This window comes from Bacillus rossius, chromosome 5, assembly GCF_032445375.1.
Source record: "Bacillus rossius redtenbacheri isolate Brsri chromosome 5, Brsri_v3, whole genome shotgun sequence".
Taxonomy (NCBI): domain Eukaryota; kingdom Metazoa; phylum Arthropoda; class Insecta; order Phasmatodea; family Bacillidae; genus Bacillus; species Bacillus rossius.
Window position 1 is genome coordinate 9,340,371 of NC_086333.1, and position 1,035,342 is coordinate 10,375,712.

The window sequence follows — 1,035,342 nt, forward strand, 5'->3', positions numbered from 1 at the left end:
GCCGCGATTTTCTCTCCTAGTCCCGCCTTTGACAATTACTTATATCTTCGGCTTCCTGTGCCAACATTTCGTCGCCCCGATGCCTGGATTCCAGATCCTTGCTGAGTGAGTATGCAATATCGTGCTGCTTGCACATTTCGTCGAGAGAAGTAATGCCAACGTCACCGCGAGCTAACCTTTTCGCTAATTTAGTGCCGGGGCCGCAGAATCTGTAGCCGGGAATGTGTAGCTCGAATGGCAGATTGTTTATCAGCGAATTGACGAGTCCTGCACCGATGTGTTTTTCGTTCTTATCTCCTGGAATCATTGCACACAACTGACCAGAAAGTATAAATACACTTCTTTTATACAATTTCGTCAGTACAATGCAAGTCGTCAAGCAAGAAGTGTGTTTGCCCGTGCGCATTACACAAGACGATGTATTTAGTGCGTGTGAATCATGACATAGCTTACTGTTGCCTTCTGCCGTACGATGCATAATGGTGGGTCCAACCAACCGCGGCAAAAAGTGCATTCTACTGAGTTTATTAGAGGAACTAAACGGTCTTAGGTTCGAAATCGTGTACCTCTATTTCAAATCGATGCAACAGCCAAAATACCAGTGACTAGCTACAGTTCTACAATCGGTGGATGGTCTGGAGTATTTCCCGTTTAATGATAATTCGGATGTGGTACCTCCAAGCGAAACAAAAGCATATTCCGTGTTTGTTTTCGACGATGTAATGTGCGAGAAGCAAGGCATAATACAAGAGTACTTTTCCATGGGCAGACACGCAAAGGTAGACTGCATATACCTGTGTCAGACGTGCAGTCCTATTCCTAAACATCTCCTACGAGACAATGCTAATGTCATAGTACTTTTTCGCATGGACAAACTTAATTTGCGTCACGCTTATGACGATCACATAGACACCGACATGACATTCCAGGAATTCAAAGACATGTGCTCCTTGTGTTGGAAAGACGAACACGGATTCCTAGTTATAGTCAAAAACTGGTCTCTATATAAGGGCATGTACAGACAAGGTTTCGATCAGTTATTCGTCAAAAATGAGTCATAGCATTAAGCATTTCAAAATTTGGTCGTAGCAGTCGAGCTCCAAGTATCAAGCTATGCACCGTGAAACACGATGCTGAAATACGAACATACATTTCGCTACTGGCTCAAAAAGTAGAAAGTGTGAAAAACGAATTACTGGAGTACCTGCTAGCCATCGATCAGCATGTGGAAGCCTCGGATTCTCGCATTCGCGACATGATCGAAGTATCGAATGCACAAAGACGTGACGATCTAAGGACTTTTCAAAGTAGTCTGAAAGCATCACTATCTCACTTGTCAACAAATTCAGATTTGGCCAAACACAAGAAAGAAGTTTCTGCGAACGAATTAAAAAGTATAAAAGGAGGTCTTGCAATAAGATTTCAGCCAGTACAGTGTCGGACCTGGCCAGTGACCTTCATCGAGCTATACAGTCTGTTCGTGAAAAATATTTACTTGCTAGACGAACCAGACTTGCACGTGAGATGGAAAATGAGGAGATATTTAAACCAATCACTAGTCGCCTCGACGAACTTAAAAACAAGGAAGAACCAGCCATCATTGTGAAGACAGAAGTTGAAGATGAAATGCCAACTGTAAAGAAGAGAAAGTATGAACCGGATCGAGAAGAAGAGGACTTAACAAGTACAGAGTCCATGCACAAGAAGAAAATACCGAAAAAGGGACATCAAGTTAATGCAATGGTCCGACCATACCTGATATCGTTTACGAGCCGGAATAATGACACGACCTACGGAGTGTACGGAAAACATAATAAGTGGTTCCTCGGTGCAAAAGAAATAGACTTTCTACCAGGAAATATCGTGCGCGTAGCAGAGTTCAAAACGCGTGGGACTTCGGGTCTGTACGAATTGCTGTTTCGCAGGGAGCCTAAAGGATATTCTCACAAAGACTTACAAGAATACAAAAAACTGCTAGAGCTAACCAATGCACATTTTCGCGATAGCGATCCAGGTAGTGGTGTATATAAAGACGAAGATAATGAAAAATTCGACATTCTCGCTAATCTCTTCAGTGAACTAACACTACATGGTTAAGGTTTAAAAAAGCTATAAAGTGTTCAGATATTTGACTATGTATATTGGAACGACCCCTATTAATTAGATGATCGCCTTGAAATACTACATGCTTCTATTAGTGTAGGAAACTATTCGCACATCAAGTAAATAGTCTCCATACTTGAAGAACTGAGGGAAGCCGGCTACATACAATCAGTCTAACCGGAATCGCTCGTGAACTACATGCTCCTGCTAGACGAAAATACTTTCGTCGCAAAGTCATAGTTCGTGGAATTGATGATATATTCCAGGCGGACATTGTTGAGATGCTACTATATTCCAGATTGAATAAAGTTTCAAGTACTTGTTGACAGTCATCGATGTTTATAGCAAGTTCGCTTGGGCTAGACCTGTAAAATCAAAGACTGCAAGTGAAGTAGCCAAGGCCATGGACAATATTTTGCGGGATGGTAGTGTACCTTCGCACCTGCAAATGGACATCGGGAAAATATTTTTCAATGAAACCTTCAAGGCTTTGATGAAGAAGTATGGCATCTAACACTATTCTACATTTAGTAATGTCAAAGCCTCCATTGTCGAAAGGTTTAACAGAACTTTGCGTTCCAAGATGTGGCGAAAGTTCACGGCTAATGGAAATTACAAGTGGATTGACATCTTGCCGAAACTTATAAGCGAGTATAATCTTTACGGTGCATTCTACCACGAAAATAAAGCCAAAGGATGTTAAGGACAATCGCTTGCTTCGAACAGTGTTTTCCTACACAAAGAAGAAAGATCCTCGAAAGATTAAAGCTAATTTCGGTGACATTGTGCGTATCTTCAAGCAGTAAGGTATTTTCGAGAAAGGTTTCACTGCGAACTGGAGTCATGAACTTTTCCGTGTGACACATGTTCGTGAATCAGAGCCTAGGACCTACTACCTAGAAGATTTGGACAACAAACCTATCCATGGCGGCTTCTATGCCGAAGAGATTCAGCCTTCGTTGTATCCCGATACGTACTTGGTGGAGAAGATTATAAAATTAAGAAATGGACGGTCCTACGTCAAGTGGTGGGGTTTTCCACCTCGCTTTAATTCGTGGGTGGCAGATGCAGAAATCGAGAAATCCACAAGACTTTATTTATTTTTCTGTGTTTTTTGTACTTGTAGTAGTGTAGAATTTATGTAATAAAAGTTTTTGTTTTTGAAAAGAACTTGCAGTATTTTTATTTTCTCAAACGTGTCACCCTTGTGGTATTTTTTAAATTAAAGTTGTTTTGTATCGGCCAGGGATCGAACCAAGGACAGAATTAAATCATTTCCTTAATGATTGAACTTTTTGATGAATTTTGGGATTTTTCCCGAATTTCTAGCATTGAAATCGTGGATTTTCTAGATGGTGGCCATAACGAAAAGTGCAATGGTGTTTTTAAAGATTTTTATTATTTAATCCAATTGATTAATTTTTTTTAATGATTTTTAAAAATTTTCTAGATTTTCTAACATAAAAATTACGGTTATTCAAGATGGCGGACATGACGTCATAGTACCTGATGATATATATGCACGGTAAAAAGTGGTGGGGGGGGTCAGTCTGCCTGCAGCCACCATTGAGGAAGGATCGGTCGCCATTTTTATTTTTTTTGCCCTCACCGGGTTCGAACCAAGAACTAGGAGCTCCATGTCGTAAATGTATTTTCTTTAAATATTTTATTAACATTTTATTAACTGAATATTTTTATAAATTTTAAAATTTTTTCCATTAAAATCGGATAATAAATCAAAAAGTTTAAGATGTCGGACATAACGGAAATTGCAACTGTGACGTTATAATTCAAAATGATGGAAAACAAAATGCTAGAATGTTCGAGAAAACAAAATGATGTCATCCAAAATGGCGGATCCAAGATGGTCGCCGGGGTCAAGGTCAAGGTAAAGGTCACTGTCATCAAAGATGGCCTCCATGACATCACAATCCAAGATGGTGGTTCGGCTCCCGGCTCCACAGCCAGAAGCCAGGCGCCGGACATACTATTACACACTACTCAAGTATATTTCTATTTTGTCAGTTAGAACTTTAGTAAATTGCTAGTGTTTGCAAACCAATTTTTGAACACATATACAAAAGTAAAAACTTGAAACTGAACTATTCTAAGATATAAAATGTCATAACTTTCTGTTAAGTAGAATCACTCACATTAATGTATTAAAATTATCCAAAGCAACACTGCCCAAAGAAAAATAACAGGTATTGTGAAATAAAACACAGTGTTGAATAAAAGTCACTTTAATGATAAGTGGTATGCTGCAGTTGTCTAGGGGCGCGCGGCGTGCGCGTGCCACAGCGAAGGCCTGTATTTGTGCTCTGTGGCGAGAGTGGCGAGGTGCGGCGCGTGCAAGTGAGGGGTCGCGGTCACTCTGCTGCCCGCTATGTCCACCTCGTAGCGAGCCCCGCGCTGCAGGATGTACTCCTCGGTGACTGGTGTGTGCGTTGCCCGGGGACGCTGCACGAAGCCCATGCACACCAGCTTGCCCAGCGTGAAGCCATACCTGCAACACAGACTGGCTTGCTCCGGTCTCGGTTCTCGACTAACCGCAGCTCGGCATTGCTAAGCAACTCCGGGTAATACCAAACAACATTCCTCCAGTCTGTTACTATGACTATGTACCTGAGATCCTGGAACCCAATATTATACCTGCTGTGTACCCACAACAGGGGTTTATTCCAAGTATCGACGAGTTTCTAATTTAAGGTTTCGATATCGACTTCAATAGACTCCGCACTCACCCATCGTAAATTAATAAATGGATTTAGTTAAACGTCTCGTTGATGTATAGGTATCACTTGAAAGAGTAAAAGGTGAATATTTCTAATGGGGCATTGTCGGATGAAGGGTCAGCTCTATCAGTAATGTTGAGGTCTACCCATTTATTACAACTTCTTTTCTTCCTCTACCTATCGTTTATTCATAAATAACAACATGGCGACCCTGAACATTAATTTCTGCAACATATTACACACTTGTAAGTCTTATAACTTCTGCTGAGCACCAGTCTAGGTCTATGTGCAGAGTGAGCTCTCCCACGGATCGACAAGAATGCTGCAGATACAACTTTTAAGTCCCCCTATGAACATCCAGTAAGTCAGTGTGTCTATGTGGCCTTTCGAGAAAAATATACCTAAAACAAGATAATATAAAATAATTATGGTAATAAAATAAAAATCTATTTTAAAGCAAAACCAAAACATTTTAGGTCATAGAGCAATTGGTGAAACCTAGGCGAAAACAATTGAAATTAAAAATATATTATTTAATAAAAAGTGACCCAAAATTTTGAGAGAAAATCAAATGTGCTAACTTAACCGAAATTTTTTTTTAAATGATTAATTTTTAAAAATATATTATGTATATACGAATATAAAATATTCAATGTAGTATACAAGGGAATATCAAATGGCAGGGTCCTCTTTCAAAAGTTTCTTGGTCAGAGTGCAGGTCAACTGTCTCTGATACTTACCAAAGAATGAAGTTTAGTTGTTTAGTTGAGTGAATCATCATTGCCATTGTCAATCTCAATGGAAGTAGTAGCAAAGTAACGATACCGATAGCGAAGATACCGATGACAGTGACCCCGAAGACCCCGGAGATACTGTTGTTAGGTGCTCAACATTACATAAACTTATGTCGATAAAAGAGTCTGAGACACTTCGCATGTCTCATGTGATTATGTTTAGTGTTTATTGTGTTTAATTATAATTTTAACGTAATTTTTTTTAAGTCATGTTTTTATATTTATTTTTATATTTGTCCTTACTAGTTTTAGTTAATATTTAATCAAGTACTGTAGTTTACCATGCGGCCATTGACCCCTACTGAATGGACTTGTCCACGCATGAGAGAGGGGGAAATTAGCGGAGGGAGGTGCATGACGTCACAGTAGTGTGACGTATGCGGCGAGCGAACGTTTTGGACTGAGGGCAGTCGAAGTTGAGAGAAGCTTGCGGGCGGGTCAGTTGTGAATATGACATCCCAGGGTAACTCCGTGCTCGGGAGTTGGGACGCGACCCACACTTCGGTATGAACAGTTAACTATTGACACTGCTACGCGGAGTTATCGTTGCCGCGGCCCGCATCAGCTACATTATATTTTGGATAACCTGTAATGTACGGCAACGTATTTCGCATCAACGTTTTTAAACTTTTTCGCAAGTCGCGAGTGTTAATCCACCACGCCCCGAAGTGCGTCGACCGGCGCCATTTGACTGTGCAACATGGTCATCTACGCCCAGTCTACAGCCCGGGTACCCGAGGCGGTACAGTTTGGTAAATTTCTACGGCACGGCGAGCACCAATGTAAGTAAAACTTTAATTTTATTAATGGTGAAAGAAGAGGTTGTATTTGGGACGCAAGCCAAGATTTCGTGTGGACTCTCCCTCCCCTCCCTCGCGCGGTGATGGACAGATTAGACTTATGCGATGGCAAGGTTTTTGTGCCGCAGCTAACGTGATCGCTACGGCCGGGCGTCACGTATAGCATTTGTAAATTTTATGTCGTTTTCTATATATTTTATTTCACTTGTTTGTACTTCATGAATTCTAATTTATCGGGAATAAATTTAAATGTTTGCATATAATGTAATTGTCTTGAACGCTGCAATAACCTACTGCACACCCAATCAAATTTGTAATTTAGTTTTGCGTCTCTACTGCGTTTACGCAAGTGACCTTGGCGAAGTCAAGGTTAGCGGGGTTGCAAAATAATGCTTGTAACTGGCGGTGCAGGTAGAGATGGACGTGGGCTGTGTGCCCCCGCACGGGGTAATTTTTTACACCCCACATGTGCGCCACTCTGCTATTAGAGTTGCAGTGGTTATTGCAGTTGCAGTAATTTTACATTTGTCATTGATTCGGTCCACCCTAGACATGGCGAACAGCTGGGTATTCAACTTAGAAAGGGAGCAGTTAATTGCCAATTTGCATGCCGCAGGGCAAATGGTAGAGAACGATGATGACGTGCACTTACTACGTCTTAAGTTAGTCGAATATCTTAATGGGAATGACGAGTGGTCATTTGTGGAAAGCCCTGAGAATGCTCGTGAACGGGATTTGGCAGCCGATGTACTGGCAACTATTGTTATCAACATGTTGAAAAACTTTCCGCGATTAGAGGCAAATAATGGTGATGAGTTGAGGAAAATATTGCTTGAAGTCGAAATGTTGAATGATACAAAATTTTTTTGTGATGATTGTAGTATGTTGAGGTGTCTTTTGGGGAAAAGTACCGGCATAATGAGGGATATTATTGCGCGCGGATTGGTGGAAAAGCGTAGTTGGCCGCAAGTTCGTGACATGTTGTGGGAGAATTTGTGCCCGAGGAGAGTTAAATTTGGTTTGATACACGAGTATGTGAGTCGTTTTCAGAAGCGTGGAGAAAGTACTGCGGAATTCGTGGTCGGTGTCGTTAGGCAAATAAAAATATTTGGAGTGAGATTTTTGGATCACGAAGTTATTTCTATGATTATTGAAAATATGGTCCCTGAAATACGAGTGGAATGTTCGTTTGTTAAGAGGCCGGAAAGTATTTCGGGATTAATGGACTGGGCGGTGGAAGTGGATAATGTAAATTATGCTAGCAGGAGGTCCGGCGATGGGCAAGTTAGTGCGGCCGCTCAGGAAATAGAAACCGGGAATGCCTTAATGGAGGTGGGAGGCAAAAATAGTGGTGTAGAACTTTCTAGTGAAAGGTCCATTGAGGAAAATTCCCAGCTTAGGGCGACGCCCTTAATATGCGATTTTTGTAAGAAAAAAGGTCATATAAGAGATATGTGTTTTCGTAGGAATGGTTATGTGAGTAATTCTAATAAAATTTGTTTTTGTTGTAGTAAGACGGGACATGTACAAAAATGGTGTAAGCAATGGAGGAGTGGTAAGAAACGTTGCGGGTTCTGTGGTAAAAGTGGTCATTTAACGAGTAGATGTTGGCAAAAGATGAAACTTAATCATTTTCGATTTAAAGATAAGCACCATATGTTAGTGATGCGAAGTGGAAATAATTTATGTGTGGAGGTAGAAGTAGGTAAGAATACCGTCAAAGCCCTTGTAGATACCGGGGCGAGTAAGAGTTTCGTGAGCGAAGAATTTTTTGAGCAATGTCTAAAACAAGGGAAACGAGTTGGGCATATTGTAGAGAGAGGGGAAGGTATACAGGTGCAAACAGCTGACGGGAAAATTCATAACAGTGTTGTGAAAGTAATCATGCATATAAAAGTGGATAAATTCTCGTGGGATCGGGAATTTTATGTGATTTCTAATTTGGTGTATAAAATGATATTGGGAATTGATTTTTTGAGTGATACTCGGGCGTTTATTGATTGCCGGACTCGTAGGTTAAGTTTCGGTTTTGCACCAAAGTATCGTATTGGATTGGAAAAACCCCAGGGTAGCGAACAGGTAATATGTGGAGGGATAGAGGGGTGCCGAGAAAGGTTAAGTATAAGCGAAGTTGAGAAAATTCAGGGAGTGATTGATGAATTTCAGGATGTCATTACCAAAAGAGTAGGTAAATGTGTTTTGGACCCCTATAAAATTCAGTTAACGTACGATATCCCCATTAAATGCGTACCATACCAGTGTTCGCCCCCAAAAATGAAAGCCTTTAGGAAAATTATTCAGGATTTGCAAAAAGAAGGTATAATAACTGCCTCAAATTCGAATTATGCATCACCCGCATTTTTAGTAAAGAAGAAGAAAGCTGGCGAATTTCGTATTGTTTTGGACTACCGTCTTTTGAATCAGAAGATTAGGCTTGATCCGTTCCCATTACCAAAAATAGATACTATTTTTCAATACCTAGGAAAGGCGAAGTTTTTTACCATCTTGGATCTAAATGCTGCATTCCATCAATGTATTTTAGATGAATCGAGCCGAAAATATACTGGTTTTGTCACCCCTTGGGGACATTATGAGTGGACCCGCGTGCCGTTTGGGGTGAATTTTGGAGCTCAATGTCTGTCAATAATCTTAGGAAAAATTTTGCAGGACGTGCAATACAAGTTTGCTCTGAATTTTTTGGATGATATTTGCGTGTATTCAAATAGTTTGGAGGAGCACATTGAGCATTTACGCATAGTGTTAGGTAAATTGAGAGAGGCTGGGTTTACCCTAAATCCTGAAAAAATTTGTTGGGCAAAGTGGCAAATACATTTTTTAGGTTTCATTATTGGTGAGGGTAAATTAGTGATGGATCCTTTGAAAATCTCACCTATTGTCAGTTATTCTCCTCCAAAAAATGTTAAAGGGGTTATGAGATTTTTGGGGATGATTGGGTTATTTAGCCGGTTCATCCCGAATTATTCGGAACTTTGTGCCCCCTTAAATAACTTAAAAAAGAAAGGGATACCCTTTGAGTGGGGGGAGGAACAGGAAAAGGCGTTTAAAGCACTCAAAATAGCAATTTCAAGCCCGCCTGTTTTATCCTTGCCCGACTTTGAAAAGAGGTTTGTGGTGCAGGTTGATGCCTCGAGTTTGGCTTTGGGAGGAGTATTATTGCAGGAAGGCCCCCTGGGGATGCAACCTATAATGTACATCAGTCGTACCCTAAACCAACATGAACAGAAGTACAGTGTGTATGAAAAGGAGGCGCTGGCATGTATTTATGCCTTGGAGAGATTAGAGACGTTTTTAGAGCACGCAGAGTTTGACTTGTGCACCGATAATCAGGCATTGACGTGGCTGTTTACCCACCCCCGTCAGTTGGGTAAGATTGGGAGGTGGGTAATGCGCTTAAGTAGATTTAATTTTAAAATCAAGCATGTCAAAGGATCTGAGAATGTGGTAGCGGATGCGCTATCGCGTATGTATAATGCCGAGGAGATTGAAGAAGTAGGTGAAAGGTCAGACGAAGAGAGTGAGGAGAATTTTGATGTTTGTAATGTATTAGGAAATTTCCCAGAGGGTTTTGTTGATTTAAAGGAATGGCAAGATAAAGATGAGGAGGTAGGAAAAATCCGGGAAAATATTCAACTCCCCCAATACAAAAATTTTGAGATCCACAATGAAAAACTGCACTACAGTAAAGGGGGAAAGAGGAGGTTGTATGTGCCACGTGCGTTGGTCAATATGTTGATGCGTTATTTCCATGACTCACAAGTTGGAGCTCACAACGGCGTGGAAAAAACCTTAGACAAAATTTCAGATAATTTTTATTGGCCTACCATTAAAGAGGACGTAAGAAAATATGTTAAAGGATGTGTCTCCTGCCAGTTGGCGAAACAACCTCAAAATAGTAAAGTAGGGTACCATAGTGTGGAGAGTATTACGCGCTCCTGGCAGAGGGTATTTTTAGATGTTTTCGGTCCTTTACCCAGGTCGATGAAAGGAAATAGTTGTTTGTTAATTTTGGTTGATGGTTTTAGTAAATATTGCGTATTTTTGCCGTTGAGGGATATGAAAAGTAGCCAGATTATTAAAGCCCTTGTGGAGAAGGTGTGGAGTTTGTTTGGTGGTCCCGAACAGGTTGTAACGGATAACGCCAGTTATTTTTGCAGTCAGCTGTTTCAAAGCATGTGTCTTAATTGGGGTATTAAACACATTAAAACGAGTCCTTATTATCCGAACCCTAATATTGTTGAAAGGATAAATAAAAATGTGAAAATAGCAATGACCATCTTTAGCGAGAAAGATCATCAAAAATGGGATGAGCCCTTAATTTTTTTAAATATGGCTTTTAATATGACCAAGCATGGGGCTACTGGATTTACGCCAGCTTTAATATTCTTGGGGCGAGACATCAGCCATCCCCTATTAAATGTGTGGGGCATTTCGCCAGAGAATTTGTTAATTCATAGCCCGCGTAAGTTAAAAGAAGTGTGGGTAGATGTCGCCATGAATTTGGAAAAGAGTAAGGAAGTAGTTAGGGGTCAGTATAATAAAGGGCGGTTGCCGAACCCGTTTACTGTAAACCAGGAAGTTTTGTGTAGGGAGCACCATCTCAGCGATAAAGGCAAACGTAAGACGGCGAAATTGATGTATGCCTTTGGGGGTCCTTATGTAATTAAGAAATTTTTGGGGCCCGTTACCGTTTTGTTAGAAGAATGCGGAAATCATTTTCGCGTGAAAAAAGCTCACCTTTCGCAGTTGAAGCCCTATTGTCGGGGGTAGTCCGAATGTAATTCGGTTTCCAATTGATATAAAATAATTGTGATGTAAATAAGTGAGGAAATTTATATACTTTCATATCTATATTTATATTTAATTTATGATTGTAAGAATATATTTAGTGATTTTTGAAAGTGTTTTAGCGAGTCTTTTATATTTACATATTGTAATGTTTGCCGTGATTTTGGCAGGTAGCTGGATTTTTGGACACTAATAAATTTAGTATGTATTAGATGTGTATCTAAGTTACCTATAGCCGTTTGTGGAAAATTGTTTTAAAAAGAAAGTTTCATGGTCGCTGTATTTTTTTTAAATGGTTAAATTTACATCCAGGATTAAATTATTTCAGTTTAGTTTAATTTTTTTTGTAAAACCTTTGGAGAGTTTAGCTATGGGTCGCGCTTTACAGTTAATGTTTGGTGCTATTTCGAGTAGGCTATCTGTGTCTTAGTTTTGTGTTTTTCTCTTTTGCGGCTCTTTTGAGTCTTTCTTACTTCGTCTTCTACGTGTTGCTTTTAGTGTTACTTACTTTACGCGGACCTAATAGTTAGATAACTCAAAGGGGTATTATTATATTTTTTTTATTTTTTTTTTGTCGGGGAGGTTGAGACACTTCGCATGTCTCATGTGATTATGTTTAGTGTTTATTATGTTTAATTATAATTTTAACGTAATTTTTTTAAGTCATGTTTTTATATTTATTTTTATATTTGTCCTTACTAGTTTTAGTTAATATTTAATCAAGTACTGTGGTTTACCGTGCGGCCATTGACCCCTACTGAATGGACTTGTCCACGCATGAGAGAGGGGGAAATTAGCGGAGGGAGGTGCATGACGTCACAGTAGTGTGACGTATGCGGCGAGCGAACGTTTTGGACTGAGGGCAGTCGAAGTTGAGAGAAGCTTGCGGGCGGGTCAGTTGTGAATATGACATCCCAGGGTAACTCCGTGCTCGGGAGTTGGGACGCGACCCACACTTCGGTATGAACAGTTAACCATTGACACTGCTACGCGGAGTTATCGTTGCCGCGGCCCGCATCAGCTACATTATATTTTGGATAACCTGTAATGTACGGCAACGTATTTCGCATCAACGTTTTTAAACTTTTTCGCAAGTCGCGAGTGTTAATCCACCACGCCCCGAAGTGCGTCGACCTGCGCCATTTGACTGTGCAACATGGTCATCTACGCCCAGTCTACAGCCCGGGTACCCGAGGCGGTACAGTTTGGTAAATTTCTACGGCACGGCGAGCACCAATGTAAGTAAAACTTTAATTTTATTAATGGTGAAAGAAGAGGTTGTATTTGGGACGCAAGCCAAGATTTCGTGTGGACTCTCCCTCCCCTCCCTCGCGCGGTGATGGACAGATTAGACTTATGCGATGGCAAGGTTTTTGTGCCGCAGCTAACGTGATCGCTACGGCCGGGCGTCACGTATAGCATTTGTAAATTTTATGTCGTTTTCTATATATTTTATTTCACTTGTTTGTACTTCATGAATTCTAATTTATCGGGAATAAATTTAAATGTTTGCATATAATGTAATTGTCTTGAACGCTGCAATAACCTACTGCACACCCAATCAAATTTGTAATTTAGTTTTGCGTCTCTACTGCGTTTACGCAAGTGACCTTGGCGAAGTCAAGGTTAGCGGGGTTGCAAAATAATGCTTGTAACTGGCGGTGCAGGTAGAGATGGACGTGGGCTGTTTGCCCCCGCACGGGGTAATTTTTTACACCCCACAAGTCTTAATGTGTGCAGTTTTGCCATTAGAGTAGACTATAAGATGTGCAGTATAGTGAGCTGAAAAGTCCTTGATGCCCACTGTAGCTGTGAGGCTACTGATTATTCGGGAGGGGCAGGTAGGCCATGCTATAATAAACAATAGGTCTACTGTTGCACACTATTTATTTGCGCTGTCTAGTGTGCTAAAAATTTAGATGCGTCTACAGTGCACAACAGCCTACTCGTGCTAAGAGGCAGACTGGAACTGTCTCTTCTTTCCTCCTTGCCAGCCTGCTAGCCATAACAGAGGAGTGCATCCGGGCTAACGGGACTCCTGGAGGGTGCGCTTCATTCTTGCCCAGGGGTGTACAAACACCAACGGGACAGCAGATACTGATAGCCACATGGTGGGTGTAGTGCGGTAGATGTGTTGCGATGTACAGCCACAGTACCCCCGTGCCAGTGACTTGCGCACAAGTTACGAGAAACCACCTTGGAGGCGGTTAGGGAAGTGGAATTTGCGGCCGGATCAACGTGTTGCAGTTTGGAGAGGCACGATTCGACATACAGACGATTCGTGGGAGCGGCCATCCCAGCAGCAGGACGTGGTATGTCTTGGTCCTCCGGAACGATGTCACGGATGGTGTAAGCAGGTTTAAGGCGATCGATGGAAACAGTAGCCTGCCAGCCATGCATTTGGATAGTCGCAGTTTTTCCTGTGCGACTAACAACAGGAAAAGGCCCCTCAGAAGGAGGTTGCAATCACCCTTTTGGACAATCGCGGCAACCAAAGACCTCAGTGGATGTAGCCAGATGCTTGAAAACGAATGTTCTCGGCTTATCGTGTCATGTGCCACCAACTGATCGGAGTTCACGGAAGTGCTGCCGAAGCTCTTGGATAAGGCCCGGGGCTCCAGTTTTCCTGCATCAGGATGGGCGACAAGAAACTCGCCGGGTAGACGTAGTGGTTCGCCATATACCAAATCTGCTGCAGAAGCACGGAGATGGTCGTGCCATTCTGCTCTGATGCCTAAGAGTATGGGGGATAAGATATCCACCCAGTGCTTATATGGCAACGTTTGGCGGCCTTGAGCTGTCTGTAAATTCGCTCCACCATGCCATTGGAGGCAGGATGAAATGCAGTGGTCCGAAAGCGAGTCATTCCCGTCAGGTTACTGAGGTCCCTGAAAAGGCAGTACTCGAACTGGTGCCCTTGGTCGGTAGTGATTTGTAGGTGAGTTCCAAAGCGTACAACCCAGTTGGCATAAAATGCTCAAGCTATAGTGTTAGCCTCAATGTTCTCCACTGGAAATACCTCTGGCCAGCGAGTGAAGTGGTCTATGATGGACACACAATAACAGTAGCCTTGTGAGACAGGCAAGGATCCCACAATGTCTATGTGGAAATGGTCAAAGCAGGAGGATGGTGGAATGAAGGAACCAACAGGGGAAGAAATGCATCCTGGCGAAATGCGGCTGTGATGAAGGGTCGTGCTGTTGGTGTGGAGACATCGCAGTAGATCTCTGTTGGGGAATCTGGCAAGCATATCTTCTGCAGCTACAGGCTAGAATCTAGTTGTAGAAACCTTGTAGTTCTTCATCCTCAGCCTGTGAGGCCCCAAGGGCTTGGTAATCGAGGGTTGCAGCGACAGCATCCACTCTAGACAGGGCATCTGCAACGATATTATGGGACCCCATGATATGCCTAATGTCTGTGAACTGGCTAATAAAGTCAAGATGTCGGGATCTCCGAGGTGAGCACTTGTCGGGGTTTTGCTGGAAGGCATAAACGAGAGGTTTGTGGTCGGTAAAAACAGAGAAATGTCTGCCTTCGACCATATGGCGAAATTAATGGATCCCTAAATTAATGGCTAGTATATCCCGATCATAGGCACCATATTTTTGCTGAGAAGGCTTGAATTTCTTGGAGAATAATGCTAATGGCTGCCAGGATCCTTGCACAAGCTGTTGGAGGACTGCTCCAATTGCAAAATCTGAAGCATCTTCCAATATTTCTAAGGATGCGGACGAACTTGGATGGGCGAGCTGGGTGGCTTCAGCAAGGCTAGTTTTGCACTTCTCAAAGGCACTGTCGCTGTCAGGTGTTTATGTTAACAGGGCTTTGCCTTTCACATCACCCTTTAGAAGTTCGTCAAGGGAAGCCTGCAACTGGGCAGCCTTGGGATTGAAGCACCGGTAGATGTTTAGCATTCCTGTAAACTGGCGTAGCTGCTTCGCCGTAACTGTTTTTTTTGTAGTGGAGTATAGCACCAAACTTCTTTGGGATAGGTGTGGTCCCATCTGCTGAGATGTTATGTCCTAAGAATGTCACTTGTGGTTTGCCAAATATGCACTTGGATGGATTAATAAGTAGCCCGTACTGAGCAAAGCGTCGGAAGAGTTCCTCGAGGTACTGTCTATGTTCTACCTCATTGATTGAAGCTACCAAGATATCAAGGTAAGACACACAAAAGTCAAGTCCTTTGAGAACTTTGTCTATGAACCTATGAAAAGTCTGAGCAGCATTACGAAGGCCGAAAGACATGAATGGGAATTCATAAAGTCCAAAGGGAGTGGTAATGGCAGTTTTTGGAATATAAGCTGGCGTAACTGGGATGTGGCTTTATACCTCGCAAGGTCAATAGTTGAGAGGATTGTTTTTTCCGCAAAGAGTGTGAGAGAAGTCTTGTATGTGGGGAATTGGATATCTGTCTCGCATTGAGCAACCAATAGTCCCCACATGGCCTCAATTCCTCCCATTTTTTGGGTACCATGTGCAGAGGTGTAGACCAGGAGGTGTCAGAAGGGCGAGCAGTGCCAAGTTTGAGCATGGATTCAAACTCCATCTTTGCAATCCTAAGTTTGTCCCATGCCAAATGACGTGGTTTGCTAAACACAGGCTGTCCAGCTGTAGTGCGGATATGGTGTACTCCCGAATGTTGGACAAGATGTGGGTTACCAGATGGCCCGGTAAGACATACATATTTTTGGAGGTGCTCGAGTTAGTGAGATGACTGAGGCAGAGTCCTGACACTACTGATGTCACTTGTAGCCTTGTGGCAGACAGAGGCCATAAATGTGGTACTGTCTACTATGCAATGATTCCGAATGTCTACCAACATGCCATAATGGTGGAGGAAATCAGCACCGATGATTGGTTTGGTAACATCGGCCACCACAAAACGCCAGACAAAATCATACCTGAGTTCTAAGTTTAAAGTTAGGGTAAGGAAGCCCTAATTCGAAATATTTGAGCCATTGGCTGCGAACAAGACATAATTGGACTTGGGCCGCCTTTGAGGCAGTCTGACGCAAGGAAACACACAAATGTCTGCACACGTGTCAACCAAAAACTGTACCTTCGTGCCCTTGTCCGAGATGAATAGGCGGCTGCCTGAAGTCGGGGTTGGATCGCTGGCCACCATCAGCGAGTCCCCTGCATGTTTTCCGAGCTGTATTCGCAGGGCTGAAGACACTTTCGCGGCCCGTCGCCAAAGCAACAGTGGCACCAGCAGATCCCCTGTAAACTCCTGCTGCGGGAGCGTTGCTGACGTGATATAGACGGAGAGCGGTCGCAGCGACTGTCGTGCTGGCCAAGACGAGTAGGGGATGCTACAGCTGCCATCTCCTGTTCCAGTGTTGTGGCCATCACTCCTATTTTGGCAATCATGAGGATTGACATGTTCTCTAAAATAGATTCCAATGAGGCTGATTCTGCCATCTGTGGTCTCGGATTTGTATCCGCGATGGCATCTGCAAACTCGGCTAATGAGTCTAGCAAATAATTTGTCTGTATCACCAAGATCGGTTGCATTGGTGGCGCTAAATGACCCAGCCACAATGACTTGAGAAGGTCATCTGGAACGACTGTTCCTGCCAAACTGCAGAGGTGCTGTAGAAACTGCGAAGGCCTTCGGTCACCGACTTCCTCGTGTACTAGTATTTGTGTTGTCTTCCATTTCTGTGAAGCACTTAATCTCTTTAAAAGTTCTGATTTGAGTCGGCCATACTTGTCCTCAGTCGGGGGATGGACTAGTATATCGCGCACTTCTGTCGCGTATTTACAGTCCCAATAACCTGCCACATAGTTGAACATGGTTTCGTCGGATTTGACACCTGCTAGGGAAAATTTTCCACTTGAACGAACCACATTTCCGGGTCCGGAGCCTAGAAGGGTGGAATGCAAACTGCAACGCGCTCGATGGAGATGGTTGATGATGGGGGTTCAGCCATAACTGTGTAAGTGTTATAGAGTGAAAATGACACACTAAAAAAAAAAATGCGATGATGTGCACGATGCAACTGCCTGGACTGTGTCACCGAACATCAACATAACCCCTACCTGCATGTCACAACGAAACGCGGAAGTCCGAAGTATGTGCAGGTAGTGTCACAGAACTCGTTCATTTCCTGTAATTCCGCAGCCAAGGTTGCAATAGCGCAGTGCGGATGACATGCGGCGAGGGTGATGTGCGGCGCGGATGAAGTGCGGTTCGGGAGATGTGCGACGTGGATGACGTGCGACGTGGACGACTTGCGGCGCGGATGATGCACAACGCGGATGATGTGCATCGCGGATGCAACGCGGATGACGTACGGTTCGGGAGATCTGCCTTGCGGGCGACGTGCGATGCGCGTAACGTGCGGTGCGACAGGTTGCTTATATTACGCAAAACACGAATATCGCGTGACACTTATTTCGGAACATATACTATCCTTGCCCCATCATGTCTGGGTCACCACTGTAGCCGTGAGGCTACTGATTATTCGGGAGGGGCAGGTAGGCCATGCTAGAATAAAAAATAGGTCTAATGTTGCACACCATTTATTTGCGCCGTCGAGTGCGCTAACAAATTTATATGCATCTACAGTGCACAACAACCAACTCTCAATGGCTAATGAAGCTATACCAACATTTTCCGAGCATCGATATCGTCAAAGTTTCAGAGATGTTCTCGGGCAACTGCAATGCCCGTCAACATGAGAAGAGCATCTACCAAGAATCAGCCTTGCGAGAAATTAATTTGCGAGAAATGTCGTAAGTAGTGTGATAGAAATGAGGTGACGATGCTCACACACTCGTTGTGGAGGCAGATAATATAAATGCTTCAATCTTACAAAGCGGTGGACCATCCAAGCAGTAGCAGTGACTCACCCAGCCCAGGTGAGGGCGCCCACATTCTAATAGTCGCGGCATATGGGCGAAATGCGTCGTACTTACACAGATGTTGACCCCTCTGTGCAGTATTAATTATTCACCATGCCTAGATGACGACGACCACAACCTCGTCGTCGTGGTAGTTGGGGTAATGTGTCATCTTACAAAGCTGTTAAACCCTCTAAGCATTAACAGAGACTTACCTGGTCAAAATGACGATGCCCATAAGCATATTGTCGTGGCAGATTGGCTAAATGCGTCGAACTATCACAGCTGTTGAACCATCCAAGCAGTAGCAATTATTCACCAGGCCAAGTGAAGATGCCCACACGATCGATTTATTGTTAGTTAGGGTGATGCTTTTGTCTAACACAGCTGTGTGATCCTCGAAGCAGTATCAGTGATTCACCCTACCGAGGTGACAGTGCTCACACTGTCATGCTCAAACTTACACATCTGTGGAGCCGTTCAAAGAAGTACCCGTGACTCACCCAACTGAGAATTCGATGCCGACACCCTCCTCTAGAGGCAGATGAATAAAATGAGTCAAACTTATAAAACAATGCAGCCATACAATCATAAGTAGTGACTCATCCGGCCGTGGAGACGATGCCCCCACACTCTTTATCCGGCAGATTGGCTAATTGTGTTGAACTTACACAGCTATGGAGCCAACCTAGCAGTTGCAGTGACTCACCCAGCTGAGGAGTCTTCAATAGATAGTGATTCGTCAAAATCTAACGAGCATCGATGCCGTTAAAATGGCAATATATTCTCGAACAAAAGTAATGCACGTCGACACGGAAAAGAGAGAATGTGCTAAAAATTCTCCTCGCAAATTTAAGCTGTGAAAAATGCTATAAGTATTTTGTCAGAAAAGATGATATGAAAAAGCACTTAATACGTGTAGAGAATGTGCTGCATGGCAGAAAAAAAAATTATATTGCAAAAACGACGCATTGATGTGCATAAGAATACACTGGGAATTGGCACAACTGCAGCAACATCAGCATCTGCCTTGGGTTTGAAAGGTTTGTCTTCATCGACTAGATATCCTTGCGGCAACTGTGATATGTCGATCGCATTTTCCCATGATGCACGAAGGCACGAGAGAACTAATCTAAGAAGAATCCTTCTCGTACGAATTTTCTCTTTGATGAGTGTCATGCGTGGTTTACTCGTACTGATATTTTTAGACGACACGCGATAAACTTCTAAGTTGAAATAAATGTGCCTACTATGGAACTACCTACAGACATTATGACCCCTCGTTTTAGGTTGGAGACTCGTATGCGTACGAGCACACAGACAGATGTGCCGCAACCGATTGCGATGACTTCTGGACATTACAGTAAAAACAAGACTGTGCTCCGTCGATTACAGGTAAATGATGATGAATTCCAATCGGCGCAATCTTTATTTCGTGAAACATTGAAAGACTACTATTATCTAAATACATTTAGTGAGTCAAAAGTCATTTGTGATTTTCTTAACGATATAAATAAGAACATAATCATCAGCTTACTGATGAAGTTGCAACGTACAGATCTTTAAAATATAACTTGTGGGTGGACTGCATATGGTAAATCGTATCCATTCAAGGACCAAGTGAAGAAGAGTTCATCCAAGATAGTGAATACTCCCATTTATAATTCCAACGATATGAAGCAATCTGCTCAACATGGTAACGAGAATCACTGTCGCGAAGAAAGAGAACATGTATCTGGCTGGTCTTTGTCTTCAGTAAACCATTTTAAGCTGATAATTAGTCAGTTCAAGCGAATGCAGAACAAAATATTAATTAGATTGCTAACTTTAGCGAGTGTTCAAGTAGTAGTGTAGAATTTATGTAATTATTTTTTTGTGTGTTATTTTGTTGTTTTATTTATTGAACATGTCAATTTTATTGTATTATTAATTAATTTTTTTTTCACTGACCAAGGATAGAAGCATAGACTAGAATCAATCGAATCGTATCAACTGTACGTTGGGACATGAGGAATTTATGCGTCTTTTAGGATTTTTCACAATATTTTATTTTATAAGTATTTTTGAATAAAATAAAAATGAACGGATAAATATTTACGGATTTTAACTATGGAACATGACGTTATAATTTCAAAATGGTAAAACGTTTTTATTAAAATTTTATTAATTTTTTAAACAATTATTTACGATTTTTTGGATGAAAATTACAAATTATGAAGATGGCGAAAGTGACAGCATAATCCAAGTCGCGGAAGGTTTTTTTTATATAAAATAATTTAATTAATTTGTTTAATATTTTATAGCATGAAAATTATGAATATTAAAGACGGCGCATTAGAAGTCATATTCTGAGATGGCAGAATTTTTTTGAAAAATTTATTAATTTTTATTTTAACTCGATTTTATAGCATAATACATACGGATTTTCAAGATGGCGGCCATATATAAAATTGCAACGATAAGGTAATAATTCAAACTGGCGGCCATAACATCCTAATTGTCAATATCATGACCTCGGCAGCATAGGCGGTTTGCTTTTAGGTCTCTTAAGTCGCTTTTAGGTTATTTCAAGCCGTTGACATTTTTCAGGAATACAATTTAATTTTTTTCCTGAAAACGCGAATTTTACCAGCTCGAAATAGGGAAATTTTGATTTTTCCAATTTTTTGAAGAAATAGTTTCATAAAAATCGGACATTTTGGCGGATTTTTGCGATGTTTTGACAAATTTGAACCAATTTTGAGTTATTTTTTATTTTTTTTGTAAATTTTGACGGTCAAGGTCAAACTTTAAGTTAAAGGTCTTTCAAGATTGCCGCCGTGATGTCGCAGTCGAAGATGGCTTCGATAATCTTCAATTCAAACCCTGAAACCTGTACCCAGACCTACTTTTATAAACTACTGGTATTATTTTCAAGAAAAAACTTTTTAAAAAATTATAATTTGGGGAAACTCTCTTTAGTTTTTGTAATGTAATTTAGATGTTATACTCTTTGTAAATGACTTCTAATTAAAAGATAAATATCCATCAGATCACCTAAAAATAATTAGTTCTTTAGTATGACTGCGTAAATTTTAGTTTCAAGTGATACCTATGTTGTTTAATATTAATTTCGTTGAGTGCTTGAAAAAATGCCTGTCTTATCTGTGCCTAATCTAGCATTTGTGAATAAATAAAAGTTTTACAAGCATTCTCTTTGTTTTATTTGTATGAAAAATTACTTTAAAGTTTTTTTTTCATACGGTTTTACTTGATTCGTTGTGAGAATGATATTACTTTACACAAAATCTATAAAATTGGAGTTAGAGAAAGGAGAAACTAAGTCTATTTAATCTGAAGCAATTTTAATTATTTGGTTACTTTTGTATGATGTACTAACCCACGTTGCGATCTACAGCGACGAAATTACTAGCATGCGAAACGCAATACGAAGTTAGGTCACGAGATGTAAAACATATCAATATTTAATGTCATTGTAAACTTCATTCAAAAAATACGAAATATTTTTAACTAATCAAATTTATGATAAAATTACATTTTAACGTTATACGTACAACAGTCTGTGAAAATACTTCGTGAAAACATTAATCATAGAGAACAGATGTATTACAATTATGTGACAAAATTAAAATTTCTTATAATTATTGTATTAATGAAACATTTTTGCAGGAAATAAGTTCGAATTATTATTTGAAAAAAAACTCACAGAAAAACATCGTTTCTATCTTAAGACGCCACGCGTTAAATTATGATGGCCACGTTTGTATGTCTTAGTTATGACGAAATGTCATAATATTAAGCCGTCATCAGAGATCGGTATTCGTATTTCATTGAATACTGTCGTTAAAATGACACCTTATCGTTACGACGGGGCAAAATGAGATCCGTAATCCACTTAAACTGCTAGTTAATGTTGACAAAGTTGCACGACCAAGTAGCCGCGACTTTGTCGCGTATAGCGAAGGTTCACAAAGGGACATCAAAACAGAAACTTGTTTGAAATGTATGTGCGCCAAGCACGGCTCCAGAGGCACCCCCTACTCCCCCCTTCCCTAATTTTTTTTTAATGAAAGTAAATTTTTATTCACTTTCATACAATCTCACTAAATAAAAACAAATCAAACTAGAAGTTTGTCTTGTAAATGTCCAGCTCCCGCTAAGAAACATGTAGCAAACTTCACTATCTACGTGAAAGCCAGCAAACCTAGCAGTAGTAACCCGCGCGGTCACTGAGTGGGCACAGAGATCCCCAGAAATGTGACAGAAAGCAGAAATCGTGGTGGAATTGAGGAGAAGCTAGTTCCTGAGGGGAAAGGTCTGAAGCTAAGACTTTTATTGCACCCTCAAGGGGATGGTCGAAAGCATTAATGGTTTAGGGGAGGGGGAGAAATTGCTATAACAGTGCAGTATGTCCAGACGCCAGAACATCTCTGTATTTTGCAAGCTTAGCTGTGCTGCGGCCCACCAACTACCTAGTGTTCCACAGAACTGGTGTACTTCTGGTCGGCCAGGAACCAACAACCATGAAATTCTCACTTAATATTTTTTTTTCTATGGCATGGTTAGTACTTATTTATATATTTGCTTTAAAACATTGCTGTGTTAAATTTGCGGACTGTGTTCTGTGGAATAGTGTAAAAGTTATAAAACCAACTTTTGCCAACAAAAGCTATTGGTTCAGTGTTCAGAGGCCAAGAAATATAAGTGTGGTCAGATTACACGCCTGTTACCCTCAATATTCAGGTTTGGTTGCCGGCCGGGTCGAACACGGATATTTCGCACGTGTCACGTTGCCGTCAACCGATGAGTTTTCTCGGGTTATTCCTGTTTTCCAGCTTCTCTATACAGTTGTACTTCGTGGCCAAAATCATTACATTTCACACTTATAATTCTTCAAGGACCTGAAGACTGTGCATAACTGTGCGACGCAGGTCTCTTCATCCTCATCATTTCACACCTCATTCTAGCTTCGTCGCTTTGACATGTACGTTTGATTGACACCCATAAGAAAACTGGATCATTTACTGTGAAGTAATGCTTCACAGTTGACATGTATCATAATTATAAAATCAACATGGTATAGTTTATCATTCCAATGGTGGTTAGTGTATTTTATTACAAGCGAATCACAAATGACAACCAGTTAAAATATACGATTTTTATAAGTAAATCTACTTAGGTACGCTAAAAATTATTTGAAAAGAATCCTAAATTATTAGAACACTGTAAAAATAAATGTTTCGGTTACCTCATCTTTTGGGGGGGGGGGGGATGTGTTGTCTATAAAAGTTAGTTTTTCATAATATTATTTGATCAAAAGGAAAATTAATTTTTTCAGATACTAATACCATCAATACTAATATTATAAATTCGAAAGTAACTCTGTTTGTTTGTTACCTTTTCCCGGCTGAACGGCTGAACGAATCGTAATTAAATTTGGCAAGGAGATATATATTATCCCGGGGATGGACATGGGCTATCTTTTGTGTCAAAAAAATAATCTTTAAAAAGGTTAAAAAAAAAATATATCTTAATTTTATTTAATGTATGTCATAGATATACAAATTGTTAGTGTAATTCCTCTATGTCTGCCGAGCAATAGCTTTCAAGCCATTACGTTACGTTTTGCTATTGTAAGGAATTGAGTAGAGAGTAAGAAAAATTAAAGCTCTGCATCGCAGTACCTCAGTACACCAGTAGATAGCACTATTAGTTTTTTATTAATCGTTACTCTTCTGTCTAAAAAAATAATCTTTAAACGGGTTAGAAAATATATCTTAATTTTATGTAATGTGTGTCATAGATATTATCCCGGGGATGGACATAGGTTACCTTTTGTGTAAAAAAAATAATCTTTAAAGGGGTTAAAAAAATATATCTTAATTTTATTTAATGTGTGTCATAGATATACAAATTGTTAGTGTCATTCCTCTATGTCTGCCGAGCATTAGCTTTCAAGACATTACGTTCGTTTTGCTATTGTAAGAAATTTAGTAGAGAGTAAGAAAAATTAAAGCTCTCCATCGTAGTACCTCTATACACCAGTAGATGTCACTGTTAGTTTTTTATTAATCGTTTTATAGTTTGCACATCCTAACTTATATTATAAAAGCGAGTGTTTGTTTACTACGCCATGAAATACTGCATGGAGATAATTTATGGGCAGGAGAGTGACATAGGCTTATATTTATGTACGGTTCCAGTGGAATTTTGTAAATACATCTAAAATTACGTAATTTTCTATTGTTACATTTTGTTTGGTTGATCGCAAGGTAAATTTATTTATATATGTTTTTTTACTTAATTTCTTCTATATATATTTTCTCCCTACCTAGGGCACCCATAATTCTTTTAAATTTCACGTCTATGTTTTCAATGTAATTCGAGAAGTACAATTATTTTTGTCAAATTGGTCATTGTTTATACTTTCTGTTTCATTTTGGAAACAAACGTGTTTTTTTATAGGTATTATAACAAATAAAAGAAATTAGTTTCACTAACATTCTTAGGTTTTTATTGTGTGGATAGTTTCAAGTTTAATATTATGTAGGTAAGTACATACATTCTTAAACTTATAAATTTCTTCGAAATTTATTCATAGGTTGGTAGGGCCTACTATTTTTTTGGTGGAGAAGATTATAAAAAGAAGAAATTGACGATCCTGCGTCAAGAGGTGGGGCTTCCCCCCTCTCTTTTATTCGTGGGTAGCAGATGCAGACATCGAGAAATGCTGAAGACTTTAGAAATATGCTGGGGTTTTTTTTGTACTTGTAGTAGTGTAGATTTTATGTAAAAAAAATTATGTTTGTAAAATAACTTGTGGTGTTTTATTTCTAGAACCTGTTACTTTTGCGATATTTTAAATGAAATTATCTCTTCTTTTTTTGCATTGACCAAGTATCGATTCAATCAGTAAATTAATGAGTGATTTTTTGATGGTTTTTGAACTTCTCCTGAATTTCTAGGTTAATTATTACGAATTTCCAATATGGCGGACTATAGGCTTACTGGAGGCTGGTGTACGAGGAACTTTAGCCACTTTTAGGATTTTGAACATGATTTGTTGATATATTTATTTTTTACACAAAATTAAATATTTTTGTATCACCCAAGGAACGAAAAAAGGACACGAACCTATTGAATCAATCAGTAAAGTAATTGCAGAATTTTTTAGAGAATTTTGGAATTATTCCCGAATTTCTAGTTAAATATTTACACAATTCCAAGATGGTGTCCAAATTTAAAGATGGCGGGCACCACAGTAATAATAAATGAATACTGCACTCTAGTGCACACACAAACACACACACACATATATATGTTGCCAGCCAGTTTGACAACATGTCCACCATATTGTATTGGTCTGCTGGAGGCTGTGATCTTGTTTTCGTCTGCTAGTTTGATTTTCGACCACTAGAGTGCAGTATTCATTTATTATTACTGAGGTGCCCACCATCATTTAAATTTGGATACCATCTTGGAATTGTGTAAATATTTAACTAGAAATTCGGGAATATTTCCTATATATATATATATATATATATATATATATATATATATATATATATATAAAATTAAAAAAATTAATTAAATTTAAAAAAAAATTAAAAATTGCAACTCTATCATGCAGTCCTCGGTTTGAACCCGGTGAGCTCAAAATAAAAAATGGTGACCGATCCTTTCTCCATGGAAGCTGCCGGCAACTGACCTTCCACTACTTATTCCATGGTGTGTGTGTGTATATATATATATATATATATATATACACACACACACCATGGAATAAGTAGTGGAAGGTCAGTTGCCGGCAGCTTCCATGGAGAAAGGATCGGTCACCATTTTTTATTTTGAGCTCACCGGGTTCAAACCGAGGACTGCATGATAGAGTTGCAATTTTTAATTTTTTTTTAAATTTAATTAATTTTTTTAATTTTTTTTATTAACATTGGATAATAAATAAAGATTTTTGGCCGCTGTGATGTCACAATCCACGATGACCGACCAACACCAAGCACTACATCCTGAACCCTGTGCCAGTGCAGGCTAATTTATACTACTTCCAAACAATAATTTCGATTTACAATGTTAGTTATCGGTAACACTTTAAGGCTCATTTGGCTTTAACATAAACCAGTCTCCAAACTGCATATATATGTATAACATACTGTTACAATTTATAATGTGGGGTGAAAACTGGTTTCGTAAGAGATAGCCCAATTAATTAGTACAGTTTTATTTATAACTAATGATTACAGTATAAATTTAACAACTGCACACAATATTTCTGTCCATAACAATTAGTCCTACACTGATCATTGAAACATTTACATTAAGGGATAGGTATTACAAGGTTGTAGTCTGAAAACACGTACATTTTCTATATGGAATTAAAATTAATATTCAAAGCAAAGTTTCGGTAAGCATCTGTACCTAAGTAATAGTACAACGTTTATTAGGAAATGAATGTCGATGAATTCGCATAGGTAATAAAAAGTAAAACTTGATAATAATATAACCATATTTCATAATTAATAATATGATTGACAGTCAGTCATCTATCGTGTGCGGAAATTTATAGCATAGGCGTAGATCCCAGGGGGTGGAACGGGGTCTCCCCCTCCCCCAAGAATCAAAAATCCCTCTCTGATGGGCCCGCTTGCGCTTGTAAAATCGTAACTGTAAAATGGGAATGATAGACGTTATCCAGCGGGCTACTCTTGGGAATCATACAGATTTCGCCCATGCTTTGTAGTATTAACTGTTTAGCGAATTTTAACCACATGGGCAATATTTTAAAAGAATTCCTTGTTGAAAATCAAGTCTAAAGCCGGGTTTGCGTATTTTTCACGACGTTTTTTTCTTTTATCGGAGTCGTTTGATTGTTCAGTTCAACCTTTCTCTCTGAAAATAAATTATTTAATAGTCGACGTAACTGTTCTGGCAGCAAATTCTAGCGGTGGGTGCGGAACTACATGTGATTCGCGACAAGTCACTTAGTCGAAAACACAATTTACGGTTATGTATTTATTTCGTTTGGTATTATATTTAAAATTTCTACATACAATTTTGTGTACAAATTTCAAATTATAAATTTATATGCAACACGAGAACATATATATTGGCTCGTTACTGAAGTAATATGAGTAGTATAGAAAATGGGCTACTGCGCCAGGCTTCAGGCTGAGGATTGAAGATTGTCGGTCAGCCATATTGGATTGTGACGTCACGGCGGCCATCTTGGATGGATCTGACCTTGAAATTTGAACTTGACCTTGAATTTGATCCTCCAAACGTGTCAAAATCACCAAAAATTGGGCAAAATTGGTCCAAAATTCCTCAAAATCCGCCAAAATTTACATTTTTGTGGAAAAAAATTCCGCCAAAAAATCAGGATTTCAAAAACCCTCAAAAGTCATTTTGCCTTAGAAACCACGAAAATGCCTAAAAGAGGCTTAAGCATCCTTGTCTACAGGCTCTGATAAGCCTCTGACGTCATCTAGGATTATGACCGCCAACTTGGATAATGTCGTCACTGTTGCAATTTACGTTACGTCCGCCATCTTGAAAATCTTTATTTATTATCCAATTTTAATGGAAAAAAAATTTTAAATTTATAAAAAAAATTTAACAATCAAATTTTAATAAAAAAATATTAAAAAAACAAGCATTTACGACACGGAGCTCTGAGTCCTCGGTTAAAACCCGACGAGCGCAAAAAAAATTAAAAACAGCGACAAGCTCCTTCCTCACAGTGGCTGCAGGCAGACTGATCCCCACCACTTTATACCATTCATATATATCAGGTAGTATGATGTCATGTCCGCCATCTTGTCTTTGTTTGCTGGTAGCCATAATTACGTTATCGTTGGCTAGAGTGCGCTGATGACATGTTAGTTTAATTCTTACCCGCTAGAGTGCAGTAATCATTTATTACTGTGACTAGAAATTGAGGCGCCATCTTGAAAATCTGTATTTTTAATGTTAGAAATTCGGGAAAAATTCCAAAAATCATTAAAAAAATTTGTAATCTATATAATGATTGATTAGATCGACTAAGGTACTTGGTTCGATCCCTGACCGATACCAATCAACTTTATATAAAAAAACTACCACAAAAGTGTCAGGTTCGAGAAATAAAACACTGCAAGTTCTATTAAAAACTTTTGTTACATAATTTCTATTTTACTACAGGATCACTTGTGAAAGCCGGCAATCTAATAAACATTTAGTTCCACATCGGTGGGAAATGACTAATACTTAGCTCCAATCGGCTTATGCTAGACAGAGACCAACCAGAACCTTTACTGACATAGTCCTCCTCTTCTTGACAGAGTTTCTGGATACCGTGTTTAATAGTTTTCTTCACATCGTCAGAACTTTAAATTACTGCAGCCGATGTCTTGAATGCACATTTCTTCTCTGTCATCGAATGGATATGGCTTTCCATATAAACAGTCCAACCACAAGTTATATTTCAAAGGTCCGTTTGTTGCTACGTCATCAGTAAGCTGATTGATTATGTTCTGTCTGATATCGTCAAGAAAATTACAAATGTCTTTCGACTCACTAAGTGTATTTAGATAATAGTAGTCATTCAATGTTCCACGAAATGCAGACTGTGCCAAGTAGAAGCCATTATCATTCACCTGTAGAGCACCGAACATAGTCTTAGGTTTAGTTCCATTTCCACATGCCATAGCAATCGGTTGCTGCACATCGAATTTTTTGCTTGTACGCTCAAGAGTCACCAATCTAAAGCGAGGAGTCGAAATGTCTGCAGGTAGTTCAGCAGTAGGCGCACAGACTTTACCGTTGCATTTGTTCGCATGTCGTCGCAAATTATCTATTCGAATAAACCATTCATGACACTCATCGCAGCGAAACTTAATGCGAGATGGATTCTTCTTACATTTACTCCGTTCATGTCTTCGTGCATCATGGGATAACGCAAACGTCATATCGCAGTAGCTGCAAGGATACCGTGGTGATGAAGACGAGCCTTTCAGACCTGATCCAGATACTGACGTTGCCACAGTTGTATCATTTCCAGGCATACTCTTATGCACATCAATCATTCACTGTTGTATAGAAACCTTTACTTTCTGCCGCGCAGCTGGTCCCTTGCATGTCTTCATGTGCGTTTTCATATTATCTTTTCTGGCAAACTGCCTATGACATTTCTCACAAACAAAAATTTTACGATACAGGTTCTTGGCACATTCGCTCTTCTCGTGGCGTCGAGCATTGCTGTTGTTTGAGAATATCTTGTCGCAGTAACAGCACCGATGATCGTTAGTTCTTGTCAAATAAGCAACCATTGAAGCCTCCATCGAGGGTAAAACAGCCTTCGTCATAATTTCCTGTACAGTCAGCACTACCGGTATTAAAGTCTCTTCTGCTGGTGGTATCTCGACTGTTGTATCTCCAGTGTTGACGTCGACGTTGCCAACGGGATCTGCCCCAACATCGTCGTCGCTGAAGTCATGGTTCCCGTGGTTGATGGTACAACCTCCATCGAGTTCGACGTTAAAGACGGTAAAGATGCCATCGAGGTCTCAAGAACAGGTAATTACGCGACTTATGCACCAGAAGAAAAAAACTAGGTGATCCTTACACCATCGTCGTCAGTAACAAACTGAGCGACCTGCTGTCTAGGACTCGCTTATATACTTGCAACGGATGGAATAATACGCTAGTCAAATCAAGAACCATTTACAATAATACAAGAGTAAAATCAACATTTAAAAAAAAGGACCATCAACGAAAATGCAGCACATTTGGAAGCATCATCAAAAAAAAGGAAGCACATTTGGAAGCACCGACAACGAAAAGGCAGCACATTTGGAAGCACCGACTACGAAAAGGCAGCACATTTGGAAACACCGACAACGAAAGGGCAGCATATTTGGAAGCACCATAAAATGAAGGACATTTTGGAAGCACCGACAACAAAAAACAGCACTTTTGGAAGCACCGACAACGAAAAGGCAGCACATTTGGAAGCACCGAGAACGAAAAGGCAGCACATTTGCAAGCACCGACAACGAAAAGGCAGCACATTTGGAAGCACCGACAACGAAAAGGCAGTACATTTGGAAGCACCGACAACGAAACGGCAGCACTTTTGGAAGCACCGACAACGAAAAGGCAGCACATTTTGGATGCGCCATCATAAAGGCAGCACATTTTGGAAGCACCATCCAATTATGAAGCACATTTGGAAGCTCTATCAAAAAAAAAAAAGGCAAAAAGGAAGCACAAGTGTCGAGATCTAAGTCTTAGTTAGAAATCAGAATACAAGAAATAAAAACATTAATTTTTTATAATTTAAATTTTTTATTTTATTTCTTTATATTATACAAATGCAAATAAATCATGCCATTATTGTATGTAGCCAGCTTTCCTCAGTTCCTTGAGTATTAAGGATATTTCTTTGATGCACGAATAGTTTCCTGCACAAAGCGACCCATGTAGAAGTCTTAGCCGGTCAACCAATATGTTTAGATCTTTCCATGATGTGTAATCATTCTCTTTTACCACCATATTCCTTGCACGTTTATAATAAATATTATGATCTCTGGTGCCTTCCGTTTTACCACCAACCTCAGGGTAACTTTCATTTTTGAAATGGTGATCATCAGAAGCTTGATCAGATTTATTTAATATATCACGTCGTTTCCATCGTTTCGGTCTCAATACACCACCACATTCTTCGATCTTGTCAGCTTTAGGTGCTTCATTAAAGTCAATGTATTTGTCAACAGCCTCAGAGTCACTGTAACAATCACCGTAGAAGGAATCGTCTTCACCCAATTTACCGTAAGAATTCGATGTTGATGATGTTGAAGTGTCTTCATAGTCTTCATGCTTCCTTTTTAGGAGTCCATCATTTTTAAAAAGTAGGAAAGATCTACTTGAATTCGGCTGGAATATATTCTCACTTTTTACGTTAAGGATTCTTCAATTGTCTTCATTCTTCCATAAATCATCATCCTCCTTCAATTTAAGTCCTTGTTGAGATCGGAAGAGCCAGGAAAATTATTGTCGTAATGTAGATCACTCTTCCTTAGTCTAGTAGATTCATCGTTGTTCTCTAGCTTGTACGCAGGTTTGGCGTTACAAGTTCTGCAATGTCTTTTTAAGCTCTCTCTCCGCGTAAACGACTTGCTACATCGAACACAACTTATCATATTGCGTAGTGGATTTTTAACACACTCATTCTTCTCGTGTTGTCTTTTATTCTTTCTCAAGATAAACTCTTTGCTGCAAAACTCTCACCTATGTTCTTTAAATACGGCGTCAGATTATAAGTCGGAATTCATATTAGTTACCGAGACTAATGCCAGATACCAATTGAGTGTTTTAAATTAGATCCATTACTTAAATAGAATTTTTTTTATATTTCATCAGCGAGAATTAATATATCTCATGCAAAGGTACTTGATGCATGTAGTTCTGCTTTTCAACAACAGATGTCACCACATGTTGCTTGCAGGTAAATAATATTTAGTTATTTTATGCGGGATGCGGGATGCTCACTAACGATCGCAAAAGAAGGATGGCTTCGCTAGACTCCAAGGAGAAGGAAGATCGTTCTTCCTGTTAGTGCTTCTTAGATTTTTTTAGAGATTATTCTTATTTTACTGAGTAATGATATTTTTTTTTAAATTACGCCAAAAAAATATTTCAAGGGTTGATTAAGTAGCAGAAATTCACTAATTACATGTAACCTTGACTAAATGACATGCCTCATTAAGTAAAAAAAATCCTTCATGCAGAGATTAATTTCTTATCTGTAACCAGAAGCACTCGGAGAAAACCATAAGATGTCTAGTCAGGAATAATCAGGAGCACTCGGAGAAAACCATCAAAATATTGTCAAGAATAATCGGGAGCACACGGATATTACACCACAAGTTTTCTTTGTTACCATAAAATTACAGAAAAAAAAATTAATAAAAAATTAAAAATAAAAAAATTACAAAAAATTCAAAAACTGATTATGGCTTGGAATAGAACTCTATCTTTGCTCAACAATGAGAAGTTCACAAGCTAGCAGAATCAGTTTTTGAATTTTATGTGATTTTTTTATTTTTAAATTTTTATTAATTTTTTTTCTCTAATTTTATGGTAACAAAGATAACTTGTGGTGGTTTTCTCCGTGTGCTCCCGATTATTCTTGACAATATTTTGATGGTTTTCTCCGAGTGCTCCTGATTATTCCTGACTAGACATCTTATGGTTTTCTCCGAGTGCTTCTGGTTACAGATAAGAAATTAATCTCTGCATGAAGGATTTTTTTTTACTTAATGAGGCATGACATTTTATTCAAGGTTACATGTATTTAGTGAATTACTGCTACTTAATCAACACTTGTAACATTTTTATCAGGCGGAAATTTAAAAAAAAAATCATTACTCAGTCAAATAATAATAATCTCTGAGAAATCTAAGGACCTCTAACAGGAAGGACGAACTTACTTCTCCTTGGAGTCTACCGAAGGCATCCTTCTTTTGCGATCGTAAGTGAGCATTCCACATCCCGCATAAAAGAACTAAATATTTACCTGAAAGCAACATGTGGCGACATCTGTGGTAAAAAGCAGAACTGCATGCATCAAGTACCTTTGCATGAGATATATCAATTCTCGCTAATGAAATATAAAAAAAATTCTATTTAAGTAATGGATCTAATTTAAAACACTGAATTGGTATCTGGCATTAGTCTCGATAACTAATATGAATTCCGACTTATAATCTGACGCCGTATTTAAAGAGCATAGGTGAGAGTTTTGCAGCAAAGAGTTTATCTTGAGAAAGAATAAAAGACAACACGAGAAGAATGAGTGTGTTAAAAATCCACTAAGCAATATGATAAGTTGTGTTCGATGTAGCAAGTCGTTTACGCGGAGAGAGAGCTTAAAAAGACATGGCAGAACTTGTAACGCCAAGCCTGCGTACAAGCTACAGAACAACGATGAATCTACTAGACTAAGGAAGAGTGATCTACATTACGACAATAATTTTCCTGGCTCTTCCGATCTCAACAAAGAACTTCAATTGAAGGAGGTTGATGATTTATGGAAGAATGAAGACAATGGAAGAATCCTTAACGTGAAAAGTGAAAATATATACCAGCCGAATTCAAATAGATCTTACCTACTTTGTAAAAATGATGGACTCCTAAAAAGGAAGCATGCAGACGATGAAGACACTTCAACATCATCAACATCGAATTCTTACAGTAAATTGGATGAAGACGATTCCTTCTACGGTGATTGTTAGAGTGACTCTGAGGCTGTTGACAAAGACATAGACTATGATGAAGCACCTAAAGCTGACAAGATAAAAGAATGTGGTGGTGTCCTGAGACAGAAAAGATGGAAAGTCGTGATATATTAAATAAATCTGATCAAGCTTGTGATGATCATCGTCTCAATAATGAAAAATACCCTGAGGTTGGTGGTAAAACGGAAGGCACCAGAGATCATAATATTTATTATAAACGTGCAAGGAAGATGATGGTAGAAGAGAATGATTACACATCATGGAAAGATCCAAACATATTAGTTGACCGGCTAAGACTTCTACATGGTTCGCTTTGTGCAGGAAACTATTCGTGCATAAAAGAAATATCCTTCATACTCAAGGAACTGAGGTATGCTGGCTACATACAATAATGGCTTGTTTTACTTGCATTTGTATTATGTAAAGAAATAAAATAAATAATTTAAATTATAATAATTTAATGTTTTTATTTCTTGTATTCTGATTTCTAACTAAGACTTAGATCTCGCAACTTGTGTTTCCTTTTTGCCTTTTTTTGTTGATGGAGCTTCCAAATGTGCTTCCTCATTCGATGGTGCTTCCAAAATTTGCTGCCTTTTCATTGTCGGTGCTTCCAAATTTGCTGCCTTTTCGTTGTCGGTGCTTCCAAATGTACTGCCTTTTCGTTGTCGATGCTTCAAAATGTGCTGTTTTTTCGTTGTCGGTGCTTCAAAATGTTCTGCCTTTTCGTTGTCGGTACTTCCAAATGTGCTGCCTTTTCGTTCTCGGTGCTTCCAAATGTGCTGCCTTTTCGTTGTCGGTGCTTCCAAATGTGCTGCCTTTTTGTTGTCGGTGCTTCCAAAATGTGCTTCTTTTTTATGGTGTTTCCAAATGTGCTGCCTTTTCGTTGTCGGTGTTTCCAAATGTGCTGCCTTTTTGTTGTCGGTGCTTCCAAATGTGCTGCCCTTTGTTGTCGGTTCTTCCAAATGTGCTTCCTTTTATTTGATGGTACTTCCAAATGTGCTTCCTTTTCTTGATGGTCCTTTTTTTAAATGTTGTTTTGACTCTTGTATTATAGTAAATGGTTCTTGCTTTGACTAGCGTATTATTCCATCCGTTGCAAGTATATAAGTGAGTCCTAGATAGCAGGTCTCTCAGTTTGTTACTGACGACGATGGTGTAAGGATCACCTAGTTTGTTTCTTCTGGTGCATATGTCGCGTAATTACCTGTTCTTGAGACCTCGATGGCATCTTTACCGTCTTTAACGTCGAACTCGATAGAGGTTGTACCATCAACTACGGGAACCATGACTTCAGCGACGACGATAGGGGGCAGATCCTGTTGGCAACGTCGACGTCAACACTGGAGATACAACAGTCGAGATACCACCAGCAGAAGAGACTTTAATACCGGTAGTGCTGACTGTACAGGAAACCTCGACGAAGGCTGTTTCACCCTCGATGGAGGCTTCAATGGTTGTAGATTTGACAAGAACTAACGAACATTGGTGCTGTTACTGCGACAAGATATTCTCAAACAACAGCAATGCTCGATGCCACGAGAAGAGCGAATGTGCCAAGAACCAATATCGTAAAATGTTTGTTTGTGAGAAATGTCATAGGCAGTTTGCCAGAAAAGATAATATGAAAACGCACATGAAGACATGCAAAGGACCAGCTGCGCGGCAGAAAGTAAAGGTTTCTATACAACAGCGAATGATTGATGTGCATAAGAGTATGCCTGGAAATGATATAACTTTGGCAACGTCAGTATCTGGATCAGGTCTGAAAGGCTCGTCTTCATCACCACGGTATCCTTGCAGCTACTGAGATATGACGTTTGCATTTTCCCATGATGCACGAAGACATGAACGGAGTAAATGTAAGAAGAATCCATAGTAGTATGTAAATGACGGTCCGAGATCAGGCTTCAGGCTGTGGTGCCGGTGCCGGTGTCCGCCATCTTGGATTCTGACGTCACGGCGGCCATCTTGGATGGTTGTGACCTTGACTTTTGACCTTGACTTTGAATTTGATCCTCAAAAATCGCCAAAATCCGCCAAAATTGGGCAAAATTTGTCCAAAATTCCTCAAAAATCGCCAAAATTTCCATTTCTGTGGAAAAAAGTTCCGCCAAAAAATCTCAAAAAATTCCACAAATTAAAAATTTCTCATTTCGAGGGAAAAATTTCCCGTTTCGAGGGAATAAAATTCCCATTTTTAGTCCTTAAAAATCCCAGCGGCTGAAAATTCCTAAAACTGGCTTAAGCATCCTTAACTCAAGCCTCAGTTAAGCCATTTCTAGGAATAAGGATACCATGGCCGCCATCTTGAATTATGACGTCATCGTTGCAATTTCCGTTACGGCCGCCATCTTTAAATTTATTATCCGATTTTAATGAAAAAAAATTTAAAATTCATAAAACAAATTAAATAATAAAATTTTTAATAAAATATTTAAAAAACAAACATTTACGACACGGAGCTCGGAGTCCTCGGTTCGAACCCGACGAGTGCAAAAAAAATAAAAATGGCGACCGATCCTTCCCCCGAGGTGGCTGCAGGCATACTGACTCCCACCACTTTTTATCATCATCTAGTATGACGTCATGGCCGCCATCTTGTCTTCGATGCTGGAAGCCATCATCATTGTATCGTCGGCTAGAGTGCGCCGATGACATGTTAGTTTAATTCGTATCCGCAAGAGTGCAGTAATCATTTATTACTGTGACATCCGCCATCTTGTCATTTGGCCGCCATCTTGAAAATCCGTAATTATTTAGCTAGAAATTCGGGAAAAGTTCCAAAATTCATTAAATAAATCACTCATTAATTTACATATTGATTCGATCGATTCCCGTCCTCGGTTCGATACCCGATCGTTGCAATAATGTTTAATCTTATGTAAAAAAAATAATTTAAATAAACCATGTTCAACATTCTTAAAGAGACTTTAAATCCTCTACTACCACCATCCTATCAGACATCAAGACCACCATATTGGAAATGTGTAATTTTAATGCTAGAGATCCGGGAAAAAGTTCAGAAATCATTAAATAAATTTCCGATCAATATACTGATTAATTAGATCGACTAAGATCCTTGGTACGATCTAGGATGATGCAAAAAAAATTAAATATATCATCAATTTAACATAATAGTAACAGGTTCGAGGAATTAAACACCACAAGTTCTTTTACAAACATAATATTTATTACATAATTTCTATTCTACTACAGGATCACTTACGAAAGCCAACAATCTTATAATCATTTAGTTCCGCAGCGGTGTGAAATGACTAATTCTTAGCTCCAATCGGTTTATACTAGACAGAGTCCAGCCAGAACCTTTACAGACATAGTCCACCTCTTCTTGACAGAGTTTCTGAATACCGTTTTTAACAGTTTGCTTCACATCGTTAGAACTGTAAATTACTGCAGCATATGTCTTGAATGCACACTTCTTCACTTCGTCATCGAACGGATATGGCTTTCCATATATACAGTCCAACCACAAGTTATATTTCAAAGGTCCGTTTGTTGCTACATCATCAGTAAGCTGATTGATTATCTTCTGTCTGATATCGTCAAGAAAATTACAAATGTCCTTCGACTCACCGAACGTATTTAGATAATAGCAGTCTTTCAACGTTCCACGAAATGCAGACTGCGCCAAGTAGAAGCCATTATCGTTCACTTGTAATGCTACGAACACAGTCTTAGGTTTAGTTCCATGTTCAGACGTCATAACAATCGGTTGCTGGGCATCTGTTTTTTTGGTTGTACGCTTTCGTGTCTCCAATCTAAAGCGAGGAGTCGAAATGTCGGCTGGTAGTTCAGCAGTAGGAGCACAGACTCCACCTTTACATTTTTTCGCATGATGTCGCAAACTGTCAATTCGAGTAAACCATTTAAGGCACTCATCACATCGAAACTTCATGCGAGAAGGATTCTTCGCGCATTTGCTCCGCTCATGTCTTCGTGCATCATGGTAAAATGCGAACGACGTATCACAGTAGCTGCAAGGATACCGTGGTGATGAAGACGATCCTTTCAGACCCGATCCAGATATAGGCGTTGCAACAGTAGTACCATTTCCAGGCATTCTCTTATGCACATCGATGCATCGTTGTTGCGCCGAAACCTTTACTTTCTGCCGCACAGCAGGACCTTTGCATGCCTTCATGTGCGTTTTCATATTATCTTTTCTGGCAAACTGCTTATGACATTTCTCACAAACAAACATTTTACGATATAGGTTCTTGGCACATTCGCTCCTCTCGTGTCGCCGAGCATTGCTGTTGTTTGAGAAAATCTTGTCACAGTAACAGCACCGATGTTCGCTAGTTGTCAAATCAGCATCCATTGAAGTCTCCATCGAGGTCGTATCGTCGATCGTCGTGGTTTCCTGCACATCCAGCTCAGTAGTCATTAAGCTATCTTCTGCTGGTGGTATCACATCTGTTGAAATCTCCTCCAATGTTGACATCGTCGTCGTTGCCAACGGGATCTGCTCCACCATTGTCGTCGCTGTCGTCAAGGTTCCCGTAGACGATGATACAACGTCCATCGAGTTCGGCGTTAAAGTCGGTAAATATGCCATCGAGTTCTCAAGAACAGGTAATTACGCGACTTATTCACCAGATGAAATAATCTAGGTGATCCTTACACCGTCGACGACAGTAACAAACTGAGCGACCTGCTGTCTAGGACTCGCTTATATACATGCACCGGATGGAATAATACGCAAGTCAAATCAAGAACCACTTACTATAATACCAGAGTCAAAACAACATTAAAAATAGAAGGACCATCAACGAAAAGGCAGCACATTTGGAAGCACCGACAACGAAAAGGCAGCACCGACAACGAAAAGGCAGCACATTTGGAAGCACCGACAACGAAAAGGCAGCACATTTGGAAGCACCGACAACGAAAAGGCAGCACATTTGGAAGCACCGACAACGAAAAGGCAGCACCGACAACGAAAAGGCAGCACATTTGGAAGCACCGACAACGAAAAGGCAGCAGCGACAACGAAAAGGCAGCACATTTGGAAGCACCGACAACGAAAAGGCAGCACCGACAACGAAAAGGCAGCACATTTGGAAGCACCGACAACGAAAAGGCAGCACCGACAACGAAAAGGCAGCACATTTGGAAGCACCGACAAAGAAAAGGCAGCACCGCCAACGAAAAGGAAGCACATTTGGAAGCACCGACAAAGAAAAGTCAGCACCGCCAACGAAAAGGAAGCACATTTGGAAGCACCGACAACGAAAAGGCAGCACCGCCAATAGAAAAGACAGCACATTTGGAAGCACCGACAACGAAAAGGAAGCACCATCAACGAAAAGGCCGCACCGCCAACGAAAAGGAAGCACATTTGGAAGCACCGGCAAAGAAAAGGCAGCACCGCCCACGAAAAGGAAGCACATTTGGAAGCACCGACAAAGAAAAGGCAGCACCGCCAACGAAAAGGAAGCACATTTCGAAGCACCGACAACGAAAAGGCAGCACCATCGACGAAAAGGAAGCACATTAATTTGTCATTGACTGCAATATTCATTGGTTCCAATATTCATTGGCTCCAATATTCATTGGCTCCAATATTCAATGGCTCCAATATTCATTGACTCCAATATTCATTGGCTCCATCAGTCATTGACACCTACAGTCTTTTGGTTCCAAAAGTCTTTTGGCCCCAAATATATTAGGCTAGAATTCTTCGAGTCAAAAGACTATGAGACCACATGGCTACGAGTCTAAAATGATCTAGCTGGTTACGAGTTATACATGGCTTGCGAGGCTACAGAGCTACGAAGTTTCTAGTACACAGGTTTACATGACTGCGAGGATACAGGACTACAAGTCTGCAAGAGTACTTGACTACGAAGGTACTCGTCTACATGACTCCAGTTACCGCATCTGTCTTCGACAGAATTTTCTCTTTTGCTCCAACTGCTCCATCAGCATTATGTTATAAGATTACAAGGCCTCTTGCTTACGTAGCTTCAAGTCTACGAGCCTCGAATGCATCATGACTACGAGACTACGAGCCATGAGGTTACGAGTCTATGCGATTGCGAGTCTTCTAGGTTACGTGATCGCGAGGCTATAGGACTACGAAGCTTCCAGAACGCATGGTTACGAGACTGCGAGGCTACAATTCTACGAGGTCCCAAGACATCCTGGCTACGCGACTACGAGCCATGAGGTTACGAGACTACGTGACTACGAATCTTCAAGTTTACGAGACTGCGAGGCTACAGAGCTACGAAGCCTCTAGAAAACGAGTTTACGTTACTGCGTGGATACAGGAATACAAGTTTGCATGAGTTCTTGACTACGAAGCTACTCGTCTACAAGGCTCCAATTGACACATCTGTCTTCGATGGAATTTTCTCTTTTGCTACATCTACGCCATCAGCATTATGTTATAAGATTACAAAGCTACTTGCTTACGTAGCTTCAAGTCTACGAGGCTCCAATACATCATGACTAAGAGACTACGAGCCATGAGGTTACGAGACTATGCGATTGCAAGTCTTCAAGGTTACGTCATCGCGAGGCTATAGGACTACGAAGTTTCCAGAACGCATGGTTACGAGAATGCATGACTAATTGGCCGCATGGCTACGAAACTTTATGTCTCTAACTGACTACAATAGCACTATTCAGTGGTGAGAGTTAATTTATTTCATGCAAAGGTACTTGCTGCAAGCAGTTCCGCTTTTCAACATCAGATGACGTCACGTTTTGCTTGCAGGTAAAATAATATTTATTTATTTTATGCGGGATGCGGGTTGTTCACTATCGATCGCATAAGAAGAATGGCATCGATAGTCTTCAAGGAGAAGGAAGTTCGTCCTTCCTGCTAGTGCTTCTCAGATTTCTCACGGTCCGCCATATTGGATTGCGACGTCACGGCTGCCATCTTAAATCGGTGTGACTTTGACCTTTGACCGAAACCGCAGGAATGATCGCAAGCACTCGGATTAATCATCAAAATATTGATAAGAATAATCAGGAGCACACGGAGAAAACCATCATAATATTGGCAAGAATAATCAGGAGCACACAAAGAAAAACGACACACGTTTTCTTTGATATCATAAAATTACAGAAAAAAATATTTAAAAATAAAAATAAATTAATAAAAAATTTAAAATAAAAACAAAAAATACATAAAATTCTGGCTTGTACTAGAACTCTATCTTTGCTCAACAATGATAAGTTTACAAGCTAGCAGAATCTGTTTATGTATTTTTTGTTTTTATTTTAAATTTTTTATTAATTTATTTTTATTTTTAAATATTTTTTTCTGTAATTTTATGATATCAAAGAAAACGTGTGTCGTTTTTCTCTGTGTGCTCCTGATTATTCTTGCCAATATTATGATGGTTTTCTCCGTGTGCTCCTGATTATTCTTATCAATATTTTGATGATTAATCCGAGTGCTTGCGATCATTCCTGCGGTTTCGGTCAAAGGTCAAAGTCACACCCATCTAAGATGGCAGCCGTGACGTCGCAATCCAATATGGCGGACCGTGAGAAATCTGAGAAGCACTAGCAGGAAGGACGAACTTCCTTCTCCTTGAAGACTATCGATGCCATTCTTCTTATGCGATCGATAGTGAACAACCCGCATCCCGCATAAAATAAATAAATATTATTTTACCTGCAAGCAAAACGTGACGTCATCTGATGTTGAAAAGCGGAACTGCTTGCAGCAAGTACCTTTGCATGAAATAAATTAACTCTCACCACTGAATACTGCTATTGCAGTCAGTTAGAGACATAAAGTTTCGTAGCCATGCGGCCAATTAGTCATGCATTCTCGTAACCATGCGTTCTGGAAGCTTCGTAGTCCTATAGCCTCGCGATGACGTAACCTTGAAGACTTGCAATCGCATAGTCTCGTAACCTCATGGCTCGTAGTCTCTTAGTCATGATGTATTGGAGCCTCGTAGACTTGAAGCTACGTAAGCAAGTAGCTTTGTAATCTTATAACATAATGCTGATGGCGTAGATGTAGCAAAAGAGAAAATTCCATCGAAGACAGATGTGTCAATTGGAGCCTTGTAGACGAGTAGCTTCGTAGTCAAGAACTCATGCAAACTTGTATTCCTGTATCCACGCAGTCACGTAAACTCGTTTTCTAGAGGCTTCGTAGCTCTGTAGCCTCGCAGTCTCGTAAACTTGAAGATTCGTAGTCATGTAGTCTCGTAACTTCATGGCTCGTAGTCGCGTAGCCAGGATGTCTTGGGACCTCGTAGAATTGTAGCCTCGCAGTCTCGTAACCATGCGTTCTGGAAGCTTCGTAGTCCTATAGCCTCGCGATCACGTAACCTAGAAGACTCGCAATCGCATAGACTCGTAACCTCATGGCTCGTAGTCTCGTAGTCATGATGCATTGGAGGCTCGTAGACTTGAAGCTACGTAAGCAAGAGGCCTTGTAATCTTATAACATAATGCTGATGGAGCAGTTGGAGCAAAAGAGAAAATTCTGTCGAAGACAGATGCGGTAACTGGAGTCATGTAGACGAGTACCTTCGTAGTCAAGTACTCTTGCAGACTTGTAGTCCTGTATCCTCGCAGTCATGTAAACCTGTGTACTAGAAACTTCGTAGCTCTGTAGCCTCGCAAGCCATGTATAACTCGTAACCAGCTAGATCATTTTAGACTCGTAGCCATGTGGTCTCATAGTTTCTTAGACTCGAAGAATTCTAGCCTAATATATTTGGGGCCAAAAGACTTTTGGAACCAAAAGACTGTAGGTGTCAATGACTGATGGAGCCAATGAATATTGGAGTCAATGAATATTGGAGCCATTGAATATTGGAGCCAATGAATATTGGAGCCAATGAATATTGCAACCAATGAATATTGCAGTCAATGACAAATTAATGTGCTTCCTTTTCGTCGATGGTGCTGCCTTTTCGTTGTCGGTGCTTCCAAATGTGCTTCCTTTTCGTTGGCGGTGCTGCCTTTTCTTTGTCGGTGCTTCCAAATGTGCTTCCTTTTCGTGGGCGGTGCTGCCTTTTCTTTGCCGGTGCTTCCAAATGTGCTTCCTTTTCGTTGGCGGTGCGGCCTTTTCGTTGATGGTGCTTACTTTTCGTTGTCGGTGCTTCCAAATGTGCTGTCTTTTCTTTTGGCGGTGCTGCCTTTTCGTTGTCGGTGCTTCCAAATGTGCTTCCTTTTCGTTGGCGGTGCTGCCTTTTCTTTGTCGGTGCTTCCAAATGTGCTTCCTTTTCGTTGGCGGTGCTGCCTTTTCTTTGTCGGTGCTTCCAAATGTGCTGCCTTTTCGTTGTCGGTGCTGCCTTTTCGTTGTCGGTGCTTCCAAATGTGCTGCCTTTTCGTTGTCGGTGCTGCCTTTTCGTTGTCGGTGCTTCCAAATGTGCTGCCTTTTCGTTGTCGGTGCTGCCTTTTCGTTGTCGGTGCTTCCAAATGTGCTGCCTTTTCGTTGTCGGTGCTGCCTTTTCGTTGTCGGTGCTTCCAAATGTGCTGCCTTTTCGTTGTCGGTGCTGCCTTTTCGTTGTCGGTGCTTCCAAATGTGCTGCCTTTTCGTTGTCGGTGCTGCCTTTTCGTTGTCGGTGCTTCCAAATGTGCTGCCTTTTCGTTGATGGTCCTTCTATTTTTAATGTTGTTTTGACTCTGGTATTATAGTAAGTGGTTCTTGAATTGACTTGCGTATTATTCCATCCCGTGCATGTATATAAGCGAGTCCTAGACAGCAGGTCGCTCAGTTTGTTACTGTCGTCGACGGTGTAAAGAACACCTAGATTATTTCATCTGGTGAATAAGTCGCGTAATTACCTGTTCTTGAGAACTCGATGGCATATTTACCGACTTTAACGCCGAACTCGATGGACGTTGTATCATCGTCTACGGGAACCTTGACGACAGCGACGACAATGGTGGAGCAGATCCCGTTGGCAACGACGACGATGTCAACATTGGAGGAGATTTCAACAGATGTGATACCACCAGCAGAAGATAGCTTAATGACTACTGAGCTGGATGTGCAGGAAACCACGACGATCGACGATACGACCTCGATGGAGACTTCAATGGATGCTGATTTGACAACTAGCGAACATCGGTGCTGTTACTGTGACAAGATTTTCTCAAACAACAGCAATGCTCGGCGACACGAGAGGAGCGAATGTGCCAAGAACCTATATCGTAAAATGTTTGTTTGTGAGAAATGTCATAAGCAGTTTGCCAGAAAAGATAATATGAAAACGCACATGAAGGCATGCAAAGGTCCTGCTGTGCGGCAGAAAGTAAAGGTTTCGGCGCAACAACGATGCATCGATGTGCATAAGAGAATGCCTGGAAATGGTACTACTGTTGCAACGCCTATATCTGGATCGGGTCTGAAAGGATCGTCTTCATCACCACGGTATCCTTGCAGCTACTGTGATACGTCGTTCGCATTTTACCATGATGCACGAAGACATGAGCGGAGCAAATGCGCGAAGAATCCTTCTCGCATGAAGTTTCGATGTGATGAGTGCCTTAAATGGTTTACTCGAATTGACAGTTTGCGACATCATGCGAAAAAATGTAAAGGTGGAGTCTGTGCTCCTACTGCTGAACTACCAGCCGACATTTCGACTCCTCGCTTTAGATTGGAGACACGAAAGCGTACAACCAAAAAAACAGATGCCCAGCAACCGATTGTTATGACGTCTGAACATGGAACTAAACCTAAGACTGTGTTCGTAGCATTACAAGTGAACGATAATGGCTTCTACTTGGCGCAGTCTGCATTTCGTGGAACGTTGAAAGACTGCTATTATCTAAATACGTTCGGTGAGTCGAAGGACATTTGTAATTTTCTTGACGATATCAGACAGAAGATAATCAATCAGCTTACTGATGATGTAGCAACAAACGGACCTTTGAAATATAACTTGTGGTTGGACTGTATATATGGAAAGCCATATCCGTTCGATGACGAAGTGAAGAAGTGTGCATTCAAGACATCTGCTGCAGTAATTTACAGTTCTAACGATGTGAAGCAAACTGTTAAAAACGGTATTCAGAAACTCTGTCAAGAAGAGGTGGACTATGTCTGTAAAGGTTCTGGCTGGACTCTGTCTAGTATAAACCGATTGGAGCTAAGAATTAGTCATTTCACACCGCTGCGGAACTAAATGATTATAAGATTGTTGGCTTTCGTAAGTGATCCTGTAGTAGAATAGAAATTATGTAATAAATATTATGTTTGTAAAAGAACTTGTGGTGTTTAATTCCTCGAACCTGTTACTATTATGTTAAATTGATGATATATTTAATTTTTTTTGCATCATCCTAGATCGTACCAAGGATCTTAGTCGATCTAATTAATCAGTATATTGATCGGAAATTTATTTAATGATTTCTGAACTTTTTCCCGGATCTCTAGCATTAAAATTACACATTTCCAATATGGTGGTCTTGATGTCTGATAGGATGGTGGTAGTAGAGGATTTAAAGTCTCTTTAAGAATGTTGAACATGGTTTATTTAAATTATTTTTTTTACATAAGATTAAACATTATTGCAACGATCGGGTATCGAACCGAGGACGGGAATCGATCGAATCAATATGTAAATTAATGAGTGATTTATTTAATGAATTTTGGAACTTTTCCCGAATTTCTAGCTAAATAATTACGGATTTTCAAGATGGCGGCCAAATGACAAGATGGCGGATGTCACAGTAATAAATGATTACTGCACTCTTGCGGATACGAATTAAACTAACATGTCATCGGCGCACTCTAGCCGACGATACAATGATGATGGCTTCCAGCATCGAAGACAAGATGGCGGCCATGACGTCATACTAGATGATGATAAAAAGTGGTGGGAGTCAGTATGCCTGCAGCCACCTCGGGGGAAGGATCGGTCGCCATTTTTATTTTTTTTGCACTCGTCGGGTTCGAACCGAGGACTCCGAGCTCCGTGTCGTAAATGTTTGTTTTTTAAATATTTTATTAAAAATTTTATTATTTAATTTGTTTTATGAATTTTAAATTTTTTTTCATTAAAATCGGATAATAAATTTAAAGATGGCGGCCGTAACGGAAATTGCAACGATGACGTCATAATTCAAGATGGCGGCCATGGTATCCTTATTCCTAGAAATGGCTTAACTGAGGCTTGAGTTAAGGATGCTTAAGCCAGTTTTAGGAATTTTCAGCCGCTGGGATTTTTAAGGACTAAAAACGGGAATTTTATTCCCTCGAAACGGGAAATTTTTCCCTCGAAATGAGAAATTTTTAATTTGTGGAATTTTTTGAGATTTTTTGGCGGAACTTTTTTCCACAGAAATGGAAATTTTGGCGATTTTTGAGGAATTTTGGACAAATTTTGCCCAATTTTGGCGGATTTTGGCGATTTTTGAGGATCAAATTCAAGGTCAAGGTCAAAGGTCAAGGTCACAACCATCCAAGATGGCCGCCGTGACGTCAGAATCCAAGATGGCGGACACCGGCACCGGCACCACAGCCTGAAGCCTGATCTCGGACCGTCATTTACATACTACTATCCATCTCGCATGAAGTTTCGCTGCGATGAGTGTCATGAATGGTTTACTCGAATAGATAATTTGCGAGGACATGCGAACAAATGCAACGGTAAAGTCTGTGCGCCTACTGCTGAATACCTGCAGACATTTCGACTCCTCGCTTTAGATTGGTGACTCTTGAGCGTACAAGCAAAAAAATCGATGTGCAGCAACCGATTGCTATGGCATCTGGAAATGGAACTAAACCTAAGACTGTGTTCGGTGCTCTACAGGTGAATGATAATGGCTTCTACTTGGCACAGTCTGCATTTCGTGGAACATTGAATGACTACTATTATGTTAATACGCTTAGTGAGACGAAATACATTTGTAATTTTCTTGACGATATCAGACAGAACATAATCAATCAGCTTACTGATGACGTAGCAACAAACGGACCTTTGAAATATAACTTGTGGTTGGACTGTATATATGGAAAGCCATATCCATTCGATGACAGAGAAGAAATGTGCATTCAAGACATCGGCTGCAGTAATTTACAGTTCTGACGATGTGAAGAAAACTGTTAAACACGGTATCCAGAAACTCTGTCAAGAAGAGGAGGACTATGTCAGTAAAGGTTCTGGTTGGTCTATGTCTAGCATAAGCCAATTGGAGATAAGAATTAGTCATTTCCCACCGATGTGGAACTAAATGATTATAAGATTGCAGGCTTTCACTAGTGATTCAGTAGTAGAATAGAAATTATGTAATAAAAGTTTTTAATAGAACTTGCAGTGTTTTATTTCTCAAACCTGACACTTTTGTGGTAGTTTTTTTAATATAAAGTTGATTGGTACCGGTCACGGATCGAATCAAGGACCTTAGTCGATCTAATCAATCATTATATAGATTACAAATTTATTTAATGAATTTTGGAATTTTTCCCGAATTTCTAGCATTAAAATTTATTGATTTTCAAGATGTCGGGTGTCACAGTAATAAATGATTACTGCACTCTAGCGGGTAAGAATTAAACTAACATGTCATCAGCGCACTCTAGCCAACGATAACGTAATTATGGCTACCAGCAAACAAAGACAAGATGGCGGACATGACATCATACTACCTGATATCTATGAATGGTAAAAAGTGGTGGGGCTCAGTCTGCCTGCAGCCACTGTGAGGAAGGAGCTTGTCGCTGTTTTTAATTTTTTTTGCGCTCGTCGGGTTTTAACCGAGGACTCCGAGCTCCGTGTCGTAAATGCTTGTTTTTTTAATATTTTTTTATTAAAATTTGATTGTTAAATTTTTTTTATAAATTTAAATTTTTTTTCCATTAAAATTGGATAATAAATAAAGATTTTCAAGATGGCGGACGTAACGTAAATTGCAACAGTGACGACATTATCCAAGATGGCGGTCATATTCCTAGATGACGTCAGAGGCTTATCAGAGGCTGTAGACAAAGATGCTTAAGCCTCTTTTAGGAATTTTCGTGGTTTCTAAGGCAAAATGACTTTTGAGAATTTTCTAAATCCTGATTTTTTTAATTGAGGAATTTTTTGAGAATTTTTGGCGGAATTGTTTTTCACAAAAATTTTAAATTTATCGAATTTTGAGGAATTTTGGGCAAATTTTGCCCAATTTTGGGCGAATTTGACACGTTTTGAGGATCAAATTTTAGGTCAAGGTCAATTTTCAAGGTCACATCCATCCAAGATGGCCGCCGTGACGTCAGAATCCAATATGGCTGACCGACAATCTTCAATTCTCAGCCTGAAGCCTGGCGCAGGAGCCCCTTTTATATACTACTTATATGTTTACACATCACTGGTGAGTACTTAAAATTTCGCATACAATTTTTATATAATTTTTCGTTTTATTGTCCACTGAACCCAGAACTAAAATTAAATAAATCATATTTATGCACCGTAATTTCTACAATTGACTTCCAAACTGATTGAAAAAAATCTATTGGAAAAGCTCAGTCGAGTTCGTTAATGGGTAAAGTACGACCAAATGAGCAGAAATATGGTAGCTAAATAACTATACACTGGCAGAACAACATCTGCCGGGATATGCAATGATATAAATTTTTCTGCACACTTGACATTCAAATTAAGAAGGCAATTACTGACTACATCTTATTTCGAAAAAGGTCCCCTTCACCCTGTGTTTAGCCCGGGCAACGTCGGGTACTGCAGCTAATGCACAAATAAACCGTTCAAGAACAGTATAACGAATCTCTTAAATAATAAATAATATTGAGTCCAAATACTATAGACTAGCTGTAGTACCCGGCATTGCCCGGGCTGAACACACGGTGAAGGGGACTTTTTTCAAAATCAGATGTAGACAATAATTGTCTTCTTAATTTGAATGTAAAATGTGCAAAATAATATCTATCGCTAGCATAAACCGGCAGACTTTCTGCCAGTTTATAGTAATTTACCTCTATAAATCATAAAATGGATGGTCTGTATGTACTCTAGACTTTTTAAATAACTATAGGAAAAAGTCATGCTCAGCATGCGTTGCAATGCCTCATTCAATTTTGTTTTGTAATTTGTTTGAAGTAGGTACACATATACAAAGCATCTCTCTATCCATCTAAATATATATATATATATATATATCTTTATCTCTATTAACATCTATATATCTCTATTTATATTCCTCTATATCTACATATATATCTCCCACTATCTCTATCCCTCTTCTCTATATACCAATATATATACCTGTCCATATATGCCTCTATATTGCTCTATACATCTATATATCTTTACATAACTCTATTTCATTCTTTATACCTCGCCTGTCACTCTATATTTCTGTCTCTCTCTATCTCACTATATATTACCCTATATTTCTCTATAAGAACTGTCTTAACTTAGAAACACATAATTTAGAAAAAACGTCGAAGCATATAACTAAGAAATGTACTAACTAATAAAATCATAACTTAGAACTATCATAACTTACAAACACAAAACTTAAAATTGCCGTAACTTAAAAACACATAACTTAGAAATATAAAATCCGAAAAACTCAACCTCGAAACACACAAGTTAGAACCAGTATAACATAGAAAGTTATAACTTAGAACTATTACTACTTAGAAACACACAAACACATAACTTAGAAACGTCATAACTTATAAAATCATAAATTTAAACTATCAGAATTTATAAATACTAATTAGAACTGTCATACTTTAGAAACACATAACTAAGAAACACAAAATACTGAAACACATGAGTTAGAAATATACTTTGAAACTCATAACTTTGAATTGCCACTACTCAGAAACACACAATTTAGAACTGTCATAACTTAGAAAGTGTAACTTAGAAACACAAATCTTAGAAATATCATAACTTAGAAAGACATAATTTATAACTATGTTAACTTATAAAATCCTGTGTTGTATGATTCTAAGTTGTGTGCTAATTTATAACAGCAACCCAGTAGCAGTGACTCACCCGGCTGAGATGACGATGCCCACACACTCATCGTCTAGGCACTTTGATCTTACATGCTGTGGAGCCGACCAAGCAGTAGCAGTGACTCACCCGGCCGAGGTCACGATGCCCACACACTCGTCGTCTAGGCACTTTGATCTTACATGCTGTGGAGCCGACCAAGCAGTAGCAGTGACTCACCCGGCCGAGGTCACGATGCCCACACACTCGTCGTCGCGGTAGATGGGCTCACCACCCCAGGGCCAAAGGTGCTGATCAGGGTCCACGTTCTCCAGCAGGAAGAACACAAGCCTCTTGGCTACGCCGCGCTCCTTTTGCCGCTGCAGTGAGAACTTTCCCACGAAGTACTCTTTGTCCAGTTTGACGCGGTGAGCGTGGCCTGCTTCTTGGGGCGTGGTTAGGCTCGTCAACTCCTCCGCCCAGAAGGGAATGAACCTCTCTATGCGCATGAAGCGTTGCGTGAGGTAGCCTACGTCCCTTGCTCCGTAATCCCGGCCCACCTGCGGACACCACTCCCGTAAGCATTTTGGAACTGTTTCAGCTCTAACTAGCTTCTTGCAGAGTTACTATACATGCATTTATAATTTTTTTTAAGTTCGCTTATTTAAAATAAAGTGATGGTTTTTGTATATCATGATAACATGATTTTTTATTATAATAAGAGTACGATTGTTACTATTTATGATGTGGGTAGAACTGGGTTTGTAAGGAATAACCCAACTGAGTTTTATTGGTTACTAATATTTACACTAATAATAAATGATAATAATAAAATTCGATTACAAATCACTAGAACTTAAAAATGTTTATTCTCAAGTCACTCAATGTCTGTCATGTTCCGCATTTCGCTAGGCTCAACAGTGGTTCACCCCTTACCGCGCACATGTCCCCACACAGTCTCGCGAAACTCAGCCGCACTCTCGCGATCCCGTGGCTCTGCGTTGCGCCGCTTTCGAGGGGGTCTCCTCAACCACTTCACTCGCGGAACCCTCGGAACTCTCTCGGAACTCGCTCGGAACTCGGCACTCACGTAGCACTCGACGCGGGACTCAGTCGTCGAACTCGCGGCACTCACGGCACTTCTAATAACTCCTCGTGGAGGCTGGCGTCGCTGCTTAAGTACTTGGGCACTCTTCTCGAACCGAATAGAGCTGCTGTGACGAATCGCGCCATACCGGGCCGACCCAAAGCCCGAACAGTCCAGATGGGTGGCGTCAATTCACGCTGCTACGCGCGGCAGCCCGCAGAATTCCTAAGGCCGCTCAGCAATAAATAGCGTCGAGGCAGAACGATGCGTGGTGATGTAGGGGGTGGGAGGGGGGTAGCGACGACGCTTGTGATCCGGCCAGGCACGCTTGGCACGCCTCACGTCAGTGGCCGTGCGGGGCCGCCAGCCAGCCCCGAACCTGGCATTACGGTCTGGTCTCTCGCGTTACTAACTATATGTAAGTATTAATTAAGCTTACTGCGTGATATTTGTCCAGCAAGCAGAACAAAAGAAGCAGTTTACAAAATAAAAATTCTAGCGATAGGGAAATGAAGAATATCTTCTTTATACATTTGGTATGATAAGGATTTGGGATAAAATGGTTGATGCATAATCCGCATCTATACAAACCATTATGAAATTCGTTTCAAATTATTTGGTAGTTTTTTTTCTGTTATCTTCTCTTGCCATCTTTTATCATTTATAAATTATGTTAAGCTGTCCACCACGATAAACTTATTCCCATCCATAGTTATTAGCATTCGCAGTGCGTAATGAACTCGTACTTAAGCACAGACCAAAATTTCATGTAAACTTGGTTAATGTTATCTAAGAAAAGTTAAACATTATCATAGCAGTTGTAAACAGAGTTAACTGCCATATTATATTTATTCATATTGTTACGAACGTTAGCAAAGCCGGGACACGTGCAGGTGCAGAGCTAGCTGGCGGCTGCCGCAACATGATATGCGCCGCGCGCGCCTGGAAGATAACAAGGATTGTCGCTTTCCCCCCTCCTTCCCAACCCTCCCCGCGCGGCTCCATGCCTTTGACGAGTAACTGAAACCTGAAATCTGCGGAGTTACGCGAGCCGCCGACATGTGTTTCGAGAGATTTCTGCCGTCGGGTCGGCGCGGAATGATGCGAATGATGCGGCCGCACTAGGAGTTCTGGAAATTGCGGCTGATAGATAAAACGAGGACGGTGGCCTCGAGAGGTGAGTCGGAGTGCAGAGAGAGAGAGAGAGCGAGAGAGAGAGAGAGTTCAGGCGGGAGCCTTCCCGCAGCGGAGCTTCCGGGGCGATAGTGCCGCGGGTGCGGCGGAGTGGCGAAGTCTTTGGACGAAGTTTCCAGGGCGAAGAGTTTAGTTCCGGGCGATAGTTTCGCGGGCGCGGCGGAGTGGCGAAGGCTTTGGACGAAGTTTCCAGGGCGAAGAGTTTAGTTCCGGGCGATAGTTTCGTGGGCGCGGCGGAGACTCGAGCGAAGTTGCGAGAGAGGCGTCGAGCGGATCCTCGGCGAAGGCAAGTGCGTCGGCGGCGGCGGCGGAGAGCGGCGACCCACGAGGGGTGCTGCGGCGAGAGTTGAGTCAGAGGTGCGGCCCAGCGAGGTGTGTGGAACGAGTGACTGGGGAATAGATATTTCTATAAGTGTAATTAATTATTTGCCATTTTAGAAGATTATTTGTAAGTGACATAAGTAGTGGCAATAAATAAAGCTGTGTAGTGTAGTAAAATCTTTAACTGGGCTATCCTTTACGAACCCGCGGTAAATCGTAACAATATATAGACATATTTATCACACAAATAAATATATATTCTACATATATAGCCCTATATACATATAAATTCATAATCAATCTGCGGTCATTTCTGCCGCCTGAGATAATTCCCTAGCTGTATTTTGGACTTGTAGGATGCCTCCCTGATCCGCTGGTACCATGCATAGCTGCTGCCATGCTCTAATCCTTCGTGCTTGTGTAGCAAATGCTGCACTGAGCTGCACTTTCCAGGTAGGATAAAGATGGCTCTCCCAACGGCTCTGAGCACGACCTCTCCTATCAAATAAATTTCCAGTACAACTCGTCAACGGACTATTTTTGTAAGCGGTGGTCGCATCGCCGCTCGCCGCATTGGACTCCACCTGGACGACTGCGGGCCTGCTGAGGCATGCCAGTACTGTAACTTTAACTACGTTTATGAATGTAATAAGTCCTCTCAGGACTGACGCCAGAATTCACGGTGGTTTATAGTTCTGTGTGAATAACGATAGGGACATAAGTAGTATAGAAAAGGGTCTCTTGCATTATACTTCAGGCTGTAGAGAGTGTAGCCTGTAAATGACCGACCACCCTGACATCATCTTGGATTACTTTGACCTTGACCCGAGGGCCATTTTGGATACATCATTTGGCTTTATGAAATTTCCGCCATTTTTAATTCCGTCATTTGGTTTTCTAGAACTTTCTACCATCTAGGAATCGAATGACCCACTCCCTAATGTTTTAATTTTCGCTGTCGCTGCCATCTTCATTATCCGTAATTTTTATGCTAGGAAAAAAATGAAATATTTTAAAATTTATAAAAAAAAATTAATCAAGCAAATTTCATAAAATATAATTTTTAAACACCGTTGTCATTTTTGTTATGGCTGCAATCTTGAAAATCCGTAAAATTTATGCTAAAAATTCGGAAAACAATTTAAAATAGATAAAAAATTTAATTTACCAAATTTTAATAAAATATTATTTTAAAAAACGCAGATATGTCATGGTTTACTTGGTTTGAACTCGGTAAGGGCAAAAACAAACAAAAAAATGCAACCGATTCTACCTATATGGAAGTCGCCGGGAGACTAACATGCCACCACTAAAGCCAAGGCCTATATGTAATGGAATATTTTCAATATCAGTAATCTCTTTTTTTTTTTTCAGCTTTTTTCTATATTGCTTTATAAAGTCTCAATTACATACAGACCAGGTAAATAACTATAAACTGGCAGAACAACGTCTGTCGGGATCTGAAAGTGATATAAATTAATTTTCACTTGACATTCAAATTAAGAATACAATTACTAACTACACCCTGTGTCCAGCCCAGGCAACGCCGGGTATTGTAGCTAGTAACCACATATAGCTATAGTGGCACGAGTAAACATTCATCCTTACAACCACGTTGTAACAACACCAGCTTTTGTAGGAAGAGTACAACTTCCACTTTGCAACTGCAACATAACCACTAACAAAAAAAATTCACCGCTACACCTTACACTTTGAAATCGCTCTATAACCACAAGCAGCGGTAGTGGCATGAGTACTTATTCCTCTTTGCAACCACTCTATAACCACTACCAGCTATAGTTGCATGATTACACAATCCTCTGTGAAACTGCTCCACAACAACCACCATCTAAAGTGGTAGGAGTACAATATCCTTTTTCCAACTGCTATATAACACAGCAAAATTAAGTGTCATGAGTACACCTTACTCCTTAAAACTGGTCTATAACAACAAATCTAGAGTTCACAAATACACCTTCTTCTTTGGAAACCTCTCTAAGGCCACAACTACTTATAGTTACAGAGAACACCTTTCCATTTGCCACAACTCTATAAAACACCAGCAGATTTAGTGGCATGCATACATGTTCCTCTTTTCAACAGCTTTATAACCACCACCACTAGAATTGCACAGGTACACATTCAACTTTGCAATTGCTGTACAACCCATACCAGCTAGGTTAACAGAGGTAAATATTCATCTAGGCAAACACTCTATATGTACCACCATCTATAGTGGCTTCAGTACACCATTCTTTTTGAAACAGCTCTATAACCACCACCGGATTAAGTGGCACGAGAATATCTTTCTCTTTACAACCACTCTATAACCCCAACCAGCACAAGTAAACCTTACTATTTCCAATGTTTCTATAACCACTGCCTGCTAAAGTTAGACAAGTACACCGTCATATTTGCAACTGCTAAAAAACCACCACCAGCTATAGTAGCATAAACACTTCATCAATTTTTAAGCCACTCTATAAACACCACCACCTAGAGTAATAATAAGGTACCTTCATATATGCTACCTCTCTTTAACCACCACCAGCTATAGAGGCTCGAGTACACATTATTCTTTACAATCGCTCTAAAACAACCACCAGATTTAGTGGCAAGAGTACATCTTTCTTTTTGTAACAGCTCCATAACCACAACCAGCTAGAGGTGCACGAGAACACCTTCCACTTTGTAACCACTCTATGAACACCACCAGCTATAGTGACACAAGAACACCTTCCCTTTTGCAACCACTCTATAACTTCCACCAGCTAGATTTGTACATTTACACAATCCTATTTGCAAACCTCTCTATAACAACCACCAGCTAAGGTGGCCGGAGTACACCTTCCTCTTTGCATCTGCTCTATAACCACCACTATATATAGTGGCAAGAGTACACATTACTCCTGGAAAACGCTCTATAAACACAAACAGCTTTAATGGCAAGAGTACATCTTTCTCTTATCAACTACTATTTAACCAAAAACATGAAATGCACAGGTAAACCTTACTTTTTGAAACCGTTCAATAGCCGGATTGCAGTGATAGTGGCACAAATATATATTTAATTTTATAACCACTCTATAACCACCACATATAGTTGAACGAGTACATCTTTATCTTAGCATTTGCTCTATAACGAACTCAAGCTATAGTGCCATGAGTCCACCTTCCCCTATACAACCGCTTTATAACTACAACTGCCAGATTTCACAAGTTAGTACACCTTCCTCTTTGAAAATTATGTATAACCACCACTTACTAGTTTTGACAGGTATACCTTACTTTTTGGAACCATTCTATAACCACCACCAGTTAGAGTAACATGAAGACACCTTCATCTTGTAACCTCTCTTTAACAACCACTTGATATAAAGGCTCGAGTACTCCTCCCACTTTGCAACCGCTTTAAACTGACCACAGCTTTATTGGCGAAAGTACATTTTCCTCAATGGAACTGCTCCATAACTACCAACCAGCTCAAGTTGTATAAGAACACCTTTCTTTTCGTAAACCCCTATATGACCACCAACAGCTGTATTGGCATAAATTTACTTTCCTTTTGCAACCTCTATATAACCTCCATAAGCTAGATTTTCAAATGTACGCCTTCCTTTTTGTAAACGCTCTATAACAAAACCTTAACTTTAGTGACACAAGAACAGCTTCCTGTTTGCAACCAATCTATAAAAGCAATAGTGGCACCAGAACAAATTTTTGTTGCACGACTACACCTTCCTATTCGCAATCGCTCTATAACCAGATCCAACTATAGTGACACGAGTACACTTTCCTCTTTCCAAACGCTCTATAAACACCACCAGCTATTGTGGCAAAAGCAAATCTTTTTCTTTCTAAGCTGCTCTATAACTACCACCAACTAGATTTGCACAAGTACACCTTCCTCTTTGCAATCACTATATAACTACCACCAGTTAGAGTTGTATGAGTACGTTTTCTTCATTGCTTTCGCAATTTTTAAAGCGGTCGTTCATAAAGCAGGTAGTGGTGCACTATGGACGTGCCTTAAGTATGATGTCACATTATGCATTTTTGGTACTGCGCCGAAAACTTCCTTAACTGATTTTATCTGAAAATTCTTTCAAACTTTTTCCTTAGATTGCACAATGCAGGTCTTCCAAGAATTCCCTAAGTGAATTTATCGAAATCGAACATTTTGTAATTGATCTATAATAATGTTACGAATGTAAGCAGGGCCGCGGCGCACGCAGGTTCGGAGCTGGCTGGCAGCCCAGCACAGCCACTGACGTCACGTGGCCGCTGCAATGTGAGACGTGCCGCACGCACCTGGTGGATTACAAGGGTCTTCGCTTCGCCTCCCTCCTGCCCTACGCTCCCCGCGCGACCGTTGGTCTCGGCGGTGTTAACCTGACACCTGGCAGCTGGGGAGTTCCGCGCGCCGCCTTGCGAGCTGCCGTCGGGTTGGCGTGGTATGACGCGACAGGCCCCAGCCACACTCGTCACTTCTAGAAGTGGCGCCTGGGCCTATATAAGCCCGGGACGCCGGCCTTCCAGTCCAGTTCTGTTGGGAGTTAATCCGGGGGCGATAGTGCCGCGGGTGCGGCGGAGTTCCTCGGCGAGCGAGTTTTTCGGCGATATTTGGGTGGCGAGAGGCCGCGGGTGCGGCGAGAGTCCCGAGCGAAGTTCCGAGCGAATCCTCGGCGAAGGGAAGTGCGAAGGCGGCGGTGGAGTGCGGCAACGGATTCCCGCGATGGAGGTCCACGAGGGATGCTGCGGCGAGAGTTGCGCCAGAGGTGCGGCCCAGCGAGGTATGCGGTGTGTAAAAACCGAGTGACTGGGGAGTTAACATTTTTAAGTGTAATTGATTATGAGGCATTTTTAGAAGATCATTTGTTAGGGATGTAAATATTGGCAATCAATAAAACTGTATAGTAAAATCTTTAATTGGGCTATCCATTTACGAACCCAGTACTTTTCCCACGACGGTTATTGTTTTAATAATCGTAACAATATTATGACACTCAAACATTTCATCTATTACCAGTTGTCTTAAATGTTTTAATATCTTATTTTCTTGTTTTATTTAATGTCCCAAATTTTAACCACATTCAAATACAATCATGTAAAATTCTATACTTTTTACGGAATGAATATTCTCTGTACACATTAGGTTTTACCATTTTTCCTGGTCACAAGACACAGTGTCCAAACAGCTCCTGTAAACAAAACTCTGTACCCTGGGTGCTACCCATTTTATTGCAAACATTTATACATATTTAATGCAGTCACCACAATTAAAATTAATGTATGATTTGTATAAATCAGCTGTGTAAGTTGAAATTCTTATATTTTTTTATTTTTTTACTGAATAATTGCAAAAAAAACTTTTTAAGTAGGTCATAACTACGTTTGTGTGAATTTCGCATTAGTGGATTGTAACAAACATCACTGTGCATTAAAATAATTTTGATCTCTAAATTTAACATTATAAAAAGAAACTAACATTAAGTAGTATGTCTTACATTAGATAACTTTCCTAAAACTAATGCTCAGTATCTGATAAATTCTTGGCTGTATTGTTGTTGGGAACGAATAAATATATACATATATCAATTTAAAAAGTCTTGCTTGTTATGACGATGATAATTTTATTACATTTAGACTATTCGCGTTGTTTTAATGCTTCATTATAGACTACAAAAGACATTTGAAATCATTAATTGTTTAAATATCACTTATATTAACTTATGTGCCGTTTCATGTGTCGGCACTCGTAAAATAGTAAAATTATTTTTGTTTTCTGTACCTAATAATTATTTTATATTGAGTCTTATAATATTTACTTGTGTTTAATTACATTTTAAACCTAATTTAGTTTTTTTAAATTTAATTTTATTAATGATATTTACTTTAAATTTTTGTATTATATTCCATTAAGCACACAATTCTATTTTTTGTTTGGCTTCAGTCAAAACCTTCCATTTGTTCGCCGGATGTTCTGTGCTAGCCTAAGAGTTTTTAGTAACGCCAGCCTGTCCGCCGTGTCGCGGCATGCTGCCCACGTGATTGTCAGCAGTTGCTTGCAGTTTCTCCTCGCTTCTTCACGTGATTTCATATAAAAAATCTGTACTCTAGACCATTTTTTTCCCTAGAGCATTTTTGTAGTACCGTCCACGCAACCTGGTGGCAGTTCGGTAAGCTTCCGATGCTCCATTGTTTTAGAATTACTTACCCGCTTCGTCCGTTGTTCTCGGCATTCGCCAAGATGGCTCCAGTCAGTGATGGTGGTTGATTAATGTACTTTTCGCACCATAGTTTATTTTTGGTAGACATCTCACGTAGAAGTGGTGTTTTTATTTGGTTCTACAAGATGACGTGAAGTTCAGTGTAAATTTCTTCAGCCTCCGATTTCGGTAAGTCACGAGAAAGCATGAGAGAGAGTGAGAGTATTTTTTTGTTGTTGCCTTTTTTAATTTAATTTTTGTTTTTCTGCAACCTTATGTTGCAGGAGGTTAACATTTTGGATCCTCTTCAAGTTCTTTACGTTTTGGGTTATTCTTTAACCTACCTTCAAACATTATGTATTGAATCTACGTCCTGTCGGCCCGGGAAGCATGGTTCTGCGCCGGCTGCTGTACAAGTTTTCGTCTTGAACATGTCACGGATATTTCTCATCTTCAGCTAAGTCCGTTCCTTTTTTTTATAAAGAATTTTTATTATTGCTTGTCGTCCAAACGTTTCGTCACCTAACGCTTACAAAAGAAAAAGACTTTCGTCACCTAATGTTGAGCAAAAGATTTTAATTACCTAATGTTTCCAAAAAAGGACTTTAATTACTTAAATGAAGTATTTTTGTAATATGTTTTGTTTTGTTCCTGAAGAAGTTTTTAATCTACATGTAAAGTTATAGACTCAATTAGTAAAATCCTAATTATGGATATAACATGATATTTAAATTTATTATAAAAACTAAATAACTAATATAAAGTAATATTTAACATTATTAGCCTGTAATTTGGGTGCACCCTAGGTTTACTATTGATAACAAACATTCCATTTTAATGATAATTTTATGACTTTTGTTTACCTCTTCAGATGAGTCATTGTTTTTTTTGTTTAGTTTAAATGTATTTTCTAACTAAATATATCACCACTAATAGATGAAGATACGTATGTTGTTGTCATTTACTAAACTAAGTTCCTCTGGACTTACGTAATTATAATTGATGAGGTGTATTCTGTTGTGAGGCTGGTTTACCCTGACACGTTTCCAGTCAAGTATTTTACTTGCATAAACCAATAATTGTATAATATCAATATTTATTTCATTATAATTTGGTAGCAGTAATAAGTCAAATCAAAATCAAATAAAATAATAATAAATAAACAACCAGTTGTCACACTTATACTAGCAAAACGAGATAATGGCCTTAAATTCCTGTGAAAGATAATTATTCGGTCTAGGGTGCCACAATTCAATTAAATATATATCTGGTCACAGATGGGAGATATGACTAGGTTATCCTTAAAAATATTGTATGTTTTTCATAAAATTTATTTGAATAAGAATTAATTAAAATAAGTTCTTACCAACAAAAATATAAGGGAATATTTGAGGAAAGCAGGTTGTAAGATAGGAAAAAATTCTACAATATACAAATGTATATGTACATAAAAGCATATTTGGTTTCTTAAATTAAAGCCTGAATATTGCACCAACATCACTGAGCTGAAGAGCGGGAAGAAAGGGCACGTACACCGCATCCCACGGATGCATTGAACACTTCAGTTTGTGATGTGCGAGGTGAAATGGTGCTGTCTGACCAGATGGTTAACTAATGACCATCAGGCTGTCATAGTCATGAAAGACATACTTATCACGTACAGTGCTAAGAATGGTGCTGCATCACAACAGCCAACGAGGGGCAAGTACTCACGGAAATGAGGCGGTCGTAGGCGTGCAGGGCGTACTCGGACGGGACGTACAGACAGTAGCCCGGCTCGCCAGTGTGGGTGAAGGACATGACCATGACGTCGGAGGCATAGCCCACGTTGATCTTGCGGTACGTGAAAGGCAGCAGGCGGACGTCCGAGTTGGAGAGCTCCGCCATGAGGCTGTGCGACTTGGGGCCCACCACGTTCACCAGCGTGTACATGGAGGTGACGTCGGTGATATCCACCTCCCGGCCGCGCAGGTGCTGCCGCAGCCACTGCCAGATGCGAGTCTGCTGGCTCGTGGGCGACACCATGAAGAAGCTGTATCACAACATCACAACTCCAACTCGCTGCGCCTCTCTTCCAGCATTCTCACGCTTTCATTGAAGCAGTGCTCAGTGAAATGTGCGTTTCACATAATATTAAGTTAACAGACTGTATATTTTACAAAACAACCTTCTGCAACAAGTAATTTGTTTGAGTATGAGCATACATGTCCACACATGTTGTAAGTAACATCAGGAAAGTAATTTTCCATTATGTATGGAGATGAATAACACATTTTATCATTCAACTTAGCGGTAGGATAAAAATCTTTTCAAGAGTAACATAGAGATACAAAAAAAAATTCATACTTAAATATGCATGTACAAAAACTTACCACTCACAAAATAAACTAAGTATAAAGAATAATCAACGAGTAATATGTTGAGGAGTATTCGTGTGCAGGGGCGGATCTAGAAGCTAGGATTGGGGGGAGGTTGATCAGAATTTTGCTTCTCACCCATTCCGAAAATTAAGGGGGGGAGGGGGGGTCCGGGGGTCCTCCCCAGGGAAAATTAGGATTTCAAAGTGCAAAATGGTGCTATTTGGGCATTTTTCATGCTCCAATGTAGAATATATCACTGGCAGAAAAAGTAATAATTTTTCTGGGAAAACGGGTATCAAATAATTATGATTAAAATTGTTTTAAAAATTTTTAATTATGCTACCATTATTCTGCTTGTTTCATAAAGATTTTTCACATCATGACACGGAAAATCAGCGTAACTAAAGATATACTTGATATGCATATATGTCAGTGGCATATACAAACAGGTAAATAATAATAATAAAACATTTTTTAAAAACATTGTTAGACAGAATTTAGAAAAGTTCACTTGTGTACAATTCTTCACATAAAAAAATTATTCATCACAGTACAAAAATTGCTGCCTCCTTGGTTGCAATCGGGCAAACATATCGATTACAGCATAAACTTCGAGCTTAATGTTATGTTTATGAATGTTCATAAGAGCGAGGCCATTCAGTCGGTCTTCGCGCATTGTCGTTCTAAGGTATGACTTAGTAAGTTTCATAGTAGAGAAACTCCTTTCTCCACTGCAAGATGTCACTGGCAAAACACAAAGCAGGTGAAGAAGTTGTTTTATGCTTGGGTAAGATCTTGTAGATGGATCGCAATATGCATCAATAGCACTGAAAGCTTGTCCCTTTTTTGCTTTCCAATGCTCACGCCACATAGCCACCTCATTCTTGAAGTTGATTTCACTTGGGTCTTCACAGTATTTTAGAGCAATGCTGATCAATTCGTCTTCCTCAGTTTGTGCTGAAAATTTTGGAACAAAGCTAAACAACTTAAGCAAGTCTGCATGTGTTGGGGAAAATCTTGTTGATAATTCACTAATCAGGTTGTCAAGAAATGGAATGAAGACATTTTTCCTGTAGTATTCTTCTGGGTTAGATTACTGTATATTGGATCTGTGAACTTGCCTCTTCACAATACGGGGTAATCTCGCTTGAACTTCGTGTTGCGTTGCTACATTTACTGCCTTTTTGTAAATGCAACTGTAGAATGAACTCTCTGTACGATATCGCTGTAGTATTTTAATTGTTGTGTTTGCCATGGCATAGCACAACTGAAGATCAACCTCTGGGCTCTGAAGTTCACGAGACAAAGTTGCTGTTATATCAAGAACTGTTCCAAGGATGTGTAATGTTAAAATAAAGTCAAATCGGAGAATAGCAATTAAGAGTCCTGCTGATTTGGTTGAAGGTTTTTCTTCTTCTGTCAAAGTCAAAAAGGCTACAATTGAATCAAACATCTCAAGAAAGCGTGTCACTGCATCATGTCGCTCGATAAATCGTGTTTCACACAAAGATAGTAATTTGTGCTTTTTCTCGTTTGGATGTTTATCAAAGTAGATTTTCCCAAGCTTTTGCACTCTTTGGGGCGAATCCTTAACAAAATTAATTACATCTGCTATTATACCAGTAGCATTTCTTATACTTGGTTCGGAACAAGAATGTGACAATGCCAAATTTAACTGGTGTTACGCACAGTGTACATATAAAACCAAAGCATTCAATTCTTTGATACGAGCCTGAACTCCTTTGAGTCTACCTGACATGTTGGACCCTCCATCATACGCCTGTCCTCTCAACCAACTGAGATCCAGGCCTAGCATCTGTAGTTTTTCTACTATGAGTTTTGTTAACTCTTCACCTGTCGTGTCATGGGCTTCAACAAATCTTACAAACATCTCCTTAATCGTACATGACTCAGTATCAAGATACCGTATGCATATAGTAAGCTGTTCTACCGAGCTACTGTCTCGTGTCTCATCAGCAATCAAAGAAAAGTATTTGGACTTCTTTATTTCGTGAACAATACTCTCAACAATTACCTGACCACAACAATTGATTAAGTCATTTTGGATGGTTTTACTAATGAATGTTGCATTCTTTAGGGCTGTTTTTAAGTGAGATTCCAAATTTTCGTCTCCTGCATCCACACGGAATCGTAATAATGCTCTGAATTTACCTTCTCTCTTTTTTCCTTCTTCCAAGTCCATGTCTCCATCATCACGATGTCCACGAAGCGCAATATTTTCTCTACCACATAGAATTATTGTTTTTACAATCGGAATAAGCCGTCGTCTGTTTTCTGCCACTCTCTTCTTGGCCTCAGAGTCTAACAACACATCAATTTTTTGGGCAGGGTTTTCATGTTTTTTTTAACAAATTCAGTACCTTTGAAAAGAGCTGTTCAGTGGTATTCATTATTACTGTGCTCCTTAAAACTCTCAAGTGCATGTTTGTATTTGCAAAGAGGTTTCTTCACCAGCTTCCCTAAAGGTGATTTTCTTTTTACCCCTGCTTCTTGCGGGCCAAAAAGAACACACGCTCGGCGGTATACTCCTTCATCTTTTTTACTATAGGACAACCAAGGATAATCATGCAACCATTTCAAATTGAATTTCCTATTTTGGCCTGACTCAACACTTAGTGGGAAAACATATGATTCAGCTGGGGTCCAAGGTTTTGTAAACACAGTGTATAGTTCTTCAGAGGAAATGGTTTGACTTTGGCACACATAGTTGGCAATATCATGTAAATCTGTATAGAAAATGTGTGTACCTGAATTTGATGCAAACTCGTTGGACGTGCTAGGTTTAGGACTTGGAGGTCTTCGATCCACCGATGTTGATACGGCTGTAGAAGGTTCTTGTTCTTGTCCGACTTCGTTAACTGCTGCAGCTACACCATTCTGCTAGCTTGTAAACTTATCATTGTTAAGCAAAGATAGAGTTATTGTACAAGCCAGAAATTTATGCATTTTTTTTATTTTTTTTATTAATTTTATTTATTTTTAAATATTTTTTCCTGTAATTTTATGATATCAAAGAAAACATGTGGTGGTTTTCTCCGAGTACTTCTGATTAATCTGGTCAATATTATGATGGTTTTCTCCGTGTGCTCCTGATTATTCTTGTCAATATTTTGATGGTTTTTCCCGTGTTCTTGCAATCATTCCTGTGGTTTTTTCAAGTGTTTCTGACTATTCTGAGAAACCGCTCACTGCATGGATTTTTTTTGTCTAATGAGACGTCATTTTATTTGAAGTTACATTTAATTCGATAATTTCTGCTATTAAATCAAAACTTGAAATATTTTTATCAGGTGGAATTAAAAAATATCATTACTCAGTCAAATTAATATTACTCCATGAGACATCTGTGGAGCACCAACATACAAGACGAACTTCCTTTTCCTTGGAGTCTAGCGAAGCCATCCTTCTTTTGCGATCGATAGTGAGCATCCCGCATCCCGCATCCCGCATAAAAGAACTAAATATTATTTACCTGCAAGCAACATGTGGCGTCAACTGTTGTTGAAAAGCAGAACTACATGCATAAAGTACTTTTGCATGAGATATATTAATTCTCGCTAATGAAATATGAAAAAATTTCTATTTAAGTATTGGATCTAATTAAAAACACTCAATTGGTATCTGGCATTAGTCTCAGTAACTAATATGAATTCCGATTTGGGATCTGACGCTGTATCGAAAGAACATAGGTGTAAGTTTTGCAGTAAAGAGTTTATCTTGAGAAAGAATAAAAATCAACACGAGAAGAATGACTGTGTTAAAAATCCACTGCGCAATATGATAAGTTGTGTTCGATGTAGCAAGTCGTTTACGCGGAGAGAGAGCCTAAAAAGACATGGCAGAACTTGTAGCGCCAAGCCTGCGTACACGCTAGAGGACAACGATGAATCTACTAGCCTAAGGAAGAGTGATCTGCATTACGTCAATAATTTTCTTGGCTCTTCCGATCTCGACAAAGAACTTAAATTGAAGGAGGTTGATGATTTACGGAAGAATAAAGACAATGAAAGAATCCTTAACGTGAAAAGTGAGAATATATTCCAGCCGAATTCAAGTAGATCTTTCCTACTTTGTAAAAATGATGGACTCCTAAAAAGGGAAGCATGAAGACGATGACGACACTTCAACATCATCAACATCGAATTATTACGGTAAATTGGGTGAAGACGATTCCTTCTACGGTGATTGTTACAGTGACTCTGAGGCTGTTGACAAAGACATAGACTATGATGAAGCACCTAAAGCTGCCACGACCGAAGAATGTGGCGGCGTCCTGAGACCGAAACGGTGGAAACGACGTGATATATTAAATAAATCTGATTAAGCTTGTGATGATCACCGTCTCAAACATGAAAGTTATCCTGAGGTTGGTGGTAAAACGGAAGACACCAGAGATCATAATATTTATTATAAAGGTGCAAGGAAGATGGTGGTAGAAGAGAATGATTACACATCATAGAAAGATCTAAACATATTGGTTGACCGGCTAAGACTTCTACATGGTTCGCTTTGTGCAGGAAACTATTCGTGCATCAAAGAAATATCCTTCATACTCAAGGAACTGAGGTATGCTGGCTACATACAATAATGGTTTGTTTTACTTGCATTTGTATAATGAAATGGAATAAAATAAATAATTTAAATTATTAGAATTTAATGTTTTTATTTCTTGTATTCTGATTTCCAACTAAGACTTAGATCTCGTAACTTGTGCTTCCTTTTTGCCTTTTTTTTTTTTGTTGATGGAGCTTGCAAATGTGCTGCCTTTTCGATGATGGTGCTTCCAAATGTGCTGCCTTTTCGTAGTCGGTGCTTTCAAATGTGCTGCCTTTTCGTTGTCGGTGCTTCCAAATGTGCTGCCTTTTCGTAGTCGGTGCTTCCAAATGTGCTGCCTTTTCGTAGTCGGTGCTTCCAAATGTGCTGCCTTTTCGTTGTCGGTGCTTCCAAATGTGCTGCCTTTTCGTTGTCGGTGCTTCCAAATGTGCTGCCTTTTCGTAGTCGGTGCTTCCAAATGTGCTGCCTTTTTGATGACGGTGCTTCCAAATGTGCTGCCTTTTCGTAGTCGGTGCTTCCAAATGTGCTGCCATTTCGTTGTCGGTGCTTCCAAATGTGCTGCCTTTTCGTTGTCGGTGCTTCCAAATGTGCTGCCTTTTCGTAGTCGGTGCTTCCAAATGTGCTGCCTTTTCGTTGTCGGTGCTGTCAAATGTGCTGCCTTTTTGTAGTCGGTGCTTCCAAATGTGCTGCTTTTCGTTGTCGGTGCTGCCAAATGTGCTGCCTTTTCGTTGTCGGTGCCGCCAAATGTGCTGCCTTTTTTTTCGTTGTCGGTGCTTCCAAATGTGCTGCCTTTTCGTAGTCGGTGCTTCCAAATGTGCTGCCTTTTCGATGACGGTGCTTCCAAATGTGCTGCCTTATCGTAGTCGGTGCTTCCAAATGTGCTGCCATTTCGTTGTCGGTGCTTCCAAATGTGCTGCCTTTTCGTTGTCGGTGCTTCCAAATGTGCTGCCTTTTCGTAGTCGGTGCTTCCAAATGTGCTGCCTTTTCGTTATTGGTGCTGTCAAATGTGCTGCCTTTTTGTAGTCGGTGCTTCCAAATGTGCTGCTTTTCGTTGTCGGTGCTGCCAAATGTGCTGCCTTTTCGTTGTCGGTGCTTCCAAATGTGCTGCCTTTTCGTAGTCGGTGCTTCCAAATGTGCTGCCTTTTCGTTGTCGGTGCTGTCAAATGTGCTGCCTTTTTGTAGTCGGTGCTTCCAAATGTGCTGCTTTTCGTTGTCGGTGCTGCCAAATGTGCTGCCTTTTCGTTGTCGGTGCTTCCAAATGTGCTGCCTTTTCGTAGTTGGTGCTTCCTATTGTTTTTCCTTTTTTTAAGGTGCTTCCAAATGTGCTTCCTTTTTTGTTGATGGTGCTTCTATTTTTTTAATGTTGTTTTGACTCTAGTATTTTTTAGTAAATTGTTCTTGATTTGACTAGCGTATTATTCAAACCGGTTAATGTATATAAACGAGTCCTAGACAGCAGGACGCTCTGTTTGTTACTGCCGTCGACGGTGTACGGATCACCTAGTTTGTTTCTTCTGGTGCATAAGTCGTGTAATTGCCTGTTCTTGAGATTTCGATGGCATCTTCACTGACTTTAACGTCGTACTCGGTGGAGGATGTACTATCGACTACGGGAACCATGACGTCGGCGCCGACGATGTTGGAGCAGATCCTGTTGGCAACGCCTCTGACAACACTGGAGGAGACTTCGATATGTGCTGTTCCACCATCAGCTGAAGTTTCGTCAGCATTGAATACTTTAATTAATGAAGAGCGTACTTCGCATCAGTACAAATACTGTGGTGCATCATTTACTATCACCTCAAATGCTCGCAGACATGAAAGAAGCGGTTGTTCTAATAATGTTCAAAGAATACAATTTCAGTGCAATAAGTGCAATAAATTAATTTCACGTCTCGATGGCTTACATCGTTATTATAAAAAATGCTCCGAGACGTATAGTGAACATGGTTATTGATTTGACTCATGTGTTGTACCGGCTAATGAGACTATATAAGTGCTATGAACTTCAGTCCGTCTCTGACTGTGGTGATGGACGGATCGGATAGACATTTAAAGTCATGTAAAAGGCTTAGTCCGTACAATAAGAAGACTGTTTGAATCGAGGAATCCAAAAGGCTTTGGTTATTTGTCAGTTTTTTTTGTACTTGTAGTAGTGTATTGAATTTATGTAATAAAATTGTTTTAAGAGAACTTGTGGTGTTTTTATTTTCTCAAATCTAACACTTTTTTAGTATTTTTTTAAATTAAAGTTGTTTTGTATCGGCCAGGGATCGAACCAAGGACCTTAGTCGATCCAATCAATCATTATATGGATTACAAATTTATTTAATGAATTTTGGATTTTTTTCCCGCTTTTCTAGCTACATTATCACATGATTTCAAGATGGCGGCAGAATTTCAAGACGGCGGGGGGCACCTCCATAATAAATTATTACTGCACTGTAGCGAGTTAGGATAAAATTATCCAGATGGAAATGTACTCTATAATACAAGTACACACACACACATGATATGGCGTACTCCAGCAGGTTGTAGCTCCTGGTAACATGTACTGAACATAAAATGTCGGATCCATGATGGTCGACAAGGACAAAGTCAAATTTCAAGGACAAAGTCAAATTTCAAGGTCAAGGTCAAATTTCCAGGTCAAGGTCATATTTCAAGGTCAAGGTCAAATTTCAAGGTCAAGGTCAAATTTCTATGTGAAGGTCAAAGTTCAAGGTCAAGGTCAAATTTCAAGGTCAAGGTCAAAGGTGTGGTGATCAGATAATTATACTAACATAGTATCAGCACACTCTAGCGGACGAAAACAAGATGGTGATCTCCAGCGGACGAAGACAAGATGGCGGACATGACGTCATACCAGCTGCCGATATATATGCTTGAAAAAAAAGTGGTAGGAGTCAGTCTGCCTGCATCCACCATTGAGGAAGGAGCCTGTCGCCATTTTTAGTTTTTTTGCACTCACCGGGTTCGAACCGAGGACGGTGATCGATATAATCAATCAGAATTCGAATAAGTTAATTTTTTGATGAATTTTGGAATTTTTTTCATTAAAATCGGATAATAATTAAAGATTTTCAAGATGGTTTCCAAATTTCAAGATGGCAACTATAACGAAAATTGCAACATTAATAGGATCCAATATGGCAGAAAACACATCGCCGGAATGTTCGAGAACACAATGATGTCATCCAAAATGGCGGATACAAGATGGCCGTCCCATTACACTCATCCAAGATGGCCGCCGTGACATCAGAGATTGACGTGACGTCAGAGATGCGGCTCGGCTCCGGCTCCACCGCCTGCCGCCTGCGCCCGGAAATACTTTCCTATACTACTTAGGTGTTCATGCAACTGCATAGTTACTTGATTATATGTACACGAAGGGCCAATCAGGCTCATGACTGAGAAACATTAAAATATTAAAGTGAAATTATGAAATGCACTGTCACACAAAGTCATGAAATTTTCGCTGTATTGTTACCAAGCTCTTTGGGTGGCATAGAAAGCCATGTGTTTAAAGATTTGTGTTTTTATTGGTTCGTTGAACCACATGATTCCCTTTCTGCCACGCGGAGAAGGCAGCAATGATGCCCGTCACTCTGCTACTGAAGTAGCAGATAGGCGTGTTCTTTCGTGTTCCTTGTTGGAAGAATCATGCCGGTAGATTGCATAATCAGGAAGGGGAATGGGAAATTTATAAATCAGTTTTCCGAACCAAGTTATAACTGTAGTCAAATATATTTATATAAAATTGGATTTGGGTATGTATGACGTCAATAAACTTCGACACCGTTTGCCTGATCACCATGAAAGTTGGCACATCAAAGTGTTTTTTCATGGAGAAGGATTTTATGTTATCTATTTTTTATAAATCGCCGCTATATGGTACTGCAGCGCATTAACTTCTAAACCGTTCAACCGATAGGTAAACAGAAAATCATAGGTTATAGACATACAAACAGTAAGTATGTGTAATTTATCTATGTCCACCACACTGTCATGCGCTAGCCATTTTTACTTAACTCGCGGACAAAAAATCACATTGTGTTCAGCCCGGAAAACGCCGGGTACTGCAGCTAGTGTACTGTGATTATTATGGTACATAGTTTTTTAAATTATAATATACTATATGCAATTTTATACCACAAATTATCATATGTCATACATTATTTTAATGTTATAAAACTTTAAAAATAATAATTCACTGTGAGTGTAGTGCTACCTAACAGCAAACTTTGAAAACATTGGTGAGGTCTTCCAACATGGCTGATACTTGGTTGTCGACAATAGCGAGGCCTACCAGCAATATTTACATCAAAGATGGTAGTCTTGATGCTATACATCAGTGTCGATAACAGCAGGAGATCCTAGTGGTACTTTCCAGTGAACTGCGGAACTAAGATGGTAAGGGAAAGGGGAGGGTCGTATCTGGAAAGTAAGAGAGGCGATGATTATAATATAATATTTTCTATATGCTACTTATAGGGTGTGTCCACTTTGGCGTTCCATAAAATAGTGATGAATAATTCGTTTTCATTCGACCGCCAGTCTTAATTTACGAAGTCGAAACTAGGACCCAACACTACCGTTCGTTTACTTAAATTCAGTTCACTCACATATTGATACAAGCAATTGTGAAAGTAGGTTAAGGAAAAAGATCCAACACAAAACGTGCACAAAGAATTATTATTTTCAATGCGGATTTTTAAAAAATTAACTATTCCATTTTGGACCACAAAATCTGCTACCACCTTCTCTATTACTGGATAAAGTGAATAAAAGAATTAATAAATAGTAACTGTCTGGTGGTGATCTTAGCTAGACACATCCGCATGCGTATTTGCATATCTCCTCCACGCCATCTACACCTCCCTGTTTTCATAGGGAGTCACTTCAAGTGTTTCATTGAAATGAATTATACTAATTAATTTTTATGAGTACGCCAATTAACATAACCACCGCCAAGCTCTGGGGACGTGGGAAATATTTCCTAAACTTTATAAATGAAATGAAAATTTAGGTTGTATACATACCTAAGCATTTTTATAATGAAGAAATAGAAAGTCGATCAACACAGCACCTTAATAGAGAAGCAACACAAAACCACACCGATGCAACCACGAAACAACAAAACTAACAGCCCTCACCCAGGAAAAAACACACAATACCTTGCTGTCATTGAAAATGTATGAAAGAAAGGAACTCCTGGACTAAGTATGCATATATTATTAAATCAGTTATGTATCACAGAATAAAGACTCGTCCCTAGAGGATGCATGCAACAGTGCATTAAGTCATTGCCTGGCAGAAATAAAATTAAGACACCATTGAAATAAATAGCAAATATCCCTCTGAAGGAATTTCGCGTGATAAAAAAATAGTCATCTAATAACTTAATGAATTTAAAGACCTTATCCTCAAACTAAATTAGTATTAAAACGTTCCTGGCCGAAAAAAAATTTATAATAAGCTAACCAAGAAAAAAAAACTTAAATTCCTCTCTTTATACCTCTATAAGACATGGGAATAAAGTGTAAATGAAATTTCTGAGCCTGTCCCACTTGAGGAATTCCCGATGCAAATCAGACGAGAGACAGTATTCTATGGCGAGGAAGGAGAGAACAAGTGCTAGCAGGCTCTCAACAAGACATGCACACAACAGACAAACAACCGCCAATACTTGCGGAAACATTAGAAAATCGCAGGCTATTCCCTAAAAACTGCATAGAAAATATTTCTAAGCTAAGACTATGGAAAAGTGACCTTTAACTGTTTATGTAATCAGGAGTCGTATACAGTGGCGGATCTAGGATTTTGGTTTGGGAGGGGCTTGACCCAGCTGAGGCTAGGCTTTATCAAGGCAAACACTAAAACAATAGTGGACCCAGATGCTTTTGGAGGGGGCTTGAGCCCCTTAGCCCCCCCTCTGGATCCGCTACTGATCGTATATATTCCTCTATCAGAGTGATTAAGGTCACCCTATATTAAAATATTTCAACGAAGATATCCTCCCCCAACAAGGATTTTATTTCGAATTAATTTTCATTTTGCGAGAAGTCCAAAGCAACGTATTATTAAAATTTAAATGAAATCAGTGTTTAAAACTTATTTTTAATAAAACATGGCATTTTATTGATTAAAAAATTGGGTTTTAGTTTTTAAAAAAATATATTTCTCTTAGGATAAAAAGAAACAAAACGAGATATTTCGCATCGATAATAAATTTTTCTGCTCCCATGCCTATAATAAAAATATTATACAAAACAAAAAGAAAGTGGTTATTTAGATTTCAAGCATACAATGATTATTTATTATTATTATATAGTAACCAGTTTGAATTAAATGTTTTGTGCATAACTTTTGTGCTGGCAGCATAAGGAGTTACAAGGACTTGAATTTCACGCCGCGTCGTGATGTCACCTTACGTTCAGAGACTTCTCCTTTCCCCTTCCAAATGGCCATTGTTCTCCCCCTCCTTTATCTTAGCGGTTCCTACCCCTCCGCTCATGTGTCGTGCTCAGTCGTATGTCAATATTTTTCTCAGGATGTATCGTTCTTCTTCATGCAGCGGTGAACGAGTCAACATGTATTAAACGATAACATTTATTAAAGTTGAACCTTCGGGTGTATGTGGGCAGCACTAACGTAGATTTTTTTACAAACTGTTTCGGCTTGCCCTTTAAAATTATCTTTTGGAATTTCCGTTGGTATTTTCGTAATTTTTCAATGTTACCGAAGGTGAATTAAAAGCGAATGAAGCGTGTACTCTGTCAGGGCACAAGTCAGGTTTCACAAATTATCACATGAAAGCATGGGTCATTAATCTCGTGGACGTTCACCCAATTAAAGGGATTGATTTTTGTATGCTGAACACGTTTTGTTATGTTAATGCTGGAAGAGTAACAGTTTGTAATTAATGGTCTTTGGAAGCAAAACGTTCAATGGCAGTTGGTTGTATTTGCAGCAATTAGTTTGACGGTGTATCATTGTTCTTTATTTGCGTTTGACATGTATGTCGTGCGAATGTCTTCACTTTTAGGCCTCGGGCACACTGGATGCGTATTCGTACGAAATTCAGCCGTCCGAATACGCACGACTACGTACGAACGATCTCAACTGTTGAAAGACAATGAACGCTCTCACACTGCGTACAAGTTAGTCGTGCGTATACGTACGTGTACATCAGACGTCCGACACGATCCCATCTTGTTGGGATTTGAACGTACGACTAGGAAACATGGATGTTGAAATATTTATTAATATGATACATGAAAGAACTTGTTTATGGGATCAAAGCGATTGTAATTATAATTTACGTGATTACCAACGCACTGCATGGAAAGAAGTGGCAGAGCAACTGAAAATACCAGGTAAGTTAACATTACAACATGTACACATAGTGAAACAGTTTCATATGGTGAATACAATATTAGTGAGTTCTGTCGCGAGAAAAATATGTTTTTAAAGTGTCTCTGATTGCATGAGCTCGTACTGCACTTCGGTTTTCACCTAAAGTAGCGAACCTTCTGTTTGCGCCAACAATGTTCGTGGTTACTGCTTGTTGTGTCACCTCTGTAACACCTTCTTTATCAATTATAATATTATGAAGCAAACACGCACACTTCACTATATCATCTGCTCGGTCGGGTTTGACCTCAATCGTTTTCAACAATAACCGCCACTTCCCGCATAGTATACCAAAAGCACATTCCACGACTTGTCTTGCTCGAGTGAGGCGTTGATTGAAAATCTCTTCTTCAGGGCCCAAGTTCCTTTGTGGATAAGGACGCATGAGGTATGTCTTCAAAGGGTATGCCTCATCACCTACTAAGAAGTGAGGCAAGACTATATCACTATCTGGTAACTGTTTCTCAACTGTGACATTAAGCGCTCCGTTATCCAATTGCCTTGAGAGATTGGAATTTGAAAAAATACCCCCATTACTCTCCTTGCCGTAAGCCCCAACATCTATAGCAATAAACTTGTAGTTCGCATCGACAACAGCTTGCAGTACAATGGAAAAGTACTGCTTGTAGTTACGTTACATACTACCTGAACATGCGGGTGCTTTAATTCGTATGTGTTTTCCGTCGAGACTCCCGCAACAATTAGGAAACCGCCATTTTGTCCAAAAATCATTAATGATAGATGTTACATCTCTTCCCGATGGAAACTGCATATGCATGTCGTGAAGACTGTCCCAAAGCACTTTGCATGTCTCATGTACAATGTTACCAACAGTGTTGTTGGAAATTCGGAATGAATATCCAAGTGTCTTGAATGATGAGCCAGTTGCTAGGTACCTGAAACAAAATTCCTCATTTGTTTCAGTTGAAGAGCTCAAAAAGAAGTGGAGAGGAATGAGGGATACATTTGGGCGAGAGCTGAAGAAAGTGACAACGACAAAGTCCGGTCAAGAAGCCAACTCAGACCATTTAAGTAAGTGGCCATATTTTAAGATGCTACTGTTCCTGAAACCCACAATGTCTCGAAGAGATTTAAAAGGTAACATTCCACCAACTCTTGACGACGCAGATAGCGAGGGCGACAGTGCAAATACAGGTACGTTGGCAAAATCTCCAGATTCACCTGTGGCAAGCAATAGCAATATGTCACCTTCATCACTGACTACAGTCAAAACCCCTAACAAATCATTTAAACTACCATTGAAAAAACATAAAAAAGGAATAGGGCAGATGAAATCGACGAAAAACTTTTGCAGATTGAAGAAAAGAAACTTCATTGTTTTCAAGAAACCTTAAACGATTCCGATTCGCAATTTCTAATGAGTCTTGCACCTTATCTAAAAGAATTACCAAAACATCGTAAATTAATTGCGCGAGCAAAGTTACAACAGGTTTTAATTGACGAACAAAACTTGCTTTTATCCAAAGCCAAGCCATCTGATTATTCGTCCGATTGTAGTGTGCATGTATCAACAGTTTCAAGTGATCAATCTAGTGATTCGTTGCAGTGCAGCGTGCAACAGTTTTCGCCTGCAATGCGTATTGACAATCGTAGCGACGTGTCTACATTAATAAGTGTGGAACAATCAAGCATTTTGCAACAGGACGTACAAGAAGAATATGTGCAACAAACCGCTACACCGCAAGAGCAGTTGTCATCAGGCGGAGTTATGTCACTCACGGATTTTATTCTTCATTATAACCCGCAGAAATGAATGTGTCTTGTATGTGCTCACAGTTAGAAAGTTACGTTTTCACGTACACAAATAGCCAGCCGACAAAAGCCCACTCAATTGTTGTAGTGTATTATTATTATGTAAAATGTTGATTAAAATATGTATAATATAATTAATTAATTATATATATACTCTTATTCACTCACCTCAGTGTTACCACTAATCGTTCTTCAGGTGTTATGGTCTTGCGAAAGTTGTTGTATTTTGTCAATGCAGGTCTCACTTTACTTAACATATATTCAAATGTCTCTTGTGTCATACGTAAATATCCATAGAACCGATTAGGATCACTTTTTAAATCGTCCCAGATGTGATGAAATTCACCCAATTCTTCTCTTTTCATGTGTATTACATTCACCCACTCTTTTCTTTGGCGGTGCCGACGTATTCTACGTCTCACAAGATAATTATCTAACAGCAATATGTTACTCATGTTTCCTGCCTTCCTACAGCTACAAACTATGCACGTTCGTGTCGTACAAAACCGCAATCAGTGTGCGCGCTCTTTAACGCACGATATGTGTCGTACGTATACGGACGACGTTCATACGCATCCAGTGTGCGCGAAGCCTTACTGTGTCAGTAGGCTTGTATAACCAGCACATTTCGTGGCCTTTTGAAATAATTTGAAGACTATAAATTTTGGTATAGTATGAGATGATATGTGTCATTATGTTCCAGTACTGTTATTGGTTAAGAGAATTATCTATGGCCGTTCAAGGATCATCTTGTTAATTAGGTAGATTGTATTCTGGCTTGTACTAGAACTGTATCTTTGTTCAACAATGAGAAGTTCACAAGCTAGCAGAATATATTTATGTATTTTTGTATTTTTTTTACATTTTAAATTTTTTATTATTTATAAAAAAAAATTTTCCTGTAATTTTATGATATCAAAGAAAACGTGTGGTGGTTTTCTCCGTGTGCTCCCGATTATTCTTGTTATTATGTTTGCTCATGAATATTCTTTTTAATATGTGTATGTTTTTTTCCGTGTGCTCCCAATTATTCTTGTCATTACGTTTTCTCCGTGTGCTCCTGGTTATTCCTGGCTAGACATCTAATGATTTTCTCCGAGTGCTGCTGATTATTTGTGTGAAATCCATCTCTGCATGAAGGATATTTCATTTTATTCAGAGTTACATTTAATTAGTGAATTTCTGCTAATAAATTGACACTTGTAATAATTTTACCATGTGGAATTAAAGAAATAAACAACCATTACTCAGTCAAATAATATGCCATGAGACATCAGCGAAGCATTAACATGTAAGACGAACTTCCTTCTCCTTGGTGTCTAGCGAAGCCCTCCTTCTTTTGCGATCGTTAGTGAGCATCCCGCATCCCACATAAAATAACTAATTAATATTTACCTGCAAGCAACACGTGGCTACATCTGTTGATGACAGCCAGAACTACTTGCATCAATTTGCTTTGCATTAGATAACCTAACTCTCACCACTGAGTGGTGCTATTGTAATCTGTTAGAGTCATGTAGTCTCGTAGCCATGTATCCTCGTGTCCTGGAAGCTTTGTAGTCCTGTAGCCTCGCAGTTTCGTAACCTTGTGTTCTGGAAGCTTCGTAAACATGATGCATTGGAACCTCGTAGACTTGAAGCTACGTAAGAAAGCAGCCATGTAATATTATAACATAATGCTGATGGAGCAGTTGGAGCAAAAGAGAAAATTCCGACGAAGACAGATGCGATAATTGGAGCATTTGGAGCCGTTTGGAGCTGTGTTAACCATTTGGAGCATTTGGAGCTGTTGGAGCCATTTGGAGGCCGTTTGGAGCATTTGGAACCTTTTGGTGCTGTTGGAGCCATTTGGAGCATTTGGAGCCTTTGGAGCATTTGGAGCTGTTGGAGCCATTTGGAGCCTTTTGGAGCTGTCAAGCATTTGGAGGCCGTTTGGAGCATTTGGAGCCATTTGGAGCTGTGTTAAGCATTTGGAGGCTGTTGGAGCTGTTGGAGCCATTTGGAGGCCGTTTGGAGCATTTGGAGCCTTTTGGAGCCTTTTGGAGCTGTCAAGCATTTGGAGGCCGTTTGGAGCATTTGGAGCCGTTTGGAGCTGTGTTAAGCATTTGGAGGCTGTTGGAGCTGTTGGAGCCATTTGGAGGCCGTTTGGAGCATTTGGAGCCATTTGGAGCTGTGTGTTAAGCATTTGGAGGATGTTGGAGCTAAGAAGTAGTCAAGTACTCGTGTAGACTTGTAGTCCTGTATTCTCGCAGTCACGTAAACTCGTTTTCTAGATGCTTCGTAGCTCTGTAGCCTCGCAGTCTCGTAAGCTTGAATACCTGTAGTCACGTAGTCTCGTTACCTCTTTGCTTGTAGTCGCGTAGTCATGATGTCTTGGAGCCTCGTATACTTGTAGCTACGTAGTCAAGTAGCCTCGTTGAATTGTAGCTACGTAAACATGCAGTCATGTAATCTTATAACATAATGCTGCTGAAGTAGTTGGAGCTTTGTACACTTGAAGGTAGTTGGAGGAGTCTTGTACACTCGTAGAAATGTAGTCTCATAGTCTCTTAGAGTCGTAGCATTCTAACCAAATATCATTGGAGCTGATGATCCAAAAGGCCGTTGGAGCCAATGACTGTTGGAGGCAATGACTGTTGGAGCCAATGACTGTTGGAGCCAATGACTGTTGGAGTCGATGGCTAATGGAAATATAAACTGTTGGATTCATAGACTGTTGGAGAGATTATATCCTAACTTATCATTGACGATCGCATCCTACCAAGTTAAATGAACGAGAGAATGTGCCTCCTTTTCGTTAAATGAGCTTTCGTTTGATAGAATTTCCGTCCAAACGTGCTTCGTTTTCATTAAATGCTTGTCCTGCGCGAACGAAGCGTAGTCATTATGTGTACATTGCATATATATTGCGTACATTGCGTACATTGCGTGTACTTTGCGTAAATTGCGTGTACTTTGCGTGCTCGTTCCGTTTCCTGTGTGTACTGTGTGTACGTTCCGTTTTCTGTGTGTACGTTCCGTTTCCTGTGTGTACTGTCTGTACGTTCCGTTTTCTGTGTATACTGTGTGTACGTTCCGTTTCCTGTGTGTACTGTGTGTACGTTCCGTTTCCTGTGTGTGTACTGTGTGATCATTACATTTATTGCACGTAAATTGCATGTATTGTGCGTACATTGTGTACATTACGTGTTGGAGCTGATGGAGCTGTTGGAGCACTTGAAGCTAATGGTCAATTGAAGCATAGGAGCAAAATGTAGATGGATCTGATGACGTGAATTGTAGCTCTTGGAGCCTGGCGTATATTGGAGAGATAAAAATTTTTTTTCGATCAAATGATCCTCTTTTTTTAATTTTGTAGATTTGACTCTAGTATTATTGTACATGGTTCTTGATTTGACTAGCGTATTATTCCAACGACTAGCGTATTATTCCAACCGGTTCATGTATATAAACGAGTCCTAGACAGCAGGAAGCTCAGTTTGTTACTGTCGTCGACGGTGTACGGATCACCTAGTTTGTTTCTTCTGGTGCATAAGTCGTGTCAATTAGCTGATCTTGAGACCTCGATGGCATCTTTACCGACTTTAACGTCGAACTCGATGGAGGATGTACCATCGACTACGGGAACCATGACGTCAGCGCCGACGATGTTGGAGCAGATCCCGTTGGCAACGCCTCTGACAACACTGGAGGAGACTTCGATATGTGCTGTTCCGCCATCAGAAGATAGCTTAATGACTACTGAGCTGGATGTGCAGGAAACCACGACGATCGACGATACGACCTCGATGGAGACTTCAATGGATGCTGATTTGACAACTAGCGAACATCGGTGCTGTTACTGCGACAAGATTTTCTCAAACAACAGCAATGCCCGGCGACACGAGAGGAGCGAATGTGCCAAGAACCTATATCGTAAAATGTTTGTTTGTGAGAAATGTCATAAGCAGTTTGCCAGAAAAGATAATATGAAAACGCACATGAAGGCATGCAAAGGTCCTGCTGTGCGGCAGAAAGTAAAGGTTTCGGCGCAACAACGATGCATCGATGTGCATAAGAGAATGCCTGGAAATGGTACTACTGTTGCAACGTCTGTATCTGGATCGGGTCTGAAAGGATCGTCTTCATCACTACGGTATCCTTGCAGCTACTGTGATACGTCGTTCGCATTTTCCCATGATGCACGAAGACATGAGCGGAGCAAATGCACGAAGAATCCTTCTCGCATGAAGTTTCGATGTGATGAGTGCCTTAAATGGTTTACTCGAATTGACAGTTTGCGACATCATGCGAAAAAATGTAAAGGTGGAGTCTGTGCTCCTACTGCTGAACTACCTGCCGACATTTCGGCTCCTCGCTTTAGATTGGAGACACAAAAGCGTACAACCAAAAAAACAGATGCCCAGCAACCGATTGTTATGACGTCTGAACATGGAACTAAACCTAAGACTGTGTTCGGAGCATTACAAGTGAACGATAATGGCTTCTACTTGGCGCAGTCTGCATTTCGTGGAACTTTGAAAGACTACTATTATCTAAATACGTTCGGTGAGTCGAAGGACATTTGTAATTTTCTTGACGATATCAGACAGAAGATAATCAATCAGCTTACTGATGATGTAGCAACAAACGGACCTTTGAAATATAACTTGTGGTTGGACTGTATATATGGAAAGCCATATCCGTTCGATGACAAAATGAAGAAGTGTGCATTCAAGACATCGGCTGCAGTAATTTACAGTTCTAACGATGTGAAGCAAACTGTTAAAAACGGTATCCAGAAACTCTGTCAAGAAGAGGTGGACTATGTCTGTAAAGGTTCTGGCTGGACTCTGTCTAGTATAAACCGATTGGAGCTAAGAATTTGTCATTTTACACCGCTGCGGAACTAAATGATTATAAGATTGCTGGCTTTCGTAAGTGATCCTGTAGTAGAATAGAAATTATGTAATAAATATTATGTTTGTAAAAGAACTTGCGGTGTTTAATTCCTCGAACATTACACTTTAGTGGTGCTTTTTTAAAATATTAAAGTTGTTTTGTATCGGGCTGGGATCGTACCAAGGACCTTAGTCGATCTAATTAATCAGTTTATTGATCGGAAATTTATTTAATGATTTCTGAACTTTTTCCCGGATCTCTAGCATTAAAATTACGCATTTCCAATATGGTGGTCTTGATGTCTGATAGGATGGTGGTCGTAGAGGATTTAGAGTCTCTTTACGAATGTTGAACATGGTTAATTGAAATTATTATTTTTTTTTCATAAAAATAAATGTTTTGCATCGATCGAGGATCGAACCAAGGACTGGAGCGGATCGAATCGATATGTAAGTTAATGAGTGATTTATTTAATGAATTTAGAAATTTTTCCCGAATTTCTAGCTAAATAATTACGGATTTTCAATATGGCGTCCAAATTTCAAGATGGCGGGCACCTTAGTAATAAATGATTACTGCACTCTAGCGGATAAGAACTAAACTAACATGGCGTCAGCGCACTCTCGCCGACGAAAACAAGATGGTGGTCTCCAGCAACGAAGACAAGATGGCGGACATGACGTCATACTAGGTGACGATATATCTGCTTTAAGAAAAGTGGTGGGAGTCAGTCTGTCTGCAGCCACCATTAAGGAAGGAGCCTGTCGCCATTTTTAATTTTTTTTTTGTCCTCACCGGGTTCGAACCGAGGACTCCGAACTCCGTGTCGTTAATGTTTGTTTTTTATAAATGTTTTATTAAAATTTTATTATTTAATTTTTTTTATAATTTTTAAAAAATATTTTATTAAAATCGGATAATAAATAAAAAAGTTAAAGATGGCGGCCGTAACGAAAAATGCATCGGTGACGACATAATCCAAGATGGCGGTCATGGTATCCTTATTCCTAGAAATGGCTTATAAGCGACTATCTCTTAGGAGTTTTAAGCCAGTTTTAGGAATTAGGGTTCTTTCTAGGACAAAACGACTTTTGAGGATTTTCGAAATCCTGATTTTCGAATTGAGGAATTTTTTGCGAATTTTTGGCGGAACTTTTTTCCACAGAAATGGAAATTTTGGCGATTTTTGAGGAATTTTGGGCAAATTTTGCCCAATTTTGGAGGATTTTGGCGATTTTTGAGGATCAAATTCAAGGTCAAGGTCAAAGGTCAAGGTCACAACCATCCAAGATGGCCGCCGTGACATCACAATACAAAATGGCGGACACCGGCTCCGGCTCCACACCCAGAACCCGTGTTTCCGGATGCCCATTTACATACTACTAAATTAGCTTTTTATATCTTGTAAAAATTACATTATAAATTTTTTTTTTATTTTTTTTGTTAATTTATTAAATCAGCTTAATTCGCATCATTAAAAAGATCGAACACAGGACGGTAATCAAAAGAGTTAATCGTTAATTAAACAAGCGATTTGTTTTATGAATTTTGGAATTTTTTCCAGATTTCTAGCGAAATTATTAAGAATTTCCAAGATCGAGGCCAGGCATCGTAGCTTACTGTTGGTTGGTAGATGAGAAACTAAAGCTGCTTTTAGGATTTTTTTTCATTGTGTTAAATAAAATTATTCATTTTTACGTAAAATTATTTTTTTTTTCGTTCGTCAAGGATCGAACTAAAGACATGAATCGATCGAATCAATCGGAAGTTGGTAGATGAGGAATTTATACTTATTTTAGGTTATAGTTACCATATTTTATTGAATGACCTGAAATTACAATTTTCGCATCGAACAAGGATCAAACCAAGGAAAGAACTCGATCAAATTAATAATTTTTAATAAGCTATTTTTTGATTAATTTTAGAACTATTTCCTAATTTCTAGTTAAATAATTACAGATTTTCAAATAATGGGGATTCCAAGTTGGCAGATGTGGACTAATCCAAATCCAATATGGCCGACGAGGTCCTGATCATAATCAACGAGTAGCGGCTACGCCCGAACATGTCCGATTCCTCATGATTGACAAGCCAACAAGCTAACAATCCATTAAGCCGTAGTCCTATAAGAAATACATTGTCCAAGACTTTTGTATTTCCATCTACTCTCTTGCGTCGCGCTAACAGGCACAACATTTATATTATCATTAAACGGAAAATACCCCTGGGCTTCCATCGATGGCAGAATCGTAGATAGGCACTGGTACTTTAGCTATTGCAGCGACTTGGACCTTTTGGTTCTTCCAGAAAATTGAGTAGAACGCACGTTTTCCATCAGTTGGACAGGCCTGCCATAGTGCATCTTACGGTAGAAGGAAATAACTAGCCATGCTGCGATTGTCGCCCACTCGCTTCGTCATAATGCTTAAACACTTCTTTCTTGACGAATTGCAGTCTACTAGGAAGTTTTATAAAAGCCAAAACATTAATACTTTTAGTTCAGTCGTGTTTAATGTCTTGAACAGATATGCAAAAAACATAGAAATTTAGGACTCGTAAACTCGGTGATAAATAATCTGCTATTTGAACTACACATTCCACGCTACAGATTCTGAGGAACACGAACCAAACTTGCAAAATGACTAGCTAGAGGCGTCGTGGGCATCAATTCTCTTGAGAAGTGCAAGCAGCACGATATGGCGTATTCCCTCAGCAAGAACCTGGAATATAGGCACCAAGCTGACAATATACTGGCACAGGACACCGAACTTACAAGTAAATCACCAGACGCAGTACGAGGAGAAAAAATCGCGGCATGGAGCTTATCCAAGATGATGAAGGCCAAGACTAAATTAGGAATGGGTGTTAGCCTAGCGGGACCTGCAAGACCAAGGCTAATTCGTGCAGGACTGGTACAGGCGTGCAAAAAGCCAAATAAAAAAGGCACTCTCACAAGAAGGTTACTAGCAGATTTCTACCGCTGTTTTTGCCAGCTTTGGGCATCGTAATCGGTGCTATGAGTGGTATAGTGCAGGCAGGCAACACTTCGAAGAACGAGCGCTAACAGTTTGAGGAAGCACGAAGACACATAGCCAGCATGGAAGCTATCGCCATGGGAAAAAAAACTGCGCAGGACTTTACTTACAACATAACAAATTAGGTTGAGGCATGAGAAAAAAAGTGAAAAAATCCTAAGTTCTATGGTGAAACGTCCGATCACCAATATAGATTTAATTAGGTACGCTCGAAAACAAAAAATATGCATTTTCACGTACTGTTTACGAGATACGATTTTCTTAGTAAATCAAAGACTCGTGCGTGGTGAATTATTAATTTAGATGCGTCGACAGTCTGTCGCACGCACTAGGTAGCATATATAAAGTCTGGTAAAATGACCGAGTACTGCAACAGTATCGGTAATTGAGACCTCCACCAGAACTACAACAGTACCTGCGTGGGACTATGCTGTGCCACAATTATTAAAAACAACCGTTGCCTAACCAAAAAAGCGGCGGTTACTTGGGCCTCCACTTTATTCTTAAAAATATACTATTTTCTTCATAAAAAAACATTTAAAGACTACAGTTCAGAGTTACTGTCAGTTTATTTTACGCTTCTGGATTTGGATGGTGAATGGTGTATTCGAGACGCAAACTTTAAAACATATAATGCCATACCAAATATTGAATAAGATAACTGCAAGATCTGCATTCTGACAAGTTATGGGACCGCTCTCGATGCACAGTTATCTGTTGGCTCTTACGAAATTAACGATATTGCAAATTATATCAAAGAAACGTTACCACCAGATATAGACTTTCAACTATGTAGAAAGCCAAACCACTAAAGAAGCATTTTACAATTAATTAAAAATGTGACTTTACGAAACCTAGCACCCTAGTTACAAAGCTAGAAATTGAAACAAATATGTATAATGCATGAATAACTATGAATCTTTGCGAGCAGTAAACAAATTTCCCTTTTATGTCATAAGAATAAACTGCAGTTTGGCAAGTGGAACGTATCTCAACGGAAGACTAAAAAAACATGCTACGCGAGTTTTCGCCAGTGGTTCCACTATGATTTAAACCAATTGAAGTGCCACAAAGTATTATATAATGTTCAAGTAAGCATGAAATGTACACACGAAATCGTATTTAGAATCGTTGATAAACTGTTGTAGACAGTTTATTTTCTACAGAAGATTCAAAATTCAAGAATTTTGACGGACTGGTTTATGATTATGCATTCATCAGGACCAAAACGTATCTTATGTGTCTATATATTTGTGCACATTTTGTGCGAGGCATCATGAAATATATCATTATCCTTTCAACGAAACCAATAATTCTAAACTGTATGCTGTATGTAGTTAATAACTGTCATGTGAAAATGCTCTCACGTTGCATTCCAAGGGTATGCAAAGGTGACGCTTCGCACTCCATAAAGACTGTAATAATCGATAAAAATTAAAGACTTTAGTACTTTCTTTGTTTTTGTTCTTATAGTAAAGTTTAAACTATTCATTTTTTTTAAATTGTGTTTTTTTTTCCTGTTACATCTATGGTAAAATATAGGTTATATATAATTAAATAAGTAATTTAACATAAAATTATATATTTTGCCTTCACCAAGGATTGAACCAACTATAGGAATCGATATAATCAATCAGTAAATTAATGAGTGTTTTTTTACGATTTTTGGAGGTGTTCCGAATTTTTAGTTAAATAATAAAATATTTTAATATGGCGGCCCAGATGGACGACAATATGGTGGATGCCACGTAAATAAATAATATTGCACACTAGTGGGTAAAAATTAAAACCAACATGATGGCAGCGCACTAAAGCAGATGATGTGTTTACTATGCAACAATAGCGCTCATAGTAACAAGTATTTAAAACAAGATTGCGGCCGTGCCCTCTAGCAGACGATGCCTGCACTACATGGCACTAGTGCTCCTAGTAGCAAGTACTGAACATGCCTTCTACCAGTTCATTCTATCATTCCTTCAATTAAAAAAAATTGCATGTCTGAATACCTATGTAAGTTATTTTATGTACATAGCTTATTTCATTCTCAACCAGGTAAATGTCTCGATGGACGAGTGGTTCAATGCGTATGTTTCCCAACCTAGTGGTTCAAGCTGTCATGGTTGGAATTACTTCACTTCCAATGTATTTTGTATACAAATTTTAATTCAATATGTCTATAAGGGTCAAAACAACACTGTTAGGTAATGGAACATCGACATTACTTGCCTGAGAAAGAGCGATACTCGCACACATTAGGAACAAACAGGAGAAACAAAGATGGCAGACCTTACATCCAAGAGAGCAACCTCCAGCAAAAAAAAAAAAAAAAAAAAACACGGGGCTGTGAAATCATCCAAGATGGGACCTCCAGCAGACCTAAACAAGATGGCAGCTGTGATGTCAGAATCCAAGATGGCAACCTCCAGCAGACATAATATGGCGGCCGTGATGTCAGAATCAAAGATGGCGAAAGGTTTAACCATAACAAAAATTGCAACATAATTGTATGGGATACTCGATTTTACGATGGCGGATATGACATCATCAAAAAATAACTCCAGGGTCAAGGTCCATGTCAAAGGTTAATACATCCAAAATGGCCGTCGTGTTGTCACAACTCAAGATGGCAGCCGACAATCCCAATTCTCGCACTGTAACTAGCCGCTGGTCTGGCTATTATATAGGACTTACGGGATACCTTTGTTTCCAAAATATTCCAAACTAGTTCAAAAGTAATGAGTAGCAACCATCCAAGCATGCCTACTTCAATATTTAAGAAATATGTAATTATTTCGCATTGAAGCCATTGTAAAAGTTCTTTTTTTTTCCTTATTTCTGGATTGAGTTTATTTACGTCAGTTTGTTTATGCAAATACTTTCGACTATGCTTTACGAAGCATTTACATATATAGCACTCCCATAAGAATATTTGTTTACCACTCTGCTGTAGCTAACAAAACTCGGATGAAATTGGCCAAACCCAGTGCACTGCTACTAACTTAAAAAAGCTCAAAATAAAACAATAGGAATAACAATATGGAAAAACCAATTTAGTGGATAAAAATATTTAAATTATTTTCTGTTAAGAGAATTGCTTCAAATAGAGGTTATAAGTTCTATATTTGTTTGTATGATGACATTCGAAAGGTCACATCTATTAAAAGAAGACGATAGATACAGAGACAAAAAAAAACAGAAAATAAAAACATAATTTCCTTGTGCGGATATTTGAAAGTTCCGTAATGTTTCTTAAGCACACATAGTTGGGAATATGGGCTGACTTAATTTATACATTTTGGCTTTACCCTAGTTAAGCTATGATTAATTCTAGATCTTAAGAAACTTATTAAAGAAATTCGAGTGAAAACTGAACTTCAAAAAAATTCAGATTGAACAGTTGAAACACAGCCTACCTGTTGTCGCTCTGACGCACCAACATGCAATCGTTCTCATAGCCTCCACGCTCGTTTTGCATTCCCGTGTGAACGATGCCGCCCACAGCAATGTTTACATCGTTGGAGCACAGCTGCTGCAGGTAGTCCACCACCTCGGTGCCACTCGACTGTGAACAGAAGTGGTCCACTCAATTCACTATACAACATCCACCATCCAGTCACTTCAATTTCCTCCAGTCCATCTATACTATACTACCATGTTGTGAAAACAGTGTTTGTGGGGAGAATACAAAATAAATTATCTAAAATATGCATGATGAGTTACACAATTAAAATTACAAATTAAACTTTTCTATTTTAGTTATATAAGGCACAAATCGTTATTTAACCTCCAACACAAATAATTAGCACTGTAGGTACATACAACTCACGAAAACGACAAAGCAAGAATATGACAAGAAAAACTTGAAACAACATTGAATTAAAAACAGCTATTAGTATGTAATGCACAGAAACCAATATTTATTCATGGGAAAAAATTAAAACAAGAACCACCACTAACATCAACACCACAAGCAGCAATTTACTTAAAATAAAAACGCAATTTACTTAAAATAAAAACGGACAACATTTTCAATTCATTAAGAAACCTATTAAATAAGTGTTTTTTCCAGAAAAGTTAATATTCATACCAATTTTAATCATTAAATCTAAACAGTTAAAATGATTCTCCTACCTTTAAGTATGATAAAATAAACCACATCTACAAAATAGATATAACGGGGGGAAAGATAAAAATTACGGTCACAAAACTAAAATTTACAAGTAAACCTAATACTATATCTAGAGATAAATACTGTTACGAGTAGAAAAAGAGTCAAGAATAAAATTGTCCAGTTAATTAAATACAGTTTAAATTCACAGGTCGACAAAAATTATGTTTTAGAAATTTGATTTCATGAAAGTGGCTTATCTGTATATTTTTTGGTGTGCTGAAACCGAAAATGAAGTCCGTTTTTCTCCATCACGTACAGTTTTTTTGAAAACCATATAACATAATAGCAGGTGTGTAGTATGCACGCATACATACATGAATAAATTACACTTGTAACAAATTGTGTTTGTTTATAATTACAATTAATTTAATTAATAAATTTTATTATAAATAGGTAAATAAATAATTAAAAAATAAATACATAAATAAACTTAAATAAAAAATAAAATTATGTATTTAGCAGACTTGCAAAGCGTACTGAATGTTTTTCCGTAAACGCTAATAATTAAAATTAATGAAAAAAAAAATAAATAAGTATAGACAATTTTGTAGTTATTACACTTGTAACTGCTAGTGTTACTCTCCCGCAGTGGGTAGTGCAGGCAAGAAGCTCCAGGCACACCCTGTACAGAGAGGAATGTACTTCTTGTCTGTCCTCATTAGTCAGTGTTGGAAGCTAAACCGGTTTAAACTTGTTATATCTTGACTTAATACACGTAGTTCCGTGCAAGTGGTTACAAACATTTGTGCGTTTCAAAATGGAATTGTCAAAAATGTCTTATCGTCGTTGTGTTACCAGTCCAGACTACTTTTGTTTTATCTGTGGTGAGTACACAATCGAGAAATACCAACGAAATATAAAACAATTCCATCAAGAAGATATATTATGCATATTTCGGGTTAAGAATAGGCGATCAAGATAAACTGTGAGCTCCTCACAAATTATGCCATATCTGCGTAGAAAAACTGCTCTTGTGGTACAAACGAGAAAAAAAATCATTTAGATTTGCTATCCCAACGATGTGGAGGGAGCAAGAAAACTATGTGGATGACTGTTACTTTTGTACCTGTGATGTTAAAGGTTATAATTCCAAAAATCAGAAGTTCATTAACTACCCTAATCTTAAATCTGCTAGTCGTCCGGTACCACACGGTCCGGGATCGCCAGTTCCTCAGCCCCCTGATGACTTGGACAGCCTTCATTGGGAAACAGTGAGGGAAGCTTCCAAACGTGGAAAAGTATGAATCAAACAGTTATTTTGAACCAGACAGTTCCGATAACGAACCGCAGCTTTTTTCACAATATGAGTTGAACGACTTAGTGCGAGATCTTAGACTTTCAAAAGATGCTGCTCGGTTATTTGGCTCACACCTTAAAAACAAATATTTATTATAAACAGGCACATCTTCATGGTATCGACATCGCCAATCTTTGCACAGGATGAGAATCTTATGTACTGTAAAGACATTCCTGGACTGATGGGCCAATTTGGTGTACAATATGACTCTATCAATGGTTTTATTCATTGAATGTTCGAAGAGAAGTCTGAAAGCTGTTTTATTACACGATGGCAATACATGTGCCTCAGTGCCAGTTGGCCATTCCGATACATTTCAAAAAAACATATGACAATTTCGCATTACTTCTCGACAGAATTCGTTAAAATGATTGATCTGTGGAGACTTGAAAGTAATCACCATGCTGTTAGGTCATCAATCTGGGAACACACAGTTTCCTTGTTTTTATGTTTATGGGATAGCCGGGAGATAAATTCCCACTGGAAAAAAAAGACATGCCATCAAGAGATTTCCTGTTACCAGGCGAAAAGAATATAATTAGAGACAGTTTGGTTCCTTCTGACAAAATCCTGCTACCTCCTCTACACATTAAGCTCAGGTAGATGAAACATTTCGTAAAGTCTCTCAATCAAGCAGGTGCATGTTTCAATTACTTATGCTCCATGTTTCCTGGTTTAAGTGATGCCATGCTGAAAGAAGGGATCTTTGTAGGTCCAGACATCAGAAAACTTTTCGCAGATGCACAATTTGTTATAACCGTTGATGAGAACATCAAAGAGATGAAACGTAGGTATCAAGGTAGGTGGAATGTGAATATGCTAGCAGACTATTGTTGGATGCTACATCGTGATTCATTTGAAGCGTCCTATACACGGAGGCGCGCACGCCGAACTTTACAAGAAAAAAATAAAACATTTTTAGTGAAATAATTGCGTACTCTGCCACTCTGATATGAGTATTGACTTATATATTTGGTATTGTTAAACATGGAAAAACTAAAACCGTCAGCCGATTGCGTCCTTTTATTGCAGTTTCTGTTTGTACTGGTTGTGCCTGGAGCTTCATGCTTACAACCCCTACTAAGGGTGATTGATATTAGAATATATTACTTATGGTTTATTTTAGTATAGTGTATTTTGTATTTGGATTGTATTTTACATTATTTTATGTTATTGAAATTATTGTTTAACATATTACCAAACTTTCAATTGTGAACAAACACTACACTTTCCACATCTATACTAATATTATAAAGCTGAAGAGTTTGTTTGTTTGTTTGTTTGAACGCGCTAATCTCAGGAACCACTGGTCCGATTGGAAAAATTCTTTCAGTGTTGAATAGTACATTTATCGAGGAAGGCTATAGGCTATATTATATTATCAATAACATTTGGGACCCTTACTAAAAGTCCAACTTAGAATCAAATGCATTGGAGGGGGTTAAATACAACATGCAGTACATGCACGAAGTGTGTGTTGACAATGCCGCAGGCACTAGAAGTTTATTTCCTATTGCCTATTAACATTGTTGCCACACACTAGATGCCTAATCATTCTTAATTTTCCCATACAATTAAAAAAACACCCGTGTGATATTAACAACGAAGCAATCAGTACCCTCATAAGAGTTCAATTAGTATTTAAATACTTTTTATCACTTTAAATCGCAAACCTAAACTATTGTTCTTTTCCTCTCTCTGTGCAAAATTTTTTATTGCCCTTTTTTTCAAGTATAGCTATATATTTTACAGACTTGAAACTTCACAGTAATGTTCCTTATGTTACGCAGGATGACATTTTCCGAAAATTAGATCCCATGGGTGGTTAAAACCAGGCAACAGTGGGTACTTTGTCTGCATGAGAACAGGATTTTGCATTGTTCATGCCTTCTGCATCTCCATGGCAACGGGCATCGCGCGGCAGTGGCGTACCCAAAAGGAGGGGCATGTATAATGAGCGGCGAAAGAGTGATCTGCCTGTAGACTGCCGTAGCGAAGTACGGGTACATCAGTTGTACATTGCGTGCACGAGTCGGGTAACCATCAGTGCTATTCATTTTCTCTCCGGTACATTATACAGCATTGTAATAAATTTTCACAGAATTTTTTTTTATTTACCATAACTGTAAATGGGAGATGTGGCTTAATTTTTTCCCATTAGTATAGCCGAGCGAAGCCGGGTCGGGCAGCTAGTCTATTATATACATATAGGTGTGCTACACACCTGCTATTATGTTATATGGTTTTGAAAAAAAACTGTACGTGATGGAGAAAAATGGAAATCATTTTCAGTTTCAGCACACCCAAAAGCATAAAGATTAGCCACTTTTATCAAATCAAAATTTTGGTTGTAGACCTGTGTTATTAAATACTATATACACTCATTAAATTTAAGTTCAACACTCAAAGTATATATACATAAAATTACTCTTTGATTCGGTTCTCAGTTTATTATTCCCCCAATGGCTATCATTCCCGACAGTGGGTCTCCCCACTTCTAGTCTCTTTCCTTATACCTCATTCCCAAAACACTACCTCGCACTACTCACTCATCTGTCACGCACAGCCCAGAGACGATGAACCGGTCTCCAAACACGAGTCGCGTCGTTTATCGTCCGCGTTTGCTCACCAAGGGGTTAATCGTCATTCTCAATTAACTGCCTTGGACGCTGGCATCGTTGTTTCTATACCGCTCATCCCCCTTTTGGAATGGTTTAGCATCCCTTTGAAGTGCTGCGTTGGGTCCATTTGACACCCGAAGCTCCAGAACAATGGCGTCCTAATTATGCCACTCTACAGAGCGGCCTCTGGAAGCCCGCAAAATCTCCCAGAGGGACGAAAAGTTCAATAAGAATGCACCTTGATAGGGGAAAGCAGGGGAAGGGGGTAGCAAGGAGCAAACACTTATCAAACATGGAATGTGTCAAGCCTTATCCAGGGGCCAATGAACCAGCCGAGCAGCCAACAGACCCGCTGACCTGCCTCGCGGCTCAGCCTTCAGTATATTTGTAACATTGTAGCTTTCTTAAACCTGTTCATCCCGAACAGGTAAAACTTATATTGTGGCTTACACCCACAATCAATCCAATAAAACCACCTTTATTTGTACCCTAATTCCACTTTGGATGCAGTAGACCACATCATTCAGCTGTTTGAACACCGCATATGGCCTTACCACAATGCTTGAAGCTTAGGGAATCTGCCTTTCCTTCATTGCATGTTGTACAGCCACATCAATTCACCTTCCTGAAATTGGTCGAGTTAGCCTTTAGGTTTACTTCGTCTTCATCCTATCCGATGCTAATCGAAGGTTTTTAAGAGCTTGCTCATATATAAGTGCTATATGCTCCTCCAGTTGATTGTCATAGTCGGTGGCTCTTGGAGAGGACTACCAAACTTGATGTCACAGGAAAGCCTCAACTACTATCCAAACACAATTCTCACAATTGTCTGTCCAGTTGTCCTGAATGGCAGTTATATTTACCATCAGGAATAACTGGATATGTTGATCCCAATCGTGTCGATGGTCAGCCAAAACCTATGCAATGTACTCTTCTAGGGTCCTGTTAACCTTTATATCATACCATCAGACTGAGCATGCAAGGCAATGGTCCTGAATTTATTTATACCCCAGTAACCGACTCACCTCCTGGAATTTAGTCGATTCAAAATTGCGGCCTTTGTCTGAGTGCAGCTCCATCAGTACCCCGAATCTGCAGATGAGGTTGTAGACTTGTGTGTCAAGCTTGGTAATGGCTTCGTCAATAGAAAGAGCATAAGCATCCGACTACTTACTGAAATAATCAATGACCACCAGGATATACTGGTTACAATCTTAAGTCTTAGAAAATGATCCAGCTATGTCACTGGCTACCCTCTGAAATGGGGCTCCCACTTGTTGGAACTAATGTTTCCATGACTATGGTATTGTGGTCCTGGGTGACACTGTTTACACCAACTCTATACATCCTGACGACAACTCAACCAATAGTAGTGCTAACAAATATTGACTAGAGATTTATTTACTCCAAGATGGACCTGGATTTCTTTCACCACATCTAGCACTAGGCTTGTCGGGAGGAGTAACTGCATGGTAACAACTTTTCTATTTGGTGTCTCCCATGCCCTTGTCAAATATCCCATCCACCATCCTTAAGGAATCCCATTGTGTCCAATAAAAATCACAGCCCTTTGGTCACTGGATATCTTATACCATGATGGATGTCCTGTATCCCTCTCTAACCAGCCTATATTGGGTCCTAGGTCATAATCTTGTTGCTGTGCCACTTTTAGGCTGGCATGGTGCCATTTATCCTCGCCTTTAACTAAAGTTGTACATCGAATGTCTTCGATTCCTTCGTCCTTTTCTGCCCTTTTGGAATGATTGCAGTCTACATTGCATGGTCAATGAGATAAGGCCTCACCATTGCTGTGAGTTCAGCCCTTCCTATAGATCAATTCGGCCATAATTCTGGTGTATCTGCTCAATCAACAAAGCAAGTTGTCTCTCTGTAGCTTCTTAAACTTTAATTTCGGCATGGTCAATGCATAAAATTAATTTTCTAACATAAAAAAATACCTGTGAAAATGTTGCAGGGACATAACTACAGCTAGAAGTTATATTTTAGTGATACAATAATTATGTTCGGTCTTATAAAGCTTTTCTGTAGTACCCGATCACTCATTCACTTACATCTATAACTTGGGAAAGCACAGCACCCAGTCTGTATCAACTTGCATACGTGTACAGGATATACCATTCATGCTAATGTGGAAAGGCAAGTATGGGGCTAGAATATAGTGCTTCCTTAAGGTTCTGAAAGGCAGCCTCACACCCAGAAGTCTACAAAAATAGCCTCTTATTCTCTGTCTGTTGATGCAGTGGTCTAGCAATAGCTGCAAACTCAGGTACGAGAGCCTATAGTAGGAACATATTCCTAGGAAACTCTTTAGCTCAAGTTTATAAATAGTTCCTTAACAGTCTGGATCTTCTCGGGGTATATCCAGACTCCATCTTGAAATACCACATGGCCTAGAACTGTTACCTCACGTTGGAACAAGGAGAAATTCTTACGGCTTAATCGCTTGCCATTAACCTCTCTTTAGTCCAGTGTCCAGATCCACTTAGTTCAAGCTGGTGTGTTCAGAGTATCATCAATACGAACAAGGAAGTAGCAATTATTTTTGATAATGTCTTTGAGCTCTCGGTTTGCCATGCTTCTTTGTTACCAGCACAACTGAGGATGCCCAAGGAATTTCTTACAGCTTTATTACCCCATATTCGTCATATCTGAAATATATTCTCAGCCTCTTCTTGCTTTGTAAAAGGCATCCACAATTGGGCCTGTCATAACGGTTCTTAATAGAATATGTTAATGCGAGTAGACTAGATTCGTTTTAACAAGGTCAGTATCTCCCGGGAAAACCCATTCTGGCTTTTCCATATGAAAGCAGTAACCTCCTCGGCTTCTTCAGAGGCAATGTTCTCCTGAAATTGCTTTAATAACTGATCTAGTTCAGGGCTTAGTGATGGTAGAGTGTACTCGTAAGTTGGAATAGCCTTACACTGGACTACCCAAAGAACCAGCTTTCAGTTAGCTATTGGTTCGCCCAGCTTCAAAACCTTTTTGAATCGAGGTTGGCCACCCTTACTAGTACAATATCACATACCTTGGTAATGCTGTGATTGATCAGTAGTCTCTCCAGTACTTTTGTCATATCTGTCTCAATAATGTAGGACATGTTGCCCCTATTATCTGCTCATGATTGGCCAGAATTGAAACTGTTTCATTGACTATTACCTATATTATGGTCACTTCTAATTGTTTGGGAGTAATCAATGCTACCTGTATCCTTTTGATATGCAATGCCTGACCTTCCTTGTCAAGAAGAAATACTTATATATTCATAATGTCCATTCCCTGGATAATATCATCAGTAATATCAATAATAAGAAATGTCGAAAGAAAAGTCTAAATCCCCTATCTTTACCATCAAATCCAATTGTTCGTGCACAGGTGACGTGTATCCAGTTACTGTTTTCAGTTTGTACGGGAGTGGTGTCCTTCTCAGCTCTTCCATGTTAACAATGTCTGTACGAAATATTGAGCTGATGCTTCAGATACGATGGTAAGAATGCACTATCGGCTGTTGACTCATCCATTAAGTAATATAATGTCGTTTCCTCTACAGAGTAAAGATACAGGGAACACCCTAGAGGCTGTTGTTTCACGAAAAGCTCGTATGCACCACTTCAAACAATCATTTGATAGTTTCCCTATTACCCTTCTTGCTGTGGTGTTTTCTTGCATTCTGGGCCATTCCACTGAATACACCTTATTTATTGGAAGGCAAAGCATCTAGGGCGTTCACCTGTCCTCTTAAACTGGAAACCTTTATTGCCATTCAGCAGATTTTTCAGAGCTCTGGCGATATCTCCCTCATTGGTGGTTGCTTTATTTTCCCCCTCATTGTATGGTTCTAATAATATTCTTCTTGTTTTGATGTTGATGTTCCTGGATGCATTGTGTGTCAATTCTATCTCTAGGGCATGAACCAGGGTATCGCAAACTCTTCTTGTGGTAGGCCAGGCAAAGCACTTGCTGTAAATCTGCATCCTTGAGTCTATCTATATATCTGCTAGTATCTAGGTAGTGTTAGAACTCTGCAGGAGCCTATGGGTAGGCAGAGTGCACAAGACTCTCGATATCAGCCTCAAACTCCTGATGGTTTTCTGAGGATCGCTGATGATGTGTTTTCAATGTAGTCCTGTACACCTTGAACACTTATCAGCCATCATGCCACAGCTCAGGAGCTTCTACTAATACAATATAATCATTCTGGTCCAGAACTGGTATTGTCTAAAGCAGTGAGAGCTGTGGTTATCGCATGGCCAAGACAAGTGCTGTAGCCTTCTCTTCCTCCTGCTAACCATTCTCCTCTACAGTGCCTTGAACTGTCGCCTTTATACTACTAGCAATCGAAAGTGTGTGGTTTAAATTTTGGGTGGCCATTTGTAAATCTTTTTATCTTGACATCCCCAAAGACTCTCTTTCGGCTTGCAACAGCTCAAGCTACCTTAATCATCTGTTAGCACTCCTCGGTTACAGCTTTTTCGCTCTGTCCGAGCTGAATGATCTGTTGTTCCTGTTGTGCGAGATGCTACTCCAAATTCTGTACTTTATTTCAAAATCAATTATGGTTTTGTCAATCTTATTGTTGATTTATTTTTGGGCAGCCACTCCACATTTCTATCTGTGCAGCAACCTTTTTTCATTTCACATCTCGTCTTGGCCCCTCTTAATCGCTTCCTGGCAGTTCTTAAGCACTTCTTGGTTTTTCTTCATGTCCTCAATCTCAGTCTTAAATGCATTCTTCACGTCTTATTTGCTGTTCCTTATTTCAAACTTCATTTCATTCTACATCCCACATTTTTTTATTATCCATTTTATCCTGACTACTGTTTATTTCGGCCACGAAAACCATCAAGTTCTTTAGTTCGTCTGCAGTTACCTTCCTCTACTGTACTACTCTACTATAGGAATGCTGTGAAAGTTAGGAATCGTATAGACATTTAGTTATGCATTGGTGTGAACTAACTGATTCTCAGCTCCAAAGGTTTACTGAAGTCAAAGACCAGCCAGATCCATTCCCTACATAGTCAATTTCTTCCCGACAGAGTTTATCGATACCTTGTTTAACAGACTGCTTCCCATTGTCGGAATTGTAAATGGGAGAATTCACTGTCTTGAAGGCGCACTTCGTCTCTTTGTTCACGAATGGATACTGTTTACCATAGACGCAGTAAAAAAAAACAGTTATATTTTAAAGGTACCGTATGTAGCTAAGTCATCAGTAAGCTAATTTATATTTTTCTGCCTGATATCGTAATGAAAAGTACAAATCTCTTTTGATTTACTACACGTATTTATAAAATAGTAAACATTCAACGTTCTACGAAATGCAGATTTCGCTAAGTGAAATCCGTTATCATTTAACTGTAATGCACCGAGCACAGTCGTGTGTTTAGTGTCATGTCCAGTTATTATCACAATTGGTTGTTGAAAATCTGTTTTTGTGCTTGTACACATACAAGTCTTCAACCTAAACCAAGCATTCGAAATGCCTGCAGGTAGTTCCACAGTAGGCACATTGATTTCACCTTTACATTTCATCGCGTGTCGACTTAAACTGTATATACGATTAAACCACACACATCACAGCTAAACTTCATACAGTATAGATGCTTCATGCATTTACTCCGTTAATGTCATCCGGGCATCATTTGAAAATTCAAACGACATATCACAGTACCCACAAGATGTCTATTTGATGAAGACGAACCTTTCAGACCCCAACCAGATACTTATGTTACTGCAGTTGTACCAATGCTGAGTGTACTCTTATGCACATCGATGTACGGTTGTTGCAGCGAAACCTTTATTTTATGGCATGAAGCAACACCTCTGCATGTCTTCAAGTGCGTTTTAATATCGTATGTTCTTGCAAACTGATTACGGCATTTCTCACAGCCAAACATTTTGCGACGAGAATGCTTAGCACATTCTCTCTTCTCGTGTCGTCGAGCATTACTGTTGTTTGAGAAAATATTGTCACACTAAAGGCATTCATGTTCGACAGTTGTTGACAAATCACCAACCATTGAAGACTCCATCGATGACGAAACATCGTTCATCTGCAGCCAGCATTGCAGGATATAAGTCTCTTCTGCTTGTGAAACCACACATGTTGAAGTCTTCTCTAATGTTGTCGGTGGTGATTATATACATTATATCGAATTATGCGTCGCCATCGGTCTCGCTGCCATTTAGGTCTCCATTGAAGTCGGGGTCTCCACTGCCATCGACGTCGCTGCCACCAGGGTTACCGTTGTGAAAAGGTACAGATTCAATCAAGGTCTCTGTAGTTGTCGTTAACGATGCCAACGGGATCTGTTTCACCATCTTCGTCGTTTCTGTCAGTGTTCCCGTAGATGCTGGTACAAATTCCATTGAGTTCTTTGTTAATGGTGGTAAAGATGCCATCAAGATCTCAAAAAATATGTTATAACATAATTTATGTATAAGATATGTCAAACTAGGTGATCCTTAAACCGTATTAGCCAGTAATAAACAGTAAGTTATTTTGTCTGGGACTCACTTAATATACTAGGGACCGATCGAATAATATACTAGTCAAAAGAAGAACCATTTTCTATAATACACGAATCAAAACAACCTAAAAAAATAGCACATTCAGCAAAATAAATGGACACGCAATACCAACTCCTTACATTTAATGAACATGTAATGCACTCGCAGTGGACATGCAATGTACACACACCAAACATACAATGAACACGGGATAACCACGCAAAAATAACATAACACACGCATTGAACACAACTAACACATAATGAGCACGCAATGTGCACACTGAACACATAATGAAAATGCAATGTACACACCGAACAAGCAATGTAAACACAAAACACGCATTTAACGAAAAGGACTCACATTCGGCTGAAAATTCATCAAAAAGGAAGAACATTTAACGAAAAGTTCGCAAATTTGCACGAAAATTCGACAAAAAGAAAACACATTTAACGAAAAAGAATGTACATTTTGACGACAATTCGACAAAAGAATGTAAATTTAACACAAAAGACTTACATATGCATGAACAATCAAATCAGCGGGGATATGTTCACGACACAGGGATACAATCTGGCCACAGGGATACGATATGGCCACAGGGATACGATCTAGTCGCAGGAATACGATCTCGTCCCACAGATATGATCTGGTTACAGGTATATTAACTTATATGGTTACATGGATACGATCTCGTCGCAGGGATACGATATCGTCGCAGGGATTATATCTGTTCACAGGGATACGATAGGTCGCAAGATGCGGTATGATACAATGCCTCAAACAGTTTTTGACTCCGAAAGTCTTTGGCTCCAACAAGCATCGGCTCCAGCTGTCCATCAACATTTGGCTACTAGACTATGAGGCTCCAACGAGATACAGGTCTATAAGACTAAGAGACTGCAAGGATATCAGTCTACATGACAAAAAAGGTTAGATGGTTACGAAGCTCCAAGCTTATGAAACTGCAACGATGCAAGGCTACGAGGTTACATTGCAACATAGTCTACTTGGCTACGAAGCAACAAGTCTACGGGCTAAAAGACTCCAGGGCTACGAGACATCAAACTGCGAGATTACGATACTTTATGGCTACAAGTCTACAAGGCTTCAACTAGCTACGAGATAACGAAGCTACTAGGCTACAAGTTTATGAGGCTACGAGACTACATTGCTCTTATTGTCTTTGTATCAATTCAGATGCATACATTTATTTATCACATGCAAAAGAACTTGTTGGTAGTAGTTCTGATTTTCAACAAAAAATTTCGCCACAAACTGCATGGAAGTAATTTTTTTTTTTCATGTGGGATGCGGGATGCTCACTAACGATCACAAGAGAAGGTGGGCTTCGATAAACATAAATGATAAGGCAGTTCGCCTTGCATGATAGTGATTCAAAGCCATCGTAAGACATATTATTTGAATGAGTAAAAAAATTTTTTGTTTGAATTCCATCTGATAAAATTCTTGTATGTGCTGGTTTAGTATCAGAAATTCACTAACTGAATGTAAATCTTAATAGATATGTGTAACTCATTAATATAAAAAAAATTCATGCAGAGCTCGATTTCTCAGAAATAACCAGAAGCTCTCGGAGAACATCAGCAGTAGTCACGGCAGGAATAATAAGGATCACATGAAGAAAACCATCGAGCGAGTATGACGGCATCCGAGATGGCAATCTCGTGAGAGATAAGCCCTCGGAGGGAGAGAGGGAGAAGCGCTCGGCTGGAGGAAGAGAGGAGCGGTCGACTGGAGGGAGAGAGGAGAGCTCAGAGGGAGAGAGGAGCGCTCGGCTGGAGGGAGAGAGGAGTGCTCGGCTGGAGAGTAAGAGGAGCGCTTGGAGGGAGAGAGGGAGAAGCGCTCGGCTGGAGGAAGAGAGGAGCGGTCGACTGGAGGGAGAGAGGAGAGCTCAGAGGGAGAGAGGAGCGCTCGGCTGGAGGGAGAGAGGAGTGCTCAGAGGGAGAGAGGAGTGCTCGGCTGGAGGGAGAGAGGAGTGCTCGGCTGGAGAGTAAGAGGAGCGCTTGGAGGGAGAGAGGGAGAAGCGCTCGGCTGGAGGAAGAGAGGAGCGCTCGGCTGGAGGGAGAGAGGAGTGCTCGGCTGGAGAGTAAGAGGAGCGCTTGGAGGGAGAGAGGGAGAAGCGCTCGGCTGGAGGAAGAGAGGAGCGCTCGGCTGGAGGGAGAGAGGAGTGCTCAGAGGGAGAGAGGAGTGCTCGGCTGGAGGGAGAGAGGAGTGCTCGGCTGGAGAGTAAGAGGAGCGCTTGGAGGGAGAAAGGGAGAAGCGCTCGGCTGGAGGAAGAGAGGAGCGGTCGACTGGAGGGAGAGAGGATAGCTCAGAGGGAGAGAGGAGCGCTCGGCTGGAGGGAGAGAGGAGTGCTCGGCGCGAGAGTAAGAGGAGCGCTTGGAGGGAGAGAGGGAGAAGCGTTCAGCTGGAGGAAGAGAGGAGCGGTCGGCTGGAGGGAGAGAGGAGTGCTCGGCTGGAGAGTAAGAGGAGCGCTTGGAGGGAGAGAGGGAGAAGCGCTCGGCTGGAGGAAGAGAGGAGCGGTCGACTGGAGGGAGAGAGGATAGCTCAGAGGGAGAGAGGAGCGCTCGGCTGGAGGGAGAGAGGAGTGCTCGGCGCGAGAGTAAGAGGAGCGCTTGGAGGGAGAGAGGGAGAAGCGTTCAGCTGGAGGAAGAGAGGAGCGGTCGGCTGGAGGGAGAGAGGAGTGCTCGGCTGGAGAGTAAGAGGAGCGCTTGGAGGGAGAGAGGGAGAAGCACTCGGCTGGAGGAAGAGAGGAGCGGTAGACTGGAGGGAGAGAGGATAGCTCAGAGGGAGAGAGGAGCGCTCGGCTGGAGGGAGAGAGGAGTGCTCGGTGCGAGAGTAAGAGGAGCGCTTGGAGGGAGAGAGGGAGAAGCGTTCAGCTGGAGGGAGAGAGGAGCACTGGGCTGGAAGGAGAGAGGAGTGATCTGCTGGAGGAAGAGTGGAGCGGTCGACTGGAGGGAGAGAGGAGAGCTCAGAGGGTGAGAGGAGCGCTCGGCTGGAGGGAGAGAGGAGTGCTCGGCTGGAGGGAGAGAGGAGTGCTCGGCTGGAGAGTAAGAGGAGCGCTTGGAGGGAGAGAGGGAGAAGCGCTCGGCTGGAGGAAGAGAGGAGCGGTCGACTGGAGGGACAGAGGAGAGCTCAGAGGGAGAGAGGAGCGCTCGGCTGGAGGGAGAGAGGAGTGCTCGGCTGGAGGGAGAGAGGAGTGCTCGGCTGGAGAGTAAGAGGAGCGCTTGGAGGGAGAGAGGGAGAAGCGCTCGGCTGGAGGAAGAGAGGAGCGGTCGACTGGAGGGAGAGAGGAGAGCTCAGAGGGAGAGAGGAGCGCTCGGCTGGAGGGAGAGAGGAGTGCTCAGAGGGAGAGAGGAGTGCTCGGCTGGAGGGAGAGAGGAGTGCTCGGCTGGAGAGTAAGAGGAGTGCTTGGAGGGAGAGAGGGAGAAGCGCTCGGCTGGAGGAAGAGAGGAGCGGTCGACTGGAGGGAGAGAGGAGAGCTCAGAGGGAGAGAGGAGCGCTCGGCTGGAGGGAGAGAGGAGTGCTCGGCTGGAGAGTAAGAGGAGCGCTTGGAGGGAGAGAGGGAGAAGCGCTCGGCTGGAGGAAGAGAGGAGCGGTCGACTGGAGGGAGAGAGGAGAGCTCAGAGGGAGAGAGGAGCGCTCGGCTGGAGGGAGAGAGGAGTGCTCGGCTGGAGAGTAAGAGGAGCGCTTGGAGGGAGAGAGGGAGAAGCGCTCGGCTGGAGGAAGAGAGGAGCGGTCGGCTGGAGGGAGAGAGGAGAGCTCAGAGGGAGAGAGGAGTGCTCGGCTGGAGGGAGAGAGGAGTGCTCGGCTGGAGAGTAAGAGGAGCGCTTGGAGGGAGAGAGGGAGAAGCGCTCGGCTGGAGGAAGAGAGGAGCGGTCGACTGGAGGGAGAGAGGAGAGCTCAGAGGGAGAGAGGAGCGCTCGGCTGGAGGGAGAGAGGTGTGCTCAGAGGGAGAGAGGAGTGCTCGGCTGGAGGGAGAGAGGAGTGCTCGGCTGGAGAGTAAGAGGAGCGCTTGGAGGGAGAAAGGGAGAAGCGCTCGGCTGGAGGAAGAGAGGAGCGGTCGACTGGAGGGAGAGAGGAGAGCTCAGAGGGAGAGAGGAGCGCTCGGCTGGAGGGAGAGAGGAGTGCTCGGCTGGAGAGTAAGAGGAGCGCTTGGAGGGAGAGAGGGAGAAGCGCTCGGCTGGAGGAAGAGAGGAGCGGTCGACTGGAGGGAGAGAGGATAGCTCAGAGGGAGAGAGGAGCGCTCGGCTGGAGGGAGAGAGGAGTGCTCGGCGCGAGAGTAAGAGGAGCGCTTGGAGGGAGAGAGGGAGAAGCGCTCGGCTGGAGGAAGAGAGGAGCGGTCGACTGGAGGGAGAGAGGAGTGCTCGGCTGGAGAGTAAGAGGAGAGCTTGGAGGGAGAGAGGGAGAAGCGCTCGGCTGGAGGAAGAGAGGAGCGGTCGACTGGAGGGAGAGAGGAGTGCTCGGCTGGAGAGTAAGAGGAGAGCTTGGAGGGAGAGAGGGAGAAGCGCTCGGCTGGAGGAAGAGAGGAGCGGTCGACTGGAGGGAGAGAGGAGAGCTCAGAGGGAGAGAGGAGCGCTCGGCTGGAGGGAGAGAGGAGTGCTCGGCTGGAGAGTAAGAGGAGCGCTTGGAGGGAGAGAGGGAGAAGCGCTCGGCTGGAGGAAGAAAGGAGCGGTCGACTGGAGGGAGAGAGGAGAGCTCAGAGGGAGAGAGGAGCGCTCGGCTGGAGGGAAAAAGGAGTGCTCAGAGGGAGAGAGGAGTGCTCGGCTGGAGGGAGAGAGGAGTGCTCGGCTGGAGAGTAAGAGGAGCGCTTGGAGGGAGAGAGGGAGAAGCGCTCGGCTGGAGGAAGAGAGGAGCGCTCGGCTGGAGGGAGAGAGGAGTGCTCGGCTGGAGAGTAAGAGGAGCGCTTGGAGGGAGAGAGGGAGAAGCGCTCGGCTGGAGGAAGAGAGGAGCGCTCGGCTGGAGGGAGAGAGGAGTGCTCAGAGGGAGAGAGGAGTGTTTGGCTGGAGGGAGAGAGGAGTGCTCGGCTGGAGAGTAAGAGGAGCGCTTGGAGGGAGAAAGGGAGAAGCGCTCGGCTGGAGGAAGAGAGGAGCGGTCGACTGGAGGGAGAGAGGATAGCTCAGAGGGAGAGAGGAGCGCTCGGCTGGAGGGAGAGAGGAGTGCTCGGCGCGAGAGTAAGAGGAGCGCTTGGAGGGAGAGAGGGAGAAGCGTTCAGCTGGAGGAAGAGAGGAGCGGTCGGCTGGAGGGAGAGAGGAGTGCTCGGCTGGAGAGTAAGAGGAGCGCTTGGAGGGAGAGAGGGAGAAGCGCTCGGCTGGAGGAAGAGAGGAGCGGTCGACTGGAGGGAGAGAGGGTAGCTCAGAGGGAGAGAGGAGCGCTCGGCTGGAGGGAGAGAGGAGTGCTCGGCGCGAGAGTAAGAGGAGCGCTTGGAGGGAGAGAGGGAGAAGCGTTCAGCTGGAGGAAGAGAGGAGCGGTCGGCTGGAGGGAGAGAGGAGTGCTCGGCTGGAGAGTAAGAGGAGCGCTTGGAGGGAGAGAGGGAGAAGCGCTCGGCTGGAGGAAGAGAGGAGCGGTAGACTGGAGGGAGAGAGGATAGCTCAGAGGGAGAGAGGAGCGCTCGGCTGGAGGGAGAGAGGAGTGCTCGGCGCGAGAGTAAGAGGAGCGCTTGGAGGGAGAGAGGGAGAAGCGTTCAGCTGGAGGGAGAGAGGAGCACTGGGCTGGAAGGAGAGAGGAGTGATCTGCTGGAGGAAGAGTGGAGCGGTCGACTGGAGGGAGAGAGGAGAGCTCAGAGGGAGAGAGGAGCGCTCGGCTGGAGGGAGAGAGGAGTGCTCGGCTGGAGGGAGAGAGGAGTGCTCGGCTGGAGAGTAAGAGGAGCGCTTGGAGGGAGAGAGGGAGAAGCGCTCGGCTGGAGGAAGAGAGGAGCGGTCGACTGGAGGGAGAGAGGAGAGCTCAGAGGGAGAGAGGAGCGCTCGGCTGGAGGGAGAGAGGAGTGCTCGGCTGGAGGGAGAGAGGAGTGCTCGGCTGGAGGGAGAGAGGAGTGCTCGGCTGGAGAGTAAGAGGAGCGCTTGGAGGGAGAGAGGGAGAAGCGCTCGGCTGGAGGAAGAGAGGAGCGGTCGACTGGAGGGAGAGAGGAGAGCTCAGAGGGAGAGAGGAGCGCTCGGCTGGAGGGAGAGAGGAGTGCTCAGAGGGAGAGAGGAGTGCTCGGCTGGAGGGAGAGAGGAGTGCTCGGCTGGAGAGTAAGAGGAGCGCTTGGAGGGAGAGAGGGAGAAGCGCTCGGCTGGAGGAAGAGAGGAGCGGTCGACTGGAGGGAGAGAGGAGAGCTCAGAGGGAGAGAGGAGCGCTCGGCTGGAGGGAGAGAGGAGTGCTCGGCTGGAGAGTAAGAGGAGCGCTTGGAGGGAGAGAGGGAGAAGCGCTCGGCTGGAGGAAGAGAGGAGCGGTCGACTGGAGGGAGAGAGGAGAGCTCAGAGGGAGAGAGGAGCGCTCGGCTGGAGGGAGAGAGGAGTGCTCGGCTGGAGAGTAAGAGGAGCGCTTGGAGGGAGAGAGGGAGAAGCGCTCGGCTGGAGGAAGAGAGGAGCGGTCGGCTGGAGGGAGAGAGGAGAGCTCAGAGGGAGAGAGGAGTGCTCGGCTGGAGGGAGAGAGGAGTGCTCGGCTGGAGAGTAAGAGGAGCGCTTGGAGGGAGAGAGGGAGAAGCGCTCGGCTGGAGGAAGAGAGGAGCGGTCGACTGGAGGGAGAGAGGAGAGCTCAGAGGGAGAGAGGAGCGCTCGGCTGGAGGGAGAGAGGAGTGCTCAGAGGGAGAGAGGAGTGCTCGGCTGGAGAGTAAGAGGAGCGCTTGGAATGAGAAAGGGAGAAGCGCTCGGCTGGAGGAAGAGAGGAGCGGTCGACTGGAGGGAGAGAGGAGAGCTCAGAGGGAGAGAGGAGCGCTCGGCTGGAGGGAGAGAGGAGTGCTCGGCTGGAGAGTAAGAGGAGCGCTTGGAGGGAGAGAGGGAGAAGCGCTCGGCTGGAGGAAGAGAGGAGCGGTCGACTGGAGGGAGAGAGGATAGCTCAGAGGGAGAGAGGAGCGCTCGGCTGGAGGGAGAGAGGAGTGCTCGGCGCGAGAGTAAGAGGAGCGCTTGGAGGGAGAGAGGGAGAAGCGCTCGGCTGGAGGAAGAGAGGAGCGGTCGACTGGAGGGAGAGAGGAGTGCTCGGCTGGAGAGTAAGAGGAGAGCTTGGAGGGAGAGAGGGAGAAGCGCTCGGCTGGAGGAAGAGAGGAGCGGTCGACTGGAGGGAGAGAGGAGTGCTCGGCTGGAGAGTAAGAGGAGAGCTTGGAGGGAGAGAGGGAGAAGCGCTCGGCGGGAGGAAGAGAGGAGCGGTCGACTGGAGGGAGAGAGGAGAGCTCAGAGGGAGAGAGGAGCGCTCGGCTGGAGGGAGAGAGGAGTGCTCGGCTGGAGAGTAAGAGGAGCGCTTGGAGGGAGAGAGGGAGAAGCGTTCAGCTGGAGGGAGAGAGGAGCACTGGGCTGGAAGGAGAGAGGAGTGATCTGCTGGAGGAAGAGTGGAGCGCTCGGCTGGAGGGTGAGAGGTGTCAGCGCATGGTGGAGAAGGCTGCGTGCGAGATGGACTAAGCAGACAGGGGACCGAGGCGGCAGTTGCTCCGCACAAGTGTCCTAAGTACATCATGGGCGATGCTCTGAGCTGCGTGACCATAAGCGCCTCAGCTACAAGTAAGATATTTTCCCCGCCCCACATAGGTGAGAAAAGCATGTGGTTTTCACTTGTTCAAACTATATTTTTTTCGGTAGCAGTGTTAATGTATTTATTTTACTGAAACTGGCTGTTTTAGGTGGCCCTTATTCAAAAGTTGTGACAGAAATCGGCCGTGGGCCATGATGCGTGCACGATAAAATAACTTCACGACGTACTTGTGTTCCCGCTTTGACTCCTGCAGGAGCATGGTTTTGCGCTGCGAACTGGTCTTGGTTACACAAAACTCGAATCGTTCATGCTGCATCTATGCCGCTTGGATTCTGATAAAAACAAAACTTTTAAATATATTGAAACTATTGTGAAAATTATTGCATCAGCTAGTCTGGTAAGCTGTTTGAGTTTTCATGGCTGCAGCACCGAGTAGTGAGTTAAAATTGGCTGATAGTGTTTCGCCCACTATAAGTGATTCTGCATTGAACTGTGAACAATATTTCTGTAAATGGGAGAATACTACTTATGAGAAATTTATTCTGAGTAAGGGAAAATGGCACTTTTAGCCTCTGGTCAACATAAAGGTTGATGGTTTGCAGTTAAGTGTACGTGTATTTCACCGCTGCCCTGCGACATCTGCGCGATTAGTTTCCGTCGTATTATTATGGAATATGTAAATAAAATTTTTGAAGCTAAGCTTATATTTCGGGCTTTACTACACTGTTCCAGCATTCTAGGGAAAATAATGGCACCACTAATTCACTGCATCCAAGACGAGAAATTATTTTAGTTTAACAGTATAAATATTTGTTTTTGAAGAAAATCCTTTGTTTTGTAATTTAAACTGATTTCTTTAGAGCTATAATGGTGTCAACACCAAGAGCATTAATAATAAGATATTAATTGGACTGTTCGATCATTATAATTGAGTTTAGAACCTTTAATTAGCATTGAAATTTGCGCCTGTAACAATTATGCGTTACTGTTTATGTAAATGAACCATGGGTTTACCTCATTTTTGTAATGTTATTAGCATCATATACTGGTTAAGTTTTTACTTTAAAGTATAGAATTCTTGGACTCAATATTTTACAATAATTTATGCTGGGTCGAATGTGGCTTTGTAAGTTTGAATATTTGGTTGCAGCATTAATATGGTCTTGTACTCAGGATAATGAAGAGGTGACTAGCAGCTGTTTGGCATATTTTCTCTACTTTTGCACTGTTTTACGACTTAATTCCTGAATTTAGTTTGCTGTATAAATTGCACTTTAGATAACTATGAAACTTCGGTAGTAGGAATAAACTGCGCGTGTATGATAATCAATGGTTTAATCGCCTTGATTATTTGCGTGAATATTATCCAATGGGGGTAGACACAGCATACAGTCACAGGGACACAGGGTCATGTGACATATATATAGCCGTTCATCTATCACAAGAGTCTATATTCTTAACAGTTAGGCTATATGTTAAAACTTTACACTGCAGATAATTTAGAGAATAACATATTCCTAAAGTTATATTACCAGTATTACATCAATTATTATTAATTTACAGTGGAAAATATTCTGTATTTATGATGTGTTTTGGCATGCCTCTATCTGATTGCCAGTATCTGTTGTGCACCAACATCAACTAAATATGACTGGCAACTGCGCTCTGGAACGTGAACTCTAGCGCAGAACGCTCACCTTGAGCTCCATCTTGGAGAAGGAGGACATGTCGATGATACCCACGCCCTCGCGACAGGCCAGGTACTCCTCCAGCATGAAGTCGAAGAACTTGGGCTTGTAGAAGCTGCCGCTTGGCATCTGAGGCAATGGGTGACCAGCTGCAAGCGACAAGTCACCACCAGTTAGAGTCACATAGCAACATGCAATTAGGCATCTGCTAAATTTTTAAAGTAACGAATTACAGAAGACTTGTTATAATAAAAGTATACAGAACATTAAGGCGTGTATAGATAATACAGTAAATTGATTTACAAACAGAAATCAAAACGGCGTTTATTTCAGGTCACAACAATAAGAACCAATTATAATATAATCCTTAAAAGATACAAAGATTATAAATAATTATTTATATACGTATAGAAAATTTGTTCCTGGCTTAAGCGAATCGAACATACATACATACGACGTGATCCTGGCAACTCCACACGAAAGGTTCAGTTTGTTTCAAGACAAATTGAAAAATGAAAATCACACTTAGCGCATCCGTGCAACATGAAAACGGTCTCACGCGTAACGCAAACGTATTCAACATAGCCTGAAGTTTTGTCACATAGTTATAAGCAGAACAGTAGGAAGACTCGGGATCCAGGTATCTGTGGCTGCCATCTTGGATCATGTCACTTCCAGTGGCCATCTTGGATTACGTCACTTCAGTGGCCATTTTTGATTACATCACACCCAGTGACCATTTTGGTTTACTTCACTTCCAGTGACCATCTGGGTTCACTATTTTGTTTTCTAGAACATTCTGCCATTTTGAATTATGATGTCACGGCCACCATTTTGTTTTCATGGAACATTCTGCCATTGTGAATTATGACATCATGTCCACCATCTTGTAAATCCGTAATTTATTATTAACTAGAAAATGAAAAAAAATTAAAATTCATAAAAGAATATTTAATAAAATTTAAATACATAACCTTGATGACTTTATCATCGAACACCCCACTCCGGTATGTTGCACTTTTCATTATAACATCATCATCGAATGTCCCACTCTGGAGTTTTGAACCTTTCGTTATGTTCTCCATCTGGAAAAAATATTTATCATCGCAATTGATTGAAAAATAATTAAAAAATTACTTAATTAAATTTTAATAAAAATTAACCATATCATCTGTGGTGGCAGCCATCTAGTTTTTGTTAACTGGAGAACTAAATCTTGATTTCATCTGATGGATGTCACCCCTGAGTGAACCTTATAGACCAAAATTATACATATTTTTAAAAACTCCACATATAATCCACAGTCCAAAAAATCCATACAATTCACACATAACCTACACATAATCCAAAAAAGTCCACACTCAATCCACACCCAATCAAAAACATGATCCACACACTATCTACACTCAATCCACACAATCCACAAAAAATCCACAAAATCCCTCTTTCTTTATGTTCATGGTTCTGACAACCATTTTTCTTAAAGATAATCATTTATGATATTTTTATGATTAGTCTGAGATATATGTTATCATATATCAAATCAATCATCTCATCGTTGCGAATTAAATTGTTGAAGAAATATATGTTTTAAAAAATACTTTGCTAAATTAATCACTTTTTCTTCCATGTAATTTAATGTAATTATTTATTCCATCCTAAACATTACACCATTCAGGACCAGACAATTTTCAGAGTCCTAAACCAATAGTAATTTTTAATTAATGTATGTTCTATGTATGATCGTGTTTGCATGTTCGTTTTCAAAAGCTGCATTTAAACAGATATTTTAAATGTTTGCGTATATATATTTACATACTACACTTCTAAACAGGAATATGTTTGAATATTGTGTGTTAATAAAGCTTTATGGAAGCAGATATTTTAAATGTTTACGTATATATATATATATATTTTTCAGTAAGGTTTTTAATGAAAGAAAAAACACATACCACCTTAATCGTGCACAACAATATTATGCTACAAACTAATATCACAATTTATATTTGTAGTGTATTAGATGTGTTCCCTCTCCACGAAAGAAACCATATTCATAACATATTATTTTACGTTTCAACTTGATATCTATCTGATCGCTATAGTGTATATAATGCAGTCACAACACTCACCTCAGCCTTTACCGACTCTGTGAAATGCACTTCACATTACATGAAAATAATAAAATTTTGAATGTCTTCACAGTAATTCTTAGTGAATAAAATATGATAAATATTTAAAACTATAAAATAAAAAATAAAAACCCACCTACACACCATATTCTACCCTCGCTAACACAATGCCATTGGAGAGGGGGTTATGGAGATTATTTAATAAAGCCTGCTCCGCAGAACTTTCCATACCACGAATTATTATAAAAAAATTAATAACAATAATTTCTGAAAGCTGGTTAATTTCTCCTTACTAAAGCAAGGATAAATATTTAGCACAAGTAGTTAGAATTTATTGTTACAAATTTATTAATTAAAATAATAAATTATAATAAACATTTTGATTAAATTTATACGTTGTGTACTCATCCATGCTGAAGTAGCCTAATGATAAATTTCAAGCACAAGCAAAAATTTATAACAAATTGTTTATTATAATTTTTAATTTTATAATATTTTTGTATTTTGTATTTTTGTTTTCCAGTAGTTATTGATGCTTTAGAGTAAAAATAATATTTATTTTACTTTTTTTGTTAATCTGAATTATTTGTAGTTCATAGAAGTCCTTAGATGATTTCCACTCTTAGAAATGGAGACTCTGGGACTTTATTTAGAAATAAAAGTGATTTTCACATAGCATTTTTCAGTCAATTCTGAGCTAATAATCAATCATAGTTTATTAATACACGCGACTTGTTATGTGCTGAGAATTTCGGTTAGTTAAAAAAAGGATAATAACGATGACACTTGATTCAAATCCACTATCTTCTTACATATAAGAAATGGTAGCATGTTACGAGGATAACACAAATTTGATCTTCTTGCCCCTTAAGACTTATCGAATCCTTCCTTCTCTTGCGAACACAAGTATACATACTGCATGCTACATTATAACATAGCTTTATAAACAGCAAGAATACAGCCCTCATACTCTGAAACGAAGTGAATTAAATATAAGAATACATAGGCTACATGGCTAAATTTGTAGATAGATGGCGCAATTGGCTAAATTTGTAGCCAGATGGAGAAAATTGGCTGCAATTGTTTCAGAATTGAGGGGCGAAATTCGTTTATGATTGACTAATATTAGGTTTTTTAAATAAAGTTTACTTCGTTACAAATAAAAAATTAAATACTTTTAATCAGCATGTAGCGAAATCTGTTGGTGAGAAACGGAATTAATTCTCGCTGATAGTTTATTTTAACTTTTCGATTTAATTTTGGCATTTACATATAAACTTTCAGGTTGTATCTGACATTTGTCGTAAAAACTAATTTGGATTCTGGATCGATGTAATTAACATCATGAAAATATCACTGGAACAGTTATTATAGCAAGGATTTAACACTGAGAAAGAATGATAGTAGTATGTATTGGGGGTCCGACGCCCGGCGCTGGCGCGTGGTGTTGGTGTCGAGCCTCAATAACTGATTATGATGTCACGGCGGCCATCTTAGATGAGCGTAACGGGACACCGCGTAACGGGACAAGTAGATTACGGCGGCCATCTTGAATGACCTTGACAATTTGACCTTGACCCCGGCGGCCATTTTGGATCGGCCATCTTTGATACGCCATAATAAATCGAGCGCCCAACTCATTATGATGAAATTTTCGTCTCTGTCACCATATTTCTTCTGTTCCACTTAAGGCCGCCATCTTGGATACCGACGTTTTTGTTTCTGTTGTTTGTTCCTAGATAGCGATAGCGTCGCTCTTGATTTTTTTTCTGTTCCACTGGAGGTCGCCATCTTGAATACCGTCGACTTTGTTTCTGTTGTTTGTTCCTAGATAGCGACAGCGTCGCTCTGTCTCATCACATAAGGTCGATGTTTCATTACCTACCAGAGCTATTATGGTCCTTATCGACATATTAAATTTATTTTTTTATGCAAAATACATTGGAAGCGCTGTGATTCGAACCAGCGCAGCTCTGATCTCTAGGTTGGAAAACATACGCCTTTGACCGCTCGGCTATCGAGACATTTACCAGACTGAGAATTAAATAAGGTATATAAAAAAAAAGCATATTCGGACTTTAAATTTTTTTTTAATTTTAAGTAATAATAGCACTACCTGTTCGAGACAAATCCACCATCTTGTATTATAACGTCACTGTTGCAATTATCGTTACGCCCACAATCATTAAAATCCACAATTTCTATGTTAGAAAATCGGGAAAATTTTTAAAAATCATTAAAAAATTAAATTATCGAATGAAATAATAAAAATCTAATAAACCACTGTTGCAGTTATCGTTACGGTCGCCATCTTGGATTATATATATGATGCATGTTTCGTTTCGTCCATCCATCTCGGTTGAGTACGATGTCATCGTTACACTTTATGTTACGATCGTCATATTGGATCCTTTTAATATTGCAATTACCATTATGGACGCCATATTGAAATTTAGACGCCATCTTGGAAATCCGTAATTTTTAAGTAAGAAAATCGGCAAAAATTCTAAAATTCGCCAAAAAATTAACTTAATAGAATTCTGATTGATTATAACGATCCACGTACTTGGTTCGAAACCGGTGAGGGCAAAAAAATAAAAAATAAAAACGATCAGATCCTTCCTCCACAGAAGCCACCTACAGACTGACCTACCACCAATATCAAGGTATATATCGTCAGCTAGTATGACGTCATGTATGCAATCTTGTCATCGTCCGCTGGAGACCGTCATATTGTTTTCGTCTGCTAGAGTGTGCTGGTATCATGTTAATATAATTTTCTGTTCACCATACGTTTAACCTCGTCTATTGGCATTGAACTTTGTCATTGACCTTTAAATTTGACCTTTACCTTGAACTTTGTCCTTGACCTTGATTTTTGACCTTGAAATTTGACCTTGATCATGAAATTTTACCTTGACCTTGATATTTGACTTTGACCTTGACGACCATCATGGATCCGTCATTTTATGTTCAGTACATGCTACCAGGAGCTACCACATGCTTAATAAACTCCGCGAAAGGTAAAAGAAAACAGAATCTAAAATTTAATAATTTGTTACAACTGTCACTGGTCAAGAATCGAACCGTCGATTTAATTTGTAAATATATAATTGATTTCATTGGAGAATTTTGGAATTTTTCCCGCATTTCTAGCTAAATAATTACATGATTTCAAGATGGCTCCCAAATTTCAAGATGGCTGGCTCTTCAGAAATAATAAATGATTACTGCACTGTAGCAGGTTAGAATAAAACTAGCATGATGGTAAGACGAGTACACACATGATGGTGTCCTCCAGCAGACGAAAACATGATGGTGGCAATGACCACTAGCATGTGGTAGCTCCTGGTAGCATGTACTGAACATAAAATGACGGATCCATGATGGTCGTCAAGGTCAAAGTCAAATATCAAGGTCAAGGTCAAATATCAAGGTCAAGGTAAAATTTCATGATCAAGGTCAAAGTTCAAGGTCAAACATCAAGGTCAAGGACAAAGTTCAAGGTGAAGGTCAAAGTTAAAGGTCAATGACAAAGTTCAATGCCAATAGACGAGGTTAAAGGTATGGTGAACAGAAAATTAAATTAACATGACGCCAGCACACTCTAGCAGACGAAAACAATATGACGGTCTCCAGCGGACGATGACAAGATTGCATACATGACGTCATACTAGCTGACGATATATACCTTGATATTGGTGGTAGGTCAGTCTGTAGGTGGCTTCTGTGGAGGAAGGATCTGATCGTTTTTATTTTTTATTTTTTTGCCCTCACCGGTTTCGAACCAAGTACGTGGATCATTATAATCAATCAGAATTCTATTAAGTTAATTTTTTGGCGAATTTTAGAATTTTTGCCGATTTTCTTACTTAAAAATTACGGATTTCCAAGATGGCGTCTAAATTTCAATATGGCGTCCATAATGGTAATTGCAATATTAAAAGGATCCAATATGACGATCGTAACATAAAGTGTAACGATGACATCGTACTCAACCGAGATGGATGGACGAAACGAAACATGCATCATATATATAATCCAAGATGGCGACCGTAACGATAACTGCAACAGTGGTTTATAAGATTTTTATTATTTCATTCGATTATTTAATTTTTTAATGATTTTTAAAATTTTTACCGATTTTCTAACATAGAAATTGTGGATTTTAATGATTGCGGGCGTAACGATAATTGCAACAGTGACGTTATAATACAAGATGGTGGTTCTGTCTCGAACAGATAGTGCTATTATTACTTAAAATTAAAAAAAAAATTTAAGTCCGAATATGCGTGTATTTTTTATATACCTTATTTAATTCTCAGTCTGGTAAATGTCTCGAAAGCCGAGCGGTCAAAGGCGTATGTTTTCCAACCTAGAGATCAGAGCTGTGCTGGTTCGAATCACAGCGCTTCCAATGTATTTTGCATAAAAAATTAAATTTAATATGGTGATAAGGACCATAATAGCTCTGGTAGGTAATGAAAAATCGACCTTATGTGATGAGACAGAGCGACGCTGTCGCTATCTAGGAACAAACAACAGAAACAAAGTCGTAGGTATCCAAGAAGGCGGCCTCCAGTGGAAAATAAAAAAATCAAGAGCGACACTGGCGCTATCTAGGAACAAACAACAGAAACAAAGTCGACGGTATCCAAGATGGCGGCCTTTAGTGGAACAGAAGAAATATGGTGACAGAGACGAAAATTTCATCATAATGAGTTGGGCGCTCGATTTAAATATGGCGTATCAAAGATGGCGGATACAAAATGGCCGCCGGGGTCAAGGTCAATCAAGATGGCCGCCGTAATCTACTTGTCCCGTTACGCGGTGTCCCGTTACGCTCATCCAAGATGGCCGCCGTGATGTCATAATCAGATATTGAGGCTCGACACCAACACCACGCGCCAGCGCCAGGCGTCGGAGCCCCAATACATACTACTAATGATCATGTCAAAAACCAACTACATAAAATGTTAATTTATGATTGTGTGACAGGTATTTTGATCTATGAAAGAGCTATGCTCACTTATAAGATAAATTACAATGATGGAGCTTCAATTCGAAACATTAAGATTACGCTGAATGATAAATATTATTCTTTGCCAATATAACTTGTGGCTGGACTGTTTATATGGTAAATCGTATCCGTTCGAGGACTTAGAGAAGAAGTCCTTTCAAGACATCGGCTGTAGTAATTGAAATTTCTAATTATGTGAAGCAATCTGTTAAACACGGTATCCTGAGACTATCAAGAAGAGAAAGACTACATCAGTAAAGTTACTGGTTGGTCTCTGTCTAGTATAAACCGATTGGAGCATAGAATTAGTCATTTCACACCGATGCGGAACTAAATGATTATAAAATTGTTAACTTTCAGAAATTTTTTTGTAAAAGAATAGAATATATTTTTAATAAATATTATAATTGTAAAATAACTGTTTTATTCACTCAAACCAGTCACTTTGTGCCATTTTTTTAAATTAAAGCTGTTTTGAATCGCCCAGGGATCTTACCAAGTATCGAATCAATGTTTAGATTAATGATTGTATTTTTTTGTTGTGTTATGGAATTTTCCCCGAATTTTTAGGTCAATAAATAAATATTTCAAAGATGGTGGACATAACGGCTACTGGAGGCTGACAGTAGATGATTTTAAGTCTATTTTATGACTTTGATCATTATTTATTAATATTATAAAATTACATTTTTTTGCTTCGTCCAGGTATGGACCCAAGGACAGGAACCGATCGAATCAATTAGTAGGTATATAGATTACAAATTTATTTAATAAATTTGGGATTGGGGAATTTTGTTCATTAAAAACAGATAATAAATAAATATTTTCAAGATGGCGGATATGACGATAATTGATGCAAGTGGTGAAAATTCAAAATGTCGGTTGTGGTGTAAGATGTTTTTATTACTTTTTTTGAGAATTTTTTAAATATATTAATCAATTACTACTTTACTCTCGCCGGAAATCGAACCGAGGACCGAAATCGATTAAATAACTAAACATTTGAAGTAGGCAATATTAAAAATATTTTTTGGAAATTTTTCGGAATTTCTAGCATTGAAATAACAGATTTTCAAGATGGCGATCTTAACGATAATTGCAAAAGTTACGTCTTAATACAATATGGTGGTTCTGTCGCGATCAGATGATGATATTATTACTTCAAATAAAAAAAAATACAAGTCCGAATATGCATGTTATTTTTATATATACCTTATTTAATTCTCAGTCTGGTAAAAGTCTCGATGGCCGTGCGGTTAAAGGCGTATGTTTTCCAACCTAGAGATCAGAGCTGCGATGGTTCGAATCACAGCGCTTCCAATGTATTTTGAATAAAAAAATTAATTTAATATGTCGATAAGGACCATAATAGCTATGGTAGGTAATGGAACATCGACCTTATGCGATGAGACAGAGCGACGCTGGCGCTCTCTAGGAACAAACAGCAGAAACAAAGTTGATGGTTTCCATGATGGCGGCCTCCAGTGCAACAGAAAAAAAAATCAAGAGCGATGCTGGCGCTCTCTAGGAACTAACAACAGAAACTAAGTCGACGACATCCAAGATGGCGGCCTCCAGCAGAACAGAAAAAAATCAATATGGCGACATTTCATTAAGTGCGAATGGGGCGCTCAATTAAAAGATGGCAGATCCAAGATGGCGGATCCAATATGGCCATCGGGGTCAAAGTCATTGTCAAAGGTCATGGTCACAGTCATCCATAATGGCCGCCGTGACGTCAGAATCAAAGATGGCGGTCGGCACCTCAGTCACTCACCCTGGACCCTGGCGCCGGACCGACATTTACATACTACTCACTTCGTCAGATCACTTTGTTCGAGAAACATAATCCTGGTGTCTCCATAAATATCTACAGCATCGACGAGAACCAGAAGATTGTACCAGCACGAGTCGTTCTAGAAGAGAAAAGATCACCACTTCAATCTTCTGCACTTGGTATTTAAATATGTGAAATATGTGGATTAGTGTTTGAAATATGAGGATTTTGAGGATTACGAGGTTTTGCGTGTTCATTAAATGTGGATTGAGTGTGAAAATTAGTAAAATGAACATCTATATTTGTATAAGGTATGATTCAGTGTTTAAAAAAATTAAAATTTATTTGCTTCCAATTTTTTCTTGAATGATTAGTCCTCCTGGTTTTCTTATAACAGCCTTGTGATATAGAGATATATCTATTTGTATTGTGAATTCCTGACACAAATTAAGAAATTTGCACATTTTATACAGGTATCACTTGATTAAAAATATCCATTACTCATCCGATAACTATGTTAAGTACAGATGAGAAACACTTACTTGTAAGATGATCCTCGTTCCTTCTGAGGTCTATCAAATCATGTAAAACAAGGGTGATTAATGATAAGAAAGGTATGTCTATAACAGCAAGGAAGTGAAATGATAGCAAAATATTAGACAACTATAATTTTTACGAGAAATGTGAAGATCCTGATTCTAACAGTACTCTCTCACGTCTTGTTGATTATTTTGAACTGTGAGCTAACGAAGGAATTAGAATATTCATGGGAAACAAAAATATGTTTACACCAAGTTCTAGTTGCCTCTCTGAAATTGAGAACAATGTAGAACAGCCTGAAGCTGAAAAGATCGAAGACTATGATGAAAAATTTGTAGCTCACAAGATTGAAGACTGATAAATTGTTGAGACCAAAATGATGGAAAGTAGTCATTAAAATAAATTATTCTAATCAGGCTATTGATGGTATTTGGGCCAATGACAATTTTAATTACTTTGTGGCTGTTATTAAAACAGGAGACCTCAGAGATCTTAAAAGTACCTATTAGTAATAAATATTTAAGGAATATGGTAGCACCACATGGAAAGATTCTAACATATTGGTCGATAGGTTTAGACTTCTACTTGCCTCGCAAAAATGACGAAAAATTACCCAATACCAAACAAACACGGTCTTTACTTCGTGAAATAAGAAGTGCGTGTTACATACAATAATGACTTAATCGCATTTTTATACGAGATTTTTTTCTATGTGGTTGATGTATATTTGTAGTCATTTAGCCTTGTAGCCATGTTTGGTATAAATAATTATTATATTTTCACCGAGATAAAAGGAAGGGTGGTTAAAACATTTAATCGTACTCTAAAGGAAGCCATGTGAAAGAAATTATAAGTGGATTCATATGTTCCCGACATTACTAAATGATTATAATAACAGAAAACACCGAAAAATTGGATTGGTGGCTCTTAATGTAAAAGTTACTCACTCATGAAAACTGTTTATTCTAATGCAAATAAACTAGGAGTAAGAAAACGTTGAGCTAAAATTGAATAATTTGTACGTTTTTCTAAATGGTCGACAGAAATATTCCATGTTAATTACGGAATTATGTTATAACATAGAATATTTATGAATTTCGGCGATGCATGGAGGATTATACGAGTAAGAAATTCAGCCTACAAAGTACCCAAACGAATATTTTTTAGAAAATGTGATACGTCAGAAAGATGATTGCTTGCTTAAGAAGTGGCTAGGAATTGCTAAATCTTAATTCAGTTGGATAAAAACTACTGATGTTACATAAAATATAATGTAGTGTTATGTGTTGTAAATTTTATGTTAGTAAATGAAACATAAAAAAAATAATTTGCATTTATTCCTGTACTAGTTTCACTAGTTACGAGGCCACGATGCTCGTCGAATGTGCATAAAATGGTATTAGGAGGCTGGTGACATGTGTTGACACGCCTAAATGGCACAGCTATATGGGTTAGGAAGGGTCAGTGTGAGGGGGAGGGGATAGATCTGCTAACTTCAAAGGTTCTGCGTCAGTGGTGCGTGCGCTTGGGATGCATGGACAGGACTGGAATAGAATAGCTAGAGGGTAAGGAGGGTTGAACCATTGCACCCTTAAGACATATCATTGGTAGTTATCAAAAGAGCTAGTTAGATGTGTCGTGCCAGCTATGAGGAGATTGTTTTGAATGAGTCCTTTGCGAGTTGGGAGGAGGCTAGCGACCAGGAAGAAGCTCTTGCGATGGACGAAGACGAAGAGTCCAGGGAAGACATCGCAGAAGTACCAGTAAACACCTCCACTCTGACAGGATATTGCTGCTGTGGTGGGTGGGATATTAGGCACGTATCCCGAACTATCAACTTTGGAGCTGTGTGCGCAAATATTTGTGTGGACAGACCATTTGATGGAGAGTATGGAAAGTAATGCGGAGCAGGCTACTGTAAAGGGGTTTGGTAACGCCCTCTTCAATAGCATTGTGTTAGCGAGGGGAGAAGATTTTGTGTAGTTGTGTGTGTGTTTTTTTTTTAAATATTTTTTATATTTTATTTTATTCAAAGTCCTGTTACCACTTTTAAAAATATAATATTTCTATGTGATGTGAAGTGCATCTCGCAGAGACGGTAAATGCTAAGGTGAGTGTTGTAACTGTATCATATACACTACACTAAAGCAATCAGATATCAAGTTGAAACGTAAAATAATATGTTTTGTACATGGTCTCTTTCGTGGAAAGAGAACACATCTAATACACTACAAATATAAATCGTCATATTGGTTTGTAGCATAATATTATTATGCACGATTAAGGCAGTATGTTGTTTTTTTATTTAAAATTGTAATGAAATTGTTATATATGCAAATGTTTAAAATATCTGCCTCCATACAGCTTCTGAAAACGAACACTAAAACGCGATCATTCTTAGAACATACATTTAATTAAATATTACTTGTGGGTTAGGACACTGAAAAATTTCTGGTTTTGAATTGTGTAATGTCTAGGATGGAGTAAATAATTAAATTAAATTTCATGGAAGAAACTGTTATTAATTTTTGCTCAATATTTTTTAAAATATATATTACTTTAATATTGAATCCGCAACGATGAGGCGATTGATTTTATATGATAAGATATATCTCAGCCTAAGCATATAAATATCGTAAATGATTGTCTTTAAGAAAAATGGCTGTCACAACCATGAACAAAAACAAAATGACGAAGGATTGTGTGGATTTTGTGGATTGTGTGGATTATGTGCTTTTTATGTGTGGAGTATGTGGATTATTGTGGATTTTTTTGGATTATATGTGGAATTGTAGATTTTATGTCTATAAGATTTATAACAACACTGTTAGAGAATATAAACTCGACCTTATATGTACACATACATTGAGGTACTTTAGGAACATACACTCAATGGTTACATCCCTCAGATGAAATAAAGATGTCGATTTCCACTTAAAAAAAAACTAGATGGCTGCTTCCAGCAGATGATGTGGTAAATTTTTATTAAAAGTAATTAAATATTTTTTTTTCTCAATTATTTATGATGATAAATATTTGTTCAAGATGGTGGACGTACCGTACAAGTGGGCATATTTTTTGCATTTTTCCCACGACGGTCAGTTGTCCAAGCCCTCACACAACACTCGAGTGGGGATATGTGATACCGACCCGCCCTTTGCCCCTTGGAATGTAGTTCATATGCACATCTTCGGTCCGCTCACGCACTCACGTAAGGGCAACAATTGCTCGTTTGTGGTTATTGATTTTTTTCTAAATTGGTAAATTTATTGACATTGCTTAACATTAAGAGTAGTATAGGAATGTATTTCCTGAAACTGGCTTCTGGCTGTGGTGTCTGTGGTGTTTTCCGCCATCTTGGATTGTGACGTCACGGCGGCCATCTTGGATGGTTGTGACCTTGACCTTTGACCTCGACCTTGACCCCGGCGGCCATTTTGGATCCGCCATCTTGGATCCGCCATTTTGGATGACGTCATGTGTTCTCGAACTTTCCACCATTTTGTTTTCCGCCATATTGGATGATGACGTCACCGTTGCAATTTCCGTTACGGCCGCCATCTTTAACATTTTGTTATTTATTATCCGATTTTAATGAATTTTTTTTTAAAAATTATAAAAATATTCAATTAATAAAATTTTAATAAAAAATAATTTAAAAATTTACATTTACGACACGGAGTTCGGAGTCCTCGGTTCGAACCTAGTGAGGGCAAAAAAAAAATTAAAAATGGCGACCGATCCTTCCCCCGTGGTAGGTGCTGGCAGACTGACTCCCACCACTTTTTTTCAAAGCATATATAACGTCACCTAGTATGACGACACGTCCACCATCTTGAAACTTGGACGCCATCTTGAAAATCTTTATTTATTATCCGAATTTAATGAAAAAAATTCCAAAATTCATCAAAAAATTAACATATTTGAATTCTGTTTGATTATATCGATGTACGTCCTTGGTTCGATTCCCGGCGAGAGTAAACGGTCGATCCTTCCTCCATGAAAGCTACCTAGACTGATCTAACACCAACAATACCAAGGTATATATCGTCAACTGGTATGACATCATGTCCGCCATCTTGTCTTCATCCGCTGGAGACCACCATCTTGTTTTCGTCTGCTAGAGTGTGCCGATACCATGTAGTATGATTATCTGGTCACCATACTTTTGTCCTCAACTGTTGACATTGAACATTGACCTTGACCTTGAACTTTGACCTTAACCTTGAAATTTGACCTTGACCTTGAAATTTGACCTTGACCTTGAAATTAGACATTGACCTTGAAATTTGACCTTGACCTTGAAATTTGACCTTGACCTTAAAATTAGACATTGTCCTTGAAATTTGACTTTGTCCTTGTCGACCATCATGGATCCGACATTTTATGTTCAGTACATGCTACCAGGAGCTACCACTTGCTGGAGTACGCCATATTGTGTGTACTTGTATTATAGAGTACATTTCCATCTGGATAATTTTATTCTAACCCGCTACAGTGCAGTAATCATTTATTATGGAGGTGCCCTCCGCCATCTTGAAATTCGGCCGCCATCTTGAAATCATGTAATAATGTAGCTAGAAAAGCGGGAAAAATCCAAAATTCATTAAATAAATCACTCATTAATTTACATATTGATTCGATCGATTCCCGTCCTCGGTTCGATCCCTGGCCGATACAAAACAACTTTAATTTAAAAAAAATACTAAAAAAGTGTTAGGTTTGAGAAAATAAAAACACCACAAGTTCTTTTAAAAAAAATTTATTACATAAATTCAATACACTACTACAAGTACAAAAAAAACACTGACAAATTACCAAAGCCTTTTGGATTCCTCGATTCAAAGTCTTCTTATTGTACGGACTAAGCCTTTTACATGACTTTAAATGTCTATCCGATCCGTTCATCACCACAGCCAGAGACGGACTGAAGTTCATAGCACTTATATATAGTCTCATTAGCCGATACAACACATGAGTCAAATCAATAACCATGTTCATTATACGTCTCGGAGCATTTTTTATAATGACGATGTAAGCTATCGAGACGTGAAATTAGTTTATTGCACTTATTGCACTGAAATTGTATTCTTTGAACATTATTAGAACAACCGCTTCTTTCATGTCTGCGAGCATTTGAGGTGATAGTAAATGATGCACCACAGTATTTGCACTGATGCGAAGTACGCTCTTCATTAATTGAAGTATTCAATGCTGATGAAACTTCAGCTGATGGTGGAACAGCACATATAGTAGTCTCCTTCTGTGTTGTCAGAGGCGTTGCCAACGGGATCTGCTCCAACATCGTCGGCGCCGACGTCATGGTTCCCGTAGTCGATGGTACATCCTCCATCGAGTACGACGTTAAAGTCGGTAAAGATGCCATCGAAGTCTCAAGAACAGGCAATTACGCGACTTATGCACCAGAAGAAACAAACTAGGTGATCCGTACACCGTCGACGGCAGTAACAAACTGAGCGTCCTGCTGTCTAGGACTCGTTTATATACATTAACCGGTTTGAATAATACGCTAGTCAAATCAAGAACAATTTACTAAAATACTAGAGTCAAAACAACATTAAAAAAATAGAAGCACAATCAACAAAAAAGAAAGCACATTTGGAAGCACCTTCAAAAAAGGAAAAACAATAGGAAGCACCGACAACGAAAAGGCAGCATAATAGGAAGCACCGACTACGAAAAAACAGCACATTTGGAAGCACCGACTACGATAAAACAGCACATTTGGAAGCACCGACAACGAAAAGGCAGCACATTTGGAAGCACCGACTACGAAAAGGCAGCACATTTGACAGCACCGACAACGAAAAGGCAGCACATTTGGAAGCACCGACAACGAAAAGGCAGCACATTTGGAAGCACCGACTACGAAAAGGCAGCACATTGGGAAGCACCGACAACGAAAAGGCAGCACATTTGAAAGCACCGACTACGAAAAGGCAGCACATTTGGAAGCACCGACTAAGAAAAGGCAGCACATTTGGAAGCACCGACTACGAAAAGGCAGCACATTTGGAAGCACCGACTACGAAAAGGCAGCACATTTGACAGCACCGACTACGAAAAGGCAGCACATTTGACAGCACCGACAACGAAAAGGCAGCACATTTGGAAGCACCGACTACGAAAAGGCAGCACATTGGGAAGCACCGACTACGAAAAGGCAGCACATTTGACAGCACCGACTACGAAAAGGCAGCACATTTGGAAGCACCGACTACGAAAAGGCAGCACATTTGGAAGCACCGACTACGAAAAGGCAGCACATTGGGAAGCACCGACTAAGAAAAGGCAGCACATTTGGCAGCACCGACAACGAAAAGGCAGCACATTTTGAAGCACCGACTACGAAAAGGCAGCACATTTGACAGCACCGACTAAGAAAAGGCAGCACATTTGGCAGCACCGACAACGAAATGCAGCACATTTGAAAGTGCCATCATCGAAAAGGCAGCACATTTGGAAGCTCCATCAACAAAAAAAGGCAAAGAGGAAGCACACGTTACGAGATCTAAGTCTTAGTTAGAAATCAGAATACAAGAAATAAAAACATTAAATTCTTATAATCTAAATTATTTATTTTATTGCTTTACATTATACAAATACAAGTAAAACAAGCTATTATTGTATGTAGCCAGCATTCCTCAGTTGCTTGAGTATGAAAGATATTTCTTTGATCCACGAATAGTTTCCTGCACAAAGCGAACCATGTAGAAGTCTTAGCCGGTCAACCAACATGTTTGGATCTTTCCATGATGTGTAATCAATCTCTTCTACCACCATCTTCCTTGCACCTTTATAAATATTATGATCTCTGGTGTCTTCAGTTTTACCACCAACCTCAGGGTAACTTTCATGTTTGAGACGGTGATCATCACAAGCTTGATCAGATTTATTTAATATATCACGTCGTTTCCACCGTTTCGGTCTCAGGACACCGCCACATTCTTCGATCTTGGCAGCTTTAGGTGCTTCATCATAGTCTATGTCTTTGTCAACAGCCTCAGAGTCACTGTAACAATCACCGTAGAAGGAATCGTCTTCACCCAATTTACCGTAATAATTCGATGTTGATGATGTTGAAGTGTCTTCATCGTCTTCATGCTTCCTTTTTAGGAGTCCATCATTTTTACAAAGTGGGAAAGATCTACTATAATTCGGCTGGAATATATTCTCACTTTTCACGTTAAGGATTCTTCCATTGTCTTCATTCTTCCGTAAATCATCAACCTCCTTCAATTTAAGTTCTTTGTCGAGATCGGAAGAGCCAAGAAAATTATCGTCGTAATGCAGATCACTCTTCCTTAGGATAGTAGATTCATCGTTGTCCTCTAGCTTGTACGCAGGCTTGGCGCTACAAGTTCTGCCATGTCTTTTTAGGCTCTCTCTCCGTGTAAACAACTTGCTACATCGAACACAACTCATCATATTGCGCAGTGGATTTTTAACACAGTCATTCTTCTCGTGTTGTCTTTTATTCTTTCTCAAGATAAACTCTTTACTGCAAAACTTACACCTATGTTCTTTCGATACAGCGTCAGATCCCAAATCAGAATTCATATTAGTTACTGAGACTAATGCCAGATACCAATTGAGTGTTTTAAATTAGATCCAATACTTAAATAGAAATTTTTTCATATTTCATCAGCGAGAATTAATATATCTCATTCAAAAGTACTTTATGTATGTAGTTCTGCTTTTCAACAACAGATGTCGCCACATGTTGCTTGCAGGTAAATAATATTTAGTTCTTTTATGCGGGATGCGGGATGCTCACTAACGATCGCAAAAGAAGGATGGCTTCGCTAGACTCCAAGGAAAAGGAAGTTCGTCTTGCATGTTGGTGCTCCACAGATGTCTCATGGCATAATATTAATTTGACTGAGTAATGATATGTGTTTATTCCACCTGATAAAAATATTGCAAGTTTTGATTTAGTAGCAGGAATTATCAAATTAAATGTAACTCCAAATAAAATGACATGTCTCATTAGACAAAAAAAAAATCCATGCAGAGAGCGGTTTCTCAGAATAGTCAGAAACACTTGAAGAAACCACAGGAATGATTGCAAGAACACGGGAAAAACCATCAAAATATTGACAAGAATAATCAGGAGCACACGGAGAAAACCATCAAAATATTGACAAGAATATTCAGGAGCACGCGGAGAAAACCACCATAATATTGACAAGAATAATCGGAAGCACACGGAGAAAACCGCCACAAGTTTTCTTTGTTATCATAAAATTACAGAAAAAAAATTTATAAATAAAAAAACACAACAAATTCAAAAACTGCTTCTGGCTTGGACAAGAACTCTATCTTTGCTCAACAATGAGAAGTTCACAAGCTAGCATAATCAGTTTTTGAATTTGTTGTGTTTTTTTATTTATAAATTTTTTTTCTGTAATTTTATGATAACAAAGAAAACTTGTGGCGGTTTTTCCGTGTGCTTCCGATTATTCTTGTCAATATTATGGTGGTTTTCTCCGTGTGCTCCTGAATATTCTTGTCAATATTTTGATGGTTTTCTCCGTGTGCTCCTGATAATTCTTGTCAATATTTTGATGGTTTTTCCCGTGTTCTTGCAATCATTCCTGTGGTTTCTTCAAGTGTTTCTGACTATTCTGAGAAACCGCTCTCTGCATGGATTTTTTTTTGTCTAATGAGACATGTCATTTTATTTGGAGTTACATTTAATTCGATAATTCTTGCTACTAAATCAAAACTTGCAATATTTTTATCAGGTGGAATTAACACATATCATTACTCAGTCAAATTAATATTATGCCATGAGACATCTGTGGAGCACCAACATGCAAGACGAACTTCCTTTTCCTTGGAGTCTAGCGAAGCCATCCTTCTTTTGCGATCGTTAGTGAGCATCCCGCATCCCGCATAAAAGAACTAAATATTATTTACCTGCAAGCAACATGTGGCGACATCTGTTGTTGAAAAGCAGAACTACATACATAAAGTACTTTTGCATGAGATATATTAATTCTCGCTGATGAAATATGAAAAAATTTCTATTTAAGTATTGGATCTAATTTAAAACACTCAATTGGTATCTGGCATTAGTCTCAGTAACTAATATGAATTCTGATTTGGGATCTGACGCTGTATCGAAAGAACATATGTGTAAGTTTTGCAGTAAAGAGTTTATCTTGAGAAAGAATAAAAGACAACACGAGAAGAATGACTGTGTTAAAAATCCACTGCGCAATTTGATAAGTTGTGTTCGATGTAGCAAGTTGTTTACACGGAGAGAGAGCCTAAAAAGACATGGCAGAACTTGTAGCGCCAAGCCTGCGTACAAGCTAGAGGACAACGATGAATCTACTATCCTAAGGAAGAGTGATCTGCATTACGACGATAATTTTCTTGGCTCTTCCGATCTCGACAAAGAACTTAAATTGAAGGAGGTTGATGATTTACGGAAGAATGAAGACAATGGAAGAATCCTTAACGTGAAAAGTGAGAATATATTCCAGCCGAATTATAGTAGATCTTTCCTACTTTGTAAAAATGATGGACTCCTAAAAAGGAAGCATGAAGACGATGAAGACACTTCAACATCATCAACATCGAATTATTACGGTAAATTGGGTGAAGACGATTCCTTCTACGGTGATTGTTACAGTGACTCTGAGGCTGTTGACAAAGACATAGACTATGATGAAGCACCTAAAGCTGCCAAGATCGAAGAATGTGGCGGTGTCCTGAGACCGAAACGGTGGAAACGACGTGATATATTAAATAAATCTGATCAAGCTTGTGATGATCACCGTCTCAAACATGAAAGTTACCCTGAGGTTGGTGGTAAAACTGAAGACACCAGAGATCATAATATTTATAAAGGTGCAAGGAAGATGGTGGTAGAAGAGATTGATTACACATCATGGAAAGATCCAAACATGTTGGTTGACCGGCTAAGACTTCTACATGGTTCGCTTTGTGCAGGAAACTATTCGTGGATCAAAGAAATATCTTTCATACTCAAGCAACTGAGGAATGCTGGCTACATACAATAATAGCTTGTTTTACTTGCATTTGTATAATGTAAAGCAATAAAATAAATAATTTAGATTATAAGAATTTAATGTTTTTATTTCTTGTATTCTGATTTCTAACTAAGACTTAGATCTCGTAACTTGTGCTTCCTCTTTGCCTTTTTTTGTTGATGGAGCTTCCAAATGTGCTGCCTTTTCGATGATGGCACTTTCAAATGTGCTGCATTTCGTTGTCGGTGCTGCCAAATGTGCTGCCTTTTCTTAGTCGGTGCTGTCAAATGTGCTGCCTTTTCGTAGTCGGTGCTTCCAAATGTGCTGCCTTTTCGTTGTCGGTGCTGCCAAATGTGCTGCCTTTTCTTAGTCGGTGCTTCCCAATGTGCTGCCTTTTCGTAGTCGGTGCTTCCAAATGTGCTGCCTTTTCGTAGTCTGTGCTTCCAAATGTGCTGCCTTTTCGTAGTCGGTGCTGTCAAATGTGCTGCCTTTTCGTAGTCGGTGCTTCCCAATGTGCTGCCTTTTCGTAGTCGGTGCTTCCAAATGTGCTGCCTTTTCGTTGTCGGTGCTGTCAAATGTGCTGCCTTTTCGTAGTCGGTGCTGTCAAATGTGCTGCCTTTTCGTAGTCGGTGCTTCCAAATGTGCTGCCTTTTCGTAGTCGGTGCTTCCAAATGTGCTGCCTTTTCTTAGTCGGTGCTTCCAAATGTGCTGCCTTTTCGTAGTCGGTGCTTTCAAATGTGCTGCCTTTTCGTTGTCGGTGCTTCCCAATGTGCTGCCTTTTCGTAGTCGGTGCTTCCAAATGTGCTGCCTTTTCGTTGTCGGTGCTTCCAAATGTGCTGCCTTTTCGTTGTCGGTGCTGTCAAATGTGCTGCCTTTTCGTAGTCGGTGCTTCCAAATGTGCTGCCTTTTCGTTGTCGGTGCTTCCAAATGTGCTGTTTTATCGTAGTCGGTGCTTCCAAATGTGCTGTTTTTTCGTAGTCGGTGCTTCCTATTATGCTGCCTTTTCGTTGTCGGTGCTTCCTATTGTTTTTCCTTTTTTGAAGGTGCTTCCAAATGTGCTTTCTTTTTTGTTGATTGTGCTTCTATTTTTTTAATGTTGTTTTGACTCTAGTATTTTAGTAAATTGTTCTTGATTTGACTAGCGTATTATTCAAACCGGTTAATGTATATAAACGAGTCCTAGACAGCAGGACGCTCAGATTGTTACTGCCGTCGACGGTGTACGGATCACCTAGTTTGTTTCTTCTGGTGCATAAGTCGCGTAATTGCCTGTTCTTGAGACTTCGATGGCATCTTTACCGACTTTAACGTCGTACTCGATGGAGGATGTACCATCGACTACGGGAACCATGACGTCGGCGCCGACGATGTTGGAGCAGATCCCGTTGGCAACGCCTCTGACAACACAGAAGGAGACTACTATATGTGCTGTTCCACCATCAGCTGAAGTTTCATCAGCATTGAATACTTCAATTAATGAAGAGCGTACTTCGCATCAGTGCAAATACTGTGGTGCATCATTTACTATCACCTCAAATGCTCGCAGACATGAAAGAAGCGGTTGTTCTAATAATGTTCAAAGAATACAATTTCAGTGCAATAAGTGCAATAAACTAATTTCACGTCTCGATAGCTTACATCGTCATTATAAAAAATGCTCCGAGACGTATAATGAACATGGTTATTGATTTGACTCATGTGTTGTATCGGCTAACGAGACTATATATAAGTGCTATGAACTTCAGTCCGTCTCTGGCTGTGGTGATGAACGGATCGGATAGACATTTAAAGTCATGTAAAAGGCTTAGTCCGTACAATAAGAAGACTTTGAATCGAGGAATCCAAAAGGCTTTGGTAATTTGTCAGTGTTTTTTTTGTACTTGTAGTAGTGTATTGAATTTATGTAATAAATTTTTTTTAAAAGAACTTGTGGTGTTTTTATTTTCTCAAACCTAACACTTTTTTAGTATTTTTTTTAAATTAAAGTTGTTTTGTATCGGCCAGGGATCGAACCGAGGACGGGAATCGATCGAATCAATATGTAAATTAATGAGTGATTTATTTAATGAATTTTGGATTTTTCCCGCTTTTCTAGCTACATTATTACATGATTTCAAGATGGCGGCCGAATTTCAAGATGGCGGAGGGCACCTCCATAATAAATGATTACTGCACTGTAGCGGGTTAGAATAAAATTATCCAGATGGAAATGCACTCTATAATACAAGTACACACAATATGGCGTACTCCAGCAAGTGGTAGCTCCTGGTAGCATGTACTGAACATAAAATGTCGGATCCATGATGGTCGACAAGGACAAAGTCAAATTTCAAGGACAATGTCTAATTTTAAGGTCAAGGTCAAATTTCAAGGTCAAGGTCAAATTTCAAGGTCAAGGTCAAATTTCAAGGTCAAGGTCTAATTTCAAGGTCAAGGTCAAATTTCAAGGTCAAGGTCAAATTTCAAGGTTAAGGTCAAAGTTCAAGGTTAAGGTTCAAGGTCAAGGTCAATGTTCAATGTCAACAGTTGAGGACAAAAGTATGGTGACCAGATAATCATACTACATGGTATCGGCACACTCTAGCAGACGAAAACAAGATGGTGGTCTCCAGCGGATGAAGACAAGATGGCGGACATGATGTCATACCAGTTGACGATATATACCTTGGTATTGTTGGTGTTAGATCAGTCTAGGTAGCTTTCATGGAGGAAGGATCGACCGTTTACTCTCGCCGGGAATCGAACCAAGGACGTACATCGAAATAATCAAACAGAATTCAAATATGTTAATTTTTTGATGAATTTTGGAATTTTTTTCATTAAATTCGGATAATAAATAAAGATTTTCAAGATGGCGTCCAAGTTTCAAGATGGTGGACGTGTCGTCATACTAGGTGACGTTATATATGCTTTGAAAAAAAGTGGTGGGAGTCAGTCTGCCAGCACCTACCATGGGGGAAGGATCGGTCGCCATTTTTAATTTTTTTTTGCCCTCACTAGGTTCGAACCGAGGACTCAGAACTCCGTGTCGTAAATGTAAATTTTTAAATTATTTTTTATTAACATTTTATTAATTGAATATTTTTATAATTTTTAAAAAAAATTCATTAAAATCGGATAATAAATAACAAAATGTTAAAGATGGCGGCCGTAACGGAAATTGCAACGGTGACGTCATCATCCAATATGGCGGAAAACAAAATGGTGGAAAGTTCGAGAACACATGACGTCATCCAAAATGGCGGATCCAAGATGGCGGATCCAAAATGGCCGCCGGGGTCAAGGTCGAGGTCAAAGGTCAAGGTCACAACCATCCAAGATGGCCGCCGTGACGTCACAATCCAAGATGGCGGAAAACACCACAGACACCACAGCCAGAAGCCAGTTTCAGGAAATACATTCCTATACTACTATTAAGTTTGTGTCGACCGTCAAAACCATGATGGAAAAAGTTTAAACGTTGTTTGGAGCACCAGCTATCTTGGTTACTGATAAGCCCTCCACTTTCAAACCTCTAACTACAGGGACATGTGTTTTGAATCGGCTAACTAAGCCTTTTTTCAGTAGTTCTTACTTCCCGCAGGGAAATCAGTCGGAGAGAGTCAATAAGAGCGTGGTTACTTCGTTTTAACGCAAAGACCAGACTCTTTGGGATAATGACCTTGGCTTTACACGCGAAGAGTTGTTTTCCGCTTCCCATTTTGCTTCTAGATACCAGCCTTCCATTCCATTCGTGGTTATGTAACTCTCACACCCTCTCTTGAATCAATGGGGGCTGCCTCCAAAGGATTCGGCGCTCGGCAGATGCACTTAATGTAATACTGAATAATGTAGCCTGTAATTTAGAGCAAGTGCTGAGCATGATTTCCTTGTAGGCGATTTTGTACTTGTTTTGACATATTTGGCAGCTAATCTCAATGTAAGGGTACTCCACATCAGGTATTTAAAGAAATATGTTGCCTAAATTTTTATGTCATTGGTGTAGTTCGACTTCTTGGATCTTTTGTTTGTTAAAGTTGCTGTTTACCGCCTTCCGTCATGCTTTTCCCCGAGACACGAAGCTTAGAAACAAAGAAGATTACCCTTCGCTGTGCGTGAGGAAGAAGGCTGTATGCTGTAGTACCCCGTGCAACTGACCTATCTAAGGGAGCTGTTCTGCACGGCGTTGGGCGCCTAGTCCAATTTCTGGCCCGGGAGAGACTTTCACGTTTGGGCGCTGACAATTATTCGCTGCTGTCGACTACGGAGAAAGGGCCCGCCCTGGATGCCATTCGATGCAGTCATGGTCCTGCCTTCTCCCTGTGGTGCAAGTTTGCTGAAGAACTATAATTCAATGCTGCCTTCTGAGACCCGTGCAGCCGGTGGGCCACCCTTATCCCTACTTTCTGCTGGTATGCCTAACCTGATAGGCATAATAGTTACGTTGTCCTGTCACAAGTCTCTTGTCTTTGCAGGGACAGTTGAGATGCGGTCAGGTATTCACTGGAAAATGACTTTGGAGATACCACCTTCTGCCTATTTGCCGCCTCCCGCTGGTCACTGATGCGGTGCGGGCGGCCCATGTCCCAGGCAGATGCTAATTGACTTCGCCTCCTGATCTACTGTAGGCTGACACCTTCCCTGATTGGAGCATCCACCATCTCTAGTGCGGAGTACCGAGTCCCCGCTTCGTGGGCGAAATTGTCCAAGTTTCCCTTCCTGTTCGGACATCGTTTGGAAGTAGTATCATTGCTGTTTTCGTAAATTCTCCTGGCTTCCTGTTTGCGTATGCTGTCGCCAACTTGAAAGAAGAATTCACTTGTATATTTGGATTGTTTGCAGATGTTTTTCTTCGGTGCCAGAGACATTTCTTTCATAGGAAATCTATTTCATTTCAGTATTTTTTTTTCTGGAGCTTCGAACTGATGTGATTGACTTTGAACTTTCTGTTTGCCCCCTGGTACGGGCAGTTAAGGACGGGAGAAACTGCAGTGATCGCCGCTTCGTTTCAAGACTTCAAGCATGTGCCAACTTCCTTCACTTCCCCTCCTCCCCCTCTCTTGCCGTGCGCAGATACACTCTCGCCTCCGCAAGGCATATTTGCTTGTATTCCCTGGGTCGAGACTTCTTCCTCGAGCTGTATCGTCGGTCACTAGTTCTCTTTTTATGTAGACTTTATAGGCTACAGTTAGAAATGTTCCAAAGGGGAGATGCATCCAAGCACTGCCATGACATGACATTAGTACAGCCTGGCTTGTGCGGTTGGCATTTGCGGCGATGCTAGTAATAATTACTTTGTTAGACGAAGTTAAATTCTAAATTCTAATTTGGCTGCTACTTCAAAATTTTCAATAGGCGTTAAAGTTTACTTTATTGAACATTTATTATTGTATGCCAATTGTTTTTCCTTGGGTTCATCATTATCGATGCAAAAATTGTATTTACAGGTAAAAAATTTTTTAAAAGTTATTATTGAAGTGACAGTCTATGAACTTCTTATTTCAGCAAGGACAAAGGTCTAGCACAAGCCAATTTTTTTTGCAATTTTTTTATTTATAATTTTTTGTAATTCATTAATCTTGATTTAGGAAAACATGCGTTAGTTTTCTCCGCGTTCTCCTGATTATTCATACCAAAATTTTGATGGTTTTCTTAGTGTGGTTCTGATTATTCAAGTCAAGATTTGGTAGGTTTTTTCCATGTGTTCATTATTACCATCAGTAATTTGTTGGTTTCTCCAAGTTCATGCCGACGCTTCCGTTGGTGTTTTAACTGTGATCCTGATTATTCCTGACGAGATTTCTACTGATTTTCTCCGAGTGCTTCTGGGGTCATTTCATGTCAGTTCATCCAACAAAAATTGAAAATGTAACCATTGTTTTTTATAATTTTGATAAATATTGGTTCATTTGTTTGGTGACATAAGGCCACCTAAAAACCAAAATTTCAGATTTTAATCTCAAATACTTCCTGAGAAATCGAACGTTTCATTGTCACCATTTTTGGCCTAAAACAGGTTGTAATGACAGCATAAATTGGTCAGTATCTGTGTTTCCTTGCTTTGTATTTCACTGTAATACCAATATTTAAGAATAAGAACACTTTTCCTTTTGTAAAATTCTCTAGAGAATTCAAATTTTGTCACCAAATTGCTATATCTAGAATGGTTTGTAAGTTATAACAGAATTATTAACATGACTGATGTTTATGTATCATCTGCATCCTTTATTACAAAATAGACAGTATCTCAAAAGGCAGACATCACAAAAAAAATGAGCTTGTTACTATGTGAAAGAGAAAGAAATTTCCTATAAGATACATTAAAAAATAGTGGCTTTCTGCTGGCAACATGTAATGTACTCGATAATCGCTTACTAATGCTATATGCCAATGAATTAGAATCTACAGACACAATCATTGCAATTAGCAAACTGCATTGCTTTTCTGATAAAGCTGCCATTCTATATCACACTTGCACAAGTCTTCTGTCAAAAAACTGTAAGTTCTGCCAGAGCTGCTTGTTGATGGTGCCTGCAAGATGCTGAGTATGTGTGCAAAAGGAACCCAGCACACATCGTCTCGAGGTGAAGGCCAGTAAAAGGAAGCACATGGACCGGCAGGGTGCATGAAGGTTACTTGAGCATCTTCTTCTGACCTATCAATGTTGTTTACAACACCAACGAACCATTTTTTGTCATACACACAATACACATAGCAACCAGTATACAGTTTTGATATCGTACCACCAGGGTCTTTGCTAGCTGCTGTAGCGAAATTGAAAACTAAGAAATATGCCTTATCCTGACTTGTTTTCTTCATTCCTATTTCATACTGGGATATTGGTGAAGCATTGTGAAACCCTCTTGTGCCTGGGATTGTCTTTGCCATAGTATACCGTTGTTTTAGAGTCGAACGAACGTCATTCACATCATTCTTGTCAATGTAATGAAAGATAATACCTGTTATGTGTTCATTGCAGTAGGTAAACATATTAGACACTGATGTAATTTGGTCTTGGAATGGTCGTTGAAGACTAGCTTTTGATGTCAGTCGCTTAACAGTTCCCCCAATTCCATCGCAAGATGATTTGCCATGGCTTGTGGCAAAGAATGACCAAGAAGCTGTGAGCTGAAAATCTTGTGTGTGTTGGCACAAATTGTGGATATTCTTGCAGTTCTTGTACTGAGCAGCACAACCATCACTGAAATAATGTATGTGTTTTACATGAGGCAGGTGTCTTTTAACATAGGCTATAAGACTATTTCGGACTGTGTTTTATACACCATGGAAACATCATGATCCAAATCATTTGACAAAAAACAATGACTGCTTGTTTTAAAATTAGCATTGTCTGAATTTTTGTAGTAAATTACTACTGGATGAACTGTACATTGAATATTGATCCAATGGTATCCTTGTGCTTCATTTTGGATAAGGAAGGAAAATTTTTCACTGAAATCTAATAAAGCTATAACTTCTCTTTCACTTATTTTCTCTTTCAGCTGCTTGAGGTAGTCCGATTGTTTCTTTGTGGTATAGGAATGGGGTATGAGGAGTTCCATTTTTTGTACTAAAATTTCCATAAAGTCTTCTACACTTGAGGTAAGGGTTTGTAATTGTGTTCGGTCTGTACTGACCCACTGTTGATATTCAATCACATCATCTGGATGACAGTCTAAAGTATGATATAGATGCTGCTTTAGAGTATCTGGAGAAGGACAATGCTCACATTGTCTTAGCATACAGGCAGGATTTAAAATGTCACATAAAAGATACAAAATAAGTGAACTATACTTTTCACCTACACCAAGACAGTGATTAAGTAATTCAACATTTTGGTGTATAGTGCACACACAGACGGAATGGGTTCCAGAACTTCCAGCTAAAACGCACCATTTAGGACGCAACGTACAAAACTTTGAAAACCATACCTTGAGAGATGGATATTTTGCCTTAAAAGAACAATACAGCTCATGCAAGTTGCATAGCAAAAGTCTTTTCTGTTTGTAAACATTTTTGGATATACTAACTTTATCTTTCATTCCTGGAATTTCCCTGAAAAACTCATCATCTTGATAGAAATCTTGAATGACCTGCACAGTTTCTTCAGGTAACTTATTCCCACCTGTGGGATGAACTAATGCGCAGATTCCTTTTTCCAGTGTAAGTTGTCTTGCTTGTCTTACCATGTACTCAGAAACATCAAATTCTTGTACTTCCTTCTGTTTGGACTATGATTGAGGGATAAGGGTAAGAATTTGTAATTTTCTTTGTCTATTCATTGTGGGCAGCTTTTGCTTTATTAAAGTTACCAAACGGTCTAAATCGGCAGCCTTTTGTTCCACTTCATGCCTCTGTAATTCTGTACTTTCACTAGTTGATGTGGCTGGAAGCTGTACATCTAATACTTTAGATATTTTTTCTGCTACAGCTGATGATACCTCTTGTACTTTACGTTTTACATATTTTTCTTTTGTATGTTGTGGTACAGCATGCAGTTTTATTGGTGACTGTTGCAAATATTCCAAACTTTTGTCAAGTAAGCTACGGGTTTCTTCTTTTGATGCTTGAATCTCTAAACCCTCTGCAACGTCACATTCGGATGATTCTGAAGATACCTGTGCACCTACTTCTTGAATATTATACAACCTATTCCTACATGAGGAGCATAATTTTTTACCAGGAATTAAATTAATTCCCTTGTCTGCTGCTTTTCTGTAGCACTGTAAAGAGATTGTGCGCAAAGAATGCTTAACTGGAAGACTATGCACTTTCATAGGATCACAACATGTCTGAAACATTTTATACTTCTTAATATAAAACCATTCGTGATGAAAACATACGGTGTGAAGATTATGTTTAGAAATACCTGTTCTCAGCACAAGAAGAGTTTGAATATCTTTGGAAAGTGATTCCAATATTTTGATTCCCTTTGTTATAATATAACACTCTTTATGGCATTCTTCATGCATATCATTCCCAACAGAACAGAATTCTAGTTTAGTAGTACTGGTAGCCATGTAGTTCTCATCCAACTTATAATGAACTAAGATTTTCCACTAACATTTACACAGGCAGCGCAGTAAGACTGGCCTACACAGTGTAGTCTGCATGGTGGCAGACACACGCCTTATCTCTGACCCGGTTATCTTTATTGCTTTCCTCCCCTCTGCCCTTCTGTTAATGGGCCACTATACTGCATTTGCTGTGACAGCCCAGATATTAGGACTATCTCTTAACTGCCTCTGAGGAAGCAAGAAAAAAAAAAACAATGCCAAGGGGAACAGAGCAAGTATCAAAGAACCCCTCTCTTATAGCTAGCAGGCAGACTCCATGCAGAAATGACATATGTACAGTCACATGACATGGCTCTGCAGATAACACAGGGGGATAACACAGGGAAGGTAATTAGAGGCTTTGAAATTTGCAAAATATCCTTGTGTAATATGCGGAAAATATGGAACATACAGAACCCTTATATTCGATCCTCTTTGCTTCCATCTTCTGGCTGCCTTTTTTTAGGGGCCCCATTTACATCACCAAGTCATTTTCATTTTGTTTTTCAACACTCCAGCAAAAAGCCACTATTTTTTTATGTATCATATAGAAACTTTCCTCCTCTTTCACATAGTACCAATCTCATTTTTTTGTGAGGTCTGCCTTTTGAGATACTGTCTATTTTGTAATAAAGGATGCAGATGATACATGAAACATCAGTCATGTTAATAATTCTGTAATAACTTACAAACCATTCTAGATATAGCAATTTGGTGGCAAAATTTGAATTCTCTAGAGAATTTTACATAAGGAAAAGTGTTCTTATTCTGAAATATTGGTGTTACAGTGAAATACAAAGCAAGGAAACACAGATACTGACAAATTTATGCTGTCATTACAACATGTTTTAGGCCAAAAATGGTCACAAAGGAACCTTCGATTTCTCAGGAAGTATTTGAGATAAAAATCTAAAATTTTGGTTTTTAAGTGGCCTTTTGTCACCTAACAATTGAACCAATTTTTATTAAAATAAAAAAACATGGGTTACATGCCTTGGATGAACTGAAATGGAATGACCCTTTGGTTATTTCTGAGAAATCAATCTCTGTATGAAATTTTTTTTTACTTAATAAGACATGCAAATTTTTTTCAGGGTTGCATTTAATTATTGAATTTCTGTTACTAAATTAGCATATACAATAATTTTGTTAGATGTGAAAAAAAACATTTCTGAGGCAAATACTATGCCCTGAGACAGCTGAGATACTTACGCTATCATGCAAAACGAACTTCCTTTTCCTTGATGTCTAGCGAAGCCCTACTTCTCTTGCGATCATGAGTGAGTATCTTGCATCCCAAGTGAAAATTAAATATTATTTACCTCCACACAACACATTTTGACATATGTTGATAAAAATCAGACTACTTGACCATGAGTCTTTTAAAATTGTAAATTAACTCTCGATGATGATATATTAAAATTTCTAACTAAGAAAATGATTCAAATTACAGAAATCTCCGTTTATATCTGGAATTAGTTGCAGAAGCTAACATGTATATTGGTTCGTTGCCTGTGACTGTATCAAAAGGACACCACTGTAGGTATTGCAGAAAAGAGTTTGTGCTGTAAATAAATGCTAGACAACACGAGAAGAATGACTGTGTTAAAACCCATTATGCAAAATGACAAGTTGTGTTCGATGTAGCAAGACTTTATGAGAAGAGAGCTTAAAAATACATGGCAAAACTTGTAAAGTCGAGCCCACCTACAAGAAACAGGACAACGATGGAGATACTATTTAAAAGAATAATGTGCTGCATGACGTCAATAATTTTCCTCATGATATCGACAAAGAACTTAAATTAAATTATGCTGATGATTTCAGGAATACTCAAATCAATAGAAGAATCATCACCGTGAAAAAAGAGAATATATTCAAGCCCATATCAAGTAGATCCTCCATACTTAGAAATAATGATGGACACTTTAAAAGGAAGCTTTGAGACTATGAAGAAGCTTCGACATTAGAAAATTTGAATTATGATAGTAATCAATGTGAAGAAGCTGACTTCTACGATGGTGGTGACAGTGACTATGAGCTGGTAACAAGAACAAACACTGAGATGAAGTACCTAAAACTGGAAATATCCTAGACTGTGATGAAGCACTTAGACCAAGACGATGGAACCGAAGTAGTATAGGTTAGTATGTTCTGGCACAGGCGCCAGGCGGTGGAGCTGTGTGTCCTTTCCACCATATTGGATTGTGACGTCACGGCGGCAATCTTGGATGGTTGTGACCTTGACCTTTGACCTTGACCTTGAATTTGATCCTCAAAAATTGCCAAAATTGGGTAAAAATTGCCCAAAATTCCTCAAAAATCGCCAAAATTTCAATTTTTGTGGAAAAAAATTCCGCCAAAAAATCTCAAAAATTTCGATAAATTGAAAATTCCCGTTTTCGAGGGAAAAATTTCCCGTTTCGAGGGAAAAATTCCCGTTTTTAATCCTTAAAAATCCCACCGACTAGAAAGTCCTAAAAGAGGCTTAAAACTCCTAAGAGATAGCCGCTTATAAGCCTCTGACGTCATCTAGGATTATGACCGCCATTTTGAAAGATGACGTCACCGTTGCAATTTCCGTTACGCCCGCCATCTTTAACTTTTTTATTTATTATCCGATTTTAACGGGGAAAAAATTAAAATTTATAAAAAATTCAAATAATAAAAATTTAATAAAAAATAATAAAAAACAAACATTTACGACACGGAGCTCGGAGTCCTCGGTTCGAACCCGGAGAGGGCAAAAAAAATAAAAATGACGACCGATCCTTCCCCCCGCGGTGGGTGCTGGCATACTGACTCCCAATACTTTTTTTTTCAAAGCATATATATCGCCACCTAGTATGACGTCATGTCCGCCATCTTGTTTCGTCTGCTGGAGACCACCATCTTGTTTTCACCAGCTAGAGTGCGATGACACCATGTTAGTTAATTTCTTACCCGATAGAGTGCAGTAATCATCTATTACTGTGACACCCGCCATCTTGTCATTTCGACGCCATCTTGAAAATCCGTAATTTTAATGCTAGAAATTCGGGAAAAGTTCCAAAATTCATTAAATAAATCACTCATTAATATACATATTGATTCGACCAGTTTCAGTCCTTGGTTCAATACCCGATCGATGCAATAATGATTAATTTTATGTAAAAAATAATTTCAATATACCATGTTCAACATCTTAAAGAGACTTTAAAACCTCTACTACCATCATCCTATAAGCCATCAACACCACCATCTTGGAAAATTCGTAATTATATTGCTAGAGATTCGGGAAAAAGTTCAGAAATCATTAAATAAATTTCCGATCAATATACTGATTAATTAGATCGACCAAGGTCCTTGGTACGATCTAGGATGATGCAAAAAAAAAGAAATATAACATCAACTTAACATAATAGTAACAGGTTCGAGGAATTAAACACCTCAAGTTCTTTTACAAACATAATATTTATTACATAATTTCTATTCTACTACAGGATCACTTACGAAAGCCAGCAAATTTATAATCAATCATTTAGTTCCGCATCGGCGTGAAATGACTAATTCTTAGCTCCAATCGGTTTATACTAGACAGAGTCCAACCAGAACCTTTACTGACATAGTTCTCCTCTTCTTGACAGAGTTTCTGGATACCATTTTTAACAGTTTGCTTGACATCGTTAGAACTGTAAATTACTGCAGCCGATGTCTTAAATGCACACTTCTTCACTTTGTCATCTAACGGATACGGCTTTCCATATAGACAGTCCAACCTCAAGTTATATTTTAATGGACCGTTTGTTGCTACGTCATGAGTAAGCTGATTGATTATGTCCTGTCTGATATCATCAAGAAAAGTACAAATGTCCTTCGACTCACCGAACGTATTTAGATAATAGTAGTCCTTCAATGTTCCACGAAACGCAGTCTGCGCCAAGTAGAAGCCATTATCGTTCACTTGTAATGCTCCGAACACTGTTTTAGGTTTAGATCCATGTTCAGACGTCATAGCAATCGGATGCTGCGCATCTGTGTTTTTGATTGTACGCTCACGAGCCTTCAAACTATAGCGAGGAGTCGAAATGTCTGCAGGTAGTTCAACAGTAGGCACACGGACTTCACCTTTACATATTTTCGCATGTCGTCGCAAACTATCAATTCGAGTAAACCATTCATGACAATCATCACATCGAAACTTTATACGAGAAGGATTCTTTTTGCATTTGCTCCGCTCATGTCTTCGTGCATCATGAGAGAATGCGAACGACGTATCACAGTAGCTGCAAGGATACCGTGGTGATGAAGACGAACCTTTCAGACCCGATCCAGATATGGACGATGCAACAGTAGTAGTACCATTTCCAGGCATACTCTTATGAACATCGATGCATCGCTGTTGCACCGATACCTTTACTTTCTGCCGCACAGCAGGACCTTTACATGTCTTCATGTGCGTTTTCATATTATCTTTTCTGGCAATCCGCTTATGACATTTCTCACAAACAATCATTTTACGATATAGGTTCTTGGCACATTCTCTCTTCTCATGCCGTCGAGCATTGCTGCTGTTTGAGTAAATCTTGTCACAGTAACAGCACCGATGTTCGTTAGTTGTTGTCGATTCGGCATCCATTGAAGTCTCCATCGAGGGCGAAACAAGGTTCGTCGAGCTTTCCTGCACAGCCAGCACTACCGGCATTAAAGTCTCTTCTGCTGGTGGTATGAAGTCTGATGAAGTCTCCTCCAATGTTGACATCCTCGTTGTCAACGGGATCTGCTCCATCATCTTCGTCGCTGACGTCAAGGTTCCCATAGTCGTTGGTACAACCTCCATCGAGTTCGACGATAAAGTTGGTAAAGATGCCATCGAGTTCGCAAGAAAAGTTAATTACGTGATTTATGCATCAGATTAAACAAACTAGGTGATCCTTACACCGCCGTCGTCAGTAACAAACTGAGCGTCCTGCTGTCTAGGACTCGCTTATATACATGCTCCGTATGGAATAATACGCTAGTCAAATCAAGAACCATCTACAATAATACTAGAGTCAAAACATCATTAAAAATAGAAGGACCATCAACGAAAAGGCAGCACATTTGGAATCACCGATAACGAAAAGGCAGTACATTTGGAAGCACCGACAACGAAAAGGGAGCACATTTGGAAGCACCGACAAAGAAAAGGCAGCACATTTGGAAGCACCGACAACGAAAAGGCAGCACATTTGGAAGCACCGACAACGAAAAGGCAGCACATTTGGAAGCACCGACAACGAAAAGGCAGCACATTTGGAAGCACCGACAACGAAAAAAGGCAGCACAATTTGGAAGCACCGACAACTAAACGGCAGCACATTTGGAAGCACCGACAACGAAAAGGCAGCACATTTGGAAGCACCGACAACGAAAAAAGGCAGCACATTTGGAAGCACCGACAAAGAAAAAAGGCAGCACATTTGGAAGCACCGACAACTAAAAGGCAGCGCATTTGGAAGCACCGACAACGAAAAGGCAGCACCATCATCAAAAAACCCACACATTTGTCTTTGGCTCCAATATTCATTGGCTCCATTATTCATTGGCTCCATTATTCATTGGCTCCATTATTCATTGGTTCCATTATTCATTGGTTCCATCAGTCTATTGATTACATCAGTCTAGTGACTCCATCAGTCATTGGCTCCTACAGTCATTGGCTCCTACAGTCATTGGCTCTAACTGTCTTTTGTCTCACCAACTCCAAATATATTTGGCTAGAATTCTACGATTCTAAGAGACTATGAGGCCACAAGGCTACGAGTCTAAAATGATCTAGCTGGTTACGAGTTATACATGGCTTGCGAGGCTACAGAGCTACACAGCTTCTAGTACACAAGTTAACGTGACTGCGAGGATAAAGGACTACAAGTCTGCATGAGTACTTGACTACGAAGCTACTCGTCTACAAGGCTCCAGTTGTCGCATCTGTCTTCGAAAGAATTTTCTCTTTTGCTCCAACTGCTCCATCAGCATTATGATATAAGATTACAAGGCTGCTTGCTTACGTAGCTTCAAGTCTACGAGACTACGACCCATGTAGTTACGAGACTATGCGATAACAAGTTTTCAAGGTTACGTGATCGCGAGGCTATAGTACTACGAAGCTTCCAGAACGCATGGTTACGAGACTGCATGACTAATTGACCGCGTGGTTTCAAATCTTCTTGTCTCTAACTGACTACAATAGCACTATTCAGTGGTGAGAGTTAATTTATCTTATGCAAAGGTACTTGCTGCAAGTAGTTCCGCTTTTCAACATCAGATGACATCACGTGTTTGTTGCAGGTAAATAATAATTATTTCTTTTATGCAGGATGCGGGATGCTCACTATCGATCGCATAAGAAGTTTAGCTACGATAGTCTCCAAGGAGAAGGAAGTTCGTCCTTCCTGCTAGTGCTTCTCAGATTTCTCACGGTCCGCCATCTTGGATTGCGACGTCACGGCGGTCTTTTTGGTTGAGTGTGACCTTGAACTTTGACCAAAACCACAGGAATGATCGCAGGCACAGGGATTAACCATCAAAATATTAGCAAGAATAATCGGGAGCACACGGAGAAAACCACCATAATATTGTCAAGAATAATCGGAAGCACACGGAGAAAACCATCAGGGAGGATGTCGTTTATAAACATCATAAAATACCAATTTTTTTAAAAAGTCCAAATTTAATCCTGCTTAAGCAAAGAGTTCACAAGTCAGCTTGTGAACTCTTCGCTTAAGCAACATGAGAGTTCTAGCACAAGTCTGCTTTAGATCTCTTTGCTTAAGCAACATGAGAGTTCTAGCACAAGCCCGCTTGTGAACTCTTTGCTTAAGCAACATGAGAGTTCTAGCACAAGTCAGCTTGTGAACTCATTGCTTAAGCAACATGAGAGTTCTGGCACAAGTCAGCTTGTGAACTCTTTGCTTAAGCAGGATTAAATTTGGACTTTTTTAAAAAATTGGTAATTTATGATGTTTATAAACGACATCCTCCCTGATGGTTTTCTCCGTGTGCTTCCGATGATTCTTGACAATATTATGGTGGTTTTCTCCGTGTGCTCCCGATTATTCTTGCTAATATTTTGATGGTTAATCCGTTAGCTTGCGATCATTCCTGTGGTTTTGGTCAAAGTTCAAGGTCACACTCATCCAAGATGACCGCCGTGACGTCGCAATCCAAGATGGCGGACCGTGAGTAATCTGAGAAGCACTAGCAGGAAGGACGAACTTCCTTCTCCTTGGAGACTATCGTAGCTAAACTTCTTATGCGATCGATAGTGAGCATCCCGCATCCTGCATAAAAGAAATAATTATTATTTACCTGCAACAAACACGTGATGTCATCTGATGTTGAAAAGCGGAACTACTTGCAGCAAGTACCTTTGCATAAGATAAATTAACTCTCACCACTGAATAGTGCTATTGTAGTCAGTTAGAGACAAGAAGATTCGAAACCACGCGGTCAATTAGTCATGCAGTCTCGTAACCATGCGTTCTGGAAGCTTCGTAGTCCTATAGCCTCGCGATCACGTAACCTTGAAAACTTGTTATCGCATAGTCTCGTAACCACATGGGTCGTAGTCTCGTAGACTTGAAGCTACGTAAGCAAGCAGCCTTGTAATCTTATATCATAATGCTGATGGAGCAGTTGGAGCAAAAGAGAAAATTCCTTCGAAGACAGATGCGACAACTGGAGCCTTGTAGACGAGTAGCTTCGTAGTCAAGTACTCATGCAGACTTGTAGTCCTCTATCCTCGCAGTCACGTTAACTTGTGTACTAGAAGCTGTGTAGCTCTGTAGCCTCGCAAGCCATGTATAACTCGTAACCAGCTAGATCATTTTAGACTCGTAGCCTTGTGGCCTCATAGTCTCTTAGAATCGTAGAATTCTAGCCAAATATATTTGGAGTTGGTGAGACAAAAGACAGTTGGAGCCAATGACTGTAGGAGCCAATGACTGATGGAGTCACTAGACTGATGTAATCAATAGACTGATGGAACCAATGAATAATGGAACCAATGAATAATGGAGCCAATGAATAATGGAGCCAATGAATATTGGAGCCAATGACAAATGTGTGGCTTTTTTGATGATGGTGCTGCCTTTTCGTTGTCGGTGCTTCCAAATGCGCTGCCTTTTAGTTGTCGGTGCTTCCAAATGTGCTGCCTTTTTTCGTTGTCGGTGCTTCCAAATGTGCTGCCTTTTCGTTGTCGGTGCTTCCAAATGTGCTGCCTTTTAGTTGTCGGTGCTTCCAAATGTGCTGCCTTTTCGTTGTCGGTGCTTCCAAATGTGCTGCCTTTTCTTTGTCGGTGCTTCCAAATGTGCTGCCTTTTCGTTGTCGGTGCTTCCAAATGTGCTACATTTTTGTTGTCGGTGCTTTCAAATGTGCTGCCTTTTCGTTGTCGGTGCTTCCAAATGTGCTGCCTTTTTGTTGTCGGTGCTTCCAAATGTCCTGCCTTTTCTTTGTCGGTGCTTCCAAATGAGCTGCCTTTTCGTTGACGGTGATTCCAAATGTGCTGCCTTTTCGTTGATGGTCCTTCTATTTTTAATGATGTTTTGACTCTAGTATTATTGTAGATGGTTCTTGATTTGACTAGCGTATTATTCCATACGGAGCATGTATATAAGTTAGTCCTAGACAGCAGGACGCTCAGTTTGTTACTGACGACGGCGGTGTAAGGATCACCTAGTTTGTTTAATCTGGTGCATAAATCACGTAATTAACTGTTCTTGCGAACTCGATGGCATCTTTACCAACTTTATCGTCGAACTCGATGGAGGTTGTACCAATGACTACGGGAACCTTGACGTCAGCGACGAAGATGATGGAGCAGATCCCGTTGACAACGAGGATGTCAACATTGGAGGAGACTTCATCAGACTTGATACCACCAGCAGAAGAGACTTTAATGCCGGTAGTGCTGGCTGTGCAGGAAAGCTCGACGAACTTCGTTTCGCCCTCGATGGAGACTTCAATGGATGCCGAATCGACAACAACTAACGAACATCGGTGCTGTTACTGTGACAAGATTTACTCAAACAGCAGCAATGCTCGACGGCATGAGAAGAGAGAATGTGCCAAGAACCTATATCGTAAAATGATTGTTTGTGAGAAATGTCATAAGCGGATTGCCAGAAAAGATAATATGAAAACGCACATGAAGACATGTAAAGGTCCTGCTGTGCGGCAGAAAGTAAAGGTATCGGTGCAACAGCGATGCATCGATGTTCATAAGAGTATGCCTGGAAATGGTACTACTACTGTTGCATAGTCCATATCTGGATCGGGTCTGAAAGGTTCGTCTTCATCACCACGGTATCCTTGCAGCTACTGTGATACGTCGTTCGCATTCTCTCATGATGCACGAAGACATGAGCGGAGCAAATGCAAAAAGAATCCTTCTCGTATAAAGTTTCGATGTGATGATTGTCATGAATGGTTTACTCGAATTGATAGTTTGCGACGACATGCGAAAATATGTAAAGGTGAAGTCCGTGTGCCTACTGTTGAACTACCTGCAGACATTTCGACTCCTCGCTTTAGTTTGAAGGCTCGTGAGTGTACAATCAAAAACACAGATGCGCAGCATCCGATGCTATGACGTCTGAACATGGATCTAAACCTAAAACAGTGTTCGGAGCATTACAAGTGAACGATAATGGCTTCTACTTGGCGCAGACTGCGTTTCGTGGAACATTGAAGGACTACTATTATCTAAATACGTTCGGTGAGTCGAAGGACATTTGTACTTTTCTTGATGATATCAGACAGGACATAATCAATCAGCTTACTGATGACGTAGCAACAAACGGTTCATTAAAATATAACTTGAGGTTGGACTGTCTATATGGAAAGCCGTATCTGTTAGATGACAAAGTGAAGAAGTGTGCATTTAAGACATCGGCTGCAGTAATTTACAGTTCTAACGATGTCAAGCAAACTGTTAAAAATGGTATCCAGAAACTCTGTCAAGAAGAGGAGAACTATGTCAGTAAAGGTTCTGGTTGGACTCTGTCTAGTATAAACCGATTGGAGCTAAGAATTAGTCATTTCACGCCGATGCGGAACTAAATGATTGATTATAAATTTGCTGGCTTTCGTAAGTGATCCTGTAGTAGAATAGAAATTATGTAATAAATATTATGTTTGTAAAAGAACTTGCCGTGTTTAATTCCTCGAACCTGTTACTATTATGTTAAATTGATGTTATATTTCTTTTTTTTTTTTTTGCATCATCCTAGATCGTACCAAGGACCTTGGTCGATCTAATTAATCAGTATATTGATCGGAAATTTATTTAATGATTTCTGAACTTTTTCCCGAATCTCTAGCAATATAATTACGAATTTTCCAAGATGGTGGTGTTGATGGCTTATAGGATGATGGTAGTAGAGTTTTTAAAGTCTCTTTAAGAATGTTGAACATGGTATATTGAAATTATTTTTTACATAAAATTAATCATTATTGCATCGATCGGGTATTGAACCAAGGACTGAAACTGGTCGAATCAATATGTATATTAATGAGTGATTTATTTAATGAATTTTGGAACTTTTCCCGAATTTCTAGCATTAAAATTACGGATTTTCAAGATGGCGTCGAAATGACAAGATGGCGGGTGTCACAGTAATAGATGATTACTGCACTCTATCGGGTAAGAAATTAACTAACATGGTGTCAGCGCACTCTAGCTGGTGAAAACATGATGGTCTCCAGCAGACGAAACAAGATGGCGGACATGACGTCATACTAGGTGGCGATATATATGCTTTGAAAAAAAAAAGTAGTGGGAGTCAGTATGCCAGCACCCACCGCGGGGGGAAGGATCGGTCGTCATTTTTATTTTTTTTGCCCTCTCCGGGTTCGAACCGAGGACTCCGAGCTCCGTGTCGTAAATTTTTGTTTTTTATTAATTTTTATTAAATTTTTATTATTTAAATTTTTTTCCCGTTAAAATCGGATAATAAATAAAAAAGTTAAAGATGGCGGGCGTAACGGAAATTGCAACGGTGACGTCATCTTTCAAAATGGCGGTCATAATCCTAGATGACGACGGAGGCTTATAAGCGGCTATCTCTTAGGAGTTTTAAGCCTCTTTTAGGACTTTCTAGTCGTTGGGATTTTTAAGGACTAAAAACGGGAATTTTTCCCTCGAAACGGGAAATTTTTCCCTCGAAAACGGGAATTTTCAATTTATCAAAATTTTTGAGATTTTTTGGCGGAATTTTTTTCCACAAAAATTGAAATTTTGGCGATTTTTGAGGAATTTTGGGCAATTTTTGCCCAATTTTGGCAAGTTTTGAGGACAAATTCAAGGTCAAGGTCAAAGGTCAAGGTCAAGGTCATCCAAGATGGTCTACGTGACGTCAAAATCCAAGTTGGCGGAAAGGACACACAGCTCCATCGCCTGGAGCCTGTGCCAGAAAATACTATTATATACTACTAACCGACATTATAGAATAAATCATTCTGATCAAGCTCATGATGAACACTGGGACGATAGTGATCTCAAAAATATTAATGAAAAACATTACATTAAGATGACCGCAGCAATAGAGATCCATTACACATCATAAGTAGATTCCAACAAATTGATCGATCATCTGAGACTACTGATGGCTTCCGTTAGGGCAGAAAACTACTCGCTGCTCAACGAAATAGCCTTCATGCCCAAAGAACTGATGAAAACGGGCTACCTACAACAATGACATAATTTTCCTGCATTTGTATAAAATTAAAAAAAATACATTATATTTTGGATTTAAAAAATGATTATTTTATTTCTTAAAATCTGATTTGTAACTAAGACTGAGTTCTCGTGATACAGCTTCCTTTTTTTTAATGTGCTTCCTTTTTCCATTATGTCGAATGTGCTTTAAATAGGTTTATACTTTTTAATGTGCTTAAAAATGTGCTTCCTTTTCGTTATGGTACTTCCTATATTGCTTCATTTTTTGGATTTTGCTTCAAAAGGTGCTTTTTTGTATGTACTCCCAAATGTGCTTCCTTTTTGACGACGAATGAGCATCGATAAGTATATACTTAGGACATGATTGGCCTCGTGGTTCGGAGACGATTTAAACGCCTTAAATTGAATATATGTGTCTATCTTACATGTTGCTGGTCACAGACTGAAATTTTCTGGCTACTGACTGGAGTTGCGTGCCTGGCCAACCGACTGATGTGCATGGCCACAGTCTGGACGTGCTAACCACCAACTGAACGTGTCTAGCGTACAAATGGTCGTGTCTTGTCGATGACTGGACATGCCTGGCCACAAACTAAATATTACTGGCTTCCGATTTCATGTCTGGCCACTGTCTGAAGGTGTTATCAAACATCTGGATGTGTCTCGTTAATCGACTTCATGTAGAACTGCACAAAAACATATGTCAAAGAAAAAAAAGGTCTCGCTTCGCCTTCTAAGAAGACAATAGACATCGAGAAACGCTTGTAATTTGCTTGTTTTTTGTACTTGTAGAATTTCTGTATTAATTATTTTATTTGTAATTTTGTTGTTTTATTTTTTGAAACTGTCAATTCAATGAAAAATTTAAATAAAAAATACATTTTTACCTGTAGTTACACTTTTAACATACAGCAAGTATCAAACCAAGGCTTTAGAATCAATAACAATTTTTATTAGGGAATGTTTTATGATTTTTAGAATTTTTACAGAATTTGTAACTTAATAATTACAGATTTCCTATGGTGACCAAGGTGATCAACAAGATGGTGGGCGCCCTCGTAATAAATTATTAATGCATTTCGGGTAAATACTAAACTAATATGGCAGCAGCGCACTCTAGCAGATGAAAACATTATGTAAGACCCAAGATGGCTGCCTCCAGCAGACTAAAACAAGATGATCGCCATGATGTAATATTGGCTGATGTAATATCTGTCTTGGCATTAGTGGTGGGAGGTAAGTTTTCCGGTGGCTTCTGTAGAGGAAGGATCCATCGCGATTTTTAATCGAATGCCCTTTCCATTTTTGAACCGTGGACACAAAGCTGCATGACATAAGTACGTTATTATTAAAATTTTACTATTTTAATTTTTAGAAATTTTAAATTTTTTTCCTGATTATTTAGCTAAGTTATCGATTTTCTAGATGGCTGATGATTTTCCAAATGGCTGATGTTTTAAATAAAGTTTTATAACTTAATATTTTTCCGAATTTCTAGCCAAAAATTACGAATTTTTAAGTTGGTGGCCCTAATGAAAAGTGCAACAATGGCGCCCGAGGTCAAGGTCTTGATATCAGCGGCATAGAGCGGCTTGCTTTAAGAAGACTTAAGCCGCTTTTAGGATTTTTAATCCATTGACATTTTCCAGAAATAAAATGGGAAATTGTCATGCTAAACGGGAATTTTTCTCCTCGAAATAAGGAAATTTCTAGGAATTTTGAGATATTTTGATTCATTTTTGAGGAAATTTTATGAAATTGGACATCAAAATGGCCGCTATGACGTCACAACCCTAGATGGCGGTCGGCAACTCCAGCACCTACTTACGGAACCTGTGTCAGTAACGGCAATTATATAGGTACTACTCACCACAAAGAATGAGAGACCACTTCCTGCCATACTTGTAGTCACTCCCTAGGAGACAAGATTGTTTCCCATACTTGTTGAGGTAAAAATACAGAGGACTTGCTATAAAGTTTAATTCAGCGCACTGGAGTTCAGTACTAAACTGAAATCCAAAGATAACCAGACTGGTGCTTAAAATTGTGGATTAAATCAAGTAATAAATAAATGCCCTTGTACTATGTGGGCGTGCAAAATACATCACTTTTATTATACAAAACACAGTTGGGCACGAAGCAGCACTCTCTCCTACTGTACTTATAATCACACTACAGAAATAATTTATAATACACACTTGTAAATGAAACATAAGTATAAAGAGCACTCTTAAATCATTCGCGTTCCAAATATAGAACCTTTATAGCACGCTGTAGAGCAGGAAGACGTTTACTCACATTCCAGTACTCAATCAGAAGGAAACATGTCTAAAAACATGCTTGAATGTGTAATCGATAAAACAAAGATTAATCAAAGTGTTTCCCAAACCTAGCACTATCTTACACAGCAAGCTGTACAGTAGAAAGGATAGCAATTTCCTGCCCTGTGATCACTCTGCCGTGAACACATATGATAATCACGCTTGCAGATAAAGTAAAAGATGAGAGCTTTAGTACACCATTTGTGTTCCAAACTCAGCGCCTTTTTCTCTAACAAACTGTACAGTAAGACGCAGATCACTCGTCTATATTGTACACTCTCTGTAGAGAAAATTAAAAATACGCAAGCGTATATGTGTAGTCAAAGCATAGGTGTTTCGTATCCCATATGTGGTCCAAGCATAGTACCTCTCTTCTAAGGCTCACTGTAGAGCAAGAAACAAAGCACTCTCCTTTCCTGTCTTACTCTGCAAAAAATATATCTAAAATGTTTAAATTGGAGTCAAAAATAGAGAGGGAGCTCCTATTCCATGCTATTCCAAAAACAGAGCATCTTTCATCACTAGCACACAGTACAGCAGGGACCAACACATTCCCTAACCATACCTGGTTTTCACTCTGCAGAGATAATATTTTATGCCTTAACTTTTACGTTAATTTGATATTGAGAGGATGATCGAACACCACGAATACCTACTTTAAAAAAAAACATATTTCTAGTTTAGCACGCTTAAAAGCGGCAAAAGTAAACTCTCATTTCATACTGAAACTCATTTTAAGGGAATTATTTCTAATAAAAAAAATTTGATTTAATTCGAGGAAGAGAGGTTACTCGTTTCCCCATGCATGTTCAAAACACAACTCCTTCCTTCACTAGTTATCTAAAGAGGAGGTAGCAGTGCACCCTTCTTTTTTTCTTGTACTTACTTTGCAGGGAACATATCTGGTACACTTGTAGGTGTAATCAAAGTAGGAAGAAGTTCCATACTTGATTTGTATTTCAAATTAAACACTTCTTATATAATGTGCTGAAGAGCAAGAAACAATGGACTCTCCTGCGAAATGTGCAGAGATCATTTTTGATACTTATGCTTGTGTAATCTTCCAAAGACAGCTCCTATATACTACAGCACACTTAAAACCAGAGAGATAAACACTCTCGTGCTATATAATTACTCTGCAGGGAACATGTCTGATAAGCTTGTATGTGGAGCTGAACCACAGAGGATGCTACCGACTAAGGCACTCGCCAATGAGTGTTTACAAAACAGTGCTCTTTTTATCTCGCATGCTGTAATGCAGAGAGCGACCCACACTACTTCAGTTTACTCACTCTGCAGGACACAAAGATGAATCATCGGAGACTTGAGTACTTGGATACTCGGGTATATAAACACACTGCAACACATATTATAGCCATGTAAAAACGAACAATAATCACATAGAACAACAAATCATGAAGGAACTGACTAAGGTGAGAATTTAAGTTGAATAGTTTTTAACTTCCACTTACCGATGATGTCGGTGTTAAACTGCGCTACAGAAAGATGAAAAAAATTATAATCCAAAATTGAGGAAGACGTTCCCGGAAAAAAATTACTTCACCAAACTACATAATTGCTGGATAAAGTATTGGGATTCATCCACAGAATTACATTCAAATTACGAACTTCTCAAAGCAGTTTATAACTCGGCCAAAGCTCGAAGAAGCTGAGCAACGGCGACTGGAGACTAAGTGCTGAAGGTGGGTAGAACCATGTGTATTAAAGTCTGGTCTGAAGGACTGGTGAAATAATACCGGAAGTCGTCAATAGCTGCGGTTACTTTTTTACCGAAAAATGTGCCTAGAGTGGCCAACCAACTGAGAAGTGACGCTGATGGTGGCGAATTCAGGAACCTCAGGGGCCTAATAGTTACTATAGCCACAGGGCAGATGGCCTCCATGGCCTCCAGATCTCGAAGGCAGCGATACGTATGGAGCAAGAAGTTATAAATATGGAGCACAGTTTTTGCACTGACTGCAGAGGGCATCCTCGGGGAACCTTGTCAGTAGTATAGGAATGTATTTCCTGGGACTGGCTTCTGGGTGTGGTGCCTGTGGCCCCGACCGCCATCTTGGATTCTGACGTTCCGGTCGCCATCTTTGATGAGCGTAACGGGACACAGCGTAACGGGACAAGCAGTACCTTGAAATTTGACCCTCAAAAATCCCCAAAAGTTGTCAAAATTCCTCAAAATTCGCCAAAATTTTCATTTTTGTGGAAAAAATTCCGCCAAAAAATCTTAGAAAAATTCTGCAATTCAAAAATTAGGATTTCAAAAACCTCAACAGACGTTTTGCCCCAGAAAGAACCCAAAATTCCTAAAAACGGCTTAAGCATCCATGTCTAAAGCCTCCGGTAAGCCATTTCTAGGAATAAGGATACCATGACCGCCATCTTGGATTATGACGTCACCGTTGCAATTTCCGTTACGGTCACCATCTTTAACTTTAACTTTTTTATTATCCGATTTTAATGAAAAAAAATTTAAAATTTATAAAAAAATTCAATTAATAAAATTTTAATAAAAATTATTAAAAAACATACATTTACGACATGGAGCTCGGAGTCCTCGGTTCGAACCCGACGAGTGCAAAAAAAATAAAAAAAAAACCGATCCTTCCCCCGTGGTGGGTGCAGGCAGACTGGCCCCCACCACTTTGTTAATAGCATATATATCGTCAGGTAACATGACGTCACGTCCGCCATCTTGTCTTCATTGATGGAAGCCATCATTATTGTATCGTTGGCTAGAGTGCGCTGACGCCATGTTAGTTTAATTCTTATCAGCCAGAGTGCAGTAATCATTTATTATTACTGTGACAACCGCCATCTTGTCATTTGGACGCCATCTTGAAAATCCGTAAATTTAATGCTAGAGATGCGGGAAAAAAGTTCAAAATTCATTAAAAAAATTGGCAATAAATATAATGATTGATTGGATCGACTAATGTCCTTGGTTCGAAACCGCTAAGAGCAAAAAAAAATCCTTCCTCCACAGAAGCCACCTACAGACTGATCTACCACCACCAATACCAAGGTACATATATCATCAGCTGGTATGACGACATGTCCACCATCTTGTCTTCATCCGCTGGAGACCACCATCTTGTTTTCGTCCGCAAGAGTGTGCTGATACCATGTTAGTATAATTATCTGGTCACCATACCTTTCTCCTCCAATGTTGACATTGAACTTTGACCTTGACGTTGAACTTTGACCTTGAAATTTGACCTTGAAATTTGAGATTAACCTTGAAATTTGACCTTGACCATGAAATTTGACTTTGACCTTAAAATTTTACCTTGACCTTGAAATTTTACTTTGTCCTTGTCGATCATCATGGATCCAACATTTTATGTTCAGTACATTCTACCAGGAGCTACCACCTGCTGGAGTACACAATCTTGTGTGTGTACTCGTCTTATAGAGTACATTTCCATGTAGATAATTTATTCTAACCCGCTAAAGTGCAGTAATCATTTATTACCGAGGTGCCCCGCCATCTTAAAATTTGGGCGCCATCTTGAAATCGTGTAATTATTTAGCTATAAATTTGGGAAAAAATCCAAAATCCATCAAAAAAATCACTCATTAATTTAGATATTAAATCGCAGGATCCTGCCCTCTATTCGATACTTGAACAGTGACAAGTGTAACTAAATATTAAATAAATTTAATATTTTGTTTTTCCACTACCTTTCGCGGAGTTTATAAATCATTCTCTCTTCAAAAATAAAACACAAGTCAATGTACGACAATGTTCGACGAATTAAATACATTGCCGATAAGCCTAACATGAAAGTCTAGTTTTTCGATAATCTGAATAACCTCTAAACCGTTCATGTACAAAGCCATACATACATATATACCAAGCGTCTTCGGACCGAGAGACCGGGTCATAATCAATGTCAGACGTATAGATCAGTTATTTCCGAACCTCACGACCTTCCTCATCGTCAGCTAATTATATTCAATTGAACCAACGGATCATGTTTTTTTACGCTTACAAGAGGACCAAGAATCTAATCAAAAAGGCAGCACCATTAACAAAAAGGAAGCCCATTTGGAAGCACCATCAACAAAAAAGACAGCACATTTGGAAGCACCATAATCAAAAAGGCAGCACATTTGGAAGCACCGTCAAAAAAGGAAGCACAATTGGAAGCTCCATAAACATAAAGGCAGCACATTTGGAAGGAACATCAAAAAAGGAAGCACATTTTGGAAGCACCATAAAAAAGGAAGCACATTTGGAAGCACCATCAAAAAAGGAAGCACATTTCGAAAGCACCATCAACAAAAAGGCAGCACATTTGGAAGCACCATCAAAAAAGGAAGCACAATTGGAAGCACCATCAACAAAAAAGGCAGCACATTTGGAAGAACCATAATCAAAAAGGCAGCACATTTGGAAGCATCATCAACAAAAGAAAGCACATTTTGGAAGCACCATCAACAAAAAGGCAGCACATTTGGAAACACCGTCAAAAAAGGAAGCACAATTGGAAGCACAATCAACAAAAAAGGCAGCACATTTGGAACCACCATAATCAAAAAGACAGCACATTTTGGATGCACCATCATAAAGGCAGCACATTTTGGAAGCACCATCAAAAAATGAAGCACATTTGGAAGCTCCATCAACAAAAAGGCAAAAATGAATCACAAGTTACGAGTACTAAGACTTAGTTAGAAATCAGAATAAAAGAAATAAAAACATTAAATTTTTATAATTGAAATTATTTATTTTATTTCTTTACATTATACAAATGCAATTAAAACAAGCCATTATTGTATGTAGCCAGCTTTCCTCAGTTCTTTGAGTATGAAGGATATTTCTTTGATGCACGAATAGTTTCCTGCACAAAGCGAGCCATGTAGAAGTCTTAGCCAGTCAACCAATATGTTTGGATCTTTCAATGATGTGTAATCATTCTCTTCTACCACCATCTTCCTTGCACGTTTATAATAAATATTATGATCTCTGGTGTCTTCCGTTTTACCACCAACCTCAGGGTAGCTTTCATTTTTTAGACAGTGATCATCATAATCTTGATCAGATTTATTTAATATATCCCGACGTTTCCACCGTTTCGGTCTCAGGACTCCGCCACATTCTTAGATCTTGTCAGCTTTAGGTGCTTCATCACAGTATATGTCTTTGTCAACAGCCTCAGAGTCACTGTAACAATCACCGTAGAAGTAAGTCATCGTCTTCACCCAGATTACCGTAAGAATTCAATGTTGATGATGTCGAAGGGTCTTCATCGTCTTCATGCTTCCTTTTTAATAGTCCATCATTTTTTTTACAAAGTAGGAAAGATCTACTTGAATTCGGCTGGATTATATTCTCAGTTTTCACGTTAAGGATTCTTCCATTGTCTTAATTATTCCATAAATCATCAACCTCCTTCAATTTAAGTTCTTTGTTGAGATCGGAAGAGCCAGGAAAATAATTGTCGTAATGCAGATCACTCTTCCTTAGTCTAGTAGATTCATCGTTGTCCTCTAGCTTGTACGCAGGCTTGGCGCTACAAGTTTTGCCATGTCTTTTTAAGCTCTCCTCCACGTAAACGACTTGCTACATCGAACACAACTTATCATATGTCGTAGTGGATTTTTAACACAATCATTCTTCTCGTGTTGTCTTTTATTCTTTCTCAAGATAAACTCTTTGCTGCAAAACTTACACCTATGTTCTTTCGATACAGCGTCAGAAACCAAATCGGAATTCATATTAGTTACTGAGACTAATGACAGATACCAATTGAGTGTTTTAAATTAGATCCATTACTTAAATATAATTTTTTTCATATTTCATCAGCGAGAATTAATATATCTCATGCAAAGGTACTTGATGCATGTAGTTCTGCTTTTCAACAACAGATGTCGCCACATGTTGCTTGCAGGTAAATAATATTTAGTTCTTTTATGCGGGATGCGGGATGCTCACTAACGATCGCAAAAGAAGGATGGCTTCGCTAGACTCCAAGGAGAAGGAAGTTCGTCCTTCCTGTTAGTGCTTCTTAGATTTCTCAGAGATTATTTGACTGAGTAATGATTTATTTTTTTTTAATTTCCACCTGATAAAAATATTACAAGTGTTGATTAAGTAGCAGAAATTCACTAATACAATGCAACCTTGAATAAAATTACATGCCTCATTAAGTAAAAAAATCCCTTAAGGCGATTGGTGCAGGGTGAAAAACAGTCATGCGTCAGAATAAGCTGAAAATTGGCTTATTTGCTTCATAAACGCTTTCTTATCAATACTATATAGTCAGCCGGATCGTATATAAGCTAGCGGGTGAGATATCACAATTTAGTGGCGAGACAGCTCTCGTGGGTGAGGGGTGTCGAAGTTGCTCCGCGGCCTGCGATCTAGCGGACATCGCTGGAACGTCTTGCAAAACTATCGTAGTCTCTCTCTCTCCCCACATTTGTCCGCGGAGCGGACAGAGGGAAACAAGCCACGAAGGGCCTTCTCCCCCATCCCCTGTCAGAATCCTCGCAGCGCACAGCCGTGATGCGATAACCGGTTTTAGCCAGCCTTACTTTCGTTCGACCCTCAATGGCAAACGAAGACATAAACACAACCATTGTAAAATTCTGAACATATGAAATTTTTAACTTATTTAGAGTCGACTATGCTTGTGTTATAATATAAATACCTATCTATTTTTAATATAAAATGTATATATAGTATATTATAATATATGCCTATGTTTACTGCTGTAGACATTGTGCGTATCACAAAAAACGCGCAGTAAAGTCATCAGGCACAAACAGACTGATAATGGGAATAGATCAGTGGCGTAGCATTTGTGTGTGGGGGGGGGAGGGGGGGGCGGAGAGGGCGGTACTTTGGCCGGGGCGGCATTTCACAGGTTGCGGTAACATAAAGTTAATGTTTTTCAAGGTTTTTCCCCATAAATTTTTTATTGTTATTCCCATATATCCATGTACAATATTCAATGCATGGATATTGCAAGGTTTCTCAATAACTAATACTTAGGAAACTTATTTGGTTTCAATTTTAATTTAAACGAACATCTCTCCTTGCCAATTCTTTGTACTTCGCCGTAATGACTGAGCGTATCTCTTTATTTTATTCAATCGTGTTTCAATTTGATACGTCTTACAAGGTATCGATGACTTTGAGAAAAAAGCGAAAAACGAACACAAACTATTTCGCGGCCTTCATATGAAACTATACGTAGAGTACATATTGAATTTCTGCGTATCTAGTTTGCAGAGCTGTTCGTTTTATGTAGGCGATTTCTCTTTCTCCTATCGTTATTGCATTACGTTTTCTCTGTAATTTTTTAATAGGTATTCTGCAATCTCTGTCATGTTTGTTTACCTGTAGAATAAAATGCAATATTATAAATTAATTTTTTTACAAACATGTTGTTCATATGTCAAAAAATGTCAGTAGTATACGAATGACGGTCCGAGATCAGGCTTCAGGCTGTGGTGCTGTGGTGCCGACCGCCATATTGGATTGTGACGTCACGGCGGCCATCTTGGATGGTTGTGACCTTGACCTTTGACCTTGACCTTGAATTTGATCCTCAAAATCCGCCAAAATTGGGCAAAATTTGCCCAAAATTCCTCAAAAATCGCCAAAATTTCCATTTCTGTGGAAAAAAGTTCCGCCAAAAAATTTAAAAAAATTCCACAAATTAAAAATTTCTCTTTTCGAGGGAAAAATTTCCCGTTTCGAGGGAAAAATTCCCGCTTTTAGTCCTTAAAAATCCCAGCGGCTGAAAATTCCTAAAACTGGCTTAAGCATCCTTAACTCAAGCCTCAGTTAAGCCATTTCTAGGAATAAGGATACCATGACCGCCATCTTGGATTATGTCGCCACCGTTGCAATTTCCGTTACGGCCGCCATCTTTAAATTTATTATCCGATTTTAATGAAAAAATTTAAAAATTATAAAAAAATTAAATAATAAAATTTTTAATAAAATATTTAAAAAACAAACATTTACGACACGGAGCTCGGAGTCCTCGGTTCAAACCCGACGAGTGCAATAAATAAAAATGGCGACCGATCCTTCCCCCGCGGTGACTGCAGGCATACTGACTCCCTCCACTTTTTTTTTTCAAAGCATATATATATCGTCAGGTAGTATGACGTCATGTCCGCCATCTTGTCCTCGTCTGCTGGAAGCCATCATCAGTGTATCGTCGGCGAGAGTGCGCTGACGCCATGTTAGTTTAATTCTTATCCGCTAGAGTGCAGTAATCATTTATTATTGCTGTGACACCCGACATCTTGTCATTTGGCCGCCATCTTGAAAATCCATATTTATTTAGCTAGAAATTCGGGAAAAATTCCAAAATTCATTAAATAAATTTGTAATCTATATACTGATCGATTAGGTCGACTAAGGTCCTTGGTACGATCTAGGACGATGCAAAAAAAAGTAAATATAACATCAATTTAACATAATAGTAACAGGTTCGAGGAATTAAACACCACAAGTTCTTTTACAAACATAATATTTATTACATAATTTCTATTCTACTACAGGATCATTTGCGAAAGCCAGCAATCTTATAATCATTTAGTTCCGCAGCGGTGTGAAATGACTAATTCTTAGCTCCAATCGGTTTATACTAGACAGAGTCCAGCCAGAACCTTTACAGACATAGTCCACCTCTTCTTGACAGAGTTTCAGGATACCGTTTTTAACAGTTTGCTTCACATCGTTAGAACTGTAAATTACTGCAGCCGATGTCTTGAATGCACACTTCTTCACTTTGTCATCGAACGGATATGGCTTTCCATATATACAGTCCAACCACAAGTTATATTTCAAAGGTCCGTTTGTTGCTACATCATCAGTAAGCTGATTGATTATGTACTCTCTGATATCATCAAGAAAATTACAAATGTCTTTCGACTCACCTAACGTATTTAAATAATAGTAGTCCTTCAATGTTCCACGAAATGCAGACTGCGCCAAGTAGAAGCCATTATCGTTCACTTGTAATGCGCCGAACACAGTCTTAGGTTTATTTTCCTGTTCAGACGTCATACCAATCGGTTGCTGCACATCGGTTTTCTTGCTTGAACGCTCACGAGCCTTCAACCTAAACCGAGGAGTCGTAATTGCGGCAGGTAGTTCAGCAGTAGGCGTACGGACTTCACCTTTACAGTTTATCGCATGTCGTCGCAAATTATCGATTCGAGTAAACCATTTAAGGCACTCATCACAGCGAAACTTCATGCGAGAAGGATTCTTCTTGCATTTGCTCCGCTCATGTCTTCGTGCATCATGGAAAAATGCGAACGACGTATCACAGTAGCTGCAAGGATGCCTAGTTGAAGACAAACCCGAACCAGATGACGTTGTAACTGTGGTTGTGCCATTTCCAGGCATGCTCCTATGCACATCGATGCATCTTTGTTGCACCGTTACCTTTACTTTCTGCCGCTCTGTAGGGCCTTTACATGTCTCCAAGTGATGCTTCATATTATCTTTTCTGGCAAAACTGCTTATGACATTTCTCACAAACAAACATTTTACGATATAGGTTCTTGGCACATTCTCTATTCTCATGTCGTCGAGCATTGCTGTTGTTTGAGAAAATCTTGTCGCAGTAACAGCACCGATGTTCGTTAGTTGTTGTCGATTCGGCATCCATTGAAGTCTCCATTGATGGCGAACCAGCGTTCGCCGAGTTTCCCTGTGCAGCCAGCACTAGCGGCATTAAAGTCTCTTCTGCTGGCGGTACCACGTCTGTTGAAGTCTCCTCCAGTGTTGACATCGACGTTGCCAACAGGATCTGCTCCACCATCGTCGACGCTGACGTCAAGGTTCCCGCAGTCGATGGTACAACCTCCATCGAGTTCGTCGTTAAAGTCGGTAAAGATGCCATCGAGTTCGCAAGAACAGGTAATTACGCGACTTATGCACCAGAAGAAACAAACAAGGCGATCCTTACAACACCGACGTCAGTAACAAACCGAGCGTCCTGCTGTCTAGGACTCGCTTATATACATGCACCGTATGGAATAATACGATAGTCAAATCAAGATCAATTTATTAAAATACTAGAGTCAAAACAACATTAAAAATAGAAGCACCCACCATCAACAAAAAAAGGAAGCACATTTGGAAGCACCTTCAAAAAAGGAAAAACAAAAGGAAGCACCGACAACGAAAAGGAAGCACCATCAACGAAAAGGAAGCACACTTGGAAGCACCGACAAAGAAACGGCAGCACCGCCAACGAAAAGGAAGCACATTTGGAAGCACCGACAACGAAAAGGCAGCACCGGCATCGGAAAGGAAGCACATTTGGAAGCACCGACAACGAAAAGACAGCACCGGCATCGAAAAGGCAGCACATTTAGAAGCACAGACAACGAAAAGGCAGCACCGGCATCGAAAAGGAAACACATTTGGAAGCACCGACAACGAAAAGGCAGCACATTTGGAAGCACCGACAAAGAAAAGGCAGCACCGCCAACGAAAAGGAAGCACATTCGGAAGCACCGACAAAGAAAAGGCAGCACCACCAACGAAAAGGAAGCACATTTGGAAGCACCGACAACGAAAAGGCAGCACCGGCATCGAAAAGGAAGCACATTTGGAAGCACCGACATCGAAAAGGCAGCACATTTGGAAGCACCGACAACGAAAAGGCAGCACATTTGGAAGCACCGACAACGAAAAGGCAGCACCGGCATCGAAAAGGAAGCACATTTGGAAGCACCGACAACGAAAAGGAAGCACATTTGGAAGCACCGACAACGAAAAGGCAGCACATTTGGAAACACAGACAACGAAAAGGCAGCACCGGCATCGAAAAGGAAACACATTTGGAAGCACCGACAACGAAAAGGCAGCACATTTGGAAGCACCGACAAAGAAAAGGCAGCACCGCCAACGAAAAGGAAGCACATTCGGAAGCACCGACAAAGAAAAGGCAGCACCACCAACGAAAAGGAAGCACATTCGGAAGCACCGACAACGAAAAGGCAGCACCGGCATCGAAAAGGAAGCACATTTGGAAGCACCGACAACGAAAAGGCAGCACATTTGGAAGCACCGACAACGAAAAGGCAGCACATTTGGAAACACCGCCAACGAAAAGGCAGCACCGGCATCGAAAAGGAAGCACATTTGGAAGCACCGACAACGAAAAGGCAGCACATTTGGAAGCACCGACAACGAAAAGGCAGCACATTTGGAAGCACCGACAAAGAAAAGGCAGCACCGCCAACGAAAAGGAAGCACATTCGGAAGCACCGACAAAGAAAAGGCAGCACCACCAACGAAAAGGAAGCACATTTGGAAGCACCGACAACGAAAAGGCAGCACCGGCATCGAAAAGGAAGCACATTTGGAAGCACCGACATCGAAAAGGAAGCACATTTGGAAGCACCGACAACGAAAAGGCAGCATATTTGGAAGCACCGACAACGAAAAGGCAGCACCGGCATCGAAAAGGAAGCACATTTGGAAGCACCGACAACGAAAAGGAAGCACATTTGGAAGCACCGACAACGAAAAGGCAGCACATTTGGAAGCACAGACAACGAAAAGGCAGCACCGGCATCGAAAAGGAAACACATTTGGAAGCACCGACAACGAAAAGGCAGCACATTTGGAAGCACCGACAAAGAAAAGGCAGCACCGCCAACGAAAAGGAAGCACATTCGGAAGCACCGACAAAGAAAAGGCAGCACCACCAACGAAAAGGAAGCACATTCGGAAGCACCGACAACGAAAAGGCAGCACCGGCATCGAAAAGAAAGCACATTTGGAAGCACCGACAACGAAAAGGCAGCACATTTGGAAGCACCGACAACGAAAAGGCAGCACATTTGGAAGCACCGCCAACGAAAATGCAGCACCGGCATCGAAAAGGAAGCACATTTGGAAGCACCGACAACGAAAAGGCAGCACATTTGGAAGCACCGCCAACGAAAAGGCAGCACATTTTGGATGCATTATCGAATAAGGAAGCACATTTGGAAGCTCCATCAACTAAAAAAGGCAAAAAGGAAGCACAAGTTACGAGATCTAAGTCTTAGTAAGAAATCATAATACAAGAAATAAAAACATTACATTCTTATAATTTAAATTATTTATTTTATTGCTTTACATTATACAAATGCAAGTAAAACAAGTCATTATTGTATGTAGCCAGCATTCCTCAGTTCCTTGAGTATGAAGGATATTTCTTTGATGCACGAATAGTTTCCTGCACAAAGCGAACCATGTAAAAGTCTTAGCCGGTCAACCAATATGTTTGGATCTTTCCATGATGTGTAATCATTCTCTTCTACAACCATCTTCCTTGCACCTTTATAATAAATATTATGATCTCTGGTGTCTTCCGTTTTACCACCAACCGCATGGTAACTTTCATGTTTGAGACGGTGATCATCACAAGCTTGATCAGATTTATTTAATATATCACGTCGTTTCCATCGTTTCGGTCTCAGGACACCGCCACATTCTTCGATCTTGGCAGCTTTAGGTGCTTCATCATAGTCTATGTCTTTTTCAACAGCCTCAGAGTCACTGTAACAATCACCGTAGAAGGAATCGTCTTCACCCAATTTACCGTAATAATTCGATGTTGATGATGTTGAAGTGTCTTCATCGTCTTCATGCTTCCTTTTTAGGAGTCCATCATTTTTACAAAGTAGGAAAGATCTACTTGAATTCGGCTGGAATATATTTTTATATTTCACGTTAAGGATTCTTCCATTGTCTTCATTCTTCCGTAAATCATCAACCTTCTTCAATTTAAGTTCTTTGTCGAGATCGGAATAACCAAGAAAATTATTGTCGTAATGCAGATCACTCTTCCTTAGGCTAGTAGATTCATCGTTGTCCTCTAGCTTGTACGCAGGCTTGGCGCTACAAGTTCTGCCATGTCTTTTTAGGCTCTCTCTCTCCGCGTAAAAGACTTGCTACATCGAACACAACTTATCATATTGCGCAGGGGATTTTTATCACAGTCAATCTTCTCGTGTTGTCTTTTATTCTTTCTCAAGATAAACTCTTTACTGCAAAACTTACACCTATGTTCTTTCGATACAGCGTCAGATCCCAAATCGGAATTCATATTAGTTACTGAGACTAATACCAGATACCAATTGAGTGTTTTAAATTAGATTCAATACTTAAATAGAAATTTTTTCATATTTCATCAGCGAGAATTAATATATCTCATGCAAAAGTACTTTATGCATGTAGTTCTGCTTTTCAACAACAGATGTCGCCACATGTTGCTTGCAGGTAAATAATATTTAGTTCTTTTATGCGGGATGCGGGATGCTCACTAACGATCGCAAAAGAAGGATGGCTTCGCTAGACTCCAAGGAAAAGGAAGTTCGTCTTGCATGTTGGTGCTCCACAGATGTCTCATGGCGTAATATTAATTTGACTGAGTAATGATATTTGTTAATTCCACCTGATAAAAATATTGCAAGTTTTGATTTAGTAGCAGAAATTATCGAATTAAATGTAACTCCAAATAAAATGACATGTCTCATTAGACCAAAAAAAAAATCCATGCAGAGAGCGGTTTCTCAGAATAGTCAGAAACACTTGAAGAAACCACAGGAATGATTGCAAGAACACGGGAAAAACCATCAAAATATTGTCAAGAATAATCAGGAGCACACTGAGAAAACCACCATAATATTAACAATAATAATCGGAAGCACACGGAGAAAACCATCATAATATTGACCAGATTAATCGGAAGCACACAGAGAAAACCACCACATGTTTTCTTTGATATCATAAAATTACAAGAAAAAATATTTAAAAATAAAAATAAATTAATAAAAAAATAAAAAAAATAAAAATGCATAAACAGTTTCTGCTAGCTTGTAAACTTATCATTTTTGAGCAAAGATAGAGTTCTTGTACAAGCTAGCAGAAACTGTTTATGCATTTTTATTTTTTTTATTTTTTTATTAATTTATTTTTATTTTTAAATATTTTTTCTTGTAATTTTATGATATCAAAGAAAACATGTGGTGGTTTTCTCTGTGTGCTTCCGATTAATCTGGTCAATATTATGATGGTTTTCTCCGTGTGCTTCCGATTATTATTGTTAATATTATGGTGGTTTTCTCAGTGTGCTCCTGATATTCTTGACAATATTTTGATGGTTTTTCCCGTGTTCTTGCAATCATTCCTGTGGTTTCTTCAAGTGTTTCTGACTATTCTGAGAAACCGCTCTCTGCATGGATTTTTTTTTGGTCTAATGAGACATGTCATTTTATTTGGAGTTACATTTAATTCGATAATTTCTGCTACTAAATCAAAACTTGCAATATTTTTATCAGGTGGAATTAACAAATATCATTACTCAGTCAAATTAATATTACGCCATGAGACATCTGTGGAGCACCAACATGCAAGACGAACTTCCTTTTCCTTAAGGTCTAGCGAAGCCATCCTTCTTTTGCGATCGTTAGTGAGCATCCCGCATCCCGCATAAAAGAACTAAATATTATTTACCTGCAAGCAACATGTGGCGACATCTGTTGTTGAAAAGCAGAACTACATGCATAAAGTACTTTTGCATGAGATATATTAATTCTCGCTGATGAAATATGAAAAAATTTCTATTTAAGTATTGAATCTAATTTAAAACACTCAATTGGTATCTGGTATTAGTCTCAGTAACTAATATGAATTCCGATTTGGGATCTGACGCTGTATCGAAAGAACATAGGTGTAAGTTTTGCAGTAAAGAGTTTATCTTGAGAAAGAATAAAAATCAACACGAGAAGAATGACTGTGTTAAAAATCCACTGCGCAATATGATAAGTTGTGTTCGATGTAGCAAGTCTTTTACGCGGAGAGAGAGAGCCTAAAAAGACATGGCAGAACTTGTAGCGCCAAGCCTGCGTACAAGCTAGAGGACAACGATGAATCTACTAGCCTAAGGAAGAGTGATCTGCATTACGACAATAATTTTCTTGGTTCTTCCGATCTCGACAAAGAACTTTAATTGAAGAAGGTTGATGATTTACGGAAGAATGAAGACAATGGAAGAATCCTTAACGTGAAAAGTAAGAATATATTCCAGCCGAATTCAAGTAGATCTTTCCTACTTTGTAAAAATGATGGACTCCTAAAAAGGAAGCATGAAGACGATGAAGACACTTCAACATCATCAACATCGAATTATTACGGTAAATTGGGTGAAGACGATTCCTTCTACGGTGATTGTTACAGTGACTCTGAGGCTGTTGAAAAAGACATAGACTATGATGAAGCACCTAAAGCTGCCAAGATCGAAGAATGTGGCGGTGTCCTGAGACCGAAACGATGGAAACGACGTGATATATTAAATAAATCTGATCAAGCTTGTGATGATCACCGTCTCAAACATGAAAGTTACCATGCGGTTGGTGGTAAAACGGAAGACACCAGAGATCATAATATTTATTATAAAGGTGCAAGGAAGATGGTTGTAGAAGAGAATGATTACACATCATGGAAAGATCCAAACATATTGGTTGACCGGCTAAGACTTTTACATGGTTCGCTTTGTGCAGGAAACTATTCGTGCATCAAAGAAATATCCTTCATACTCAAGGAACTGAGGAATGCTGGCTACATACAATAATGAATTGTTTTACTTGCATTTGTATAATGTAAAGCAATAAAATAAATAATTTAAATTATAAGAATGTAATGTTTTTATTTCTTGTATTATGATTTCTTACTAAGACTTAGATCTCGTAACTTGTGCTTCCTTTTTGCCTTTTTTAGTTGATGGAGCTTCCAAATGTGCTTCCTTATTCGATAATGCATCCAAAATGTGCTGCCTTTTCGTTGGCGGTGCTTCCAAATGTGCTGCCTTTTCGTTGTCGGTGCTTACAAATGTGCTGCCTTTTCGTTGTCGGTGCTTCCAAATGTGCTTCCTTTTCGATGCCGGTGCTGCCTTTTCGTTGGCGGTGCTTCCAAATGTGCTGCCTTTTCGTTGTCGGTGCTTCCAAATGTGCTGCCTTTTCGTTGTCGGTGCTTCCAAATCTGCTTCCTTTTCGATGCCAGTGCTGCCTTTTCGTTGTCGGTGCTTCCGAATGTGCTTCCTTTTCGTTGGTGGTGCTGCCTTTTCTTTGTCGGTGCTTCCGAATGTGCTTCCTTTTCGTTGGCGGTGCTGCCTTTTCGTTGTCGGTGCTTCCAAATGTGTTTCCTTTTCGATGCCGGTGCTGCCTTTTCGTTGTCTGTGTTTCCAAATGTGCTGCCTTTTCGTTGTCGGTGCTTCCAAATGTGCTTCCTTTTCGTTGTCGGTGCTTCCAAATGTGCTTCCTTTTCGATGCCGGTGCTGCCTTTTCGTTGTCGGTGCTTCCAAATGTGCTGCCTTTTCGTTGTCGGTGCTTCCAAATGTGCTGCCTTTTCGATGTCGGTGCTTCCAAATGTGCTTCCTTTTCGATGCCGGTGCTGCCTTTTTGTTGTCGGTGCTTCCAAATGTGCTTCCTTTTCGTTGGTGGTGCTGCCTTTTCTTTGTCGGTGCTTCCGAATGTGCTTCCTTTTCGTTGGCGGTGCTGCCTTTTCTTTGTCGGTGCTTCTAAATGTGTTTCCTTTTCGATGCCGGTGCTGCCTTTTCGTTGTCTGTGCTTCTAAATGTGCTGCCTTTTCGATGCCGGTGCTGTCTTTTCGTTGTCGGTGCTTCCAAATGTGCTTCCTTTTCGATGCCGGTGCTGCCTTTTCGTTGTCGGTGCTTCCAAATGTGCTTCCTTTTCGTTGGCGGTGCTGCCGTTTCTTTGTCGGTGCTTCCAAGTGTGCTTCCTTTTCGTTGATGGTGCTTCCTTTTCGTTGTCGGTGCTTCCTTTTGTTTTTCCTTTTTTGAAGGTGCTTCCAAATGTGCTTCCTTTTTTTGTTGATGGTGCTTCTATTTTTAATGTTGTTTTGACTCTAGTATTTTAGTAAATTGATCTTGATTTGACTATCGTATTATTCCATACGGTGCATGTATATAAGCGAGTCCTAGACAGCAGGACGCTCGGTTTGTTACTGACGTCGGTGTTGTAAGGATCGCCTAGTTTGTTTCTTCTGGTGCATAAGTCGCGTAATTACCTGTTCTTGCGAACTCGATGGCATCTTTACCGACTTTAACGACGAACTCGATGGCGGTTGTACCATCGACTGCGGGAACCTTGACGTCAGCGTCGACGATGGTGGAGCAGATCCTGTTGGCAACGTCGATGTCAACACTGGAGGAGACTTCAACAGACATGGTACCGCCAGCAGAAGAGACTTTAATGCCGCTAGTGCTGGCTGCACAGGGAAACTCGGCGAACGCTGGTTCGCCATCAATGGAGACTTCAATGGATGCCGAATCGACAACAACTAACGAACATCGGTGCTGTTACTGCGACAAGATTTTCTCAAACAACAGCAATGCTCGACGACATGAGAATAGAGAATGTGCCAAGAACCTATATCGTAAAATGTTTGTTTGTGAGAAATGTCATAAGCAGTTTTGCCAGAAAAGATAATATGAAGCATCACTTGGAGACATGTAAAGGCCCTACAGAGCGGCAGAAAGTAAAGGTAACGGTGCAACAAAGATGCATCGATGTGCATAAGAGCATGCCTGGAAATGGCACAACCACAGTTACAACGTCATCTGGTTCGGGTTTGTCTTCAACTAGGCATCCTTGCAGCTACTGTGATACGTCGTTCGCATTTTTCCATGATGCACGAAGACATGAGCGGAGCAAATGCAAGAAGAATCCTTCTCGCATGAAGTTTCGCTGTGATGACTGCCTTAAATGGTTTACTCGAATCGATAATTTGCGACGACATGCGATAAACTGTAAAGGTGAAGTCCGTACGCCTACTGCTGAACTACCTGCCGCAATTACGACTCCTCGGTTTAGGTTGAAGGCTCGTGAGCGTTCAAGCAAGAAAACCGATGTGCAGCAACCGATTGGTATGACGTCTGAACAGGAAAATAAACCTAAGACTGTGTTCGGCGCATTACAAGTGAACGATAATGGCTTCTACTTGGCGCAGTCTGCATTTCGTGGAACATTGAAGGACTACTATTATTTAAATACGTTAGGTGAGTCGAAAGACATTTGTAATTTTCTTGATGATATCATAGAGTACATAATCAATCAGCTTACTGATGATGTAGCAACAAACGGACCTTTGAAATATAACTTGTGGTGGGACTGTATATATGGAAAGCCATATCCGTTCGATGACAAAGTGAAGAAGTGTGCATTCAAGACATCGGCTGCAGTAATTTACAGTTCTAACGATGTGAAGCAAACTGTTAAAAACGGTATCCTGAAACTCTGTCAAGAAGAGGTGGACTATGTCTGTAAAGGTTCTGGCTGGACTCTGTCTAGTATAAACCGATTGGAGCTAAGAATTAGTCATTTCACACCGCTGCGGAACTAAATGATTATAAGATTGCTGGCTTTCGCAAATGATCCTGTAGTAGAATAGAAATTATGTAATAAATATTATGTTTGTAAAAGAACTTGTGGTGTTTAATTCCTCGAACCTGTTACTATTATGTTAAATTGATGTTATATTTACTTTTTTTTGCATCGTCCTAGATCGTACCAAGGACCTTAGTCGACCTAATCGATCAGTATATAGATTACAAATTTATTTAATGAATTTTGGAATTTTTCCCGAATTTCTAGCTAAATAAATATGGATTTTCAAGATGGCGGCCAAATGACAAGATGTCGGGTGTCACAGCAATAATAAATGATTACTGCACTCTAGCGGATAAGAATTAAACTAACATGGCGTCAGCGCACTCTCGCCGACGATACACTGATGATGGCTTCCAGCAGACGAGGACAAGATGGCGGACATGACGTCATACTACCTGACGATATATATATGCTTTGAAAAAAAAAAGTGGAGGGAGTCAGTATGCCTGCAGTCACCGCGGGGGAAGGATCGGTCGCCATTTTTATTTATTGCACTCGTCGGGTTTGAACCGAGGACTCCGAGCTCCGTGTCGTAAATGTTTGTTTTTTAAATATTTTATTAAAAATTTTATTATTTAATTTTTTTATAATTTTTAAATTTTTTCATTAAAATCGGATAATAAATTTAAAGATGGCGGCCGTAACGGAAATTGCAACGGTGGCGACATAATCCAAGATGGCGGTCATGGTATCCTTATTCCTAGAAATGGCTTAACTGAGGCTTGAGTTAAGGATGCTTAAGCCAGTTTTAGGAATTTTCAGCCGCTGGGATTTTTAAGGACTAAAAGCGGGAATTTTTCCCTCGAAACGGGAAATTTTTCCCTCGAAAAGAGAAATTTTTAATTTGTGGAATTTTTTTAAATTTTTTGGCGGAACTTTTTTCCACAGAAATGGAAATTTTGGCGATTTTTGAGGAATTTTGGGCAAATTTTGCCCAATTTTGGCGGATTTTGAGGATCAAATTCAAGGTCAAGGTCAAAGGTCAAGGTCACAACCATCCAAGATGGCCGCCGTGACGTCACAATCCAATATGGCGGTCGGCACCACAGCACCACAGCCTGAAGCCTGATCTCGGACCGTCATTCGTATACTACTAATGTCATTTTCAAATTTAACGTTACTGTTATTCAATAATTACCATGCCCCAATTTTTTATAATCAATTAGAAAAATAAGAGGACGGCAAATCTGGGATCCGCGCCGGGTGCTAGTGACCTGTGCTACGCCTCTGGAACATAGGCCAGTTCCCGAAACGTCGCAACAGTTTTGTCATTGGAATCCTACCGTGTTAGTCGGTGTTGTCGTTATGTTGTCCATATTACCTTTTTTTCCCATCGTTGTTCGTATGTTTTGATTATATTTAGAATATTAAAACAAACATTTAAATGGCTCTAACTGTATGTACTAAGGGCGTAAAGGTGTTGTTTCGCGTGCGTATTATGGTCACCCATAGCAGTAAGGGTTCAATAATTGTTTCAGACAATATTTTGGTATAATATTTAGAACGTTTAAAAACTTTGGATGGATTTGCTGAACTATACCTGCTAAGAGGGTTAGAATTTATCAATCCCTCAAAACTTATTTTTTCATTATGTACAGCTAAAATGCGCGTATCGGAAATTGGTTTAGAAAATTTTTCGTTTTAATATTTTAAATGATTAAAAATTTTAATTGATTTGATACTGTGTCTAATAGTGGAGTTACGTTCTTTCCTCCACCCTCTCTGTTTTCTATCCGTACAGTAATAGTTAGTCGTACACAAACATTTTTTGGAAGACACATGTGGATAATATTTAAAAGGTCTGCATGAATTTTCAAAGCAACTGTTACTGTGGCTACTACGGTAATAATATTTTTCATCGTTTTCCTTTCGTCCATATTTTTTTGTCTTTCCGCTGTTATTGTTGTACGTTTAATAATTGTTTCAGACCAATTTTTTTCATAATAATAGCCAGTTTACAATATTTGACACCAATTGCAAAAGTCTACAATTAAATGAAATTAATTTAGAAATATAAAAACTGTATGCAACTATTGTTATAAAGCTATTAGTATCGAATTCAAGAAATATGGGTGAGAGCTAAGAAATTCGATATCGTAAATGAGCTCAAATATTGTTACCAATTCCTCTTTAAATACTTTATATTTATATAATATATAACACTTGAAGACTAAATATCGAAAATAAAGGATGTTTTTTCTTTCTCACTATTGTTCTATTCACTGAACTCTTTTTATGCATAGACATAAAATGATTAGTCATAGTGGTTAAAGTTAATCCTTTGCGTGAATATTCACTTGCACATAACTCGCTGAGCGTCGGCAAGTGTAAAATAAGTACATATTTCACTAGAATTTGATTTACTCATAATAAAAATTCATAACTACACTCTTAACCTAAAAAATTGTTTCTGTTATTGATCCATCATTAAATTACCAAACTGCGGAGGATACACAATCACTATGTTGGGTTGGAAGGTTGTTAGCGTAAAGCTTTTTAATTTACTATTTTCTTTTATTGCTAACAACATTGGCATTCACAGGTTACAATAAATAATTAATATTGCACGACAGGTACAAAACTTGTACATAGGTATATATGCCATACACTGCCACGCATTACTAACAATTAAAAATTAAAGGACATGCATTATATGAACATGAACATAAATTGAATATATGCAAGCACTCATTTTCTTTAGCCCATAGAAATATATTTTCCATGATCAATTTGTAATTTATGAAGTACTTATTTGACATTGTTGAAAGTTAGATTTATTAATTAATATTGAAGGTATGCACAATTTGCATAGTAAAATAGATATTAATTATTGTATTTAAAGGCACACACGTACTTTGACATGTATAGGAATCTTAGCTTACCACAAAAAGTCGAAAATGACATTCGCAGCATACCGCAGAGAAAAAAGTGTGAACCTCTATTAATTTATCAAGCCTTCCAAAAAATACAGTGCAGTGGTTAAATAATGACATTACAATAAACAGTAAAATAAAGACTCATGTGTACTTAAATTAAGAACAGTTTTATTTCTAATTTTGTTAAAGCATTTTAATATAGTGTGCAGCACTACATGTACATCCCAAGACTGATAACACACCACTTCCAAATGTTTGTTTCTGTTTCTCCACCTTCTAGAAATTTTACATAGAATGAACTTACTTTCAGACTGTTATTTTTAACTGTAGTCTGGAGATTACACCACAAGTCCATGGAAAACATAACGTATTTAAAAGAGAAATATGTATTATTAGTCTGGATTGCTTTCTCTAAATTACTGATTAAATTTTAAAATACAACAAATTATATACTAACAATAATAAAACTAATTAGATTCAAGAACAAAAAGTGTCACATAACTAATAAATTTTAAAATGTCTTCACTTCTTTGTTAAGTTTCTTTGACTTTGCTTCTTCTGTGTATTCAGGATCTCTGCATTTCAGTCCACGAACATTCCTCGGGTCAACAATCTCAGGAAGAACACAGTTAAAGTAAAACCGTTCTAACTTCGGAAGCATGTCTTTTTTCCAAAAGGTCTCGTCGCACTGAACGTGGACGAATTCGGTATCAAAGTCACAAAATAAAATCAGCACACACTGCTTCCTTTTCGAAATATTCAATTGTCCTTGAATTTGGTAGAAAAAAGGATGTGTTCTTTTCAGTTCCAACATGTCTTCACTGTTAGTGTGAACACCTATGTATTTTACTTTGGAAGCCTCTCGTATAGATTTTACAGGAGAATTGTTAACTTTAAGGTTGTTGATGGAAGGGAAACATTTAACTTCAATGATAGTGTCGTTCTCAACTGTTCCATCCGGACTTGCTCCAAGATAAGGGTACGATGGGTGAACAAAAAGTCCACAAGGGGACACTTTTTTTTGGAACTTATTTTCGTAAGCTTTAATTGCGGTACTTTCATGCATACGTCCGTACCGTATTGCGCCTGTGTTGATATCCTTGGGGTTCACTATTGAAACCACCATATTGTGGCAAGATGTGTCACATCTCATTTTGCAAACTTTAGAGAATGACGATGCAGTCAGTCTCTTTAGTCTTGCTTCCCTCCAAACAACATTACAATGTTGGCCGACCGTATTTCTCTCCAGTTCATGACACAGATGTTCGGAAGAAACTGAACTTTCGAGCCGCTTCAAGACCTTCGTTTTCTTTCTCTCCATTTCCTCTGTAGAAATATCGGGTTGGGCAGCTTCGGGTCCATAGTCACAATCTGGCTGAGAAAATACACATTTTCTTTTGGCAGATCTACGACTGTCAGATAACCTTCTTTTGCGATTCCTTTCAACAGCTGTCGCGCGTGCATTTAAAACTCGCTTTGTCACTGAACCTGGGCTACGACCTAATAGAGTTTTTACTGGTGAAAGGTGCCAGTTCGGACCTTTGATGTGTGACAGACTAGCACCCAAGCAGCACCTTTTGTACCGACCACTTTTTGAGACATCTGTCCGTTTGCCACCGGAAAATTTTGAAATCAAACTCATGAAGCGTTCTGCTTGGTTAGTTGTTTTATTACCTAACAACTTGTCAGCCTTGGTAATGAGTGGGTCTAGTGCTTTCATTATAGCTGGCCATATAGTTGTTGCAGACATAATTGGAACATTGTTTAGCTCGCCCGTACCTTTCCTGACACAAAATGTGTCTCGGCAATTCTCGTGATCGCCAAATACGTGGTAAGGACCATTCTTCAAATCTTTTTGCAGCATAGTACTATTGCACTCTTTATTTGCAGAAGCAATAGCTGCTCGTGCCCCTCTCGTCAATCGAGGAATTAACTGGGACAATTGACGCCTTGCAGTGATGACGTGAGTGGTATCCTTGGTAATGGCATGTAGTTTGCTAGTGTAGTTTCTTATCATATGGTTGGCACATTCCAATTTCACTACATGTCTACCATATGAAACACCTCGCTGAATCTTCAGATACGAACTTGAATCACCGTCACTGATAATGTACAAATAACGTACCCCATGCATCGATTCGCTTTCTTTAAAACCTTGTACAATAATTTCTTGTTCCATTCCTGTTGAAGTTCCTTTATAATTTTTGTAGCATTTATGTGGCCTGGATTTGCTGCCTGGTTTTTCTTGGTTGTTACATATATAACAATACTTGTTGCGTATTCCAACGTACAGCAAACCATTAGTTTCGGCTCCAATTATGCAAGCCTGCAAAAAAATGAAATATAAATAGGAAATATATAAAAAATACAAACATTGTCATTAAGCTCTTTGTTTGGAATAAACAAACAGAGGCGAAAGTTGCGTAAAAAAATTCATTATTGCGGCTTGTGGTACTAAGAAAAACAGATGTTTCTGTATGTACATGTGATAAAGTTTCAATTGCATAGTTCAATTAAATAACAATGCAGTTCTTAAGATTAAGTGTATTTATTGGTGTTATACAATTAATGTAAGATTAAGTGGTTACCGACTCCGTCCTCAGTAACTTTTTGAGTCATGGCTCTAACATTGAGGCCGTGACTCTATTCATATTTGTGTGAAGCTCTGGAGCCGTCGCTCTGGCCCACTTGCGAATGATTTGCGACGCCCGCCGACAGCTCTCTACCTGTGACACACTCAATGGAAACGCATTATGTTGGGAAAATGGAAAAAAAAAGGTTGAAAACAGTTTTTGTGTACCTTATGTGCGTAATTTTATTGTTAGAATGCAGGAATATAGTTATATATATATATATATATATCCAAGTCGCAATTTGATTTAATTATTAAGAAGTGATATAATGATAAATTATAACGATGTAAAAGTTATAAATCTACGGAATGTCTAGCACAGAGCTTTCATATGACACGAATTTCCCTTAACATTAAACGTATTTATTAAATTAAATATTTGGTTTGAAAAAAAATTAATAGGAGACCTTTATCACATAATAGGCTATAGTCGTGCAATGAGTGTACTGTAAAGTGTCTTCTAGTGTGGAGTTTGAGATGGAGGGAAAGAGTTTTCACGAGTTTAAACACGGCTACTACCACCATTGGTCTTCACGCCGCATATGTTTAGCTATCAGACACGCCTACATTTAACACTCAGTGACCCTTCCTTACTCCGTATGTAAAAAATATAGTTTACCTTGTTTTAAAATAACATATACGATTAAAACCAGAAATAATAATGCTAGTATTATTTTGAGCTGACCTGATTCTTGACAGTAACAGCAGGAAAATTCACAGGATAGCAACAAATTTTAATTGTGTACAGAAATTTTTTAGCTTATTGCATTTGCAAAAAAAATGTATTTATTACATTACAAAAAAATGTGTACAAAACAGGCGTATAAATGGGTATTTGAAATTGTTTTATTGTTTTAAAGTATGTGGATTCGAGTTCTGGGTAGTAAACACATTGAAATTAGTTAGATTTATTTCCTACGAAACTTTACTTGCATAATTTTGGCAGAAACATTATAAGCCATTACAAATAAACACTAACAATATATATAAAAATTCTAACAAATACTTACAACTCCTGATTTTGCAGTAAAACCATGGCCGTATGATCTTGTACACCAACCGCCATCTTGATAGACTGTAATGTAAGGGATTCCATCTTCATCTATGTTGCCCTTCTTTAGAGCGATTTCACGTTCTTGGACTCCATTAGCAAGCATGTATTTTTCCAGTTTGTCTTCCCATGCCTAAAAATATAAATAACAGGTTAGTTGTTGCTGTTACCTTTATTTTGATTCATTACAGCCAATGACAAAAAATATTTATTTCTGCAGAAAAATCATCTAATATGTACTATTAAATGAGCAATTATTGTGTGTGTATGTGTATATGTAGGCCCTATATATAGACACACATATGGGCAACTCCGAATCGGCTCTATTTGATGAAAATTTATATTTAGTAAACGTGTTGCCTTTAAAGTTTATCTTAATAGGTATCTTCCCTGAATAAAAGCGATTTTAAAGCAAAAAATATAAGACGCGAACGATGCTCGGTCGCCCAGGTACCAATATTTATATTATGCAAAATAAAAAACAAACCATAGTGCTTTTTCCTACCTTTTCAACTCGCTGTTCATGTCTCGTCCATTTCCGTTTACTCATTACAGGGACTTCCATTACTGCCATCATTTCTTCTACTTGTTGGTGTCCAATCCCAACTGATAATGATCCCCACACAAATAAATCATTTAATTCTTCTTCTTCTTTTTCCGTTGAAATTATCCTTGTTTTTTCACACATCATGCATTTATAAGTGAAGTAGCTGACAATGCCAATTCTTTTTTCGGACTGAAGTTCAAAGCGACCTGTTGTGCACTGTAGCACATGAGTAGCTAAAGATGTGAGTTGGTTTAACATGTGACTCATATTTACAAAACGACGTCCTTGAACGATTTTTTCTTTCATTGTCACAGTTTCAGCAGTTTCATTTGGAAGAATTTCAACATTCGATACTTCTTCACTTGGCAAGAATGAGCAATCCAATCCAGAAATATCCTCGCTGAAAAAAAAATCAGTTTAATCACACGTCTGTCATTTGAAACTTTTATTTATCACAGTGAACTGTTATGACAACATACAATTTAAAACGAATTTTACTTAGTCTGTGTCACTCCACGTTTTAACACTATGTTTATTTTAATACGCCTTGCGAGATACAGTTGTCACAACATCCGATTTCCATGTGCCTGCTTCTCTAAGTACAGTGAACTTTTTTGCTGCAGCTGAATTACTTATTTATTCGTTGAAAAAAAAAATGCTAATAACCAAAAAACAACTCTTCTTATGCGTAACCGACTCGCAATTCATTGCTGTCTAAAAATTGGTTTTATTGTGTTGGCGAGGGTGGCGGACGACTGTGCTAGCTTGGTGTCATCAATGAGTGAACGGCTGTTGTTATTACATTCTTACCCAGCTTCCCACCAAAGCTTTGCATGATTTCAGATGGTTACTTTGAATATTTTAAGTGTAGTGGAATACCAGGTGATTTAGAGAGTTGGTGCTTTAGAATACTGATAATGAATTTTATAATGCTACTGTATGTGATCACTAGGAACACGATAAACTGTGAAAAAGTTGTGTAAATTTACACAATAGTCTGCGGCAGCAGAGATTCCACCGATGTTAGTGTCCTTTTGCACCTACAAAGTTCGTGAATTCTTTCACTCTATGCAGAAGTAAAAGTTCCATCAAAAGTGTTAAATTTCTATGAATGGGTAATTTTACCAGACTATTTTTATATTAACGAGTATATGTTGATACATATTTAATGCAGGGGTGAATTTCATTTTCGGCTAGTAGTTAACTTACATGAAGTGCATTTATACAGACAGTGTATGCTATTTTTTTAAACCGAGAATAAATCACTGTCAATGTATGACAGTCAACCATGATTATGAGGTTCTCTAACATTTTGTCACCGGATTATTTCATAGTTATATAACGCGATAGGAGGTTTGGAACCCACAACCACTCAATAAGTTACCTAAGAAGCATTCTGACAAATCGACCAATCTATTTACATATAAATTGAATTGCAAAATAGGGAATTAAAACATGTACAACAAAACACTTTTTTCTTTATAAATAAGTCTATGCATGAACAAGTTTGAACGAAAGACATTTAGATTTTCTTGATACACAAGGAATTTTTGAGTAAAATTACACAACCTGCAGCATTTTTTTTGCATCCGCTTCAAATATTTTTTTTTGCTTGTTAACTTCTAATTTATAATGCTGATAAACTAATTGTAAGATGACTTACACACTACACACTGACTTTATCTGAGGGAGCCTCAAAATCCTCAGTCAGAGTGGTACTCGAACCCATCATCTGTGCCTTACATAACACTAACAGCACGATCCTCGCATCATGCTTAGGTAACAAGCACTATACGAAATTATGTAATTAAATTACTTACTCGGTTAGATTTTGGACGTTACCGCTGGTGGTGTCGTGATCGCCCTGGCATACAGGTGGTACGTAGGCAGACGTTTCCATCTGTGTAGCAGCAGCAGGAGCATAATCTGTTAAACTGGAAGATGTCCTGTGGAATTAATTAATAATATTAGCACTTTTGCACAGCTAAAAATGTGATTTTATAATACATACATGTTGTGCTGGCAGAATTTTAGTGAAGATGAACACACTCAAAAGTTTGCAATCTTACCTTTCCACAGAGTTGAAACCAGCATTAACAAATTCTTTGTATTTTTCCTTCAGTCTTCTTATGCACTTCGACCGTTTAGTTCTTTTACGGATCTTGCTGAATGGTGTCTTTTTCGGCATCGTGTTGGTATTTAACTTCTATCAAAAATGTAACAATTAAAAATAATTTCGCTACACGAATTTTTCTCCACGAAAACCTATTCCTTGCTTGAGCGACGATAGCCTCCATCCACTACAGAGCGTAGCCTTGTCTGACAGTGAGACGCGGTGTCATCGCCCGCCTCAGCCTGCCTCCCTCTACCCCCGTTATTCTGTCCCTTTTACACTCCATTCTTCTCCCTCCCCCCTCCCTCATTTCAGCGGCTGCCGGCCGGATCTCCGCCTACGTGGTTCCAAGGAGCGCCACCAGTTTGCGCCACGCCGCAGGGACATTCTTCCCGGCAAATGAAGTTTTCACGCGCAGTGCTAGGAATATCACTCCAGCGTATGTGTTTTGAGTCAGGTCATCTCAAAACCAAAAGGATACGAGAATACATGCGTGACTCAATGGTGTGTCAGATAGTATCTTTTAAACTTCATTGCAATTCTTTCGTAAAATATATTTTTAAATAGACCGGCAAAGAGCCATGGAAATTTTCAAAACTCAAATGCAAATTTAACAATTAAAAAAAGAATATTCTGTATTTCTTGGTCCGACAAATTATTTGTACAATCATTACTTGAACTATACTTAAGATAATCATTCTTTAAGTTTTCTCTTTTTTTTGGTGGTTCGGCAAGAAAAAAAATACGTTTACAAGAACATAACTTAGTAAAAAAAATTATTAAAAAAATAGGTAATTTTCATTTTAACTTAAAAAGAAGATTAAAAAGTAAATATGTACTGTTCAATATGTTTTGTCGTAATATTTTCCATGCACCAATCGCCTTAATGCAGAGATCAATTCCTCATCTGTAACCAGAAGCACTCGGAGAAAACCATCAGATATCTAGTCAGGAATAATCAGAAGCACTCGGAGAAAACCATCAAAATATTGTCAAGAATAATCAGGAGCACACGGAGAAAACCACCATAATATTGACAAGAATAATCGGAAGCACACGGAGAAACCACAAAAAGTTTTCTTTGATATCATAAAAATACAAAAATAATAATAAATTTAAAAAAAAATTCTGCTAGCTTGTGAACATCTCATTGTAGTGCAATGTTAGAGTTCCAGTACAAGCCAGATTTTTAGTTTATTTCAACAGAAAAAGTGCTTAGCAATGGCGTATGTCCAAAAGCTTACATCAAGTCAAATAGAGGGTTTGTACCACATACATGTTACAAACACAGTGCCCTACTTCTCTAGCAAACTGAAGAGCAGGGATCGGCTCACATTCTTTCCAGACTGGTACTCAATTTGTGCAAAACATGTTTCATACTCACGTTTGTAAGTGGAGTCGAAGTAGAGAGGGCGCTCGTATCCCATGCGTGTTCCAAACACAGCACCTTTCTCCTCCAGCATACTGTAGAGTGGAGAGCAGCGCACCCTTCTGCCATATTTGTACTCACTCTGTAGGGGATACAGTATGGAATAATGCCTGAAACATTAAACATTACTATGTTAAATAAATATTATGTACTAATATATTTTTATATATTTAATTAAAGGCTTTAGACTATAGAAGGAGATAAGAGTGTTTAAGGGCATACAATGGTTATATTCCTTACTTTAAAGATGACAGTTAGGGAGGCAGAGACATATTCCCTACTTTTCGAGTACGCAGGAGGAATTTGGTTGAAAGTACTTTAATATTGGTGCACTTTGTTGTAAATTATGGTACACTAAAGAAGTCAAGGGAAAAATTACAGTACGATGAAGGGTTTCAAGGGAGATTTTAAGATACTCTTTAAGGGATATTCTGCTATAAAAATGATATGACTTCTAGATTTCCATTGCTTGCATAACTCCCAATTTATAACACACACTATATTTTTAATGTAACTTTAAAGATGCTAGTATTATGCTTTTATTTCACATTCATCTTTTAAATCCCACCATTATCTGAGAATATCGCCATATAGTTTCCAAAATATCATGCAAACAAACAGGGGCACAAATATGTAGGATTCGCAAGGGGGCCCGCACGACCCGAGGTTTTTGCGTGTAGTGTTAACAGACATATGTCATCTCTCTGGAGAGGGTTCTTGTATGTTACATACTATGTGCATGCAATAAGCAGAAAACTTTGTAATTTACAGAAAGTTTTCCACAATTTTTTTTTTTTTTTACGTTTACGTATAAAGCCCTTTTTACAGTCATAATTTTGCAAGGTCCCTCCCCCCCCCCCCCAAGGGATATACGCCCCCCCCCCCCACCCAAACATACTGCAAATAAGAAAAATTTCATAATACCATTGCATATGTGCATGAAATAAAGGTTTACGTAAGCCTAAGCAGAGAGCTGCACGAAAGAAGAAGGGTCTAAAAATGTCTCCTGCTCGACCACCTACGTTTGGTTTAAACTAAGACAAAATTCTGTCAGAGGTGTTAAAGGAAGCTGTGTATAATTTTATTGGCCTTACTTAAATGGTAATTGCACCAGCCAGTGTGTGGCTGGCTCTGGGCAACACAGAAGTGATTCTCGTAAAATCCATCGATTGATGCCCTACAGCTGTACACATAAGCAAGACAACATGCTGCATTTTGACATTCTAAATAATTTTTTGTGGAGGACACACAAATGCCTTATTATAAAAGCTCGTATCAGTAATTTTGTTGTACAGTCGGCTTCTAAACTTGCGGAAAAATCCCTTGATTACAAATTTAAGTCATTATTTGACTAACCACTTTTAAATATTTTATTTAATATAGAAGTAACTATTTACTATTTCAAAAGATATTCCTCAAGAAATTAAACTTCCATTAAGGGGCAAATAAGTACAAACTAGCAGGCAACACAACATATTGAAGCATATGGCAAGTCCTAAATAAGCAACGCCAACAGGGAAATAATTTATAGCACTTACCAAGTTTGCATATAATAATAAAGCCAATATGAGACACAGATTAAACATCACGCCTTCTTGAGATGCGGATAATGATTTGTAAGGAATATTGATTAATAAAAATGTACCACGAATAATTAAAAAATACCCCAAAAAGCTTCAACATACACCACGGCATAGAAATGACCACTCACGAAAGGTTAAATAATGACAGTGCTGTAAAAAATAAATTTTCAACAAACAACAGTCAGTGTACATACCATTAAAATAATGATGAAAAATACCATTTAGTATGGATAAAAAAAACACCCTGCAGCAAATTGCAAGTATAGATTTTATACACCACCACAACCACCACAACCACCAAAAACCCACCTACACTATTTTACACTAAATGAGAGATAAAACTTCTACACATATGTCACAACTTGTAGGATTGCTACAAAGCTTAACAATAAGACAAAGTTAATAACCCTTTTTATAACCAAAAATAAATAATTTTCCACGACGTTCTGTGTAAAATTTGATCGGTGGGATATATTTTGTGGGATACCTATTTAATATAATGGAATTGTAAACTACAATGCTTTAATGTCACATAAATAAAAAATGGAATGGGCAGGCAACAGTAGTAATACCAAAGAAAGATAGTAGTATTAAGACATGTTCAGATTTATTGGTAGACTAGCTGACCGACCCAGCTTCACACGGCTATACTAATGGAACAATATTAAGTCACATCTCCCATTTACAGTAATGGTAAATAAAAAAAATCAGTGAAAGTTTATTACAATGCTGTAAGTAGTATAGGAATGTTCCTCCGGAAACAGGATTCAGGATGTGGTGTGTGGTGTCGGTGTCCGCCATCTTGGATTGTGACGTCATGGCGGCCATCTTGGATGACCGTGACCTTGACCTTTGACCTTGACCTTGACCCCAGCGGCCATCTTGGATCCGCCATCTTGGATGCAGCGTAACGGGACACAGCGTAACGGGACACGGCGTAACAGGACAAGTAGGTCACGGTCGCCATATTTAAAATCCGCCATCTTTAAATCGAGCGCCCCACTCATGATGAAATGTTCGTCTCTGTCGCCATATTGATTTTTTCCGTTCCACTGGAGGCCGCCATCTTGGATACCGTCGACTCTGTTTCTGTCATTTGTTCCTAGATAGCGCCAGCGTCACTCTGGATTTTTTTTTCTGTTCCACTGGAGGCCGCCATCTTGGATACCGTTGACTTTGTTTCTGTTGTTTGTTCCTTGATAGCGCCAGCGGCACTCTTGATTTTTTTTTTCTGTTCCACTGGAGGCCGCCATCTTGGATACCGTCGACTTTGTTTATGTTGTTTGTTCCTAGATAGCGCCAGCGTCGCTCTGTCTCAACACATAAGGTCGATGTTCCATTACCTACCAGAGCTAGTATGGTCCTTATCGACATATCAAATTTATTTTTTTATGCAAAATACATTGGAAGCGCTGTGATTCGAACCAGCGCAGCTCTGATCTCAAGGTTGGAAAACATACGCCTTTAACCGCTCGGCTATCGAGACATTTACCAGACTGAGAATAAAATAAGGTATATAAAAAAATAACATGCATATCGGGACTTGATTTTTTTTTCAATTTTAAGTAATAATAGCACTACAAGTTCGAGACAGATCCGCCATCTTGTAATAAGTCGTAACTGTTGCAATTATCGTTACGCCCGCAATCATTAAAATCCGCAATTTTTATGTTAGAAAATCGGGAAAAACTTTAAAAATCATCAAAAAAAATTATTTAATCGAATAAATAATAAAAATTTAAAAACCGTTGTTGCAATTATCGTTACGGCCGCCATCTTGGATTATATAAATGTTGCATATTTCGTTACACCCGCCATCTTGGTTGAGTACTATGTCATCGTTACACTTTATGTTGCGTCCGTCATATTGGATCCTATTAATGTTGCAATTACCGTTATGGTCGACATTTTGAAATTTAGTCGTCATCTTGGAAATCCATAATTTTTATGTTAGAAAATCGGGAAAAATCCCAATATTCGTCAAAAAATTAACTTATTAGAATTCTGATTGATTATATCGATTCCCGTCCTTGGTTCGAAACCGTTAAGAGCATACAACCGATCCTTCCTACACGGAAGCTACCTAGACCGACCTCACACCACCAATACCAAGGTATACATCGTCAGCTGGTATGACATCATGTCCGCCATCTTGTCTTAGTCCGCTGGAGACCGTCATCTTGTTTTCGTCTGCTAGAGTGTGCAGGCGTCATGTTAGTATAATTTTATGTTCACCATACCTTTAACCTCGACTGTTGGCATTGAACTTTGTCATTGACCTTGTACTTTGACCTTGACCTTGAACTTTGACCTTGACCTTGACATTCGACCTTAACCTTGACATTCGAACTTAACCTTGAAATTTGACCTTGACCTTGACCTTGAACTTTGACCTTGACCTTGAAATTTGACCTTGACCTTGACATGCGACCCTAACCTTGAAAATTGTCCTTGACCTTGATCTTTGACCTTGACGACCATCATGGATCCGACAGTTTATGTTTAGTACATGCTACCAGGAGTACCTACCACCTGCTAGTGGTCATTGCCATCATCTCTTTTTTGTCTGATGGAGGACACAATCTTGTGTGTACTCGTCTTACCATTATAACCCGCTGCAGTGCAGTAATCATTTATTATTACCGAGGTGCTCCCGACATCTTGAAATTCGGCCGCCATCTTGAAATCATGTAATTATTTAGCTAGAAAAGCGGGAAAAAATTCCAGTAGTCACCGAAAATATAAATTATTAATTTACAAATTGATTAGATCAGTTCCTGTCCACGGTTCGATTCTTAAACAGTGACAGTTGTAACTAAATATTAAATAAATTTTATATTCTGTTTTCCATTACCTTTCGCGGAGTTTATTAATCATTCACTCTACGAAAATCAGCTCAAGACAATATACCTGACGAACGAATTAAATACAGCGTCGCAATGCTTTACATGAAAGTCTAGTTTTTTGATATTTAGATTATCCTTTAAAATGTTCATGTACAAAGTCATCCATACATATAGCCCAAGTGTCTCAGGACCATGAGATCGAGTCATGAACAGTCAGTCATATAGTCCATGAACACAGTACACACAGGAAAACGGACTGTACACACAGTACACACAGTACACACAGGAAAACGAAATGTACACACAGGAAAACGAAATGTACACACAGGAAAACCGAATGTACACACAGGAAATCGGAACGTACACACAGTACACACAGGAAACGGAATGATCACACATACAGTAGCGGAAACACAGGCTTATTTGGAAATCAGGATACAAGAAATAAATCATACTTTTTTAAAATATAAATAATTCATTTTATTTTACATTAGTATACACATGACAGTTAATCAAATGATTATTGTATGTAGCCAGCGTTCCGAAGTTCTTTAAGTATGGACGATACTTCCTCGATATGTGAGTAGTTTCCTCTACGAACAGAAGCCACCATCAGTCTTAGCCGGTCAACCAATATGTTTGGATCTTTCCATGATGTGGAATCAATCTCTTCTGCAACCATCTTCCGTGCACGTTTATTATAAATATTATGATCTCTGGTGTCTTCCGTTTTAACACCAACCTCAGGGTTACTTTCATCATGTAGCCAGCGATAATCACAAGCTTGATCAGATTTATTTATTATAACACGACGTTTCCATCGTTTCGGTCTCAGGACACCGCCACAGACTTCTGTCTTGTCCGCTTTAGGTTCTGCATCACAGTATATGCCTTTGTAAACAGCCTCAGAGTCACTGTAGCAATCACCGTAGAATACAACGTCTTCACCCAGATTACCGCAAGAACTCGTTATCGTTGATGTCGAAGTGTCTTCATCGCCTGTATGCTTCCTTTTCAGGAGTCCACCATTTATACAAAGTATGGAGGATCTGCTAAATATAGGCTTGAATGTATTCTCACTTTTCACGGTGTTGATACCTTTATTAGTTTCAGTCTTCCCGATACCATCAGCATCCTTCAATTTTTGTTTCTCGTCACGATCGGCGTGCTACGGCTTCCATATTTTCTATATTAATAACATTATTTGTCTTAAAATCTCCGCATCCGTGTCACTATCACAGACGTAAAGGTATCATCATCGTAGATGTCATTAATATTATCATGAGCTGCATCAATATCACTCATTTTATTATATCGTTTCCACATTTCAGTTGTCAGAGATTAACCACAATCTATGATCTTGTGAGCTCCATTCTCATTTTCTGTAAAAGCCTATGTGTTCAGTTTGATTATTTAATCTGTCAACCCATCATCCCAAACTCAATTAAATCATCTTAGTATATAGAAGAAAAAATCATCAAAGTTCCTTTCATTTAATCATAGGAACCGCATCATCCTTTCCACCTATAGTGTAGTTTCTTGAGCCCAAGAGTCTTTCATTATATATACCATGCAGTGTTCTTCAAGAGATGTGGTATACCACCATTTCTACATACAAATCCATCATATCAATAATTTGTTTACTCAATAGAGAAAAAAATCATCTCGTTATTTTTACGTGTTTTACTAAATTATCTCTTCGACTAACATAATTACCACACATAGTAATTTCTACAAAGGACACTTTGTCCGAGACATTTTAACCATCATCTGTCTGAAAACAACCATGTCCCATCTATATCACAAAGTAAACGAGGGTTAGTGGAGATAGGTCAAACAAGTGCTAGTCACTCATAGGGTAAGAACCATGTGTTCGATACCTATCTCAGTCAATGTAGCATCTATGTATTTTTCTTACCTCATGTAGAAAAATATCTTACAATGCATACGAATTTAAACTTATTCACGTACGACCAGGCAAAGATTTAAATTCAAGCACGTCAACCGAAAAAAAAATTCTCAAGGATAGAGACAGAGACTACACGATCGAGACACGCCTACCGTCACCCGCAAATGAACATTGACCCCTCGCGCGGGAGTTGCAAGCTAGCAGAATGCTGCGACAGTCATATGTTTGCTCGAGACATGCATACATCACGTCGCTAGCCTTCCAACCCATTTCACGTAAAACTCCAGTGAAATCGTAATCCAGCATACGTAAAGTACTTGCTGGAATCACTTCAAAGTAAACATCACTGAACCAGAGCAGAAAATTAGCTTACACATGTATAACTTGCTACCAACAAAAAAAAATTTGTAGCACATATACGAGAGGAGTCGAACCCTACATAGATATACTGTGAAAGTCGATACTCCGATAAGTATAAGCGGCAAAATATTTTAAATCCAGACCCCGGCCAGTATATATTTTTTTTTTCATGTTTTAAAAATTCATGTTAGTAATCAGCAACGAAGGAGTGAGTAACTTGGACGAAGAACCAATTACCAAGTATCCGGAATCTTACTGATACATCCCATCCAGTGCACCAGCATACCCCGAAGTGTGGTCAATTAATTGATTAACATTCTTTAATTTTTTAATATCACGTCCGTAGTGTACACCAATATATGACAGGTTACGATTTAAGACCATAAATTTCCCACAAGTCTGTTAGTTTTATTTCGGGGAGTAATACATTATTTCTCAGAAAAAATAAATCAAGTTCCTATCAGATTTTCTCTAATGTTACGGTATTACCTGTACCTGCACATTACCAAAACATCTCCCATAAAAAATCTTAAGAATGCAGATGGCATACTCAGACAAAAATAATTTTAACAAAAAAAAAACAGTCTTCAGCATTATTGATAAAAAAATAATACACACAAACAAGATAAAACGCGCTTTACAAATTCGACCTAAATTTTGTGTCAAATTTAGTTTATTACATTAAGATAAACGATGTAGGTTAGGGAAAAATATATAAAAAATTCTTTAATTCTATAATTTATTTAAAATTGTACATTTATACACCATACAATCTGACATGGTATATATATCGTATACATTTCTCAGTTCATGCGACATTCATTTTTATTAAAATAAATTATTATAGTTCGTATTAAGAGTGACAAAATAAAAATAATTCATACAGATCACGATACATCAGTTCAGGAGTGTAGGCCTAACACATTAGAGGGCCAGAAATTATGCTAGAAACCCGTCTTTACAAAATTTATAATGTTTTTTCAAGTAAAATTTTCGTGTAACCTGTAATCCGCACTTCTGACACAGAAATTTTACACGGTCAAGATTTATTCTGCAGCCATGCTTTTCATGGATGCGTGTACTTCGTAGTCGTTCAAATCGTTTACCACAGTAGCAGCACTGATACAGATATTCATCGCAATTACCATCGCTTCCCCGCTGTACAACCTGCAAATGAACTTTGCTTTTACAATGCCTAATCAAATTACTTTTGTTTGTGAAATGTACACCACACGGGTCACACGGAAATGTCACACGATCAGCGTTTCTTCTAAAGACATGATTTTCATGTCTTCTTGCATGTTGACGGTATTTAAAACTTTTGTCACAGTACGTACACAGATGTCTTGACGTTAGACCTTGAGTCACCGACGGCTCGGAAAGTATCTTACTTTCAATGCACACTGCTGTTGTAGACGACAAAGTCCCGTATGTTGCATGAGCTGGAGATTTCCCAGTCGACATTGACAGATCATCTGTACTGGATGCCAAAGAATCTGATGTATACACGACTGATGCAGAAGCTGGGAATTGCTCACAAAATGTTGTATTTACCAAATGCGATGTAGTTGCAGGTATCGGAGTCTCCTCTGCGTTCGATAATGCACACATTGAAGTCTCTTAGAGTGAAGAGACAGTAGATACAGCCATCATCGAGATCTCTGGAGATGGTAGCCTCGTTACCATCGGAATCTCTGGAGCTGTCCTCATCGTTGTCATCGAGATCTGCTTCGTCATCATCGCCTCCATCGTCAGGGACCCCGGTGAAGACGCGAGACCCTCCGTCAAGATATCTGCAGTCGTTGACCCCGCCACCATTGGGATTTGTACCGATGTCGACGTTGCTACCATTGAGTACGGATACACATCAATATTCATATACAAGACTTATATGCAGACGAGCCAATCCATCAGATCTGCACTTCACCACTACAAGAGGTAGACTGAGGGACCTGCTGTCTAAGACTCGCTTAAATAACCATGTTCGCTTGTATAATACGCAAGTCAATACATCATCCATTGTTATTACTTAAAAAAATTAGGAATTTCAAGGAATGAGAATTTAAATTATATATACAAACAACTAATCACACATCCTACATACACGGTTAATTTAGACTTAATAGAGGAGCAAGAGTCTGTAATCAATGGTACTCTCACAACCCAAACAAAATTTAAAGTAGGTACCCAAATTTAAATATTATTATGTAGAGCTACACATAACATCCAACTGACTCCAAATGACTACAACACATGACTAAAATAATTTATACGATACCAGGCTAGGTCCAAAGTCAATTTTTTTTGTACCTCTCATCTACAGTTCAGAGGACCTTCAGTGTTGATATAGCTAAAGCCAAGACATGTCCAGTACCATACATCTTCAAAGCCTTCAAAGTCGATCCTTGTTAAGCCTTACGACAAAAGTCTCCGAAACAAGAGACCTACTCTACAAGTTTACTAGACATTTTAAGCTTGTCATAGCACACATCGATAAAAATCTTCGTAAATAACCCAAAATATTATCAGACCACTAGCATTCGATTTATGCACATACAGTAGGTCACCAACATATTCGTCAACACATGACCATTCTACATTAAGCTCCTCACTTACTTATATCAGCCTACTCGACAACACTCAGCACACATAAACTAAAAGAAGTCAAATAACATCCTATTATTTATTTACATTCGAATATTTAACAGCATGCCGACTGCTAATAAATAAGCCTGACAGTGAACATGTTAGCAAAGTTTACTTTTATATAGTACCAGGAATCCATTGAACATTCAGAACCTAGCTACACATACACAGTGCTGGATGCAAGGAATTCTACACTCATTAGCCATCACTGACACTCATATTACATATTAGGCACTTGAGTCAACACTCATTTTCCATCATTAACATGCACACAAATGCAAATTAACCATCATCGACACTCAATTCAACACTCAAATTCCATAATCTAATCTCAATTCGGCACTCATTTTCCATCATCGACACTCAATTCAACACTCACTTTCCATCATTGACACTCAATTCGACACTCATTTTCCTTAATCGACACTCAATTAAAATGTCTAGTAAACTCCTGAACTGATGTATCGTGATCTGTATGAATTATTTTTATTTTGTCACTCTTAATACGAACTATAATAATTTATTTTAATAAAAATGAATGTCGCATGAACTGAGAAATGTATACGATATATATACCATGTCAGATTGTATGGTGTATAAATGTACAATTTTAAATAAATTATAGAATTAAAGAATTTTTTATATATTTTTCCCTAACCTACATCGTTTATCTTAATGTAATAAACTAAATTTGACACGAAATTTAGGTCGAATTTGTAATGCGCGTTTTGTCTTGTTTGTGTGTATTATTTTTTTATCAATAATGCTGAAGACTGTTTTTTTTTGTTAAAATTATTTTTGTCTGAGTATGCCATCTGCATTCTTAAGATTTTTTATGGGAGATGTTTTGGTAATGTGCAGGTACAGGTAATACCGTAACATTAGAGAAAATCTGATAGGAACTTGATTTATTTTTTCTGAGAAATAATGTATTACTCCCCGAAATAAAACTAACAGACTTGTGGGAAATTTATGGTCTTAAATCGTAACCTGTCATATATTGGTGTACACTACGGACGTGATATTAAAAAATTAAAGAATGTTAATCAATTAATTGACCACACTTCGGGGTATGCTGGTGCACTGGATGGGATGTATCAGTAAGATTCCGGATACTTGGTAATTGGTTCTTCGTCCAAGTTACTCACTCCTTCGTTGCTGATTACTAACATGAATTTTAAAACATGAAAAAAAATATATATACTGGCTGGGGTCTGGATTTAAAATATTTTGCCGCTTATACTTATCGGAGTATCGACTTTCACAGTATATCTATGTAGGGTTCGACTCCTCTCGTATATGTGCTACAAATTTTTTTTTGTTGGTAGCAAGTTATACATGTGTAAGCTAATTTTCTGCTCTGGTTCAGTGATGTTTACTTTGAAGTGATTCCAGCAAGTACTTTACGTATGCTGGATTACGATTTCACTGGAGTTTTACGTGAAATGGGTTGGAAGGCTAGCGACGTGATGTATGCATGTCTCGAGCAAACATATGACTGTCGCAGCATTCTGCTAGCTTGCAACTCCCGCGCGAGGGGTCAATGTTCATTTGCGGGTGACGGTAGGCGTGTCTCGATCGTGTAGTCTCTGTCTCTATCCTTGAGAATTTTTTTTTGCGGTTGATGTGCTTGAATTTAAATTCTTTGCCTGGTCGTACGTGAATAAGTTTAAATTCGTATGCATTGTAAGATATTTTTCTACATGAGGTAAGAAAAATACATAGATGCTACATTGACTGAGATAGGTATCGAACACATGGTTCTTACCCTATGAGTGACTAGCACTTGTTTGACCTATCTCCACTAACCCTCGTTTACTTTGTGATATAGATGGGACATGGTTGTTTTCAGACAGATGATGGTTAAAATGTCTTGGACAAAGTGTCCTTTGTAGAAATTACTATGTGTGGTAATTATGTTAGTCGAAGAGATAATTTAGTAAAACACGTAAAAATAACGAGATGATTTTTTTCTCTATTGAGTAAACAAATTATTGATAGGATGGATTTGTATGTAGAACTGGTAGTATACCACATCTCTTGAATAACACTGCATGGTATATATAATGAAAGACTCTTGGGCTCAAGAAACTACACTATAGGTGGAAAGGATGATGCGGTTCCTATGATTAAATGAAAGGAACTTTGATGATTTTTTCTTATATATACTAAGATGATTTAATTGAGTTTGGGATGATGGGTTGACAGATTAAATAATCAAACTGAACACATAGGCTTTTACAGAAAATGAGAATGGAGCTCACAAGATCATAGATTGTGGTTAATCTCTGACAACTGAAATGTGGAAACGATATCATAAAATGAGTGATATTGATGCAGCTCATGATAATATTGATGACATCTACGATGATGATACCTTTACGTCTGTGATAGTGACACGGATGCGGAGATTTTAAGACAAATAATATTATTAATATAGAAAAGATGGAAGCCGTAGCACGCCGATCGTGACGAGAAACAAATATTGAAGGATGCTGATGGTATCGGGAAGACTGAAACTAATAAAGGTATCAACACCGTGAAAAGTGAGAATACATTCAAGCCTATATTTAGCAGATCCTCCATACTTTGTATAAATGGTGGACTCCTGAAAAGGAAGCATACAGGCGATGAAGACACTTCGACATCAACGATAACGAGTTCTTGCGGTAATCTGGGTGAAGACGTTGTCTTCTACGGTGATTGCTACAGTGACTCTGAGGCTGTTTACAAAGGCATAGACTGTGATGCAGAACCTAAAGCGGACAAGACAGAAGACTGTGGCGGTGTCCTGAGACCGAAACGATGGAAACGTCGTGTTATAATAAATAAATCTGATCAAGCTTGTGATTATCGCTGGCTACATGATGAAAGTAACCCTGAGGTTGGTGTTAAAACGGAAGACACCAGAGATCATAATATTTATAATAAACGTGCACGGAAGATGGTTGCAGAAGAGATTGATTCCACATCATGGAAAGATCCAAACATATTGGTTGACCGGCTAAGACTGATGGTGGCTTCTGTTCGTAGAGGAAACTACTCACATATCGAGGAAGTATCGTCCATACTTAAAGAACTTCGGAACGCTGGCTACATACAATAATCATTTGATTAACTGTCATGTGTGTACTAATGTAAAATAAAATGAATTATTTATGTTTTAAAAAAGTATGATTTATTTCTTGTATCCTGATTTCCAAATAAGCCTGTGTTTCCGCTCCTGTATGTGTGATCATTCCGTTTCCTGTGTGTACTGTGTGTACGTTCCGATTTCCTGTGTGTACATTCCGTTTTCCTGTGTGTACGTTCCGTTTTCCTGTGTGTACATTTCGTTTTCCTGTGTGTACTGTGTGTACTGTGTGTACAGTCCGTTTTCCTGTGTGTACTGTGTTCATGGACTATATGACTGACTGTTCATGACTCGATCTCATGGTCCTGAGACACTTAGGCTATATGTATGGATGACTTTGTACATGAAAATTTTAAAGGATAATCTAAATATCAAAAAACTAGACTTTCATGTAAAGCATTGCGACGCTGTATTTAATTCGTTCGTCAGGTTTATTGTCTTGAACTGATTTTCGTAGAGTGAATGATTAATAAACTCCGCGAAAGGTAATGGAAAACAGAATCTAAAATTTATTTAATATTTAGTTACAACTGTCACTGTTCAAGAATCGAACCGTGGACAGGAACTGATCTAATCAATTTGTAAATTAATAATTTATATTTTCGGTGACTACTGGAATTTTTTCCCGCTTTTCTAGCTAAATAATTACATGATTTCAAGATGGCGGCCGAATTTCAAGATGTCAGTAGCACCTCGGTAATAATAAATGATTACTGCACTGCAGCGGGTTATAATGGTAAGACGAGTACACACAAGATTGTGTCCTCCATCAGACAAAAAAGAGATGATGGCAATGACCACTAGCAGGTGGTAGGTACTCCTGGTAGCATGTACTAAACATAAACTGTCGGATCCATGATGGTCGTCAAGGTCAAAGTCAAAGATCAAGGTCAAGGACAATTTTCAAGGTTAGGGTCGCATGTCAAGGTCAAGGTCAAATTTCAAGGTCAAGGTCAAAGTTCAAGGTCAAGGTCAAATTTCAAGGTTAAGTTCGAATGTCAAGGTTAAGGTCGAATGTCAAGGTCAAGGTCAAAGTTCAAGGTCAAGGTCAAAGTACAAGGTCAATGACAAAGTTCAATGCCAACAGTCGAGGTTAAAGGTATGGTGAACATAAAATTATACTAACATGACGCCTGCACACTCTAGCAGACGAAAACAAGATGACGGTCTCCAGCGGACTAAGACAAGATGGCGGACATGATGTCATACCAGCTGGCGATGTATACCTTGGTATTGGTGGTGTGAGGTCGGTCTAGGTAGCTTCCGTGTAGGAAGGATCGGTTGTATGCTCTTAACGGTTTCGAACCAAGGACGGGAATCGATATAATCAATCAGAATTCTAATAAGTTAATTTTTTGACGAATATTGGGATTTTTCCCGATTTTATAACATAAAAATTATGGATTTCCAAGATGACGACTAAATTTCAAAATGTCGACCATAACAGTAATTGCAACATTAATAGGATCCAATATGACGGACGCAACATAAAGTGTAACGATGACATAGTACTCAACCAAGATGGCGGGTGTAACGAAATATGCAACATTTATATAATCCAAGATGGCGGCCGTAACGATAACTGCAACAATGGTTTTTAAATTTTTATTATTTATTCGATTAAATAATTTTTTTTGATGATTTTTAAAGTTTTTCCCGATTTTCTAACATAAAAATTGCGGATTTTAATGATTGCGGGCGTAACGATAATTGCAACAGTTACGACTTATTACAACATGGCGGATCTGTCTCGAACATGTAGTGCTATTATTACTTAAAATTTAAAAAAAAAAATCAAGTCCCGATATGCATGTTATTTTTTTATATACCTTATTTTATTCTCAGTCTGGTAAACGTCTCGATAGCCGAGCGGTTAAAGGCGTATGTTTTCCAACCTAGAGATCAGAGCTGCGCTGGTTCGAATCACAGCGCTTCCAATGTATTTTTCATAAAAAAATTAATTTGATATGTCGATAAGGACCATACTAGCTCTGGTAGGTAATGGAACATCGACCTTATGTGTTGAGACAGAGCGACGCTGGCGCTATCTAGGAACAAACAACATAAACAAAGTCGACGGTATCCAAGATGGCGGCCTCCAGTGGAACAGAAAAAAAAATCAAGAGCGCCGCTGGCGCTATCTAGGAACAAACAACAGAAACAAAGTCAACGGTATCCAAGATGGCGGCCTCCAGTGGAACAGAAAAAAAATCCAGAGTGACGCTGGCGCTATCTAGGAACAAATGACAGAAACAGAGTCGACGGTATCCAAGATGGCGGCCTCCAGTGGAACGGAAAAAATCAATATGGCGACAGAGACGAACATTTCATCATGAGTGGGGCGCTCGATTTAAAGATGGCGGATTTTAAATATGGCGACCGTGACCTACTTGTCCTGTTACGCCGTGTCCCGTTGCGCCATGTCCCGTTACGCTGCATCCAAGATGGCGGATCCAAGATGGCCGCCGGGGTCAAGGTCAAGGGTCATGGTCACGGTCATCCAATATGGCCGCCGTGACTTCACAATCCAAGATGGCGGACACCGACACCACACACCACATCCTGAATCCTGTTTCCGGAGGAACATTCCTATACTACTGCTGTATAATGTACCGGAGAGAAAATGAATAGCACCGATGGTTTCCCGACTCGTGCACGCAAAGTACAACTGATGTACCCGTACTTCGCTACGGCAGTCTACAGGCAGATCACTCTTGCGCCGCTCATTATATATGCCCCTCCTTGTGGGTACGCCACTGCCGCGCGATGCCCGTTGCCATGGAGACGCAGAAGGCATCAACAATGCAAAATCCTGTTCTCATGCAGACAAAGTACCCACTGTTGCCTGGTTTTAACCACCCATGGGATCTAATTTTCGGAAAATGTCATCCTGCGTAACATAAGGAACATTACTGTGCAGTTTCAAGTCTGTAAAATATATATACTTGGAAAAAAAAAGGGCAATTTTTGATATTTTAAGTACTCGCAAAATTTCAACGGTGATGACGACTGCACTAACAATGAAATAGTAGTTGCCATAGAGACGAATGAAGCATCAACAAAGCAACAGCCGTTGCCATGGTGATTTCCTTCCAAAAACTGTAAATTTTGCTATATTACGCCCCCGAAACTCCCCTTGGGATCGGATTTCCGCAGAATCCGTTCTTAGTGAGCGTCTACAACACAAAATGAGTAACTATGCTAAATTTCAAGTCAATCGGGTGTATAGTTTTAGAGATCTCGTGATGAGTGAGTCAGTGAGTGGTATTTCGCTTAATAAACTTCTAGCGCCTGCAGCATTGTCAACACACACTTCGTACGTGTACTGCATGTTGTATCTAACCCCCTCCAACGCATTTGATTCTAAATTGGACTTTTAGTAAGGATCCCTAATGTTATTGATAATATAATATAGCCTATAGCCTTCCTCGATAAATGTACTATCCAATACTGAAAGAATTTTTCAAATCGGACCAGTGGTTCCTGAGATTAGCGCGTTCAAACAAACAAACTAACTAACTCTTCAGCTTTATAATATTAGTATATATTTCCAAAAAACAATAAAAACATTAATATTGCCCATCTCAACAACAATATTTATGGAACTCCTGAAAATCATTAAAAGGTAATCACACATAAGAGCAAGATCATAAAATATCAAACACATTAATCTGTAACTCATTTACTCCATCATAGGAACAGGGAACTAAAATGTTTTGTACAGCTACAGTATACAGGCATTGCATCTGCATGCATGTAAACATTACTTTTTAGATTACTGTTGCAAATATAATGTGGGGAGAATTACTGGGTTCGTAAGGGATAGCCCGATTAATTAGTACAGTTTTATTTATTATTAATTTATACACACTAAATTTAATAACTGCACTCGAGATTTCTGTTCACAACAATTAGTATTACACCGATAATTAAAACATTAACACTTTCACTGGAGATTGGCACGACAGTGGCACCCGCTTCTGTCTGCTTCCTTCGCACATTCACACATGCCGCGTCACAGCACAGTCCTCAACTATCGCTTGTTGCACCCGACTGCTTCGCTAGGCCTTCTTGCAGGTATCGCCATCCGATAGGTCCGGTTCGCCCACCAAGGGCCACCTTGCAATTTGGGAACCATCTTGGAATTGTGTAAATATTTAGATAAAAATTCGGGAAAAATACCAAAATTCATTTTAAAATCTGAAATTAATTTATTGATTGGGTCTATCGGCTTCTGTCCTTGGTTGAATCCCTGGTAGATGCAAAAAAATTATTTTATCTAAAAAATAAAAATATCAATAAATCCCGTTCAAAATACTAAAAGTGGCTTTTTTCCCCTAATATTACAGTATCCAGTAAGTATTTATGTCCGCCATCTTGGACATTTGTATTTATTGACCTAGGAATTCGGGAAAAATTCCAAAATTCATCGAAAAAATCACTCATTAATATAATGATTGAATTGATACAAATTTAGATCCTAGGTCACTGAAAAAAGGTAATTAAATTTAAAATATCACAAAAGTGACAGGTTCAAGAAGTAAAAAAACTAAACTTTAATTTACAAACATAACATTTATTACATACAATCTACACTACTACAAGTACAAAAAAAAAACACGCAAATTAATAAAGTCTTAAGCATTTCTCGATAAATTGTATAATCTTTTTAGTGTAGTCATGTGACATCGAGGAGTCAATAAAATTTCAGTTTCTACCTTTACATTTTTTGGAATAAATTACAAAAAAAAAAAGAGCGTCGGTACATGACCCCACACCGTTCGCACAGTGACGACAGTATAGATGCATTTAAAGGACAGTTCCAATTTTCATGATGTCTAGCAATCTGTGCTAGCATAAAGGTTCTGCCACAATATTTGCAAACAGGTTCTTGCATGCACATAAAAGATCCAGTACATATATCATAATGTTAAGTAAGGTAACTGAATGGTTAAATACTTTATTGGATTTGATGCATTGAAACAATGTTCTTTGCAGTACATCAGTTGGACACCCACTTATTTCATGACTGCGAGCATTTTTTGGTTTAGTAAATGATGCACCATAGTATTTGCACTGAATCAATGACAGTCCACCGTCCATTGAAGTCTGCAATGTTGGTGGTGAAACTTCAACCGATGAAATAGCACAAGTCAATGTCGGTATCACAGAATGCATCAAAATTTCTGCAGATGATGGTATCGATGTCGTTGGAATCTCCGCAACTGCCGACACCGCAGCCATTGAGCTCTCCGATGTCGTCGACGTAGCTGTTGATGTAGGTGCCATCAGGGTCCCCGAAGTTATTGGTAGATCGTCTATCAATGTCGACAATGGAACAGAAACTAAATATTACTTAACTTACTGAAGAGAGCCGATCTGTACTGCACCGCGACCAGAGGAGGACTGAGGGTCCCGTAGTATGAACCTCACTTTATACCAGAGACCTAATGGTATATTACTTGAGTCAAGAAATTTAACTTTATTCAAACAATATTAGGATAAAATTCAGATAACTTAAAATTTTACAAATAAAGTCATACAAGTTCAAGTTTTACATATTTATTTAGAAAAATTACACAAATTCATATTAGGTTAAGGAATTAAATATTTTCATAAGCAAAGTCTTTAACACTGCACGAACTGTATCGTCCACTCTGAATAATGTTTCGTCTACTCCGGTTCCAACTGGTTGGTCAATTCAGGTTCCAACTGGTTCGCAGGTCACGGGCCCAGGAACACAGGTTTCCGGCGGGACTTATTCTTCGACAATGTCTGCATCGGTGAGACATGGACGATGACGAATGTGAGCATGGCTGGACCTGGGATTGTTGAGACAGGTTCACTGACTGAACTACGACGAGACGCATGTAGTTTGGATGGCTGCGTAGATGCATCTCAGGTCACAATCTGTTGCATCACGTCCATGTTTGGCGTTGCACGTGCAGACGAGGCGACTAACTCGGCGATGCTAGCAGGAAGGATTGTGTGCGTACTCATGTGATAGACGGCACAGTTTCCAGATTCACAGGAATATAGTAGCTGCTGAGTCAGTTCATAGGACACAGGAAAGTGCGAAAATTCCCGTGCTGAGCGCCTCCATCACATGTTTCCGTATATGTACATAAATACCCAGCATCCCAGTAGCTGTACTCGAAACTGCTGAAGCTAAGTCTTACGCTCATGTACACGTTAGCAGGATGAAACGGAAACATCTTCTTGTAGGTCGGACGACAACTGAAGGCACGAATGGTTGCATGCCTTTTATATATGCAGGCTCCTACTAACACTGGGAGTGCCATTTCTGCATTAGCTGCGAGTATGTACAGGCACTTACCCATTCAAATTTGTCGCGTGGCTGCTCCCCATACATTGCAGAAAGCTTGCGAAGAGAACGACAGCCTTAGTCTGTCTGTACGTCAACAATTTCAACTGGTGCTTCACACAACTTGCTAAGCCATTTCTTCTGCTCAGGTGCAGCATAGTAAATTATTTCGTTTTTAACTAGTAAATCTTCAATAGTGTTTTTAACTTCGTGGTACGAATTTTACCTTATTACCACCCAAAACCATGGTAATATTTGCATAGCCATTTATTTGAGTGTTTACATTTTTCATCCAATAATTACCAGCGATACAGAGGTCGGAAGGTGCGGGTTCAAGTCCTGCTGTCGTCCTCATAGGTAACGCTAATCTCCTTGAGCACAAATCCATTTTCGCTCTGGAAACCTTGCAGGTTGCAGTACATCTTATCGCAAATAATGCTCGATAGTAACTAAATTAATCTCGCAAACTCTCCGATATTTATGTCAGAATTTTCACAAGCTTGTCTCGGCAATTGTACGATGCAAGCCTATCGTGTAGTATTAGACAAAAACATAAGTGTTTGGTGTAATACTTTCACTCATCGATATCTCGATCCAACAGTCGAAGATGTAAAATTTTTTCGATCATCCTGTTTGCATTAATGGTGCCTTGTTCTTAAAACATACGGGACTCAGTATCGGTAAATGTCCTCGACCATAGTATGCTTGCTAAAAATTGGCAAACATTTGATATGCGAGAAGAAATATTCAGTTTTCAAAGTCCATGTTCATATCAACATATGGGTAGCTTTCGCTGTTTAAAAATATTTTTACGTTACGCATTTGACAGATATAGAATACAGAGTGGCTTACTCCTGGACTCAGCTGTCTTCCAGTCTGAAGCCCGGCGATGATGTATCTTGGCTTTTCCGTACCGAAGCTTGACATTACTATCCAATTGATACGCTGATACGCTGAAGCAGTACAAGCTCTTGATTCGAATTAATTATTATATGCTTGTAGTCCTTAGCGAATCCAAGAAGCATGGACAGAGGAAACAAAACTTGGAACTTTCCTTCGGCATAAACAGGATGCTTATATTCATCCTCGAGAGACCAGCCATCATTGGAGCTGCCAGTTCGTTTGGCGTGAGCGATAGGTAATTTTCCAATGTAATTTTCCAAATGTAGATGATCTGCCTATATCTTTCGTCTGGTCTACCTCGACGTCATTGAGAACATATGTAATGCGCTCGATTAGGTAAAGAATACCATTGCCGGATATTTCTGTCGTTTTAGGATGATTACCATCCGGTTTTGTCAGAGTGCCTCTAATACGTAGAAACGACTGCGAAGGTAAAATACAGATATTCTGGTGCTATACAGCAATGTGTACTTCTGAAGGAAGTGTGTACGGCCCGAGCAGGAAAGGCTGGTACTTGTGCAGTTCCATTGTCGTAATGCTGTCATCAAAAATGACCGCGTCTACCACATTGAGGATTTCGTCTTCCATATTTATTTGGCACTTGTCCAATACTAAGAAGAAACTTCATGCTGTCAGGTGTTAATTCACCAATGTCTGGCAGACAACTGATCTTATTCACATCAATGCGATTTCTTTTATAACTGTTCGGTGTCACAAACTTTATTCACATCGCTTCAAGTGCAGACATAATGTAATTTATTCGTCTTCAAAAGTCACCAAGCGTCCTCGCTGGTCAATGTTTCTGACGACGACTTCGTGTGCACACTTCACGACGACTGGAATGGAAATTATACTTTGCAGTACTTCAAACAGTTTATAACCTGGCGGGACCATTGGCGGAAACTCGTGCAATTAGTTGTTTAGTCTTCCATTGTGATGCCAAATTACACTTTATTATTATCACATTCACAGGCAATATGTTTACTGCATGTGTATATTGTCGCGGGTTGAAATTTTGCAGGGTTGTTGAAATCAAATTTAGGGACTTTACTGACGGGACTCTGGGCTGGCTGCTCTGTTCACTCGTCAGCGCAAGTGGCGTGACCATGTAATTGGGGCACGGGGCCGGCGCGGCGCGCTGCGGGCTTGCAGAATTTTGTTTGTTTGTTTGGCCGCGCGCTGGCGCAGCCACGGGCCGCAGTTACTGGGGCGCGCTGTCGTAACAAGCCGCGCGGTGTGGCCTGCACATTGGGGTAGAGGGGGGGTAGTCTTCCCAGATGTTCTAGTTAGTTGTTTAGTAAATTTGACTTCAATAACGAGCTTTTGTTATGGTAGGCGCGGCAGGGCGCGCGAATTTAAGCGCAAGTGAGTGGTGACTCGGGGCTCACTCAGGCGGAGGCTATGCGTCTCACCTGTGGTCACGAGTTGTTAGTTCGTTCGTGATGTAGGAATTCAGGCTCACTCAGGCGGAGGCTATGCGTCTCACCTGTGGTCACGAGTAGTTAGTTCGTTCGTGATGTAGGAATTCAAGCTTTCGGGCGGAAGCTATGGCCGACGCCAGAGGCCACGAGTCGTTTAATTTAAGTTAGGTCATAATGTAGTCGTCAAGCTTTCGGGCGGAGGCTATGGCCCTCGTCAGGGGTCACGCGTCATAGTTTTTAAAATGTAATGTTCGTTCGGGATTTCAAGGGCAGGAGAGGCCCCTACGTTGTTTTTTTAAAGTAATCGATCAAGAAAGGCTTTTCGGAAAATGTGAGTATGGACTTATCTTTGTTTTAATTTTAAGTATTAATTATGATTTGAGGTATTCGGAAGGACTAGGGAAGTGTTTAGTGAAGTTCTCTCATTCTCTCTCTTGTAAGGTCGTTCAATCGTTAAGGAAGTAAAGAGATTATTGTTTTAAATTGTAATCCCGCTATTTAAATGTTCTTTAAAATGATGTTGAGTATTTGACTTTAAGAATAAAATAATTTTAATTAAGTATTATGTTATTTTGCAAAATCTCCTTAGTTCAGCTCTCACCAGACATCCTGTACGGGATGACGAACCTATGATCCTAGGTACAGTAAAGTATTTTATGAAGTTAAGACTAGTTGATGCCAAGCGAGTTGTTTCTATGTAAAGAGCTACGATTCTCGCCCCCCCCCTCTGAAGGTGGATCGTGACAGAAATGGCGGTGGCACCGGCTAGGTGCACGTGACAGAAATGGTAGAGTTCGCCGGATAGGTTCTATTTCTGGAGAGAGAGAGAGGTAGATTTTTATGTTTATTATTAAGTTAGTTTCAGCTTCTGATAGCAGGTTATTAAGAGTTTACTTGAGGAGAGGATTACGGAATTTTAGTCTATAGTGGAGGAAGTCTTTGAGATTTTTTTTTTGACGTAACAGATGTTTATTTGAGGATACTTGTAAGGATAAAGTTTATAGTGATAAGTTGTTTTAAGTCGTTGAATTTATTGTAGATTTATATCGGGGATTATTACGTGAGGAGAATACGTTATAAGTTAAATGCTTATTAGAGATAATGCAAGTGGTTTAATTTAATTGAAGTTCATTTTAAGATTGTAGGTTAAGAGAATTATAATTTAAAATAAAGTTTTTTGTCGTAAATAGGAATTATTTTCAAGAGAAGTTTGTTTTGTTTTCGTGCGCGTAGGAGACGAGACGTATGAATTAAATCAGTCGAGGGAAGGATAAACGTTAGAAAGGAATTAAAGAGAAAACGAGAGTTTATGTAAAAGAGAGTTATAGAATTTATAGTGATGTTTTGTTTTAATTAGAAAAATGTTGAGAGTTGTTTCAGAACGACACGTCAGTGGACGTGGCAGAGTGAACACGTGACGGGGAGGTGCTGAGACCTAGCGGAGAACGGAGGAACCGCAAGCGAGGGTTGGCGCACCTGATGGAATTCGGTGACGTCACGGGCTCATACGGAGACGTGGACAGGCCGTGACCTTGTTTTGATCAGCTGTACGGTAACTTAACGATAAGAAAATAGACTATTGGTTAAATAAATTTAAATTTAAGTGTGTTTTAGGAGAAGAGGAACTTTCAGTATGTAAGTAATTTAATTTAAGAAGTGTATGATGTATAGGCTAGAAGTGTTTCGTTGTAAGTTGTTTATGTTTTTGTTAGTTAAATTCTACCTCGGTTTTAAAAATATTTTTTTGGGATTTGTAAACATTATTAAGGAGGTACACTATAAAATCGATAAGCATTGAGAAAACTGGGAAGGCTAGATTTTGTGTGTAGAGGGAATTTACTCCAAAAGAACAGAGAGACAAAATTAATGTTTTCATTAGGGCGAGGGACCCTAAGGTGAGGCGTTGTGTCCCTGGGAAGAAAGGGAATTGTAGCGCAGACCATAGGAGATGGGCTGACTACGGAATTAAGGGTCAGGAGAATCCTGAGAGTTGTGAGTAGTTTGGGGCAGGAGTTCCCCATGGTAGTACCGAAGTGGCTATCCTGTATGGGATAGGGTACCATTTCAATGAAGTTTGTTGGTGGGGTTAGAGCCCCCTGTGTAGTGGGCCTATAGCAGATAGGCACTACAGTGAATTTGGTTATTTTGTGAGGTAAATTCCCTGGAGGTTAAGTAAGATTGGATTCAGTTAGGAAGGAGGGAAATGAGAAACATTGCTGTAGAGAGTTAGTGTACTTGCCTAATGTGAAATTGAATTTTACTAAATTAATTTAGGAGAAAGTTTTGTTCGGTAAATAAATAATAATGGAAGATAGCTAGATAATTAATTAATTTTTTTTGAGTAAGGTGTTTTAAGTAATGAAATAAAATAAGGTGAAGTAATTTGAATAATTGGGGAGGAGTTTCTTTAAGAGTTTAGATAATTGTTTTTGAATTTATTGAGATATTCAGCCAGTGGAGTTTGAGTATGAGAGATACAGTGAGATTTTAAGGAAATCGGTTGTTTATTAATTAGGACAAATGAGATTTTATGATTTAGAGTCAGTAAGCATAGTTAAATTTACGACATAATATTTGTTGACAGTTTACAGTTATTAAGGAGAAAACAGAGTAATCTATTTATTTTTATTTTAATGGTTTGAAGATAAGATTATGAATTTTTTTTGGAAGTTTCTTTGGCATGTTGGAATAATTTTTTTTGATTTTTAGAATTTACAGAGAAAATTTAATTGATTTACATTAGTTTGGAAGTATGGAGGTTTAGTGTTCGATTAGCCCTAACTTGATGGTCGGATCCCAAAAGAATGCCGTAAAACCGATAGCCAATTGAGAGGAATGCGGTAGGCGCTTGTGTAGAGAGGGGTTGTGGGAAAACTCCTTGGGACTGATGGCAGATCAGGGGCCCTAAATAGTGTGTGATGCTGTAAAACCAGTGCAGAGAAAGCCTGGTATGCTTAAATTTTTGGGCACAGGTTAGGTAAACCTGGGGTTCCATGGGATTTAGTCATGTTAGCTGCTGTGGGACATTGAGATTTCCAGGCTCCATAGTAAAGTCAATGTAAATTTTTGTTTTCTTAAAATAATAAATTTGTTTTTAATTTATTTGAGATATTTGATTTGGAACAGTGAATACAGACCCCGAGGAATAAGAGTTGTCATGCTGTGAGAGGAGAAGGTGGTAGGCCTAAAAGGGTACAGGCACCACAGAGGTTATGTGCATTGCATAATTTAAATATAAGGAAACTTGAGAATTTGAAATTTTGTTGTTGGTTTGTACACCCATAAGAAGAGTATAGGCAGAATTTTTATTGTTATGAGATGTCTAATTTAATTGAAAAGAAGAAAGTTTAAAGATGCAAGGTAACATTATTATTGTAATAATTGAAAGAGATTAAGAGGTAGAGAGAAATAGGCAGTTTTTGTTTGTAAGTACTAAAGTTTACATATAGAAATTTAGTAACTAAGAATGAATAATAAGTTAAGTCTAGTGTAAAAGTTTTTTTTAAGTTTGTTAAGTTAAGAGTCACAAGTAAATTTTTTTTGAGAGAGAATGTCTTTGATAGGAAGTATTAGAAACTTATGGGAATTTTAGGGTAACATAAATAATGTAGGTAATGAATAATAAATAGATGGTAGGTCTTAAGTTAGGATTAACATTTGAAGCAGAATTTAATTAAGAAGAAGGAAAATAAATAGGCCTAATGAAAAGAACAAAAAAGGATTTTATGGTAAAGCATTTTTTTTAAGTAATAAACAATGAATAATAATGTTGTTTCAGGGTAATGTGTACTAATAATACAATTTTTTTTTAGGACCAAAGAACAGGAATTATGTAATTTAAATTAACATGTATTTTTGAAACTGTTACAGATTCCTTAAGATGAGCTGAGCAGCAGTCCAGTTTACAAGATGACAAGAGTTCGAGAGACAAGATACAAGATCACTGAAACAAGAGCCAAGACTGAAGATTCAAGAGAAGAGAAAGCTGGCAGCCATGGACTTACAAGTGGAGATTAATAAGGTCATGTAAAGTTTTATTTTTTTTTATGGAAGACAGTAACTGGAGTTTTTTTTTGTTATAAACATTATTTACAGAACTTTTTAGGTTATAGTAATGTAATGGAACTAGTGAGTTGTGGTAGCTGTCAAAAAGAACTAATACCTTAAGTTTAATTTTTAAAGTTAATTTTCTTAATTTACAGAGGGATTAGTAGTTTTTTTTTAAAACCTTATTTAGGTTGGAATTTAAATACAATAGCTTATTATAAATGTGTACGAACAGTTCAAGTTCACAGTACTGATAGGTAGGTCAGATGATCTTATTGATTTTGATGATTTGTTGTTTTGAGTTGATTTTTAAGTGTTGTGAATTAGACAATGAAATAGTTCTGAAAACTTAAATTATTTCAAGCTAAGAAATAGTAAAGTTAATTGTAACTCAAAGGACACCAGAATTTAATTTTTTTTTGAATTAGTAATGTTTGAAAATTTTATACTTTACAAGAAAGGTTATAAACAAACAGATCGGATGGAACAAGGATGCAGTAAATCACAATTTCATTTAGAATTATTGATTAGCTTTTGAGGTTATGAAGTAAAAGTAATTATAGTTTAAAAGTTTGAATAAAAAAAAATGTTTTTTTTTATTTGTTTGAAATAGAAAGTTTAAAAGTTAATTAGTCATGATCTAGGTGGGTGATGGGGTGGGAATTGGCCACTCTTTTTCCCTATAACCTCCCTAACATGGCCTTCTATTACAACTAACAGAAATAAAGAAGAAGAAAAATGAAGAATTATTAGTTAGAATGTTTCTTTCATGAAGATACCTGATGAACTTTTTTTTTATTGTTGGGAAGAATAGTAGCAAGATTAATCAGATGTTTTACTCAGAAGAAGAAGAAGAAGAAGAAGAAGACAAAGCAGTTTTATGACTCGACAAGCCAGAGATTGGTGTTTCCCCTCTGCGCTTCTATTGACTACGTTGTTTACTCTCATGGGATAGCTGGTTCGGCACCATGGAGAGAGATTGGTGGGCATTGTGGTTGCCCCCAGAAGAAAAGAAGAGTAGAAGAGGTTATGGGTGGGTCATGTGAACTGACCTTCAACCCAGTTACTTCGTGGGGACTATTTGCTGTATAGAGAAGATCAAGACTCAAGAGTTAGGGAAAATCATTGGAGGTCATGTTTCCCTTCCTTAAGTTTTTCCTATCAAATTATTTGCCTGATTAGATTATGCTAAGGGTGGGATACTTTATGTTAGCAGTTGAATTAATTAATTTTATTTTTTTGTGTGTTTGCATCCTTGCCCATCGATTGTAGTTTAGTAGTTAGTTTTGTATTTGTCAGGCGTGATGGTAATGCCTGTTGATGATGTTTCAGAATTGTAATCTGTTCGTGATGAGGATGGCACAACTCCGAAGCAGATGTGGGGAGAAGTTGTGAGCTGCCCTGGAAGCCAGTCCAGTAGCTGTTGGAGTTGAGTGGTGTTTGCTGATGGCCAGCCCAGGGAGCTACTCTTCTCGACAACACTGACTTCGAGGAGTTGCACCAACCTTCACGAGATAAGAGTTTAATTAATTGAAACACTGTAAGGACACTTAATTTTTTTTGAAGAACGAAAGAAGTATGGTAATAAACGGAAACTGAAAAAAAAAATAATAATAATTATCAAGAATTTGCACATTGTTTAACGAATACTGAGAAACTAAGAACAGTAATTTAATTTGTAAAGAGAGCTTCACTAACAGAACAATTTTTTTTAGAATTGAGAACTCGAGCCTCTGAAGGTTCCTGTGAGAACAAACCAGATAAAAGTTTTACATTTAATTTTATGAATACTTGTTGTTTTAAAATAAATCTTATGCAGAATCTAGATGTATGTTCAGACAGCAAGGAACTAAGAAAATTATTATTTTTGTGAAATGAGGAATTTATAGTTATGGTTTAATGGAAAAAGACAATTTGTAATTTTGAGGTAGCTCGATGGGGCTCGAGCTCTGTGAGGGGAGGGTTATGTCGCGGGTTGAAATTTTGCAGGGTTGTTGAAATCAAATTTAGGGACTTTACTGACGGGACTCTGGGCTGGCTGCTCTGTTCACTCGTCAGCGCAAGTGGCGTGACCATGTAATTGGGGCACGGGGCCGGCGCGGCGCGCTGCGGGCTTGCAGAATTTTGTTTGTTTGTTTGGCCGCGCGCTGGCGCAGCCACGGGCCGCAGTTACTGGGGCGCGCTGTCGTAACAAGCCGCGCGGTGTGGCCTGCACATTGGGGTAGAGGGGGGGTAGTCTTCCCAGATGTTCTAGTTAGTTGTTTAGTAAATTTGACTTCAATAACGAGCTTTTGTTATGGTAGGCGCGGCAGGGCGCGCGAATTTAAGCGCAAGTGAGTGGTGACTCGGGGCTCACTCAGGCGGAGGCTATGCGTCTCACCTGTGGTCACGAGTTGTTAGTTCGTTCGTGATGTAGGAATTCAGGCTCACTCAGGCGGAGGCTATGCGTCTCACCTGTGGTCACGAGTAGTTAGTTCGTTCGTGATGTAGGAATTCAAGCTTTCGGGCGGAAGCTATGGCCGACGCCAGAGGCCACGAGTCGTTTAATTTAAGTTAGGTCATAATGTAGTCGTCAAGCTTTCGGGCGGAGGCTATGGCCCTCGTCAGGGGTCACGCGTCATAGTTTTTAAAATGTAATGTTCGTTCGGGATTTCAAGGGCAGGAGAGGCCCCTACGTTGTTTTTTTAAAGTAATCGATCAAGAAAGGCTTTTCGGAAAATGTGAGTATGGACTTATCTTTGTTTTAATTTTAAGTATTAATTATGATTTGAGGTATTCGGAAGGACTAGGGAAGTGTTTAGTGAAGTTCTCTCATTCTCTCTCTTGTAAGGTCGTTCAATCGTTAAGGAAGTAAAGAGATTATTGTTTTAAATTGTAATCCCGCTATTTAAATGTTCTTTAAAATGATGTTGAGTATTTGACTTTAAGAATAAAATAATTTTAATTAAGTATTATGTTATTTTGCAAAATCTCCTTAGTTCAGCTCTCACCAGACATCCTGTACGGGATGACGAACCTATGATCCTAGGTACAGTAAAGTATTTTATGAAGTTAAGACTAGTTGATGCCAAGCGAGTTGTTTCTATGTAAAGAGCTACGATTCTCGCCCCCCCCCTCTGAAGGTGGATCGTGACAGAAATGGCGGTGGCACCGGCTAGGTGCACGTGACAATATTCTTAAATTCTTCCTGTGTCATATATAATTGGTTGGTGCATCGTACCTATGGTTCCAGGTTTCGTAAAGTCGACATTTTCACTGGATGTTAGAATGCTTTTTTGAGTGTTTGGATTTCCACACAGTTGAAAATCTACATCGTGTGGTAAAATTTCTCTGAAGTAATTTGCAATGTCGTCAATTTCGTAAGAGCCAACAGGTCCCATTACTTTTCAGGAAGCAGATCTTGCAGTTTTATTTGTCGAAATTCGGTACGGCATAATACGTTTGAAAATCTACGATTCCGATACACCATTAACCATCTAAATCCAAGGGCGGGAAATGGACCCCCCGCAGCTCTGATGCGTGACCTGTCAAGGTTGGTGTTATCGAAATGACTGACTTGTTTTCATATCTGTACAGTTATTTTATAGGCAAATAAAATTTGTTAGGTAAAATTTTTAGTCAAAAAGCGAAGGCACAATGGTTTGCAGTTTGTTTGGTTAAGCGACTGTTCGGTTTTGTAATTGTAGAAAGATGTAGTGGTCCTGCCCAGATACCGAATAAGTTCTGTCGAAGGTCGTAAATTTTCAAAACTTTCGTAGTAATGGGCCTTTTTCCCGATCTTTATGTAAGCTACTCACTGCGTTCCACGAACTGTAGAAATGTTAAAAATAATAATGGCACGCTCACGAGTTTTGGCTTGCTAGGCAAAGTGTTTCGCATAAACACGCCTCGGAAATTTTGTATTTTCAGTTTTAGAGCGTACATGATTAAATCTATATTGGTGAGTGGACATTTTGGCAAAGAACTTAGGAATTTTTCAGTCGTTTCTTTCTCCTGACTCGTCCTAATTTGTGAGGTTTCAATTAGAGTCCTGCGCCGTATTTTTGCACACGGCAATGGCTTCCATGTTGGCATTGTGTCGTTGAACTTCTTTTAACTGCTTGCGCTCATTCTTGGAAGAGTTGACTGCCCACACTATGCCACTCATCGCACCGATGAGGCCACCGAGAGCACCCAGTGCAAGTAAAATCAAAGGAAGAAATCCTCCAATAGTCTTCTTTTTGTGTTTATGTATTATTTTGCTTGGCTTTTTGCACGCCTGCACCAATCATTTGTTTGGTTTTGCGTGAATTAGTTTTCAATCTGTTGAAGCTGGCTTGACGAACATCCAGTCCTAAATTCGTCTTGGCCTTCATGATTTTTGATACGCCCCAAGCCGCGATTTTTTCTCCTATTCCTACATTCTACGATTTACTTATATCTTCGGCTTCCTGTTCCAGTATCTCGTCAGCTCGGTGTCTGTATTGCAGATTATTGCTGAGTATATAGGCAATATCGTGCTGCTTGCACTTTTCGTTGAGAGAATTAGTGTCCACGACACCGCGAGCTAGTCGTTTGGCTAGTTTCGTTCATGGACCACTGAAGCTATAGCAGGGTATGTGTAGCTCGAAAGGCAGATTGTTTATGAGCGAGTTCACAAGCCCTGCATCGATGTGTTTTTTTTTCTTACCTCTTCGAGTCATCTTGTGCAACTGACCATAAAGTATAACTGTGTGTGCTCTTATACAACTTCACCAGTACAGCGCAAGTCGTCAAGCAAGAACTGAATTTTCCAGTGCGCATTACGCGAGATGACGAAGCCAGTGCGCGTGAATCGTGACACGGCTTACTGTTGCATTCTACCGTGTGATGCATAATGACGGGGCCGTCCAACTGTATCAAAACGTGCGTTCTGCTGAGTTTGCTGGAAGAACCAAATGGTGTAAGATTAAAAATTGTTTACCTCTATTCCAAATCTATGCTACAGTCAAAGTACCAGCGTCTAGTTACGGTTCTAAGATCGGTTGATGTTCTGGAGTATTTTTCATTAAATTATAATGCAGATGTGGTGCCTCCGAGCAAAGCTAAAGCTAATTCCGTGTTTGTTTTCGACGATGTAATGTGTGAGAAGCAAGGCATAATACAAGAGTACATTTCCATGGGCAGACACGCCTAAGCAGACTGGATTTACCTGTGTCAGACGTAGGGTTGTATTTCAAAACATCTCCTACGAGACAACGCGAATGTCATAGTACTTTTTCGCATGGATAAACTTAATTTACGTCATGCCTATGACGATCACGTAAACATCGACATGACTTCAAAGACATGTGCTCAATGTGTTGAAAAAACTAACATGAATTCCTAGTTATAGTTAAGGACAGATCTCTATATAAAGGCAGGTATAGATAAGGTTTCGATCAGATTATGGTCAAACATGAATCATTGCATTTCGAATATGGTCGTAGCAGTCGATACTTAACGTACTGCTCTCAAGTCTCACGACGAAGATATCCGCAAATATATTACACTACATGCTCAAAACGTATAAAGTGTGAAAAACGAATTTCTAGAGTACCTGCTAGCCATCGACCAGCGTGTGGAAGCCTCGGATTCTCGAATTCGAACACATGATCGAAGTATCGAATGCACGAAGACATGATGATTTTAGGACTTTACAAAGTAGTCTGAATGCATCACTTACTCACTTGGCAACAAGATCGGATATTGTCAAACACAAGAAATAAGTTTCTGCAGACGAATAAAACAAGTCTAAAAGGAAGACTTGCAAAATGTTTTCAGCCATTACAATGTCGAACTTGGCCAGTGACCTTCATCGAGCTATTCAGTTTGTTCGTGAAAAATATATACTTGCTAGAAGATCCAGACTTGCGCGTGAGATGGAAAATAAATAGACATTTAAGCCAATCACTAGTCCTCTCGATGAACTTAAAAATAAGGAAGAAACATCCATCACTGTGAAGACAGAAGTTGATGACGAATTGTAAACTGTAAACAAGAGGAAATATGAGCCAGATCGAGAAGAAGTGGACTTTGTAAGTACAGAGTCTATGTACAAGAAAAAATTACGGAAAAGAGGACATCAAGTTGCAAATACTTGATATCTTTCACGAGTCGGAATAATAAACATGACCTATGGAGTGTACAGAAAACATAATAAGTGGTTCCTCGGTGCTAAAAAATAGACGTTTTACCTGGAAATATCGTGCGCGTAGAAGAGTTCAAAACGCACAGGACTCCGGGTCTGTACGAATTACTGTTTCGCAGGGAGCCTAAAGGATATTCTCACAAAGATTTACAAGAGTACAAAAAACTGCAAGAGCTAACCAATGCACATTATTGAAATAACGATCCAGAAAGTGGCATATATAAAGACGAAGATCATGAAAATATCGACATGCTCACTTATCTCTTTAGTGAACAAACAGTACATGGTGATGGTTTAAAAAAGCTAGAAAGTGGTCGGTACTTTGACTATGTGTACTGGGATGACCCAAATGAATTAGTTGACCGCCTAAGACTTCTAAGTGCTTCACTAAGTGCAGGAAACTACTCGCACCTTAACCAAATAATCTGTATAATCGAAGAACTGAAGGAAGTCGGCTACATTCAATGAGTCGAAAAGAAATACCCCACCAACTTCATGCTCCTGCGAGACGAAAATACCTTCGTCGTCAAGTCCTAGTTCGCAGAATTTATTATTTATTTCAGGCGGACCTTTTTGAGATGATACCATATTCCCAACTGAATAAATGTTACAAGTATATGATGACAGTCATAAATGTGTATAGCTAGACATGTAAAATCGAAGACTTCAACAGAAGTAACCAAGGCAATGGCCAATATTTTGCGTAATGGTCGTGTACCATCGCACCTGCAAACGTATCTCGGTAAAGAATTCTACAATGCGACCTTCAAGAATTTTATGAAGTATGGCATCAAACACTACTCTACATTTAGTAAAGTCAAAGCCTAAATTGTCGAAAGTTTTAACAGAGCTTTGTGCACCAAGATGTCGTGACATTTCACGCCTAATGGAAATTACAAGTGGTTGGACATCTTGGCAAAATCGTCAACGAGTACAATTCCCCAGTGCATTCTACCAAGAAAATGAAACCTAAAGACGTAAAGGATGATCACTTGCTTCGAATAATGTTTACCAATACAAAGAAGAAAGAAAAGCGAAAGCGTGAAACTAACGTCGGTGACATTGTACGAATTTCCAAGCAGAGAGGCATCTTCGAGAAAGGTTTTACTGCGAACTGGAGTCCCGACTTTTCCATGTGACACATGTTTGTGAATCAGAGTCCAAGACCTACTACCTCGAAGATTTGGACCACAAGCCTATTCGTGGTGGCTTCTATGCCGAAGAGATTAAGCCTACGATATATCTCGATACATATTTAGTGGAGAAGATTATAAAAAGGAGAAATGGACAATCCTACGTCAAGTAGTATGGCTTCCCACCTCGCTTTAATTCGTGGTTAGCAGATGCAGAAATCGAGAAATGCTCAAGACATTATTAATTTGCTTGTTTGTTTTTTTTGTACTTGTAGTACTGTTGATTTTATGTAATAAATTGTATGTTTGTAATAGAACTTTTAGTGTTTTATTTCTCGAACCTATCATTTTAGTGAAAATGTTAAATTAAATTACCTTTTTTGCAGTGACCAAGGATCGAACCAACTATCAATTGAATCATTATATTAATAAGTGATTTTTTCGAATACTTTTGGAATTTTTCTTGAATTCCTAAGTCAATAAATCAAATTTTCAAGATGACAGACATAAAGACTTACTGGAGGCTAGTATATGAGGAACTTATGCCACTTCTAGGATTTTTAACATGATTTTGATATATTTATTTTTTACATAAAATTAAATTTTTTTTTGCAACATCCAGGGATCGAACCAGGCACACGAACCAATCGAATCAATCAGTAAACTAATTGCAATTTTTTTAAATGAATTTTGGATTTTTCCCCGAATTTCTAGCTACATAATTACACAATTACAAGATGGCACCCAAATTAAAAAATGGCAGGTGCGTCAGTAATAATAAATGAATACTACACTCTATTGGACGAAAATTAAACTAACATGATGGTAGTACACTCTAGCAGACCAAAACAAGATGGTGGACAAGACATCATACTAGCTGATGATATATATATAAACCTTGGCATAAGTGGTGGAAGGTATGTCTGCCGGCGGCTTACGTGAAAAAAGGATCGGTCGCCATTTTTTATTTTTTGCCCTCAATTGGGTAAAACCAAGGACTCTACGGTGTAATTGTATTTTTTAAAATATATTTTATTAAAATTAGATTAATTATTTTTTATAAATTTTAGATTTTTTTCCATATTCTACTATAAAAATTACATAAATTTAAGATGGCGGCCATAGCTTACATTGGAATGGTGTTGTCAAAATTAAAAATGGCGGAAAGTTCTAGAAATAAAAATGGCGGAATTCAAAATGTTGGATAGTTCGAGAAAACAAATTGGCGGCGATGATATCATCCAAGATGGCGGATCCAAGATGACCACTAAGGTCAATGTCAAAGTCATCCAATATGACTGCCATGATGTCAAAATCCAAGATGGCGGTCAGCAGCAAGCAGCATAGCCAAAAACCAGTTCTTGGACTGGCAATTATATACTATTATAGATATATAAAGCTATATTGAGGCATATATAAAGAGGTATTAAGATTTGTATATAGTGGATATAGATAGTGGGAGATATATTAGATATGTGGAGATATAAAGATAAATAGAGATAGAAAGATTTATTGATGTAGATAAAGATAGAGAGATCTAGATATATTTAGAGGGATAGAGAAATGCTTCGTATATGTGTAAATACCTGAAACAAATTACAAAACAAAATTTATTGATGCATTGCAATGCATGCCGAACATCAGACAGATAATGGAATCTTTTCAATATCAGTAAACTTTCATTCTTCTGTTTTTTTTCTATAGTGCTTTATAGAGTCTAGATTACATACAGACCATCCATGTTTAGATATATAGAGGCAAATATCTATACGCTGGTAGAACAATGTCTGCCGGCTTCAGCCAGTGATAAAAATATTTTGCCTATTTGACATTTAAATTACGAAGACTATTATTTAACATATACAACTGGTTTTCAAAAATTTTCCCTTCGCTCTATGTTACGCCCGGGCTATACGGGTACTGCAGCTAGTGTCTATGTATATATAAATATATTTTTTTTTTCAGTGTATATTCATAGCCCAGCGTACAAATGTATGATGAAAAACCAGAGCATAATCTCAGAATGTATATTTACACACAAAATACATTAACACCTCTGGGCCCGTTTTTACACAAAATCACCTTTCAAGTGATTTTCCTTAAACACAATATCATATTTTTTCAGGCATCCAATATCACGATACCTAAATATAGCTTCTCTTTTAAAACCTATTTTTTTTAAAAATCTCACTATCTGATAATCTTATAATCTCACAAGCAAAAAATTACATTGACTAGAACATTATATTTTCCTTCAAAACAAGGTATTTGGCACATGCTCTCATTAGCTTTTAATCATAACCCAGCTTATATAGTTTGCTCAAATGTAATATTTGCAAATGTTACTTTCCTCTGTACCACTAATTTTTGCAAATTCAAAAGCTAAATAACTACACAAACATATAATGAAATATATATGGCAATGATCCAGTGTCCATTAAATATGATTAAATGACAGCAACTCAAAAATTCTAAATCAAATACTCGATTTAGCATGCATGTATTCTTCAATATCAAATTGTAGCAACATTTCTCACAGAAAGTATTATTTTACCAGGATCAATAGGAGCTATCTGATTTTGACTCTGTCACACAGATAAGTTTATTACTCTACGATAGAAAGTGGTGCTGATCGTGAAAATATGTAAGGTAACACATTTCCATCACCCTAATTCATATTCGGGGAGGGAACCTTACCGTTTGAAGCGACCCTCGTAGAATTTCACATAAAATATATACATGTGCTCACAACATTCATCAGCTCAAGCTAACGAACACGAAATGGTGGATGCAACTGATTCCCATAACTACGAAGCACCAACTTGGCCAGGTGTCGCACACCAGGGCGCAAATTTGCATGCCAACGAAAACTTCACAACAATATACCTCATACCTATGGTCACTAAGCCTGGTCCCGAAACATGTAATATCGGCCCCCCACTCCCTGGTGGCATGCACCCCGCGCAGGGCCCGTGGACGATGGTAGGGAGTGCCCAGTTAAATACCGCCCTATAATAATGTACATATCATTTTAATCTGGTGAAAAAAAAACATAAAAGGGATGTACACTGTAAGGATGTATGTGGCCCCTTCAGGGCATTATAGTAAATTGACACTCAATATTTTTGGGTACCGCGTTTATCACTAATTGATAAGGGGAAATGAAATCCTGTAATATTGAATGGAATAGTCCAATCAAGTGACGAACAATCTTCAGATTGACTCTAACAGCAAAAAATTAGTGATAACATGAAATATCATGTAAATAATAAAGCTTGTTAAATTAATGTTCATATCCATTTAATTATAAATAAATGCGGTAAGTTCTTAGTCATAAGTCTACATAAGAATAGTTAAGTTTTTCTTCCATTAAATTGACGCGAGAGGTGCTCCCGCCCCTTTCGCACCCTTCCCCGTCTCCGGCAGTCTGCGTCCCTCCGCGGTCCAGAGTGCATGTGGTTCGTGTTGCACTCTGATCGAGTAGTTAGTTGTTCCGTGAATAATTAAACTGGAGCCTTGGACTACGCTAACCAATGTGGATCCAAACCATTTCATAGTAAGGGGTCAACCTTGTTCGGCTACAGCTCAACCAGCGGATGACCCTCCCGCGCACGGTTTGCTTACGTATGGCACTGGCCATCTCTCGGCCAAGATATGCGAATATTTGTATCACGCACACACCTACCGACTGCACTATCATTTTATACAGATATTTGTGTGTAGAACACACTCCACAGGACTGACCAATTATTGGTATCTCGCACACTGTCCGCGGGACGCGTGGTTAATGATAATGCCGCAGAATCAGGTCACAAGTGATTACAGTACATTGTTCTATAGTGTGTGCTGTGCCCACGCGGATATGTATCATCCCGACAAATGCATATGATTAAAGATTATTGACCAAACCATTTTAATTATTTGTAGTGTTTTCAACTATTCATGCTAGTTAGGTATTAGCATCTTAAGCTAAGCAGGGGAGTACCGCAATAATAGTTATAATAGTTCACGATCTATCGCAGCTTCGAACTCGGTGTACCACATGGGGCCGACGAACCACCCCTCTCTTATGTTTCGTTCTGAAAACAAGCATGGCGCTCTTCGCGGAAATTTGCATCAGTCACGATGAGTTCACCCCGAGGTTTTGGACACAGGACTGAGGTTTATAGCACATTCTGCCAACGAAATAAATACAGCACATACTGTATTAAAATTTTTAGAATTTGACATCACAAACGTTGATTCACCAACTTAATTGCAGTACACAGCCCACATGTTGTAACTCGGGATGCTTCTTTACACCACCCTAAAATTCTCTGCTGCGTGTTTCACTTAAATCACACAATAATTCCAATTTTAAAATATTAGATAGTGCTGATGCATTTTTTCACACCAAGTCGTTGCCACTAAGTCACATGCTCGATCAAAGATCCTATTCCCTTCTTCCCAGATAGACAAAACACTTAGCTCTCACCTCGGCTTACCGCAAGAAAGAACATCAGGCACGTACCAAAACAACATTAGGTACCTAGCATTCGGCAACTCAACCACAACCAGTAGTCACGAACCATCATGTGGTTAGCCGTGCAGCAGTTAGCTGAACTACCAGACACAAAGTGGCCATGTTCCAAAATTACACTACCCAATGCCGCCCCAAGCAGACTAATCTCGGGACACGAAACAAGAATGTGGTGAACACCATAGTACAACAATCCCTCCAAAACATTTCCCTCCATGAAAGGAAAAACATTATAAGTCAAGATTGTATATGGTCAGCTCCGAAAAAAACGTACTCACCACTGGTAACACAAACAGTGATAAAACTTAGTATAATTTCCCTAAATTATAAAAAACAAACCCAGCGAACTAAGGAAAACACCTTAGAAGAAAAACACCTGACAATCCCACATCAAGAAACAAAAGGAAAAATAGACCAAATGGTCAGCAAAAAATATACTGCTCAAACCATAGGACACTTCAAAGAAGAGTGAAATTTTTTGATGGTGGAGATATGGGCCTCCTTGAGAACACACTCAGTAGTAGGATCACCAAGTTTACTCGATAAAAAATCAATCTTCTTGCTCTGGGTAATATTTCGACATATCACTAGGCCTCCCTTTACAATGTCACACTCAGAAATATCCTTTTTATATCTCTTCGCCAAGGTATCTCATTCCTTACCAAGGGCTAACTGGGTTTCTCCCCAAACGTCTTCCAACCTTCTCCCCAAACCTCTTCCAACCTTCTTTCCGACTCTTCAAGGCATCCGGGAGGAATCTGCCACAAACTTAACATGGGGTGAGGAATTTCTCTACCAAACATCACTTAACTGGGATTCTTCCTGGTAGCACTATGCGGAACTGAGTTCAACGCTATGTTGAGGGCTGGCAGCTCAGTTCCCATTTCCTCTGGTGTTTTGATGGAATATGGTCAGGGCTACCTTCATTGGTTTATTAAAATGCTCGACAAGGCTAGAACAGGGTAGTTTGGACTCATATTTACTTGCCTTATCCCCACCGGAAACAAAGAATCTTCATATTCATAGAAGTGAAATAAGTGGAATTGATCGATAAGTTCAGGACTCCCAAATACTTTCCAGAGTTGGTTCTCAAGTTTGGTACAAACAGATGCAGCTTTCATGTCTCGAAGGAGGAAAAGAATAACAAACAATGAAAAAATCTATTAGAACAATAAGGCAGTTATGTTATTCTCTCGACTACGGAGGTGGTCTAACAGATCTATGTATAGTCTTTCCCAAATTATAAGCGGGATTTAAACAGAGTAAATCCACTGTTTAGTATTTAGGATTTATTTTGTCATGTGACATTCTAAACATTTTCCCACATAATTCTTGATATCCTCCCGCATCACCTCCCAGTAAAACTCCTTTTTTCATTTTGAAATGTGTTTTGGATCTCCCAATATGTCCCTCACAGGAGAATCATGGAAATATCTGATAATCATATTCCGCACAGCCCGAAGCACCCACACTACTCATTATCCTTTTCTCCCGACCTTACAGATGATTCCCTTACTGATCACATTATCCATACATCCTTTGCAAGCACCTTTTGCCAGATCACCTCGCCTTCCTTATCCTCCCATTGACATTCAGCTATGTTGGTAAACGATTCGGGGGTCAAAAACATATCCACGCAAGTCTCATCGGGTTCTTCAGGATGCAGCTTCTTCTTCTCCACCCGCCTAAAATTCAGCAGGATTATACATACCGAAGAGGGCATCCACCACAGTTATATTGCTTATTGACATTATGGATACAAAATGTAAAAATCCGTCAGCTCCATTATCCATCGCCAAAGTCTGCCGAGCTGACGCAGATAGAAAAAGAGTCACAAGAGGGCCTCACTGTTGGTCATTAAGTCGAATTATGCATGTTCTAAATACCATGCAAACCTCTACATCCCCACGATCCTACTTATTGTATGTGATGTAGCCTTGTTCACAATCATTGAGCGAGCAGCTGGAATATGCTACAGGCCTGCGTACCTCCTCCCCTTGCAGCACCCCCATTCCAATGGCTAAAATGCAGGCATCAACTTGCAAGATGAAATGGTCGTCGAACCTCAGTAGGACGAGAACAAGAGGATGAAAAATTGCATACTTAAGATCTATGAAAGCTTATTCTTGGTCATTACCACTTAAAATATTAGCCCTTTCTTAGTAGTTTAAAGGGGCGCATAGCTCAGAATAGATTGGGATGAATTTCTAAAAATATCCGAGCATGACAAAAAACGCATCATCCTATGCCCAACAACAGCTGAACACAACTTTATTCAAACCAATGACCTAACCAAAGAGCACGAAATTAAAAAAAAAAAAAACCATTGTGCATATTGCAGTAGTTAAAAATGCAAAAAATGACATCAGAGTGTACAATAAACGTAAGCCACAAACATATGTGTTTCATTCAAACATACAGGAAAGCCTGTATTATAAACAACTAGCTTCAATACCCTGCGTTGCCCGGGCTGAACACAGGGTGTAGTTAGTAATTGTCTTCTTTATTTGAATGTCAAGTGTGAAAATTAATTTATATCACTTTCAGATCCCGACAGACGTTGTTCTGCCAGTTTATAGTTATTTACCTGGTCTGTATGTAATTTAGACTTTATAAAGCAATATAGAAAAAAGCTGGAAAATAAGAGATTACTAATATTGAAAATATTCCATTATCAAGCTAATGCTCGGCCTGCATTGCAATGCCGCATTCAGTTTTGTTTTGTAATATATTTGAAGTAGTTCCACATATACAAATCATCTATCCATCTCTCTATATATATTTATTTCTATCTACATCTATATACATCTATGTATCTCTCTATCTCTATTTAACTCTTTATATCTACATATATACTTCCCACTATCTCTATATCTTCTATATATAAGTCTCTATATAGCTCTATACATCTATAGGTATATCTCTTTATCTAACCCATTTCATTCTTTATACCTAGCTCTATCTCAACTTATCTCTCCGTCTCTATCTAACTCTATATATATATATATATATATATATATATAGACGCCGTCCCCGCTGCCTGTCCTGAAATTACGTTAATTAAAATGATAGAAAGGAAATTTGGCTGCAGGCAGGGACGCGTCGACAAAGGGCCCCCCGGGCTGTTATGGCCTCCCAGGACGCCGTGTTAGTGAAATACACACGTGACTGATTGTTTTATTCCGGTAGCACACGTTACAGAACGTCACACAAGGCACTGGCACGCGACTGGCCGTATCATCGTCAACCTTCACTCCGCCTACACGGCCCTCCAATGGCGGCACTGATTACGTCTCACAATGTTCCGAGGACTACTCCAACGAGGGGTGCAGGCTAACCTGAGTTATGGTGGCGGCGGTTCGTGGCGCGGCAAGTCTGGTGCCTAGTACGTGATAGTCCGTGATACGCTTACTACCTGAACCTGCTACTGGCTGTGCGGGTTTACAATTAATACTGACTTATACATGGACGTGATGATGACGACACACACTAATCTTAACACGGCAATTAACACTAAATAATTATGAGTACGTCCCGGACTCGCGGTGGATTCGGCTCCTGGACTTCTAATGATCACGTGATGCGCGTGGGCCACGTTTAAACTGGGAACGGGCGCGACGGGACCCAGCGTGGTCTCTCGTTCACGTCCGTTGCACGTCCCAGGGAATGAGGCGTTCGTACAATGGTGGTACGCGTTTGGCGCAATGCCGCCCTGCGCGGGCAAAGTCCTAACTCCCCGTGGGGAGATCTTAAAGCGTGAGGCGCAGGCACCACGGCGGGCTGCCTTGATACATGGTAAATACGTAGTACGTTAAAAGACCCGTAGTCGGATCGCACACTTTAACTAAGGACCACACGACATTTCGTACGGCCGAATTAGGGCCGACCGGGGAGCTGTAGAAAGATGATTCGGAGATAATTACCTATTGATGCTAAACGTGGTTATTGGCGCGAAAGTTGTATGCTCCCCGTGCGCGGGACTGCCAGCCCTGGCGAGTGCTGGATGGCTACTGACGACTCTCCCTGGCAACCGGGCCAGGGAGGGGAGGAAAACGCGCGGGAAAACGGCGGAGCGCGGGAAGGCGATGCCGGCCAGTTTTGTGAACGGAAATATTTGACACAACCATTAATTAATTAAAGACAATTTTTATACTTATTAAAAGTTTTAGTTTATGTTTGTTAATTGATTCACATGTGCACTAATCACCTGATGCGCATTGCCACACCCAGCCGGGCGCTTTGGGCATTTAGCTGGCTGTGACTGACGTCACGCCGTTCGAGGCGCTGCACTTAGACACGCGGGCGTGTTCGTAGCACTGGCACTGGCTCAGGTGTTGAGGACACATAACGGCTTGTGCTCTCAGAGGGAGCACCGACGGCGGCGTCAATATATATATATATATATATATATATATATATATATATATATCACTCCATCTCTGTCTCTCTTTTATATTTAAATAAATTGTGTCATGCGTGCGCACTTATACAATAAAAACAAAGTGCAGCTATATAAAATTAAATAAACACATTTTTTGACACGATTCGTGCTCCAACTATTGAAAAATAGTTAAACCGTCTCAGTAACCTTCATGGGCATACGCATAACAAATCACCAAAATTTCATCGCAATCGGATGAATGGTATAGGAAATCATACGGCACAAACAAACGAAAATTAAAGACATGACAAACGCATCAAACGATGGTGCGTTTAAAATTCAAGGCAACTAACTCTATTTATTGACGAAGTTAAGAACAAAACTGTCATTAGCGCCTTTATTTTGCTAGCCACTGCGAGCTCCACTAAGCGGACTGGTCTCACCAAGGAGAAAAATATTAATTTGCCAGACTTTACTATTGTATGATCGTGTGTCAGACATAGAGAAATGACACTCACTTACTATTTGTATGTCTATGACCTATGATTTTTTCTGTTATAAAATGAAATTATCACTTTTTCACTCCCTTAGGGATAGAATTTCATATTAATATGGCGTCTATGTGTTAATCCAGGTTATAAGCTAGCTGTAGGCCAAATTTCATTTAAATCCATTCAGTAGTTTTTACGTGAAAGAGTAACAAACATCCGTCCATCCATACTTACAAACTTTCGCGGTTATAATATTAGTAGGATTATCATCATTCAGTTAAAAGAGTTTTACGTTATCCCTGTGGCATTTGCAAACAGCCTTACAGTAAGTTATGCCGAAAAATTCCTAATTTCTAAAGCTGTCATCGTAGCAAACAGAATTCAAAAATATTTATTATTAAGATGTTTAATATATATATATATAACCTCAATATTTTCTGTGTACCACCATGAAAATACAAAATGACATTTACTATTAACTTGTCCATCGCATTACACACATTAATAGTATGGTAGGTATGCCAATTCAATTGTTATTACAAACCTAAGTGCATCTCTAGGTAAAACATAATCCTTAAATGCACATTATATAGCTCAATCGCCTGTTTACACTTAACATTTCGTGTCACAAATCCCTACGAAAATAAAACAATTATCAAAAGGATAGCTTACAAATTTAAATATCAACTAAACCAATAGTGAACAAGTAAATGTGTTACAGTTTCAGAGAATCCCATAAATACCTAAACTATTATAATGTACGAAATGACGCGTCCTAAGCGTGAACAGCATTAACTCGCAAGTTTTTGTTACGTTCTGGTTTCGAAAACCATCACTTTCAATTAGCAAGTGAAAACTTAAATGACCATTACTAGTTCTCATTAACACTGATAATACTGATAAATGATTACATAGATCATCATCGCAAAAAAAAAAAAAACATTTAGAGTCGTTACAAAATTGAAAAACGCAACGAAATGTGTTTGGTGTTCAACTCTGTGGACGCAGTATGGGAAGACACTCGCACGAAAAAAAGGTATAATGCAAGAAAGAACAATGTTTGTTGCCCCGTCAAACAAAATGCGGCGAATGCAGCCAGCTACCATTTAACAGTTCTGCTCCCAAGTTTTCGTTTTTCTGCTCGTTTAGATATGCTGTGCCTCGTTAACACTCTTTGCTTACCTTTTCTTTGGGCACGAGAGTGATTACATCCGTAGATTAATTTAGTAATTTCACTCAAACTCATGGTATCTTTGCTCGCACTATTTTTGTTGAGCACCAAGTCTCCCAAGCGAAACAATTTTTATATAGTAGGCTTCCTGGGCTGCTATGATTAACGATTAGGTACTAAGGCCCATGTTAACTGCCTTTTGTTTTTCATACCTGTATTTATGGCTGCTTCCTTGTTTGTCAGACTCGTATGTGGGTTTGAGACACATTATATCCGTTCTCGCTGGATCTACATTTAGTTATGCATATGACTGTTTCAGAAATTGTTTATAGATACTTTGCAAAGTTTCTTAAATGCCCAAATTGTTATCTCTTCACCCTAGTGGTGCCTATGCTATTTTATAATATGCATAGAATTTAAAAGAATGTTTAGAAATGTAACTTTTGGCCAGCTTGTTGGTTTCACCTACTTCAAAGTAGTAAGGGGAATAGAGTTTGGAATCATTTGGCTGACTACTACCTTTTTCTCATTTTGAAATCTCAAAGGAGGTGGAATCTCTAACTCGGTGTTCGAAACCACGATTTGTTGCGTTTCCTTCGCTCTGGATTCAAACTGACAATTTATCTCAGATTTTAGTGAAGGGAAAATTTTTATTTGATGTAACAAGGCCAAAAGGTTTCAGAGGCTTGTGCATCATATGCATTGCTGTCTCTATGTGGGAGTTCCAAGGATTGCCGAAGTTCCCGACCCCCTACTTCGACGAGGCAGCAACCGCAGCAATCTGATAGCCTGCGCCTTCCGTGGTGACGGGACAGTATCCATTACGCAGGAGTTTCCCCTTATTTATGTTCGGGTACCAGGGTACCGGTAAAAACCTTAGAAATATAAATCTTTAAGGGCCCGTATAAATTCAAGGGGGGAGGGAATGTGGTCCCGCACAGCCAGAGAGTTTTTCGCGTGGGATTTAACCGATATAAGTCATCTCTGATTAGGGTGCTTGTATATTGTATACTGGCCATGTTTGGCCTATATTCACGCAATAAGCAGAAAACTTTTAAATATACGGACAATTTTCCATAAAACATTTATTTATCAACCCTGTTTCACAGTCACGATTTTGCAAGCTAAAGCTGGCCCCTTCAGAGAGGAGCTTCTTAATTTCAGGGGGTTGAGACGGTGCCCCCCCTCCCAATTATGGTGGTAAAGAAGGCCCACTGACACCTACTGTGTATATGTGTAAGTGTGACAGAGAGCCTTACCTCCCAACCACCTCACGCACTCGCTGGAGCAAGTACCGCCGGTTGTTGTGCAGGTCCAGGAAGCGCTGCACGCTGAATGGCAGCAGCTCCGTGGTTGGTTCTCCCTCTATGATCCACTCTGCAACTGCTCGCCCGATACCCCCCGCTCCCTGCAGCGAGTTGCCGTTCATCCCAACCGCCACGAAGTAGTTGCTAACCTGCAAGTCAGGCACATCCACCACAGTTCATTGGAAGTGTACACTTAATACATTTTTTCACACATTTATGTAAAACTAATATTATAAATATTTAAAATAAATGTCTGTATAAATTAATAATTATTAAACATTATTAATTATCAAATAAATCCAATTTATATACGTAGATATAACCATTTATTTAAGCATACTTAATGTTTAATTATACATTTATTACATATGAATTATACATATATTTATATGCAGAATGGGAGGTAGGAAATGCTTAAACAAGCAATTTTTGCAAAAAACTGTATGATAGTAGGTGAATATAGACGGTATGGGGGCACCGGAGGCAGGAGGGGGAGCCGGGGAGCCACGGCGGCCATCTTGGATTACGTCACTTCCGGCGGCCATCTTGGATTACGCCACTTCCGGCGGCCATCTTGGATTTGACCTTGACCTTTGGCCCCGGCGGCCATTTTGTTTTTATCCTCCATTTTGTTTTCTAGAACATCCCGACATTTCGAGTTTCATCCGCCATCTTGGAAATCTTTATTATCCGATTTTAATGAAAAAAATTAAAATTTAAAAAAATTAAATAATCAAAATTTTAAAATAAAATTAAAAAAAATATTATTTAATATAATTTTAATTAAAAACCTACGCAATGTACACCCCACTCCTCTAAATTACAAATTCATCATCTAGCACCCCCCACCCCCCTGTTACAATGACATCGTCATCGAACACCCCACTCATTCCTGTCACAATTTTTCGTTACATCCACCATCTTGAAAAATCTTAATTTGTGGGGTGTAAAAAATTACCCCGTGCGGGAGCAAACAGCCCACGTCCATCTCTACCTGCACCGCCAGTTACAAGCATTGTTTTTCAACCCCGCTGACCTTGACTTCGCCAAGGCTACTTGCGTACACGCAGTAGAGACGCAAAACTAAATTACCAATTTGATTGGGTGTGCAGTAGGTTATTGCAGCGTTCAAACCAATTACATTATATGCAAACATTTAAATTTATTCCCGATAAATTTGAATACATGAAGTACCAACAAGTGAAATAAATTATATATAAAAAAAACGACATAACATTTACAAATGCTATACGTGACGCCCGGCCGTAGCGATCACGTTAGCTGCGGCACAAAAACCTTGCCATCGCATAAGTCTAAGTCTGCCCATCACCGCGCGAGGGAGGGGAGGGAGAGTCCACACGAAATCTTGGCTTGCGTCCCAAAAACAACCTCTTCTTTCACCATTAATAAATTAAAGTTTTACTTACATTGGTGCTCGCCGTGCCGTAGAAATTTACCAAACTGTCGCGCCTCGGGTACCCGGGCTGTAGACTGGGCGTACACGACACCTGTTGCACAGTCAAATGGCGCCGGTGGATGCACTTCGGGGCGTGGTGGATTAACACTCGCGACTTGCGAAAAAGTTTAAAATCGTTGATGCGAAATATGTTGCCGTACATTCCAAATTATCAAAAATACAATGCAGCTGATGCGGGCCGCGGCAACGATAACTCCGCGTAGCAGTGTCCATGGTTAACCGTTCATACCGAAGTATGGGTAGGGTCCCAACTCCCTAGCTCGAAGTTACCCTTGGAACCCATATTCACAACTGACCCGCCGTCGGTCAACGCCCGCCAGGATCTCTCGACTCCGACTGCACAGTGTCCAAAAAGTTCGCTCGCCGCATACGTCACACTCCCGTGACGTCATCCACCTCCCTCCGCTAATTTCCCCCTCTCTCATGCGTGGGCAAGTCCATTCAGCCAGGGGTCAATGGCCGCACGGTAAACCACAGTACTTGATTAAATATTAACTAAAACTAGTAAAGACGTATATAAAAATAAATATAAAAACATTACTTAAAAAGATAACGTTAAAATTATAATTAAACATAATAAGCACTAAACATAATCACATGAGACACGCGAAGTGTCTCTAATTATTTACTTAGAAAATCAGGAAAAAAAATATATACCATCGTTGTCTGCTGGAGGCAGCCCTCTTATTTAGTGGAGACTGCCATCTTGATTTCATCTGATGGGTGTCGTCATCGGTTGTAGGATTATAAAGTATGTTAGTGTATGTAAGGTCGAGTTACAATTCTCTACCAACATTGTTATGAACCTTATAGACCAAAATCCACAGAATCCACAAAATCCACAAAATCCATAAAATCCACATAAAATCAACAAAATCCACAGTCATATCGTTGTTGTAACCACCATTTTTTCTTAAAGTCTTATCATTTATAGGTTTTAACCAAAATATATGTTATCAATACTATCGTTGTGGATGCGATAGTTAAAGTAATGATAATTAAAAAATCATTTATTAACCCATCTTAACGGACCAGAAATTTTTCAGAGTCCTAACTCACAAGTAATATTCTCTTCTCATGTTTGCGTACTTGTATTTAAAAATCTGCATGGAAGCAGGTATTTTTAATGTCTGCGTATAATTACATTCCTAGACAAGTTAATGTTTGCGTACACATGTTTAAAAGCTGCATGGAAGCAGACATTTTTAATGTCTGTGTACATGTTTTCACAACAGACACTATACATCAAAAAATGTAAACTATATACAACAAAGTCTCAGCGTTGCGGATGCGATGGTTATAGTAATAATACTTAATAACTTTTTCTTCCATCAAATTGAATTAATTACTACTTCATAGTCGTCACAGGAACCACAAATTATTCATAGTCCTAACCCACAAGTAGATAAGTATCTCTTCTAAGTAGGAACATGTTTGCGTACACATGTTTAAAGAGCTGCACGGAAGCAGATATTTTAAATGTTTGGGTTTATATCCACGCCCCCTCCCCTAAAATTTTTAATGCAAGAAAAAAATACACGCAGCTTTAATCGTTCACGTGAATATTATGTTACAAACAAAAATACCGATTCACATTTGTACAGTATTAGATGTTCCCCTATCTTCACAAGAGAGACCACATCCGACACATAACCTTTTACGTTTCAACTTAATATCTGATCGCTATAGTGTATATGATGCAGTTACAACACTCACCTCAGCCATTACCCACTGTCGCTAAGAGCAAAGACATTACCTACTGCCACTACGAGATGCACTTCATATCAAATGAAAATAGTATTTTTTTTAAGTCGTGGCAAGAAGTCGAAGTAAATAAAATATTTTAAAAAAATATTTAACACTATTTAATAAAAAACACACACACTCCTTCACACCATCTTCTCCCCCTCTTGTTAACACAATACCATTCAGAAGGCGTTACCGACCCCCTTCACAAACCCCGCCCCGCAGTACTTTCCATACTAGCCATCAATTACTCTGTCCTCACAACTATACAAGCATCACGCAGCTCCAAAGTCGATATCCCCCCTTCCCTTCACAGCAGCAATATCCTCCACAGTCAGAGTGGAGGTGTTCATAGGTACATCTGCTATGTCTTCCCTGGACTCTTCGTCTTCATCCATCGCAAGAGCTTCTTCCTGGCCGCTAGCCTCCTGACAGCACGCATAGAACTCATCCTCAACAATCTTCTCATATCTCATAGGTGGCCCGACACATCTTACTAGCTCTGTTGATAACTACGAATGATACATCCTGAGGCTGCGATTGTTCAACTGCCCCCACCCCTCTACCCTTTCTATTTCAGTCCTGTTCGTGCGTGCCAAGCACACACGTCACTGATGCACGGCCTTTGACGTCAGCAGACCTACCCCCTCCCCCCTTCCCCTGAACCTTCCACACCCCAAATAGCTGCGTCATTTAGACCTGTCGCTACGCGTCCCCAGCCTCTTAATACCATTTTAAGCACCTTCGACGAACATCCCGACCTCTGGTAACTAGTGAAAAGTTTCAAACAGCACATTAATAAATACATTTATTTATTTATTTTAGACTTGCATTTATTAATATAAAAATTTACAACATTTCAAAACATTAAAATTTATATGGCATCAGTCGATTTTATTCCACTGATTTTCACATTTACCGAATCCTAGCCACTTCACAAACAAGACTTCATCTTTCTAATCTATCAATTTTTCTACTTAATAATCGCTTGGGTACTTGGTAGGCTGAATTTCTTCCCCATAGAATCCGCCACATATCACCGAACCTCGTAAATCTTCCAAGTAGTAACATCTCGGATGGTAATTACGTATTTTAACAACACGGAATATTTATGTCAACCATTTATAAATACATACAAAATATTCAATTTTAGCTCTAAGTTTTATTACACCTAGTTTATTTGCATCAAAATAAACAGTTTCGAGGCACCATGCCAGTTTTTCTGTATTTTCTGTAACATATAAATCCACATATAAATCTCTTTTGCTGCGAACTCCCTTCACATGACTTCCTTCAGAGCAGGAATAAATCATTCATCCACCCATCCTTTATCTCGGTGAACATAGTTGAATTATTTATTTAGAACAAGGCTACAAGACTTCTTGACTACAAAGCTACAAGCTACAAGGTTCCAATCGGCTACGTGTCTACAATACTACCAGGCTACAAGACCACGAGGCTACAAGGTTACATCAAACACATAGAAAAAAATCTGGGTATAAAAATACCAACTCAGCAAATTTAAAGCTTACTGTAGAGCCGTAACCCCTGAAATATGTATTTTATGCTCCCTACAAGACCAAGGGATTTTGAACCATTAAATATTCAGCTTGTGAACTCTTTGCTTAAACAAAGAGTTCACAAGCTGACTTGTGCCAGAACTCTCATGTTGCTTAAGCAACATGAGAGTTCTGGCACAAGTCAGCTTGTGAACTCTTTGTTTAAGCAACATGAGAGTTCTAGCACAAGTCAGCTTGTGAACTCTTTGCTTAAGCAACATGAGAGTTCTAGCACAAGTCATTTTGTGAACTCTTTGCTTAAGCAACACAGTACTGAGACTCAGTATGTCCAATGTAATTCTCAACAGACGGACTGCATTGTAGAAGATGATAGCCATGGGGATGAAAACCAAATTCGACCATCTGTATCATATTGCAGTGACGGTTATGACGACAGGTCTATCGCTGATGATGTAAGTATCACTGGTTCGTTGGACCTACGACTTTGCCAGTAAGAGAAAAATCGAGGAGCCCAGAAAAAATGTCACGAAAAAGAAAACGAGATGAATCCAAATGGAAAGCAGTTGTAAAAAAGCAGAAGGTAAATTCTGGGCAGGCATACATAACCAAAAATAAAAAGCTTGTAGGAGCACGCTCTGTCAAAGGAACATGTAGTGAAAAGTGTCGTTTAAATTGTTGGAACAAAATTTCATTAGAAAAACAAGCAGACATTAACAAATCATATTGGATGTTAGGTGATCGCCACTTGCAGCATAATTTTTTTTTTATTTCTTACACTGGAAAGGTTGGAATTAAATCAAAAGCAGTAAGTGCAACCAGGCCTCTATCATTTAGCATTACCTATTTCCTAACTCCGGACAAAATTTGGGTGTGTAAAGACTTCTTTCTCAAAACCTTAGACATATCTGAAAAAGTTGTCCGTAACTGCTTCAAAAGAGTAGACGGGGAAACTGGTACCTTGATGAAATCAAGACAAGGACTGCACACAAAACATGCAATTGCAGGAAATGAAAAAGACTCTGCTAGAGAACACATAAAGAAATTCCCACGGATAGAATCACATTATTTGAGGAACCAAACAAAAAGAGAATTTCTTGATGGAAATTTAAGCCTTAAAGAAATGTACAGACTGTATGTCAGAGAACAGCGAGAGGAAAAACAGAATCCTTCATATATGCCACCTGTAAAAGAAGAAGTGTACAGGCAAATTTTCACACAAGAATTTAACCTTTCTTTCTTCACACCCAAGAAGGATCAATGTGCCGTATGTGAGCAGTACAAAAATGCAGATGGCAAGGAAAAGAAAACCATGGTGCACACATAAAAGCCAAACAACTATCCCGTACAGAAAAAGATAAAGACATAAAAAATGCAAATGACAACAATGCAATAGTTGCAAGTTACGATCTTCAGGCTGTGCTTTCTGCGCCTTGTGGTGAAGTTTTGGTGTTCTACTACAAGAGAAGATTGAATTGCTTTAATTTTACGATATACAAAATTGTTGACGAAAAAGGATTCTGTTTCTTCTGGCATGAAGGTTAACAGGGGTGCAAATGAAATAGCTTCATTTGTATTCATCTTTTTGAAAGAGCATTGTGAGGGAAAACATGTAATATTTTACTCGGACAACGCATCAGGGCAAAATAAAAACAAGATAATTTTAGCCCTATACAGCTATGATGAAATGAAATTGAACATTCCGGAATTCACTCACAAGTTTTTATTGTTGGACATACTCAAAATGAGGGCGACTCGATGCACTCTGCAATAGAGAAAAATAAACGAAGAGCACTCAAGTCAGGACCAATCTATGTACCAGCACAGTGGGTGCCAGTGATTTCTACTGCAAAAAGAAGTGGTAACCCTTACATTGTAAGAGAGGCGTCACATCCAGCAGTCCCCGTTCCTTGCGGCCTTCACTCGGAGCATTCCACTCGGAAATCTTCGGCTCGGCCCGAACATTACCGAAAGTGTGCAGTATAGTGTACCAACTTAACACTTGCTAGCTCGACAGTGCAATTTCAGAACAGTTCAAGGAATTAAATTTATTAATTAAATACCAAAAATAAAAGAAAATTAATTAAATATAAAAAGAAATTAAATAAATATAAAACAATTAGATATTGTGACCAGCAAGTAATAACACACGGTTGAGGCAGTTACAAACATGGTAACAACTTCCCCCTTAAAAAAAAACCCGCGCGCCAGAGGTTGGGCTTTTCAACCACGTACCACAAAACTCCCCTCACGAACAACACATAGCGAAAAGAGAAGCAAGAAGGTAAAAAATTAGAAAAGCTAGGAAAAAGTCGCAAGACACCAAAGTTATGACCAAAAAGCACAACAATTTAAAGCTCAAGAAACAAAAACCCCAGATACCCAAACATCTACCGCGCGTTCACAAAAAACTATTCCTACATAATAATAAAAACAAGGCCAAAAAAAATCTACGGAGCTATAATTTACAAAACCAGGCAAAATCAACACCAAGCAAAACAAAATTTAATTATCTGTTTTTTTCACTAAATATTTTCAAGTGGCTTAAATGAGCCTTTCTAGTCTTAAAAAGCATTCTCACAGTCTTCCAAAAGAACTGTAACCGGTCCTAAAAATCTCACAATCCTGAACGGACCCGCGTAGGCATTTTCCCATTTAGCACTCTTATATTTACTTTTCTGGCTCAAAACAAATTGCCTACACACCAACTCTCCAACCACAAAATTATATTCCTTTCTACCTAAATTGTATTGGATACTACTTTTCAACCTTGACCTTTCAAGATTCTCCGCAGCCAATACCCAACTTTTTTCTAATAATCTGGGCCTCGATGTAGCCAAGCTTCCTGGAGGAACGCCCCACACATTCAATAGGGGATGGCCAATACCGTGTCCTAGAAAACGTTCAGCAGGAGAAAATTTGGTAGAATCGTGTTTAACCATATTAAAAGCTAAACTTATAAACTGTAATCGTTCATCCCATCTCCGTTGGTCTTTCTGATGGAAAATAGTGAGCGCCACTTTAATATTCTCGTTGAGACGCTCATCAAGATTCGCACAAGGATAATAAGGGCTAGTCGTAGTACGTTTTATACCCCATTCAAAGCACATCGCATTAAATTTCGTATTGACGAAGTAACTAGCATTATCCGATATTACTTGCTCCGGACCGCCAAATATACTCCACAATCTACTTTCCAAGGTTTTTACAACTTGATTACTCTTCATATCCCGCATACTCAACAGAAAACTTAATTTCGTGAAACCATCGATAACTACCAACAAACAGTTATTTCCAGAAACTGAACGCGGTAAAGGACCAAAAACGTCTATAAAAACTCGTTGCCAAGGCCTAACAATGGGTTCGACGGAATACAACCCCACTTTAGTAGTCCCCGCTTGTTCAGCTAGTTGACAAGCACTACAATCCCTAACATACTTCTCGACATCGGTTTTCATCATGGGCCAAAAAAAAATGATGAGATATTTTTTCCAAGGTTTTGTCTATTGCCCCATGGGCACCCAAAGTGGAATCATGGAAATAATTTAAAACCATACCTCGCACTCTACTAGGTACAAAAACCCTTTTCTTTTATCTTTAATTCGATACAAAACCCCTTTTATACATTCGTACCCCTTCTTTTGCATATGATCAACATTTCTCAAAAATTTTTGTATTTCCTCATCCTTACGTTGCCACTCCTTCATATCACAAAAAGCTTCAGTATAATTACTTAAAACATTACAGAACTCCTTATGCGACTCCACTTCTTCTGGTCCTAACTCATTCGCGTCCCATTTTTCTACATTTTGTTCTTGTTCCAAATCCCCTTGGTGGAATTCCTGAGCATCAAACATGCGGGACAGCGCATAGGCCACCGCATTATCGGCTCCCTTAACGTGTTTTATGTCAAACCTGAATTTCGTTAACCTCATAATCCACCTCCCAATTTTTCCTAGTTGGCGTGGGTGCGAAAATAACCATGTTAAGTCCATAATTCAAATTTCTCAAATTCAATAAAAGCTTCGAACCTCTCTAGAGAAAAAATACATCCCAATGCCTCCTTCTCATATACACTATATTGTTGCTCGGTTGGGGTGAGGGTCCGACTCGCGAACATGACAGGTTGTAGCCCTTTCTCACCCTCTTGCAATAGCACGGCTCCTAAAGCTAAACTGCTAGCATCACATTGAACTACGAATTTATTTTTGAAATTGGGCAATGCTAACACGGGCGTGTGTGAAATAGCATATTTTAACTGCTTAAAAGCCCTATCTTGTTCCTCACCCCACTAAAAATCGACTCCTTTTCTTTTTAGATGGTTAAGTGGTGTGCAGAGACGCGTAATTGGTGATAAAACATTTAAAATAACCTAACATTCCTAGGAACCTCATCACCCCCTTTACGTTCTTTGGTATGGGGAAATTAACTATCGGACCTATCTTGTCTGGGTCCATTTCCAATTTACCGTTCCCCACCAAATACCCCAAAAACTTTATCTGACTTTTTGCCCAACATACCTTCTTGGGATTTACGGTTAAACCTGCCTCGCGTAATTTAGATAATACTATACTCACATGTTCAACATGTTCCCGAAAGCTGTTAGAATAGATACAAATATCATCCAAAAAAACTTATCGTAAATTTGAATTGAAACTCTTGCAACAAGTGACTCAAAATACGGGAAAGGCATTGTGCACCAAAATTAACACCAAATGGCACACGCTTCCACTCATACTGCCCCCATGGCGTCACAAACCCGGTGCACGCTTGACTCTCTTTATCCAAAACACATTGATGAAAAGCGGTATTGAGATCCAATACCATGAACTATTTTGCCTCACCTAAATATTGCAAAATAACCTCAATTTTGGGTAATGGAAAGGGATCTAGCCTAATGTGTTGGTTCAACAACCTATAGTCCAAAACCAAACTAAATTCTCCCGGAGTTTTCTTTTTTACTAAAATGGCAGGTGATGCAAATAAAGATTTAGATTTAACAAAAATATCTTCGTCCTCCAAATTACGTATTATTTCCCTAAATGCTTTTATTTTAGGTGGCGCGCATTGATATGGAGCGCACTTTATGGGGCTACTGTCCATCAAATCAATATGGTACGGCATTATCGTACATTTCCCCACTTTCTCCGTTATGACGTCATCAAAATCTGAAATAATTTTTTCAATCCGATTTATTTGTTCGGCATCTAAATAACCTGTAATTCATTGTATACCTCCACAAATTTTTTTAACCTTTTTATTTTTCTTTAACTTTACTCGTGCCTCATCATTAAACAAAAACTTCAATTCCCGCCTCCTACAATCAATTACCGCTTGAGTGTGTCAGAAAATCCATTCCTAAAACTACCTGCACTATCCAAAAATATCTGCTCCATGAAAATTTATTTATTTTAAAATGTAATTTTATTTTCACTTTAACGACCATCCTCTTTCCATCAGCTAAATAAACTGTCATTCCCTCCCCCGTTTTTATTAAATGGCAGAGTTCCCTTTTCTCCTTCACTAGATTACTCACGAACTCTTGATTTACAAAACTCCTACTCGCGCCCGTGTCTACTAAACCCTTTAACTTTTTATCGTACATTAACAAATTAACACAGAGATTCTTTTCGTCGCGAATAACCGCTAGGCGATGCTTATTCCCAAAACGATATTTATTTTCCCTTTTCTTAAACCTACAAGAACTGCTAACATGCCCACGCTTGTTACAATATCGACAAACTGCATGTTCTTCTCTCCTAATCCGACACGCGTATTTATTATGCCCTATACCTCGGCAGTAATAACAGAATATCTCGCCGCCTCGTCTAGAGCTTAAATTCCCCGTGGCACAATTATATTCCACATGCTCACATTCAACACAATTATAACATGCTCGCGGGAACTTACTAGTGTCGTTTTTCTTCAACTCTTTTTTTCCCTTGTTAATATGTTCGTCTTTTATTTCTCTCTTATTCTCGTTCGCAGAAGACTGAATTGTGATGTTTGCTTTTATTTTATTTTCGCCCGAAATTTCCTTTTCCCGACCTCCGCATTTCGCGGCTACGTGACCTACTATCCCGCAATTAAAACAGGTAGCGTATTGTGCAGTACGGCCTCGCTTCCTGTTACTAATTACCCTTACGCTGCCCCTTTCCCCACGATCGTAATGTTTAATATTGTCAGAAAGGTTTTCCTTCTGCCCTCCATTTGCTTCTAAGTATGAAAATTCTTGCCGCACACACCACAAATTATCGACTTCACTAGCCCACGGCATAATTTCACCCACATTTTTTGGTTTATCAATAAAGGCACATTCACTTCGCAAAACGGGTAACATGTTCTCAATAATCAGGGAAATTAATTCATCCCCCGACATGGGTATACACATAGCTTTACTCAAGTCAGAAATACAAGTGACATACTCGACCATGCTTTCTCCTGATTTTTGAAAACGGTAAACTCGTTTCCTTCGCAATTTATCTTTGATTCTACGCGGGCACATATTTTCCCACAAACTTTCTTTTGCTTTCCACCAACTCAAGTTTTCGTCTAGGCATTTCCCCAAAATATTTCGTGCTACTCCGTGACACTTTCCTATTACACAAGGGAATAGATCCATATCATTTTCAAACAATTTAAGCTCTCTTATTTTATCTACTTCCAAACAGAATTGTACAATGTCATCAGCTCGACCTCCACGTAAAAACGGAACGTTATTCACATTATCGTAAGAAAATTTGCTTTCTACGTTCAGTAACAAATTCTGTTTCTGATTACCTGACGTAATTTCCACCATACGACCGCCCGACCTCGACTCTCCTTTCACGTGATCAGCCAGTTTCCGACGTAAGGTATATACATTATCGTCATCGTCAAACGGTATTTCTGCCGCTTCAAGATTGACCATGAGCCCTTGTTTGTTTAACTTGTAAATCCAACTTACGGCCATGATGATGATTAACAGGTGTAAATGGCGCGTCCCCATTTGACTCCCTTGTAGCAGAGTGGCGCAGCTATTTTTTGTAACCCCGGCCTCCAGCAATCTCAAAAACCTTGATCGCTACCGGAGTCTACAAAAAACCTTCCACACACACCGCCACAGGGAAGAAAAAAAAAAAAGGCAAAATTACATGTATGTACCCTTTCCCCGTCATGTGTGTGTGGGACTCAAAAAATAATTTAATAAGCAACAAATTGAAGGGGGTCGATGGGGCTCTACACGTAAAGTAAGGCGCACACAGACGTACGGTGTATGAATTTAATGCTATACTATCACCGCGAGTGATGACGCCGTACAATAATGACAAACATTTAGCACTGACATGAAAAATTAATAAGTCATACAGGCTATATAATAGCAACAGCATCATGCACATGAACTTACTAAAAAAAAAAAGAAACTATTATTATGAAAGTTCTAACAAAAAGTCTACATGGCCATTTTTACAGAACTGTATTTTCCATATTGTTTTTGTACTTATATGTCGAGCTATATCGAGCACGTTTATTCAGAAGTAATTAAAAGTTGTTGCTAGTATTAATCACGTAAGCACATGACGTTATACGCAGTCACGATCGCTTCACGTAGCAATAAGTCAAATTGTGATTTTTTCCTACACTTTCCGTACAGGCGAACCATCACCAGAAAATAAATAAGGGTCTCTAGTCTTACTTTCAGAGTCGCAGCAAGTCCGTCGCTGCCGTGGCACTTGAGCACCCCGGGGCACCAGCGATGTCCATCGCCTCGCGTCTCTGCAACGCGGCCCGGCCGTCGAAACCTTCACTCTCGTTCAGCGTAGGCACTCGTCCCTCGCGGTCCGTCCACACCGGCGTCACATCGAGCAGTCCCACTTCCTCGCGGTCTTCACTCGGAGTATTCCACTCGGACATCTTCGGCTCGGCCCGAACATTACCGAAAGCGTGCAGTATAGTGTACCAACTTAACACTTGCTAGCTCGACAGTGTAATTTCAGAATAGTTCAAGGAATTAAATTAACCAATTAAGTACCAAAAAGAAAATAAATTAAATTAAATATAAAAAGAAATTAAATAAATATAAAACAATTAGATATTGTGACCAGCAAGTAATAACACACGGTTGAGGCAGTTACCAACATGGTAACAAGAGAATATCATAGATTTCAAAAGGATAGCTGATCAACTTGGATGCAACTATAACATAAATGAGAGAGGCGAGACAGTTGCATGGGAAGAGATTTCTGCCCTACAAGTAAGAGAAACTGACCCTTACAAGTTCTTTTATAAAACAGACTATGCACAACAGGAATTCAAGGCAGTCAACATGAAATGTCTACCAGCATCATTGAAGAAAACTAGGAAGAGTGGAAATGGATCTCTCTCGCAAGCTCCTTCACCTTTGATTCTGTCTCCAGCATACACAGTGGCTCCTACCATCAGTAATGCTAAATACAATGACCTTCGCAGCTTATGCCAGTCACTAGCCATTCCTAGAGTTCACCATTCATTGTTCATAGAACTATCTCACTCCAATGACGAGACACTTCAGGCAGGTGGCTCTCGACGATCAGCGCGTGGCGGAAGCAGACAACAGAGAGGTTCAACAAAGGAAAAGATTCTACACGATAATGTGCATGACAATTAAGATAATTTCTAGTAGGTAAATTTTATAACAGTTAAAACTACTTCATACAGTTAATTGTCAATGTAATTTCAATATTGCTCACATCACGTTAATAAGTGCAATATAAATACAAACCTATGTTTGGACACAAGTGTTTTTTTCAAAATGATTTGTGATTGTTGTGTTATCTGTATAAACTTTTTTATGTGGTGGCAATGTGTGATCATTATTTTGGTATTTACAACATTAATTGTTCAACAGAGTAACATGCTGATTACAATGATAGTAAATATGAAACTAGGTTTTAATGGATACTATACTATTTGTGACATTTAGTTAGAAAAACTAACATTAATAAAATTTAAATAAATTTATTATTTATATTGAAATAAATTACAAAAATTTTATAAACCAAATAGTAATGTTTCATTTTAATGAGTATTTCATCTATAAAGCATATTACTTCCATATAAAAAAGCTTTTAATAAAAAAATTGACCCTTAAGTCCATTATGTGTCTTGATATATATGTGTACAAAAACCTCTCTGAGGCCATTTTGCAAACAAAAAGGATTAGTTTGGTCTTTTACCTTTAACAGTGTACAGTTAACACTTTCAGGTGACATATATTTGGGTAAACTTTTATCTTATATAAGGGTAAATATTAAATAACATTGTTTAAACTTTTAAAATTCTCTCCTGAAAAGTTACTACTTTTGACATGTGGCCGTATTACTTTGACAGTGCGATATCACAGTAGCTACAAGGATTTTGTTGATAAAGACGAGCCTTTCAGACCCGAACCAGATTATGCTGTTGCTGCACTTTTACCAACTCCAGGTGTACTCTTATTCACATCGATACATCTCTGTTGCATTGAAACCTTTATTTTCTGTCATAAATAACGACCTATGCATGTCTTCATGTGAATTTTCATATTATCTTTTCTGGCAAACTGCTTATGACATTTCTCACAGCCAAACATTTTGCGAGGAGGATTCTTAGCACATTCTCTCTTCTCGTGTCGTCGAGCATTGCTGTTGTTCAAGAATATCTTGTCACAGTTACGACATTGATGCTTGATATTGGTTGTCGAATCACCAACCTTTGAAGTCTGCATCGAGGGCGAAAATTCATTAATCATGGTTTCCTGTGAAGCCAGCACTGTAGTCATTAAGCTCTCTTCTGCTGGTAGCAGCACGAGTGTTGAAGTCTCCTCTAGTGTTGTCCACGTCATTTACAAAGGGATCTGCGAAAACATCGTTGATAATGACATCAGGGTTCCCGCAGACGATGGTACTTCTTCCAACGAGTTCGACGTAAAAAAACAGTAAGTATGCCATCGAGTTTACAAGAAAAAAGGTAGCTAATTACATGACTTATGCACCAGATGAAACCAAATAGGTGAACCATACACCACCGCAGCTAGTAAAAAACTGAAAGTCCTTTCGTCTGGGACTCGTTTATATACCCGCTACCGATTGTTTAATATGCTAATCAAAAAAAGAAGCATTTACTACAATATACGAGTCAAAAAACATTCAAAAAAGGAAACTCATTCAAAAAAAGGAAACTCATTTGGAAGCAAATGGACACGCAGTACACACACTAGACACTCAATGTACACACAATACACCAAATGGACACACAGTACACGCAATGGGCAAGCAATGGACACACATTATATGCAATGAACACACACAAAACACACACACACAGAGGACACGCATTGGACTAAAGAAGAGCACAATTAAAAGCTGTAACAAAGAAAAGGAGGCAAAATCAACAAAAATAAAGCACAATTGGAAACACAATACACAAAAAGGAGCCACAGTCGGAAGCACATTCGACAAAGAGGAAGCACAATCATCGAAAAGGAAGCACAATTGGACAAAAATCCCAAACAGGAAGCACATTCAACGAGAAGGATGTACATGAGCACGATCAATCAAATCAGTAGGATGTGATCACCAATATAAGATAGGACATAATACCTTCAACAGTCTATGGCCCCAACAGTATTTTGGCTCCAAACGTCTTTTTGCTCCAACAGTCATTGGCTAAAGCAGTATTTGGTTCCAACAGTCATTGGCTAAAGCAGTATTTGACTCCAACAGTCTTTCGCTACAAAAGTTACTGACGTCAAAAGTATTTGGCTCCAAAAAGTCTTACACCTAGCTGCTATTTGGCTACTAGCATAGGAGGCTACGAAGCTGCGAGTATACAGGACTACAAGATACAACCCTTTAAATAGCAACGAAGCTACAAGTCTAGGAGGCTCCATGGCTCTTAACTATCTTTGACTCCATTTGGCTGCGCGAGAGTTCATTTATCTCATACAAAATAACTTGATGCAAGTAGCCCCGTGCTTGCAAACAAATGTCCTCACGTGTTGTGTTGAGGTAAAAAATATTAATATCTTTTATATGGGATACGGGATGCTCACTATTTTCATTAGACTATATTTTTCATATTGTAGAAAAACATTATTTTGCATTAATTTGTTGATTGCTCTTGTGATTATTTTCATATCGGTGATTTCTATTCACTTTAGTTTTTAAATGTTGAACTTGTTGTTTAAACGGTTTTTTGTGTTTCTTCTATGTTTACATTATGATTTTTATATGGTTTTCAAACATCATCAATAAAAATGTTTAAGTTTATATTGTACTAAAACCATTTGTTTATTTTTTGTTTTATTAGAGCTTATTAAATAGTACTGTAGCAATTTAAACAACAAAATACCAACAATAATAAAACAATCCCATAAAACGAACAGAAATACAGCCTAACACAACAGCAATTCATGTAAAAAAAAATGTAATAGGTAGCTAAATAAATCGACTAAAAAATAAAACAAAAAATACGAAATAAAAAAGACCCTAATAATTTTGAAACACAAATACAATATATAATAGTTTAAAATAGAAGTCACTAAATAACAACAAAAAACCTTTAAAAAAACACAATACAACAAAATACTATGAAAAACCTAATAGAAAGCTATACAACAGAACCAACATAAACCAACAGAAAAAATGGGAATCACTTGAAAACAACACACACTAACCAGAGGCCTTACAACAGAAATCAACTAATTACAATGGAATACACTAGAAAACCACATACTACTTTAAAGCAGAAAAAATAAAATATACCATGTTCATACTGCCTTGCAACAGAAACCACCAAGAAACAACATAATACAATATAAATAACTAGAAACCACAGACCCCCAACTGAGAACGTTTGAACTGAAACCAAAAGAACACAATAGAATCACTAAATTACATTTGTAAACAACATATTCTTTACAACAGGAACAAACAAAACACAAAATAAAATAGAGGTTACTAAAATACAAGAGGAAACAACAGATGCCTTACAACAGAAACAATAAAATGCAACAAAATAAATCAAACACAAAATTACAAAAACATTTTATAAAAGGAAATGAAAAAACTCAAAAGATACAATGGATGACACTAAAAGACAACCGACTATAAAAGAGAGCTGGTCAACAGAAACCAACAAAAAAAAACAGAATACAATAACAAAAACATGAAAAAAACATACCCTAAAAAGTGTATTTCCACTTAAGCTAACAGAATACAATAAAAAACACAAGAAACCATCATAGTTTACAACATAAAAAAACATAATCCAACTAAATGCAATAGAAAATAATAAAAAAACAGATCCCGAACAGCGTGAATTACAACAGAAACTAGCATAAACCAACACACTGCAATTAAAAACCCTATAATACCACATAAACCAACAAAATAAATAAAATACAATGAAAATCACAATAAAATAACAGACCCTAACAGACAATTCAACAGAAACCAACAGAATACAATAAAAGTTTATTAATAACAACTGAAATCAACAGAATTCTTTGAAAAAAAGCAAACAAAAAACGCAATAGAATACAGTGGAAGTCACAAAAAATACAACAGCAAAAAACAAACTCCTAAACACAGAAAAAAGACCCAACAGATACAAAGGTAAACACTAAAACATACAGTCAATGTCAGATTAACGTACGGTCTGGAACTTGCAAGTTGAGCATCCAGGCGTGGAGAGAGTCAGATTTTCGAATTCAGGGGTAAAGATTACCTGGTGCATCAACATTGCACTGTTTTCCAAAATTTTCCAATTGTATTGTGTATGAACGTAGGATAGCTTAGCTTTACGAGGTCGTAAATAGGACTCTGAGCAAAGGTAAACACCGACTGCACTCGGCGTTGCACGTCCAACTATGTTACGAAGCCCGTCAGGTGCAAATGTCACTTTACAGGAACATAGTTCGTAAAAGTCTAGAACAAACTTTTGCAACGATCGTGTATCTTAATAAACATGTCATACTAGCTACGGCTGAGTTGTTGGAACCCTAGATCTCATGCTCTCACAGAACAAGAGTAAGCAAGCCTGGAGCAAACATACTACTCGTCGCGTAATCACGTTCGGTCAAACGCAACGGTCCGCGCGCGTTCCGCACGCCTTATCACTCTTGCAATATGCGAGCGTGACGTTAGACTGCAGCACAGCATATACAGCGAGTAGCCATAAGAACCACGGCTGCGGGAATTAACTTCAACAACCTTTCGAGCAACTCTCGACGTTACAATTGTTGAGCTACGCTTTTATCGGGCACACAATGGCCGTATGTGCTTGATAATTATTATTTATCCGTAATTGTAATAAGGAATGAACTGGTTTTACCCACGAGTTGACAGCGGCACAATAGTGGGCTTACAATAAGTCGTTATTACGCACAAGCAGTGAAGGACGGTGGTCCGCTTTCATACAAGGACTTAACGACTTAATTCCGAAAAGGGATACGATATACATCATCGCATTGTTAACCTACATTTCATACAGTATACATCACAAGATCGAAGTGAATAAACACATATACAATTGGTTATTATTAGAGCAATAAAAGATTACTGATGAGGTCAAACGATACTTTATCATATAGGTATCCATTATACGGCTCGCTTGTTGATTCAAGAGGAACCCGATAACCTCTGACAGTGGGAAAACCCAAATCGTTGCCATATGTTCGTATCTTCATGTAATTTGATGGGATCACAGGAACACTATAAATACTTTTGTGGGTGGATAGCTGAGCTCATTTGCTTTTTGACCGCCACGTGGTGAAGATCAACATTTGAAAACCGCCAAAGTAGTGTGACATCAAAGGCTCATCAACATGTCTACGAAAGAAAGATCACTAACGTTCCCGGTGGATACCTTTACCCTGTGTGGACCTGCTATCCCGAACAGGGCCCCTTTCACCGTGAGTGAGTTTGCGCAATTTTCAACTGCATATAAAAAGTTTCTCAATGGGATACATAAAATCGAGGTAACTTTTCTCAACGGAGAAACATATCCGGTGGAGTACAACTTTGATGCCACGAGGATGGAAAACGACCGCTTGCTTATCAATTGGGACTAGCTAGCTCACCTATTCGGAAAGAGGCCACCTGGTGAAAGGAATTTCGTGAGGGTTCCCAAGATACTGAACTTCATCAAGAAGCGGGTTCACCTGAACAAGTGCTGGGCTGCCGGTGATGACACCTGCTCGTGTGGCAGGAAGGAAGATGCAGCAGAACTTCCTAAACGCGAGTGTAAGCACAATCATGTCCATCATTACTGTGCCCTGCACGTAAGTTGGTGGGTGTCCGATTACCTGGTACCAGCGATTCTGATGAAGCAATCGAGAGAACTCTTCAAGGAGATCATCGCCAAAGTACACCGAAACAATCCAGACGTCTTGGATTATTATGCAACGGATGATCACACGGGTTCGGAAGTTTTGTTAGAGAGTGTTCGCAAAATGAGTGTTCCCGGACCTCAAGAACCAGGTAAAGCATGAAACCTGTCAAAGTAATGTTTATGTGAATAAATAAATGGGTTACATATATTTAGTTTTACTTGTTTGTACTCCTATTAGTTTAGAATGACAGACAGTTGTGAAGCAAAGTTACTGCCAGACGTAGGTAATGGTTTGTTAGGTGTAAATAGTACAGGTAGGTGTTCATACAGGTGCTAAAAGCCACTGTGTAGCACGTAACATTGCTCTAACAACTGTGTTACTAGCCGTAATGATTAGAGTTACGTGAACATAAAACTTAAAGCATACTACTGACCCAACGGCGATGTCCCTTATCAGCTAAAAGATAAGAACTTAAGTTTGTATACCGTAAGTATGATGTTATGCTACAGCACGAAATACTTGAATGGAAGTCACAACGCTATTATGCTGGCACGGTAGCTCGGCGTTTACCTTCCATGGGTTTCTAGTATATGCATTTGAGATGTCTGCATAAGGTTTGCCTTACTTGAACTCTAAGTAACAATGTTCCCAAAGAGGTTGTCGACAATCACCGTTCTACCTGTAGCTACATATGGACATAGATTATAGGTAATAGTTAGCAACGTGCACTATGGTGTCTTTTAAATAGAAAACGGATCGTGCCTCACCACTCAGATTATGATTAAGATCAAGCGGTGCTGACGGCTGCCATCGCAATGTTATTATTGGCAAGCACACTTAGGTAGGTAATAAAATCAGCGCACTATAAGACTATGTACTCTTGCGTTTAATATACCTGTGCACCTTACTAGTGAGTAAAGATTTGACACATGTCAAGTATGATGTAGGTACAAGTGATCGAATGTTTCGGTACCAACCTCACGTAACGTGCATTGCAGCTACCTGTCGCTGCGCCGCACGTAACGTTAGCCCTACAATCGTCTTACTAAGTGTGTTGTTCCAACCTCCAGGTAAGCCTAACTGATAGTCAGTCTATGCTAAATGTATAGACTCATTATCAGTTAGGCTCACCTGGGGGCTAGAACAACCCGCCCGTAATGTATTCGGTGGTTAAACTAATACCAGGTAGCTAAATAAATGTCTCGTGATGTTTTGAGAAAAGTACACGTAGCCTGAGAACTTAGCACTAAGGTATTGTACACTAAGAAATAAAAAGAACATAAATTGACAAATAAATATTATTTAAAATCTACTTCACTTCACTACTTCACCTACTTCACTTGATTTCACTTCGTCCAAACATTGTGTTGATTGTTCCGCTTCTGTGAAGTTAACGCCAGTGCATATGCCATTAAATGACGGTCCCGTAGCTGCTGCTCCTTTTTTTGTTGCCGCCTTTCAGCTCGCTCCTCGTCTATTTTACGCCACTCTTCTTCTTCTTCTCGCTGCTTTTGAAGCTCCTCGGCCCTTCGCCGCTCGGCTGAGCCCGAATCACCCGCGTTACTTTTAAACATGGTGTATGGCACGATGGTTTATCCTTTAATGCTAATTTTTTTCAATTCTTCCCCCAATCTATACCAATGTACAGGACCTAATTGTAGGTCTTGTAGTTATCCTCGTGGTACTGAATTTAACATGAGTAATATATATTGTAATCATGGATTGTGACATTCATGATTAATAATGAAGGAAAACTGAATTTTGTTATTAGGTTGAGGAAAGTCGTTCACCATAAAAATGAGACAATTTTTGAGGATAATGTATATCAAACCGTATCCCAGTTCAATTTAGGTACGTATCTGCAGTTTTTTCAGTTTACCTCATTAATTCTGAATATGCTGACAGAATGTTCAAATTAACAAAAACAGTTTAATATTAATGTTTCAGCCCGATGATATCACCGATATCGGCAAAATTCTGGATAACAACACACGAATATGTTTAGAAATGACCTTTTCGTACACTTGACGAGTTCAAGTACGTTCACTGACACCGTTGCTTATACTTGTACTAGGTGAACTGCTTTCACGATATAGCCCGGGACGTGCGCCGTGTCTCTCGCAACACGACCAACAACTAACTTACATAGCATATTATAAAGTTGTCGTCAAGACATTTGACACGACGTTCCCTACAACGGACTGATTGTAAGTCTTAAGTTTACAATTAGTCCGTTGTTGTAGATTCTGAGGACTAATAATCATTCCACTGTTCTATGTACAGATTAGGCATGGTATGTGTGTTGTAGGTAACATGACATCAAGCGTTATCGAACAATAAGGCATTGTTCAATTTTCCGCAACGGTTAAAATATATTAATAAACCCAAGCAATAGGAAAAATGATCGATTATAGTCATGCTCTTGATATAGTCATTAAAACAGACTAAAATTAAACTTTTTCCTTGTTAATCATTTTGACAATTATAAACGTTATCGCTGTGACTATTACGCTTTATCATGTTTATATTTGTACCTAAAACATTTGTACTGGTCCAAGATCGTACTTGCACCTTAGCTGTAAACATTCTTCGTCTTGATGGCCTAGGTTCGAATCTTGTCTTCATATATAGGCTAAAAACAAGAACACTTCCAACTGAACACTTTTAATAACTTGTCTATCATTGCATCATGTACGGCCCTCATCTACACACTCCAACATCACGCTACCAGTCCACTGATGCTTAACTTTTCGATTATAGCCCGTACGTTCTTGTGGTTCTAACTGTAACAGAAACTAACTTACAGTTTTACCACAGAAAAAAAACTCAACCAGATTATTTTCAAATTAGTTTACAACAGAATTCAATAAAAACCAATGAATCCAGTCAAGTGCTTTGACAACAGAAACTATAAATAACACACTGATTATTTGGTTTATGGTCAATTTTTCCAACAGAAACCACTGAAATTCAATAAAGCCATTGTGTTTACAATGAAAACCAACAGGATCCAATAAAACACCCATAAATCATATCTGTCACACAACTGCAGACACTAAGATTACTCTTGGTTTTTTTTTTCGTTTTTGTTGTAAATTTTTGGTTGCAGAAAGACAAGCAGTTTAACTTTAAATATTTTTCCAACATGAGTCATCGATTTTATTTTTTAAGGGTAAAGAGTTCCTTCCTTTAACAGAAAACATGTTTCTGTTTAGAAAGTAACCACAATGATTTAAGTTCGCTTCATCGATTTATCTTGGGATTTTTTTATTTTTTATTTTTTACAATATCTAGTTTAGTTATAAAGTTGATATTATTTTCATGAGCAGTGCACGAATTCAAATTACTCTTCTTAAAACTAAAAACATAACAGCTGCATAGGTTTCCCATCATAATGTCTTTATTTTTAGTTTATGACCAAGCTTTATTTTATACAAAAAAGAAATAAAATTAAAAAAATGCTGGGTTTGGTTGACACACAAGACAACCATTCTGAGATTTTTTGTGACAGCATACCCCGAATTGTTAATTTGGACAAAAAACATGCTATGGCAGGAATACAATGTAATTTAACCTCACAGTTGATAGGTACTTAACAACATTTTGCAAATTTATTCAATCAAAGAATAATAGTTAAAATATGTAAAGAAATGAATTAAATTCAGAATAACAGAGAAACTCATAGTGTATAGTAATATAATAACAGCAATAAAATTAATCAAATCTGGAGAATTGTATCAGGACACTTAAAACTAACTACACACATTTGTACTGATATTTAAAAATGTCTGCTGTTTGTCACAGCTGAGCCCTGAGCTTTGTGACAACCAACCAAATGCACCTGCCCCAGTCTCCACTATACCATAGCAAACATGCAAACACCTGTGCAGCAGCACACCGATGAAGGTTCTGCGAGAAGGAATGAGCAGTGGTGAAAAATGTGGAAAAATTGGTATAATGAGAAAAAAAAAAGTTTGTGAAAGTGATTTTGATGAAAAGGAAAAAAATTGGTTAATTTTTATTTTATGATCGACGTTGGCCTCTATTTAAATAAATATCGAAATTTCTTAAAAACACTTCCCATACTATAATTTAGAAACCAGAGTTATAGGAAGAAAGAACCAACCTATTGCTCATAACATAGTATTTAAAGTAGCAGCAAACATCAAACCTCAGGCGTCTCCCCCAGGATCCAGCGGCCGTCGGGGGTAAAGTTGTCAGGGTGGTTCCTCAGCACAGGACTTCCTACATCCCTGAGGAGAGGAAGCCGGTGAAGTACTTTCTCCCAAAGTGGCACTACGCATTCCAACACAACAAGCATTGCACTATGTTTTCTTTTTCTTCCATACATTCTAGCACTCTTACAGTAGCACACAATCCCAATATTTTCTGAGAAGAGGCATTAGGTGCACTACATTAGCACAAAGCTGCATGGCACGTTGTAGCATGGCAAAATAGTACAAATAATTCTTCTCACACCTTGCACTGAAGCCCTCACACAGTGACACTAGTGTATCACCAAATCTCTGAGAAAAGGCAAAATGTACAGCAGCCAATACACATGGCGAAACAACCCACACTTCCTAGCCATTCTTCCCCGCCGCTGCACTCAAGTACTCACACAGTGGACAATAACACACTCTTAGGTATCTGCTACCCACATCCAATTACTATTTTATTTATTTTAATATTTTTTATGATATTAACCTTCTGAAATGTTTTATGTCCCATTTTTGTTTCAGACTCATTATCAGTTCTTTGTGTAATTTTTCTTTCAAATTGTTTTTGTAATTTTATTTTAAAATTTTGGTTTATTTATATAACGTTGTAATATTACGCCACATTTTTTTTGCATCTAAAGTGGCACCTAAAAATGCTGTCTTTTTCGTAATGATTTCTTGTTTTACCACGAATTTTCCATCGCTTTGCCTTATTTTAACACCCGTTTTGGTCTGTTATATTAACTGCTTTTTGGGATCCCTGCATATAATTCCTAAGTTAATCTGGTTACGATACGAATCTACTGCACAGAGAATCACTATGTGAATTACTTATGCTATAAATAAATAATACAAAAATGAGCCATTCGTAAGATAAAATCAACTAAAGTCTTAGTATAACAATAAAATTTAAAATAAATGTTCTCCAGGTGGACATGTACTTTTTGAAAACTCAAACACACTCTCTTCTTACAGTATAGCTGATACAAAAAGCAATACACTATTCGTGACTGAAAGATCAAGATTAATTAATCACTCAGTAGTATGTAAATGGGCGTCCTGCGCCAGGCTTCAGGCTGTGGCGCAGTGAGCCGTGGAGCCGCCCGATTGCTCTGATGTCACAGCGGCCATCTTGGAATCAAAGATTCCTCAAAATTCCTCAAAAATGACTCAAAATTCCTCAAAAAAGACTCAAAATGACTCGAAAATTCCCGTTTTGAGGAAAAACTTTCTCGTTTTCTTCTTCACAAATTCAAAAATTAGGATTTCGAAAAACCTAAAAAGTGTTTTGCCTTAGAAGTATCACAAAATCCTAAAAGAGGATTAAACATCCATGTCTACAGCATCCGATAAGCCTCTTTTAGGATTATGATGTCTCCGTTTCAATTTCCGTTACGGCCGTCATCTTTAAAAAAATTATTAATTATCTGATTTTAATGAAAATAATTAAAAATTTATAAAAAATTCAATTAATAGAATTTTAATACAACTATTTAAAAAAACCTACATTTACGACATAGAGCTCGAAGTCCTCGGTTCGAACCAGGCGAGAACATAAAATAAATATGGCGACCGATCCTTCCCTCATGGTAGCTGCTGGCAGACTGACCCCCACCACTTTTTTCAAAGTTTATATTTAGTAACCTAGTATGACGTCCTGTCCGCCATCTTGAAAATATGTAAAATTTATGTTTTTATTTTAAAAATCAGGAAAACTTTAAAACCTCATAAAAAATCAATCGAATTGAATAATAAAAATTTAATCACATATTCCTTAAAAACACTGTTGCAATTATCGTTACGGTCGCCATCTTGGATTAAATCAATGTTGCATGTTTCGTTACGCCCCATCTTGGTTGAGTACGATGTAATCGTTACACTTTTCGTTACGACCGCCATAATGGATCCTATTAATGTTGCATGTTTCATTACGGCAGCCATATAAAAAATCCGTAATTTCAATGCTAGAAATTCCGAAAAAATTACAAATATATTTAAAAAATTGCCTACATCAAATTTTTAGTTATTTAAACGATTTCGGTCCACGGTTCGATTTCCGTCGAAAGTTAAACAGTAATTTATTGATATAATTAAAAAATTCTCTATAAAAAGTAATAAAAATGTCTTACTCCACACCCGACATTTTGAAATGTTACCACTACATCAATTATCGTTATGGGCGCCATCTTGTAAATCTTTTTTTATTATCCGACTATAAAGATAAAATGTTCAAACATCAAAAAAATAACTTATTAGAATACTGATGCCACCATCATGTTAGTGTATTTTTACATGCTAGAGTACAGTAGTCAATTATTATAACTGAGACGCCCACCATCTTTAAATTTGGGCACCATCTTGAAATTGGGTAATTTTTTACCTAGGGATTAAAAAAAATCCAAAATTAATCAAATAAATAACTTATTAGACCTCTGATTGATTCGATCGATTCCTGTCCTTCGTTAGATCCCTGGGCGGTGAAAAACATCTTAATATTATGTGAAAAATTTCAATTTCAATTAATAATGATCAAAGTCCTAAAAGAAGCATAGTTTCCAAATCAACCATCATCCCATAAGCCATTACGGCCACCATCTTGGATTTTTGTATGTATTGATCTAGAAATTCGGGAAAGATTAAAAAATTAACCGAAAAAATCAAACATTACATTACATGTTGTATCGATACTTGGTTCAATCTATGGACGAAGCTAAAAATAAATTTAATTTAAATACCAGAAAAGTGTCAGGTTCGAGAAATAAACCACCGTAAGTTGTTTTACAAAAGTAATATTTACTACATAATTTCTATTTTACTACAGGATTATTTGCGAAAGCCAGCAATCTTATAAACATTGAGTCCTGCATAGGCGTTAAATGACTAATTCTTATCTCCAATCGGTTTATAATAGACAGAGACCAACCAGAACCTTTACTGGCATAGACCTCCTCTTCTTGACAGAGTTTCTGGATGTGTTTAAAAGTTTATTTCACATCTTCAGAAATGTAAATTGCTGCAGCCGATGTCTTGAATGCACACTTCTTCACTTTGTCATCGAACGGATATGGCTTTCCATATATACAGTCCAACCACAAGTTATATTTAAAAGGTTCTTTTGTTGCTACGTCATCAGTAAGCTGATTGATTATGTTATGTCTGATATCGTCAAGAAAATTACAAATGTCTTTCGACTCACTAAGCGTATTTAGATAATAATAGTCTTTCAATGTTCCACGAAATGCAGAAAGCGCCAAGTAGAAACCATTATCATTTACCTATAGAGCACCGATCACAGTCTTAGGTTTAGTTCCATGTCCAGATGCCATGGCAATCGTTTGCTGCGCAAGTTTTTTTTCTTGTACGCTATCGAGGCTCCAATCTAAAGCGAGGAGTCGAAATTTCTGCAGATAGTTCAGCAGTAGGCGCACGGACTTCACCATTACAGTTTTTCACAAGTCAACGCAAATTATCAATTCGAGTAAACCATTCATGACACTCATCACAGCGAAACTTCATACGAGAAGGATTATTCGTACATTTACTCCTCTCATGTCTTCGTACATCATGAGCAAATGCGAACGACATATCACAGTAGCTGCAAGGATAACGGAGTGATGAAGACGAGCCTCTCAGACCCGATCCAGATACTAACGTTGCCACAGTTGTACCAACTCCAGGCATACTCTTATGAACATCAATGCATCGTTGTTGTATAGAAACATTTACATTCTCCGAACAGCAGGACCTTTGCATATTTACATGTGCGTTTTCATAATATACTGTCTTGCAAATTGCTTGTGACATTTCTCACAACCAAACATTCTGCTAGGAGGGTTCTTAGCACATTCTCTCTTCTCGTGTCGACGAGCATTGCTGTTGTTTGAGAAAATTTTGTCGCAGTAACAGAACCGATGTTCGTTAGTTGTTGACGAATCACCACCCATTGAAGTCTCTATCGATGGCGGACGAGCATTCGCCGAGTTTTCCTGTGCAGCCAACACTACCGGCATTAAAGTCTCTTCTGCTGGTGGTACCGCGACTGTTGAAGTCTCCTCCAATGTTGACGTCGTCGTTGTCAACGGGATCTGCTCCTTCTTCGTCGCCGCTGATGTCAGGGTTCCCGTAGATGATGGTACAACCTCCATCGAGTTCGACGTTAAAGACTGTAAAGATGCCACCGAGTTCACAAGAACAGATAATTACGGGACTTATGCACTAGAAGATACTAACTAGGTGATCATTACACCTTACACCTTACAAACTGAGCGACGTGCTGTCTAGGACTCGCTTACATACATGCACTGGATGGAATAATACGCTAGTCAAATCAAGAACCATTTACTTTAATACTAGAGTCAAAACAACATTAAAAATAGAAGACCATTCAACGAAAAAGGTAGCACATTTTGGAAGCACCATCAACAAAAAGGCAGCACATTTTGGAAGCACCATCCAAAAAAGCAGTACATTTTGGAAGCACAATCAAAAGGCAGCACATTTCGGAAGCATAATCAAAAAGACAGCACATTTTGAAAGCACCATCAACAAAAAGACAGCACATTTTGGATGCACCATCAATCGAAAGTAAGCACATTCTACAAAACTAAAGATCATTTAACGAAAAGGAGGCAGGGGAGAGTCTGCTAAAATGGGATGGTATGGTAAAACAGGATACTGGCCTCATTTCACTGGGGAGTGCCGCGATCTACCGAGAGATGAATGAACTGTTTACATTTCGTGCCGGTGGTCAGCGGACAGTGCACAGAGAGTAAAGAAACACGTTAATGTTTCGTGCCGAGTTGAAAGTTTAAAAACATGATGTTATACTAAATTATTTCGAGTGTATCGTAACTTCAAGAACGTATCGTTAATATTTAAGCATCGTTAAGGTAAGTGTGTCATATAAATAAGTAATCATCTGTCTTTAAATCTGTGGGACGAAAAAGTTGATATATACTGTTGTTTGGTTAGGACGCCTAATTTGTCTGAACATGACAAAGTTGGACAAAACAGAATACCTTTTGGGTCTCTAAAACGGGATAGTATCCCGTTTTAGCCATCTATTTTTCTTAGGTATTCTGTTTTGCCCAGCTTGTGTTTTTTATATTCAATTATTTTGTTCTTCTGTGTTTAAAGATTTGGAATCTGTTATTTGTTTTCAGATTGGTTCCTAAATATGGGAAAGTACAGAAGAACATCTGAGCGTCAGTCACGGGACGAGGAGAACATGCGACAAGCCATTAATTCTCTCCTTAAAGGGGAAATGGGATATCTCAAAGCGTCTAAAGAATACAGTGTTCCACGTAGTACTTTATTGGCTAGAGTTACGAAAGTAAAGAATGGAAAACTCTCCATTGAGACTTCTGCTGATAAAGGCAGACCTTAATTATTGTCTTTCCATAAAATAATTCGTAGCCTCTACATATAATAAGATACCCGAGGTAACTATGTAGCATAATTTTTCAATACAAGACCCCGAAAGATTTTTTACGAATTCGTCAATAAGTAAACTAAGTACATGGTTAAATGACGAAATAGTTAAAACAATACAAGTAGTTTTGATAGCAAAATTGTGCTGCAATGTTTTTAAAAAAAAACTTTACAATTTAAAGATACCAGGTACTAGTTGGAATTAAAAAATAATTTTCACAAAACTGGGTATAAACTTGGACCCTTGACCTTAATGAGACCTGGATATTCTATTTACTAGTAAGTTATGCATATTCTTTCACCTAACCAGCTAATTAATGATGGGCGATGTTGTAAGATAAAGTTGCATTGCAATAATTAGGCTTCTACAGGCGTAATGAAAAAAACCACCATATGTGTACCACACTAAGACGGCATCATTTACCAAGGGGAATGGAGGGGTGCAGCACAGTGTTTTAGTTGCTAGAGTACTTGCCTCCTTCCAAGGCGATTTGGGTTCGATTCCCAGCAGTGTCACCAGAATTTTTGTTCGTGGGAATCTTGCCTGAGCGATGCCACAGGTCAGTGTTTTTCTCCGGGATATTCTGTTACCCCCATTCTTCATTCAAGGTGCTGCCCCATGTCCACTTCATGTCGTCTCTCACGGGCGCTCAAAACCTTAGTTATCAAGAGCCATATAAACCTCTCAACTTTGAACTGTTTGCAATGTCACAAATGTTGCCTGTTCTTGCCACTTGTATATAAGCTTCAACTTCAGTACACACTTATGTCTAATAGGTATACTGAATTCAATTGCAGGTCTGGGTAGCTACAAATGTGTCTTCACAAAAGCTCAAGAGCATGAATTGGTGTAACATGTCCTTACCATGGAGAGCCGTCTATTTGGGTTATCACTCAACGAATTTATAATTCATTCAACAAAGTAAAACAAATGACAGGTAAAGTATGGCTCTATTCATTTATAAAACCAAATCCAGAACTACGTTTGCGTTTTACATAGCCAACATCTCTTGCTATAGCCATTGGATTCAATAGAACTGCGGTAGATAAATTTTTCTCGTTGCTTCATGAAATTTATTCCAAGCACAAATTAGGTCCAGGTCAAATATTCAATGTGGACGAGACTGGCATCATGACCTTCCCAAAGAAAAGAAGCAAGTGCTTGGGGTTGCGAGGAACGAGGCAAGTAGGATTTATCTCACCTGGTGAACGAGGGGTCCTTGTAACTGCAGAAACCTGCATGAGCGCTGCAAGCAATTACATGCCTACTATGTTTGTATTCCCTAGACAGAGAGCAAAACCCGAACTTCTGGATGACGCACCTCCTGGAAGTACTGCTGCTTATAATCCTTCAGGATGGATGCAGAAAGACATTTTTTTAATGTGATTTAAGGATTTCGTAAAATTTTCTCAGCCTACAAAAGATAAGCCAGTATTATTGCTGTTGGATGGACATGCAACTCACACAAAGTGTCTTGAGTTGCTGAATATTGCACGAGATAATAATGTAATTTTTCTGTGCTTCCCACCCCATACCACACACCGGCTGCAGCCACTTGATGTTAGTTTTATGGCTCCTTTGAGCACATATCACTCTTCTGAAGTCCAAAAGTGGCTGCAGATGCACCCAGGAAGACCAGTGACGATTAACCAGATAGGTAAACTGTTTGGTGCAGCATTCATGAAAGCAGCAAGTGTTCAGACTGCTGTTAACGATTTCAGGAAAACAGCGATATATCCTTACAACTCGGACGTCTTACCAGACTGGATGTTTGCGCCTGCAGTAACAACAAATAGACCATTTGACAGACGATTGGAGCAAGAAACACCAGAATCTTCAACTGCCACTGGAAATTCAACTACAGTTGTACTGCGAGCTACAGAGGTGTCTCACCAAATAAAATGTCATGACTCATTAGGTAAAAAATCCTTCATGCAGAGAGTGGTTTCTCAGAATAGACAGAAGCACTTGAAGAAACCACAGGAATAATAAGGAGCACACGGAGAAAACCATCATCATATTGTCAAGAATAATCAGGAAGAAACGTATTGACAAGAATAATCGGGAGCACACGGAGAAAACATTCACACTTTTCTTTGATATCATAAAATAAAAGAAAAATAAATAAATAAAATAAAAAATAATTAATAAAAAATGTCAAATTAAAAAAAAATTAAAAAAAAATACATCAAATTCTTGCTTGTACTAGAACTCTATCTTGCCTCAAAAATGAAAAAGAAGTAAACAAGCTAGCAGAATATGTTTATGTATTTTATTTGTAATTTTTTTTCCCTTTTAATTTTTTTATAAATTAATTTTTATTTTATTTCTTAAATATTTTTTCTGTTATTTTATGGTATCAAAGAAAAGTGTAATGGTTTTCTCCGTGTGCTCCCGATTATTCTTGTCAATACGTTTGCTCCTGATTATTCTTGACAATATGATAATGGTTTTATCAGTGTGCTCCTGACAATTCCAGTGGTTTCTTCAAGTGCTTCTGTCTATTCTGAGAAACCACTCTCTGCAAGAAGGATTTTTTACCTAATGAGTAATGACATTTTATTTAGAGTTACATTTAATTCGTGAATTTCTTCTACTAAATCAGCACTTGCAATTTTTTTTTACCATGTGGGATTCAAAAAATAAACAACCATTACTCAGACAAATAATATACCATAAGACATCTGCGAAGCACTAACATGCAAGATGAACTTCCTTCTCCTTGGTGTCTAGCGAAGCCATCCTTTTTTTGCGATCGTTAGTGAGTATCCCGCATCCCACATAAAAGAACCGAATAATATTTACCTGTAAGCTACATGTGGTGTCATCTGTTGACAATAATCAACACTACTTTAAACCGGTTATTTTGCATGAGATAAATTAACTCTCACCACTTAATGGTGCTATTGTAGTCAGAGTCATGTAGTATCGTAGATACGTAGCCTCGTGTCCTGGAAGCTTCGTAGTCCTGTAGCCTCGCAGTCTCGTAACCTTGTGTTCTGGAAGCTTCGTATTAATGATGCCTTGGAGCCTCGTAGACTTTTATCTACGTAACCAAGTAGCCTTGAAAAGAACGTAACCTTGTGTTCGGGGAGCTTTGTAGTCCTGTAGCCTCAAAATCACGTAACCTTGTGTTCTGGAAGCTTCGTAGTCTTGTAGCCTCACGATCACGTAACCATGTAGATTTGCAATCGCATAGTCTCATAACCACATGACTCTTGGTAACGTAGTCATGATGCCTTGGAGCCTCGTAGACTTGTAGCTACGTAAGCAAGTAGCCTTGTAATCTTATAACATAATTATGTTGGAGCAGTTGGAGGAAAAGATAAAATTCTGTCGAAGACAGATGCGGCAATTGGAGCCTTGTAGACTTGTAGCTATGAAACCAAGTAGCCTTGTAATGTTAGAACATAATGCTGCTGAATTAAATGGAGCTTTAAAGACTCGTAGGTAGTTGGAGGAGTCTTGTAGACTCGTAGAATTGAAGCTTTGTGGCCAAGTGGTCTTGTATCCATGTAGCCTTGCAGTCATTTGGAGCCAAGTATACTTGTATCCTTGTAGCTTCATAGACATGTAGTTTCAAGCCACGCATCTTTTAGCCATGCAGTCTCGCAGCCATGTATAATTCGTAACCAGCTAGATCCTTGTAGAATCGTAGGCTTGTAGTCTCGTATTCTCTTACACTCGTAGCATTCTAGCCAAATATCATTGGAGATGTTGAAGCAAAAGGCAGTTGAAACCAATGGCTGTTTGAGCCAATGAATTTTGGAGCCAAAAGACTGTTGGAGTCAATGACTGATGGAGCCTAAGACTATTGGAGCCAATAACATATGGAACTAAAAACTGATGAATTCATAGACTGATGGATACATTATATCCTAACTTAACATTGACGATCGCATCCTACCGAGTTGAATGTATGTGAGAATATACCTCTTTTTCGTTAAATGAGCTTTCGTTTTGTAGAATGTACTTCCTTTCAATTAATTGTGCTTCCAAAATGTGCTGCCCTTTTTTGTTGTTTCCAAAATGTGGTGCCTTTTTGTTGATGGTGTTTCCAAAATGTGCTGCCTTTTTGATTTTGCTTCCAAAATGTGCTGCCTCTTTGTTGATGATGCTTCAAAAATGTGCTGCCTTTTTTTTGATGGTGATTCCAAAATGTGTTGCTTTTTTGTTAATGGTGCTTCCAAAATGTGCAGCCATTATCGTTGAATAAGCTTCTATTTTTAATGTTGTTTTGACTCTAGTATTAAAGTAAATGGTTCTTGATTTGACTAGCGTATTATTCCATCCAGTGCATGTATATAAGCGAGTCCTAAACAGCAGGTCGCTCAGTTTGTTACTGTCGTCGATGGTGTAAGGATAACCAAGTTTATTTCATATGGTGCATAAGTCGCGTAATTACCTGTTCTTGCGAACTCGATGGCATCTTTACAGTCCTTAACGTCGAACTCGATGGAGGTTGTACCATCATCTACGGGAACCCTGACATCAGCGGTGACGAAGAAGGAGCAGATCCCGTTGACAACGACGACGTCAACATTGAAGGAGACTTCAACAGTCGCGGTACCACCAGCAGAAGAGACTTTAATGCCGGTAGTGCTGGCTGCACAGGAAAACTCGGCGAATGCTCGTCCGCCATCGATGGAGACTTCAATGGGTGTTGATACGTCAACAACTAACGAACATCGGTGCTGTTACTGCGACAAAATTTTCTCAAACAACAGCAATGCTCGTCGACACAAGAAGAGAGAATGTGCTAAGAACCCTCCTAGCAGAATGTTTGGCTGTGAGAAATGTCACAAGCAATTTGCAAGACAATATAATATGAAAACGCACATGTAAATATGCAAAGGTCCTGCTGTTCGGAGAATGTAAATGTTTCTATACAACAACGATGCATTGATGTTCATAAGAGTATGCCTGGAGTTGGTACAACTGTGGCAACGTCAGTATCTGGATCGGGTCTGAGAGGCTCGTCTTCATCACTCCGTTATCCTTGCAGCTACTGTGATATGTCGTTCGCATTTGCTCATGATGTACGAAGACATGAGAGGAGTAAATGTACGAATAATCCTTCTCGTATAAAGTTTCGCTGTGATGAGTGTCATGAATGGTTTACTCGAATTGATAATTTGCATCGACATGCGCAAAACTGTGAAGGTGAAGTCCGTGCGCCTACTGCTGAACTACCAACAGAAATTTCGACTCCTCCCTTTAGATTGGAGACTCTAAAGCGTACAAGCAAAAAAAAAAAACATGCGCAGCAAACGATTTCCATGGCATCTGGACCTGGAACTAAACCTAAGACTGTGATCGGTGCTCTACAGGTGAATGATAATGGCTTCTACTTGGCGCTGTCTGCATTTCGTGGAACATTGAAATACTACTATTATCTAAATACGCTTAGTGAGTCGAAATACATTTGTAATTTTCTTGACGATATCAGACAAAACATAATCAATTAGCTTACTGATGACGTAGCAACAAACGGACCTTTGAAATATAACTTGTGGTTGGACTGTATATATGAAAGGCCATATCCGTTCGATGACAAAGTGAAGAAGTGTGCATTCAAGACATCGGCTGCAGTAATTTACCGTTCTGACGATGTGAAGCAAACTGTTAAACACGGTATCCAGAAACTCTGTCAAGAAGAGGAGGACTATGTCAGTAAAGGTTCTGGTTGGTCTCTGTCTATTATAAACCGATTGGATCTAAGAATTAGTCATTTAACGCCTATGCAGGTCTCAATGTTTATAAGATTGCTAGCTTTCGCAAATGATCATGTAGTAGAACAGAAATTAAGTACTAAATATTACTTTTGTAAAAGAACTTGCGGTGTTTTTTTTCTTGAACCTGACACTATTCTGGTATTTAAATTAATTTTTTTTAGCTTTGTCCATAAATAGAACCAAGTATCGATTCAATATGTAACGTAATGTGTTATTTTTTCGGTTAATTTTGGAATCCATCTTGAATTTCTAGATCAATAAATACAAATATCCAAGATGGTTGCCAAGATGGTTGCCGAAATGGCTTATGGGATTATGGTTGAATTGGAAAATATGCTTCTATTCGGACTTGATCATTATTAATTGAAATTTTTCACATAAAATTACGATGTTTTGCATCGCCCAGGGATCTAACGAAGGACAGGAATCGATCGAATCAATCAGTGTTCTTATAAGTTATTTATTTGATGAAATTTGGACTTTTTTCCGAATTCCTAGCTAAATAATTACACAATTTCCAGATGGTTTCCAAATTTAAAGATGGCGGGCACCTCAATAATAATAATTGATTATGGCACTATAGCATGTAAAGATACACTAACATGATGGTGGCATCAGTATTCTAATAATAAGTTATTTTTTTGATGAATTTTGAACTTTTTCATTTAATCGGATATTAAAAAAAGATTTACAAGATGATGTCCGTAACGATAATTGATACAGTGGTGAAAAATCAGAATTTTGGAAGTGGAGTAAGACGTTTTTATTACCGTTTTATTGAAAATTTTAAATATATTAATAAATTACTGGTTTACTATCGTCGAAAATGAACCGATGACCGAAATCATTTAAATAACTAAAAATTTGATGTAAGCAATTTTTTAAATATTGTTTGTTTTTTTTCGGAATTTCTAGCATTGAAATTACGGATTTTCAATATGGCTGCCGTAATGAAACATGCAACATTAAAAGGATCCATTATGGCGGTCGTAACGTAAAGTGTAACGATGACATCGCACTCGACCAAGATGGTGGGGCGTAATGAAACATGCAACATTTATATAATCCAAGATGGTGACCGTAACGATAAGTGCAACAGTTTTTTAAGGAATATTTTAGTAAATTATTATTATTCAATTCGATTCATTATTTTTTTATGATTTTTAAATTTTTTCCTGATTATCTAACATAAAAACATAATTTTTACAAATTTTCAAGATGGCGGACAAGACGTCATACTAGGTTACTAAATATAAAATTTGAAAAAAGTGGTGGGGGTCAGTCTGCCAGCAGCCACCATGAAGGAAGGATCGGTTGCCATTTTTATTTTATTTTTTGTCCTCACCGGGTACGAACTGAGGACTCCGAGCTCTATCTCGTAAATGTATGTTTTTTTAAATAGTTTTATTAAAATTTTATTAATTGAATTTTTTATAATTTTTTAATTATTGTCATTAAAATCGGATAATAAATACAATTCTTAAATATGATGGCCGTAATGGAAATTGAAACGGAGACGTCATAATCCTAAAAGAGGCTTATCGGAGGCTGTAGACATGGATGCTTAATCCTCTTTTAGGATTTTGTGATCCTTCTAAGGCAAAAGACTTTTTAGGTTTTTCGAAATCCTAATTTTTGAATTTTTGAGGAAGAAAACGAGAAAGTTTTCCTCAAAACGGGAATTTTTGAGGAATTTTGAGTCATTTTTGAGGAATTTTGAGGAATTTTTGAGTCCAAGATGGCCGCTGTGACATCAGAGCAATCGGGCAGCTCCACGGCTCACGGCACCACAGTTTGAAGCCTGGCGCAGGACGCCCATTTACATACTACTTCACTCCAATTAATTATATCAGTTTAGTGTAGATGTATTATGTAAATAAAGAAATAAAAATAAACCTAGAAAAGTAGTGTGAAATTGCCGATCCGGCACCAGGTATCTAGACTGTGGATTGTGTAGAATGTGACATCATGGCGTCCATCTCATATAACTTTGACTTTGGCCACCATATTGGATCTACCATTTTGTTTTCCTACCATCTTGAACTCTAGAACTTCCCGCCATCTAACACCCCACTCCCTAGCATTGTAATTTTCGTTTTTGTTACCATCTTGGAATACATAAATATTATCCAATTTAAATGAAAAAATTAAAATTTAATAAAAAATCAATTTTCAATTCTCTGCCATTTTGAAAATCTTCTGATATTTTGAGAATCATCCGCCATACTGAATATCCGTAAATATTATCCAATTTTGATGGAAAAAATTTAAATTTATAAAAAAATTAATTAACACAATTTTATTTTTAAAATTCACTACGACATGTAATTTTCGGTTCGAACCTAGTGAGAGAAAAATAAAAATGGCGATAGATACTTTCTCCATGGAAGCCTTTGGCAGACTAACCTCCCAACACTAATACCAAAGCAATTATTACATCAGTCTGTATGATGTCATGGCAGCTATCATGTTTTCGTTGGCTGAAAACCGCCATCTTGGATCTGACATTTTTTTCGTCTGCTAGATGACACCACCACCACCATATTAGTTTAATTTTAACCGGCTAGAGTTCAGTATTGATTTCTTGCCAGGGTGCTCGACATCTTGGTCACCATTTTGCAAATCTTTAATTTTTATGATAGAAAATAAGAAAAAATTTTATAATCAATAAAAAAATGCATATTTATTTACAAGATGAATCATTCACCTTAGCTGTATACTTGATAAATGCAAAAATGTAAATTTTAGGTAAAAAAAATACTATAAAAATTACAGGTTAGAGAACTAAAACAAAACTACAAATACAAATTTATTACATATTTTCTACACTACTACAAGAACAAAAAAGGAAACTACATACATTTTGAGATATATACAGTCTTCTAACGAAGCGAGTCCTTTACATGTTTTGTCATGTCATTTCATGGCAGTTTTACATTGCAGTTGATTACAAAAATTTTCACACAGCATAGAGTTCTCAATATCGTTAAAAAGACAGTGATATATTTCATTGTGCCTTGCATGTTTTATACATACAAATGTCTTGCCGCAGAATATACAGTTTGATTCTGATGACTGTTTAATCTGTTCGTCACAATTCCTGATGTGCCTTTTCAGTTTTCCATAACATATAAACTGAGTACAACACCTGTTGCACTGAAATTTAATATGTTCAGAGTTATTATTACAATTGTGTATTACATAATCATAAGTTTATAAGTTGTAGATGTTTTCACAGTATTTACACAGTCAGATGATGGAATGCCGTTAGTTGCTGCTTCCTTTATCGATGTCACTGGTAGTGTTGTCATCGGGATCTGCATCGCCATCAGCAGTGCTCCAGGCAGGGTCCCCGATGTTGATGAAGGAATTGACATTGCTGTTGTAGGTGATAGGTCAGTCTGGGCTGAAGAACCACCAATCCATGGTGTAATCGATGTCATCGAGATCTGTGCTAAAGATGGTAGAGATGCCACAGAGGTCTTCAAATTTAGAGTCCGAGTAACACTGTTGAGTAACTGCCAGGAGAGTCTTTCCTCAATCTTCCACAAACAAAGATAAAATGAGAGTAGCACCTGAAGCAAGCTGGTTATATATTCATACACACAAGTCATGTGACATTGTGGAGTCGATCAAATTTCAGTTTCTACCTTCACAGTATTTCAAATGGACCGCCAAATAGTCACAGCCTCGGTAAAAAAACACCACATTAATCGCACTGTGACAGATTTAACAACATGTTTATTGGACAGTTCCAGATTTCATGACATATAAAATGCTGTGCTGGCATAAAGGTTCTGCCACAGTATTTTTAAACAGGATCTTGCTTGCACTTAACTGACCCAGTACAGGTTTTATAATGCCGATGTAAGCTGTCTTGACTTGAATTGTTTATTACATTTAATACATTAAAACAATGTTCTTTTTAGTACATTATTCGGGCACCCACTTTTTTCATGTCTGCGAGCGTTTGCTGGTGTAGTGAATGACGCACCACAGGTACCACAAGTGTCACCAGGATGTGGAGGCTTGATGTAGACAATGTCAAAAATATGCTCAGCTAAAAAGGGGCCACAACACTGGAGTCATGGGAAAATGAGGGCCTACAATGTAGGGGCCCCCTTTAAGAGGATAGCCATTGACATCACTGTTCCATTTTCCAATACTAAAGATGGTAACCAGTATATTCTGGAAGCAATTGATTACTTCAGTAAGTGGCCAGAGGCTTATGCACTTCCTAACCACGAAGCCACTACCATTGCTTATGTAATAGTCAACAATTTCATTTGCAGATTTGGGGTACTAATGGAGCTCCACTCAGACCAAGGCCCAATTTCCAGTCGACCATATTTCAGGAGGTGTGTCAGTTGTTGGGAATAAATAAAACTAGGGCTAAAACCTTACACCCTCAGTCTGATGGCATGGTGGGGAGGTTCAACATAACTCTCAAGGAACACCTTGTTAGGTTGTGGTCAGGCATCAACAGGATTGGGATCAACACATCCAGCTTTCCTGGTGTAGCGACGAATCGAATGAAGATGACAGTAAGCTAACTCAACAAGATTTCATGAGGGCGATTTGTTGTAGTTGTACAACCCGCAAAGAAGGAAGGGAAGGTGCCCTCAGCTTCAAGCAGCGTGGGAAGGCCTGTATAATGTCTTGAAGCGACTAAATGATGTCGTTTACTGCATCCAGAGATAAAAGAGGGGACAGATGAAATTGGTACTCTTGGACCGATTGAGGGATTTCACCGGCAGTAATGTGTTACCTGGGGGGATTTCGCCGGCAGTAATGTGTTACCTGTTCGGGACTAACAGGTTCGATGAGGGAGCAGTGTTACATGTATGCAAGTATGCAAGGCCGCGATGCGTACCAGGTACCTGAGTAGGTCTTCCAGCGAGTCTGACCAGTGGCCCCGCATGGGTGCTGACATCACGCATGCCACATATTACAAGAGTCTAGCTAATCCTCACCATTCGCTCCCTGCTAACCATCCTGCCTCAGATTTTGTCAATTGCACTTTAAGCTGCCTGGGAATTATGCGAATTTCCCGAGGTCGCCGCGCGTAGTGGCTCCAATAAATGCCGCCTTTCTGGACTTTTCGGGCGTCGGGTCGGCCCGGGATGACACGATATATCACAGGTGCTCTCGTCCCTTCGAGAAGGTGCAGGCTGCCCCCGTAGGTCCAGATGGGCTGCGGCGGTGCATAGTCAGGCCCCGCAGGTGCTGCTGGGGTCGCCGGCAGCGCCCGTGGTTGGCGTCGCTCGCCGACGACCCGGTACGGCACGCCGACGGGTGGTGTCGGCCGCTCCCAATAGTTCGGATGAGCTGCGGGCGAGAGATCGAGGGGCTGTGACGAGCCATCTCACTGCGCCCTACTGGCGGTTTTCCGCGGGTATCCCATCGTGTGGCCAGCGTCGGGCCTACCCCATGCCAATGGTGGCAGAACCTGCACCATGGTGGGCGCTCTTCTCGAGGCTCCTGCCGCTCCTCGCGTTCTCCTTCCCACCGTGAAGGGCGCCTCGCCTGGCTCGAAACATGCAACGTTGCCAGAATCAATGATGGCGACCTTATGAAATGTGCAAGTATGATATCTTAATTCAAGATGGCAACTTTTTTATTAAAATTTTATTAATAAAATTATTTATAAAATTAATTTTTTCCCAGTTTTCTAGCATAAATATTACGGATTTTTAACATGGTGGCCATAATGGAAATTGAAATGTTCCTAAAATCCAATATGGCAGATGTGGCGAAAGCCATTTTTTACTAAAATTCTATTTAAATTTTAATTAAGAATTTTTAACTTTTATACATAATTTACCTGTTTAATCACGTCGGTAATCTAACTGAGGACCGAAATCGATTAAGTAACTAAACATTCGAAAAAAGCTAACTATATTTTTTTTTTTTTTTGGTATTTTTTGGTCAAAAATTAAAGAATTCATAGTTTATGGTCAAGGTCAAGGCCATACAAGATGGCCGCCACAGGCTTATTGGAGGCTTGTAGATGCAAACTTTAAGCCCCTTTGCGGAATTTTGGTTTTTTCTATGGTAAAAGTCTCTTGAGGTTTAGCAAATCCCATGTTTTTTAATATTTGAGGAATAAAACGGGAAATTTTTCTTCGAAACTGGAATTTTTCCCTAGAAATAGGGAATTTTCTACCATTTTTGAATCATTTTAAGTCATTTTTGTGGAATTTTGAGGAAATGAGACATCTAGACTGTCGCCGTGATGTTAGAGGTCGGTCGGCACCACGCACTACAGCCAGAAGCCAGAGGAAGTTCCAGCCAATATATACCACCGTCCATGTATCCTGCAACCAGGTAGGCCATACTTAAAAGTCGTTACGACATATTTTACCGACGCCACGCAGTTTTCATGTACTTTTCAGGGAGTGTGTGTTTGAAAACTTTATTGTTGTGAGGTCTGGACCCGAAACTATTTAATTGTGCACTTCCCTTTTGTTTACCTCCGCCTAATTTTAAACACGGACATAAACAGTCAGACAGAGACAACTGAGTTCAGAGTTCCTAAGTACAAGAATTTTTGTTGCTTTATAGCTCTGAGTTGGCCGAATTATAATTTAAAGATACCCTGAGAAAAATAACAATTTTTTAAGAAACTGTAACAATATTACTGAAAACAATAGTGGCATATGTGGGCAGTGTTTCTTTACAGTAATAACGAGAAAGTAAATTTTAGCAAACAATGAACAGTCAAAGAATTTAATTAATTTTAAAATTCCTTTTCTTTCTTATACGATATGGTTTGTGCTGCCAGGTATGTTTATAAAGTTTAAGTGTTTCAGTTTAAATGTTAGAGAAAATTGCAAACATAATTAGCTCAGCTTTAGCTGGGGGTCAATAAAATAACTTTTGTGTTTTAATAGTACTATTATTTGTTTATGCCAGATTGTATTTATGTTTAATGAATTATATGTACCTACGTTGATTCGCAACGTGGATACATGTTTGAACCATTCTCTAATGTTATTAATCTTTTGGTTTTTTTGCCACTGTATTGCTAACTAGCATCTCTCCACATGAGCATTTACGTAAAGCATTGTTAATTATTGTGTTTACATTATATTTTACTTGCAGACCTTTTTGTATTTCTTCTAGAATATTTTTTTTTTTTGCTTCTCTCAACCTTATAATTCTTCTCATTTAAAGAAAAAAAAATATTTTCATTGCATTAATTCAGCTTATTTACCATTTAGTCGGTTTTTGAACCAACCAGGGGTTACAACATGGGGTTTGTTCTATAAATTTGGTATTTCGACAAGTTTTTTTTTAATTTTATATAATTTTAAATTTTTTTTGGAAATTTTTTTTTATAAATTTGTTACTAAAGGGCGATTTACTCTTTGTTAGGCCGGTGTACACTCCTTAGTTAAACTTTGTGCCAGTAGACAGAAGCACCTTTCCCAGAGACGTATCTGTTATTTTGCAGGTCTAATACTTTGTTGGCAGCCCGTTTGACATTTCCCTCGCTTACAGGCACGTCCCAGGCCTGTAACGTTACTTCACTTCATGACTAAAACTGCATACAACAGCTCTGGACGAGTTGTTACCATTTCTCAGAGACGAGCTGACCGTAGCCTTTACCGTCACGCAAACGTCTTAGGTTCACTCCCCTGGAGTCACATAATGGATGCTAGATACCAGCGTCGTTGCACGTTTTGTTCACCCCCTCCCCTCTCGGTTCTAAGAATTCGCCTAATACCAATGACCGGTCATAAACCCCAGAAGACAGCGACCGTCTCCAACGGCGACTGGCATAAAAAATGTGTGTGCCAAGATGGACCGCACACGACATCTAGCGGCAAACTCGCTAACCGCCCAGCCAACTTATCCTGTAGGCCGCCAGAGCGCAGCGCCAGACTATGCCCTTGAGCCCTAGGTCAAAGCAGACGTCTTGAGCAAATCGATTCTTTTTTATTTCAGACCCCCCTCAACAGGTAGCGTTAAGGTCGGCCAGTGCTACCAACTTCAAGACATCTAAGTCAGAGTTTTTTATGACGCCCACTCGGGGAACTTCGTAACCTTTTGGTCCGGACGTCCCAGTCCATCTCCTCCACTTTTGATAGAATAGTTGCTTTTAATTACGAGATGCGGTTCTTCGCGTGACACTTCGCGTCGCGACTGCAGACGGACCATTTGCGATTATCGGCGAGTCGTCGAGACACTGCAAGACTTCCATCCGGCCGCAACCGACTATGTAAACGCTTAAATAAGGGGTGCTATCCCTATAATCTTTTTTAAGTAGTTTAGTCCGTCTGCTTAGTACAAGAGTAATAGTTATTTTTCATTTAAATTATTTCTTTTTAAATGAAGAAAACAACCGCGCCCAGCCGCGTATTCGCGGGATCCAGTGCCTGGTTGGCGACGCATCAGTAAATAGAAGCCAACTTCCCTGTCTGGTGAGTGACAATCCGCGACTTTACCCACCTCCCCTTAACCTTTGTGGGCATTTTCTGCCCCGTATAATGTCTGTGTACAAGTTCTGATCAGTTTTGATTTGGACTGTTCGCAGACAGGGTCCGAGAGCCGGACGCCGAATTGGCATTTTCATCTCCCTCCCTCAACACCACACAGGCGCCCTGGCATCATGTTGCCGCGTGATCTCCGGGAAACGAAGCCCCGACCTCCGGTGCTAACGTATCTTTCAACCTTTATTTGAACTTTCCTAAATTACGCCGTCAGACGAAGTTCATCATATGAACATAATTTCTGGACTTTAAGTACATACTGGGATTATTTAAATATATTTGTGTTTTTTATTGGTTTATGTAATTTTAGTAAATGAAACTTTTTATAATTGAATTTAGGGTCGACCCATATTTTTTTTTCTGAATATACCTGAGATCTGTTTAAGTACTTAATTTATATTGTATGTTTATATTTTTTAATATCTGTTATAAATTTTCCTATTATAAATTTGGCGTAATTGTATTCAGACGGAATCACACCTTGTTTCTGTTCATTTCTAATAACATTATGTAACCTTAAAGATCCCCAGCACAAAAATGGTAGCAGAGCTGGGGTTTCAAGTTTATTAGTGTGTGATTTCGTCTCTAAACAATCCCAGTAGAAAAAACATAAAGTAAATTAAATTTTTAGATCTTTGATTTTTTTTATATAAATATTTGAGCGAGAATCTTTATATTTTTTAGCGCTAATATAAGTAACTTTAATTTTAATTCCTTACAAACAATATTAATCTAACTTTCACGCAAGACGTCGCCCAGCAGCCCATAGCTGTCCTTACCGCCGCGCGTCAACAGAAGTGCCTCCACACAAGGTCACAGACACCCCCCCTCCACTACTTTCTCCTCGCCCAACGACCAGAGCCATCACACAGAGAGACGACCGGCCTTATCTTATCAGGCGTGCGTGCGTGCGTGCTCGCACGAGGCTAACCTCCTCCTTCCCCCCGCCTCATCACCTGTGAGGACACTGCCCTCCTTTCGTCTGTGGGAATGCAAAATATTATAAGTACGCGACCCACTGATTATGCAGAGTCAGGGCACAACCAAATAGTTTAAGTGTTAATTTAGGTTTAAGTTAAAAGTGTTTTTGCATTGCATGTCAACCTAGAGTAAGAGTTATAGGTTCTTAGAGTTTTCAAAACTTAGTTAATCATGATCACTAGGGAGTATCTCCTTAAGGACGAGATCATTTATGAGCTCACACTCCGGGGACAACCAACCTCAGGAGATGTCCAAGAGCTCAGGAAACGACTCAGAGCCGTTTGCCAGAAACAAGTACAGCCAATTGCTTGGAATGTAAATTTGGACCCACTAGAGGAGTTCAATATTGTCTGTAGTAAATTTCAAGACATAAGCGCTTATGCTAATGATGTGCACAACGAAACAAAAAAAAAACATATTAAGAATCATCATACGACTTAACCACGTCGCCACTAGATTCCACAACCTGTCCATTTTATCAGGAGGTAAATTGAATGGTATCTACACCAAAGAAATTGACACATGCCGACAACAGATAACTGACCTCACACATAAGTTGAGTGCAAAACTCATTACCTTACAGGAACCACTCTTCGAGAGTATCACTGACATAATTCCCAGCCCTCAGGAACAGATGTCTGGTACAAGTACACAGCCTGAAGCAACACCGACAGAAATACCGGGACTACAGACCAAGGTCACACTGGTGTCTCCATTACCAGTATAGCCCCCGCCTCCGCCTTCATCGCCTCCACCAGTTTCCTTTACATCAATCCCGTTTCCTGCAATCACTACTATTGGCTACCCATCCACCCACATGTGGTTTTCCTCCGCCTCTATCGCGAGGCCGGTACCCCAGCAAGTCACCAAGGTCACCTACACTCGACCTATTCCCGAAGTCATTGCGCACCCCTCTCACCTTACCCAACCAATGTACCTTCCACCAAACATGGCGGGAATGATTAACCCATACTACCCATTTCAGTCAGCTTTTTCATCATTCCAGACCACCCCAGAACTCCACACTCCATCTGCGGCCGTTAACACGCAAAGCTCACCCCTACCTCAGGTAAGTTCATCTAGCAACGCGACTTCACTTGCACAGTCCACCGCCATGACAGCTATTCCCCAAACAGACCCACAAATTCCCCAAGTCAGCCCTTCAACCTCGTACCTCCCTCTGGCACCTGCAACACCACTCCCTCCACACAACCCTAATCCTGCACCAAATCAACCCCCACCACCACCTGGCCAAGGCCAAACAACCCATTTCTACAACAAAATCGCCCACCCAGCAGAAAGGCTACTCACCAATCTCCCGGAAACCAATGGATTGGATCCTAAAAAACTGATTGAGTTTTTGAGACAGTTACTCAAACTACACCAAAAATGCAACCTACCAGACAAAGAATTGTTTGAGATAGTTTTTCCCCTTACCCACACACCTCTCAGCGAACGAACCTCGTTGGCAATAGAAAATAACCTAACCTTCGATCAGTACCATGCTGACATATTAGATTTTTTTATTCCAGCGCGCATGCTCACAAACCTGCGACTTTATTGGTACAACAGACTTCAACAGAAAAACGAACCATTAAGCAAATACATTGCTGACATTAAGGAAGCCGCTCGAGTCCTTCGATTAGGTGCTTCAGAGTGCGAAATAGTTTCTAATATCCTAGATGGAATTAGTTCTGCAGAGCGATCGCGAGCAGTTTTTCAGAGTAGACCCCATACTTTTGCGGAGCTGGACCGTTTGTGTATACATGCCACTAATGTAGAATTCGCCGACTACCAAAGGAATCGTTACCCGAGTTCCCTTGATCGACACCCCATTCTGTCAGTGGCACAACCTCAACCGAGAAAAGAGAACATGAACACAATTCACAAAACAAAACAAAATGATTACAGTCACCATCAGAGTGGATATAATCATAACCAGCAACCGATGCCATTTTGTAAATTTTCTAAAAGAACCGGGCATGTGATTGAACAATGCCGCACAAAATACAGACAGAAAAATTATTACAACTACAACAATCACAACAACAACAACCCAAAAAACGAGTAACTAAGTGGCCAGAAAGCAATCCTTCTGCGCCACCTAAACAAAAATCATCTTCAGATAATTTCTGCAATACATTCACTACTCCACATGCACCGAGTAGATACAATAACAGATTTAATTACCACCCAAGGAGTAATTACACTACGTGACAACAACAAAAATATACAAAAAATTCAAATAGGTCACAAAAGACAAACAAGTCTCGTAGAAGGAAAAAATGTAAAATGTATACAAATTCAAATAAGGTAAAAAATTCTACCGGTACTAGGACAAATTGTGAAAATTGCATAAATCTAAAAGATTCAGGCAAGAGGACATGTCATAATATCTTCGCAGGTATACCAACAGTATTACCTTATGCGAGCACTTTAATAGGCAAACACGAAATTCCAGGACTGATTTATACAGGCTCAGTCCGAAGTTTTATTTCAGCAAATCTTTTTCATGTTTTACAAAAGGAGAAATTAGTTCAGGAAATGAAACCAGTAAGAATACAATGTTTCACCGCATCAGAGCAACCACTAAAGGTCAACCAATTCGCTGTCATTAAAATTTAAAATTGATTTATTTACCTGTATGATTCCATTATTAGATGCACAGGATTTAGCTACTGATCTAATTTTAGCATCGGATTTCATTTCTAAAACAGGCTTAGTAATTGATTTGCGAGCAAGAAATTTCATGTTCAAATTTAATAAATCTGTTGTTATCCCATTTGTTTCATCTAAAATCCAGCATCAGAGTAATGTAAATTCAACCCATACCGAAATTGAGGATGAATGTGAGTTATCCCTGACACACCTCGACACATCGCAAAGAAAAGCAGTGAAAAATCTATGTCATAACTTCCCAGATGTCTTGACAAAAAAAACTAGGCCGCACTCACTTAGTGCATATGATATAAAACTTTTGGATAAATCCCCAGTCAGGTGTCACCCGTATCAATTATTGGGTCCCAAAATGCAAATCATGCGCGAACACATACAAGACCTATTGGACAAGGATGTAATTGAACCATCGACTTCCAGTTTTTCCTCTCCAGCATTTTTGGTCCCCAAAGGTCAAGCTCACCACTTAGTTGTGGATTTTCGAAAAATAAACAAACAGTTACACATAGAAATGGTACCATTACCTGATTTGAATTCAGCGTGCCATTGGTTTAGCAAAGCCAAATATTTTAGCGTTTTTGATCTTAATTCGGCCTACCATCAAATACCATTAACACCAAAGTCAAAACACATCACCGGCTTTTGGGTGCCCTGGAATCATATCAATATAAAGTAGTTCCTTTTAGACTAGCCACAGGCGCACAGGTACTGACTCGCCTCCTAGACCAAGTTTTTGGCGATTTAAAATTTAAATTTGTATTTAATTACCTGGATGACGTTGTAGTGTATTCCGAATCTTTTGACGACCACCTAGCTCATTTGTCTGAAGTTCTCACCCGTCTGCGTAAAGCGGTGTGCCGTTAATTAGTAAATTCGACACGATATATTTTAAATTTTTATTATGATTTTAAATTTTTGTGTGGAAATTTTATTTGCTCTACTATAGTGTGATTTTATTTTGTTAGTCTGGTGTACTCCTCTGAGTTAAACTTTGTCTCAGTGCTCTGAAGCCCCTTTCCCATCGGCGTATCGGATATTTTGCTGGCCTAATCCCTGACTGGCAGACTGCTTACCATTTCCCCCGCCTTCAGTCACGCCTCAAGCCTATAATATCATTTCTCTTCGTGACCCTAACTGCATAGACAAGCCTGTAGCATGCAGGCGACCAGTTCTCAGAGACGAGCTGAGATTGGCCTTTTTCATCACGTATTAATGTTATGTTCGCTCCTCTGCAGCCACGACGGGACGCTTGTTCTCAGCGTCGTTGCACTTTTACCCTCCCCCCCCCCTTCCCAGTTCCAAGTAAGACCAAAGACCGGTCGTAACCCCCTGGACAACAGTGACCGTCCCCAAGGTCTACTCGCAAAACGAGTGCGCCAAAACTGATTGCAAGCGCTACCTAGCGACCAAGTCGCGAACTTCTCCGCTCGCCTACCCTCTAGGGCGCCAGAGAGCAACACCTGCTCTCCCTTGAGTTATATGGACGCCAGGGGCGAGTCGATTGTTTTCAACTCAGACCCCCCCACCCCCCCCCGACAGAGTTCCCTAGTGTCGCCCAGTGATGCCAACTTCAAAACTCCTGGCAAAGTTTTTGTCCGCCCGCATTCGGGCAAGTTCGGAATCTTTCGGCGGCCCAGACCTCCCTCCACCTGTAAGAGCCGGCGCACACTTTTAATTACGAGACGCGGTTTGCCGCGACACACAGATCAACTCGCGTCGCGTCCGCAGACAGATCTCCAGCGAGTATCGGCGAATCGGCAGACTCTGCAAGACTTCATCCGACCGCTAATGACTATGTAGTCGCGTTGTATAAGGGATGCTATCCCTCAAGTCAATCCTAGTAGATTAGTCTGTATGCATAGTTTAGTTATTTGCCTTCGAAATTTTTTTTTTTTAAATATTATCATGAAGAAATCATCCACGTCCTGCCGCGCAATTCGCGAGCTCCAGACCCTGGCTCACTCCACGACTGCAGCGTGCTGGGCAACTCCCCTGTTTTAGTGAGTGATAATTCGCGACCCCCCTTTTTTTTTCCCTTAAATTTTTTTTGGGCATTTTCTGCCCCATAGACTGCCTGTATACAAGTTCTAATCAGTTTTGATTTGGACTGTTGCAGACAGGGTCGATGACGGGGAGAGACTGATTGCTCCCATTCGTGGCCCCCCCCCCCCTCCTGTTCCGTGGGTCACATTAGAAGAAACGTTTCCACTACACGACGTGATCGTTTGAAGACCCCGGGTGGTAATGTAAATTCAACATTTCCCCCTTAACTAGCTACGAACTATCTTAAGCGGATGACCAACCCACCAGCGACCAGTGTTTTCCACAAGAACATGTAGAACGAATAGAACTAATTATCAATGTAATCATCGGATCCATACAATTTTGGGTGTGAAACTCATAATGCAAATGTTTATATTTCAAACTAAGAATGTACTTTGTTTTAAATAATCGCGGGCCGGCCCCTTTTCGTTTTTCTTTTGTTTTTTCTTAAATCTTTGAAACTTGTTAAAACCTTTTGTATGTAATGTAATTGAAACAAGATAATTCATCAGGGCAAATAAAACAGGGAAACTATAGATCAAGTTAATCGTGTATTTTTTATTTATTGATTTTAAAAGATCCACTGACTTCCTCCTTGCTTGTTACAGGAAGTTCCTAAATTTTGTTTGTTCCCCACCTCGTGTCGCCTCTGGTAAATCAATTTATTTAACTTATTTTTCTTACCCAGCAGTTTCCAAGGCTCCTTTTAAAATAATTCAATTGTGAGGCACGAGGGGTGTTACAACTTGGTAGCAGAGCGTGGTTTCCTTGATCTATAGGCATACTTGAATAAAATAAGCATATCTAAAATAAAAATAAAAGTAAAAAAAAAATTTTTTAAATTAATTTTTGATAATAGCAATTTTGTAATAATATTGTAAACTGATCGCTGGTACACCCCGTAGTTATATTGAGTTAAAAATTTTAAAATTTATCTTGAGTTAATATTCCGTTTGGACTTAGGCTAGCGCGTAGCGCGCGAGACGTCCGTCAGCCAGCCAGCTGTCCTCCCCACCGCGCGTCACCGAACGTGCTGTTGACAAGTTTGTAGCCACCCCTCCCCCGTCCCTGCGCGCTGCTTATCTCTCACGGCGCGCGTTGTCGCGTCGAGTTCAGTTCACCGCCCTGTGCGTCCTGCACGACCTTCGCAGACCACTGTCCGCCCGCCGTGGCCTTGTTCTTTTCTTTTCTCGAGCAGCAGAAGTACCAAATTAATTTTGACTAAACTAATATATTTTTCATTATTCTGGGCACATACTTCCGACCCGTCGGAGCAACTACGATATTATTAAGCTAAGTTAAATAAAGAGTGTCTTGTGTAGAATTTAAGGTACTGTTTCAACCATAGTTTTAAGTCTTTGTTGGTTGACCAATAAACGTAAATTTTGTGTATATGTTTTGCTCTCCTCGTAAGACTGGACCAAGCTCCACCTACGAAAGGGACACAATGCTCATGCCGGAGTATCTCCTCCGTGACGAGCTGGAGTACGAACTCCGATTTCGAGGTTTGTCAATCCTCGGTAACATGGGCATGCTCCGGAGAAGATTCCGAGCTGCGTGTGCCGACGAAATTCAACCACAAGTCACTAATCTCGCTGACTTGGACTCTTTGGAGGAATTTAACTGTGTTTGTAATAAATTTCAGGAACTCCACAGTTACACTAATTCTATACGAGACGAGACAAATAGAAACAACATCTTACATGCGCTAACTCGCTTGAGTCATATTGGCACGAGATTTACCAACCTCACAATAGTAGCCACTAAGAAATTAAATGGGATCTACCAAAGGGAGATCGAGAAATGTAGGCAACAGATTCCTGGTCTAAATTTCCAATTGCGGAGCAAACTAGCCGCAATCGACCAAAGAATACTTGAACCCGTAGAGGCAGTGGCAGGAGGAGTAACTCACAGTCACGTACAGGAACCCCCAAAACAAATGCACACTGGAGGCAGCCCAGTCCCTACCCCACCTCCCTTACCCTCCCCACCACCCTCACCCCCGTGACATCACGTCGCCGGGCATTGACTTCGACACTCACACCATCTCATTTTCCATCTGCGACTGTCATGGCGACTGGTACTCACCCGAGCACCAATGTCACCTTCGCCTATCCTATGCATTCGCTCTCAGCTCATCCTGTTTACATGCCCCAACCCATATACCTACCCTCCACCTCACCCGCCATTTTCAACCCCTATCATGAATTCCGGTCAGCCTTCTCATCCCTCCATACCTCTCCGGAAGCCCTTCCCACCTCCTCGGCCAGTGGAAGGTCAGTTTCGCCACTGATAGCCTTTCCTTCCACCCTGGCAGCTACGCTACCACAACCAGCCCCTGTGCACCCTGGTGGCAGGATAGAATCACAACTTCCTTACCCCAGCCCCGCCACCACATACCTGCCATTGGGCCCGCAGGTATACCAACTTCAAAACCAAACTCAACCTCCACCAGTCACACCTCAAGCCTCTAATCTAGTACCGAACCCAGTACCTGTGGTTCCTACCTTCAATCAGACAACTGGAGGTAGTTTTTACGCTAAGATACCAAATCCCGTTGAAAGACTGCTGGCTAATTTTAAGGAAACCACAGGGTTGGAGCCCAGGAGCCTAATCGACTTCCTAAAGAATTTGTTCAAAATCAAACAAAAGGCAAACCTTCCAGACAGGGAACTCCTAGAAGTTATTTTCCCCTTTACACAACCACCCTTGAGCGAGCGAGTGACGCTCGCCATTGAGCAAAATTATTCTTTTGATCAATTTCACGAAGATATACTAAATTATTTTATTCCAGCCCGTTTGATGACCAACATCAGGTTGGAATGGTACAACAGGCTACAACAAAGAAATGAAGCCTTACCTAATTACATAGCAGACATCAAACTAGCTGCTCAAATTCTTCGGTTGCGAGTGTCTGAGAGTGAGATAGTCTCTAACATACTTGCTGGAATTAACCCTCAAGAAAGATCGCGGGCAGTTTTTCAGGCCCGACCACAAAATTTTGCTGAGCTTGATCGCTTGTGCATCTCCAACACAAATGTAGAATACGCAGACCACCAGCGAAATCGAGAAGCTAATGTATACGCCCACAACAATACCAGAATAACAGAAAATAAACAGCAGTATTATAACAAAAATTCGCAATACAAAAACAGCAATGAACAAGTCGCTAAGCCTCAAAATAAAGATGAATGGATACCGGTTTGTAGGTACTGCAAAAAGTCAGGGCACTACATTGAGCAGTGTCGTGCAAGAAGCTATCGGCCAAATTCTAACTATTCTCAGAATCCAAAAAACGTGTAAACCGCTGGCCAGAAAGAATTTTTTCTGAGCCAGCCACCCAAACAACCATTAGGAATTTTTCCCTTCACCAAGGCCCTAATAAAAATTACGAACAAAAAGTTCAACAAAACACCGCTTCCCCACACAGAGGAAAAAAAAAAAGAAGAAAACAGAAACAAAGGCGAGCTAAGAAAAACAAAGCTCGTCAAGTCAAGCAAACGGAAAACTGTAACACGTTTAGGCCTATGTGCAGACGATGTAATTGTCCGCGAACCACGGACAAAAGAACATGTCATAATATTCTAGCTAATATACCCACAGTTTTGTCCTACGTCAACACAATAATTGGAAAACAAGAAGTTCCAGGCCTAATAGATACTGGATCCGTGCGATCATTCGTGTCAGGCCAGCTACTCAGGAAATTACAACAAGACCGTTTGACTCAAAAGGTAGAGCCAATAAAAATAAAGTGTTTTACAGCTGCGGAACAGCCTTTGAAGGTAAATCGTATTGTTTTTGTTAAAGTAAAGATCAATTTGTTTTCTTGGTCTTTCCCATTCTTAGTAGCAGATGATTTGGCCACAGATTTAATTTTTGGTTCCGATTTTATTGCAAAAACAGGCATGATAATTGATTTGAAAGCACGAAGAGTTCACTTTAAATTTAACAACCAAGTTTTTGTTTCTTTTGTGTCACCTGACGCAAAATGTCAGAGCAAAGTAAATGCCATTCACACAGAGGCTAAAGGTGATAATAACATTTCACTAACCCATCTTAACTTTGAACAGAAACAAGAAATAGAGAAGTTATGCAGTAACTTTCCCGACGTTTTGAGTGAAAAACTAGGGCGCACCCATCTCACCCAATATGAAATTAAGCTTTTGGACAAAACCCCAGTTAGGTGTCACCCTTACCAATTATTAGGACCTAAAATGCAGATAATGCGGGATCGCATACAAAATTTATTGGACAAAGATGTTATCGAACCTTCCACTTCCAGTTTCGCCTCCCCGGCATTTTTAGTACCCAAGGACCAAGGCCAAGGTCACCGCATGGTGGTCGATTTCCGCCGCGTAAATCGGCAAATTGAAGTAGAGATGACGCCATTACCAGACCTAAATTCGGCATGTCACTGGTTTAGTAAAGCCAAATTTTTCAGTGTGTTTGACCTAAATTCGGCCTATCATCAAATACCACTAACACCAGAGTCAAAACACGTCACAAGTTTCTGCGTTCCGTGGAATCTGTATCAATACAAGGTAGTACCCTTTGGCCTAGCCACAGGCGCCCAAGTGTTAACACGCCTTCTAGACCAAATTTTCGGCGACCTGAAATTCAAATTTGTTTTTAATTATCTTGATGATGTCGTTGTTTATTCAGAATCTTTTGAAGAACATATGGCTCATTTGCAAGAAGTCCTTAAGCGACTACGTAAATCCGGCCTCACTGTTAATACAAAGAAGGTGAAATTTGCAGTGCAGGAAATTTCTTTCCTCGGACACCTGATTTCAAGTCGAGGAGTGACCATTGACCCTAATCGCACACAAGCAATAAAGGATTTCCAAACCCCCTAAAGATGCTAAGGGCATTTCCAGGTTTATTGGCATGGCAAATTTTTACGCCAAATTCATACCTAATTTTGCTGAGCATGCAGCACCACTGAATGCTCTACGTAAAAAAAATTCCGTTTTCAATTGGGGTCCAGAACAGGACAAAGCTTTTGATTTTCTAAAACATGCAATAGCTAACCCTCCAGTACTTAGAATGGCTGATTTCAGTAAACCTTTTATTTTGCAAACCGATGCATCCAGTGTGGCCATCGGGGCCGTGTTGTCACAAGAATTCGATGGCTGCAGGCAACCTATAGCTTTCGCCTCCCGCACCCTAACACACCAGGAGAGGAAAGCCTCCTCGGTATACGAACTTGAGTGCCTTGCCGTAGTTTTCGGCATAGATAAGTTCCGGCCCTATTTGGAACACAAAGAATTCCTACTAGAAACCGACAACCAGGCCCTTGCTTGGCTTTTAGCCCATCCAAAGCAACTAGGTAAATTAGGCCGGTGGATTCTAAAAATTGCTTCTCTCAAATTCAACATCCAACATATTCGTGGTTCACAGAACATCGTGGCAGATACTCTTTCTCGAATGTTCGAGAATCCTTCCAACTCCGAGATTCAGGAAAACAATCCTATTGCCTGCGACGCATTGTTAACAGATTTTCCTCTAGCATTTTCCGACATACAATCAAATCAAAATTCTGACCCACAATTGTCCGACATAATTAACCAAATAAAATCAGGCTCACCTCCAAAATATTACAAACTTTCAAAAGGCATACTTTACCGAAGGACACAACAAGCAAAAAATTTCAGAATAGCCCTACCTCAGAATCTCAGGGACATGGTTTTTCAATATTACCACTCGTCACCTTTGGGCGCACATTTAGGAATTTTCAAAACAATTGAAAACATTCGCAGGAATTTTATCTGGGACGGAATGCACAAGGATATAACGCAAAGGGTGAAATTGTGCAAATTATGTGCATTGAGTAAACCTGCGCAGCAGACCCAGTTCGGCTATTTAAGTTCTGACGTGGCCGAAAGGCCCATGCAAAAGCTTTTCATAGATTTTGTGGGACCCTTCCCAAGGTTAAAAGACGGAAATTCAATGCTTCTAGTATGCGTAGATGCATTCTCAAAATTTGTGTGGCTAATCCCTGTTAGAAGAGCCACGGCCAAAATCACCATTCGAGCCCTCCAAAATTATATTTTCAAAATATCCGGGGTACCTTCCATTATTGTTTCCGATAATGCCACAAACTTTAAATCGACTCAGTTCAAAAACATGTGTTTTTCACACAGGATTCAGCATGTGACCACGACTCCCTACTACCCCCAGCCTTCGCATGCGGAGCGTTTCAACCGAAACCTCCGGTCTGCCTTAATAGCATTCCATGCGAACTCGCAGGATAGGTGGGATTCCAATCTCGTGTGGTTGCAAATGGCTTTCAATTCCGCCAGACATGAAAGTCACAAAACAACACCGTTTGAACTCATGTTTACATACCAGCCCAACACCCCACTCTCTAATCAATGGACGTTAAAAGAGTTACTACCAGACGACCCCAGGAACATTAAGGAAGTCTGGAGTAGAGCTCGTTAAAACCTGAACTTGGCCCACGAGGCAAGCAGGCAAAAATATAACAAAAAATGCTATCCCAATCCCTACAGAGTAGGAGATTTAGTGTTGTGCAGAGCACACACACTCAGCAAGGCGATCGACAAGAGGTCAGCCAAGCTTTCATATCGTTGGAATGGCCCCTGGCAGATCCAGCGATACCTCACGCAAGTCACGGTCGCGTTAGCCGACCCCAGCTCCGGCGAATATCGCGCGCGCGCGCACATATCTCAGCTGAATAAAGTGCACCCGAACCTAAAGTAAGGGCACTCTTCACAGTGTTTCTTTATACAAGGAACAGCGTTCCTACTACGGCATGCCATACTCAACCAACGTGTTGATATAAAAAAAACCTAGGTCATAATTATAAGTAATATAAAAAAATCCATGGTACTAGTTTATAAGATGTTTAAGTTAAGAAGTGTTACTCTAAGTTGTCTAGTTTAAAGAGGCGCCCCTAATTTAATAAGTTATCTGTAAGTTTTAGACTTTATTTAAACCCGTAAGAATTGTTAGCTATTGTAAGTAGTTTACTACAGTAGATCCTGGTACAGGGTAAGTTTCTGGAACCCAGGTTGTTGGTGGCTCAAGTGGGCCACCCTGACTCCGTCTTTCAGGGGGGAAGTATGTGCCGTTAATTAGTAAATTCGACACGATATATTTTAAATTTTTGTGTGGAAATTTTATTTGCTCTACTATAGTGTGATTTTATTTTGTTAGTCTGGTGTACTCCTCTGAGTTAAACTTTGTCTCAGTGTTCTGAAGCCCCTTTCCCATCGGCGTATCGGATATTTTGCTGGCCTAATCCCTGACTGGCAGACTGCTTACCATTTCCCCCGCCTTCAGTCACGCCTCAAGTCTGTAATATCATTTCTCTTCGTGACCCAAACTGCATAGACAAGCCTGTAGCTTGCAGGCGACCAGTTCTCAGAGACGAGCTGAGATTGGCCTTTTTCATCACGTATTAATGTTATGTTCGCTCCTCTGCAGCCACGACGGGACGCTTGTTCTCAGCGCCGTTGCACTTTTACCCTCCCCCCCTTCTCAGTACCAAGTAAGACCAATGACCGGTCGTAACCCCCTGGACAACAGTGACCGTCCCCAAGGTCTACTCGCAAAACGAGTGCGCCAAAACTGATTGCAAGCGCTACCTAGCGACCAAGTCGCGAACTTCTCCGCTCGCCTACCCTCTAGGGCGCCAGAGAGCAGCACCTGCTCTCCCTTGAGTTATATGGACGCCAGGGGCGAGTCGATTGTTTTCAACTCAGACCCCCCCCACCCCCCCGGCAGAGTTCCCTAGTGTCGCCCAGTAATGCCAACTTCAAAACTCCTGGCAAAGTTTTTGTCCGCCCGCATTCGGGCAAGTTCGGAATCTTTCGGCGGCCCAGACCTCCCTCCACCTGTAAGAGCCGGCGCACACTTTTAATTACGAGACGGGGTTTGCCGCGACACACAGATCAACTCGCGTCGCGTCCGCAGACAGATCTCCAGCGAGTATCGGCGAATCGGCAGACTCTGCAAGACTTCATCCGACCGCTAACGACTATGTAGTCGCGTTGTATAAGGGATGCTATCCCTCAAGTCAATCCTAGTAGATTAGTCTGTCTGCATAGTTTAGTTATTTGCCTTCGAAATTTTTTTTTTTTAAATATTATCATGAAGAAATCATCCAAGTCCTGCCGCGCAATTCGCGAGCTCCAGACCCTGGCTGACTCCACGACTGCAGCGTGCTGGGCAACTCCCCTGTTTTGGTGAGTGATAATTCGCGACCCCCCTTTTTTTTTCCCTTAAATTTTTTTTGGGCATTTTCTGCCCCATAGACTGCCTGTATACAAGTTCTAATCAGTTTTGATTTGGACTGTTGCAGACAGGGTCGATGACGGGGAGAGACTGATTGCTCCCATTCGTGGCCCCCCCCCCCTCCTGTTCCGTGGGTCACATTAGAAGAAACGTTTCCACTACACGACGTGATCGTTTGAAGACCCCGGGTGGTAATGTAAATTCAACATTTCCCCCTTACCTAGCTACGAACTATCTTAAGCGGATGACCAACCCACCAGCGACCAGTGTTTTCCACAAGAACATGTAGAACGAATAGAACTAATTATCAATGTAATCATCGGATCCATACAATTTTGGGTGTGAAACTCATAATGCAAATGTTTATATTTCAAACTAAGAATGTACTTTGTTTTAAATAATCGCGGGCCGGCCCCTTTTCGTTTTTCTTTTGTTTTTTCTTAAATCTTTGAAACTTGTTAAAACCTTTTGTATGTAATGTAATTGAAACAAGATAATTCATCAGGGCAAATAAAACAGGGAAACTATAGATCAAGTTAATCGTGTATTTTTTATTTATTGATTTTAAAAGATCCACTGACTTCCTCCTTGCTTGTTACAGGAAGTTCCTAAATTTTGTTTGTTCCCCACCTCGTGTCGCCTCTGGTAAATCAATTTATTTAACTTATTTTTCTTACCCAGCAGTTTCCAAGGCTCCTTTTAAAATAATTCAATTGTGAGGCACGAGGGGTGTTACAACTTGGTAGCAGAGCGTGGTTTCCTTGATCTATAGGCATACTTGAATAAAATAAGCATATCTAAAATAAAAATAAAAGTAAAAAAAAATTTTTTTAATTAATTTTTGATAATAGCAATTTTGTAATAATATTGTAAACTGATCGATGGTACACCCCGTAGTTATATTGAGTTAAAAATTTTAAAATTTATCTTGAGTTAAAATTCCGTTTGGACTTAGGCTAGCGCGTAGCGCGCGAGACGTCCGTCAGCCAGCCAGCTGTCCTCCCCACCGCGCGTCACCGAACGTGCTGTTGACAAGTTTGTAGCCACCCCTCCCCCGTCCCTGCGTGCTGCTTATCTCCCACGGCGCGCGTTGTCGCGTCGAGTTCAGTTCACCGCCCTGTGCGTCCTGCACGACCTTCGCAGACCACTGTCCGCCCGCCGTGGCCTTGTTCTTTTCTTTTCTCGAGCAGCAGAAGTACCAAATTAATTTTGACTAAACTAATATATTTTTCATTATTCTGGGCACATACTTCCGACCCGTCGGAGCAACTACGATATTATTAAGCTAAGTTAAATTAAGAGTGTCTTGTGTAGAATTTAAGGTACTGTTTCAACCATAGTTTTAAGTCTTTGTTGGTTGACCAATCAACGTAAATTTTGTGTATATGTTTTGCTCTCCTCGTAAGACTGGACCAAGCTCCACCTACGAAAGGGACACAATGCTCATGCCGGAGTATCTCCTCTGTGACGAGCTGGAGTACGAACTCCGATTTCGAGGTTTGTCAATCCTCGGTAACATGGGCATGCTCCGGAGAAGATTCCGAGCTGCGTGTGCCGACGAAATTCAACCACAAGTCACTAATCTCGCTGACTTGGACTCTTTGGAGGAATTTAACTGTGTTTGTAATAAATTTCAGGAACTCCACAGTTACACTAATTCTATACGAGACGAGACAAATAGAAACAACATCTTACGTGCGCAAACTCGCTTGAGTCATATTGGCACGAGATTTACCAACCTCACAATAGTAGCCACTAAGAAATTAAATGGGATCTACCAAAGGGAGATCGAGAAATGTAGGCAACAGATTCCTGGTCTAAATCTCCAATTGCGGAGCAAACTAGCTGCAATCGACCAAAGAATACTTGAACCCGTAGAGGCAGTGGCAGGAGGAGTAACTGACAGTCACTTACAGGAACCCCCAAAACAAATGCACACTGGAGGCAGCCCAGTCCCTACCCCACCTCCCTTACCCTCCCCCCCAAACCCCCCGTGACATCACGTCGCCGGGCATTGACTTCGACACTCACACCATCTCATTTTCCATCTGCGACTGTCATGGCGACTGGTACTCACCCGAGCACCAATGTCACCTTCGCCTATCCTATGCATTCGCTCTCAGCTCATCCTGTTTACATGCCCCAACCCATATACCTACCCTCCACCTCACCCGCCATTTTCAACCCCTATCATGAATTCCGGTCAGCCTTCTCATCCCTCCATACCTCTCCGGAAGCCCTTCCCACCTCCTCGGCCAGTGGAAGGTCAGTTTCGCCACTAGCCTTTCCTTCCACCCTGGCAGCTACGCTACCACAACCAGCCCCTGTGCACCCTGGTGGCAGGATAGAATCACAACTTCCTTACCCCAGCCCCGCCACCACATACCTGCCATTGGGCCCGCAGGTATACCAACTTCAAAACCAAACTCAACCTCCACCAGTCACACCTCAAGCCTCTAATCTAGTACCGAACCCAGTACCTGTGGTTCCTACCTTCAATCAGACAACTGGAGGTAGTTTTTACGCTAAGATACCAAATCCCGTTGAAAGACTGCTGGCTAATTTTAAGGAAACCACAGGGTTGGAGCCCAGGAGCCTAATCGACTTCCTAAAGAATTTGTTCAAAATCAAACAAAAGGCAAACCTTCCAGACAGGGAACTCCTAGAAGTTATTTTCCCCTTTACACAACCACCCTTGAGCGAGCGAGTGACGCTCGCCATTGAGCAAAATTATTCTTTTGATCAATTTCACGAAGATATACTAAATTATTTTATTCCAGCCCGTTTGATGACCAACATCAGGTTGGAATGGTACAACAGGCTACAACAAAGAAATGAAGCCTTACCTAATTACATAGCAGACATCAAACTAGCTGCTCAAATTCTTCGGTTGCGAGTGTCTGAGAGTGAGATAGTCTCTAACATACTTGCTGGAATTAACCCTCAAGAAAGATCGCGGGCAGTTTTTCAGGCCCGACCACAAAATTTTGCTGAGCTTGATCGCTTGTGCATCTCCAACACAAATGTAGAATACGCAGACCACCAGCGAAATCGAGAAGCTAATGTCTACGCCCACAACAATATCAGAATAACAGAAAATAAACAGCAGTATTATAACAAAAATCGCAATACAAAAACAGCAATGAACAAGTCGCTAAGCCTCAAAATAAAGATAAATGGATACCGGTTTGTAGGTACTGCAAAAAGTCAGGGCACTACATTGAGCAGTGTCGTGCAAGAAGCTATCGGCCAAATTCTAACTATTCTCAGAATCCAAAAAACGTGTAAACCGCTGGCCAGAAAGAATTTTTTCTGAGCCAGCCACCCAAACAACCATTAGGAATTTTTCCCTTCACCAAGGCCCTAATAAAAATTACGAACAAAAAGTTCAACAAAACACCGCTTCCCCACACAGAGGAAAAAAAAAAAGAAGAAAACAGAAACAAAGGCGAGCTAAGAAAAACAAAGCTCGTCAAGTCAAGCAAACGGAAAACTGTAACACGTTTAGGCCTATGTGCAGACGATGTAATTGTCCGCGAACCACGGACAAAAGAACATGTCATAATATTCTAGCTAATATACCCACAGTTTTGTCCTACGTCAACACAATAATTGGAAAACAAGAAGTTCCAGGCCTAATAGATACTGGATCCGTGCGATCATTCGTGTCAGGCCAGCTACTCAGGAAATTACAACAAGACCGTTTGACTCAAAAGGTAGAGCCAATAAAAATAAAGTGTTTTACAGCTGCGGAACAGCCTTTGAAGGTAAATCGTATTGTTTTTGTTAAAGTAAAGATCAATTTGTTTTCTTGGTCTTTCCCATTCTTAGTAGCAGATGATTTGGCCACAGATTTAATTTTTGGTTCCGATTTTATTGCAAAAACAGGCATGATAATTGATTTGAAAGCACGAAGAGTTCACTTTAAATTTAACAACCAAGTTTTTGTTTCTTTTGTGTCACCTGACGCAAAATGTCAGAGCAAAGTAAATGCCATTCACACAGAGGCTAAAGGTGATAATAACATTTCACTAACCCATCTTAACTTTGAACAGAAACAAGAAATAGAGAAGTTATGCAGTAACTTTCCCGACGTTTTGAGTGAAAAACTAGGGCGCACCCATCTCACCCAATATGAAATTAAGCTTTTGGACAAAACCCCAGTTAGGTGTCACCCTTACCAATTATTAGGACCTAAAATGCAGATAATGCGGGATCGCATACAAAATTTATTGGACAAAGATGTTATCGAACCTTCCACTTCCAGTTTCGCCTCCCCGGCATTTTTAGTACCCAAGGACCAAGGCCAAGGTCACCGCATGGTGGTCGATTTCCGCCGCGTAAATCGGCAAATTGAAGTAGAGATGACGCCATTACCAGACCTAAATTCGGCATGTCACTGGTTTAGTAAAGCCAAATTTTTCAGTGTGTTTGACCTAAATTCGGCCTATCATCAAATACCACTAACACCAGAGTCAAAACACGTCACAAGTTTCTGCGTTCCGTGGAATCTGTATCAATACAAGGTAGTACCCTTTGGCCTAGCCACAGGCGCCCAAGTGTTAACACGCCTTCTAGACCAAATTTTCGGCGACCTGAAATTCAAATTTGTTTTTAATTATCTTGATGATGTCGTTGTTTATTCAGAATCTTTTGAAGAACATATGGCTCATTTGCAAGAAGTCCTTAAGCGACTACGTAAATCCGGCCTCACTGTTAATACAAAGAAGGTGAAATTTGCAGTGCAGGAAATTTCTTTCCTCGGACACCTGATTTCAAGTCGAGGAGTGACCATTGACCCTAATCGCACACAAGCGATAAAGGATTTCCAAACCCCCTAAAGATGCTAAGGGCATTTCCAGGTTTATTGGCATGGCAAATTTTTACGCCAAATTCATACCTAATTTTGCTGAGCATGCAGCACCACTGAATGCTCTACGTAAAAAAAATTCCGTTTTCAATTGGGGTCCAGAACAGGACAAAGCTTTTGATTTTCTAAAACATGCAATAGCTAACCCTCCAGTACTTAGAATGGCTGATTTCAGTAAACCTTTTATTTTGCAAACCGATGCATCCAGTGTGGCCATCGGGGCCGTGTTGTCACAAGAATTCGATGGCTGCAGGCAACCTATAGCTTTCGCCTCCCGCACCCTAACACACCAGGAGAGGAAAGCCTCCTCGGTATACGAACTTGAGTGCCTTGCCGTAGTTTTCGGCATAGATAAGTTCCGGCCCTATTTGGAACACAAAGAATTCCTACTAGAAACCGACAACCAGGCCCTTGCTTGGCTTTTAGCCCATCCAAAGCAACTAGGTAAATTAGGCCGGTGGATTCTAAAAATTGCTTCTCTCAAATTCAACATCCAACATATTCGTGGTTCACAGAACATCGTGGCAGATACTCTTTCTCGAATGTTCGAGAATCCTTCCAACTCCGAGATTCAGGAAAACAATCCTATTGCCTGCCACGCATTGTTAACAGATTTTCCTCTAGCATTTTCCGACATACAATCAAATCAAAATTCTGACCCACAATTGTCCGACATAATTAACCAAATAAAATCAGGCTCACCTCCAAAATATTACAAACTTTCAAAAGGCATACTTAACCGAAGGACACAACAAGCAAAAAATTTCAGAATAGCCCTACCTCAGAATCTCAGGGACATGGTTTTTCAATATTACCACTCGTCACCTTTGGGCGCACATTTAGGAATTTTCAAAACAATTGAAAACATTCGCAGGAATTTTATCTGGGACGGAATGCACAAGGATATAACGCAAAGGGTGAAATTGTGCAAATTATGTGCATTGAGTAAACCTGCGCAGCAGACCCAGTTCGGCTATTTAAGTTCTGACGTGGCCGAAAGGCCCATGCAAAAGCTTTTCATAGATTTTGTGGGACCCTTCCCAAGGTTAAAAGACGGAAATTCAATGCTTCTAGTATGCGTAGATGCATTCTCAAAATTTGTGTGGCTAATCCCTGTTAGAAGAGCCACGGCCGAAATCACCATTCGAGCCCTCCAAAATTATATTTTCAAAATATCCGGGGTACCTTCCATTATTGTTTCCGATAATGACACAAACTTTAAATCGACTCAGTTCAAAAACATGTGTTTTTCACACAGGATTCAGCATGTGACCACGACTCCCTACTACCCCCAGCCTTCGCATGCGGAGCGTTTCAACCGAAACCTCCGGTCTGCCTTAATAGCATTCCATGCGAACTCGCAGGATAGGTGGGATTCCAATCTCGTGTGGTTGCAAATGGCTTTCAATTCCGCCAGACATGAAAGTCACAAAACAACACCGTTTGAACTCATGTTTACATACCAGCCCAACACCCCACTCTCTAATCAATGGACGTTAAAAGAGTTACTACCAGACGACCCCAGGAACATTAAGGAAGTCTGGAGTAGAGCTCGTTAAAACCTGAACTTGGCCCACGAGGCAAGCAGGCAAAAATATAACAAAAAATGCTATCCCAATCCCTACAGAGTAGGAGATTTAGTGTTGTGCAGAGCACACACACTCAGCAAGGCGATCGACAAGAGGTCAGCCAAGCTTTCATATCGTTGGAATGGCCCCTGGCAGATCCAGCGATACCTCACGCAAGTCACGGTCGCGTTAGCCGACCCCAGCTCCGGCGAATATCGCGCGCGCGCGCACATATCTCAGCTGAATAAAGTGCACCCGAACCTAAAGTAAGGGCACTCTTCACAGTGTTTCTTTATACAAGGAACAGCGTTCCTACTACGGCATGCCATACTCAACCAACGTGTTGATATAAAAAAAACCTAGGTCATAATTATAAGTAATATAAAAAAATCCATGGTACTAGTTTATAAGATGTTTAAGTTAAGAAGTGTTACTCTAAGTTGTCTAGTTTAAAGAGGCGCCCCTAATTTAATAAGTTATCTGTAAGTTTTAGACTTTATTTAAACCCGTAAGAATTGTTAGCTATTGTAAGTAGTTTACTACAGTAGATCCTGGTACAGGGTAAGTTTCTGGAACCCAGGTTGTTGGTGGCTCAAGTGGGCCACCCTGACTCCGTCTTTCAGGGGGGAAGTATGTGCCGTTAATTAGTAAATTCGACACGATATATTTTAAATTTTTGTGTGGAAATTTTATTTGCTCTACTATAGTGTGATTTTATTTTGTTAGTCTGGTGTACTCCTCTGAGTTAAACTTTGTCTCAGTGTTCTGAAGCCCCTTTCCCATCGGCGTATCGGATATTTTGCTGGCCTAATCCCTGACTGGCAGACTGCTTACCATTTCCCCCGCCTTCAGTCACGCCTCAAGCCTGTAATATCATTTCTCTTCGTGACCCAAACTGCATAGACAAGCCTGTAGCTTGCAGGCGACCAGTTCTCAGAGACGAGCTGAGATTGGCCTTTTTCATCACGTATTAATGTTATGTTCGCTCCTCTGCAGCCACGACGGGACGCTTGTTCTCAGCGCCGTTGCACTTTTACCCTCCCCCCCTTCTCAGTACCAAGTAAGACCAATGACCGGTCGTAACCCCCTGGACAACAGTGACCGTCCCCAAGGTCTACTCGCAAAACGAGTGCGCCAAAACTGATTGCAAGCGCTACCTAGCGACCAAGTCGCGAACTTCTCCGCTCGCCTACCCTCTAGGGCGCCAGAGAGCAGCACCTGCTCTCCCTTGAGTTATATGGACGCCAGGGGCGAGTCGATTGTTTTCAACTCAGACCCCCCCCCCCCCCCGACAGAGTTCCCTAGTGTCGCCCAGTAATGCCAACTTCAAAACTCCTGGCAAAGTTTTTGTCCGCCCGCATTCGGGCAAGTTCGGAATCTTTCGGCGGCCCAGACCTCCCTCCACCTGTAAGAGCCAGCGCACACTTTTAATTACGAGACGGGGTTTGCCGCGACACACAGATCAACTCGCGTCGCGTCCGCAGACAGATCTCCAGCGAGTATCGGCGAATCGGCAGACTCTGCAAGACTTCATCCGACCGCTAACGACTATGTAGTCGCGTTGTATAAGGGATGCTATCCCTCAAGTCAATCCTAGTAGATTAGTCTGTCTGCATAGTTTAGTTATTTGCCTTCGAAATTTTTTTTTTTTAAATATTATCATGAAGAAATCATCCACGTCCTGCCGCGCAATTCGCGAGCTCCAGACCCTGGCTGACTCCACGACTGCAGCGTGCTGGGCAACTCCCCTGTTTTGGTGAGTGATAATTCGCGACCCCCCTTTTTTTTCCCTTAAATTTTTTTTGGGCATTTTCTGCCCCATAGACTGCCTGTATACAAGTTCTAATCAGTTTTGATTTGGACTGTTGCAGACAGGGTCGATGACGGGGAGAGACTGATTGCTCCCATTCGTGGCCCCCCCCCCCCCTCCTGTTCCGTGGGTCACATTAGAAGAAACGTTTCCACTACACGACGTGATCGTTTGAAGACCCCGGGTGGTAATGTAAATTCAACATTTCCCCCTTACCTAGCTACGAACTATCTTAAGCGGATGACCAACCCACCAGCGACCAGTGTTTTCCACAAGAACATGTAGAACGAATAGAACTAATTATCAATGTAATCATCGGATCCATACAATTTTGGGTGTGAAACTCATAATGCAAATGTTTATATTTCAAACTAAGAATGTACTTTGTTTTAAATAATCGCGGGCCGGCCCCTTTTCGTTTTTCTTTTGTTTTTTCTTAAATCTTTGAAACTTGTTAAAACCTTTTGTATGTAATGTAATTGAAACAAGATAATTCATCAGGGCAAATAAAACAGGGAAACTATAGATCAAGTTAATCGTGTATTTTTTATTTATTGATTTTAAAAGATCCACTTACTTCCTCCTTGCTTGTTACAGGAAGTTCCTAAATTTTTTTTGTTCCCCACCTCGTGTCGCCTCTGGTAAATCAATTTATTTAACTTATTTTTCTTACCCAGCAGTTTCCAAGGCTCCTTTTAAAATAATTCAATTGTGAGGCACGAGGGGTGTTACAGCGGGACAGACAGTCAACACAAAAAAAGGTTAAATTTGCAGTTTCTGAAATTTCTTTCCTAGGACACATAATTTCCAGTAGAGGAGTAACAATTGACCCAAGCCGGACTCAAGCCATCGCAGATTTCCAACCTTCAAAAGATCCAAAAGGAATTTCCAGATTTATTGGAATGGCTAATTTCTATGCCAAATTCATAACATGCAGAACATGCAGCCCCTTTAAATGCTCTTCGGAAGAAAAACACATCATTCAATTGGGGTCCTGAACAAGACAAATTCTTTAGTTATTTGAAACAAGCTATAGCAAGCCCACCTGTTCTTCGAATGGCGGATTTCACTAAACCATTCATACTACCGACTGATGCATGGAGTGTCGCCATTGGCGCAGTTCTCAATAGCTTTCGCCTCTCGCACCCTAACTCATCAAGAAAAAAATCGTCCTGAGTTTATGAACTCGAGTGCCTAGCAGTTGTATTCGGAATCGACAAGTTTCAACAATACTTTGAACACAGAGAATTTTTTTTAGAGACCGACAATCATGCCCTTGCTTGACTTTTGGTTCACTCCAAGCAACTAGGAAAACTAGGCAGGTGGATAGCAAAAATTACTTTACTTAAATTCACCATTCAACATATCAGAGGTACGCAGAATATTGTAGCAGATACTCTTTCTCGAATGTTCGAGAATCCCTCCAAATCTAATCTTCAGGAGGAACCCCCAGTTAAAAACGGATTTTTTTTTTTTTTTTTTTTTAGCATTTTCAGACTTACAGTGTCACCAAAAATCAGATCCTTACATTTCAGATAATATTCAGCAGATAAAATCAGGTAAACCGCCAAAATATTGCAAAATTGCAAAAGGTCTTCTGTATCGACGAACAGCACAATGCCAAACTTACAGAATAGCCCTTCCTCAGAATTTAAGAGACATGGTATTTAAATATTATCACAGCTCACCCATTGGAGCACACCTGGGCACATACAAAACAATTGATGGCATACGCCGCCATTTGATTTGGGATGGAATGCACAAAGACATTGCTGAGAAGGTAAAATTATGTAAATTATGCGCCCTGAGTAAACCAGCACAGAAAACACAATTTGGATTTCTAACATCAGATGTGGCTGAAAGGCCTATGCAAAAAATATTTATAGATTTTGTTGGCTCCTTCCTCTGTTCTAAAACTGGACACACCATGCTTCTCGTAGCTATTGATGCATTTTCTAAATTTGTATGGCTCATTCCCCTCCGGCGAGCCACCGCAGAAACCACAATGAAGCATTGTAAAATAATATTTTTAAAATATCAGGTTTACCTTCAATAATTGTGTCAGATAACGCATCACTATTTACATCCAGACTTTTCAAGAATATGTGCTTTTCCCATGGTATTCAACACGTAACCACTTCTCCCTAATATACACAGCCTTTACATGCGGAGCGTTTTAATATGAACCTCCGATCCGCTTTAATTGCGTATCATGCGAACTCGCAGGATAAATGGGACACTAATTTGGTCTGGTTACAAATGAATTTCAACTATGCCCGACATGAGGGACACAAAACCAAACCATTTGAAATCATGTTCACGTATAAACCCAATAATCCACTTTCTAATCTCTGGTCACTACAAGAGCTTCTCGCAGATAATCCTCGCAACATAAAAGAGGTCTGGAGAAGAGCTCAGCATAACCTGAACTTATCCCATGCGGCAAGCAGGCAGAGATATAACAAGAAACCTTCGCCTAATCCATACAGGGTAGGTGATATGGTGTTGTGCAGATCACACCCACTAAGTAAGGCGATCGACAAGCGATCAGCCAAACTTGCTTATCGTTGGAATGGCCCGTGGCAAATCCAGCGCTTTTTAACCCCAGTATTTAACGGTCGCCCTAGCCGACCCAAGTTCTGGTGCGTACATAACGCGCGCGCACATTTCGCATCTAAAAAAGGTGCACCACAACTTAAATTAGTTGCAACCCTCTACTCCTATTCGAGGAGTCTTAAACAAAGCTTCGGCATGCCATCTGCAACACGCAGTGTTTAAAATGTATAAATCCTAGGTTCTATTTATAAGTAATAAAAATCCACTGTACTAGTTCGTAAGAGTGTTTACATTTTAGATGTTTAGTATTAATAATGTTTTAAGATAAGATATTATTTTTAAGTGGCGCCACTTAGTCTGTAAAATCCAGTTAGTATATAAGACAACTTAGTACATAAGAGCACTTAAACCATAAGATAAATATGTAACTTAGTTCGTAAGAGATTGATGATACCTAGTTCATAAAGTTAGGTGTAAGCAATGAATAAGTGTGTGACTTAGTTTTTAAAGTTGTTTAGTATGACCATGTTACCTAGCAACTTCATTAAGTATTGTAAGTAGTTTAACTAAGTCGATTCTGGTACAGGGTAAGTATGCCAGATTTTAATCATTTTATGTTCAGTGTTGGTTGCTTACCCTAGCACCGCCTTTCAGTGGGGGAGCTTGTGACGGAATTTTGGTATTTCGACACATTTTTTTTAAATTTTATATAATTTTAAATTATTTTTGGAAATTTTATTTTTTTTTATAATTTGGTTACTAAAGAGCGATTTATTCGTTGTTAGGCTAGTGTACTCTCCTTAGTTAAACTTTGTGCTAGTAGACAGAAGCACCTTTCCCAGAGACGTTTTTGATATTTTGCAAATCTAAGACTTTGTTGGCAGAGCGTTTAACATTTCCCTCGCTTACAGGCACGTCCCAGGCCTGTAATGTTACTTCACTTCATGACTAAAACTGCATACAACAGCTCTGGACGAGTTGTTACCATTTCTCAAAGACGAGCTGTCATAGGTTTGTAGCAGTTGGCTACACTGTCGGTCGGTATAGGTAGCGCTCCCATCGTCTTCCTCCCCTTTTCCCCCTCCACCCTATAGTCTCCTTCCCTCCCTCCATCTCCACTCCCATCTACTCCCTCCATCCCCGCCGCGATTTTAGCGCGCCTAGTGGCGTAGTTTCAGAGGCCTATATAAACTCCAGATTTTGCATGTTTTGTCACTGTCTGCTTGCTCTTCGGAGTGATCGACAGTCCGTCGGGCATTAGGCGATGTTAGGCTTAAACACGGTGAATCTATGCTAGTGGTAATATCGATGGGGTCTCGCTCGCCGTCGTTAGGTTTCGGAAGGTTATTATCCGTATGCGGTCAGATGGTAGTAGGTTCAGTTATGTTATGGTCACCTACCGTATCGCTTCGTTGTTATTTAGTGCAAACTTGAATACTAGTTGTTTGAATTTCTCTCTTTTATGGCACTCGCGTCGCGCTCAGTAAGGCTTACTTACATCAAACTCTTGTCGGTAGTAGATGCGCCAGAGTTCGTGTTTCCTTGCTTATGATTGTAGCTTCATTCACGTCACTGCCCGACGTACTTCCGTGCAGACGTCTGATATATTTCAAGTCAGTAGTAGGTTTAATGATAGAGTTGTAGAACGGGCGTTTGGCCTATTTAAATTTGTATTGCTCTGAAATCGATATATATATATATATATATATGCTATGTCGTTATTTCCTAAAATCACGATAGGTATAAGAATATACGTAAGCTGAAAGAATACGTTGTACCTTATATCATGTTAGTCATGAATAGCCATCTGTTTAATACAGTTCAGAGGTCTTGCGCAAGTAACGTTCGTCCTATTGGATAAAGTTGTGTGTATTTGATTTTCTCTGCGCTATTATTTCAGCAGACTATTATCTTATGTTTTATACGAATGTTATGCTCGTAATCTAAACTGCGTATTATGTAAATTATTTGTATCTCATACCCTATTTATTAGCAGTAAGATGTCACGTGTAAATGCAGTTGATTGCAAAGTTATTGGACTATGAAAATCTCGGAAATGAATCACGAAAACCACGTTATCATATTGTAAACACTTAAGTAAAAGAGTTAAGGCGATTGAAATATACAAATATACAAAAATGTATAATGCAAAGAATTCTATGTTGGTGGCCATGTGCCAAATTGACTCATGAATAATTTATTATGCACGGAATTGTTACTACAGCCCAATTGGTATATTGAGCTAGTGTGTGCAGCTTATTATCATCAGTATTATTATTATTTATGTCCTTTATCTAAAATTGTACTTATATATATATATATATATATATATATATATATATATATACCTGTTTCGTCTATAATAAAATGTTATTTTTGGTAACTTTGGATTTACTTCAAAACCTTACTGCGCCTTAAATAAGGGTAATAGAACCCTTTATTGTTTCTTCTTTTTACACTCTGTATTGCAGTTAGGGATAGGTAGGGACCATTCTCAAACCCCCCCCCCCCCCCCCCCCGCTGCAAGGACTGCGCAACTCTGCTTTTAAGGCAGCTCCAAGGTTTTGTTCTTTGGTTTCTTCATGATGGCCGTGAGCGGTGCGACGAGCGGTGTGAGTTGGGTCTACCGACTCCACCGTGAAGATTTGGTGCGGTACTTGGAAGAAAATCAACTCCCTTCCGAGCCTTCCGATACTGTGGCCGCGCTTCGTGCGCGACTTATTCGCTTTATGCGCGAGGCGGCCGAGCCGAGTGGTGACATCACAGCCGAGACTCCTGGGACGCAGACTTCTCCTAGCGTGAGTCCCGTTTCCGATCCCTTTTCCTTAAAATTGTATTTCAGTGTTTTAAAATCCCTTCCGCCATTGGAGGGCTCTGACATAAAAAGTATTTTAGACTTTTTCCTTAGTGCTGACAGATTAAGTAAATTGAGTTTGGTACCCGTAGGATCTCTGATGAAAGGGTTATTAACTAAGTGTACAGGTACTTATGTTAGCCGTCTCACTGAAGCTATAATACAGGGAAAAGATTTCAACACTTTTAAATCTGAAGTCATTCGCTCTGTATGCCCTCCCCGCGTCATGGACGCATGTCGTCGTGATCTAGTACTTAGGTTTCAAAAACCTGATGAGTCGGTCCCGCAATTTGTGGATAACGTACTTGCCTATGCAGGCGTGTTGGAACTAGAATATAATGAGGGAGATTTAGTCCAACTCATATTAGGTAATGTGGCGCCACGAGTTATAAGTTTGTCTAGTATGCTCGTGCCTCCTTCAACTTTCGACTCCTTGCGCTCGTGGGCAAGTGAGGTGGAAGCGCGCCTTTCTTCCGCAAACAAGTACGATGTTGAGTATGCTGCCAAAGGAGAAGTTACATCTAACACGAACAAAGGACACAGCTCGATCACATTGTCTAAAGAATCCTACAGTAAGCCGGTTATGGATGTTAATAAACATAAAGGGGTAAACTATTACAAAACAAACCAGTACCATGAGAGAAATCAGCGGTTATTTGCGACTGAAAGTGGTAGTCGTGAATCTCGCGTTCCGTCAGACAGAGGCAGTTCGCCCTGTGTAAGTTACCCTGCGGCGCGCGTGAACGATAGTCGTGCGAACGCCGCCCAGCCAGCTCGCCAGGTACAGGATGTGCATGAATTCCGCCACACTCGTTGCGCCAATTGTTGTTAGTTTGGGCATTCAGTGGAAACCTGTGACAAGGTGCGTGTCAGTTTGAATGACCGCAAATGCTTTTCTTGTAAGGCGATTGGACACTATCGTAATAAGTGTCCTTTAAAGATGGCAGTGACAGGTCGGAAAAGAGGTAGACTCTGTCGTTTTCTAAAAAAATCCTCTGTTAGTAGTTATTTACATTACCTACCGGTTCAGATACATAATCATTTTTTTTCCGCCTTGGTTGACACTGGGGCTTCACGCTCAGTAATAAGTGAAAATTTTCTACAAAGGTTAATTACCCTTTTTCCTCATTTATTTCCGCAACATAAATTTACTGCTGACTCTATTAATATTTGTGTCGCAAATGGGCAATGTTTAAAGTCAGACAAAGCTGTGATATTACATTTCAAAATAAAGCATTTTTCGTGGGATTGGAAATTTTCTGTTGTACCCAACATCACACCAGAGTTTATAATTGGTTTAGATTTTTTTGGGAAAACAAGGTGTATCTTGGATTTAGATCAACATGAGCTGCATTTTGGCTTTAACCCTAACGTTAAGGTACCCTTGAGGTTTGAGTCATCAAATAATTTTGTCATGGAATGTCGTGATATTGAGAGCACGGACCACCAGTCTGCCATTAGGTCTATCATTCAGAAGTTTTCCGATGTTATTACGACTAAGAAAGGTAACTGTGACATTTTACCTTATAGGTTTTACCTAAAAGACGAAAATCCTGTGCGTAGTAAGCGATATAGTTGTTCACCACCTAAGTTACAGGCAATGCGTGACATTGTCAATAAGCTACTTTCAGCCGGTGTCATTTCAAAGTCTACATCAAATTTTAGCACTCCAATCTTTTTAGTCCGAAAGAAAGATGGCGTCAGTTGGCGCATGGCGCACAACTATATTCCTTTAAACAAAAAAATTGCCTATGAGGACGTTTACCCGTTACCAACTATCGAGAGCGCCTTGCAACATCTGGGAAAGGCAAAGTTCTACTCAGTCATAGACTTAAACAATAGTTTTCATCAGTGTTATTTAGACCCGGGCTGTCGTAAATATACCGCCTTCTCCACTCCTTTCGGGCACTATGAGTTTAATCGCATTCCCATGGGTGTCAGCTTTGGTAGCCAAGCAATGAGCAGAATTTTGGATCACATTTTAGCAGACGTAAAATATAAATTTGTGTTCAACTACATCGATGACATAATCATATACAGTAATTCTTTTGAGGAACATTTACAACACATCACTGAAGTTCTTACAAGGTTGCGTGCAGCACATCTCACTGTTAATCCTAATAAAGTTGAGTTTGGTCAAACCTCAGTTAAATTTTTAGGGTTTATTATTTCACAGGGTAATTTAATCATGGATCCGACAAAAATTTCTTCTATTGTACAGTTTCCCAGACCGACTAATGTAAAAGGTATACAAATATTTTTAGGGATGATCGGATATTTTTCTCGCTTTATTGAAAATTATTCAGCAATTTGCGCACCCCTAAACCAACTACGTAAAAAGAATGCAGAATTCTGCTGGGGATCAGATCAGGAAAACTCATTTCAAACCTTAAAACAATGTATAACCACTCCGCCTATTCTAATCTTACCAGATTTTAACACAAGATTTGCCGTACAAGTGGATGCTTCTTCGGTAGCATTAGGAGCTGTCATAGGTCATTTGAAGGAAAATAAAATCAGGCCCATAGCATACGCAAGTCGTTCCTTGTCCGACGCAGAAAAAAGTCTAGGAATTTACGAAAAGGAAGCCTTAGCATGCTTATTTGCCCTAGAAAAATTTTAAGGTTATCTTGATTCAGCAGAATTTGATCTTTTCACTGATAACCGGGCACTGTCCTGGCTGTTTAACCACCCTCACCAGTTAGGGAAACTAGGTAGGTGGATCCTCAGGCTATCTAGGTTTCGGTTTCAAATTCATCATATTCAAGGAAAGGAAAATGTTATTGCAGATTCCTTGTCGCGGATGTTTTGCCCAGGCGAGTTTGAACACATTACAGATACCCCAGATAATCCGGTCCATAGTGATCAGTTACTTGCCTATAAATTACAGCCGGAATCCTACTTTAATATTAAAGAATGTCAAAAACAAGATCCCTTATGCCAACAGATTTTTAAAGACCTTCAGGCTAAGAAAGTTATACCATTTGTATTGGAGCAGGGCTTAATATATTTCACTGGTGTATCCGGAAAAGGTCGTCGAGCTGTGGTCCCAAATTTGTTAAGGCCCATGGTTCTATCATATTTCCATGCTTCAGTGTTTGGCTGTCATCTAGGGATTGACAAAACGTATCGTCGTATCGCCGCTCATTTATACTGGCCAAATTTACAGGAGGAGGTGCGTCAGTTCGTTCGTTGCTGTGAGGATTGCCAAATCTCTAAACCCCCACATAATTCTAAGATAGGATTATATGCAGCTGACCCTCCAGTTGCTCCATGGCAGGTGATCCACATAGACATTTTCGGTCCCCTTACCCGTTCAAAAAAGGGGAATATTTGCATTCTGGTTATTATGGACATTTTTACTAAATTTGTAATCCTTCTACCCCTTAAGAACATGAAAGCAGAAACAATTGTTAAAGCCCTAAATGATCAAGTCTTTAAATTATTTGGTCCTCCATGTGTGGTCGTCTCAGACAATGCCCCTTATTTCCAGTCTGGTTGTTACAAAAATTTCCTGTTTGAGTGGGCTGTCAAGCCTGTGTACAGTTCCCCTTATTTTCCGCAGGGTAATCAGGTTGAACGCGTAAATAAAGTTTTAAAGAGTATTCTAATTTCATATTATCGGGGAGATCAGAGTTTGTGGGATTCTGATTTATCTTTCATTAATGTTGGTTTAAATTCCGCCCTTCATTCCTCTACCGGATATCCTCCCAGCACCTTATTCCTAGGGCGTGAACTCCTGCATCCCCTGTTGAATCTATGGGGTCTGCCTCCCATCGATTCCGTCTTGGATGAACGCCAGCTTGAACAGACTTTAGAGTCAGCTACATTTAATTTGAGTAAAGCTAGAGCTCGTTTGGCTAAAGTGTATAACCAAAATCGCACCGCCCCTCGTTTTGAAATCGGCGATTTAGTGTTATGTCGAAATTATCAGTTACCCAAGGCAGCTTCCCAGCTAAATGTTAAATTATTGGCACCCTTCGAAGGGCCATATAGTGTGGATAGGTACCTGGGCGCAAATACATTATTGTTAAAAAGCTGTAAGTTTAAAAAGAAATTCCGCAAAGCCCATGTATCCCAGGTTAAGCTGTTTGTCACTTGAATATTGTTGTGGGCAATTCTTCTTTGCTTCTGATTAGAGTTTTGTTAGGTTTAGTTTATAGGAGTTTATTTCAAGTGTTGTATGTTGTTGTGTTATTTGGGTGTCTGGTGTTTGCGGCTCCCCTTGTCCCTTTTCAGATGACGCGTCATTCCATCTTCCTCAACCCAAGCGCTGTCAGACCGACCTTCGCCTCGTCTGTTTTCTGCCTGCGACTTCTCGGGAGACGTCCCTACAAGTTCAAAGGATCTTCACCCCCTCCTGACCTGCGACCTGCCTGTTGAGATCTTGCTTCTGTCTTCTGGAGCTCCGTCGGATACTGCTGCGTCTGCTCTACTGGGTGCCAGTGTTTGATGCAGTAGCGTGATGGTGACCCACCAGACATCTCCGCCTCTACTCACGCCAGTTCCGTGGAAGTGGTTCGTGGTGGAATCCTGCCATCGAGCTGTCCAAGACAGTCATGACTACGAGCCCTGGAGGGGTGCATGCTATAACTATCAGTTTCTTCGTCAGACTTTTGCTACTGGACATTGTGGATTTCGTCGAATTCTAAAGGTCACCATATTTATGAGCACTGAAACATTGTCCTACTGAGATTCGTCTTATGTCAATTGATGTGTTTGCAAGGTCGTCGTCAGATCTCCAGGCAAGGGTCAGTCAGGGAGGGGGGATTGTAGCAGTTGGCTACACTGTCGGTCGGTATAGGTAGCGCTCCCATCGTCTTCCTCCCCTTTTCCCCCTCCACCCTATAGTCTCCTTCCCTCCCTCCATCTCCACTCCCATCTACTCCCTCCATCCCCGCCGCGATTTTAGCGCGCCTAGTGGCGTAGTTTCAGAGGCCTATATAAACTCCAGATTTTGCATGTTTTGTCACTGTCTGCTTGCTCTTCGGAGTGATCGACAGTCCGTCGGGCATTAGGCGATGTTAGGCTTAAACACAGTGAATCTATGCTAGTGGTAATATCGATGGGGTCTCGCTCGCCGTCGTTAGGTTTCGGAAGGTTATTATCCGTATGCGGTCAGATGGTAGTAGGTTCAGTTATGTTATGGTCACCTACCGTATCGCTTCGTTGTTATTTAGTGCAAACTTGAATACTAGTTGTTTGAATTTCTCTCTTTTATGGCACTCGCGTCGCGCTCAGTAAGGATTACTAACATCAAACTCTTGTCGGTAGTAGATGCGCCAGAGTTCGTGTTTCCTTGCTTATGATTGTAGCTTCATTCACGTCACTGCCCGACGTACTTCCGTGCAGACGTCTGATATATTTCAAGTCAGTAGTAGGTTTAATGATAGAGTTGTAGAACGGGCGTTTGGCCTATTTAAATTTGTATTGCTCTGAAATCGATATATATATATATATATATATATATATATATATATATATATATATATATATATATATATGCTATGTCGTTATTTCCTAAAATCACGATAGGTATAAGAATATACGTAAGCTGAAAGAATACGTTGTACCTTATATCATGTGAGTCATGAAAAGCCATCTGTTTAATACAGTTCAGAGGTCTTGCGCAAGTAACGTTCGTCCTATTGGATAAACTTGTGTGTATTTGATTTTCTCTGCACTATTATTTCAGCAGACTATTATCTTATGTTTTATACGAATGTTATGCTCGTAATCTAAACTGCGTATTATGTAAATTATTTGTATCTCATACCCTATTTATTAGCAGTAGGATGTCACGTGTAAATGCAGTTGATTGCAAAGTTATTGGACTATGAAAATCTCGGAAATGAATCACGAAAACCACGTTATCATATTGTAAACACTTAAGTAAAAGAGTTAAGGCGATTGAAATATACAAATATACAAAAATGTATAATGCAAAGAATTCTATGTTGGTGGCCATGTGCCAAATTGACTCATGAATAATTTATTATGCACGGAATTGTTACTACAGCCCAATTGGTATATTGAGCTAGTGTGTGCAGCTTATTATCATCAGTATTATTATTATTTATGTCCTTTATCTAAAATTGTACTTTTATATATATATATACCTGTCTCGTCTATAATAAAATGTTATTTTTGGTAACTTTGGATTTACTTCAAAACCTTACTGCGCCTTAAATAAGGGTAATAGAACCCTTTATTGTTTCTTCTTTTTACACTCTGTATTGCAGTTAGGGATAGGTAGGGACCATTCTCAAACCCCCCCCCCCCCCCCACCCCCGCTGCAGGTTCACTCCTTGAGAATCACGTCATGGATGCTCGTTCCCAGCGTCGTTGCACGTTTTGTTCACCCCCTCCCCTCTCGGTTCTAAGAATTCGCCTAATACCAATGACCGGTCATAAACCCCAGAAGACAGCGACCGCCTCCAAGGGCGACTGGCATAAAAAATGTGTGTGCCAAGATGGACCACACACGACATATAGCGGCAAACTCGCTAACCGCCCAGCCAACTTATCCTGTAGGCCGCCAGAGCGCAGCGCCAGACTATGCCCTTGAGCCCTAGGTCAAAGCAGACGTCTTGAGCGAGTCGATTCTTTTTTATTTCAGACCCCCCTCAACAGGTAGCGTTAAGGTCGGCCAGTGCTACCAACTTCAAGACATCTAAGTCAGAGTTTTTTATGATGCCCACTCGGGGAACTTCGTAACCTTTTGGTCCGGACGTCCCAGTCCCTCTCCTCCACTTTTGATAGAATATTTGCTTTTAATTACGAGATGCGGTTCTTCGCGTGACACTTCGCGTCGCGACTGCAGACGGACCATTTGCGATTATCGGCGAGTCGTCGAGACACTGCAAGACTTCCATCCGGCCGCAACCGACTATGTAAACGCTTAAATAAGGGGTGCTATCCCTATAATCTTTTTTAAGTAGTTTAGTCCGTCTGCTTAGTACAAGAGTAATAGTTATTTTTCATTTAAATTATTTCTTTTTAAATGAAGAAAACAACCGCGCCCAGCCGCGTATTCGCGGGATCCAGTTCCTGGCTGGCGACGCATCAGTAAATAGAAGCCAACTTCCCTGTCTGGTGAGTGACAATCCGCGACTTTACCCACCTCCCCTTAACCTTTGTGGGCATTTTCTGCCCCGTATAATGTCTGTGTACAAGTTCTGATCAGTTTTGATTTGGACTGTTCGCAGACAGGGTCCGAGAGCCGGACACCGAATTGGCACTTTCATCTCCCTCCCTCAACACCACACAGGCGCCCTGGCATCATGTTGCCGCGTGATCTCCGGGAAACGAAGCCCCGACCTTCGGTGCTACTGTGCCTTTCAACCTTTTTTTGAACTTTCCTAAATTACGCCGTTAGACGAAGTTCATCATATAAACATAATTTCTGGACTTTAAGTATACTGGGATTATTTAAATATATTTGTGTTTTTTTATTTATTTATGTAATTGTAGTAAATGAAACTTTTTATAATTGAATTTAGGGTCGACCCATATCTTTTTTTCCTGAATATACCTGAGATCTGTTTAAGTACTTAATTTATATTGTATGTTTATATTTTTTTATATCTGTTATAAATTTTCCTATACTAAAATTTGACGTAATTGTATTCAGACGGAATCACACCTTGTTTCTGTTCATTTCCAATAACATTATGAAACCTTAAAGATCCCCAGCACAAGTTCCAGATCACTGAAAACATGAACTCTGTGCTGCAGGCAGAGTCGCACTACATGTGGCAACACAGCGCACACTTCAATGATCATTTGCTTTTCTACTTCATGTAACATTAATAAAAAAAATGGCCTTTGTCTTGTTTATTTATCTAGTTTATTACGTAATTTTTTAAAAATTAATTTTTTGTGTATTTTGTTATTCACGGTGACAATCAATGTAAATTCCCGACTGTTTGGCTGGCACTCAATTAGTATAAATTTAAATTAAAGTAAATTTCTTTAACTTTGGCAACTTAACAGATTAACTGCTTTACTCCTGCTCCTTAAAAAATAACTAAAGAATTTTGGTCATTTATACAAAAGAAACACCGATGCACTTATATTTGTGTATATAAAGCTGTTAGTCAAATTATGTATACTACACTACTGATACAAAAGACATCTTTTGTTTTCGGAAAGTGATCCTAAAGAAAAAATTGGCATCTACCTGTCAGCTGGCTTCTGTTTTCTAACAATGGCAACAGCGAGTGCAAGCTTGTGTAGTTGTCAATAACTGTATTATTGTCCTGGTTTACTGGATACCTGGCATATGCTAAAGGTCGAATTGGTCTGTTTCTGCCAGCTAGCTCCTGGTTTCTTAGAACACTGGCAACATTGATTTGAAAAGTGTCTGAAGTAGGTACTCACTAAACTGTTTCCAGGTCTGAGGTAGTTGATGCACCCAGTCACTAGGTACCTGGCCTCCAGTGAAAGCTGGCTTGGCCTCCACCTCAAAGCCTCCGGCCATAAAGCCTCCTTCCCACTGTCGCGTGTACGTGTGCGAGTCGTAATCCCGCACGGAGGGCAGGCCTATCTGCAGGCCAGGTAGCGGCGGTGTGGTGACGTAGAAGTGCTGCGCTGGGACTGCCGGGATGCGCACTGAGGGCGAGCACTGCAAGCCAAGCTGCCGAGCCCACTGCAACACCGCCGCAGTCGTCCTTCAGCACTTACAATATTGTCATCATGTAATAGAGAAGAAGTTCAAAATCTATTCCATTATTCAGGTACTCCATCTAATATTAAATATTAGATGGAGTACCTGAATTTTGTTTTTTTTAATAGTTGCCGCATGTCCTTTATTTGCTTTGAACATTTATTTATATTTACATACTTATTTAGATAACTCTTTTTTTTCCAGACACTACAGTAATTTTGCACTAATCACTTCCAAGCTTATACATAAAATAAAGCAATAGGACTTCTCGGCCATGTTAACGGCTCAAATAGGACCAATTGAGTAGAAATAAGAAAGATTTATTTTGACTTAAACATCACTATAACTTACTCGATATGAAAAATATTGCATCCGTTTAAAAATATAATATCGCCTTAGAGTATTAACAAAAGCTTTAGGTTGTAAGGTTTTTTGATAACACTCAAAAGGTAGCTCAAGGAAAAAAAATACAGGATTAATTACAAAATATTTTTTTTGTTTTCATTAGTAGGCACAAAATGGGCAGGTGTGCATCAGGACAGTCGCTGTGTACATCAACTCGAAAAAACATTTAGCATTACAGGATAACCTGGTAATTTCTTACGATCACAGCGAATGATTTCTACCAGTTTCCTAAAAGTTTCCTTTATTGCATTTCGAACAAAACTAATTACCGGGCGTGCATATCATTGTGCGCTGTTCTAAAAACAGACATAAACCTTATTAGTTTGTACTTTTAAATGTCTTGAAGTGACTCTAACTTCAATGGTTTGAATTCGCGGGTGCTATAACATTTCCCTTCCTCTAGCAACCCCCCCCCCCCTTTCCAAACCAACCGGAATTGCTTTTTGCTGTGACCTACCCTCTTGCGCTGGCGGGGCGATAGTATATATGGGCTTGTTCCCGTAGTATTTGTCTTACTCCGACATTATTGCTTCTTTTAAATTCTAGCTCTTGTGTTGGAATACTTTAGGCTAGGTAATTATCGGGACTTTTAGTTTGGTGACGTGAACTGGCATGAAAACATTGTTGTGTAAGGACATGTAATTTATCATAACACTAGCTTTCACCCGCGGCTTCGCTCGCGTTGATGTCCTTAAATTAGTATCAAAGATCATTGCAAAGAAAATAAAATAATATGGTACTTAGTTTTTTTATTGCGTGACTGGGATCATCAGTATTTAAAAATTCTAACATACAATTCAGCTTAAAAAAACTCCAAACATGCTTTATTAAAATGTTTCACTATTACAGAAAAATAATAATTTTAAATACTAACATTTTAAAAAGATCAAAGTATTAACGTATAATAAATTAATTTTTCTTTAAAAGAGCTTAAATCAGAGTATTATGGTAGAATGCTCCTGTACAGGCTGAGCACAAAAGAAGTAGGCTATACAAATTCAAAAATTCAATCAAATCTAAACGGTACAGCATACGGGCTTCAAACCTTATATAGTTCATAGAGAATCTCTGGAAGTTTTTTTTTGACGTACAGACGCACTTCTTTTGTTGCAGAATGCCGCCGCCAGACAGTACTAGCGTAGAAAATGGCTCCTACACCGCAACAGAAGAGCTGGTGTGTCCTGCAGTTAGCAAAAACGGGGTGTGTAACCGCTGTGCAACGAGCGTTTTGCACACATTTTCGTCAAGAACCACCCACCAGAGTATCCATATCAACCTGGTACAAAAACTTTGAAGAGAACGGCTGCATTTGCAAAGGCAAGAGTCCTGGTCGCCCTCCTGCGCCAGAGCAAGCTGTGGATCGTGTTTGATCTGCATTCCTGCGAAGCCCACAAAAATCAACACGTCGCGCAAGTCGTGAGCTGCAGATCCCACAAACAACAATTTCCAAAATCTTACGTAAACGCTTGCGCATGAAACCTTACAGATTGCAGATGGTCCAGGCACTCACTCCCGCCGATTATGCAGCACGATCGGATTTCTGCATAGAAATGTTGGCAAGAATTGAGAATGACGAAAAACTATCAAAGAGGTTAATTTTTAGCGATGAAACAACATTTCACACAAACGGTAGAGTTAATCGTCACAATGTTCGTGTTTAGGGAACACAACACCCCCATGAAACCATCGCACATCAACGAGATTCGCCAAAGGTCAATGTCTTCTGCGCAGTGTCTAGGGAGAAGATTTACGGCACCTTCTTTTTCTTGGAGAAGACTGTCACAGGCACTACATACCTCGACATGCTTTCTTTGTGGTTGCTGCCTCAATTGCAAGACGACTCCGACAACTTTATCTTTCAACAAGATAGTGCACCTCCACACTTCCACCTGGCTGTACGGGAACACCTCAACACACATCTGCCTGGGCGATGGCTCGGTCGAGCAGTTGCTGGTGATGACGTGTGGTGCAGGTGGCCACCACGATCACCAGACCTAACCCCTTGTGATTTCCTCTTGTGGGGTTACATCAAAGACATGGTGTTTGTCCCGCCCCTACCACAATCCTTGCCACAGCTAAGACAGCGAATTGCAGTAGCGGTTAGTCCATCACTACCGACATGTGGTGCAGGGTGTGGGATGAGTTCGAATATCGTCTCGACGTTTGCCATGTGACAAGAGGAGGACACATCGAGTCCCTGTAGTATGTTAAAAAAAACTTCCATAGATTCTATATGAACTATATAAGGTTCGAAGCCTGTATGTTGTACCGTTTAGATTTTATGAATTTTTGATTTTGTATACTTCTTTTGTGCTCATTCTGTATACTATGTTAGGTATATTTTTTTCTGTCCGGTGCAAATATGAGTAAATGTATTTGGTATGTCCTGGCGCACCGGTGGGTGGTGGGGGATTCGGGGATTATGTCACTTCCTTCGACCATGCACACACGAAAAAGTGTCCCGTTACAATCATCAGCCATGTTGGATTACGTCACTTCCGCCGGTCATACACGCACGAAAAAGTGTCCCGTTACGTTCATCAGCCATGTACGCAAGAAAAAATGTCCCGTTACGACGGACAGACCAGCTCGCCAGGACGTCTCGCTATGAAAAGTATTAGGCGGTAATAAACAGCCAGGAGGTAACGAATATAAGCCTACTTCTACACGTGTTATGAACGCCGGATACATACGGCCAGGCAACCGTGTGTTTTGGCGCGCTCTACTTCCACGACGCACAACGGCACCGGCAAGTTTTTATTACTACCTCCTCTCAAGTTCTGATCTCCTAATACTTCACAGCAGAGAAGCGCTGTTGGTCGGAGCCCGTAGGTATTCCTTCGCACGCCTAACCTAACCTAACCTAAACTAACCTCACCTAACCTAATCCATATGCTAATCTATGCTAACCTTACCTAACCTAAACTAAACTAAACTAAAATAACCTCACCTAACCTAATCCATATGCTAATCTATGCTAACCTAACCTAACCTAACCTAACCTAAGCTAACCTAACCTAACCTAACCTAAACTAACCTAACCTAACCTAAACTAACCTAACCTAACCTAATTCATATGCTAATCTATGCTAACCTATCCTAAACCTAACCTAACCTAACCTAACCTAACCTAAACTAAACTAAACTAAAATAAACTAAAATAAACTAAACTAAACTAAACCTAACCTAACCTAACCTAAACTAACCTAACCTATCCTAATCCATATGCTAATCTATGCTAACCTAACCTAACATAACCTAACCTAACCTAACCTAATCCATATGCTAATCTATGCAAACCTAACCTAACCTAACCTAACCTAATCCATATGCTAATCTATGCAAACCTAACCTAACCTAACCTAAACTAACCTAACCTAACCTAACCTAACCTAATCCATATGCTAATCTATGCAAACCTAACCTAACCTAACCTAAACTAAACTAAACTAAACTAACCTAACCTAACCTAATCCATATGCTAATCTATGATAACCTAACCTAACCTAACCTAAACTAAACTAAACTAAACTAAACTAAACCTAACCTAACCTAACCTACCCAAACCTAACCTAACCTAACCTAACCTAACCTAATCCATATGCTAATCTATGCTAACCTAACCTAACCTAACCTAATCCATATGCTAATCTATGCTAACCTAACCTAATCCATGCCAATCTATGCTAATCCATGTCAATCTATGCCAATCCGTATGCCAATTTATGCTAATTCGTATACCAATCTATGCTAACCTGTATGCCAATCTATGCTAATCCGTATGTCAATCTATGCTAATCCATATGTTAATCCATGCTAATCCATTTGACATTTTGTATTTCTAGTAATTTCCACCAATTTCGAATCATGTCGTCACCGTTGCAATTTTCGTTACGGTCGCCATCTTGAAAATCCGCAATTTTTATGTTAGAAAATCGGGAAAAATTTTAAAAATCATTAAAAAAATTAAATAATCGAATTAAATAAAAATCTTAAAAACCACTGTTGCAGTTATTGTTACGGTCGACATCTTGGATTATATAAATGTTGCATATTTCGTTACACCCGCCATCTTGGTTGAGTACCATATCATTCTTACACTTTTCGTTAAGACCGCCATTTTGGGTCCTATTAATGTTACAATTATCGTTATGGTCGCCATCTTTAAATTTAGACACCATCTTGAAAATCTTTATTTATTATACGATTTTAATGAAAAAAAAAGTTCAAAATTCATCAAAAAATTAACTTAATAGAATTCTGTTTATATCGATTCCCGTCCTTGATTCGAAACCGGCGAGGGAAAAAAATATAAAATCAACAGATCCTTCCTCCACAGAAGCCACCTTCAGACTGACCTACCTCCACCAATAACAAGGTATTTACCATCAGCTGGTATGACGTCACCACACCTTTGACCTTGACCTTGACCTTTGACTTTGACCTTGACCTTTGACCTTGATCTTGAAATTTGACCTTGACATTGAAACTTTTCCTTGACCTTGAAATTTGACCTTGACCTTGAAATTTAACCTTAACCTTGAAATTTGACCTCGACATTGATCTTTGACTTTGACCTTGATGTCCATCACGGATCCGTCATTTTATGTTCAGTACATGCTAGCGGTCATTGCCACCATCATGTTTTCGTCTGCTGGAGGTCACCATATTGTGTGTACTTGTCTTACCATCATGCAAATTCTATTCTAACATGCTACAGTGCAGTAATAATTTATTATTGCTGAGGTGCCCACCATCTTGAAATTTGACCGCCATGTTGAAATCATGTAATTATTTAGTTAGAAATGCGGGAAAAATTCCAATAGTCTCCGAAAAAATCAATTATTAATTTACAAATTGAATCGATGGATCCATGTCCACGGTTCGATTCTTGACCAGTGACAGTTGTAACTAATTATTAAATAAATTTTAAATTCTTTTTTCCGTTACCTTTCGCGGAGTTTATTAATCATAAGTCAATATACCTAACCAAAGAATTAATACAGTGACGATAAGCCTATCATGAAAGTCTAATTTTTGAATAATCTGAATAACCTATAAGCCGTTCATGTACAAAACCGCACATAAAGAACAATTGTCTTCAGTCCATGAGACCGAGTCATGTCATTATCAGACGTATAGGCTAGTCATTTCAGGACCACATGACCTTCGTCGTTAGCTAATTATATTCAATTAATCCATCGTGACATTTTTATACATTCTAAAGGAGCAAGTAACCTTGAAAAATATTTTAGTAACACCAAGAGGTGATAAACTAGTAAATATTCAATCACTACATTTTGTACTACGCGCAATCAACAAAAAGGAAGCACCATCAACGAAAAGACAGCACCACCAACGAAAAGGCAGCTCCGCCAACGAAAAGGCAGCACATTTGGAAGCAACGACAACGAAAAGGCAGCACAGCCAACGAAAATACAGCACATTTGGAAGCACCGACAACGAAAAGACAGCAGCGACAACGAAAAGACAGAACATTTGGAAGCACCGACAACGAAAAGGCACCACATTTGGAAGCACCGACCACGAAAAGTCAGCACCGCCAACGAAAAGGCAGCTCATTTGGAAGCACCGCTTTCGAAACGGCAGCACATTTGGAAGCACCGTCAACGAAAAGGCACGGACCGCAAGACCGGGCCATGAACAATGTCAGTCATATAGTCCATGAACACAGTACACACAGAAAAACGGAATGTACACCCAGTACACACAGGAAAACGTAATTTACACACAGGAAAACGGAATATACACACAGTACACACAGGAAAACGGAATGAACACACAGTACACACAGGAAAACGGAATGTACACACAGTAAACACAAGAAAACGGAATGTACACACAGTAAACACAAGAAAACGGAATGTACACACAGTACACACAGAAAACGGAACGTACACACAGTACACACAGGAAACGGTACGTACACACAGTACAAACAAGAAACTGAACGTACACACAGTACACACAGGAAACGGAACGTACACACAGTACACACAGGAAACGGAACGTACACACAGTACACACAGGAAACGGAACGTATACACACAGTACACACAGGAAACGGAACGTACACACAGTACACACAGGAAACGGAACGTACACACAGTACACACAGGAAACTAAACGTACACACAGTACACACAGGAAACGGAACGTATACACACAGTACACACAGGAAACGGTACGTACACACAGTACACACAAGAAACGGAACGTACACACAGTACACACAGGAAACGGAACGTACACACAGTACACACAGGAAACTAAACGTACACACAGTACACACAGGAAACGGAACGTATACACACAGTACACACAGGAAACGGTACGTACACACAGTACACACAAGAAACGGAACGTACACACAGTACACACAGGAAACGGAACGTATACACACAGTACACACAGGAAACGGAACGTACACACAGTACACACAGGAAACCGAACGTATACACACAGTACACACAGGAAACGGAACGTACACACAGTACACACAGGAAACGGAACGTACACACAGTACACACAGGAAACTAAACGTACACACAGTACACACAGGAAACGAAACGTATACACAGTACACACAGGAAACGGAACGTACACACAGTACACACAGGAAACAGAACGTACACACAGTACACACAGGAAACGAAACGTACACACAGTACACACTCGAAACGTATACACACAGTACACACAGGAAACGGAATGATCACACATACAGTAGCGGAAACACACAGGCTTAGTTGGAAATCAGAATACAAGAAATAAAAACATTAAATTTTTACTTTCAATATTTAATTACTTCTCAACATTACACAAATACAAGTAAAAGAAGCCATTATTGTATGTAGCCTGCTTTCCTTAGTTCTTTGAGTATGAAGGATATTTCTTTGATGCACGAATAGTTTCCTTCACAAAGCGAGCCATGTAGAAGTCTTAGCCGGTCAACCATTATGTTTGGATCTTTCCATGATGTGTAATCAATCTCTTCTACCACCATCTTACTTGCTTGTTTATTATAAATACTGTCAATATCACAATCATCCCAGTGATCATAATAAGCATTATCAGATTTATTTATTATAACACGACGTTTCCAACGTTTCGGTCTCAGGACATCGCCACATTCTTCGATCTTGTCAGCTCTAGGTGCTTCATCACAGTCTATACCTTTGTCAACAGCCTCAGAGTCACTGTAACAATCACTGTAGAAGACATCCTCTTCACCCAGATTACCGTATGAATTCGCTATCGATGATGTCGAAGTGTCTTCATCGTCTTCATGCTTCCTTTTTAGGAGTCCATCATTTTTACAAAGAATGGAGGATCTACTGAATATAGGCTTGAATGTATTCTCACTTTTCACGGTGTTGATACTGCCATTAGTTTCAGTCTTCCCGAAGCCATTAGCATCCTTCAATTTATGTTCTTTCTCACGATCGGGTGAGCTAATACCATCACGCTCAGGACAAGGAAAATTATTGTCGTAATGCAGATCACTCTTCTTTAGTCTAGTGGATCCATCAGTGTCCTCTATGCCGTAAGTAGTCTTGACTTTACATGTTCTACCATGTCTTTTTAAGCTGTCAATTCGTGTTAACAACCTGCTACAACGATTACAGCTTAACATGTTGCGTAGTGGGTTTCTAGCACAATCATTCTTCCCATGACGTCTAGCATTCCTTCTCATGGCAAAATCCTTGCCACAGTAACTACAGCGGCTTCCTTCCGATTCAGCTGCAGATAACAAACCACGATCCATGGTAGCTTCTGTGACTAATGCCAGATGCAAACTAAGAGTTTTAAATTAGATCCAATACTTAAATAGAAATTTTTTCATATTTCATCAGCGAGAGTTAATTTATCTCATACAAAAGTACTTGCTGCAACTAGTTCTGCTTTTCAACAACTAATGACGTCACGTATTGCTTGCAGGTAAATAATATTTAGTTCTTTAATGCAGGATGCGGGATGCTCACTAGCGATCGCAAAAGAAAGATGGCTTCGCTAGACTCCAAGGAAAAGGAAGTTCGTCTTGCATGTTGGTGCTCCACAGATGTCTCATGGAGTAATATTAATTTGACTGAGTAATGATATTTTTTAATTCCACCTGATAAAAATATTGCAAGTTTTGATTTAGTAGCAGAAATTATCGAATTAAATGTAACTCCAAATAAAATGACATGTCTCATTAAGAGTAAAACTCCTTCATGGAGAGATCGGTTTCTCAGAATAGTCAGATACACTTGAAGAAACCACAGGAATGATTGCAAGAACACGGGAAAAACCATCAAAATATTGATAAGAATAATCAGGAGCACACGGAGAAAAACCATCATAATATTGACAAGAATTATCGGGAGCACACGGAGAAAAACCATCATAATATTGACAAGAATTATCGGGAGCACACGAAGAAAACCGACAAAATATTGACAAAATTTATCGGGAGCACACGTAGAAAACCACCACACATTTTCTTGGATATCATTAAATTTAAAAAAAAAATTAAATATAAAAATAAATTAATAAAAAATTTAAAACAAAAAAATCTACAAAAAAAATACACAAAATTCTGCTGGCTTGTACTAAAACTTATCTTTGCTCATCAATGATAAGTTTACAAGCTAGCAGAATTTTGTGTATTTTTTTGTAGATTTTTTTTGTTTTAAATTTTTTATTAATTTATTTTTATTTTTAATTTTTTTTTTTAAATTTAATGATATCCAAGAAAATGTGTGGTGGTTTTCTCCGTGTGCTCCCGATAAATTTTGTCAATATTTTGTCGGTTTTTTCCGTGTGCTCCCGATAATTCTTGTCAATATTATGATGGTTTTTCTCCGTGTGCTCCCGATAATTCTTGTCAATATTATGATGATTTTTCTCCGTGTGCTCCTGATTATTCTTATCAATATTTTGATGGTTTTTCCCGTGTTCTTGCAATCATTCCTGTGGTTTCTTCAAGTGTATCTGACTATTCTGAGAAACCGATCTCTCCATGAAGAAGTTTTACTCTTAATGAGACATGTCATTTTATTTGGAGTTACATTTAATTCGATAATTTCTGCTACTAAATCAAAACTTGCAATATTTTTATCAGGTGGAATTAAAAAATATCATTACTCAGTCAAATTAATATTACTCCATGAGACATCTGTGGAGCACCAACATGCAAGACGAACTTCCTTTTCCTTGGAGTCTAGCGAAGCCATCTTTCTTTTGCGATCGTTAGTGAGCATCCCGCATCCTGCATTAAAGAACTAAATATTATTTACCTGCAAGCAATACGTGACGTCATTAGTTGTTGAAAAGCAGAACTAGTTGCAGCAAGTACTTTTGTATGAGATAAATTAACTCTCGCTGATGAAATATGAAAAAATTTCTATTTAAGTATTGGATCTAATTTAAAACTCTTAGTTTGCATCTGGCATTAGTCACAGAAGCTACCATGGATCGTAGTTTGTTATCTGCAGCTGAATCGGAAGGAAGCCGCTGTAGTTACTGTGGCAAGGATTTTGCCATGAGAAGGAATGCTAGACGTCATGGAAAGAATGATTGTGCTAGAAACCCACTACGCAACATGTTAAGCTGTAATCGTTGTAGCAGGTTGTTAACACGAATTGACAGCTTAAAAAGACATGGTAGAACATGCAAAGTCAAGACTACTTACGGCATAGAGGACACTGATGGATCCACTAGACTAAAGAAGAGTGATCTGCATTACGACAATAATTTTCCTTGTCCTGAGCGTGATGGTATTAGCTCACCCGATCGTGAGAAAGAACATAAATTGAAGGATGCTAATGGCTTCGGGAAGACTGAAACTAATGGCAGTATCAACACCGTGAAAAGTGAGAATACATTCAAGCCTATATTCAGTAGATCCTCCATTCTTTGTAAAAATGATGGACTCCTAAAAAGGAAGCATGAAGACGATGAAGACACTTCGACATCATCGATAGCGAATTCATACGGTAATCTGGGTGAAGAGGATGTCTTCTACAGTGATTGTTACAGTGACTCTGAGGCTGTTGACAAAGGTATAGACTGTGATGAAGCACCTAGAGCTGACAAGATCGAAGAATGTGGCGATGTCCTGAGACCGAAACGTTGGAAACGTCGTGTTATAATAAATAAATCTGATAATGCTTATTATGATCACTGGGATGATTGTGATATTGACAGTATTTATAATAAACAAGCAAGTAAGATGGTGGTAGAAGAGATTGATTACACATCATGGAAATATCCAAACATAATGGTTGACCGGCTAAGACTTCTACATGGCTCGCTTTGTGAAGGAAACTATTCGTGCATCAAAGAAATATCCTTCATACTCAAAGAACTGAGGAAAGCAGGCTACATACAATAATGGCTTCTTTTACTTGTATTTGTGTAATGTTGAGAAGTAATTAAATATTGAAAGTAAAAATGTAATGTTTTTATTTCTTGTATTCTGATTTCCAACTAAGCCTGTGTGTTTCCGCTACTGTATGTGTGATCATTCCGTTTCCTGTGTGTACTGTATGTATACGTTTCCAGTGTGTACTGTGTGTATGTTTCTTTTCCTGTGTGTACTGTGTGTACATTCTGTTTCCTGTGTGTACTGTGTGTACGTTCCGTTTCCTGTGTGTACTGTGTATACGTTTCGTTTCCTGTGTGTACTGTGTGTACGTTTAGTTTCCTGTGTGTACTATGTGTACGTTCCGTTTCCTGTGTGTACTGTGTGTACGTTCCGTTTCCTGTGTGTACTGTGTGTATACGTTCCGTTTCCTGTGTGTACTGTGTGTACGTTTAGTTTCCTGTGTGTACTGTGTGTACGTTCCGTTTCCTGTGTGTACTGTGTGTACGTTCCGTTTCCTGTGTGTAATGTGTGTATACGTTCCGTTTCCTGTGTGTACTGTGTGTACGTTCCGTTTCTTGTGTGTACTGTGTGTACGTTCCGTTTCCTGTGTGTACTGTGTGTATACGTTCCGTTTCCTGTGTGTACTGTGTGTACGTTCCGTTTCTTGTGTGTACTGTGTGTACGTACCGTTTCCTGTGTGTACTGTGTGTATACGTTCCGTTTCCTGTGTGTACTGTGTGTACGTTTAGTTTCCTGTGTGTACTGTGTGTACGTTCCGTTTCCTGTGTGTACTGTGTGTACGTTCCGTTTCCTGTGTGTACTGTGTGTATACGTTCCCTTTCCTGTGTGTACTGTGTGTACGTTCCGTTTCCTGTGCGTAATGTGTGTACGTTCCATTTCCTGTGTGTACTGTGTGTATACGTTCCGTTTCCTGTGTGTACTGTGTGTATGTTCCGTTTCTTGTGTGTACTGTGTGTACGTACCGTTTCCTGTGAGTACTGTGTGTACGTTCCGTTTTCTGTGTGTACTGTGTGTACATTCCGTTTTCTTGTGTTTACTGTGTGTACATTCCGTTTTCTTGTGTTTACTGTGTGTACATTCCGTTTTACTGTGTGTACTGTGTGTTCATTCCGTTTTCCTGTGTGTACTGTGTGTATATTCCGTTTTCCTGTGTGTAAATTACGTTTTCCTGTGTGTACTGGGTGTACATTCAGTTTTTCTGTGTGTACTGTGTTCATGGACTATATGACTGACATTGTTCATGGCCCGGTCTTGCGGTCCGTGCCTTTTCGTTGACGGTGCTTCCAAATGTGCTGCCTTTTCGAAAGCGGTGCTTCCAAATGAGCTGCCTTTTCGTTGGCGGTGCTGACTTTTCGTGGTCGGTGCTTCCAAATGTGGTGCCTTTTCGTTGTCGGTGCTTCCAAATGTTCTGTCTTTTCGTTGTCGCTGCTGTCTTTTCGTTGTCGGTGCTTCCAAATGTGCTGTATTTTCGTTGGCTGTGCTGCCTTTTCGTTGTCGTTGCTTCCAAATGTGCTGCCTTTTCGTTGGCGGAGCTGCCTTTTCGTTGGTGGTACTGTCTTTTTGTTGATGGTGCTTCCTTTTTGTTGATTGCGCGTAGTACAAAATGTAGTGATTGAATATTTACTAGTTTATCACCTCTTGGTGTTACTAAAATATTTTTCAAGGTTACTTGCTCCTTTAGAATGTATAAAAATGTCACGATGGATTAATTGAATATAATTAGCTAACGACGAAGGTCATGTGGTCCTGAAATGACTAGCCTATACGTCTGATAATGACATGACTCGGTCTCATGGACTGAAGACAATTGTTCTTTATGTGCGGTTTTGTACATGAACGGCTTATAGGTTATTCAGATTATTCAAAAATTAGACTTTCATGATAGGCTTATCGTCACTGTATTAATTCTTTGGTTAGGTATATTGACTTATGATTAATAAACTCCGCGAAAGGTAACGGAAAAAAGAATTTAAAATTTATTTAATAATTAGTTACAACTGTCACTGGTCAAGAATCGAACCGTGGACATGGATCCATCGATTCAATTTGTAAATTAATAATTGATTTTTTCGGAGACTATTGGAATTTTTCCCGCATTTCTAACTAAATAATTACATGATTTCAACATGGCGGTCAAATTTCAAGATGGTGGGCACCTCAGCAATAATAAATTATTACTGCACTGTAGCATGTTAGAATAGAATTTGCATGATGGTAAGACAAGTACACACAATATGGTGACCTCCAGCAGACGAAAACATGATGGTGGCAATGACCGCTAGCATGTACTGAACATAAAATGACGGATCCGTGATGGACATCAAGGTCAAAGTCAAAGATCAATGTCGAGGTCAAATTTCAAGGTTAAGGTTAAATTTCAAGGTCAAGGTCAAATTTCAAGGTCAAGGAAAAATTTCAAGGTCAAGGTCAAATTTCAAGGTCAAGGTCAAAGGTCAAGGTCAAAGTCAAAGGTCAAGGTCAAAGGTGTGGTGACGTCATACCAGCTGATGGTAAATACCTTGTTATTGGTGGAGGTAGGTCAGTCTGAAGGTGGCTTCTGTGGAGGAAGGATCTGTTGATTTTATATTTTTTGCCCTCGCCGGTTTCGAATCAAGGACGGGAATCGATATAAACAGAATTCTATTAAGTTAATTTTTTGATGAATTTTGAACTTTTTTTTTCATTAAAATCGTATAATAAATAAAGATTTTCAAGATGGTGTCTAAATTTAAAGATGGCAACCATAACGATAATTGTAACATTAATAGGACCCAATATGGCGGTCTTAACGAAAAGTGTAAGAATGATATGGTACTCAACCAAGATGGCGGGTGTAACGAAATATGCAACATTTATATAATCCAAGATGTCGACCGTAACAATAACTGCAACAGTGGTTTTTAAGATTTTTATTTAATTCGATTATTTAATTTTTTTAATGATTTTTAAAATTTTTCCCGATTTTCTAACATAAAAATTGCGGATTTTCAAGATGGCGACCGTAACGAAAATTGCAACGGTGACGACATGATTCGAAGTTGGTGGAAATTACTAGAAATACAAAATGTCAAATGGATTAGCATGGATTAACATATGGATTAGCATAGATTGACATACGGATTAGCATAGATTGGCATACAGGTTAGCATAGATTGGTATACGAATTAGCATAAATTGGCATACGGATTGGCATAGATTGACATGGATTAGCATAGATTGGCATGGATTAGGTTAGGTTAGCATAGATTAGCATATGGATTAGGTTAGGTTAGGTTAGGTTAGCATAGATTAGCATATGGATTAGGTTAGGTTAGGTTAGGTTAGGTTAGGTTTGGGTAGGTTAGGTTAGGTTAGGTTTAGTTTAGTTTAGTTTAGTTTAGTTTAGGTTAGGTTAGGTTAGCATAGATTAGCATATGGATTAGGTTAGGTTAGGTTAGTTTAGTTTAGTTTAGTTTAGGTTAGGTTAGGTTTGCATAGATTAGCATATGGATTAGGTTAGGTTAGGTTAGGTTAGGTTAGTTTAGTTTAGGTTAGGTTAGGTTTGCATAGATTAGCATATGGATTAGGTTAGGTTAGGTTAGGTTAGGTTTGCATAGATTAGCATATGGATTAGGTTAGGTTAGGTTAGGTTATGTTAGGTTAGGTTAGCATAGATTAGCATATGGATTAGGATAGGTTAGGTTAGGTTAGGTTAGGTTAGGTTAGGTTAGGTTTAGTTTAGTTTAGTTTAGTTTAGTTTAGTTTAGTTTATTTTAGTTTAGTTTAGTTTAGGTTAGGTTAGGTTAGGTTAGGTTAGGTTAGGTTAGCATAGATTAGCATATGAATTAGGTTAGGTTAGGTTAGTTTAGGTTAGGTTAGGTTAGTTTAGGTTAGGTTAGGTTAGGTTAGGTTAGGTTAGGTTAGCATAGATTAGCATATGGATTAGGTTAGGTGAGGTTATTTTAGTTTAGTTTAGTTTAGGTTAGGTAAGGTTAGCATAGATTAGCATATGGATTAGGTTAGGTGAGGTTAGTTTAGGTTAGGTTAGGTTAGGCGTGCGAAGGAATACCTACGGGCTCCGACCAACAGCGCTTCTCTGCTGTGAAGTATTAGGAGATCAGAACTTGAGAGGAGGTAGTAATAAAAACTTGCCGGTGCCGTTGCGCATAGTGGAAGTAGAGCGCGCCAAAACACACGGTTGCCTGGCCGTATGTATCCGGCGTTCATAACACGTGTAGAAGTAGGCTTATATTCGTTACCTCCTGGCTGTTTATTACCGCCTAATACTTTTCATAGCGAGACGTCCTGGCGAGCTGGTCTGTCCGTCGTAACGGGACATTTTTTCGTGCGTACATGGCTGATGAACGTAACGGGACACTTTTTCGTGCGTGTATGACCGGCGGAAGTGACGTAATCCAACATGGCTGATGATTGTAACGGGACACTTTTTCGTGTGTGCATGGTCGAAGGAAGTGACATAATCCCCGAATCCCCCACCACCCACCGGTGCGCCAGGACATACCAAATACATTTACTAATATGTGTAGATTTATGGCATTGGACACACGCAAATAGGCTACATATAGTTGGCCATGGGAAAAGCACGGCTTTTCCAAATGCACCCCTGCTACCTGCAATGTTTGCCCTTGCGCTTTGTTGATGGTAACAGCAAAACTAAGCCTGACGGGAAACTGAACTCTTTTGAATTGGAGCGGTAGATCAGTGGGAATAATTAGAATTCGAGGCATGATAACACTTTCCCTTTACCGACACTTGTTTCAAATTGTGGCACCAAGTATATTCTGCCCCAATTGTGTGATCCGAAGCCTAGTTTCATTACTTAGTCAAGGAGCATCTAGTTTTCTCATAAGCATAACTTGTACATTTAGTTTTATTTGAAGTTTATGTGAGGCTACACCCAAAAGTTCAAGTGAATATAAAAACTCCGCAGGATATGAAGTGCTTTGTTCTGTATCCATGATTGCATCTATTGACAAATACTCCTACATTTCCCCTTGCACCTCTTTTAAATATAAGTTTTGATATTATTAACGATATAATATTGTCACGTTCCAGAAATTTCTCGGTGTGGCCGGGTTCAGATTTCTGTCTTTCATGGCGCGAGCTGTGGGCGGGTCGCTGCGCCCGTGCGAGAAGCGGCCTCGTTTCGTCAGCGACCGGCCGGCGGCGTGTCGTTTGCCCTCGCTGCACATTCCTCATGAGTCGCATGGGTCATCGGCCCTCGCGAAGCGGCGGTCTGCTGGCGTCACTGGGTCGCAGCGCGGTGCTCGTTCAGCGGGCTCGGGCCCTGATTGCGAAGTTTGGGGGCGGCGACCGAGAATCTCTGGAAACATCGGCGGGCCGGGACTCTCTGGAAACGTCGGCGAGCCAAGGTTCTCTGGAAGGGTCGGCGGGGCCGAGAGGGTTTATAAGCAGCCGCTGGAGGTAGCTCAAGGCTCACTCTGGGGGAGGCTATGCCTCTCGCCAGTGGCAACGAGTCGGTTAGGGTTTTAGGGATGATAGGCTCTTTGAGGCAGAGGCTAAGCCTGAGAACAGAACTACGTTACTGTAAAGATGGTTGGAGTCGCGGAAATAATGTTTAAGTTATCTTTAAGGACTTAAAATGAGTTTTAACGTCGTGGAAGATTTTGATATCCTCTAGCTGGTCGTAGATCAAAGCATTTGTAAATAAAGATTCCCTTTTAGTTCATTCAAGTTATAGTTCTTAATTGTAAAGCAACTAATAAGACTGATTGTCAGAATGCCCTTGATTTTATTTATTTAGTTTAATTGTAAAAGTTAATACTTTTGTATGAGTTTAAGGTCTCATGTAATAAACGTACTTTCTTTAGAATTAAGTTTTAACTCTTTTAAAGTAATTCCTTCTCTCTCCAGAACTCCTGTAAAGGAGGCGGAACCTATTCTTTTAAGATCCCAGGTTGTGAATAGTCTTGATTACTACGTACCTATTTTTATTGCCAAGCGAGTGTAGGTTTTAAGAGTTACGGATCCCCCCCCCCCCCCTCCAATATAGACCTCTATGTCTACCGTGACATTTTGGTGGAGGCTCCGGGTATGTCTACCGCGACAATATTTTGGCGCCAATATTGCTCTAGCGAAAAACTACTGATCACTATTCAAATTTTGTTGCAAGTCCAGAAAAACTTGAGTAATAAGATCCACATAATTTTCTACTAAATGACAAAATTCTCTTGAAAGTAAATTATAACCTTAAGCATGAACTTCCAAACAACCATCACCCAAGAAAATAAACAGACGCCGACCCTCAAAAATTAAAAAAGTTTAAATATTGCTTGGCGGTGACGGACGAATAAATTGAATTGAATAGAGAATTGACCGCCGGTATATCAGTATTAGATTGGCGAATTATTTAATTTAAATTGTTATTGAAACGCCAGATTGCGTTACATTTCATTCAAATTACTCAAACTCTCAGTCGGAAGATCATACATACCAATATCAATTTTGTTTGCCCTTCGGATTTTTTTAAAATATAAAGTGTCCTATATCCTTTACTATACCCTTAAAATATGCGCACAAAATTTCATGATAATCGGTTGAGTAGTTTCCGCGTGAGAGCGTTACAAACAAATAAACAAACAAACTCACATTCGCATTGATAATATTACTAGCTGATACCCGCCCGCTTCGCTGGGCATGCAATAAAATTTTATTGTGTAACCTAGACGAAAAATATAAACAAAATTATTAATTTCAAAAAGATAATGAATATAAATTTTGAATTAGAGAAAAGTGAGTGTTTGTAATTACCGGTGTTAGTGAGTATGAAATATATGAGTAAAGTATTTATTATTAATAATCACTTAAATCAATGGGTCAGTTAGTCAGTAAATCTGTCACTACACAAATTTCCGCATCACCCATGAGGTACTGTGTAGTGAGATGCGTTCCCATTATTTTACATGGCTGGTCCCCAGTAGGCCTAAACCATGTAAAATTACTAACATGAAAATAAAAATATATTATGAAAACGTTTTATTTAAAAAAATTATTTTTTATACTTATTGAGTTATATTTTTTAGTAAATTACATTTTGATTATATTTATTTTTTTAAGTATGGCAATTTTTATAAATATCAACGAAAGTTTTATTTTTTATCACATTTATTTATTTATTTCAATTATTACATTTAAGAACATTTTATTATCATATTATTACTTATAATAATTTTTTAAAATATAGAAAATCCATAAAATAATGTAATTACATGTTTAAAATTTCTTTGCATACAACATTCTTCGTTCGCTTCTCTGGTTGAAGAATGATGAGATCTTCAGATGAACTCACTCTTGAACATGCTACTAAAATTAACCATGGGAAAAATCGTCACTTTGCAAATCTACACCAGCTAATTATAAACTCTGCCCTTGAGCTTTATTAATAGTCATCACGAAGCAAACTCTAACTGGAAACTGCAAACACTTAAATTCAAAATGATAATCTGATGGAATGAAAGGTATTCTTGGAATAAATACATTTTCGCCATCATAATTTCCTGTAAAAATGGTCGCTTCAATTAAATTTTTCCGCAGAGTTTTTACCTGTAGTCTGGTGCCATTACACAATTATGGGAGGATTCAAGTTACGCAACAAAATTAACGTTGTACCAATCGTTAGATGAAGAATATTAGGTGGTATGCCTGGCGGGTTAAGTGTATGCAGAAACTCAAAAGGATAATGAGCAGTGTCTTCTACTTCTATGACTGTAGTCACAGATTCATACTTCATATGTTCAGTTGTTTGTTGATCTATCATAAACGTATTAATCCTATCAGCTGATTCATTTGTTGGAGTCAGAATAGCTCTTTCTTTTAACCATGATAAACTATCTAATGCGTCATGTTGAATATTCGGGTATATTCTGTCAATCAAAGTAATCAAATCTCCCACAGTTTCACAAAGGTTACATGGAATGTTTATCGTTCATTCCTCTTCTGGGAGATTTCCGTTACCTATATCAATCAATAATTCTGAACACTCTTTCGCACTCAAGTCATTTTGAAGACATACCCTCATATTAACTTTCAACGATAGGACTTTTATATGAGGCCATAAAATTGTAGATTTTAGGCAGGCTTTAATTTCATCTGCACGTGTCCCTCGTGGTACAACAGGAAAAGTTTGTCTAAAGTCACCAGCTAAAAGAATAGTCAACCCACCCATAAGTCCATTATACTCTCGAAGTGTCTGATTAAGAGCCTCAACACCTTTCTTGTGGGCCATAGTACACTCATCCCACGCTATAATTTTTGTTACTCTGAGTACATGCGCCATGTCAATTTGCTTTGAGATATTACAAATGGGATTATCGGAATGATTCAAGTTTAGAGGTAGTTTGAAAGCTGAGTGCGCCGTCTTCCCTCCATCAATTAACGTAGCTGAAATCCCTGACGAAGCAACAGCAAGAGCAATATTTCTTCTACTCCTAATTTTAGCAAGCAGAAGATTGATCAAGAAAGTTTTCCCAGTTCCACCAGTAGCATCAAGTAAAAATAACTTCCCTGAATTAGAATCAACACTGTTCAAGACGTCATCATAAACTTGTTTCTGATCATCATTAAATTTGAAAACCCCTACAGAAACTGTGTCGATCAACTGAGAAACATCATAAGCCAGTAGTATAGTTTGGCCGGAGCTGGCGCAGGCTTCAGGCTGTGGTGCCAGTGGTGTCGACCACCATCTTGGATTGTGATGTCACAGCGACCATCTTGGATGAGTGTGGACTTGAACTGGACCTTAACCTTTGACCTTCAAAATGTACCAAAATTAGCCAAAATATTTTCCAAATTTGGCCAAAATTAGCCAAAAATCGCCACAATTTCCATTTTTTTTTTAGAAAAAAATCCGCCCGAAATTCTCAAAAATTCCACAATTCAATAATTAGAATTTCGAAAAACCTCAAATTACTTTTCGCCTTAGAAATAACTCAAAATCCTAAAAACGGCTTAAGAATCCATGTCTAAAGCCTCCTATAAGCCATTTCTAGGAATAAGGATACCATGACCGCCATCTTGGATTATGACATCAACGTTGCAATTCCTGTTAAAGTCGCTATCTTTAAAATCTTTATTTATTATCCGATTTTACTAAAAAGTTTAAAATATATAAAAAAATCAATTAATAAAATTATAATAAAAAAATTTAAAAACAAACTTTTACGGCACGGAGCTCGGAATCCTCGGTTCGAACCCTGTGAGGACAAAAAAAAATGGCGACCGATCCTTTTCTCACTGTGGCTGCTGGCAGACTGACCCCCACCACTTATGTGAAAGTATATATATCGTCACCTAGTATTACGTCATGTCCGCCATCTTGAAAATCAGTAATTTCTATGCTAGAAATTCGGAATTTTTTTTAAAAAATTATTAAAAAAATTAATCAATCTAATAAAAAAATAAAAATATAGTAAAAAATTACTTAAAAACCACTGTTTCACTTATCGTTACGACCGCCATATTGAATCCTATTTATGTTGCATTTTTCGTTTTGCCTCATCATCTTGGTTGAGTACGATGTCACTGATACACTTACGTTACGACAGCCATATTGGATCCTATTAATGTTGCATGTTTCGTTACGGCTGCCATCTTGAAAATCTTTATTTAATATCCATTTTTAATGAAAATCAGTTCAAAAATCACCAAAAAAATAACTTATTAAAATACTGATTGATTCGATCTATTCCCGTCCTTTGTTCGAAACCAGTAAGAGCCAAAAAAATAAAAAAATAAAAAGATCCTTCCTCCATGGAAATTACCTAGACTGACCTCACACCACTTAAGTCAAAGTATATATATCGTCAACTTGTATGGTCATGTCCGCCACCTTGTATTCGTATGCTGGAGCCCACCATCTTGTTTTCGTCTGCTAGAATGTGCTGGCGACATGTAAGTATAATATTATGTTCATAACTTTAACTCGACTGTTGGCATTAAACTTTGACCTTGATCTTGAAATTAGACCATGACCTTGAACTTTGACCTTGACCTTGAACTTTGGCCTTGACCTTGACGACCATCATGGATCCAACATTTTGTGTTCAATACAAAAACAGGTTCTGCTAGCTTGAGAACTTCTCACTGTTGAGCAAAGTTAGAGTTCAAGTATAAGCCAGAATTGTTATATTTTTTTCATTTTCATTAAAAAAAAATTTAATTTATTTTATTTTTTCTGTATTTTTATGATATCAAAGAAAACTTGTGGCGGTTTTCTCCGTTGCTTCCGATTATTCCTGTCAATACATTTGCTCCTGATTATTCTTGTCAATATGATGATGGTTTTCTCCGTGTGCTCCTGATTATTCCTGTGGTTTCTTCAAGTGCTTCTGTCTATTCTGAGAAACCACTCTCTGCATTAAGAATGTTTTACCTAATGAGTCATGACATTTTATTTGGAGTTACAGTTAATTCGAGAATTTCTGCTACTAAATCAGCATTTGCAAATTCTTTTACCAAATGGAATTAAAACAATAAAAAACCATTACTCAGTCAAATAATATGCAATCAGACATCTGAGAAGTTCTAACATGCTAGACGAACTTCCTTATCCTTGGTGTTTAGTGAAGCCCTCCTTCTTTGCGATCGTTAATGAGCATCCTGTATCCCACATAAAATAACTAAATAATATTTACCTGTAAGCATCATGTGGTGCCATCTGATGTCAATAATCGACACTACTTTAAACAGGTAATTTTGCATGAGATAAATTAACTCTCACAACTGAATGGTGCTATTTTAGTCAGTTAGAGTCATGTAGTTTCGTAGCCATGTAGACATGTAGCCTCGTGACCTGGAAACTTCGTAGTCCTGTAGCCTCGCAGTCTCGCAACCTTGTGTTCTGGAAGCTTCGTAATCATGGTGTCTTGGAGCCTCGTAGACTTGTAGCATAACCAAGTAGCCATTATTTCACGTAACCTTGTGTTCGGGAAGCTTTGTAGTCCTGTAGCCTCGTAATCACGTAACCTTGTGTTCTGGAAGCTTCGTAGTCTTGTAGCCTCGCGATCACGTAACCATGTAGACTTGAAATCGCATAGTCTCGTAACCACATGACACGTAATCACGTAGTCATGATCCCTTGGAGCCTCGTAGACTTCTAGCTACGTAACCAAGTAGCCTTGATATCATATAACATAATGATGTTGGAAAAGTTGGAGCAAAAGAGAAAATTCCGTCGAAGACAGATGTGGTAATTGGAGCCTTGTAGACTTGTAGCTACGTAACCAAGTAGCCTTGTAATGTTATAAAATAATGCTGCTGGAGCAGTTAGAGCTAAAGAGAAAATTAAGCCGAAGATAGATGCCTCAATTGGAGACATGTAGACATGTAGCTTCGTAGTCAAGTACTCATGTAGACTTGTAGTCCTGTAGCCTCGCAGTCTCGTAATCTTGAAGACTCGTAGTCACGTAGTCTCGTAACCTCATGATTCGTAGTCGCGTATTTATGATGTCTTGGAGCCTCGTATACTTGTAGCTTCGTAGCCAAGTAGCATCTAGACTTGTAGCTATGTAAACAAGTAGTCTTATTATCTCATAACATAATGCTGCTGGAGTAGTTGGAGCTTTGTAGACTCGTAGGCAGTTGGAGGAGTCTTGTAGACTCGTAGAATTGAAGCTTTGTAGCCAAGTGGTCTTGTAGCCATGTGGCCTTGCAACCATTTGGAGCCGAGAAGATTTGTATCCTTGTAGCTTCATAGACATGTAGTTGCGTAGCCACGCAGTCTCACAGCCATGTATAAATCGTAACCAGCTAGATCCTTGTACACACGCAGCCTTGTAGCCTCATAGTCTCTTAGACTCGTAGCGTTCTAGCCAAATATCATTGGAGCTGTTGAAGCAAAAGTCAGTTGGAGCCAATTACTGTTGGAGCCAATGACTTCTGGAGCCAAAAGACTGTTGGAGTAAATAACTGATGGAGCCAATGACTTTTGCAGCCAAAAGACTGTTGGAGTCAATGACTGATGGAGCCAATTTTTATTGGAGCCAATGACTTCTGGAACTAAAAACAGGTGGATTTATAGACTGATGGAGACATTATATCCTAACTTAACATTGACGATCGCATCCTACCGAGTTGAATGTACGTGAGAATGTACGTCCTTTTCGTTATATGAGCTTTCGTTGTGTAGAATGTGCTTCCTTTTGATTGAAGGTGCGTCTAAAATGTGCTTCCTTTTTGTTGATTATTCTTCCGAAATGTGTTCCCTTTTTTGATTGTGCTTCCAAACTGTGCTGCATTTTTGTTTGTGCTTCCAAAATTTTCTTCCTTTTTGTTGATGGTGCTTCCAAAATGTGCTGCCTTTTTGTTGATGGTGCTTCCAAAATGTGCTTCCTTTTTGTTGATGGTGCTTCCAAATGTGCTGCCTTTTTTATTGTGCTTGCAAATGTGCTGCCTTTGTGTTGATGGTGCTTCCAAAATGTGCTTCCTTTTTTGATTGTGCTTCCAAAATGTGCTTCCTTTTTGTTGATGGTGCTTCCATATATGCTGCCTTTTTTATGATGGTGCTTCTAAATAGGCTGCCTTTTTGTTAATGGTTCTTTCAAATGTGCTGCCTTTTTGATGATGGTGCTTCCAAAATGTGCTGCCTTTTTGATGGGATTCTTGGTCCTCTTGTAAGCGTAAAAAGATGTTGCGTTGGTTTAATTGAATATAATAAGCTGACATCTAAGAAGGTCGTGAGGTTCGGAAATAACTGGTCTATACGTCTGACATTGTTTATGACCCGGTCTCGCGGTCCGAAGCCGCATGGTCTTTATGTATGTATGGCTTTGTCCATGAACGGATTAGAGGTTATTCTAAGTATCGAAAAACTTGGCTTTCATGTTAGGCTTATCGGCAACATATTTAATTCTTCGAACATTGTCGTACATTCTCTTGAGTTTTATTTTTGAAGAGAGAATGATTTATAAACTCCATGAAAGGTAATGTAAAACCGAATCTAAAATTTATTTAATATTTAGTTACACTTGTCATTGTTCAAGTATCGAACCGAGGACAGGGATCCATCGATTCAACATGTAAATTAATTGTAAATTTTTTTGGTGAATTCTGGAATTTCTCCCGCATTTATAGCTAAATAATTACACGATTCCAATATGGCATCCAAATTTTAAGATGGCGGACACCTCAGTAATAATAAATGATTACTGCACTCTATCGGGTTAGAATAAAACTAGAATGATGGTAATGATGGTAAGACGAGTACACACAAAGGATGGTGTACTCCAGCAGACTAAAACCAGATGGTGGCAATGTCCTCTAGCAGGCAGTAGCTCCTGGTAGCATGTACTGAACACAAAATATTGGATCCATGATGGTCGTCAAGGTTAAGGTCAAAGCTCAGGGTCAAAGTCAAATTTCAAGGTCAAGGTAAAAGTTCAATGCCAACAGTCTAGGTCAAAGGTATGGTGAACAGAAAATTATACTAACATATCGCCAGCACAATCTAGCAGACTAAAACAAGATGGCGGGCTCCAGCAGACGAAGACAAGGTGGCAGACATGACGTCATACCAGTTGACGATACATATATACTTTGACTTAAGTGGTGTGAGGTCAGTCTAGGTAACTTGCGTGGAGGAAGGATCTGTTGATTTTTTTTTTGCTCTTACCGGTTTCTATCCATGGACGGGATTCGATATAATCAATCAGTATTCTCATAAAATAATTTTTTTGGTGAATTTTGAACTTTTTTCATTAAAAACGGATAATAAATCAAGATTTTCAAGATGGCGGCCATAACGAAACAAGCAACATTAATAGGATCCAATATGGTGATCGTAACATAAAGTGTATCGGTGACATCGTACTCAACCAAGATGACGAGGCGTAACGAAACCTACAACATTAATAGGATTTAATATGGTGGTCGTAACGATAAGTGCAACAGTGGTTTTTAAATAATATTTTATTATATTTTTATTATTTAATTCGATTTATTAATAATTTATTAATTTTTAAAAAAATTCTCGAATTACTAGCATACAAATTACGGATTTTCAATATGGCGGACACGACGTCATACTATGTGACGATATATATACTTTGACATAAGTGGTGGGGGTCAGTTTGCCAGCAGCCACAGTGAGGGAAGGATCGGTCACCATTTTTATTTATTTTTTTGTCCTTACAGGATTCGAACCGAGGACTCCGAGCTCCGAGCAGTAAAAGTTTTTTTTTTAATTTTTTTATTAAAATTTTATTAATTGAATTTTTTTATAAATTTTTAATTTTTTTCATTAAAATCGGATAATAAATAAAGATTTTTAAGATGGCGACCATAACGGGAATTGTAACGTTGATGTCATAATCCAAGATGGCGGTCATGGTATCCTTATTCCTAGAAATGGCTTGTGATGGCTTTAGACATTGATGCTTAAGGCGTTTTTAGGATTTTGAGTTATTTCTAAGGCGAAAAGTATTTTGAGGTTTTTCGAAATTCTAATTATTGAATTGTGGAATTTTTGAGAATTTCGGGCGGATTTTTTTCTAAAAAAAAAAATGGAAATTGTGGCGATTTTTGGCTAATTTTGGGAAAATTTTGGCTAATTTTGGTACATTTTGAAGGTCAAAGGTCAAGGTCAAGTTCAAGGTCACACTCATCCAAGATGGCCGCTGTGACGTCACAATCCAAGATGGCGTTCGGCACCACAGGCACCACAGCCTGGACCCTGGCGCAGGAGCCCCATTTGTATACTACTTAAGCCAATTCACTCATGTACTGACGGTTGTTAATAACGTTGCTTTGCTCTCTTAATGGCTCTGAAAGCCCAAATTCTAACAATGGCTTACCTGACATTAATGTAACAATATCTTCAAGAAGGATAAGAAATTGGTTGTAAACGATATCAACGACCAGTTCAACTTCTTCACTCTCTCTCTCTCTCTCTCTCTCTCTCTCTCTCTCTCATTTGTCTTTAGATATCTTCTGCCAAACTTTCCCGGTACTTTGTCCATAATTTTATCGGATCTCCTACTTGACAAAAAACCAAAATAATCGCGATTAACTCTCTAATTTTGTAAGGAGAATCAAAAATGGAACCTTCCTCTATAAAGTACGATCCCAGTGAATATCGTCTTCCAGTAATCCAAGTGCTCTGCAAGTTGCTTGAAAAGTCGGATGCTCTACTCCTTCTACAGTTTTTAATATATTGAATTAAGTAAGACCACGAATCTCATGTAGGAGAAGGCGTAAATAATAGCATTCAGCATTACCGAGATGGACAGTATACACTCTACCCAACACATTATCTTTTATAATTTCTGGAAAACCTGTCACGCCTTTCCATTTTTCCTCCTAATAAATTCATTGTTTCTCCAAACTTAATAACCTGGAACTTCACTACATAAAATAATCCGTTCTTAGTGAGCGTCTACATCACAAAATAAGTAACTATGCTAAATTACAAGTCAATCGGGTGTATAGTTTCGAAGATCTCGTGATGAGTAAGTGAGTCAGTGAATGGTATTTCGCTTTTATATATATATATATATATATATATATATATATATATATATAGGATTGCTGATTGCTTGTAGGAATATGTTAGAGCGCAGGGTTCAGGGTGTGGGGCCGGAGTTTATGTCAGCCATCTTGGATTGTGACGTCACGGCGGCCATCTTGGATGACCTTGACCTTCAAAAATTTGCACAAATTGGCTTAACATTTGCCAAAAATTGTCATAAAACGCCAGTTTTTAAGAAAAAATATTCCGCCAAAAATATCAGAAAATCAGAAAAATAAAAATGTCCCTATTTTGAGGAAAAAATTGCCGTTTTTAGGGAAAATTTTCCAATTAAGGTATAAAAAATTCCTGAGACTTTAAAATTCCTTACTGAGACAAAATTCCCATTGTCAAGCCTCAAATAAGCCTCTGCAGAGGAACTTTGACCTTTTCCTGGACCATAACTGCCATCGTTGCACTGTTCTTTTTGGTCTACATTTTAAAAATCCATAATTTTATTTTAAAAAAATTGAAAACCATTTAAAAATTTCAAAAAATATATAATTACATGTTATTTAAAAAACACACAACTTCATGGAGTCCTTGGTTCAAACACGGAAAGGTCATTCGGTTAAAAATTATGATGGATCCTTCCTCCACAGAAGCCACCAGCAGACTGACCTCCCACCACTAGTGCCAAGCTAGATATTACGTCAGCCAGTATTATGTCATGACAGAAATCTTGTTTTCGTCTGCAGGAGGTCCCATATTAGGACCGCCATCTTGAAATCAAGCATCATACTCACTAAAAATGCACTTTTCATTACTACACCATCTTGAATATGCATGACATCAGCGTTGCACTTTTCGTTACGGTAGCCATTTGAAACCCGCATTTTTATCAGAAAAAAATAGAAAATTTAAAATTTATAAAAACTTTATTTAATACAATTTTAGAATAAAAACCTCTACCATTTGTTAAATTGTACGCCATCTTGAAAATCCGTAATTATTATACGATTGCAAAGACAAAATTTTAAAATTTATAAAAAAATTATTTAAATACATTTTTATTGACTTGACAGGTACCTTTGACATTGAAATTTTACCTTGACCTTTTAACTTGAACTTTAACTATTATACTTTTACTTGACCTTTGACATAAGACAGATGTGCTGGGGATATTTAAGGTTCCAAATTGTTATTAGAAATGAACAGAAACAAGTTGTGATTCCGTCTGAATATAATTACGTCAAATTTATTATTGGAAAATTTATAACAGATATTAAAAAATATAAACATACAATATAAATTACGTACTTAAACAGATCTCAGGTATATTCAGGAAAAAAATATGGGCTAGACCTAATTGAAATTATAAAAACGTCTCATTTAAAATATACATAACCATTAAATAAATACAAAATATGTTTAAACTATCCCAGTATATATTATTAAAGTCCAGAAATTATGTTTATATGATGAACTGCGTCTGACGGCGTAATTTAGGTAAGTTCAAAAAAAGGTTGAAAGGCACAGTAGCACCGAAGGTCGGGGCTTCGTTTCCTGGAGATCACGCGGGAACATGATGCCAGGGCGCCTGTGTGGTGTTGAGGGAGGGAGATGAAAGTGCCAATTCGGCGTCCGGCTCTCGGACCCTGTCTGTAACAGTCCGAATCAAAACTGATCAGAACTTGTACACAGACAGTATACAGGGCAGAAAATGCCCGGAAAAGTTAAGGGGAGGTTGAGGAAAGTCGCGGATCGTAACTCACCAGACAGGAAAGTTGGTTTCTATTTACCGATGCGTCGCCAGCCAGGAACTGGATCCGGCGAATGCGCGGCTAGGCGCGGAAGATTTCACTATTTCAAAAAAATTATTTAAAAGAAAAATAACTATTACTCTTTGTACTACGCAGACGGACTAAACTACATAAAGAAGATTATAGGGATAGCGTCCCTTATTTAGGCGACTACATAGTCGGTTGCGGCCGGATGGAAGTCTTGCAGTGTCTCGACGACTCGCCGATAATCGCAAAAGGTCCGTCTGTAGTCGCGACGCGAAGTGTCTCGCGAAGAACCGCGTGTCGTAATTAAAAGTAAAAGTTCTAGCAAAAGTAAAGGGGGGTAGGGGGGAAATAGGAGTTCGGACCGAAAGGTTCCGAAGTTCCCCGAGTGGGTATCATAAAAAAACTCTGACTGATGTCTCAAAGTTGGTAGCACTAGTGGACCTTAGCGCTACCTGTTGACGGGTGTCTGAAATAAAAAAGAATCGACTCGCCTAAGGCGTCTACTTTAACAAGGGAATAAAGGGGCAGTCAGGTGCTACACTCTGGCGGCCAAGATAATAAGTTACTGTTTCTTCCGCGAGATGTTGTGGGGTGGTCCATCTTGGCACACACATTTTATATGCCCGTCACCCTTTGAGACGGTCGCTGTCTGCTGGGGTTTATGACCGGTCATTGGTCTTAGGCGAATTCTTAGAACCGAGAGGGAAGGGGGGTGGACAAAAGCACAACGACGCTGGTATCTAGCATCCATTATGTGACTCCAGGGGAGTGAACCTAAGACGTTTGCGTGACGGTAAAGGCTATGGTCAGCTCGCCTCTGAGAAATGGTAACAACTCGTCCAGAGCTGTTGTATGCAGTTTTAGTCATGAAGTGAAGTAACATTACAGGCCTGGGACGTGCCTGTAAGCGAGGGAAATGTTAAACGCTCTGCCAACAAAGTCTTAGATCTGCAAAATATCCTATAGGTCTCTGGGAAAGGTGCTTCAGACTACTGGCACAAAGTTTAACTAAAGAGAGTACACCAGCCTAACAAAGAGTAAATCATCCTTTAGAAACCAAATTATAAAGAAAAATGAAATTTCCAAAAATAAATTTTAAATTATATAAAATTAAAAAAAAAAGTGTCGAAATACCAAATTTCCGGCACATACTCCCCCACTGAAAGGCGGAGCCAGGGTAAGCAACCAACACTGCACATAAAATGATTGAAATCTGGCATACTTACCCTGTACCAGAATCGCCTTAGTTAAACTACTTACAATACCTGATGAAGTTGCTAGGTAACATGACCATAAAAAACAACTTTAAAAACTAAGTGACATGATTATTAATTCCTTACACATAACTTTATGAACTAGGTATCATCATTCTCTTCCGAACTAAGTTTAATATTTATCTCATGGATTAAGTGTATTTTACAGACTAAGTGGATCTTACGGACTAAGTGGATCTTATGTATTAAGTGTTTTACATGCTAAGTGGCGCCACTTAAAAATAATTTCTTATCCTAAAACATTAATAATACTAAACATCTAAAATGTAAACAATCTTACGAACTAGTACAGTGGATTTTTATTACTTTTAAATAGAACCTAGGATTTATACATTTTAAACACTGTGTGTTGCAGATGGCATGCCGAAGCTTTGTTTAAGACTCCTCGACTAGGAGTAGAGGGCTGCACCTAATTTAAGTTGGGGTGCACCTTCTTTAGATGCGAAATGTGCGCGCGCATTTTCTACGCACCAGAACTTGGGTCGGCTAGGGAGACCGTTACTGGGGTTAGAAAGCGCTGGATTTGCCACGGGCCATTCCAACGATAAGCAAGTTTGGCTGATCGCTTGTCGATCGCCTTACTTAGTGGTTATGAACTGCACAACACCATATCACCTACCCTGTATGGATTAGGCGAACGTTTCTTAATGTATCTCTGCTGCTTGTCGCATGGTCTAAGTTCAGGTTATGCTAAACTCTTCTCCAGACCTCTTTTATGTTGCGAGGATTATCTGCGAGAAGCTCTTGTAGTGACCAGAGATTAGAAAGTGGATTATTGGGTTCATACGTGAACATGATTTCAAATGGTGTGGTTTTGTGTCCCTCATGTCGGATATAGTTGAAAGGCATTTGTAACCAGACCAAATTAGTGTCCCATTTATCCTGCGAGTTCGCATGATATTCTATTAAAGCGGATCGAAGGTTCCTATTAAAACGCTCCGCATGTGAAGGCTGTGGATAATAGGGAGAAGTGGTTACGTGTTGAATACCATGGGAAAAGCACATATTCTTGAAAAGTCTGGATGTAAATAGTGATGCGTTATCTGACACAATTATTGAAGGTAAACCTGATATTTTAAAAATATTATTTTGCAATGCCTGTATTGTGGTTTCTGTGGTGGCTTGCCGGAGGGGAATGAGCCATACAAATTTAGAAAATGCATTAATAGCTACGAGAAGCATGGTGTGTCCAGTTTTAGAACAGAGGAAGGAGCCAACAAAATCTATAAATAATTTTTGCATAGGCCTTTCAGCCACATCTGATGTTAGAAATCCAAATTGTGTTTTCTGTGCTGGTTTACTCAGGGCGCATAATTTACATAATTTTACCTTCTCAGCAATGTCTTTATGCATTCCATCCCAAATAAAATAGCGGCGTATGCCGTCGATTGTTTTGTATGTGCCCAGGTGTGCTCCAATGGATGAGCTGTGATAATATTTAAATACCATGTCTCTTAAATTCTGAGAAAGAGCTATTCTGTAAGTTTTGCATTGTGCTGTTCGTCGATACAGGAGACCTTTTGCAATTTTGCAGTACTTTGGCGGTTTACCTGATTTTATCTGCTCAATAATATCTAAAATGTAAGGATCTGAATTTTGGTGACACTGTAAGTCTGAAAACGCTAAAGGAAAATCAGTGAGTAGAGCATTACATGAAACTGGGGGTGCCTCCTGAAGATGAGATTTGGAGGGATTCTCGAACAATCGAGAAAGAGCATCTGCTACAATATTCTGAGTACCTCTGATATGTTGAATAGTAAATTTAAGTGAGGAAATTTTTGCTATCCACCTGCCTAGTTTTCCTACTTGCTTGGGGTGAGCCAAAAGCTAAGCAAGGGCCTGATTGTCAGTCTCCAATAAAAATTCCCTGTCTTCAAGGTATTGCCGAAACTTGTCGATTCCGAATACAACTGTTAGGCACTCGAGTTCATAAACTGACGACGATTTTTTCTCTTGATGAGTTAGGGTGCGAGAGGCGAAAGCTATTGGTTGCTTGTGGCCATCGAACACTTGTGAAAGAACTGCACCAATGGCTGCACTCCATGCATCTGTCTGTAGTATGAATGGTTTAGTAAAATCCGCCATTCGAAGAACAGGTGGGCTGGCTATAGCTTGTTTCAAATAACTAAAGGCTTTGTCTTGTTCAGGACCCCAATTGAATGATGTGTTTTTCTTCCGAAAAGCATTTAAAGGGGCTGCTTGTTCTGCAAAATTTGGGATGAATTTGGCATAGAAATCAGCCATTCCAATAAATCTAGAAATTCCTTTTGGATCTTTTGGAGTTTGGAAATCTGCGATGGCTTGAGTGCGGCTTGGGTCAATTGTTATTCCTCTACTGGAAATTATGTGTCCTAGGAAAGAAATTTCAGAAACTGTGAATTCAACTTTCATTGTGTTTACTGTCAGTCCTGCTTTACGCAGCCGGAAGAGAACTTCAGACAAATGAGCTAGGTGGTCTTCAAAAGATTCGGAATACACAACAACGTCATCCAGGCAATTAAATACAAATTTAAATTTTAAATCACCAAAAACTTGGTCTAGAAGGCGAGTCAGTACCTGTGCGCCTGTGGCTAGTCCAAATGGAACTACTTTATATTGATACAAATTCCAGGGCACGCAAAAGCCGGTGGTGTGTTTTGACTTTGGTGTAAATAGTATTTGATGGTAAGCCGAATTAAGATCGAAAATACTAAACTATTTGGCTTTGCTAAATCAATGACAAGCTGAATTCAAATCAGGTAATGGTACCATTTCTATGTCTATTTGTTTGCTAATTTTTAGAAAATCCACAACAAGCGGTGACCTTGACCTTTGGGGACCCAAAATGCTCGAGAGGAAAAACTGTAAGTCGAGGGTTCAATTACATCCTTGTCCAATAGGTCTTGTATGTGTTCGCGCATGATTTCCATTTTGGGATCCAATAATTGATACGGGTGACACCTGACTGGAGATTTATCCAAAAGTTTTATATCATATTGCACTAAGTGAGTGCGACCTAGTTTCTTTGTCAAGACATCTGGGAAGTTATGACATAGATTTTCCACTGCTTCTCTTTGCGATGTGTCGAGGTGTGTCAGGGATAACTCACATTCATCCTCATTTTCGGTATGTTATGCATTCACATTACTCTGATGTTGGATTTTAGATGAAACAAATGGGATAACAACAGATTTATTAAATTTGAACATGAAATTTCGTGCTCGCAAATCAATTACTAAGCCTGTTTTTGAAAACCGATCCAAAAATTAGATCAGTAGCTAAATCCTGCGCATCTAATAATGGAATCATACAGGTAAATAAATCTATTTTAAATTTTAATGACTGCTAATTGGTTGACCTTTAGTGGTTGCTCTGATGCGGTGAAACATTGTATTCTTACTGGTTTAATTTCCTGAACCGATTTCTCCTTTTGTAAAACATGAAAAAGATTTGCTGAAATAAAAGTTCGGACTGAGCCTGTATCAATCAGTCCTGGAATTTCGTGTTTGCCAATTAAAGTGCCCGCATAAGGTAATATTGTTGGTATACCTGCAAAGATATTATGACATGTCCTCTTGCCTGAATTTTTTGGATTTGTGCAATTTTCACAATGTTTCCTACGGTCTGTATAATTTTTTACCTTATTAGAATTTGTGTACATTTTGCGTTTTTGCCTTCTACGAGACTTGTTTGACTTTTGTGACCTATTTGAATTTTTTGTGTATTTTTGTTGTTGTATGTCGTTGGGTGTTAATTAAATCTGTTATTGTATCTACTCGGTGCATGTGGAGTAATGACTATATTGCAGAAATTAGCTGAAGATGATTTTTGTTCAGGTGGCACAGGATGGCTTTCTGGCCACCTCGTTACTCGTTTTTTGGGTTGTTGTTGTGATTGTTGTGGTAGTAATGATTTTTCTGTCTGTATTTTGTGCGGCATTGTTCAATCACATGCCCGGTTCTTTTACAAAATTTACAAAATGGCATCTGTTGCTGGTTATGATTATATCCACTCTGATGGTGACTGTAATCATTTTGTTTTGTTTTGTGAATTGTGTTCATGTTCTCTTTTCTCGGTTGAGGTTGTGCCACTGACAGAATGGGGTGTCGATCAAGGGAACTCGGGTAACGATTCCTTTGGTAGTCGGCGAATTCTACATTAGTGGCATGTATACACAAACGGTCCAGCACCGCAAAAGTATGGGGTCTACTCTGAAAAAATGCTCGCGATCGCTCTGCAGAACTAATTCCATCTAGGATATTAGAAACGATTTCGCACTCTGAAGCACCTAATCGAAGGACTCGAGCGGCTTCCTTAATGTCAGCAATGTATTTGCTTAATGGTTCGTTTTTCTGTTGAAGTCTGTTGTACCAATCAAGTCGCAGGTTTGTGAGCAAGCGCGCTGGAATAAAAAAATCTAATATGTCAGAATGGTACTGATCAAAGGTTAGGTTATTTTCTATTGCCAACGAGGTTCGTTCGCTGAGAGGTGTGTGGGTAAGGGGAAAAACTATCTCAAACAATTCTTTGTCTGGTAGGTTGCATTTTTGGTGTAGTTTGAGTAACTGTCGCAAAAAATCAATTAGTTTTTGAAGATCCAATCCATGGGTTTCCGGAAGATTGGTGAGTAGCCTTTCTGCTGGGTGGGCGATTTTACTGTAGAAATGGGTTGTTTGACCTTGGCCAGGTGATGGTGGGGGATGTTTTGGTGCAGGATTAGGGTTGTGTGGAGGGAGTGGTGTTGCAGGTGCCAGAGGGAGGTACGATGTTAAAGGACTGACATGGGGAATTTGTAGGTCAGGTTGTGGAATAGCTGTCATGGCGGTGGACTGTGCAAGTGAAGTCGTGGTGCTAGATGCACTTACCTGAGGTAGGGGTGAGATTTGTGTGCCAGCGGCCGCAGAGGGACTGTGGAGTTCTGGGGACTGGAACTGGAGATATGGGTTAAACATTCCCGCCATGTTTGGTGGGAGATACATTGGTTGGGTAAGGTGAGAGGGGTGCGCAATGACTTCGGGAATAGGTCGAGTGTAGGTGACCTTGGTGACTGGCTGGGGTACCGGCCTCGCGATAGAGGCGGAGGAAAACCACATGTGGGTGGATGGGTAGCCAATCGTAGTGATTGCCGGAAACGGGATTGATGTAAAGGAAACTGGTGGAGGCGATGAAGGTGGAGGCGGGGGTGTTACTGGTAATGGAGACACCAGAGTGACCTTGGTCTGTAGTCGCGGTATTTCTGTAGGCGCCGTTTCAGACTGTGAACTTGTACCAGGCATTTGTTCCTGAGGGATGGGAATTACGTCAATAATGCTCTCGAAAAGTGGTCCCTGTAAGGTAATGAGTTTTGCACTCTACTTATGTGTGAGGTCAGTTATCTGTTGTCGGCATTTGTCAATTTCTTTGGTGTAGATACCATTCAATTTACCTCCTTATAAAATGGACAGGTTGTGGAATCTAGTGGCGACGTGGCCAAGTCGCGTGATGATTCGTAATATGTTTCTTTATTTTGTTTCGTTGTGAATGTCATTAGCATAAGCGCTTATGTCTTGGAATTTACTACAGACAATATTGAACTCCTCTAGTGGGTCCAAATGTACATTCCAGGCAATTGGCTGTACTTGTTTCTGGCAAACGGCTCTGAGTCGTTTCCTGAGCTCTTGGACATCTCCTGAGATCGGTTGTCCCCGGAGTGTGAGCTCATAACTTATCTCGTCCTTAAGGAGATACTCCGGAATGATCATGATTAACTAAGTTTAAAAACTCTAAGAACCTATAACTCTTACTCTAGGTTGACATGCAATGCACAAAACACTCTTAACTTAAACTTAAATTAACACTTAAACTATTTGGTTGTGCCCTGACTCTGCATAATCAGTGGGTTGCGTACTTATAATATTTTGAAATCCCACCGACGAAAGGAGGGCAGTGTCCTCACAGGTGATGAGGCGGGGGGGGGGGGGGGTTGGGTAGCCTCATGCAGACACGCACGCTTGATAAGATTACAGCTGTCAACAGATGCCGCGGCCCTCGGCCGTCGGGCTTGGTGAAAGGGGGGAGAGGTGTCTGTGACCTTGTGTGGAGCACGTCTGTTACCGTCGCGGTGCGGTCGGGACATCTGGAACTTCTGGGCGACGTCTTGCGTGAAAGTTAGATTAATATTGCTTGTAAGGTATTAAAATTAAAGTTACTTATATTCGCGCTAAAAAAAATATAACAATATGTCCGCTCAAATATTTATATTAAAAAAATTAAATATCTAAAAATTAAATTTACTTTATGTAAATTTTACTAAGATTGTTTAGAGACGAAATCACACACTAATTAACTAGGAACCCCAGCTCTACTACCATTTTTGTGCTGGTGATATTTAAGCTTCCACATTGTTATTAGAAATGAACAGAAACAAGGTGTGATTCCGTCTGAATATAATTACGTCAAATTTATTAAACGAATATTTATATCAGATATTAAAAAATATAAACATACAATATAAATTACGCACTTAAACAGATCTCTGGTATATTCAGAAAATAAAATATGGACTAGCCCTAACTGAAATTATAAAAAGGTCTCATTTAAAATATACATAACCAATAAAAAATACAAAATAAGTTTAAACTATCCCAGTATATATTATTAAAGTCCAGAAATTATGTTTATATGATGAACTGCGTCTGACGGCGTAATTTAGGTAAGTTCAAAAAAAGGTTGAAAGGCACAGTAGCACCGAAGGTCGGGGCTTCGTTTCCTGGAGATCACGCGGGAACATGATGCCAGGGCGCCTGTGTGGTGTTGAGGGAGGGAGATGAAAGTGCCAATTCGGCGTCCGGCTCTCGGACCCTGTCTGTAACAGTCCGAATCAAAACTGATCAGAACTTGTACACAGACAGTATACAGGGCAGAAAATGCCCGGAAAAGTTAAGGGGAGGTTGAGGAAAGTCGCGGATCGTAACTCACCAGACAGGGAAGTTGGTTTCTATTTACCGATGCGTCGCCAGCCAGGAACTGGATCCGGCGAATGCGCGGCTAGGCGCGGAAGATTTCACTATTTCAAAAAAATTATTTAAAAGAAAAATAACTATTACTCTTTGTACTACGCAGACGGACTAAACTACATAAAGAAGATTATAGGGATAGCATCCCTTATTTAGGCGACTACATAGTCGGTTGCGGCCGGATGGAAGTTTTGCAGTGTCTCGACGACTCGCCGATAGTCGCAAATGGTCCGTCTGCAGTCGTGACGCGAAGTGTCTCGCGAAGAACCACGTCTCGTAATTAAAAGTAAATATTCTATCAAAAGTGGAGGGGGGGACTAGGAGTCCAGACCGAAAGGTTACGAAGTTCACCGAGTGGGTGTCATAAAAAAAACTCTGACTGATGTCTCGAAGTTGGTAGCACTGGCCGACCTTAGCGCTACCTGTTGACAGGTGTCTGAAATAAAAAAGAATCGACTCGCCCAAGGCGTCTGCTTTAACAAGGGAATAAAGGGGCAGTCAGGTGCTACACTCTGGCGGCCAAGATAATAAGTTACTGTTTCTGCCGCGAGATGTCGTGGGGTGGTCCAATTTGGCACACAAATTTTTTATGCCCGTCGCCCTTGGAGACGGTCGCTGTCTGCTGGGATTTATGACCGGTCATTGGTCTTAGGCGAATTCTTAGAACCGATAGGGAAGGGGGGTGGACAAAAGCGCAATGACGCTGGTATCTAGCATCCATTATGTGACTCCAGGGGAGTGAACCTAAGACGTTTGCGTGACGGTAAAGGCTATGGTCAGTTGGTCTCTGAGAAATGGTAACAACTCGTCCAGAGCTGTTGTATGCAGTTTTAGTCATGAAGTGAAGTAACGTTACAGGCCTGGGACGTGCCTGTAAGCAAGGGAAATGTTAAACGCTCTGCCAACAAAGTCTTAGATCTGCAAAATATCCTATAGGTCTCTGGGAAAGGTGCTTCAGACTACTGGCACAAAGTTTAACTAAGGAGAGTACACCAGCCTAACAAAGAGTAAATCATCCTTTAGAAACCAAATTATAAAGAAAAATGAAATTTCCAAAAATAAATATAAAATTATATAAAATTTAAAAAAAAAGTGTCGAAATACCAAATTTCCGGCACACAGAAATTAACCTTAACCTTAACCTTAAACTGTGGCCTTAAAATTTACAATTGACCTTGTCCTTTATTTTTGACCTTGAACAAGATATTGAATTCTGATCCCAGATGCCATCTTGAATTTATCAACCTGGAATGGAGCACTTAAATCCCCGAATGTTGGATTTTTCGTTACGACCGCCATATTTAAAATACATTTTTATTTGTTGTTAATGAAAAAAATATAAAATAATAAAAAATCAAAACAATAATTTTTTTTTATTAAAAATTATAATACATTTCTCGGTTTTAACATGGTGATGTCATTCAATCAAAATTACAATGGATCCTTCCTTCACGGAAGCCACCGATAGACTGACCTCCCACCACTAATGCCAAGGTAGATATTACGTCAGCCAGTATTACGTCATGGTAGACATATTGTTTTCGTCTGCAAAAGGTCGCCATCTTAGGTCTGCGATATTTAAAACGAGCTATTGTTGCACTTTTATATACGATGCATTTTGATGTGTATGAAGTAATAATACTGTAATTTCATTTAGATAGCCATCTTGAAAATCCGCATTTTTCAACAGATAAAACAAACAAACAAATTCTAAATAAGTCAATAAAATTTTAATATAAAAAACCTCCACATATGAAAAACTGTCCGCAATATTAAAAATCCATAATTATTATATGATTTTAATAATAACATTTTAAAATTCATAAAACTTAATTGAAATATGTTTTTATTAATTTCACAGGTGACATTTGACCTTGACCTTTAACATTGACCTTTGACTTTTGTCATTGACAATTGAAATTTATGTATGACCTAGAACTTTAAATTCAACTTTGACTATTAACCTTGACTATGACCTTGAACTCTGACCTCAAACACCATTCTGAATTCAACCATCTTGGAACCAAGAACTCCAAAACCCGAATGTTGCAATTATCGTTACGGCCGCCATCTATAAATCTCGCAGTTATATTCCGATAATAATGAAAACAATTAAAAATCATTAAAAAATCTCAATAATTAACATTTAAATAAAAAAAACGAAAAGTTCCTCAGTTCGAACCCGGCGAGGTCAATCGATTAATACTAGCAAATGATCCTTCCTCCATGGAAGCCACCGGTAGACTGACCTCAAACCACTAATGCCAAGGCAGATATTATGTCAGCCAGTACATCATGGCGGCCATCTTGTTTTCGTCTGCTGGATACCTCCATATTGGATACGACATATGTTGTGGTGTTCTACATAACACTGTCACCATATTAGTTTGAATTTTACACGTTCATTTATTACTGTGCCGTCCACCATCTTGGCATCCGGTCGCCATCTTGGAAATCTTTAAATTTTAAGCTATAAATTCGGAAAAAATTCCAAAAATCATCAGAAAATTGTCTACCTCAGTCCTTGATCAATGCAAAAAAGGAAATATCAAAAAATAACATGATCGAGAAATAAAAAAAAAACAAATTTAAAATAAAAAGTTTATTACAGAAATTCTACACGTACAATAAACAAGCAAATTACAAGTGTTTCTCGATGTATACAGTCTTCTAAAAAGGCGAAGCGATACCTTTACACGAGTTTTCAGGGCAGTTTTACATGACAGTTGATTAACCAGGCACATCTAGTTGTTGGCTAGACACCTCCAGTCAGTAGCCAGACATATCCAGTATATGACCAGCCACGCCTTGATGTAAGCTAGACATAGATATTCAGTGGTCAGGAACGCATGTCCAGTAGGTGCCCAGCCACATCCAGTTGGTAGCCAGGTGCAATAATTAGGTGGTCAAACACATCCAATCAGTAGCCAAGAGGTATTTTACTTCGATACTCTGCTAGCATGTTAAACAATTCATGTACAATGTCAGGCTTATGAACTAGGGATCTCTATACCATGAGGCCATTCATGCCCTGACTACAGTCTTGTCGATGCACATTAAAAAAAAGAAACATTAAAAAAATACACACTTGGAATAAATTAAAGAAATAAATAAATAAATAAATAAATAAATAAAAAAGAAAGCATAATTGGAAGCACAATCCAAAAAAGGAAACAAAAACACAAGCGCAATCAATGGAAAGAAAGCATATTAAAAAAGGAAGCACAATTGGAAGCACAGTCAACGAAAAGGAAGCACATTTGGAAGAACTTTCAGAAAAAGGAAGCGCATTCTAAATAGAAAGCACATTCGTCAAATAGGAAGCACATTCGTCAAATAGGAAGCACATTCGACAAAAAAAGAAGAAAATTCGACAAATAGGAAGCATTTTCGACTAAAAGAAAGTACATCTCGACAAAAAGGAAGTACACTTCGTCAAAAAGACTGCATATTCGACAATAAGGAAGTACATTCGACAGAAAAAAGCACATCCCATAAAAAGGAAGAACATTCTACAAAAACGCAGTACACTGAACAAAAAGTAAGCAGACTTAACAAAAAGGAAGCACATTTCGACAAAAAGGAAGCACATTTCTATAAAAAGTAAGAGCACATTCGACAAAAAGGAAACATTTTTGCAAACATATAAGGAAAAAGGAAAAACATTAAAAATAGAAGCTGTATTACGAGAACTCAGTCTTAGTAACAAATCCGATTTCGAGAAATATAGGATTTTTTTTTTTTGAAAACCAAAATATAATTTTATTTTTATTTTTTTACAAATGCAGGTCAATTATGTCAGTATTGCATGTAGCAAGCGTCCCTCAGTTTATTTATTTTATTTATTTATTCAATTTTTGTTCTGTAGATCCCATATGGAGGTAAGGACTTCAGGATATAGAACAAGTCAATTAATACAAATATATACATATATACCAACAAACTGTACAACCACAAAAACTAATTATTACACAGTACTTTTACATTTCAAAAGTAAGAAAGAGAGATTAAAAAAAAACATGGGTACATAAAAAAGAACATGGGTACACAAGAAATTGTATTAACTGAAGTCTAAACCTCAGAGTGAAGAGTTAATTTACAAAACTCAATATTTTTCTCGTTTTGTGATATATTTAAATAAAATTTACCAGAGTTTAGTTTTCGTATCTGCTATTAGGTCAAAGAATTCTATCAGAGAGTAAGAAGGATGTTCTAACAGAACTTGTTTGATTGTTCTTTTGAATATAGGTAAATCGGTTATATTTGTGACATTTTGTGGCAATAAGTTGTAAATTTTTATGCCTATGTAATTTGTGCCCTTTTCATACTGACTGGTATTATGACCTGTTATCATCAATTTATTGGAGTTTCTTGTGTTGTATAAATGAATATCTAGATTTTTTTTGTAAATAGCATTTCTCCTTATGTATGAATAATAGTATTCTTAGTATATACTCGTTTATGACTGTTAAGATTTTAAGTTTTCTGAAATTTTGTTTACAGTGAGCTGACATTTTGTTATGTGTCATTATATGAATAGCTCTTTTTTGTAATTTTAGAATTGTTTCAATTCCCACAAAGTTTCCCCAGATTTCTATATTATATGTCATTATAGAGTGGAAGTGAGCATAGTAGACAGTTTTTAATGTTTCAATACTAACTATGTCTGCCAGTCTTCTTAGTACATAGCAGGATAAACTTAGCCTGCTAGCGACAGAGTTAATATGGTATTTATACTTTAGCTGTTCATCTAAGTTCACACCAAGGAATTTAACATTTGATGTTCTAGTTATGATATTACTGTTAAACTTTAATTCAAACTTTTATTCTACTGGATTATGTCTGTTCCTAAAATTTATAGTTCTTAGAGTATAAAGGCTACTTCGTTGAGTTCCGAGTAATTTCCTGTCCTAAGCGAAACCATTAGTAGTCTTGGACGATCCTCCAATATGTTAGGATCCTCCCATGATGTGTAATCGATTTCTTTTGCTATCGTCATCTTCCTTAATTATTTGTTACTAACATTTTTAAGATCACTATCGTCCCAGAGATAATTGTAAGCTTGATCTGAATAATTCATATTATCACATCATTTCCATCGTTTTGTCTCAGGACTTCGTCACAGTCTTCGATCTTGCCAGCTTTAGGTGCTTTATCACAGTTTTTTTATCTTGTCACCAGCTCCAGAGTCACTTGTGCCATCATCTTAGAAGTTACCCTCTTCACCTGGATTACTGTAATAATTTGAAATGATCATCGTCTAAAAGCTTCCTTTTTAGGTGTCCTTAATTTTTTCAAAGTATGGAGGATCTACTTGAAATGGGCTTGAATGTATCTTACTTTTCTCTGTGATGATACTTCCATTGTTTTCAGTCTTCCTTAAACAGTCAGAATCCTACAGTTTAAGTTTTTTGTCGATATTAGGAGAACTATGAACATAATCACATTCAAGATAAGGAAAATTATTGTCGTTATGCAGCACATTCTTCTTTAGAATAGTAGCTCCATCGTTGTCCTGTTTCTTGTAAGAGGGCTCAACTTTACAAGTTTTGCCATGTCTTTTTCAGCTCTCTTCGTGTGAACGACTTGCTGCAATGAACATAACTTATTACTTTCCGTAGTGGGTTTTTAACACAGTCATTCTTCTCACGTTGTCTAACATTCTTTCTCAGGAAAAATTCCTTACTGCAGTATCTATGGTGGTGTCCTTCCGATACAGCTGCAGCCAATGAACCAGGATTTATGTTAGCTTTTGCGACTAATGCAAGATGCCAACTGGCCTTGAGATTTGTTTATGGTCATCACGAAGGCCAGACGCACAGGGAATTGAAGTCGTTTAAAATCGAATGGCATGTCTGTTGGAATCATCGGGATGCGCAGAATCAAAACATCATTTCCTTTGTACTTTCCCGTGATAATAGTCGCCTCGATGACGTTGTTCATAAGCTTTTTAACATTCAGTCTCGTTCCATTGCATAGTCGAGGTTGATTGATGTTACGTAACACGATGATGACTGGGCCTACTTTCAATTGCAAATTTGAAGTGGTAATCCAGGCAATTCTAGGGAATTCAAAAATTCTGTCGGATAGTTGACTATCTCATCCTGGTTGATAACTGTGTCAACCGATTTGAAGGAAAACAACTGTCCCGGAATGAAAATTTGAACGGACACATTAAGATCATCTACATCTTTGTTTTTCGCTGCCAATATGGCTCGTTCGCGCAGCCAATTATGGTTTTTGAATATCTGTGCTACTTTCGGAAACACACGCCGAATGAGCTCCTCCTTCGATTCGGTCAACTGACAGAAATCAGTGGGAAATGTGACTAATCCAGTCGAGATGTCAACTGCAATTTTCCCATTACCAATGTCCAACAATTGCTTCGAAAACACATCTGTATTTCAATCTTGTTGCAAAAACACTCGCATGTTAGTCGTCAATCGGAATGTCTTCACATGCCGCCACAAATTTGATGATTTTAAGCACGCGTTTAGTTCGTCAGCTACAGTTGATCGTGGAATAACTGGAAGAGTCTGACGAAAATCACCGGACAACAGAATCATGGCTCCACCAAAAATGTTTTGATTTTCACGAAGAAATTTCAACGTTCTGTCCAGCGCTTCCAGTGACCTCTTGTGGGTCATCGAGCATTCGTCCCAAACGATCAATTTGCATATCTGTAGAATCTTCGCCATTGCGCTGTTTTTGGCAAGGTTGCAAGCTGGTATCTCGTTGATTTGCATGTTCAGCTGCAATTTGCAGGCAGAATGTGCAGTTCGTCCACCTTCTAACAAAGTCGCTGCTATTCCAGATGAAGCCAATGCTAGGACAACTTCATTCTGCGATCGAATCCTTGCCAAAAGCAATGAAATCAAGAACGTTTTCCCAGTCCCTCCGGGACCATCCAGGAAGTAAATTCCACCAGTTCCATTGTTCACAGCTTCTATCAAAGAGTCGTATACAGTCTTTTGTTGTTCATTCAATTGCGAAACATTTTTACGAACTGCTTCACCTAATGCTTCGGTGTCGTATCGTTGTTCTCTTTGTAACTCGTGGTTAAAAACATATTGCATTGGACGATTGGATGATATCATCCCCAAATACGACATTTTACTCGTCATCAATAAACACATGTCTTCTATCATGATCAATGTCTCATTGTTAATTTCTGCAGTCATTTTCAATGTCGGATTTAAAGTTTGGTGACGCACACGATGCAAAACATCTTCAGACATGTCGTCCTTATATTTGACCCACAAATCGTTCGGATTTGAAGGGAAACATGTGGATATGATAATCGCAAAAAATGTGCGAATTTGATGAGGTGATGAAGATATGACAGAATCTTTGAGCGTATTATCCCAATGCGAATCGTTCTCAAGTAACTGTATGAGTTGACATGCCGCATGGTAAGTTGCACACTGTAACACCCCTCGTGCCTCAAAATTGAATTATTTTAAAAGGAGCCTTGGAAACTTGCTGGATAAAAAAAGTTAAATAAGTTGATTTACCAGAGGCGACACGAGGTGGGGAACAAACAAAATTTAGGAACTTCCTGTAACAGACAAGGAGAAAGTTGTGGATCGTTAAAATCAATAAATAAAAACTACACGATTAACTTGATCTATAGTTTCTCTGTTTTATTTGCCCTGATGAATTATCTTGTTTCCATTATTTTACAAACAAAAGGTTTTAACAAGTTTCAAAGATTAACAAAAAAGAAAAACGAAAATGGGCCGGCCCGCGATTATTTAAAACAATTTACATTCTTAGTTTGAAATATAAACATTTGCATTATGAGTTTCACACTCAAAATTGGATGGATCCGATGATTACATTGATAATTAGTTCTCTTCGTTCTACATGTTCTTGAGGAAAACACTGGTCGCTGGTGGGTTGGTCATCCGCTTAAGATAGTTCGTAGCTAGGTAAAGGGGAAATGTTGAATTTACATTACCACCCGGGGTCTTCAAACGATCACGTCGGGTAGTAGAAAAGTTTCTTCTAATGTGACCCACGGAACAGGAAGGGGTGGGGGGGCCACGAGATGGGAGCAATCAGTCTCTCCCCGTCATCGACCCTGTCTGCAACAGTCCAAATCAAAACTGATTAGAACTTGTATACAGGCAGTCTATGGGGCAGAAAATGCCCGAAAAAAAAATTTAAGGGAAAAAAAGGGGGGGTCGCGAATTATCACTCACCAAAACAGGGGAGTTGCCCAGCACGCTGCAGTCGTGGAGTCAGCCAGGGTCTGGAGCTCGCGTATTGCGCGGCAGGACGCGGTTGATTTCTAATTAAAAAAAAAATTAAAAGCTAAAAATAATAACTATTACATTTTATACTACGCAGACGGACTAAACTACTTGAAAAAGATTATAGGGATAGCATCCCTCATTTAGGCGACTACATAGTCGGTTGCGGCCGGATGGAAGTTTTGCAGAGTCTCGTCGACTCGCCGATAATCAAACGGTCCGTCTGCAGTCGCGGCGCGAAGTGTCCCGCGGAGAAACGCGTCTCATAATTAAAAGTGCCCGCCGGCTCTTAGAGGTGGGGGGGGGGGGGGTCTGGGCCGCCGAAAGATTCCGAACTTGCACGAATGCGGGCGGAAAAAAACTCTGGCAGGAGTTTTGAAGTTGGCATCACTGGGCGACACTAGAGAACTCTGTCGGGGGGGGCGGTCTGAGTTGAAAACAATCGACTCGCCCCTGGCGTCCATATAACTCAAGGGAGAGCAGGTGCTGCTCTCTGGCGCCTTAGAGGGTAGGCTAGCGGAGAAGTTCGCGACTTGGTCGCTAGGTAGCGCTTGTGCTCAGTTTTAGGGCGCACGTTTTTGCGAAAAGACCTTGGGGACGGTCACTGTTGTCCAGGGGGTTACGACCGGTCATTGGTCTTACTTGGAACTGAGAAGGGGGGGAGGGTAAAAATGCAATGGCGCTGAGAACAAGCGTCCCGTCGTGACTGCAGAGGATCGAACATAACACTAATACGTGATCAAAAAGGCCAATCTCAGCTCGTCTCTGAGAACTGGTCGCCTGCAGGCTACAGGCTTGTCTATGCAGTTAGGGTCACGAAGAGAAATGATATTACAGGCTTGAGGCGTGACTGAAGGCGGGGGAAAAGGTAAGCTGTCTGCATGTCAGGGATTAGGCCAGCAAAATATCCGATACGCCAATGGGAAAGGGGCTTCAGAGCACTGAGACAAAGTTTAACTCAGAGGAGTACACCAGACTAACAAATTAAAATTACACTATAGTAGAGCAAATAAAATTTCCACACAAAAAAAAATTATAAATCATAATAAAAATTTAAAATATATCGTGTCGAAATTACTAATTAACGGCACATACTTCCCCCCTGAAAGATGGAGTCAGGGTGGCCCACTTGGGCCACCAAAAACCTGGGTTCCAGAAACTTACCCTGTACCAGGATCTACTGTAGTAAACTACTTACAATGACTAACAATTCTTACGTGTTTAAATAAAGTCTAAAATTTACAGATAACTTATTGAATTAGGGGCGCCCCTTTAAACTAGACAACTTAGAGTAACACTTCTTAACTTAAACATCTTATAAACTAGTACCATGGATTTTTTATATTACTTATAATTATGACCTAGGTTTTTTTTTATATCAAAACGTTGGTTGAGTATGGCATGCCGTAGTAGGAACGCTGTTCCATGTATAAAGAAACACAGTGAAGAGTGCCCTAATTTTAGGTTGGGGTGTACTTTCTTCAACTGAGAAATGTGTGCGCGCGCGCGATATTCGCCGGAGCTGGGGTCGGCTAACGCGACCGTGACTGGCGTGAGGTATCGCTGGATCTGCCAGGGGCCATTCCAACGATATGAAAGCTTGGCTGACCTCTTGTCGATCGCCTTGCTGAGTGTGTGTGCTCTGCACAACATTAAATCTCCTACTCTGTAGGGATTGGGATAGCGTTTTTTGTTATATTTTTGCCTGCTTGCCTCGTGGGCCAAGTTCAGGTTTTTACAAGCTCTACTCCAGACTTCCTTAATGATCCTGGGGTCGTCTGGTAGTAACTCTTTTAACGTCCATTGATTAGAGAGTGGGGTGTTGGGCTGGTATGTAAACATGAGTTCAAACGGTGTTGTTTTGTGACTTTCATGTCTGGCGGAATTGAAAGCCATTTGCAACCACACGAGATTGGAATCCCACCTATCCTGCGAGTTCGCATGGAATGCTATTAAGGCAGACCGGAGGTTTCGGTTGAAACTCTCCGCATGCGAAGGCTGGGGGTAGTAGGGAGTCGTAGTCACATGCTGAATCCCGTGTGAAAAGCACATGTTTTTGAAAATTGTCGATTTGAATTTTGTGGCGTTATCGGAAACAATGATGGAAGGTACCCCGGATATTTTGAAAATATAATTTTGGAGGGCTCGAATGGTGATTTCGGCTGTGGCTCTTCTAACAGGGATTAGCCACACAAATTTTGAGAATGCATCTACGCATACTAGAAGCATTGAATTTCCGTCTTTTAACCTTGGGAAGGGTCCCACAAAATCTATGAAAAGCTTTTGCATGGGCCTTTCGGCCACGTCAGAACTTAAATAGCCGAACTGGGTCTGCTGCGCAGGTTTACTCAATGCACATAATTTGCACAATTTCACCCTTTGCGTTATATCCTTGTGCATTCCGTCCCAGATAAAATTCCTGTGAATGTTTTCAATTGTTTTGAAAATTCCTAAATGTGCGCCCAAAGGTGACGAGTGGTAATATTGAAAAACCATGTCCCTGAGATTCTGAGGTAGGGCTATTCTGAAATTTTTTGCTTGTTGTGTCCTTCGGTAAAGTATGCCTTTTGAAAGTTTGTAATATTTTGGAGGTGAGCCTGATTTTATTTGGTTAATTATGTCGGACAATTGTGGGTCAGAATTTTGATTTGATTGTATGTCGGAAAATGCTAGAGGAAAATCTGTTAACAATGCGTGGCAGGCAATAGGATTGTTTTCCTGAATCTCGGAGTTGGAAGGATTCTCGAACATTCGAGAAAGAGTATCTGCCACGATGTTCTGTGAACCACGAATATGTTGGATGTTGAATTTGAGAGAAGCAATTTTTACAATCCACCGACCTAATTTACCTAGTTGCTTTGGATGGGCTAGAAGCCAAGCAAGGGCCTGGTTGTCGGTTTCTAGTAGGAATTCTTTGAGTTCCAAATAGGGCCGGAACTTATCTATGCCGAAAACTACGGCAAGGCACTCAAGTTCGTATACCGAGGAGGCTTTCCTCTCCTGGTGTGTTAGGGTGCGGGAGGCGAAAGCTATAGGTTGCCTGCAGCCATCGAATTCTTGTGACAACACGGCCCCAATGGCCACACTGGATGCATCGGTTTGCAAAATAAAAGGTTTACTGAAATCAGCCATTCTAAGTACTGGAGGGCTAGCTATTGCATTTTTTAGAAAATTGAAAGCTTTGTCCTGTTCTGGACCCCAATTGAAAACGGAATTATTTTTACGTAGAGCATTCAGTGGTGCTGCATGCTCAGCAAAATTAGGTATGAATTTGGCGTAAAAGTTTGCCATGCCAATAAACCTGGAAATGCCCTTAGCATCTTTAGGGGGTTGGAAATCCTTTATCGCTTGTGTGCGATTAGGGTCAATGGTCACTCCTCGACTTGAAATCAGGTGTCCGAGGAAAGAAATTTCCTGCACTGCAAATTTCACCTTCTTTGTATTAACAGTGAGGCCGGATTTACGTAGTCGCTTAAGGACTTCTTGCAAATGAGCCATATGCTCTTCAAAAGATTCTGAATAAACAACGACATCATCAAGATAATTAAAAACAAATTTGAATTTCAGGTCGCCGAAAATTTGGTCTAGAAGGCGTGTTAACACTTGGGCGCCTGTGGCTAGGCCAAAGGGTACTACCTTGTATTGATACAGATTCCACGGAACGCAGAAACTTGTGACGTGTTTTGACTCTGGTGTTAGTGGTATTTGATGATAGGCCGAATTTAGGTCAAACACACTGAAAAATTTGGCTTTACTAAACCAGTGACATGCCGAATTTAGGTCTGGTAATGGCGTCATCTCTACTTCAATTTGCCGATTTACGCGGCGGAAATCGACCACCATGCGGTGACCTTGGCCTTGGTCCTTGGGTACTAAAAATGCCGGGGAGGCGAAACTGGAAGTGGAAGGTTCGATAACATCTTTGTCCAATAAACTTTGTATGTGATCCCGCATTATCTGCATTTTAGGTCCTAATAATTGGTAAGGGTGACACCTAACTGGGGTTTTGTCCAAAAGCTTAATTTCATATTGGGTGAGATGGGTGCGCCCTAATTTTTCACTCAAAACGTCGGGAAAGTTACTGCATAACTTCTCTATTTCTTGTTTCTGTTCAAAGTTAAGATGGGTTAGTGAAATATTATTATCACCTTTAGCCTCTGTGTGAATGGCATTTACTTTTCTCTGACATTTTGCGTCAGGTGACACAAAAGAAACAAAAACTTGGTTGTTAAATTTAAAGTGAACTCTTCGTGCTTTCAAATCAATTATCATGCCTGTTTTTGCAATAAAATCGGAACCAAAAATTAAATCTGTGGCCAAATCATCTGCTACTAAGAATGGGAAAGACCAAGAAAACAAATCGATTTTTACTTTAACAAAAACAATACGATTTACCTTCAAAGGCTGTTCAGCAGCTGTAAAACACTTTATTTTTATTGGCTCTACCATTTGAGTCAAACGGTCTTGTTGTAATTTCCTGAATAGCTGGCCTGACACGAATGATCGCACGGATCCAGTATCTATTAGGCCTGGAACTTCTTGTTTTCCAATTATTGTGTTGACGTAGGGCAAAACTGTGGGTATATTAGCTAGAATATTATGACATTTTCTTTTGTCCGTGGTTCGCGGACAATTACATCGTCTGCACATAGGCCTAAACGTGTTACAGTTTTCCGTTTGCTTGACTTGACAAGCTTTGTTTTTCTTAGCTCGCCTTTGTTTTTGTTTTCTTAGTTTATATTTTTCTCTGTGTGGGGAAGCTGTGTTTTGTTGAAGTTTTTGGTCGAATTTGGCATTAGGGCCGGTGTGAAGGGAAAAATTTCTAACTGTTGTTTGGGCGGCTGGCTCAGAAAGAATTCTTTCTGGCCAGCGGTTTACACGTTTTTTGGATTCTGAGGATAGTTAGAATTTGGCCGATAGTTTCTTGCACGACACTGCTCAATGTAGTGCCCAGGCTTTTTGCAGTACCTGCAGACAGGTATCCGTTGATCTTTATTTTGAGGCTTAGCGACTTGTTCATTGCTGTTTTTGTGTTGCGAATTTTTGTTATAATACTGCTGTTTATTTTCTGTTATTCTGGTATTGTTGTGGGCGTAGACATTAGCTTCTCGATTTCGCTGGTGGTCTGCATATTCTACATTTGTGTTGGAGATGCACAAGCGATCAAGCTCAGCAAAATTTTGTGGTCGGGCCTGAAAAACTGCCCGCGATCTTTCTTGAGGGTTAATTCCATCAAGTATGTTAGAGACTATCTCACTCTCAGACACTCGCAACCGAAGAATTTGAGCAGCTAGTTTGATGTCTGCTATGTAATTAGGTAAGGCTTCATTTCTTTGTTGTAGCCTGTTGTACCATTCCAACCTGATGTTGGTCATCAAACGGGCTGGAATAAAATAATTTAGTATATCTTCGTGAAATTGATCAAAAGAATAATTTTGCTCAATGGCGAGCGTCACTCGCTCGCCCAAGGGTGGTTGTGTAAAGGGGAAAATAACTTCTAGGAGTTCCCTGTCTGGAAGGTTTGCCTTTTGTTTGATTTTGAACAAATTCTTTAGGAAGTCGATTAGGCTCCTGGGCTCCAACCCTGTGGTTTCCTTAAAATTAGCCAGCAGTCTTTCAACGGGATTTGGTATCTTAGCGTAAAAACTACCTCCAGTTGTCTGATTGAAGGTAGGAACCACAGGTACTGGGTTCGGTGCTAGATTAGAGGCTTGAGGTGTGACTGGTGGAGGTTGAGTTTGGTTTTGAAGTTGGTATACCTGCGGGCCCAATGGCAGGTATGTGGTGGCGGGGCTGGGGTAAGGAAGTTGTGATTCTATCCTGCTACCAGGGTGCACAGGAACTGGTTGTGGTAGCGTAGCTGCCAGGGTGGAAGGAAAGGCTATCAGTGGCGAAACCGACCTTCCACTGGCCGAGGAGGTGGGAAGGGCTTCCGGAGAGGTATGGAGGGATGAGAAGGCTGACCAGAATTCATGATAGGGGTTGAAAATGGCAGGTGAGGTGGAGGGTAGGTATATGGGTTGGGGCATGTAAACAGGATGAGCTGAGAGCGAATGCATAGGATAGGCGAAGGTGACATTGGTGCTCGGGTGAGTACCAGTCGCCATGACAGTCGCAGATGGAAAATGAGATGGTGTGAATGTCGAAGTCAATGCCCGGCGACGTGATGTCACGGGGGTGAGGGTGGTGGGGAGGGTAAAGGAGGTGGGGTAGGGACTGGGCTGCCTCCAGTGTGCATTTGTTTTGGGGGTTCCTGTACTTTACTGTCAGTTACTCCTCCTGCCACTGCCTCTACGGGTTCAAGTATTCTTTGGTCGATTGCGGCTAGTTTGCTCCGCAATTGGAAATTTAGACCAGGAATCTGTTGCCTACATTTCTCGATCTCCCTTTGGTAGATCCCATTTAATTTCTTAGTGGCTACTATTGTGAGGTTGGTAAATCTCGTGCCAATATGACTCAAGCGAGTTAGCGCACGTAAGATGTTGTTTCTATTTGTCTCGTCTCGTATAGAATTAGTGTAACTGTGGAGTTCCTGAAATTTATTACAAACACAGTTAAATTCCTCCAAAGAGTCCAAGTCAGCGAGATTAGTGACTTGTGGTTGAATTTCGTCGGCACACGCAGCTCGGAATCTTCTCCGGAGCATGCCCATGTTACCGAGGATTGACAAACCTCGAAATCGGAGTTCGTACTCCAGCTCGTCACGGAGGAGATACTCCGGCGTGAGCATTGTGTCCCTTTCGGAGGTGGAGCTTGGTCCAGTCTTACGAGGACAGCAAAACATATACACAAAATTTACGTTGATTGGTCAACCAACAAAGACTTAAAACTATGGTTGAAACAGTACCTTAAATTCTACACAAGACACTCTTAATTTAACTTAGCTTAATAATATCGTAGTTGCTCCGACGGGTCGGAAGTATGTGCCCAGAATAATGAAACATATATTAGTTTAGTCAAAATTAATTTGGTACTTCTGCTGCTCGAGAAAAGAAAAGAACAAGGCCACGGCGGGCGGACAGTGGTCTGCGAAGGTCGTGCAGGACGCACAGGGCGGTGAACTGAACTCGACGCGACAACGCGCGCCGTGAGAGATAAGCAGCGTGCAGGGACGGGGGAGGGGTGGCTACAAACTTGTCAACAGCACGTTCGGTGACGCGCGGTGGGGAGGACAGCTGGCTGGCTGACAGACGTCTCGCGCGCTACGCGCTAGCCTAAGTCCAAACGGAATTTTAACTCAAGATAAATTTTAAAATTTTTAACTCAATATAACTACGGGGTGTACCAGCGATCAGTTTACAATATTATTACAAAATTGCTATTATCAAAAATTAATTTAAAAAAAAATTTTTTTTTACTTTTATTTTTATTTTAGATATGCTTATATTATTCAAGTATGCCTATAGATCAAGGAAACCATGCTCTGCTACCAAGTTGTAACACCCCTCGTGCCTCAAAATTGAATTATTTTGAATTAATTAAAAGAGCCTTGGAAAATTGCTGGATAAAAAAAAATAAGTTAAATAAATTGATTTACCAGAGGCGACACGAGGTGGGGAACAAACAAATTTAGGAACTTCCTGTAACAAGCAAGGAGGAAGTTGGGGGATCATTAAAATCAATAAATAAAAACTACACGATTAACTTGATCTATAGTTTCCCTGTTTTATTTGCCCTGATGAATTATCTTGTTTCCATTATTTTACATACAAAAGGTTTTAACAAGTTTCAAAGATTAACAAAAAGAAAAACGAAAATGGGCCGGCCCGCGATTATTTAAAACAATTTACATTCTTAGTTTGAAATATAAACATTTGCATTATGAGTTTTACACTCAAAATTGGATGGATCCGATGATTACATTGATAATTAGTTCTATTCGTTCTACATGTTCTTGAGGAAAACACTGGTCGCTGGTGGGTTGATCATCCGCTTAAGATAGTTCGTAGGTAGGTAAAGGGGAAATGTTGAATTTACATTACCACCCGGGGTCTTCAAACGATCACGTCGGGTAGTAGAAACGTTTCTTCTAATGTGACCCAAGGAACAGGAGGGGGGTGGCCACGAGATGGGAGCAATCAGTCTCTCCCCGTCATCGACCCTGTCTGCAACAGTCCAAATCAAAACTGATTAGAACTTGTATACAGGCAGTCTATGGGGCAGAAAATGCCCGAAAAAAAAATTTAAGGGAAAAAAAGGGGGGGTCGCGAATTATCACTCACCAAAACAGGGGAGTTGCCCAGCACGCTGCAGTCGTGGAGTCAGCCAGGGTCTGGAGCTCGCGAATTGCGCGGCAGGACGTGGATGATTTCTAATTTAAAAAAAATTACTATTACATTTTATACTAAGCAGACGGACTAAACTACTTGAAAAAGATTATAGGGATAGCATCCCTCATTTAGTCGACTACATAGTCGGTTGCGGCCGGATGGAAGTTTTGCAGAGTCTCGTCGACTCGCCGATAATCAAACGGTCCGTCTGCAGTCGCGGCGCGAAGTGTCCCGCGGAGAAACGCGTCTCGTAATTAAAAGTGCTCGCTGGCTCTTACAGGTGGGGGGGGGGTGTCTGGGCCGCCGAAAGATTCCGAACTTGCACGAATGCGGGCGGAAAAAAACTCTGGCAGGAGTTTTGAAGTTGGCATCACTGGGCGACACTAGAGAACTCTGTCGGGGGGGGGGGTCTGAGTTGAAAACAATCGACTCGCCCCTGGCGTCCATATAACTCAAGGGAGAGCAGGTGCTGCTCTCTGGCGCCTTAGAGGGTAGGCTAGCGGAGAAGTTCGCGACTTGGTCGCTAGGTAGCGCTTGTGCTCAGTTTTAGGGCGCACGTTTTTGCGAAGAGACCTTGGGGACGGTCACTGTTGTCCAGGGGGTTACGACCGGTCATTGGTCTTACTTGGAACTGAGAAGGGGGGGAGGGTAAAAGTGCAACGGCGCTGAGAACAAGCGTCCCGTCGTGGCTGCAGAGGAGCGAACATAACACTAATACGTGATGAAAAAGGCCAATCTCAGCTCGTCTCTGAGAACTGGTCGCCTGCAGGCTACAGGCTTGTCTATGCAGTTAGGGTCACGAAGAGAAATGATATTACAGGCTTGAGGCGTGACTGAAGGCGGGGGAAAAGGTAAGCTGTCTGCATGTCAGGGATTAGGCCAGCAAAATATCCGATACGCCGATGGGAAAGGGGCTTCAGAGCACTGAGACAAAGTTTAACTCAGAGGAGTACACCAGACTAACAAATTAAAATTACACTATAGTAGAGCAAATAAAATTTCCACACAAAAAAAATTTAAAATCATAATAAAAATTTAAAATATATCGTGTCGAAATTACTAATTAACGGCACACTATAATGAGGCAAATTTTAGACTAAATTATATGTGTCGTTAAGAGCGTCTATGGTGGAAGGCCGCGGCCTAAGATATGGGAGGACTTGCTGCCTGTCGCTCAGTGGCTATTCTGTAATTGAAGCTACGGTATATATAAATATGATGAGACAATAACAGCTAATGAGCGACAGCCATTAACCCTAGCACACCGCAGCCTTCCAATAAAGATGCCCATCGAAAATTAATATTGAAACATGTAATTAATTTGAGTGAAAAATTATGTATTACTTTAGATTTATTTTCGTTCATGTTACATAGCGTTTTCTTTCCATAGGCTAGTCATAGGTTCAGCAACTTAACCAAAGTAAGTTTACTCTTGGTTATTGAGCACTATATATATATATAAAATACATATAAAGTTGACATATATACACAACGAATATTTAAAACATACGTACAAACTTCGGCAGGCTGTTTCTGGAAAGAAGACAAGACGAAAGCCTAATAACCACTTTACTCATAAATCGAGTTACGAACCTCCGAAAATGGAATTTTCTATATCTTGAAATTAACATCATCAGTAAGTAAACTGTGGCATATGATTTTTTAGGAAGGAAACTTTACACCTTGCAAACGTGCTTTGAAATGCCTGCCCTGGTTTATTTTTTTATTTTTATTAGCTTTTCAGGTGAAAAAATTTGCTAAAACAGAAATGCCGTTATATTCATTGAAGGATGTTTATTACAACCCACGTATCTCGTGGTGAACAATTTGCGTTCTACAAAATCATCAGACGCAGTGCAAGTTATTCAAGAATAGGAAAATTTTATTTTTGGGTGTTCAAAACTCCGAATCCATTTACGAGAAAAGTATGGTACACAGGTTTTCGTCTTGTATTTTCGCCAGGAATATTCTGCCAGAATTTGTCAGTATGTTTTAGATACACGTTGTACATATATAGAATGCATTAGAAAGTTTACACACACACAAACACACAAATATATATATATATATATATATATATATATATATATATATAGAATACAGGAAAAAAATTGGTTGTCTGTTAAGTCGGTTTACGGACGATAGTTTAACGTGATAACGTCATAACAAAACATTGATGAAATGATTACATACTTTTATGAATAAAATTGAATCATTTTTATTGAATTATCACTATTTTGTACGGATACAAAGGAGTGAAATGAAATCTACAATTTAATTGATAAATTTACTTTTATTTGCACTCATTATTCAATTATTTTTATTACTTTAACGAAGAGATTATTTTAACTATAACGTTTATACATGTTTGCAATTTAACTTCTTCCAATATGTGTTATTCTGTTAAGAATATGACGATGATAGGAAAAGTAGGAAACGAATGGGAGTGTTTCAAGGATGATGTGAAGGTAAATGGCTTACGCAACACCAAGATGCTGTCAAAAATAATATATTTGCGCCACGGACTCTGCAGCAATGCTAGGAGGAACGGGTTAGCAAAGAGCAATGAAAATGTTACATTGAAATGCATGAAAACAGAATTACGCCACGGACTCGGTCGCAATGCTAGGAGGTTCAGGTTAGCAAAGAGCAATATAATATGAGCGTGACGGGACCCAGAGAAACGGGACAATGTGCGTAACGGGACACTTTTTGTGTGTGCAGCCGGCGTTCATAGATTTATTAGACGTGGTCACGTCAAAAATTTTACACATATAATATATAGAATACATTACTAACTTAAAAAATTGTTACCGTTTCCCGTAACTTTTTTTTTGTAATTAATAATTTAATTATTTGGTTATTGTTATTTCTTTATTCACTGTTATGTTTATCAGTCTTTTTTTATTTAATTGCATTAGGAGGACTCTAGCAACGTGAAACCGTTTGCTCAACGGCCGTCTAGTCATGTGTGCGTGTCGTTGTTTCGAGTGTACCCGAGGACGGCCGAAGAAGCTCGATGGTGACGTAGCCGAGTGACGCGCTCAGCGGTGGCGCGCGATTGTGCGGCACGGGACTTGCAAGCCGGACTCGAGAGGAGAAGGATGGTTCGGAGCGACCGTCTGGCCCGCGGTGTGGCAGCGACGCGGAGGCGCATTGACCACCAGCTGGGGCCCCACTCAACATGCTAAAAGTAAGGAGTCGACGCACATACTTGTTATAGCCAGAATAGGCGAAGGCCGGGGCTGTGAAATACTAAATGCTAAAATAGACTGTGATTCGCGACATAATTTGACTTTCTTCAGGACCGGCAATAATTTTTCTAGTGGATGAATGAACTTAAAGAAGTTAATGAACTTGTCACTCGGTCCCACATAGTCATCATTTGGATGGAGTGCACGGACACAGGTCAAGTACGTTTACGTATTATCATGAGGACTGCCGTATAAGCCGCGAGCAAACGGGAAAGTGCGCGCACAGGACAAAATAAAAACTTTAGATTTTTTGTTTAACTATAGTTTTATATATACTTATTTTTGTATAGGGCATTTATGTGTTACATGCAATGTATACGTGGAATCCTAGGTAGGTCTGATAGTAAATGTTGACTGCATTTAAATTTTTGGTGTTCTTTATAATGGTACTCACACATTGCCCGGGGAATAAGGAAATAAGCTATTCTCCTTTGGTTGGCCTTGGGGCATGAGTGTGGGGAGGAATTGCTAATCGCGCTGTTGCGGGAGTTCCACAGCAGCGGGGTTGCAATTTATCTGCGCCACTCTGCTTCCAAGTGCAGTCAAATGGGTTTCACGATAGTGTTTAACGTGTGTGCTATCATGGCAGTTAGTTGGATTTATCAGCTTAATAAGGACGGCCTGCAGGTGAACTTAAACGCGGCCGGAATCCCCTTTCAGGATGACGATGGGGTGGATGAATTACGACGCAAGTTGTCAAAATACTTAAAAAAAGATGTAAGCGAGGCCGGTGTTGTGTCAGGAGTTGGCACCGTAGAAAGACGTAATATGATCGCGGACTTGGAAAGTAAATTAGTATATGACAGTTTCAGAAATATTCCCAGTATGCATGGAGGGCAGCCCAGTGAATTAATAAGATTTTATATGGAATTAGATCGCATTAGAGAATTACAACCTTTTGCTACAGATGTAAAACTTTTACGATGCGTAATAAGTAAATGTCAAGGGGTGACACGTAACATAGTACGGGGTTGTGTCGAGGAAAAGTTAAGTTGGGAAAAATGTAAGGAGAAACTGTGGGAGAACTTATGTCCGCGACGAGTAAAAGAGAAATTACAACGGGAGAAAATTTACCGTTTTCAGCGGGCAGATGAGAGCATGGTAACTTACGTGACAGATATTTGTTATCATTCTAAAGTGATGGGAATAGCAATGTCACCCGATGATTTCATTTCTTTGTGCGTGGAAAACATGCGGCCGGAATTAAGACGTGAGTGCACGTTTATTGAAAAACCTAGGTCGTTGAGTGCTATAATAAAATGGGCCGCAGAAGTGGATAATATCTGGTGTGTTCAAGAGGAGTATGAAAAGGGTGAGCGAAAAGCGTACCAAAATGTCGAGGTGTCGCTTAGAGCCAAAGAATGTTACGCGTGTGGGGAGTGTGGACATCTAAAGAAAAGGTGCGTTCGTAAGACGTGGTTGGTAACGGGTACGCGGCAGGAAAACGAACGGACTGTTAAGGAAGACGGGGTTGAGGTACAGGCACGCTACCGACGTCAATGGAAAGATAAACCAAAGGTAGAGCACGGGAATACGCCCGTGAAGCAAGCACGAAATGTTAGAATAGTTCAAAAGAGCTTTAAAGGTCGTTGTTATTACTGTGGTGAGCAGGGCCATTTAAAAGCTAACTGCGATTCGGCGCGTGGATTTGAACGCGAGGGAATACAAAGATTTTGTAAACAAAAAAAGGGAGAGCAAATATGTGGGTATTGTGGGGCGAGCGGTCACGACAATAAAGATTGTAGTTTTAGAAAAAAGGAAATGAAGCTCCGGTTTGGAAATAAACACCGGATAGCAGTGATGCGGGCGAAAAATAGTTTTTACTTAGAATTATATATGTATGATAAAAAGAGGACGGCGCTCGTAGACACCGGGGCGAGTAACTGTTTTGTTAGTCAAGACTTTGTAAATGGTTTGGAAAAAGAAAGAAAATATCTCAAGCGTCAGCTCAAAACGGGACATAGTATACAGGTATATTTAGCTGACGGAAAAAAGCAAGATTTGCGAGTAAAAATAAAGTTGCATTTTAAAATTGGAAAATTTTCATGGAGTAGGGATTTTTGGGTGGTAAATAATTTAGTACATGACCTTATTTTGGGTTTAGATTTTTTGTCAGATACTAGGACCATAATCAATTGTAATAAAAGAGAAATACGGTTTGCCTTTAATGACATCAGTTGTTTCAAATTGAATAAAGGCGGTAATAGAAAGGAAGTAGTATGTGGAGGGATAGAAGGGGCCAGTGAGCATTTGGAAAACAGGGAAGTTAAGTCCATAGAAGGAATAATCCTAGAATTTGGGGATGTGATAACGGAAAAGATAGGGAAATGTGAGATGATGCCATACAAAATAAAGTTAACCAACTATAAGCCCATTAAATGTGTTCCCTACCAATGTGCCCCGCCTAAAATGCAGGCGTTTAGAGAGATAATCAACAATTTGGAAAAAGATGGCATAATAAGTAAATCTAGGTCGGTGTTTGCATCCCCAGCTTTCTTGGTAAAAAAGAAAAGGCCGGGAGAATTTAGGTTAGTTTTGGACTATCGTTTGTTGAACCAACGTATAAAACTGGATCCCTTCCCGATGCCGAAAATTGAGGTAATATTGCAATATTTACAGGAAGCTAAATATTTTACCATTTTAGATTTAAACGCAGCTTTTCATCAATGTGTATTAGAACCGGAAAGTCAGCAATATACCGGGTTTGTAACGCCATGGGGGCATTATGAGTGGAGGCGGGTGCCTTTTGGGGTTAATTTTGGGGCTCAGTGCTTATCAAGAATTATGAATACTTTGCTACAGGATTTTCAATATAAATTTACGGTTAGTTTTTTGGACGACATCTGTATATATTGACACGTCTCACTTTCAGAGGGGGGGTTCAATTCTTCAAAAATGTAGCTCTGAACATAAGAAACTCAAAACATTAACTAGCCATAGAGCATCTCACTGAGGATTGAATCTTAGTAGGTGTATTCTTATACAAGAATAGAAAATCAGGATACTGAGAAAAAAATAAGAGTAACCTAAAAACAATAGAACAATCACATTTATTTATAACAATTAAATAAAGCTGACAAATAATGAGGCACCTTCCATGTCCGCTACCAGCCTTATAGATATTCCGACAGAAAAACAATAAACCATATATAAGATTTTCTTAGTAGTACTAACACATTAACATAATCGTAATAATTTCCTCCAGGCCACCCAGTGATACCAAGCTTCATTAGCTCTTCCACAACTTCATTTTTAAAATTTATTAAGAACATCCACTACCTTGAAACGGATTTTAGAAATTATTTAGTTTAAGTTTATAACGTCATCATTTACATGAAAAGACAAGGATCGTGATGCAAACAAATTACCGAGTTATACTTGAAAATAAAAAGGGAACGGTAGTGCTCAACGTATTACACGTTAAAACCACTAAGTTTCTAAGAACAAATTATTTATAAGAGCAAATAATACACCAAACGAGAATTTTTAAAGTTAACTACGAAGAAACACTGAAGGCTAAGAGTCCGGCATCACTCAGGCGCCATTTCCGATAGCACTCACCTAACCATTACCAAGTCGCCGCGCGGCCGGGCAGCATGACAGCCTTCCACAGGATTACCGCCCCGCGAAAACATTTTACATCTCTTTTAAGCTATTTTCTTGGCCGCAAAACCCCTACGGGGAAAACATCCTGACGGGAAGTTTTCCTGTGTTTTACAAACACGTAAAGTTATTACAACAAGCCGGCCGCGCGGTCGGCCGCGCCAGGTTGCCCACGTAGTCAGAAAACCGGCCGCTAGATTGCGACACTCGCCTGCGCACGGCGACTGCGCACAATCTGCGCTCTCAGCTGGCCTCAAAAAAAAACGACAAACAAGTCTGCGCCGCGTTTCTCTGGAACTGCAGCAAACAACGTGTCAGCTGGCCTGGCTGAAACGCGGTCACGCCTGCGTTCCCAGACAAAGACGTGCAAGACTCGCACTCTTCCAGCCCCCCCGCAAACCCAAATCCAACAAAGGTGTTACCCCATCTTAGCGTGAGGGAAACCAAGTCCCGAACTAGCGAAAAGAATTTAAAATTGTATTTTCAACAAATAAACTAATTAAATAAATTAATGATAATTTTGAGCTACGCGACATCACCCCGGGCGGCAGGAGCTTGTGCCCCACAAGCTTACAACAATGCTTGGGGAATATTTAAGTTTGCTTCAAAAAAAAAAAACCAATTGTCCCTATCATTTCTATGTGATCCAGTTACAAATTTAAATTAGTGATTACAGTGGTTGTTGTTTAGGTATAAATACCAACTCTAAGTTCTACTAGCACTTATTGACAATTTCCTCTCGGAGGACAAATGTGTTTTACAAAATTTCACATGTTAGCACTGCTTGGGACAGCAAGCAGCCAGGAGGGATACGGCGAAGAGATGCACCAACTCAGGGCAGAGACAGGAACAGCCAGCGGAACTGTGAGCTGCAGAATCACACCCCACTCCAACTTCTGCCTCTCCCAGCCGGTTCATCCCGACGTCGTTCATCCCAACTGCTCGTCATCCACGGTACACGACACCATTCCTACACAAAATACATGAGCAGCATCAGGAGTCATACAATTACAAACAACTAAAAAAAAAACTCTCAAACATCAAAATAATAGTGAACAAATCAAACAATTAAATTATCTTACTTAAGTTAATGACGTATTTTCATGTGTTTATCAAGAAGTATTCATGAGATCAACATAGATCAACACAACTAACCAAGGAGGGTCATACCAGGTATCAACACAAAAATAACTTTTAAAGATTCTTAAAACAAGTAACTATTCAAAAACTAAACTCGTAACTCATCTGCAATATTCAACATCTTGAAGAAAAGCCTACCCCCCACATTTCGTAGAGGAAGGATAAGGTAAGGTACCTAATAGGAAAATTTACAACAAAAACTTGACTGTGTCCACGTGTAGGTTGAAAGTTTATAACTACACTGGCCTTGTCTTGCTATACACTTTGTTTTGAACGTCAGGTCAGTAGTTTCAAACGATGGATAATTCTAGTCTTCTCGATAAATTTGTTGTTTGGGGGGCCACACCCTATCGCGATGCGTAATCACTGTCCTTGGACATGGCCACTCCCAAACCGCTGATACTCCTGGTAATCGTGCATCACCACACGATTCGACGATACGGGCACCAGCCCGCAGCAATGGGTAGAAGCAGGTCCTCTTCTCCCAACTGGCCCACGTGGTATCTGGCTGACCCTTAACGACGCGCCTTCTCCCAACTCGAGAAGGGACAAGAGTTCTGGATGGAGCTGCACCACAGCACTCCTTTCGAAATTGCCCTTAACAAGTCCGCCTCAAAAGTCATTCTCTTCGATTGACGAAAACTATCAATGTCACTTCTTGAATAATAAAAACACAAGGGGGTGGGGGGGGTTATGGTGGAAAATGGGAATACGGAAAGGATCCCACCCACTTTCTCAATGATTAGTCCTGACGTCATAATTCCCCTTATTGAACCTGGTATTCTCCCTCCATCGTTATTTGGTTCTATAAAAATTATTTATGGGCGCATGCCCCTTCACATAAACATTAATCAAATTCTAATTTTTCTAATCGTAGGTAAAGCTTTACATTGAACAAAATTCATTCACTACTGATCATCACAAATGGAAATGGTTACTTTCAATTCCTCCCCAGTTTCACTGGATAACTTAGCTACACAACCATTATCTCTGGCTAGTATGTCTTTTAATTCTACCTTTCCACTGGTAGAAGGAACAGCATTTTCTACTGTAGTCGAGATTTCTACAGACATACTGAGGGGTTTCCGATTTCTCAGATATTTTAATAACAGAACTAAAAACATTCCAACTATTACCAATATAGTAATTACAGTTACACTTATTTCTATGCCAAGGGTAGTAACATTGTCCAAGGCGGATACTCTTGGTAGCGTTCCAATACCTACTAGATATGGATTTTTAATAATAATAAATAATAATACACTACTTACAATGGAAAGCGCAATACTCTGTAAGTTTTTCATTACAAATCTTGGTACGTTTTCTGGTTCTCTTAAATGAATCGGGTCTAAAGGGGTTTCAAACTTTGTCAAAGAAAAATTTAAATGTGGTATTAGAGTTGGCCAATTTTCATCTAAACAATCCATTAAGGATGGAAAAACTGTATGTGTTGACGTAGGATGAGGGAAAATTTTCAATTTACGTAACTTCGTCCAAGCAGCTGGTATTACATGTACCAATTGAAATTTAGATTTTGTTAACGCATCACATGGATACAACTCGTTAATTTTAAGTTCTTGGTTTAAATACAAACGACAATCACACGGTACTTCTATATCTACAGCTCCGAGGATGTCTCCACTTCCTAAAAATAAAGATTCATTGTTATGTTTCATGCATTGCAAGTCTAATTTTCCTGACGGGTTTGTTAGGAAGTACCGCTCTGGTCCAGCCTGGGTGATCATCAGTTGGTTTCCGGAATGGCATCGAAACGCACATGTGGTACTAAGATTTTCAACGGTAATCCCCTGAAAAAGAGCCTTTGGACACAAAGCACTACCTAGGGTATCTCCGGAGAACCTGGGAACAAAACACAATTTATCTTCAAATGGTCTACAATCTAATAAATTTCTACCCTGAATAGTGATTAGATGGTCTCCATCCACTGCCAGAAAATTCGGAGCATGATCCAAATGACAAGTTGAGTTCTTCCACTGAAATGGGACTGCGACGAACTGAAACAATCTCCAATTGGAATTTAGTTTAACAATTGGTACTTTAATTTGAAGGTATAAATTTTCCTTGTGGACTTGACATTTACAAATGGGTAAATTAAAATATTTCTGAACTTCTGATACACTTATGGACAACGCATAACCATCCCTATTAAGAATTTCATTTAGCATATTTAATTTCTCTTTCAATTGAGCTGGTGTAACTACAATGGCAGGTATTTTATTTGACCGGCACTGGTCCAGAATCTCTAGTCTTGTAAATGTATGCGCTTGTTTGGCTAATTGAGAGGCCAACAGTACCTGAAACTGGAATGAATGTCCTATGTCTTGAACCATTCCTGAAAACTTAGTCACCATAGTCTCTCGGAGGTCTTTTAAGTAATCAGACAAATTTGTGAATTTTGATTGTACTCTTTTTAGAATTCCGGTCATTCCCTCGTTTATAACAAAAATAGTGTTGCTCATATTTGCCAGTGCCTCATGAGTGTTTAAAATTTGTGATTCCATCTTGTTTATGTGTTCTGACATTTGTTGTTCATTTAGGAAAAGATTATTCAATTGACTATTGACGGCAATGTCACAACACCAATGAAAAAACTCTCCAATGAAATTTAACCCTCGTCTTTCCCGAACTTGAGACTGAAAATCCAATACGTCATCCCCTGCTGCTTCGTTTACCTTATTAATTAGCATGTCAGTATAAATTAAGCTATGTTTTAATTCTTTGAAAATAACACACCATTCACTTGAACTATTGGAGGGACAAGAAGTGATTTCTTTGATACTATCCTGAATGTCATCTAATTGCATTGGCCAAGCAACCTTAAAATTTACTGGTACCGATGAAGTGTACAATGTTACCTGAGGTATCGGCTCGAAATGCGCTCCCGCAACCACCCCCACTGCTCCTTCAGGTAGCGGTCGATGTTGTCTGCTGCTTCCCAGCTGCAGGAGCACCAGGACGATGTGTAGCATCCTCATCGTCAGTACGGAAGATGATCACGCCTTAAGACTCTGTAAAAATTCTATACAAAACTAAATATTAGACAGGCTCGATTTTTGTTTACAAGTGTTACAAAACTTTCGAATTATTTTTTTTTTCTCTCTCTCTTTGTTTTATTTAGTTATCCACAACCACAATAAAAAAATCTCTATTACATAACTTATCATAACTTATACACTGTAAAAATTTTTCATTCTCTCTACGTTTGTAACTTCGTAAACATCTCTGCCTCGACTCGTCTTCTTTAACCTGTACAGGTTATTAGACAATTTGTCCACCACAACATAAGGACCGAACCATTTATGCAATAGTTTCTCTGACAAACCCTTTTTTCGAACAGGTGTGTACACCATAACCTCCTGTCCTATCTTATAGGTCACCGCTCGTCGTCTGCGGTCATACCTTTTTTTATCGATACCCTGTTGTCTCTTTAAATTCTCTCTGGACTGTCGCAGGATCTCCTTCCAACGAGTACGCAGTCGAAGGCTGTCCTCATCTTCTACAGGCTGACTTAATTGAACATCTGAGGGTAATACAGGTTCTCTACCATACATGAGCACAAATGGGCTAAATTTTAATGTTTCCTGCCTCGCCGTGTTGTATGCCAAAGTGACCAAGGGTACATATTCATCCCAATTACGTTGTGAGGATGCCACATACTGAGATAGCATCATTGCTATTGTTCCATTTAATCTTTCACATAATCCATTTGTGTTTGGCCTGTATCCTGAGGTTTTCAAACTTTGTACATCCATTAACCTAAGTAATTCATTAACGACTTTGGAAGTAAAAACTTTTCCTCTATCTGTCAATATGGAACATGGTACAGAATGGCGACAAATTATGTTTTCTAGTAAAAACTTAGCTACGTCATTGGCGTTACTAGTGGGGGTGGCTTTAGTCTCCGCCCATCGAGTACCGTAATCAATAGCAACAAGAATGTATTTGTTTCCTGACACGGTTTTTGGAAAAGGGCCTAAAATATCGACACCAATACGTTCGAAAGGTTCACAGATAGGTAATGGTTCTAATAACCCTGCTTTCTTTTGAGGAACTCCCTTTTTCCCCTGACATCCCCTACAACTCCTTACATAGGCCTGAATCTCTTTTAGCATATTGGTCCAATAATAACGACGTATAATTTTGTCTGCGGTGCGAACTACTCCTAAGTGACCGCCAAAAGTGGGATTGTCGTGACTTTCCCTCAGAATTTCAGCCTTTAAGCTTTCTGGGACTACTAATAGCTTGTCTCTACCACTTGGGTTAGAGTTATTTTTGTACAAAACACCATTCAGCAAAGAAAAATTTTTCGCTTGTCGGCTTAACTTATTATCGATTCCTGACGGTTGAGTCAACTCAGAAATTAAAGGTCTTAGACTCACATCAGAATATTGCAGCTTAGCTAAATCCACATCATGCATCACAAAAACAGGTAACTCAAGGGATTTTTCTTCGTCAAGGGCTGTCCCTGTGTTGACAGCATTTCTACTCAAACTGTCTACATGTACATGAGTTTTTCCACTACTATAACATACAGTGTACTCATACTCCATCAATTTCAATGCCCACCTGGTTAACCTTCCTGCGCTATGAGCATTAAATTTCAAACGATTCAAATAACATAGGCTATGATGATCGGTTACAATTTTGAATGGCTTCAGGTAAATGTAAGGCCGAAACTGGTCTAAAGCATAAATCAAGGCTAAACATTCAAGGTGAGTTATAGGATATCTAGTCTCAGCTGACGTGAGAGTTCGACTGGCATAGGCAATAGGTTGTAATTTTCCATCAATTCTTTGTAACAATGTGGCTCCTATCCCTAAGGTACTAGCATCTGTATGTATTTCAATGGGCTGGTTTTCCTGGAAGTGAGCTAACACGGGGGAAGAAATCAGCTTTTCTTTCAAAATTTGGAATGCTTGTTCTTGCTTGTCGGTCCAGATAAACTTTTCATTTTTCTTTAGCAATGTCGACAAGGGTTTCGCAATCTGAGAGAAATTTGCTATAAACTTACGATAGAAAGAAGCTAGGCCTAAAAAGCTTCTCACCCCTCGTTGGTCCTTAGGTGTAGGAAATTGTTTCACTGCTACTACTTTATCGGGGTGGGGTCTAATCCCTTCATGGTTAACCAAATGTCCCAACACATCGGTTTCAAAATAACCGAAGGTACATTTTGACGGTTTCAAGGTTAAATTAGCATTTTGCATCCTTTTAAAAACTTGTTCTAATCGGTCAAGATGTTGATTAAACGTACTGCCCACTACTAGAATGTCATCCAAATAGACTAAGCATGAACCCCACTTTAACCCTGCCAAAGTCTTATCCATGTATCTCTGAAAAATTGACGGAGCGGTTTTCAAACCAAAAGGAAGGGTTTCAAAACAAAAAGTACCATCGGTGGTAACAAATGCAGTTTTTTCCTGATCCTGTTCAGCTACTCTCAATTGGTGGTATCCTGAATTCATATCCAAGTGAGTAAAATACTTAGCACCAGTCAAGTGACTTAAGAAATCATCTATTCGAGGAAGGGGGTATTTATTATCCTTAAGAATAGTGTTAAAACGACGGTAGTCCACACACATCCTATAATCGTTGTCTTTTTTTCTAACAAGAACAACTGGTGAACACCAACTCGTGTCACAGGGTCTCACAATCCCATTTTTAATGTGTTCTTGTACTATGTTATGAATAATTTCCCGTTCCCCAGGAGAAACTCGATAAGGTACAGATGATATGGGTGTGCTGTCCCCTGTATCCAGAAAAACTACTTCCTCTTTTGTTCTCCCTATCTGGCTGGGGTCCCAACTGAAAACATTTTGATATTTATACAACAACTCTACCAGTCTGTTTTTTTGTTCCTCTGGTAACTCTGGATTAATGTTTAATTTAGACACATCAAAATCGACATTATTTTTATCTCTAGCTTGTAATACCTTAGTTACTTCTTTGTTCTCGATACTAGGTGTTTCCTCAAACTCATTTAAATATCCTAATTTCATTCCCTTATGAAGAGTAACTGACTGGTTAGTAGTATTAGTAACCCAAATGTGAGTATGCTGTTTTCTGTTTACAATACTCCTAGGTACAAGTACAGAATATCTGTTGTAAATATCCTCCTTAGGCTCTATCAGCACCTCATCAGGTAAATTATTTCCTTCAAAATTAATTTCGATAAGATGATGCATCCTTGGCTCTACTCTAACATGATTGTGAACTGTCACACAACCTAACCTGAAAATATTTTCTGGCTCGATTTGGCTTAACTCCTGTGTTCCATCCTGACCTACATTATGATTAACCCGATTTTGGTTTTGATCTACTTGAATTTTGTCTCTTTTTACTTTGGTTTGGCTTTTAACCTCCCTTATTTCGGTATTTGTGGTATTTACGAAGCAATCAGGACGTGTTATGGTCAATGACATTTTCTGGCCTCCCTTACAAGAAATTTCTGCTCCATATTTGGTTAAAAAATCACATCCTAAAATGATCCCTTTTATTGGGGCTTCCACCAGACCTACCGCATGTGAATAAACATACTGTCCTAATTTAAATCTTAATTTGGCCATCTTATTAAGTTTCTGAACTCTTCCTGAGACTCCTGTAAAACCTCTTGGTTCTGCGGATTTCCAACAACTTTTCGGTACTAATCTATCCTCAATTAGTGATACCGCAGCTCCTGTATCGATAAAAACGGGGATTTCTTTTCCGAACATTTTTGTCTTCTGACTTAAAATACCGTCATTTTGTAAAAGAGACATTTGGTTAACAAGGGACGAGTTGTCACCCCGACCGACTCTCGCCCTATTTAGTTTCCCTGTTGTGACGTTTTGCAATCTCGTATCAAGTGACCTGGTCGTTTGCATTTTAAACAAATCGGCCTACCATCTGAGGTCCACTGTGGTCTGTCAGTTATTTTTGGAAATGAATTACTTGGGGTCTGCCTGAAAAAATTGTTGTTCTGATTTCGATGGTATTGTGTTAGTGTACTGTTATTTTTGTAATTTCCTCCCTGAGTTCTAAACTGTGACTTTGGTTGTGCCTGTAATCTCATGGTATCCAGTTCCCCGCGTAATTGTTTTAATTGTTTATTAAACTCTATCAAACTGTCCTCAATTCTCGTGTTGATAGATGACAATTCTCTTTCTGGTGTTTGAATTTCTTTAAGATTTCTGATAGGTACTTGTTCCTGTTTCGAATTTACCCACTGTGTCCTCTCATGATTTTTAGCGTAATACAGACCTGCCTCAATATTCCTCAAATTACCTAGTAACTGTTCCACAGTATTGTTTGGGAAAAGCATAACTTTCTCTACAATGTCTGGCCTTAACCCACGCAATACATATCTAACCTTACTAGCTTCATTCATCTTAGCATCAAGTCGGTTACAAAGATTCAATATGTCGTACACAAATGACTCGAAGGGTTCATCTACTGCTTGTACTCGCGCCTGCAATCTTAACTCTAAGTCCTCTATGTGACCCACTCTCACAAACGCATCCCTTAATTTATTTGCTAATTCCTCAAATGTAGTTAAATTCTCCAATGTGCTCTCACAGCTGTCATACCATTTTAAAGCAGGCCCTCTCAAAAATGTAGGCAAGTATGACAAACATTTTTGCTCATTCCACCCATTTACCTTGGCTGCTCTGCGAAACTGTTTTAAAAATTCCTCAACCTCCTCACATCTCTTTCCAAAAAAATATCCCGGGTCCACAAAACACCTGCCTGTCTCCATGTTTAAATTCTGATCTTTCAATTCTGGTTTTATGTCGCTTAATTTATCTTTTAACACTTTCAATGATTCATCATCTGACGAAGAACTACTATCACTGTTCTCAGGGTTTTTTACTTTGTCATCCAATATTTCAATTGTGTATTTACTAGCCATCCCTAATAGACTCCACCTTAAATTATTTTCATTAGTCCTTAACTTAAGCATACATTTCACATTTCACCTTAAATTAATTATTGTTAGACAAATACAGCCATCCCTGGTCTCCCACTGGTTTCCTGAAATAACCTAAAATAAATTTTATTATCATTACACAATTAATCCTATAAACACATCAATCTTAATACACCAGCTGCACTGCATGCTCTTCTTCTTCACTAAAATAAATCAAAATGTTAGACCACACCTAACACTCTTATCTTAATTTATTTTTCAGTATCCCAACATTCTTTATACCTACTAACCGGCGATCTCCACCATTTGACACGTCTCACTTTCAGAGGGGGGGTTCAATTCTTCAAAAATGTAGCTCTGAACATAAGAAACTCAAAACATTAACTAGCCATAGAGCATCTCACTGAGGATTGAATCTTAGTAGGTGTATTCTTATACAAGAATAGAAAATCAGGATACTGAGAAAAAAATAAGAGTAACCTAAAAACAATAGAACAATCACATTTATTTATAACAATTAAATAAAGCTGACAAATAATGAGGCACCTTCCATGTCCGCTACCAGCCTTATAGATATTCCGACAGAAAAACAATAAACCATATATAAGATTTTCTTAGTAGTACTAACACATTAACATAATCGTAATAATTTCCTCCAGGCCACCCAGTGATACCAAGCTTCATTAGCTCTTCCACAACTTCATTTTTAAAATTTATTAAGAACATCCACTACCTTGAAACGGATTTTAGAAATTATTTAGTTTAAGTTTATAACGTCATCATTTACATGAAAAGACAAGGATCGTGATGCAAACAAATTACCGAGTTATACTTGAAAATAAAAAGGGAACGGTAGTGCTCAACGTATTACACGTTAAAACCACTAAGTTTCTAAGAACAAATTATTTATAAGAGCAAATAATACACCAAACGAGAATTTTTAAAGTTAACTACGAAGAAACACTGAAGGCTAAGAGTCCGGCATCACTCAGGCGCCATTTCCGATAGCACTCACCTAACCATTACCAAGTCGCCGCGCGGCCGGGCAGCATGACAGCCTTCCACAGGATTACCGCCCCGCGAAAACATTTTACATCTCTTTTAAGCTATTTTCTTGGCCGCAAAACCCCTACGGGGAAAACATCCTGACGGGAAGTTTTCCTGTGTTTTACAAACACGTAAAGTTATTACAACAAGCCGGCCGCGCGGTCGGCCGCGCCAGGTTGCCCACGTAGTCAGAAAACCGGCCGCTAGATTGCGACACTCGCCTGCGCACGGCGACTGCGCACAATCTGCGCTCTCAGCTGGCCTCAAAAAAAAACGACAAACAAGTCTGCGCCGCGTTTCTCTGGAACTGCAGCAAACAACGTGTCAGCTGGCCTGGCTGAAACGCGGTCACGCCTGCGTTCCCAGACAAAGACGTGCAAGACTCGCACTCTTCCAGCCCCCCCCGCAAACCCAAATCCAACAAAGGTGTTACCCCATCTTAGCGTGAGGGAAACCAAGTCCCGAACTAGCGAAAAGAATTTAAAATTGTATTTTCAACAAATAAACTAATTAAATAAATTAATGATAATTTTGAGCTACGCGACAATATTCTAACAGTTTTGAAGAGCATCTTGAACATATAAAGGCGGTGTTGGACAAACTTCGTGAGGCTGGGTTAACGATCAACCCGAAAAAAGTATGTTGGGCACGAAGCCAAATAAAATTCCTAGGTTTCTTGATCGGTAGGGGAAATTTGCAAATGGACCCGGAAAAAATCGCCCCGATAGTAAACTTCCCGATTCCTAAAAATGTAAAAGGTGTAATGAGGTTCATTGGCATGTTGGGATATTTTAGTCGTTTCATCCCAAATTATGCGGAAATGTGTGCCCCATTGAACTATTTGAAATGAAAAGATGTTAAGTTTGAATGGGGGAGAGAACAGAATGAAGCCTTTATAGCCCTAAAGGAAGCCATTACCCACACCCCGGTGTTAGTCTTGTAATGTAATGTTATGTAATGTAATGTAATGTATTATAACAATTACTATAGTACTTATAAGTATATAAGTAGAAGTGTGCTACAATAGTATTAGTTTCCCAATGGTAGTAATATAGCTAAATACCTATAACTTTGGTGAATTAGGCGCCGTTGCTATACCATCCAAACGGGTCTATTATGTTGATTATGAGTATTGAACACATACATAAAAAAAGAATATCTGAATTAACGAATAATAATTAATTTTAATGATTCAGATGTATGCGGCTTGTGATTGGAACATAACACATATTAATTAAATACAAAACGACAACAACGATAACACATGCCCTTAACTATAAACAAATACATACACAAAACATAACACTTCAACTGCGAATAATCTGTAATTAAAAAGTGTTATTAAGGGGAAGTAAATATGGTGTATATTGATAATAATAAAATTCTGGGTTGATATGGATTATTGTGGCTTTCCTGGTTATTTTTATGTTGTTTAATTTTCAGGATATACGTAGGCACAGATTTATATTCAACCAAAAGTTCGTCAATTTAAACTTATCATCACTCTAAAAGTTCATGTATGATAAACAGTTCAGTGTTCAAACTCTTCAACTTATTTAAAATTATCGTAACTCAGTGTTAAAAAAAATCTAAGTGCAATAAATAAATATCTTAGAATTTATTTATTATATAATGTTTTCACCTCGGCTGTAGCTCAGGGTTTGCAGGAGTTCTGCTCTAAGACCACTGAGTAGAATGAACTGTAAAGGACACTGAAATAAAAATATTAATTTATAATACTGTTCCATCAGATGTTAAAAATGTACTTAATATGGGTAATTAACTTTGCAATAATCATCAGTCTCAACATTAACATCGCATAAAAGTCCGTACCAAGGACGTTACCAAGATCAATATGGCTACCTTTGGCTTATAGCATAAGCCTCAACTTAATTTGTTGGTAACTTATCTTTTTACCGCCTGATATTGCTGCAAACACTCACGTTCGTAGCTATCACCATACCAATTAATATTAAGTCACTGAATTTACTTGATCTTTTAAGATTATGCCAAAAATGCTAATTTAGATAAGGCCGGCGTCGGGATAGGCCCTAACGAAGAGACGCCTATTCGTACTTTTTTTTTACATAACATAATTCACGGACGCATTTCCGCCCACGGCGGTATGCTATTACACAAGATAGCCTGCGGCTGTAAACAATGCATCCAAGAACAGACAAAATAATGTGGGTGATTAACAATCACCTCAAAACACAATGTAAACACTATTAAATATAAAATACTTGTGGTGAGACAAAAATTACAATAAATAACAGAAGTGAAATTACGACAATGAGTTAAATATGGAATCAGGTTAGGTTTGATGATAGTATAGTCAGTTCAATGTTTATGAATGCTAAGCTGTAGCATGACAGTTTCGTAGTTTGAAGGTTCGACATATTACATTAGAAGGTTAAACAACATAGTATCATAACTAATAAAGAAATACATATATGATAATAAAACAATTAATAAATAGTCTTATGTTGCTGTACGCGGTACCATGTACCCGTACAGAATGCTGTCCCAGATGAAGTTTTGTGAAAGATCCTTCTAATAAGTCTAGGGGTTTTCAAAAGTTCATCTTAACCCTTTCTTTCAGTCAATTCTGGTCACGCGATAAATTGACGGTTGGCGAGCAAACGTCTTTTTTATATTTTATTTTTCCCTCAGCAGGTGCGAGCTAAAAAAAAAAAACAAAGCGCACGGCGGTTGAACTAGGAGCAGGAGTGGAGGGAGGGAAAATTTCGCGCCAAAGCGACACCCAATCCGCAACGACACTGGATCGCGCGATCACTTCTCGCTGAACGGTCGTACAGTCAAGACCTGCGTCACGCAGCTCCGCAAAACTCCAACGTTTTTCTCCGTTGCTCCATCGTTGATGGCAGTCTGGAAGGGCTTACGAGGCACGGACACATTTCAGACACTGGTAAGTGTACTTACGATTGTGAAGATAGCGAAAAGAACAATTGCAAGCCCTGCATTGTTGTGTACACAGGTCCAGCACGGCGTCAGGCGCTACTGCACAGCACCCTGGAACGAGTCGGTGACCTTGACAGCGCCACGGGAGGGGACATGGTGGCGGGGACGGCGAACCGTCTCACGGCCACCTGCCGCGAGATCCCAGCTGTAGACTGCACAGCTACAAGGGCGGCGGGATCCACACCACTCTCAGCTGGCGGGAGGCGGCGTCTCGGCGAGACAGTGCCTGCTGATGGCGATGGCGGTGTTCCTGGTCCGACATCGGGACGTTTCACGACTAGCGTGGGACGTCGGAGTTGGGTCCTTACACAGTCGTTGCGTATGCGGTTAGTTCAAACACACTTTCAAGGCGCACTTACACGGGCGTCCTTAACTATAGCTCGGGCGTAACTCGCAAATTTCACTTCTTCAAAACAACAATGTCCTATCTGTGCTTTCCAGTCGTAGCCTCGGGTCACCTCGATCATAACCATTCAACCACAAATAACCATTTAAAATGCTAGGAAAAGTATTTAATTACACCAATTAAAATATATATATTATTATTAAGAAGGTTTAATGTATTTTGTTTATAACTTAAACCTATTAATATTAAATTTACCATGATCCACAGGGTAATCTGGTACCATTATTATTGTACCGGTACTAACATACAGTAGATTCATGCTATAAATATTAGATAATATTTCTTTTGTTTACATATTTGCTCATAGACATAGCAATTATTTTCAGTTATTTTCTGGTAACATAATTAATTTGACTACCACTAATTTCAGTAATAGTGTGATTACAGTTCATATTGTACTAGAAATCAATAATAATTGATACTATTTTATCTCAAGTATAACAAGTTGCCTTGAGTTTAATTCTCAAACTATTTAGTTACCTATTGTAATTTACTAAAGTAAAGGCTTATTTACATTTTGCTCTTGGGCTTAGGAATTATATACAAGAATATTCTAACACATCATAATACAATAATCATTTACACATTTCATGTCACTATGACTACATAAATAATTGCAATACCATTAAAGGACTTATTATTGCAATAATAATAGTAGTTCATTTCATTAAACTCATCTCATGTTATTTCATCTTATAACATTATTAATTAAATTCAAATACTGCAGACTTGCAGACAATAATAGTGTATTAATATGTTTTTGTACCATCAGTACATACTGTGTTTTCACATAACACATGTCTTGCAGTGTTCAATAATTTTTTTTTTTTTTTGTTTCACTGTTGATGTGAAATTATAATTTCAACATGTTAGTCTGACTGATTTCATCACACTTTGTTGACACTTGTTACACACTTTGGCCACAGGCAACAACTGGGTAGCACAGAAAATTATTTACTCTTGCTCGCGACACCAGTGTTCCATGTTCTGTATCACAGCCAGAAGAATAGACCCCAACAAGTAGGTCGTTTGAAACTTTAAGAAATGATAACTTTCGAGTGACAACAACAAAATTAGTGTGTGAAGTATATACAACCATGTTGTATTTCTTTCAGTGGCAAATTTAAAATAAATTAAGCTCCTGCTTAATATTCAAATTTAAATTCAAGTGTTTTTATTCATTCAAAGCAAAGTGTTTTTAAATGGCTCTCTATAAATAAATAATATACAATGCCAAACATAATACCCATTATAACCAAAATTTGTGCAATTTTTTTACACATAATATTACACAGTCAAATTCCTGGCAATTTTCATTTTATTTTATTCTTCTGAAGTGAGCTTAAAAATCAGTAAGGGCTACAATAATTTCATAATATGGATAACGCAAACAAGGTAATTAGTTCCTAGAGGGTTTGCATGGCTTTGTAGTTGCAAGAGTGATATGTGGCTTATTTGATATGCTGTGTGCATTTTTGCTTATGTGGACAATCAGCTGGTCAGCGAATTCTAACACATTCTGTTACACTTGGTCATGATAGCTATTCTCACACATGTCAGTGGGTATTCATACAGGATACACAGTTGTTTTTAATTCCACAGCTGACACCTGGTCATGCTCGTGTGCACATGTTGTAATGTTGACACCAACTCTGTGGTGCTAGCGCCATGCAATGCTGTATAAATAGCTCTCTGGCTATACACTGTTACACAAAATAAAATCCTAGTGTGGGTGGACTATTTCACCATGCCTCATCACAGGACAAACTGGCCTTACACTCGTAGGCTGCCAGTGTAGTGTATCAATAGACACTACAAAACACAATAACAGCAAAAATAACATCTCATGGCTGGCACTTCCATTGCTGGCATAACATGTGAAACATCACACATTTGCACTATAGAATGTCCTGTCCTCTATTTACATAGGACCATCCAATGTATTCTATACAACAACTGTACATTCATGCTATCTTCCACAGTAGTATACATGATGATTTCTAATGAGCTCTGACCAAACACATCTTTACAGATTACTGGGCTGGTTGTAGGCCCTTAAATGTGTTAGATTATACCTTCCCACAACTTGGTTGGTAACAGGGTCTTGCAGCTCGTAGCAATTTCCACGTATGATCTTGCTTACCACATATGGGCCTTCGAAGAGCAGAAACAGCTTCTTCGTCACTCGTTCCCATTTCTTGCTCACCGGAGCTGTTCTTAGAAGCACTCGGTCTCCAACTTGAAACTGCTTTACTCTGGATGAACTCTTGCGTTTTCTCCTGGCTAAAGCTTCTGCTTGTAGTCGCTTACTGATGAGGTGCTCAACCTCTTGACCGGTTAGCCATTCCGTCACATCCGTATCTATGTCTCTTTCAGGTAAATAGAGTGGGTTAATCGCCACCGACCGATCCAGACTTAGGGCTTTACTCTGAATTAGAGGTCGTGGTTCGGGGCGAATTAAACTGGATCCACTCTAGTATAACGGGCTGTCCCGTTGGTTGTTGCTACTTGATGATGTAGCAGGGTGGTTTCCACTTGGTGCGGTCCAGCTGCTCGATGGACCATGGGCTGCATTGGCCACAGCAGTCCGGAACTCAGTAGCAATGGGGTTGATAGGCGTATTACGCTGGAAATATCCCACGCTCTGCTGGCTGGGTGAATGATGAGATGGCGGTGGATAGGGAAATGAATATTGATGACTGGCAGGTGGGCCGGTACTTCTTCTGTTTCCGCAGCCTTCTTCCTGTTCAGTCGGGACTCTAGTGTGTGGCATTCGGTAGTCATGCTGGTAGTAAGCTGTTGATGGATAGCTGCGCTTCTGGTTTACAGGGCGGTAATCAGCTTCTCCATCTGATTCAGCAGCTCTATGCCTATAGCTTGACTTCCTGGGAGGCCGTTCCATCGCCTTCCTGTTCTGTTGCCGCTGGTCCTCATCCTCACCTTCACTGTTGCTCCTGGGCCGCTGGTTCCACCACTTCTTCTTCGGATAGGGCTTGTTCTGGTATGATTTCCTACCCTTCTTGTATCCATACTTGAAACTGCTGTTGTTATTAGGCTCTGACTCAGAGTATCTGGTACTCTTCTCACATTTTATGAGATGTACATTTGCTTGTCTGTCGTCTTTGTTTCTTCCTTGCCAGTATGTGTTAACTGGTCCTTGCTTTTGGTAGGCCGGCTGAGATGGCTTCTCAGACTCCTCCTTGCTGGCTTGACCCTTCTGAAGGCGTTGCAACTTGTCTACTGCCAACACGTGATCACGAAACTCTGTGACATCTTTGTAGGCATGGCCAGAAATTTGTATTTGGTAGGCGACAGGTAACTGTGTTAGCATGGTGGCGATGAACTCTTCGTCTGACATGACGATGTCCAAGTACCTGGTGCGTTCGTACATGGTGACTATGTGCGCCTCCAGCGAACCACCTCTCTTGCTGTCAAAACGGTCAGCATGTAGCTGAGCACGCAGATTGCCTTGTACTTTCAAGCTCCAGTACTGGCTCTTGAATTGGTCCTTGAATTGGTCGAATGAAGTAGTCTGAGTGCTTTGAAGCTCCCACCAATAGAATGCCGTGCTCTTGAGGGCAAAATTCAGACACTTTAATTTCTCTGTGTCTGTCAAGGCAAACGTTCTGGCATAATCCTCAAACTTCTTCAAGAAACGAATAGGATTTTCTTGTGACTTGCCAGAGAATGTGGGAATAGACTCCGACCAGTGTTTGGCGGGGTGGTGCATAAGTGTGACCTGGTCCAAGTGTGCAGGTGAGCATGAACGTGGTTGAGGAGAGTGGTTGACGGCAGGTGTAGTTGCTGTAGTAGGTGCAGGCATGGTAGGGGTGAGTGATGTGACAGAAGTCACATTGCTAGGCAGCCCACCTTTCTGCTGGGTGGCCTGTAGCTGCATGGCTGCATCACCACTCTGTGAATTCTTTTCTGCTACAGCTCTGAACTCTGCTTCCACACTATCCCATCTTGATTTTAGTAGGGCTGTTGTGTTCTCCACCTCCTCTAACCTCTCACTCAATACCTGGGCATGTCCTTGCTGCTACAGTCTGGCCCTATCTACTACCCTCACCAAGGTGGTAGTGTGGGTTTCTAAATTGTCAACTCTGGATGCCTGAGTCTGAACTTGCTCTGACAGTTGAGTCATTGATTGAGACTGGTCCTGCAATCTGGTCTCTATCCTCCCTTCCAACTCTGTCAGTCCCTCTTGCAACCGGTAGTTGAGCAGCTCCATCTTGCTGTCAATGTGTTGACGCATCTCTGCATTCTGGCAGGTTAGGTTAGCCTGCAAATCTTGCTGCTGACTTGCTAAGTTACTCAGGTTAGACTGTACCTCTTGTTGCTGACTGGCTAAGTTGGACTGCATTTTTTGCTGATGACTGGCTAAGTTGTTCAGGTTGGACTGCACCTCCTGCTGCTGACTGACTAAGTGGTTCAGCTGGCTGGCTGTTTGCTGTCCTTCGATTTGTATTATCAATCTCAGCTGTTGCAGCAACTGTGACATATCTGTTATCCTAGGGGGCTGAGTAGTCATGGAGTTCACTGCAGGACCTGTGGTTGCTGCTGTCCCAGCTGTTGACACGCTGGTTTCAGCTGTCCCGACTCCCTGGAATTCCTCCTCCTCAGATTGTTCCTCATCTGAGTCGCTTGGTGACTTGGCAGGAATGGGGGTAACAGCAGGTTCTACCTGTTCCCTTGGTACGTTAATACTGCTACTGTAGGTGGCAGCATATCTGTGATCATCCTGCTCCTGAACAGGGGCAGGGTAATTGTCTAATGGAGAGGCTTCTGACTCCTCCAGCTCCCTAACTTCCTCCATGGCAGCAGACTGGCTAGCGGCTCGATTACGAAGTTCGTACCCTTTTCCCGAAGACATTTTTGTAATAATATTTCAGTGTTTACAGTGAAATTCCTCTTCGAGCCTCCAAGTTGTGGGCCACTTTTTTGTAATGTAATGTTATGTAATGTAATGTATTATAACAATTACTATAGTACTTATAAGTATATAAGTAGAAGTGTGCTACAATAGTATTAGTTTCCCAATGGTAGTAATATAGCTAAATACCTATAACTTTGGTGAATTAGGCGCCGTTGCTATACCATCCAAACGGGTCTATTATGTTGATTATGAGTATTGAACACATACATAAAAAAAGAATATCTGAATTAACGAATAATAATTAATTTTAATGATTCAGATGTATGCGGCTTGTGATTGGAACATAACACATATTAATTAAATACAAAACGACAACAACGATAACACATGCCCTTAACTATAAACAAATACATACACAAAACATAACACTTCAACTGCGAATAATCTGTAATTAAAAAGTGTTATTAAGGGGAAGTAAATATGGTGTATATTGATAATAATAAAATTCTGGGTTGATATGGATTATTGTGGCTTTCCTGGTTATTTTTATGTTGTTTAATTTTCAGGATATACGTAGGCACAGATTTATATTCAACCAAAAGTTCGTCAATTTAAACTTATCATCACTCTAAAAGTTCATGTATGATAAACAGTTCAGTGTTCAAACTCTTCAACTTATTTAAAATTATCGTAACTCAGTGTTAAAAAAAATCTAAGTGCAATAAATAAATATCTTAGAATTTATTTATTATATAATGTTTTCACCTCGGCTGTAGCTCAGGGTTTGCAGGAGTTCTGCTCTAAGACCACTGAGTAGAATGAACTGTAAAGGACACTGAAATAAAAATATTAATTTATAATACTGTTCCATCAGATGTTAAAAATGTACTTAATATGGGTAATTAACTTTGCAATAATCATCAGTCTCAACATTAACATCGCATAAAAGTCCGTACCAAGGACGTTACCAAGATCAATATGGCTACCTTTGGCTTATAGCATAAGCCTCAACTTAATTTGTTGGTAACTTATCTTTTTACCGCCTGATATTGCTGCAAACACTCACGTTCGTAGCTATCACCATACCAATTAATATTAAGTCACTGAATTTACTTGATCTTTTAAGATTATGCCAAAAATGCTAATTTAGATAAGGCCGGCGTCGGGATAGGCCCTAACGAAGAGACGCCTATTCGTACTTTTTTTTTACATAACATAATTCACGGACGCATTTCCGCCCACGGCGGTATGCTATTACACAAGATAGCCTGCGGCTGTAAACAATGCATCCAAGAACAGACAAAATAATGTGGGTGATTAACAATCACCTCAAAACACAATGTAAACACTATTAAATATAAAATACTTGTGGTGAGACAAAAATTACAATAAATAACAGAAGTGAAATTACGACAATGAGTTAAATATGGAATCAGGTTAGGTTTGATGATAGTATAGTCAGTTCAATGTTTATGAATGCTAAGCTGTAGCATGACAGTTTCGTAGTTTGAAGGTTCGACATATTACATTAGAAGGTTAAACAACATAGTATCATAACTAATAAAGAAATACATATATGATAATAAAACAATTAATAAATAGTCTTATGTTGCTGTACGCGGTACCATGTACCCGTACAGTCTTACCTGATTTTAATAAAAAATTTGTAGTACAATGTGACGCGAGTAGTCTAGCGCTAGGGGCGGTGTTGCTTCAAGCAGGGGAAAAGGGACTACAACCAGTTATGTTTGCGAGTAGGATGCTTAACGCGAACGAGCAAAAATATAGCTCCTACGAAAAAGAGGCATTGGCATGCATTTTTGCAGTTTAACGGTTTGAATCATTTATTGAATATGATACTTTTGAATTATGGACGGATAACCAGGCGTTGACCTGGCTATTTTCACACCCTAAACAATTAGGCAAAATAGGGCGTTGGATTATGCGCCTTACCACTTTCAAGTTTGAGCTGAAGCACGTTAAGGGCAGCGAGAACGCGGTAGCTGATGCTCTATCGCGGATGTTTGATCCCGGAGAGTACCTAGTGGAACCGCCCCCTGAAACACCGGAAATTGTTGTGGGAGAAGCTGAGATGGGGGGAGAAGAGGATAGGCCGCAGGAGGTTGAGTTTTGTAGTGTGTTAAAAAATTTCCCTGAAGTTTTTAGTAATATTAAAGAATGGCAAGACAAAGACCTAGAAGTAAGGGAGATCTTAGATAACCCGATGGATATGAATACCAAAGGATTTGTTAAACACAAGGATGTGTTATATGTTGTGAAAAATAATAAAAAAGTAGTTTTCGCACCCGGTGCGATAAGACCAATGATTCTGAGATATTATCATGATTTGGCGATAGGCGCACATGGGGGAATTGAGAAAACCTATGAGAAGGTTTCGAGTGATTTTTATTGGCCCAAAATGCGTGAGGATGTAGAAAAATTAGTTAGGGGGTGTAAAGAATGTCAATTAGCGAAGCAACCGCATAATTCAAGGGTAGGGTTTTACTCTGTACAGAAAATTAGCAGACCTTGGGAGAGAGTTTATATTGACGTGTTTGGACCTTTACCGCGTAGTGTGTCCTGAAATAATTGCCTTTTAGCTGTGGTAGACGGTTTCACCAGGTTTTGTTTTCTAATAGGGATGAGGGACATGAAAAGTACCCAAGTAATAAAGGCTTTAGAAAATAGAGTATGGAGTATGTTTGGAGGAGCGGAGGAAATAGTTTCGGATAATGCTACGTATTTTGTTAGTAACGTATTTGAAACGATGTGTTTAAACTGGGGAATAAAGCATTTCACGACCAGCCCCTATTATCCGTGCCCTAATTTGGTGGAGCGGTTAAATAAAAGTATTAAAGTGGCTCTTACAATTTATAACCAGAAAGATCAGCGTCGTTGGGATGTCCTGCTGAGTCATTTAAACCTAGCCTTTAACATGAGTAAGCATGAAGCTACAGACTTCACACCGGCCGAGCTGTTCCTAGGGCGTAATATAAACCACCCGCTCCTAAATCTATGGGGCGTTCCTAAAGAATGTCTTGGCGCTGCCAGCATTCGTATGTTAGAAAAAAACTGGATTATAGCAGCTGAGAATTTAGAAAGGGCCCGAAAAAAGGCCAGTGTGCAGTATAATAAGGGAAGGAGAGTAATGGATTTTGTGGCTGGAGAACTGGTGTTATGTAGACAATTTTTATTAAGTCAGAAAGTGAATTTTCGGAGTTCTAAGCAAGAGTATGCTTATGTTGGTCCTTTTAAAATCTTGAAGTTTTTAGGGCCAGTTACAGTGCTTTTACAGGACCCAGAAAATAATTTCAAAACAAGGAAGGCTCATGTGAGTCATTTAAAAAAGTATGTTAAGCCAGCTGAGACCTAAATGAATGTCTGTTTGTTTAAGATGTTGTCCCATTATGTACGAACGTGGTTTCGTTCTGGTTTTAGTTTTTTTTTTTTTTTTTTTGGTATTTTTTTTTTTTTGGCTGAGTAGGCTGTTTGCGCAAGAAATTGGTTTCCAGTAGATATTCGTATTGAGTGTTTTTGTTAACTTCTTGTTGTGCTTTTAGAGTTCCCTTTCGGTGTCTTGTGTGTTTTTCTCTCGTTTTCTGAGCTTCTCTCTTCCTATTGCCCTGTTGATGTTTACGTTAGCGTCTGAGAGTTGATTGGTTGTTTTGAATGAAGGTATCGTGGAAACCAAATTCTTTTTTTTTTTTTTTTTGGGCGCGGAGATTGTTACCGTTTCCGGTAACTTTTTTTTTGTAATTAATAATTTAATTATTTGGTTATTGTTATTTCTTTATTCACTGTTATGTTTATCAGTCTTTTTTTATTTAATTGCATTAGGAGGACTCTAGCAACGTGAAACCGTTTGCTCAACGGCCGTCTAGTCATGTGTGCGTGTCGTTGTTTCGAGTGTGCCCGAGGACGGCCGAAGAAGCTCGATGGTGACGTAGCCGAGTGACGCGCTCAGCGGTGGCGCGCGAGTGTGCGGCACGGGACTTGCAAGCCGGACTCGAGAGGAGAAGGATGGTTCGGAGCGACCGTCTGGCCCGCGGTGTGGCAGCGACGCGGAGGCGCATTGACCACCAGCTGGGGCCCCACTCAACATGCTAAAAGTAAGGAGTCGACGCACATACTTGTTATAGCCAGAATAGGCGAAGGCCGGGGCTGTGAAATACTAAATGCTAAAATAGACTGTGATTCGCGACATAATTTGACTTTCTTCAGGACCGGCAATAATTTTTCTAGTGGATGAATGAACTTAAAGAAGTTAATGAACTTGTCACTCGGTCCCACATAGTCATCATTTGGATGGAGTGCACGGACACAGGTCAAGTACGTTTACGTATTATCATGAGGACTGCCGTATAAGCCGCGAGCAAACGGGAAAGTGCGCGCACAGGACAAAATAAAAACTTTAGATTTTTTGTTTAACTATAGTTTTATATATACTTATTTTTGTATAGGGCATTTATGTGTTACATGCAATGTATACGTGGAATCCTAGGTAGGTCTGATAGTAAATGTTGACTGCACTTAAATTTTTGGTGTTCTTTATAATGGTACTCACACATTGCCCGGGGAATAAGGGAATAAGCTATTCTCCTTTGGTTGGCCTTGGGGCATGAGTGTGGGGAGGAATTGCTAATCGCGCTGTTGCGGGAGTTCCACAGCAGCGGGGTTGCAAAATGTATATAGAATACATTAGAAAGTTGACATTCCGTGTTCGGCCCTTGCAAGAATCGAAGTTTTACAATTCGCATCCACAAAATAATAAGTAATGTGTGCAGAAAAGATAAAAGATTATGAAGTATATATTAAGTTAACGATATGAAATGAATTTACAGTAGGATAGGTCTTACAGTAAAGCACACAAAAACACATTTACTATGTACTTCTTGCATCAGAAAATAGCTTTGGCGAAACCTTGTATTCATTCAAACCTTCTTTTGAAAGTTAGCCTATCTTGTGTACATGCATCGTAGTTAAAACAAATTTTTGTTTCAATTTATACAGTTAAAAATAGTAAGGAACATATTCACATATCATTATAATTTAGGTAACTATTCTATATGTAAATTAATCATGAATATACCTTACAAAATGGCGAGTTTTAAAGCATGCTTACTTATAATAGGCCTTTTTATACATTTTTATATTGAACGCTAGAATACCGCACATAACATATATTTTGGGTTAAAGTTACAAGAACAGTGAGATACTTAATTACTAACAATATGTAGGCTACACTGATACAATTATGATTGCTACAATGAATATTTCAAACAACATAAAAGAAAACATCTGTTGTTTGAGTTAATATGCACACAACTGGCACTTGTAAAAGCTCAACTAACCAAAAAATGTTTTCATAAATCGTACGCATCTAGGTACATAATTACATAACGAAGTAGTCGTTTTATTACATTATTCTACTATAACTGGGAAGTTACTCCACCTGGCTCCACTTGCATTCAAACATGCTAAATGTTACTAAGATTACTTTCTTGTGTAACTAGAGAATTTGACTTGGAATAAATTAATGTTGTAGATAAATTCAAACCTATAATGTCAGTTTTTAAATAAATTAAATGAAATTATACAGATGCTTTGAATAGTAATAGACCATTAGCTTAATTTTGAATACAAATAGTGAACGAACGGTGCGCGATTGTTAAAGTCGCTAGTAGCTAAAGTATTGGCGCCTACGGAACTGTATTTGATGTTCTGAAACATTGTTAGATAGTGTTATAAAGATAAGTATTAGTAACGGTTGTTCTTAAATTTCATTAAGATCTTCGGGTTATCGAATTGCTTCGAATCTGTAGGTTCCAACAAGTCTTTGAGCGATAAAATACATAAACTTTCAAGTTATTTTCCACCAATAAGTATTTTAAATTTACTATATAAAGTAGGTCAAAATTTATTTTGAAATGAAGCATAATCTTAGTAGAAAACCACATATGATACCACAAATTAACGATTAATTGTTAAAGAAGCTGGAATAGTACTTTAGTAGTCATTGCAATTTGTTTTCTATTCATCTGTTCATGCGTATTTATGAAATTTTTAGACACGTGAGATTTTTTACAATGTTCTCCAGTTTCAGTCGCGGTGAAAATTACGATTATTGTAATGTACTCGCACAAAACAGAACAAGGGTACAAAAGGCTTCACCACCAAAAGTAGTACACATTAAATAATTGAAGCTATAGCATCTCGTAAGATTCGTTTACCGTGCCCAAAAGTTTGAAATACTCCTAACTTACAAATAAGTGTAACTATGTTACACTGTGTATTGATACAAACATTTCGGGACCAATAACATTTTACGATGTAATTATAATATTCTATTAAACTGTACTCCTCCCCCGTGCATCCATGTTCCCCTCTGTCAAACCCATAACACCCATTCACTTGCCTTTTATGGTAGACGCGGTATTTGCTTACAGCGCCAGTGTCGGACCGGCCATATAGTCAAGATGGCGTTTGCCAGCCGGGCCCCAGCCTGTGCGGGCCCCCCCACGGGCCTGGCCGGCGGTAGGTAGGATAGGGGGCCCGCGCAGGCTAGGTCGAAGCTCTTGTGACCTAAATGTAAACTAGACCAGATAGTTTGTTCATACAATTAGCAAGAAATGAAATAGATAAATCGAAAATGGGTGAACCTGAGCAGACCATCCGTCCATCCTTGTTGCTTGAAACTAGTTTTGAAATTTTTGTACGGATATAACTTTTGTTGGAATCACCTTATCTAGACGTGTCTCATTGGAGCATAATACAGTTGACATTTCTTAATACATATATATAAAAGGATGGAATTTAATTTTTAAATGTTTTTAAGAACTCCATCGATTTTCAAATAATACCTCATGCGAAAGAGGTGCATTATATCGATGCGCGACGCAAACGCGACGAAGGTACCTAAAGATAGTGCAACACTGCAATTTTAACACGCAACGCCAACTGAACTTTTCCAATTTAATAGCGGGAAGAAAACATCGTACTACGACAATATGGGAAACTCTAGCCAAATAGTATTGGCAAAGCGCGAGACAATTTACTGCATTGCTTTCTAGCTATTTTCACTCCACGCCGCTAGATGCAACTACTCTCACCCACTTTAAACACATTATACAAAAACGTAGTTACACTCCACACCACATGGTTCGCTGCAGTCACTTATCTCGCCCTCGCGTATTTCTAACGAGTTTCCTATAAGTTAAAATAAAAATGGATTATGATCAAATATAGGTATATTTTGTTGTAATTTATTGCTAAAACTAGCATTATTGGAAATCGCCAACAACATTGATAAATTAACAATTATGGAACATAACGTATTTTCGTATTTATTCACTCTCATATTTTTGATAACACAGAACGTATTACGTTTTTGCAATACTTGAATTATTATAGATGCTCATTTAATTTTCTTTAGTCATTATAGAAGAGTTACATAAACTCAAATAATATCAACTACTTTGTAAATTCATAAATAACGTTATTAGTCCGATTTATGATTTACTTTATTAATTTAATTCCTTCATTAACATTTCCATTGATAGTTGTGATTTAGCGCTAACTATGATTTTACAAATGAACTAGCTAGCTATGGTCGCGCCATCTATCGGGCTATCTGAATTGAACTAAACCACCTGTAATACAAAAGTTTCACTTCTATTGTGTGTCTTTAGTCTTTGCGACATACCATACACAGTTTTTTTTTCTGTTTATACCTATTCCCGCCGATGCTCCAGTTAGTGCAACAATGCAAGATCTTTATATAATATACTATGTGCTACTTGGGAATTTTTGATGGTGTTCTAAGTTCTAAGTTCTGATGTGTCATACTCTTGTTATAAATGTTAGTGTTAAATAGGTACATAAAAGAACTGAATTGTTCATTACAATGGAAAAGTTAAGATGCATATTCTTTCAATTGCCTTCCTAAAAAAAGTTATTATGGACTCTTTGTTTATAATATTGTATATGTATTACTTAAATAAATATATTTTTGTTTTCAAGTCACGTTCAGCCGCATATCAACACATTTATAATCCTATAGAACAATTTTTTTTAGATTCTAGCGATACGGGAGCTAGTGCAAATATCAATAGCGTTGCGCTAGCATCACCTGCGCTTAAATTAACAGGCGACGATTCTAGTGAGATTCAAATACTTTCTGTATTTGCTCCAAGAAAAATTGCCACGACTGCTGAGAAATTACGTTTCTTGTCTGTGCACCCTGTCCAACCTTTGGGTGATAAAAACAGTTTGCCTTTTGATGGAAATCGAGTTTACTACCGAAAGTTACCAACAGGAACATTAATTCGACGAGAATATGTCTCTTATTCTCTAGAATTAAATAAACTATTTTGTACTACCTGCATGTGTTTTGCCTCTGACGATACGAAGAATGAAGGAGGAAGAAGTCCATTTATTGATGGTATTACTCCGTCCAAAAAACATATTTATGAGCAACTCGAAAAATACGAGGAAAGCCACAGTCATCAATTAGACGTGGTCACCTTGCTAACAGAAAAAAGGGGGAAATGTAGATCAACATCTCACATATGCAAGAGATTTCCAATAGGCGTCTGGTCCTGAAAATAATCATTGATATAATACAATTTATATCTAAACAAGCCATTGCTTACCGCGGAAAGAGTGAGGGCTTGTACTCGCTAACGGATATCTCCGAAGGCCAGAACCAGAATCATGGAAACTTTTTTAATTTAGTTGTCCTGTTATCAAAGTATGATCCAGTTCTTAAGGCCCACATATCAGAGGCAGTTATTGGAAGTAAAAAAAGAATAGACTCAGGGAAAGGTAAGGGCAGAGGTAGCCTTGTTACCTTTTTGACAAAAACCACTATAAATAAATTAATAAATACATGTGCACGTCTAGTTAAATAAGAAATTGTTATGGAAATCCAGGAGGCAAAATCTTTTAGCATTAATGTGGATTCTTGTCAGGATGTTGGCGTTGATGACCAAGCTGCAATTTGCGTGCTATATGTTAAGAATGGGATCCCACAAGAACGGATGATCAGCATGGTTCCTGTTTGGAAATCAACAGGAGAAGAATATCGATCTCTCGTAAGCAATGAAATAGCCCAGTTAGGTTTAAATTTGCAATATATTATTAGGTATCATTTGATGGTGCCGGAAATATGGCAGGCATGTATAATGGTCTTCAAGCAAAACTGAAGGAAGAAGTGCCAAAATTGATTTTCACGAATTGTAATGCGCATGCTTTTATACTTAGTGCTGGGAGGCGCGACGTCAAGCTGTGCTGAGGCTAAGAATTTGTTTGGACTCTTGGAGTGTACCAGTGTATTCATTCATTAATCATTTAAGCGCACATCTTTATGGGTGGACAAAACTTCAGATTTAACAGCTGGACAAGACAAATTGAGACGATTACAGAATATCGGAAAAACGAGATGGTGGGCTAAAGACAAAGCCTTGACCACTATAATGGAGAAAACTCAATACGTCGCGTTAATAAAAACTTTATGCGCCATATCTTCGAGCACGGAGTTCGAGCCAAAGGTTTCGTTCCAAGCAAAGGCATTAATGGATTCCTTTTTGAAATTTGAAACTATCCTAACAGCCTTCGCATTCAAGAAATTGTTTGACCTATCAACCCCAGTAAGCCAGTATCTCCAAACTCCTACATTAGATTATCTTAAAGCCTCCGGACTAATCAAAAGTTTAGATATGAATTTACGAAAACATTGAGATACTTTTGACGATGTATCCAAAGCTGCAAGTATATTTGCGTCTGATGTTCAAGACTTAATGAACGCCGAAAACTTTGATATCGACATACAAACCACGTTGCCATTGCGAAGAATTTCTAAAAAACCGGGAAAAAAAACATTACGAGATATGCCAAGATGAAGTGACACTATTGGCTGCAGACCCAATGAGATTCTATTATATTTCTGTCTACAAAATCATTATCAACACAGCTTTAGTTAAAATAAACAAAAAATTCATCTGCAACCAAGATTTAATGAAGGATTCCGCTTGTTTGGACCCGAAAAACTTCAACGAAATCAACGAAAATGGGATTCCTAAGACGCACTTAAGTTGATAGAGAAGTGCTGTCAAAAGAACTGGAATAATTTGCAAATAGTTTTAATGAACTGTCTAAATCTCTTTGGGATGAGCACGTTTCACCTAGGCAGCATAAGCAAGACATGAATGACTCAGATTCTCAAAGTGAGAAAGAAGATGACGAAGATATCTTCGACCAAACAGCAAAGGACGCAGTGTGTTTTTCAAGAAGTGGTTTGGACGTCTGTCAAAGTTGTATACCATGTGCATGTAAACTTTTATCACAATTTAACATGCATATCAGCACATACACCAACTTATATGTTGCATATTGTGTAATTCTCACAATTTCGTTCACGCAAGTTACTTGTGAAAGACGATTTTCAGCATTGAAGCGCATTAAAACGAGACTTCGCTCTCTACTGGGGCAAGAACTGCTGGATTCGTTGATTATATTAAACACAGAATCGGATCTAATCAAGGATGACGAGAACAGAAGCTTTTACGATAAAGCTATTAACAGCTTAGCTGAAAGATCCCCTCTTTTAAGAAAAATGTTAATTGGCTAGTTTTAGCTAAATGTTATATTATTGCAATACAATTGGAACTGTATTTATGTACCCAATAATATATTATATCGTAGATAATAAATAATTTGTATATTTCATATTTTCCAATACTATCCCATCTACCATTATCCAGTCTCGGGCACCGGGCTTGTGGGGAACCACCCGGGCCCTTCCGGCCCAGTCCGACCCTGTACAGCGCTACACCTTATCTTTCAGGTCGCACGTCAACCTCGGCCGGCAGCTAGTGCTATAGCCCGTCCCACTCTTAGATTGCAGTACATGGCTTATGGCGCGCGCTGTTGTCAAATCTCTAACACATTACGAATTTCAGGAGATGCGTGTCTTTGTAATTCGGATCGAACAATAAGCATTTTAAGAAATCATATCGTAATTTATAATATTTTATACTATTACACATATAAATTTGTAATAATGCCACTTTTATGTAAATTTAAAATAAAAACTACCTATTGTAGACGAAAATTTCTTATAGTTTTCTTTTATGTTCTAAAAATCCCATATCACATTTTCATGGGCCCGATAAATGCCGTATTTTTGGACAAGTCATGTCCAAAATGATAAATAAAATACGGTAATGGAAATTCTCGGTTGAGTAAGTTATGGGAAAAATCCGAACAATTGGTTCGAAATGGGGAAGATTTTTTGAAAAACAGAAAAATCGCAACAACTCCCATAATATGAATAGTATCGAATCCGTTTTAACGTATGATAACTCGGAGTACCTAATGCCGAAAAATGTTTTCTAAATAAATTTTTGATACGACCAGCCATAACTGCATGGGTTCGAAAAACATTTTCACCGGACAAAAAAAACGTAACTGCCTTAGTAGACACCTTATAAAATCTGTTTAAATTGTTTAAAAATATCATAATTATTTTCCAAAACTTTGTCTGAAACAATGTTTGATAAGATGCTTGGTGTTGAGAAGGATAGAAAAATAATTCAAAATTTTGTACCCTGATCGCTATTAATTTCCTTCGTATTTATTTCATACATTTTACATATTATGTTCAAGAATCGATTAAAATATTTTTGTTGACTAAGGAAGCCATGTATTTGTAATTGCTTGTAGGACAGAACCCCACTTATCTAAACACACGACCCTGTTTCCTCTTACGACGGCAGCGCGCGCTCTTGTACTGATAAGACACATCTTTAACAGCTATTTCCACGGAAACTATAGAAGCAATTGAGATGGAGCTGCTTTTAAAAACTAATTCAATTCATTGTGAACATTCCTTACGCTTTCGTCCCCCATCTATCTTTAATAGAAAAAAAAATTCCGCGGGTCAACTTTTTGATGTGTCAGTTTGTGAGAAAATGCATTTCAATATATTAAAAAAACCTATTTAAGTGAAACCTGTACAGTTTTTGTCTTAACATTTTTTCGGTGGCGTCCTTAGGCATTAATTTATTATTAAAAAAATCTGAATGAAATACACATGTAGGTTTTTTTTTATGTGAAACATATCGGAATACTTCAAAACATTTCGCAGCGAATAAGTTATGTTTTTTAATTTTTTCGGACACTAAAAATATTGTTAAGTATTCAAAATACGCATTGCCTGATGCGTATTTCGATGCTATACAATATGAAAAAAAGCTTGGTCCAAAAATTAAAATTTTCATTTCGTTTGATATTTGGCAACAACGCACGAAGAAACAAGGAAAGTGCTAAGGCGTTTGTTAGAGAGAGAGAGAGAATGCGCCCATTTACTTCTACACTGCAATCTAAGAGTGGGATGCTCTATAGATAGTGAACTGGCAATGCAGTTGTGGCGTATACCTATATTTTGGACGTTTAGTATTTGTTTATACTGTGTTATGTGATGTCAGCAACAATTAACATTAATGTGTGTCCAGATGTAGCAATTCCAAATATGTAATGACCAAAATGAGTCCTGGATAAATGTTTTAAATTCTTTAAACTAATGTTTTTAATAGACGCGATATATAATTGCTATGCTACGCTTATTTGATAAGTTTCCATTCACGTGTGACATTTGAAGAGTAGTATTGCATAAGGCTGTACGAACGTTCGAAATTTCTAACTCAAACCGAACTTTAAAATAGTTCGGTTCAAGTTCGTGTCAACAAATTTGGGTTCAAGTTCGCTTTTTGTGACAACACTAGAACTTGTTAGTTTCCACATTTTAATAATACTAGAACTACGATTTTATGTATGCTCACGGCAAGGGCGCCCATATGGCAGATTGTAAGGGGGGGGGCCAGACTATAAAATAGTTTGTAAGGGAAGGGGGCAGACCTTCAAAAATTGACGAAAAGTGTCAAAAATTACAATTTGCCAAAAATCCTCAAAAACCCATACATTTTTTCCTCTTCCTGAAAGCTGGGGGAGGCGGCCACAGCCCTACCCTGCTCATGGGTATGGGCGCCCTTGGCTCACGGCTCCAAGGATGGCATTCGTAAAATCGCTGCCTTTGTAAAATCGGGGCTGGCCCATTTGCCCCCCCCCCGCCCCCTCTTCACAGCATATTATTTCTTTAACTTTTCGAACTAAATATATTTGGTATTACTTGTGTGTATTTTGTCGTTATAAACAACATATAATTAAATATTAACGACTATTACTTAAACGAGGGGGGGGGGGGGAACCTCCGGCCGTAGCATGTGAACTAGAGCTGAGCAAACCGTATGTATTCGTTACTGAGTAACGGGTGCGCCATCTATATACGAGTAAAGAAACGTTACACACGGCTGCATTTCGTTACTCGCATTTTTCGTATGTTTCACGCATGCGCGCGCATATTCGATGAATTTACGTTACAAAGAACGATGTTTGTTTATTAAGTAAAGTATAATTTGGAAATTCGTCGTCCAAGTTTTTTACTGTTTATTAAAGGTATTGTGTGTGTAGACAAAGTTTGAGATTGGAACAGAAACAACGTAAGAAAGTATTTTTTACAAATTAGAAATATGTATGTTTTTGTTTTTTATTATCGCGAATTTTCAAGTTTTTTTTTATTATCTTAAAAGCGATAATATAATAAAGCCGCTCTAATGAGATTTAATTGTTTCTTGGTTAACAAAAACGGTTAATTATCAAATATTGTTAATTGTATATATTCTATTTATTATTATTTACGTGACGTCATACTGTACGCGTACGCAATACGACTTGATTCGTTGCATGTTATGCGGTATCAGAAGTAACGAGTAACGATACGATAGTAACGAGTACTGATTGTTATAGTAACGAATACATACGGGTAGGCTTTTTTTCGTTACTTTTACACCTCTAGTGTGCACGTGGAATGCGCACTGGCCCGCCCCGCCAGCCCGGCGCCGCGCCGCCCGCCCTTTCCCGCGCTATCTTCCCACGCTGCGGCCGGTCTCGGATGCTACAGTCTCTGCGCTGCTGTTATTTGAAATATTCAGCTACATGGAAAGTGTTATACACTCGTTTTAAAGATTTTGGAATCAAAAACAAACTAATATCATCAATTTAAAAATAAGTTACCTAACTTTTATTTTTCCGCCTTGCAGAAAGAAGCAGGTTTCCTTTGTCACTATTTTTTTTAAAACGCGTCTTATTGCCACCAATTTCAGCGTTTCCCACCTATTTCAATTTAAAAATGTGGCTTCGTGGTAGCGCGATACAACAAAACAAGTAGTGACGACCTCCGACATGTGCGACATCTGTTATGTGTTACTGCAATGAACCTCTGCGTGCGGAGTGCCCGACATCTGTGTGTGGACGCGTGAACTACGATGTGTAAAATTCGTTCTTCGTCTACCGATTACAAAGGTTACGGCGGAACAGATTTTTCAGCTGGTATTGCTTCTAAATGCATCCTGCTGTTTCTAACTCATGCGCACATATGTGTTGTATAATTGTCGCGGCCTCGTCTCGGGTGAAGCTGTGGAGACGGGGTGGACGTCGCTCGGTCGATCAGTTGTGTTGTTTGCCCGGCGCCAGCTCTTGGGTAGAGCAGCCTCACACTCTGAGGCGGGAGTGGACCGTTCGGCCCAGTGCAGCTGACCGAGGACGTGCGGACAAGGAGTAGCTAGCAGGAAGATTGGGTGTAGAAGAGAGGGATGCCCGCGGTCTCACGAAGAGTCGCTAGAGGATGGGTGGGCAGAGAGAGAGAGAATGAGAGAGAGAGAGAAGGAAGCCCGCGGTCTCACTAAGAGTCGCTAGCTGAGGAAAGGAAAATGAGGAAGGCAAGCCAATAATACCACTTTTTATTGCGATAATATTTATTCTCCCAGATTGGCTGGGAGAGAGGAGAGCTTACAATGGTGATTGATTTCCCAGATTGGCTGGGAGAGGAGAGCTGTCTAGGCTTGTTAGCCCGCACAATTTATACAAGTTTCTTCTAGAATCATTTGTGTTAAAGTTTTACATATTTCTATCTCTTTTGATCTTTTGCACTTACAATATTATTTACACGTCTACAAAACATACTTACAATATACACTTAATAATCTACATAAATATTTACAATAATAACATATATAACATAACTAAAATACATGGTCTCTTTATATTTACAACTGCCTTCTGGTGACGAGTGGTGGCACTACCAGGGCCATGGCTGGAGTGTTGCGCCGCGGACAGGACTGTGACCCGGGTTTTTTGTTTAATAAAGAGGAGGTACGACGTCATAATATTATTATTTTGTTTCCCATTTCCAATCAAATTATACTAGCATTCGTCTACTAAACTTCGCCGTTTTTAGGAATAATTAGTTAATAAAATAAGACGCATACCGAAATTTCGAGTAATAACATTTTAAGATCCATCCTTACTCTGTAAATAATATTTTACCAAAATCCAATTTATGTAATGGCATTTACAGAATCTGCTCCACCGCAAACATCGATTTTGCTGCTCGGAACCACATGTATCGCGCACTCTTAAGGAAAACTTACGATAGATTTCTCCATGTGCTCCATTTTTTTCTGACAATATATATAAATATTGATGGTTTTCTCCAAGTGCTTCTGATTAAACGTGTCCTGACATCTATGGTGATCTCCGAATGATTCTGGTTATTTGTGAGAAATCAATCTCAGCATGAAGGATTTTTTACCTAATGAGTCATACCATTTTATTCAGAGTTACATTTAATTAGTGAATTTCTACTACTAAAACAGCACTTACAATATTTTTATCATATGGAATTTAAAAAAATAACATTACTCAGTCCAATAATATGTAATAAGACGGATCAGAAACACTCACGAAATACAAACTTTCTTCTCCTTGTATAGCGAAGCCTTCCTTCTTTTGCGATCGATAGTGAGCATCCCGCATCCCACATAAAAGAAATAAATCATATTTACTTGTAAAAAAAACACATGGCATCATCTGTTTGAAAGCAGAACTACTTACAATAAGTTGCTTTGCATGAGATAACTTAACTCTCGCTGATGAAATATTTAAAAAATACTTTTTAAGTGATGGTTTCAATTTAAAACTCTCAGTTTGCATCTGAAATTCTTCGCAGAAGCTAACATGTATCCTGATTCATTGTCTGTATCTGTATCAAAACGACATCACTGTAGATACTGCAGCAAGGCGTTTACCTTGAGAAAAAATGCTAAACGACATGAGAGAGGCAAGTGTATTTTGTGTCCTTGTCAAAAACCTTTTAGTTGCAGTCAGTGTCAGAAATCCTTTGGTAGAAGATATTTCTTGAATAGACATTGCAATACCTGTTCAACTAAGGTGAATAAAGATAACGAAGACTGGGCTACAACATCACGGAAGAGGAACGAAGGCGAAATATCAGACGACAATAATGATTACGAAGAATGTAAAAAAAAGCTAATGCCTAAAATACTGCTCTAGATCACGATAATAATTTAAAATTTAAAACAAACGAAGAAAGTAGCAACCTCATTAGAAATGAAAATATATTTTCACCAATATATAGTCGTCTCCATGAAAATGTGACTGACGGAGAAACACCTGAAGATGACCAGGATGAAGACTGTGATGAATCATTTGAAGCTGACATGATTGAAGACTGTGATGACACATCTGAGGCTGACATGATCGAGGAGTGTGCTGACACATCTAAGGCTGACATGATTGAGGGCTGTGTTGAAGCACCTAAAACAGGCAACATCGATGACTGTGATGGTGTCCTGAAACCAAAACTATGGAAACGTCGTAATAAAATATATTATCCTGATCAAGCTTGTGATGATCACTGGCTCGATGACGAAAGTGACCTTGTGGTTGGTGTTAAAACGGAAGACACCAGAGATCATAATATTTATTATAAAAATGCAAGAAAGATTAACGTAGCAGAAGAGATTGATTATACCTCATGGGAAGATCCTAACATATTGGTTGACCAGCTAAGACTTACATGCTTCGCTTTGTGCAGGATACCATTCGGGCATCAAAGAAATATCCTTCATACTCAAAGAACTGAGGGAAGCTGGCTACATACAATAATAGCTTAAATTAAATGCATATTTTTTATAAACTTGAAGATAAAGTAATTTTTAATTTCAAAATGGGTTCTATCATTTCTCTAAATCTGATTTCGAAATAAAATTTATAACTTAAAGGTGTGAAAATCATCACCATTCACACAAAATGTAGACAAAGTCATACAAGTAATCAGGACAGGTTCTATTAAAAAATTGAAATCAGTTTGATCGAAATGTAGACAGAGCACTTCGAGAAATTGGAGTACTTGGAGCAATTGGAAGATTGGAGCTTTGGAGCATTTGGTGCTGTTGGAGCTCTGGAGGTGTTGGAACTTTGAAGCTGTTGGAGCTTTTGAGCTGTTGGAGCTTTGGAACTGTTGGAGCATTTCGGAGGATCTCTTGGCTGTAGGTATATCAACACTGCAGGTGCCATAAACTGTTGGCGAGAGATGTAAATAATTTCCTTTGGTCCTAGCTAGGGATCGAATCAAATATTAAAGTCATGTGCTGTAGCCGTTTGAGTAGCTGAGCATAATTTATATTTGAGTAGTCTAAATTATGTTTGGAATTTGAAGGTACTAATGTTCAGAGACTCTTGGTCCTCTAGTAAGTTTAAATGTGCCCGGTATGTGCACTGTGCGACTAGATGTTTGAATATATAATTAGAACTTATTTTCCTTGATATTCCTAAAAAACTTGAAGTATTACCAATCGATGATGTTTTGACTAACTTATTATTCCTGCATCCGCTGTTATTTAAGCGAGTCCTAGAAAGCAGGTCACTCAGTCCACCTCGTTGACATCTGGACAGATCCCGACGGTCGCCGGCTCAGCGACTGCAGAGATCTTGGTGGAAGGCCTAGCGTTGACAGTGGGGACCCTGATGAAGGCGATAACGAAAACGAAGCAGATCCCGATGACATCGATGAGGACAGCTCCGGAGATTCCTATGGTAACGTGGCTACTATCTTCAGAGATCTCGATGTTGGCTGCATCTACTGACTCTTCACTGCAAGAGACTTCAGTGTGTGCATTTTCGTCAGCAGAGGAGACCTTAATACCTGCAACTACACCGAATTTGGCAAATAAAACATTTCGTGAACAATTTCCAGCTTCTGCGTCAGTTGCGTCTACTTCAGCTTTTTTATCAACCAGTACGGATGTTCTGTCAATGACTACTGGGAAATTTCCAGCTCATGCATTATTCGGGACTTCATTGTCTACAACAGCAGAGTGCATTGGAAGTATCATACTTTCCGAGCCTTTGATGACTCAAGAACTATCGACGAGACATGTGTGTAGGTACTGTTACAAAAGTTTTAAATATCGACAACATGCAATAAGACATGAAAATCATGTCTGCAGAAGGAACGCTAATCGTGTGACATTTCCATGTGGCCCATGTGGTATACATTTCACGAACAAAACTAATTTGATAAGGCACTGTAAAAGCAAAGTAAATGTGCAAGTTGTGTAGCGAGGAAGCGATGCTAATTGTGACGGTTAGCTATATCATTGTCGCTACTGTGGTAAACGATTTGTATGACGAGGAAGTAAATTAACTCATGAAAATCATGGCTGCAAAAGCAATCCCAATCGTGTAATATTTATGTGTTTGAAGTGCGGTGTTCAGGTTACACGAAAATTATACTTGAAAAAACATTATAAAGTTTGTGAAGGTTGGTTTCTAACATCAACATCTGTGGTCCACTAAGGTATAACAAACCTGAACATCTGTATCGCGATCTGTATGAATTAAATGTATTTTTTCACTCTTAAAACAAACTAAAATATTTTTTTCAGAGGAAATTTATGCATCATGGACTGAGAAATGTATACGATATACACGAGTGTCAGATTTTACTGTATGTTAACGTGTAATTTAAAACAAATAATAGCATTAAATAAATTTATTTATTTTTCTTGGCGTACTTCTCCATTTTTCTTAATTTAATAAACTATAGGTGGCAAGTAATTTTGTAATTGGGTCTGGTCTGTAATGTACATTTTGTCTCCATTAGGAGTTTTTTTTTTAAACAATAATGATGAAGGCAGTTTTTGCTAACATAATTTTTACCTGAGTATGGCATCTACATTCTTAAAATTTTTTATGGGAATTGGTTATGCGAACATATGCGGATTCGTATTTGTTTATGCATGAGTGTCAAGCATGTACTTTGTGTGAGTGTGTGATGAAACTGGTAAAGTGATGGCACAGGTAATAACGAAGCATTAGAGAAAACCTGATAGGAACTTTTATTACTATTGTTACTATGAAATAATTTATTACTCCTAGAAACAAAACTAATCTACCTCGGGGAATTTTATGACCTTAAAATCATAGACTGACTTATATCGAAGTACACTATGATGGTGATATTAAAAATGAAAACGGTATACTAGCAGGTGGCTTGTACTTTTTTTCTGCTTACAATGTTCAGAGTATTGTGTACGGTACTGGGTTCGACTTTGGTGTATACACTACAAATTTTGGTTGTTCAAAGTTATACATTCGTATGCTGGTTTTCTGCTCTGGTTCAGTGTTGCATATTTTGAAGTGGTTCCAGCAAGTACTTTACATGTGCGGGATTATGATTTCACTGGAGTTTTACGTGTAATGAGATGGAAGTCAAGCGATACGATGTACATCTGGCTGTCGCAGCATTCTGCAAGCTTGTAACTCCCGCGCGATGGGGTGAATGTTCATTTGCAGGTGACGGTAGGCGTGTCTCAATCGTGCAGTCTCTGCCTCTAGCCTTTAGAATTTTTTTATATTTTATTTGAGGTTAATGTGCTTGAATTTAGGTACTTTGACTAGTCGTACGTGAATAATTTTAAATTCGTATGCATTGGAAGATATTTTTCTACATGAGGCAAGAAAAATACATAGTTGCTACAATGTTTGAGATATCAAACACATTGTCCTATGAGTGATAAGCACTTGTCATTTGTTCTATCTCATCTAACCAGCTTTTACTTTGTGATATAGAAAGAACATGATTTTTTTCAGAGATAATGGTTAAAATGTCGTGGGAAAAGAGTCCTTTGTGGAAATTACTAGGTGTGGCAATTATTTTAGTCGAAGTGATATTTTAATAAAACGCGTAAAAATAACGTTAAGGTGTTTTTTCTAATGTGTAAACAAATCATCTAGTGTATGAGCGAGTCCTTCGACGACGGGACTTTCAGTTTGTTACTGTCTTCGACGGTGTAAGGATCACAAAGTTTGTCGCGTCTCGTGCTTAAGTCACGTAATTACCTGTTCTTGTGAACTCGATGGCATCTTTAACGTCTTTAATGGCGAACTTGATGGAGGTTGAACCATCGACTACGGGAACGCTGACTTCAGTGACTACGACGATGGAGCAGATCCCGTTGGCAAAGACGACGTCAAAACTAGAGGAGACTTAAACAGACGTAATATTGCCAGCATAAGAGAGTTTTATGAATTCAATACTGGCTGCACAGGAAACCTCGATGAACGTTGTTTCGCCCTCGATGGAGACTTCAATGGCTAGTGATTCGACAACCACTAACGAGCATCGATATCGTAACTGCGACAAAATATTCTCAAACAGAAAGAATGTGCTGAGAATCCCCCTCCCCTGTGAGCAATGCCATAAGCAGTTTGCCAGAAAAGATAATTGGAAAACACACATGAATACGTGTAAAGGTCGGCACGGCAGAAGGTATGGGTTTCGCTGCAACAGCGATACATTGTGTTCATAAGAGTTTGTCGGGAATTGGCACAACTACAGCGTCAGTGTCTGGATCGGGTCTGAAAGGCTAGTCTTCATCACCGCGGTATCCTTGCAGCTACTACGATATCTCGTTTTAATTCACTCATGATGTACGGAGACATGAACGGAATAAACGCAAGAAGAATCCTTCTCGTATATAGTTTCGCTACGGTGAGTGCTATGTTTGGTTTAGATGCATTGACAGTTTCGACATCATGCGAAAAAAATGTAAAGGTGAAGTTCGTGTGCTTACTGCTGAACTACATGCAGAAATTTCGACTCATCGCTTTAGATTGGAGACTCGTAATCGTACAAGCAAGAAAAATGATGTGCAGCAACCGATTGATATGACGTCTGGATATGAAACTAAACCCAAGACTGTGTTCGGTGCTCTACAGGTGAATGATAATGGCTTCTACTTAGCGCAGTCTGCATTTCGTGGAAAATTGAAAGACTACTTTTATCTAAATACGTTAGGTGAGTCAAAAAACATTTGTAATTTTCTTGACGATATAAGACAGAACATAATCAATCAGCTTACTGATGACGTAGCAACAAATGGACCTTTGAAATATAACTTGTGGTTGGATTGTGTATATGGTTAACCGTATCCGTTCGAGGACAAAGTAAAGAAGTGTGCTTTCAAAAAATCGGCTGCTGTAATTTATAGTTCTGACGATGTGAAACATACTGTTAAACATAATGTCCAGAAACTCTGTCAAGAAGAGGAAGACTATGTCAGTAAGTATCTGGCTGTTTTCTGTCAAGTATAAACCGTTTTGAGCTGAGAATTAGTCATTTCACGTATATGCAGAACTAAATGTTTATTGAATTGTTAACTTTTTAAAGTGTATCTGTAGTAGAATAGAAATTATGTAATATAATTATGTTTTTAAAATTGTGGTGTTTTTTTTTCAAACCTGTCAATTTTGTGGTATTTATGATTAAAGTTATTTTTTTTGCATCGTCCAGTGATTTAACCAAGGACAGGAACTGATCGAATTAATCAGTTTATTAATAACTTATTTTTTGATGAATTTTGAACTTTTTCCCGAATTTCTAGCTAAGTAATTACACAATTCCAAGATGGTACCCAAATGTTAAGATGGTGAATGCCACAGTAATATTAAATTATTTCTGCACTCTAATGAGTAAAAATTAAACTAACATGATGGTGGCATAGTAGTCGAAACAATATGGTGGCCTCCAGCAGAATAAAACAAGATGGCGGACGTGACGTCATACTAGCCGATGAGGAGGAAGGATCTGTCGTTTTTAATTTTTATGACCTCGCTGGAATCGAACCAAAGAAGTAAGTCCATGTTATGAATAATATTTTATTAATTTTTATCAATAAATTATTTATAATTTTTAACATTTTCCTCGAATTTCTAGCATAAAAATTACGGTTTTACAAGATGGCGGTCGTAACGAAAAGTGCAACGATCTAGAATCCAATATGGTGGGCATAACGAAAAATGTAACGAACACATCATACTCAACCAATATGGTGTGCATTACGAAACATGCAACATTTATATTATCCAAGATGGTGACTGTAACATCATGTTAAACAGTATTTTGAAAAAAAAAATTCTTAAAATTTAATTCATTAATTTTTTATGAATTTTAATTTTTTTCCCCGAAATTCTAGCATTGAAATTACTGATTTTCAAGATGCCTGACATGATGTCATACTAGTTAACGATAAATATACCATGACAAAAGTGGTGGGAGGTCAGCCTGCCAGCAGCTTCTGTAGAGGAAGAACTTAACTCCAAGTTATTTATTTTTGCCCTCGCAGGACTCAGAACTCCAAGTGGTAAATATTTATTATTAATATTTATTTAATAATTTTTTATAAATTTTAGAATATTCTTCATTAAAATCGGATGGTAAATAAAGATTTTAAAGATGGCGGAAGTAACGGTAATTGCAACGGTGATGTCATAATCCAATATGGCGGTCGTGACATCCTAATTCCTATAAATGGCTTATCGGAGGCTGTATACTTGGATGCTTAAGCCGTTATTATGAATTTGTGTTCTTTCTAAGGCAAAAAGTATTTTGAGGTTTTCCGAAATCCTAATTTTTGAATTAACAAATTGTTTTTAGATGATTTAAAAGAATTTAAAAAAAACTGGAAATTTTGGCAGATTTCGGAAAAATTTTGGCAAATTTTGAAGGTCAAATGTAAAGTTCATTCAAGATGGATATCGTGACGTCACAAATCCAAGATGGCGGCCCGGCACCAACCCTTCGCGCCAGCGCTAGTGCCCGAACATACTGTCCTATACTATATATATGTGTATATATGTGTGTAGTTTATATATATTCATACGTATATATATACACACACACACATATATATACACACATCTATATATCCGGATTTCAGGAACGTGAAACACTTGTTTACGACTTCGCTTCTTTCCTAACACTAGAAGCGTTTTTAAAAAGCTCCCTCCAAACAGGAAAATAATGACATGTCTGCGTTCTCTTCAGTGAACAATTAAGGAAAAGGGCGTTCTCACCAGCGCATTGCTGACGCAGCTACCCGATACTGCCTCATAGTATACGGCGCGGCATGACAACCGGATTAGATTTGGCTGTGTACATTTCTTGTCTACCAATATAATACATGACAAAAACGTCTCTGGGCTAGTTATAGGTAAAATTTATCTGGAAATATACAACTCAGCTACCAGCTTATGCGTATATATAGCTCTAACGTATTCTTTCCCGCGGAGCATTTGAACGTCATGGCGTTCAATCACGTGCCCTTTCAGACAGTGGAGAGTCACCCACATAAGCGCGAAATTAAAATTTGCATGCTATTGTACGCACCTGGAACTTTGTGGGGTTGCGTTTCCGTAAATAAGTTTATTCAATAACAATAATAGATTTTATTTTTGTTCCCTGCCATTCAACAAATTTATGTCCAGAAATTTCCGAACATCTTCCATACGTTCCCAATTTTCTCAAATATTTTACTCAGTAATTGAAAATCAAATTACTGTGCAATTTAATCGCTATCGTATTTACTGGAAAGGATGTACGTTAATAAGATAAGTTATTCAAAATTTTTAATAAAATATTTTATTCAAATGGATTTAAATAAATAGGTAATGTTTCATTTACAACAGCTTTCTTACACTCGTACATAACTGACAAGTAAGAGAAGAGAGCCAGAAGCTGCATAAATGACGTGAAGTAAAATATGTTTGAATGTATTTATTTACATTAGTCATACATAAACACGACAAAAAGTTTTCATGATACACGTAGTAGTTTGTTTAAAGTTGGTATTTACTTATTTGGAAAAAAAAAAATATAATTCATTACATATTGTGGCAGCATTTATAAGAAAATATTAGACAATGGAGCAAAAGCGAAAGAAACAAAGGGATTATTAACCAACCCAGTCTTGACATTCACGACTGTTAACTATGTAACTCAGGTTTCAAAATACGTTACAGTTTCAAGAAAACCTTTTTTTAGAGTCGAATATATAAGGGTCGTACACTGTAATCTTTTGAAGTAAACTTTTTTGCTGAGATAGTTACAATTTTCGAGCGTTACGAAAATTCTAATCGGACGAGGGGAATAGTTAGGTACATGGGGGGAGGGAGGGACCGGTAAAGGAGAGTGCGTCAGCGGCGACGCCACTCCATCGCATGTACAAACGGTCGAATAGGAAGAAGGTAAAAGGGGGAAGGTGGGTTAGTTACGTAGCGTAGCTTGCTATATGCTAGTTGTAACTTGCACACTTGCGTTTTCGCACTCGCATATTCACACACTTGTGCAGCCTTTTATTTTTCAACCGGGCATTTATGCTTTATGTTGTCCTACCTCCAATAGTTGAAGTTATTTGCAAACCGTTCCCTGAATAACTTTTCAGCAGTATTAACAGCGCACTTAATAGACATGATAGAACAAAATAAAGTGTAATTGTTAAATATTCCATTATCTTTTCCATAGTTAAAACATATGTTTGAAGTAAACATAAATTGAAATACCTATATAATTATGCACCAGTTATCGTAAAAGAATACACAGTATTTAATCGATAAACTTTAATCAGAATCGAATCAATGTTATATGAATGCACAGAGGACAAACATACAAACATTCATTTATTTATATATTTATGACTTAATCATAATATCATTGGCTTCCTAATAGTTCTCTAAAACGTCTCGGAAACATTAAACAAAGATTAATGTTTATAGCATATCAAAATAACTGCTGCACATGAAGGCGTGGTCCTTTATAATGCTGTATTTCAATAGTTAATATAGCCTATGTTTGAAGTGACACATATTAAAATATTAGTCTTCTTAACTGCATGGTGAGATGAACACTTGCATTTACCAACACTTTCATAATTCAAATAGTTATTAGAACAATTTTTTTTGTGATATGGCTACAACCTCGATGTCATTCAACCGCTTTTATAATGTGTTTTAGTATCTTAAATTTTAAGTAGCTCTTAAAATATTTTTCCTACAGTCAGAAACTAGCTAGATCGGGTTCTAGCACACGAAAACACCTTTAAAACTGTTTCCGGGGATTCCAGCAAAAAATGTTTCTGTTTAAAATTATAATATCATAAAACTACTAGGAACTATGGCTATTTCGTGTCACAATTATGTATATTTCGAAGAAACACAATGAATTGTAGCCTTAAACATGGTGCGACTTCCGGAAAATATTAACTTAGTTTTTATTTTCATGTTCCATACACCGAAAAACCATTGTCAGCTCAAAAGTATTTAAATACGTTTGTAAATACCTCAATCACAATTATGTACGCAATAGCTGCCGCAATTTTGCACAAATCGCTAATAAAATTAATGGAAAATCTAGGTCAAGTTCGTTATTGGACATAATCCGACCAAAGTGAAACAGATAGGGAAAGTTTTTGAAAAACAGAAAAATCGTTATGACTTCTTTAATATTATAAATATCGTATCCCTATACTAGCATTATATTTCGTTAAGAGATATGACAAATACGTTTCTTGAAACGAATTTTTGTTATGACTGCAAGGGGTGGAAATAACAGGGTTTAGTGGACAAAAAAATTCAAAATTCTCTAACTAGGTACCTACATCATCAAATCCATTCAATTTGCACGTGGAACTCTATAAATACTATCGTAATTTTTTGTCTTAAACAACTGTTCAATAATATGAACCATTGCTGCAAGAGGTTTTAAAACAGCTGTTGAAGGAAAAAATAATAATTATTGTACAATGTATACAATCAATTCTATTATTTTTTATTTCAAAACTTGTACCTATTATCACTTTTTACTTAAATACTTTACATACGACCCACAATTACAGCATGTGGTGTAAAAAATTATTGTTTAAGGGCGAAAAAATGCATAGCATCCTTAGTAGGCACACTATCAAAATCATTCTACTTGTCTCTTCTCCTCATTTATCTAAAACTTTTGTATGAAACAATTTTTAATGTAAACATTTATTGCTGTTATGGATGTAAAACTGAGGGTTAAAGGACGAATACCTTTATAAATTCCCTTAATATGTAAACAATTAAGGTATGTTTTAATTTTTTTGAATCGTAGATATTATTTAAAATATTTGGCTAAACAATTTTTGATTAGGCATTTCAGATGATTCAATGGGGTTAAAAATACAGAGGTTGAAATAAAAATATATTCTAAAACTTTCTTTCTGTCTGTACTATCAAATCCATTGAAACTTACCTCAAACCATTTAAACATTACCTAAAAACCTTTATCCAAAACAAATTTTTATATGACAAATACTTGTCCAAGGGAGGAAATATGGTATCTGAAGGTACAAATTATTCATGACTATCTACTAGTAGGCATAGCATGTAGTTCTTTATAAGTTATTTCAATGCTAGATGCATTTATCTAAAAACTATTCATAACATTTCCGATGTTTCGAATATGAAAAAATATATAATCGATCAATTTGGAATATTCGTGAACATAAAGAAGGATTTTATGTGCATTAAGTTTTCAAAATGTTCCGAAAGTTTAAAGAATCTTCCACAAAGTTCTAGAAGAAATAGTTAGCTCGAAATCTACCTGCGCCTGTAGACTTGCCGAATGCGATTATTTTGTGTTCACTTAGCATAAAATATGCAAATATTTTTAAGTGTATAGAAAATTGATTATTTTTTTACAAAATATGTATCACTTCACTACTTAATTAATATACCAAACTTTAAAAAAGCCTAGAATTTACTTTTAATGTGCAGTTTAAATTAGTATGCGACTCTTAAAAGGTCAGAAAGGTTCTGATTGCAGATAGTCAGTATTTGTGAACATTCGTTTACATTCGTATATATAGTTTATAAAAATCATCTTTATCGCTGTTTGTGACCCATGGAGATAAGAAACGCTGCCTTGAGAAAAAAGCTTGCTGATCTACGTGATGTAATTGAATGCATACCGGCTTTTATTGTGAGAAGTAGGGGTTAACGGATTCACGTCTAGGGTAAGGCATTAATGTAAATTTTCATTTGTCTTAATTAGTCACTACTCTGTCGTAAAATCAATAAAAAATATAATATAAAAATTTAATTACAACATTAAAACAAATGTCTTTAAATACATAAACATTCAAAATAATTTTTAAAAAACGTGCGTTAAGACACGTTTTGAAATTGAAACGTGAATTTTTATCTTAAACGGTAACGTGTCCATAATGTGCTCAGCCCGAGGATTCGTTCTCGGGGCGACTAGGGCCGTGCCTGCTCGTCTTAGCCGCTTTATGTATGTAATTGTACGAGAGGTTTTAGTTTCGGTAGCCACCTCCCAGTGTGATAACGGTTATTGCTGATTGGCGGCCTATCTGCCGTCCTGCGATTGGGCGGAGCAAGGTCGAGCGGGTGGGAGACACCATCCGCCCCTCAGAGCTCGGAGAGTTGGCCACTCGGACAAGTGGTCACTCGAACAAAAGGAGCTCGGACAAGTGGTCATTCGGAGAAGTGGACACTCGGACAAATGGTATACACCCACATTTGAACTTTCATAATTATACAGTTATTTAAATTGCATTTTGTCATATTTATTTATATTGTATCAGTAGCTTCTGAATTTGTATACACCTCTGATTTTCTTATTAGCGTCATATTATCGCTATATTAATGTTAAGGTAGAAGTAGGTAAATGCCATGTACAAATCTTCAATTTTTTATGAGGCCTGGAAATGAAGTTGCCGTTATTAAAATTCTGCTTAGTAGTACTCTGTTTTTTTCATTCTAACTTGCCAAAGACTAGCCGTCATTGTTTGTGAATATAATCCTTTTAATTGCTCAACCACTTGGGTAAATTTTCTAGAGCTTAATACATATTTCAGGTTTTCCTTTTTATTAGTTTTGATAGTTACCCAGGGTGAGTCGGGGACGGAACCCCCCTTCCTATTTGATCGGAAGGCGGGTTACAATGTGAATTAATTTTATTGGTTGTTTAGTTTTAAAGTATTTATAATGTAACTGACCTGACCAAACAAACCGGGACAAAGGATGAACAGTAGGAACTGACGTAATTTTTTTTTTTACTTATTACTTTCGCAACAATATTCAAATAACAAATAAAACATTAAAATTTTGAAACGTTAAAAACTCACCTACGTTAGAGGCGGGTACAATTTCTTTGCCATTAGTAGAAAATGATGTAGTCGTTCATCTACGTCACGAAAAAAAAAAATTCATACTTGTAAACAAGAAACAATGTTGAATGCCGCATGAATGCACAGGTATTGTGATGAAAATTTAAAAAATTCGATATCTCCTAAAGTATTTGGAATTTCTTATCTCCGCCGGGTTTAATGAAAAGAGAAAGTTAAAGAGCATATAATAAAAGTATTTTCGGATTTTAAACATTTTTGTTCGCTAAACTACATTTTTACCCTGTTCCACATTTCCTTATGGTCACCATCTTAGATTCAAGAAATTTTTCACTTTTTGTTATGCCCACCATCTTGGATGTGTTTGTAATCCTTGCACGTTTAGTTAAGGACGCCATATTGGATTCTAGATCGTTGCAATTTTCGTTTCTGCCGCCACATAGAAAATCCTTAATTTTTATGCTAGAAAATCGAGAAGAATTTTAAAGTTTATAAAATTATAATAAAAATTGAAATAAAAACACTCTGCCCTCTTGGATTATGACATCACGGATGCCATCTTGAAAATCCGTAATTATTATCAGATTTTAATGGGAAGAAATTAAAATTTATAAAAATATTTAATTAATCAAATTTTAATAAAATATTATTTTAAAAACACACATCATTGTGTCCTCTGTTCGAACCCGGCAAGGTCATTTAATTAAAAATGGCAACATATCCTTCCTCCATGTAAAACACGGACCGACTGACACCCACCCCATAAGAAATATGGCCTCCCTTTGCTTTAACTACGGCTTAATTCGGTTGGGCATGGAGTCAACTAATTTTTTTACAATTATTCTTGATTTCTTCCTCTCGAAAACCATATTTGATGAACTACTGCTTCCACTATCTTAATTTTCGTCGTACAGTCCATCTTTTAAAATCTGGCCTTGCAGATCGCCCACAAATTCTCGATGGGATTGAAATATGGCTAATTTTCAGGCCAGTACAAAATGTTAATCTTCTTGTCCTTGAAATATTTCACCATTTTCATAGAAGTATAGCATGGAGCTGAGTCTTGTTGAAAAATTGCCTTTCCATTGGTTTGAACTTTCTCCAGCTCCTGAACCAGACATCGATCTAGCATTGCTATATATTATTCATTATTCCTTCTACTTGAATAAGTTTGCCAGGTCCCGAGTAAGAAAAACATGCCTAGAACATCTTCTTAACTGGATGTTTGACTGATTGTTTAATATGGGCTGCAGTAAGTTTTTCATTTACCCCCATACGGGCGAATTTTGATTGCTGGTCCTGCACTAGAAAGTGTGTCTCATTTGAGAACAGCACCATCCTCCAGACATTTTCGGTCCAATTGACAATTTTTTGACCCAAATCAGCCTCTTTTTCATCATAGTGGCAGTCAAGAGTTGTTTTTTTTTCTGTGGCCTAGTGGCTTTCCTTCCACCTTCCAAGAGACTTCTGATTATTTTAGAGTCATGGATTTTAACCCCAAACCGTTCAAGATCTTTTTGAAGGTCGTAGCTTGTTTTCCTTGGGTGCAATTTGCTGTTACGCAAAAGGCTGGCATCTTCTCGAGGAGTGGTCTTCCTTTTTCTTCCACATTTGGCTTTTCGCTGCACTTCAACAGATCCCGTCTCTCTCTTCTGCTTTTATAGTTTATTTACAGCATCCAAACTCACACCACATTCCACTGAAATGCTTCTCTGTGTCATTGGTGTATACTCACGAAACGTGATAATCTTTTGTATTTTTCTTGGAGTAATATCCATGATGCCAAACAATCGTAAAAACCCTATAAATTATCAAAAATATTGCAAAATATCAAAACTCTCAAACATAACATCAAAATATTATAAATATTAAAATTGTACAGGTTTTTAGCGGTAAGTAATGGCAATCATGAGGTTATGATTTGCCATCCAAACAACTGCCAGAATTGACATAACAGGGTTTCCATAACATAAATACTAATATTTTGGTCATGTTCACATTAATTCACACAATACTGTACATTTTTGGTATTAGGTAATTTTTTTAAACGGCCTTCACAAGATACACAACAACAAAAAAACTAAATATCGATCTCGTCTGGAAGCAGAGTACTATCGCATCTCCAACTGACCCTGTGACACGGACAGGGACCCACTCTGTCCCAAGAAGCAGGCACATCTCTACCACTAACTGTGGCGGTGCAATCAATATATAACATGTTTCTAATATCTTAACTAGCTGTTATATAGTTTAATAGATTTATTTAATAAAAAGTATGTATTCTTACTATTGTTCCCTTTGTTTATTGTGTTTAATATGTTTCAAAAACATAGACAGAACTTACCATTTAATATTTCATGGAACTTCATAAGTAACTTTTACTACAAAATGTGTTTTAGGACTAAAGAAAATGTAATATATACTGCTGTTAAACAGTTATTATGTTGCAGTGGCCGAAGTAAAAATATTTAACCATCCACAGGATATAGAAGAAAGGAAAGGTATAAAAAATACAAACACACACGTGGGTTGGACTAAACTGCACTCACCATGCCAGCACAGTTGACGAAGTACTCGCATAGCACAGTGCCAAGACTGGTGGATACGGCCTTGACACGAGCGTTCTCCGTCAACACCTTCTGCACCTCGCACTGCTCGATGAAGCACGCTCCTGCAACCAACAAACACACGCCTCGCCCAGATGCCTCTGGGACCTGCCTGGCCAGGCTCAGGCAACACAGCCAGATCCTACAGTTCCTGCGTGGGCAGAGAATGGGAGGGAGATATGGAAGACCTTGAAGAAAAAGTGGGCGAAGATAAAAATTATACGGGTGTATGAATTAATTGCACTAATATATTTTTTACCAATAATTGAACTGAATTTTACTGCTACACCTGCAACTAAGTTAAATCGAATGCAGACATAAACATTAATAGAAATATTTATAAATAGAAAGTTTACCTTCAGCCTAAGTCTCTCTAAAAAAATTTTTCCAAATAAGGTTCACAAGTTATTTTTAACTGACACTGAATACTTTTTTATTTGAGCCACTGATTTTATCTCGGCGCACTTGCAGATTTCAGATAACGGACATGCCATACTTCATAAAACCTCTTGATATTTTTCCTTAAAGACGTGTTTATTTTGATAAATTTTTACCACCCTATTTACATTTATTTAAATTGCTGTTCCGGTACCCACCATTAAAATTTTGTTTACAATTAACTTTTCGAGTGCTTGGTTTTGGAATTTTACTGGGCAAGTTATAAATGCTTGCACGGACAATCGGGGACTAGGCCATGTCATATTGGGCAAGTTATAAATGCTTGCACGGACAATCGGGGACTAGGCCATGTCATATTGGGCGTATGGAGGCGCAGGAGGAATTATTATATACTACTTACATGGTATTCGTTTTTAATATTTAACAATTAAATTACAATAATTATGACAAAGTAACCCAGTATTCAATATTACATTCTACACAAAACATGTTCTTAAGATAGTAGTATGTTACAGCCGGTCCGACCTTAGGCTTCTAGCTGAAGATTCAAGATAGTCGACGATATCTTGAGTTGTGATATCACGGCGGCAACTAAGGATAACCTTGACCTTGCCCTTCAAAATTTGCCTACATGACTCAAAATTAGCCACAATTTGCCAAAAAAATCGCTAAGATCAATAAAAAATTTCCATTTATTTTTTTTTATTCCGCCAAGAATTATAAAACAATTTGTAAAAATTTATAATTTCTCCATTTAGAGGGGAAAATTCCTGTTTTCAGGGAAAATGTATCGTTTTATTCCTCAAAAATTCAAAAATTCGGAATTTGAAAAACTTTAAAAGACTCTGGTTTGCCTAAGAAAGAAAAAAATTGGCAAAGAGGCTAAAAAAAATCGCTTCAATAAGCCTGGGACTAGCGTTTGGTGGCCATCTTGGATGACCTTGACCTTTACGTTTACGACCGTAAAATACGATTTTTTTTTTTTTACCCAAATAAAATATAAAATAATAAAAAATTTGCTTACTTCAAATGTTTAGTTACTTAATAGATTTCGGTCCTCGGTTCGATTCCCGGTGAGAGTAAATATGAAATAAATTAATAAAAAAATTTAAAACTCCTTAATTAAATTTAAAAAATAGAATTAGGTTACATTACACCCGCCATCTTGAATTATGACGTAACTGCTGGAATCATCGTTACGGTCGCAATCTTGAAAATCTGCAATTTCTATTCTCTAGATTCAGAAAAAAAATAAAATTCATAAAAATGTAATTAATAAATTTTTAAGAATAATTCAGCTATCTTAAATTAAGACATCACATTGCGCATTTCCTTATGGTCACCACCACGGATTACCCCGAATTCTAGAAACGTACTACTTTTCGTTATGCCAGCCATCTTGGTTGTATATAATATGATTGAGGCACGTTTTGTTACGGCTGCCATCTTGGAATCTAGAAGATTGCAATTTTTTATGGACGCCATTATGAAATTAATTTTTTATGTTCGAATAAAAGAAAAATTTTAAATTAATAAAAAATTAATAAATAAAAATTAAATGAAAAGAAATATTTTTTGCTATCTTTGATTATGACATCATGGCAGCTGAATTGAAAATTCGTAATTATCATCCGAAAATTCGAAAATTCTCTTAAAATTCGTAAAAAAATTAATTCATAAAATTTTAATTGCAAACGCACTTATGCCATGGAGTCTTCAAATCTTCAAATCTAACATAATAAAGAAAAAATGCCGATAGATCCTTCCACCATGCAAGCCACCAAACAGACTGAACTCCCACCACTAATGCCAAGGTATATATATTTCCAGTTAGTATGACGTCATATCCACCATATTGTAATATCGTATCACACTAAATTGAATCTTCGTCCGAATGCGCTTCATTTTAGTCAAATGCGTGTCCTGTGTGTGTGTTGTGTGTGTTGTGTGTGTTGTGTGTGTTGTGTGTGTTGTGTGTGTTGTGTGTGTTGTGTGTGTTGTGTGTGTTGTGTGTGTTGTGTGTGTTGTGTGTGTTCTTGTGTGTTCTTGTGTGTACTGTGTTACCCTTGCGTGTCCTTTGTATCCTTTGTGTCCATTGTGTGTCCTGTGAGTGTACTATGTGTCCATTGTGTGTCCTGTGTGTGTACTATGTGTCCATTGCATGTACTGTGTGTACTGTTTGTCCAGTGCGTACTGTATGTGGACTGTGTGTATACTGAGTGTTCAGTGTGTGTACTGTGTGCCCATTGTATGTACTGTGTGCCCATTGTAAGTACTGTGTGCCCATTGTATGTATTGTGTGCCCATTGTACGTACTGTGTGTACTGTATGTCCATAGCGAGTACTGTATGTGTACTATGAATATGTTGTGTGAACTTTATGTTTTATGTGTGCTCATTGTGTGTACTGCGTCCAATGTGTGTACAGGATGTATACTGTGTGTCCATTGTGTGTATTGTGTGTTCAATACGTGTCCTGTGTGTGTATATTTCGTGTTCTGTGTGTCCATTGTTTTTCCAGTGTATATATTTTGTGTACTGTGTGTTATGTGTGATAAGTGTATATACTGTGTGTCCATTGGGTGTATTGTGTGTTATTTTTTTGTTGAATGTATATCGTTTCGTTAAATGTTCGTAGTCAATATAGTACCTCTTAATATTTACTGGTTCAAAACCTCTTGGTCTTTATAAACATTATTCAGGGATTCTAGGTCCTTCAGTAGGAGTAAAATATTTCCGTTTGTATAATTGCTTGTAAGTGATTTTTTCAATACTTTATGTCTGATAGTTCTAAGACTTTTGCTTGACTTCTTGAAATATATTGTATTAGCTATCTATGAAGAATGTATTTTTTTCGGGGACATCTGGCCTATACGTCTGACATTGTACAGGTCTTAGTCACGAGATCCAAAGACATGTGTATGTATATCATTGTACATGAACTGGTTGGAAAGTATTTCATACATCGAAATAATAGACTTTCGTGTTATGGAACGTGACAACATATTTAATTCGTCTGACAGGTATCATGCATATAAAAAATTTTTTGTAGAGAGCATGATTAATAATCTCCATTCAGTGAGATTGGAAACACAATTTAATTTGATTTTAAGTTTTAATTACTCCTTTCACTGGTCGAGATTGTGATGCAAGGATGGATAAAAATTGAATGATTCATTATTTTAATAATTGATTTTTTTGTTGATTTTTGGAATTTTTCCCGAATTTATATGTAAATAATTAGAGATTTTCAAGATGGCGGCCAAATGTCAAGATGTGGGATGTTCTGGAAAAAAATAATTACCTCACTATTTCAGGTGCTATTTAAAATAATTTGGCGACAGTGCACTCAAGCAGAAGAAAACCAGTTGGCAACCTCTAGCAGACGAAAACAATATGGATGCCTTCAGCTGACGAAAACATAATGGCTGCATCCAGCAGACAAAAAAAAATTGCGGACATGATGTCATACTAGCCGGCGATAAATATACCTTGGCATTAGTGGTGGGAGGTCAGTCTGTCGGTGACTTCCATGGAGGAAGGATCTGCTGTCATTTTTATTTTGTCCTCGCCAGGTTCGAAGACTATTATATAATGCAAGTGCTTTGTTAATTAAAATTAAATTAAAATTTTATAGATAATTTTTATAGATTTGAAAATTTGTTTCCGAAATTTTTGGTTAATAATTAAGTATTTTCAATATTGCGGCCGTGATGTCATAATCCAAAATGGCAAAATGTTTATTTTAATTTTTATTAATATTTTATTAATTTAAAAATTGCTCTCGATTTTCTAGCAGAAACAAGGATTTTCATTATGGCATTTGTAATGAAAATTGCAACGTTCTAGAATCCAAGATGGCAGCCATAATGAAATGTGCAACAATGACATTTATATACAACCAAGATGGCAGGCGTAACGAAAAGTACAACGTTTCTATAATTCGGGGTGGTGACCGTAACTAATGTGCAATGGTGAAACTTAATTAAAGATAATGCAATTTTATTAAAATTGTATTAATCATTTTCTTATGAATTTTTAAAAAAAATTGCCAAATATCTAGCATAAAAATTGCGGATTGCATACAAAAGCATAAGAATTGATACCGTAACGATAATTCCAGCAGTTACATCATAATTTTAAGATGGCGGTGTGATGTAATTAATTTTTATTAATTTTAATTACAAATTTTTCAAATAATACATTTTATGTTTACTCTCGCCGGGAATCGAACCGAGGACCGAAATTGATTAATTACTAAACATTTAAAGTAAATAATTTTTTTATATAGTTTTTAATTATTTCAAATTTTTTTGTTAAAAATTAAAGAATTAGAATTTTACAGTCAAGGTCAACCTCATGGTCGTCATCCAACATGGCCACCAGAGGCTTATTGGAGACTTGTAGTTGCCGACTTTAAGCCTCTTTACGGAATTTTGGTTCTTTCTAAGGCAAAAGTCTCTTGAGGTTTTTTGAATTCCGAATTTTTTGTTTTTTTGAGGAATGAAACGGGAAATTTTCCCTCAAAACGGGAAATTTTCCCTCTAAATGGAGAAAGTTTTAAATTTTATATTTTTTTAATGATTTTCGGCGGAAATGTTTTTTTTTAAATTGGAAATTTTGGCAAATTTTTTATTTATTTTTGGCAAATTTTGAAGATCAGGATCATCCAAAATACACGCTGTGACGTCACAATCCAAGATGGCGTCGACAATCTTTAATCCTCAGCCAGAAGCCAGGGCACGGACCTACTATTTAGGGTATTTTGTGTACTGCTTAATTTAAAAATAGACATTCGACTTTTAAATAAAGAATTCCCTCAGATGCTTGAAATCTCCACTATTACTAACAATAATCTTTTTGTAACTGTATACATGTAAAGTATGCTTATAAAATTTGTATACATTGAATAGTAAGCTAACATAAATCTTTTAATGCTACAGATAACTTGGAGAAGTAACCGGAAAACCACTTAATAATGGATGCTGCATATCAGTTTAGTTTGGCGAAGAAAAGGAAGACTCTCAATAATCCTAATAGTCTCCTCTGTACCTCATCATCGCTTAAAAACCATTATCTCATCCATCCAGTGATACAAGAAACCTGTGGATTGCATGTCTGAAAGACAATGTTATGGAGATGAATAATGCGAAAATATTGTAAACCGGTTTAATGATTTTAGTGTTGATTCTATGAAAAAATAATTTACTGCATGGCATAGGTGATTTTGTCAACGTATAACTCATAAAAAGCATATTGGACTATTAAAAAATAAACACGATGAAAGATTAAATGAGCCATTGGAAAAGGAATGTGTATCAATATCTTAAAGTTGTTCTATCAAATTAACAAGATCTCAAACGAAAAACTATATAAGAGGAAAAAAAAATTTGTAACAATCCAGGTTCCAGAAGAGTTTATTTAAGAAAAGTGTCGACTAATACTACTGGGAAAAAACTTGCGCCATGCAGTTAAATTAAATAATAATAACATTTTACAAGTACAGCTTAGCGAAGCTGTAGACCCAAAAGACGCTCATGCAATTGACGTGATGTACCACACTAAATGTTGGGTAAAAAATGTCACTAACATCCTCCGATCGAAGAATACAAATCAACAGATTAAGGATGTTGCTTCAATTGCAGCATGCGTAAAATTTACAAATATATTGGAGCAGGAACTGTCTTCAGGAAAAAATATTTATCATGGATGTCCTGAAAGAAATGTATTTAAATATTTGTTCTTCAAAAATGTACAACATAATGATATGACATGCATTTATAGAACTATTAGAAAAAGACATTGAATTCTCTTGACAAACCAGGATAACAAGCCACAAAAATTTTTAATGAAATTTTATAGAGACAAACTAATTGCTGAAGCAGAAATTTGTGGTGATGAAATGATAAGAGAATTGAATGTATTACTTGAATCTGCAAGCGTCATTAGAAAACACATTTTTAAAGCAAAATCATGGAAATGCGATGGTGTTATTCCAAAAGTCTCGCAGAAATTGTTCCACTATAAATTGAAATTTTCTTTAAATGGTGTACCACAGGAAAAAAAAAATACCATTAATGAAAATCAAACAACAAAGAACGAAGATGTACATAGACGAGCAAGCAATATGTTACAGATGCTCATGTCAAAACTGTATTTCAATAAAACACATCTTTTAAGTTTCCATCACAGTCGAGACCTACCTCTTCAGGTGGCTTGTGGCTTAACCATTCATAAAACAACACGAAGTCAGTCTTTGATCAAACTCATGTATAATGTTAGGTGCAGTATTGATTGCACAAGAGTCCTGAGAATTGAAACAGATATTGCGAGAAGTGTAGCTAATAGGATTATTAGCATTTATGGTGTGTACATACCACCATATTTGATTACTGACAGGTTTATACATTGCGCTATGGACAATATTGACTTTTTGAAGGCACCATTTATGTAAGAATAACATTTCATGGGATGATTTTAACTGTTGACCAAGATGTAATAGAGTCTGATCGACAAGTTATAATATCATTGGCCTCATCAAATAATTTGCCATTACAATTTCTTAAAGATGCTTTACCAAAAATCTTTATTGTACAAAACCTACGAATTGGAATACATGTTGTCCAGAACCAGTCTTCCCCAACATTGTCCAACAATATACTGAATTACTTTACAAAAAAAAAAAAAAGTTTTGACATTGTTTGGTTCCTGTTTCGAAGATCCATTTTGAATGATAATGATAAATATATATCTCCTCTCCCACAAGGATTGGGTAAAACAGCTATTTAGGTAAAAAAAAATGTGTTTCCAGAGTTTCCTAGAGCCTCCAACTAATAGTTCTGTTCAGTTAACAGTTATGAGGCAGCTTGAAAAACTAAACTAATCCATGAATAAAAGACACAGAGAGTCATTACAACTGATATGGCAATTTATAAATTTTTAAAGCAGTTTGAAATGGCAAAATAATTTGCAAAGGCAAATGGATATTGAGAACTGGAGAACTGCATATAATAATAACTCAACTAAGAACAATAATTGGCGATTTCGTATGTGAAAGTGGAATACCAGAGCTGTGTGTAAAAAGTGATTTGTAATTCTCGGTGACAATGAAACAAATACTGGAGGTAAGACACAAGGAGAGCTATTAAAGCCTATTTAACAACTACTACCAAATTAAATATTCTTCTTCTAGAATAATTTGACAAGGAACAACTGGGAAAAATTACCTTGTTACAGCCCCTACTGGATGAACTGGCAGTAAGTTTACAATCTAACAATGAAACCAATTGACGTCCCTCGGCTTCAGGTCCCCGTTTTCCCGTTGAAATAAATGTCCTGTTATGCCCGTACTGCCCTCGTCGGAGAGGTGTGGGTCCAGGCCAACGTGGCCGGGACCGGGAAAGGCGGGACCTGGAGGGAGAGTGAAGTGATTGCGAGGAATGTTGGTAGGTTGTCGCAAGCAGAACACGGCATTAACGAATTTCACGAGCCGTCTTTTATTAACGCTTATAAAGTCCTGCCGCAGCCTGGCGGAGCCGTCGCGGAACAAGTGCCCTACCACGGCGACACGGACTCCCTGATGACGGGGCGGTTCTCAAATACGTTTCGGCGCGAATCGTAAAGTTTATTAATGCTAGGCTGACCCAGTGAGAAAGGGCCCGAAGACGGAACGCTGTACATACGCGGCCCGTTACGTAATGTTCCGTGGACAGCGAAAAGTTCAGAGACTCGTAGCACCACGTTCGCGTTGTAGGAACTGCCCGCTAGACACGTCTCCCGATGACTCGTAAGTTAACAATGCTAAGCTGATTCGCGGTGGCAGCTCAGCTGCCGTGACCGACTGCGGACTGAGCGAACGTTCAATCCCGAGCGCAACGTGCGCGGCTCGCGGAGCAACGAACACGTCTGTCTCCGCTCGAGACCAGGACGCGACAGCCTCTCCCCGCTCGCCCGCGGGCCGGCGCCCGCGGGTGGCGGGGAGGGAGGGGAAAATCGGCCGGCGTGGGAGAGAGCTCCGTCCCGCGGCGCGCCAGGCTGCGATTACATACTACGGCGAAACCCTTCAGAAAGTTATTGAATTGTTTACAAAGACATACACGAGACATTAATGAATAAATAAGTTATTTACATTTAAGACCCTTGATCGTTTGCAAATATATATACACAGACATAACCCTCACTGGCATGCTAGGGCGCACGCGGGTGCGTCCCTGGCCGTCGCACTCCACTGGGGACACACAGGGAGGACGTTGACGAGGCATAACGGCCTGAGGGAGCCGAGGAGACACTTGGGTCGACGTCAAATGCCCCCCCTCCGACGAGGCCGTTATGTCCGTCAACGCCTCTCATTTATTAAATGGACATGAAGCACCAGGCCGTGGCACTGGAGAACTGACCTGCTGAGTCCGGGACCCTCGTGACAGATGGAAGGGGCGTGGCACCTTTCGCGTCGCGCGCGGCAGTGGGCGGCGGCGTCGCGTCAAAGGTGCCCACGTGATGGTCCGAAGGGGCGTGGCACCTTTTGCGTCGCGCGCAGCAGCAAGCGGCGGCGTCGCGTCAAAGGCGGCCCGCATGACAGTCCGAAGGGGCGTGGCACCTTCCGCGTCGCACGCGGCAGCTGGCGGCGGCGTCGCGTCAAAGGTAGCCCCCGTGACAGTCCGAGGGGGTGTGGCACCTTTCGCGTCGCCCGCAGCAGCTGGCGGCGGCGTCGCGTCAAAGGCGGCCCACGTGACAGGTGGAAGGGGCGTGGCACCTTTCGCGTCGCCCGCAGCAACAGGCGGCGGCGTCGCGTCAAAGGTGGCCCACTTGACAGTCCGGGGGGGCGTGGCACCTTTCGCGTCGCACGCGGCAGCAGTCGGCGGCGTCGCGTCAACGGTGGCCCACGTGACAGTCCGAAGGGGCGTGGCACCTTTCGCGTCGCGCGCGGCAGTGGGCGGCGGCGTCGCGCCAAAGGTGGCACACTTGACACTTCGAGGGGGCGTGGCACCTTTCGCGTCGCCCGCAGCATCAGGCGGCGGCGTCGCGTCAAAGGTGGCACACTTGACAGTCCGAGGGGGCGTGGCACCTTTCTCGTCGTCTGCAGCAACAGGCGGCGGCGTCGCGTCAAAGGTGGCACACTTGACACTCCGAGGGGGCGTGGCACCTTTCGCGTCGCCCGCAGCATCAGGCGGCGGCGTCGCGTCAAAGGTGGCACACTTGACAGTCCGAGGGGGCGTGGCACCTTTCGCGTCGTCCGCAGCAACAGGCGGCGGCGTCGCGTCAAAGGTGGCACACTTGTAACTTCGAGGGGGCGTGGCACCTTTCGCGTCGCCCGCAGCATCAGGCGGCGGCGTCGCGTCAAAGGTGGCCCACGTGACAGTCCGAGGGGGCGTGGCACCTTTCGCGTCGCCCGCAGCAACAGGCGGCGGCGTCGCGTCAAAGGTGGCACACTTGACACTCCGAGGGGGCGTGGCACCTTTCGCGTCGCCCGCAGCATCAGGCGGCGGCGTCGCGTCAAAGGTGGCACACTTGACAGTCCGAGGGGGCGTGGCACCTTTCGCGTCGTCCGCAGCAACAGGCGGCGGCGTCGCGTCAAAGGTGGCACACTTGACAGTCCGAGGGGGCGTGGCACCTTTCGCGTCGCCCGCAGCATCAGGCGGCAGCGTCGCGTCAAAGGTGGCACACGTGATAGTCCGAAAGGGGCGTGGCACCTTTCGCGTCGCCCGCAGCAACAGGCGGCGGCGTCGCGTCAAAGGTGGCACACTTGTAACTTCGAGGGGGCGTGGCACCTTTCGCGTCGCCCGCAGCATCAGGCGGCGGCGTCGCGTCAAAGGTGGCACACTTGTAACTTCGAGGGGGCGTGGCACCTTTCGCGTCGCCCGCAGCATCAGGCGGCGGCGTCGCGTCAAAGGTGGCCCACGTGCCAGTCCGAAGGGGCGTGGCACCTTTCGCGTCGCCCGCAGCAACAGGCGGCGGCGTCGCGTCAAAGGTGGCCCACTTGATAGTCCGAAGGGGCGTGGCACCTTTCGCGTCGCGCGCGGCAGCAGGCGGCGGCGTCGCGTCAAAGGCGGCCCACGTGATAGTCCGAAGGGGCGTGGCACCTTCCGCGTCGCACGCGGCAGATGGCGGCGGCGTCGCGTCAAAGGTGGCCCACATGACGGTCCGAAGGGGCTTGGCACCTTTCGCGTCGCGCGCGGCAGATGGCGGCGGCGTCGCGTCAAAGGTGGCCCATGTGACAGTGGTCGCGGCACGCCCTTGTGTGTGCAGAGCGGTTGTGTCAGCACAGCCGGTTCGCACCGCGTAGGCTCCTCGTGAGCCCCTACGGCAGTTGGGGGCGGCGGCGTCAGGGGCGGCGTGTCTGAGTCGGCCTGCCGTATCCACCCGGACGTCGCGTGCCAGTCGTACCACAGGGGCTGGACGGGCGCGGCTTCCTCCGTCTTCAGCGATGTCCTGCTCGGCGTCTCCACCCCATAGGGCGGGGGCTGTGTTGGAGGCGGTGTCGGAGGCAGCGTCGGCGGCGGTGTCGTGGGCAGCGTCGGCGGCGGCGGCGGTGTCGTGGGCAGCGTCGGCGGCGGCGTCGTTTGCAGTGGCGTTGGGAGTATCGCCGACTCCTGCAGCGTGATGGTGCCCGCCCAGTGTGACCACTCGACCTTCGCGGTCGAGACACTTGCGGCACCACCCACGCCCAGTTTCGCTCGGCACTGGTCACACGTAAAGCAGGACGTCCATTCCTCTTCTCGCGCGACCAGTTGTGAACACTCCCTGTGCCACAGATTCCCGCACGTCCCGCAGATCCGCCCATCCGATGTCCCGCCGGGGCACGAGTCCGCACCGCACATTGTCCTACCATACGCCCGGTACTCAAAGCAGAAACCGCACTCGTAATCTGCGAAGTGCTCGCAGCACTCGCCGGGCTCCGGAAAGTCTGCTTCCGCCCATGTCTCGTACGCTTCCTGGAAGTCGTCCATGTTTATCGGGAGTGTCTCTGTTCGGTAATTCAGTCCGTGTCTTCCTCTCGCGGCGTTATCTTGAACCGAAGATCCCTGCTGCGTCGCGATCTCAGGTTCGTGGCGCTCCCACGACACGTTATCTGTCGCGCCACCGATCCCTGTCGCGTCGCCCGCCGTCTCCGGTTCACACCGCTCCCACGTCGCGTTATCTTACGCCGAACGTCTCGAGTTCGCGTCGCTCTCACGCCACGGTATCTCTCGCCGAAACGTCTCGTGTTCGCGCCGTTCCCGCGCTGCGTTATCTCCCGCCGGCGCGCCGGCGCGCCGTCTCGAGTTCGCGCCGCTCCCACGCCGCGCGGTCGCACCTGCTTCCGTCCTGTCCTGCATCTGCGCGCTTGCGTGCGCTTGCGTGCGCTTGCGTATGCTTACGGCCACACTAGTTGGGCGCCAAATGACGTCCCTCGGCTTCAGGTCCCCGTTTTCCCGTTGAAATAAATGTCCTGTTATGCCCGTACTGCCCTCGTCGGAGAGGTGTGGGTCCAGGCCAACGTGGCCGGGACCGGGAAAGGCGGGACCTGGAGGGAGAGTGAAGTGATTGCGAGGAATGTTGGTAGGTTGTCGCAAGCAGAACACGGCATTAACGAATTTCACGAGCCGTCTTTTATTAACGCTTATAAAGTCCTGCCGCAGCCTGGCGGAGCCGTCGCGGAACAAGTGCCCTACCACGGCGACACGGACTCCCTGATGACGGGGCGGTTCTCAAATACGTTTCGGCGCGAATCGTAAAGTTTATTAATGCTAGGCTGACCCAGTGAGAAAGGGCCCGAAGACGGAACGCTGTACATACGCGGCCCGTTACGTAATGTTCCGTGGACAGCGAAAAGTTCAGAGACTCGTAGCACCACGTTCGCGTTGTAGGAACTGCCCGCTAGACACGTCTCCCGATGACTCGTAAGTTAACAATGCTAAGCTGATTCGCGGTGGCAGCTCAGCTGCCGTGACCGACTGCGGACTGAGCGAACGTTCAATCCCGAGCGCAACGTGCGCGGCTCGCGGAGCAACGAACACGTCTGTCTCCGCTCGAGACCAGGACGCGACAGCCTCTCCCCGCTCGCCCGCGGGCCGGCGCCCGCGGGTGGCGGGGAGGGAGGGGAAAATCGGCCGGCGTGGGAGAGAGCTCCGTCCCGCGGCGCGCCAGGCTGCGATTACATACTACGGCGAAACCCTTCAGAAAGTTATTGAATTGTTTACAAAGACATACACGAGACATTAATGAATAAATAAGTTATTTACATTTAAGACCCTTGATCGTTTGCAAATATATATACACAGACATAACCCTCACTGGCATGCTAGGGCGCACGCGGGTGCGTCCCTGGCCGTCGCACTCCACTGGGGACACACAGGGAGGACGTTGACGAGGCATAACGGCCTGAGGGAGCCGAGGAGACACTTGGGTCGACGTCACAATATTAAAACAAAAACGTAATGCAGTAATTTATTTCATTAAAGAAAATAGGATACTTGAAGAAATTAAAATATTTGCGAGTTCTATAAAATTAGTGGAACCAATCTTCAAGATGGCGTGTTCATAAATGGATATGGTACAGTCTATGTTGTGCTTTATCAGATCTGTTAGAACATCTGATTGGAATCTCAACCTGGCTTCTCTTCATGACTTTCTGAAATATTTCTTTGCTCTAAATAGACTAAATTAGCAAGGATGATTTCACTCTATCTTGCTGAGATGGATGTATTACAAACAACAGATCTAGATATCTGGAAAAACTTCATTGCAGGAAAATGGGTTGTCAATCTTAATTTTGTACCCTTCTGTTCCCTAGGTGCAGATGACTCCTTAGAATACCAAAACCGAAAATTGCAAATGCAAGGAGTACTGGTAGGTATTACACAAACTGATAATGCCAGAAATAATTTCTTTCTTGTAAATTCTGAACTGAAAAGAATTTCAAATGAGATAGAAATGTTACTTGGGATTAAAACTGTTGGACAGACAAAATACCACAGACTTCTAGATACTGCCCAAATACGCTAGGATCGAAATGTCTTGAAACTCAAAGTTGCATTTAAAAATTCTACCAACTCTTTTCAGTGTAAAAACCAACAACTGACCCACACCCTTACTCACAGAGTGTTCCCGGAGGACGTGCAAGATGTTGTAAGTGACATAGAAAAAGTGGATCAAAAGTAAGAGGAATATTTTATGGCAGAGTGTTTAAATAGAAAACAAAACACAATTTTGGTCTCCAATGAAGAAATATCCCACAAAAACTTGTAAAGCAACAGCAAAAAAGGTTAAAGTTGTTTTTAAAGACAAAATTGTTCTATGAAAACAGATCTCTCACGTCTAGGCTATTGATAGCATCTCGAAACAGAAATGACACTGACATAAAGTTCAATCTAAGCAACTACGAATTTTCACCCCTCCAAAAATCATTGTTTGCTAGTGATGGGAAAATGCATCATTGTTCCAACAAATCAAAACTTGTAGCGATTTTGGAGTCATGGCCATCAAATGAGAACAGACTGACAGCAGTTCACCACTATCACATCCAACAAGGATTGGACAAAATCACGGCTATAATTGATGGAATGGCTCTTCTGCACAATTACAATAATCCTTACACAGTAAAAACATGTCATGAACTAGGAATGCACATAAACAAGTGGATTGGTGACAAATTCAATGCATACAATTCAGTACATGTTGTGTTTGACATGTCTACAGACTATTCATTAAAAAATGAAATGAGGCATATTCAGCAACTGGGCAGTGATACAATACGTTACAAAATAACATCTGAAATGATAGTTTTCCAACCTTCAATGAAGAATTTTCTTGCTCCTAATTAAAACAAAGACGAGCTTACAGAGTTCCTATCTAGCCACATCTTACAATGGGGAGTGAGCAATAATGAGAAATATATAGATAGAGGGATCAAGCAGATAGAACAGATGTGTCAAGCCTTCGGAACACATGGGAAGAAGCAGATACAAAAATCATACTAAATGGAGTATACATATCACAACACAGATACAGAATAACGCACATTTATTCGCCAGATACAGATGTTCTGGTTTTAGCCTTAAGGCAATTTTTTTAAAATTACATTACAATTTGGAATTTTCATTGGGCAGGGAAAGGTTTGTTGGTATAACTCATATTCACAAGTCACTGGGATTAATCAAATCTGATGCACTCCCAGGACTTCATGACTTATCTGGTTAAGATGTCACTGGGTCATTTGCCAATAAAGGGAATCTTCAGTGGCGGACAACATTCAATTATCTTAATGATGACCTACTAGAGGCCTGAGCAAAGCTTGGTACAACACCCACTCTTCCAGAAGATGTCAGAAACGCTTTAGAGTCATTTTTTTGTCAATTATAATTTCCAAAAATGACAATGACTAATATTGGAGATGTGGCTTTTCACAAAAAATAATGTCAATATGAAAATCTTTCTCCAACAAAAGCTTATCTAATTCCTGCACTGTTAAGAGCTCATCTTTAGGCATTTAAATGGAATCAAGATATTAAACCAAACCCAGTCATAGCATCACCACTCACCTTCGGATGGACGTATGTTGGAGGAACATTTGAACCAATCGCATGAACCTTGCCTTGTGTCCCATACCTTATGGCAGAGCTTTGTAGTTGCACATGCTCCCTATGTCGCTGTTGTCCACCATGCACCTGTCTCATGTATGGACTAAAGTGCACAGAAATGTGTACAAGTGAAGGTGATCCAGAACAATGTGAAAACTATAAGGATACAGAAGACATAGAGGAATGCAATGAATCAGCTATAGAAAGTGAAGATGCGATTTACGATGGAGATTGTATTTGATAAACTGTTCTTTAGTAAAAAACAGTAGATATCTGTTTCGTATTTGTAATATATTTTAAGTCTAATTATGTCTTAGATTATGTAATTCAATTTTAAACTTAACATTTATATATTTACAAATAAAAACACTCTTTTCCCGTTTTGGAAAACAAAATCATAAATTCTTCATTTAAAAGCCAACTTTCTATGTTAAAGGTCAGTCATACACAAAATAACCTAAGAACATATTTTGTGTAAAATTTTACACTGAATACTTTATGTAAGGGGTCACTTTGTCAGAAATATTGTATTTTAAGAGAGAAACATGACAAATCAATGCCATGTACGGCAGAGCGACGGCCATTTTTATTTTTAGAGTATAAGGTTAATCTGCCACTAGTGGCGACTGTCCACCATCCATATACTGATTTTCCATATCACAACAAAGAGATTGATATCACTCCCATGCTTGAATCATCAAAAATCCCATGGATGTACACTTGCAAGCGACTAACAAGTGTTTCTTCCACCACACGGACACAAGGTAAAATGCTGAGGTTCGTGTGAACTAGACCAGCACTGCTGATGAAAAACGCACCCTCCTGCGAGGTGAAGAAGATAAGTGTTTCATCCATCATACAGTTGCGTGGTAAATTGCTGAGGTTTGTGTATACTGGACAAGCACTGCTCAACTGGAACGAACCTTCATGCAAGGTAAGGAAGACAAGTGTTTGATCCAGCACACAGTGGCACGGTAAAATGCTGAGGTTTGTGTGAACTGCACAAGCACTGTTGATGAGAAACGCACCCTCCTGTCGAGCGAGTGAGGCAAGCGCGTGGCAGATGGCCACCGGAGTGGCGACGGCATCCTCGGGCAACCACACCGCACCCTCCAGGTCCTCCGTCATCAGCAGCGGGTGCAACTGCTGCAGCTCAGCTGGGCTCACCACCTCAACAGACAACACACACATCAACATATTTCTGTTACACTTAATTAATACTAGGAAAATATGGTAAAATTATAGTCTGATGTTGAATCGTTTAAAACATTTGTCTAATTCTTAATGATGGGCGGTTCACTGGTGATACTCTTCTGCATGTTCCAACATGGAATGACAGGCTTGATGTCACACAAACGCTCTGGCTCTGCAGTCACCCGCCCATAAAACCAAAACCAACAAGACCTGGTAAACAATGGTTAAGTGGCTATGGTTAAAATAAAGTACGCAGAAAGCTTCCCAAACAAATGGCTACCAGATGCAAGGACATTTCTTGCTATTAAATGCTCTCTGATAGAGACTGGTACTATGGAACACCTCAATCACAGTGCACCACCTTCGGGGAACATACAGACTAAAAACCTTCCGCCTAGTCACTGTACGAGATCTCTGGATTGCCACTGAGTAGCGTCAAAGTCCCCTGAGTCACAAACCCCTTAATGGCTTAACAAGACAAAGAACCAATTACGTGGTCCGAAGATATGTGCATGAAACTGCATTACAATTAGGAAAATAAAAGTTGTTAATAAATACGAAAAATTCAGGTTTTTTATTCGAACACAGTCCTTTAATGAACAAATAGATACAATGGCACAGTGTGAAAGAAACAATATAATCCTGACAGAATAATCTTAAAGTGATAACAATTCAATCCATTACAAAGAAACAATAGTAACCCATAAAGTTTTATGCATCATTACATTGGAGTGCCTAACGATGGTACACAAAGGACCTTTCAACACCCTTATTCGAGTCATGTACAATTATTACACATCGCGATGTCGCACATCATAGAATGATAAGAGTATTCCCAAATGTCACTAACGATTATCAGTATCTCAAATATGGGTTACAATGTTAAGATAAAAATATACGAAACATCCCACAGTACACGGGCCGCAGTAAGACCTGGAAACATGTCAACTTCGTCACATAAAGGTGCGACTGAACCAACACAAGAAAACCCAGGACCCAAATATTAAAGCAGATAAGGCACAATGCAAATGTTCAAAAGAACCTGATGCAGCCTACAGTAACCGCCCACCAAAACACGAACAATAAAAGTGCTAACAAACATGATAATCTACAACCCATGAGAACTAACAACTTACTTGTAATGCCAAAAGACCTGGCCACAGTCGTTTCACGACAAAAGAGTTCAAATAAAATAAACGCAAAATAGTATGTACACAGCTCAACAAGCAAAGCATATAAAAGTTAGCAAAATAAATTTTTCAGAGTGGGGCTGGGGCCGAAACTAGAGGTGAGTTGTTACAGCAATTTTCGGTATCTGTTCCAACTAATTACTGATACAGTAATGTACTGGTTACAAGTATCTGATACTTCTGTATCAGCTAAGTAGTAGCGGTCCCAGGAAGCAACAAGGTATCAGCATTCTCGTTACAGGTTACACATCCTCCGTGCCGTCATCACCAATGTAAAAAGGTATCAGTTTTCTCTTTCCATGTTCTTCGTAAAAATGTATCAGTTTTCTCATTCTACATTCTTCGTAGTCGTAAAAAGGTATCAGTTTTCTCATTCTACATTCTTCGTAGTCGAAAAAAGGTATCGGTGTTCTCTTTCCACGCCTTTCGTAATTGGAGTCTTCGATCTTTGCAAGGAGCACGCACTACGCACTGAGCGTACTTTGATCAGAAGCCTAAGATGTACATCAAGCTCTGTCCCTGCCCGAACACGCCCGAATATTCACCTTCGGCCAACCTCGGGATTTGTTTTATTTTTGCGCAGGAAAAATGAATTCAAATATTAAAAGTGGTCGGTTAGGTTAGCTACATCAAAACACTTTAGAACACTATGGACGGATAGTTAGGTTAGTATAGCTACATTAAAATAAACAGAGAAATATAAATATATATAAATAAACCCAAGGTTGGCCGAAGGTGAATATTCGGGCGTGTTCGGGCAGGGACAGAACTTGATGTACATCTAGGCTTCTCCCTTCCCTACACTCTTTCCCTTCTTTATCCCTTATTCGTCGTGCCACTATCTCCCCTTTCACAAGCTCCGCCCAAGTGACCGTAATCTGCGATCGGGTTCTGAGCACATTGGCCGTGGTGTTGTTCCAGGTGAATTCTAAACTGATACTAAAGTACTTGATACTTGAATAGTGTACTTGTTTGCAGTACTTGATACAGGCGTGTATCAGTTACAAAGTAGCAGGTTGATACTCTGCAACCCACCTCTAGCCAAAACTAATTTAGATACAGTTACACGTGTCCCTAAGTAAAGTTACGTGACTCATGCCATCCTCATAAAGACTAAACAGGCCAGCACCCACAAACAGCAGACGATCACTCTAAGCTGCCCAGACAAAGGAATTAAAAAACTCCAAGACACAAAGCAGACACCAAAAGACACACACCCACAGTACATGTACAGAGAGGAGGAAACAAGGGAGGGAAGGGGAATACACACAATTGAGGGAGAAAAGAAAACAAATGAGCTGGCATGCGCCGATGACAAAGGGCTATATCTTCAACTGACAGGAACAAGCACTGCGTAGGCTCAACCATCTGCCCTAAAATTCAGGATCGAGGTACAGTATCTCTCTCGCACAAGGAATCAATCTCCAAACACATAGGCTCTGCATACCACAAACAACTCTTCTACTAAGTGCGTCCGTCACAAAAGTTGCAAATTGTTGCCGAGCAATGAAACACAAAGTAAAGAAATCTGAAGGAACCGGACAAGAGTCCAGCACGAAGTGAAGAAAGACAGAGCATAAAAACCAGTTCAAACCTCCATGAAGATTCGAACTTTCAGTCACTTTCACAGATGGAGAATAAACACAGAGTGGCAAAGAGCACCGCATAAGTCTTGCCAACCACACCAACACAGTACTGAGTAGAGCAAGTTAAAAAGGGAAGATCAGCCTTGCGAAGTGATCGACACATTCGGCAGGTATGATGAAGCGAGAGTGGGGGGAGCCGACGAAAAGCACTGAAGCTCCACAGAAACAGCCTGACGCCATCAACCTGGAGTCCAACCCAAGCCGCCGATGCCCATGAAGTTCCCTCGTGCATAAGCAGCGTCATGCGGCCACAATATAGGAAAATGTAAACGGGCAAGAGTGGATAGACGCCTCGACACACACAATAAAAAAAACCTCTCACACAAGGCCCATTACAACTAGGTAACAGGTAAACGGAATTAAAACATTCCAGAATAAGTTTACACAACACAAAACTTACGAGATCTAACCTAACCCTTTCAACTTCAGCAAAACCCTATTGAACACAAAACAAGTCCTCATATTAAACTTCGTCAATCAATTTCACAATAAATATTTTAACACATAATAAATATTGAACTTAACCACTAGAGGTCACAAATGACTATCATGTACACATGATCCTTAGGTGTGATAACAGTATGTTTTCACTACACAAGTCAGCTCTACATTATTACAACCAACGACCACTTGCCACTCCCAATGTTTATTCTCCTACAAAAGCCTTAAGCTGGGACACTTGTGCCTTCTGATAATAAAATCTATATACATAAGCAGTAGTATATAATAGTTCCTCCGAGCGCAGGGTTCAGGGTGTGGATTGCGATTGTCGACCGCCATATTGGATTGTGACGTCATGGCGGCCATCTTGTATGGTTGTGACCTTGACCTTTGACCTTGACCTTGACCTTTGACCTTGACCTTGACCACGACAGTCATTTTGGAACCGCCATCTTGGATCCACCATTTTGGATGACGTAATTGTGTTTTCTCGAAAATTCCGGCATTGTGCTTTCCGCCATTTTGAAATATGACGTCACCGTTGCAATTTTCGTTACGGTCGCCATCTTTAACTTTTTTATTAATTATCCGATTTTAACGAAAAAATTTTTAAAAATGATAAAAAAATCACTTAATAAAATTTTAATGAAAAATATTTTAAAAACAAACATTTACGACATAGAGTTCGGAGTCCTCGGTTCGAACCCGACGTGTGCAAAAAAATCAAAATGGCGACCGATCCTTCCCCCGCGGTGGGTGCTGGCAGACTGACTCCCACCACTTTTTTTCAAAGCATATATATCGTCACCTAGTATGACGTCATGTCCGCCATCTTGTCTTCGATGCTGGAGACCACCATCATTGTATCGTCGGCGAGAGTGCGCTGACGCCATGTTAGTTTAGTTCTTATCCGCTAGAGTGCAGTAATCATTTATTACTGTGACACCCGCCATCTTGTCATTTGGCCGCCATCTTGAAAATCCATAGTTATTTAGCTAGGAATTCGGGAAAAATTCCAAAATTCATTAAATAAATCACTCATTAATTTACATATTGATTCGATCTGCTCCTGTCCTCGGTTCGATACCCGATCGATGCAATAATGTTTAATTTTATCTTAAAAATAATAATTTCAATAAACCATGTTCAAAATTCATTAAATAAATTGTCAATAAATATAATGATTGATTAGATCGAATAAGGTCCATGGTTCGATCCCTGGACGATACAAAACAACTTTAATTTTAAAAAAATACCACAAAAGTGACAGGTTTGAGAGAATAAAAAACACAGCAAGTACTTTTATAAATTGTTATAACATACATACTACACTACTTCAAGTACAAAAATACATTCACAGTCAAATTACTAAAGTCTTGTGGATATCTCGGTTTCCGCATCGGCCACCCACGAATTAAAGCGAGGTGGAAAGCCCCACCACTTGACGTAGGACCGTCCATTTCTTCGTTTTATAATATTCTCCACCAAGTACGTATCGGGATACAACGTAGGCTGAATCTCTTCGGCATAGAAGCCGCCATGGATAGGTTTGTGGTCCAAATCTTCGAGGTAGTAGGTCCTAGGCTCTGATTCACGAACATGTGTCACACGGAAAAGTTCAGGACTCCAGTTCGAAGTGAAACCTTTCTCGAAGATACCTTTCTGCTTGGAGATTCGCACAATGTCACCGACGTTAGTTTTACGCTTTCGTGGATCTTTCTTCTTCGTGTTGGAAAACACTGCTTGAAGCAGGCGATTGTCCGTTACGTCCTTTGGCTTCATTTTCGTGGTAGAATGCACCGTGGAATTATACTCGCTTGTTAGTTTCGGCAAGATGTCAAGCCACTTGTAATTTCTGTTAGCCATGAACTGCCACCACATCTTGGAATGCAAAGTTCTGTTAAACCTTTCGACAATGGAGGCTATGACGTTACTAAATGTAAAGTAGTGTTTGATGCCATACTTCTTCATCAAAGCCTTGAAGGTTGCATTGTAGAATTCTTTCCCGAGGTCCGTTTGAAGGTGCGACAGTACACGTCCATCACGCAAAATATTGTTCATGGCCTTGGCTACATCAGTTGCAGTCTTTGATTTTACAGGTCTCGCCCAAGCGAACTTGCTATAAACATCGATGACTGTCAACATGTACTTGAAACCTTTATTCAATCGGGAATACGGTATCATCTCAACAAGGTCCACCTGGAATAAATCATCAACTCCACGAACTATGACTTTGCGACGAAGGTATTTTCGTCTAGCAGGAGCATGAAGTTCGCGAGCGATTCCGGTTCGACTCATTGTATGTAGCTGGCTTCCCTCAGTTCTTCAAGTATGGAGACTATTTCGTTGATGTGTGAATAGTTTCCTACACTAAGCGAAGCATGTAGAATTCTAAGACGATCAACTAATTCATTGGGGTCGTCCCAATATACATAGTCAAATATCTGACCACTTTCTAGCTTTTTTAAACCTTCGCCATGTATTGTTAGTTCACTGAAGAGATTAGCGAGAATGTCGATTTTTTCATGATCTTCGTCTTTATATACACCACTATCTGGATCGTTATCGCGAAAATGTGCATTGGTTAGCTCTAGCAGTTTTTTGTACTCTTGTAAGTCTTTATGAGAATATCCTTTAGGCTCCCTGCGAAAGAGCAATTCGTACAGACCCGGAGTCCCGCGCGTTTTGAACTCTTCTAGGCGCACAATATTTCCTGGTAGAAAGTCTATTTCTTTAGCACCGAGGAACCACTTATTATGTTTTCTGCACACTCCGTAGGTCGTGTCATTATTCCGGCTCGTAAACGATATCAGGTATGATCGGACCATTGCATTAACTTGGTGTCCCTTTTTCGGTATTTTCTTCTTGTGCATGGACTCTGTACTTGTTAAGTCCTCTTCTTCTCGATCTGGTTCATACTTTCTCTTCTTTACAGTTGGCATTCCCTCTTCAACTTGTCTTCACAATGATGGCTGGTTCTTCCTTGCTTTTAAGTTCGTCGAGGCGACTAGTGATTGGTTTAAATATCTCATTTCCCATCTCACGTGCAAGTCTGGTTCGTCTAGCAAGTAAATATTTTTCACGAACAGACTGTATAGCTCGATGAAGGTCCGACATTGTACTGGCTGAAAACTTATTGCAAGACCTGATTTTATACGTTCGCAGAAACTTCTTTCTTGTGTTTGGCCAAATCTGAATTTTTGACAAGTGAGATAGTGATGCTTTCAGACTAAGTCCACAGATCGTCACGTCTTTGTGCATTCGATACTTCGATCATGTCGCGAATTCGAGAATCCGAAGCTTCCACGCGCTGGTCGATGGCAACGAGATACTCTAGTAATTCCTTTTTCACACTGTCTACTTTTTGAGCCAGTAGCGAAATGTATTTGCGGATATCGCCGTCATGAGACTTGAGAGCAGTACGTAAGTCTCGACTGCTACGACAGAATTTCGAAATGCTATGACTCATGTTTGGCGATAAACTGATCAAAACCTCGTCTGTACCTGCCCTTATATAGAGGCCAGTCTTTGACTATAACTAGGAATCCGTGTTCTTCTTTCCAACACAAGGAGCACATGTCTTTGAATTCCTGGAACGTCATGTCGGTGTTTATGTGATCGTCATAAGTGTGACGTAAATTAAGTTCGTCCATGCGAAACAAAACTATGACATTTGCGTTGTCTCGTAGATGTTTTGGAAGACGACTGTACGTCTGACACAGGTAAACGCAGTCTACCTTTGCGTGTCTGCCCATAGAAAAGTACTCTTGTATTATGCCTTGTTTCTCGCACATTACATCATCGAAAACAAACACGGAATTGGCTTTTGTATCGTTTGGAGGTACCACATCAGCATTATTATTAAATGGAAAATACTTTAGACCATCCACCGAGCGCAGAACAGTAGCTAGGCGCTGTTACTTTGGCTGTTGCAACGACTTGGAATACAAGTAAATGTTTTCGAACCGAATACCATTTGGTTCCTCCAGTAAACTCAGTAAAACACACGTTTTGCCTCAGTTTGACGGTCCTGCTATGATGCAACGTACAGCAGAAGGCAACAGTAAGCCATGTCGTGATTCACGCGCACTAAATACATCGTCTTGCGTAATGCGCACGGGCAAACACACGTCTTGCTTGACGACCTGCATTGTACTGACGAAATTTTATAAAATCAAACACATTTATTCTTTCTGGTCAGTTGTGCGTAATGACTCGAAGAGGTAAGAACAAAAAACACATCGGTGCAGGACTCGTGAACTCGCTGATAAACAATCTGCCATTCGAGCTACACATTCCCGGCTACAGATTCTGCGGCCCCGGCACTTAACTAGCGAAAAGGTTAGCTCGCGGTGACGTGGGCATTAATTATCTCGACGAAAAGTGCAAGCAGCACAATATCGCATATTCATTAAGCAAGGATCTGGAATCCAGACACTGGGCCGACGAGATATTGGCACAGGAAGCCGAAGATATAAGTAAATCGTCGAACGCGGGACTAGGAGAGAAAATCGCAGCGTGGGGCGTTTCCAAAATCATTAAGGCAAAGACGAAATTAGGACTGGGTGCTCGTCGAGCCAGCTCCATCAAGTCAAAGACTAACTCACGCAAGACCAAACGCAAGACTGGTGCAGGCGTGCAAAAAGCCAAGCAAAAATTACAGACTCTCGACAAGAAGATTATAGGAGGTTTTCTTCCTTTGCTTTTGCCTAAATTGGGTGCTCTCGGCGGCCTCATCGGTGCAACGAGCGGTATAGTTCGGGCAGTCAACACTTCGAAGAATGAACGCAAGCAGTTAAAAGAAGCACGGCGACACAATGCCAGCATGGAAGCCATTGCCATGGGTAAAAAAAATGGCGCAGGACTCTACTTGCAACCTCACAAATCAGGTCGAGGCATGAGAAAGAAACGAATGAAAAAATCCTAAGTTCTTTGCCGAAACGTCCGCTCATCAATATAGATTTGTTCAGGTATGCTCTAAAACTGAAAATACCAGATTTCCGCGGCGTGTTTATGCGAGACACTTTGCCAAGCAAGCCAAAAACGCACGAACGTGCCATCATTAATTTAGACACATCGGCGGGTTGCTGCACGCACTGGGTGGCCTATGTAAAGACTGGAAACATGGCCGAGTACTACGATAGTTTTGGAAATTTACGGCCTCCGCCAGAACTGCGACAGTACCTGGGCCGGTCCACTACGTTGTTTTACAATTACGAAACGGAACAGAGGCCTAATCAAACAAACTGCGGACACTTGGGTCTTCGCTTTTTAACAAACAAAAATTAGCTGACAATTAAAAATTGCTACTTAAAGGTTGTGCAGTGATGATAATTTATTAGTCATGTCTATAACACTTACCTTGACAGGTCACGCATCTGAGCTGCGGGCGGTTCATTTCCCGCCTCTCGATTTAGACGGAGAATGGTGTATCGGACTCGTAGATTTTCAAACGTATAATGCCATACCGAATATCGACGAAGAAAATTGCAAGATCAGCTTCCTGAAAAGCGATGGGACCGCTCATGAAATACGGTTACCTGTTGGCTCTTACGAAATTGACGACATTGCAAATTACATCAGGGATATGTTACCACAGGATGTAGACTTTCAACTGCGTGGAAATCCAAACACTCAAAAAAGCATTCTAACATGCAGTGAAAATGTCGACTTTACAAAACCTGGCACCATAGGTACGATGCTCGGATTCGAATCAAAGGTGTATGATACAGGAAGAACATACGAATCTACGCGCGCAGTAAACATTTTGCCTGTGAATGTAATACGCATAAACTGTAATTTGGCAAGTGGAACGTATCTCAACGGAAGACTAAGCAACATGCTGCACGAGTTTTCGCCGATGGTCCCGCCAGGATATAAACTGGTCGAAGTACCGCAAAGTATCATTTACATTCCAGTCGTCGTGAAGTGCGCACACGAAGTCGTCGTCCGAATCGTTGACCAGCGAGGACGATTGGTGAATTTTCAAGACAAAGAAATTACATTACGTCTGCACTTGAAGCGATGGGCATAAAGTTCGTAACACCGAACAGTTATAAAAGAAATCGTATTGGTGTTAATAAGAACAGTTCTCTACCAGACATCGGTGCATTAACACCTGACAGCATAAGTATCTTCTCAGTATTGGACAAGTGCCGAATAAATATGGACGACGAAATCCTCAACGTGGAAGATCCGGTCATTTTTTAAGACAGCATTACGAAAATGGAATTGCACGAGTACCAACCTTTCCTGCTCGGACCGTACGCACTACCATCGGAAGTGCGCATTGCTGTACAGCACCAAGATATTTGTACTTTAACTTCGCAGTCATTTCTACGTATAAGAGGCACGCTTACAAAAGCGGATGGTACGCACCCGACAACAATGTCAATATCCTGCAATGGTATTCTTCACATAATCGAGCGCATTACATATGTACTCAATGGCGTCGAGGTAGACCAGACGAGAGATGTAGGCATAACATCTGCTATGAAAAATTACCTTACGCTCACGCCAAATGAACTGTCTGCTGCAAAGATGGCCGGTTGGGCTCATGAGGATGAATATAAGCTTCCGGTTTATGGCGAAGAAAAGTTCGAAGTTTGTGTTCCTCTGTCCATGCTTCTCGGATTCGCTGAGGACTACAAGCATATAATCATTAATTCGAAACAAGAGCTCGTACTGCTTCTAGCCATCACGCACATTAATACAATTGTCGCCTCTGCAGAAAACCCTCAAGATGTCTCGCTAACACTACAGTATATCGAATGGATGCTGCCCCACATCCAAGTGAGCACCGTTGAACGAGTAAAGATGTTGAAGAACATAGAAAATGGTAAGAACTTCGATGTGCCATTCCGATCCTGGAGCCTGGAAACTTATCCTGGCTTGCCTCATAGTCAGCGTATCAATTGGATAGTAAAGTCCAACTTCGCTACGGAAAAACCAAGATACATCATCGTCGGGCTTCAGACCGGAAGACAGCTCAATGCAGGAGTGAGTCGCTCCGTATTCGATAACTGTCAAATACGTAATGTAAAAATATTTTTAAACAGCGAAAGTTATCATTACGTAGACATGAACATGGACTTAGAGGAAGATTCCTTCTCGCATATCAAATGTATGCCAAGTTTCAGCAAGCTTACTATGGGCGGAGACAGTCACCGATACTGAGTTCCGACAGTTTCAAGAACAGGCTCCGTTAATGGTGTTTGACGTTTCCAAACAGGATGATCGAATAAATTCAAACATCATCGACTGTAGGATCGAGATAACGACTAGCGGAAATATTCCGCCAAACACCTATGCTTTTTGTCTGATACTTCACGATCGGCTTGCATCGTACAATTGTCGAGACAAACTTGTGAAAATTCTGACATAAATACTGTTTCGTTTTCGATAATAATTTAGTTACGACCGAGCATTGCTAGCGACTAGATGTACTGCAACCTGCAAGGTTTCCAGAGTCAAAATGGATTCGTGCTCAAGGAAATTAGCGTCACCTCCGGAGACAAGACTCGAACACGCACTTTCCGACCTCCATATCCTTGGAAACTACTAGACGAAAAAAGTAAACGGTCGAATGAATGGCTGTGTAAATATTATCACGGACTAGAGTGGGACGAAGGAAAAATTCCGTACCACCAAGTGAAAAACACTATTGAAGATTTACTAGTTCAAAACGAAATAATCAACGTTGCCAGACCTGAACAGAATAAATGGCTACGAGAACTGTGTGACGACGGAGCGGTTGAAATTGTAGACTTACAGACCGACTACAGCTGTCCTTCCCTGCCCAAGCTTAGTGCAATATACGACGTGCAGCCACGTGACAAGTTTGAACGTGTCTGTGCCTGTACAAACTCGCAGTTAATGCAGAAATGGCACACACAATGTTAGTAGGATCCTGCATATATAAATGGCGTACCTACGTACATGCCTTCAGTTGTCGTTCAAGCTGCAAGAATATGTTTACGTTTCATCCTGCTAACGTGTACGTGAGCGCAAGACCTAGCTTCAGCAGTGTCGAGTACAGCTACTGGGATTCCGGGTATCTACGTACATATACAGAAACCTGTGATGGAGGCGCTCAGCATTGGCGGTTTGCGCACTTTCCTGTGTCCTACGAACCGACTCAGCAGCTGGTAGATTGTTGCGAACCTGGAAACTGTGCCGTCTATCACATGAGACCACACACAATCCTTTCTGCTAGCATCGCTGAGGTAGTCGCCTCGTCTGCATGTGCAACACCAAACATGGACGTGTTGCAACCTGTTGCCACCTGTGATGCATCTACGCAGACGTCCAAACGGTGTGCGTCTCGTCGTCGCAGTTCAGGCAGTGTTTCTGTCTCAACTAGCACTGAGCCAAAGCCCAGGAGTAGACGTGGTCACAGACGTCACCGACCATGTCTTGTCGGAGTTGTCGACGTCGCAGAAGATGACCAGCTGGAAACCTGTGTTCCTGATCCCGTGGCCTGCGAACCAGTTGGAACCGAAGTCGATGATACAGTGCGTGCGGCATTAAAGACTTTGCTTGTGAAAATGCTTGATTCCTTAACATAATATGTATTTGTGTACTCTATATAAATAAATGTGTAAAACTTGAATTTGTGTGTGTTTTTATTTCTACAATTTTTAGGTACCTAATAAAAAAAATAATTTTAAATAGACAATATTTTGACTCATGTAGTATACCAGTAGACCACAGGTATAAAAGCGAGGTTCAGACGACTGGACCCGCAGTTCACCTCTGAACACGGTGCAGTACGGACGTGCTCTCTTCAGGTAGTTTCGTGAGGTTTAGTTATATCGACCGGAATAGAATGTTTACCGACAGCAGCGGGGACCTCGATGGCAGCAACGATGATGGAGTCGGAGATCCCGATACCGACTGCAGAGGAGACGATGATACGTGCTGTTCTATCATCAGCTGAAGTTCCATCATCTGCATTCCAGACTTCAATTAATGAAGAGCGTTCAGCGCATCAATGCAAATATTGTGACGCATCTTTTACAAAACCTACGAATGCGCGCAGACATGAAAGAAGCAGTTGTCCGAATAATATACTGAAACGAATACAATTTCAGTGCAATAAGTGCGGTAAACTAATTTCACGTCTCGACAGCTTACATCGTCATTATATAAAGTGCTCCGAGTTATTTAATTGCAAGTATAATGAACATGGTTATTGTTTTGACTCGTGTGTTGTACCAGCTGATGAGACTATATAAGTGAGACCCTGGTGATATGAACTTCAGTCCGTCTCTGACTGCGGTGATGTACGGATCGGATAGCTAGACTTGATAAGTAGACCAGTATCTAGCTATTCTTGAGAACTCGATGGCATCATTACCAGTATCAACACCAACCTGGATTGAAGGTCTACCATCAACAGTGCAGAGCTCAATGTCAACGATGTCTACAGCTACACCTGCTCTCTCAGCACAGCAGGAGATTTCGACGCGTGCAACATCTTCTGCAGAGCAAACCTCAATGGCTTCAGAAGTTAACATGTCAGTAGTGTTACAATGGTTGTCAACAGTTTCAGTGTCATTGATGAAGGAAGGTGCATCCAATGGTGTTCCATCACCCGACTACACGTACTGCGAGAATATCAAAAACTTGAATTTACGTGATTATGTAATACACAATTGTAGTAATAACTCTGAACGCATTAAATATCAGTGCAACAGGTGTTTAAGCAAGTTTGTACAATATGGAAGATTAAAACGACACCCCAGGAATTGTGATAGACTGGCTGTACATTCATCGGAATCAAGCTGTATATTTTGTAACAAAACATTGGCAAATATTCAAAGTGCACAACGACACGAAATATATCACTGTCCTTTTAATGAAGTCGATAATTCGTCTTTGTGTGAAAATTGTGGTGTACCAATATGTCGACCAGATAAACTGAATAGACATTTACGAACATGTAAAGGACTTAGTCCGTATAATAGGAAGACTGTTTGAATCAAGGAATCCAAAAGACTTTAGTAATTTGACTGTGTATTTGTTTTGTACTTGTAGTAGTGTAGTATGTATGTTATAAAAATTTATAAAAGTACTTGCTGTGTTTTTTATTTTCTCAAACCTGTCACTTTTGTGGTATTTTTTTAAATTAAAGTTGTTTTGTATCGTCCAGGGATCGAACCAAGGACCTTATTCGTTCTAATCAATCATTATATTTATTGACAATTTATTTAATGAATTTTGAACATGGTTTATTGAAATTCTTATTTTTTACATTAAATTAAACATTATTGCATAGATCGGGTACCGAACCGAGGACAGGAGCAGATCGAATCAATATGTAAATTAATGAGTGATTTATTTAATGAATTTTGGAATTTTTCCCGAATTCCTAGCTAAATAACTATGGATTTTCAAGATGGCGGCCAAATGACAAGATGGCGGGTGTCACAGTAATAAATGATTACTGCACTCGAACGGATAAAAACTAAACTAACATGGCGTCAGCGCACTCTCGCCGACGATACAATGATGGTGGTCTCCAGCATCGAAGACAAGATGGCGGACATGACGTCATACTAGGTGACGATATATATGCTTTGAAAAAAAGTGGTGGGAGTCAGTCTGCCAGCACCCACCGCGGGGGAAGGATCGGTCGCCATTTTGATTTTTTTGCACTCGTCGGGTTCGAACCGAGGACTCCGAACTCCGTGTCGTAAATGTTTGTTTTTAAAATATTTTTCATTAAAATTTTATTAAGTGATTTTTTTATCATTTTTAAATTTTTTTTCGTTAAAATCTGATAATAAATAAAAAAAGTTAAATATGGCGACCGTAACGAAAATTGCAACGGTGGCGTCATATTTCAAAATGGCGAAAAACACAACGCCGGAATTTTCGAGAAAACACAATTACGTCATCCAAAATGGCGTATCCAAGATGGCGGATCCAAAATGGCTGCCGGGGTCAAGGTCAAGGTCACAACCATACAAGATGGCCGCCGTGAAGTCACAATCCAATATGGCAGTCGACAATCGCAATCCACACCCTGAACCCTGCGCTCGGAGGAACTATTATATACTACTATAAGCATAAACTGGAAACAAACGTACATACTGAAGATACATTTTTTAATTCAAACATAAATATAGTTATTTGTATAACTGCCCTATAAATTATCCACATTTAACTATAAACAAATAGCATTAATGATATGAATGCAAAACTAGCTAATGCAATTACTTAATTCATAATATATTTATAATTATCTTTTTGATACAGTTGGTTCCATGCAGTAAAACATTAATTACATTACTCACTCATTTTGTTCCAAACAAAATTTTTATTTTTATTAAGGCATAGAGGGTTGTAAAACATTGGTCTGTACCAATTCTGTTTTCTATGCATAGAGCATGCAATATCATTGAACTATCTTATTCCTAGCACTCAGACTACAAAATAAATAATTTTGGATATGAAATATGCAAGGTCATGAAAGTTGCTGTGGCAAACACATACATTTCGTTACACAATACAGAGCAACATTAATTGTTAAATTCTAAGTGGATGTTTGCCTCTTGGACCATACACCATCTATGAGCGTGGTGCCGACCCGATTCCCGGGCAAGATGCCTGCTAATGTCCAATGGCCCTGCAGCGAAAACACCGACGTTCCGAATAAAGGAGTTCAGGCTGAGGGCAACTAACAGCTAAGTGCCCAACCTGGCAACAATTAGAGCACCGCACTAGTGGTACATTGTGCGTGCTCATGCCCTGAGCTAAAGGCATCGCAATGTCCCCTATCTCATCATGCATTTCACCTAAACTCATTCTGATAGGCGTGGTAGATGCCTATAGGTTAGAGGTCATCCTGACAAAGGTAGCTGGTTTTGAAGGCAAACTCAACACTATCACAGGAAAAGAAGCTGAATATTCGTGCATGGCAAGAAGCCTATTCTCCATCTCAGCCGCGAGTGCTCGCAATTATGACACTGTCTTTAAGAGCCGACACAAACACACACTGCTGCCGTGACATAGGCGACAAATTGCCAAGAATAATTTTCACTAGACAAAGCTGATCATAGGCTCCAGTTTGGAACCTATACATCAAGTCGATTTTACATTTTTCACACATACGAAGTATGATCAACAAAATACGATGAATTAATTTTTATAGCTGCAATTACTTACGCTTCATCTATTTAAACTAGTATGTCTCATACCCTCATGTGCTGAGACAAGCAGTGACAAGTTTGAACACGTTCCGACTTGTCAGTCTGCTTCTATAGCCGCTACAGTGTGTTTGCAGTGTCTGTCGTTAAACATGGATCTTGAACAACGCATTAACATTATGTTTTGTTTCAAGTTGAAAAAAAAAAGTGCCAAAGAAGCTCACGAAATGTTAAAATCTGTGTATGGTGATAATGTGGTAACTTTGTAGACTGTTTACAAGTGGTATGAGCGATTTAAAAGTGAAAATGAGTCGGTTAAAGATGAGGAACAGTCGGGACGTCCTTCGACCTCAAAAACAGATGAAAATGTGCAAAAAGTGACCAAACTTGTTCGTTCAAACAGGCGAATGACTATTCGAGAGCTTACTGAAGAACTTGATATCTCGTACGGGTCCGTGTAAAGCATTTTAACTGATGATTTGCAAATGAGACGAGTGAGTGCCAAATTTGTTCCGAAACTTTTGACTGATGGACAAAAAGAAAATCGTATTTCAGTTTGCAAGGAATTGAAGGATCGTCTTCATGCAGATCCGGACTTCATGGCCAAAATTGTTACTGGGGATGAAAGTTGGGTCTATGGCTATGACCCTGAACCAAAATTCAGAGTTCTCAATAGAAAACCAGTAACTCGCCTCTCCCTAAAAAGGCCCGTCAATCAAAGTCGAACATCAAGGTCATGGTCCTTGTTTTTTAAGTTATACTTCTTTAGGCGCGTTATGAAAAAATGATGAGAGTGAAATTTTAAGATGCGCCCGCATCACTGTGACACAAAATTAACATGTTGAAGCTGCGCGCGCACCATGTGACGACATTTTCACAGGAAGATGGCAGACCCACGTGTATGAACATAAACCCACATTAGGGGACATACCAAACGTATTGGTGTGCCAAATGAAACTTAATGATAGTGAAATTACCATGTAATTTATTTTGGTAAACTAAAATAGTCATAGTAAAGAGTAAATTACAAGGTTTAAAAAAAACACATTATTTTGGTATTATATCGAATGTAATACACAGTTTCCTCGAAACCTTCTGTCAGAGCAGTGGTTATACTGCGCGGTCAATATGCTGAAGGGCCGTGGTTCAAAACTCGGCCGTAGGTATTTTCTTTTTTACTTTTTTTGAAGTTATACTTCTTTAGGCGCATTATGAAAAATTATGAGAAAGATGCGCGCGCATCATTGTAACGCAAAATTAACAGGTTGAAGCTGCCCGCTAAACCGCACAATAAGTCTCGAAAAAAAAAAAAAAAAAAACAGAAATAGAACCTCTATTAGTCCCGCATGTTAGCACGCTCGTCGCCTCTGATCACTGTTTTCATATTTATAATATTTATCCACATATTTCTAGTTTCTACATTCACAACACGTGTTTTAAGTTTCATAAATGTGCGAATTATATATGTGCTAATAACTTATATTCAGTAGTGATTTAAATTGAATATTTTGATTAATATTAATTACTATTCGTAAATATTAGTAAAAAAAAAATTTGCCTTTATACTTTTTCAAGTACTCCAATATAATTCAGGTTACTATCCGTATGTATTATTTATTGATTTAAATTAAAATATTATTAGAAAATAAAATTAATACTAAATTTTATTAAATTATTAATTTTAAATATTTATTATTGGTTATTTAATATTTACAAAATAAGAAATAAATTTAATAAAACATTTAATAAAACATTTGTGATAAAAATTAAAATCGAACATCAAATTAAAATATTAATTTTTAATATTTATTATTAAATTGAATGAATAATAAATATTTATAAAAATAAATGAACAAATTTAATGGAAACTTTTTGATAAAAATTTAAAGTGAATATTAAATTAATAAAATAATAAGTATTTAAAAAATAAAAAAACTTAAATTAATCTTTTGAAATTTATTATTAAATTTATTTATTTTCTTTTAAAATATTAAATAATCAATCATAAATATATAAATTAAGAATCCTGTAATATTTAGTACAAATTATGTCATATATATTTATTATTCTCTAAATTTAAGTTCTTAAATTTTTCAAATTTAAACTGAACTTTATGTGTTGACTATCTTTTTCCAGTCCTTTTATTATTTTATTGTAATTAATTATTTGCATGGAATTAAAAACTAATTTTAATGATGCCAATGAAATATAACTTCTCACGTGCATACATAAGTACACGCACCCATTTTTTTTCTTTCGATTGTGAAGGCATAGTGCGATCAGATTTAGTTCCAAGGGGAACAACTGAAAACTCCGAATTTTACAACGGGGTACTGGAACGTTTGCGAAACGATGTGCGAAGAAAGAGACCTGGAAAATAGGCCAACGACTTTCTTCTTCATCACGACAACGCGCCGTGCCACAAGTCGCATTTGATTCGTGAGTCTTCCTGTCTGTCCACATCCTCCTTACTCGCCTGATTTAGCATCATGCGACTTCTGGCTCTTCCCGAAAGAAAAAAAAATGTGCTAAAAGGGAAACGTTTTGACACCATTCCTGACATCGAGAAGGCCGTGACAGAGCAGCTGAAAGCCATTCCAAAAGAAACCTTCCAGAAATGCTTCCAGTCATGGATTTAACGTTGGGATATAAGTGTATTGCTAGCCAAGGACAGTACTTTGAAGAAGATTAATTTTAATTTAAGGTTACTTTTTTAGTTTTTTCAATAAAATAATTCAACGTAAGTAGTATGTGAATGGGGCGCCGGGCCCAGGATGCAGGATGTGGTGCCGGTGCCGGTGTCCGCCATCTCTGATTCTGACGTCACGGCGGCCATCTTGGATGAGCGTAACGGGACACAGCATAACGGGACAAGTTGTACCGTGACCTTTGACCTTGACCCCGGCGGCCATTTTGGATCCACCATCTTGGATCCGCCATTTTGGGTGACGTCATTTTGTTTTCTCGAACATTCCGGCATTGTGTTTTCCGCCATTTTGAATTATGATGTCACCGTTGCAATTTTCGTTACGATCGCCATCTTTAAAATCTTTATTTATTATCCAATTTTAATGGGGAAAAAAATTTAAAAAAAAATTTAATATAATATTTAAAAAAAACATACATTTACGACACGGAGCTCGGAGTCCTCGGTTCGAACTTGGTGAGGGCAAAAAAAATGGCGACCGAACCTTCCCCCTGTGGTGGCTGCTGGCGGACTGACTCACACCACTTTTTTCAAAGCATATATATCGCCAGTGAGCATGTCGTCATGTCCGCCATCTTGAAAATCCGTAATTTTAATGCTAGAGATTCGGGAAAAAATTTAAAAATCATTAAAAAAATTAATCAACATAATTAATAATAAAAAAATCCTTAAAACCACCGTTGCACTTTTCGTGACGGCCGCCATCTTGAAATCACCCGCTGGAGATCACCATCATGTTTTGGTCCGCTAGAGTGCGCTGATACCATGTTAGTATAATTATCTGGTCACCACACCTTTGTCCTCAACTGCTGACATTGAACTTTGACCTTGACCTTGAACTTTGACCTTGAAATTTGACCTTGACCTTTACCTTGAAATTTGACCTTGATCTTGAAATTTGAATTTGTCCTTGTCGACCATCATGGATCCGACATTTTATGTTCAGTACACGCTACCAGGAGCTACCACCTGCTGGAGTACACCATCTTGTGTGTGTACTCGTATTATAGAGTACATTTCCATCTGGATAACTTTATTCTAACCCGCTACAGTGCAGTAATCATTTATTACCGAGGTGCCCCACCATCTTGAAATTTGAGCACCATATTGAAATCGAGTAATAATGTAGCTAGAAAAGCGGGAAAAAATCCAAAATTCATCAAAAAAATCACTCATTAATTTACATATTGTTTCGATCCGCTCCAGTCCTTGATTCGATACTCGAGTGATCCAATAATGTTTAATTTTATGAAAAAAATAAGAATTCCAATAAACCACGTTCAACATTCTTAAAGAGACTTTAAATCCTCTACTATCATCATCCTATCAGACATCAAGACCAACATCTTGGAAAATTCGTAATAATTAACCTAGAAATTCAGGAATAAGTTAAAAATTCATTAAATAAATTTGCGAACAATATACTGATTAATTAGGTCGACTAAGGTCCTTGGCACGACCCTGGACGAAGCTAAAATAAATGTAATTTAAATACCAGAAAAGTGTAAGGTTCGAGAAATAAAACACCACAAAGTCTTTTACAAACATATTTATTAGTACACAATTTCTATCCTACTACAGGATCACTTGCGAAAGCCAGCAATCTTATAAACATTTAGCCCTGCATAGACGTGCAACGTATACTTCTTAGCTCCAACAGCTCCAAATGCTCCAACAGCTCCAACAGCTCGAAATGCTCCAACTGCCTTTTCTTTCAACAGCTCTAATGATATTGGGCTACAATGCTACGAGTCTAAGAGACTACGAGGCTACAAGGCTACGAGTCTAAAAGGATCTATCTGGTTCCGAGTTATACATGGCTGCGAGACTGCATGACTAAAAGACCGCATGGCTACGAAACTACATGTCTATGAAGCTACAAGGACACAAGTCTACTCGGCTCCAACACACAATGTACGCAATTTACACGCAATAAATCAAATGATTACACAGTACACACAGGAAACGGAATAAACAAATAATACACACACAGTACACACAGGAAACTGAACGTACACACAGTACACACAGGAAACGGAACGTACAGTACACACAGGAAATGGAACGTACACACAGGAAACGGAACGTACACACAGGAAACGGAACGTACACACAGTACACAAAGGAAACGGAACGTACACACATACAGTAGCGGAAACACAGGCTTAGTTGGAAATCAGAATACAATAAATAAAAACATTAAATTTTTTTACTTTCAATATTTAATTTATTTCTCAACGTTACACAAATACAAGTAAAAGAAGCCATTATTGTATGTAGCCAGCTTTCCTCAGTTCTTTGAGTATGATTAATAATTCTTTGATGCACAAATATTTTCCTGCACAAAGCGAGCCATGTAGAAGTCTTAGCCGGTCAACCAATATGTTTGGATCTTTCCATGATGTGTAATCAATCTCTTCTACTATCATCTTACTTGCTTGTTTATTATACATACTTTTAATATCACAATCGTCCCAGTGATCATAACAAGCATTATCAGATTTATTTATTATAACACATCGTTTCCATCGTTTCGGTCTCATGACACCGCCACATTCTTAGATCTTGTCAGCTTTAGGTGCTTCATCACAGTCTATGCCTTTGTCAACAGCCTAAGAGTCACTGTAACAATCACTGTAGAAGACATCCTCTTCACCCAGATTACCGTATGAATTCGATATCGATGATGTCGAAGTGTCTTTATTGTCTTTTTGCTTCCTTTTTAGGAGTCCATCATTTTTACAAAGAATGGAGGATCCACTGAATATAGGCTTGAATGTATTCTCACTTTTCACGGTGTTGATACTTCCATTAGTTTCAGTCTTCCCGAAGCCATCAGCATCATTCAATTTATGTTCTTCGTCACGATCGGGTGAGCTAATACCATCAGGCTCAGGACAAGGAAAATTATTGTCGTAATGCAGATCACTCTTCTTTAGTCTAGTGGATCCATCGATGTCCTCTATGCCATAAGTATGCTTGGCTTTACATGTTCTATCATGTCTGTTTAAGCTGTCAATTCGTGTTAACAACCTGCTACACCGATTACAGCTTAACATTTTGTATAGTGGGTTTTTAGCACAATCATTCCTCTCATGACGTCTAGCATTCCTTCTTATGACAAAATCCTTGCCACAGTATCTACAGCGGATTCCTTCCGATTCAGCTGCAGATAACAAACCATGATCCATGGTAGCTTTTGTGACTAATGTTAGATACAAACTGACAGATTTCCAATTGGAACCATTTTTTTTAAATAGAATTTTTTAAATATTTCATCAGTGAGAGTTAAGTTATCTAATGCAAAGCAAATTTTATGCAAGTAGTTCTGATTGTCAACAACAGATGACGACACATTTTTTTGCTTGCAGGTAAATATTATTTATTTTATGTGGTATGCGGAATACTCACTAATGATCGCAAAAGAAGGAAGGCTTCGCTAGACATCAAGGAGAAGAAAGTTCCATCCTTCAAGATAGTGTTTCTCTTCCGTCTTATCAGATATTTTTGGACTGAGTAATGTTTTATTTTTTTTTAATCCACCTTATAAAAAATATCAGTTCTGATTTAGTACCAGAAATTAACAATTTATTTGCATCACAGGATAAAATGACAAAACTCATTAGGTAAAAAGTCCTTCATGTGGGGATCAATTTCTCATCTGTAACCAGAAGCACTCGGAGAAAACCATCAGATGTCTAGTCAGGAATAATGAGGAAGCACTAAAAGAGAACCACCATTATAGTGACAAGAATAATCAGTAGCACACGGAGAAAACCATCAAAATATTGTCAAGAATAATCAGGAGCACACGGAGAAAACCACCATTATATTGACAAGAATAATCAGGAGCACACGGAGAAAACCACCATAATATTGACAAGAATAATCAGTAGCACACAGAGAAAAAAACCATAACATTGACAAGAGTAATCGGAAGCACACGGAGAAAACCGCCTCAAGTTTTCTTTAATGACTTGAAATTACAGAAAAAAATAATAAAAAATATAAAAATAAAAACGAAAAAATACAAAGGATTCTGCTAGCTTGTGAACTTCTCATTGTTGTGCAAAGTTTGGCCAGAAGCGACTTCAGGTTGTCACATCTTTGTGCACTGAATTCTTCGATCAGGTTGCGAATTCGAAAATCCAAGGCCTCCACTCGCTGGTGGAAGGTTAGCTGGTTCTCTAGTAATTTATTTTTCGTACTTTGTACTTTTTGAGCCAGTAGCGAAATGTATTTCCGGATTACGACATCGTCAGAATCGAGAACAGTATACAATTAGGTAGCGCGACTGCTATAACAGAATTTCGAAATGTTATGACCCATGTTTGAAGATAAACTGATCGAATCCTTGTCTGTACCTGCATTTATATAGAGGCCAGGTTTTTACTTTAACCAGGAATCTGTGCTCGTTTTCCATCACAAGAAGCACATGTCTTTAAATTCTTCAAATTTCATGTCGGTGTTTACATCATCAACATAAGCATTATGTAAAATAAGTTCATCCATGCAGAAATGTACTAGGACATACGCAATTTCACATAGCATATATTTTGGAATCCTGCTGTATGTCTGATACACGTAAACGCTGTCTACTTTAGTGTTTCTGCCCATGGAAAAGTACTCTAGTATTATTCCTTGCTTCTCGCACATGACATCGTCGAAAACAAACACGTAATTGACCCTTGCTTCACTATGAGGCAGCACATATACATTATGATCAAATGGAAAATACTCCAGGCCTTCCACCAACCATAGAATCGTAGCAAGGCGCTGGTACTTTGGCTGTTGCAACATCTTGTAATAGAGGTACAAATTGACGAACCAAAGGCCAGTTAGATCTACCAGCAAACTCAGTAAATGCACATTTTGCCACAATTAGACAGGCCTGCCATAATACATCGTATGGTAGAAGGCAATAACAAGCCATGCCGCGACTAATGCGCACTGACTTCATCTTCGGTAATGCGCACTGGCAAACACACTTTTTGCTTAAAAACTTACATTGTACTGGTGGAATTGTATTAAAAATAAGCCCATTTATATTTTTAGCTCAGTATGCTGAGATGAGAATAGCAAGCAAGTCCAGAGAAGGACTCGTAAACTCGTTGATAAAGAATCTGCCTTTCGAGATTCACATTCCAGGCCACAGGTTCTGTCTCCAGAAACGAAACTGGCTCGAGGCGATGTTGGCTTTAATTCTCATGATGGCAGAGCAAACAGTATAACATTGCCTGATCGCTAAGCAAGGATCTGGAATCTAGACACCAAGCTGAAGATATGCTGGCACAAGAAGGCAAATCCATAACTAATAGTCGAACACAGGACTAGTAAAAAAAAATGGTGGCGTGGGGCATATCTAAGTCGATGAAGGTCAAGACTAAATTAGGAATTGGTACTGTGCCACAAATTTGACATAATTTGCACAAATTTATTTTTCACCTAAAACCCCTAATATAAACTTTGTTATTCCATTGTTCATCCTGATCAAATCTTTCCTAATAGAGTACCGCGATGTTTTCTCAGCACTGCAACCGAGAACCGGGTGTGGTTTCGCCAGCTAAGTATAAGCCATCATTTATCTTTCCACCTCAGGCCATGAACGCGACAAGTAACAGTGTCCGGCTTCGTGACCGAGAGTGGTCTTCTCAGCGTCCTCCCAGGGCAGCCCCATTCCCACAGCTCAGTTTAGGTTAGCATCTCCAGGCATAGTCCATTATAATGTTCCAGGGCTGTCGGGCATGTATCGGCGCCAGCCCTAACACATTTCTCACAAGCTTACAGACCCCCCTCCCAACTCACCCTTTTCTTCATATGTTCCGTGAACTTGCTCTGGTGTAGTAACCCAGGCGGCACTCAAGGTATCCTCGCTGGTGGGCGAGAGACCTAAATTCGCCATCTTGTGGCTAAGACATTAAGAACGCCCTCTCATACTTACCTATAGCACCTTAGAGAGCAGCTCCATGGCTACCACAGAGCCACATAGCGATCCCTCGATCCCAACTCCTGGCCAAACGGAGGGCGACTTCCCCTTCTTCCTAGTCCCCTGGACTATTCGCGCGTTTATTAACCTGGGGGCCCTTCAACAATTTGCATTAGGTTATCCAACATCATTACAAACACATTTTGTGCGGCGGAACTAGCCACACTAGCTGTGTTTTGTTTTTTTTTTCAATAAAAGGATTTTTTTAAGAGGGATGAAATTTCCCACGAATCTGTTAGTGATCCAACGTGCAGTTATTTTGCAGTTATAATTAGTACCAGTCTAATAAATATTTTATCAGTATGACTTGGCAGTTTCTTTCGCTAATGCTGCGCTCTTCGGAGCCAGTGATCTCATCTTTACCATCCCCTGCATAATGGTGAGTGGAAATTTTGACACTTTAGGCCCCACTTAACTTTATATAAAATTGTTACCCCCATTTTCCGGAGTCATTTGGCTTAACTGCCCCATTTTTTCTATCGCGGGCCAATGGAACACTTTTTCCGATTGGTTCCAGCAGGGGGGTCTCAGAGTCGGTCCAACAACTAGTTGAACCCCTAGGACCAAGTTTAGCATCTACTTCAGCACGTAAACCAAGAAATAATGCCACAGCTGACAATTCAACTCTGCGTCCGCGTTTATTACCAGTTAACAGTCACTAGAATATAACTTATTTTGGTGTCTTGTACAAACAGTAAAAATTGTAATTGAAAATAATAAGAAACAATTTATTTGTTAACTCTAACCTTAAAATATCAAATGCGACCCGTTCAATAATGCAAAGAATATTGTAATTAAATTTAATAAACTGCAGAAAGTTAGCTTAAAGATTAAATGCTTTGTTTCCTTTTTATTACCACCACCCATTAGAAGGTTTTTCTATAATATTTGATGATGATGATAATGTGTTGGATAAATTTCTGGAATCTCACACTGCATACTCAAGGAGGGGAGGGAGGCACTGAGGCTTTGGGAAGCGAGTGTACACAGCTTGTTTTGGGCAACTATGTGATTGACACTCTTGGTAGCATTTTGTGGGGAATTTTTGTTCACTTTGACTGTGAAAATAGGTCAACGTCGTGACAAACTTGCGCAACTCTGCTAAGAGTGTCTAATGGGCCCGATAGTGTAGCATTATTTTTTTTAACGATCATGGTTGTCAGATAGATTTACCAGTTAAACAAAAAAGGCCTATGTATTCATTTAGAGGCCACCGGAATACATTTACGAATGGAAGATTCTGTTTATATCTTAAGACATCAGTTGTCAAACCATATTAAAAGAGAGCAAGTGCAAGTTTATGAGCAGTTGGTAGAAAGGGAAGCTAATGTGCAAAAAGTTAGATTACCTACCGAAAGAGTATCTGCTGTTTACACGCTGCTCAAAATAAGATAGTCTACAAATCCCTTCAAGTTTTCCTACAACACGATGAGGACATTCAAGAATGTTTGTCATGTGCCGAGTGTGACATAGGTATGTCTTCCATGCCCACGACACATGAGGTCATGGTGCAGGAAGCGACAAGAAGCTTGTACCCGGTCAGCTAAAGAGCACCGTAAAACTTTCGTCACAAACATCTAGGCGCCCGGCATTGTCAAGGCCAGCCTCGCAGCTTTGCAGTTTTAGCACTAAGGCTCGCACAACTAGCCTTGCAGAGTCAGCACCCCAGCCATGCAAGGCCAGCCTAGTCACTCCGGCTTCGCATTTGTGTGTAACTGTGAGTACTGACAATGACCTTATTTATGTTCAACTTCCAGTGTCTTACGTCCCAAGAGGGCCACTCAAATAAGTAATTTTCGTGATTTCCATCATCGGTGGTGACAAAGTCAGGATTCATAAATACCTTTCAAACCACCGTGCGAGTGGTCTGCTATAGACAAACAAATGCAAAGTGATAATCGAAAACTACCTCATGAAGTGGACTCGATAATGGTGATGTGAACTATGACCAATTGAAAACTGTGCTGATGGACCTCGTCGACCCTGAAGACGATGACGCAGTCTATGTCCTCGGAGGCCAACAGAAGCTTATTACTAGTGAACTGTGCAGTGCCATAATAATTTACCTGCATAAACAAGGAAACTGAACTGCATTCAACAGACTGATCAAGATGTACAGAAACCAAATTGATAAATGTGATAAATATAATAATAGTTTTCACTGTGCACATTGTAATAGCCAGTTACTGATTCTGTGGCTGTATTAAAATCCTTTCTACTAAACGAATGTATATATGTGTTTACTGTTCAAATATAGTTTGCTCTGTAAATGGCTGGTGTGGGATAATGGATTGTTGTAAATATAAAAAAAATACCAATATCTTTTTTAGTCCAATTTATTCTGCTTTTCACATAAAATATAAAGTTTATTAATTTTACTCTTTCTAAGTGTGCATGCAGAAAAAAAAATTAGTAATGTAAAGTTATAATTTACTCTTTCAAAGCATATTTAAAAAAAACAATAATGCAAAATAATAATTTCAATTATCTTGAAAAAAAATTTTAATGACAAGGGTGTTATTCTAGAAATATATCTAATAGTTCAAAAATTGTTATACATTTAATTTTGTTAATATACTTTTTTTAATATTATTTTTTCGCATATAAAATTGCAGATATCTCTTCATCATGAACATGCTCGCTTCCAGTGGGTCTCTATCTCACCGGCTCTCTCCTATCAGACACTTGAACAACTTAACAAAATCTGAAACACAAATTAGTAAATCGTCACCCTCTTCATTTTCATGGGCTAGGGACCGTCTGTAATACTAGAGTAAGCCATACATGAGCTTTTCTTGTATTACAGGCCTCATTACGATGCAAGCTGCTCAGAAAGAATTAGTTCTTGGATTAACATATGTTACATTATCACATAGCAACACATGCTTACATTAACATATGATACATTGTCACATAGCAATGCTGAAATTGCCTAACAAATGCTACAATGCTGAAATTGTGCAAGTCAACAAAGAAACAATGCCAAAATCTTGTGTATCATGGAATAGAAAATCCATTGATGTAAAAAAAACCTTCGTTGTAAAAACCCATCAGTGTAAAAACCCATCGATGCAAACCCCATGATGTAAAAATAACATTGCACCACAAAAACTAGGGTGCAGAAATGAACCATCCAACCACCACCAATCAACCATCCAAGAAAAACACAGCATCATAAACAATGAGGGTGCATGAAACCAATGGTGAAAATAAAGCACCACAAACAACTAGGGTACATGAAAACAACGAAAAAATCCTCCGATGCAATTCCATCGACACACGCTATGTACACCACCATCAACAGAGAAATGGGTGACTACCAAGTGGCAAATACTAGCTCCATACTTGTACATTGCGATACATATTCCTGAAGAGCCCACTCGGTACGAGCGCGGCCTGGGGCCCATGAAGTCCCCACCGTGCATCACCCCGACAGAGAATACTGCGCGAAACATACACGTACTAGTCCCTAGTTTCGAACTGCATTTGCATTTGTGAAAAAAATTATTCACTGGTATCATTTCTAGGTCTTCATAACATGTATATGTATATGTTAATATATATTCTTCTATATATTTTTAATTTTTTTATATCCATATGGTAAAGTATTTACACCATCTTCACATATTATTCTTTTATCATTCCAGCTGAGTGCCAATTTGCTTATGCATTCTGTATATAACATTTGGTGCGATCTTATGCATCGGACACTGCGCACTTTGATGTGTGGTGCTCCAGGACCTCTAGAAAGTCTTCAAATGATATTTAATTTTTCAATACACATATTTGTATTCATTTTGCTTCTTTTGTAATATCATCACGAGATCTGTAGGTGTATATTTTTGCTCTTAGGCCAACAAACTCTTCCATCACCACACCGTTGCACTCATCTTTCCCAATACTTTTTTGTTTGTGGTCGAGTAGCAGCAGGTGGCCAATGGGGTAGCTGCTAATATCAAATATTACCATTAGTGCAGCATCATCGGCCAGGTCCTAGTAGAAATATCGCATCTCTAATTCATATATGAAAATGTCTGTGCCCATGTATGCCAGCATTATGATGTCTTTGTATTTTGGTTTCATCATATCATAGTGGAAATTGTACATTAAGTCTTCGATAAGTCCAGGACCGACAACCATGCATATATAGGGCGATCAAGAAATGTGTTCTCATGTTGAAGTTTCACTAGTTTTAAATTTTATTCGAAGATGGTTCAGTCCTGGAACGCTGGCTTGGCAATCACATTACTGAGCCTCTCTCGCTGCACACATGTTCCATACATTGCCTCTTAAACTTGTTGTCGATAAATTTCCCGAACGATGCATTATTGGCAAGCTTGAAGAATTATTTCTCAAAGTAATTTATGGCTGCTTGTCTTTTCAATGTATTTTTCACAATAAATGGCTTTAACCAAGCATGCTGCTCAAATTCTAGGATTCTATGTATATTATTTATTTTTTTGGCCATACTGATGAGCTTGCTTCAAGTTTCTATAATGTATTGTATAATTTTTCTTTCGCTCGAGCTGAGTGGGCACTTGCTGACAGGCAGGAAGGTAGGTCTTTAGGTCCTTTGTGGAGGGCAGATGGGTACTCTACTTCGACTTCTATGATGTAGCCCATCCGTCCCTCATCCAGTATGCTCATTACGTCAATCCCTGTGTCCACCCACTTAAAGCTGCTTACAGGAAGAGGCAATAACATTCTGTACCCATACAAATGTTGGTTTCAAGATACAATATACAAGTTATGATTTGATGGCTGGCTGGGATCATAGGTGCAGGGATGGCAGGTATTGTTCACCTTGCAGTGGTGCTCCAACGCTTGCACGACCCTGACCCTGATGAACAAATACATGTCATACTTGGTTATCAGTTCCAGCCATACTTGCATCTCCTTCAACATTGCATCGAACGTGAACCCTGGCACGCCTATGTAGTGGCTAAAGTCAATGCCGTATGTTGACAGGCAAAGTTAACGAAAGTTTACAAAAACATCAGTCAGGAGCAAAATGTTCATCTTGAGGTAAACGTCGATGTAGGCGCCCAGGGTCACACAGCCAAACATGTTCCATACTGCCTCTGCATGTGCATAAATCTTCGTCACTGATATTGCTATCATTTAGTTTATATATATATATATATATATATTCTTTTGCAGGCAGTTGTGGCTCACCTAACGTCTCCCAGCTTGCGATATATAATCATATGAGAACACGTATTTTCTAATGACGAGGTACATTTCTTCTGCTGTGAAATATTTTACTGTTTCAAAAAAATTGGCTGGTAAGTTCGATGCAAGGGATGCTAACATATGAGCCATGAATCTAAAACTATCGACAAACTGTTCAGAGAACTTGCTACCCAGCTTCTTGGAAAATATGATTAGTTTTTATTGCATGTAGGGATTATAAAATTTTTTGGGGTCAAAGACAAGGTATTTTATAATAAATTTTGCATCATAGACCAGGTTATGGAAGTATACCACCAGTTTCTTGGGCCGCCAGCAAAGGAGGTTGCAGGTGTTGCAAGCGACTTCAAGGTACTTCCCACTGAAATGGTCGTAGTCCGCGACTTTGTGGTTGTCAGCCGTGAATGTTGATTGGCAATAACAGCACTCTTGGGCTGCAGCGAAGCTGACGTACTATAATGATGTCAGTCTTTTATCGGTAGGCTTGTTTCATATATGTCTTTTGCCAGGTTTCTGATTTCCACAATAGTCTGCATGAATTTCTCTTTAGCATCGGTGCCCCTGTATAGTATTGGCTCTTGTGGCAGCGAGGAAGTCAGTGTTGCTGGGATGATGTCATTGTCAACTTTAACATATATACAATAGCTATATACATCGTGCTTCTGGTAGGCATAGGTACTTGACTGTTGGGGGTCTGGATGGCATGTCTGTAAAGGTCCTAGCATGGCTTCGAAGTCAGCATATATGACAATCTGCATATTCTCATATGGAGGTAATTCTTGAAATTCATGTCTAGTGGTTGGCCGTTCATTTCAGGTTTGGGCATCTCTGTGTGCATAGGGACATGACTGTTGCTTAACTGTTAGTGCATGTCTATACACTGCTGTCCTGTAAATCTTGGTTGGTCATCATTCTTGCACACACGGATTTTGTGATTGTGGGCTGCAAGCTGTGGCTGGACAAGTCTTGAAAAATTTTTTACAAAGAAAAAGTACAACTTCTTTTTACTGTCAAGCAAAAAAAGGGGTCGAAATGGTGCCATTTTTCCTCATTCCCCACACACACCGGCACAATATTGTCGTTCTCGACGATGGAGTTGACATTGACAAACACTTCTGGATTAATTTTCTCAAATTTTTTGATTTGGTGGAGGGGAGTCGGGAATTCCAGGTTTGAGAAATCAAACTTTTCTACAGACCAAAGTAGCGACAGTCAACTTGGTTGGCAGGCTTTCCCTCCACATATCACATGAAGCACATGTTGTCATTGAGGTTCTTGGGATTTATTACTACTTTCCTATTATCGATTGTGGCAGATCAATGTATGAAAAAAATACGAAGAGGGACAAGTTTGATGAAACAGAGCTGGATTCACTTGACTTCAAAAAGAGGCCATCCTGACCCCTTGCTGACATATTCCACCTATTCTTTGCATATTTTCTGTATACTTTCATCAACTGCTTCCTCTATATCACTTACCTCATATATGGGAATATTATCCATCTTGAAAACTCTCTTAACCACACCTTCATCAAAGGGGGCTGGCTTGGCATAGTCACATTCAAGCCAAATGTTAAATTTCACAAGGGCATTTTCTTGTACTTTAAGTGTTATTTGCCTGATGAGGTTAGTTTTCATTTCATCCATGTATTTGCAGATGTCTTTTGTCGCACCATTATTATCCACCACATATGTTTTAATGTCCTGGTAGAATGCAAACTCAGCCTCAATGAACCCAGTACCTCCTGCCCCCATGTGCTGCACATGGTCGAGTACACTCATAAAGTACTGCAGAGAAGTACTGGAGTCGGATTGTTGATGGCCAGAGGTCTCGTACACGTGCCATCTCTTAGCAGCTTGCAGAGCCAGGCATTGTACGTCTTAATGTGTCATCAGCGTAAATTTATGCTTAAACGTTCCCTGGCATTTCACGCATGTAAATGAAATATGGCTGGGATTGATGAAGCACTGGTTTTTCTCGTGGTGCCTGGAATTGAAACTATGTTCAAATTGCTGACCACAAAACGTGCCCTTTGAGCAAAAGATATGCAGAACAGTGCCCAGACATATTGACAAGCGATGGGTCTAACTATCTTTGCGGGAAAACGACATTCCACAAATATGGCACTGATATTATCTTTGGCACTGATAATTAACCTTGCGGCTATTGTTAGCACTGCAAATACATTCTTGCAGTCTGGCACTATGGCTAGTAGAAAAATTATTGCCACAGTAAACACACCCATTCCCCAATAATGCAGGCGTATATACCTGTGATATCAAAAACTGGCAGATTCCGGACATCGAGGCGAGCTGGCAGGTCCCCAAGGTCAAGAGTAAGCCATTAGGACTTAGGTCGCGGTCCTCTTCATAACGATGAAGTCTGTAACCGAGCAAAATAATTATAGTAACACAATAATAACGGAAAATTAACTCCCACACAGAAACAAATAAACTAGCATACACATTAACTAAAACACAGTATAAACATACACTCACAGATAAACAAGCATACATACAAATGAAAAAATAAGCATAAATACATTCAATAATAAACACACATGTAAAAATAAACATACATGATGATGTTGCTGGGGCTGATCCCGTTTGGTGTGGTTAAAGTCTCGGCTTCTCAGATAGGTGGTAGAGGGGTTCGAGCCTCATCGCCTGGGGGATCTAGCCTAGTGCAGGTGTGTCACTCTCCCACTCGATGAGCACCCTCCTGCTCAAGAACTGTAATGGAGAATAACGCAGGTTTGTGTTGTGGAACGAGATGACGAACCTGAGAAGTTTCCTCGCCATGTTTGCATCCCGCATCGGCCAAGGCATCTGTCCGCGAGTATGCGCCTCCTGCGTGTCTGATGTCTCCACTGTCAACAGCAACACTCTGCACTCCACTCTTCCTGCAGATGCGAGCTCCCCGAGACGTGAAGGCTTTTGCGACTCGCGTGATACTCGCGCGACACAATTGTGCGGCCCGCAAGAATATCTCTCCCCTCCCCACTTCCTCCGTGTGGCTTTCGCCTACGTTCCCACGCCCTTTTTCTTGTTTTGTTCATTTTCCCCCTTTATCTACACATTTCCCACACGTGCACTGATGGTCGCATCGGAGCAAAGAGGTGGCAATGTGCAACAACGTCTAAGCGACTGGGAGGTGCACTTGGGGTGATGTCAAATGCCTTCCTCCGAGGCCATTTCGCCCATTGACACATTGGTCACACGCACTGCATGACAAAGAATTCAGGCACCCAGGTATCACTGATCAAGGGGCTCGAGGCATATGTGAGGATCGTCTGCTGAGTAAAAACACCTGGCCACGGGAAGTACTGAAGACCGACTGGGGCCCTACATTGTCGGGTGGAATGGTGGGGTGTAACAGGGATTTCGAGTTAGTCCTGCTTAGGGTCGCCACTAGGGGACTGTGCCCCACCTCCAACTCGATCCTCATCAATGAGAACTATAACCCACAGGGCCATTGTATCACCGAGTAGTTCGGGTGAGTGGTGGGTTCGGTGAGAGTGTACAATAGAGTATGTTTCCTCCATGGTGGCTATCAGTGTTGTATTGGAGGCCAGTAAATTGGGGTTGTCAACATCTGGGGCTGGTGAGATGATAGGCCCCTTGACCTGGAGTGGGACATTTTAGTGACCTTTCCTGGACCTGGGTGAAGGGTCCCTGGGAAACAGCAAATACATCAGCTGCTCCAGTTTGTGCAGTCATGCCGCCTCGCTCAATTTTCCATGATAAACAGTTGGCACCATAGGGCGGGTCCCTCTGTGTGGGCTCTGGGATCGTATTCGAGGTACTGTTCCTCTGGAAGGCTCTATTCCCAGCCAGTTTGGCTTCAAGTGGGGCAGACTTGTTGGATTGGCCTGTGCGCCGAAACTGTGTGGGTACTCCTGCTGGGTGGTACTCGGAAGCCTCGGGATTCAAACCCAGCCTGGGATTTTATCTGACCTCTGTTGGGGACTAGCTCTACTTCCAAAATCTCAGTTGTGCCATGCTGGTTCATTTCAGGTTGTGCCTGAGGGGAAGTTTCTGCTGGAGTAGACTCAGGAGTTTCGGGGTTGATACCTGTGTTATTGTCCCTTGGTAAGGTTCTGGTTTGCTTGGGTTCTGGTGGGATCTGCTGATTTCGGTCGGGCTTGGGGCGATCTCCCCTTGGTGCTGCTAAAAGTAGCTCAGGTGTTGTCGAGTCGTCGCCTAGCTGCCTAGCATCATGGTGGACCTTGGCTGTATTGCCATTGGCTGCCCTGACCAGGTAAGTAGGCATAACCAATCGAGCCATTACCCTCCGAGGTTCAGACCACTTGAGCACTAGGCCCACACAGAATTTTCACCTGCCAGCTGACAGGTGATGAAGCTTGACATGGACCGACTGCCCAGGGGCGATTTGGATGGGTGGAGTGGTGGATTGAGGGGTTTGAGGAACTTTAAAATGGGCTTGTAGCTGCTGGGCCTCGGATCACTGAGTCTCTATTGGGGCTGTGTCCTCAGTCCCGATGGCACCCAATTCGCCTGGCAGCGCTAGTTTATGGCCATGCAGCAGCTCGGCCAGGGAGTGGCCCATGACCACATTGGTCCTGTGCTGGATACAATATACGAGCGTGGGGAGGTGGATATCCCACTTGGTATGGTCCTAATCTAGGCGGATTTGTAGTTGAGTGTTTATGTCCTGATTGCGCCTTTCTGTGGGATTTTCCTTGGATGGTAGGTGGGGGTGGTGTGTTCGACCCACCACCACCTACATGATGCCCGCCAGTGATGGCCCATGAGTTGTACACCATTGTCTGTCAGGAGTACTCTGGGGAAGCCATACCTTAGAAACACTTTCCGGTCCAACAGAGCGGCTACTGTTCCCACCTTGATGTTCGCCACTGCAAACGCCTCTGTCCATCGTGTAAATACATTAGTAATTACCACGATGAACCGCTTTCCCCTAATGGTACGAGGGTAGGGACCCATGATATCAAGTGCTATGGTGTATAATGGTGTGTCTGACTGTCTGGGCACCTGCTGTTCCACTCCATCAGGTCTGAGCGCCTTGCGCTGCTGACAGCGCTGGCACTTTCTCACATAATGTTTGACCTCTACAATAATTCCTGGCCAGTGAAAGACCCTGCTGACTTCCCGTAAAATTTGCTCTGCTCCGGGGTGTCCTGCAAGTTCATGAAAATAAAGGAAATGCAGTACAGCTGGCCATGCGACATTGGGCACGTGAATACGCCACTGGCGCCTTCCACCAGTGCCTCATGTCTGGAGCAGCCCCTCATAGCTACGTTGGTTCGGGACAAATCGAACACCACACTCAACAAGTCGAACTCAGATACTTGGGTCACTCTGTTGAGCATCGCGTATGTGCGAAACTAGGTCGGCCATTGTGCCGATAGTGGTGGGTGGTTCAGGTGCATCCGGCCCATGCAAGGCGTATAGCATGGCAGGTGGTGGTGTTGGAGCCTGAGTGATAGTGTAGGGGACGGGGGGAGGGGGCAGAAGGTTATCTCACCCCTGGCTGTCGTGAAAGGTGGTGTCAAGGTAAGGATTTCTGGAAAGTTTGTCAGCCAGCTCGGCCAGGGACATGCTCCATCATGAAAGTGAAATTTTGAATCATCAGAGCAAATCTGGTGAATTTTGACTTCCCTCCCTAAATGGAGTCCAGCCACTTGAAGCACTGGCTGTCCGTGCAGAGGGTAAAAGGGCGCCCCTCGAGGTGGTGTCGGTACCGCTTGAGTGCCCACACCACCACGAGGCATTCCTGCTTGTTGACATGGTGCCTCTCAGCCTGACCAAAATTTGCACCGGTGCTGGCCCCTTGCATCCAGCTGATATAGCACAGCACCCATACCATCCTTGCTGGCATCGGTCTGCATGAACAGGGGCTCGTCCAGTACTAGCCGAGACAGGGTGTGGCAGTTGTGGAAATGCTGTTTGACCAGCTCCAAGGCCTGGTCAGTGGCCTACATCTACCTGAATTTTTGTTTGCAGGAAAGTAGGTCGGTCATAGGGGCCGTGATCATGGCGAAATGAGGAATGAAGGACCTCAGCCAATTCAACAGCCCCATGAGTTTCTGGAGTTGTTTAAGTGTCTGGGGCACCTGCTAGCTCAAGATGAGGGACAGCTGATTGGGCAGTAGGTGGCAACCCTCGGCATCAACTATAAGCCCCAGGAACTCAATATCTGCTTCCCCAATGTGGCACTTCAGTGGGGTGCAGGTAAGCCTATGCCTGGCAAGTCGTTCAAGGACCAGGGTGATATGGTGCACATGGTACTCATATGAATGTGACCAGATGATTACATCATCCAAGTAGGCCATGGAAAACTTGCCAATGTAGCCATCCAGGGCATGGACCATCATGGTCTGGAAGGTTGCAGTAGCGTCCATAAGCCCGAACAGCATTGTGCAGAACTGGAAGTGCCAGCCATCAGGGGCTGTAAAGGCAGTCTTGGGGCAGTCAGAGGGGCGTACCATCACCTGCCAGTACCCCGACTTGAGGTCCAGAGTAGTGAAAATGGAGACACCTCGAAGCCCAGCCAGGGAAACAGTTATACTAATAAGAGGTGGCGATGCAGGAATGGTGAGAGTGTTTATGGGCCTAAAATTTACACAGAACCTAAGAGTCCCATCCTTTTTGGTAGCCATGACGATGCGACTGTTGTAGGAGGAGAAACTTGGCTCGATGAATCCACTCTCCAACATTTCTTCGATCTGCGCCTGTACGGCCTCCTGCTCTTGGGGCCAGAATCCAAGTACATTTTCAAAGGGAGGTGTGTGAGGAATTAGAGGGATGCTGTGCTCGGTGATGGTTGTCCTCCGAAGCTGGTCTGCCACTGCAAATACCTGTGGGTGATCCCTAAGTGTCTTATTTATACGTGACAAATGTTCTGCTGGAATGCCATGATAGAGCTCGTCCGAACTTATGACATGACTGGGTGGGCAAGGGGTGACTGATAGAGCCCATTCACTGATCAGAGGCCATGGGTACCCAGGTGCATATGCCTGGCCCGGACCTCGATGGTTGTGTCCACCTGAGCCAGCCAGGAAGCTCCCAGGATCAGCTCCTTTCGCAGGTTGTGCACTACTAGAGCATTTGTCTGACTCTCATGGTCCCTGATGTTGAACGTTACCTGGGTGTGCCTGGTCTCGGGTGTGCTAGCTCCCTTGGTGGTCAGTAGCACAGTCTCCGCACCACCTGCTGTCATCTCCACCTCGGGGACAAGATGGGCCCACAATGTAGGTGCTGTTCGCGGCGGTGTCCACCAGTGCCTCCAGGTCCCACCCATTCTCCCGGACAGGAATTCATAGAAGCTCGCATGCATCGGGGCCCAAGTGCCCGAGTCGGTGTGGTGTCTCCCATGGTCGGGCAGCTGCGACAGAGGTCGCCAGGGCTGCAGTGTGAGCAGGGGAGCTCGCTGGTGACTCGGGGTGAGGCCCATAGTGGCCATGCGGGCTGGTCCCCCCAGTGCCAGGTGAGCAGGACGGCTGGTCGGGGTCTGGGGCTGGGCGAGAGTTCAGGGGATGGTGGCCAGCTCCATCACCACACCCTATTGGCCGTTAACCGGTGGTGTGGACTCCCACAGAGCGGCCCTGGTAGGACACTCGGCATGCTAGTGATATTCTAAGTCCGGCATTACCTACAACGGGGTGGTCGCTCCTCCCGGGCGACCTGTCTGTCGCTGTAACACTCCTTATGTCGTGATTGTCGCAAGGATCGGCCAGGCGAACTTGGTTGCACAACACCATGACCTGGTGCTGATGCCACCATCATCGATCATCAGGGCGAAGGGGGCCAGACATATGGTACCACCGCCAGGGCATCCTCTGGTGGTATGACAGCTGGTGGTGCAGCTGCTTTTTGTGTTCGGGCAAGTTCACGCACTGGTTGTGCTGCTAGCAGGTCCTACTCTACATCACGAGCCACTGCCAGGAATGTCTCCAAGTCATTACAGGAAGTACCCCGCAGAAAAGAATGCAACTCTGGTCTCAGCAGTTTGACTATGATGGGTAGTACATCGCTCACTAGTCCTTCCATTGCCAGGTGTTGGTGTAGCCACACCTTGTTGTGAATGAATGCCTCCACCCCTTCTGCAGGTGTCTGGGTGCAGCAAATTGGTGTTTGTTGACAGCACATGTGTGCACAGGGTCCATCAAAATGTGCCTCTAATAGCATTGCGATTTCGTCCCATATTACATTATAATCTCATGACTGTGCCCACCAGGTCTGCACTTCGCCACACAGTCGATCACTGATGCGCTCTACTCATTCGCTCACTGGTACAGAATGCCGAGTGAGCTTGTCGCAACAAACGCGGATGAATACACGAGGCTTATCATAAGCTTGACCCGCAAGCTCCGGTAAAGTGAATCCGCCGCACCCAGTGCGGAGAACGACCACTGGTTGCACGACTGCGACGTTCATTGCTCGTTCATCACATGTGCTACAAAGAAAAAAATCCATTGCGGAAGCACAGGAACTCGCATGCAATCGTGCACACATGGTGTTTTCTTAATCCTCACTCATGGCAAACAGCTGTCTCACCTAACTCTCCCCGAAAATGCACAACCCCACATACTAGTGTTGCACGTCGTTTGCCACTGGCTAACTGTTTCTCGGTTTTTATGTCCAGGAATGACATGTCCGGCACGCAGGCGTAACTATCCATTATTGTCATACAGGCACTTAATTCGGCAGCTATACCACCCGCCTCCTAGATGTCGATGGCTAAGTGCATGCTGCGCCCGGTCATATCCGCGGCTGTCCAGTCCGAGTGGCGGTTGTGTTTTGCCGATGGCAAGGTGCGGACAGGCAGGGGGGGCACCTCTCCACCCCCGCGACACCATGTCTAATGTCCACTCACTTCTCGCTCCACGGAAGATGCGACATCGCATGGTCGCTCGATATCACAGTGCCAGCAAAGTTCGGTTCCACTCGTGGTGGGGTGGGCGGAAAAAAACAATGCTCCTGAAGCGCGATGTTGTAACACGATACTGTTTATCCCGACATGTTAATGGTGTTCATATTATCTTCGCTCGGGTTTTGTGCGGCCAAAGCTCGGCGAGTCGGCGGCAACTTGATCCGGGCGAGAGATGCACTGACACACTTGCGTGATACTCGCGCGACTCGATTGTGCGGCCCGCAAGATTCTCTCTCCCCTCCTCACTTCCTCCGTGCATCTTTCGCCTCAGTTCTCACACCTCTTTTACTTTCGTTCATTTCCCCCCTTATCTACACTTTTCCCCACACGCTCACTGGTTTTGCCATCGGAGCAAAGAGGTGGCAATGTGCAACAATGAAGAGACTGGGAGGAGAACTTGAGGCGACGTCAGTGCATACAAACAAATAAGCATACAGCAATATTGACATACACCCACGTGAATATATTAGATGAAAAATTAAATAAAACTCGCCAGACGAAAATGAGTGTACTGTATATACACAACAGAACTAGAACGCCATACAGCAAACAGGATGCAGAAACATAGAAAAGGAACCCACTGGCTAAGTATACATGAACACAAATTTTTTACACAGATGTTTTTTTTTACATTGATGGATTTTACAGTCGATGATACGCAAGTCTTCGGTATTGTTTCATCGTTGAAATGCAAGATTTCAGCATTGTTTCATCATTGTTGGGCAAATTCAGCATTGCTATGTGACAATGTAACATATTTTAATCTAAGCAATAATTCTTTCCGGGAAGTTCGCATGGTTGTAATGTGGCATGTAATACTATAGTAATTCATGTATGACTTACTCTAGTATTACAGGCGGTCCCAAGACCATGAAAATGCAGAGGGTGATAAGTTTTTTGTTTCAGATTGTGACATGCTGTTTAATTATGTATTTTTATTGATTATTACATGCTGTTTAAGTGTCTCACAGGAGAAAACCAGTGATAGAGAGCCAGGGGACAAGAATGTTCGTGAGAGAAAGAGATACCTGCACTTCTACATGCTGAAACCAAATATTTTAAATCATATATAAACAAGAATATATGTGTAAAAAAATTTAACTTTTAGAATTATTTCTAGAATAATACCCTTGTCATTAAAATTATTTTTCAACATAGTTTATTTTTTTATTTTTTTTTGCATTTAGATTTTTTTTTACATGACAACGTATTATAAATCGATGAATGCAAGCTGCAAGCACGAAAATCAATGACTCATTGTCATGTTCTGCCTGAGCTGAGCATGCATGAAACTGGCCAACCACAGTGCGAGAAAACCTTCTATAATATCAAACAGATTAAGGCGGGCTTTTTAACTAATTGTTTGTGATTATATTTAAACAAATTGTTTAAATTAATTTTGCTAAAACTATAAATAATGTTACGATTTACAGGGTAAGTAAAGGGATAGCCCAATTAAAGATTTTTATCACAAGAGTTTTATTTATTGCCACTATTTACATTACTAGCAAATAACCTAAACATGCCAATTAATCAATTGTACTTAACAATGTTACTTCCTCAGTGACTCGTTTTAACACACCGCACACCTCGCTGGGCCGCAACTCTGGCACAACTCTTGCCGCAGCACCCCTCGTGGTCCTCCGTCGCCGCCATCGCACTTCCCCTTCGCCGAGATCCCACTCGACGCCTCGCTCGCAACTTCGCTCGGATCTCCGCCGCGCCCTCGACACTATCGCCCGGAACTGAACTCTTCGCCCTGGAACCTTCGTCCAGGGACTTCGCCACTCTATCGCCCGGCAACTAAGCCGCAAGAATGCTCCCGACTTCACTCTGACCTACTAAGACCGACACCCCCCGGATTTTATATCAGCCCAACACCTTCCAGAACTCCCGAGCGCGGCTGGGGCCAGTCGCGTCATTCCGCGCCGACCCGACGGCAGAAATCTCTCGAAACACATGTCGACGGCTCGCGTAACTCCGCAGCTGTAAGGTAGCCCAGGAAAATAAGGTTTTATGTCGGAAAAAATTAGAGACAAGCTGATATTTTCGCAAGTGTTAGGACCTAACTAGAGGTATATTTTCCCAAAAGTCCCCACCCCTCCCCTCTGTGCTACCCCCCCTACCAACCCTTAAACATGCGATTTGCAAGCATTTGGATTACCCTTCATATCTCCGTTGTTATTTATTACAGTCAAATTTTCTATATATTGTTTTATTTCTTATATTATTATCTACAATAAAGTTACAAATAGTTTTGTTCTAAGATTAGCAGTTAACTATATATTAGCTGAAGAATGTCAAGTTTAACAATTTTATGTTAAGTTTGTTAAGAATATTTAAGTTTAAAATTTTAATTTGGGTCAATTTCACGAAACACTTAAGATAAAAAGTGTAGAATGATTCTTTAGCTTTCCAACGGTATAAATGTTTCATAGTTTGGATGCAGATAACATGTGTATAACACTAGATTATGCGAGGAGGGCGCTGCATTTTGTTCTACCCTTGGTGCGTGCTGCAGTGGGTGGCTTCAGGAGGCTAAACAACAGGCTTACTATCAAGAGCGAGGGAGCTGGCGTGTTGAGTATGTCCCTAACCACCCCCGACCATCAATTTATTAAAACATGTTTACTGCCTTGAGTAGCCCGTCTTCCAGAGACTAGTTCTTGGAGTGGTTTTGAAGTGTGCGGTAACGTTCTAGCGTGTATGTGCGTTATTTTCTAAAACTTCCGCTTACTCTACATCACATAATAACGTGAAGTACTAGAAAGTACGGTGTTAATTTTTGATAACTGAAGAAATTTTGCAACAGCTTCTCGCAAATCTAAGAAGGAAAGAATGTTTTCAATAACAAAAGCTAAGTATTATTGTAATAATAAAAAACCACTTCTTCCCTGTCGGCTGTTGCTGTTCAGTGGTTATATTGCTGTTCTCCTACCAAGACGATTTGGGTTTGGTTCCCGGATAGGACCACTCTATTATTTTTTTTTTTCATTTGTAACACTGCATGGTTGGCTGTCGATTACTTTCGATTGTAGATGCTTCACATCTTAAGATCCACCAGGAAATCTTATAAAATATTTTTACACAGAATACTATATGTCGGCTTTATTGCAGTTTTCTTACTTTTTAAATTTGTATCACGTAAATGTGATTTCTATTGCAACACAAATATCAAACACCGTTAGGCCTATTTATGTGTGTGGCAATACACTGTGTTTGAAGTTCAGGAAATTAATAGATCATATAACTTAGGTATTTTTACATATTTGTGTGAGAATTGTAGTAAAATCTTTTTAAAAATGTAATTATAAACTGATTCAATTCAACATCGTGACTATTTATCGTAATGTTTTTATGGTTCTTCAGAATACCAAACTTTCATTTTAAGTAAATAAGTATACTATTAAAATGCGCATTTGTCAGTCTATGGTAACTTTTCACTATTCGATAATTGCAAATCAACAACTTTCTAAGTGATGAGTAATTACGTCTTCGTATGTTTAAGGATTTAATCTACCTACCATGTTATAACAAGAATTCATACTAACCAAAATTGAAGTGGAACATTTAAGTTTACTTTGTATTCTATGCGGTAAAGATACGGAAGGAGATACTGTTGATGTTACAAAAGGGTTGAAACAATAACAGAAGCAAGCATTCTACGAAAGGATGGGCTCCACGAGAACTTGAAAGGAAAATCAAGTGTTCGAGTACAAAAATCGTGTAGGCAAAACTATACGAGACCATCAAGTATTAAAGCTGCAACTACACTGTTAGAAATTACAGTAAATTTACGGACATTCCAACGAAGAAACACCCGTAAATAAATGGAACGCTCTTCGTATTTCTGTAATACGGAAATTCCGTAAAATTACTGTGGAATTAGAGAGAGAGAGATAGCTGTGCTATCGCCCCTCTCTCTCATTCACGGTTTAGTACCCTCTACGCATGCGCGTAATTTACTTCAGCGTTTTTCGGCCTGCTTCGTGAACTATCGTTTTTTTTTTTCATGCATTCCGTGTTTTGTTTTGTTGCTGTTTCGCAATTCGCATATATATGGAATTGTTCAAGAGATATTCCTAGTGATTTTATATTAATTATTGTTGAAATGAAGTTTACTGCTTCTAAGATTGATAAAATACCTGCTATATGTAATGAAAACATAGTTGAGTCTAGAAGTTGACCGACGTCAGCGGTCAGCCATGTGTGGAAGAAGTGAGAAAGCAAGGAAGTTTTCGAAGTTATTCAATGGGAAGAATTTTGTGAGTCCATGCGCAAGGTAAGTTCAATTAGAATATCTGTTTTTATTTAAATACATAATATTATATATACATACGTTTTTTTATCCCAACAATAAAATAAATAGGTTAAGCGCATGGTGTTCAGACACGCCGCAAGTTTGTAAATATTTAGTGTGTGGACGGTTGTTTAGGAAAGTTTAGCTACATTGGTATAATAATGAAAAATAAGGGCACTTAGTTATGCTAAATTAGCCACCTTTAACTTAGTAATTCCTAACCAATCATTGAAATGTTTTTATAGAAATGTTATTATAGTTTTTTTTATTGTAGCTAACCTAAACAAACACTAACTGTACAATTGTGATATAACATAAAATTAATGATATTTAGTTGAATAAAACACAAAATGCAACTTTTATTCAACTTACAATCTTTATTTATTGTTCTACCTGAAGTTTCAATTATGTTCAGGATCGAATGATATACTTAACTGGGTCAAAATGTACAGTTTAATGCCATCAAGATCAAGGGCTCAACTTAGATACGCGATACGGAACTTTTACCATTAAAATTGAACAACTTGAAGTATCAAATGTCAGCTCAGAAAATGATTTGAAAACATGTCAGGAAGTGAAAAAAAAATAGCTATTTAAAAGTTTTTTTTTCTTAGGAAAATATTCTTCAGTATTATCCAAGCATGTCTTCTTTGCTTTAATTTATTATGCTTGCACATATTCAAAACATTGTCAGTATGCAATGAACATTAACAATGTACTTTCTGATGAACAAAATTTGTTTCTGGATTTATTAATGTAATTTTTATGTACTAATGGATTTTATTTTGGGACTATGAACTTTTTTTTATGCATGCACTTAAAAGCTTTTGTTTTGTACTAATTTACCCAACCAAAATTGACAAATGGGGTTAAAATAATGTTTTTTGTTTCCTGGCCACCCGCTGTACTCTGTTGGCAATGTGCTAAAGCAGGTGCTCTTCAGAAAGTATAAAACTATGAATTTGAGATTTCTACTTTTGTGTTACTCTCATTATGTTTAGCATTATTAAAAATTGCAATTAAAAAAATGCTGTTGTAATTGGTATAGTGCATTCATAAGGAAAAAAGTTTATCATTCACTCATAAGAAAAATGTTCATCGTTCCAGAATAAAATCTAAAACACGTAAGTCACGAAAATAAATGCAGAAAAAGATTTGTCTTTTTTAAAGTATGTTGAAATGTTCATCACATTCTTTTAATTTTTTTTAAATATGTTGTTAATAAAATTAATTAAAGAAATAAATTGTATTTCAGTAATTCTGAAGGAGAGATGCTTTCATTCCTGAAAACAAAAGTTTTAAAAGTGCGTTTTTTTTTTAATTCTCGTGTTTTCGAAACAATTTCTACGAGGGTGAGGAATAGGTTATGTAAGCTACAATAAAAGTGTCTGTAAATTGGTGTGAATAGGGGTCCCGTTAGTTTGAGAAAAACATTAAAAATAATTAACTGTGTTTTTCTGCACCTTCTTACTGGTAACCCTGCTGAGATCTGATTGTAAGGGGAAAATGTTAATAATTCACTTTACTTAATAGATTTTTTCGTTTAGGTCAGCTACATTATTAATGTAACCGAATGAACATAACCAAATTTTCATCTAAGTTAATTTTTGCCTGGTTTCCCAAAATTCACTATACTCCATAATTACCTTGTTGTAAGAATTAATGTACATCAATTTAAATATCTCAATCAATATTTGTTTCATGGTAATATATCAGAACTAGCCATTACCCTCGACTTCAAAGGCCTTAAAATTTAACAAGTTTTCAGAAATCAGGGAATAAAAAGGAAGCTCTTTTATGATAATTTTAATATTTACAATTTTACAGATTTAAAGTATGGCTGATTACATAAGAAACCTTTAACTTTTGATTTTGATTCTTAGACCTGTACACTGAGCATCTGTGCATCTAGTCCTCTCAAAAACACTTAACTTCCTCCAGAAAAACACTACTTTTACTGGAAAAACCTTTACAATATTAAAACCATAACCAAATAGGACAGGGGTGCCTAGCACCCGAAGAAAATTAAAATTAGGGGTAGACTGAAGGTCAAATTAATCTCACCGTGCCCCTGGGGCTGGTTCCCTACCTCAAAATGTGGGAGGTTAAAACTAAGTTTAAAGTCCCCACAAGTCAATGACTTACTACAGCTAAGTGAATTTAAGTGAGAAGTCAGATCTAGTCTGCCTGTACATCAAATTAATACAAAAAACTTTGAAGTGGATAGACTATGTTTTCAGGGAGCCTAGCTCCCTGCGGTCCTTAAATAAATTCAAACTCAACCTATGCACTTAAACTATAATTCGGTGAACCTGGGAAGTAGCCCCTTCCCAACTTTACTTAAATAATAATAATTTTTATAGGCAGGCTGCCTGTTCCGAAGATAACCCAGTCATAGCTGCCCTCCACCTGCTACTTTAAGGGCCTCAGAACTGCATCCCTAACAAAGCTATTAGGGTGAGCACATTTGACCAGTCTCGGAGAGACCAACTAAGCATGGACACCAGGATGTATTGAAGTTCCTACAAGCCCCAGCCAGGGTACAGTCATGTACGCCGCGACCCCCTTCTCCCCAGCCAACTCCAGGAAGTGGTACGACAGGGGCGGGAGCATATTAGTTAACCTGACTGTTAAATCTTTCTGAATGCTGTCCTACAGTTAATGCACAAGCCCTGTTGTATGCAGGGCTGAACCGGGTAGGGGTGTCTTTCCCACTCCTCATTTGGTTTTTAAATAATTAGGGGAGTGAAGTTAATTATTATGTTCAATTTGCCATTTTGGCCAGGCATTATTTCAAAAATCAAACACCAGATAAAATTAAGATAAAAAAGGTGGCAGCCTTTGAGGGCACTAAAAGTCTGCTCATGGCAGACCCTACCACCCAGACACCTCAGGTCAGTCCTATACACAAACCAAGTGATGCTAGATGTTAATTTGGCAGAGTAAACATGCCAAAGCAAGGAAAAATCTTGTGTACAAGCATTCAGTTATTGCAATGGAGAAATTGGAGTTAAAAGTTGAGAGCAGACATTGGCACTGGCCTAATCTTTTTGCAAATCTAAGCATGCCTTAAGTATCTCAAGTTATACTTTGGAAAGAAAAATAAATACTAGTACATAGAACACTTGCCAATATACATAAGGTCTAACCCTCACAAACTTAAAAAAAAATTCAGACCTGCAAAAGAAAAAACAAACAAAAAACTGAGCAAATAAAAACTTTGAAAAAAGAAAAGTATTGGTTTGTTTGAAGAGCTTGCATGATGCTTAAAGAATGGTGTATAATACCCTCAAAGCTTAAGATATTTCAAGTACAGATAGAAATTTTGGCCAATAGCTGATGGTTAAAATCATGAACAGCTAAACATTGTAAAACTAATTGATGGTAAACAAAGTGTCTAACACCCACAAGACTTTACCTCAGATGGTGGGGCAAGCTTCTTAATAATAAAGAAAATAAAACAATGAAAAAGGTGAAGTTGATTACAATTATTATTTTTTTTTTTAAAAAGATGTGGGGGAGGGGGGGGGACACAAGTTTGGTTGGAATTGTGTAGGTTTTATTTTAACTGGGTGGAGTGTGGTTGGATTAAAATTTTGTGGTCATGTAGTTATTGTCTAGTTTTTATGAGCAGAAGGTAGCATGGGGTGTAAAAACTTTAGAATTTAACAGAAACAAAACATTAGGGAAGCACAAGAGTTAAAACAAAAGTAAAGCAAATTTAGGTAAATAATAATAATGCTGATAGGTCACACTATTTAGTTGGCAGACTTTAGCAGAACAGCAGGTAATCTTATATATTTATGTAGGTGGAACTGAATCATGGGTGGGGGAGAGGTAAAGTAATGGCTACGACGGGTGAAACTGGAAATTTTTTCTAATAACATTGGCAGGATTGTTAAGGATTAAATTTACTATAAAATAAAGTATGTGAAAAAAGTCTGCTTGTAAAAAAAAGCAATGATAAGGTTGGAAACAAAAATAAATTAAAAAGTTATGGGATGAACAATTCAGGTTGTTGTATATTATTTAACTTGGTTGTTATGGTTATGAAGATTATAATAAGTGGGAGGCAGCAGGGAAGGAAAAAACAGTAGAATTTAGCAGAAACAAGAAGCAAATTCAACATAATTGGGAAAACAAAATATAGGAAAACAAAAAAAATGTAAGTTGTTCAGGCCTCTTTAATTGCCAGAAATTAACAAAGCTGCAGGTAATCAGTAAAGTTAATTTAGTTTAAAGTTAGGCTATCAGTGGAAAGTTATTCTAAGCCAGGGGTAGGTATTTTATGTTGGTAGAACTGGATCATGGGTGGGGGATGTAAAGTTATGGCTACAATGGGTAAACTGGAAATTTTTTTTAATAACATGGGCAGTGTTGTTTAGATGCAAATTTATTATAAAATAAAGTAAATAGGAAGGGCTAGAATGAACATAAGTAAAACAAAAGAAATAAAAATACAACAAAATGTATAAAGAAGAGAAAAAATATTTGTTTATAATTATAAAATAAATAAACAAATAATGGGATAGGTAAATCAGTGATATTTTATATAATTAAACTTGGTTCGTATGGTCAAGTATAGTGTTGTGTAGGCCTATTATAGTTAAAGTTACTTTGAGTAGATGATGTTTAAGGATCAAAATGTTTGTGGAGGTAAGTTACATTTTTTTTATAAAGTAATGCCAAAATTTCAATGTATCTTTACATTTGTAATTTTTTTTTTGTGTGTGTAGCCTACATACATACATAACTCACCACTTATTAATATATACCTCATGGCTGAAGACAAGATTTCATGGTTCAGTCTTTGAATGGTTACAGCATTGGGTAAGATTGATTAAAGATTTTTTTGGACATAAACCATAGCTGTATGACTGTATGTCTTAAGAAACCTGAAAATAACCGAGAAAAATTAAAATACAAAAAAATTGAATGTGCAAACACACAGAAAACAAAATAAAAGCAGGTAGTGCCAAGAAAACATCAACAGCACAAATATACAGTAGAATTCTGTGCTTTTTTTTTACATTGGCTGATTTTAGCTTGTTTTCTGTGTTTGCATGTTTATCTTTTATTGTAAATGAATGTTTTTGTACAAATTTAAGGTTTCTTATGTACAGCAATGGGGCATGTCCCAAATTGTATCAAGATTTCATGGTGATATTTTAAGAAAAATTATGGTGTTAAGAAAGCAGAATTTTGTGGCCTTATTTTACTTGAAATACCCATAGCGAAATTGTCACAGTTACTATACACCTGGACCACATTTTTTATAATTTTTGTTTCAATATTACAATTTCAAAATTGGTTTAATTTTTATTAGCTGTTACTTTATGAAGATGGTGAAGTATTAAATTTATAAGAATAACATGTTCTTAACTACTAGTTACACTAAACTTGATATAGTTAAAAATATATGTTGGTAGATATGAGACACACACCATTTGATCGATCATCATGTAAGTTTGCATATCAAAGTGTTTTTTCATGGAGAGGGTTTTTTATGATATCCATTTTAGTAACTCTTCACCAGACAGCGCTGTAGCACATAAACTTCTTGACTTTTCAACCATCACCATGGGTGAATTCATTTTTATAACAGAAAATCATAGATCATAGACATACAAACAGTAATTGTATGTCATTTCTCAGTGTCCACCACACTTGTCATATAGCGCTATCCATTTTCATGTAACTCATGGATAATATATCACTCTCTTTTTGGGGTAACCCAGATACTGCAGCTAATTAATTTATATTATAGAAGTTGTATTTGTTTATTCCAAATAATTCTATATATTGTGTAGAACAAATTTTAAAAATGGGGGCAACCATTGATCGTAGTATGTACCTACCAGGATCAGTAATTTAATAAGTTCATGATAAAAGCATGATCAATCAAATTAGGTAAGTTAAATAATTTTTATAATCAAATTAGTACATTCAGATTGTTACCAACTACTCACAAAATCTCTGACATACATTGCATAAAAATTAAGGAATTAAATTTCAATGTTATTGGTAAAGTTTTCTTAAAATATTATTTTATTTAAGTAATTGACTTGAATTTTAAATCAAATGATGTATTGGCTCCACGTTGTGTTATGTTTAATTGCAATTCATCATATAACCTTGTTCCTTAGCATGCATACTTTTTGTTTTCTATTATTTCTATTTTGTTTCAATACAGCTTGTGTTCGCTTACAGTATTTTTTGGGACATGAGGCGAAATGCTTATTTTTCAGGAATGTGTGCTTAGTTTATACTTATTGCTACTATTTCTCAGTGAGATATTAAACTAGGTTTATTTTTCCTCTTATTCCAAGTCTCCTGCACAGATTTAGATAATAAATAATCAGCTTTTGGGGTTTTTAACATTGCTGAACTGTATACGAAAAGGAAATTTAACAAACCATAAAATCATTTGAAGCCATTTAATTGTGGAAAAAGGCATGACAGTAAATATATTATGTTGCAAAATACTATACATATTACTGGTATTAATTAATTATAAATTTACTTTTTATTTTTCTGAATGTGAAATGATTCATTGTTAGAATATCTGATTTTATCATGCAATTGGCAATGGTTAAAAAAGTTTTATTGTGTCTGAATTTCAATATAGTTATTTTGTCTTCTGGTTATCAAATTTACTTTCCTGTATGCGATGCCATTATGTTCCTCTGTGATGGAATCCATGGTGACTGTGGTCATCACTGAGAAAATTATACTTATATGGCGAGGGTTGGGACAGAAGTGGTACCTAGTAGTTTGACTTTCATGATATTGTTGTAGCTTCCCATCGTAGCTAAGTTTATTTTTACTGCTAGACTTTTGAATTTTTGCTCCTCAATATATTTAAAGGATTTTGTTCTTGTTTTCCTTGTGTGCCTTTAAGATTGCATAAATTTATATGTACTTGAAATAAGTTGCAAAAATAATTTTTTAGAATTGAGAGGTAAAACATTTACAAGGATTGGTGGAAAACATGCATTAACTATTTGCCGAAAATGGCACTCTCTTTCTATACTCTTATTCAATGAATGTGAACTTGCAGGTTTTTTTTGTAAGTTTTGTGGCTTTCAATGAGTTATATAGTATTATTGTTTTCCAGGGCCATCTCCCTACCTGTCTCGGAAGTTTATCTTGTTTGTGGACAATAAAATGTCACCAAGGAGGTGCAATAGTGCCCGAAGGCCCCGGAAGCACATCAAAATTAATGTACTTTCATTGTCCCGACCTTAAAAAATCGGGTTCTAATGGCATTTTCTCTGAGGGGGATATTGGATTGGGAAACTGAACACTCCGAATGGCTTGGAAACATTACAAATCAAAAAATAATCAATTTTTGTAATTAAAAATTTTTTTGGGCTTAGCCCCTCCCCCTCAACCCAATTGAGGGGGCAGTCGACATTGGACAAATTAATCTCCCACCATGCCCCGGACATATGGATATATAAAAAGCATGGTTATTTCTCATAGCACCAAAGTAGTGTTTTTGTTTGCATATATTACCTCACACTTCTGGTCATGAAAAAAATTGTATTGTCTTCTGAATTACATATACAGTAAGTCCTCGGTTTACATCGGGGTTACGTTCCTGAAAACCGCGACGTAAATAGAAACGACGCAAAATGAGCCATGTTTCATGCCACCGGCCAACCACGGCCCAAGGTCGGCCGGAAGCGCTGGCATACAGACGTGACAACTGGCAATTTTATCAGCAAATGACAACCGACAGCGTGGGAAACAAGTCCAACTAGTACTTCTCAGCTTTATAGAATGGTTATTTAACCAGCTGCTTTATTACCTTAATTGATTGAAATATAAAAACAGATATATAGTCGTTTGGAAGACATCTTATGAAGAAAAAATCATAAATTGCAGTGAGCTGATACTGTAGGCCTACTACAAACGCATTTAATCACGATAAAGTTAACAACAGCACATTTAAAACTCCGGCCAACTCAATGATATCATAGCGACTGAAGTGTAGAGCTGTCCTGTAGCAAACCGTATGTATTCGTTACTGAGTAACGGGTGCGGCATCTAGTAACGAGTAACAAAACGTTACACACGAATGCATTTCGTTACTCGCATTTTTCGTATGTTTTACGCATGCGCGCGCTTATTCGTTACAAAGAGCGATGTTTGTTTATTAAGAAAAGTATAATTTGGAAATTCGTCGTCCAAGTTTTTTACTGTTTATTAAAGGTATTGTGTGTGTAGACAAAGTTTGAGATTGGAACAGAAACAACGTAAGAAAGTATTTTTTACAAATTATAAATATGTATGTTTTTGTTTTTTATTATCGCGTATTTTCACGTTTTTTGTTCTTATCTTAAAAGAGATATTATAATAAAGCTGCTCTAATGAGATTTTATTGTTTCTTGGTTAACAAAAGCTGTTAATTATCAAATACTTTTAATTGTTTATATTCGATTTATTATTATTTACGCGACGTCATACTGTACGCGTACGAAATACGACTCGATTCGTTGCTGTTACATAACATAGAATGTTATGCGGTATCAGAAGTAACGAGTAACGATACGAAAGTAACGAGTACTAATTGTTATAGTAACGAATACATACGGGTACACTTTTTTTAATTACTTTTACACCTCTACTGAAGTGCCAAGGAGTTGGACGAAAAGGGGTAGGAGAAAATGCTGTGTCGTTGCGGGAAGTAGATAACACTTCTACGTGCGAGATACGTGGGTGGCCGAGCGGGCAGGCTGGTAGTATTGCATCACCGCGCGGAGAGCAGGAAGCGTCTTTCATGATGTATGATAAGATAAAGCGGTGAACGTGTAGCTTACGCTACATAGCATAAATTAACTACCGAAGGAAACAAAGAATTATAAACGAATTATATACGGTTTTTTGGTGAAAATAAAGATTTACGGTCATTGTAAACGACGTTAATGTGAATCGGCGACAACTTAAATTGAAACATGAGTACTCAAACATTAGCAACGTTAATCCGAAACGACGTAAATCGGTACGACGTAAATAGAGGACTTACTGTACTTGCAAAGTTTCAAATCCATACGACAATTAGAATCAAAATTAACAATGTATCTTCATTGTCTAGACTTTTAAAAAATCGTGGGCAAATAACTTCTCTCCTGGGGGGAGGGGGGGGGGGGGTAGTTTGAGGACCCTGAATGGCTTGGAAACACTCCAAATCGAAAGAGAATCCATTTTAAATTTTTGGGTTTTGACATCTCCCCCCCCTTTTTTTTCACAATTAAAGGAGGGGGGGGGGGGGGGCAGTTAACTTTGGATAAATTTCCCACCATGTCCCGGACTTATGGATATACAAAAAGCATGGTTATTGCCCATATAAAGAAAGTTGTTTTTTTCCCTTGCCCCTCCCCACTTTTGATTTTTGTGTCAGTCATTAAATTATTGTATTGCCACCCAGATTACATATACTTGCAAAGTTTAAAAGTGACGTTACAATTAGAAGTAGGTTGAATTCGACTTCCAAGTTTTAACTACACAGTTAGTTACAAGTGAACCTAATGTGTTAAAAAAAACACTCTAAAGGATTGATTTTATCAAGAATATCTATTTCTTAATACATATAACTGTTGATGTGAAATTTTGGGCCAAGTATAAGTCCCCCACAGAAAAATAATTGAAATAGCTCCTAAATATTTTATAAACTAAGCATCCCTGTTAAATTTTAAAGTTTTTAACGTATAAAAAGCACAATAAATCATCATATTTATAATTTAAAAGCTTACAATTCTCTGTACAAAATATGCACAAGATTTAATATAGTAAAAATTTTATAAACTTTCATTTACAGACTAGTCATTTAAAAATACTAGTCTAAGATCTAGTTTTCACTAACAGATAGTTGCATGTATTTAATAAAGTTTTAAACACAATATTATATAAATATAAATATTAGTAATACTTTAATTCTGTTACAGTTATTGTGTTCCTATCATTGACACACAGTCATGCATGACACAATTAATTTGAACAAAGAAACCGTAACATATTATAATTGTTCGATAAATTTTGATTAAAATGTGGGTGATTAAATTTAACCATTGATATATACATAATGAATATATATTAAACTTGGAAGCTGTGATTTATAATTATAACTCTTCACACATATGCGGTGAGTATCGTTGGGACAAACTCATACCCCGAAATGACCGACATTTGTGAGTACCAAGTTTCACTAAAGTAATCTGGAGTTCATTATGAGATGGAAGATCCAGTAACGTTAAAAATATTATTTTATCATGAGATTTACCTTGCCTGCTTACATACCAAGTGTCCTTCTGTAGATAAAACACGTACATAAATTTTAACTCTTTCAAATTTCAAGGTTTTACATTAAACATTTTTACAAACCTACATGACTTTCATATACTATCGTTAAGATACACAAAGTTAATAATCTAAAAATCTAAACAAAACATTATTTTCTAATGCCAATTTGTAAACAAATAAAAAAGCTATATTTAAATAAAAATTACCCTATAAAAATTGATTAATCTAACATTTTGGACATGGATTTACAAGTGAAAAACATAGTAAAGATATTTTATTTTATAACTAATGCTGATTTATTTTTAACACAGCCAGTAACACACAATTTCCATTACATAATTGTAATCAACGAAAGTTGTGTTATAATAGGTAACTTTGGTATTTTTTCAGAAGGAACTAAATAGTGTAGAGTAGCAACTCACAGTACAATATTTGGTTGTTTTTTGACGTGACAACGTCTAATAAATCGATGAACGCCGGCTGCACGCACGATAAAGTGTCCCACTACGGATGTCCCACTACGGATGTGTCCTATTTGCTCATTGTACGCATGCGTGGCATATCTCTTCATGCTCATTGTAGGGCCTACGCATGCGTGGCATCTCTCTTCCACTCGATTGGAACGACCATCGATTTGACTTTTCAATCATATTTTCGTCGTTTGAATTATTAATATTATGTAATTTAACGATCGTCCACCGATTTTCAGCACAATCGGTACAGTTATTTAAAAGTAATGTTGAATATTCAAATACGTTTTGAACCAACAATGGTGTTTTACAGTTACACATAATAATTCAAATTACAACCGGGATCTTTTGCACAATGTTTTAAAAAATATTGTAACACATTATAAATAAGTTTGGTGTATTTGGGATGCGTATTTGTTATAAAATCGAGTTATAAAAACGAAATAATATTATTCCCCTACCGTGAACTAAATTTTTATAAATGTATATATAACATCTGAAACTATTAATCATTGAATATGGCCTCGTGGCTGAGCGATCAGTGGCACTATCGTCTAGTTGTAAGGTTGTCGGTTCGAATCCCGGGAGGTGCGAAAGTTATTTTTTGTACTTGTAAAAATAAATACGGCGCACGTAACATTTCAAAAGTAATAAATATATTTGAATAATGAATGCAAATAAAAGTAAATTTATTAATTAAATTGTACATTTCATTTCACTCTTTGTATCCATACAAAATAGTGATAATTCAATAAAAATTATTCAATTTTATTCATAAAAGTATGCAGAGGTAGATTTTATCATACAAAAGATAGAAAATTTAAAAAAAAAATTCTTCCTCAAAGAATATAATATTTTTAATGCCTAAATGATTTGGTTGCAAAAACCTATTACGGCTCAGTCTCAGGCCGAATATATTTCCTTTTCTTCTGGATCAATCATTTCATCAATGTTTTGTTACGACGTTGTCACGTTAAACTATCGTCCGTAAACCGACTTTACAGACAACCAATTTTTTTATGATTCTGGAGGAATTGCACAAATCGTTGTATATCTCACATTGCTGATCTGGTCTCAGACATGCAAAATAAAGCCATACAACATTTAGCCCCAATTGCCTGTTGTATATTCCAGAGTCTGAAGATGGTGTCGTTGCAACTATCACTCGAAAGTAGTAGGTGCAATTGGATTTCTTCAAAGTAATTGTTCTGGGGAGATTGTGCAGTGCTTTTTGGAAAGGATATGCTATGTCTGAAGGATTTTTCACAACCGAAGAATTAACAACTTCAATCACTAAATGTTGCTCAGAATCAGTGACTGTAATTGTCTTCAGGCCACCACAGTTTTCTGAACACTCTACCTCTATATCGGTTAGTAATTGATCAACATAAATTGTCAGGTTATTTACAGAGTGGGTCTCCATAGCTATATAAATTACTGCTTTTTCAATTAGTCTATTTGCCATGCATTTGGTGTTTGTTTATACAAATGTTTCAGTGAATGAAGGAAATTTTGCTAAAAGTCTACTGGCCATCGAAATTGCAGTTGAAATTGAGTTAATTTCTATTAACTTTTTTGACAGAAAAGAATATGAGCAGAAAGATTGTAAAACATAAGCTCTACATTTGTAAGACCCAGACGGTATAGTATTATGTGATAGGTTTTCAACAATCTTAACAAGAGGGATATTCTTATTTCCTGCTATGAACTCTTTGAAACGTGCACTGTCGGTGTAAGATGTAGCTAACACCTGAAGAAAAGAATCGAACGCGCATGTGTTAGTTAAAACAACTTTATTTCCATGCAGGGATATGGCTTTCAGACTGTTGGCTCTGTTGCCATTTTTAAGTAAGCCTACTGGAAGCGCAGCATAGAATGTCGTGGACGTACCTGGCTCTGTAAATTCATTGCTAGGTTCCAAATACGAAAATCGTCGTCTCTTTTTCGGTGGAAGTGAAACCAGCCCTCTCCAATTTTCTTTTGCAGTGTCTTCGTGAATATCTATATTAGAAGTGGAGCTATTTTCTTTAGTGTATAATGTATGGACACTACCATTCTTTACACAATTCACGCATATACATTCATCACCATTCCCTTCTTCAGAACTTTCATATGGGAGTAAACATTCAGTAAATGCAACATGGACAGGAATGCCGTAGACATAACAAGTGTGAGCACCTGTTGGCAAATCACCTCTGGCACATGCAAAGCTTTTATTGGGTTCATTTATGAGCGTACCTATGCTATGCATCAATCGCCAATGTGTTTTCAGTACTTATTTTTTTTTAATTTCAAACTTTCTTTGTTTTGTTTTTCTTTACATCGGATGATAAAAGGAGTTGTTCAATATAATCATGAGATGCTTGTTTCTCTACATGCTTGAACATGTTTTTGCATGGTATATTCGCTGCGACTAACTTCATTTCACCATCAACAGATTTCAGATGTATTTCCAGAAATTAGTCCCCAGTCGTTGGCAGACGTACGTTCTGAAAATTACGGTGCTTAATGTCGTTGAATATGCTTTCTACTGGAGCACTTGAAGCTGTCAAAGAACCATACCCAAAAATTGGCACTATTGAGGCAGAACACAAAGGTAGAAACTTTAACATTTTTATAATGACTGTTAGCAATTCTGGTAAGAAATATAAATTGTCATGGTCACCTTCATTATTAACCTTACCGTGAACTTCTGCCGCAATTTTAAGTGGCCATTTGGTGAAATAAGTGGTAATTCCTTGTGTATTTGAAACACTTAAAAAAACTGCTTTCTCTTGGTTCACTTTAAAATAATTTATATTGTTGCTTGTAATGCTGGGTTTGGTCCTGTTAGAAATATATTTTTTAAAGCATTGTTTGCGTTTTCACTCTTTTCAAATGTGATTGCACTCGTTCCTTCTGTTTCGCTAAGTGCTACTGTAAAAATGTTCTCCAGTAAAATTTTAACATCATTAATATTCGCACTTTGAACTATCAGGGCTGAACTTCGTATATAGAAATGTCTAACCCTTTTTGGCTTGCCGTGAAGGGGAGGTAAATTTGCTATTATTTTTCATGTGTGCGCTACATCAAAATGTACGAAACAGTCAGGAATTTCATAATAGCCGGAACAAAAAATGCTGTTAAAACAGTTTTCCACGTATTTTGCAAGAGAACCGAATTGAGTGAAGCTTTTTACTAGTCCAGACAGAAGGGCTAGTGAGTGATCACTGATAGTTTCTTTTGGAGTCGGAGCACCACTTGTAGCCAAGTTTGTAGGAAATGTTGAACTCTCAAATTGTGATGACTTTCTGAAAGCGTGTTTGCAACTGTGTACTGCAAACCAGCTGTAGAGTCATGAACTGCAACAGAATACAGGTACACTGCATGTGAAACATTTCCAAACGGGCGCTGAAGTTAACTAACTAACCCCCTGTTGCATCTATCATAATTGATGGGTTTGAACTAATTTTGCAGTACTCTTGGTATACAAAAAGTTGTGCTGGTGTCCAGTAATAAACATGAAATGGGTCTAGACCTATTTCCACTATACTGCTGTGATACTCGGCTGAATATTTAAGTTTACCAATAGCCAATCAAAGGTTATCATCAATGCGCCTTGATGGCACTGAAGCATATGATTTCATATATTTTAAAATACTTTTGTAAACGTTTAGGTACATACTTTCTCATATGTATGCATACTTTTATCTTCTTTATCATAATTTCGCAACTCGTAATTTGCAACTCTAAAGCTGGGTCCGTATGTTAATATTAAAATTGTGATAGTATGTACAGACATTTCCAATAGAGTTAATATCATATTATTTTAGCTATCATAAAAAAATTGATTCATTCTTATAATCCCTTTAAGACATTGTCATACACTAGAATATCTACACTCAACACATGATTACATGTCTTCCAGACAGGGAAAAACTGTGAAATTTGGGGCACAAACTGAGCAAAAATTACTGAAAAAATTCTATATTGATAGCTTATTAACCAGACTAGCAAAAGCACTTGAATTTGCGGCACAAACTAGCACAAACTGAGAACAAACCGCTGACAAAAATAATCGAGATCTACGGGGAGGGGAGGGGGCGGGGCTAGAATGTCGCCCCCCCCCCCCCCCCCCCCACTTTAATTAATAGCTCATTAACCAGACTAGCACAAACTCTAATATTTGCGGGACAAACTGAGCACAAACCACTGACAAAATTTAATCGAGATCGGCGGTGGTGGGGGGGCTGGCGACATGCACCTTTGGGATCTTCCATTGGTGATCCCTTCTCCCTGAGTACTCCCCTCATTTCTGACATTAATTATTTCATAACAACTTTTCCTAAAAATACAGTAAATTTTTATTGAATTTAATCCCTTGAATTATAAATCATTACTAGATACAATATTTTATGGTTTTATTTTTAAGACGATTTAGATTTTGAAACAGGAGACTTTGATGTCATTGTTAATTAATTTTATACATAAAGGTGGTATGTTTTACAACAATTAATACATAATAAATACATACTTCAATATTTATTAATCCTATTTTGACTAATATAGGATGCACTTTTATATTAAAATAATTATTTAATAAGTATGCCTTAAACAGAACTATTCTGAATAAAAATAAATTTACAAGGGATTGTGTGTTTTGTAAATGTACAAACATCAGGAGTTTAAAAATGAGTTACTAATAAGATATGATAGCACAAATAAAGTAAAATTAAATTTTTGCGATGTATTTTGATGCTATATTTTGCAACAAGCTTTACGCTGACAAAATGATATTAATTGAATGAATATATTTACATTTTTGTGATTTACTGAAGTTTTGCTAAAATATTGATTGATTTCTGAATGAAATTTGGAGATTAATGACATTTCATGTTTGATGTTTCATGGTGAATTTATATGCTTTCTGGTTTCATCCAAATTTACCATATCTTGTCCGTAATCTTTGCTAAAACACTAATTGTTAACAGTTTTTATTTTCAAGATTTTGAATACTTAATTTCCTTCAAAAATGCTTGTTGAAACATTTTTTTTTCTATTTTGAATTTATCTACCCCTTAAAATAGAATGAATATTTTTGTATCATGAAACTCATCCTGCAAGCAATGAAATTATTTTAAGCTTTCTTATCATAGTAAAATAAATGGCAACCTAAATGAGTGTACCCCAAAAAAAATTGAAAGAAAGAAATGTTCTTGTATTTGTAACATTATCAAAAAGTGCTTGAGCATTATGCGAGATCGCATGTGATTTTGATTGAAATCATGAGCATTTAAGTCTGAAACATACTATCTAACAGGTGTTATTTGCCTTACTTTATTAATTAGCAAAACTAATTATGAAGTGGGCTGTTATTTGTAATATTTACATAGGTATGTGCAGTCAGAAAACTTATTTGACTAAATTATATGTTTTTTGATAGAAATCTGACATATAGAGGATGAGTCTGAATGTGACTGAAAACTTGGGCTTTATTTTCCACATACTTTTGTGATTTGTTGCTACCCCTAATTATTTGAGGAAATATTTACAACAGTGACACAATTCATGGTTGTTGTTTAACTCATACCCAGTGTTTCATCTTAAATACTTTCACTATTAATTACAATAAAAATATTGTTCAGCCCCAACCACAATGACGTATATACAAGCCTTGAAGCAAGTCAGAACATAAGTCGTACAAAGGTTATTTTGTCGTGATGAACCTGCAGCTGATATTTGTTGGTCAGATACAGACACATCCTGTACAAAAACTTGTTTTTATTTATGTATAATCATAGTACGTTATATGACAATCTGCCTTGTACATAAATACATATGACACTTTTAATCGCGTGCCAATGTGGTGAATAAACAGGTGTGTGCTTGCTCTGTCAGCTATGAAAACACATTTTTTGTCTTTCAGTATCATTAATTGCAAGTCTTATTTGACAAACACTTTTCTGTACAACCCACATTTTATTTGGATAGATAATTTTATATTTATTTTTATCAGTTTATACAACCTTCCACTGATAGTTATAAATTATGCTTTTATTATTTTTCAGGTCCATTATGAAGATTAATCCTACTGTATAAAAAAAGCATCAAGGAAACCCCAGAGTTGGAACTTTGAAGAAAGTGACAGATACAATTACTAAAATTGTTGAATTGTCAAAGCTGTTGGATGATTCGTACATGCAGATTTGTGTGGTGTTTCAAGATTATTTTTTTTTTAATTATTGTGACTAAACAATTCTAATATGAATATTTTACATTTATATTTATTTAAAATGTTGGCTTATATTAACAATGCATTTTGTAAATAAATATTTATAAAGGTATAGCTCATTTATTTATTTTAATTTTTGAAAAATTTACCAGCACATAAACAAAGGAACTATGTGCTACGATTATGGTTCTTATGTCTTACAATGGCATATTCTGTACGTTAATCAACTAGCAGTGCTGCTAAATATTATGTTTTTTTTGTTGTTTAATGTTTCAATTTTGTAACAGAAACTATGTCTCCTAAGCAAAACTTATTGTGGGAATTTTTAGCAAAAAACTTCGGGATTTACATATCATTCATTATAAGCTCTATTGGTGTGTTTTTGCACTAAAATAATAATAAATACAGTAAATGGATATTTATTCAAAACCGGATGATTTAAGTACAATCTATACTTTTTATTACTTCACAAGTTAACATACTTTTTCATTGTAGTATAAACACTGGTCCTACTTCCTACAAATATATAAACTTAAAAATTTTAATGTTCATATGCTTTTCAATTGTGTCTTTTACACTTAACCAATTTGGTTACAGTTTGATACATAGGTAGCCCATATACTGGATTAACACAAATGCTATAGAGTAACTTATCATTAAAAGTATCCAAAAAACCCATACTTTGGTACTTTTTAATACTTTATGCCTCAAAGTGTGTTGTTTTGTAATGATTTTTCACTAATAAAAAATTCCACCCATCAGGGAGGGGTGATAAGTATCATAAAAATACCTCACAATTAGGCTAAATGAAGCATAAGGCAAGGTTGGGTATCTTACTAATCTTTAAATTATGTAATTTTTTGAGTTTAAAAGTTTATAACGTAATGAAGTCTTTGCTACTTACCTGATTTTGATAAAATTTAAAACAGGATTCCTATCTTCTAGATTATAGTCTAACAAATAATGGAGTTAATGTAAGAATGTGAGTAAATATAATATTTTTAACTATGACATTTTATCATATTTAGATAAAGAATACCATTTTTTAATTGGGAAGAAGTCAGGGCTTAGTATATTCTAAATGGCTCCTTCTGACTTCTTATACATTCGACAAAATAAGAGATTTTATGTAACTGGATTTTCCACACAAAACCCTCAATATACACTGTACATGATTAAAATTCCACCTCTAAATTGGGTTTATAATAGAAAATGGTAGAAAGTAATTTATTTGGTGTGAATAGTAAAATGTCCACCAAGTAAAGCATGTAGAGGCTTAGTTATGTTTTTGCTCCAAAAGTAAGCTATATAGTTATTATAAGCACAAACATTAAGATTGCTATGTATTTAATTGCATTCTAAAATAGCATGACTTTACTGTAATTATACTGGTTACAAATTACCCAGAGAATTTCATAAATTAACATGTACTACACCATGGAAAATAACTTTATCTTTGTAAATTTTACAAGTGCTGTAAACATAACGGTATAACCATATTTCTATGCTACGGAGTTTCAGTAATTTTTACAGAACTTTTGTAAATTTGAGGAACAATCTGTATTTGAATATTACGAAGTTATCGTATATTTACTGCATTGGTTTTGAAATTTACAAATAATTTGAATTTCACAATGTACTTGTATATTTACAGTATTAATTGTAAAATTTACTAAGAATACATTTTTTAGTATTACGAAGTACCGGTATATTTACGGCATTGGTCGTGAAATTTACGAAGAATCCATATCTGAGGAATACAAAGTACTAGTATATCTACGGCATTGGTAGTGAAATTTACGAAGAATCCGTATCTGAGTTTTACGAAGTACTAGTATATTTACGGCATTGGTCGTGAAATTTACGAAGAATCCGTATCTGAGTTTTACGAAGTACTAGTATATTTACGGCATTGGTCGTGAAATTTACGGAGAATCCGTATCTGAGTTTTACGAAGTACTGGTATATTTACGGCATTGGTCGTGAAATTTACGAAGAATCCGTAACTGAGTTTTACGAAGTACTAGTATATTTACGGCATTGGTCGTGAAATTTACGGAGATTTAGTTTTTTTTCCTAATGAAGTAACCGTAAATTTACGAAGACCACCGGAGAATTTTTTCCGGTACTTTTCGTAAATTTACGGTAAAATTTTTTAACAGTGTACATCATCACTGAGTCCTGCTGTATGTATTCCTTCAACATTATCGCCTGTTTTGCGAAGTGTAGGCGATAATTTTGACTACAAAAAAATTGATTTTTTGTGGGGAAGAGGCAAAAGTCAATTCTAAGATTGCTTTGAATCGTAGAAAAAAAGTTCGTATGGTAGCAACATTAAAAATTAAAGATAGTTTGTTGCAGAGATGTGAAGATCAGAGCGATGAATGGGGAGATCAAGTGAAAGCATGCATTTTAAATGTAAGTGACCTTGGAGCCCCAGAAGCACGATACCATAAAAACTGTCATAACACTTTTTCAAAGACAAACCCAAGTGAAGGATTTGTAGGCAGACCGATGACGGATAAAGAATCTTTTTTAATGTTGTGCAGTTACATTGAACAAAGCGATGAATGCCAATATTAAATTCAAGAGTTGCAAGATAAAATGGCATGCATTTCAGGGAAAAAAGATACATATTCCGATAAACACCTGAAAAATCTTCTTCTAGAACACTTTAAAGAACTCATTATGGTATTTAATGTTTCAGGTAGAAAGAATTTGTGTGTTTGTCTGATACTGTCCATAAAATTATTGAGACCTGGTACAAAGAAAGAGATAGGAACCTAGAAACGGAAAAACTTAGGATTGTATTGGCTGCAGCTGACATCATTAAAGATGATGTTATCTTTAAAAGATTTGTGCAATGGGAGTGCATGACTTGATGTAAGTTTTTGGACATACGCCATTGCTAAGAACTTTTTCTGTTGAAGAAAAACTAATAAATAAAATAAATAAATAAAAATACCCAAGAAAGACAAAAAACACAAAATTAAGCAAACAATTGCTGTTGTAAACAAGGATATGAACAACACAAAATATTCCGAAACAGGAATATGGTCAACAAACAAAGAAAAAACAAAGAAAAAAGTACTAAGAGAACGAAAAAAAAAACCACAAATGATGACAACACAAAAATATTGAAACCGAAATAATTCAGCACAACAGTTGAAACGAAACAAAAACATGACAAAACGAAAAGACAAAAAAAAAAAAAAGAGTTTTACCAAAACAGAAACAAGCGACGTTTCGGAAACTGCTATCTGCTCCCGTCCTCAGGCAGAGACGCACCTGTGTTTCCGTACCATGGCGAGGCGAGAGAAACGTACTTAAGCCAATTACCACATCTAAGAGACTTTTGCACCAAACGATCTGTTGCACTTAGTGTCATGTTCATGTAAATCTGCATGTGGGAACTATTGTGGATGTCGAAAGACAGGTTTACATTGCTCAGCTATGTGTGAACACTGGAATGGTCTTTCGTGTAACAATGCAACAGCCATAGATGAAGATGAAGATGCAATTGATGATTAATAATTATGTATGTAGGCGTTGAGTCGAAAACTTTATGAATAGATCTGTTTGTAAAATACATTGAAGTGCTTTTGTTGTAAGTAGAAATAGTCTATACAAATTAAATAGCATGATGTATAAATAATATCAAAGTTTGGAAATGAAAAATGCACATAAAGAAGTAAACAATTCAGTAAATGTCACAACAGCTTGAAGTGGGTGGGTGGTCCGTGATGCTGTGGATGATACTGATTGCTCTTTATCACACACTGTGAATAAGCAGTCATGTATTTTAGTTCACAGCTGCCGGTTGTTGCCAGTCCGGGACTCGGTGGGTCCATAGGTGGTGGATAATGGAACGATCCTATGTGGGTTAGGGTTGAAGCCCCCCCTGAACCAAAACTGGCAAAAATAATATAAAAATTAAACCAACTTTGTTTTTGTATACTTATTTAGGATAATTAGGAAGAATTACAAGTAACGTTTAAGGCCAGCGGAGCGAGCTTGAATAGGGTGCGGCAGATTGCTTTTAAGTCCGGGTTGCGAGAGGCGAGTTCTTAGTTTACTTACGGCCCTCTACTTAATGTTATCGTCATCCAAACTATGAAAAATTAATACCGTTGGAAAGCTAAAGAATCATTCTACACTTTTTATCTTAAGTATTTCATGAAATTGTCCCATATTAAAATTTTAAACTTAAATATTCTTAACAAACTTAACATAAAATTGTAAAAATTGACATTTCTCAGCTAATATCTAGTTAACTGATAATCTTAGAACAAAACTATATAAAACTTTATTGTAGATAATAATATAAGGAATAAAACGATATATAGAAAATTTGACTGCGATAAATAATAACGGAGTTATGAAGGGTAATCCAAATGCTTGCAAATCGGATGTTTAAGGGGGGGTAGGGGGGAAGCACAGGTGGGAGGGGTGGGGACTTTTGGGAAAATACACCTCTTTTTGGGTCCTAACACCTGCCAAAAGTTCAGCTTGTCTCTAATTTTTCCCGACATTTATACATTTTTCCCTTTCATTTCCTGGGCTAAGGTTTCGGATGTCAAACTAACAGCGCCGCGCGGGGAGCTGAGGGCTGGAGGGAGGGGAAGCGGCGACCCAGGTGCGCACGACACATCTCATGTTACAGCGACATGTGATATCAGCCTCAAACAAAAAACTTGTTACAAGTAGTCCCGATTATTAGCATGAGATGTCGCCACGTGTTGTGTTGAGTCATAATTCATTTAGTTCTTTTATGTGGGATGCGGGATGCTCACTAACGATCGAAAAAAAAGGATGGCTTCGCTAGACACCAAGGAGAAGGAAGTTCGTCTTGTAAGTTAGTGCTTCACAGATGTCTCATGGCATATTATTTAACTGAGTAATGGTTGTTTATTTTTTTATTTTTTTTTTATTTTACCTGGTAAAACAATTACAAGTTCTGATTTAGTAGCAGAAATTAACAAATTAAATGTAACTCCAAATAAAATGTCATGACTGATCAGGTAAAAAATCCTTCATGCAGAGAGCTGTTTCTCAGAATAGACAGAAGCACTTGAAGAAATCACAGCAATAATCAGGAGCACACAGAGAAAACCATAAACATATTGAAAAGAATATTCAGGAGCAAACGTACTGACAAGAATAATCGGGAGCACACGGAGAAAGCCAATACACATTTATTTGATATCATAAAAATACAGAAAAAATATTTAATAAATAAAAATAAATTAATAAACAATTTAAAATGAGAAAAATTTACAAAAAATACATAAAACAGATTCTGCTAGCTTGTGAACTTCTCATTGCTGAGCAAAGATAGAGTTCTACTGCAAGTGCTGATTTAGTAGCAGAAATTCAAAAATTAAATGTAACTCCAAATAAAATGTCATGTCTCATTAGGTAAAAAAAATCCTTCTCAGAATAGACAGAAGCACTTGCATTTTTTTTACCAGGTGGGATTCAAAAAATAAACAACCTAATACTCAGTCAAATAATATACCATGAGACATCTGTGAAGCACTAACATGCAAGACAAACTTCCTTGTCCTTGGTGTCTAGCAAAGCCGCCGTCCTTTTGCGATAGTTAGTGAGCATCCCGCATCCCACATAAAAGAACTAAATAATATTTACCTGTAAGCAACATGTGGTGTCATCTGTTGACAATAATCGACACCACTTCAAACAGGTTATTTTGCATGAGATAAATTAACTCTCACCACTGAATGGTGCTATTGTAGTCAGTTAGAGTCATGTAGTCATGTAGTCTCATAGCCATGTAGCCTCGTGTCCTGGAGGCTTCGTAGTCCTGTAGCCTCGCAGTCTCGTAACCTTGTGCTCTGGAAGCTTCGCAGTCATGATGCCTTGGAACCTCGTAGACTTGTAGCTATGTAACCAAGTAGCCTTGAAATCACGTACCCTTGTGTTCTGGAAGTTTTGTAGTCCAGTAGCCTCGTAATCACGTAACCTTGTGTTCTGGAACCTTCGTAGTCTTGTATCCTCGCGATCACGTAGCCATGTAGACTCGCAATCGCATAGTCTCGTAACCACATGGTTCATAGTCATGTAGTCATGATGCCTTGGAGCCTCGTAGACTTGTAGCTACGTAACCAAGTAGCCTTGTAATCTTATAACATAATGTTGTTTGAGCAGTTGGAACAAAAGTGAAAAATCCGTCGAAGCCAGATGCGGCAATTGGAGCCTTGTAGACGTGTAGCTTCGTAGACAAGTACTCATGTATACATACAGTTCTGTAGTATCGTAGCTTTGTAGCCTCTTGGTCTTGTAGTCAAATAGCGCAAGGCCTAAGACTATTTGGAGTCAAATACTTTTGACATTATTGATTGTTGGAGCCGTAGACAGTAGGAGCATTTGTAGCTGATAGAACTTTGGAGCTTTGGAGCTGTTGGAGCATTTGGAGCTGTTGGAGCATTTGAGCTGTTGGAGCACTGAAGCTTTTGGAGCTGTTGGAGCATTTGGAGCTGTTGGATCTGTTGGAGCTGTTGGCTGATTTGGAGCTGTTGGAGCTTTGGAACAATTTGGAGCTGTTGTAGCATTTGGAGAATTTGGAGCATTTTGAAATGTTGGAGCATTTGGAGCTGTTGGAGCATTCGGAGCATTTGGAGCTGTTGAAGCATTTGGAGCTGTTGGAGCTTTTGGAGCTGTTGGAGCTGTTGGAGCATTTGGAGCTGTTGGAGCATTTGGAGCTGTTGGAGCTTTTGAGAATTTGGAGCGGTTGGAGCTGTTGGAGTCAATGACTGATAGAGCCAATGACTTATGGAACTAAAAACTGATGGATTCATAGACTGATGTAGACATTATATCCTTACTTAACATTGACGATCGCATCCTACTTAGTTGAATGTACGTGAGAATGTACCTCCTATTCTTAAATGAGCTTTCGTTTTGTAGAATGTTCTTTCTTTTGATTGACGGTGCATCTAAAATGTGCTTCATTTTTGTTGATTGTGCTTTCAAATGTGCTGCCTTTTTGATGATGGTGCTTCCAAAATGTGCTTCATTTTTGTTGATTGTGCTTTCAAATGTGCTGCCTTTTTGATGATGGTGCTTCCAAAATGTGCTACCTTTTTGATGGGATTCTTGGTCCTCTTGTAAGCGTAAAAACATGTTAAGTTGGTTTAATCTTTGAATATATATACTGTATAGAAGTCGCCAGCCCAGGTTAAAAATTCTAATACGGTTTTGAGGTAGTTGGTTAATTCACCGCCGCAATCGCCACCATCTCTAGGGGCATCGACTTGTGGTGGTCCCTAGCGGACAAGTGTCGTACTCTTCAAACACCCCTTCCCCCTCCTGTTGAACGACGTTGAGCTGCAGTGAATGATGGATGAGGGGTGTGGGGAATGACAGCGGGCGACAGTGCTGCGCCCTAACGGGTAAATAACAACTAAGACGATACAGGGCGCTACGGCAGCGCACTGCAGCGGTGAAGTTCCCAAGCTGCTCATTATACACTTATGAAAAACGTAGAGTAAATCCTATCCACTCGCGACTTCTATACAGTATATATATTCAAAGGTTTAATTGAATATAATTAGCTGACGATGAAGAAGGTCCTGAGGTTCGGAAATAACTGGTCTATACGTCTGACATTGTTTATGAGCCGGCCTCGCGGTCCGAAGACGATTGGTCTATATGTATGGATGGCTTTGTACATGAACGGTTTAGAGGTTATTCTAAGTATCAAAAACTATATTTACATGTTAGGCTTAACGGTAACATATTTAATTCGTCGAACATTGTCGTAAATTGTCTTGAGTTGTTTTTCATAGAGTGATTGATTGATAAACTCTGCGAAAGGTAATGGAAACCAAAATATAAAATGTATTTAATATTTAGTTACACTTGTCACTGGTCAAAAAGCAAACTGACGACAGGAATCCAATGATTCAATATGTAAATTATGAGTTATTTTTTCGGTGAATTTTGGAATTTTTCCAGAATTTATAAGTCAATAAATATAAATATCCAATATGGCAGTCGTAATGACTTATAGGATGATGGTAGTAGTTGAGTTTAAGCCTCTTTTAGGATTTTGAACATGATTTTTTGATATTATTATATTTTATATAAAATTAAAATTTTCTGCATCATCCAGGGATAGAACCAAGGAGAGGAATCGATCGAATCAATAAGTATATTAATTGCAAATTTATTTAATGAATTTTGGATTTTTCCCGAATTTCTAGCTAAATAATTACACGATTCCAAGATGTCGACCAAATTTCAAGATGGCAGGCACCTCAGTAATAATAAATGATTACTGCTTTCTAGCCGGTTAGAATAAAACTAGCATGATGGTAATGATGGCAATGATGGTAAGACGAGTACACACACAAGATGGTGTCCTCCAGCAGACGAAAAAAAGATGGTGACAATGTTCTCCAACAGGTGGTAGCTCAAATAAATAAAGATTTAAAAATGGCGGACGTAACGGAAATTGCAACGTAACATCATAATTCAAAATGGCTGCCATGGCATCCTAATTTTCAAGGTATTGACCTCGGCGGCTTAAACGGCTAGCTCTACTTTTAAGCCGCTTTTAGGATTTTGAATTCTTTCTAAGGCAAAAAGACTTGACGTTTTTCGAAATCCTAAATTTTGAATTATCAAATTTTTTGAGATTTTTTGGCAGAATTTTTTTCTAAAAAAAAAAAGGAAATTTTGCTGAATTTTGTTGAATTTTGGGTAAATTTTGGAAAATTTTGACATGTTTTGAAGGTCAAAGGTCAAGGTCACACTCATCCAAGATGTCCGCCGTGACGTCACAATCCAAGATGGTGGTCGGCTCCACTGGCTCCACACCCTGGACCCTGCGCCCGGAGCCCCATTCATATACTACTTAGGTCATGTGTCTCGCAACTTTCTCAGAAATTTGGTGTTTTCAGTTTTCCTGCGTACTTGATTAATCTGTGTGAGCAGAGGTTTGGCGGAAAACTTACGATTTTTCACTCTTTTATTTCTCATGCTTCGACCTAATTTGTGAGGCTGTAAATAGAGTCCTGAACCATTTTTGTCTTACCCATGGCAATTGATTTCATGCTGGCATTGTGTCTTTGTGCTTCTTTAACTACTTGCTTCTTAGAAGAGCTGACTGCCCGCACTATACCATTTGTCCCAACAGTGAGACCACCGAGAGCAGCCAATGCAGGAAAAAGCAAAGGAATAAATCCTCCAATAATCTTCTTATTAAGAGTCTGTATATTTTACTTGGCTTTTTGCACACCTGCACCAGTCTTGTGCTTGGTTTTGCATAAATTAGTATTTGACTTGGGGCTGGCTCGCAACCCATTCCTAATTTAGTCTTGGCCTTCATTATTTTGAATACACCCTACACCACGATTTTTTCTCCTAGTCCTACATTCGACGATTTACTTACATTTTTGGCTTCATATCCCAATATACCACCTGCTCGGTGCCTTGATTCCAGATCACTGTTGAGGGAATAGGTAAATTTTGCTGCTTGCACTTCTCATCAAGAGAATTAATGCTCACGTCACTGCGAGTTAGTCGTTTGGCTAGTTTCGCTTCTGGCCTACAGAATCTGTAGCTTGGAATGTGTATCTCGAAAGGCAGATGTTTATTAGCGAGTTCACAAGTCCTGCACCGATGTATTTTTTGTTCTTACCTCTTAAAGTCATTACACACTACTGAGCAGAAAGTATAAATGTGTTTTCTTTTATACAATTTCACCAGTACAAATCAAGTCGACAAGCAAGAAGTGTGTTTGCCTATGCGCATTACGCAGGATGAAGAAGCCAGTGCAAGTGAATAGCGGCACAACTCTTTATTGCCTTCTACTGTATGATTCATAATGCCAACTGCAGAAAAACATGCATTCTATTGAGCTTGCTGGAAGAACCAAATGGTCTTAGGTTCGAAAATGTGTACCTCTATTCCAAGTCTCTGCAACAACCAAATTACTAGCATTTAGCTATGGGTATACAATGAGTGGATGACCTGGAGGATTTTCCATTCAATAATAATGTAGATGGTAGATGTGATCTCTCCAAGTGAAACAAAAGCCAATTCTGTTTGTTTTCGACGATTTCTTGTACGAGAAGCAAGGAATAATACAAGTACTTTTCCATGGGCAGACACGCCAAAGTAGACTGCATTTACCTGTGTCAGATGTAGTTGTATTCCCAAACATCTCTTACAGGACTACGCAAACATCATTGTACTTTTGTACATGGATGAACTTAATTTACATCATGATTATGGTGGTCATGTAAATACTGACATGACTTTCCAGGAATTCTAAGACATTTTCTCCTTGTGTTGGAAAAACAAACATGGATTCCTAGTTATATTCAAGGACTGGCCTCTATAAAAGGGCAGGTACAGACAAAGTTTTGATCAGTTTATCGTCAAACAAGAGTGATAGCATTTCAAAATTCGGTCGAAGCAGTCTCTCTACCGTACTGCATACTTTTCTCAAGTCTCACAATGCCGATATCCGGAAATATATTTCACTACGGGCTCAAAAAGTAGAAAGTATGAAAAACGAATTAATATAGTACCTGCTAGCCATCGACCAGATCACGGAAGCCTCTGATTTTTTAATTCGCGACATGATCGAAGTATCAAACGCACAAAGATACGACAATTTGAGGACTTTCAAAAGTAGTCTGAATGCATCACTTACACACTTGAAAACACAATCAGATCTTACCAAATACAAGAAAGAAGTTTCTGGAGACGAATAAAAAAGTGTAAAAGGAAGTCTTGCAATATGTTTTCAGCCAGTACAATGCCAGACTTGGCCAGTGACCTTCAACGAGCTATACAGTCTGTTCGTGAGAAATAAAACTTGCACATGAGATGGAAAATGAAAAGATTTTTAAATCAATTACTAGTCATCTCGACGAACTTAAAAATAACGAATAACCAATCATAATGTGAAGACAGAAGTTGATAAAAAAAATGCCAACTATAAAGAAGAGGAAATATATGCCTGATCAAGAAGAAGAATTTAGGAGTACAGAGTCTATGTACAAGAAAAATTACGGAAAAGAGTGCATCAAGTTAATGCAATAGTCCGGCCATACCTGAGATATTTCACGATTCAGAATAATGACAACATATGGAGTGTACAGAAAACATTATGAGTGGTTTCTCGGTGCTAAAGAAATACTTTTTTACTAGGAGAAATTGTTCGCGTAGAAGAGTTATTTATTTTTTTCTAAATTTTTCTAAAAATAATTACGTATTTTTAAGATGGCAGCCATAACAAAAATTGCAATAGTGACATAATTCAAAATGGCAGAATCCCAGATGGCTGCTAGGTCAAAGTCATCCAAGATGGCCACCGTGACATCACAATCCAAGATCGCCGATCCCATCATCCATCCTCAGCCTGAAGCCTGTCCCAGAAAGAACATTTACATACTTACTAATGTTTAGTAAATTATACTACTATAGATTTCAAATTAATCAATAGTGAAGTATTTCTATAAAACATAATTTGGTTACACAGCATCTTAATGACTAAAATATTAATAAAAAAATATTTTAACAAAAGCTATAGATAATTACAGGTTTATAATAAAGCATGAAACTCAAATTACACTTTTCTCTGATTTACAAAACCCAGCACCAATGATATGGAGGTCAGTGTCCTTTACTTCTAACACAGTGGTCGTTGGTTTAAGTATTATCTTTAAGAATTTATTGTGTTTTTTAAATATTTATAATTAAAATTTTTATTATATATAATACATAATATATATTATATAAATAAAATTACTTATAAAGGATTATTCTTCCACTAAGCCTTACAATATGTTAGTATTAAAATTCTCTAAAAAAAATTCAATTTAAAATCATGCTTCTGCTTTGATCGACAGGCATCTGCTATAAGTGTGGGGTGTGTACTCAACCGCAAGTCGACTGTTGATGCAGGAGATTTGGCAACAATGTGTCTGTTATAGCTCTCTGGCACTAGGGGCAGCAACTGGCTAAAAAATTTTGTGCAGTATTAACAATTAGAGTAAAAAAGAGGAAAAAAATCTTTGCATCACATAACTGTGCAAGACATATTCAAAAATTTTCAATCTGAATTCTAGGTTTTTCTATTGTCATATCGCACATCACAATATATTTCATGTAGTGCTATACCTGCAGTCATTTACAGTGTGTGAAAACAGGAGGAAGGAAATAAAAGCAACCACAAGAAAGAAACATTGAGGTAGGCTTATGTTATCGGCAATCCCAAATGTCACGTCCCTGCGAAGGGTGAAAGAGTAATCAGGAAGTAATTAAAGCTGTCAAAAGAAGTGAGCAAGTGTGCCAGTATGCAAGTGTGCCAGTATGCAAGAGTGCAAGTATGCCAGTATTCAACTGTGCATGTATGCAAGTATGCAAGTATGCTCTGCAATTTCTACCTGTTTCCTGCCGTCTCCTTCTCTACCAGTCTCCCCACCACGTACCTAACTATTCCCCTCCTCTCCCAGTTCCCCCACCATGTACCTATTCCTCTCATGTGATCAAAATTTTCGCAATGTCTGAAAATTATAGCCCCATCAAGCAAGAAGTTTAACTTAAATCATGGTGCATTCCAGGTATTAATACATTCCTGATTGGGTGGCCACCCAGGAAAAAACATGTATACAACACACTCAACATGGTATAGCCCTCTGTGTTTACCAGGAGTTGTGGCAGGCATGCGCAATTCTCACCTGACAGTGCAGTCCTGTGGCCTGGTGGTACGCCACACGTCTCTTCAGCTCGATCATGCGGTCCTTCGTCTGTGCCAGGCTCACACTGCCACACTGCTGGAAGCCTGTGCCACGCCACATGGAATCAAGGCTCCCTCCTGTACAACCGCTCTGAAAGCCTTCCTTGCACACTCACCAGCTTACATCACATCAAGGTGATTTGTGACATCACACAGGCCCATTGCAATCGTCAACACCAAAAAAGCTACCGCCTCCTTACTTAGTGACAAATATGGGTTTTAAGAAAAAAAATATTCCCTGTATTCTCTGAGAATTTTAGGTTTTTTGTGTCTTCTTTATTCCTTGAAAAATTACCACGAATTCCATGTTATCCTTGTCTACAGCCATCACGTACAATGTAAACTACAATTACTATAGCAAAAAAAATTTTTTTAATGTTTTCATTTCAAGTACGACAGAGGTACTGAATTAAATGAAAATAGTAAAAGCAAAATTGTAGTGTCATTAGGGAGGGGTGGTTCTAGGATAGACTGTAACTGTGTAACTTGGGCGCCACCACGTGTAGGGGCACGTGGACCAGGCCGTAGACTCCTGGCTCGGGGCCGTGACGTGACCCGTGTGGGGACTAGGCTCGACTGCCCCTTGTGCAGTAGTACTAGTCCCACACGCCTCGGGACTCACACGGCTGCTCAGTGAAACTCACACAAGTCTAGGGATAGCTCTTTATTGACGTCGAGCGGCACAGGGAAACAAACGTTATTAACTGATACACTGAAATAACATGCCAACAGGAATATTACACCGGCTTAAAGACTGACCAGGTCACCTCGTGGCCTGGCCTCGAAAGTTCGTTACGTATTAAGAAATAAAATATCCAACTGTATTTAAATAATTACGTTAAGGAGCCATCCTCCCGGGGTAGACCTCGAAGAAAAGAAAGAGGTTTAAAAAATAATTATGGAGCGACGGATGTTACCAGATCAGTGAAACTAAAATCGAAGTCGACGAGGTGCGCGCAGGCCTTCTACCCCGGGCGGCGAACGGAAGCTGACTGACGAGGCCAGGGCATCATGGCCGACAGGAAGCGTTAAGTTCCCGTTATGTTACCAGGTATCCACCTGGTAACATATTAACATGACAAACCCTCTTAAACACTAAGCAAAAACTGACCACAATGATTTATCACTACCCAACTTATCTTATTGACGTGACAATGTCTAATAAATCGACGAACGCCGGCTGCACGCACGAAAAAGTGTCCCGTAACGCACATTGTCCCACTACGATGTGTCCCGTTACGCTCATTGTACGCTTGCACCGCATCTATTTCTCTTCCACTCGATTGGAACAACCATTTATTTGACTTTTCAATCATGTTTTCGTCGTTTGAATTATTAATATTATGTAATTTAACGATCGTCCACCGATTTTTAGCACAATCGGTAAGGTTATTTAAAAGTGATGTTGAATTTTCAATTACGTTTTTGTACGAGCAATGGTGTTTTACAGTTACACATAATAATTAAAATTACACCCGGGATCTTTTGCACAATGTTTTAAAAAATACTACTACCACATTATAAATAAATTCGGTGTATTTGGGATGTGTATTTGTTATAAAATCATATTATAAAAACGAATTTATATTATTCCCCTACAGTGATGCCATCTACGGTGACGGACGCGAACCGAACGAATCGCGCTATCTGCTTCCGCGGCAACCAGGCACTCGTTAATAAATATTTTCCTTTGTTTATCGTGAAGGGCATTATTATTAATGAATTATAGATAAAATTTCGTGCCCGGGGCCACAATTATAATTATATCATTTTGAGCACTGGAACATAAAAATGTAAAATATTCTCGACGAAATTTAATCTCGACCCCAGCGCACCTCGAGCGTCTGGGTTGGAGATTAGAGCAGAAATTCTTTATTAAACTTATTAATACTTATTTTATTAACTGCAAGGACATTTTTATTAAATTCTACGTTTAATTTCACGACGAACAAACTTCGTCGTTAAATGTCTAATTGCAAAAAAGCGTAAAACATTCTCGACGATCTTGACGTTAAATTGCAAACATGAATAAAAATTATAGTTAAAATAATCTCTTCGTTAAAGTAATAAACATATTTGAATTTATGTGTGCAAATAAAAGTACATTTATCAACTAAATTGTAGATTTCATTTCACTCCTCCTTTGTATGCATACAAAATAGTGATAGTTCAATAAAAATTATTCAATTTTATTCATAAAAGTATGCAATCATTTCATCAATGTTTTGTGATGGCGTTGTCACGTTAAATTATCGTCCGTAAACCGACTTTACCGACAACCAATTTTTTTTTTTTAAATTTATTTGTTAAAGTTCAACAAAGTAGTTGCGGGTAGTTCTGGGGTTGCCCGCCTGGGGCGCTGAGCCGTCCTTACTAACTAAAAACTTCAAACATAAACACTTAGGAATATAAAAAAAAAAAAGGTTACATTACAATTACTTATTATTTTAATTAAGTTTTTACGGGAAGGTGGTGCTGAAGCTACTGCCTCTTGCAGGGCCAAAGCTCACACGCACACACACACACACACACTCGGCGGCGGGAGGTTTGAAATAGAGGGTGTAGGTGGGAGGAGGGGGGTGTCGACGGCGTGAGGCACATCGGGCTCAGTGGGAGGGCGTAGCCCCGGTCGACGTCAATTGCCCCCCCCCCCTGAAGGAGCCCGATGTGACACTGCCGCGCTCCTGCTCACGTCGTCGGCTTCACCGTGCTGATGACATTCCGGACTGTATCCTGCAACACCAGGCCGGGGCTGCATCCCGTCGTAGTCGTGAGTTGTAGCAGGGTGCGGGGTCGGCCCCCTCATGCTGTAGCACGGCGCGGTGGTGGGGGCCTTGTCCTCTGCCGCCCCCTGCGCTGGCTCCGCGGCGGTGGTGTCGGGTTCCGGCGGCTCCTCCAGGGTGACTGGCGTCTGCCAGTGACAAGTGTAGCGGCCATCGAGGTTCGTCCTCGCCGGGTGTATCCATGCGTGACGGTGCGTCTTCCGGCTCCCATGTGATAAAAAGGGGGGACGGGGTAGAATTCGGTTGATCTTCCTCACGGACCTCCTCAATCCCAGCGAAGTCCATCGTTTCGCTCCCCTCTTCTGGGAACAGCTGCCGGGGACAAACGTCGTGGCCGTTCGGTGTCGGGCGTCTGTGCCCTGTTTCCGGAAACCCCCGGAAATCCCCTTCCGTCTCGCTCATCGGGGTCGAGGTGACGAGTGTTGTGGTTCGTCCGGTTCGCCTGAGTGCTGGCATGTCAGGTTCGTCACTTATCTCGTCCGGCCCCTCGTCCGCCCGTCGGACAGCGTCCCGGTGGTACCTCGCGGCTCGGCCGGACGGAAGTTTCACCACCACTACCGTGGCGCCTAAAGTTCTGATTACTGGCATCGGCCCGACCCATTTCCGCGCTAGGCCGGCGCAGTATTCTTGTTCCTGGCTGATAGCGGATGTAAGCGTTCGTACACGAGTTGGCCCGGCGACAGAGGAGGTGGGGATCTTGTCGTGGCCGGGGTGATCTGGGCCTGGTACGCGGCTTGGTGTTGTCGCGCAGCTTCATGAGTCTCTGTTCGCTCTCGAGCGCGCTCTTCCAGGCCTTTATCTGCCATTTCTGGATTCCCTTCGTCCACGCGGTACTGCCCTGGTAGCGGTAGGTTGCGTCCCTGGACGAGTTTGGCAGGGGTTTCCCCTGTGGCCGCATTGACCCGACGGCGTATACAGTACATGATGTCTGGCACGTGTGTATCCCATTGGGTGTTGTGTCTTGACCTCTTGGTTGCGCCGCTCTGTTGGGTTCCCCCTCGGGTGGTATGCCGGCGTAGTGTGCGCGATCACGCGCCACTTCCTGCAGAGCTCCGCCCATCGGCGACCAGAAAATTGCGTGGCATTATCCGACAGTAGTACCAGGGGGTACCTCTAGTGTGGGAAAAATTTGGTCTCAAGTGCCTGCGCGATAGTTCCCGCCCGGGCATTGGGCTGTGGGTACGCCTCCACCCACCGGGTGAATCCGTCCGTCTCTACCAGTAGGAATCTCTTCCCCCTCGGGGTACGTAGGTAAGGCCCCATCAGGTCCAACGCGACGGTGTGAAACGGTTCCGTCAACCGTCGAGGCAACTGTTGTTCCTCCCTGTCGGAGCGGCGGGCTTTATGGCGTTGGCAATGCCTGCAACGTCACACGCTGTTTCGTACGTACTGGTCTTGTCTGCGCACGGGTGCCCGGCCAGCCGGTTCTCGTGCAACTGCAACATGCGGAATACCTGGCTTCGTGTCTCGCGTGGTGCGAATGTCTGCCATGGGTGTTTTCTTCCGGCGGGGTAACACCTGCAGGTGTAGCCTTCTCGTCCGCCCTCCGCGCAACTACATGTGATGGTCAGTGAGAGATAATCGGTCCTTTGTACGGCGCGTACAAACTCTTCAATGTCGTCGATTTCCGCCCCTGCAGGTCGAGCATGGTTCTTTCGCTCGCTACTGTCATAGCGACATCACGTCGCTGGTATGATGGCTGGGTTATGACGGCCGCGTGAAAATGCGAGCACGGATCCCATCGTCATATCTCTCCCCGCCTTACCTACGACGGCTTGGCAATCGATAATATGCAGAGGTTGGCAGTGAATTTACAGAAAGGAGGTGTTTTATTTGGCAGTTGGTTTATCTACTAGCAATTTACAGCCAATAGAAAACTACCTACACGAAAACAAGATTGTGGACATTCATTAAACTTAGGCATGATGTGTCTATTGAATTATATATTTCCCACAACTGTATTTAATATTTACATCATTTTTCATTGTACGTCTGTTGGTTTTCTGTAAATATAAGTTTTACAGACTATATTTTGCCCATTAAAACACCCGTCACGTCTGTCTCAAAATATAATAAAATCATTTTACATAGCAAAGTCGTTTATGATTATTAAATAGTATATAAAAAGGTTAAGGAGTGTATTAGAAACTGTGAAAGTTTGTAGTTTTTAATATGACAATATTATTTAGCGATCTTGTGAAACGTGTTGCCCGTTATTATTAATTTTGTTTTCAATGGTCAGTTATTACTTTAAATCATATGATGAAAAAAAAATTTTAAAACACTCTTGTGACTCGACGTGAAACATTACAATACTAGACCTGATTTAATCATTATTTGGTAATTTTTGTCAACGTTTAAGTTAATTTGCCGATTTGAAGGTAGCGAAACAACTCTGTGTGCTATACGTACCTTAAAGACTGTTCAAAAAATACTACTGTTATATTTAATTACATTATCCTGTTTATAGCATATTTTCTAGTGCACTACAAGTTTTATTTACACTATTTTGTACCGTAGCATATGTATTGGGTGAAAACGCTGATAATATTATTTATTTAGCATCTTGCAAGCTTGAAACAATATAACACGAAGTCGGTGTTGTTAATTAAATGCCTGAATATAATTTATTAAGTAAACTGTAGTTGACAGTATTGTGTCTGCATTTTATAAAAACCAGAAGAGTAGAGGAACTAAAAATACCCTTTAACGGAATTAATTACTTTCTTTTCACACAAGCCGCTCCTCTCACAAATTATAATTTTCGTATTAACTATAAACACGAAACCTCTCAACTCTATGTGAAACACCATTATTCCTACAATGTTACCATTTTATCATACTGAAAGTTATTCTTAGGTGAATAAAATACGTTTCAATATGCGATACAGCAGGAGCAAACGATTTTTTTTATTACACGTAAGGAAGCTGAAGGGAAAATTAGTTGTATTTATAAGTTTAATAAGCCACACGCTTATAGGTGTTTTACACAACTTTTATACAGAATAATTAACTAATGTGATGTTATCTATTATCTTGTTGAAATATTATGTTATTTTGTCCTGACCTTTATTTTTTTATTATGTGATATGACAAAAGTAGGCAGATTGGCAGTTTTTTTAGTATGATATATTTTGGTAAACTGAGTATTGTGCAGTTAAAAATAACGAGAAAAAAGAATAAATGTGTCTTATTCACACGAAACATAGAAACTATTTATTTATGCGGCGTGATTATTATCGGAAACAAGTCGTTTCGAAGTTTGTTCAGAGAAAAACATAACCTTTTTTTAGATACCTTGTATATATCACATAAGTAATTTCTGAGTAAAAAGAATTGAGGCAAAACCTTAAATTTCACGAAAATATATTATTTAACTCATTTGAAAGAATTATTTCCCGGTATTAAATGAAAGTTACACACATAGTCGGCTGTATGACGGGTCTATGACTGACAAGCCATTGCGCCTTACGTATGACGGGTCTGTCGTGGCTAAGGCGTCTTGCTGGAAGGCGAAATAAGATCCATGCTCGCTTTTAGTGGGGAAGCGTCATACTGATGACGCGTGAAAAAGAGTACCATGCTCGCCCTGCTGGTGGGATCGCCGGGGTCTCAACCCTGTCGATGGCGCAGATGAGCACCTGGGGTCTGTGTGTGTCCAGTTCGCCGACCGGCCGTCCACTGGTGGGCGGTAACAACTCGTCCCATGAGGCATCGTCGCGGACCTCGACCGTGCTGTCCGGGTTGTGGGACAGCTCGTGCGCCAGGTACGTGTTCTACCGTAAAGTCCAGGGACTGCAGCAGCATGGCCCAACGCGTCAGCTTTGAACGACGGCCCTGCATCGTCGCTAGCCACTTCAGGCACTGGCTATCGGTGCGCAACAGGAAGTGCTGTCCTTCTATGTGGGGTCTATAGCGTCGTAATGCCGACACTACCCCCAGGCATTCCCGTTCATTAACGCTACAGCGACACTCCACGTCCCCGAACTTCGCGCTGGCATATTCCACGATGCGAGGTTCGCCCTCGTCGCCGATCTGTAGCAGGATGGCGCCGATGCCCTCTTGGCTGGCGTCAGTTTGGACAATGACCTGTTTGTTTGGGTCGAGCCGGGCCAACAGATGGCATTCACGGAACCTGGCTTTCAGTTCGTCAAGGCTAGCTGCGCTGAGCTCATCGATCTAAACGGCCGTTTCGGTGACAGGATGTCCGTGAGTGGCGCGGCCACGAGTTAAATACCTGGGATGAGCGCCCTGAGCTAATTTGCCAGCCCCAGAAAGCACTGCAGTTGCTTGCGGGTGCAGGGTGCTGGCTTGTTTACAATGACCTCTAGTTGTTTTTCTGTGGGGCGGTTCCCTTCCGCATTAACTACGAGCCCCAGGAAGTCCAGCTCGGTGGTGCCTAGATGGCACTTGACTGGGTTGCACATGAGTCCGTGGGTGGCTAGTCGCTCTAACACAAGGGCCAGGTGGTGGGCGTGCTCCTCCCAGGTCTGGGACCAGACAATTATGTCATCTCGGTAAGCTGCAGCGAACTTCCCTGCGTAATTATCAAGCAACCGGGTAATCATTGTCTGGAACGTGGCGGGCCCGTCCTGTAGGCCAAAGGGCATGGCACAAAACTGAAAGCGTCGTCAGTCCGGGATGGTGAAAGCTGTTTTAGGCCGGTCCGCGGGTCTGATTGGGACCTGCCAATAGCCCGACTTTAAGTCCAGTGACGTGAATATCTTCGCATCCCCCAGTCCTGCCAGTGTGTCGGCAATGTTCAAAGTTCAGGGGTGGGGCGTTAATGGTGATTTTGTTAAGCAGCTTAAAGTTGACACAGAATCTAAACGTGCCGTCCTTTTTCTCAGCCAGGACAATCTGCGAGTTGTACGGGCTCTCACTGGGCTCGATAATGGCATTACGCAGCATCTCGTGTACTTGGGTGAAAATGATCTGTTTACCCACGTGTCCGTAGCTCCCGGGGGTGTGAACATGGGTTTGTGCGGGAGGGTGGGTATGGCACGTTCGGTCAATGAGGTGCACTTAAGGGGGTCGGCGGTGGCAAACACGTTACTCTGGCGGTCGAGTACACTTTGCATCAGTTCTCGGTGGCAAGGGGGTACACCAGGTTGGAAACTGTCGAGACTGACCTTGTGTTCCGGAGGTGGCGGCGGGCACCCGACGCCGTGGAGGGTGCGCCGGCCTTCGACGCAGGCAGGCGTCCTGGTCGCACAGCCAGGGCTGCCCCAGGATGACCTCATCACGTAGTCAATCGACCACCAGGGCAGTCGTAGTGGAGTGTTGATCCCTAACGCTGACGTGAAGAGTCGCGACGCCCTGGGTCTGGCAGACATCGCCGGCAGTGGCGAGCTCGAGTCGTCCTGGCTGGGGTTCGAACTGCGAGTCCCCGACAAGGCGGGCGGTGATGCAGTTGTGGCTCGCCGCGGTGTCAATGAGGGCATTTACCGCACGGCCGTTCACTACGACGGGCACCCTGAGTAGGCCGCACTCGGTCTCGCCCACGTGTCCCAGACTCGGTCCTTCGGTATCTGTGTTGCCGTCCTCGGCCGTGGAGAGATGTGCGGGGAAGTGGAACTGGCTTAACCGCCGCCCCCTGCGGGCCGTTTCCCGCCCGCTGGTGCTGGCCGTACTCTACCCGCGGTGCGTTCCGGACTGGGCAGTCCTGGTGCCAGTGCCACACGCCCGGCTGGCAGGTCTGGCACTGGGGTGGTGGCCCCTCACCGATGGTAGCCGGCCGGTTGCTCAGGTTGTGTCTGTTGTCTTGGGATGAAGCGTAGGGCACCAGGGCTGTCGCGTCGGCGGTCGGGACTGGGTACTGTGCCTGTGATGGCCCCGGTCGTCTCATCACCGCCGCCTTCAGATCTTGCTCTATGGCCCGTGCACACTGGATAAAGTCCTCGGCAGTTTTCTGTGTCGTGTGGCGCAGGTGTGGGCGTAATTCGGGGCGCATCAGCTCCACCGCGGACTCGAGCGCCTCCTCTGGGTTTCTCACCGAGAAGTCGTTTGTACAGGTGGAAATTCATAGGATGAATACCTCTGCCGGCTCAGCTTGGCCCTGTTTTGCACAATAATTACCGCCCGGACCCTCATCTCCGCCTGCGCGTCAGGGAAACGTGCTTAGAGGTGGCGAGTAAAGTCAGCCCACGGCATGTCGTATTCACTCACTAACGTCCACCAGGTCTTTGCGTCGCCCCTCAGCACCTGCCCGATGCGGCCCGCCCATTAATCTTCCGCCATGCTGTAGCGGATCAAGCGCTTCCGGCACACCCTCTGATATTTCCCCGGGTCATCACTAGTCCTCCCAGCGAACTCTGGCAAGTCCACATTTCCCACCGGAGTTATCCTGACGTGAGTTGCAGCGGCGTTCGTAGTCGGGGCAAAAGCTGGATCCAGGTCCCGCGCGTCGCGGGCTCTAAATTTTATGTCACGACACTCGCTACAGGTGTACCAGCCCTCCCGGAAGGAGGCGGCTTCCACTTCGTTATCGCACAGTTGATGTTTAAAAACCCGGAAGTTCACGCACCGTCCCCCGTCACTTGCTTTCCCCGTGCAGTTTGCTTCGGTATATCTAAAATATTCACCCGTGATAGCTGTTACCTGGCATGGTTCGAGGCATACGCACGTGTCTGACCACGTGGCTCCTGTAAGTCCGCCCACGTGTCGAGGTCGGGTACACCTAGCACAGTACATCTCGCTCAGGACTAAGGAAGCACTAGAGTTGAACGTAAATCTTTTAAACTCCGACATGTTGCACCCACGTATGCGCAGAACAGTACCTGTTTATCTGCAGCTGTGGAGTTCCTAGAAAGTCCGAGGGCGCGCCGACCATGTGACTGGTTGGTTCCGTTGCTTCTCTTCTGTTGTTCGCTCCCGCGTTCCGCCTCACAACCGCACAACTCACACACCCGGTTTTCTTCGCGGCCGGGTGTTCGTTGCCTAGCCCCACGCTCTTGGACGCCACTTGTTGTTAGGGGGGGCGGGGGGGGTGGTTCTAGGATAGACTGAAACTGTGTAACTTGGGCGCCACCACGTGTAGGGGCACGTGGACCAGGCCGTAGACTCCTGGCTCGGGGCCGTGACGTGACCCGTGTGGGGACTAGGCTCGACTGCCCCTTGTGCAGTAGCACTAGTCCCACACGCCTCGGGACTCAGAAGATTACGCACACGGCTGCTCAGTGAAACTCGCAGAAGTCTAGGGATAGCTCTTTATTGATGTCGAGAGGCACAGGGAAACAAAACGTTACATAAGTAATTACGTGAAAAGAGAGTTATTAACTGATACACTGAAATAACATGCCAACAGGAATATTACACCGGCTTAAAGACTGACCAGGTCACCTCGTGGCCTGGCCTCGAAAGTTCGTTACGTATTAAGACGAAATAAAATATCCAACTGTATTTAAATAATTATGATAAAGAGCAAACCTCCTGGGGTAGACCTCGAGGAAAAGAAAAAGGTTTATAAAATATTTACGGAGCGACGGATGTTACCAGAACAGTGAAACTAAAATTGAAGTCGACGAGGTGCGCGCAGGCCTTCTACCCCGGGCGGCGAACGGAAGCTGACTGACGAGGCCACGGCATCATGGCCGCCGGGAAGCGTTAAGTTCCCGTTATGTTACCAGGTATCCACCTGGTAACATATTAACATGACAAACCCTCTTAAACACTAAGGAAAAACTGACCACAATGATTGATCATTACCCAACTTAACATATTTTTAATTTATTTGTAAAGTAAAAAAAAGTAGTTGCGGGTAGTTCTGGGGTTGCCCGCCTGGGGCGCTGTGCCGTTCTTACTAACTGAAAATTTAAAAAATAAACACTTAGGAATTTTAAAAAAATTAAAATAAAAGGTGTACATTACAATTACTTTTTATTTTAACCACTTAACATGTAAACCCGATTTAACTCGGGTTATATAAAGTGGTAATTTTATGCTAACCCGAGTATACTCGTGACACATTTCACTGTGCTGTCCTTCGTTATGTATCCTGAATATTTCCGTCGTGTGTCTTCGCTCTTGTATTTTCCTTTTTTCCGTGTAGATTCAGGCACATATCGACTATCTGGGTAAACTTCAATCTTTGTAACAGAGATGGCAGCTCTGTGCGCTTGCCGACACGCAAGATGATAAGTGTGTTCATGAATCTTTCGTAACTTACACCTGTTTGTTTACAAATATTTAGTTTATTATTTCTTTGACAGGGTGCAGTATCTATTTAAATTTCATTACTTTACCGTGCACAGTGCAGTGATCAGAGACAATAACAATGGTACTCTTTTTTCGCGAGTTTTGCCACACTCAAGTAGACAATTTCTTTCGTTTTTGTATGCGTATTTCATAAATAATTGTATGAACATATAAACTGAATATTTTATTTTTATTTTGAGTGAGTTTTGCCGTGGATATTGCCATACGTTTAGCGATGTTTTCTTTTGTATTCGGGTACGAATGTAAAATGTAATTTGTGAATTTCTCTCAGTGATTTTTATTTTGTTTTGAAATGGAAACAGACGAGTTAGTGGATATTGAAGGATTGGATTTAGAAGATGCTGTAGCAGAAAGTGGAAGTGATACGGTGTACACAAGTTCTGACACTGGTTCTGACAGTTCAGATTCGGAAAGTGACAATGTTCTTCAGTCTGCACGTCAGTGGTGCAAAATCAACACTGTTCCAGCATCACCGGCACCCCCAAACTATGCAGTCCATGGTACTCCTGCAGTGAATTTCATAGTAAGTGAGGATGCTGACATACTTTTGTTTTTCAACCAGTTTTTTGACAATGATCTTGTGAAACTTATTGCTGACGAGACAGATAGATATGCTAATCAGTGTCAAATGAACTCACCTGGTAATTCAAATCAGGTGTGGCAACCTGTGCAATGTAATTAAATGCATGTTTTTTTTTGCTCTGAATATTTTGCAAAATATTGTAAAAAAAAAACCAAACTGACACAGTACTGGTCAAAAAATCCACTGATTTCGACTCCATTTTTTCCACAATGTATGTCTTCAAAAAGGTTTTTACGGATTAAACAATATTTACATTTTCCCAACAATGAAGACTACAATCCAGACAATCACCCCAGTCCTAAGTTGAATAAAATTTGGCCTGTTTACGACATTCTGGTTGAAAAATTTTGTAACCTGTGTACGCCTTGTCAGCACATCACAATAGACGAAAGCCTGCTTCTCTATAAAGGCAGTTTGGGATGGATTCAGTACATTCCTTTGAAAAGAGCCAGGTATGGTATAAAAACGTACCTTCTGTGTGAATCTAAGTCAGGGTATGTCTGGAACTTCATAATTTACACAGGGAAAGGCTCTGTGCTTGGGAATGAGTTCACTGATTTACCAGTTCCTCGCAAGTTGTGATGAATCTGATCAAGCCTCTACTCAACAAAGGCTATTGCCTAACAATGTACAATTTTTATAATTCGCCACAGTTAGCCGACTTGTTGATTTCGCACAAAACAGACGTCTATGGGACATTGAGACCAACGAGAAAAGATGTCCCCAAGGCCTTGCGAGAGACAAAGTTGCGTAAAGGGGAAATAACCGGGTACCAGCGTGGAAATGTGTGTGTAATTAAATGGAAAGACAAAAAAGATATCTGCTTCATTTCAACTGTACATAACACTGAAATGGTGAAGGTCACAAAAAAAAGGCGAAGATAAATTGAAACCAAAAGTGGTAGTTGCTTACAATGATACCATGGGAGGAGTAGATCGTGTAGATCAATATCTGTCAGACTATACCGTTCCGAGGAAAAGAGGCAAAAAATACTACAGGAAATTTTTTTTCCACCTTCTAGATCTTTCACTGTAGAATTCATTTGTATTGTACAGGAAATCTGGAGGAAGTAAGTCCTAAGTCCTGCAGTATCGGATGGAGCTAGTGAAACTAACCATGGAGAAATGCCACCATCCTGAATACGCAGCCAAACATGGTCGTCCTGGGAAAACACCTCCACCAATGAGGCTAACAGGGTGCCATTTTCCTGAAACATTACCTCCAACAGAGAAAAAGTCTAATCCAGCACGACAATGTGGAATGCGCAGTAGAGTGCGTGATGGAAAGGGCAAAAGAATTCGAAGAGAAACAAGATATTTCTGCCCAGACTGTAATGCACCTCTGTGTGTTACTCCTTGTTTTAGAGTATACCAAACTACATCAACTATATAGAATGCTATAGCACGTAGCATTTACCTAAAACAACAACAGCGTGTGGGTAAGAATTTATATTTCGCTTTAGACAGTTTTGCATGTATGTAATTTTTATTTGATTTGTTTTTATTGTTTTTTATCGTGTTCATTATAAAGCGATCAACATCGTCAGTCTAAGAGCCTGCCATGCATCAGCAGTGCGTACGTAGACAAGCCTGGGTGATGCCACGTCATATAAGCACACACATTCTACGTGACCCTCTTAGATTTCAATGATTTTTGGTTTATAACTAGCTTACATGAAGTAAATAAATAATTTTTTTTTTTATTTTTTACGTGATTGGTTATTTTTTTAAATTAATTAACAAAATATACAAAATAACACAATTTTGCATGTTTCTGATCTACAAAAATTTTTTCATTTGGAAACTGTTGAGAGCTCAAATTGGTCCCATTTTAAAGCTTTTTTAATGGGCTTTCATATGACATACAACTTTATAGGGGTTGCTTCATTTAAAAAAACCATGAAATATGATTGAAAACTCAAAATTTGGTTTTCTCAAAAAGTGACAGTTTAATTTTTTTTTAAATTCCCAAAAATTGGTTATACTATTCTTATTTTATATATTAATAATTATTTTGGGATCATAGGTTCATGAGGTATGAGGCATAAATCTATGGTATACATTTAAAAAAGGCATTTAACGGTACCAATTTTTGTTCATTTATTTACTTTTGACTGCTCTTAAGTATGAATATTGATGTTTTAAGTACCTACTTATATACAAAAAAATATAAAAATTTTAATTTTAACTATTAATTAGGCTGCTAACCAATTCCAACAGGGAGCATTTACATAAATAATGGTAGTAGGCCTAAGACTATGTATAATCTAATTTATGGCTACGGCAAAGATTTTGACAATAAAAGAAATATAAACGTGTTTGACATATCTAAGGGTGTTTATCAATTATACGTCTTATGTGTCCAACATATATCACCATATCTTTAGAGCAGTTTTGTGTCTGACTGCATAATTTGTGTTTTTATACTGGAGGAAAGAAGAAAAAGCACAAGAGAAGCTTATCAATTAGGTATGTAAATTGTGATGAACTAAATAACACCAGTCAAAAGTGACATAAGTGACACAATCTGTAGGCAGAGAGAGAAGTTCTTTAACTAAGCTGACTGGATGCAGATAGTATAAATTCTTCAACTTGAAGGGACGTTAGACAGATATGGTAAATTATATTTCCTGACAAATTCATTTTACTTTGAAAGGTATATCCGTGGTAATATGAGTCACTTCCTCTAGATAGCCCCTGTTTGAACAGGGCTTTCATTTGAACAGTCCCAACTTGACCCATTTAAGTTCATTTCCGAGAGCCAGGAAGCAACTTTCCTACGTCATAATCCAGCTCCTTCAATTTGCGGTACAGCATCATGCTGTAGGTTATAAGCTGCCGGTCCTGGATGGACTTATACAGTGTTAGCATGCCCCAATTAAATAACTTGCCAAGAGTGGGGAGGCAACTTACTTATCTAGTATAGTAGATGCTGCTGCATGGGGTACAACTTATTACTGTAGGTAATTATATGCTGATCCTGGATGGCCTTGAACAATCCGAGTGTGTTCCAAATAAGAACATTGCTAAGAACCCATAGGTGACTCATTTGTCATACCCCAACTGCTGCAGCTTGCGGTACAGCTACATGCTGTTGCTTATGAACAACTGGTCCTGGATTGGCTTCAACAGCCACAAGTTTTCTCTATATAAGTATCTTGCCAAGAGCCAGAGGCGACTCACCTATGTCATATCCCAGCTGCTGCAGCTTGCGGTACAGCTTGATGCTGTAGGTTATGAGCTGTCGGTCCTGGATGGGCTTGAACAGTCCCAGCGTGCCGGAGCCAAAGAGTGATGTGCCACTGCCGATCCTGCAGACACACACTTTGCTACCACATACTTTTCCATTTCTCCAGCTTTAGTGTCTCATGTATGTGAGAAAACATTGCCTCCCACTCCTAGCATTCCAAGCTGAAAGATGTTAACTCCCAGTAAAAAGAATATATTTTTATGTGAAGTGTTTCAGGAAGGAATAAAAAAAGAAGTATAAAAGCATCAAAAAGGAGAATTCTAAAACAGTTGACATAAAGAGATGTCAGAAAGATATGTGGAATGAAGTGACTGTTTGACAAGAAATTAAAAGGAATATTGATGAAAACCTCATACAGTTTGAAAGGAAAGTGGAGTGTTTGGAGCAAAATCTAGCTGAACATGAAAAGATAATAACACAACCAGCTCAGTTTGAACATGTTACAGTATCGTTCTATCATTTCGATGCCTCGGCATCACGCATCTTACGGCCACCATATTATGACGCTATAACCTGTACATCAATACCACAAAAAAAACTTGCAGTACAAAAATACCTCAAATAATTTGGTTTCGCACTTGGGCACGATATTTACTTATATTCCGCTTAATTAAATCCTGTCACTTGCAACGCGCAGTACAATTAGCCAAGAGACCACTGTCTGCTCAGCGTGGCCACTGATTCACTAAAACTCTAGGCTTTCGCTGCCACCTGTGGTCGAAAACTTCTAATTAAAATGTCCAAAACAATGTCAATAACAGCACAGCCTACACCAGAGGCGTGAAATTCTGAACTGCTAAGTCCTGCATGCTATCACGGCAGGCTGTTTCTAAGACCTCGCCTGACGTGAGCACTCCACTGCATGATCTCAAGTCATTTTCACCAACATCCAGTCAGTCTCAGTAGAGCTCAGTAGAGCCTCGTTCCCACTGTCACCACAGTTTCCACCCACTCCCCTTCTCCAAGTTTTCATGGAAACACGGCCCAGAGCACTGACCGGTCACTAACCCCGGCCAGGCTCGGCATGTCCCAAGGCCACGACTCCAGTCCCAAAAAATACTGTTTATGCCCCCTAGTGGCAGTGTTGCGAATTATTTCCCCAGGGTGTATGAACGCCCGCTAAACGCCTGCACCCTGGCGTCTCCCGCAGCAACCAGTACCCTGTAGTTCCTTCCCAGGCCACCAGAGCGCGGGCTTAGTCCCGTCCATAAGCACAATGCTTTAGCAGTCGCCTCGTGTGAGTCGATCTCTAATTGGTTCAGACACCCTCAGTAGGTCGCGCTGACACCGGCCAGTACCACCAACTTCGAGATATTGAAGTCAGTATTTCTCGACAAGCCCCTCAGTAATCTTCGGAACCTTTCGGTCCGGAAGCCGAAGCCTCCCCATTTCTTTTGATTAACTTCACCTTTTAATTATGGGTCGCTGCCACCCCAAATAGATTGCGCGCTGCGACTCCAGACTGACCACACCGTATCTTTGTAACCAAGACTTCACTCCATTTTTTTTTAAGATGTAATCAGCTAGGCAAGGGATATGTTTCCCACAACTTTAGTGATTAGCATTTAGTCAGCCTGTGTACCTCGTAGGAGAAGTCATGTTTTGTTAAGCATAATTTATTAATTTTTTTTAAATCATGGAAACGTCCGCCACAACCACGGGTTCGCGAGCTCCGCATCCGAGCTGATCCTGGAAGCCATCTCCCTGTATGGTGAGTTTTGACAACCTTTGTTCCCCGACCATCATCGTGGTTATAAGGCATTTGTTGCCTATTTTACCAACTGTCTGTGAACCAGTCTTGAACATGTGTGTTTCGGATCTGTTCACAGACAGGGTCCAAGGACTGGACAGGTTCCAAGGACCAGATGAGGTTCTAAGGGCCTTCTGACTTCCAGTTATGAGGTTCCAAGGGCCTTCTGACTTCCAGTTAGCAGTTCCACTTCGCCCAGCAATCGTCACACCGCCAGTCCTTCAGTTTTTTATATCTTCGGAATAGTATTGAATCACGACGTTGAATAGATTGGACACCATAAATTTTTCATTCGAGACTTTAATTGCTCCAAGTGTGCTTAACCAAGGAACTTAACCTGTTTATTGTTGCGAATTATATTTATATTGTCCTAATAATCAATGAAATTGTCTAATAAGGGCTGGCCCATTTTTTTAATAATGTAATTTTAAATCAATGTCAATGTAATATCATTATATATAAATGTCAATCAATTTATGTAATTTTATCATATTATGAAAGTAATCAAATGTTAAATAAATATAGAGGTACCTATACCTGGCAAAATCATTATTTTGCCTTTTGAAACTAAAAGATCCACTAGTTACCTGTCATCAAAAGAGAGTGAAATGTAACAAAGTGATAACAGAACTTAGGTTTACTCTGTTATGACTGAGGAGTGTCACATTACACACTATTGTACAAACTCAAAATTACACTAATTCTCATAAAAACTCATACTTGTATGCTCAAAAATAAACACACAGTCTCTCATGCAATGTTCACTCAAGCATGTACACAAACACGTATTGCTTATGAAATCAAACATAACATCTCACATAATCAACCACCAACCAAATCACTCTTGCGTAAGTCCTGCCCTCACCACACAGCACTGTGCTCCGCTGAGGTGAATGAGACTTGTGGGTTGAGAAGTCAAGCTCAGCAACAAGGCGACACACACCTGTCCTTCTCGAGCACCAGCACATCTGTCCAGCCGCTCTTCGCCAGGTGGTAGGCCACTGAGGTGGCGAGCATGCCACCCCCACAGATCACCACCTGAGCCTGCCGTGGCAGCACAACATCGCTGATGTGGCGCATGAGCATGTAGCCCAGCCCAGTCGCCACACTGCCCGGCCTCGTGCTCTTCCACCTGTACAGAAACACAACTCCGTGCCACCTGAGCCTGCTGTGGCAGCACAATATCGCTGATGTGGCGCATGAGCATGTAGCCCAACCGTCGCCACACAGCCCGGCCTCGTGCTCTTCCACCTGTACAGAAACACAACTTCGTACCACCTGAGCTTGCCGTAGCAACAGGGTGTCGCTGATGTGGCGCATGAGCATGTAGCTCAGCCCAGTTGCCACACAGCCCGGCGACTAACAAATGGTAACAAATGGTAAATATTTTATTAAGGATTAACTATGAATTAAAGTTTACTGTGATATGATGGAAAAAAAAATCACGGATGTAATGGTTATTGATTGGAGCTGTTTGGTTTACAGCAGTGAAGCACCATAAACATCTAGGTCATGGATGACTGAAATCAATACCATGTCAGAAAGATTATAGACAAAATACTTTGGGAGTTTGCTGAGGAAGTATACGTTACAATTCACCTTTCAAATGAAATTTTTATTGCAATACCACTATCATTGTTTTCATATCCTGAGCATTTTTTAATCAAGTTAAGTTTTTTCAGCAGCCATAGATGATCACTATCGCAAACCTCCAACAATCACTGCAACGTCTTCTCACAGAAACACCAACTAACAAAGCACAAACCACATGCAAGATGCCCATCATTCCTTTAAGCAATAGCAGGTTAACCAACCTTGGAGCTTGTAGGAACCTGTACTATGCAGTGTTGCCATGCAGTGTTGTCAAGTTTTGAATAAGACTCGTACCATGATTTTTCAACACAAGTTTTAAGAAGTATTCTGCACAATTAACAAGTAAACATTGTCTACTTTTATCTAAAAAAAAATGTCCGGTCAAAAACTGAATTCATAGCAAGAAATGTGTATTACAATGAAAATCCATTACATCCACAGAATAAATGTTTTTACTTCAGGGCTCAACAAACAATGGAACTGTGTTTAATTCCATAAATTGCTGTGCCAGTTGCATTACGTGTCATGCCAACAGGTCAACAAATGACTAATAGTTTGTTGTGTATTCGTTAGAAGTTATGCCTCGAACGTGGGAAATGGTGTACAGATGAAACAAGTTTATACAAATGCAAGCAGATTTGGTCAAAAAATACAACGTAAACATGTGTGGCGTGTGATAAAAGTTTTTTACTTACATGCTTGTTAAGGTTTGGAAATAAATATTTAAAAGTTTAACAATAAACATACCTAGTTTAAAAGTTTAAAAATTAACATTATAATAATATTTTTCTTAAGCACTGAACATTATATCAGCCATTCCACAAAAAAATAAAACCAAAGCATGAAATGTAAAATAATTTTGCTCATTATAATTTTACACCTGATATATATGGTAAGTTGATGAAAGTAATCATAAAAAGTATTTAAAACTTTTTCCTCAGGGTTTTGTAATGTTGGCATATTGGCATATTGGCATGTTGTGCAACATACGAACTGCAAGAGACCACTTTGATAATATCATATTTGAATAGCTATAATGTCTATGGAGTGGTCAGCTGTGAAAGTTGAAGTTACGTTCCAGGTAGCTTGAATCGTGTAGTTTTCTGTAAGACTAAATTTAAGCAGGAAAAGGAAAGTTTAATTAATTATTTTGACAGTCATTCGTAAACAACTTTCATGTCACATCTGTTACCATAAACTTGTAAAAGTTTATTTTCTAGTTACTTCATTAAGTTTGCATTCATATAATTTGGAAATATAAATAATCTCAAAAACATATAGGTTAAATTTTATAAAAATTTTAAATGCTGTTTTTAATGTAAAAATGTTGGTAACGGATGTGACACATTTAATTTGGTAACAAATGTGAAAAGTATTTATAAGCCAAAACCTGCCCAGTAAAAAAATAAAACATTCTCAAAAACCATTTTCTTCTTTCACCTTGTTCTAGGTGGCTATGAGTTAATACAAACTCCTTTGTTTTTGTTCAAAAAGCTTTTCTTAGAAAAACATGAATGCTAATGTTGAAAATTACAATTTGCATTTCTAACAAGAGCTTGAATAAGGACCTTAAGTTTTTAGGAAGTTGTGTGTGTCATTGTTTTGCTTATCATCTTGAATTGTGGTGTGACATTTGTTCAAACTATTTAGTTACATACTTTTCAGTTTCATGTTAATCAATCACTTTCTAGTGTTGTAGCCAGGGCAATACCTTTGTCAGTAGAATTTTTCAAAAGTCACTAACTCAGTTATTATATTTAGCCAGCCAGCACCCTCTAATAATTTATTCCCTATCTTATTTCAGGCAATGGGAAAACCAAAAGGCTTACTGATGGCAGAGTCTAGGAAGAGCAAAAAAGAAGATCCAAAAAAGTGGACCTTGTACCTTCAGAAAGATCGTGATAGGAAAAAGAAAGCCAGAAAAAAAGAAAACTTGTCAGGTCATACTTTTGACAAAAATGAAATAGAAAAGAAGAGGGCAAAGGCTAAAGCTTGACAGCAAAAGTGTAGATTACAAAAAAGATTAGCAGCCCATGAATGTAATTCCCCAATTTCCAAGTTTGGATCTTATCAATAACCACAAACTCTTGGGAAAGCAGTGAAGAAGGCTGTTTCAGCACTGCCATCAAGTCCACGAAAACATATAGCAGTAATTCAAGAGCTAGCTAGAAGTACATTTAGCCCTGAAGTATGTAAGATCTTCCAAAACACAAAAAATGCACCAGTGAGTCGGAATGAAGATATATGCTCTTTAGTGACGGATTTTTACAATTCTGATGAGTTAAGTCGCCAAGCTCCTGGTAAAAGAGATGTAAAGTCCATTAAATCTCCCGTTACTGTGAGGGCGTACCGGTGTTGTGGTGAAATTATCGGTGGAAATTAATGGGCGCCACCACGTGAGTGGGCACGTGGACCCGGCTGAAAGACTCTACTCAGGGCGTTACGTGGCCCGTGTGCGGCGAGATATTAGCCCTCAAAATGTTATACGCAGCTCCTGTCCCTACCTAAGCCCGCTCTCAGCGTCGGGCACGCTTCTAATTCCCGCAGTGGGCTCTCAGGGCGTCCCACACGCCGCTGACCAGGTTAGGGACCCACGTGGGCCCCCGAACACAAAACACGTAACACAGTTAATTGGCTTTTATTCTACTCACGGTACACGTCCTTACACGATCCTCCACTGATAAAACTGTAAAACGCCCGAGGCACGAATCAGCTTAGGTGGGGAGGCGAACCACGCACGTAGTCGCCTCAAGGCAGTGACACAACCGCCCTCGGCCGGCGGGAGAGAAAGACTGGGGCTGAGCTCATCGCTCGCAGGTGGCAACATGGCGCCCCTTCGCGCCGAACACAATTACTGTTACACTTTGCTGTAGCGTGCCCCGAGTTACTATTATAAAATACATAAATCCTTTTACAATAATTATTAGATTACTTCCATGTCCAGACCGTCTGTAATAATTGCTTATAAACATAAAACAGGGTTCAAATGAGTTTCATGCTAGTTCCTCCGTCGCCCACTAGGGAGCGTCCTTGTTCGTGCTTGGACTTATAAAAATAACAAAAGATCATGAAGTTATTAATTAAAAACACATACATGCATAGCCATCGTTACACTGTTTGGGGGCGGAAAGAAAAAGGATTACAATATTAATTAATACATATTAGGGGTGCGGCGCACTGCATCTAAGCGCCCTCTTGCCGGGCTAGAAACACACGCACACACACACGCACGCACGAGCGGGAGGTTTGAACAGAGATGGTGGTTGGGCGGTGTCATATCGGGCTCAAAGGGGCCGCAGGCCCGGACGACGTCAACTGGAAAAAGGGATCACGTTCCGATCCGTCACATGCTTATGAATATTGGTGAAGCATATGCTGAATTTACTGAAAAATACCCAGAAATAAAGATGTTTAGTACCAGGTTTTTCATGCTTCGACCACCTCAAGTCCTTCCAACTAGTATGACTCCACATAATGTTTACATATGCAGACAACATCTGAATTTTTCATCCATGGTTGAAGCACTTGCTTCACAAGTGGGTGAATTTCCATCAAACACTAAAAAGTGTTGTGTTCTGTGTGTTGTAACACTGAAATGCTCAATTACTGCAGGGACTGTTTGTATGATTTAAGGCAGTTGTTCCCAAGTATCCTAAATCCAAGCGCTAGAATTAAGTGCAAGAAATGGGAAATTATAGAAGGATAAGCACAAGTCACTGATTAGGAGTTTACAATTTTGGAACTTGTTTGTGAACTAAATAGTAAACTTCCACAGTTTAAAACTAATTTATTTGTAAAACAAACTCAGAGCAAGTACTTTGAAGAATGCAAGCAGCGAAAAAATGAGAAAGAAGTAGTAGTGCAGATGGACTTTGCTGAGAATTACACTCTCACAGCTTAAAACCAAATCCAGAGTGCTCATTGGAAGCAGCAGCAAGTTACAGTATTCACATGTTGCATATGGTTCTGCGGTGAGGTGCACAGCATTTCCATTATAAGTGATAATCTTAGTCACTCAAGGTACTCAGTAAGGACTTACTTAAAAGTTATTACTAGGGCCACCTGAAAGTGGTGAATAAAAATGAGGTATTTCGTCATTATAAACAGGAAAAAGCGGTATAAAAATTTGTTAAAAAAAACTGAAAAGCAGTGTTAAAAATCGGCAAAAAAAAAATTGCCGGCAAATAATATTATTTTTTAAAATTATTTTTCCATTGAATTTTCTATACAAATATGCATATATACACTTTATTAACTTTAGAATAGCATATTAAAACTAATCAACTTAGCATATAATATATAATGTATTTATATTCAAGCTACTTAATGCATATACCTTGCAATAAATTTTAAAAATATATACATATATAGGTATATTTAATTTGATAATTTATTTAAAATGTACAACAATGTCCCTAGTATGCTTGAATGCAGCAGCATCTACTATACTAGATAAGTAAGTTGCCTCCCCACTCTTGGCAAGTTATTTAATTGGGGCATGCTGACACTGTATAAGTCCATCCAGGACCGGCAGCTTATAACCTACAGCATGATGCTGTACCGCAAATTGAAGGAGCTGGATTATGACGTAGGAAAGTTGCTTCCTGGCTCTCGGAAATGAACTTAAATGGGTCAAGTTGGGACTGTTCAAATGAAAGCCCTGTTCAAACAGGGGCTATCTAGAGGAAGTGACTCATATTACCACGGATATACCTTTCAAAGTAAAATGAATTTGTCAGGAAATATAATTTACCATATCTGTCTAACGTCCCTTCAAGTTGAAGAATTTATACTATCTGCATCCAGTCAGCTTAGTTAAAGAACTTCTCTCTCTGCCTACAGATTGTGTCACTTATGTCACTTTTGACTGGTGTTATTTAGTTCATCACAATTTACATACCTAATTGATAAGCTTCTCTTGTGCTTTTTCTTCTTTCCTCCAGTATAAAAACACAAATTATGCAGTCAGACACAAAACTGCTCTAAAGATATGGTGATATATGTTGGACACATATAAGACGTATAATTGATAAACACCCTTAGATATGTCAAATACTTTAGGAGATATCGAATTTTTAAATTTCATCATATGTAGTTGAGCGGTATTTGCGAAAAAAAAATGTTAAAAATCTGAAAATACCTTTATTATATGCTTTTCAACTTCCTCTTTTCATTAAAAGCGGCGGAGATAAGAAATTCCAAATACTTTAGGAGATATCGAATTTTTAAATTTCATCACAATACCAGTGCCGTGATGTGGCGGTTAACATTGTTTCTTGTTTATGTACGAGGTACGAGTATCTACTTTTTTTATTGGATAATGATGTCACGTGATTGTTCGTGATAGGCCAGAATTCAAACAAACCAATACGTGATTATTTAGTTCATTTATTGTTTAAAACTGTGTTTAATTACCGCCTCCAATTTAGGTGTTTTTTTAACGTTTCTAATTTTAAAGTCTTATTTGTTATTTTGATATGGTTGCGCAAGTAATAAGTAACAAAAAAAATTTACGTGAGTTGTTACTGTGCATCCTTTGTTACGGGTTTGTTAGGTAAGGTCAGTTACATTATAAATAATTTAAAACTAAAGAATAATTAAAATTAATTCACATTTTTAATGTCGGCTTAGTTTGAAAGTATTAATAATGTAGCTGACCTGACCTAATCAACCATTTTATTAATTACGCATTGACGATTCACGTATTCACGAACACACTGCAAAATAACAAAAATGGCGTCGCTCGAATGGTTCCACAGGTCTTGTATTGCAAAATTAAAAAATTCGATATCTCCTGAAGTATTTGGAATTTATCTCCGCCGCTTTTAATGAAAAGAGGAAGTTGAAGAGCATATAATAAAGGTATTTTCGGATTTTTAACCTTTTTTTTTTTCGAAAATACCGCTCAACTACATATGATGAAATTTAAAAATTTGATATCTCCTAAAGTATTTGGAATTTCTTACCTCCGCCACTTTTAATGAAAAGAGGACGTTGAAGAGCATAAAATAAAGGTATTTTCGGATTTTTAACATTTTTTTTCGCAAATACCGCCCAACTACATATTTACCTTGATGATAACAGGTCATAATACCAATCAGTATGAAAAGGGCACAAATTACATAGGCATAAAAATTTACAACTTATTGCCACAAAATGTCATCCTAACCAAATCAACCATCCACAATGTTTTGAAGTATTTATAATGTAGCTAACAACCTAATTGACCATTAGTTTTCATGAGTTGCATATTTATTTACAATAAACAAAAAAAAAAAAACCGAAGATGCACGATCGGGCGTTTGCCTCTCGTCTGTTGAAAGGCTTGCCAACGTGAGTATTCGGGTATGTCCAGAAGGATGAGTGAATCGTAGGCTTCCCGCGTTTCACCATTGTTGCTTGTTTACAAGAATGATTTTTTTTTTTTTTCGCGACGTAGTTGAACGACTACATCACGTAAAAAGAAAATTACGTGAGTTCCTACTGTTCATCCTTTTTCCCGGTTTGTTAGGTCAGGTCAGCTACATTATAAATACTTTAAAACTAAACAACCATTAAAATTAATTTTTATTATTTTTAATGACCGTTCAGTTTCAAAGTATTTATACTGTAGCTGACCTGACCTAATCTACCTTTGTCCCGTTTTGTTAGGTCAGGTCAGTTACATTATAAATACTTAAAACTATACAAGTAAAATTAATTGATATTATTATTAATTTCCGTTTATTTTGAAGTATTTATCATGTAATTAACCTTACCTAATGGAAAATTTCTGTTATTTAGGCATTCACGCACACACGGCAAAATATAAAATGGCGTCTGTTGAATGATTACATAGGGCTTGTATTGCAAAATAAGAACGGCGATATCTCCAAAAGTAATTGGAATTTTTAATCTCCGCAGGCAGTTTTGAAAATAGGACGTAAAAGAGCATATAATGAAAGTTATTTCATATTTGTACGATTTTTTTTGGCGCTAATCCGTACAATACAGATTTACCCAAAAAAGTTCTGTTAGAACATCCTTCCTACTCTCTGATAGAATTCTTTGACCTAATAACAGATAAGAAAACTAGACTCTGGTAAATTTTATTTAAATACATCACAAAACGAGAAAAATATTGAGTTTTGTAAACTAACTCTTCACTCTGAGGTTTAGACTTAAATTTATACAATTTCTTGTGTACCTGTGTTCTTTTTTATGTACCCATGTTTTGTTTTTATTACTTTTGAAATGTAAAAGTAGTGTGTAATATCCAGTTTTTGTGGTTGTACAGTTTGTTTGTATATATGTATATATTTGTATTAATTGACTTGTTCTATATCCCGGAGTCCTTACCTCCATATGGGATCTACAGAACAAAAGTTGAATAAATAAAAAATATATTAGGTTTTTTTTTGTCATCAACCTAAAAACTAGAAACATAACCTACCCAGAATAATTATATAATAAATAAAGAACTTAATTAATTAATTTTCATATGTTTACCTTTTTGTATTTAGAGTGTCATTTAACCAAATACAACCAACCATTCTTACAATATAATAGTATTTGACATAGAGTAAATAAAGTATTCGAGATGTACGTAGCCTTACGGAACTCGATCAACATCCATATGTATATGCGAAATAACATCACATTTCATACAGTAAACCACCATGTTGGTTTCCAAGAAAAAACCTCTAGACAAAAACATTTACCCTAAACATTTTAAAAGCAGATGTCTTTATTAACAATAAAAAAACGTTTTTTCACAACAATATTTATAAATATACTTACCTTAATAAAAATGCAAAAAGGCAAATAACTGCATATGTATTGTACTGTTCTTTTTTTCTAAATGGGTCGATAAACTTTCTGTAGCTACATGCTTTTAACAATTCCGTGCATGAAAAACTAGCAGTAGGCCGCGCGAAAAATGCTATAAATTCAACACTTTTTAAAATTTTATTTGGTTTTATTATGACAAATGAAAGAATAAACCTACTTCACACAATATCTGTCATTATCAAAACTTATATTTATTCACTTATTTAGAGCAAGGTACTTCAAATTTGCTCCATTAATAAACACCCTTGCACTTCATAATTTATTATATTTTATAAAAATACACTGCAAACAAACTAAGTAATGTACTCATATACCAGCTACATCCGTCGATTGCTGCAAGTTTCTTTTCAAAATTTAGGCTACTGTCCACTTTTCAAAATGGTCTACAGATTTTCTGTACCGGTACCTACCTATATGATTTAACAACTACTCCGTGCATCAAAAAACGGCAGATTCCGCGCGAAAAATACTACCTATAAAATCAATATTGACGTGACAACTTCTAATAAATCGATGAACGCCGGCTGCAAGTACGAAAAAGTGTCCCGTTATGCACATGGTCCCGTTTTGCTGTGTCCTGTTATACTCATTTTATATTGCTCTTTGCTAACCTGAACCTCCTAGCATTGCGACCGTGTCCGTGGCATATTTCTGTTTTCATGCATTTCCACATAACATTTTCACATTTCTCTTTGCTAACATGTTCCTCCTAGCATTGCTGCAGAGTCCGTGGCGCAAAAATGTATTATTTTTTACTGCATCTTAGTGTTGTTGGGTAAGCCATTTTCCTTCACATCATCCTTGAAACACTCCCATTCGTTTCCTACTTTTCCTATCATCGTCCTATCCTTAACAGAATAACACAGACTGGAAGAAGTTAAATAGCAAACATGTATAAATGTTACAGTTAAAATAATCTCTTCGTTAAAAAAAATAAACATATTTGAATTAATTAGTGCAAATAAAAGAAAATTTAGCATTTAAATTGTAGATTTCATTTCACTCCTTCTTTGTATCCATACAAAATAGTGATAATTATCTTGATGTAAGTTTTTGGACATACGCCATTGCTAAGAACTTTTTCTGTTGAAGAAAAACTAATAAATAAAATAAATCAAAATACACAAGAAAGACAAAAAACACACAAAATTAAGCAAACAATTGCTGTTGTCAACAAGAATATAAACACCACAAAATATATATATTTTTTTTTTTTTGACTACAGCCCCTCCACGCTGAAGTCAGTCTCGCACAACCGAAGTGATTGCGAGCCCTTTGTGGTCCCAAAGGTGAAGTTAAGGAGGAACTTTACGTGCCAGACCAAGGCCTATACGCTTTCTGTTGAGCGTGAGAAAAAATGGACAGCCTAAGTTTCACCCCCATAGATCGACATGCCCTTCGGGCTGGTTCGTACATGTTCGGTTTTTTTTTTTTTTTATCTGTACGTTCAAAACAAACATTGCAATATTGATCAAAAAATTGTTGACTAATGTTATTTTATATTTTTTTAAGAGTAAAACACATGTACACAAATATTTCCTTTTACTAATTATGAGATTTTCAGGTAAGTTATTGAGCTATTTCTGTTTGATTTGTTAGGAGATTAGTTTTGTCCGTTTACAAGTTAACATTGCTTGTGTTATTCTTGGCAAGTAATCATTTCTTATATAAATTTTTGTACACTATAGGCTTATCTTTTTAAATTTTAGGTAGCGTGTGGAGATTTCATCTTATGTTCATGAGCGCACAACGTATAAAATATAAAATCATAAGAAATGTTTTCTGGTGGTGTGTAGCAGTTAACCGCATTTAAGTAAAAGTATTTTAAAATGATTGTTACCAGAGCTGAATTACATTGAGGTGAGTGCACTTAATATAATTTGGGGTATTGCAGGAAAAATTATAAATTCCTAAAGTGTTTTTTACTTCCTGACATGTTTAAAATTATTATTCTCTATGAGGGTTGTTTGATACTGCAAGTAGTTTATCATGTTTAACATGTGGATAGGTTAGGATTATTTATTACAAATCTGTAATATTGAGATACTGCCCTTGGGTTAGCTGGATTAAAAATACAGTGAAATTTGTTAGGTTAGTAACATTATACGTACAGTGATTCTAAGTACAGTGGAATTTACATTTGGTTAGCTTGGAATAGCACCAATTAAAAATTCTGTAAAATCAATTGAACGGTTGGATGTTACTAACCTAATCTAACCAACCAATATACATTTTACAGTGATTTTTTAGGTTATTATCTCACATTGCTGCTTTTTGTATGCAAAATAAACTTTGGACACTTTTTTTTTAAAGGCAGGAAGGCCTTTGAGCTGCGACTGACAGATGTAATTAAGGTGATCAGGAGGTTGAAAGGGAGAAAGGCAGCTGGGCCAGATGGTATAGGGAATAGTCATTTGAAGTTGGGTGATAGGGAGATTGGGAAGTACCTGTTGGAGGTTTTCAAGCAGTCTCTGGAGGAGGGGAAACTACCAATGGAATGGAAGGAGGCAGTGGTAGTTCCCATCTACAAGGGGGGAAATGATAAGGCGGAGCCAGGAAGTTACAGGCCGGTCAGTTTGACGTCCTGTGTAGGAAAAGTGATGGAGAGGTTGGTAGGAAGGTACGTAAAGGGGGAAATGGAAGATCTGGGGTGGGTGGATAACAGGCAGCATGGATTCAGGATGGGGTTCTCATGCGAGACCCAGATGGCTGGGCTGTTGGAAGACCTGGTGGAAGCGGTGGACGGGGGGAAGCAGATAGATGCAATCTTTATAGATTTTGAAAAGGCGTTTGATAAGGTCCCCCATAGGAGGTTAATGGAAAAGGTTGAGTTGCTGGTGAGGGATGGAAGGGTGGTAAACTGGGTGGGTGATTTCCTGAGGAATAGAAGACAAAGAGTGAGAGTGGGTGAGGAAAGCTCCGAGGAGGGGGAAGTGACGTCGGGGGTGCCACAGGGGAGTGTGCTGGGGCCTCTGTTGTTCACAATTATGATAAACGATCTGGGGGAGGGCATGAAAGCCAGATGGAGGCTATTTGCAGATGACTGTGTAGTGTATGAGGTTGTGGGGGAAGGGGGATGTTTAACAGAGGACTTGATAAGGTTGGAGCAATGGACGGAGAAAAATGGAATGTCCTTGAATGTTGGTAAGACAAAAGTTGTCAGATTTACAAAGAGGAGGAAAGTCACAAGAAATGTATATTACTGGAAGGGGCAGGAGATAAGAGAGGCAGCAGGATATAAGTACCTGGGGGTGACACTGAAAAATGACCTAGGATGGGCGGAGCACATAGAGGGGGTGGTCAGGAGGGGAAGGCAGGCGCTGGGGTTGCTTGGTAGGACCCTGCAGGGAGCTGGGAGGAGGACAAAGGAGAAGGCATACTCCACATTGGTCAGGCCAATGTTGGAGTATGCGGCGGCGGTCTGGGACCCCTACCTGGTGACTGAGGTGAAGGAGCTGGAAGGGGTGCAGCGCAGAGCGGCTAGGTGGGTGATGGGAATGTGGAGAAGGAGGGAGGGGCAGGATGGGAAACTGCATAGCCCAACGGAAATGATTAAGGAGTTGGGGTGGGAAACGTTACAGAGGAGAAGAAGAGTGGAAAGGTTGGTCAGGATGTTCAAGGTGCTGAAGGGGGAAGGGGGATGGGGGCAATTGGGAAGCAAAGTACATAGAGGGGAGTACAGAGGACGAAGAGACCACAGATGTAAGCTCCAGAGGGTGTGGAGGCGGACAGAGAGAGGGCGGAACACCTTCCTGGTGAGGACGGGGAGGGAGTGGAATGGGCTGGGGGAGGAAATGGTGGAGGTCAGGGATGGGAGGGAGCTGAGGAGAAAGCTGATGGAGGGGGGGGGGAGAGGGGAGTGAGTGGGAGTTCTTGCCACCGGGTGAAAGCCCAATTGCAGGTTAAGTAATAATAATAATAATAATAATATGTACCTGTATTTACTCTGAAAAAAGTTTTTTCTAAATTCAGACTGGTTTTTGAGAAATCACTGTTTATAGGTTACATTACATTACCTGTGCAGTAAAGGGCCTGTCCCCATGTTGTTCTTTAATTGAGTTGCAGATCTTGTTGTTTTTCATACACAAATTGTCTATTTTTTATTTGGATATTGCAATGCAGTAACATAAATTAACACATTAAAAAAGTTATGTGACTCCTTATTGTGCATTCCAAACCCAAAGCATCAGTCCTTGAGAGCGATATTTTTTAGCAGTTTATAGGTGCAAAATTCTGATTTTTTACGTGAGACAACACATAACCTGACATATAAAATAAATTTTCATTTTGTAACAAATGATTCCTTTTATACGTCAGGTTACGTGCTATTGCAGGTAACTAATCTGCGCTTTGCGCCTCCATACTGCTATAAAAAATCCCTGTCAAGGGTTGGCGTTTTGGTTTGGATACACATTAGAGACTCGTAACTTTTTTTAAAACTATTATTCATGTTTTATTAGGTTATAATATTCAAATAAAAAATATATACATTCTTATATATATGGAAAACCACAGGATCTGCTATGCAATTAGAGGGGAAAATGGTAACAGCTGCTTCACTGCATAAGCTATCTAGCGTGACCTGCAAAATGTGATTTCTTGAAAACCAGTAGGAATTAAGAAAAGCTGTTTACAGTTTTAATAGAGGAAGGTTTTTAGTGTCTGAAGCGGTATTTTCAAAATTTTATAATTTAATTTATGGATAAGCAGCAACAAAAGAAAATTACTTTTTTTAAATTTAGCTAACCAACCATTCACATGATTTTACAAATTTTGTATTGTTTATACTTACCTACTTTAACATTAAACTACTGTTAAACAATTTATTTCAATTTTTTAAAAATATATTTGGGAATTAGCGCAGTATAATCGAAGACGTTTACTGTATTGATGATTGATTTACTTTATTGATGCACAATGAAGTTGTATAATTGTTGGATTGGTTAAGCAAATTCAAGCATCAAGGGTACTGATCAATGGTTTTTAACATTATATTTTCTTAATGAATCCATTGGTAAAACGTTAAAACACTGGAATGGCTAAATTTCCATCGACTGCTTATGTTTTTTTCCGCATGCTCACTTGAAAACAATTACAGGGTTATACTGTAGTTCACAGTTGCAATACTTGGTTAGGTTAGTTACATAAGTGCTGTTAAATCATGAAAATGGTTAGGGAAAGGTAACTTCTTCATAACTACTGTAAAATGGTGTAAGCAATTATTCTTTAGGTAAGTTTACCTAGACTTTAAAAATAATTTATTTGGCGAAGTACATAGTACTAAGAATTACTATTTATCAAATTTGGTTTGTGTGGAAAAGTTGTTACTCTAGGAAATTTCTGAATCCATCTTTGTAGGAATATAAACTAATATTATTAGAAACAAAAAAAGAACAATGTGTGGTATATTTTAATTTTCTAACACGCTCTGAACTCTGCAGTTATGCGATTACCGATAATAATTGTAAATCATTGCAATATACATCCGACACATTTTGTAGTGATTTCACAACTGTACTATGAAGTAATGCCATCGACTGCTGCAAAATAACATGCTGACATCTATTCTTGTGTAGGCATTTTGTTGATACAACTAAAATATGAACATATAGGATATATATAGAATCTTACAAATTTTGGTAACCTACCTACTAATACTCTCCCCAAAGACTTTGGTTAGATACTTAAAGAAAAAAAAAAAAAAATTAACTGCTTATGTGACATGCATTACGTGAAATTAATTCAACTTGTAAACATTTTGCTTGAGTCAAAGCCTAGATTTGCTTAAGCTAATAACAAGCAATTACATCACTTGAGGCCCTGAGAAATAAACTTCTAAAATTGTGTAGTTACTTGGATTGTTAAATACCTAGTTTTTCTGCAATAATGGGCACAAGAGCAATAGAATTATGTTTTTCATATAATTTTTTTTCACATAAATGAGTTTTTGTCAAAAAGTATTTGGAAAAAATATCTATTTGAAAGGACAAAGAAAAATGTTAATTGTAGTACATAAATGAGAATATACCAAAATATTTAATATATCAAATTTCTAACTAAAATGGTTTTGAAATTAATTTATCATTCTGGTATGCATAACTTTTTTCTTTGATACATTTATTTATCAGTTTCATTTCTCTTTAGCACAATATAAATCATTTAACTTTGATTTCTTTTTTGTTTCAGGCTTGTGGAGAACAGCTTTTTTTTAATCTACTCTTTGGCTGGCGAATGTAAATAAGCAATGATTTCGTGAATGCAGCGAGAGAGTTTATTTGATGTATTTTAAAATCACTGATAATATTTATTGATGTATTTTAAAATCACTGATAATATTTATTGATGTATTTTAAAATCACTGATAATATTTGTTTTGTGGCTGGAAGATGGTAACCATGGTGACTTGTGAATTTTTATGAAGATTAATAAAAAGCAGTAAAAATTATTAATGGTTGTCAGAAGGAATTTTTTTTTCAATAATCAATCAAACATCTACACTCTACAGTAACAATTTTCCTTAACTCAAATAATATTTCAATACATATCTTATAAAGTATTCATATATGTACAATACAGACCAATTTTGAGCTAGTCTGATATCAGTATATTAGTTATTATGAACATATACTATCAGAACTACCATTTGCATATAGTGCACATACATACATAACACTAGCCAACAACCATTAAAAAAAAAACACTACTATATACACTTACATAAAAAACAAACAAATCATAGACAAGTACAGATTACGTATTCACTATTATATTCTAGAGCCAATTCCAATAAGTGTATTATCAATAAAAGAAAATAATTTTTTTTAAATAACAATATTTCAATATGAAGGAAAATCTGTATTCTGAAGTTCTTGTATATGTTTGGTATCAATCAATGTAAATTAATCAATCTTTGATATAAAAAAAAATCCGAAAATGATTAATAAATTAAAAAAATTATTGCCTACCAGCTCTGGGTTTTGCATGAGGGTTCAACTTCTCTGACTTCTGAGATTACAGACAAGATTTTAATTAATAATACTATTGGCTTCATTACTAGATTATCTTTAAACCTATAATTTTTTATTTGAATCAGTTCATTGAACTGAAATATTTGCAGCAATTTCTTTAAATGTTTATGAACTTGGATTATTTAAAATACAAATGTAGGTAGGCTTACTAGACCTTTAATGCCATAAGATTGTAATCACATAGGCCTAATTTCACATTTACAACTTAAGTCTTGGAGCTGATTTACATTAATATTTGTGCTAGACTTTGTAATTCTTAAAATTTTATTTTCTGCAATGTTCCAAAGAGCATTGCTCTATTTTGGAACAAAACAATTTAATCTGACAGTTTGTTACAACACTATTCTTCATAAAACAATGCACGTTAGCCTGTATAATATGAATTAGATCTAACATAAAAACTACAAACTGCACATTTGCACTTAAAATATTCATCAAACAGTTAGGCAAAGAGATTAAACATAACATTTAACTCTTAAATCGTCATACTTCATTTTAGTTATCACACTTATGCCTGTATGTGAACGGGATCAGAAATTAGCACTGCAAATGCACTTTTAACACTAATAATTAATTATATCAAACACAAATGATATCAGTAACATCATACTTCATTTTTGGTGTTACAGTAAGCTTCCATAAATGTTTCTTTTTCTCAGAACATACATCAGAAAAATTTTCTTGAATTTAAAAATTACAATAAATTTTTAAATACCTAATGATTTGTTAGATAGCAAACCTTCAAAATATGATTTACTTCCAATTTTTGGATTAACGGCATTGAAGTTTTGTATTGTTTGCCATGGAAAACAATGGAAATAAATAATTAAAAATATAAAGACACAACTGAATCAGCTGTAGTTGAACATACAGAACCAGCGAGGAGAATAAAAATATAATAAAATATATGTTATTATGTTCACTAAAGGTATGCAATGGATGGAGGATGCCCTACATTAATAATAATTAGTAACAGAGAACAAAGCAAATTTGTAAAGAAGAGACTTTTAACAGTAGTAGAATAATAAAATTCCGAAAAGGGCTGTTTCAAAAATTGCAAACATTCCTACACATAAGAAGCCCTTAATCTCAAAGACTTCATTCAGTACACTGGTCATTACCTGCTGCTCACGATCTGTAAAGGTAAGGTAATTAAATTAATGGTGGAAAAGGTAATAAGCATTAGGTTTGTGGTCTTATAAATGTGGTCATTAGAGGCAAACATTAAGTCTCTGTGTTTAAGTGCTCTGGGTTTGATTATCAGCAGGGTCATTAATGGATCTTTTGATAGTGGGGAACACAGCAAACATTGCAGTGGTTAGTTGGTTTTCTCAGAGTTCTTACGTTACTTCACCCACCCATTCTGTCATATCATTAGCATTTTATAGCCCTTCATTTTTTTGTAATGATCTAGAGGTCACCAAGCTGAAAGCTAAATTAATTTCCTTCATTGACAGATATAAGGGTTGAGGATTTGAAGCAAGCAAGATAAACATTTTAATGTTGCTTGCTTCGTCTTCTACAGAAAATTGAATCTAATATTTTGAATTGCTCCTGTGCTGCACTACTTCTGACAGAACGAGTAACCTGCACTTTTTAAGGCATCAAAGAAATTGTTATAACCGATTTCACTGTCTACATATCCCGGAATAGTGTTATCTTTATCACTTTTGGTACAATTTTGCAATTTATCTCTTGCTAGATCAAAAAACGATATCATTGTTCACGTTCAAAAGCTGTAGCTATAGCCCGCGCTTTTCTACTACCGAAGTTACCCGATCGAGCGACGTACTTCGGAACTGTTCGTGCATGTCGATCTATGGGGGTGAAACTTAGGCTGTCCGAGAAAAAATGCCGGTGTTGTCAGTTCCCTCCCCCCTAGAGAGGAACGAAGTGACTAGCCGGCGAATGTGCGTCGTTGCGCTGGGGTCTGGACCACAGGGGTAAGGCGAATTATTACCCCGATGGTCCTTGTATGTTAATAATATTGTAGGCAGCAGTAAACCAGCGTCTCACTGGAGGAAACCTGCTGCCCAATGGTTACGATGACGCGCCCGATGGCCTAAGGATGGACAAAGGGGGAGGATGTTAAGCTTGGTAATGGTGCAGTCCTCAATGGGCCACATTGAGGACTGTATGATTTATAGATCCTGAGTTTAAAGTCAGGACTTTGGGAGCGTGGCAGGAAGGGACACGCTGGTGTGATGTAATAAGTACAGTCCCTGACTGGTGCGCCACTTGTAGGCGACTTCATCCTGCAACAATATTTGATTCACACAAAAGTTAGTAATATTATTAAAAGATTATATACAGTTATGCTTAGTAGAAGTAGGCACTGCGGGGTGGCGTCCTTTCTTGTTTATATAAGCACAATGTTTATACTGGAACACTTGTTAAGAAAAGAACGATAATTAAAGTAATAAGAATAATAAAGAAAGTTTTTTAAATATATAAATTTTACACTATTTAAAACACAATGGAGTATAATTGTGAATTACTGTTGTATATTATATATTATATATTATATATTGGCAGTAGTTCAGTAAGAATAGTAATAATAGGTTAATAATAATAATATAATAATAAAATAATAACAATTTCCACTTCAGATTGATTTCGCCCTAAGAGTTAGTGATGAATTACATGCTAATATTATAGGATATGTAAGCATGTAAATGGCACTGTGGTTGGTGTCCATTGCGACTGCACATGTCCTAAATTCTTGTTAATAAAATAAAATAAATAAATAAAATGAGATAAATAAAACAATTAAAATAAATAGTTAGTTCTGAAGGCCTTTCATTCATTTTTTGTGTGGCACTGTTTTATAGTAGAATTGAATGTAGGTTGTCGAGGCAGAATTCTCTAAACAGTCCGCAACCGAACATAGTATTTATCTTGCTGTTTCTGAGAGCGGAATTTTCTGATCGGTCCGCACCCGAATGTAGTGGTTGTCTTGTTGTAGCCACGCCCATCAGGACGAGGCAGCCAATCAGCGACTATCTCTGGTGGGAGTTGATGTTCGCTGAGTTGCGGCGAGCTGTGCTTGTAGAAACTATGGTGGCTTTTCACAGAGAATGTGTTTCGGTCTTCTGTGTTTCTGGTTGTCTTGTATGTCATATTTGCCCAGGGCATTGATGAGGGGGTTTGGGTGGTTTTCCAGGTTCTTGTAGAAGTCCACTGTGAGTTGATGGATGAAAAATCGTATTGTGTCAATGCCGAGTTCTGCATGGAGCTTTCTCATGGGCACATAAGTGGGTGTTTGTGCGATTCTTCGAAGGGCTTTATTTTGTATTGTTTGGAGCCTTTGAATGTGTGTTTTGGCCGCAAATCCCCAGGCTGGGGCTGCATACGTCATGATGGGGCGGAGGTAAGCCTTGTATAGGGTCTTGCCATTTTGTGGTGAGAGGCTGTTTTTGTGGTTTAGAATGGGGAAGACTTGTGTCATTCTTGTGTGGGTGGCAGCTATTTTGTGACGTATGTGCTCCTTCCAGGTTAGCCGTTTGTCCAGGTACACCCCCAGGTACTTGACACTGTCCTGGTATGTTATTGGAGCATTGTATAGGCTGAGTTGTGGTAGGTTTGGTGGTATTTTTCTCCTTGCAAAAAGAACAGCTTCTGATTTGCCCACATTAACTGCTGTTCTCCAGTTTGAGAACCAGTTTTGTAGGAGGTTGAGTGTTGATTGCACTTTCTCTATAGCTAGAGTGCATTTGGTGGAGCTGGCGAAGACCATAGTGTCGTCCGCGTAGCAGGCGAGACTTGCGCGGCCAGTTGATGGTAGGTCATGGAGATAGATGTTGAACAGGAGCGGACCTAACAGGCTGCCCTGCGGCACGCCTGCCAGGATGGGATGTGATGGGGAGACTGCTCCTGGGATGCTGGTGTGAAAACTTCTGCCCTTGAGGTATGAGGCTAGAGTCTTGGTGTAGCCGTCTGGCAGGGCAGTCTGGTGCAGCTTGCAGATCAGACCTTCATGCCAGACTCTATCAAAGGCTTTTTCAATGTCAAGGAATGCAGCAGCCGTGTACTGCCGCCATTGAAATCCTTTTGTGATGTGCTCGGTGATTCTGAGCAGCTGGTGGGTGGTAGAGTGCTTCGCCCTGAAGCCAAATTGAAAGTTGGGAAGAACTGCATGGTTGTCGGTGTGGTTTTGAAGTCTTTCTTTAAGCACACCCTCAGCCACTTTTGACAGTGTACTGAGGAGGCTGATAGGTCGGTAGCTTTTGACATCTGTTGGCTTTTTCCCAGGTTTGGGTAAGACAATGACCTTCGCTTCCTTCCATACTGTGGGCCAGGTTTCTGTGACGAGGATGCCATTAATACAGGTGGTTAGGGCAGAGAGAGCTGGAGTTTGTAAGTTGCGGAGGATTATTGTATGAATTCCGTCAGCTCCTGGTGCTTTGTTTGGTTTCATTTTGTTTATGATTTTTTTCACCTCTATGTCATCTGTGAGTAGAGGGGCTGTGGTGGTGGGGGTTGCACATATGTGCGTAGCTCTTTGTTCTATCGAAGCGATTTGCGCCTGTGGAATGCGCGCCTCATTCGGTCTAAAAGCTTCGCTGAGGCTGCTGGCTATGGCGTCACACTTCCCTTGTGTGAATGCAGTGGAGCCATCTGCACATTGAAGAGGGGGAATTACGGTGGATTTCTTTGTCAGAAGCCGAGTGGTTTTCCACAGGGAGTTGTCAGTTGTTGTTAGTTCAGCGACTTTTATGTCCCAGGCTGCAGCCCTGTGGAGTGAAATTTCGTGCTGGATTTCACTTTGTAGCTCTCTTAGGAGCCTTTTAGACTCAAGGCAATGGCGATTTCTCTGCCAGTGTCTGCGGGCTCTGTTTTTGCGGGCTATTAATTGGCTGATATGTTGTGGCAGTTCTGCAGTGTCAATCGGTTTCCTCTTGCGCATGGGGATAGATGTTTTCACCCCTGCTGTTATTGTGGATACCAGGTGAGCAGCGTATGCCTGAAGGTCTTGTGGGGTATTAATGGCCTCATTGTAATTGATGTTTTTGGCTATGTGTGCATTCAGTTGGTCCCATTTTGCTTTTTTATAGTCAGGTACTAGTTTTTCAGTGCAGTTGAGAATGGTTGCATTTTCTATCTGAACTAACACTGGGAGGTGGTCAGAATTTAATTCATGAATGACTTCTAGCTCGTAAATAAAATTTGTATTTTTGTACATGGTGATGTCCAGTATATCAGGCTTTTGTCGGGGTGATTCAGGATATCTAGTGGGTTCATATGGAGCGCATACCATATATTGCCTGTTACTTTGGTGTTTTTGTAATACTCGGCCATTGCTGGTTACACCAGTGCAGTTCCAGGCCGAGTGCTTAGCATTTAGGTCCCCCATCGCTAAGATGGTAGGGGCACTATTTATTAATGCTGACAGGTTCTGGTTGTCTAGAGTACGACCGGGTGGGGCATACATGGATATTAGTGCACATTTCCTGTTGTTGATTCGGACTTCCACGCCAACAGCCTCTAATTTTCCTAGGTCTGGCAGCTGAATTGGCTGGTGTAGGATGTCTGCTTTAACGGCGAGTGCTACTCCACCTCCTCTGTGCTCTCCTTTTCTATTTAAACGGTGGATTACATACCCTGGTATTTTGATTACATCGGTAGGTTGAAGTTGGGTTTCGGTGATTGCTAGCACCTGAATTTTGTGTTTCAACAGGAAATCTGTTAGTTCGTGTAACTGCGATTTAACTCCCCTGGCATTCCATGTGGCTGCAGTATGGATGTCGCCAGTCGCAGGTTTATTTGCTGCCATGTTGGATCAATTCGAAAATTCCCTGCACGAATTGAGCAGCGAGAGTTATTCTGTGGACTGGGTTGACTGTGGTGTCGCTCCAGGCAGCTAACAAGTTACATAGGTCGCGACCAATGTCTGCAAAGGCTGGATTATTGGCTTGTGTTTGATGTAAGTTTGTCTCCAGTTGCGTGACGTCTCGGAGATTTTGCTGTTCCATTTCTGGTGTAGTCTGCTTTGGAGGGCAGGGAAAATATAGAGGAGTTGAGTTCTGAGCAGATGTTGGATGATGGACCGACTGTGGCGACTCTTGCGTATGAATAGAAGATTCATTAACTGCAGGAGAGGTAACTGACTCCTCTGTGTTCATCTGTTGCTGTGTTTGTTCCTCTGGGAGGTTCTGAACAAAGTCCATCATTCTGTCCTGTGTTGGGGTTTTTGAGGCTATGATCTGATTCTGATTCTCAGAGTTGTATGTGGTTTCCCTCCTCTGTTGCTTCGGTGTTCGCTGTTGTCTGGTGTTTTTCCACTCGCGCTGGGACTGGCGTGGGAATCTGCGTGATGTGCGTGAAAAAGACGTGTGTGGATAGTTTTCTTCATAGCTTTCGAAGTACTGGTCATTGAGTGGTTGGTATCTGTTTCCAGTGAGCATCTGAGGCGGTGGGGCAGTTCTCCACTGTTGTTTTTGGCCATAGCCTGCATGTCTGGTGTTTTGGACTGTGGTCCATTCATGTTGACCATCCAGCAGCTGCTGTGGTGGGTGAGGGGGATTTATTGGAGCATGAATCTGTGGTTGGCCCCAAGCAGGCTGCCTGGGAGGCGGGGCGGGCTGCCAGCGGCTTCCAGTAGACTGTCTTCCCTGTTGCTGTGATTGTTTCAGCGTTTGAGGTTTTAGTTTGGCTTGTTCTCTCAAGAAGTAGGGACATTTAGTGTATTTGGCATTATGAGCCAGTTTGCAGTTGACACACTTGGCTGGCTTTGGGCAGTTTTTGTCTCTGTGGTTTCCCGAGCAGTTTGGGCAGACTATAAGGAATCTGCATTGGGCAGTGACATGTCCATATTGGTAGCAGCGCGAGCACTGCTTTGGAGTGTTGGGGTGCTTGAATGGCACAAATTTAACTCGGAGCCCTAGTACTGATGTAAGTTCGCTTACTGAAGATTCGCTGCCCTGAGGGAGATCAATCAGGAACATGTTGAGAGGCTCTCGGGTACGCTGACTGTACATCTGGTGTACAACCAGTACTGGGACGTTTTTTGCTTGGAGCTCGGCAGTGATGCGATGTGTGCATGTGCCTGCGGGGATGTATTGCATTACCAGCTTGACTGGTTTCTCAGCTGATGTGCGGGAAACAAAGTGCTCTAACTTCCGGCTTTCAATTGTGTGGAGCCCTTTTCGGTAGTCAGTAAGTGAGTTGAAGACATACATCGTGCCACGTTCTGTGTTCTTGGCAGTGAAAGTGATGTCTTGGCTTTTGAGTGCATCGTACAGGGCGTGATATGGATTGTTAACGGTGTGGTTAACTGTAATTGGTGCAGATCGGAAGGGCCTCTCTTGGGGGGCATCTGCATTTGAGGCTGAAGCCTCTTCAGTTGTGAGCGGTGATGCAGGCGCTGGTAGTCCCTGAGAAAGGTTCGCCGCACTTGTGAATGGGGCATTCACATTGCCCTGCTGACTATCATGGTGGTCGCGGTTGTGTTGTTTCGAGGGGTAACCTAGCTGCGCTTCTGGTTTCCTCTTTTTGGGGATGGCACCATTGTTAACTGTGTCCATTTGGTTGTCTCTGTCTTTGTTGTGGTTGAACTTGATGAAAGGATCCAACTCCACCGTTAGTGCTTGGCTAGATGCCATGGTGGAGAGGGGAATTGTGCCTGAGGGGCGGTTACGGTCTCCTAACAAACTGAAGGGAGAGATGCACCCGCAGTCCGACCAGCCCTGGGACTGAGTTAGCCAGGGCTTCGCGGCTAGGCAAGAGGCTCTGAACCTCGGGTGTCTTTCTCTCTGGTTTTAAGCCTACGATGCGTATATTCCGCGGTAGAACAAAACTTCAACAAATGGCTGCGGGGACAGAAAGTAGATCATTTGGCAGAGCTACATGTTCACTCTCCTGATGCTACGACTCGAATCTCTGTCGTGCTCCAGCTGGGAATGTCTGTGCTCACCACAAAATATTCCGAAACAGAAATATGGTCAACAAACAAAGAAAAAGTACTAAGTGAACAAAAAAAACATCTTGCTCAGCCAATGACAGACGAGCTGTCTCCCTGTTTGCTGTGCACCATGTCCTGCCCGAGCCTCTGGACGATGCGGACCTGTCCTGCATACACCAGAGCCATGCCTAGGCGCATCACTTATAATGAAAGATACGAGCGCGGAATCGCCCTTGAGGTCAAGACCCCGTTTTTCGCAGCGGAGTTGCACTCTGTGAGGGCACTCCCTGCGGACCTAGGCGAGCGAATCGAGGTGGACCAATCGTTGTGCGGGGCGCATTTGCGGCCATGTCCGGAGGACCGGAACAGGGCCACAATTTACGTGTGGTCCGCGCAGCAGATGTGGGATCTGGAAGATTTCGCGCAAGAGCAGCAGCCTCAGCTGCACCTAGAAGAGCAGGCTGTTCGATTGCGCGCATCGTGCAGCGAATCGCCTGCAAAATACACCTCGTGGGCCATCTACGAAATGATGCTGCTGGTAGAGGAGGCAAACGAAAGTGGGCGAACAACACCAGAGCCCGCCCCAGCAGCACCAGCAACACCAGAGACACGGGACGTCTCGACGCAGTCTGCGCCCCCGCAGCCTGCCCCAGAGCTGCGCCACAGCAGCTGCCAGACTGTCCCAGCTGTGCGGAGTCGGCACCAGTGGAGCCAGACGCCCGCCCCAGCTAAGTGCCGGGAATCTGGCACCCAAGCAGCTGTTGTCACAGCTCAGAAGAGCACCACTGCAGCTCTTCACGTGGCACAAGGATTCTCTCCACTGCTGCCACCGCCGGTAGCCTCTACAGCCACACAGACCGCCCCCAAGGCGGCCTCGGCTGCGGGGAGATCGGCGCGGCAGCCAGCACAGGAGCAGCCCAGTCAGCGCACACAAGATCGCCGCGCGCCCTGGCACTTTGTCGTCCTAAGGGGCGGCAGGGGGGCCGGGGCACCTGCCGAAGAAATCGACGCAGCCTTGCGCTCGGCCGGCCACAAGCCGACCAGGTGCTGGCACGTCTGCAGCAGGGCAACAGGGAGCCTCACTGGCCTCTACAGAGTGGCCTTAGCCACTGTTCAGGAGGCCACTCGCCTGCTGGGGGCCGGCCTCATCATCAGAGGCGCCCACTGCGCAGCTGAACCAGCCCACACCAGACAGCAGCTCCCCAGGGCCTGGGGCCGCACCGAGCTGCAGTCTACTCCGCGCGGCGCAGTGCTGCAGTTGGCAGAAATGTTAACTGTGGTTCTGAGCCGCGCTAGGTACACACCGAGCCAGCCGTGGGCAGAGGGGACTCGTCCCCTCCACCGGCCTAGCCCCTCTTCCCATTAAAGGGAGGGGTCAGCAGCCCATGGTCTAGGAACCTCGAAACACACACAACACACTAGCTAACACAGTAAATCAGTCCAGCCTTTGCCCACACGCAAATAAATAGATCAACAAGTTCTTCAAACAAGTAAATAAAAATCAAAACAAACTGAGCAGCCAAGGCCAACTGCTCAGCTTAAATTAATATTCACCCCCCTTCCCCCCCTTTAAATTTAAATTTTAAACTTAAAGGGAGGGCTGGACAACACACGAGTTTAAAGTAGAGTCACCACACGAAATTAAAGTAGATTATACCAGGCCATTTGCAACAAAACAAAGCTTCGCAGCTTATTTAGAAAGTCATTTACAAAAGTCAAAACAGAAGTCACATAGGTCAAAACAGGAGGTTATGGGTCGGCAGGACGCCACCTGGTACTCCTAAAGGGTCGCGGAGTTCGATGCCAAGTTGCGGCATTTGGGCCCCGCGGCCCTCACTGGCGATGATGTTATCCCTTTATCAGTCAGACGAGAGTCTGCTGGGGGGGTGCTTCATTAAGCACTGATACTGAGCCGCCTGCCGCCTGATGAACTCAAGGCCATCAAAACTCTGAAATCCGACCATACCATTGTAATCCTCCCAGCCGATAAGGGTCGTGCTACAGTCATACTTGACAAATCAGACTATGAGCAAAAAATTACTGATTTGATTACCACAGATCAATATACAAAACTGGTAAAAGATCCCACAACCAGCATTGAAAGAAAAGTGTACCAAACTCTAAAAAAACATCAGAATCACATCCCAGAAAAAACTAGATCAGAACTGACACCACACAGCAGTAAAGCGCCCCACATTTACAGTCTTCCAAAGATTCATAAACCCGACATGCCTCTGCGCCCGATCATCAGTTGTTGTAATTTACCATGCCAGAAACTATCAAAATATCTCCTGAAAATTGTTGAGCCACTAGCAGGACAGACAGATACATTTGTCAAAGATTCTAATCATTTTATTTCTATAGTCAAAACACTGAAAATAGAAAACAACGATACCCTGGTGAGTTTTGATGTCCAAAGCCTCTTCACTAATGTGCCAGTAGCCAAAACACTCAGCATTGTCAAGGCCAAATTGGAAGCTTATCCAACCCTAAAGGACAGAACTATAATACCAATCCCATCCATCATGGAAATGATTACCCTCTGTGTCACCACAACATACTTCCAGTTCAAGGATATTTTCTACAAACAGACCGATGGCATGGCAATGGGCTCTTCTCTTTCACCATTTATGGCCAATATATTTATGGAAAACTTTGAGCAGGAAGCACTTAGCAAAAGTAATAGCCCTCCTAAAATCTGAAACAAATATGGACTTCAAACAGCATTCCGTTCTAAATCTACTATTAAAAGTATTGTTACCAAGGTGAAACCAGCCACAGAAAAATTACAAACTCACAACTGTGTGTATCAGATCCCCTGTGAATGTGGCCACACATGTACATAGGTGAAACTGGCAGAGCTCTATCCACCCGAATCAAAGAACACAAAAACAACTGCAAGAAGGGTGAAACCCTAAAATCCAAACTTGCTGAACATACATGGGAAAATAGCCACAAAATTATCTGGGAAGACTCCACACCACTCATACAGGAATCTGATAAAATAAAAAGGAAAATCAAAGAATCAGCCTTCATTATTAGCAATAAAAATATTTTCAGCCAGCAGAGCATTGAATTAAAAAATATGTGGATCCCTTTGATAAAGAGAGAAACATCCCTGCAGCACAAAACAATAGCCAATACTCAACCCACCATAACCAATCCGCTTTAACTACATGGTGCACAGCCAATGGGGAGACAGCTCGTCTGTCATTGGCTGAGCAAGATGTAGCCCTTTCTCTGATAAATACCCTCATTTTCCAGCCCCTTCTCACATCACTTCGCACCAGGCAGTGGTGCAGAGAGGACAGTCTCTCTAAGGCCTAGCTTCGCTGTTCAGATCAGTGTTTGTCAGCCACCACTGCCCTTAGGTTTTAGGCGACCGGCGGGTCGGATAGCCCGCGAACCGCAACAGGGAAATGGCGGATGCGCAGGGTGAGGGACACCGGACACACACACCGATAGAGGCGCAGAGTGCGAAACTCAAACGCGACCGAGCGGACGACGACGACCACGATTTCAAACTGGCAGGAGGGAAGCGAGCTCCGCGATGCAGCTCACTCGACAGGGGGAGGGGGAGCAGGAAAGTCTCGCTAAACAACAACGAGTGCGCGCACTACGACAAGAGCTCAGACAACAAAATCACAGCCACGGTCAGTACGGCAAACAGGTACGCCCCGCTGGCAAACCCACAGCCGGAAAACACATCTCCGTCACAACAACCAAATTCACAACACTGCGACACTCCGAATAGGTACAAAGGAGTGCCTATCATGGTAAAAGAAACACAAAAACTAAAAGAAATTGCCACGTTTCTTAACCAGCACAGAGTACCATTCAAAAACACCATTACGCGCAGACGGGAGCTCCGGCTCAGTTTTGAAAATAGGGAAGGGTACGGAAAAGCCCTAAAATTCCTGAAAGACAACAACATCTACCATCACACGTTCGCACATCCAGATGAGCGAAATACCAAAGTAGTAATTAAGGGTTTGTATCCCGCAGTAGAAGAAGCCGAGATCAAACAGGAACTAACAGATAAGGGTTTCACAGTAATCGATGTGCGCAATTTTGAAATCAGCCGGCCCGACGCCACAGGAACACCAAAACGAACCCGATCCGGAACTTTCTGCGTGACACTGGCGGCCCCCGCGGAGAACATCACGTCACTCAAAACCCTGTACTATACATCTGTAGTGGTACAGAAATACAAATCCCGCCCTCAAGATGTCGCACAATGCAAACGCTGTGGTGAATTCGACCACACACAGGCCCACTGCAATAACCCACCAAAGTGCGTTAGGTGCGGGGAAAAACACACGAGGGGGGACTGCAAGAGGGACGACCATGCAGACAAGTTCTGCTTTAACTGCAACACTCAGGGCCACACCGCAGCATGGAAGCAGTGTCCCGTGTTCCTGAAAATCGTGGCAAGCAGGGAACAGAGGCAAGCCAGCGCACCACAGACACCCAGACAGACGGCACCCACTCTCAGTCAGGCGGATTTCCCTCTCGCCCCGTGCACGTGCAACCACGCGCATAAACAACAAGCAAGCCACAACAGCGCCCGCAGACAACAACAGAGCTCGCGCACACCCGGAAGACTTTCTCGGAAACGCTGGCTGGGCCCGCACCAAACACAAACACCCCAGCACAAAACAGAATGGAAGGTAACACCTTTAGTGACATGTTCGAGCTGGCGGAAATACTTAAACTCTGTAACTTTACACAGCTCATCGCACAACTGAAACCACACTTCGACAAATTCCGAGCTGCGACATCTCTACAAGAAAAACATTTCATATTATTGTCTGCACTAATGAATCTCGCTTCACCCTAAAATGGCACAGAACCCGGGGAAGTCTTTACAGGTTCTAATATTTAATGCACATGGCCTCCAAAATAAAATCTATGAACTGGAACAGTTACTTTTTGTATACGGGATCGATGTCGCTTTCATCTCTGAAACTTTTCTAAAACCGCACATACGAGCGTACATATGCGGTTAAACAATATACAGAAAAGACCGCCCCGCACTCCGCGGCGGCGGTACAGCCATACAAATAAAACACAGAATTCACCACCACCCGATAACAATAAATGGATTACAACACATTGAGGCCACCAGCATTAACGTCCGTAATAATAATTCACATGTTTGCATATCTGCGGTATACAAGACGCCACAAGACCCACTCACACCACAGGACCTCAATAAATTAATGGAAGTCGAAGATCAATTTTTTATAGCAGGGGACTTAAACAGCAAACACACTGACTGGGGCTGCACACAAACAATCGCCAACGGGAACATTCTACACGGCCACGCGGCAACGGGAAACTACATCATTCTTGCGCCTGACTCCCCGACATGCTATCCAGTAAGTGGTGGCACTCCAGAAATTTTAGACATAGACCTAACAAACATACCAAACGCTCAGCTAAACACAGAAACATTAGATGAACTAAACTCCGATCACTTACCGGTGCTAACACAAATAACTTTTAATGCTACATCCAACATACAACTCTTTAATAATAACCTAAAAATCACAGATTGGGACGGGTTTAAGGAAGAACTTATAGACACCCTAAATCAGCCCCCCGAAATAAATTCACCTGAGGAAATAAACCCACACGTAAAACTTTTCACAGACACAGTAAAAAATGCCATTAAAAAACACTCTCGCTTTGAAACAAAAAGGCAGTTCACTCGAACACACTACCCCGATCTGGATTATTACATATCTCTTAGGCGGCAAGCCAGAAACAGAGCACAAAGACTCCGCACACCAGAAGCCAGAAACGAATACAACAGACTAAATAATCTCGTACAGCGCAAATTAAAACAGGAAAAAATAAATCAATTCAGAAACTTAATAAACGAAGTAGCCACAAAACCGCAGGAAATGTGGAAACTATCTCGCAGGCTCTGCGGTAACAAAAAATTTATTTCAACTCCAGCTATTATAACAGCCACCGGGGCTAAATACATCGCAGCGGACAAGGGCAACGCAGTCGCAGACCTTCTAGAAAAACAATTCTCCCCGAACACAGACGTAAATGGCAGAAATTTCACTTTAACAACAACACAGGCGGTAAATAACTTTCTACAAACAGGCACGCAATCTGTCCCTGAATCAATAACATCAAGGGAATTTTTAAAGTTAATTAAAGCCAGTCCGAACAACAAATCAGGCGGCACGGACGTAATAAACTACGAAACACTTAAAAAACTCCCTCTAGAGGCACTTGAATATTTACTGGCGATATTCAACACTATACTAACACATAAACCTTACCCCGACTCCTGGAAACTAGCAAAAATAATCACAATACCTAAACCAGGGAAAAACCCAGCCATTCCAGAAAACAGGCGACCCATAAGCCTTTTAAACAGCATGAGTAAAATTTTTGAAAAAGCATTACTCTCGCGCCTTCAAGCACACGCAGAGGAACACAATGTGATTCCAGACATTCAGTTTGGTTTCAGAAAAGGTCATTCAACAATCCACCCCTTAATAAAAATCGTAGAAGCTGCTACCGACGGATTTAATAACACATCTAAAGCTTACACTGTGATGACAATGCTCAACGCAGAAAAAGCTTTCGACAAAGTCTGGATTCCGGGCCTTATTCAAAAATTCATAAACTTTAATTTCCCCGACACATATATTTACCTGGTGGCCCACTATTTATGGCGTCGTAATTTTTATGTTGGTTTGGACGGGGCTAAATCGACTACTCGTGAACTTACAGCTGGGGTGCCGCAGGGCTCCCCTCTCTCTCCTTTCTTCTATAATATTTACACAGCCGACATACCGCACGAAAACGCCTACGTACAGATGTATGCGGACGATACAGCCATAATTAAACAATCCGGAAACTTAAAATATGCCATGGTTTGCGTCCAACGACAGCTGACAGCACTTGAGCAATTCTACACTCGGTGGCGAATTAAAATAAATGCAGTAAAATCAACCACGCTTGTAATATCAAAACGTAGAGGCAGACCAGTCAGGGAGCTAGAAATTTTTCATCAACCCATTCCTAATGTTACACAGGCAAAAAATCTAGGACTCACGCTAGACAGAACACTACTATCGGGAAAACACATCGCTCGAGCAACAAACATTGCAACAGGATCCTTAAGAAGCCTGTACCCAATGTTAAAAGCACCTAATTTACCACGCAGGAAAAAACTCCAACTTTACACTCAAATTGTACGCCCGCAGTTGCTATATGGATGCGAGGTCTGGGGCTATGCTGCAAATCACCATATAAATCGGCTACAAGTTAAACAGAATAATTTCCTAAGGGCCATTTTAGATTGCAATAGATTTACGAGTCACGAAACTATTCACAACGCACTTAAAATTCCGTACATCCGCGAAATAATATCAAAGAATAATAATAAAATGTATCTAGATTTACCACAGCACGAAAACGCACTGATTAATTCAATAGCGATTTACGACCCGTCCGAGCAACGTAAACATAAAAAACCTCGTTTAAATTAAAACGATAAATATTAAAAAAGAAAGCGACATGGATTCAGTTTTTAAAAGGTCTACAATAACTTTAAAATTACATATAATAGCTCTCCGAACACCTCGTGCGGGGGCCTGCGGGGCCCCGGCCAATCACAGGCCCAGAAGCTCTCTGATTGGTCGGGGCGCTGAGGGCCTCCAAACAAAACTGTTTTTCCGCCCGACCCCAAGGCAGTCGCACTCCAGCTCCGGGTGAGTTCACACCGCGCGGAGCCTACAGTTTAAAGTTTAAAGTTTACACGGCCTATACAATCCAAAATGGTCCGAAGCTTGCAGGTGTAGGTTTTGACCCACGTAGGGTTCACTGCCAGTGTTGTTAGGGCTGACTCCCTATGCCTGAAGGGCGAGACCCGCCTAGTAGGCTTCACCTCCTGTGCCGGCCGCGTTTCGGAAGGCATGGGATTTTGAATTACCAAAGCTAGTTCCGTAAACTTATCATCACCTAATAAATATTTATTTTCCCTTCCCCGGGGTACGTAAAATTTTACAGCCACACCACTACAACACGCGCAACAATCCACACACACGTCGTAGCACCTTGTCAAGGCAGAATCATGCAGGTGAACTGGTAGAGGGAGCTGCCCCAGCCCTCGCTGGGGATCCGGGCCGAGAGGCATGCATGCCCGTCAGGGCAGGGCTCTGGGGGCATGTACAGTAGCTTTAAGTCTAGATTTTAAAAAAATATAAAAATAATAATAATAAAAAATAAAAAAATAATAATAAAAAAATAATAAAAAATTTAAAAAAAATTAAAAAAAAAAACCTGGACAAGGGCATCTCTCTGCTCGAACAATAATAGAATAGGACGACCTTCATTTATTAATTTCACTTTCTATTTTTCAGGTTTAGAAGACAACAGCCTGGGGGCTAGCTACAGCAATACTGGTTTAGCCTAACTTTGACCGAACTATATTGGAACGCAATAGATCGGTCCTTCAGGCGGCCAGTGGTTTACTAATCTATGTAATTTCTTTTACCGTATCACCAACACGACCACACAATGATATGCCTGTGCGAGTGACGGCCTGAACTACCTGTTGTTACATGCAATAATGGGCTAACTACCCTAGCATGTTTCTGTGTTCCCAGGGGTTCGTAGGAGCGGCTTGCACAGCTTTACACTACATGCCACACCCGAATTTAACTAGGTCACTTTAAATTACAGCACACCGACAAGCCTCTACTGCACACCAACACGACACTACATCACGCCAGTTAGCCGATCTAGCTGGTGGGGAGCCTCTCTCCCCCGCCGAATTAGGTACACGTAACTTTTCTAGCATTACACAACCTACCAGCGCACACACAGGCCCGTGTGCCAAACTTATCCCACAAGACACGCGCCCCGCCCGTTGATCCAAGTGATTCTACAAAAGTGTGGGGTGCACCTGATTTACAATGCACTAAGCGAGTTATAGAAACTTCGGTTTCTTGTCTCGCACACACTAACTGCCCCGGATGGCAATATGATATATTGGCGGCGGCCCCTTCTCAGTCGCACCTGTGTTTCCGTACCATGTGCGTCTCTGCCTGAGGACGGGAGCAGATAGCAGTTTCCGAAACGTCGCTTGTTTCTGTTTTGGTAAAACTATTGTATTTTTTTTTTGTCTTTTCGTTTTGTCGTGTTTTTGTCTCGTTTCAACTGTTGTGCTGAATTATTTTGGTTTCAATATTTTTGTGTTGTCATAAATTGTGTTTTTTTTTTTTTTTGTTCACTTAGTACTTTTTTCTTTGTTTGTTGACCATATTTCTGTTTCGGAATATTTTGTGGTGTTTATATTCTTGTTGACAACAGCAATTGTTTGCTTAATTTTGTGTGTTTTTTGTCTTTCTTGTGTATTTTGATTTATTTTATTTATTAGTTTTTCTTCAACAGAAAAAGTTCTTAGCAATGGCGTATGTCCAAAAACTTACATCAAATCATGCACTCCCATTGCACAAATCTTTTAAAGATAACAGTGATAATTACATGAAAATGATTCGATTTTATTCATAAAAGTAGGTATGCAATCATTTGATCAATGTTTTTTATGACACGTTTAATTATCGTCCGTAAACCGACTTTACAGACAACCAATTTATTTTTTATGAAATTTTATTGGTTTCATTTAGACCAATGAAAGTATAAACCTACTTCACACAATGTCTGTCATCAAAACTTCTGTTCATTTACTTTTTACGAGCATAAGTCTTTATAATAATACTACATTAATAAACAATCTTGAACCCAAAAATTTATTTTATATTTAAAAATTCACTGCAGACAAACTAAGTTATGCGCATTGACGCCAAACATTAGTGCTCCTCGAATCCGCACAGACCGCTATGGCACATCGCCGCCTCGCCCCGAGCGTGTGCGACGTGAACGCACCTGGGTGCAGGGTGGTGCAACGCCTCGAACGTAAGCTGCCCTGCCTAATCGACTGTCGCCCGCGCGAAAGTCGACCAAGGGGGTACTGTTAGGTGACCTGATTACCTGGACTTTGAAATTAACATTCAGCACTCTATAAAACAATATTAATTAAGTAATGACTATGCTTAAATATTAATTGTAATTCTGGACTTTAGCACGATCAGGCGGCGTGCATGGCCCGGGATTACTTTTGCACACGACACGTTTTCGCGGGAGCGAGGCTGGGGAGTCGTGCGGACGTCACAGCCATCGCCAGTTAATCACCGCCCTCTGTGGAGACGAGACGCGAGTCGCCCGCGGAGCCTCTCGACCTCCGCCCTTGCTATCTCTACCGGAATTGCGTGAGTTTTCAGCACATTAGAAACGTGTCCTGTAGAGCGCGGCTCCCAGTAAGCGGGTCATGCACGACGCAGCGCATGTATAGTGTGCCTGACAATAAACCACTTTGAATTGAGCCCCGCGTATTTGTTACAACGCCCGTAGTATAGCGTCCCTGGTGGCTAAAACAGCCGGGGATAACTCTGACGGAACGACCCTTACTGCCTGCCGGCCACGTGGCGACGTCACACCCTGAGTCAAGAGTCTCGGCTACGCACTAGCACGTAGCTATTATTGCTAGTTGGCGCCCAGAAGCAACTCCACACCCTCAACATCACCTTGGCAGAAGGCAGAAGGCGTCAGCATATATAGGTACCAGATAAATCCGTCGATTGCTGCAAGCTTTATCTACAAAATGTACTGTCCACTTTACAAAATATGTCTACAGCATTTCTGTATAGGTATGCTTTTAGCAACAACTCCATGCATGAACAACTGGCAGTAGGCCACGCGAAAAATGCTATATGAATTTAAAAAAAATTTCAAATTTTATTGGTTTCATTAAGACCAATGAAAGAATAAACCTACTTATTACAATGTCTATCGTTATCAAAACTTATTACTTTTAGAGTTAGGACTTTATAAATACTACAATAATAAACACCTTTGAACCTCAAAATTTATTATATTTTTAAAATTTCACTGCAAAAAAACTAAGTAATGTGCACTAATACCAGCTATATGTGTCGATTGCTGCAAGCTTTCTCTACAAAATGTACTGTCCACGTTTTCAAAAGGGGTAGACAGATTTTATGTATATGCTTTTAGCAACAACTCCGTGCATGAAAAACTGGCAGTAGGCCACGCGAAAAATGCTATGGATTCAACATTTTTTTTTAAATTTTATTGGTTTCATTAAGACCAATGAAAGAATAAACAGACTTCTCACAACATATGTCCTTATCAAAAATTTTATTTATTTACTTTTTTAGAGCATAGGTTGACGACAGTCATCGTGCCCTCCTAGGTTTAGAAGACGTTTCTGCCTATCAACGGGTACCTGAGGGGGGCACACCCTTTTTTCCCCCCCTGTGCATTTCTGTGCAGTGCTACGTACCAGGGACGCAACCGCGTGCGCCGTAACATCTCTGATAAGGACCACTCAAAGGCGGATATTTCCTTTATAAATTGTAAATATTTGTTAAATAATAATTATATGTTCAATAGGGTTTATGTGTTGTTATATTGGGGCCGCACCTGGCTCGCAGCGAACACTCTGTCTCTCCGCACCGACTTTCCCCCTCCTCCTCTCTCCCCTCGCGCGGCACAGGGCGCGACTGTGGCGGGAGGGGAGTCAGTCGCCGCTTGGCTGTCGAGCAGGGGTGTATACCATTTGTCCGAGTGACCACTTCTCCGAATGACCACTTGTCCGAGCTCCTTTTGTTCGAAGGACAACTTGTCCGAGTGACCACTTGTCCGAGCGGCCAACTCTCCAAGCTCTGAGGGGCGGATGGTGTCTCCCACCCGCTCGACCTTGCTCCGCCCTGCCTCCTCCTTGACAGCTAATCCCAGCACGGCCGATAGGCCGCCAATCAGCAATAACAGTTATCACACTGGGAGGTGGCTACCAAAACTAAAACAGCTCGTAAAATTACGTACATAAAGCGGATAAGTCGAGCAGGCGTAGCCCTAGTCGCCCCGAGAACGAATCCTCGGGCTGAGCACATTATCGACACGTTACAGTTTAAGATAAAAATTCACGTTTCAATTTGAAAACGTTTCTTAACACACACTTTTTTTTTAATATATTCTGAATGTTGATGTATATTTAAAGACGTTTGTTTCAATGTTGTAATTTGAATTTTTATTTTACAATTTTTGATCTTACGACATACCAGTGATTAATTAAGACCAATTAAAATTTACATTCGTGCCTTACCCTAGACGTGAATTATTTAAGCCCTACCTCTCGCAATAAAAACCGGTATGCATTCAACTATGTCACGTAGATCAGCAAGCTTATTTCTCAAGGCAGCATTCTTATCTCCATGGGTCACAAACAGCGATGAAGATGATTTTTATAAACGATATATTCTTTTCGATCAGTTTTTTTTCTAATAAAATACTTCCAGCTTCATGGTGCATTAACTAATTCTTTTAAAATATGTCCGAATGTAAAAGAATGTTCACAAATACTGACTATCTGTGATCAGAACTTTTCTGACCATTTAAGAGTTGCATAATATTTTCACACTGCACATAAAAGTAAATTAAGGCTTTTTTTAAAGTTTGGTACATTAATTCCGTAGTAAAGTGATACAAATTTTGTAAAAAAAAATGCATTTTCTATACACTTAAAATATTTGCCAATTTTATGCTTAGTGAACACAAAATACTCGCTTTCGGCAAGTCTACAGGTGTTCTTCTAGAATGTTGTGGAAGATTCTTTAAACTTTTGGAACATTTTGAAAACTTAATGTAACTACATAAAAACCTTCCTTATTTTCTCCAATATTCCAAACTGATCGATTATATATTTTTGACGTGACGTGTAATAAATCGATTAACGCCGGCTGCACGCACGAAAAAGTGACCTGTTATGCACATTGTCCCATTTAGCTGTGTTCCGTTACACTTATTTTATATTGCTCTATGCTAACCTAAACCTCCTAGCATTGCGACCGAGTCCGTGGCATAATTCTGTTTTCATGCATTTCAATGTAACATTTTCATTGCTCTTTGCTAACACGTTCCTCCTAGCATTGGTGCAGAGTCCGTGGCGCAAATGTATTATTTTTGATAGCATCTTGGTGTTGGGTAAGCCATTTTCCTTCACATCATCCTTGAAACACTCCCATTCGTTTCCTACTATTCCTATCATCGTCCTATCCTTAACATAATAACACAGATTGGAAGAAGTTAAATAGCAAACATGTATAAATGTTATAGTTAAAATAATCTCTTCGTTAAAGTAATAAACATATTTGAATTAATAAGTGCAAATAAAAGAAAATTTATCATTTAAATTGTAGATTTCATTTCACTCCTTCTTTGTATCCATACAAAATAGTGATAATTCAATAAAAATGATTCAATTTTATTCATAAAAGTATGCACTCATTTCATTAATGTTTTGTTATGACGTTGTCACGTTAAACTATCGTCCGTAAACCGACTTTACAGACAACCAATTTTTTCATATTCCAAACATCTGAAATGTTATGAATGGAGTTTAGATCAATGCATCTAGCACTTAAAACGAACTTCATGCTATGCCTACTAGTAGATAGTCAAGAATAATTTTTACCTTCAGATACATTTCCTCCCTTGGCCAAGTATTTGTCATATAAAAATTGGTTTTGGATAAAGGTTTTAAGTTACCGTAAAATTAGGTGAATAGGATCAATGTGTTGTATAGGATCAAAACTTTATTATAAGGTAGAAAAAATTGGGACATGAATAATAATGGCGACAGAAAATAATTACAATTTGTGAGGGTTTATGCTTTGTTTAGTACATGACATTTGAAGTGTATGAATGTTTTGCATGTTGGCAGCATTTCACACAACAGCCATCTTAAATTTGAGGTTAAGTCAATCAAGTTTGTGAGTGTACGAAAAGTTCATGTGTAGTATAACGAGTTATAACTTTGTATTTGTATCTGGATATATTATTCAGGTATGTATTTAGAGTTATTTGATGTTAACATTTCTATTTTAGTGATGTAATAAATTTTTATGGAACTAATTTTATATTTCTATGCATTGTGTTTTATACTTGGAGGTGAATAGGATCACTACAAGATTGAAATTCCCAGTGAGTATAATCCAAATCTATGAGGAAAGGTGTATCGTAAACCAGATATTGATGTCATTCAAAGAGAAAGAGAGAATGTGGATAACCATGGAGTAAGTATTAGACAAGTAGGTGTATTTGGTATGTTCTGGGGCACCAGTGGGCGGAGGGGGATTCGAGGATTCGAGGCAACCATCTTGGATTATGTCACTTCCGGCGGCCATCTTGGCTTACATCACTTCCGGCGGTCATCTTGGATTACGTCACTTCCTGCGGCCATCTTGGATTTGACCTTGACCTTTGACCCTGGCGGCCATTTTGTTTTTCTAGAACATTCCGCAATTGTGTTTTCTAGAACATTCCGAATGTCGAGTTTCGTCCACCATCTTGAAAATCTTTATTTAATATCCGAGTTTAATGAAAAAAATTTAAAATTTATAAAAAAAATAAGTAATAAAAATTTAAAAATAAAATTTAAAAAATATGTTATAAAATAAAATTTTAATAAAAAAACCTGCACATCGAACACCCCACTCCTCTACATTACAAATACAGTAAGTCCTCTATTTACGTCGTACCGATTTACGTCGTTTCGGATTAACGTCGCTAATGTTTGAGTACTCATGTTTCAATTTAAGTTGTCGCCGATTCACAATAACGTCGTTTACAATGACCGTAAATCTTTATTTTAACCAAAACACCATATATAATTCGTTTATAATTCTTTGTTTCCTTCGGTAGTTAATTTATGCTATGTAGTGTAAGCTACACGTTCACCGCCTTATCTTATCATACATTATGAGGGACGCTTCATGCTCTCCGCTGCTCTCCGCGCGGTGATGCAATACTACCAGCCCGCCCGCTCGGCCACCCACGTATCTCACACGTAGAAGTGTTATCTACTTCCCGCAACGACACAGCATTTTCTTCTACCCCTTTTCGTCCAACTCCTTGGCACTTAAGTCGCTATGATATCATTGAGTTGGCCGGAGTTTTAAACGTGCGTGCCGTTGTTAACTTTATCGTTATTAAATGCATTTGTAGTAGGCCTACAGTATCAGCTCACTGCAATTTATGATTTTTTCTTCATAAGATGTCTTCCAAACGACTAAATTTATCTTCAAACGTAATTTCAAAAAATAACAAGAGAACACATGTTTCATTAGCCACGAAAATGGAAGTTTTGAGATGTTTCGATTCGGGCGAGAGGGCTGTTGAGATTAGTAAAGTGTTAGGTCTTCCACCTACCACAGTTCGTACAATTCGATCAAACGCGGACAAAATTAAGAGTAGTTTACTGAACATGTCATCTGTCAGTGCTACAAAGACGAGTTATACACGTAATAGCGCTATGGAGAAAATGGAGAAGATGCTTGCCGTATGGATTGAAACACAGAACCAGCACAATTGCTCCGTAAATTTAAGGCTTATTCAAAGCAAAGCTCTATCATTGTACAATGAGGAAATTAAAAATGTTGAAGGTACTTCAACCGTTAAAGAGGAAGTGTTTAATGCCAGCCGCGGGTGGTTTCAGCGATTTAATGCCAGGTACAGTTTCCATAAGATAAAACTGACAGGCGAGGCAGCAAGTTCCGACACTGATGCCGCAAAGGAATTGATCCCGAAACTTGAGAAGATCATTGAAGAAGGTGGCTACATGCCGAAACAAGTTTTCAATGCAGATGAAACGGGACTTTTCTGGAAAAGAATGCCAGCGAGAACCTACATTGCTAAACAAGAGAGGACTGCGCCTGGTTTCAAGGCTGCAAAGGATCGTGTGACAGTATTGTTGGCGGCAAATGCAGCTGGCGACTGTAAAATGAAACCGCTGCTGATAACCAAGTCAGCCAACCCACGAGCCTTGAAAGGTTACTCAAAGGAGTACCTGCCAGTGATTTTAGAGCAAATAATAAGGCCTGGATAACTGGCCCCCTGTTCAGGGAATGGCTTAACTTGTATGCCATCCCTGCATGGAAAGAGTACTGTTCCAAGGAGAACCTTGACTTTAAAATTTTCCTTCTGATCGACAACTCACCTAGTCACCCACCCGAGGTAGTAGAAATGCATGAAAATTTGAAAGTGGTTTTTCTTCCTCCAAACACCACAGCTATCTTGCAACCACTAGACCAAGGCGTCATCGCATCGTTCAAGGCCTATTATTTGCGGCGTACATTCCAACAGCTGCTTGAAGGTACAGATGGTGAGGATAAGCCTACAATCAAGGAGTACTGGCGTGGCTACAACATTTTGCATGCTATCAAGAATATTGGAGAAGCATGGACTGAGGTCACTAAAAAGTGCTTGAACTCGACGTGGGGTAAACTGTGGCCTGATTGCCTACATAATTTTAGGGGTTTGAAGATGCCTCTCCTGCTGTAGACGTACGCGCGGACATCGTTGACATCGCTTAAAGAACTGGATTCAACGATCTCGAAACTGACGACGTTGACGAAGTCTTGGATGCTAATGTAGAAGAGCTTACAAACGATGAGCTACACCAGCTGGTAATTAATCCTGCAGCAGACAACACTGATAGTGAAGATGATGACCCGGAAGTAAAAACAGACATCACAGTGAAAGAACTAACCTCCGCCTTAGGCCATGTCAAAATGGCATTGCAAATTTTTTCTGAAAAAGACATAAATGAGGAACGGAGCTCTAAAGTGGGGCGAAACGTAATGGAGAGTGTTAGGTGCTACGAGGAGCTCCTCAAGGAGAAAAAGAAGCAGACAACCAAGCAGACAACACTTCATGCTTTCTTCGGCGGAACATCAAAGGCGGCGACAGCTTCCATGTGTGTAGGAAAGGAATCGGAAAATGTTCAAAGTGACTCGGAATAAATTGACAAACTTGTCACGTCATCCTTTTTGGAATTCTATTCACAATGTGTAGTGTATTCAGAGCTTTTTCATTTAAAATGTTACGTAAAATGATATAATTTATATTGTTTGCGAAGTAAATTTAAAGTAGTGTTTCTCATGAAAAATATTTTACATTGATTTTTATTAGAATTATTCCCGTACGTAAATCGTAAGAATTGCGCCGCGCTATTGTATAACCTCTTTTAGGTGTTTATTACTTCATGTGATTATTTAAAAATCAAGGGCTCTCAATGTTTGTCATACTTATAGTACTTTTATTGTATGTATGCATTTATTTTGACTTTGTTCTTACCAGCCTCCAAAAGAAAACAGTTGTTTTCTCCCGCGAATGACTCAAAGTAAAATCTGTGTAGCACTAAACCACTTTGTATCCTTACACTTTGAATGCATTATACGTTTATATTACGTACAGTATGTACTATATATCTGTTTTTATATTTCAATCAATAAAGGTAATAAAGCAGCTGGTTAAATAACCATTCTATAAAGCTGAGAAGTACTAGTTGGACTTGTTTCCCACGCTGTCGGTTGTCATTTGCTGATAAAATTGCCAGTTGTCACGTCTGTATGCCAGCGCTTCCGGCCAACCTTGGGCCGTGGCCGGCCGGTGGCATGAAACATGGCTCATTTTGTGTCGTTTCTATTTACGTCGCGGTTTTCAGGAACGTAACCCCGACGTAAACCGATGACTTACTGTACACCATCCAGCACCCTGCTCCTCTGTTACAATGACACCTTCATCGAACACCCCACTCATCCCTGTTACAATTTTTCGTTACACCACATTCTTTAAAATAATTTATTATCAAAATAAAAAATATATACCATCGTCTGCCGTAGGCAGCCATCTTATTTAGTGCAGACCACCATATTGATTTCATCTGATGGTATCATCAAGTGTAGGTTTTTAAAGTACGTTAGTGTATGTAAGGTCGAGTTCCTATCCCGTACCAGCATTATTATGACCCTTATAGACAAAAATCCACAGTCATTTTGCTGTTGTAACAACCATTTTTTCTTAAAGTCTTATCATTTATAGGTTTTAACTAAAATATATGTTATCAATACTATAATTATGGATGCGATAGTTAAAGTAATGATAATTAAAAAAAACATTTATTACTCCACCTTAGCAGACCAAAAATTTATCAGAGCCCTAACTCACAAGTAATATTCACTTCTCATGTTTGCGTACTCATATTTAAAAGATGCATGGAAGCAGATATTTTTAATGTCTGCATATAATTACATTCTTAAACAAGTTCATGTTTGCGTACTCGTGTTTTAAAAGCTGCATGGAAGCAGATATTTTAATTTTTGCATACATGTTTTCACTCTTTTTAATATGATTCACTTGAGGAATAAAGGATCTATATTAAAAATAATAAGCAGTATGTAGGTATAATCATATTTATTGGTATGGACTTTTCTAAACATGAAATCCTCAAAAAAACTATATAACAAAAAGTAAAAAACTATACATCAAATTATATACAAAACACAACTAAACAACAAGAACAGTAACTATACATGACAAAATACATATTTAAACAGCAAAATATAAACTATACAACAAAATATATACAACAAAATGTAAACTATACATGACAAAACGAAAATTAAAAACTAAGAAGGAACAGCAAACAGAAAAACTAAAACCATTTACACATCGTCTCCGACATATCCGTGGGGGACCGTGCGGATACCATCCTCGCAGATACGTTTATCATCCTCCCACATTATGGCCAGCTTATTGCTGTATTCGCTGTACAGCACATGCTTCCTCGACCGTATGGCTCTAACACCTTCCCTCCTTGTGTGGTGGTCTTGCAGGGCATCCAGATAATCACCGAATGTGATGTGGTTTTTGACCACACAGCACTGGATGCCCTTAGCCTTCTTCTCGACCTTGCCACCACACCTGTATGCAAAGAGTTAGGCCCGCAGACTAACAAACTCACACATCACCTCTCCCCCACATTCATCTTTGAATTTTCCAACAACCTTTTTGTTGACGGAGGAGAAGTACTGTAGATAGGTGGATGACTTGGATGCATCGTACGTCTCAGGTATATAGGTTTTCTTGGCAACACAGTGACGTTTAATGCTTTGCGATACACCCTCACGAATACCTGCTTACACAAACATATACATATCGTAATCAGTTAGGAGCTCGAGTTTTACACCTGTGGTACGAAGCATCATCGCATCGAAAGCGAACCCAGTACAAGTAATGTAGTGAGATGTATCTAAACTGTATGTTTCCAAGAAAAGACTGCGAAAATTCTCGAATACATCTGCAAGGATCAGGACATCTGTCTTTAGGTACAAGTCCGCATACTCCCCCAAAGTATCACACTGAAACTTGTCCCAGACTTTATGTGCATGTGTGTAATCGGCCTCGGATATCCCAGAATCAGTAAGAATATTGTATAAATCATCGATGGGTGGAAGACAAGTATCATCCAGCCGAACAAAAGAATCTACAAAGTCGTAGGGGAGACTCCCTTGCGGGTAACCAATTCCAGCTCATCAGGAGCGAAAAACTCAGCACTTACTTATGAATTTGTCTGCTGGCAAAAACTCAGCGAGAGAAGCAAGACCACGACTCATGAAACGGAACGTATTGACAAACTGAATGCTGAACTTATCATGTAACTTCTTGGAAAAAGTTATCAGCTTCTCCTCTGAATTCGGAATGATGAAGATGTCTTTACTATCTTAACCCAACTTCCTGATAATGAAGTTCTGATCGTACGACAGGTTGTGGAAGAACACAATCAACTTTTTTGGTCTGCGCCTGAGAAGGTTGCAGTCATTACATGCAGGTCCAATAAATTCGCCGGTGAAGTGATTATGGTCACGGACCTTTACAGCCCCTCCGAACTTTCCACCACAGTAGCAACAACACCGTTCTTGTAGAAAAGCAGTGTTCTGTGCATGTGTGAGCGGAGTCATAGGAACAGACGTAGAAAAGATGTTCTGGACATCATGCCCAGTCTTCACAATGCGAGAAATGAATTTATATTCTGCATCACACCTCCTGTATATTTCAGGTTCTGTTGGAAGTGAAGAAGTAAGGTGTGCTGGAATGACTTTATTATCTGCTTTCACATAAATGCAGTAGCTGTATACCTTATGCTTTTGGTACTGCAGCATGTATGCTTCATCAGGATTCGAGTGGCATGTATGGATTTTCTCCAGAATAGCTTCAAAGTCGCAATATACCACGGTGGGCATCTTGTCACTGTGATGGAAATTTTTGAACTTCAGAACAGGAGGCAAGCCATTTTCATCAAGCTGTGGCATCTCCATCCTAATAGCAGTATGCTGTTTGCAGAGCTCACTGTGTTTTTCCAAACACTGAAGACCAGTGAGCCTGCTAACCCTTTCCCGATCATCATAATGCTTGAAGCATCTTTTACATACATGAATAACCTCAGTGTGTGTAGTGATTTGGGACCGAACCAGGGCAGAAAAATTAGTGATGTAGGTGAAATGGGATGAATTGTCATTGGTCAAGAGCAGAAGATCGAAATTTTCTTTTTCTTCAGGAGAGACTCGTGCAGGTACAATGTTCTGGTTCTCATCGATACTGTAGATGTTTATGGAGACTCCAGGGTTCTGTTATTTCAAACAGCGGTATTTGCCGGATTGGAGTAGGAAACTCGATGTTGTTGAAGTTGAATTTCTCTTCCAAGTCATGGTATCGCTGGTTGACACATTCAGGATTCCATCCTTTCACCAGGATCGCCCACTTAAAGCACATGTGGTCTTCCAAGATTTTGTGGATTTATCACTGCATGTTTCACCTAAATGCAGGCAGGTAGTTAGATGTAGGAGCTGGCACGGAGTGGATCTAGCTTGTTTATTTGTAGTTGAAGTCGCTTGACAATAGACAAAGTCCATCCGGACCCCTTCCCCATGTAGTCTTCCTCCTCCTTGCAGATCTTAGAGATGGACTCGGTAACTGCCTCCTCCACCTCATGAACTGCGTAGAGGGGGACATTCGTGGTTTTTAGGCCCTCTTGTCTTCACTGGCATCCACAGGTTTTTGTAGTCGCACTCGAGCACGATATTAAACTTCAGGGATCCGTTCTCTTCAATCTCTTCCACAAGTTGGTTTATTATTTTGTCCTTGATGGAGTTCAGGTACGTACAAATGTCTTTGGCAGAACTTGATGTATTTACAGCAACGTAAGTCTTCAAGTTGCCCTTGAACCCTACTTCAGCGGTGATGAAGCCATGGGTATAGGCCAAACCCGCGCCGGTCACCACCTTTGTTCGGCTGGTCGATGGTTTAGGCAGTACTGCTGGCATAACTGCTGCCATCCTCTGCTTCTTTGTCGGAGGCGGAACAGGCCCCTTGCATACCTTAATATGGTTGCGAAGTGAGTCGACTCTACAGAACTCCTTAGCACAGTTGTCGCAGGAATGTGCTATGCGGTTAGGGTTGAGTCCACAAGCTGACTTCTCATGACGTTTAGCAAAATCATCATGGGCGAAGGCCTTGTAGCAGAAGTTACACTGCATACCTGAAGTCGTAGGCACAGCACCAGCACATGTTGACAGGTGCTGCTGCATTTTGTCAGTGCGTGCAACCATCTTGCCACATAGGTGGCACTGCTGGAAGTCACGCTGCTGGTTGTCAGCACACTGATGTTTGTGACAGTAGCAGTTGTGGGCCAGCCAAAACACAGCAGGACAGAAACGGCATTTCTGCGTGGTATATGCCATAACAGCAATCGGTAATCCAGTCTCAATGTACGGAACACGCGAAGGAAGCTCAACGTATGGAGAACTATAATAAAAGAATTAAGAATACAATGTAGCTAGATGTTACACGAAAACAAAGATAACCTCAAAACTCTAGCCCTCAAGCTTACTAACCTAAACTCTTAGCAATGTTACTAAATAAAAAAGTTGCAAAAATAACCTCAAAAATCTAACCCTCAAGCTTACTAACCTAAATTGCTAGCAATGTAACTAAATAAAAAAGTTGTAAACATAACCTCAAAACTCTAGCCCTCAAGCTTACTAACCTAAACTGATAGCAATGTTACTAAATAAAAAAGTTACAAACATAACCTCAAAGCTACTCCTTCATGTACAATCCTAAAAATGGTAGAATATTTAAAGTACTGATAAAAGTTAAAACTGAAAAAGTATTCAAAGCTAACTAAAAATGATTGATTACATAACCTCAAAACTACTCTAGGTCACAACCCAAAAATGTTAGAATATTTAAAGTACTGTTAAAAGTTTAAGCCAAACAATTCCTGGTTACCCACACATAAGTGTACAGAGAAAAAACTAGCTAGCTGATAACCTACGAAAAAACTGTGAATCATAAAAATATTAACGAAAACATGTAGCATACCTCAGAAAACGATGAAGTGGAGCTCTAGAAGATGATGTAGTGTTGGCGGTAGGAATCGTGGTAGCAGCGAAACTCACACCCGAACTAACTCACTAAAACTCTAAGAACACACTGAAGCTCCGAATTTTTTTTCCTAACCTAAATTAAAACTAAGTGTATTTGGGAGGGTTCTGGGTTAGGGAGAGACTCTAAGTGCGTCTCAGGCCGAAGCCTATACACTCTAATCATGCAGGGGTTAGCCATGCAGGAGAGGGAGCATGCATCGTGTGCTAGGAGGGAGATTGGCCAGCCATGGCAGCAATTGGCGCCATGACTAACTTCCCTAACTGACTATTCTAGACTATAAACTAGATAAGTTGGGCCCAGGTAAAAATCTGCATAGTCACAGGGAAAACCCTGGGCACTTACATGCGGGATGCAAAAGTTCATGCATTATTGCCAAGCATGTTGATTACAGGAAACAGAAGGATGGTTCCGGAAGAAGAGATGGACAGAGTAGAAAAAGAGTCTACCATGCGGGGGGTTTGGGGGCTTGCACATTGCTGTGCACATTGATTTTGGATGGCATTGGTTGTTTCGGGGGCGACTTTAGTCGTTTCCCGCCAGGCTGCCAGCCAAGTTAAATGAAGAAAATAATTTATATATATGACCGCAGCAGCCAGGTTTCCCCAGCCACCATGGCCATGTTTTCCCGACACATTATGCTGCCAGCCTGGGCATGTCAATCATTGGCTAGTCCAATGTTGCTTATTTTCACTGCAGGAGGTGGTCAGGCACATTGTCAGACACCTATTAATCGATGGTGAGTCTGCTCACTTAATAATTAAAAAATAAGTGCATATTAATTAACATAATAATTATATGTCCGCAGCCAGGGGCGTAGCCAGGGGGGGGGGTTAGGGGTTCATTCCCCCCCCCCCCTTAGCTTCAAATCTTTAATTAATTTCTTATTCATCACTCAAACAAATTTCATATTAAAATTAATAATATTTTTACGATTACAATATTTAAATTTAAGTACCAACAACTGCTAAAATAGCACTAGTTTACACCTTAAAATCCAAATTTTCCCGGGGGAGGACCCCCCCACCACCCGCTTTAATGTGAAGGGCCATGCTTCTTAACACCCCCATACACAAATCCTGGCTAAGCCACTGTCCGCAGCACCCAGGTTGCCCTAGCTGCCGCAGCCATGTATGCCGACTCATTGTGCTGCCAGCCTGGGCATGTTAATCATTGGCTAGTGCAATGTTGCTTATTTACACCGCAGGATGTGGTCAGACACATGGTCAAACACCTATAAACCATTGGTGAGTCTACTCACTTAAATAATTAAAAATACGCATTTATACAAATAATGGGTAAATTTTGTAGCCGAAGCTACGCGGATACGCACTCCAATGTACTCGGCACAAAGCTGAAGGCATTATTGGCTTACCGTGTCGTGCGTCTATGTCTGTCGGGCCTCGCTGCTGGGTTACAGCTCAGCTAGTGTACTGGGGAGTGGTGGGATCCGACACATTGTGCTGCCAGCCTGCGCATGTCAATCATTGGCTAATCCAATGTTGCTTATTTGCACCGCAGGACGTGGTCAGGCACATGGTCAGAATCCTATTAATTAATACTTAATATTACAACTTAATAATAAAATGCTAAATAATAAATCTGAAGCTGCCAGAAATACAAGTGTCGATCCACGCTGAATTTTCTCGCCTGTCCGCAACCACAGTGTTGGGGCTTCGCTGATTCATATTCAGTGTTTGTCTGCCACCACTGCTTTCAGGATTCAGGCGACCGGCGAGTCGGATAGCCCGCGAACCGCGACAGGGGACAGGGATGGCGACAACAACAACCAGCGAATAGGCCGTGGCCATGGAGACACAGCACACAGGCGCAAAGAGGGAGCGAGCCGACGACGAAAACGAATTCAGCAGGTTGGGGGGAAAAAGGCCTCGGGGAAAAACAATACACATGACCGGAGCCAGTCGCTCGGGAGGCATTGGGCAACGGTGCTGGGAAACAGCGAGGATGCGCGGCCAACCAGACGCGACTCCGTACAACCGCAGGTGGGAGGGACATCCGCAATCCCAACCCACAACAGTTTTGACACACTGGCAAACCTGCCCGCCGACACTCAAACTCAATCTCGCACACAACCACAGGCCACAACCGCGGCCGGTAGTCGGTACAGGGGTGTACCGATAATGGTCAGGGAAGTTGCGAAGCTCAAGGAAATCGCAACTTTCCTGAACACACACAGAATCGCGTTCAGGAACACGATCACGCGCAGGAGAGAGCTGCGACTCACATTTGAGAGCAGAGAGGGCTACTCTCAAGCCCTCTCATACCTGAAAGGACATAATATCCACCACCAAACGTCCCGACGAGCGCAACACGAAAGTCGTCATTAAGGGATTGTACCCGGAGGTCGCCGAGGCGACATCACCGCGGAACTGACGGATAAGGGCTTCGTTGTGCATGACGTACGTAATTTCGAAATTACCCGGTCAGACGCCACAGGACAACCACAACGTTTTCGGTCCAGGACTTTCTGCGCGACCGTAGCGGCATCGGACAACAACATACAGGCAGTCAGAGTGCTACACTACACTTCGGTAACGATACAAAAGTACCAAGCCCGCCCACAAGACATCGCCCAGTGCAAGTGCTGTGGTGAATTTGACCATACGCACACTCGCTGCAGCAAGCCACCGCGTTGCGTCAGGTGTGGCGAAAACCACGCCCGCAAAGACTGTCATAAGTCTGAGGAAGAGAAAATTTTTGTTTCAACTGCAAAGTGCGGGGACACACTGCAGCCTGGAAGCAGTGCCCAGTGTTTTTGAAAATGGTCGCGAGCATAACACAGCGACAAGCCGCACAAACACAGGGGAAAACACAGCAACAAGCGCCAGCCACGCACAGCCAGGTGGAGTTCCCCCCCCCCCCACCCACACGCCCCGCTCAGGCACAGCCGCGCGCCCAGGTGGTAAACAAGCCACAGACACAGCCGCAAACAACAACCACCGAGCTGACACGATCGGAGCGCAAATATTCGCAAGCCGTGAAGGAACCTCGCACCGCGCACACTCAGGCACAGGACAGGATTGAGGGAAACACCGTCGGTGATCTCTTCAAGCTGGCCGAAATTCTCAAACTGTGTAACTTCTCGTAGCTTATTGCTACACTCGCACCACACTACGCCACCATCCGAGCTGAACCTGACGTGTCGAAGCTACAGATAATACTACTATCTGCAATCATGAATCTCGCTACACCTTAAAATGGCACAGAACCCGGGGAAGCTTTTACAGGTCCTAATATTCAATGCACACGGCCTCCAAAATAAAATCTATGAACTGGAACAGTTACTTTTTGTATACGGAATCGATGTCGCTTTCATTTCTGAAAAGTTTCTAAAACCACACATGCGAGCTTACATATGAAGTTACACTATGTACAGAACAGACCGCCCCACACTCCGCGGCGGTGGTACAGCCATCCTAATTAAACACGGAATTCACCACCACCCGGTAACTATAAATGGACTAGAACATATTGAGGCCACCAGCATAAACGTCCGTAATAATAATTCACATGTTTGCATGTCTGCGGTATACAAGACGCCACAAGACCCACTCACACCACAGGACCTCAATAAATTAATGGAAGTAGAGGATCAATTTTTTATAGTAGGGGACTTAAACAGCCAACTCACTGACTGGGGCTGCACTCAAACAAACGCCCATGGGAACATTCTTCATGGACACGCAGTAGCAGGAAACTATGTCATTCTTGCGCCTGACTCCCCGAAATTTCTATCCAGTAAACGGCAGCACTCCAGAAATTTTAGACATAGCCCTAACAAACATACCAAACTCTCAGATAAACACAGAAACTCTGGACGAACTAAACTCCGATCACTTACCGGTGCTAGCACAAATAACATTCAATGCTACCTCCAACATTCAGCTCTTTAATAATAACTAGGGGTGGACGGGATCCCGAAATTCGGGATAAAAGTCGGGAAAAAAACCATTCCCGAACTTCGGGAAAATAATTTTTCTCTTCGGGATAATACCTCGGGAAAACAAATTTTTTTAAATAGTAAAAACCTTCGTCGTACTAATTTTTATATTACAAAATACGTTATGTATACATACGTCCCGTAACAACTCCGTATACGTATTAAACAAACAAAGTACAAAGACATCACAAAAAATAAATTGCATATTATAAACATTAACGTAAATTCAACACTCGTTCATAAACATAGTGAAAATAAATCTCTGACTAATTAAAGAACTCAATGTTGAATATTATTTTTAAATTTGGCGAATGATAACATCTTTGCCGTATTTGTAGGTTATAATTTGTCTAACAAGTGCAACAATAAGCAGTGTTGCCAAGCGCGTAATATTCGAAACGCTAATAAACTAAAGACGCCATCTTGGTTTCACATGTTTATGCCATTATAAACGTCTTTCATAAACATCAGAGGATCTTACGTTTTAGTGGTGGGTCATTATGTAAGAATGAAAGTGAACAATTAAAAATTAGTGGTATTTTTAAAGTAAACGAGATAATTATTTCCAGTAAATTTCATTTAATAAAAAAGGGTAGTTTATACACGTGTGTGAATGATGGAGCCTGGCATTCCAGGCAGTAGCAAAAGTGAACCAGGTGTGTCTTCTGCGCCTATTTGGACGTTCTTTAATAAATTACCCAATAACAAGGTGCAATGTACTTTGTGTCCTTCTGTCCTGAAAACGGAATATGGTTCCATAACAGGTATGCACAGACACTTAACACAACATCCGAAGGCAAAAACTGAGTTGGCCATTCTTCAGGAAAAATACACAGCTTTCAAATTATCAAGCAGAAGTGAGAAAAAGTCAGTTAAATCAGATGTAAAAACAAATCAGCCCAAGCTAGCTAATTTTGTCACCTGGGGTATTGACCACCCCAAGTAAAAGGCTTTGACAAAACAAGTAGGTAAATGGTTAGCAAATGGTTGCTATCCATACAGCATTGTTGATGAAAGAGGCCTAAAAAATGTTTTAAAATTGGTTAAGCCTCTGTACAGTCTCCCATCGAGCAAAACATTCAGCAGGAAAATAATTCCAGAGTTGTACGAAGAAACTGTCAACAGTTTGAATGCTAAAATAGGCAGTGCCATTTCCACTGATTTGGACTATAAATGTGGATGGTTTATTAAAAAAAAGACTTAAAAAAACGCACATTTTAAAAGTAAATAAAGTAAATATAATTTTCTGTACAAGAGACAATTTACTGCTCTTGCTCCCGATCCCGATCCCGAAAATCTAATGTATTTCCCGACCGAATCCCGTCCCGAAGTAAACATGCTATTCCCGTCCACCTCTAATAATAACCTAAAGATCACAGATTGGGACGGGTTTAAGGAAGAACTCATAGGCACGCTAAACCAGCCCCCCGAAATAAATTCACCAGACGAAATAAATCCACACGTTAAACTATTCACAGACACATTAAAAAATTCTGTTAAAAAACACTCCCGCTTCGAAACAATAAGGCATTTCACTAGAACACACTACCCCGATCTAGACTACCACATATCTCTGAGGCGACAATCCAGAAACAGGGCGCAAAGCCTTCGCACACCATAATCAAAAAACGAATAAAACAGACTAAACAATCTCGTTCAGCGCAAACTAAAACAGGAAGAAATAAATCAATTTGGAAGCTTAATAAATGAAGTAGCCACCAAACCGCAGGAAATGTGGAAATTATCTCGCAGGCTTCGCGGTAACAAAAAATTCATTTCAACTTCCGCTATTTTAACAGCCACCAGGGCTAAATATACCGCACAGGACAAGGCAAACGCAGTAGCAGACCTACTGGAGAAACAATTCTCCCCGAACACCGACATAAATGACAGAAATTTCACCCTAACAACAACACAGGCGGTAAATAACTTTCTACAAACAGGCACGTAAACTGTCTCTGAACTTATAACCTTAAGAGAATTATTAAAGCTAATAAAAGCCAGTCCGAACAATAAAGCAGGCGGCACGGACGCACTAAACTACGAAACACTTAAAAAAACTTCCTCTAGAGGCACTTGAATATTTACTGGCGATATTCAACGCTATACTAACACATAAAACATATCCTGACTCCTGAAAACTAACAAAAATAATTACCATACCTAAACCAGGGAAAAACCCAGCCATTCCAGAAAACAGGCGACCCATAAGCCTTTTAAACAGCATGAGTAAAATTTTTGAAAAAGCATTACTCTCGCACCTTCAAGCACATGCAGAGGAACACAACATGATTCCAGACATTCAGTTTGGTTTCAAGAAAGGTCATTCAACAATCCACCCCTTAATTAAAATCGTTGAAGATGCTATCGACGGATTCAATAACACATCTAAAGCCTACACAGTAATGACAATGCTCGACGCAGAAAAAGCATTCGACAAAGTCTGGATTCCAGGCCTTATTCAAAAATTAATACTTCAATTTACCCGACACACACACACACACACACACACACACATATATATATATATATATACCTGGTGGCCCACTATTTATGGCGTCGTAATTTTTATGTTGCTCTGGACAGGGCTAAATCGACTACTCGCGAACTTACAGCTGGGGTGCCGCAAGGCTCCCCTCTCTCTTCTTTCTTCTATAATATTTACACAGCCGACATACCGCACGCAAACGCCTACGTACAGATGTATGCGGACGATACAGCCATAATTAAACAATCTGGAAACCTAAAATATGCCATGGTATGCATCCAACGACAGCTGACAGCACTTGAGCAATTCTACACTCGGTGGCAAATAAAAATAAATGCAGCAAAATCAACCACGCTAGTAATTTCAAAACGTAGAGGCAGACCAGACAGGGAACTCGAAATTTTTCATCAACCCATTCCTAATGTCACACAGGCAAAATATCTAGGACTCACTCTAGACAGAACACTACTATCGGGAAAACACATCGCTCGAGCAACAAACATTGCAACAGGATCCTTAAGAAGCCTGTACCCAATGTTAAAAGCACCTAATCTACCACGCAGGAAAAACCTCCAACTTTACACTCAAATTGTACTCCCGCAGTTGCTATATGGATGCGAGGTCTGGGGCTATGCTGCAAATCACCATATAAATCGGCTACAAGTTAAACAGAATAATTTCCTAAGGGCCATTTTAGATTGCAATAAATTTACGAGTAACGAAACTATTCACAACGCTCTTAAAATTCCGTACATCCGCGAAATAATATCAAGGAATAATAATAAAATATACCTAGATTTACCACAGCACGAAAACGCACTGATAAATTTAATTGCGATTTACGACCCGTCCGTGCAACGAAAACATAAAAAACCTCGATTAAATTAAAACAATAATTTTTACTAAACAAAAGCGACATCGGTTGAGTTATTAAGGCCAATCACGGGCCACGGAGTGCGCTGATTGGTCGGGTTGCCGAGGGTAGCCAAACAAAACTATTTTTCCGTCTGTCCCCAGGGCAGTCTCACTCCAGCTCCGGGCGTATTCACACTGCGCGGAGCCTACAGAATAAAGTTTAAAGTTTACACTGCCTATACAATTCAAAATGGTCCGAAGCATGCTGGTGCAGTATCGCGGCTCCCGGGAGTTCCCTCCCTGTCATGTTAGGGCTACTCCCTATGTCTGAAGGGCGCGAGACCCGCCTGGTGGGCTTCACCTCCAGTGCCGGCCGCGTTTCGGAAGCCATGGGATTTTGAATTACCAAAGCTAGTTCCGTAAACTTATCATCACCTAATAAATATTTATTTTCCCTTCCCCGGGGTACGTAAAATTTTACAGCCACACCACTACAACACGCGCGACAATCCACACACACGTCGTAGCACCTTGTCAAGGCAGAATCATGCAGGTGAACTGGTAGAGGGAGCTGCCCCAGCCCTCGCTGGGGATCCGGGCCGAGAGGCATGCATGCCAGTCAGGGCATGGCTCTGGAGGCTTGTTTAGTAGTTTTTAACTTAGATTTAATTACAAAAAGAAATAAAATATTAAAACATATATAAAATAATAAAATTAATTTAAAAATAAATAAATAAATTTAAAAAAATTATTCAAAAATTTATAATAAATAAAAAAACCTGGACGAGGGTATCTCTCTGCTCGAACAATAATAGAATAGGACGACATTCATTTATTAATTTCACTTTCTATTTTTCAGGTGTGGTGACAACAGCCTGGGGGCTAGCTACAGCAATACTGGCTCAGCCTAACTTTGACCGAACTATATTGGAACGCAATAGTTCGGTCCCTAAGGCGGCCAGTAGAGTACTAACCTATGTCTTTTCTTTTTTCGTTCACCAACACGACCACACGATGATATGCCTGTGCGAGTGTCGGCCAGGATTACCTATTACATGCACATATGGGCTAACTACCCATGCATGTTCTGTGTTCCTAGGGGTTCGGAGGAGCGGTTCGCACAGCTTTACAGTACACGCCACACCCGAGTTTAATTAGTTCACTTACAAATACAGCACACTATCAAGCCTCTAATGCACACCAACATGACACTACATCACGCCAGCTAGCCGATCTAGCTGGTGGGGAGCTTCTATCCCCCGCCGAATTAGGTACACGTAACTTTTCTAGCATTACACAACCTACCAGCGCACACACAGGCCCGTGTGCCAAACTTATCCCACAAGACACGCGCCCCGCCCGTTGATCCATGTGATTTTACAAAAGTGTGGGGTGCACCTGATTTACAATGCACTAAGCGAGTTATAGAAACTTCGGTATCTGGTCTCACACACACTAACTGCCCCGGATGGCAATATGATGAATCGGCGGCGGCAGTTCCGTCGGCAAAGGCACCACAGGGGAGCTCGATGTGCTGAAAAAATGCGAAGTGTAGACGAACTTTGGGCTGGAACTTGCGGAGCTGTGGACTGCCGCGCGCGCAACAGAACTGAACAGCATCGGAACTCTGAAGAAAGAGATGGCGGCGCCTTCAAGTTGGGGCCCTGTTGGAGCCAGTGGTAGCCTGGGTGGCGCGACCTTCAACCGACCCGGGAATTTGGGGGGCAAGAGGGTCCGACTCGCAAGATACTTCATACGCCTGAACAACTTACCCTCACCCTGGCTTGAAAGGTCGTTGGCTGTTGACTGGAAGAAGGAAGATGAAGATGGTGCAATGTCAGGCTGCCTTTCGCCCCGTGCGCCCGCAGTTCGAGCCGATTTACTGGCTCGTCTGCCCACATCTATCTTAACTGTGGCTGCCTGGGCAGCTGGGCTGGGCTGACGAGTGAAGTCATGCGCCCCTGGCTAATAATAACCCAGGAGTACCCAACATTTAAATGCGGGCCGCAAGGCCAAAGCACCCAACTCCAGAATGGTTGATTTTTCAGCCCCTCCAACTCTTCTTACCTGGACCCTTCTTCTCTCTTGTCCATTAGTTACCTGCTTGCTTAATGCATGTTAATTGATTCCCGCATACCCAGCCCAGGGTTTTCCCTGTGTCTATGCAGGTTTTACCTGGGTCACATTAGCTAGCTTTTAAGCTAGGCGACCATGGGGCGTCAGTCATGGCGCCAATTGCAGCCATGGCTGGCCAGTAAACCCCAATAAGTACACGATGCACACGCCCTTGTCCTGCATGGTTAAAAACCCGCATGGTAGAGTGTATAGGCTTCGGCCTGAGACACACTTAGGTCCTCCCCTAACCTGGACCCTCCCCTACACACTTAGAATAATTTAGGCTAGGAAAAAAAATTGCAGATGCGCTGTGATTGGCCGGAGCTTCCAGCCAATCGCGGGCCACTACGGTGGTCGGTGCGCCAGGATGGCTTTTGGGCGTTTGTATTTTTGTGTTACGTCGGGATCGTAATTTCCGAGTGAGGAAACATGCGGATTTAAGTTGTTTTCGCATTTATCGTAGAAAGTTTGCGTTGTACGAATGTAAAAGTCTTGCAAAGTTTCAGACTCGGTTTCCCGATGATAAGCTTCTACAGGACAGTAGCGAGGGGCGTCAGTAGCGATTCGAATACACCTGTTCTGAATTCGCTGTAGTTTTAGTAGGTGTGTAGGGGCAGCTGTTGCCCAGACAGGGGCTGCATACGTGATTATGGGGCGAATTATAGCTTCGTACAGCAGTAGGCCGGTTTTAACCTTGCTGCCGCATCGCCTGCTCATTACTGGGTATCGTGCACTAATCCTAGCCTGTGCTTTCGCTCGCTTAGTGTCAATGTGATTGCGCCAGAGTAGTTTCCTATACATGTGTACGCCTAGATACTTCACTACATCCTTATGCGGTATTTGTTCGTCAAACAAACGTATTTGCGGCCTGTGTTCTGCAGGCGGGAGATTTTTGCGAGTAAACACAATAGCCTCTGATAGAGTTGTGTTTACTTTTATACGCCAAGTTGTGCACCATCGTTCGAACTCAGTGAGCGCGACTTGCAATCTGTTTGTAGCTAGTCAGAGGTTGTGGTACCTGCTATACAGCACTGTGTCGTCTGCATAACAGCCCAGCTTTACTAGTCGGTGTGCGGGGCGTGGCATGTCACTGACATATATATTAAAGAGTACAGGACCTATGATTCTTCCCTGTGGAACATCTGCTCTTATTTGTTTTAGGTCGGATAAAGCTCCTTCAGTAAATACTCTAAAGGTTCTGTCTGCTAAATAGGACGCGACTAGTTTAATATAGCAGTCCGGGAATCCTGTTTGGTAGGTTTGTAGATTAGCCCCGCATGAAATACTCTGTCGAAGGCTTTCTCTACATCTACAAACGTAGCGACTACGTAGTCTTTAACGTTAAATGTGCTTGTGATTTCCTCAGTCAGGCGCACTAGCTGATACACTGTCAAGTGTGTACTGCAAAAGCCGAACTGTTCATTCGGCAGTATTTTATTCTCGTGATAGTGTACATTAAGTCTGTGTAGTATAATACTCTCCACGACTTTAGACACAGTGCTTAGCAGACTGATAAGTCTGTAATTCTGTGGCAGTGTTTTGTTTTTGCCTGGCTTGTGGAATTTCTTATAGTTTTCTTTTATGTTCTAAAAGTCTCATATATATATATATATATATATATATATATATATATATATATATATATATATATATATATATATATATATATATATATTTATATTGACGCCGCCGTCGGTGCTCCCTCTGAGAGCACAGGCCGTTATGTGTCCTCAACACCTGATCAGTGCCGTGCCACGAACACGCCCGTGCGTGCAACGTAGTGCAGTGCCCCGAACGGCGTGATGTCAGTCACGGCCTCCTACGTGTGCAAAGCGCCCGGCCGGGTGTGTCACTGCACATCTAGGTAGTCTGTGTACATGCATTTGATAAAACAATCAAAAACTAAAACTTTTAAAATAGCCAATAATTATTGTTAATTAACTAATCATTTTGTAAACCAATATCGTTCACAAAACTGGCCGGAATCATCTTCCCGCGCTCCGCAGTTTCCCGCGGATTTTCCCCCCTCCCTGGCCCGGTGGCCAGGGAAAGGAGTCAGTAGCGATCTAGCTCTCACCTGGGCCGGCAGCCCCGCGCATGGGGAGCATTCATCTTTCGCGCCATCTCCACGTTAACAGCAATAGGTAACTATCTTCAAATCTTTTCAACAGCTCCCCCGGTCGGCCCAAACTGGCCGTACGATATTTCGTGCGGTCTTTCGTTAAAATGTGTGACTCGCCACCGAGTGAATTTATTTAGGCGACCCTTCGTGGCGCCTGCGCCTCACGCTTTTAAAACTCCCCTCGGGGAACTAGTTCATAGCCCACGCGGGGCGGCACAGTGCCGAACGCGAAACAGAGTTTAATAACGATTCATCACCTAGGACGTGCAACGGTCGCGGACGTGATATCCCGCCGGATTCCGCCGTGCCTGTCCCCAGCATAATGTGGCCCTCGCCACCACGCGGATTAGCCGCCTTTGTGTGACCAATTGGGTGGGACATGTAAACTTCACCCCGAACTCGGAACTATCTCTTAGTGACTCTAGTGTAATATTTCTTTGTTAAGTGAACTTGTATAACCAGACGTTAATGTACCCCGTGTTACGTCCCGCACAAACATCCACGTATGCAGAAACGGGCTTGCCACTCTTCCGAGTATTCGTCTCGTAACTTGCCGTGTTACCTACCCCTCTTAAAGTACTAGCCGCCGGGCTACCGAGCGACCGTAAAGAGTACCGCCAATTGAGGGTGGTGTAGGCTGAGTGGAGGTCGACGATTATGCGGCCAGTCGCGTGAGAGTGCCATCTGTGACGTAGAGAAGTGTAACGTGTGCGATGTAATAAATCTGTTAAACATACGTGTGTGTTTTCTCTAATACGGCGTCCTGGGAGGCCATAACAGCCCGGGGGGCCCTTTGCCAACGCATCCCTGCCTGCAGCCACGAGGCCAGGAACCCCGCCCTTGAGATCAAAATTCTTCAAACCTTTTTAATTCACGTAATTTCAAAACAGGCAGCGGGGACGGCGTCAATATATATATCACATTTTCATGGGCCCGATAAATGCCGTATTTTTGGACAAGTCATGTCCAAAATGATAAATAAAATACAGTAATGGAAATTCTCGGTCGAGTAAGTTATGGGAAAAATCAGAACAATTGGTTCGAAATGGGGAATATTGTTTGAAAAACAGAAAAATCGAAACAACTCCCATAATATGAATAATATCGAATCCGTTTTAACGTATGATAACTCGGAGTACCTAATGCCGAAAAATGTTTTCTAAATAAATTTTTGATACGACCAGCCATAACTGCATGGGTTCGAAAAAAAATTTCACCGGACAAAAAAAACGTAACTGCCTTAGTAGACACCTTATAAAATCTGTTTAAATTGTTTGTAAATATCATAATTATTTTCCAAAACTTTGTCTAAAACAATGTTTGATAAGATGCTTGGTGTTGAGAAGGATAGAAAAATAATTCAAAATTTTGTACCATTTTCTTTATTAAATTCCTTCGTATTAATTTCATACATTTTACATATTATGTTCAAGAATCGATTAAAATATTATTGTTGACTAAGGAAGCCACGTATTTGAAATTGCTTGTAGGACAGAACCCCACTTATCAAAACACACTACCCTGTTTCGTCTTACGACGGCAGCGCGCGCTCTTGTACTGATAAGACACATCTTTAACAGCTATTTCCACGGAAACTGTAGAAGCAATTGAAATGGAGCTGCTTTTAAAAACTAATTCAATTCATTGTGAACATTTTTCACGCTACTGCTCTCATTGTGATATGGTTTTGTGGGTAATTTATCCTTCATAAACACATTTCTAAAATGAGAAATTTTTAATTTCCTAATTGCTGTCTTTAGATCTGTGGTCGTAAGGGCTCGCTTTGGCAGGCTACTCAGTATCCTCATTTCCTTTTCCCGCTCCTCTTCCTCCTTCTCCGCTTGACCCCTCCCCCTGACTTTGGGTAGGGATGCAGGTATAGACCCAAACCGTTTTATGCAAGCGCCTGCAATTTACTATTGTGCTGTGCGTTCTGGCTTAACATTCTAGCCTAGTGTTTAGCCGTGTTCACGGTCTTGGCTATACCCGCCGCTCCACCTATCAAACTGCCTAGCGCTGCCAGCGCTGGGAAGATGAAAGGTAATAGTCCACCATTTTTCGCGCGGTTTTTCTTTGTTGAGACACCACCACCAATCTTACGTTTTACTCTCATCATCTTATTGACTCTCCATGCTGCAATCTTTTTACCGAATTTTGTTGCGGGGTTCTTTGCTATTTGTGCGGCTTTGTTCGCTAATATACCGTCGGCTATGTGTCTGTCACTTAGGTTATTACTTTTAGAATAGCTAATATCATGGAGATGACACGCCTCATCAAGGGAGTTGACACCTGTATCCCCGCGTGCTAGCCTCTTGGCGAGTTTCGTTCCCGGACCACAGAAATTATATCCTGGCAGATGTACTTCTACTAGCAAATTGTTAATAACAGAGTTTTTTATTCCTCCACCTCTTTGTACCTTCTTTCGTGTACAACGCATAACACTGTACTGATTCCAGTTGGTATATATATACTGTTTTAATAGTTTTCTGTTTAGTTGTGTGATGGAAGTAGTGCCACAGCGCGAGTCGCTGCCTGTGCGTATTACAAAGTCTGAGGAAGCCAGTACTCACGAGTCGCGGCATGGTTATTTATTACCTTCGACAATAAGATGTTTGATTGTCGGTCCGTCTGAATGCAGAAAAACGTGTGTCCTACTTAGTTTACTCGAGGAACCGAACGGTCTCCGGTTCGAGAATGTGTATCTATATTCAAAATCGCTGCAACAACCAAAGTATCAACGGTTGGCTACGATTCTTAGAGCGGTGGAAGATTTGGGATTTTTCCCGTGTACGGAAAATGCTGATGTGATACCTCCTAGCGAGGCCAGAGTCAATTCAGTGTTTGTATTTGATGATATAATGTGTGAGAAACAAGGGATTATACAGCAGTATTTTTCTATTGGTAGACACGCACATGTTGATTGCTTTTACCTAGGTCAAACTTGTGGCAGAATACATAAACATTTGCTTCGGGATAATGCGAATTTATCGTGTTTTTCTGCATGGAGTTGCTTAATTTGCGACATGCCTACGATGATCATGTAAACTGTGATATGGATTTTCGCACGTTTAAGGATATGTGCTTCTCGTGTTGGAAAAATGAACATGGTTTTCTTGTTATCGTAAAGGATTATCCATTACTTAATGGCAGGTATCATTGTGGTTTTGATCATTTTATTGTAGCGAGTCATTGAAGGATGTCCTACAGCGTATCCAAGTTTGGAGGTGGTCCTCTTAAACATCAGCTTGACTCGTGTATATCTCGCGATCTTGATGGGAATTGAGATTTAAGCGGAAAACTTTTAAAGCGTGTGGGTATGCCTAAGGATGCTGGGGATGGCGCGAGTAAACATTATATTGACTCGGTCGCGGGTGTAATCACTCGCACAGTGACAGAGGAGCTGTTGCGTCGGTTTACGGAGCTCAATGCATCGTTAATCAATGTACGGGATGTGTAGGTTGGTATTATCGAGTTTTTACGGAATATGGAGGTGAAGGAACAGCGGTATGTGGATCAAATCAATTCTCGTCTGTAGGTACTGCCAACAAAGTTGGGTGATATGTATGTTAATTTGTTGGAGAATAAACTCGATCTATTTGAGAATACGATTATAGATAAGGTAAAGGATGTTATAAACAATATCTTGGTGGAACTGATATTGAAACTTACCGCTAGTATCGCTGACATATCGCAACGGGTTTCTCAATTGGCTCGTACTATTGGTGTTGTGAAGAATGGTGTTGATGGATTGATTTCTGCATCGACTGCGAGGACTGTTGCTAAGCGACCCACACCTCAGAGACCACCTCCTAAAAATACATAGCTCTAGACATTTTATAGTTCTGTATATAAAAAGGCTTTATGCTGTATGGTTATCTTCAGTCATGTCTGCCGAGGCAAATGCTTTAGATCATGTCATACGGAAAATACGCGCCAAATATATTTTGGCTAAGCGAGCGCGAATGGAGAGGGATGCGAATAATTAGGAAATGTTCAAGTCTGTTAATTCGCGTTTGGATAAGCTTGGACAACTCTCGTCGCTCGTGCAGTCTATCCCGCAACATCATATTATTCCGAAACAAGAGTCTTCGGAAGTGAAGCCAGATCCGGTAATGAGTGATGGTTATGATTCTGACACTAGTATACGACGCGATGTTATGAGCGATTCTTTGGGTGAAGTACAGAATTATTTACGGAGCTACAACCTTCGCTCGGGTGATGGGACCTACGGTCTCTATAAACGCAAAAACCGTTGGTTCTTTGGGGATACGGAAGTGTTTTTTCACAATAATAATTTAATTCGCGTCAATGAAGAATTTATACAGCCTGCTCCTGGCTTATTCGAATTATTGTTCTGCCGAGTGCTGCACACCTACTCAGAGTCCGCCTTAAAGCAATACAGACATTTACTAGATTTTACAAATGCTTATTATAAAAGAAATGATCCTACGACAAAATGTTATAAAAGTGAAACGCATGCAAAGTTTGATATCATTAAAGGATTGTTTCCGAATATTGACTCACCTCAGCGAGGAAGTGGTTTGTTACAGAAAACATTGGATTTGCAACGCACAAAGCAAATTTGTTTATTGGAACAACCCAAACCAGATTGTTGCTCGCCTCAGATTACTAATGGCCTCGCAAGCTGCTGGCCATACCGGAAATAGCAACGAGGTGATATCTATTCTTGAAGAGTTGAAGGAAGCGGGATATATTGTGAAATGAGTGTCGCACAACGTGGGATTGCTAATGAACTGCATCGCGGAGTTCACAGAATTTTTCCTCGTAGTCCTGTGTGAACCTATGGGCTTCGCGATTTATTACAGGTTGATTTGGAGGAGATGATTCTGTACAGCAGATTAAATAGCAGTTTCAAGTACATCCTTACTGCTATAGATGTTTATAGCAAACGTGCTTATGCGGTTCCAGTTAAACGAAAGACAGGAATATTAGTCACAGCGGCCATGAAAAGTATTTTAAATGAGGTGGGAAGTTTTAAGAATATTCAAAGCGACACACAGTGGGGCCAAATCCGAATTCCCTGGCCAAAAGTCAAAAAGGTTTGACAGTTGGCGCGAATTATCGTACTCGGGGGTTTTCGGGGTCGCTGAGTTAAAATCCATTGTTGTTACATCGAAATTCGAAATATTTACTCCGAAATTACTTCGAAAACGGCGAAAATGTGCCTTTGACGCAGAAAACTGGGTATTTGCTGGGTTTCTGAGGTCCCTAATTGTACATCTTTAAATGTTACGTCAAAATTTATTAACATTACTTCGAATTTTAATCAAAATTACTTCGAAAATCACACAACATTGATAGTAGCGTTAAAAAATTGTCCCCGGAATGATTTTGAGGTCGCTGAATTCAATTTGTTTATTTTTACATAAAATTCGAAATAGTTACTTCGAAACTACTTTGAAACAGCCAAAAAGAAGCGTTTGACGCAGAAAACGGGATTTGGTTGGTTTCCCAACAAAACTGATAGCAAATCTGTTAATGTTGCTTTCAAAATTTGAGATAACTTCTCCGCAATTTGTTCGGAATAACTTCGGAAGTGTCAAAACATTTGCATGTAAAAAGTAGAGTCTCGGGGTTTTTGAGGGTTCTTAATTCAAATAACACAAAACTTATTTTAAGCTCGCAGTTTTTACCTTTAAATGTGAAGTGGTCATTTGGAATTTGATTTGAAATATTGAAAAGTATAAGACTGACGAACAAAAACCGGATGTAATTAGGCTGAAGGCACTGATTGCAAATCATTTGCTTAAGTTTGTATTTGACATGCACATCAAAAATAATTTTGTAAACTTTTTTAATACCATAAAAATTAAAAATTAAATGGAAGCTAACAAGTAGCTAAAATTAACTAAGAAATTATTTATGCTTCCATATTTTTTAAAGATAAACAATCAACAAATATATATTTACTAAACAAGTAAAACAGTCGAATGATAATGAAATCTCTTTTGATGTGTAGCTGTCTTTGGATAAAATGGCAATGCAAGAAAAACCCTCAGTCTTCCTCAGATTCACTATCAAGAGTACTGGTGTCACTTCTACTGTCATCATCAGGTTGTTTTAAGAGGGCTACAACATCCCCACTCAGGCTGCCTGAGAATCTTTTGGGAGTTTCCCGTAAAGCAGAGATAATCGGATCGGAGGAGGCGAGCATTAGATGAAAAACATCAGCATTTGTAGCTATACAAAGAATAATAAAAAAACGCAAATTCATCTTTGTTTACCACCTCCGAAACTTCCCAGTCAAAACACGAGAACCAACAAAAACACGCGTGGCGGTCACCGTCGCTCGCAGCCCAGTTGAGTTTCTGCAGCTGAATATACTCCACGGGCAAATTAAAAATTATGTATCTTTCAAACGAGCAAGTTTGAGCAAATGCCATTTTCAGGGCTATATAGGGTACATATTAGGGTACCTAAAAACACAAAAATCTGGTTGGGGGAAATCGGGGGAAATTTTGTAGCTCAAAGAACAGTAAGGTTTACTTAAATTTTACCGTTATTTTATTATAATTGAAAGGTAGTTGTAGCTTTCCCGATACGAATTATGTACCCTAAGAATCAGAAAAGAACGTAGATTAAGCTAGTACCTCTGAGAACTCTAAAATTTTGAACTAAAAGTGAGTGCATCAATCAATAAACGATGTTTTTATTACCTAAATTTTTTCTGAAAGTGGAATTTTTTGTCTTCTCTCAATTACTGTGCAAAAACTATTCGTCATGACGAAGTGATTTGTGCAATTCTTGATGCCCTGGACACCTATATTTCAAAATATAACTACAGGATTCGCGAGGAAAAAAAATTAATTTTAAGACTTTTGGCCGGGGAATTCGGATTTGGCCCCACTGTGCGACGCTGGAGCAGAATTTTACAATAAACATTTTCAAGCCTTAATGCAAAAGTATGCAATTAATCATTACTCTGGTTATAGCGAAGTCAAGGCGTCTGTTGTAGATTGTTTTAATAGAACATTAAAGGATATGCTTTACCGTGAGTTCTCGGCACAAGGAAACTATAAGTGGTTTACACTTTTACCGATATTACTTTCTGTCTACAAAAATAGATTCCACTGCACTATAGGCATGGCTCCGAATGCTGTGAGGGATAACTCTTTGCTACAAACAGTTTACAGATATGTTAAGAAAATTGATCCTAGATGGTTAAAGGCTCGTGTGGGTTCCTACGTACGTATATCAAAACACAAGACGATGTTTAAGAAGGGTTTCAAACCGTAGTTGGTCGCATGAGGTTTTCAGAGTAGTCAGATTTACGCATAGTTTTCCACGGGTGTTTCATTTGAGTGATTTTGACGGTAATGAAATTAAAGGCGGCTTTTATGGTCCTGAGATTCAGGTAACTACGTACCCTGACACTTATTTAGTGAATAAAATTCACAAACAGTGTGGCGAACGTTTCCTAGTGTCGTGGAAGGGGTTTCCCGTGTCCGTAAAGACGTGGATTGATGCCGGTGATATTCAACGGTAGGATGTGTCTTGACCATCGGGGTCGGTATCCGGGACTGGACTGGTGACAATAACAACTTTCTCCTCCTCCACCCATGGGCGATCGTGCGGCAGCTGAGCGTTCCTATAATTTTATTTTAAATATGTTTATTACTTAATGCTATGTGTTAACTGTAGGGGTCCTAACTATGCTTAATACATTTCTATGCTTATTACTTGTCATGCTATCGCTATGGCATATTTTATCTCTCTCTGGTCCCGTACTATTAATTGGTGATCTAAATTTTTTTAACTATGGTTATGTTTCTGTCTTCACAATATTATAAATTTTAACTATGCTTATGCCACTGGCAGAGAGCCAGTGCTATTTGTTCTTGTGCTACCACTAAAGCATATTTTACGTTACACGAGCGGGCTTCTGTTCCCTACACGGCGTTGGTAAAATTTATATTTTAAATATTTAAAGACATTATTATGCTTTTAAATATATATAATATGATGTGGGAATTATTATTGCGCATTGTGTGTGTGACGCCCCAGCGGACAACATCACGCTCTCTGTGCGCGGGTTTTTGGGGTTATGTTGCTCCCAGGTATTTGTATTTAGTCATAGCTAGTATGGCGGGTCTTTTAAGCATAGCTGCAAATGTTTTAGACATAGATAGCATGGCGGCATTTGTTTTTGTAAAAATTTAAGCATGGCAGCATTTTATTTAGGCATAGGAAATTTAAACATGGCGGTATTATGTTACTTTTTTTGGAAATATAAACATGGAGGCATTATATTTCTTTTCGAAATTTAAACATAGTGTCTTTTAAGCATATATTCTTTATTTAATTCTACTCTTCTCAACTGATCTCGTGGTCTAGTGGTTAAGGTGTCTGCTTCCTAACCTCGATGTTGCTGCGTCCCACGGATCGAATCCCCACATAGCCCATGTTTTTTTGTATACAACTCCTGCCTTCGGAGCGACTGTGGCGTGCTCCAGTAACCAAAGGTTGAACTAAGATGGCAGCCTCCAGCAGACGAAAACAATATGGCGGAACCCTGTGGCGGCGATGGTGGCGTGCTCTGGTAACCAATTTCAACAACAATGGTGGCCTTCATGAAACAAGATTGCGGCCCCCAGGGGGTTCTGGCGCAATGTTTACATCTTTCAATGTTTACATTGGTCCAGTACTCCCTACCTGCCTCTACTGTTCTGGTTGGTTCTCAAGATGCGCTCACTGCGCTGACTGAGATTTCAATTTCGAAGTTATAAGGGTGTTTGTAGGTCTACATATCAGTGGAGTATGTGGTTGTGTTGGAACATACCAGGTTGACATCGTCTATCCAAGTAAATTTTACGAACAAATCTATTTGGCGAGAAAGTGAAAAGATGCCAGTTTCTTATATTTTTAAGGACTAGAACCATGGCATTCAAAGGTATCTGTGATGTAGATTTAGAATTAAGTAATATTTATTTTCATTTGTAAAAGAATGCTTTTATGTATTTTTTATACTGACATCCAAAACCTTTTCATGTTTGTTTAACTTTTTGAGTATCATGTTGACTGTTTTCATTTGTGTTTCGATTTTCATCATGCTATAGTATTTGAGTTCATTAGTCTTCATTGCACTAATTTTATTATTAAATTCCTAAAGGATCCTGTGGCAAAGTGTCTCAGTGGTTTTTGCTCTTTGACTGTGACTAGTCTGGAATAATGTATACCTACCTAATTTTACCTGACCAGAATATTTTTCATTTAAAGTACATATTTAATCATCAGTATATTCATTTGACCCTAGCAATTTTATTGAATAACTTAATAGTGTTGGATACTAGGATAAAATTAAATATATAATTTATATTTAGTTGTAAACCTTTGTAAATACAGTATAACCTCGCATATCCGACCATGACGGAACCATGCCATGGTCGGAACGGCCAAAAGGTCGGATATCGGGAGGAGCAAAAAAAAACGACTTTCTCAGATAGAAAAACAGCTATATCGTACTGTAATACAACTTTATTGTAAAGTATGTACTTATAAAAATGTTGCTGTATATATTTCAAACATTTACTGTTTTTAAATTAAATGAGATCAATAAAATCTAAGCATACCTTATTTAAAGAATTCAGTAATGGACTTTTGTTTTAATTTTGTCAATCTTGACTTTGCAGAAGTGTCCCTCCACTTTTTTGCCCACAATACGTCCATTGGGTTTGCATTTGGATGTTGCTCAATGTATTTCAGCGCAACTTCGAAGGCGTCCTTAGCAGCAGAATGACTCACTAGGTTGTCACCGGTGGTTTCGTCTTCATCCGAGTCGATATCTTCTTCCACGGCTTTGTTCTGCACAACAGCGATAATTTCGTCGTCATTTAGTTCTTCATTGGTGTCTTCCGAAACATCAGCTTCAACAAACCACTCTTCTACATCATTCATCTGGAGATCATGCTGAAACACTTGTAAATTTTGTAATACTTCTGTGTTGTCTGTCTCAACTTGTGCTTCTGTCTCAGGTTCTTCTTGTTTCAATGATGGCCAAATCTTTTTCCAAGCCTTCTGAAGGGTAGTTTGATTAATTTCGTCCCAGGCTGCAGCAACGGTGTAGATTGCGTCTTTTATGTTGAAACTTTTCATCGCCTCAAAAAGGTTACCTCCGTCTTCTGTTTTTTCCAGCAGAGAGCCGAGATATTTTCTTCTGTATCTTCTCTTTAACAACTCGATGACGCCCTGATCCATAGGTTGTATTAAAGGTGTAACAAGGGGCGGTAAAAATAAAGCCTTGATGTTTCCTTTATTTAATTCACATTCAGAGGGGTGACTAGGAGTGTTATCTAACAGCAAAACAGCACGAGCAGGTAAGTTTTTAGACTTTAAATGTTTTTTTACTGCGGGGACAAATTCGCCAAAAAACCACTCCTTAAATAAATCGCCATCCATCCAAGCAGATGATTGATTCCGATAGAAAACTGGAAGTGTTGCCATGTTTAGATTTTTGAATGCTCTTCGTTTCTTAGATTTTCCTATGATGAACAGCGGCATTTTGTGGCTTCCCGTGGCATTGCTACAAGTTGCAATTGTGAGCCTGTCTTTAGCCAGCTTTGTTCCTAACACAGGTTCATTTTTAGCAGCTAGAGTGGTTTTTGGAAGCATTTTGTAATTTAGGCCTGTTTCATCTACATTGTACACTTGTTCGGGTACAAGTTTCTGTTCTGTGACCAACTTCTCAAATGTTGCTACAAATTCTGTAGCAGCATTATCATCAGCTGAGAGTTTTTCCCCCCGCAATAATAAGATGTCGTATGCCATGACGCAACTTCCATTTATGTAGCCACCCTTCGCTAGCGCTAAATTTTTCTAGATCACCTCCCAGCTTTTCATGAAATTTTATGGCTTTCTCCTTTACGATGGGGCCTGACAATGGTATTCCCTTGCGCCTTTCCTGACAAAACCAAACCCACAATGCTTCATCGACAAGTTCAAGTTTTGGTTTTTTCAACATTTTTCTACTTTTTAAGGCATCTTCTGTCTCAACTGTTGTTGAGTACGTTTCCAGATCTTTACGGGTTTTTTTCAAATCTTTTATCGTAGTCACCCCTACACCCAACTCAGAAGCTAATTTAATAACAGACTCTCCATGGTCCAATCGTTGTAAAATCTAAAGTTTTTGTTGCAGAGAAACACAAACACGTTTACGTTTTTGAGTTGCCATTATCACACACGTAAAGCACTACATATTGCACACTTTAAATTCTGTAGTCGTGAATAAATAATGGGGAAAAAGACAAACAGTATTGACATTTACAAACACAGAACTGTACAAGATTATAGTAAGAGCACATTACACATCAAGATTCACGGCTGAACTGACAGTTTTTGATACGAAAACAAAGCATATCGTAGATGAGTCACTCCTTCAAGCCTAACAGGCTCACCAACCGGAAGCGCGTGTGAATCACCGACAGTCGGACACTAGGTCGGATATCGGGAGGAGTCGGTTGTGGGAAGGTCGGATATGCGAGGTTCTACTGTAGGTGTAATTCAGAATCGTTTTATGCATATTGTCACATTTTGGTTGTAATGTTTGTGAATAGGGTTGCATATCCGAATTACATTCGAAAATGCATTAGGTTTATTTTCAATCCTAGTTATCGATATACAAAAGGGTTGGATTGCCACCCACTATTTAATATAGCATATTAATCTTCCTGGGCCATAGAGAAAACATGTATTAAAAATTAAATGTTGTCATTCAGTTAACTACAGTTCACAATATTGTTATAAAAGAAATGAACATTTCTAATAATAGCAGATAGTATAGAATTTTACATTACAAAGTGTGACAATATGTAATAAAATCTTACAGTTCTTTTCACTCTTGCTCACCTCTGTTGGCCACACATCCACACTGATGTTCGTTGCCTTCAAAATAGAGCACTGTAACCAACTATGGTCGACACTTCTATGTTTAGTTCGACTTCTCTGCCACCGAGCACCACTGAACGGACGGTCCTACTGTGAACCTCCCCCCCCCCCAAAAAAAAAAGGCCCTTCTGGCATTGAAACCCTTGATACACGTATCACCTCCTCCATTTCCCGGAGCCCCTACCCTAAAACTTATCGCTATTCGAAAGTCTCCTGGCCGGCACACTTTTATCCCTCCACTGATGAACTTCTATGTAACATTGCCCCCCTTTTTTTATGGCTTACATACTGGCAATGTATGTACATCCTGCCCTCCGGTACTACTTTCGCATCCAGGTGGAATAATACACAAGGACTGCTAGTCCTCTCGGCTCTCAGCATTATTTCGGAGAGAATCTTCCAAGCCTTCATCATAATCGCACATGACCGCCTCTCTTGTCTGAATCGCTTTTTTCGTATCAGTGCTCAGTGGCAAGTTTCGATACTGGATGTAGTCAGAAAACTACAGGATGGACATACAAAATCTCCATCTATTCTAACATGTAGTTTCCTTTTTTTGGTCTTTTCTAATTGTTTCGAGGTATCCTACCCATGTGTCGTGCTACACAGCTGGACATGGACACTCTGGTTTTCCTTTATCTTCTTATTATATCTTGATCACTTATTGACTACCCACATAATTGGTAAGTAGAATGTTTTTTTATAACTCTTACACCATTTAATTTTTGTAAAGTTACAACTTTGAGTCGAAGCTCTTTTGCTTTTTCTTGTCACTATTCATGCTGCATTATTTGCAGTATCCTGGCCTTTTTATGGATTCTCTGATCAGCATATCCTAAGGATACCTTCTCCCAGCAGGCTCCCGACACAGATGCTGAATGTCGTGTTTAAGGAAAGCATCTATTTTCAGTAATCTATTTTCATTTTACCTTCAAAATATTGAAAGACACATGAACTCTAAAAAGACCATAAGCTCAGTAGTTGATGTAATCATGTCGTAAAAACATTTGGTAAAAAGGCCTTTATTTTATTGATTATGTTAGGGTTAAGGTAAAATATGAAAAATAAAACTCTTCATACCAGTAAAGTATAGATTAGAAAATATAAATGGAGTTTTTTTTCTTTATATGTAGACCGTGGTCACACAACCACAGGCTCTGATCCACTGAGTGTAAACAATGTTAACAAATTAATGTTTAATAATTGTCATTTGTCTCTCAACCTCTGAAACTGAGCAATTTTTCCAACACAATCTATTTAAAAGTAAAATACTGCAATTACCCACAAAACTGTGTTCAAAACCTCGGTATAAACTCAATGTTGCGTATGCAAATTTCCGCGAAGATCGGCAGGCTAGTCTCCAGAGCTTAACATGAGAGACGGGTGGGTCGTCGGCCTCATATGGTACACTGAGTTAGAGGCTGCGATAGTTCATGACAGTAGTATAGGAAAGTATTTCCGGGCGCACGGGTTCTGGGTGAGGAGCCGAGGAGACGGTCCGCCATATTGGATTGTGACGTCACGGCGGCCATCTTGGATGGTTGTGACCTTGACCTTTGACCTTGACCTTGAATTTGATCCTCAAAATGTGTCAAAATCCGCCAAAATTGGGCAAAATTTGCCCAAAATTCCTCAAAATTTCCATTTCTGTGGAAAAACATTCCGCCAAAAAATCTCAAAAAATTCCACAATTCAAAAATTCCCGTTTTCGAGAGAAAAATTCCCGTTTCGAGGGAAAATTTCCCGTTTTTAGTCCTTAAAAATCCCAGCGGCTAGAAATGTCCATATGTAGGCTTAAGCATCCATGTCTACAGCCTACGATAAGCCTCTGACGTCATCATGGATTATGACGTCACCGTTGCAATTTCCGTTACGGCCGCCATCTTTAACTTTTTTATTTATTATCCGATATTAATGAAATTTTTTTTAAAAATTAATAAAAAATTTACTTAATAAAATTTTAATAAAATACTTATAAAAAACAAACATTTACGACACGGAGTTCGAAGTCCTCGGTTCGAACACGACGAGTGCAAAAAAAATTAAAAATGGCGACCGATCCTTCCCCCGTGGTGGGTGCTAGCAGACTGACTCCCACCACTTTTTTTCAAAGCATATATATCGTCACCTAGTATGACGTCATGTCCGCCATCTTGTCTTCGATGCTGGAAGCCATCATCAATGTATCGTCGGCTAGAGTGCGCTGACGCCATGTTAGTTTAATTCGTATCCGCTAGAGTGCAGTAATCATTTATTATTGCTGTGACACCCGCCATCTTGTCATTTGGCCGCCATCTTGGAATCGTGTAATTATTTAGCTAGAAATTCGGGAAAAGTTCCAAAATTCATTAAATAAATCACTCATTAATTTACATATTGATTCGATCGATTCCTGTCCTCGGTTCGATACCCGATCGATGCAAATAATCTTAATTTTTATGTAAAAATACCTAAAAAATGACAGGTTCGAAAATAAAAACACTGCAAGTTCTTTTACAAACATAATATTTATTACATAATTTCTATTTTACTACAGGATCACCTGCGAAGGTTAGCAATCTTACAAACATTTAGGTCCGCATAGGCGTGAAATGACTAATTCTTAGCTCCAATCGGTTTATACAAGACAGAGTCCAGCCAGATCCTTTACAGACATAGTCCTCCTCTTCTTGACAGAGTTTCTGGATACTTTGTTCAACAGTTTGCTCGATATCGTTAGAACTGTAAATTACTGCAGCCGCTGTCTTGAATGCACACTTCTTCACTTTGTCATCGAACGGATAAGGCTTTCCATATATACAGTCCAACCACAAGTTATATTTCAAAGGTCCGTTTGTTGCTACGTCATCAGTAAGCTGATTGATTATGTCCTGTCTGATATCATCAAGAAAATTACAAATGTCCTTTGACTCACTTAACGTACTGGGATAATAGTAGTCTTTCAATGTTCCACGAAATGCAGACTGCGCCAAGTAGAAGCCATTATCGTTCACTTGTAATGCTCCGATCACAGTATTATGTTTATTTTCATGTTCAGATGCCACAACAATCGGTTGCTGCACATCAGTTTTTTTACTTGTACGCTCACGAGTCACCAATCTAAACTCGGGAGTCGTAATTGCTGCAGGTAGTTCAGCACTAGGCGCACGGACTTCACCTTTACAGTTTATCGAATGTTGGCGCAAATTATCAATTCGAGTAAACCATTTATGACACTCGTCACAGCGAAACTTCATGCGAGAAGGACTCTTCGTACATTTACTCCTCTCATGTCTCCGTACATCATGTGCAAATGCAAACGTCATGTCGCAGTAGCCACAAGGATGCCTAGTTGAAGACAAACCCGAACCAGATGTCGCTGTTACTACAACTGAATCATTTCCAGGCATACTCTTATGCACATCAATGCATCGTTGTTGTATAGAAACCTTTACTTTCTGCCGCACTGCAGGTCCTTTACATGTCTCCAAGTGATGCTTCAAATTAGCATTTCTTGTAAATTGCTTGCGACACTTAATACAACCAAACATTTTACGATAAGGGTTCTTGGCACATTCTCTCTTCTCGTGTCGACGAGCATTGCTGATGTTTGAGAAAATCTTGTCACAGTAACGACATCGATGTTCGTTAGTTGACGATTCGCCATCCATTGAAGTCTCCATCGAGGGCGAAACAGCGTTCGTCGAGGTTTCCTGTACAGTCAGCACTACCGGCATTAAAGTCTCTTCTGCTGGTGGTATCACATCTGTTGAAATCCCCTCCAATGTTGACGTCATCGTTACCAACGAGATCTGCTCCTTCTCCGTCGTAGCTGTCGATAAGGTTCCCGTAGTCGATGGTACAACCTCCGAGTTCAACGTTAAAGACGGTAAAGATGCCATCGAGTTCGCAAGAACAGGTAATTACGCGATTTATGCACCAGATTAAACAATCTAGGTGATCCTTACACCGCCGTCGTCAGAAACAAACTGAGCGTCCTGCTGTCTAGGACTCGCTTATATACATGCACCGTATGGAATAATACGCTAGTCAAATCAAGAACAATTTATTATAATACTAGAGTCAAAACAACATTTAAAAAATAGAAGCTCCATCAAAAAAAAAAAAAAGGAAGCACACTTGGAAGCACCGACAACGAAAAGGCAGCACATTTGGAAGCACCGACAACGAAAAAGGCAGCACCATCATCGAAAAGACCGCACATTTGTCATTGGCTCCAATATTCATTGGCTCCAATATTCATTGGTTCCATCAGTCTATTGATTCTATCAGTCTAGTGACTCCAACAGTCATTGACACCAACGGCCTTTTTCTTCATCAGCTCCAATGATATTTGGCTAGAATGCTACGAGCCTAAGAGACCATGAGGCTACAATTCTACGAGTGTACAAGACTCCTCCAACTACCTTCAAGTGTATAAAGCTCCAAATGCTCCAACAGCTCCAACACGCAATGTACGCGCAATACATGTAATTTACACACAATAAATGTAATGATTACACAGTACACACAGGAAACGGAACGTACACACAGTACACACAGGAAACGGAACGTACACACAGTACACACAGGAAACGGAACGTACACACAGTACACACAGGAAACGGAACGTACACACAGTACACACAGGAAACGGAACGTACACACAGTACACACAGGGAACGGTACGTACACACAGTACACACAGGAAACGGAACGTACACACAGTACACACAGGAAACGGAACGTACACACAGTACACACAGGAAACGGAACGTACACACAGTACACACACAGGGAACGGAACGTACACACAGTACACACAGGAAACGGAACGTACACACAGTACACACAGGGAACGGAACGTACACACAGTACACACAGGAAACGGAACGTACACACAGTACACACAGGAAACGGAACGTACACACAGTACACACAGGAAACGGAACGAACACGTAATATTCACGCAATTGACACACAGTACACGCAGAGTACACGCAATTTACGCAAAGTACACCCAATGTACGCAATGTACGCAATATATATGTAATGTACACACAATGACTACGCTTCGTTCGCGCAGGACAAGCATTTAATGAAAACAAAGCACGTTTGGACGGAAATTCTATAAAACGAAAGCTCATTTAACGAAAAGGAGGCGCATTCTCTCGTTCATTCAACTTGGTAGGATACGATCTTCAATGATAAGTTAGGATATAAACTCTCCATCAGTCTATGAATCCAACAGTTTATATTTCCATTAGCCATCGACTCCAACAGTCATTGACTCCAACAGTCATTGGTTCCAACAGTCATTGCCTCCAACAGTCATTGTCTCCAACGTCCTTTTGGTTCATCAGCTCCAATGATATTTGGTTAGAATGCTACGACTCTAAGAGACTATGAGACTACAATTCTACGAGTGTACAAGACTCCTCCAAATACCTTCAAGCGTACAAAGCTCCAACTACTTCAGCAGCATTATGTTATAATAGTACAAGGCTACTTGACTACGAAGCTACAAGTCTACATGGCTCCAATTGCGGCATCTGTCTTCGTCTGAATTTTCTCTTTGACTCCAACTCCTCCCGCCAGCATCTCTTCGATCTGCACCTCGATTATGTTATAATAGTACAAGGCTACTTGACTACGAAGCTACACATCTACAAGGCTCCAATTATCATATCTGTCTTCGTCAGCATTTTCTCTTTTGCTCCTACTGCTCCAACAGCATTATGTTATATGATTCCATGGATACTTTGTTACGTAGCTACAGGTCTACGAGGTTCCAATGCATCATGTTTACGAAGCTTCCAGAACACAGGGTTACGAGACTGCGAGGCTACAGGACTACGAAGCTTCCAGGACACGAGGCTACATGGCTACGATACTACATGACTCTAACTGATTACAATAGCACCACTCAGTGGTGAGAGTTAGGTTATCTCATGCAAAAGTACTTTATGCATGTAGTTCTGCTTTTCAACAACAGATGTCGCCACATGTTGCTTGCAGGTAAATAATATTTAGTTCTTTTATGCGGGATGCGGGATGCTCACTAACGATCGCAAAAGAAGGATGGCTTCGCTAGACTCCAAGGAAAAGGAAGTTCGTCTTGCATGTTGGTGCTCCACAGATGTCTCATGGCGTAATATTAATTTGACTGAGTAATGATATTTGTCAATTCCACCTGATAAAAATATTGCAAGTTTTGATTTAGTAGCAGAAATTATCGAATTAAATGTAACTCCAATTAAAATGACATGTCTCAATAGACAAAAAAAAATCCATGCAGAGAGTGGTTCCTCAGAATAGTCAGAAACACTTGAAGAAACCACAGGAATGATTGCAAGAACACGGGAAAAACCATCAAATTATTGACATTAATAATCAGGAGCACACGGAGAAAACCATCATAATATTGGCAAGAATAATCAGGAGCACACGGAGAAAACCATCATAATATTGACCAGATTAATCAGAAGTACTCGGAGAAAACCACCACATGTTTTCCTTGATATCATAAAATTACAGGAAAAAAATATTTAAAAACAAAAATAAATTAATAAAAAAATTAAAAAATTGCATAAATTTCTGGCTTGTACAAGAACTCTATCTTTGCTCAACAATGATAAGTTTACAAGCTAGCAGAAACTGTTTATGCAATTTTTTTATTTTTTTATTAATTTTTTTTTGTTTTTAAATATTTTTTTCCTGTAATTTTATGATATCAAGGAAAACATGTGGTGGTTTTCTCCGAGTACTTCTGATTAATCTGGTCAATATTATGATGGTTTTCTCCGTGTGCTCCTGATTATTCTTGCCAATATTATGATGGTTTTCTCCGTGTGCTCCTGATTATTAATGTCAATAATTTGATGGTTTTTCCCGTGTTCTTGCAATCATTCCTGTGGTTTCTTCAAGTGTTTCTGACTATTCTGAGGAACCACTCTCTGCATGGATTTTTTTTTGTCTATTGAGACATGTCATTTTAATTGGAGTTACATTTAATTCGATAATTTCTGCTACTAAATCAAAACTTGCAATATTTTTATCAGGTGGAATTGACAAATATCATTACTCAGTCAAATTAATATTACGCCATGAGACATCTGTGGAGCACCAACATGCAAGACGAACTTCCTTTTCCTTGGAGTCTAGCGAAGCCATCCTTCTTTTGCGATCGTTAGTGAGCATCCCGCATCCCGCATAAAAGAACTAAATATTATTTACCTGCAAGCAACATGTGGCGACATCTGTTGTTGAAAAGCAGAACTACATGCATAAAGTACTTTTGCATGAGATAACCTAACTCTCACCACTGAGTGGTGCTATTGTAATCAGTTAGAGTCATGTAGTATCGTAGCCATGTAGCCTCGTGTCCTGGAAGCTTCGTAGTCCTGTAGCCTCGCAGTCTCGTAACCCTGTGTTCTGGAAGCTTCGTAAACATGATGCATTGGAACCTCGTAGACCTGTAGCTACGTAACAAAGTATCCATGGAATCATATAACATAATGCTGTTGGAGCAGTAGGAGCAAAAGAGAAAATGCTGACGAAGACAGATATGATAATTGGAGCCTTGTAGATGTGTAGCTTCGTAGTCAAGTAGCCTTGTACTATTATAACATAATGCTGCTGTAGCAGTTGGAGCCAAAGAGAAAATTCAGCCGAAGACAGATGCCGTAATTGGAGCCATGTAGACTTGTAGCTTCGTAGTCAAGTAGCCTTGTACTATTATAACATAATCGAGGTGCAGATCGAAGAGATGCTGGCGGGAGGAGTTGGAGTCAAAGAGAAAATTCAGACGAAGACAGATGCCGCAATTGGAGCCATGTAGACTTGTAGCTTCGTAGTCAAGTAGCCTTGTACTATTATAACATAATGCTGCTGAAGTAGTTGGAGCTTTGTACGCTTGAAGGTATTTGGAGGAGTCTTGTACACTCGTAGAATTGTAGTCTCATAGTCTCTTAGAGTCGTAGCATTCTAACCAAATATCATTGGAGCTGATGAACCAAAAGGACGTTGGAGACAATGACTGTTGGAGGCAATGACTGTTGGAACCAATGACTGTTGGAGTCAATGACTGTTGGAGTCGATGGCTAATGGAAATATAAACTGTTGGATTCATAGACTGATGGAGAGTTTATATCCTAACTTATCATTGAAGATCGTATCCTACCAAGTTGAATGAACGAGAGAATGCGCCTCCTTTTCGTTAAATGAGCTTTCGTTTTATAGAATTTCCGTCCAAACGTGCTTCGTTTTCATTAAATGCTTGTCCTGCGCGAACGAAGCGTAGTCATTGTGTGTACATTACATATATATCGCGTACATTGCGTACATTGGGTGTACTTTGCGTAAATTGCGTGTACTCTGCGTGTACTGTGTGTCAATTGCGTGAATATTACGTGTTCGTTCCGTTTCCTGTGTGTACTGTGTGTACGTTCCGTTTCCTGTGTGTACTGTGTGTACGTTCCGTTTCCTGTGTGTACTGTGTGTACGTTCCGTTCCCTGTGTGTACTGTGTGTACGTTCCGTTTCCTGTGTGTACTGTGTGTACGTTCCGTTCCCTGTGTGTGTACTGTGTGTACGTTCCGTTTCCTGTGTGTACTGTGTGTACGTTCCGTTTCCTGTGTGTACTGTGTGTACGTTCCGTTTCCTGTGTGTACTGTGTGTACGTACCGTTCCCTGTGTGTACTGTGTGTACGTTCCGTTTCCTGTGTGTACTGTGTGTACGTTCCGTTTCCTGTGTGTACTGTGTGTACGTTCCGTTTCCTGTGTGTACTGTGTGTACGTTCCGTTTCCTGTGTGTACTGTGTAATCATTACATTTATTGTGTGTAAATTACATGTATTGCGCATACATTGCGTGTTGGAGCTGTTGGAGCATTTGGAGCTTTATACACTTGAAGGTAGTTGGAGGAGTCTTGTACACTCGTAGAATTGTAGCCTCATGGTCTCTTAGACTCGTAGCATTCTAGCCAAATATCATTGGAGCTGATGAAGAAAAAGGCCGTTGGTGTCAATGACTGTTGGAGTCACTAGACTGATAGAATCAATAGACTGATGGAACCAATGAATATTGGAGCCAATGAATATTGGAGCCAATGACAAATGTGCGGTCTTTTCGATGATGGTGCTGCCTTTTTCGTTGTCGGTGCTTCCAAATGTGCTGCCTTTTCGTTGTCGGTGCTTCCAAGTGTGCTTCCTTTTTTTTTTTTTTTGATGGAGCTTCTATTTTTTAAATGTTGTTTTGACTCTAGTATTATAATAAATTGTTCTTGATTTGACTAGCGTATTATTCCATACGGTGCATGTATATAAGCGAGTCCTAGACAGCAGGACGCTCAGTTTGTTTCTGACGACGGCGGTGTAAGGATCACCTAGATTGTTTAATCTGGTGCATAAATCGCGTAATTACCTGTTCTTGCGAACTCGATGGCATCTTTACCGTCTTTAACGTTGAACTCGGAGGTTGTACCATCGACTACGGGAACCTTATCGACAGCTACGACGGAGAAGGAGCAGATCTCGTTGGTAACGATGACGTCAACATTGGAGGGGATTTCAACAGATGTGATACCACCAGCAGAAGAGACTTTAATGCCGGTAGTGCTGACTGTACAGGAAACCTCGACGAACGCTGTTTCGCCCTCGATGGAGACTTCAATGGATGGCGAATCGTCAACTAACGAACATCGATGTCGTTACTGTGACAAGATTTTCTCAAACATCAGCAATGCTCGTCGACACGAGAAGAGAGAATGTGCCAAGAACCCTTATCGTAAAATGTTTGGTTGTATTAAGTGTCGCAAGCAATTTACAAGAAATGCTAATTTGAAGCATCACTTGGAGACATGTAAAGGACCTGCAGTGCGGCAGAAAGTAAAGGTTTCTATACAACAACGATGCATTGATGTGCATAAGAGTATGCCTGGAAATGATTCAGTTGTAGTAACAGCGACATCTGGTTCGGGTTTGTCTTCAACTAGGCATCCTTGTGGCTACTGCGACATGACGTTTGCATTTGCACATGATGTACGGAGACATGAGAGGAGTAAATGTACGAAGAGTCCTTCTCGCATGAAGTTTCGCTGTGACGAGTGTCATAAATGGTTTACTCGAATTGATAATTTGCGCCAACATTCGATAAACTGTAAAGGTGAAGTCCGTGCGCCTAGTGCTGAACTACCTGCAGCAATTACGACTCCCGAGTTTAGATTGGTGACTCGTGAGCGTACAAGTAAAAAAACTGATGTGCAGCAACCGATTGTTGTGGCATCTGAACATGAAAATAAACATAAGACTGTGATCGGAGCATTACAAGTGAACGATAATGGCTTCTACTTGGCGCAGTCTGCATTTCGTGGAACATTGAAAGACTACTATTATCCCAGTACGTTAAGTGAGTCAAAGGACATTTGTAATTTTCTTGATGATATCAGACAGGACATAATCAATCAGCTTACTGATGACGTAGCAACAAACGGACCTTTGAAATATAACTTGTGGTTGGACTGTATATATGGAAAGCCTTATCCGTTCGATGACAAAGTGAAGAAGTGTGCATTCAAGACATCGGCTGCAGTAATTTACAGTTCTAACGATATCGAGAAAACTGTTAAACAAGGTATCCAGAAACTCTGTCAAGAAGAGGAGGACTATGTCTGTAAAGGATCTGGCTGGACTCTGTCTTGTATAAACCGATTGGAGCTAAGAATTAGTCATTTCACGCCTATGCGGACCTAAATGTTTGTAAGATTGCTAACCTTCGCAGGTGATCCTGTAGTAAAATAGAAATTATGTAATAAATATTATGTTTGTAAAAGAACTTGCAGTGTTTTTATTTTCGAACCTGTCATTTTTTAGGTATTTTTACATAAAAATTAAGATTATTTGCATCGATCGGGTATCGAACCGAGGACAGGAATCGATCGAATCAATATGTAAATTAATGAGTGATTTATTTAATGAATTTTGGAACTTTTCCCGAATTTCTAGCTAAATAATTACACGATTCCAAGATGGCGGCCAAATGACAAGATGGCGGGTGTCACAGCAATAATAAATGATTACTGCACTCTAGCGGATACGAATTAAACTAACATGGCGTCAGCGCACTCTAGCCGACGATACATTGATGATGGCTTCCAGCATCGAAGACAAGATGGCGGACATGACGTCATACTAGGTGACGATATATATGCTTTGAAAAAAAGTGGTGGGAGTCAGTCTGCTAGCACCCACCACGGGGGAAGGATCGGTCGCCATTTTTAATTTTTTTTGCACTCGTCGTGTTCGAACCGAGGACTTCGAACTCCGTGTCGTAAATGTTTGTTTTTTATAAGTATTTTATTAAAATTTTATTAAGTAAATTTTTTATTAATTTTTAAAAAAAATTTCATTAATATCGGATAATAAATAAAAAATTTAAAGATGGCGGCCGTAACGGAAATTGCAACGGTGACGTCATAATCCATGATGACGTCAGAGGCTTATCGTAGGCTGTAGACATGGATGCTTAAGCCTACATATGGACATTTCTAGCCGCTGGGATTTTTAAGGACTAAAAACGGGAAATTTTCCCTCGAAACGGGAATTTTTCTCTCGAAAACGGGAATTTTTGAATTGTGGAATTTTTTGAGATTTTTTGGCGGAATGTTTTTCCACAGAAATGGAAATTTTGAGGAATTTTGGGCAAATTTTGCCCAATTTTGGCGGATTTTGACACATTTTGAGGATCAAATTCAAGGTCAAGGTCAAAGGTCAAGGTCACAACCATCCAAGATGGCCGCCGTGACGTCACAATCCAATATGGCGGACCGTCTCCTCGGCTCCTCACCCAGAACCCGTGCGCCCGGAAATACTTTCCTATACTACTCATGACCTATTATAACTAGTATTCCGACACTATCCTGCTCATCTTAAGACGCCGATGCCTAACTTGAGTGGACAGGTGAAAACACTAAAATAATTAAAACTGCTTGGTCAATAGACTTCAATCACATGCATTTGTTGGAATGCTTTACAGCCATGTTGGCACATCACACACTATAAAACAATGTATTGTAAACATGTGTGACCTGATTCTGCGACAATATCTTTAACCATGCATCCAGCGAACAGTGCATGAGATACAATTTACTGGTCAGTTCCATGGAGTGGGTTCTACACACAAATAGAAGTATAGAATATAGTACAGTTGGTAGGTGTGTGCGTAACATAATTACCTGTAGATCTCGGACAGAAGTCAGCCAGTGGCATATGTAAGCAAACCATGCGCAGGAGAATTACCCAGTGGTTTAGCTGTAGCTGAACAAGGTTAATCCCATACGATGAGCTGGTTCGGAGTCATTGTAATTAGTATAGACCAAGGCTCAAACTTAATTGTTCACAGAACAGAACAACCCAACCAATGTTGCAACATTGAAGGCTCTCCTGCGACACGAAATGCATACTCTCCAGACCACAGCTTTATGCTGACAGCCGGAGATGGGGAAGGGCCGCAAGAGTAGCAGAAGCATCCTCTTGCGCCGATTCCCAGCAAAAAAAAACTTAACTATGCTATTGTAGACTTACTGACTAAGAGTTTCACAGCATTCCTTTATAATTAATTTATGTTGAACATTAATTTAATGGGTTTTATAATTTACATAATTATTTATGTTGTATTTAATTATTAGCTGCTAGAAACCAACAGATGTTTATTCATCACTTGCTTGGATGAGTCCATTTAACAAATTATACTTAAATATCCCCATAAATATTAAATGTTGACTTAATATAATGCACTGCAGGGGCCACACACATCCTAAAGTGCACTTTCCCATTTTGGTTTTTTCACCAGATTAAAATTATATTGTTACGAACAATGTGGGGAGAACTGTAATGGATAGCCCAATTAAGTTTTATTACAGTTTTGTAAATTTCTAATATTTACATTACTCATAAATAATTGTACTTAAAATAGGTCGATCACCAATCACTTGCTCTTAAAAATGTTTATTCGCAAGTCATCCAATGCCTGTCAAGTTAGACAATTCGCAATCCTTACTGGAGCTAGGCTCAAAAGTGGTTCATTCCTTATCTCGCACCTGTCCACACACAGAGTTTCGTGCCACTCGGTTGCACTCACTCGAACCCGTCGCACTGCATCACGCCACTCTAGAGAGGGTCTCTTACCCTCTTCACCGATGTCGCACTTCCAATCACTGTGGAACTCTCTGAACTTTTGGAACTCGTATGGAACTCCCGTGGAAGCCAGCATCGCTGCTCAAGTACCTGAGGCGCCCTTCTCGAACCGACTAGAGCAGTTTTAACAAGTTGCATCATTCCAGGACAAAGCAACGCCCGAAATGTCCATAGAGGTGGCATATATTCATGCCACTCCGCACACCGGCCCGCGGAATCCCCAAGGCTGCTCAGCGATAGATAACAGTGCCAAGGAAGGATGATGTTGATGAAGGGGGTAGGGGTGGTGAGGTCGAGCCATGATAATACGCGCATGATCTCAGAGGCTGTGGAGACACCCTGTGCCAGACTACCGCTTGCGTGCCCACTCAGGTATGTGGCATGCATTATGGCTCTGCTTTTCAGTTTGTAACACTGCCCCCTCCTTATATCAGTTCATCCCGAACAGGTAACACATCCCTTCCAGTATAATCTCTCAATCAATCCAAATGTACAACTTTAATCCATCCCCTATTCCCTCCCTGGATGCGGTAGACCACATCATTTAGCTGCTTCAAGAATTCATACAGAACTTCCCACACTGTTTAAAGCTTAGGGCACCTTCCCTCCCTTCGTTGTGGGTTGTACAGCCACAACAAATCGCCCTCCTGAAATCAGGTTCAGTTAGCCTTCAGGTCGTACCTAATCTTTATTCGATTCGCCTCTAATCGAAGATTTTTGCAGGCTTCTTCATGTATAAACACCATTTGCTCCTCTAGACGATTCACACAATCACTGGTACTGGTCGGCTCCCTGCGAGGATTACCGAACTTGATATCACAGGGCAGCCTCAACTCCTGTCTTAACACAATACTGACATAGCTCTGCCCAGTGGAGTCATGGATGACAGACATATGTCATTAGAAACAACTGGGTGTGTTGATCATAATCCTGCTGATGCTCTGCCACAACCTTGGAAATCTGTTCCTCGAGAGTTCTGTTGAACCTCTCCACCATGCCATGTAGGGCTGTAGTCCTGATTTCATTTATTCCCAGCAAGAGACACACCTCCTGAAATATTGTCAACTCAGAATTGCGGCCTTGGTCTGAGTGGAGCTCCATTGGTACCCCAAATCTGCAAATGAAGTTATTTATTATTGCATCCGCTATGGTAGTGGCTTCTTGGTTAGGAAGTGCATAAGTTTCTTGTCACTTACTGAAGTAATCCATTGCTACGAGAAAAGACAAGTTACCATCTTTAGTCTTGGAAAATGGTCCAGCAATTTCGATGGCTATCATCTCAAATGGGGCCCCTATATTGTAGGGCCTCTTTTTCCCATGAATCCGGTGTCATGGCCCCTTTTTAGCCAAGCATGCTTCACATTATCTACATCAAGCCTCCTCATCCTGGCGACACCTTGAACAGTTAAATCGTTTGACTGATATTGGCTAGAGTTTTGTTCACCTCTAGATAACAATCAAAGGTACCATCATGGATTTCTTAACACACCTCTGTCACTAGACTCTTTGAAAGGAGTAGTTGCATGGTAACCACTTTTCCATTTGGACTCTCCCATTCCCTCATTAGCAACCCATTCACCAACCTCAAGGAATTCCACTGTTCAATGTAAGCTTTCACAGCACTTTGGTCAATGGAGATCTCATGCCATATTGGATGTCCAGTACCATTCTCTAGTTTGCTGATGATGGGTGCCAGGTCAGGATCTTGCCACTGTGCTGCTTTCAACCTGGCATTATCCCGTTTATCTTCCCTGCTAGTTACTATTGTTTACCGAACATCTTCGATCCCCTCATTATCCCCCACCCCTACTGAAATGGTTACAGTAAACCTTGCAAAGTCTTCGGGAGAGGGCATCGGCATTGCTGTGAATTCGACCTTTCCTGTGTTCTATACAACAATCATATTGCTGTATCTGTTCAATCCACCTACCATGTTGTCTCTCTGGAAACTTGAACTGTAGTTTCCACTTAAGTGTGGCATGGTCACTGTGTAAAGTAATTTTCTCGCATATAAATATTTGTGGAAATGTTGCAGAGACTTTACTAAAGCCAAGAGTTCTCATCTTGTGATGCAATAGTTGCATTCAGGCTAAGACAAAACTTTTCTGTAGTATGATATTACTCGTTCATTTTCATTTTTAAACCTGGGAAAGTACAGCACTTAACCCCATTTCCACTTGCATACGTGTCGAGGATAAACTCTCCATGTTGATGAAAGTAGGCAAGTGTGAGGGTAGTAAACATGGATTCCTTGAAGTCTTGAAAGGCACTCTCACATGCTGAGGTTCATATAAATTGTCTCTGGTCCTCGGTCAGCTGATGCAATGATTTTGCAATTGTTGAAAACCAAGGCTCAAACAGCCTATAGTAGGTACAGAGTCCCAAGAAACTCCTTACGTCATGCTTATTCTTAGGTTGATGCCACTCCTAAACAGACTGGATCTTCTCAGGATCTGTTCGCACTCCATCCTGTGATACAATATGCCCCAGGAATGTTACTTCATGCTGGAACAAGAAGCATTTCCTAGGACTTTACTTAAGTTGGGCATGGCGAATCTTGTCAAATACATTCTGGAGATTTTGCAATCCTTCTTTCAGTGTATTTATCACCACAATAATGTCGTCTACGTATTCTAGGCATGTTTTCCAAGTCAAGCCATGCAAAACAAGATCCATCAATCTCTAAAACTTTGCAGGAGTATTACATAACCCGAATGGTAACACAGTAAAATAAAACAGACCACTACCCGTCATGAAAGCAGTATTCTACTTATCCTTGTGGTTCAGCTCCTCTTGCCAGTAACCACTCTTCAGGCCCGGTGTAGAGAACCATCTAGTATCAGAGGTATATCAAGTGTGTCATCGATACATCGGAGGGGTAGCTGTCATTTTGGTAATGTTTTTTAGCTTCCAGTAGTCCACACAGAACCTCAGTTGGCCAACCTTCTTCACCACTATAACAACTGGGAACACTCAAGGATGTGCTGATGGTTCTATAACACCACCCTCCATCATACTCACTATCACCTTCTCTGCTTATTCCAGTTTTGCTAAAGGCAGATGTCGTGATGTTTGCCAGATTGGCTCTGCATCACTTGTGTTGATGCGATGTTAGAACAGGCTTGTTCTCCCAAGGTCAGTATCCCATAAGGAAAAAAATCCTGGCTGCTTACCAGCAAAGCTGTGATTTCTTATATTTCTCCATCTATAAGATTATTTTGGCATATCTTTATTAGATGTTTTCGATTTGGGTCCAGTGGTTGTGCATCACTTCTAATAGGCGAGGAAGACTTACACTGGCATACCCAAGAGATTTGTTTACAGCTAGTGTTTGTGTCTCCCTGTTGAAAAACCCTTGTTAGAGAATCTAGGTTGGCCACCCTGACTGGCCCAACCTCGCCAAACCTTACAATTCTTCGGGCGACCAGATGTGTCTTCAATGCTAATGTCATAACTGGCTCTATCAAGTAGCTCATGTTGCCACTAGGGTCCCTTGTAATCCTAGCTGCTATTATCTGCTCATGGTTTGCTTGAATTAAAAGAAATTCACTAACTACATTTTACATTAGAGGAACTTATAATTGGTTGGGGTAAACAATGCCACCTGTTCATATTTTATACGCAGTACCTGTCCTTTCATATCTATAAAAAATTGTATCGATTGATGATGTCCACTCTTAGAATTACCTTGTCGGTGATATCAGCAACAAGAAAGGTCTTTGTTAATGTCAAAGTTCCAATCCTTACCTCCAAATCCAAATGTCCATGCACAGGTGAAGTGTCTCCGGTGGCTGTCTTGAGTCTCTATGGGATGGGTGTTCTCTTGAGCTTTTCCCTACTTACAATGTCTGTGGGAACTATAGATGCCAATGCCCCTGTGTCAACAATAAATAAACACTGTCTGCCATTGATCCATCCATTGAAAAACAAACTCTCATGGCCTCTACGAAGTACAGACCTAGGCCAATATAGTTGGCATGTGGCTCCTAACACCAGCTATTGCTCATTTTCCTGTTGATTTTACTGTTTCGCTTCCTGCTGCGATGTCTTCCTGCATGTCGGACAGTCCCACTGGATGTGTCATGATTCATTGTATATGAAGCACTGCGGGCATTTTCTTGCTCTTCTGATCTGGTTACCTGGAGTATCATTCAGCAGTTTTTCAATGCTCTGGGAATATTAACTTCATTAGCAGTGTTCCTGAAATTTCCTCAGTTGTAGAGCTCCAGTCCACCTCTCCTTGTCCTAATGGCTGTGTTTCTTGAAGCACTGCATTCTGCCTCGACTTCCAGGGTATGGACCAAGGCCTCGCATCTATTATTGTGCCGAGCCAAACAGGTTGTTGAACCTCTGCATCTGTGAGTTCATCTATAAAAGCACGGGTGTCTAGCTGCTAGCAGAACTCTGTTGGTGAGTCTTGGTAGGCGAGGTGCATGAATCGCTTGATGTCGGCTTCGAATACTTGTAGTGTTTCTGAATATCTCTGTTGACGGGTCTTCAGGGCTGTTCTATAAACCTCGCCATTGTGTTGGTCGCCATACATCAACTTAAGGGCATCTACTAATACTCCATAGTTTTTCTGGTTTGGGACTGGTATGGTCTGAAACAGCTCTAATGGAGATCCTCTCAGGGCCAAGACAATTGCCGTAGCCTTTTCTTCCTCACCACAACGATTCTGCAGCAGCCTCGAACTGTCTTATGTAGACAGCCCATGACAATTGGCCATGAAAGGTGGGGGGCTTGAATTTTGGGTAACCAGTTTAACTTTCTACCTTCACATCTCTGGAAGAACTACTCCGTTTCGTAGCAGATGTATCTTCCTACATCATCTGACAGCACTCTTCAGTTACCACTGATGGATGCTGTTCGGTAGCATGCTCGAGTTGAGCTATATGTTACGCCACTCGCTGTTTGTTTGCCTGCTCGAGTTGAGCTAGATGTTGCACCATCAGTTCTTCATGTTATGCTAGATGTTGCTCCAAACACTGCACTTTGCCTTCCAACTGGAAGCTTGATTCATCAAACTTTATCTTCATATACTTTTGGTTCTTCTTGTCCTCTATCTCTGTCTACATAGTATTCTTCATCTCCTCTTGGCAGTTCTTCATCTCTTTTTAGAGGTTCTTCATTTAATTTTTCATATTTTCTTTGTAATTATCAATTTTATTCTTCATCTCTTCTTGGCAGTTCTTCATTTCATTCATCTCTTCTTGGGAGTTATTCATTTCATTCATCTCTTTTTGGCAGTTCTTCCTTTCATTAATTTCTTCTTGGTTACTCTCCATTTTATTGTTAATTACCTCTTGACCATTTTTCATTTCCTCTTAGCCCTTTTTCATTTCCTTTTGGCCCCTCTTCATTTCACTCATATCATTTTTCAACTTGGCTAGGAAAGCCATTACATGCTTAAGCTCATCATCGGCCATCTTCCTTGTTCACATGCACTACCAGTCTGGAAGTATCACTACTGTCCAACGATCTTCAGTGCAATTTGACCTATGAGCTAATATGAACTTCTATTGAAAACTAACACTAACTATACAACTACACTTAAACTAACTACAGTTCTTAAGACTAATTTTAATACCAAACCTTTAAATTTAAATTATTTCGTTAATCTCTATTAACTATTTGTAAATTATTTAATTATTCTGACAACAAAATGTTAGGATCTATATGGGGAGTACTGGGTTTGTAATGGATAGCCCAATTAAGTTTTATTACAGATTTATTAATTGCTAATATATACATTACTATTAAATAATTGAACTTAAAAATTTTCGGTCACCAATTACTGGCACTTAAAAATGTTTATTCGCAAGTCACTTTGTGCCGCCAACTAGTATTTTTTGCACAATTATAAATTTCAATTTTTCAAAAATTCTTAAGCCAGTCAATTTATTTATTTTTTCTGCGAGAAATGTAACTTTTTCTGCCTCCTGTACACTCCCGTTTAATCTTTGTCAGACCTGTCTCCCCAATCTTTCTCAGCATAAATCTAATTTGCCAACCATCTAATGACCCAGCAAGTAATATCGCTTTATCCCCGCCTTGGTGCACGTACATCATCTGAAATTCGCCTCCGAGTCGTGACAAGAAGTGCTATGTTCTGCATGCTATCAGAGCAGGCTGTTTCTAGACCTCGCCTGACGTAAGCACTCCACTGCATGATCTCAAGTCATTTTCACCAACATCCAGTCAGTCTCAGTAGAGCTCAGTAGAGCCTCGTTCCCACTGTCACCACAGTTTCCACCCACTCCCCTTCTCCAAGTTTTCATGGAAACACGGCCCAGAGCACTGACCGGTCACTAACCCCGGCCAGGCTCGGCATGTCCCAAGGCCACGACTCCAGTCCCAAAAAGTACTGCCTATGCAATGTAGCGACAGAGTTGCGAATTATTTCCCCTGGACCCTGTTGCACAATAACTTGTAGACTAATAATATTAGTGAAAGAGCTTGTAATTTGTAATATTCTGTTGCACAAAGCACCAAAAATTTATATTAATCTACTACTTGTAGAAACAAAAGTATAAATGTATTTACTGTAATTTTACAAAGGTTTGTTGCATAATAACTACTAATAATATTGTGATGTTAGCTTTTGCTAGTATAATGAGAGAAGTTTTAACAAGTAAAAGAACATTAGTATTTTATTGCCAGTGTTTATATTTAAGCAATATCAAGTATTGATTAATGATTAAGAATTGTATGTGTGGTAATTGACATTATTTAACATGATTGACGACTTTCTTTTTGAGTCCTCAAGCGAAGATGATGAAATACAGCCAAGGAAAAAAAATATATCGTGCTCGAACGAACTTTATGTTTGATTCAACATCTGAATTTTGTGAAAGATTTAGAATGACGCCAGAAAAAGTAGAATCACTAATACAAGACATTGGTTATCAATTACAACATGATACGAGGAGAAGTGGCGCACTAAGTGCAAATCAGCAACTATGCATAGGCTTGCATTGGTTAGGAACTGGATGTCAGTATCACATCATTGGTGACACACATGGCGTTAATAAAGCAACTGTGTGCCGTTCAATAAAATCAGTGGTTTCTGCAGTGAATTCTGTTATGTTTAACTGCATTGTGACATGGCCAGAAAACATTCATGAAGAAATCCATAAATTTTATACAATTTCAAATTTTCCGTATGTTTATGGTGTGATTGATGATTCTCTTATACCTATTTATGTGCCTGTTGTAAATGAAGCAGCATTTGTAGATGGATGGGGTGAACATTCAATAAACTGTATGTTTGTATGTGGTGCTACCAAGTTATTTTATTATGTAAGCGCAAACTGGCCAGGTAGCGTGCATGATGCACGCGTTCTGCGCAACAGTAGTTTATATCGAATAATGGAACAAGGCAACTTATTCCCAAATGGTGTATTTTTGGGCGATTCAGCTTATCCTTTAAGGGAGTGGCTGATGACACCTTTGCACAACGATCCTGCAAATGTAGCAGAGCAGAGATATAATGGCCAACATAAGGCAACCAGACAGATCGTAGAAGGAGCACTTGGCATACTAAAAGAAAAGTTTCCATGTTTGAACCACCTTCGCGTGCAGCCTGTTTATGCTGCAGAAATAGTAAAGTGTTGTGCGACATTATGCAACCACTCCAGGAGCATGGAGGAAGATGATCAGCCAATTCAGGAAGAAAATGAGCACCAAGAAGAAATTGGAGACTATGGAAATGAAGCTCCAGAACCTGCTTTACCTACAGCAAGGCTAAGACAACAACTAATTATAAACCTAACGACATAAATTGATGTTAGTTTTGTTAAACTAGCAAGTTTTGCATTATTTCTAATATTTCTGTCGTGTTCCTTTTTAATGTCAAGATAATGTAATCGTAAATGCAAATTGGTATATTTGTTTTTGTGTTATATATACATACTGTAAGATAAATGACCCTAATTTTGACCAGTCAATTTTGGTGTCAAAAAAATTCTAACTAGTGAATATAATAATTGTATCAATAGTGCATTATTATCATGGAGTTTGTACTTCAGCATACACTAGTGTTGGCGTCTGAACAACAAAGGAATAATATATAGCCTATTGTGCTGTAAGATGCGATTTGAAGTTTCATCTGGTATACACGTTACTTAAAATCAGCAGTTCACTTGGTTATAAAAACATATTTTTGTGACATTAGGTGATTCAACTAAGGTTCGTTTACATTATGCTCCATGTTATTAAAAACCCAAAATCTGCATAAAGTTTATTGAATTAAGTAAAATAATTTGTATTAAAGTCAGGGTTAGGATTCGGTGCATTATTAGGTATATTATATGTTTACAGATTAAACATGCAAAAAGATTAAATAAAATTTAAACTATTTATTACTTGTTTGCATTAATGTTGTCAATAACATTCGCAATATTGTTATCTACTGTGACAATATGGCTGAGGTTATCAATTACATAGTTCACTTCTTCTGAAATGGCTGCTGTGAATTCACTGCAGGGAAGTCCCATTGATATTTCCAGCTGCCTTGCTTCTAGTTTGGATTTGTAAATTTGGACCTTTAAAAGTTCAATCTGTAGTTGTCTCTTCTCGATACAATCACTCACCACAGTTTTTATGTTTCTGCCTGCATAAAAGAAAAAATATAGTAATAGCAACCAATTTAGGCCTAATATTACAAAAATATAACAAAATCATATAGGCTATATATGGTTATTTTTTGCACAAAGGCCCAGGTATTTTATTAATGTAGTTGTAACTGTACCTCTAGATGAAGCAGAAGGGTTGTCAGTTAGCATGGTTGTTGCTTCATCAAAATTACTAGTGTGTGGCATTTTCTCACATTGTGATTCATGATCGATTGGTAGCAACCCTGGAGTATGCTGGGGTAAATCGAATGATGTTAAAACTACAAGACCACGGATAACTGGAGAATCTTTTCAATAACATTGAAGACTTCGTCGTCGACTTCATTTAATTTGACGTCTTTTCCATCTCCTGTCCCAGTTTTCTTGGCATTGTCCAGTTTTTCCTAATGGATTTGAACAAATAATTGTGACAAGTGCATAAAATATGTCTTATAAATTATTTACATGAATACTTTTTGACATTAAGTAAGATGTTTGTTACCATTTAAGGTTAAGATTGTTTAAATGTGTAAAAATGGCTTGTAGTGTTTGTATTACTTGTAATATTTTTGAAATAAAACAAAATTACACTTACTGTTGCAGATTTTCTTACTTTGGGCCACCACACATCTCTCACATATGTCCACTCCCGATTTCCCTGCACCAATCCAAGTGATTCAGTTTAGCTATTTATGTTCTTCCACTCCCTTGCTTTGTCTTCTTTAGAAAGTTTGTCACTGAATCCACCAAACAAAATATGCTTCTTTTCTTTAATTTTCGCTAACAAACAAAGTTTAAACTTGCGTTGTTCATCACGTTTCCCCATGGCTTATCCACTTCACAAATACGTTTAAAAATTTAACATCACCCAGTTACTTAAATATATATCTGCAGAAATATTACCTCACTCAAATACTTGAAAGTTATTAATGCATATCAAAATCTAAACTCTCTGTTACTTCACATTCACTATACATAACCTCACTCTACCACTTGTAGAAAAACCACATGAACTTGTAGTTTACATTGTTTACTTGTGGAATTTCATCACATTTCACAAGTGCCTTCAGAAATGTTGTGCAACAGAAATTGTTAGAACTTGTATTTTTTTTACTTGTAACTTGTAGCTTGTAACTTGTAACTTGAAGTTTGTTGTGCAACAGGCCCCTGGGTGTATGAACGCCCACTAAACGCCTGCCACCTGGCGCCTTGCGCTAGAAACAGTACACCGTAGTTACTTCCCAAGCCACCAGAGCACTGGACTAGTCCCTTCCATAAGACCAATGCTTTAGTAGTCGCCTCGTGTGAGTCGATCTCTCCTTGTTTCGGACACCCCCGAGTAGGTCGCGCTGACATCGGCCCGTACCACCAACTTCGAGATATCGAAGTCAGTATTTTTCGACAAACCCCTCGGTAGTCTTCGGAACCTTTTGGTCCGGAAGCCGAAGCCTCCCCCCTTTCTTTTGATTGCCGTCATCTTTTAGTTACGAGTCGATGCCATCCAAAATTTATTCGCGCCACGACTCCAGGCTGACCACACTGCATCGTCGGCATCAAGACTTCACTCCGGTCGTGTTTAAAGATGTAATCAGCTAGGCAAGGGATGAGATCCCTACGACTCTAGTAATTAGTAATTATTCAGTCTGTATACCTTGTTGAAAGTAGTCATGCTTTGTTAACCACACTTTATTATATTTTATATATTTTTTAATCATGGAAACGTCCGCGACAACCGCGGGTTCGCGAGCTCCGCACGCTGGCTGACGCTGGAAGCCATCTCCCTGTATGACAGGGTCCAAGGGCGGATGAGGTTCCAAGGGTCGGATGCGGACCTAAGAACACCGCCCTCGAGTCCTCCTCCAGCAATCAGGACGACTAAGGCACCCTGACGGCTCATTAGCAACCCAACTTCGGCCAGCAATCGTCAAATCTCAAGCACTTTAGGTTTTTTTATATCTTCAGAATAACATGAAGTCATGACGTTGAAAAATACTGAACACCAAACATTTTTCTTTCGGGACTTTATTTGCATTAAGGGGGTGCCTCCCAATTCAGCTCAAGATTTTATATTTACAATAATTACAGATAAACTTGTAGACTTTTTCAATTGTTTACCTTTCACGAAATGAAAAATATATACAGCACATATTTTTTGCATAATTTGCTGCCAAAGTTACATTTTTAACGTTTTTGGGTTGTACAAATAAGGAGAATTTAATTTAATGAAAAAATGAAACTTTTTAGGTTTAACTGCAATGCCACTGGCCAGGGGCGTTGATAGATTCATCATTGTCAAACTGATTGATTATCCAGGTGAAAGATATTTCCTCAGCTGATGGTACTGTATGCAGTAAAACCTCCTTTAGCGTGCACTTTACATTGGGATCTCCGCGGCCATCAAAGTCGCTACCATTTTGATGTCTGTTGTCGATGGTATGTATTCAATCAAGATCTCCCAGGTAATCGTAAATGTCTCTGACATCAACCCCCCCCCCCCCTCCCTCCTTAGCACCAAATCTTTAATTAAATTTCTTATTCATCACTCAAAAAAATTTCATATTAAAATTATAAAATTTTTACGATTACAATATTTAAATTTAAGTACCGTAAACTGCTTGAATAGCAATATTTTACACCTTAAAATCCAAATTTTCCCGGGGGAGGACCCCCGGACCCCCGTCTTTGATACGGGGAGGGGGGGGGCATGCTTCTTAACACCCCACATACACAAATCCTGGCTACGCCACTGTCACTGGCTACTTCAAGAAATAGTGTGAAATTCTTTCAGAAAATATTAATTAGTTTTACCTGGTACCTATTTCCAAATTCTCAAATTTGTTACGATTTTGACAGCCAAGAAACATAAAATGAGATTTTGTGATAGAAATGCAAACCATATCATGAGTAGCCAGTGGCATTGCAGTTAAACCTAAAAAATTTCAGTTCTGCAATAAATTATATTCTCCTTATTTGTACAAATCAAAAATGTTAAAAAAGTTATTTGGCAGCTAATTATGCAAAAAGTATGCACTGTATAAATTTTTCATTTCGTGAAAGTTAAACATTTGAAAAAGTCTAAAAGTTGATCAGTGATTAATATATATACCTATATAAAATCATTACTTGAAATGGGAGGCACACACTTTAGTGTTCTTATTGTAAAAGGAACTTCACCTGTTTACTGTTACGAATTTTATTTAAATAATGTTTAATGAACAATATAAATATCTAATAAGGGCCGGCCTATTCGTTAGATAATGTATTTTTATATCCATGTTAATGTAAATGCAAAACCTTCATAAATTTGTTAATCAATTTATCAAATATATAATTGTGAAAGTTATCGAGAGTTAAATAAAAATAGAGATACTTATATCTAGACGAAATCATTATTTCGCCTTATGAAACTAAAAGATCCACTAGTTACACAAGTCATCAAGAGAGAGTTAAGTGTGACTAAATAATAACAGAACTTGGATTTACTCTGTTATTACTGAGAGTGTAACAACTTAATGTCTGTCAAGTTCCACAGTTCGCAATCCTCACTGGAGCTAGGCTCATCAGTGGTTCGCTCCTTACCATGTGCCTGTCCCCACACACAGTCTCGTGCCATTATGTCGCACTCTCACGAACCTGTCGCTCTGCATCGCGCCACTCTAGAGAGGACTCTTACCATCTTCACCGATGTCGCACTTCCCTTCACTCGCGGAACATTCTGGTCTCTCGGAACTCACTCGGAACTCTCGCAGTAGCCGGCATCCCTGCTAATATACTTGTGCCGCCCTTTTCAAACCGATGATAGTGGCTGTCTCGAGTCGCGTCACCTCGGGCCGATGCGATTCCTTAAAATTCCAGGTGGCGGTATATATTCATCCAACTTCGCGCAGTGGCCTGCAGAATTCCCAAAACCGCTCCGCGATAGATAAAAGCCCCGAGAATAGATGATGCAAAGGAAGGGGGATGGATTATGAGGTCAAGATGCATAATTCTCATATGACATCAGTGGCCGTGTAAGACACCCCGGGCTAGACTACCACTGGAGGGTATGCTCAGATATGTGGTACACATCGCGACTCTGCTTCACAGTTCGTAACACTATATATGTTTTTACATGGGGATTCTCTGGGCACTCCCTACTGTGGACCATGGGCCTTAATAACAGGTGTTGGTCTGGATAGACTTCTGCCAGTGTGAAGCACTAAGTGAATATGACCTTCAAGTGTTCAAAAGCATGCTGGAGAGTCTGTTCCACCTACACTGTTCTTGTGGTGACAACAGATCTATCAGAGGGACAATGATTTGGGAGAACCGGGGATGTAGTGGCGGAGGCAGTTTATTTGTCCTACAAATAGTTTCATTTGCTTAAGTTTACACAGTTATTCCACTTCTGCGATCGTCTGCAGCTTCCTGGGTTGTGGATGTTTTACTTCGGTGTTTAACATGTGATCCAAAAAATCCATCTCTATCGCTCCCAGATTTCCTTTGTGGTTAGTCTGTAACAGCACACAGGAGTAGCCTATCTATGACTTGTGATGTCAAAAGATGATGATTACACATTGTTAACAGGTTAGGTTATGTTTCGCTCATGCCCTTAAATGTTATTAAAATTAGAATATTAAAACAAAACATTTCATGACCAACAACATGGTCACATCCTCCTCCCCTAAGACTTCACTGCAGGGGAGCATTTTCTTGCTGGTGATAAAAAGTCTTGTGGTGGCCAATATAATGTCACTTCTTCACCTGCCTTTGTCTCCACAGGTCTAGAAGCTGAAGTAATAAAGGAAATGGACGAGGGTACCTGCTGATGCTGGAGCTGCCATTAAGTGCTGATGTAGTTGCTGGTACTGGGACTTGTTTTCTGATTTTGATGGTGGTTGGTGTGCTTCTGCAGAGTGGGTGATAAACCTGAAGGTGGTGGTCCAAGTCTTCATGTTGGAGCTGATGTTCTTGCATGTGGAGAAGATCATTCCCAAAACAAGAGAGTCAAGAGGAGAAAAGAGAGAGCCCTAAGTATCATAATATTTCCTCAAAAAGAACCGTGCAGAGAGACAGAGAGAGAGAGAGAGAGAGAGAGAGAGAGAGAGAGAGAGAGAGAAAGTAAGATTAAAATATTATGATCATACAATTTGACGTCGTACCGACCATGGCCTCTAAGCCTGTGCTCCGCATCGCTAGTACCCGATCTCATTTTCGGAGTGCACCCCTAGGCCATCGGAAATGAGTCAGGCGAGTGCCTCGGGCGTGACTCTAATAGACGTAAAGAAACTTAAGGGCAGAGAACCCCGGTGGCTCGAACCCATAAATCAATTAAGGGAAAAGACATTAGAACAAAATTAATAATTACGAGACATTAAACAAATGCGTCCAAGCCACTCCGTGCGAGCACCACACGCACAGAGAAGACAACGAACCTCATTAACATTCACCGCGGCCACTAGCCTTAATTAAAGTGCCCGTGACAATGATCAAGTCGGAATAGGAGAAATCCCACTAATACAGTTCACAGGGTGACAATATGTTAATAAATTTACAGTCGCCAACGTGATGGCACAATTAAAATAATTAAATACTTTAAAACAACTGTTAAGTCTTAAGCACCCAATTACCAGGTGCTACCTTTTAATTGGGCACCTGGTACGTGTTTTTAGCTTATATAGAGCAAATTAAGTTATTATAAGTTTTTGGCACTGACTCACAAAGGAGGTGAAACTTTCCCTCCCTTGCGAGGCGACCATGTTCGGCAGTCTCCAACCACTCCGCGCCGGGTCAAGACGTGTGTCCGTGAGCTGCCTTTCACTTTGTTTCACCGAACATTCATTCTGCAGTCATTGTAATACCTAACCTTTTCTTTTATTTCATAGCTGCTCATGTCGACTCGGCGTGTATTTGGCGGGCTCGGGCTTATCCCGACCACCTTCGTTAGTGGTTCTGCACCGCGTCACGGGCCACACCACGTACGGCACTGGCCGACTCCAGCTAACATGCTTTCGATAAACCACTGTGCATACACCTGCCGGCTGCAACCGCAAGTAAGTGTAAGATGTAATTTAAGGCCATGCTCACTGAGCCACCCTAAAACAGTTAACTGTCGGTACTGGCCGTCTCCAGAACACACGTAACCATGCCCCGCGAGACTGCCGCGGCGAGTTCATTGTGTGATATTAGTGTCGTGTTTTGTTCTGTAAGTAATGTATGTTCATGTAACTGTACAACAGCTCAGATGCCGCATAGCGCATTCGCGTAGTGTTTGTAGCGGTTCTGTCACCGCGTAGAGTACGCATAGGGAGTACCGCGTACCCATGCGTACCACCGGAGAAGTCCGTTAATTAAATGTAAATCAACATAACTGGTGTCGCTTACAATTATTTCGCGCCACCCTGTCCTCCACCCGGCCGAGCGGCCTGAGGGGATTTAAGGGTAGACTTCAAGCCGCGTACCTGGCGGGGCACCTGGGGGCAGAGTACCCACGACCCACCATCAACGGCCTAGTGTCTCACTAGCCTGGCGCCCCCCGGACAACAGCAGCACCGCAACGCCCGTAGCGCTTGTCAGGTACATACTTCCTGGGCCCTCTACAGAGGCCGGGTGATGGCAAATTTCCATATCATTATTCCACAAATAGTACACTGACAACTATATAACAGATAAACCTTCTTGAATGGATCCACTATCATAGCTATTTAACATTTCACAAAAGTCAATTGATAACATACTTATTGAAGCACTTGGCTTTCCATACAACCTTCTGAAGTTTTCAGCTATTAGGTTATTTCCTCTGATTTTAATTTTATATGCATGTTAGGCCCTATATGGGCAGCTAGTGTTTATCTTGTGATTTGGTAAAAGAGGTGGTGCCATCAATGAGTGTTTGGGTCTAGCTGTGACTGGTATCAATGTATACTATAGTTAAGAATTAAGGTAGGTAATTCCCAATCAGAGCACAGTAGAATGTGTTTTAGCGCGAAATAATTTTCGTTGGGAAATAAGATTGTCATGTGAGTACGAAATGAGTAGGGAATACAGAATTACTAACATCAAGTTTAGAATAGATAAAATACCAATAAGAACATTGCTTAAAAAATTACAAAAATTTTTGATTTTAATATATGTTTTTATGGTTTCGTAAATAAATTATTATAATTTTTTCGCGTTTTTTTCTCTATTATATTAGTATACTAATATGTATTTACAGTTCATTAATCTGTTTTCTTACTGTAAAGCCATTTTATGGTGACTTGAAATAGATAATATAACCATTACCTACATGATATAGTATTAATGTGCCGTCACCCATGGTCTTGGCTTCGAGACCTGGGCGGGGCCTAGTGGGAAGTGGTGGTGTGTGGGTATGTTCCGGTGGGCGCCAGGCTAGCACAGTCGCTAACCAATGGTTTTGGGCGTGGATACTTTCTGCCCCGGCGTGGTCCACTAGGCCTTCGGCTGTGATTGAATTTAAGAGGGTTTTTTTCGTAGAGCTAGTTATCCAGTACTGACGTGCCCCAGCCAGAGACAGTAGGTGATGGAGGGTTTTAAGGTGGGGTTTGAAAACCCCCGAGGTGTAGCGGGTTCAGGCGCTACCGAAGAGTTCCTTCTTGTCCAGCTGGTGATTGCCCTGCCGGGAATGTCGTCTGCCTGCCCTCTTGCTGGGCATGAGCGAAGATAGGGGAGAGGGGGGGGAATAGGAGCCTAGAGCGAAATCCCCGAAGGGCCGCTCCAAGGGGGGGAGGGAGTCTAGAGCGTAATCCCGAAGGCCGCTCCAGGGGAGGAAGGATGCTAGAGCGTATTCCCGAAGGCCGCTCCAGCAAAGGATTCCACAGCGTAATCCCGAAGGCCGCTCCGGAGGGAGAGGGGGAGGAGGAGGAGGAGGAGGAGGAGGAGGAGGAGGAGGAGGAGGAGGAGGAGGAGGAGGAGGAGGAGGAGGAGGAGGAGGTAGAGGTGGGTCGAAAAGTATCCACCTGATACTTTGTCACTGATACGCGCCTGTATCAGGAATGGCAAATGAGTACACTTGAAAAGTATCAGAGACTTTAGTATCAGTTCAGAATTCACCTGGAACAACACCACGGCCAATGAGCGCAGTACCCGATCGCAGATGACGGTCACTTGGGCGGAGCTTGTGAAAGGGGAGGGAGCAGGAACGACGAATAAGGGATAAAGAAGGGAAAGAATGTAGGGGAGGAAGCGCAGGGGAAGGCGTTGAAGCCTTGAAGGAGAGGCGCAAAGCGATATTGTTACTAGCAGGGCTGCCACTCATGGGTTTTTCCACCCAGATCTGGGTTTTTCCAATGGTGTTTGGGTTTCTGGGTTTTTAAATAATGAATTCCAACAATTCTAGGTTTTTTATAATTTTAATTATTTTTATACCTAAAACAATAATAAAGGTAGTAGCTACTGTATCTGTTGCAATATCTGTTTGATAAATGCAAACAAGTCTATGTGTTTCACACACAAAAATACATATAAACACAAAACTAGTTTTCAAGAAGCTAAGTCGAATATTAAATTAGACACATTCTTCAAAGAGGCTTGCAGAACACAAAACCAATGCAACAATTAACCTTCAAACCAATCTTGTAGAATCAGACTCTGAATAAAGACTAACGTACATGATGCAGTTTTATAAAAACATTTACCGGTTTAAAGAATGCAGTGATGGTGTTTGTTTTGTCATGTATATATTTGTAGGTTTTTTTATGATATGTGCTGGTCCAAGAATTACTTATACAGCCATTTTGCTGCAGTGTAATTTTCTTGTATTGGTTGTATTTAACAGTTTTCAATCTTGTAAGGTAATTAATTGTTTTATATTAAAACCAGTTATGTTTATATTTTTGAATTAGTACGCAAACATTTTCAACGATAGCATTTTAGATGCATCTGGGTTTTTTACCCATGTGTCTGGGTTTTTTTGTAGGTTATCTAGGTTTTTCATGAATATCAGAGTGGCAGCCCTGGTTACAAGTCGTTTTGTTTATTGTCCTACTTCAAAGTACGCTCAGTGCGCAGTGCGTGCACCGTCTCGTTCAATAATAAAACTAATGAAATTTTAATATTAAAAAGTACATTAATACAATATATAATATTTATATTTGTGCACCTAACAGCTATGAAAATGCAAATAAATTCTCAGTTGACACTAATAACAGATGTAATCAACATATGGACTTTCTTTTTTCGAAAACAATTAGTAACTAGTGTTTTCATACATTAAAAGATTACGATTTTATCAAAAATTAAAAATAAAAAAAAAACATATTGGTACATTAGTGAGCATACTATATCAATGTTTACGTTTCAAATGTTTCTTTAGATTAGTCGATGATGATTTATAACACAGTTTTTGTTTACACAAATTACAATTAGCAAACTCATTATTTTCTGTGAAAAAATTCCACACAAATGAAGTCTTTTTCGTGCACTTATCCATTCCTTATTTCACTATAAATATACTAACTACAAAGCATGACAGCCCGCAACAATGTACATGGTGATACACGGCCAGGACGAACTGCAGTGAATGTTGAACTGATTGATACTGGCTGTATCAGGCGGGCATGAGAGTAACAGAGGTAGAGAATTACCAGGCGTGATAAATAATGTATCAGATTCTCCTTCCAGTCGCACGGTCTGCGTACGCGGAGCTTTGTTGCCTCTTGGGACAGTCTGATACAGAAGTATCAGAGACTTGTAACATGGTACAATGCTGTATCAGTATCAGGTTGGGACAGATACCGAAAATTGCTGTAACAACCCACCTCTAACTGTATCAGTATCAGGTTTGGGAATGATACCGAAAATTGCTGTCCCATCCCACCTCTATTCTTAACGAATCATTTCACGGAACTGATCCAAAAGAACCGTTCTGCCCATCACTAATATACAACTGTCATTCACTGGCTACAGAAAGCAATGTTCAAATTCAAATACATAAACACGTACATAACACTCTTCTAGTTTTTTTTTTCCTAACCTAACTAATTACTAAGTGTATTTGGGAGGGGTCTGGGTAGGGAAGACTCTAAGTGCGTCTCAGGCCGAAGCCTATACGTTCTAAGCATGCAGGTTATGAACCATGCAGGAGAGGAAGCATGCATCATGTGCTAGGAGGGGATTGGCCAGCCATGGCAACATTTTAGCCATGACTAACTCCCCTCACTGACTATTCTAAGTTAAAACTAGATAAGTTGGGCCCAGGTAAAACCTGCATAGACACAGGGAAAACCCTGGGCACTGACATGCGGGATGCAAAAATTCATGCATTAATTTCATGCTGGTTGGTTACGGGAGTAGAAGGATGGCTTAGGAAGAAGAGATGAACGAATAGAAAATGTCTACTAAGCAAGGGCGGGCACTTGTACATCTCTGTCCGCATTATAGGTTTGGTAGGACTGGTTTCACTCTTCTAGTCAACATTGCTGGAGTAATATATCCCCCAGCCTGGTACAATGGTCAGTGGCATACAATGGCAAAATACAGTTACCCATAAGATCTCGGCACACTTCCCTAATTTAACAAATACTTTACAACATAACTATATTAAACATGAATGCTAATTGGTGCCACAGTTTAATAGAGGCCAAGACACACCATTGTTTAGTCTGTATGTGTATAAATTATAGTTGCCATCTATGGGCGCTGGCTGAACTAACATTCCATAGAAGCACCAGGTCGGAGACATGTACAATGTCTTTCAGACAAGGGTCTGTTCCGGAAAGAGGTGGGTTTACTGGCGGGCGGTTGCAAGTCGGGCTTGAATCGGCCTCCGGCCGGACGACGTCAAATCGTCGGTCTAATTAGCAAACCTCGTAACTCCCTGAAGACAAATTTTACAAGAGAAGCAAAAACCGAATAACTTTTTTGTTTGTACTTAATATGTGTTTAAATCATCACATAAAAGTTAAAACACCCCCTGACGTGTGTCAATAAACTTTGTGTCGGTTTTTAATTATTAATACTTTTTTTAATGGAGTTACGAGGTTTTACAATCATAAATTCAAACTAGATATGGAGTTACGAGGTTTGATAAGAAATAAATCTTCTTATTGCCGTAAACTTAATATGAATATTAGAACAATTTTGAGATGAATAGTTATAGCAATAAATTTATTCGTGTATTATAAAAAGTATATCTAACAATACAAGGGTTATTTCCGATATTGAACAGTAAGGACAGTATACAATACACAACAGCAATATTGTATAGTACATAAAATCAACATTGACTATGAATTCGTTTGAAATAACATCAAGATAAAACTAGCCTTTAATACTGATAAATCAGGCAAAATTACTCCAACAGATTCGAAAAAAAAAAATTTTTACCCCTCACAAAATCTACACTTCAGTTTTGAAAAGGAAGGCTATCATAAAATAAGTGATAGTCTGACTCCATTGTTGTTTTCAGGGACTGCAAATGCTCGTATTTAGTTTTCTTTATCTTCAGCCTCTCAGTGTACAGTGCTGGCAAACTATCATATGGCTTAGCAGTAATGTTCTTTTTGCGAATAGGCAAGTTCTTCCACTCTTCTGTGAAACCCAACTTGTAGGAAATAATCCCATCTGAAGTGTACTTCAAGGCTCTGATGTCGGTAACACATGGATCCCCAATTATTCTGCCTGGTCTGATAGAGCTATATACTTGAACATGATCAAATTTTTTAAAAAAACTGTGAGTCAAATAATGAACTTCATATGGACGTGGATTTCTGCGTGCTTCCCTGCAAGTTGCAATGTAGTCAGCTGGAACATTAATCTTCTTGTTTTTCAGCTTATTTTCTATCTTCGAGTGCATGGAGTCTGCCTCCATTTGTGTGTGTCCGACCTCCAGAAACTTTTGCTCTATCGTTACACACTTTGTCACCGATATCTGTAAGAGTGCATTGGCGAGAGTCACATTTCTGTTCTGATAGCAGCAACCATCATTATACAGAATCAATTTGTCGGCATCGTTCCTCAAAGGTAGTTGCGACAAGATGAAGTTGCAAATTATTGTAGCAAACTCATTTGAACCAAGGCCCCCCTCAGTCTCGTTCCACAGATAACAGAAGCCATCTTTGGTTTTCAAATCGAAAACAGTAAAATTGTGTACTGCTAACTTGGTTTTATAGTACAAACTAGACACATTTGATTTTGGGCACAAAAGTACTGATTGCAAGTCCATTGTATACACATGCTCTTCCTTGGCTTTATCAGATTCTTTCTCCAGTCTTGCTTCCATCTTCTTTTGTAGATGGTGTTTGTGGATTTTTTCATTAAGATTGCCTGTATTAAAGGCTGCACATATGCTGCACTGATCTTTCTTGGGCTTAAATAGACTTAAATTGTTGTCCTCAAAAACTTGCGTGAATATGCAAGAAGAGAGAGGTTGAACTCCTTTACTTGTGCACCACTCATCTTTGTATGTTCTGTACAACTGCATTTTGGATGTCCACTTTGGCTCTAAATATAATTTTTTTGACGAAGCTCTGCAATAATGTGACTCGACTTTTGCAAGACTTGATAGAAATTCTTCCAAAGATTTTCTTTCTTGAGCTTTCCTAAGTTTTGGTTCAGCATTGTTGCCCATATTTTCACTCGGAATCACTTTACAATCTGTTCTATTTGCAGCTTCTCCAACAGTTTGTGTTATCTCTTCATTAGGGTTATCTTCATCATCATTATTTGTTCCTTCATTCTGCCAGTTCAGTGCAGTCCATTCCCCAATGCACAAAGTATTTAAAAATTTAAAAACATGGTTTTGCAAACTCGTTGTTTGCCATCCAACGTCTTCAAGTAATACTTACAGGAGAATTTCCTCCTGGATTTATTTTCGTCCTTTCTATCTCTAGCTCTCTGAACTGAACTATTCTCAGTAAAAAAGTTCACGAAGAGTTTCTTCTCTCCCCATTCCAATGACCAGAATTCTTTAAAAATTTGTTCTCTCACTGCATCTGTAATAGAACAGCACTTCAGAGCATTGTTTTCTTTTCTTACACACTTGCAACGGGGTTAAATTTTACGGTCTTTCTTCTGTACATCATACTTCCATTTTCCACCTTCTGTCAATTTCTTTCCTTTGTATTCTTTCCCCAACTTGCGTGCATTTTTCCATTTGTTGACATTCCATAAACTTCCATCAACTTGATGCCGCTTCCTTCTTTTACTCTTTGAAGACAGAGATTCATTATTTTCTGCTCGAGATGTTGTTGGCGAAATATTGTTCAGATTGTCTTGTGGGACTTGAGAGATCATAGCTGAAGCCAGGCAATAGCTATGATCATTGTACAAGTTTTGTGGGTTTTCTTTCACTACATTTGCAGTACTGTCATTAGATTCATCACCTGGAAACACTGGTATTACTTCATTCGGTAGCATGTCCTCATTTTCATTTGTTGTTAAGATTGGGGAATTATTTGGATCGTTTGTGGCCTCTGGTCCAACTTCTATAAACATTCCTACATCCTGAATGTTGCCAAACCCCGATGGTAGTTCAAAGTCCATTGCATTATGAGTCACCAAGCCACACATTCATTAGTTTCCATTTCATCATGTTAATTTCATACCTGCATTGTTTCGTCAGTTGATGAACATGGGTTGCAAATATTTGATAAACTTCTATCTGTATTGACAATGAAAGTGCCAATATCGTAAAGAATGTATGATGTTCTACAAGGGGTATTCATGAGATCCATGCCGAAATCATTCTTAACTCTTGACATTCTGAAATAAAGAATGGATAGCTAAAGTTTAGACATTACCTCCAAAAACATTTGATATTATGGCCTGTATTACAAAAGTTTGAAAAGTATTATTTATTGCAATAAGTGTTTTGTATGCATAAATAACCAATGGACAATACTTAAAGTGTGAGATAATAATAAAAATTTACCTGTTCCATACGTACAAACAATTTCGAAACAACCAGAATAATATTTTTAAAACAATTAATAGACAGTCCAACAATAACACTGTGTTTGTTTACTAACAAAATGGAGTTACGAGGTATGCTAGTATGCAGGAAATCCGACAGCTGGAGATAAGAGGTTTTCTGAAAATAGAATTGTAGCCCATAGGGATTGTTTATTGTTATGATCTTTGGAATGGTCATACAACACATAACTGAGTATATAGTAGTACCAAAAACCAATTTTTGACAAAAAGTGGAGTTACGAGGTTTGCTAATTAGACCGACGAAAGGTATTAATGTTAACTATCGTCGGTTTTGAATTATGTATGAATTCTAGGTTATGAGCTGAAATGTTGCAATTTTTAGGTTCAGTCGTAGCCAAGTGTATGATCTTTCAAGTACACTTATAAGTAATCATTTTCACAGAAATATAACTGTTACACTAAACAAATTATTGATCACCAAATTTATAAACAGAAATCTATGTTAATATGCAGACAATACTTAAGAATACAAAAATTCTACTGTAATAACATGGCTGCTTTCTAGCCTGTTTTTATCAGCTGGAATGAACGACCACTTATCCAATGATAAACTGGATATTACTTAACCACGTGATCATCGGTGTACAGGTTAAGTTTATATTTCTTTTTTTTTTTTTTAATCGTAAACCCAAATTAAATTTCTGTTGTGTCTTAAGTCATATGGTTCGCATATAATCCGTTAAAATTTCTACAGGACATTCATAAACCATTCCACTAGTATACATTAAGTAATATGTTAAGTGCAATACTAATTCTTAATTCATATTTATATTTTTTCAATCTTAAACCCACATTAACATGTGGCGAACTTCGTAGAAAAAACGGTTATATTTGGGCATGTCTTTCCTCTTGTAAAATGATTTCCCCAATATCTATGGCTGCACGTGTGTTGACGGGGTTTACAGAAGTGCGCGCAAGGACCGGAAGATGTTAAAGAATGGAGAAATGACAATCGTCGCACGACTCGAGTGTCGACTTTTGCTGGTACATTTCTGATTACGGGAGGGGGGGGTCTATTTTGCTGTGCGTGGAAGTCCGCCTGTTGTATTAACTTTATTATTTTGTGTGGTAAATCTCAAATATCTAACACGTTTATTGGTTTAAGATCAGGTGAGTGCTATCTTATTGTAGGAATTGCTTATGAAAATGCTATAGCAACTTTGTTCATATGTTTTATGGTGTTGACTAAATACAGCCTTCGCTTTGTGTAAAGATGCAAGCCATCTTTGAAACGCCATATTTCGTGAATGATCGTACGTTCAAGTTCAAGAAAGAGCTATCAAAATAGATGTATGAATATTACTGTTAATTTTATTTTATTATGGGAGTATTATATTTTAAAACATTGATTAGTTTCGAGCCATGATAAGTGTACTCTCATGTACATATTATGTTTCTCATTTGACTACATTCTCAATTTGAATGTATTAAGATTTCTGCGGTGCTCTAATGCAATTGGGATGCCAATGTTTAGTTCGGGAATTCCTAGCTATGATACATAATGCCTTACGTTTTCAGAGGTGAATGAACCGAATGAGAGCCCAAATACGTCATTTGCAGATTAAAAAAAAAAAAAAAAAAAAAAAAAAATTCGGGTTGGTCTTTTGGATTGCATTCGTTTGAATTACATTTGCTTCAGATTATTATTGAACATATATTCGTGTGGTGGTATTAAAAAAATGTCATGACGTGTGACGTCCATATTGACCACGTGTCTTAGTGACGGTTATACTGCATACTTACATACGACATAAATGTCACATGTCGAAAAAAAAAATGGGCCAGTGTTTAGTTCTGACACATCCAAATGATATTTATACCTGTGATAAAAGTTTCATACTTACTTTCTAGAAGAATAATTTTAGCAACTGTGGAGTCAAATTATTTACAAATGAAAAAAAAAAATGTTTTTAAAATTTAAGTATAGTTACCTTTGTGCGGCATTTGAAACCTGTTGCTTCGCGATGGGTAGGTCCCTGTCATTACTGTGACCTAATGACTGCAAGCATTTTAGTGTCTTGCACTTGGCAGATGCTGTGTTTCTGCACAGGCTGTCTAAATTGACCTGTCTTTATGGTGTAATCAATGAAAAAATCTGTTAAATTGTGTACAAAACTATTGGGACTATTTTAGATCCTGATTTCATAACACTATCGATGACTTCACCAAGATGATGTCGCCTTCATCATTACCACTCCTACATTCTTATGGGACAAGAATGGGAATATGTGGGTTTTGGGTGGGGAATAATACACACACCTGTTTTTAAAGTATTTAATTTTTTAAATAATGCTTTTTTGGTAATGTAAACTAGACTGATCCTCCCACACTAGTCTATTTTGTGACATTGATATTGAATTATCAAAGAAATGTTTGTATACGTTGCAACTTATGGTGATATCATGAAATGTAGGGTAAATCTGTATTGTACGGATTAGCGCCAAAAAAAATCGTACAAATATGAAATAACTTTCATTATATGCTCTTTTACGTCCTATTTTCAAAACTGCCTGCGGAGATTAAAAATTCCAATTACTTTTGGAGATGTCGCCGTTCTTATTTTGCAATACAAGTCCTATGTAATCATTCAACAGACGCCATTTTATATTTTGCCGTGTGTGCGTGAATGCCTAAATAACAGAAATTTTCCATTAGGTAAGGTTAGTTACATGATAAATACTTCAAAATAAACGGAAATTAATAATAATATCAATTAATTTTACTTGTATAGTTTTAAGTATTTATAATGTAACTGACCTGACCTAACAAAACGGGACAAAGGTAGATTAGGTCAGGTCAGCTACAGTATAAATACTTTGAAACTGAACGGTCATTAAAAATAATAAAAATTAATTTTAATGGTTGTTTAGTTTTAAAGTATTTATAATGTAGCTGACCTGACCTAACAAACCGGGAAAAAGGATGAACAGTAGGAACTCACATAATTTTCTTTTTACGTGATGTAGTCGTTCAACTACGTCGCGAAAAAAAAAAAAAAAAAATCATTCTTGTAAACAAGCAACAATGGTGAAACGCGGGAAGCCTACGATTCACTCATCCTTCTGGACATACCCGAATACTCACGTTGGCAAGCCTTTCAACAGACGAGAGGCAAACGCCCGATCGTGCATCTTCGGTTTTTTTTTTTTTTGTTTATTGTAAATAAATATGCAACTCATGAAAACTAATGGTCAGTTAGGTTGTTAGCTACATTATAAATACTTCAAAACATTGTGGATGGTTGATTTGGTTAGGATAGCTACATTAAAAATACTGTGAAATCATGTAAACGGTTTCCTAGTGCTGGATAGCTACATATTAAAATGTTATTTGCTAAGCAACCATAAAATGATTTTACAGTTTTTTTAATGTAGCTATACTTACCTAATATAACCAACCATATACAATGTTTTAAAGTATTTTTAATTACTTCTTGCTAATTTTAAGAAAAGAAGGCTTGCCAACGTGAGTATTCGGGTATGTCCAGAAAGATGTGTGAATCGTAGGCTTCCCGCTCAACGCCGCAGCAGTGCACAAAAGGAAATTAAAAAATTCAATATCTCCTAAAGTATTTGGAATTTCTGATCTCCGCCGGGTTTAATGAAAAGAGGAAGTTAAAGAGCACAGAATAAAGGTATTTTCGGATTTTTAAATTTTTTTAAAAAAAAAATCGCCAAAAAATGAATATTAAAAAATTCGATATCTCCAAAAGTAATTGGAATTTTTTATCTCCGCAGGCGGTTCTGAAAAGAGGACGTAAGATAGCATATAATGAAAGTTATTTCATATTTGTACGATTTTTTTTGGCGCTAATCCGTACAATACAGATTTACCAAATGTAGAACAGGCATTCCATAGTAACGGGTGTTACGTCCGGACAACAAAAAAAGTCAATATTAAATAAACTAAAAATGTTAAGAAATCATTTAACATACCTGTTAATAGCACTTTGCTAAATGAATATAAGTATTGCTGTAGAAGCAGTTTATTAGCATATCAAATGCAAAATAAAGTATGGAAAAAATGGTAACGGGTGTTACAGCAAATGGACATCTTACTTTAGATCAGAGTGATTAATCTCAAAACTGTGAACTAAAATTAAAAAAAAATTGGAAAAAAATTATGAATCCAAGCACTGATGTCAAGAAGTTGTTTGTAGACAAACTATTAACCAATCCATTAGTAAAATAGTAAAGTAACGGGTGTTACAAGGTTAGTAACGGGTGTTACACATCCTAAGTACCCATGGATATTGTCCAAATTATAGGTCCAAGATGACAAAATAATGAAATAAAAGTAAGGTGTAACTTGTCTATTTGCTAAAAAAATATGTTTAATTTCAAAATAAGCATATATATTTACTTTTAGTTCTCACAGCTTAAAATAAATATATTTATATACATCTACTCATTTTTTTAAACATAACTTATCTAATAATTTCCAAATTTCAACATCATTGTTTCATTGTGTATGTATACTGTTTGGTTGGTTGGGTTATTTACTAATTAAGTACTTAAATTAAATGAACACATATAATATCCTCCTAATGACAATTTTCATTAGCCTAATTCACAAGATTTCTGAAATATCACTGACGACATGCTCAAGTTTCCATTAAAAATTACACTATAGCAAAACAAAATTATAAACTGACTTATTACTACAAATTAATGTCTACCTAAACTCTTTCAAACACATCTACTTTTTTTTTTAAATTTGTACAGAATTGTGAAAATACCCTTTGGCTGTACGTTTGGGTTTGGTAATTTACTAATTACTTGATTGAAATGTATATATGTAATGTTTCCATCATCGGCAATAGACAGTTTTGTCTGGTCCACAAGATTTCAAAAACATCACTGACAAACACTTTTCATCATCTACGCTTCCTTGAGAAATTGCAGCATATCTATATAAAGTTCCTTCTGAATTATTGTGACCTCGCAAGCTTGGAACATTTATTAGAAAAAACATACCAGACTGTATATCTCCTGGGCTAGCAATAGGAAAAGTTTCTATAAACTGGCAACTTTCAGGATTGTCCTCACTGTCTGAATCTGAGTACACATCATTGTAATGGAGACGACACCCAATCTCTGTCAACACAGATACAGATGGTTCAAAATCAGATTCATCAATTTCACCTCTAATCGTAATTTTTGACATCAAACTTGATGAGGTCTTCCCAACTAGAATGTTATTAAAATCGTACACCCTGAAGTGATGATTTGCTTGTATTTGTGGAATTGGAAAAACACTTTTCCAGTAGTTTAGTACAGTTTCATTCTGTAACACCTCTGTCTTGTCAACATAAAAACTTTCTATTCCAGTAACTTTCCTGTTTACGTGATCATGGGATGAAATCTCTAGCAGTTTCAATGTGAATTCTGTCTCCTTTTACTGTCATCCACACATGACTACAGACAAGATATGAAAAAGAAGTTTCATGTTACTACCTAGTTTTAATTTAAACACACAACTTTGGCATACACAGCCAGGAGAGTGTTACACTTTCTTTTACACATATTACTTAAAATAATCCAAGGTAAGCTACTTTACTATAATTACATTTATAATTTAAATAGCTTGTGAAAGTTTGAGGCAGTTATTGTGGGACAGTTTGGCAGATAAAATTCCAACTAACCATTTAAAACAAGAATTGGTTTCATAACACATCTACAAAATTCTTTTTGGTTAAGTTTTTGTTTTCCAGTACAATAATATGGTACCTTAACAATTTCTGTACACAAAATCAACATGTTAATAGCGCTTGTAACACCCGTTACCAATGCTACGTAACACCTGTTACCATATTTTTACTCCTTAAATTTCAATATTAATATTTTCTTTGGTAATCAAAATGCTACTGAGAGACATGACCTCACATTTGTTAGACATTAATTTTATAAGTGTTATGGTTTAGTTATTATGTAAACTTTTATATGTTTTTGGTAACGGGTGTTACACAGATGATATCAAAATAAACTTGAGCTATATTGAAGCAATTTTAATTATCTTACTATTATTGAGAATGCTGCAGTAAAGTATAAACTTTCAACAAGGTCACTGCACTAAAATCAAAGGCATCAACTGATTATCAATATTAAAAACAATATTGCCAACTTAATGAACAATTTTACTCTTGATTCCCCACACAGATAGACAAAGTTAAACTGTAGAAAACAAAAGAAATAATTAATGAATCATAATAATTTTTTGGACAATGGACTGTGAGACTTTTTTCTACAGTATTACGTCAATAAACATTGTTTATAATTTTTTTAAATTTTTTGCACTTAGGCTCATTTTGGTATGGAATGGCCCAGCACTGTGCCTTATGTATTACAAAACTTCATGAGGTAAAGGTTTTTTATTGTGTATCCAACTGTTGATCCTAATGGAATGATAGTGAATACATTGATCCTGTGGTACATGAAGCTTGCAGTTTTCATTTAGAACATCGAAAGATTCTGAATATAACAAAAATTGAGATTTAGCAATTTATCAAGTCAAATAAAAATCGGAAAATTAATTTTTTTTCACTTCCTAAAATAGTTTTTATTGTATTATTTCTGTTATGTCCAGGATCTTTTGACATACTAAATTAAAATAGTAAGCATCATGTACCATAGGATCAATCATACATGATCATGTCATTATGATCAAGGGATAAAACTTGGATATGTGATATGGAACAATTACCACTTCATGATGGTGAAAAATCGAAGTTTTGGGAAAAGTGGTAAATTATGATGAATAAAATACAGGTATCACAAAATATAATAGCCTGGGTAGTCATGATATAAAGAAAAAATTACCTCAAATTCTTAGTGTCAACTAATAAAACTTTGTTACTACAAAATAAAATAGACCAGATGGGGCAGTATTCTGCTTCGTGAAATGTGAAAACATTATTATGGCAAGTCTCCTAAATTTCAAATGAAATGCTTGTATCATAAAGCAAACTAAACCGGTTATAATTTTTAGTCGGGTCAAGTTCAAAATATGATACCGGTCTTACTGTTGATCAGAAATAAAGTTACAGGCATTCCATAGTAACGGGTGTTACGTCCGGACAACAATAAAAGTCAATATTAAATAAACTAAAAATGTTAAGAAATCATTTAACATACCTGTTAATAGCACTTAGCTAAATGAATATAAGTATTGCTGTAGAAGCAGTTTATTAGCATATCAAATGCAAAATAAAGTATGGAAAAAATGGTAACGGGTGTTACAGCAAATGGACATCTAACTTTAGTTCAGAGTGATTAATCTCAACTCTGTGAACTGAAATGAAAAAAAAAAATGGAAAAAAATTATGAATCCAAGCCAAGCTTATAGGCTTCACACTGATGTCAAGAAGTTGTTTGTAGGCAAACTATTAACCAATCCATTAGGAAAATAGTAAAGTAATGGGTGTTACAAGGTTAGTAACGGGTGTTACACATCCTAAGTACCCATGGATATTGTCCAAGTTATAGGTCCAAGATGACAAAATAATGAAATAAAAGTAAGGTGTAACTTGTCTATTCGCTAAAAAATATGTTTAATCTCTAAATAAGCATATATATTTACTTTTAGTTCTCACAGCTTAAACTAAATATATCTATATACATCTACTCATTCTTTTAAACATAACTTATCTAATATTTTCCAAATTTCAACATCATTGTGTATCTATACTGTTTGTTTGGTTTGGTTATTTACTAATTAAGTACTTAAATTAAATGAACAGATATAATATCCTCCTAATGACAATTTTCATTAGCCTAGTTCACAAGATTTCTGAAATAGCACTGATGACATGCTCAAGTTTCCATTAAAAATTACACAATAGCAAAACAGAATTATAAACTGACTTATTACCACAAGTAAATGTCTACCTAAACTCTTTCAAACACATCTACTTTTTTTCAAATTTGTACATAATTGTGAGAAATACCCTTTGGCTGTACATTTGGGTTTGGTAATTTACTAATTACTTGATCGAAATGTACACATGTAATGTCTCCATCATCGGCAATAGACAGTTTTGTCTGGTCCACGAGATTTCAAAAACATCACTGACAAACTTTTCATCATCTACGCTTCCTTGAGAAATTGCAGCATATCTATATACAGTTCCTTCTGAATTATTGCGACCTCGCAAGCTTGGAACATTTATTAGAAAAAACATACCAGACTGTATATCTCCTGGGCTAGCAATAGGAAAAGTTTCTATAAACTGGCAACTGTTGTCCTCACTGCCTGAATCTAGTACACATTATTGTAATGGAGATGACACCCAACCTCTGTCAACACAGATACAGATGGTTCAAAATCAGATTCATCAATTGAGGCGTTCTACGGAAAAAGGGCGCATATGCCAAAATGGCATTTTGAGAAAATGACATTCAATGTTTTTCATTTCCATCTGTAGAATATATTCAATGAGGAGCTTATAATACTGTATTTGCGAAAGTAAATTGGTTCACTGTCTATGAGGAGGGACAGAAACGAAACTGCTTAAAAAATACACATTTATTTACACACTTAAAAAATGTTTGTATTGTGCCCTGTTTCCACAGAAGATTATTTACACAACAATGTGTTGTTTCAATGTATTAAAAATGTATTTTATTTGTTTCAATTTTGAATATGTCCTACATGAATGTACACAGGAATCTCTTACATAACATTTTTTTTTTTATCAGATATATTTAAACAAAAAAAATAAACAAGAACCTATTATTTACAGAATTCATACCGGGAACTTCAATGTACAAAATGTTACTCTTAGTAAATAATATGTAAGGTAAGTGCACCGGTACTCGTCACTGCTCCAATGGTCGTCACTAGCAACTTCAAATGTAAATAATAGAGAAGTAGCTCAATATATCGCCAACTTAAATATTGACAAAAATTTGGTCGACGTTCTAGCTGAAATTACCACAATAGTTTTCGGAACAAACACTATTTTCAATCAAAAAAAGTCCGTGCATCAAAAGTTCGTAGAGCACTGAAGATAAATAGGGGAATTCCTATACTAAAACACTAAGGACGTTAGTGCACATTTTTACTTCTAATTCTGTAATTTTTCATGTTTATTCGTGATGTTTTGTGCTGAATGTGTTAGTTAAATGTTCTTGAAGAGGTGAAAGTGTTTATTTAAAAAAATTCGTTTTCTTTGTATGATTTAGTTAGGGTGACGAAAACTGGATCAATAAAAACCTTGTATTGCTAGTGTTCGTCATACCTGACGAGCACTGGTACATTTAATATTTTATTTAAAGTTGTGCTAAGTTACACCCTAAAGTTCTTAAATAATATTGGTTCTTTGTTGTTAATAGACAAAGTACGTTATTATGATCAGATCCAGTAGTCGTCACCTATGACGACTCCGATGCATGTGTATGACGACTTCTGGGTCGGAAATTACTTTACTTTATTGATTGCAAAAATTGTGTAGGCATTGTTGTTTACAAACATTGTAATGTGTCTCGTTCTTTAATTACAGGGCAAAATGCCAAAACGGAAAATACTGTTGTATGAAGAGTCAGCCATGGAAGCTGCTCTTAAAGATGTAGCGAATGGTATGAGTATAAAATGAGCAGCGGAAAAAAATAGTGTGCCAAGGAACACATTGTCCGATAAACACAAAGGCAAATCGCCCTTGGGTAGGAAGATGGGCGGGCCCTGATTCATTTTTATATTTTACTTGTGATACCGCATAACATGCTATGTTATGTTGCAGCAACGAATTGAGTCGTATTGCGTACGCGTACAGTATGACGTCGCGTAAATAATAATAAATAGAATATAAACAATTAACAATATTTGATAATTAAGGTAAGTGCCCCAGTACTCGTCACTGCTCCAATGGTCATCACTAGCAACTTCAAATGTAAATAATAGAGAAGTAGCTCAATATATCGCCAACTTAAATATTGACAAAAATTTAGTCGACGTTCTAGCTGAAATTACCACAATAGTTTTCGGAACAAACACTATTTTCAATCAAAAAAAGTCCGTGCATCAAAAGTTCGTAGAGCAGTGAAGATAAATAGGGGAATTCCTATACTAAAACACTAAGGACGTTAGTGCACATTTTTACTTCTAATTCTGTAATTTTTCATGTTTATTCGTGATGTTTTGTGCTGAATGTGTTAGTTAAATGTTCTTGAAGAGGTGAAAGTGTTTATTTAAAAAAATTCGTTTTCTTTGTATGATTTAGTTAGGGTGACGAAAACCGGATCAATAAAAACCTTGTATTGCTAGTGTTCGTCATACCTGACGAGCACTGGTACATTTAATATTTTATTTAAAGTTGTGCTAAGTTACACCCTAAAGTTCTTAAATAATATTGGTTCTTTGTTGTTAATAGACAAAGTACGTTATTATGATCAGATCCAGTAGTCGTCACCTATGACGACTTCCGATGCATGTGTATGACGACTTCTGGGTCGGAAATTACTTTACTTTATTGATTGCAAAAATTGTGTAGGCATTGTTGTTTACATTAATTTAGGGGTCATTCGATATATATTTTGACATTAATAAGTAAACTAAACATTGTAATGTGTCTCGTTCTTTAATTACAGGGCAAAATGCCAAAACGGAAAATACTGTTGTATGAAGAGTCAGCCATGGAAGCTGCTCTTAAAGATGTAGCGAATGGTATGAGTATAAAATGTGCAGCGGAAAAAAATAGTGTGCCAAGAACACATTGTCCGATAAACACAAAGGCAAATCGCCCTTGGGTAGGAAGATGGGCGGGCCCTGATTCATTTTTATATTTTACTTGTGATACCGCATAACATGCTATGTTGCAGCAACGAATTGAGTCGTATTGCGTACGCGTACAGTATGACGTCGCGTAAATAATAATAAATATAATATAAACAATTAACAATATTTGATAATTAAACAGTTTTTGTTAACCAAGAAACAATTAAATCTCATTAGAGTGGCTTTATTATATCTCTTTTAAGATAAGAACAAAAAAAACGTGAAAATACGCGATAGTGAAAAACAAAAACATACATATTTCTAATTTGTAAAAAAATACTTTGTTACGTTGTTTCTGTTCCAATCTCAAACTTTGTCTACACACATAATACCTTTAATAAACAGTAAAAAAACTTAGACGAGGAATTTCCAAATTATACTTTATTAATAAACAAACATCGTTCTTTGTATCGTAAATTCATTGAATATGCGCGCACATGCGTAAAATATACAAGAAATGCGAGTAACAAAATGCAGCCGTGTGTAACGTTTCGTTACTCGTTACTAGACGGCACACCCGTTACTCAGTAACGAATACATTCGGTTTGCTACAGCTCTATGTGCTGTCCCTCTTTGTTCCGTGAGTGCTGTAAGTAAATTCAAAATTTAATGAGGATTATTCATTATATTACTGAACGATCTTTATGAAATGCCATTTTGATGTTTAAAATATAGTACCAAATAAAATTTGAAGCCCAAATAGTACAATACTACCATTCTGGATCCATGAATTAAAACTAATGCAGCCGAAATCGCACATGACGACTACTGGCACAAACATATGACGAACACTGGCAAACACGAAATTTGCATGACTACTACTGGCTCGAAATCACACTTTTTTCAAAATTATAAATCCACAAAAATAATTTGTGTTTATCGAAGAGTGTTAGATAGCATTGTAGAGTAAAGTTTGAGGTTAAAAACAAACATGTAGGGGCAGTAATACACCTACAAGGTTATGTACACAATTTTTTTTTTTATAAAACTCTTCTTAGCATGACGACTACTGGTACATCTACCTTAAATAGGCAAATAGTTTATTAATAGACACAGAATTATTTTGCAAGTTTTTACATCATTGGGAAAAAAAACTCCCACAAGACATTTCTTAAACTTTCAGCATGTCCTCTATCCAATCTGAGTCTTCTTGTGGCAAATACTATACAAGCTGCGGACATCTGTTATTTTCTGATCAGAAAATTTTTGATGTGTAGTTTCAACATGAATGTTCCTTACATTTTGGAAATGTCCTTTCCAAAATCTAAATGCATTATAAACTTCAAAGTAACTTTGAGAGGCCAAAACCAAAAACCATTCCATTGTAATACAATTTTAAGATTCAGTACTTCATAAGGGTAAATGTGTTTGTTGAAGAAGTAGGTTTCTGAAGAAAGAAATGTGATAAAGCTTTGACCCAGTTCTTCAGTAGTTCCTCATCCATTATGACTTCAAAAGGGGTAGGTTCCTGTCGGCACAAAACCATAGCCGTTAAGTAAGGTTTAGCTGTCCCTATTACTTCCTTGTTGTTGATTTTCTTCCTTATTAAACCAAAATTTCGGTCGCACTGACAAAACGAGTGACCCCTAACAGGAAACAGGTGCACAATATTTACATGAAATGCTTTAGCAAACCACGAAGCAAATTTTATAACTTTCATGTTTTTATTTTGTCCTCATGTAGCATCTGAAAGGAAAACAATGGTCTTGACATTTTTCAAAACTTGCATTTTCTTCAGAAGGCAATCGTATGAAAATGACAACTGAATTAGCATTCTTCTTGCCCTGACTTTCCACAAAACAATAACAAAATGAACTGTTGTCATTAAAATCATGCACATTAAAGCAATACAGCCATAAAAGGCGTTTGTGAGTGTTCACATTTAGTTAAGGAATAGCAAAGTTCTGTGCATAATCAAATTCTAGCACCAAGAATGTTTCATCTCTTCTTGCCCTGTCTATATATTCGTCTCTTATTATTTTTCTTATAGCATATTTACGTTTGTGCACCATGAATGATGTTTGGCAAGGGTCTGTTGGATTCACTTTCAACTTTTCGGTACATTGTACACAGAAGTCACATACATCGGTTTTAGGTTTTTGAAAACCATAAAAAAATTTAGTCTTGAAATATTTGTAGTATGTCTTGTAGCTCATTTTTAATTTGGTTCCAGTTTTTCATTGTAATAATCGAGGAACATGTCATACAAATCTTTAATGGTTAGGTTGGTGTTATCAAAGTATTTTAAGTTTGTTTTATGAGCACTGTAGTGAGATTCTTGGTGTGGAATACTTTCAAGGTTCTCCCCCATTAAATCAGTGACATTGTCCTGTAACTTGTGCGGCCTATTGGCATGTGATCCTCTTCTTTCAACAAAACTAGAGTTATTCAGTATTTTCTTCTGAATAACTCTTAGGCCCGAATTCAGAGTTGACCTTCTAAAGCGCATCCAACTCTCATTCATCTGGCAGACTCTCCACCTCTCATACTTCAAAAACGCCTTTCGAATGATTGCCAGCTGAAAGCTTGTTCCCATCCACTTTCAGTGAAGATCTGGCAACATGGCACAAAAATTTTCTTAGATCAAGTACTTGGAGTGTGTGTAAAAAAGCGCCCTATTTCATTTCGATTGTCTTTTGTTTGCTCTCCCGCTGAAAATAATATTTTGTTTGGATTGGACACGAGGTTAGGGTTACCAGACACTGATAATAAAAAAGGACGACATTCATCTCGCAAAAGGAGGACATTTCACTAAAAAGAACAATATATATATATTTTAAAAAAGCCATGAATTAATTACAATGGAGTACGATATTTTACAATGTTTTGGCATTTAATACAGTTTCAGTATAAAGAATCAAACAAACTACGCATATTAAAAACACGTGCTTCTGCATGTGCTGCTACCTGTCAAGCTGTCATAGAACTTCTTACTAGTGGGATGACTCTGCGGACAGTGCGCGCTTTGCCCAGAGTGTAACTGCAGGAATTATCTCACTTTATAAAAAAGCCGGAAATTTTGGAGCATTAAGGAAAATCCAGCCGGACGCAAAAAAATACATAAAAAGGACATGTCCTCCTTTTGCCGGACGTCTGGTAACCCTACACGAGGTTGAGAAATTTTCTTAAGATGGATACGTTGCCTAAAATTATAGTGTTTTCTCCAGATGAAAAAGTGATTATTTTTGATCTCGTGAGAAAGCGCAAAACCGTAATCAATTCCAAAACATATTTTACATATCTGCCATTTGACAAAAACGTTTTAAACAATTACAATCATACATGAACACGTTTTTATGTGGAAATTATATATTAAAACCATCAACTGCTCTGCCGATTTTCAACTGAACAGGCATTCGAATGAGCTTCAGACCACATTCACTTTCAAGTGGTTGGCTCTCCTTATCCAGCAGTCAACCAACCACTGAAAAACGTCTCTGCCGAGCAGCTTCAATGGAAAAGCCTTTCGGTGTGTGGATGACCGTCGAAAGAGCTCTCTGAATTCGGCCCTTATTCTTTTTACTGAAACATGAAATAATTTGAGAATTAATTCCCGACAGACCTGTATTCTTTTACCATTTATCACAATGCTATAAGCCCATACATGTTCTCGAGATCTAATTGGATCAACAATTTTTCTCTCCCTTTTGGATGCTACTTTTTCCATACATTGAGCTAGAAAATAATCTTGTAGGCTCTTTTCTTGCCCATCATAGAATGAAGAAAACAAGTCTACTTGATCGTCAAATGAGAGTTTATCACAACACTCGCTAACACAGCACTTTGAAACCAAAGTAAATTGTTTTCCTTCAATTGGTTTACCACAAGACGTAACATAAGCTTCACCTCTCGCACGTTTTCTTTTCACAGTTTCACGTTTCTTGTTTTTTGTTTCGTGTAAATTTTTTATTTTTTTGACAGTTTGACCACTTATTTCTTCACTGACAGTGCTACTAGAACTCATTTTTATGTTTATAATACACAGCACATTACTCACATCCTAAAGAAACTCAAATTACAACATCAAACTGTGTAGTAAACAACTCTAGTACAATTAGGTATACCAACATCAGGTTGTAAAAATTTGTCTACCAACCTCAGTTTTTAAAATATCTCTATGAAATTTTCAGCGATTGTAGAAAACAATATGGTGGTTTTAAAAAAAAACATTCTGTGGAAAAAGGGCACGTGAGCCTATGTGCCCCTTTTCCGTAGACCGCCTCAATTTCAGCTCTAATAGTAACTTTTGACATCAAACTTGATGATGTCTTCCCAACTAGAATGTTATTAAAATCGTACACCCTGAAGTGATGACTTGCTTGTATTTGTGGAATTGGAAAAACACTTTTCCAGTAGTTATTTAGTACAGTTTCATTCTGTAACACCCCTGTCTTGTCAACATAAAAACTTTCTATTCCAGTAACTTTCCTGTTTACGTGATCATGGAAATCTCTAGCAGTTTCAATGTGAATTCTTCTGTCTCGTTTTACTGTCATCCACACATGTAGTTTGACTGTTGCACCTACTCCATCAACAGCTCCCTTTCCGTGACTGCTGGCAAAGAAGTTCCATTCAAGTGTCATGTGTAACTCTTCTTCCATTTTGCACATAACATACATTGTGTACCTACTTTTAAATTGACCAGTGCAGTTGTCACTAAAAATTTTTATTTTGTCAACAAAAGGAAAGTTCTTCTTGATGTCTTGGACAATTTTATTTAAGAAAGTATACACATAATATTTACTATGGTTGACATCATTGCTTACAACAACATATTATTTTTTTCATTTTTAGACAACCAAACAGAACTTGTAAAGATAGCAACTTGTTGATGGCTCCAGTGAGCTGCTTGTATTTCATCTTGATACGACAGTGAATAATTTTCAGCAAAATAAATTTGAACAATGGCATATGTCTCTAAAGAATCCTTTTTCAGATGTTCCATGCAAGTTTTGAAATAATTTTCTTGAATGTTTTTGACATGACAGTGTACCATTTAAAACCAGAATTGGTTTCATAACACATCTACAAAATTCTTTTTGGTTAAGTATTTGTTTTCCAGTACAATAATATGGTACCTGAACAATTTCTGTACACAAAATCAACATGTTAATAGTGCTTGTAACACCCGTTACCAATGCTACGTAACACCCGCTACCATATTTTTACTCCTTAAATTTCAATATTAATATTTTCTTTGGTAATCAAAATGCTACTGAGAGACATAACCTCACTTTTGTTAGACATTAATTTTATAAGTGTTATGGTTTAGTTATTATGTAAACTTTTATATGTTTTTGGTAACGGGTGTTACACAGATGATATCAAAATAAACTTGAGCTATATTGAAGCAATTTTAATTATCTTACTATTATTGAGAATGCTGCAGCAAAGTATAAACTTTCCAAAAGGTCACTGCACTAAAATCAAAGGCATAAGCTGATTATCAATATTAAAAACAATATTGCCAAATTAACAATTTTACTCTTTATTCCCCACATAGATAGACAAAGTTAAACTGTAGAAAACAAAAGAAATTATTAATGAATCATAATAATTTTTTGGACAATGGACTGTGAGACTTTTTTCTACAGTATTATGTGAATAAACAATAATAACAATAATAAAATATAATGAATTAACAGCTACAGAATAATACGAAGAAATTTGTTATTAAAAGAAAAACTTAATCAAACTAACCTTTTCCCTTTACTCCACATGTCAGTGGTTGTGGACACAACTTCTAGTCAAAGTAATTCTTTTAGTACACCAACCATATTTGCAAATGCTTCGTCTAACCTCACTACAAGAATTTTTAGCTTATTATAGTTAATGAGCTTGGTAAACCCAGTCGCACCAAGTTTATGAATTCAGATTGGTCAACTATACACAGTGGTTGACATCCTTCGACAAAGAAATTAACAATATCCTCATTTAACAACCCTTGAGTCACGTGGGATGCACCTGTGCCTCATCTTTCCAATGTTGTTTGCTTATTTGGCACATTACTTTGACTTGGCTACAGTTTCCGTTTTACCTGCTCTTTTTTTTTTGCATTCTTAAGGGCACATAAGCTGTGAGGGTGTTTACTCTGCAATCATAAATCAAACACACTTTTACTTTAGAAACACAATAAATTTCAATTTCCTTTCTATAGTGATATTTTTAATGTTTTGTGCACTTTTGTTTACTTACATATATACATACTACAATAACATTTAAATCATAGTAAGTGAGGTAATGTTGTCACAAGTGCAATACATGCACATATACAGATTTTCGGTACTGTTTAGAGTAACATATGTCATGTTCGTAAACAGTCCGTTATTAAAATAAAATAGGACTTAGAAATTAGGTACTAATCGGGTCTATAGTTGCGATAAATTTCTTGATGTGTTTCTTCAGGTTTGAAGACGATGAAATGTTCGTTCGGATCATCTTATTGTTCGCAGCACCACACAACAAGCACTTCACAATAAGGTTATTTTGATCACTCGACCGAACTTCAAAAAAATTAGAATATGAAGGCCACGGCAACGAAAGTTCTGGACTGCTTTCTTGGCTTCTCGCTTTGCCGCCGCCCGTCTCTCTGTGGGAGCTGAGGGGGAATATCTAGCGGGTTGCAGTGACGTGTATGTGGATTGAATGTCCGGTGGGCGCCAGGCTAGCCTGAACTAGACCATGAGATGAATCGTGGGTTCTTTCTGCCCCAGCGTGGTCCGCTAGATAAGTCGGCTTACGATGACGACGAACTTACTGTGTTGGTGCTGGATACGCCCTAAGCAATATAGGGGGTTGCATGCCTGGCTGATGGGATTACAAGAACACTGAAATTACACACGGGGACGTTTCTGAGTAACTTTATTAGTCGTTACTCACGAATGACAAGTTACGTTGGTACACGGTACAAGTTCCGGGTTACCCAATGAAAACACTAATTAATTATTACGCTACGATCTAACTCCGCGGCAGTCTTGCGGGTTAAAAGTTCACTGGAGGCGGCCAGTGCCGTATGTTACCATGGGGGGTCGCGTGATGGCGTTACGAAGCTTGGCGTTACAAATTATTCGCTCGTGATACCGGCAGGCATTTGCACGACATGTTAATTAAAAAGTTCACTGGAGACGGCCAGTACCGCAAGTGGAGCCAGTGGCGCAGTTGCACTCGATGCTCTTTAAGCCGGTCGGGATAGTCCCGGATCCGCGGAAAAAGGGCTCGGGGACACGTGGGCAGCTAATAAAAGGAAGTTTTGGGGTAATTACTCACATGGCAGAATGAGTGATCGTTGAATTCAAAGATGATGGCCGCTCACGGAACGTTAGTTGCGCCCCGGGCCTGAGCTTGGAGAAGACTGCCGGAAGATGGCCGCCGCGCGGGGTAGCTTCCGGGCTACCCCCACCACCCCGCGCCGCGCGCCAAGACACTTATATCACCTTACAACTATAAGTTTAAGTAAAAAAATCGTTCCAGGTACTTAATTACAAATTAGTATCTGGAAACTAATTGCTGAGGGCTTGATATATGACAAACTAGCAAGTAACTGTTTGAAAATATAAGTCAGTGGACGACTGTTGTTTACACGTAATTACACTGATGCGCATTGATTAACTAAGTAATTAAAGTGTTGGTGGTGATTGAAATTAACGGGACTGATCATTGTACTTATATTATGTTTATAAGTTATGCATCGAATTAGGTCCCGTGGCGGAGCTCTCACTTGACTCGTCCGGGGTTTGGAGAGGATGCGCTCCGAAAGGGCAACCTGCCACTGATCGGGTGAAACCGGCTTAAGGGTAGCGTCGGTACGACGTCAAACGCCCCCCCCTAGAGAAGCCCGGTTTTGCCGATTAGTCTCCGACGTCACTTGGTATCTTCAGCCAAATACAGCACTTGAACGTGTGCTGCATAGATATGGCGGCGCATGGGGACGCCGCCCCAATCCCTGCGATGTCAGCTGGGCCGGGAGGCGGCGTCGCGATGAACGAAGCGTTGGCGCACGGGGACGCTGCCTCAGTCCCTGCGAAGGCAGCGGGGCCGGGAGGCAACATCGCGGCGCATGGGGACGCCGCCCCAATCCCTGCGATGTCAGCTGGGCCGGGAGGCGGCGTCGCGATGAACGAAGCGGTGGCGCACGGGGACGCTGCCTCAGTCCCTGCGAAGGCAGCGGGGCCGGGAGGCAGCATCGCGGCGCATGGGGACGCCGCCCCAATCCCTGCGATGTCAGCTGGGCCGGGAGGCGGCGTCGCGATGAACGAAGCGTTGGCGCACGGGGACGCTGCCTCAGTCCCTGCGAAGGCAGCGGGGCCGGGAGGCAGCATCGCGGCGCATGGGGACGCCGCCCCAATCCCTGCGATGTCAGCTGGGCCGGGAGGCGGCGTCGCGATGAACGAAGCGGTGGCGCACGGGGACGCTGCCTCAGTCCCTGCGAAGGCAGCGGGGCCGGGAGGCAGCATCGCGGCGCATGGGGACGCCGCCCCAATCCCTGCGATGTCAGCTGGGCCGGGAGGCGGCGTCGCGATGAACGAAGCGTTGGCGCACGGGGACGCTGCCTCAGTCCCTGCGAAGGCAGCGGGGCCGGGAGGCAGCATCGCGGCGCATGGGGACGCCGCCCCAATCCCTGCGATGTCAGCTGGGCCGGGAGGCGGCGTCGCGATGAACGAAGCGGTGGCGCACGGGGACGCTGCCTCAGTCCCTGCGAAGGCAGCGGGGCCGGGAGGCAGCATCGCGGCGCATGGGGACGCCGCCCCAATCCCTGCGATGTCAGCTGGGCCGGGAGGCGGCGTCGCGATGAACGAAGCGGTGGCGCACGGGGACGCTGCCTCAGTCCCTGCGAAGGCAGCGGGGCCGGGAGGCAGCATCGCGGCGCATGGGGACGCCGCCCCAATCCCTGCGATGTCAGCTGGGCCGGGAGGCGGCGTCGCGACGCACGGCTCGCTGTCGTCTAGCACATAGTCCTGGAGCCACGTCGGCGGGTGGCGCTCCCGTCGTGGCCTTCCCGTAGCAATGCTTAGTGGCTCGTCTGGTTCCGTGATGACGGGGTTCGCGTCGGACATGTTCCCGTCAAGGTCCCTGAGCTCCGACGGCGTCGCCTCCGTAATTCGACACTGGCCTGACCAATCCCGGTCCGTTCCCCCTTGTAGGGCCACGTCGTGGGCGATGGAGCTCTCCCGGTTTGGGGAGTGTTCACGTCCGGCGGGTTCGCTGCGGGGCGACGCGACAGTGGCTGCCGGGTCGGGCGGCGGCGTTGCGGCGCCTGGCTCGCCGTCGTCGAGCACATAGTCCTGGAGCCACGTCGGAGGGTGGCGCTCCCGTCGTGGCCTATTCGTGCTCCGGCTGGAATCCCCGTCGGGGCCCATGAAGACCGTGGCCGGGTCGGATGGGGGGGTCCCGGGCGTTGGCGTCCCGGGGCCGGACGTGCCGAGCCGATTGTCCGTGCTGGTTCCCGGGCCGTCGCTTGGGCGTGTCACGCGGACTTCGCCTGTGGGACTCGTCATATTCCCGTCGGGGGCGCGGTCGGGGACACAGCCCCGACGCCGAGCAGGGCGGCGTCGTCTTCGGCGGGGGCGGTCTACTCTCTCGCCAGGCGACCCCTCGCCCCTCTGAGACGCGGGCCCAGCTCCGTGGCCTTCTTCGCCTGCCGTCGTGGGGGCGAAGCAGAGCCTCTTGGGGCGCGTGGTGCCCCGTTGAGCCCCTTGAGGGGTAACGGCCTGGTCCGGGGTTCCATTTGGGTTGGGGTGGGGCTCGTCCGCGGGGCCCATCCCATGCGGCGTCGGGCTCATGGTGGCCGGAGTTGTTTCATCGTCGTCTCGGGGTTCCACTGGGCCGTCGTCATCCGCTCCATCGGGCGGCGGGGCACCCGGTACGGCCGCTAGCCGGAGGTCGTCTCGATGAATTTTCCGGACATGGCGACCACCTAGGTTGATCCGGTACGAGGTCGCTCCCACGCGGCGTTGGACAACGTAGGGCCCCCGCCAACGGGGTGCGAGTCCGGCGCAGTAATTCCGCGGGGCGGTGGACAGCGGGTGGACCCGCACGAACACCAGGTCTCCCGTCCGTAGAGGGGGTGGTGCCCTGGTGGTCTGGGGGGTGATATGTTGGGTATACTGTTCCTGCTGTTGCCGGGCGGCATCATGTTCAGCTGTGCGCCGTTGGTCGCGTTCTCCCCCTCGCTCCTCGGGGTGGGGGACGCCGTGGGTGGCCCACTCGCCGGGCAGAGGGAGGTTGTGGCCCTGTACCATCTCCGCAGGTGTCATGCCGGTGGCGGCGTTCACGCGCCTCCGGACGCAGAAGAGCGCGTCGGCGACGTGGCTGTCCCACTGAGCATGATCGTCCCCGAGGCGGAGTCGTAGCTGGATCTTGAGCTCTTGGTTCCGGCGCTCAGTGGGGTTCGCCCTTGGATGGTAGGAGGGCGTCGTGTGGTGGTCGATGTGGGCCTCACGACACCAGTCCCTCCAACGTGCACCCAGGAACTGGCTGCCGTTGTCCGTCAGTGCGGATTGGGGGTAGCCCCAACGAGGAAGGAACTCGCGGGTCAGTAGGCCGATGATGGTTGCCGCCCGGGAGTTGCCGCAGGGGTAGGCCTCGGTCCACCTGGTGAACATGTCCGTGATGACGATCAGGAACCGTTTGCCACGTGGTGAGCGCGGGTAGGGCCCCATCACGTCGAGGGCGATGGTCTGGAATGGCGTCGACGGTAGGCGGGGTTGTTGTTGTTGCACCCCGTCCCCACGCCGAGCCTTGCGCTGCTGGCAGACCTCGCACCCCTTGATGTATTCACGGACGTCCCGAGCTACCCCGGGCCAGTGGTAGTACTGCCCGATGGCCCGGTGGGTCTGATCTGCCCCCGGATGTCCCGCGAGGTCGTGGTCATGGTGAAACAGCAACACGGCCTCGCGGGCCTCCGGTGGCACGTAGGTCCTCCATGTTCCCGTCGGGTCGGGAGACCTATTCATTATCCTGTCCCCTTGGAGGAGCCAGGTCGTCTGCCCCACTCTCTCGGCCGATTGCCGACGGCGGTGGGCATCAGGAGATCGCTGTTGGGCCTCTAAGACGCGGCGGTCTACGTCGGCGGCCGTGTTCGGAGGCGCGTCGTCCGTGGCCTCGCCTACGATGTTCTGAGCGTAGGCGGGTTGTTGGGCGCCTCGTGCCGTGGCGTAGTCTGGGGGCAGGACGTCTTCCCAGTCGTGGTCATCCACCACCCCTTCGCTGGTGTCGGGTTCACGGGAGAGCAGGTCGGGGAGCTGGTTCTCGACGCCGGGCACGTGCTCAACGACGAAGTCGAAGGACTGTAGGAGCAGTGCCCAGCGGATCAGTTTCCCCTTCCGCCCCTGCATGGTATGCAGCCAGGTGAGGCAGCGGTTGTCCGTGCGGAGCGTAAACGGACGGCCCTCCAGGTGTGGGCGGTACTTCTTAATCGCCCACACGACGGCGAGACATTCCTGTTCGTTGCTGTGGTAGCGTGTTTCGGCTGCCCCAAACTTAGCGCTAGCATAGTCCACTATTTGCCGCTCCCCTTGGTCGTCGACCTGGAACAGTACAGCGCCGGTTCCGAGGGCGCTGGCGTCGGTCTGTAGGACCAAGGGCCGGTCAGGGTCTATGCGCGCTAGTGTGTGGCATCGGGTGAACTCCTGTTTTATCTCGTCGAAGGCCAGTTGGGCGGGCGGGGTCCATCGATAACGAGTCTGGGGCGACAACAAGTCTGTAAGCGGCGCGATCCGTTGCGAAAAATTAGGTATATAGTTTCGCAGCCAGTTGATAAGACCGACGAATTGCTGTAGCCGTTTGCGCGTGCGTGGCACTTCCGCTTCAGCTATCTGCCGGAGATGACCCGGTTGTGGCCTGTTGCCGTCCTCGCTAACTATGTGTCCCAGAAAATCGACTTCGGTCGCCCCAATGTGGCACTTTGCGGGATTAGCGGTCAAGTGATTGGTGGCCAGTCTCTCCATCACCAGCGCCAGATGTCGACAGTGGTCCTCCCACGACTCCGAGAACACGATGACGTCATCTAAGTATGCCAGGGCGAACTCCCCGATGTAGCCCTCCAGGACCCTGGTCATCATGGTCTGGAAGGTGGCTGGGGCGCACTTCAGTCCGAAGGGCATGGCTCGGAACTGGAATCGGCGTCCGTCGGGTACCGTGAACGCCGTTTTTTCCCGGTCCTCGCGCCGTATCGGCACCTGCCAGTAACCGGACTTTAAGTCTAGCGTGCTGAATACACACGCTTTCCCCAGTCCGGCCACGGCGGCCTCGACGCTGATTTGAGGGGGCGGGGCACTAACAGTGACGGCGTTCAGGGGGCGGAAGTCGACGCAGAACCGGTTCGTACCGTCCTTCTTGGAGGCCAGAACGACACAGGAGTTGTAGGCACTGTGTGATGGCTCGATAACGCCGCTCAGTAGCATCTCAGTGACTTGTTCTCGGATGGCTCGCTGTTCGTGGAAACCATAACCTCGTGGTGGGTCGTACACTGGTTGATCAGAGGTGGTCGGGATACGGTGTTCTGCCACCGTGGTGCGTCTCAACGGGCCTGTTGTCATGAAGACGCCCGGTCGTCCCGACAGCACTCGGTTTATGTCGGCCTGGTGTTGTGGAGGGACATTATGACGGATGTCGGCTAACGTCGTGATGGTGCCTTCCGGCACGGGCGTCTGTCCCATAGCGTAAGCCACGTAGCGTTCCGTCCGGCCCAGGTTGAGTCGGGCATGACGTAGCTCAAGCACGGCGTCCTGGTCAATTAACCACGGCATGCCCAGCACGACCTCCTCGTTCAGATCCTGCACTACAATGGCCTTTACCCTGGTGTCGAGCTCCCGTAGGCTTACCTTGATATCCGCGCGGCCGATCATCCGTCCGGTGTGGGCGGTGGTGGCCAGGCGTAGTTCGCCCTGCTCCGGGTGCATTGTGCCAGGCGGCACCAGGTTGGGGCGCACGAAGACCGCACTTGCTCCGGTGTCGATCAGTGCGGTGGCTGGGTGTCCGTTGACCTCCACGAGCACACGCATAAGACCGGCGGGCAGGCTGTGCAGTTGCCCCAGGGTCGGTAGGGGTTGATGGGCGCTCGGCGGGACAGCTGGTGCCACGGCCGGGGGACTCAGTAATGGTCCCCCCGGGGCCCGTTTCCCGACATGGTGGGGGCGAACGGGGGTGTCTGTCGCTGCGGGGGCGGGTCCGGTCGTGCTGTGGGTGGCGGTGGGCCGGGTGAGTCGTTCCTCCGGGGGCAGTCGTTGTGCCAATGGAACGTGCCGCGCGGGCAACCTAACCTGCACTGGGGGGCCCGGGCTTCGGTTACCCTAACGTCTGGCGCTCGTCCGGCTGTCCCGCGTGACTGCTCCTCGTGCCCGCGAACATCTTGCGTCGCCTGAGGCGGTGGGGGTAGTATCGAAGGTCGTCGCGGGGTCGTGGACGCCTGATGACGCTGGTTCCCGGCGCCGAGGTTGTTTTCCGTGGCCTGTGCTTGTCGAGCATAGTCCACGACGGACGTGGTTTGGTATAGCCGCATGAATGGCTGTAGGTCGTCCCTAAGCAGTTTGGTCACGACTGGCAGTGCTTGGGCGGGATCCTGGTTAGGCGAAATTCGCCGAAACAGCCTGATCTTATTGGCTACGAATGCCTCCGCATCTTCACCCTCTCGCTGTCTAACCCCATAAAACTGCGCCGAGCAGTCTATGAGTGGGCATCCGGTATCGAACCGGTGCGTAAAGCTGTCGGCGAATTCGGACCACGGCATTCCGAAGCGCCCCCACCTGGTCCACCAAGTCCGCGCCGCGCCGCGTAGCTGCCCGCTGGCCCTCTCCGCCCATTCGGCAGGGTGTGTGCCATTATGCGTTAGCCGCGATGTGCATTGTTCGAGAAACATGCTTGGGTCCTCGTGTGGGGCCCCTCCGAATTCGGGTAGCGACATCGCCTGGCCAGTGCTCGGTCGTGCGAGTGTGGTCACCGTGGCCCAGTCAGGTATGTACCGCGTGGTGTCTTGTAACTGGGGCACGTGTTCGGCGTGATTTGCCGCTGGGCAAACAGCCGTCGCTCCGGGCGCGGTGAGTCCGTTGTTAACTTGTGTCGTGGGTTCCGTTTTCCCCTTTCCACTTAGGAATTGTACCCAGGCGGGTTCCGGTCCGGTTAATAAATCCATATTAGCCGGTAATCCGCCGCCCTGGTATGACATGATGTCTAGTGTTAACACGTAACTTTCGTCTCGTATGCGTGGCCGTGTGATGACACGCACTGTACGTGCCTGTTTTGTTGCGTGTCCGCGTGCGCGCTACGCCGGGTCGCGAGCTAGGTGCCCGGACTGTCGCATATAACAGAGGCCGATAATGGTGGCAGCTGGAGCTGCGCGCGCCGATCCAAATCGTCGGTGGAAGGGGCTGCCGCGCCGGCTGTGTGAAGCGAAGAGCGAGAACGAACGGTGGGCAGGAGGAATGCCCGGAACACCGCACAAAGCAGAGAGCGAAACGGTCGCCGCGGAGTGGGGGTAGTGTGACGTCGCCCGCCCGCGTCGCACGTCCTGCTGGAATGTTGAATCTTGAGGGGGTGGGGGGTGGAAAAACCTTTGTCTGCCTTCCACGTCACGCCCGCGACTATTCGCCCTTCGCTTTCTAAAAATGGTCGTTCTCCGTCGTAATTTCCTACTTTTCCTGCGAATTTTTCGAATTTTTCTGATTTCGTTTTTCTTGTCACGCACCACGCAGGGGCGCCATTTGCCGCCGCCCGTCTCTCTGTGGGAGCTGAGGGGGAATATCTAGCGGGTTGCAGTGACGTGTATGTGGATTGAATGTCCGGTGGGCGCCAGGCTAGCCTGAACTAGACCATGAGATGAATCGTGGGTTCTTTCTGCCCCAGCGTGGTCCGCTAGATAAGTCGGCTTACGATGACGACGAACTTACTGTGTTGGTGCTGGATACGCCCTAAGCAATATAGGGGGTTGCATGCCTGGCTGATGGGATTACAAGAACACTGAAATTACACACGGGGACGTTTCTGAGTAACTTTATTAGTCGTTACTCACGAATGACAAGTTACGTTGGTACACGGTACAAGTTCCGGGTTACCCAATGAAAACACTAATTAATTATTACGCTACGATCTAACTCCGCGGCAGTCTTGCGGGTTAAAAGTTCACTGGAGGCGGCCAGTGCCGTATGTTACCATGGGGGGTCGCGTGATGGCGTTACGAAGCTTGGCGTTACAAATTATTCGCTCGTGATACCGGCAGGCATTTGCACGACATGTTAATTAAAAAGTTCACTGGAGACGGCCAGTACCGCAAGTGGAGCCAGTGGCGCAGTTGCACTCGATGCTCTTTAAGCCGGTCGGGATAGTCCCGGATCCGCGGAAAAAGGGCTCGGGGACACGTGGGCAGCTAATAAAAGGAAGTTTTGGGGTAATTACTCACATGGCAGAATGAGTGATCGTTGAATTCAAAGATGATGGCCGCTCACGGAACGTTAGTTGCGCCCCGGGCCTGAGCTTGGAGAAGACTGCCGGAAGATGGCCGCCGCGCGGGGTAGCTTCCGGGCTACCCCCACCACCCCGCGCCGCGCGCCAAGACACTTATATCACCTTACAACTATAAGTTTAAGTAAAAAAATCGTTCCAGGTACTTAATTACAAATTAGTATCTGGAAACTAATTGCTGAGGGCTTGATATATGACAAACTAGCAAGTAACTGTTTGAAAATATAAGTCAGTGGACGACTGTTGTTTACACGTAATTACACTGATGCGCATTGATTAACTAAGTAATTAAAGTGTTGGTGGTGATTGAAATTAACGGGACTGATCATTGTACTTATATTATGTTTATAAGTTATGCATCGAATTAGGTCCCGTGGCGGAGCTCTCACTTGACTCGTCCGGGGTTTGGAGAGGATGCGCTCCGAAAGGGCAACCTGCCACTGATCGGGTGAAACCGGCTTAAGGGTAGCGTCGGTACGACGTCAGCTTCATTAGATTCTGTCATTGCTTTCGTGCATGTGCACAGGTATGTTAATTAATTAAACAGCACAGCAGTAAACCTGCATGTCGCAAATATCAAATAAATGACAATCAAAATACGAGCGCAGGCTAGCTAACAGCAGTTTTACAAGTACAAGAAATACCATCGCAAATAATATGCTTGTCGGGATATTCGTTCTGGGATTGAAAAAAATCAACAAATTGTTGTTTGTTCAATAAGAAATAGATTTTAAAAAATGTAACGCAAGAAGTAACGACAATTATCGTTACTTTAAGGTGGAAAAATGTAATTCAGTTACAGTTACTGAAAACTTAGTATATTGCGTTACCACAATCGTTACCAAAAAAAGTAACTGTTACAAATAACTTTGTTACAGTTACTGAAAACTTAGTATATTGCGTTACCACATTCGTTACCAAAAAAAGTAACTGTTACAAATAACTTTGTTACTAGTAGCCCGTTACTTCCAGTCCCAGGGTGGCCAGCCAACCGGGAAATCGGGAAATACGGGAAATAGCCAGGATTTCTTAAAAAAACCAGGAATACCTGGAATCAACCAGGAATTTTTATTAGAACCGGGAATTTTTTTTATGAAGTAACGATCACAATAACATACGGCTGTTAAATGAGCACGTTCACCACCCGTCGAAGCACGACAGTGTGCTCGTGTGCTATATTTTGTGAAAGTTAATTTGTTCATATTGCATTTAAAAACTTTTGTAGTACGTAAGAAACCGTTAACAATTCAGACTTCCATACTTATTATGTTTCTGTATTCAAAAGCAACAGCATTTTGGCTGAAAATGTTGTTGTAGGATGGTAGTAATTTCTCGCACGGCATGTTGGTAGCACTAGTTATGTATGTATATTTGTTTTTACTTTGCGCTCATGTTGTTGCGTCACGGTATCACTGATACTTTTCTCGAGTTTTTTTTAAAAGTTTAGTTGTGCGGGACGTTGTTTTGAATCTTTTAATCTAACATGTAATTGGCGCAGACTATCAAAATGTCAACGAGTTCGGTCACCACATACAATGACAAATGTACGGAAGAGTTTGAATGGGTGGAGAAAGATCCAAAGTGCGGGACGAACGCTATTTGCAATTTCTGTAATGTTAAAATCTATATCGGTAGCATGGATGGGAAGAACAGCATTAGCCAGCCACGCAAGAGGGGCAAAACACGTGCGTTTGGTGTCAAGTAATTTTTGTGACGTGAGATTATAAATTTTTTGTTGGTGGTAGGTTTTGTTTTAAGCAAGTTGATTGATTTAATTTTTAAGCCTATAGTTAAGTTGTCTATTGTTTAACGGCAATAAAACATCATATTGTGTGTGCTTTGTGTAACAAAAATGCAAATTGTATGCAAATATTGATAAAAACCACCCTTGAAAAAACCTGGAAAAAACCAGGAATTTTATTATCCCAGAAGAGTGGCCACCCTGAGTCCCTGTGAAGAACACAAAACAGCTACTTGCAATTGATGTGAAAAATAACTTGTCATCTACACAAAATGTGGACATAGGATTCGGTGCGAAAAAACAGTTCAGGGTGTCTACAGGTCACGGAAGTCACCATAAGTAACTAAAATGAAGCGCTGGTCACAGAAGTACCGAAAAAGTGGCGCAATTGTTGTGGAAGTCACGGATTAATGTTTATTTACCCGTCGTACGTAACGTTTCAATACAAATCGATAGTTTGCGGGTGTAGAAATCGACATATGCGCATCGATAGTCTCGCGGAAGCAGACGTTGATATCGTCTAATCGATAGTGCTTTCCTGTTTGCTGTTTCCTTTGTCTTCGAAACACGGATGTTTGGATTTGTACGTAGATTTGTAATGGCTGCCGACTTGTGTTGTGTAAAGTGGCGTGGATTTTACTAATTATAACGTCATGTAGTTGTAATTCTTGTGAATATAAAACCGGAAAGAAAACGTTTTCGTTTGTGTGCCAGTTAACTGAGTTTATAGTAAAAACGTTCCGTGCGTTATTTACCAGTAAATCGATGTGTGCTTTTCTAATTAATCGCCACTGCAACGTTTTAGCACGTGGTACTAAATATAGATCGGCCAAAAGGTGTTTTCTGTAATTGGTGCAAAATATTTCTTGACTTTTATGTATCATGTGCTATTTAGGAACATGGAAGAGTTTGTTGTAACAAAAAGAGTTTGTTGTAACAAAAAGTTACAGTTAATTATTTACTTAAGTTCTGGAAATTCTGATTGACACGTCTTCACGTGTTTATGTATTTATATGTGTGAAATATAAAAGAAATGCCTGGAAAGTGCAGTTTCCAAGATCAGTGGTTCAAAATGCCTTGCGCAATAGAAGGAAATTGGACGTCTTGGCTTAGGCCTGTAGAAAAGTCACAATACAAAGCTTATTGCACTATTTGTAGAAGCGACTTTGGTATTTCCCATGGTGGTGTATACTGTGTTAAAGTTCATGAAAAGGGGAAAAAACATGTTCAGAAACTCCTGGAAATCTCTAAAGGTAAGCAAACATTACTGCAATTTTCTAAGAAAAATGATGCTCCATCTGTGTTGGCAACAGGCACTTCACCATTGAACACTGAAACACAGAATGACTGTTCTAGCGGAACAACTAATAGTGATACTAAAAGAACTGAATGTGCAGGTACTTCTGGCATAGGCCTAGGCAATTTCTTTTTGAAGGATGACGTAGCAAAGGCAGAAATTGTTTGGGCTTTAAATAAAGTAGTTACTCATGGGTCTTCACGTGGCTCAGGATCAAGTTCTGAACTGTTTCCGTACATGTTCCCCGATAGTTTGATTGCAAAAAATTTCATGATGCAAAAGGACAAATTGTCCTATGTTATTACTTATGGTCTTGGACCTTATTTTCAAAGTAAACTTGTAGATGAAGTAAAAAATGCAAATTTTTTTGCTATTTCCCTCGATGAAAGTTTAAATAAAATTAGTCAGAAAGGTCAAATGGATCTGATAGTACGTTTCTGGGATGAAGATTGCAATGCAGTTGTGACCAAGTACCTGACATCAACATTTCTTCAACGAGCAACAGCAAAAGATTTGTTGGAAACTTTCACAACTACTATGGCCAATCTAGGTTTGCCCCTAAATCACATTTTGCAAGTATCTGTTGATGGGCCTAACCAGGGTGGCGACCAACCGGGAAAACCGGGAAAAGTCAGGGAATTTTGCCAGCAGGGAAAAGTCATGGAAAAGTCAGGAAATTTTTAAAATAGTCAGGGAAAAAATTAAATCTTGTCTAAAGTTCCTGCTGCAGCATTTTACAGCTTAATATTATTCATAATCTTTGTTAATTTGTTAATTGTATGTAGCGAATTATTAACTGAAATTCTGAATACTATATTTTATACGAAGTTTGACATTTTAATGAAGCCATTTTTGATGTCGCGGGTCCATGAAAAACTCTGCTGTGTCTGCGTTGCTGATAACAGCTGGCTGGCGTGCGCGCGCATGCATTGTATTGCCACCATAGTCATGGTACGTGTACCAAATTGTTCTATGCTTACTAGTTTTATAGCTCATAGTACACCGAGATGACCGAAATAGTTTTATTTTTGTTTCTCGTATTATTGGCAACTGTGGTACAAGTACACAAACGTTTTGGGATGAGAACGTGAGTGCTTTTTTTGTTGCCAGTCTTGTTGTGTAGTGCTTCTCTACGTTTTACTTTTCAGATGTACTATTTATTTTATTTTGCTGTCCTCTTTGTGTAAACGTTTTGAATAGTGGCGCGTACATGTTTTCAGTATTATTTATTAAGCTAGTCGGGCTTTGTTCTGAAGATAAAAAGGAGAGAATAGAAGTAGTAGACAAAGATGGGGGGAAAAAAATGTGCGCGGGATCAGATATGAACGTGTGGGCTTGGGAAGAATATTGCCGTTGCTGAAAGCTAAGAGTAAAGGTGATTAATGAGTTAAAGTGTTTATTCGGTTATATTCAAATTTTTAGCCCATTACTTTTATGGAGTAAAACATTTTTTTAATGAATTCCAATACAGGATAAGAAAAGTGAAAGGTAAATATTAAGAGTAGCTAATCATTAGACTTGCGCATAATAGTTCGCGACCGGGAGCGCTCCTATTAAAAACGTTTACACAAAGAGGACAGCAAAATAAAATAAATAGTACATCTGAAAAGTAAAACGTAGAGAAGTACTACACGACTGGGAACAAAAAAAAAAAAGCACACACGTGCGAACTAGGTCGCTCTTTTAGTTCGTCCGCTCCCATCTCGAATTCAAAGAAGACAGGTCACAGATAGTTCGTTCGCTTTGCTACCGCTACTGCAGGCGATCTTCTTTGTATGTTATAGTAGTTATTTTTTTATAATGATCAGTGTTGTGAACGTCTAGACTATTATCCTTTTTTGGGTTATTATACATCAAATGAGTAAATAAATCAATAATTTACATAATTGGGTAAAATGGCGTATATAACAGTTGTTTTTAATCTTCACTTAACATATAATATAATCGAAAAATTTTAATTTATAAAAGGATTTATTTTATAGCTAGTTAAAGAAATATTATTTATGAGATGTGTTTATTTTAGTGAATAAAATTCAGTTTTATAAATATACAAATTTTAATTTTTTTTTTAAGTTTTAGAAATAATCAACAAAAAATGCGTTATTATTTACAGGCAACAAAATTACGTACATTATTAAGAAAAAAGACCCATTACTCTTTTAATTTGTTATCTTACAATTAGACATAGAAAAACTAATAAAAACTCTTAAGTAAGATTGTTTGCTAATATTGCTTAAGAATGTGTATGATCATTAGTACCTATATATAATTCACTAAATATTAGCAAGTTCATTATCACTTAACATACACTATAATCGAAAAATTTTAATTTCTAAAAGCTATTATTGTTTGTCTGATTTTGTTTTGACATATATTTGTGTATTTTATCTGATAAGTTAGTTATAATATGTGAAAATAAGAAGGTTTTACGCTTAAAAAAATTGATTAGATTGTTAGGCATGGTCAGGGAATAAAAATGATTTTCCTGGAAAAGTCAGGGAAAAGTCAGGGAATTTATTCTTTACAGTTTGGTAGCCACCCTGCTAACGTGAACTTAAAGTTTTTACGTGACTTGCAAGACAGTATTGGTAACGAGCTGGATGGAAATGGAAAGCCTTTTGATACTGGAACATGCCCTTTACATGTTGTGCAAGGGGCTTATAAAACAGCACACACTACAGTAGGATGGAAAATACATGAATTTTTGCGATTTGTGTACTATCTGTTCAGGGATTTTCCGGTTAGAAGAGCTGAATACACTCTGAAGACTGCTTCTGAAGTTTTCCCACTCAAGTTCTGCCAAGTTAGATGGGTTGAAAATTCAAGAGTACTTCAAAGAGCCATTGAGATGTTTCCATCACTTGTGAAATATGTCAGTGCAGTAGAGAAAAATCCCCCGAATTCTCAGTGTTATGTAAGAGTGAAAGAAGCCTTGAAAGATAAGCTATTGTTTGCAAAGTTGGAATTTCTTCTATCAGTTTCATTGCAGCTAGAGCCTTTTCTAACGAAATTCCAGTCCAATGATGCTTTATTTCCGCTGCTCTATCAAGATACGTTGTCTCTCTTGATAGGCATTGGCACTCGCATCTTGAAGAAAAATGTGGTAGAAGACATCAAATCGGGTGTTCAGCTGACAAATGTTGATGTATACAATTCAGATGTCTTGAAAGCTGTGAGCAATATAGATATAGGATTTGGTGCCAAAGCAGCATGCAAAGACCTTAAAGAGGTTGTAGTGTTGTTGTTTAGAAATGAATGCAGGTGTTACTTACAACATATATTTTCAAAGTTTACTGTGAAGTCTCCACTCAAAAGTAAAATTGTTAAAGGAGCATCCTGTTTATCGCCTGAAGTCATCAGAAGTAGTCTATTAAGAAACTCACGCATTACAACTGCATTAGACATTTTTGTGTCAAATGGACACATGGCTCCACATGTAGCAGACTGCATCAAACGAGATTACTTGATTGTTTGTGACAATGCAGCTGTTAAAGATGCTATAGAGACATATGATTGGAGGTCTCAAAAATTGGATGCCCTTGTTTTGGAATTAATTTCTATATGGCGAAGGTGGACAATGCTGCCCTGATTCAGTTTTGCAAGAAGATTTTAGTTATGTTTCATGGCAATGCTGCAGTTGAGAGGGGGTTTTCAGTGAACAGAGAATGTCTGGTAGAAAACTTGTCGGAAGCCTCTTTGATAGCACAGAGATGTGTGTATGATTCTGTTCATTCAGAAGGTGGAGTTAAAAATGTCCAAATCACTAAAAAAATGATCCATTCTGTAAGGAATGCATCTGCCAGGAGACAGGAAGCACTCAGGATGAAAAACATGAAGAAAGATGAGGAAGTAGAAGCAAAGAGGAAAGCCAAGTCAGAACTGAAGGAACTGCAAGCTACAAAACGCAGGATGTTAGAAATGCATAAGGAGGAAATGACCAGCATGGAGGATAGGATAACATTTTTGAAAAAGCAGGCTTAAAATTATGAATTATGTTTCTATCCATATCCACAGTGCAGAAACACATAGGCCTACAAATTTAAATATTAACTGTCAGTGTTTTTTGGCCAGTGTTGAAATTGTGGTCTTGTATAACTGCTAACACCCGGGACTATTAAAAGGTAAGCACATAGAACTGTGTAATATTTTTTAGTATATTTTGTTGCTTTTTCGTTATTTTCAATAGTGTATGTTATTACATAGTCAATAAGTTGCATTAAAAATATTCCTTTTTTCTGTGTGGTATAATGTGAAACGTTTCTGAAAACATTTTACCTAAAAATGAAACGTGTAATTCGAAGTATCAACTTTTCTTGAAAAGGTCACCAAAAAGTCACCAAATTAATTTTTCTGTTGCCTGTAGACACCCTGCAGTTGTAAGAATGTAAAAGAACTCAATATGTGCATCTATTTACAAGAGACTGTAGAAGCTTTTTACTTGAAATGTACATGAAATTGACTGAATCAGTCTCCATTACGTTAGCAGCTCGGATGAAATTTCCCCCGCTTGCAGTCATGCCCGGGGCCTATAACATTAATTCCCTGCAAGACTAAATTTGTATACAACAGCTCTGGACGAGTTACCTCTTCTCAGAGCCCAGCTTAGAGCAGCTCTTCCCGTCACGCATACGTATTAGGTTCACTCATAAAAAGTCACGTTAGGGCGCGTTTTCCCATGCCGAGTGGTGTCGCTTAGTCCCCCCTCTTACCCCGCCCCCTCGCGAGTGTCATTTTCATGAACACAGCAGGGCGAGTGGCCTGAGTCAAGGCCGTTCAGCCTCCAGAGCTGCGGTGCGATTTGGAGACATCCATGACAACTGACGAGCTCCTTTAAAACTAAGACCTCGTGGCTGACAGAGAAGGGCCACCAGCGCTCCCTGGGCGCTGGGCGCTGGAGATGAGTACTTCCATTCCCCCTCGCAGTTAGGCCGCCAGAGCGCAGCACTGGCTACAGCATAACGGACACAGGCTTCAGCATTTCATCTGGTTAGTCGATAGGCGGTTGTTTTCGGAGTTTATCCCTAGATAGCGCAGTGGTCCCGCGAACTTCGAGTTAACCACTCGGGTTGTTTTTTGTTCTCATCCTGCCCCTTCGGGCATCTTCGGTACACTCCCGCCCCCCAACCTTTGTTCCAGGGCTGAACCCTAATTTTAATTGACACTTTCCGCGCGCCCCGGCACTTCTGCACGTGACCTCTTTCTGGCTGGTATACGGTAATCATCAACGCGGGTTCCGGCAGAGATCGTCGCATTATGTATAGTTGACGCAACATAACTCCGAGCCTGGGTGACGGTTAGAAAATCGTTGTGTGTATGTGAGTCCCGACACTGGAGAAGGCAGACGTGGCGCGGCAACGAGCGATAATGCGTAACTTGATAACAGGGGCTACACGCTACTGCACAGAGTGAAAACTTAGTCCTTCGGTGAAATCCGACGAATACGTTCGTTAACACATCCGTGGTACTTACTAAACGTTTTTGTTTACAGTTTGGATCTGAGGTTTGTGTGCATGTAGTGTACACTTTTGTTCAGAGCCAGTGTTGCATATGTAGTGCAGTACTTCAGTAAAGTACAACTTTATACATAAAATGCCTCCAGTGTTGTCAAAAGTTAATTAAGAGTAAAAAACTGCACTCGCAGGCGCGGGAAATCGTCTCTAACGTTCTGCAGTTTATGAAAAATGAAGCGCGATTGCAGGAACCCTCCATTTCACTAGAGAAAGCACAGCTGAGAACAGCTAAGGCGACGGGTGTGTCTCGCACGACTGTACAAACAATTAAAAGGGAGGCTAAGAGGAATGAATCTGGTGAAGGAACATCTTTTGAGACCCCCAATAAGAAGTGAAAGAAAACATGTAAACACGAAATTGACACCTTTGATGAAGCTGTGGTACGACGTACGGTGTACAATTTTTACTTACTTAAAAAACGTGTGCCGACTGTCGAAACTGTACGACGTAAACTAAAGAATGACATAGATTACCAAGGTAGCAATACAACCTTAAGGACGACTTTGAAGAAGCTAGGATTCAGGTGGCAGAAAACCAAATCGCAGCACTCACTTTTAATAGAAAAATCAGATATTCGGCAAAAACGTATACAATATCTCAAGAGTATGCGTCAATATAGAAACGATGAACGCACAATTATATACATGGATGAGTCGTACATATTGTCGTCTCATGTAAAAAATAAAATGTGGAGTGACATGTCCTCAAATGGTTTACTAGTGCCTGTCGCGAAGGGTCAAAGATTAATAATGATTCACGCAGGTGGCGAAAAGGGTTTTATCCCAAATGCTCTTGCAATGTGGAAGTCGCACCAGGCAACAGGGGATTATCACAAAAACATGAATAAAGATAATTATGAAAAATGGCTCACCGAACAATTAATACCAAATCTTCCACCAAACAGTGTTGTTGTGATAGATAATGCTCCCTATCACAATGTAAAAATAAATAAAACGCCTACCTCCAGCTCGACAAAATCGGAAATGCAGCAGTGGTTAAGTAAAGAGAATATTTCCTTTACTAGCGACATGCTTAAACCAAACTTTTATAACCTCATAAAGAAGCACAAACCTTTGCACGTGCAGTACTCGGCAGACAGACTATTGGTAAATAGTGGCCATACATTACTTCATCTGCCCCCTTATCATCCGGATTTGAATCCGATAGAAAGCATATGGGCTAAAGTTAAAGGAGAAGTCGCTTCAAGAAATGTTACTTGCAATTTGGCAAATGTAAAAAAAACTTTGCGAGGAGATATTTAACCGAATGGGTCCAGAAGATTGGATACAGATTTGCAATCACGTCAAGACACTCGAGAACGAATACTGGGATAGGGATGTGCATTTTGACATTGAAATTGATAAAGTGATTGTTCAGTTAGGTGATGCAAACAGTGACAGCAGTGACGTTTACACATCAGACTCTTCGAATGGAACAGTCAGTGGCGTTGAAGAACTGAGGTAGTGCTTGGAACGTCAGTGGTAAGTGGTCAATGTTTTCTACTTTTCTCTACCTGCTGTGCAAGGTCGCCGTATCTGCTTATACCCCCTCCTCATCCACCTGACCCCCCATACGTGTTGCAGTCCCTACTCCTCATGGGTGACGTAGCTCAATGAGTGTTTTTTTTTCTACTTCGCTAAATTCCCCCCCCCTCCACCCCCTCTTCGGCCTTTTGGGCCAATGTTTTTCGGGTCTGTCTGCAAACAGGTCTTATTCGCAAGAATGGATTTCTGTGCAGGCAGGGTCCAAGATACTTATCCAAGAGCCCAAGTCCAGGTAACCAACCCCAAGGATCAGTCAGTCCAAGAAACGGTTTCAAGATGCACTCCTAGAGCCAGGCCCGGAGCTCTGGTAGTTTTTCTCGGGCGTCTTCCCAGCGCTGCTTCCTGCGATGGCCTAGGGACTACCGCCCTAGTCCTCTAAGGGCCTATGGCCACCTTTTGATTCATTCCCCACCAAATTGTCAACGATTTGTGAGTGAAAACAAGCTTAAAAGTGTCAGCTTACAGACCGATAGGAAGATGTGAACTTAGGTAACAGGAACTTACAAATAAATATATATATATGTCAAGACCAAATAATTTTATTGTTTGTGTGGGTAATATCTTATGATTGGAACTAAAAGTAAATTCACTGATAGCTTGTCTTTGCATTTTTATAAAATTAATATAATGTATTTAATTTAATAATTTTTGCTAACATGTAATATGGTTTTGGGCTCGTCCGTAGTTTTCGCAGCACTTAGCATTCTCTCTTTTCATATATATCTCTGTATGTGTGTGTTTTTTTTATATGTCCATTGAGTGCTATTTTGGAATTTAATCTTTAACAGAAAAAGAAAATTCTAAGGAATATACCAGGATGCCTAGAGACATGTTTGTAGTATCTCTTTAACCAATAACGATCCTCTTTCCCCCACCTGTTTTAAGGGGAAAATCTAAATTAGTTTGTCTGGTCTCTCATTGCTCAGTCTGCACTTCCCGTTCTTAATCAGCCACTTGGGCAATTATATTTAATTAGTAGCACGAGAGCCAGTTACAAACCCTTCTATAAAAATGGGTCTTTCAAAGTTTTTTGCCTTATGACCAAGGTGGGTGAAATTCAGCCTGATTAGACTGTGTGTTCTTGTATTTACTGCAGTAACTTGCAACTAATCTGTGTAGCTCTTCGAAATATAAAAAATTAAATTGAGGAAGAAGATCTTCTACTGAAGTGTGTGTGTGATGAAACGAGGAGTGAAGATTAATGGCTCGAGGAGTGTGATGACTGTCCTGGCACAGAAACATGAACTTTTGAAAATTTTGGCTTGGATGAAGGGGCAGAAGTTACATTTGCAATTTGAGAACATGGTGACTATACAAAAAACTGTATCTGTAAATAATTTTATGGAACATGTAAGGCATTGGGTTAAGAAAGCTATTCCTCACAGTTACATAGGAAATTACAAAGGGAAGGAATAGCTGAAGCAAGAAGTTCTGTCTAACAAAATAATGTTCTTGTTTTAAATTTTGATTTTTGCGGAGAACTGGTCGGTTGTATTGCCTGATAAAATCCAAACTTACCACTGGCAAACCGATCAGCTTTCACTGTTTACCTGTGTTGCACACTTTGGTGCAGAAATAAAAACTCTGCTCACGACTCTGTGCTTTAGAGATTATAAAACTGGAAATTTCAAATTTTGCTAGTTAGAACTTTTGAGTTCAATAGTGTGCATTACAGATTGGGGCGGCTGGTCATTTCAAAACTAGGTTTCAACTTTATGAACCATGTAAAAATACTCAAGCTGTTGAAAAAAAATTGATTTTTTCCCCCAGCTACAGGGCATGGCAAAAGTGCATGTGATGCAATAGGTGGTTCGTGTAAATACTTTGCAACTAAGTTCATTCTTCGGGCAGTGTGTGTTAATGCCATTTGATGCGGAAGTAGGTAATCTTGTTTCAAAGATAACTCTATTGGCTCTTGAAAGTAAAACAATTCAAACGTATAGGTCATAAAAGGAAAAAGAATGGGCTGCTGTAAAACCAGTTGTTGGAATACAATAAAAAAAATTACATTTCTAATCAACCAGTAATTTTTTTTATTGTATTCCAACAACTGGTTTTACAGCAGCCCATTCTTTTTCCTTTTATGACCTATACGTTTGAATTGTTTTACTTTCAAGAGCCAATAGAGTTATCTTTGAAACAAGATTACCTACTTCCGCATCAAATGGCATTAACACACACTGCCCGAAGAATGAACTTAGTTGCAAAGTATTTACACGAACCACCTATTGCATCACATGCACTTTTGCCATGCCCTGTAGCTGGGGGAAAAAATCAATTTTTTTTCAACAGCTTGAGTATTTTTACATGGTTCATAAAGTTGAAACCTAGTTTTGAAATGACCAGCCGCCCCAATCTGTAATGCACACTATTGAACTCAAAAGTTCTAACTAGCAAAATTTGAAATTTCCAGTTTTATAATCTCTAAAGCACAGAGTCGTGAGCAGAGTTTTTATTTCTGCACCAAAGTGTGCAACACAGGTAAACAGTGAAAGCTGATCGGTTTGCCAGTGGTAAGTTTGGATTTTATCAGGCAATACAACCGACCAGTTCTCCGCAAAAATCAAAATTTAAAACAAGAACATTATTTTGTTAGACAGAACTTCTTGCTTCAGCTATTCCTTCCCTTTGTAATTTCCTATGTAACTGTGAGGAATAGCTTTCTTAACCCAATGCCTTACATGTTCCATAAAATTATTTACAGATACAGTTTTTTGTATAGTCACCATGTTCTCAAATTGCAAATGTAACTTCTGCCCCTTCATCCAAGCCAAAATTTTCAAAAGTTCATGTTTCTGTGCCAGGACAGTCATCACACTCCTCGAGCCATTAATCTTCACTCCTCGTTTCATCACACACACACTTCAGTAGAAGATCTTCTTCCTCAATTTAATTTTTTATATTTCGAAGAGCTACACAGATTAGTTGCAAGTTACTGCAGTAAATACAAGAACACACAGTCTAATCAGGCTGAATTTCACCCACCTTGGTCATAAGGCAAAAAACTTTGAAAGACCCATTTTTATAGAAGGGTTTGTAACTGGCTCTCGTGCTACTAATTAAATATAATTGCCCAAGTGGCTGATTAAGAACGGGAAGTGCAGACTGAGCAATGAGAGACCAGACAAACTAATTTAGATTTTCCCCTTAAAACAGGTGGGGGAAAGAGGATCGTTATTGGTTAAAGAGATACTACAAACATGTCTCTAGGCATCCTGGTATATTCCTTAGAATTTTCTTTTTCTGTTAAAGATTAAATTCCAAAATAGCACTCAATGGACATATAAAAAAAACACACACATACAGAGATATATATGAAAAGAGAGAATGCTAAGTGCTGCGAAAACTACGGACGAGCCCAAAACCATATTACATGTTAGCAAAAATTATTAAATTAAATACATTATATTAATTTTATAAAAATGCAAAGACAAGCTATCAGTGAATTTACTTTTAGTTCCAATCATAAGATATTACCCACACAAACAATAAAATTATTTGGTCTTGACATATATATATATTTATTTGTAAGTTCCTGTTACCTAAGTTCACATCTTCCTATCGGTCTGTAAGCTGACACTTTTAAGCTTGTTTTCACTCACAAATCGTTGACAATTTGGTGGGGAATGAATCAAAAGGTGGCCATAGGCCCTTAGAGGACTAGGGCGGTAGTCCCTAGGCCATCGCAGGAAGCAGCGCTGGGAAGACGCCCGAGAAAAACTACCAGAGCTCCGGGCCTGGCTCTAGGAGTGCATCTTGAAACCGTTTCTTGGACTGACTGATCCTTGGGGTTGGTTACCTGGACTTGGGCTCTTGGATAAGTATCTTGGACCCTGCCTGCACAGAAATCCATTCTTGCGAATAAGACCTGTTTGCAGACAGACCCGAAAAACATTGGCCCAAAAGGCCGAAGAGGGGGTGGAGGGGGGGGGGGGAATTTAGCGAAGTAGAAAAAAAAACACTCATTGAGCTACGTCACCCATGAGGAGTAGGGACTGCAACACGTATGGGGGGTCAGGTGGATGAGGAGGGGGTATAAGCAGATACGGCGACCTTGCACAGCAGGTAGAGAAAAGTAGAAAACATTGACCACTTACCACTGACGTTCCAAGCACTACCTCAGTTCTTCAACGCCACTGACTGTTCCATTCGAAGAGTCTGATGTGTAAACGTCACTGCTGTCACTGTTTGCATCACCTAACTGAACAATCACTTTATCAATTTCAATGTCAAAATGCACATCCCTATCCCAGTATTCGTTCTCGAGTGTCTTGACGTGATTGCAAATCTGTATCCAATCTTCTGGACCCATTCGGTTAAATATCTCCTCGCAAAGTTTTTTTTACATTTGCCAAATTGCAAGTAACATTTCTTGAAGCGACTTCTCCTTTAACTTTAGCCCATATGCTTTCTATCGGATTCAAATCCGGATGATAAGGGGGCAGATGAAGTAATGTATGGCCACTATTTACCAATAGTCTGTCTGCCGAGTACTGCACGTGCAAAGGTTTGTGCTTCTTTATGAGGTTATAAAAGTTTGGTTTAAGCATGTCGCTAGTAAAGGAAATATTCTCTTTACTTAACCACTGCTGCATTTCCGATTTTGTCGAGCTGGAGGTAGGCGTTTTATTTATTTTTACATTGTGATAGGGAGCATTATCTATCACAACAACACTGTTTGGTGGAAGATTTGGTATTAATTGTTCGGTGAGCCATTTTTCATAATTATCTTTATTCATGTTTTTGTGATAATCCCCTGTTGCCTGGTGCGACTTCCACATTGCAAGAGCATTTGGGATAAAACCCTTTTCGCCACCTGCGTGAATCATTATTAATCTTTGACCCTTCGCGACAGGCACTAGTAAACCATTTGAGGACATGTCACTCCACATTTTATTTTTTACATGAGACGACAATATGTACGACTCATCCATGTATATAATTGTGCGTTCATCGTTTCTATATTGACGCATACTCTTGAGATATTGTATACGTTTTTGCCGAATATCTGATTTTTCTATTAAAAGTGAGTGCTGCGATTTGGTTTTCTGCCACCTGAATCCTAGCTTCTTCAAAGTCGTCCTTAAGGTTGTATTGCTACCTTGGTAATCTATGTCATTCTTTAGTTTACGTCGTACAGTTTCGACAGTCGGCACACGTTTTTTAAGTAAGTAAAAATTGTACACCGTACGTCGTACCACAGCTTCATCAAAGGTGTCAAGTTCGTGTTTACATGTTTTCTTTCACTTCTTATTGGGGGTCTCAAAAGATGTTCCTTCACCAGATTCATTCCTCTTAGCCTCCCTTTTAATTGTTTGTACAGTCGTGCGAGACACACCCGTCGCCTTAGCTGTTCTCAGCTGTGCTTTCTCTAGTGAAATGGAGGGTTCCTGCAATCGCGCTTCATTTTTCATAAACTGCAGAACGTTAGAGACGATTTCCCGCGCCTGCGAGTGCAGTTTTTTACTCTTAATTAACTTTTGACAACACTGGAGGCATTTTATGTATAAAGTTGTACTTTACTGAAGTACTGCACTACATATGCAACACTGGCTCTGAACAAAAGTGTACACTACATGCACACAAACCTCAGATCCAAACTGTAAACAAAAACGTTTAGTAAGTACCACGGATGTGTTAACGAACGTATTCGTCGGATTTCACCGAAGGACTAAGTTTTCACTCTGTGCAGTAGCGTGTAGCCCCTGTTATCAAGTTACGCATTATCGCTCGTTGCCGCGCCACGTCTGCCTTCTCCAGTGTCGGGACTCACATACACACAACGATTTTCTAACCGTCACCCAGGCTCGGAGTTATGTTGCGTCAACTATACATAATGCGACGATCTCTGCCGGAACCCGCGTTGATGATTACCGTATACCAGCCAGAAAGAGGTCACGTGCAGAAGTGCCGGGGCGCGCGGAAAGTGTCAATTAAAATTAGGGTTCAGCCCTGGAACAAAGGTTGGGGGGCGGGAGTGTACCGAAGATGCCCGAAGGGGCGGGATGAGAACAAAAAACAACCCGAGTGGTTAACTCGAAGTTCGCGGGACCACTGCGCTATCTAGGGATAAACTCCGAAAACAACCGCCTATCGACTAACCAGGTGAAATGCTGAAGCCTGTGTCCGTTATGCTGTAGCCAGTGCTGCGCTCTGGCGGCCTAACTGCGAGGGGGAATGGAAGTACTCATCTCCAGCGCCCAGCGCCCAGGGAGCGCTGGTGGCCCTTCTCTGTCAGCCACGAGGTCTTAGTTTTAAAGGAGCTCGTCAGTTGTCATGGATGTCTCCAAATCGCACCGCAGCTCTGGAGGCTGAACGGCCTTGACTCAGGCCACTCGCCCTGCTGTGTTCATGAAAATGACACTCGCGAGGGGGCGGGGTAAGAGGGGGGACTAAGCGACACCACTCGGCATGGGAAAACGCGCCCTAACGTGACTTTTTATGAGTGAACCTAATACGTATGCGTGACGGGAAGAGCTGCTCTAAGCTGGGCTCTGAGAAGAGGTAACTCGTCCAGAGCTGTTGTATACAAATTTAGTCTTGCAGGGAATTAATGTTATAGGCCCCGGGCATGACTGCAAGCGGGGGAAATTTCATCCGAGCTGCTATCGTCGTCTTTAGCCTTGCAAAATATCAGATTGGCCCCTGTGAAAAGGTGCCTCGGGCCACTGCAGCAAAGTTTAACTAAGTAGAGTACACCAGCCTAACAAAGTATAAATCACCCTTTTGTAACCAATCTATTTGGAAATAAAATTTCCAAGATTAATTTAAAATTATAATAAAAATTAAAAAAAAGTGCTGAAATACCTAATTTCGTGCACAGGTTATCTCTTTTGAATGCTTTGTATGCCTCTTTGATTGACCTTGTTATGAATATTTTAACCTTTTTTACTTTCTCACCGTTTTCATCTTTAATGCAAATAACATCTTTTTTGTTTTGACTTTGCTTTGAACAGTTGTTACTATCTTCTAGGTAATATGATAATGCTAGAGCTTGTACTAGGTGCAAGTATGATTGCAATTCATTTTTTCAAAATTTGTTTAAAGAGCAAAATAGCTTATTTGTAGCTGTCATATACAACTCATCTGCATACTTTTTACATACTATTAAATTTTTCATCAATATAATTAATTTGGTTGTTTGCTGAAATTCCCATGATTTGAATTTTCTCGATGCAGGTTTCAAAATTCTTCACCTTCTGTTAGAAAATGCAGGTTGCCCTGAACAACAAATTACAGAACTCTGAAGAATAGAACCTGTCATTGAAAAGTTAAATTTTTCTTCAGGTGTTCAAACAATTTTTTTTAAAAATTATTTTGTTTACATCATAGGTTTGGATGTTTATAGTTGACAGTGGATCTTATAATGTAATCACTATAATGATCAATAACTAATTTGCTTGGGTAAGTCTAAAGGGGGAGCTGAATTGTTGCCCCTTGGATGGGCAGCCCTTCAGGATTTTTCTGGCAATGGTTTGTTTGTACAGCGACTGGAAGGGCAGCCCATCCAATTTCTGAAAACATGTTTCTTTGTTTAAATAATCCTGAAAACTTGTCCCTTGGAAGGGCAGCCCATCAGGATTTTTCTGACAGTGGTGTTTTTGAAAGGTTGTCTGAGTTGTTGCCCCTTGGATGGGCAGCCCATCAGGATTTTTAAGACAGTGGTGTTTTTGAAAGGTTGTCTGAATTGTTGCCCCTTGGATGGGCAGCCCTTCAGGATTTTTCTGTCAGTGCTTAGTTTAGGTTAGGTCACTTTACAAACTAACCACTGTCAGACAAATCCTGAAGGGCTGCACATCCAAGGGGCAACAATTCAGTTGCCCCAGTCTAAATACATGAACAGCTGAGTGTTGTCTGTTTGTTTCAGGTGCTCTCCTTTGTTCCTGGAACGAGTCTAGGTGTTTTTGTCCTGGGGGCCGACACACAAGCAACAACGGACGGCCCCAGAGGACCGGGGGGTGCTTCTCGTGTCTCAGGAGGAAGGTAACTAAGTGTTGCTCATAGGGGGGTGCGAATAGTGGATTTTGATGGTCAAATATTTTCGAATCGAATAGTAAAATTTTTGAATAGAATGCGACTAGTTTCGAAGTCGAATGGTTGTAATATATATATATATATTTTATATGTTACCACACTGAACACTGGCTGGTTTTCATATATTTAGTTTATACAAGATATTTTCTTTGAATGAAACCAAAAAAAAAAAGTTCACTTAGTATTTTTAAGAGTTATTGAGGACATGAATTTTTAATTCATATATAATAATATTTAATAATTGTTAGGAATCTATTGTTTTTCCTTTCGGTTACCACAATGAAAAAAATTTGGATAAAAAAAATGTGTAGCATGGGAAATTACAGTCTGGCTTTTGAAACAAGTTGGTTTATTGTAGGATGATTTTGGTTTGGTTTTTTCCTTGAAATGAACCTTTTAAAAATACATTGCTGTTATGTTAGTAAGAATGTATAAATACTTTGGAAATTACATTAGAAGCTGGTGTAAACCGAAGTTCTTGGAACCATCACGAGAATTAAAACATAGGCATGTAAATACCGTATTGGTCCAAATATAAGGCGACAATTTTTACATAAACGAGAGATGAGAAAATTGGAAGTCGCCTTATTTTCGCACCCAAGACGTCAGCTTAGTTCCAAGCTGAAAGCTACAGTAGAAACATTGTTGAACAAAATGTTCACGATTTTTTATATTAACTAAATCTTCGTTACCTCACACGGTGTAAACGATAAATTCACCCAATATTGCAGTAATTCACAATTGTATAAAGTTGAAAATTAAAATATTTGTTCTCGAGGTAAAATGTGGATGTTGAAGCATCTCAAAATGGCAACCTTTTATTACACAATTCATATTTGTATTTGTGTACAATCGCGTGTTAACATTTACGGTAATTTAATTTAATATTTTTAACGGAAATATTTGTACTAAAATATCACAGCTATTTTCAGAACTGATGTTTACGTTTACAAACAGAAAATGTTAAGAACATTTCGGATGTAATGTTTGGAAATTCACGGCTGCCAACTGTCTTTCCAAAATATTTCTTTGTTGTAAAATGAACATTGCCGAACACGCACGAAGATGCCATATTTACAGGAATTTGGTACGTTGCTTCAAAAGCTATTTTAATAATTTCACAGTAATCCACTCTTTATTTAAGTAAAAAAACCTTTCAAACAACATAATTATCATAGATTATTCTTTAAAATTCATAGGACAGAGAGTAATATGAACAAATATTTGCGGTCACGTCACCAAAGTTAATTCATGGCCATATGCTTCACCATGGCAGCTAGCCACTTGTTTTTTTCCGGCAAGCTGCATTCTTTGTTTGCTTTGTTACGTTTAACACACTACTGAATAGTAATACGCAGCTTAAGTGAAACGGCAAGTTAAATGTGTTATACATAAATGCAAAAAGGATTTATCAACACAAAATGTATGTCTAATGAATTTTCACATTAATTTCTACCAAAATTATTTTTACATTTGTTTGGCCTCCTGAAACTGCAGGTCGCCATATATTCGGGCCAATACGGTATTCACAATTTTAAATTTTGCTATTCGACTTACGAATGTGAATAGTTCGTCAGTTACTATTCGCAACTATTCGTGTCTACGAATATTCCCACACCCCTAATCAAAATGCAAGAAAGTGAAGGTTGGTAAATACGAAGAAGTTGAATGTCAAATTGGAAAATTCTTCAAGAACAGCTTAATTTTTCATGCACAAAAGTCTTCAAGAAGAGCTTAATTTTTCATGCACTTTTGAAGACTTCCTTTCGGTTGACAATTCAGTTCTACCATGCAGCCGCAAACCATTGAAGAGCTATGTGAACAGCACAAGGGTTTAGCCGAAGTTGTTATTCCACTCCTGTGCCAACATAGTAAAACCTCGCTTTTACGTCCCCCAGTTCGTACGTACAGCTCTGTCGTACGTACAGATTTTCAGACACCGTGAAAAATTAGGCAAAAAATAAAATAAAAAAATATGAAAAGTGTAAGAAATACGTTAAAGTTTATTAAAATACAGTTGCAACCTGCAGCGTTTATTACTAATACGAGCTACATACACATTGTCACAGTAATAATTTAAAATAAAAAGGCCGCAAATTGATGTAAATTTACCGTCAATAGCGTGGCGTATGCGGAGAAAGGTCATTGTACTCGGTCAGCTGCTGTTACGGCGCGGCGTAGCCGCCAGCTGGCTCTCTTTGTTCGCTGAGCTGCGCATGCGCAGTATAACTCACTCTATGCTCCGCCCGGACTCATGATCTTCCATCAGCAGCCAGCCAATAGATGCGAGCTTAGCAGAAAAAATATAAGCTCCACTTCCAGTGTACCAGTTTTGTCCAGGTATAATACCAGTTTATTGGTATACGCACCAGTTTTCTCGCTGCCGTGACATGTTCAAGTTTATGTTAATCTTGATCTCTTGATACCAATAATTAATTATTTATGATCCCCAGAAATAAATGGTTAGTTTAAAAAATATGCGTCAACTGTACAATACTTCCGAAATTATAAAATACGTATAAAGCAGTTACCAAGACTCCGCTAATTTTATCTTGTGAAGTTTATGTCTCGTACAAGTATTTCGGCTAAGTTGTGACATAAATACAGTATCAGAACTTACAAGCAGCCACATAATATTCCCGACATTCCCGTTATGTTTATACATTCGTGAGTTTACGTTTTTCCCTCATGCATTTTAGATTGTCTCCTGCTATAATTACTCTGACTTTTACACGCCTAGGCTTAAATTAATACATGTTTAGAAATAAAAGCAACTTTTCATGTTATAAAATATGTATATTTTGCAATTTAAAATGTTCATTTCAGACTATAAACGTTACTTTTTCACGATGTTTTTAGGCCTACTAGCTAATCTTATCTACACTTAAAGTACCCACGGTATTTTTTTTATTTGAGCAAATATATTGTGTGTTAATTATTATTTTATTGATATAAAATATAAAAAAATGTAAAAATGGGGCTTATGACACTGCCTTCAGTGTCGAGTTTTTTTTAATTTTTACGTTTGATTAGCTCAAGTGTTGTTTCTGCACAAATAGGATATAATTTCGATCGAAAATACATCAGCATAATATATAGACACGGCAGGTCATTCCCGTGGCAGCAGGAAACGGCAACAGTAATTTATTTCCCGTGGCAGCGGTGGGAAAAACGGGAAGGGGGGGGGGGTGGCGGATAGCCACAAATGGACGTTATTTGGCCTCGCTGATTCATACGTACAACTCGGTCGTAAGGACAAATTTTGGAGAACCGCGAGTGTACGTAGAATCGAGGTTTCACTTACTCTGAAGCGCTTGACCACTTGGACAAACTGAATTTATTTGTGCATGGAACAAAAAATGTTTCTGATAGTGTGAGCAAGAGTTTGTGGGAACTTGAAAATTTTGTAATGTGTCAGTCAGAAAATGTGTTAAAACAATCAAAGCTGACAATATTTTTCAAAACAGTAATTTTTTTTGCTAGTGTTTTAATAAGTTTTTTATTGTGCTTATTACATTTAATTCAGTGTATATTATTCAGTTCAGTGATGTAATTGTAGTTTTCCAAGTATGCTGATAATAGGTGAGTGTAATTTTATAGTTAATACAGTGTGTTATTTGAGTAAATTTGGTTTTTATATAGAGACTGAATTTTAACCAATGTATTTCCCCTGCAAGAAGTTTTCCCTGTTAAGAAGTTTTTAGCATCCAGTCCCTTGAAAAACGTCTTAACAGAGTTTTACTGTAGTTGGAACAGCATCGTAGTACCAAGCAGATTAACGGGCGAACCAGGCCCTGGAAACTTCGTCACCTAGCTGTACGGGGCAGCACAAGCATTTTAAATCGTGCCAAAAAGCGGAAAAATGTAAACAAACATTCATTTTCAAATGGTGTGACGATGATTAGTTGGTCAACAGATTTTGTTAAAGGGGTTAATAGTTTTCCAGATCAGTTTATGGGAACGAACTAATAATCAGTGTCTAAATCAAAAGTTTGTCATAAATATATGTAACCTATTTGTTTAGGGTATTCAGTAATGAGTAGGTTCAAGTAAAATTATTTAACTTAAATAATTTCAGATATATTTACAGTAACACACACACTTTTGTTTTCAAGTTTTTAGCACAGCTTTTGTGTTTTTAATTGAATTTTAGCACGATTTTGTGTTTTTTAGTTAATTTTCACACCGTTTTTGCTAATTTTTAATGACTACATCTGAAAATTTTTATTTACCACTTTCAGGGGGCCCTACTAATAGCCTATACAGACTTGCCAACCTTTATGATTTTTTTGTAAAATGTACGAAAATCACGTCCGTTTTACGATTGTATGAGGATGTCTGCATTTTTTACGAATTTTAAGTACGAGATGTTTATTAAAACATGTATTTTCTGTCCGCCTTGGAAAAGTTTTATTTTATGGTTTGTGAAAGCTGTTGCCATGTGTTGTTGTGGAAACGAGTGCGGTAATTGAGTTAAAATGGTGGATGGCCAGCGAACCATGTAATTTGTTGTTCTATTGTATATCTTTCCTTATTGGCCACCTTAGTTACATTTATGCGCTTACAACTAATCACATACCAGTTTAAATAGCATTTTTAGTTTGGCAAGATGGTGTCGTGCATTAGAGTATGTTGTGATTCTTCAGTTAAAGTTGAGCCAATTTTGAATTTGTTTATTACAGGTTAGGAAACAAATTTATTGCATGTTTTTAATAAAAACGTGTTATGTGCACAATTAACGGAAGTGGAATCAAGTGAAGAAGAAAATGCCCCCGAAACGTGATACGCATTATTCTCAGGCATTTCGCGATACATACACGCAGGATTTTCCGTGTATTCTTAAATCAAGCAAGAGACACAGTTTGCATTTGGTTCAGTGTGTAGATGCGACATCAACATTGGGCACGGCGGATGATATGACATCAATCTCCACGTGAACTGTTCAAAAGATCTCGCAAATGTTAAAAGTGTCGCAGTCAGTTTAAAGGTTAGTGATTATTTCGCTAAAAATAAGAGCACAGACAATACTCTAATACGTGCAGAATGTATGATTACAAACTTTTTGGTTGAACATAATATTCCTTTAAATGTTACGGATGACGCCGCCCAGTTATTCAGAAAAATGTTTTCAAATTCTGAAGTAGCAAAAAAAAATTTGTTGCGCAAGAACAAAAGTCGACGGCTATCGTGAAAGAAATGGCAACAGATGCAACTGATAAAATTGTTTGTAATTTACAAACTGTGGCATTTTCAGTCGCGACCGACGACAGAAATGACTCTGAATCCAAATTATATCCACTAGTAGTAACATTTTGTGATACAAGTTTGTTGAGGGTTGCTGTGTACTTTTTTTTAATTGTGCGACTTGGTGCCTTCTTGCACCACCTGTCGGACCTTGGGACAGTGCTGCGATCTTCGGACTAAACCGACAGTTACGCATCATCATGGCGTCGGTTCGAATGTTGATGTATGTGCTCAAACATTTTTGGTCCTCTTGGACGGATTATAACGCAAATTAAGATTAACGGATGGTGAAAGTGTTATAATAACATCTAGGGAACGATTTTCAAAATATTTTGCACGGAAACGGTATAAGGACCTATCGGTGACGCGTGGTTGTAATGCCGACGGCTTGTAATTAATGACGGACATTGCGAAGGTAGAAACTGATAATTATTAGAAGAGTGAAATTATGCTTACGGTTATTAAGGGCCCACAAGAGTCCTTACACGGGGATTAGTGAAGTTACGCACACAAAAATAACTAAGTCAAAAACAAAGGGAAACGCTTACCTACTAGATAAGCACAATGGCGGCACAAACACCGGAATTGCAACACGTAATTTTAAACTTTTTATTGGGCAAAGCCGATGAAGCCCGTGATTTATATGAAGCGTCGGAGGAGGATGCATCCAAATTGGAGGATTTTAAAATTGTATTTGAGGAAGTTATAGAAAAAATGAGTGAATTACTAGCAAATTTCTTTGCTATGTGCACTAACCCCCCCAGTGATAAGGTCGATATGAGCAAAGTCAAGCAACAGTTCGCGGTTTATGAAGTAGTGTTCCGGGAATTGCGTAAATTATACAATAAACAGACGTCAAGCCAAAGTGAGGTTAAGGCACCAGGTGACACAGTGCCTAACACGGGATCGCAAGCCACGTTAAGTCCCCACGTGTCAATGTTGCCTGCATTACCGCTACCGGTGTTCGGCGGTAACCGCGCTGAGTGGAAGGGATTTGCGGAACTATTTAACTCTGTGGTTGGCCAATGTTTGCACTTGACTAAAGTGCAAAAAACTCACTATCTGTTAGGATGCCTTAAGGGCGAGGCACGGGACTTAGTTTGCAACATACCAGTCACGGAAGGTAATTATGATGTAATATGGGGCCTTTTGGAAAGGAAATTCTTGAGTGTTTGGATCACAGCGACCATCCATGTGCAAAAAATATTGCATTTGGCTCAAGTAGACAGTCGCAGTGAGAATGCCCTTAGCAAGTTTGTAGCCTGTGTCGAAGAGAATGTAAATGCCCTGAAGGCATTGGAATTCCCTGTCGAAAAGTGGGACTTCCTCTTATTGAACATTTTGTTAGAGAAGCTTGATTCACCTTTGAAACAGGGGTTTGAAATGTCAAATGAAGAGGACATTCCCTCCTACCGCAATCTCTTGAAGTTTCTGGACAAGAGGGCAAAGGCAGCAGAACAAGTCCATCTGTCTTCAGTTAGGAGCACCAGGCCAGTCTTCTCACAAAACACTTCAAGCAACCGGGTTCTTAACATAAATAAGTGGCGACCGATGAATGTTTCAGACTCAAACATACCTGGTTTTAGAAAGACTACACTTGTTTCAACTCAAGACAACCTGAAGTGTAGTGTGTGCGACGGATTTGATGGATTGCACACCTGCCAGGAATTTCGTTCAAGGTCGGTTGAGGATAGACGGAACTAGTGCAGGCGCAGAGGCTCTGTTATAACTGTCTGCGGGGACAACACGTGGCAGCACAGTGTAAGTCTAAGTTTCGCTGCCAACTCTGCCAGGGCAGTCACCATACACTCCTCCACATTGTCACGGGACAGGGGCCTAGGAACTACGCTGCGAGCTCAGATGACGATGGACGGGGTGAGGAAGAAAGTCCAGCAATTACCATGTGTGCATCAGAAGAAATGAGGCCGGTCAATCCACCCACCACAGTGCTGTTAATGACGGCATTGATACGCATCAAGGACGGTGCAGGTCAATACCAAGTGGTTCGTGCGTTACTAGATAGTGCTTCGCAGTCTTCCTTCATCACAGAGGCGTGTGTACAACGGCTGGGACTAAGGCGACATCGTACAACTGTGAGTATTGCTGGGGTTGGCAACACTTTTATCCCGGAAGCCAAGGGATCAGTTATTTGCGAGATTAGGTCACACCAATCACCAAAACTTCACATCACCAGCAAGGCATTAATTCTTAAAAGAATAACCAAGGACCTACCATCAACTAAGATTGCCACTGGGAGCTTAGTGCATCTAGATGGCCTGCCGCTGGCAGATCCCCAGTTCTCTGTGCCCAGTGCCTTAGACATGCTGCTCTCTGCGGAGGTAGTGGCAGAAGTAATGACAGGTACTAAGATTCACGGACCGCCTCATGCCTTCCAAACCCTATTCGGATGGGTACTGGCAGGCAATGCTCCATGTGCACAGTTCACTCAGCAGGCATCAGCATCATTACTGGTACGCACTGACATGTCACTAGACCTCGCTCTTCAACGGTTCTGGGAGGTTGAAAATCTCCCTAGTAAGACCTTCACATCTAGGGAAGATCAGATCTGTGAACAGCACTTCCAGGAGACTCACAGGCGTGACAACCAAGGCAGGTACATGTTGAGGCTTCCATTTGCACGTTCAGCGGACCTGTTGGGTGATTCATTCACAACTGCCCTCAAGCGATTGCAGGGGTTAGAGCGTAAACTATGTCGATCCCCCCAGTTGCTTCAGCAATACCAGCAATTCATGGAGGAGTACGAAAGCCTGGGTCATATGTCAAAGATTGGGACATTGACACAGGATGCTGACAGCAAGGTGTCTGTATCGTTAAGGGCGCATGCGCATAACCAACCACTGTACATTATACCACATCATGCTGTGGTCAAAGAAGATAGTTTAACGTCTAAGATACGCGTAGTATTTGATGCATCGTCGGAGTGACCAATGGACCCTCCTTGAACAAGTTGCTGTTGTCTGGTCCTAAATTGCACAAGGAGGTTGCTGACATAGTGCTGAATTTTCGAACATCAGCAATTACGATAACAGCTGATGTATGCAAGATGTATCGTCAAATCGTAATTGATCCTGAGGATAGGAAGTTCCAGTGTATTTTGTGGCGTAATTCGGTTAGTGACCCCATACATATATTTGAGCTGAACACAGTAACGTATGGACTATCATCTTCACCCTTCCAAGCGCTCCGAACCATGCAGCAGTTGGCAACAGACGAAGGCGCTAACTATCCTTTAGCTGCTCACACTCTGTTACATGATGTGTTTGTCGATGATATTGTGACCGGAGCTGATACTGTAGGTGATGCACAGGAATTGAAAACTCGGCTAGTGGCGCTACTCGGAGCAGGTGGCTTCCAACTTCACAAATGGTGCTCCAATAATGGAAATGTAGTCGGCACCCATGACACTGTTCAGGCTGATATGAAATTTGACATTACAGAGTCGGTGAAGGTGTTAGGAATACATTGGACGCCATCAAAGGATGAGTTTTGCTACAAGGTAAAGGTACCCACTGTACCGAATACCAAACGTGGTATTCTGTCCTTCATAGTTCGATTGTATGACCCATGTGGCTGGTTGGCCCCAGTGATTACAGCCAGTAAAATTCTGCTGCAAGTGTTGTGGACTAAGGGTCTTGGTTGGGACGACCAAGTTGACGAAGAGATCTTGTCTGAATGGGAGAGCTTTACAGCAGTGTTACCATTGTTGTCTCGGGTACGAATACCCCAATTTATTCCATTGCAAGAATTGGACGTTCAGTTTCACGGGTTCTGTGACGCGAGTGAGAAGGCCTATGCTGCAGTCATGTATGTTAGGTGTGTGACAAGGAGCGGTGAAGTTACTGTGCGCCTGCTAATGGCAAAGTCAAGGGTCGCTTGCTGCACACTTGTTGAGTAAGCTATGCTTACATGTTTTGGCACTTTTCCAGCCCAAGGTCAAGACTCCAGCATTGCATGCTTGGACAGACTCAACTGTTGTCCTAGCTTGGTTAAGAATGTCTCCACACAAGCTGCAGACATTTGTAGCCAATAGAGTGGCCAAAATTCAGAGTGCTGTGCCGCCAAGTACCTGGAAGCATGTTCCCTCGGAATGCAACCCAGCTGATGCAGCTTCTCGTGGATGCTTGCCAGTCCAACTGCTGGAGCAGTCTTGCTGGTTCGGCGGTCCTGGATGGCTGTTGCAAAAGGAAGAACATTGGCCATCACAGGCGATGAAACACCACGGGAGCATTCCCGAACTGAAACCACCCTCAGTTGCAATATTGGTTGCTCAGCATGAAAAGAAGTCAGAGGACCCTCTAGGTCTTATCCAGAATGCATCATCATTGAGTAAACTTCAGGCTGTGACAGCATGGGTTCTGCGGGCGAAAGCAGGATTCCAGAAACAACAGTACTTACAGGACACCATTTTAACCTTCAAGGAAAGGGAGGCTGTTTTAACTTACCTGATCAAAATGACCCAATTATATTTCTTTAAGGATGCCATCACTGCCATCAAGAAAGGGGAACCATGTAGCAAGAATATTCAGGCATTGGCACCCTTCATTGACTTACAGGGAGTCGTCAGGGTGGGCGGCAGGTTACAACATGCCTCTATTCCTGAGAGGACGAAGCATCATATTCTGTTACCGAGAGTTAATTTTGATTCACTTTCATGTTGGCCACCTCCATGCGGGCCCACAGACGACTTTGTGTCTGACACGGCGTCAATACTGGATAGTCTCTGGAAGAAGTCTAGTTCGCAAGCTGCTTCACAAGTGTATGAATTGTTCCAAGGTGAAAGCTACGGCTTTGAAACCACTCATGGGCGCACTACCAGTCGTAAGACTTACTCAAGTCAGAGCGTTTCTCTCTGTAGGAGTTGATTTTGGAGGACCATTTCTCACTACCCCAGTCAGAACACGAAGAAGAGTGACGTATAAGACCTACATGTGTTTGTCTATATGGCCACTAAGGCGGTACATCTTGAAATGGTGACTGATCTTTCTGCAGACGCATTCTTAGCAGCCTTGAAACGGTTTGTCTCACTCCGAGGAACTCCCACGGAAATCTACTCTGACAATGGTACAAACTTTGTGGGTGTCAGTAACCACTTGAAGGAACTCTACAAGACTCTGTGGTCAGGCGAGCCTCGACAGCACATTCTGTGTGAAGCAGCTCAACGAGGTATCAAATGGCACTTCAACCCCCCTGCAAGCCCTCACTTTGGGGGCCTCTGGGAGGCGGCTGTTAAAATAGCAAAAGAACACATGAAGCGAGTAGTAGGAAACCTGCTTCTTACCCTAGAGGAATTTGTCACACTGCTAGCACAAATATCAGTGGTGATGAACTCTCGGCCACAGTGTGCGCTGTCAACAGACCCTGAAGAGTATGATGTACTCACTCCAGGTCATTTTCTGGTTGGCGAGCCAATGACTGCTGTGCGAGACCACGATTTCATGAATCTTTCCCTAAATAAGTTGGACAGATGGTAACTTGTTACCCGCTTGCAACAGACAATGTGGAAACGGTGGAGTGTGGAGTACCTCCACACACTTCAACAACGTGCTAAATGGACCACCCCAACACCTAACGTACAACTAGACCAGCTGGTTTTGGTCCAAGAACCCAATCTTCCTCCACTCAGATGGAAGACTGCGAGAGTCACAGCTCTCCATCCAGGCCAAGATGGGATAGTGCGTGTTGTCACACTGAAGACTCCTCATGGGACATTTGTGAGACCAGTGGCTAAAGTTTGCCCATTGCCCATGAACTAGCCTTACTAGTTCTTGGCTAGTTCACATTCTTGTTAGGGATGCTGTAGAGTGGAGTAGTTTTTTTTTGTTTTTTAGATGTTTACCTGGTGATTATGAAAATACTTATTTTCGGTGGGCGGAATGTTGAGGGTTGCTGTGTACTTTTTTTTAATTGTGCGACTTATACAAACAGTTATTTCTACGATTGCGTGAATAGTCACATCTTCCAGTTGTGAACAGTGTGGAATATTAATGCTAATAGCAACAAGCTTGATAGTCAAGACTTGCCCGGGTTTTGGTTGATAAGCTGGAAGAATTTCCTGCCTTGCATTTCTACGTGCTTCCTCTAATCAGCTTTAGGGTGCCGTGTGTGTTAGTGAAGCGGGATGATAAGAGCGAAGCTCAATGATAGTTCTAGCGCGGTAAAACCTCTAAGTGCAATGCACTGAACTGGTGCGCAGTCATCTCGTTCCCTTCAGATAACTGTGAAATTTGAGCGGTGACTGTAACATTATATAGCGGAAAAATAAAGATAAAGGTGTAATGCATTTCCCTCTGATACTTTCAAGAAATTTGTAACAGGTTTTTTACACCTAAAACTTCGAAAACATGCCTTTTAGCCATTTTATCTGCTCTAAATCATCTTGATCCAATATCAAACGAACCAGTTGGGCATTAAAAAATTCTTAAATGCTTTTCGTAAACAGACTCCAGTCGGATATCTAGTGTAGTTTGGAAATCACGTAGGTTTTTCGTGGCTGTGCGCGGCACACGACTGTAGTTGCCATGCGTCACGCGCCGAGAATGTTGTCCGGCAGGAAGGGCGAGTATAGTTCATTTGCGGCAAAAATGAATACTTTTACGGCACTGCTAAATTTTTCCATTAAAGAAATTTTGAAGTTTCAGTGATTTCCCAGCAGAAATAATGTTGTGTAACTAACAAACAAATTGTATCAAAACAATTAACGGTAAATGGCTGTTGCAGGGCCCTTAAAAAATTTTCATTTTACCAGAAATGGACTATGCAAACCTGGCTTTCGTCGCACACAGTTTGGAGAAGGGGAGGAAGGATGTTGACAGTTTCGCATGCCAAAGGACGTTGAGGGAGGAGGGGGAGAGAGACACGATGGTTTGTATTCGTGGGAGGGATGAACCTTGAAGTCTGGACAAGGGAAGGAGAGGTAAGCTGTACGACATCATGCATCAACTGGTTGGAAGGCAGCTCATATTCTTGTGCTCATCTGTCATCCAGACTAAACAAATTGCAGTTTGTAATTGAGGTGCTGACAAACGATATATTGCCAGAATCCGTTGACAACATTTTGTCAACAATGAGAACTGTACATACTGCAGAACTGAAAGAGAAGTTCAAGCATACAGCAAATTTGAGTCTGCTGAAACTTAATGAACTGATCACTTGTGATCCTTCTCGGCATCTGTTTACAAATATTGGAGCACTTTTTGACCCTCAGAATATGGGAAACATTTTGTGGATGATAAAGAATTCTTACAGCACACCCAAACCCTACCTTTCATCAAGCAGGTACCAAAGCTTACTCTAGCTGGCAGATATGTAGCCCCGAAAAAAATTGTCGCTGAAGAACAACAAAAGCCACATGTGAAGCACATCGACGTGATGGAGATTTTGTGTCGAATGAAAGCAGATTACTCAGAATTTGCAACAGCAGCCTTGAAGTTGCTCTGGATACCAACCTCAAATGTCGATTCTGAACGGTCTTTTTCAACATACTCTTTAATTGTTAGTGACAGAAGAAGATCGCTGAAGCCAGAAAATGCAGAACTTTTAACAATGGTAGCATTTTCTTAATTTTTGTGTAAAGGTGTGCATAGTAAAACTTTCTGTAGTTTCTTTTTTTAATGTGTCATCCAAAAAATTGGAACTGTGATGAGCGATGGTACTTTTTAAGAGAAAATGTTTAACCAGAACATTAAAATGTTGATTACATGTGATTCTAAACAACACAATATTTTTTATGTCACAATCGTGAAATATATTGTGTAAGTACCATGAATAGCTTAAAAAACCCGTATTTTTTTAAAAGACGAAATAACGACGAAATGTTTAAATGATGAAATCAGGTTCAAAATAAAACCATATAATCTTGGCTCTAGTGATGACTTACAAAATTACAAGTTGTGATTCAGGAAAGAGTACTTCTATATTGACACATTGTTCCAGTGAAATCTAAGTGTGCAACTTCTAGTGATTCATCTGAGAGTGGAAAATCTGTATCAGGTACTCAACTGTTTTAAAAAAAAAAGTGAAGTGAAGTGAAGCAAGCAAGCTTTAGTAGCTCACAAGCTGCTACAAAGAAGCAGAAACTGGATGGGACTGTACAAAAAAAAGTGTACTTCAATAATAGTGTTTCATCAGCAAAATCAACATTAAAAACAATTGCAGCGTTCTTTCACGCGAGGAAAATTGTTCATATTTTTGTCTACACCATCAAATAAAGCATTCTGTTTGTTTTTAGTTCATGTTACACCTACTTTCGACAAAGTTAATGTATTGTTGCAGTCAGCATCACCACAAATACATATTTTGAGAAAGTTGCTTTGCGGCCTGTTGCAGGAACTGTATTCAAAATTTGTAAAACCGGTGGCAATCAAGAATAAGCCACTACTTGAAGTTAGGTATCATCAACTTGAAAACCAGAGACAAGATTCAGAGTTAGTTATTGGTTGCCCTACTTCCAGAATTGTTGACTCACTGGCTGATACTGAGAAGCTTGAATTTTACACTGCAGTAAGGAAGTATTTTCACAACTGCCTGTGATTACATCCATCACAAATTTTCGTTGAAGAATGAAGTTGTTGAAAAAGCAGAAATTGCAAAAATTCATGATATTGAAAATGCTGCCTTAGCTAATGTTAGGTATTTCATAGATATGTTTCCTTTTATATTGTAAGTGAAAGGGAATGAGACGGTTGACACTGCAATGGATGAGCTGCACAAACAGTTTACTGCTCTCCAGCTAGAAGACATCTCTTCTCTTGTGAGTACAAACAGATGAGCGTGTTGATGTGAAATGGGCTTGGATATACTCCCAAAGTTTGACAGTAGCCAAAATAATGCTTTCAATACTGACTATCCCGCACAGCAATGCGGAGTGTGAGCGCGTGTTTAGTCTTGTGAAAAAAAATAAGACAAAATTCAGGTCACAGCTTTCAGTCCAGTCCTTGGAAAGCATGCTTGTAATTAAGTGCAGCCAAAAAGGAGTCTGTTATGAACAGCAGTTTTCTGAAGAATTCTTAAGAATGGCCAAAAAAGCAACTGCAGCATCTTTATAAAAAGAATAATCTAGGCAATTGTGTGTGTGTGTGCAGACTTTGTTTTTTCATTTTTGTGTGTTTTTTTTTATACTTTTGTTTATTTGTGCTTACTTATACTTACTCAGTCATATCTGAAGAAAACATTCATGTCTCAATTGGTGAGTGTATTTGTACATATCAGTTGTATCCTACATTTAATTCATTGCAAATTAGGAATTTTGTTTACTGTATTAAAAAAAGTTAATATTTTTCTGGCAAGTAGTTTTAATTAAATCCTTTGTGTATATGGAGCATGGAAGTTAACTGATATCAGTGTATATTGTAACAAAGGTACACTCAGTTGATTGGTAGGGTACCACAAGGAACGAAGTTTTTTCTTTGATGTGATACTACGCAAAAATGTTTCCATAATGGTAAATAATGAGCATGATTGTTGGTTGCAATGTTAATATATGTTAAAACGATTACGTACATAATTTCGATTGCTTGAAAAAAATGTGATATCATGAAAGTTTATTAATTTTTCAATTGCCGCGAGCAGTTTACGCGTGTTATATAATTTTTTATGTATTTTACTAATTGAAGTTTTCAAAAGTTGGCAAGTCTGCATATACGTCACTTAGAGCCCGAATGCCCTTAGATGCCACAGAACACTCAAACCGGTTTCACCAAAGAATATTTATATTGCTCTAACTTTCATTTTACCCTCCCTCTACTGGTAGGAAAGGATGAAGTTTCATGGTACCAGGAATGGTAAACTGAACCTATTTGTTAAGTAGTCTTCTGTTGCGATGTACTCTTCTTGTGTAGCAATTTAGTACCCAAAATGTTTTCTGTAGTCATTATTGGTCTTCATATGACTTTTGAATACTTACATGTTCTGCCAATCTCTTAATGGTGCCTCCAATACCATCACATGTGCTGTTACAGAAAAATGCAGTTCTGCATAAATAAGAAAGTCTTCCTTGTGGCTTACTATCATTATTTTTGTAAATGCTGTGTGTTAAAGTTGATAAACAGCCTAATAATAGAATGCATATAAAAATTCTTATCAATTACTTTGTGTGCAAGTACTTGAAACATCAATGTTCGTGCTTTAGAGTGGTTAAAAGTAAATAAATGAACAAAATCGGTACTATTAAAAACCTGCTCTTAACGTATATCACAGATTTATGCCTATCTCATGAACCCATAATATTCCCAAAATTATTTGTAATAGGTAAAATAAAAATGGTGCAACCAATTTTTGTTAATTTTTAAAAAAAATTTAAAATTTGTGACCTAAAAAAAACAACAAAATTTTGGATTGTTCATTTTTTAGTATTTTTTTAATGAAGCAACCCCTATCGATTTGTACGTTGAGTCCATTAAAAAATGTTTTAAAATGGGACAAATTCAAACTTTCTAAAATCAACCGTTACCAAAGTAAAAGTATTTTTCTTTATCAGAAACATGCAGAATTTGGGTTAGTTTAAATTTTGAAAATTAATTAAAAAAACTTTCACTTAAAACATATATAAAAAAATTTATACTTCATTTACTTTTTGCTGGAAAATAAACAAAAAATCATTGAAATATAAGAGGGTCAAGCTGAATTTAAATTAAAACTGCTGATTTGGCATGGAAAGACCCCGGCCATTATTGAATGTCACTTTAAATCTGTGACAGTGCAACTTCTAATTAGTTTGTAATTTGTGCTGTGCTTACTTCAAAAACCCTGCAAATCGAACAGCTTTAATTTGAGTGGCCGGTGTATTGTTAATATTTTATCAAATTTTAGTTTAGCTTTTGATGTTTTAAATTGGTTAAAATTTCACATTATTCCTACTGTACAATGCTGCAGATCTAGAAATTTATGTAGGGATAAAAGTTTTTAACACTATGTATAGAAATTGGATGTTTGTACAGTTTGCTCTAAGCTGAAATGCATTGGTCAGATCATACCACATTGTCTGTGCATCATTTGTTGCTGAAGGGATGTTGGTGTTTATTGGTGATTCCAACGTATGTTGCAGGGACGACTCTCGCTCCCACTCCACTAAGCGGCGCTGGATCCCTCCTTCAACTGTCAGACGAGATGCACTTTCCCAAGAAAACAAGAATGATCTCATTTTCCGCAAGGCAAGTCCCCAGTGTCCAAGTCCAAAGCAACAAAAGTTTCTCATGTTAATGTTCAAATAAGTTACTGAATGCATTTTACACCATATGTACACCTGGCAAGAAAATTGAGAAATGTTAGTGACTAGATAAGACAAAAAAAAATTAAGATGCTGCTGTTGCCACTGATGCAAATGCTGCAGCAGCGAGGCCTGCTCACCGGTGCATGCGCGTGTGTTCTAACTAGATCCTTACAAGTACCTTTTTATGTATTTGAATGTACAAATTGTGAGAACCATTAACTTGTAAAGAAAGTCGGGTTGTTTGTTTTTAATAATAACTATTGGAGAATTGTAATTAATGCAATGCTTGCTTTGCATTGTTCATTACTTCTTGATTTAAAATGGTTTTGGTTAGAGCTTTTCTTATAAAGTTTTTGCAGATATTCTGATATTGGTTTTGCTAATATGCTGATTTTTTTTACAAATACAAGGGACACACCATTTATAAAATAAGTTACAAAAGCAGGCATCAGTCTAGTTTACTTTTTTTTCACTAAAAGTCACTTTTGGTCACTAAATTTTGATTGAAATTACTTTTTGCCAGTTACAAAGTGCTACATATATTTATTTAACATAACATTAATCTATTTTTAATATTTGTTTAGTTTATAATCTTCAATAAATCATCCATTTGGAAACAATTAGCAAGCAGAGACCATAACACGTCTACTATCAAAGCAACTGATGTCATTTCTTAACGTACCATAATTTTTTTGTAATCACTGTGTTATTATAGATCCGTAACTGTGATCTCTAATTTGGTCACAGACCCAGTTTTTTTAAAGTGTGATAAATTTTAATTATTGTAATGATATTCATGATACTTCATTCACACTGGCTTTGTTTTAATGTTTGCTTGATTTAGTGATACTTATCATTTTCCATGCAACGAAAATATCATGAATGTTTTGGAAAATAGGGCAAATAGGAACTTAAGTGAAAGGTTTGTTAGGATTGCTGCATAATTAAAAACAAATTTTTTTTCTTAAATAATATAAATATTTTCCATGAAATTATTGTAGCTGACTTAACCTAACTAACCTTTCACGTAGTGTTATTTGTCTAATTTCACAGAAGCCAGTACACAACCCATTTACTTTCTCTTTCCCTATGTATTTGTTAAATGTTATAAAAAAAAGTGGGATTCTCATTCTTACTATTCAAATTCAATATTTCTATTCAAGAATAATTTGATATTTGTATTTGATTCAAACTAAAAAACTGATATTCACACAGTCCTAGTGTTCAGACTTAAGTTGTACAGCCATATAAATGACAGAGAAAACAATACTCAAACCTTAAATGAACCAGCCTTCAGCAAAAATCATACTAGCAGCCCATGCAGAATGGGGCACAGGACGATATTACCATGGACAGTTTCAAGTCGAGGCATTAATCGTTTCAGCCACACTCTTTAAGTTATTTGAATATACACATTTGTAAATTGACACAGATGGTCAAACTGTAGTGAAGGTTAGCAAAAATAGTAAGAGTTTGCCAACATACTCCGAACTGTCACAATGAAAGTTGTTTGATAAGGTATACTGCGTAGAAGATAGCTCTGACTGGCAATCGAGCTGGCGAGCAAGAAACCGAACAGAATTTACACAGTGGCGATCCCAAACAAAATTGAGACAAAACACAACAAGCAGAACACTACGTAGCGATGCAGCCACCATGCATACTGATGTGAAAAGACTATAGTACTTACACCAACCATGCAGGCGGAGGCACACTCCTAAGAATTTGTAAGTTTAAGGTAAAGTTAAAACATGAATGCATAACGATTAATCAGTAGCAAATGAAATAATGTGAGAGCTCGTGAGGGCAGATAAACCTGTAATGTATACCCATACAGAACAGTTAGTGCACAGGCGCGTGAGGAGGGAAGGGAAACGTCACAGCACACAAGGAAAAAAGTGTGACAATTTTGGTTTTTTTATCAACTACTGACCAGATTTTTGGGAGTTGAACAAACTGTTACAATGTGAAAAACAAATGATTGGACTTTGATATAATAATGTTAATTTCACGCTATGAGTTCTATGATGTTAATTTCACGCCATCAGTTCTATGATGTTAATTTCACGCTAACTATCAGTTCTACTACCATTCAGATGTATGATATATCTGATCAACTACTTTAATAACTGATATCTGGAAACATGGAATTATTTTACCTTTGTTATATGGGCACCAATCACTTTCATAAACTAAAAATGAATCAACTACCTGCTATACTCGATGAGAATTCTTTGCAATATGGTGGGCAGCTATCGGGAAACCTCATATCTCTAGTTAAGATGATTTTAATCATGACTCATAGAAATGCTTTTTTGGAGAGGGGCTTTCCAATAAATTCTGAATGTATTTTGGAAAACCAATCTGAAGAAACTCTTGTTGCACTTCGGCAAGTTCACGATGCAGTGACTGTGGCTGGAGGTGTTTCTTCAGTGAAAGTTACTAAAGCTAAATACATTCCACTCGAAATGCACATGCTCGCTATGTTGAATGTTTGGAAAAGAGAAAGGATTAAGAAAAAGAGCAGAAAAATGCACAAGTTAACAAGAAACGTGCAGCTGAAGAGAGAAAAATGTTAGAAATGAAAAAAGCCATGTAAATTAATGAAACAATGAAGGAAGTGGCACTAATTGAGGATCAGTTAGTCACTGAGTGGTTGACCTCCCTTGATATTTTCATTTATGTGATTTTGGCTACAAATGTATAATATTGTAGATCAGGGTTGGGTCAGTAGAATATACAGCGTAGAATATGTATATATGCTACGCGTATATTCTACTGTAGAATATGTAATGTAAAATATTGAATTTTCTACATATTCTACATGTATAATACTCATCTTTTTACAGCCTGCTTTTAATGAGTGTCTTTGCGTACATAAATTAAAATTATACGATTGGTTTTCAAATTTACTTATAACTTTGTAGTAATAAATTGATTAAAGTATTCATGAAGGAAGACACACACTATGTTTCATCTAGTGATACTTAACCGAAATCCCATACTATATATACGTATAGATAGTAATGTCGACCGGGGCTACGCCTTCCCTAAGCCCGATGTGCCTCACGCCGTCGCCACCCCTCTCCTCCCACCAACACCCTCTGTTTCAAACCTCCCGCCCCGTGTGCAGGTGTGTGTGTGTGGCGTGTGAGGCTGCCGACAAGGAGGCGAGAGTAGAGTCTGTGCCACGACCCCTTTTATTTTATCATTCAATTATAATGTTTACGTAATTGCTACCTGTCTTTTCTTTAAATAATATTCCCTAAGGATGGATAGATAGTTAAAAAAAAAAAAAAAAATGTTTACAACACTGTATGCGTGGAGAGCAGAAGTGTTTATCCTGACACTGTGGAACACTGGAAAGAGAAGCTACCATCTCTTGTGAGTGAGTACGAACTACGCAATATCTCAATTCGGATGAAACTTGACTTTTTTTTATGTTTTGCCAAAGAAAACCTTGAGTTTCCATGGTGAAATTTGTCATGGTGGGAAGCTTAGCAGTGGTTGACTGTTTTGCTGTGATGGTAGTGAGAAGTTACTGTCCGTTGTTGGCAGAAGTTTGAAGCCAAGGTATTTCAAAGGTGTGAAAACATTGCGAACAAAATATAATGCTAACAAGAAAGCATTGATGACTAGGGAGTTGTTTTCATTGCAGTTGTATGCTGAGATGCAAAAATGGGTGTACAAAATTACAAGATTATTCTTTTTATCGACAACTGTGCAGCTTATACGAGATAGTTACTTTGAGAAACGTTACAGTTTGTTGTTCCCACCAAATTGTATGAGCGAACTGCAACCGCTAGACTTTGGAATAATTCAAAGTTTCCAAGCCAAATACAGGAGAAGGCTTGTTCGAAAGTCCCTCACCATGATTGAGTGTTCTAAAGATCCAAGTTCACTGTCAATCAGTATGTTAACTGCACTGCATTTATTTGCATTGGATTGGTCTCATGTTGACCTCAGAACCGTCTGAAATTAATTTAAGAAAGCAGGGTTTCTTGTTCAGGAGGAAATCACAGTTGAGGATCCTGATGTCAGTGATGTTATGCCAGGTCAGTGGGAAATGTTGGGCAGTAATGTCACATTTGACGAGTTTGTTTGTATTGATGATGGAGTTGTTACATCTGAATTACAAACACTCAATTACATAATTGAGGACCACATTCATCAGAAGACAGATGATGCTAATCAACAGCATGAAGATGGCGAAGAAGATGGGGATGATGATTGTGAAGAACCCAGACCTGTACCTTCGTACACACAAGCAGTACTGTATAAGCAGCTATGGACACATCGTCTTGATACTTGAACAGTGTCAGTGTGAGTGAGCCTGTGTTCCCTCACTTGTATAAATTGGAACAACATGTTGCAAAAGGAAACAAACAAAAATTTCTGTTTCCCCAAGAAATAGCCAAACTTTTTTTGTTCCTAATTTAGGTTTGGTATGTTCCCCCTCCCCCCCCCCCCCCCCCCCCACAACCACCTTTACGCTCCAAGAAAGGATTTCATAACATTTTGTGGGTCACAGTTTCTCATGTCAGTTTTGCTTGATTGTGTACTGTATTTTACTTTTCTGGTGGTTTTATTGTATGTATATATAATGATGAATTCATAACTTTCATTAATATAATGCAATTATTTACACACATGTATTTATGTTTAATCTGACATTGTGCTGGTATGCTAAATTGGAAATTTTTTTTGTTATTGCCATCCCCCTTTTCATACTTTTTCCCGCATCATACACCATTTTTGTGCCCTCCGTTGAAAAGTGTATGACAGGGTTTCTACTATATCACAATCAAAACATCTTATTCCTGTCATGTCTCTAGACTCCTTATTCCAGTTGAAAAATTTGCACCATAAAAATGGCTAGTGATAAATTTCAATAACAAAATACAGTCAATGCAGTAATGAATCACATGTCTAACTACCAATCAGCATATCTGTTACAGTTTTGAATCATCTTTATAAATACTCAGTTACACATATCATACATGATTTTACTTACATTTAAACAGCTGAATATTAACTTTAACTTATAATTTAATAATTACGCTTGTTGCTAAATATACGTCAACATTTTGAATATACAGTAGAGTCCCAATGTTCTGAACTAATTGGGATTCCCCCCTGCATGGATACGCTAGGATTCACCGGCCCGCTCTCAGCAGTGGGCACGCTATGTTACTGCTTGTGGGGTTTTGAGGCGCCCCACACACCTCCGTCTATCAGAAAGCTCGTGGTCGAGAATTGAATGCGACGAGTTGGGTGAATATTAAGTTTTATTGCCGCCGACACGTACACTGTCAATGCATACAAAAAACAGCAAGTACTCCAGCTTTCATGCTGACAAGGACACCACGTGGCCTGGCCTCGAAAGTGCTAGCTCACTGAATAATACAAAATGCTCCGGGGAACTTTATTTAGTTAAGTTACACAGTCTGCCACTGGGGTAGACGTTGAAGGTTAATAAGGTTTTAAATAATTATGATGGCGGATGATTTGCATCATTTGAGAGCAATAGTTGAAGTCGACGAGGTGGGTGATGCATACCTGCTAACTTTTACGGATTATCCGTAAAATTTACGTGTAGAGGCGTTGTTTTACGGTTTTATGGAGCCCAGATTTTTTTTATTGATTTCAAAACTTTTTAATAAATTTAGAAATTTTCTGAACGGGTAATTTTGAGTTTGTAACGACGAGGTCTGTATAAGAGATACAACAAGCATGGACGTGGATACCAAACAAAGAAGAATCTTTGTTCTTGACATCGTCGTTCTCATTGGCTCTTTCCGATGAATCAATAATATTTGCTTGTCCGTTTGGAAAACAAACGCCACTCAGCTCTAGTTTCCAAACATGGTGGAACGTAGCAAGCGGTAAAAATTGCGTAGAAGTTTTCCGAAAAGTTTTCAATATTCTGTTCTTTTATGTTTCCTATATATCTTACACCAATACGAAAATGGACGAGTATTTAAATATATTTTACTAGTTTCGCAGTGTTTTCCATCTATTTATTTTCGTCCATCTGACCATACAGACCTTTGAACAAATGGTATAGGACACGTCAAGAAATATAAGAACAACAATAACTAGGAAGTCACACAACAATTTTAATAAATGTGCTCGAAAGCAAAGAGAAACATGTGTTCTACAGCTCAGTAATTACTGCATGTGATTACATGATTAATAAGTTTCCTTTTAAGAATGAAGTTTTAAATCATGCAGAAGTGGCATGATTGAAGGGAATTGAAAATGCACAATTTTCCTCTGTGCATTACTTTGTGAAATTTTTCCCCATTATCTTGCCTGTGAAAAAAGAGGAAACTTTTTTTTTGGCAATAGATGAACTCCATAAACAATTTACAAATTTGCAGATTGATAACTTTTCGGCTGTTGTGGACAAAGATGTGTCGATTGATGTGAAATGGACAGAGTTGTCACATACACAAGGAGTTGAAGGGGTTTGTAAATGTGACAGAATATCAAGGGTAATGCTTTCCATTTTAAGTATATAACACAGTAATGCAGAATGCGAACATATATTTAGCTTGGTTAAAAAAAAAAAAAAAAAAACAGAATCTAGGTTATCTATGTCAAGAGAAACACTCCATCCAGTCAATCTCTGTTCTCAAATGCTAGAGGTCTGAACCTTATCAACAAAACTTCAGCAGTGTTTCCTGCAAGCAGCAAAGAAGGCCACTTCATCATTCAGTAGTGTATTTACAAATTTTCAAGGTATAGGCTGTAAAGTTTTTGCCGCCCTTGCCTCTACAATTTTCATGTCCTAGATTAATTTTACAATCCAACAATTTCGTTAAAATTGCATGTAAAATAATTTTTGGGTATATTTTTGAGCTAATTAAAGCTCGATCATGTACGATTAATAAGGCGGGGTAATGCATGCTACTTACACAATAATGTACATTTGGTAAACATGAATAAATAATCTTTATAGCGCTTACAAACAGTTAAAAATAATCAACTCAGTCAAGTTATAAAAGTTTGTTACAATACCTTTTTGCGCGATTGTTTGTTGGCAAAATCATTGATGCTATCGTCGTAAGTAATCTTGTTCATTATATACAAACCATCCAGTTCGCAGACTCCATCCAGTAGTAGGACTGGCATGTATGGGTTGATAGTGGGAAGAGAGGAATACATTTTCTATAATTTTGATCTTTTCACTCATTCAAAGTGTCGGGATAGGGCGCAGAGGCCGATTACTGGTTGGGGGGCGGCGAACTAGCTGTTTTACTCTAGAATATGGAAGTTTGTTACACGGATTCATGGAACGTACAATGACAAGGGAGAGGGGTCATCGGCAAAATTAGTTGCAGACTTCTATCTGTAAAACATCAGAAAACAGAAAACCGTCATGCAGAAATCTTTTTGATTTCTATGAGGTAGCAAAAAAAAATCGATCTCCAAATTTGCCACCCTAGGCTCAATCCTACTTAGCCTGCTGCTAAATCTACCACTGTTATTCATTACAAGTTAAGCAGATCATTACAGATTAATTTTTTTCACATAAAATTCATGAATCATTCATCCATCAGTCCAACATTTTTTTTTTTTAAATAAGACCACCTTCATTTTTGGTTTATTGTTCTCAGTGTAAGTTTTTTTTAGTTGTTAACATTGTTGTGCTAAATTTTTAAAAATGTTATTGCAGCAGCACTAGAAGTTATATTTTTAGAGTAGTTTTGCATAAGATTTCGTTGGGTCGAATATAAGGTTATGGGAAAGTCAAGAAATTGATATTGGTTACCAGTACTTAGTAATTGCCGCACATGATTTACGCCAAATTTTATAAATTCTAAAAGTTTTACTGATGGGAGTTTCAAAAAGTTGGCAGGTATGGAGATGCGTCCTACCCTGCACTGAGAACGGAAGAGACTGGTGCGGGCCATGGGTTTCATGGCCGCAGGAAAAGTTGAATTTCCCGTTAGTAGATTGATATAACAGAACAATTAAGCATAACATATTTTAATCCCTTTAAGAATTACACATTAATTGAGACTTAAGTATTACGTATTACAGTTATTTAATTATTAACTACATGATTTAAAAAGATAGTCTCCACTGCTCAAGTTCAGGTGGCGCTGAAAGTGTTCGTGCAGGGTGACCAAACACATGTACTTGTGGGCGTAAGGTTTGAATTAGAGGGTTGGCAGCGGCGTGAGGCAAATTGGGCTTCGGGAGTGCGTAGCCCTGGTCGGCGTCAAACATTTATATGAATGAAAATTAAACACTAAGTAAGATTATATTATATGTGTTTATATGGGCAGCATAAAGAGCCTGCCACATAGGCGCAGTTGTGTCTGTGCATACTATCTAAATTAGATGTAACAAAACTCTGCAATGAACAAAACCAGTGTAGCAAATAAGTTTGCAAGGTTTGTAGGTATTCATTTTTCTAGTTCCAATGATTATACAGAGCATAAGCCCTATGAAAACACAGCTAAATCGTAAAAATTATACTTGACACCTCCAGCATGGTTTAGAAATGGTAATCATGGAGGGTAGTGGCTTATCCGTAAAACTAGAGTTAATTGGGAAAATACTATTTCTGAGTTCAGCGTTATGGTTATAACTAATATATTATTTTTCAATATTTTTCTCGTTTTTAATGGTTTTACCTCACCATTTCCTTGGACTTTATTGCCCTCTACACAATTAAGTATTTCAGAATCGGGTAGGAATTTCGAAATGACCATTTTTTGGGGGAAATCAAAGAACATTATTAGAACTCATATATTCCTCCATTTTTAATTGTTTCCATGGAAAGGTTGTGACTCTTTAATTACCTTATCAAATTGTGTGTGCCTGCGAATTTATAATGGATAGTGGGTAAAAAACAATTGATATTTTGTAGTAACATGCACTTCTCAGTAATACAAATTAGAGTAGGCAACAGCTTTGAGTTATAAGAAAACGATATATAAGTGAAGAAGGAAATACCTATATTCAAGATACACAAGTTAAAATTATATTCAAATACCCCTGTGGGACGGGAATTCACAAAGCTGCTTTTTGCTGAACTTGCATTTATGTTTTTGATAGCTCCTTCAGTTTAGTTATAGTAACCTAACATATTAAGTATAATAAACAGAGACTGTCCATTTAAATTAGGAGGTGATTACTTCTACCATAAATATCTTCATATTCCTGCAAATAGTAGATCTCTTTGATATTAAATTTTGCTTATGTATAAAAATGATCCTTTTGTGTAAAAATGTTTTAAAAAAAGTTTATTGAAAGGTTATGATAAAGTTTTAAAATATATTTACGAGGTATTTATTTATTAACACACTGTTTGAATATCTTTGTACTGTATCAATTTTTGTTTTGTTTTGGTGTCAACAATATATTGTAGTTCAATAATCTCATAAAATGGCTAATTGGGCACGGCTGTGGTCCCAAGATGGCTGGATCATAGATAATTCCTGAGACATTAGCGATTGTATGTATTTCTGCTTGCTGGGTGCTTTGATATTACAGAGATAGTGTGATAATGGGCTGGATATGTAGCTGCTTACTGCACAGTATATTTGATGCAAGTGTGGCTGTATGTTGCAGGTTCGGGGTATTCTCAACAAGCTTACTCCAGAGAAGTTCCAGAAGTTGAGTGATGACTTGCTGCAGACTGAACTCAACTCCAGTGTTATACTTAAAGGTGTAATATTGCTGGTAGGTGACTAATAAGTGGTTGAGGAGTTGTCTTTATAAAGTGCTGCTGTTCTATGCTTGATGTGCATTTTCTGTCCTACAGATCTTTGAAAAGGCACTCGATGAGCCCAAGTACAGTTCTATGTACGCACAGCTGTGCAAACGACTGTCGGAGGAAGCACCTAACTTCGAGCCACCGTCCAGTCCGTGCTGCACGTTCCGCCTGCTACTGTTGAACAAGTGCCGTGCTGAGTTCGAGAACCGCTCCAAGGCAACAGAGGCATTTGAACAGCGCGATGGCCCCTTGGCACCAGAGGAGGAGGAACGACGGCAGCTGGCGAAGCGCAAGATGCTCGGCAATATCAAGGTATCTAATGCATGCTTTTGGACGCCTTCATTTTTGCTGTTCCATGCACTGCCCATGATTATACTGCACGGATCCAATTGCTGAAACCTGATTGTGTCTTCATTGAGGCAGTGCAACAGATGCTGCTATTTTCTGTTATATATTTTTCTGTAGTTCAATGACAGTGTGTTAAAATTGGTGATGTTTATTGTGTTTCACAATGCCTAAGGTCGTATCAGTGTTTGAACGAGCTAAAGAATACGAGCATGAAGGATTCATTATTTTTAATAAAGAAAAGCAGATATTATGTGTAAATTTTGCAATACGGTAGTAGATTGGAAAAGGAAAGATACTTGTGAAAAACACTGCAAACAGCGAGCATCTCATTTAGAGAAGAAAAAAAGTCAAGCATCAACATCAGGTTGTGGAGTCAAAAGGCAAGTGACACTCTAGGATAATATTGTTCTCCATAAACGAGCAAAGGAAATTAAAGTCAAATTTGCAAGCGATACAGGGCGTGCATTTGTTTCTGCAAATATTCCCCTAGAGAAGCTAGATCACCCAGCTATGAGGGAATGGTTAAATTAATACATGAAAGGTAAGTCAAGGAAATGTGTTACGGTTCTAACGTCCTAATAAACACAACTTGATGGGAAAGAGGCTGGAAAATGTGTAGTAAAACCAAATTATAGTAAATTAAAAAAAAAAACTTTTGAGCCTGAAATTTTACATGTACTATAATCATTGTAATTAACTAATTTTTTAGGGAACCCTTTCTTACATGTTTACCAAACTATTTGGCCAAAAAGGCCAATTCTCCTAACAGGAAAGAATTAATTCTATAAAGTTTTATGCAGGAACATATCATAGGCCTATTTAATACTCAAAATGTTTAAATACATAAACACAGACTGTAAAACTCTAGACACTATTTGTGATGTAAAATTTAAGTAATGTGTATATAATCTACTAGTTAACTTATACACTTCTGTAAGGCTTACGCAGGAATCTAGCAATTGCTGTATCAAGTATCATGTACAGCTTTGTGTGTGTATCATGAAATTAAATAATTAGTAGAACAAATGCACTCATTTAACAAATAAAAATTTTTTTTTACTGTAATATACCACCGAAATACTTTTTTTTTATATAAAGCAGCGAAATGAGGCTGTTTAATTTACCATTTTTCATGGGCTCTAGAAATAGTTTATAAGAGGATGAGTATTAGTGTTGAATGTGCTGTGTGTCAGTTTATCGGAGAACTGGGGAAGCTGGAGATCCTGGCAGAGGGCATCCTGCATCGCTGCATCCAGCAGCTGCTGGACAAGAAGAAGAAAGGCTCCAGCAAGGATACGGCGGAGGACTTGGAGTGCCTCAGTCAGATAATGAGGACGTGCGGCCGCATTCTCGACTCTGAGAAGGGAAAGGCAAGTTTTACTTTTTCTACAGATGGGTCGAGTCTTGGTTTATCGAGTCGAGCCGAGCCGAGTTGGGTCAGATTGACTCAACTGGAAAATCGAGTCACATATTTTATCAAGTTCGAGACTCGAAACACGTTTCGAGTTAAGTACCAGCATCGTGACATTATAGCACTTTATTATAGGTTGTCTTAACGTTTTCGCCAAGTCATTAATACAGCAAGAATTGATAATGACCTTCAAACAAAACAAATCCCGTGCAAACCTAACCTTGCCCGCTACCGTGCTACGGCGCTATACGGTACAAGTGCAACCAAACCTAGGCCTACCTTCATTTATGAACGTGACGTAACGTGATTTTTTCGATAGTGGCGACAGTTTATAGGACAAAATTATGTCACATGACCAATTAAAATTAAAAAAAAAAAAAAAAAAAAAAAAACTTGGAAAACAGCACGCACTGTTTTCATTTTGTTTTACATCCTGTGTTTACTTCAAATACGGTACCGCGTTTGTTTGCAAGACACGTCAATGGATTTTCACTGAAGAAAAATTTGTACAAAAACGCACATGTATTAATAATCATCACGTTTATCATGCCCCGTTATAATAACTCTTATAGACAAGAGATTTCCGTAACCTAAATATAAAAACACTATATAATTATTTTATAATATTAAGTAAATAACATCCAAGCCGTGAAGCGTGAAAAAGGGTTGCGTGTTAGGCCAGCCAGCCTTGCATTTTGGAACTAAATTTAGCTGTGCTCCGCTACGCAGCGCTGCGTGTCAAAAACGTTTAAGAAAAAATTACTTTCTTTTTGTTTGAATACAATATAATAATAACAACGCTCATGCATTTTATTTGGCAATCAGTTACTGATCGCCAAATCAAATGCATGAAATATTTTTTTATTAAACATATTGATATTCTTGTAGTTGTAACAGTTCCGGGCGAATAATCTTGCCGCGGAAATTGTATTTACATTGAGAAGTTACGTAGGTAGACGTTTGCAACACTGACTAGTGAAAAGCCAAAAACGGCATACGAATTTCGGCAAAAGTAAATGCTGATACAAATATTAAGTGGATTTTAAATGGAGAAAAAATCGGAACACGGTAGACCACATAAGCCTAGTTTTTTATATTTAAATAACGTAATGATTTGCTAATTAATCATTTAAAATATTTAAATAATGCAGATGCATCTTGGATACACAATTCTTCTATCAATGGATGCAAAAAAAATATAAAATTATGTAACTCGAACTGGCTCGAACTCGACTCGACTCGAAATATGAATTGCTAAACTCGGCTCGACTCGACTCAATGCCAAAAAACCTCAACTCGTCCATCTATAACTTTTTCTACACCACACTTTGTCTTTATACTTTTTGTTACTGTATTATATTATTTCTTTTTTTAACATATTTTCATAAGAGGAACAAAACAATGTATTTGCTAATAAGTCAGCTGTTACAGAAAATTTTGTGCATTCTAAAGTATGACTACAATTGTTTAAATTTTCAACGTGGGATTATTGTTGATTTTGTAAAATTTTTTGAATCTTTTGGAAATAAATCTGTAGACAAAAGGAATGGAATTTGAGCCATATTAAAACTGTATCCATAGTTTGTTTAATGTATTTTCAATTTTGATTTTAATAAATGAAGGGTAGTGGGAAGGGGATGAAGGATGCAAAGTTAAAACTATGTTGGTTGATTGATATCTGTGGTTTTACAAACACAGCACTAAAAATTACAAAATTCATAAACTGCATTAAAACCTGCTTAAGACGTTGATGTCGCTGGATGTAATACCGTTTGGCATGGTGACAATCCCAGCTGCTCAGATAGGTGGTAGAGGGGTTCGAGCCTCGTGGTCTGGCGTTTATTCCAATTAAACAGTTCATTAAAGATTGCTGCGTTTAATACCATGCATGGGGCTATCACGGTCCCGCCTGTAACCGTCGAGGGGTGAAGCTCGGCTCCACAGTCGTCCCCTACTCAGCAATGTTCTGCAGGCTTACATTTCGTGACCCGGGGATTCACTATGTGCAGTTAGTCCACTGCTGTAAGAGTGCTGTAGCCAGTGACGTGATACAAGCGGAAAACAAACACGTGTTACTCTATATTCAAAGCTGACAAAAGACATCACTCTAGCTGTTCGGTGGCTCGCATTTAGTTAGATCATAGAAATGGCAGACGTAAACATGCAAAGTACCATATCCAATCCTGACCGAGGACACTAGGGCAGGGCTGCCACCACTTTGAAAACAATATCCTTGATTGAAATGTGAAATATCCTGTAATATACTTGTTTTGAATATAAAATATCCTGTAAAATCCTGTACATTAAAAAATACAATAAAATATGCAATTTTTATGAAAATTACTCGATCATAATGTACGTAACTATACTTCAATCAAAACAATTCAATTTTTAACACTTTATACAAGTATTTACACATACGTAGCCTACACTTCACCACTGGCAGTATTTAAATATCACTTTTTCAGATGTTTTGCCCTATTCCTCATTTATTCTGTTGGCTGGAATTCTGCCATATTCTTCCTAGAAGAGATATGCAACAAAGCATTTAGCATTGGCGATTCAAGACATGACCGTGCGCTGTCTTGATAAAGTTGGGCTTACTAAATATCCTTTCCACCCCTGCATTGCTGTGTGGAAGAATAAGCATTGCCTTTGCAAGTTTACAAAGCAGTGGAAAACATGTTTTCCCATTAATTTCATACTGTGACACTTTATGCCAGGCCTGCCACCAAATTAGGTTCCTAAATCCTCTTTACAGCATTTAAAATTCCTGTAAAATTTATAGCCGTAATTGACACATTTTATTTTTCGCTGTAATTTTAAATATACTTTGCATTACAAAGCATAATTTAAAATAAAATCAAATGAATGTAAAATTTTTTTTCAGATTTGCCACTTACATTACAAAACTAATAGTTGGTATCACAATAAAATGAAAAATAATTTTAAAATTTCTCTTCAGTATAGGCTTTGGTGCTTTTCTTATTTACAAACTATAAATACATCCATACAACTGAAGTTATTTACAAGTTTAATAAAAAAAATGTATTTCACATCATTAACTAGCTACTTTTTCATGTTCTGTGCTCTTTTCTGCATCTCGTCAGTGGGCTTGAAAGCCAGACCTGCAGATGTTCTCATTGTGCGATGCAACAGCGCATTTAGCATTGGTGATTCCATTGACGATCTGTGAACAGTTTTAACCATCTTGAGATTGCTGAAAACCCTTTCCACAGCAGATTTTCTCCAGTTGCAGCACCACTCAAAGGCATTACTTTGTACAGATGAGTTTCAACAATCTCAGATGGAAAGAACCTTTCTAACACTACAACCTGCCTAGTGACTGTAACATCAGTTGATTCATCAATCATCTGTGTGAAAAATTGTGTTTTCATTGCATAGGTAACATAATCTGCAGCTGATGTACCCAAAGATTGAATAATTATCTGGCTAGTTTTAGTGCGAGAACAATGAAAGTTTCTTGCGATTTCACTATCAGGAAACATTTGCGGGACAAGTTTTGTAAAATTATCACCGAGTTTCACAGATAAATTGTTTTCACAAACGAAGTTCGCCCATAACAGTTCCGCATCAATTATTTTGTTTGGTTTGGTTACAAAACTCGTCAAAGAACAACTCTGATCAGCAGCTCGTTGGTTTTTCGCATGAACGTACGTCTTCAAGCCGCCCTTTGTCACGTTCAGTTCCGAGTTGCAAGTCTAACAAACGGCGGAAAATTCCGTTTTGCCACGCCTCAACCATTTCAATTCTTCCTCCCATTCTTTACGATAACGCTGTTTATAAAGTGACCTGTCCGGCGAAGCCTTTCGTTTTTTCTCCATCACAATCAGCTAAGACCAAAACTACTACTTAAATCACGTCAGAAGTTTGTAAACAAATGCCACACCTAAAACATTGTAATGGCAAAATATACCAATGTTTACTGACGCCATGACACTTCTTAGCGTGTAACTCAACAAACAAAAAACATTTCCCCGAAACCATAGATATTGTACTTCATGAAATGATATGCGGGAGTATATGTTTTTGGTTTGTGGTTAAACGATTGGAAGTTCCGGGAAGTTCCATGGCGCTACACCTAATGTGAGTGTTTGTTTTACTGTTGGATGCTTCTATGGTTTGACAACTTCAAATAGGTAGTTGAATGTAAATATTTACACGAATGAAATTCAAATATGAAACTATCGGCGAAGTTTCGTAAATATCCGTGAATGTCGCCGTTTTTCCGTTAGTCCGTTTTAAGCTTCAAATATCCGTGAAAACGGATAAAATCCGTAAAAACGGCAGGCCTGCACTAGGGTTATTCCATGTCAAATCAAACACCCATTTTACCTCACCATCTCAGATTTTGATGAAAATTTGCACAGCTGTTACCTCCATACAGACTAACAAAAATATAAAATTTTAGAATGATATATCCATCCGTTTTGAATATATTGGTGTGTAAATTTTCGAAAAAACACTCAAAATCGCACAACAGTCATATTTTAAAATTACCATAACTCTTCTCCAAATTAAGTTAGAAAGTTGAGACATGTCATTTTGCAGCATTTGGTATGGCCTTTCATATGATATCTGATATGTAACACAATAATGTCTAGAAAAAAAAATAATTTTCAAAAAATTTTAAAAATTTAAATTTAAAATTTTGGTAAAAGTGCATTTATAATTTTTTTTTTTTAAATATTCTATAAAAATTTTTGTACAAATATTAAATTGTCTACAAAGTTTCAAAGTGGAGAGTTAATGGGTTCATAGTAAAATTAATTGGTAATTGTAACCATATTTATACTTTACTTTACCCAATTATGATATTTAACCATTTTTATAGTTATAATAAGTTACGTTGAAAGTATAAACACATAAAATTGAATAAAAATCACTTATAACACAATTGTAATTAATTCTAGTGCTACACTTTGCTTGTGTCTGATACAGGATTTCAAAGATTAGTTCAGACAAGCATCCAGCTACTGAGGATTCCCCTCAATTTGCTTTGGGATTTCCCTAGCTTTAAGATTCTCCTTGCATTGCCTTGGGATTCCCTTAGCTCTGTGATACCCTTGCTTTGCCCTGGGATTCCCCCCTAGCTCTTTCAGAGTACTGTACAGTAGAGGTTTCAGCTAGTTTATGCTAGGAGTCTATATTGTTCTGATGTAGTATCAAAGTTGTTAGTACATGTATCAGTGCTAGGCCTATATAAAAAGTGACCATATATTTATATTACTAGTGGAGTTTATGCATTCTGAATTGAGAATGTTTATATTTATTTTTATAAAGGTAATGCGTTCATAATGATAGTGACTGAAACCCTATGAAAAGGTGGGCAGTTTACGGTAAGAAATGGCCCTCAGTGAATCATTTTTGAAGTTACAGTGTTTTAATCCATTAAAAAAAAGCAATCACAACATTAAGGAAAAAAGAAAATTAAGGAATGTTACTAGTTGGATGTGCAGTTTGTTTTCTGGATTGCCAAAGGGAGCAAAAATTTGTGATAGCTGTAGAATAGAAATTACAACATTACATACTGCTGCTACTTCTTCTTCTTATACTCACCAGGATAACGAATCAAGTTCAGATTCGGATAAAGATCCCAGTTTTTCTGCATCATTAGAGGTGAGTGGTTTATTACATATTTCACTTCAAGGGCTAGTAGAATCTCCTATTTATAGGAAAAAATTCAAATCAAAAAGTTATGCAAGCAGAAAAATTAAAACAATTGACTCCACAATCAAAAGGAAACTTTTTGAGTTGCCAGATAATATCTCTGAGGATGATGGTGAAGATTTAGAGGAATCAGTTTTGCAAAACCTCAAAGCCAATTTCTGGAGTTCTACTAGTAGGAGCAAGAAGTTAATGATATTAACCTGTTTACTACCAAATTGGGGAGTTAAAAATAATGTGAGAGTTTGATGCGCCAAACTACATGGTACGACAATAAAAAAAACTCTTGGCTGAAAAAGGAATGTTAGAATGTCCTAAACCCAAACCAGGCAAACACCTCTCAGAAGATGTAGTTGAAGCTGTCCATTTATTTTATGAAAATGATGAAGTCAGTAGAGTGATGCCTGGTGTTAATAACAGTCACTGAACCTAATAAAAATAAATCAAAAATATCAAAAAGACTTTGTGCAATCTGAAAGAGGGATACACTTTATTCAAGGAGAAATTTTCAAATATTAAAATAATTTTTTCAAAATTTCCGGAGCTTCGTCCAAAGCATTGTATTTTAGCGGGTTCTAATAGGACATATGCAGTGTGTGTATGTACAATCCATCAAAATGTCAAATTGATGATTGAAAATGAAAGATTATGTGATTTTACAAACATTGCCTACCAATAATGGTATGTAATCCACCAACAATAGATTGCAATATTGGACATTGTACATATTGTCCTGGTACTGCAGCAATACGGACTGTCCTTGAGAAGTCATTTGAAGAGCACCTGATTCGAAAGATCACATTTCGGCAGTGGATTTCAGGTGACCTTTGCAATTTAGAGACACTGCAGAAATCATCAGCAGATTTCATTGATTTACTCTGTGACAAGCTGTCACTCTTAGTCCGCCACGACTTTATTGCTAAACAACAGACCTCTTTCATGAATCACTTAAAGGAAAATTTAAAAGAATCTGAATTTGCCAACACACTCGACTTTTCAGAAAACTACAGTATAGTTGTACAAGATGAAGCCCAGACTTACCACCGGACTAAGGGACATGCCACAGTTCACCCGTTTGTGATATATTATAAAGGAGAAAAAAGAATTGAACATTTGAACTACGTTGTAATTTCTGACTGCCTAGAACACAATACAGTTGCTGTTTACGCATTTCAAAGAAATTTGGTTGCTTTTTTGATTACAAAATTTAAAAACGTTCCTCATAAATTCTTTTACTTTTCAGATGGGTCTCCTGCCCAATATAAAAATAAGAAAAATTTCATTAATTGGTGTTTTCACAAGTAAGACTTGAACATATCAGCTGACTGGCATTTTTCAGCCACAGCTCACGGTAAAGGGCCTTGCGATGGAGTTGGAGGTACGGTTAAGAGATTAGCAGCTAAAGCTAGCATGCAACGGCCCTACGAAAACCAGATCATGACCTCTTTCCAGCTTTATGAATGGGCAGTATAAAATATTTCTGGTATTAATTTCACTTTCACTACACAAGAGGACTACATAGTCAGAAATATTTTTATAAGATCGTTTCAATCAGGCAATTACCATCCAAGGAACTCAGCAATATCATGCATTTATACCTGTTGACTCAAGCACATCAAAAATTACTGTGAAAATATTTTCTGGAGCTACACATTCATCACAAGTAACTGTTACAAGATCACTAGACAAACCGCAAATAGGAGACGTAAAGGACTATACTGCAGTTGTATATGACAAGAACTGGTGGCTAGCTTATGTTATGGAGAAAAACGAAGAAATTGATGAAGTGAAAGTAACATTTCTCCACTATGCTGGACCATCACCATTCTTTTCTTATAAAGGGAAACCAGATGTATTATGGATTCCTCTCACAGATGTGTTATGTACAGTAAATCCTGTGACACCAACTGGAATAATTTATGTGCTATCTGAAAATGACACTTTAAAAACCAATGAGGAATTTTTCAAGTACTGCAATTGAAAATTGCAATCAAACATGTCAGTGCTAATTTTCTTTCTTCAATTTATTTCTCATATTAAATTATTGTGCAGGGGAATCTTGCATATACGTATTTTACTTCAGCATAAAGTATTTCTCATTTTAAATGAAATTCCCTGTAAATTTTAATGAAAAAATGTTTCAGTTTAAGATACTTTCAGTGTACAGAATATAATTATCTGATTTTTTTTGTGTATTTTACAATAAGATTTTACTGTATTCTGTTATGCTTTCCTTTGCTGCCAACATTTAACCTTAGGTTTGACAAAAAGGGCCTTAGTTTTCAATTAATTTTACTTGAACCCATTAACTCTCCACTTTGAAACTTTATAGACAATTAAATATTTGTACAAAAAAATTTATGGAATTTTTTGGAAAAAAAAATTAAAAATGCACTTTTTCCAAAATTTTAAAAATTATTTTGAAAATTATTTTTTTCCCTAGACATTATTGTGTTACATATCACATGAAGGCCATACCAAATGCTGCAAAATGACACCTGTCTCACCTTCCTAACTTAATTTGGAGAAGAGTTATGGTTAGGGATGGGGCGACAGAATCCAATATCCGCCGAATCCTAAGGATTCAAAGGTTCGGCGGATCTGATATAGGGTTCGTCAAAGGATTCGGTTTTTTACTATTTACGGGAAAAAAATACAGTAAAACTCGCTTACGAGGTCCCGCATGGTAGCTTTTTCCGTATAAAGCGTTTAATTGCCCGAGGTCTCATCATTTACGCCATTAAATGTGTGATATAATGTCCGTTAAAATTTTTTCTGAAACTTCCCGTCTCAAATAATGGCACACGTAAATATGAAGAAAAGACAATTGAACAACAACATACGAAGAAATATGGATGATGTACCATAACTACAGTACAAACCCAATAGTTATTTTAAGATAATTACCATAAAAAGAACTAAAGATTCTTTGTAGAATACCATAATTACTACAGAAGCATGATAGCTACCATATTTGCACTACAGTTACCGTAACAACTGAGATATATATTTACCGTAATAGTAATGTATGTAGAATCAAAAAACTGACAGTACTTAAAATTTTAAGGTTCTCCAATTTTATAATTAGTTCGTATTAAAAAGAGTCTTGTCACATCACTACATATTAGCTAATTTAAATTTTTGTGGAGAAACACAAGCTGCTCTACATTTTCGGGGAGTAGACTCTCTCTTCTACACGTCACAATGTTGCCAGCTGTTGAGAAAAGTCTCTCACTGCACACTTGTGTGGCAGGTATAGGCAAGTACTTTCTTGCTACCACAGCTATGTTTCGGAAACAAGTGCGCCCCTTCTCTGACCACAAACTAAAAGGATTTTCATTCTTTGGGATTAAGGGTGCTGTCAGATATTTGTTTACTTCTCCTTGAATAGTTTCTTCGTAGCTTGCAAGAGTAGACAGCTGCTGTTGAAGGTTTCACGTAGGCCCACAGAGATGACTTCTTAATACGCATTTCACTTGTAGCCTCACTTGTCTCAGTTATAGTTTCAGCTACTGTGTTCAGCTTACACACCTTACATACCTCCCTGCACAAATTTTCAACCCATTTTTTTATTTTTTTTATTTTCATCCTTAATTAGTGAATCTTTGAACCGTGGATCTACCATCATAGAGAACACATTTACTTCACAATCTTGGTGCACCATGTAATGTGATTGCAAGCTTTTAAGTAAGTTCTTGGCAAGAGTTTTTTTTTTTGACGCGTGGGACAGGATAATTGCCTGAGCTGTCACTACGCGAGGAATTTGGGAAGGGTGGGAGGGGTTTGAAGGGGTGGGGGGGGAGGTTGCGGCCTGCGTCCAGTCGTTTACTGTGTATTATCCTATTGAAAAACATTGACGTAGCATGTTAGGCTTTTGGAGTCTTTGCTGTGAGTATGCGGCCAGATGTTTTCCACATGGTCTGTACAATTTTCTCTCTCTTCGCCGTCACATTCGGAACAAAATTACAGTGCCGACAAACCATGTTTCACCCTCTAATCTGAAAACTGTCACCTATAACATCCCGGTTGTATGAATTTTACAGACACGTATTTATCTTTATCAGTATGCTGACAGTTCAAATCTATTTTAAACGACCTGACGACATTCTTCTACATAAAATACGTTAGTTGTCGCTCCGAATTACTGCGTTCAAATGGGCTTTACGTGGCCAGATGTAGTGATCCCGCTCAGCCTTTTTCGTAAATGACTGAATATTCGTTTTTTCGAAGTGTTAGTATTCGAAATCGAATCGAATACGAATAATAAACTATTCGTTTTGATATTCGAAAATTCGAATATTCGCACAGGCCTAATTGTAAGTAGACGGGTGGCTCACCACCAGAGGGCAATGGCAGGCGGGTAGTCTGCCACTCGGTGGCAAGCAGCACGGCTGGCAGGCCTCCAGGTGGCAATGCTTGTGCACGCTTCAGTCGCTTACACAAAACTTTGTTATACTTTCCACACGTAAATTGTCTTCACAAACCCTAGCTTGAAGTGAAGCGGAGGTAAACAGTACGTCAGATTTGTCAACAAGAGTTTATTGTTTGATTTTTTTTCAAGCCTACAATTCTCCATTTACCTGGCTTTGCGCGACTGTCCCACTCACACAGAAAGCATGGGTGCTTTGTGTAACCTGCTTGTAAACCTAACAGAATACCTATGACTTTAAAATCACCGCACATTTGCCATTTGTGTTCTTGGTACTTCAGTTTGCACAGCATCATCTCAAGATTTCCATATGTTTCTCCCATAATTACTGAATGAGCGACAGGAACGGATGCAAGTTGGTTTTTTTGTGAAGGACGCACTTCAAACTATGCTTGGAGGCATCAATAAGAAGTTTCCAGTGGATAGGGCCATACTGTGGTAATCCTAGTTCCAGCATAACCTCCAGAAGTTGCTGCAATAAACCTTAGTTCCTTCTTCAGAAAAGGAGGGTGTAAATTCTTGTTCGTGATGTTTGTACCAATAGTATGTCGTCCTTTCACAAAGTCTAGACCCGAGTATCTCGGCAGATTCCTTTGCAAGTCCAGTATCTCGAACAACGTCATTTAATGCACTTTTCTTGAAAAGTTTTGTTTCTTTTTCAACACCTTCGGATTAGAAATTACAGTCATGGGTAGAGCCGACCATTTCTGTGTCACATTTTAATTCAGAAAAGAGAGAATCCTGTTAATGTTCCTGACACTGTGGTACTAATACATTGGGGCCATGAGGAATGGGTAAAACCTTGGATACACAATGTTACTTTTGTTCCTGCTGTTAAATGCCTTCACATTCTCAGAACAGAAGTAACAGTGAGTACACCAATCCCTCATTTAGCACTACTAATGCGTTCCTCAAAATGTTTGTGTTATCCGAAATCACTTATTCTTAATGAGCATTGGTCTTCATAAATAGCAATATGTAGGGAAATATATCACACCATTTATCTTTATAAGCCTATCATTGAATACTTTAAATGACAAATATGACACCGCGTAACTTAATATAGTTATCATCAGTCGGCTGATTGACTTGCCCATCAACTCACGTCACGTTCCTTTCAGCGAACTTTTCATACCATCCTTTACTGGCAAACTGAAATTACTGTCCAGATATTTACATTTTAATTTTTCAAAAATTAACCCGTTCCCTGATTATCCCGAGTTAACTCAGGCTATTAATCGTAATAAAAATATATTATCCCGAGTTAACTCGGTCTTTAAGTGGTTTTTTGGTTGAAAATTTACCAACCCGAATAATCCCGTATATTTACTGTATAAATGCTACGCAATGCTCCACTAAGATTTTACTGCCTACCGAGCTAGCGAGGCTGGCTTGTTTTGCTTCCGCAAGCTGTCACTAGATTGTGCTGCTTGTATTATCTGCTATTCTTTCATGTATTGCGTGTTGCCTTCTGCGACGTGTCGATTGCGCGCGTTTTTGACAAATTGTATTTTGTTTTCTGCTCAGTTACATATTGCAAGTGAATACCCACAATTGTAAAAATTGAGATCATCATAATTACGTGTTTCTTTGATTATTTATTTATTATAAGTGACTAAAATTTATGTTTTTACGGACAGTTTATTTTTTTATAATTGAATGTATATAAACTGAAGTTTTGACAGATCTTACATCCTAAAATGGATAGTGATGATAGTGAAATAGTAAGTATCGATGGCGATGTTGAAGAATCTGGTAGCGAATCATGTTCAGAAGGTGAGTGCAGTTCAGACTCCGTCAGTTCTGTTGACTGGTCGGCTTTGCGACAGTGGTGCAAGATAGACAAAACATAACAACCTCGTCCTCCACCACCACCAAGATATCCTTTCAAAGGTATTCCAACAATGAATTTCCAGCTACCAGGAGATGAAAGCGATGATTTGTTGGAGTATTTCAAGTTGTTTTTCGATGACAATTTACTCAAAATCATTGTTTCTGAAACAAACCGATTTGCAGAGCAAACTCAAGCCAAACAACCAGGTTCAACAAAACAGTTTCGTCCCACTACAAAAGAAGAAATTATTGTTTTTTTGGCTGTGATAATATTACAGAGCATTGTGTGGTTGCCTGATCAACAGCTCTATCGGTCGAAAAATCCTTTGGTTTCCGTTCCAGTTTTTTCAAAAATACTGTCCTACCGTCGTTTTGTTGAACTGAAGCAATATCTACATTTTTCTAACAACGAATCTTACAATGCTGAAACTCACCCCAACCCAAAATTTAATAAAATTTGGAAAGTGTATCAGAACCTAGAGAAGAAATTTTTTGGTCTCTACACCCGAAAGAGACCTTACAATTGATGAAAGCATGCTGTTGTATAAGGGGAGACTAGGATGGGTTTAGTATATTCCCAATAAGCGTGCCAGATTTGGAATAAAAACTTTCATGTTATGCGAGTCGAAAAGCGGCTACGTGGTCTCTACCATCATATACACAGGGAAAGGTACTTCACTAAATGAAGAGTTCAAAGAACTTCCGATGTCATCTCAAGTTGTGATGACTCTCATGAAGCCCTTTTTAGACAAGGGATATTGTCTCACTACAGAACATCACCTCAACTTGCAGAGATTCTGATTTCTTGCAACACTGACACTTATGGCACAGTAAAATGAACAGAAAAGAAATGCCAACCCAACTTAAAACAAAAAAACTGAAAAGGGGCGAAATTACAGCTTTTCAGAGAGGAAAAGTGATTGCTCTTCGATGGAAAGACAAAAAGGATGTCGTTCTTAGCACCATCCACAATGCAGATACGGTCAAAGTGAAAACTGCCTCTAAAACTGTAACAAAACCAAAGGTGGTAGTTGACTACAACAACACAATGGCAGGAGTTGATTTAGTTGATCAACATATGTCCACTTATCCACTTCCTAGGAAAAGTGGAAAGAAATATTATAAGATTTTTTTCCACCTAATGGAATTAGCATTGTGGAATTCATATATTATGTACTGCAAGCAAGGTGGTAAAAAATCTCCGCTACAGTACAGAATGACAATTGTCCAGAATATATTTGAAAGATATTGCCCGTTTGTCACCTCGCCATCTCAGGGACGTCCAGGTACCACAGCACATCCTCTTCGTCTGACAGCAAGGTATTTTCCGGATCTGATACCAGCTACTGAGAAGAAAGCCAACCCAACAAGGCAATGCGCTATGTGCAGCAGAGTACGTGACTCAAATGGCAAGAAAATCTGCAGAGAAAGACCCCGGATTTAACGAAGCAGTGATTTCACGAATACATTCTCGGGAACCGTCAAAAAATTAGACATTTTGACCAAAATGTGAAAATAAGACTAAGAAAAATTTAAAAAAAAAAAAAAAACGAAATGAAAGATCATTAAAATCTATTAATTTTAACACACAGCGTATTATTGTGTCGGCATTAATACTTCCAATAATGTTCATGTAAGAATAACAAAAAAATAATGGGACATTTCCTTTAAAAATACGGCAATAGTAGCTTGTGCAACGTAAGTGGGAGCGCGGGAATATCGTCTAGACAGGCTGGCTGCAGCACAGGCGGCGGATGCATGACGTCATACAGCTTACCTCTCCTTCCCTTGTCCAGACTTCAAGGTTCATCCCTCCCAGGCATACAAACCATCGTGTCTCTCCCCCCCTCCTCCTTCCTCAACGTCCTTTGGCATGTGAAACTGTCAACATCCTTCCTCCCCTTCTCCAAAATGCGTGCACCAAAAGCAAGGTTTGTATAGTCCATTTCTGGTAAAATGAAAAATTTTTAAGGGCCCCTGCGACAGTCATTTTCCGTTAATTGTTTTGATACATTATTTCTGCTGGAAAATCACTGAAACTTCAAAACTTCTTTAATGGAAAAATTTAGCAGGGCCGTAAAAGTATTCAGTTTTGCCACAAATGAACTATATTCGCCCTTCCTGCCGGACAACATTCTCGGCGAGTGACGCATGGCAACTGCAGTCGTGTGCCGCGCACAGCCACGAAAAACCTACGCGATTTCCAAACTACACTAGATATCCGACTGGAGTCTGTTTACGAAAAGCATTTTAGAATTTGTTAATGCCCAACTGGTTCTATTGAGATAAAATGGCTAAAAGGCATGTTTTCGAAGTTTTAGGTGTAAAAAACCCGTTACAAATTTCTTGAAAGTATCATAGGGAAATGCATTACACCTTTATCTTTATTTTTTCGCCATATAATGTTACGGTCACTGCTCAAATTTAACAGTTATCTGACGGGAACGTGATAATTGCGCGCCAGTTCAGAGCCTTGCACTTAGATATTTTACCGTGCTAGAACTACCATTGAGCGTCGCTCTTATCATCCCGCTTCACTAACACACGCTGACCAGACGGCGCCCTAAAGATGATTAGAGGAAGCACATAGAAATGCAAGGCAGGAAATTTTTCCAGCTTACTAACCAGGACCCGGGCAAGTCTTGACTATCCAGCTTTTCACATTATAATATAAGAGACTTGTATTGTGTAATTTCGGTGTTATTTAGCGGTTTTTCTTAAAATTCACTTTTTTTGCATTTTCCATATAAATTCGCAGAAAATTTCGCGATTCACCATATAATCGTGGCCCTAGTTATTGCTCGCGCGAGAGGCGAAACGTGGAATGTTAGAAGAAAGATAAAGGCGGGGTAGACAGATGGCAGGCAGTAGGTTTCCTGCACGGGGAATAAGTGGCGTAGCTTTTTTTTTTATGCTGGGTGAAGCGACCTTTTTCTATCAACCCACGGGAAAAGATAATTGCTTGAGCTGTCAAAATAAACATCGCTGCGGTAGTTAAAACTAGTTGAGGCGGGCGTGCATCCAGTCGGTCGCTGTGTATTGTCAACCGATAGTTATCAAAATCAAGAGAAATCCAGCAGGTAGCTTTGCCTTAACTGCGTACCACACTAGACACTCGCAAAAAGCTAAACGTAAACACGTTGCCACAAAAACCTTTAACTGCACCCTGCCGGCAAAGGGACTTGGAATGGGGGTTGTTAAGCGCTGACAGCGGTCGACAGGAAGCACTCGGCAAGAGAAACGCAGCAACACGCTACTCACCACAATAAACTTATTTTCTGTCCGATTTTCTTCGGATTTTCGGCAATTTTTCACGGTTCCTCGAAATCGGGTTGTAATAGAGAGGTGGTCACAATAAATGGGGTCGCAACAAAAAGGTTTTACTGTATACAATTTTGTGCGTGGAAATTTATGACACGGTTAACACGGGATAATAACTTTTGGAAAATAAAAAAATCAATATTTATATTAAATAAATAAATATATCAATCTTATGTGCAATTTCATAGGCAAATATAGTTATTTTTGAATATGCAATTAAAAAAATTAATGTTTTTGGATAAGCACTGTTGATTTTATTTGTAAGGGAAGGGGTTAAAGTGCTCATTTACATAACACTGTTTGGTTCACATCTATCCTGTTGTGCCGATAATGCGCCATTTCGGCACCATTATTTCTTATAATAATAAAAAATATTTCCTAATTTTTTTTTTTTATCTAATCTTATATGCCCAGTTTTTAAATCTTCTTCTGCCCAGTGTACGGCCGGACCCATGCTTCTTCGGTGTAGTGCTCTCCCCCCTTTTTTTTCCTGACTCGTGAACCGTAGTTTTCTCCGGCTAGTCTTAGCTAAGCAGCCGGCTTCATATTTTTCCTGCTTGCAGCCATGCCCCGGGTGTTGTTAGCCAACACTGTCGTGTCGCAAAACGCTTGCGGAAGGCAACCTGCCATCACCACCCTTTCCGAGAGACAGTCTGACATCGGTGTCTTTCGCCAATAACTCCGGTCAGGTTCAACAACGCCCAAGCACGTTTGTGTCTCCAATGGAAGCCCTTTCCCACCAGGGTAAGCGTTTCTTTCCAGCACCCCCCGCCCCTCCTTTGCCAAATGTGTTGGGAGCCAACGACCCCCTATGACCCGTACTGCCTGTCCGAGCGCGATTGGTCGCCAGTATGGGGCGCGAAGTTTGAAAAGACTCGCACCCGGGTCTACTGTACTTTATGCCCGTGACATCTAGTGAGAGCGGCCAGAACTAACGGGCAACTTCCGCCTTCTCTCCGCCAGAGGGCAGCACGTCCTTTGCCCCTCTGAGCCAGCCGTAAGGGGTCGTCCATTAATCACGTGATGTTTTTTTTAGCAAATTTTTAACCCCCCCTCCCCCCTAGTGATTTGTGGTGAGGTTTTAGACTACCCCCCCCCCCTCCTCCCCAATAAATCACTTGTATTTTTTCGGTACAAAATATTTTTAAAATTTTCAGAATATTATCTTTAAATATAGGTATAATCTAATTTAGTTCTGGAAAATTAAGCACAGCATGTATATTCGGCGCCAAAATTACAGTCTGACTGGCGACTGGCAAGCCGAGCCGGGCGGGGATATTGTTGCCAGGCTACGGCGAGTCAAGGTCACGCGTCGCTTTTCGGTTTAGTAGAAATCGCGTGAAAAAATAAATACACGTGATATCTCTCTACACCCCTCCTCCCCCCTTGTGATATTTCGTGATTTTTCCGAACCCCCCCCCCCCCCCCCACGTGATTAATGGACGATCCCTAAGGGATCGACTTGGCTCCAACTGGAGAGGTCGTTCCACACAAGTCGTTACTTGCGACTCACCAGGGCGTGGTAGCGGGAGGCGCCAACCCCCCCCCCCCCCCCCTCTGCCCCCTGCGCCGTAACTTTCTTTAATTAGGCGTGCCAACGCCATTTTTGGACGTTCGGCGGGCAGCTTCTGGACAGTACGGACCACGCGTCGCAATTCGCGAGTCTTCCACTGAATTGTTTCCCAGACTCGGCACTATGACATGCAGTCTCGAACGTCAAGGAACAGTTGCCTTATTTTTCTTATTTTTAAAATTGGCTGCACGTACTAGTTTTGTTTAATCTAATTTTTTTTTTTTACCTTTCTCGTCATGGCTACCGCGGACTTCCGCGCCGGGAATTGCCAACTCTACTCCTGGTGCCAGCCAATGTGATTTAACCCCGCTGTTTTGGGTAAGTGGTCGTTATATCTTCCCCCCCCCCCCCCCCCCTCCTTTTTTTGTCTTTCCCTGGGCGTAGTCTTGCCCGGCCTTAGCCGTCTGCTAACCATTCTAAGCAATTTGGGATTTTGGTTACAGGCTGGGTGCAAGAATTAGAATGGAACTTCACTGCCAAAATTAGCAGTCCGTGATTGGGCTCATGGAGTCACAAGATTCCTCCCCACACCGGTCGACATACAAGGATCTTCTTAAATCGAATTCTTCTGGACTTAAATCTACAGAAACATCCGGTGCCAGGACCGCCAGTTTTCAGGACATAGGATTTGTTTAAATTCATTTTAAAAGAAAATTAAAAAAAAAAAAAATGTAATTGTCTTTCTTTTGAGCCTGCGAGCTTACGTAAAACCAGGCTCAATTTTTAGAGATATGGTTGTTTTTCTTTCTATATGTATTTTTCGCCCCGGGGCTCCCTTCTGTTTGTTATTAATGTATTTTAATACATGTGTACTTAAAGATGAAGATAAAAGAAAAGAAAAAGCTAAGTAAATAATTTTAGTAAAAGGGCAGTTATATAAATCAAACCAGCATTCTTGTTATTTCATTATTACTCATCCTCGATCCACATAGCCTCCTAGAGTTGCTAGTAGGTTATAAGTAGAGACACGGAAATTTCGCGAATCGCGATATCGCGAAATAACACCGCAATTTACCTTAATTCGCGACAAAACACCGAAATCGCACAGCATCGAGAAATAAAACTGATAATAATGAATTAGACCACCCATGCAAGACATCGCGAAAAACAAGTAAACACGACGTTGACGGCATATCGCCATTTTTCTAAGTTTCAACATGGCCGCTTTGTAGTAATGAAAGTAAATAATGATTTACAGTATTCCCGTCACGTAATCATTACAATTTGAAACGAAAGCAGTAATTGCAATCATAAACTAATTAAAAAGAGAAAAATGTACCTGAGCATCAACACAAAGTTAATAAAAAATACCGGCGATGTTTTCAACACAATATAGCTGCCATGATTTTCAACCCGCTGTATTTACACATTAATCTTGTAGAGAAATATAAAATTTTAATTCTTCCTTTCATGTTGAACAGTTAACAACCTCATGCTTTCAACTACGTTTGACTGGCTTGGCAACCTACTCGTTAGAGCTGTAGGTGTAGCAAACCGTATGTATTCGGTACTGACTGAGTAACGGGTGCGCCATCTAGTATCGAGTAACGAAACGTTACACACGGCTGGATTTCGTTACTCGCATTTTTCGTATGTTTTACGCATGCGCGCGCATATTCGATGAATTTACGTTACAAAGAACGATGTTTGTTTATTAAGTATAATATGGAAATTTGTCGTCCAAGTTTTTTACTGTTTATAAGAAAGTATTTTTTACAAATTAGAAATATGTATGTTTTTGTTATTTATTATCGCGTATTTTCACGTTTTTTGTTGTTTTTATCTTAAAAGAGATAATATAATAAAACCGCTCTAATGAGATTTAATTGTTTCTTGGTTAACAAAAACTGTTAATTATCAAATATTGTTAATTGTTTATATTCTATTTATTATTATTTACGTGACGTCATACTGTACGCGTACGCAATACGACTCGATTCGTTGCTGCAACATAACATTGCATGTTATGCGGTATCAGAAGTAACGAGTAACGTAGCGACACGATAGTAACGAGTACTAATTGTTATAGTAACGAATACATACGGGTACACTTTTTTTCGTTACTTTTACACCTCTACTACTCGTAAACATGAACACATGACACTACGCCGATTGATAAGCAAAATCAGTGACCTTTAACTGCCGTAACTACACTTCTCAGCAAATGCAATACGACCGCAAAGCAAGTGAATACGGCGTCAACGGGACAAAGAACAGCAGCAAGAAATATTAAAAGAATACTAAGTTGAGACATGCCGTGCCGAGGCAGCGCGCTAGGCGACACCGGGCCGTGCCGAGGCAGCGCGCTAGGCGGCACCGGGCCGTGCCGAGCTGTTTCAAGCCTACAATTTTTATTTGCCAATAGTGTTGACTTTAGAGTGCAGTATACGAGTATACGCCGTGCCACTATTATTTAGCCAAGCAAAACTTGTAGGTCATAAAACCATTCTCAAAAGTTAAAGTAAACATGAAAAACCAAAACAGCGAAATAAAACCGAAATTTGATTTTTTCAAAACGAAATTTAAGGAAAAATAAAACCATTTTTACGGGACTCTAGTTATAAGTATATTCCTTTGTACGACGTCTCGGCCCCTCTGTGATAATTGTAGTGTTTTTCTTTTGTTTTCTGGGCTGATGCTTCCAAGGCTATATTTTTCACTTATTCATTTTTTGAGTGTTTATCTGAAGCCCATCGTACGTTACACTGTCAGACCCATGATTTTTTTAAACTGCACCATTCATTTAAACTAGAGGTAGGGCGATACCACACTTTCGATACTCAATTCTGTATTGTTTTTTCAGTTCGATACTTTGATACTTTTGATACTCCAGGGAAAAATATTTTCCCATTAAGTTACAATTATTACAAATAACATAAATTAGCTTTAAACTATATAAATTCCCTCTTTATTACAAAAATACAAACTGCAAACAACTTTAAATACTTGAGTATAAAAAATAGAAGCGAAATACAAACTATCTTCAAGAGAGTTAGCCCTTTATTTTCCAGTACACTTTTTTTTTACCGCGAACAAATGTAAATAAAAAGAAAATCAGAAATTTTTTCTTGTTTGTTTCATTTTACAAACAACTTATGCAACAAAACAATTTTAAATAAAATTTTAACGTGAGAAACGTAAAATACAAAACAAACCGATCGTAAGAAAACAATAACAAACTGGTATATTCAGTTCAAAGATTAATGAATGCACAAAATATCATATCCATGCCTTGGTAAAGCGCGTGCACCATTTTCATAATCATTGCTAGTTTACGCCACTAGTCTCACTTGATGCTGGCCATAGATGCTACTATCGAAGTGCACAGTCTTCCTGATACTATCCATATCTATGATGCGATAATGTTATTTTTTACTTTTGCAAAGGTAAACAATGAACTTTTTCAAAATAAAAGCATTAAAACGTAGTTTATCAGTAGGAATATAACAAAAAAAATTGTGAATTTTAGGACTTTTCCGCTTCGTAAAAACGTATGAAACGGGAAATTAATTATTTTATAAGTGTATGTTCCGGGAAAGTAAACCATTGTAAATATAGTACTTTCGGCGGGACCAAAATTAATCGGCGTGACACAGAAAAATGTATGAAACGGGAACGTATCATCGAGGTACTACTGTAGTTGTATTTTGTGCGATGTCGACTCAAAACTAAATTCAATACAAATGAACAAGCATTCCGGTATCGAAAAAATGTATCGAAGTTACAGTTTCGATACTCGATACTTTGCGATACCGTCAAGTATAGAAGGTATCGAGGTATCGAAGTATCGAAAATCCCATCACTAATTTAAACATCCTTTTCCATAGGAACATTTGTTCTGCGTAATATGAACAGTGTATTTCAGTCCTTATAGTTGGAACGTTAAGGTTTAATTAATGCAAAACCATTATTAATGCAACCATTTGATTTAGGAAGGGTATAGAAATCACTAGAAATGTTGGTGAAATTTTGCCCTTTGCATACATAGCCACTTAAAATGTTTATATTCCGTGTATTACCTTTGTTGGATTACCGTTTCTTGGATTTAGAATATGATTACTATCCTGTGTCTGAGCAGTGGTGGGTTTGCTTGGTTGCAGAAACTGATGAACCAGTACTTTGAGCGCATGCAGATGCTGGCAGACAGCGTGGAGCTGCCGCTGCGTATCCGCTTCATGCTGCGGGACGTGATAGAGCTGCGCCGGGACCGCTGGGTGCCGCGCAAGGCCACCAGCACGGAGGGACCCATGCCCATCCACCAGATGAGGGAGGAGGAGCAGGGGCGCCGGGGGGGCTACCACCAGCACCACCAGCAGCACCAGCACCACCGCGCCGAGCTGTTCGGCCCGGGCCTCAAGAGGTCGGGTCTGGAGGACGTGCTGGGGACGCTGCCCCTGTCCGGGCCGTCCCTCGCCCCCTCCATGCCGCCCTCGTGAGTTGCTTGACTGCTTTGCTAATATCTTGAGTCTTGGTTTACAAGTAAAACCTCTATTTGTGGTATTTCATGGAACCAGCACAAAATTAAGAGGTGTGTGGGAAAGCCACATTGCGGTAGTTACAGGAAAGCACCGGTACAACGAACTTCAGTTAAACGAACACTTCACTTAACCGAACTCATTGTTTGGTCCCGCCAAAAACGTATATAATAACCTTGAATTTTATTTCATCTTAACAAATTTTACGACTGTCCGTTTCTTCCTGAAACAAAAATATTCACTTGAACGAACAACCTTGAGGCAAATTTTGAAAAAAATTACCATCCAAAAACTTGTACTTTATTTTTAATTTTCTTATTCAAACGTAACAGCGTGTACGTAAACAAAAACAATAACGGAACTAGTATGTGTGCGCATGTACTGTCGAAATGAGTAGATTAATTCTCGTGTTTTGAAATAATAATGGAATGGTATTACGTCCGTTGTACGATACAACTAGTACATATTCTCGGACTTTTCGTTTTTTGGCTACTTACATCACGATAATTTTTGTACGGTACTTTGGCTAACCTGTGTTGTTTTAATTTATTTTTTGAAAGTCATTTTTTTCACCATAGTGTTTTTGTCGTGTCTACAGAAAGAAAAGAACGAAATTCTTCAAAACTTTTGATCTAAGACCTAACTATTCAAAAGAATGACCATGCTTGTCATCTTCAAATGTTTTGGAACACCACGCGTTTTGTAATGTATGCACGTGTGACTTTTCTATTGCACATGGTGGAAGGGATGACTAGAGGGCACATTGAATTAAAGAAACATGCAGAATATTTTATAGTCATGACGAGCAATAAATCCATATCCTATTTTTTTCGCTACATCTGAAGAAACGAAAGTAACGAACGCATAGTTATTGTTTACAAGTTCTTTTGTTTGTCTTCTGTTGTTTGTTTATCAGACAGTTCTTATCCAACCAGGATAAAAGAAGCAAATAAAAAGACAATTGTTCAAAAGTATAACTTTGAATACTTTGAATTGAAGGTTGAAAATTTCCTGTAAAATTATTGACATTTTGTACATATTCAGATGATTGTATTGTTTACTTAGTTTTTTTTTTCGATTCATTAATTTTGATTGTATTCATATACATATGCCTACATTTTTCATTTTTTTTGCATATTATTGTCTTTGTTTTATCTTGGGTGTGTCATAATTCCTCAGGAAAAATTTATCGTGCATGATTTACGCGTACTTTTTTCATATAATTGTCATTACTAATGGGTGTGATTTGAGGTTGGCAGCTCTGCCTACAATGTGTCTCCTGACCATAGACAAAGCATCAGCAGAGAGTATGTGAACAGGTTCTTCAAGCGGCCATAGACTAATGACCGAGATACTGAACCTTAGTACACTTAAGGTGTTTCATGTGTTTATCGGTATACATATTTATAACAATGCTTATGTTTCAGTATAAAGAACTTCAGTATAACAAAGTCAACTATTTTTTGGTCCCTTCATGTTCTTTATAGTGAAGCTTTCCTTTATTGTGCGGCTATTGCTTTACGGTAAAACAAACCTCAAATAAGTCGTAGCCGCAGGGATAAAGCAAACTAACCTCTTTAAGTTAGCGTGATCATAAACACCCAAGAGAAATAAAACTGGGTAGTTAATCACTTGTTTTTCCCAACTATTTTATTTTCCATATCTTTTAATATCTTAACCTTTAGTAGAGAGTTCAGAGGCGTATTTAAAGGTTTTTCGTAATGTCGATTTTGCTCCCTAAGTCAAAACGAGTTATAATCTTATATACACAGCCCAGTAAAGATAGCTCAAAAACTGGGGTTGTGTTGCAAAAGGTGGAGAAGTTTTGATTATGTAGTATGTTTTATGTATTGACCCCCCTCTTGAAAAATCCAAGTTTTCGACCGCCTATCACTAGGGACCCTGAAAAATGGTAAATAAAAACTACCAATAGCGGTGCAAAAAACTAGTGAAAGCGGTGTAAAAAACTTGGTAAGAGCAGTATAAAAAAAACCAGAAGTGGTGTAAAAAGTAAATTTTTTTAATAAAGTGGTAAATAAAATTTGTTTCACTTAACACGCGGGGGGACGTACAGGAAAAGTGAAAATACTTAACTGTTAAATTTAAACTTTCATTATGAGATAATATTAAAAACATCTTACTATTTTGAAAACTTGAACACTTGAACATTTAAAATTGTATTATTAATATAAACCCTTGTTGGGAAGTTGCAAAATTTGCATATCATAATTTTTTTCTTTGCATCAAATACAGCGAAACCCCTTATTTACCTTACCATTATTTACGTTTTCCCGTTATTTGCACTATATTCTTCAGGTCTTGTTTAGTTCCCATTTAGTCCCCATTTAGTCCAAACCAATACTTTCTCGCAAATTACGTCTCAAAAATCGAATCCATACCGCTATTTACGTCACGTAACAACCATAAACAACCAGAAAATACCATGGAGCTAGTAGGCCTAAAAACATCGTGAAAAACGTAACGTTTATAGTCGGCAATGAACATTTAAAATCACAAAATATACATATTTTATAACATGAAAAGTTGCTTTTATTTCTAAACATGTAATAATTTAAGGCTAGGCGTGTAAAAGTACGAGTAATTATAGCAGGAGACAATCTAAAATGCACGAGGGAAAAACTTATACTCACGAATGTAAAAACGTCGCTGCTTGTAAGTTCTGATACTGTATTTATGTCACAACTTAGCCGAAATACTGGTACGAGACTAAAACTACATAAGATAAAATGAGCGGAGTCTTGGTAACTGTTTTATTCGTATTTTATAATTTCGGAAGTATTGTACAGTTGACGCATATATTTTTAAACTAATCTTTTATTTCTGGGGATCGTAAATAATTAATTATTGGTATCAAGACATCACGATAAACGTAAACTTGAACATGTCATGGCAGCGAGAAAACTGGTGCGTATACCAATAAACTGGTATTAGAACTGGACATAACTGGTACACGGGAGGTGGAGCTTATATTTTTTTTCTGCTAAGCTCGCGTCTATTGGCTGGTTGCTGATGGCAGGTCATGAGTCTGGGCTGAGCATAGAGTGAGTTATACTTAGGGCCAATGAAAAATGGTAAATAAAAAAGGCCCATTTCGGTGAATAAAAAGAGTTATTTCGGTGCAAAATTTCGGTGGAAAAAAAAATTGTTTAGTTAGAAAAAATAACTATTTTGTCATTCTAATTTTATACACTTATATTTGTTTGATGGAATTATTGTTTTATTTGGTCAAAATTTATCAAAAACAATGTTTTAAAAGTACATGTACATCTAAAATTTAGCATGCTGCATTTGTAATTAAAATTCTCAAGATTACATACAAAAAGATAGGAAACTGATAAAAAACGTTAGTGGCTCAAGTCCATTTAGACTATCTCTGAAAATCAGCTATTATATATTTTCTGCAAACTAGTCCCCACCAAAACACTGTACTTATTCAACAGTACAGAGTATTGTTTTTTTTATTTGTCTACGTTTTTCACCGCCTCAACTGCGTGTGCGGTATTTGTTTATGTATATGTTGGCACTCTTGACCGGCATTTATTTTCGTGCGTTGCCATGACAACTACGAAAATAAACAGTCGCCTCGGTTAGGACGCCCAGATACAACAATTAGCATTTTGAAAGTTATGATTTGATTGGTTAATATGGAAGTGACACGGTTTTCTGGACTGCGTTTGGCCGATTCAGAGAAAGGAACAAAGAGTGAGTTAAGGCCTATTGACGATGGCGTCACCAGACGCATTTGTGGTCGGCAAAATAATGTGATTTTTGTCGTTTTATGGCCTTCTACGTCTCGTAAGAACGTGTGCGACGACGGAGACTGAGTAGGCGTACGTCTGAATGTAATAGTTTTCATACGTGAAATATATGGTTCTAGAGTAACTTGACGCTTAGTTCCAGAACCGATGCTTGACACCTATCTTTGTTCACCTTGTGCGATGCTCGAAATTTACAGTGTTTTTAACAGTCGATTTGCACATCATGATGCCTTTTTCTTTACTGAACACATAAAATACTTCGTCGTAATATTCTTTAGCTCTTTCGAAAACACAACTTTCGGCATTTTATATGTTTATATCCACAGTGACCACGGTAATATGACCAACATGCCACAAAAACTTTAACGGAAAACGATCATAGAATGCGAGATACATATTACATCCACTCGGAAATAAAGAACTTAAACTCGACAGACACGCACTCGTGAAAATAAAATCATAGAACATTTCGACACTCGTAACTACCAACGCCATCTGTGATTTGTCCACCAGTTGCTAAAGTGATGATGTTTATTGCCACACACTACTCTATGGGTGCTAGAGAAAAACAAAAGCAAAGATGGCGTCTCACATATAACCTCTTGTAATAATAAACGTTTTGTGCAGGTTCCAGAATGATTCAACGTGATTTTTCGCGATAAAAAAGGTTAATTTCGCGCATCACAGTAAATTTCGTTAAAACGAAATGCAGTATATTAACGTCTTATCACTACCAAGTAAGGTTATTTGTATTACACATCATGTGCAAGTGATTTTTTTAAAATTTCGCGATTTCGTCATTAACGAAATTTGACTACCCCTAGTTATACTGCACATGCGCCGCCGCGTCGTTACAACAGCTGACCGAGTACAATGACCTTTCTCCGCGTACGGCGCGCTATTGACGGTAAATTTCATCATTTTGCAGCTTTTTTTTTTTTTTTTTTTTTTACTGTTAGCATTGTGTATGTAGTCCGTATTTGTTATAAACCCTGCTGGTTGCAACTGTATTTATAATTTGGAGAGGCAAAAAATCTCCTTGAACAGCCAAAAAAGCAAGCAGAAGAAAATTTCAAATTTTTTTGTTAGGAAGTAATCAGAAAAACGTTTTGGCTTTCATTCTTTTTTTTTATTTTTGTCTAATGTGGTAAATTAATAATTGATTAAATACTAAAGTAAAATTTGTTGTTAGTGTGTTTGTACCTGCATTATAGTATGTGCTATTAAACAAAAGGAAAAAAATTCTAAATAAGGTAAACTGTACATCTTTTTTACTTTTCCTTTTATTTACACTTTTTTACTTTGTCCCCATGAAAAGTGCAAATAAGAGGTTTTGCTGTACATAAAATCCGTCAGTTGCAAATTCCTGCTGACGGTTGTGAATTGTTACATTTTTCAGCGCTTGTAACGCGTTAAGATTGGTGAATTGCAATTGTATAACTCTTGCGCCACTCATTATACATGCCCCTCCTTGTGGGTACGCCACTGCCGCGCGATGCCCATTGCCATGGAGACGCTGAAGGCATGAACAATTCAAAATCCTGTTCTCATGCAGACAAAGTACCCGCTGTTGCCTGGTGTTAACCACCCTTGGGATCTAATTTTCGTAAATGTCATTCTGCGTGACATAAGGAACATTACTGTGAAGTTTCAAGTCTGTTAAATATATATATATCATGAAAAAAGGGCAACAAAAAAACAAATTAAACACAGAGAGAGAGAAAAAAAACAATAGTTTAGGTTTGCGATTTAAAGTGATAAAAACTATTTAAATACTAATTGAACTCTTATGAGGGTACTGATTGCTTCGTTGTTAATATCACACGGGTGTTTTTTACTTATGGGAATATTAAGAATGATAAGTAGAGATGGTGATTTATAGCATTTAAAATAATGACATTTAGCATTTTGAATTTGAAATTTAGAATTTTGTAGCATTTAAAAAACACCATTTAGCCAATTCTCTCATTTTACATTACTGAAGAAAAGTATATTTTTAAAAAAGATACCGTTCCTTGCCGTTTTACCGACTTTTTTCCTTCAACCGACTTCTCGGTGAATCTTTTTTTTTTTTTTTTTGCAGTCTGATGTCCCTCAGATTTAATGTGCTTTTCAAGTAAATCTTTTTTTTTCCATTCCAGATGGCGATTACATAAATTGCGCATTAAAATATTCGTATCACTTTCCTATAACTGTTCACTTTTGTATTCATTTATGCGATTGCGAATGGAAATGACGTTTCGTCCCATTTTTACCACGAGAAATAACAGTATACAACACATTCACGAGTATGCACGTATTTGTAAACACGCAACATTCCACAGACTACACAAGAACGTGGCTTTCACGTGAAATACAGCCAGAAAATGGGACTTACAATTGTTGGCGCAATGAAGCAGAGATGTCGCAATATGGTGGCCAAAAAACTTGTACTCTGCAAGATGACGGACAATCTTCCAGCTAGTTGTTTTTTGCTTTGTTTACAATCGCGAGGCACGGATGGCCATTCTACATTCAATATTTACGAACAATACAGTAGAACTCCTGTCATACACTTTTCAACGGAGGGCACAAAAATGGTGTATGATGCGGGAAAGTGTATGAAAAGGGAATGGCAATAATAAAAAAAAATTTTCAATCTAGCAAACCAGCCCAATGTCAGATTAAACTTAAATACATAATGTGTAAATAATTGCATCATATTAATGAAAGATATGAATTCATCATTATATATACATATAATAAAACTACCAGAAATGTAAAATACAGTCCATAATCAAGTAAAGAAGTCCTTTCTTGGAGAGGGGAAAAGTCACCAAGCCTAAATTAGAAATAAAAAAATTAGGCTATTGTAAAAAGAAAAACAGAAATTTTTGCTGGTTTGTTTCATTTTACAAACAACTTTATGCAACAGAACAATTTTCAATAACATTTTAACTTGAGAAACGTAAAATATAAAACAATACGATCGTAAGAAAACAATAACAAACAAGTATATTCAGTTCAAAGATTAATGAATGCACAAAATATGAGATCCGTGCCTTGGTAAATCGCGTGCACCATTTTCATAATCATTCGCGCCACTAGTCTCGCTTGGTGCTGGCCATAGATGCTAATAGCGAAGTGCACAGTCTTCCCGATACTATCCATATCTATGGTGCGATAAAGTTATTTTCTTACGTTTGCAAAGGTAAACAATGAACGTTTTTCAAAATAAAAGCATTAAAACGTAGTTTATCAGGAGGAATATAACAAAAAAATTTGTGAATTTTAGGACTTTTCCGCTTCGTAAAAAGGTATGAAACGGGAAATTAAAGATTTTATAAGTGTATGTTCCGGGAAAGTAAACCATTGTAAATATAGAACTTTCGGCGGGACCAAAATTAATCGGCGTATGACACGGGAAAATGTATGAAACGGGAACGTATTAGGGCTGTGCGGGAAAGGATTTTTTTTTCGGGAAATTCTCGGGCGGGAAAATATTTTTCCCGCGGGAAACGGGAACGGGATCGGGAAAAATTGATTGAAATATATTAGGGCTGTGTGGGAAAGGATTTTTTTATTCTGGAAATTCTCGGTATGGAAAATATTTTTCCTGCGGGAAACAGGAACGGGATCGGGAAAAAATTGATTGAAATATATGCTTCATATCAATTTTGTATCCTATAAATATGTTTATTTTTTAAAAAATGTTTCAAAATAATTTCTTCTACTTGTTTTAATAATTTTTTGACACTGTTTGCATTTTGCGGTTTGGTTAGCATTTTTCTCATAAAATTTCCACACGCCTTTTAACTCGGACGTTATTTTTCCCGAGTTTTCCATACGGACAAAGAAAATATAAACAAATTGCAGAATACCACATAAATTCCACTAAAGATAGCCGACAAGCACCGTAAACTATTAGACAGTGTAACCAACTACCAATACCTCCAAAATGCTGAAGTTTGTTTATCTTTAAACTCAAAAACACTAAAAAATTAACTGTCCGAAAGAAAATATTATACTTTTCTACATTTCAAAGCTCTTACGGTAAATTGTATTTAATTTTACAATATAATTATTATTTTTTATTTTGGCTTTTAAATAGTGATGTGCGAGTCTCGGCATCATCGAGAACGAGTCGAGACAGAAATTTTCTCGATCTCGTCTCGAGATAATTTTTTTGGCTCGGAATTTTCGAGAATTTTGTAAACAAGAAATAGGTTAGGTAATATAATATACTGAGGCAGCATTTTGTGTTGCGTGTTGAAATAATTAACATATCTTCAACGTAACGTAGATCGAATAAAATAAAATATACTTGTTACGCTAGTATACACGATAAATTATTAAAAAGTTAAAAACGAACAACTTCCGTTCACAAGTCACTACATGAAACGGTAAACGTAAACAATGAATTGTGCTGTGGTTATCACATTAAATTACAGAAGAAAATGATTATTTTCCGTTAATAAAACCAACATTAAAGTTAAAAATAAATCATTTTCGGTATCAATATCAAGTATCAACATAAAACGGTACGGTAAAAAATAAAAATATAAACATGACTGCAGAATTCTTCCACGATTGCATTTTGTTTTATGGCCTTAGGTTTAGGCATGTGCGAAGCTTCGATAGTACAATCGAATTCGAAGTTTTTTTAATATTCGATAACACTTCGAAACGATATGAAGTATTCGCATTAAACGAAGCTTCGTCGTATCATTCAAATTGTGACGTCACGTGCGATTTATTTTCTGTTAACTTCGGAAGATCGACCTATCGCTCTAACGTGACGTCACTATCGATTAATCTAAAGTGTTGTGTAAGTAAACACAACTAAATTGCTGCATTTGTCGACTACCGTGGGTTTTTATAATTTTATCTAACGAAATTAAAAATGGATAAAGGTGCAGACGGTTCATTACAAGCGAAAGAAGTACCGTCAAAAAGAAAGAAACGTAGTGCAATATGGAATTATTTCATAGACGTTGGCGATTGCTCCGCACAATGCGATTGTTGCAAACAGTCGTTCAAATGTCCGCGTGGTAGGTTATATAACTAGGTTTTTTTTTATAATACGGGTTTAATAATTTGTGAATAGTGTACACATTGATGTTATAATTTATTATTTGGATGGTATTATCTTCACCGAACGCAATGCAACCGCTAACGTAAAAAAAGAAGAAAGTAAAACAAGTCCCATCGCAACCACTCGTGGAATGTTTACGTTTCGTACGTTTTCAGATGCCTTTAACCTAATAAAGTTTCATGTCTGCCTTTTTTTGTATAAGATTTTCGTCATGACGTTTGTAACAATGTTTTCGTGCGGTGTTTAAAGCTTTAATGATGTAATGTGCCACAATAGAAATGTGTGTGTGCCATGGATTGGTAGTGTCTAAATAGCAAATTTTCTAACATACGGTAAAACTGAATTCCCCCAAAACACGTTTCTAAATTTTTGTTAGTATTTAATTGGTTTGGGAGTCAACTTGATTTGGATGACAAAATAGCAAAAAAATGGTACAGTAAGTAATCTGTAGGATGATTATTGTTCACATTTTCCCTCATAGAGAAGTTAGTCATCTAAAAAAAAATCAACAATTCTGACAATGGTTGTTTTTGAGTAGGCTATTATTTTTCTTGAAAACCATAAATAAGTATTTTAAATGTTGCTAACCCAACAAACAATTTACCATACTTAAATTGTAACTAGGCTAACCTAACCAATGGTTTGATATTGCTGTGTCTAGGGGGCATGGACCAGGGTTAGACTCGAACTCTGGGCATGATGTCACCCATGTGGGGCTTGGCGCTGCACGCCGAAACGGATGGTACCATTATTTAAAATCAAATCATGCCGATTTATATTTGATAAAAAACAAGTAAACAAACACCCTTTTACATTTAACTCTGGTGATCCATGAACAGCCAACATGGTATTATTAATTTAAAAATAACTTCAATAAAAGTTATTATTAATGAAAGGCCTTCGGCAAGTCTGAGTCTATAGTGGCCAGTTAATATTTACGCAAAAAGGAAACAATGAAATTTTTATGTACCTGTTACACGCACTGTGTCTGCATTACACGATACATTGGTTACACAGGTTATCTGACGAGCTATCAGCCATGATGCCAGCTGCTGACTAACGAACCATAGACAACACAACACTCTCAGCGCTTACCAACCGAGCTGACAGTACATAACAGAAATAAAAAATCTATTACCTGAAAACTCACACAAAAAACACTAGGTATTATTAAAAGAAAATTACAGTAATAATAATTAAATCGAAATTAGGGTATGAGGCACTGAATCGACCGCACCCTCTTGGTGTAGTTCGTGGCACCCTCACATGCACATGACTTCTGCGGGAAATTTGAATGCCAGGAAAGGGAAGGGAAGGAGGTTAGGAGAGTGCTGGCATATCAGACAATGTCAGGTTCATTCAGATTAGAACAGTATGACCTATTTTATAAATAGATAACTTAACAGAGCCTAACGAAATGTTCAAAACTTAAACAACCAGTTAAATATTTCAATTACAGCAATGCAGTTTACTAGAATTTTCAACTAAAATGAGAGGAACTCAAAAATACAATTACTATCAGTTTTTCTTCTTCAGTTGAATACCTATCCCATAACATGAGAAGATTTTAAGGGAAATTAGGCCTCAACATCTTGCAATTTCAAATATTTTGATACTGCTTACAATAAAACTTCCATGCTAAATATTTTGGTTCGACATTTCATAGCACTTAGCTTTGGCTGATTGTTGAAGCCAATACTTGCGAACTGGTTGTATGAGTATTCCAGTGTGAAATAATAAGTTATTGCCTCGTAGCACTAACAGACTAGAGCCTATTAGTATATACATGCTTGCAACAAGGTATAGAAGGTCTAGGGTATATGATTTATGGCTTGCTCTCCCAAAAATTGGGATAAATAGTTCAAAATTATATTTATAGCAAAAAGATGAGAAACTTCAAGATGGAAAGGCCTAATCCCCCTTTATGTCTTTCCAAGGCTACCGATGGTTAAAATTGTGCAAATATGACTTTTTCCAATTTAAATACACATTTAGTACATTTTATAGTTGTACTGGTTGTACTAATGAAATTATTTACTGAAGTAAAATCAGAGCGACACATCAACAAAATTTTAATATTGCTTGCAGGCACTACAACAACACTTCAGAACCATTTGGAGGCAAAACATGCTGTGTTGTACAAGGAACTAATGAAAGACAAAGAAAAAATTCATGAGCTTGAAGGAACTTGTGCAAAAAAAAAACCAGTGCTGCAGCCTACTTTAACTGAAATGTTCAGAAGTACGCAGAAGATGTCACCATCCGACCCTAAAGCACAGAGCATAACCAAACAAATTGCCAAAATGGTGGCGACAGAACTTTTGCCGTATGAGTTTGTAGAAGGGTGTGGATTTAAAGAGTTAATGGGTCACAAAAATGTTGCACCTACATACACAGTACCATGTAGAACTACATTTTCTGAACATTATATTCCAGCTCTTTATGAGGAAACAAAACACTCTCTCAAGAAAATGCTTGTACAAGATTTACCAACAATATCATCCATAGCATTTACATCTGATGGCTGGACTTCTCGCTAAACTGACAGTTACATTAGCCTTACCTGTCATTATCTCCGACCTGACTTCACGTCTGTGTCATTTGCAATGAGTAACACTGTTGTAAATGAATCCCACACAAGTGTTCAGGTGGCTACTACCATAAAAAATGTTCTTATTGACTGGGAAATTGATCCAGCAGTGACATCTATCCCATTATTCTGCATCACTGATAATGCCCATAATTTCAGACAGGCTTCTGTGTCATTATTTAAAGATGGTTCCAGATCATGTTTTGCTCACACCCTTCAAATTGCAATTGAAAACAGTAAGAATGATTGCCCGGGTACAACCACACTTCTTAGTAAGGCCAGGAGTATAGTTGGTCATTACCGAAGAAGCACTCGTGCTAGGAAAAGACTTCACACATTCCAGGAACAGTTGAACATGCCAAAACTAGAAGTAATTCAACATGTTGATACACGTTGGTGTTCAGAGTACCAAATGCTCAAGAGACTGCTGGAAATGAAACCTGCTCTTGTAGCCGACCACGTGAACTCTGGCGATACAGACATGCTGACCGCCTTGGAATGGAAACATGCTGAAAACTTTGTTCAAGTTTTACAACCACTTGCAGAAGCCACAGAAGAAATGAGTGGAAACACTTATCCAACATTGTCCATGATCATTCCAGTACTTCACTGTCTTCTTTGTAACCTTGAATCACACATCACTGCCAAAAAAGATGGCATGACACTTGCAAGAGCATTGCATAAAAATCTAAAGTCAAGATTTCCGAACTACATGCAAGAACCCCTACAGCGTGCAGCAATGTTGGTTGATCCAAGATTTAAAGGAGTGCTTCTATCTACAATTGAATCGGAAGCCATTCTTTTGTCAGAGATAAAAAGTTTAAAAACTGATTCCAATCCTGTACAAGAGGCTAAATCTAGCATTCCAAACTCTGCACCAACATCTTCTCTATGGGCTGTCTTCGATAGTATTCCAATGCAAGAAAATAAAGATTATGATGAAGGAGAAGAAGAAGTGCGGAGGTACCTAAAAGAACCTCGTATCAACAGACATGACAATCCATTAAATTGGTGGAAAAATGAAGGTACAAAGTACCGATATTTATCCAAAGTAGCTCTGAAGTATCTGGGGGTTCCTTCCACACAAGTAAATTCAGAGCGTCTCTTTTCAGCAGCTGGAAATGTTGTTTCAGCACGAAGAGAAAACTTGCTACCTCAGCATGTCGAGCAATTGGTGTTTTTACATGCCAACTTGAAATAAAAGCTAACCTGTTGACCGGATATAAGAGCCTAGTGTGTAAATCTTTCAATGGTGTTTTGTGTGTGTATAGTATTAGTCATTTTTAAATATTTGTAGAACATACTTTGTTTTGTTTGTTCTCCAATTGAACATGGGGGTTAAATAATTTTTCCCAGTGTTATAAAAATTTATTAAACTGACGTCGTCCAGGGCTACGCCCCTCCTAAGCCCGATGTGACCCGTCCACGGCAGCACCCCTCTCCCCCCACCAGCACCCTCTATTTCAAACGTCCCGCCGACGGCGAGCGTGTGTAGGTGAGTGTGTGTGTTGCGGCCATACAAGAGGCCAGTAATTAGAGTCGGTGCGGCTTCCCCGTAAATCCTAATTATTAAATAAGAATTGTCAACCTTTATTTTATCTTTTAATTCCCAAGGGTCGTATGTTTGCAGGTCCATTTTTCTAAACAGACGTTACAGCGCCACAAGCGACCGCTAAGAGAACTACCAAATTAACTTTTCATTATTGTAATTCTTTTATTTAGCTTTGTTAATTAGGTGGAAGGAGCAGAGGCAGTAACTTAATTAATACTGGTTTACTAAATGTTTATTCATATTTCATTGTAAGTAAAAACGTAAATTGAACAGCTAACGGTAACGGGAGCGGAAGGAGGCGCCATGACATCCCCTAGCCAGGTAGTCTAATCTTGGAACCGCCCGGAGTAGGACGCGTGCTGTACCTCGTCGCCTTCAATACTTGGTAAGAACTGATCATTTAGCATCCGGCCGTGTAATAATTTTTCTGAATCGCTTTTAACCGCTTCGAGGCCTACTCCGGGTGGAAGACTCTTTAACATAAATATTTTTTCCGCTCAGACGGACTTTTGAAATCGACTGCGTTGCGAATCGTAGGTCAGGCCACGAGGTGACCTGGCCCTCCTCTAAGCTGATTCATGCCGTTGGCTTTTTAACCGCTTAATAAGTAAATATGTAAGAGGAAGGAGTGAATAAAACTCGGGCGCATTGAAGTCTCCATCTTTTCATTCTAACCACGTGTGTCCTTAAGGAGTGTATGGCGTGTGGGACGCCTAGAGCCCACTTGGGATAATTGTTTCATGGTGATAGCGTACACGACGCTGAGAGCGGGTGTTAGGGCCACCGTAGGTGAATAGGGTTGCGTGTCTCGCCCCACACGGGCGACGTCACGACCAGGAGAAAGAGTCTCGCCGGGTCCACGTGCCCACGAACCACGTGGTGGCGCCCACAACATAACATCTTTATAATTCAGCAACCCAGTGCGATAGCAATTGGCGCCCCAGAGCGTGGGGCGAGACACAACGCGCGCCAGAACAAAAATCCGGGACGTGTGAGTTGGACGGTTTGGCAGCGGGAAGCGTGAGTTGTGCGGTTTTGCGCCGGAGCGCAGCGGAGTGGCCGGCCGGCCGATAACGGGAATTCCGCCGGGTCACGTGACCTTGGAATGCGCGCGCCGCACGGACAATAACAGCAGGCAGCCAGGGGTGGACAACAGACAATGCGAAGCGAGAGCGCTTACCGGGTCGCGTGACAAGCAACAAGTGAACTTTGCAGTGCGTGTAATAACATCTTAAAGCATGGCGTCGGTCAAGACCGAAGACGTTTTCAATCTGAGTGACTTGTATTGTATGAAGTGCGCACGCCCGAGACACGTTGGTGGGGTGACGGGGGCCACGTGGTCCGACACGTGCGTGTGTTTGGAACCGCGAGAAGCGAAGGAGAGTGGGGGAGAGCGCAAAACAGGCACGACCACGGTAGAGTTCCTCAAGTGTACCGCCAAAGGATGTGTCGGGCGGGCACGTGAGGGCGGCTGGTGCCGGAACTGCCGGGCGTTTAAGCACTTGCAGTGCGCGGACGAGGCGGAAGCAGAATCCTACAAGGACGGGTGGTTCACGTGCAAGCTATGCCGCGGAATAAGGAAGTCGCCCCAGAAGGACATGGCTCACGAGCGGGACGGCGCGGAGACCGGCCACACAACCTTCACACCACGTGGGAGAGCGATCCCGGTCGGGCCGGTGGAACTGCTAGAGTTCGCGGGAAAGAACTGCGACGACCCGGGAAAGTTCGTGCGGGTGTGCGAGGACCGGCTGGGGCGCTACGGGGTCCCGGAGGCGGAGTGGGCGGAGCGCGTGGGGCGTGCCCTGAAAGGAGAGGCCAAGACTTGGTGGGCGCTCGTCGGCGAGTTCGACATGGAGTGGGCGGAGTTCGTGCGGAGGTTCCGGGCACGCTTCGCCGACTTCCGCGCCGAGATGAAAGTGCGTGCTGAGCTGTACTGCTCCGAGCAAGGCCTCACGGAGTCCGCAGAGGCGTTCGTGATCCGCAAGGTACGCCTCCACCGGCGCCTGCATCCGGCGGGCGACCCTGACGAGATCCTGGAGCACGTGGTCGAGGCCATGCGGCCTGAGTTACGCCCGCACTTGCGCCAGTCTTCCCAAGGACCCCTGGAGGAGTTTATCCGACACGCGGCCGCGGTGGAGCAGGACCTGAAGGCGGCAAAAACCTCTCGCACGAGCCCGACGAGCAGACGCCGACAACCAGAGAGCGAGGGCCCCAACCCAGCCGGCGCGCTGGTGCCATACCGACAACCGAGCAGCAACGCCAGGAACCCCGACCACGCCCAGACGGAGACCAGGGCCACGCCAGCCTGGCGGGACCGGGCCATCGGGGAGGGAGCCCCACCCAGATGTCATACGTGTCCCGGGCCGGTGTACCACTGGCACAGGGAATGCCCAGTGCGGAACCAGTTCCGACCTGGGGGAGCCCGGGACGAGCCATCGGGAAACGGCCCGACGGGGGCGGCCAGGTAAACCGAGTCACCCCCGTGCAAAACTCCGACCACGCCGACCAACCGACACCGACTGTCGCGCTCTTGGGACACGTGAGCGCCGCCGAAGGAGACCTTATCAGGGTGCCAGTGGTAGTCAACGGGCGCGCCGTCCACGCCCTGGTCGACACGGCCGCCAGCCACAACTGTGTCGCGGCCAGGATCCTCGAGACGGACCACTTCGTGGCCCAGGCGGGCCGACTTCAGCTGGCCACCGCGGGGGACGCCTGCAACACGCGAGGCATCGCGACTCTGCGCGTGCGAGTCCGCGACCAGGAGTCAACCGCAACCGCCCTGGTAGTCCCGGGGCTGCGGGACGACGTGATCCTCGGGCTGCCCTGGCTGAGCGACCAGGACGCGCACATCGAGGTGCGGACGGGGTGCCTACACGTCGGGACCCAGGGACGGCGGACCCTGCACGGCGTCGGACGACCAGCACCGCCACCGCAAATTAAGGTCAGTCTCAACCAGTTCCGTCATGGTGTTCCTCCCGAGCATCATTCCGCGATACAGAGTGTGTTGGATGAACAGTGTCATGTATTCGCCTCAGCCGACCCCTTAAAACGCACAACAGTAGCGGAACACGCCATACCAACCTACCCGCATGAACCCATATTCATACCACCAGGGAGCTACGGACACGTGGGAAGACAGACGATATTGACACAGGTTCGTGAAATGCTGCGCGACGGGATCATAGAACCCACAGAGAGCCCCTACAATTTCCAAATTGTTCTCGCGGAGAAAAAAGACGGTAGTCTGCGCTTCTGCGTGAATTTTAAACCCATAAATAAAGTAACCGTAAATGCACCGCCACCCTTGTTGAACATGGCCACCACTGTTGCCGGGCTGGGGAATGCTAAGATTTTCACGTCTCTCGACCTCAAGTCAGGGTACTGGCAAGTGCCAATCCGCCTGGAAGATAGGCCTAAGACTGCCTTCACCATACCCGACGGCCGCCGTTTTCAGTTTTGCGCAATGCCCTTCGGCTTGCAGGACGCCCCAGCCACGTTCCAAAACATGATGACGAGGGTGCTAGGGGACTACTCGGGGGACTTCGCCGCAGCTTACCTCGACGATGTCATAATATGGTCACAGACGTGGGAGGACCACGCCCACCACCTCGCGTTGGTACTCGAGAGGCTTGCCACTCATGGGTTGACGTGCAACCGGGAGAAATGCCACATCGGCACCACGGAGTTAGACTTCCTCGGGCTGGTGGTAAATGAGGAAGGGAACCGGCCGACAAAACAACAGCTTGACACCATCCTAGATAAAACCCCACCCCGGACTCGTAAACAACTTCAGCGTTTCCTAGGGCTGGCTAATTGGCTGCGCGCATTTATACCGGGATTCTCCACGGTCGCGGCGCCGATGACGCAACTATTGTCCCCGAAAAAACCTTTTAAGTGGACCCAAGCCGCGCAGGGGGCGTTCCACGAGTTGAAGAACCGATTCCGCCAATGTCACCTGCTAGCCCGACTCGACCCGAACCGCCCGATAATAGTACAGACGGATGCCAGCCAAGAGGGGATCGGCGCCATCCTGTTGCAGGAGGGCGACGACGGAGAACCGAGAATCATTGAATACGCTAGTGCTAAGTTCGGCGAGGTCGAGCGACGTTATAGTGTAAACGAACGCGAATGTCTGGGCGTGGTCTGGGCGCTGAGGAGCTACCGGGCGCACTTGGAGGGGCAACATTTCACGCTACGCACGGACAGCCAGTGCCTGAAATGGCTGGCGACGATGCAAGGGCGCCGGTCGAAGCTTACCCGCTGGGCGATGCTACTACAGGCCCTCGATTTCACCGTGGAGCACGTCCCCGGCAAAAACAACGAACTAGCCGATGAATTGTCGCGGAACCCCGACCGGACGGTAGTGGCCTGGGACGATGCCGAGTGGGACGAACTTTTGCCCCCCGCAAGCAGGACCAGGGACACGAGCACGAGGGACGAAGCCCCGCCCGCCGTGCTGTACCACATCAATGGGGAAAACTTCCCCACGCTACCCCCTGGGGCAGAGCTAGACGACCTGGAGGAGTTTGTGCGCGCCATACAGCAGGAAGACGAGGGCACGAGGAACATTACACAGAGGTGCGCAGAGGCTGAGTGCGAAGGGTACCGGGTGGTCGACGGGCACCTGCAGGCCCGCCCGGCAGGAAGCCAGTCGGAGTGGCGGACGTTCGCCCCCCCGCAGTCACGTAGGCAGGTTTTTCAGTTTTTTCACGACAACAAACTCGCCGGCCACCCAGGCACGGATGAAACCGCACGGGCTGTGAGGGAAATGTTCTATTGGCCAGGGATAGGCAGGTTCGTGCGCAACGCCGTGCGGAACTGCCGACGCTGCCAGAGATGTAAGGCGCGGCGATTGGACGGAAGGGAGCAACAGATCCCGCGCTTACCATCGGAACCATTTCACACTGTCGCCCTCGACCTAATGGGGCCGTACCCACGTACGCCCCGGGGCAAACGGTTCCTGTTGGTCGTGACGGATTGTTTCACGAGGTGGGTAGAGGCCTACCCCCTGCCAAACTGCAGGGCGGGGACGATCGCGAAAGCCCTGGAAACAGAGTTCTTTCCCAGGTGGGGATATCCGCGAGTACTACTCACGGATAATGCAACCCAGTTCTCCGGACGCAAGTGGGCAGAGCTATGTACGAAGTGGAGGGTTCGGCCGCATACCACCCCGTTATACCACCCCCGCGCAAACCCCACGAAGAGGCGGAACCAAGACCATAAAACCCAAATGAGGCTACGAGTAGGGGACGACCATACCCAGTGGGACCAGCTACTTCCGGAAATGCTCTACTGCCTAAGGCGCAGGGTGAACGGGGTGACCGGTGAGTCCCCAGCCACACTGGTGCAGGGGCGAAATCTCCCCTTGCCAGGGCAATACCATGTTGAGGAGCGGGACCCGGCCTACGAGGCGGGCAGCCCCGAAAGGCGGACCAGGGTTCTAGAAGAATCCCGCGAAGCCGCGCGACGTAACCAGGCAGAACATGTAGAGAGCAGAACCCCGCGCACGACGAGGGCCCCCGTCAGTGTCGAACCGGGCCAGATGGTGTACGTCCGACATCACCCCCTGTCAGCACGCAGGAAAAACTTCTGCGCCGGACTGGCACCGAAGTGGATCGGCCCCGTACCGGTCGTGGACGTGATTGGCCCCGCCACGGTAATGGTCAAGCTACCGGCGGGCCGCAGGGCAAAATACCACCGCGACGCGGTGCGGATGGCGGCCGAGGGAGGAGACAGCGAACGACCAGACGACGGGGTCGAAGCCATGGATCCGGACGGCGGGGACCTAAGAGTCGTAGGGGGCCCAAGTTCCTCCACCCCCTCCAGGCATGACGACACCAAAGTCCGGGGGTTCCCGGAAGAGGGAGGCATGTCACCGGTCCGGGCGACCAGGGACGCCACGCCGCCGGGGGGCGAGGACACTGGCGGGGAGGAGCAGCTCACGCCTTTCCACGGATTCCCGCGGGACGAGGGGACGGAAGAGATGGGGGAAGAATACGAGGCCCACCCAATCATCGAGGAACCGGAGGACGGAGGAGAGGAGCCGGGGGAGGCAGGATACGAGGGGTCGAGATGGCCCCTGCACATGTCCCTAGCAAACGCGACGTTCCGAGTGGTGATTGAGGAGCCTGAAGAGCCGGAACCAGGGCCAAACCCTAGGACCACAGGGGAGGACGCCACGGGGGTAATCGCAGTAGGGCACCACTACAACCTACGATCACGCCGGCCGGCACCAGCAGTCCAGTGTTGCGGGCTGTACACGGCGGGGGGGGGGGGCGAGGAGCCAGGGCACGCTTCCAGCAACACCACCCACGTCACCAGGGTCAGCACGCGCCGTGGTTACGACGACCCCAGACGCAACGCGCAGCGGTCACATCGGGCTCCTTCAGGGGGGGGCAATTGACGTCGTCCAGGGCTACGCCCCTCCTAAGCCCGATGTGACCCGTCCACGGCAGCACCCCTCTCCCCCCACCAGCACCCTCTATTTCAAACGTCCCGCCGACGGCGAGCGTGTGTAGGTGAGTGTGTGTGTTGCGGCCATACAAGAGGCCAGTAATTAGAGTCGGTGCGGCTTCCCCGTAAATCCTAATTATTAAATAAGAATTGTCAACCTTTATTTTATCTTTTAATTCCCAAGGGTCGTATGTTTGCAGGTCCATTTTTCTAAACAGACGTTACAGCGCCACAAGCGACCGCTAAGAGAACTACCAAATTAACTTTTCATTATTGTAATTCTTTTATTTAGCTTTGTTAATTAGGTGGAAGGAGCAGAGGCAGTAACTTAATTAATACTGGTTTACTAAATGTTTATTCATATTTCATTGTAAGTAAAAACGTAAATTGAACAGCTAACGGTAACGGGAGCGGAAGGAGGCGCCATGACATCCCCTAGCCAGGTAGTCTAATCTTGGAACCGCCCGGAGTAGGACGCGTGCTGTACCTCGTCGCCTTCAATACTTGGTAAGAACTGATCATTTAGCATCCGGCCGTGTAATAATTTTTCTGAATCGCTTTTAACCGCTTCGAGGCCTACTCCGGGTGGAAGACTCTTTAACATAAATATTTTTTCCGCTCAGACGGACTTTTGAAATCGACTGCGTTGCGAATCGTAGGTCAGGCCACGAGGTGACCTGGCCCTCCTCTAAGCTGATTCATGCCGTTGGCTTTTTAACCGCTTAATAAGTAAATATGTAAGAGGAAGGAGTGAATAAAACTCGGGCGCATTGAAGTCTCCATCTTTTCATTCTAACCACGTGTGTCCTTAAGGAGTGTATGGCGTGTGGGACGCCTAGAGCCCACTTGGGATAATTGTTTCATGGTGATAGCGTACACGACGCTGAGAGCGGGTGTTAGGGCCACCGTAGGTGAATAGGGTTGCGTGTCTCGCCCCACACGGGCGACGTCACGACCAGGAGAAAGAGTCTCGCCGGGTCCACGTGCCCACGAACCACGTGGTGGCGCCCACAACATAACATCTTTATAATTCAGCAACCCAGTGCGATAGCAAAACTTAAAACAATGAAAACTTTTTGATGATTGAAAAGAACAGTGATTAATTTAAGATGTGCAATTGTGTACATGTACATGTTTTTATGTAGAGATTTTTCAAAATGAATTACATGCTTCATGTTTGTAAATAGAACTTAAATTAAAGCTGGCATTTTATTTAATGTAGAGCATTTTTACACTCTGTATTAATGGGGGTTGAAAGTTGATATTAAAAATAAAAACTTTTTTTTTTTTATGGTTTTGAAAAGCAACTATTCGCATTCGATTCGAATTCGCACAAATAGTTGTTATTCGCTTCGCAATTCGCTTCGCAATGAAAATTTGACATTCGCACATATCTACTTAGGTTATACACACGGCCAGCAGTATATAACAAGCAACATGATGTTTAAATTGCGGTCCGTATCGATAGTGACATATCGATAGTGGCGAATGTTCAGACTTTCATGATCAAGTACCGTCCATGGCTCAAGGAAACTGTATAGACTATGGAGTCAATAACGTATGTTTACATACGACAGTAGGCAAATAAACTTAAGTGTAAAGGTAAAGTTGTAATTGCAATTGCAATTGTGGATACTTGATAAAATTATTGAATAATTTTGTATGTTTGTCAGATTATTGAGTTTTACTTTTTTGGATCATATTATCCTGTTAACTAAAGTACAGATTTCTCGATCTCGACTCGATTCTGAAGAATTTTTAATTTGCTTTCTCGATCTCGTCTCGAATTCAAAAAAGTCTTTCTCGCACATGCCTACTTTTAAATCTCCGAAAATATGACAAAGAAATACGTGATCCGATCAACAGGAATCATTTATGCTTTGTTTATGGCCTGTTGGCATCCAAAGGAAACTGATTTTCGAACATCTTGTGATGTTTGATAAAGAAAAATATTTTAAATGTGTTTTAAATCGGCAGAATACTAATTATGACAAAATATTAGTAGTGTCTATATTTTAGTTAAGATAATTAATGGCATAGAAAATTCGGGCATTATTTAATGCAAAACTGGCGTATTGCTGTCATGTTTGACAAGTTTCTCTCGTGAGTAGAGTTGAGATAAAACCATTTTCACGTATTTTTGTTTGTTTTGCTATAAACATCAAGTGAGGCATTCATTATTTTTAATGCTGTCGTATTTCGGGTATGTTATAGGTAATTACGTACGTATGTCAGACATTATGAAAACAAGTTATCATTAAACCTGGAAAAAAAAAGTTTAAAGATTGCTAAAACAGAATAAAGATTTGCGGTTTTCCTTCTTTCCAGCACTGTAAATGTTTATTTTGAAGGAAATGTGTACAGTAGAACCCCTGCCATACACTTTTCAATGGAGGGCACAAAAATGGTGTATGATGCGGGAAAGTGTATGAAAAGGGAATGGCAAAAATACAATTTTTTTCCAATCTAGCATACCAGCACAATGTCAGATTAAACATAAATACATATGCGTAAATAATTGCATTATATTAATAAAAGATATGAATTCATCAATACATATATGTATTTATAAAATAAAACCACCAGAAATGTAAAATACAGTCCATAATCAAGTAAAGCTGACATGAGAAACAGTGGCCTTACAAAATGTTATGAAGTCCTTTCTTGGAGGGAGGGGGAAAAGTCACCAAGCCTAAATTAAAAATAAAAATAAATTAGGCTATTGTAAAAAAAATCATAACTATTTGCTTGTTTGTTTTATTTTACAAACAACTTTAAGCAACTAAACAATTTTCAATAAAATTTTAATTTGAGAAACGTAAAATACAAAACAATCCGAACGTAAGTAAATAATAACAAACGGGTATATTCAGTTCAAAGATTAATGAATGCACAAAATATGAGATCCGTGCCTTGGTAAAACGCGTGCACCATTTCCATAATAATTGCTAGTTTGCGCCACTAGTCTCGCTTCGGTGCTGGCTATAGATGCTACTAGCGAAGTGCACAGTCTTCCTGATACTATCCATATCTATGGTGATATAAAGTTATTTTCTTACATTTGCAATGGTAAACAATGAACGTTTTTCAAAATAAAAGCATTAAAACGTAGTTTATAAGGAGGAATATAAAAAAAACATTTTTGAATTTTAGGGCTTTTCCGCTTCGTAAAAACGTATGAAACGGGAAATTAATGATTTTATAAGTGTGTGTTCCGGGAAAGTAAACCATTTGTAAAAGTACTTTCGGCGGGACCAAGATAAATTGGCGTATGACACGGGAAAATGTATGAAACTGGAACGTATCATTGAGGTTATACTGTATTAGGTTCATTAGCTGATTGATTTGAGGTTATGTTATATCTAGTAAAGATAAACTTAAAATTCCCGAAAATTTCGGGAAATTTATTTTCCCTCCCGACGGGATAAAAGCCTCTATGTTCCCGAAATTTTTCCCGAATTTCGGGATCCCGCACAGGCCTAGAACGTATCATCGAGGTTCTACTGTAGTAGTTGTGAATGACGTGACAATAAGATACTTGTGCTGAATACGCCATAAAATGATGGTTTCTTTTGATTCTGAACTGAAACAAAATACAATCGGTAAATAAATTGTGTAGAGTGAAGACGAATCTACGTTTTTTTACCTTGATTTCGCATTTATCTTGGAATAGTCTAGATTTAGCATTTTATAGTGAAAAGAATATAATTTAGCATATTTTAGCATCTATTTAGCAAAAACTAAAAATCACCATCCCTAATGATAAGGCATCTAGTGCGTGGCAACAATGTTAATAGCCAATAGGAAATAAACTTCTAGCGCCTGCGGCATTGTCAACACACACTTCGTACGTGTACTGCATGTTGTATCGAACCCCCTCCAACGCATTTGATTCTAAATTGGACTTTTAGTAAGGATCCCTAATGTTATTGATAATATAATATAGCCTATAGCCTTCCTCGATAAATGTACTATCCAACACTGAAAGAATTTTTCAAATCGGACCAGTGGTTCCTGAGATTAGTGCGTTCAAACAAACAAACTCATCAGCTTTATAATATTAAGTATAGATTTGAAGAAGAAAAAAATCATTTCCAGGGTCTTTGATGTTACTAAGTTAAGTATCTCTAATTTTTAGGGCCCTGTCAATATTATTTGACCAAGTGTGAAATGATTACTCTATATAATTTTTATGTTTAAGAAATTTTCTCACTATTTTCTGCATGGGTAGAGCGAATATATTAAATGGTTTTATGCGAAATCGACCCCAAACCGCAAATATGAGAAATTCGCCCCAAACCGCGAAATGTGCAATAATTTTCCTAACCAAAAATAACACTCCAATAAGGCATTAAATTGTAACTACCAACCATCAGTCCGTTAGTACCAGTTTGTAGAAAGATGGTTGTTATCCCACTCAGTGTGGTTAATGCATTAAAAATTAAGTATCACAAACATGATTATTTCACGCACCTCACGGGAGAGGCCTGTGTTTGGAGATAGGTTAGTATCTGTTTACTTTATTTTGGTTAATAGGCATCTCTTCCAGATAACACGTAATGTAAAGAACTGACTGGTTTTAAAACTAAAATACACATGTTACCAAACACGTGAAGATTCTTATCTGTGTCATATTTGTTGTATCCTTAGCAAACTACATGTAAATGAAAACTGCACAGATAAAATAAATACACATGTTATTAAAATTTATAACATTAAAACAACTTGATAATTAATTGACTTTTCCTGTAACGCAATTTAATGCATTGGTTTTCTTTAACTATTTTTGAAGTGTTGGCACACGAGCTGAACAAGCTATTTTTCGCTCCAATTCCAGTATTTACTTTTTTCACAAATACAGGATTTGTTTACAAATGACGTACATAAACAAAATATTAATTTTTTAATCGTGCCGATAAATAAAGCTACTTTAGCATCACGCACGGATGATTTTAAGAAGAATGGATTGTAGGTCAGTGACAGAAAAATACTTTTTTGTAAATATTGTAACAGCAGTTTGGAGCATGAACGCAAGGACACGGTAAACAAGCATATTATCAGTGAGAGCACGTAAAAGCTAAACAATCCTAATCTACTCTGAAACAACATCTTTCTATCCCAGAAGCAGGGGTGGTACAAATGTGCACAAAAAGAAACCATAAAAGATTTTGTTCTCGTAACTGTTGAAGCCTCTGTGGTTTCAGGTATTCCTCTTGAGAAACTTGACAACAGCAGATTGGATGAGAAAAAAGTACGTTTCCCTACAGAAATCAAGCAGCAGCTCTTGGGGCAAGATGTAGTCATACTAGCTGATGAAACAACCTACAAAAGTAACAATTATGTTTTCAACATCTTCTTTAAAATTTGGGGCCCAGGTGCTGAACAAGATGTTATCCTAGGAGCTTCTTGTGTCCTTGATGCCGCAAATACTGTTTGTTGTTCTCGGTCAGTGATTGACGTGTGCTCTTAAGTACGAAGTAAAGGAGGAAAACATAATAATTGCATATGTTACAGACAGTGTTAGGTACATGACAAAATATGCTGGCACCTTTAAAGTTATACTTGGTGATCACATGAACCACTTACAATGTTGGGCCCATAAAGTAAACATAGTCGGGTAGATCTGGCAAAACAACTTGGAGGAGCTAAACCTCTGTTTGCATCGTAAAAATGGCCTTCCTTAGCACCAGAAAGAGGAGGCACGCATACCTTGAATTTCTTTTCTAGAAACAAAAAAAAAAAGGCTCCGATCAAGTTGTTCCTGATGCCAGTGGTTACATGATAGAACACGTGGTTTGAGTCTGTTTCATACCTCACACTCCATCTGCATGACATTGTGGAATTCTTTGAGCAGCTGAATTAAGATAACGCTGGTGTTAAACATATCAAGGGACTCCAGAAGGAAGAGTTACAATGTCTTGAGACCACTCTACTAGCCACAGGCTACATCACACTTCAAAACCGGGTTTTAGAAGAGCAGAAGAAACTGCACGTGAACTACATAGACATGGTGGACATACTCTGTGGAATGAAAGCGGATTATCCTGAATTGGCAGCTGCTGCTTTAAAGTTAATAGTGATACCTGTAACTACTGTGGACTCGGAAAGATCTTTTTTGAAGTATTTGGTCGTTGTGACAGATCTCTGAAACCAGAGAATGCTGAACTGCTGATAATGGTGGTTTTCTCCTGATCTAAATGATATTGCACACAAATAACTAAATTTTAACTGTACTTTCTCTTTTCATATATCTGTGTTTCTCCCAACTCACTAATATTACAGAAGAATTCTGAATGTTTCAGTTGTCAGTTTTTGTTTAATCTTATCACCATAGTATTGTTTTATGTACATATCTTCAGTGTCTAAGCACAAATTGTTCAAGCATTCGATCAACACAGCTGTACTTGGCGTGTACAAGTTATTACTAGAGACATGCAAAAGGTGTGTTTATTTTGTGATGAAAAGTGGTGTTATTTTCCCTTAAAATCGGTGTTATTTTTACCTAAAAGCGTTTTTTTTTTTTTTTTAATTTTTTGCGATTTCAAGTGTAAGAAATATGAAGAGAACATTGTAATATAATTGCACCATCAGTTGAAACATTATAAATTAAAATTACACAAATATAGGTTAAAAAGACACAAGTTTAAGAACTCAGATTCTAAATTAAGTCAACCCAATAATTTCAGAAACAAAGTACTTTGACACAACGTTTAACTTTCAAATGAAATAATAGCCATTGTAGCTAAATTTTCTTATTTCAAATTAGTTCTCTTGTCAGTGAGAACATTATTGTATTGTAACAAGAAGCGTTCCGAATCAACGTTTGCACACAACATCCACACTGCTTCCAGGCACCTGTCAGAAAATTCAGGTTGTGAAAGTTTTACAACTTGAAGTGCCTTCACTACATCCACACTACTTTCCTTCATTTGTTTCTCAACTATCTGTTTCAACTCTCCAAAACCGGTGATCAGCTCCTGGCGGTCCATTTCTTTCAGAGTAGAAACGTTACACAACTTAGCAAGCAAAATAGGGATCATGTCTGTAATCAAAATATTTTTTTGGATCAAAGGCAGTTAAGGGTTTTCAAAGTCAATTCTGCTTGGATCTGTAGCCATCAAGCTGGTAAGCTTCACCAGAGATTTTGTAGACACTTGCACTACACTTATTTTCACAGCAGCTGCTTTCGTGGTGTTCATGTGGTCCAAAACTGGTTTTGTTTTGTCAAAAAAATGCACTGCTTCATGTTTTCAAAGTTGCATTGCATCTTGGTAAGCTCGCCATGCAAAATATTAGCATTTGGGTATCTCCAGCCTTCTAGCCTCGTTATTAAAGTATTTTCGGATTTAAAAAAAGTTTTTTAACACATATCGCCCAACTACATATTTACCCTCGCATATAACCCACGATCACGAAATTCGTGCTCACGAAGTTTGGTGATTGCTTGAGGTTTCGGCATATTTTACACTTTCGAACTTCTGCTGAGAAATATGAAGACGTTTTCTATCACAAACTACAGTTTTTATAAAATAGTTGCACTGTATACAACATTTTTAAACAAAAATTATCATTCTTAAAAATAAAACGTAATTGTTAAGTCTGTTTACAGTATAAGAGAACAAATTAAAACAGTTTGCATTGTCCATAGTAGATGCAAAATGAACAGTTGAGCGTAATTTATAATTTGCTTCGCGACACAAGCACTGTAATGCACAAAATATCCAACAAAATGGCCGTACATTACTCTTTGACTCTGTAAACGTGCCTTCGAGAGAACGTGAGCGTATTAGTGCATGAGAGCAGTTCGCCAAGAACACGTCGTATCAAATAAATAATAAATCGTAAACATTGGCAAGTGTAGTCTTTACGTTGATGGTGTTATCAGTGGTGACAACGGCTGTTTATTTACTTTTTTTTAAGTTACCAAACGGCGGGAAAGTGTGGTTATTCGTGGTAAACAGACGTATTTCGCACAAAAAATTAGCGGTATCAGAAATTATGTAAAAGTGAGGTTATTCGTGTTAAACTTACAAATTTGTTTTATCGTAAATGCGAATTTTGCATGTCCCTAGTTATTACATGTGTTTTAACCAGGGTTGGGTCAGTAGAATATACAGCGTAGAATATGTATATTCTACGCGTATATTCTACTGTAGATTATGTAATGTAAAATATTGAATTTTCTACATATTCTACATATTTTTACAGCCTGCTTTTAATGAGTGTCTTTGCGTACATAAATTAATATGATATGATTGCTATAATTCTTTTGAGTTTTGTAAGAAGTAATTTGACGTACAATCGTACAAAGCAGGTACCAGGTCTAGTACTATTCTGAAAATGATTCATTTCCTTTCATTACAAAGATACAAAATCCCAGCTAAACATTATTAATACTAAGTGGGAGAATCATTCTTGATTAAATAAATTTCCAGTGAAACAGCAAGAAACTGTCCTTGCAGGAAAACAAATTGCTACAAATACAGTTTTTAGACATGAGAAGCAGCAAACATAACCTCTCATTTGGAATTTAAAAAAAGTTGGCTTTCACTACCTATGTGATTCAAGCCTTTTCACTGCAGTGTTCTTCAGTGTCTTTTCACAAACAGTGCACAGTGCCACACTCTTATTATTTTCTTTGGCATACTTAAATCTTTGCCGACTCCATAAACTATGTTTAGGTCTACCTGCCATCTTGTATTTACTGTTTTTGTGTTGGTGAAAAAAAAAAGCAATAGTATGTTGACAGTAGTACCAAACCAACTGAACAGAATTTATTTAACTTATACTGAAGTCTAACTTTGTGTTGGAGACACATAATAATAATAATAATAATAATAATAATAATAATAATAATAATAATAATAATAATAACGATTGACAATTAAAACTTTTACTTGGTTGGTCTGACTAGAGAGTTCCAAAAAAAAAAAAATTGTTTTATACATTTTTGTGTTGTTTATTCTGTGTAATGTACCTGAAAGTCTGATACACTCCTTTGAAGGTATGTCCTATGTAACAACGTCTTTTTCTATGTATTTTATGAATACTTTTAGCTGTTGAAACACTTGCACTGCTCAGGGTTGTCTAGGCTGCTTAGAAGAGCTCAAAGATTAAGTGGACAATTGAGTGTCTTACTAGGCCCAATTGCGAAAACAAAACCATTTTTAACAGATCTGGAAATGGCAGATTGACAGTTCTAGGGCACCATTATTAATAATTTAGAAGTCAGATTCTGGGAATAACTTTAAAGAATATTTCAACTACCTGAAAGGTAGATTTACATTAATTTCTGAATATTCTAAATATTCTGCGTATATTCTACATTTTCTACACTATTTTCTACACGTATGTAGAATATTAATATTCTACACAATCATTACCCAACCCTGGTTTTAACTTTTTATGATGATAAAGACAAAATTCACTTCTTTATGATGAAAAGGGTTTTTTATAACACCATATAATCTTGCTCTCTGCATAGGTATTTGAAAGGCCTAGAGAAGGGATTAAAATCCACAGACAAACAATTTTTTTATCTGTACAATGTTATACCAAATGAAAAAATATGTAGTTTGTGTGTGGGGCTTGATCCTTTGTTCAACCTAAATTTCTGCGCAGGATCAGTTTTAAAACATAAAAATAAATATAGTTGAAATTTAATTAATTAGTTTTTATACTACCAGTCTTTTAAATGAAGTAATTGTAACATACTTGGAAAAAAAAGACTTTAATAAATGTACGAGCAAACAAATATGACATTCCTTCAATATAATCACCAGCATAGTCTTGTACCATTTGCCTAATGACAGGAAGCTGTAGAATACCAGTGGTGAGGTGGTGTTTGTTGTCAGCGACAGAGCATCCTACTGCTTGGATCACTGTCACATCATGATGTTGAGGAATGGATTACTGACCTATGTGGTGCAAATCTGCAGTCTCGGTCCGACCAGCATGAAATTTCTTTGACCCATTGTGCAACCATCCTACACATTTACTCCACAGGCTTCAGATAATCCTTGATAAAATTGTCAGAGCTGCCAACCATTACGTATTTTCCGTAATTATTACGGATTTTAACCCCGAATTACGGAACATAGCTGGTTTATTACGGAAACGAGGCTTTGTGCTGCATGGTAACGGAGAAAATTCCGTTTCTGCTGTGCGTGGTTCGTGAACGCAGTTTGAATACATCGCTTGGTTGCTCAAATAACGGAACTAGTAAGTGTGCGCATGTACGATGTACTGTCGAAATAAGTAAATAAATTCTCGTGTTTTCAAATAATAATGGGATGGTATTACGTCCGTTGTACATTACAACTCGGACTTATCGTTTGAAGGCTACTTACATCACGATAATTTTTGTACGGTACTTTGGCTAACCTGTGTTGTGTTAATTTATTTCTTGCAAGCCATTTTTTTCATCATAGTGGTTTTGTCCGATTTTTGTCGTGTCTACAGACTTGAAATTTTTTTATGTTTTTCGATAGTGTTGTGTTCTTCAGTGCCGGTTGTAGAAATGAAGCGTGTGACAGAATAATGTGTATGTGGTGGGGGGGGGGGGGGGGGGGGGGGAAACACGCAAGTCTTCAGAACTTTCGACTTAAATATTCAAAAGAATGGCCATGCTTGTCGTTTTCAAATGTTTGGAACGCCACGGTTTTGTAATGTATGCACGTGTGACTTTTCAATTGCACATGGTGGAAGGGATGACTGTAGACGGCATATTGAATCAAAGAAACATGCAGAACATTTTAAAGCCGTGACTAGCAATAAATCTATATCTTCGTTTTTTCACTACATCTGAAGAAACGAAAGTAACGAACGCAGTTATTGTTTACAAGTCCTTGTGTTTGTCTTGTTGTTTGTTTACATGACATTTCTTACCCCTCTGCTTTCTCCCGTCACAGCTGCTGACGTCACTACTTGAGTCGAATAAACCAAGTTCCAGGTTACATTTGAATTACCCTCGTACTGAAATGTTTAGTATGATTTTCTCACATTGTTTTTTTTTTTTTCAATTAAATTAGTTCTATTTTTTTTATTTAACTCTGGATTTTATTATTTATCTTATAAAAGGCAAGTAAAAAGACAGTTGTTTTAAAGTTTAACTTTGAATACTTTGAATTGAAGATTTAAAATATCCAGTAAAATTATTAATATTTCTTACATATTCAGATGATTGTATTGTTTAAATAGATTTTTTTATTCATTAATTTGCATTGTATTCATAGTTTTCTTTTTCTTTTGCATATTATTGTCCTTGTTATATCTTGTGAATGTGTTATAATGCCCCAGTAAAAATTTATCGTTCATGATTAGGGCCTGGAATTTTTCGCGATCGCGAATTTTGCGAATATTCGCGCAAATTTCGCATGAAAATGCGAAAAGTACATTCGTGAAAACCACAACATTTATATATTAAACTGCGAATATATCCCCTAAAAGTACCATTGCAGTAGAATTCCGCTGATGCCACCCTCTTCTGATGCGTCCATTCCGTTTATAGGACCGTTTTTTTGAGAAACCGTGAAAAATTTTAGCAGAGAAAGTCGAAAATTTTAGTAAAATCGGCTGAAAAACAAGTTTGTTACACTTTGTTGGGCGCTATGTGTTCACATTTATCTTGGTGAGAGCTGTACTGTAAGCAGGCAGGCATACAAAAGACAGCTAAAAATAGATACCACCCCCATATCTGCCAACTTGTACGATTTTCCCGTAATTTGTACGGAAAATAATATATATTACGATTGTACGGAAATTCGGAACATCTTACGATTTTTGTCTGTTAAAAAATGCAGTATAATAATTTAGTGCCCATATAAATATACCGTTTGAGCAGCATTTGTTATTGTTTAACAACATGGCGTCCGCGATAATATGAGAATAATGGAGTCAATGAAAAATCGTTCCGAAAAGAAAGTAATTTTTGTAAGTTTCGTTGGTACACAGCAGGTTGGATGGCAACTGATCTTGCTAATCTTTTGTGCGGAATAGTTATGAAAGTAATTTTTGTGAGTTTTGTTGGTACACAGCAGGTTGGCTGGAGATAAGTGAAAACGACTTAACCGTTTATATACGAGTGCGGTAAATATTTTATAAGTTAGCGCTTGTACGAAACGTAAGATACTATGATTTCATAATGGCTACGAGTAGTAAAAAACAATATGGACAGGTGTTTCGGTCATCTTACTCAGAATTATTTCCTTTCATTACTAAGAGTGAAAAAGGCTCTAATTTTGCGTTTGTAGTGTTTGTCGTTGCGACATTAATGTTTCCCATGGCGGCAAGCACGATATTTCCTATCACGTCAAGAGCTTGAAACATGCAAATAACGCGAAGCTTGCAGAAGAAAACAAAAAAAAATCAGTAGTTTCTTTTCCGTGAACCGTAACAGTGACAGTGATGTGATTAGGGCGGAATGTTATTTTACAAGCTTTTTAGTGGAACATAACCTTCCATTCAGCGTCACAGATCACGCCGGGCATTTGTTTTGAAAAATGTTCCCAGGGTCTGATATCGAAAAAATGTACAGCTGTGGGGCACTAAAACTGCAGCAATAGTAAAAGAAATGGCTTCCAATACTACTATTTCAGTAGTAAAGTGCTTGCAAAGTGGCCCATATACACTAGCTACTGATGGAAGCAATGACACAAGTAATAAGTTATATCCTTTCGTGGTAACTTATTACAACCCTGACTGTAGGTTAGTAACTAGTTGTGTTTTGGCCATACCTTCATTGGAAGGTGCTTCCACTGGTAAAAATATTGGGCAGTTATTGCTATCAGAACTTGAAAGTATGAATGTGCCAATTCATAATTGTATAGGTTTTGGCTGTGATAATGCAGCAGTTATGGTTGGAGTTAAAAATGGTGTTATTTCTGTATTAAAAGAAAAACGGCCAAATTTAGTAGTCATAGGTTGTCTGTGCCACTTAATTAATTTGGCTGCAGAAAAGGCTTCTGCAAGTTTGCCAGTGAGGGTGGAAGAAATACTTGTAGACATTTATTACTTTTTGGAAAAAAGCTCCAAAAGGAAGGAAAGGCTGCGTGACTTTCAAGGTCTCCATGATAATGAAGTTTTAATAAATTACAGTAACTTTTTATTTAACTTTCGTATTTTGGGTAGAGACTTGGTGTTATCAATTCAAAATAAACACGTGTTTTCCGGATCACTTATTTTAAACATCGCGTCTGATTTACGCTATAGATTTGTTAGTTTGGATATCTTACTGCTTGCACTCCTAACAAGTTGGCAGGTGTGCACCCCTCTAGACTGTCCACGCGGCAGTGTCTAGCCGAGCGAGCTCGGTGCGTCCACTATGGCACGAAAAGCCGTCTCAGCTGTCATGTTATCTTACCCTCCCGGCCCACACGAAAAGCTGCTGAGGTAGCTTCTGCTCTGCGAGAGCGTAAGAAACTCGTCCAGCCAGGCTGGCGTTAGCGGCGGCTTGACGTCATACGTGACACGATGCTTAACTCTCCCATCCCCTGCTAATTCTTCAAGGCTCATCCCTCCCAGAGCCACAAACCATGTACTGTGGCCGGCAGTTATCTTGGCGTGTCTCAGCGCGGGGGTGCGGGGACAGCGGGACCGGAGAAAGAAGAGGGGGTAAGCAGGCGACACGTAGCCGAGAGCCGTGTAGTGGCTGTTAGGAAAATATCGCCCTTCAGTGTATACCCGAAAATGGAATGCGAAGGTGGCAGCTCGTAGAGGCGCGGTAAAGTGATACATAGCGGAGAGCGGGAAATAATAAAAACCGTGATGCAGTTTTGTGATGAAGAAGTGAAAAATAAATGTCTGCTTGAGCCTTTACAGAGACAGACGGCAAGAGCAGCGAAGTACACGGGTGTGAGTGAACGGTCCATAGTCAGGATTCGTAAAGTCAGCAAAGAACAACCACATGACCGACAGACTACGCCAGGAAAAAACAGATATTTTAAGTATTTAATAAACAATGGAAATATATCTGTACTACGTTACTGTTACGTAGTGTATAGTGGAGTAAAATATTTGGGCAGTTAGGGTGTGTGTGAGTTGGGCGGCTATTAACAAGTAAGGTTTTGATAGCCTATTGTGGAGAAATGATGAGTATGAAGCATTGACGAAATGACAGAACGGGGAAAACGGGAGTACCTAGAGAAAGTAATAAGAATAGTAATAATAGTAATTAATTTTAACTTAATTTTGTTTTTCGTCACCTAATACAATCAATTATCATGGAAAGAGAACTTCATACTTACATTAAACAAATCATAAAATATATATGAGGTTTTGAAGGTTATAATATGCATTCTAAAGTGGAAGTACAATGCAAATTGTATTTACATTTATAATAAGTAATCGATTATAGATGCATTAAAATATAAAGCCACACATACACAAGCATTTTTTAAATGCCATTAACGTTGGTAGTCAGGTGTTTCCTAAACGACTGACATGAAGTTAAAGCAGCAAATATAACATAACAAGCTCCATGTTTACTTAAATGTACATCCAGCGCTAAATTGAACGTTTTAGGTACGGAAACCGGAGAACGATAAGGGCTAGACTGGCTCCTGCGTCAACTGTGAGATAGCTTTCGCGCGGAGAGCTACAATTGCGTAATGTTTTGGTCGTTTGCTTTTTCTTGTAAGACTTTGTTTTAATTAACTTTGAGAACACAATGAATTGAGAAGCATAGTTAAATATTTATTTTACATACTAAGTGACCTAGTTTTCCAAAATAAATCGTGTCTGGTTTTCGCTAGTTACTGAGTTAACATTTCAATTAATTTTGGTTAGCATAATAATTAGCAGACACCGTAAGTATATTTCATGGGACAAAGTAAAACGTTGCAGGTTTAGATAATAGTTTGTTACTTTTCCTGACAGATGAGTACGAATATTCGAGCACAACCACTGCAATTTACACAATGTTACACTTATGTAATACAAGTACAATTCATAGGATTTCGCTCACTTTTGGTTTGGTAACCCAGCGCTCTTAGCAAAAAGGCCTTACCGCCCCCACGTACGTGGATACAGACTTACGTAGTGTAGGAAGTCACGCGCCGAATGTATTCTGTTCTGCTAGTACAAACCTGGCCGCTGACCTTGACAATAGGGTATCGCTTTCTCTTCGCCCTCCCCTCCCCTCCAGACAGGACTAGGGAGCTCAGACGCCAAGATATCTGCCGGGCATAGTAAAAACACCCCCCCCCCCCCACCATTTTTTTTTCCATCTAACATTTCAACACATTCCCTCCCTTATTTCAACCTTCTGCGTGAGAAACTGTCAGCATCCTCCTCCCCTCCCACACCGCGTGTGCCAAAAGCCAGGTTGTATAGTCCATTCTCGGTAAAATAAATATTTTTATGGGCTTATACGACTGTCCTTCACCGTTAGTAAATAATTTATAAGTTAAGTTATTATGATACAATTTGTTTTTTAGTCACACAGCAGTTTCTGCTGAAAAATCACTAATACCTCAAATTTTATTGAATAGAAAAATTTAGCAGGGCCGTAAATATATTTATTTTACTGCATAGTTACTTTTCCAGCTGCATTCCAACGTATTTTTTTTTTTTTTTTTTTTACCGTGTGAAGAGACGTGGACAAGATAATTGCTTGAGCTGTCAAAATAAACATCGTTGACAGCAAGGGCGGCCGCGCATTCTGTCGGTCTGTCGCTGTGATTATCTACTCCAAAAACATGTCACAGCATTTCAGGATTACATTGTTCTTATATCTTTCGTTTATAGCCGAATGTTTTCTACCTGATCCACACAAGTTCCTTCGCCACGTTTTGAACAAAAATAACCACCAGCCGGCTAGCATAGCCGAACTCAGGTGACGCGAATTCACTTAGCGCGAGTATTTATCAGAACCCATTATTCAGGGTATGCGAGTCCGAGGTGTAATATGAATTTAAAAAAGTTGTCTTTTTTACTCCATAGACTATTTGATAATGAAATCTATGCGAACAAAGGTGATTTTTTTATGTATTTGGATATATTTGGTGGGGGGGATTGGCCCTAATTCTCGCGGGATTCTATGTTTTTGCCGATCACTAATACTCACGTAAGTTTAAAGTATCATTTATCCCAAAAAATTCCATTGACAAACACCTAAATTCGGCTAAGCATGTGGCATCGGCAGCAGAAAAAAAAGAAAATTTGTAGTTGCAAACATCTATAGCAACGTGTCTGTTTTGTGTAACTGTTTTGGATTTAATTGGCTGTATTATGCATATTAGTCTTTTCCTAGTATACATGGATTGTTTATTAAATATGTAAACTATTTAATTCAATAACTGCACAATTTAGTCTACATTTAAACTACCGGTAAAATTTCCAATGCATAACGAAAATACCGACTTTAAACCACCGCTTTTCTAATATGAAAGTACCGCTTTTTGCATACTGAAAACACCGAAATTTTCTAGGCCCTATGCATGATTTACGCTTACTTTTTTCATATACCTAATTGCCATTACTGGTGGGTAGGGACCCCAGAAAATGGTAAATAAAACTGGCTCATTTCGGTGTAAAAAAAATGACAAAAGCGGTGCAAAAAAATGACAAAAGCGGTGCAAAAAACTGGTGTAAAAATTAGCAAGCGGTGCAAAAAATCGGTGTAAAAATAAGCAATCAGTAGAGACCCCAAAAAATTGTGAAAAAATTATGCCATTGGCGGTGTAAAAAAAACCTCATAGCCTTACTGCTTCCTTATTTGCCTGGCCAATTTTTGGGACATAAGTTTCTCTAAGAGTGTTGGCTGATGATGGCAAATCCCCTGCACCTAAAATGTATACATAACTTTCAATATACTTATAAATAGGTAGCATTTATAAGGTTATAGCTGAAAAATATTAATGGGCTAATTTTTTCAAAACAATTCTTAGCCAAACCTAGCCAAACCTAACCTAACCTTTTCTAGATTAGGTACTGCTGGATTACAGAGTCAAACCATCAATCAATCAGTCAAAAATATATTGTGGTGTGCTCACCATTTCACAATGCAATCCATCCTTTTTATGTGTTTGTTAATCTGAGGTACTTGCATATTTATTTGAAGTAAAGGTAAGTTAATCGATAATATTGTAGGCCTACATATGCTTATGAACTTTTATTAGAGGGGGAAAACATTTCTAAATAAATAAGGCTAACCTTCAACATGGGTGTTACACCATTCCCTCATAGCTGGATGATCAGCTTTTTCCAAAGGAATGTTAACTGTTTACAGCATCATATTAACAAAATCAGAAAAAAAATTCTTGTTTTCTGCACTTTCAAGCTTGTTTGCTTTATTCACGTTGTCGCCTATCGAGATTTGTTTAGACACGGTAGAATGCTTGACAAAATAATTGTCTTTTTTGTTTTGTTTTGTGTGTGTCATTTGCCACATGCTTTTTGCACGTGTCTTTGCGTGTACAATCAACCCGCACGTTGCAGAACTTGCACATCATCAAAAATATAAAATCATCCGATATTATCTCTCTTTCGCGATCAAACATTGTCGAAGTTTTCGGCATCTTAGCCACAAATTCAATTGTATCACAAAACTTACAAAATGTGGACGGTATTTGTAAACACTCATAGATATGTGCACGCAAAAATGACTTCCATCTTAGCTCGATGCGATTAAATTAGGTTAGAAAAATCGACACCAGTGCGCCTTGCGGCAGAAACGACCATTATTCAAAACACGAAAACTGTGGAGTCAATTTGTTATGTTGGTAGTGCGCACATATTGATTGTTGACAATTTTTACATTTTGTTTTCATTTGCGATGGCAATATTTACTGCTTGTAAACAGAGTAATAAAAATACGTGGATTTCAGTAACGTGTCAAAACGAAGATAATATCACGGCACTAGTCTTTCAGTCTGTGTTTATTTCACGCCTATGTTTATGATGGCGTAAATACATAGAACTTACGACATAAGGACATTATTTTGTGCGAAAAAGCGTGAATTTCGTGCGAAAATTCGTGAATTTCGCGACTGTGTCAAAATCAAAGGAAAGTCGCAAAATTTGTTTAAAGTATCAAATTTTCGTGTTATTTCGTGAATTTCGCGCTTCACCATTTCTCGGGGTCTCTACTGATGGGTGTGATTTGGGGTAGGCAGCTCTGCATTGTGATACCAGAGCTGCCAAATACTACGTATTTTCCGTAATTATTACGGATTTAACTCGGAATTACGGAACATAGCTGGTTTATTACGGAAACGAGGCTTTGTGCTGCATGGTACGGAAAAAATTCAGTTTCTGGTGTACGTGTTTTGTGAACGCAGTTTGAATACACCACGTGGTTGCGCAAATAACGGAACTATAGTGTAACCTCGTTAATAGGATATTGGTTAATACAAAATCCTCGTTATTACAAACCTGTTTAAATCCCCAGCAACATGAATAGGATCTTCAGTATTAAATAGTTTGTTTATTACGAAATATCGGATATTATGTAATTCGAAGTTCTACTCCGACCCGAAACCTGTTTTCGCGTATATTTAATACCTGATAATACAAAGTTAGTTTGTATTCTCGTCATAAAAACATTCAGGGCATCTTCAGAAATAGATATTACTGATGCCATTTTAAAAGAAAAATCTTGAATATGATTGCACAGCGATATTGTACAAATTCCACATGTGAAATACAGAAGAAAATTTCAGTGGACTGCTATATTTTACCAAATCAAATTCTCAAATTCTATCATCTGGTTTTATCATGGTTATTAAACAGCGTACATCGGCCATGTTTAAACATAACAGTTTCACTTTCACAACAAAAAATATGTATAAAATGAAATGTAGATAAAGTAAAGCACATAAATAACTATTATGTCTAAACTCCCTACGAATTATGTTTTCTCATTGCTATAACAAATTCATTTTAAATATTACAGTGAAGTGATATTAAACGATCAGCAAGCTGCGGCCATATTGGTTGGAATTAGAAGAGTGCGGGTGCCCTGTGTAATATATTGCCATATTTTGGGGAATCTTATTACTTGCCCCCATAAAACAACCTAATCCTCTAATTATCGTCAAAAAAAAAATAATCAAATTTAATTGTATTTTCCCATTTACGTCACAAAAAGATGGTGCTGCCATCTCTTGTCGGCCGTATCGTAACCCTGCCCCTTAGTGATGCAAGGGCCAATCGCAGCAGTCCCTAATGATTTTCGTTGTTTCCTGTATTGTTTATTAAATTAAATATAATTTTATCTTCGTAACTCGATTGCATTCGAGTAAACAACAAAAACATTAATACAAATACAAACATCCAACGCATGATATATACACGGTAAATGCTAATAAATAATGTAATTTACAGCTCTGCATTTCAGGCCGATTGGTTGCCCGTTTATTTATAAATTTTGACGATAATCATGATGTATATAATTTTCTAGGCACCCTTTTATTAACGAAATATGTTGACATGTTTAAATTAGTGGGGCACCAATATGACTTTACCGATTACCGATTTGATTACCGATTATGAGAGCAATAATCGGCAGATACCGATTCAGTTACCGATTATAATGAAGAAATTTTTTTAAGTGTAATAATGCACACAAAATTTTTTATTCCCATGTGAATTTAATAACAAGATTAAGTAAAATTGAGAATACAGTTATAATAACAGTATAAAAATATATAAAATACACTATTAAGTCATTGAAAGGGGAAATTAAATTAAATTCTATTTAAATATTTGTTATTGTAAACAACTTGAACTACAGTCTAATAATAATTACAATTATTGTAATTTACAATAGGTAAGTTTTTGTTGCGGAAAACTAGCATTATTATCGACTATCACATAAGGTTGCATCAAGAAATTACCGTTTAACAATGTAAACATGCTGCTTTATTTTGTTCACTTGAGTTTATAGAAAAATGTTTCCACACTTCACTTTTTTTCTCCCTACTCGCCATCTCACTATAATTATATAAAAATGACTAAAAACCAATTCTAGTACATGTGATTTTATTTATGTTGACTGAATATATAAAATTATAAATACTTTTTCACTTTTCACGTCACATACAAATAACAAACGGATAATGTTACCAAAGACGCCCATAACGAGTTTGTAAAACGCAGTGATAAAAAGTAGAAGGTATCGGGACCACGATTTTGAACCGCTACGACTCGAAAAGATTGATTGTCATAGAATCCACTGCAACTGCTTGTGGTATTTTGATTGCGTGCCATCTATTTTACTTCTCTGGCTATACGTAATGTACAAGGCCATTAAACTGAGGGCTACTCGGCTGTGGATCCCGACAGTCTCTGATGGAACTGGGCGCCACCACGTGTAAGGGCACGTGGACCCCGGCTAAACCTCTCTCTCAGGGTGTGACGTGACCCGAGCGAGGCGAGTTACCAGCCCTATTTCTGTTGCTTGGAGTATTGACTGACCCTGCCTAGCCCGATCTTAAGGCGCCGGGTACGCCTCACACCTAGCTATAGTAAGGAAGTACCACGTGGTCAGTAAAGAATACTCACAGTACTAGATTTTATGCCTTTTATTCCTTCCGCCCGATCTCACATACATGATTACGTTACACTGTTAAAATGCCGAGGCACGGACCAGATTAGATGAAGTTAGCTCACTCTCGTGGCTACACACAAAGTCTCTAGGTAGGAAGATTAGTGAAAGTCTATGCCAGAATTACTCGATCAAAGTTTAGCAAGAGATGAAGTCCCCGGGTTGCAGACGCGTGCGCTCCCGACCGGTGGTGATGACGGACTGACTCGAGCGCAGCGTCGATCGCGCTAATATTGTGCGCCAGCGATTGCGCCACGCCCGGGCAGGGTTACTCAGCGGCCTTGTGCCTCGACGGTGGAAGAACACAGCAGAAAGTTCTTATACACTAAGGTGGCTCTTTCGAGACCTTTCTAGACTTGTCCAAGTCTGTGCCTGTTCGGGTTCGCCCGGGCAGCGTCCCTAACTCCGAACAACAGCGACACAAGTGACACTGATGACACACCCAGCACTGGGACTAGAGAATAAGAATTATAAAGGAGTGTATATAAAATAAATTCAGAAAAGGGGCGTCGCACTGACTCGAAATGCCTCCTTGCAGTCTGGCACGCAGTTTTAACACACACTTCCACACACGCCCATGTCCGTCGGTGGTGGACAAAAAAGGGGTGGGGGGGGAAAGAGAGGAAGGGAACGACGCCTGGCCAGGCTCAAGGGGGCGGAGCCCCGGTTGACGTCAATACAAAAGACGAAACGTAAATAAACGTGTAAGAAAAATGCATTTTTTATTGTTTGAGGCAATGAGATTTATTAAACTTAACGTAATATCTGTAATTATGATATGACGCAGTTAGATGAATTTTGTATTATATACAAATATTACCGTATTTCGTCCTAAAATGTGTAACAAAATATTACACTGTAAAAACCTACTTAATTACGCCGGGACGTAAATAATCGGCAAAGTAATCGTTAAGATAATCGCCGATTACGATTAATCAGTAAGTACCCATAATCCCCGATTACGATTCATCGGTATCCGCATCGGTGCACCACTAGTTTAAATAGTTTCTTTAATAAACATGTTAGTTTTCCGTAAACCCTAATACTATTTCATATTACAGTAGAACCCTGTTATAACGAATCTGAAGGGAGTCATTTATATGTTCACTATAGAGGGGAAACTTTATGTCTGGGAAAACTTTTATATTGGCAATACATACTCAAAAGCAAAATCTTAACTACACATAGGCCTAAGCCATGAATAGAACGAATGAAAATACTCAAAGCAACCGTTTTATGAGCAAATGCATATATTATTTTTAATGAACTAGGTACACATGTACAAACTTTCTATTACCTAATGGTTCTTGGACATAGGCATATTATCCTTTTTTCAGGCATTTAATACTCTGTGACGTTTTCGCAGCTTGAGAAAGATTGTTCAGCTTGTTTAATATTGTAGGTACTTAATGTGGATGTTGCAATTCCCAGTTCCTTTGCTATTAACACGTGCGGGACAGTGGGATTGGAGTCTACCTTTTCAATAATGTCCAGTTTATCTCGCACAGATAATGCCTTACGTTTTTTTTCCGCGTTTTTACATTTTTTTATGTACGTATTTCTTATTGAAGCACATTTGCAGCTTAATAACACGAAATTCTTTTTACCGTCAAAAGTAAATAAACGAAAAATAACGAGTCTGGCGCATCAAAGATCACTACGTATCATTTAGTATCGCAGTTGCTAAAGCTGGAACGAAATTTTCTCACTTTCTATGGATAAATTTAGTCCACAGAGTTCTATCTAGTGGTAGTCTTACGAACCTTACTCGATCAAAATGTCCGAAACGTGAACGATAAAAATGAGACGTAAAAATATTGAATTTGCTGCTATAATGTACATACGTATTTGTGTGGTGGTAATTTATGTTTAATTTTGATAACATATTAAATGTACACGCGTTCGCCCATCTTTAACTATGCAGGGAAAACTATTTTTTATTTTCACCTGATCACCATTTATGGCTACATGTAGCCTACCGAGGCCACTCGAATACGACTTGTTTATAATATGAACAGTGGACAATCGAGTAGCGTATTGCGGAGAAAAACTTAAATGTGATCCAGAATAGACGTTTTGTGAAAAAACTTGTAATTATATGAAAATATTTGAGATAAATGTGCATTATGTCGGCAAAATTTGTTCGTGGTACACGGGAAAACGTATCAACATTGACAAAAGTTGTGCGCTATATCCAATAAATTAATACATAACCTCACATCATTTTGCCGGGACTGAGACGGAAATTCACAATAAACGGGAATTCATTATAGGCGGGTTCACTATAAACGGGTTCTACTGTAGTTGTCTTTAGTTGAAGGCCAAATGGCACGCTGTTGACATAGATAAAGCTTAAATTTTTCGAACGTGAAATATATTTTATTCCTGAAAATACTGTGAAAAATATTATTCCCTGCCGCTCAAATTTTTTCATGTTAGTCGGGATCCCGCACACCCTAGTCATCCAATATACGTATGTACTAGACTGAAGTTTTCTTATTCGACAAAATTATAAATTTGATGGTGCCATGTCTTATTGGTCAGCGTATATAGAGATGTTGAATTTTATTTACGTTGTTGAAAACTTGGTTTAACATGAACAGGGTCAGATTTATTTTTTCATATTAAAATTTAATGGCCCAATATTCGATTTTCAGCTTTTCCGGTATATTTTATGTAGTGTATGTACAAGTTCGGCAAAGTTCAAAAACATAACCTAAAATGGGAAACAAACGAAAAAGAAATCATTTAACCATTGATAAAAAGTTAAGGCTAATAAGTAGAGCCAAGATTATATGGTTTTATTTTGAACCTGATTTCGTCATTTAAAAACGCACATTTCGTCCTTATTGCGTCTTTTAAAAAAATTTATTTTTTAAGCTATTCGTGGTACTTACACAATATATTTCACGATTGTGACATAAAAAATAGCAGTTGGGCCTATTGTGTTGTTTAGAATCACATGTAATCAACATTTTAATGTTATGGTTATGGTTAAACATTTTCTCCTAAAAAGTACCATACTTTCTCAGGAACCGTCAAAAAAATCTGATATTTTGACAAAAAAATAATAATTGGGGAAAAAATTGTAAAACTCACAATTAAATCTTATAAATAGCCATTATTTAACACGCAGCACATATTTTGTGTGGGTTTACAATAATCGTACTAATGTTCGTATAAGAAGAGAAAAAAAAAATTGGACATTCTGCTTAAAAATACGGCAGTAGCTTGTGCAACGTAAGTGGGAGCGCGGGAATATCGTCTAGACAGGGTGGCGGCAGCACAGGCGGCGGATGCATGACGTCATACGGCTTACCTCTCCTTCCCTTGTCCAGACTTCAAGGTTCATCCCTTCCAGGCATACAAACCATCGTGTCTCTCTCCCCCTCCTTCTTCAACGTCCTTTGGCATGTGAAACTGTCAACATCCTTCCTGCCCTTCTCCAAAATGTGTGCAACGAAAGCAAGGTTTGTATAGTCCGTTTCTGGTAAAATGAAAAAATTTTAAGGGCCCCAGCGACAGCCATTTACCGTTAATTGTTTTGATACAATTTGTTAGTTACACAACATTATTTCCGCTGGAAAATCACTGAAACTTCAAAATTTCTTTAATTGGAAAAATTTAGCAGTGCCGTTAAAGTATTCATTTTTACCGCTAATGAACTATACTCGCCATTCCTGCCGGACAACATTCTCGGCGCGTGACGCATGGCAACTACAGTCGTGTGCCGCGCACAGCCACGAAAAACCTACACGATTTCCAAACTACACTAGATATCCGACTGGAGTCTGTTTACGAAAAGCATTTAAGAATTCGTTGATGCCCAACTGGTTCTTTTGATGTCGGATCAAGAGGATTTAGAGGAGATAAAATGGCTAAAAGGCATGTTTTCGAAGTTTTAGATGTAAAAAACCCGTTACAAATTTCTTGAAAGTATCAGAGGGAAATGCATTACACCTTTATCTTTATTTTTCCGCCATATAATGTTACTGTCACCGCTCAAATTTCACAGTTATCTGAAGGGAACGAGATGACTGCGCACCAGTTCAGTGCATTGCACTTAGAGGTTTTACCGAGCTAGAACTACCATTGAGCGTCGCTCTTATCATCCCGCTTCACTAACACACACGCTGACCAGACGGCGCCCTAAAGCTGATTAGAGGAAGCACATAGAAATGCAAGGCAGGAAATTCTTCCAGCTTATCAACCAGGACCCGGGCAAGTCTTGATTATCAAGCTTTTCACTTTAAAATATAAGAGACTTGTATTGTGTAATTTTGGTGTTATTTAGCGGTTTTTCTTAAAAATGGCTTTTTTCGCATTTTCCATATAAATTCGCGGAAAATTTCATGATTTCGCGATTCACCATAATCGTGGCCCTACTAATAAGGGAAGTAAACTTAGGTGAAAAAATCAAAACCTCTATTGCTACGGAGTTTAATGTCCCACTGTCAACACTGTCATTTTTTTATGTAGTTTTGTAATACTTATTATATAATTTTTTTTAATACTTATGTAAATTGTTTTTCAACTGTATATACTATTACAAATATTGAAATTTTTTCAAAATCAATAATGAAATTTGTGCTTTTATTTGTTGTTGTTTTGACATAATATGTAATGTAATGTACACATTATGGAAAGGTATGGTTATTACAAACCTCGTTATTACAAATTGGGTAAATTTCTGTCCCCTCAGGTTTGTATTAAGGAGGTTTCACTATAGTAAGTTTGCGCATGTACTGTCGAAATAAGTAGATTAATTCTCGTGTTTTGAAATAGTAATGGGATGGTATTACGTCCGTTGTATGATACAACTAGTACATATTCTCATTTTTTTTGTTTGTTGGCTACTTAAATCATGATAATTTTTGTACAGTACTTGGCTAACTTGTGTAGTTTTAATTTCTTTCTTGAAAACCTTTTTTTTTTTCACCAAATGTTTGTGTCGTGTCTACAGACGTGAAATTTTTTTATGTTTTTCGATAGTGTTTAGTTCTTCAGTGCCGGTTATAGAAATGAAGCGTGTGACAGAACAATGTGTATCTGCAGGGTGGCCAGCCAACCGGGAAATCGGGAAATACGGGAAATAGCCAGGATTTCTTAAAAAAACCAGGAATACCGGGAATCAACCAGGAATTTTTATTAGAACCGGGAATTTTTTTATGAAGTAACGATCACAATAACATACGGCTGTTAAATGATCACGTTCACCACCCGTCGAAGCACGACAGCGTGCTCGTGAGCTATATTTTGTGAAAGTTAATTTGTTCATATTGCATTTAAAAACTTTTATAGTACGTAAGAAACCGTTAACAATTCAGACTTCCATACTTATTATGTTTCTGTATTCAAAAGCAACAGCATTTTGGCTGAAAACGTTGTTGTAGGGTGGTAGTAATTTCTCGCACTGCATGTTGGTAGCACTAGTTTTGTATGTATATTTGTTTCTACTTTGCGCTCATGTTGTTGCGTCACGGTATCACGGATACTTTTCTCGAGTTTTTTTAAAAAGTTGTGCGGGACGTTGTTTTGAATTTTTTAAACTAACATGTAATTGGCGCAGACTATCAAAATGTGAACGAGTTTGGTCACCACGTACAATGACAAATATACGGAAGAGTTTGAATGGGTGGAGAAAGATCCAAAGTGCAGGACACACGCTATTTGCAATTTGTGTAATGTTAAAATCAATATCGGTAGCATGGATGGGAAGAACAGCATTAGCCAGCCACGCAAGAGAGGCAAAACACGTGCGTTTGGTGTCAAGTAATTTTTGTGACGTGAGATTATAAATTTTTTGTTGGTGGTAGGTTTTGTTTTAAGCAAGTTAATTGATTTAATTTTTAAGCCTATAGTTAAGTTGTCTATTGTTTAACGCCAATAAAACATCATATTGTGTGTGCTTTGTGTAACAAAAATGCAAATTGTAGGCAAATATTGATAAAAACCACCCTTGAAAAAACCTGGAAAAAACCAGGAATTTTATTATCCCAGAAGAGTGGCCACCCTGATCTGGGACAAAAAAAACGCTATTCTTCAGAACTTTCGACCCAACTATTCAAAAGAATGACCATTTTTGTCGTCTTCAAATGTTTCGAAACACCATGCGTTTTGTAATGTATGCACATGTGACGTTTCTTTGCACATGGTGGAAGGGATGACTAGACAGCATATTCAATCAAAGGAACATGGAGAAAATTTTATAGCCGTGACAAGCAATAAATCTATATGATCTTTTTTTTGCTAAATCTGAAGAAACGAAAGTAACAAACGCAGAGTTATTGTTTACAAGTTTTCTGGTAGAACACAATTTACCGATAGCAGTAGCGGATCATTCGGGTAATTTGTTTAGAGCCATGTTTCCGGACTCAGAAGTTGCACAGAAATATAGCTGTGCGAGAAAAAAATCATCTGCCTTAGTGGAGTATATTGCTGGTAAAACTAAAAGTGAAATTATTGAATCTTTAGTAAGTGGACCGTTTGCTTTAGCTACCGGTGGGAGTACTGATTGTAATGCAGTGAAGTTTTATCCAATATTGGTTTTATTTTTAAATCAAACACAAGGTAAAATTTGAACATTACTGTTATCCCTTCTTGAGAATACAGACAACACAGGATATGGTATTTTTTCTGTGCTGAATCAGTAATTTGAACGTTTTGGAATTTTTTGGAAAAATTGTGTATTGTTTGCATGTGACAATCCCAATACTATGATTGGCACAAAGAAACGTTTGGTAGCATTAGTTAAAGAAAAACATCCTTGTTGTGCAAGGCTGCTCATGTCACCTCATTCATCTAGCTGCTAAAAAGCCAGTGCACAGCTAACAATTAGCATTGAGACATTTTTGGTTAATATTTTCTATTACTTGGAAAAAAGTTCAAAATGCTAGAATCATCTGAAAGTGTATCAAGAGGTATGTGGAGCAAAGTCACACAAAATCTGGAAATATGTTAGCACACATTGGCTCTCCTAGATTCAGTTGACAGGGTGCTGGAACAATGGGAGGCACTAAAGCTATTATTTTGTAGTGATCCTGAAAAGAAAAAGCCTTCAACTTCACAGTATGAAAATGTAAAATCTCTCATGCAGGATCCACTTACGAAACTTTACTGTTATTTTCTTAGAAGTTCACTTCCTGTTTTCAACCAAGTAAATTTATTTCTCCAACAGGACGCTCCTGTGATTCATGTATTGTGGAGAAAACTAGGTGGTTTATTGACATTTGCTTGTTTGCTTTATCAAACCATCATCATTACATTTGAGAGTCACTTCGGTCACTGAAGTAGATTTTCAGAAGCGAAAAAATCAAAAACCTGATTCTGATTTGATTATAGGTGCCAAAGCAAGAGCCTATATTAAAGAAATACCAGAAGGTGATTCATGCATACAGAAGTTCTATTCTAGTGTCAGACTATTCTATGAAACAGCATGTAATTACATTACAAAGAAGTTTCCCCTTGATGATGACTTCTTGAAACATGCAGAGGTTGTTGACATCACACTGAGGAAGAAAAGATCTTACTTATCAATTGATTATTTAGTTACTAGGTTTTCTAATTTGATTTCAGAAAATGGGCATGAGAGCCTCGAAAAAGAATTTGCACTTTATCAATGTGATGATTTCTCTGAACACATTTTGAGCAGTTCCAGAATTGAAGTCAAACCTCTCTGAAATGACCCCTCACAGTTCCCAAGAATAGGGTCTTAATAGAGGGGGTCGTAATAGATATTTTCCTAAATTTTCAGTTCATTACCCCCCCCAATTCAAAACCGCTACTTGCTAAGAAACCAGCCGTACAGTGGCAGGATGCTGTCACTCAATGCTTGACGGCTTTGCTTTAAACCCACTTCAACCTTCATGACAAGTCCGTCGCCCTACAGGCCACCTCTGAAGAAATAATGTGAAAAGACAGTTTATTTTTACTGGTTAGTTTACATGTACGTTTTCTGCTTGCCGTAGTTAAATACACTAGAACCCCGATGTCACGAAGCAGTGATTTTACGAATACATTTTCGGGAACCGTCAAAAAATCTGACATTTTGACCAAAATGTGAAAATCAGAAAAAAATTAAAAACAAAACGAAAGAAAGATCATTAAAATCTGTTAATTTTAACACACAGCATATTTTTGTGTCGGCTTGAATACTTCCAATAATGTTCATGTAAGAATAACAAAAAAATAATGGGACAGTTCCTTTAAAAATATGGCAGCGGTAGGTTCTGCAATGCGAGTGGGCGCACACTAAGTTGGCCGGCTGGCTGGCGGCAGCGGCTTCATGACGCATAAGCTCACCCCTCCCTCCCCTCGTTAACATTTTTCAAGGCTAGCTCATCCCTCCCAGACACACAAACCATCTAGTGTCCTCCCTTATAACACCCGAACTTCGCTCTCCTTTGAAAAACCTTCAGTGAGAAAATGCTCATTTCACCCTCCCTTCTCCCGTAAAATTGGACTATTATGAATAGGGTACTAAATGGTGAGGGAGGGGTAAGATCATTGTAAATATTTTCGGACCACTTCCTCCCCAACCAAACACGTCCAAAAAAAGGCATGTCAAAATATGTCACTTTTCACACCAAGTTCGAGTTCAGCCATCTTTGGCAAGGAATTTACAAGCTTTCAAACTTAAATATAAATGTATTTTAATAGCAAGGGTCCTATGAAAAGGAATATACCGAATAAAATCAAGCTGCTGTCACCAAACAAAGCATAAAACGGCCCAATGCGTGGTCACTTCGTTATTGCTCACGCGAGAGGCGAGACGTGGATTGTTAGAATAAAGATAAATGCTGGGGAGACAGACGGCAGCCAGTGTGTTTCCTGCGTGGGGAATAAGTGGCGTAGCCCTTTTTTTTATGCTGGGTGAAGCGACCTTTTTCTGTCAACCCATGGGAAAAGATAATTGCTTGAGCTGTCAAAATAAACATCGCTGCGGCAGTTAAAACAAGTCGAGGCGGGCGTGCATCCAGTCGGTCGCTGTGTATATCTACTCGAAAAACATAACATCTCAATCCATAACAAGATTCCTTATAACCTACGCGTATTGCCGGATGTTTTCAGCCTGATCCATGCAAGTTCTTTAGCCACGTTTTGAATGAAAACAACTGGCGGGCCAGTGTTGTGCCCTGTTTTGCGGACACATAAAGAAAGCTTTTATCAATTTGCTGCCATTTTTAATATATTTTTACTCTCCTCGTTAAAATGAAGCAGAAAACGTGATTGTTAGCAAGTTCAAGCAGCATCCGAGATCGGCCGCAGCGCACGGTATGGGGAGAGGGTGAGCAAGGGCGAGCGAGCGGCCGACTACATGTTCACACGCTGCAGCCGGAGCGTTTTTCCTGCATTTAAAGGACGTGGAATGGGGGTTCTCAAGCTCTGACAGCAGTCGACAGGAAGTGGTATCTATTTTTAGATATGCGCTGCCTACGGCAGTACAGCACTCAGCTAGAGAAACGCAGTAACATGCTACTCACCACAAGAAACTTATTTTCTGTCAGATTTTCTGCAATTTTTTCACGGTTTCTCGAAATCGGGTTGTAATAGAGAGGTGGTCGCAACAAAAAGGTTTTACTGTATTTGGTGGAGGATTACAGCTATGAAGAATAACAGTAACAATTTGAAGTACAGAACAATCAGTAAAATATTTTTGCGGTTTGTCTGTTCCCCATAGTAATTCTGCTACTGAACTAATTTTTATCCTTGCTAGAAAGAACATGAGTTTCATTTCTCATTAAGCACACAAACTGTAGGTTCCCTTCTCATCCAAAAAATAAAAGGTGCATCCAGTGGAGAAGTTTGTTTCAACAATAAATTTTCAGAACAACTGCTAAGGAAAGCCATGCAAGCCACAAGACAGTTCTTATCCAACCAGGATAAAAGAAGCAAATAAAAAGACATTTGTTCAAAAGTTTAACTTTGAATACTTTGAATTGATGATTCAAAATTTCCAGTAAAATTATTGATATTTCTTACATATTCAGATGATTGTATTGTTCAAATAGTTTTTTTTAAATTAATTTGCATTGTATTCATATACATAGGCCTATATTTTTCATTTTTTTTATATTATTGTCCTTGTTTTATTTTGTGTGTGTCATAATTCCCCAGGAAAAATTTATCGTTCATGATATACGCGTACTATGGGTGTGATTTGAGGTTGGCAGCTCTGTGGTACATTTTTGCCACGGGTAACCTCTTTTTAATCCATGACCACTAATCACTTTTAAACATGCTTTAAAGTGGTAGAAACCGCACTGTTCTTCTGTGCAACGAAGCAATTACCCCTTCTACGTAATCAACATTTGTGTGTACTCTTCACATTGCCAACAGCATCACTTCACTACTCCGATATCCTGTTGGCACATGTCTGTTGTTCTACCACTTTCTGGGGTATGTTGCCACATATTTATTTACAAGCGTTGTATGATGTATAACAATACTGAGATTAAGAGGAAACAGTACTGTTTTTATTTTTCTAATGATGAAACGTAACAATCTAGTGAAAGAATAAAAAATATTTAGAGTGCAAAATTTGAGCAAAAAGATCTATGTCTATTCTAAGACTACTTTGGAGCAAAGTTTAAAAAAATTTACCTCATTTTTAGCAGATAAGATAAAATAACATTGCACTGGCAACTTTTCAGGTTTGGCTCAAACGGCTACCAACCTGGGGGTTTTCGTCAGAACCGACAACAGAACTTTTACTCGGGGGGTAGCAACCGCCAGAACTTCAGTCAGAACCATGGCAAGACCAACCACAACATCAATAGCTCTCAGCAACAGAACTTCACTGCCTGTGAGTACTACTACATCAATAACATCTGGGTCCTTAGAAATTATGAGGGTTATGAATTGAGAATGGGACATTGAAGAAATAAATGGCTGGGAAGGTACTGTGAGAGCAAATTCATTAACTTTGAGCAATACTTTTCACTTGGCTTTTGGATCATCTTGGTAGGTAAGTGATCCTGCTCCTTCAGAATGTTAAAACCAAACAATTAAATATTCATCTATTAGTAATAAGTAGAGACAAGATTACATGTTTTGAATTTTAGGTCAATTTTAATTTTAAAACAGAGGCAATTTCAATTTTATTTTTATGTGTTATGAAATATGTTTAGTAAAAGAGATAGCATGTTACGGAACAAATATTATGCTGTACTTATTTGTCCAAAACAGTGGCATTTAGAGTTAGTTATACATGATATACTTTTCTATATAATGATTTGTAATCAGTATTTCTAACTCTTTGGAACAAATAAAATAAATCTGTTAAAGTATTTCTGTGTTTGAAAAATGTTCTGAGGTCATACTGTACTGTACTGCAAGATAAAAAAAAATGTAAACTTTCTTCAATCTCTTATATTAAATTGCGGTACAAACATAATGCTGAAAAAATTACTTTTATTGAATTTAATATATTAGAAAAAACACAACCCTTTTTGTTTTTACACCATGTGTCTAAAAATGTTGCAAAATGCTGGAAGGTGTAAAATAGGGGAAATCTATGAAACTTTTTTTTGCTCAGGGAAATATATTATACAACCTTAACATACCATACTCTGATAAATAATTATTAAGAGTGTCGAAAGCACATCTAAAAAGAAGAACATGAAAGACCTATATTTACATTCTGGCTAAGAGACCTTAAAAGAAGGGAGGTTATTTTTCACAAAAATTTGCAACCAAAAGTGATATTTTTATGTGTACTTTTACTTGACAGCATTTTATTAAAAAAAAATTAACCATAAAATAAGTTCTATTTTGTAACTGTTTTGTCTTACTACATTTAAAACTAAAGGTACATTAAAATTCTAAGTGTTTTATTCAGTCGTTAAATGACAGCATAGTGAATACTTCAACATTGCATTTTTTTCAGATTCTGCCTTCTATCTGTGACAGCTAAGTTGTAGTAACTAAGTAACTGTTCACTGTCAGCATTGTGTGTAGTTGTACAAAAGCACATAGGACTGCTAGTGCGAACTGATTGTAATTTATAGTATGATAAGTCAGCACTTTCATTATATCTATGAGCTTTTCTGTTGCAAATCACTTGCACATCTTTAACGGGTTCGTAACCTTTGAAAAGTTCAAAATTATGGAGTTCATGAATAGTTCCATTAGTTAAATAATCTTTTAATTTTTTAAGGTAGATGTTCTTTTGGTTAAACCTTTAAGATGCAAAATACTGTTACAGAAAGTTCAATCATCATTATCACTAGATTTGTTTTGACTGGCGTTCACATGTTGTCATTTTTATGTGCTGTGCAACAGAATTTTGATTCAATTTCTTTCAAATGTAACTCTGCAGTTGCAGTATTTACACATTATTTTAATGGCTTTGGATGCATAAACACAGTCACTTTTGAACTCATCAGCTTGTTAAATATTGATAATGGTGTTATATACACGGCCTCTGTTCAAACCACAAGCAGGTAGTTATAATAATAGTTTGGTCTCTGCAGCATGAAAGTCATTTGGAAAGCAAAGCAAACATATAAACAATAGTAATGTGTGGTGGTGGGGAAGATAGAGAAGGGTGAGGGGGTTGCCTTCACAGCAGTTACAAATTTAGGATTGAAGAATGATGAATCCTGGGACAGTCCCATTACTGCTCTCTCCTCCCCTCCCTTTTCTAGGAAATTCCAAAGTGTTGTCTCATGTCATCTGTCACCTGAGACATTTCAAAGGCAGTAAAAAAAATGGTCAAAAGAGCATAAGTAGAGATGGTGATTTATAGCATTTAAAATAATAACATTTAGCATTTTGAATTTGAAATTGAGCATTTTGTAGCATTTTTAAAAAAAGAAACTGTTGCTTGCCGTTTTACCGACTTTTTTTCTTCATCCGACTTCTCGGTGAATATTTTTTTTTGCAGCCTGATATCCCTCAGATTTAATGTGCTTTTCAAGTATATCTTTTTTTTTCCACTCCAGACGGCGATTACATAAATTGAACATTAAAATATTTGTATCACTTTCGTAGAACTGTTCGCTTTTGTATTCATTTATGCGATCGTGAATGGAAATGACGTTTCGTCCCATTTTTACCACGAGAAATAACAGTATACAACACATTCACGAGTATGCACGTATTTGTAAACACACCACCTTCCACAGACTACACAAGAACGCGGCTTTCACGTGAAACACAGCCAGAAAATAGGACTTACAATTGTTAGTGCGGCGAAGCAGAGATTTCGCAATATGGTGGTCTAAAAACTTTTACTCTGCAAGATGACGGACAATCTTCCAGCTAGTTGTTTTTTGCTTTGTTTACAATCGGGAGGCACGGATGGCCATTCTTCATGCAATATTTACGAACAATAGTTGTTGTGAATGACGTGACAATAAGATACTTGTGCTGAATACGCTATAAAATGATGGTTTCTTTTGATACTGAACTTAAACAAAATACAATCGGTAAATAAATTGTGTAGAGTGAAGACGAATCTGTGTTTTTTTACCTTGATTTCGCATTTATCTCGGAATAGTCTAGATTTCGCATTTTATAGCGGGAAAAGTATAATTTAGCATATTTTCGCATCTATTTCGCAAAAACGAAAAATCACCATCCCTAAGTGTAAGTAATGCAGTTTATATGCATAGCTTGTAGTTTTTCAACTAAACTGTTCTGGTTTATGAGGATACAGTGATGGTTTTTGATGTTGGGGAGAAGAGGTTCAAAACACCAGCACAGTAGAATACATAACATTAGTTTATTTGTGTAGAAATTGGTGACGAAGACAGAAAATATTATATAATAACTTTTTTGAAACATCGCAATTCATGATATTATTCTAGTTCATAGAGATAACAATTTTTTCAGGTCCCTAGTAATAATTTCATATTCATGCGGCTTACAAGATATCACGTATTAGTCGTGAACATGTACATAAAAAAATGTGTATTTTTTTTTAATTGTATCAAAATTTATGTTTGTTTCTAACATTTTACTCTAGTCAACATTTTACAAGGCATTGAACATGAAATGCATGATAAAGACATGGGTAAAAAATTTTCAGTCCATACAGGGCTATGTTCAGGATAATCTTTTCCCCATTACATTAAAAACAAATGTCATACATTTATGTTATATAACAAATCTCATGCTGATAAGTTAGAACTTTCTTTTTTGGAAATCAAAAAAAGATGATCACCAACAAAGTTCTTTTAAAAATTTTTTTTTGCCTTTTGAGTTACAGTAATACTATCATTGAAGTTTTATTACAACACCGTATCTTTTAATTATGTCAAACATTTTACAAAATGTTTTTAAAATTTTTGTTAGAGTACAGCTTTGGGCCATGACGTAGCTACATGCTGTAGTAGCTTGAGCTACTATAGTTTGTATTCAGAAAATAATAACTTAGTGGCCACCACATAACACATTTTGTTGACCATTGTGAAACAACTGCAGGAATTGAATACAGGTTAAATGAACTAACTTTGACTAAAAATCTTTTGTATTAGTCGATTCTATAGAAGTTGAATGATTATACGGTCACATTTCAACAGAGCCAGTATTATGAATGTGAAACGACCGGGGCCGGGGTGCTTGCAGCGAGCGGCACGGGCAAGGACCTGCCCCCGCGCTTCAAGAAGCTGGCCCACCAGGTGGGGCAGGCAGCACTGGAGGAGGAGGTCTCCCTGCGCCCCGCGGCCAACACCATGGTGTTCAAGCAGCCGGGGGCCAAGCAGTCCTTGCTGTCGGCGGGTCGGCCGGGCAGCGTCACGCTGGGTGACCCCCTGCCCCAGCTGAAGCCCGGGCCTTCCCTTCCCCTGCTCAAGGAGCCCCCCATCCTCATCAAGCAGGCCTCCCTCGACAAGAACAAGGCAGGCCGCAGGGACAAGGTGTGGCACATACAAGACCACCAGACATGTTATAAAGTCCTTTCTGGGTTTTTTTGGGGGGGTGGGGGGGACAGGAATTTTTGTTTCCTTTTGCAACATGTTGTTCCAATTTATACAAGTGAGGGAACACAGGCTCACTCACACTGACACTGTTCAAGTATCAAGACGATGTGTCCATAGCTGCTTATACAGTACTGCTTGTGTGTACGAAGGTACAGGTCTTGGTTCTTCACAATCATCATCCCCATCTTCTTCGCCATCTTCATGCTGTTGATTAGCATCATCTGTCTTCTGATGAATGTGGTCCTCAGTTATGTCTAGGGGTAGGAGTTTTCCGCGATTCCGTGATCGCAAATATTTCGCAGAATTACAAGAGTCCCGCTTAATCGCAGAATCACCGATTTTGCTGTACCTTTTTTTGTCCATTTTGAGTGCATTGATAATGCGTGCAAGGGTTATGTTAATAACTTACTTATTATGGGCAGAGTGAATAATTTCCAAACATTGTATAAAACGTAAGTTTTCATATAATTAATGCGGCAATGCCGTTAAAAAATACCAGTTTGAATGACCAAAATATTATCACTTTCGCAGAGCTGCCAACCATTACGGATTTTCCGTAATTATTACGGATTTTAACCCCGAATTACGGAACATAGCTGGTTTATTACGGAAACGAGGATTTGTGCTGCATGGTAACGGAGAAAATTCAGTTTCTGCTGTGCGTGGTTCGTGAACGCAGTTTGAATACATCGCTTGGTTGTTCAAATAGTGTAACTAGTAAGTGTGCGCATGTACGATGTACTGTCGAAATAAGTAAATAAATTCTCGTGTTTTCAAATAATAATGGGATGGTATTACGTCCGTTGTACGATACAACTAGTACCTCGGACTTATCGTTTGAAGGCTACTTACATCACGATAATTTTTGTACGGTACTTTGGCTAACCTGTGTTGTGTTAATTTATTTCTTGAAACCTATTTTTTTCACCATAGTGTTTTTGTCCGGTTTTTGTCGTATCTACAGACGTGAAATTTTTTTATGTTTTTCGATAGTGTTGTGTTCTTCAGTGCCGGTTGTAGAAATGAAGCGTGTGACAGAATAATGTGTATGTGGGGGGAAAAAAAACACGCAAGTCTTCAGAACTTTCGACTTAAATATTCAAAAGTATGGCCATGCTTGTCGTTTTCAAATGTTTGGAACGCCACGGTTTTGTAATGTATGCACGTGTGACTTTTCGATTGCACATGGTGGAAGGGATGACTGTAGACGGCATATTGAATCAAAGAAACAAGCAGAACATTTTAAAGCCGTGACTAGCAATAAATCTATATCTTCGTTTTTTCGCTACATCTGTAGAAACAAAAGTAACGAACGCAGTTATTGTTTACAAGTCCTTGTGTTTGTCTTGTTTGTTTACATGACATTTCTTATCCCACCAGGATAAAAGAAGCAAATAAAAAGACAGTTGTTTTAAAGTTTAACTTTGAATACATTCATTGAATTGAAGATTCAAAATATCCAGTAAAATTATTAATATTTCTTACATACAGTAAAACCTTTTTGTTGCGACCCCATTTATTGCGACCACCTCTCTATTACAACCCGATTTCGAGGAACCGTGAAAAAATTGCCGAAAATCCGAAGAAAATCGGACATAAAATAAGTTTCTTGTGGTGAGTAGCGTGTTACTGCGTTTCTCTTGCCGAGTGCCGACTTGTTTTAACTGGATGTTTATTTTGACACCTTAAGCAATTATCTTTTCCCGTGGGTTGATAGAAAAAGGTCGCTTCACCCAGCAATAAAAAAAGGCTACGCCACTTATTCCCCACGCTCACACAGGTAACACACTGGCTGCCGTCTGTCTCCCCCGCATTTATCTTTCTTTTAACCCTGCAGGACTCAGGTGCCAAGGTTTTACGCCAAGACTCAGGTGGGGTCTGAGAGACCCCAAAAACATTTTTGTATATATATTTTATGAAATGACATAATTTAAAACCGACCATTAATATTTGTTATCTGACGTTCGGTAATCAATTTTATAGCAAAATATTAAGATTTAATGTGAATACACAGAATTTAACATAAATCAATACAAAACACTATTTTTATGAATGAAAATCATATCATTTCACAATACTTTGACAAAAAATATTCAAAACGAAAAGCAAGCTGTATTAAATAAAATAAATTAATAAACATTATTGTAGACTGTCATTTCTGATATTTAAATCTCTGGATTCAGTTGCTGTCCTCTGTAGTTTCAGGTGCACAATTCCTGCAAAATGGAACAATGTGGTCAGTACAAATGTGACTTTTGCAGTGCACACACTGCACGTTTGTCTTCCTGTCTTTTGACCGTGGACACACAGTGCATCGTGAGCGTCTAGATAGTTTTGTAGGAGGCTGAGTATCCTTATCATTATGTTTTACAGGTTTTAATTTTGCCTGCAGCTCTCTTCTAAGACAAGGGACTTGGTGTCTTTCGGTACTGCATTTCTTGACGAGTTCAAGTCCTAGTGTTTTCAAATAAGTTCTCCTGTTCATCTCGCTCTTTGAATTGCTCTGAAAAATGATTTGGAATTTATTCCAGCAACATTCATTAGAGCAAAAAATACTGTCAGTGGCCACCGCCTGCTGTTGCTAGACACATCATATAGAGATGATAGTTGATCTACCATGTCTACTCCTCCCTTTGTGAGATTGTAGTCAGTTATTATTTCTGGTTTTTTTTTTCTGGCCAGTGCTCTCATCAATTTTTGCATCGTGATGCATTGTAGATAATAAAATTACAACTTTTCCTTTCTTAGGAACATGAGATACTAAGGTGACATCTTTGCAGAAACCAAAAAGACTCGAACCAATGGGTTTTCCTTTCGTTTCTGAAAATTCAGGAGGTATTTCCCTCTTGTTCTTGCGTATCGTACCTAGGAGTGTAAGTTTATGATCCTGCAGCAAACTTATTGCTAGAGGATAGCTAGTAAACCAATTGTCTGTTGTTACATTTCGTCCTGACCCGGAAATTGGGGCTACCATTCTAATAACAACATCATGAGGTGAGTTACTCAACTTGTATGGGCCTTCTGGTTGATTTCCCACATAAATTTCTAGGTTATTTGTGTAATACATCCTTGCATCTACAAGGGCATATATTTTGATGCCATATTTAGACGGTTTACTTGGAATGTATTGTCTAAAACTAGCACGTCCCCTGAATGCTTCCAGTTTTTCGTCGATTGTCACATAAGCACCAAGCGAGTAATTATTTATGCAGTTTTTTACAAACGCTTCAAAGAAGTCTCTAATAGCTGCAATCTTATCAGTTTTTGCCCTTTCTTCACGTGTACCTGCATCATCGAACCGAAGGCACTGTAGGAGAAACTTGAATCGAAAGAGTGACATCGTAAGTCTGAAAATCTCTATGCCAGTGCCATCTTCCGCCCACAAATCCCTTAGATTTTGCCTTCCAGATTTGAAAACTCCAGCTAAATAGAGTAAACCCATGACGGCTAGTAATTCTGTTATCTCAGTTTCCCTTACCCGCTGCTTATCAGAATACGAAGCACTTACTTTTCGTATACGCTCGTTAGTGTTTTCAACAATGTTCTCCAACATGTCCGATGTGAAAAACAAAAATAGTGCATCCATTACTGTCAAAGCATTTCGAGCTGATCCACGCACTCCTGGTAATTTGCTTACTATATTATGGCTCCTAGTACGGCATGTAGCTGATGATGCATTCTGTCTCCATTTTGTTATCTTATCTCGTCCTACGTAATGCTTATTATTAGCATTACCTGAATCCACTTCTGAGCTCTCATCTGATGTGTCAGCGTCCTCTTCTGTTCCAGTCTCATGTTCACTTTCACTTACATTGTCTTCTTCTTGATCCTCATCTTCAGGAAATGCCGCATTATCTTGTCCTCCAGGGCTACCTGATGATCCGTCTTCTGATTCCAATTCCTCTTCCACTTCACGCAGGAGTTTATGTAATCGCTCCTGTTCAGCTTTCCATGGGCATGTCATCTAAAGATAAAAAATATCACAATAAAATTTGACACACATAAAAAAACGTCTTACATTTTACAGAATTACATGGCTGTTGCAGGGTAAATTTGTTTATTTACTTACCTTGTTGACATGAGAAAATACCGTGAGAACTCAGGTGGGGTCTGTAGGACCCCAGGCGACTTTCGTAGGTCCTCACAGGCAAACAACTAAACGGAAACTGTCAATCGTGGTGGCAGCATTATCTACCCTCCCAATCTTGAAGGTACCTAGAGCCACAAGGCAGACGCGCGCGCAACATAGTGGTAGCTTCAGAAAACATTTAGCCTGGGGTCTGCCAGACCCCACCTGAGTCCTGCAGGGTTAACATTCCACGTCTCACCTCTCGCGCGAGCAATAACGAAGCGACAACGCATTTGGCTGCTGCCGCCAGCCAGCCAGCCGGCCGGGTGAGCTTCGTGTGCGCCCACTCGCGTTGCAGAACCTACAGCTGCCATATTTTTAAAGGAAATGTCCCATTATTAGGGCTACGATTATATGGTGAATCGCGAAATTTTCCGCTAATTTATATGGAAACTGCGACAAAAGCGATTTTTAAGAAAACCCGCTAAATAACACCAAAATTACACAGTACAAGTCTCTTATATTTTAATGTGAAAAGCTTGATAGTCAAGACTTGCCCGGGTCCTGGTTGTTAAGCTGGAAGAATTTCCTGCCTTGCATTTCTATGTGCTTCCTCTAATCAGCTTTAGGGTGCCGTCTGGTCAGCGTGTGTGTTAGTGAAGCGGGATGATAAGAGCGATGCTAAATGGTAGTTCTAGGCTAGTGCAAGGCTCTGAACTGGCACGCAGTCATCTCGTTCCCGTCAGATAACTGTGAAATTTGAGCGGTGTCCGTAACATTATATGGCGGAAAAATAAAGATAAAGGTGTAATGCATTTCCTCTGATAGTTTCAAGAAATTTGTAACTGGTTTTTTACACCTAAAACTTCGAAAACATGCCTTTTAGCCATTTTATCTCCTCTAAATTATCTTGATCCGATATCAAAAGAACCAGTTGGGCATTAACAAATTCTTAAATGCTTTTCGTAAACAGACTCCAGTCGGATATCTAGTGTAGTTTGGAAATCGCGTAGGTTTTTCGTGGCTGTGCGCGGCACACGACTGTAGTTGCCATGCGTCACGCGCCGAGAATGTTGTCTGGCAGGAATGGCGAGTATACAGTCAAACCTCTATCTATCGTTTTTCAGGGGACCAACAAAAAAATTCAGTAGATGCGGACATTCAATAGATGTGGACTTCACTCTTAGATTTTGAAAAAAATATTTCAACCTCAAAATTAGTGTCAGAAATATATCAGTTACTTGTCATTAAAGTTTAATCATTTGAAAAAAAATAAAAATGGAAGCATTTTACTTAATTCAATTTACACTTGCAAAAAAAAAACATACGCACAATAAACCATATACATGGAAATTAAAGTCTTTTTCAATATCCTGAAGTCTGAAATGTTTACTCATGCCATCAAATATAGATGTGTACTGAAGAAGCCGATTTTGCCAATATTTAGTTGAATCGGCATTTCTGCCTACTTCCGATACGCTTGTTAATTATCGGCAGATATTACTGAAAAAATGTGAGAGACTGCCATAACCTAAAAATCCACGAGTACCCTTTTCACTTTTCGCAGTAGTACTGCATTCTTTCAGATCGCATTATTTCTTCGCAACATGTGCTAACCGGACATATAAAAATTTAACATGCTTTTTTTTTCAGTAATGTTCTTTAATTTTAATATGTCTTAAATAAATACGTACATTACCATCACGGTAAATATACATCTCGGTTGTTACGGTAACTATAGTGCAAATGTGGTAGCTATCGTGCTTCTGTAGTATTATGGTATCAACAAAGAATCTGTAGATCTTTTTATGGTAATTATCGTAAGATAACAATTGGGTTTGTACTGTAGTTATGGTACATCATCCATATTTCTTCGTAAGTTGTTCATTTGTCTTTTCTTCATGTTTACGTGCTCCATTACTCGGCTGCAGATTTAAGGTGATTTTTACTTATACAATCGTTACTGTTTTTATGACGGTTTCTGTCTAAGAAATGGTTATTTCTGCAAAATATTTATGGTTAAACGATCATTTATTATAATTTATAGTGACGGGACCACATATTTTGTACGTTCAATGCGGACAAAACGATAATTCGAACATCGGTACAAGTGGACTTTTTTAACCTTAGTTGTATGGCAATTTTGGCGGGACCGTAGAAAGTATACGATAAACACGGACAATCGATACATGCGAGTTCGATAGATAGAGGTTTGACTGTAGTTCATTAGCGGTAAAAATGAATACTTTTACGGCCCTGCTAAATTTTTCCAATTAAAGAAATTTTGAAGTTTCAGTGATTTTCCAGCAGAAATAATGTTGTGTAACTAACAAATTGTATCAAAACAATTAACAGTAAATGGCTGTCGCGGGGGCCCTTAAAAATTTTTCATTTTACCAGAAATGGACTATACAAACCTGGCTTTCGTCGCACGCAGTTTGGAGAAGGGGAGGAAGGATGTTGACTAGTGTTGGGCCGATTCCTAAAATATACCGATTCCAATTCCTAAAATATACCGATTCCGATTCCATTTTCGATTCTTAAATTAAAGGGTCGATTCTTCGATCCGATTCCGATTCCTTAATTTTTAGCTGACAATGTTCAACAGAGTAATATACTCAGAAAAAAAAAAGGTTGTTTATGATTTTAAAAATATAATTGCATAATTATATATAATATATATATATTATTGATATAATTATGTTTCATTTTCTGTGCAGAAATTACCATTATATACAGCTTATATAATGTTAAAAAGTATGTTCATTACCATCAAGTTATGCTACCTTGAATTTCTAGCACAATTTGGCCTTTTAACCTTGCATATAGTTAGACGAAACATGTGTTCAAACACTGCCAATAATCAAAGATGTCTTATGACGTATTTTGTAAATAATGTTATAACTTAACCAACTTTTGATACCTTACATTATCAACTCAATTAATTAATTGTAAAAAAAGAGGTTTGTACGTTTAGCTTAAGAATTTTATTTTCAAGCGCAAGTAAATAATGATCCAAATAAAATGACAATATAACCTCGTTGATACATATTTCAAGGGACCATCTCACTTGGTGAAAAGAATAAATCCATCCAGTCTTGCAGTTCTTCACAACCGTAAAGAGAAAATAAATTTTCGGTTCTTGACTAAGAACATTCTGTGCATGTTTAGCATCTCAAAATGTCCACATTTTATGGTGAGATTTTCTTACACAAAATAATTAAACTCTTAAAAAAATCGCGTGTTAACATTGAATTCATTTCAAAAATTTATCGGAAACAATTCTGTTAAACACAACTACTTTCAAAAGATTGTTTATGTCTGGTAATAAAAATTTACGAACGTTTCAGCAGCAATGTTTGGAAATCCAGATTAGCCAACTGCCTTTCCAAAATATATCTAATGTAAAAAGAGCATCGCTGAACATGCACAAGAACGCCGATTTACAGCAATTTGGTTATGTTGCTTTTAAACTTATTTTAATATGGTCGCAGTAATCCACTGTCAATTTGGGTAAAATCTCGTTCAAAAATTATTTCATTTAATTCTGTAAAGTTTAAAGTGCAGAGATGTGAAACATCTTAATTTTCACGTTCACGTCACCAAAGATTTGGTTCATGGCCGTATGGTTTACCATGGCCGGTAGCACAAACAAAAAATTAGGTTGTTTACAATGGCAAATGTAGCTGCCATGATCAAGTTGTTAACGTTTACGTTATTTTACTTGCCGTTTACATTTACATAATTTTCTTTAAACATTTATGGTTTTGTCTAGTTATTTTTGAAGGTTTACTATTAAATGCAGTGCTGCTGCAACGTAATTTCCGAAAAATGCTTTCGTTTAAAGCGGGAAAGTAGATACTGCATTTGTACTATAGGGAAAATGGCGGTGCAAGTAAATAAATACGTTAATTACCGTAATTTGTAAATCAGTTCCGTAAAAAAGATTGTATTATGTAGTTTAAAAATTATATTTGCATTCATTTTAGTATTTTCTTACGTTGCGTAGGAGATGTATTTTGTAAACTTAAAAACAATGCAGGAATCGGTAATGGTCGATTCCAAAACCATTGTATTCTGAATCCCACGATTATACTGGAATCGGTGGGACCCACCGATTCTGGAATCGGAATCGACCAATCACTAATGTTGACAGTTTCACATGTCAAAGGACGTTGAGGAAGGAGGGGGAGAGAGACACGATGGTTTGTATGCCTGGGAGGGATGAACCTTGAAGTCTGGACAAGGGAAGGAGAGGTAAGCTGTATGACGTCATGCATCCGCCGCCTGTGCTGCCGCCACCCTGTCTAGACGATATTCCCGCGCTCCCACTTACGTTGCACAAGCTACTGCTGCCGTATTTTTAAGTAGAATGTCGGATTTTTTTTTATCTTATACGAACATTAGTACGATTATTATAAACCCACACAAAATATATGCTGCGTGTTAAATAATGACTTTTTATAATCTTTTATTGTGAGTTTTACAATTTTTTCCCCAATTATTTTTGTTTTGGTGCCAAAAAATCAGATTTTTTGACGGTTCCTGAGAATGTATTCGTATAATCACTGCTTCGTTAAATCCGGGGTTCGTGACATCGAGGTTCTAGTGTATTAAACTACGGCAAGCAGAAAACGTACATGTAAACTAACCAGTAAAAATAAACTGTCTTTTGACATATTTTCTTTAGAGGTGGCCTGTAGGGCGACGGACTTGTCATGAAGGTTGAAGTGGGTTTAAAGCAAAGCCGTCTAGCATTATGAGTGACAGCATCCTGCCATTGTACGGCTGGTTTCTTAGCGAATAGCGGTTTGTCGGTGGTTGGGATGGCCGTGGTTGGGGCAGGGGGGGGGGTTTAAATAAACTGAAAATTTCGGAAAACATCTATTACGACCCTATTCCTGGGAACCGTGAGGGGTCGTTTCAGAGAGGTTTGACTGTATTCAGATGATTGTATTGTAGGCGTCTGCGAGCAGAAGATTTTCACTTCGAGTCGAGCTCGAGCGAGTTTGCTAAAATACTCGCGAGTATCGAGTCGAGTTCGAGTTTTTTTTTTAAGTTTATTGCACATAAATTTACTGTGATGGAGTAATAAAATGTGAGAACTTTTGAGAAAAATATGGAAATAAAAAAAGAAACCATTATCATTGTTAGCCTACTAAATAGATAGACCTACATTAGAGATCTGTGAGCCTAAGAATTTTACTTTGAGCCAAGCTCGAGCGAGCCTACTTGAAAGTTCTCGAAGCTTGAGCTTTTGTGATACAGTTACACTTTTGGGAAATAATTTTTACCTTAAACTTAGTAGGTATAATGTTTGAATAAAGTATGAAAATGAAGTGGGCTTATTAATTTTGGGTAACTATTTACAGAGTGCTTTTATAATTTGCACTGCTAGAAAAAAAACATGTTTTCCATTGAATCTAACCTGTTTCCATTGGTTCATTAGTAACTGATATCATCCAACTAACATAACCACAGTTTACAAGTACGTATATGTTTGTGTAAATGTAACATATCTTTGGAATAATTTCATCCTTGTCAATTTTTCTGGAGTCCTTACTGAGCTTCAACTAACTGAGCACCAAAAATCATGTTGTTTGAAAAGTACATTCACATTGTTTCAACATTTCCACTTTTCGGCACAAAAATTCTGAGAGAGATTGTCATAGAGTATTAAATTCTGTTCTTCAATCTATCATGCAGAAAAATAATTTGTTCTGCACGTTCAGGAGTTAAATTAGCTCTACGATTGGAGATGGTGTTTACAGCAGAAGAGAAGCGTCTCTCGCTGGCAACCTGCTTGGCTGGAATGCTTTAGTAAAATTCTTGGTAAATATGTAGTGTCGCGGTATATGCGAAAAAAAAAAAATGCTAAAATTCCGAAAATACTTTTATTCTATGCTCTTTCACTTCCTCTTTTCAAATCAACCGGCGGAGATAAGAAATTCCAAATACTTTAGGAATATCAAATTTTTTAATTTTCATCGCAATACCTGGGTATTCATGCGGATCAACATTGTTTCTGGTTCACGAGTATCTATTATGTTTCTTATTGGACAATTTTGTCACGTGACAGTTCCGTGATTGGCCAGTATTCAAATGAACCAATACGTGATTATTTATTTATTTATTAATGTTCCGTCGTAGGTATCGCGACGTAGGTGAACGACTACATCGTTTCCTTTTAATGGCAAAGGAAATGTACCTGCCTCCAACTTAGGTGGGTCTTTAACGTTTCTAATTTTAAAGTCTTATTTTTTATTTGGATATTGTTGCGCAAGTAATAAGTAACAAAAATATTTTACGTGAGTTGTTAATGTTCATCATTTGTCCGGGTTTGTTAGGTCAGGTCAGTTACATTATACAGCAAAACCCCTTATTTGCACTTTTCATGGGGACAAAGTAAAAAAGTGTAAAAAGCGGGAAAGTGTAAATAAAGGGAAAAGTATAAAAAGGAGTACAGTTTACCTTATTTAGAATTTTTTTCCTTTTGTTTAATAGCACATACTACAATGCAGGTACAAACACACTAACAACAAATTTTACTTTAGTATTTAATCAATTATTAATTTACCACATTTGACAAAAATAAATAAAGAATGAAAGCCAAAATGTTTTTCTGATTACTTCCTTAAAAATAAATTTGAAATTTTCTTCTGCTTGCTTTTTTAGCTGTTCAAGGAGATTATTTGCCTCTCCAAATTATAAATACAGTTGCAACCGGCAGGGTTTATAACAAATACGGGCTACATACACATTGCTCACAGTAAAAAAATTTTTTAAGAAAAGGCCGCAAATTGATGAATATTTACCGTCAATAGCGCGCCAAACGCGGAGAAAGGTCATTGTACTCGGTCAGCTGCTGTAACGACGCGGCGGCGCATGCGCACTCTATGCTCCGCCCAGACTCATGACGCCATCAGCCGCCAACCAATAGATGTGAGCTTAGCGGAAAAAAATATAAGCTCCACCTCCCGTGTACCAATTTTATCCAGTTCTAATACCAGTTTATTGGTATACGCACCAGTTTTCTCGCTGCCGTGACATGTTCAAGTTTACGTTTATCATGATGTCTTGATACCAATAATTAATTATTTACGATCCCCAGAAATAAATGGTTAGTTTAAAAAATATGGCGTCAACTGTACAATACTTCCCAAATTATAAAAGACGTATAAAACAGTTACCAAGACACCGCTCATTTTATCTTGTGAAGTTTATGTCTCGTACCAGTATTTCGGCTAAGTTGTGACATAAATACAGTAACAGAACTTACAAGCAGCCATGTTTGTACATTCATGAGTTTACGTTTTTCCCTCGTGCATTTTAGATTGTCTCTTGCTATAATTACTCGTACTTTTACACGCCTAGGCTTAAATTATTACATGTTTAGAAATAAAAGCAACTTTTCATGTTATAAAATATGTATATTTTGCTATTTAAAATGTTCATTGCCTACTAGCTCCACGGTATTTTCTGGTTGTTTATGGTTGTTACGTGACGTAAATAGCGGGATTGATTCGATTTTTGAGACGTAATTCGCGGGAAAGTATTGTATTGGACTATATGGGAACCAAACGGGACCTGAAGAATATAGTGCAAATAACGGGAAAACGTAAATAACGGTAACGTAAATAAGGGGTTTCGCTGTAAATACTTTAAAACTAAAGAACCACTGAAATTAATTCACATTATTTTTTATGTCCGCTTAGTTTGAAAGTATTAATAATGTAACTGACCTGACCTAATCGACCATTTTATTTATTACGCATTCACGAACACACGACAAAATAACAAAAATGGCGTCGGTCTAATGGTTGTACAGGTGTTGTATTGCAAAATTAAAAAATTCTATATCTCCTAAAGTATTTGGAATTTCTTATCTCCGCCGGTTTTAATGAAAAGAGGAAGTGAAAGAGCATATAATAAAAGTAATTTCGGATTTTTAGAATTTTTTTCCGCAAATACAGCTACTCTACATGTTCAAAATTAAAAAGTTGGATATCTCCTAAAGTATTTGGAATTTCTTATCTCCGTCGGTTGATTTGAAAAGAGGAAGTGAAAGAGCATAGAATAAAAGTATTTTCGGAATATTAGCATTTTTTTTCGCATATACCGTTACTCTACATATTTACCAAATTGTTTAACCTCAAAATTAGTGTCAAATATCTGTAACTTGTCATTAAGTTTAATCAATTTAAAGTAATAAAAATAGAAGCATTTTACTTAATTCAATATACACTTGCAAAAAAAACTTACGCACAATAAACCTACATGGAAATTAAAGTCTTTTTCAATGTCCTGTAGTCTGAAATATGTTTACTCATGTCATCAAATGTAGAGCTGTACTGAAGAAGCCGATTTTGCCAATATTTAGTTGAATCGGCATTTCTGCCAACTTCCAATACTCTTGTTAATTTTCGGCCGATATTACTGAAAAACGAAAGAGACTGCCATAACCTAAAAATCCACGAGTACCCTTTTCACTTTTCGTAGTAGTACTGCATTCTTTCAGATCACATTATTTCTTAGCAACATGTTCCAACCGTACATATCAAGATTTAACATCCTTTTTTTTTTCAATAAAATTCTTTAATTTTAATATGTCCTAAATAAATACATTAACATCACGGTAAATACACATCTCGGTTATTACGGCAACTATAGTGCAAATGTGGTAACTATCATGCTTCTGCAGTAGTTATGGTATCTACAAAGAATTTTTAGTTCTTTTTATGGTAATTATCTTAAGATAACTATTGGAATTGTACTGTAGTTATGGTACATCATCCATATTTCTTCGTAAGTTGTTGTTCATTTGTTTTTTCTTCATATTTATATTTACGTGCGCCATTACTGGCAGGAACTTTCATAAATATTTTAAACGGGACTTTATATCACACATTTAATGGCGTAAATGATGAGACCCCGGACAATTTAAACGCTTTTTACAGTAAAATGCGGGAAATGTTTCCGCATAAAGCGGGAAATACTTCCGCATAAAGCAGGAAAGTGATACATTAATGCTATGCGGAAAATTATAGAAGTAAAAAAAATTAATCACGGAAATTCGTAAATCCCGGGTACGTAAAAATGATGTGTTAATGTATACGGTCTTTCATGTTACATTATAAAGTAAAGGATAATAGTGTTGTAAGACTTTTATTCCGATATGATGAGAGTCTTTTTTTTTTTATAGCTACAGTGCAAGAAAAGCTCGCTCGAATTTCGAGTTGTTGAAAAGCCACGAGCTCGAGTTCGAGTATTACTAAAAAACTCGACTCGAAACTCGAATTTCGAGTACTCGCAGGTGTCTATTGTATTGTTCAAATAGATTTTTTTTATTCATTAATATTCATATTTTTCTTTTGCATATTATTGTCCTTGTTTTATCTTGTGAGTGTGTTATAATGCCCCAGGAAAAATTTATCGTGCATGATTTACTCGTACTTTTTTCATATACCTAATTGCCATTACTGATGGGTGTGATTTGAGGTTGGCAGCTCTGCTTACGTATGGCAAAATAAATTTTGTTTGCAGAGAATCCAAAGAAGATTATAAGTAGGGATGGGGCGACCGAATTCAATTTCCGCTGAATCCACCGAATCCTAGGGATTCGAAGATTCGGCCTGTTTAATATAGGATTCGTCAAAGGATTCAGTGTTTTACTATTTACGGGGAAAAAAATACAGTAAAACTTGCTTACGAGGTCCCGCATGGTAGGTTTTTCCGTATAAAGCATTTAAATTGCCCAGGGTCTCATCATTTACGCCATTAAATGTGTGATATTAAGTCCCGTTAAAATTTTTCATGAAAGTTCCTGTCTCAAAAAATAATGGTGCACGTAAACATAAAGAAAAGACAAATGAACAACAACATACGAAGAAATATGGATGGTGTACCATAACTACTGTATAAACCCAATAGTTATTTTAAGATAATTACCATAAAATGAACTTAAGATTCTTTGTAGATACCATAATTACTACAGAAGCAGATAGCTACCACATTTGCACTATAGTTACCGTAACAACTGAGATGTATATTTACCGTGATAGTAATGTATTATTTATGACATATTAAATTATAGAACATTGTTGGGAAAAAAAAGGATGTTAAATTTTGAGATGTATGGTTGGCAGATGTTGCTAAGAAATAATGCGATCTGAATAAATGCAGTACTACTACGAAAAGTGAAAATGGTACTCGTGGATTTTTAGGTTATCGCAGTCTGTTTTGTCTTTCTGTAATATCGGCCGAAAATTAACAAGCGTATCGGAAGTCGGCAGAAATGCCGATTCAACTAAATATTGGCAAAATCGGCTTCTTCAGTACAGATCTACATTTGATGACATGAGTAAACATATTTCAGACTTCAGGATATTGAAAATGACTTTAATTTCCATGTAGGTTTATTGTGTGTATGTTTTTTTTTTTTGCAAGTTTAAATTGAATGAAGTAAATTGCTTTTATTTTTATTACTTTCAATTGATTAAACTTTAATGACCAGTTACAGATATTTATGACACTAATTTTGAGGTTAAGCAATTTTACTAAACCATTCCAGCCACGCAGGTTTCCAGCGAGAGAAGCTTCTCTTCTGCTGGAAAAACTACTTCCAATCGTAGAGCTAATTTAACAACTCCTGAACGTGCAGAACAAATTATTTTTCTGCATGATAGATTAAAGAAAAGAATTTAATACTCTATGACAATCTCTCTCAGAATTATTGTGCTGAAAAGTGGAAATGTTGAAACCTTGTGAATGTACTTTTCAAACAACATGATTTTTGGTGCTAAGTTTGTTGAAGCTCAGTAAGGACTCGAGAAAAATTGACATGGATGAAATTATTCCAAACATATGTTACATTTACACAAACATATACTACTTGTAAACTGTGCTTGTTAGTTGGATGATATCAGTTACTAATGAACCAATGGAAACAGGTAAGATTCAATGGAATAAAATGTAATTTTTTTTCTAGCAGTGCAAAATGTAAACACACTCTGTAGATAGTTACCAAATAAGCCCACTTCATTTTAATACTTTATTCAAACATTGTACTAAGTTTAAGATAAAAATAATTTCCCAAAAGTGTAACTGTACCACAAAAGCTCGAGCTCGAGCTCGCTCGCTCGAAGCTCGAGATTTTTCAAGTAGGCTCGCTCGAGCTCGGCTCGAAGAAAAATTCTTAGGCTCGCAGACCTCTAGTTATTTATAGAAAAAATCCTAACCGCTAATCTGTACTAAATCTGAAATTTCTCAAGAAAAAATTTTTGTCTTTATATACACTTATACCAGAAATGTACATGTGAGAAAGTCAAGGGACTTTTAGTGCAAGCAGAATACATCTCAGTTACATTTGATATGTGGTCATTATCTATTAAAAGATTCGGGTTTGGGTTCGAGATTCGGCAATTCCAATCGAGGATTTGAGTAAGGATTCGGATTCGAGGAAATCAGGATTCGCCCCATCCCTAATTATAAGATGCGCAGCACATTGAGCATGCGATCCTACCGGCGTTTATGAGATGACAATAGTCACAGTCGATGGAAATATGTGCGCTAGTGGTGCACCGATGCGGTTACCGATGAATCGTAATCAGCGATTATGGGTACTTACCGATTAATCGTAATCGGCGATTATCTTAACGATTACTTTGCCGATTATTTACGTCCCGGCGTAATTAAGTAGGTTTTTACCGTGTAATATTTTGTTACACATTTTAGGACGAATAACGGTAATATTTGTATATATTACAAAATTCATCTAACTGCGTCATATCATATTTACAGATATTTCGTTAAGTTTAATAAATCTTTTTGCCTCAAACAATAAAAAATGCATTTTTCCTACACGTTTATTTACGTTTCGTCTTTTGTTTAGTGGCCTTGTACATTACGTATAGCCAGAGAAGTAAAATAGATGGCACGCTATCAAAATACCACAAACAGTTGCAGTGGATTCTGACAATCAATCTTTTCGAGTCGTAGTAGCGGTTCAAAATCGTGGTCCCGATACCTTCTAGTTTTTATCACTGCGTTTTACAAACTCGTTATGGGCGTCTTTGGTAACATTATCCGTTTGTTATTTGTATGTGACGTGAAAAGTGAAAAAGGATTTATAATTTTATATATTCAGTCAACATAAATAAAATCACATGTGCTAGAATTGGTTTTTAGTCATTTTTATATAATTATAGTGAGATGGCGAGTAGGGAGAAAAAAAAAAGTGAAGTGTGGAAACATTTTTCTATAAACTCAAGTGAACAAAATAAAGCAGCATGTTTACATTGTTAAACGGTAATTTCTTGATGCAACCTTATGTGATAGTCGATAATAATTTTAGTTTTCCGCAACAAAAACTTACCCATTGTAAATTACAATTATTAGACTGTAGATCAAGTTGTTTAGAATAACAAATATTTAAATAGAAGTTAATTTAATTTCCCCTTTAAATGACTTTATAGTATATTTTATATATATTTATACTGTTATTATAACTGTATTCTCAATTTTTAATTTTCTTGTTATTAAATTCACATGGGAATAAAAAATTTTGTGTGCGTTATTGCACTTAAAAAATTTTCTTCATTATAATCGGTAACTGAATCGGTATCTGCCGATTATTGCTCTCATAATCGGTAATCAAATCGGTAATCGGTAAAGTCATATCGGTGCACCACTAATGTGCGCATTAATCTACTAATCTATCGATTCAAGGCTTATAGAATACGAAAGAATGACCTTATGGCTGTTGGTGCAAGCTGTAGGCCACACAGCATTTTAAAATTTTTACCTTTTTTCTCACACATTTTATTCTAAAATCGTGTTTGAAACGTAGGGGTGCGACGATTATGCGGGAAAAAATAATTTTGTTGGGTAAAGTTATTCATAAAAACAAAACCCGCTCATGGAAAGAACATGTATTTAAAAAAAGGTGGAGTATACTAGAGCATGCCTAACCATCTATATTAATAATTACTTAAACAAAAACCTTTCTTCAAATTTAAATAGAAATGCAAAACTCTAACACGAACGCAAGCCACTTGAATCTGACGTGAACTAACGTGTTGTAGTACACACTTGCCACTAAAGATTGCGGGCTATCAAATGTAGTTAACTCGGCACCTGACAGAGAGCACGTGTTACATCCAATCTGCGAGATATCAATATTCGACTACGTGCGCGCGCTCTATACGGGAAGCAACATAATCAAACATGAATGATGCGCTGGCTACATTTTTATAAGCGGTACGCCGCGGTAACGCAGACAATAAGATAAAGGAAATACAGTTTAAAAACATCTTTAAAAGAAAATTTACACTTCAGACAACTTCGTATTTTTCCGTTAATTTATTAAGTTGTAATGACCGAATAAATAATAGATTTCTACTTAAAAATACATCCTTTTATACGGTAAAGATACCTACACAAAGCGCTCGGCATCTACTAGCGGGACCAAAAACATCATGCGGTGTTTACGTGAGAAGTTTTTTTATCCCAATTTTGACAGCCTAAATTATGGTTGCGACAATTACACGCGTTCGACTATTATACGATAAAACACTGTAAATATTTATATAGTGATCCACTAAAGTAAATGAAAATGTCTTTGAGTATTAATGTTTTTAAAGAAGCCAGCGGGGGAAAATCACATGTGGGAAACAAGTCTGCGGCAGATAGAGCTAAGGAATTTCCAGGTGTGTTACACAGTGATGGTGGTAAACTTTTTTGCTCCATTTGCAATGTGTTATTGGACCATAAACGGCTCTCCACGATTAAGGATCATTTAAATTCTCAAAACATAAAGCTAGGTCGGTGCAACATACTTACCTCACTTTGGCAGGAACCTCGAAGGAAACGACGATTGGTACTTCCTTCAAAAAAGAAAGTTACATGAAACCGATTTTGAAATTCGAGGCCTAATATGTTTGTTTTAAATGAATTTGTATAGACTTTGGAATAAATGAATTTTTATTTTATTACAATATGTATTTAACTTCATAATGTTAATGCAAAATACTGCTCAAAATGCGGTGCGTGAAAGTGAATTACTTTTATAGTTACATGTGATGATACTGATTTTATTAATATGTTAGTTACCTAAAGGTATTTTTAATATTTCAGCATTACAATCTGCTTGTGTTGTGTTACGTTGTTAGTTTACACACAAAAATGAAAATTAATGTAAATAAATTCATTGTTTTCTAGTTTTGACTTTGCCAATTTTTTCCATTCATGCGTTTAGATAATGGTACAATTTTGTTTGTGTTTTACGCATTAAATAGCATTTACGTGTAAAAAAACTGACGTTTTAAATACTTAAAAATAAAGTTTGCAGGGACCATCGCTCAGTACATTCTCAGCGTAATGCCTGCAAGCTGTTTTTTGCTGAATATTGTAGAGCTATTTTGTTTTGATAATATGTTTTAAATATATTTTTTAAATATATTTTCCATCATTATTTATCCTTTTGTTTATGTAAATTACAAATAAGTATTTAAAGAAACTTTGTTTTGTGTCAGATGTTTTTTTTTTTGTAATATATGTATTAATTTTTGTCGCCTGCATCCTGGATGTTTATTATCTTTATTTTATTAATATTCATAATAAATATTTTCGGAAGTATTTTTATTCCAATTCCCATTACCATTGTGTCGGTTTAGGTAAAATATTTTTTTTTCGACAGTGCTGACAATTGCGGTATCTAGATAAATACAAGACCCAGTCAACATTTAGAAGTTATGAAACAGCCAAAAAATATTTCTTCCTCAATTTTATTATTAACTTAATATAAATCCCGTGTTTTGATACAAATATATTTATTTAAACTGAATGTTCTAAATGCATGGTATACAATGCACGTAGCAAAGTATTTTTACGCTTCGTGGTCACTCTTACTATTCAAACAATTGTAAATGAACTGTCTGTGCGTGGTATTCCCAAAAGCGCGCTGTGTGTAGACCGGACGGTGCGACCAAGGTTACGTAGTGCACAGTGGAGGACAAGTTTGGGCGGCCGGACTGTTTCACCTCCCTTCCTTACACCATGATAAGGATAGTGGAAGCTGATAGCTCATACACAGGAAATTAAAACATTTAAAGAGTAGCTATCACTACGTTCATCTAAGATGGCACACTCTGAATTTAAACACCATCTAGTATTATTAAAAAAGGCGGCCTTAAGTATTTGAACTCAATAGCGGATGTCATGGTGGTTTTATTTATTAATAATTTTTTTTAAATTAAAGTTTTGTACTGCTCTGGTGTTTGAATGTTGTGCCAGCAATTTGTATCATAAAAAAAAATATGGCAGTCTCTGATAAACTTGGTGGCCTTTAGTATTTAAATCTTGTGCTTTTTACTATTTATATTTTTTTTTTAAATTTAAGCTTGGTGCTCTTTTGGTGTTTGAATTTGGCACCATTGACTGGTAGTATAAAAAAAATAACAGTCTCTGGCATTTTAAATCACTAGCAGACAACATTTTCGTTTGACATCTTTTAGAATTTGAATTTGGAGCCAGCAACAAGTTGTCATATATATTCCTTATTTATATCTTTATATTCCAACTGACTTGCTGGATTTTTATAAAAATAACATGATTGCTTAACAGCAGTGCCATCTATTTTTGACAAGATGAACCAATATGGCTGCCACCAACAGTGATGCCTCTTCATCACGTGCCTTCCTTGCCATGTGGTATTTAAAGAACCACCATGACCATCGGTTACACCTCTGAGACACGTTGCTGAACAACGTGTGGATCTGGAGCATACCACTTCTTGCAAAGTTTTCAAACAAGGATCATTACCTTGTCCCTTCTTGCAACAGTCATCACTCTCTCTCGCTACTTTCCTGTTTTATAGATTTTGTTTATAGTTCCTGTTGAAAGGGCGATAAACATTGTAAAGTGCCGTATTAAATAATTTAAAATATGTAAATATTTTGGCTTCCGTTAAACAGGGCATTCGTTGATTGTGAAAAATGTTTGCCATGTTAGGTGATTGAATGGAAAGTGGTGTGGAGTGGTGAGGTGTGATTTACCCGCAGGGACCCAGCAAGGAAGAGGTGCTGCGCAAGGCAGAGGGGCTGCTGGAGGAATACCTGAGCTCGAGCCGGCTGCAGGACGCGGTGAGCGCGTATCGCGAGCAGAAGGTGCCGGACAAGTTTGCCCGGCCGGTGCTGCTGGCCATGATGAGCGCGACCCTGGACAGGAGCGATGCGGACCGCGACCTGGCGAGCGCCCTGATGGTGGAGCTGCGCAAGGAGGGGCTGGTAAGCCCCGCGCACTTCCTGGAGGCGTACCGCGACCTGGTGGCGCAGGCGGCGGACAAGGAGCAGGAGGTGCCGCGGGTGTACTCGCACGTGGCGGGCCTGGCGGCGGCCGCTGTGGGCAAGGAGCTGGTGTCCCTGGGGGAGGTGGCGGAGCCCACGGAGAGCGGGGCGCACTACCCGCTCTTCCTGCTCACGCTGCAGCAGCTGCACAGGCTGCTGGGGCGCGCCCCGCTCACGCAGATGTTCCTGGACAGCAAGGCAAGCATTTGCTCATGCTTCAATTAAGTTGGTTATATAAATCAAAATATTGATTTTCTTTTTAACGATTGCTCAAATTTAATATTATGCATGGTTATTTTATAATTTTTATTTAATGGTGTTATAATTAATGTCTAATAGTGATGTGTCCTTCGTTTTTCCCCGTTCTCAGTTTGGTTTCGGTTTCTAAAAATGGGTTCTCAGTTATCAATTTCAGGTTAACCTCCACACATTTTCAAGTCACACCCCCAATACAGTATGCCTATCTTGTTATGATTTCAGTTTTTTGCCGGACTTATACTGTATTTACCCGTAAATTGTGCACAATTTTTTCGTAAAACTTGTGTTGAAAATTCATGATACGAGGCTTGTTCAAATCGACAATGCTGCATAATGCACAGGTTTCTTCAAGCTCCAAGGTTGGTTGACCCGCTACTGCTTAAAGGAACGACTGACATCTTGCATGTTGATTGTGCTTTGTGTTTTTCTGTAAGAAGACGTGGCAATGATTGCCGAAGGTGTACAATAGCGATCATCTACACCTGCTAAAAAAACAAACTAATATGATATAAAACAGCTCAGGATATGAAAACTCTTGCCTTAGATGAAAAAAATGTCGCGAAAAATTGTATACGTGCTGGGTTTGTATGATTGGGGGTGGGGTGTTTTTAAGTTATGATATTATTACATAAAACATATTATTTAAAAAGTGAGAATTTGTAGAGTATGCTTCCTCAGCAATTTTCAATATAATTTTGTTTATAATCTTTCTATTATGTCATTGATTTCGGTCATCTGTGATCAAGATGTTTATGTCGCTTCACTGATGTAAACAAAATAGCTGCGATCGTTAACCACTACATTGATGATTTGTTTTCCGGTCCGTCACGGTAAACATATTCAGAGTTAATCCATTAATAAAATATTTATTACCTGGTATATTTAGATACAATTATTTACGACAAAGAATTGCACTGAAACTACACTAGAGTCCCGTTATAGCGAGGTGTCACGGTTCCCGGTTTGATCCTCGCTATAACCGTGTCGTCGCTATAACCGAATTGGACAAATTTTGGCCCCCAAAAAATAAAAATTAACCGAAAATAGCATAAAAATTGTGTTTAAACCTGTATAATTGGAAAATAAAAGGTTATAATAACGAAATCTTAATTTCTGTGAGCAGATGTGTGAATTCTCTTTATAACGATACCCCATAAGTACGGATGCGATCACCTATTGCGTCAAAATAACCAGAATACCCTACCACGCCACGTAAGTATAGCATCTCAGCCCGCGGCCGACGCAGCATTGTCCTGCTATCTATTGCCGACGCGGGCAGTCTGCTGGCGGCCATGTTGGTTCGGGATGTTGCTAACAGGTGGTGCTAGTGTAGCGCGACGATTTAATTCCTTACAAAATAGCAGGAGTGCGGCTGCGGCAACGCACGTAAGCCTCAAACGAAATAGTCGCTGGAAAACTATACTTTTTCATTTAAAGAAACCTGTCCACTTTTTTAGAATATAAATTTGGGATTAAACTCAAACCATCACCACCCCTTTCCCAGACAAATACCCCAACAACTGACCATGAGACTAACAGCAGGACCCCATATTCCCGATGAATGGTGTGCATACAAGACATGTGTTATGTGCAAAGCGCACAATTTGAGAAAGCAAACTAAAGTTTGTTGCAAAGAAAGCCACTCCATGCTTAAAAATATACTAAAAAAAAATTTTTTTTAAATAGTCTACAATACAAAATAATAATAGTAGGCTAACTGTAATTATTATCTTTTTTCATTTAAATTATATAAATATCCAAAAAAAATATTACATTTAATAATAAAATTCTCCAATATTATGTTTACCAGTGCCAAGTATAAAATCAAAATATAAAGTTCAGGAATCTGAAGAAGTAGAGTATCCCGTTCAGGGGTCATGGCTGGTTAGTCATAGTGCCTGTGTTCAAGATCAGGCCAACCCTTCCACTTCACCGAAGTGAAAGCATTAAGGAATAAAATAATGCATTCAAGGTTTTTTACACTCTTAAACTATATTTATTGTTAATTTTTAAACAATTGTTTCACACCAACAATCGCCACGTCAAAACCTTGGCCACTCAAGGCATAACGTCTGACCAATACACAACCCACTTGCCATTCGTTGACTGGTTTGCGTGACACGTGATGCAACTGGTACATCAGTTGAACTAATCACAGTTTCATTTTGTGAGCACTGTAGTAAATATTTTTTTTGTGGACGTAATAATGAACATTCTAGTTAACTCGTCTTGCTATGATTTCCGATTTTGGCCAGACATATACCGTATTTACCTGTAAATTTTGCACAATTTTTTTTTTTTTTTTTAAATGTGTGTTGGGAAATCATGGTACAGTCAAACCTCATTATTACAAACCTGAAGGGACCATATTTTAGCACTTTGTAATAACGAGGGTTTGTATTAACAGGGTGGCCAGCCAACCGGGAAATCGGGAAATACGGGAAATAGCCAGGATTTCTTAAAAAAACCAGGAATACCGGGAATCAACCAGGAATTTTTATTAGAACCGGGAATTTTTTTATGAAGTAACGGTTACAATAACATACGGCTGTTAAATGATCACGTTCACCACCCGTCGAAGCACGACAGCGTGCTCGTGTGCTATATTTTGTGAAAGTTAATTTGTTCATATTGCATTTAAAAACTTTTGTAGTACGTAAGAAACCGTTAACAATTCAGACTTCCATACTTATTATGTTTCTGTATTCAAAAGCAACAGCATTTTGGCTGAAAACGTTGTAGGGTGGTAGTGATTTCTCGCACTGCATGTTGGTAGCACTAGTTTTGTATGTATATTTGTTTCTACTTTGCGCTCATGTTGTTGCGTCACGGTATCACGGATACTTTTCTCGAGTTTTTTTAAAAAGTTTAGTTGTGCGGGACGTTGTTTTGAATTTTTTAAACTAACATGTAATTGGCGCAGACTATCAAAATGTGAACGAGTTCGGTCACCACATACAATGACAAATGTACGGAAGAGTTTGAATGGGTGGAGAAAGATCCAAAGTGCAGGACACACGCTATTTGCAATTTGTGTAATGTTAAAATCAATATCGGTAGCATGGATGGGAAGAACAGCATTAGCCAGCCACGCAAGAGAAGCAAAACACGTGCGTTTGGTGTCAAGTAATTTTTGTGACGTGAGATTATAAATTTTTTGTTGGTGGTAGGTTTTGTTTTAAGCAAGTTAATTGATTTAATTTTTAAGCCTATAGTTAAGTTGTCTATTGTTTAACGCCAATAAAACATCATATTGTGTGTGCTTTGTGTAACAAAAATGCAAATTGTAGGCAAATATTGATAAAAACCACCCTTGAAAAAACCTGGAAAAAACCAGGAATTTTATTATCCCAGAAGAGTGGCCACCCTGTAATCCAAACTATTGGGATATCATGACAAAAAAAAATTGATTGAACTTTAAATGCCTACATTTACAATTATAAAGGAAATTATACACACCGTTGGTAGTATAAGCTGGCTTCACTACATGCATGACAATATGTAAACACTGAAGAAAACAAACACAATGCAACACTTACAGAATAAATCATAATACAAACTTCAATAAATTGCATTCATGACACATTTTCAATTCAAACATTTAGTTTAAAAAAAAGCATCAATTCTGGTTTGCAGTATCTTTTTCTTATAGGCATTGTTTACCACATTTAACTTTGTACATATATACTGCTGCCGACTCCCTACACATAGTTCTGCCAACAAGATTGTTGCGATCCTTAAACCGTTGTAGCCAACCATTGCTGAACTTGAAGTCTGAAATTCCTAACCTCAATGCTAGGTAGTCTGCCTTCTTCTGAATCATAGGTCCAGAAATTAGCAAGTTTGCTGCACGCATTTCTTAAAACCACTGCAACAATGTAGCTTCCATTTCATGATGTTTTGGGCCTCACATTCTTTTTCTTGTTGATAATCTGCACGAACTCGCAAAAGCCAATTTTTCACAATTGTTTAATATTGTAGACGACGACGATTGCGGGATGTTAAATTCTCTTGCAATTTCAGTTTTCGTTCTCTTTCCATTGTCTACTTCTTCGATAATTTTAACTTTAACTTGCAATGTAAGTTCGTTGCGTTTACGTTTCGCAGTCATATTACAAAACAACAAACACTCAAAATTGAGGTTAAGATACACGTGCGTGAACAATGGAAAATATCAGAACTTTTTTCCATAGATTGTTTAAACTTCTACGTATGTACACTTCCGACGACTAATATTAATAAGGTATAGAGTTCTTTCCTTTTCGTTTTCCGTTTACAACATGGCATCTTTTCTAGTTTAGTTACTAACATCGCCACTAGAGTTGAACTTTTCATCTTGTTTTTCGACCATTTTGCGCTGTAGGTAGAGGTGGGTTGTAACAGCAATTTTCGGTATCTGTTCCAACCTGATACTGATACAGTAATGTACCTAGTTACAAGTCTCTGATACTTTTGTATCAGAGTAGTAGTGGTCCCAGGAAGCGACAAGGTATCAGCATTCTCGTTACAGGGTACACATCCTCCGTGCCGTCATCACCAGCGTAAAAAAGTATCGGTGTCTCTGATAAATTATTTATCACGCCCGGTAATTCTCTACCTCTGTTACTCTAATGCTCGCCTGATACAGCAGGGTGGCCAGCCAACCGGGAAATACGGGAAATAGCCAGGATTTCTTAAAAAAACCAGGAATACCTGGAATCAACCAGGAATTTTTATTAGAACCGGGAATTTTTTTTATGAAGTAACGATCACAATAACATACAGCAAAACCCCTTATTTGCACTTTTCATGGGGACAAAGTAAAAAAGTGTAAAAAGCGGGAAAGTGTAAATAAAGGGAAAAGTATAAAAAGGAGTACAGTTTACCTTATTTAGAATTTTTTTCCTTTTGTTTAATAGCACATACTACAATGCAGGTACAAACACACTAACAACAAATTTTACTTTAGTATTTAATCAATTATTAATTTACCACATTTGACAAAAATAAATAAAGAATGAAAGCCAAAATGTTTTTCTGATTACTTCCTAAAAAATAAATTTGAAATTTTCTTCTGCTTGCTTTTTTAGCTGTTCAAGGAGATTATTTGCCTCTCCAAATTATAAATACAGTTGCAACCGGCAGGGTTTATAACAAATACGGGCTACATACACATTGCTCACAGTAAAAAAATTTTTTAAGAAAAGGCCGCAAATTGATGAATATTTACCGTCAATAGCGCGCCAAACGCGGAGAAAGGTCATTGTACTCGGTCAGCTGCTGTAACGACGCGGCGGCGCATGCGCACTCTATGCTCCGCCCAGACTCATGACGCCATCAGCCGCCAACCAATAGATGCGAGCTTAGCGGAAAAAAATATAAGCTCCACCTCCCGTGTACCAATTTTATCCAGTTCTAATACCAGTTTATTGGTATACGCACCAGTTTTCTCGCTGCCGTGACATGTTCAAGTTTACGTTTATCATGATGTCTTGATACCAATAATTAATTATTTACGATCCCCAGAAATAAATGGTTAGTTTAAAAAATATGGCGTCAACTGTACAATACTTCCCAAATTATAAAAGACGTATAAAACAGTTACCAAGACACCGCTCATTTTATCTTGTGAAGTTTGTCTCGTACCAGTATTTCGGCTAAGTTGTGACATAAATACAGTAACAGAACTTACAAGCAGCCATGTTTGTACATTCATGAGTTTACGTTTTTCCCTCGTGCATTTTAGATTGTCTCTTGCTATAATTACTCGTACTTTTACACGCCTAGGCTTAAATTATTACATGTTTAGAAATAAAAGCAACTTTTCATGTTATAAAATATGTATATTTTGCTATTTAAAATGTTCATTGCCTACTAGCTCCACGGTATTTTCTGGTTGTTTATGGTTGTTACGTGACGTAAATAGCGGGATTGATTCGATTTTTGAGACGTAATTCGCGGGAAAGTATTGTATTGGACTATATGGGAACCAAACGGGACCTGAAGAATATAGTGCAAATAACGGGAAAACGTAAATAACGGTAACGTAAATAAGGGGTTTCGCTGTACGGCTGTTAAATGAGCACGTTCACCACCCGTCGAAGCACGACAGTGTGCTCGTGTGCTATATTTTGTGAAAGTTAATTTGTTCATATTGCATTTAAAAACTTTTGTAGTACGTAAGAAACCGTTAACAATTCAGACTTCCATACTTATTATGTTTCTGTATTCAAAAGCAACAGCATTTTGGCTGAAAATGTTGTTGTAGGATGGTAGTAATTTCTCGCACGGCATGTTGGTAGCACTAGTTATGTATGTATATTTGTTTTTACTTTGCGCTCATGTTGTTGCGTCACGGTATCACTGATACTTTTCTCGAGTTTTTTTTAAAAGTTTAGTTGTGCGGGACGTTGTTTTGAATCTTTTAATCTAACATGTAATTGGCGCAGACTATCAAAATGTCAACGAGTTCGGTCACCACATACAATGACAAATGTACGGAAGAGTTTGAATGGGTGGAGAAAGATCCAAAGTGCGGGACGAACGCTATTTGCAATTTCTGTAATGTTAAAATCTATATCGGTAGCATGGATGGGAAGAACAGCATTAGCCAGCCACGCAAGAGGGGCAAAACACGTGCGTTTGGTGTCAAGTAATTTTTGTGACGTGAGATTATAAATTTTTTGTTGGTGGTAGGTTTTGTTTTAAGCAAGTTCATTGATTTAATTTTTAAGCCTATAGTTAAGTTGTCTATTGTTTAACGGCAATAAAACATCATATTGTGTGTGCTTTGTGTAACAAAAATGCAAATTGTATGCAAATATTGATAAAAACCACCCTTGAAAAAACCTGGAAAAAACCAGGAATTTTATCATCCCAGAAGAGTGGCCACCCTGTACAGCCAGTATCAATCAGTTCAACATTCACTGCAGTTCGTCCTGGCCGTGTATTAATTACCACCATGTACATTGTTGCGGGCTGTCATGTTTTGTAGTTAGTATCTTTATTGTGAAATAAGGAATGGATAAGTGCAGGAAAAAGACTTCATTTGTGTGGAATTTTTTTACGGAAAATAATGAGTTTGCTAATTGTAATTTGTGTAAATAAAAACTGAGTTATAAATCATCATCGATTAATCTGAAGAAACATTTGAAACGTAAACATTGATATAGTATGCTCACTAATGTACGTATGTTTTTTTTTATTTTTAATTTTTGATAAATCATAATGTTTTAATGTATGAAAACACTAGTTACTAATTGTTTTCGGAAAAAAAAATCCATATGTTGATTACATCTGTTATTAGTGTCAACTGAGAATTTATTTGCATTTTCATAGCTGTTAGGTGCACAAATATAAATATTATATCTTGTATTAACGTACTTTTTAATATTAAAATTTCATTAGTTTTATTATTGAACGAGACTGTGCACGCACTGCGCACTGAGCGTACTTTGATGTGGGAAAATAATCAAACGACTCGTAACAATTTCGCTTTGCGCCTCTCCTTCAACGCCTTCCCCTGCGTTTCCTCCCCTACATTATTTCCCTTCTTTATCCCTTATTCGTCCTTCCTGCTCCCTCCCCTTTCACAAGCTGCGCCCAAGTGACCGTCATCTGCGATCGGGTTCTGCGCACATTGGCCGTATTGTTGTTCCAGGCGAATTCTGAACTGATACTAAAGTTCTTGATACTTTTCAAGTGTACTCTTTTGCCGTTCCTGATACAGGAGCTTATCAGTGACAAAGTATCATGTTGATACTTTTCGACCCACCTCTAGCTGTAGGATACATACATGTATCTTTGGAGAAACGTTTGTTTACATGACGGTTATAAAGACGATTTACTTTAGACTTCGGCGGTGAAATTCGTATTAACCGTTTACTTATACACGTTAACATCTACTTGAGGGATAAAAACAACTTCGTAAACCATATTAACCGTATTTCGTATTAAAAGTACTGCATAACATAGGAAATCATACTTTATTTTCCGGGACTGTGAAAGTACTTCGCATAAACAGGAATTTCGTACTAAGAGGATTCGTATTAATGAGGTTTGACTGTATGAGGCTTATTCAATGGCAATGCTGCATTGTCCACAGGTTCCTTCATTCTCCAACATTGGTTGCCCTGCTACTGCTTAAAGGAACAACATCTTGCATATGGATTGTGCTTTGTAGTTTTGTTTTTTCTGTGAGAATACTTTGCAATGATTGCCGAAGGTTTAGAGTAGCAATCAGCTATGTCTGCTGAATTGACCTAAAATTTTTGGTAAACACAGGATTTGAAAATTGTGCCTTGGTGGAAAAAACATAGTGGCAGAAAATCATATACAGTAAAACCTTTTTGTTGCGACCCCATTTATTGCGACCACCTCTCTATTACAACCCGATTTCGAGGAACCGTGAAAAAATTGCCGAAAATCCGAAGATAAACAGACAGAAAATAAGTTTCTTGTGGTGAGTAACGTGTTGCTGCGTTTCTCTTGCCGAGTGCTTCCTGTCGACCGCTGTCAGCGCTTAACAACCCCCATTCCACGTCCCTTTGTCGGCAGGGTGCAGATAAAGGTTTTTGTGGCAACGTGTTTACGTTTAGCTTATTGCGAGTGTCTAGTGTGGTACGCAGTTAAGGCAAAGCTACCTGCTGGATTTCTCTTGATTTTGATTACTATCGGTTGACAATACACAGCGACCGACTGGATGCACGCCCGCCTCGACTTGTTTTAACTGCCGCAGCGATGTTTATTTTGACAGCTCAAGCAATTAATTTTTCCCGTGGGTTGATAGAAAAAGGTCGCTTCACCCAGCATAAAAAAAAAGGCTACGCCACTTATTCCCCGCGCAGGAAACACACTGGCTGCCGTCTGTCTACCCCGCATTTATCTTTCTTCTAACATTCCACGTTCTCCTCTCGCGCGAGCAATAACTAGGGCCACGATTATATGGTGAATCGCGAAATCGCGAAATTTTCCGCGAATTTATATGGAAAATGCGAAAAAAGCGATTTTTAAGAAAAACCGCTAAATAACACCGAAATTACACAATACAAGTCTCTTATATTTTAATGTGAAAAGCTTAATAGTCAAGACTTGCCCGGGTCCTGGTTGATAAGCTGGAAAAATTTCCTGCCTTGCATTTCTACATGCTTCCTCTAATCAGCTTTAGGGCGCCGTCTGGTCAGCGTGTGTGTTAGTGAAGCGGGATGATAAGATCGACGCTCAATGGTAGTTCTAGCGCGGTAAAACCTCTAAGTGCAAGGCTTCTGAACTGGCGCGCAGTCATCTCGTTCCCGTCAGATAACAGTGAAATTTGAGCGGTGACCATAACATTATATGGCGGAAAAATAAAGATAAAGGTGTAATGCATTTCCCTATGATACTTTCAAGAAATTTGTAACGGGTTTTTTACACCTAAAACTTCGAAAACATGTCTTTTAGCCATTTTATCTCAAAAGAACCATTAACAAATTCTTAAATGCTTTTCGTAAACAGACTCCAGTCGGATATATAGTATAGTTTGGAAATTGCGTAGGTTTTTCGTGGCTGTGCGCGGCACACGACTGTAGTTGCCATGCGTCACGCGCCGAGAATGTTGTCCGGCAGGAAGGGCGAGTATAGTTCATTTGCGGCAAAAATGAATACTTTTACGGCCCTGCTAAATTTTTCCATTAAATAAATTTTGAAGTTTCAGTGATTTTCCTTCAGAAATAATGTTGTGTAACTAACAAACAATTTGTATCAAAACAATTAACGGTAAATGGCTGTCGCGGGGGCCCTTAAAAATTTTTCATTTTACCAGAACTGGACTATACAAACCTGGCTTTAGTCGCACACAGTTTGGTGAAGGTGAGGAAGGATGTTGACAGTTTCACATGCCAAAGGACGTTGAAGTAGGAGGGGGAGAGAGACACGATGGTTTGTATGCCTGGGAGGGATGAACCTTGAAGTCTAGACAAGGGAAGGAGAGGTAAGCCGTATGACGTCATGCATCCGCCGCCTGTGCTGCCGCCAGCCTGTCTAGACGATATTCCCGCGCTCCCACTTACGTTGCACAAGCTACTGCTGCCGTATTTTTAAAGGAAATGTCCCATTATTTTTTTGTTATTCTCACATGAACATTATTGGAAATATTAAAGCCGACACAAAAAATACGCTGTGTGTTAAAGTTAACAGATTTTAATAATCTTTCATTTTGTTTTGTTTTAAATTTTTTTTCTTCTGATTTTCACATTTTGGTCAAAATGTCCAATTTTTTGACGGTTCTCGAGAATGTATTCGTAAAATCACTGCTTCGTTAAATCCGGGGTTCGTGACATCGGGGTTCTAGTGTATTTAACTACGGCAAGCAAGAAATCGTACATGTAATCTAACCAGTAAAAATAAACTGTCTATTGACATATTTTCTTTAGAGGTGGCCTGTAGGGCGACGAACTTGTCATGAAGGTTTAAAGCACAGCCGTCTAGCATTGTGAGTGACAGCATCCTGCCATTGTATGGCTGGTTTCTTAGCGAGTAGCGGTTTGGGAAAAGGGGTTGGGGGGGGGGGGGTTGAAATCAACTGAAAATTTCGGAAAACATCTATTACGACCCCCCCTCTATTCCGACCCTATTCCTGGGAACCGTGAGGGGTCGTTTCAGAGAGGTTTGACTGTATGTGAGTGAAGGGGGAAAAAAGTTGTTTTTGATTGATGGTGTTATTGCAATAAAAAGTTTATTTGAAAGATTAGAATTTGTAGGGTGTTCCTTTGTAATTTGTCTGTTGTTCAGCAGACAATTTGCCATTGTTTTGAAAGGTAAATAGCAGAATAAACATTTTAAGCCATAAGCCTTTCGAGTAGTTTAATGCTGTAAAATTAATCGTACTTAAATAAGAAAATTGTGAAAAAGTAGTTATGATATGCTGTACAGTGATTGCAAATAATGGTACTGGATTTTATGCTTATTGCACATTTCAATGTATAAAGGTATGATGAAAATTTTGAGTCTTGTTCTGTCAAGTACAATCAATTCAACTGTCAAGTCGAGCTCTAGCTACATGCTCGACTTTGTTAGAGTATTCGAGTCTCGGCCCATCACTTGCTAATTTCTGAGCAACTTCTCAATGTGACCTGTGTCCTTCTTTGCTAGGAGAAATAAAGTCATTTTCCAATTAAGAGAGCATCTTTAAATTATAGCCAATACAGCAAGAACACTACATATTGCACTAGTAAAAACAGGCCATGATTTTGCAACTTTCGTTGAACACGAAGCACATCATGAGTCCTTGTTTCCATGCTATTATTATCATCATTATTATTATGTCTTGTAATTTGGTATTTTTGACTTTAAAAGTCTTAACAGTAACATTACATCACACTGCTTACAGAATAAGAACAATTGCAAATATTACCTAGAAATATGTGAATACACATGAAAATTTAACTAACTACCAAAAAAGGAAGTAAAATTACATCCAGTGGCTTCTTTAAATTAAATGAAGTAAAATATCTAACCCAGCGTGAAACCTGATGATAACGCAAATACATGTTTACGAAAGTGTTTTGTAAGTGAGGAGAGTAAAGGCCATACGGCAGTAAGAAGTTGGAGGGCCGGTGCGCAGGTGAACCTGCTGAACCAGCTGCCCGAGGCGGACCGCACCAAGGAGCGGCTGGCGGAGATCCTGGAGGAGCGCGGCCTCACCTTCCTGTTCCCGCTGCTGCGCATCCAGGCGGAGCTGTGGAAGCAGCTGCTGGCCGACCCCAACCCCACCCAGTTCTACAAGTGGATCAAGGAGAACCTGGACCCTGCGCACCACTCCGACCCCCCCTTCATCTCCGCCCTCGTCACCGTGCTGCTCAAGTACATCACCCAGGTACTCTCATTGATCATTTAGTATCTACTTGACATTTAAATTCCACTGCTTTTTTACTACTGAATTTTGTCCATACAAAGTACTTGCATGACAAATTCATCCTTCATCGATGAGAACTACAAATTAACCTTTTAGCTCTAATAGGAAATTACGAATATAAGTACAGAATTAATTTTTTTTTTTAATTTTGCAAAGTGTCTTGCTAATTCAGCAAAGCATCTGTCACGTGTGACTCATGCACGGAGGTGCTACAGACAGAGAAACCAAGGAAAGTCAGGGAATTTTAGATAGTTTGGTAAAACTAGAAAATATAAAGAATTCCAGCATATTTCAGGGGAAAATGTTTTGTTAAGTGGCAGGTTTTGGCAAGTAAGAAGACTCAGATCAAAACATCTGGTGAACCTTTGATTAAGCAATTCTATTGATGCAAAATAATATAGTGTCGTAGAGCTGCACTATAATTGCACGCCACAGTGGTTCCTTGTCTCAACGAACACTAATCTCTCTTCGGCACACTTTTTTGTTTGCAATATGAGCATACTCTGCGGCATGCATATCTACCAGCTCCAGCAGTGGATACTCTTACAAGGATGGACACGGATAAGAGAGGGCAACTCAGCCCTGTTGGTGAAGCTTCCACAAGGCAGACTGCGAGGCTGGCTACACTGCCTCTTTCCTTGACTTACTTATCCTTCATAATATTGAGAGGATGTTCTGTAGCAGGTTCATAATAAAATACTATTCCAGACTTGCCAACCTTTACGATTTTTTCGTAAAATGTACAAAGATCACGTCCGTTTTACGATTGTACGAGGATGTCTGTACGAGACGTTTTTTAAAACATGTATTTTCCGCCTGCCTTAAATGTTTTATTGTATGGTTTGTGAAAGCTGTTGCCATGTGTTGTTGCTGTGGAAACGAGTGCGGTAATTGAGTTATATTATTGGTCGAAGGCCAGGGAACCACATAATTTGTTGTTCGTTTGTATATCTTTCCTTATTGGCCACCTGAGTTACATTGATTCGCTTACAACCAATCACGAACCAGTTTAAATAGCATTTTTTCATTTCGCGAGATGGTGTCGTGCATAAGCGTATGTTGTGATTCTTCAGTTAAAGTTGAGCCAATTTTGATTTTGTTTATTACAGGTTAGGAAACAAATATATTGCATGTTTTCAATAAAAACATGTTATGTGCACAATTAACGGAAGTGGAATCAAGTGAAGAAGAAAATGCCCCCGAAACGTGATACACATTATTCTCAGGCATTTCGCGATACATACACGCAGGATTTTCCGTGTATTCTTAAATCAAGCAAGAGACACAGTTTGCATTTGGTTCAGTGTGTAGATGCGACATCAACATTGGGCACGGCGGATGATATGACATCAATCTCCACGTGAACTGTTCAAAATATCTCGCAAATGTTAAAAGTGTCGCAGTCAGTTCAAAGATTAGTGATTATTTCGCTAAAAATAACAGCACAGACAATGCTCCAATACGTGCAGAATGTATGTTTACAAACTTTTTGGTTGAACAAAATATTCCTTTAAATGTTTCGGATCACGTCGATCCATAATTCAGAAAAATGTTTTCAGATTCTGAAGTAGAAAAAAAATTTGTTGCGCAAGAACAGTCTACGGCTATCGTGAAAGAAATGGCAACAGATGCAACTATAAAATTGTTTGTAATTTACAAGCTGTGGCATTTTCAGTCGTGACCGACGGCAGCAATGACTCTGAATCCAAATTATATCCTCTAGTAGTAACATTTTGCAGGGTGTCTACTGACCCTGGAGAACCGGGAAAACCGGGGAAAATCAGGGAATATTGTAATCAGGGAAAAATCAGGGAATTTTTTCAAAAATCAAGGAATTTTTTTTGGTAGGTTATAGTTGGCAATACTTTTTGTTTATTTATCAGCTTGCATTGACGTGGCATCATGTGTATCCATCCCCTCCCATTTTTATTTTTGAATGGCAAATCACGAAAAGTTCCCACGTCCATTTTCTTTTATTTACCATCGGATTCGGAAGTGGCGTTAAATCACGTGATACAAACTGGTTGAAGCTGGTCTGTTATCCTGCTGACGTGAAGTGCTGCAGCATTTGCTTCCCACGTTCAGATTACACCGACAGGTGCATTTAATTTTAAGTAATTATGGGTGCCCCCAACGTAAACTGGGCATTTTTGTTAGCTTTGAAAATAGATATCACAGACACTTTTGGTGAAGATTCGTCATCGTTGCTAGAAATTGGTAGCTGTGGGCTTCAAACGGTTCATGGTGCTTTCAAAACTGGAATTTCTGCTACACAATCGGACGTTGTTAGTTTTTTGAGGCACAGTTACTTTTTGTTTAAGCATGTACCTGCAAGGAGGGCAGATTACATTAGAATAACTGGATCAGAGATTTTTCCCAAGAAATTTTGTGGAATCAGATGGTTAGAAAATACTGCAGTTGCTGAGCGTGCCATGAAAACGTTACCCCACCTAAAGAAAATTGTTAGTGAAGTGTCTATTTCATCTGTCTTTCAATGTAGGTGGTGGAAAGTACTCTTGAAGATAATCTTCTAGAAGTAAAATTTACATTTTTCCACTCTTTGGCATCAGAGCTGCAATTGTTTCTTACAATGTTCCAAAGAAATTTGTTAGTGAAGTTTCTATTTCATCTGTCTTTCAATGTAGTGAAAAGTGCTCTTGCAGATAATCTTCTAGAAGTAAAATTGACATTCTTCCACTCTTTGACATCAGAGCTGGAATTGTTTCTTACAATGTTCCAAAGTGAAGCATCCATGGCACTTTTTCTGTATGATTCACTGTCGGACATTTTATTAGCTTTGGCAGGAAAGTTTGTGAAACCAGAGGTACTGAAGAGCTTTAGGGAAAAACACAATGTATTTCGATTGGATGTAGATAACCAGGAAAATCTATTTACTGCTAACATTATTAAGTTGGGTTATGCAGTACACCATGCCATCAAGAAAGAAAAAGTACCATAAAAGTCTGTCCTGTTACTGATAAATGATGTTAGGACTTGTCCAACGGTTATGGTAAAAAAAACTTCAAGACGAAAGTCCCCTGAAGTACAAACTTACCAAAGGAATTTCCTGCTTATGTCCGTCTATGGCTTTAAATTCGGGTGTGAGGAAACAGCGTGTAAGTACAGTTTAGAATGTTGTTTTCGAAACAGGTGGCTATCAGGACAAGAAGCTGATAACATTGAGTGATAATATCAGTTGGTATGTTCCTCGCAAGATTCTGAAGAACTTTTCTCGTCTTTTTCTCGAGAAGCTTGATCACTTGTGGATGCTCATTCTTAAGGCACATACAGTAGTTGCCAAAACAGGCCTTCTTAAAGTTTATGAGGATGATGATGGAAATGCATAATTGGAAAGAGGATTTTCAGTGAAATCTAATCTGCTGACTGAAAACTTGCAGGAAGAAACACTGATTGCACAAAGACAAGTGTATGACTTTGTTCAACGTTTTGGAGCTGTAGAGCATGTTGATATCACCAAGTCCATGTTACAGTATGTAAGAAATGCTAGTTGTAGGCGTAAGGAAGCCCTGCAAACAAAACAAAAAGAAAAGGAAGCTACAGACAAGAAGAAGGCAGAAAAAAGAAGAGTTGAAGAGGAGATCAAGGCATTGCATTTTAAGAAGGCTCGAGTGTTGAATTTAGCTTGTTCTGAAGCAAGTGCTATAGACGCAAAATTGATTCACTGCGAAATTGACGGGAGCTTCCTTTTACTAATGTTTTTTGTGTGTGAAATATTTGTAGCAGCATGTTTTATTTGCCATCAATTGAGTCACTTTGGCCACGTCTAGAAGAAGATAATATTTTTACTAATTTAAGTAAGTTGAAATACTTTGAAACCCATCAATGTATTGCTATGCAGTTTTTTCAGTTTCGTGGAATGTCGTAATTGTGTTAAAGAAAACCTGGAAAAATTCAGTTTTAGACCTGGAAAACCTGAAAAAATCAGGGAATTTCATTTACTAGATCTGGTAGACACCCTGTTTTGTGATGCAAGTTTGAGAATGATAATGTCAAGGTTGCTTTCATTACCAGTACTCCAGGGAGATTCTACTGGAAGTTAACTGATATCAGTGTATATTGTAACAAAGGTAAACTCTGTTGATTTGTAGGGTACCACAAGGAACAAAGTTTTTTCTTTGATGTGATACTCAGCAAAAATGTTTCCATAATGGTAAATAATGAGAATGATTGTTGGTCTCGAACATCTTTTTTTTTTTGTAAGATACAGTCGAACTCGCATGTATCGATTGTCCGTGTTTATCTCATACTTTCTACGGTCCTGGCAAAATTGCCATACAACTAAGGTTTAAAAAGTCCGCTTGTACCGATGTTCGAATTATCGTTTTGTCCGCATTGATCGTACAAAATATGTGGTCCCGTCACTTTAAATTATAATAGATGATCGTTTAACCTTAAAGATCTTGCAGATATAACCATTTCTTAGACAGAAACCATCATAAAAACAGTAACAATTGTATACAGAAGTAGTAAAAATCACATTAAATCTGCAGCCAAGTAATAGAAACGTAAACATGAAGAAAAGATAAATGAATAACAACTTACGAAGAAATATGGATGATGTACTATAACTACAGTACAAACCCAATTGTTATCTTGCGATAATTACCGTAAAAATAACTAAAGATTCTGTTTAGATACCATAATACTACAGAAGCACGATAACTACCACATTTGCACTATAGTTACCATAACCGAGATGATGTATATTTACCGTGATGGTAATGTATTTATTTATGACATTAAAATTAAAGATCATTATTGAAAGAAAAAAAAGGATGTTTAATTTTGATATGTACGGTTGGCACATGTTGCTAAGAAATAATGTGATCTGAAAGAATGCAGTACTACTACGAAAAGTGAAAATGGTACTCGTGGATTTTTAGGTTATGGCAGTCTGTTTTGTTCTGTAATATCGGCCGAAAATTAACAAGCATATCGGAAGTCGGCAGAAATGCCGATTCAACTAAATACAGTAGAACCCGTTTATAGTGAACCCGCCTATAATGAATTCCCGTTTATTGTGAATTTCCATCTCGGTCCAGGCAAAATGATGTGAGGTTATGTATTAATTTATTGGATATAGCGCACAACTTTTGTCAATGTTGATACGTTTTCCCGTGTACCACGAACAAATTTTGCCTACATAATGCACATTTATCTCAAATATTTTCATATAATTACAAGTATTTTCACATAACGTCTATTCTGGATCACATTAACGTTTTTCTCCGCAATATGCTACTCGATTGTCCACTGTTCATATTATAAACAAGTCGTAATCAAGTGGCCTCGGTAGGCTACGTGTAGCCAGAAATGGTGCTCAGTTTGGTGAAAATAAAAAAATAGTTTTCCCTGCATAGTTAAAGAATGGGCGAACGCGTGTACATTTAATAAGTTATCAAAATTAAACATAAATTACCACCACACAAATACGTATGTACATTATAGCAACAAATTCAAAATTTTTCGTCTCATTTTTATCGTTCACGTTTTGGACATTTTGATTAGTGATGTGCGAGTCTCGGCATCATCGAGAACGAGTCGAGACAGAAATTTTCTCGATCTCGTCTCGAGATAATTTTTTTGGCTCGGAATTTTCGAGAATTTTGTAAACAAGAAATAGGTTAGGTCATATAATATATTGAGGCAGCATTTTGTGTTGCGTGTTGAAATAATTAACATATCTTCAACGTAACGTAGATCGAATAAAATAAAATATACTTCTTACGATAGTATACACGATAAATTAGTAAAAAGTTAAAAACGAACAACTTCCGTTCACAAGTCACTACATGAAACGGTAAACGTAAACAATGAATTGTGCTGTGGTTATCACATTAAATTACAGAAGAAAATGATTATTTTCCGTTAATAAAACCAACATTACAGTTAAAAATAAATCATTTTCGGTATCAATATCAAGTATCAACGTAAAACGGTACGGTAAAAAATAAAAATATAAACATGACTGCAGAATTCTTCCGCGATTGCATTTTGTTTTATGGCCTTAGGTTATACACACGGCCAGCAGTATATAACAGGCAACATGATGTTTAAATTGCGGTCCGTATCGATAGTGACATATCGATAGTGGCGAATGTTCAGACTTTCATGATCAAGTACCGTCCATGGCTCAAGGAAACTGTATAGACTATGGAGCCAATAACGTATGTTTACATACGACAGTAGGCAAATAAACTTGAGTGTAAAGGTAAAGTTGTAATTGCAATTGCAATTGTGGATACTTGATAAAATTATTGAATAATTATGTATGTTTGTCAGATTATTGAGTTTTACTTTTTTGGATCATATTATCCTGTTAACTAAAGTACAGATTTCTCGATCTCGACTCGATTCTCGAGAATTTTTAAATTGCTTTCTCGATCTCGTCTCGAATTCAAAAAAGTCTTTCTCGCACATGCCTAATTTTGATTGAGTAAGGTTCGTAAGACTACCACTAGATAGAACTCTGTGGACTAATTTTTTCCATAGAAAGTAAGAAATTTTCGTTCCAGCTTTAGTAACTGCGATACTAAATGATACGTAGTGATCTTTGATGCGCCAGACTCGTTATTTTTCGTTTATTTACTTTTGACGGTAAAAAGAATTTCGTGTTATTAAGCTGCAAATGTGCTTCAATAAGAAATACGTACATAAAAATGGGTGAAAAACGCGTTAAAAAACGTAAGGCATTATCTGTGCGAGATAAACTGGACATTGTTAAAAAGGTAGACTCCAACCCCACTGTCCCGCACGTGTTAATATCAAAGGAACTGGGAATTGCAACATCCACATTAAATACAATATTAAACAAGCTGAACAATCTTCTTTCTCAAGCTGCGAATACGTCACAGAGTATTAAACGCCTGAAAAAAGGAAAATACGCCGATGTCGAAGAACCATTAATAGAAAGTTTGTACATGTGTAGTGTATTAAAAATATCTGCATTTGCTCATAAAACTGTTGCTTTGAGTATTTTCATTCGTTCTTTTCTTGGCTTAGGCCTATGCGTAGTTAAGATAATGCTTTTGAGTATGTATTGCCAATATAAAAGTTTTTCCAGATATAAAGTTTCCCCTCTATAGTGAACATATAAACTACTCCCTTCAGATTCATTATAACAGGGTTCTACTGTATTGGAAAAATCGGATTCTTAAGTACAGCTCTACATTTGATGACATGAGCAAACATATTTCAGACTTCAGGATATTGAAAAAGACTAATTTCCATGTAGGTTTATTGTGCGTATGTTTTTTTTTTTGCAAGTGTAAATTGAATTAAGTAAAATGCTTCAATTTGTATTTTTTTTCAAGCGATTAAACTTTAATGACAAGTAACTGATATATTTCTGACACTAATTTTGAGGTTGAAATATTTTTTTCAAAATCTAAGAGTGAAGTCCACATCTATTGAATGTCCGCATCTAATGAATTTTTTTGTTTGTCCCCTGAAAAACGATAGAGGTTTGACTGTAATGGGAAATGGGAGTTGTGGGGATATTTTTATCTAATCAATATTAATTGTTACATTTGTGACATAAGTGTTGAAACTTTAGCATCATGTACTAAAATAAACATAATAAATTTTCTTAAATAGTGATTAAATAACCAACTTATTATTAATATTTAAGTTATAAAAGCTTTTAAATGTATTTTCTTAATTTTTCCCTTTGAATAATACTCTAAATTGGACTTAAAAATTTTTCCCAGGCAGGTTAATTAAAAAATATGTATACAGTAGAACCTCGATGATACGTTCCCGTTTCATACATTTTCCCGTGTCATACGCCGATTAATTTTGGTCCCGCCGAAAGTTCTATATTTACAATGGTTTACTTTCCCGGAACATACACTTATAAAATCTTTAATTTCCCGTTTCATACGTTTTTACGAAGCGGAAAAGTCCTAAAATTCACAAATTTTTTTGTTATATTCCTCCTGATAAACTACGTTTTAATGCTTTTATTTTGAAAAACGTTCATTGTTTACCTTTGCAAACGTAAGAAAATAACTTTATCGCACCATAGATACGGATAGTATCGGGAAGACTGTGCACTTCGCTATTAGCATCTATGGCCAGCACCAAGCGAGACTAGTGGCGCGAATGATATTGAAAATGGTGCACGCGATTTACCAAGGCACGGATCTCATATTTTGTGCATTCATTAATCTTTGAACTGAATATACTTGTTTGTTATTGTTTTCTTACGATCGGATTGTTTTATATTTTACGTTTCTCAAGTTAAAATTTTATTGAAAATTGTTCTGTTGCATAAAGTTGTTTGTAAAATGAAACAAACCAGCAAAAATTTCTGTTTTTCTTTTTACAATAGCCTAATTTTTTTATTTCTAATTTAGGCTTGGTGACTTTTCCCCTCTCCAAGAAAGGACTGCTTTACTTGATTATGGACTGTATTTTACATTTCTGGTAGTGTTATTATATGTATATATAATGATGAATTCATATCTTTCATTAATATGATGCAATTATTTACACATTATGTATTTAAGTTTAATCTGACATCGGGCTGGTATGCTAGATTGAAAATTTTTTTTATTATTGCCATTCCCTTTTCATACACTTTCCCGCATCATACACCATTTTTGTGCCCTCCGTTGAAAAGTGTATGACAGGGGTACTACTGTATAAATATTTAGGGCTGTCGAATACGTAGCACGTATGTATTGGCAAGAACCATTTTTTAAGATAATTGTTAGTTTGCTCTTTATCTGACGGGTTTTAAGAAAATGTTACCTAGCTGCTACTAATTAATTTTTAAACCATGTGTATGCTTACATATGTTCTTTGAATGGCTCTTGCAATGGAGAAAATTTATATAAGATTTTTTTGCAGTTTATACTGTATGTCATGTAAAAATTCAAATGAGACAAAAGGATAAAAGTAAGATGAATTTGCTTACACAAAGTAATCATGCCAAAGTAGCCTATATTAAAAAAAAAGTTATGAACATTGACAACAGATAATTCAGTGTATGAAATTGTCACAAAAATATTACAGCACAGATGAACACAGTTGGCTAACAACGATGAGATAGTTGCAACAACAGTAAATAAAGACAAAAATCACCATGGACAAAATGGTGACAGATGTACGCAACCATTATACCCAACAGATGTAAAAAAACACGACAACATAAAGACGTACAGGCAAACGTTAACAATGTGACAAAACATATTCAGGACATCACAACGATGACCACACAAACACAGCAGGCTTCTAAGACAACAGTTGCGATGTTTTAGGAAATAAACTCTTGTCTTCGTCTGTGTTGTCATCTTGTGCTGTTCAGAATGTCTGTTTTGTCACATCGTTGGGTTCGCATCTTTGTGTTGTCATTTTGTTGTTTACATTATATCTGTTTAGTATCATGGTTAGCTTTGTTTTTATTTTGGGGCAACTGTCTTGTCATTATTCAACGTACAGGCTGCAACAGGCAACCAGTAAGTTACATGCCAGCGCAGAAACATTTGCAGAAAATAAGCAAAATAATTTTTTTTTATTAGGACTGAGCATTCCAGGTTTTTATTGGCCGATTTGGTTCCTGTAGGGATTAACATCAGGAACCTCGGTTAAAGGTTCTGGTTTTGCTTCTTATAGAGCCGAAAAATATCTTAGTGCTACACTAAACATGTCATTATTTGATTATTAAAATGATTAAATTATCACAGGAAAGAGGGGTACCCTCTTTGCATTAACATAAATCATTAATGATGTAAGGACAGTAAAAGTCCGTTATAACGTAAATTTATAACGGTGCCAAAAGTTTGTTATAGCGAATTTTTGTTATAGCTAAAAAAATTTAAAAAATCTTTATTTTGTAGCATTTTTAAAATATTATTTTCTCGCTTGTTTTTACTATGGAAATTCACAACAAAAGTATAGGAAATATACATAAAACTTACTAAAATAACATTTTTAAGCCATATCAGCACTTGCAGACTGCGAAATATGAGACCGAGTGGCTGTGATAAGGCCGTCACGCACATTGTGGCTAAGCCCACAGCTGTTTGTTTACATGGAGATGGGCGGGCAGGGTTACGCAAGGTCATGCCGGCCGCTTCCTGTCGCTTTGACCGCAGCTGGTTTGATGGAGACATGTGCGCTAAGCTGATCATATCGGGTGCATATTTGCGCGGAGTTTTAAATACTTACTAACAATATGTAAACTCAAAGATGTAGTGAAATTTTTTTTAAAATGTTACATTATTACTAACGTTAACACCTATGAAAAATGTCAAACACAAAAAAAAAATTTAAAAAATCTGTAATTACTTTGGACAACCATACAAATTATATAAAATAATTTTTCCAACAATTGGTCAGTAACACAAAAATAATCACTCGTACAGACCCTTGGAAAATAACACAAAATTAAAAAACACTTTTTAAAAAGGAATCAATTTTCGTTTGCCTTGATTTCACTAGACTTTCGGACAAAATAAACTACTGGACCTCTTAGAAGTTCATCAAATCTTTCGTTGTAGCATTTGTATGCTGATAAAAACGACTGATTGTCTCAAGTGCCTCCATCATTGACGTTTTCGGCGGAACAGATATTTCACTTAGTTAGTCGTCATTATTGTCATCATCTTCAGACGCCGCTTCGTTTTGATTAGAAAAGACGAGCTCGACAAGTTCCGTGTTCGTCAACTCCCCACACGCTTACGATGCAAGTTTGAGACGAGTTATGCTCATTTACTAGAGCTGTAGCAAACAGTATGTATTCGGTACTGAGTAACGGGTGCGCCATCTAGTAACGAGTAACGAAACGTTACACACGGCTGCATCTCGTTACTCGCATTTTTCGTATGTTTTAGCATGCGCGCGCATATTCAATGACTTTACGTTACAAAGAACGATGTTTGTTTATTAAGTAAAGTATAATTTGGAAATTCGTTGTCCAATTTTTTACTGGTTATTAAAGGTATTGTGTGTGTAGACAAAGTTTGAGATTGAAACAGAAAATACGTAAGAAAGTATTTTTTACAAATTAGAAATATCTAGTGGTGCACCGATGCGGATACCGATGAATCGTAAACAGCGATTATGGGTACTTACCGATTAATCGTAATCGGCGATTATCTTAACGATTACTTTGCCGATTATTTACGTCCCGGCGTAATTAAGTAGGTTTTTATCGTGTAATATTTTGTTACACATTTTAGGACGAAATACGGTAATATTTGTATATAATACAAAATTCATCTAACTGCGTCATATCATAATTACAGATATTTCGTTAAGTTTCATAAATCTCATTGCCTCAAACAATAAAAAATGCATTTTTCTTTCACGTTTATTTACGTTTCGTCTTTTGTTTAGTGGCCTTGTACATTACGTATAGCCAGAGAAGTAAAATAGATGGCACGCAATCAAAATACCACAAGCAGTTGCAGTGGATTCTATGACAATCAATCTTTTCGAGTCGTAGTAGCGGTTCAAAATCGTGGTCCCGATACCTTCTACTTTTTATCACTGCGTTTTACAAACTCGTTATGGGCGTCTTTGGTAACATTATCCGTTTGTTATTTGTATGTGACGTGAAAAGTGAAAAAGAATTTATAATTTTATATATTCAGTCAACATAAATAAAATCACATGTGCTAGAATTGGTTTTTAGTCATTTTTATATAATTATAGTGAGATGGCGAGTAGGGAGAAAAAAAAAGTGAAGTGTGGAAACATTTTTCTATAAACTCAAGTGAACAAAATAAAGCAGCATGTTTACATTGTTAAACGGTAATTTCTTGATGCAACCTTATGTGATAGTCGATAATAATGCTAGTTTTCCAGAACAAAAACTTACCTATTGTAAATTACAATAATTGTAATTATTATTAGACTGTAGTTCAAGTTGTTTACAATAACAAATATTTAAATAGAATTTAATTTAATTTCCCCTTTCAATGACTTAATAGTGTATTTTATATTTTTTTATACTGTTATTATAACTGTATTCTCAATTTTACTTAATCTTGTTATTAAATTCACATGGGAATAAAAAAATTTGTGTGCATTATTACACTTAAAAAAATTTCTTCATTATAATCGGTAACTGAATCGGTATCTGCCGATTATTGCTCTCATAATCGGTAATCAAATCGGTAATCGGTAAAGTCATATCGGTGCACCACTAGAAAGATCTATGATTTTGTTTTTTATTATCGTGCATTTTCACGTTTGTTTTTGTTCTTATCTTAAAAGAGATAATATTAAAAAGGCGCTCTAATGAGATTTAATTGTTTCTTGTACGCATACACAATACGACTCGATTCTTTGCTGCAACATAACATAGCATGTTATGCGGTATCAGAAGTAACGATACGATAGTAACGAGTACTAATTGTTAGGGCCCCCTGAAAGTGATAAATAAAATTTTCAGTTTTCGTCATTAAAAATTACCAAAAGCGGTGTTAAAGTTCACTTTAAAACACAAAAGCGGTGCTAAAATTCACTTAAAAACACAAAAGTGGTGATAAAAACTTTAAAAAAAAAAATGTGTTACCGTAAATAAATCTGAAATTATTTAAGTTAAATAATTTTACTTGTACCTACTCATTACTGAATACCCTAAACAAATAGGTTACATATATTTATATGACAATACTTTTGATTTAGACACTTGATTATTAGTTCGTTCCCATAAACTAATCTGGAAAACTATTAATCCCTTTAACAAAATCGAGGACGTACCACAACGCCGAAATGCCAAATTGATCACAAGGACGACAGCTAGAAAACTGCTCTGTACCAAAATGCCGAAAAATGTCATTACAGGGCTGCCACAGGGTTGGGTTAGGTTAGACTAGGTTAGGTTAGACTAGACTAGACTAGACTAGACTAGACTAGGATAGGCTAGGCTAGGCTAGGTTAGGTAAGGTAAGGTTTGGTTTGATTGTGGTATTTTGGCGTTAAGGTACATTTAAGAAACACACACACATTCATTCAGTTGTTATTGCGGCGTTGTAGTCAATTTTGACATTCGGCGTTATGGTATTGCGGCTTTGTGGTCAATTTTGTCTTTCGGCGTTATGGTATTTCCGCGTTGTGGAAACGACCCAACAAAATCTATAAAAACTGTTGGCCAACTAATCATCATCGTCACACCATTCGAAAATTAATGTTTGTTTACATTTTCCGCTTTTTGGCGCGATTTAAAATGCTTGTGCCTGGTTCGCCTAATAATCTGCTTGATACTACGACGCTGTTCCAACTATATGCCAGCGCCCCCGGCTGACATGATATGGCCACTCACGTAAGGCTTTTCCAAACGCCCAATCATCTGCTTGCTTTTGTATTTATCCGGTGTCGCTGTTCCAAGCTGACGTCAGTGCCCCGAGCTGTGTGCGTACGCTTTAAAACTTTGTTTGTTTGTCTTATCTATCCAAACATTATGCCGGAAAGGAAAATAAACGCTGTAGTTTTGCGTATTTTTACAGTATATTTTTGGGTTTAACATTATAACGTGAGCGTGTGTAAGCTTTTGTTTGCTTTAGTGCATTTATGATTAATGTTTGGCAGCCATGTTGCTGTGTTTGTTTACCATTGACAAGACAAGTTTTTTACCCAGTATTTAAATTTCGCGTAATAACACTGTGATTTCGCGTTTTAATACAAAATTTCGTGTAAAAACGTTGTGTTATGGCGATTTCGCGTAAAAACTGTATTTAACGGTGATTTCGTGTTTATCGTCGTTTAATCGCGATCGCGAAAATAACAGGCCCCTACTAATTGTTATAGTAACGAATACATACGGGTACGCTTTTTTTTAGTTACTTTTACACCTCTTATCATTTACGGGCTACAATCAGCGTGATTCTAAATAAAGTAATGCTCGCAGCGGAGCCCTGTCTTGCTTTCGTCGCCGCGAGCCAAGCTATGCTCACTGTGGGGCCCCACCTTGTGCGGTGTTGCCAAAACGTTGTTTTGTTTGCCGGACGCGTGGAATTGTGCGAAGCTGTTTTTCATTTATTAAGGAAATTGTAGATGTTTTCTCATTATTTTAGAGCAAAATTTCAAATGTGTAATCTATCGCTATAGCGAAAATGAGCCCATGCTGCATTCGTTAATTCCGATATTTTTATCCTACGCAGCATATGCAAAACTGACGGTGCCGATGGCAATTATCGTTATAGCGGACTTTACGTTATAGACCGTATTCGCTACAACTGACTTTTACTGTATTTTCAAACTAACCTCAATCTTTGCTGGCATCATAATCCTGATGGAGAAGCATTCATTGGTAAATATTTTTCTTACTAATCAAATGTAATTTGTTCTTTATAGTCTACCGTTTTAACTAGGCCTATGCAGTTCCCCAGTTCTTATTGAAATTATAAGTTTCGGTTCCTGGAATTATTTTATTTTCTATTTTACATTTCTGTTCACCTATGTAGCGATATGTTCATCACATGAGAAATTTGAACAAACATGTTCTTTCAATGTTACCAATGTATTGCCATGTAATAATATAGGATATAGTGAAACCCCTTATTTACACTTTTCAGGGGAACAGAGACAAAAAGTGTAAATACAGTGAAATTCCGTTACAACGTACTTCAGAATAACGTATCTTTCAGTTGAGCGTATGATTTTAAATTCCCGCTCAAAACACCAATGTAAACAATGTAAAAATATTTCACTACAGTACAACCCGGTTATAACATTCCCGTTTTTAACATTTTCCCGCCTATAACACCATTTTTTCATGGTCCCGTCATTTCTCCATTTATCACAATGCTTTAATTTCCCGCCTGTAACAATATTAAAATTTCTACATTCCCGCCTTTAACGTTCAAATTTGTTTTGATAACTGCCACAATTTGCAGTATCCCTTCCTTCAAAGTCATAATTTAGAGCGAAACCATAGCTAGAAAATACAGCACGCATATACAAACATCAGATGTTTACATTTGAGTATTTCACCATAGACGTGGTACACACGCACTCCACAACTTGCACCGGATCGACTATCAATATGGCGTCCTGTTCGCTCTTATTGGCCTATGACTTGTTCCTTTATACTTGTGATGCGCATTTTGTGCACTGATACATGGTCGGAAACAGTGCTACTATAGTCTATGGTGCTGGTTTTTGTTTCAAAGGTTTAACACCTTGAGATGGTTAACTGTTCTATGGATATATTCACTGCTTTTGTTTGTGGTTAACCTTTACCGTAATTATTTTTTTTTTTTTTTACTTATTGTAGTCACGGTCATATTTAATTAAAATACGCCGTATTGAAATTTTATTCAGGTTTTTGTACGGTTATGATGGCCGATAAATATAAGCGAAAATATATTCTGTAGCTGAAAAAATTCAGTTTATTAACCAAGTGGACAGGAACCCCAACAAAACGTGTGTTGTGATTGCAAAAGAGTTGAATATTTCTGTTTCGACTCTGAACTGTATTGTACAAAACATTTTTTTTTCTTTAGCATATTATTAGGTATTATCTATAAATAAAATTAACCAATTTTCCACTCTATTGCTGTACTTAGTGTAATACTCCTGTATTTTGTGTTGTTTTACCTATACTTTTTAATTTAATCAATCCACGTGTAATTTTTACAAAGTGAAGATGATGTCCTGCTTATAACATTTTCCTGCTTATAACATTTTTTTATGTTGGTCCTTTGGAGAATGTTATAACAGGGTTGTACTGTATTACATTAAAAACGTATCCTACCTTTCATTACAACGACCATTCTTTTCCAGTTATCAGGAAAATTTTACATAATTGTTACTGTGTTATCGGCGGGGTTCTTTAATATAAATGTACATTATGATTAATTTGTATCGCTTTCAAGAATCGTTAACAAGTATAAAACGTAAACAAACAGTCTCAACGATTCATAGAATCATAGTACAGTATAACGCGCCATTGTACATCCTCCATGGATCACACACTTTAGTGCACAAGACGATCTAAACAATCAATTGCTGTCTCGCCCCTCTTCAAGACAATTGTTTTTAGCTGCGCAGCTTTTGGTTATTTGTAGATCACGTTCTAAAAGTTTTTATTAGCGCAGATACAAACGTTAAATAGAAATTATATTTTAACTTATATCGAATGTTAATTTATGCAGGTTAAGTTTTGAACTGTTTGGTGTCACAAAATGGCCGAAACGCTTTATTTGTGTTGCCATGAAGATAGGAATGTCGCCTGGCATAGCCATGCTCGCGACGCGCGCTACGAGTGTGGTGCTATCGTTATCCATGGATGCGAGGTTTGTTTAAGTTTTACGTGGCGCGAGGCAAATAATATTGTTGATTGAATATTTTAATCAGGATGGATGGCCAAAAAGATAAAAAGAAACGCAAGCAGTTTACTTTGAAAGAAAAAGGTTGAAATTTTAAAAGTAATTGACAAAGGCAGGAAAAATGCAGATGTGGCACGGTTGTTTGGTTTGGTGCCCACTACACTGTCAACAATAATAAAAGATCGCGAAAAAATTATTAAACTGTATGAACAGTCATCGTTATCTGCTGGTCGCAAGAGACTTCACCTAGCAGATGACGAGGAAATTCTATCCCAATAAATGTACATATCTACAAAATAGTTTAACCCATTTGTCATTTTGTGTTCGACAGATATAAATTTTGTATATGGAGGCTACTGTATTAAGTTAAGTATTTTTTTTTAATTCTTGTTATTTTACAAATATTTGCTTCCAAGCTAATGTAACATTTAATCCCTTTTTTTAAAAATTAAAAAATACTATGTTTTAAAGGTAACTTTCAGAATAAAGTACTTTCATTACTAAGTATAAAAGTTGAGGCTTTAATTGATGTACTTTATAACGAGATTCTACTGTACCAGGAAAGTGTAAATTGAGGGAAACATATTTTTTAAATTAACATACCTGCTTTAATGCACTCCTTTTACTTCATTAGTCACAGACATCAAAAAAAGACACAGTGAATGAAATATCTTTAAAAAAATCCTTCATTAGGCCTATGTAAACAAAAATTAATTTACAACATATAACTTATAAAATTGTGTGAATACAGCATTGAAGCAATGTGTGCCATGATAAAATGTTACCATAAAAAAAGTTTTGTAGGCTTATGTGCAAACAATTTCAAGCCTAACTTAGGCCTATTTCTTTGTAAAATAATCAGAAATCTTGGTATCAAAAACACCATAACAGTTTTCACCAGCAGATACTCCAATGTAGTCTCGCAGAGTTTGAAGAGCAGCAAGAGCATCTTTACTCGTGGGTGTTGTCACTTCTTCATCATCTTCGTCAGTATCCCGTTGAGAAGTACTGACGTGGCTTTCTACAATATCTTCTATATATTGCACTTCCGAAGTGATCACCTGACTGTCCACATCCACGTAATCTTGAAATAATTTCTCCTGCAACACCCTCTCATGTCCTTCAACATCTTCAATGTCACTGTTATCATCTTCACTGAGAGTTTAAGCCTTTTCTGGGAACACAAATCCAGCGTTTGCAAAGCAGTTTTGAATTGATGTTTTCACTTCTTTGCGGGCTCTTGCACTAAAATGCAATGCAGTCAGCAGATTTATCTTCATCAAAGAAGGGTCTTTTCCAACATCAAGCATTGTTACTGCGCTTGAAACTAGGTATCTGCGGTACAAAAACTTGAATGCCTGAATGATACCCAAGTCAAGGGGCTGTAGCTCACTCGTGCAGTATGCTGGGAAGAAGACAATATCACTGTTGCGAAGCTGGATGGGTGCTTTTTGAGCAGAGCACTGATATATGAAAAGAAGAACTTTCCTATTTTGCAAAGCCATTGTTGAATCAAATGCATGCAACTGGCTCTGAAACAAAGCATTTGTCATCCAGGCTTTGGTGTTTGCTTCGTACTTTGTTGGGAGTGACTTGATTTTTTTAAAACACCGAGGTTTCCTCACTTTGCCAATGACATAAAGGGGGAATTTTTCACTTCCATCTGCATTGGTAAGCAATAAGTAGAGGCCCTATTTTGTGGTAAATAAGAATGACAGATTTCGGTATAAAAATTTTACTGTTTCAGTATATTAAGGCGGTGAATTTTATTATATTTTGTTTCAAAGCGGTGAAAAAAAATTGGCCTATATACTATTTATTGAAAAAGTTTGGTTAAAAAAAGTGGCTGTATGTAGCAGTCTTGTAAACAAAACCATATTTTACACAAACAAAAATGCACAAGAGTAAAAGTGGGCTATATTATATAAGAACTTCTAAAAGTTACTCACCAGAGTACAAAACACAAAGGGCAAAAAAAATATGAAAAGTACAACAACATAATGCTAATTAAAATATGATGTTAACATGACTTCCATGTTGGATGGTGTCAAGTTGCATCTTTTGTCTGTTAATACATTTCCATAAGCTGAAAAAGCACGTTCACAGTCAACATTGGTCACTGGCATCCACAAAACATTTGTGCCAATGTTGCAAAAACTCCTTCAGTCCTAAGACAACATCAAGGATGCTTCCAGTCTTGCTTCTTCATTGATTCTTGAAGTGCTTTGTACCTAGGGATGGGGCGAATCCTGATTTCCTCGAATCCGAATCCTAACTCAAATCCTTGACTGGAATTGTCGAATCTCGAATCCAAACCCGAATCTTTTAATAGATGATGTCCACATATCGAATGTAAGTGAGATGTATTCTGCTTGCACTAAAAGTCCCTTGACTTTATCACATGTAGTTTGGTACATTTCTGGTATAAGTGTATATAAAGACAAAAAAATTTTCTTGAGAAATTTCAGTTTTAGTACAAATTAGCGGTTAGGATTTTTTCTATAAATAACTAGAGGTCTGCGAGCCTAAGAATTTTACTTCGAGCCGAGCTCGAGCTTTTGTGGTACAGTTAAACTTTTGGGAAATTATTTTTATCTTAAACTTAGTACAATGTTTGAATAAAGTATTAAAATGAAGTGGGCTTATTAATTTTGGGTAACTATTTACAGTGTGTGTTTACATTTTGCACTGCTAGAAAAAAATAACATTTTTTTTTTTCCATTGAATCCTACCTGTTTTCATTGGTTCATTAGTAACTGATATCATCCAACTAACATAACCAAGTATATGTTTGTGTAAATGTAACATATCTTTGGAAAAATTTCATCCTTGTCAATTTTTCTGGAGTCCTTACTGAGCTTCAACAAACTTAGCACCAAAAATCATGTTGTTTGAAAAGTACATTCACATTGTTTCAACATTTCCACTTTTCAGGACAATAATTCTGAGAGAGATTGTCACAGAGTATTAAATTCTGTTCTTTAATCTATCATGCAGAACAATAATTTGTTCTGCACGTTCAGGAGTTAAATTAGCTCTACGATTGGAGATAGTGTTTCCAGCAAAAGAGAAGCGTCTCTCGCTGGCAACCTGCTTGGCTGGAATGCTTTAGTAAAATTGCTTAACCTCAAAATTAGTGACTTACTTGGAAGATGGTGGATGTGGTATATGTGAACTCCGGTTGTGGTGTAATTTAGTGAAGGGCTTAATAAATATACAGTGGTTTATAGCGAAATATGTTTTAAATCATACCAGGAACTAGGGAGTTATTGTGTATATATAAAATACGCGACGGGAGTGCGCATTAGGCGGAGTTAAAAGGGCGAAGGTCGGTGGCAAGCACGTGGCAATTAGGTTAGAGATGGGAGGTAAAGTGAAATGTAGGGGGTGTGGGAAAGCGTGGAGAAGGAAGGAGAACGGTGTTCAGTGTGATAGATGTGACGAGTGGTACCATGTAGAATGTGGAGGGATCACAGTGGGCTTAGAAAGTCTCAAAGACAAGGAGTGGGAATGTGAACTGTGTAGGGGAAATTATGAGGAGGTGCTAATTGAAGGACAAAAACATTGTCCTGGCAAGGATTTTGAATTGGTGAAGAGGACAGACAGAGGTTCACTAGGGGGAAAGGAGGAAGAAAATATAAAGGGAACGAACGACATGCTTGAAGGAGAGGAAGTAACCATACAGGGGAAGGAGGTGGTGAGTGTAGGAGGAGTGATGAGAGACAACTGGGAGGGTATACAGGAATGGATAAAGGAGCTAATAATTGGAAATATAGTGGAGGGAGGAAAGGGAACACGGCAGGAGTGGAGTACCTGGAAGGGAGATGTAGAGAGGGAACTAGTTGGGAGAGAGAAAAACCTGGAAGGGCTAATAAAAGGTACCAAAAGGGAAGTGGACACCATAAGGGCGGGGAGGCAAAACTGGGAGGAGAGAATGGAGGAGGAAGTGGATAAACTAAGACATAAGGTGAAAACTCTGGAGGGGAACATGGGTGACCTCCAGCAGGAAGTGTTAAGGGCAAGAATAGGAGAGAAGCATGAAGCAGGGAAAGCAGACATGATGCAGGAGGGGCAGGGACTGGCGGTAAATGCAAGAGATGAAAAAAGGACGGCATTGGGGCAAACTAGGAGTAAGGAGGCTGAATTGAGGAATGAAGTGTGGATGTTAAGGGGGGAACTGGAGGAGGGGAGAAAAGAAATTGACAGACTACGCAAGCAAAACTGGAAGGTTAGGGATCTGGAGGAAGAAATCAGCAACTTGCGGAAGCAAAAGGTAGCGCTAGAGGGTCAGATATAAAAGTGGAAAGATACAATCGAGGGGGAAGGTGGGGATGACTGGGTAAGCAAAATGGAGGGGACGAAATGCAAGAATGACGGAACCATAAAGGGAGAAGAGAAATCATGGGCTGAGGTAGCCAGAGAGGACACAGGCAGGCTAAAGGAAGATAAGTCAAATAAAGGGGCTGGGAATGAGGGGACTATGGAAGGTAGGGGAACCGGAAGCGTAAAGGTGGCATTATTTGGGGATTCGATGCTCAGATATGTAAACATACCGGGGGCGTATAAGGCAGGGAGGAGTGGTAAGAGGTTGGAGGATGTAAGAGACAGAGTTAAGGCTAGCCAGCTTGACGGAATAAGGAAGGTGATTGTGCATGTGGGCACAAATGACCTTGTTAGAGGGGGAGGACCAGGAAAGTTTGAGGACATGAAGGGAATGCTTTGTGAGTTAAAAAGGAAAGTGAGGGGAGACATCCTGGTGAGTGGAGTGCTGCCTAGGAGGGGTGTGCCTATCCACAAGCTCAGGGCTGCGGAAGCCATCATGCTGAAGCAGTGTCAGGAGTGGGGAGCAAACTACATCAGCGCAAGGAGTCTACTTCAGATGAGACACATGGCAAGGGATCAAATCCATCTGAATAGGGAAGGCGTGGGAATCCTGAAGCATGTGATGATAGACGGCTTAAGAGCGGGTAACATGGGGCAGGGAAACGGGGTAGGGGGGAGGTCAAAGGTAGGGTGCAGCTAGTAGAAAGGAATGAAGTGAGAATGGTGAGGGGGGAGGCAGGGGAAATAATCAAGAAGGGATGGAGAGAGGGAGGGAAAGACAAAAGCAGGATGGGGAGGGGAGGGTGCATATAGAAACAGGAGAAGAGGGTAGGAAAAAAAGGGAGAGAGTAAATATAATGGTTGTTAACTGCAGGAGTATCCTAAACAAAGTGGACAAGTTCTGGACAGTGGTTGAGCTCTATGGGGCAGATATAGTGGTGGCAGTAGAGACATGGCTGGATGAGGATGTTGCAGACAACGAAATAAGGAGAGGGAGCTATATAGTTTTCAGAAGGGATAGAAACAGGAGAGGGGGTGGGATAATGGTTCTTGTTCGGGGGGAGTTGGATGCAGAAGTAAAGTGGATGGGAGAAAAGGAAGAAATACTTCATTTGGAGATCTCAGGGAAGAAGAGGAAAATGCAGCTGTTTGCAGTGTACAGGCCGCCGGGTGATGGGGGTACAGATGTGGAGGCTGTACTCGAAAGGCTTGATAGGTTGAAGGAGGACAGCATGGTAGTTGTAGCAAGTGACCTCAACCTTCCAGGGGTCAAATGGCAGTGTGGTAAGGAACTGGTGGGGCCACTGGGACAACGGAGGGCAACTAAACTGGTGAACATGGGGTTACAACAGGTGGTGGTAGAGGAAACTAGGATGGGTGGGGGAGCTGGCGGCTCACTATTGGATGTAGTGCTGGTAAGACCCGAGGAGCTAGCCACTCACTCTAAAGTGGTGGATGGGATAAGCGATCACAATATTCCCGTTGTGGAGATTTGCCTGGACAAGAAGGTCATGAAAGGCAGCAGCAGGCAAATATGGTTGTATGGGAGGGCAGTACAGACAAGGGTGGAGGAGTTTCTGGAAGAGATTCGACCAATGGAGCATAGGCATCGATGTGCAGGAACTGTGGAAGGATTTCAAAAAGGTGGTGGGAGATGCTCAAGAGCAATACGTACCTAAAAAGAGGATTAATGTGGGAGGGGACCCACCTTATTATGGAAGGGAAATTCGGAAACTAAAGAGGAAAGGTATACTGTTATATGCGCTGGGGAAAAAGGAAGGAAAGAAGACTGTAACAGAGGAGCTGAAAGAAATAGGAAAGCAACTGAATAGAGAGATAAAGAAGGCGAAGGAGGCCTATCTCGGGGACCTGATGGTACAGGGGACAAAAGGCAACTGGCAAAAGCTATACGGGTTTGTTAGAAGCACGAAGGGCACAGGGACAGGGGTACCAATTTTGAGGAATCAGGAATGGTGAAATTGCAGCGGGATCCAAGGAAAAGGCAAACTTGTTGGCCATGCAGTACATGTCAGTGTTCGAGAAGGAAAAACAGTGGGAAAGGAAACATGCTGAGCATAGTACAGGGCGACACGAGAAACGGCTGGAGATCAGGAAGGAAGAAATTGAGAAAGTAGTGAAAAGGTTAGACAGCAGGAAAGCCATAGGTAAGGATGGCATAGGGAATGGGATGATAAAGCTGGGGGGGCAAGCCATGGTGAAGTACCTGGAGCTGCTATTCAGTAGATCGCTGCAGGAGGGCAAGTTGCCGCAAGAATGGAAGGAGGCGGTGGTGGTACCGATATACAAGAAGGGGGGTAGCAAAGAGGACCCAGCCAGCTATAGACCAGTTAGTATCACGTCGGCAGTAGGCAAGGTAATGGAGAGGTTAGTGCACAGGCATGTAGTAGGGGAGCTGGACGGTAGAAAGTGGATTGACAGGAGACAGCATGGATTTCGAAGGGGATATTCATGTGAAACTCAGCTGGCTGGACTGTTGGAGGAGCTGGTGGAGGGGGTAAATAATGGTCTACAGATTGATGCCTGTTTCATTGATTTTGAAAAAGCATTCGATAAAGTTCCTCACGAAAAAATGATGAAAAAAGTGGAGGGAGCTATAAGTGACAGGAGGGTGGTGGGTTGGATTGGTGACTTCATAAGCAACCGGACACAGAGGGTACGTGTGGAGGAGGAGTTGTCGGAGGAAGGAAGGGTTACGTCAGGGGTGCCACAGGGCAGTGTGCTTGGCCCACTTCTCTTCACCATAATGATGAATGATATAGGAGAGAAGATACAAGGGCATATTAGGCTTTTTGCAGACGTCTGCGTGGTTTACATGGATGCGGAGAGAAATGGGTTACAGGAGGATCTGGAAAGGCTGGAAGAATGGGTGGAAAATAATGGTATGAAAATAAATGTGGGAAAGACGAAAGTGGTCAGGTTTACCAGGAAGAGGAAGATTGTCAGGAGGGAATATCGCTGGAGGGGAGACGTGATAAGTGAGGCCGACAGCTATAAATATCTAGGGGTGGTGCTGCAGGGTAACCTGGGGTGGGGGGAGCATGTAGACAAGGTAGTGAAGAAGAGCAGACAGGCACTGGGCATGCTGGGACGAGTGCTCAGGGGGGGAAGCAGCAGCATACGTGACAAGGCCTATAAAACTATGGTCCGCCCCATGCTGGAGTATGCCGCAGCAGTGTGGGACCCATACACGGTAGTACTTGAGAGGGAGCTGGAGGGGGTGCAGAGGAGAGCAGCTAGATGGGTGAAGGGCAAGTGGAGGAGAACGAACAGAGAAGGGAAGGGGGAGTGCAGTATCACAGAGATGATGATAGGAATGAGATGGGAGAGCTTAAAGGATAGAAGACAGAAGGAGAGATTGGTCAAGATGTACCAGGTGCTGAGTGGAGTGGGAGGATGGGGAGAGCTGGGGGGAAAAGTCAAAATGGGAATGCCTAGAAGTAGGAAGGAAAATACTAGGAAGGTTTTCAAAGAGAGGAGGAGAACAAAGGGGAAAAAATGCGATGGTCGTGAGGACAGTAGGGTAATGGAATAGGCTGGAGGAGGAGTGTGTGGCGGCTGGGAGTGTGGACCAGTTCAGAAGGAGAGTGAGGAAGTAGGGAGAATGCTTGCCACCGGGCACTTTGTACCCAATCGCAGCTATAAAAAAAATAAAAAAAATAAATATCTGTAACTGGTCATTAAAGTTTAATCAATTGAAAGTAATAAAAATAAAAACATTTTACTTCATTCAATTAACACTTGAAAAAAAAACATACACACAATAATCCTACATGGAAATTAGTCTTTTTCAATATCCTGAAGTCTGAAATATGTTTACTCATGTCATTAAATGTAGAGCTGTATTGAAGAAGCCGATTTTGCCAATATTTAGTTGAATCGGCATTTCTGCCGACTTCCGATACAGTACACTCGTTAATTTTCGGCCGATATTACTGAAAAACGAAAGAGACAGCCATAACCTAAAAATCCACAAGTACCATTTTCACTTTTCGTAGTAGTACTGCATTCTTTCAGATCGCATTATTTCTTAGCAACATGTGCCAACCGTACATATCAAAGTTTAACATCCTTTTTTTTTCAACAATGTTCTTTAATTTAATATGTCATAAATAAATAATACATTACTATCACGGTAAATATACATCTCAGTTGTTACGGTAACTATAGTGCAAATATGGTAGCTATCATGCTTCTGTAGTAATGATGGTATTCTACAAAGAATCTTGTTCTTTTTATAGTAATTATCTTAAAATAACTATTGGGTTTGTACTGTAGTTATAGTACATCATCCATATTTCTTCGAATGTTGTTCATTTGTCTTTTCTTCATATTTACGTGTGCCATTATTTGAGACGGGAAGTTTCAGAAAAAATTTTAACGGACATTATATCACACATTTAATGGCGTAAATGATGAGACCTCGGGCAATTTAAACGCTTCATACGGAAAAACCTACAATGCGGGACCTCGTAAGCAAGTTTTACTGTATTTTTTTTTTCCGTAAATAGTAAAAAACCGAATCCTTTGACGAATCCTATATCAGACCCGCCGAACCTTTGAATCCCTAGGATTCGGCGGATATTGGATTCGGTCGCCCCATCCCTATTTTTACCCTTTCAGGAAGTCTAATTTACTGTTTTCTTTGAGCAGAGGTACTTTTTGTGTCAAAGCATGAAGTTTATCGTCAGCAATATTACTGATAATATTGCGCAAGTCAAACAAAATATCCAAGCTCTTAAAACACGAGCTGGATCTTGCAAGACTAACTCATTCAATTTGGGAGACACTTTGCACCTAGGCTCCTTAACTGAGCTTTCACCTCACCTGACCGAACAGACGGAAGGGTTTTGATGATTGTTGTGGTCTTGTCACCCATGATGCCATCTGCCAGCAACTCAAAACTGTTCTTGAGGTCACCAAGTTTGCCGCACAATTTATGCACCAATGGTTTCTTGCCAGATTCCAGTTCTACTATGTAATTTGAGAGTTGCTCAAAATGCTTAATTACAAAAGTGGCTTGGCAACTGATAACATTAATAGCAGACTGTGACAATCTCTGTAAGTAATTAACTGCTGGAACTGACAGATCTAATGTGGATACAACAAATTCCATTACATCAACAAAATAATCAACAATGTATTTAACTGCAAAAAACCATGAATTCCATCTAGTCAGTATGGGTGATGGAAACAGATTGCTGGCTTTCTCCCCCTCAGGATACCTTTCTTTCAGGAAGGTGACATAGTTGTGTTTCCTTTTGCGAGTATTTTGAAACAGCTACTTAGTCTTCACAATGCATTCATCCAATTCCGGCAGTGCTTGTGGCCATAAAGACTGAATAATACTGAGTTTGTGGTCCCAGCATTGCACATGTAACAGTTCTTTTGATATAAGAACTTTCATTGAGTTAATGCACTTCGTCATATAGTGTGCACTATCACTCACAATGCAGACAATGTCGTCATACTTCACTTCAAATTTTCTGAAACAGTCTAGAAGTGCCCTTGAGCATTCAGTCGCTGAAGAATCTGCCATTGTTTTTAACAGTACTATGAATACACATTGTCCTTTTCTGTCAGTCGTTTCATTGCAGAAAACTGCAATTTTCTTTCTTTGAAGGCACTCTTTAATATGATATTCTTGTTGCTCTTGTACAAGTGGAACATAATTCTACCGTAGTGATTCTGCTTTGGGTAAATCACCTGATCCTTGAATGTATGTAGTAAACCACTCCCTTAGAGACGGATGATCCAATTTCTCTAGCGGAACATTCGCACTCATGAAAGCTTTCGTCGATGCACAAATAAATTCTTTCTTGTCAAGTTTTGCCGTCTTAGTTGCCGAAGTAGAAGCTCACTGGAGCACTGCCGTTTAATTCCTGACCCACTACTTAAAGCAGCCGTCCTTTTTTTCTTTGTGTGTTACACTGTTCGTGCAGTGTTTCATGCAGGTGTGTCTCCGTTGCCATTCAATTCTTTGGTTACAGTATTTGCACATTAGGATACGTTTGGCTTTATTGAATACATAAAAACCTTCACTTTCAAATTCTTGCGCACGCTGAAACACGGACACAATTTTTGGCATGATTACGATTACTCTACTTTATTGTCTGCCATATCCACGCGGTCAATGTTGTTTTGTTTTTACAATATTTTATTTCCGTTTACGTAGCCCATAGATACAATATCGACGAAGGTGATGCACAATGGTCTACACATCTTAAAGCGATTGGTGCATGGAAAATATTACGACAAAACTAATTTAACTGTACATATTTGTTTTTGATGCTTCTTTTTAAGACATAATATATCTAGGATATTTTTAATAAACTTTTTTTTCACTGAGTTATGTCATATTACATGCATTTTTTTTTTCCAAGCCAGAATTATTTAGAAAACACATAATTATGTAAACTTAGTTTAAGTTCAAGAAACGAGTGTACGAATAGGTTTCTGCACCTATAAAAGTAAGAAAAAAAAATTTTCATCGTCAAAATTACATTTTAATATTGACAATTTCCATTGATCACTACTGGACTACTTCTGGAGCGATTTAAAGAATAAATTTAAATGAAAATGAAAACATAATTGGCAGAACACTATTGAGTTATGTATATATTTTCATATCCTTTTGTTTTTGATACAATCCGACTCAAAACACGCCCTCTGGAGTGACAGTTCTAGTGCTGCGTGTAAAACTCTCGCCGCCGGGAAGAATGTCCCCGCAACGTGGCGCTGAGGGCGGCGCTTGTCGGAACCAGGTGGTCCGGCGGCGGAGCTTCGGCCGGCTGGCCCTGCCTGTGGGAGGGGAGGGGGTAGAATGGGGTTTAGAGGGTGGACGAGAGAGGAGGCCGAAGAAACGAAGGGTCTGGCAAGGTCGCGCTTCATAGTGGAGTCTATCTTCGCTCAAGCAAGGAAATTGTCTCTGTACAGAAAAATTCGTACAGCGAAATTCTTTTTAGCGGTTATGTTTTGACTTCAAGTTGAATATTGACACGATGATTATTCTTTGTGGTGGTTGTTTACACATATGAATGAATTTTTACCCTCCAGATTAATATGTTTTGACAGCATAGAACATCAGTTGTGTATTCCGGTTAGTTAGCTATATGCACACTAGAATGACATCTAAATTTAACCAAAAAAAATAGATTTTATATTTATTAAAATTTATTTAGAACATCAAATCAACACTAGGCTATTCCAGTTATATGAAATAAAATAAAAATTGGAAATGTTAGCTAGCGATGCCAGAATGTCGGGCACACTAATTACAAATGTCCTTTTGTAATATTACATTGCACAGAACACTGAAACCCTAATACTTCAAGTGTTTGTTTACAGTTTTATTATTCTGTGCTACATTATTTAAATTTATATGTTTAATTTATTTTGGGTTTTGAACTATATTTCTGACATTGTTACAGACGTTTGGACTTTTCTCTATGTAATTACAGTAAACTCCCGGTATATCGTGCCCCGATTGATCACGGAATCGGGTATATCGCGGGTCAAACCATGTCCCCCAATCAGAAATGAATAATAATAATGGAATAAATGGTTGACAGCTGATTAGGATAATTTTGCGTCGTAACTCACAAACTAAGCATCGGGCAGAAAAAAGCCTAGGCATAGAAAATGTCCGCAGTGAAATTCTAAACAAGATATCTCCATACATTATTCCTCTATCTTGTAGGGTTTTCAAACTATGGTCCAATCCAGCCCAGAGTTATTTTCTGAAACACTAGTTTTTAACGTCGCTTTATCTCACAAATGAAGCATCGGACAGGGCACCCGATAAAGCCCACCGTCCAGCGACATCATCCAACGTGACTCGGCTGGGGATTGATGTTGGATAGGCTTGGATGACGGCAAGCGCTGGGTGAGGAGAGGCGCCGCGGCTGGGAGGGGAGAGGCGAGCAGAGAATATGCGACCAAGACACCCGGGTAGACGGGAGGGGTGGAATATAAGCGCTAGTGATGAGAGTGGCGATGAGTAAGCCGAAAGGGGGGAAGTCTGGTGTCCTTGAGTATGTAGTTCACTCATTTCCCATCTGCACACTTCTCGTGGTCACGTGTGCTGACAAGCGGAGACAAGTCATTGTTGACCGTACGTTATTGAAGACGTGTTTTTACAGTCAGTCTTGTTTAGCGCTTGGTACAATGTCACAAAAACGAAAAACTCATTAGCGGGGTCGTTGAAGTATACTGTCAGAGAGGGAAAAGGTAGGAGGGAAAGATAAGGCGTAGAGAGAGTTAGAGATTGGAGCGGGCAGAAACACGGTAGGTGGAGTGGGTGGGAAAGGGAATGTGTTCACGCAGCACACAGGCAGAGCATGAGTCACTTGACTGAGCAGCGTCGCTGCGTACAAGGCAAAATCAGGTAGTCCGGTGTTTAAAATTCCACTCCAGAATCTTCCCATTTAGTGTGGAGCACTTAACTATGACTTATTTTATTTTTTTACATCTTTTGCGGTACAGTATGTACTGTATTAATTGCTATTTTACTGAACATCTGTATATAAATGTTTTGTTACAACGTGAACCTACAGACGTAATATTATTGTGTAATTCATTGTATTATACATGTTCATCTTTTTACTTTGGTATAATGTTTTAACATTAAATGGTAAAGTAAATCAGCTAGCGTATTTTTAATCTTTGCAGAGGAATTCCCAGTGGTCCAATACTTACGTGAACCATACTGTACCACTTTTGCCGTGAGGTAGTAAACAAGCCCCGGAAATGTTTATGTGTAGCGGCCCACTTGCCGATCCGAGCCACACACACACTCAGCAACTCGACACAGCGTTTGGTGGAATAAGTAAATACAAAGTTTAACAGACTTTTTAATACGGCGCAACTGATTGCGCTAAAATTAATTTGGTGCAATTTTTGTTTCCCACATGTGACCATTTATAATTTACTGTAAACATGGATAATAAAGTTTAACCACTTGACACGATAGACGGTTCTTTATTTTTTTATTGTACGAATGCTAGAATCGTTTTTCCCGTATCTGCGGCCTACTTCTGCAAAAGACACGCTATCAGTAAGTAAATCTAGAATTTTTATTTTGTCAATCAAACTCGGTACTTTGCGATTCATATTCGGTTTGAAGTATCTTTACGGCCTTTCTATTTAGAAGACTTTGACCACAGAATCGTGTGTAACCGCACACACTGCACTTACTTTGTTACGGACACTGACGAAGCAGATACTGTGGCTGACACCACGAGACTGGCAGCAGCGTGTGTGCCGCACGTGTGTATGGCGGCGTGTGGCGCGCTCGTAGGCCGTACGACAAACTGCGCGGCACGCGGAAAAATAAATTCAACATTTAATATTTATCTTTAAAATTTATTATTTTTATTTTTTCACCTGCGTTTAGTGGAAACTGCGGATGCAAAGTCCGCACATAAGGCGGGCTGTCTATACTGTGCGTGCTTGCCGACCTATTAGAACACAGGCGGTGTTTTATGCCTTTTGACCTTAGTCACATCGAAACATCGCGGTTATGCAACAACGCGGGTAAAAGTTATGTCCCCCGACAACCGCGTTAAATAGGGAGTGTACTGTATTAAGTAATTGCGGCTTTTGGAATTACGTTTTTCACAGCCAGAAATTGCCCGAGGTTTCGGCGGAACTTTCAAAAAGTGCCTCAAGCCTATTGTTGTAAAAGTTACGCTACTAAAAAGAAGCTTGGTTTTGGCCGTTTTGGTGCGTGCAGCTCCGCGTGAGGACGTTCCTGACGCGGGCCTACCATAAGTTATGTTACGTGTGCGGTAATAATAGTATGTATAAAAATGTTATCAACAGACTGCTGATTGTATGTTAAGTTGCGAATACTCGATTTTAAAGTTATTAACGTCAGAAGATATCTTTAGTCCAGGTATGGCGATATTGTTATTACTCTATCACTAACGCTGTACTGATGCCCTGCAACTTTTTAACATTATTGCCGATTGATATTATGACTTTGTTGATGTTGCTGGGAATAACTAAAACCAGCCGCTATTAAATATTATATTTACTAAATTTATTAGCCTCTCAGTATTATTAATGGCACGATCATATGAACATACAATGCACAATTATCTTAGTGGTCTGAGTCTATAGGTCTTATGTTTTATCGGACAATTGATTTAATTTATGAGTTAGTGAATTTTTCAAACCGTAAATCCATTTTTTAACTCTACGTGAAACATTGAAATTTGCGAAGTCGTGTCCATGTACCTGGCAACGATAGTTAAAAAAAATTGGAGTGATATTTTTGTCCAATGGAATTACTTTATTGAGGGATACGTGGTATTTGTTTATTCGTGTGTAAGTAATAAAACAGTCTTAAAATCAGTTAATTATTTTGTCTTCCTATTTCGTATTCTAATTGAGATAAACATCAGATAAGCATGTGTTACTTGTATCACGACATCTAGGTATTATTTATCAGTAATTAATATTTTATTTTTTTGTTAACTAATGTGCATAGGGCAGTGCACTAGACATCACTACCTGTGTGTAGTGTTGCGTTACACTTTTTAACGCATTAGAGTTCACATAAAATGATAAATCCGAAATTTTGTTTAAAACTATAAATATCAGCGATCAATTTAATTAACGTCCAGTATAACTCAGTCAGTAAAACACTCGGAAATATGTATAGGACCTGTTAACCTAAATATTTGTTAACAGTTAAACTGAACTAAGTTGTGTTAGAGTGGTTTTTTTTTTCTTCCGTATATTAGAGGTATGGGGCATCAAAATACGCATCTGTCGCCCATTCACTTTAAATACAGAATTATAAACTACATATTGTGAAAACATTTTGCAGCAGTTTTTGCTGAACGGAAAAACACGGATGAGAAGACAGACGAAATGTGTTTAGTGAGTGATTTTTCGTCAAATGAAATGGAACAGGGCAGTGCTTATCAGAATGAAAGTACAGAACTACTTTTGTGCAAGGAAATGTATTTTACAAAGACATTTCAAGAGAAATCACCTTTAAATGAAATAGATCTTGCTGACATGGAAGAAATAGACTTAAATTTAGAGGCCAGGCCCCTTTCAAGTGACGAAATTTCTCTTAAAGGGATGAAATATGTTTCTGGCTTTATAGCTCACCGTTTCAGAAATAAATATCCTGACCTTGGCACTACGGATTTCAATTCGGAGGAAGATAGCTGGATGCATGTACAATCAAAGGGTAACTTAAAATGTCCCACTAATGAATTTTTTGAATTAATAAAGATCGCTGAAATGTGTTTTGATAATGTTCATGGCAACAATTTGTGCAAAAAAGAGTGGATTTTTGAATCACTGACTAAAATTATTTGCGGAACTACTGAAAATAAATATCCAGAAGAAGTTATATACTGTTTTGTCAGGACAAGAACGTATATGCTTATCAAGTATTTGAACATGAAATATTTTAACGAACAAGACCAAAAACGCAAAGAAAGAAATAAGATGAGGAAACCTACCCTCTAAGATTTTTCTGTGTGATAGTGTCCACTTTCCTTCACCATAATATGTATGTTCATATTTTATTTACGATGTTTTTTAACTACTATATTTAAGAAAAGCATTTATTGTGAATATAGCATCAATTATGTAGGGCTTAAGGTATATATTGTATTCCAAATATTGAGTATGTCATTTTTATTGCCTTTATTAAAAATAATATATACGTTAACAATGTAACAAAATTGTGATATGTATTGCTATTGCAATTTTGTTTCTTGTAAACATTATTGTAGACTTTTTCATATTGAAATTAAATTTGCTATAGGGTTGTTTGTATTTTAATTTTACAGTTATAAGATTTTTTATATGTTGTTTACTGTTTACAAACATTTGAAAAATATTTCCTTAACCATATTTCCATTTCCATGGCAATAGTCTTGTTAGCTTTTCGGGTAACTCTTCTACGTGAATGATAAGATGGTGCGACATCAAAACATATCACACCACCTTTACATAACTATTAAACTAAGAGGTGTTTTCTTTACATAATAATAAAGCACAATGTTTCCTTGTGGCGTAGGTGATTTAGAATTTCCATTTATCTAGAAAAATGCGCTTTCAGAATGTTTTTTAACACAGTGTTTAGGAAGGTTTTTGAAGAAAAAAATTGAATACCCATTTTAGTTTTTTGCAGCTGAATTCGGGTATGTGCATGAAATATAATTAATCCGTAGGAAGCGCAATGGTTTAAAGTATTGATCTTGAAGATTTGAAAAGATTTATTGAAATAGTGTGAGAGAATGAGCGAGTTGAGTGAGAAGAGTGCGGGAGTGGCCACATGACGTCTGCGCAGTTGCGGACAAAAAAATAATCCATTCCGCCTCCCCATGGCGAAGGATGAGTGAAAGAGAAACCTGCTAAACCTTCCCCTCCTCCGAGCACGATAGAACCATATCGGCTGTGTGTTAGAGGGAGAGCGAGATACAAACTTTGAGGTTCTGTTAGTTACCGCTAAATGGCAGGCTGCAGAGTGACCACCAGCGACACCTTTCCCGTCTGAAGGCCATCTCGCCACTGACGAGCTGGAACTAAGCTCCTCCCTACATAGTAACGGTCACCCACATGGGCATCAAGACTCTTTAGTGATCATATGATGCAAAATTCATTGTTTTGGGGCCTGTGACAATTTTTTGCCGTGCACCAATCGCCTTAAGCCATCTACCTTCATATATATCTCGTTGCGCAAATGGAACTACAGCAAAACCACTTATTTGCACTTTTCATGGGGACAAAGTAAAAAAGTGTAAAAAGCGGGAAAGTGTAAATAAAGGAAAAAGTAAGTAATACGTTAAAGTTAATTAAAATACAGTCGCATTCTTCAGCGTTCATAACGAATACTGGCTACATTACACATACGCATTGCACAACAGTAAAAAAAATTTTTAAAAAAGGTCCGCAAATTGATGGAATTTACCATCAATAGCGCGCCGTGCGCGGAGAAAGGTCATTGTACTCTATCAGCTGTTGTACGGCGCGGCGTAGCTGCCGGCTGGCTCACTCTGTTCTCTGAGCTGCGCATGCGCAGTATAACGCACTCAATGCTCCGCCCAGACTCGTGACCTTCCATCAGCAGCCAGCCAATAGATGAGAGCTTAGCGGAAAAAAATATAAGCTCCACCTCCCGTGTACCAGTTTTGTCCAGTTCTAATACCAGTTTATTGGTATACTCACCAGTTTTCTCACTGCAGTGACATGTTCAAGTTTACGTTCATCTTGATGTGTTGATACCAATAATTAATTATTTGCAATTCCCAGAAATAAATTGTTAGAAAAAAATATGCGTCAACTGTACAATACTTCCGAAATTATAAAATACGTATAAATCAGTTACAAAGACTCCGCTCATTTTATCTTGTGAAGTTTGTTTTATACCAGTATTTCGGCTAAGTTGTGACATAAATACAGTATCAGAACTTAACAATCAGCCACGTTTATACATTCGTGAGTTTACGTTTTTCCCCTCGTGCATTTTATATTGTCTCCTGCTATAATTACTCGGTCTTTTGCACACCTAGTCTAAAATTATAACATGTTTAGAAATAAAAGCAACTTTGCATGTTATAAAATATGTATATTTTGCGATTTAAAATGTTCTTTGCTAACTATAAACGTTATGTTTTTCACAATGTTTTTAGGCCTACTAGCTAATCTTATCTACTCTTAAAGTACCCACGGTATTTTCTGGTTGTTAATGGTTGTTACGTGATGTAAATAGCGGGATGGATTCGATTTTTGAGACGTAATTCGCGTGAAAGTATTAGACTGAACGGGACCTGAAGAATATAGCGCAAATAACGGGAAAACGTAAAGAACAGTAACGTAAATAAGGGGTTTGGCTGTACCATTATTTAATCCACATTCAGATCCATCTAGTGGTGCTTACGAAACTACACACGATAGAATTTTGCTTATGTTTTTTTTTTGACATCTTTATCTAAGGAACAGTACTTTAATATTATTGTTGACTTGCCACAGACGACCGTCCAGCTCCAGCACATAATAAACTTGTTTTTCGGAGTTATATGTGTTATTAGTGCAACGTTAATATTACGTTTAACAAGCGTTTTCCACAGGATTTCGTGTAACAATCGGTCAATTTCACGAAAATTTGGAATTAATGAATTTTTCACATTTTCCTTGGAAATAAGTGAATTTCGCGGTTAATTTATAGTCGCGAAAAAATAGGGTCTCTAGCAATAACACAGTAATCCGTTGCTTTCTGAGCTTACCTCAGTGACACGTTTCCTCTTTAAAACTAATGGTTTTGTCTGGTAGAACATTGAAAAACAACCCTGTTTCGTCAGCATTGAAAACATTTTTCGTGTCGAACCCAGCAATTTTTTCCTGTAGCTTTTCCTTTCAGTGTTCCACAGTCTCTCAGTATTGTACCATTTATTGGTAAATTTGCGGCACATGCACCAGAAAACCACTCAAGAAGAATATCTTCCAGCTGTTTAAATTTCGAGTCCTAGTCCTTCACATATTTACGTTTTTTAGCACTTGGCCCACATCATGCGGCATCTGCAGTGATGATTTCTCGGCTTTTGATGATGGTGTTAAGGGTACTCACAGGGATTGAAAGTTCTTTCGCAAGGTCCACACGTGATTCAACATATTCGTCGAACTTGGCAATTATTTTAATTTTATCGGCAACAGTGATAGTTTTTTGCAGTTTCACTTTCTCCATTTTCTCACAGATATTAATAACGACAAATAGTTAAAGATGTGTCAAAAACATTTACCGCTAAAGCCAATAATACTACCAGCGCTCGTAGCGGAAAGCTGTGGAAATAGAAGTCATTGTGAATTGTACAAGGTTACTTGCATTGTTCACGGCACGAACGCATTCACATTCGCAGCTTTTGATGTATCTTCTATGGCGGCCATGATTCGATGTTTGTGAACACTGAACGAGACGTTAATAACGGGAATGAAGAAACTTTTCTGACATAACAAGCGTTAAAACGACATATACCGTCTTATGGAAAATAAATTGGGCCAAAAACAAAGGAGGTAAATAACGGGAAAACGTAAATACGGGGTTTCACTGTATATGTAAGCCATGGAGTATAGTTACAATGTGTGTAATGAATCAGAAAAATTCCTTTAAAATGTTTTTTCATGCCGCTTTTAAAACCACTAATACTCGTAATTTATTTTTATTCTCAATGTATTGCTTTATACCGTTTTATTACAAATTATATTATAAAAATGCAGCATATTAATTTTACCATTATTTTGGTGGAGTAAGTATTACAAAACAGCTTTTATAATAAAAGAACAATAATGCTGAAATTATTTTGAAAATCAAATTGGACTAAAAATAAAAACTGTAAAATTTTGAGTATTTATAAATTAATACATCTACTTTTGAAAGTAGACATCAAAGAAGGAAATAGCTTAGTATCTAGTTTAATTCAAGAAAACCATAGGCCTACAAACTAAAATTTTTTGTTTTCAATATTTGAACTTATATAAAATGCAGATTCATTTCCTTGTTAACAGACTTAAAAAAACGAGGAGGTTCTCAATTTGTCTTGTTTTATATATATATATATATATATATATATATATATATATATATATATATATATATATATAAAGGGATGGGGCGAATCCTGATTTCCTCGAATCCGAATCCTAACTCAAATCCTCTACTGGAATTGTGAACCCAAACCCGAATCTTTTAATAGATGATGTCCACATATCTAATGTAAGTGAGATGTATTCTTAGGGACCCCAGAAAATGGTAAATAAAACTGGCTCATTTCGGTGTTAAAAAAAATTACAAAAGCGGTGTAAAAATAAGCAAGCGGTGCAAAAAATCTGTGTAAAAATAAGCAATCAGTAGAGACACCAAAAAATTGTGAAAAAATTATGCCATTGGCGGTGTAAAAAAAACCTCATAGCCTTACTGCTTCCTTATTTGCCTGGCCAATTTTTGGGACATACGTTTCTGTAAGAGTGTTGGCTGATGATGGCAAATCCCCTGCACCTAAAATGTATACAACTTACACTATACTTATAAATAGGTAGCATTTATAAGGTTATCGCTGAAAATATTAATGGGCTAATTTACTCAAAACAATTCTTAGCCAAACCCCACCTAACCTTTTCTAGATTACTGCTGGATTGCAGTCAAACAATCAATCAATCAGTCAAAAATATCTTGTGGTGTGCTCACCACTTCACAAAGCAATCCATCCTCTTTATGTGTTTGTTAATCTGAGGTACTTGCATATTTATTTGAAGTAAAGGTAAGTTAATCGATAATATTGTAGGCCTACATATGCTTATGAACTTTTATTAGAGGGGGAAAACATTTCTCACTAAATAAGGCTAACCTTCTTCAACATGGGTGTTAAACTATTCCCTCATAGCTGAATGATCAGCTTTTTCCAAAGGAATGTTAACTTACAGCATCATATTAACAAAATCAGAAAAAAATTCTTGTTTTCTGCACTTTAAAGCTTGTTTGCTTTATTCACGCTGTCGCCTATCGATATTTTTTAAACACACGGTAGAATGCTTGACAGAATAATTATTTTTTGTGTTTTGTTTTGTGTGTGTCATTTGCCACATGCTTTTTGCACGTGTCATTGCATGTCCAATCAGCCCGCACGTTGCAGTACTTGCACGTCATAATTTTGTCCCGCTGATCAAAAATATAAAATCATCCGATTTCATCTCTCTTTCGCGATGAAACATTGTCTTAAGTCTTCGGCATCTTAGCCACAAATTAAATTGTATCACAAAGCTTACAAAATGTGGACGGTAGTTGTAAACACTCATAGATATGTGCACGCAAAAATGACTGCCATCTTAGCTCCATATGATTAAATTAGGTTAGAAAAATCAACACCAGTGTGCCTTGCGGCAGAAACGACCATTATACAAAACACGAAAAAAGTCAATTTTGTTATGTTGGTAGTGCGCACATATCGATTGTTGATATTTGTTACGTTTTGTTTTCATTTGCTATGGGAATATTTACTGCTTGTAAACAGAGTAATAAAAATACGTGGATTTCATTAACGTGTCAAAGCGAAGATAATATCACGGCACTAGTCTTTCAGTCTATGTTTATTTCACGCCTATGTTTATGATGGCGTAAATAAATGGAATTTGCGACATAAGGACATTATTTTGTGCGAAAAAGCGTGAATTTCGCGTGAAAATTCGTGATTTTCGCGACTGTGTCAAAATCAAAGGAAAGTCGCAAAATTTGTTTAAAGTATTAAATTTTCGCATTATTTCGTGAATTTCGCGCTTCACTATTTTTTGGGGTCTCTATGTATTCTACTTGCAATAAAGTCCCTTGACTTTCACATGTAGTTTGGTACATTTCTGGTATAAGTGTATATAAAGACAAAAAAATTTTCTTGAGAAATTTCAGTTTTAGTACAAATTAGCGGTTAGGATTTTTTCTATAAATAAGCTAGAGGTCTGCGAGCCTAAGAATTTTACTTCGAGCCGAGCTCGAGCTTTTGTGGTACAGTTACACTTTTTGGGAAATTATTTTTATCTTAAACTTAGTATAATGTTTGAATAAAGTATTAAAATGAAGTGGGCTTATTAATTTTGGGTAACTATTTACAGAGTGTGATTACATTTTGCACTGCTAGAAAAAAAATAACATGTTATTCCATTGAATCTTACCTGTTTCCATTGGTTCATTAGTAACTGATATCATCCAACTAACATAACCAAGTATATGTTTGTGTAAATGTAACATATCTTTGGAAAAATGTCATCCTTGTCAAATTTTCTGGAGTCCTTACTGAGCTTCAACAAACTTAGCACCAAAAATCATGTTGTTTGAAAAGTACATTCACATTGTTTCAACATTTCCACTTTTCAGGGCAATAATTCTGAGAGAGATTGTCACAGAGTATTAAATTCTGTTCTTTAATCCATCATGCAGAACAATAATTTGTTCTGCATGTTCAGGAGTTAAATTAGCTCTATGATTGGAGATAGTGTTTCCAGCAAAAGAGAAGCATCTCTCGCTGGCAACCTGCTTGGCTGGAATGCTTTAGTAAAATTGCTTAACCTCAAAAATAGTGTCATGAATATCTGTAACTGGTCATTAAAGTTTAACCAATTGAAAGTTATAAAAATAAAAGCATTTTACTTCATTCAATTTACACTTGCAAAAAAACATACACACAATAAACCTACATGGAAATTAAATTATTTTTCAATATCCTGAAGTCTGAAATATGTTTACTCATGTCATTAAATGTAGATCTGTACTGAAGAAGCCGATTTTGCCAATATTTAGTTGAATCGGCATTTCTGCCGACTTCCGATACAGTACGCTCGTTCATTTTCGGCCGATATTACTGAAAAACGAAAGAGACTGCCATAACCTAAAAATCCACGAGTACCATCTTCACTTTTCGTAGTAGTACTGCATTTAACTTCTTCCAATCTGTGTTATTCTGTTAAGGATATGACGATGATAGGAAAAGTAGGAAACGAATGGGAGTGTTTCAAGTTTAATGTGCCTGGAAAAAGTCAAATCGGTGGTTGTTCCAATCGAGTGGAAGAGAGATAGATGCAACGCAAGCGTACAATGAGCGTAATGGGACAATGTGCATAACGGGACACTTTTTCGTGCGTGTAGCTGGCGTTCATCGATTTATTAGACGTCACGTCACAAAAAAATCGGAAACTGATGGTGGCTCAAGTCCATTACGACTATCTCTGAAAATAAGCTATTTTATATTTCCTGTAAACTAGTCCCCACCAAAACACATTGCTAGCATTATTTCCGTGTTTCACACCTGTCTTTTCTTTTCCAGTCGACTTGCCATCACAGAACTTGCACATCATGATGTCTTTTTCTTTACTGAACCCGTAAAATCCTTCATCGTCAAATTCTTTAGCTCTTTCGAAAACACAACTTTCGGCATTTTATACATTTCCACAGTTGACCACGGTAATATGATCTACATGCCACAAAAACTTTAACGGAAAACGATTATAGAATGCGGAATATATACATATTGCATCCTCTCGAAAATAAAGAACTTAAACTCGACAGACACGCACTCGTGAAAATAGTCATAGAACATTTCGACACTCGTAACTACCAACGCTATCTGTGATTTGTCCACCAGTAGCTAAAGTGATGATGTTTATTGCCACACTCTACTCTATGGGTGCTAGAGAAAAACAAAAGCAAAGATGGCGTCTCACATAATAACCTCTTGGAATAATAAAAGTTGTGTGCAGGTTCCAGAATGATTCAACGTTATTTTTCGCGATAAAAGAGGTTAATTTCGCGCAAATATCCGGATTTCGTCATATTTTGCGAAAAACCATGGATTTTGCGCATCACAGCAAATTTAGTTAAAACGAAATGCAGTATATTAACGTCTTATTACTACCAAGTAAGGTTATTTGTATTACACATCACGTGCAGGTGATTTTTTTAAAATTTCGCGATTTCGTCATTAACAAAATTTGACTACCCCTAGCTATCATGCTTCTGTAGTAATTATGGTATTCTACAAAGAATGTTTAGTTCTTTTTATGGTAATTATCTTAAAATAACTATTGGGTTTGTACTGTAGTTATGGTCCATCATCCATATTTCTTCGTATGTTGTTGTTCATTTGTCTTTCCTTCATATTTACGTGCGCCATTATTTGAGACAGGAACTTTCAGAAAAAATTTTAACGGACATTATTTCACACATTTAATGGCGTAAATGATGAGACCTCTGGCAATTTAAACGCTTTATACGGAAAAACCTACCATGCGGGACCTCGTAAGCGAGTTTTACTGTATTTTTTCCCCGTAAATAGTAAAAAACCGAATCCTTTGACGAATCCTATATCAGACCCGCCGAAGCTTCGAATCCCTAGGATTCGGCGGATATTGGATTCGGTCGCCCCATCCCTAATATATATATAAATGTTTGTTACCTCAGAATCTTTGACTGGGTGAACTGATTTTGATGATTTTATTTTTTATTTTAAGGCTAGTGCTTCCCGTGTGGGTCCAGTTCTGACAATAGCATCCATTAGAAAACTATATAAGTCTTAAACTTGCATTAACCTCTTAATGCCTACATTATGAAAAACTTATGGAAAAAATTATTTGCCTCTACTTTCCTGTTATTTACTACCAGTATATACTAAGGATAACTTTGTTTTTCAGTTTGGTCAATATATAAGCCTTTTTTTGGGTATGTGTAATTTTTTACACAATAGGCAGTGACTATTATTATCGACTGGTATTGTTGTGGGTAACTCTCCAGTAATAAATTTAACAACGCCCAACTACAAAGAAAAACTTTATTTTCACCACCTTTTTCACAGCTTCTTCCGATTCACCGTTACATGCCTCCCTCTCCCTCCAAAGACAAAGTTACACATCCTTCCGTGGTCAATATTTGCACTTACTTCAACCAAACATACACTTCAAAGTAATATAATTTTATGATTTACCGCGGGTTCGTAATGGATAGCCCAATTAACAATTTTATTACACACTCACAGTTTTATTTATTGCCACTACTTATATCACTTACAAAAATCTTCTAAAATGGCAAATAATTAATTACACTTAAAGAAAGGTCTATTCCCCAGTCACTTGTTCCACACACCTCGCTGGGCCGCACCTCTGGCGCAACTCTCGCCGCAGCACCCCTCGTGGGTCTCCGCTGCGGGACTCCGCCGCCGCCATCGCAATTCCCCTTCACCGAGATCCCACTCGACGCCTCGCTCGCAACTTTGCTCGGGATTCCGCCGCGTCCGCGACTCTATCGCCCGGAAACTCCGCTGCGGGAAAACTCCCGACTCCGCTGAACTCACTCACTCCCTGCCCTGGAACCTTCGTCCAAGGACTTCGCCACTCTGCCGCACCCGCGACTCTATCGCTTGGAAACTCCGCCGCGGGAGAACTCCCGACTGAACACTCCGAACTCTACTCAGACTCTTAAAGGTCGGCCCCACCTCCTTATATAGCCCTTGGGTTCCTGTCCAGAACAATCGGGCATGTCTCCAAGATATTGCGCGACCTTCGCCGTCGAAATGCCCAGAAACGCGTCCTGAGTCCTGTCGAAGGATGCGGCGGCTGCTCAAAGAACGCCGATAAACGTAACAAGCATCGGGTTCCCACAAAACGCACTGATAAACATGTCAGTCCTTTTATGCCGCAGTGCGGCCTCTTTTAAGTAACTCGATCTGAGGCAGGTGCGCGCTGCGAAGGTCAGGTTGTCGCGAGATAGTATGACACGAGATACCAGGGAGAGGATGCGGGTGGAAGGGGGCGCAGACAGGCCGAACGAGCGCGGCATGCCAAGCACTGCAGCCAAGCGCGATCGTAACATTGCCCCCTCCTTAAACCTGTTCGTCCCGAACAGGTAACGCATCTCCTGCTGGAGGTCCCCATGCTACTCGAAGTTTAGGCCTCCTGCCTTTCCTCCATCGCGGGCTGTACAGTCTCACTAGATAACCCTCTCTCTCATTAGATGTAGCTTCTCTCGTCACCCGTCGACACTTCTGCATCGCAGATGCCCCATGTTGTTCAGCCAGCTGCCCGAGACGGCAGGCCCGATACTCTTGAGTGCATTGCTTATTGCCTTCCAACAGTTTCCTTGTTTCTTTCCTTTTTCTCTCCATTTCTCCTCTCAGCTACTTGTTCGTACATCATTTCTTCCCAGCTCTTGTTCGTCTCTTCTCGGTTACTCGTGCCCTCTTGGTTCTTCTGAGTCTCACCTGGACTGCACTTAGTTTCTCCATGTACCCTCTTCATGAGTCATTGTGTTCTCATTTTCTCTTCTCGGTCTTTCTTCCCCTGTTCTTGATCCTTCACCTTTTCTTGGTCTTCCTGTGTCTGTTCTTGGTCTTTCTTCATTTCTTCTTTGCACTTCTCTATCTCTCCTTGACTCATGTACATCTCTTATCGGCTTTTCTTCAGATCTTCTTGGCATTTTCCCCTCTCTCGTTTATCTTCATTTCTTCTTGTTCATTGTTCCTCACTTTGTAACTCATCTTTACTACTTTTGTGCTGTTCTTCAGCTCTTCTTTCATCTTCATGTCCTGGATGTTCTCCTCTCCTTGGCTAATTTTATCATGACTGTTTTTCTGATCACTGTTTTTCTGATCACTGTCCTTTGCTTCACTGTTCTTCTCTTCATTCTTCTCTTAACTGTTCTTCTCTTTGCTGTTCTTCTCTTCAGTTCTGCCATTCTTCTTGCTTTTCCTTCAGTCTGTCTCTGTGTCTTCTCTGAATCCCCTTCCTTTCCATGTTTTCCTGAAAGAAATAAATCTTATCTCAAGATTGCAATAATGTTGGTTAAATACAAATTGTCACCTTTGTTAAATAGCTAAGTTCATTATTGAAACAAATTTTATTTTACATGTAGGCCTTAGTTATCCCCTTAAAATCAAATTTGGATTTGAGAGATATATTGTAAATACTCTTTGGAATTAAAATACAAAATTTGGATTAGAGGAAATTGGGATTTGGCCGATCACTAGTAACAGTTTACTAAATTCTAAACAGACAATTACGATAATAATACTATAGGTGAGATCAGTTACTGCAGAGTAAACCAAACCTTAGAATACTCAGCATTTTTCCTACAGCTCATGTTGAGAACAAAAACCTATATATTTTTTTAGAACTTCTCTTCAGTATAAAGTTTAAAGTTTTCTTGTGCAAGCACACTACTAATCTATTAATTGAATGTGTGTATCATCAATTTAAGTTTTTTAAAAATAAATAATAAACTGTAGTTTGTCAGCAGAAAGTTATTGGTAGAATGATAAAATTTTCATCATGTTTGGATGGCAAAGCTTGAAGAAAAAATGTTGCTCGCAATAAAAGAGGAAGTTCTGGTCACACAAGCTCGGACACAGTGGCGAGATTGTGATTGACAGCTACAACACTGTTCTCCATGGGAATTTTATGAAACTACGTAAAAGGATACGTAACACTGCCATTTAAGTTGCTTGCGGGCACCTAACTAGTACTTGCTTGTAACTTGTTTAGTTTATTTAATAATTTCTTTCTTACATTAGACTTTGTCAATCAAAAACTTACTGTTGATAGATTATTTACATAAGATGGTAGCATATTACTAGCATAGAAAATCACATCACAGTGCCCAAAATAAACTTGATTTCTTAAAATTTTGAAGATTTTAATCATATCTTTTGTGATACTCCCTAAAAGAATCATTATACTTAAGGGGCCCGCCTCGTCAGGGGTGTATGTGTGTTAGTGAGACTGGATGATAAGCGCGACGGTCGCCGGTGCTTCTAGCACTATGTCGCCCCTAAGCGCAATGCTCTGAACTGGCGCGCAGTCTTCTCGTCGTCACAGGATAACTGTGAAACTTGAGCGGTGACCGTAACATTATATGGCCGAGAATTGAAGATAAAGGTGTAATGCAAGTCCCTTAAGTGCTTTAAAGAAGCTGTACTTGTTGTTTTACGCCTAAAAATTACTCTGAAAACATGCGTTTTAGCCATTTTAACTCTTCTAAAAATACAGTTTAAAACTTTAAATAATCCAAAATCAAAAGTACTTTTCGGTCCTCGGCAAACTCTTAAATGCTTTTCGTAAGCAGACTCCACCCGAATATCTTGACTAGTTTAGAAATGGCGTTGTTTTCCTGAAGCTCTGCGCACCGTGTGTGTGTCCGGGTAGGCGGGCCCTGAATAGGTTTGGCTTCCTGGTTGGAATTTGCTGTTTACTGGGTTTCATTTTTTTAGCTTGTGGCTGAATACGAAGAATTAATTATATTACTAGTTCTTGTGAAATGTTTAAAATGTATTTAGAGTAGTACCTAACCATGAACTGAAGCTGTGAAATGTTACTGACGAGGTTGTAATTGCAGGAGTCCACGCTGGCGGAGGGCGTGGACTGCAGCGCTGCGCCGGAGAAGGCTCTGCAGGAGAAGGAGAAGGCACTGCTGGAGCGCTACAAGCCCGTCCTGCAGGCCTTCCTGCACGAGCGCACTGACCTGCAGGTCACTGCCGTCTACAGCCTGCAGGTGTTCTGCTTTGGCCTGCACTTCCCCAAGGGTGCGTCACTGAGGATGTCACACAGATCTTCCGATTCATTTCTTTTTTTGAGTCCTCGTTTTCAATTTCAATACTTACTTGCGTAGCTAACGAGTGTGATTGCTAGGTTCTCTCTACTTCACACACTACATGCGCAGAGTTTGATTTCAAATTCTCTGCACTTTATTCGAGGACACAATAACACACTTACCTACTCTTGTAGGAAATGAGGACTTCTAAACTCACCTTAATTCACATTTTGCACAAGACTGTTGAAATCTTTGCCAGACGCTGCACGCTGTTGCAAGTGTATTTTTCGACCGATCATCTGTATAGACTGAAAGGTTGTTCCATCAGCGCCTTTTCCCCTATTTGATGCAGAACATCTGACGAATGTCTACTTTGAACGGAATCATGATGAAGCGAGACCAACTTTTAGCTAGTAATGTTTCGTCAAAGTGTAAAAAAATGAAGATTGGTAAATACGAAGAAGTTGAAATTTTACTTTTGGTGTGGCTTAAAGAACAGAGATAACTTGGAATTCTGACGAACAACCCAATTTTAAGAAAGAAAGCAGTACAAATAGCACATAACCTCTGTGTTGAATATAATTCTTCAAATGGCTGTCTTGACAGATTTAAGAACAGAGTAGGAATTGTCTATAGAACTGTAAGTGGGGAATCTGTGAGGGTGTGTGATGATACTGTCTAGAGTTGAAGAAACACTAAGTTGCCTGCAATTATGTATTCATCGTAAATTAATGTGGTCTGTTTTTCAACATGCTTCCGGACAAAACCTGTTTTAAAAGTTGAAACATGCCATGGAGGCAAACAAAGTAAGGAACGAGTGACAGTGTTATTGGATACCAACATGGATGGCTCTGAAAAGTTACCATTGGTGGTAATTGGGAAACCAAAAAAACCACGGTGTTTTAACAACATAAAGACATTACCCTGAAAGTATGCAAACAATAAGTCTGCGTGGATGAAAGGCAGAATTTTTGAAAACTATGTGAGAGCATTGGATGCAAAGATGTGATGCAAAAATCTGAAGATTTTGCTTTTCATTGATCACTGCCCTGCTCATCCCAAGGAAACATCCAACCTAATAAATAACTAGATTTAATTTATGCCACTAAATTCATCATCCAGGCTACAAACCATGGACCAGGGAATTACAAAAATTCTGAATAGCATTTTCGTTTATGCCTTGTGTTACGACTTATAACAAGAATGAAAAGTACCAAAACTCGTGGTTATAAATTAACAGTCTGGACACCATGCATTTTCTTGATGCTTCATGGAAAATGCTTTACTCAATCTTAAATAGCAATTTCTTCAGAAAAGTAGGCCTTGGTGCTTAGAAGTTAACGATATTTCCCCTGAAAAAGCATGTGAGGAAGTGAACCAATTGCATGTGCTTCTACACGCAGTGCAAATTGGAAAACGTCAAGAGCAACTAAATTTTTCATGCACTTTTGAAGATTATGCCTCAGTTGATGATGCGGTTCTACCATGTGAACCACAAACCATTGAAGATTTATGTGCACAACACAAGGATTTAGCTGAGGATGAGACTGGCGATGGTGATAGCGATGAAGGTGATTCCACTTCCATGCCAACCTACTCCGAAGCACTTGACTACCTGGTTAAGCTGAGGTTATTTGTTCATGGAACACCAAATGTTCCCTATAGTTTGAGGTAGAGGTTATGGGAACTGGACAATTATGTAATGTCAGAATGAAAATATGTTGAAAAAAACAACACTGATGCAGTATTTTTCAAAACATTGAATGTTCGTTTTTTGCTAGTATTTTGATAATTTTTTTATTGTGCTTTTAATTTTAGCATCCAGTTCCTTGAAAAACATCTTAACAGGGTTTTGTTGTAATTCTAATGTAGGTAACCTAAACAACCATCCACACTTGAGCATTTTTAATGAAGCTATTCTAACTTATACCAACCATTCTCACAATTTTACTCTTTTGTAATTGTAATGTATTTAAGGTAACCTCTCTTAAAAATGGTCAATTACTGGTAAACTACTTGTATCACAATGCCCACTTAGATAATAATAATAATTGTAAAAAGAAATTTCAGGAAGTAAAAAAAGAAGCATTTTGTGAGACTGCAAAATGTTACCTTTAAGATTATTAGACCAATCGATATCAGGGATGTTGCAATTGCCGAGCATCAATACATCATACGGGCAGGTAAAAATTTGTCGTAATAAAAAATCCAATAATCAGAATAAATGTTTGTGGTTAAATCAGAAGACAAATAAATATTACAAAGTGTTAGGAATTTGGAGGAAGAAATTTTAATTTTTAGCCAAAGAGTTTCAATTACCGGAAAATCATAGTTAATGGGTTGAACAGGTAAGAGTTTAAATATAACACCCCTACCTCTAATTTTATTTGAGATTTGGATTCCTTTCATATCTGAAAATTGAATATTGGTCGGTGAAATAATGAAATTTATACTGTGTCCACTAATTCAGGTTTCATTGAGGCAAATTGAGAGATTACAAGATTCTCATAAAATTCGTTATCTTTGGTTGGTAGGCCTCTTAACATTTTAATAGATGTTCTTGTTTGAGTAAGAATGCACTGCACACATTTACGATACCCCTCCAGGAAGCAGGGTTGAAGAAGATGCAGTCAGACTGGCTGGAGGAAGAGTGTGTGTAGGCCTGTTGTGATGACAGGCTCCACTGAGGTAGCTGCATTGCTGGGGATTGGTTCTGGGTGGAGTTTCACATAAAATAACTTGCGAGACTACTGCCAGATAACAATGTTGTTGTTAACAGATACATGGAAGGATGCATAAGAATTTAGTTTGGTTACTTTGATTTGAGACAAGTTTAATTCATAAGAAAAGTATTTGGTAATTTCCTGCTCTTGCTCCATAGACTCAAGTGTGACAAACATAGCTTTCATCTTATTATAGGTAGGTTTTAGGATTGTTTTTAAAGTAGATGTACTCCTCTATTCCTTATAACCAACTTGTATTGGTATTTTTTTTACGTTTTTGTTCCTGTTTAATGTCTACATTCCCATTGGAGTGGGGCTTAAGCCAGTGTTGCACTGTGATGAAGCTGTCAGTCAATGCGTCGATAGTTGTTGTCAGAATGCATGACACCACACTATTCAAGCTGCGTTGGAAGTAGGTTAGTGAACTTGTGGCTGTGACCAGAGACGTGAGACATTTCAACACGATTTTCGAAGTTCTGTTCATACTAACTCCCCTCCCTCCCTTCCTACCTCCCTCCCTCACCCCATAATTTTAATATATGAGTTAGCTAAGTTTTGTTTTTATTCAAAGTATTCTTGATCTGGAGCAGTTCTTGTTTGATTTCAAATATTTCCTCTCAAGTCCAGAATTAGAATTTTGTGAGTAAAATTTTCATTCTTCAGATCATCCGCTTTTTCAAAAATAGTTTTTACGACATCTAATAGTTCATCCATATTTGAGACGATGGTATATCAGCTTGGGGCAATGGAAGATCATGGATTTCAGAGACTTTATACGCCTTTTTCTTAGGCGGCTACTTAAACACGTTTAGAAAGACGTCTTGAACTAGTGGTGAAGAAATAACATTTTTAGAGGGCGGTTCAAACTCCAGAAAATCAGGTTGGTCAATTAGTGAAGTGTTAATATTTAATAGTCTGTTACTATCAGAACTGATTGATAGTAAACAAAGCATAAGCGGAACACGCACAGAACTTGTCCGACGGCTATGAACTGAAGGCCGCGACTGACTCACTAGTTGCACTAGTACTCTACTGTAAGTGGTGGGAAAGGTAGATGGGGGTAGTTTTTTGAAATCTCTTATATTGTGAATTTCATAGTGACGAATTTTTCATTAAACGTAGAGAGTTAATTTTCTCATAACTTGAATGCCAAGTTTGCCAAATTTCATCAAGTAGTACCATTATTTTGCTTTATGAGTATTAAGGGGAATTAGGGGCAATTTTTCAAAATCTCACTTAAACATTTTACTCTCCTCAGGTTTCAAAGATCAAATGTGCGAAATTTTAGATGGATTGGATTAATGGTTTAGGAACGCATACTGGACAAAGAAATAAACAAACATTAATTTTTATATGTATAGATAAAGATTCATTCAATTTAGTCTCTTATTATAAATGCTGATACTGTCTCAGATCATGCTATGATTTGGAATTGAAAGTTAATGCAGAAAGTGGCATCTTCATGGGAAATGAAAAGTATTTACCTACATTAAATTATAGTCGCTTCTGCGAAATTGAGAAAATGTAGAAGCACCTGAAGGTGACGAAATTGAAGACTGTGATGAAGTTCTGAAACCAAAATGAAAGGAAACTACATGTTAAAATGTATTACCGTGTTTTATTGCATAATCGTTGCACATTTTATACTAAAAAAAGTTTGGAAAGTAGGAATGCGACGTTTATGCGGGGGGGGGGGGATTTTGTTGGGTAAAGTTATTCATAAGAAGAAAACCCATTCATGAAAAGTATGTTTATTAGAAAAGTGGACTATACAAGAGCACACCAAACCATTTAAATTAATAAGTCATGCAACAAAACCCTTTCTTCTACTTTAAAATACATCATTTTTTACAGAAAAAATACCCACACAAAGCGCTCGGAACTATTAGCAGGACCAAAAACATCATGCGACATTTACATGAGGTTTTTTTTATCAAATTTTGACGCCCTAAAATATAGGTGCGGCGATTATGCGATAAAAGAGGGTAGTATTCTTGTAACAAGAATACGTGCTCCAAAAAATTGCCGGTAGACGTTAACAAATGTACCAAGAATGCTATTATTTTTACGGAAAACCTTTAAGGCAATTTATAATTTGGCATAATTATGCAAGTCTGGAAAAAAATTAATATAACGTTAATTGATTCCAGGGTTATTTTTAATAGTTCGGAGTGAGGCTTATTCAAGGTCTTGGTTTTGGTAGCTCTAATGAAGAATCACTTTTCTGATACGAAAATTAACAAAAATTCCAAATAGCTTATTTTTTTCCTGTCATGTTTTGCAATCATTCTTTAAGAAGTGTTGTGGTACTTCAATTAGTTTACCAGTTATTAACCATTTCAACATGTGGAGAGGTTAGGTTACATATTACAAATATGTGATAGTGTGAGTGGTCGGTTAGGTTAGTTACATAAAAAATTTTGAAATATTATTTCAACAATTGGTTGGGAATTACCAGTGTAATTTAAGTTAACCTAACTAACCATTCTCACAATTTTACGCAATTTTTAATGTACCTATCCTATCACAAACACTCTTCAAAATGGTCATTTACTTTTAAACTATCTAACGTTTCACAATTCCTTCTTAGATAACAATTGTAAAAAACGTCAGAAAATTTAAAAAAACACTTTGGATTTTTGTATTATAATTTTTCCAGAAACTTGGCTTACTTTAGAATTTTTGTGGCTTATTCAAGTAACTTGTCTACTACAATTCAGTTGGATTTAGTACATGATTAATCTAATAATGTTTTTATCTTCAGTGTGATTTATACATGTATAAACCACTATTACATTTTAGTCACTTTTTATTTCCAAACCTTGAATAAAATTAAGTTCAAGCTTTGTTTATTTATTTGTTTGTTGAATACTCTTAGTGGAAAAATATGGACACTAATTAAAATTTTTATCAGTTCAGGAAAAACCTGGTAAAGGCAAGTAATTTCTTTTGTAATTTTGTGTGGCCACTCTGATTAAATATTTCCATACATATACGTTTTTTATTTGGTCCTAGGGAAACATTAAGTATTTTACCAAATTCAATATCTTGAAAAACAAAAAAATATCTTTATTAGAAAAAAATATAAAGACCTTGACTAGTATTTGTGAATATGGCATTCAATTGTAAACTATCAGAGTGTGAAAGCAGGAGTGATATGTGTTAATGGTATGTTTGCAGGCATGCTGCTTCGCTGGTTCGTGAACCTGTACGACCTGGAGATAGTGGAGGAAGAGGCCTTCCTCAAGTGGAAGGAAGACATCACAGATGACTACCCGGGCAAGGGCAAGGCTCTCTTCCAGGTGAGTAATACCATCTTGGAATACCCACCGCTCTTTCTGTGTGTGCAACACCTCTCTCTGTCGCTTATTGTGCCGCCCATTCACGCTTATTAGGTATTTTAAAATAGGCCTAGAAATGTAGTGGTCTATGGAAGTCAAGTTTAAGATCCATCATAAATGGAATACAAGGGACAAACATACAAATTTAGACTTTTACACTCATGAGCAAGTTGAATTGTAACCGTAACATAAAAATAAACTCATCGTAATCAGGTGTTTTAACAAATAAATTTAATATGGAATAGGTAGAGACCCCGAAAAATGGTGAAGCGCGAAATTCACGAAATAACGCGAAAATTTGATACTTTAAACAAATTTTGCGACTTTCCTTTGATTTCGACATAGTCGCGAAATTCACGCTTTTTCGCACCAAATAATGCCCTTAAGTTCTATTTATTTACGCCATCATAAACATAGGCGTGAAATAAACACAAACTGAAAGACTAGTGCCATGATAAAATCTTCGTTTTGACACGTTACTGAAATCCACGTATTTTTATTACTCTGTATACAAGCAGTAAATATTGCCATCGCAAATGAAAACAATGTGCGCACTACCAACATAACAAATTTGACTTTCCACAGTTTTCGTGTCTTGAATAATGGTCGTTTCTGCCGCAAGGCGCACTGGTGTTGATTTTTCTAACCTAATTTAATCGCATGGAGCTAAGTTGGCAGTCATTTTTGCGTGCACATATCTATGAGTGTTTACAAATACCGTCCACATTTTGTAAGTTTTGTGATACAATTGAATTTATGATTAAGATGCCGAAAACTTCGACAATGTTTCATCGTGAAAGAGACATGAAATTGCATGGATTTTATATTTTTGATCAGCGGGACAAAATTATGATGTGCAAGTTCTGCAACGTGCGGGTTGATTGACACACAAAGACACGTGCAAAAAGCATGTGGCAAATGACACACACAAAACAAAACAGAAAAGACAATTATATTTGTCAAGCAAATTCTACCGTGTCTAAACAAATCTCGATAGGCGACAGCGTGAATAAAGCAAACAAGCTTGAAAGTGCAGAAAACAAGAATTTGTTTCTGATTTTGTTTTTGATGCTGTAAGTTAACAATCCTTTGGAAAAAGCTGATCATCCAGCTATGAGGGAATGGTTTAACACCCATATTGAAGGTTAGCCTTATTTATTTAGAAATGTTTCCCCCTCTAATAAAAGTTCATAAGCATATGTAGGCCTACAATATTATCGATTAACTTACTTAAAGGCCCAACTTACCTTTTTTCAAATAAATATGCAAGTACCTCAGATTAACAAACACATAAATAGGATGGATTGCATTGTGAAATGGTGAGCACACCACAAGATATTTTTTACTGATTGATTGATGGTTTGACTCTGTAATCCAGCGGTAATCTTGAAAAGGTTAGGTTAGGTTTGGCTTAGAATTGTTTTGAGTAAATTAGCTCATTAATATTTTCAGCGATAACCTTATAAATGCTACCTATTTATAAGTATATTGTAAGTTATGTATACATTTTAGGTGCAGGGGATTTTCCATCAGCCAACATTCTTGGAGAAACTTATTTCCCAAAAATTGGCCAGGCAAATAAGAAAGCAGTAAGGCACGCTGTAGAAGACAAACAGATTGTATTCTTGTGTGATGAAACGACAAAGTAGGCCGATGTAAGGCAGAGTCTGCTACTTTGTAGTGCCTATCCGCTATGATGTTTTTTTACACCGTCAATGGCATAATTTTTTCACCATTTTTTGGGGTCTCTACCGATTGCTTATTTTTACACTGATTTTTTGAACCGCTTGCTTATTTTTACACCGATTTTTTGCACCCCTTTTGTCATTTTTACACCGAAATGAGCCAGTTTTATTTACCATTTTATGGGGTCCCTAGGAATAGGTTTTCAAATTTTTTATTGCCATTTTGGTTATCCTTTCAATAGATACACTAAAAACACACATGGTCTTTAGTAAAAATAAATAAAAATAAATGTTCTGGCCGGAATGCAAAAAATTACTACGTTCTTTTGAAAATAAATATTTATGTTAAAATAAAACTTTGTAGACATAGTATTAGAGGTGGGACGATACCACACTTTCGATACTCGATTCTGTAAAAAATGGAGGAGTAACTGTCTCCTGAGTTTGCAGTGTCCTTGAGCGGTTGCAAACAAAAAGGCTTTGGCCTGTTCAATCTATAGTTTGTGCAGCTTCCATTAGGAAGCGCGCCACGGCACAGTGGTTGGGTCTGGATCCTGTAGTAAGGGGCTCTTGTAGATGCTTAGTATCAGAGAGTGCCAACAGATTGCGCATGCGGGCAGGCAGCATGTGCGTGTCTCGGGTGGCTAGAGAGAGGGGAGCTGGAGATGTGGCAGGTCAGTGCTAGAGAGAGAGAGCAGAAAACAGGGTGGGGCTACGCAATGCCACGCTGGCAAGAGAGAGGGAAAACAGTGTGCAGACTCTGCATGGGAGTGAAAGAGCATCGCGCACAAGCACCAGACAGTGTAAGACGTACAGAATAATGATTAAGTGAAAGGGTACTGGAGGATGAATACTAAATTATATACAGTAGAACCCCTATCATACACTTTTCAACGGAGGGCACAAAAATGGTGTATGATGCGGGAAAGTGTATGAAAAGGGAATAGCAATAACATAATTTTTTTTTCAATCTAGCATACCAGCATGTCAGATTAAACTTAAATACATAATGTGTAAATAATTGCATTATATTAATGAAATATATGAATTCATCATTATATATACATATAATAAAACCACCAGAAATGTAAAATACAGTCCATAATCAAGTAAAGCTGACATGAGAAACAGTTGCCTTACAAAATGTTATGATTATGAAGTCCTTTCTTGGAGAGGGGGAAAAGTCACAAAGCCTAAATTAGAAATAAAACAAAATAGGCTATTGTAAAAAGAAAATCAGAAATTTTTGCTTGTTTGTTTCATCTTACAAACAACTTTATGCAACAGAACAATTTTCAAAAAAATTTTAACTTGAGAAACGTAAAATACAAAACAATCCGATCATAAGAAAACAATAACAAACGGGTATATTCAGTTCAAAGATTAATGAATGCACAAAATATGAGATCCGTGTCTTGGTAAAGCGCGTGTACCATTTTCATAATCATTGCTAGTTTGCGCCACTAGTCTCGCTTGGTGCTTGCCATAGATGCTACTAGCGAAGTGCACAGTCTTCCTGATACTCTCCATATCTATGGTGTGATAAAGTTATTTTCTTACGTTTGCAAAGGTAAACAATGAACAATTTTCAAAATAAAAGCATTAAAACATAGTTTATCAGGAGGAATATAACAAAAAAATTTGAATGTTAGGACTTTTCCGCTTCGTAAAAACGTATGAAACGGGAAATTATTGATTTTATAAGTGTATGTTCCGGGAAAGAAAACCATTGTAAATATAGTACTTTCGGCGGGACCAAAATTAATCGGTGTATGCCACGGGAAAATGTATGAAACGGGAACGTATCATCGAGGTTCTACTGTACTCCAAACACTGCAATAAAAATTAAAAAGATAAAATTTATGCCAATATAGCTTAGTGTGGCGGCACACTTACCCTCTCTCTGTGCAATCCTCTGTCACTGCTCCCTCTCTCTGTGCAACCCCTTGTCTCACTCCCTCTCTCTGTGCAAGCCCTTTTCACCATTTCCACTCCATTTGCAACCCTTTTTCTCCTGTCTTGCTCTCTTTTTACAACTCCTTATCACTAGAGACATGCAGTTTTGGGGTTTATTTTATAGCAAAATTTGTTGTTATTTACCCTTAAAAGTGGTGTTATCATACATCAACAGCGGTGTTATTTTTTAAATAGTTTTAGCACTATAAATTAAAAAAATTAAGCTAAGCATACCTTGAAATTTTGGACACATTCTTGCATTGTACAGTTGCGCTAGCAGCAGTAATTTACAATCAAATTTACACATCACTTTTTACATAAAATAATTGAAAATATTTTAGTGCCTAAACCAGCAAGAATAAATATGAAGTCTCTAAAATAGTGACATAAACACATGGGACAAAATCCTCAAACTTTAGCTCTCGAAAGCAAAAGTAGCCATGATACATAAATTAGCCTCACTTAAATTTGTCCTGCTGTCTGTTAAGGCCGTCCCTGGTCCAGCGACTTGATAGGGAATTGTAGGTTAAAAAGTGTTTTCTACATCTTATACAATTTTTCAAATAAAAATTTCGTACTTGGCTTGTTTGCTGCAGTTTTACAACAGAAATCATCTGTCAGATTAATATTGTAGAAAAAATATTGATAAGTATTTTATTTTACGTTTTTAAAATTAAGGAAAACCGAAAAAGTGGTCTAAAAAACAGGCTGTAAGATATACAAATATTTAGAGTCTGCAGAATTTTTCCTTTTAAAGTAAAGATAAAAAAAGTAAGCGGTGGCATACTGCTAACTTTATTAGAACAAGAAATATTTCGTATTTTGCATTTTCAGCTATTTTTTCTGGCCGCGAGTAGGTTCACTTGCGCCTGTCTTGCGCGCGGGAGCGTGCAGCCGGCTGCCGTGTTGCCATTACTTCGGACACATCCTCGGCTAACGGAATCTGACCCCACCTCCTCCGTGCCAGTAAATAATCTGAATGGTGCGGAGTACTGTGTCAACGACGAAAAGAAAGCTAAGAACAGTGCTATCAATTCAGAGATGCATGGATGTGCTGCGAAAAGCGAAAGGTTTGAAGTGAAGGTGAACCCAAATTTTTTATAGTTTTAATTATTTCTTCCATTTACTGTAAAGTGTGTTTGGGCAAAAAATATTTTGTGCCATAATGTGCTTTACAAAAACTTCCAATATTTTTCAATTTGAAATGTAATCAAGTGACGCTTTGCAAACTAAACTATCCTGATTCAAGAAATGCGTTTATTTTTATGTAAGTATAAGTTAGGCAAAAAATCCCCAGCTTAAAAGTAAGAGTAAACAAACAGATCTACGTGGAAAATTATATTTGATAAGCATGAAAACAAGTTAATTTTCAACCGACTTAAAAAAAGGAGGTTCTCAATTCGGTTGTATTGTTTTCATTCACGTGAGTATTAAGCTGTCCAAGCCAAATTGTTAGTTACAATTAGCCAACTTTTAAATTAATTGCTGCTTATAAAAAATATTGTGCCTTACAATTCAATATATATTATTTCAGTTCCTATGTGTAAGACTTTAAAAATTAACATGGCTACGTTGGGGAATTCAACCCATATTCAGCGGCAAACTTAATTTCTTAGCACCATTCGTTACTCCGTCAATAATTTTTACTTAATTCGTCTACCCTGAGAATCTCAGTGCACTAGCTCTGAGATAGCAAAAATTTGGACATAGTTTCTCCCTTCCCCCCCCCCCCCCCCCCCCCTCCTTTTTTGTTGGAGTTCAAGGCAATGTGAACCAAAAGTGGAAACTTGAAACTTGTACCTTAGATAGGTTATATATATTTTACATATTTTGGAACAACTTAGATCCGCTGTGCGAAAAGTTTCATAATAGATTTCATACTTGCATGCTAAGGTTTACATTAAATAAAAGGCTCAGTAGATTAAGCAGCGGGTAGGTACATATACCATTGTATTATTACATAACATTTTAAGTTGTTCTGTTCTTCGGAGGAGAAAGAATAATTGTAAATTTTTAGACGACTTTCTGAATGTAACTTAAAGATAAATCCCTTTATCAGGCATTATTTTGTTTTTACTTAGGAAGCTACATTGAATGAATCCACATAGCAATGAGACAACAGTTTGAAAATCTTATTAGTTGCCTAAAAATGAGTATTTTATTTAATTTTAATATACCAATATTAGTCACAAAAAATGGAAAATGTATTGGGGTGTGCGGATATTCGTAAACACGAATAGTTGCGCAGTTATTTATGAACTATTCACATTCGGAAGTCGAATATCAAAGATTAAAATTGCCAATATTTACAGGCACATCTGTAGTTGCTGGTTGTTACTCAGGTGAAGCCAAACTTCTCTTTTTTTCATAAGATATTATAGTCGTCATTGCTTATTTGCCGATATACAGTAGGCTATTAATCATACGACACTTCACGATTCCAGGTAAAAGCATCGTTATTGTCATTTGGACTATTTTGACCATCCCCGATCTAACCTAATAAAAACATTTTGAATCCGTATTCAACCTTCTCTAGCACTAAAATAATACACTGTTATATCTAACTATTTATTTCCCTTAATAGATGGCTGTCTTATGAAAAAACACTGATAACCTACAAGTACATGTAGGACCTGAATTGATACCAAAACAATCCGTGACACGTGACCGTTCGTCTGGCAGCTAGCATCTACGGGAACAATATCAGCATTCAAATAATGCAGGGTATATTTCATGCAATGTTACCTCACACACTGTGTGTATGGCAGTCCTTACCGCCGCTGTGTGCCCAGTCGTATTGTGACGCTCCGCAAAAACGGTTGCTTTTTTCGTTATGATAATAATACGTGGAAGTAAAAATGGCAGTTACAGTTATAGACTCTGGTTTCTACCTACTGATTACTTTTTGGTAACCAATGAACGTTTTAAGATAAACACATTTTAAATAGCGAAACTAAACAGATTTACATACGAACACATTTATAAATATACGCGTTACAAGATGATATCATCTCTTAGCACTCGCCACCCACGACCGTGCTACCACATTCGTGAAATGTCAGCCTTCACGTGACACGCCTGGAAAGAGATCTACAGAACTATCAGGAGATTTCCGCTACTTTCGGGCAGCTGGAGGAATGTCTGCCTCAAGTGGTGTGGGTATGTACGTGTGAGGACGCCCAGTGACAACACGAAACGAAGCGCTGAATCTCAACAGTGGGCCGTTGACCTTGGGTAGCTAACACAAGCTAGCTGGTAGTATAGTTCTCTTGAAGAGGATCTCAACACGCGGCACCCATGAGTGCAACAAGTTATTTTCCAGCCTACTTCCTTCAAATTTTACAAATTCTCAACTCCTCCCCCCCCCCCCCCCCCCCCCCCCCCCTCCGTTATTCATTGCGGGCATGGAATTTGGATTTTAATTTTAAAAAGTACAACACTGCACTTTTTAATATTTATATCTGAGAAATGTGCATATTAATGATGTTTACATTGCTTCAATAGGTTAATAAACATGGTAAAATTTTCACTTTGTCTGCAAAAGTTAATATAGTATTACTATTTTCACTACATGTGTTCTGTTTTGTTGTGTATCTATCAAGTGAAAATGTAAGATAATTTTTCGACCTTGAAATTATTCGCAATAAATTAAAAAAAATTCCTGTTCGATTCAAAATTTTCGACCACCAAAATACACTATTCGCACAACCCTATAATGTGATAAGATTTGTGTAGTTAAATATGTGTACATGTGATTTGCATAAGTTTTCTTAACGCTACTACTACGATGGTTTTTTTTTTTTTAATTTAGTTTCGGCAAAGACAACTTTCCAAGAAAATGATAGGGAATGGAAAAAAAAACTAGCTATTGCCATAGGGAACGTAGAAAATGATACACCACATATTAGTGTCGTAGGGGACGGCGGTGGGAATAAGAGGACTGACTGACTGACATAAGTTTCAATTTAAGTGGAGTGGTGAGTTATCTTCCTGTTTACACCAATGCTTATTACTGTATAGTCTGTTGTTCATAGAATAAAATATTTCAGTACTTATAACATCCAGTCAAAATGTGCATATTAACTTCTTTTTTTCTTTTGAAGAATTGCATTATCAGAGCCGAAACAAACCAACTCTTGTACCTGGGAGTGAAAAGAAAGTATTGCTTCGCATGCGAATTTGCAAGACTCAAAGACAAAAAGGTGAATGAACATATTTTCTTTAAAAAATATAGTGGTCCAAGCACTGTAATGGAACAAACTATAATAGTAGAAGGGTTCTGCGGGAGTGTTGAGCAGCACTTGTTAAAATACTTACTTTGGTGACGGAGATTCAGTGTTTACTCTAGAATAAAGCAGCGTGTTCCTTACGGAAGGGAAGTCATAAAAATTGAGTGTGCAAACCACATTGTAAAAAAATCATTTTCACAAATTTTCCAGAAATATGTCATTTCCACCATCTGCGCGTCGTTTGCTTGAATCAAGAATAGTAAGATTAAAATACGGCAATCGAAATTGCTGGAACAACTCTTGTTGGTACATCTATCGTTCGATTGAAACTTGACATAAAAAATGGTCCTCATCATGTATTCGGTTGTCATGAAAACTTGCGTGTAGAATACTGAAAAAGAAAAAAATACCAATGAAAATTTTGTGACATTTGTGAAAGAGTCGGGGATTATGGAAGCTATTGAAAAGGATCTTGATCCTATGGTAATGAAATCTGATAGACTCGTACTTAACAAAACTAAAAATCAGGTTGAGCGATATATGAGTATGTAAGCTAAGTTTTCAGATGGAAAACTGGTAAACTTTGCTAAAAGAGGCTCTTATCACTCTCGTTGTATGGGAGCTGGACTGGCCCATGTCAGAGGTCCTAGGTGGCACTTCATCCCATGGAAAAACAAATTTGGTCGAAGCCCAGGAAAATACTTCCAAACAGTTTTAAAAATTAGCTGTCTCCAGTATGAAGATGGCCCTCCAAATAAAAAGAGACGACCAAACAACACTCCTGGTCCTGATTTGGAGTATGGTCCAAGTGCTGAAGACATTTTGTGTCCTGAAGACGTGTTGAGTCCTGAAGAACTTGATACAAAGATGAAGTTTATCCTCGAAAACCTGAATCGGGATGCAACAACATTAAAAAATATTCATGAGTTGGAAAGAAGGAAGTACTGTTGGTCAACACGAGAACACTAAATGGAGGGATGCTTCTATGAACAGACTTACAGCATATAGTTTCGGTTTTGTGGTAAAAAGAACACATACATCCTGTCACTGTCTAGTAAAATAAATTTTGTATCACAGGGAGATAAATTCCAAAGCCGTTCAGTTTGGATGAGTTAACGAAAATGTGGCTAAGAATATGTATTCCAAACTAAAAAATGTCGAAGTCGAAGATTGTGGCTTTTTTTTGTACACCCAAGCTTTTCATTTCTCGGAATATCTCCAGATGTACTAGTGACAGACGATGGTTTGCTGGAAGTTAAATGCTTATTTTCAGCTGGGGACGATAAATTAAAGGACTATATTTCAAAAAAGAAAAAAAAAAAAACGTTTATCGAAGAAAAACTTGGAGATTTGCGTCTAAAGAAAACCCACATTTTTTTATTTTTTTTATTTTTTACCAGATTCAAGGTCAACTTGGCGTCTGCAGTAGAAATTATTACGACTTTGTAGTTCATATGAAAAATGATTTCCATGTTGAAAGAATTTTGTTCGACAAAGAAATTTGGGAAAAACTCATGCTGTCAAAGCTACAACAGTTTTTTGCGGAGTGCTTACTTCCAGAGATAGCAGATCCATTAAATACCCGAAGACTAAATGTGCGAGAGCCTGACTTTGTAAAAGAAGCTCAAAAATCACTAAAGAAAAACATAAAACAGATTACTTCAGTTTTGGTTTCCTAAATGTTATGCATGTTTTCTTCTGTTTTCTTCTGTTTTTGACATAGTCCTAATATAACAGTGTAGGCCTATATAATATTATGATAATATTTTGATTGTAAAAGCAATACGATTTTTTTTTTAGAATTTGGGTTATCAAACACATACTTTATGTTTATTTGTAGATTAAATTCGAACTTATTATAAATTTATATAGACACCTCTTTTACTAAAGTAATATTATGTGTATCGTAGCAGTGAAAGTGCTTGAAAGACAATAATTTCTCTGTTTAAAAACGTATGTCAACATGTTCATTTCAATCTTTAATGTTATGCTAAATTATATGTAATTAATATATTTATTTAAATAGTACACATATTGTATAAATTTTTTAATAGTGTCTTTCAACGGTATCATTAATGTACATACATAAAAACTATCTTTGTGAACTCTCTGTAAAATTACACAAAAAAGTTCTGGCCAGAGTAGCATTGTTTGATACAGCATTAAATTTTGTATAGTGTTTGTTCCTGTACATTTCAGGAAGTATTTAAGACATTACTTTATTAAAGTATTTAGTACAATTAAAAAAAGTTATTTCTTATCGAGTGAAAGGTTTTTTAATCGATTAGAGTTATAAGACTGGGAATTATTTTTTTATTGTTTTCGGTTTATGCTCGAAATTAGACCACAAAATCATACCCGGGCCGAGATTATACATCAGAATCTCTCGCTATAAGCCACTCTTCAAATAGTAACTAAATCCCAAATAAATAAATAAATTTTTTCAGCGAAGAAATTGTAGTTGACAACTGTTTAATTGAAAATGTATGTAAAATAGCACGCGCACAGCATGTGAAGGTCGTGGATCCCGGCGGAGCTGGTGTCTGGCCGCGAGGAAACATATCGGGTGGCAGGGAGGCAGATAACCAAGGCACTGAGACAGCGGCCAGCGCGCGACTGACGACTTGGCAACCCCGCGCGCGGAGTAAGCCTCGCCGCAGCCGAGCGCTGCATATTCGCGACACCCGCGCGCTCTACCGGATAACGACTGACAGGACTGGCTCTTGTATCCCGTTAAGACTGTGTTATATGAGGACAAAAATCGTTCAGTCACCGTTTGCAGAAGGCATCCAGATGGCTTCAAGGCAGCTGGAAGCAAACAATGGTTGTGACAGCTTTACTACATTCAATGACTTCAGTACGTCCACTGAATTGTCTGTTTCCATTTGTTTAGTAACAATGTCCTGAAGCTGACCAAAACCAGATGTTAATTCTTCAGTGATTATGGAGTAGAGACTATGGACAGTTTTCAGTTTCTGCACCATTTCTGGGTTTAATTTAGCAAGCAACAAACTTTCCTGACTAAAAATTTGAATTGCTTCAAATCTCTTTCTACTTGGGTCAGTTGTCATGAGAGAGTTCAGTTTGGAAAGGGCTTGTGTTGCTGTTCTTGTGATGGACACTTTAGTTTCAGAAGCTTTAGCGGGGGGCATGTTAGACAAGGCTCTACTGGTTGCCTCAAAATAAATGCCACGAGTGATGTTTTCAAATTTTTTTTTTATATCTTGCAAGTCCCCATATAGTGAATGGGCAGTTGGATACAAAGAACCTTTAAGTTTCTGTATTAGCTCTACAAGGCTCTTGGCATGCTCTTTCACAAAGACAGCTTGACAAAGAATGAGAGAAATGTCATTTTCTGTGAGTGAACACAGAAACTCTCCCCTGAATTTTGTGTTGCCTTTAGTTAATCTGTTTTGCAGAAATCAACAATGTCATGTATGTAGTCTGCTACATAAAAACGCTGTTGAACCAGGAATCCCATCTAGTAACAACAGGAAGTGGGAACAATGGACGTTTCTCTCCGTGCTTTTCTTCAAGAAAGCTAGCATACAGGTCTCCTATGCATTGCTCATCATATTAATATAACATCTCCAGCACCTGGTGTTGTTGAACACATTTTTTATTTTGCTCATAGCATTGTTCAACTCAGGCAACTCTTTCACCCAGACATTGCCAACAAGGTTTAACTTATGTGCCCAGCACTGGACATGCGTTAACTGGTCTCCAAGGATTACTTCGAGAGTACTAACAGCCTTGTTCATATAACGAGCAGCATCGGTTACTACTGAGAGCACATCACCATACTGTACATTGTACATTTTGAGTGAATCTAAAATTGCCCTCACACAGTTTGTGGCATTAGCAGCTTCAAGAAAGTTAACTCCTGCAACAAATATTTCTGGTTTATCTTGTTGAAGATTCGGAATACAGTAGAACCCGTTTATAGTGAACCCGCCTATAATGAATTCCCGTTTATTGTGAATTTCCGTCTCGGTCCCGGCAAAATGATGTGAGGTTATGTATTAATTTATTGGATATAGCGTACAACTTTTGTCAATGTTGATACGTTTTCCCGTGTACCACGAACAAATTTTGCCGACATAATGCACATTTATCTCAAATATTTTCATTTAATTACAAGTTTTTTCACAAAACGTCTATTCTGGATCACATTGAAGTTTTTCTCCACAATACGCTACTCGATTGTCCACTGTTCATATTATAAACAAGTCGTATTCGAGTGGCCTCGGTAGGCTACGTGTAGCCAAAGATGGTGATCAGTTTGGTGAAAATAAAAAATAGTTTTCCCTTCATAGTTAAAGAATGGGCGAACGCGTGTACATTTAATATGTTATCAAAATTAAACATAAAATACCGCCACACAAATACGTATGTAAATTATAGCAGCAAATTCATTATTTTTACGTCTCATTTTTATTGTTCACGTTTCAGACATTTTGATCGAGTAAGTTTCGTAAGACTACCACTAGATAGAACTCTGTGGACTAAATTTTTCCATAGACAGTGAAAAAATTTTGTTCCAGCTTTAGCAACTGCAATACTAAATGATACGTAGTGATCTTTGATGCGCCAAACTCGTTACTTTTCGTTTATTTACTTTTGACGGTAAAAAGAATTTCGTGTTATTAAGCTGCAAATGTGCTTCAATAAGAAATATGTACATAAAAAGTGATGAAAAACGCGGTAAAAAACATAAGGCATTATCTGTGCGAGATAAACTGGACCCCACTGTCCCGCACGTGTTAATAGCAAAGGAACTGGGAATTGCAACATCCACATTAAGTACAATATTAAACAAGCTGAACAATCTTCTTTCTCAAGCTGTGAATACGTCACAGAGTATTAAACGCCTGAAAAATGGAAAATACGCCGATGTCGAAGAACCATTAATTGAAAGTTTGTACATGTGTAGTGCATTAAAAATATCTGCATTTGCTCATAAAACTGTTGCTTTGAGTATTTTCATTCGTTCTTTTCTTGGCTTAGGCCAATGTGTAGTTAAGATTTTGCTTTTGAGTATGTATTGTCAATATAAAAGTTTTCCCAGATATAAAGTTTCCCCTCTATAGTGAACATATAAACTACTCCCTTCAGATTCGTTATAACAGGGTTCTACTGTACTAAATAAAACAATAAATACACACCTACCCATTTTATCTGTTGTTTCGTCGCACAGTATGTCAATTTTTTTTGTCCTTTAATGCAGTTTTGGCATCTTCAATTCTGCATTTGGCTATGTCCCCTACATATTTCTCACGGACTGTTCTCGCAAGTGGCAGGTCTCCAGCACCTTCGATGTATTTGTTCAGCCATGCCCTGATATTAGGATCATCAAGCTTTTCAAGGGGTATATTTGCCTTTATAAAGGTCTCTGTTGTTTCCTTTATAAATTCCAACTTTTTGACTTTTTGGACATTATTTTTTGCTGTCTGAAACGCTGAAGATATTGACGACTGGCGTTCAGACGTACTAGATGAGCCTTGCAATGAAGACACGCTTCTTGTGTTTTTCACTGCCTACATGTTTTTCACATGAGTCTTTCCTATCCCAAGAGACGGTGACATTGCCGTGACGACAAAAAAGTGTGGTTGAATCACTAGCATAAAGTCTGTGTTTAGAAAATTCAGAGGCTCGCTGTTTTGCAGTTACCGACACTTTAGGCATTTTAATAGGCCTAATGTTTTAGCCGAAGTTTAAATTGTACACCTTTAATTTATTTCACAGACGTTGAAAACTATCTGTAATAAAATTCGACCCTTTAAACTTTAACTTGCGCACAACAGAATGTTACGAATCGGCACCGTGTTTGCATTTTAAATTTGGTATTTGATTAATAAATATGGACGCAATGGACAAACAACGCTAAAGACTATATAAGAGAACAACGCTTCGAGAAACAACCTGCTGTAAACACCGTGATAATCGACTGTCCAGGCGAGCCGAATATCAAAATACAGCAAAACCCCTTATTTGCACTTTTCATGGGGACAAAGTAAAAAAGTGTAAAAAGCGGGAAAGTGTAAATAAAGGGAAAAGTAAGAAATACATTAAAGTTAATTAAAATACAGTCGCATCCTGCCGCGTTCAGAACAAATACGGGCTACATTACACATACGCATTGCACCACAGTAAAAAAAAAAAAAGGCGGGGGGCCGCAAATTGATGGAAATTTACCGTCAATAGCGCGCCTTGCGTGGAGAAAGGTCATTGTACTCTATCAGCTGTTGTTACGGCGCGGTGTCTATTCTCTGAGCTGCGGATGCACAGTATAACTCATTCAACGCTCCGCCCAGACTCATGACTTTCCATCCAGCCAATAGATGCGAGCTTAGCGGAAAAAAATATAAGCTCCACCTCCCGTGTACCAGTTTTGTCCAGTTCTAATACCAGTTTATTGGTATAGGCACCAGCTTTCTCGCTGCCGTGACATGTTCAAGTTTACGTTCATCTTGATGTCTTGATACCAATAATTAATTATTTACGATCCCCAATAATAAATGGTTAGTTTAAAAAATATGCGTCAACCGTATAATACTTCCGAAATTATAAAATACGTTTAAAACAGTAACCAAGACTCCACTCATTTTATCTTGTGAAGTTCATGTATCGTACCAGTATTTCGGCTAAGTTGTGACATAAATACAGTATCAGCACTTACAATGTTACAATCAGCCACGTAATATTCCCAACATTTCCGTTACGTTTATACATTCGTGAGTTTACGGTTTTCCCTAGTACATTTTAGATTGTCTCCTGCTGTAATTACTCGGACTTTTACATGCCTGGCTTAAATTGTTACATGTTTAGAAATAAAAAATATAAAAAAATAAACACGGGGCTTACGACACTGCCTTAAGTGTTGAGGATTTTTTTTTTTTTTTTTCGTTTGATTAGCTCAAGTGTTGTTTCTGCACGGATGGGATATAATTTCGATTGAAAATACATCAGCATAATTTATAGTCACGGCAGGTCATTTCCCGTGGCAGCATGACACGGCAACTGCAATTAATTTCCCGCGGCATGGCACCATTTTGTTCAAGATTGATACGATCTGTGCCATTAAACGACTTATTTCAGCAACGGAAAACTTGTGTGCTGTATATTGTTCGACAACTTGCTATACACTGTGTGGGTAGTTATCTTTGGTTTTTTGTTGTTTCACGTTTGTTACTGTATATCGAATGAGGAAAATGTTCTGACTGTTGGCCGAAAATTCAAGGATTTCGCATTATTATCCAAAATGTGAGAAATTTCCGTTATTCTTAAAAATGAACTCAAATTCGCGTAAAAATTTGTTTTATCGCAATCGCGAAATATGCATGTCTCTACTTATCACCGATCTCTCTTGCGTGCAACCCCTTTTCACCACTCCCTCCCCCTCTCTCTGAGCGATCCCTTGTCTCCTATCCCTCTCTATGTTTAACCACTTGTCACTGATTCCTCTCCCTGTGCAACCCCTAGTCACTGCTCTCTTTCTGTACATTCCCTTTTCATCTCTCCCTGTCTACATAATCCTTGTCACTGCCTCCCTCTGTACAACCCCATTTTCTTTACTCTCTCCATGCTGCCACTTGTCATTGCTCCCTACTGTGTGCAGTCGCTTGTCACTGCTCCCTCTCTCTCTGTACAATCCTTTGTCATCACCTCTCCCTCTCTCTGTGTAACCTCTTGTCACCACTCCCTCTTTTGTGCAACCCCTCATCACTGCTCTCTTGTCGCAGGTGAATCAGTGGCTGACGTGGCTGGCCGAGGCTGAGTCTGAAGAGGAGGATGAGGAAGGTGACATCTGACTTCAGTATTAGTGACGGTGTATGCAGTCGTTAGCACACTTAACACTATGAACTGTTCAAATGGTACCGTTAGCTGTAGTTGTCATGTGAGTGTTGCGCAAGATCTGTGAAGGGCCCTCTCTCCCTCTCCTTTTTATAAACTACCCTGTATGATCATGGTTTTAATTTATATTTGCATTTGCAATGTTTGTATTTGAGTTTTACATGCGAATGTTTTGATGTTCTAATTTTCCTTTTGTGGGGGTTAAGTTCATGTTCTGTTCTTTGCTATACATGTGTGTACGAATCAAGTTACTCATCTAATTTTATAATTTTCTAATTGTTTTAATATTATTTCTTACATAGTTGGAGTATTAAAATGTTGAGTTTATTATTAACTTTGTGTAATTCATCTAGTTAATCATATGATATGGTTTTTGAAAGCAAGTGTACGTATCATCTCAAAAGTAATCAAATAAAACTTTTTGGTGTAATTTATTATAGATAAAGTTTTAAACTTATTTCAACTATCTCCTCTTTAATCCACTTGTTTTTCTTTTTTATTATTAATTTTGTCTGTGTTAAAAAATAAATAAAATCAGTTTATCACCTTTTATTTATTATTTTTGGCTTTCATTTCTCTCTTCCCCTCCATTTTTTTTTCTTTCTTTGTTGGCTGGTGGTAGGAAAGAGATTCACTGCTTATAAGTACAGTGGAATCTCGTAACAAAGATAACTGAAAAATGTTTTCAAACATATTTAGGAATTTACAAACAAGTGTGTTGTCCGTTACATGTGAAACTTTACGAGATAGTGGCATGAGAATGTGTACGAATGTGTGGAAGTATGTGAGTATTCCTGTGTGCATGTTTATAAGTGTGCAAGTTGAAAGTGCACTACGCCTCAACCTACTGTTGTATGTGAATAATTTTCACTTTAATAAAAAAATTAATTTTGGCATAAATACTAGTGATGGGTCGAATCCCATTTTTCCCGAATCCGAATCTTGAATTCGAATCCAAACAGTACCTCGAATCCACCCCTCGAATCCGAATCCAGATCTCAAGGGTTAATTATAAAATAATTTATAAGAGAAAAAAATTAAACATTATGCAGAATTATTTAACCCTTTAAAATTTTATTTAAAAAAACAATGATTTTGACACGGTCTGGATCAAGACGATTCCGTTTTTGGTCACATATGTTTCCTGCAGTGCTGAACAAACGTTCAGAGAACACTGTCGCAGGTGGTGACACAAATATTTTTTGGACAGTAAAAAAATTCATAAATAGAACGTGTATCAGAATATTTAAAATTGAATCGCGATTAAAATAATAATTGTATAATGTATTAATTTTTGTCATTCATTATTTCATTGTTATTTCTTCATGTGCGACCGTAATTTGTGATGAAAGTCGGCAATATTGTTGTATTACTAAGTAACAGATTTCTCGGTTAAGTTATTTAAAAAAAGATGATTCATATTTCTAGTCTATATCCTAAATGTGCTTTATTTTATTTTTTAGCATATTCTGAGAATACATCTTTGATTTATGCCTTATTTAATGCCAATGTAGCGACAATGCATCCATGTTCATGAATATAAAGTAAGTAAATGACCGTGAACTAATGGCTAGGCAGTGCTGTATTTTTTTAAGCCAAGACACTAATTCGAAGACGGCCAGCCCTTACCATGAACGGATTATCCGTGTTTATTTTTTTTTAACAGGATTTCAATTATCCGGGCATCGGCGGGTACCAATTAACACGAATAATGGGGAGTTTACTATTTTTATCCATCTGCTGCCAAGGCGCAGTAAGCCTTGGGAGATGTTACGTCACATGACCTTGGCCTTCACCCAGCTGCACGCCGGTGTCTGAGAAGCTTGACAAGACCTTCCGGGCTTTTAATCGCTAGTCCGTGAAATTCGGTAATCCGTGATTATCTCGGTCCTGACCCATCACGTATTAACGAGGTTCTACTGTACCTCAATAGGATGTGTTACAAAGAAAACGTAAACAGGCCAAGTAAATTGTAAGCATTTAAGTTTTTAAAGTACTACATTTACATCAATATTTTTCCTCGAATCTCGAATCTTTCAAATACTAGAGATTCGGTGGGATTCGAGGATTCGACCGGCCCATCCCTAATAAATACTAGATGGTTTGTAACAATACAGTACGGGCCATTCTGCGGGAGAGAAAAATGTTGCAAAAAGGGTACAACACCATGGAACCAATTAGCCCTAGACCTGATGGGACCTTACTCTAGAAGCACGACAGGTAAGTGCTTCCTACTCGTTGTCACAGACTTTTTTTCACGATGGGTCGAAGCCTTTACCCTCGCTAAAGCTGATTCATTTTCTATCTTAAAGAAACTCCAAGATGAAGTGTTCCCTCGATGGGGATACCCCAAAAGCATACTTACAGACAATGGGGTGCAATTCACTAGCAAACTATGGACCGACACTTGCGCCAAATGGGAAATAGAAACCTGGGCCACTCCAGTTTACCATCCCCAGGCAAACCCTACAGAGCACCGTAATCAGGAACTGAAGAAAGGGCTCAGGTTGCGTACCACGGGCAATCATCGCCACTGGGATCGCTACCTGGGAGAAATCCACTTCACACTGCGGCGTAGACACAATGAAGCAATCGGAACCAGCCCCAGCGAATTGAACTTGGGACGACAGATCCAGCGACCCGGAGATTGGAAATGGAGTTCGGACCCCACATACCATCCTTCAGCCGAAGAGGTCCGTCTACGAGCTGCCACCAGAATAGACGCCGCACGAAAGGCTCAACTAGGGTACCTAGCCCGCAAGTATCCTACACCGAAGAATCCACCCAACCACCAGCTTGCCGAAGGACAAATGGTACTAGCCAAGACCCATCCACTCAGAAATAAGCCTAACCACTTCTGCGCCGGATTCGCACCAAAGTGGGAAGGACCCTACCAAGTCCTCCAGCGACAAGGAAATGTCTACTGGATAGAAGACCCACATGGGAACATACGGAAAATATCTCGTGACCAGCTCAAGCCAGCACCATCAGCTACTATATCGAGGGAGGCTCCCAGTCCTCCTCCCACACAAGTAAGAAGAAGAGGCATCCTCACCCCAGCAGTGGAAAATCAGGAAGGTGAAGGTTGTCTGAGCTCAGTAGCTGACAATAGAAACCGGCAAGTCACCACGGGAAAAGCAAGTAATAAACCCATCATCTTGCCCTCTGTAACCAAGGGAACTTATCCTCCCATGGCTTTCCAGCCAGAAGGTGCAATGCCAACCACGAACCCATGGAAAGCACAGGAGACCCCGACCAGAATCCCGCTCCCAACCACTCCAAAGGAGGTTCAACCAACCCAGTTCCAGGATAACCAGGGCTGGACCAACCACTCCAAGGGCAAGAATCCAGTACATCTCCCAGGGAAAATACAACTAACCGCTTCAGAGCAACCGTTTGCCTCAAAGCAGCCCCTGAACTCCGAGCAAATCAACACAGGACAGCACCCAAAACCAACGGAGCTCATATAGCAGAGGCCAGTCAAACCCCAACTAGGCCTCTACCACCTCCACAGCATCGCCAGATGCCGTGGCGGAGCTGCAAAGGAGACCCCAAGGACCTACCAGGACGGTACCAAGAGACAGTTTAGCGGCCACCAAACCGACGACCTTACCAATGGCCAAATCCTACAACCACCGGCAGCTGTTCCAATAGACGTTCCCAGGAGACCACCGGCAGCTGTTCCAATAGGCGTTCCCAGGAGACCACCAGCAGCTGTCCCCAATCAGGACTTCCAGAAAGCTGAAGAAGCCATATCCGAAGTAATAACCCAGAGACTCGTACTCTACAGAGACTGACAGTTATCTATGTGTAAAGTGTTCCTCCAAGACGTCCTAGCGTCTTCTCCCGTAAAGTAACGCTCGCCACTAGGGGGGAAATTCGGGGAGTAGACTCTCTCGTCTACACGTCACAATGTTGCCAGCTGTTGAGAAAAGTCTCCCACTGCACACTTGTGTGGCAGGTATAGGCAAGTACTTTCTTGCTACCACAGCTATGTTTCGGAAACAAGTGCGCCCCTTCTCTGACCAGAAACTGAAAGAATTTTCATTCTTTGGGATTAAGGGTGCTGCCAGATATTCGTTTACTTCTCCTTGAATAGTTTCTTCGTAGCTTGCAAGAGTAGACAGCTGCTGTTGAAGGTTTCACGTAGGCCCACAGAGATGACTTCTTAATAGGCATTTCACTTGTAGCCTCACTTGTCTCAGTTATAGTTTCAGCTACTGTGTTCAGCTTACACACCTTACATACCTCCCTGCACAAATTTTCAACCTTTTTTTTTTTTTTTTTTTTTCCCCATCTTTAATCAGTGAATCTTTGAACCGTGGATCACTATGGACCTTGCTTTCTGGCACATATTTTGAAGTCATTCTGTTTCCTTCTTGGCATCTCCAATTGCCAGCTTCAAAGTATGTGCAAAACAAGTTCGTGATTTGCAATTTATTGCTTCAAGTGCAGCTCTAAAGTTACGAGCATTGTCTGAGACAATAAACAGTGGGATAGTGTTTCCTTCACTTAATACGTCCCATTCCTGTAGAGTTTCAACAATAGAAGCTTTTATGGAAAGTGCTGTATGAGCACCACTCAGTTTGCTGACTTTTAGGCAGTGAGACCTGTAATTAAAATGTGTGTCTGCATAATGGCAAGTGAGAGACAGATAAGAATCTGAGATTTTTGATGTCCAAGAATCTGTTGTGAATGACATTGACTGAATATCTTGGATATCATTAGCCAATGTTTACTGCATTTTACTTTTGCTTTTTTGTTACAAATTTGGAACAATACTGCGTGAGAATGTTGTACGGCTTGGAACAGTGTATTTGGGTTGTGCTTCCTCCAACATTGCCCTAAATCCTGGTTCATCTACAATGGCAAAGGGATGCATACCTTTTACAATGAAATTTGCTACCCTGTCAGTTAGTTTTTTTTTTTTTTGCATTAGGTTTTGAAGGCTCCCACTTAGTTGGTGGAATGAAGCTAGAAATTGTTGACTGTGTGTGTGATGAACCTGCAGAAGTCTCCATCTGTGTCCTTGTAACCTTAAGTTTCTTGACTTGTGATTGATAATCTGAATATTCATCATAATGAAGCTGCAAGTGGTTAATCGTGGTAGGTAGTAGTTGTCCCTGAAAAAGTGGAAAATGTATTTATATAGTATGAAAAACTTATTAGAATTTTTTTTTATTTTATTGCATAGAAATTAAAATTTAAAAAACTGCATGATTTTAACTAAGATAAATAATGCAATTGTCATAAATCCACTTAATTTTTTAAAATTAATTTTGCTTAAGCATATCATGATCAGATCTATAATTTGTTTTAAGCAAAAAAAAAGAAAGCACCCTCCTAGTGTAACTTTTTTTTTTGATACGCGGGGCAGGATAATTGCCTGAGCTGTCACTACGCGAGGAATTTGGGAAGGTTGGTATGATTTTGAAGGGGGGGGGGGGGGTGGCCGCCTGCTTCCGGTCGTTTACTGTGTATTATCCTATTGAAAAACATTGACGTAGTATGTTAGGCTTTTGGAGTCTTTGCTGTGAGTATGCGGCCAGATGTTTTCCACATGGTCTGTACAATTTTCTTTCTCTTCTCAGTCACCACAGAATTGTTTATTCTGTGCGGTCAGGTTCGGAACGAAATTACAGTGACGAAAAACTATGTTTCACCCTCTAATCTGAAAACTGTCACCTATAACACCCCGGTTGTGTGGATTTTATAGACACGTATTTATCTTTATCAATATGCTGACATTTAAAATCTATTTTAAACGACCTGACGACATTCTTCTACATAAAATACGTTAGTTATCGCTCCGAATTACTGTGTTCAAACGGGCTTTACGTGGCCAGATGTAGTGAAATAACTCCACATAATTAACTCTAAAACATTACGAAAATCCCGCGGAACTTTTGCCCTCGCCCAACAAGAGAAACCTCCGTGATCCCGAAATGTTTCCTGGTTTCAGTGATACCGCTCAGCCTTTTTCGTAAATGACTGAATTATTCGTTTTTTCGAAGTGTTAAGTTAGTATTCGAAATCGAATACGAATAATAAACTATTCGTTTTGATATTCGAATATTCGCACAGGCCTATCAATAACTCTTAAAATTACTACGTGAATTTTTTTTTTTTTTTTTTTCACAGAAAATATCTTGTATAAACTAAATATATGAAAACTCGCCATTGTTCATTCATGTTGGCCAAGTATCGACATCCATTGTCGTAAGGTTAAAGTTTTAAAATGTACTACATGGATAGGCTTAACCTTCATGTTTGGTAAAAAAACATTAAGACGTGTTTATTATTTGAAATTAAATTTATTCTGGTTAATCAACGTAATGGATCCCCGGCAAAGTGGAGGAGAATCAAGTTCTAATAGTTTAAAACGTGGCAAACCAAACACTTCAAAGACTAATTTAATACGGTACTACTTCATAAAAAAACAAGCAGACGGCAGAATGCAAAACGTGCCACTGCATTCTGAAAACTCCAACAGGTAACCTATTTTAAATTATACTTGATGCAATATTGAACACGTTTTTTGTAACTCATAAGTAAAATGCTACATTAAATCACTTCATGTATTTATGGGTTGTAGAGGTGGGACGATACAAGGGGTGTGTAAATACTCGAAATTGCAAATATTCGTGCAAATAAAATATTTGATTCGATTCACATTCGAAACCAAATTAGGTATTTGAAAATTTCAAATATTCGAAAGTTTTCAAATGTATTAAAATATTTCTTTTATTTGACAAAACATGTGATACAATAATATGTCAAACCTCGAGAAATCATTTTCCGAGACACTTAATGGAAAAAAAATAACTGTAAGCGGACCTTTACTTACATCAAATTTTAGGTTAGGTAAATGGGCATACTGAGAACAGTTAAAGTCAATGTAGCGTGAAAATTATCATAAATGCTTAAGATTTTACTGCAAACTTTACGTGATGTGTAGCATAATTAATTTATTATATCCAGTTGTCCTTAACACAATTTTTGGGTGAGCCATGTTTGTGCCATATAAAAGTGTAAAACTATTGAAAACAATGCCAGCTCATCAGCTTTCAATAATAACCTTTAAAAACGAATGCACACATAAAAGAAAATGTATCCGTTTGTGGTTATGGCCAGCAGAGCGGCCCATGGCCAGAGAATTGTGTTCCTAGAATTGCTCCAGCGCAATCGCTTTTTAAACTACCGAAAATGTTACGTAAATTATTAGATAAAATTAAAAAGACAAGATAAAATTCATTAAAAATTATTTTGCCTTGACATGTTTGATTCCAAAAGTCTCTGAGAACGGAATATCGACCATGCTTACGAGCAGTTGTAATAAACAACTCTTCGATATATCGATTGGTAATCGCTTGACTATTTATTTAGGAAAATAAAACATACATCGAAGATCTGTTAACTTTATTTAATAAACTTTTTTGCCGTTTTTAATTTTCAGAAGAAGTGAAGTTCAGAATGTTTTTTTTTTTCTGCTTCTGGGAACATTGTCACTTCCAAGAGGCAATGCCTGGATCCAGAACATGAAAAGGAATTGGTCTTTTTGCACTGCAATTTATGTAATGTTGATGGCAAGGTGTAGGCTTGGCTTTTGTTGAAGACATTTCTATATCACTGATTGTGTTTTATTACTAAACCATTAGAAGAGACATAAAAATTTACATGTTACTTGAGCACTAAAAATGTACATAAAGCTGAAGAACATTACTCTTTTAAACAACAATTTATAATATGCCAAATTTGACTGTAATTATTCATATTTATACCTAGAACTTAGTGAGAAAATATTCGCAAATTATTTGCTATTCGCTAATTTTTGTAATTATTTGATTTGCATTGAAAAAGTCACATTCGCACAGCCCTAGACGATACCACAAATTCGATACTCGATTTTGTATTGTTTTTTTCAGTTCGATACTTTGGATACTCCAGGGAACAATATTTTCCCATTAAGTAACAATTATTACAAATAACATAAATCAGTTTTTAACTATACAAATTCCCTCTTTATTACAAAAATACAAACTGCAAACAACTTTAATGACTTGAGTATAAAAATCAATATAATATATAGAAGCGAAATACAAACTATCTTCAAGAGAGTTAGCCCTTTATTTTCCAGTACACTTTTTTTTTACAGCAAACAAATGTAAATAAAGATAGCGCTGTCTTAAAAAAAATTGCCGCAAACAATGATAGTTCGCGCTGGTGGAGCCAATTTACGTCACTATACGACCGCGGCAATTGAAAACATTCATAATATTGATACAAATATCTGGTACTTACCATACACGAGAGACGAGACACGTACTTACTCTATGATGTTGACTGTTATTACTAGGCGTGTTATTGTTACTATTGCGAGTGGAGTCAATTAATGTGAATTTTAAGTGCTCAATATTTCTACATTTTTTTATTTTTTTTATTTTTTTTTCAAATTTCCTGTGAATTCAATGTTAGAAGTGTCCATGCGAAAAACGTAACTTCTTGAACATGAAACAAAAACAATTTAACCTCACTGTACCGTTTGTTTACTATTGGCAAGTTGCAGTAACGACTTCTATAATTATAATTTATTCTGATGTAAGCCTATTGGTTATTATAATTACGGCTAATAAGCTGTTCTATATTAGAACCCCTGTCATACCCTTTTCAACAGAGGGCACAAAAATGGTGTACCGTATTTACTCGCATAATGTCCGCAGTAATTTGGCTACATTTTTGACCAAAAAAAATGGGGTGCGGACATTATGAGTAGAGGCACTGGAAAATAGCGTTTATAATGGCTGTTCGTAGCATTTATATTTTGCCATATAGGTAGCATTTATACATATAGCTTTAATTTTAATAGACTAGAAAATTCTTAAGTGATTCTATTATTCATTATTCAATTATTCCATATTTTCAAAACTGTTTTGAAAATTTTCTATGTACACAATTCATGATGGTATAATTGTCCATATAAAATAAAATTCCCCCATAATAACATCTAACATAAAAGTTTAAATATCACATTTGTAAAGTACCTACATCAATTAACACTGAAAATAAAAATTTGCAATTGAGATGTTAAAATATCAATGCTAAAAACAGTCAATGTTGTTCAAGTAAAAAACATGTGTCAAAAATCACTTTCACAAAGCGGAATATCAAAAATAATTTTCACAGAGTTCTTAAATAAAATGTAACTTTACCAAAGACATATGCCACTAAAAAAATTAAAAGACAGCATTGAGCATGTTTCAACGGTCTTTTCAGCCATGCTGGTAGTTCGATCTGTGACATTTAATTCATATTTGCTAAAAAAAAAAAAAAAAAAAAAAAAAAAACGTTCAGCATCAAGCAACCCTGGTTAATAACCTTAATTTTATTGTGAACAGCAGCGCAATATTTTAGTTTCACAGATTACTGTTTGTTTTTCGGGTTAGGAAATTAGGAAAACACTAGGTACGTTCAACAAATGAGCGACAAAAGCATAGAGCTACATGGCTGCCATCTTTTTTTTTTTCGTTAAAGTGCTTACGAATTTGACTGAAGTAGAGTTTCGTATTTTTTTTTGTAGTTGCCAAATATAAGCTGCGTGTGTTATAAACTTAAATTAATGCATTTTTATATTTTAGTTGTCATTGAACAGTAAATAATGTGATTGCTTGTGTTAATATCACGCACGCACACGTTGGCAAATATGGCCGCTTCAATGTTTTCACTTTTTTCCCGTGAAAATATTCATGCACGTAAATAAACGTCTCTCTTAATCGTTTACATTTGTTGGGTCGTACGTTACGTTTGCCGTTAACTAAGTTTCCGCGCGAGCCTATGCGTATTTAAATTATGTTTCGTGTTACAAGATTCATTTATCGAGTTGATTGTTTACATGGCTCGCCATCGTCACCGGTTATTAGGTAATCTTCAAAAACGGTAAGAAGATGCATAAAATAAAGAATGTTCTTTATTGTATGAGGTTAGGCCGTTAACAATAACAAATGGTTTATTTAAAAATATTAGGTAAACCTAAAATTTACTAGAAATTTTAATATTACTTGAAATTGTAATAATTACTTCTAAAAACGGGATTGTAGCGTTTATTCGTTGGTAAACTATTTTGTCGCTTTTATTCGCGCCTATATGGTTTTTACAATTTTCCAGTGCCTCTAATTATGAGGTAAAGTCCGAAAAAAAAAATTTTTTTCTCAAAATTTTACATGTATAGTACAGAGTAAAAAAAATGTTCTCTCATAATTAGTTTACTAGTACCCTGATGTTATGTATGCTCACGGTTTCGCGGATTGCATTAGTAAAATCGCTGCTTCGTAAAATTGGCAGCCTTCCCTCGGCCCAGTTGAAAAATATTAACGGCGGCACACTACTTCGCAGAGCGCTGGTGACTGGCGACCCTCCGCAGCAGACGTGAGAAATGTGATAGGTGTCGAGATAATTGGGTGCCGGCGATTAGTGGAAGACGCCACTCATTTTTTTTTCCTCTCTCACTCGCGTGTACGATCTTACGTTCAGAAGCCGCAGCCAGCCTACACAAAACAAACGCTTGCGTGAAAAGATATATTTTTAATCTTTCATTGAGAAGGCCACTAACGGCACGGGGCAGATGTCTAATGTCTGCATTAGCCAGCGCCGGCGAGCCTCCCTCCCTGTCCCTTGCCCTAAGTGTGTATAAAAAAGTTACCGGCAGACGTCTGTGCGTGCGAGTCCGCTCCTGCCCTGCTTGACTGAAGCGGGGGAAGGAGTGCAGGGCGTGGAAAAGGCTGAGCAGGAATTTTTAACAAAAAACAAAGCAGAGCCTTGTCTTCCTGACATGTAAGAATTTATGTATGTCCATTCTGTTACAGCTGATGTTTTCTTTACGTTGCCTATCATATCTTACATGAAAACAATTAAAGCCTCTCAGCAAATGCGATGTTAGATAAACATGTTGCAGCTGCTTTGTCCGCACGTCTGCGTGTGGGACATGTACTGGCTTGTTTCGACAGTTTCACCACGCTACAAACCCTCTCAGCGACCGCTCCGGAGAAATGAACAACTCAAGGTCAAAGCATTGTTGACAGGGGAATGTAAATTTCCATCCCGTTACTGTGCCTTTCAGGGGTGGCCAATTTGCTTTGTCTGGTGGGGACTTTATGCGGATTTAAAAAAAAATCCATTTCAAGTACCGTATTTAAAAAGAAATGTGCGGACATTATGCGATTGAATACGGTATGATGCGGGAAAATGTATGAAAAGAGAATGGCAATAATAATTTTTTTTTTAAATCTAGCATACCAGCACAATGTCAGATTAAACTTAAATACATAATGTGTAAATAATTGCATTATATTAATAAAAGTTATGAATTCATCATTATATATACATATAATAAAACCACCAGAAATGTAAAATACAGTCCATAATCAAGTAAAGCTGACATGAGAAACAGTGGTCTTACAAAATGTTATTAATTAAGTCCTTTCTTGGAGGGGGGGAAAGTTACAAAGCCTAAATTAGAAATAAAAAATATTAGACTATTGTAAAAGGAAAATCAGAAATTTTTTCTTGTTTCATTTTACAAACAACTTTATGCAACAGAACAATTTTCAATAAAATGTTATCTTGAGAAACGTAAAATACAAAACAATCAGATCGTAAGAAAATAATAACAAACGGGTATATTCAGTTCAAAGATTAATGAATGCATAAAATATGAGATCTGTGCCTTGGTAAAGCGCGTGCACCATTTTCATAATCATTGCTAGTTTGTGCCACTAGTCTCGCTTGGTGCTGGCCATAGATGCTACTAGCGAAGTGCACAGTCTTCCTGATACTATCCATATCTATGGTGCGATAAAGTTATTTTCTTACGTTTGCAAAGGTAAACAATGCACTTTTTCAAAATAAAAGCATTAAAACGTAGTTTATCAGGAGGAATATAATAAAAAAATTTGTGAATTTTAGGACTTTTCCGCTTCGTAAAAACGTATGAAACGGGAAATTAATGATTTTATAAGTGTATGTTCCGGGAAAGTAAATCATTGTAAATATAGTACTTTTGGCGGGACCAAAATTAATCAGCGTATGACATGGGAAAATGTATGAAACAGTAATGTATCATCGAGGTTCTACTGTAGTTGTATTTTGTATGATGGCCACTCTAAACTTAATTCAATACAAATGAACAAGCATGCCAGTATCGAAAAAATGTATCGAAGTTACAGTTTCGATACTGGATACTTTGCGATACCGTCAAGTACCGAAGGTATCGAGGTATCGAAGTATCGAAAATCCCATCACTAAATAATAATAATGATTGTAAAACATGTTTGGAAATGAAAGTATTTCTTCTTAAGGAGAGAAAAAGTTTTTTTTTGCTTAGTTTGCCCATATTTATTCATTCGTTTTTTATCTTAGGTACTACAACCACTCTGATAAACCACCTAGGGATCGTCCATTAAACACGTGAGGCTCGAAAGGGGGGGGGGGGGGGTTCGGAAAAATCACTAAATATCACAAGGGGCGAGGAGGGGTGTAGAGAGATATCACGTGTATTTATTTTTTCACGCGATTTCTACTAAACCGAAAAGCGACGCGTGACCTTGACTCGCCGTAGCCAGGCAACAATATTCCCGCCCGGCTCGGCTTGCCAGTCGCCAGTAAGACTGTGATTTTGGCGCCGAATATACATGCTGTGCTTAATTTTCCAGAATTAATTTAGATTATACCTATATTTAAAGATAATATTCTGAAATTTTTAAAAATATTACAGTAAACTCCCGGTATACCGCGCCCCGATAGATCGCGGAATCGGGTATATCGCGGGTCAAACCATGTCCCCCAATCAGAAATTAATAATAATACTAATAACACAGTAGAACCTCGTTAATTCGTGATGGTCGGGACCGAGATAATCACGGATTACCGAATTTCACGGGCTAGCGATTAAAAGCCCGGAAGGTCTTGTCAAGCTTCTCAGACACCGGCGTGCAGCTGGGTTAAGGCCAAGGTCATATGACGTAACGTCTACCGAGGCTTACTGCGCCTTGGCAGCAGATGGATAAAAAATAGTAAACTCTCCATTATTCGTGTTAATTGGGACCCGCCGATGCCCGGATAGTTAAAATCCTGTAAAAAAAAGTAATAAACCCGGATAATCCGTTCAAGGTAAGGACCGTCTTCGAATTAGTCTCGGCTTAAAAAAATACGGCACTGCCTAGCCATTAGTTCACGGTCATTTACAACAGCCGAAGAGAGAAAGATAAGATCGTGCTGAACTTGCACACATCAATTTTGGGTAGCCCCCAACCCCCCCCCCCCCCTCCCACTCATCCCACTTCGTCCAGCCGAATGCCAGCCAGACACGTCACTCGCCAGGCGCCTGCCGTGCGTTGGCGGGTGGAAACAAACAAAGGGAGACGGGAAGCAGAAGTCAGGACATCCCCCTCAAGTTAAAAGAGTGACAAATGTGACAGCTGAAAGGGGGACGACGGTACAAACAGCGTTGCAGAGTTTGGCGGCCCATGCGAAGGCTTGCAGTGTTTGCCGGCCGCCGGCCCGCGTGACGTTAATTTTAAGCGCTGACAAATTTTTACTTCTCTTTTTTTTCTGCACTTTTAAATCGTCACGGATTAACGAGTTTCTACTGTAATAATAATGGAATAAATGGTTGACAGCCGATTAGGATAATTTTGCTTTGTAACTCACAAACTAAGCATCGGGAAGAAAAAATCCTAGGCGTAGAAAATGTCCGCAGTGAAATTCTAAACAAGATATCTCCGTACATTATTCCTCTATCTTGTAGTGTTTTCAAATTATGGTCCAATCCAGCCCAGTGTTATTTTCTGAAACACTAGTTCTTAACATTTTTTTTTTAACCCACAAATAAAGCATCGGAAAGGGGACCCGATAAAGCCCACCGTCCAGCGACATTATCCAGCGTGACTCGGCTGGGGATTGATTTTGGATAGGTTTGGTTGACGGCCAGCGCTGGGAGGGGAGAGGCGAGCCGAGAATATGCGACCAAGACACCCGGGTAGACGGGAGGAGTGGAATATAAGCGCCAGTGATGAGAGGGGCGATTAAGCCGAAAGGGGGGAAGTATGGTGACCTTGAGTAGTTCACTCATTTCCGTCTGCACACTTCTCGTGGTCACGTGTGTTGACAAGCGGAGACATATAAATGTTTTGTTACAACTTGAACCTACAGACGTAATATTATTCGTTGTATTATACACGTTCATCTTTTTACTTTGGTATAATGTTTTAACATTAAATAGTAAAGTAAATCAGCTAGCGTATTTTTAATCTTTGCCGAGGAATTCCCAGTGGTCCAATACTTACGTGAACCATACTGTACCACTTTTGCCGTGAGGTAGTAAACAAGCCCCGGAAATGTTTATGTGTAGCGGCCTCCCGACCTTTAACCAGAGGCTGGGGAATATAACACTTGCCGATCCGAGCCACACACACTCAGCAACTCGACACAGCGTTTGATGGAATAAGTAAAGACAACGTTTAATAACAGACTTTTTAATACGGCGCCACTGATTGCGCTAAAATTATTTTGGCACAATTTTTGTATCCCACATGTGACCATTTATAATTTACTGTAAGCATGGATAACAAAGTTTAACCACTTTACACGATAGACGATTCTTTATTTTATATTGTACGAATGCTAGAATCGTTTTTCACGTATCTGCTGCATACTTCTGCAAAAGACACGCTATCTGTAAGTACGTAAATCAATCAAACTCGGTACTTTGCGATTCATATTCGGTTTGAAGTATTACTATGGCCTTTCTATTTAGAAGACTTTGACCACAGAATCGTGTGTAACCGCACACACTGCACTTACTTTGTTACGGACACTTAGACGAAGCAGATACTGTGGCTGACACCACGAGACTGGCAGCAGCTTGTGTGCCGCACGTGTGTATGGCGGCGTGTGGCGCGCTCGTAGGCCGTGCGACAAACTGTGCGCGGCATGCGGAAAAATAAAAAATAAAATTCAACATTTAATATTTATCTTTAAAATTTATTATTTTTATTTTTTCACCCGCGTTTAGTGAAAACTGCGGATGCAAAGTCCGCACAAAGGCGGGCCGTCTATACTGTGCGTGCTTGCCGACCTATTAGAACACAGGCGGTGTTTTATGCCTTTTGACCTTGGTCACATCGAAACATCGCGGTTATGCAACAACGCAGGTCAAAGTTATGTCCCCCGACAACCGCGTTAAATAGGGAGTGTACTGTATGTACCAAAAAATACACGTGATTTGTTGGTTTTGAGGGGGAGGGGGTAGTCTAAAACCTCACCACAAATCACTAGGGGGGAGGGGGGGTAAAAATTTGCTAAAAAAAAATCATGTGATTAATGGACGACCCCCTATCTGCAAGACACAAAAAGGAATATGCCCTTTACACCAATGAGCAGAGTAAGATCACTGATGGTCAGCCTTAAAAGAAAAGGTTTTCCGAAGAAAGCAAAGGAACAATCACATCATACTTGATGCCAAAGTGGACAGCTAGTTCAAAAGAAGCACAATCAGTTACTCATAAGATCGCAAATTTTGTAGTTTCTGGTTTACATCCATACAGTATCGTTGAGGAAGATGGATTTCGGGACCTAATTAAAGATGCTTATCCACTATATACTGTACCTTCCCGTACAACATTCTCAAGAAATGTGGTGCCAAGTTTATTTCAGTCAACCAGAGCAGAATTGAAGAGAGAATTTCTTGAAGACATGGGTAAAAATGTGCAGTCATTTTCCTTCACCACTGATTTTTTGGAGTTCTAGGGCAAATGAAAATTATGCCTCCTTAACAGGACATTATGATTTTGTTACATGTGAATTCGAGTTGAAATCAAAAATGCTTAATTGCTCTTACATGTCAGAATCCTACACTGCAGAGAACATCAAGGTTATGCTCACAAGTCTTTTTACTGAGTGGGAGATTCCTCAGACTGTGCCTGTGTATGTGGTAACTGACAATGCACTCAACATCCGTGCTGCAGTAAATTCTATGACATGGAAGTCAGTGTAATGTTTTGCTCTTTCTTTACAACTCAGCATTCATGCTGCAGAAAGTATGATGCCAGGAATCGAGAATATGTGCAAGAAAGCCCGCAAAATTGTTGGGCATTACTCAAGAAGCTCCACAGCATGATATCGTCTTCAACAGAAGCAACGTCAGGTGGGATTCGAGTCTGTCCTTGAAGTCATCCAAGATGTGGAAACAAGATGGAACTCCAAGTTTCTAATGCTAAAAAGACTTCTAGTTTTGAAAGAAGCTGAGCTTGCATCAGACCCTATCTGTAGTATCGACAGTTTATCAGCTAGTGAATGGAAGCTTATTGGTGGGGTGGTTGAAGTGTTGGAACCAATTGCTCAGGCAACTGAAGAAACAAGTTCCGAACGCTATCCAACATTGGGCCTTGTAATACCACTTTTGCAGGGAATGCATTATGTGTTACGAAACCATATACAACAACACAAGCCTGGAAGTGTCTTTGCACAAAATTTGTGCAAAGCTCTGAAGTCAAGATTTCCCTTGGTAGAGCAAGACAAACTGTACCTTATGGCTACTGCTGTCGATCCAAGATTTAAGCTGGAAGCAATGCCTGAGGAAGTAAAGTACTAGCCAAACAATTTCTACAAGAAGAGAATGTTACCAACACACAAACAAAAATGTGCACAAAGTCCGTATGGAGATGGTTGGAATCCATTCCAATCAAGAAAAAAGAAGTGACTGCATACACTCAAGTAGAAGATCACATTGAAAAGTTTATAATCATACCTAGGATTTCCATATCACCAAACCCTCTACAGTGGTGGAAAGAAAATTCCCAACTATTTCCTTTACTCTCTGAAGTGGCGCAGCATTTTTTGGCTATACCAGCTACACAAGTCAGCAGTGAACGAGTATTTTCAACAGGAGGAAATGTCGTCTGCAGCAGATGAGAAGAATTACTTTCCAGCCATGTTAAAGAATTGATTTTCCTGCGAGGGCACTTTCGTCCCCATCCTGTATCTCGTAATCGTCCGGGTGAAACATGCGAGAGAGCGAATCAGCAACTACGTTCTCTGAACCACGTACATGGTGAATTTTAAATCGAAAACATGGGAGGCGTAACACCCATCCACCCAACTTACCAAGCTGTTTGGGATGATCAATTAACCACGTCAGAGCCTCATTATCCGAATACAAATCAAAAATCGAACAGTCCAAATACGTTTGGAATTTCTCCATGCGGAAGAGACACGCAAGTGCTTCTTTCTCGTAGGCACTTAATTTTCGCTCCGCTACAGTCAGAGAACGACTCGCGAAAGCTATAGGTCGCAACTTACCATCAATTTCATGATCCAGCACGGCTCCTAAAGCAAGCGAGGACGCATCTACTTGCATTGCGAATCTCTTGGAAAAGTCAGGCAAAATCAAAATTGGCGGAGAGGAAATTTTACATTTAAGGGCTTGAAAAGCTGACTCCTGACTTTCACCCCAATTATACTGCTGTCCTTTGCGTTTAAGATAATTTAGCGGTTCAGCCAATTCAGAAAAATTTTCTATGAATCGTCCATAATAACCCAACATGCCCATAAATCGCTGCACACCCTTAATGTTTTTAGGTTGCGGAAAATTCACAATCGGAGCTACCTTGTCCGGATCCATGAGCAATTCCCCTTGGGACAATATATATCCTAGAATCTTAACATGAGTTTTACCTAATGATATTTTATCCGGGTTGACTGTCAGTCCAGCTTTCCTCAACCGACTCAAAACCTCTGATACATGCTGAACGTGTTCTTCCCACGTGGAGCTAAAGACTATTACGTCATCAATATAATTAAACATAAAATTGTATTTATTATCCCCTAACAAATTATCTAACACTCGTGGCAATGCTTGTGACCCAAATAAGCACCCTAACGGAACCCTATTATACTCATAATGACCCCAAGGTGTTGAAAAGGCCAAATATTTTCTACAATCCAGGTGAATCAAAACCTGGTGAAAACTAGAATTCAAATCAAAAACGGTAAAAAAATTTGCCCCCCCCCCCCCCCCCCTAAATTTTGTAACGCACTTTCTATGGTCGGCCTAGGAAATGGGTCGAAAATAATCATATAATTAATTTGTTTAAAAGAATGAACGAGTCTGAACTCGCTGGGCTTTTTTTTGCTACCAAAAATGCAGGCGTACAAAATTCAGATTTTGAAGGAGAGATTACCACAATATGCAATAACTTATCCACCAAAGAGAGCATGATCTGCAGCTTAGGGGGCAAGAGCTGATGTGGACGAGAACGTACTACCTCCTCGCTATTCACTCGAAAGCGATATGGAATAATGTCGCATCTACCTAATCTCGTAGTCACTACGTCAGGATAAGATTTTACTAAATCATCCAGTGCATTATTTGACTTATACTGATAACAGATGAGTTTTCCTAGAACTGCTCGATTACTTTCACGAATAAACGGAATTTTCACATCAGCCGCAAATGCAAACTTCACACATCTTTTTCCAGCATCCACAATTCCCTGAGCGTGACCTAGAAAATCTAAACCCAAAATTATGTTAAACGACGACCTCGGTATAATCCAAAATTGATATGTCCTCGAAAAATGCAGTGATACCGTAAATTTTCATTATCCCTAATTTTTTACGTAAATGCGGAAAGTTTCCCAACAACGACTCAAAAAATTCTTGACTAACTACGGAGTGCGTAGCACCCATATCAACCAAAGTAGGTTATTGCCTGTCATTTAAGCAGAGTGAAATTTTACATGACTGAGGCGATTTCTGAAATTTAAATTTCTTTCCTCCGCGCACACACCTCACGTGAGCGGAACCTGCTCGTTTCCCGGGCATTGATTACGTATGTGTCCGGGTTTACTACACCGGAAATACAACCTATTCTCTGACGTCAGAACCGGAAACGTACAATCTACAGTACTATGACCATAATTACAACAATTAGCGCATCACATACTAGAAGCACTCGCTACTGCCGCAGCAGGTATACGGGACTTTGAGGTTTCCAGACCCGCACCGTGTAGCTTCGGCCCCGCGAACCCAGAGAACGTGCGCAACCTATTTGACAAGCGCGTAGTTGGCCCACCCATTGCCCGAGAGTAGCTGCAGGGAGCAAATTTCGACTGGTACTCTTTCGTGGCTATCAGTCTGTTTTCTATTTCACTCGCTAAGGCCCGCAACTGCACATATGAAGAAGGGGCTTTGACAAAACTGCAGTGTTGCAATGTTAAAGGTGACAAGTTCCCCACAATGATGTCCACTAAAGTTTTCTCTGAAAAGCCGGTGGCTAAAACTGCAGAATAATCAATAACAGAGTTGACAAAAGTTATCATGGGTTCGTCCGGCCTCTGAAAACGTAAAACTTAATCATTCTTACATTTCTCTCTAACACGTGGCGGACACGCATAATCTATCACAGCTTTCATGAAATCCTCAAATTTTTCCCGCTGTTTGATTACTTCACATAAGAGATGTAGGAACTGATCCGTACATTTTGTCAGTAATGAGTGAACAAAATCTGCTTCGCTCACCAGCTGCAATTCATGCAATTTACCAGCAGCTATAAAAAACTCTAACACCACCCGAGGGTCTACCGATTCCAGTGTGGGAAGAGCTTGCAATGATTTCATAAAAAGCTTCATACTTAAGGTAGGTTGGACGGCGTGACTCACGAATGATGCTTCCGAGTGAGTAACCGAGGCCAGCTCTGTGCGTAGAAACTGCACCGCTCGTCGCCTCAGAATCTGGACAGTCTCACCTTCCTCAGCTGATAAACCCGCGTCCACTAGAAACTCCATAAGCTCAGCCTTGCTCATAGCGTACACCCAGGAGACAGACATGACTGCTGATGACTCGTACTCGCTGACTCGCATGCAACAAAGAACATACACAGGATTAATAACAATTAATAGCAGAGTTGCGCAGATTGAAACCAGCGATCTCAGCCTCAAGCCCTATTCCCTCAATATGCTGGTTTCGTACGTGATATAAACACAATTACATCATTCAACAAACAAAACATGATTATATATTATAATTTTAATATTCTATTTTCTTTGAAGTGAGTACAAAACCCTTATAATAAAATAGCAGAAATACACACAGCATATAAAATTAGATAAATCATATTTGTTACGACCCTCATGTAGCCGCAAATACAGTACAATTGTAGGAAGTTAACTATGTGTTTATCTCATATAAAGGAAATTAAGAAAGTTACATATTATTACCAAGAGTAAAATTACATCTCGTATACAGCTGTATATACTAGCCGCCTTTACAAATTCAAGATTACAGTTATGGAGCGTGTCGTAGCCCGACACGTATGCTACACATAATTAATTACATTATTAATCAACATTACAGTAGCTTTCACATATAAGACATTCACGTAACATGCTCTAGCTTCTTGTATACTTAATAGCTTTCATAAAAAAAAAGTAACCAGAATGTAACTCAACATTAAACAAGCATCGGCAGTTTTCTGAATCTAAATAGTACCCTAGAGTGCTGCTTTATTACGCGACCAAATTGATTGCAAGTAAACTCCATTTAAATTACGATAGAAAAGACTCTATGTATATTAGTCTAAAATGACATAGCAGACTAAACCAATGCATCATAAAAAGCCTGATCGAAATGTCGCTCGGGCAACATGTTCATTAACTAGTACATAAAAGATAAAAGTTACATTCAAATCAATTTCTAAGGGCGTGCCGAAACGAATTGACTAGATAAACGTTCCTACAATCCGCACTCACGCTAAGTGCTGCCCAGACACCCAACTGCCATCATGACCTAACCAGACTATGTCATGTCAGTTACAAAGTTACACCGGAGAAGAAGGAGCCAACCAAATTTACGAGCTTATATAAACTTGATGTGACGTCGGCGCATGCGCAGAGTGGACGGATCCAATTCAGGAGGGGTAAGGGAGACCTATAGGAGGGGATATCAATCTCTCATCCCGCGGCGGGCACTTCAAAATATCCGCCATTACGTCGGTCTGCCGGCTCAGTTCTATAGACAATTCCTACTCTGTTCTTAAATCTGTCAAGACAGCCATTTGAAGAAATATATTCAACACGTAGGTTATGTGCTATTTGTACAGCTTTCTTTCTTAAAATTGGGCAGTTCGTCAGAATTCCAAGTGCCCTCTGTTCTTTAAACTATGTCAATACTAAAATTTTAACTTCTTCGTATTTACCAACCTGCTGATTATGCAAGCAACACCCATGCATGGATGACAAGAGAACTGTTCTCAAACTGGCTCATGAAAACCGATAAGGACATGAAGAAAGAGGGAAGAAAAATTATTTTGTTAGTAGACAACTGTGTAGCACACACTGTTGATCTTCGACTGGAAAACATCAAACTGATGTTTCTGCCACCGAACTGCACATCTCAGTTACAGCCCCTTGACCAAGGCATTATTCAGAATGCCAAAGCACATTTTCGAAAACGTCTTGTTGAGAGGTTTCTCATCAACATTAGTTTGAAAGTGCCCACCAACATCAATGTTCGTCAGGCAATTGAGATGATTGCTGGTGGATCGTGGAATGTTCAGCCAGAAACTTTTGCCAACTGCTGGAGAAAGTCTGGCATTGTGAACTGTAACACTGACGAGCTCACTGCAACTTCATCAGACCAGGATGCAAGCCATACTACAGCACAAACATGCGAAAGCATTGACATTCACCCTGAAGTATGGCAAGAAGTGTCAACCTCCATGCAGTGTGATGCAGTTTCATTCACAGACTATGTCTCTGTGGATAATGAAACAGAAACAACACCAGTGTTGACTGACAGTGACATCGTTAGTGAAGTCATTCAATCACAGTCATCAAAAGTCGAATCAGATGATGATTCTGACTCTGAGGAGCCGCCTGTGACAGCTACAGAAGCTATTCAGAGCTTAGAAAAACTGAACAAATTTATCTCTAAACACGAAAAGGTTACAGATGGGATCAAGAAATCTTTCTATGAGATAGAACATTTTGTTCAACAGAGCATCATTCAAGCTCAAAAACAAACTGAAATAACAGATTTTTTATAAATAACTTAACTTGAGTTATACATACACACCAATGTTTAAACTGAAGTCAGATGTTGGCCAAAAAATAATGTTTCTTATAATATCGCTATTTTTTTAATATATTTTTTTTCTCTTTGTAAATATGATATGTATGTATGTTTCAGTACTAAGTACTCTCAGTACTAAGTATAAAAACTTGAGGTCCCTGTAAGTACTTAGTACTGAGATTCTGCTGTAAGGGCACAAGAGAAATGTTACCTTGCCTGTTTACATATGGAATCATCATCTTGTGACATCACAAGTCTTAGTTAGACTACTGCTGTGTGCTGTTTAAGATACACCTTAAAAATGAAAAACTATGAGGGTTCCTTCCAAAACAGCTTAAACTCAGGGGTTCCAACCGATATATTGGCGAGAAGAACACAACCGGAAGAATCGCCTGTATATTGATTGTTTGGACTTCAGTGAAGAACCTTGAAGAACTTTCTGTAACTGTCCCAGACTTTGTTTCATCCCAGAGAAATTGTAAGGCAATAGGAGGGGGGGGGGGTGATTTAAGGTAAAAATACTCAAATTTAGTTCGTATAGCATGGAGCCGCAAGGACCATCACGACACCATTATGAATCGATGACATCAGAGAGAGTATGGAGGTTATTGACAAGCTAAGTATAAGTTTTGTGTTTGCTTTTTCTTTAATGGCCAGTAATGTTTTCAAATTCTGATATAACTGCTGTTGTACATGATACTTACGGTTTTAACTAATGTTTTCTGACACATTTTTCTTTGGATTTTTGTGTAGCATGCACCTGGTAAAGTTAAAGTAAATGTTAGTTTTTTGGTGCTAATAACACTCTGCACTTGTTTGCACTTTCTGTTCCTTCTGTGCTGTTTACATGGTGGCTATATTTGTTTCATATTAGTAAAAAGTAACTAACTCTCCAAAGCCTTGAAATTATTTGTAATTGTATATATTGTGTTATTTTTCAGAGATTTAAGAACCTATCGTTATGAAGTAATTTGAGATATGTATATTTTAACAGTTGAAAATGTTTGAGATAAATTTGTGTGATTAATATGACAAAATAAATATTGACTCATTGTACCCAAAAAAAGGTAATGTATATCTGGTTATATTTTTTGTATTCTTTATGGAATGTTTTTCATATATATTACATATCTACAATGAATAAAATTTAATACAACTTAGTAGTTTTGTCTTGTCAATGGTCCGCCACCCTCTGAAGTTTTCCCATGATTTTCATTTAATATGCAGGTTAGGCCACATTTGGACAAACGTGTACCTTGCGAGTTGGGTAAACAGGGTGGCAACCAACCGGGAAAACTGGGTAAAGTCAGGGAATTCTGCCAGCAGGGAAAAGTCAGTAAATTTTTCACATAGTAAGGGTAAAAAATTAAATCTTGTTTAAAATTCCTGCTGCAGCATTTTACAGTTTAATATCTGGACCTGAGAAGCAGAAGGGTGTAAGTCCAAAACATTAATTGTTCAGGAAAGGGGTTGAAAGATTCTTACCCACGAAACAAGTTGAGCATTGTTATAGTTATTGATCAATATACATACATATGTATGTTTTTAATTTGCAATACTGTTACGAACATAAAAAAAATCTAACTCTTAATAGTATTGAAAACAGTTTATAATTTAATTAAAATCAATGCGAACTTAAATCTTTATACACTACTAACAAGTATGACTTGCATCCTTCTAACGACCAATTTGTCATTGGCAAAAAGCTGTGGAACATGCCGTTTGTATGTTTTTACCTATAAATCACATTTTAATATCGACAAAATGCCACATTTTCACTAAATATAATATTATAAAACTGCAATATAAAGCACTCAATATGTTCGAACTTTGTGACTTATGTCCTTGTTGTGTGAAGTGTTACTTATGCCCCTTTTGGCGTGTCGTATAAACAGTTCGGCAAGATGGCGGGCCGCCTGCAGTCTGGTCGTTTGAGTTGATTATGGCTATCGTTTCGTTGTCATAGTTGTATTCACTAAAACTCTTAATATATTTATGGTCCTCCGGAAGAAACTCGTTGAAACAAAGAACATTTGGTCCACACGGGCCGGATATTTACCAGTAATCGTGCATGTATTTGTGTCGTGTCTCGTGACGCTCATCTATTGTGATAGCGTTTTCTGATCTCATGTCGCAGTGTTGGTGAATACTTTATTTATCTGACTTTAATTCGCTTTATTTATGTTTTGTGCATTATACGGCAAAATGAATGACAAGGCAGAAGTGTTAAAGATACGTCTCGAGCGTGGGGAAAACAGGTTATGTCGTGCCGATGCATTTGCCGATAAAGTGATGAGTGACGATACGCAACGTGAGTTGTTTCTCGCAACGTGTCGTGATCTGTCACAATTGCGTACTTGTTTTGAAGACGATCATTTGACTTTGGAAATGTTGCTCAAAGATGACCCGGATTTCAACAAAAACAGCACAGTGATCACCTAAATGCTTTCGACGAATCGTATTATCGTGTTCAGGCAATATACATTGCCACATGCAACAAGAATAAATTGCATGATGGCACGAAAGCACCAACTTCGCACAACCCATCTCAAGTAACTCTTCCAACTATAAAACTACCACATTTCTCAGGAAATCCAACAGAGTGGCTTAATTTTTCTAACCTCTTTACCACATTGGTGGTAAACAATGCTCACCTGAACGATATTGAAAGGTTATCATACCTTAAAACATCACTGTCACCAGAACCACTCTCTCTTATCCAGTCCCTGCCATTGATCAATGAGAACTTCAAAGTAGCTTGGAATTTGATTGAACAGAGATAAAACAATCTCAGGCTTATTGTGTCACACCACATTGATGCAATTATGCAAGCATCTACTTTGTCTCTTGCCCATCCTTTTTTAGTAAGTGTCTTGGTGCCAGTGTTAAATGAACATATGACTGCATTGCGTACTATAAAACTAACAGTAGATTCTTCGGACCCACTCTGGCTACATTTTTTGGAAAGGAAGCTAGATAATCAGTTACGTCAACATTGGGAACTACATATTTCTGGGAGTGACACAGAAATGCCTACATTTGCTCAGTTTTTAGCCTTCCTTGAATGTCATCGCCGGGCTTCTGAGGCAATGTTTGGAACCTCCAGTAAGTCAGGGTCTCGAGTAAGGCAGGCACACTATAGCACTGTATCTCAGTCTCGCTCTCAACATACTTCACTGTTTGTTGGAAACACGTTTGATTCTGCTGTAAAGTGCAGTGTATGTGACAGTGACCACCCACTTTACAAATGTCTACAGTTTGTACAATGCAAGCCAGAAGACCGCTACCAGATTGTCAAGAGACTTAACCTTTGTTTAAACTGCCTGGGAGCATCTCATCAAATGAAACAGTTTTGGTCAAAAACCAGCTGTCACTACTGCAAGAGTAGACACCACTCGCTTTGCACTTCACTGAAGCCAACACGCATACACTTTTGAAAGAGGAAGCAACTGCATTTCATCATTCCCCACCTGAATCTGCAGCAACAAAACCTACACCAGCTGTTGCATTGGCTACAGCTCAGAGACCTGGTCAATCATAACCCAGAAACGTGTTATTATCCACTGCCTTGGTGGATGTACAAGACAGTGTCGGTGGTTACCAGAATTTTCGAGCATTCTTAGACTCAGCCAGTCAGTCGAGCTTCATAACTGAACATTGTGCCCAGCTTTTGGGGTTGACTCGTCAGAAGGCGTTCTTACCAATTTATGGTCTATCACAAGCTCCCTTACACACAGCAAAGGGATTAGTTAAATGCTGCATTAAACCAGTTGGCAAAATAAACCCACAAATGCCACTTGCTGCATATGTTGTACGGAAAATAACTTCAGATTTGCCCACATTTCCTGTACATTCTGATATGTGGGATCATGTACTTCTTTTGAATTTGCTACTCCAAGTTCTATTGATATTTTTATTGGAGCAGATTTGTTTCCATTTATACTCACGGGGCACAAGCTAGTAAAAAATGTGGACTCACCGGTCGCACTGGATACAGTTTTTGGTTGGATTCTTATGGGTAAAGTGCCCAGTCCCATTGCACCAAACAACCATGGTGTCACTCTGTTCATATCGACTATGTGCCCTCCGCCATCTTTGTAAACTGGTTGAAAGGTTTTGGGAAATATAGGACTTCCCCACCTGTGCACATCTATCGCCAGAAGATGAAGCCTGCGAGGCTTTCTTTAAAACCACTCACCATCGAGAACCTTCTGGACGTTACATGGTTTCCCTTCCATTCCATTCACCTAAACCAATACTTGGAGACTCAAGAGCACACGCTGTTCGCTGTCTATAAGCCTTGGAGTGCCGTCTGGTCAAGCAACCTGGACTGCGTACCGTGTACCAGGCCTTCATGAAGGACTACTTGCAGAGTGGTCACATGGAGGTAATTGCCAACCCATTGCATGATGTTGAGTCAGCCTATTTTCTTCCTCATCATGGAGTTATCATGGCAGAAATCACCACCACCAAGCTGCGCGTTGTTTTCAATGCTTCTGCTAAGACCCAGCGAGACGTGAGTCTAAATTACATGCTGATGACCGGGCCCAAATTACAGACCGATGTTCGAGAAATTCTGCTTCGGGTTCGTGTACACAAAGTTGTATTCACTGCAGACATCATACAAATGTATCGACAAATAATGGTGGACAAGGAACATCAAGACTACCAGCGAATTGTGTGGCGTTGTTCTCCAACCGATCCTATAGTGGACTATCGTTTATAGACTGTTATTTATGGAGTTTCATCTGCCCCTTATCTAAAATTCGCACCTTGTATCAGCTGGCCCAAGATGAGCAATGTAACTTCCCTCAAGCAGCTCATGTTTTGAAGTCTGATTTCTATGTGGATGATGTTTTCACAGGGGCCAATAGTGTTGAAGAAGCCATTGCTCTTCAAAAGGAACTAATAGCTTTGTTGGCAGCTGGTGGCTTCCATCTCAGTAAGTTTGCCAGCACTCATAGTGAAGTGCTTGAATGGCTTTCTCCAGACCAGTTACAATTCCCAGCATCTATGTATTTTGACAAAGAACAGCCAGCTGTGGTGAAAGTCCTTGGTGTTTGTGGAACCCTAGCTCATACAGTTTTTCTTATCAGATTACTTCATTAAACAGCTCAAGCACCAAGAGGGCAATTCTTTCAAATATCGCCAGGATCTTTGATCCCCTTGGATGGCTGATGCCCATCCTCTTGTATGCCAAGTATCTTGTACAGCTGTTGTGGCTCACTGGAGCAGGATGGGATGAACAGCTTCCTCCAGAGGTCTTATGCAGGTGGTGTGATTTTAAGTCTGAACTGTCTTTGTTGTCACGACTTAGACTGCCTCGTTGTGTATCAGGCTCAGTAGAAGCTGTTCATGAACTGCACGGGTTTTGTGACAGTTCAGAGATTGGCTATGCGTGTGTCATCTATCTCAGATCAATGTTTTCAGATGGCAGAATCAAGGTCTCACTATTGATGGCAAAATCAAGAGTAGCACCGGTTAAAAGGATCTCTTTGTCTCGCCTTGAGTTGTGTGCAGCTGTGATGTTAGCCAAGCTAATCAGTTTCGTGACCAATGTATACAAGTGGGTGCTGAACATCATGCAAGTGTATGCGTGGTCAGACTCAACAGTTTTTCTTTATTGGATTGCATCATCACCCCACCGATAGAAAACATTTGTGGCAAATCGTGTCAGCATCATTCAGGACTTAACTGAAAAGGAATTCTGGAGACAGGTTCGCACTGAAAACAACCCAGCAGATTGTGCATCCCGTGGCTTGTTGCCCTCACAACTTATTGATCATACTCTGTGGTGGTCTGGAGCTCTATGGCTTAGATAGCCTCACAGCCAGTGGCCAAACGATCGCTGGGTAGTGTGGTAATCGATGATGCCATTTCATGTGAAGAAAAACTTACAGCAATAATTTGTGTGACAGAGGTATCCCTAGAACTTGTTGCCAGATTCTCTTCCTTCAGAAAGCTGTAGCATTTTGTTGCTTACTGCCTTCGGTTTGGAGACAACTGTCGTCAACCTAAGGAAAGGCGCTCTCTGGGACCGTTGACAACTACGGAACTGCAAAAGGGCTTGGACGTTTGCATCAGACATGCCCAACAATGCTTTGCAGCTGATTAGGTTAACTTGGACAAGAGGCAGTGCAGTTCTCATCAAATTCGGTGCTTGTGCCCCTTCGTAGATAATGTGGGTATCATCCACGTAGGAGGGAGGTTAAGTCAGGCATCCCTTCCCTATTTTGTTCAACACCCTATATTATTGCCCTAAGATCACCCATTCACGTTAATGGTAATCAATCATTTTCAATGTTTATATTTGCACCCTGGTCCTCGAACTTTGCAAGCCATCCTGAGCCAACGATATTGGATTCTTTGTGCGCGCTCTGTCATCAAAAGAATTTTTACGTGGGTGTATTAAGTGTTTCCGCACTAAACCCTCTCCATTCACTCCAACCATGGGAGAACTTCCATCTCCTATAGTCCAACAAGTGATTGCTTTTCACCATACTGGTGTGGACTATGGTGGGCTCTTTCAGGTTACCATGACTCGCACTCGTGGTTGAAAGTCCACAAAAGCATACTTATGCTTATTTGTTTGTCTTGCCACCAAAGCCCTACATTTGGAATTGGTTTCTGATCTCTCAACCAGTTTGTTCTTGGCAGCATTTTCTCGCTTCATCTTTCGAAGGGGAAGGCCAGCCCATATTTACAGTGATTGTGGAACTAATTTTGTTGGAGCTCATCGAGAACTCAACGAACTCTATCAGTTTGTAAGACAGACAACCCATAACACTGAAGTTGGCATTAAGCTGAGTCAGGAAGGAATTGCATGGCATTTCAACCTGTAGTATTAAAGAAACATTTCAGCCTTTTGAACAAACTTACTTAACTTAATACAATAGTAAAATATAAACCGAAATGTTTTCTTTGTGAAAACTGGTTTATCGGCGAAAATTGAACACCAGCTATCTACCTCATTCATGGGCGTATGCCCATAGCAACGCCGAGGAAGCCCACAAAGCCAATTCACACAATAAAGAGGCCCAGGTTCGATGTAGGGCATGGTGTTCGAGCATTGGAGGAATGTTATTTAAAAGAAAAGCATGTTTACCTACACTGAAAATATTTTTAAATTATCGCGGAATGCAAGATTATATTTTAGTTAAAAAATTACTAAGGAATGAGAATAATATTATTTAATGCGCCTATCAAGCTGTGGTGTGTCATGGAGAACACAAAGGAACCCAAGTCAGACTGCGAAAGAAGGCAGCAGGCAGCATGCAGTAGGCAGAACGCAGTAGGCAGCAGGCAGCATGCAGCATGAAGCAGGCAGCACATAGCACGCAGCACGCAGCAGTCAACAGGCAGCAGGGATTAGGCAGCAGGCAGCAGGGATTAGGTAGCAGGCAGTAGGCAGCACACAGTAGGCAGCACACAGCAGGAAGCACGCAGCAGGAAGCATGCAGCAGGCAGCACGCAGCAGGCAGGAGGCAGTACGCAGCAGTCAGCAGTCAGCAGGCAGCATGCAGCAGGCTACAGGCGACAAGCAGTTTCTCGACACACACAAGAATTTCTGCAAAACCCATGCTCCTGTGCACATCGAGATGCCGAAATCTGACATAACGACCAGGCACCAGTATTGTAATTTAAAAATTACCACCACATGAGCAAGATGATAATTGTAGGTAGTCCGCACAACAATGTTGGTGCACATCCAGACATGCTATCCAGATCACCCACAATCACAACCTTATGCATACCAGAAGCACAAAGCCTATAGTTATTGTGTATAAGTGAAGGTGGACAATGATTTTATTCCAGCAATACTCACTTACTCGCTGTCAAATGAACTGATAATATATAGGGGTGCCGATGCTGAGGGAAAATTCGTGGAGACTATATAGATATTGTAATACAAATGAAAGAAATCTGTGAAATGAGCCTGCCCATGAAGCCCTCGACATCGCTAGAGTACGCAAACTTCATTGCAACCAAAGAGTGTTGCTGCTGCAGGACAGTATTCATGGTTCAAAATTATGAAGTAAAGAACCACGATCATTTCAGTGGAAAGTACCTTGAAGATGCCTGCAACCAGTGCAACTTTCTGAGCAGGTGGTCCAAGAAACCGGTGGTGTACTTCCAAAACCTGGCCTATGATCAAAAAGCTGAGCTACGACAACAAGGAAATATTCATTATCCCCCACATGCAGGTTTAAACAATTATTATGTTTTTAAAGAATCTCGGATATAAGTTCTCTGTGCAGTTCATCGATACTTTCAGGTTCATGGCACACAGTTTGGCATTCCTTGTATCGTGCCTACCAGCCGACAAATTCATTGAAACAGCCTTTTCTTTTACACAAGAATAAATGTCCTTGTCACGAGAAAAGGCATCCTTCCTTATGACTACATCACACGATATAAGATATTGGACGAGCCACAACTGCCACCACAAGAATTTTACAATAAAATAAATGCCAGCAATACTTATACTGATGAATACAAACATGCAAAGAGTGTTTGGGAAACGTTCGGCTGTGTGAAACTGGGCGACTACAGCAATGTGTACCTCAGGATGGACGTGTTACTGCTGCTGACTGATATCTTTGAAAATTTCAGCAATCTTTGCCTCAACACCTATGACATCGACTGCAGCCACCTTATCAACGCACCAGGGTTCACATTCGATGCAATGTTGAAGTAGACGAAGGTACAGTTTGAGTTGATGACTGCTTATGACATGCACATTTTCATCGAAGCTGAGATCAAGGGCGGGGACACTCAAGTAGTAAAACAGCATTGCAAGGCAAACAACATCTGCCTTCCCTGCACCTATGATACCAGCCAACCATCAATTCATGTAAGTACCTGGATGCCAACATTTTGTACTGATGGGCAATGTCTCTTCCTCTTCATGTCAGTAGCTTCAAGTGGGTGGGCACTGAGATTGATGTAATGACCATACTTGATGAGGGGTGGATGGGTTACATCCTATATGTCGATGTCGAGTACCCATCCGCCCTGCACAAAAACCACGAGGACCTGCCCTTCCTGCCAGTCAACCAGTGTCCACCTGGCTCACGTAAAATAACTTATGACAATGCTTTAGTACAACACAATTATATTATTAGTTACAGAAACTTTGAGCAAGCTCTCCAGAATGGCCTGAAAATCATAAAATTACATAAAGTTCTGGAATTCAAGCAGCATTCCTGCATGAAGCCATACATTGAGAATAATACACAAATGATACAATCAGCTGAAAATGATTTTGAAAAATAATTCTTTAAGCTGGCGAATAATACAAGATGTAGCGAGAAGAGACTCAGAATATTGATAGCAAAGCCAACATTCCAGGATCGACACATTTTGAACGAAGTAGTATATAATAGGGGCTCCTGGGACTGGGTTCTGGGTTTGGTGTCTGACGTCACGCCCATCTCGGACGTCACGGCGGCCATCTTTGATGAGCGTAACGGGACACCGCAATGTAATGGGACAAGTAGATCACGGTGGCCATTTTGGTTCCGCCATTTTGGATGATGTCATTTTGTTTTCTCGAACTTTCTGGCATTGTGTTTTCTGCCATTTTGAAATATGACGTCACCGTTGCAATTTCTGTTACGGTCGCCATCTTGAACTTTTTTATTTACTATCCGATTTTAATGGAAAAAAATTATAATTTATAAAAAAATTCACTTAATAAATTTTAATAAATTTTTTATAAAAAATGTACTTTTACGACACGGAGTTCGGAGTCCTCGGTTCGAACCCGACGTGTGCAAAAAAAAATAAAAATGGCGACCGATCTTTCCCCCGTGGTGGGTGCTGGCAGACTGACCCCCACCACTTTTTACCATGCATATACATCGTGACCTAGTATGATGTCATGTCCGCCATCTTGTCCTCGTCTGCTGGAAGCCATCATCATTGTATCATCTGCTAGAGTGAGCTGACACCATGCTAGTTACCCGCTAGAGTGCAGTAATCATTTATTATTATTATTGCTGTGACACCCGCCATCTTGTCATTTGCCCGCCATCTTGAAAATCCGTAATTATTCAGCTAGAAATTCGGGAAAAGTTCCAAAATTCATTAAATAAATCACTCATTAATTTACATATTGATTCGACCGATTCCTGTCCTCGGTTCGATACCCGATCGATGCAATAATGTTTAATTTTATGTAAATAATAATAATTTCAATAAACCATGTTCAACATTCTTAAAGAGACTCTAAATCCTCTACTACCATCATCCTATCAGACATCTAGACCACCATATTGGAAATCCGTAATTTTAATGCTAGAGATGCGGGAAAAAGTTCAAAATTCATTAAATAAATTTGTAATCTATATAATGATTAATTAGATCGACTAAGGTCCTTGGTTCGATCCCTGGCCGATAAAATCCAACTTTAATATTTTAAAAAAGTACCACTTAAGTGGCAGGTTTGAGAAAATTAAAATACCGCAAGTTCTTTTAAAAAAAAACTTTTATTACATACATTCTACACTATTAAAAGTACAAAAAAAATACACAGACAAATTACTAAAGTTTTGCTCTACCTATACAGAGTCTGTACAAGATTTATTTCCACATTTAATCTTGTGCTGTTCAAGACACTGTATAGCTGTAAGTCCTGTTTTCCGCGGTCGATTAGCGAAATACTTAAAGCACACCTTACACACATAAATCTTATGTGGATGTTTTGTAACCTGGGGTCTCACAAGTCGGGAGAAGTTTTTGATGTAGCAGTAGTGTGCAGCACCGCTTTCATTTGTCACAAGCAACAAATCGAAATGATTTTTTCTTTCTTGTTTGGTTACCCGAATCGGACACACCTTATTATCCTCATTTAGCGCATACACATTAACAGAGACTTCAGGGTTATTTTTCTCAAAAACTTTGATCTGATTTAATGGTGATGGATAGCACAGTCCATCAAAGTTGTACTTATTCTCCAAAGCATAATACCTCTTATCAACACGGTTTTGATGACTTCCCTCGAAAAATCTTGCTGAAATACTCCATTTAAAACAAAACTGGTCCTTTAAGTTTTGGCAATTGACTACTGCTATTTTGTTGACTATCGCCTCAGGTAAAGCAATAAATGAGGATGTCTGATGGTATGGAAGCATACTATCACTTGATTCTTTTCCTATGCACATAATCTTGTGACTATCCAGACTGTTACAATGCGAAAACACCTTATCGCATTTGTCGCACTTATATGTCTCTCGAGAGATTGTCAGAGACCTACTGCAGGTTATTGATGCACCACAATATTTTCATTGATGCGATGTACGCTCTTCATTAATTGATGTCTGGAATGCAGATGATGAAACATCAGCTGATGGTGGAACAGCACGTATCGTTGTCTCCTCTGCAGCAGGTATCGGGATCTCCGCAGCTGTCGACACCGCAGCCATTGAGCTCTCCGCTGCCGTGGTCTCTGCAAATGGTATCGGTATCTCCGACTCCACATCGTTGCTGCCATCGAGGTCCCCGCTGTTGACGGTAAACAGTCTATTCCGGTCGACATTGGAACAGTAACTAAATCTCACGAAACTTACTGGAGAGAGCACGTCCGTACTGCACCACGGCCAGAGGTGAACTGCGGGTCCAGTCGTCTGAACCTCGCTTATATACCCGTGGTCTACTGGTATACTACATGAGTCAAAATATTGTCTGTATTTAAAATTATTTTTTTCCTTTTAGGTATCTAAAAATTGTAGAAATAAAAAACACACGAGTTCAAGTTTTACACATTTATTTATAAAAAGTACACAAATACATATTAGGTTAAGGAATCAAGCATTTTCACAAGCAAAGTCTTTAATGCCGCACGAACTGACTCGTCGACTCCGGTTCCAACTGGTTCGTTGACTCCGGTTCCAACTGGTTTGCCGGTCACGGGATCAGGAACACAGGTTTTCAGCTGGTCATTTTCTGCGACGTCGACAACACCGACAAGATATGGTCGGTGACGTCTGTGACCACGTCTACGCCTGGGCTTAGGCCCAGTGCTAGTTGGGACAGATTCACTGCCTGAACTGCGACGACGAGACGCACACCGTTCGGACGTCTGCATAGAAGCATCACAGGTCGCAACAGGTTGCAACACGTCCATGTTTGGTGTTGCATGTGCAGACGAGGCGACTACCTCAGCGATGCTAGCAGGAAGGATTGTGTGTGGTCTCATGTGATAGACGGCTCAGTTTCCAGGTTCGCAACAATCTACCAGCTGCTGAGTCGGTTCGTAGGACACAGGAAAGTGCGCAAACCGACAATGCGGAGTGCCTCCATCACAGGTTTCTGTATATGTACGTAGATACCCGGAATCCCAGTAGCTGTACTCGACACTGCTGAAGCTGGGTCTTGTGCTCATGTACACGTTAGCAGGATGAAACGTAAACATCTTCTTGCAGGTCGAACGACAACTGAAGGCACGTACGTATGTATGCCATTTATATATGCAGGCTCCTACTAACATTGTGTGTGCCATTTCTGCATTAACTGCGAGTTTGTACAGGCACACACACGTTCAAACTTGTCACGTGGCTGCACGTCGTATATTGCACTAAGCTTGCGCAGGGAAGGACAGCCATAGTCGGTCTGTAGGTCTACAATTACAACTGACGCATCACACAACTTGCTCAGCCATTTCTTCTGTTCAGGTCCGGCAACGTAGATTATTTCGTTTTGAACTATTAAATCTTCAATAGTGGTTTTCACTCGGTGGTATGGAGTTTTTCCTTCGTCCCACTCTTGTCCGTGATAATATTTACATAGCCATTCATTCGACCATTTACTTTTTTCGTCTAGTAGTTTCCAAGGATGTGGAGGTCGGAAGGTGCGAGTTCGAGTCTTGTCTGCGGAGGTGACGCTAATTTACCTGAGCACGAATCCATTTTGACTCTGGAAACCTTGCCGGTTGCAGTACATCTTGTCGCTAGCAATGCTCGGTCGTAATTCGTAATTATTATCGAAAACGAAACAGTATTTATGTCAGAATTTTCACAAGTTTGTCTGGACAATTGTACGATGCAAGCCGATCGTGAAGTATCAGACAAAAAGCATAGGTTTTTGGTGGAATATTTCCGCTAGTCGTTATCTCGATCCTACGGTCGATGATGTTTGAATTTATTCGATCATCCTGTTTGGAAACGTCAAACACCATTAACGGAGCCTTGTTCTTGAAACTGTCGGGACTCAGTATCGGTGACTGTCTCCGCCCATAGTAAGCTTTCTGAAACTTGGGGTATACTGGATATCGAGAAGAAATCTTCCACTTTCAAAGTCCATGTTCATGTCAACGTACGGATAAATTTCTCTGTTTAAAAATATTTTTAAATTACGTATTTGACAGTTATCGAATACGGAGCGACTCACTCCTGCATTGAGCTGTCTTCCGGTCTGAAGCCCGACGATGATGTATCTTGGTTTTTCCGTAGCGAAGCTGGACTTTAGTATCCAATTAATAAGTTGACTATGAGGCAAGCCAGGATAGGTTTCCAGGCTCCAGGATCGGAATGGCACATCGAAGTTCTTGCCATTTTCTATGTTCTTCAACATCTTGACTCGTTCAATGGTGCTCACTTGGATGTGGGGCATCATCCACTCGATATACTGTAATGTTAGCGAGACATTTGAGGGTTTTCTGCAGCGGTGACAATTGCATTAATGTGCGTGTTGGCTAGAAGCAGTACGAGCTCTTGTTTCGAATTAATGATTATATGCTTGTAGTCCTCAGCGAATCCAAGAAGCATGGACAGAGGAATACAAACTTCGAACTTCCCTTCGGCATAAACCGGAAGCTTATATTCATCCTCGAGAGCCCGACCGGCCATCTTTGCAGCAGACAGTTCATTTGGCATGAGCGAAAGGTAATTTTTCATAGCAGATGTTATGCCTATATTTCTCGTCTGGTCTACCTTGACGTACATATGTAATGCGCTCGATTAGGTGAAGAATACCATTGCAGGATATTGACGTCGTTGTCGGATGCGTACCATCCGCTTTTGTCAGCGTGCCTCTTATACGTAGAAATGACTGCGAAGGTAAAGTACAAATATCTTGGTGCTGTACGGCAATGCGTACTTCCGATGGTAGTGTGTACGGTCCGAGCAGGAAAGGTTGGTACTCGTGCAATTCCATTTTCGTAATGCTGTCCTCAAAAATGACCGAATCTTCCACGTTGAGGATTTCGTCTTCCATATTTACTCGGCACTTGTCCAATACTGAGAAGATACTTTATGCTGTCAGGTGTTAATGCGCTGATGTCTGGTAGAGAACAGTTCTTATTCACGCCAATGCGATTTCTTTTATAACTGTTCGGTGTTACGAACTTTATGCCCATCGCTTCAAGTGCAGACGTAATGTAATTTCTTCGTCTTGAAAATTCACCAATCGTCCTCGCTGGTCAACGATTCGGACGACGACTTCGTGTGCGCACTTCACGACGACTGGAACGTAAATGATACTTTGCGGTACTTCGACCAGTTTATATCCTGGTGGGACCATCGGCGAAAACTCGTGTAGCATGTTGCTTAGTCTTCCGTTGAGATACGTTCCACTTACCAAATTACAGTTTATGCGTATTACATTCACAGGCAAAATGTTTACTGCGCGCGTAGATTCGTACATTCTTCCTGTATCATACACCTTTGATTCGAATCCGAGCATCGTACCTATGGTCCCAGGTTTCGTAAAGTCGACATTTTCACTGCATGTTAGAATGCTTTTTTGAGTGTTTGGATTTCCACGCAGTTGAAAGTCTACATCCTGTGGTAACATATCCCTGATGTAATTTGCAATGTCATCAATTTCGTAAGAGCCAACAGGTAACCGTATTTCATGAGCGGTCCCATCGCTTTTCAGGAAGCTGATCTTGCAATTTTCTTCGTCGATATTCGGTATGGCATTATACGTTTGAAAATCTACGAGTCCGATACACCATTCTCCGTCTAAATCGAGAGGCGGGAAATGAACCGCCCGCAGCTCAGATGCGTGACCTGTCAAGGTAAGTGTTATAGACATGACTAATAAATTATCATCACTGCACAACCTTTAAGTATCAATTTTTAATTGTCAGCTAATTTTTGTTTGTTAAAAAGCGAAGACACAAGTGTCCGCAGTTTGTTTGATTAGGCCTCTGTTCCATTTCGTAATTGTAAAACAACGTAGTGGACCGGCCCAGGTACTGTCGCAGTTCTGGCGGAGGCCGTAAATTTACAAAACTATCGTAGTACTCGACCATGTTTCCAGTCCTAACATAGGCCACCCAGTGCGTGCCGCAACCCGCCAACGTGTCTAAATTAATGATGGCACGTTCGTGCGTTTTTGGCTTGCTGGGCAAAGTGTCTCGCATAAACACGCCGCGGAAATTTGGTATTTTCAGTTTGCGTGCGTACTTGATTAAATCTTTATTGGTGAGCGGACGTTTCGGCAAAGAACTTAGGATTTTTTCCTTCGTTTCTTTCTCATGCCACGACCTGTCTTGTGAGGCCATAAGTACAGTCCTGTGCCGTTTTTTTTACCGATGGCAATGGCCTCCATTCTGGCATTGTGTCGCTGTGCTTCTTTTTACTGGTTGCGTTCATTCTTCGAAGTGTTGACTGCCCGCACTATACCGCTCGTTGCACCGATGAGGCCGCCGAGAGCACCCAATGCAGGCAAATGCAATGTAAGAAAACCTCCTATAATCTTCTTGTCGAGAGTCTGTAATTTTTGCTTGGCTTTTTGCACGCCTGCACCAGTCTTGCGTTTGGTCCTGCGTGAGTTAGTCTTTGACTTGATGGAGCTGGCTCGACGAGCTCCCAGTCCTAATTTCGTCTTTGCCTTCATGATTTTAGATACGCCCCAGACCGCGATTTTCTCTCCTAGTCCCGCGTTCGACGATTTACTTATATCTTCGGCTTCCTGTGCCAATATCTCGTCTGCCCGGTGCCTGGATTCCAGATCCTTGCTTAATGAATATGCGATATCGTGTTGTTTGCACTTTTCGTCCAGAGAATTAATACCCACGTCACCGCGAGCTAACCTTTTCGCTAGTTTAGTGCCGGGGCCGCAGAATCTGTAGCCGGGAATGTGTAGCCCGAATGGCAGATTGTTTATCAGCGAGTTCACGAGTCCTGCGCCGATGTGTTTTTTGTTCCTACCTCTTCGAGTCATTACGCACAACTGACCAGAAAGTATAAATGTGTTTGATTTTATACAATTTCTTTAGTACAATGCAGGTCGTCAAGCAAGAAGTGTGTTTGCCCGTGCGCATTACGCAGGACGATGAAACTAGCGGTGGTGAATCACGGCATGGCTTACTGTTGCCTTCTGCCGTACGTTGCATAATGGCGGGTCCGTCCAACTGCGGCAAAACGTGCGTTCTGCTGAGTTTACTGGAGGAACCAATCTGTCTTCGTTACTTGTATTCCAAGTCGTTGCAACAGCCAAAGTACCAGCGCCTAGCTACTGTTCTCCGCTCGGTGGATGGTCTGGAGTATTTTCCATTTAATGATAATGCGGATGTGGTACCTCCAAGCGAAACAAAAGCCAATTCCGTGTTTGTTTTCGACGATGTAATGTGCGAGAAACAAGGCATAATACAAGAGTACTTTTCCATGGGCAGACACTCCAAGGTAGACTGCGTTTACCTGTGTCAGACGTACAGTCGTATTCCAAAACATCTCCGGCGAGACAACGCAAATGTCATAGTACTTTTTCGCATGGACGAACTTAATTTACGTCACGCTTATGATGATCACGTAAACACCGACATGACATTCCAGGAATTCAAAGACATGTGCTCCTTGTGCTGGAAACACGAGCACGGATTTATAGTCATCGTAAAGGACTGGCCGCTATATAAGGGCAGGTATAGACGAGGTTTCGATCAGTTTATCGTCAAACATAAGTCATAGCATTTCGAAATTCGGTCGTACCAGTCGAGACTTACGTACTGCTCTCAAGTCTCATGACGACGTTATCCGCAAATACATTTCGCTACTGGCTCAAAAAGTAGAAAGTGAGAAAAACGAATTTCTAGATTATCTCGTTGCCATCGACCAGCGTGTGGAAGCCTCGGATTCTCGCATTCGTGACATGATCGATGTATCGAATGCACAAAGACGTGACGATTTGAGAACTTTTCAAAGTAGTCTGAAAGCATCACTATATCACCTGTCAACAAATTCAGATTTAGCCAAACACAAGAAAGAAGTTTCTGTGAACGAATAAAAAAGTATATAAGGAGGTCTTGCAATATGTTTCCAGCCAGTACAATGTCGGACCTGGCCAGTGACCTTCATCGAGCTATACAGACTGTTCGTGAAAAATATTTACTTGCTAGACAAACCAGACTTGCACGTGAGATTGAAAATGAGGAGATATTTAAACCAATCACTAGTCGCCTCGACGAACTTAAAAACAAGGAAGAACCAGCCATCATTGTGAAGACAGAAGTTGAAAATGAAATGCCAACTGTAAAGAAGAGAAAGTATGAACCAGATCGAGAAGAAGAGGACTTAACAAGTACAGAGTCCATGCACAAGAAGAAAATACCGGAAAAGGGACATCAAGTGAATGCAATGGTCCGACCATACCTGATATCGTTTACGAGCCAGAATAATGACACGACCTACAGAGTGTACAGAAAACATAATAAGTGGTTCCTCGGTGCTAAAGAAATAGACTTTCTACCAGGAAATATCGTGCACGTAGAAGCGTTCAAAACGCGTGGGACTCCGGGTCTGTATGAATTGCTGTTTCGCAGGGAGCCTAAAGGATATTCTCACAAAGACTTACAAGAGTACAAAAAACTGCTAGAGCTAACCAATGCACATTTTCGCGATAACGATCCAGATAGTGGTGCATATAAAGACGAATATCATTAAAAATTCAACATTCTCGCTTATCTCTTCAGTGAACCAACAATACATGGCGAAGGTTTAAAAAAGCTAGAAAGTGGTCAGATATTTGACTATGTATATTGGGACGACCCCAATGAATTAGTTGATCGCCTTAGAATTCTACATGCTTCGCTTAGTGTAGGAAACTATTCGCACATCAACGAAATAGTCTCCCTACTTGAAGAACTGAGGGAAGCCGGCTACATACAATGAGTCGAACCGGAATCGCTCACGAACTTCATTCTCCTGCTAGACGAAAATACCTTCGTCGCAAAGTCATAGTTCGTGGAATTAATGATTTATTCCAGGCGGACCTTGTTGAGATGATACCGTATTCCCGATTGAATAAAGTTTTCAAGTACATGTTGACAGTCATCGATGTTTATAGCAAGTTCGCTTGGGCTAGACCTGTCAAATCAAAGACTGCAACTGAAGTAGCCAAGGCCATGAACAATATTTTGCGTGATGGACGTGTACCGTCGCACCTGCAAACGGACCTCGGGAAAGAATACTACAATTGAATCTAAAAGGCTTTGATGAAGTGTGGCATCAAACACTTCTCCACATTTAGTAATGTCAAAGCCTCCATTGTCGAAAGGTTTAACAGGACTTTGTGTTCCAAGATGTGGCGGCAGTTCACGGCTAATGGAAATTACAAGTGGCTTGACATCTTGCCGAAACTAATAAGCGAGTATAATTACACGGTGCATTCTACCACAAAAATGAAGCCAAAGGACGTAATGGACAAACGCCTGCTTCAAACAATGTTTTCCAACACGAAGAAGAAAGATCCACGAAAGTGTAATGCTAACGTCGGTGACATTGTGCGAATCTCCAAGCAGAAAGGTATCTTCGAGAAAGGTTTTACTGCGAACTGGAGTCCCGAACTTTTCCGTGTGACACATGTTCGTGAATCAGAGCCTAGGACCTACTACTTCGAAGATTTGGACCACAAACCTATCCATGGCGGCTTCTATGCCTAAGAGATTCAGCATATGTTGTATCCCGATATGTACTCTGTGGAGAAGATTATAAAACGAAGAAATGGACTGTCCTACATCAAGTGGTGGGGCTTTCCACCTCGCTTTAATTCGTGAGTGGCAGATGCAGACATCGAGAAATCCACAAAACTGTAGTAATTTGTCTGTGTATTTTTTTTTGTACTTGTAGTAGTGTAGAATTTATGTAATAAAAGATTTTTTTAAGAGAACTTGCGGTGTTTTTTTTCTGAAACCTGCCACTTGAGTGGTACTTTTTTAAAATTAAAGTTGGTTTGTATAGGCTAGGGATAGAACCAAGTACCTTAGTCGATCTAATTAATCCTTATAGAGATTACAAATTTATTAAATGAATTTTAAACTTTTTTCTGCATCTCTAGCATTAAAATTACGGATTTCCAATATGGTGGTATTGATGTCTGATAGGATGAAGGTAGTAGAGGATTTAGAGTCTCTTTAAGAAGGTTGAACATGGTTTATTGAAATTATTATTTTTTACATAAAATTAAACATTATTGCATCGATCGGGTATCGAACCGAGGACAGGAATCGGTAGAATCAATATGAAAATTAATGAGTGATTTATTTAATGAATTTTGGAACTTTTCCCGAATTTCTAGCTGAATAATTACGGATTTTCAAGATGGCGGGCAAATGACAAGATGGCGGGTGTCACAGCAATAATAATAAATGATTACTGCACTCTAGCGGGTAAGAATCAAACTAGCATGGTGTCAGCGCACTCTAGCAGACGATACAATGATGGTGGCTTCGAGCAGACGAGGACAATATGGCGGGCATGACGTCATACTTGGTTACGATGTATATGCATGGTAAAAAGTGGTGGGGGTCAGTCTGCCAGCACCCACCACGGGGGAAGGATCGGTCGCCATTTTTATTTTTTTTTGCACACATCGGGTTCGAACCGAGGACTCCGAACTCCGTGTCGTAAAAGTACATTTTTTATAAAAAATTTATTAAAATTTATTAAGTGAATTTTTTTATAAATTTTAAATTTTTTTCATTAAAATCGGATAGTAAATAAAAAAGTTCAAGATGGCGACCGTAACGGAATTTGCAACGGTGACGTCATATTTAAAAATGGCGGAAAACACAATGCCAGAAAGTTCGAGAAAACAAAATGACATCATCCAAAATGGCCACCGTGATCTACTTGTCCCATTACATTGTGTCCCATTATGTAGTGTCCCGTTACACGGTGTCCCGTTACGCTTATCTAAGATGGCCGCCGTGACGTCCGAGATGGGCGTGACGTCAGAGCTCAGTCGACACCACAGATACCAAACCCAGAAACCAGTCCCAGGAGCCCCTATTATATATTACTGAACGAAAATCTGACACTGATAAAACTACAGCATGGAGCTATTTTTTTTTACCGTCCTATATATGCGGGGTTCTCGGTCCTTGAGTTGTCCAAAACGCTAATGTACAGTTTCCACTGTGACATGAAACTCAAGTACAAGGACAACATATTGCTCGCATAAATAGATACGGACAGCTTCATATACGAAATAACAAAGCGCGATATCTGCCAGGACCAGACCGACGATGCTGCGCTCATGAGCATATTCGACACCAGCAGCTACCCCATTGGCCACTCCTGGTATTGGCCTACGAATAAAAAGTAGTGAGTAAGTTTAAAGACAAGTGTAATGGGGTGGCAATGGAGGAGTTTGTCGGCCTCAGAGGAAAATTATAAAGATGTAGATATGGAGATAATAATTCAAAAAGAGCTAAAGGTGGTGAAACAACCAAATTACATTCAATGATATTCTTGAAGTCCTGGAAATCAACACAACAAATCGCGCAAATGTCCGTAACATAAGGTCGCACTAATTTGTATTATATACAGGTCATCCAGAAAATTTGTTCTCAAAAGGGCCCCTAGCAGGAAAGTTTTGGGGTAGTTTTGATTTCTTCCATGCTTATGTTTTTTGGGGTGCTGAATCCGAATTTGAGGTTTGCTAACAATATTTCGTGATGCAACATTGAAAAAAATTAAAAAAAAAGGTAAAAAATCTCAATTGTTGGCAGTTTTTTGCTTATGCCTCGAAAACTATCAACTTTTTGAAAATAACATTTCTATTCAAAATGAAAGTACATATCTAAAATTTCCTACAATTTGTAATTTTATGGTTTTTTTTTTCTCCGACTAACCGTTTGGGCTCAAACTCTAGTTGAACATTGTTGTATATTGGTTGTCTCCGAGAAAACCCCACTTTTTCCACTCCAAAACTCTAAATTATTATTAACGGCTGTCATTAAGTGAATCCCTCCAAGTTTTAAGTTAAATACAATGAAGCCGGGTTTATATTGTTATGCCATCTCCAGTACCAGCTCTTATTTTATAATGTTATTTTATCATCATTTATTAAATATTATTTCTCTCTCGTTGCTTATTTCTTTTACGCTTTACATTCGGATCCATTACTCGTCTTTACTGTGAATAGTTAGTAATGCAGGAAGGTAGATGGAATGTCTCCACTGCAATACAATCCCCTTCCATACTAGTGGCCATAATCTGTATGCCAAATGCAGCCATCTTTACCTCCAGGACATGCATGCCTTAAAAACTACAATGCCATCTGCAGAATACGAGTGTTTCACCACCCAAGGATGTTTCACCGTTCGTAGGAGTGAGAAATTGTGGTGTGGCACCTGGAGTGAAAACAAGTGGTGGTCTCACTCATGGCCGTGGAGTAACTGACGGTGTTGTGACTAGGTGGACACAAGGGATGACAGCACTGCATAATGTGTGCCAAGAGATGCTACGGGAGTGGAACTCACAACGTCAGAACAACATGTTGACAGCAGAGATACTATGCAAAAGCGAGACAATATTGATGCACACAAGTTGCTAATGTGGTTCCACAAGCATCCTTTTTTCCCAGAGACCACTGAACTAGTGTCACTAAGTACAGGTGTTGTCGCAGATGAGAGAATCAACTGCCACTTATCCAAGGAGGTGGGCATGAATGGTATACAGCACATTGTTGGTGGTGATTTTCAATCTGTAAAATTCAAACGAAGTGAAAGAGTGCAGCCTCTTGCGATCATGAACAGCTCCATTCAGATACAAGATAGGGCTGTAGTCATCAATCCAATCACACTTTTTCAACGAATGACCATCGTGATACATTCAGATGAAGATCTGCGAGAATTTTTGCGTTACTAACTTAGCCCCTACCCTAGCTCTTTTTTTGATGAGCATGGGATGAGAAAAGGAACAAAATTGAGCTTTTATAGGGCTTTTGCACCGATTGAACAGGCAGATTTGAATAATACAAAATATGTCATCGATGGAGGGATTTCGTTACACCGGGTCAAATGGCACCATGGCCAGACATATGAAGAAATTTGCAGCAGTTATGTATAATATGTCAAGTCAAACTACAACTCAAATACCATTGTCATTTTCGATGGCTACCCTGACGAAGCTTGTGAAAGCACCAAGCGTATAGAACGATTGAGAAGAGCACAAAGAAAACAATCTGCTGCAATATTATTTACAGAATCGATGGTGCCCACTGTCTCACAGGAGAGTTTCTTTGCAAATTTCGAAAACAAGAACCAGTTGATTTCAATGTTGATGGAAAAATTTTATGATAAAAAAAATGTATTCACAGCAAGCTGTAGAGGATGCTGACATCCTAATTATCACAACAGCTCTTAAGTTGGCCCCGTCAAATTAATATGTAACAGTGGTGGGGGAAGTTATAGACCTTTTGGTGATTTTGATTGGTCTGTGTAGCCCAGACATAAAAAATGTCATCTTTTTGAAACCAGGAAAAGGAAAGGCGTTGCAAGTGCTCTACAATCCTAATCTTGCCACTCACAAAATCCTACCAGACCATATATTGTTCCTGCACGCGATGAGTGATTGTGATACTACCTCTGCTATTTTTAACCAAGGAAAACTGAAATTTCTCAAAGTCCTGCAAAAGAACAATGACCTGCAAGCAATCATTGATGCTTTCAAAAACCCTCATGCACATCAGGACGAGATTGCCGAAGCAGGAAACGTGTTTCTCATCGCTCTGTATGGGTGAGGTCATGATACAAGCCTGAACGATTTGAGATACAGGCAATGTGTATCTTCATCGTACAAAAATAAAACCAACATTGCCTCACTACCCCCCACCGAAGCTGCTGCACGACAACATTCACTGAGAGTTTACTTTCAGGTGCAGCAATGGTTATCCAGTCAAAACACACTCAACGAGCAACAAAGAGATCCGAATGAGTTGGGGTGGAAAAAAACAAGAGGTGTTATCGTGCCAGTGCCAACCACTTCCAACCCTGCACCAGACTCGATACTTAAGCACATTTCTTGTGAATGTAAAAAAGGCTGCCAACGCAATTGTGGATGCAGGAAGGCAGGTCTTCATTGCTCTCCGATCTGCACATCGTGCGAAGGGCTGTGTGATAACGTCGAGCCGCCGGAAGACAGCACTGACATAGACGAAGAAGAGACCGAAGAAAGAGATCGAGAACAGACTGAAGAGAGATGCTTACACAATGTGCAAGGTACCTATGTCTAATCTCACAATCTATTTCGTATCCATTCATGTCTCCTTGATATATGGTCACAAGTTGTTTTATCACCACCTATTTCATTTTCCAGGTGTACAAACCCCGACACTGACGATAGAAAAACCAGAATCTATGTCAGAACCCGCCGCCTTCAAAGAACCTCAGCCAGAAACCTCTAAACGACTACGCACATATAATTTTTGCTAATATAATGGTAGATATAATATATAAACATTTGTAATAAAATAAAAAATAAGAAATTATGTTTCAAGATTTTTCGTTGGAATTTCAGTTTTTTGTAACCAAATTTGTAGAATTTGTGACTAAATTTAATAACTTGAAAAATATGTAATTTTTGAAAAATGACCTGTATCTACCTTCACATATACGATCAAAGTAAGATATGTACAGATAACTGAAAGTAATTCACTAAATTACAACTGTTAATAATAAATTAGAGTCTTGGAGTGGAAGAAGTGAGTTTTTGGGTTCACAGCCAAACTACACCAATTTTCAACTAGCGCTTGAGCCGAAACGGTTAGTCGGAGAAAAAAAAAACATAAAAATACAAACTGTAGGAAATTTTAGATACTTTCATTTTGAATAGAAATGTTATTTACAAAAAGTTGATAGTTTTCGAGTCATAAGCAATAAACTGCCAAAAATTGAGGTTTTTTTACTTTTTTTTAATGTTGCATAGCGAAAATTTGTTAGAAAACCTCAAATTTGGATTCAGCACCCCATAAAACATAAGAATTAAAAAAATCAAAACTACGCTAAAACTTTCCCGGTAAAAACACAATTTAACTGGACTCAGGATGTATTAATAAATTTGTGCTCAGCTGGCATGATGAGAGGATTATATTGGATGATGGAATGCATTACCTTATGGATATAAAGAATAATAAAATGTGAATATTCTACAAGAATATATGAAAGTTATGAAAACAATTACAAACTAGTGTACATGTATTTTTCGTACAGAATTCTCTGTTGGGGTGAAGCATCGTGGAGATTTCGTGGGCCCCGAGCTGCTACGATAGCCAAGAAGGTCCTTCAGGAATATGAACCGCAATGTACGAGTATAGAGCAAGTGTTTGCAACTTGGTAGCCACCCATGTCTGTGGTCATGATGGTGTACATAGCCTTGGTCGATGGGATTGCACTGAAGGATTTTTGCACCCTCATTGTTTGTGGTGCAACATTTTCTTGGATAATAGGAATGTCGATGGTGGTTGGTTCATTTCTGCGCCGTTGTTGTTTGTGGTGCAATGTTTTCTTTGATGGTTGGTTGGTGGTGGTTGGGTGGTTTCATTTCTGCACCTTCATTATTTGAGTACAATGTTTTCTTGAATGGTTGATAGTGGTTGGGTGGTTCATTTGTGCACCTTCGTTGTTTGTGGTGCAATGTTTTCTTAGAAGTTTGTTTGATTGTGGTGGTTTTTTTACCTTCGTATTTGTGATACTACATTTTCTTGTATGGTTGATAGTTTTGGTTAGGTGGTTCATTTTTGCACCTTTGTTGTTTGTGTTGCTATTTTATTTTTCATCATTATTTTTCATTGATATTTTTACACCAATGGGTTGTTTTATCAATGGTTTTTTTAACCAATGTTTTTTTTTATCGATTGGTTTTTAAACAGTTGGGTTTTTACACCGATTAATTTTTTATTTACTGGCTTTTACACCAATGGATTTCCCAGTCGATGTAACTCAAGATTTTGGGATTGTTTTTTTTCGTTGACATGCAAGATTTCAGCATTACTTTGTATCAATGTATCATATATTAATCTAAGCACTAATTCATTACAGTAAGCTTGCATCTTTTAATGCGGTCTTTTATATTAGAGTAACACATTTAGGGATAACTCTAGTATTACTGATGGTCCCTACGCCCATATAAATGCAGAGGGTAATGATATAAGAGTTTCTTCAGATCATGACATGCTGTTTGTGTCTGACAGGCGAACCGGTGCTATGATGGAGAGCTGGGGAGCCAGGGGGTGAGCGCGTTCGTAAGACAAAATATTTGAAATTTGTATTAAAAAGCACAATGCATGTATATTTTTTCCCCAGAATAATTATACTTTTGACATTTAAAAGTATTTGAACATTATTTAAAAAATTCCATCACTGATATTTTCTGTACGAGTAAAACAACAAATTTTTTCAAACATATTTGAAATGTGTAAATATTAATAAACTTAACATTACTGAAAGAGTAAAATAATATACTTTTGCATAAAAAACAGCAATATGTATAACATTTTTTTATTTACACCAATTTATTATTCCTCACTAGAAATTTACAGAGGAAAGAATATCTAAACAGTTTGCACACATACATTAGTTTTAGTAATATGGGTTTTCATACAACCAACATCTGAGAACTTGCATATTACAGTGCACAGTGGAACTCTTTAAGATATTTATCACATGTTTCAATTTTGTTACCATATATCTGCTGAAAGAAGGTCAGTTTCCTTGTTTCTGTAAGTCAAATATTTTAGCACTGCACAGCTCAATTTTAATATGTTTCTGTTTGTCTCTGAGGATGTACACAACATCTTCTTCAGGGTCGACGAAGTCCGATAGCACAGATTTAACTTTATCATAGTCTACATTACCATCATTCCACAAGAGTGCGTGCATTTCATAAGTCAATTTCTGATTGACTATCGCTTTATTATTGCATGTCAAGAGCGGACCATGTATTCATAAGTCTTGACTGCGTCACCACCGACGGCAAAGGTCACTGCAAGTTTTTTAACTACATGCCCATCTTTGGACGCGAGGCGCTGGATGTTGCACAGAAAGTACATTGGCGGTATTCACAGTGACACACATGCAAAGCTAGAGTGAGGATTCTGCGTGGAAGACATGTCTCGGTCGCACTCGGTGCATGGCAAGCTGTCTTGAATATCCTTGTCCTGCTTTAGATACACTGGCAGGGATTTGTAAACTTATCTTATTTCCTGAGGCGCGTAAACGAAAAGGAACTCTTTCGGGAAAAACGTCAATCCGTCTACTTGTCATGAGCCACTAACGTACACACTTTACCGATTGCCACATTTGCTGAAATGATATTTGCCCCGCTCGCTCAACAAGCGAACATTGCCTCCTCGGTAGACGACTGGCCTGGTGCGAGGAACTGCTGTATACTGAAGGGTCCTAGGGCAGCGATTTCGTATGTATAACATAAAATAAAGGCGGGGGTTTGAGATATAAGTAGTATACAAATGGGACTGCGGATGCAGGCTTTAAGGCTGTGGTGCCAACCGCCATCTTGGATTGTGACGTCACTGCAGCCATCTTGGATGAGTGTGACCTTGACCTTTGACCTTTACCTTTACCCCGGCGGCCATATTGGATCAGCCATCTTGGATCCGCCATCTTTAAATCGAGCGCCCCACTCACTCTTGATGAAATTTTCGTCTGGTCACAATATTTTTTTTTTTCCACTGGAGCCTGCCATCTTGGATACCGTCAAATTAGTTTCTGTTGTATGTTCCTAGAAAGCGCCAGCGTCACTCTTCATTTTTTTTCTGTTCCACTGGTGGCCGCCATCTTGGATACCGTCGACTTTGTTTCTGTTGTTTGTTCCTAGAGAGCGCCAGCGTCGCTCTATCTCATAACATAAGGTCGATGTTCCATTACCTACCATAGCTATTTTGATACTTATCGACATATTAAATTTAATTTTTTATGCAAAATACATTGGAAGTGCTGTGATTCGAACCATCGCAGTTCTGATCTCTAGGTTGGAAAACATACGCCTTTAACCGCAAGGCCATCGCGACATTTACCAGACTGAGAATTATATAAGGTATAGGGGAAAGAGCGGTAATGAGACGCAGCGGGTAATGGTACGCAGATGGATATTTCGTCATTGTGAAAGTTTAGCGCGTCAGTAACATGCTGCAATCTAGCGGAGCAGGGAAGAACTAACTCCAGTGGTTGGCCAGCCCAAGATCATATTGGGTGTCGAAGTAAGTAGAATTTTTTTGTTTTTCGATATTTTCTTGTTATATGTTTCAGCTTTGTTCTTGTTGTAATTCAGAAATGACTAACTTTATTTTACTATAAACAATTATATAATTCTGTTTTTCTTTTAATTATTTCATGTCATTTGTATGTGAAGTATAAAACATCCTCGTGTCCCAGTACGACTGTTATTTATAAAATGGCGTGCGGAGGGGTAATAGTACGCAGGCATGCGTCCGAATACCCTACCATGCATCTGAATACCCCTCTTGTGCGTACCATTGCCCCTCATTCTGTATTATTGAAATTTATTTCTGTGTGGCAGTAATGTGCTATTCGTGCAGAACTTACTCACATACATAATTGTATGTGGACCCCGGTAATTAACAATACTGTCACATGCTTGGAGTGATTTTGGAAAACCATGAAACAACTGCTTTCAGATCGGTTGGCCTGAAATTTGAGTCCGGGTCTTTTACGAAACAGTTTTACCACATAACACTGTGGCACATCGTTAGACAATAAACCGAAATGTATTTCAAAGATAAAATTATTATTTCACATAATATTATGGTTCTGCAAATAAGTGCACTGACGAGACTAGGTGGTTATTTAATCTCACACAGACAGCAATTTCTTTTCTCCACCGACCGAGATGGCACAATGATGGGCCTGATATTCTGGACTCGCATCTGGCAGGGTATGGGTTCAAATCCAGGTGAGGCCATCCTGATATCGGTTTCCTTGGTTTCCCAATGCAACTTCTGGCCAATACTGGGCTACTTTCGCAACACTTGTACCATTTAAATTTCAAAGCTTAGACTACAATGTTCGAATATGCATTATTGAATTACGACCCATAGATGTCATATGCCTACAAACATTTCAATGTAAAAATTTTGGCAATTAAGCAAGTGCTTTTCAGATGTTTCGCAGGCACAAACGTACCACTAATAAAGCCGCATGGAAAGAGGAAAGTTTATCAGCGGCTGTAGCAGCTGTAGGGAGAGGAATGAGTATCAGAGCTGCAGGTAAGAATCACGGCATTCACGAAGCGACACTCCGAAAACGACTTAAGACTGGAGTTTTCAGCGGTCCTGTAATGGGAAGAAAACCTGTTTTAAGTGTAGAGCACGAAAATGAAATTTTTCTCATCTTTTGAAGTTGTGTAAACTGTTTTATAGTGTCACTCTAATAAAACTGAGACGGATTGTATTTGAATTTGCTGAACGTAATCTAATCAACCACACCTTTAACCAGGAAAAGACTGGGCTCAAGGATTTTGAGACGAAATCCTACTTTAAGTTTACGTAAACCTGAACCAACCTCGCTCAGCAGGATTCTCAGTTTCAACAAAACTGAAGTTGGCTTGTTCTTCACGAACCTTTCTGATTTGTATGAAAAGCATAAATATCCACCGAGTCGCATACTCAACGTCGATGAGACTGGAGTAACAAATGTTCAGAGACCACCATCTGTTATTGCCCCAAGAGGCCAAAAACAAGTTGGAACTGCGACTAGCCTAGAGAGAGGAAGAAATGTCACAATTTGCTGTGCCGTGAGTGCGACTGGTATTTTCATCCTTCCCATGTTTGTATACCCAGGTGCCAGATTATCTGTTGGTTTAAGACGCGGAGGACCTCCAGGAAGTGTTTACAGGATGTTCAGATCAGGGTGGATAAACGAAGAGTTGTTTTCTGAATGGCTTCACCATTTTCAACAGCATACCAATTCATCGGCAGACAATCCGACGCTTCTCCTTTTGGATAACCATTCAAGCCACACATCATTAGCTCCTTACAACTTCTGTAAAAAATGGAATTACTGTTCTGTCATTCCCACCCCATTCATCGCACCGACTTCAACCACAAGATGTGTCGTTTTTTGGTCCTTTGAAAATGGCTTATCACTCGGAGTGTTCACTCTTTATGAGAAATCATCCCTATGAAAAAATTGAGAGAGAAGACATCCCAAAATTTTTTAAGTCTGCTTACGAAAACGTTGTTAGCATTGATAAACCTGTTTCGGGGTTTAAAAAAAAAAGAATATATCCACAGAATCCGGGTGTATTTTGTGTCGAAGATTTTGCGCCCACCAATACTGAAGTGGCTTCAACTGAACATGACAACGTCGAGGAAGAGAGGAATGGACCTAACAACATCGAGGACGAGAGGAATGGACCTAACAACATTGACGAGACGAGAGGAATGGACCTAACAACATCGAGGACGAGAGGAATGGACCTAACAACATCGAGGACGAGAGAAATGGACCTAACAACATCGAGGACGAGAGGAATGGACCTAACAACATCGAGGACGAGAGGAATGGACCTAACAACATCGAGGACGAGAGGAATGGACCTAACAACATTGACGACGAGAGGAATGGACCTAACAACATCGAGGACGAGAGGAATGGACCTAACAACATCGAGGACGAGAGGAATGGACCTAACAACATCGAGGACGAGAGGAATGGACCTAACAACATTGACGACGAGAGGAATGGACCTAACAACATCGAGGACGAGAGGAATAGACCTAACAACATCGAGGACGAGAGGAATGGACCTAACAACATCGAGGACGAGAGGAATGGACCTAACAACATCGAGGACGAGAGGAATGGACCTAACAACATCGAGGACGAGAGGAATGGACCTAACAACATTGAGGACGAGAGGAATGGACCTAACAACATCGAGGACGAGAGGAATGGACCTAACAACATTGACGACGAGAGGAATGGACCTAACAACATCGAGGACGAGAGGAATGGACCTAACAACATCGAGGACAAGAGGAATGGACCTAACAACATTGACGACGAGAGGAATGGACCTAACAACATCGAGGACGAGAGGAATGGACCTAACAACATTGAGGACGAGAGGAATGGACCTAACAACATTGACGACGAGAGGAATGGACCTAACAACATCGAGGACGAGAGGAATGGACCTAACAACATCGAGGACGAGAGGAATGGACCTAACAACATCGAGGACGAGAGGAATGGACCTAACAACATTGAGGACGAGAGGAATGGACCTAACAACATCGAGGACGAGAGGAATGGACCTAACAACATCGAGGACGAGAGGAATGGACCTAACAACATTGAGGACGAGAGGAATGGACCTAACAACATCGAGGACGAGAGGAATGGACCTAACAACATCGAGGACGAGAGGAATGGACCTAACAACATTGAGGACGAGAGGAATGGACCTAACAACATCGAGGACGAGAGGAATGGACCTAACAACATCGAGGAAGAGAAGAATGGACCTAACAACATCGAGGAAGAGAGGAATGGACCTAACAACATCGAGGACGAGAGGAATGGACCTAACAACATTGAGGACGATAGGAATGGACCTAACAACATTGACGACGAGAGGAATGGACCTAACAACATCGTGGACGAGAGGAATGGACCTAACAACATCGAGGACAAGAGGAATGGACCTAACAACATTGACGACGAGAGGAATGGACCTAACAACATTGAGGACGAGAGGAATGGACCTAACAATATCGAGGACGAGAGGAATGGACCTAACAACATTGAGGACGAGAGGAATGGACCTAACAACATCGAGGACGAGAGGAATGGACCTAACAACATCGAGGACGAGAGGAATGGACCTAACAACATTGAGGACGAGAGGAATGGACCTAACAACATCGAGGACGAGAGGAATGGACCTAACAACATCGAGGAAGAGAAGAATGGACCTAACAACATCGAGGAAGAGAGGAATGGACGAAACAATATTGAGCAGGAAGGAAATGGAGAACTCTGCAGTGCAAGACTATCACCAGAGGTTGGGTGTAGTGTGGCAGGTTTTAGTAAAGATGTTTCTTCAGGAACACATGGGCGTTTTAATAACAGAGATTCTAGTTCCGGTTGTACTCCTTCTAGACTGCACGAACTTGAAGTAGGTTCAAGTGAGGTGACAACTTTTCAACAAATTTCACCTTTACCTGTTTTAAATTCGTCGTCTTCACAACAGAGACGAAAATCGAGGCCTAAGCAACATTCAGAAGTTTTAACTGCAACACCCAGGAAAGAAGTTTTGGTAAATAGGGAACAAAATGGAAGCTCAAATTTGTTAAAAGTAGTGCACCGAAATAACATAAAAGTCAAACGAAAGAGCAACATAGTTGTAGATCTAAAACTAGAAACATTTCTTTGAAGGGAGAAGAAGAATTGTTAATGAAGTAAGCTCCAGCTCATCAGAAGATGAAACATCTACCGTCATCAGTGATAGTGATGAACTAAGTGACATAAGTTTAAATTGTTTGCCAGAAGTGAACACAACTTAGGATGTTTGTCTGTTTTGTGGTGAGTTTGGCCAAGACAGAGAGTTATGGTATCGATGTGTTGTTGTTCGGGGTGGGTGCACTCAGAATGCAGTGCTGCAGAATCTGCACACAACTTTACTTGTGACTTTTGTTTTGTAGGCGCGAAGGGTCACAACTGAAAACGTAGAAAACAGCGAGGGGTCTTTAAATTAAGACCCACAGCAGTGGCGGGCTGGTGCTGAAAAATCGAATGATATACAACAAAATATATTTATTTGTAGACATGCTTATATAAGTCGATCACAAGCAAATTAGCAACAATTATACGTTCCTCGTGGATTCCCGCGGGATATACAAGACAATCATGCATACAATGATAAAACAATGTGGAGATAAAGTGGGCCAGGTGGCGAAGAGTTAGAAGTAGCACAAATCATATGGGCCGCTAGGCTAAAAGCAACAGCAAGAAAGAAATTATAATTACGATGCGGCTTGACAAGAAGTGTCCAATGCCATCGTGGCGTGCTCATATACAATCGCAGAACATTTACATGAGGCTACAGGCAGTACTCGGCGTGAGCAAAAGAAACAAAAGCAAAGAACTAAATTCAAGCAATGACCTGAAGGGTCCAGATGGCTTACAAACATTAGAAATCATGGCAAAAATACAAAGGTTAAAGCGCGGCTACAACGCGCAGGCCAGAATAATAGAACATACTAAATACAGAAGCTAAGTTTCACAGCCGAGTACATACCACAACGCGATGCCAGCCTACTGTGACAGCCTTCGAGTCAGACGGCCGAGAGACTGCGACGAATAAGCATGAAGATAAAAAAAAAATTTTGGCTTTGGGTTTTCCATATTTCTGTTTAACCTCAAACATGACCTTGGTTTTTTTTGTATCTAAAAATTTTTCAAGTATCAAGGCTATCTGGTTTGTAGGCCACATAATTATGACCAGTAATTGTATAATGTTTTAAGAATTTGGTAATTTTGTTTGTAATATTTTGTATTTACAGTGCTTGTTCTTGTGTAGTCCCAATGTTATCTAAGATATACTATAGTACCTATCTGCTGTTGTTTAAGTTATATTTGTAGAAGCTTCAATAACCGTTTATTTATTTGTATAGTTACATGTGTTACCTGTGCGGATAATGGTACGCACCAAGTGTTTTCTGTCTGTACAATTGCCCCAACTGTGCGGGTAATGGTACGCACTACAAGATTTTAAGAATAAATTAATATAAAATAAACTATTCAGAATATAATACTTTAATTTGTAATATTGTTGCAAATCCAACCCAAAAGAAATTTTCAATTTTTAATAAAGTTTTAAATAACGTGCGTGCCATTGCCCTTCCCACCCCTATATAAAAATAACATGCATATTCGGACTTGTAATTTTTTTTAATTTGAATTAATAATAGCACCACCTGTTTGAGACAGAATCACCATCTTGTATTAAGACGTAACTGTTGCAATTACCGTTATGGTCGCCATCTTGAAAATCTGTAATTTTTATGCTAGAAATTCCGAAAAAATTCCAAAAAATATTTTAAAAATTGCCAACTTAAAATGTTGATTTATTTAAACGATTTAGGTCCTCGGTTCGGTTTCCGGCGAGAGTAAACCAGTAATTTATTAATATATTTAAAAAATTCTCACTAAAAAGTAATAAAAATGTCTTACGCCCCACCCGACATTTTGAATTATGTCACCACTTGTTTAAATTTCCCTGACGACCACCATCTTGAAAATATTTATTTATTATCCGATTTTAACGAAAAAAATTCCAAAATTCATTAAATAAATTTATAATCAATATACTGATTCATTAGATTGATTCCCGTCCTTAATTCGAAACTGGTAAGAGCAAAGAAAAAAACAGATCCTTCCTCCACAGAAGCTGCCTACAGACTGACCTACCACCACCAATAACAAGGTATATACCATCAGCTGGTATGACGACATGTCCGCCATCTTGTCTTCGTCCGCTGGAGCCACCATCTTGTTTTCGTCTAATGGAGGACACCATCTTGTGTGTGTACTCGTCTTACCATCATTACCATCATTACCATCATGCTAGTTTTATTCTAACCCGCTAGAGTGCAGTAATCATTTATTATTACTGAGGTGCCCCGGCATCTTGAAATTTGGTCACCATATTGAAATCATGTAATTATTTAGCTAGAGATTCGGGGAAGATTCCAAAAGTCACCGAAAAAAATCACTTATTAATTTACATATTGATTCGATGGATTCCTGTCTTCGGTTCGATTCTTGACCAGTGACAGGTGTAACTTAATATTAAACATATTTAATATTTTGTTTTCCATTACCTTTCGTTGAATTTATTAATCATTCACTCTACGAAAAACCACTCAAGTCAATATACCTGACCATCTAAATAAATACAGTGCCGCTATGCATTACATGAAAGTCTAGTTTTCTGATACTTAGATTAACCTTTAAAATGTTCATGTACAAAACCATCCATACATATAGACCAAGCGTCTTCGGACCGCAAGACCAGGTCATGAACAATGTCAGACGTATACACCATGAACTCAGTACACACAGGAAAACGGAATGTACACACAGTACACACAGGAAAACGGAATGCACACACAGGAAAACGGAATGTTCACACAGTACACACAGGAAAACGGAATGTACACAAAGTACACAAAGTAAAACGGAATGTACACACAGTACACACAGGAAAATGGAATGTACACACAGTACACACAGGAAACGGAATTTACACAAAGTACACACAGGAAACGGAACGTACACACAGTACACACGGGAAACGGAACGAACACACATGAAACGGAATGATCACACACACAGTAGCGGAAACACACAGGTTTAGTTGGAAATCCGAATAAAGAAAAAAAAAAACATACTTTTATTTAAATATAAATAATTCATTTATTTTTCAATAGTACACACATGACAGTTAAACAAATGATTTTAGTATGTAGCCAGCTTTCCGCAGTTCTTTAAGTATAGATGATACTTCGTCGATATGCGAGTAGTTTTCTCTACGAACAGATGCCACCAACAGTCTTAGCCGGTCAACCAATATGTTTGGATCTTTCCATGATGTGTAATCAATCTCGTCTGCCACCATCTTCCTTGCACGTTTTAAATAAATATTATGATCTCTGGTGTCTTCCGTTTAAACACCAACCTCAGGGTAACTTTCATCATCGAGCCAGTGATCATCACAAGCTTGATCAGATTTATTTAATATATAACGACGTTTCCACCGTTTTGATCTCAGGACACCATCACAGTCTTCGATCTTGCCTGCTTTAGCTGCTTCAGCACAGTCTTCGATCGCGTCACCAGCTTCAGAGTCACTTAAGCAATCACTGTAGAAGGCATCGTCTTCACCGTGATTACCGTAAGAATTCGATATCGTTGATGTCGAAGTGTCTTCATCGTCTTCATGCTTCCTTTTTAGGAGTCCATAATTTTTACCAAGTATGGAGGGTCTACTGAATATGGGCTTGAATGTATTCTCACTTTACACGGTGTTGTTACTTCCATTAGTTTCAGTCTTCCCGAAGCCATCAACATTCTACAATTTATGTTCTTCGTCACGATCGGGTGAGCTAATACCATCACGCTCAGGACAAGGAAAATTATTGTCGTAATGCAGATCACTCTTCTTTATTCTAGTAGATCCATCGATGTCCTCTATGCCGTAAGTAGGCTTGGCTTTACATGTTCTATCATGTCTTTTTAAGCTGTCAATTCGTGTTAACAACCTGGTACACCGATTACAGCTCAACATTTTACGTAGTGGGTTTTTAACACAATCATTCTTCTCATGACGTCTAGCATTCCTTCTCATGACAAAATCCTTGCTACAGTACCTTCAGCAGCTGCCTTCCGATTCAGCTGCAGATAACAAACTATGATCCATGGTAACTTCTGTGACTAATGTTGGATGCAAATCTAAGAGTTTCAAATTGTAACCATTACTTAAATAGAAATTTTTAAATTTTTTCGTCAGCGAGAGTTAATTTATCTCATGCAAAGGTACTTGTTGGAAGTAGTTCTGCTTTTCAACAACAGATGACGTCACGTGTTGCTTGCAGGTAAATAATATTTATTTCTTTTATGCGGGATGCAGGATGCTCACTAACGATCGCAAAGGTAGGATGGCTTCGCTAGACTCCAAGGAGAAGGATGTTCGTCCTTCCTGTTAGTGCTTCTCAGATTTCTCAGAGCTTATTATTATTATTTGACTGAGTAATGATATTTTTTTTTTTTATTTCCACCTGATAAAAATATTGTAAGTGTAAGTAGCAGAAATTCATTAATTAAATGTAACATTGAATAAAATGACATGTCTCATTAAGTAAAAAATCCTTCATGCAGAGATATATTTCTCATCTGTAACCAGAAGCACACGGAGAAAACCACCATCATATTGACAAGAATAATCGGAAGCACACGGAGAAAACCACCACAAGTTTTCTTTGATATCATAAAATTAAAGAAAAAAAATTAATAAAATATTTAAAATTAAAACAAAAAAAAATACAAACCAAATTCTGGCTTGTACTAGAACTCTAACTTTGCACGACAATGAGAAGTTCACAAGCTTGCAAAATTGGCACAAAAAGTGGCCACCGTGACGTCACAATCCAAGATGGTGGTCTGGCGCATCACTCCTCAGCCAGAAGCCAGGCGCAAAAGCCCCTATTCTACTGTCGTTACGGGTTTTTTTTCGGATAGACTGAAACTGTGTAACTTGGGCGCCACCACGTGTAGGGGCACGTGGACCAGGCCGTAGACTCCTGGCTCGGGGGCGTGACGTGACCCGTGTGGGGACTAGGCTCGACTGCCCCTTGTGCAGTAGCACTAGTCCCACACGCCTCGGGACTCACACGGCTGCTCAGTGAAACTCGCAGAAGTCTAGGGATAGCTCTTTATTGACGTCGAGCGGCACAGGGAAACAAACGTTACATAAGTAATTACGTGAAAAGAGAGTTATTAACTGATACACTGAAATAACATGCCAACAGGAATATTACACCGGCTTAAAGACTGACCAGGTCACCTCGTGGCCTGGCCTCGAAAGTTCGTTACGTATTAAGAAATAAAATATCCAACTGTATTTAAATAATTACGTTAAGGAGCCATCCTCCCGGGGTAGACCTCGAAGAAAAGAAAGAGGTTTAAAAAATAATTATGGAGCGACGGATGTTACCAGATCAGTGAAACTAAAATTGAAGTCGACGAGGTGCGCGCAGGCCTTCTGCCCCGGGCGGCGAACGGAAGCTGACTGACGAGGCCACTGCATCATGGCCGACAGGAAGCGTTAAGTTCCCGTTATGTTACCAGGTATCCACCTGGTAACATATTAACATGACAAACCCTCTTAAACATTAAGCAAAAACTGACCACAGTGATTTACGATTATCAAACTTAACTTATTTTTAATTTATTCGTTAAAGTTCAAAAAAGTAGTTGCGGGTAGTTCCGGGGTTGCCCGCCTGAGGCGCTGCACCGTCCTTACTAACTACAACTAAAAACTTAAACACTTAGGAATTTAAAAATAGATGAAGATAAAAGGTTTACATTACAATGACTTATTATTTTAATTAAGTTTTTACGGGAAGGTGGCACTGAAGCTACTGCCTCTGCAGGGCCAAGGCTCACACGCACACACGCACACACTCGGCGGCGGGAGGTTTGAAACAGAGGGTGGAGGTGGGAGGAGAGGGGTGTCAACGGCGTGAGGCACATCGGGCTCAGGGGGAGGGCGTAGCCCCGGTCGACGTCACTACAATAATACTTTCACAGAAAATGCTTATTCATGCGCACAACCACAATTAATTTCTAATGGTCCTAGTTTTTCAGTTGGCAGTGATTTATTTCTGTTTATTTCATAAAGAGACTCGTTAATTTTCTCTAGGAATGCACATTTAAGTAAATTCTTCAAACAGAATGCAACAATAAACGAAATATTAGAAGAGCTACGAAAATTTCCAAAAAATTCATTAACTCAAGAAAGAGGGTATCTTAGTTAAAAATAAGCTTTTTTTACCGTCAATTCTTGCAGGTTCTACAATCGTATGGATTCATACTCTTTCCATATAATCGCCTTGTCATCTTTTAAATTCATTCTATTGATTAGATGTTCAAAACAATCTTCCTCTGTTCTTATTTGGAAAATCAGTGTTGTTTGAGCATATCCCTTACGTAGTTGCAGAAGAATTTCTACATCTTTAATTTCTCCTAATATTAAATAAAGTAACAAACCATGGTCATTCATCCTTTCAGTACCGGGACCTGATGGCGACTGACGCTCCATAGGAATCGACATCCATGCGTCAGCCGTACGTCAGACACACTACGTCGACGCGTGCATCAAACGCTGCATAGGAATCGCACCTTAAGTGGGACATGAGCTTTGCTCCTGGGAATGCAGTCGACTGTTACAAACACACCGCACCTGTTGAGCAGCTGTGTAAATAGAGAGTATCTAACCGGCGCACTTGAGGCTGCTATATATACAATAGTCTGACTGCGAGGCCGCAAGAGCGGTCCAACATGACAGCAACGCTCATGTGTGTGGCGTTATCATTTGCGTGTCTGGCACAGGTAAGTGCTCTCGGGTAGTAAACAGCAATCATATGCTCAGTTTCATTGAACCCTCGAACCAACTTCTAAAAATATATATTTTTTTTAAATATGCTTTAATATCTCGTTAAAAAGATAAGGAAACATGGATACTGAAATCTACAGCGACCGAGTTGAGAGAGACTTGGAGAAAGAGTCGGCCTAGGTTCATGACAAAGAATCTTCTCAGCACTGATCTGGAGTGATTTCAAAAAACCGCAGAGAAATAAATTTAAGGTGGTCCCTTACATAGTAAAGCAATAGACAAAGGAAATTTTTGAAACTAACCTTTAAAGAAAGTATTTGTTGCAACATCATATTATTAAATAAAACATAAAAAATAACATACATCTATTGCATTAATTTACGATTTAACTTATAACATTTGGTGATTGGTAGGACTGATATACATACAATTTCTATTAAGTACAAAAATAATTAAATATTCATGTGTAACATCTTAGATCTCAGTATACAACATTTGGTGGGAGTAATTTCGTGAGTGTGACGGAAATATGTAACAGGAAATAGGGAGAGGCACGCTCCATTCAATTTTTCGACGCGGCCTGCAGTTGGCGCTTGTGCTGCAGTGTGCCAGCGAGCGCAAACATTTCCACGGTGTTTAAAAAGAGAGACAGAGGTAAAGAAAGATAAAGAAATAATATACAGATGTTTATCGTTCGTTCCGCTAATAGGAGTATTGAACAACACAACACTTTGCCATGTGGGTATTATAATACGTTAAAAAAACGTAGTGAAATAATAATAGCAATATATATTGGCCGGAGCTGGCACAGGGTCCAGGGTGTGGAGCCCTGGAGCTGACCGCCATTTTGGATTGTGATGTCACGACGGCCATCTTGGATGAACTTGACCTTCAAAAATGACTAAAGAATGACTCAAAATGACTCAAAATCTCTTTAAATTTCCCAATTCCACTGGAAAAATTTCCGTTTTGAGAGAAAATTTCCCGTTTTTGTCCTAAAAAATTCAAAACTTCGGAATTCGAAAAACCTCAAAATACTTTTGCCTTAGAAAGAACCAAAATTCCCCGAGATGGCTTAAATACCCCAACAACAAGCCGCCCCTAAGCCACTGGTGAGGAGTTTTGACCTTGACCTCGACCATAAAATTCGAATTATTTAATTTTTAATCAAAAAGTTCGGAAAAAATAAAAAAATTGCTTACTTCAAATATTAGTTACTTAATTGATTTAGGTCCTCGGTTCGATTCCCGGCGAGAGTAAACCAGTAATTTATTTATAATACCTATATGAAAAAAATTCTCAATAAAAAGTAATAAAAAGGTCTTACGCCACACTCGACATTTTGAATAATGACACCACCGTTGCACTTTTCGTTACGGCCGCCATTTTCGATTTTAGAAACATTGCTTGATTCGTTACGCCCACCATTTTGGATGAGTATGACATAATCGTGGCACGGTTCGTTACCGACACCATCTTGGATTCTAGATCGTCGCAATTTTCGTTATGGCGTCATCTTGAAAATCCGTATTTATTATGCTAGAAATTTGACAAAAAATTATAAAGATTTTAATTAATAAATATTTAATAAAATTATATTTAAAAAATGTCACGGAGTCCTCAGTTCGAACCCGGTGAGGGGTGAGGTCAAAAATAAATGGCGACAGATCCTTCCTCCACAAAAACCGCCGGCAGACTGACCTCCTACCACTAATATATATATATATATTATCAGCTATTACGACATGTCCGCCATCTTGTTTTCGTCTGCTGGATGCCAACATCTTGTTTACGTTTACTAGAGTGCGCTACGTCATATTAGTTTAAGTTTTACCTACTAGAGTGCAGTAATAATTTATTATAACTGAGGCACCCACCCTCTTGAAATTGTGTAATTACTTAGCTAGAAATTAGGGAAAAATTCCAGAATTCATTAAATAAATCAGCAATTAATATACTGTTTGAATCGACGGATTCCTGTACTCGGTTTGATTCTCGGTCAGTGACAAGTGTAACTAAATATTAAATAAATTTTATATTCTGTTTACTATCACCTTTCGCGGAGTTTATTAATATTTCACTCTAATAAAAACAATTCATAACAATATACCTGTCCCCGACGAATAAAATACGTTGCCGACAAGCCTAACATGAAGGTCTAATTTTTTTCAATACTTATATTAACATCTAAACCGTTCATGTACAAAGCCATACTTATAGACCAATCGATTTCGGACCACGAGATCGGGTCAAAAAACAATGTCAGACGTATAGACCAGTCATTTCCGAACCTCATAACCTTCTTTGTCGACAGCTAAGATAACATATTTCGACCAGTCAAGACAAAGTCTTCGAACTGTCAGACCTAATGTATCATAAAATCAATTACAATCAATTAGACCAACGTAACATGTTTTATGCATACTAAAGGACCAAGAGGCATTAAAAAATATTTTATCAAGACCAAGTGGTTTTAAATTAGTAAATATTCAGAGTCACTACAGATTTTACTACGCACAATCATCGAAAAATAAGCTCAATCAAAAGCACGATCAACAAAAAGGAAGCACAATCGGAAGCACAATTATCGAAAGGAAGCACAATCGGAAGAACCATCAATAAAACGGCAGCACAATCAACGAAAAGGAAGCACATTTGGAAGCAAATCAACAAAAAGGACGCACATTTGGAAGCACAAAAAGACTTTTAGAGTTAAAAGACTGTTGGAGCCTAAGACCGCTGGAGCCAATGACCATTGGTGCCAATGACCGATGGAATCTATGATTGTTGGAGGTATTATATCCTATCGTAAATTGACGATCGCATCCCACTAATTTGAATGTTTTCACATTGCACATGCACGTCCTTTTCATTATATGCACTTCTTTTACTCGAATTTACGTTCAAAGGTGCGCCCTGTTCGTTAAATGTACATCCTTTTTTGTAGAATTTTCGTCTAAATGAACGACCTTTTCGTTAAATGCGTGTCCTGTGTATACATTTCGTGTCCTGTGCGTAAATTGCGCGTTGTTAATGTACATTGCATTGTCATTGCGTGGTCATGGAGTGTACATTGCGTGTCCAGTGCGTGTATTGTGTACACATTTATTTTGTCAAATTTGTTTCCAATTGTGCTTATTTTTAAATGTGGTTTTGACAAGTGTACCTATTATTCTAAATGAACCATGTTTTGATTGCATATTATTATTCGACAGGTTGCGTGTATATAATCGAGTCCCCAGACGGTAGGACTTTCAGTTTGTTACTGGCCGTGACGATGTAAGGATCGACTAGTTCGACTCATCTGTTGCATACGTCGCGTAATTACTGGTTCTTGTGAACTCGAAGGCATCTTTACCATCTTTAATGTCGAACTCGAAGGAGGTTGTACCATTGTCTACGGGAATCCTGACGTCAGCGACGACGATGTTGACGCAGATTCCGTTGGCAACGTCGACGACAACACTAGATGAGACTTAAAACAGTGGTGGTACCACCAACAGAAGAGAGCTTAATGCCTACAGTATTGGCTGCAGAGAAATCCACGATGAATAACATTTAAACGTTGATGGAGACACAATGAATGGTGATTCGTCAACAATTATCGTGCATCGATGCCGTTACTGTGACAAGAAGTTCTCAAACAACAGTAGTGCTCGACGTCATGAGAAGAGAGAATGTGCTACGAATCCTCCTCGCAAAATGTTTGGCTGTAACCAATATCGCAAGCAATTAAGAAGGCATTATAATTTAAAAAGACACTTGCAGACATGCAAAGGTCCTGTTGCACGTCAGAAAGTAAAGGTTTCTCTCCAACGACGATTAATTGATTCGTTTAAGAATACACCGGGAATTGGTACTTCTGCGGCAACATCATCTGGTTCAGGTCTGAAAGGGTCTTCTTCGTCAACTAGACATCCTTGTGGCTACTGCGATATGACGTTCGCATTTTCCCATGATGCACTAAGCCACGAGAGGAGTAAATGTGTAAATAATCCTTCTTATATGAAGTTTCGCTGCGATGAGTGCCATGTTTGGTTTACACGTATTGACAGTTTGTGAAGGCATGCGAAAAAATGTAAAGATGGAAGTCCACGTGCCAACTGATGATCTACTCGCAGACATTTTGACTCCTCGCTTTATATTGGAGACTCGTATGCGTACGAGCACAAAAACAGATGTCGACTTACGGACATGAATATAATATTTTGACTGTTCGGTGCATTACAGATAAATGATAACGGACATTTCGTGGAATGTTCAAAGACTACTTTTATCTAAATGCTGTTAGTGAGTCGAAAGGCATTTGAACTTTTCTTGTGGATATCAAGCAAAACATTATCAATCTGCTTACTGATGAAGTACCTACATACGGATTTTTAAAATATAACTTTTGGTTGGACTGTTTACATGACAAACCTTATCCCTTCGTGGTCAAAGTGAATAAATGCGCATTTAAGACAGTCAATACTCCTATTTACAATTCCGACGATGTGAAGCAGTGTGTTGCACATGGTATCGAGGAACTCTGTCCCAAAGAAAAAGACTACGTAGGCAAAGTACCTGGCTGGTCTCTGTCTTCAATAAACCATTTGGAGCTAAGAATTAATCAGTTCAAGCCAATGCAGAACAAAATGTTTAATTAATGGTTAACTTTAGCTGGTGTTCCTGTAGTAGGAAAGGATCTATGTAATAAATTTATTTTTAAAATAAAGATTTTTTTTTCGAACCTGTCGTTTTTATGTTACATTGATGTGATATTTTAATTAAATTTATTTTTTGCATTGACGAAGGCTGTAACTGAGTAGGTACTGTAGTAGAACTTTTTAATCAGTATATTAATTGCATATTTTTTTTAATGTTATTTAAATTTTTCTAGAACTTCTAGCTAAATAATTACGAATTTTCAAGATCGTGGCCATATCGGCTTATTGGAGGCTGGTATATGAGAACTTAATCCTCTTTCATGATTTTGAAAATGATTTATTGAATAAGAATATTTTTACATACAATAATTTTTTTTTTGCATTCGCCAAGGATTGAAAAAATGACAGGAATCCATCGATTCTATCAGTAAAATATTTGCAGATTTTAAAATGATTTTTGGAATTCATCCCGAATTTATAGTTAAATAATTATAATTTTCCATGATGGCACACAAATTTCAAGATGGCGTGTGCCACAGTATTAATTAATAAATAATTACTGCTCTATAGTGGGTAAAAAAAATAATATGGCAGTAGCGCACTCTAGCAGACGAAAACAAGATGGAGGACGTGATGTCATACCAGCTGGCAGTATATATACCTTAGCATTAGTGGTGGGAGGTCAGTCTGCCGGAGGCTTCTGTGGAGGAAGGATATGTTGCCATTTTTATTTGTGTCCTCGCCGGATTCCAACCGAGGACTCCATGACAGTGCATTTTTAAAATAATAATTTATTAAATTTTTATTATTATTTTTTATGATTTGTAATTTTTTTCCAAAATTCTTGCATTAAAAATTTGGTATTTTAAGATGGCGAACGTAATAATATTTGTAATGGCGTTTTAAAATTTTTATTAAAATTTAATTAATTAAGTTTTAATAAATTTTAACATTTTCCCCGATTTTCTAGCATAAAAATTAGTTTTTCGAGATGGCAATTTTAACCAAAATTGCAACAATTACATCTTAATACAAGATGGCGGCCATGGCATCCTAATTGTTAAGGTCTTGTCTTGGAGGTTTAGGGAGGCTATGGATTCTTAAGCCTCATTTAGGATTGTTGAAGCCAATGGCATTTTTGAGGACTAAATCGGGAATTTTTTTTAAAAACATGCATTTTTCACTCCAAAAAGATAATTTTTTTTTTTTTTAAAATTTTTGGAGGATTTTTGGCAGGATGTTTTTCCAACAAAACTTGACAATTTTGCATATTTTGGGTTAATATTGGGCAATTTTTGGCAAATCTTGAAGGTCAAGTTCAAGGACAAGGTCAAAGGTCAAAGGTCAAGGACATACACGATGGCCGCCGTGACGTCAAAATCCAAGATGGCGGTCGGCACCAGGCACCTCGCGCTGGCGCCAGTCACTAGACATACATTTTTATACTACTCATTCCTAAAAATTATTTGTATAGATTGAGTATTAATAAAAAGTTCTGTAATTGATTCTATGACGTTTTAAATTTTTTTAGTTTCAGTACTTTTTTGACATGTTATTTAATCCTTTTATAATTTTCACATAAGAAAACAACGAACTAATTATGAAATAAATCATATCCGTAGTAATTTTCTGAAACGAAAAGATATTGTTTATAACTTTTTTTAATTATCAGGGTGTTAGATTATACACACCATAGAAACACTCGCTAACAATATTAATACAAAATATGCCACAAATAGGATATAAACCAATTTTAAATTAAAAAAATCAATAATCAATTTTCTGAAAGAGTAAGTAGGATGTAATTTCTAGTTAACATATGTTAAAATGTTATAGCAATATTAAGTATGTATATTTTTTGCGGTTTGTTTAGAAATATTAGTTTAAAAAAATTACGATCGTGGTTTATTCAGTATACAGTCGCTAGAGAGTTCTATGGGCTTCTAAACTGCTTCGCTGCTAACGCAATTTAAGGTTAGATGACAGTGTTTTGTGTTTACTTTATGCCTTCTCAAGGTCTGCTAGCACAAGAAAAATACATTACTTTGCAGATTAAACATTGCCTCACTGTTATCGAAACTTCAGGCTAGGTGACGAAATGATGTATTGACAGTTAAGGCCTCCTTAAGATCTGCTAGCACATGCAACATATATTAACTGGCTGCTTAAACACTGACTCGCAAAAATCGTACTTTTAGGGTAGGTGACAATGTAATGTGTTGATTGTATAGCCTCCTTAAGGTAGGATTGCTCATGCAATATCTATTACCTGGCTGCTTAAAACTTGCCATGCTGCTGTCGCCATTTCAGGCTATGTGAAGTGTTGACTGTTAATGCCTTCTCAAAGTCTGCTATTACATGACACATCCATTACTGGCTGCTTAAATACATTCTCACTACTATCGCAATTTCATTCTAAGTGACGACAAGGTTTGTGGATTGTTATGGCCTTATAAAGGGCTAGTATTTCCTGCACATCCATTAAAATGGTTGCTTAAACACTGCCTCACTGCTAATGTACTTTGAGGCTAGGTGACGATGTGGTGTATTGAACATTATGGCCTCCTCAATGTCTGTTATCACATGCAGAATCAATTACCTGGCACCTAAAACACTTCCTCGCTGCTATCGCAATTTCAGGAGGTTATGACGTGATTTTAGACTGTTATGGCCTATTTAAGTTATGGTAATAAATGCAACATCCATTAAATGCCTGCTTAAAAATTACTTCCTTGTTATTGCACTTCCAGGTTAAGTGACGTGTAATGTATTGACTTTTATGGACTCCTCAAAGTCTGCTATAAAAAAATCCATCATTATTATCTGGACTTTTAAACACTGCCTCACTCCTATCGCACACACAGGCTAGGTGATGGTGAGAAATACTAACTGTTATTGCATCATAAAGTTCTGCTAACACATGCAAAAACTATTACCTGGTAGCTTTAACACATCCTTGAAGCAATTAAATGTCAGGCTACGTGACAATGTGATGTGTTGACAGTTATGGACTCCTCAAAGTCTGATAGAAAAAGCCATAACTAATTACCTGAACTCTTAAACACTGTCTCACTCCTATCGCACATTTCGTTTAGGTGATGGTGTAAAATATTAACTGTTACTGCATTATCAAAGTCTGCTAGCACATGCAAAAACACATCTTCGCTGCAATTAACTTCCAGACTAAGTGACAATATGATGTGTTGATTGTTAATGTCTTCTCAAAGTCTGCTATTACATGACACAAACATTACCTGGCTACTTAATAACTGCCTCTTTGCTATCAAACTTTAAGGTTATGCCATATGAAGATCTGCTATACAATGCTACATCTATTACCTGGTTGCTTAAACACTGCCTCGCTGCTATCGCCTTTTTAGGCTAGGTGACCATGTGATGTGATGACAGTTATGTCCCTTAATGTCTGCTAGCACTTGCAACACCCATTACCAGATTACCAAAAATTAACTTTCTGCTTTCACACTTCAATTCTGGGTGAAGATGGGATGTGTGACTATTATGGCCTTCTGAAAGTCACATGCAACAACCATTACCTGGCTGCTTAGAAACAGTCTTCCTGTTATCGCACTTTCTGGCCAGGTGACGATGTAATGGGTTAACTGTTATGGCCTCCTCGAGGTCTGCAAGCACATACAACATCCAATGCCTGGCTCCTTAAAACTGCCTTCTTGCTATCGCACTTTCACGACTGGTACATTGTGATATGTTGACTTTTATGGTTTTCTACAGGGCTGTTAAAAATTAAACATTAATTACCTGGCTGCTTAAACACTGCCTCGCTGCAATCGCAAGTTCAGGCTAATTTCCAGTGTTATTTGTCGACATTATGGTCTGCTCAAGGTCTGGTTGCTCATGCAACATTCATTACCTGGTTGCTTAAAAACAGTCTCTCTGCTATTGCACTTTCAGGTTATGTGATGATGTAATGTGTTACTTATATTTTTTCTCAAAATCTCCTACCACATTAGACTTTCATTACCCTACTGCTGAAACACAGCTTCGTTTCTATCGCATTTTCAGGGTAGGTGATGATGTAATATGTTGACAGTCATTGTCTCTTTAATGTCTGCTAGCATATGCAACATCCAGTACCTGACTACCAAATCACTTCCTATATGCTATCGCACTTACAGGCTAGGTGATATTGTGATGTGTTCACAATTGTGGCCTTCTTAAGGTATGCTAACAAATGCATATTCGATTTCTTGGCTGTTTGAACATAGTCTTCCTGCTATTGCAATTTCAGGGTTGGAAACAATGTGTTGGGTTCACTATTATGGAATTCTCAAGGGTTTTTGCACATGCAACATCCATAATCTTGCTGCTTAAAATATTTTCACTGCTAACATAATTTCAGACTAGATGAGGTTTTGATGTTTGACATTTAAAGCCTCCTAAATGTCTGCTAGTATGTTCAACATCTATTACAAAGTTGCTTAAACACTATTTCGCTGCCTTCACACTTTCTGGGAAGGTGATTATATAATGTGTTGTCTGTTGTGACCCCCTCAAGGTCTGCTAGCACATGCAACATCAAACATTTCTCAACATTTCCTACCACATAAGACATTCATTACCCTACTGCTGAAACACAGATTCGATTATATTGCACTTTCAGGCAAGGTGACGATGTGATATGTTGACTGTTATGAACTCCTTAAGGGCTGGTACACATAAAATAAAAATTACCTGGCTGCTTAAACATTGCCTTGCTGCTATTACACTTTCAGGCTACGTGGAGATGTAATTTGTTTACACCTATGGTCTCCTCCAGGCTTGCTAGCACATTAAAGATCCATTAATTGGCTACTCAAGCACTGACTAGCTGCTATTACACTTTCATGTTAGGTAACGATATATGTTTTGATTGCTATGGACTCCTCAAAATCTGCTAGCATATACAACATCCTTTACCTGGTTGCTTAAACACTTGCTCATTTCAATTGGTGACGATGTGATATTTTAACTATTATGGTCTCCTCAAGGTCTTCTAACTCAAAAATCATCAATTACATGGATGCTAAATATTGACATACTGCCATTGCAATTGCAGACGTGGTGTTGATGATATGTATTGACTGTTATGGCCTGCTATATGTCTGTTTGCTTATGCAACATACATTAGATGGCTTCTTAAACATTGCATCGCTGCTAGTGAACTTTCAGGCTAGGTGACGAGATGATTTGTTGACTGTAATTGCCTTCTCAAGGTCTCCTAGCACATGCAACTTCCATTACATGGCTTTGTAATTAATTCAACTCTGATATCGTACTTTCAGGCTAGGTGCACATTCCAATACTTGGCTGCCTAAAACCATGCTTGTTGCTACCACAATTTTAGGCTAGGTGATAATGTGATATGTTGATTGTAAAAACCTTTTAAAGACTGCTATTACATGACACATTCATTACCTAGCTGCTTAATCACTGACTCGCTGCTATCGCACTTTCTGGTTAGGTGATTATGAGATGTGTATACTGTTATAGCCTTCTGAATATCTGCTATTACATGCAACCTCCATTACCTGGTTGCCTAAACACTGCTTCCTGCTATCACACTTTCATGATAGGTGATGTAATATTGCTTAATTTAAGGTATCCATGTACATTAAGCATTCTATACCTGGCTTCATAACACTGTCTGGCTGCTATAGCAATTTCATGCAAGGAGATGATGTATTTTCGATTGGTATGGCCTCCCCATTGACTGCAAGCACATGCAACATCCAATATATTGCTTCTTAAACATTTTATCCCTGATATTGCACTTTCATGCTTGGTGACTATGTGATTTGATGAATTTTATGTCCTTTTTAAGGTCTTAAAATATATGCAACATTCATTATCGGCCTGCTTTAACAGCACCATGCTACTACAACACTTTCTGGCTAGGTGAAAATGTAATGTGTTAACTGTTGTAGTCTCCTCAAAGTTAGCTAGCACATGCATTATCCAATGTCTGGCTCCTTAAAATTGATTCTTGCTACCCACTTTCAGGCCAGGTAAAATGTGATGTGTTAACTAATATGGATTTCTACAGGGCTGTTACACAACAAACATTCGTTACCAGGCTGCTTGAAACCTAACTCGTTTCTATCACTTTTTCAGACACGGTGGAGATCTGATGTGTTATCATTTTTGGCCTTCTCAAGTCCTACAAACACAAGCAGCACCCATTATTTGGTCGCCTAAACACTGCCTTGCTGCTATCGCAATCTCATTCTAGTTGACGAAGTGATTAGTAAACTGAAGGTATCCTATAACATGCAAAATCCATTACAAACTGCCTCACTGCTATTGTAATGTTAAACTAGGGGATGATGTGATATGTTGACTGTTAATGGCATCTCTGATTCTGCTATGACACATCCATTAACTGGCTTCTTAAAAAATGTCTCGCTGCTGTCGCACTTTCAGGCTTTGTGCCAATGTTTTTGGTCGAATGTTATGGCTTCTACAAGGTGTGCTTGCCCATGCAACATCAATTATCTGGCTGCATAAACACCGACTCGCTGCTATTCAGGTTAGGTAACGAAGTGATGTGGTAATTTTATTTTTCTCAAGTTTTACTATCACATTAGACTTTTATTACCTTGCTGCTTAAACACATCCTCATTTCTATCGCATTATTAGGGTAAGTGAATATGTGATATGTTGACAGTTATGGTCTCATTAATGTCTTCTAGCACTTGCAACATCCAGTACTTGACTACCAAAAATTGCCTCTATGCTATCGAACCTTCAGGCTAGATGATATTGTGAAGTGTTGACTATTATGGCCTTCTCAATGTTTGCTAACTTGTGCATATTCCATATCCTGGCTACTTAAACATGGTCTCCCTGCTTTCATAATTTCAGGCTGGAAAACAATGTGATAGGTTGACTGTTATGGACTCTTCATTACCTGGCTGCCAAAAGACTTCACTGCTATCATAATCTCAGGCTAGGTGGAGATGTGATGTGTTCACATTTATGGCACTATCCAGGCTTGCTAGCACATAAAATATCCATTAATTAATTACTCAAACACTACCCTTTAGCTATTAAACTTTCAGGTTAGGTGAGGATAGTTTGTTTTATTGTTATGTACTCCTCAAGATCTGCTAGCACATACAACATCCAATACCTGGCTCCTTGAACAGTGCCTCACTGCTATCACACTTTCTGGGTAGATATCAATGCGATGTGTTGAATGTTGTGGATTCCTAAAGGGTTGTTACATATAAAACATCAATTACTTGGCTGCTTAAACACTTCTTCGCTTCCATCATACTTTCAGGCTTGGTGACGATGTGATGATTTTTATGGCCTATGATATGTGATTTTTATGGCCTTTTGCATGTCTGCTATTACATGTATCATTCATTATCTGGCTGCTTGAACACTGCCTTGCTGCTATCGCACTCTCATGCTATGTGACAATGTAATGTGTTGATTGTTATGACCTCTTACAAGTCTACCTGCGCAAGCAACATTCATATCTGGCTGCTTAAACACTGGTTCGCTGCTATTTAACTTTCAGGCTGGGTGATGATGTGAATTGTTTATTGTTACTGTCGAGCCGTTAAAAAGAAAACTTATATGACAGCTATAACATTAGCAGACAAAAACAAGATAACATATCAATGTCCACCAAGACATAATAAGATGGAAATAATATATTCCTTGATACTAGTGTTGGTGATCAGTATTTTGTTAACCTTTGTGGAGGAAGGATCCTTGGCAATAGTATATTTGATATGGTTTGGTCACATGTTATTCTTATGGGACTACTGCTTGATAGCTTGATGACTAGCTGGCTTGCCAATCGTGTGGAATTTTCCATGTACGGCTTTTTCCGTTGCTCTTTTACCTCTATAGCCATTTTTGACGACTCCACATTCGTCATATTGGATTCCACAATTTTTTTGAAAATCTGAAATTATTTAGCTAGAAATTCGAAAAATATTCTAAAAAACATCAAAAAATTAATTATTAAAATAATTATTCATTCAATTAATTTCTGTCCTTGGTTCAATACTGGCTCGATGCAACAATTGTAATTTAATGTAAAAATATATATTTTAAAAATAAAATGTGAAAAAATCCCAAAAGAAATAAATTCTTCGTCTACCAGTCTCCAATTAATTCGATCGATTCTGGTCCTTGGTTCGATCATTGATTGATACTAAAAAAAAAAAAGAAAAATTATGAAAAAAAAAATTAATTATAAAAAGTTGAGACAAATACTAAAGACCATTAAAATTCCTCACCCACTAGCTGCTAAAAAGCTGCCAATTATATCTGGGCCACCATCTTGTTTTCAGTAATCGATTAAAGAAGCGCTAGTATCATGTAGTAAACACATAATCTGCTAGAGTGCATTTTCGCCATAGTAGTTTAATTTTTACCTGCTAGAGTATCAATATACAAAACTGCCATGTCATCCGCTATATTGTCGGCCATCGTGGCCACCATCATGAAAATCCTTAGTTATTAAGCTAGAATTCCTAAATTCATCAAGAAAATCACTTATTAAAAATGATGATTGATTCGATCGATAATCTTAAGGTACGCCCAGTCGGTGGCGAGGCATGTCTATTCAGTGGTCAGTTACGTTCGTGCAGTAGGTGGCAGACACATCCAGTTGGTAGCTAGGCATGTAATCGGCCGCCAGGTACATTCAGTTTGTGGCTGACATGTCCAGTCAGCGACAATTCAAGTCCTGTTGTTGGCTAGACACATCAAGTGTGTGGCAAGGTTCATCCAGTTGGTGGCCTGGCAAGTCTAATCAGTGACTAGGAACGCACATCTAGTAGGAAGCAAGACGCATTCAGTTGCTGGTCAGGCATGTCAATTCAGGGTCAGGCATGTATTTAGCAGACAGACACATTCAGTTTGTTGGTTAGACATGCCCAGTTGGTGGTTAGGCACTTTCAGTTTTTGGTCAGAAACAGTTTGGACAGACACATCAGTCGGTCGGTCAGGATAAAACCTCAAGTTGTTGGTGAGATACATCCAGTAGGTGGCTAGGCACATCTATTAAGTGGCCAGAAACGCAAGTCCAGTAGGTGGCAAGCCATGTTTAAGCATGTCTATTCAGTGGCCAGGCACATAATCAGTGACCAGCCATGTCTTGATGTAAGCTATGCATGTCAGTGCTTGGCCAGGCACACACGTCCAATCGGTTGTTCAGGCTAACACGCCCAGTTGATAGCAAGGCACGCCAAGTAGGTGGCCAGAAACATCTATGCAGTAGCCAGGAACTCATGTACAGCATGTGACCAGACCATATACAATTGGTAGCCAGGTGCATCCAGTAGGTGGTCTGAAACATAAAGTCAGTAGCCAAAAGGTATTTTTTCTACGATACTCAGCGAACATTTAAAATAGGTTATGAAAGATTTCATAGATTTCATAGATATATTTAATCGATACTCGGAGAAAAAATTTAAATTGTAATGTTCAATTTCAGACGTATAGACCAAGCTCTTCGAACCACGAGGCAAATCATATCCTGAGTACAGACTTGTCGATAATCATTCGTCAAAAAAAATAACATTTGGAAGCATATTAAAAAAGCACATTTGGAAGCATATTAAAAAACACATTTAAAAGGAAGCAATTTTAGTGGAAAAGACGGAGCTTTGGACGAAAATTCAACTCAGTAGGATATGATCTCATCGCAAGAATACGATCTCTTCATAAGGATACGATCTGGTCACAAGCATACAATATCGTTAAAGGGATATGATCACATCGTAAGGATACGATCTCTTCACAGGGATACGATCGGGTCATAAAGATAATTTTTCATCGTAGGGATACGATCTCATCGCAGGTTGTCGATCTGATCGCAAGTTGTGGTGGAATAAAATGCCTCCAACAGGCTTTGACTCCAACAATCTTTAGCTCCAAATGCCATTAGCTCCATTAGTCTTTGGCGAAAGTCACTGACTCCAACAGTCTTTGGCTACAAAAGTCATTGGATCTAGCTGTTTTAGACATAACTTCTCCAACAACATTTGGCTACAAGACTACAAGACTATGAAGCAACAAGACTATGAGACTACTAGTCTACGAGGCTCCAACTAGCTACGAGCCTATGTGGCTACATAACAACGAGACTACAAGACTACATGGCAACAGGCTACAATGCAATTTGGCTACGAAGCTTCAAGACTACAAGAATATGAGGCTACAAGACTACGAGGCTACAGGACTAAAAGTCTATGAGGCAACATGATTATGAAACTACATTTCTACGAGGCTCCAACTAGCTACGAGACTGCGTGGCTATGAAGTTACGAGGCTACGAGGCTACATTACAACAGGCTCAGAGATTACAGGGCTACGAGACTACAATATGGCAACTGGCTACAAAAGCTCCATTCAGAAGCGAGACTTAATTGATCTCATGCAAATAACTTGTTTCAAGTAGTACCGTTTCTTCCAACAGTTGATGCCACATGCTGTGCGATGCGGGATGCTCACTCACGATTGCAAGAGGAGGGCTTCGCTAGACATCATGAAGAAGTAAGTTTGTAATGCACAATAGTGTTTCTCAGCTGTCTCGAGATATAGTAATCGCCTGAGTAATAAGCCTTTCATTGCCGAAAATTTTTTGAAAGTGAGAATGTTCAATCCTTGTTGGATAATTTTCTGTTTAAAATATAGAGGAAGATTTTGATGATTTATCAAGAACAATCAGCATGGTTCCAAATGCTGTAACGTCTACATTGCCATATGTGTGTGGGGTACTGTGACATTTCGTTCATTAAAAACAACAATGCTCAAATTCACGAGAAAGGAAACTGTACAAAGAGTCCTTTGCATAAAATTCCAGGTTTTAGCAAGTTACGGCTTTAAGTTTGGACGAAATAATATTTGTTTAAGAACTTGAAAACCTGAGAAGGTTCACTTTTTTCGTCTAATGAGAAAATGTCAGTGTTTGATCCGAATGAATGTGGAACTGGTATAAATCATCTGACATTGATATCTGCATTGCCTGCATTGAAAGTTTATGAGACTCCATGGCCAAAGAAACGGAAACAAGATATTGTACTACACGGAGAAAATTATGACACGATTCCTTCGATGAGTCATAAAGTATTTGACCTTTCAACAGAGGAATTCTGATAGATTGCCTTTGCGCAGGTTGAAGTATTACATAATAATACTGGAAACCACGACAAAATATTCAACTTTACAGAAAATGAGAACAATACAGACGAATTAGAATCTATCAAGACAGAATATTGTGACAAAGTGCTGAGACCAAAACGATGGAAACGATGCATTCAAAAAAAATTATTCCAATCAAGTTTGTGATAACTGGGACAATGACATTAGAGACTTTGAGGTTAGGGTTAGAGTGGATATGGCTTCAGAAGTCTAAAAAGTAATTATAATAAAAATGCAAGTAAATGACAGCAGGAGACGATATTGATTATATGACATTGGAAGATCGTAACATTTGTTGATCATCTGAGACTGCTGCTGGCTACACTTAGTGCAGGAAACTATTTGCGCGATAATGAAGTATCCCTACATATATAATCATATTCTACTTATTATATCGTATACCTTTCATGGGATTGTCTCCTACTGTTGAGATCGTATCCATTTAATTAGATACTGATGGTATCATATGATACTGATGTTAGTGTATCCTACTTATGGAATCGTATAACTACTGATGGAATCGTATACTACTGAGGAGATCGTATCCCTTTCATGGGATCGAATCGTACTGATGGAATTTTATCCTACTGATGAGAACATATCCCTTTGATGGGATCATATCCTACTGATGATACTGTGAGTGTAAAAACAATTGCATGAGAAGGCGATTGTCATTTGAGGTGTCGGAGCAGTTGCCAGCCTATTATGTGAGACATGATCCAATAGGAACACTGAATTGTTGCATGGATGCGAATACATAGTATATCTGTGCCTAGGACAAATCGCTACATCTTCATAGTACCAGTGGTCTCAAAAAAGTGAACTTTGTTGAGAGTCCTCATCCCAACACCCAAGGAGTTATCTGGTGAAGTGGAAAATCCTCACAGCGACAACAGCAGTAGGGGTGGAAACTTCATCGGGGGTTATCACTTCCAGGCCCTAAGGCCATGTATCCCAAATGCTTGCAGACCAATGCGAGATCTGCAAGGCGAAATGGTAGAGGCTGGACTGGGTAGTGACTTCTGTCTTGGCGCGTGACATGACTGGACTGTAAAAGCTGTAAACTCCGGGAAGCCGGAGTTGGTAGGATATTCTGTGGGTATCTAGTCCCTGTGTATGCGGACCGGGATAGTTATTCCATTGACTTATGGGTCAACAAGCTGGAGAAGCCCCAAGTGCCATGAAAATTTAGGCAGTAGTGTGGGACAGCCAATTGATAGCCCACTCCAGGTGGTCTGGATGATTCACGTTGTGTGGCATTAATTTCGTACTGGCATTCCGATCCACGGTGTCGTCCATAGTCGGCTACTCTGGTGGAGTTAAGTGGTTGCTCGGAGCTTTACGAGCAAGCCCTAGTATTCCCCTGTCCGAAATTGGTGGACACGTGAGCAGCATTAATTTGCTCCGGCACTAGCCTGGAGAGCTAGTAAACTTTTGGATAGGTACCTCGGTCGGATCACTGGCTTTCTGTAAGTCCTTATTTGCAAACTAGTGGGGATTTGCAGAATGTGATAGGCTCGGATAGGCGCCTGTCGGTAACTCTCTGGGGCTCTTGCCACTGAGGAAGCTGTTGGTTTGCTGAAGGTTGTTGATGTAGTGGTGCTGATGCTGGGATGGGTTCCTCAGCTTCTCGACATAGCCTTCCCCGATGCCTCTGAGTCCCAATGTAACTGCGTATCCATTTCCCTCGTTATATGTGGCCGCACACTGTTCTGTTGTATCTGCCATTAAGGGAGTATATACCAGCCCACAAGGGTCAAGGAACATGCATGTAATCAATGAGCAGAGCAAAAGCTTTAATGGGATTATGATACTGTATCCCTTTGATGGGATCGTAACCTACTAATGAGATTGTATCCGTTTGATGGGATCATATCCCTAGTGGTAATATCGTATCTTACAGATGGTATTGTATCCTCCTGATGAGATCGTATCCCTTTGATAAGATCATATTCTACTATATACTGTCGATCGGGTACTGCTTATGTGAACCTAACACTTTGATGGGCCCGAATGCTTACTGATGAGATCGTATTCTACTGATTGTATTATATCATACTGATGGGATCGAATCTTCCTGATGGAATCGTATACCTACTGATGGTATCACGTCCCTACTGATAGGATCGTATCCTATTCATGAAACTTATTTCTTTGATAAGTTTGTTTCGTACTGATTAGATTATATCTTACCATATACTTTCCATCATAAACTACTGATAGGATCGTATCCTACTAATGAGATCGTGTAATTGTGTTGGGATCGTATTCTTTTCTTGATATCGTGTCGGATCGAGTATAATAATATTGTACAAATGTTCGTCATTTTAGTTAAATGTACATAGTCAAGTCTGTAGCCAGAACTGAATATTTAATGGTTTGAATCCTCTTGGTATTTTAGTAAGAATAAAACATATTTTCAGGATTTCTTGGGCCTACAGAAAGCATAAAAAATGTTTGGTTAGTTTTTCTAGTGGCTTGTTATAAGTTGTATACATACTGTGTTTATGATAATTCAGAGACTCGTGTATTACTTGTATGATATATGTAATATTTTTTGAACGTTATAAGAGATATCGCCAAAGGCTCATGGTTGGAATACATTTGGTCTATATACCTGTCATTGGACATGACCTGTTTGAAAGGTTTGCCAATATCTAAAAAGGCCTTCTTAGTAGGCATAGTGATAGCGAGTAACATTTTTATTCCATTGGACAGTTGGTTATTATAGAATTCTTGCTCATTGTAAACTTGCGAAATGTCATGGGAAAAATAATCTAAACAATTTTTTAAGCTATAATTACTCTTAGCACTGAATAGCAATCAAAGTAAAGAAGATAATCGAGCTAATAATTCAGTAAATTAATGGTTAATTGTTTTGATTATTTATGATTTTCTCCGAATTTATAGGTTAATAAATACAGATTCTTAATCTGGCATATATTATATCACCAGTTACTTAATGGAGGAGGGTAGTTTAGGTATTTATGCCACTTTGAGGTTTTTTTATTATATTTTATTCAAAAGTATTTTTAACCTAAATAAAAATATTTCGCTTTGTCCACGGACCAAACCAAGGACTAAAACAAATCGAATCAATTAATAAATTCTATATAATTTTTTCATTAATTTTGTAATTTTTTCCCGAATTTTAAGTTAATAATTACAGTTTTTTTTAAAGATGGCAAACAAAATGACAGACAACACATCGAATGACATGGTAGTAAATAATAACTTCACTCTAACGGGTAAAAATTAAACCAATATAGCTGTAGTGCCCTCTAGCAGATGATGATTGTACTATGTGACCATAGCGGTCCTCAGGAAAGTATTGCAAATAAGATAGCGGTAGTGCTCCCTAACAGTCAGTGTGTACTATATACAAGCACTCCTAATGGCAAGTATTAAAAAAGATGGCAGCAATATCCTCTCGCAGGTAATGCTAAAAACACTCCCAATTAAAAAAAATTACAATTCTGAAAATGTGATTTTTTAAAACCTTATTTAATTCTTGATCTGGTAAAAGTCTTGACGGCCGTGCAGTCAAAGCTGTATGTTTTCCGACCCAGATGTCACAACGATCGTTTTTCGAATCACCTCACTTCTAAAGTATTTTCTATAAAAAATTAATTTTATATTTAGATAAGGACTATAACAAAATTTGTAGATAATGGAACATCGACATTATGTGCATGAAATTGATCGATGCTGGCACTCTCTAGTGACAAACAGCAGAAACAAATATGGCAGTTGCCAAGATGAAGACTCCAGCAGAACAAAAAACAAGATGGTGGTAGTGACATAATCCATATAAGCGACTTCTATCAGAAGCAAACAAAATGACGCCTGTGATAGCAGAATCGAAAATAGTAGCTGTGCCGACAATCAAACAGGCAGCTTCCAAAAGACAAAAAATATGGTGACTGACATCAAAATTTAAAATTATGGACGTGATGTTAAAATGTAAGATGGCGGACATAATGAAAATCTTAATGTTGACATAATTTTGAAATGACTGAAAACAAAATGGCGAAATATTATATAATTCGAAATCGCTTACATGAGATCATAATCCAAATGGCGGAATCCAAGATGGCAGAATAACTAAATGGATGATACAAAATGGCAGCAGGTTCAAGGTCATCCAAATTGCTGCCGTAATGTCAGATGGTGTTCGGTCACTGACTCCATCCACAATCCACACCCAGGACCCATTTCCCAGACCGACATTAACATACTACTTATATGTGGATTGTGGACACACACACACATATATATAAAATATATATTAATATATTGACATTGCATACATTATGTATTATTTAGGATAAGTGAGATTAGGTGAGACTACAAGCTTCGCCTATATCAAAAGCATAATGATAAATAAAACCTCAAAGGCTTAGTATTAAAAATATCATTAAAGCAATTATAGATGAAATGTTAAAAACTTTGATACCTATGACAATCAGATAAGTGGAATGATCGAGGTGAATAGTTCTAAGCCCGAACCCAGTGACAAAGATTAATGTCGAAGCTATACATTATGTCCGCCAGCTGCTTGACCCACATATCTTTTCTATTTTACAGTAATTTTTTTCTTCCTATAGCATTATTTTCAGGATTTCTGAAAGCATGACAATTTCGACAAAAAGCCATAGTAGTGGATTCTGGCAGGATGATTTAATAAAAGAGGACGTATGTCATGCTCAGTAATTCAAAATATTTTCTTAACAGCTTCAGGATAGAGTTCGTATCTGAAATTTATTCACTGGGTATTGAAAATTATTTGCTGGAAGGTTCTTATGAGAGGCGAAGATATTATTAATGTTTGACCTTTCAATTTTTTTTTTATTGAGTGTGAAGGCTTCCATGAGCTTCATAGGAAAGTGTCAGCAGGTGAAATACTTTCACGAGAACCTTCAACCGCGTGTAACACAATCCTTAAAAAATATGATAATACTATGAGCTGAGTAAACAGTGTTCAAATGCGTGATCCAATTAATAATAGCCAAGGATAGTCTTATTTCGTTTTAATCGTGGGCAATACCCTCATGTAAGATCCTCATACAATTAATTACACAAACCTTTTAAATTGAAATTAATACTGATTAATTACAAAGGGATACAGAGACAATTATATAAACTTAAGTAAGTATCCCATAGAACAAGAACACTAGTACAATTGTCACGGCAAAATACGTGAACGTATTTTCAATATGACAAATACTTTAGTATTTACATTAGACAAATAGTATTGGATAATATTGGATAGTAAAGAATAATCTCTCGTTAAATTAACGTCAATAAGTGCAAAAGAGTGACAACCCTCAATCTCCGCAGCGACCGAGAATTACGTTAATACAGACAAATGCCTCATTAGACATTACAAGACCCGTAAATGTTAATGCGGGCATCCGCGGCCTAACATACACTAGGCAAATAACTTAATTCAAATGCATAAGATATCAAGAGAAAACCCACAATATGTAACAATTTATCACTACGTGATTACATACATTACGCAAAAGCGAAACACAAGCCCTAAACACGAGTAACGACATGACGGGGAGAAACGTCAGACAAAGCACGAATAGCAATGCAAGCTATTAATGAAAAAACGAAAAGGGTAATAATGCCAAAAGTAATTTCAAAGGTGACGGCCGAATAAACAATTTAAAATACTTTAGAGTTTAGCTGTTAAAAGTTACATGAATGTAAGGGTCACCACCTTACAAGCACTTACATGAAGTCTCCCCGCTGTCACACTCACTACATTTAACTAACTGACCTACATACTGAATTCAGTAAATACCAGCACCGGCTGGCTATAACAACCTATCTACATGATTTGCTAACCAACAAGAAGAGCCTTCAAGGCAATACACGCAGTTTTAGTAAAACCCAAGGCGCCACGCGCATGCGCGGACACCTCAGGAGGGGAAGTCAAACACAGAACTAGAAGCAGGGAGGGGGGGAAAGGAGGAAGGGAAGGAGCGCCAATGCCCGCCGCGCGGCGCGAAGTACGAACGCAGCGCACCGACCACTTCAAGTGGCTTGTATGACACTAAACTTGCGACAAATTTTAACTATTTATTTAATTAATTGTTTTTATATATTTTATCTGATTGTAACTTTATTTATTTTTAACATAGACGTGATAAGTTTGATAGAATTAATGTTTGACTTGTAGATTTTTTAATAGGAAAGATTTTAAAATTTAACATATTCATTCTTTGTTTACTTTCCCAGATTCTTAGCTTTACATTCTTACTTTTTTTCTTCTACAATATTTTACTTTAAATGTTGCATTTTGGACAGAATCAACGAGATAAGCCAAAGGTTTTATTGTATTTTAGTGTCACCTATATGGTTCAAGTGTTGTATGTTTTAAGTGTATGTAAATTTCCAGCTGGTACTAACAGTAGCCTATGTATTGGTTAATGCCACATATATTTAAAATCAGTATTCAACACCACATGTTCAGACTTAAAAATCGTCGAACATTTATTTACCACACCCATTCTGCCACAGTCGATGCAAGACTACTTCATTTCACCGCACAAGAACTTGCAATACGTGTCGAATGTGTGTTCAGTGTGTGTCTTTTGTCGAATATGTGTCCAGTGTGTGTTCTTTTTGATGAGAGTGTGTCCAATTTCGTGCCTTTTTTATTAGTGTGTGTCCTTTTCATTGATTATGCATGACAAGTCTGTAGTTAGGTCATGATAGGCCTCGTGGTTTGGAGACGCCTGGTCTATATGCATGACATTGTAAATTAGTTGTTTTAAATGTTCACCGAGTATGGAAAAATACAGACCTCTTGGGTACTGACTGTATGTGCCTGACCAACAAAGGGACATGCCTGAGTAATCTACTAGTTGTGCTTGGCCAAACTGCTAGAAGTGTCTGTCCAACATATATAACGTGCCTGGCCACCGAATGGATGTGCCTGGTCAACAACTGGATGTTTCTGACCGACAACTGGATGTGTCCGACCACCAAATGGATGTGTTCGCCTGCATACAAACTGGAAGTGCTTAACCACTAACTGGACGTGTCTAGCCAACATCTAGTCGTGCCTAGCCGTTCACTGGACATGTTTGACCACAATCTGAATGTGCCTGGGCACCGATTACTTGCCTCTCTACTGTATGGACATGCCAGGCCATCAACTGTATGTACCTTGCTACCTACTGGACTACGTTCCTAAACACTGTATAGAAATGCCTAAGCCACTGACTGGATGTACCTTGCCACAAACTTGAGGTTTTAGTCTGACCAACAAACTGGACGTTCGTGTCTGGCCAACCTGACGTTTCTAGACAACAGATTGTATGTGCCTGGCCACTGATTGGTAATGCCTGTTTAATCGACTGGCATATAGAACTGCCCTAAAAACACATGTCAAGGCATGCAAGAGACTCGCTTCGCCTTCTAAGAAGACTGTAGAAATAGAGAAACCCTTGTAATTTCCTAGTTTGTAATTGTAGAATTTTCATATTTTATTAGAGTATTTTTTACAGACATTTATATTTTTTTAAATGACCAAATATAGAACCAAGGACGGAATTCAGTTGAATAAATCAAAAATAAAGAATTGATTAATTTTTTTTTTATTTTTTCAATATTTCTAGCTTAATAATTACAGATTTTCAAAAGCGCGAGTTACAAGATGGCAAATGTGACGTCATCTAAGATGGCGGCCGACCTCCTGATCATTGGCATCGAGTGGTGGAAACGCTCTAAAATAGCTCAATTTTTTTATTTGGTAAGCTACAACTGAGTAAGCCACCAAGCCATAGTTCCATAAGAAATACATTGTCCCCGTATCGGCTATTATGCAATACTCATCAAATTACTATTTTTTATTGTTCAGAAATTTTACCACAATGAACTTCTCTGGTAATTCATTAAGAAGACAATTTCTGAGTTTTTAAAAACAATAAACATTTATTGTTTTCAGATTTAAATTACAGTAATAAAGTCTGAATTAAATCATGGTCCTATCACACATACCAAAATTGCAATTCTTATCATTTTTTTCTGTAAAAAATATAATAATTTTTTAATGAGGAATTTAACTGGAGCTATTCTATGATGATTTTAAAATGCATAGTTACCAGTCTTTTTTACTAGTACTAATTTAACTTAACATTTTAATATTAGTATTCATGTTTAAATGTTATTTATCACATTTCCACTACTACTTTAACATACCTGCAAAGTACTTATACGGTGTACGTCGTATACGTCTGGGTTTAAAAAACACAGCAATTAAGGTAAGGTTTAAATTGCACACATGGTATTTTTAATTGATTTTGCAGACAATCGCTTGTAAAACATAAAGGCAATAGCCGGCTAAGTAGGGGTTAGAGGCCCTCACGCGCATTCCTTCCAAATTCACCCCAAATTTCAACTTTGTATCTGCATTGGAACAAAGATATAAATACCACTAGTATTTTTAGTGAATATTTTTTTTCTCAGGATCTACTATACCGATTTCTATGGGAAAAAAAAATGTTGTAAATATATTCAAGGCAATTCACAGAAAAAAATCAAGAAACTAATCCCACAAACGTAACCACCTGAAAAAAATTATTTTAGTTGTCATGAATTTTTTTCGTTCGCTCGCTTGCGAGATACAACTACCAGTTTTTTTTATTCGACAATCTGACCTCTTTCTACAACATATTTTTCCAAGTCGATCGAAGAGGTGGATCATAGTTAAAAAAATTTAAATAATCTTTCGTTCTGAACAGTGGCTTTCGTGATGTGAAATTTAACTTAGAATCGAAAGGTTTTCGAGTATCTACTGAAGGCGTTCTCAGTTATCAGTTCAATAATCAAATGAGTCGCACTTCGTGACAAAATTTCGTTGGCCAGTTGAATCGGCTCATGGTATAATCAAACATAAATATCAACTCCTTGATAAAAAGTTAGATAGTAAAATGCTTCCAAAAGTAGGTAGTTACTTTAGAATCGCATCATTTCTGCACAATAAGTTTGGAAAGTGTTTAACATCCGATGCAGAATGTGCAGATGAAGTCTTAGAGAGAATGAAAATTTAGAACAGTGTCGAAAATACGTTAGCGATTGAGGTCGAAGTGAAAGTATGGCTTCGTAAGTAAAGACCTTTTCAATGTATTTCATCGGAGGATCTACTAGATTTTCCGGAAATGACTGTGAGAGAGCTAAAAATTCTGTTCACCGGGTCATACCAGTTTTCACAAGCCATATCATATCTTGCAGAAATGATTGACGAAGCTGGGAATGTAAATATACAATTCGTCAAAGATAAATCAAACGTTTTGTATCTTAAAGTTCATTCTCATCACATATCCAGGAAGGTTTATCGATGTTTCGTTGAATATACCCCTCACAGTATTGGCACAAAAGGAATCACAAGACATTATTGTGAATGCGCTAATGGAAGGAGGACTGTCGGTCGCTGTTCTCACGTAGCTTCAATCATATATATATATATATATATATATATATATATATATATATATATATATATCTGGTACATGAAATATATTTGTCCAAGATTTTACGACCAGCTGCGATTCTGAGTAAATTTTTCGCAAAGAAGAATACAACTGCCATCATCAATGGTAGCGACGATGATTAAGGGAGACAGTGAAAATCTTCATCGGCCAGTAACGTAAATGACAGCATCAAAAATTGTTCGAAAGTATAATTATATTGTAATAAATCTTAATAAAATTTAGATATAATGTGGAAAAAAATTAAATGTTATTGTTTTTTAACTATGCTCCACCTCTTCGATCGACTTGGAAAATTTATATGTTGCATAAAGAGGTACAATTGTCTAATAGAAAAAAACTGGTAATTGTATCTCGTAAGCGAGTGACCGAAAAAAAATCATGAAAATTAAAATGCATTTTTTCGGGTGGTTACGTTCGTAGGGTTAGGTTTTTGATTTTTTCTGTGGTTCGCTTTGGATATATTTAAAACATATAATTCTTTCATAAAAATCGGTATAGTTTATCCTGAGAAATAAAATCTTCATCAAAAATAGTAGTGGTATTGATATCTTTGTTCCTAGTGAAGATACAAGGTTGAAATTTGGGGTGAGTTTGTAACCCATCAGACCAACCTTTGGCAAAAATTTGGAACAAATGCGCATGGGGGCCGCTAACCTCTACTTAGCCGGCTATGGCCTTTAGTATTGTACTCATGGAATACATGATTATCTTATATTTGAAATAACGATGGTTTTGAAAGTTTGCGAATCATTTTAGGTATCATGTTAACATAAATTAAAAAAATGTATATTTCCGAAGTGCATTGCTAATATAACGCATTTATTATTTTCAGGTATTGGATGCTCGGCAAGAGAGAAATATTTTCAATGGAATTAATAGTGTTTTCCAGAAATTATGGAGAGAAATACCGGACAGCGAGAGCTCTACAGCCTTATCAGTTTCCATCAGAAATGACAGTATTTACTGGAAGAATAATCCCAAAAACAGATTCTCAAACATTACAGATAACGCTTCACAAAAAAAAGACAGAATAACGAAATATAATATCATTCACCATAAACTAAATCCTCCTTACTATATAACCAAGAGTTTAAGAGAAGTTTATGTCAATTTTACAAACAGCAGTGACAGCGTGACTTCAAGTTCACTTTCCGATGGCACCACCAACAGTTCCCCAAGAGATGAAAAAACATTTCCAAGTAGCAGTGACAGTATATCTACATTAGCACATCCAGACAGCATTATCGGCAGTTCAAAAACATTAAATAGTATTAGCTCTACAGTAGCACCCTCAGTTAGTACTATCAGCAGATATAAAATAGGACCTTCAGACAGCACTACCAGTAGCTCAACTACAGTTAGTTACAGTAGTTCTACAGTTGTACCTACAAAAAGCACGACCAGCAGTCCAACAACAGTTATTGATAGTATAGCTACAGTTGCAACCTCAGACAGCAGCACTAGAAGCTCAACAACAGTTACTAAGAGTAGCTCTACACTAGCACCCACAGACAGCACGACCAGCAGTCCAACAACAGATATTGACAATAGCTCTAAATTCACAACCTCAGACAGCAGCACTACGAGCTCAACAATGGTTCCAAAGAGTAAATCTACACTAGCACCCACAGACAGCACGACCAGCAGTTCAACAACAGTTAGTTATAGTAGCTCAACATTCAAAACCTCAGACAGTAGCACTAGAAGCTCAACAACGGTTACTAAGGGTAGCTCAACACCAGCACCTTCAGATAGCATGACCAGCAGTCCAACAACAGTTATTGATAGTAGTTCTACATTCACAACCTCAGGCAGCAGCACTAGAAGCTTAACTACAGGTACTAAGAGTAGCTCTACACTAGCACCCTCAGATAGCACGACCAGCAGTTCAACAACAGTTATTGACAGTAGCTCTACATTCACAACCTCAGACAGCAGCACTACGAGCTCAACAATGGTTCCAAAGAGTAAATCTACACTAGCACCCACAGACAGTACGACCAGCAGTTCAACAACAGATGTTGGCAATAGCTCTACATTAACAACCTCAGACAGCAGCACTAGAAGCTTAACCACATATATTAAGAGTAGCTCAACACCAGCACCTTCAGATAGCACGAACAGTAGTCCAACAACAGTTAGTTACAGTAGCTCTACAGAAGTACCACCAGAAATAACTGCCAGCAGTTCAACAACAGTTAGTTACACTAGCTTATCAGAAGCACCCTCACACAGCACAGCTAGAATTTTAACAACATTGAGTGCTGGTAGCTCAGCCAGTTCTAAAGATAAATTTAAAAGTAGCAGTGACCAGAAATCTACTTCTAAAAACGTAGTTAATAATATCAGTAGTTCAATAGTTTTTGGCAATACCACAAGATATCATAAAAGCAAAAGTGTAACTGGAAAAGATATCATTACGCATATTTATTCTCACAGTTATCTAAACCACGAAGCTAGAAATAAACAGAAACAATCAAATGTAGTACTAATAATTCATACACACATGGATCCAAAGTTAATATTAAACATTTTGTTGAAGAGAAATAAAAAACTTTATCTAGTTCAATAAAGTTAATTAATTTATTAGTTATTTCGATGTAAACAGCTTAATTGCAAAATATATAAATATGCTTTTTTTGCGAATTAAATATTAATGTCAGAAATACTTGCGATAATAACTTTACAAAAAATAATTTTAATACCAAATATTTTTGAAATATTTTTGTACTCTTGTTATGAATCTCTCTATAAAGTGGGACACTGGAATGAGATGTTCTAATTATTTAATTATTATTATTTTGACCAACAATAAGTAATTTTTTCTGAATAAATTATTATTATTATTTAAATATACTGCCATAAATGAAATATATGCGTGACTACCATATCATGTTAATGTAAAACTACAGAGTAGAGAAAAATCTAGGATATTTGTAGGGTACAAAAATATTTGAAAAATGTGTAATTGTGTGTTAAGCTTTTATCTTTATTTATTAATGTATAATAATTCAATAGAATCTAAAAATAAATAATGAGGTTTATCATAGCTTAAATATAACACAAACGTTTTAGATATAAGTTATAAATAATTAATAACATAAAACTACATATTTTGACAATGCTCAATTGGAAATTTCAATTTCTTCTGTGTTTATTTTAACAGAAATAACATATCCCCCCCCCCCCCCCCCCCGTGTTATTGCAATTTGTATCTCCGCGCTGTTGGTACTTTGAAATTTTTGTAATATTAATTTGAAAATAATAAGAATAGTAATTAGTGCATGCTGACTATAAAAATAATACAGCTTATTTTCCCTACAGAGGTAGATGCAGCAAAACAAATCAGAAATTTAGGTGTGGGACCGACATTTAATTCAAGTCAGTATGATTGTGGATCGTTGATAGAAAAGAAAATTGTTTCGTTTTTAAATAAATACATAGTTTTTGTTGGGATATCAAGCATTTTTAATTAATTAAGGATTTCGGACTAGCTAATTTAAAGTTGCAAAAATATTGTAATCATAGTTTCAAGTTAGTAAAAAGTATACAGAACTTACGAACCATCAAATATGGTCAGTTATATATTGTATTTAAAAAAAACTAAATTTTACTCTTTCTTAGGTTTGTTTAAACAATAAAAACCTATTTTTAGCCGATGAGTTAGTGTTACTCATGTGCGCTACAGAAACTTAATAAGGGAAAAATATATATGTTAACATTCCTTCGAGGCTTAGCTGCTGAATGCCGAACGGAGATGGGAATTTTCAGCGATGCATCAATAGTATCAAAATGAAAATTGTGACCAAACGAAAGTCGTGCATCTCCGGAAGGCACGGACAGAAGCTGGACAGAGCAAGTAGCCCGGAAGCCACAGAGAGAAGCACCAACAGAGCAAAAAGCAAGGAAGCTACAGAGAAAATCACAAACAGAGCGAGCAGCCGAGAAGCGACAGAGAGAATCACAGACAGAGCGAACAGCCTGGAAGCCATGGGGAAAAAACAAACAGAGCTAGCAGCTCAAAAGCCATTAAAAAATGCTCAAATAGTGGGAGCAGTCTGGAAGCCATGGAGAAAAGCACAAACTATGAGCAGGATGAAACCATGGATATATGCACGAACAGATCGAAAAGCCTAGAACCCGTAGAGAGTAGCACAGATACAGCGAGCAGCCTGGAAGACAAGGAGAGAAGCAAAGACAGAACGAGAAGACCGGAAGCCATGTATAGAATAACAACAGTTAGAGCAGCCCGGAAGCCATGAAGAGAAACACGAACAGAGCGAAATTCCCTGAAGTCATTGAGACAAGCAAATACACAGCGAGCAGTCCGGAAGCTACAGAGTAAAGCACAGACAGTGCAAGCAACCTGGAAGCCATGGGGAGATAAAAACGAGCTAGCAGCCCAAAAGCCATAATAAAGGCAAAAACAATGTGATCAGTCTGGAAGCCATGGAGAAACGTACAATGAGAAGGACAAAGCCACGGAGATTAGCACGAACAGATCGAACAGCCTTGAAGCCACAGAGAGTAGCACTAATTCAGCGAGCAGCCTGGAAGGCATGGAGAGAAGTACAAACAGCGAGCAGCTGGGAGCCATGAAGAGAAACTCAAACATAGCGCAGTCTTTGAAGCCTTCGAAATAAGTACGTACGCAGAGAAGCCCGGAAGTCACTGAGAGAAGCACATGCACAGCGAGCAGCCTGGAAATACAGAGAACAGAACGAACAGAGCGAGAAGCCTTGAAGCCAACGAGAGATGCACAAACTGAGCCAGCAGCCCTCCCCTCCAAAAGAAAGAGCCAAAATGGAGCTGCTAGCTCCAAGACTAGAACCCCACATTACAGACCAACACCGAGCACTGGTTATAACGAGAAAGAGTAAAAAAAAATATCTGTGTTGAAAGTAAGTAAAATACATATTAAGGGTTTATTTTCGGGCGAAAGGTTCCACTTACCTAATATGATGAGAGCAATGGAAAACCTCGGGAACATCTATATTAATAAAGGAGAACACTTGTTGGACAGTCTGTGTGCTGTTCATGTAGCGGCGCGGAGGCAGTGAGGCCCACGGCCTTGACATTTGGTGGGTGGATTACCTTTGCTTCTGGGGTGGGTGGAGGAAGGACGGGTGTGTTTGCACGTTGAAGATGTATTCATTTGAAATTTTTTTAAGATTAAATTTTGCATGTCCGACCACGTTAAACCATAATCTATTTGACAATGGCTATGCCATTGCTTGTAATTTCTTCATCCTCGAAACGACTGTTGTATTGTATATGCTCTATTCACTTTCATGTCATAATCAAGTCTTACTGTAATCATCTTTGCCATCATATTAATACGGTATTGGTTAAATAAATGCAAATTTGAAGTGGATTGAGAACTTTTGATTTCAATTTGACGCCTTTTTTTACTTATATTTAATTTCGATTTATCTTAGTTCTAACGATATTTCTTTCGTTCCATATGTTGATTTTCACATTTTTAATTCATTTCTTTTTCCATTCGAGGCATTGAAGTTGTGTACCCACGGGTAGGGTAATTGGCGTATCCGTGTGGAGGAGCACCTATAAAAAAGGTAGACTGTAGACTGACATAGCTAATCACAGGCGCTTCAGCCAGTACTGTGGCCATAGGTGGCATGGCAACTTGATTTTATATTTATTTTAATTAATGTTGAATTATGGCTGTGACGTAATTTTAGTTTTAGTATTTGCCCTTTTTCTTTTTTTATAAGTATTGGTCTTTTATAAGTTTTGTTAATCTTATTTTTAAATATGTTTTTATATTATGTTTTTTTAAATGGTTTAGTTTCTTGATATTTAATGATATCTTTTGGACTTTGAATCATAATACGGTGTACGACGCTCCCCCCCGTGAAGATTGAAATGGACTGTTCCAAGGCAATAAGGTGGTGGGGGAAAATACGTCAAGAGGGACGGAATGAGCTGTAGGAGGGAGTCGTCAGCTGATCGCCGTGGTGGACGTGTATGCGCTTCGGGCGTGACGAGCGCGGGTGATGGCTCGTGGTATTGGGCCGGCGGGGACTCGTGAATATTTTTTAACATAAATCAGCTGACGTATATTGAACTTCGGCAAATACTTAGATTGTGGCGGGTGCTGCCAAGAGGATGAAGAGTCTACGCTACTTTTTTCGTTAATGAAGCATTTAGCATGTGTGCTAAAGTACAGCCGGCTAAACTCCGGGCCAGGAGGTCCGGGGTGGGATGCGACGTACAACGTTTAATCCAAGTAAGTGATTCCGGCTCCGAACTTTTGCCCCTGTAACCCCGGGGCGTTGATATAAACTTTGCCCACCATAACAGTGAACAATTTAAAAATGTTTTTTGCCAAAAGACCATAATTCCCACGTCGAGTGTATGTTGCGTCCTCGTACTCATTTTTACCGAACCTTCCATCAAGCATGCCATGAAGCGCCGTAAAATAAATTCCACCCGGGTGTAATCAAGATGTTTTAGAGAGACATTAATTTTACTAACTTTTACTTGAATAGTATTGTAATTTATTATTTATACATATATATATTTTTAGAACGGTTTTTGTATCAATGTCTGAATTTATTTATGCGTTTATTGCAGTATTTATTATTTATTGGTATATATTAAAACGTGCCTATATTAAAAGCCTCTATAACTTTATAGGGCAAATGGTTTTAGATATAATCGTAATTTTTTTGATATTTGGTCGTAACTTAAATTCCTTACCATGCTCATGCGCAAATGGTCTCATTAAAGTTTTTCACATTTCGAGTAATTATGTTCTTTTCATTTTAAATACTATTAATCTGATCTCTTCCTTTTCTAAAAACCTTTTGAATAATTTATTTATGAATTTTGGGGCACTCGTTTTTTGGAGCAGCGTGCAAAATAATAACTTAAAAAAGATAAACAAGATTGGAGTGTTGAAGGCTGTTCCCAGACGGGTGTCTAACTTGTGGTGGTGTGACACCGGGAGTGTCAACCGCGACAAAGTGCGCCACTCTGCTGGGAAGAGCAGATTTTTAATAGTATTTGCGACTATTTTGGGTATGAGCATGGCGACCTCCTGGATTTACAATCTCCGTAAGGAGGAGGTGGCAGTAAATTTGAAGGCGGCTGGGGTAGCTTTTAGTGAAGACGAGGATATCGATATGTTAAGAAAGAAATTGAGCAATCACATTAAGGGCGGTAAAGTTGGTGAAGATAATGGGGAAAGCGTAGGGGAAAAGGACCTAGTTTTTCACGTAGAGAAAAAATGTTTTTTAGAAAGTATTGATCATATCCCGGGATTGACTTCTGGACGCGCGGAGGAATTAATTGAATTTTGCCTAGCGATTGAGCAATTAAAAGATTCTCAATTTGTAATTAAAGATCACAACTTGATTAAATGTGTGATGGGAAAATGTTCAGGCGTGGCACGTGAAATATTAGCTAAGGGATTATCTGATAATTGGAGTTGGGAGAAAATAAAGGAGATGTTGTGGGAGAATTTGTGTTCCCGGCGGGCAAAGCAGATGTGGCTTCATAAATACGTGTGGCGGTTTCAGAGGCCGCTTGAAAGCACGAGTAATTTTGTACAAGATATTTTACGGCATGTTAAGATTTTTGGGGTAAAGCTGTCAGAGAAGGAGCTTATTAGTTTAATAATGGAGAACATGTGTCCCCAAGTGAGAAGGGAGTGTTCATTTATTGAGATACCCAAAGATGTTAATGAATTAGCTGGTTGGGCTATAGAAGTAGATAATGTAAAGAGTGCGCAGGAAGAGTATGAAGGTCTTGGTAGTAGCAAGACGTCTAATGGACGAGAACACGCGCAAAGGCCCAGGGATGGAGGCGATAGGAATAGTTATAAAAACTATGTTAAATGCTTTAAGTGTGATAAGTTAGGACACTTAGCGAGAGAATGTCATGAGAAATTGAAAATTATCAAATGTGAATTTTGTGGGAAAAGAGGGCATTTAAAAAATAGGTGTTTTAAATGGTTTAATAATAAAGAGGCCGTAGAAAAAGTGGATGACCAAAATAACAAATAAGGTTATCTGGTTGGATAGCTACTTAAACTAGATAATACCTAGTTTTTTGTAATGAGTATGTAAGTTTAGGAAAAGTTTATTAAATTTTGTTTAGTTTACTGATTTAAGTTTTCCATAGTTGTACCTGTTCCACGAGTGTGTTCTAATTACGTGTTGTTCTATCTTGTGAAGCATCTTAATTGTGACTTAAGACTGTTGAGACTGTTTCTAATACTCTCCTTTTCTCTAATTTTCATACTTGCCTTATTATATGTTGCTTTAAGTGTTCTAGACTTACGTGAAACATAGGTAGTTGTAAGATTATGTATTTTAGTTACTATTTTTAGATTTTTTTTGGCCGGGGAGATTTGTGGCCATAGGTGGCATGGCCACTTGATTTTATATTTATTTTAATTAATGTTGAATTATGGCTGTGATGTAATTTTAGTTTTAGTATTTGCCCTTTTTCTTTTTTTATAAGTATTGGTCTTTTATAAGTTTTGTTAATCTTATTTTTAAATATGTTTTTATATTATGTTTTTTTAAATGGTTTAGTTTCTTGATATTTAATTATATCGTTTTGGACTTTGAATCATAATACGGTGTACGACGCTCCCCCCCGTGAAGATTGAAATGGACTGTTCCAAGGCAATAAGGTGGTGGGGGAAAATACGTCAAGAGGGACGGAATGAGCTGTATGAGGGAGTCGTCAGCTGATCGCCGTGGTGGACGTGTATGCGCTTCGGGCGTGACGAGCGCGGTGATGGCTCGTGGTATTGGGCCGGCGGGGACTCGTGAATATTTTTTAACATAAATCAGCTGACGTATATTGAACTTCGGCAAATACTTAGATTGTGGCGGGTGCTGCCAAGAGGATGAAGAGTCTACGCTACTTTTTTCGTTAATGAAGCATTTAGCATGTGTGCTAAAGTACAGCCGGCTAAACTCCGGGCCAGCAGGTCCGGGGTGGGATGCGACGTACAACGTTTAATCCAAGTAAGTGATTCCGGCTCCGAACTTTTGCCCCTGTAACCCCGGGGCGTTGATATAAACTTTGCCCACCATAACAGTGAACAATTTAAAAATGTTTTTTGCCAAAAGACCCTAATTCCCACGTCGAGTGTATGTTGCGTCCTCGTACTCATTTTTACCGAACCTTCCATCAAGCATGCCATGAAGCGCCGTAAAATAAATTCACCCGGGTGTAATCAAGATGTTTTAGAGAGACATTAATTTTTACTAACTTTTACTTGAATAGTATTGTTATTTATTATTTATACATATATATATATTTTTAGAACGGTTTTTGTATCAATGTCTGAATTTATTTATGCGTTTATTGCAGTATTTATTATTTATTGTTATATATTAAAATGTGGCTATATTAAAAGCCTCTATAACTTTATAGGGCAAATGGTTTTAGATATAATTGTAATTTTTTTGATATTTGGTCGTAACTTAAATTCCTTACCATGCTCATGCGCAAATGGTCTCATTAAAGTTTTTCACATTTCGAGTAATTATGTTCTTTTCATTTTAAATACTATTAATCTGATCTCTTCCTTTTCTAAAAACCTTTTGAATAATTTATTTATGAATTTTGGGGCACTCGTTTTTTGGAGCAGCGTGCAAAATAATAACTTAAAAAAGATAAACAAGATTGGAGTGTTGAAGGCTGTTCCCAGACGGGTGTCTAGCTTGTGGTGGTGTGACACCGGGAGTGTCAACCGCGACAGTACTGAGTAACTGTATAACAACAATAAAACAATGAGCGAACTACAAACTTTATGCTTAAGACGGGACTGTCCAAAAACAAGAATAAAATAATAAAAGTTGGTCAATATGAACTACAGGTTACACAGAGACTGCATCGAGGGGTTTGTGAGTTGTGCATCTAAAGATGCCGCTAAAGCCAAGAAAGGGGGTGAGGTCTGGAAGAGTAGTAAAAAAAAGTCCGTTAGATGTCATGAGAAGCTCGATGAACACTGGCATAGGTGGTGTCAGAACAATTACTAAACTTTTCGACAGATTACAGACATAGCACAAAAGTAACTATAACTATAGACAGAGAAGTTTCAAATATGTCCAACAAAGTTCGTGGAGTGGCCTTGGGGTAAATTGGTGTCAATGCCAGACAATATGAGGCAAGGGAAGAGGGAGATCTTAGGTGGTCGGGTGGCAGGCAAAAGTTGGAACTCCATGAGGGAAGTGGTAGAACCTTAGCTAGGACTGTGGGGAGGAAAGGTAAAATGTTAGCACAGCGGAAGCTAAGGGAGTCAGCTTGCCGGTGTTGACAGGGAATGGCGAAATTGCTATGCTTCAGATACTAACACAAGCTCGAAGCACTGTGTAACTGAGTTACGGAACATGCCTAGACGCCGATTATAGGTATAGTGAATCAGAACTGTAGCTTACGATGCATTTGGACGGGAACTGGACAAGCTAGTTGCCCGTGAAGGCAGAATATTTACTGGGCCGAATGGTCTTCAGGAAAATAAAATAGAAAATTCTAAGTAAAAAAATATAAATAAATAAATAAATTATTTTTATAGGATATGACAAAAAAGTAGACAGAGAAACTTAAATAATAAAAATCCAAAATAATTATTTGCCCAAAAGTTAACTAATAACCGGCATATAGTCCCCGATCAAAAGGAAACTATTATAAACAAAATATTCGAAAAAATTCTAAATTCTATAGAGCAGATTTTTTTTAGAACACGTATCACATTCCAAATAAAATTTGTTGAGGGAGGTATAAAAAAGGTTGAACTCAGATTTATGTGTTGGTTCACAAACCGGGCATAATCGATTGTCTAAGAGCACTAAGGAGAGGGCGGGGGAAATGTAAATATATTAATGTGTCTCATTTAACATTGTGGGACTATGGACTCTGAATATTAAAAGTATGTGAGTATGATACTACTGTACAAATATATTTACAGGAAATCAAATTTGTGAAATAAGGACGACAGATGTGCAAAGTATCGGGTTTTGAACCCCGAGTTCCGGCGCTCCCAATCAAGGTTTATAATGAGAAAATGGTAGGAGCCAGCCAGATGACTCAAACTGTGTTCTTCTTATATCTACCAACCAGGTAAAACTAAGTACCAAGCCAAAAGTAGCAGTTCTAGACATTGTTTGTAATTCAGAGTAAAAGTGAAAAAATAAAATAGGCACAGTAATGTTGAACACAATACAATATAGGTATGTATTTAAGAAACTTTGCCACAAACAAAAAAATAATTGTTGATTAAGCCACCAATTATAACTTAGGGTGGTATTCCAAAACGTTCGGGTAAGGTAGCGAATAAGCACTTCCTTGTTGGAATGAAACCATAACCTACTCGAGGGCCATATTCTGGAAAATGTCCACACCAAATACCAGTAAGGAAACAATCCGGCAACCATTTTAATAAACGGTGCCAAGCTGAAACTAAAAACCTCAACGCATTATAGTGGACGTTTCACAACCATCAATAAATTTGCTATGGCAAAAACAGCAACATCGCACAAAAATAGAACTTCTCACGTATTTTGTAAGTTGCGATCACTTCTTTTTGATCATTAAAGTGTACAGTATATATCCCAGGATAGTTTTACCATCATAAATGTTCAATTGGCACACCAAAACTCTTGTTAAATAATTAATGATGAAATCTAGCTTTTAAAAGCTAATACAAAAAAATCAAAAACCATCATATTATAAAGCCAAAGAACAAACTATTCAAAAAATAGGGATTAGGGATACCATGGCAGACACTTGGTTAAACACTGCCTGTGATGGGATATGAACACAGTTCGTCCAAAGGTAAGTTTCATGGAATGTGAAACAGCTAGCACTTTGAAGTGGCCATGGCTCATTGGATCAGGACCTGAGCACTAACCTCAGAGCACACAATAAGTTAAACCAAGTGTCATCTGAAATTCACAGGTTTTCAATTTGAAATTATTTTCTCACTATGATATAAAATAATCTAGAAAAACTTTGGTAAAGTAGGAGTAAAAACTGATAAATGTTAGATGAATGTGTTTCTAGGTGTACATGCCAGTGCTCATATTTTGTGTACATACCCGAAAATTATATTGCGAAAAAAACAAAACAATTTGTAAAATCAAAAAATATAGAAAAAGTATTAAAAATAACTGGCGAAAGTTAAAATGCAATTAGTAGTATACGAATGTATGTTCTGGCACTGGCTTCTGGCTGTGGAGCGGGGAGCCGAGCCACATCTCTGACGTCACGTCCATCTCTGACGTCACGGCGGCCATTTTTGACTCAAAATTCCTCAAAATTCCTCAAAAATGACTCAAAATGACTCAAAAATTCCCGTTTTAAGAAAAAATTTCCCGTTTTCGAGGGAAAAATTCCCGTTTCGAGGGAAAATTAGGATTTCGAAAAACCACAAAAGTCGTTTTGCATTAAAAACCACGAAATTCCTGATAGAGGCTTAAGCATCCTTAACTCAAGCTTCAGTGAAGCCTCTTTTAGGATTATGACGTCACCGTTGCTATTTTCGTTACGCCCGCCATCTTGAAAATCCGCAATTTTTATGTTAAAAAATCGGGAAAAAATTTAAAAATCATTAAAAAAAAATTATTTGATCGAATTAAAAAAAAATATTAAAAACCACTGTTGCAGTTATCGTTACGGTCGCCATCTTGGATTATATAAATGTTGCATATTTCGTTACACCCGCCATCTTGGTTGAGTACCATGTCATTCTAACACTTTACGTTACAACCACCATATTGGATCCTATTAATGTTGCAATTATCGTTATGGTCGCCATCTTGAAATTTAGGCACTATCTTGAAATTTAGACGCCATCTTGGAAATCCGTAATTTTTATGTTAGAAAATCGGGAAAAATTCCAAAATTCATCAAAAAATTAACGTAATAAAATTCTGATTGATTATATCGATGTACGTCCTTGGTTCGAAACCGGTGAGGGCAAAAAATAAAAAAATCAGATCCTTCCTCCACAGATGCCACCTACAGACTGACCTACCACCACCAATAACTAGGTATTTACCATCAGCTGGTATGACATCATGTCCGCCATCTTGTCTTTGTCCGCTGGAGGGAACCATCTTGTTTTCGTCTGCTAGAGTGTGCTGGAGTCATGTTAGTATAATGTTCTGTTCACCATAACTTTGACCTTGACCTTGAACTTTGACCTTGACCTTGGACTTTGACCTTGACCTTGAAATTTGACCTTGACCTTGAACTTTGACCTTGACCTTAAACTTTGACATTGACCATGAACTTTCACCTTGACCTTGAAAATTGACCTTGGCCTTTGACCTTGACCTTGAACTTTGACCTTGACCTTGAAATTTGACCTTGACCTTGATGTCCATCACGGATCCGTCATTTTATGTTCAGTACATGTTACCAGGAGCTACCACATGCTAGTGGTCATTGCCACCATCATGTTTTCGTCTGCTGGAGGACTCCATATTGTGTGTACTCGTCTTACCATCATGATAATTTTTTAATAACATGCTACAGTGCAGTAATCATTTATTATTACTGAGGTGCCCGACATCTTGAAATTCGGCCGACATCTTGAAATCATGTAATTATTTAGTTAGAAATGCGGGAAAAATTCCAATAGTCTCCGAAAAAATCAATTATTAATTTACAAATTGAATCGATGGATCCCTGTCCACGGTTCGATTCTTGACCAGAGACAGTTGTAACTAATTATTAAATAAATGTTAGGTTCTGTTTTCCATTACCTTTCGCGGAGTTAATTAATCATTCACTCTACGAAAAAAAAAAACTCGAGTCAATATACCGGACCAACGAATTAAATCAGTGCCGATTAGCCTATTATGAAAGTCTAATTTTTCAATAATCTGAATAACATATAAACCGTTCATGTACAAAGCCACACATATAGATCAATTGTCTTCAGTCCATGAGACCGAGTCATGTCATTATCAGACATTAAGGCTAGTCATTTCAGGACCACATGACCTTCGTAATCCATCGTGACATTTTTATACATTCTAAAGGACCAAGTGACCTTGAAAAATATTTTAGTAACACCAAGAGGTGATAAACTAGTATATATTCAATCACTACATTTTGTACTACGCGCAATCAACAAAAAAGGAAGCACCAACAACGAAAAGACAGCACCACCAACGAAAAGGAAGCACATTTGGAAGCACCAACAAAGAAAAGACAGCACCGCCAACGAAAAGGAATCACATTTGGAAGCACCGACAAAGAAAAGACAGCACCGCCAACGAAAAGGAAGCACATTTGGAAGCACCGTCAACGAAAAGGCAGCACCGACAACGAAAAGGAAGCACATTTGGAAGCACTGACAACGAAAAGGCAGCACCGACAACGAAAAGGAAGCACATTTGGAAGCACTGACAACGAAAAGGCAGCACCGACAACGAAAAGGAAGCACATTTGGAAGCACCGACAAAGAAAAGGCAGCACCGCCAACGAAAAGGAAGCACATTTGGAAGCACCGACAAAGAAAAGACAACACTGACAACGAAAAGGAAGCACATTTGGAAGCACCGTCAACGAAAAGGCAGCACCGACAACGAAAAGGAAGCACATTTGGAAGCACTGACAACGAAAAGGCAGCACCGACAACGAAAAGGAAGCACATTTGGAAGCACTGACAACGAAAAGGCAGCACCGACAACGAAAAGGAAGCACATTTGGAAGCACTGACAACGAAAAGGCAGCACCGACAACGAAAAGGAAGCACATTTGGAAGCACTGACAACGAAAAGGCAGCACCGACAACGAAAAGGAAGCACATTTGGAAGCACTGACAACGAAAAGGCAGCACCGACAACGAAAAGGAAGCACATTTGGAAGCACCGACAAAGAAAAGACAGCACTGACAACGAAAAGGAAGCACATTTGGAAGCACTGACAACGAAAAGGCAGCACCGACAACGAAAAGGAAGCACATTTGGAAGCACTGACAACGAAAAGGCAGCACCGACAACGAAAAGGAAGCACATTTGGAAGCACTGACAACGAAAAGGCAGCACCGACAACGAAAAGGAAGCACATTTGGAAGCACCGTCAAAGAAAAGACAGCACCGCCATCGAAAAGGAAGCACATTTGGAAGCACTGACAACGAAAAGACAGCACCGACAACGAAAAGACAGCACCGACAACGAAAAGGCAGCATATTTGGAAGCACTGACAACGAAAAGGCAGCACAGGCATCGAAAAGGAAGCACATTTGGTAGCACCGACAACGAAAAGGCAGCACCGCCAACGAAAATGCAGCTCATTTGGAAGCACCGACATCGAAAAGGAAGCACCATCAACGATAAGGCCGCACCATCAACGAAAAGGAAGCACATTTAAAGCACAAGTTACGAGAACTTAGTCTTAGTTAGAAATCTGAATACAAGGAAAAAAAAAAAAAAAAACATTAAATTTTTATAATTGTAATTATTTATTTCTTTACATTATACAAATACAAGTAAAACAAGCCATTATTATATGTAGCCAGCTTTCCTCAGTTCTTTGAGTATGAATGATATTTCTTTGATGCACGAATAGTTTCCTGCACAAAGCGAGTCATGTAGAAGTCTTAGCCGGTCAACCAATATGTTTGGATCGTTCCATGAAGTGTAATCAGTCTCTTCTACCACCATCTTACTTGTTTGATTATTATAAATATTATTTTCTCTGGTGTCTTCCGTTTTAACACCATCCTCAGGGTAACTTTCATTATCGAGACAATGATCATCACAAGCTTGATCCGATTTATTTAATATATCACGTTGTTTCCATCGTTTCGGTCTCAGGACACCACCACAGTCTTCGATCTTGCCTGCTTTAGTTGCTTCATCACAGTCTATACCTTTGTCAACAGCCGCAGAGTCGCTGTAGCAATCACCGTAGAAGGCATCATCTTCACCCAGATTACCGTAAGAATTCGATGTCGATGATGTCGAAGCGTCTTCATCGTCTTCATGCTTCCTTTTTAGGAGTCCATCATTTTTACAAAGTAGGAAAGATCTACTTGAATTCGGCTGGAATGTATTCTCACTTTTTACGTTAAAGATTCTTCCATTGTCTTCATTCTTCCATAAATCATAATCGTCCTTCAATTTAAGTTCTTTGTCGAGATCGGAAGAACCGCGATCATAATCTCTCCCAAGACAAGGAAAATTATTGTCGTAATGCAGATCACTCTTCCTTAGTCTAGTAGAGCCATCGTTGTCCTCTAGCTTGTACACAGGCTTGACGTTACAAGTTCTGTCATGTCTTTTTAAGCTCTCTCTCCGCGTAAACGACTTGCTACATCGAACACAACTTATCATATTACGTAGTGGATTTTTACCACAGTCATTCTTCTCGTGTTGTCTTCCATTCTTTCTCAAGATAAATTCTTTGCTGCAAAACTTACACCTGTGTCCTTTCGTTACAGCAACAGTCACCGAATCAGGATTCATATTAGTTACTGAGACTATGGTCAGATGCAAACTGAATTAATTAAATTAGATACATTACTTAAATATAATTTTTAATATTTCATCTGCAAGAATTAAGTTACATCATACAAAAGAAATTGTTACATGTGGTCTCGATTATTAGCATGTGATGTCGCCACGTGTTGTGTTGAGTCATAATTTATTTAGTTGTTTTATGTGGTATGCGGGAAGCTCACTAACGATCGCAAAACAAGGATGGCTTCGCTAGACATCAAGGAGAAGGAAGTTCGTCTTACATGTTAGTGCTCCACGGATGTCTCATGACATATTATTTGACTGAGTAATGGTTGCTTAATTTTTATTTCCACCTGGTAAAAAAATTACAAGTGCTGATTTAGTAACAGATATTCTCGAATTAAATGTAACTCTAAATCACACGTCATGACTCATTAGGTAAAAAATCCGTCATGCAGAGAGCGGTTTCTCATAATAGACAGAAACACTTGAAGAAACCACAGGAATAATCAGGAGTTCATGGAGAAATCCATCATAATATTGAAAAAATAATAGGGAGCACACGGAGAAAACCATCTCACGTTTCTTTGTTATCATATAAATACAGAAAAAATATTTAATAATAAAATAAATTAATAAAAAAATTTAAATTGAAAATAAATTAAATTGAAAACAGGAATAATCAGGAGCACACGGAGAAAACCATCATAATATTGACATGGATAATCAGATGCACTCGGAGAAAACCACGACACGTTTTCTTTGATATCATAAAATTACAGGGAAAAATTTTTTTAAAAATAAATAAAAAAAATTCAAAAAAGGAAAAAAATACCAAAATACATAAAATTCTGGCTTGTACTAGAACTCTATCTTTGTTACACAATGAGAAGTTCACAAGCTAGCAGAATCTATTTATGTATTTTGGTAATTTTTTCCTTTTTTGAATTTTTTATTTATTTTTAAAAATAATTTTCCCTGTAATTTTATGATATCAAAGAAAACGTGTCGTGGTTTTCTCCGAGTGCATCTGATTATCCATGTCAATATTATGATGGTTTTCTCCGTGTGCTCCTGATTATTCCTGCTTTCAATTTAATTTTTTTTTCAATTTAAATTTTTTTATTAATTTATTTTATTATTAAATATTTTTTCTGTATTTATATGATAACAAAGAAACGTGAGATGGTTTTCTCCGTGTGCTCCCTATTATTTTTTCAATATTATGATGGATTTCTCCATGAACTCCTGATTATTCCTGTGGTTTCTTCAAGTGTTTCTGTCTATTATGAGAAACCGCTCTCTGCATGACGGATTTTTTACCTAATGAGTCATGACGTGTGATTTAGAGTTACATTTAATTCGAGAATATCTGTTACTAAATCAGCACTTGTAATTTTTTTACCAGGTGGAAATAAAAATTAAGCAACCATTACTCAGTCAAATAATATGTCATGAGACATCCGTGGAGCACTAACATGTAAGACGAACTTCCTTCTCCTTGATGTCTAGCGAAGCCATCCTTGTTTTGCGATCGTTAGTGAGCTTCCCGCATACCACATAAAACAACTAAATAAATTATGACTCAACACAACACGTGGCGACATCACATGCTAATAATCGAGACCACATGTAACAATTTCTTTTGTATGATGTAACTTAATTCTTGCAGATGAAATATTAAAAATTATATTTAAGTAATGTATCTAATTTAATTAATTCAGTTTGCATCTGACCATAGTCTCAGTAACTAATATGAATCCTGATTCGGTGACTGTTGCTGTAACGAAAGGACACAGGTGTAAGTTTTGCAGCAAAGAATTTATCTTGAGAAAGAATGGAAGACAACACGAGAAGAATGACTGTGGTAAAAATCCACTACGTAATATGATAAGTTGTGTTCGATGTAGCAAGTCGTTTACGCGGAGAGAGAGCTTAAAAAGACATGACAGAACTTGTAACGTCAAGCCTGTGTACAAGCTAGAGGACAACGATGGCTCTACTAGACTAAGGAAGAGTGATCTGCATTACGACAATAATTTTCCTTGTCTTGGGAGAGATTATGATCGCGGTTCTTCCGATCTCGACAAAGAACTTAAATTGAAGGACGATTATGATTTATGGAAGAATGAAGACAATGGAAGAATCTTTAACGTAAAAAGTGAGAATACATTCCAGCCGAATTCAAGTAGATCTTTCCTACTTTGTAAAAATGATGGACTCCTAAAAAGGAAGCATGAAGACGATGAAGACGCTTCGACATCATCGACATCGAATTCTTACGGTAATCTGGGTGAAGATGATGCCTTCTACGGTGATTGCTACAGCGACTCTGCGGCTGTTGACAAAGGTATAGACTGTGATGAAGCAACTAAAGCAGGCAAGATCGAAGACTGTGGTGGTGTCCTGAGACCGAAACGATGGAAACAACGTGATATATTAAATAAATCGGATCAAGCTTGTGATGATCATTGTCTCGATAATGAAAGTTACCCTGAGGATGGTGTTAAAACGGAAGACACCAGAGAAAATAATATTTATAATAATCAAACAAGTAAGATGGTGGTAGAAGAGACTGATTACACTTCATGGAACGATCCAAACATATTGGTTGACCGGCTAAGACTTCTACATGACTCGCTTTGTGCAGGAAACTATTCGTGCATCAAAGAAATATCATTCATACTCAAAGAACTGAGGAAAGCTGGCTACATATAATAATGGCTTGTTTTACTTGTATTTGTATAATGTAAAGAAATAAATAATTGCAATTATAAAAATTTAATGTTTTTTTTTTTTTTTTTTTTTTTCCTTGTATTCAGATTTCTAACTAAGACTAAGTTCTCGTAACTTGTGCTTTAAATGTGCTTCCTTTTCGTTGATGGTGCGGCCTTATCGTTGATGGTGCTTCCTTTTCGATGTCGGTGCTTCCAAATGAGCTGCATTTTCGTTGGCGGTGCTGCCTTTTCGTTGTCGGTGCTACCAAATGTGCTTCCTTTTCGATGCCTGTGCTGCCTTTTCGTTGTCAGTGCTTCCAAATATGCTGCCTTTTCGTTGTCGGTGCTGTCTTTTCGTTGTCGGTGCTGTCTTTTCGTTGTCAGTGCTTCCAAATGTGCTTCCTTTTCGATGGCGGTGCTGTCTTTTCTTTGACGGTGCTTCCAAATGTGCTTCCTTTTCGTTGTCGGTGCTGCCTTTTCGTTGTCAGTGCTTCCAAATGTGCTTCCTTTTCGTTGTCGGTGCTGCCTTTTCGTTGTCAGTGCTTCCAAATGTGCTTCCTTTTCGTTGTCGGTGCTGCCTTTTCGTTGTCAGTGCTTCCAAATGTGCTTCCTTTTCGTTGTCAGTGCTGTCTTTTCTTTGTCGGTGCTTCCAAATGTGCTTCCTTTTCGTTGTCGGTGCTGCCTTTTCGTTGTCAGTGCTTCCAAATGTGCTTCCTTTTCGTTGTCGGTGCTGCCTTTTCGTTGTCAGTGCTTCCAAATGTGCTTCCTTTTCGTTGTCGGTGCTGCCTTTTCGTTGTCAGTGCTTCCAAATGTGCTTCCTTTTCGTTGTCGGTGCTGCCTTTTCGTTGTCAGTGCTTCCAAATGTGCTTCCTTTTCGTTGTCGGTGCTGCCTTTTCGTTGTCAGTGCTTCCAAATGTGCTTCCTTTTCGTTGTCGGTGCTGCCTTTTCGTTGACGGTGCTTCCAAATGTGCTTCCTTTTCGTTGTCAGTGTTGTCTTTTCTTTGTCGGTGCTTCCAAATGTGCTTCCTTTTCGTTGGCGGTGCTGCCTTTTCTTTGTCGGTGCTTCCAAATGTGCTTCCTTTTCGTTGTCGGTGCTGCCTTTTCGTTGTCAGTGCTTCCAAATGTGCTTCCTTTTCGTTGTCGGTGCTGCCTTTTCGTTGTCAGTGCTTCCAAATGTGCTTCCTTTTCGTTGTCGGTGCTGCCTTTTCGTTGACGGTGCTTCCAAATGTGCTTCCTTTTCGTTGGCGGTGCTGTCTTTTCTTTGTCGGTGCTTCCAAATGTGATTCCTTTTCGTTGGCGGTGCTGTCTTTTCTTTGTTGGTGCTTCCAAATGTGCTTCATTTTCGTTGGTGGTGCTGTCTTTTCGTTGTTGGTGCTTCCTTTTTTGTTGATTGCGCGTAGTACAAAATGTAGTGATTGAATATATACTAGTTTATCACCTCTTGGTGTTACTAAAATATTTTTCAAGGTCACTTGGTCCTTTAGAATGTATAAAAATGTCACGATGGATTACGAAGGTCATGTGGTCCTGAAATGACTAGCCTTAATGTCTGATAATGACATGACTCGGTCTCATGGACTGAAGACAATTGATCTATATGTGTGGCTTTGTACATGAACGGTTTATATGTTATTCAGATTATTGAAAAATTAGACTTTCATAATAGGCTAATCGGCACTGATTTAATTCGTTGGTCCGGTATATTGACTCGAGTTTTTTTTTTTTTTCGTAGAGTGAATGATTAATTAACTCCGCGAAAGGTAATGGAAAACAGAACCTAACATTTATTTAATAATTAGTTACAACTGTCTCTGGTCAAGAATCGAACCGTGGACAGGGATCCATCGATTCAATTTGTAAATTAATAATTGATTTTTTCGGAGACTATTGGAATTTTTCCCGCATTTCTAACTAAATAATTACATGATTTCAAGATGTCGGCCGAATTTCAAGATGTCGGGCACCTCAGTAATAATAAATGATTACTGCACTGTAGCATGTTATTAAAAAATTATCATGATGGTAAGACGAGTACACACAATATGGAGTCCTCCAGCAGACGAAAACATGATGGTGGCAATGACCACTAGCATGTGGTAGCTCCTGGTAACATGTACTGAACATAAAATGACGGATCCGTGATGGACATCAAGGTCAAGGTCAAATTTCAAGGTCAAGGTCAAAGTTCAAGGTCAAGGTCAAAGGCCAAGGTCAATTTTCAAGGTCAAGGTGAAAGTTCAAGGTCAATGTCAAAGTTTAAGGTCAAGGTCAAAGTTCAAGGTCAAGGTCAAATTTCAAGGTCAAGGTCAAAGTCCAAGGTCAAGGTCAAAGTTCAAGGTCAAGGTCAAAGTTATGGTGAACAGAACATTATACTAACATGACTCCAGCACACTCTAGCAGACGAAAACAAGATGGTTCCCTCCAGCGGACAAAGACAAGATGGCGGACATGATGTCATACCAGCTGATGGTAAATACCTAGTTATTGGTGGTGGTAGGTCAGTCTGTAGGTGGCTTCTGTGGAGGAAGGATCTGATTTTTTTATTTTTTGCCCTCACCGGTTTCGAACCAAGGACGTACATCGATATAATCAATCAGAATTCTATTACGTTAATTTTTTGATGAATTTTGGAATTTTTCCCGATTTTCTAACATAAAAATTACGGATTTCCAAGATGGCGTCTAAATTTCAAGATGGTGCCTAAATTTCAAGATGGCGACCATAACGATAATTGCAACATTAATAGGATCCAATATGGTGGTTGTAACGTAAAGTGTTAGAATGACATGGTACTCAACCAAGATGGCGGGTGTAACGAAATATGCAACATTTATATAATCCAAGATGGCGACCGTAACGATAACGGCAACAGTGGTTTTTAATATTTTTTTTTAATTCGATCAAATAATTTTTTTTTAATGATTTTTAAATTTTTTCCCGATTTTTTAACATAAAAATTGCGGATTTTCAAGATGGCGGGCGTAACGAAAATAGCAACGGTGACGTCATAATCCTAAAAGAGGCTTAACTGAGGCTTGAGTTAAGGATGCTTAAGCCTCTATCAGGAATTTCGTGGTTTTTAATGCAAAACGACTTTTGTGGTTTTTCGAAATCCTAATTTTCCCTCGAAACGGGAATTTTTCCCTCGAAAACGGGAAATTTTTTCTAAAACGGGAATTTTTGAGTCATTTTGAGTCATTTTTGAGGAATTTTGAGGAATTTTGAGTCAAAAATGGCCGCCGTGACGTCAGAGATGTGGCTCGGCTCCCCGCTCCACAGCCAGAAGCCAGTGCCAGAACATACATTCGTATACTACTGCAATTCTATGTAATTATTGATAGTAAAACATTTGTTTTCAAACAACTTACTTAATAGTATATTTTAGGTTATAACTAAGCTATTAAAACTTTATATATTATTTGTTATGAAATTCCAATATAATTAATTCCCTATTATCTGCACATAAATTAACTGAAACCAATTCTAAAGCGTACAATGTGTTTCTTTAAAAAAATACCTGTAGGCTACTATTAGAGAAGCACGGCTTTTGACCAAATAAAAACACAAGAGGAAACAGAGCATAGAAAATGTATCTACATCAGAGTAACAAGCACTAACAATGTCATGATTAGTAAACAACTTAATGTTTAGTAAACTACATAAGAAAAAATTTACAGCTTAAATCAAGCTTAGGAAATATGTGAAAATTCTGACCTACACATAAAAAAGTGTAATATAACTTCCGTCCGTGGTAGAGTGCATACATAGTGCAACATACATAGTCACAATTATTAGTTACCAAGGTTGTATGATAATTTAAATTTAAATCTTTGCATGAGTGAAAAAGTGAAGTTTATATCCAAGACAAAACTGCAAGAAGAAATAAACTTAAAATTTTGTATGTGATAATTATTCTTATAATATAAAATACCATTTTAGTTAAGAACCAGAAAGCTTTATATTAAAATATCATAACTTTACTAAAATGTATGTTCTATGATACCCATGGTAAACTGGCCCTAAACTGATCCTTGGGAGAGTGATTGTTAACCCCAACATATGTTAAAAAAAATTCTGTATTCTTTTTGATTTAAAAGTTTGCTGTTTATTAAAAATTATGTATTTAACCTCCAATTATGACAATTCAGTTCAGTAATAGAATTAATACCAATGCAACATGTATCTCAGGGTGCTCAAAATGTATCTTTGTTTTTAACAAATGAATGTTGCATCGGTATGGGAGGCATAGAGCCTTATGTATGCGCTACAGTTGAGAGGGAGATTGAGAGATGTGAAGAAGAATGGCGTAAGTGAGGGAGGGGGTAAGGGCGAGTGTTGAAAAAACTCTCAGTTATTACTGGAGAAACCTCATAGAAACCATAAACAGTCTGGAATGGAATTATAAGTTTTGCCATGGGGCTAAACATTTAACCTAACAAAGGACGAATCGAAAGAAAGAAAAAAACATTATTATTTACATTAAAAAATTTAAGAGATGGTGTAAACTGCCTATCAGTAAAAATATAGAAACACTTACTTAGCTAAAAAGAGGAAAAAATAACTTTAGTTTTTGGCATGAAATTTTCAAACTAATGACAGGCGCCTTAAGCCGTGATTGTGACGTCACGGTGGCAATTTGGGATGACCTTGAGTTTGACATTCAAATTTACCAAAATTTGCCATAATGAGGCAAAAATTGCCAAAAATTCTTCAAAAACCATTAAAATGTCCTGATTTTGGTAAAAGATTACACCAAAAAAATCTCTAATAATTTGAAAATTACAAAATTTCTCTATTTCGAGGGATAAATTGCCGTTTTGACAGAAAATGTCTCGTTTTTGTCCTCAAAAATTCAAAAATCCGAAATTCGCAAAAACCTGAAAATACTTTTGCCTTAGAAATAACCAAAATTCCACAAAGAGGCTTAAATTCCGCATCTGCAAGCCTTCAATAAGACTCTGGTGGCCATCTTGGATGACATTGACCTTGACCGTAAATTTCAAATATTTTAATTTTTCACCAATTATTCAGAAAAACAACGCATACTTAAAATGTTTAGTTACTTAATCGATTTTAGTACTCAGTTCAATTCCCGGCGAGAGTAATGTACCGTTACGGTGCATAGGTATCTTACAAATTGTGCATGTGATTCATTTAATTATTTTTTTGCTACTCCATGGGTGCGGTCAAAGACAACCATGTCTATATGTACATAATTCTTTGGAAACGCCTGTTTATGAAAAATAAGGTGGTTGCTAAGGACGCTAAAAGGAAAATGTATGTAATTAATGCCGAGAAGATTTAAAATAATATTACTAATCCTATTTGTTGGGAAATACCAAAGGAATTGTTGTAGAGTTCATTTAAGAAACAATGTTCGTATTGTAAGTTCATCCTGCTGATGTGGTATGTGTACTTTATTACATTTTTTTCGTGTTCTACAAGATTTAATAATTATATTCATATAAGTAACATGCTAAAGTGAAATCGGTGATAATTTTAACCAGAAAAACTGACAATTAACTATAAGTTAAAATAAATCAAATATTTTCTGGATGATATGTTTTCTGTTGAAAGAAGTCAAGTCATTTTCGGCCCCCAGAAGTCTCATTAGAAAGAACTCAAGAAATGCTACCCTGAGATTAAACTATAGCCGAGGAATTAAAATAAATTTTAACCTTAAAGGAAATAATAATTAAAAATTGTTTGGTGTCATAATTAAACATAGACATCATAACTAAACATTCATTATATTTAAGAACACTTGAGTGTTATGTGTCCGACCTAATATCTGTACTTGATCAAAACTCAGTCTGGAACAGGGTAGATCCTATAAATTATATATTGTAGTGATACAATAATGGTAATTCAAATATTAGTTTTCCTACCTAGTGTAAACATACTAATAATTCTTAAATTTGTATTAATTATTTTATTATAAAATTTGTCTACGGATCTGGATACATAACCGTGTAATGTTCCTATATACTCAAGGAACATATACGCACATAAAATTTTGGCACATCAACGTGGGGCTCGATATTAAGCCAGAAAGTGATTTGATTTGGCTGATAGTTATTATTCTTTTGTGTGGTATAACCAACTAAATTTACCATGTCTAGACAAACTACCGCCGGATATTGTTTGCGAAATCGCTCTGAAATGCATCCTGATAACGAATTAGATGTAGAAAATAAATCATCAAGTAGCGAAAATCTGACTGCATATTCGGATAACCTAAGTATAGTAGATAATGTTAATGATGTTGGCATTGACAGTGCATTGATGACACGACAAGGGGAAAACGAGGAGGTGGAGCGGCCGTTGTTAAACGAACCAAACTTATCTCATGCTTTTGTACAGCCAGATGCATTGTTAGAAAACAATGATATAATTAACACTCAACACCCTACATTATATGACCAATTTCAAGGTGAAGATATCGAAAGTAATGTAGATGTTGGCAGATCTATTACTGCAAATAGTTAGTACAAACGTACACCGGTAATTACTGTGGAAATCTTACAACAAGTGTTGGCTAGTTTCAAGTCAGATTTTCAATCTAGCCTAGTCTGGTTTGAACAGCGTACGATCTGATATAAATGGTTTAGAGGTTAAGGTGGGCAGTGGTCTAAGTAACGTGCAGAGGCATATTGGGGAATTACAGGACAGGTTAGGAGCACATATAGCAGAACAGAATTCTGCTATTGAACAGCTCAATGAACGAGTATCACAAGGACAGTCGCGAATTGATATTTTAGAAACGAAGACCACGTCTTTTCTAACTGCTGCTCAGGAGAAACAACACGAATTTCAGAACCAGTGCACGCACAACCATATATTTCTGAGGTATGAAATACACAAGAAGGCAGAACAGCTGAATTTGAGGTTAGAGCAGGTGGAAGAGTCTACTGCTACTTTTCACAGCAGAGTAGATGCTCTAGGAACTAACTGTATCCAGGTAGCTACCAAAACAGTAATCAATCACACTGAACTATTACGAAACCAGGTTAAGGAGCTGGAGCGGCGGTTAAGCAAAATAAGCTGTGATATGTCACCTCCCCTACCAACACTAAATAACACCACACCTATTCAGGCACCTAGAGTCGATCACATTCCTGAAATGGCGGTAAATGATCATATTTCAGGACAGGCATTGTTGAGTAATACCGTCAGTACCCCAAACATGGACCCTGCCACGCTTATGCATCACCCAGCACGCCATTGGTCTGAGGCAATGCCGACATTTTCCGGAAAAACATCCGAAAATCCTATCAGATTCCTTAATATGTTTGAGGAATACGCCCAAACGTTTCGACTACAGGACACAGAAAAATTAAAATGCCTAAACACTGCTTTAAAAAGTCACGCATTTTATTGGTCGGAGATGCTCAACACTACGATCACGTCATACGAACATTTCAGAGAATCGTTTAAACAGTAATACTGGAGCTTAAGGATCCAGGGAAATTTGTGTGCGCAACTACATACTGAGCGGTATGATCATAAGCGAGGAATGTCGCTAGAAGCTCATGTATCCAGCATGTTTGAACGCACTCGTTATTTGGATTTGTAGATGACGGATGACGAATTCATCGCCACCATACTGACGCAATTACCGATAAAATATCAATTGCAATTGACTGGTAGGACATACAGAGAAATAAATGATTTCCGAGAACAACTTCTAAATTTTGATAAACTCGAGAAAATGAATCGCACACAAACACCTCGCGATAATCCTGTCCACGACATTGTTCAACATTCAAAAAATAACCCCGTTCATAACTATTGGCATAATAGAGATAATCGACCTAAGGATGAACGAAAAGCTGCGGTAAACTACGTACGCTGGCAGTACCAGGAAGAACGACCAAGGCACCGAAACAATTTCAAGGGAAATTATCAACAATCAAACCAGCACCAGCGAAAGGCTGCATACAAGGGGAAAACATGGTGGTCTCGCAACAAGTGGTACAGTAATGATCATGAAAAGGATAACCATCAGAATAGGTACAGCAGGAGCGACAACCGACAAAGATCACTAACACCAGAACAACAGCCTCCCAGGGAATCCATGTACGAGAAACGGCGAGCTTATTCCGATGATGAATATGAAGATTCACGCAAGGCGCACGAGACAAAAGAATACCAGCAAGCGTCGAGACACTGCACGGAAGATCGACAGCCATTATCCCAGTCTCCTACTGTACGAGGAGATCGCCTCAGCCCCAGAACAGCAGGGTACGCCTCGAACAATAAACAAATAATTTCTACATTTGCTCCACCGTTCACTTCATCATTATCACCACAGCAACAACATGGCTACTTTTCTAGGAACGAGCCATTGAACCCTACAGCTCCAAATTTCCAAGCAGCTGTAAATAATGCCAACAAAGCAGGCATCTGGATGCCATCAGGAGCTGCTACCTCTACAGTAACCGACGGAAGAGAGGAAGGTGACCAGACGTTAAACTAGAACGGGTCAAGGTAATATCGCCCCGGACCAAGACCCTAGTACCTGGTAAAAGGGTAACTCCACTTGAAATCCTTTATCTGAACCGTTCCGATGCGATAGACCCGCGTTACCTCCATAGACTAGACGAGAAATCATCAAGAGAAGACCTACCTACGAGCGAAGATGTCCATCAGCTAGTACAAGCTAAACTACTGCCTGCCACAGCAACAAGACGCCGAAGAAAGCCAGCATCTAAGAGAAGTAGCTTCGAAATGGATCGCTAGTTCTTCGTAAGACGTCCAATATTAGCAAGAAATGGTATAATGTAACCAGAAAGTTATTATTACTATTCACTGGACCATATGTGATTACTGAAGTCATCAATGAAAATTGCTATACGCTAGCTGAGGTAGATACTAAGCGTGTAATTGGTAGATACAATATTGCTCAATTACGCGAATATAAGCCTCCGATAGTAAGATAAGTTGATGTCAACACAATGCTAATGTAATCTGTTATGAAAGTAAACAATTGAGTATGGTCAGTTAAATGAAATTTAATTATCTACATAGTTCTCCAGAGTAGAGAGAAAATTCAGCTGCATCGTGTATAACAGTATGGTACAGTAGTTATAAGTGCCGACGAGTCGCTGGAATTAATGACTGACTGTGTTTTTTTTTGTGTCGGCTGAAGTATTTTCCATTCGATGTCCGACGTATAGGTGAGGTGTGATACCGCCTGCGTACGGAATATTATGTCACAGTTCAGCGAAGTCCGAGGACTTAAAGCATAGATTCTATTTACTGTGATTTGTGTTCAAACCATGAGTTTGGCATTAACACGTCAGGTCAAGATATACAGAAACTATTCGGTATCAACTAGTACACTACTCAAGCACGAGAGCCAGTATTATTTAATTTGACGAGATTTTATCATATGATGATAGCTGATTTTACTCAAATGTATATTTCAATAACGCCTGTTACATTTTGTGATCTGACGAAAAGCGTATATTAGAACAACATCGTAACTATCAGGCTATAAATCAATCAATATAATCTGCAAAATAAAGGAAGAGACTACACAGTTGCAAATACACTGTCAAGAATTAGTAATTACCTGGTTTGATGATAATTCAGTTGGTATCCAGTGAAATAAGAAAGTATATTTTTGTCATCACTCGTAGTTGATACTATTTCGATTGGATTGAAAAATTTTGCACATTTTAATTCTCTTAAGAAGCACACAAAAGGTGTATAGTATTTACAACAGGGTAGATCCTATAAATTATATATTGTAGTGATACAATAATGGTAATTCAAATATTAGTTTTCCTACCTAGTGTAAACATACTAATAATTCTTAAATTTGTATTAATTATTTTATTATAAAATTTGTCTACGGATCTGGATACATAACCGTGTGATGTACCAATATACTCAATGAATGATACGCACAGTAAACATGTTATTTATTAATAAAAAATTTAATTTAAAATTTAAAAAATTAATAAAAATGTTTTATGCCACACCCACCATCTTGAATTATGATCTAACCATGGCAATTATCGCTACAGCCACCATCTTGAAAATCAGACTTTTTTTATGCTAGAAATTCGGAAATTAAATAATGATTTTTAATAAAAATTCCACCATTTGGAATCAAAACATCGCCGTTGCATATATATTTATGGTCAACATAATGGATTTTATAAACTTTGCACTCTTTGTTATGCCTGCCATCTTGGTTGTATATGAAATCATCGTTACTAGTGTAGTTACAGCTGCCAGCTTGGATTCTAGGACGTTGCAACATTGGTTATGGACACCATTATAGTAATCCTTTTTATGCTAGAAAATAGGGAAAAATTTAAAATTGATAAAAATGTTAATAAAAACATTTCTCCATCTTGAATTATGATGACACTACCAACATATTGAAATTCCATATTTATTATCCAAAATGTTTGGGAACAAAGGGGGTTGTCTGTAAAGTCAGTTTACGGACGATAATTTTACGTGATAACGTCATAAGAAAACATTTATGAAAAATTGCATACTTTTAAATTTAGAAATATTATTTACAGTTTTTGCAAATTTAATTTAAATAATTTGTTTAAATATAATCACGAACAATTAGTTATAGAAATAAACTGAAATCAAATCAATGTCAATAAATTGTTAATTTGAAATGACGAAATTGGACAAATAAATCATTTTTTTAAATTGCTGTTTTTAAAAAGCCCGCCTTAACCTGTTTGATATTATAGAAGATTTTCTCGCACGGTGGTTGGCTGGTTCTTGCACGCTCGGCTCAGGTGGAACGTGACTATGAGTCATGCTTTTTCGTGCGCGCAGCCGGCGTTCATCGATTTATAAGATGTTATCACGTCAAAAATAAAAAATGAAAATTAGTCAATATTAAGTCAAATAATATGCCTTGAGACTGCTGAGAAGCACTATCATGAAAGACGAACTTCCTTCTCCTTGATGTCTAGCGAAACCATCCTTCCCTTGCGACCGTGAGAGAGCATCCCACAGCCCACATAAAAGAAACATATAATTTTTACTTCAACACAACACGTGGCGACATCTGTTAACGGGATTGGGAACTACTTGCAACAAGTTTCTTGCATGAGGTAAATTATTTCTCACTGACGAAATGTGAAAAAAAAATCTATTATGCAACGGTTCCCACATAAAACTCTCAGCAAAGATCTGCTCTTAGTCTCAGTAACTAATATGGATCACTATTCGATGCCTGCAGCTGTATCGAAAGGACGCAGAGTAAGTTTTGCAGAAAGGAATTTATCTTGAGAAAGAATGGTAGACAACCGAGCAGAATGACTGTGTTAAAAATCCGCTACGCAAAATCATAAGTTGCGTTCGTTGTAGCAAGACGATTACGCGAAGAGAAAGCTTAAAAAGACACGACAGAACTTGTCACGCCAAGCCTGCTTACAAGCTAGAGGAAAACGATTGAGCTACTTTTCTAAAGGAGAGTGTTCTTAATTACGCATTTTCCTTCTCTTGAATGAGATTATGTTCATAGCTCATCTGATCTCGACAAAGAACTTAAATTGAAGGAAGTTGATGATTTATGAAAGAATGAAGACAAAGGAAGTATCCTTAACATGAAAGGGGGAATACATTCAAGCCGAATTGAGATGGATACTCCGTATTTGTAAAATTGTTGGACTCTTAAAAACGAAGCTGAAGGCGATGAAGAAGCTTTGACGTCAATTATTTAAAAAAATTTACAGTAATCTGGATGAAGACGCTGACTTATACTTTGGTGGCGTCAGTGACACTGAGGCTGGTGACAAGACCAAATACGATGAAAATTGGAACGATAGTGATTTTAAAAATATTAATAACAGACATTCAAGAAAGATAACGATATCAGAAGAGATTTATTATATGTCATGGGAAGATCCTAACATATTGGTTGATTGTCTGAGACTGTTGGTGGCATAGGTTCGTAAAGGAAACTACTTGCACATCGACGAAGTAGCCTCCATACTTAAAGAACTGAGGAAAGCTGGCTACATGCAACTGTCCCCTGTTTATCCTGCCAATGTATAATATTTAAAAATAAATCTTTTATTTACATTTCAAAAATTTAATGTTTTATTTCTTGTAATCTGATTTCTAGCTAAGACTGAATTCTCGTAATTATTACATGAGTAAAAGTACTTAAAGCTAGCGTCCGTATTCGGAAATTCATTTGTTTCCACGTTATAAATTGGGCACCAAACTTTAGTTTTATTCTAATACATTTTCGTTGATATCTTTGTTTCGAAAGCATAGACGGAAGCATCTGTGTATAGCAAAATTTTTTTAACTCGTATGGTATAATATATAAACTGTTTTTCAAGAAAACATTTTTCAAAATTTTACAAGCCATTTGTTCGATGTTTCCATATTTTCGTATTTTGTTTTTCTTCAAAAGATTAAACAATTTATGTAAAATCCAATTATTTCTAGAAACATTCGTAATTGCTTAGTATTCTTCGGAGCTTGAAAGTGGGTAATAATTAATTTGTAATTTATCGGGTGACTTCTTGATTCCAGTTGGCATTTAAATGTATCCTAAAAAAGGTAGTTCTTGACGACAGAATATAGATTTCTTAAGTTTAACTGTCATACCAGCGTATCCCAAATTCGACAGTACTATACCTAGATGTTCGACATGTTCGTAATTGGATGACGTAATCTATATATCGTCGACGTAACCACGAGTAAAAGCTTTACACTCAGGTCCCAATGTTTTATCCAAACATATGGTGAACTCTAGCACAGCGTTACATAAACTGAATGGTGTCATATGGAATATTTATTGATGTTTTTTGATCAAGAATACGGTACAATGTCGTTAATTCTCTGTCAGTGATATTTACTAGTAACCAGCTAAAAAAAAACTAAATTAGTAAGTGTAGTATATGTTACAGTTGGTAAGTGTGTTTTTAGTATTGTAAAGTTGGTGTAATTTCCGTGTTGCGTATTTGTTGTTTTGCAAAAGAATGGCCTGCTGGGCGTTCAGTTATATTGTGGTATTGAAACAGTAAAGTTATGGAAACGTCTATTGTCTTATTTCATTACAGTCACAACATATTTGGCGACGAGGATGGCCTTATTTTCGTCCTGGATTGTAAGCCTCGGTGTTATGTTATGTTTTGGCCTCGCAAGTGACTGTAAGGATACCAAGTCTCTGTCTGTGTTAGGACCCTTCAACATGCAGAGTAACAGTTTTGCTCCGTTTAACCCGAATGACGAACCCGTCGATAACTTTCTAGAACTTCTGGAATCTTATTTCAACATTCATAATATTCAAACATCCCGGGAAAAGGTTGAACATCTTACGGATTTACTTAGTCCTGAACACTTTAATGTCCTTAAGAATACGTTAGTGCCGAAAACCGTCAAAGAGTGTACCTTTGAAGAATGCAAGAAATATGCTCCGAGGACACGTGTGATAGCCGAGACATTAAGTTTCACAGCATATTTCAGCGGAATGGAGAATGCCTTTCGTATGTAATAGCTGATTTGAAACAACTTTCCATTAAATGTGAGTTTAATACTTTTCTTGATCGAGCCTTACGTGATCAGTTGGTAATTAGTCTTCGTGATAAGGGTATGGTAAATCGCTTGTTACTTGAAGATACTAACCTAACTTTCAATAAAGCTTGTCAAATTATTCTTGATATGGAGAGTGCTAATGTTTCCGCGAGCAAAATAGTTTCGTCAACTCAACACCCTGGCAGTGCTTCAGATGTTTGTTCTCTACGCGACGTAAAGAAATATCATCCACCGTCTTCGTCTCAAGTTGGTCAACGTAGCAGTGCAGTGAGTCATCGAAGTCGGTCGCGATCGAAAAATCAAGGCCAGCGGTCTAGTTCTCCCCACACTACTTCAAAGCAGAGGAAACGATGTGGTCAGTGTCTTGTCAAGCATCAACCTAATAATTGTCCATCTTCGTTGTGGAAATGTTATAATTGTGGCAAACGAGGTCACATTTATAAATTTTGCCTTAGCAAGACTGTTCGCAAAAATCTTATAACCCTTTCTTGTCATAGGACAAGTGAGTCATCCATGCCTAACCCAGTACAGTTAAGTATTGAAATTAATTGTACGTCTATAGTGTTTGACGTCGATACTGGTTCAGCATGTACATTAGTTCCCATAAATATTTTCAAACAGTATTTTTCCAATGATGATATAGTTAAATATGATGGAAAATTATTGGCAGCAAATGATCAAGCCTTACCCATTTTGGGAAAATGTGTTGTCAGAGTCAAGTTCAATAATAAAGATTTTGGTACTTTCGAACTATTGGTAATGCTCAGGAAACATAATAAGGCTTTACTTGGTCGAGATTGGTTAGATGTTCTAGTACCGTCGTGGAGAATTTTCTTTGAGAAGTCAATTAGTAAGTGTGTCCTTGTGAATACGGTTGAGCAAGTGCAGTTAGGTCGTAGCAAGTCTATAGTAAAAGACCTCGAAATACAATTTCCTGCTGCATTTTGCAGACAAAGGAATAACGAACCAATCATGCAATTTAAAGCCAACATTAATGTTAAATATGATTTCGTCCCTGTATTTTGTAAGGCATATTATGTCCCATATGCGTTGAGTGAAAATGTAAAAAATGTATTATTTTCTCTCGAATGTAAAGGCATAATATCTAGAGTTAATTAAAGTCAGTGGGCATCTCCTATTGTTTGTGTTCCTAAGAAAAATGGTGGTGTTAGATTGTGTGTGGACCTGAAAGTTACACTCAATAAATTTGTAAAAATTGATCAATATCCCTTGACAAAAATTGAAGATTTATTTCAAAAATTTCATGATTGTAAGATTTTTTGTAGGTAAGATTTTTCAAATGCGTATTTGCAATTAGAAGTCGATGAGAATAGTAAAAAAATTCTTAACTATTAATACCATTTGTGGTTTGTTTGTTTATAACCGTTTGTGTTTTGGTCCGTCATCAGCTCCCGCTATTTTTCTATCTGTAATAGACAAGATATTGGAAAATATTTATCATTGTGGTGCTTATCAAGATGACATTCTAATTGGTGGTAAAAATTGTGATTGCTGTAAACGTGTGTTATTTATGGTGCTTAAACGTCTTAATGATTATAATGTTAAAATAAATATTGACAAATGTGAGTTTTTTTTTCACATCCTTATAGATATTAGGGTATGTACTTAGTGCCAATGGCTTCAGCCCATTTTAATCTAAGATAGAAAAGTTACTCTCAGTCCGACGTCCTGAAAATGTGACTCATTTGAAATCTTATCTTGGGTTGTTCAATTACTACCATAAATTTGTTTATATGACCCCTGATGTCTTGGAACCTTTGCACAAGTTACTTAGGAAAGATGTTCCTTGGGAATGGTCAGAGGAGTGTGAGCATGCCTTTTTGAAAAGTAAATCTGTCATTTAAGAGAAGTCACTTTTAGTCCTGTTTGATCCATCAAAGCCAATCATTATTACGTGTGATAGTAGTTGTTATGATGTAGGTGCGGTATTAAGTCAGATTTGTGATGGTATAGAGAAAAATGTTGCTTTTGAGTCCGCAACGCTTACACCTGCTCAAAAAAATTATAGTCAGTTGCATATAGAGGCATTAAGTATTATTTTTGGTGTTACCAAGTTTCACAAGGACTTTATAGGAAATCGGTTCACAATAATAACTGATCATGAAACATTATTGTGTTTGTTTGCGGAAGGTAAAAAGCTTCCACAAGTGGCAGCAGCTCGCATAATCCGATGGTCTCTTATTCTTTCATCTTATCAGTATAAAATACAACTTAAGAAAGGTAAACACATTCAGAATGCTGATTGTTTTTCGCGTTTACCAGACAAAGGTGTTACTAATTTTCATAGTGATGAATCTGATTGTAACTTTATTTACATGTTTACTCCTTTAGTGCCTTGTATAAAAATTTCCGAGGTAACTTCAACGGATGCTGTGTTAAGTAAGGTCATGAATGTACTATTAAGTGTTATTATCAAGGAATTATATAGTAAGCCAGAGTTAAAAAGGTATAGTAGAATATTTAAACTATTGTCGATTCAGGAGGGATGTCTTATGTTTGGTAATAAAGTGTTTATACCTGATTAATTGAAGGGTAAAATATTATCATTACTCCATGCAGATCATGTTGGTATCACGAGATGCAAGTTGTTAGCACGGTCTTATGTGTGGTGGTTTGGAATGTGTAACGATATTGAACGGAAAGTGAGAACATGCAAAGTGTGTCAGTCAGTCCAAAATTCTAGTCGTAGAATAACTATATAATGGCCCAATTTTAAATGTCCTTGGTAGAGAATTCACGTGGATTTGTTGGACACTTACAACACAAAATTTTTGATTGTTATTGATGATTACACGAAATGGATTGAATGTTTTGTCATGAGTAATACAAAGTTGGATGATGTTATTCTTAAGTTAAGTGAATGTTTTTCTAGATTTTCTGCACCTAGTGTTATAGTGTCTGATAGCGATCCACCATTTAATGCTGAAGGATTTGATAGTTACTGTCGTAACAGAGGAATTAAGTTAATTAAAATTCCACCATATAATCCTCGCTCTAATGGCTTAGCCGAAAGAGAGGTGCAATCTTTTAAAGGTCCTTGTTAAGATCCGTACTGGCAAATAGTACTGTTTCACTACAGACCAGTGTTATTTAATGTTTGTTTTCACTAAGGTCTACTCCTTCAAGTGTTACTGGTGTGTCTCCGATGAGTCTCATGTTAAATTATGAACCCAAATGTCCTGTCTCTGTCGAATCCAGTCAGTTGTCTTAACACTAACACGAATTGTTCGCAAACACCCAGGAGGGGGAAAGTAAGGTTCACTCCTCCTCAAGAATGTACTTATAAATTTTATCAAGTTAACGACAAGTAAACTTGCATTATTTGAAAGGTCCAGTAAAATGGTTACCTGGTGTTGTCGTCAAGAGAATCGGTAATGTTGTTTATTTGTTAAGCTTAAGGGTGTTAGGCCCAAAATTATTTATAACATATTAATTTGTCTTTATGTTGGCCTCGTGCATACACGTTTTTGTGCAAAACCGATTTTCGCTATAACTTATAGTTTTCTCATAGCTAGCACTCAAGTTAAAATATATGACATTTCTTGTAGACATTATTTCAGTGGCCGGTGGATGTAATTAATTATTTTTGGATGTTATTAATTATTTTTTGGTATATTAAGAGTTCATTATGGATACTATTGAGTGATGTATTAAAAAAATAATAAGTTATTTGTGTGCTTGAGCCAGAAGATTAGAAAATTTAAGTTTTTTTCTAGATCAAAAAATATTAGTTTAAAACATATAAAAATACAATCACGAAATACCTATCTAATTATACTTTTATCTAAAATAACAAAAAAATTTGACTTTCAGTGTATCAAAGTTGTGAGCCTCTACGGAAGAAATGTATCCCCTGGAATTCCAAAAGATATTGAATGCAACCCTCCACTCTAGTGGTGCCGCGCTGTCTGGCTCATCTTTTCCTCTTCCCGGAAAGAGAACGCGGACTTGGCCCGGCGTTGCCGAGTACCTGACCCGCCTGTGACTATCCTCTCTACCTGCTTCTAGACCAGCGGGCCTTCTTCCTTTCCCCACGGCAGTTTGAACAATTTGTCAGGTGTCGTGGTCAGTGCTTGCGGTTTAATATGTTGAATGTATTAGAGTAATGAAATGAATTTAACTTCTATACAATAGTTATTTTTTTCTGTTGCGATGGCACCGTAAATATTAAATAAAGCAGACGTTATCTCAAAAGTAAAATTATTAAACGTTCCAAAGCAATGAAGAAATACAGAGCTGAAATTGCCACGTCGCAGACCACAGTCTCGCTACACGGCACTGAAGCTCTACCAAAATGTCAGGATTATAATCATCAACACTGCTAGTATAATGTCAGATAATTAACTAAAATGTTTTTGATTCGTAAAAGGGCAAAAAAAAACACATTAATAAATCCTTTGCCTCTCATATATAGACGTGACGTTAATCTGAATCACAATCAAACATGAACATATTTGACGTAAGTTATGTTCACGGAAATCTGATAATGTTGCTGGTTTATCCGTTGTCAAGGATTTGTAAAATAGGACAAAATGTAACTACTCACTGTAAATGCGTTACCAGTTGAGAACATTGTTTGAAGTTTAAAAAAAAAAAGTAAATAAAATAAACTTGTAGCCCATCGTTCAATCGTAATTACGTCCCATGCTATTTCAACAATACAACATTGTTTGCGGCTATACAGTAAGGCTATAATTTATTTTAGGCTATTAACATTTCTCCAACTTGATTATAGTTGCTGAAAAAAGCTGGCGCGGTGCCATGGTAATGCGCTCTACTTCCATTCGGATGGACCTAAGGTTTATTTCTTGGTGTTAATTTTTCCTCTTAAAGGCCCGTCTACAATAGTCGTAACCTGTGGGAGGTCCGTGACCTTATCCTAATGTGAAAGACGTCACATTGTCACATGGAAAACTTCCCAGTCCAGAATTGCGAAGTCAGATGCATGGTCCGATGTCCGAATCTACTGAGTAGTATATAATAGTATGTTCTGAAACAGGCTTCAGGCTGTGGTGACTGTGGTGACACCCGCCATCTGGGATTAGTGACGTCACGGCGGCAAAAATTCCTCAAAATTCCTCAAAAATGACTCAAAAATTCCCGTTTTAAGAAAAAAATTCCCGTTTTCGAGGGAAAAATTCCCGTTTCGAGGGAACATTTCCCGTTTTATTCCGTAAAAATCCCAGCAGCTAGAAATGTCCATATGTAGGCTTAAGCATCCATGTCTACAGCCTCAGATAAGCCTCATCATGGATTATGACGTCACCGTTGCTATTTTCGTTACACCCGCCATCTTGAAAATCCGCAATTTTTATGTTAGAAAATCAGGAAATTTTTTAAAAATCATTAAAAAATTAAATAATCGAATTAAATAAAAATCTTAAAAACCACTGTTGGACTTATCGTTACGGTCGCCATCTTGGATTATATAAATGTTGCAGTTTTCGTTACGCCCGCCATCTTGAAAATCCGCAATTTTTATGTTAGAAAATCGGGAAAATTTTTAAAAATCATTAAAAAAATTATTTAATCGAATAAATAATAAAAATCTTAAAAACCACTGTTCCAGTTATCGTTACGGTTGCCATCTTGGATTATATAAATGTTGAATATTTCGTTACACCCGCCATCTTGGTTGAGTACCATGTCATTCTTACACTTTACGTTACGACCAACATATTGGATCCTATTAATGTTGCAATTATCGTTATGGTCGCCATCTTGAAATTTGGACGCCATCTTGAAAATCCGTAATTTTAATGCTAGAGATTCGGGAAAAAATTTAAAAATCATTAAAAAATTAACTAATCGAATAAATAATAAAAATCTTAAAAACCACTGTTCCAGTTATCGGTACGGTCGCCATCTTGGATTATATAAATGTTGAATATTTCGTTACACCCGCCATCTTGGTTGAGTACCATGTCATTCTTACACTTTACGTTACGACCAACATATTGGATCCTATTAATGTTGCAATTATCGTTATGGTCGCCATCTTGAAATTTAGACGCCATCTTGAAAATCCGTAATTTTAATGCTAGAGATTCGGGAAAATTTAAAAATCATTAAAAAAATTAACTAATCGAATTAAATAATAAAAAATCCTTAAAACCACCGTTGCACTTTTTCGTGACAGCCACCATCTTGAAATCACCCACTGGAGGTCACCATCTTGTATTCGTCTGCTAGAGTGTGCTGATACCATGTTGGTATAATTATCTGGTCACCATACCTTTGTCCTCAACTTTTGACATTGAACTTTGACCTTGACCTTGAACTTTGACCTTGACCTTGAAATTTGACCTTGAACTTTGACCTTGACCTTGAACTTTGACCTTGACCTGAAATTTGACCTTGACCTTGAAATTTGACCTTGACCTTGAAATTTGACCGTTACATTGAAATTTGACTTTGTCCTTGAAATTTGACTTTGTCCTTGTCGACCATCATGGATCCGACATTTTATGTTCAGTACTTGCTACCAGGAGCTACCACCTGCCGGAGTACTCCATCTTGTGTGTGTACTTGTATTATGGAGTACATTTCCATCTGGATAATTTTATTCTAACCCGCTACAGTGCAGTAATCATTTATTACCGAGGTGCCCCCGCCATCTTGAAATTCGACCGCCATCTTGAAATCATGTAATAATGTAGCTAGAAAAGTGGGAAAAAATCCAAAATTCATTAAATAAATCACTCATTAACTTACATATTGATTCGATTCGCTCCAGTCCTTGGTTCGATCCCTGAATGATGCAAAACATTTAATTTTATATAAAATATAATAATTTCAATAAACCATGTTCAAAATTCTTAAAGAGACTTTAAATCCTCTACTACCATCATCCTATCAGACATCAAGACCACCATATTGGAAATTAATAATTGTAATGCTAGAGATTCGTGAAAAAGTTCAAAATTCATTAAATAAATTTGTAATCTATATACTGATTGATTAAATCGACTAAGGTCCTTGGTTCGATCCCTGGCCTATACAAATCAACTTTAATTTTAAAAAAGTACCAGAAAAGTGTAAGGTTCGAGAAATAAAACACCTCAAAGTCTTTTACAAACATAATATTTATTACACAATTTCTATCCTACTACAGAATCACTTGCGAAAGCCAGCAATCTTATAAACATTTAGCCCTGCATAGACGTGCATCGACTACTTCTTAGCTCCAAATGGCTCCAAATTCTCCAAACAGCCTTCAAATGGCTCCAAAAGCTCCAACAACCTACAAATGCTTGACAGCTCCAAATGGCTCCAAATGCTTCAAAAGGCTCCAAATGCCCCAACAGCTCCAAAAAAAAGCTCCAAAAGCTCCAATAACCACCAAATACTTAACACAGCTCCAAATGGCTCCAAATGCTCCAAACGGCTCCAAATGCTCCTAATGTCTCCAAATGGCTCCAAATGCACCAAACGGCTCCAAATGCTCCTAATGTCTCCAAATGGCTCCAAATGCTCCTAATGTCTCCAAATGGCTCCAAATGCTCCAAACGGCTCCAAATGCTCCAAATGTCTCCAAAAGGCTCCAAATGCTTCAAAAGGCTCCAAATGCTCCAAACGGCCTCCAAATGCTTGACAGCTCCAAATGCTCCAAATGGCTCCAAATGCTTCAAAAGGCTGCAATTGTTCCAAGAGTTCCATCTTCAATTGATTCCAACTGATTCCAATTACTTTTCCTATCGAACTTGGCATGATTACTAACATGTCTTTATTAGTATACATTTTGACTGGCAGTGGTAACGTATTATGCACCTTTAAGTTATAAGTTTTATTTAGAAATCAGATTTCGATAAATGGTAGATACCATTTGGAAAGAAAATACATTAATTTATTTTCAAGTTTATACACATACATTTAATTTAAGCCATTATTGTATGTAGCCAGCTTCCCTCAGTTCTTTGAGTATGAAGGATATTTCTTTAATGTTCGAATAGTTTCCTGCACAAAGCGATCCATGTAGTAGTCGTAGCCTGTCAACCAATATGTTAGGATCTTCCCATGAGGTATAATCAAACTCTTCTGCTGCGTTCGTCATCCTTGCATGTTTATAATAAATATTATTATCTCTGGTGTCTATCGTTTTAACACCAACCTCAAGGTCACTTTCGTCATCGTGCCAGTGATTATCACAAGCTTGATCAGGATAATTTATTTTATTACGACGTTTCCATCGTTTTGGTCTCAAACCACCATCACAGTATTCGCTCTTGCATGCTTTTGGTGCTTCAGCACAGTACTCAATCATGTCAGCCTTAGATGTGTCAGCACAGTCTTCGTTCACGCCAGCTTCTGATGTGTCACCACAGTCTTCAATCATGTCAGCACCACAAACTTGATCAGGATAATTTATTTTATTACGTCGTTTCCATCATTTTGGTCTCAGTCCGCCATCACAGTCTTCGATCTTGCCTGCTTTAGGTGCTTCAGTACAGTACTCAATCATGTCAGCCTCAGATGTGTCACCACAATCTTCAATCATGCACGCTTCAGATGATTCATCAAAGTCTTCGACCTATTAAGCTTCAAATGGTTCTCCATCTTTCTCATTTTCATGGAGACGACTAGATATTGGAGTAAATATATTTTCATTTCTAATGTGGTTACAACTTCCTTCGTTTGTTTTAAATTTTAAATTATTATCTTGATCTAGATCAGTAATTTTAGCATTAGCTTTTTCGCCTTCGTTCCTCTTCCGCGATGTTGTAGCCCAGTCTTCGTTATCTTTATTCATCTTAATTGTACAGGTCTTGTAATGTCTATCCAAGTAATATCTTCTTCCAAAGGATTTCTGACACTGACTGCAATGAAATGGTTTTTGACAAGGACCCAAATTACACTCGCTTCTCTCATGTCGTTTAGCATTCTTTCTCAAGGTAAACACCTTGCTACAGTATCTACAGTGATGACGTTTCGATACAGCGTCAGATCCTAAATCGGAATTCATATTAGTTACCGAGACTAATGCCAGATGCAAACTAAGAGTTTTAAATTAGATATATTACTTAAATAGAATTTTTTTCATATTTCATCAGCGAGAATTAATATATCTCATGCAAAAGTACTTGTTGCAAGTAGTTCTGATTTTTAACAACAGATGTCGCCACATGTTGCTTGCAGATAAATAATATTTAGTTCTTTTATGCGGGATGTGGGATGCTCACTAACGATCGCAAAAGAAGGATAGCTTCGCTAGACTCCAAGGAAAAGGAAGTTCGTCTTGCATGTTGGTGCTCCACAGATGTCTCATGGCGTAATATTAATTTGACTGAGTAATGATATTTGTTAATTCCACCTGATAAAAATATTGCAAGTTTTGATTTAGTAGCAGAAATTATCGAATTAAATGTAACTCCAAATAAAATGACATGTCTCAATAGACCAAAAAAAAAAAAACAAAATCCATGCAGAGAGCGGTTTCTCAGAATAGTCAGAAACACTTGAAGAAACCACAGGAATGATTGCAAGCACACGGAAAAAACCACCAAAATATTGACAAGAATAATCAGGAGCACACGGAGAAAACCATCATAATATTGACAAGAATAATCAGGAGCACACGGAGAAAACCATCATAATATTGACCAGATTAATCAGAAGTACTCGGAGAAAACCACCACATGTTTTCTTTGATATCATAAAATTACAGGAAAAAATATTTTAAATTAAAAATAAATTAATAAAAAAATAAAAATAAATGAAAATAATTAATAAAAAAACTAAAAAAAATAAAAAAAATGCATAAATTTCTGGCTTGTACAAGAACTCTATCTTTGCTCAACAATGATAAGTTTACAAGCTAGCAGAAACTGTTTATGCATTTTTAAAAATTTTTTTTATTATTTTATTAATTATTTTCATTTTTTTTAATTTTTTTATTAATTTATTTTTATTTTAAAATATTTTTTCCTGTAATTTTATGATATCAAAGAAAACATGTGGTGGTTTTCTCCGAGTACTTCTGATTAATCTGGTCAATATTATGATGGTTTTCTCCGTGTGCTCCTGATTATTCTTGTCAATATTATGATGGTTTTCTCCGTGTGCTCCTGATTATTCTTGTCAATATTTTGGTGGTTTTTTCCGTGTGCTTGCAATCATTGCTGTGGTTTCTTCAAGTGTTTCTGACTATTCTGAGAAACCGCTCTCTGCATGGATTATTTTTTTTTTTTTTTTGGTCTATTGAGACATGTCATTTTATTTGGAGTTACATTTAATTCGATAATTTCTGCTACTAAATCAAAACTTGCAATATTTTTATCAGGTGGAATTAACAAATATCATTACTCAGTCAAATTAATATTACGCCATGAGACATCTGTGGAGCACCAACATGCAAGACGAACTTCCTTTTCCTTGGAGTCTAGCGAAGCTATCCTTCTTTTGCGATCGTTAGTGAGCATCCCACATCCCGCATAAAAGAACTAAATATTATTTATCTGCAAGCAACATGTGGCGACATCTGTTGTTAAAAATCAGAACTACTTGCAACAAGTACCTTTGAATGAGATAAATTAATTCTCGCTGATGAAATATGAAAAAAATTCTATTTAAGTAATATATCTAATTTAAAACTCTTAGTTTGCATCTGGCATTAGTCTCGGTAACTAATATGAATTCCGATTTAGGATCTGACGCTGTATCGAAACGTTATCACTGTAGATACTGTAGCAAGGTGTTTACCTTGAGAAAGAATGCTAAACGACATGAGAGAAGCGAGTGTAATTTGGGTCCTTGTCAAAAACCATTTCATTGCAGTCAGTGTCAGAAATCCTTTGGTAGAAGATATTACTTGGATAGACATTACAAGACCTGTACAATTAAGATGAATAAAGATAACGAAGACTGAACTACAACATCGCGGAAGAGGAACGAAGGCGAAAAAGCTAATGCTAAAATTACTGATCTAGATCAAGATAATAATTTAAAATTTAAAACAAACGAAGGAAGTTGTAACCACATTAGAAATGAAAATATATTTACTCCAATATCTAGTCGTCTCCATGAAAATGAGAAAGATGGAGAACCATCTGAAGCTTAATAGGTCGAAGACTTTGATGAATCATCTGAAGCGTGCATGATTGAAGATTGTGGTGACACATCTGAGGCTGACATGATTGAGTACTGTACTGAAGCACCTAAAGCAGGCAAGATCGAAGACTGTGATGGCGGACTGAGACCAAAATGATGGAAACGACGTAATAATATAAATTATCCTGATCAAGTTTGTGGTGCTGACATGATTGAAGACTGTGGTGACACATCAGAAGCTGGCGTGAACGAAGACTGTGCTGACACATCTAAGGCTGACATGATTGAGTACTGTGCTGAAGCACCAAAAGCATGCAAGAGCGAAGACTGTGATGGTGGTTTGAGACCAAAACGATGGAAACGTCGTAATAAAATAAATTATCCTGATCAAGCTTGTGATAATCACTGGCACGATGACGAAAGTGACCTTGAGGTTGGTGTTAAAACGATAGACACCAGAGATAATAATATTTATTATAAACATGCAAGGATGATGAACGCAGCAGAAGAGTTTGATTATACCTCATGGGAAGATCCTAACATATTGGTTGACAGGCTACGACTACTACATGGATCGCTTTGTGCAGGAAACTATTCGAACATTAAAGAAATATCCTTCATACTCAAAGAACTGAGGGAAGCTGGCTACATACAATAATGGCTTAAATTAAAAGTATGTGTATAAACTTGAAGATAAATTAATATATTTTCTTTCCAAATGGTATCTACCATTTATCGAAATCTGATTTCTAAATAAAACTTATAACTTTAAGGTGCAAAATACGTTACCACTGCCAGTCAAAATGTATACTAATAAAGACATGTTAGTAATCATGCCAAGTTCGATAAGAAAAGTAATTGGAATCAGTTGGAATCAATTGAAGATGGAGCTCTTGGAACAATTGGAGCTTTTTGAAGCATTTGGAACCTTTTGGAGCTGTTGGAGCTATTTGGAGCATTTGGAGCCATTTGGAGCATTTGGAACTGTCAAGCATTTGGAGGCCGTTTGGAGCATTTGGAGCCTTTTGAAGCATTTGGAGCCTTTTGGAGACATTTGGAGCATTTGGAGCCGTTTGGAGCATTTGGAGCCATTTGGAGACATTAGGAGCATTTGGAGCCGTTTGGTGCATTTGGAGCCATTTGGAGACATTAGGAGCATTTGGAGCCGTTTGGAGCATTTGGAGCCATTTGGAGCCATTTGGAGCTGTGTTAAGTATTTGGTGGTTATTGGAGCATTTGGAGCTTTTTTTTGGAGCTGTTGGAGCATTTGGAGCCTTTTGAAGCATTTGGAGCCATTTGGAGCTGTCAAGCATTTGTAGGTTGTTGGAGCTGTTGGAGCCATTTGAAGGCTGTTTGGAGCATTTGGAGCCATTTGGAGCTAAGAAGTAGTCGATGCACGTCTATGCAGGGCTAAATGTTTATAAGATTGCTGGCTTTCGCAAGTGATTCTGTAGAAGGATAGAAATTGTGTAATAAATATTATGTTTGTAAAAGACTTTGAGGTGTTTTATTTCTCGAACCTTACACTTTTCTGGTACTTTTTTAAAATTAAAGTTGATTTGTATCGGCCAGGGATCGAACCAAGGACCTTAGTCGATTTAATCAATCAGTATATAGATTACAAATTTATTTAATGAATTTTGAACTTTTTCACGAATCTCTAGCATTACAATTATTAATTTCCAATATGGTGGTCTTGATGTCTGATAGGATGATGGTAGTAGAGGATTTAAAGTCTCTTTAAGAATTTTGAACATGGTTTATTGAAATTATTATATATTATATAAAATTAAATGTTTTGCATCATTCAGGGATCGAACCAAGGACTGGAGCGAATCGAATCAATATGTAAGTTAATGAGTGATTTATTTAATGAATTTTGGATTTTATCCCGCTTTTCTAGCTACATTATTACATGATTTCAAGATGGCGGTCGAATTTCAAGATGGCGGGGGCACCTCGGTAATAAATGATTACTGCACTGTTGCGGGTTAGAATAAAATTATCCAGATGGAAATGTACTCCATAATACAAGTACACACACAGGATGGAGTACTCCGGCAGGTGGTAGCTCCTGGTAGCAAGTACTGAACATAAAATGTCGGATCCATGATGGTCGACAAGGACAAAGTCAAATTTCAAGGACAAAGTCAAATTTCAATGTAACGGTCAAATTTCAAGGTCAAGGTCAAATTTCAAGGTCAAGGTCAAAGTTCAAGGTCAAGGTCAAAGTTCAATGTCAAAAGTTGAGGACAAAGGTATGGTGACCAGATAATTATACCAACATGGTATCAGCACACTCTAGCAGACGAATACAAGATGGTGACCTCCAGTGGGTGATTTCAAGATGGTGGCTGTCACGAAAAAGTGCAACGGTGGTTTTAAGGATTTTTTATTATTTAATTCGATTAGTTAATTTTTTTAATGATTTTTAAATTTTCCCGAATCTCTAGCATTAAAATTACGGATTTTCAAGATGGCGTCTAAATTTCAAGATGGCGACCATAACGATAATTGCAACATTAATAGGATCCAATATGTTGGTCGTAACGTAAAGTGTAAGAATGACATGGTACTCAACCAAGATGGCGGGTGTAACGAAATATTCAACATTTATATAATCCAAGATGGCGACCGTACCGATAACTGGAACAGTGGTTTTTAAGATTTTTATTATTTATTCGATTAAATAATTTTTTTAATGATTTTTAAAAATTTTCCCGATTTTCTAACATAAAAATTGCGTATTTTCAAGATGGCGGGCGTAACGAAAATTGCAACATTTATATAATCCAAGATGGCGACCGTAACGATAAGTCCAACAGTGGTTTTTAAGATTTTTATTTAATTCGATTATTTAATTTTTTAATGATTTTTAAAAATTTTCCCGATTTTCTAACATAAAAATTGCGGATTTTCAAGATGGCGGGCGTAACGAAAATAGCAACGGTGACGTCATAATCCATGATGAGGCTTATCTGAGGCTGTAGACATGGATGCTTAAGCCTACATATGGACATTTCTAGCTGCTGGGATTTTTACGGAATAAAACGGGAAATTTTCCCTCGAAACGGGATTTTTTCCCTCGAAAACGGGAATTTTTTTCTTAAAACGGGAATTTTTGAGTCATTTTTGAGGAATTTTGAGGAATTTTGAGGAATTTTTGCCGCCGTGACGTCACTAATCCCAGATGGCGGGTGTCACCACTGTCACCACAGCCTGAAGCCTGTTTCAGAACATACTATTATATACTACTCTACTGATTTCTAAAGTAGTCACCAGAGCGCAGTAAATATAGTGCGCCAAAATACTTGTTTTTTGATTGATTTTGTTATTGTTTTCATGCATCGAAAATTATAACGCAACAAAGTTTTATATATATTTAACTTACGAAAGTTTTGGGAGTTAAATATTATTTATTGAATTGAAACAAAGCACGTTTTACAAACGGGAACTGGTAATTGAAATATCGAAAGTGTTTTGTTGTTCTATGCTACCAAAGGACGTGCAAAGGTCACAGATTGGGACAAAACGTTCAAGCTGATCAATGTGATCGGACAAGGGAGATTCTGACCATCGCCCACACGACGCATGACGTCAGAGGGTCACGTGGACCAATCAGCGAATAGTTTCCGTCAGACACGGTTTCGGACATTGCAATAGTAGACGGGACTTAAAAAAACGCAAATTATTCACATGTACTAGAGTCATCGGTAATTTTTGTGTAATAAATAAAAAACCGGAAAGGAATTTGAGCATTAGCGTGTAATGACATAGGTCTTTGTTGTTCTTAGCGCCCTGCGCGATGACGCACTCGGGCGGCCGGATAGAGCCAGCAGATAGAGCCAGCACAGTGTATTCTGTGTTGTTATATATATATATATATATATATATATATATATATATATATAGGCCCTGTAAATTATTGAAAAGTAAATCACATATTTTTTTTTTTACAAACCATCCATGCGACTGATATTAACACTCATGACTTATAATCATTCAAAAAAATAATAATATCAATAAAATATCAGTTTTGCATGTGTCTAAATGATATTTTATCACAAAATAAAAATATTTATTTTAAACATAAAGCTTAAAGTTAATTCGTACTTTTTAAAATTTGTGTAAAAGAACCATAACCTTATATTCATTTTAAAATTGTTAGTTTGTAAAGTTACATGATATTTCTTTAAAATAAAAGTAATGAATTATACACTATTATGTTTCGCAAAGCTTACTTTGTTTCAAAATACAACACTGACATTACTTATTTATATTACTTTTTGACGAATAATTTATAAAAGAACACGATTGAAATTTTTATGACGTACACAGAAAAACGCAAGATATTTAATTTTACAATTCTAAACAAGGCGATTTGGTTAGAAGCATTGCTGGTGAAAAAATTGTTTTTTCGGTTCGGATCCGTCAATTCATTGATTTTCCTATTTTTTTAATGGGATAATTAGATATATAGGAACACTCATATAATAAATATTTTTTTTTACTAACTATCATATGTTTATAATATAGACTTTAATTTTACAATGAAGAACTTTGTATTTCTTAAAAAAAAATGTTTTGTAACTATACAAACAATTTTCAAACTAATTATTTTGGGGTGTTGTTAAAAGCTTTTCTCTCGTTCTGCTGCAATGTTTTCATGGTATAACCAAAATTGCTAATCGCCACGTGAATTGACCACCTACGTTTGTTAATCAAAGTGGCATTGAAAGTTTTGAAATTAATATTTTCGAGACAATGTAAATTGAACTTAAAACATAATTTCGGAAACAAAACGATGACACAAGTTATCAATAGTCTTCTTTAAATTTTTCAATAGCTAGTAGGCTTACTGACCACAACGCTAAAACATAAACTGACCACAACATTGAACCTTTAATTCACTACAATTAAAGATTCGGTGTTGTGTTCAGCTCAGGATTTCGTGTTATTACATTCGGAATTTGGCAGAAAAAAATGGTTTAGTAATTTTTGGTGCGTATAAGTGTCATATCTGCAACGAGAATGTTCGGCGTCATGGTATTTTGGCGTGAGGTGCGGTCCCTCTGAAATCTAATATTGTATTAATAAAAAATAAAAATTAATATTTATTTACATCTTATTTAGTAATGGCATCGAAAATGTAAAACTGGTTTAAATACAAATCACTCATCCTCCATGTATTACCCGTTGTAGGTAACAAAAAATTAATAAATAAAGCACACGACTGATTTCTTCTGTTTTATAGTATTAGGTTCCTTAACTTGTTATTATCTTTGAAATATTTGTGCAATGGGAGTGCATGACTTGATGTAGGCTTTTGGACAACATACGCCATTGCTTAGCACATGTATGTCTGCAGAAGAAAACTACAAAAAAACACAAATGACAAAAAACACAAATTAAGCAAAAATTGCTGTTGTCAGGATTTAACGCCACACAATATTCCACAACAGGAATATGGTCAACAAACAAGGAAAAAACAAAGAAAAATGGACTAACAGAACGAAAAAAACCCCACAAATGATGACAGCACAAAAATTCCGAACCCAAAAAAATTCAACACAACAGTTGAAACGAGACAAAAAACACAGCAAAACGAAAAGACGAAACAAACACAACAGTTTTCTAAAACAGAAACAAGTGACGTTTCGGGAACTGCTATCTGCTCCCGTCCTCAGGCAGAGACGCACATGGTACGGAAACACAGGTGCGACTCCATGTGCGTCTCTGCCTGAGGACGGGAGCAGATAGCAGTTCCCGAAACGTCGCTTGTTTCTGTTTTAGAAAACTGTTGTGTTTGTTTCGTCTTTTCGTTTGGTCATGTTTTTGTCTCGTTTTGACTGTTGTGCTGAATTTTTTGGGTTCAATATTTTTTGTGCTGTCATAATTTGTGGGGGTTTTTTCGTTTCTCTTTTTGTTTTTTGTTTTTTTGGAAAACTATTGTGTTTGTTTCGTCTTTTCGTTTTGCTGTGTTTTTTGTCTCGTTTCAACTGTTGTATTGAATTTTTTTGGGTTCGGAATTTTTGTGCTGTCATCATTTGTGGTTTTTTTTTCGTTCTGTTAGTCCATTTTTCTTTGTTTTTTCCTTGTTTGTTGACCATATTCCTGTTGTGGAATATTGTGTGGCGTTAAATCCTGACAACAGCAATTTTTGCTTAATTTGTGTTTTTTGTCATTTGTGTTTTTTTGTAGTTTTCTTCTGCAGACATACATGTGCTAAGCAATGGCGTATGTCCAAAAGCCTATATCAAGTCCTTACCTTGTGTATTAATAAAAAAATTCTTTTTTCTATAGGTCACCAGACACCTGTAATTTCCGCATTTTGTTCCAAGAGTAAAGTGACATGAGTTAGTCTGGGATTAAATAATCTGGTCGGTATTGTATATATCACTTGCATCTTCCACCCCTATACAGTCCATGTAAGGTATATATATGTTCTGTTAAGTAATAATAACATAAAATATGTTATTTCAATTTAATTTTCAGTGATGCAGATTTCAAAAATCTGTTTGGCAGTTTATCTTTCAAATGTTTTCTTGTATTTAATGTATTTTTTAAAGATCAAAATCTGTATGTTTTCTCCTTGATTATGTAATTAATTAAAATTTATTTAATAACAAATAGCTAAAACCATAATATTTCATGCCTTGAGAAAAATAATTAGACAACATGTAGAAAACGGTTTCAACAATACAGCCAAACGGCTTTATAATATCTTCTGTTGTATATTATTTAATACATAATTAATGCAATACATTTTTAAATGTGTAATTTCTTGTTTTGACATAAGTTAATATTATGTTCTGCATTTGTAATGCAAGGATTATTATTAATTCAGGTTGTGCTACATTTACCGGGTTGTCTCGTTTAAAGTCCCATCTTAACTTCAATGCATTCCACGAATCAGCAGATATGCTCACCTCTCCGCACGTGACACGACTGCCGCCCGGCGTGCGCCTTATTAGTGTGTGGCTGGCAGTGTGTGTGTGAGCTCTACGGTAGACAAGCTCCCACAGCTTGCGCGCCACCGTGTTGCCATACGTACGTGCCGTTGGACAAATAATTTAAAAAAAACGTAGCGCGTGGCACCAAGTTGTTTACAGTAGACTATTCTTTACATGTTATTAATGTATCATCTTCTCAAATTTGGCTTGTAACGCCCCTCCTGCCTCAAAATTAAATTATTTTAAATTAATCAAAAAGAGCCTTGGAAACTTGCTGGGTAAGAATAATAAGAAAAATAAAGTTATTGACCAGAGGTGGCACGAGGTGGAGAACAAGAAAATTTGGAACTTCCTGACACAAGCAACTTGGGAGCTGTGGATCGTTTAAGGGAATAAGGTACATCACCAATAAATTAACACTACACAAGTTGCTTGGTCTATAGGTTCCCTGTTTTATTTAAAAATGTAAATAATGAATTCTGTTTTCCATTTGATTTGGCATATGTAAGTTTCCCATTTAATGATATTAACAATATATTTAAGTTTTTTGAGAATGGGCCGGCCCGATATTATTATAACAACACATACTCAACTTTAACAACAAACAATTACATAAACAAAAATTTATAAGTATCACACTAAAATTTGATTCGTCCAATGATTACATCGATAATTAGTTTTATTCATTCTACATGTTCTTGAGGAAAGCACTGTTCGCTGGTAGGCTATTCATTCGATTAATGTAGTTCGTAGCTAGGAAGGGGGGAGGGGGTGTTGATTTTACATTACCGCCCGGGTCTTCAAAAGATAACGTCGAGTCGCGGAAACATCTCTTCTAACGTGACCCACAGTGGAGGTGCAGGACCACGAACTGGGACCAATTTGTCTCTCCAGCACTTCGACCCTGTCTGAAACCCAAGTCAAATTCAAAACGAATTAGACCGGCTTCCAGACAGTCATACACCGTCGGCGCAAAAGGCCAACAAATGGGAATGTGGGGGAAAAGGCCGGATTATTCACCAAACAGGGTGTAGAGTTCGGAGCTCACTAGGTGTCTCGCGCCGACATCAGGATGCCGCGGACCGAGAAGTCGCGAATGCGCGAACAAAACCAAAAATTTAGGAAAAATAAAAAAAAAATTCTTAAACTTTCAATAGAAACATAACTTGAACTAATTTCTACTACTGACCGACTACTGAACAAATGGGATCACATCCCTTAGAGCAACTGACTACATCTCTTCTGCACACGAATTCGCAATTCCCGCGAAAAGCCTCCTAGCGCAGAGGACGCCGAGAAGACGTGGTCAGTAGCCGAGGTCAGAGGACTGAGTGCCGTAATGGTGGACAAAGCTCCTAATTAAATCGGGCGGTGAGGCCCTAGGTCAAAGGAGGGGGAAGGTTCGGGTCTAGGCCGAAAATTTCCGAAGGTGCCCGAGTGGTTCTATGCACGACTTCAGTAGTTCGCGCCAAAGAGCGACTGCTGCGGTCTCTACCGGTAGGTACAGGAAGCAACAAACAATCGACTTCTACAGGTCGCGAGGAAGAAACATAGGGCCATAAGGCGTAGCGGCGCTGCGCTCTGGCGGCGTAAAGGGGAACTAACGGAGGCGGTGAACTGACTCGCTGCCAGGTGTCACGAGCGTAGTCTCAGCTCGCTGGCGACCCTGGGTGAAGTTGCTTTTTTCGGCCGCTAGGTGTCGCGGAGGTCTCTTTAGGACCAGGGAGAAGGTCCTTGAAATAGGCCATCGTCTTGGCTAAGTTCATGTCAGGTCACTACTCCTGGATTTCTCAGAACTAAGGGGGAAGGGTGGGGGAAACAAAAGGCGCAACAAAGCTGGAAACAACCGTCCATGGGATACCAGTTCGTGACAAGACTTACTACTCTCAGCAGGTCTCTGAGAAGTAGCAGCTTGCAGCCCAGAAGCTGCTCTATATCGGTTTGGTCATGAAGAGAAATAATTTTACAAACTCGGGACGTGACTGCAGGCGAGAGAAATTTTAAGCTGGTTGCCAGCCAAGTATTAGATCTGCAAAATATCAGATACGTCTCTGGGAAAGGTGCTTCAGACTACTGGCACAAAGTTTAAACACGAGGCGTACACCGGCCTAACAAAAAGTAAATCGCCCCCTTGCAACCAAATAAAATTAGAAAATAAAATTTCCAAAATTATTTTAAAATTATAGTAAAAATTTAAAAGGGTGTCGAAATTCCCAATTTCCGGCACAGGCTCTACAAATACTCTTGTTGAATCTTAATAGTAATGTGTAATATCATGAGTTTGGGTGCCAAAATAACTGTTCCATTGACAGTAAAACTTAATAAATTCGCTTATCCATGTTTTCATATACAAATTCGCTTATTCGTGTTTTCCCTGCTCCCAATTAACATAGCTAATCGGGAGTGATGTATTGTCTGTTGCATTGTACGACAAAAGTATTACATTAATTAGATTACTTACTGTTGTATATACATGGCACAATAATGTTTATATGTTTGGTTGTCTAGACTCTAGCCTGTACTGTTTATCGCTAGCAAGTTGTTTAATATACCAAACAATTTGGTGTTCAGGATTGTTTGCTTTGTTATTTTCTGTTATAAATAGCACAAAGACTGTTACATATGTTTTCAGGCTAGTTCGTCTGCTGGATCTAAGAAAATAATAGAGCCACAAAAACTATCGACAGTTTTTTTGGGCCCCTAAGTCTAAGAAACCACTTTGTCCATCGGTTCTACCATCAGAATCAGCTATAATCTTTAAATGCTTCGTTGACGATGCTGAAGCTACCAACCATCTAAATCTATCAGATGTATCTACAGAGCCTTTTATTTAATCTAGTGGTTTCGAAGTCGAAGGCACAGATAGTTCTGACTGCTGCCCAACTTCATATCCTGTTCCCAGTGGAAGTTTTACTAAATCTATTTATTGTACATCTGTACCTACAGGAAGCAAAGTAGATGATGGCATGGTGAACTATGACATTGGTAATTAGCTTGGTTTTAAAATTAATGACTTTACGAAACGACAACTTATCATTGGACACCTCCCAAAAATTACATTTTTCCTTTCTCGGATCACAAAAAAATGGGCAAACTTGAGAGAAGATTTGCAGGGCAGAAAAACCTCGACAACAATCCCTGGCTTGTATTTTCTTATGTCCAAAAAGGTTATTACTGCAAATTTTGTTCTTTGTTTATCACGAGCAATATAGGTAGCTTCGACAAAACTGTTCAACTAAAAACCATAGTGACTCAGCCTCTCAAGAACTTTGCCAAAATCTTAGGAAAGGATGGTGTTCTGGAGTCCCACAAAATAAATGAATACCACATTTTGGCTGTTGAGTCTGGAAAGCAATTTCTCCAGTGTATGGAAAATCCTGAAAAAAAAATGTGGCAAATCAGATAAACAGTCACTGTTCTTTGTTTCAACGAATTTCTTCCGGAGGACCATAAATATATTAAAAGTCTGATTTAGTGAATACAAATATGACAACGAAACGATAGCCAAATACAAAACAAACGATCCGACAGGTCGCGGCCCGCCATCTTGCCGAACTGTTTATACAACACGCAAAAGGGGCACAAGTAACTCTTCACACAACAAGGACATAAGTCACAAAGTCCGAACATTCCGCCCCCGTTGTCAGCTCCAGGTAACAAACACAAAGGTATATACAGCAAGGAAAAGAAAGCAATGTGTTACAGATTACACGATCATGTTGAATTCTGTCCTAGATTATAACCATTGTCCACTGGCAAAGGGCACAGCTTAATCAGTGGACGTTGCAAGACACTTGTAGCAGTCCGGATAGTAGCCGCCCGGGGAATTCGGTCTGGTCCTGGGTGAAGAGCTTCAATTCGAGCGAGACCTCATTTGAGTGGAGGGGTGTGCTCATCTTTGATCACGACCAAATCTCCAATCTTGGGCTGACCACCTGGCTGTGTCCATTTGCTTCTCTGTTGGAGTGAGTACAAATATTCCTTTCTCCAGCGTTTCCAGAAATCTTGAATTATATGTTGGACCAGCTGCCAGCGATTTAATCGGTTAATGTTGAGGTGGGTGATGTCAGGTTCGGGTAATGATGTTATGGGCTGTAGAATCAAAAAATGAGCAGGTGTTAGGACATCAAGTTCTGACGGGTCTGAGCTGATCTCACAAAGAGGACGAGAGTTTAAGACCCCTTCGAAGCGAATCAGGATGTTCGAGAGCTCTTCATAAGAAAGGATCTGTAAGCCAATGACTTTAGTTAAGTGGCATTTAACAGACTTCATGACAGCCTCCCATAACCCCCCAAAGTGCGGTGCTGCTGGGGGGTTGAAATGGCATGCAATTCCTTCCTGACTCAGCTTATTGCTCACTTCAGTGTTAAGGGTTGTCTCTCTTACAAACTGGTAGAGTTCTTTGAGTTCTCGATGAGCTCCAACAAAATTAGTTCCACAATCACTGTAAATGTGGGCTGGTCTTCCCCTTCGAGAGATGAAGCAAGAAAATGCTTCCAAGAAAAAACTGTTTGAGAGATCAGAAACCAATTCCAAATGTAGGGCTTTGGTGGCAAGACAAACAAACAAGCATAAGTATGCTTTTGTGGACTTGCAACCACGAGTGCGAGTCGTGGTAACCTGAAAGGGCCCACCATAGTCCACACCTGTATGGTGAAAAGCAGTCACTTGTTGGACTATAGGATATGGAATTTCTCCCATGGTTGGAGTGAACGGAGAGGGTTTAGTGCAGAAACACTTAAAACACCCACGTAAAACCCTTTTGATGACAGAGCGCGCACAAAGAATCCAGTATCGTTGGCTCAGGATGGCTTGCAATGTTCTAAGACCAGGGTGCAAATGTAAACAATTAAAATGAATGATTACCATTAACGTGAATGGGTGATCTTTGGGCAACAATATAGGGTGTTGAACAGAATAGGGAAGGGATGCCTAACTTAACCTCCCTCCTACATGGATGATACCCACATTATCCACGAAGGGGCACAAGCGCTGAATTTGATGAGAACTGCACTGCCCCTTGTCCAAGATAACCTAATCAGCTGCAAAGCATTGTTGGGCATGTCTGATGCAAACGTCCAAGCCATTTTGCAGTTCCGTAGTTGTCAACGGTCCCAGAGAACGCCTTTCCTTAGGTTGACGACAGTTGTCTCCAAACCGAAGGCAGTAAGCAACAACATGCTGCAGCTTGCTGAAGGAAGAGAATCTGGCAACAAATTCTAGGGATACCTCTGTCACACAACTTATTGCTGTAAGTTTTTCTTCACATGCAATGGCATCAACAATTACCACACTACCCAGGGTTTCATTTGGCCACTGGCTGTGAGGCTGTCTAAGACATGGGGCTTCAGACCACCACAGATGATGATCAATAAGTTGTGAGGGCAACAAGCCACGGGATGCACAATCTGCTGGGTTGTTTTCAGTGTGAACATGTCTCCAGAATACCTTTTCAGTTAAGTCCTGTATGATGCTGACACGATTTTCCACAAATGTTTTCCATCGGTGGGGTGATGATGCAATCCAATGAAGAACAACTGTTGAGTCTGACCACGCATGCACTTGCATGATGTCCAGCACCCACTTGTATACATTGGTCACGAAACTGATTAGCTTGGCTAACATCACAGCTGCACACAACTCAAGGCGAGACAAAGAGATCCTTTTCACCGGTGATACTCTTGATTTTTCCATCAATAGTGAGACCTTGATTCTGCCATCTGAAAACAATTATCTGATATAGATGACACACGCATAGCCAACCTCTGAACTGTCGCAAAACCTGTGCAGTTCATGAACAGCTTTTACTGAGCCTGATACACACCGAGGCAGTCGAAGTTGTGACAACAAAGAAAGTTCAGACTTAAAATCACACCACCTGCATAAGACCTCTGGAGGAAGCTGTTCATCCCATCCGGCTCCAGTGAGCCACAACAGCTGTACAAGAGACTTGGCATACAAGAGGATGGGCGTAAGCCATCCAAGGGGATCAAAGATCCTGGCAATATTTGAAAGAATTGCCCTCTTGGTGCTTGAGATGTTTAATGGAGTCATCTGATAAGAAAAAAAGTCTGAGCTAGGGTTCCACTGTACACCAAGAACTTTCACCACAGCTGGTTGTTCTTTGTCAAAAGACATAGATGCTGGGGATTGTAGCTGGTCTGGGGAAAGCCATTCAAGCACTTTACTATTAGTGCTGGCAAACTTCCTGAGATAGAAGCCACCAGCTGCCAAAAAAGCTATTAGTTCCTTTTGAAGAGCAATGGCTTCTTCAACACTATTGGCCCCTGTGACAACATCATCCACATAGAAATCAGACTTCAAAACATGAGCTGCTTGAGGGAAGTTTCATTGCTCATCTTGGGCCAACTGATGCAAGGTGCGAATTGCTAGATAAGGGTCAGATGAAACTGCGTAAGTAACAGTCTGCAAACGATAGTCCACTATAGGATCGGTTGGAGAACAACGCCACACAATTCGCTGGTAGTCTTGATGTTCCTTGTCCACCATTATTTGCCGATACATTTGTTTGATGTCTGCAGTGAATACAACTTTGTGTACACGAACCCGAATCAGAATTTCTCGATCATCTGTCTGTAGTTTCGGCCCGGTCATCAGCATGTCATTTAGACTCACGTCTCGCTGGGTCTTAGCAGAAGCATTGAAGACAACGCGCAGCTTGGTGGTGGTGCTTTCTGCCTTGATAACTCCATGATGAGGAAGATAATAAGCTGATTCAACATCATGCAATGGGTTGGCAATTACCTCCATGTGACCACTCTGCAAGTAGTCCTCCATAAAGGCCTGGTACTCTGTACGCAGTCCAGGTTGCTTGACCAGACGGCGCTCCAAGGCTTCTAGACAACGAACAGCGTGTGCTCTTGAGTCTCCAAGTATTGGTTTAGGTGAATGGAATGGAAGAGAAACCACGTAACGTCCAGAAGGTTTCACGATGGTGAGTGGTTTTAAAGAAATCCTCACAGGCTTCATCTTCTGGTGATAGATGTGCACAGGTGGGGAAGTCCTCTATTTCCCAAAACCTTTCAACAACAGTTTCCAGAGATGGCGGAGGGCACATAGTCGATACGAAGAGAGTGACACTATGGTTGGTTGGTACAATGGGACTGGGCACTTTACCCATAAGAATCCAACCAAAACTGTATCCAGTGTGACCGGTGAATCCACATTTTTTACTAGCTTGTGCCCCGTGAGTATATATGGAAACAAATCTGCTCCAATCAAAATATCAATAGAACTTGAAGTAGCAAATGTCGGGTCAGCCAAATTCAAATGAAGTACATGATCCCACATGTCAGAATGTTCAGGAAATGTGGGCAAATCTGCAGTTATTTTCGGTACAACATATGCAGCAAGTGGCAGTTGTGGATTTGTTTTGCCAACTGGTTTAATGCAGCATTTAACTAATCTCTTTGCTGTGTGTAAGGGAGCTTGTGATAGTCCATAAATTGGTAAGAATGCCTTCTGAAGAGTCAACCCCAAAAGCTGGGCACAATGTTCAGTTATGAAGCTCGACTGACTGGCTGAGTCTAAGACTGCTCGAAAATTCTGGTAACCACCGACACTGTCTTGTACATCTACCAAGACAGTGAATAATAACACATTTATGGGTTCTGATTGACCAGGTCTCTGAGCTGTAGCCAGTGCAACAGCTGGTGTAGGTTTTGTTGCTGCAGATTCAGGTGGAGAATGTTGAAATGAAGTTGCTTCTTCTTTCAAAAGTGTATGCGTGTTGGCTTCAGTGAAGTGCAAAGCGAGTGGTGTCTACTCTTGCATGAGTGACAGCTGGTTTTTGACCAACACTGTTTTATTTTATGAGATGCTCCCAGGCAGTTTAAGCAAAGGTTAAGTCTCTTGACAATCTGGTAGTGGTCTTCTGGTTTGCATTGTACAAACTGTGGACATTTGTAAAGTGGGTGGTCACTGTCACATACACTGTACTTTACAGCAGAATCAAATATGTTTCCAACAAACAGTGAAGTATGTTGAGAGCGAAACTGAGATACAGTTCTATAGTGTGCCTGCCTTACTCGAGACCCTGACTTACTGGAGGTTCCAGACATTGCCTCCGAAGCCCGGCGATGACTTTCAAGTAAGGCTAAAAACTGAGCAAATGTAGGCATTTCTGTGTCACTCCCAGAAATATGTAGTTCCCATTGTTGATGTAACGGATTATCTAGTTTCCTTTCCAAAAAATGTAGCAAGAGTGGTTCCCAAGAATCTACTGCTAGTTTCATAGGACACAATGCAGCCATATGTTCATTTAAAACTGACACCAAGACACTTAATGAAGCAGGATGAGCAAGAGACACTGTAGATGCTTGCATAATTGCATCAATGTGGTGTGACACAATAAGCCTGAGATTTTTGTATCTCTGTTTAATCAAATTCCAAGCTACTTTGAAGTTCTCTTTGATCAATGGCAGGGATTGGATAAGAGAGAGTGATTCTGGTGACAGTGATGTTTTAAGGTATGATAACCTTTCAATATCGTTCAAGTAAGCATTGTTTACCACCAATGTGGTAAAGAGGTTAGAAAAATTAAGCTACTCTGTTGGATTTCCTGAGAAATGTGGTAGTTTTATAGTTGGAAGAGTTACTTGAGATGGGTTGTGCGAAGTTGGTGCTTTCGTGCTGTCATGCAATTTATTCTTGTTGCACATGACAATGTATATTGCCTGAACACGATAATACGTGTCGTCGAAAGCATTTAGGCGATCACTGTGCTGTTTTTTGTTGAAATCCGGGTCATCTTTGAGCAACATTTCCAAAGACAAGTGATCGTCTTCAAAACAAGTATGCAATTGTGACAGATCACGACACGTTGCGAGAAACAACTCACGTTGCGTATCGTCACTCATCACTTTATCGGCAAATGCATCGGCACGACATAACCTGTTTTCCCCACGCTGGAGGCGAATCTTTAACACTTCTGTCTTGTTATTCATTTTGCCGTTTAATGCACAAAACAGAAATAAAGGGAATGTAAGTTTGACATATAAAGTATTCACCAACACTGCGACAACATGAGATCAAAAAACGCTATCACAATAGATGAGCGTCACGTGACACGACACGAATACACGCACGATTACTGGTAAATATCCGGCCCGTGTGGACCAAATCTTCTTTGTTTCAACGAATTTCTTCAGGAGGACCATAAATATATTAAAAGTCTGGTTTAGTGAATAAAAATATGACAGCGAAACGATAGCCAAATACAAAACAAACGATCCGACTGGTCGTGGCCCGCCATCTTGCCGAACTGTTTATACAACACGCAAAAGGGGCACAAGTAACACTTCACACAACAAGGACATAAGTCACAAAGTCCGAACAGTCACCATCTCAAAAAAATGGAAGAAAACCGTCGTAGATTATTACCTATAATTGACACTATTATCTTTCTTGGAAGGCAAAATATTGCATTCGGAGAACATCGTGATGACGAGTAGTATAGAATAGTTCCTCCTGGCCCAGGGTCCAGGGTGAGGAGCTGAGTGTACGGCAGTCATCTCGGATTTGTGATGTCACGGCGGCCATTTTGGATGAGTGTGACCTTGTGTACTTGTATGTACTGTGTGTGTACTGAGTGATCATTAAGTGTGTACTGTGTGTTTATTATGTGTTCAGTGTGTGTGTACTGTGTGATCATTGTTTTTCATTGAGTGTGTAATGTTTGTTCATTGTGTTTCCAGTGCGTGTACTGTGTGTCCTGTGTGTGTACTGTGTGTGTTCTCTGTGTACTGTGTGTGTTTTGTGTCTACTGTGTGTACTGTGAGTCCATTGTGTATATTTAATGTTTTTTCTTTAGTTCTATGTGTGTAGTTTCGTTAAATGTGAATGGTCAAGTCTGTACATATTCCTGGTCCAAATACTCTTGGTCTTAATAAAAATTTTTTTTAGGGAGTCTTGTCCCTTGAGTAAGCATAAAACATGTTTTGTTGATGTAATTGGGTATAATTTATTTTATTGATAGTTTAGGTCTGACAGTCCGAAGACTTTGAAGACTTTGTCTTGACTGCATAGAATATGTTACATAGCTATCGACGAAGAAGGTATTGTGATTCAGATACGTCTTGCCTATACGTCTGACATTGTACATGACCTGGTCTCGTGGTCTGAAGACACTTGGCCTATAGGTATAGCACTGTACATGAACTGGTTGGTGCCACTCATGCAAAAGGAACAAAACCAATATGACATTACTAGGTTACTAGGTAGCGTGAGCTTTCTATTTTTTGTTTTCTTTCGTCGAATTTCAAACTTCGTAAAATTAGCGTATTTGCTAGGCGACGGAATAAAAAAAACCGTGCTTGAACGCTTGCCTGCACTTTAGAAATCACAAAATAGAAGAGTATAAAAAGGACTGTGTCGGGACAGTGCAGACATGTATATCGCTGATGAGTGATTTCCAGCACTGAACGGTAGTTGCTGGCTCCATCATCGACTTCCTCTGCGTCGTAGTTCTCCAAAGACGAGGGTATCAAGAACACTTGAACTTCGGTTAGGGTCTACACCGTGAGGGAGATGACAGTATAACTGGGTATGAACAATGTACACTACAATGTGATACTTGTAAAGGGATTGGTGCAGCAGTTCCCGGATAGCGGACAACACCACTACGGCATCATTCCCTGGCGATGCCAAAGCAACCAGGCGTGCCAGAGGTCAGCTGCGACAGTCTTTGGGTTTCTGGGGGTCCCAGGCGTGCACGGGCAAGTGGCACCACGAGTAGTATGTAAATGAGGCTCTTGAAACAGGGTCCAGGTTATGGATTGTGGATTGTCGACGCCATCTTGGATTTTGACGTCACGGTGGCCATTTTTGGAGTCAAATTTAATTAAAAATTCCTTTACAATTCCTTGAAATTTTTCTATAATATTCACCAAAAATTCCAGAGGCTTGAAATGTCCTCACTAAGGTTTCAATTTCCCATGGGCAAGCCTCATATAAGCCTCTAAAGGGAAGCTTTAACATTGACTTCGACCTCGTTCGCCATCGTTGAACTATTTGTTACAACAGCAAACTTTAAATCTGTAAATTTAAAAAAAATTTAATGACAAATAATTTAAATTTATAAAAAAATTAAATAATAAAATATTAATAAAAAATATTCTCTGCCATCTTAGACTCTGACGTCACGATGACCATTTATGGTGTCAAATTACCTCAAAATTCCTCAAAAATGACTCAAAATGACTTAAAAGTCCTAAAAACGTTCCCGTCCACGAGAGAAAAACTCCCGTTTAGAGAGAAAGTTTCCAAATTTGTCCTCGAAAATGTAAACAGCTCGAAAAGTCCATATTGATGTTTAAGAATCCATATCTACAGCCTCCGATAAGCCTCTGACGACATCTTGGATTATGATATCACCATTGCAACTTTCGTTACGGCCACCATCTTGAAAACAAGTAATTTTTATGCAAGAAATTTGGAAAAAAATTGAAAAAAATATAAAAATTATTAATTAAATTATAAAGAAATTATTTAAAAAAGCACTTATGTCATGGAGTCCTTGGTTTGTACCTGGTAAGTGCAAATAAAAAAAAAAGGTGACCATTCCTTCCTCCATGGAAGCTACCGGCAGACTGACCTCCCACCACTTATGTCAAGGTGTGTGTGTGTGTATATATATATATATATATATATATCGCCAGCTAGTATGAATTCATGTCTGAAGTATTGAAAATCTGTTATTATTATCCGAATTTATTGAAAAATATGATAAAATTTATTAACAAAATAATAAATCAAAATTTAAAATTTAATTAAAAACACCATTGCACATTTCGTTACGGTCGCCATTTTGGAATCTAGAAATGTTGGAAATATTATTATGCCTGCCATTTTGGATATGTATGACATTATTGTTACACATTTCGTTATGGATACCATTTTGTATTCTAGATTGTTGTATTTTTGTTACGCTTCGCCATCTTGAAAATCCGTAATTTTTATGCTATAAAATCGAAAAAAATTTTTAATAAAAATAAAATTAAATATTATTTAATAAAAGCACTTACACCCTCGGTTCCAACCTAGTGAGGAAAAAATTAAAAATTAAAACAGATTTTATCTCTACGGAAGCCGCAGGCAGACTGACCTCCCACCAGTAATGCCAGGATATATATATATATATATATATATATATATATATATATATATATATATATATATATATATGAACATCGTCTTATAGTATGAGGCCACGTCTGCCATCTTGTTTTTTTTTTGCGGGAGTTCACCATCTTGTTTTCATGATAGAATGCTCTAACTCATGTTAGTGTAATTTTTACCTGCTGGAGTGCAGTTAAAATTTATTATAACTGTGGCATCGCCATCATGAAATTTGGATTTCATCTTAGAAATTCGTAATTATTTAGCTATATTTTGGATAAAATTCCCAAAATTATCAAAAAATCACTTATTAATTAGCTGATTGATTAGATCAACTCCTGCCCATGGTTCGATCCCTGGGTGATACAATAAGTTTTAATTTTATGTAAAAATTTATAATATCAATAAATCATGTTTATATTCCTATTATGAGCATAGGATACTAGTCTACTATCCTTCAGTAAGTCGCAATGTCCACCATTTTGGAAATCTGTAATTATGTAGCTAGGAATTCAGGAAAATGTTTAAAATTCATTAAAAAAGTCACTTATAAATATACTGATTGATTCGATTAGTTCCTATACTTGGTTCGATTTTTGACTGATGCAAAAATTCAATTTTATGTAAAAAATACTTTTAATAAATTGTGTTCAAAATCCTTAAAGTAGCTAAGTTTCACATAAACCAGCCTTCAGTAAGTCATAATGTCCACCATCTTGGAAATCTGTAATTATTTAGCTAGGGATTCGGAAAAAATTCCAAATTTCATCAAATAAATCACTCACTAATATAATTATTGAATCTATCGATTCATGTCCTTGGTCAAAGCAAAAAAATGTAATTTTCTGTAAAAATTACACAAAAGGGTCAGGTTCGAGTAATAAAACACAAGTTCTTTAACAAACATAAAAATTATCGCACAAATACTACAAATAAAACAAGGTAGCACATTTGGAAGCACAATAAACGAAAAGAAAGCACAATAAAAAGGAATCACATGTGGCAGTACAATCATAGAAAAGGAAGCACAATTAGTAGCACAATCAATTAAAGTGAAGCACAATCAACGGAAAGGAAGCACAATCAACGAAAAGGAACCACAATTGTAAGCACAATCATACAAAAGGAATCACAATTGGAAGCACTATCAATTAAACAGAAGTACAATAAACGAAAGGAAGTACAATAAAAAGGAAGCACAAATGGAATCACAACAAGGAAAAGGAAGCACATTAGTAGGTAAGCACAAAAAGGAAGCACATTTACCGGAAAGGACGCACATTGGGACGAAAATTCAACTTGTTAAAACCCGTACTCATAATAATGACCCTGTCACACCCAATGGATGATACTACAGTCTTGTATACGTACATTTACGAAAAGGTCGTACATTCAAATCAATAGGATGCGATCGTTAATTTACGATAGGATTTAATGCCTCCAACAGCCATTGACTTAAACAGTCATTTACTCCATTATTCATTGTCTCCAACAGTTATTGGCTCCATCTGTCATTGGCTCCAACAGTCTTTTGGCTCCAAGAGTCCTTGGCTCCATCAGTCTATTAGATCCAACAGTTATTGGCTCCAAAAGTCTTAGGCCTAGCCAGTGGCGTAGCGTGCCATCTCGGCGCCTGGGACGGGAAACCCATTTTGCCGCCCCCATTCTATAGGTGCTTAATTAAAATTAAATTTCACATGCAATGAGGTACCTTTTATTGAAGTTAAAATAGGATGAGCGGTTTTACAAGCGGATTCTACGGGCCTTATGAGCAGCGAAGTCAGAAATAACTTTGTCAAAATCAATATTAGCAGCCAATTCTTGTTCAATCGACAATATAGTCAAGTTTGATATTCTAGCGGAGTTATGTTCTTATATATTTTTAATGCCTTTTTGGTAATTATATTTAATTTTCGGAGCTCCGAAGTATATGATCAAATTATAATTTTTCGGAGGAAATGTTAAAGTATTTTTTTAGTATTATTATATAGCTATTTTTATAAGTAGTAATAGGGTATGTATTTTATGATGGATGCACCGATTTGTGATGAAACGATTTTATGATATATATTAAATGTTGTGATATAAATTTTGTGTCTTTTCAACTTGCTGCCTCCTCTCACTGTTCGCAACCTTATTAGTATTTTTTAAGACTGCTATTAGTTTGGGTTTTAATATTTTTTTTGGGTTTACCTGCGCTCGCGGTACGGGGCAATATATGAGTTTTACTGTGTCCCGGTTTGCGGAAGTTGTTTGGTTTGCCCTGGGTTAAGGTCAAACTTTACAGTACAATGCGTAGTACTAAATTCAATGAGTGCGAAAGAGAGGCTTCGACACGGGCCGACGCGTGAAACAAAAGATTTTGTATGAGTAATTAACATAATAAGGAGTGCCGCTCAACTCGGCTCGCGCGCGCCGGGCGGCGCGGCGTGATGCGATGTTGCCGTTCGTATGTAAACAAACAAACGTTAAAAAGAGCTCTGTCAGTGATTTCGCAGTTTTTCTTTTAAATAAATATTAAAAAATAGTTGGTGCGCAAAATGTTAGATAAAAATGGAACATTATAGTGTGTCTGACACATGTAATGAATGAATCATAGATCAGATCTCAACCAGCTTCACCGGCGACCCGCCCCCGCGGGCTGCCGCCCGGGGCGGGCCGCCCCCTCCGCCCCACCCACGCTACGCCACTGGGCCTAGCTGCTATTTGGCTACTAGACTAGGAGGCCACGAAACTACGACACTACAGTACTACATGACTACTAGACTACAAGACTACTAGGGTTCAAGTCTACGAGGCTACAAGTCTACAAGTCTATGTGGCTACGAGACTACTGGGCACTAACTGTCTTGGACTCCACTCAGCTGCGAGAGTTAATTTATCTCATACAAAAATAAATTCGTTGTAAGTAGTCCCGATTCTTGCCAACAGATGTCGTCACGTGTTGCATGCAGGTAAATATTATTTATTTCATTTATGTGGGATACAGGATGCTCACTAACGATCGCAAAAGAAGGAAGGCTTCGCTAGACAACAAGGAGAATGAAGTTTATCTTGCATGTTAGTGCTTCTCAGAGGTCTCAAAGCATATTATTTCACTAAGTAATGCGTGTTCCTCTTTTTAATCTCACCCGATAAAAATATTTTTTGTGATAATTTTTGTAGCGTAAATAAGAAATTTAAATGTAACTCTAAATAAAATTGCGTGACTCATTAAGTAAGTTTTTTTCATGCAGCGATAAATTTCTCACAAATAACCAGAATCACATGGAGAAACCACACAAATGGCCAGAAACACTTTAAGAATCCACATGTTATCATGAACACATGGAGAAAACCATTAAAATATTGTCAGAAATAACCAGGAGCAAACGGAGAAAACTAACGTATGTTTCACAGAAAAAAAATATAAACTAAAAAAATAATAATAATTTAAAATTAAAAAAAAATTGAATCTGCCAGCATGTGAAATTTTCCGTTTTTGAGCAAGGATAGAAATCTTCTACAAACCAGAATTAGTTTTGTAAATTTTCATTAATCATTCAATCATTATATTAGCGAGTGTTTTTTGATGATTTTTTGAATTTTTTCCGATTTTCAAGCTTCATAGTTACAGATTTCCCAAATGGTGGACATACCGACTTACTGAAGGATTGTTGACTAGGAGTCTATACTGCTCTTAGAATTTTGAACATGATTTTTTATATTATAATTTTTTAAAGAAAATTAAATATCATTGTATCACCCAGGGATCGAACCATGTGCAGAAATTGATTTAATTAATTAGTAACTTTAATGAATGATTTTTTGATGATTTTTGGAATTTTTCCCATAAGTAAAGCTAAATAAAAACGAATTTCTAATACGGCATCCATATTTAAAGATGGCGACGGCAGTAATAATAAATGATTACTGCACTAAAGAAGATTAAAACTAAACTAAATTGATGGTAGAGCATTCTATCATACGAAAACAAGATGGTGAACTCCAACAGACGAAAACAAGATGGCGGATATGGCCTCATACTAGCTGGCGATGTACATATACCCCAGCATTAGTGGTGGGAGGTCAGTTAGCCTGTGGCTTTCGTGGAGGTAGGATTTGTTGTCATTTTTTATTTTGGTCCTCACTGGGTTCGATTAGAATATGTGTGTGTTTTAAATAAATTTCATTACATTTTGATAACTTTTTTTATAAATTTTAAATTTTATCCGATTTTCTAGCATAAAATGTACAGATATTTAGATGGCGCAGCGTAACGAAAAATGCAACAATCTAGAATCCAAGTTGGTTTCCATAACAAAACGCGCAACTATTATGTCATACACGTCGAAGATAGCCGACATAACAAAATTTTGTAACATTTCTAGAATAAAAAATGGCGACTGTAAGAAACCTGCAATGGTGTTTTTAAATAATATTTAATTAAATTTGATTCACTATTTTTTATATTTTTCGTTAAAATCGGATAATAATTACAAATTTTCAAGTTGGCACACATGACCTCATACTAGCTGGCGATATATACAGTATACCTTGGCATAGTGGTGGTAGGTTAGTCAGCTTCCTGTCGGCTTCCGTGCAGGAAGGATCGCCAGTTTTTCTTTGGGACTCACCGGTTTCGAACCGTTTACTCCATGACAAAACATAGTTTTAAAAATTATTTTATTTAAAAATTGTTTAATTAAATTATTTTATAAATTTTAAATTTTTTCTAATTTATAGCATAAAAATTATGGATTTTCAAGATGGCGGCCGTAACGAAAATTGCATCGGTGATGTCATATTCCAAGATGTCATCAGAGGCTTATCGGAGGCTGTAAATATGGATTCTTAATCCTCAATATGAACTTTCCAAGCCGTTGGCATTTTGAGGACTAAAACAGGAAATTTTTCTTAACAGCAGGAAATTTGTAGAAATTTTGAGTAATGTCGAGTCATTTTTAAGGAATTTGGAGGAAATTTGACACAAAAATGGCCGTTCTGATGTAAGAATCCAAGATGACGGACCCCGGCACCGGAACGACAAGCCAAGTGCTGGGCTCGGACGCCCATTTATTTATATACTAATGTTACGGCCGACTTAATCAAATCCGTAATTATAATCTGACTTTAACAGGAAAATGTTTTCCTTCTCATAATACAGGTGTTCAAGGTGATTGGGCTTCAGAGTAAGACACAACACAATGCAGGACGATTGGCATTAACGTTTAATTTCAAGTGACTGCCAATCGTAGGGCACTGTAAAAAAAACGGGGGAGGGTGTCCGCCCTTAGGGCTGTAATTAAGTTGCTGTGACCCTGTATTTTTCCTACGGTTGTTGGTTCAAAACTCTGGCTACTCCCGTCATGTCTTGCGGAAGATGCGGCGCTTTATTGTATCCAGACGCCGTTGCTTGTTGGGTTGTTTACAGCTGCCTGGAAACTTTTTGCTGTAGGATACAGCAGCTCATTTATTGCGAAATAACCGAGGGGTCACTGCTGCGATTATGCTGTGAATGATTGTGGAAATGAAGTAGTGAGTTGATAACTGACTGAGTAGGCTTCTGCTGTCCTAGAGCTGTGCATATTCACTTGTTGAGAAGGGGATCTGGAATGTGGCGGTCGGTTTTCCTTGCTTTACGGTGCGTGCTGATCCTCGTACATCTTGCAAGACTTGCAAGTATTCTCATACTCTTCGTCACGGAAAACTCCTGCGGTTTCTGCCCCTGTTATTCTTTCGTCAGCTCTCCTTCGTGATCGCTGCTTTAGCGACGTTTGCTAGCCCACCAGCTCTTCTTACTGCAGGGTGCTGTGCGCTTGTACCTAGGATTGTAATCGTGGTGCTGCCAGCTCATGTGGTTTACTGCCGCCTGCCTGTCCTCCGTGGGACGGTTGTCGCGGTTCTGCCAAAACATATGTGCTGGCGTGTGCTTCTGTTGCGGTGGGTTTCGCTCATGCTCTTCACCAGGCATCTGGCTCAGATTCAGTTTCTCTAGTTTATCGACAGTAAGGAGCTGTTCCCAAAATTCGTTTATTTCCTTGCAATGTTCTTCCTGTCGATTGCAATTGGTTTTTCAATGGTAGTTGGGTGAGCACTGTCATGATGAATTCATCCTCTGACATTCTAAAGGTCCAAGTAGCGCGTGAGTTCAAACGTATTGTAAACGTAGACATCCAAAGATACACCGTTTTTCGGATAGTAACATTCCATATGTAATTGGGCTCGCAGATTGCTCTATATTCTCACTACTCCAATAATATTGTTTGAAAACATCTGTGACTCGGTAGAGGGGTGAATCATTACGCACCAATAAAACGCGTTGCTTTTGAAAGCTATGCTCAGACCCTTAAGTTTTTCGGAATCATGTGGGCGGAAAGTGAGTGCGTTCTAAGTTTGAATGTGTGTATGGTCAACTGTACAAGCCCCACGATAATGGGTACCACTGTGTACTAGTATGTGTTCTTGCGGGGTTTTGGCGCCTATTCTCTCCACAGTAGATCTCAGGAACGCTGCTGCTGTATTGATTACCCGGACTGCTAATCCAGCTAGCACGTCACTGCATTGTATTACTGTCAAGAGAGTAATTATTAAAAATAAATTTGGTAGTGTTGTGTGACTAGTGGAAATTTGCATTACCTATGACCAGGTCTGTTTTAGACGTAACTGACGTTTACCATTAATAAAATAATAATATCGGGAAAACATACGATTTTAATGGGTTCTTAGATATTGACGTGAAGTTACTGTTAGCATGCAATTCAGCGAGAGAAACAACCAAACTCTATTACGGTGTATGTTAGCATTTTTGTCAGACCTATGTGTCAGTAAGTAGATGTAAATGACGTCACAGGAACACATCGACTACCATGCCGGGTCTAGCTATAAGCTGTCGGAGGCTTGAGGCTCTCTTCCTAGGACCTCCAGGTGGTCTACCGCGACTCTGGAACACTGGATGCTGGAAGCTTAAATTGGCGAGCTATAGAAGATCTGATGTAGCCGGGTGTCTGGCTGAAGAATCGACTTCCCTCTCTTCCTAAAATGTCTGTTTTAATTTGTATCGGTGTCACCAAACGTCGTGGCCGATCGTAGCTGGCGCTGACGTCAGTCGTCCGGAACCACTACGGGGACGAATGGGACCGACGCGGAAGTAGGCACTAGATGTCGCTGATACTCCCTATCTGAGACTTATTCAGTCTAGAACTATTCACACAAATTATAGTATGGAGAATTCTGTATAGCACACGACCACGGATGACGCGAGTCTTCAATTCCTCGGGCGGCAACCAAAGCTTTGGTTCGCCCCAGCCCGAGAAACGTCTTCCCGCTGCAAGATGGCGATGGCGTCTCCTCCTTCTTCCTTCTAACTATTTATTTTCCGTCCTTAGTAACCAAGGAGCCATAGCTATCAGCAAACCAAATAAACTGCATAGTGAAATAAAACTTGGATATTAGCGTGTAAGAGTGCTGAACTAAGACAAATTAATAAAGTTTCCAAAGAATAATGCTTAGAAGACCCTGAAGTTAAAAGTGTGTTGTCTCTGGCAATAAGATGTGTTAAATATGTTAGACTTTGGTTGTCCTCTTTACAATAAAATAATTAAATACATAAGATCGGCTCATGAAATATTTAATTAAGGTTACAATAAAAATCAAAATAATAATATAACTGTAAACAGTTGGACTGGTTACAGAGCCGCTTCAATGTTTGTTGTGATCTTTTCTTCCAGAAAAATCAAAATAAACTTTCTAAATATATATTGAATTAACATGACTACTTTTTTTATTGAATAACAAATCTTAAATTTCTCACTTCTCTTCGTTGAAAGTCTATCAGAGTCTGTGTGAGATAAGTTTCACGAAGTTACATTTAGCATATTATAAAAGCAATAATTATTAACGTAATATTCCAGATAATAAAATTAAACACATCCCTTGTCTTAATCTAACATGTAACAGGTTGTTATCTTTTCAATCAACATCATCACTTATTTACAACAAATCAAATTATCATAATATATATACACAATATCACATATCATCAGTATCTAGTCCTGAATAAAGTGACTCAGTGTTTCTTTATTTTGTCTATAAGGATTAATAAAATTTCTAGCAGAGAATAAACATGTACATAGGCACAAGTACGTTGAAATGTTATTGACAAATTCGTAGATCGTTGATAAAATACCTGACAATGTTTTCAGTTCAGATAATGCTCGAAGTTACAAATCTCAAACAAAACATTACGTAATTATCACGTGTACACACTCGTGTTCTTGAAAACTTTCTGTTTGTCGACGAAAATGCACTCACTAGTGTTCACTTTCTTTAGTTCGTCTGACAAAAATATGTGAAATAAATGGTTGTCCTCTGCTTACGCAAAATTGCTTATAATTGTATTGGAATGTCTTTCTTACAAGCTCAATAATAATGGTTTAGTATAATGATCCTCAAAACTAGCTCATAAAACAAGCTTTTTGTTTTGTAAGAAGCATGTGTCAAATGACCAATCTGATCAGATTCATATATTCATAACAATAGTAATGAAATACTGACTGCTTTGTTTAACTTAGCGTGTAGAGTAGGAACAATTCCTAAATATAAAAGAATGTGAATGTCGAAGCTAGGAGAAATGAAACGTAGTAGTGTATGTGTAAGTGCGATAGGAACAGAACGGTGTTCAGATATGTAAGTAGGTTGAAGAACGGACGGTAATGTGAACTATACCTCAAAAGACTCTCAGGTATTAATAATTGTGCATGTGACAGTGACGTGTTTCGCCTGACTAACAGCTGGCTCTTCTCTCTTGGATGACGCCTCTCGACGAACGCTGCTGGATCTTAGCAAACTATCTTCATGATCTTTAAATCTTCCATGACGTAGACATACAGCAGATACCAAATTCTTCAACAATTTCATTGATCAAATAATTATGTGGCATGGCTCAAATCTTACGCACTGGCTAATAAAAATTCACACCACCTATAGGTGTGACAAACATCGACGACGAAAATCGCATATCAGCGACAAATGTCTGCACTGGCCTACATGCTCAGTGGACAAAAGGAATCGTCGATAAGTGCTCCACGCACAGAAATGTCTTCACTGGTACTCTGACACAGTGGACACTAAATTAGCCTCAAGCATGCGTGCTTGTTTTAGCGATGCAACATAGTGCTCCCTTATACTGTTGGGATAAACAACATTAATTAAAGCCAAACAATAAATCTGCTTCATGTCGAATGTCACTGATGACTTGACTAAACATCAACTATTACATATGCGTCATAGATTAGCGTATCTAGGCCTTAGGTTGCTTATAAAACCTTAGCTGTGTTAAATTAAATCTTCCGATGACCTTGTCGCTGTCAGTTTCCTTGAGAGTGTAACAGTTCTCATTTATTCGTTCACAAACTTGGAATGGTCCTTCGTATAATAAAAATAACTTCTTCGTCACCTGTTTCCACATGTCACTAACAGGATTAGTTCGTTTAAGCACTAGGTCTCCTATATTTAACTTCGTTATTCGTTTCGGCTTCTGTAGCTTACTTCGACGCTCTGCAGCTAGATGTAGACGAGCTCTAACAAACTTCTCTATTTGTTCCCTCATATCTTCGCTTATCGATTCTTGTTCTTTCGAGTCTTTATTACGGTCGGGTAATATGGTGATCGGTAACGCCTCTGATCGATCCGCAGTAATAATCTCATGAGGTGATAATCCTGTCGAACTGTGCACTGTATGATTAAGGATGCATTCTACCAACGGTATATAATCTCGCCAGCTCTGTTGTGCATTGTGACAATACGCCCTGAGCATATTTCCTAGATTCCTCATCTGCCGCTCCACAGGATTACTTTGAGGATGACGGACAGAAGAAGTAGTAGGGATCACACCTAAACTTAGCATACCTCGCTGCCACTTAGCGCTGGTGAATTGAGTTCCCCAGTCTGACAAAACGCACTCTACGTTTCCTATTTGCTAAATGAATGATTTCATCTTCCTCAACACGGTCTCGGCGTTTGCCTGCTTAATAGCAAAAAGCTTAGTATATTTGGAAAATATACCCATAATTACTACAACGTATTTTACGCTGCCTTGGATGTGGGCAGTGGTCCATATAGGTCAATAGAGACTAGCTGTAGTGGCTTTTCAGGTAAAATGGGCTGAAATGTACCTTCCATACTTTCGTTAGAGTGTTTGGATTTTTGACATAGGTCACATGTAGAACTATTCTTAATATACACTTCTGAATATTATTCCAGTAAACTTGTCTTCTTAGCATTTCGTAGAGCTTAGGAGAACCAATGTGACCTACCAATTAGTGTATTTCTCGAATGATAGTGTTTTGCATGCTAGCTGGTATCACTGGTTTCCAATACTTCTCCACTGGTGTTTTAGGTGCGTTATTCCTAAAGAGAATACCTTCTTCTAATATACTATACAATAGATGTATCTTGTGAGTTTGTGGTAAGTCCACTAATTTAGTTTTGACTGCTTGGCAAAAATCGTCCGTTTCTTGCGCTCCCTTAAGATTGTGAAATATATCCTGTAACTTATGATTTTCCTCTATGGCTTGCGTGATTAACTTCGCTACCAGGTACTCCTTACTATTTCTGTTTTGAATTGACGACTCGCCTAACATGTCAGGAACTCGGCTCAGATAGTCAGCTGCTATGTTGTCTTGACCTTTCACGTGGTGTATTTCAATGTCGTATTCCTGGATCAGTAAGCACCAGCGCGTTAATCTGCTACCGAATGTCTTGCCAGTTTTTAGACACGTCAGTGCCTGATGGTCTGTCATTAATTTTATTTTCTTGCCAAGGAGTAAATCTCTAAAGTTATGCAAAGACCAGACGATTGCCAACGCTTCCCGCTCGGTCACTGTATAATTTCTTTCCGCTGCGTTCATAGTACGGCTCACCATAGCAACTGTTTTCTCTATGCCCAATTCATCACATTGCACTAGTTTCACGCCCAATGCATACGCTGATGCGTCAGTGCACAAAATAAACGTTTGTCCTTGGATTCAAAAATATGCCTTTTAACGATGCAAACACTTGCTGTTCAATTTCGGTCCAATTCCATTCTTTACTTTTCTTGAGTAATGCAAAAAGGTGTAATGCGATCTTAGCAACTTGATCCGAGTAATTTCTGTGGAAACCTATCACTCCGATAAAAGCTCTGAGCTGCTTTACATTCCTTGGTGTAGGAAAATTCACAATAGCATTTAGCTTATCAGGTGCAGTTCTAATACCTGAAGGCGTGAGTATGTGACCTAAGAATGGTACCTCTTCCCTGCAAAATAGCGATTTCTTTAGCTTGATTGTCATTCCTGCGGCTCTCAGTTTCGATATTACCAGGTTTAGATGTTGCATGTGTTCTTCAAACGTAATGGAAGTTATCAATATGTCGTCCACGTATGCGCGCGCAAAAATCTTGCATTCCGGACCCAATGTTGCATCTAAACAACGAGTGAACTCCGCCACCGCATTGCAAAGTCCGAATGGCATGACTTTGAACATGTATTGGTGATTTCTGAAAAGAAATGCGCTGTACTGTTGTGACTCTCGTTTGAGCGGAATCTGCCAATAACCTGCAGATAAATCAAGAGTAGTTAAGTACTTGACTCCCTGGTATAATCTCAGTATATCGCTCGTGTTGTGCGGACTTTCACGATCTCTTACAGTTATTTTGTTTATTTCTCGCGCGTCCAAACATAGCCTCACACTACCATCCTTCTTTCTTACGCAGACCATCGGATTAGCGAATGGACTAGCTTCTCTGTTAACTACTTTCCATTCAAACATTAAATTTAAATATTCTTCGGCTTCCCGAAAATACTTCGCCGGTATCGGATACGATATCTTGTGGAACGGTTCTCCTGCTTTCACAACTATTTTAGCTTCATACAAGTTGTTCCGACCTGGTTTATCTGAAAATACAATTTTATGGTTTTCCAATAATTTATACAACTCCTGCTTCAGACTATTCTCGATCGTCTTTACCTCGAAAACGGCCTGCAACAAATCCTCGGATGTGGCCATTAAAGATTTTCCTTCGCTCACATTAGATATCTGGTGTAGCCTTATCTCTTGCTGTAGCAATCCAACTAATTTATCAGATACCTGCCATTTTGTTGTGGTGTTTGGTACAGTGCTGTCAGTAGTAGTTACTAACCATCCTCCAAAGTCTAGTATAATGCCGTACTTTGTTAAGAAGTCTGTTCCTAGAATGACTGGTTTAGCTAGACCTCTAACGATCAATGGGTTAGCTGTTTTTGTGTGTCCTAATCCTTCTATCGTAATCATTGCCTGTCGATTCACTACTGGGCTTGCTCTAGATGTGACTCCTAATATCTTGAGACTTGAAATGGGTAATATAGGTAATTTAAAAGCTGTATCTTCAATTGCAGACACTTAACTTTCGCTAATGCAACTTATCTCAGCACCACTATCCAATAACACAGGTGTGAGTAATCCGCAAACAAGTAAATTTAATTCCGGACAAAATGCTTCTGGAATTTTAGTGACAGTGTCATCTTCGTTTGACAAGAAATCTCTCTCATTTTCATGCATTACTATAGTATACAGCCTCTTACTGTCTTGGACTAGGATAAACCCCTTATTACTATTCACAATAGGTGCTCTGGGCGTACCATCACCGACCTCTTCTAGTTTAACTTTCTATTTTCCTGGCTATTACCGGCGCTAAAAGTCACGGTATTGGATGTAGACTTAGCCAGTATCGGTTCTATGCCTTGTGGATTTGCATAGTAGGTGATAGGGTTGACGGGTTCTTGTCTCGCAAAATACCCTGAGTACTGCGATGAAGATGAAGGTTGATTTTGGAATGTGTTTTGTGAGAGCTTAATAGCTTCATTACCTGCGGCTTCACTTATCAGTTGGTCAACCGATAACTTGCTAGAGGAGTTTGATTTGCGTGGCTGTCGGTTCCGCGGACTACCAGATGACTTCGCCTCTCCTAGATTTTCATAATAATGTTTCGAGTTGTCGTAGTTTTTACTCGAATATTTGGGCGAACGTCTGTCGTCCTTATAGCGCGGCGACCTGGGAGGCCGTCTCGGTGAGGTAGGTGGGGTTCGCGACTTTTCGCCCCTACCTTCTCGCCTAGGCGTTGAATCATAAATAATTCCTCCGCGTCTGTATTATCCGCGTTCCTCGCTGTTACGCCACGAGCGGTTGTGTTTTGGGTGTTCAAAATCGCGTGACTTCGAACCTCTATGGTAAACATCGTTGTTGTTACGGCCTGAATACCAAGTGTTTCGTCTATGAGCCGGCTTATTCTAGCCCCAAATTAGACTGTTCACGTGCGGCTGTTTGCGTTGGTTGTTGTCCACATAATTGTCATTACGCCGCTGATTCCAGGGCTGATACAGCGGTGGTTGTCTGTTTACCGGCGATTTTTCCGATTCCTCTCGCTGGCTATTTCTATTCTGACGGTCGAGCCTGTCGTATGCGAGTAGCTGTTCTCTGAAATCTGCTATGCCGTCAAAGCTTCTACCTGTCAAATGTAATTGGTAACGCATCGGGAGTTGGCCTAGAATCATTGCCACAAATTCATCGTCGCTCATGACAACATCTAGATAACGTGTACGCTCGAACATGTCGCTTAAATGGGCCTCAAGCGTTTTGTTTTTCTTCGGATCGTATTTTTCGCCGTGTAACTGAGCGCGTAAATTCCCCTGAATTTTTAAGTTCCAGTGTTGTTGTAGGAAAGCTGCTTTAAACTACCAAATGACGATACAGAGGTTTGGTGAACTTCCCACCAATAATACGCGGTACTTTTGAAACAGTTGTTCAAACACCTCAATTTTTCTGATTAAATCTCTCTGCGTACTCTTCAAATAATTTTATAAATTTACGTGGATTTTCCGTTGATTTTGAGGAAAATACAGGCATTTCATCTGACCAATGCCTAGCAGGGTGATTTAAAGCTGCTGTATCCACTACTATTACAGATTGTCCGGTCACAGTGTTAGTAATCACGGCTTGTGAACTGGAAGTAGGCGTAGCCTGGTGTGACGGCGCGGACGTGTCTCGCTGCGATGACGTCATTATTTCCGCCGTAGACGCGCTCCTTGTTTCAACGTTTATCGGTGTATGCGCTGCCGCTCCAGACAATGACAAACGCTGCACGCAGTTCTCGAGCTGGATTAATTTTCTGTTCACGGTCCGGAAATCGTCTGCACTATTCGCTTCATGTTGTTGTAGCGCGGTATTCATGTTCGTGAATTGTGTCTCGCTAATCTGAACGTAATTGTTGACCTGCTCTTCTGCAGTACGTTTCGCAACCTCTATGCACGTAGTTTCTGTGTTAATTACGTATTGTTGTAGCTCGTTTACTTGCGCATCAATTTCCTCAAATCTACTCATTACCGTTTCACGAATGTTATGCACTTCCTCCTGCGTGTCGCGAATTTGTGTAGCTAGTTGTCTGGTTACGTCATCAATTTTAGCTTCAAATTTGTCTACCAATTCAAGGTGTTGTCGCGCTAGCTCTTCAGACAAATTTTTAGACTGTTCCGCCGCTTCCGACCTCTGCTTAGCCATTTCGCTAGACATATGTTCGGTTACTTCCATACGCTGGGATTCTAACGCAGTATTAATTTGTATAGTAACCACATTCAAGGCTCGCATCAAATCCTCCATGGAAATATTATTCGTGTTTACTTTAGCTGCCTGTACAACTGGTTCGGAAGCGTTACTTTCCTCTATGTGTGCGGGTTCGGGAGCAAAGCTAATTTCCTGACCTGCCTCAATGCTTAGTGCGGGTGTGCACTCTTTGTTTTCGTTTTCAACAGAGCCTAGAATTTCTTTCTGGCCCTCGCCGGCCACTTCCTCCTTGTCAGAACTGGTCTTTTTGTGCCTCAGGAAATTCATACCTTCGTCGGCCATCTTGTGGTGCTTCCGAAATACTGATATGCTACGCTACAGCCAACTACACAAATGCACTTTAGGTAGACTGTTCAGTGCGCGTAGACCCTCGTCGAGGCCCCTAAGTTGGTTCGCCACTCTAAGTTTGAATGTGTGTATGGTGAACTGTACAAGCCCCACGATAATGGGTACCACTGTGTACTAGTATGTGTTCTTGCGGGGTTTGGGCACCTATTCTCTCCGCAGTAGATCTCAGGAACGCTGCTGCTGTATTGATTACCCAGACTGCTATTCCAGCTAGCACGTCACTGCATTGTATTACTGTCAAGAGAGTAATTATTAAAAATAAATTTGGTAGTGTTGTGTGACTAGTGGAAATTTGCATTACCTATGACCAGGTCTGTTTTAGACGTAACTGACGTTTACCATTAATAAAATAATAATATCGGGAAAACATACGATTTTAATGGGTTCTTAGATATTGACGTGAAGTTACTGTTAGCATGCAATTCAGCGAGAGGAACAATCAAACTCTATTACGGTGTATGTTAGCATTTTTGTCAGACCTATGTGTCAGTAAGTAGATGTAAATGACGTCACAGGAACACATCGACTACCATGCCGGGTCTAGCTATAAGCTGTCGGAGGCTTGAGGCTCTCTTCCTAGGACCTCCAGGTGGTCTACCGCGACTCTGGAACACTGGACGCTGGAAGCTGAAATTGGCGCGCTACAGAAGATCTGATGTAGCTGGGTGTCTGGCTGAAGTATCGACTTCCCTCTCGTCCTAAAATGTCTGTTTTAATTTGTATCGGTGTCACCAAACGTCGTGGCCGATCGTAGCTGGCGCTGACGTCAGTCGTCCGGAACCACTACGGGGACGAACGGGACCGATGCGGAAGTAGGCACTAGATGTCGCCGATACTCCCTATCTGAGACTAATTCAGTCTAGAACTATTCTCACAAATCATAGTATGGAGAATTCTGTACAGCACACGACCACGGATGACGCGAGTCTTCAATTCCTCGGGCGGCAACCAAGGCTTTGGTTCGCCCCAGCCCGAGAAACGTCTTCCCGCTGCAAGATTGCGATGGCGTCTCCTCCTTCTTCCTTCTAACTATTTATTTTCCGTCCCTAGCAACCAAGGAGCTATAGCTATCAGCAAACCAAATTAACCGCATAGTGAAATAAAACTTGCATATTAGCGTGTAAGAGTGCTGAACTAAGACAAATTAATAAAGTTTCAAAGAATAATGCTTAGAAGACCCTGAAGTTAAAAGTGTGTTGTCTCTGGCAATAAGATGTGTTATATATGTTAGAATTTGGTTGTCCTCTTTACAATAAAATAATTAAATACATAAGATCGGCTCATGAAATATACGATTAAGGTTACAATAATAATCAAAATAATAATAATATAACTGTAAACTGTTGGACTGGTTACAGCGTATTCTTCGAATCTTTTTAGAAAACAGATGGGATCTCATAAACCTTCCTTGAAAAAGCGGGCATTCCCTCGATCCAATGCCGGGCTAGGTGATGCATTAGTGTGGTTGAATCTATGTTGGTTTTGCTAAGCGGCACACTGATGGTCAGTCACTCAGGGATAGGAGTAGTAAGCAATGCCTGCTGCAAACTTGCTTCCTTAGATGTGTGAACTAGGGTTTCGCTTGGCTGAGTAGAAGTGTGGTGCACTAGGGCAGAATTCAGTTCTTAAAACTGCCACTATAACTCTCTCACTTGCTGAAAAATTTCCGCAGTTAGGCTACAGACTGCTTTTACTGCTACTTGAATGCAATCGGTACCGATGGAATCGACTCTGCTACTCAGGGTGGCAGTTGACTCCTTGAGATATTCTAATCGAGTGTTTAAGTTTCTGGTCTGCTTGTGTAATTCATCGCGCACAGCCACCGGGTTGCGAGAACACTGTCTCTGTAACTCTTGTCGCAGGAACTAGTAACGCGTCGTCAAATCGCGACTGTGATGACACCTATCAAGCCACGTATCAAGGGCACCGTTTTGTTCAGATAAGCGAGCTTCCAGTCGGCTCTCCAACCCGCTGATATTTGTGTGTAAATTACTGTCATGAGAGTGCACACTGTCAATTCTAGACTCAAAATTATTTTGCACCTGGCCAAGATCAGATTGCATACTGCGTAGATGATACTGTACACTACCTATTTGCGACCCCAGGCTTGCAAACATATTTTGCATCCACTCTATGCTCAGCGCTGGTGTCATTGTAGGAACTGTGGTGCACACACTAACCGTACTGGTAGGTTGGTACATGCCCACATTACCACCGACCGCACTAGGTAGTGACAAGTCGTATACTGTACCCCTTGTGCTGACTGTGTCTGCTGTACCTAATTCTGCAGGTATCTGGGTGTAGGTGTGAGATGCACACTGTGGTGGTACATTTGGCCGCTTGAGCTCCCCTCCTTCTATTCGCTGAGTTATGAGCATATTATAACCTCAGTCATTATTAATGGCATGTTCATGTCCTCGGAATTAACTGTCAGTGTTTCGTTTCCTTAGGAATGTGCCTCAGCCTCACTGTGTTCCTTAGTAGCTATTTCATATATGTTTCTGATGCAATATCCAGTACTAGTGTTTCGTGACATAGTGTATGATAGGATAAAACAAGTAACAACAAAAACAATAACAAAAAAACACAACAGTCAGTAATACTTCTTGACTTAAATTTCCCCCATGTAATTGGTGCCAATTTATGTAGTAGTGATTATTATTAAGGCCATAATTGGAACACCAATTATGTATTAGTGATTAC

General features: G+C 39.2%; 6 protein-coding genes and 2 long non-coding RNA genes across 13 annotated transcripts; 5 read left to right on the forward strand and 3 right to left on the reverse strand.

The window, feature by feature from the left end:
* Positions 1–4,330: 4,330 nt before the first annotated feature.
* LOC134531578 (pyruvate dehydrogenase phosphatase regulatory subunit, mitochondrial-like) lies at positions 4,331–524,736 on the reverse strand. Of its 2 annotated transcripts, XM_063367291.1 has the most exons (15): positions 524,538–524,736; positions 516,400–516,588; positions 513,640–513,767; positions 498,816–498,919; positions 426,423–426,564; positions 410,382–410,503; positions 301,061–301,328; positions 245,352–245,476; positions 222,061–222,257; positions 177,741–177,895; positions 106,137–106,276; positions 85,547–85,695; positions 59,807–60,125; positions 49,523–49,842; positions 4,331–4,609 (listed from the first exon to the last, which is right to left on the reverse strand). In XM_063367291.1, the coding sequence occupies exons 1-15, from the start codon at positions 524,579–524,581 to the stop codon at positions 4,375–4,377; spliced, it is 2,637 nt and encodes an 878-aa protein (XP_063223361.1). In that variant the 5' UTR covers positions 524,582–524,736; the 3' UTR covers positions 4,331–4,374. The 2 variants fall into 2 exon arrangements, with proteins under 2 accessions (XP_063223361.1, XP_063223362.1); XM_063367292.1 differs by lacking the exon at positions 524,538–524,736 and having other exon boundaries at positions 516,322–516,404.
* LOC134531576 (uncharacterized) lies at positions 169,382–176,655 on the reverse strand. 2 transcript variants are annotated; one of them, XM_063367289.1, is made up of 5 exons: positions 176,313–176,655; positions 176,064–176,189; positions 174,202–174,643; positions 173,656–173,829; positions 169,382–172,339 (listed from the first exon to the last, which is right to left on the reverse strand). In XM_063367289.1, the coding sequence occupies exons 1-5, from the start codon at positions 176,429–176,431 to the stop codon at positions 170,525–170,527; spliced, it is 2,676 nt and encodes an 891-aa protein (XP_063223359.1). In that variant the 5' UTR covers positions 176,432–176,655; the 3' UTR covers positions 169,382–170,524. The 2 variants fall into 2 exon arrangements, with proteins under 2 accessions (XP_063223359.1, XP_063223360.1); XM_063367290.1 differs by having other exon boundaries at positions 173,656–176,655.
* LOC134531579 (uncharacterized) lies at positions 200,200–203,697 on the forward strand. The gene is made up of 2 exons (XR_010075036.1): positions 200,200–200,546; positions 202,782–203,697. It is a non-coding gene; the product is annotated as an uncharacterized LOC134531579 (long non-coding RNA).
* LOC134531574 (uncharacterized) lies at positions 360,453–371,299 on the reverse strand. The gene is made up of 2 exons (XM_063367286.1): positions 371,104–371,299; positions 360,453–365,204 (listed from the first exon to the last, which is right to left on the reverse strand). The coding sequence occupies exon 2, from the start codon at positions 365,158–365,160 to the stop codon at positions 363,073–363,075; it is 2,088 nt and encodes a 695-aa protein (XP_063223356.1). The 5' UTR covers positions 365,161–365,204; positions 371,104–371,299; the 3' UTR covers positions 360,453–363,072.
* A 1,449-nt stretch (positions 524,737–526,185) lies between the features above and the next one.
* LOC134531580 (uncharacterized) lies at positions 526,186–531,324 on the forward strand. Its single transcript, XR_010075037.1, has 2 exons — positions 526,186–526,739; positions 531,066–531,324. It is a non-coding gene; the product is annotated as an uncharacterized LOC134531580 (long non-coding RNA).
* Positions 531,325–622,343: 91,019 nt separating this feature from the next.
* Positions 622,344–869,406, forward strand: LOC134531581 (eukaryotic translation initiation factor 4 gamma 2). 4 transcript variants are annotated; one of them, XM_063367296.1, is made up of 14 exons: positions 622,344–622,475; positions 665,548–665,663; positions 682,021–682,126; positions 691,774–691,884; positions 691,967–692,230; positions 693,460–693,636; positions 714,622–714,953; positions 765,642–765,793; positions 769,561–769,850; positions 790,041–790,523; positions 802,162–802,413; positions 846,985–847,171; positions 853,083–853,204; positions 868,856–869,406. In XM_063367296.1, the coding sequence occupies exons 5-14, from the start codon at positions 692,006–692,008 to the stop codon at positions 868,922–868,924; spliced, it is 2,289 nt and encodes a 762-aa protein (XP_063223366.1). In that variant the 5' UTR covers positions 622,344–622,475; positions 665,548–665,663; positions 682,021–682,126; positions 691,774–691,884; positions 691,967–692,005; the 3' UTR covers positions 868,925–869,406. The 4 variants fall into 4 exon arrangements, with proteins under 4 accessions (XP_063223366.1, XP_063223365.1, XP_063223364.1 ...); XM_063367295.1 differs by lacking the exon at positions 622,344–622,475 and adding an exon at positions 648,451–650,582 and having other exon boundaries at positions 769,561–769,832; XM_063367294.1 differs by lacking the exon at positions 622,344–622,475 and adding an exon at positions 648,457–650,582.
* A 49,779-nt stretch (positions 869,407–919,185) lies between these two features.
* Positions 919,186–927,715, forward strand: LOC134532212 (uncharacterized protein DDB_G0287625-like). The gene is made up of 3 exons (XM_063368631.1): positions 919,186–919,240; positions 920,721–922,354; positions 927,692–927,715. The coding sequence occupies exons 1-3, from the start codon at positions 919,186–919,188 to the stop codon at positions 927,713–927,715; spliced, it is 1,713 nt and encodes a 570-aa protein (XP_063224701.1).
* Positions 927,716–929,395: 1,680 nt separating this feature from the next.
* LOC134531582 (uncharacterized protein DDB_G0271670-like) lies at positions 929,396–960,180 on the forward strand. The gene is made up of 2 exons (XM_063367298.1): positions 929,396–929,463; positions 955,639–960,180. The coding sequence occupies exons 1-2, from the start codon at positions 929,413–929,415 to the stop codon at positions 957,376–957,378; spliced, it is 1,791 nt and encodes a 596-aa protein (XP_063223368.1). The 5' UTR covers positions 929,396–929,412; the 3' UTR covers positions 957,379–960,180.
* Positions 960,181–1,035,342: the final 75,162 nt, after the last annotated feature.

Coding starts and splice junctions, on each gene's coding strand:
- LOC134531576 (XM_063367289.1), bottom strand. CDS start 176,431: ATGCCGAAAAAGACACCATTCAGCAAGATCCGTAAAAGAACTAAACGG. Junction 173,830..174,201: donor ATGAACAGCGAGTTGAAAAG/GTAGGAAAAAGC, acceptor TTATATTTTTAG/GCATGGGAAGACAAACTGGA. Junction 172,340..173,655: donor TTACTGCAAAATCAGGAGTT/GTAAGTATTTGT, acceptor ATTTTTTTGCAG/GCTTGCATAATTGGAGCCGA.
- LOC134531574 (XM_063367286.1), bottom strand. CDS start 365,160: ATGAGGATGCTACACATCGTCCTGGTGCTCCTGCAGCTGGGAAGCAGC.
- LOC134531578 (XM_063367291.1), bottom strand. CDS start 524,581: ATGGTTGGTTGTATTTGGTTAAATGACACTCTAAATACAAAAAG. Junction 516,589..524,537: donor GACACTCTAAATACAAAAAG/GTAAACATATGA, acceptor GTTTCTGTACAG/GTGGAAGAGCACGAGGCCGG. Junction 410,504..426,422: donor CTCACTCGCTCGACAGGAGG/GTGCGTTTCTCA, acceptor TGTTGGTTGCAG/GAGCGTGCTTCATCGAGCAG.
- LOC134531581 (XM_063367294.1), top strand. CDS start 650,508: ATGGTGGTGTATACTGTGTTAAAGTTCATGAAAAGGGGAAAAAACATG. Junction 692,231..693,459: donor AGATGCTCGGCAATATCAAG/GTATCTAATGCA, acceptor GCTGTGTGTCAG/TTTATCGGAGAACTGGGGAA. Junction 714,954..765,641: donor GCCCCCTCCATGCCGCCCTC/GTGAGTTGCTTG, acceptor GCAACTTTTCAG/GTTTGGCTCAAACGGCTACC.
- LOC134532212 (XM_063368631.1), top strand. CDS start 919,186: ATGATGGGCCTGATATTCTGGACTCGCATCTGGCAGGGTATGGGTTCA. Junction 919,241..920,720: donor GGGTATGGGTTCAAATCCAG/GTGAGGCCATCC, acceptor AACATTGACGAG/ACGAGAGGAATGGACCTAAC. Junction 922,355..927,691: donor GTGCAAGACTATCACCAGAG/GTTGGGTGTAGT, acceptor TGTGGGGACTAG/GCTCGACTGCCCCTTGTGCA.
- LOC134531582 (XM_063367298.1), top strand. CDS start 929,413: ATGACAGCAACGCTCATGTGTGTGGCGTTATCATTTGCGTGTCTGGCA. Junction 929,464..955,638: donor CATTTGCGTGTCTGGCACAG/GTAAGTGCTCTC, acceptor TATTATTTTCAG/GTATTGGATGCTCGGCAAGA.